Source organism: Mauremys reevesii, linkage group 2, assembly GCF_016161935.1.
Source record: "Mauremys reevesii isolate NIE-2019 linkage group 2, ASM1616193v1, whole genome shotgun sequence".
Lineage (NCBI taxonomy): Eukaryota > Metazoa > Chordata > Testudines > Geoemydidae > Mauremys > Mauremys reevesii.
Genome location: NC_052624.1, coordinates 86,909,523 through 88,015,888, shown reverse-complemented (window position 1 = coordinate 88,015,888; position 1,106,366 = coordinate 86,909,523). Strand labels below are relative to the sequence as shown.

Sequence of the window (1,106,366 nt, the reverse complement as noted above, 5' to 3'; positions counted from 1 at the left end):
TAGAATTGGAGTTTTCCTTCACTGGGAGGAAAAGGGTGTGTTTAAAATCTGAGCTTAGACAAGGCAGTTGTAGCTGGTCAAGGTAAACCCAAACATAGGCTCCCCATTAGGGCTTACACTGAACAGCTATCACATGTTAAAGCTACTATTGCCTTGTTTGTGGCAAGCATGAAATCCTGACAGTGTTGACTTTGGTGATAGTTGGATTTCACCCTAACATTTTAGTACAGGTTAAACATGCACTACTTCTTGGCATGAAAGCTTTCTGATCCTATAATGGAAGGGAGTGGGAATGGTGAACTTTTAACAAAATACACCTCTACCCCGATATAATGCTGTCCTCGGGAGCCAAAAAATCTTACTGTGTTATAGGTGAAACCGCGTTATATTGAACTTGCCTTGATCTACCGGAGTGCGCAGCTGCACCCCCACCCCGGAGCACCGCTTTACTGAGTTATATCTGAATTCATGTTATAGCGGGTCCCGTTATATCGAAGTAGAGGTGTACATTGTTTTTGTTTCATCACACTGAAGTGATGTTATATCAAACTTGCTTTGATCTGCCAGAGTGTGCAGCCCTGACCCGGAGCACTGCTTTACTGAGTTATATCGGGATAGAGGTGTACTTTTTTTCCCCTGGTGCATAATTTTCAGGTATTGGAGTTAATAGTTTAAACAATCTGAATAAATATTGAGAGGGAAGTACACTAAGTAGGTGAAGTCTGCATAAACCTGATATTACCATTCTTCCAGAAAGATACTGTGGATGACTGGAAATAGGATCAAAAAGCCCTACTTAGAAGAGGCCTGTTCTATTTTCCTTGCTAGATTTTATATCAACAGAGGCAAAGGGAATAAAAAGGGGGACAAATCCATTTATTCTCCTTTACAAGACACCCTCCAAATCTAAAGCATAGACCCTGTAGTCACCATCATCACAACTGTGCATAATCCTCTATTGAATCACAGCAATGTAACTTTTTAGATGATATCTGTATTCTATCTTAAGTCCCAAAAGTGAATGTTCCAAAAGCAGCTACAGGGTATCTTCTCTTATAGTATTTAGTAAACAAGTTGTCTATATGCAAAATTAATTTTACTTATTAGTAACTATCAGAAGTTCAGGAATGCTCTATGGTAGGGTAACTGACAGCTGGCTACAACTGCAGTTTCTTTATCGGTAGTCTTGGCAGTTAGAACTGCCTGAGATTTGGCTTGATTGATCTCCTTCTTTACAGTGCTGCAGTGGAGATATAAGTATTGTCATCAAAGCATCCAGTTACTTGCTTGTTTGCAGCATGGTTGAGGGAATGTGGGTAGGAAATAGGTTCTGAGAGGTGTCTTGCAACAACTCCATAACTTCCTACCAGTGGCTACAGCAAAGCTAATCTTTAAAATGTAACAGAGGCTTCATGTGGGTTACTGCATCTTTCCTTAGAGTTTTTGCTTGGAAGTCTATCTTGAAAGCCATATTAAGGTGTCCAGTCATCCCATTAATCGTAAATGGCCCCATCCCTTTCTGCTACCTCCTTGGGTGTTTATCTTTCATAGAGTTGATGCTGGTTGCCTTTCTTCTACTGGAAAAGGTTAAGCTTTGTTAAACATTTATTTTTAATAGTTTTTCCTTAAAATATTTAGAAAAATTTTAACCTCACTACACTCACTCTTTAAAAAAAAAAAAGTGGCCATATAAACTCAGCAGAATAATTGTTTTGTATGCAAGTGAGAATATTCTCCCTGTACATCGCTGTGGAACACTTAATCATGATGGAAAAGAAGTGGCTCAATGACCAAACAATTGTTATTAGGAATCAAGAGGTGGTAGTTTCTAATGTAATTTTGCCCGATGGATGGGTTGTAACCCACTACTATTTACAATTTTAATCAGTGACCTGGAATATATCATCACTACTGATAAAAAGTTCATACATGATACAGAAGTAAATAATGAGGATGACAAGTCACTGCCACAGAGTGATGTGACTCAGACATGTTTTAATAGAGTCAAATGAAAGAGCTTTACTTAGAGTAGTGGTTCCCAAACTGGGATTCATGAATCCCTGAGGTTCACAAAATGTTACAAGGGGTTCTTGTGAAAAAATTCCCTAATGGCAGACAGACCTGTCCCTAGGGATCCCGGGCAGCACAGAGCCAGCAGCCCCTGGACTTCCAAAAGTTAAGTAGATCAAAGCAAGCATATCTGTCACCGCGAGGAGATTTAAACTTCAAGACTCCTTATAAGAAATGGAAAGAGAGGTGGATTTTTTTTGCTGTTTAAATTCAAGAGACAGCTAGTATTGTTTTAAAAGTTATGAAGAACAAGTTTAGGCTTTGTTGTAATGTGTGCTGTTTGCCTGGACTGCTCAAGACCCGAATGTTTGTGTAGGAGGAACTTGGAGTTGGCTTCTTAAATACCTTCATGCTGTTTCACATCTGATACTCCTTGATGAAACATAGGAGCCTTGTCTTATAACAGGCTTATTCAGAGTGATACAAGCTATGACAGTGAGATCATGGAAGTGTTACCATTTTCATAATGTAATAAAAATACTGCAATAAATAGTGTAATAATCACGTCAAAACAAATTTTATATTTCCAAGATTACTGCTTTTATAATTTATACTCAAGTAAAGGAGAAAATCCCTGGAAATATTCATTTTTAGGAGGGGGTTCACAAGACTTGACATTTTAGTGAAAGGGGTTCATAGGTTGATGACGTTTGGGAACCAATGACCTATAGGAATAGAAAAAACAACAAGGAGTCCTTGAGACTAACAAATATATTTGGGCACAAGCTTTTGTGGGCTATAACCTACTTTGTCAGATGCATAGAGTGAAAAAATACAGTTGGCAGGCATATATATACACAACACATGAGAAGATGGGAGTTGCCTTACTAAGTGTGTGTGGTGGGGGGGGTCAGTGCTAATGAGGCCAATTCAATCAAGGTGAATGTGGCCCATTCCCAACAGTTGATGAGAAAGGGTGAATATGAACCAAGGGAAAATTACTTTTGGTTGTACACCTACAGGATCTCTATCAAGCATTCTTAAAACTACAATACTCACCTGGGGAAGTGAAGAAACGGATTGACAGAGCCAGAAGGGTACCCAGGAGTCACCTACTACAGGACAGGCCTAACAAAGAATGTAACAGAACGCCACTAGCCATCACCTACAGCCCCCCCAACTAAAACCTCTCCAGCGCATCATCAAAGATCTACAACCTATTCTGGATGACAATCCCTCACTCTCAGACAGTGGGAGACAGCCCCGCAACTTGAAGCAAATATTCACCAGCAACCACACAACAGAAACAGTAACCCAGGAACCGATCCCTACAACAAACCTTGTTGCCAACTCTGTCCCCATATCTATTCAAGAGACACTATCATAGGACCTAACCATCAAGGGCTCACATTCACCTGCACATCTACCACTGTGATATATGCCATCATGTGCCAGCAATGCCCCTCTGCCATGTACATTGGCCAAGCTGGACAGTCTCTATGCAAAAGAATAAATGGACACAAGTCAGACATCAAGAATTGTAACATTCAAAAACCAGTAGGAAACCACTTCAATCTCCCTGGACACTCAATAACAGACTTAAAAGTGGCCAAACTCAAAAGTTCAACCAAAAAAACCCTTCCAAAACAGACTTCAACAAGAAACTGCAGAATTGGAATTAATTTGCAAACTTGATGCCATCAAGTTAGGCCTGAATAAAGACTGGGAGTAGCTGGGTCACCACAAAAAGTAAACTTTTCCCCTCTGATACTCACACCTTCTTGTCAACTGTTGGGAATGGGCCACATCCACCCTGACTGAATTGGGCTTGTTAGCACTGACCCCCTCACTTGGTAAGGCAACTCCCATCTTTTCATGTGCTGTAGATACCTGCCTACTGTATTTTTCACACCATGCATCTGATGAAGTGGGTTATAGCCCACAAAAGCTTATGACCAAATAAATGTTAGTCTCCAAGGTGCCACAAGGACTCATTGTTTTTGCTGACACAGACTAATACGGCTACCCCTCTGAAACCTATAGGAAGAGAGAACGTAGTATTTACAAGATAAGGAACTGTATTCTCAAAAACAGTGGCTCAGTTAAGGATCTAGGAGCCACTGTACATAAACCAAACATGAGCTTCCAGTGTGATACTCTGACCAGGTAAACAGAATGCCTTAGACAACATGACACATAGCACTTTCTGGACTACAGTGTCTATGCTTCAAAAAATGATAATTTGGAGCAGGCTTAGAAGAGCAACAAGACTAAATTCTTGTCCAGGAAATACAATGCAAGAGGCTACAGCAGCACAATCAGTTCATTGAATACAAAGTTAAGAGGGAGCTTGAGTGCAGTTTTTATGTACCTATACAGGGAGAAGATGTTAGATAGGCCTTTAGTACATGAAATCTAATGGCTGAAAAATTAAGTCATGCAAATTCAAACTGAAAACAGCATAAGTAGGCATTACTACTAATTGGCAAGGTATGTGGTAAATTTTAGAGTTTAAAAAAAATCAAAATGGGATGTCTATTCAATCACAAGTTGGGCAAGAGGCAGGAATTCCTGAATTAAGTGCTATGGTTTGGGATGCAGGTCAGAATAGATAACTAAATGGTCCTTTCTAGCCTCATGAGGAGAAGCAAAACACAAACCACCCACCCACACCACATACACAATTGAGCTGTTCCATAAAGTGTTAAATTGAGCAATGGGCATCTACCTCTGATTAACCATTTACTTATTTAAGACACTTGACATCTTGGTAATTATTTACTTCACAGACTGAAGCTTTTAACAAGTTTCTTGCCTCCAGTGAATGTAGAGTCTGTTTTATCATGTTACTTATGAGCGCTAGAATTACGAAACATTCACATGACTATACAAATCAAGAGGAGTGTAGCTGTAACATGTCTACCTGCTCATAGAGCTATTAGTCATCCTAGCAAACCTCTTGGATCTGATTATCTAGTTAAATATTTTTTCCTCCTGAACTGTTGTGGCACTACCAGAGAGCTCTAGAGAAGACAAAGATGTTTGGAGCAGGGATATCTATGTTCTGCATGCACTGACAAGGTCCGAGCATAACAAGCTACTTAAAATTCAGTGAGAGGTTGGAGATGACTTTGACATTCCGAAGTCATTGATTAATAGCCAATAGCACAACAAACCAGCTACAGGGAATATGTGCTGTGGAAGAAGTTTGTGTCTTGCACTACACCTGTCTTTCCTTAACAGATCCATAGTTAGCACAGAGTATTTTTGTAAGTGGTTCTTACATTCTCTTCATTTAATTGAAACAGCTGTAATTTGATCTTTTCACCCAGAAGCTAAGAACTAACAATTCTTAAATCAACATTGAAGGGGAAGAAATTATACAACACCAAAACATATAGAATTCCTACACTCTGAATGTGAAAATGCAGAATTAAGATTTGACATGCCAAGCCACCATTGGCATAAGATTTGGTGATTATACCCCACCCATCCTCTGACAGAAGATTTAGCTAGAACCACGTAGCTTTTAGAATTTGAGTCAGAGACCAAAAACAAACAAAAAAACCTGTCCAAAGAAACATCCAGTGTTGGAATCTCAGGGGTCTGTTTGAACCTCCTTTACCAAAAAAAGGGATTTTTTTTCCTTCAGCTGTCCTATACATGTAGGGTTCCTTGCATAGTCTGTTGAAGTCCCCAAAAGTAAAATGCAACAAAGTGATAGTTATAAGTCTGTATCTGAGTCACTACTGCCTAAAATGGTAGTAGAGAGAAGTCTGTACAAACAGGCTGTTCAACAAGGTGATTTAACTTAGACACGTCAAGCTGGTTAGGTACCTAGCTGAATCAGATCACTAGATCTTCCTCTGCAGCTTTCTGAAGCGTTAGGCAGGGTCTATTTCACACTGACTTGTATTCTGAACCACTGCTATTTTGGCCCATAGACACACTAGCACAGTTCTGAGCCATTTAAATTGAAATGCCCTCTGCATTTCTCTTCCACTTGTCTCTGCTCAGCTCCCAGAATCTACTGCATCTGAGATGTTTTGAAGTACCCCAGTAATTTGTTCTATTCCCATACATACTGCCACCAAGACAGTTCAGAGAGAGGTATTTTAACATACGGGTAAGTTACTTGGAATACATGTGTAGTGACATGGCATTTTACAGCCATACCAGGATTAAGTGTTTTTTAGGAAAACAGAAGAGATTGTTAAAGTGGTGTTAGGCTCAGGTCAGGTGTACCCAAATTCAGAGTTAAATGTATTGGATGTATGAGAGCGGTAGCTGCAGCAGCAGAGACACCAAGACATCTGCAGAAGTTGTCCCTTAAAACCAGCGTGCTGGGGATCATTTAACTGTTAGAACTAGAGGTGCTCTCTGGGTAGAGCACTACAGTCTCCACATTTGTCAGGCTATCATTACATAAAGCAGCAAGTGGCTATTGAGTTATTTTTTACTGTATATTAAATTCTTTGGTTCAGGAACTGGAAAAAGAAATCTGAATTCTGAAGAGTTGTTTTGTCATTAGTATTCGCCACTGAGGATTAATCTGTCAACTATCCTAGACCTAGTTTTCCTACAGGAGAGGGAACCTCAGGGAAAGTCATGGCTGGACTCCTGAAAGAGCACCCTGAAAATCATCCCCACTGTTCTATTCTCTGAAGATAGAGAAATTTAGGTACCTGAAGTCTTGACCTCTGAAAAGCAGCGTGGAAGTTAGGGTTACAAAAAACAAGCTTTGCAGTTAGAGTTTAGAACAATATAGTAGGAAGGTAGGAAAGTAAGTGCAGTTGCTTAGGTGTTTACTAGTACAGACAACCCATCTCTACATTAGACTTGGGCTTCAGTACAGTATTCAGGAAAGAAAACCCACACATCAGTGCAATTCTGTTAACTTTATTGCTTAAAAGCAATAAGTGAGTGTTCTTATTTACAATTTAGAGTGCTTTATTTCAAGTGTTCCTTTCATTTAATATTTTATATAGTGTACTCGAAATCTTTACCGTGTTACTTCTTACCCTTTAACTGTGCATAGTAGCTTAGAAAGATTTATACAAAAAACAAAAAAAGCTACTTATGGATTCATTTTAAAGATTAAGAGACATGCAACTTCAGTATGTTTGTGTTCTTCCCCCAGCATTTGTAATAATCAGATTTCCCCCTTGCATTTGCAATAGTCAGATTATCTTCTTTTGTAGAGAGACCTCTTTGATCCACACCCTAAAAGAAAAAAAGAAAAATTGAAAGATTTAGTTTTTAACATATGCACTTTCCCTTCACTGATGCTTGTTGTAAAGTCTTCCTTTAAAATAGGCAACTAGCTATATTATTGCAGGAAATAAGCTAGGAGTTTGAGACATACTGAAGTCCCACCTGCTCTGCAGACCTAGATTCTGAAGCACAGATCCTGGATTGTATAGCAGTAGTACAGAGGATTATAAATTGATTTTAAAAGATGGTTTGTTGAACCAGTTAGTATAAAATTCCTAGCATTATTGGTTTGATATTAAGTTCTCTTATTTTGTTCCTTAATTTTGGTGAAGGACTATCAGGAATATATAAATGCATTGCAGAAATTGAAGGCAGCAGGCTAGAAAAATTGCACCATTTTTGGCATTAGCGGGGAAATACAGGAGGCAGTTTGGAATGTGCAAGCTGACTGAATGCTCCTACTAAAAAGATCAGGAGTGAAATGTCACCACTGTGCACATCTTAAGTCACAGTTAGGCTTTGAGACCACAATGATTTTGATTAGTCAGGCACTTACACCTCTGAGCTACCGTTTCAGACTGCAGACAGATTCAAACACTCCATTGGTTTATACTGTTCATGTCAGGAGGGTTTATTGTGGAAAACCAGTTTCAGGTGGGAGAGAGTTTTTTCCTTCATTGTATTCCCTACATATGAACAGTCTTCCTCCATTAGGTCAAGCAACTATGCTCTCCCTCACCAAATGTCTCTCACCTCTTCGAGCTAGCTTCCAATAATCATGGACCTCTACTCTTAACTCACAATGCTTTTATAAAGTCACATTAGACTATATTAGCTAGTATAAGATTAAAGACCTTGGAATTAAGACATGTGCCAACTTAATTGTTCAATCACTTGAGTTTGTTACATCTCTATTTTGACTTTTAACAATAAAAGTCCCTGCTCCAGAGCTTACAGTGCATTAAAAAACAAACTATAGTACCATTAGTGTGATATGAAATGCCAACCATTGTTTTTTAAAATAAAAATTTGGAAGCCTGGAGTTTAAGGATGGAAAGATGATTTGTAGTAGAGAGTGACAGGGTCAAAGAGTTCTTTTATGACCAAGGAGAGTCTAAAGGACTATCTAAAACGGTACTCCTGTTTCGAATGTAGATAATCCAAGAGCGGAGATGGGGGAAGAATAAAAAACAAAACAAAAAAAAAAACACGCCCCCAACACACAAACACCACATGACAGTAAACTTAGAGTTACTGCTAGAACATATCTAGTGTTTATGGCATGTAATAGTATGCTAACCTTTGTGTGCACTGGGTTTAGGCATTTCCCATACTTCAATGTCTTCTGCCTCACACTTTGTGTCTCTACGTTTGTAAGGGGGTTTGCCTATCCTTTTCCTTTTTGGTTTATCCAAAAGCAGATTACCTGAATGACCAAATAAAAGAAGCATTATTACTTTTTCAAGCAATTCAGAATATTTAGATTTCACTTAAGACAGGCTCTCACTTAAGTTTATAGTATTTAATAACTTTTACTCTCTTTCCTGAAGCAAGGATTCTCTCTTCCCCACACACTCTTCTGCCACTCTTTACAATTAGTGTGGATCAACAGCTATAGCCAACATTTTCTAAAAGCAGCATCTGCATAGGCATGAACATGAGATTTAGCTTTAGAATTCACTTGTCAAGAGGGCAATGAACTGCTGCTGAGGGTGCACAGAAGAGTTATGTCCCTAGCTAGGACAGGGTTAGAGTATCTTAACTATGTAGCAATACATTGTCCTAGTAAAGACTGCATTGATACAAGGCATCATGTCTTGTCACATTAAAATATACTGCTATAGCTTTAAAATAAAAGTTTTGTCCACCACAATCACCCCAACTCTCTCTATAGGCAGACTCCCTCCCCTGCAGAGCAGCCAGATTTATAGATTATCTGAACCACAACCAACATGTATTTCCTTCAAAGCAATAACTAAATATCCCACCAAAATGGCAAAGTATTCTGCTGAAAATAGTTTCTTTGAAGATTTAAGGGAAGAGGATCTGAGGTGACAAGAAATCAGCTGTACCTTGTTCTTTGCTTTTGGTTGGGGATGATAGGCTACCACATATCAAGCTGGCAAACTTGGGTTTAGCACCACTTCTAATCCAGTACTCATCAGCTGTGAGCCCCATGTTTTCCTTTAGTAACCTTACTAATTAAAACAGTGAGACATTGGAATAATATCAGTAAGCATCTACTGTAAGCAACATTACCATACTGACTTGTTACAGCTGACCTACAATACAGAGGCAAAATGTGTAGCCCACAGAGGACTATATTTGAATTGTTTTTTTTTTAAATCTAATATTTATATGGATACCAATCACTGGTAGCTAGGTCCCAGTTTTTTTTAAAATGTTGCTCATTAGACTCAATATGCATGTTTATCATATTGTACCTTTGTGTATTACCAAATTTGATAGATATTATGAAAGGCCTGCAAAACCTCACATGGAACCAATTACTGCTTGATTATACAAGTATATCATAGCAATTTATGGCAGTGCTTTTGAAGAAAGCACAAGCAGAATTACTGTAATTAATAGACTGATCATTAGCTAGTTACAGTCACAGGAACTCAGTTACCTGAAGTTGACTTTGCTTGTCTTTGTTTCTAGCTAAAGGAAATATTCTCTTCCAGGCCAAGAGGAGTTTTTTAAAAATCACAATTTAGTTTAAAGTTTTGCTAGTGTGCTAGAACTGTTTAGTTGTCTTCAACAAGTTAGATTAAAAGGAAGCAGTAGTTTATCTGAAGTTTCAATATTTGGTTCTCCTGCAGAGGTTCCTCTAGTTTTAAGCAAGCTAAGGGCAGCAGACTTGGCAAAGCCACTCATCTGTCATAACAGAGGGGGTGGCTGGGCCAAACCTGAGTTGCATTATAAACCCATGTGCCAAATTACACCACCACTCACTCAAATCTGGCCTGACCATTCTCCACCCCTCAACTATAGTCATCGCAGAGAAACAGTTGGGCCAAGTTTGAGGGGCAGCATGCTGTCTTGAGTGGCCTCTACTCCCCTACTATAGATATAGGAAACAGGTTTATATCAGCTATCATCAGTTTATAAAACAGTTCCCCCACCATAGCTAAGCCCATTTTGTAACATGGGGGGTATGGTATGGTAGCCAGTGTTGACACAAATTTAAGAGATTATATTGCCAAGATGCCATTTGACAGTGGCAAACAAGAGTGTTGTTCATTTATTTAACAAGTTAAATTTATTGAAAAAGTGTATTATCCAAGTCAAAAAGATTAAATGAGGATCAATCCACATTTGTTTACTAGCTGACATCACTTGAAGCTCAATCTTGGGTAAAAATTTTTATATATAAGTATATATGAATAAAAATAAGAGTTCTACACTGTCTAATATTAGAGACTTCAAATTTAGCCTTAGCCAAAAGTTTGCAGGCTATGCACAAGGCAAAAATAGAACACAAGAACATAAAAGAGTGGCCATACTGGGTCAGACCAAAGGTCCAGTAACCCAGTATCCTGTATTCGGACAGTGGCCAATGCCAAGGCCCAGAGGGAATGAACAGAACAGGTAATCAAAATGATCCATCCCCTGCCACCCATTCCCAGCTTCTGGCAAACAGAGGCTAGGGCAGTGGTGAGCAACCTGCGGCCCGCAGACTGCGCATGGCACGTCAGGGTAATCTGCTGGCGGGCCACCAGACTGTTTAAATTTGCATGGCTGCCCACAGCTCCCATTGGCCGGGAACGGCAAACCGGGGCCACTGGGAGCTGCGGGCAGCTGTGCCAATGTAAACAAACTGTCTGGCAGCCCACCAGTGGATTACCCTGATGGGCCATGTGCAGCCTGCCCACCACTGGGCTTGGGACACCATCCCTGCCAATCCTGGCAAATACCCATTTATAGGCATATCTCCATTAACTTATCTAGGTCTTTTTTGGAACCCTGTTATAGTCTTGGCCTTCAGAACATCATTTGGCAAAGAGTTCCACAGACTGACTGTGTGTTGTGTTAAAATAAAACATAAATAAATAAATAAATAAAAAAAAAAACAGACTTCCTTTTATTGTAGTAGGTTCACTATAGTTCTTTAACTAAAGACCAGAAGTGCTACAATTCTCAAAGAGTCACTTAGGAAAGCGACAGCATTTTCTCTTTCTTAGGCCTGGTCTACACTAAGGGGGGGGGGGTGTCAAACTAGGGTACGCGAGTTCAGCTACGCAAATAGCGTAGCTGAACTCGAAGTACCCTAGTCCGACTGACTTACCCGTTCAGACGCGGCAGGGTCGAACTCCGCGGCTCCAAGGTCGACTCCGCCACCGCCGTTCGCGGTGGTGGAGTTCCGGAGTTGACCGGAGCGCGCGGGGAGTTCGAACTATCGCGTCTTGATTAGACGCGATAGTTTGAACTCTGAGAAGTCGAACTCACCACGTCGACCCGCGTGGTGAGTATGGACCTGCCCTTAGCCCTCACAGATTTAGGGAATACAGCTAGCACTTTGAATTAGAGAGCTAACATGCTGCAAAATATTCTGAATCATGATCCTACAGCACTTTTATCCCAGTCATATTAACTCACCTCTTGAAGACTTCTGTGAAGTTCTCTTATGGTCAGATCCCTCTTGTTTTGCTGTAAGCCTCTTTTTTCCATAGTATCCATAATCACTGTACACAACCTCATCCTGTTCCTTCTCACTTGACTTATAAGCCAGACCAGTGCGTTCACAGAACCCACTCTTTGTTTTCATTTTCTCCCGAGCAGGCCAGCTAATCAAGTGAGCTGGTATGGCATTTTTAGGTGGTTTCCACAGCACCCTCTGGCCAATTGGTCTGTAGAAACTGCCTTTACCAGAGGTCAAGTGTCCATATGGAGTGGCTTCTTGAAAGAAATATTCAACTTCATCCAGATCATCCTCCTCCTCATTGTCACCTTCTTCCTCTGCCACAAAGTATTCTTCAGAGTCTTCAGCCTCTGACAGAGATAAGCTCTTAGCAGCTTTTTTTTTTAGGGAGTAGATTTTCTTCTGACCAGAAGTTCTAGGGAGGACCCCAATCTTTCTACCTCTGCTGGCCATCTTTTTAATCTTCACTTTCGAACAGCTTTTGAAGTTCTGGCTATTGACAACATTGGTCTGCTCCCTTCCTACCACTTCATCTTCATTAAGGGAGCCACTACTTCTAATTTTCTCTTTCTCTGAGCCCTCTGTACTTCTTTGGAAAGCGTACATGCTCTTCTGAAGCACATAATCAGGGACAAAGTAAGACACTGGTACATCATCAGTTGATGATCCTTCATCTTTAGAAGACATTTCATCAGAAGACAGACTGAGTACACTTTGACGTTTCCTTTGTGGCAAACACACATTATAGTTGTAGTTAGCGTCCATGTCATCCACACAAGCTAGCCAGCTGTTAGAAGGAACATACTTCTCCATGGATTCTTCACACCATACGCTTTTATCTGTTATTTGACTTACATTGGTTGGACTGTGGCTCTGATTTAACTTTTTCTGCAGTGGACTTGAGTCATGTGTTATTTCTGTACTGGATGGAAATAACCCTGCTTGCTGATCAAGGTTAGACTCCTCTTCAGAAGTTTTTGAGGCAGCAGATCTTTTCAAACTAGATTTTTTAAACAACGTGTCCTGCCTTGCCACTAGCTGATCATTACAAACAGTTCTGGCCAGCTCAGCAATTTGCATTGCCCTGGCTTCATCTAGAGGAGATTTTGCCCTTTGGGTTGCATTTCCCTGCTTTTCTGCATCTAGCTTTACTTCGTTATTTTGGACCTCTTTTTCCTGCCCACCTTCACCACTCTGCTTCAAAGAAAGAGCAGTTTTTCGTTCATCTGAATAAGCAGCGCATGACACCAATTCCTCCCCTTCATGAGGGCTGTATATTACCCCTTCACAAGAGCTAACAGAAAACAAGTCACGTTGCACGATATTCTCTGGGACTGGTTTACCACTTGCCACATCATACAGAGGAATAGTTTCCTTAAAGGACTTCCATAGCTGAATTGCAGGCGAGCCATTTCCATACTCTATTCGGACCTCTTCTTTCTCAAAAGCATAGCTTCCTGAAGGAATGTTTCTATACTGTGAAGAGCTGGAAGACCCCTTATTTTGAAAGTCTCTTTCTGGAACAAGAGAAGATCCAGCTGAATCTTGTTTCACTGAAGTACTTTCAGTTTCTGTACCCATACCAGAAGAAACACAGCCTATATTTCCTGCTTCACAGCCTTTCGTTTCTGTACGGAGATCCTGATGCTTTTTTGGTTTGTTTTCAGGCTGTCTAGGATCAGTCTGTGTTTCTTTGGTCACTGTTCTTTTCCCAGGGCCACTATAATGTCTAAACCTTGTTGCATGATAAAACAGAGGAGAGGGTGGGGGGACATTAAAATAAGGTCTTCTGTTAACTCTTGTGTGCATGGGATGTTGTGGAACAAGATATCCAGGGTACTCATGTAGTGCAACAGAATAAAATGGAAAATATGGATTTCCACTTCTGAAACCTAGAGATATTGAAGAGGGAAAGGAGAGAGATATGCATTTGTCTATATAAACAGCACTATCTTCTGAAATAAGAGCTGAAAGTCATCAGAATCCATTAGGTACATAGGAACTGCCATACTAGCTCAGACCAGTGGGCTATCTAGTTAAATATCCCACCTCCAACATTGTCTAGTGCCAAATACTTATGAGGAGAGTGCAAGAACTCCATAGGGTGGCAATTACAGGGTAATATGCCTATAGGTTACATTTCTTCCCAATTCCTAAAGCATGAGATTTAATTTGCCATCCAGACTGCTGGAGCTGTTATCTACTAAGTTATTATCTATTAGAATGCCTTTTAAAGAACAGCTCTAACTACAGTTAGAAATTCAATTAATATATGCATTGGCAAGCACTTACTGGGCAATAGTATGTACTCTTAAGGCATGTTATGAGCATTTTAATAAGATCTGATGTTCACTAGAAGTTTCTACTTGAAACTATGCAGTCTCAGAGTCCTGTGGCACCTTATAGAAGACGTATTGGAGCATAGGCATAAGTATTCACCCACAAAAGCTTAGGCTCCAATACGTCTGTTAGTCTATAAGGTGCCACAGGACTGTCGCTTTTTACAGATCCAGACTAACACGGCTACCCCTCTGATACTATGCAGTCTCATATTAGCCATGACTAATCAGAAAGCCATCAACACCAATAAAATTAAAAAAAAAAAAAAGCTATTGAAAGTCTCTTATGAAGTCAGATTTATACTTGCATATTGCTAGAAACAAGATTGAAATAGCTTTACTTGCCTTGTGCATTTAGTTAAGCTTCAGGCATAATGTTCTCAACTCTCCCTTTGCCCTGCTATTACAGTACATGGGATATTTAAAAAAAAATCCCACCGTTTTTAGAAACCTCCATATAGTTCACCTCCCCGCCCCCATTGTTCATTGCCTTAAGGCAATGGGAGTTTGGAGGATTTTGCTGTACAATTCAATGAAGCATTTGTAGTTTCTCTTTAACCTGAAGTTGTTCCAGCAGCAACCCCACCACAACAGTCCCTGCACCTATTAGGGAGAATGTGTATTATGATGTTATACTTCTGATATGATGTCAAAGCAGTAGTTTAGTTTTTAGCTAAAAATCTTAGACACTCCCAGACAATGCTCAAGTGACATTTTCCTCCACTTAATATCCCTGACAATGCAGGCTTTGGCATAGAACCTTTTAACAGGCACCACAGCGAGAGAAGTGTCCCAAACATGAAACTGGAAGTTGACTGACAGTTTCTATTTCAGTTCTGCCACACACTTCCTGTGGGACCTCCGGCAAGTCAGTCTGTTAATTAATGCCCATTCTCCACAAACTTACAACACAGGGGTACTCATTCAATATCTGTTAAGGTGTCAAAACCGGCACGATCTTACAGTTCAGCACTAAGTTATGTCAAGGTTTCTGCGTTGACTGAAGTTAGCCAAACTGATTTTACTCAACATTCCTCATAGGCAAAGGATATAGTAGTGATCCCCTTTATACATGCGCTTTCCTATTGTTGCCAGTTGCTGAAACTGCCTGCTTCTATTTACCAAACTCTTCCTAGAAACTTACTCTTCTTGTCAAGTTCATTTGGAGTTGTCCCACTCATGAAACAGACATCAAACACCAGTTTACAATATAGCTGAACAAATAGACAAGGAGAGCACATTTTAAGAGAGATGCCTTCAGTTTAATATACTAATAATTCTAGGCTCCATGATATTAGGGGAAATATAAAAGTTACACAACAGATGAAAGGAGCTTTAATATAAAGTTTGCATTTCCTTCACTCAGGTAGTAATACAAAAAGCATGTTTTCCTCAGATGGCTCTATTTTGCCTTACCTGGGGCAGGTACACAGTATGGATTATATAAATGACTGAGGTACCATGGATTGGGGAAAGGTTGTTGTGCTGTTGGCTGTGCATAAAAAAAGGGTCTTGTGTGGTTTGTGGAATATGGTCCATTTTCTGAAGCTGGAGCAGTGTTCATTTTTTAAGCTGAAAGACAAAAAAAGTTATCAGGTTTTGCCACTTTAAAACTACCAAGGGACATGACAGATCACACTTCTAAACAAGTCATAGTATTGCAGGGATGAACAGACTAAAAAGTCTCCAAGTTAAAAAAATAAAATATTCTCCTACACCCATGCAACTGACTCCATCTTGAAAGTGTTCACTCCCTTTCATTTCTGCCCCTATTAGGAGAGAATATATGAAGTCCACGTAATATCTAGAGATAGTAAACCTGATTTTTCTATCAAGCCAAGAAGTTTGGCACTCAGCTGTCATTTGTCTCACTAGGCAGCCACATGACAAAAAGCAAGACTGTCTTTATACACACCACTTCTGAGCATAAGAACAACAAAAAAACCCCAAAACACCACCAACTTCATCCATTCTTCTCTAGATTCTGGGTTGTTGTTTTTTTTAAAACCAAACCAAAACCACAAACAGAATTTTTCTCTTTTCTAGATGAGCAGAGTTAAACCTTTTTATAAGCTATGTACTACCAAGCCCCTCTGAAACAACCTGCACAAGAAGCACCTGGCTGTCCACAATTAACTTACAAAGCAGTAAAAGAGTGGTTAGAAAGTAAAACAGTTGGCACTAGCTGGTATGAAATGAAACAGACATGCAGATGAGCTAAAGACTTCATAAAAGTAAATGACAAAAGTTGAACCAACAACCTTTTACAGATTGATACACAGCTCACTCCTCAGGAGAAAGAAAACCACTCAGGGCAGAGTCCTCTTTCCTTCAGATTCCATCTAGAACACAGTTTCAACACAGATTGACTAGCCACCATAAACCTACATGCTCCTCTTACTGCACCCACTCTTCTAGACCAGACACCCAAAAGGCTAGTTTGACCTTTGAAGAAAGCAAGCCCTACAAAGGTAAGCTATTCCTCCCCCATCAAAGTCCTCCCAAAACTAAGGTCCATGCTGCTGCTTGCAGCCCAGCAAGAGACTAGCCACACCTTCACTTCACCTTGTTTATGGAACAGAACTACCACTTTCCACTCCCTTCACCACCTGCAGCTCATTTAATAGTGATCCAGGGACCTTTTCCATCAATCAATGGGAGTGGTAGCCAATGGAGGGAGCAGGAAGAGTGACAAGTGTTCCAACCCCCAGGCAGAAGACCTGGCAGGTACCCCAATCCTGCAAACACTCCCATGCATTTTATTTTCAATCCATATAAGAATTGTGACCTAACTGATGTAGATCACAGGCAAAAACAAAATATGATCTGTCCTGAACTTAAAGTTGTAGTTCAAAACAAAATCTTTTTGTGAAAAAAAAATCCTCAGAAAGCATAAAAAAAGTTTGTCACATTTTATTTATTGATTTTATTGGTCACTGTTAATACTAACATAAGTAAGAGACTAATGATATTATATGTCAACACAGGGACTTAGACAGCTGAAATTCACAGCCCACCTTCTTAAGCAAGGAGGTGTGTCTGCTCCAACAAAATATACTCCAACTCGTGGCATGTATGAAAATTAATGATAGAAGAATGATTGGGATCCCAATCCAGGCATGGGTCTTTAAAAAATGTGGGGATTCTAACTGTCACTTGAGACACCTCAATGAATCACAGAGCACCTATCATTCTTGGCAGGGACAGTGAGAGGAAAAAGAGAAGCATGATGTGAGGAAGGAGAGATTAATTCACATGGGAAGAGAGAGAGAAATGTGGATGAATTGGAATCTCTATGGCTATGTCTACACTAGGCACCTTTTGGTGACACAGCTAAAAGGCATGCAGCGTAGCCACTATTCGTCAGCAGGACAGAGCTCTCCTGCCAACAAAAAACTTCCATCCCCAAAGAGCGGTGGTAGCTTTGTCGGCAGGAGAGCTTTTGCCGGCTCTCCTGCCAACAAAGTGCTATCCACACTAGCCCTTTTCGCCAGCAAAACTTTTTGTTGTTTGTTATTTCCACACCTCTTGAACAACAAAATTGTCATTCAGGTTCCTGTGTAGACAAAGCCTGTATCTATGTAGGGAACTTTCTCCCTAATTTTTTCACTTGTCTTCTCACCCTGTGTTGGTCAGCTCTGTATCCACTGTAGAGGCCCCAATCATAAAATGCGCTCTGTATGGGCAGGAGCTATGATTTCACTCTGCTCACACCTCCCCATTGGATTGCTCTCTCCCTTAGTTGCAGTGTTTCCAGCTGTTTTGATCACAAGTCTCAGGACGTTTTTTTAAGCCCCAACTCCTGGAGTCCTGTGATCATGCAAGACTCTCAGCTTCCCTTTCCTTTTCCAAAGTAAATAAATTGCTGGCGCTCCTCTGGGTGGAAAGGAAAGCTGGAAAATGCGAAGCCTGAAGGTTCAAATCCCAGAGGGCAGACACAGAGCACCGAACACTTATTATTTTGAAAAATTGGATGGCTTTTAAAGCCCAGCGCATCACCCTTGGGCCATCACTGTAGGTGTCTTTCCTCTTCTCTCCGGGCCACCCCAGTTATCCCTCCCCTGCTCCCCCTGCGGGTTCCCGCCTTCCCTCTGCGCATCACGGGACCGCCCGATGGGGAGCCCGGAGCCTGGCAGGCGGGAACCTCAGCGTCACGCGCTCGCTGCAGGGCTGCAGTGAGCGCTGTGTGCCGGCAGGGGGCGCCCTCCGCGCTCTCTCCGCCCTACCCCGCCCGCCGGTTTGATTTGAGCGCAGGCGCACTCGTCCCTTCTCGTGACTTCCTCCCTCCCAGCAACCCCCGCGAGGAACTGCCCGTATCTCCCTGCTTCTGCAGTCTCCCACAGCAGTCGGTTTCCGGAGGTCAACAGCGGCGTCGGTCGCCTGCGTCCCAGCCCGGCGCGCATGAGGAAACGGCGCCTGCGCGAAAGGGATGGGCGGAGGGAGTTCTCTCGCGCATGGGCACGAGGAATCGAAGGGCGGGACAGAGGGAGCGCGGCTCGAGTTCCCTGCCGCCCACATCCGAGCGCGCGCGCACGATGGCGGGGGCGCGCGCCGCCGATCTTAACGGACGTTGAGGGAGGAGGTGAGAACGAACGAGCGCGCCCGCCTCCGTCCGCTGCCCGGGTTTGTCCGGATCCTTCCCCGCGGGCGCTGAGGCTGAAGAGGAATCGGCGGCCGGAGGTTTGTCCGGGGAAATGGCGGGGGAGGGGGACGCGGCGGCGGCGGCGTTTGTCCCCCTCCCACGGCAGGAAGGAGAACGGAGACTGCGGACCTGCCGCCGCGCAGCGCCGAGCCCCCCCCCCCCTCCGCCCCCGGGCAGCGTCCGCTCCGCCGCGGCCTGTGCAGTGCGAGCGGCTCCTGGGTGCCGCGGAGTAACCGCGGGCTCTGCCCAGCGCCCTCCCCGGCCCCTCGGGCGATGCTCCCCGCGCCGCTGCCGGGTCGGCTCCGCGCGGCCTGTGGCTGGGTGCGGCCCCGGGAGTCTCGGTGTGTCCCCGCCCGGCCCTGCGGCTGCGAGGGGCACCGGAACAGTCCGGCAGTAACAGCAGCCAGCGGCGGGGGGGGGAAGTGTGTGTCCGGCCTTCGCGTGTCTGCCCCGTCTCCTGCCGCCGCTGCGCCCAGGGACGGGACCGGCCCCGCGGGGGATCCTGGCCATTAGCGGCCCAGATGTAGGGTCGCAGCGGATGGGCTCCGCGGTGCCTGCGTAACCCCCCAGCGTCGCGATGGGCCGGGCGCACCAGGGTGCGCTGCACTTGATGCCCGTGGCCCGGAAACTTTGATTTTAGAGCCTCTTGGATGTAAAGCTGTGATAGGAGCCTTTGAGGCGAAGGGCGCTTGGAGGTAATGGCGCTGCTTTCTTGTCCAGGCGGCCCTGGAGTAGGCATCACATCGAATGGCATCAATGCACAGGGCTGCTGCTGCTGCTGGCGGTGACTTCTAGCCTCCCTCAGCGCTCAAGTGTAGGATAACTTGAGGGATTACTAGTAGTTTTCAGCTTTAACTGGACTTCTGTTGATTGCTGTTTAATATAACACATTGCTTCCTTTTCTGATGTGGCTACCCAGCTTAAACATACAATATGCCTAGCACAAGATGTAGAATAGTTTTGATGTTTTCCATCATGTGCAAATTATTTCCCCATCTTAAACATTTGGCTTTTGAGTTTTCCCTTTAGCAGACAGAAAATGATTGGACACATGCACTAGCTGCTTTTGAAAAAATTGAAACTTGGTTATGATTTATAACAATATCTGTTTTTCTAATTCTTATATTTTTATAAGGTGAGCTTTTTTTTTTTTCTGCTTTGTGATATAATGAATGCCCAAAAGATTTATTTTTAAAATTTCCATTCGTCTCTTTACTTCAGAAATGTACTTGGGAAGACTCAACTGGAGAGCAAGTAGGGTTATTCCTATTCAAATGACATTAACGCTGAGAGGATATAAGGGTAAAGATCCTTACAAGAATGTTGTAGTTAAGCAGTTGGGAGATCATCGTTAAAAAGTCAGGAAATTTATACTGAATGTTAATTATCAAGAAACAGAAGCATTTGAAAATTCCATATTAAGTATTAAAATTACCTTATCTTTGCAAGTCATGTAACCTGATCTGGTCATAGAAGGCATGCTTATGGAGACACTTTAGTTCTTGTCTAAGCATACTTGGGTAATTGTTCGGTTCATGGACTCACAAGGCCCAATTTTGCAAGATGCTGAGTAGTACCCTCAGTACCTTAGAAGATTGGGCCATTAAACAAATAGCAAACTCCACTCTACTAAGGTGAGTTTTTTAATTTGGGCTGTATGACTGTGAAGAAGGCCTGAGTTGGTGCAGATGCTGTTAAATTATTTTAGCTCTTACAATCTGAAGTCATTTGTGGGGAGGGTAAGATACAGTTTTCAACCTTCTTACTTTTCCAGGACATCACTGAGGGCAAAGCTTAAGGTAATCTTAATGAATTTCTGTACTCCGATGTTTGGATTTCTTGTCTCACCACCATACTGTTTCAGACAGTTCCGGAAGTTAAGATATATGATGGAGGTTCTGGAATTGAAAACTTCATCTAGCCAAGAAGAGACTGGCTGATAATATCCTAGAGCTCAAGAAAGAGAAATTCTTTCTCTCCATTAATGATAGATCTGCTCATTAATGATAGATCTGCCAGATCTGACTAAGGACATCCCTGACTCTGTGGTGTTCAGCAGTCAGTGAAATAAGTCCCTAGACAGGTTAGATCTTGCCATGGATAAGAATGCTAAGAAGATTCACTTTTGGAGGTAGAAAGTCTCTTCCTGATGTAATCTCTGTGGCCAGTTGTCAAACTGTCAGTTTTCTCCTGTTTTCATGTTTGTGAAGATATATTTTCTCTAGTAAACTTCCTTCAGGAGGAGAAGAAAAAGACAGTGAAGAAACTGGCAACCACTGTGTAATGTCCAAGTATGTCTTAAGAGTGGTGTGTATAATATTTCAGATACTCTGGCTCATATGACATCTCAAAGTCCACCATTAGGTTTTTGGAACTCCATGTCCTCCTCCTTCAATATCAGAATCTACCTAGTGTCTTCAGATTTCAGGACTCAGTTCTACAAGGACTGATGCCATGGCAGCATCAGAACTGGCAGAGGAAAACATCTAAGGCATGGAATTGCTTCATCAATCACCTATTTCTTTTTCAGTGGCGAGGTTGCGTATTTAACATGTTGCCCAAGAGTCCAGAGCTAGTTTTAACTTCTGCTTCTCCCAATGTTCTACTTTTTGTCATGGAGATCCCTTGGCATGGTTGATTAATTTAAATGATCAATTTTAATCTTATTTAGCATTTGTATTTTTCAGGTATTTTCCTTGAAAGGTTCATTGTTATTGGTTGGTATAATTATATTAAAGCATGTTGACTTGCAACTAAATATAGCTTTTATACCAAATTTGGTGGTACTTTGTGTACTAGGAGAATTCAGTATCTATACAGGCTTATTTAAGCAGTTATGTCGCTCGACATTTATTTACATAACTCTTACATTTTGTTAGAAGATGGCAAATCACATACTTATTTACTAGATTTTTTTTGCTTATTTGTGAGCTGCATTTGGATGAAAATTGGAATTCTGTTAAAAATGGAAAACTGAAATTTATTTTAATTATCTCAGTTGTGCTGGATAATAAGAAAAACTAGCTGATCAAAACACATTTTGCTTTTAAAACTGATTTATTAAGCAGAAGAGGAGGTATTCATTGTAGTTAGTAAATTGACTGTTCCTGGTCACACTGGACCAGATTTTCAAAGGTGTCTAGGTGCCTAAATATATGGATAAGTGCTCTTGAGAAATCTCATTAGATACCTATGCATATGTTTAAGGTGCCTAGAATACCTTTAAAAATCTAGCTCTCCATGTTTTTCAAGCTATTAGAATTAGTAGATCTCATCCTCTCCCACCTGGTTTTTATTCATACATTAGAAGAGGAAAAACAAGCTTTCCTGCTCTTTCAACTCCCAATCTATTACTCAACTTTAACTGAACTTGTCCAAACAAAGAAAATATTTTCTCTGCACCTGCTACCTAAACTGAAACCAAAAGTAATAAATTCAAATATTTTTTTGTTCAACACAGCATTTGGTCCATTATAAAGATTTAAAATAACAAACACTTCTGACCTTAGTCTATGAGTCTATACATTTTCTGCAACTGACCTCTAAAGTACCTTCAGATCATTTCTGACAGTATTCAAGGTTATGTTGTTTAAGTGTTTGATAGTTTTTTCTCCCAGGTTCAACTTGTCTTCTCCCAGGTTCACCAGTCTGCCAATGTATCTTCTGCCACTGCATAGGTTTGGCTTTCAGTCATCCACCCTCAACTAGACCTTTCAGAAAGCTTACTGCTTGGCACACAACCATTTCTTTCATGGAACCTTAACCTAGTGATGTGAAAGTTAACAGACTTGACTTTTGAGTCCTTAAAAACATGATTTGTTCTGCTTGTTAAAGATATTTTAAATTAAAATATATTAGAATAGTGAGTTGTATTATTTTAATGGTTGGTTGTTTCTTTCACCATCGTCAGTGGGAATGGAAAAAGTTGTCATCTGTTCTCATTCAGACCTATAACAGAGGTGGTACTGGAGTTTCTCACCTGAATCACACTGTCGGTGTTCTCATCAAAACTTTATTTCTTAGCCAGGGTTTTAACTAGGCTCTAGACACTAAATGTCAGTAGGGCTTTGAGTTATTTGGATAGAACTAAGGCCATGTCTACACTACAAAGTTAAGTTGACTTCATGTAAGTTAGCATAGAGCCTCTGTCTTGCATGGCCACACTATGCTCATTTTGTCAGTGGAGGACTAGCGGGACTTGCATTGATGCACGGAGCACTGGACTGTGGGTAGCTATCCTATAGTGCATGTAGTTGAGTGGAATTTTGGGTTGGGCTTGCAATGGCTTATGGGACCAAAACATTGGCATGGGTGGCTATGGGAACATGATGTTAGCCTCCCATAATGTACTTTCTCCCTCCCTCCCTCCCTGAAATCAATGGCAAACAGGTATATCTCCATATATATATCTTGTAGAATTGGAAGGGACACCAAAAGGTCATTGAGTCCAGCCCCCTGCCTTCACTAGCAGGACCAAATACTGATTTTTGGCCCAGATCCCTAAGTGGCCCCCTCAAGTTTTGAACTCACAACCCTGGGTTTAGCAGGCCAATGCTCAAACCAGTGAGCTATCCTTCCCTCCCCAAAACAAACCAAGCCTTTTTCATGCCTTTTTTTCAGAAGCATGGGTTACCTCCTCTGATGCTATAGCACGATAAGCATGGGCCTCAATCAGCTGTGCAGTGGTGTTGTAAGCATTACAAACACCTTGCGCCTTATCCTGCAGTATTTACAGAGCTGATACAGGAGGCAGTGCATGGAACAATGCGATGCCATGCTAGCAGCCCTGCTAGAAGACATAGAGCGGAGCAGTTCGCAGTTGCTGGCAACAGTTGTGCATCATCTTGACACTGTTGAGTGCCGTTTTTGGGCCCAGGAAACAAGCACTGACTGGTGAGACCACATCATTATGCAGCTATGGTCTGACAAACAGTGGCTGCAGAACTCTTGAATGTGTAAGGCCACTTTCAGGAACTGTGTGAAAAGCTTTCCCCAGCCCTGAAACGCAGGAAGATTTTCAAAAGGATTAGGCTGTGCATTAAGACATACTATACATTAGCTACAGGGGTAGAAGTCTCATTACGATGATACAGCAGTAGGGGTATATTGATTTGGTGTAATGTAAGCTGTGACTTGACATGAAACGCCTTTGCTTTTTGACCCAGAACCCTGCTATCCTTTTACATCTGTTGGTGACTTCCACATTTAAGTTCACTAGAAACTTGAAAGTCTGTATCAACTTAGCAGTTCGTGTTAGTGTCTAGGAGTACAGGAAGTAGTTAGTACAACAGTTCTTCTCTTACCCTTCTCTGTCTCCTGTCTCTCTCCCCACTCCCCCACCACAAACAAAAACATCACCACACCCTGCTGTGGTATTTGAGTGACACTTAAACTATAACAGCCTTAGGTACAGATATAAATTGGCAGTCGGGAAGTTTAGGCTTGAAATTAGACAAAGGTTTCTAACCATCAGGGGAGTGAAATTCTGGAACAGCCTACCGAGGGAAACAGTGGGGGCGAAAGACCTCTCTGGCTTTAAGTTTAAGCTTGATAAGTTTATGGAGGGAATGGTTTGATAGGATAACACTATTTAGTCAATAGGTCAATAACGTGCCGCCACTGGTAATTAGTACCGAGGGTCAATGTTGGGATATTGAAAGTCTTTTTCCCGAGTGTCTGGCTGGAGAGTCTTACCCGCATGCTCGGGGTTCAGCTGATAGCCATATTTGGGGTCGGGAAGGAATTTTCCTCCAGGATAGATTGGCAGTGGCCCTGGAGGTTTTTCACCTTCCTCCGCAGCATGGGGCAGGGGTCGCTTGCTGGACGATTACCTGCTACTTGAAGTCTTTAAACCAGGATTTGGGGACTGCAACAGCTGAGTCAAGGGAGAGAATTATTTCAAGAGTGGGTGGGTCAGCTTTTGTGGCCTGCATTTTGCGGGAGGTCAGACTAGATGATCATAATGGTCCCTTCTGATCTTAAGTTCTATGATTCTATGATACATTCACAGAAATGCATGTTAATTCCAAAGTTAGTTTCTGTTGATATGTTTTAAACTTTTAATGCTATAATGTAAAGGTATGGCTATGCTGCATGCTGGTTTCAGCAGCGTGTTGCATATGTACCTGTGTAGCTCCCCTCCCCATCCATCTTCTCCCCAGTATGGTTGTAAATAGCAGTGAAGAGAATATGGCATGATTTAGGTGAGTAAAGACATGCCTGGAGGGTGTGGGTATGTATTTGAGTATGTATCCTGTGTGTGTTTCTACTTCTCCAAGTCATATCTCCTCATAATAGCAGTATAGTGTCCTACTGCTAGAGCCTTTCCCCCACCGTGGGGAAAGGATCTGCCAACTCCCTGCTGCTGGAGCCTCTCCCCATAGCAGTGAAAGACTCGGGCAGCAAAAAAAGGCCTAGCCTTTCCCAGGTCTCTGAAAGGCTCCAGCACTGAGGAACTGAGGAAATCTTTCCCTGCTACCTACCCTTTACCAGAGCCTTTCACTGACATGTAACTGCCACCAGTGGTGTATAGTGTAAACATAGCCTCAGTGTGTTACTTTTTCCAGTTATGTATCACTCATTATCAAGGTGTTACTTACAAGCAGGTACTTGAATAATGTTTCCAGCACCTAATAGCTCAAAGACTGCATTTACTTGCCAGAGTAAAAATCCTATGCCACCATGTCTCCTCTGGTTGTGTATTATCTGTTGTGTGAGAAATTTAAATTGTAACACTTTTTTGACAATCCACTCTTTATGCAAAATAAATTGCCATGCTTTTCTTATACCTCCTTTTCCTTTCTGGCTTCCTTCCACTTCTGTTTTCATTATAAAAGTTCATATCAATCCAAGTAAAGATGCACTGTGCATGTTTATTCTTTCCTTTCTCTCCTCATCCCTTTGTCTTTCCTATACTACAGTTTACCGTTTCCTTCTCATTTCTTGTAAAATGTTTGGAAAATGGAAAATTTCCAATATTTTCCCCTAGTTTTTGTTGGAAATATTTGTTTGAAGTCTTTGAAACTTTGTCTAGCTATATTTTTATCTTTCATTACTTCCCAAATCTGTTTCTTATTTTTGTCTTACCCATCAACTTCTTATCTGTACATATGTTTCACTTGGGTAAATGTATTAAATCAGATTTTATATTTACATTGCTAGTTTTTTACTGTCTTTTTATTGTATAGTTTTACAGTGGATGTCTTATATGGCTTTCTTTAGTTTCCTAATTATAAGTAGACTCTCAGATAACTTTCTAAAATTTCAGGCTTAAATACTCATCTCTGAGAGAGACAAATCCAGAGCCTCACTAAAATTCTTACTGTGAAAACAATACAAACACAAAATTGAGGATTAGCAAATAGTTTGTGCTATATTTGCAGCCGACACCACCTATGTGTATATTGAACATCCAATATAAACATGTGCTTGGGGGCTTAAAATTTGGCTCCTGATTTTGGCGTATGTCTGTAAAGTTCATGACCTAGGTTACTGAAAATCTGCATTTTTACTCTTAATGCTGAAGCACCTCTTTTTGACGTGATGAAGACTCTATGGTATCAAAAATCAGTAAAAATACAATTTTAGCCCCTGATGCACCATGCTTAACTTAACATCAGTAGAACTGTTTATATCATTAAGTGTATGGAGCATCAGGACCTTAATTCTTTGTATTTTGTATGTATGAGTTTTGTAAGATTCAAATACAACTTACCAGTTGTGGCATTTAAAAAGCAAAACAAAAACCAACCCAGCACTTAATATGTAGTCCACTAATATGTTTGAAGCACAAATTTTCAAGTTCTGCAAAGCCTCAACCTGCTTTAAAAGAATCCAGGATTGAGCAGTTCAAGCCACTTATTGTTTCCAGATTCCAAAACTCTGATTTTTAACACTAACAACTTGCTGAAGGCAATTTCTGACTGTTCACAAATAGTGATACCAACAATTGTCACTTGAGCAAGGTGGATTGATTAAAATCAAAGCAATTTAAATCACAAATTTTAATCATGATTTAAATGAGCAAGCTGAAAATCCTTTTAAACAAAGTAAGTTATCTGTAGTTAGTGAATTGAACCAGATTGTTTTTGGTCACCATGTCCGTCACGATTTTATAGTAGTAGATCTCATCCTTTCACACCTAGGTTTTTATCTATAAGCTGTAAGAGGAAAACAAGCTTTCTTGCTTTTTCATTCAAAGTGAAGAAACCAATTGGGAATTGAACTAGTCATTGAACTGAACTAGTTGAATAAATATTCACTCTGCATCTGCAGAGGAGACACTATTTCTGTCAAAAACTAGATTAGCACTTCAACTATCTTTGATTGCAGGGGATTAGTCAGTGACTTCCACCAGTTTAGTGGTTTGACTTTGTATAGCTTAGTTTTTTGTAATGACCATCTGAGCAGCTGGCTATGTATACAAACTTTCTAAGTCCAGATCTGAAAATTATAGCACTTAATGTAGTAACGAAGCATCATCTTGATATTGGAGATGCATATATTCAACCAGTGCTTTTCATTTTCAGTATTCTACCTGAAAACTGTACACATCTTCTACAATTTTAAGATTATAAGGAATTTGGAAGGCTGATACTAAGGGTATCATTAAGGTCACCTAAATACAATTACATTCTTTATGTGAAATGGTATTAACTTAGTATTTCCAGGCTCTTTAATATGAGAAGTTCTTGTGAATAATAGCATTCTTATGACTTCTTAACTGAAGTGATTCTTCCAACCTTAATTGGAATTTTTTTGCCCTGAAATACCTTTTAATAAACTTTTTTGCCTTGAACCGCTTTTTAAAACTTTTTTCTTCATATAGTGAGACACTTCTTGAAATCTAGCAAGATAAGTCAAGTGTAAAGTTAGGTGAAGCCATTTTGGAGATATGTAGTGACCCAAACAAAAATTAGAAAAAAAATAAGAAAATATATTTTAACCTCATGTCCCAAGTTCCACTTGTCCTATAGTAGATTTTTTTTTCTGAAGAGATTAGATCTGGCATGCAATATAGGTAGACAGGTGTGATTTTGTTGAAGGTTGGGTGGGATATGGGAAATATGACTAGTAATAATAGGAAGCTAGTTTCTTAACTATGGAAAGGCATCTCTAATGTTAAAATATTGATAAGTTATTTTGAAGTACATAATGCAGACAAAAGGATTTTGTTAATGCTGGGATGCAATACAAATCATAAACCTTAACTTTGTTGTCCGACTTTGATTTTCACTTCTCAGCTGTAGAGTTGTATTGACGTAAAATTTATTTTTTCTGTTCTATTTCCTAGATCTAGGATCCTTAACTTGAAGAAAAATCATGTACAAACTATTCTGCCTTTCTCTGGCTTCATTTTTAACCTTTAGATATTTTTGCACTTGTTTCAGTATCTTTCTAGATATGTGTGTGGTGTTTAAAATTGTATTTCAAATAATGTGTACTCAAGGCAACCATTTTAGGCAAGAAATTGTGCTTTTAAAAGGTACTAATTTGTGAACCAATTTTATTTTCTTGCTTGCAGCCACTGATCATGAGATGTTTCCACAAAATCTACCTCAGACCTCACTTTTGCTCATTAATGTGCTGCGCCATTTCAAATCTCAGCAGGAGCTCTGCAAACACTCTTGAAAAAGTCTTGAGAACAGATTGTGACACCAAATCAATGCGTGATGACCTAGTAGTAGGTTGAAGTCTGAAACATTCTTGATACAGCAGTCCAAGAGAACACTGCCTAATGTATTGATATAATTTCTAAAGGCTACAAACAGCTCCTGCAGTTTCTTCGTCTTGTTACGCCAGAAATATTCATTTGACCTTTCTCCTGCAGAAGGTCCTTGCCTCTCTAATCTAGTCCTGGAAATATTAATGGAATACAGTCATGTCTACTCAGGATGAAAGGCAGATCAATACCGAATATGCTGTATCCTTGCTGGAGCAGTTAAAATTGTTCTATGAACAGCAATTGCTAACTGACATAGTGTTGATTGTTGAGGGCACTGAATTCCCCTGCCATAAGATGGTTCTTGCAACATGCAGCTCTTATTTCAGGTAAGTGTTCAAATGATCATTCATTCATTCAGGTAAAGACATATTGTACTGTTTTGTAAGCAATGCTAGACGTACATAGTTAAAAATGAATGTACAGCCCAACAATTTAAAGATTTAGTGCTGGAAATCTGAAGTGAATAGCAGACCTCTTAAATATTTCAAGTAATAGTAACATTGAAAGGTCAAAGTAGGGTTTTCTAGCATCTTAGACTTATTCCAGCCAAAGACACTGCATCGCCATCCAGCATTTGGAGAAAGGAAATAACTTTTTATGATCAACAGCCCCATTCTGGGGTTAGTTCAGGCTGTGTAATGCAGTTCATTTCCTGTCTTCAGCATGTGGAACAGCTTTTTCCAGATAAGCAAGACATTTAGTATATGTTGTCCTTTCTGTTGATATGGTTCTAAAATAAGCTACAGTGAGTAGGGACTCCCCACTGAGAGGAAACAATCCCCATATCATCTTCCCCCAATACGCTCCTCATTCTCTGTGCTCCTTGAACAAGTGTCTTCTGCTCCTTTTAAATGCAGGGATTTCTGAGGAAGCTTTCAACTTCATGTTTTGAGCTGGATGATAAAAATAGGCACAGCAGAAGCCAGAACCTCTGCTTTGGGTTTCAAAGAGGGCCCCCACCAGGATGGAGGATTAAGTATTGTTTTAATCCTGAGATTCGTACTGTGCCAGTGATATCCAGTTCTTTACTGTGGGGCTAGTGAACTTTTAAATCCACTAGGTCCTGTTGTGTTTACCCTCTTAAAAAGGATTTCTCTTAGGTGCATTTGTTAGTTCTCATACTATCTTTGTGGATTTCTCCATACCAAGTTTTAGAAAGAACTAACCTATACTGGGGTTTTGGAGCAGGGCTTAGTCATGCACGTTAATGCCGCTGAAACATTTTTCTGCCTGTCTGGCCCTGGAAGTGAAAGCCTTGAAACTAGAGTCTGGAACTGATTGATAAGTTAGTAATGACCTTGGATCTTCTGTATCACTGGCTCCCAACCTGGAGGTCACAAGCATCCTTGCTTTCTTTATAGCTAGCTAGAATTGGGTTTCCCCAAACTTCTTTTCCTTTTGTAATATGGTTTCACAGTATGGAGAATATTGAAAAACCACTATTCTATACATTTGGCCCTTGAGGCAAAGATGGCAGTGATCTCTGAAGATGTGCTTCTGGAGTATTCTGTAGTGTAGGGGTTCTCATAAAATTTTTGGTGGCCTTAACGTGCGGCTGCCAACTCTTGCTGGTGGCTGGTCTGACAACTCTCTCTCTCTCTCTCTCTGTCACTGCCTCCCATGGCCCGAACTTACCAGCCTCCTGCGGAGTCCCAAGCTCCTCATGCCCTGGCCAGTCGGGAGCAGGGGAGCCACCCAGGGGAGTGCCTTGGCAACTGAATGCCGCAGCTGCTTCCACTAACGAGCTGCCTCTTATGCCATGCACACTGGCCCCACATGTCTCCAGAGGAGCTGCCCAAAGCCCCCAGTGTAAACACCAAAGTGTAGCCCATTTCACTGCCCTTGGTAACAACTATTCAGGCGTAACAACTGGGCACTGCAGGAATGAGCTGCTGCTTTGCTCCTTGCTATCTCCACCTATGCTTTGGAGGCTGTCATAGCCGCAATAAAATCTGCTGGTGATTGCTTCGCACTCTTTTTGTGGGAATCAGAGGCAGTCTCGGTGAGTTGTGAAGTGTTTGGCTCGCTCTCATACGCAGCCTGACATGGTTTTATCTTGGCTTATATTTCCTAACAAAATTGGAATATCAGATCCCAAACAACTCTAGAGGAGTGTTTTCCACTTCCCCAATGCCTATTGCTCAGATAGCTGATTTATGAAGGGGGAAAAGTGGTCTGAGAGGTTTTTTCTGTCCACTGGAACAAAGTACCGTGATATTTTTCTAAGTGATTAGGAAACAGACCCTAGTCTTGAAATTAAGATTGTCTTGAATAAAACCACCTCTAGCCTGAAAAACAAGCTTATTATCCACAGTGAAAATTACTGGTTGCAAGGGAAATGTCTTAAGGAGGCAGTATACCACCAATCTTGTCTTTCATATGTCTGTCTTTTTCCTGCATTGTACTCCTATTGTTTACTTATATCCCTTCAACTTCTAGATAAACTGTTTTACACATGCAGAATATAATTGTTTTTGTTTTGTAACTTCTGATCTTTCCTTTCCCTGAGAGCTGTTCAGTCACATGCAGGATTCAAAAAGCTTAGTTACCTAAAAGGACTAAATTTACTATCCAAAAATTGATGAGGAAGCCCTACTGCCCAGGATCTGCATATGAGAAATCTTTTTTCCCTTTCTCATAGTGAAGTTGCTGGAAAAGGAAATTACAACAAGGTGCTGTCCTTGAGACTTGCTCATGGACTCAGTTTCTGGTTGTTTAGATACTTAAAGCCCTAGAATCTCTCTGGCTTCTGAAAGATTAGGGGTTCAGTGTGGGGCTCATCACACCCCATCCATTGCCTCCTATTAGTGGAGGAGGAAAGTATTGGTAGTCCTAAATCAGTACATTTGAACATGTAGTACAGTACATTTGAACAATATTTAAATAAATTATATTCTATTATTGTTTAACAGTGTGATTAATCACACAATTATGTTTTTTAATCGCTTGACAGCCCTACTAATTGCCTCTGTCTGCTTTCAGATGGTATTTGAAACTGGCTCAGGAGTTCCAGCAATTCTAGAAATAACAAGCCATTAAATTTGGTCATCCACAAATTGTGGATGGCTAGTAATCACAAGATGCCAGTGTTGGAAACTATGAAAGCCCTCATAAAGTATTAGATTAGAATATGTAGCCAGACCTCTTTCCAAGATGTGCTTGTTTTGTATATTTGAATAGGAAGTTGGGCACTGGATATGGAAGAGTATGACATTTAGTGGTGGTGTCACTCTTTCCCTATTTTATTCTTCTTGGCTTTCATTTTAAATAGTCTCTTAAATCAGATCTTTGTAATGCAAAGGTAAGGTTGATCTAAACACTAAAGACAAGAAACAGTAACATATTCAAGTTTTCAATACTACCCTTAATGCTAAACTGTGCATAAGCAAAATTACACACTTTTGCTGTAAATACTGATTTAATAAAAGAACTCTTGTCTCATCAGCTGCTAGTGCATACAATAACAAAGCATAGCACTTGTGCTTGCAACACTTGTCAGAATTAAATTAGGCAAGTAAAGTAAGTGGTATGTATTATATATGTAAAGAAAGATACAAAATCATCCTCTTTTGTGATTGTATTTCACTTTTTTAAAACTTTAAAGCTGACCTTCCAGCCTCAGGAAGGGACTTATGCAGGTATTGATTTCTAGGGGTGGGGGGAAACAATGGCAGAAAAAATGTATGCCAGACTTCCAAATCTGAAAAGAGTCCACTGTGTTTAACAAATGGTAAAGACTTACATGGAAGGCAACTCTATCAACCCAAGAAGCACCTCTCTGTGCCCCTGACCTAACGTAAGTTCTTATGTATCCTACATAAGATGCAAAAGGTAGAGCCATATGAGTTTCTTTAAAAAAACAAAATCCGAACCCCATGTATTTTTCAGGAAGCATTTTCAGCATTTGTTTCTAGCAACTTCTGCTGGAGAATGTGTCTGTCCTTGTTGTAAGATGACAGTGTAAAATATTTCTCCATTTTTCTGGCTAAGTAAGCAACCATGTCATGTCAGTCCCTGCTTATGGTTTTAAATGTACTCCTGGGGGAATTCTGCACTACTGCACATGTACATAATTAATGAGCCATGCATATTTTTAATTTTTTTGTGGAGAAGAAAAGCTTGTGCTGAAATGTTACTGCAGTTCCGCCATTTGCCCACCAGAAGGTGCTGTGGCGATGGAACACAGCAGCAACTCCTGGCCAGCTAGGAAAGAGAGAGAGCCTGCCGCCTTTGCTGTGCCTCTCAGGACATGGGCTATGAAGAGAGTGTGGGATGCTGGTTGGGGAGGGGACGGGGGGGGTCAACAGCTCATAAGGGCTAGTGGAGGACAGACTGCGTCGGTGACTGAATGGGAGTGGAGGCACAGGGAGGTGCAGAGCTACATAGGGACAGATGGTGGCTCAGTGGGGGCACAGAGACATGGCGACAGGGAGGGGGTGCAGGAACACATAGCGACAGGTAATGGCTGAGTGGGGGACCAGAGACATGGGGAGGGCATAAGAGCCACATAGGGACAGGGGTGTGGTTGGGTGAGGGCACAGACATGGGAATGGGGGAGGGGGGATGCAGGGCCACATGGGGATGGAGAGACACGTGGATGGGGTGCAGGAACACATGTGGACAGGGGTAGATGTGCCTGACTGAATGGGAGAGGCTAAGGGTCAGCCAGGGTTTGCAGGGGAAGCTCCATAACAATCCCTCCCTGCCCCTTTTAAAAAAAAAAAACCAAAAAACAAACAAAAAAAAACCCTGTTCCATGCTTTTCCCAGTGATACCCAACAACCCTCCAAATTCACACCCAGGCTCCTTCCCAGCGATTTACTTCCTTCTCCCTCAGCTCCTCCCTTACTCCCTCAAGCCTTTGCACTGCTTCTGAGGGGTGGGGGAAATATGGTTCTCTATTGTAGTTTAAATTAATTATTACTCAGAGTTCTGTATCAATATGCCTAGTAAGAAATCTGTTTATCAAAAAACATTTTGAAATGACCAAAAAATAATTGAAACTGATGTGATTCTATTGTTGTTTTGACAAAATATAAATTTTGCAGAATTTTAAAATAGTGACCACAGAATTTTTAACTTTTTGGATTCAGAATTCCCGCGGGAGTAAAAATGGGATGGTAGTTTACATAAATATTGAGTACTATATTTTCATGTATAGAGAACACTGAAGTTACTAATATAATTTGAAAAACGTTTTTAAAACGTTTGTTAAATGCTGTGTGATCTAAGGTAAGTACTATATGAATGTAAATGGAAAATCACATTAGGAATTTTTAAAGTTTGAATGAAACTTTAAATGACAAGAAATTTTTAGGTGTCTCTCTTTTGTGGTTGGAGTGACTAAATAACAAAAGCAGTTACTTAAGTTTACAGTATGTGTCCTTGTCAGTCTTAATTTAGTATTTTTCTCTTCAGGGCCATGTTCATGAGTGGGCTAAGTGAAAGTAAACAAACACATGTACATCTGAGGAATGTGGATGCAGCCACTTTACAAATTATAATAACTTATGCATACACGGGTAACTTGGCAATAAGTGACAGCACGGTAGAACAGCTTTATGAGACTGCTTGCTTCTTACAGGTAGGAACAACATGTATATTTTGAGTAAAAATGCATGATAACTGCTCAATCTCTGTACCAAAATATCTGGTTCTAATTTTTTCCTTAAATTTCAATTACATCCCATTTCTGTCTCCTTTTTTAAAAAAGATAGAATAATTTTAAAAATTACTGTCAAGTTTGTTTATATTAGTGTGGACAGCCATTACCAGAATAATCCCACAGCCAACCTATTTATATGGTTTCTGAAGGAGTGGAATTAAACACAATTTCCATTGCTTTAATTTTGTAAGAAGCTAAGTAAAATGCACAAACAGGTAAAGGATCAAACAATTTGCATGTCAGGTAAACATGGCAATGTTTTAAAAAAAATCAAATTGTGTAGTCAAATTTCATGTATCTTTCTGGGTGGAATGACATGTTCTTGGCTCAAAAACCTGCTGTGACTAGCAGTGTCAGTGCAGTATTCCTTTTTTGGATTCTTTTCATCTTGTTTATAGGTAAAGGAATAGGTCTTTGTCTACTCTACTTAAGTGGTCTTTTTTTTTTTTGCATTACAGGTAGAAGATGTGTTACAGCGATGTCGAGAATATTTAATTAAAAAAATAAATGCAGAGAACTGTGTGCGGTTATTAAGTTTTGCTGATCTCTTCAGCTGTGAAGAGTTAAAACAAAGTGCTAAGAGAATGGTAGAGCACAAATTCACTGCTGTGTACCACCAAGATGCTTTCATGCAATTGTCACATGATCTACTGGTAGATATTTTAAGCAGTGACAACTTAAATGTGGAAAAAGAGGAGACAGTTCGTGAAGCTGCTATGTTATGGCTGGAATACAACACAGAATCACGATCACAGTATTTGTCCTCTGTTCTTAGCCAAATCAGAATTGATGCACTTTCAGAAGTAACACAGCGAGCCTGGTTTCAAGGATTACCACCTAATGATAAATCGGTGGTAGTGCAAGGATTATACAAATCTATGCCCAAATTTTTCAAACCAAGACTTGGTATGACTAAAGAGGAGATGATGATATTCATTGAAGCTGCTGCTGAAAACCCTGGTAGTCTTTACTCTTCTGTCTGTTACAGCCCCCAGGCAGAAAAAGTTTACAAGCTTTGCAATCCTCCTGCCGACTTGCATAAGGTTGGAACACTTGTAACTCCTGATAATGATATCTATATAGCAGGTGGGCAAGTTCCTCTGAAAAACACAAAAACCAATCACAGTAAAACTAGCAAACTTCAGGCTGCCTTCAGAACTGTGAATTGCTTTTACTGGTTTGATGCACAGCAAAACACTTGGTTTCCAAAGACTCCAATGCTGTTTGTTCGTATAAAGCCATCCTTGGTCTGCTGTGAAGGATACATCTATGCAATTGGAGGAGATAGTGTAGGTGGAGAACTCAACAGAAGAACTGTGGAAAGATATGATACTGAGAGAGATGAATGGACCATGGTAAGCCCATTGCCTTGTGCATGGCAGTGGAGTACAGCAGTAGCAGTTCATAACTGCATTTACGTAATGGCCCACAACTTGATGTACTGTTATTTTCCCAGGTCGGATGCTTGGATAGAAATGGCTATGAGACAAACTAGTAGATGCTTTGCTTCTGCTGCCGCTTTTGGTGACAAAATATTCTATATTGGAGGATTGCATATTGGCAGCAATTCTGGTATAAGACTCCCAACTAGCACTGTAGATGGGTCTTCCGTAACTGTGGAAGTCTACGATGTGAATAAAAATGAATGGAGGATGGCAGCTAATATCCCTGCCAAGCGGTATTCTGACCCTTGTGTTAGAGCTGTTGTAATTTCCAATTCTTTGTGTGTCTTCATACGAGAAACCCACATGAATGAGAGAGCCAAGTATGCCACCTACCAATATGATCTGGAGCTTGATCGGTGGTCTCTACGACAGCATATATCAGAACGTGTGCTCTGGGACTTAGGAAAGGACTTCCGATGCACTGTAGGAAAGCTGTATCCATCTTGCCTTGAAGAGTCCCCATGGAAACCTCCAACATATCTCTTTTCACCAGATGGGGCTGATGAGTTTGAGCTGGATGGGGAGATGGTTACCCTGCCACCCGTATAGCCCCCAAATTAGAGACTGCACACCTGCTTCTGGGCTCAGTTACCTTGAAATAGAAACTTTAAAGAAAGAACAGGACTGGAAATTGAAACATTAAACCTGTCTTTCCTAATTGTATTTTTATGCCCTACTTAGCATTTGCAGTCATTCAGTATGAATCAGTGACTTTTATAAGCAGATATGCTTCCATAATCTGAGATACTATCTGATAACTGAGAGAAACCTATATGTATATCATGAGCTTAAGCATCTGACTACTGTCTGAATTAATTTCTAGTACTATGAAGTCTTTCAGTTCAAGAAAAAACACAAAAGCAGTTATTGTTGCTAGGATGGTATGTCACAGTTCTGAAAATATCTTCCAGTTATATTTGAACTACTTCTGGATATTCTACTTTAGTGCTCGTTATATAATTTTCAGTGTGGCCTAAGTAATGGAATGTGCTGCACTTAACACCAATATCCGTATCGGTATAGTAACGCCATTTAAAAGAAAAATAAACAAATCCCATGGATCTACCTGTGGTAGGAAGGGTAGATCTTCCTTTGTATGATAACATGCAGGGCAAAATGACTGCAGGTTCAGTCAAGGTGTATTATTAAGTGCATGTATTCTATTTTCACTAACTTATACCTGTCTGTTTAGAATACAGGTCTTCCAAGCAGCTGGTGGTTTACCAGATGTGGACTTAAATTGCTGGGCTTGCAATAGGAATTGCTAGCCACTCATAGTGCGGGTCTGTGTGGAGCTTTAATCAATAAATGCCTCCACATTCTGTATTACAGTAACATTGGCTCATGTATAATACTTCCTGCTGCTGATGTATTTTTCCAATGTAAAACAAAGTTTTAGTGTGGATTAACCAGGTCTTTATTTTTTGTTAATTTAATAACAAGCATTACTGTAGTGTGATTGTGTATAGATATCCCTTAGCTATCAGGTTTTTTACCTTTTTGGGGGAGGGAGAGCGAATTGTTCAGGAATATTCTGTACGCTGTGTGCAGGAGAGCAGATGACTAGTGCTGCTCTGGCATTAATCCCAGGAACCACTAGCAGTAGCGGGGCGCCGCCAATCTAACATGAACACAGGTGCTTCATGACAACCTTACTAGCATGTTCAGCTGCATCATGTTTTGGCACTGTATTTTGAATGACATTAATTTATTAAAAAAAGACTGAATCTAAATGAGTTTTGGTGTGCTTTGTGGTGGGAAAGAGTATAGCTATGAATTTCTCTACTTTTCAGCAGTTTGCTTGGTGATAGGAAGTTAGCTTGTTTAAGGGCTGTTAAGATAAGTCATGAGACATGCATGTTTGAAAGCTGTACTTGTTCAGTGAAACTGGAAGTTCAGCTTGATGACATTTGAGATTAGTAAATTCATGTCTACTTACACCAAATTGCCATATAATGCTTATCAAATGTAAGAAGGAAAAGTTGTGTGGAACAATCTCCATAATATGCTAAGTCAGAACTCCCACTGTTGGGGCAGACTCCTTGATCTTCATAAGTAGAATTAGAAATAATGGTGTAAATTTCAAGAAATAACATATGCATTCTAATAGCAACAGTTCCATTTTGGTTACATTGCCTGTGTACGTTTTTTGGTACAGTAGAGTAACTTGACTCTTCCAGCCATTCATGAAACAAGATATGCTTCTTAAAATGTTGGTGTTAGAATTCTAACTCCAGCATCTGTGGTTACAACTATCATCTTGTGGTTCAAGATCATGCTATAGAACATATACATATATAAACCAGTTTCTATCTAGTGTTAATGTTTGTCATTTGCACCTATATTAATATTTCAGATTGGGGGCTTAGCAATATTTACACTGTCCCTTTTTTTGCTGTTAGTTTATCCTTATCCCCCCATGAACCAGATACTTCAAACTTAATGAGCAGCTTCCAAGTACCAAACCAGCATGGACTACAGGAAATTATATCTTGTTTGCAAAACATTATCATGTGGGAAAACAGAACTATGAAGGTCTTGTCCTAAATACGGTGGCCAAATACATAATTACCATATCACTTACTATAGATAGAGGTGATGGTAGCAGCTCTGTAGTTCGGGTTGCACTGAGATTTTTACTTAAAGTAGGGATTTGAATAATCTTTTAGGCTAAAATGAAAGCACTTAATACCAAATTTGGCATAGCTAAAATAATTTTCCAAGTATTTTTATGGATTAAAAAGTTGCTACCCTTAACAGTTACTCAAAAATTGATTTGCAATGTTCTCACCAATCTTTTTCCCTTCTAATGTTTGTGTTGGAGACATTTTTAACCCTCCAATTTTGGAACATACTAGTTTTCCCCAAATCTGTTTGCCATCATTTGTCATAAGTTTGGTCTAATAGAGGCTGATAAAGAAAATTAATTTTGCTGGCTATTTCATTCGCCAGTACTGTCTTGACTGCATTTGTGCTCCGCACACAGCTTGCTGAACCAGGGAGATAGGCCTCGGCAGACACTGTGAGGTTGACCTGGTGAACCATAGTAGTTCACAAGCTGGGGTCATTTTGCAGTAGGTGTAGCTTCACTTATTCATGGCCACTGCAGGGAAAGCAATGGCTTTCTAGATACTTGGGGTTGGTGCAGTGGGCCATACCCAAGTCATCTGGCTTTCCCCAGCCCCACCACTCTGTCACCCTAAAGGGAAGCACTAGTTTGATCAGTAAATATGAGCTTACTGACTTGGTTCATGTTAACATTGTGTAAAAGGTACTCTACAAAAGATTCCTCCTCAGATGTCATTGCAGGATTTCCCAATACATCCAAAGCATACATTGATAACAGCATCACCTTGTATTCAGAAAAGACGGTTACTCACCGTTGTAACTGTTCTTCGAGATGTGTTGCTCCTATCCATTCCAGTTAGGTGTGCGCGTCGCGCGTGCACGGCTCTTCGGAAGATTTTTACCCTAGCAACACTCGGTGGGTCGGCTGGGCGCCCCCTGGAGTGGCGCCGCTATGGCGCAGGATATATACTCCTGCCGACCCATCCGCCCCTCAGTTCCTTCTTGCCGGCTACTCCGACAGGGGGGAAGGCGGGCAGGTCTAGAATGGATAGGAGCAACACATCTCGAAGAACAACAGTTACAACGGTGAGTAACCGTCTTTTCTTCGAGTGATTGCTCCTATGCATTCCAGTTAGGTGATTCCCAAGCCTTACGTAGGTGGTGGAGTCGGCGTTAGATGTTGCAGAATGCAAAACTGCTGAGCCAAAGGCTGCATCATCTCTGGACTCTTGGGCCAATGAGGCAAAGGTGTGGACCGAGGGCCAGGTAGTTGCACGACACATCCCCTGAAAGGGTACGTGAGCCAGGAAGGCAGCAGAGAAGCCTGAGCCCTGGTGGAATGTGAAGTAAGGTGGCTCTATGGAACATGGGCCAAAACACAGGAGGTGCGGATGCATGACGTCATCAAAGACGAAATCCTCTAGGAGGAGACAGGCATGCCCCTCGTCCGGCACGCCAGCACGACGAAGATTTGGGGGCGTTACGAAAGGGCTTTGTCCGCTCGATATAGATTGCGGATGCCCTACGGACGTCTAGGGAGGGCAATTGTTGCTCTCCTTGCTATAAGTAAGGCTTCGGAAAGAAGACCGGAAGGAAGATATCCTGGATGATATGAGAGGCTGACACCACCTTTAGGGAGGAAGGCCGGACGTGGTCACAACTGCCCTTGTCCTTGAGAGACACAGTATACCGTGGGTCCATCGTGAGCGCCTGAAGCTCGGAGACTTGTCTGGCCGATGGAAAGGCTACAAGGAAAAACTGTCTCCCAGGACAGGTGTGTCAGCGAGCATGTCGTCAGTGGCTCGAATGGGCAATCATAAAACTGGTTAGAACCAGGTCGAAGATCCAGGTTTTGGCGGGGGCCAATTGGGGGGGGTATAACGCTCCAAGCCCTTGAGGAACCTAGAAACCACAAGGTGTAAGAATACGGAGCGGCCACTCTCCGCTGGGTGGAAGGGAGAGATGGCTGCCAAGAGTGCCCTTAATGAGGACCGCGCCAGGTGCTGCTGTTTGAGAGACCAGAGGTAGTCCAAGACGGAATGGATCGGGACCTCGGCGGGAGAAACATTGTGCGTTTCGTAGCAGCAGGAGAAACGCTTCCACCCTGCCAGATACGTTAACCGAGTGGAAGATTTCCTACCACCCAGGAGAATCCTGTAGAACCGAGGCAGAACAATGTAATTCGGATCGGTTTAGCCACACAGCAGCCATGCTGTGAGGTGCAGGGATTACAAGTCTGGGTGGTGAAGCTTGCCGTGATCCCGCGTTATGGGGTCTGGGCAAAGAGGTAGGGAAATAGGGTTGGCTACCGACAGGGGTAGCAACCTGGTGTACCAGTGCTGCCTGGGTTACGCTGGAGCGATCATGATCAGGTGCGCTCCGTCCCTGCACAGTTTTAGCAGGACCCTGTGAACCAGCGGGAACGGTGCGAAATCGTACAGCCGATGGCTCATCCACAGCATCAGAAAACCCCTCCAAAACTCAGCCTGGGGAGAGGCTTTGGAATGAGGAGAACTTCTCTCTCTTTTCGCTCTCACGGGAGCAAAGAGGGCTATGCGGGGAAAGACCCACTTCCGAAAAACGGAATGGATAATGTCTGGAGGAACGACCACTTGTGAGACAGGAAGGATCTGCTGAGGCGATCCGCCAGCTGAAACGCCTGGTATACAAGGCAGACTGCTCTCAGCTCTCGGACATTGATGTGTAAGGCCAGCTCTTGAGCCGACCGAAGGCCATGAGTGCGAAACTGACCCAGGTAAGCACCCAGCCGAGAGATGGGGTGTCTGTCATGAGGGTCCCCGAGGGGTTAATGGAACAGCCTGCCTGGATACACCAGGGAGGGCGCTGACTCCCGGTCGAAGGAGCCTAGGATGCTCAGGGGGAACGAGATGACCAGGAGTATGCTATCTCTGCCCGGGTGGTATACCAAGGTGAGCCACGATTGAAGTGGACTGAGGCGAAGCCTGGCATGTTTGGAAACAAATGTGCAGACAGCCATGTGACTCAGGAAATCTAGGCAAGTGCGAGCCAAAGTTGTCGGGAAGGTCCGTAGACCTTGTACAATTGTTACCATCGCATGAAACCGAGGCTGAGGTAAGCAGGCTCTGGTGAGACTGGAGTCCAGGATGGCCCCACTGAATTCTATTCCCTGTGTGGGAACCAGAGTGGATTTTACTATTGATCATCAGGCCTAGACACAGGAATAGGTCCGTGTCGATGCCCACAGGACTGGTAACTTGGGCCGGGAGGTCCCTCGAATGAGCCAATCGTCTAGATACGGAGAACGTGTATCCGACGGTGGCGAAGAGAGGCGGCGACTACCGCCATGCACTTTGAATACACTTGGGCTGTATAGAGGCCAACCGGGAGGGCCATAAACTGGAAATGATGACGATAGGCCCGAAACCGGGGGTACCTTCTGTGTGGAGGAGAAATGGAGACGTGAAAATACGCGCCCTTCATATCGAGGGCGGCATACAGTCTCCGGGATCCAAGGATGGGATGACGGTCCCCATGGGTACCATGCGGAACTTATCTGCATCGTGAACTTGTTGAGGTCCCGCAGGTCTAGGATAGGTCTGAGACCTCCCTTTGCCCAGGGGATTAGGTTTCGTCCTTAGGTACCTCCTGTATAGCTCCGATGAAGAGGAGCGTCCACACCTGTTGCAAGCGGAATCGCTCGTGAGAGGGCTCCCTAAGAGGGACGAGGATGGGTAGGCTTTTGCCCCATTGGTGGTTAGAAGGACCTTAATTTTGGCTCATTTGGGGGCCTGATTGACGCCTATGACCGCGTAAGTGACGCCTGCTGGCAAAGTCCTGTCTTTGTCTAGGCGCAGGGTAAGAGCGGTGAGGCTGGGGACGGAAAGGTCGGCACTAAAGCACCGGCGTGTGCATGCCGAGAGAGAGCGCAAAGTGACCCTGCTGCCCTTCCGGCTTTGCAGCCTAGGGCCCGTTTTTCCAGAGAACAGGCCTTTGCCATTGAAGGGCAAGTCCTGTATAGTGTACAGCAGCTGCGAGGGAAGGCTCGATAACTGGAGCCATGAAATGCGCCTCGTGGCAACACCCGAGGCCAGGGTCGTGGCAGCGGAGTCAGCTGCATCCAACAAGGCCTGAAGTTTCTTCCTTCGTTCCAGGAGGGCATCGAACTCTTGAGAGGAGTTCTGAAGAACCGACTCTGTAAATTTGCCCACCGCCACCCATAGTAGCGGCTAAGCAGGGCTTGCTAGTTTGCTACACGAAGTGGCAGGGCCCCCACTGAGTACATCTTACGGCCCAGTAAGACCATTCGCCTAGCCTCCTTGGCTTTAGGGGCTGGTGCCTGCTGGCCATGGCGTTCCATCTCATTGAGGGACTGGACGACAAGGGAGCAGGGGGGGTAGATGTACCTATAGGTACTCGTACCCCCTGGATGATACCATGCACTTGCGTTCCGATCAGAGGAGGGCCCGAGGAGTATGTTCCTGCCCCCGCCTCATCTGGGGAGGAGGCCGAAGAAAGGCCAGGGACAAGCGGGTCCTGTGTGGGCTCGCGCTCCTGGACGACCTCCTGATCTGGTGGGCTCTGGGAGCCCGGTGGCTGAACCGGGGCTTGCTCCGTACCGGTCGGAGGGGGACGGCTAATTGTCGCCTCTGGCACCCAGAGCGCCGACGGAACGGAGCGAGATGGGAGCACCGGTATGCCTCTGGCGTGGTAGTACGCCCAACGTGACTAGAAGGACCACTGATAGGTCTCCTGGAAGACTCTGGAGGGCACATTGGAAAACAGAGTACTGCGCATATGAAGTGTCCGCACGTGGCAACACTGGTGCGTGGCTGGATGGCCCTGAAGGAGCTGAAGAGCCTTTGGTAGAGTCTCTTTCTCTAACTGACGTCGCTCGACACGGCACCGGGGATCGGTGCCGGGAGACATACCGGTACCGAGAACGGGACCTGCCACCGGAGCTGTGCCTGGCGGTCGACCGAGAGCGCGAGGCTCGATGTTCAGGAGTGGCTACGGGAGTCTCGGTGCCTGGGGCGGTGCCGGGAGCGGGATCGGTGCCGAGTGTATCGGGCCAGCGAACGGGACGCTGACTGGTGCCGCGAGTACTAAAGGTACCGAAATAGAGAACGGTGCCGAGACTGCGAGCGGCGTCGGGACCGCGAACGTCTGCGGGACCGCGATCGGGAACGGTGCCACTCTACAGGCTCACCGATAGACAATATAACCCGCACTGGCGGTGTCGGGGGTTAAAGCAGCGCAGGCTCTGCCCTTGCCATCAACTCCCTCGCTGTGGAAATGTTTCCAGCGTGGAGGGAATAGTGAGCTCGACCACAGCTCGCACCGGGGAGCGTTCAGGTGCTGGACTCGACGGCTCTTGCGTGTCCGGAGTCTACGGTGCTGATACTGTCGGTGCCGCAGCAGGTGCCGGGCAGTATGATGTAGTAGAGCGCTCAGGCTGTGGAGCAGGCGGCTCGGACGCAGCTTCATAGCGAGTTCGACCACGGTCCATACCGGGGAGCCTTCCAGCACCGGACTCGACGGCTCTTGCCTGGCCGGAGTTAACGGTGTGGATACTGTTGGTGCCGCGGCAGACATCGGTGCCGGGCGATCCGACTGAGCATAGCGCTCGGCTGCGGAGCAGGCGGCTCGGACACAGCTTCATGGCGAGCTTGACCACGGTCCGTACCGGGGAGCTTTCCAGCACCGGACTCGACGGCTCTTGCCTGGCCGGAGTTAATGGTGCAGATATTGTTGGTGCCGCGGCAGACATCGGTGCCGGGCGAACCGACTGAGCGTAGCGCTCGGCTGCGGAGCAGGCGGCTCGGACGCAGCTTCATAGCGAGCTCTACCACGGTTCGTACCGGGGAGCCTTCCAGCACCGGACTCGACGGCTCTTGCCTGGCCGGAGTTAATGGTGCGGATATTGTCGGAGCCGCAGCCGACATCGGTGCCGGGCGATCCGACTGAGCATAGCATTCGGCTGCGGAGCAGGCGGCTCGGACGCAGCAAGTATATTGTGCCTCTTCATCCTCCAGGAGAGGGAACCATGCCGAGTGGACGTCGGAGCCAGCGAGGGCCAGTGCCGGGAGGCCTTGGCGGTACCGGCGATCCGGTGCCGAGGGAGCACTCCTTGAAGACTAACCAGCGCTCGGCGCCGAGAGCGGAGGAGCAAGAGCTGCCTTGCTCAGGAGCTGCTTGAGACGGAAGTCCCGCTCCCCTTTGTTCTCGGATTAAAGGCCTCACAAATGCGGCACTTATCTGTTAGTTGAGATTCCTTGAGGCACTTAGGAGAGGATCTCTTGTCGGCATCGGCTTGTGGCCGGCCGAGCAGTGTAAAACCCTGTGGACCGGGCATTGGACCCGGCACCAGGTGAGGGGAAGGGGATAAACCCCGAACCCCTGAAAATAAATACTATACTACAAACAAAGTTAACTACAACTATAAACATCTGAACTATATACTAAACGAGAGAAACTACGAGTAGCTAGGGAAGTGGAGGTCAGCTAAGCCGCGCTCCACTGTTCCAACGGCCGTCACGGGCGGGAAGAAGGAACTGAGGGGCGGATGGGTCGGCAGGGGTATATATCCTGCGTCATAGTGGCGCCACTCCAGGGGGCGCCCAGCCGACCCACCGAGTGTTGCTATGGTAAAAATCTTCCGAAGAGCCGTGCACGCACGGCACGCACACCTAACTGGAATGCATAGGAGCAATCACTCGAAGAAAATACACATTTCTCCCTAATTTATCTGGCCTACATTTCAAGCCTCTGTATCTCAACTCTTTGAACTCAGGATTTTAGCTGGTCCTTAAATAGTATATGGTAGCAATGTTGTTGTTGTTTTTTTTAATCCGTGCCTTAGTGATCTTTTAATTTAGTTTCTTGGTTGCCTTATTTAACATTTTACTAATACAAGAGTAACAGCCCTATTCAACAGGAAATCAGTTGCCAAAGCATTCTAACAAGGATTTTCTCTTGGCTGCTTTTCTGGTTAGTTGGTTTTGATAGTTGAAGTTTGTACTTGTGCAAACTTTCACTCAGGATACTGTTTTAGTGCGGTTCAGTTGTGATGTTCCTTAAAGTAAGGGCTTATATAACACAGCAATGAAGACTATTGATATGTGGGTCATTTCAATTCATGTGTTGGGAGGGCAGGATTGATTCTTCTCACAATGAGACTCCATACAAGTTACCTATCTTCACCCAAGATAGAGAGAACAAGCTTTTTTGAAGACATGGTGATTTTGGATCAACATTAAAGGACAACTTTTTTAGTCAAATAGCTTTTTGTTTTCATCCTATCTTTTAAGGAAGTCACAACATGCTGATCTCAACCTACAACTTCCTGCAGTAATATCCAGCCCTTTTTCTAATGCAATACAACCAGGGTAGCTATAGTGCTGCTACAGAAGGGAATTTCTCAGTATGCCATCAATCACTGGTGGCCAAGGTTTCCTGAAGGAGCTTCTCCTACATAATATTTAATGTTAACTTCTTAGTCTCATGGAAGAATCTTCTGCTCTGGGCTCTGACTGATGGATTAACTAGTACTTTGGAAGCAAGTAAAACAGGGCTGGTCTAAACATAAAAGGTGTACTGCTTTAATTAGCATGGATTCAGTTATACTGGTATAAAAGTGCTTATGTTGTACAGTTTATTCCTGTATGGGAAGGGGAATAAGCTACACTCCTACAAACATTCTTAAACAGCCCTAGTATGACCAGTTTAACTTTTTTTTTTTTAAATCACCTTCCTTGCCAAAAGTTACACTGGTAAAACATAAGTATAGAGCAGGCCTTAGTGTGATGGGGCCTAAATTGCTTCCCCTGTATAAGCCCTGTAACTGCTTCACAGTTCTGATTTGCTGCAGTTGCAACAGTTGGCATCAGCTGCTCTGCTCAATGGGTTATTGGATGCAAACCCTTACATTTTCTCTTCCCAGCTGTCCTAAGAAATAGTGGTGATACCTGCACCACTGGTAGCAAAAGTGTCGAGCCCTAATGGAAAAAGACTGGCTTGCCACCCTTTGTTGGAGATTTTCAGAGTCCAGAGTGCCTCTCTCAGGACTGAATGACTGGTCTAATCTCAGAAGAGAGCTGAGTGAGGCTCTGCAGAGAGATGGAGAAAGGTAGGTCCTGTGGTTGTATCTGAACCAACAGAACTGTTGAATCCATGGTACCAGTCAAACTAACCCAGGATTCAACAGTTCTGTTGGTTTTGATTGATGGCTTAACCAATGAACGGTCAGTAATCACTGGCCAGAATGTGGCTGCATGCCCTACAGACCCTGTGTCAATGCCTGGTACCACAGCTGGGAGCACAGGACACCTATTGCTCCCAGGGTCCCTGAATGGTCAGCTGTTACTGGTTTTGTCATCAGTAACAGCTGACCATTCAGGGACCCTGGGAGCAATAGGTGTCCTGTGCTCCCAGCTGTGGTACCAGGCATTGACACAGGGTCTGTAGGGCATGCAGCCACATTCTGGCCAGTGATTACTGACCGTTCATTAGTGTGACTACTGGGATGTTGAATGCTCCACTCCTGCAGGGCCTTTCCTTGAGAGGGTGCTAGGCATGAGGGTCCCCAGCAGACTAGCTGTATAGTGGTGGCCCAAGAGAAAAAAAGGCTTCATTACTATCTCCTGTTAACAGCAGTGGCTATTCCTTCTCTACCATCTCCTGAATAAATTTCATTCAGAATCCAAACTTTATTCTTAGTGAAGCCTGGGAAATGTATGTTTTTCTAGAATATGAAGCTGTGGCTCTATCGCAACTGGAGGAGGGGGTGGGGGAAAGTTGATGCAGTTCCAGTATGCTCATAGAGGAGCAATCTGGCACAGAAACTGACATACATCTGCTGTTGTGGGTGTGGTTAATCCATCAATCAAGACCCAGACAGGATTCCTTTGTTATGAGAAGACCAACTTTTTTAAATTACAATTTTTAAATGTTCTTAAAAGAACTACAGCAGAAGGGATGACTGCCTTTTTAAACCTGCATTGCTCAGGGAAGAATAAATGTCCTTTAACTGCAGTGTGGCTTCTCCCTTTACCCATTACTAACGGGTAAGACCTCCCACTTATGGAACTCACACGTAGTCCAGTGTTGGTGGAGGCTCCAGCACTAAGCCCTGCCCTTCACCTCAAGCCACACTGGTTTTTGCCTCCAGCTGTGGAATTAGTTGGTGGTTCGTTATCTTCCAACCACTTTATTTTAGAACAATTTTTTTTGTGTGCAGTTGCTACTTCATTTCAGCTTCTAGCTCCTCTCACTTTTCTGAGGTGAGGACTGACCAATGTATTGAAGCTCTAATCTGCTGGCATCTGTGGTACATCTCTTGGACAGGCTTCTTCTGCCACTCACTGCAGCAGCTGAGCAGCCTCACAAGCACTGAGTCAACTTAAAGGTGGTATAGGCAGCTTTTCAGGACCCTCTGAGGGGAGCTATGCCCTGCTGCTGCAAGCTGTCCACCCAGGTTTTCAGTCAGACAGTTTGTAAGTCCTTGACCCCTGCCTGAAGCCATGACTCCACAGGGGAGGCTCAGCCTGGAGCATAAGCATGTCCAGGGAGAGGCAAAATCCCTCACAGCATGCTCAGGAGTCAGTCTTGCAAACCCCAGAGGCTTTGAGGGCTTGGCTACACTTACAAGTTGCAGCGCTGGTGGAGGCTTTCCAGCGCTGCAAACACCCCCCACACACACTTGGGCACCAGCCAGCGCTGCAACTGGTTGTGCAGCGCTGCTGAAAACCCATCCCCCGGGGGGGGATAAGGGAGTGCAGCTGACAGACACAGCGCTGCTCTGGTCAGGTGGACACACACCCACGCCTACCTGTCTCCCTCCATCCAGAGGCTATCCCTCCCATTCCCTTCCAGCCACTTTGCACATCAGTTTGCACTCTACTGCTCTTGCCTCAGGTACCGCCCTTTAAAAATAATAAAAATTTCCTTCCTAAAAATGCCTGCTGCAGTGAGTGCAGCATCAGTTAAAGTTATTAGTTACAGTTACAGGTTAGGTCGAGCCGCACGCCTCCATCCAGCATGGAGCACAGGTGAATGCACAGAGCAGGTGGTGTTTGAGGTGAGGCATCAGTTCCAGGCACAGCTGGGCACTGCAGGCGCACAGCAGAAGGGAATTACAGCAGGGATATCAATGATAGAGAGGATGAGGGGGATGCACTACAAATGGGGACGTGCAGGGAAGCTGCTACAAGTGCCTGGTGAAAGCCCGAGAGCCATCGGAGACCGGCCGCGGGAATCACGATCCGGGCGACTTACCTACGACCTGCCGAATACAGGAGGGGGACAAGATAGCCAATCCCAGGATAACGATGACCGATGGACAGGGGAGGGAGAGGCTGAGAGGGGGAGGGGAGAGGGAGGGGAGGGGAGGAGGAGGAGGAGGGAAACCGGGGGAGGGGAAGGGGGGGGAAGCAGAGAGGAGCTGCCAGGGCAGCAGCCCATGAGGCCAGGAGCTTGAGCCAGGCAAGCAGTTGCAGAAGGAGCAGCAGAGGAGGCAGGGTAGAGCAGCTTTAGGGTCTGGGTGTTGGCTTTTCTATTTGAAGGAGGAGAGGTTGATGCTGATGTGGGGTTATGGATGCATGGGGTCTGCGTGGATGTGGGTCATCAAGCTCATGGTCTGTCACGCAGTTCAGTCTGCTTTCAGTTATCTTCATAAAGAGCGCAATATCATGCTCAGCAGTTTATATATCCCAAGTGTCCCTGTGTCGTGTCCCCCTGTCCCACGGCCCAGCGGGTCGCGGCCGTTCGCCAGTGGCTTCGGTCTTGGGGCACCAGGCACGATTGCTCTAAAAGATACGCCCATTGCTCCCCACGATCCCTATTGCCTGGAAAAGGGAAACATCTTCACCTGTGTGACTGTGAAAAGGAATGGGAGAGGGGAAAGTGAAGGGATAGGGAGAATCCTAGATAAGATCATGCTGCATCTTCATCAGAACTCATCATCACTGCATCTGCCCAGATTCTCCCAAGCCCCTCTCTCTCCTCCCCCTCCCTCTCTCTCATCTCCCCTCCTCCTCACTCCTCTCTCGTTTCTTTCTCTCTGTTTTGTTTTTGTTCAGTTGCACCAAAGCAGTGGAGTGAGAACTTGTGTTGCAAGTGAGAAAAGTGAAGTGAGGAATGCAAGTGAGAACTGTTCAGTGTGTGCAATGTGTTGATGTTGATGATGATACATACACTGCCGTCATTTGATGTTGTGACTTCTGAGAATCACAGTGAAACTTGACTTGACAAAAGAGAAAAAAAAAAATCACAAGAACACATGCTGAAAAGAAAACTTCAAGAAAAAAAAAGAGACAGAGAGAAAAGAAGGAGAAAGAGTGGCGAGAAAAAGAGAAGGAGAAAGAAAAAGAAGGAGGCCAAGAGCAAAGCAGAGAGCGGCGGAGCAGAGAAATGCAGTGGCTAAGAGGAGGCAGCATCCTGCTGCCAAGCAACAGTAGCTGCCCACCGTGCCCAGCCCACCCTTTGCTGCAGCCCCACCCCCCCGCCCACCAACCACCCACCCTCAGCCAGCCCACCAACCACATGCCCCACCACCCCCCACCCTCCACCCCAACCAGCCCAACCACCTACCCACCACCCCACCCTCCCTCCCACCCCCCACCACCCCCCCACCACCATGCCCCCAACCCCCATCACCATCATGTATATGAACATGGTATATGAATGCAACAGCTTGTGACTCATGAGTTCACCAACCCACACCACATGTGTGTGGTGTTACAGTTCACCCAGTTGTCCCTCTCTCTGTCAAGTTTTGTTTTTTGTGTGTCTGTAACTCATCTTTTTGTTTCTTTTCAATAAAACAGTTTTTTAGAGTGCAAAAGAAATTTATTTATTATTATAAGATGTGAAATATATAGATAGTAAAGATAGAAGATAAACAAATAATATAATATTATTATAAACCATGCAAGCAGTCAACCTCAAGCAGATGGCTTCCAGTCAAAAGGCTTGTCCCTCTTCCATTCCCTCTGCTTCTCCTCCTCTCCTTCATCCCTCAAATCTTGAAGCCTCTCTCTAAGGCTGCTCCCTGCTCCTCTGTGCTTGGGCTCATCATATGTTCAAGCCTCTCTGAATGTTTCACCTTCTCAAATATTATTTCTTCCTTCCCAAATTCCATATCACAAATAGCGTATATTTATACCCAAGTCTGGCTGCTGCTTTCCCTTCCCTTACAAACGCTTCCAAACATACAAAAGCCTCAGCGAGCCTTTCACACCCTCCACTGCACAGCAGCTCTTGCTGCCTGCACTGCGCGTCTGCCGCTCCCTATGCCTCTGTTTCCCTGTCAAGGGTTTCATGAGTCTCTCTCCCGATCAGTGGGCATTTTCACATCCTCTCTGTGATCTTCCTGTCTGGGAAAAGATCCTGCCTGCATCTTCCCCAACAGCAGTCTCCTTCTGAGATGAGGCCCTGCTGTTCCAGATGCAGCTGTGTAGATTCAGACCAAGCCCACCTGTCCAACCAAAATACCAGCCTGGTGCCCCCTAAATAACCTGGCGAACCATATAATGAAGATGCCAGGTGGCATCCAGAATAGGAATCCAGGGCCAGAATATCGCCCACACACAGTTAAACCAACCTCCACAGTTAGGAAAAGCCAGTCCAAAGCCATCCACCACAATGTCACCCCCCCAGAGTCACACACATTCTTAGCCCAACCTTCAACTTCTTCCTTAAAAACATTTCCCCTCGACTCCCCCACACCAAGTCGCACTGGCGACCGACACTGTCAAACTGTTGCAGCCATCTGATGATTTGCGCCAGCCACCCACCCACACCGCACCGCGCAGGGCCCACCGTCTTCTTGCACTGCCTGCCATCACAGTCTTTGCGATGGCTGGGCTTGAGCACAGCGTGCAGTAGCCAGCAGTGGCTCCCATGCTCACTGCAGCCACTGCTCATCATCTCAGACTGATCCCATCCTGTGTTGACAAATCCATATTGATATCATCGCCGGACTCCTCACTGTCACTTTGGAGCTGAAATAATAGCTCTGCCAAACGTGTTGTGTGCTGGTGACACATCATCAGCAGAGTCTCAGATCGGGCCTCCATTTGCCAGAAATCGCGCGATTTCACAGAGAGTAACAGAAAGACATCACAAACAGCGCAACCGCGCCGGAAAGAGAAAATGGGATGTTGGGATAGCTGCCCACAATGCACCTCTCAATACGCTCAGACAAGCCAGCATCCATCAGGTGGCAGTTCATGTTGCCAATGAGTGTAGGGTTTAACCCTGATATTTTTATTTTTAACCCTTTCTCCTTTCCATCTTTCTCTCCCCCCAGAGTGTTTTAGATCAGTGGTTCTCAACCAGGGGGGCCACAAACAGGCTTCAGGGGGGTCTCCCAAGCAGGGCTAGTGTTACAGTCACACGGGCCTAGGGCAGAAAGCCGAAGGCTGAGCAATGTAGCTTTGCAGGAGCCTGTGTGGCGTGAGGCCCCAGGCAATTGCCCTGCTTCCTGGCCCTGGCTTTTATATGCAGAAAACCAGCTATTGTGTCACAGGTGGGCCATAGAATTTTTATAGCATGCTTGCGGGTGGGGCTCAGAAAGAAAAAGGTTTTAGATTTTTCCCCTCAAAAGTTCAGCGTTCGATCTAGCTCGCTGCATGCTGGTTTTCAGCCCAGAAACTCGTGCTCTGCCAGGGAAAGGAGCCTCCCTCTCTGCCCCTCTAAATAGGCTGGCTCCACGCTAAAGCATAAAGACCACTTCAGTTACTCTGTGACCAGAACAAAGGCAGATGAGGACTCTATTCGCCATGCAGCTGCACCATTGTGGGATCACAAGGAGGTAAGTGAGAAATTCGTTCTCGTATTCAAATTACTCCCATTTTCTGTGTAAACCCCTGAGTGGTAATAAGCCTTCCCTAAAGTATTTCTAGGGATGCTAGCCAGCCTCAAGGAACAGGAAATCTCCCGGTACTATCCAGCAGTCTCTTCCCCAGACCAGGCTGCACAGCATGCTCTCTCCCTCCTATAAAAAGGCAGGGGAAGTACTGTGCACATACTAACCAAAAGCCTAATGTATAAAAACAAAGTATCTTAAGTTTTAGTAACCCAAGACTGGTGCAGCTGCAGCTCCACCAGTGAGACAGTCATACCTTCAGAAGGAGACTTCCTTCCAAAACATCCTATAGAATAGAGATGGGCAAACTACGGCCTAGGGCCCACATCCAGCTCGCGAGCTCCCGCTGGGGAGTGTGATTCAGGGCTTGCCCTGCTCCATGGGTGCCATGGCTCCACACAGCTCCTGGAAGCAGTCATGTCCCTGCTCCACCTCCCAAGCATGGGGGCAGCCAGGGGGCTCCAGCTGTTGTGCCCACCCCAAGTGCCGCCTCCGCAGCTCCCATTGGCCAGGAACCATGGCCAATGGGAGCTGCAAGGGCAGCGCCTGTGGATGGGGCAGCATGCAGAGCTGCCTGGCCACACCTCTGCATAGGAGCCAGAGGGGGGACATGCCACTGCTTCGGGTAGCTGCTTGAGGTAAGCGCTGCCCGGAGCCCGCACCCCTCCCAGCCCTGATCCTCCTTCCACACTGAACCCCTCGGTCCCAGCACAGAGCACCCTCCTACACCCTGAACTCCTCATTTCTGGCCCGCAACCCCAGCTGGAGCCCTCACCCCCTCCTGCACCCCAACACCCAATTTTGTGAGCATTCATGGCCCACCATACAATTTCCATACCCAGATACCCCTCGGGCCAACAACTTTGCTCCCCCCTGCTATAGAATCATAAGTGTAGACGTGCCTCACACATTTCAAAGCCGCAGCTCTAGCCATTCAGACCAAAAGTTTTTTCTATGCTTAATAAAATGGCTCATGAACTTAAGGTATGTTCTTTACTTGGAATGAGATATCAGTGGTTCTTTTTATAGTCAAAACCTTGTGAGTGGTGGTAAGCAATGGCTCCTAGCAGTGGCAAGGAAGCTGTGTTACACCCACGCATAGCTACCAGTCATCCTAAACCAGGAGTCAGCAACCTTTCCAAAGTGGTGTGCCAAGTCTTCATTTATTCACTCTGATTTAAGGTTTTGCATGCCAGTAATACATTTTAATGTTTTTAGAAGGTCTCTGTCTAATATATAACTAAACTATGGTTGTATGTAAAGTAAGATTTTTTAAAATGTTTAAGAAGCTTCATTTAAATTAAAATGTAGAGCCCCCCACGGGACCCGGGCAGTGTGAGTGCCACTAAAATCAGCTTGTGTGTCATAGGTTGCCTACCCCTGTCCTAAACTGATACCCTGAGCATCCTAGTTTACAAGTGAGCTGTTAAGGGAAACAAACTAGTAACTGAGAATGCAGAATCCTCCCCCCCATAAAAGCCAGCATAATAACAATTAGATTGCTAATACACAGCTATTCAAGAAGTATTTATTTCCCTAGCAGAAGCAAAAATCTGGAGCAGATTTTCCTAAGAAACAGAAATATTTTCTTCTACAAAACCTTCACTGTGACTGACAACATGAGCAGTTGTGTATGAGACAATTCCTGTACACAAATCTTTTTCCTTCTGATCTACCGTCTTTATCCAGAGTCCTAAGAAATGGCTGTTAGTAGTCATAGTAAGGCTCAGGTTATCCATACCCATTCGTGGACAACAAGCTAATCAAGCTAAAGAGTGGGTTTGTTTCTCTAAATTGGCCAGCCACAAGAACAGATTTATATCCACCAGTGTTCAAAATCACTGTTTGAACACAATACAGAGAACAAATTACCCAAGGGTCAAGGCAGGTATGGCTCTAGCCCCAATCTTACCCCTAAATTTCTTGTGATCTTTTGCAGCCTGAGGTTAAAATAACCTGTCACTTCCTACTCAGGATTCCTCTTTATGCATCTCAGCAGTGCATTAGCTCTTTTGGCCATAGCATCACACTGGGAGCTCACGTTCAGCTGATTATCCACCATGAATCTCCACATCTGTTTGAGTCACTGCTTCCCAGTATAGTCTCTCATCCTATATGTTTGGCCTACATTTTTTTCCCCCCTAGATATATGCATTTACATTTAGCTGTATTAAAACACATTGTTTTCACCTGAATTTACCAAGTGTTTCAGATTGCTCTGAATCAGTAACTTGTTCTTCCATTATTTACCACTCCCCTAACCTGTGTCTCATCTGCAAACCTTATCACTGATGATTTTATGTTTCCTTCCAGCTCACTGATAAAAATGCTAAATAGCATAGAACCCTGCTGGAAACACAGCCACTTGCTGATGCTTCTCCACTTACAATTACATGTTAAAATTATCAGCCAGTTTTTAATCCATTTAATGTGAGCCATGTTAATTTTATGTATGTCTAGTTTTTTAATCAAAATGTCCTGCAGTACTAAGTCAAACACCCTATAGAAGTCTATTATGCCACCATCATTACCTTTATCAACCAAACTTGTATCTAAAAAAAAATTAATTAGTTTGACAAGATCTATTTTCCCAAACTCATGTTGATTTGCATTAATTACAGTACCCTCCAGTCCATTATCTGGCTCAGGATCAATGTCAGGCTGACAGACCTATAATTACCCAGGTCATCCCTTTTACCCTTTTTTAAAAACTGGCACAATATTAGCTTTCTTTCAGAGCGCTCCAAGACTTACTGAAAATTAACAGTAACAGTCCAACGAGCTCCTCAGCCAGCTCTTTTAAAACTCTTGAATGAAAGTTATACAGACCTGTGGATTTCAAATAATTTAACTTTAGTAGCTTCTGTTTAACAGCTGTAGGGATAGTTGTTAAAATAAAGAATTAAAGTTAGCTTAAGTTTGATTAAGGAAATAATATATTTGCTTTATAGTTTGTGGCTAGTAACCTGAATAAGGCCTTAATCATCCAATAAAGGAAGGCCACAAGAATAATAAGTCAAAAGACCAGAATGTAATGAGGGAAGAATGTATGGTTCAAAAACTAATAAAATAGGGAGCTGCAATAACCAAGACAAAAAAGAACCCTTCTCACAAAGCGAGCCCAATTTTTTTCCTCACATACCAGTGCTATCTGAAAGTGAGGCCTATGTGTAACCAATGGCAACAGAAAGAACAAAAAAAACAAAAAACTACTGGTAAGTAAGGAGAGGGGAGGAGATAAAGAAAAAAAGCCTTAAAAAAAATAAACTGCTTCAAACTGTGTTTTTGCTAAAGCTAGCAAGGGGGCTGACAGGTATAAAGAGAGCCAAAAAGCTGAAGATTCTTTATTACATCCAGTCCAATCATGCCGTGGAAAACCCCATCTGGTCCTCTTGAAAGTACGTACTGTAGATAGTTTATATTTTGTTATTGTAAGGAATGTAGTAATGTTTATTAGCTAAACTTTGTGTGTTTAGAGCAATAGTATAGATAACATTTGGACTTAACCATAAATTCCTTTTTAAGTAAGTTAATGTTTGGTGTCCTGTATGATTAATATTCATAAATTCCAACAACATCCTCCAGAGACGATAGTGGAATGGAAAATGTGTTATTGCCATATGATGAGACTATATAATCTGTTTTCCCTCCCCACATACAGAATAAAAATATTTATTGAAAGCATCTGCATTATTGATAAATCTACCAGTTCCATCCAGTAATGAACCAATAACATTATCAGGATTATTTTTGTTCCTAATATTAAAAAAAATGCATTGTCCTTAATACTGTTGGCATTTGGCATTGTGTCCCTTCCTTCCCTTATCTATTTTCTACAATTCCTAACTTCTGATTTATATTACTGTCAACTTCCCTTTCCCTCCATTTGTTAATGTATTTTTTACAGCTTCCTTCACTTCCTCTCTAAATAAGGTCCTTTTTCTTAAAACCTATTTGGCCTTCTTCCTTGACTGTGGCTTTCTGGTCATCTAGTAAGGCAGGGGTGGGCAAACTACAGACTGTGGGATTGCCACTCCCAGAAGTGGCCGGTACTGCAGCCCCTGGGAGAGGTGGGGGCAGAGGGCTCCATGCGCTGCCCTCACCTGTAGGCACCTCCCCCACAGCTCCCATTGGCCAGGAATGGGGAACTGCGGCCACTGGGAGCTTCGGGAGAGGTACCCGCAGGCGAGGGCAGCGGGCAGAGCCCGCCCACCCCCGCAGCTCCATGGATGTGGTGCTGGCTGATTTCGTGAGTGGCGCAGGGCCAGGTTGGGCAGACAGGCAGCAGACTCCCACTAGCCATGTGGCGCAGAAGAGCTATGTTCATAAAGGCTATATACAGGCTGGAGCCCTAACCCCTCCTGCACCCCAACCCCCTGCCACACCCTGAGCCCCCTCCTGCACCCCAACCCCCTTCCCTGAGCCTGCTCCTACATCCCTCACTCCTCCTCTGCCCCAACCCCTTGCCCTGAGCCCCTTCCTGCACACTGCACCCCCTCCCACACCCCAATCCCCTGCCCCAGCTCTACATTCATGGCCCTGCATACAATTTCCCCACCTAGATATGGCCCTCAGGCCAAAAAGTTTGCCCACCCCTGTAGTAAGGTATTCTTAAACATCTCCTACTTACCCTTCACATTTTTCTGATGAAATTCTTCTTCCCAGCTGACTTGGATCACAATTGTTTTCAGGTTTGTGAACTAGGTCCTATTAAAGCACCAAGTATATATATTACAGGTCTGGACTTTATTCTGCTTGAGCCTTATAAATGTGATCAACTCATAACGACTTGTACAAAAGCTACCATTAAGTTTTAGTTCTGTGATCAGTTTTCTTTATTGGTTTGGACAAGATCTAATAAAGAACTCCCCTGGGTGGGCTGCAACACTTTGAGTTAAGAAAATATTTAGAAATTCCAAGGATGTTCTAGCAGTGGTACTATGAGACCTCCAGCGTATATCACTCACCTTGAAGTGCCCCGTGATTGGGTAGGCTGTTGCAGACAACTGCATCTTGTTCTATTCGGTTATTGATCCGTAAGCATTCAATGTAACTTTTCCCCTGGTGTTTTCAAGACTCAAACAGGTAATGCCCCTTGACAGTCTCACTTCCCCTCCCCTTTTGCACACGGGATTCTTCCTAAATAGGCTGTAACTATTGATTGGAATATTCCAATCATGTGACTCATACCACCAGCTCAAATTTATGCTTAAATGAACAATTCCACTTCCTCTTGTTTGTTACCTAGGCCCCAACCATTAGCATATAGACAATTCAGTAATTTCTTCTTAGTCATTGGGTTCTTTGATTACGGTTGTTCTCAACATCTTGAGGTTGTACTTCCTTTTTTTAACCCTCCCCTTTTGCTATCAGTTGAAGCTCTTCCTGACTACGTTGAAGCTCTTCCTGACTACTTTAGCCTCCGTGAGGAGATTAGTCCCCCTTCTACTGAGGTGGATATCCAAATTACACAGCCCTCTCTCCCTATAGAAGGTGGACCAGTGTTTGACAAAACCAAAACCCTCCACTTCAGGGCCGCCGGGGGGGGGGGGGGGCAAGAGGGGCAATTTGCCCCAGGCCCCGAGCCCCACAGGGGCCCCCACGAGAGTTTTTCGGGGCCCCTGGAGCAGGGTCCCCTCACTCGCTCCGGGGGGCCCGGAAAACTCTTGCGGGGCCGGGCGCAGGAGCTTCTTTGCTCCCGGTCTTCGCCGGCGGGGGGTCCTTCCGCTCTGGGGCAGAAGGACCCCCCCGCTGGCGAATTACCGCCGAAGACGGAGCGGGACCCGCCGCCGAAGTTCAGCTCGGTCTTCGGCAGTAATTCAGCGGCGGGGGGGCCTTCCGTTCCGGGACCCGCCGCCGAAGTGCCCCGAAGACCCGCGGCGGGCCCTCCCCGCCGCCGAATTACCGCCGAAGACCGGGCTGCACTTCGGTGGCGGGTCCGGCTTTGGCGGTAATTCGGCGGCGGGGGGTCCCGCCGCGGGTCTTCGGGGCACTTCAGCGGCGGGTCCCGGAACGGAAGGGCCCCCCGCCGCCGAAGACCCTGGGCCCCCGGAATCCTCTGGGCGACCCTGCTCCACTTAACGCCTGGCTGGGTAAGTAGTGTAAACTTCCAGAATCTACTGCCATCTGTCTTCCTTTGGTCAAGGATGTGATGTTATTTGATAAAATATGACCATTCAGATCATGGTTGCAACCACTGTTATATATTTGCAACAAATCTTGAACAAAATGTGGCATGTAAGAGGTCTATAAAAAGGTTATGATTTGTGAATATAAAATTGTGCTATTTGTATGCATGTATCATTTTTGTATTTGAAGTTATGAATATTGGCTCTATACCTGGATTTCAAATGTTTGCTCCTAGGGTAACCACAAGATAGTTAGCCAGCACATCTTGGAGGGATTATTCAAATTAAGTGGCTCATCAATAAACACTTAACTGACACTGGGAGACGCCCATCTACACCGAATGGACTGTCTTGCAAACATGCTGTTTGAGGTAAGGGTAATGGCTTCTACTGTGTCCAAACCTTCATGCATGGACATGTGACTTCAAACACTATCTTGTCACCTGTAATTTTCCACTAGCTGCACTGAGGGCTTTGAAAAAAACAGTTACCTACCTCTTGTAAGTGTTCTTTGAGATGTGTTGCTTGTGTCCATTCCAATTAGGGGTGCGTGCGCCACGTGCACGATTGTCGGAAGGTTTTCCCCTAGTGGTATCCGTCAGGTCGGCTGTGGAGCCCCCTGAGTGGCGCCTTTATGGCGGTGTATATAGGTCTTTGCCGACCCGCCGCCTGCTCAGTTCCTTCTTGTCAGAATACTCCGACAGAGGGAAGGCAGGTGGGATTTGGAATGGACATGAACAACATCTCAAAGAACAACATTTACGAGAGGTAGGTAACCGTTTTTTCTTTGAGTGCTTGCTCATGTCCATTCCAATTAAGTGACTTCCAAGCTGTATTCTTGGAGGAGGGGTTGGAGTTAATCTGGTCACAGATTGCAACGCTGTGTCATCTCTGGACTGTTGCAAAATTGCATAATGTAAGGTGATGTTATAGATAGAGGACCATGTGGCTGCCCTGCATATATCCTGAATGGGCACTTGAGCTAGAGAAGTGGCAGATGATGCTTGAGCTCTTGTAGAGCGTGCTGTCAATGTCGGAGCTGGAATCTTGGCCAAGTCATAAGTCCTGATGCACAATGTGATCCAGAATGATATGCATTGGAAGGAGATGGGAAGCCCTTTCATCCTCTGTGACAGCGATGAAGAGCTGTGGGGACTTCTGAAATGGTTTTGTGTGCTCGATATAGAAAGCCAGGGTGCATCTCACGGCCAAGGAATGAAGCATGTGATCTCTGTTATTGGCATGCGGCTTGGAGGGGAAAAAACACAGGTAGGAGAATGTCCTGATTTATATGGAATTGAGAGACTACCTTCAGGATCGCCTGAACTGAATTGGAGCATTGAAGTTCACAATGGTTTAACCATGGAGTTTTCACTCTGAGGTGGAGGGACTCCAGGTTGGGATGTCATAACCTGTCTTGTGTGATAAGGTCTGGGAACAGGGGAAGGGCTAAGGAGGTCCTGAAAGGCCCTGGTGTCCATTGCTGGCACAGAGGTAGTCGTCCCTGCCACCGCTTCATCGGGTAAGGAGGAGGAAGATGCCTGAGGAGAGATTGGGTCCTCTTGCCTTCTAGTTCCCTGATGGCCACCGCGGCAATTTCAGGTGCAACAGTTATAGGTGTCCTTCCTTGCACCCAGGGTAGGGTGACGACAGCTCCTGTCTGAGGGTTGGATTGCCCCAGGTCTTCCTCTCTCACTCCTAGACCCCTTGATATCAATGTGACCAACAGGATCCTGCGGTGGCCCGAGGCCACCAAACTCACCCTCGATCCCAGCCCCAGGGCTGGATGGTGGGCCCAGGGGCTCCAGAAGGGCCACTGCACTGGCCTCTGCCACTGGGGAGGCCATGACACTGTTGGCAGCGGTTGGGGTGCATCACTTCTTGAGCAGTGCCAGGAATGGTGCTGGCATCTGGAGCGGTACCAGCTCTGCCTGGAGGTGTAGGATTAGACCTCCAACTCAAAGGAGTACTCGGATGCGGAGCAGAACCCGATGGTGCCAGAGATCGGTGCTGGGGCAAGGATGAGCGATGTCCCATCATCGTGGGCTTGCCCCTATGTCTGATGGGGGCAGTGCTACCATCAGTACAGTCGTTGTCAGAGCCATCGATGCCACCGCCACAGTAGGTGGCAGTGCTGGGGCACATGCTAGCAGATCTGGGGATTGAGCCATCATGGTGGTCAGATCCCATGCCACTTCAAATGTGTCTGGTGTGGAGGAAAGATTGAGGTCTCCCTCCAAGACCACCTGCACCTGACTCAATGGCTCCCGTCATGGCTGGAGTTGACACCTGCGGGACTTGCTGGCCAGGTTTGGGGTGTCCCAACACAGGATGCACCTCACTGATGTGCCGTGCCAGCAAGCAACCCGTCCGCTGCCACCGCCTTATGCGTCACTGGCAATTGTGAATGGTGCTGCATGGTGGAGCTAGGCCTGGGGGCTGGGGAGCGGTGCCAGTGCTCCTTACCAGAGTCCTTCCTCAGTGCCGAGGGTTCCTGCACCAATGCCAGTGCACTGCGCACCTAGACTGCTGGTGCTGGCACCAGCTGTGGGCGAAGTGCAAATTCCATTAGGAGGAGCTTCAGGCAAGTGTCTCTCTCCTTCTTTGTTCTGGGCTTAAAGCCCCTGAAAATCTTGCACCTGTCTGTCTGATGACCATCCCTGAGGCACTTGAGGCAGGAGTCGTGCGGATCGCCATGTGGCATAGGCTTCAGGCACTTCCCACAGGGCTTAAAGCCCTGGGACCGAAGCATGCCCTGGTCCGGGAAAAAGGGAATCAGGGAAGATCCCCCAGCTAGGTACTATTCAACTCATTAACACTAATAGGTAACTAACTATTTACAACAACTAGTCAAAGAAAGACTGTTACGTAGGCACTTGCAATACACAAGACCGAGCTGCTCCAACAACTGTCACTGACGCTAAGAAGGAACTGAGCAGGCAGCGAGTTGGCAAGGATCTATATTCACCGCCATAAGGCGCCACTCCAGCAGGCTCCACAGCCAACCTGATGGGTACTGCTAGAGGAAAAACCTTTCAACAATCGTGCATGCAACACGCGCACACCTAACTGGAATGGACATTTGCAAGTACTCGAAAAATAATGTTTTTTCCTCCACATGGCAGAAGATATAAAAGGCCCTGGAAATCCCTCCATTTTGTCTCTATCCTGCTCTAGCCTCTTCTCCGCTTCAGCCTCTGGACTATGAACTTTATATTAATGGAAGCATTTTAACCAAGGAATTGAGGACCTTCCAATGATTTGGAAGCAGCCAGAGACTTGACTTAGGCCTGAAGTTTATTCCATCACTGCTATAAGCCTGAACCAAGAACTTTGCAATTATTGTATGTGTTTGATTCCTTTAACCAATTTTAACTCACCTTTCTTTATGAATAAACTTTTAGATTTTAGATACTAAAGGATTGGCATCAGCGTGATTTTTGGGTAAGATCTAAGTTATATATTGACCTGAGTGTGTGGTTGGTCCCTTGGGATCAGAAGAACCTTTTATTTGAAGGGATTGGTTTTAAAGAACCACTCATCTCTAAATCCAGTGTTTTTGGTGGTTATATAAGAACTGGAATGCCTAAGGAAACTGCTTTTCTGACTTATTAGCCAGTGTGGTGAAACAGAAGTTTACTTTTGTTGCTGGTTTGGTATATCCTATGGGGAATTAGCCACCAGTATTGGGGTGTATCTGCCCTATTTCTCAGCAGTTTGTCCTGACTTTGACATCCTCAGTTGTGACCCACTGAGGCACAGTTACAGAGGGACAGGAAGGATTTCAGAGACGATTGCTTGCATTTTCTAAAAAAGTATCTTAGTATTCAGTCTAACACCATAATACTGATCATATTGTAATCTCTCCCCCAAACGTTGTGTATAGATGAAAATGAGTTTCACCAAGGCAGCCATGTATCCCCCGGAAACTTTATTATGTCTACAAAAAACTATTTATATTTGTTTCTACAGGGAGCACTTCCTAGTTCTTAATTCCTGTTTAAGCTTCATCTTATCACATGTTTCCTGGCCAAGTATAATAAAGGAAAGGCTTTTAAAGGTCAAGCCACAAAAGATCACCTATTTTTTTCATCAGAGGGGTAGCCGTCTGGATCTGTAAAAAAAAAACAAACAACGAAGAGTCCTGTGGCACTTTATAGACTAACAGACATATTGGAGCATGAGCTTTCGTGGGTAAATACCCATTTTGTCGGATGCATATATTTTTTATAATTACCAGGCTTTACAGCCTAAAGCAAGTTGAATTTATACTCAAAGGGGAATGGTAGAATTAGGGCAGTAAAATCTACTTAGCCTTGTAAAGAAAAGAGGAAGATATGGTCTCAATTCAAAGGGACTTACAGTCTGAGGAGCCAAGTCAGACATAAGAACTTTGTGTCTAAGACATCTTATCACAGAGCAGTGCATTTAAGACATGAAAATTATTATGCAGGAAGATAACAGATGAGATGGCGCTCTACAATCATTCTTCCTCCCCTCAAGTGAATGTCAGACTAGCACTAATTGTAATATTGTCATGTGATACCCACCACATAAAACCCAAAACTGTCTCAAAGCCTTGCCAGTGATTGTTACTAATAAAAAAGATTACTTTAACAGTGAGGCTAGATTTTTTCCCTCTTTTACTAGTTTAACAGTACATGTGTATGGCCAGTTTCCCCCTTGTTCATCTGGTTTTGTCTTATTCACACTTCTTAATGTAGAACAAAGCTATGACTATTCAATTGAAGACAAGTGAGCTAGTGCCTTGAAAGGTGAAACATTCTGCTAAAAATCTTAAATAATGTACGTATATAAAACCTTATCACAGTCAGTCAAATAGCATCTGCTTAGCATGGGTACTGCATGCATGGTTCATTTTCTCCAAGTCATCTGAAGAATGTAAGTCATGTTATACAGCACTAGATATACTTAACAGATGCAGCCAAATACCATTATCTAAATACCACAGCAGTTGCAAAATACAAACTAGTAAATTATTCTTCAACTGTAAAAGAGGGAAGTTGCTATTCTACAAGTAACTGTTCACACTTATATGCTTACTGAGCAAAGCCTTCAAACCAGGTATTGATGAGTTTTAATCCCAGCTCTGCACACCCTCAGGCAAGTTACCTTAGATACACAATGGCAATATTACTCAATGATCCCAAAGGAGTACTGAAGTTTCACATTTGCACTGTGTTTTTTAAAGAAATGTGAAGTACAAGTATGGATGTGGGGGTGGGGGGTGGTAGAGGCGATCTCATCTGGGGTTTAAGGTTAGCTTTGACTGGAGTAAGCTAAAGCTTGACACTAACAGCAACACAATTAAGTTTTGATGTTTGGAGATTCGCCAGGCATTATTTCCAGCTCCTATCTTTCATCTTTAACCACTTTCCCCCCCATTACTGGCAAAGCTGAGGAAAGACCAGCACACTAAAGTTTAGAAGCTCCTTTGCTCCAGTCAACTTTAGGCACAACATCAGAAATCTAAACATTTACAACAGGGTATTAGTCATGGTGAGGGAGGCTGGGTGGCAGTTCCTAGTAGTCAGAAAAGATCAGCAGGCACCATGTTAATTGCATTAATATTAGTCTCTTCCACTTTCCAGTGTGTCCCTGCCCATCTTAACAAAAATAGATTAAAACAAAGTTAATGAAATGCCTGCTGCAATATAGTGGAGAGTGTAACTTAAGACTGATTTTTCTGGGCAATATTTAGTTTCACAAAAGGTTTTCATTCACGTTATATAGACATCTGTCATTTTTCTGTAGCAACCTAGTTTCTGGTCACCATGCTTTTTTCCAAACAAACAAAACACAAAAATTAAATAGGAAGTGAAAATATAATTTGAATATAACCTGAAGTCCAAACATGTCCTTGATTAATTTTCTTCATGCTGGACTAGCTTCAGAAAGAAACTCTATTTCCTTGGTAAGCTGTAGACTCAGACAAGTTAAGAAGATTGAATAGAAGACCTCTACTACTGCCAAAGACGCACAGTAATTATATCTGAACTATAAGAACATGTGCTTTCCATAAATGGAAGTAAAATGCATTCAAGATGGGCATAAACAGAGCAATTTTATTTTCTATCACTTTTAGAACAAAATATACAATGGAATAATTTCAACACAGTATATGATTAGGCAATGATTTGATTTTAAAATAGTCACAGAGGTAAAGGATTTGACAATGTCTAGCTAAAATTACAAAGTCTACAATAGCAGCAAAGAATACTAAACTGTTTTATGATCAGATGTTGTGCATGGTAACTGGTTCATACAGCAGTACATATTACTTTATACCCAATAAAGTGATCAGATTTAAATTGACAGTTGTTCAGTGACTTTGAATTCTTATAACAATTTGCAGAATGTTTCTTTAATAAACTATTTCCTGTATCTGGTAACAAATGAAACAAGAAATTCAAACAGTAAAAACTGGAGAGTCACTTAAGCTGTTTTGTTAATTTTCATTCCATATTAGCATGAAAAACCTTAGCACTTTATCATATCTCCATGAAGGGACTCTCTCTGAAAACTTGAACTACTAGGAACTGTAGTGGAGTACAGAATTTTTTTCTGGCTTGAAATGGATAGGTGCACACTCTCTACATTTCTAAAATGTGCAATACTGAAAAATAATACATGCAAGAGATCAGTTATAAATATACTGGAAAACAAGCTATAACCCTGTCATTTACACAGTTTAAATATACATTTTATTTCAGATAGTCGGTAGAAAGGTAGACAAATACAAAGGCAACAAAGTTTTACAAAATATTAGACTTATTTATGCATGCATCTCTTTCAGATTTGGAAGCTGTTACTCGAGGGAGTTATTTTCTTTCCCTTTCTAATGGAAACAAATTATCAAAAACTCTATATATTTGAGAATGGCGTCAGGATATACCTCGATCAGAATCTTTAGCATGTTTGAAGAAATTAAAAACAAGAACAAAAAAAAATACCCTTAATGTTATATAAAGCAAATAAGTGGGAAGATAATTGCTGCTGCCAACCCAGTGCAAGTTGTACTGATTGCAGAGAGTCACTTTGAGCCTCCTACATTTGACAAGATATCTAAAATGCTCAATGATCTCTGCATTTTTATGAGGCTGTTTAATTTAAAGTTAATTTTTAGGAGGCTGAATCTACATTAAAATTATTTTACGTCTCTTCAGTGGAAAGCTCTTGACGAGACGTAACAGTTTCAGTGACTTGTGGAAATGTGGGGGAAAAATACTAGCTCACAAATAGATGAAACAAGTATTTACATTTCAAAAAGTCACACTGAACTATCCTATTACCCCAAATCTGCAAAAGCAATCTCTATAAGCTACAGTTTCTCACAAGTTGGCCTTGTTATGATACTACAAGAATAATCAGTACAACTAACGTTGATTTTCATATTTCACCAGTTTCAGAGGTTAATGGCTTAAGATCAGTCATTGAATGATGGACAACTATCAGTGTGCCAAGTATTAATCTCATTAAATGACTTATCTCTAGGTATTTATAAGTTCTTCCAATAAAACAGCTTTCTGAGCAGACAGTAAAAGCTTTTAAACAGGCTTGATATATTTATTTCCAAGCCACACACACAAAATCACAACCAGATATAATATATTATGAGTGTAGAGTTATCAAATACCAGGTTTTCATTTTTAAAAATGGCATTTATACTTTCACTTTTACAATTAAATACTGCCACAGAACAGTTTATCTGCTAATATTTTTTTGGCTGAAATCAGAAGTTTTTATTTAGGTAAAATACTAAGTTTAAATTACAACAATGCTTAAAACACTGTAGAAGGTGAAATGAGTGAAATACACTAGAAGATTGAGTCTCAAATGATAGGTCATCTTAAATGTTACTACATTTTAATAACTAATGTCAGAGGTGCAAAAATTTTAAAGTTACAACATCAAGTGACGGATGAAAAAAGGTGAACATTTGAGTCCAATCGGAATTTCATTAAGTCAGTGGTACTCAGTCTCTCTCTCTTTAGGACTTTGTATGTGATTCATATAGCTCCTATAGGTTTGATCACCAGAACAGCTCCACATGCTTTTTGGCACATACAAGAGCACTCAAGCAGCCAGGAAGTGGGAAGAGAGAGAAAATGTTGAAGAGGAATCACAAACAGCCACCAAATTATGGAGTGACCTCTGGACGTGCTAAATGACAATGTCAAAGCTCAGTCATTACAGGCAGTGTCTTCACAGTTATATTGTGGCCCAGAAACCAGGCAATGAAGAAATGGCTCTCCAGCTCTTCAAGATGAGGTATCACTTCATTAGTCGCTTTGGACTGGTTTTATGTTCATACTGGGGATTTAAGACGTAAATAAACAGAAGATGGAAATATAGTTTTGGAGTTGGTCTAAGATTTATTAAAGTGGTTACTACAACTGTTAATTTAAGAAGGCTTAAAGACTTATTCATTTGTATAGTCTGCATGTTAATTTTGGCGGCTGCATGCTATACTGCCCAGAAGTAATTAAGTTGGCTGTTCAAATGAGAATACATGCTAATAATCACTTCACCTAAATCCACTGCAATAAGTCTGACAAATACTGTCCAAATTGCTAGCAGGAAGCTCATATGAAAGAAGATTTCAAAAAAATATATATATTTACCACAATAACTTCCTCCTATTTCTTGAGCATCATTCACCCTAGGGCAGAAATGAAGGCTGTCGGTATTATACCTTGGATCAACTTTTGAGGGATAGAAGAAAGGAAAATACTCTTGATGAAGTCTGTACCCCTATTCCCATAACTCTGGCAAGCTGATGGGGAGAGGGGAGACTGTTTTGAGCACCCATCCTAGACTATGATTGCCAATGACAGCAGGACCCTGGAGCACTGCAAGTCCCACTACACAGCAGTACATGGCAGGTGCCTGCTGTTGCAGAGGATACTGACCTGAAATAACACAGAAGAAAGAGCTCTGAGCAGTCCCCAGACATTGTGAGCCCTTGTTTTTGAGGAAGGCGAGACACGGGATGGAGTCAGAAGGAAGAAAAGTGAAGAAGGGGTGGCAGAGAGAGACAAGGGTATTAAAAAAAAATACAGAGAAGAGGGCCCCTGCTTCTATGCTTTTCACCTGCAAATCCTAACTACTTGCCAAACTCCTAGCCTAAACTGCACTAGAATACCTACGTCCCAGAGGTGGTCAACACAGGTGCTAAAGTCCCAAAGGCCACAGACTGTCTTTACTACAAGAAAAAGTTCAACTACCAGAAAGACAGGCCAACAGTATACATATTGTTTACTGCTTCACAAGTATCTCTCAATAGCAAACTGCTGTTTTCTAATCTCCAGGCTAAACTGGAAAACTCTGTAGACGCTAATTAGGAACCAAGAAAAGCTTTTTTGATTACACACCTACACTAACTTTATCAGAGATACACATGTGGCATAGGGTATGCCCTAATCTCTATGAAGATGGAAGCATCTACTAAGGGAAGACTGAATAATGCAAGAGAGCACAATATCCAAATACTGCAGCAGAAGTTACAGAACAAAATTTATATATACAGTCGGAAAGCAACGAAGTCTACACATATTAGTATGTGCCAGCTGGTGTGACAAGCAGTAAAAAACAAATTGTACAGCTTTCTAGAGACGTTATTTGCTTTGCTTTTCAAATGAAACTACGCATATAGCTAAGCTTTCCGTTTAATCCATGGCTCTTTCCACTTAGCTTAAAAAATTGATATTGTCTTTTAAAAAAAAGCTATAATGTTATTTTAGACTGTTAAAAGGGAAGCAGCAAAGCTAAAATAGAATTACAACGATAATACTGGAACAAAAAAGTTGGCGTAAAAGTAATTGGTAGATGAAAGCATGGATTTCAATAGCTTTTCAAACCCAAATATTTAATTTTAATTCCTTATGTAAAGAGTTGCATAAGAAGCATTAGATACTCTCTTCATTTAACCCCACAAAATGAAAGGTGAAAAGCTAGTGGAAGCTCCAACCAATTCAGCCCAGGCCTACTTACAGGAGTACAAAAATAGGGATGTCCAAGATAACTGTGGGGGGAAATCCTGGCCCCTTGGAAGAGAATGGCAAAACTCCCACTGATGTTTGTGGTGTCATGATTTCTTGCTATGAGAATCTCTTCATTATTTAATGTGGGAATTTTTGTTACTATAATTTAGAAAATACAAATCTGAAAGTATGTTAAGAGGCATCATCTCAAGGTTCTAGCAGGCATATATAATTGAAAGAAATAGCAAAGATTCAGGTCTGAAGAACAAGAAATGCTTCCAGTTTTAGGATATGTACCCATACAGATTACAACACATGCACAGTGTATATAAAATACAGGAGTATCACACCAAGTAGCGCGCACACGCGTGCACACACACACACACTTTATAATAGAGCAAGTCTGCACAGAGTTGCCTATGGCTCTAATTTTTGCTGTCAGAGAACCAATTATTTTGTTGACATTTTTCCCTAAAGAATGATGTAAAGAAACCTCTCCAGCTGGAATTTCTCTTATGTCCTAGGGTAAGCATGGTGACAACACTATTCAGTGTTAGGAAAGAGAGTCTATATTCTGCCCTATGAAATGAGTGAGGACACTATCAAAAAGAAACTGATTGTACAATTGTCTACTCTCTCAGGTCTGCAAGTACAGAGAAGAAAGTTAGAAACAGATGAATACAATACATGTATATGTCAGGGGAAAAGAAAAAGTCACAAATCAAAACCAGTCTCAATCTACATCATTGTTGAATTTAGTTTGGAACTGAAAGCAAGCTTAATTAAGGGGTTTCAACCTGGCTTGCATCATTAAGTTCACAAGCATGCCCTCAGATCCAACCTAAAATGTGAATCAGCATTATTATACTGCTTCATCCTAACAAACATTACAGAAAATGTTTGACTATTTGAATTGTAAAATACAGCTAATTTACACAGATATCTTCACCATCCAAAATGTACAAATCTGAATTCAAACCTATCATTTTGCTTGCAACAAACCCTGTTTGCTAGAGTATAAAGGCTCAGATTTAAACAAAAGTAGTCATTTAAAAACACAACTAATGTACTGTGAAAGAGCTTTACATGCCATTCTTCATGCTCTGCTTGGAGACATTCATACTTCTAGTAAAACCAAAGGGTAACCATTCCATTTTTATCTGTAAACAAACACACCACATTTTGGTCCTCCATGACTAAGAAGTCTCCATACCTCATTTTGGAGCAGTCTTTATACAGCTGAGAGAAACTGATACAACTGAAATACTCAACAGCAGAGTGCAAAGCCTGTATTCAGACTCTACTTTTAGTCCCCGAGGCCTTGTGTTGACTGGGTAAAAGTGGAAAGCCACGAAGACATGGCTGATTTTGCATTTGTGAAGGCCCCTCCTACTGATTGACCTGCATTATAAACAAACAAAAAAGAGAAAAAAGTTACTCAGAAGGTGTAATATGATTTTTCTAGACAGTATATACCCCAGAACATATTCTTTGTGTATTAAAGACACCACAGAATGATTACAAACACAGATATTTAATTTGCAACTTAAAATGTAAATACCCAGATACATTCAAAGAATTTAAAGGTGGCATCTTAGAAGAAATGGTTTGTGCCAAACAGCAATAATTATAGTCTTTAAGTGGCCTCTTCAGGTCCGAGCCCAAAAGGCTCTCCAGGCCCAAGCTCATCTCAGAGCAGTAGCAGCTGAGGATTCAGGAGAGAAAGAGGGAGCAGGCAGATCACTTCCATTCTGAATAATCTGTTCAAGAATTTTGGCAAAGCCAGAAGAGAACAAGCACTTATGAAGCTCCTTAATTGGTGGCCTTATGTTCTCTCTCACCATTTGATGAGGTCATGCTGGACAATCAAAACAGTACAGGCTTGATCTAAAGTCCACTGAAGTCAATGGGAGCCTCTCTTTCTATTGACTTCAATGGTTTTTAGATCAGGCACTGTCAGAGAAACACAAATGAGAATAATTTGTTTTTGCTGGAGCATATGGCGTAGTACACCTCTACCCCGATAGAACACGACCCAATATAACATGAATTTGGATATAATTCTGTAAAGCAGCGGGGAGCCCTGGGCCCTTTAAAGTGCCACCCGAGCCCCGCTGCTTTACCGCGTTATATCCAAATTCATGTGGAGCCCCAGGCCCTTTAAATCACTGCCCAAGCCCGGCTGCCGGAGTGCAGCCGGGCTCAGGCGGTGATTTAAAGGGACAGAGGCTCCAGCTCCTGCGGGGAGCCTCAGGCCCTTTAAATCCCTGCCTGAGCCCTGCTACCAGAGCTCCACAGCGGCTGGAGCACCGGGCCCTTTAAATCCCCGCCGGGGCTCTGGCAGCCAGGCTCAAGCGGTGATTTAAAGGGCCAGAGCCTCAGGCCCTTTAAATCCCTGCCCAAGCCCCGCTGCCAGAATTCTGGCTCTGATTTAAAGGGACCGGGGCTCCCCACAGCAGCTGGAGCACTGGGCCCTGTAAATCACCGCTGGGGAAGCTGGTCCAGTCCGGCATGGCGTACCAGCTCTTGCCGGTACACCGTACCGGACCGAACCTGATATAACACGGTCTCACCTATAAAGCGGTGAGATTTTTTGGCTCCTGAGGACCGCGTTATATCAGGGTAGGGGTGCAGTTTAAGCACTTACTAAGGATGAATAATCTTTCATCTGAAACCTTAATAAACAGGTATCAACTCTGGGCAAAGCCTGGCTTTTAAACAGAAGTTTACTCCAGTGTCCTTATCTAAAATAGCCCCTCATCCTATTGTTGTGTAGTGTGCTGTGTGTGTCCCAATTATCAACCTGTCTGCCAGCCTTCCCGCCTCCCCCCGGCCAGAGGTGGCTGCACTTCTGTGGTGGGTAGATATATCTGTAAAGCACATTAGGATAAAATGCACTATAGAAGTGTAATAGACTATTATTAAATAACCATGGCATGGCATGCCCATAGTATACAGCTAGCTGCACACTCTTTCAACCTGGTTACAGACAAATAGATTTCTTACCTACAGCTTTTCCTGTTTGCACAACATTCCGGCTGGTATTGACCATAGCAGTTCCAATTTTCTTGCCACGTTCACTGTTCTGGACAGAACTAAGCAAGAGAAATGTTGAAAGAGCATTAGTCAACTGACTCACTACCTACTCAAGGGACTAAATGTAGTCTAAAATATCAGTTAAGTGTAATCAAGCTCATACGATTCAGATCCATCTCCTCATTACACCATAAACATGTGTGTCAGGCACGAAGGGGAGAATAGATTCATCATTATGGAACACGCTGTGCTCTTTGGTGTAAGACCCGAAGACGTTTGTGGGAAATGTTTCTGTTGTAGATTACAAGACAAAATTTTACAGCATCTACATTTAGGTACCTTTGAAAATTTTACCCTTAGTCTACAAGCTTTGTTAAAAAGCATGTGGCAGGTGGGCTCATTTTGAATGTTTGGCATTGCTTTGTTCATTCAGAAGAACTGTTAATTTTACTTTGTGCTTCTATCCATAATCAACTTTTTGAACAAGTATGCCTTTCATCTCATGCTTTTTCAAACAAGTAAGGGAGAATTATGTTACTATCACTGGGGAAAAAAGCATAAAGCAATTCGTTTGTATTCATTTTAAATGGCAGCAGTTGTAAAATCTTCTCATTTGGTTTTATAATATAATATTCAAATAAAAATGTTAGTTTCCTCATCCACTCCATATATATGTACATATATCAAACCTTAAACAATACTGCTACAGTAAAGCAAGCTGCATTCTATTCCACTTTAAACATTTCCAGGCAAATTGTCAAATAACTTAAATTTTTATTGTTGATGTATAAAGGATAAAGAGCAGATTCTTTTCAGGCATAGTTTGGGCTGGATTTGCAAAGTCTAATTTTGATAAGGTAAGCATTTTTCACAGCACCGTCACTTATGGAGAATAAATAGTTGCAAGAATATTTCTTTCATTAGAATCATACTTTAGGACTATTGATCCCCTTAAATTCAGTTTAGAGTTTCACGAAGTGTTAATGTCCCCCCTCAAAAAAAAGTGTAGGTGACAAAATAGTATCAAATAAAATGGGGACACCAATGGCTTTGGGGATTAGAAATGAGTTACAAGAAAGTCATAGAAGAGTTTTTAAACTAAGGGCTGGGGGAAAGCAACAGGTGCTGAGGAGCACACAGTTTGGGTGGAAACATCCCTTGGGCACGAATTTATTGAAGGGGATAGGAAAGAAATTGGTAAAGTACAGGTAGGAGCGAGGAATAGTCAAACATAAAAAAGTCTCATTTATATATAACACATAAAGGCAAGCAATTGAATATTGACAAAATGAACAAATACTTGGATACAAATCCTAGAAATCTCAATACTAAAAAATGGGTGAATGAGATTGCCTGTCATTAAAAGATGATATTGATATAATACACATCATGGAACTTTGGTGGAATGAGGATAATCAGTGAGATGTGTTAATACCAAGGTACAAAAATATATATGAATGAGAGAGTATCAGAGGGGTAGCCGTGTTAGTCTGGATCTGTAAAAAGCGACAAAGTCCTGTGGCACCTTATAGACTAACAGAAGTATTGGAGCATAAGCTTTCGTGTCTGACGAAGTGGGTATTCACCCACGAAAGCTTATGCTCCAATACTTCTGTTAGTCTATAAGGTGCCACAGGACTCTTTGTCGATGAATGAGAGAGTAAGCCACAGTGGTAGGAGAATGGCATTCTATATGAAAGAAAGCATAGAGTTAAATAAAGTAAAAATCTTAAATGAATCAGTCTTTATGATAGAATCTCTATGGACAGAAATTCCATGCTTGAACAATAAGAGTATAGCAGTAGGAATATGCTACCAACCACTTGTCCAGGATGGTTACAGTGACTGTGAAATGCTCAGGGAGATTAGAGAGGATACAAAGGTAGAAAACCCAATATTAATGGGGGATTTCAACTATGACTGGTTATGTGTCTCCTCGAGAAGAGATGCTGAAATAAAATTTGTAGACACATTAAATGGGTGCTTCTTACAGCAGCTTGTCCTGGAACCCACAAAGGGAGAAGCAATTGCTAATATCATCCTAAGTGGAGCACAAGATCTGCTCCAAAAGGTGAACATAGCAGAACCACTTAGTAATAATGACCATAATATAACTAAATTTAACATCTATATGGGGGAGAAATGCCAAAGAAACCCACCACAGTAGCTATTACCTTCAAAAAAATTGAACTACACAAAAATATAAAAAAATACCCAGTTAAACAAAAATTAAAAAGAACAGTCACAAGGGTGGAATGCCTGCAAACTGCATGAAGACTATTTTAATACACCATAATGGAGGCTCAAACTAAATGTATACACCAAATAATAGTAATAAAAAAAGAGTAAGAGGATCCAAAGAATGCCAGTATGGCTAAACAGCAGAGTAAAATAAATGGTTAGAGGCAAAAAGACATCCTTTTAAAATAGAAAGTCAAATCCTATTGAGGAATATAGAAAGAAGTATAAACTCTGGCAAGTCAAGTGTAAAGTATAAGAAGGCAGACCAAGAAAGAATTTGAAAAGGAAGTAGCTAAGGACACAAAATCTAACAGCAAAAAACACCCATTAGGTATATCAGAAGCAGTAGTCAGTGGGGCAACTGGATGACCGAGGTGCTAAAGGAGCACGCAAGGAGGACAAGACCGTTGTGGAGAAGCTAAATGAATTCTTTGCATCAGTCTTAATTGCAGAGGACATACCTAAGCCATTCCCATACCTAAGCCATTCTTTTTAGGTGACAAATCTGAGGAACTGTCCCAGACTGAGGTATCACTACAGAAGGTTGTGAAACAAACTGATAAAGATAAACAGTAATAAGTCACCCAGACCGGATGGTATTCTCCCAAGAGTTCTGAAGGCAATCAGATATGAAACTGCAGAACTACTAACAGTGTTATGTAACCCATCACCTACATCAGCCTCTGTACCAGGTGACTGGAGGAGAACTAATGTAACGTCTATTTTTTAAAAAGGCTCCAAAGATAATCCTGGCAATTATAGGTTTGGTAAGCCTAACTGCAGTACCAAGCAAACTGGATGGAACTATAGTAAAGAACAAAATCATCAGACATATAGATAAACATAATATTTTGGGGAAGAGTCAACACTGCTTTTGTACAAGGAAATCATCCCTCACCAATCTATTAGAATTCTTTGAGTAATCAACAAGCATGTGGACAAGGATGTGGAAAAGGTCAATATATAATATACTTGGGCTTTCAGCATATGTCTACATCGCAATGTAAGCCCAAGGTTAGTAGAACTTAGTTAGCAGATCCTGGGTTTGTTAACTTAGGGCTTCAGCATCTATGCTCATTTGTAACCCCAAGTTATGAATTTTTGAACTCTGGGTTCCAGCCTGGGGCTCCAGCAGCTACATGGTATTATGTGGGCCCAAGCCCAACCACACATATCCCAGACTTCTTTGCACCAAAATGTAGCTGCTCTAGCCCTTTGTTTGTGGCGCAGAGTGGGGAAAAAAGACGGTTACTCACCGTAGTAACTGTTGTTCTTCGAGATGTGTTGCTCCTATCCATTCCAGTTAGGTGTGCGCGCCGTGTGCGGCTCTCCTCCATTTTTTTTTTAGCACAACGGCGGGCACGGGCTGCGCCCCTGGAGTGGCGCGCTGGGGGCTGCTGTATATATACCCAGCCGCCCCGTCCGCTCTTCAGTCTCTTCTTGCCAGCTACTCCAGGGAGGGGGAGGGGGGGGGTGAATAGATAGGAGGAAACACACACAAGAACAACAGTTACATTAATAAGTTGAGTTCTCTTCTTTTCTTCTTCTTGCTCCTATGCTTTCCATTTAGGCACCTCACCACCTTACCTTACCTGTGGGGTGGGGGGTGGGCGTGTGAGGCCGAGTGAGACGCTGCTGGCTGAAGGCTGCAACGCCTCGAGACTGTGGCACCAACGAGTAGACGAGCGAGTGTGTGCAGAAGACCAGGACCAGCTCTGCAGATGTCCTGGATGGGGACATGGGCCAGGCGAAGCGGCCGCCGAGGCGTGTCGCCTCGAGTGTGTGTCGGTGAGGCGGCATGGGGACTCGAGGCAGCGTATGCAGCATTACACCCCACATGCGTTACCCAGGATGAAACTGCCTGCGAGGCATGAGAGACCATGCGCGCGGCATAATCGGCAATCGCCAGCAAATAGCTGGGCCGACGCCCAAAGCGCGGCGCCCGAGGGCGCTAAGGGTGTGGAGCCGCTGCTCACTGCGTGAGAGTGGAGTGGAAAGAAGGTGGGCGGCGGGAAGAAGAAGAAGGGAGGAGGAGGAGGCTTGGGGAGGGGGGGAGGAAGGCACCACTGCGGGAGGAATGCACCTTGTCCCCATGGAACCGGCCGCACGGGGACGAGTTCCGGCCGCTTCTGGCGGATGTGATTCTCTGGAGGATGTGATTGCGAGAGAGGAAAAAGCCGCCAGGTGAGAGGAAGCAGGTGAAGAGGTGGCCAGCCAGGGGCTCATTGGCTCAATCATCTGTCCAGGGTCATCTGAGCAAGTTGGTTGTAAACGATTCGGCGGGAGAGGTACAGGCGCGGCGGGCCAAGCGCGGTTAGAGAGCCAGCGGGAGGGCAGAGAGGCGGCCTCGGGCGGGCCGCGGGCGGCGGCCTGGCCCAGCGCCGAGCAGCCAGGCCAGCCTTCAGGGAAGAGATCGCCCTTGGTAGGAGAGGGTGATGGATGGGTGGAGGATGATGAGGTAGGTGAGGGATGGGTTGGGGTTCGTGACCGTGAGAGTCGCGTTGATTAGCGCGTCGCGAGTACGCGTCGAAGCGTAGAGGTACTTTCGAGCAGTACTTTTTTGCAGCGCAACCTGTTGCCCCATGGTCGTTGGTCCACCACTCCAGGAACCAGCACTGAGCAGGGTCAACCTGTGAGGAAGGTGACTGGTCCTGCGGGATGAGAGGTCCGGGAGTCCTGAGTGATGAGGGATCCCAGACCAGGAGGGAAGCGGCCCGACCAGGTAACTGAAAGTGTGGAGTGGCTGGCAGTGTATTCAGCAGGGCCCTGTCCTCGAGTCCCGAAGCAGCCCGTAACAGCCGCGAGCAAGCGCACCCGGGAGGAGGGAGGGGATCCGTGGAGGGAGGAGGAGATGAGGAGGAGCCGGAGGAGCCTGAGAGGAGAGGGGGGCAGAACCTGGAGGCCCACTGGCTGGCTGTGGCACAAGCAGTGAACCCCCACCTCTGGAGGGTGCTGAAGGGGAAACCCCTGGGTGAAAGGACCACTGGAGCAGTGGGTGGTGGTGGACCTGCCACTGCTGAGTGCACCCTGGTGGAAAAAGCGAAGGCCTTCAGGGCAGATCGTCTGGCAAAAAAAGCAAGATCAAAGACGCCATAATCAGCCCGCGAGAGCAAATAGGAAGATCCTGGCTCCGACATAGAACCATGCTGGATCGGCTGCTGTGCTGTGTCTGTGCACACAACATTGCTGCTGGTGGTGGGCGTGCTGGCGGGCACAGCAGCGGCTGGAGGTGTCCAGCCAGAGGAGACACGCCAGATCCCTGCTCAGCTGACGAGAGGCCCTGGGGATGCGAGTCTCAGAGGCCAACCCCCCGCCCCATGCAGAGACGAGGTCCCGGGCAGGGGCAGAGCGAGGGCGAGGGGCGGTACCTGTGTGACCGATCCCAGAGGGCCCCACCAGGTGGCCAGTGGAGAGATCTAGCCGGGAGGGCTTTGTGCCACCATGGGCCATGTCCGGCCCCAGTATGGGTCGCACCACCGATGCCCAACACATTTGGCCAGGCCAACCACGCCATCGGCACATTTGGAACGGGCGCGCGGCCATGCTGCCCGGGCGCGCATCAGGCGTTGTCGCGAGCCGTGGCACCAGGCAGGTCCGCCTAGGAAGGCCTGCAGTGCCATCTGGAGGCGAGCGAGAGAGCGTGGCGAAGGCTGACAGGCGCTGAGCCGAAGGCGCTCTTAGAACACCGCTCGTGCCTGGGATTAAGCTGGAACTTGCTGCTTGCTAAAGCAGGCGCCTGACGAACAGAATCAGCCAGTGATTGGAACACAAGTGAGCTTTAGCTCACTGAGCCGCTACCGGGTCTTCACCACGACCGAGATCAGTTTACACAGGTCGGCGCGGGACGGGGGAGGGAGCGACCGACGGCGCGGAGCCATACACTTGGTCGACACGGTGGAGGGGGTGAACACTCTCGGTGGTGTGGAGACGGGGGGTGCGTAGGCGAACTGGTAGTAGTGAAGTGACACCCAAAGAGAAGGATGAAAGTATGCATCCTGGGCAAGTTCACATGAAACCACCATCCCGGGCTCAAGGAAGAAAGGAATGTCCCCCAAGGAAGGAATAATGGTCCTGAGCTCACAGGTCCATGTTGTGAGCTTGCAGTCACAGGTGTCTGTTGAGCTCCTGAAAGAGATTTGGTCTCTAGGCCGCCTCCTGAGATGAGCCTGTCTGGCTGGAAGCTCCTGCCTCTCTATAGCACTAGCAAACTCCTCGAGAGACCTCTCCTCCAAGAGGAGGACATGCTCAGAGGAGCTGCCTGCTCAAAGGGAGGGTGGAAGAGGGGGAGGGGGGGTGCAGGGAGGGGAGAAGGTGTTGGCCGTGAGCCAAGCGTGCTGAGGTGGGGAGGAGGGGCAGGGCATGTCGTGGAGAGTTAGAGGGAGCAGAGCGGGAGGAAGAAGGGAAAAATGTTGAAAGGAGAGTGGTGGGCCTGGGGGCCGTCGGGCGCTGGGGTCCGTTTGGCCCCGGAGGGCTTTGCTGGAGGGCCCCCCTGGGCTGGGTGGCCCTACCCCGCCGCCTCCCGCGGGCCTGGGCCCGCAGGCGGATTGTTATTGTAAGAGGTGCTAAGGCCTGGGGGCGGTGAAGGGGCCTGCGGGGGCGGCTGCGGCGGTAGCCGGCTCGCATGCCCAAAGGGCCGGGCAATCCTCCCTCCCATCCGCCCAGGGTCCCCTCCAAGGTCAGTGATTCTCTGTCCATCTTCTCTGGTAAGAGACCGCTGTCCCTTGGTGGAGGTCCTGGAGGAAGGTGTGGTGGAGGGCGGCAAGGTGGAGGATTGCAGCCATGAGTGCCCATAGTTTTGAGGAAGCCAGCCTTCAGTCTGGGGCTTCCAAGAGCAAAGTCAGGAGGAGCGTCCTGAGTCCCCGGCGGTCCGTCCTGCTCAAATTGGTGGGAGTCTTGTGGGGGGTCTCACCTTGTCCAGGTCCAATCCGTGGGAGTACCCAGAGCATGTACCAAGAAAGGAGCGCCATTTGGTTCGCCGCGAATCTTAGAGCGAGCCCACAGAGCTACCCACTTAGTCGCCTTGCTCGCCGCGGCCATGAGCTGAATAGATCTTTTCGCCTGCCGATGCCGCTGCCGCGATCTCTGAGATGCCTCTCGGTCGCCCCGGCGGGGGGTGGGGTGGGTCGCTCACCGGTGCCTCCACCAGAGAGTCCGGGCTTGCTCCCGCCCTCTCCACTTTATCGAGCGGGACTGGACCTGTATGCCGCCGGTGGGGGACTGCTTTGCCCGTCGCCCAGATGCGGAGCAGCCACACTCTCACTCCAGCCGGATCCTCGTGTGCCAGTCTCATGGGCCCCTCGTCTCCTGGGGCCTCCTTCTGCCAATGGGTCCCTTGCCACGGCGGAGGGCAGCCTGCCGTGCCTTCGGGTCCACAAGGGGCAGTTCCTGGGTCGAGGCCCCCACAGGAGCCTCATGGGGCCTCGTGCCTGATGCCACCCCACCGCCCCTGTCAGCCCCTTGGCAGATGGGGCGGCCTCCTTCCTGCCTTGACCTGCCACGCTCTTGCCGCTCCCGGCCTGGGCAGGAGGGCGGGCTGCCTGCTGAGGGGCCTCCGGCGAGCTCTGGCCCTGGCGCTGCCTCGCCTCGGCCAGCTGCCTCGGCCTCTCCGGCCCATGGGCCTGTTGGGCCCAGGAACCCCACGTGGGGGGCGAGCTGGCCTGCCCTGTTGAGGGCTCCACCACTGCCCCCACTGTTGGGAGAGCCTCCACGAAGGCGAGGGAGGAGCTGGCGAGCCCACGATTTGCCGTCCCGAGCGGCGCCCGAAACGAGCTGGCGCCGGCCCACCGGCGCAGAGGCGATGGGACGGTCAGGGCGCGCCACCGTGTGGCGGTGTCGGAGGTGGATGGCGGTGGGGGCGTGGTGCTCGACCGCCAGCGCGGGGAGCTTGCGGTGGGGGCGGCCGGCAGTGAAGCCGACCGGGGCCGACGGGACGGGGAGGCGGTGTGGCGGGTGCGGGTGCCGGTGCCCCGAGCTTGCGGAGGACCCGGACCGGTGACGGTGCGGTGACGGTGGGTGACCGGGTGCGGACCGCGGTGCGGGACTGCGATGACGGCGGTGCGGCCGAGCGACGTGACGTGATTGACGAACGGACGACGAGCGAGCGCGGACTTGAGGGCGGTGGGGATCGGCGGGGCCGCGACTCGAGCGGGCGCCGATGGATCGCCGAGCTCCGCGCCCGACCGTCGCGCGCCCAGGGGCGCGAGATATCGGCGGCCCGCGCGGCGGCGGTGGCCGCGCGCCGGCGGGAGTGCGAGCGGAGCTTCAGCCCGCCGCGCCGCGCCGCCAGCGCAGCGCCGCCGCCGCAGGGCCGCAGGGACCGGCGGGATCCGCCTCCTCATCGGTGCTGGCCGCCGGCGGTGGCGCGCGGTGCCGCGGCGGCGGGCGTGCGGAGCTCATCCGCGGTTGCGCCCTGAGCTGGGTGCCGGCGCCCGCTGGGGCGTGCCGTGCCGCGGGGCGGCTGGGCTGGCCGGATGCTTGGTGCTCGCTTGCGCACCGCTGCGCGGCGGCGCCTGGGCCGGGTGCGGTGAGGGGCCGCCGGTGCGGCGCGGCCCCCGGCTTTGCAGGCCGGGCGGCTGGGCTAGGGATTCGCTGGGGCGGGGCGGGCCCGGCGGCGGCGCCTGCCCGGTGGCGAAGAGTGCCCGGAGGCTCGGGCGCCTTCGGTGGTGGGAGGCCCGGGGGCGAGGCCTTCGCCAGGGGGCTGGAGTCCAGCCTGGCAGCGAGCCCAGAGTCGTGTGGCGGAGGGGCGAGCTGGCCAGTGAGAATGGGCAGGTGTCGGCCTTGGCCTTGAGCGGCATGGCAAGTACCAGCAGTGTGGGAGTGGAAGGGGCTAGCTAACCCCTCTAATACCCTAGGCACTGCTAGAAACTAGGGCTAAACTCCCAACTACTACTATAAGCCCTAACTATACAACCATAAACTATACACAACTAAAAACTGAAGGACTAACAAAGGAGCTATATACTTGGGTATACTCAGCTAAGTAATGGGCTGTGGGGCACGCATAACTGAAGAGCAACTGTAAGGCGCTGAGGCGGGAGGGCCTCAGCTAGGCCGCGCGCCATAGGCGCCACTCAGAGCGCGCAGCGGGCCGCGCGCGGAGCCGAGGAGCCCCAAATCTTCGCCTGGCGGGGCGCTTGTAAATGGAAAAGAAAACTTGACTGTCCATCAAACTTGACTATCCAGAGAACAAAGGACGTTGGCCTGTGGGATACTCTTGGCGAACTCTCAGAGCACGAGTCCAGTGGGGCTGCATCTATACTGCAAAGCAATAGGGCTTGAACCCATGGTACAAGGTTGATTCAAGCTTGGACCCCCTCAAGGGTCCTGGGTCCAATATGTGTATATACGGAAGGGGGATTAGGTTTGAGCCTGAGTTGGAACCCTGGGTTTATGTTACAGTGTAGACATCGCCTTTGACAATGTCCCCCACAAAGGGCTCTTAAGCAACCTAAGCAGTCAGGGGATAAAAGGGGAGGTCCTCTCCTGGAGAGTAACTGATTAAAAGATAGGAAACAAAGGGTAGGAATAAATGGTCACGTTTTCACAATGGAGCAAGATAAACAGCAGGGTTTCCCCACAGATTTGTACTGGGATGTGTGACGTTAAGCATATTCATAAATGATCTTGAAAGGGGAGTGAACAGTGAGGTCCAAAACCGAGAACAAAAAGTTACAAAGGGATCTCTCTAAACTGCGTGACTGGGTGAAAAAATGGCAGATTACATTCAAACTTGATTTGTGCAAAGTAATGCACGCTAGAAAAAATAATCCCAACTATACATACAAAATGATGGGTCTAAATTAGCTGTTACCACTCAAGAAAGAGATCTTGGAATCCTCATGGATAGTTTCCTGAAAACATCCAACTCAATGTGCAGAAGCAGTCAAAAAGAGCTAACAACGTTAGGAACCATTAGGAAAGGGATAGATAAGATGACAAAAATATCATAATGTCACTATATAAATCCATTGTATACCCACACTTCAAATACTATGTTCAGTTCTGGTCGCCCCATCTCAAAAATGATATATTAGAATTGGAACAGTTACAGGGAAAGGCAACAAAAATGATTAGGGTCATGGAACATCTTCCATATGAGAAGAAATTAAAAAGACTGGGACTGTTCATTTTAGCAAAGAGATTATGAAGGGGGGCGGATATAGGGTGACCAGAGGGCACGTGTGAAAAATCGAGACAGGGGATGGAGGGGTAATAGGTGTCTATATAAGAAAAAGCCCCCAAAATTGGGAGTGTCCCTATAAAATCGGGACATCTGGTCACTCTAGGGGAATATGATAGAAGTCTACAAAATCATGAATGCTATAGAGAAAGTGAATAGGGAAGTTTTATTTACTCCTTCACATAACTCAAGAATTAGGGGTCACCTGATGAAATTAATAGGCAAAATGTTTAAACAAACAAAAGGAATTACTGTATATACTCGTTCATAAGCCGAATATTTTTGGTTAAAAAGTGACGCATCAAAGAGCGGGGGTCGACTTATAAATGGGTCTACACCAAAATTTGATGATTTTAACACTCTATGGAATCATTGAATTGAATATCTAATACATTGTCATTTTGTTTACCTGGAGCATCTGCAGGCATGGAGCCCCTTGGCTCCCTGTGGCCGCGGTTCACCGTTCCCAGCCAATGGGAGCTCCGGGAAGTGGCTTGGCTGGGAATGGCGAACTGCGGCCACAGGGAGCCAAGGAGCTCCATGCTTGCAGACGCTCTAAGTAAACAAAACGTCCCACCAGCAGCTTATCCTGACAGGCCGGGAGCCAAAGTTTGCTGACCCATTTATTGATGTCAATACTGCAGCCTTTTAAAGCTGTAACTTTAGTGGACTAGATTGGCTTGAAAGGAATACTGAAAGAGCAGTGCTGCAGATCTGCATGATATTTGACCCATGCATTTCACAAAATGCTATGCCTTACAAGCCAATCAGAAAAATACAATGAATGATAGTACTATAGCACTAGTGTCAGTCTGCTACTGTGTAATTTGATCTCTTCATGCATTTCTACCAATGGACCTCTTGGAGCGTCTGCAGGGACGGAGTCCCTCAGCTCCCAGTGTCCACAGTTTGCCGTTTCTAGCCAATGGGAGCTGCGGGAAGTGGCGTGCCATTTGGAGCTGAAGGGCTCCGTGCTTGTGAACGCTCCAGGTAAACAAAACGTCCAGGCCCTCTAGAGGCTTACCCTAACGGGACAGGAGCCAAAGTTTGCCAACCCCTGAAATATAGGGTCAGCTTATGAAAGGGTCATATGTTTTTTGCTATTTTTACCTAACCATCTTGGGGGGTCGGCTTATAAACAAACGGGCTAATGAACGCGTATATGCGGTACTTCTTCAGACAAATCATGGTCAACCTGTGGAATTGTTGCCATGAGATGTTGTGAAGGCTCGGTCCAAGTGGTGGAAGTTGGAACTGGACAATAGAGGATGGATCACTCAAAATTGCCCTGTTCTGTCCATTCCCTCTGAAGCATCTAGCACTGGCCACTGTCAGAGACAGGATATTGGGCTAGATGGACCATCAATCTGACCCTGTATAGCCATTCTTATGTTTAAAAGTAAGTTTTATTACTTTATACACATACAGTAGAACCTCAGAATTATGAATACTTTGGGAATGGAAGTTGTTCATAACATTCCCTTTATTTATTTTTTTTAATAGTTTACATTTAATACAGTACTGCACTGTATTTGCCTTTTTTTTTGGTCTCTGCTGCTGCCTAATTCCATACGTCTGGTTCCAAACGAGGTGTGTGATTGATCGGTCAGTTTGTAACTCTGGTGTTTGTAATTCTGAGATTCTACTGTATAAGCACTCAAGGACCAACAGAGCTTTATCTATTGACGCTCATGCATCAGAATTTATAGTTAACTTGCAACTGAAAGATTGAATTTATACCTATAAAACTCCACAGAAGATAATAGGGTTGCACAGGTGTAACTGAGGGCAGAATTAGGCTTGAAGAACCTTTACTGTTGATAGATGCAAGAACAGGAATGAACCCAGCTTGATTCTAGAATCCAGGCTGAGTTTTCAAAGCTGACGGTTATGGAAAAATATATTTCTATTATTAAATTGAAAAAGTTGAATCAGGACACAAATATTGAACCCCAAAGCATCAATTTTATCATTATTTTCAGTAGCATCAAATTGGATTTTAAGGGCCAGATCCTCTGCTGACTTAAAAATCAGTGGAACTATGCAGAGGATCTGGCCCAGAGTTTAAAAAAAGAAAAAATATATACCAGAAAAAAAATCATTGTACTTGAAATGTTTAAAAAGTTTTAGATTAAAATATTCACAAGTGAACATTAATAAGTGGGTTAGCAAGAGGAGATATCGCACTATGGAAAATGCAGCTCTAACAATATTTATATCCATCAATTTATTATTACCTGTGTTGCCCCAATACAAGGATCAAGGACCTACTGTGCTAGGCACTGTACACACACATGAAAAGACAGTCATGCACTGGCAATATTTTTCACTATCTCAGGCACATTGCCCATCCTTAGATGTTGCTAGTTTAGAAAGAGTGCAGCATCTAATTTCATGAAGAGGGTCAATTCCCATATCTTTAGAAGAATCTTGATTTATCTACATATTCTCAGTTTAGCAACAGTCAATAAAATATAAAAGTATTATATACTTACTGTGACAATCTTAACTTTACATCTGATACAGAATATTGGCCCTGGAATGGGTGGCTGGAAGGGGAAAAAATATAGTGTTTTAATTTTGTCATTTTTTCCATAATGAAAAAACAGCATGGTTTTATTTGCTCGTTGTCCTCCACTGCAACAAAGAAAATATCTAGTTATACATGTCCCAATTGTGGTTCAGTTATAGGATTTTGACAAATCACCTGTAATCTGCCATCCATTTACAAACTAGCCATGTTTCATCTTCTTTTCAAACCTCATAAAAACTGACAGCTGAGACACTCCTCCTGCTGACAAGATGAGGCATAATGAGAGAAGTGATGTCTCAAGTAGCCATGTAAGGCTTCATAGATTTAAAAAAAAAAAAAGCCATAAACTGAACTCAAAAGGCATAAAAACTAAGGCAAAGTCTACATTTAAAAAGGAAAGGAAAGAATGCAACCTCTGAACCAACAACACTGCTGTCAAATGATGATCCTGGCCACTACTGCTCCCTGGATATATAGATGCAATCAAAAATCCACAGGAACCAGCAGACTGTAAACCTCTAAGGAAAGGTGGATGAATCCTCCACACACTTACCCTCCCCACTAAGGAGGACAGCCAACTCTCACAAAAAGTTATTCAGAGACTTCCTACCAGCTTCACTTCTGCCTTTAGGCAGAGCTTTAGCAAGCTTCTTCTCATCTATGCCCCGAAATCTCAGTCAGGTACTAGTAATGAAAGAGACTGCACCACCCTGGTCTGAAGAAAAGGAGGTACTTCCAGAACCTTTTCAGTCCTGAATATCTCAAAGTTTCCCAGAGTTGCCTCATATATGCTGTAGGGAGGAGCAATGAAAGAGAACCTTGTAACATCCCACACAAAAGCTCTCTGATTCCATATAAGAACAGCACAATAAAATCTTTATTCCCCCCCACTTATTTCTGAACTTGGTTTCTTACCTAGAATTTACCTCTGCAAGAGCAGGATGCTTGTTGCTGTTCCACACTCTGTAGTTGTGTGTATTTTTCCAAGTTGCTACAAAGGCTGTTCCGAAGTCTGACAATATCTTTTCATTGTCTGATGAATAAAAGACAGAAGGTGAGTGGACCTGTGGCAATGCACTGAGGATGTAAAAGAAGAAATGAAAGGGAGGTTTTGAAAGAAAACAGAAATGTCCTTGATTCTTGTCAATCAGAGAACATGGGGTTCCAGTTCCATAAACATTAGCAAAGCAACAAGCTCGTTATTTTGGGTTTAAGAAATGCCACTATCCAACACAGAGAGGTAAGGAAAGGAAAATGGAGTTCAGACAACCAAGAAATTCATTTAAAAGAACACTGAGTTTAGATACAATTTTTTTTTTTAAATATCACTAATATGAATAAAACTGTATTTTGCTTTTTTGGTATCAAGCTGTTAAACATCCCCATATAATGAACGCAAACTGCACTGTGCCACTATATGAGAATCTGAAAGTGAAGGTAAGTGGCCTAGCTCTGAGGCAAAGCATTATCCAACAGCAGGGAACAAGTCAAAGAACATGACATTACCTGCACGGATCTTGCCCGAACAGCAGAACCCTGTTTACTGTACTACATTAAACTGCAAATTCAATTTGAGGGTGAAGCTGAGAGTTACTAAAGTGTGAATTAATGAACAACCATCACACACTTCAGGTGTGTTACGTTAATGTCCCTTTAACAATATATTTACAAATACAGAAAATCTATCTCGAATATTCAGAAGGGAAAAGTAAAATCTATCATGGGGTTCATGAAAAGCATGTTATGCCACAAACAGTTAGTCATCTTAAATAAAAGTACAAAGCTGGCAGATACAGAGAACACAGAAGACTTAATACAGGGGTCAGCAACCTTTCAGAAGTGGTGTGCCCAGTCTTCATTTATTCACTCTGATTTAAGGTTTCACGTGCCAGTAGTACGTTTTAATGTTTTTAGAAGGTCTCTTTCTACAAGACTATAATATATAACTAAACTATTGTTGTATGTAAAGTAATTAAGGTTTTTAAAACGTTTAAGAAGCTTCATTTAAAATTTAGTTAAAATGCAGAGCACCCCGGACCAGTGGCCAGGACCTGGGCAGTGTGAGTGCCACTGAAAATCAGCTTGCGTGCCGCCTTCCGCACGCGTGCCATAGGTTGCCTACCCCTGACTTAATATATCTATGTTTGAAGTGAAGCTTGATACAGTATTTGCTCAGGAATATCATAGAGTGGACACAGATTGGTTGACAGGCAGTCAACTGAGAATAATTATGAAGGGGAGGGCAATTAAAAGGGTTAATACTGAGCAAACAGAACTTTTCCTAAAAATTTAGAGAGTTAGCTGTTTAAATTCTGCATAAACAATTGGGAACAGCTAAAGTTCACAAAGAGACCCTAAATTAGCAGGATGTCTGCATGTATACATTTCTATTTATGAGGAGAGGGTAATGGAAATTAACACAGATACCCAAGAGAAGATAACAAAAGGGGAATATAATCTCTAAATCATTGAGAGTTAACATAGAATAAAGCAAGAAATTAATGAAGATGGTCAAGGGATTAAAAAAAGAATTTTTTCAACTGAGATAAAGGATGAGTATGAGCCAAGCTGAAAATGCAATGGGGCAATTGTTTACTATGCATTCAGCCTCCCCTGCCATCCTCACCTCAGCCCCTAAAGAGGTTACCAGAATTTACCTGGCTGCTGCACAGCAGCAAGCAATGCATGAAGATAGGCACCAAACTGAGCCCTGATCCACTCGTCTCCTCCCTCCCAGCCAGTGCCATCGAGGAAAACATCATCCCTGTTCTCAGTTACATGCTTCACCAAGTAGTCTGCAAATCTCAGGTCAGCAGTTGTGAGGTTCAGGATCTTCCTGAGTTCTGGATCATGGATTTGGACAAGGGCTTCCTCTATCTGATTGAAATAATCCCAAGGGGAAAAAACAGTCTAAATAAAACCTTCAGCATACATAACCTGTAATATTTTTTGTCAAATGAATAATTCATCCCCACCTACAACCACAACCGAAGTTAAGGAGAAATTGATGACCAAATTATGCTTCAACTGTTCTCAGAATATGAGATGATGGTCTGAAGTAGCCTGAACTTGATGAATTTCCTGGCAAAAGCTGCAGAAGCTCTTTGTCAGGATTTTGGGTACGTTCCTATAGGGTATGTTCCTAGAGGTTCTTTCCTAAGACTTTGATTTATTGGCTGGCTGAGTTTATTTGCTACCTGCATATACACCTCTACCCAGATATAACACGGCCCGATATAGCATGAATTGGATATAACGCGGTAAAGCAGCGCTCTGGGGGGGGCAGGGCTGCACACTCCGGCGGATCAAAGCAAGTTTGATATAATGCAATTTCACCTATAACACAATAAGGTTTTTTGGCTCCTGAGGACAGCGTTATATCGGGGTAGAGGTGTAATTATTTAATGTTGTTGGGTGATCATCATTATGAAATTGTAAACTTAATTCTTAGGGCATCTACAGCTTTCTGTTTGGGCATTTTTTTTATTGACGCTTAAATATAAAGTAAATAAATATGAGGAAGAGCATATTAGTGTTACCATAACTACGTCTGTTTCTCAGTTATAAACATTTATTTTTAAGATATTATTAGGCAGCCATGAAAGTTCACTAAGAGAAAAATAAACCATGACTAAATAATATTCTATGAAGTGTAAACACGTGATATAACGTATTACACCAAAAACTTATTAATATTTTTGAATGTGAACAAAAGTTAAGGTTTTCCTGCTTAATAACTTATATAAATGCAAGTATACAGAATTCTAGCACTATTGGTGTGAGACTTTTCCATCTCTATTGTATTTAAGGGCTTATCTCCACAGTGAAGTTGTTCTGGAATAAGATAGGATGTGAATTTACAGCACTATAGCTATTCCAGAATAGCTCTTTGTGTGGAGGGACAGTTGATTCGGTCAATTTCCTTTGATAGACAAGCCCATAGCATAGGACATAGATAGTTAACTGAAAACACATCACAAAAACTTGTTCGGTTGTCCACTTTAAACAAAGTACAGAAAATTTCAGTGAACCTAACTGGAAGCTTAGGAATATTTTTGTATACATTTTCTTTTAACAAAAGCTCTTTTAATAGAAAGTGTACAGGTAAGTTATTTGGAGCAGGAACTATCTTTCTGTTACGTGTTTGTACAGAGCCTAGGACAGTGGAGTTTTGGTCCATGACTGGAACTCCTAGGTACCGACACAAATAATAATACAAATAATAATGTATTTAACAACTTCATTAGTAAACAAAGGCTCTTATTTTGACTTAAACACGTTCATAATGCAACACCCCCCCCTTTTTTTTTTTGTTAAGTTTAAGAAGTTTTTAAGAAGAGAATTCATACTTCTACAATTGCATCACTTAGATGCTTCTGCTGCCGGAACAGGATGTTGGTGGCTCCCGCAACAAAGCCACGGACTGTTACATCAGAGAGGAGGTGATGCTGTTGCAGTGCCATGTATGGCAAGCAAAGGTAACCCTAAGATAACGGAAATGTTAAATGATTAGTAAGATAAGGGGAAGGGGAAAACACCCCAAAACTCATCTTACTGTACTTACCCATCTCCACAGTCCTACCTAGAGCTAAACAAAAACAAGGCCACCACCACACAGAGAGAACAAGCCTGATTATTGCTCTGCACCATGTTCCTAGCCACATTGCCAGTGGAGTCTGATGTTGCTTTGCTACATTAAGCAAACATAAGAAACCAGGTTTCACAGAAATGGAGTATACTTGGTAATGGCTTATGGCGGCTTTCACTCTTAGGATGTGGCTACACTTGCAGATGTATAGCACTGTGAGTTAAACCCACCTTCGTACAGCTGAGTAGGGAAAGTGCTGCAATCTGTCCACAATGCCAGCTGCCAGCACACTGTCGTGGCCACATTTGCAGCTGCATTGGGAGCAGTGCATTATGGGCAGCTATCCCAGCATTCAAGTGGCTGCAATGTGCTTTTCAAATGGGGGGTGGGGTGGAGTGAGACAGGGAGTGTGGGGGGAGAGAGAGTGGGTTTTTAGAGTGCTGAGAGTGTGTCAGCACGCTGTCTTGTAAGTTCAGACCCTCCTCCCTCCCCTGCCCCTTTCACTCACTGAAAGCAAACAGCAGCTGTTTCTTTTTTTCTCATAGACCAGATAAACAGCCGCTCGCCAAAATGGACCCCAACCCCCTGCCCCTCGCCTCTCTCTTCAAGCAAACATTAGCTGTCGGCACTCCAAACGGAGCCCCCCCTGCCTGCCTCTCGCTCATTCAAAGCAAATAGTAGCTGTGTTTGTTTTTTTGATAAGCAGCCCCCAAAACGGAGCTTTGAAAGGGCACTTCCTCCTCCGGAGTTCACAACAAAACAAGAGAGGGAGCTTCAGTTAAAAGGATTATGGGGCATTTCCGGAGGTCAATCAGTGTGTAATAATGTTACTCCCAGTTTACACTGGAGCAGCAGCATCTCAGCCAATATGCAACAGCTGTTATTCCTCTCGGGGAGGTGGAGAACCAGCAGCGCTGTAGCCGTGGAAAGACAGCGCTGTACATGTCTTGCCTGTGTGGACAGGGAGCGAAGTACAGCGCTCTGGGAGGCTTTATTGCGCTGTAACTCGCAAGTGTACCCAAGGCCATAGTTGACTGGTTGAAATCCAGCCCAAAGAGCTTCAGATGGTAACAGAGTTGACGAATGTGAAATGAGTTTGGTGGTCTCAATCCAGTTCTCATGTCCTTGGCATGCACAGTAAAGAGGACAAGAACTGAACGGACAGGTAGACTATCCTCTCTTCCACAGTATAGTCTCTTCCGGCAGGACTCAGGTACACTGCCAGGACAGTTAGACACTCGAGCACTGTTGCTATCCATGTTTTTCAGGGACAGACTTTCAGGCTCCAGGGATAACTTTTTGTGAGCATGTGCATGCCTGCTTAAAAAAAAAAAAAAAAAAGGCAGCAGGAGAAAAAGACTATGCTCTGCTTTTTAACCACTGTGTCCTTGTGATACTAATTATACTAGTGCTTTCCAGGAAAATTTGCTATTTAAAAAAAAGTTTAAGTCTTTGATGTAGGTTACACCCACGTTCTAGTGATACAGCTGGAAGCATTATAATTTTAATTTTAAGATCGAATTAATGTACCCTTTGAAACGCAAACTCAATTCCAACTGTTCAGTTACATAAAGCATTGTGCAGTTCATTCACTAACACTAACAGAAGGACTACAGGCATATTGGACAAAACAACAAGAGTGAATGTACATCAGCATGCAGCACATGGCAATTTGAAACATATGGAAGAAAGGAATAAAACTACTACTTTTTTTCTAGATTAAACAGAAAGATGGCTATCCAGATGAAAAATACCAACAACTAAAACAGAACCGCCTTTGTCAAAGAATAAGAGTCCTATGTTAGAGAGTCACCAACCTGGAGTATTAAGTTTCTGGAAAAATAATATTAAGGAAGTTGACAATGCAATATTTAATTGTCATGTAATTTTAACAACCAGACAAGCTGTACCATTTTAGAAATGCTTTGCCATTTAAAATAAAGAGGGCCTGATTCCAAACTCACCATGCAACTATGATAGCTTCTGATTTACACTGGTGTAAATGAGATGAGCATCTGACCTTATATAGCTGGCACTAAAATTAGTAAAAAATCCATAACCTGTTTTTCCTTTGTAGTTTGTGCTTTTATACATTACCACATGGTCAATAAAACCAGTTCATGACCTTTTGGTACAATCTCATTCATCCAAATTTGGTCTGGAGGACTAAACTTTCTTTCCATAGTATGGAACAAACAAACAAAAACAAGAAAACAAACTTATAAACAATCCTATCAAAATAGCTTCGCTGATTATAAGGCCAGAAGGGACCACTGTGATCAATCTAGTCTGACTTCCTATATAACACAGGTCATAACATTTCCTTGAATTAGAGTATATCTTTTAGAAAAACATCCATTCTTGATTTAAAAATTGCCAGATCTAAAATGGAATTCAGTTTCATGTTGAATTAAATTGTTTACTGAGAGTAGACAATCTAGAAGTTATTGAAGGATGCTCATCACTAGAAACTGGTATATCTGAAATTTCTAGTCCTCTGCTTTGATTTCATTAGCTAAACTTGAATGAGATAGTGCCTTTGTAGGGTGGAAGGTAAACATTGAAAACCATATGGTCAGCTAAATTTAAATTGTTTAGTTCTCCATTTTAAAACCCATCTTAAAATCTTCAAGATTCCTCCCCACCCCCACTAATGGATTTTGTCCTTTTACCAAATGAAAAAAAACCCACTGCTTTCCCCCTTTAAACTGGTATATCTAATTGGGCTGAAGTTAACATGACTTTTCAGGAAAGGAAAGGGAGGAAAGCAGTTGGCAGGGGGTTGTTAGTAGGTTATAGATTGTTGTAATAAGCCATAAATCAAGTGTCTTTTGAAAGTTTGTACAGGTTTCCTTTGAGGATGAGGACTGATAGATCAGATATAGAGGGATTGCTTTATGAAAAGTGTTCACCCACAGGTGATGTGGTATTTTGGTCTTTTACCATTTTATTCAATCATCTGTCCAGAGGATTAAAATATCATTGATTGTATCTCAGGTATATCATTTGTCTATCATTAAACCAATGATATACCTGAGATATATCAATAATATTTTTATCCTCCAGACAGACAACGAAAACTCCCTCAGATTTCTACCACAACGTCAACAATCACAACCTGTCCATTAAACTCTCTCTAGAATGCTCTTATACCAGTATCAACTTCCTGGACACCACAATCAGCTTCAACAATGGAACCCTTACAAGTATATACAAGAAACCCACAGATCACCATATCTCCCTTCACAGATCCAGTAAACACCCGGCACACGCCCCAAGCAATCTGTTCTCTACAGCCAAGCACTCAGATACCACAGAATATACTCCAAAGTGAAAGTCTGGGATATACACCTTAACACACTCAAAATCACCTTCACAGAACAATGATATTCCACCAGAGAAGTAGATTGAATCATGGAACAGGCCACCCAAATACTCTGAGAGAACATGCTTCAATACAGAAATAAAACCATCTCTCTGACCACACATCCCTAGTTGTCACCTGCCGCTCCCTGACTGGAAGCTATACAGGGTATCAAATAATTACAACCCATACTTAAAGGGGACTCCAGGCTGGAAGAAATCTTTCCTGAACCCTCTTCTTCTGGCCTTCAAACAACCTCCCCCTTTTCCGACCATCAGAAGCAAACTGCTCACAGACCAGGTCGCACCAACTCAAAGCAGCACCAGACCCTGCAGAACAACTGATGCAAAACCTACAGTGTAGACAAGGCCTAAGTAGGCTACTACAGTGGTCGTAGAATTACCTTGATTCTAGTGGGAGTGATTCAATACATTAACTCACTATAGACAGATGTAGATTAGTAGTCATAACCTATGTCATTCTCATAACACTTTTTTTTTGGTCTAGGAACTAAAATATAAAATGGGGTGGGGGTGGGGCAAAGCATACCCTTTATCATTGTTGATATGAAAAGAAAAATGCGTTTGTCACTTATTTGGGGGTGATTTGGTTGGTCTCTGGCTGCACTGAGAGATTTCAGATATCTTATTTTCTTTGAGTGTAAAATATTGATGAATTTATGTGAATCAGAAATTAATTGAAAGTTCTATAGAGTTTACTTCCATGCATTCATCACAATGGTCTGATAGACACAGTGATGAGTGTATGAAATTGAAATGTGGTTTGTTGAAACGTTTGTGTCCTGATGGTCTGTGTAAACACTATATCTGTTGTAAGGGAGATTTCCAAAGTCCTAAAATCAGTTGATTTGTATAAAAAATTTTTTTAACAACATACAATATCTAATCTGTATACTTTTTAAAATAACAAGCCCATCTTTGATCTAACTTTTTGTATGTACAAAATACGGTAATTTTTTTTCCACAGGTGCAGAGTATAGTTGTAAATTATCATCCTGTGCCAAGTCTACTTTTTTCTTTCTGTTTGCCAACAAGCATGCTTCATTCCAGAATTTTAATTGAATAAAATAGAGAAATAATCCAAAGTATGAAATGCAGGATATTAAAATGAAATAATCATAATTAGAATCAAATTATGAGGGAAAGAATACAGATGTACTGGAAATATAAACAGGTATTTTCTATCTGATAAATGCCTTAACACTTGATTTTAGTCTGTACTTAGCAACTGGTAAATAATGCACGAGCAAAGCAGTCTTTTGAGTCCCTTCCTCCCCCACCTCATATCCCCTAGCTCTGATTATTCACCATGCTAAGCTTTCTGTGTTTCCTGGTGTGAAACTGCCAGTTGATTATGGTCTTGATGATGTATCTAATTTAATGATGTCAGACTAGCAAACCAAGGTGAGTTAATTTTATTCTTTGCTATATGTTCTATCCTTCAATATGATCAAGGGGGACATAAAGTGTAAATCTTAAGAACAGACCTGAGAAAATGCGTATGTAATGTATTATAAAACATGATGGATCAAATTAATTTCTAGTATAAACTTCACAGAAAGCAGTAGAGTTGTACTGGGGTAAATATGGCTTGCTGTATTTAAATAAAAGTATACTAGTATGGAAATTAAAGGTGATGACAATAACTTGATTTAAATGGTTTTTCATAATTAACTTTTTGACATAGATGGTTAGTGCTAAATAAATATGCCGTGAATATGACAATTGTAAATGAGTGTTTGAAAAACTTATTACCTGGTTTATTGTTTCATTCATGATGAAGTCCAATGTGTGCAAAATTTGAGGACATGTTAGTGTGATACCAGGGTTCTGAAAATAGCTCAATAGAAATGGCCTAAATACTAAATAAGATTAGGATTCTGTATGTCAGTCATATATACTGTATGCTATTAGACTATGTTTTCTGTAAGAATAACAGAATTTTACACTATGATTTAAATTGGCTTAGCTTCCTAACACCATTTTAAATCTTCATAGTAGTGAGCTTGTACTCTGTAATACTCATTTCTGTAGTGCTAAGCCTACTGTCATTAAAGACACAGCTTCCTATATGTATTCCTCTTTGGGAAGCCACCTTCTCTTGTCTCTCCTCTTATCTTCATGAAGAACTGGCTAAAGCTTAAATTGTTTCCACCCTCCAATCTGTCCCCTCTCTCCCATCTCATCCCCACCCCCTGCAAAGGGATGAGCTCTTCAGTGGATTAGTGTGAAAGACTGAGGCCCTAATTCTTCTTTCAGTTTCACTGGTGAAGCAAAGGTAAATTGAGATTGGGGAACAGTCATTCTGCAGCATGCGTCTCTCCCTTTCTCTGACTGCTGAAACTCATCCATGGGCACAGAATGTACTGAGGATTCCATTGCTTTGGTCTAGATGGGGGTGGGGGTGGGGGAGGCTGCTTTTACACTATCATTTCCCTTTGTAGCGCCTCTCTGCTTTCAAATATACGGATGTTGTGATATAAAACAATATTGAGCCCCTTTTGAAACTTTTCTCCTGCCTTTGTATTTTCAAAAGGTCTGATCTTGCAGTTCTCATTAGGCAATCATTTTAAGGAGCACTATGATCTTATAAGGACTGTAGGATTGGACTCCATCGCCCAGGGTATGCTGTCTCTGGTAAGGAATTGACGGCTGGCTATGTCAGAATTTGAAAAATCCACTTGTGAGTGGTGAGAGCAAAGATTTCCTTGGTGAGTTAATAGGTGCAAGTTGTAAATTTCTGCAGAATTTTGGGTCCCATTTAAAAATTCCTAACTCTTATGGTTGTGAACAAAACCTTTCAAAAATAAAATGATTGAGATTGCTGAATCTATAGATAGATGATTCCAGTACTACTTCTGCTCAGAGCTTTGCCAGGCAAGTAAAGCTGCCCCAAATCATCAGTGTTTAAGTTGTTGCTGGACAAGGGTGAGCAGAAGCAGCAGAGAAAGATGCTCAAAGTTATTCATGGGGGGGGAGGGATAGCTCAGTGGTTTGAGCATTGGCCTGCTAAATCCAGCGTTGTGAGTTCAATCCTTGAGGGGACCATTTAGAGATCTGGGCAAAAATCTGTCTGGGGATTGGGCCTGCTTTGAGCAGGGGGTTGGACTAGATGACCTCCTCAGGTCCCTTCCAACCCTGATATTCTATGAGTCTATGAGATTTATCTTCACTGCTAGAATGATCAACACCCCCTTTTCACAACATGTGGTGTACCTCCTCTAGTGCCCCAACAACAATAATGATGTGGGTGAAACCAGACAATTACTAAGCTCTCAAATAAACTCACACAGGAAAATAAAATAAAAAAACACCACATCACCTGTTGGTGAACTCTTTTCACAAAGCAATCACTTTGTATCTGACCTCTCAGTCCTCATCCTCAAAGGTAACCTGCACAACACTTTAAAAGACAAGCCTAGGTGCTTACATTCATAACTTTGCTAGACACTAAAAATTAAGGACTGAATAGAGACACTGGATTTATCAATGGCTCCATGTCTAGTTGGCAGCTGGTATCAAGAGGAGCACCCCAAGGATCAGTCCTGGGGCTGGTTCTGTTCAATATCTTCACTAATGATCTGGAGGATGGTATGGACTGCACCCCCAGCAAGTTTGCCGATGACTCTAAACTGGGAGGGGTGGTAGATACGCTGGAGGGTAGGGATAAGATACAGAGGGACCTAGACAAATTAGAGGACTGGGCCAAAAGAAATCTGATGAGGTTCAACAAAGACAAGTGCAGAGTCCTGCACTTAGGACGGAAGAACCCTATGCACTGCTACAGACCAGGGACCAAATGGCTAGGCAGCAGTTCTGCAAACTAGGGGTTACAGTGGATGAGAAGCTGGATATGAGTCAACAGTGTGCCCTTGTTGCCAAGAAGGCTAACGGCATTTTGGGCTGTATAACTAGGGGCACTGCCAGCAGATCGAGGGACATAATCATTCCCCTCTATTCGACATTGGTGAGGCCTCATCTGGACTAATGTGTCCAGTTTTGGGCTCCACACTACAAGAAGGATGTGGAAAAACTGGAAAGAGTCCAGCAGAGGGCAACAAAAATGATTAGGGGGCTGGAACACATGACTTATGAGGAGAGGCTGAGGGAACTGGGATTGTTTAGTCTGCAGAAGAGAAGGATGAGGGGGGATTTGATAGTTGCTTTCAACTACCTGAAAGGGGGTTCCAAAGAGGATGGATCTAGACTGTTCTCAGTGGTACCAAATGACAGAACAAGGAGTAATGGTCTGAAGTTGCAGTGGGGAAGGTTTAGGTTAGATATTAGGAAAAACCTTTTCACTAGAAGGGTGGTGAAGCACCGGAATGGGTTATCTAGGGAGGTGGTGGAATCTCCTTCCTTACAGGTTTTTAAGGTCAGGCTTGACAAAGCCCTGGCTGGGATGATTTAGTTGGGGATTGGTCCTGCTTTGAGCAGGGGGTTAGACTAGATGACCTCCTGAGGTCCCTTCCAACCCTGATATTCTATGATTCTATGAATCCCTCCACATCTGCTTTCCCCCACTCCCTTCCTTTCCTCCCAATGACTGGAAGGGTGTTAATGGGCCTCTTCACCGTCTCTTGAAATATGTGTTAACTACTTATGCTAAACAATCTGTTCCATCTTGTATTTAGCTGTGACACTCTGGTCTGGTCTACACTACAGACTTACATTGGTATAACTACATCAACCAGGGGTGTGAAAAATCCGTCTCCCCGAGTGGCATAATTATCCTGACCTTACCCCCAGTGTAGACAGCATTATGTTGGTAGGGGAGCTTCTCCCATCAACATAGCTACCGCCTCTCAGGGAGGTGGATTAACTACGCTGACGGGAGAACTCTTTGTAGTTGGCATACAACATCTTCATTAAAGCGATATAGCAGTGCAGCTGCACCGATGCAACCTTTTAAATGTAAACCTGCCCTCTAAGTAAGTTTCCCAGACCTGAAGAAGAGCTGTGTGTAAGCTTCAGAGGGGTAGCCCTGTTAGTCTGGATCTGTAAAAAGCAACAAAGAGCCCTGTGGCACCTTATAGACTAACAGACGTATTGGAGCATAAGCTTTCGTGGGTGAATACCCACTTCGTCAGATGCAACTTTGCTGCCTGATCACTCTGTAAAAGATGAGACACCCCATCAAGAGTCCAGAGACCAGCCTTCTAGGGTCTTTTGCTGCAGCAAGTCACTGTGCTATGATTCAGCACTGCCAGCTGTTAGTTTTGTTTCGTTTCAAGTGCACAAATATGATGTGTGTCTCACACAAACACTTTCTCTATAACTTATTTCTAAGGCTACGATTAGGTCACGGAATCCGTGACTTCCATTGACCTCTGTGACATTTTCTGCCCTGGGCTGGATCTCCCAGCCAGCCCCGCCTTTGCAGCACTCAGCCCCCAGTGCTGCCCAGCAGCAGCCGGCAGCGGGGACTCTCCAGAGGTGCCCAACCGCAGCTGCAGCCAGGGCCAGCGGCAGGGGTACCCTGCAGCTACCAGCTTCCCAGATGAGGGGACCCTGCAGCAGCCCAGTCCCAGGGGCAGGGGGACTTTGGCACTCCCACACACCGCATCAGTGCGGGATCCGGGAGCCCCAGCAGCAGTGGGTGCTGAACCCACCTATCCCTTTTGTCTGGGATATTTTCAATGAAGGTCAGGGACAGGTCATGGGTTGCCGTGAATTTTCGTTTATTTCCCGTGACCTGTCCATGACTTTTACTAAAAATATCTGTGACAAAAAACTTAGCCTTACTTATTTCCAATTGTAGTATGAGTAAAATCTATGCTAGGTGTAAGTGTGTTTAATTTTTAATTTGCTGAGTCATGTTTGCCTCGTTAGTCAGCTCATTGCTGCAAGCAAAGCAAGGTATCCCCAATAGAGGGTAACCTGCAATGCAAATAAGAGGACTACTTTAAAGCCAGAATAAACACAACTCTCCTACATGAAACAAATGGGCTGAAATTATTATTATTTTTTTAACACAGATATTCCTCAAGTAATGCCTCCTTATCAAAGATAGAAAGGATGAAAAACTCCATGATGTCCACTAGGGACCTTATCTTGCAGATTTGTCTACCAAGTGCTTAGATATTACAGCAAAGAGAACTTTAGGAAAAGCCTAAATGGATGGGATACATAGTAACACACCCTAAATAAGTACTTCCCGCATCTCTGTTTTATCAAATTTTATAATTACATTAGAAACACGTGTACTTACACAACAATCCTTTCTATTAATTAAGAAGTTACTAAATAAATTAAGATTTCTAAGTTATTCAGAAGTAAAACAGAAACAATACATGGGGGGCCCATCTAGGGCAAGCTGTTAGTGTCGGCAGCTAGTTGATCAAGGAGTGTCTGCAAGTCATTGCCTGTTAACAACATGACTTAGAAAAATAAAGTGAACAGTCATAGATCCTGGGAAGTAGTGCATATGCATGTGGGGTGGAAAATACATCCAGGAAAGTGGGTTTTTTTTTATTATACAAAAATAAAGTCTCTTGTCAGAGTCTGCACTTGAATACTGAGCAATACTTTAAACAGGCTTTAAGTTGGGCACCTAAAACTGCTTTTGAAGTCACTTTTGAAAACTTAGGCCTGAAAGTGTTGGTAAATATTTACTAAGTATAATTATCAAAACGTTTACCTTAGTAAAAATAGCCAATGGCATGCCATACTGGTCCTCCTCCAACCCTGATATCAGTCCTGGAACAAGAACCACATGTCCTGTTTTAGCCTGAGGTTGTACAGTAATTGGTGGGCTTTCTGACTTTGTGCATTCCTTTGAAAGGATTTCAGTCTGTTCTGATGTCATATTTTCATGTTCTTCTTTCAAGTTAGTATCCTCCAAAATACTAGGATCCAAGGTCTCCCAGTCGCTTTCAGAAGACTCTGGAGAAGTGCGTGAAGGAGGTTTCAAATGTTGTCCAGTGCCATTGGAGGACTGTGATCCATTGCAATTCTTTTCAGAATGGGATAAAGGCACATCTGTTTTCTGAGCCTCCTGGACATGGTTTCCTGATAGCTTCCTGCCTTCCTCACCCATTCCTGAGTTTGTATTTGAAATGTCAGCAGCAGACACAGAAACATAATCATCTAAAGGGGGAGTAACTTCCCGCAGGCCAGTATCCTCTGATACACTCTTTCTTGGTCTGTACTGTGAACTGTCAGTAAGACCATGTTCAATCATACCTGGAGGACGAACACATACACAATATCATCTCACCAAAGATTTCAGTGATTTTTGATAATGGCAAAGTAGGAAATGCTTTTTAGTATATCAAAAGTGTCATGCATTTTCATTGCCACTTTAAAAATCCAGTCCACCTCTGCCAGAGGCACTGACTTTCTAATGTCCTCAGGCCCCACCCCCTCCCTGCCTCTTCCCGCCCCTGTTCTGCCTCATTCCACCCCCTCTCCCACCACTCCAGCGCCTCCTGCACGCCGCGGAACAGCTGATTGTGGTGGGCAGGAGGAGCTGGGAAGAGGGAGAGAAACTGATTGGGTGGGTGGGGGCTGCTGGTGGGTGCTCAGCACCCACCATTTTTTCCCATGGGTGCTCCAGCCCAGAGCACCCATGGAGTTAGCGCCTATGACTTCGACACAAATGGATCAGCACTGACATTCTGCTTTGGCAAGTGTTATTTAAAGTTCAATAAACATTTGGCAGGAACACAGAACCAATATGCAGCCCGCAGAGATAAAATAGACTTAGTTTCTTATTACTAAGGTAAGGAGCACTCAAATATCAAGTGTTATCAGGTTGCATGCATGTGTGCTTCATAAAAATATTACGCAGCTGTGTGTGCGAATTCATTGTGGCTATTATATTCTGGCAACATACCAACACAACCCCTGTGTCACATAAGTCCCCCCCGCCCAAATATATCACTGTCAATTTCAGTTATGAACAGAAATTACACAAGAAAGAAATAGCTGAAACCTGCTTTTCCTTACCAGGAAAGAGAGACAAGACAGTCATTAGTGCTCCCACCAGTCTATTTACCGGAGAAATATAAAACAACACCTGTGGGGAGGGGGATGAAGGGAAAATTAAAATGACAGCTTCAGTCAGAGAGAAAAGCAAACAGAAACAAACAAACAAGAGAATCTGAGGACATCTAATGCCTATATCTATCTATCTAAAAAAAATTTTTTTTAAATCAGTTCATGGAGAATTTCACTTCGATAAAAGTCCCCATAACATTTTTATTCAGATAAATATTTAAAGAGGAGACATAACAAGGCATTTACCATACTTGGATGATTCAATCTTATACTGGTTGGTTAGATCAGTTTCAGGGGCGGTAAGAATGACTAGCTACAATCTTAATGATTGCAGAAGGTCATTTTTGCAATTCAATCAATTTGGTCCTTGCTGGTGCTCACTGTTGAAGAACGGGTGCGATGCCACATAGCCTTTAGCTGACTGGAGAATTGCCCTAGTCAGGCAGTCAGAACAGTTTTAAAAACCCATCCATGTGAAGGAATACCTCTCCTTCCCACACATGGCCAAAATTTTGTTTGTGGCATGGTAATTATATATTTAAGGTTAGTGCTTTCCATAATTCTAGTGTGTTTTTCCTTTAATTTGTCTGGGTGCACATTGACTCCCTTTCCCCCTGTAACAAGCCAGCAAATAGTGTGATCCTGGCAATAAATATCCAAATGGCCATCATCTGCAGATGGTGTCTCAACCCAGCAGTAGTTGGGAATTTGAGACATGCTTCCTCTTACCTGTGGGACAGGCATCAACCCATGGATTAATGGGAGTTGAGCCACAGAACAAAAGGCATCTTTCTGATCAAGACTGGGTGGCATTATTGGGCATACTGGCTTAGTATGTTTAAGGTCTTTGACTGTACAGGTTTCCCCACAACTATTCTGGAACCTTAGCAGCTGTTCGGAAGCAGCCAGTACAGAAAAACAGTGTGTTCTCTCTCTCTCTCTCTTTTAGCAGACAGCACCTCTTTTAGGCAGTAAGACAGCCTGAAGAAAAATATAACTGAGACTTACACTTCTCTGTGGATTTAAACTAGGTTGACTTACTTATTTTAATATTTATTTTTATTTACTGTGAATCAAAGTTAACATGACTAGAGAGACATGACCTTGGATACTAAATATATATTTCAGATAAGTATCCATACAAGTCAGAAAAATCTAAAACTTAAAAAAAAATCTAAAGCTTGCTTCCTTTGGTATTTATATTATCATCTATTTTATGTTTAAATGAAGTTCTTTTTTTCTGGACCTTATGCACTAAGAATTTTCACTCTACAATGGTGAGTGCACTATTTAGGTCCTAGAGTAGCAGCTGTTAGTCTGTATCCGCAAAAAGAACAGGAGTACTTGTGGTACCTTAGAGACTAACAAATTTATTTGAGCATAAGCTTTCGTGGGCTACAGCCCACTTCATCAGATGCATACAGGAACATACAGCAAGAAGATATTTATACATACAGAGAACATGAAAAGGTGGAAGTAGCCATACCAACTGTAAGAAGCCAATCAATTGAGATGAGCTATTATCAGCAGGAGGAGAAAACTTTTGAAGTGATAATCGAGATGACCCATAGAAGGTGTGAGGATCTTTAACATGGGGAAATAGATTCAATTAGTGTAATGGCCCAACCATTCCCAGTCTCTGTTCAAACCTAAGTTAATTGTATCTAATTTGCATATTAATTCGAGTTCAGCAGTCTCTCTTTGGATTCTGTTTTTGAAGTTTTTTTGTTGTAAAATTGCCACCTTCAAGTCTGTCACTGAGTGGTTAGAGAGGTTGAAGTGTTTTCCCACTGGTTTTTGAATGTTATGATTCCTAAATTTCAGATTTGTGTCCATTTATTCTTTTGCGTAGAGACTGTCCGGTTTGGCCAATGTACATGGCAGAGGGGCATTGCTGGCACATGATGGCATATATCACATTGGTAGATGTGCAGGTGAATGAGCCCCTGATGGCACAGCTGATGTGATTAGGTCCTATGATGGTGTCACTTGAATAGATATGTGGACAGAGTTGGCAATCTTACAGAATCTTACAGTTGGTATGGCTACTTCCACCTTTTCATGTTCTCTGTATGTATAAATATCTTCTTGCTGTATGTTCCAGTCTATGCATCCGATGAAGTGGGCTGTAGCCCACGAAAGCTTTTGCTCAAATAAATTTGTTAGTCTCTAAGGTGCCACAAGTATTCCTGTTCTTTTTATTTAGGTCCTGATATTTCCCATCCATTCCCTTATGCAGTTGGCCATTTCTCATTATCATTTGTACCAATTCTCACAGTGGCTTTTCGTCATATGTACTTCCATCCCTTAAAAACTGTTATGAAAATTTCCCTGCCCAAGTTTACCAAATTTTACTTGCTTTTGCTGTAGAGTAACTATTAATTTTTTCCATTATTGACAGTTTGTGAGCAGAATTTATACACCAACACATACACAGAGCTGTTAAGCAAGGGGATAAAGTTTTCCAGTTTTATTTATACCTGCATGTAAATATACTTGAGCATTGGGTTTTACTCCAGACATATTTAGTGTAGTATTTATCTTTCACTAACATACTCTCTATAGAGTCATATAAACAATTACATCTCCATTTCAATCCTCTCCTTCATCCCACAGACCCTACCTTTTTCTCTAGAAGAATCAATTTAAAAAGAATTAAGATCTGCAAAATAAGAAGAGAAAATTAACATGGTGGGTGAAAAACAAACAGGAAAAAAACCACACATTTACATGTGTGTACACGTGTGTAATATACGTAAATTCATCTTTCATTAAAAATGTTTCCCTTAGCTATTTCATTGGCCAGGAACAGGAAACCGCGGCCCCTGGGAGCTGCAGGGAACCGTGCCTGCAGATGGTCAACATCAGCAAAATGTCTCGCAGCCCGCAATCAGATTACCCTGATGGGCCACATGCGGCCCGCAGGTTGCCCACCACTGCTCTAAGCATTCCTAATCCCCACAATTTATACAATAGCCCAGGGATTAGGGCATTTACCCAGGAGGTGGAAGGCCTGATCTCAAATCCCTACTCTGCCTGAGAGGAACAGGGACATAAACCCAGGCCTTTACTTCCTGAGGAGTGCTCTAACCACTGCACTATGGTGTATTCTGAGGCAAGTTTCTCTCAATCTCTACTACTGAAGTTGTTCCACTTCACATAAAACAACAAAATATTAATTCAGCCACAGAGAGAATGAGAATGACTCTATAGTCCAGCAGTTAGGGCACCTATCCAAGATGTGGGAGAGTCAGGTTCAAGACCCTGCTCCTACCAGGCAGAGTGGGGATTTGAACCTGAGTCTCCCACATCCAACATAAGTCCTCTAACCACTGGGATAACAGGTTTAAGTGGGGTGGCACCACCATCTCCTACTCCTTGGTGTATGTGGTTTTTTGTTTTTTTTGGTGGGTTGTTTTTTTTTGTGATATATGCATAAAGGAAGTGACGAGTACTTGAAACCTGCCTACTGGAGATACTTCTAGTAGGGGAGGGAGGGGAGGAAAGAGGGAATCCCTATCAAGGGTAGAGCCAACAGAGCAGGTTGCTACATCTCCCTCCCCACAACTCCTGGCAGGGAAATATGGGTAGTGTGTGGTGGCAGGAAGGGTGAGTGGCTGGAACATATCTCCAGAGGGTATATGGTCCCTCAAACAACAACCCCCAGGTTGCACCAACCTGCATCTGAGGCCAGAAAGTCCCAGGAGGCTGTATCCAGCTCCTTAGCAGCACCCCCTAGATACAGCAGAGAGTCTGGACCTTAAAATATGAAGAAGTGTATGTGTGCACATCTTAGCTGTCAGTTGCTCATCATGCAACCTACATTTTTACCATGTAAAAAAAGCATGCTGCTTCTGTACTTTATTAGCCACATGAAGAAAGCATACCTTGTGTCTAAACTGAAGGACAAGATCTCGGGGAGACAGACCTAAAACATTGAGAATAAATCTATTAGTGAAGCTTTGCAAGGGGTATCAACTCCTTTCTTCCTGTCCCCCATTTTTCTATTGACCAAATTTTCATAAGCTAAAGTGACACACGATTTCCCATTCTCATGGAAAACATGCTGGTGATTTCATTAAAAGAATTCAAACCACCTTCTCTTCCTTCTAAGAAGGAGAGTTGAAAGTAAGATGGAGACTCTGCATTGCAGAGGATGGCTATTTACTTTCATACTGAAGCCAGCTGGCTAAAGCATTTCCCTATGGGAGCATTTGATTAAACAACGACTTTTAGTTCTCTTTCTAGATCACAATTCTTCCTATGGTATGTGGAGCAAAGGATGTTGGGGGAGATTTTCCAAGGCATACTGGGCAGTGAGGTGCTAAACTCCCTTTGGAAGTCAAAAGGAACTGGGTTCCTAACTGCCATTTATGCCCTTGAAAATTTCCCCCACAATTAAAATTTTCAAAAAAGCATAGTTTTCACAGAAGGAGCTGAACAGCTCACTCACTAAATCAGTGTTTCCCAAACTTGAGATGCCACTTGTGTAGCGAAAGCCCCTGGCGGGCGCGGTCGGTTTGTTTACCTGCCGCGTCCGCAGGTCCGGCCACCGCTTCCAGCAGCTCCCATTGGCCTCGAGCGGCGAACCGCGGCCAATGGGAGCCGCAATCAGCCAGACCTGCGGACGTGGCAGGTAAATAAACCTGCCCGGCCCAACAGGGGCTTTCCCTACACAAACAATGTCCCAAGTTTGAAAAACACTGCACTAAATGTATATCATATCAAGAGGCATGACTGAAGTATCATGGATTACAAGCTAAAATGAGATCCACATTATGGAAAAATAGATAAAGGGTAGTTTACCTGAAAATTATTTAACTCCATAAATGAGAGGGAAAATAATAAAGTCCCATGCAGGTACATAAACCTGTGGTGCTAAATTTTAATGCACATAAAAAAAACTAGTTCAGAGGGAATGATTTGGCTGATATAACATTATATATTATTACTTTTAAAAACACCCCTTACCAAGATAAACTTGTGACCCCTCCAGTGTAGTTCCTCCCAAAGAGCTATTCATATGCTCATAAAGTTCCTGTAAAAGTTAAATAAAAAATATTAATGGCACATGAATACCACATCTGATGAGTAACACCTGTTCTAAGGAGCTACCTAAGGGACCAGAATAAATAAAATAATTTGTTTCAAAGAGATGGACAGACAAAAGAACATTTTTGCTTATAACTGGGTTGTTACTTTAAGGGTGTCATTGAAGATATTGTTCCTAGATATTTCACTAATCAGAAATCTGTTTCTTTCTCAGATTCATATTAGGATAATATATTATTTCAAATAGCTGAATAGAAGTATCACCTAAGAAAATGCAATACATACAAGATACATTGATTAAAGAATGTTTATAACTTAAAATTTATGGTCATACACAACGGGCATTATACTGTAGTAGTATATATTGAAAAGCTACCTTAAGAATTGAAATTTGTGAGAAGTCTTTTTCTTCAAAATAGGCATGAGTAATGAGCTGTAGCTTTGCTTGAAGTAATCCATACAAAGGCTTGTGAGACAGAGAAATGGACATGTTAGGTCATGAATGAAAGGCAGATGAAAAAAGCATGTTTGTTGCTGGTTTCTAGTTCCAGTGTCCTTCCTCCATACCCCCCAACTGGCCTCGTGTTCTAATACAGATAAATACCCCACTAGATGGAAGTGTAATTTTTAAAGAAAAAAAACCCTCACTGTGCATTTTAATTAGGTAACAATTTTATTTTGTGTTTCATTGGCAGTGCATCATCATCACCACTCAATATCCTGCCAGTAGTGTTGTGGGGATAGAATAAGCGGGAACTTTCCTGCTTCATCTTGCTCATGCAGTTGAATTAATCTCTCACTAAAGAATTATTTTCTCTGCCTGTAAAGTGTAGTTGCGTAGTCTGACTGCAAAAAGCAGCCTGCATTGCAATGGAGACCCCCAGATAACTGAGACCTACACCGAATATATTCTGAAGACACATCATATTCCACATAACATACTACACTAACCGCTAAAAAAACCACTTCATTTCCCAGTTGTCCATTGCTAGGTTTTTCATTATCTGATAACTTACACTATAAGATTACTAGTATCACCATGGCTAGATCTACACTTCAATTGGAAGTATGGTTGCAGCATGGGCTGGCATCCCATACTATCTTAAATCTAGCTAGCAGTGAAGACACAGCGGCATGGGTAGCAAGGTAAGTATATACCCAGGGTTCCCAGCATGCTCGTACAGCCTGCACTGAAACCTGTGCTATCATGGTTTCACTATTTTTAGTAGCAACACTAAAGCTAGCATGGATACATACACTGAATGGAATATACAATTTACTGATATGCTTCTTGGAACATTTATTAAAAATGCAAATAGATCATATCAAGACTCACGATAAAGTGCATGCATTTTCCATTCGATGTAGTTGTAGTCTTGTCTGCCCCAGGATATTGGAGAGACAAGGTGGGTGAGATAATATCTTTTATTGCACTGACCTGTGTTGGTGATAGAGACAAGCCACACACAACTCTTCTTCAGGTCTGGAGAAGGAACTCCTAGTGTCACAGCAAAAGCTGGGAGAACCTTTCCCAAACCTCAAGAAGAGCTCTTTGTGGCTCAAAAGCTTGTCTCCCTCACCAACAGAAGTTGGTCCAACAAAAGATATAACCTCACTCACCTTGTCTCTCCAGTTGAAGAAATTATAATAAAATTTGAGTGCCTTGGCCTTCTAACACAGCTGTGATTTCAATGCTCATTTTGTTACATTTTAAAGTGTTTCTAACAAAGAACATTTAAAATAATGAAAGTTTCCAAACAAAAATTTGTCAAACCAGTTTTCTGTGTGTATTCTTTAAAAAAAAGTTTTGTTAGTCGCTCTCTTACCAGCTGACTTAGAACACAGACACTTTTCTGTACCGTTTCTCGGGTGACATCTGCTTGCCGCACTTCCAGTGCCTAAGAAAAGAAAAGTATAATATATAAAAATACTGTATGTATTTTAAAAAATATTTTTAAAGCCAGTTACCAGAAAACCACCACTGATCAAAACAAAACCCAGAATGTGCTATTTGAAAATTGGCCTACCCAGTGGCATGCAAATGACATTTTTAATAAGATATGCAACAACTTTTTAGATGACAGATAAAAAGTTTTTTTTTCTAATGTACAGACTGTGATTAATAAACCAAATACATTTTTTGCCAAATACTAGTAAGCCAAATATAATGAAACCTGAGACTAATACATGATTACCTAACATTTCTACTGAAATTAAAAATCCGTTCTTCTATCTTTTGTACAAAACTCCTCAGTGACAAAGTCATAAAAATCTGGTAAGCTGCACAAGTACCTAAGCAGTTCCTTTTCGATGGACAGTGAAACCAAGCTGGACAGGTGTTGGCCACTCTGGGTGATGCATGTAAATGTCTAAATGTGCTTTAAAGTTGAAAAAAGATCTTTCCACTGTGACTGCAGAGTAGGGAATAGTCAGAATGAAGGTAGCCAATTTGTTGACTTTAGAGAAGCAAGTTTGTAAATCCAGCACACGAATAGTTCTATACAAGTCACTTTTCTCTTGCCACTGTTCTCATTTGTACGCAGCACACAGCTTGGAATGCAATCTATTAATGTCAAAAATATTTGGATAAGATGCTTCTTCCAGAGATTCGAGAGCATCAACCAGAAAATGTGTCTGGAACTCCTTGAATTGTTTTGGATTCAGCAATTGTACAAATTAAAGTTTCTCTACACTTTCAAATTGTACAATAACTATTCTTTGACATTGTCAATAACCTCAAGGAAGAGACGTTTATATGTTGCTTGGCCTTCACTTGCTCTTTTTTCCCTTCAATGTTCACATGACACCTCTTTCCAAAACTCGTCAAAAATTTGTTGCTTTCGACTAATTTTCTCTAACGTCTCAGAAGTCTGCTGAATACAAAACCCAATATCATACATCTTGGTTTGAAGAACATGAAACATCACTTCTGTCACTTCAAAAATGTTGTTGTAGAGGCAAAAGAGAAACACAAACTGAAAATTATCAACCACAGTCAGCAAACCCATGGCTGAGTGAAAAGACTGAGCATCCCAAGCTACTGGATTCTGTACCACACTTTTGAAGAGTTCAGTCAGAGCTTCTCTGCTCATTTTACAATTTGTACAAGCCTTGAATGAAAATTCCACCTTGTGGTACAAACAGAAAGCTGTCTCTGTTTAACTAGGCTTCCAAGAAGTTCAGTCCTTTGAAGACTAAGAGGGAAAAAACACACAGATATTCCTTCTACATTTTTTAATAAAATCAGTCTGCTAGTGTTTTCTGCAAAATTGAAGACAAGATTTAAAACACGGACATAGCAATGTTTCTGAGGCCTACCTATGTCGCCTGCCATTACTGCTGCACTGCCATATGTCTGAGCTACAAACCTTGTCAACAAATTTAAACTTCTGGCACACATTTTCAACATGCTGGCAAAGGTCAGCTGCAGTTCAATTGTTACTAAAGTCATTAAGAGCAACAAAGTGTTCAATATCACCATTCTTGGTCACATAATGCAGTACAGCCAAAAGCTGGACTTATTGGGACTGATGTTCCATCAAGTAAAATAGCAACAAATGGTGTTTCCTCAATTTCACTGGCAATGCCATTAAGTTGGATATTACTTACCACTTTGATGAGGTTATTTTGAATTGTTTGATGTTCTAGAAAATAAAGTACTGGTAGATGGTTCCCAAGTGCTGCTTGATTAAAGGATCGAATTCCCTGACTAATTCTAAGGTTTCTACATAATTGCCCCGATTCAGGGAGTTATCTGTTTAGTTATCCCTACAAAACACCATCTCTTGTTCTCTGAGATTAAATAAAACACAAATTAGTCTTTGCAAAGAGCCTTATTCTGACAGTCTTTTTATTGTGTTGTCTCACAGCACTTCTCCATAGCTCATCTAACTGAAGATCAGTGCAATCTTGTCCAAATATTCGTAACTGTATACAGCCTGCTAGGTATTGCTGGCTACTAATGACAACCACAAGCTTTATAATGGTTCTTTAGGTCATTATATCCTGCCTTATTCCATACATTCTTTTAATTGATGAAAGGTAGACAGGGTCAGTAGTATAGCTTGTTTGTTTTCACACACTCTCAGATCCATTCACATTTGTACACAGCTTCACCGAAACAGTTTCCGATCACTAATTGCAATTTTGGTTTGGGTTTCCATTATTTATAATGTCTGTTTCTGTTGTAGTCTCTTGCACTAAATGAATTAGTGAACAAATTTGGCATGAAACTTTCCATCCTGATGAGGATTTGACATTGCTAGCTCTGTTCAATCACAGACAATTCAATTCTACACTTTCATGCCTGAGCTACTTTTTCCAGTGCACAGCTGGTCAGGAAGTCAGCTGCCTACAGTAATGTTGCCTAGGCAATGTGATGTAACTTGGAGCACTGCATGCCTTGCCAGCAAAACAAGACAACAGCCGATATGAACAGATTAATTACATGCAAGGCTTTCATATGCTTGTAGAATAAAACATTTTTTGTGAATTCTTAGACAGCATGTCACTCGGCCTAACTCATTGTTGTCTATGGCCCCCCCTACATTACCATCACTGAAACTTCCATTGACTTCAATGGTGCAGTATCAGACCTTAAGGCAATATGCTTTGCAACACTACAAATAGTCAGAACAATTGGTCACAGTTGTGTTCTTAACTCACTGCACAGACAGCAGTTGCAAATAGAATCATAGAAATGTTAAGATGAAAGGGACCTCAAGAAGCCATCTAGTCTGCCCACACTCCCCCATGCTGAGGCAGGACTAAGTATACCTAGACAACCTCTGACAGGTGTTTGTCAAACTTGTTCTTAAAATCCTTCAAAGATGGGGATTCCACAGCCTCCTTTGGTAACCCTTACAGTTAGAAAGTTTTTTTCTAAAATCTAACCTAAATCTCCCTTGCTGCAGATTAAGCCTATTACTTCTTGTCCTACCTCTAATGGACAGGGAGAACAACTGATCATTGTAACAACTCTGAACATATTTGATGACGGTTATCAGATCGTCCCTCTCAGTCTTCTTTTCACAAGACTAAACACACACAGGTTGTTTTAATCTTTATACATGTCAGGTTTTTTAAATCTTTTTATCATTTTTTGTTGCTCTCTTCTGGACTCTCTCCAATTTGTCCACATGTTTCCTAGCACGTGGTGCCCAAAACTGGACACAATACTCCAACCCTGGCCTCGCCAGTGCAGAGCAGATTGGAACAATTATTTCCTATGTCGTACATATGACACTCCTGTTAATACACCCCAGAATGACATTTTTCACAGCTGCATCACAATGTTGTCATATATTCTATTTGTGATCCACTATAACCCCAGATTCTTTACTGGGATAGTAGTTCCTAGCCAGTTTATTCTCCATTTTATAGTTGTGTGTTTGATTTTTTCCTTTCTAAATGTATACTTTGCATTTGCCTTTATTGAATTTTATCTTGTTGATTTCAGACCAATTCTTCAATTTATCAAAGTCATTTTGAATTCTAATCCTGCCCTCCGAAGTGCTTGCACCCCTTCCAGCTTGGTGTCATCTGAAAATTTTATAAGCAGAGTCTCCATTCCATTATCCAAGTCATTAATGAAAATATTTAATAATACTGGACTCATGACAGATCCCGATGGAGCTCCACTAGATATGCCGTCTCAGTTTGACAGTGAAAACCATTGAAAACTACTCTGAGCATAAGTTTTCAACCAATTATGCAACAACTTTATAGTAATTTTATCTAGACTGCATTTGCCTAGTTTGCAGAGTATTACCGAGATGACAAGCACAGTCTTTGGTACTAAAGACTGTTTAAAAGGCACCAGCATAAATAGAAGGCAATGGGATGGGGAAGAAACAGGTATGTTTAGCTCAGGGTGATTTGACAAGCAAAAAGCCACAACCTCTCCCCTCCTCCTTCTCTGACACAATATCTATAACAAAGGGACCAGTTGAAAAGCTTTTGTCTGGAAAGAGTGTTTCATGTTCTCGCATTTTCTTCTAGCCAGCTGTAAATGGAAGTGGCAACACCTGTGGAATCAGCTGCTCTCGCAGCTAGAACAAATAGTTCTAACATTTATCAGCAGGCCTAGAAAGGGTAGAGGGAGAAATCATATAGCCAAATGATTCTCTTATGTTGTACAAAACAGCAAGAATGTGGATTACAGCCCACATACCTATCAAAAAACCAGACTGGCCAGAATGCTGAAGTTGTTGCTACATAAAACACATATTGCTTTATATTCCACTTGTTCCAAAACAGTTCAATTTAAAATCTATTTACCCTCTTAATGGTTAGTAAACAGCAGAAACTGTAATCAACAGTATAATAAAACTAAGTTCTGTACAGTTAAATACAGAGAGACTTTAACCACAGGATACCACAATAATTGCCTATTGCACAAATACTGAATAAACCAGAGTCAATACAATAATAATAATAGAATTGCAATTATGTATTTAATATTGTAAAGTTAACTCAAACGAGAATTAATAAACAGACTTTAAAAATAATCCAAATGTGATTGGGGGACAATATAAATACAGTGCACAGCATGTCATTTAAGATTTCTGAACATAAAAGTTATCCAGAACGCCTTCTAAAAACTATTAGACATTCAGGGTTGTTGCATGTCAATGGAAAGATTATACATATTTTAAAATAAGCGTGTAATAACATTAGGGAGTAATTATAACTACAAACATTTATATTGTGCCCATCACTTTTTAAAATCTTGGCACATTGCACATATATCAGATCAAGTACAAGACAATTTTCTCAAAGAGTGGGACAATACACACTACAACCCCCTTACTGCCCAAAAATACTTCCCTGAAAATCTAACTGGTCTGGACAATAGAGAACTACATGTAATGGAAAACTGTGCAAAAGAGAATTTTGATCCACCTTGAAAATTTACTTTTTGCAAAGGAGCCCAATATCTTTTCTGGAAATAAAGGAGATACATGAAGGAAGAATTTGTGTGTCTGTGCAATAGGTACCCAAAGATCTGTTACTGGAATAATTTAAACCTGCTTTCAGCAATGAGTTCCACTTCTCTGGCAATATAAATTCTTAGCTAGCCTGACAGATTCTTCCAGCTTACTTCAGCTTCTGGGAGTTCTTGCCTGGTAGATTCGCTGTAACCAAAACCTATAATGGGACGTGTAAGGAGACTGATGTGAACCACAGTGTTCTTGGTGGTGAAAGAAAAGAGAGACTTCTTCAGCTCTAAACGTGCCTACTCTGCAGATTCATAGGTTTTAAGGCCAGAGAGACTATTCTGATCAGTTAGGGTTGATCTCTTGCATAATGCAGGTCATAGAATTTCACCCATTCATTTCTGTATCAAACCTACAATTTTACTCTTGCATATTTGCAACTATAAATTACCTTGGCTTCAATCTGCCTATAGCAAGAGACACCATATATTGTGGTTTGATCTCCACATCTTGGTGGCAAGTGGAAAAACACAGTATCTAAGAAAAGAAAGAAAAAGCTTCATCAGCCATCAACAGAACGATACATCAACATTTTGTATTTTCAGCTCTGTAGTCATCTTTTTCAACATTACTCTCATTTACAAAAGCCTTTCTGAAGGAACTGCACTTTCTACCAGGTCTACACTTTTGTAAGTAGAGATGAAGTCTTTGTCTAAATCTGTGACCAAACTGTTCTAGTAACTAGTAAACAACTTACTTTCTCTCTGTGCAAAGGTGCCAAATAAGCAATATTTATGCTATGACATGACAAAGGGCACTAAAAAAAAAAAAGAGCTTTTCATTAAAGCTGTAGGGTTTACTTCAAAGCTAGACAGTGTTTAATAATTATGCAAACAGACATATTACTGCCACTAACTGTTAATTGCTAATTTATAGATACAGCAAAGGCAAAGCACTCATTAGAAGAATTCTGTTTTGCAGTTCACAACATTTCACTATGAAGGGAACCCTGTCTTGAGAGTGACTAAAATTGGTTACTGACTTTATAATAATAAAATGAAACAGAACTGTACTTAAAAATATGGAGTAGTCTCTTGAGAAAAGGAGTTAGGTACTAAAAACGGCCAGTCCCTTTTACAGATTTCACTGCGTTCTAAAGAGATTGGGTAGGGGCTTAGTAGAATTTTTAATAAATGTCTCTCCAAACAAGTAGCCTAATTCCCCATTTCACTGGACACTAGTAACTCCTACACTGTGAATTACTCATAACCTGCACAGGAAAACCAGGCCCAATATGTTATAGTAAATTTACGGTAATCTCATTTTGAAATACATTTGGTAATTCCAACTCAAATTTTTAGTATGTTTCTGGCCATAAAACCCAAGGATATACCTAACAGGTTTAGTTGCTTTGTTGCTATGCTAGCTTTGCAGCAATCTCTCTTACTTCAAAATATGCATTAATGACCTGTTGCTGTGGTAATGAAATGACAGAAAGTCAACTATTTAGCTTTCATGCATAGGGCTGTGGCACTGAGCCAATGTAGAAACAACTTCACTCACCTGGTCCTACTTCCTGCTTTAGAATGCACTCTGTAGATCATTTGATATTTAATTATACAGAAATGAAACAAAGTCAGGACCAACACAGAGGCAAGGAGTGGCCTTTTACTGATGCAAAGATAAATTCTTTTGATACAACTCCTATACTTTTGCTACCAATTCCAGATGAAATACCTCTAACATTTAGAGGGTCAGATGCAATTTGAATTAGAAACATAACAAAACCCTAATTAAAAGTAGCATCAGGGTATTTTTGTGATTCTACAATTTCTTCTTTTTAAAAGATTTTTTCTCCCCTGTTGCTGTGCAGAGAAAAAATGGTTACTCACCTTCTCGTAAGTTTTGTTCTTCAAGATCTGATGTTCATGTCCATTCCAATCAGGTGTGCGCACACCGTGTGCACGACAGCTGGAAGATTTTCCCCCTAGCAGTATCTGGGCGCCCCCCTGGAGTTGCAACGTCATGGTGCCAATATAGGGCCTTGCCAACCCAACCCCACCTCAGTTCCTTCTTGACAGGTACTCCGACAGAGGGGTAGGAGGGAGGGTATTTGAATGGACATGAACAACACATCTCAAAGAACAATAGTTACGAGAAGATGAGTAACTGTTTTTTCTTCTTCAAGTGCTTGCTCATGTCAATTCCAATCGGGTGAATCACAAGCCCAAGTTCAGGAGGCGGAGTCAGAGTTGTTCACCTATTGGAGCACAGCTCTACCAAAGACCGCGTCGTCTCTGGCCTGCTGGGTAATTGCATAATGTGCAGCGAAAGCGTGTATGGAGGACCAACTTGCTGCCCTGCATATTTCCTGGGTAGGAACCTGAGTCAGGAAAGCTGCTGAAGAAGCCTGTGCCCTGGTGGAGTGTGCAGTGATTGGAGGGGCTGGCACCCGTTCCAGGTTGTAGCACTATCAAATGCAGGACAAGATCCACAACAAAATTTGTTGGGAAGAGACTGGAAGATCCTTCTGTCCACCACAGCCACAAACAGTTGAATGGACTTCTGGAATGGTTATGTTCTTTCGATATAAAAGCAGGGGCGGCTCCAGGCCAAGCGCGTGCCTGGGGCGACAAGCCACGGGGGGCACTCTGCCGGTCGCCGCGAGGGCAGCAGGCAGGTTGCCTTCAGCTGCATGCCTGCAGAGGGTCCGCTGGTCCCGCGGCTTCGGCAGACCTCCCGCAGGCTGCCGCTGAATCCGCGGGACCGGGGACTTCCCGCAGGCAAGCCACCAAGGGCAGCCTGCCTGCAGTGCTTGGGGCAGCAAAATACCTAGGGCCGCCCCTGTATAAAAGGCAAGCACTCTGCAGACATCCAAAGAGTGAAGCCTCTGCTCCCTGCTGCTCGAGTGCGGCTTAGGACAGAACATTGGAGGAAGATGTCCTGGTTGATATGAAACTGGGAGACAACCTTCGGGAAGAAAACTGTGGCCTGAGCTGAACCTTGTTCTTATAGAACATGGTGTAAGGAGGCTCTGATGTTAGGGCCTTGAGCTCAAACACCCTCCTGGCTGAGGTTATTGCCACCAGAAATACCACCTTGTACGAGAGATAGAGCATGGAGCACACCGCTAGCAAGGCAGTGCTGTCAGTCTGGAAATGATCAGACTGGGACCACCTGCCTGACTTCCGTATATAACCTGTCGAGACCTTTGAGGAAATGGTTGATCTGAGCCTGGATGGAAGGCAGATAGGGCGGCCAAGTGAACCCTTATTAACGACATAGACCGCCCCTGATTCTTGAGATGGAGAAAATAGTCTAATATAAGTGGCACAGAGGTGTCAGGGACAAATGATGCCAAGTGGAAAAGATTTTCAATCCGGTCAGCGCAGCAAGGTAAGTATCCCTGGTGGAGGGCTTTCTACTGCCAAGGAGGACTTGTCTAACCAGGTCCGAGCAAGAGAGCTCCGTCGGGTTCAGCATGGAGCTTCCATGAGGTGCAGCGACTCGAAGTTTGGGTGCTGAAGCCGACCATGATCCTGAGTTAGTAAGTCTGAGAAGAGCGGCAAGATGACTGGAGCTTCCACGGACATTTCCAGAAGTGATGTGTACCAGTGCTGGCGAGGCCAGGCTGGGGCTATCAATATCACCGAAGCTTGTTCCCTCCATATCTTGAGAAGCACCTTGTGAATAAGAGGGATAGGTGGAAACATGTAGAGAAGATAGCCTCCTCATGGGGAGGCAGAACGCGATCGCGACGGAGCCCGGGCTGTGATTCAGGAGGGAGCAAAACTGCTGGCACTTCCTGTTGCATCACGTGGCGAACAGGTCTATCTGGGGAAAACCCCACTGATGGAAGATTGCGTTTGCAACGTCCGGGCAAAGGGAACGACCTGCTGAGATAGTCCGCCAACTTATTCTGTATTCCAGGGAGGTACGATGCTTGCAGATGTATCGAATGGTCTAATCAGAAGTCCCACAGCACAGAGGAGAGAAGCATCCCCCCGCCCCCCATTTGCTGATATAAAATATCACTGTGGTGTTGTATATCAGCTATGACAGACATCTCCCTGCCAAGTGGGCTCAGAATGTGTCACGCGAGGCACACCACTTTCAGCTCTCTTACATTGATGTGGAGAGCGAGTTCCGGCTGAGACCAGAGGCCTTGTGTCCTGAGGTCTTCCAGTTGTACTCCCCAGCCTAAGGCTGACACATCCATTACTAGCGAGAGGGATGGCTGGGGGCTGGTGAAGGGGACCCCTGCACATACCAGCTATTAGCCAAGCCACCACAGGAGGGAGTCGAGTACCAGGCGAGACAGGGTTATGATTCTGTCCAAGCTGTCCCAGGCTGGCCAATACACTAACACTAGCCACAACTGAAGAGGTTGAAGTCTGAGTCTGACAGAAGTTTCAGGCAGTTCCTTCCTGTGGTGGTGAGGAACTGCCTGAGACTTCGTACGATGTCGCCGAGTGACCGAAGCCTTGCTTTTGGGAGGTATGCCCTGGCTTGTGTTGAGTCCAGTACTGCCCCTATAAACTCTATCCTCTGAACCGGGGACAGCTTTGATTTCCCCTAGTTCAGAAGGAGGCCCAGTTCGTCGAACATCATTCTTATGAAGTTGACTTGTGCATCCCCTTGAAACCTGGAGCGGCCCTTGATGAGCCAGTCATCGAGGTACTGGAACACCTGTACCTGCCGCCTCCGCAGGAATGCAGCCACGACTGCCATGCACTTGGTGAACACTGGAGGTGCTGCCGACAGGCCGAATGGAAGGACTGTAAACTGGTAGTGAGTGTTGTTCACCACAAACCTGAGGTATTTTCTGTGGGACAGAATTATTGCTATGTGAAATTACGCATCCTTCAAGTTGAGGGTTGCATACCAGTCTCCTGGATCCAATGAAGGGCTGATGGAGGCCAAAGAGACCATGCGGAACTTGAGCTTCTTCATGAATTTGTTGAGTTCTCGCAGGTCTAGTTCTCGCAGACCTCAGCTTGCCTTTGGCTTTCGGTATTAGGAAATACCAGGAATAGAAACCCTTGCCCTTCTGCTCCTGAGGAACCTCTTCCACTGCCCCTAGCAAAAAGAGTGAGTGCACCTCCTGTATAAGGAGTTGCTCGTGAGAGGGGTCCCTGAAGGGGGGCGGGGAAGGGGAGTGACGTGGGGCAAGCACAGAATTGGATGGAGTATCCCCTCTCTACCGTGCAGAGCACCCAGTGGTCCAAAGTGATATAGGACCATGCATGGTAGAAAGGGGACAGTTGGGACGAAAAGGTGAGGCGGGGTAGATCCAGTTTTTGTTCTGGTGTGCCATCCTCGACCACACCTTCAAAAGGCTGGTTTAGGGCTAAAAGGTGACTTGGGTTGGCCAGAGCCAGAGCCCTGGCCTGAGGACGAGTGCAGCAAAACTGCAGAGGAGGCTGCAGCCTGAAGTGCCTGTGCTGTGTAGTGGGGGAGGAGGGGGGTGTATGCCCAGGGACTTGAGGGCGGCCCTCGAGTCTTTTAAACTGTGCAGTTTCCTGTCTGTCTTTTCAGAGAATAGGGCCTGACCTTCAAAGGGTAGATCTTGAATGGTCTGTTGGACTTCGTGAGACCTGAAGCCAAGAGGATCTTCTCATGGTCACCCAGTAGCCATGGTTCGGGTGGCCACGTTGGCATCATCAAGAGCCAACTGCAAGGAGGCCTTAGAAATCATAGAAATCATAGAAATGAATTTGCCTTCCTCTACCAAGGCATTAAATTCGGAGTGGGAGACTGGTGGTAACAGCTCATCAAACTTGGCCATCGCTCTGCAGGTGTTAAAGGAGTAGGTACTAATGATGGCCTGCTGGTTTGAAATGCAGAGCTGTAAACTACCGGTGGAGTAGATTTTCCTCCCGAAAAAGTTCACCTTTTTTGCCTCTCGATTTTTAGGGAAAGGTCCCTGAAACCCATGACGCTTCCTTTGGTTTGCAGCATCCACCACCAAAGAGTTGGGTGGAGGATGAGAATAGAAATGCTCGTATCCCTTTGAAATAGCATCTCTCATTTCTCTTAGCTGTAGGAGGCAAAGAAACCGGAGTATGCCGCAAAGTTTTTGTGGTTTCATTTATAGACTTGATGAGTCTTGGCCACCCTACGCAACAACTGTTGCAGGATCCTGTTATCTTCCAAGGCTGGGGTTGTTGAAGTGCCCACAACGGCCTCATCTGGGGAGGACAAGGACGATAGCACTGGCATGTGGCCTTGGTCACTGCCCTCGGCACCAAGAGGGTTGTGCTGTTCGTTAGGTTGCTCTATCGCCAGTGCCATGGTTGGTACCACGAGGCCAACACCAGGATGGTCGCCAGCACTGAGTACTTAGCAGCAGGCAGAGGTATCAGCATAGTCTCAGGTGCCAGCTGCTCTAAGGAGGCAAAGGATGCTGACACGACCAACACCGACCTGGATCTTGAAGCCTAGCTCTGACCTGTGCTTGATGATTGGGACTCTCTGGGCCTAAAAGGCCACTGACTGGCGGTTGCGATTGCGGTGGCCAGGGCGCTGGCGGATCTAGACCTCCTGCTGCTGGACCTATTTGAGCACTAGGACTCCGCCTCAGACTCCGAGGTCTCCGAAAAGGAAGACCACTGAGCAGCAGTTCTGGGTGGTGCCAAGGAGTCGTGCCGAGCCTCTGGAGATTGATGCCGTCCCCCCACATGGGCGGTCAGCATCGGGGAGTGGTGCAGCAGAGATGGGGAGCGATGTGACATCAGGGCCGGCTTGCCCCTAGATGGGATAGGAGGCCGGGTTATCACCAGTGCCTCGTCCCTCCTTGGAGGAGATGGTGCCGTCAGGCAAATAAGGTCCTGCGCCACCTCAAAAGTCTCTGTAGTGGAGGGGAATTCAATGTCCCGGCCATGACAGTCTGGAGAACGGTAGCGGGCCGGACTCGATTGGACCTCTTGCAGGGCAGGAGTTGACAAGCCCCTAGGAGGCACCAGGCCTGAAGCAGGCTGGATGGGCTGAGGCCTCCCTGCCACTGGCTCCTTAGGCTTAGGAGGGGGAGAGCGTCCCTGCTCCTGCTTCTTTTTCTTCTGAGGCACCGGGGACGAAGATCAGCGCCTGCTAGAAGTCTTATGTTCAGCGCCATGTCGGTGCCGGGAGTTCTTAGCCGCCTTTTCTGGTGCCAGCTCGCACGCTGTCGGCACCAGTGCGCTGCGCACGGAGGAGGCAGCGCTCAGCGTGGGCTCCGCCGATCCGGGGTTGGACTGCAGACAGAGTGCTGCCTCCAGGAGGAGAATTCTGAGTCTCTGCTCGCAATCCTTAAGGGTCCTCGGCTGAAACCCCTTGCAAATGCAGCACTTGTCATTTTAGTGACTCTCGCCGAGGCACTTCAAACAAGAAGTGTGTGGGTCACTCTTTGGCATCACTTTCCTACAGACTTCATACGATTTGAATCCCGGCGACCGAGGCATGCCCCAGTGTTGGGGAACGAAATGTGGGGGGAGACTCCGGCAACGGAAACTTAGAGAAACTACTAACACTACTAACAAATAATCTAACTATATAATAAATGGAGATATACCAATCTCATAGAACTGGAAGGGACCTTGAAAGGTCATTGAGTCCAACCCCCTGCCTTCACTAGCAGGACCAAGTACTGATTTTGCCCCAGATACCTAAATGGCCCCCTCAAGGACTGAATTCACAACCCTGGGTTTAACAGGCCAATGCTCAAACCACTGAGCTATCCCTCCCCACCAACTGACAATGGAACACTGCTAAAGGCACTTGCAAAAGCAAGAGTTAGGGAAGTTCCAGCTAGCTGTCTCCGGTGGTAAGAAGGCACTGAGGGGGCATCGGGTCAGCAGGGCCTTATATGGGCACCATGAAGGCGCAACTTCAGGGGGCGCCCAGGCCGACCTTATGGATACTGCTGGGGAAAAATCTTCTGGCTGTCATGCACGTGGTGCACGCGCACCTGATTGGAATTGACATGAACAAGCACTCGAAGAAGAAACAGACAAATTGACTGTACGTGGCACCACAGTACATAATGAAAGGCACCACAGTACATAAAAAGTACTGTCACAAATGCACAAAGAAAAAAATCTGAAATGAAAAAAAAATTTCCTCTAATCTTTCAGTTATAGGACACTTGGCATTACTTGTAAAAGTAAAACATTTTCAAGTGTTCCTTTTAAAGTGATCCCTTTTTCTCCAGAGCTCATAGTGCTATTTTGATACTGATTCAGAATCTGAAACTGCAAGTCCCAGACAAGAGGACTTGTGTAAACTGATCCTTGGTTTCTCAGAAAGCTGGTGTTCTTGAGGAGGAAGCATATAACAAGATTAAGAGAAAAATTTTAAATAAAATATTTCATTTTTGCATCTATAGACAGAGCAAAACTATCTATAGATATATTTACCTATAGACTGCTATGCCTTGGCTAAGTCCCACCTTTTCATTCTGAAGGCCACTACTCTTCATAGCAAGTCCTCTTGCACTTTTCATTGGTTGGTTCTCACTATAGGATTTCTGCAGACTTTCAAAAATCTGTAGAACACATTTTGAGAACCACAGATCTATTTAAGCAAAAACAGATTGCTTTGATCACACACTTTTGAATACTTTTTCTCCCACCTCCAAAAATATTTACAGGACCAGATTTCCTTAATGAAGGTTTTGGGGAGTGTGGGTTATTTTATAACCAAAAGCAAGCGAGGTTGTACCCTTTAAAGGAACCCCCTGTATTGAGTGAGGATTTCCTGCTGCTGCATTCTCATGATCAGGGTTCAGTTTGAAAGCGCAAGTATTTTAAGTTGCTTCTTTTTACAGATTCCATTTCTGTAAAATCCATTTCTGCAGTTGTGGACTAAACTGCAAAATAAAGATTAATAGCATTCAAGTAGTCAGAAGCCTGGTTAATTAATAGTTCAAGTGTCAGGATTCTTTCTCCCCTAGTAGAAGTACACAGGAGGACCCAGTCTTCAGCTACTGCCACAGATCCTCACTCAGATGTGTAATCTCATGTTTGCTTTCTTACCTTCTTGATAGTTGTGAGCTCCATCTGGCAAGGCAAGGAAAGGCAAGTATTTCCATTCTTCTGGTAAACTGTGGCTGTCATGTCCTTCTCCTGGGATGAGAGGAGGATAGGAGAATTCAACCTGACGGGGGGAAAAAAAACCCACATTACCAAAAACAGAAATACATAGAAACTGCCACACCAGATCAGTCCAGTGGTGCCTCAAGTCTGGAATTCTGTCTCCACTGGAGGCTAGAACCAAGTGCTTCAGTTTAAGGTGCAAGAAATTCCATTTGGGACAACCTGCATGAGGGTCTACATCCTTTATACCATCTACTTGTGGATGATTTCACTACAGTAAAACCTCAGAGTTACGGGAATGGGGGTTGTTCGTAACTCTGAACAAAATGTTGTTCTTTCAAAAGTTTACAACTGAACATTGATTTAATACAGCTTTGAACCTTTACTATGCAGAAGAAAAATCCTGCTGTGACGAATTGGATCTGCCAACTGATGTGCCAAGACTACTTCAGCCCCTGCTTTCCCTGCCAGCTTGGGACTCCAGCACCCTGTCAATAATGTCTTGTTGAGTCAGACATGCCAATCTGCTCCAACACAGACCCAGGGTCTGAACCACATGCCCCAAAGCTGCAGACCTAACTGAAAGCAGCTTAAGAAGTGTTCCTGTCTTTAACACTCAGATGCCCAATTCCCAATGGGGTCCAAACCCCAAATAAATCCATAAATCTTATACAGGGTAAACTCAAATTGTCCACCCTCTATAACAGTGATAGAGAGGTATGCACAGCTGTTTGCCCCCCCAACCCCAGGTATTAATACATACGCTGGGTTAATTAATAAGTAAAAAGTGATTTTATTAAATACAGAAAGTAGGATTTAAGTCGTTCCAAGTAGTAACAGCCAGAACAAAGTGAATTACCAAGCAAAATAAAATAAAACACCAAGTCTAAGCCTAGTACTGTAATAAAACTGAATACAGATTAAAATCTCACCCTCAGAGATGTTTCAATAAGTTTCTTTCACAGACTGGATGCCTTCCTAGTCTGGGCACAATCCTTTCCCCTGGTACAGCCCTTGTTCCAGCTCAGGTGGTAGCCAGGGGATTTCTCATGATGGCTCCCCTCTGTTCTGTTCCACCCACTTATATATCTTTGGCACAAGGCAGGAATCTTTTGTCTCTCTCTGGGTCCCCACACCCCCCTTTAAATGGAAAAGCACCAGGTTAAAGATGGATTCCAGTTCAGGTGACATGATCACGTGTCACTGTAAGACTTCATTACCCACTTTCCAGCACACAGGTATACAGGAAGACTTACAAGTAAAACAGAGCCATCTACAGTCAATTGTCCTGATTAATGGGAGCCATCAGGATGCCAAACCACCATTAATAGCCCACACTTTGCATAACTACAATAGGACCTTAGAGTTATATTTCATATTTCTAGTTTCAGATACAAGAATGATACAGTTATACAAATAGGATGAACACTCAGTAGATTATAAGCTTTGTAATGATACCTTACAAGAGACCTTTTGCATGAAGCATATTCCAGTTACATTATATTTACACTCATTAGCATATTTTCATGAAATTATATAGAGTGCAACGTCACACCTGCTTTCCCTTTATTCTTAGTAGTTTCGGCTTAGTACAGTACTGAACTGTATTTGCTTTTTTTGGGGGGGGGGGGTCCCTCTGTTGTTGCCTGATTGCATACTTCCCGTTCCAAATGGGTGTGTGGTTGACTGGTCAGTTTGTAACTCTGAGGTTCTACTATATCTATATTTATAACTAAGAACTATTTTGAATCTTATTAAGACCCTGCCTTCAGTAATCTCTTGGTGCAATAAGTTCCACAGGTTAGTTGTGTGCTAGGAGTATTTATTTTTATCAGTTTTAAAAGTGTTGCTTTTCAATTTCATTTGAAGTCCTTTTGTTCTTATACTGTGAGAAATGAGAACTTCTGATTCACCCTCAGTATCTCATTCATTATTCTGAATACCTCAATCATATCCCCTATTCATCATCTTTCTAGTTAAGAATCCTAATCTTCTCGATCTCTCTTCACATGAAGTCTCACTATACAGCTAATCATTCATTGCCCACCTTTGGACCCCTTCTGTATTTCTAGAGAAGGGTTGTATTGGCATATATTTCTAGAGAAGGGTTGACTAAAATTGAACAGAGTACATTCAAGGAGGAAAAACATAGCATTTAGTTATATAATAGCTTTATAATATAGTCAGTACTTTCTATCCCATTCTTTATGCAGCCTAACTTTTTATTGATCACTTCTATGTATCAAGTAGATATTTTCATTAAGCTGTTCCATGACACCTAGGTCTTCTGCCTGACTGGTTACAGTTGTAAAAGAATGAACAGAGCATCTTGTTTTGTGCAGTTGAAAATCTACACCTACTATAATGGTTTTGAGGGTGGAGGGAAGGAGATGTTTTCAATTCAAGTGCACAAATCAATTTGTCAGCGATGCAAGAGAAAGGATGACTCTTAAAATGCAAGACTCTACAAAAGTAACAGTAGTGCAGACTAATCAAGCAATCACTGAAAAAGTGAGCAAGATGGAGGTTCTGCTTTACAGAGTCACTGACATTATAGGTACTATCTAATATTGCCAATTAAAAAATCCCACAAAAATTGTTAAATGTAATAGTTAAATCAACTTGTTGCAATGAGGGATAGAAAGCTCTAGCCAAATCTTCATTTATCAGTAAAGAGAGCAGAGGTTATTAAGGGAGAAAATATAATTTCTGTTAGATGTTCAACTGAAGATCAATCCATTGTCAAACTTCTAAAAGTATTTTTCAGACATTGTAAACTTCCATAGAAGAGCATGCAAAAGAAATCATGTAGGAAATAATTTCAATAGTATATGGACAATCAAATTTAAACCCCAATAATAATAATAATACTGGTGTGGGAGGGGCGGAGGGAAATCAAGAGTAGGAGAAATCAGTAAGAAAATAAAACAGGAATTCCCTTGTCACCTTTACTCCAGATACTGTTGTGTGACACATCTATATGGGGCAAAAACAAACAAACAAAAAAACCAGCCTCAGAACTTGCAGTGTTGGTTTCAAATTTGCTTATTCCCGAGTCATACTGTATCTCACACCATCATATGCAGGAAGAGCTCCAGGCCATTCCAGAGAAAAATCAAAGCTTCCTATGACCACAGCCACCCTGCACTTAACGCTACAATCTTCTTACAAAGTACATGAGAGAGGGAGAGAGAGAGGGGGGAAAAAAAAAGACATTAACAGAAAACAACTTGGCTACACTTGCAAATTTGCAGAGCTGCAGCAAGGTGTGAAAACACACCCTCTCCAGTGCTGCAGTAGTCAAAGCCCCAGCGCTGGGAGCGCGGCTCCCAGCGCTGTATGTTATTCCCCACAGGGAGGTGGAGTACGGACAGCGCTGGGAGAGCTCTCTCCCAGCACTGGCGCTTTGACTACACTTAGCGCTTCAAAGCCGCAGCAGCGCTTTCAAGTGCAAGTGTAGCCAAAGCCTAATTTAAAGACAATTGCATTCCAGGATTCTACTTAAAATTCCTTTCCACTGAACATATATAAAAGATTGCTTGTTTTGTTCAAACTCAGCAATCGAGATAAACAGGAGAAACATTTGGCTTCCAAATGAAAGAGGAATAACAAAATGAGACAATGTATCCACGAAGTAGCAAATGTCTGCGATTTGATAGTCAGTAAAAACTCATATTGTATTATAAGCCTCCCAAGTTATAGACCATGAAATTACAGCATCATAAAGAGTGCTGGAGCAGTTACAACGGAGAAAGGGATTTAGAATGTATAATTTGATTCTGTTCCAAAATTCAGACATCCTGGCTGCAAACAGTAACTGTTAACAAAAATATTACTAGAATGAGGAGTATGGTCATTCGCTTTCACGATATAACCTTGGAAATAGAAAATGCAAAAAATTAATTTTAATACACAAATGTTTGTACAGCATTGTTCCTCTCAAGGAAAATACTATAGTACGGATATGGAAGTCAGTATCTTTGCTAGGTTATAAGCGATGGACTTATTCATTTCAAAACAAACTGAAGAACTTTAAAAATATATTGTTTGATTGTAAATTATATAATGGAATACCCTCAAACACTACTGACAAAATAAAAAGGAGAGAAAGAGAAAACTGGACAAAATGGATAATTTAAAAACAAAGTTGGACTGTCTAAAATTCTACCTGTGACTTTTTGGGTGCCTATGTGTCACTGGAGTAAAATTTCAAATAGGTATTTGTATGCAAAAGAACTTCATGTGTACATAGTGATTATTAAATATCTAAAGACACACCTTAATATCTTTTATTTGATATTTTGACTTCAGCACCATCTAACAATTACATAACAGAAGTTTAAAATCCATGTACATATCAATTATAATTTTAAAAAAATATTTTTAGTAGTTTAACTATACATAGGGCTGGTAGCACGGCCTATTAATAAGATTGCCCAACACTTCCCAATATGAGACTCTATTTTCAGTTGCTTATATTCAGCTTGCCAAAATATATCTATTTGGGATGGAATTTTTCATCCCAGATGTCTGCCTGAGGTGGGTGTATGTGTATATATATATAAATATTTTTGGGGGGGAACATGGGGTAGAAAATTTCAGCCATCTCCAAGAATAAGGCAAAGGAAAAATACAAAGGTTAAAAAAAAAATGAGCGCCTTTTCTTTGACCTGGTGATCTTTTCTCTAGCTCTTTTTATGCTTTGGAGAAGGGAGCTGGTTTTTGTGCCAGGGAAGTACACTTTGCCATCCCCGTGAAAATCTGCCCAAATTTGGCTAAATTATAAACCCATGAAAAATTGCAGTTTGCACATGCTCAGGAGAAATTTCTTAGATCTCTGAAGATTCTGTCCACGCTGAGCATTCTCAAACCTTTCACAGTGTCCATATGTGTCTGGACTCCGCATGTGCCATTCCCACAGAAAGACCGAGTACGCTCCAGCTCAGGGCTATGGAGGCATATGGGGATTTTTCCATGTAACAGCTGCTCAGTTTTGGTCTGGGAACAGGCACCAGAACTACGAGTCGGGAGCCTGTGATCTCCTTGACACCCCTTAATTCAGCTCCCAGATGTGGCAGATTGTGACAGACTTTAGTTACATGATCACAGGAACCCATGCCTCATTCAGTGTCCTCGATGGACCTGCCCTGGGGATAAATGAGGAGTTCTGTAGTAAAGGAGGCTGGTGCACGTAGAATCCCTGCCTCATTTGTTACAGAAGGCAGAGGGTGTGTAGTGAATGAGGCTAGGAACTGCAGGAACAAAAAGGATGGTCTCATAGTTGAACGCTGCCCCAGAAAAATTGGCTTCTATTCCTACTTCTACCATAGAACTCCTGTGTGACATTAGGCAAGTCCTTACACCTAACTTTTCACAGATAGCCACAGATTGCTGAGCACTCAGAGCCACAACTCAAGTCAATAGGAGCTGTGCTTTGAACATGAAAATAATGCTAAGTGGTCTGAAAAATCAGTTCATAGGAGTCTCAGACTGGACACCCAAAATTAGTGGAAGCCTTTGACCTTAATCTCTCTATGCCTCAGTTCCGCCATCTGTAAAATGGGGATAATACCACCTATTCTCACAGGGGTTTTGTGAAGCTCAATTAATGTATGTTTATGATGGTATTATTGTGATGAGCACCACAGACAAGCCCATGAGGAAATTAATAATTCTGTCTTCAGAGCAGGGTCTGAACAATGTGTAGTAAATAAGGCGTGTGGCCACACACAGAACAATGAGACAAAATATTAAGTGAGCATCCTCCATCGTATGCACTGAATTAGGCAGGGGTCTGTGGAACAAATAGTAAGTAAGTAAAGACCGTATCACAATGCATATGCACAAGGGGGCCAAACTAAGGTTGTAGAGGCAACCTCAATTATGAATTTACTAAGTTTTGAGTGCTTGACTTTGCAACCTTAATAATCTTCTTTTAACAATTTGTGTGTAATTTTGTATAGAATGAAATAAGACTTCAGTAAAATGCTACACTAAGAACAAAAAACAGCTATAAAAATGAAATGGTCTTTTTTTGTATATTTAATCTATTTTAAAGCACAGATACATCATAATTTACAAAATGTATCTGTTCTCCAAGAAATTTTCTGGACAGAGAGTAGTTAAGTTGATGACTGGACCGTGTTGACAGGAGCACAATTCATATTTATCTCCATAATTTGTATTTAATTGATTTTGTACAAGCCTAAGTGCATATTATACAAACCCCATCCTCAGTTTCCTTATTTACACATGAATTAGTAATTGACAACATACGTCAATAAAAGCAACAATAAATCCTGTAAAGATCCTGTGGCAACAGACGCTTGCAGCATGCTTTTGGTGCATGAATACCACTTCTGAATCACTTCTTGGTGAAATTTGGTGGGCAGGTTTATATAGGCATATAAGAAGCAAGCAAAGAGAGATGAATGTTAGGTTATCAGGGAGGGGGAGGGCCAGGTCCTGTTCTAGCAGGTGTGAAAACCAAACCAAAGAAACTGGTTCTGTAATTGTGAAGCCATTCACAGCCATTCTTGTTTAATTGTGAGATGATGAGAAAGCCAGCAATTTGCAGATGAACTGAGCAGTTTTCAGTTGAAGTCTCTTGAAGTTTTTTTCTGAAGTTTTTACCTTAAGATCTGCTATTGTGTGTCCAGGTGGGTGGTGTGTGTGTTCTCCACTTTTGTTTGTTTTGTTTTGTTTGTTCTTTTATATTTCCATTTCTCCTTCCTTTTAGACTTTCCTTTTTCTTAGATGTACATATGTTGGTACATATTGCATTACGGGGGGCATATATATTATATGATATGGTATATTGGAGGGCCGTGGTGTGTGTGGGTGTGTGATGTGTGGTGATGTGGTGTTGCTGGTTGTGATGGTGTTGCTGGTTGGTGATGAGGTGGAGCAGAGTTTGCATTGGGTTTGTTGCATGGGTTGGTTCCTGTGTTGTGCAGTTACTGGTGTGTACTGTTGCTGGGTGTTGAGGGGTGTGCTGTGGTGAGTTGCCCTGTGGGCGTCTGAGGCCTGCCACAGTGTGGCCACCCAAGTGGGGGATGATGGATGGGGAGATGGATATGATGCTGATGGGGATGCTGGATGGACTGGCCTGGGGGGTTTGGTTGGTTCTTGCAGGGGAGGGTTTGGGGTTTTTCTTTGGCTTGTCTTCTCTGCCCCTGCTTCTGGGTACGGTACTGTTCTCTGTTCTATGGTCTTGTTAGATTTGTAGATTTTGTTTTTGTGGGGGGGGTGTAGATGTTGGTGGTTGTACTGTGGAGTGGGTGATGCAGTTGCTCTCTGTCTGTGGTGGTGGCTGTAGACAAGATGGATTGGGGTGTGTGGGGGATCTGCTGGAGGCATAGGGGGTGGTAGGCGGTCATGTGGGCGGTGGTGGTAAGGTGGTAATGGGTGGTGGTTATTAGTACCGTAGGTGGTGGGAAGTGGGAGGGTGGTGTAGGGGGTCCAGGCTGGTGTTGATGTGGGGGGGTCCAGAGTGGGGGTGGGAAGGTTCCAGATGTGATTCCCTCTGGGGAAGATGATGAAGATGAGATGATGAAGTGGTCTCAGGAGCTGGCATTCCAGGTCAGCAGATGAGGAAGAGCGGTGTTATGTGGCAGTTGGTGGGTAAAAGCGTATATTGTGTGGGCCCATATATATTGGCCATATGAAAATTTGAATAATGATTGTCTGATATATATGCCAGGTATCAGCAAAATAGTTGTGTCTGGCACAGAAGCATCAGTTGTAGTGTGTTGTGATCAGTGTAGCTCTGTCAGTTGTGGATTGTATTCCATCAGCGCTGTATCTGTGGAGGTGGTATGGATGTTGCCTGTTGGCCATGGGTGCAGATGGTGTGTTTGATGGGAGTGGTGTGGGCATTGGTGAGGCATGGGAGTGCTGGTGGCAGTCAGTGAGATAGCTGAGATGATGAGAGTCCAGTGGTGTCAGGAGTGAGTCCAGAGATATGATAATGCCCGAGATGATGGGGGGAAGAGTAGAGATGAGGGGCCCAGATGGGGTGTGAGGATTGATTAGATTTGTGATGGTGGATAGTATATGGATTTAGGAGTTTGGGAGTGTTAGTAGTGGAGGGTAGATGGTTCAGTTTGTAGATGTATCAGTTGGTTAGTGTATTCCTCAGTGGGGTTAGAGTGTTTGTTGGGTGGCTCTTGGGCAGGCTCCTTGTGCAGTGGCCTCCTGTGGTTTGGTAGTTGGCTCAGTCCTTTTTGACTTCAGCACCTGTTTTGATGGGCTTTGGAGGGCACTGTGTGGATGGCTTGATTATAATGTGGATGCAGTTTCTGAGATTTTTTCTGTAATTTGTTTTGGCACTGTTGTTTTCTCTGATTGTTGCTATGTTGTTTAAGCGTTCTTTCGTTGTCCAGATTCAGTGTTGTGTCATTTCAGTAGAGAAAGTGACTCAGTGGGAGTCATGTGTGTTGTCAGTGGGAGGTTCAGTGTTGTCTCTGATACTAATTCAATGATAATCAAGGAAACTGAAGATTAAAGAATTTTCATAAAGCCAGTTAATCATGAGGAGCAACAACAACAAAAAGAGATCATGAGGCAAATACCTTCTATGCATATATTACAATTGTTTTGTAAAACACCTTTCTTCCTGTTGGGAATGCACCCTTAGGCATTTTTGAAAATCCCACCTCAGAATATAGAGGGAGAAATCTTGGGCCCACTGAAACCAATGGGAGTTTGCCATTGAATTCAATGGGTCTAGCTTTCACCCTTTTAACACTTAGAACTACAGTTTCATTTTATAAATTATATAGCAAGAAGATTTTGCAAGTCACTCAAAGTTCTATGGATCTAATTTGTATGAAGTGAACATGTTCCAATTTGGGAAAAGTTCTTTTGAATTTTTTTTCCCACCTCAACAGCTAGGATAAACAGTTCAAGTCAAGAAAAGAAGTGCTGCCAAAAGAGTCATTTTATTCCTGTTTAGAGGGACCATCCCATTGTAGATTAGTCCAAGTCAGAATGCAAGGCAGCATTTCTAAACTTTGTTGTAATCAGAAAATTTAAAGGAAATTCTTTTTTCCTTCTTGATATGCTAGTCCTCGTGTAGTAGCATCAAGAAAAACCAGACCCCCTAAAGGTTTAATCTGAAGCACTTGTTGAAATTGTTATACGTAATAGAGTGAAAAAACAAGCCCCAGGTAGCATTAGTGTCTATAAACACTTTGGGCACAATTCTTGCTTTATTTTAATACTTCCCTCCCATTGTATTGGCAAACAAACCACAGAATCAATGTTTACAACTTCAAACAGTTGACAGACAAAACAATGACACACCTACATCACAGAATGAATACCCCTTCTTCAGATGCAAGTCTTGCATCTGAAGAAGTGGGTATTCATACAGATCCAGACTAACACGGCTACCCCTCTGATACCTACATCACAAATACTATTTAACTCTATTAGACAGGTACATATAGACAATATCAAATCAAAGTTTTCCCTTCATTTTAATAGATAATAAATTTGACTTTGCGCTCCCTTTAGACTCCTTTTGGTTTCCCTTTCAGACTTTAAAAGCAGCTGATAATCTTCTCTGGATCTCTTTTACCATCATGCCCCACCCTGTATCACCAAAACTATAAATAGGACAGCTACTCAGATATGTTACAGTGCCACCATTTGTCCTGCTATAGATATTTAAAACTTGTCCATTAGAGTCTGCCTCAAAAATCTGACTTCCTATATTAATATAACATTCAGATACTGTAGCTAGTGTAAATAAATTAAATTAAAATATTCTTAAACATCCAACCCAAAACCCTACAAACAAAACCTTCATATTTGACTTCAGAAATGTTCTCACAAAGTGTTTTGAATATTCTTTGCTATTTCTCAATTACAGTTACTCAAACATTTTGCTTTCATAAAGAGTACTAGTTAAAAAAAAGTAAATGAAATGGAAGAGTCCTTCAGGATCCTTTCCCTGCACACTACTCCTTAAAGACTAGTCAGATAGTGACTTTCTTACCAGCTAAGAAAGGCGGCCTTTCCAGAAAGTCACATTTAGCTTGGGAGGGGACGGGATAAGGGTGTTACAAGGCTATCTTGCAAAACTCTTAGAGGATGAATGTGCAGTCTCTGTAGCAATCCTAAAGTAGGGGATTGGGATTTGAACACCATATCCCAGAGTGGAACACCAAGGTCTTGATTGTAGTCCACAGAAAATACCCCCGTGAGAATTCCAAGCAGTACTGTCCCCTTCGGCAGGCACAACATCTCCTGGTGCTCCAGGAAATGCAGCTTCTGTCCAATGCTTTCTCCCGCACCTACCTGCCCCTGGCCAGCTATGCTGGCTCATGCAAACAGGGGAAGCTGTGGCCCTACTCTCAACCTGCCACATCCACTTTGCAGAAGTTACTTCCTGAGCACTGTGTGGAGGACACAAGAAGTGGGGCAATGGTCCTTATGCCCTCCTCCTACCATGTTCATTCATATAGGCTCCAAACACAATATGCAGATTTGGTAAATATCTAAGGTGCAGACTAGATATTTAAAAACAAAGAAAAATGGGGAGAGAGAAGAGGGAAGGGACAGAGAGAGGTAAGCTCAAAAATATCTTATTTTCTTCTCTAAGTCACTGATTTGAATCCAGCCCAGGTTAATAGTCACCTAGAGTTCAGGGTCTCAGATGAAGGAAGTTTGGTGGTCTCGGTCCAGTTCCTAGTTGATAGGTTTCCACCTCACCAAAACTGCACTATGATTGATTTTAATTTGTCCATCTTATTGGCAAGCCCAGCACAGAGGCATGGAGATAGGTATCTTCTCACCCTAAAGGTCATCTCTCCAGGAGAACACATTAGTGGGGCGGGGAGGAATCAGTCACTGCTACTACATAAGCTGTACCTGTCCTGTGGCTTAGTTTCTCAGACTGCCGACCTGGTACCTTTCATCAGCAGTAAACTCTCTCTCTCTCTCTCTCTCTCTGTCTCTCTCTCTCTCTCTCTCACACACAAGTCTTTTAATCAGGCATCATACACTTGTTCTCTCAAAACTTAAATGTAACACATTAGCACCAGTTGGTCATCTTGTGTCAGAATATCATCCCAAACTGGAAATAATATAATTACATGCCAAATAGAGATAATGTTTGGCAATGAAATCCAAGAAAGGATAATCATTGAAAACTTTTTAAAGCGAAGAAATTAACAGAACCAATATTGAAGAATCTGAAGCTAACTAATAAAATGAGGAAAGAAAGTCACAGGGTGACACTGGCCTCAACAGTGCACCCGTGACTCATCAGTTGACCCCAACCGGACTTAAGAGGGCAGCTGGGTCCTAGAAAGTGAAAGAGCAGGTGACTCAGGGCTTGGCTACACTTGCAGGTGTGCAGCGCTGGGAGTTACAGCTGTGTTTGTACAGCTGTGTAGGGAAAGCGCTGGTGTGTGGCCACACTTACAGCTACCAGCGCTGCAGTGTGGCCACATCTGCAGCGCTGTTGGAAGTGGTGCATTATGGGCAGCTATCCCAGTGTTCAAGTGGCCGCAATGTGCTTTTCAAAAGAGGGGGGTGAGGTGGAGTGTGACAGGGAGAGGGGGAGAGAGAGAGAGAGAGTGGATTTTTGGAGCCGACACTGTGTGTCAGCTCCCTGCCTTGCAAATTCTGTGTCAGCTCCCTGCCTTGCAAAATTTGACCATTTCCTCGACCCCTCATTCACTCTTAACTGCAAATAGCCTGCAGACCAGATAAGCAGCTGCTCCAACGGACTCCCTTTCTCCCCCCCCCCCTCCGCTGTTTCTCTCCTCAAGCAAACACTAGCTGTAGACATTCATCCCCCTGCCTGCCTCATTCACAGCAAACAAGAGCTGTGTTTATTTTTTAGATAAGTAGCTCCCGGAGCCCCGAGTTCACAACAAAACAAAGAGAGGCATCATAACAAAACAAAGAGTAATTTAGTTAAAAGCATTCTGGGATATCTCCTAATACCCTGGAGGCCAATAACAGCGCTGGTGTGTGGCCACACTTGACGAGCAGCGCTGCATCACCAGCGCTGCACTCGTTATACCCCAAGCAGACCAGGTGTACAGCCAGCGCTGCAGCCAGGGAGTTGCAGCGCTGGATGTGCCTTGCAGGTGTGGACAGTTACTAAGTTACAGCGCTGTAAAGCCTCCACCAGCGCTGCAACTCTCCAGTGTAGCCAAGCCCTCAGAGTTGCCTGAATGAGTCAGGAAATGGGCATGTGAGAGCTGCCTGGGAGTGAGGTTGGAAGGCGAGAGCTGCCAGAGCTAGGAGATGGTACATGATTCCTATGGGAAGGCAAAAGAGCAGCAAGGAGGTTTGCCAGCTGACCTCCCTATGTCATACCAGGTTACCATCCAGACCAATGAATAGCTGTGTCACCCCGCCCTGTAACCTGGGGTGCCCTTTACAATGCCTTGCAGCTGTAGCCTCCAACCTATACTGCTCACAAACAGCCTCCAGCATGTAAGTCATTTCCAGCTATGTCTGTGTGTGCTGCAGCCAGCCAGCCACACCTGGGTTCTTACCAGCTTTAAAGATTACCAGGGTGACCACAGCCCACTCCCAGTATCAGATTTTCCCCCAGAAACTTATGTCCTGTACTGGCCACCCCTCTCCTGTACAGTGATAATATGTTAAATCTGTTATTCCCTTAAGGGAATAATATGCACACAACTTGTTATCCCAAATGGAGTTACACAGGCACTTCAACCTGAACACACTGGATTAGATAAAAAAAAAAAGAAACAAGTTTATTAACTACAAAGAGATAGACTTTAAGTGAGTACAAGTAATAAGGCATAAAAAGACAAATGGTTACAAGAAAAATAAAGGTAAGATGTTTATTAATACACCTCTACCCTGATATAACGCGACCCGATATAACATGGGTTCACATACAACACGGTAAAGCTCTGACACGCTGCTCTGAGCAGTGTGTTAAGGGTGCCACGCCGGGCCGGGGCCGACGGGTTGGATATGGGGCAGAGGGTCTCGGGGGCAGTCAGGGGCTCCCCCACCCAGGGTCTAGGAGGCAGGAGCTGTGGGGGGGCAATTTTGGGGTCCCTGCAGTCCCAGAGTGGCGCAAGGGAATAGCAGGGGGCTCGGAGCAGCCCGCTCCGCTTCCCTCGCCCCGGCCCCAGCCGTGTCGCTTGGGGGAGGGAGTTTGGGGGAAAAGATCCTCCCTCGCACTCACTGGCAGCGGAGAAAGCGGAGCAGCCCGGCCCCAGCCCACTCCACTCCGCCAACTCCCAGCCACGGCGCTCCTCTTCCCGCCACAGGTGAGTGCAGGACCTTTCCCCAACCTCCCCCATCCCCAGGAATACGGCTGGGGCTGGGGCAAGAAAAGCAGAGCAGGCTGGGACCACATTGCTCTGCTTCCCACCGCCGGTGAGTGCAGAGGGCGTCCTTTCCCCAACCTCCCTGCACTCACCGGCAGCGGGAAGTGGAGCAGCCCAGCCCCAGCCCACTCTACTCCACCAGCTCCCAGCAGCAGCGCTCCACTTCCTGCCGCCGCCGAGTACGGGCGGCGTCCTTTCCCCAACCTCCCCGCACTCACCGGCAGCAGGAAGCGGAGCACCGTGGCTGGGAGGTGGTGGAGTGGAGTGCTGGGGCCACGTTGCTCCACTTCCCGCCGCTGCCGGTGAGTGCCTGTCAGGGGGCGGGGGGTGTGGATAGGGGTTGGAGCAGTCAGGGGACAGGGAGCAGGTGGGTTGGGTAGGGGGTGGGGTCCTGGGGGTGATTAGGGACAGGGTCTCTGGATGGGGCGGTCAGAGAACAAGGAACAGAGGAACCAAAGCAAGTTTGATATAACATGGTCTCACCTATAACACGGTGAGATTTTTTGTCTCCTGAGGACCGTGTTATATCGGGGTAGAGATGTACCTAACAAACTATAGCAGATTCAAGCAATATTTCTCACCGTGTTTTCAGCAGTCTTACTGACTAAACTCTTTATTTCAGGACGCCAGTCCCAGAGTCCAATTGTTGCTTCCTTTTCAGGTTCTTTTTCAGGTACAGTGAATGTAACGGGGGAGAGGGAGAGGTTTCCTTCGGTGCTTGTCCCTCCCTTTTACAGTTTCAGTCCCCCTCTTGAAAAACATTTCCAGCTGAGAGTCCAGAGACAACAAGTCTATGTGGAAGGATGTTTCCTGCTTATTTTTTTCACCTCCTTTGTTTCCCCCTCTGCTTGATGACTCTGCTTACTGCTTAAATGCAAATTAAGGTAAGTATACATTCCTTCCTTTCATTAGGACAGACCTGACTTCTGCCTGGGAAGGGCTGTGGGGTTTGGCATATGTATTAATAACACCATACAGGGAAATTTTATAACTTCCTATTACAATGTTGCCACACGCATTTCCCCAGGACAAAAATGACCTGCAAATTATGAGTTTTCAAATGATACTTCAATAAATGTATTTTGTACAAACATTATTTCAGTAGTGTCTAGAGTGGGAATACAGGGTTTTATTCTGTCAACCTCCCCAAGCAGAAGAACCAGTGTCAGAGGGCTGAAGGCAAAACAGCAGCAAAGGGAGTTACCTGCTGGCTTCCAAGCTGGAAAAGGCTAATGGAACAGGAGTAATGAGAGATGCTCCCCTGGTGAGAATAAACACTCAGCAGACACGCTGTGGGGATTCCTGCTGGTAAGAGTGGCATTCCACTCCAGCTGGAAGAGCACAGGTGGCTGTCCTGGAAAAGGAATAGGAGAGGACTGAAGAAGAGCCCAGGTGTGATAGAAGATGCCAGAATGCGGTTTGTGGGGGCATCGTGTCCTGGGATTTTAAGAACCCTATGTACTGGGGTGTGAGAAACAGACTGTGTTTGGAACTTTTGTTATGGATTACCAAATTATGTTTTGGTAATAAACCAGCCCAAGGAGGGTATTATTGAGGGAAGAGAGCTGTTGTGGAGTTACTGGAGATTCTGAAGGAAGAAAACTGAGGCAGGCCCATCTCTCATGCTTCAGCCTGCCAAAAGACGACACTCTAGGTAAGGCCACCTTCTCACAGAGCAAGTCTCCAGTACTTCAGTGCAAACAACACCATTTTATGCTTACGTACAAGAACGTCGAAGTCCTTTACAATATTTAAATCAGCCTCATAGCCCCTAACATTCATACAACAGTAACAAAACACATAGTCATTGGCTGAGTCCTAAACAGATTCCAGGCATTCTGACTCCTAGACCCATGGCTCTAACCATTAGACATGGCTCCTTTCCATTATTGAGGTTCAGTCCTTGTTTGGGTTTTTTTATATTTTTTTTAAGTGTCATTAAAATATGAGTGCACGTTTAGAAAGAAATGCTCACCTATGTGAATTAATGTCATACAGTAATTCAATTCCCACTGAGTTCCATTCATATGCATATCCATCTTACAGAGGTGTTCTAGGCTGAATTAATGTTTGCAAAGCGCTTTGAAATCTTTGCACTAAGATGCGCTTTCATCCAAAACGTTGTTAAGATTACCTCTTTTACTGATCATCTATTCCTGAGAGAAGGTAAAAAATTACTGGTACACAATGCCATTTAAATACCTTCAACAATGCTGAATTCTGTGTGCATTGCCTACCCATACAAAGTACTGACAGACCAGTAAAAATTAATTTTAATGTATATTCAGTTCAAATTTTAAACTGAACTTGACAGGTGATATAGAACTATAAAGGAATATTTAGTAGTCTTCTTGTAGTTCAGATGTTAAAAGAGGAAAAAGATCAAGTATGGAGTTGTACAAAGTAATATCTGGTAATCGTTTGTGGCTACTATGGGACTTCAAAGAAAAACCGCAGTAACATTGTTCTATTAAAAAGGAAAACTTGAACATTTTAAACATGTGTACATAAAATGCTAATTAAGGGAAATAATCTCCCCTCTGTGTACCTGTCTAACTACCATAAGTGCTAAAGAAAATGGACCTTGTGTGATACTATGTACAACATTAAAGTATTAAATATACCACACACACACTATTCAACATTCTGCTCTGTGTTTAAAATTCTTCACTTACTCTAAAAAGGCCATTGAGAGTAGCCCTTTCAGATACAAAAATTAAATGCTTCTTACAACATTAAAAACTGTGCAACATAAGAAAAACATAGTTTGGCTAACACACAGCAATTCATAGGGTGTTCTATGGCACTCATCACTGTAGGATTTCAGTGCGTCACATAGATTAATGATTTTATAATTGCAATACTACAATGAGGCAGATAAGGATTACTACTCTCTGTTCCCCACTAGAAGTAAGTGATGTGTCCAGGGTCACAAAGGAAGCCAACTGCAGAACTAGGAACAAAAACCCAACTTGCTGATGCCTAGTCCAGTGTCTTAACCAGATATTTTTGTTTTAATTGTTCCTGAAACAACAGGATTGTATTTAAATCAATACAGGTATCTACTGTAGAACATCTAACTGCTACACAACAAATACATATCAAACATTAAAAGTGGTGAAAGAAAAGCCATCTAGCTCAAGGACACAATTAGACAATGACAAACAAATTTAGCACAAAGGGAAACCCTTTGTAAGGCATGTGCCAACCCACAAAACCTATCAATTCTCCACTTGTGGGAGACTGGGGGGGAAGAAAGGTTAGCAAAAGCAAAAAAAAAAACAACAACAATAAAATAAAAAAAAAATCACATAATAGAAATGTCTCCCCTTACTTCCACCAAAAATGCAAATAGGTCAAGAATAAATCAACCCCACAAGCAGCCAGAGAGTGACTCCAGCATACCTCCAGAAAGGGGTGCCACAACCTAGGACTCTGGAGAGAAGACCCACCCTACCAGATTGCAATTGCACAGCAAAGTCATAGGGCACGAGGTGAAAGTTTCAATATTTTGAACGAGGTATAAAAAGAACAGACCATAACCTTCTTCGCTTCTTAGCTGTCTCCTGTGTTTTAACCTGCTTGTAAAAGTAACTCGTTCAAAGGCAAGCATACAATTTCAGGATATTTTTCCACATGCTTTCTTTAGGTAAGTGGAAAATAGGCCAGGCACTGATTGCTCAGACAAATTTCATGTCACTGATGTCCTGTACCTAAATACAATACACTAGGCTTTCTTTTGCTAGTGCATGAATGAGTATTTCTCAATTACAGAATGAGAGAATACATAATTTGGGAACACTGTAAAGTTAAAGTATTCTTCCCTCTAAGATGTAAGAAAACGTGTTCAATTAAAAAATAACTCTTTTCAAGGATTACCTATGTTTCATACAGGTGTTTGGTTTGTTTGTTTTTTAAGTTAAAATGTTTAATTCAGTGTGTGTTATTGCATCTTAGAGGGAAGAATACTTTAACTTTCCAATGTTCCTAAATTATGCAATAAATATAGGTGAAAGAACAAGTGCCACAGCACTGGAAAGATAGTATCATAGTGGCATTACCAAAAAAGGGTGATCTTACTCTGTGCCCAGACTGGAGAAGTATTATACTGCTATCAATCCTAGGCAAAGTACTGGCTACCAATATGCTGAATAGAACGAAGAATGCAGTGGATGAAATATTACAAGAAGAACAGGCTGGGTTCCCTCTAGATAGATCATACTGTGAACAGATATTCATCTTCGACAGATCACTGAAAAAGCTACTACTTGGCAAAAATCCATCTTAATCAACTTCATCAACTTTAAGAAAGTGTTTGACTGAGGAATATTGCTAGACGCTATGGGATACCGGAGAAGCTGATCAACAGAATAACGAGTTTATATGATGGAAGTAAATGCACAGTAAGAATGATACAGATCTGGGTTTGCTACTGGGGTTAGACAAGGATGTGTGTTATCACCAATCCTCTCTCCATTAACAATAGGCTGGGTGATGAAGGGGCAATAAAAGGCATCACGGATAGTGCAAAATGGGTTAGCAGATGAGTTACACAACCTTGACTTTGCCAACGACATTGTTTTACTAAGTACGACCTGGGACATAATGATTGCCCTTACATCAGAGTTAGAACAGGAAGCATCAAAAATTTTAAGTTAATGTAGAGAAAATCATAATTATAAAAGTAGGAAACTGGACAACAGATGCAAACTGTGACACATATGGCAATTTCCTGCAATACCCTGGGCAAACCAGATTGAATTAAGTTAAATCTTACCGTATTAATGTACGTTTCACTGTGGTCTAGGCACTGTATATAATTTCATGGGGGAGGGGGACCACAGTCCTCCAGGAACAAAGAATAGTGGTAATTTGGCAAATTCACTCAGGTCCCAACACATCCTGAGAGACACTAGCAGCTGGACAGACCTGCATTTACTGGTTCAAACTGGATTCTCTAGAGACCAGCAAACAAAGAAAGGACTTTTGAATAAATAACCTGAGTTTAAAGTGACTCGAGGCCTTTGTTGTAATAAAGCAAACAAGGAGGACCCCAATCCTTAGGGAAGGGTTCGAAGAACTGACACCAACCAGAGCACTTTAGCAAAGACCCTGTCCCCTCAACTAATTATTGTGTGTAGTTTCTTTTATTTTTAACATGTTCTCTTCACCTTAAAAATAAATGGTCTTGCTTAGAATGAAGCTAAGAACTATGTGGTAACTCAACTGTGAGTCATTATGCTGTTTATAGCTTCTGAGGAGAAAAGCAGAGCAGGGCTGCTTATGTAGTCTGCTAGGGAATTCATAGTGTAAACAGGGAACTGTGCCGCTTGGAAAAACCTCAGTCAGGAGGGAGAGAAATGCATGTCTCTGACCAAGAGAGGTGATGGCTGGAGAGCTGGAAGCTTGGGTGCCTTGCTGGACCACGGAGGGGAATACAGGTAGAATTGCCCTGAACTGTGACACAAAAGCATCTGTGGATGGAAAAGGAAGTGAACAGGTAGAAGAGTTCTACCACCTGGAGAGTGTGATGACATTTGAAGGTGGCCCTGAAAAAGATATACATGAGATTAGGAAAAGCAAACATGACTTTTGGAAGGTGGAACAACATCTAATGAAAAAAGAGGTCTCCATACCAAATTAAAGGTCAGATTATACCATGAAATTGCACTGAGCATGCTACTGTTTGAAGCAGAGACTTGGCCAATAACAGTGATTTAAAAAGAGAGATTGGAGGATGCCCACCACAGATGGTGGAGGAAGATTCTACACATTTCATGGAAAGACAAAATAACAAATGCAAGACTAAGGGAACTGACAATGCAGGATAATATATTAGATATATATCAAAGAAAGAAGGCTCAGGCAGTTGGAACAGGCACACCATATGGAAGATAAGAGACAGATAAAGCAAGCATTAAATTGGGTATGCAAGAAAAGAAAGAGAAAACAAGGAAGAACTGCCAGAAGACAGTGAGAGGGGATATTGAAGATGCTGGCATCATCTAGGAAGGAATATCACAACTACAAAGTGACTGTAATCAATGGAGAAACTGGACTGCCGATGTGCCAGCAACACAGAAGAAACTAAGTCTAAGGTAAGGAAGACAATATCAATCATTTCATTCCTGGAACCCACACTGTACCTGTAATGTAATACACAGGCAACTTACATTGTGAACTCATTCTTGGGGGGAAAACAAAATCATACTGCCGCCCTGACATGTAAGCTATGTTGTTTTTTCATTACTGTAGTTTTGGGAAAAGCAAACCACATTCAGTGGTTATGACGCTTGTTAAATACATGTTTTGGAAGATCTCTTGGAACACAATCTTTTGTCCCACTAAAAAGAATAGGCATTTTTGCACTGAAGTGGTCCACTATTACATGTATTCAGCAAACTCACTCTGCATAGGAATGTGTAGCAACAGTTACTGCTGTTTTACAAATTAAGGATCTGGAGCAAACAACAGTAACTGGATGCATGATCAGTCCAAGACGTAAAAAGTAATATCCCATTATTTAACTTACTTTTTCATCACCCACCAGAGATGGGCATGTTTAAATGAGCAGAAAGAATGCTTTGGGGCAGTGCATTCTAGGCAATATTCACCCATCATACTAGGGTGTGGGCAGATCGCAGAATGAGTGCACATGGGATCGGGGACACTGAGTGTACCAGAACTAGGCTTCATTCCAACTCTTCATAAACAAGTGGGAAGAGAGATTTGAGGTCAGCTGGTGACATAGTCACTGTGTCTGAATTACACAGATTTAGTGGCCACTAAACCCAATTTATAATATACACGAGTGATCAGGTTTCCTACTCCAGATCAGAGGCGAAAACGGTAAAGGGACTGTGTATTTGCTCAACAATCTGCACGTGGGTCTGCAGTGAATTCTATTCCTTCAATCCCAACATAAGTTTCAGGTAGAGAAACTGTTTCTTAAGCTTTGTGGAAAGGTCAAGGTGAAAAGTCAATATTTTCCCTCTTCTTTAAAATACCACCACCACTTTGCATTATAAGAGCAGCTTCCTTCTGAAGAACTCAAAACACTTTACCAATAAATTACTTTAAGCCATCATCCCCATTTTGCAGATAATGAAACTTTAAGGCACAGATCTCAAATAACTTGCCCCAGGTCACACAGGAAGTAGCTGAGCTGAGAACAGAACAAAATTCTCCTGACTCCCAGTCTTGCGCCTTAGCCACAAGATGATGCTTTCTCCCCAAAGCCAGCATTTTCATCACATGATTTGTGTCTATAATTTTCCTAAGAGAAATGTCTAACAAAATCTTAAAGAGAAATAAGAGTTTAGTAGGCTACTCGGTACTTGTATAATATAATTAACATTTTTTTTAAAGCAAATCATGTTCCTGAGCTAACAGTTTTAATGGAGAGAAAGTATTTTATTGTTCTGAGCAATACCTTTGTGGCAGAGAAAAGCAAAACCAGGAATAACTTGTTTTTGCTCATGTCAATTACTCTACAAGACTGTGAAATTCAGTACTACCTGCTACAAAAGAAAGATGAAAAGCACGAATGTATATAAGAAACAGCTCTAGCAATCCAAGCCTTTCTAAAGTACTCTGAAACTAGCTGGACAACAGAACATCTACAGGCATCTCACTTAATTCATATTAGCTTGTTTAAGTGCTAAGAGAGCAAGCCACCTGCAGATATTCCATATAAACACACAGTTCTCCTGCAGGTACTTGTATTACATTTGAGCTGTCCTGGCTTGGTGTACTGCCATGATCTTCATTTCTGAAGAACCAGCAACTGGTTTTATGTTAAGGACTTCTCTCACAACTGAAATGTTTCAATCAATACTTTCCTTCATTTACTCCAAGTTTCATAAATTGATAAAAGCAACATTTTCACCATAATTTTTAAATTTTAAGGGGATAAAGAACCTAATACTTTGAAAGCAGCCTCCTCCATGTCTACATGAAAAATACAGTACTGCAGATATTCCATAGATCAGGTCTACTACACATTTACCCCACTATGGGCTGGAGCTGAGAAAATTGAGGAGACAGTAGGAAAACAACAATGAAATATGCCAAATCCTTTTTATTATTTATCTTAAGGCTTTGGGATTTGATATGGCATGAGACATTTTTTAATTAATAGAACCTGTTTAACATCTTTTCTCCTTTCAACTTTCCTGTACTCTAAAAACATGAACATACCAGGCACACATATCTCTGAGGGTGAGAGGATACATGCTCAAAACATTCCCTCTTATATCACTAGTAAAATGATTTTTCTTCCTGACTCTTAATACTCAAGCCATGTTATTTATTTTAAAAATAAAATGAGTAAGATATATTGGTATATTTTCACAGCCAACAAAGAAGGGAAAGTAAAATATTTTAGATCTATTTTGGAATATCAACTGAAATTCATCTCTTCCAATTACGCTTTTGACTAATCAAATAAAGGAGGCTTTTGCCAATAAGGAAAGTGGAACACAGAATGAGATGGAGTTCATTTTAAAAGTACTGGAAATATAAATGTATTACACATTCACCTAAAACTACACACATTATATGTAAGCCATGCCAAAAAGCCAGCCTTACTGCCACAGATTCCATGATTTATGGGTTTGGGAATGATTTTGTTCCTTAATATTTGTAACTTTTTCCATGCTCGGATTTTTTTTGTATGTGGGTAGGTAGTGGTAACAAGCAACTAAACCAGTCTCAGCAGAACCCTGAGAGCTGCCAAGTTAAAACCTGTACCATACAGAAGGCAAGGAACAGCAGGAGCAATCATATTTATAACTAGTGCTTCACTGTGCAATTATGGGGAGTCAGTTTTGATTATCTGATTCAGACAAAGGGTCACAAGGCCTGATTCATGGCTGTCCTGCACCTTGTGTAGTCATTTACACCAGTGCAAAGTAGTGTAAAATGCTACCGAATCAGAATGGTAACATTTTACATTCACTCCATATTGGCACAGACTACTACACAAGGTGCAGAATAGCAGTGAATCAGGCCTGCACAGTTTATAAAGCTGTATCTTGGAAGTGCTGCTGGTTTTTCTGACTATACGGAGTCTGAGGCAGGAACACAGCTGAAGAGGAAGCGGCTACTCCCTCCTATCCATTCTCCTGCTTTACTGCTCTGTGGCTGACCAGACAGGCACTAAAGATAATGGTTTTAAATATTTTTAAAACAACCCATTAGATGTTATTAAATATTCTAAGTAATTTTATTCATAATAAAAAAACTATTTTGATGAAATTAATGCCACCGGGGACTTTCGGCAAGTTTCATATGTTGATGGATGATACTTGCCATTTTATTTTTTATCCAGAAAGTGACATTGCATATAATTTATCACAACAAATGCATCTACACAGCAAGTGGCAGCAAGTCTCAGAGTCTGGTTGACAGACTCAGGCTTGCACTAAGGCACTAAACATAGATGTGTAGCCCTTTGGGCTCAGGCTGGAGCTTGGGCTCTGAAGCAAAGGGAGGGGTGTATGCTACACAGCTGGTTTTAGCACCGTAGCCTGAGCCATGCAAGCCTGAGTTTGTCAATGATCCGGGCCCTGAGATTCCAATGCTGCTCGCTGTGTAGACTCACCCTGTAAGTGCTGCATAGAAATCCATCATAGTACAGTATTCAAACAGATTATCGCCTTTCTTAATGTATTGCTGCAGAACATATCAAATACCAGAGGGATCTAGCTTCCAAGACAGTGTCTTCTTCCCATTCTAAGAAGTCATTATCATACCCACATCTTCTTTGTGGTGAGGAGGTATGGTAATCAGCTCTTTCTGAATATTTCATCAATGTCACTACATACGTAGTCAATAATGGATGCTAAACCAGCAGTATACTTAGATGCCTGCTGCTACAGAGAAATTGAACATACGGCTCCTCAACAGGCTTAAACTCTACTAGCCTGAGAGATCCCCGTGATCTGTTCTTGAAATCAGGATTCCTGATTTCATGCTGCTTCTACACACTGCAAGTCCATCTCAATGGTCAGTGGCAATTCTGAAATTTGAACAAATTATCCAGAAAAATGTAACTGTCAGCTTTCTCTAGTTGTTCAGCAAACACTCTATTTCATGTGTTGTAAATATTTGTCTCATGCTTTACCCAGAAGAACACACAAGATGAATCAGCTTAGATGAGAGCATTGCAAAAATTACAAATTAACCTCACATTAGAAAATCATCTCAAATAGGCTGATGCTCTGAGGTTGTTTATACGATCACCAAAAAATCATTTTCATGTACAACTAGTTGTGGTTCTGTACAGAATTTTAGAAAAAAATAAAATACACCCAGAAAAAATATTTAGAGCATTATCTTTAACATAAATTAAATTTCTATTATATATAGCTTAACTTTTCCTATATTAACCTTCCTATTCCTGAACAAGGGCAACAGGAGTAGACAAACACTTCAGGTAACCAAAAGATATCTATCCAGAGCAATTCCAATCTAATTAAAATATCTACCTTCAGAGCACATAAAGGTCCCATTACTTTTGCTATCTATTAATAATCATACACAAAGAATCCACAATATATATGCCAAGTGTTATATATATAAAATGTACATCTACACACGCAGCAGTTTTGCATTACAGATTTTAATTTCTACCAAAAAGAGATTATTTTAGATTGAGGAGGTGCCAATGTGTTTCAATAGAACACCAAGAAAATGTGCAGAGAGATTCAATTTTATATGAATTTTCTGAAAAAATATAAAAGGACCTCACAGATCACAGTACTTGAAAAGTTTCTCCAGTGAGCAGGGTTCCAGTAGCAGAGTGAAACTTCCAGTCATCAATAATAACATCATTTTCATTCTACTGCTGCTCCTGTAGGCATAGGGAAGGGCAACAGAAAGGGAGAGAGGATACCTCTCTCCCCCAACAGAATGCTGAAACCACAGAAGGCAGAAGACAAAAGTACATGCGACTCCAAGCTCCATTCCCTCTAAGCAGCTGGGGGCAATATGTGCTGGCTTTTCTGCTAACACCCAATCAGTGTCCATCTTCCATAACAGCCACTGTCTAGCCGGTGTCTGATAAATATTGCAAGCCCAAAAAGAATCTAATTATTGTTATAGCAACTGATCTTGGAAACACATACCTGTGAGTAAATTTACTCATGTCAATAGCCCCATTAAATCAGGCCTATAGTAATCAAAAATGTTCAAAATATTTGATTTGATTAAAATATATTTGGGTCATCCAAAACATCTATTGATTAGCAATGCTTGTACTAAATGAATGCTTTTAAACTTCAGCCATTGTTAGTAAGATCAGAGGAGGAGTGCTATAGGTTGTTCTTTTTTTGTTTTGTTTTCTACCTACCATACTGTGTGGTGTCAGAACATACCCCAAAATATTAACAATGGGTCTTTGGTGCCTTAATGAAATGAGCTGGTGGTTTCAGACCAATCCTCAGATAATAATAGTCCACATCATAGAACACACCATCACAATTGGTATCCTTGTTGACAGTCTTAGCAGAGGCCAAAGACGGAAGGCACAGAGACTGAACTACACTCATTTTTAGAAATGATCCTTCCAAGACAGCATGGACATAAACTAATGGAGTAGGGAACCTTGCAATGCCATTGTCCATGCTGAATCAGTCCTGTAGATAAATGGATGAGGGAATACTCTGTGTGTCAAGCTGCAACAGTTCAGAAATATAAAATTCATTTTCCCCTCAAATATGCTTTAAAAAATAAATTGCCCACAGAACAGTTATCACCTTGAGGGTAAAGTGCAACCTGTAAAGAGTGTGAACATGAGAAAAAATGAGGAGGGGAAAAAACTAAAACTAAAAAAAGAATGATACTTAGAACTGTTACATAACAAGAGTTCACAATATAACTGAAAAAATGCTTACTATAACTACTGACCGAGCTTTGGAAACCTTTTACTCAGTAGAAATAGTCTAACTATGGCTCCACTGCAGATAAAGATATGCAGCCTAATTTGATGACTGTTTAGGTAACAAACAAAAGACAGTACTATTCAAGAGCTTTTTGTTGGGAGTAGAGATGAAAGAGGTTGTCCAGGATTTCAAGAGTTGAGATGAGATATATCTAAACTAATCTCACCAATCTAACTTCACTTTAATATACATTTGTTATTGATTTTTAAAGGGCAACAGTAATTCAGCATTAGGCCATTTAACACTGTTATGCAATGTAGTAATGTCTGCCAATTACTGGATTGCAAATCTGGACACAGCACTGGCTGTCTTGACAGGGAGAGGACAGGAGAAGCAACTCTGAACACTCTATTTATGTTGATTCTCCCTTTTGATACCCAAAAGCATCTACAAGAGACATTCCAGACTCCAGCGATCATACACACCTTAGAAATTGAAATATCATGATAAAAAAAGCTCTTTTAGTTAAACAATGGAACAATAAGGTGCAAAAGATGAACAAAGTCATTGCTTTATAGCACAGGAACTGTGTGAACCGGCCAAAATACCACACAGGTTTGGACCAAAATCCTGCACTGCAACATTGCTCTGAAAAAGATACAGGGAGAAGTACGAGAATTCAAGGAGTATAAAGTATTATGCTCTTTCCCCTTACATTCCACATTAAACAACTGTAAAAAAAAATCATAATATAGTGGAGGAGGAGGATATACACACTTACCATTTAATACAAGCTTAATATTCTGAAGCCACTGAACTAGTTATCCTTTTGTTAAGATTATGCCTGTGATGTTGCAGTGACATATTGGGCTATCGGAGGCAGAAGGTGGAGTAAGCTAGAATTTACCCAACTCTTATTTTTTTAAGCTGTCCTGCATTTATAAATGCTCATTTGTTTCAATACCTTTTTAAAAATCTCTTTCTTTACCTTTTGGGACATTCCCATTCCCTATAGCCCATTCCTGATCAATATCTATTATTGTAAACAGCTATTTTAGTTTAAAATATTTTTGTCTGCATAGTCAAATCCTATTCTGCCAACTCTCTGTAAGATCACTTTATCCTCAAAATGAAATCCTTAAGTCTGAAATTAGAGAAAATCATTTATCCATCTGAGTAAATATTTAACCTTGGCATAGCCAACATTTACCAACTAAGCAAACTGAGTCATTGCTTCTCTAAGGACTAATTCTTCTCAGAGGCCAATCAGAGCAAATGCAGCCTCACCCACAAAAGTTTTGTATTGGTTTCTAGTGTTTTTTTGTTTTTGTTTGTTTGTTTGTTTAAATATTCAAGCATACACACTGACAAAAAAGCACTGAGAGGCCAACAAGAAAACCCAGAACCTTAGGACCTAGATGTCATATGTATCTTCATAACCAGTTTCTACAGTTGAAGATTGGGTGTGGGGGAGGAGGGGGAGAGGAGGACTCATGAGAGAAAGAGAAAGAAACCAGTATGGTATGGAACTGAAAAACAACAACAAATAATAAATGCACAGAGGTAACAGACCTGTTAAATCCCATGCATCTGGAGGAGTCTCCCTCCTTTGGGGCCCCAATTTTATTACCCTTATTCATGCTGGAGAGTACCAACCTCACAGAAGTACTCACACTAAACTCCATGGGACTGCTCACCCAAGTAAGTACTACTCAAGGAAGGAAGGGTGACAGAAATCAGGCACTGAAATTAGTTCTAGGGACAGCATTAAAAGTCTCTTTGGCGATGAAAGGATTTTGCTGTATTTGTCAACCAAGATTTTCAATAAATGAGTGAAACTTCCAAATCTCAATTGATATGGTCTCCCCCACGCAGTGTGACACACAGCAAATGACCCCTGGCAAAAAAAAAATCATAATAATGCAGGCACACTTTTATCTTTCATCCTGGTGCTGAAAGACACAAGCACAGAGACAAGAAGAGGGGCCCAGAAGCGGAGGGGGCTAGCTGTGGGGTGGGAAGGGGAAGGGAAGATGTGCGTAGGGAAGGGCAGAAGGATGGAGGAAGGCACAAAGGGTAGGAGGGGAGCAGGTAAAGAACTGAAGACAGCGGGGCGGGGGGACAAGCAGATGTTGTCGAAAGGGGCTGGGGCGGGAGGGGGAAAGGAAAGGGTGAAAGGCGGCGGAGGGGAAGGGGGAGGAGGAAGCACAGGGCAAGAAGCGATGCAGGCCGGAGGGAGAGGGCAGGGGAGCCCGGGCCTCTCCCCTCACCTGGCAGCCCTTCTTGTGGTGGAACCCGACCACCACGATGTGCAGCACCGGCCCCCGCTGGCTGCTGGGCGGCGGGGGCTTCCCCCGCGTCTCCATGGAGCCCCGCGGCGGCCTCTCCGGAGGATGTTTACAGCGGGCCGGGCTCCTCCGCGCGCCCCGCCTCCCCCGCGCAGGGGCAGACGCGGACTAAGCCCCGACCCGGCCAGGGGCGCTCCGCACGCCTGGCCTGTGCCTTCCTCCTCCGCTTCCGCAGCGCCGCAGCCGCCCGGCCCGGCCCGCCCCGCCGGGGGTGGAGCGGGGAGGGGGCGGTGCAGAGCAGAGCTCCAGGGCCAGCCGCCTCCCTCCTGCTCTGAGTCCTTCTCCCCTTGCAGCTGCTGTCTGAACCTTTCCTCTGCTCCTGCCTTCCATCCTGCTCTCTCGCCTTCACAGGCTGGAGGAGGACGGGGGGCTGAGAGGGGGCTACAGGGCCAGCGGCATGTGACACCACCCGTGTGATGGCCGTACTGTACCCTCCCGCCTACACACGCCTTTGGAAGCTTGTTCTGTCTACTTTCACATGAGGCCTGGTGACAAGCTGCCAAGTAGTTGCTGTAAAAACGGGGGTAAAGAGTGACATCCTCAACAGGTTAAAATGACCACTCTGAAATATTTGCAGTCACTTATTTTACGTTGGTGATGATATATATTATTTCAAGGCATAAAAATGGGTTTCTTTGAGAGGTCAAAGTATTACAACAACCATCTAAAGGATAAAGCATAAGCAAATAATAGATTTGTACAGGAATGATTGAAAACTAATAAGACGGGTGACATTTTTAGTTGACATTATCATGATCATGATCTCTGTTGAGAGTGCATGGTTTACCACAGTCTTCAGTGCCTTGAACTTGGCATATACATAGTTCTGTGCAGGAAAGACTATAGACATAGTTGATTGTGCAGCAAGCCCCTACTTGTACAGGCACAAATAAGGTCTTGTAGAAGCTCCAAAGCCATTGGGCCCTTGAAGAATACGGGAAGTAATTCTTCATCCACATTTTCCCATCCATGTTGCAACAGTGATCCAATATCTTGTTTACCGACTTGTGAAGACATCCAAATCTTTGTTTGCCAAGCTGTTTTAACATAATCTTCAAAAGTGTCCTCACACATGGTGGGAGTTTGGCCAGTGACTTATCCTTTATGATGGCTAGGTTGAGGCACAAGTAATTCAGACCTCCGTGGTTCTTTTTTTTTCTTGCTATGGTCATACAGCACTGGTACCAACTTCCTTGCTGCAGAAATTCTGACTTGTCCAATGCTCTCTTTCAATTTGACAAGTAAGTTCCCTTTGGTCTGACATTAAACATAGATTTTTTTTTTCCCCCAATACCAAATAGGAATGACACAGAATCATTGTGACGTTCCGCTCTGCTGTTATGTGGATCAGTGATCTGCTAGGTCACTCCAATCTTTGACTTTGGGAGCCAGCCTTACCCTGCTCCGCTCTGAGAACCCCCATTCCTAGGCTGTTCACGCACAGCCTCTGGCATGTAAACTGCTTCTTGGACTGTGCAACTGAATGATACTAGCCAACATCTCCGGTCCCAGACACAACCCTAAGAACCACCGTCTTGCAGTGTCCAGTTATGCCCACTGGATGCTGCAAGCTTATATGAGTTTGTCAATTTAACAAAGAAATTGATATGTACCAGGCTTGTTATCCCAAGAGGAGTCTCTGACATGCTTCAAACCAAACACACTGCTTCAGGTAGAAGAAACAAACAGATTTAGATTTTAAGTGATTAGAAGTCAAAGCATAACAAGTCAGATTTGGTCAAATGAAATAAAAGCAAAACACATTCTAAGCTGATCTTAACACTTTCAATGCCCTTACAAACTTACAGGCTGGCTGGTTGCTCTTCAGCCAGGCGCTCCCCTTTGATCAGCACTTCAGTCGCTTGGTGTGGTGCCTGTAGATGTAGGTGGAAGAGAGAGGAAGAGCATGGCAAATGTCTCTCCCTTTTATCATGTCCTTTCTTCCCTCTTGGCTTTGCTCCCCCCTTCTGAGTCAGTTCCAAACTGACCAAGGAAGGGGAGTGACTCCCTCCAGAGTTCCCCAGATCCTTTTGTTGCTGCCTAGGCCAGCGTCCTTTGTTCCTGTGAGGCTTTGGGTTTGTCCCATACATGCCCTGATGAGGTGTGAACTGCCTCTCTGCTCTTGGAGAGTTTTTGCCTGGGCCTATTTTAAGCTATGAAGACACATTTTCAGCCTCATACCTGTATACATGAAATTATAACCTATAACATTATATAACATTACTGTAACAACAATTACTATAACATCACTATAACAATGCTCAGCACATCATGAGCCTTCCGAAGACACCCAACATAACAAACTTTGCATTGGATACCACACAGTCATTTTATAAGGATGAACACGGGGGTGCTGGGTGTTCCCCCGAGGTACAGAGTGTCACAATCATATCTTGTTAATGTATATATCAGGAAGTAAGTTGCAGAAGTCAAGAGTGAGTGTACCACAAATTGCATGTGTGGGTATGAAGAAATGATTGTCAGTTGTTCTGGTCATGGTGTCTGTTTCAATGCACGTAATCTAGGTGTTCCATTTTTGGAAAATAGTGAACAGCAAGAACCAAGACATCTGTATCGGGAGACCTAATTACTATGGTTACTTTGACACCAAGAGACCCAAAAGCCATATTGGCACATAAAGCATGCAGGAGTATCCTTCTGTCCACTTCCTCTTGAGTACTGTACAAGTCTTGAGCTTTTTCAACTCCCTGCTCTTTCTACCGGAAATGGATTTTGCTACATCACCATTGTAAAAGGCTCCAGCAAGAAGAAGTTCTGGTGCTGAGTAAGTTTGCACACTCTCAGGTACATTTTGAACCATATATTCACAGAGGAATTTTACAAGTAACTGTTGGATACCACATTTAAAAACGTTTTCCATGGAGGCACAGGGTATCTCCAGCAACCTGGTATTTCTGGCATCCGACCTTAGATGCTGTCTGTCACAGTCTTTCTGCTGTTTTCACAGAGTTTCTGTTGTTATATCTGTCAAAGATTCTGATTACAGAATTAGCTTTGTCAAATCCTTTTAGGACCTGCCTCAAGTCAGTGGTGAGCTCCAGCCGGTTCGCACCGGTTCGCGGGAACTGGTTGTTAAATTTAGAAACCATTTTAGAACCGGTTGTTCCAGGACAACCGGTTCTAAAAAAGCTTTTAAATTTAACAAAGGCTCGAGCAGCTGTCCACCTGGCCCCTGGCCCCAGCTCACCTCCCCCTCTCCCCTGAACGCTCCGCCCTTCTTCTCCTCCCCTTCCCTTGCTTCCCACGAATCAAATGTTCGTGGGAAGCCTGAACCAAGCAGCAGGCAGGTAAGCCGGGCGGGGGGGACGGCGCGCGCGGCCCAGTCCGGCTCCACCTGAGCGGCTCCCCCTGACCCTGGCCGAGCACCCCAGCTCGGTCCCGGCCAAGCACCCCCGGCTCGGGCTGGTCCCGGCCGAGCAGCTCTGATTCAGCCCAGCTCAGGCCCCGCAGCACTGGTCCTGGCCAAGCGGCTCCAGCCCGGTTCGGGGAGTTGGGCCCCACGGCGCCGGTCCCAGTGCTGGCCGAGCGGCTCCGGCCCGGCCCGGGGAGTCGGGCCCCACGGCGCCGGTCCCGGCCGAGCAGCTCCGGCCCGGCCCAGCAAGTCGGGCCCCGCGGTGCCAGTCGTGGTCATGGTGTAGCGGACCCGGTCCCGGCCCCAGGCAGTGTGATAAGGGGGCAGGAAGCAGGGAGTGGGTGTTCGGTGGGTTGTCGGGGGTGGATGGGGTCGGGGCGGTCAGAGGGCAGGGAACGGGGGGATTGAATGGGGGCAAGGGTCCTGGGGGGCAGTCAGGAAGGAGCAGGGGTTGGATGAGGTGGTAGGGGGCAGTCAGGGACAGAGAGAAGGGGTGGTTGGATGGGGCAGGGGTCCCGGGGGGCCATCAAGAATGAGAGGAGGGGTTGGATAGGGTGGCAGGGGGCAGTCAGGGGACAGGGAAGGGGGGGAGGGGTCAGGGGTCCCAGGGGGGATGTCAAGGAACATGGGGGGTTGGATGGGGCACGACCCCCCTGGGGAGGGCATGACCCCCTCGTGAGGTGAGGAGGAGGGAACCTGTTGTTAATATTTTGGCAGCTCATCACTGCCTCAAGTACTTAGTCACCAATTCATCAAATGTGTGCGTTTTGTCTCCAGCCATCATTAGTCTGACAGCCATTACATCTCTGATGTACATTGTGGTTTCTTTGTTACATGCTCTTAGCTGATGGATTCTTTCAGCTTGAGCTTGCAGCTGACACTCTAATTCAGGTTTGTCTATTCTTCTCATTGTTCCATCAGCATGGAAGAGAGACATAGGCATAGGTCCTATTGGGTGACTAAAAACAATTGCCATTGAAACATCATCTCTGCATCTTGCTAAGGACAGGGCTCTGTGTAAAACAATTTCTGGACTGAGCTGCTGTGATTGTTCCGCCCTTGCCAAACTTAAATTTGGTCTTCTTGGCCATGTCAGTAAATATTTTGATTCCAGATTTCTTGACCAGGTTGAAGAAGCTACATGTCCCATCAGAATCTTCACTAACATCTGCAACAGAAGAGACTGTTGCACATTTGAGGTTACATGTAGTCCAGTAGCTATGTTAATAAGCATCTCTGGATGTGATTCAGGATCAAATGGGTTTGTCATATTGTTGATGACATGGTTGGTAAGAGCTGTAACTTGTCTCTGCACTGAAGAGAAATGAAGAGCAAGGACTTGTTTGTGGACTTTGTCTACACTACTGCTTGTTAGGCCTTTTCTTTCCCTCATAGCTTTCTCATAATATGTATTGTCATCTCTAACAATAATACTGACCTGTGCATAAGTGTCACTGAATTGAAAAGCTAGTTTTTAGAATGATTTCAGAGTAGCAGCCGTGTTAGTCTGTATCCGCACCTTAGAGACTAACAAATTTATTTCACCATGAGCTTTCGTGAGCTACAGCTCACTTCTTCGGATGCATAGAGTGGAACACACAGACAGGAGATATTTATACATACAGAGAACATGAAAAGGTGGAAGTATGCATACCAACAGGAAGAGTCTAATCAATTGAGATGAGCTATCATCAGCCAGAGAAAAAACTTTTGAAGTGATAATTAAGATGACCCATAGAAGGTGTGAGGAGAACTTAACATAGGGAAATAGATTCAATTAGTGTAATGACCCAACCATTCCCAGTCTCTGTTTAGGCCTGAGTTAATTGTATCTAATTTGCATATTAATTCGAGTTCAGCAGTCTCTCTTTGGAGTCTGGTTTTGAATTTTTTTTGTTGCAAAATTGCCACCTTCAAGTCTGTCACTGAGTGGATAGAGAGGTTGAAGTGTTCTCCCACTGGTTTTTTAATGTTATGATTCCTGATGTCAGATTTGTGTCCATTTATTCTTTTGCGTAGAGACTGTCCGGTTCAAAGGCTAGTACTACATGCATAGGCAATTACAAATTAAAACCTTCTACCAGGCAGACTAGATGCTACATTGTATGTACAAAAGCTTACAGATGGAGAAGCATTACATTACAGAAGTAATCACATACATTTATATATACCCACAATGCAATACAAGCTTTTGGCACACACTCTACTGCTATCTATCCACAATCTTCAGTATGAGACTGATCTGGTCAGCACATTTCAATTGAAAATATACAAAACTATTATAAGATAATAAATTAACAATTAAGAATATACAATGTGAAAACATTTCATGTTAGAACATTACAAAATGTTGATATTTACTATTTTTGCCACATGCTAAACAGTTTAATCATCAGGGCTTTGGTAGGGAGGAAGCTGGGTGGGACTATGCACATATTATTTCCTATAGTGCTGTGGGGGGCGGGAAGATGAGGGAGGGGAGAACAGATAAGGAACATGTCCCCACCAATACCCTTGTACTATTCTCTTTATTTGCCTGGAGAATTCATGCAGTCCTCCATCCCCCTAACTGTGGTTTCACCCTGTGACTAGTTGGATCACAGAAACCCTCTTGGGTGCTGCCACCTGATGTACCAAGACTACTTCTACCCCTGCTTTCCTGCCAGCTCAGGACTCCAGCACCCTGACTTACTGAGCCAGACACACCTGTCTGCTCCAACACAGACCCAGGGTCTGAATTACTTACCCCAAAGCTGCAGGTTTACCTGAAAGCAGCTAAAAGAATGTGTTCCTGTCTTTAACACTCACATGCCCAATTCCCAGTGGGGTCTAAACCCAAATAAATCTGTTTTACCCTGTATAAAGCTTATACAGGGTAAAAGCATAAATTGTTCGCCCTTTATAACACTGATAGAGAGATATGCACAGTTGTTTGCTCCCCCCGGTATTAATACATACTCTGAGTTAACTAATAAGTAAAAAGTGATTTTATTAAAAACAGAAAGTAGGATTTAAGTGGTTCCAAGTAGTAACAGACAGAACAAAAAAAACAGGAGTACTTGTGGCACCTTAGAGACTAACAAATTTATTTCAGCATGAGCTTTCGTGAGCTAAAGCTCACTCTCTCTTCTTCTTTTATGCAGCTTTCTCTCACTCATGCTGAAAATAATTTGTTGTCTCTCTCTAGGTGCTCCTTTTTTTTTTTTTGCAGATACAGACTAACACGGCTGCTACTCTGAAACCAGACAGAACAAAGTAAGTCACCAAGCAAAATAAAATAAAATGCGCAAATCTATGTCTAATCAAACTGAATACAGATAAGATCCTCACCAGTTCCAGAATACTTCCTTTTACAGACTAACCTCCTTTTAGCCTGGGTCCAGCAATCACTCACACCCCTTGCAATCACCAGGGGCGGCTCCAGGCCCCAGCACATCAAGCGCGTGCTTAGGGCAGCATGCCGCAAGGGGCGCTCTGCCGGTCGCCAGGAGGGCAGCAGGCGGCTCCGGTGGACCTCCCGCAGGCATGCCTGCGGCGGGTCCGCTGGTCCCGCGGCTGGGGTGGAGCATCCGCAGGCATGCCTGCGGGAGGTCACCGGAACCGCGGGACCAGCTGACCCTCCGCAGGCACGTCTGCAGGAGGTCCACCGGAGCCGCGGGACCGGCGACCGGCAGAGCGCTCCCTGTGGCATGCCGCCATGCTTGGGGCGGCGAAATCGCTAGAGCCGCCTCTGGCAGTCACTGCCCTTTGTTCCAGTTTCTTCCAAGTATCCTGGGGGGGTGGAGATGCTCTCTCTTTAGCCAGCTTAAGACAAAATGGAGGGGTCTCCCAGGGGTTTAAATAGACTTTCTCTTGTGGGTGGAGACCCCCTCCTCACTCCTATGCAAAGTCCAGCTCCAGGCTGGAGTTCTGGAGTCACCTGGGCAAGTCACATGTCCATGCATGACTCACAGTCTTTACAGGCAGATGCCATTGTCCACATGGTATCTTGTATGTCTCCAGGAAGACTTCTTATGTGGATTGGAGCATTCCAAGATGCATTGTTCCCCAAGTGCTTCCTGATCGGGTACTTAACCTTGCGAATTCCTTCCTAAAGAAGCTGACCAAATGCCTCACAAAGCTTACTTAGAAATCAAGCAAGAATACAGCCAATATTCTTAACCTCAAGTACAAAATGATATATGTGTACAAATAGGATGAACAGATATAGCAGACCATAACCTTTACAGAGATATGTAACATGGCACAGGCAGCACAAAACATATTCCAGTTATGTCATATTCCCATAAAGCATTATGGGGTACAGTGTCACACACCCCTGTGTAGAACCATGCATAAACATAGGTTCTCTGTGTTGGGCAGAGTAGTTTATTGGACCTGAATATCCTCTCCGACACTTGAGTAAATCAAAACTGTTTAAGTCAGTGCAGTTACACTAGTATAAAACTGGTGTAAATGAACTAAGTATCAAGCCTCCTTTCTCTGGAAAACCTCAAAAGCAGAAATCTCATTCAAAATAGTATCCCGTAACATAATCACCTCATATGCTATCACTGTAAATCCATGCATAGACAATATAAGAGAGGAGGTAGTAGAAAACTCCTTCTTCCTCTTTTTTTGGACCCAGATTCTCTGTGAAACTGTAGAAAACATTACGTTTTCAGAATAATTTATATAAAAATTAGATCCCATAGGCTGAAGAGAGACAGCTGAGGTGAAATTCTTTTTAGTCTCTACAGGGAAGATCATGAAAGGTAAGACTTCCTGAAGACTTAAAAAAATTGATGATAAACTTTAATAATTACATCTTTATATAATATTTTGCATCTTCAGAGTGTTGCTTTATAAGCAATAACTAATCAGGACTTCATCCTGCAGCTCCTCAGTCATTTGAATAGTCCTTACATGAGTAATAACATTCAATTCAATCAGTCTGTTCACTTGAGACTATTAAATATGTAAAGGATATAAGCACAAGTCCACAATTCTTACAATAGACCTCCCAGTTCAGTAAGTATTCTCTCTGCTTTACAGATAGAGGAAATGAGGCAGGAAGGTTAAGTGGCTTGTCAGAGACAGAATTAAAAATTAGGAGTTCCAGGTTTCAGGGCACTACCAAATTGCTCTCTCGTAAGGTCAGAACATAATCCACTGAAGTCAATAGCAAAATTGTCATTCAATGCTGCAGGATCAGGCTGTGACGTACCCCTCTGGTGCAGGGCCGCCCGGAGGGGGGGGCAAGTGGGGCAATTTGCCCCAGGCCCCGGGCCCAGCAGGGGCCCCCACAAGAGTTTTTCAGGGCCCCTGGAGCAGGGTCCTTCACTCACTCTGGGGGCCCCGGAAAACTCTTGTGAGGCCTGGGCCCCCAGAGCTTCTTCGCTGGTGGGGGGTCCTTCCTCTCCGGGACAGAAGGACCCCCCGCCGCCGAATTACCGCCAAAGCGGGACTCGCCGCTGGAGTGCAGCCAGGTCTCTGGCGGAAATTCGGTGGCGGGGGGGTCCTTCCATTCTGGGACCTGCCGCCGAAGTGCCCCGAAGACCCGCGGTGGGGGCTGCACTTCAGCGGCGGGTCCCGCTTCGGCGGTAATTCGGTGGAGGGGGGTCCATGCCGTGGGTCTTTGGGGCACTTTGGCGGCGGGTCCCGGAACTTACCGCCAAAGTGGGGCCCCCCGCCGCCGAAGACCCGGGGCCCCCGGAATCCTCTGGGCGGCCCTGCTCTGGTGTTGTCTGGAACAGTGATCTGCTAGGTAGCTTCAGTTCTTGACTCTGGGAGCCAGCCTTACTCTGCTCTGCTCTGAGAATCCCCATTCCTCGGCTGTTCACGCACAGCCTCTGGCATGTAAAATGCTCTTTGGATTGTACAACTGAATGACGCTAGCCAATATTTCTGGTCCCAGACACAACCCTAGGAACCTCCATCTTGCAGTGTCCAGTTATGCCCGCTGGACGCTGCAAGCTTATATGAGTTCATCAAATTAACAAAGAAATTTATTTGTACCAGGCTTGTTATCCCAAAGGGAGTCTCTGACATGCTTCAGATCAAACACACTGCTTCAGGTAGAATTAACAAACAGATTTATTAACTACAAAGATAAATTGTAAGTGATTATAAATCAAAGCATAACAAGTTCGACTTAGTCAAATGAAATAAAAGCAAAACGCATTCTAAGCTGATCTTAACACTTTCAATACCCTTACAAACTTAGATGCTTCTCACCATAGGCTGGCTGGTTGCTCTTCAGTCAGGCTCTCCCCTTTGATCAGTGCTTCAGTCACTTGGTGTGGTGTCTGTAGATGTAGTTGGAAGAGAGAGGAAGAGCATGGCAAATGTCTCTCCCTTTTATCCTGTCTTTCCTTCCCTCTTGGCTTTGCCCCCCCCCCCGCTTCAGAGTCAGGTGAGCATTACCTCATGGCAGTTCCAAACTGACCAAAGGAAGGGGGATGACACCCTTAAGAGTCCAACAGATTATTTTGTTGATGTCTAGGCCAGCGTCCTTTGTTCTTGTGAGGCTGGACTGAGTTTGTCCCACACATGCCCTGATGAGGTGTGAACTGCCTCTCAGCTCTTGGAGAGTTTTTGTCTGAGCTTATTTTAAGCCATGAAGATACATGTTTAGCCTCATAACTACATACATGAAATTATAACCTATAACCTTACTATAACGTTACTTGTAACAATTACTATGACATCACTATAATAACCATGATCAGTGCATCGTGAGCCTTCCCAAGACACCCAACATGACAAACTTTGCATTGGATACCACACAATCATTTTATAAAGATGAACATGGGGGTGTAAGGTGTTTCCCCAAAATACAGAGCATCACACAGGCCTCAGTCATTAAGCTCCTCTGTGGAAATCAGATGAAGGGACTCTTTCTAAAAGCATAAAAAAAAATGTTCCAGGAAAATCTCAGCATTAACATAATACCCAAGGGCTCAAACTATAACAATAGATTAAAGCCTATAATTACATAATATTTCTCAGCTTCAACAGAAATTCTATTATATAGAAAATATACTTTAGGGAACAAAAGACTGTAGGGAACAATCTGCCCTGGCAGCCAAATGATTAGTTATTAGGCCTTTTCTGTCTCACTTTTTTGATTGTTATAATTTCAAGATAATTTCAAGAAAGAAAAGTGATATGAAATATTAGCCACTGTCTCCTTTAGTGATGAGCTACATCACTCAATACTATAAAAAGGGCAGGGGAATACCTACTTTTCATATTCAGTTCAGCAAAGAAATGATGTTTGAAACTGCTCTCACTGCTATGCATTCTGTGATGTAGATGTTGGATAAATCCTAATGATTTTTTTTTCATTGTTCAAAATTCTCTTTCCTGCTATGTGAGGCAATAGAAAGGATAAAAAATTGTTCTGCAAAATGCCAGGCCATGTAATAAAACAGGGAGACTGCTGCTATATTTTAAAGCAACTTGCTTGCCATATTCTCTGCATATTCTGCAGCTCGCCCTATTCATTTTGTACTCGTGTACTTATGAAAGAGGAAGGGAGGTGGATGTTGTGATATACACTGTTGGAACAGTCACAGACACATGCAAAGTGCATCTTCCTTATGGAATTTACTCACTCTGTGCATAGCTAATATACAAACAACACTATTAACCATATGTTAACCATAGCCCTCGTATGCTTAGCTGTAATATTTTAATAATATTGACTGCTACTATACCATTGGCACAATAATTAGAGGGACTTTCTTTATCTGTTACTGCATTCTTAATTAATGACAACCAGGAACTGCCAACTCTTTTTTATTTGCACCGATGCTTCTTTAATGGATATGCTTTAAATCAAATTTCTCTGATTAGAAACACATTTCCACATCCACTATAATATTCTCTTAGTTGAAGTCTCAAACATACATTTCTATTTCTCAGATAAAGGGTTAAATTCAGCAAAATTTTATCTTCAGCTTTTCCATTGCAAAAGACTTTGGAATATGCTTTTGCACGTAATTCTGCTATTTGCTAGTAGTGTGACCATTTGCAGAATTAATTAGTGTAGAATTTGTATTTGGTTCTAGTTTAGATTATATGTATGGAGACAGGGCATATCACAGGTTGAGCTGGCTTTTAGAGGACTTGGGACTCAGCTGCACCTGCGCCAAGCTTAGCTCACCTCCCCAGGTAAATTAAATGAGTGCAAAAGGGTCACATGATGGACAGCATGTGACAAAAACAAAAAAAATTGCCTTCTGGGATTGAAGAGCAGATAGTGAGCAGAAAGGAGAATTGTGAGCATTTTCTATAGACGGGGAGGCTGGTCAGGAAAAAGCCTCTGGGAGCTAGTCTATGTTGGTCAGGGAAATTCTTTGAGTTTTGTGTTTAACAACAAATTGTGCCCTGAGACAAGGGCCTGAAATTGACTTGTGTGTGTCATTCATTCCTCTTTGGACTGGTGAGACAGCCACCAGTGTACAAGGGAAATGGAGGGGTGGAAGGACAAAGAAGTTAGTGACAGCTGAGGGTGGAGTTCAATAGTATGTCTGCATATTCTACAGAGTATGAGGAAGTCAAAACTTGTTTTCTACAGACACATCATCTCTATTTGGATATTTAAAATAGCCAAGGAGGCAGCAGTTAAAAAACAAACAAAAAAGCTAATTAGAAAAAGTCTACAACTTTGTTAAAAATTACAGAAAAAGACAATGAGGAAAATGTTGGAAAAAATACGAAAGTACAAACAAACGCTCCTATCCTGCACAAGCTGGGCGTTAAGTACATGAGTAATCTCAAAACTTCAATGGGACTGTTCAAATGCTTAAACCTAAGTATATATGTCAACAGAGAGAATTGTGAGCATTTCACTCTAAATTCCTACAATTCCCTGAGAAGTGTGCCGGTATCCCACAATACAGTATGATTTCCCACAAGGCAGTATACCTGAAGATGGTGTCAAAGTTAGACTCAGGACTCACAGCTTGTCAGACCACTCTGTTTTATTAGCACAGCGCTCTGCTAATAACATCCAGATAATGTGAGCACCAAGCAAGACACAAACTATCTTATTTATACAGATAAAAGGGCGAGAACTTAACAAGATAAAAAAGGAAACAGAATCTGATAAGTTTACCTGGGCTAGACATGCATATCTTATTTCCTTACTAACTATTACCGGTCTTCTGTTAATGTTTCACCATTAGCTTAAGTGGACTCATTGTTCATGCCTAATATTTCTTTTCCTGACACCTGTATTTCAACATTTTTTATTTCTGCTTAAAGGTACATACAACATTTCTGTAATCCATTCTTATTTTTACAATATAATTCATTTTACTTTCACAATGGCATGGAAGACACTGGGATGGCTTCCTACAGTGCAGTATGCCTTCTGCAATACAAATTGACACTGTCTGGACAGAATGCACTGGCACCAACAGCCAAGTGTGAACACACTCTGCTGAAATAGTTTTGTTGTTGGCACTGTATTGGCTGAACTTTTGCTGGTAAACTTTCTAGTGTGGACAAGGCAAGGTTTAAATACATTTTAAAAATAACAAAATAAAAAAGAATGAAAAATGAAGTTTCACACATACAAAAAAATAGGAAAGGTTTAAAAAGTGCCTTCCACTGCACCCTTTCTCCCACACTTGTATTGTCTGCTTGGTTCTACTATTAAAAGTAGCTGAGCATCCACAATTCCTGAAAGGCGTGCAGCACTTCAGAGTCAATAGGACTAGTCAAAATATTTAGTACCATCATCACACTTCAAGCATTGCCACTTTGGATGCCAATCCAAGATGAGGCACCTGTGTCCATCTTTAGTTTGTAAACTCTTTTTGAGTTGGGATTGTTTATAGTTTGTGTACATGCATATTGTTAGTGCTAACCAAATTAAATGACCAAAAAACTTGGCTAACGCAGAGTTAAGATTGTCCAGTGTCTCATGCCCTAACAGAATGTAAGAGAATGCATAACTTAAGCTTCTGAAAATCAAGAAATGAAAATGTAAGGTGACACAAATGTAAAAACTCTGAAAACTAGGAAATACAAAGTTATGCTTCCCCATGCAACAGTCTTCATTCTGCTCTCCCAAGTGTTGGCAACAGCCACGGAAATTAATTAAAGGCTTGTCTACACTTACATTTTATAGAGCTCTAATTTGCTGGCTCTGGGGTATGAAAAATCACCCCCCTGAGCGCAGCAAGTTTGAGAGCTTTAAAGCGCTAGTGTAGACAGGCTCTGAGCTGTGCTCCCAGCGCTCGGAGCTAATCCCCTCATGGAGGTGGATTACCAGGAGTGCTGAGACAGCTCTCTCCCAGCACTCACATGCGACCACACTCGCACTTCAAAGCAGTGCTGCGGGAGTGTTCCCATGGCAGCGCTTTGAAGTTTCCAATGTAGACATACCCTAAGAAAGAATGATTTGCTTTAAGCCTTTCCGCCGCCCTCCAACTCAACTTTCCTCCTTGCCACTCCATGCCTCTCATAAGCTTGGAGGGGCCACGGAGAGGTGGGAAGGTTGTTGGGCTGTGAAGTGTGCCTTTTTCAGTCAGAGATAGGAAGGGACAGAAGAATGGAGATGCAGAGTTCCTACCCCAAACCTGGGCCCAGTATATGGGAAGGGACCTCTCCCTATCTATCTGCAGCACAGGAGGCTGAGATGTGTGAAGTAGCCTCAATTAGATTTTCTCAGCAGAATGAGAACATCCCATGGAGATGAATACAGCTTGAAACAATAGGTCTGAGAGGTATGAACTGCACCATTCATCTCAGTGGGTGTTCTCATGCTGCTCCTCAGGGCTAGTCTACACTGGCAACGCTAAAGCACTGCCACAGCAGCGCTTTAACATGCCTTGTGTGGTCGTGGCGCAGTGCTGAGAGAGAGCTCTCCCAGCACTCTAAAAACCCCACCTCCACGAGGGGTGTAGCTACCAGCATTGGGAGCACGGCTCCCAGCACGGGTGCACTGTCTACACTGGCGCTTTACAGCGCTGAAACTTGCTGCACTCAGGGGGGTGTTTTTTCACACCTCTGAGCCAAAATGGTGCAGCTCTGTAAATTGCCAGTGTAGACAAGCCCTCAGTCTCAGTACTTGTGAACCTGTCCTATGCACTTATTAGGACACGTCTACACTGGCAAAGTTACATGACCGGCAGTTACAGTGCCGCTCAGAGAGCACAGAAGGAAAACCACTGTTGTGCATTCACGCTGAGGGCTGCCTACGCAATAGCCTGTTCACACTTGCGGCACTTGCAGCGCTATTTGGAGCAGTGAACTCTGGGCAGCTATCCCACAAAGCATCTCTTTCTCTTTTGCCGCTAAGAGTTGTGGGAAGGGGGAGAGGGTCGCGAGGCCTCCTGGGTCCTGTCCCAATGCCCCGTGAGGCATTGCTTCGCATCCCAGCAATCTCTGTGCTTCCATCCACGTTTGGCGCCGTCTTTCAAGGGTTTGTGTACTGCGTGCCCTGCCTCTTTCGAGCTGCAGGAATGGCTCCCGAACTGCTGACCAGTATGCTGCTCACTCTGACCAACATGTCACGAGTGGCAGTGGGGTTATTCCTTAAACTACAAAGGCAAGAGAAGTGCGACATTGATCTTGTCACAAGTAGGAGCTCTGACCCAAGATTGCTTGTGGCATTCATGGAGGTGCTGACCACAGTGAGACGCTGCTTTTGGGCTCGGGAAAGAAGCACTGAGCGGTGGGTTCACATCGTGATGCACGTATGGGATGACGAGCAGTGGGTGCAGAACTTTTGCATGAAGAAAGCCACATTCATGAGACTGTGTGATGAGCTCAGACCTGTGATGCAAAAACTCAAGAATGAGAGCTGCCCTGTTGCTGGAGAAGCATGTGGTAATTACACTGTGGAAGCTGGCTACTCCAGACTACTACCGATCAGTCGCTAACCAGTTTGGAATGGGAAAGTCAACTGTTGGAGTCATGTTGATGGAAGTGTGCAGGGCCATTAATCGCATCCTGCTCTGAAAGACTGTGACTCTGGACATTGCGTGACATTGTGGATGGCTTTGCACAAATGGGCTTCCCTAACTGCGGAGGGGCGATTGATGGCACACTCATTCCAATTCTGGCACCAGACCACCTAGCCACCAAGTACATTAATCGCAAGGGGTATTTCTCAATGGTTCTCCAGGCGCTAATGGATCACCGTGGCCATTTCACAGACATTAACGCAGGCTGGTCTGGAAAGGTGCATGACGCACGCATATTTCGGAAAACTGGCCTGTTCAAGAATCTGCAAACAGGGACTTTCTTCCCAGACCAGAAGAGCACCGTAGGGGAAGTCAAAATGCCCATTTTGATCCAGGGAGACCGCGTCTACCCCTTAATACCATGGCTTATGAAGCCATACATGGGGCAACTTGACAGCAGGAAGAAGCAGTTCAACAACAGGCTAAGCAAGCGCAGAATGACTGTTGAGTGTGCATTTGGACATTTAAAACCCCACTGGCAATGCCTGTATGGGAAGCTGAACATGGCTGATGACAATATTCCTATGCTTATAGCCGCATACTGTACGCTTCATAATATTTGGGAAGGGAAGGGTGAAAGCTTCACTCAGGGTTGGACTGCAGAAGCTCAGTGCCTGGAGGCTGTTTGAACAGCCAGAGACCAGGGCTATTAGAGGGGAACAGTGCGGGGCCATAAGGATCAGGGATGCCTTGAGGCAGCAATTTGAAGCTGAAAGCCACTAATATTTGTTGATATGCTCGGGACTGCAGTGCTTGTAATGCTAGGAGGTGATTGGTGCACATGATGCAAGAAGGGGGCTTAACATAATTGTATGTTGCTTTGCAGTGCTCTTTTTGCTTTCACTTAATAGAATAAAGATTGCTTTAAAAACCAACACAATTCTTTTATTAAACGACAACTGGAGGAGAGAGTCAAATGAAAAAATTAATCAGCAGGGAGGGAGATGGGGGATGGGAGAAGGGAAGGTCTCAAGAGGAGGAGGGGTCCTGGGACGGCTACAGATTCATGTATGTTCAGGGATCATACCCAACCTTCTCCTTTGGAGTACAATGCGGTGGGTGCTGTAATTCAGCTGGGCCAAACTGCAGAGGGATGGGTGTTGAGTGCAGTGGGTAGTGGGAGTCCATAGTGCTGGACTGTGAGGAGTGAAGAGTGGAATGCTGCGGGTAGAGAGTGGAGCCAGGAGGTTGATAACAGTGTGTTGGCAGTGTGTGTGGGGTGCATGGCGAAGAGTTTTGTGACAGCGGTTGCAGGGAAGGGTGGGCACGGTGCTGCTCGGTTTGAAGAGCTAGAATCGCCTGGAATGTGTCCTCTTGGTGCTCCATAACATTTAGGAGCTGGTCCATGGCTTCTTTCTGGTGTGCTGCATTCTCCTTTTGGTCCCTCTTCTCACTGTCCCGCCACTCCTTCAATTCCTTTTTCTCGGAGGCCGAGTGCATCATAACATCACACAAAAAGTCCTCCTTAGTTCTTCTTGGCCGCTTTCTAATTCTGCACAGCCACTTTGCCATCGATAGCAAGGAGGGAGGCTGGGCTCCCAAGGTCATCTCTGTGAAGTTTAAACACGACATTTTACAGAAGCAGTATTGTTTGCAACACAGAAAACACTGATTCAGTACTTTAAAACACAGCCAGTACTCACACACCTGTCACTAACTGGCTGATCCCAGGCAAGCACACATGAGCCAAAAGACCCCTAAAATGGTGAGCAGCCGCAGGGGCAGGGTAAATCACTCTTCCTGGACCCTGCTGTACACTGGGCACGTGGCTCTAGGGGGAGCCTGATAATCATTCCTCTCCCCACACTTTCCACAGGATGTGATCATTATGGAAGATATCTCATTGCTGAGGGTGAGCAAGGAATCAAGGGAGTGGTGCGGGAAAGTTACCGTTAATGGGTCAAGAAACAAAGTAGCACTGCCAAGGAACCTGCAGCAGCGGATTGCCCAGTATCTCCATGAGGGTTTCCTGGAGATCTCTGAGGGAGATTCCTGTGAAGTGAGGGAGTCTATCAACACCCTGTTCCACTGCTCAGACTAGGCATGCGTTGGGAGACAAGCTTGCTTTCTGCAACCCTCCTGCCCCCAACAACTCACTTCAGCAATTCCCCAAATCAGATCCACTTACCAGGGGTCTCCTCTCCTGTTTGTGCTTTGCCAAGATCTGATTGCTGTGAATGGCTAGGCTCCTCCGGGGTAGAAAAGAGCTCCTGACTGCATGCATCTCTGGCCTCTGGGTCATCCTCTGCCTCTGGGTCCCCCTCCCCCTCTTCATCCAAGATTTCCTCCTCCTGGCTTGGTCCACTCTCAACTGGCACGTGAGCCAATGAAGCATCCACAGGGGCCTTCGCAGTGAAGGTAGGGTGGCCACCGAGTATCGCGTCCAGCTCTTTGTAGAACCGGCAGCTCGTGGGTGCAGCACCGGAGCGATGGTTTGCCGCCTGCGCCTTGTGGTAGGTGTTCCGCAACTCCTTCACTTTTACCCTACACTGCAATGTGTCCCAGTCATGGCCCCTTTCTATTATGCATCATGAAATCTGTCCGTAGGTATCGTAATTCCTACGGCTGGAGCGCAGCTGGAACTGCACCATAGGCGCCAACTTTCCCTGGTGTTGGTGGGTGTTTGCGCCCCCCCAGCCCTGGCCCCGCCGTGACTCCACCCTTTCCCCACCGCTGCCTGCCCCCATTCCAACCCTTTCCCCAAGGTCCCTGCCCCAACTCCGCCCCCTCCCTGCCCCTATTGGACCCCTTCCCCAAATCCCACCCCAGCCCTGCCTCTTCCCCGAGCGCGCTGCGTTCCCCCTTTCCCCCCTCCCTCCCAGTACTTGCCGCACAAAACAGCTGTTTCATGACGCAAGTGCTGGGAACAAGGGGGGAAAAGCGGGCATGTGGCATGCTCAGGGGCGGAGGCGGAGCAGAGGCAGAGGTGAGCTAGGGAGGGGAGCAATTTTTCCCTGTGGATGCTCCAGCCCCAGAGCACCCATGGGGTAGGCGCCTATGGACTGCACAGCCTCCTCTCCTCAAATGCTGATGAGATCCAGCAGCTCGGCATTGCTCCAAGCGGGGGATTGCTTAGTGCATGGAGCAGGCATGGCCACCTGGAAAGATGAACTGAGAACATAAGAACATAAGAACGGCCGTACTGGATCAGACCAAAGGTCCATCTAGCCCAGTATCCTGTCTACTAACAGTGGCCAATGCCAGGTGCCCAGAGGGAATGAACCTAACAGGTAATGATCAAGTGATCTCTCTCCTGCCATCCATCCCCACCAGTTTGTCAGAGGACAAACAGACGCTATAGACACCATTCCTTACCCATCCTGGCTAATAGCCATTAATGGACTTAACCTCCATTAATTTATCTAGTTCTCTTTTAAACCCTGTTATAGTCGTAGCCTTCACAACTTCCTCAGGCAAGGAGTTCCACAAGTTGACTGTGCATTGTGTGAAGAAGAACTTCCTTTTATTTGTTTTAAACCTGCTGTCCATTAATTTCATTTGGTGGCCCCTAGTTCTTATATTATGGGAACAAGTAAATAACTTTTCCTTATCTACTTTCTCCACATCATTCATGATTTTATATACCTCTATCATATCCCCCCTTAGTCTCCTCTTTTCCAAGATGAAAAGTCCTAGCCTCTTTAATCTCTCCTCATATGGGACCCATTCCAAACTCCTAATCATTTTAGTTGCCCTTCTCTGAACCTTTTCTAGGGCTAGTATATCTTTTTTGAGATGAGGAGACCACAGCTGTATGCAGTATTCAAGATGTGGGCATACCATTGATTTATATAAGGGCAATACTATATTCTCCTTCTTATTCTCTATCCCCTTTTTAATGATTCCTAACATCCTGTTTGCTTTTTTGACCGCCTCTGCACACTGTGTGGTCATCTTCAGAGAACTATCCACGATGACTCCAAGATCGTTTTCCTGATTTGTTGTAGCTAAATTAGCCCCCATCATATTGTATGTATAGTTGGGGTTATTTTTTCCAATGTGCATTACTTTACATTTATCCACATTAAATTTAATTTGCCATTTTGTTGCCCAATCACTTAGTTTTGTGAGATCTTTTTAAAGTTCTTCACAGTCTGCTTTGGTCTTAACTATCTTGAGCAGTTTAGTATCAGAGACCACTGCACGCATCACCGAGAAAATAGAATGGTGACTTTCAAATTTTCAAAGCAATGTACGGGGTGGAGATGACAATTGATCACTTGAGGGCAGGGCAGTAGAGTTCAAACTGATGACCAGAGAGGCGAGAAAAGGTATCGTGGGACACCTCTCGGAGTCCAATCGCCGCGCTGAAATCGCCACAGTGTCTACACTGGCACCGCAGCGTTGTAGCTCCAGCGCAGAAAGCTGTATGCCTCTTGTTGGGGTGGTTTTTTTAGAGTGCTACAACTGCACAGTTTCTGCGCACTAAGTGGCTTGGCAGCATGTACACCTTGAGAGTTACAAGTGCAGAAAGCTGGTTTACTGCGTAGAAACTTGCCAGTGTAGTCAAGCCCTAAGCATGTTGTCAGTTCTCAACTCTTCACCTCCTCATGTGCTCCAAACATTTCTGTTCTCAGCAACCCAGCCAGAGGGGCAGGGGTCACATGAGGGGAGAGGGGAAGGGGATTGGACTCCCTCAGAGGGGCATGGCTCCTCCAAATGTCAGTTCACATAAGAGTGTCAGGGAGAGGGTCCCTCCAGAAAATAGAGTCACTTCTAAAATAGCTGTACTACTCAGAGCCCATTTCCCAAAAGTATAAAACCAGTTTGCTGCAGACAAATGGTAGTAACATTCCCACTGATCATTCTTAGATTTCTGACAAAGGCAGAGTTTAAATTCATAGCACATGGGTGCAGCTTAGGTTCAATAGCCACCATCATATTCCTTTGAACTACCCAGCTGTTGGAGCAACAGCCTGTCTGAGAACCATCTTGTTTCAGCAGGGCCCTAATTTTGCTGCATGGGCATGTGCACATTTCATTCTCTGTGACTCCACCTACTTTTGTAACAACTCCAAATAACATTTTAAACATAACCATCCCAGAGAGGCAGTGAGTGCCATGCACTAGCTGAGATAAATTCTGAGTGATAGGTTGGGGAGGATCAGAGCCATAGTGTCAGCCCCAGATCAGGGCAAAAAAGTTTGAAGGATTAGTTGATGTTGTAAATAGTAGATGCTGTATCTCAGGAACCCCAAACTCAAATGATCGCAAATTTGGACGAGTAACACTACAGAGAACCGCATGAGGCACACCAAATTTCAAACCAATCTGAGTAAGCATTAGGAATTTTAGACCATTTAGTAGAGTCAACTTTTAAACAGAAAGTGATGCTCAACCTAAACTTAGAGCAGAGCTGGCACTCGTCTATAATATGGTGCTGATGCTAGTGGGTGCAGAGTTGAGGCCACAGTGACATTTTTGCTTGGGCCTTGTCTACACCACCTCCCTGAGAGGTGGTAACTAGAATTCGTCCGTCAATCTAGTGCTGTCCACACTGGGGGGGGGGGGGGTTGTTAGCCAAAAGGGCTCGTTTTCCCCCCGGAGCTTACCTAATTACACCAAGGAGGCACGGAGACAGGAAGACAAGTACCACACCCTTTATTGATCGGTCAGCTGAGCGGGTGTTCCTCTCGGCTAGCGCCAGAGAAAGAGACACACCTTTCATGGCCAAGCGGCCTACCTTTATAGCCGGTAACAAACAACTTAGCCTACGTTTGTCTACGTCATTTGGTTGACCTGTAGAACCTGTACATGCATCTATTAGGGGATAATTGGATACGCAGGATACATATATCATTTTGTGGGGGCTACAAGATACATCTGTTGAGGATACATTTGTCATTCTGAAGGGGACACAAGATACATCCGTTGACCCTTTGTACTAGATACTTTGGATGCATACATGTGAACGCAGCTGCATACACTTGGGGAGCCAACATATACTTGGGGAGCCAAACAAAACTGATAAGCGAAATAGCTGACTTAGGTAGATACACGGCTTTCAGTCTAATGAGTTCTGTAAGCTTTCCAACACAGTTTGGACAAGCATAACATAACTTTGGTTTACTCAGGCCTAATACGGAAAGGCTTCATTAGCACTATGATTTTCCAACAGGGTTTAAATCGTTTTAGATACGTCTCTTGGAGTGTGGATTGAGAGATGTAGCTATACCAATGTAAATTCCTAGTTTAGACCAGGCCTGAGTATTTGATGTAGCATTGCCACCGATGAGGTACAAAAAACTGGGCCATCCAGGAGGATCCTGAGCCCATCAATCTGTACAGCTGGTGGCAGAGTATATCAAGCTCCCCAGGCCCCAGCCCTGCAGGGGCCCCCACAAGAATATGGTATTCTATGGTATTGCAACTTTTTTATTTGGAAGGGCCCCCCCAAAACTGCTTTGTCCCAGCCCCCCTGAACCCTCTGGGCAGCCCTGCCTTTGCGGATTTCCCAGGGCAGCGACCAGAAAACAGGGACTATCGTGAGAGAGCCGGGAGAGGAGCCAACCCTAATTTGGAGGCTCATTGCCAAAGCCCCGCCTTTTCCATTGCATTTGGAAGGAGGCAGCGGCCGGAGGGGAGCTCAGCATCTCTGCAAATCAGGCCCTGCTACAGCCAGAGCCTCGGAGCCGCGCCCGGGGACCCCAGCTACGTCACAGCGGGAGCACGATGACTCTGCCATCCATTGGCTAGGGCTGCTGGCGGAGGCCGCTCCGAGAGCTATTCACCCACCGCCCCCCGAGCCCTCTCTTCCGCTAGCTGCGATTGGTTAGGTCTGGTTTCAATATGGCGGCCAACGCGACCACCAACCCGTCTCAGCTCCTGCCGCTCGGTAACTAGCCCCCCCCTCCTCCGCCCGGGGACAGGGCGTCCCGGCTCCCCCCGGAGCGAGCCGGGCCGGGCCGGGGACTCTGTTTGTAGGCTGCTGTGGGTGACGCTGGGGGAGGGGCGGTCTCACGCTCCCCTCCTGACGGGGTTGGGGCGGGTCTCGCGGGCCGTTTGAACGAAGAGGGAAGTTGGAGGGCGGTGACGTCTCACGGCCCGGCCCCGGGGCCCGCCCCGCAGCTCCAGGGCGGGAGGGGCAGCGCGCGCGCGCGCTCGGCCTCGTGCCCCCTGTAGGAGAGCGCGCTCCTCCCCCCCCCGCCCCCCGGCTGCCGGCAGGTGTATCCCGACCCCCCGGGTGTTCAGTGGGGAGCTCAGCAGCGGTGCAGCTTGGGCTGAGGCCCGGCAGCATCTGCTGCACCACAAGCGGCGGGTGTCCGGGGTGGGTGGTTGTTGCTGGAGCTTCCTCCCCCCGCCCCCCGGGCGTGTCTGCTGGGTCGTTTCCCCCCCCTCCCCCCCGCATGCTCTTAACTCGGGTGTCGCCGCGAGGGGCAGCTCGCTCTAACTTTAACTTGTTCAGACTCAGTGCAGCGGTCTCCCTTCCCGTTGGGGATCGTACCCCCAGCTACACGTGTAGAGACCCGCCTGGAGGCTCAGCACATGTCTACTCTTAAAACGCTGCAGAGTGGACACTACCGATCCCAATGGGCGGGGTTCTCCCATCGCTGTAGTCAAACCACTTCTCTGAAGGCTAGTCTAAGGGCTTGTCTACACTGGCACTTTACAGCGCTGCAATTGTCTCACTCAGGGGTGTGAAAAAACACACCCCTGAGCGCAGCAAGTTTCAGCGCTGTAAAGCACCAGTGTAGACAATGTACCAGTGCTGGGAGCCGTGCCCCTCGTGGAGGTGGTTTTTTTAGAGCACTGGGAGAGCTCTTTCCCAGTGCTCTGCTGTGACTACATAAGCCACGTTAAGGCGCTGCCACGTCAGTGCTTTAACTTTGCCAGTGTAGACTAGCCCTAAGTAGAAGTGCTACATTGGCACAGTTGCTCTGATGCAGCGGCACCGCTGACCGGAGAAAGCTCTCCCAGTGGCATAATTACTCCACCTTTGTGAGAGGCAGAAGCTGTGACGGTGGGAAAGTTTCACTGAGGGATGCAAGTTACAGGCTTTTTCATACCCGTAAGCGACATAAGTAATATCAATGTAAGTGGCAGTGTAGACTTACCCTGAGAGGGGGTAGCTAGGTCGATGGACTTAGGTCACCTTAATGCAGCTTAGGGGTGTGGATTTTTCACACCGCAGACCAAAGTAGTTAAACAGACCTAATTTTCTAGTGTAGACCAGGCTTTGGCTTTTGACTCAGGCTAGTTTGTTTATCCTCAGGCTCACCTATAACCTTTAATTGAAACTGGTAACCAGAGTTAAATACTGAGGGCATGGCTACACTTGCAGATGTAGAGCGCTTTGAGTTAAACCAGCCTTCATAGAGCGCAGTAGGGAAAGCACTGTAGTCTGTCCACACTGAGGGCTGACAGTGCATTGGCATGGCCACAGAGAGCAGTGCATTGTGGTAGCTATCCCAGCATGCAAGTGGCTGCATTGTGCTTTTCAAATGGGGGGGGGGGGTGGAGTGTGACAGGGAGTGTGTTGTGTGTATGTGGGGGGAGAGAGAGTGGGTTTTTGGGGGCTGAGAGCATGTCAGCATGCTGTCTTGTAAGTTCAGACAGCAGCAGACCTCCCCCACCCCGCTCGCACGCTCTCTCTCTCTCTCACAGCATTCCACAGTAGTGGTTCTTTGTCTCGGGGCAGATAAGCGGCCGGCTGTCAAACGGAGCTTTCAAAGGCCATATCCAAAACAATGACAAGAGTGGCCACTTGACTTAAGGGGATTATGAGATGTTTCCGGAGGCTGATCAGAGCGCAGTAATGCAACACCTTCACACTGACGCTGGGGCGCTCCAGCGGGGGCGCATCAAACTCACCGAGGTGGAGTACCAGGAACGCTCTAGCTGTGGAGTCAGAGCACTCTATGTGCCTTGCCAGTGTGGACGGGTAGTGAGCTAGTGCGCCCAGGGCTCCTTTAATGTGCTGTAACTTGCAAGTGTAGCCAAGCCCTGAGTTGCCAAGTCTTCACTGCTAGTTTTACTGGAGTTAAGTGTACACTTTTTTTTTCCGGTGAGATCTACCCATTGATGTAAGTAGGGCTCTGCATGGGCAGAGGAATCTCTCAGTGTGAATCTGATTGCAGAGTTAAGGCTTATGTTAATGGCCAAGTAAGAGAAACCTCTTGTCTCAATGTTATATTTAATTTTTTTTAAAGTGACGTAGGCCTGGTCTGCCCCTAAAACTTAGGTCAGTCTAGCTATATTGTTCGGGGTTTGAAATAGTCACAGCCCTGGCGAGAGAGTTAAGCCAACCTACCACTGTCTCTACCATGGGGTTCAGATCAACAGAAGAATTCTTCCATTGAACTAGCTACAGCCTCGCAGAGAAGTGGATTTACTATAACAATATAAGAAAACCCCTTCAGTTGCTGTAGTAAGTCTCTATGCTGCAGCTGAGCTATTGTAGCATTTCTAGCATAGACATACTCATACACAACGTTACGAGGGGGTGGAGTGACTACAGAAGAGCCTCAGAGTTATGAACAGCAGAATTACAAACTGACCAGTCAGCCACACACCTCATTTGGAACCAGAAGTATACAATCAGGCAGCAGCAGAGACAAAAACAAAACAAAAAAACCCCAAATACAGTAGAGTACTGTGTTAAACATAAACTACTAAGAAAAAAAAAAGGGAAAGCAGCATTTTTCTTCTTCATAGTAAAGTTTCAAAGCTATATTAAGTCAGTGTTCAGTTGTAAACTTTTGAAAGAACAACCATAACATTTTGTTCAGAGTTACAAACATTTCAGAGTTAAGAACAACCTCTCTTCCTGAAGTGTTTGTAACTTTGAGGTTCTACTGTGCATAGTACCAAAGCAAGTTGCAGCTTTTCTTTTAACATTTAATAAACTGAATCTGCAATGTGCACTCTCTTAACTGTTCTGGGAACATTCTTTCAAGCAAAGAGATGGTGATGTAAAAAAACAATGTATTGCTGGGGAAGGAAAAGTAACCTCTGGTGAGCAGTCTCTTGGCAGCTGACCAATGGCTGGTTGGTTAGTTTTTCCAACAGAAATAAATATTTTGCCTCAAAATAACTTTTCCTTATATAAGATTCTATTTCTCCCAAAGATTTTCTAGAATCAGGAACATTAAGAAAAAACTGTTTATGATTAATAGGATACAGAAGGAAAATGTGTTGAAGGTTCCTAAAATGTAAATTCTTGATATATCTGGAAAGTGCCTATCACATTGTGGGCACTACCAAAACAGATGAACAGTAATAATAATATTCTACCTTCACCATAGAGTCAGTTGCTACATACTTAAGTTTGGGAGGATTATAGTTTTATCCCTAAATATTGATAAACATTGATTTCACTGTACACAAACTGACAAAAAAAATATTTCTATCGATACTTGAAATTTACAAGGGCAAAGTAAGAAAAATGTTGCTTGAGAACTTAGAGTTTGCTATAAGGATATTTGTATATTTTGACAATTTATTTTTACATTATAAAGCTTTAAGTTTTTGAATTTCAGTGTCTGTCATTAAATATTTGTCAGATCTGCCATAATTTACTGTAGCTGTGAAAATTTAAATGGTTTAAAAATTGGGGTGGGGAGAAATTCTTAAAGCCCATGATTTTGCAAAGCTGTGAAAATTTAGATAAAAATCTAAAAAAAAAAAAAAAAAAAAAGGTTATACATAAACAATCTGTCAAAATTATAAACGTGAAAATTAAATTCTGCTAAACCTAAATATATATTTATATAGTGCTCAATGCGTTCTAGGTGTTTTACAGATATCTTAGGATACAACTTATGATTATTAGTTTTTATTTTTATATCCACTATTTTTGCATATACAGTTTTATAAGTATTCTTGGCAATCATTTTGAATGTGTACAGTTTTGCCACATATTCTTAAAAGGAATCTGTTAAAAAAGATGACCATTTAGTATATGTTTAAGTTTAGATTGTAATCTTGTATAAAATATTTTCTGATTTACAGAGCTTGTGGACAAGTGTATAGGTTCACGTATTCACATTGTGATGAAGAGTGATAAAGAAATTGTTGGCACGCTCCTAGGATTTGATGACTTTGTCAGTATCCTTTAAATGGAATATTTGCTATTTACCAATTTTTAGAATAAGCTTAATTATTTAGCTGTTTCTTTGGATATTTTGAATTAGGTGGCTAGAATGAATGCTTCTACTTTTTGCATGGATAAAATATGCCACACTAGCTGAAATTATTTAAAAAATTAGGCCACACTATTTTTATAAAATGAAAATACAGGTAAAGTTATTAAATCAGGGCTATTTTAGTTTTTTGTTTTCCTTGATGGTAGACTTCAGACATGGTGTTAGAGGATGTTACAGAGTTGTAAGTATTGCTTCTGTGTTTTTGTGGCTATTTGTGTGCTTTTTTTTTTCTTTCCCATTTACAGAAAAAGTATATTGAATTAGGAAGCAAACCATTTTGACCTCTTTAAAAGATTTGACACAACTGCGTAATTTAAGCTTCAAATTTAAACTATTTGTAAATAATCCAATGGGGATTCATTCTGTACAGTCAGCTCTTAAATAGCTGTTAAATAGCAAGTGGCAAAGTCAGGTGCTGAGTGTACTTAGCACACCAGTATCCATGCTTTGTGGTTTGGCTTTCTATTCTGACTGGTAGGTAATAGGGCATCTGCTAACCAGCTATGGACCACTTAAAGATGTATTGCCTTTGCAAAAGGTTAAACTTCTTGTACCTCTTCTTCACTGCAAACAAAAAGAAAAAAGTGTTTTTGAACTCAACCTGGTAACTCATGTGAAGGCTATAAATTTCCTTGTCTTTACTAGGATTTCACATTGAGTTAATTGACTCGGGTTAAGGATTTTTGTTTGTTTATTTATTTATTTTTGGTACTGAAGTTGGCTTCACAGAATGGCTGTCACACATTTTTGTCATATTAAATGTTTTTTAACGTTTCCTGTTTGGCACCCTGGACTTTTCCCCCCTGAACTCCATGTTGAATTCTCCATTAGTTTAATGTTTGCTTTGACACATAGACAAAGAGTTAAAAAGTAGGTGTAATCTGGCATAAGAAAGCATTTGTTACCTTATCTTGCAACATTATTCATGTTGCCAGTTGAAACATTTTCATATTTTGAGGGCAGTGGAGGGTGTCCCAAAACTGTATTGTGATTCATCTAAATTCTGTGTTACTCTTGGTAAATAACCCAGCCTATTACAGAGCCATGTGTAACTACAGCTCTTACCACAAGTCCAGATTTATTTTGTAAATTTTATATACTAAATATTTTTCTTCCTAATGTTTGATCAGCGAAATCACACCTGAAGGAAGAAGAATCACAAAATTAGATCAGATCTTGCTAAATGGAAATAACATAACAATGGTAAGTCAGATGTACTACTTCTTTTTGCACTGGTTCTTAGTATATGTGGAATTCAGTTATTGACTAAATCATTCAAGTAAGATTGAACTCGTATTTATTTTAAATTTTAAACACATGTTCTGACAGAATATTCATATGAAATCTCATACTGTAATCCTAGACTTAAATTTCTTGATTACACATGTTGCATGTTATGTTTTGAAAACAAAAGTGAAAATATAAGCATGAACTTAGTTGTATCTTAACATACAGCAAACTTAAAACATAATACTCCTGATGCATGCAGATCAGGGCTGAAGCAGTAATTGATTATTGTAGGTCTGATACTGCAGCCAATATTTTATTTTTCCTATTGCCCGCTATGAGTCTATGGGCCAGATTTTGCACCAGAGAAGCTTAAGGCCCACTGTAATCAGAGGGACTAAGTACTTGCTTAAATGTTGTAGGATGAGAACCTGAATGCCTAAAGACTGCGCAATAATACCTATTATGGTAATCTGTTTTGTCTACTGTCTTCAAAGAAAAAAACTACTTGTTCAATTTTTGTTTCTTTTTTTAAACAGAAATGTCAGTAAAATAAATGATAGTTCCTATATCTTTTTTACATTTCTTTCTTTAATGTTTATTGAGTTAAAGCATCTGCTCTTAAACTGCACTCTGAAGAGAGCACATGGTGCTGTCTTGCCTCTTTGTTACTACTGCATCTGTGAATGTTCAGGCTCTTCATTGCAAAGCAAGTTGGAAATGAGCAGCCAACCTGTATACCTTTATTTGGGGCTGCTGCTACACAAGAAGAAGAAGAGAGGAGACAGGAGCAGAAAAACTGTTCCTCATTTAGGAAGTGAACTTTATAGTCTACCTACTTTTAAAAGTGTGCTACTGTGTTTTAAAACTGAAAATCTTCCCACCAACTGAATGCCAACGAAAAGTAGCAGTTTTTTATCTAGACATTCCTTCTTATTGTGTTGAATGTTCCTACATTTCTTGGATTCTCATTCCTGAAACATATCTAAGCATGCATTTATCTGATGGTAACAGATTCCCACTGGAGTGAGGAAAAAGTTTTATTCAATCATGACTTGTTGGCTAAAATACATACCGGTATATAAAATGAGAACTTTTACATTGGTAAATGTTCTGCTCAAATACTAATCAGTCATGGTATAGGCTAGAAAATTTCAGAATAGGAATTTAGCAAGCACAGGAAGTTTCACAACATTTTACTATCTTATAAAAGCTATAATGTCACTCATTTTATCTGATTATTTAGCTGCTCTTTGTAAGAGTAGAATTAGGGTGTGATTTAGTTCAAAATGGGTCAGTTTACCTATAAAAGTACACGTGTTATGTTCTAGTATTACTTTAAATTTTCCATCTGTTGTAAAAATATTTTCACCAATGTTTAATAATAAATATGTACAAAGCCATATATGACAATTGTCACTTTAAATATTGAAATCAAACATGCAGTATGAAGAAACATAGTACATCTCTTAAATTGTCCTTTTCTTATACAGCTGGTTCCTGGAGGAGAAGGACCTGAAGTATAAACTGATTAATTTGTCATCTATGAAGACTCTTGTTATATATTCTGTTATCTCAATGGAATGCTTTTGATTTTTGTTTTGTTTACATTTAAAGTTGATATTTGATAAAAGGTAAAATTTCCTATTCAGGGAAGATGCATTGCTGATGCTGACTTTGTAAGTTAAAATCATGACTTTATTGTAAAGACCGATCTGCTGTTCAGAATAAAACAAACATTTTCTTTTTGTTAAATATGCTGGTTGGTTTTATCTTTTCTACTGTATTAAATATCTGCAGCTATAATAATCTTTAAAAATAAAAAAGAAGAAGAAACAAGGAACTTGAGATCAGAAAGTTAAGGCTGAGACTCAGTATCTAAGTGGCTCAGAAGCATGCCCAGACTCACTTATATATAGTTCAAAATAGTACCACTCAACAGTAAGTAGATTCTTCTCGATGCTTTTCCTCTTGACCCAGAGGGCTCAGCTCATTGGATGTGATTCCATGTTTGTTAGAACTTTTCTAAATAAAATAAGAAAATGGTGCAGTCTTTAATGTAATTGGCTCTAAAGTATGCCCCCTGCAGCTTATTACTTCTTTACACTCTTCCGCTTTGGTCTCCTCCTGCCTTGGAGAAAGATCACAGCTGCCTGCCATTACTGCACAGATGTGCAGGGGAGAGGGATATACCCTGTTGTGGGTAACTAATGAATTGCCTAGTATCACCAGAAAAGGGAAGGAGAATCAGTGGAAAGGGCTTGGTGAAGGAGGAGATTCCAGAGGTCGGAAAGTATGCCAGAGAAATTGTTCTTCTGGACTATGCTGAAGCAAATGATGTCCTTCTACTTTATCTGACTGAGGTAAGCCACGGTCTCTGTTTGCTGGGATCCTGGCTGAAGTAAGCTGAGGGCAACTTTGTTTAGTCTTAAATGGGGAAAGGCCTTATTTCAGTAAAACTTCTCAGGGTGTATTTGTTTTGAGAGTGTGAATTATTTTTTGTCCTGCTTAGATTAGCCTGTGAGAGTCAACCTTCAGTGGCTTCCTCTGTTCTTCCCCTTCCAGCCTCTTCTGTGATAATGGTTTAATTCTATTTATTGTTTTACAAAAGTGATAACTTTCTGTTGATTAGAACTATTTAACCCCAAACTGTCTATTTCATTTACTAGAAATTGATTGTCTTTACTCCTTTTAAATGATACTGGCTCCAGCCAGCACAATTTTCTTCTTTATCCTCATAGTTATCCTAGTCTTCACTCTCCTGACACTGAAAATAGACTAGTGCAAAACATACCTCTGAACTGTACCTCATTTTGAAAGATATCACTACTTTTTGTCCCAAAGCTACCTACATTCCACACAGATTTGGACTTGTATTGTTGAAAATTGTTTACATGGGAGATAAAGAACCAGGAAACTTAAAGTTATTTATGCTACATGACTGAATCTCAGAGCATTTTAAAGTTTTCCTGAAATACTTTTTTCCTCATTTTGAGTCTCTGTCACATGCTGTGTCCCATGTTTGGGTATTGGCAGGTCTGGAGGTATCTTGCAGAATCTTGTTCCAAAATCAAGTACTATAAATAGTTGTCTGTATAAACCGGGCTTTATTGCACTTGGTGTTTTGCATATATGTTTATAAACTGAACATGTAAATCAGACATTTTGAGAGAGTAAAGTTAGCAGAACTTGGTCCAAAGGGAGTTTTGAATGGGAAAGGCGATCAATATTTGGTCTTTTGTCGGACAATAAAGAGTGAAATGGATAGCATTCTATTCTCTGCAAGCATGAAATGTTCTCATGAGAACTACATTTATATTGTCTCATTCTCTTTTTTTGCTGTTAGCACTTCCTCTTTATGAATAGTAAGAAACTAATACTGTTATCTCTGTGAGTGTTTTGGTATACCACTTTCTGCAGTCTGCATATGTTCCTCTTGATATATTTGTGTGCATGCCTATGGTATTAAATATTCACAGGTCACAAGGGAGCAGAGTTAATGCTTTGGAGATTACTTGCAAGTTTGTGCTAAAGAATTAAAATATTCCGCACCTGTTATTTGTCTTCCAGTGCGGTTTCTCAGACAATATTTATACCACTTGCCATTTTGGAAGTGCAAATAATAAGCTTTTTAATTAAATGAACTATGTATGATGTTGGTTTCTCTGGAAAGCTTGCACTTTAATCACATTGATACTGTACTGTCCCTAGAAATATCTGAGCCCACATTGCTTTTCAGAACACAATGTTTTAAGTCACCACTAGAGGGGACAGTATCTGAACTAAAATTATACAAGGCTGAGAACCAAACGGTTTTTATGATGTAGCTTTATAAAATATACAAATCTAAAATTAGGGCTGCACTTTTTGGTCTTAAAAGTTAAAGTAGGACTCAGGGATAAAATCAATACATTTTGTTTGATGAACCCAGTTTAAAGTAATATTGACAGTTTTTTCTTTTGCCAGTTTTTTCCCTGTATGCTATCTGATGTAGTGACTTGCTTAACTTGTCTAGCCAGCAAAACTCTGACAGTACTATTCTCTAATACAGGCACAAATTTCTTTATACTTCTTGTCTCTCAAGTTGTGCTCCCCTGCCCCCACCCCCCGCTAAATTTCTTGACATAGCAGTTGCAGAACTTCACACATAAGAACTAGAAAACCCAACAACCAGTGTCTTAACTGAACTGTAGTTCAGAGTTTCAGGATTTTAAGTTGATCTCAGTGTTTTATGTAATAATGCCTAGCTCTTGTATATTGCTTTTTGTTAGCAGATAAAGATGTAAAGTAAATAATGAAGATTCATATGAGTTGGTTTTATATTCGTCTACTGCACTCTTATTTAAAAAAAAAATTATTACCTTGAATAGAACTTTAGAGATTTTTCTATTTTTGATCATTCTTATTTGAAGACATTTTCTTTGAGTGTTCATAGTCTTTTACCAAATTAGATGGAAACAGAGAAAAGATCCCTAATATAATATAAAGTAATAAATTATATGTAAGCTTTCCATTATTCAAGTGCATAGCAATTAATTTGCTGAACTCTGAATGTGCTCCATCACTGATCATGGCCAATTTGCATGCAAGTTAAGCAATCTTAATAAAAACATACACCGTTTGAGTGCATGGTTTTGTGGATGTGTGGTGGAGTTATTTTTATTAAAAAAAATCTGATTTCCCCACCCCACTCACCTGACTGAAAAGAACTAATAAGTGGCCCTGGGGAATGTAGCTGTCTGCAATCTTCCCATGTCAGCTAGTTTTCAAAGCGAAAAACCACAGCAGGTACATAGTTGGGGTAGTGGTTTCAAAATGTAGGCCAGGATTGGTCGGTTATTTATGGTTTTCCATGACAAGAGTTGACAGAGCTGCCGTGGTTGAGTCTCTGTGGTAAGACTGTTTCCTATACCAATGTGTGCTATGAAAATCCCCACAGACTGAAACATTTGATGGTTTATAAAATAAAAGTAAAAGATACATGAGGCCAGGTCCTGGTTCCATGATGATCAGTGGCAAAACCTGCACTGATTTCTGGTATACTACGATTTTACCCTTGATGTTTGTTTGAAAACTGAAAATAAAGTAACAGGGCAAATAGAGTTTAAGGTAACAATTATTTTTTTGTCAGTTTAATATCCCTACAAATATAATTTAGAGTTTTTTAAAAATATTTTGAGGAATCTTGGAATTGGTTCTAAAAACAAGCCAAAGTTGACCAAAACCACCCCACATCAAGAGTAATTGTTGACTATGGTCATTGTCCATTTCAGCCTTATCCAATCATAACTAGAAGGCATGATTATTGACTAATTGTAAATTTCTTTTTTGTTTTGGCATGCTGATGTCCAAGTTCAATATCCAGTGCTATGAATATCTTCTTATATATTATGGGATATATTCAATAATTTTTAGTCATTATCCTGCTGTGCATCTGTTATGGGTTCTGAATTATGTTTGTAGCTATTGGGGAACTGAGATTATGTTCCAAAACTTGTTTACTGATCACGTTTCTGTGAGTAGACTAGTAGTTTGTGATACAGTGCATGTCCTTTCCTCAACTGTGTAAAGCTTCAAGAGTTTATATTAGGATGTTGAAACTTGCTGTTTATTATGCAACTAATAGAATAAAACGGTTTGCCTACATTCTTAATTTTAATAGAGAATGATACTCATTTGCCTTTAAAACATAGTGGGTTTTAGAAGTGTTCTTGCAACTGAGTGAACTATGTTTCCAGTTAAGGCACTCTGGGCTCATCTGCGTTTCACTTTATAAACCATTCCGCACCTGTTATTTGTCTTCCAGTGCGGTTTCTCAAACAATATTTATACCACTTGCCATTTTGGAAGTGCAAATAATAAGCTTTTTAATTAAATGAACTATGTATTCACTTTATAAACCATTAATGCAAAATCTTAGAACAGGGGTAGTTAATAGGTGGACCATGGGCCAAATTCAGATGCTTTTGACTCGGACCCTGAGATCATCATCTTGTTTTTTATATTTCTCTGGAATCTGAACCTTGACTATAGCTTGACCAAGAAATTATAGACTTTGTCAAAAAATAGTTGACTATCCCTGTCTTAGAACTTGTGTAGATGCTCTGTTGTCAGTTCTGCTTTTCACTGTGGATATTATGGTTTATTAAAGCTTTTCTGTAAACCAAAGCAGGTTTTCTTGCCCCTTTCAATTAGCTATAACTAAGCAATACAGTATATACTAAAGGTATTACTGTACCCTTAGCTCTGTCAACCCTTATTCACTGTTAAGCATGCCTAGGAAGAGGTGCAGTGGTGAGTCTGTGTATTAAGAAATTAGGGACAATTTTTCAGGAATGGCCTCCAGATTTGAGCATGGGAAAATGTGAATGCAAATTTTTTGGAGTGCAAATCAGCACTGACTTCAGTGGAGCTGTGCTGATTTAAACCAGCTGAGGATCTGGCTATAGGCTGATATGCTGTACTTAACACTGTGATCTAGTTGCCTCTGAGAAATAAACAGTATCTTCATCATAAAAAAAGTAAGATGACCCAATTTAGTTTCTGTTGTGATAATGCTCAAAATGGAAAGAACCCACCTTGACTGAAAGCTCATGGTAAGTAAGTAAATTTGTGCAAATGTCACTAATGATATACCATATTTTCCGCACTATAAGGCGCACCGGATTATAAGGCGCAGTCTCAATTACGGGATCTATTTCTGTATAACTTATATACATAAGTAAGGCGATTATATATAATGCTAAAAAACATACTCCACCACACCAACCCATAGATTTTTTGTTGATTCTTTCTTCCTGCTCTCTCTATTTTACAACAAAACAACAACTGATAGCCTGTAGTTTGAATTGTGAATTGCTCCTCTTCTTTCACTGGTCACTTTTCCGGGTCCTTAGACAAACAAATGTTGTTTTGTGAAGCATATACATACCTACCGGAGGAGAAGAGGAGGAGTAAGTCGTGCGTACGTGACGTATGATGTTTTTCTTCTCTGATTGGTTTATCCAGTGTAGTGTTACGTTACGTGACGCGTGTGAATGAAAAAAAAATCAAATGGTCTCAGTCAAAGCGTAGCAAAACAAAAAAGCGCAACTTTTTTTTTTTTTTTTTTTTTTGATTTTGCACACATAATAAACACGGATTTAAAGATTATAAGATTTAATTTTTTTTAAAAATTTAGTAAGGCTAGTAGTTTATAATAAATGTAATTTGAAGAAAACAAGATTAGATGAAAAGCATAAGAGCTGCACATATAATGGTTTTTCAGATGGAAAAAATCCTGCTTGATTGCTTTAGCGCAGTTGAGTTGGTGAGATTGTAGTTAGAGCTTTTTTTTTTTTTTAACTTTAACTTACTTTGTATCTAGATATCAGCGAGACAAAATGAATGTAGAACTCCCCCACAATATCGCTTTGAGGGTAAAATCTTGCTTTGTTTTATTTGGGTAGTTGCATAGTTCTATATACAATTGTTTTTGTGAATATGATATTGTCTCTTTGCATAAGGCAGTTAGTCCAACCAAAGCACTCAGTGACTGGGAGCAGGGTAAGAATTTGGGGTAAGAATCTTCAGCTGCTGTAAATCTGCACATTTGACATCAGCTGAGGTTCTAGCCCAGAGATTGAAAGAGAGAATGTACAGAAATACTTTTACTACAAAAATTTAATCCCATGATATTCTGGGAGAACTAAAAATTACTAGTATTTGGCACTATTTTGGTTTCTAGACTGCTGCTTCTAGAGTTTAGATTCACATACAAACAATTTTGTAGAAAAACATTCAAATTAAGACCCTGACGTGCTTAAAACTCACTGAAGTCAAGTCCTGTACTACCCCCATAAATTATTTTTGTCTGCTAAAGCTAATAGGTAAACTGTGTGTGTCTATATGTATATGCAATAAATATGCAATAACACATGACAAGTTACCAGGCAACTGCATGCTCCAGATGCAGTGGGAGACACAAAGCAGCTGGTCACTTGTTGTCGATCGGTGGAAAAGTACAGATCCTTCTGTAGTGTACAGATCCTTCTGTTTCTTCTGTCTATAGTTGGTATTTCTGTCATCCCCTATTAAGTGATTTTTACCATGTTTTTCTAAACATTTTATTTCAGAAATGTTTTTTGTTTAATATTTAATTTTAGTATCTTAAGTGGTGACAAATTTCAGGATTCTCACACTTAATTTTGTAGATTCTGTAACAGGTTTTTGTTTTTTAACAGTCTGGTACTGAATGATCTAGCCAGTTTTTGCTGCTCATGCATTAATTTCAAAGGCAGTGGGCAGCAGAATGAATGCATGGCAGCTTAAATGGCTTCATAGTGAGAAAAGGTAGTTCAATTTGCTTCTGCTCTAACTACAGCTACAGAGTTTGAATTCTAATCAATTGCAGGTAACACATGTGCAAAGAAAAATTTAATATAAGTAGGAAAATGTTAAGAAAAAATGTTTTCTTTTGTATAGGTGTTCATGGAGGTGGAATAAGGTATCTTTTATCATTGAATCCCTCTCTTTTTTGATACACTGAATAATCTGTCTGGTTTGGAGACTCTTCCTTTAATCAGCCTATTTATGCACACACCGAACTATAATATTTATGTGAATAGAGTAGTAGAGAAAGAAGTGTATGTGGCACTTTAAAGACATAAACAGACAAGGTGTCTATCCTACAAGCTTACACTGACAAATGATGAATGAAGGTATGGAAACATCAGTGAAGAGATGAATAATAATAATATACTCTCGTATAGCACTGTTGATCAGCAGATTTCAAAATGCTTTATAAAGAGGTCAGTAGGAAGGTTTCACATCAAAAATGGCTTTGAGAGATTTGAAGGAGTATGCAATTTTAGGTTGTGGTGGTGAGGAATGTTTGTATAAAGGTGGGTATTTTATGAATATGTTTTACACATGAAAGCAAAAATGCTGAATGCCAAAGCCCTGAATCTGACACATGGGGGCAGGTTTCCAATGGAGCTGAGCATGCACAGGCTAAGACATCTTCATAGGATCTTATCTGCTGTTTATGCACCTAAATAAGTAACTGCATTTCCATGTTGGGTGCTAAGTGCTTTTGATAATCTGGCCCTAGTTTAGGTGCCTTAAAACATCCTTTTTCTTCAGAAAATCTGACCTCAATTGTGGGTCTAAGCAAATGAAAATCTGTCCTTAAATCTTTTTACAGGTGTTCCATTTTTTAAATCTTGTCTTTTTCCTACTGTAGGTATTTTCTGTTAAACTGATATGTGTCAATAGAAACTGCAACTAATGGAAATGTTTAAACCTGTCAGAGATGAAAAGTGCAGATAGGGAAACCTCTTCAGAGAGGAGAAAGATCCACCCTAACCTTTGTCCAAAATTTGAACCAAACCTCCTTTGAGGTTGGACATTTTTAAAATGAGAATTCCTCATTTGAAAAATGAGGAAGCAGCAGACAGGCCAAATTACAAGAATTGTTGGTAATTGGAGGTTCTAAACTGTGTTTTGCCAACTCACTAGGCTCAGATTGTTGAGATGAGCATCCATAATTTTATAGGCTTATCCAGTCAGACTTTCTAGGGTATGATTCATCCAGCTTGAAATTTAACATTAAAGGTTGAGTTTTGTAACACGCCCATGAAAATAACGTGAAAATGTATTCACATCGATTGTAAGTGTATGCATATATACACCGCTACCTCGCTATAATGCCACCCGATATAACATTAATTTGGATCTAACTCGGTAAAGCAGCGCTCTGGGGGGTGGGGTTACACACGCCGGTGGATCAAAGCAAGTTCAATATAACGTGGTTTCACCTATAACATGGTAAGATTTTTTGCCTTCCAAGGACAGTGTTATATCGAGGTAGAGGTGTAGTTCACATAGGATATATCTATACTGTATACTCTTTACAGCAGTGTGAAAAAACCTACGCTGCAAGCCCCCTTAGGATTAGTATAAATAGCTGTATAGATGCACCTGAATCCTTAGAGTACATACCCTACATGGCACTTTAAATGCCCAAGCAATGCCTTGTAGCAGTCTAATCTCCTGCTGCCTCCTCGTTGCTGGAGCTTTTCTCTACCACAGGTTGCTGCTAGACCCTTTCTGCACTGCAGTGAGACTCCAGCTGCAGGGAAAGCCCCCCCTTCTAGAGCATTTCACTTATGTGTGTAGCTACACAGTGTGGTATGGATGCAGTCAACTTTTAACTGTTACTTGTAGTTACGCATAGCCTATATGCTGCCACCAGTGGTGTGCAGTGTAGACATACCTACATACCCTCCATAAAAGAATCTGTTAAAATAACATTGTTTCAAAATGAAGTATTCAGTAGACTGGAAATGCCTAACTTAAGGTTGCTCCTAAATCCTTAACTTTCAAACCCTACTATGGGTGTGCAAGATTCTGTCTATAATTATTGCTGCAGAGTCATTGCCTTATTCAGTATGTAGGTTGTGTCTGGGACTGGAGATACTGGCTAGTGTCATTCAGTTGCAAGTAGCTGGGAGCAGCTTACATGCGAGAGGCTGTGTGTGAACAGCCCAGGAATGGGAGTTCTCACAGCAAAGCAAGGTAAGGCTGGCTCCCAGAGTCAAGGATTGGAGTGACCTAGCAGATCACCGTGTCCAGATAACCCCAGAGGGGAACGTCACAGATGTCTAAGATACTGTCAATAGCAAAAACAAACAAAAAACCAGAAAGATCAAATGATATAGACTGAAGTACCTGATGACTTGACTCATTTATTGAGCTTCAGCAAGTAGGTTAGCTTTAATTCAAAAGTTTTGCTACGGGTCATTTGTGATGAAAGAGAATATTATAGCTTCACTTAAAAGTGTTTTGAACATTGATATTTTCCATGGAGTATCTGCTGCGCTGAACATGAAGTTTGTATACAGTATATCCATTATCATTCCCACCAAAATAATTTGTTAATTTTGATTTAAGTTTGCCAGACTGTATATCCTGCCAATATAAGAAATTAAGGGGGAGATTTTTAAAGGCGCAAATGGGAGTTGGGCACATAACACCCATTTCTGACTTTAAAAACCTCCCTGTAAGCCATTTAACATCTCATCTATGCTCCACTCATGAAGACACATCAAGGGGATTATGAACCTGATCATGTTTTTTTATATGTCAACAGGGAGGGAACTGGAATCCAGGAAGACTGACTGTTTGATCTCATAGATTTTTCCCATCTTTACTGATCCTACTGCACAAGTTTTCTCTCCTTGTTTAGGATTAGTTGATATCTGAGGGGGTTTGATGGGTTCCCCCAGGGTGCCACCTGGAACTGGGGTACCACTGAGCCCCCCAACCCACCAGCCTGGGCTCCCTTTACACTGTACTCCTGTGACCAGCCTGCCATGCCCTCTCCGAGGCTTCAGCCTGCACATTCACCAGCGCACATACTGATAGGGACACACCCAGCTGCAGTACATGCAGGCAGGCTTTTTAGCTGAAGCCTCCCCATGCAGGGGCTGGTTAAGGCACTTCACTCCTCTGGAGTGTAAACTGTACAGTGTAAGCTCATGAAATTTGCCCCCTCCCTCAATATGGAGAGGAAATATACAACAGCTTTCTGCCCCAAGTTATAATTTCCATTCACACTAGTTTTAGATAAAGCAAAAACAAGTTTATTAACTACAAAAGATAGATTTGAAATGATTATAAGGGATAGCAAACAGATCAAAGCAGACTACCTAGTAAATAAACAAAGCATGCAAACTAAGCTTAATATACTAAAGAGATTGGATATGAATAGCAAATTCTCACCCTAAATGATGATACCAGCAGACTGTGGATTCCTAAGGGACCAGCTGCACCAATTTACAGCTTAAAATCCCCAGGTGTTTCATTCACAGGCTAAAAATCCCTTTAGCCTGGGTCAAGCACTTCCCCCAGTTCAGTCTCTCTGTTCCTCAGGTGTTTCCAGGAGTCTCTTTGGGTGGGGAGTCAGTGACGAACCATGAAGATGTCACTCCCCTGGTGTATATAGCTTTTGCATATGGCGGGAACCCTTTGTTTCAAAGCTTGGTTCCCATGCCAGTCAGTGGAAACTCCCTGATAGCCCAGGATGGAGTCCAGTACCAGGTGACCTGACCACATGACCCTGTAATGTCATAGCAGCCATCAGGCTGTTTGTACCCACCACCCCCATGGGAGATGAACAACTTCTAAGGCCTATTGTTTTCTCTAATGGCTCATTAACCTGAATGCGCCCTTCTCAGCCAACCATCTGAGCTGATGGATTTCCACTCCATATGGCTAAATGCAGTGCCTTGCATGGTGTCAAGTATCAGAGGGGTAGCCGTGTTAGTCTGGATCTGGAAAAAGCAACAAAGAGTCCTGTGGCACCTTATAGACTAACAGACGTATTGGAGCATAAACTTTCGCATGCATCTGACAAAGTGGGTATTCACCCATAAAAGCTTATGCTCCAATACGTCTGTTAGCCTATAAGGTGCCACAGGACTCTTTGTTGCTTTTTACAGATCCAGCCTAACACGGCTACCCCTTTGATACATTTGAACTGAGTGCATTCTGCTTAGTGGGCGTTCTGCAGGTGTAAACTCATTTGTAATACAGATATATAGTCGATATTTGTAACTTCAGATAAAGAAATTATACATGCATACAAATAGGATAATCATATTTAGTAAATCATCTTTCAAATGATATCTTACATGACCTATCTTGCATAAAATACAACACAAATATGCCATAATCATATAATATATGAAGAATATGGGGTGCAGTGTCACAGGGGGCATATTGTAATTTGTAGACCTGCAAGCTGCTTGTGCCTACCCACAGACAGGTAGCACAGAGGCTGTTAATCATTTCCTTGTGTGACAATTAGGCATTGACAAGGTTGCATGTGGCTAATCTCTAAATCTGATCTGTGTTAGGTAGAAATCTTCCTACTGGAAAAAGAAATAGCATTTGTCCATTGGGGTGGAAGCAAGTTGATGAATCATACCACTCAGGGCTTTGCAATATTAATCAGAGCACGGTGACACTCTCATAGAATTTGGTTGTTAGGTTGAGCTAAGATTGTTTGTCCATGACACATCCAGCCAACCTCTCTACACAAGTGAGCTGCTCAAGAAATGTGAAAATACAAAGCTATAAATAATGAGAATAAGAAAAAATAGAAAACATGATGCTTAATTTCATACTTTTAATTACACCCCTAAAAATTAGAATGACCACTTCATATACAAAATGCGGAGTGCGTGTATCATTTATCAATAATTAGTATATTAATAGAGTGGGAGTCTGTACTTATGAACCCAATTTTTTTTTTGCGTAAACAACCTAGAATTTTTTTCTGCATTGTTACTAATCAGAAAAAAATATGAAAACACCAGATAAAAAATACAATATATTTCTCTTTAATTGCAGTATAAGCTATGGTCATTTTCAGAAAATCTTCTGAAAGGATAAATCATGCTGGGGCATAAACAAGTCTGGAGAAAAGCTCATTTTCTGAATACTTTGTAGTGAGGTTAAAACATTTGTCTGCAGACTGGTTTCATAAGGTTTAAGCAGAAAACATGTGTCCATGAATATTTTTGTTGTTTCATACATCAGTAGTCTGAAACTATATAAACTTTAATTATCTACATAAAAGGATGCTCTGAAAAGAGAAAGCTCTTATGTTTACTATATAAATAAATGGTTATTGGTATTAGATATTTTTATTATTGAAGTCAGTTCCATCAGGAATGAATTTGTTCCACTAGTGGTTTTTCAAGCATGCTATTGTTTTTTCTCAAAATTAAAAGAAACCCTAAGAACAGTTGTAGGAAACTGAATAATCTGACCCAAACACAAATGCATCTAAAACATTTTATATATCAAGGCTGCTCTAATCAGTTACTTGTTCTATTATAGGATCTCTAACTTCTCCCACAGTAAAGTACATACACTCTATTTCTAGTGTAAGAAGGGACTCTTATTTCCAGTGAAGGAGCTCCTTAAAATGGCTAGAATGGAGGAGAAGCTGGGTTTTGAAGTGGAGACACAACAAAGGCCCTGTGTTCTAATTCGTGCAGTAAAGGGCTATCTTGCTGGTGCTACCACAATGCATCTGTTCATTTCATCCAGAATCTGAAGCCTTTCTATCAGTAATTATTACGAAGCAGGAGCTATGAAGGACCCTCAAAATTTAAGAGTACATTTCAACTACCTCTTGACAAAGGCCACTCTGCTGATCTGACGCTTCTTTTCTGAGTTTCAACCACCAAGTCAATATTAACTCTGGTCTCTCATTTATTGAGCTTTATTTTCACATCTGTTCCTCTTTTGTCACTGATCTCAGTTTGGATTTCTCATATCTGTAGTGATAGGATAGGGAAATAAATCAGCAGAGGCTGGGTCCTGCATGGAGCTGACCACTCTGGCCCCAATCTAGCAAAGCACTTCGATCCATGCTAAAATTTTAAGATCATGAGTATTCCCATTTAATTCAAGATAAGCACATACTTAAGTGTTTTGCTGGACTGGGGCCAGAGTGCTCAGCATCTTGGAGCATCAAGCCTTAATTGCAGTTAACTTTTATCATACATTTTACAAATTTAAGGTTGAGAAATCTTAAGTATATGAAAGAATTAAAACATTGAGTGGAAATTAATAGTTAATTACATTATAAATCTTACACTGCCCCCATGATAACACGTTATGTTTAGGAAGTGTAAGTGAATGTATATTTTGTTACAACACAACAACCCAGGGACATCCAATTTGGGGTTATAACTTCCATTGAAATCATGGAAGCAGGACTGGGCCCCAAACTATCCATCATAAAAATCTTTAACTTTGCTTAATTATGTGTATTCTTCAAATATGAGTAAATGAGTTTTCAAGGAGACTTAATTAAATGTTTGGGATAGTGACAAGCCATTTTTGAATTTGTGTGAGACTTAAAAAAACCAAAGTCAAAACTCCAATTTAGGATATTTTGTTAAAATAGGGTGACCAGATGTCCCATTTTTAAAGAGACAGTCCTGTTTGTTTTTTGGGACTTTTTAAAATATTTTTTATATTTTATATTTTTTTACCCATTACGCCCCACCCCCTTTCCTGTTTTTTCACAGTTGCTATCTGGTCACCCTATAGTTAAGATGACTTATTACTAAAAAACAACAACAACAACAAAAACACAAAGGAAAGAAAAACCCACCACCTGACATTTTCTCCAAACTTTGCAGAAATATTCTCCTCTACCTTGAGAACATAAGCTAGTTCTAACACTAAAGTTACAATTTACTACAGTGAGCACCACCCGAAAAGAAGAATTGCACATAATTTAACTTTACCGAAATCAGTAGTCCTATTATATAAAACAGCAAGGACAAGTAAGGAAATTATTAATGGATGAGAGTACTAAAGTTAAAAAATCCTTACAATAGGTAGATTTCTTGGGTTATGTCACAGGGTGACTGGCCTCTTTAAGGGGAAATGGGACCAATCCCATCTCTGCCACAATTAGCTGCTTCCCACGCTAAGGTGGCAGGACTAAATGGAGTCAGATGACAGCCTAATAAAACAACCAGCAGCTCATAAAATGGTAGATAACTCAATGTGGGAGAGGAACAAAAGGGGGCAAATTAGACTCCTATAGAAGGCCCTGGGAGAAGTTGGGACTCCTGGAGGCAGTGCTTTATCCCAGAACAGAGAGACTTAAACGTGGCCTGGAAAGGGATAGGAACTGAGCCCAGAGGGTGGGCTGAAGAGGAACTGAAGCAGAATGGAAAATACTTTTGTTTGGTCTTTTGTTACCCTGGAATTGTTTAACATTTAGTTAGTGACTTGTCTGGAGGGCTAAGCCACATCAGAAACTCCAACTCCATGGGGAAGGCTGCAGGGACCCTCCTTTGAGGAAGAAATGGAGGGAGGGTGCTTCTGCAGTGGCATGCTTAGCCAGCAGGGGTGCTATGAGACAGCTATGCCTATGACAGCCTGGTAGAAATGTTATGCCAATCTTAAAGATAAGTTACTACTGTAATTCCTCTCACAAATAGACTCTGTTGTACCATGGAGGAAAGTGCTCTCCTTTCACCTCTAGAAGAGGCCTGTACTGCTAATGGGAGGAATCTTATATACTATAAACATTATTGTCCAATATCTCTACCCTATATTGGTTTTAAGATCCTTGCTAATTTTTTTAACTAATAGATTAGATACAAGGCTTCTGAAAATTGACCAGAAGGATGCAAAGGATGTTATTTTACAACTGATGGCATTTCTCAATTTTAGTAGAGTATTTTATAGCCCATGTTGAACATTTAGCTGAAGCTAAAGTTGTGATCCTGCATTAAGCTCTGCGCAGGCGGACTTCTACACTCACTTGAGATAAAGTAGACTAGATCTAATCCTTGTATCTCCCTTAGATTCTATGACCTAAATTCCATATATGAGTCAAATTTCAGAGTTAGTTCCCAGGAAAGAACTCAGGCCTGGTCTACACTAGTCGGTTATTTCGGAATTAGCCAAGTTAATTAGAACAAAAAATGATTCCGTCCACACGACAAAACCGGTTTTTTCGATTTAAAGGCCTCTTTAATCCGATTTCTGTATTCCACCTTGGCAAGTGGACTAGCACTTAAATAGAGATCGCAATTCTGGGTTAAAGGTATTGTGGACGCAATTTGACGTTATTGGCCTCCGGGAGCTATCCCAGAATGCTCCCTTGTGACAGCTCTGGACAACACTCTCAACTCCGATGCACTAGCCAGGTGGGCAGAAAAAGCCCTGGGAACTTTTGAATTTAATTTCTTGTTTGGTGACCATCAGCACAGGTGACCATCAGCACAGTCCACCATCACAGGCGACCATGCAGAGTCCACCATCACAAGAGATCACGCAGTCCCGGATTCGCAGATGAGCTCCAGCATGGTCTGAACAGGAGGTACTGGATCTCATCGCATGTTGGGGAGACTAATCTGTTACGGCAGAACTACGTTCCAAAAAAAGGAACGCAAATACGTACGCTAAAGTCTCCAGGGCCATGACGGAAAGAGGCTACTCCAGGGACACAGAGCAGTGTGGTACGAAAATCAAGGAGCCCAGGCAAGCATACCAAAAAGCCAGGGAGGCAAACAGGTGCTCTGGGTCACAGCCCCATACATTCCGCTTCTACCGTGAGCTCCATGCAATTATGGGGGGTGACGCCACCACTGCCCCACCACTGTCCGTGGACAACTGCAAATGGGGAGTTACATGGAGTGAGGAGGAAGAGACATTGGAGGACGAAGAGGAAGAGGAGGAGGAGGAGGACAATGCACAGGCGGCAAGTGGGGAATCTGTTTTCCTCCCCAGCCAGGAACTATTCTTAATGCTGGAGCCAATAGCCTCCCCCCACTCCCAAGGCGGGCTCCTGGACCATGACCCTGGAGTGAGAGCCTGATCGGTGGGGGGGCCCAGCTGTGCTGGGCTGTTTGCGTTTAGTTTAAAGGGCTCATCCCTGCTCAGAGCCTCATCAGAGCCACGCGGTGGGGGAGGGGGGTGAAGGAGAAAGGGGTGTTGTGTGAAGCTATCATCCCAGAGAGCCCGCAGGCCCTCCTTTTATAGCGAAAACTCACCCGGTATTGCTTGCTATGGGAAAGGGGGCCCAGCAGTTTGAAAGCATTGAAATGAATGTAGAAAAAGCAGAACCCCGCATGCCCCTAGGCTGCCTGCAAGCTGAATTCTGTTGCCCGGCCATGTGTGATGGCTTACTCACACCAAAGTGGCAGGCACTTCAGTATAAGGAGCAAAATGTACAGAAAGAACATGTGCTGTGTACTATGAATTGCCTGTTTCACTGAGAAGGAGTGTGCCCTTTGTTCTCTGAAATGTATCTTTTAAAATACTACCCTCCCGTTTTCTCCTCCTGCAGGTTCAAATGTTTCAACGCAGCCCCTGTCTACTCCATTCCAGAGGCTGGTCCAGATTAGAAGGCAGAAAAAACAAACTCAAGATGACGTGTTTGCCGAGCTCATGCAATCCTCCTGCACTGATAGGGCCCAGCTGAATGCATGGAGGCAAACAATTGCGGAGTCTCATAAAGAATTACAGGAACACGAAGAGAGGAGGGACGCGTGTGATGAGAGCAGGCAGGATGCTATGGTCAAGCTCATGGGGGAGCAAACTGACATGCTCCGCTGTATGGTGGATCTAATGTGGGAATGGCAGCAAGACCACAGACTGCTGCAGCAGCCCCTGTATAACCGCCCTCCCTCCTCCCCAAGGTCCAGAGCCTCCTCACCCAGACGCCCAAGAACACGAGCGGGGAGGCTATGGGGACCCACACACTCAACCCCAGAGGATTGCCAAAGCAGCAGAAAGCTGGCATATGTGAACTTTTGATTTGGTTTCTGGACTTGTCCTTCCCTTCTCCTCCACCCCCCCTAACCCAATAGCTCCTCCCCCTCAGTCTACCTTCTGATTTCTCTCAATGTGTTGTGCAACAAATAATAAAGAATGGTTTTTAAACAATTTTGACTTTATTTCCTTTCATATATATAGGGGATGGGTGACTTCAAGAGAAACAAACACAACTGTCACACCGTACCCTGGCCAGTCATGAAACTGGCTTTCAAAGCTTCTCTGATGCGCAGTGCGCCCTGCTGCACTCTTCTAATCACCCTGTTGTCTGGCTGTGTGAAATTGGCTGCCAACAATATTGGTTGTGCTGAAATCTAACCGAGTCAGTAAACTGCGCCAGTGCCCTTTCAAACATCCAAAAGCACACTCCACCACCATTCTGCACTTGCTCAGCCTATAGTTGAACTGCTCCTTACTACTGTCCAAGGTGCCTGTGTATGGCTTCATGAGCCATGGCATTAAGGGGTAGGCTGGGTCCCCGAGGATAACTATAGGCATTTCAACATCCCCAACAGTAATTTTCTGGTCTGGGAAGTAAGTCCCTTCCTGCAGCTGTTCAAACAGACCAGAGTTCCTGAAGATGTGAGTGACATGCACCTTTCCCGGCCATCCCATGTTGATGATGGTGAAATGTCCCTTGTGATCCACCAGTGTTTGCAGCACCATGGAAAAGTACCCCTTGCGGTTTACGTACTGGCTGCCCTGGTGTGCTGGGGTCAAGATAGGGATATGCATTCCGTCTATTGCCCCGCCGCAGTTAGGGAACCCCAGCTCCTTAAAGCCACCCACAATGGTCTGCACATTTCCAAAAGTCACCACTCACTTCTCAACTTTGAGGGCTGGTTTCATTTTGGTGTCTTTGCGCATCAGGGCAGGGGAAAACAAGTCACAAAGTTTCATGAAAGTGGCCCTATGCATACGAAAGTTTCGCAGCCACTGGGAATCATCCCAGACAAGTAACACTATGCGGTCCCACCACTCTGTGCTTGTTTCCCAGGCCCAGAAGCAGTGTTCCACGGCATGAACCTGGCCCAATGCCACCATGATCTCCCAATTGCCACATGCTGTGCTTCTAGGAACATCTGTGTCCACGTCTTCACTAGTATAGTAATCGCGAAGTTGTTGCTTCCTCTCCTGGTTTTGCAGGTACTGCACATACTGCTGGATAATGCGCAAGGTATTTACAACTGCAGCGGAGATCTGAGCGGGCTCCATGCTTGCTGTGCTATGGCTCCTGCACAGGTAATCCTGGAAAAAGGATGCAAAACGTAGGAGAGTTTGGTTTAAGATGGCCGATAAAAGGCGGGAAATGGTTGTCTTGTGTAGCTTTCACGGTGGCGGGAAGCTCTCTAGAGCTGCAAGAGCGGGAGAGCAGAGTTTGTGGTGGAAGCTGTGCGGCTAGGTTCACGATGGCTGAAAAACGACGGGGAATTGTTGCCTTCCTTCTGTAGCTTCCACGGGAGCCCAGGGCAGACAACATGGAGAAATTAGCTAGCGATACAAGAGCTGGAGAACAGAGTTTGTGGCGGAAACTGTGCTGCTCGGTTCATGGTAGCCAAAAAAAGGTGGGAAATGGTTAGATAAAAGAGTAGATAGAAAGACGAGAGGACATGCGAGGTGGATTCATAGTACCAGAAGACAGGCGGTGCACCGTACTGCACCATCTGCTGGCGGTATGGCGGCTGCCGTAGCTTTCACAGAGGGAGGAGCGAGTGATGACACACACCCAGAAACACCTGCGAGAAATGTTTTTGCCCCATCATGCACTGGGAGCTTAACCCAGAATTCCAGTGGGCGGCGGGGACTGCGGGAACTGTGGGATAGCTTTCCATAGTGCACCGCTCCGACATTTGATGCTAGCCTCGGTACTGTGGACGCACTCCGCTGAATTCACATGCTTTAGTGGGGACACACAAACCGAATGTATAAAATCGCTTCTGAAAATTTGAATAGAATAAATTTGAATTAATTTCGTACTGTAGACGTACCCTCAGTGTTAGTGGTTAAGTCTTATTTTCCTCTGTCACAAATAAGTGATCATACTTCTCTTGCTGTTGACTTTTTCATGCTTCATTCTTTACTTTTACTGATATGGTATGCTCCTCCACCTCCCTCAAGGAAGGCTGATGGCATGGTAAGCATTCAGGAAAAACGTATCTAGTTTAATTCATATAATTGGTGTGTCTTTGTCAGACTGATGTTTATAAAAAGAATCTCACTATGGCAATGATCCCAAGTGGCAAAGTGGAAGGGACCAAATGGTTTAATTAATCCTCCTTTGCATTCTTTAAAAATCAACCAACAACTAAAAACGATAAATTGCAAGTAACAGGCCTGCTATAAAGTGGAAACAGAAACATTAATAGGTTTTAAGACTAAAAGAGACCATTATGATTATCTAGTCTGTGCTCCTGCATAACATAGGCCAGAAAATTTCACCAGGTGATTCCTGCATCAAACCAAATAACTTAGTATTTCTTCAAACCAAATAACTTAGTATTTCTTCTTATTATTATTTTATTTATTTTTGTATTTATTATGGTAGTGCCAAGAGACCAGCTGAAAATGGGTCTCCATTGTGACAGGTGTTTACAAACAGAGTTAGTAAAGGGCTCTGCCCAGAAGAACAATCTAACTAGACAAAATAGACAAAATGTGGGAAAAGAGAAAATACAAGGAGGATGAACAATATGATTGCAGCAAATGTCGCGTTTGTTCATTCTTGGGATGAGGTGAGGTTTTGTTAGGAGGGGATTTACTAAAGGCAAAGACAAAAGGAGAGGGGAACAGAGCAGGGGAGTAAAAAGAGGGGAAGAAAATAGATCTGGGTGGGAAATGGTTTTCCTGCCCTGGGAAACTTTTTGAGATTTTCAAAAAATTTCCAGTTTGGCATCAAGATGAAACCAAGACCATTGAATGTTGAGATTTTGTGTGTGTGTGTGTGTGTATATATATATATATATATATATATATATATGTGTGTATATATATTACAGAGAGAGCTAACTGGGTTATCATGGTAGAGTCTCACTCTGGACCACACAATATTTAATTATGTATATAAAGTGGAAAAGAGACTGACTCTATAGCATGGTGATTAGGGCACTCATATGGGAGAGAGGCAACACGAACCCAGGATTTGAACCGGAGTTCCTTACATCCTAGTTGAGTAGCCTAACCACCATTCCATCCTGACAAACTTTTCACATTGAACTGGATACATTCCCACAAAAATGTCAGTTTTGACAAATCAGCATTTTCTGACAAAAAAAATTCCATCTAAAATTTGCTGATCTAGAAGAGACGCACACAAGCACATATGCGACTGCCAGATCCTGCTAAGTCAAGTCATAATGCTACTGTTCCAGAGTGCTGAGAACCAGCAGCAGAACCAGCACTCTGGTCACTGTAAGTCTAATTAGTTTTCCTGGAAGAGGGCCTGATTGCTGGAAGCTGAGTCTAATTACTAGACCAGTCTGAGCTGAGGGAGCTAACAAGCTAGTTAACCCATTAATGAAAGATTAGAATGGTGCACAGGAAGGAAGTGTAAAGGCAGAAAGAAAGAGAGGGTAGCAGGGCCAGGGTAAAGGGAGATCACTGTGTGAAGAGATTTTTTTTACCTCCCAGAAGGGGGTGATATTTGTAAATTGTCACTGTAAATAGAGTTGCTGCATGGGACTGTAAGGGCAGAGGTGGGTGAGATAACTCAAATAAACTACAAAATAGAGGTGTTAAGAGCTATTTGTTTGAGAATACAGGTGTAGAGGACTGTCTGTCACAGCTGTTTGTGGCATCGTAATTTTCTTGTGATGTCATAAACATATGGTTAAGATGACCTCATTATAAGAGTAGGAGGAGCCAGAAGCTTGGCTGTGAGGATGAGAGCTCTTATTAATCTGTAAATATCTTCTATGAAAGCAAAAGGAAAATTATTGATGACAAAAAGTCATTGTGATTTTTGCTAAGTTTATATATTACATCTTTCCATCTCACCAACTTTCAGGTCTGTTTATTTCTTTAATGATTTAATTTGGGTTCCAAAACTGTTGTGCATGTATAATACTGTGTGCTGTGTCTTTAGGATTACATATGCAAAATGTTGAGGTATCACCCACTGGCAGACAGCTGTAGATGCATAGAATCATAGGACTGCAAGGGACCTTGAGACTGGTCATCTAGTCCAGTCCCCTGCACTCACGGCAGGAAGAAGTATTATCTAGACCATTCCTGACAGGTGTTTGTCTAACCTGCTTTTAAAAATTTCAAATGATGGAGATTCCACAGCCTCCCTAGGCAATTTATTCCAGTGTTTAACCACCCTGACAGGAAGTTTTTTCCTAATGTCCAACCTAAACCTCTCTTGCTGTAATTTAAGCCCATTGCTTCTTGTCCTATCCTCAGAAGTTAAGAACAATTTTTCTCCCTCCTCCATGTAACAACCTTTTACGTTCTTGAAAACTGTTATCATGTCCCCTTTCAGTCTTCTCTTTTCCAGACTAAACAAACCCAGTTATTTTCAATCTTCCCTCATAGGTCATGTTTTCTAGACCTTTAATCATTTTTGTCACTCTTCTCCCCAATTTGTTCAGATCCTTCCTGAAATGTGGAACCCAGAACTTGACACAATACTCCAGTTAAGGCCTAATCAGCATGGAGTATAGCGGAATAATTACTTCTCGTATCTTGCTTACAACACTCCTGCTAATACATCCCAGAATGATATTCACTTTTTTTGCAACAGTGTTACACTGTTGACTCATATTTAGCTTGTGGTCCACTATGACACCTAGATCCCTTTCCTCAGTACTCCTTCCTAGGCAGTCATTTCCCATTTTGTATGTAAAAACAATGAGGAGTCCTTGTGGCACTTTAGAGATTAACAAATTTATTTGGGCATAAGCTTTCGTGAGCTAGAGCCCACTTCATCAGATGCATGAAGTGGAAAAATACAGGAGCAGGTATAAATACATGAAAGGATGGGGGTTTCTTTACTAAGTGTGAAGTCATTCTAACGAGATAAATCAGTTAACAGCAGGATACCAAGGGAAGAAAAAGAACTTTTGAAGTGTTGAGAGAGTGGCCCATTACAGACAGTTGACAAGAAGGTGTGAGTAACAGTAGGGAGAAATTAGTAATGGGGAAATTAAGTTTAGGTTTTGTAATGACCCAACCAATCCCAGTCTTTATTCAGACCAAATCTGATGGTTTGCAAATTAATTCCAGTTCTACAGTTTCACATTGGAGTCTGTTTTTGAAGTTTTTTTTGTTGAAAAATAGCCTCTTTTAGGTCTGTTATTGAATGACCAGAGAGACTGAAGTGTTCTTGTGTGCAACTGATTGTTCCTTCCTAAGTGGAGTACTTTGCATTTGTCCTCATTGAATTTCATCCTATATACTTTAGACCATTTCTCCAGTTTGTCCAGATTATTTTGAACTTTAATCCTAACCTCCAAAGCACTGGCAACCCCTCCCAGCTTGGTATCATCTGCAAACTTTAAAAGTGTACTCTCTATACCATTATCTAAATCGTTGATGAAGATATTGAACAGAACCGGACCCAGAACTGATCCCTGTGGGACCCCACTCATTATACCCTTCCAGCATGACTGTGAACCATTGATAACTACTCTCTGGGAATGGTTTTCCAACCAGTTATGCACCCAGCTTATAGTAGCTCCATCTAGATTGCATTTCCTTAGTTTGTTTATGAGAAGGTCATGTGAGACAGAATCAAAAGCTTTACTAAAGTCAAGATATACCACATCTACCCGCATCCACAAGGCTTGTTACCCTGTCAAAGAAAGCTATCAGGTTGGTGTTCTTGACAATCCATGCTGACTGTTACTTATCACCTTATTATCTTCTAGATGTTTACAAACTGATTGCTTAATTATTTGCTCCATTATCTTTCCGGGTACAGAAATTAAGCTGACTGGTCTTTTATATATAATAATATATATATATATATACACACACACACACAGGACAGAGCTCAGATCCATTTAAGCCACAGTACATGCGTGTTGTTAACTTCTACTAATAAAGATTTATAGTTTGAACATACTCAGCTGTGTCCTTAGTGATCCTCGCAGTTTCAGATCTCATGACTGCAGCACATATGGACAATAGCCCTGGGCTATTCCACTGTTAAATGGCAGTGTCACTTCAGATCCAGTGTTCTAATTCTGACTCTGATTTTGACATTGCTTTTCTGAATTTGACATGTGTATAATACATAGTAATCACATACATGTAGGTGAAATACTGCAGTATGCTAAATATGTGAAGCAGATGCTGAGTATATAATCTAAACTCTCCCTTTTTAGAGGTAAGGGACCAGATTTTCAAAGGTACTTGCACACCTCAAGATGCAGATAGACGCCTTCTGATTTTCAAATGCTAGATTCCCATTGATTTTCATCTTTAGGCACTTACATGCTCTTAAAAATCTGGCCCAAAGTTGTTGTTAACATCAAATGCCTCATCTTATTAGCAGGTGTTGATCCTGCTGGAAAAGGGTTAAGTGGGTTCTGTTGACTCTTTAAGTATGTCTACACTACAATTACACACTTGTGGCTGGCCCCTGCTTGCAGGGCTTGGGCTAAGGGGCTGTTTAATTGTGGTGTATCCATTATGGCTGGGGCTGGAGCTGGAGTCTAGGACTCTGTGAGGTGGCAGGGTCCCAGAGTAATGTAGTGTGTAATTGCAGTGTAGGCAGGTAGCTTATTAACCTATCTATATATAAGGGAAGATGGAGTAGCTGTCTAGCGTGTCTGAGTGAATGAGTATAGGAGGTGGACAGTGCAGGTCTGAGAACCCTAGGAATGGCCAAGCCTGGATAGAAAACTTAAAGGTGAATTGTGTTGCCTTATTTGTAATAAAACCTAGCCCCAGGAATGGGGTGAGTTTGTGATGATGTGTGTGTGAACTCTGTTTTAGAGCAGATTGGGAAAGACCCACAATGGATGAGAGCTGGTTATTTCCAAAGCATGCTTTTAATATTTTATTTATTTAAGGAGTACTTATTTTTTGTTGTTTTTATAGCCTAATAGACAAGGCATCCAATGTTAGATTGGAAGACTGAAAGTTTGAGTTCCTTTGTGGTCATGATTGTTTGAACATGATTGTCCTTTCAGGCCTTGGAATCTATGAATTGTTAAATTACACAGCCTGTCTGTCTGCAGATGTAGGTTTGTGTCCTGACCATGACAGAATTAACTCATTCAGCCTAAGGAATTGTTTGTTTGTGAGTAGTGATTTAAACTGTCTTCAGCATGAGCCAAATTAAAAGAAATAGAAATCCATGTAAACAAGTCCTATGCATAAAAGCCTTACTGTAGTTTAGTATTGCATGATCTAAGTTTTAAATGGCTGTTAACTGGAGTGCAATATGAACTATATAGCATGATCTAATAAACAACTGCTCTGATGGAAAAGTTACATGGAAACTAGACCATAGAGTCAGTATGATATACATCTCTCCATAACCACAGGGGATTTTTATAGATTATATGAAGTGTGGCTGTTATTCCCAGGAATACTTGTATACAATTAACTTTTCATGTGTTTATCATAATTGTTATGACCATTTTAGCTAATTAGAGTTATGCTAATTTTGGGGAAGGTTTTTTCGTGTACAAAATTTCAAGTGAAGTATGGAATTTGCAGGGGCACTAAGGCATAACATTTGGGGGCAATGGATTTTTAAAACATTTATTGTATAACACACAAACTTGCTGCCGAACCCCTTGATTGTCAACATAAGAAGCAGCTGACTTAGGAGCCCTGCCCTGCTGCACCTGCATTCTGGCTCCCCCTGTGGTTTGACATCTGCTTCTCTAGAGGGGCCATAGGGAGAACTAGAGCAGTGGATTGATCCAGAGTGCAAGGGCTAGTTCTGCCACAACAAAGTTGCTTCCTTTATGTGCTGAGGATCTTGCTCTTTATCACAAGGAAAGACTTTCCAGTGAATCTCAGCTGTTCTAGCATTTGTGGGCTCCTCCATGTGGGAGCATTTCTGGGCATGGGCAGCAGGTTATATATGTTTGCGGTGCCCGGGCTCCAAGAATATTCAGGGCCGGGTGCCCTGCTCCAGCAATATTTGGAGCTGGGTCTCTCCCCTGGCCCTGCCTGGATCAGGCCCTGGCCCCCGCAGGTCTCCCCTCGCCCCGCTGCATCCCTGCCTGACAGAAAGCAGCACGCGGGTCTCTCCCCTGCCTGCTCTGTGCTGCCAGAGATCCGCTCCCGGCAGAACGGCTGTCTGCTGCCCCAGGGTCCTAGCGCCTGCCATTCACTAATGGCAGGGCAGGCTGCCCTTACCCTGTGCTTCTGCCCTAGCCCTGAGCCTCCGCAATGCCCCAAACCCCTCATCCCCAGCCAGAGCCCTCATTCCTCCGCACCCTAATCCTCAACCCCAGCCCTGAGCCCCCCCACAGCCCTCACCCCCACACCCCAAATCTCTGCCCTAGCCCTGAGCCCCCTCCTGCAACATGAACCCCTCATGCCCCAGCCAGAGCCCTCATCCCCCCGCACCATGATCCTCTGCCCCAGCCCTGAGCCCCCCCTGCATCATGAACCCCTCATCCTCAGCCCCACAGCCCTCACCCTGCACTCCCTCCTATCCACAAACTCCCTCCCAGAGCCTGCACCCCTCACCCCTTCCTACACCCCCACCCCCAGCCCAGAGCCTGCACCCAAACTCTGTCCCAAAGCCTGCACCCCTCACCCCCTCCTGCACACCCACCCCCTGCCCCAGCCCAGAGCCTGCACCCAGCACCCAAACTCCCTCCCAGAGCCTGCACCCCTCACCCCTTCCTACACCCCCACCCCCAGCCCAGAGCCTGCACCCAAACTCCATCCCAAAGCCTGCACCCTAATCCCCAGCCCAGGACCTGCACCCCAGACCTCCCTCCGAAACCCCGCCCAGAGCCTTAGGCATGTTGGGGAAGAGTATGGGGGGTGGAGTTGGGGGGGGGGTGGGTTCTGGGCACCACCAAAATTTCTACAAACTTGCCACCCATGTGTCTGGGGGAGTATCCATGGCCCTCTTTTGTCTGCCCTTGCTCTTCCTTCCCCTCACTCCTGCTCGTTCTTCCAGTCCCCTAACAATGTCACTCTCCCATGTAGCTGTCAGCCCTGTTATGCCTGCCCATATGAGGGGCAAAATCCTCATGCACAGAGAGATTCTCTCTAGCTATCATTTGGCCAAGGTCTCACTTCTGCTGACTGGTGAAAATATTTCTGTGCCATTCATCACCACCCTTATTACTGACTATGGTTTCTTACCTTAGAAGGCAGGCAAAATATCTTCCACTCATTTTAGAAATAAGAAAACAGAGTGGTTGCACAAGGTCCCTTCAGGCAGAGCTGGGACTAGAATCTATATCTTGTTATATGACAGCCCTACGTTAAAGCCACTTTGCCACACTAACTTTCAGGATGAAGCTGCCAGCTTTGTGTACTCACCTATGCTGACTGTAACTACTGCTCTAGCTACTAGATAACACTTCCCTCTCAGAACTAGGAACAGAACTCAATAATCCTTATACTCATTGCTCAATGACACTCACAAATAGTTATACACACCACTGGCAAAGAGTTTGTCATCTCCTCTTTCAGAATCTGGTCCACAAAGAGAATAACAGTCTACTTTTGCTATATGTTATTCCTTTAGCTGGCTGTAGAGTCTGTGTAGTATAGGTCTGTTGTATTAATTTAGATGGCGTAGCAGAAGTGGATTTGCAGTGAAACACAGGGTGCCCTGGCACGGGGCTACCCAGTGACAGAGGGCCCCAGGGCCAGGCAGTTGCAGGGGAAGAAGCTTGGTCCTGCCAGCTCCTGCTGCAGGCTTTGCACTCACCTGTGGTCAAGCTCCCCTTCCCCCACCTCTCCCGCAAGCGTGCCATGTTCCCCCCTTCCCTCCCCTCCCAGTGCTTCCCCTGCGGCCAAATAGCTGTTTATTGATGATCAGGTCACTCTGGGAGGGAGGGGGAGGAGCAGGGCTGCAGCATGCTCTGGAGAGGAAGTGGAGAAGAGGCAGGGGCGGGGCCTTGGCAAAGGGGGTGGAATTGGGGCAGGATGGAGCAAAGGCAGGGCCCCCCGCACTCCCCCTCCATATATCCCCCTCACGCACACCCAGCCCCCTGCCCTTCCTGACACATACCCAGCCCTCCACACACCCTATGCCCTGACTCCTCTGCCTCCCCACATCCTCACCCCAACTCTGGGCACCAAATGGGAGCTCCTGCCCCCCTCCTCACATTCCCACCTGCACCTCTTGCACCAAATGGGAGCTGCCCCAGGTAAGCGCTTCACACCCCAACCTCCTGCCCCTACCCTGAGCCCCCTCCTGCATCCTAACTCCTGGCCAGACCCTGCACCCCAACCCCCAGCCTGCTCCCGCACCTTAACTTCCTTCCAGACCCTGTACCCCCCTCACACACACCTAGCCACCTGCCCTCCCTGACTCCTGCACCCCCTCACACACTCCCAGCCCTGACTCCTGCACCCCTCTCACATGCCCCCAACCCCCTGCCCTTCCTGACTCCTGCAACCCCCCACACCCTCTGCACACACCCCCACCTGCACCCTTCGCACCAAACGGGACCTGCCCCAGGTAAGCGCTACACCTCCCCCAACCCTCTGCCCCAGGCCTGAGCCCCCTCCTGGACCCTAACTTCCTACCAGACCCTGCACCCCCAGCCCTGAGCCCCCTCCCCCACCCTAAGTCCTGGCCAGACCCCATACCCCAACATTTTTTTACAAAGCGCTCTTATCCAAAGCACTTTACAATAGTTAGCTAATGGTACAAACAATATTTGGAAAGATCATTAAATGGTCTGCCGAGACCCTCAGCGATTTTCAAGTAGTCTGTGGAAAAATAAGTTAGACTACAAAAACAATCAAGGTACCTCACTTTATTTTCATTTACTTCCTATTACTTATAGGAGAACAATGAAGGAAAAAAAGCATGAAAAATGGGTGTGGGGGAGATAAGAGAATGTTCTTTTTCTTGGCTGGGTCCCAAGGAGGGGCCCCAAAAATGAAGCTGAGCATAGGACCCCACTAACTCTAAATTCACCACTGTAGGACAAAGGTGTTAACATAACCTAGTCACTGACCAAGACTGAACAGTGTTAAACGAGGTCCAGGGTTTGAGATACAGAAACCTCTGCCTGCTTAGTACCATGTCAAACATCACTAAAAATCCTTGTAATCTTTTATTAAAGACAGAAAAAAAAAAGAATTAAAACAGTTGAATCATTTGAAATGTAAAGTATTAAGTAAAGATTTGATTTTACTATTTTTGTTTCCCTTTAGGTGGAGAGAGTTTTAGAAGGAACTTGCTCCTCCCCCACTTGTTGGACAGTCTCTTGGTTAGTATCAAAGATGGTAGTAACTTTTGGGGAAAAAGAGAAGTCGTCAGTTGAGATGTGCTGGAGATGTTTTTGCTGCTGCTGTTGTTCAGATTCCATTTAATCCCAGGTGATGGTTGAGATTCAGCTGGAGTGATCTTATCTGGGTCCCTCTCTCTGGCCTGGTCTGGTCAAGACAGCTCTCAGGAGCAGGGTGATGAAGGCCTGGGATCCCAGCAGAGAATGGGGGGGGCATCCCTGATAGTGAAACTTGCTTTAGTAGCCTCTCTATTCTTTCATCTTTCTTCTGTCTGTTTTTTAAGGACCCAAAAATGGAGTGCTGTGGTATACAACATCCTCATTGCTTGTTCACTAATTAGACAAATATCCAACACACCAATGTTGTTTCATTAATTTCTGGTTGCATATCTTGTTTTTACCAAGAATGAGTTCAACATAGTCCTTGAATCATTTTAATGTGGGGTGCTTTTTTTCTTTCTTAATTTAGTTTCTGTGTCTGGTTCTCTTGCACCTGTTTGTAACATTCATTATTGAAAACAACTTGGCCATTTTCCATCAGCATTTGTTTGTATAGATTATTGTAGAATTTTATGAATTTTGAAATATCTTTTACAATTGATCTTATAGTTAGGGTAAATGTGTAGACCAATTATCATAACTTGGTGCTGAGTATATTAAGATCCTTGGGGTAAAACACTGCTGATGACCCAAACAAGAAAAAATAGTACCGTATGTGATTGTGATGGATTTCCCCCTGGGGTGCCACCTGGAAGTGGAGTACCACTGAGCCCTTTGACCCACCAGTCTGGGCTCCTTCTCACACCATATTGCTGTGAGAACTACAAAGCCTTCCAGCCTGCACTTTCACCAGAATACATACAGGTAGGGACATAACCAGCTGTGGTTACAAGCAGGCTCTCTAACCAGCCCCTGCATGGGAAACCTAATCTCAGCTCTTCAGGCACGCACCCCCTCTGGAGTACAAACCCAAAATTATACTGACTTGTGCTGCACAGGGAACTGTACAGCATAAACTCACAAAATTCACCTCCTCCCTCAATATGGAGAGGAATATGCAATAGCCTTTTGCCCCTGGGTTATGATTCCCAGACACTGGTTTAGATAAAGTAAAAACAAGTTTATTAACTACAAAAGATGGATTATAAGTGATAGCAAACAGATCAAAGCAGATTACCTAGCAAATAAACAAAAAATGAAAATTAAATGTAATAGGGTGAGAAACTGCTATTCATACCCAAAGAGATGATACAAGCAGGCTGCAGATTCTTAAGTAGCAAGCTGCACTTGCTTTACAGCTTGGAATCCCCCAGGTGTTTCATTCACAGGCTACAAATCCCTTTAGTCTGGGTCCAGCACTTCCCCCAGTTCAGTCTTTGTTCCTCAGGTGTTTCCAGGAGTCTTCTTGTGAGGGGAGCAAAGAACACCAGATGATATCACTTCTCACCTTATTTAGCTTTTGCATGTGACTGGAACCCTTTGTTTCAAAGCTTGGTTCCCAGACTGGTCTGTGGAAAAACACTGACATCCCAAGATAGAGTCTAGAGACATGTGGTCACATCACATGTCTTTGTAGACTCATAGCAGCCATTACTTGCAGGCTGTCTGTAGCTTTCTCAGGAAGGCTTCCCAGGTGGGAGATAAGCTTCTCCTAAGGCCTGTGTGTTTTTTCCTAATGGCTCATTGCTCTGAATAGGCCCTTCCCCACCTACCTATCTAGACAGACAGCCTCTTGTCTAGTGGGCGTTATCTAGGTGTAACTACATTTGAAATACAGATACATAGCCAATATTTCTAACTTCAGATACTAAAAGGATACATGCATACAAATAGGATAATCATATTCAGCAAATCATAACCTTTTAACTGGCATCTCACATGATTTCTTGTATAAAATACATTATAATTATGTCATAATCATATCCTAATATCACTGTGATGAATATGAGGTGCAGTGTCATAGTGATAATGCAATTAAAGATAGTATGTATGTACGCATTGTGATACAGGCAGATTTAAGATTGCATAGGTAAATTTAATTTTAGACTTTCCTAACTGTGGAAAACTTTACTTTGCAACTTTAACAAAGGTGCCACTTCATAATCCCATAACACTGCTATATGCTGAATAGATAATTTGTTCTCCCCCCTTCACTCACTTTATATCATTTTTATGTTTTCAGTGAATACTTTAAAATAAATATAATCAATAACTCCCCTGTCTCACCTGAAAACAAAACTGGGAAATGGTATTGTCATTCACAAAGATTTTTTTTTCATTCCCTTCTCTATGTGCTTATAAAAAGTACAGTCCCTCTTGGTGAAGCAACATCCTCAGGGAGGGAGATATTTTCACCACCTGTTATGTTATCTCTGCTGCTGAGGCTCTGATCCCTGAAGGAAGAACCAAGGACAAGAGACAGAGACAGAAAAATTGAGAGAAAACACAATTAACTAAATGCATAGGGCAAAGAAAGAAAAGGCTGTTGGTCTAATCCTGTCCTTTAGCTTTTTATTCACTAAAGCACTATTTTTGTCCAGATAAAGGGTACTTCCCTAGCAAAGGAAATTCCCATTGACAGCTGCATACGTCAGTACCGAGTTGTCTTGGAAGCCTTGCTCTCAACCATAACAGCATAATAATAGAAGAGAGAAATGAGCCTGCTGCTCTCAGAACTGGGAGCTAGGAGAAGGAAATAAGCCTCTTTAGGAGAGGATGGGTTCTTTATATGAATGAAAAGGGGAAGAGAGTCTACACAGGGGATGATAGGCTGCAATGAACAGCTGGGATTCTTTTTTGTTGATAAGTATCAGAAAGATAGCCGTGTTAGTCTGGATCTGTAAAAGCTATTCACCCACGAAAGCTCATGCTCCAAAATGTCTGTCAGTCTATAAGGTGCCACAGGACTCTTTGCTGCTTTTTTGTTGATGTAATTGTATTATTACTGATTTAATGTTAGTGCTAGTTCTCGCACAGCAAGTGTTTGTAAAGAAACAGGAGAAATAATACAAAATATGGCAAGTGTGTGTCCACATTACTATGGTCACCTTAGCCGTTCCTTAGAGAGATGTCAGTGTCTCTTCCCTCTCCCCCTCATTATCACTGTATCCTAGTGCCTTTAATGTATTTATCCTCACAATATTCCATTGACAGTGGGATGTGCTACTCTCTCCATTTTACCTGCAGGGAACTGAGGCACAGACAAACTAAGTGACTTCAAATTTCCACAGGAAGTCTGTGGTCAACGAGGGACTTGCATCCAGGTCTCACAAACCCCCAGGGAGGGTCCTAATTGCTGGGCTATTTTTCCTCTTTACTTATAATCATGACAGAAGTCACAGAAGCTATTTTTTCTCTCTTTCGTTGCCTGTTTTTACAATAAATGTAACATCCAAAGACAAAGGCAGCAACATATTGCAAAAATGTTACTTTACTCCTGGTGTCTTACTAGCAGTATGATCACATCTTTCAAAGACAGCCCAGGCCTAGACATTATTTTTATACTCCTACTCTTTTATTACACTGCCCATTCCTCACTGGCATATTAGACTGCTCCTGGCCTGAAATGGATCAAGAGTGGATCCTCTATTCTCAAATTCTGAATCAACTGCCTGTTCAACCCCAAACACAGAAAGGGGTTGGGCTGGGCTGCAGAAAGGTTGAGTGGGTCTTTAGAAGATGTCCAGGGTTTGTTGGCTGGCTTCTTCCACTTCTCAGCCCAGGAGGGAGCAAGCAAGTCCATGAGCCTCTCCGCTTTTATAAAGGGGGGAGAGAGGCGGGGGTGGGGGGAGCCGCAGCCACCTCCAGTCTGACTCCACCCTCAGCAGGCGCCTTGCAGCAGCGTCGTGGGGGAGGAGGGAGGAGAGGAGCCAAAAGCCAGCTGGGGCCACCACAGCTCCTCCTGGCACAGCAGCTCCCCTGGGACTGGGAGCGCAGGCGGGCGGCCGGGCGGGAGAGGCGCGCTCACAGTGAGAGAACAAAATGCAAACTCTCCGCCCTGCTTCCCAAGCGCCAGCCCGCTGCAGCTGGGGTGTGGAGGCGGGAGAGGACGACTAGGGCTCACAAAGTGCCCCAACAAGGAGGGCGGGTGTGCAGCGGATTGGCCTCTGTTACCAGCGATTACAGCCCGGGGGTGGGGCTGTCACTGAGCCCCCCCCCCCCCGAAAGAGACAAGCGAGAGCAACTCCCCCCGCCCCGCCGGCTCTCCGGGACAGGGACAAACTTCTGCTGCGCAGAGCCCGGGCGCTGCTCCCGCCGCGCGGGGTCCGGGGGGCGGGCGAGGCTGCGCGGCAGGAGGACAAGCCCCGCTGCTGCCGGGCTCGGAAAGCAGCCGAGAGGAAGCGCCTGCCTGGCCCAGCGGCGGGGAGGAGCCGGGCAGGGCGAGGTCCCCGCACCTGGGCAAGTCCTCTCCCTGCCTCGGCCCGCGCGCCGCCATGGGCTCGGTCAGCTCCGCGCTCAGCCGGTCCCGGAACACGGTGGTGCAGCTGAGCTCGGAGCCGGGAGCCGCGCAGGAGGCCAGCAGGAGCGTCCAGGGCCGCGGCAAACTTCGGGGCGCCAAGAGCCGCGGCCGGAACAAATGGGCGCCCCCCGCAGCGCCCGCCAGCCCCGCGCTCGCCCCGGGCGCCTGGGTGGCAGGCGGCGAGAAGCCGGAGGAGCGGCGGGAGCTGTCCGCGGTGCTGAAGCGCCGGGAGGAGGAGCGGAGCGCGGGCAGCTTGCCATTGCCCCCGAGCCCCCACCGCAGTGCCCGTGAGTGTCAACGGGGTGTGGGTGGGTGGGTGTGTTTCCTCCCTCCTCCTTACCTGCCCTAGGCGCTACCCCTTCCTGCACGGCCTTGGACCCTCAGCCCTTACTCGGGCAAAACTTCCTCTGAAGTCTAGGGGACTTTCATCTGGGCAAGGACTGAGGGCCCGAGCCAGCTCCCCTTGGGGGCTTGCCATTGGACTGAATGGAGCTGGGGCAGCCCTGGGGGAGGACGGGGTGGGAAGCTGACGCTGGCCTATTATTATTATTATTTATTATTATTTAAAACAATGCATTTAATTGAATTTCTTAAGTAAGTCTGCACCCATACCAGAGAATCCTGAGGTGAAGAGTGAGAACACCGATCAAATATTTGTGGCAACAGTTTGCATTACAAGCAAAGAACTATCTTAAAAGTCCTACCTATTTTAGGTAAGGGACTTAAGAGATTTTTTTAAAACAAACAAACAAACAAACAAACTGAACAGTTGCTCTAGAATACACACCTGTCCTAAAAGGATAATGCTGTGGGACTAAGGGTTATTGCAGGATAGTAAGCCATACAAAATTATGTATTGCCTTCCAGTTTTCTCACCTTGTCTTTCAAGTGTGGACTCAGGATGAGGAAAGATTTTGGTAACTACTGGGAATTTCTTCACAAGATCATCCCTATAAGAGTAAATGCCTTTTTGGAAATGTTTCTAATGTTAGCACTTATTCAGCTAGCATTTCTCATGCTGTCGGTCAGTATTTTGTGTGTGCCTGCATGATGTGTGTGTTTCCAGTGCAGTCCTCCAGTTTCAGAAGAATTCACTCTTTTGTTTGGGAAAGATTCAAAATTATTTTTTAAAATATATTGATAAATAGTAAAACATAGGGCAGGATCCTACACTGGTTTAAAATGATGAGGGAGAGCATAGATGCATGAATATGGAAGAAAAAGATACATATTCAGACAAGTGAATATCCTACTTCCCATCCTGTTTATCACCAGCTGCCTCAGATGAATATCTCCAGTTACACGGGCAAGTATTCACTTGTAATGCTTTAACAAAATGTCCACAGTGTACCTCTCTTGGGACTAAATTCTATTCTCAGTTATACTAATGTAACTTCTCTGTGCACTTTAGCTGGGGTTAAACTCTGCTCTCTTTTATACCACTGTACATTTAGAGTAAATCCATTGAAATCAGTGGATTTAATTAAGTTCAAGTGTATCAATTTAACAAAGTGCAATTTGGCCCTATATTTTAAAGTAGGGTCTGGCAGAAGGAGACTTGCCCATCATCACACTTCCTTTCAGCTATATCATGCCTCCTTTCCCACTATTGTACCATGTCACAAATTTGGGGTGAGTAGAGGTGGGTGAGCTGTATGTGTATCCCCTGGAATTTTCTATAGGTTGCTGATTAACATTTCCTCACTAGCAGTACCTCTTTTCACAAATGTTGTGATGTAGGAAACTTTGCTATTACCCCTTAGGCTCCATGTAGATGGACGGATGGATGCAGGATCAGCTCCATAATCTGCGCAACATTAAAAATTCAATAATAACTCAGGATATCTGTGACCAGATACTCAGCTGTTGTAGTTTCATTGAAATTAATATAGCATAATAAATTATACTAGCTGGGTATATGGCTCCTAATATTTAACCTCTCTATGCTTTCTGAATTTTACTTTCTCCTATCACAAGAGAAAATATTATATATATCACTGGCTGTGCACACTGTTAAGTCTAATTTTCTTCTAACGTACACCAGTGTAAATGAGAATTAACTTCATTGGAATTGAAGTCAATGGCATTATACTGACATAAAATTGGCATGAAAGTAGAATCAAGCCCTATTTATTCAGAATGATGTCACAAATAAATTCATCTTAGAAAACCCTGTTTTTGCCATAGAGTGATTCATATATTGTGGACTTCTGATACTTTAAAATCTTGTTAACTCTAGCCTTGGTCATGAGCAACCATTGTCAGTTCAGACTGTGTGCGTGGGAGTGCTGTGTTAGGCTTGGAGGTATCAATCATTAGTGTGACTTGCTGTTTAACATTTTAGCTCATATAGAGATATTAGGATATCTTTCATAGTGTGTGAGTCAGCCATACATTCTGGATCTAAATATTTACCTGTCTTACTGATCTCTGCACTGGTGTGTCACCCCACTTCAATAGTTAATACATCCTGCACATTTGTCCCAAGCACATGTGCAAAAAGCAGCTGATCAGTGTCAAACAAAATATAAAAAAGATTCAAAACTCTACAATTATGTGGTAAAGAAACATAATTGAACCCATAATTAAGCCTTGAGGTAATAGCCTAATTAAATGGGTTTACGCCATACTCTGAAGCTGATTTTGTTCCATTGAAGTTAGTGGGAAGATTCCCTTTGATTTCAATAGGAGTTGGTTTGGGCCTATTTGCATAAATGTTAAGGATTCAATTGTGGCATATATTTATAAGTCAATGTTGGAAGTATGTGAAGGCTCATTATCCCAACAAGATCTCTGGGAATCATGTCTGAAATGGTTACAATGGTGCCTAGTCCTCTGGAGAATGTGGTTGCAGGAGGGGAAATGGGTTATATATGTATACATATATATGTATATATATATTGCTCTCTCGCTTCCTGTAGAACAGAGAAAGGGCCTGGCACAATCTGATCCTAAAACTTACATGTGTTGAAAACATAAAATTATTCAGCCATTTAAAAACATTGTTTTGCTCTTATTCCAGTGGAAATTTTCCTGTGGTTTCTGATGGTTCCTACTTCCCTGATCCTTACTAAGTCATGTTTCTTGAATAGGTACTCCAGGGGCAGCCTGATAGATGAATGAGTTAGAATACATACATATAAGAAAGTTTAACTTATCTGTAACCATTGTAATGAATTTTCTATAGCAAGACCTCAGATAACATAGAAAATGGTTGATACAGACAATGCACCAATCCCTACACCATATGACATATTGGCTACTTGTGAAGCAGAGTGCAACTTATAAGATAGTCTTAGACATGGTATTATCCAAAGTCATGTGGATAGTCAACATGGGCCTTGTTCTTGACCCTGTTATACTGGTTTTATACTAGTTTAACTCCACTGAAGTCAATGGAGTTATTACAGCATAAATTACTGTATAAGGGTGGAGGATCAAGTCTTATCTTTTGTGACAGACCAGTTTTATGTGTTCACATTTTGAGAAAAAGAAAAATCTGATGAAGGATTGAGTGGAGACAAAAACAAAACTAGATTATACCTAATGGGGTAGAGTTGTATTTTATTAAGCTGGATCTCATTAATCTACAGAAGCTTTTTAACTCACACAAAAAATAGCAAGGATTTAGTTCAAGAACTTTGTGATGAGGACTCATGTTGTTTAGACTTCAGTACTTTTTCAAAATATTCCATAGTAGGTTTAGCTGAACATTATGAAATATCACAAAAATGCAATGATCATAGTACATTTTGATTTATGTGTGTGTGTTTATTGACTTAGGGTAAGATTATGTTTGGTGCTTGTGTCTGGGCAAGGATGATGAGGGGGCTCAATCTTCTTCTTAGTGTGTGCGCAACATGCCTCAGGTGGCACATGACCAGGATTGATCACTGAATTTGGTCTGCTGGTTGGATCATTGGCTTCCCTGGCTCAAGCCGGTTACTGATGGGGAGTGCGACATGAATGTTGATCCATGCCTCCCAGAGGGCCCAATGACCTGTACCTTCTTTGCCCCTGCACAGGTGCCATACACAGTTCCATCCTTACACTCAGAGAGCCTTGTAGTTAGAGAGGGTCTATTGTAGTCATCTTTTGTTTCATATTATTTCTGTAGTTGTTGAAGTAAAACAAGGACAGGTTTTTGCTAGACCAGTAACAAAGTCTCTGTGGAAATTTCAGAGTTCTAGAGAGTAGATCATCAGTAGTTCATGTATGGTCAAAAAGTGATGTATTTGGCTACATTTTAAAAGAGTTGAGTTGAGTATAACAAAATAAATGATGGATAACCTATTGAACACACTTTTAAGTAAAGATGTACCTGTACTAAAATAACTCATACCTGTCCAAAATCCCAATCCTGCAAATGTTTATACATGTGAATACTTATACTGAACTCAAAGTTACTCACATTCTTATGTGTTTGCATGCCTGGGACCTAAATTAGCAAGATTACAAGGTAATAGGAAAGCAACTGACTACTCTTTTGGGGACAAATTCTGCTCTGGTGTAAACAGACACAACTCTAGTTGTCTTCTGCAAGGGTTTTATTATGCAAATACACTGAGGAGGAGAAAGAAAGTAAAAGAAAGAAGTAATGGCCTAACTCTGATGTCACAATCTTATCACTCACCACTGAGCCGCTCATAGGGCAGCAGCAGAGGAGTGAAATAGGTGAGACAAGGAGAAGAAAGGACAAGAGTAGGGAGGTAGGAGACATTTTTTATGGCAGAATTTCAGCCCTGACCCTTGAGACACCCAGTGATGTCACTATCCCTACCAACTGCCAATGAGCTGCTGAAAGAATGATTTACTGCCAGTGTCACTGAGAGAACAGAAGGGGAAGAGAGAGAGAAGGGAGAAAAATAGAAAGGGAGAGGAGAGATGAAGAGGGGGAGGAATCAGATGGGGTGTTATGAGTATTTGTTATGAGTATTCACAAATACAAACTGCTAGATTGTACTTGTAATATATTTTCAATATACAGTATCAATTAAAATAATAAAAAATGGTAAGGATTTAGTTTGATTTTATTTTAGAGAAATTGAAATGTTTTGCCATGTGAACTTCCATGTCCTTGCTTTATTAATGACCATTCAGCTAGACAACTGTCAGTCCTTATATTTCACGCATTCCTTCCAGTGGATTATTATAATTTATTAGGGCTGTCGATGAATCGCAGTTAACTCACGCAATTAACTAAAAAAATTTATCACGATTAAAAAATTAATTGTGATTAATTGCAGTTTTAATTGCACTGTTAAATAATAGAATACCAGTTGAAATGTATTAAATATTTTGGATGGTTTTCTATATTTTCAAATATATTGATTTCTATTACAACATATTTTACAAAGTGTACAGTGCTAACTTTATATGTTTATTTCTGATTAAAAATATTTGCACTGTAAAAAATATAAACAAAAGAAATAGTATTTTTCAATTCATCTCATTCAAGGACTGTAGTGCAATCTCTTTATCGTGAAAGTGCAAGTTACAAATGTAGATTTTCTTTTTACATAACTGAAGTCAAAAACAAAACAATGTAAAATTTTAGAGCCTACAAATCCACTCAGTCCTATTTCTTGTTCAGCCAGTTGCTAAGAGAAACAAGTTTGTTTACATTTACAGGAGATAATACTGCACGCTTCTTATTTACAACATCACCTGAAAGTGAGAACAGGCATTCACATGGCACTTTTGTAGTTGGCATTGCAAGGTATTTACGTGTCAGATATGCTAAACATTTGTACCCCTTCAAGCTTTGGCCAGCAATCCAGAGGACATGCTTCAATGCTGATGATGCTCGTTAAAAAAAATTATGCATTAATTACTTAGTGACTGAACTCCTTGGGGGAGAATTGTATGTCTCTTGTTCTGTTTTACCTGCATTCTGCCATATATTTCATGTTATAGCAGACTCGGATGATGACCCAACACATGTTGTTCGTTTTAAGAGCACTTTCACTGCAGATTTGACAAAACACAAATAAGGTACCAATGTGAGATTTCTAAAGATAGCTAGCTACAGCACTCGACCCAGCGTTTAAGAATCTGAAGTGCTTTCCAAAATATGAGAGGGACAAGGTGTGGAGCATGCTTTCAAAAGTCTTATAAGAGCAACACTCTGATGCAGAAACTACAGAACCTGAACAACCGAAAAAGAAAATTAATCTTCTGCAGGTGGCATCTGACTCAGATGATGAAAATGAACATGCATCAGTCCGCACTACTTCCTCAGATCATTATCAAGCACAACCCGTCATCAGCATGGATGCATGTCCTCTGGAATGATGGTTGAAGCATGAAGGGACATATGAATCTTTAGCGCATCTGGCACATAAATATCTTGCAACACCGGCTACAACAGTGCCATGCAAACACCTGCTCTCACTTTCAGGTGATATTATAAACAAGAAGCGGGCAGCATTATCTCCTACAAATATAAAAAAACCTCTTTGCCTGAGCGATTGGCTAAACAAGAAGTAGGACTGAGTGGACTTGTTAACTCTAAAGTTTTACATTATTTTGTTTTTGAATGCAGTTTTTTTGTACATAATTCTACATTTGTAAGTTCAACTTTCATGATAAAAAAATTGTGCTACAGTACTTGTATTAGGTGAATTGAAAAATACTATTTCTTTTATTTTTTACAGTGCAAATATTTGTAATAAAAATAAATATAAAGTAGGCACTGTACATTTTGTATTCTGTGTTGTAATTTAAATCAATATATTTGAAAATGTAGATAATATCAAAAAATATTTAAATAAATGGTTTTCTATTATTAACAGTGCAGTTAATTGCAATATTTTTTTTAATCTCATGATTATTTTTTTTAATTGCTTGACAGCCCTATACTTTATCTAATTTTATGTCTGCATCTATGATAACTTTTTGAAGCATCCAGACCTGTATCCTAGAATGAATACAAGTCTGCAGTCTGCAGAGAATGAATGACTTCTGGCAATACCACGGGTACAAAAATAATTCAAAGTACATCTGTATTAATTAGTTAGGAATGATGTCTAAGCGCTCTGTAGTGTAGGCTGTTTATGGAGAAAGGAATAATTTAGGAGACAATGTTTATATTAAGCAAGTGAGATGTATGTCTCTAAATTGGGCTCCTGAGGGTTATTTATGGTTAAGAGCATGAAGGGCTGGTAAAATTCATTCATTACTGGCAGGCAGTCTGAACACAGCTCCAAAATATGAAGTGTCAGAGTAGACAATTCTTTCAATTGGCTGCTGATATTTTACATCAAATAAACACTGAATTGGTGTGGTGATTTTAGTAGACACATGGTTAAGATGTCACAAGAAGATGAGCAATTGAATAACTGGCATGATTTCAATATGGTGAGATCTGGCTTTTTCAAGAATAGGTAGGGGCATGCTGCTAAAATGTTAATAAGGGGCTCTCAAAAAATGTTCAATTTAGTCAGTGATACATGTGCCAAGGACCTTCCACTTTACCACATAGACCTCCAGCATTTACTGGGGTTTGTATGGGGTTAGGATATGTAAATGCATTTATCAGTTTCAACCTGGTCCTTAATAGATGCTTGCCATTGTCATAGAATCACCACATAATTTGTCTCATTTGGAAGGAAATCTCTGCTCCTGCAGAGTTCAAGAGGTTGTTGCAGGTCAGGAACTGGGTACAACTATACATTGGCAAATCTGTATGTGGAAGTACACTGGGCCAAATTAAGTTGCTGGGCTGCAGCTAAAGTGCAACTCTGTGTGTAAATTAAACATCCTCCTAATTTTCCATCAACTCGTCAACGAAGCAAACTGCTTCTACTCAATCTGCTTCCCTGTTTACACTGTATGACACCATCTACCTCCTCATCTGAGGTTGGATCCAACTCCCTGTCTGTCCTGTGTTTGATCAAATCAGGAAGAGGAGTCAGGTAGGGAGCACGTACAGGGAATCAATAGGAGATAGTTTTCAGTATCACAGAGAATGGGCGAGACAGGACTCCTTCCAAGCAAAATCCGAGTCCAGTTTCCTGCTGATGGAAACTGTCTCCCCTGTTACCAGACTAACATCCGAAGCAGATGCACTCATGACACTCCAAAATATAGAAAGCTCCTAGAATGTTATCCACCTTGGACTTGGCCAGCTTTACAAAGGTGACATAAACAAAGTGAAAAATTTTGGAGCCTCATCACAAAAACATTGGGAAAATTTTATATTTCATACCAGAAATAAAAGAATTTGGGGAAGTCTGAGTCCCTTTTCTTCCCCTCCGGATGAGCTGGGATCTGAGGGTCCTGCTCTTCTGTGTGTGGGTGTCTGAGCCTTTCTCCCTGCCATCCATATGAGCTGGAATCTGGGGGGTCTTATCACCTCCTGATCCCGCCCCCCATCTCAGCCAGCATCTCTTTTCTTATCTGGGGGGAGGGATTGAGCCTCTTGCCCTGCCTTCCTATGTGTGAGCCAGGATCTGAGAGGCCCTGACCCCCTGGGGGTCTGTATCCCCTCTCTGCCCCATCATGTGCTAGCTGGGATACTATTTGCTGTATGGAGGGGGGAGGAGAACACCCACTGTGATGAATGGAGCAGTCATACCTCTTATTTTGTCAGGTATTGTATACCTCTCCATGGGGTGTTCTCATTCATCTGAGAACATCTCCTTGAGATGAATGGGCCACTTCACACTTCTCTGAGCCTGCTGTATTGTAGGTGGATGTGTAGAGCTTCTTTCCCATACCCGTAGGACCAGATTTGGGGCAGGGAGGGACTCTGCCTTCTCATTCTCCTGTCCTTTCTTATCTCTATCTGGTACATGCAGTCCTCACAGTCCCACCAGCGTCTCCCTTTTCCATGGACCCTCCAAGCTTACTAGGAGTGGCAAGGAGGAGGGCAGATCTGGTGTGTGTATGTGGTGTGGGCTCAGAGCAGCAGGTGTGTGTGCAGGGGAGAGGTTAGAGCAGTGGGGTATGTGGGATGGTCACAGAAATGGGCATGATGGAGGGAATGTGGGAGGAACTGCAGCAGTGCTGGGGGAAATATGAGCAGTTGGAGGAACTATGGGAGTTGGAGTCATGAGGAAGAGGAATATGGGGGCGGGGCTGTTGGAACAATGCAGGGAAAAATTGGGAAGAGGTCAGAGCTCTGCAGTGGGTGATGTTGGGGTGGCTTTCTCTCTGCCCCCAAAACTCCTCACATCCATGCCCCGTTTGTCTGATCTCCCCACCAAAAACGTCCCCTCTGATTTCATGCTAGTCCCTGCACTATTCCTTCCTCCTCTCCCAAGGTCCTCAACCTTCAGGTTCCATGCTGTCACCTGCCTCTTCATAGGGAGAGGGGAGAACCAGACTCTGCAGGACAGGCAGAGAGACATGAGATGATGCAGGGGCAGTGAAGGATGAACAGGCAGCCAGTGCATTCTGTGGCTGGAGTAATCATTGCCCAGGAGCCAGAGATAGTGGAGAGGAGAATAGGGCTGTGGTAAATGAGGGTGCTGAGAAATTATTAAAAAAAAACCCAAGGAAATTAAGTACAACCCAAACTTTGTTCACAAAAAGTTACGGTTGTCCAGTGGGGCCTTGTACCCTTCCAGAATGTGGAAAGTGGCTAAACTTAAACCTCTGAAAAACAGGAAATGTAAAGTTAAGGTATACACCACCCCACAATGCAACCTTAACTCTGCTCTCTTTAAGCCATGCCCCAACATGCCAATAACACACGTACACATAAACTCTCCCCTCACAGATGCTATGGAACACTTTGGGAACAGAGCCCATGAGAATTGTAGGATAAAGTCTAACACGTCTCTTTGTGAAGGCAAAACTTGGTGTAACACCAGGCCCCTGGATGGGTTGTTGGCAGCAGGGATTGAATCTGGGACCTCTGGGTCTCAAAATGCGTGAGCCTCTGCTGCTGTAGCAGGCTCAACCCTCTGAGTGGCCTAGCCGACACCAAAGGGGAACAGAGCACCACATTGAGCTGGCAGGGGTTAAGTTAGTTTTAGGTGAGGCATAGCAAACAGGAGCTTCCTACACCTCACCTACACATCCTACATTACCCAAACCACCTTAGACTTGCTAAATGTTACCACTCTTCACCCTTGTCCAGATGTGCAGAAACATTGCCTTCACTTACCCCTCTGTAAACTCTGGAGACCACCACTCTGTATGCCACCAGATTGCTGGCAATACCCATGGCAAGAAGACCCCTGTGCCCCTATGCATGGACACAACCTAAATATTTAGAAATTCCATGCTAAAATGAGGCATATTTGATCCCTCAAGATGCACCATCTTCATATCACAGTCAGCGCTCTGCCACATTGCTCCAACTAATCCTTCCAGCATTCAATACAGCTACACCTGATACTATGAATACAGATGGAGTGCATGCAGATAAATTCTGGAATCCATATATGTAGAACTTAACAAAATGAACGCCATGTTCTACTAGCCCTTGCCAGACCTCCCAACAGTGCCAGATATTGAGGGACTGTCCCATTTTGATCCACAAAATCCCTGTCCTGGTTGAAGCAGCTCCTGTCCCTCAAGGCTGGCCGGACTTGTCTCCCTCTTCCAGGCTTTGCACAGGTTGGCACACAGGGTTGCACTGCCACTCATGTTTGGCCTGGTCCCCTGATGGGGATGGAGGAGGCGGGTCACATTTGAATGAGTCTCCCATTCAGAACTACAAAATGACAATCTGCTCACTTTCCTTGGAGCAATGATCCATTTGTGGCCTATGAGTATCCAAATATTTTCTTTTCATGCTCCTTTGGTTTTGTGAAACATGGTTGGTTAGATAAATATTATGCAATCACCCAAATTTCAGTAGCTCTACACAGAACATAAAGGGAGAATAAAAAAGTCAAGCAGTGCTTGAAAGGAAAGTAGGAACATTATGAGCCAGACTCTGTAAGCACTTATATTGCACCTGCTGAATGTGCATGTGCAACCATTTTGTGTGCAAAGTCCAAACTTGTGCATACAAATCAGTATTTAGTAAGTATAAGTGTTTGCATTCTTCACTGAAGGACATCTTTTCAAACATTTTATTATTTTATTTTAATTTAAAGTGATTTATTAAAAAGAAAAAGCTCCTGGCATGCCAGGCGAACATAATTGCTATTGCATTTAGGGAGATGCAGTTTGTAGGTACCTGGTACAGAGCAACTTCTTTTGCAACTCCTCTGGTCTGCTAGTGATGCAAGTGAACAAGAAAACCGTGCTTATCATCAGCTCCTTATATCCTCCCACTCACCTGTGTACTGGTGCAGCACCCGGCAACAGTCAGACTTAGAGAGAGAGCAGGGTTCAGTGTGAGCAGCAGAGTGTGGATTTACTCTCTTGCATCCGACGAAGTGGGCATTCACCCACGAAAGCTCATGCTGCAAAACGTCTGTTAGTCTATAAGGTGCCACAGGATTCTTTGCTTCTGTCCATATTGGCTTTTCAAGCTGCAGCTTTTAATAATTCAAGTGAAATTATTAAATCACATGCAGGAAATTGCTGACATAGTTCTCTGTCTTGTTTTTCCATTAACTCCTCTTCCTTCTTTATGTTACTGTGCTCATTTTGGTCTGTGTGTCCATGTCACTATGTATAAATTGTTAGAAGTTGCTATTACTAATCGCATTTGCCTATCCAGGGTATAATTACATGAAAGCCCGACTCTGTGATTTTTAGAGTATAAGAGATGACTAGAAGTTATTGTTCTGATCTATAATTATGTGCTCATTCTATTGCAGTGGGCCTTGAAGGAAACTTGATAGTTATTATTAACTGTAAGTGTGAATACATATAGCAGCACTAAATTCAGCTGCAGCTGTTCTGTAATTGCCAATACCACACGTCACTGAGTCCTCCCCCAGTTCACTTTCCTCATGGTTTTCTCCTTGTTCACAGAGCTATTTGCATATTTAAGGCTACACTCAACTCTCATGTCCTGTATATATTGGTCCAAATCTTGGCCTCTGGCTCTGCCTATTTTGGGCTTCTCCAGTGGCAGAAAGTTGCCCTAATAAGGATTCACATGACATAGGCTGGACCCAGGGATTTGGCTCTTTGGCTTTTGGTGCCATTTATGTCAGAGTGCCACAAAAACAATGGTGTGGGCAGAAGGGGATCTTGTGTAGTATTTTCATACAGTATTCTCCCAACACCACAGTTTTCTGTGCAAGCTTCTGGACCACAGTTTTCTGTGCAAGCTTCTGGGGTTCTTGTAAAGGTTCAACATAGAATATACCGTACGTAGAATTTGCAGTTTGTAGATGTGCATTAATTATGTAAAGAAAGAGCAAGTATTTTCCTATTACCTCATAACAATAAAATAAGTAATACTTGGCAGTTGCACTCTGGATTTACACTGGGTTAACTGAAATGAGAATATGGCCCCTTGGTCTCTCTTCTCTTAGGGTGAAATTCACTCCCCTGCTGAAGGCCATTGCAAGGCCTATGCATCCCTTAAATTCCACTGTAACCCTATTTTAAGGATTAAGTGGAATTTAAGTAGTGCATAGGCCTAGTGCTGCCCCTAACAGAGGATTGAAATTCTATTAATGAGCTTGATTGAACTCAAGCGCCTATCAGAGTCAGACAGGTATTTTACTCAAACTGATAGTTTTTCTAATGTTTGGAAAGCGTGGGTGGTACAAAACATATCTTCTGTAGATGCAAATGTTTTCTTGGAAATGCTGATGCTTATATATTGAGCCTTTTTAAACATTTCCTATTAAAGTTATCTGCAGAATCAGAACAGAATTCAGTTGTCAAATGAGTAGCATCCCTTTACTGAAGACAAATAAAACTCAAGACAGACTTCTGAAATGTAAGCATTGCTGATGAAAGATGAAAAGTACATCTGATAAAAATGTCACAGCTATAATAAGACTGCAGCATTGATGCTAATAGCAGCTCTTAGAAGATTTTGATCTGTAAGTTTGCAGTCTATCAGAACAAAAAATTGGGCTTTCAGTTTTAATCTAATTTTATTAACTCAATTTGATGTATGGTATTAAAAAGTTGTTTACTAAAGCTTCTGAATAAAACCATCTAAAGTGAAATACAAATGAAAGTTACAGTTGCTTTGGATGTTTTCAGTATTTAGGGGTGGCTTTCCCAGAGCAAAATTACAATTTTATCTTTTTTCAGCATTCTTAAAAAATAAAAATATAAATAAAAGGGCAATAGGAATCCATAAATCTGAATATTTCTTGGGGAAAGAAGAAATTCTGTAATAAGGCATGTCTTATTTATGGATTAGGTGCTCTCTAGCTCTTTTTTATCCCAAAGCAGCTTTACAGATACGGGGAGCACTATAGCATGGGTATTATTAAGTGTATGATATCCTGCCATCTAGTCAATGGTCGGCCTTTAGGTCAGACTGACCTTGGTTGTGTTTGTATTATTTTGTTGTGATTCTATCATTTGTTTGTCTTCTGCGGTGCCCCCCCCCCCCCATGGTAATTTTTTCAATTGTAGCCAACCAACCCTATACTCTGAGTTTACATCTAAGAGCTTGTCCACATGGCCCAACAATGTGGATTGCAGGGATGTGAATTGCAGAACTCACTAAAGTGTTGCACTGTAATGGGGCTATGTTAATATGAACTAAATATCTTTAGTTTGCACTAGTAAGGTGTACTTGGGGCAACTGCAGCACACGACTTTAGTGTACGCTGCAGTTCATCTCCCTATAGTCTGCACTGCAGGACTATGTAAAAAAGCCCTTACTCTCCTTCTAACTTCTTCATTTGTCTTAAAATCATTTAACTTTATACCTGCTATCTTCCAAAGAACTCTTATCTCTATTGCTTCTGGCCTTCTGATGTCTTTAATTCAATGCAGTCGCTTCCAGACCATACCGTAATCCTGTTAGTACATCGGCTTGATAAATTTTTCTCTTTGGTACCAAATGTAATGTTTTATCAGTTCATAATTTCATCAGTTTCTATGCAGCACTTGTCGCTAAGGCACATTGCCTTCTAATGGCATCCTTGATGGAACCGTCAGCACTGATCAAGCTTCCTAGGTACACGTAAGATTCTTCTTGTTCTATGATTTTTCCACAGCTGCATTTCAACCCTTATGTATTGTCCCTTTTCCCAGATGCAACTACTTTGTCATCTTGGCATTTGTTATAAGTCCAAGGTAGCAAAGAGTATCATCATTAATTCAAATGGGTTTACTGTTTGTTTGATGTCATCTGCATAAGCTAAGGAGTTTAACTCTAGATCATCCAATGTCATGCCTTCCAACTTATCTAACATTCTTAATGTTCAGTTTAAGAACACGATGAAAAGTGATGGTGAGTCCTCTTGTCTTACATCAAACTTTGACTTGAACCAGTTGCCGCCAATTCTTATGGCATTGCAAGAATCTTCATATGAAGCTTTAATAAGTGCAATTATCTTATCTGGAACTCCAGATGATTTTGCTACTTTCCATAATAATTACCTCCAAACTGAACCAAATGTTGACACTTCAGGCAAGTCTGTCTAGGAGAAGGAAAACTCTGATTTCAAATCCAAGCAGTCCAAGCTTGTTAGTCTTGGAAGGTAAGCAGACTAGGGTGGAACTGCTGATACCTGTTCCTAACAGGCTAGCAAGCTGTGACACGGCATTCCCATGAGATGGATAGAGTGGATTGGCCTCACAAGACATTACATCCAAAACTCACTTGTTATAGGAACAATACAGAAACCAAACTGATTTCTATGGATTTTGATCCAGGCCTATCAGGCCTAACAAATGGAAATGGTTATGGATTTCAAATAACAGCTAAATGTATTACATGTATTATGAGCTGGAATGTTAGAACGCTATTTGCTCCAGGCCAGACTGAGCTAGTAGTGGCAGAATTAAGGAAGTTACAAGTTTCCCTTCCCTTCCATACTGGAGACATGTTGGCTGGTTACAGGACAGTTGGAAATTACACTTTATGTTACTCCAGATAGTGCCGGGGACAAGCGAAGCGTAGCATTGGGGTTGCTATAGCAGTGGACAAGAGAACTGTTACCTCAGTGAACAGCTGGAAACTAATGTCTGAACAGATTGTCGCAGCAAGGTTTACTACTGTCTACCATAAACTATGCATAACTGTGATCTGCTGTTACATACTGTGATAGGGTATACAAACCCACACTGGGCCAAAAGAGGTTAAAGGAAAGTGCTGGCCCCAGATAGCCCTGCCCCTCCAGCCCTGCTGAATGTGCTCCAACTGGAGAAAGAGTTGAAAAGGGGGCAACCCGGCTCAGAAGGGAGGAGGCTGGAGAGGATGACAGACTTACCCTGAAGGCTCCTGACAAAGGCACCGGAGAAGCCTCCCAGAGAAAATAAGGCTATATGCTGAGCCCAGTTGGGGCTGATCATTGGGTTTCTTTTTCTTTTTCTTTTCACCTTATCTTGGACTGGAAGTTTAGAGAAGAAAGAATCAGTAGGAAGTGACCATTCCCAGGCATTGTTGAACCTCCTAGGGCCCTGGGTTGGAGCATGGTGGAGTGAGCGGGCCCCGGCTCCCCCACTACTGCCCCTTCCACAGTTGGGACCCAGACCTCTTGTCCACTTCACTGCACCTCTGATAAAGGAAGGAGTAGGACTGCATGACCTACCCACTGGGAAGTGGCATCGTGTACACTAACCACTAGGCCACCTAACCCACCAAAAACCCTAAATGGGATGAAATTTAATAGTGCAAGGTCATGCATTTAGGGACTATCAACAAGAATTTTTGCTATAAGTTGGGGACGAATCAGTTGGAAGTGATAGAGGAGGAGAAAAACCTTGGTGTATTGGTTGATCACAGGATGACTATAAGCCCATAACGATGCGGCTGTGAAAAAGGCTAATGCAGTTTTAGGATGCATCAGGTGAGATATTTCCAGCAGAGACAGGGAAGTGTTAGTACCATTGTACAAGGCACTGGTGAGATCTCATCTGGAGTACTGTGTGCAATTCTAGTCTCCCATGTTTAAGAAAGATGAATTCAAAGTGGAACAGGTGCAGAGAAGGGCTACTAGGATGATCTGAGAAATGGAAAACCTACTTTATAAGAGGAGACTCAAAAAGCTTGGCTTGTTTAGTCTAACCAAAAGAAGGCTGAGGGGAGATATGATTGCCCTCTATAAATACATCAGAGGGATAAATATCAGGGAAGGAGAGCAGTTTTTAAAGTTAAGCGCCAATGTGGACACAAGAACAAGTGTTTATAAACTGGCCATCAACAAGTTTAGGCTTGAAATTAGATGGAGGTTTTTTAACCATCCGAGGAATGAAGTTCTGGAACAGCTTCCAAGGGAAACAGTGAGGACAAAAAACCTAACTTGTTTCAAGATTGAACTTGATAAGTTTATGGAGGTACGATGAGACTGCCTACGATGGCATGTAGCTGATCTGCGACTGCTAGTAGCAAATCTCTGCAATGGCTGGTGATTGGACACTAGGTGGGGAGGGTTCTGAGTTACTACGGTGGATTATTTCCCAGGTGCCTGGCTGGTGGGTCTTGCCCACATTCTCAGGGTCTTAACTGATAGCCATATTTGGGGTCGGGAAGGAATTTTTCCCCAGGTCAGATTGGCAGAGACCCTGGGTTGTTTTTTTTTTTGCCTTCCTCTGCAGCATGAGGCACGGGTCACTTGCAGGTTTAAACTAGTGTAAATGATGGATTATCTGTAACTTTAAGTTTTTAAATCATGATTTGAGGATGTCAGTAACTCAGCCAGAGGTTAGGGGTCTATGACAGAAGTGGGTGGGTGAGGTTCTATGACCTGCAAAGTGCAGGAGGTCAGACTAGATGATCATGATGGTCCTATTAGACTCTATTATACTCACCAACAGAAGCAGCAGAAGAGGAAGAGGATGATTTTATCAGCAACTGGATAGCACTGTAGATGAGATTCCTGATTATGATATGATTCTAATAATGTAAGATATGAATGCAAAAATTGGTAATGGACATGGTAAGCAAATGACTCGTGTAAGACCACACAGCACTGGGACAGTAAATGATAACGGGGAAAGGTTAAGAAGTTGCTGTGAGATGCACAATCTGATTAAGGTAGTACTTGGTTTCCTCACAAAGACATGCACAAGGTTATAGGGAACTCACCAGATAGTCAAACTAAAAAGCATATTGATCACATTATTATCAGTAAAAGGCATAAATGGTCACTGTTGGATATTAGAGTCTATAGTAGAGCTGAGTGTGGCAGTGATCATGAACTACTAATGGGAAAGATTAAGTTTAAATCCAAGACAAAGATGGGTACAACTGGACCCAAATTTGATCTTGGTAAGTGAAGGGATAGCTCTGAGGAAGACATACAAGGTGATGGTTGGAGGGTGTTTTCAGGCCTTTAATTTGTGATGATGAAATCTCACTACAGATCAGATAAGAAATATTCAAGGAAACAATACAAAACACAGCGAAAGAAGTTATTGGAAAACATAAGCAAACAAAGAAAAGCTGGACAAGCAATGCAACAAGAACTTTACAGGAAAACTGTAAACAAGCCAAGATAGCTGGGAAAACAGAAAAAGCATTACATGAAATGGTGAAGAAATCACAAAGACTGGACAAAGAAAAGTTTTGGAAAGCAGAGGCTGAACAATTAGAGGTGACATCAAGAAAACAAGATATGACAATGATGTATAAAAATGTTTAGTTGTATGGAAATACAGTGAGGCCAACGATACAAGTGATAAAAAAATGACTTGTAAACTAACAACAAATACTGAAGAGGTGGTGTAAGTACGGAAAGAGCATTTTGGCAAAGTGGTGAATGCTGTAATTCACCAGATGTAAGCATTCTAGATGAACAGGTCGGCTTGCAAGGCAGAATGGGTACGAACACTGAACCACCATCAGAGGAAAAAGACCTAGAAGGAGCAGTGAAGCAGTTAAAAAATGAGAAGGCTTCAGTACTAGACAGTAGAATAGCTGTGCTGCTAAAAGTCAGCAGGACAAGTGCTATCAAAGTATTAGAAAAAATATACAAGAAGGTATGGGAGCAAGAGGAGGTACCAGATTATTGACTAATGCCAATAGTTGTTCCAAGTTTGAAGAGAGGAGATCCTGCCGTTCCAAATAATTATAGAGGTATAAATTTATTGCCAGTGCCAGGAAAAATCATGATGAAAGTAACTGTCAACAAATTAAGGCTAGTTTTAGAGGAAGCAGTAGGCGAGGAACAGTGTGGCTTCAGACCAGGCTGAAGTTGCATTGATCAGATATTCACGGTCTGATAGCTGATGGAAAAAAGTAAGAATGGGGATTAAAGATGTTTGCTGTTTTCATTGCCTTCACAAAGGATCATACTGATGTCTTAAATTGCGCATGTGTCCTACAGTGACAGACTGATAGTATTCAGTTGATCTAAGCATATTAGTCAGTAGGTACCACATAAACATCCCAATTCTGGTGCATAGCTATTTAAACCTACAATATCGTTCCTATTCTAGTCCTAGGACACTTTTGAGTAGAAACTGCCAATCATGCAAAATTCTGTGGCAGTTTTGTGATGTGCCTAAATTAAGTTATTGTTTTAGACTTTAAATGTTTTAAATAAATATTGGGCAGCCAGAATTCTGTAATAGTGAGGCTAGAACCTCAGCTGGTGTAAATTGGTGTAGCTTCATTGAAACATAGAATTACAGGAATGTAAGGCTGGAAAGTACCTCAAGAAGTCACCAAGTCCATCCTTCTGCCCTGAGGCAGGACAAAACAAACCTAGACCATCACTGGTAGGTGTTTGTCCAACCTATTATTGAAAACCTCCAAAGATGGGGATTTCACAACCTCCCTTGGAAGCCTATTCCCAAGTTTAACAGCTTTTATCATTAGAAAGTTTCTTAATATCTAATCTAAGTCTCCCTCACTGCAGATTATTACAATTACTTCTTATCCTACCTTCAGTGAACATGGAGAACAGTTGATCACAGTTCTCTTTATAATAGCCCTTAACATATTTGAAGACTATCAGATCTTTTTTTTATCAAGACTAAACATGCCCAGTTCTTTCAATCTTTCCTCATAAATCAGGTTTTCTAAACCTTTTATCATTTTTGTTGTTCCCCTCTGGACTGCCTCCAATGTATCCACATCTTTCCTAAAGCGTGGTGCCCCAAACTAGACACAGTACTCCAGCTGAGGCCTCAGCAATGCTAAATAGAGAGGGACAATTGTCTCCCTTTTCTTACGTACAACACTCCTATTAATACACCCCAGAATGATATTAGGCTTTTTTGTATGTGTTTCACAGTGTTGACTTATATTCAGTTTGTGATCCACTATAACTCCCAGATCCTTTACTCTAGTACTACCACCTAGCCTACCCCATTTTGATTTTTCCTTCCTAAGTGAAGTACTTTGCGCTTGTTTTTTGAAGGTCATTTTGAATTCTAATCCTGTCCTCCAAAGTGCTTGTAACCCTTCCCAGATTGATGTCATCTGTTAATTTTATAAGCATACTCTCCACTCCATTATACAAGTTATAAATGAAAGTATTGAACAGTACCAGACCCAGGACTGACCCCTGCAGGACCCCACTAGATATGCCCTTCCAGTTTGTCAGTGAACCATTAATAACTACTGTCTGAGTATGTCTTTCAACCAGTTGTGCACCCACCTTCTAGCTAAAAGGTGGGTGAGGTAATATTGTTTATTGGACCAGTTTCTGTTGGTGAGAGAGACAAGCTTTTGAGCCCCACAGAGCTCTTCTTCAGGTCTGGGGAAGGACCTCCCAGCATCACAGCAAATGCAAGGTGGAACAGATTGTTTAGCTTGTTGGTCCAATAAGAGATATTACCTCACCCACCTTGTCTCTCTAATATCCTGAGACCAACACGGCTACACTCTACTGCACCCATCTTATAGTAATTCATCTAGGCTGCATTTACCTAGTTTGCTTTTGAGAATAACATGTAGGACTGTGTCAAAAGCCTTACTAAAATCAAGATGCTTTCCTCCATCCACTAGCCCAGTAACCCTGTCGAAGAAGGAAATTAGGTTGGTTTGGCACAATTTGTTCTTGACAAATCCATCCTGGCTATTTTTTATAACCCCATTATCCTCTAGGTGCTTAAAAACTGAATGTTAAATACTTTTGTTCCAGTATCTTTCCAGGTATCAAAGTTAGACTGACTGATCTATAATTTCCTAGGTCCACTTTGTTTCCCTTTTTAAAGGTAGATGTTTGCTCTTTGGGCCTCTGGGACCTCACCTGTCCTCCATGAGTTCTCAAAGATAATTGCTACTGAGATTACTTCCTTCAGTACCCTAAGATAAATTTCATCAGGCTCTCCTGACTTGAATACATCCAGGTACCTAAATATTCTTTAACCTAGGGGTCAGCAACCTCTGGCATGCGGCTCGCCAGGCTAAGCACCCTGGCGGGCCGGGCCAGTTTGTTTACCTGCCGCGTCGACAAGTTCAGCCGATCGCAGCTCCCACTGGCCATGGTTCACCGTCCCAGGCCAATGGGGGCGGCAGGAAGCGGCGCGGGCCGAGGGATGTGCTGGCCGCAGCTTCCCACTGCCCCCATTGGCCTGGAGCGGTGAACCGCAGCCAGTGGGAGACGCAATCGGCCGAATCTGCCGACGCAGCAGGTAAACAAACTGGCCCGGCCCGCCACGGTGCTTACCCTGGCGAGCCGTGTGCCAGAGGTTGCTGACCCCTGCTTTAACCTGTTCTTACCCAATTTTGGCTTGTGTTCCTTACCCCTTGTTGTTAATATTAATTGTATTGAGTATCTAATCACCATTAACCTTTTTAGTAAAGACTGAAGCAAAATAGGCATTAAATACCTCAGCCTTCTTGATGTCATCAGTTATTACCTCTCCTTTAGCGCTAAGTAAAGGACCTACACGTTCCTTCCTCTTTCTCTTGCTCTTAATATATTTAAAGAATCTCTTCTTATTGCCTTTTATGTCCCTTGCCAGATGTAACTCATTTTGTGCCTTAGCCTTTCTGATTTTGTACCTACATTCCTGTGCTATTCTTTTGTACTCTCCTTAGCAATTTGTTCATGTTTCCACTTTTTGTAGGATTTCTTTTTGATTTTCAGATCATTAAAGAGTTCCTGCTGGAGCCATACTGGCTTCTTACTATTCTTCCTATCTTTCCTTCACATCAGGCTAGTTTGCTGTTATGCCTTAATATTAATCTCCTTGAGAAACAAACCTGCCAGTTCTCCTTTTTCCCTTTGATTTCTTCCAATGGTATCCTACCTATCAGTTCTCTGAGTTTCTTAAAGTCTGCTTTTTTTAAGTCCGTTATCCTTATTCTGCTGCTCTCCCTCCTTCCTTTCCATAGGATCACTACAATCTATCATTTCATGATCATTTTCTCCCAAATTGCCTTCCATCTTCAGGTTCACTACCAATTTCTCCTTGTTGGTCAGAATCAAATCTAAAATGGTCTTCCCCTCATTACTTCCTCCACGTTCTTTAGCAAAAAGTTGGCACCAATACATTTCAAGAACATATAGGAGATTATATGTTTGGACGTCTTACTTTTCCAACAGATGTCTGGGTAGTTAAAGTCCCTCATTACTACCAGATCTTTTGTTTTGGGTATTTCTGTTATTTGTTCTAGAAGTGCCTCATCCACCTCTTCTTCTTGATTTGGTGGTCTCTAGAAGACCCCTACCACTCTGTCACCCCTATTTTTTTCCCCTTTGTCTTTACTAAATGACTTTCATCTGGTCTGCTTCTCACCTCCTTCTGGACCTCAGAACAAGTGTATATATTCTTGATGTGTAATGCAACATGCTCTCCATTTTTACCTTGTCTGTCTTTCCTGAACAAGCCATACTCTTCTGTACCAATATTCCATCTGTGATGCCAATTAAATCATAAATTAGCTTGTGACATTGCACTCTATATGATTTTATGAAAATATGCTAATGAGTGTGAATATAATGTAACCGGAATATGCTTCATGCAAAAGGTCTCTTGTAAGGTACCATTACAAAGCTTATAATCTACCGAGTGCAGTCATCCTATTTGTATGTATGTATCATTTTTGTATCTGAAACTAGGAATATGAAATATAACTCTGAGGGCCTATTGTAATTATGAATCGTGTGGGCCATTAATGGTGGTTTGGAATCTTGATGGCTCCCATTAACCAGGACAATTGACTGTAGATGGCTCTGTTTACTTGTAAATCTTCCTGTACACCTGTGTGCTGCCAAGTGGGTAATGAAGTCTTATAGTGACATGTGATCATGTCACCTGAACTGGAATCCATCTTTAACCTGGTGCTTTTCCATTTAGAAGGAGGGGTGGGAACCCAGAGAAGGACAAAGGATTCCCGCCTTATGCAAAAGATATATAAGGGAGTGGAACAGAACAAAGGGGTCTGCAGTCATGAGAAATACCTTAGGTACCACCTGAGCTGGAACAAGGGCTGTACCAGGGGAAAGGATTCTGCCCAGACTATGAAGGCGTCCTGTCTGTGAAAGAAGCTTATTGAAACATCTCTGAGGGTGAGATTTTATCTGTAATGAGTTTTCTTACTGTATTAGGCTTAGACTTGCGTGTTTTATTTTATTTTGCTTGGTAATTCACTTTGTTCTGTCTGTTATTGCATGGAAGCACTTAAATCCTACTTTTTGTATTTAATAAAATCACTTTTTACTTATTAATTAACCCATAGTATTTATTAATACCGGGGGGGGGACGGACAGCTGTGCATATCTCTCTATCGGTGTTACAGAGGGCGAACAATTTATGAGTTTACTCTGTATAAGCTTTATACAGGGTAAAATGGATTTATTTGGGGTTTGGACCCCATTGGGAGTTGGGTATCTGAGTGCTGGAGACAGGAGCACTTCTTAAGCTGTTTTCAGTTAAGTCTGCAGCTTTTGGGGTATGTAGTTCAGACCTGGGTCTGTGTTTGTATCAGGCTAGCGTGTCTGGCTCAAACCAGGCAGGGCGCTGAAGTCCCAAGCTGTCAGGGAAAACGGGCTCAGAGGTAGTCTTAGCACATCAGGTGGCAGTCCCAAGGGGGTTTCTGTGACCCAACCTGTCACTTAGCTCATGGACTAATACTTCCAGTTCTTCCTGTTTATTCCCCATCCTCCTTGGATTTGTGGATTTGTAGATACCTTAGATGTTTAACAGATTCACCCATTGATTTCCCTCTTGTTGCTCCTATGACTCTATTGTAATTTGCTATGCCCCCTCCAACATCTGTTCAAGTAACCTTTTCAATGCTTACCTCTAGGCTTTTTTCACTTGCCCATTTTGAACCTAGTTTAGAGGCCTCCTGACTAGGTTGACAAATCAATGAGTAAAGATGCTCTTCCCTTTCTTGGTCAGGTAGACCCCATCTCTTCCCAGCAGATCTTCTTCCTGGAACAGCATACCATGGTCAAGGAAACTGAAGCCCTCACCTCTTACCTGCTTCCTGAGGGATTCCACCAACAGACACTTCACACTGTGTGGTTCCCCTTTCCTGGCTTTCATTGGTGGGGATATGCAGGCCACATTCCTAGCAAGTAAAGACCAGGGCCTGGGTGGAAGTCTCCAAGGTCTGGATGCCTCTCTGACATGTGTGTGTGTGTGTCCCCATAGTTGCAGGCAGAGGAAGAGCTAGCAGTAGTGTTGGCAACACACCCTTTTCCTCCCACTGCGGGTTCTTCCTTGTAGAATACTTGCCGGTTAAGGACAGGAAAAAAAAACACTACACACACAACCCTACTTCCTTGCCATCCTCTGCTGGCAAACTCAGCTGGCTAACTCCCTTAGAGTATGTCTACACTAGCCGCTGGATCAGCGGGCAGCGATTGATCCAGTGGGGATCGATTTATCATGTCTAGTCTAGAGGTGATAAATCGACCCCCGAGCACTCTCCCATCGACTCCTGTACTCCAGTGCCATGAGAGGCACAGGCAGAGTCGACGGAGGAGTGGCAGCAGTCAACTCATTGCGGTGAAGACACCATGGTAAGTCGATCTAAGTATGTCAACTTCAGCTACATTATTCACGTAGCTGAAATTGTGTAACTGAGATTGACCCCCCCGCCACCCCAGTATAGACCAAGGCTAAGTCTCCCAGCTGCCTTTGTCACAGCAGCCACTGGGAGACGGGATGCTTTTTTGAAGTCAACAGATATTTTTGTTAGGTGATTTCTGAAGGTGGTGGTGGACACACCATCAAAGCAGCTCTTTCCCCAGGAGCACTTCTCTGGTAACTTTCTGGTCTGTATTGGGAAAGGTTGCCCTTTTTATAGCAACCTTTTTCTCAGTGTGCCTTTCAGTTTGTCAGAACCAAGCAGCTACAATGTCTGGCTTTCAAATTGCAGCTACTGTCTGCATCTCTCTCTCTCTCTCTTCCAGCTGTTAGGTACCTGTTATGTTTTTCTGAATCACAATTCCTTCCCTGGGGTGAAATCCTGGTCACACTGAAATCAGTGGGAATTTAGACATTGAATTCAAGTGGTGCCAGGAGGATTTCACCCCTCATCTCTCCTTGTGGCAGTGCGGCTACATGTTGCTCTTGCGATGGGTTGAGAATAAATCCTCAATCTAGACTTTAAAAACTGTGAACTCCACAATGTCCAAGTGGATTCAAAGCGAAAGAACAATTTTCTGAATATTAAAATGGTGGCATTGACAGAAAGTTTGGTAGATTAAATAATCTTTTACGCTAAATAGCAGAGAAATTCTATAGCAAACTAACCTGTGCAATACACATTGTTATTAACGAATTGTGCAATCTTGTACTGCTCTCATTAGTATACTTTGCGGCAAGAGACTGGAATGCTTAATACTCTTTTATGAAAACACTACACTAAGCCAATAGGCATCTTAGGCCTTGTCTACAACCTAAAACTTAGGTTAACATAAGAATGTTGCTCAGGAGTTTGAAAAATTCACACCCCTGAGAGATGTAGTTACTAGCTCGACAGAAGAATTTTTCTATTGACATAGTTACCATCTCTCAAGTGAGTGGATTTATTACAGCAATGGAAACACCCCTCATTGTAAGCAAATGTCTCCATTATAGCACTCACTGTGTAGCCGCAGCGCCACAGATGTGTCTCTGTAGCATTTGTAGTATAGACATACCCTTAGCAATGTGGCATGACAGCATGTAATTAGTGAGGCACATTACTGCAAAGGAAAACAGTTCATACATACCAGAAGGCAGTTTTACCAATAGTTGTTTACAAATTGGGTATTAACTAGGAAACTCTGACTTCTGATTTTAGAAAATAAAAAAGACATTTGTCAACAACAGCTTGCAAGCGTCTGTGACTTTTAAAGGCCAACAATTTAATCAGGTTCTCTCAAAATCCAATGTTAGTTTGTCAAAACAAAACAAAAAGCCATAATCAATCATGTTAGAAAGTAAATTTACACGTGTTGTGAAAGTCTAGAGAGGAACTTCTTGTTTTGAACAAGCACTTAGATATGTGAATACCTATCAGCACCTTGTCTGAATCAGTTCCGTCTACAGAACTAGGCTGGAAATTTCACAAGCAGAGGAGTTGGGTAAGACATATGGGGAACTCTTGTTTCTGAATGGGCTGAAGATGCCATGAAAACAGTGTCTGTCATGTCCTGGGGATATTAGTACTTCTACCTGTATAACTTTACTGGGGTCAGTGGAGTTACTCCTGAATTACAGTGGTTTAAGTAAGAAAAGAATCAGGCCCCTTAATTGGTGAAGATGTGAGTGCATTTTTATTTGACTATGAGTCGGACCCAGTTTGTTTATGCCTACTTAAGATAAAATGCTCTGTGTGTATTTAGTGATCAGCACTTTTGAAAATCAGACCACTTAGCTTGGTGCCTAAATATGGATTTAGGAGTATAACTTTTCCTATGTTTGAAAGTCTTGGACCACTCCTTTAAGGCATAGCTATGAGTTGGGGCTGTGTGGAGGCATATTTCCCCAGTTGTGTGCATGCAAAGTATTATCTTGTTTTATCAATAATTGCCTCTTGCTTCTTCCTGTTCTGCACAGCTTTAGCATGCACAACACTTCACACCATCTAATCTAGATTCATGCAATCTGCCATGTATCATGCCATGTTCAGAGAGGGGCTTAGAGGTACACTTCATAATGACAAAAACTGGGGAGTGCTAAATCTAAAAAACATTTGTCTCTTGCAAGTCCCTGTGTAAACTGTGTCCGAATCAGACCTTTTTGCCCTTTTCTGCCTCCTTTCATTCCCCACTTTAAAATAGTGTGGAATGGATTTTTTTTTAATGTAGAGATCCACAACTACAGAAATAATCAGCTCTTCCTGATCATCATCAATAGTAAGGATAGCATCTGAAAATGACTTGTAAGGCAACTCCCATCTTTTCATGTGCTAGAATATATATTCTGCTTACTGTATTTTTCACTCCATGCATGTGATGAAGTGGGTTTTAGCCCATGAAAGTTTATGCCCAAATAAATTTGTTAGTCTCTAAGGTGCCACAAGGACTCCTCACTGTTTTTGAAAATTAATGTGGTCATCACTTGTACAGCAGCTACAGTTCTCTTATAGTTTAGCAATTTAATAATGTACCATTATTTCATATTGATACCACAGCAACAACAGCAGCAAATGAATTAGAGGCAATAATATCTCAAAGTCTTAATATGGCTGACTGAGTAGGAAAAATAATTGCAACAGCAAAACTTAATTCCTCCTGACAGGCTTGCCACCATGATCTCAGTGATGCTCTTCCTTCGTCAGCTGAGCTAGACGATTGACTGTGAAGATTCTGTTTTGTGTAGAAGTGTCTAGGGCAGTGGTCTCCAACCTTTTTGTGGCCAGTAACACATTCATGTTTTCAGAAGAGTGTGGCGAGTGCCAACAATTACTCACATACAGGGCCAGCTCCAGGCACCAGTGGAGCAAGCACATGCCTCGGGCAGCACATGCTATGGGGCGGCATTCCGTCCATTCTGCAGAGTCAGAGCGGGTTTTTTTTTGTTTTTTGTTTTTGTTTTTGGGTTTTTTTGGCGCCAGTTCTGGGCAGTGCAGAGAGAAGCTGGAGAGAAGCCAGGAGGACAGAGAACACTGGCGCCCGCAGCCTGCAACCCCGGAGTATTCTGTCCCCAGCAGGCGTGGGTCCGCGGCTTCTCTCCAGCTTAAGCCGCGGCCCCGTGCCTGCCAGGGACAGAGAACACCGGTGCCCGCAGTCTGCAGCCCCAGAGAAACCAGAGAGAAGCCGCAGCCCCGTGCCTGCCAAGGACCAAGAACACTGGCGCCCGCAGCCTGCAGCCCCAGGGAGTTCTCTGTCCCCAGCAGGTCCGCGGCTTCTCTCCAGCTTAAGCCGCGGCCCCGTGCCTGCCAGGGACCGAGAACACCGGTGCCCGCAGTCTGCAGCCCAGGAGTTCTCTGTCCCCAGCAGGCGTGGGGCCGCGGCTTCTCTCCAGCTTAAGCCACAGCCCCGCGCCTGCCAGGGACAGAGAACACTGGCGCCCGCAGTCTGCAGCCCCGGAGTTCTCTGTCCCCAGCAGGCGTGGGGCTGTGGCTTCTCTCCCCTGCTGGGCACTAGGTGGGCACACATAAATGCCCCGGTGGGCACCATGGCACCCGCAGGCACCACGTTGGGGACCACTGGTCTAGGGTTTCTGGTATTACACCTATGTCAACTCAGTGCAATGGAGTAATTATGCAAAGTTTGGAGCTGGAGAAAAACAGAACAATTAAAATTAATAAATCACTAGCTGAAAATCTGGGGCTAATTTCCAATGGGCTTCTTCAACTGCATCTCCAAAGAAATCTAATTTATGAATCAAAAGCCTGCATTTGTACAAGCAAAATGGGGAAATGCACCTGCAAATACCAATTTATGGCAAAAATAACCTAGTTTACTTATGCAAATATGGGTTTTACATGCACAAAACCTATGCACACCTAAATATTATGGGTGCAATTGAGAAGGAAAAATATGCCATTTATGTTTTAAAAATTGCAATAATTCCTCCAAATGATAAAAGCCCTCTTGTTCATCACTAGAAATTGTGAGATTTTAATCTTTCACTGGGATGACCATTGATATTTAATCTCATCAGTTGGGAGAATCAGTACCAAATGTTAAAAATATGCATGTGATTTTGCTATCACTGTACTGTATTCAAAAATAAACAAAATACACCAATTGTTTAGCATCAGACAATGAATCAATGAAAAACAGCATTCTCTTCAATAAGGCAGCCTAAGCGGCAAATGATACTTAATTACATAACAGGCCCAGAGGCAACCACAAAGTTATCAACATGGCTATGTGAAGATGTTGCCAAGGAAATAAATGTTACTGCTGCTGGAAAAATATATGCAGCTTGACATTAGCTTCTGTAACTGATACGCAGTGGAGAAGGGAAGGAAGGAGGAAGTGTATATGCTGCCCTGGAACACACTTCATTTTATCCACACCACCAAAACCTCTTTATTTATTTTAAAAGATGCTGATCCCAGGCTCTGGCTGAACAGACACACATCAAAAATACCATCCACAGGAATAGTCTACATAGATAACAATTCAGCAGCCAATATCACCAAGCATAAACAACCAGCCAACAGTAAACTATAACAATACAAAACACCTTCAGCTTACCAAAAGAAGCCCCAGCCTTTTCTGTTGCTGTGTCCTTGTACCCTGACTTTAACCTATTTTCCCCCCATTTCCCTCAAGTGGGCAGACTACTCCATTCAGGGTTGGATTAAGGCTTAGGGTCTCTAAGTCTGTGACTAGGTAACCAGTTTGAATCTCTTGAAGAGGGCAGAATCTCAGTTTTCATTAAAAAAATAGCATGTTTTTAGTTGTCAGGGTTGCAAAGAAAACCTTAAAATGTGACGAGTGTATGTGATTGCAGTGATATCTGCCTGAATCTGCAGACAGCCTGAAACAATAGCCCCGTGAGGTGTGAAAATATCTGTGCATTTCAATAGGGTGTTAATTCCAAGACTCACTGCTCTTGGGGACCCCACAAAAAACACCCCAACAAAGGACTCTCTGTGTGGCTGAGGGGAAGAGTGGAGTTGGTCCAGTCCAAGTGAATGTACCCCTGGTTGTCGGGATAAGTACTGGGGGGGGCTCCCTCTCATGCCACCCTCTGCACCTCTGGAGAGTACTGGTGACCTCTGTTGCTGCTCCTGGGGAAAAACGGGCTCCATGCTGGGATGATGTCCAAGACAGGACAAGAGCCTTGCTTTAGCCACTCCAAGCAGAGGGCAGGGGCACAGCGTGGGGATAAAGGACACGAAGGAGGGATCACAGATGGGCCTCATGTCTTGGTGTATCTAGGGTCCCAGATTGTCTAAATCCAGCCCTGACTCCATTCCCTCTGCACGTGCAGCCATGAATTTTCCCTGTTAAATAGTTCAGATGGTCTTTGTCGGTCTTAATCAAAAGAAGCTTTTATTGGCAATTGCACAAACAGAAAATCTAAATCCAGAAATAAATGCCTATATGAATACTTTGGAGAGCATTGCTAGAGTAGCGCTAAGCTTTAGTTACAGAATAGGAAATAAAAATGAGACTTAAAGTATGGTATTTGTCTTTTCTCTGTGTTTTGTCTGACAGCAACATGTCTGCCTCAGAAAGGAAAGAGGCAAGCTTTTAAGCTACATGGAGCTTCTGTAGAAGGGCTCTGTGTAGCTTGAAAGATTGTCTCTCCAGCAGAAGTTGTTCCAATAAAAGATATTACCTCATCCACCTTGTTTTTGTAATATCTTGAGACCAACATGGCTACAATGAAAAAGGAAAGAAACTTTTAGGGTATGCCTGCACTGGTGCTGGAAGGTGTAATTTCCAGCTCAGACATACCCACGCTAGCTCTAGCTCTTTAGTGTGCTAAAAATGGAAGTGTAGCTCCAGCAGCGTGAGTGGCAGGATAGGGGAGCTGCCCAAGTATGAACCTAAGGTTTCTGATGGGATCATATGCACGGCAGCTAGCCCATCCCATTGCTCATGCCACCATGGCTACACTTGTATTTTTAGCATGCTAGTTCAGTCAGAGCTAGTGTGGGTATGTCTCCTCAAGCTGGAAATTACACCTCTACCTCCAGTGTAGATGTACCTTAAAATAGAATCTGTGGGCCAGATTTTTCTCTTTGTTTTGGCCCATTACACTACTCTGGCAGTGCTGGGGGCTGGAAAGCTGCTCGTTCTCCAGCTGAAATAGTCCTGGCATAGTCTGTTCATATGCTACCTTTTCTTGCAGCTTCTGGCATAGGGGGTGTGGCCGATGTGTAGTGTGCTCTAGTTATTCTCACCTGACATTCTGGACCCTTGGGGCAATAATGTCTCCTGTCCCAACATGTGGGATCTCTGGCAGTGTCCTTTATTCAATGTCCCATTTTCTTTTACATGCCACATCTCATACTCACATTCTCTTTGCATTGATTCTAAAATACCTTGAGGCAAGCCTTGCTAAAGATGTTAGCTGAACAGTCCTTCTCAGATGACTTTTCAATCCCAGCCCTAAAAAAAGTTAGCTTGATAAAGATTGTCAGATAGAAAATATTGAATTAAGAGATGTCAGGAAAGATATTAGGTAGAATTTAAAAACTGGGAACTGGAAGTGAGCAAGTTGGATATACTGTTCAGAGAGGTTTGACAGACCATACATTATTTGAGAAACACTACAAAAATTGACTAAACTGAAACGTTCATTCATTCTTCATGCTAGCAGACTACGGTTTTATTTGCAATCCTTGCAAAATTTGAAATCAAGAATTTATCAATAAGATTTGCTGAAAACTTGGTGAGACTGTCTGGTCTAATGGAAAGCACTAGAGAAGGACTCAGGAGGCCTGGTTCTATTCCTTGCTCTGATATAGACTTACTGGTGTGACCTGTGACAGGTCACTTCTCCTCTCTCTTCTTCTGTATTCCCCTCACACCCTTTGTCTGAATTGTCCATTTATACTGTAAACTCATTGGGTCAGGGACCATCTCTAATTATGTTTGTAAAGTGACTAGCACAATGCAGGCCCTGGTCTTAACTGGGGTTTCTCACAAATAATAATAAAATTTTAGAAAGTGTAAACTAGAGGGAGGCTTTTTTCTCAGTATGTTAGCATTTCTCTTCTTAAAATCTAAGAACCATGAAACTTGATGACAAATCACTGTTAAATACTAGATGAGCTAAGACCTCTTAGCTAAATTCACTCCTTGATATTGGTAGGTCTGCAGCTACTGCTCTTATTAGTTATGTTTTGCATCTTTATGCTGTATCTTGGTTGAATGAAAGTGTCTCCGGTCTTCTCATTTTGTTTTTTCTCCAGTGAGCTTTCACTCTAATGTTACAATCATCAAGAATTAAGCAGAGTGATAAAATGCTCCCTCCCTTTGAAGTCAGGTCTGATAACACTAATTTTCAAACCAATTTGAACCCTTTTGTGGAAGAAGATGGGAAAATGATAGGGCAATCAATGTTTTTCAACTCTGGTATAACATGTTTTATTACTGCCTTTGATAACTGTAACCACAGCAACAAATAGTGATGGATATATTGCACTGGGCCCTCTCATCTCACTAATCATATTCCACTTCCAGTTGCCTTATAGATCACAAAGTAAATTAACATGTCATAGAAATACATCAAGATGTTGCATAAAGTGATCACCTTCCTGTTAGAAGGATGAGCCCTGATGCTTCAGGCCTTTGAGCACCGTCTGACCTTTCCAGAGAAAGTCCACCAGTGTTCCCAGCTTGACAGATATAGAAGCGGCTGCTGTGTAAAGATTAATAGAGATGTCTGTCTGGATTACTCAGAAGGGTCAAACTCATATCGAAACATGGAATTAACTGAAGCACCCGTATGATCAGATGGGTAGGAAAAGGAAGGGATTGAAGGGACACTGTCAGTTCCCATGAGGTCCCAAATTGAGGATTTTGAAATGGAGTGCCCCTTCTTTTGTGATGTTTGCTTGCATAGTTTCTTTCCTTAGGGTCCTAGTGATTTTGTTTTTTCATTTTCTTCTTTGCTGATATTTGTAACCCGAGAGCAGCAGGCTAAGTGTGCCTGCCGTGTTTCCCTGTAGAACACACTGTCCAGGCTCAGATGTGAGTGTATCATTAGGGAGTGCCTTGCCCAGGAAGAGACACATTTTTCTCATGGCGGGCATAATGGCTGCTTTGTGGATGAAGAGGAGGATGCTACCAGATAATGGCATTTCTGTTTGTGTGACCCCCTGGGGTTTTGCCCTTCAATGTGCTGTAGAGGAGAACATGGAAGAGGAAAATAGTTCGGACAGGAATTCTCTTGTAAATCAAAATGAAGAGTTTTATCCTGATTAATGTGAAGAATATGTAGCTTAGCCCCAGCTTCTGGAAGAAATAGTATTTGCTTGAACTTGCTAAAGGGTTGCTTGGTAGTTTTGGCTTTTCTGAATTGAGGTACAGAAAAGTGTTTGGCTAAACTGTCACAGAGTAAATGCATGCACTTTCCTGCAGCATATATTACCTTAGACACAGAGGAGAAGAATTTTTAAAATACCTAGGTGACTTAGGAGCACACATATCAGAAAATAATAAGGACTTGGGCTTCTAAGCCACATAGGCAATTTTGAAAATTTCCTTCCCATACGATTACTGAATAAGATACAGTTATACACATTGTCAGAATATATTTCTTTTAGTTTAGAGAAGAAATGTAATTTCTTCCAGCTCTTTGCAAAGGAATCATTCACTTCCTGTCAAAACTATTTGTAGTTTCACCTGCTATTTCTTTCTCAATAAAATCATTTATTTTAAGTCACTGCTAAATATTTCCATTTCTTAGGTATGGAAATGAGTCCAGAAATAAACTATATTCATAGTTAAATTAAAAAATATTTTTTTCAATATGAAAAGCCAGTATAATTGATTAAATGTATAACTGAGAGGAAGTCTAGGTAATTGCACAACTGAAGAGACAGTGTAGAATATGCAATAAAGAAAATTAATGAAGTATCAGCCACTTCATCCAGCCAGGAGACTGGTTATTCATCTGATAATGGATGTTCTACAGTTGCTGGATGTTACCTCTGGTATAGTAAGTCTAAATTCTAAAATACATTCCATTCTTAAATTAATATAACTCAAAATATTTTACTCTTGTTTTTAATAATATTTAATTAGAATAATTCTAACAATCTATGTTGATTAGTGATTCAATTGACAGGGAATTCTCTAAAGCAGCCTCAACTATAAGTTAATAAAGTTTTGTGTATGTGTGTGTGTGTGTTAGCGACAGGGCCGGTGCAACCACTAGGCGAACTAGGAAGTCACCTAGGGCGGCAAGTGGTTGGGGGCGCCCAGAGCCGTCCTTAAGCATAGGCAGCTGGGTAAGGCATCCGAAAATTTGGGGCACCACTGGGTCTTAGTGTCCACCCTCCTGGTTTTTCTATCCCTGTTCTGACCTTTTTCTGAGTTTTCCTGGGAAGGGGATCTAGTAGTTAAAAGAGAAAAAGTCTCCAGCCTGTCAGACCTATTAGCACAACACTGAAACTGTTAAAGAGCCATTCAAGGGGTAATGAAGACATTTAACAGGCATTTGCCAACCCACAGGTATCTACTGTCAGTTTCTGAATGTACTGACAGAAACAGTTGTCATTCATCATCATTCATTCATGCCCGTCACCCCAACCGGGGGGGGGCCACAACCAGAGATCTCCAGTCTCTTCCTGGGCCAGCTCTAGCTGGGGTCCAGGTATATACCATTTTTGCTATCAACCTGAAGGTCGCGCGCGTCCAGGTTTTTTCTTGGCCTTTTCCTTTTTTTTTTCCTTGGGGTTGGGTTCAGTGTGCATGACTGTAATATTTACTCAGAACATGTCAGTCTACAGGACCTTAGTTTAAAATTTGCTTTAAAAATATTTCATTAGTGAGTTAGTGAAGATTATAAAATCACATCTCTAAAAAATCCTTGCATAGATTTTTAGATGCACAATCATCTTTAGCCTTAAATGCTGGGATCTTCAGACATATGGTTTTTTAAATAAATTTTTCAAAAGACCACCCTTATCTAAAATACACATTTTAATTACTATAGTAAAAAAACTTACTTCCAAAGTCTTCCTGTCCTTTCTGTCCATCCATTTCTCCCTTCACCCCCTTTCTCCCACCCCCCTCCATTGAAGGAAACAACAGCAACAGCTGGACAAAGAGTTTCCCTTTCTTTACTTCTGACTATCTGATGAACTAGTTTTAAGCAAAATCAGTACCTTAGTAAGATATAAAATCCTTTGTTATGCCTAAAATCTTTGGAAACATATATTTTAAAGTTGGTGAAATTTCATAAACATGTGTATTGTTATGGAGATCACACACAGTAAATTAGTGTTCCCTTTTTCTAAAAGCAATGAACATTGTTATGAACACACTAAACCTCTGTGACTGATTAATTTAAAATAATGTCTGTTTCAGTGAGTTAAATATGTAGTAATCTGGAATGATTACTTTATGAAGGCTTAAGAGTACATTTAAAATATAAAATCAGCTTAGAAATACTGATTAAGAAAATGTAAAACAGAGAAGAGCTGCATCATGTATTCCATAATATTTAATGTTGTATTCAGCAAGACAGCTGACTCACCCTTACTACAAAGTTTTTGCAAATAAATGTCTGACAAACTTCAGGGTATATCAAAAAACCTGTGATTGACATTTTTTATTCCCAAGTTTAGTGCTTTTAATTAGGTACCTTCTGCATGTCCATTCTGCGTGAGGGAGAGGGCACAGGGGTCTCTGCGGGGAACTGTGACTCTCCGCCACCGTGAGGCACGCCAGGCGTCTTGTTATTCTTTCTGCCTTGTCCCTCCGCCCCACGGCCCCACCGGGCTGCAAGCTCAGGCTGCCGTTGGGCATAGGGGCACCAGTTTAATAATACTGCCTAGGGCCTCATAAATCCTAAGGACGGCCCTGGAGGCGCCAAAAAGCAGTGCCGTGGCTCGGCAGGGAGGAGCCGCCTTCTGGAGGCACTGGAGAGCCAGAGCATCAGCTTGCGGGGGCAGTGAGCCCCAGCCATGGAGGAGCCGGCTCGGCACAGGGGGGCAGCAGCCTTGCAAAGGCGGCAGCGCCGCTAGCGGGGAGCAGCCACGCCCCCCACCCCTCCTGCCTGGGCTGTGGCCTGGCGCCCCCCCGGGGGGCTCCTGCAGGCTGCAGCAGATGCATGTGGGCAGAGGCCCCCGTGCATCCCCAGCTCCCCCCTTGCTAGCACGACCAGATGTCCCAATTTTATAAGGACAGTCCCGATTTTTGGGTCTTTTTCTTATATAGGCTCCTATTACCCCCCACCCCCATCCTGATTTTTCACACTTGCTGTCTGGTGACCCTACCCCTCGCCATGCTCGGGCTCTGCGGCTCCCAGGCATGTGAGCCGCCGCCGGGCCATGGGACCCTGAACCTGCTCTGGGAGGGGCAGCAGCAGTGGTGGCAGCTCAGACTCCCGGGAGCTGCAGAGTCCGAGCATGGCGAGGGGGGAGCTGGGGTGTGGGGGGGTTCACGGGGGCCTCTGCCCGCACCCATCTGCTGCAGGAGCCCCCAGAAGGCAGCTCCTCCCTGCCGAGCTGCTGCAGCGGCCCAAGCCCGGCAAAGCCAGTGAGTGGACTTGGGGTGGGGGCCGTGCACTCTCCAGGGAGTTCAGGGGGCGGGATGGGGGGAACCTGGTCTGGGGAGCAGCCCCTGGGCACGGCTGGCCCCTGGGGTCTGTAAAGGCTCATTGAAATTTGCCCCTCAATGAACCAATGTTATGGGGGGCGGGGGGAGGCGAGGGGCCGCAAAGTGGAAGCTTTGCCTAGGGTGCAAAATATCCTTGCACCGTCCCTGGTTAGCGCGTGCGTGCTCGAGAGAGATTGAGTTAAAGAGCTAAAGGGGAAGGGGACTATAACACCTGGAGGCAGAGGCAGTGTATAGAAGTTTTTTCAAAGGTCAACTTCATTTATAAAGAATCAGCTTGCATGTGACAAGAAAATAAGCCCACAGTACACCCTTACACCATTACTCTGCTGCCTTTTAGTAAGGAAATAAGTGATGGAGGAATTTTTATTTTCTATTGCTAGCTGGTTAATTCATAGAAAGTATCCATGGCAGCCTCACTAAACTTCACTTACCCTGACAAAGTAACATAGAAATTGCCCTATGGGATCAGACCCATGGTCCATCTAGTCCAACATCCTGTCTCTGACAGTGGCCATACAACATGCTTCTGAGAAAGGTGCAAGAAACCTTGGCTGGACAATTGTGAGGTAACCTGCCCTTAAGGGAAGTTTCTTTCTATCCCCATCAGTTAGTAGTTCCTTTATGCTATGAAGTGTGTGGGTTTATATCCCCTTTATTTTAAAATTGTGTTGCAGTGGCCAAATACTGTTGAGTTAGAAATCACATTTCTCTTCTTCATTTACTTTTGGTGTAAATCAGAAAATCCGATAGATATTTGTCTTTCCTCTCTGCTCAACGATCACAGATTGCCCCAAATTATTTTTTTTTAATTTCTCTATTGTTTTTAACCAGTGCTTATGGATTATTTTGTTATATTCACTCATGTAATGTAGTCACTGTGTTTGTTAGTTATATACACACACAAAACATCAGTTACCGTCACTTGGAATATGATTATATCTGATACTGAAGATTCTGGAAGTGACACTGCAGTTGTAACTTTGGTTCCCTCAGGTGGTTCATGATCAACCTGCCACTGCAGCATCCTAGGTCTCATTCATGTTCTGTTTGGGCTATTGTCCAGTAATGCTCTCTCTGTGCAGCATAGTGCAGAGCTGGACCTGTTTTGAGTTGCAAGAGATCACTGTAGTCTGTTTGAAAACAAGGTGAAAATTTCAAAGTGCTCATGGTGCTTAAAACATGAAAAGAAAATTTAAAGGAGATGGTGAGCAAATTGAAAATGCCAGCTGCCATATTTGGAGGGTGCCTTTCAAATCCTTATTTGAACATTGTTAATCCTTAACAGTTATTTGGTAATACTTTTCCAGTACAAAATTTCTAAAGGTCAGGAAGCTTTAATAAAAACCCTTCATTTTTTTGAGCTTTGATTTAACTCATGTGCTCTACTACATAAAGAAAACAAATTAAGGAAACAAAAAAACAAACAAAACCTCCCTATTTTGTGTTGATGTCCAGTAGCAAAAATTAGAAAGACATACACCGTCACATTTTCTATAAAATATATGTCTTGCTACAGTGATTGTTCTATAAACAATTGCTAAGGGATCCCTTTCCCATATCACTTAAATTCCACACAAATTTCCTATCTGTCTGCCGTATTGTACCTTATTTCCTTTTAAGTAACAATAAAAGGAAAAAAGGACTGTGGCTAAGGTACTAGATTAGAGAATACACAGTAAACATCACATTTGCAATGTTGCGGGGCCCCCCTGCAGCTACAGCTTTGTTAGTATTGTCTGAGCTAGTCCTGCAGCTGGGGTCTGATTTTCCAAAGAGCTGAGCAGCCACAATTCCGGTTAGAGTCACTGGGGGGTCGTGGGTGAAAATCTCTGAAAATCCAGCCCTTGGCTAATAAGTAAGCTGGTGCTCTTTCTGTTTCATAAGGAGATTCCTAGATACAAAATTTGATTCAGGAACAATTAATACATATTCAATATCTTGTCTCCCCCTGGTGGCCCAGGGTCAGACTGGAATTTCATACAGTAGGTTCAGTATTGCCTGGTATTTAATAAGTCACAGTATAGCAGATCATTCCCAGTGTTTTTATAAAATGTCATAAACATGTTTGATTTAAAACTATATTTTTAGCAAGTGTCGTCAACTATTTGCTCAACATCAGACACACAGGCTCCCATCAATCAAAAATGAGTGATCATTCAAAGCTGCTGCATAAAAAGTTGATCCTAAATAGAAATAATCCTGAATCGGAAGACCAAACAGAAGAAATATTTTACCTTCCAAAAGACTAATTGATACTTTTAAAGGTTATGTCCTAAATTTTCCAAAATCAACCAATGATTCTGCATTCTTCGAATTTGGGTCGTCCAAACTGAGACACCTTAAAGAAGTCTGGTTTCTAGAAGAGTTGAGTACCCACCCTCAAAAAATCAGGCCCCTCTATAAATGTTTCAAATTAGGCAACCAGAACCACCAATCATATCTGGAAAATTTAGGCCCATGTTCTTTAAGGTGCCTGTCACACAGAGGTCTTATGTATGTTAACTGTAGATCATTGACTCAAATACCACAAAGGGCAAAAAGGCAGAAAAAAACACCTCAGGTACAACAAAGAAATATAGGAAAAATACTTTTTAAACTTAAGGTCCCATAGGAATTGAAATATCGTACGGTATAGAAATTCCCATAGCACCCAGCTAAAGTAAAAACTCCCAGAATTAGCCTTTTCCTGGATTAATTTTTCCCAGTTTAACAGCTAGAACACTTAGTCATTTTAAGATTGCTAATATATTTGTTCTTCAGCATAATAATGCTTGCTATAGTAGAATACTATTTGTTGAAACATTCCCAGTGATATTTCACTTCCAGTGTCACAGCTCATGCTGCAAAGATCACCTATCTGTGGATACCAGCCGAGATGTTTGCATTTTGAATATTTTTGGTATTGTTAGTTATTCTGGGAAATCACAATTCCTGGAGTGAGGGAATTAATTTATCAACCATGAACATCTTTCACTGAGCTCTAAATTCTTTAGCTCATCATTTGACATGAAGCATAGCATTCTTTATGAAACTTTACATAAGTCTCAGTTCATCTCATTAAACTCCCCAGAAATGTCCCACAGAGCCACCTGTCCCTTTCTGCATAGCAGCCCTCTCTCTCTGCAATTCAGATGAGCACAGCAGTAATGATGACATTGCAATGTGCAGCATGTACTCTGATCACAAGCAGCTGCATAACAACACAAGAAACTTTCATTTTCTATTAAGCCTTAGACTTGGAAATGCATTAAGCATCTAAACACTGTAGTACAATTTTAAAATGAGCTGCAACATTTCCACAATCTTCAGTCTGAGATCTTCTGAAGCTTGAGGTCCTATCCCTTCTTTATCAGGGACAGATTGTGCCACCCTTACTTACGCTGAGTAGCAGTTCACACCTTGAGTAGTTCTCTTGCTGTCAATTTTTTGTTGTTGAAAAGTGGCCTTTTTCAAAATTGAATGTTTGTGTTGTGAAACCATTGACTTTTTCATTTTTTGTCATGAACATTTTCATCTTGTTTTTACTGACATTTTTATTGAAAATGTTATCAAAATCATCATCAACACAATTTTTTTGTTTACTGAAAACTCCATTTTCCATAACAGCACAAAGTGACCTTAGTGGACTGGAGAATCCAGTCCTAAATTTTAGAGTAGATTTTGTTTTTTGACTTGCTTGCATATTCAGTCAGACCTGCATTTGCTCTGAGGTTGTTCACATGATACTTACGATATCTAATTTGGTAATTTATTGAAATGAAAGAAACATAGAAGCCTTTCATTTCAGACTTCCACTTTTAAATAGAAGTGGGTATTCACTTACCTGGCCACTGCATGTAGCCGTGGCTCTATACACTGGCAGCTGAAACAGCATTTGTTTGGAGGTAAGGAATAAAGTCTGTCTCTTACAGAAACAAGTCTGGGAATAATAGATTTCAGCATCTGTCATCTTTTCAGTGGCTACATTTGAATTTTGTTCTTGTGCAGTCATCATAACAGAACAAAAAGCTCTATTTGTTGTCTCCCTGTGCAAGACAATGATTTCTAAATCATGACTTCAGATTCTCATATGTTTTGGTGGAAGGCATTTCTTTGGGAAATATATTGAGGAACATTCAAGACTACTTTTGAACAAAGGCGCTCTGCTGCTACAAGTATTTATGATACAATAACTAATATATGCACCTGTTATATAACAAAAACACTGCAAGGCATGTTCAAGGACTAGATTTATGGAAACCTGCAAGTTTCCTCAAACAGTCAGACTGAAAAGGTGTGATTGATTTAAATTAGTTACCAAAGGCTGGACCCTGATTCAGTTGTCAGCAAATATAATGATGAAACATGACGTAGTTGTTAGAGACATGTCAGGTTAAAAATTATATATATATATAAAAGATGTACTTACTTATGGTCCAAATTGCCCCTCACCCACTGTGGGCTGAGGGTATAAATACCTGTGGGTTGAAGGGGCAAAGTGGAGTGCTACTTTGGAGACTGTTCCCCCACCCCCAGCCACTGTGATAGCTGCTGTGCAAGAGAGGGTGGGAGAGAAGGGACAAGCAGAAGGGTGGATGATCTCTGCACACCAGCCCTTGCCCATCAAATCTGAAAGGATTTCTGCCCTCAGGGTCCCATCATGCAAACCTTTACTATTGGACATAGTGCTTATTATTGCCCATAGTCCCATTGTAGTTAATGGGACTGTGGACAGTAGTAAGCACTACGCCCAGTTGTGTTTGCAGATTCAGAAACTAGTTATATTGATGTAGTCAGGATATAGGCCCAGGTCCTCCTCTCCTATCAAAACACCCACAGGAGGGGTCTCAGGTAGAGAAAATCTCAGTGAGAATGTGTTTGGAGTGCACTGAATGCGGTAATGGTCCGTTAAGTGTTGCTGCTTTATGTTCAGTTAAAAATCCACCATAAAACCCCCTATGCCCTATCTCCCATCCCTCCTCCTTTCCCCTGAAGTGTGTGGAGCTCAGGTTGTCTGCTGCCCAGAATCAGAGCCACCATGCAGAAAGTGGAAGCAGGCTGGAAGGGCTGTGGAGGTTTTCTCACGTGTGTGAAGCAAGAATGTTTGAGTGGAAGCTTGCTGAGGAATCTATGTGGTCTCCCTAAGTACAGTGCCAGTTTAAAAAGCTGCTGCCAGATCAGTAATGGAACAGTGCAAACTTATTTCAAGTCTCTGTGACTGAAAGTTTAGCATTGGAAAGTGGAAGTTTACAATTAAACACCAGGGCTAAATTTTGCTCTTAGGGCCTGAACCAAAGACCACCACAGCCAATTGGAGTCTTTCCACTGGTTAGAATGGGCTTTGAACTGGATCATTATTACACCTTAAGCAACCCAATTGACTTTGGGTTGCACAGATTTAGAACAGATGGACATCTTGATCCACATATTAATTAGTGTGTTTGGAGCTCACATACTGTAGCAAAGGGCACCAGGGAAATACCTAAGAGAGCAGAATTTGACTCATTCACTGTATCCGTATGTTTAAAAATCTGATATTCTTCTGGGCAGGAGTTAAACTGAGCAGGTCTCATACAGTTTTGCAGACAAATCATTTTATGAAGGATTAAATTCAAGAATTAGTTTTATGGAAAGGTCACATTAGCTAATCTTTTTGGGAACTATAAGGGTTTGCTTTCGTATGGTTCCCTCCCCCTCCCCTTTTTTGTCAGCCATTACAATTAGTTGCTGAGAGCAATTTAATTTTACTGAATAAAATTTGATAAAAAATTGCCAATTAAGCAATTTAAAACACATTACTTTGACTGTCTGAGGTATGTGAGCTTTTATTTTTCTACAAATCATTACATTTTTCATGTATTTAATTTTTTTGTGCATGTGTTTAAAATGCTGCTGTCTCCCTGACCATATATATGCACTGCTAGTTCTGTCCTCTGTCCTGTCTGTCTTTTTTCCTTGTTGAAAACTGGGACAATCAGATAGTGATGGTGCTGTGTGCAGTGATCATGCCTAGACATGCTGATAGGTAGAATTTCAGGTGTACATTTTTTCCCATTTGATGTTAACTTGTAAACTTGTCCACTGTATCACCAAACACAAGACACTTTCAAAAGCAATATGTAATTAGTGCAGTTCAAATAGTGCTTGAGCTAATTAAAAGAGCATCAGTAGTGATTGGAAATAGTCTTAACAAAATGGACCTGGCCTTGTCTTTTTGTGCAGTAGCTCCCACAGGGATCAAAGAACAATACATTAAAGACAGAAAAAAAATTGTTGTAGGTTTGCATGAAGTTGATGTGATGAATAATGGTTTATCTTTTACAGAGCTGTGAAATATGTTATTCTGGGATATAGAGGAGTAAATCTTGTAAGGACTTAGAAAGTTTCCACAGTGGGGTTTGAGATTAGTTAGTTAATATTGTACAGTGCTTTGACAACAGAAAATGTTCTATACCAGCTAAGTATGACTATTATAAAAGAAAATACTTTTTCACCACAATACATGATTGTCATGTGGAACTCATTGCCACTTGACATCATGGAGGCCAAGAGGATTAGACATTCATGTCAGTGGTGAAAACTTCCAGTTATATTAGATAAAATTTAAATACAAATAAAACATAAACATTTAGAAGTGTAGTGGGGTGGTCACCCCGCTCTGGCCTTGGAAGGGTTAAAAGCTAGCCCTTGGAGAGGGCTGGGGCTGAGAGCCAATAAGGGAAGCTGGGAGGCAGCCAATCAGGGCCAGGCTGAGCCCCATAAAATAGCTGCTGGGTCAGAAAGCAAACAGAGGGAGGGAGAAGGGCTAGCTGTCTGAGAGGAAGGTACCTGAACTGGAGCAGTGCTGGGGAATATGCAAGGGAACTGAGGCGCTCCAGCCTGGTAAAACCCCAGGCTGCAGGCCTTGGTGAAGGCCTACAAAGGTACTGGGGCTACAGAGGTGCAGCCTGAAAATAGGCAGAGGCAGCTGGTTCTAACCCCTTGCCAATGATGAGTGGCCATTACAGACTGCAGTCTGCCCCAGTGAGTGGGGGCTAGATCATGACTGGCAGTAGCCACTGAGGCAAGGTGGGTTTAGAGGGTTGGGGGTTCCCCAGGGAGGAGAGACCCAGAGTGTGGGGGTACTGGCCTGCAGAGGGTGCTCCAGATGTTGGAGAGCTAATTCCCAAGACAACCAGCAGGAGGCACCATGCTGGTGAGTCTTCACTTAAGCTTCAGGTCATAATATAAACTCTAACTGCCTGGTTTGGTGGTGGTGGGTTGTTTTTTTTTTCATCTTCCTCTAAAGTTTCTTGCCACTGTTTGAGAAAGGATAGTGGACTATTTGGACCACAGGTCTGATTTGATATGGCAATTTCTATGAGCTCATTATTGTTAGAGGTGCATAACATGACATGCCAACAGTAATGGTGGTTAGTGTATGTTGCATATGTGCACAATGACTTCCTCACAAACCATTGCTGGCTGTGATGCATGCCCCAGCCCATTGCAGGAATGTAGATGAGCCTTGTGCACTGGGACAGGATGCCTTCCTCCTCTCCCTTTTGTACCCTATCTAGTCTCTGGTGGTGGCTGGAACTAGATGCTTCAGAGGAAGGTGAAAGAAACCTTGCAATGGAATAACCTGCTTGTAGAACTTTCTTCCCAACCAATGGAGCTGCATTATAAAGGACTTCTGAGATTGTGGCTGTCCATAAGGGTGGAGATAGGGGGTTCTTAGTTACAGAGGGGAGTCAACTCAAGGTGATACAGCATGGGGTTGTGTTACCTATTGTGTAGATTACCATGAGTCTTGGGGTGGATGATGCATGTCTGTGGTAGACCCTCCCCATCCAGGTCCTCCACATTAAAATCACAGGGTATACATGACTATATACATCAGTAACTGTACTGTGAACGTTTCCTTTCATCATTGACAAAATGACAAGACTAACCTTGTTTCTTTATATCAGTATCTGCTGTTCCTGTATGCAACCTAATGTGAAACATCACTCATCTGACATTTGCATTTTTGTTCATAACATCTGCTTCTGGTCTATCATTTACATTTCAAGGAGTGGATATGAACTAAGCAAACCAATGTGAAATTTACATTTCTGGATTTCAAAAAAGAGGCTGACATCCTTTAATTCAAATGTGTTAGTTTATGTTTGGATTCCTGGAAATAAAGAACACATTAAGCAACTTGCATAAATATATGATTTGTAATGCACTAGGAAACAGAATGATAGTTAGTTACAGAACTGATGGCGCCATGGCTATAAAAGCTGCTGCTAGACATTTTTTCCCCTTCTACTAGTTGTTATATATATGAGAAGCTGTGTTCAGGCAAAAAGATGTAGCATGATTAGTTTTGTAACATATCATTTAGGAATTTGCTTTGTATTTAACTTTCCTTGGCTATTTTAACAAATATACAGAGATAAATATATCTAGAGACAAGTTACACTAAAGTGTTAGCTTCCTGTGTGAAAGAAAGAAATATGACTAAACTTTCTACAAGGCTACCAGTAAAATCTAAGTAAATCTGGACCTCACAAGTTTTGTAGCAACAGGGTAGAACTGTGAAATGATAGGCACACCCCATGCTTTCACACCTCGCTCGCCCACAGCCTGCAGTGAAAGCGAGTTTGTGGTAGCCAAAAATTCAAGATGATCCATGTAACAATATAACAGGAGGCACAGATGGAATGAAATTTTCTATTCCACATGCACTACCTTTTGTAAAAAACATAAACAACTCCCCCCCCCTTTTTTTTTAAAATAACACCCAGTATTTAGTCCACTAGTGTTTCTCAACAACCAGTCTGTGGACTGGTGCCAGTCCCTGAGATCTCCCTGACACAGTTTAGGAAGGCAACAAGCCAGTCCCTGGTATCAGAAAGTTGAGAAACACTGCACTAGATGACTGAAATCATTATTTTCTAGCATAACAGAAGATAAAACTATGAAAATATCAACACAACAGCAAGGTCTGAAATTTGCCAACATATTAGATTAGGTTTTCTACTGTTGTGGAAAATTAACCACACGGTTGATTTTAGATCAGACAGCCTGAGGCACCTTTATTGTTATACAAGTATGCATACAGGGAGGGTCAGCGTAGCCCCACGCAAGGGGTTAACTGCCTCTTGCGTGGGGCCACGCTGACCCTCCCTGTATGCATACTTGTATAACAATAAAGGTGCCTCAGGCTGTCTGATCTAAAATCAACCGTGTGGTTAATTTTCCACAACAATTTGGTGGCCCGTACGGGGATCCACAGATGACATCCCTGGATCGGAGGACCGCGGGCAGTTCCCTTCCAACCCCTGGGCCCATCTGAGAGGTAAGAGACCTTTTGAAATCTCTAGCTGCTGGGGTTTGGGAGAGGACTGAGCCATAGGCTCCGGCCTGGGGTAAGTCACAAGCTGGATCTGAACTTTTGGGATAGAGTTAGGCACGCTTGACGCCCTTATCCAGGCCTCAGTAACTGTCTGTTTGTCTGTTCGTCTTAGGTCTCAGGTCAGGCTGAGTTTCAGCCTCAGTGTCAGGTTAGGCTGAGTTCCAGTCTCAGTCTCAGGTTGGGCCGGCTGCCCCACGCCTCAGCCTGCGCTCTTTTGGGCTGGAGGAGATTGATCCCCTAGTTTGGGGTTCGAGGTCCCGGAGCCACTAGGTTGGGAGGGACCAGGGGCTTGTTTTGCCCTGACGGCTGTGTCAGGAAACGTGCCTGTATGTGTGTGAAGGCCGTGCGGCCAGTGTGAGTGCCAGTTGTGGGAAGACGCCCCGAGCCTCCTGCAAAGCGAAAGCTCGTGACCGGGAGTGTCTCGAAAGCAAGCCCCACAACCTTGCTTGAGAGAGACTGAAAAAGCTTCCCCGACTGGCAGGCCTTGGTGAGTGGCTAACCAGTCGAGGTGCTTGTGTGTTCCCGGTCCCATTGTCCTTTACCCCTCCACATCCCCATGACCCTCTGACCGCTCTTCGAGCACTGCCTTACCAAAGGCCGCAGAGTCCCTTTTTCATTCTCCCTGGTGCCACTGGCTCCCTTCCCTTCTCGGAGAGAAGGGAAGCCCCGGGAAAACCATACTGTCAGCTCGAAAGCTGCTGAGGCACCGTTGGCTTGAAGGCTGGTGCTCAGGGCTGAGGAGAGACGTGCGGGGACCACGGGCTTTTCCGTTTAGCCCGCCCCCCCCTTACCCACTCGCCCTGTAGGTTTGGCAGAGGCGGTATCCCGAGCCTCGGAACCTGCTCCCTTGTGTCCCTGCCATGGGCAGGAGGGTGGGCCATTGGTGTTAGAACCGTGGCAGTCCGGATAAGCATTCCTCGTGTGAGTGGCTTGAGTTAAAGCACGCTGTGGTAAGAATGGGGACCAGAGGGTCAAAGAGCACTCCGGTCCCACCCAAAGGCATGCCTGCAGCTTATATGTATGTACATTATGGCCCGTCGACGTGTAATTACTTAGAGGATTGGAATAGGAAACCAATGGACGCTCTCGCCATTAGAACCCCCACAGCTTCAGTGTGTATGTAAACTGAAGCCAGGAGAAGTTGTCACAGTTAATGATGGGTTTTATTAGAAGGGTATAGAACAAGAAACTATCCTGACAGGACACCCGCTTCTCTAAGCTAGTGACTGTTGTGTGCTTGTAGAGACCACCATTTACAAGACATACATTTAATCTCACCACTGCTGCAGGCAGTCATATATTGTACTGGCCTAAAAAGAAAAATTTTGTAACCAGCCCTTTAGCCTTAGATACCCTTTAATTGGACTATCCTAGTGCCTGACTGGTTCCAGAATTTGTTTGCAGTCTTACCAGAAGTATAAAAAATTCTGAACTTCAATGGCAAATTCACATACTCCAGAATATATATCAAATTGAAAATAATGCTTTTTATACAGCCTATAGGGTTTCTATTTTGTGTATTAAATATGATTTTTTTTGTGTTTTATAACTAAAACCATTTAGTAATTCCAACCCCATTGTTTTATTGCCATAGAAATGTTATTGCTTTATTATTATTGTTTAGTATGGGGTTATGTTATTGTTGCTTTTGTAATGGATGCATTTATCATTGCTTGCCCAGTCCTAAACCTGCTAGATTTAATGCATAAGAGCGAGTGAAGCGAATGATTGTTAATGAACTTTATGGCAACAGTTGGAAAGAAAGGAAGCCAGAAGCAGTGATGAATGTGTATAAGGATAAGCAGGAAAAGAGGGAAAATACGGTGGGCTTAGAACTTTGACCAGGCTTTTAGGCCTAAACTTTGGATAAGTTTGTTTTCCAGTAAATATCCTAGTTGCAGGAACAGATCCTCATCCTCAGAACTGTATACAACATCGAACTAAAGGCCTTTCAGACAGTTGGGTCACAACTCTTTGCACCAACACTGATGCCCTCTGCATCATCACCAAGGCCTTTCAGCCCCCTCATGCCCACAGCTATATATTATGGGGCTTTTTAGGGGGAGGATTATTGTTGAATATTTGCGTTTGCTATAGTTGCTATAAAGCCTGTTGTCCTCACCCCACACCCCTTTTGTATAACCCCCCTCACCAGGTTGCTCTCGCTCCCTTAAGGGAAATAGATATGGACCCATATCCGCCCGACTCCCCAGCCTATGATTCCCTCGAGATACCCCATGTGAGTGGATATGCTTCCCTAGAAACGCCTCAGGAGAATGGTCCTGAGGTCCAGGCCTTTATGAACATTCAAATTTAAGGAAGTTGATGCCGAAGAAAGGCATCCAAAGGACGGAAATGATAGGGAACTTGCCAGACCCCCACCCATAGGGTCAGAAGCAGACTGCATCCTAACCCCTGCCTTTCAGGCCCAGGCCTGTTAGCAAAACCCAATTGCTAAATAAGAACAAAGGTTAACTTCTGCAAAACTTGTTTGTCTGTACCAGGGGCACGGGGTTGAAGAAACCAGAGAAAGAGGAACTAAGGAAAGGAACAAAGCGGGCCCATATGTGCCAGTTCAGCTAGAATGCGACAAGAGCCTTATCCAATGCAACCGCAAAGGAGGGGTCTTAAGGCAGGCAGACTACCAACGAAAACTGCTAAAGAACAATAACAGGAAAAACCAAATATGGAAAAGTACTGAGCTAGCTTGCTTAATTTGCCATTAATAATCCCAAATAAGGAAAATTTAGTAAGTAATGATTTGTGGTTTTAGTCTTTATAAGCTTGGTGAAAATCTGTTGAAGAAAGGGGCAGTTAACCCCTTGCGTGGGGCCACGCTGACCCTCCCTGTATGCATACTTGTATAACAATAAAGGTGCCTCAGGCTGTCTGATCTAAAATCAACCGTGTGGTTAATTTTCCACAACACTACCTTACTCTGTATCCTGATCTGCTGGCCCAAAAGGGATGGAACCTGGCCCTATCTCCCCTGCTAGGGATTCTCCCGGCATGGGGGAGTCCCCAGGGGGCAGAAAAGCAAATTCAACTGGCTCCTACACTATTCTCACAGACCTTCATGCACAGAGCGTGTCAGGGCAGGGAACCGGTGTGGCTGGAATACGCCAGGTTCTGGCTCTTCCCATCTGATAGATGGTCCACTGGGGACTGTGGTGTTGCCAGACATCCTGGAGGCTGTACTAGAGCTGGAGAGAGCAACAGCCCTCTGATGAACCCTGCTTTCTGCTGTCCTGAGTGGAAATTTGGTGCTGCAGAGAATTTGGACAACTATGCTTTTCAGTGCCTAAACTGCTACATTATTATGTTGCACAGTAGCCTAACATAGTGTCTACTGTTTGCGTCCTGTATGTAAAGTTGTGGCCTGATGCATCTTGAAGGAAGTGTTGTTGTAGCCATGTTGGTCCCAGGATGATATAGAGACAAAGTGGGTGAAGTAATTTCTTTTACTGGACCAACTTCAGTTGGTGAAAGAAACAAGCTTTTGAGCTTATACAGAGCTCTACTTCTGACATGCTGCTTATCTCTGTTACTAACGGAAGTTTGTCCAATAAAAGATATTACTTCACCACCTTGTCTCTTAACATCTTGAATGAAGACATTCTTAACTGAAGCTTTCATGGTGTTACTAGAATCAGTCATGTAAAAATTTTGGCTGTCTAAAACTTTTTCCTGTATAAAACACGAGGCCACCTCTTAAATACAAAAATCATATCAAATTCCTCTATCAACTCAGACACAAGGTTTTCTCAAAGTTTGGATTGTTTCTAGATTCAGAATGCCTGAAACCTTAAGTGGCTCAGCAGCTGCAATATTTTAAATCACTTTAGCTTTTTACATAGTGAAATTCTCCTGCATATGCATGGCATTCCCCACTTGTTCATAACTTCAAAACTGTTGAACCACCTATCTTCAAATTTAGCTTATTCCTTAGATCTCAATGAAATACCCAAAACAAACTATGTTTGATATTTCCAGCTTCAGCCAGAGTTGAGTTATCTGTGCAATAAAGGGACAATTCTAGCCTCCTTCTCCCCACTGTGGTGGATCCTTTGGCAGAGAATTGATGTGGTTGGTTCCCACTGATCTACGGGGACCTGGATGCAAAGAATCACATGCTACTCAGTGTGCAGTTCAAACTTAGGGCATGGATAGACTGGGACAGTGTTGAGACCTGCATCTGTATGAGCCCGATCCTCCACTCTATGTAAAGACCTGTGGAAGTAAACTCCAGCCACTGGACTGAAGTATCCTTGGCAGAGCTGCTGTGCAGCCTTGGTGGTTGAGGATTAGAATAATAGAAACATAGGGTTAGAAGGGACTGCTAGTCTGATTCTTTGCCAAGATGCTGGATTTGTTGTGTCTAAATCATCCAAGACAGATGACTATCCAGTCTCCTTTAGAAAACCTTTCTAGACAGTCTTTTCCATTGTCCTGCAGTTCTTATAGTTAAGAAGTTTTTCCTGAAATTTAATCTAAATCTACTATGCTGTAGTTTGAATCTCTTGTCCTGCCCTCTGTGGCAAGAGAGAACAACTTTTTCTCTGTCTATTTTTATGGCAGGCTTTCAAGAATTCAAAGGCTGCTATCATGTGCCTAATCTCCTCTTTTTCCAAACTAAACATACCCAGTTCCTTCAGCCTTTGCTCTTATGGCTTGCATTCCATTCTTTTGATCATCTTTGTTGCTTGCCTTAGGATCCTTTCCAGTTTCTCTACATCCTTTCTATACATTTCAGAGTGGTAGCTGTGTTAGTCTGTATCAGCAAAAAGAACGAGGAGTACTTGTGGCACCTTAGAGACTAACACATTTATTTGGCCTTAAGCTTTCGTGGGCTAAAACCCACTTCATCAGATGCATGCAGTGGAAAATACAGTAGGAAGATATATATCTATATCTATATCTATATAGACAGAACATGAAAAAATGTGTGTTGCCATACCAGCTATAATGAGACTAATCATTAAGATGGGCTATTATCAGCAGGAGAAAAAAACTTCTGTAGTGATAATCAGGATGGCCCATTTCCAACAGTTGACAAGAAGGTGTGAGTAACAGTAGGGGAAAATTAGCATGGGGAAATAGTTTTACTTTGTGTAATGACCCATCCTCTCCCAGTCTTTATTTAAGACTAATTATTAAATACTAATTTAATGGTATCCAGTTTGCAAATTAAATCCAATTCAGCAGTTTCTCATTAGTCTGTTTTTGAAGCGTTTTGTTGGAGTATTGCGACTTTTAGGTCTGTAATCGAGTGACCAGGGAAGTTGAAGTGTTCTCTGACTGGTTTTTGAATGTTATAATTCTTGATGTCTGATTTGTGGCCATTTATTCTTTTGCGTAGGACTGTCCAGTTTGGCCAATGTATATGGCAAAGGGGCATTTCTGGCACATATCACATTGGTAGATGTGCAGGTGAACGAGCCTCTGATGGCATGGCTGATGTGGTTAGGCCCTATGATGGTGTCCCTTGAATAGATATGCGGGCAGAGTTGGCAACGGGCTTTGTTGCAAGGATAGGTTTTTGGGTTAGTGTTTTTGTTGTGTGGTGTGTGCTTGCTGATGAGTATTTGCTTACAGACAGCTCCCCAACCTGAAGCAAATACTTACTGGGGGGGAGAGGGGCTTGCGGGGCTGGCAGGCTCCCTACCTGACTCCGTGTGTCCCTGTAGCTCCTAGGTGGAGGAAATGCCAGTGGGGCTCTGAGCGCTGCCCCTGCCATGAGCTTGGGCTCAGCAGCTCCCATTGGCCAGGAACCACAGCCAATGGGAGCTGCGGAGGCGGTGCCTGCAAGCAGGGACAGCATGCAGAGCCCCTTGGCCCCTCTGCCTAGGTCAGGAGTTTCAGGGTTATGCTGGCTGCTTCCGGGGAGCTGCCCCTCCCCCCCGATAAGCGCTGCCCCGCACCTCAGCTCCCTGACCCAGCCCTGAGCCCCCTCCCACATCTAAGCTTCTGCTAGCCCAGGGGCTGCCCAAGTGTTTGGGCAGTTCCTGAGCCAGCCACACCGGCTGCTGCAAAAGTCACAGAGGTCACAAAGTCCATGACTTCTGTGACCTCCGTGACAGACACGTAGGCTTAACTATAACAGAATGTAAAACATACTCATAACTATAGCATGCACCACCCACACTTTCGGTAAGAGCGTACGTCATACTATTTTATGATTTTAGATACCCCAGAGTGTGAGATGAAGTTGATACAGTGTAGAATATTTTTTTTTCACAAGAGTATAAAAGCAGCCTTAAAGATACTTAAACATGAAATCCAGTCCATAGCAGATCTGATGTGTTTTTCACAATAGTCAGTTAGAAATCCATCCTCTGAATTAATAAGCCTTTCTGCTACTCTCCTCTTCATTGTGGCTGATGGCTACATGCTACGTTTGTTATTGTAAAGATAATAGGATTTTTGTGTGGCTGTTTGGTTGGCGGGCAGGAGCACATTTGCACATTTTCAAGTGCTATTCCTCGCTCTCCCTCCCATTCTAGTAACCTGCCCTGTGTCCTGAATGCTGGTCCATATATGTTGTTATATATGCAACTTGGAGACTGAAGTAATGAGGAGGTCCTACACTTGTAGATGTGGTGGCTGACTAATGTAGGCTTTACAACAAGGTTACTACCTGACAGAGGGTGTGTGCGTGATTCTGAGTGGAGACAAGGTCAGTGAGGTAATAAGTTTTATTGCATTCACCTATTTTGTCTCCTAATATCCTGTCTCTGATAATGGCTACAAGAACACTGCATACATTGATTATAGCACCCTGGCATCCAGTCACAGCACAGTGCACATGCAGTTGCTACTTGTATGTTTATATGATTTTTTTAAAAATGTTAATTTTTTTACTGAGGTTTACAAGACATATGGAGTCAGATCATCCACCGGCATCAATACAGCTTCGTCTATTCACACCAGCTGAGAATCTGCCCCAGGAAGTATATTTTTCTAGTACATTCTCAAACCTAGAATTCTCAAAACTAGGTGCAGTCTATTACAACATTGCATTCTCCATATCTAAGTTATGAATGATCTGAGATGGAAATTAAGGCTTTGAATGTCCTTTTTATTTACCCCAGTTTAACACAGAACCATTGGGTTATGGGATATTCTGATGTGGGGCTCTCTGTCTCTCCCGTTGAAGCTGTTCAACTTTAATTAAATACTAAGTAGGCCAGAACAAGAATACCTCTGTAGTCCAGTGGTTAGAGCACTCACCTGAGATGTGGGAACCCTCTGTTCAAACCTTTTTCCTTGTCATGCAGAGGGGGGAAATTGAACCACATCACAGGCACACTCAGCATGCCTACCAGTTCAGGCCCTGCAGGCAAGATGGGAGGGGGAATAACCATCTTCCCCTGGTTTGAGAATTGCGCTGGGCCTTAGGCATCTGGATGCCTGCCTGAGGCAGTGTGCATGCCTAAAGGCAGAAGCTAAAGCACCTGGGGAACATTTACAGTGGAAATTTAGGCACTGAGTGAGTTTACGTTCCCACCATGTTAGATGAATCACAGTGGTGCCTAAAACTTGGACTTAGGTGCTAAATCTGGACTTTAGGTTGCTAAGTCCCTTTGTGGATCTGTTCCTCCATCTCTAAAAGGACTGGGCCCATAGAAATGTCACTGCCGGATATACTGGTTTGGAGTTTTTTGGGGTGTAGCTGGGAGTTCACTATGTGAGGGAACAAGATCATTGACTGTGTCTCCCAGGTGTGTCAGGCCCCAATTATTTTTACTCTAGTTTTTCTGTTTTATGACTAGATTAACTGGAAATAGGGTTGTCAATTTTGAGTGGATGTATTCCAGGAGGTTTCATCACATGACATTATCTTTTATGTTTAATAAAGATTATGTCATGTGATGAAACCTCCTGGAATACATCCACTCAAAATTGACAACCCTATTCTCAGTTAATCTATCATTCCTGGAGACTCCAGGACTATCCTGGAGGGTTGGCAACCCTAACTGGGAAATTTTTTTTGTCATACTACTGCATTTTATGTGTGAGACTCACAGGCAGACCTACTCTGTGGTATATAGAAAATGCTGTTACATCTGGAAAAAAGGCTTTTTATTTCTGAAATATGTTCTGCTTTATTCTACTGCTCCTACTCTCCCCCCCACCCTGCTTTCTCCCACCTGATTATAATAACCTTTGTCTTTTCCAGCACAACATTGTTTTATGATGTGTCAGATCATTTAGGTCCATTTGTCTGAGGTTGCTTTACCTCCAAAAAACTAGAGCTAAATCGATGATTATTTTAAAAGATTGAAAAAGAAACCTCACAGTATGTTTCTTTGTCTAGAGGCAGCGGCTGGTTGAACAATACCTGGTGTAGATCTTTGATCAGCTTGTCATTCCTGTTTCAGATGCAGCAAATTGCAAGAGAGGCTATCGAATGGAGGACTTAATAAATAATTTTGCTGTTTTTCTTGTTTCTGTTGGCTGATGCCAGTGGCCCCTTCTTTTTGAGAATTGTACTAATTAAATTAATAAACAGGGATAATTAAATTATGGCTCGCTTTCCCCACACCAGCTGTTCCACTGATTGCTTCCTATTGGTGCTCAGAAAGAAGCAAGACTTCCTAGTAAACTAAATATCCATTTTATTGGGGAAATCAAAGGCCTAAAACTTTGCCACCATCTGAATATACGTTAGTGATTGCTGATGAAGGTCTGTAAATTGTTTGCAGGAGAAACGGTGCCCTGAATAACTTTTCTCTCTAGCAGCTGTCCTTTTATTCTGATACTGTGCACACTAAAACAAAAAATGAAAATGTTAAAGCACTGAAAGGTGCCAAGCTAATATTACTGTAGAGTCCTTAAAAACAGAATGGGATAAAGCATATGTTTACATTTCCCCCATACGGCCCAGCCTATGTGCCTAATTCTTGACCTGGACAGACTCCCTTCTAATGCCCAGATGAATTCAGTTTGTATGTATTCATTCAGCTCTCTGCTGACATTACCAGCAACAATGCTCACTTATGCCAGTTATTCTGTTGGTGTTTGATGGTTCTGTCTGCTAATCACTTGTGATCACTAGCTAGGATTAAATGCAAAACTGTGCTCTGTGAGTGAAAGACCTCGGATCTTGCAGCTGTCCTATTTTCATAGAACTATTCAGCAGAAATGTATGGGTCAGGTGGCTCATAGTTACTACAAAAGGAAATAATAGAATGACCCCCTACTCAGAATGTTGTCAACATTTTGAGAGATAAATAATTGGGGAAAAATTGGATCAACCTACTCTAGATAGAACATTCTCTGATCCCAGTTTCTGGCCATTCATTTCCCTTTGTTACTTAAATCTTCCCAAATGCTCTTGGTACCACAGACATCTGAAACAAAGGGGCAAAGATCCATTGCCCCACTATTTAAGCAGGGGGACATGCTCTCCCATTTTTGAGAACATAAACTCAGCAGGGGCACAATGAGAAGGGTGCTCAGTGGCCAAGTTCCCCCCCTTGCTGGCCTCCGACTGGAGCTGAGTGGTGTAATGGCAGAGCCCCTTCCCTGCCTGCATGAAGGAGGGGCAGCCAGACCAAATTTAAGTGGCACTGTGACCCAGGGCCAGATTAACTTTTCTGTGGGCCTGGGACTATTAGATTTTGTGCGACCCCTGGGGGTTGGGAGTGGGCTCAGGGCTGGGGCAGCGGATTGGGGTGCAGGAGAGGCTGCAGCTCCAGCTGGGGGTGGGTGGGCTCTATGGTGGGGCCAGGGATGGGACGGGGATTGGGGTGCAGCAGGAGATTCAGGGTGCAGGGTTTGGGTGCTAGTTTGGGTGCAGGAGGAGGCTCTGGGCTGGGGTAGGGGGTTAGGGTGGAGGAGGGAGTGTGGGGTGCAGGCTCCGGCCAGGAGGCGTTTACCTCGGGCAGCTCCTGATCGGCGGTGCAGCAGGCCTAAGGCAGGATCCCTGGCTCTGCACTGTTAGACAGAAGGGACCATTATGATCATCTGTTCTGCTCCCCAAGGTGGCTGGACTGTCTGGCTCCTAGGCAGAGAGGCCAGGCCGCTCTGTGTGGTGCATGCTGCCTGTGCCCTCAGGCGCCGACCCCGCAGCTCCCATTGGTCATGGTACCCAGCCAGTGTGAGATGTGGAGCCAGCACTGGGGATGGGGAAGCGTGCAGTGATTCCCTGAATCCCCCTCACCTGGGGCTGCAGGGGCACATCAGCAAGCCGGCTCTCATGATTCCAGCCCCTGCATTAATCTGGCCCTGTTGTGACCCCATGCATCAGGTCATACAGCCACTCACTCAGATTTGTCCAGTTTGGGTTACTTGGCTCCCCCACTTTTGCAGTTCTTTCCATGCCCCCGCTTGGCACACATGCCACAGGAAGGCTTATTCTATACTCCTTGCTGTACTGGTGAGATTCCTTCTGGATGAGATTGTGAACACAGCTGAAGGAGAGTGTGGATGGGTTGGCCTATTGGGAGAAGCTGAGACTGAGATTGTTACAAAGAAGCTGAAGATTTGATGAGAAAATTAAAAAGAGCTAATTAACAGAATGAGACCCATCTAGAAGACATAATAGCTAAACTTTCCAAATTTGGTTGACCTAAATTCATATTAAGACACCTAAATAAAATGGACCTAATTTTCAGAGATGCTGAATACCTATAACTTTCATAGACTTTAATAGGATCTGTGAGGTCTCTACAGATTTTAAAATTCAGGCCACTTCCATTTAAGTGCATGAATATGGATTTATGGCCCAGATCCTCTAAGGTGCCTAAATACCTTTGAGGATCTGGGCCTAGGTTACAAACCGATGTTTGAAAATATTGGCCTGCATTTTTAATGGAATTTACTCTTTAATAGTTCAGTGTGCTCCGTTTATTTTGCATTGCTATCCTGGCTGACGGGAGCTGTTTTTGGTGTATAGCAATTAAAGAGCTTGAAAAGAAAATAGTAAAAAATTGAAAGTGACCTTCTGTTTAATAGTCTCAAGGGATGTAAAGGGATTTGTTTGTGTAGATTGAGAGTATTCTCTTGTGTGAAGCTTTTACCAATTGAGTTTAATTGGTCTACAGATGGTACTTTCCTGGTTTTATTTAGTTTGGAGGGAAAATTGAGCTGCTTACTTCGCTCTCCCCCCAGCCCCAGTTTTTTGTTTTGAACAAGACATAAGGGGTATGAGATATAAGAAATGCAAGAGGAAAGGGCATTGAAGACAGAGGTTATTGGAGACCTGACTTAGCAGACATTTTAGGTCTGAAGTATGATTATCGACCAATTTAATAACAAAGTGCCTTACACCATGTGTAGTCACATGGAAAGTGCGTGTCATAATGTTACCATTCTGATTTAGTAGCTTTTTTACATTTGCTTTACATGGGGGAAGGCGACTGCAGGATTAGGATACTGGAAGGTGGATGCCTGAGAATTGAGCCCCTTATTTCTTATCCAGACTAGCATGAAATGTTACATTTATTCTCAGTTTTTGTTGTCATGTTTTCTAGTTGTCAAGGTTACACTTAAATTCGTTCTATTTAGTGAACAGCTTGTACGTCAGATTGAGCTTTGGCACTTTTACCTTGGTAGCAATGGCTAGCTTTGACACATTATGCTCCACTTCTTCTGGAGATGGCAGTGTCACAAGACTGAAGACAATGGAATGAAAAAGGTCTCACTTGATATTCAAATCTGAAGTCAGTTTTTGAGCTAGGTCTTTCATGCAGCTCTTTATTAAACTCATTAGAAAAATTCCATAACCCTCAATAATATAAAACTGAAAACTACAAATTCTACTCTCTCTGGCCCCCCACCAGTTCATGCCAGTGGTTTATGCCTCTTCTCCCCATCCCCACCTTTGATAGAACATAAAGGAATCAAGTGTGTTCTTGACTCTTGGTTTCATAACTGGGGCCTTAGACTCGAGCATTCAAACATCATAAATCATTAGACACTGAATAATTTGCAAGAAATTACTTTAGGTCCTGCACATTTCATAAGTAATACTGTGCAAAGAAATTGTCCTTAAAAGATTACAGTTTGCAATGAGATAAGCAGCATACATTTCATGCCTTCTTTTACACTGCTCCTAACATAGCAATTAAATATGCCACACTTCTATTAACACTTTACTAACGATCATCCTTTCTTGGGATTTGATTTTTGCAAAGTGCTGAGTGTTTTGATTCCAATCGAGGAAAACACTTTAATATGCTTAATTTTAAGCATCTGAGTAGTCCCACTTTAGCAGAACTATTTGTGTGCTTAAAGTTAAGCAGATGGATAAATGCTTTGCTGGGTTAGAACCAGAATGCTCAGTATCTCATACTTAAGTATTACATTGATTTGGGACAGTTCTTCTTGTATCCTAGGTAACAATGCCATTGATATGGTTGAGTATTAAACTTCTCTGACACCTGAGGTAAAATAATCAGTCAAATGCTGCTCTCAGACATGTATATACAACTTTCATTGTAGTCTGTAGGAGTTGTATGTACTTACTGAAAGGCAGAATTTGGCTCAATAACCTCAAGAAGATAGATTGTTAATAGAATAAATTAACCACAGGAGCTATATAAAGATCTTTAGTAACATTTCTTCCCTCAACCATTAGGCAAGCCCTAAATTGTTATGAGGGTGATAAGCTGTTTTTCCCCCCACCCCCAATGTTACCAAGTCTTCTGATATTATCACGAGACTTGGGATATTTGATGTGTTTCTTAAAGCCCCAGTTCCTGGAGTCAGTTGATTACCTGAGAATCAGCTTTCATTTTTAAACAAAGTCTAGCTCTCATGGTTGCAGAGAACTCGAAAAAATGACTGAAGTGTAACCCAAAAGGCTTAGAAATCAGAAGGAGGATAAAAAGAAGCCCTCCCTGTTTTTTTTTTTAAATCTCATGATTTTTGGTGTCCGACCCATGATTTTTAACACTTGGAATTAGCAATATTGCTAACATTTCAGTTTGGACTAACCCAATGTGTAATGAATGTCTCAGCAGTCCTGCTTGGGAAAACAGACTGTGCAGAAATCTATATTTTCAAATTTGTTGCAGTATTTTCCACTTCATTCTGTTCATTTTTCAGACAGACATATTGAATAAACATTAGGGGGCTGATTCTTCACTGCTTTATGCCTGGTTTGGTGACTTACATCTGTGCACAGAGAATGCTACTTAACCAGCATGGTAGTATCTTACCCAGGTTTGTGCTTACTCTGCATAGGTATAAATGACTACACAAGGTGCAAGACAATGACGTAAGAAGCAGCAGGACTTGAACTCAGGTCTGCAGAACTACAAGATAGCTAGCAGCACCACACTGTCACCCAGCAGCAGTAATAATGGTGTTGTCTCCTACGCATCATGATCCTCAGAGGTTCCACACCACAGACAGTCCTGTCTGGAGTGATCTGATTAATAGTTGTTTTAGGAATCCCCTGATTGGTTCCTTGATCTTCTATAAGCCCAGAGGGTGTACCAGGAAGGGTTTAAACAACATGTGGTTTTCTAGCTAGTTGTGGTGTCTCTCCTGCTTCTGAACTCCTAGTAATGACCTTGTAATAGTAGGAGATATACCCATCTCCTAGAACTGGAAGGGACCTTGAAAGGTCATCAAGTCTAGCCCCCTGCCTACACTAGCAGGACCAATTTTTTTATTTATTTTTTTTGCCCCAGATCCCTAAGTGGCCCCTTCAAAGATTGAACTCACAACCCTGGGTTTAGCAGGCCAATGCTCAAACCATTGAGCTGGATCCCCACTGCTGATGGTGGCCCTCAGGCTGATTCCTGACCCTTGGCTTGACTCCTGACTCTGGCTTGACCCTCATCTTAACTCTGACTCTTGGCTTTGGTTCCTAGCTGCCAAGCTCCTGCCACTAGTCTTGCCTCCCTTTTCCCAGGATCCCAATGGTGGAGAATCAGGCCTGTTATCTCTGAAAGTCACTTTGGGGGTGATTTCCTGTGTGTGTGTTGCAAGAATTGCTTTGCATTTTGGTATCTGCATATTTGATTACACTGGAACTTCTGCAACAGATATGTCCAACAAAGGGAAGTTCATTAACAAACTTCAGTTCCCAGATGGGCAGAGGTATACACAGGAGCACTGCTAGAAGGTGGAGGAGGCATGCACAGTTGAAATATTTGAAGTGAGATCTCCTTTTATTGCAATAGCATGTTCTTTATCACTGTGATGGATACAGCTCCACAGAACCATAGAGGTTTGCGGAGCATGATTTGAGAACCAGTAGGATAAAAAAGGTATTTTAAGTGATATAAAATTGAAGGCAATGAAAGCAGTAAAACAGTTCAAATATGGGAGAATGGAGGATATTATTATTTAATACTATTATTCACTGCCTGGTACATCTGTTTGCTCTAACAAAGTGGAATTTCTGAAAGGACAGGAAGGAGTTTGTGTCTGCATTAAAAGACTTGGTGCAGCTAGATCTTTATTGCCCTTGACCCTGCTTAAAGTGAGTGGGAGTTGAGGGCATTTAGACTATTTCAGGTTAAGGATCCTAACTAGAGATGACTGACTTGTGAGTGATAGCTGAAATGGTGATATCTCTAAGCGCACCCTGATATCTATCTATTTCACACTAGCAAACAAAGAGGTGTCTAATGGGACATTGTCAATTCTCTTAGGGCAACATTTTAAATTCTCTTAACATTCTTGTCAGAGGAGGTATGCTCTCATTAGATCTCACAAAAGGAAAATATGAGGTTGCTGAGAAATTATTCAGCACCTGTCCCACCTAGGTATTTATTACTAGATGATGGAAAAAAAAGTGTGATTTCTACCTGGCGTTTTGCAATTAGCAGTTTGATAACCACTAACAATACCTACTCTATGATTATTTTGCACTCCTGCTGACATCATGGGTGCTATTCACATCACAGAGCAGCAGGGTGTTCTTTGGGCCCATCCCGTTAGGCAGGTGTTGGAATATTGCTGGAAGATGCTAATTGGCTCCTGCTGTCACTAGTACCACCAACCCCAAGCATTGAAAGATTATGATTCCAGCCACAAAAATCACAAGGATGGCTTAAAAGTCAGGAGGGTTAAAAATAATATTTGGGGTCTTTTTATCTGCCTTCTGGCTTTTAAGCCTTTAGGGATCATAGTTTTTAAGCTTCTCAACAATTATGAGGGCTAGAAATGTCCATTTTATTTTTTAAAAAAAGAAAAAAAGCTGAATCTCATATTCACATGACTCCAAGATCTGAGACTTTAAAAACCCACAATTCCATGAGACTTGCAACAAAAATCATGAGTTGACAACACAGTGTCAAGTTTACTCCATCCCAGATAAAATTGGAGGCGGGAGAAGCCTTTCCATAGGGAGATCTATGATCTAGGTCATAAGGAATATTAAAACAACTAACACTGGGAGGTGGTTTGAGCTGGAACATATTATATTTGTTTGTTAATAGCACTCAAAGCTCTGAGCAGGAATTAAAGCTGCTTCCCTATCCACTGGAAAATTGAGTGTTTGTCTACATGGGGACATTCAGGAAAGCTAATCCAAATTAACTAAAGGTGTGAAATTAAAGTAGATTTGCTAAAATGTATTAACCCCCCCACCCCCCGGACACTTATTTTGTGGCCTTAATTTAATTCACATCTTAAAGGAAATGGGCACTATGAAAATAGCAAAGTGTGTAAAAGACCTGAGAAATCAAATTGGTGACTTATGGGGAAAAAAACAAGCCAAGAATAAGAAATGTCAGATTTGCTCGAGTTTTCTCTGACAGATCATAAGCAATTGGTATAAACACCTATTTCTGAAAAGGCACCCTCTGGGTGTCAATACAAATGCATTAGTGTAGCCACATTATATCTGAGGCTGAATGACCCAGGTACAAAACCACCAGCAACAATGTTACCTCCCGCATCTACATATATATACTCATCTTCTCCTGTACATTGTTTTCATAACTTGGAGATTCCTTCCACCCAAGAATAGCTACTTTCCTATCTGATGCTGCTGAGCTTTACTTCTTAAATATATTATAAAAGCTGCTTGACTGTGAATGTTAAAGATTGGTTACAAATAGATGCTAGCCATTGAACTGCTACAAAACTGCAAATTATGTTTGACAGTTAATGGAATGATTCGGGGGGAGGGGACAAAGCAGTTGTCGTGTAACAGTGTTCCGGCCATTTAAGGCAGGTAAGTAAACTTCTGAATCCACTGTTACCGTGTTCCAGGTTTATACATGGCACTGAAACATCTTGGGACTTGTCGGTAAGAGTAACAGCTGGCAGTTGTAGGCTACTGCAGCAAAGCATGTGGGGAAAGGAGGCAGGGTATTTGAGCAGCTCCCTTCTCTTATGGGTCTTAAAACTACTCAGAGACGGAGTGGTAAAAAGTTTTATATGAGACATTTAACATGTAGAGGGCTTTTTTCCCCCCTTCCCCAACTCCATTCAGTTATACTTTAAAAGTAGGTTAAACAGCAGCTAAAAACTCAGGCCTTTATCCTGCAAACTGCTTCATGTTAAGCAGTAACTGCATTTAGCATTTTTACATCTCCATTCCCATCTTATTTCAGTCAAGGATTCACATCAAACAGGAATTCCTAAGATTATGACTTTGTAACCTTTTTGGAGTAGGACTGTCCTTTTGTTACACATTTGGACATTGCTTAGCACAATGGAGCCGAATTACAAATAAGTAACTGACCGAGTGATGCTAGGTCCTACACTCAATTTGATACATTCCTCTGTCTCAATGTAAAGTGATAACTTTTTGAATGCCAAATCTGATCAATTCCAAAACTTCAGGGAATGTTCTAGGCATAAGTGGGTAGACCCCAATTGACTTTGGTGAAGATCGGAAGGAGGGCATGGGGGGCACACAGAGCCCCTGGCATGAGGGAGGGTTTGAGTGAAGCGTGTCCCTGAAACAGAGAGGGATGGGAGGGTGGCATATAGGGACACTCAGAGCATGCCTACCAGATCAGGCACTTTATGTGTGCGGGGGTGGAGGAAAGCCCCGGTGTGTGCAATGAGCTTGGTCTACAGAAGCAACAAAGTTTGTGATCCTGTAGTAGTAGTGAAGACTTAGATATTCCCACCTTCCTCAGCTCAGGTGTCCTGAACAATAAAATTATGGAAGGTGAGAGGGTTGTTCTTGGAAGTAAGCTGTCTGTCAAATTCTGTGTTGACATCAACCTGTTGATTGTAGTGGTGTATGGAATTTTCCCTACAGTATTGAAATTGAAGGATAAAAGGTGGGGGGGGGGCTCTTCTCATCTGGATATTGCTAAATCATCTCTGCCAGAAATGAAGTGATTCTTATCCCTGACCTGAAGACACTTCTGAAGAACAATCCCCTCACTCTCCCACCACTGTGAGATACACCAGATTGCACCAATATAATACTAAGTCAGTTCTTGGGGGAAATTCTTGTAGACAACCATACTAGGCTTTTTTTTCTCCCCCATCCTGCAAATTACTTACTCTCCAGACACTGTAGACATCAGTTAGTCAGTAAGGAAGCCTTTAAAGCCTGAAATAGGCAATAATAGATGATTATATAAAGAGGAAACTAAATTGCATGCCATTTTGGGGAGGGAGTGTTTCTTGCAAGTTACTTGTATTACACTGGCATTGTGTTAGAAAATCAAGTTGTTAAATTGATGAGAAATTATAATAATGAAAAGTGTCTTAACCTAGCTTAAATATCTGACAAGGGCACTTCAGAATTAAATCATTCACATTCCTACTTGCTGACAACTGTAACATGCTGCCTTTTATCATGATAATGTAATGTGTCTGACTTGCAAATTAAACATCAGCTAATAAAGGCATGAAAAAATTAGGAAAAATCCACATGTAATCATGAAAATTAAGTTACAGTTTTTCCACAGAATTGTGCAAAACAATGCCAAACCAGGTGAGATTCTGAGTTTTGCTATGAAATTGGCGTCCTGATTCCGAACTTGTGTACTCTAAATCAGGAGTAACTCCATTAAAACCAATACACTTAAGGCTTGTCTACACTACCGCACCGGGTTGATCTAAGATACGCAACTTCAGCTACATGAATAGCGTAGCTGAAGTTGACATACTTAGATCTACTTATCGTGGTGTCTTCACTACGGTAAGTTGACAGCTGACGCTCTCCCATCGACTCCGCTTGTGTTTCTCGTTCTGGTGGAGTACTGGAGTCGACGGAGAGTGCTCAGCAATCTAGGCTAGTATCAGAGGGGTAGCCGTGTTAGTCTGGATCTGTAAAAAGCAACAAAGAGTCCCGTGGCACCTTATAGACTAACAGATGTATTGGAGCATAAGCTTTCATGGGTGAATACCCACTTTGTCAGATTACATGCGTCTGATGAAGTGGGTATTCACCCACGAAAGCTTATGCTCCAATACATCTGTTAGTCTATAAGGTGCCACAAGACTCTTTGTTGCTTTATACTAGACTAGATGCGATAAATCGACCCCCGCTGGATTGATCACTGCCTGCCGATCTGGCGGGTAGTGTAGACAAGCCCTTAGGTTACCGTCAATCTGGCATTAACTGAGATAAAAACCAAGCCCATTACATAAATGTAATCTCAACACAAAAATGATGGGGAAGGCAGGCATAATGGGTGCAAATCTACAGAAATCAGAAGCAGTGATGAGTCACATGAACCCCTGCAAAATGAATACTCAGAGTTGTCTGTGCTGAGGATCCTGGACAAGGAACCAGGACTTAAGTCCCATTTACACTGTCAAGATAGGGCTTAAGTGGTGCATAGGCTTTGTTCTGCCCTCTTTGCACAGGAATAAATAGAACTCTCTAAAATCAATAGAAGTTTTTAGTCAACATGTTTTTTGTTCTAGGCAATTTTATGAGTTAGAAGTTTAATTTTCTTGAAACATTCCTATTATTTTTATTATTACAGTAGTGCCTAGAGACCCCAACCCAGGATCAGGGCCCTGTTGTACAAGGTGCTGTATGCACTCATAACGGAAAATATAGTCTTTGCCTGAAAGAGCTTTCAATATATGGCTCTTTGATTCCTTAGCTGATAATGAATGGTCTGTCTACAGCACCCATGCCAAGCCTGTGGGGTTCTGTGCAGGAACAGCAGTCTGACCATAGGTTGTAAATTCCAGATTGAGGCTCACCTATAAGATAGATGAGGCAAATGTGCCTACAACACATGGGTGAAGGTCATGGTAACAGTGAGACAGTCATGATCAGGGTGGTCACAACATACCAGCTGCCTAGACATTGTTGAGTCTTTTGTAGGTATTATAGCTGGGGTGAGATTTGAAAGAGGAAATGTTCATTTCTCAACCAAATTATGAAAATTTGAAATGTTGGAATTTTCAATGTAAATGAGGCTTTTCCTTGAATTAAAGTCCAATGTTTTGAATTTTTCTTAAAAATGCAAGTGTTTTTTGAGCAATGATAGGCCTATTTTCACCCAGTATAATTTTCAAGGGGGAGGGAAAGAGAAATATCATGAATATTACACAAAATGGGGCCATGTTTTGAAAATTCCTTATGAAATATGTACATCTCAGTTTTGGAGGTACTGAATTTTTATTCATATTTTTCACACGTCTCTACATTTTAATGCATTGACTATTACTGTTCTGTGTGAATGTGATGTTGCTACTAGAGATGAGCAATTTTGGGGTGGGGGGTCTTCCGGCAGTTCTGAAAAATTAAAAATACAAAACTGGTTTAGATCGAAATGAATTAAAAAATTCCAAAAAAATTAGGTGAATTGAAGTCAGTGTCAGGTGGAACAAAATGTTTTGTTCCATCCACAACATTTTGCTGGGTATTATTAAAGTCAACTATAGCAGCATGCAGAAATATTACCTATTCGCTAGTGAGCAAGAAATCCATTTAATCTCAGCTTTTCTCTGGTCCTTAGAGATAAAGGTAGCTTTTTTGAAAAGGTAGGGCTCCATACCTGAGGGCAAAGGACTGTGTAGAAACAAAGTCGGGGACTTTTTACTTTCTGATTATATTTATTTTAGAGTACTTGCTACAAACACTAACCCTAGAGGAGAAGACTCTGTTGCTCATTTACCCCCATGCTGTATCATTCCGCTGCCTTATCTCAACCATTACTGAACTTGTGGACTACCCCAGGACTGGAAGGGGTAGCAAATAGACAGGAGGACAGAACCTCTGCATTGACCAGAAGTGATTTTCTGCAGCCCCCATTTCTCTAATGAGAATACTAGAAAATAATTCTATGCCTAGGGAGAGGAAATAAATAGCAATATACATATAAGCAGAGTCTGGGGAAGTATTGCCTCTCAGAGGCACCTGGGGTGATGTGTAATTTTCCCAGGATACTGGGTGGGGGCTCAAGCTGGTTCTGTGCTGTATTGTTGAAAAGGCACCCCTAGATATTGAACCTGGCCCTGGTTGCTGCTAACTCCACCTGGCAGAACGATTACATACAAAATACAGATGTTACCAACTGGTTGCACCCAACACTTGCAAAGTGACTTTATTTTTATCATGCCTCTTTATTACTGTCCTCATATAGTACTTGACAATAGAAAAATTATACAAATAATGGATCAATCACCTCAGAGGAGCTATGGGATCAAGGGGGGCAGAAGGAAAAGTGGTCTGTAACAGAATCTTTATCCAAGTAGTGGTCCAAAACATGAGCCATGTAAACCTCACAGATATTATAGCCTGCTTTTTGTCACTACAGGAATAATAAAAAGCTACTGGCAAATAACTTTCTCTGGTTCTGATTAGGATAATGTTTCTACAAAATTGAAGATGAGATTCTTTGCTTACTGTCCTAAATTGTTGTATAGTGTTAAAAGTTCCACCCCAGAGGCAGACGGATGCATTACAGCAGCTAAATTTAAGTGCACTGATAAAGTTTCTATCAACTGAAGAGAGATTATTGGACCTACTGAGAACTGCTGTTTTAAGAATAAGGAATATCTTTCAAATCAGTAGAATCTTTCAAAAGAAGACAAACCTCATGAGCCTATCATCACGCGTCATTAGTTAATATTTGTAAAGTGCTTTGAGATCCTATCATGGAAGATGCTATGGAAGTACAGATTATAAAACAATAGATGAATGTATCTGTGCTTGTCATCTAGGTCAGTGGTTTTCAACCTTCCCAGACTTTTCTACCCCTTTCAGGAGTCTGAAGCCTGAGCCCTGCTGCCCAGAGCTGAAGCATGTAACTTAGCTTCATGGGGCCCCCTGTGGCATGGGGCCCCAGGCAATTGCTCTGCTTGTCACTCCTAATGCTGGCCCTAAACTCATCTCACGACCCCCCTGGGATTCACAACCCTCAGGTTGAGAACACTGATCTAGATGAGTTGATGTATCCCCTGGAAGACCTCTGCATACCCCCAGGCGTATATGTACCCCTGGCTGAGAACTACTGAGCTATATACTGGCAATAGCGCCACAAGTGGATTCTGTGTAGGATGCTTTCTGCTATTAAAATTGAATGGTATCCAGTCTTATACAGTGTATCAGATAACAACCTGAGATTTAAAAATCCTTAGGGTACAAGCACATCTGCTTCAAATATTTCCATAACAGCTAAGGAAGTGCATTCTCTAATGGGGTCTGTTCTCCCCTTGGTACGTATGTACAGCTGCTGTTGACGCTAATGGGAGTAATGAGTGTGAACTGAGGGAAGAATAGTCCCCGTTGTCCTCATCAGTTTGATAGCCTTTAGATATACAACTATGTGGTCAGCTGTTTATCAGCATTGGGGCAAAAGTCGTCCCTGGTGTATCTCCACTAAATTTGGCCCAGTAGTTTTCCTTGTTCTCTTGTATCAGATCTTAGGGAAGCTAGACAGTCTGTTTCACAATGTGGATTGTGCCTGACTGTGTTTAAAACATGACAGACATTAGGAAGATTATAGTTATAATAAAACTTCTTTATGACATCTGCAGCAAAGAATAAGAGAAACAAATCTGTCACTATGTTCTAATTTTTGCTTGGGGGAAGCATGAAGCTGAATAACTTCTAGGGTTTATTTTTTCTCCCAAGAAATTTCGAAGTATCAATTAAAGACAATTTTGATTGTCACTTTTAGTGGAGGCTGCATCAAACTGTACAAAAGTTGCATCTTTTTATAAAAGGAATCTCAGCAGAGATGTGGATCCTTACTGACTTTGTAAGCATCGTGCATATTATCTCTTCAGTTTCGGAAGTCCTGACAATTCTGTTGTTGGGGCTGTTGCTAAGAGGTTTTTTCTCATCAGGGATTTATAGCTATAGTTATGGAAGTCAACTATATTAAAGTAGGTGCTAAACTTCAGTTTTCATTGTGTGCTGTAAACAGGGTTGAATCTGAGAACATAATGTCCCGATTCTACAAATTCAATGGAAACAAAGATCTGTGAATGTGAATAGCTTTGCAGGATCATGGCCTAATCTTTCCTTGAATCTTTAGGAACAATTTAATTCACTATGAAAAATAATTTATCTAGAATGCTTGCATTGATCTAATGCCTTAGGTGTATCTCTGTACATATTAATGGGGAATAAGCCCTTATTCCCCAACTGTACACTTCTTTTTTTGAAGGTCTTTATCTTATTGGATGGTAAGAGGGTGAATAAACAATGACCAGAAATAAAGTAGGTGGCAAAAGATGTTCTTGTCTAAATCCATCCTTATATGTCAGAATATCCTATATTATCAAATGACCGAATGAATAGCAAAATATGCAGCTCTCAAAGCAGGTGTGAATACCAATTACATGAAGAAACCCACCCTGAAAAAAACAAACAAAAACCCCAAACCCAAACGATCCCTGTCTCCCCCCCCCCCCAAAGCCCCAAACCCACGTTAAAGGAAAACAGATCACAATCAAGCACTCAAAAATTATATGATGTCAGAAGTAAGTCTTCCTGTGCGGCCTTAATTTGGCCCCTTTTTTCATGGTAGCCCTTAGACTGCATTAATCAATGCCAAGGATTAGGTGAGTGCCCAGTTGGTACCTCAACCTTTCATTGCTGTGGTGAGTGCTCCTTGGGTGGAGCTCTGGATGTAGGCCTTGTTATCTCCTGGGATTTCACTGGAATTACTCACAGTTTACTCTGGTGTAAGTAAGATGAGAATCGGGGCTCGTGTGTGTGTGTGTTTCTTGCTAGGGCATGAAAAATGATTTTATATATAGATACTTTATAAAGCCACATCTGTTACAAATCTGGCAGGAAATAATGAGACCAAGCCTGTTTTTAGTGCCTATTCTAAAATGGCCGATCATATGACATTTAAACTTAGACATTTAGCGGACTCTACCTATTTAGACACAGACCTACTTTTTCCCTTAGGAAAAGGCAGGTGAAAGGGAGAATTTTTGCCCTGTCTTGCCCACACCTATTTTAAATTTTACCATATTCAAACTGAATTATGACATTCTCCCACTTTAGGAGGCCAGATGAGGAGCCCATTCTTTCCATTTCTCAATCAGCTGAAGGGGCTAGTGCTGGAGAACATCAACTATTCCTGCACATAAGGGCTGAGTCTCACTGAGTGAGAGCTAGATCGATTTTAAACCTGGATCTCTGTGTGGCTGTACAGGATACGCCACTTCTGGGCTTCCAAAGGCTCAGCCGGGGCAACATTTTCAGAAGTGCCTATGGCTATATTGTGATGAGAAAAATAGGTGTTTTTACACTGAGATGGCTAACTTGAGATAGCTGTCTTGATGTAAAATCCTAGTGGAGACAGGGCCCTGGGTCGTTTCTACCTCCGTGTAGCCAGTCAGGGTTAACCCTAAACCCCGCACTGAGGTTTACATTGACTAGCTATATCTAGGTAGAAACTGCAGGCCCAGATCCTCAAAGGTATTTATGTGGCTAAGTCCCTTTGGGATTAGGAGCCTAAATATCTTTGAGGATCTGGGCCAGTGTCTCCACTAGGATTTTACTTCAAGATAGTTATCGTAATATAAATACACACCTCTTTAGCACTGAAGACACTGTGCAAGTGATTTAGGAGACTACGTGCCATTGTTCAAAAATGAGTCAGTGGCACTTACGCTCCTAAATTCCCAAGTCAGTTCTGAAAATGGGACTTAGGCTTCTAAATCACTTAGGTACTTTTGTAAATTTTACACTTGGTCTTTGCAAAAATATTGCACCATTTTAAAGTGTTTTTAAAATTAACAAACAAGATTTATTTTGCCCCTGTCTGGAGGGATGAGGAGGAGAAAGGAGGGATTAAACTGACTATTAGTGACCACTAGCTTTTGTTACAATTGTGGGGCTCATAGGCATGGTTCAAGCTTTCCCCAAGCAGTTCTGCTAACTCACCCTATGGTCTAGCAGTTCTGGATTTCCGCTGAGCAGAGGCTGCCAGAACAGCTTGACCACCTGCTCTGTCATGTTGTGATGCTTTTGATTTTGTTTTCCATTGCCAAATGTAGCATAAACATGCTAGAGACACGCACAGATGGTTGTTGGCTGCTGATGCCGTACGATTGAAAAAATAAAAATGGAATTTGGAGAGGGAAAGAATTATCAAAGGCTTTAAGCAATCATCTGGGTGCAATATTTTTTAAAATCATAATTTGAATTAGTAAATCTTTTAAAATAAGGCTTATTTTTCACCCTCTGTTTTTTTATCACTTTATCTCTTTCCCCTTATAGAAGCTGCTTTGGCATATCTGGCGTGTCCTCAAAGCCAGGCTCTTATTTACAGACATAGTGGTGGGGAGAGTTCAAGTTATTGTTCAGTTTCCAAATGTATTCATATGCATGGCGTCAGAGGCGTGAAGATGAAGTAAGGGAGGTGGTGGGTGTTGGTCAGTTTCTTTTACCCCTTCCTTAAAGATTATCTCTTCAGCCACTGGGTTAAAAAAAAAATCAAGCAAAATCATACAGCTGTGTTTTTAGGACATATATTGGACTCAGATCATTCTTTGTGTGTAAGAAAAATAGACTTTGCCTCTCTATCAAACAAATCTCTGTCAGGATTTCAGCATTCTCTCATTTGTTTGTTCAATGTCTTTTCCCAAGGTCACTATGCATTAGCAATTTCTGCATTGTACAAGGGCTTATAAATGTTGTTGTTAGGCCACACGTTCCCTTGGCTCAGGGGCCAGCTCATGTTTCAGAGAGAGGTGTTTTGTATCCTTTGAACGAACTCTGAATCTACAATGGGTTGTGAAGAGAGTGGTGGAGAGATGTGATTGATTGTCAAAAGGGTATAAGCTGTAAAGATGAGTGGAATAAACGTATGAATGGATGCTTTGAAAAATCATAACATCTTCAGAGTTTCATAGGTTAACATATCAGGTTTTAACTTTGAAACAAATTTTATAAATGTAATAAGTTTTGTCCAATAAAATGATCAGTACATTAAAAGAAGAGTGCCTTCTGTGGCTGAAAGGAAGTGCTAATGTGGTCCTTGATCTCACAAACACATATGCTTAACGTGAAAAATTACTTACCTGAGCAAAGTTAAACACATTCATAAGTGTTTGCACAAAGTGACTTGAAAGCTAAAGTGTTATTTTCAAATGTGACTAAGCCTTGGTCTATACCTAAAATTTAGATTGACCTAGCTATGTTGCTCAGGAGTGTGAAATATTCACACCCCCAAGCATTATAATTAAATCAACCTAGCCCACAGTGTAGACCCAGCTACTGGTGAATTTTCATCAACCTAGCTACCACTGCTTGGTAAGGTGGATTGCCTACAATCAGGGCTTGGCTACACTTACAAATTTGCAGCGCTGCAGCAGGGTGCACACACACACCTCTGCGCGCATGGCGGCCGCTACAAGCGCCCAGTGTAGTCAAGCCAGCGCAGCGGCGCGGCGGCCCCCAGCGCCGCGCCTGTCCACCCCAGGGGGAGGAGAGAGAGGACGCTGAGGAGTTCTCCCAGTTTCCCGGCGCTGGCGCGCTTGCGCTTCTCGGCGCGCGCTGCTGCAGCGCAGCCAAAAAGTGTTGAAGCCTGATTGTAGGAAGCATCTATGCAGTGCTATAGCTGTGTCTCTGTAGTGCTCATAGTGTAGACATGCCCTTAGTCACTTCAGGGGAGATTTTCAGAGGCATGTTTCAAAACCCAAATCCCTGTGAAAGGCCTTCTTTATGCTAGAATGTTTACATTAGAAAAGTTAAAGTGCTGGTATAGCTATCCTGGCAAACCCTTCTAGTGTAGATGCAGCTTATACTAGCATCAAGCACTTTTGCCAGTATACCTTAAGTCCGTGGGAACTAGACATCCCATAGGGTATGTGTAAGCCCAGGGTCAATGGGACTTGAGTCAACTGATCCATGTTAGAGAAGCCTGGGCTTGAGCATCTAAATTGTATTTTAATCCTATGTTAAGACTTTTTTCTGTTCTATGCTCAAACCTAGGGGTCTGGCATACACACTGCAATGTGCAAACCTGAGTCAAAGTAAATCAAAAAGCTTGCATCTTTCTGTGGAGTTCTGGGAGAGGGTATGTTTAAGCTGAGGGAGTCTGTGAGCTCAATTCTAGGGGCTGGGCAGGGGGGAATCTGTGGCTGCAACTCTCTTCTTTTTGGGCTGCCAGACAGAAGATCTGCACCCCAAGAGTGTACCCAGAGATCCTAAGGCAGTGGCAAAACCTGGTCTCCTTTTAGACACTGGAGGCTTAAAACACCAGGGGATTCAGTGGTTGGATGAATGGCTAAAGGGCCAGGAGGGAGTTCGACTAGAGCTGTGATAGGTATCTAACTTCTTATTAGACATTGTGATTTCCCGCTCTTCTCCATCCTTAAATTTCATGTGAAGTCAATGACAGGAATATTCCGAAGTGGAGCTGTCAAAGTCTATTTGCCATGCATGTTTGTCTCTCTCAGTGTGTCTGAATAAAGATTTTTAGCTTTATTTCTGATTTGCAGCAATAGCCACTCATTGTAGAACATTCTGAGAGCTGAACAAGTTGACTTGGCAACAGAAGAATGCTTTGGGAGTCTGAGGCACTGAAAGTGCTCATTGATTGGTGGTGCGTTAATTATTAGTAATGTTCATCTAAATCTGTGGCAACGTAGGGCTTCACACTTGTCACTGGAGCTGGAAAGAAGATGGAAAAATATTTATGAAATTAATATATGCTCATAAATGTTCACATCAGAATTATGCAAATCAGAAGTTGGGTGAATAGGGAAAATATCATGACATTTGTCAAAATAGATTTATTTGACCAGCTCTGGTTATCTTTCTGCAGTGCTCCATTGCCTGTAGGGAGCTTCATGGAGACAGCAGTGATAGAACTTGGCTTTTCCATCTCCAAGGGCATGGTTCAAAGCCCATTGAAGTCAATAGAAAAATTGCCAAAATCCAAAGGCACAGGCCCCAGAGCGCCTTTACCTATTAGCAGTCTAGGGCCCATGACACAATTGGCAGTTCTGTCTCTGTTCAGCAAAGCCAGTTTATTATTGCTTGAGGTTACCTCTTATTTTCACTGTAGGGGTCTCATGAGTAAAGAGCCTCTGATGTAGTCACAATGTATTAAAATGTTTTTTTGCTTGAAGCAAACTATTCAAATGTTTACCATCATGGTGCATTTCTGATAAGCAATCTGATTGGATGAATAGCCCTAAATGCATTCTGCTACACTCACTAGCTCTACCAGACTCATAAAAGAAAAGCCATCGTTCTTTGTATAACGGACTGTGCAGTGAAACACAGTGAATAATTCTTTACCATCAAAGGCATCAAACTTTCTTTACCATCAAAGGCTCAGTATATTTCCGAAGTTTAAAAAACCAACTCCTTATGAATCATTATCAAACTAAATTCAGGACATAGATCCCTGAGCCATTTTTTTTTCAAAGATTTACCTAAAAATATTTTAAAAGGGAATGAAAGTTAGTGCAGGAAGACACTTCTGTTATTCAGAGCAGATGTTATAAAAGTATATATTCAAGGAGCAAGATTTTGTATAACAACTAGGGTTTTTTAAAAGAAATAGGTACAAACACTAAACTCAAGATTGAAACATTGTATTAATCTAATAGGATGTGACTCATACAACAGTTTAAATATTTACTAAATATGAGGCATAGGTATGTGTTACATCAATACTTACAATAATCACTTTCAGTATTTCTTTAACCATTTTTTGTCAGCACCAAAAAAAGCATAATAGCAACCTGTGCAGCACCATGCTTTTGTGCATGCGCAGGAGTAACTGAATACAACCAGGCTCTCTTTTAAGTCAAGTGGCAGGTTGTATATTATCAGAGGTGTTTGAGTTCACGTTTACTGTTGCAAAGTACATCTGCAGCCTTCTCATGCTTTACATAAATCATAATTGGTGCTGTGTAAAATTATTCTGACCTTCTCACTGGTAAAAAAATAGGTAAACAAATAAAATTAATTTTATCTGTTTTTAAAAGATCAGCACATGCTTTTGTGGTTTCACTGCTGACTTATTGTTAACTTTTTCCACAATATGAGACTGGATTAGATGAGGTAATTTGGAATGTGGAGGGTGGGACAGATTGTCTAAATCGCATGTCCAATATGAGAGATTTGGAACAATCCTCCTTTCCTCTGCTCTCTGAGAGATACTAAGGACTCTCAATTGAAGATAGTGGCCCTTCCATTTTTAGGCAACTTTTTGTGTTTGTGGATTTGGCTGTAAAATCCCCAACCTCACCAGCTTTGAGGATGGCAGCTTGAATTTTAGGAATCTGAACATGAGTTCCTTCCAGCTTCCAAAAACACTTCTTCCCAGGGCTGGATTTACTTAGTTAAGCATGTACCTATCAAGTGACAGGCCCCGGAAAGCCAAGATGATGCTAGTCTCCGGTTTTCTGATGATAAAGGGAAATGCATTTATTAATCAATTATTACAATTTTGGACCCAGTAGAAGCACTCTAGTCACTAAATCTGCTGTGCCAAACCAAGCTAATTCTTTTAACCTCTTAAGTGGCCTAGTTGACAGCTCCTAAAACTGGCCTAGTATTGGCTTCCTATATAAAAATGTCTGTCCACAAGGAGAAATAAATCACATACAAAGATCCTATGGATCCCAATCTTGAGAGGCACCACTGGTACAATTAAGTACTAGTTGAAGCCCAGCTTCAAACATAGATCTATGCCTTATGTGTTTCTCAGGCACCTAGTGACTGAATTGCAGTTATCCATGCAGATCGTTCTCTAGAACTTCTACATAGCAGAGAAAATACAAAAATTGTTATGTAAATCTCAGACAGTGACAGATGACAATAATACAATTCAGTATGCCCTCATTATAGGAGGGTAATAACATCATTCCTCCTCTATAGCCAGGGCAATGGTGTGATTCCACTTGTGGATGGACAGGGATTTGAGTGATACACTGAAACTAATCAAATAGCCTCTTAAAGGATCCCTGGCTAAAAAATTAAGTTAGGAAAAAAAGATTTCTTGAAATGGCTGTGGACATTTGCCAATAAAACAGATATGATAAAACTTAGACACTGATGAGGTAACGCGAACTATTTCTCACCCCCAGGCAACACCACCTACGTCTAAAAACCTGTTTTATAGGCCACATCTATTTTTTTAATCCAACCCTCACAATATTAAACAATGATTTCTTTCTCTCTGCCATTGCCTCTGATTTGCAATTTGTGTGAATTTGGTACTTGTTTGTTCCGTTATTAGATAGAACAAATTAAATATACACCTGATTTTTACATCTTAATTTTTCCAGGAACTGCGGCAAGGATTATGTGCCAAATGGTCATATCAGAATAGCAGCCATCTATGTTCTAGCGCAGGGGTCGGCAACCTTTCAGACGTGGTGTGCCGAGTCTTCATTTATTCACTCTAATTTAAGGTTTCACGTGCCAGTAATACATTTTAACGTTCTATAAATCTAATATGTAACTAAACTATTGTTGTATGTAAAGTAAATAAGGTTTTAAAAATGTTTAAGAAGCTTCATTTAAAATTAAATTAAAATGCAAAGCCCCCTGGACCGGTGGCCAGGACCCGGGCAGTGTGAGTGCCACTGAAAATCAGCTTGCGTGCCGCCTTCGGCACACGTGCCATAGGTTGCCAACCCCTGTTCTAGTGACATCTAACTAAGCCCCAAGGTAGTTTGCATCACTTATCACTTATATGAGATGTGTATATATATTTATTAGAAGAAATAATCAAATTCTGTAATAACTCTGTAAAATACTTTGCTGGTATCAGACATAAATTTAGGTGCAAATGAACCAAAATAAGAGTTTCTAATATTAAAACATTATACTACAGCAGTCACAATGTGAATATAGTAAAGTAACCAGAAAGTTAATAATCTTACAAGTAGGTTAGCTACAGGATGCTAAACAGGTGGATTAAATCTGTTTTCTTTTAGCACTACCTTGTTTGCCACTCCTATGTTGGTTTGCAGAGTGCAATGTTAGTGAATTAACAGCTTGGTCATCGTTCCCTGAGCAATTATTTCCCAAACTCAAAAGTGGCTAGCAATTAAGTACAGCTCTCTCTCAAGTTGGTCTCCTGTGGATGGTATAGATAATGATCCATAATCAGCATGATTCCACAGAATAGAATTTTGACTTTTTAGGTTTTTTTTAATCCTAGGAAATTACACACACAAATCTATATTAAAAATAGTTAAGATTGAAAAGTAAAGTGCTTAACATTTTAGAAATGCCAGAATTAAGGTTGCCTGTTCACAGAATGAGGCATGGGTCCTGTGGAAAAAAAACAATATATGATCATGTAATTAGACCATATCATCATGCATATGCATAGGGGTGCTGAATTAGGTTGTGCAGGCAACCTTAATTCTGGCATTTCTTAACTTTAAGAGCTCGGCTTTGCAACTTTAACTTTCTTTTAACATATATTTTTTTGTGTGTGTAATGTAATCAGAGGAAAGCAAATGTGTCATAAATCTGAACTATCAACAATGGTGTAGATGTAAGAACATCTCATCAGCAATAAGGATTATTTTCAATGTAACTTTATTGCAGCAACACATAAATACGCTCTCTTGCCATTTAGTTAACTCCCAAAGTAATTCCTATCACCATCCTTTTGTTAGAAGTGCTGTAATGGCAACCCAAGAGACAGCAATCCTCTGTTTACCCACAACCAGTTACTATACAACATGGGCAGCAGCAATGCAATCTTTTCTACACTGTCCTGCCAATCATAAACACTGGTCTACACTGTCCTGCCAGTCATAAACGCTGGCCTAGAAGGACAATGTGGATGGTGTGAAAATAGCTCACTGTAAATACCCATTCAGCCTTTGGCCTTTCTGTACAAGCTGCCAAAAATGTGGCAACTGTAGCAGGTTTAAGTGGAGGCCTGTCCACTGAGCTTGGCTGAGATCATGTTTTGTAAGTCTCAAAAAAATCCATTAGAATGGTGATGGGTATTGGACACTAGCAAGCTAGATTTGAACTCGTGACCTGGAGGTGAATTGCTCAATATCTATCCCATTACTAATCCTTTAGATGTCCAGTCTCTGCAAAGGTACTCTGCTGAAAAAGCACCATCTATGGATTACAGCTGCTGTTTGCAGAATGTGGATTTAGCATGGAGTGGGACAGTACTCTGTAAAGCAGGGGTCAGCAACCTTTCAGAAGTGGGTGCAGAGTCTTCATTTATTCACTCTAATTTAAGGTTTGGCGTGCCAGTAATACATGTTAACCTTTTTAGAAGGTCTTTTTCTATAAGTCTATAATATATAACTAAACTATTGTTGTATGTAAAGTAAATAAGGCTTTTAAAATGTTTAAGAAGAGTCATTTAAAATTAAATTAAAATGCAGAGCCCCCTTTAAAATAATATGTTGAAAACTCAAACTGGAGAACAGGGCACTTAGAACATTGGTAATGTGGGCTAATTTTTGGTTGTCTTTCAATTCCACTGAGTGCAAATGTTCTTTGGTAACTGGTTGCTGCCTCATGTGACGCATTAGCATGCACTCTTAGGGATATCTTTATCTGTGAGCGATCCTACTTGAAACTGCCTAGAAGGCTAAGGCCCATTTCCCCCAGGATTTTTGGTTTGCTTAAGTTTTCTTTCATATTCTTACCCTATAACCTAGAGGTCACAAAATGAGAATATTATAGATTTAATCTCCTCACCCTCACATTTGCACTAATACAAAACAGTGTGGGGGGGAAAGTAATGTGTCGTAGCCTCGTAAGGTGGCCTCATTTGTTGAGAGTGGGGCTATGCAAAGAGGTTTATGAACAGAACCTTTTAGGTTGGTTTGGAACCAATCAACACATGCACATTCACTTAAAGGTCTGAGTATGATGAGTGCATTAAAGAAAGCCCTTCAATCTCCACTGCCTCCCTGGCCCACCTCAGGAAGTCCAGTAGTGCTATTTAATCCTTGGATTTCTATCGGGAGGATGTGTGCATGTGACCTGGCCTCCTAATTCCTTCCAGCATCACTAGATGGTTGCAATTTTTTTTTCAATTAAAAAAAATCAATTTAATTTTGTATTAAATTCTTCACTTTTTCTTTTCAACAAATCATTTTTTGTTTTATCACCTTTACTCTTTTATTACTCCCCCTCCTTTTATTTTCCCCCAGTGGAAAAAGGGGGAGAAAACTGTCTTATTTTAAGTGGAGTTGTTTTATTTTCTCCACCATGTCAAATGATTTTTTTAAAGTCAGATTTGTCACTTTTAAAAGAAATTAAAAAAGAAAAATGGACAAAAATGATGCAATGAATTTTTTCCATGAAAAAGGTTGTTACCATTGAAAATCCAATTTCCAATAAATTTTTTTAGCCCACTCTATAGCTACACCAAAGGGGCATATTGGTGTTACTAATAGAAAATGAATAAATATTATTAGAATCTTTTTGTAACTAATTACAAATTAGATGAAAGGGTGATCACACTGATTTGATCAAATCTGATGCCACACTGCGCTGAGTATAAGCCTGGTGCAGTTTACTTCTTCCCTGGAGCAGCGGGGAGATCAAGAAGCAGATTGTGACTGAGACAACCTGTTTACTGGACTACTCCTGGAATAGCACAACTGTGCACTGCCCCTTGCTCAGGGCATATCATAAAGTGATTGTGTCATAATTTTTTTTTGACATTCTAAGAAAATGTTTCTGTTTGTATGGGTGTGTTTTGAGGACTCTGTTGGAATTGCAACCTATCACTTGATGAGCAGGGTGTTCCTGGTCCTGCTTGGTGGCTAAGAGGCTCTGTAGTGAAGTATGCATCAGAGTAATTCAGAATGGAAGAAACTAGCCTAGAAAATGGTGGGATGAGTTGTCCCTTTCTGCTTTAGAAAGCAGTTTGCTTTGCATCTCTCTGTTTTTGAGTTTTAATGTGTTAGTGTTCTGAAGTCTAAGAAATAAAGTACTGTTGTGTAGCAACCTTCTAGTAAGAATGTATGCATATATTATCTTATTTATCTCTATTTGACATGAAAATAAAAATGTGTACATTCTCCAGCAACTTTTGCTAATTTCCACTCTTTAAATCCTGATCATATCAATAAGGAAAATAGCCAGTACTGCAAATAGATTATAGGCCACATTCAATTTAGCAACAAGGACATTTTGGCCTGGTCAAAATTCTGGGTTCAGGAATTGAATGTGGCCTGCGTAGTCTATATTTAGACTCCTGATAATAAAAGTTGGAACTGGCTGTCTGTTTTACTTGCTCGTGCTGGTATGATTTAAAGACTGGCAGCTGACTTGGAAAGGGAGTGATTTGGAATATATGTAGGCTGATGAATGACCACATTACTTGGGTGGCTTTAACATTTTGAAGGCACTTTGCCTCGTTTGCTAATGTGCTCTGGTAGGATATGTGCCTTTTTATTATGTGGCTTTGTTATATGAAGGATTTTTTATTTGGCAAGTCAAGGGGTACCGCTTTCATTAAGTCCTGTATGCTTGTGCTCTGGGTAGGGATAAAGGGCAAAAGATAGACAGAAGTAAGGGGGGTCTGGGAACACAGAGGTAACAGCCATGCCTCAGCTGCTAGAGGAGGATGGTTAGCCTTATGTTACTCTGCAGAAAAACGTAGCTAGCTAATCAAAGAGCCCAGTGGAGCCTGAACGCTGGGCTCCTCATCTGATGTGATGAGGATAGGGTTGTGTGGAGGTTAGTATTTACAGTACCATCTGCTGACAGTGGGGAACCATTTAAACAATGCCCCAGAAGCAGCTTAGTTCCTACCTCCTGGCTGGAGAGGTAGAGCCAGACTGATCTCATTTACTGCAGTGTCAATCCAGAGTAACTTAATTGAAGTCACTGGAGCTCAGTCAGTGGAGCTCATTGATTTACACCAACTAAAGAGCTGCCCCCCCCAGGAGTATAACAGCATACACGCCACATATATTCATCACAAATACTGAATACCTCTTCAGCATGCCCTTGAATTTCTTTAGCATAACATATTTCAAAGCTATCATTCTAAATGGGAAGGGGAGAGGAGAGAAGATGAAAATCCAGCAAGAACTACAAATGATGTGATGAGTGACTCATAAAGCACATATTTCCTTTGTATGGTTTGACGAGCTGCAGAATGACTTCAGAGAAAATAGTGACTGATGAGCAGCCAATCAGGATGCCATAATTTGCATACTTGAGTTAACTAGTCATTGTTGTTCTTGACTGCCACACTCTTGACTTATGAAGAGAGCTAATGGAAAAGAACTAGACTAAATTCAGCAGTGACATTAATTATGGTCTACAGGACTGACTGACTGTCTAAATTGTCTTTGGACTTATTTACAGTCAGCCACATTGTTGACCATGGGTATGTGAACTGCAGAATACATTAAAATGTTGCAGTCTAACTTCCTGTAGCGAGGCGGTGGAATACCCCACAGCCCTGCGGAGGGATGAGCCTCCCCTAGCACCAATGGGGGTGGAGCCAGTGGATCCTGCGCTCGCCCCCCAGAGGTCACAGCGCAGGACAGGAAGTAGAAAAGCCCCGCTGCAAAGCTCAGTTGGAAGCCAGCCGCCGGAGAGGCCAGATGCCCGTGGCTTAGCTCTGGGTTGGAGGATGCCAGCAGGCTGCGGCTGACCCGACGACTGGCCAGACCAGCCGAGCCTACCCCTCGCCAGCTACCCTGAGGAGTGGCCATGCCTGCCCCTCGCCAGCTATCCTGAGGAGCAGCCGAGCCTACCCAGCGCTAGTTACCCGGAGGAACCGATGGTGTTGGGAACCGCCGAGGATGCCGGCCAAACCCAGGTACCTTACGAGGGGGAGTCCGGAAGTAGCCCAGGGGCAGTCGACCCTGGCCTGGCCGCGGCAGGGCCAGAACCAATGTCAGTGTGTTGCAGTCAGGATCCCCACTGACGCAGCAGTGAGTCTTCTGCCGCTGCTAGGGCCCCGGGCTGGGATGCAGTGGAGCGGGTGGGCCTGCGTCCCCCCTGCCACCCCACTCACGGGTGGCAGTCTCTGCCTCGCACCAGTCGCTCAGAAGCCTGAGCTCCTGACTGTGGGTTTGCTGCCCCCCCCCCGACCTAGGGCCTGGGCTTGTATTGAACTATTGGCTCCGCCCCTGCCTAAGGGCCCAAGCTCCTGACTGTTTGTTTACTGGCCCGCCCTGACCCAGGGCTTGGGCCCAGAGCGACCTAGTGCGAGGCGGTGGGATACCCCACAGCCCCGCAGAGGGACGAGCCTCGGCTGAGCCCTTTTACACTTCCCCTTGTGGATGCTGCTTACACAACGTAAAAGGTACCTAGTTCATGTTAACTTAGTCCTGAAGACTAAGGTTTATGTGAACTAGGCACCTGTTAGGTTGCACCAGCAGAATGCACAAGGAGAAACTAGTGCACAACACTTTGGTCCATTCTGCAGCTCACGCCCCTGTAGTCCACACTGCAACATAGTGTAAACATAGTCTTAGTCGCATATTGGACAAAATTCTGCTGTCCATGACACCAATGTAAATTTGGAGTAATATACTGAAGTCAGTAGAGCTACTCTGGATTCACACTGGTGTCATGCAGCAGAATTTGGCCTATTAGTAAAATGTAATTTGCACTGACTTGCAACCAGATTTTCTACTGTTACACCATTTTTTCAAGTGTGAAACCAGTGACTTCAGTTGAAGTATATTGGTGGAACACTGGTGAAATGGAGAGGAAAATCATGGCCTTGGTTCAGTGCAGGTGCAAAATCAGCCTAACTTTCCTCCCATATTCTACACTCCATTGACCTCACTGGTCTTACCTGTGACTTTGTTTTACCATTGTAAGTAAGAGCAGAAGCTGGCCTAATGAGGGTAGCTTACACCAATTTGGTGTTCTGTGGTGACCTCATTTAGCTGTGGCATAAGCAGCAGAACTCCTATTTAAATAAATGGGAACTGCATTTGCTTTTGCCAAGGCTGCTATTGGCCTCAGATATATTAGGCATGGTTCAGGTATAAGTTACTGTGTGTGCATATACACAGGGATGTGCTTCAGCTTACGCTGTCATGTTTGTATTTCCTGCTGCAACCTCTTTTTCCACTATCTTACTTCTAATGATACTAATTTTGCATCCCCACTGAATGCCGACATCAGTGCAAGATACTTCTTTGTCACTTATGCCCACTTGGTGACAATTGCTATTGGAAGTATATCTTACACCACAGTTTGTCACTATTGAAGTTAGTGATGAAACTGCTTGCACCAGAGTGCATTTGGACCACCAGCTAGCTATACAACTGTTTACAGACAACCTGGAGTCAGTTTGTTTCTGAACATAACAAGTGTCCATTTAGATATGGACCCGCATAAAATGGCAGAGATTAAATCCAGACTATTATTAATTTAATCAGTTTTTTTCACGTGCCCAGAATTTGGCATGTACACTTGCATTTTTTCTGTGGTATGATGTCATTTTAAATTGCATAAAATGACTACACACAGCGGAAAATATAAAATAGCCTAAGCAAAGAGAACATTTAAATGCTTTGGAGGATACTCCATTTGGAAGGAGAAAATGGTGAGGTTTGTAACAAGTGAAAAGCAACAGAAAACCTGAGCATTTAAAAAAAAAACTCCTATGGCTTTCCGGCTGTCCTGACCAAAAATAATTAAAATCTAATTAATATTCCTGACAGTGACAATGTTCTGATAGCATCCAGATGGGAGTTCTTCTAGGAACAATAAAACCATAGAAGCTTTCCGTCAAGAATATCACCATTTCTGTATCAAATTTAAGGAATGTGACCACATTTTACGTCTTGAAAATTAAACACATCAGACATTTACAGGGATTTCAAGTTCCAGTCTTTCAAATGAAACAGGTTAACAACTTACAGGGTTCAGTCCTGCAAAGTGCTGAACATTCTTTTGAGGTGCTGAATGTTTTCAACTGCCATTTAGATCAGGGGGAGCTGAGGGGGTGCAAGACTGGTTCTGTACATGAAGAAACATATTTCCAAGCTGTTAGTGACCGACTGAATTTAATCATTCCTGACATTAAAATTTACATTTTAAAAAGTATCTTTTTATCTGAATTTTTCATGCCTCCGTTTTGAGTCTCCATTTATGGACACTTTGAGCTGGATTTACAGCTGTGCTGAAAACCCAGCGGTATCCCTGAAATCAAAGGAGTTGTGGATTCTAGCTGCCACTGAAAATCAGGCTCCAGGTGTTGCAGGCACCCCCAAAAAATGGACATGTCTACAAATGGCGGCATAAACTCATTGGGCTTGAGTCTAACCTCATTGTACAATTGTACCTCCCATTGTAACCCCACTAACTTCCATAATGTTACTACAGATTTAACCTGCTATGTAGTAAGGACCACACTCATTATTGCTATTGTAAGACATGAATACATTAAGTATTGATACAGTAGAGGTATATAACATGTATTAATAGTATAGAGAAGAAAAAGTGAGAGGATGAATCTTGGCCCATGAAGTCGGTGCAAGTTTTGCCATTGACTCTGGTGGTGCCAAGTTTTCACCCAAGTTCTGATTTTTCCATTTCCCACTATACAAGAAGCAGGGGACATCCAATGAGAATTAAGCGACACATTTGAACTGTAAAACGGAAATATCTTTATACACAATACATTATGAGCTTATGGGACTCACTCACAAGATATTAAGGCAAAAAACTTAATTGGATTCAGAAAAGGATTAGACCTTAATACGACTGTGAACAAACTACCTGTTACGGTAGCTAGGACAAAAACTTATAATGGATACAAAACCTCAGACTTTAGGACATAAACTAACTGCCTGGGGCTAAGACAAAAGTATTGCCTAATTGTCCGTTTTGGGATTTTTTACAACTTCCTCTGAAGCAGCTGGTACTGGCTACTGATGCAAGATGATATATTGGATGGATCAAAGGTTTAATCTGAGATTATTTTTAGTTTTAATATATGTCATAAATATATATACAACCCCTTCCTCCCTCAAAAAAAGTTATCGGAGGTGGGAGGGGGGAGAAAGTAATTGCTTTTTTTGTGTTCACAAGTTAAATGTTGCCATGGATACAATGTGCTGTTTACAGCAATAATAATAAATATTTTACATTAACACAATGCTTTTCATGCAAAGTGATTCACAAACTCTATACAGGGAGCACTTCACACAACACTGAATTACAGCCACAGAAACTGTTTCAACAGCATATATCAACACTACCAACAGTTTAGAATAGGAAGTGAAGAATACTATGCCCCAAGTGAAACTGGAGTGATGGTATAGGAAGGCAGAATATAATCACCAGAACTGAAATCTAGCTAGGAGCTGAAACACACTAATTCTGCAAGGTGCAAAGAATTAAATGGGATCAAGCAGAAAGTAACCAGTACAGTACAGTAGCCAGTAAGAAAGCAGGTTCACACTTTTACCTTTTCCATTAGATACATTTAATTTTGTACATTCTGGTTCTGGTATTTGGAGTCAATTTTAAGCCTTTGCTTTCTTAGGCAGTACATTAGTGCTGATGTAGGTGTATGACCTAAATAACCAGTGACAGAGAAAATGATTATAGAGATACAGAATTTTAAACTAGTTCTGGTTTTTTTACATTGTTCATGAGGTAGTTAGGCCCCCTCATTTATTAAATCACCCCTCAAGACTTTCTTGAAGTGGCCACATTTTACAAGGACAGATTTTAAAAATTGCTGATTTTACACTTGTAACTGTATGGCTGCAAATAATTGCAGCTGCAGCTGATGTAAGTTTCCTGTCAGTACAGTACTGCCAAGAGGCTCAGTCAGGATCACAGCCTCATTCCTGTAAAATGGGTACAAGACATAAGTAAGAGACAGCCTCTGCCCTGATGAATTTACAGTCCAAGAAGACAAGTGACATATAAAAGATGGAGGCATTTTCAGCATCTGAATTACCATAACAGTACGTGAAAAATCATGCCCAAGTTATTTGCACCTGCAAAATTTCTGGCCCAAATATGGAGGCCTAGTTAATACTGGGCTGAAACCTTGGCCTATAGAATTAATTTAACATGCAAATTAGTTTTAAATGTTTACAAGGAATTACTTTACACTATTGAGGTCACTGGGCTAGATTTAACACAGCATAAGTAGACTTAATTCCATTGACTTCAGTGGAATTGTGCTCACAGATAGCCATGGTATATTGACTGCCTGGGGCTAAGACAAAAGTATTGCCTAATTGTCTGTTTTGGGATTTTTTACAACTTCCTCTGAAGCAGCTGGTACTGGCTACAGTACAGTAGCCAGTAAGAAAGCAGGTTCACACTTTTACCTTTTCCATTAGATACATTTAATTTTGTACATTCTGGTTCTGGTATTTGGAGTCAATTTTAAGCCTTTGCTTTCTTAGGCAGTACATTAGTGCTGATGTAGGTGTATGACCTAAATAACCAGTCAGAAGTCCGGACTGGGAGTAAGCAAGGACTGGAGCTATGCAAAATTGTGACCTTCTTCCAGATTTTCCTAGGAATCTAACCTGGTTTCAGATTTTATGCCTGAAACTGACCAGATTTGCTGATGTTTTTAAATCGTTTGACATAGTTTACCCAAGCTTTGAAGGAACTTGAGCTGAGTTACTGTTTTGGTTGGATACCTTACAAAACTTAATGGATCCATGTGGAGTCCATCCAAAATTTTGCAAAACTTAGTGAATTTAGCTGAGCTTTATTATAGTTTATAACCCGAGAAATCCAAGCACTTTGGGGTTGGGAATTCACGGTCAAGACCACAGGAAAAAAGGTTTGCAAGAACCTGAGTGAAATGAAACCACCATGTACAGTTCTTGCCAGGACATGTGCATGCTATTTATTCCTGGTCTGCCACTAACCTGCTATGCGAACATCATCAAGTTTCTTACCTGCTCTGCTCCAGTTTGCCCATTCATAAAAATGGCAGTAATGCTTACTTATTTCACCAGTGTATTGCAAAGCTTAGTTAATTTTGTCAAAGTTCTTGGAGATCCTTGGACAAAAGTGCTAAGTGCAATATATTATCCTTGTGGTTGCAACTGCTGAGGAAAGATAGAGCCTGCAGACTTTTCAGTTTTTCACAGGTTTTGCTGGATGCTTCATTGTCACTGATAATTTATTTTTAGTAGTGTCTCATAGTTGTATCTGCTCTAATGGTTAAATTCCTGCCAATATATGTGTTTTCAAAGATCTACAACCAGTATAAGAAACTATTTATTGATGGTGCATTATACCTCGAGTGGGATTAAAACACCAGTGTTGTCCACAAGCACTGGGCTGGAATTTGAGCACATAATTTGCTGCACATATGAAGCCTCTATAAACTAGGAGAGCTATAAAGGCAGGGGTTTAAAGCTAATGTTAAAAAATTATATAGTACGCAGGCTAAGAAAAGAGTGTCTGCACATCTGGGTATAGTGCTTAGATTATCCACAAATACTTTGTGTTTGTTTTAAAAGTCATAAGATACATATAGTGCATAATCAGTAATAACCCAAATTTAGGTGAATAAATGTAACAATACAGTTTAGATATTCGGGTACATACTCAAGAAAAATTGTACAGAGAGTTGGTTGTGGAAAGCAAAATATATCCAAAACTACATGGAATACAAGGAGTGCCAGTGCTTAGATTCTAGCAAAATTTAACACTTCAGATTATTTTAATTGTATACTGAACTCCTACCCAGAAATTTGACAATTGACTTGTTGACTCAGGAGTGTTACACTAATTGACTGTTAAGTTTGGATCCCAGAGCCTCTAACCAGTTGTTAAACTCTGAGTAGGCATGTCAATAACATGCCAGCGGCAGTTTTAGGGGGTGGAGAATACTGCTGGGTGCATGCCTTTCGGATTCAGCTCTCTGCGTGAGGAGATGTGTGAAGTCGGGTGTGAGTGCTGCTGCTACAGGCAGAGATACAAGGACAGCTAATTGCTAGCTCAGAAGCTTTGATTTCACGAGGGGAGAACTACTGCTGCTGGAATACAAACTGACAGGATCATGACAGAGCCAAGCAGTAGAAAAGAAGGATTTAAAAAATGCCGGAGTGCCACTTTCAGCATTGATGGCTTTAGCTTTACAATTGGTAAGGCTTTTTGTTTTAATTCTTGGTTTTATTTCCCTCCCTCCCTTTTCTTCTAGCTTTCTTTGTATATTAGGCACAGCATGAGGAGACAGTTTATCCACCAACAATGCTTTTTGAAATGCATAGATGTCCTGTAACTTTTGCTTTGCTTTGTATCCAGCTGTGTTCTTTATTTTCCTCTGTTGAAGAAATTTGCCTTCGACTAGTAGCTGCTCTAAACCCTTTAATCTGTTTTTTGGAATAGTTTAATTAAGAGGCTTGCACAACTTTTGTTTTGGAGCCTTACCTCGGGAAAGCCTGTGTTTTAGGATTATGTTTCTAACTTGCTTGATGCATTTCCTTCCGACGAGTCCAGTAACATAAGCACTGGGAGTTTGGGGGTTTGTTTTTTATTATTTCTTGGCTCATCTAGTATGCTTTCAGAAACTTATGACCATGTGCTATTTTCTAGCTAAAGTAGAAACATATAATCTCTTTTATTTTTATATATATATAGAAAAAAATGCTAGAATTGGAAAGTGTATCAGGAGAGGTTTAAATGTCTAGGGCCATGTTTGTTCCTGGTGCAGTTGTTTACATAAGGAATGGATTTGGTGCTTTGTGTTCATTATGCTGGCAGCGGAGAAAAAGTGAGCCTTCTCAAAGCTACAGGTGTCTGCAGATTTTTTTTCTTTGTGAGGCTCGCTGTGCAAAGGTTAGGCACACTGAGTAATCTGAACAGGTTGTTCTTTCAAAATTTTACATCTCACTGGGCTGTATTATGCAAATCCCTGTATATCTCAAAAAGAAAACAAGTCACCGTGCCGATTTTATTTTTCTCTGTAATCTAAGTGAGAATTTTGGATAATCTACGTGGAAGAAACTATCACTTTATGTATATCTTTTAGAAATTGACTCAGATCTGCTCTCTTGCACTACTGAAGTCACTGGAGTTTATTCTGGAGTTACATTGGTGTAATTGAGCGCAGAATTTCGTTCTCTAATGACAGATGCAAACTTTTTGTTGGATGTGAGAACTTCCCTCTCTTGTCTTTCGAGCCTCTGTCTTGAGTTGTAATGCCTTTTGCAACTGTTAAAACCTAAACTTTCTGGGAGAGCTATTTAAACTTAGATTATGCACTGCAGGAAATATTTTCATATAGCAATATGTTAATGTCCATACTGCACTTTGAAGAGGAAAACTACAACACAAATATTATGCTTTATTTTTATTTTACTTTAACTATGGAGAGGCTACCACCTCTCCATAATAAAGTTTCATCAAGATTCCATTATAAAGGCCTATTTATCACCTTGTATCTTTATGAATTAAATAGGGTTATTTGGCATCACTTTGCATCACTCTGTGGCAATTTGGGGGATTACCATTCCCATGGTGCTGTTCTCTTTTGGGCCTAGGAAGGACACAGCACTAGCTTAGGCAACAAAACATTTGTGTGTGTGTGTGTGCTTAATTTTATTAATACATACTTAGAACCAACTAGATTTCTGTCCTGGCTATTTTTCTGTGTTACTAGTTATGCTGGAGAAAACTGAATCAGATTTTGCATCAAAGGACTTGGATTTACAATTCCAACTCTTCATGGTTTTTTTTTTAAGTATCAGAGGGGTAGCCGTGTTAGTCTGGATCTGTAAAAAGCAACAGAGTCCTGTGGCACCTTATAGACTAACAGACGTATTGGAGCATAAGCTTTCGTGGGTGAATACCCACTTCGTCAGGGTTTCTTTAAGGCAGTAGTCATGCTATCTCACAGATGTTTTTCTCAAGATTTATGCACAAATGGGTACCCAAGGAAAACAACTAACCATTTGCATGTTATCGTATACTGTAGTATGTAGAAATAGAATATGATTGGTATATTTCAAAAGGATCTGTGTGGCTTGACAAATGTGCACTGATTTAACGTATGCATTTGTGATAACTTTGCAAACATGCTTCCTAAGCTTTGTGTACTAGTAATGATTCTTGAGTGATCAAATATGTGTAAGTTTTTGTACTGAAGAGTGTGAATATTTCTTAGCAATTTCATGCCAACTAAAAACTACAAGGAATGGGCTTAACATTAGTATTTCTTCCTTTTAATTGGAAGAGTATTCTGCCTCGGTATTTAGAACCAGGTTTTCAAAGAGTCTCAGTGATTTCTTGGAAATACTGAGCTCCCACAACTTCTATTGGGGTTAATAGGAATTGTGGGAACTCAGTACTTTGGAGGATCAGGCAATAAAACAGTAAAAATACCAGGCTGAAAGTCTGTGCTGAGATGGAACTCTGTGTAAAATGACATGCAATGTACATTTTAATCTGTCTATGCATCTAATTGCTGTCTTCCAGCTAGGAGATGACTTACTGTTTGCTTAATGATGATTTACATTTAGACTTATTGTAGCTTTTCTTGGAGAAGGGTTTGGGCCTAATACTGAAGATCAGTTGTGTGGGATGCTAGAATTCTAATGCAGGGAAGGTTGGGGAAATGCCCTTTTCCCACAACTCTGTTCTTTGACTCCAGGCATTCATGCAACCCTTATAGCTCCATCATCCTGGTGCTGGTCAGTGTCCTGTTCATGCCATAGTGTTAATTAGAGCAAGTTCAAGGCTGCTGTAATTTTCAGCCTGGTATGGTGGCCCAAAGAAACAGTTCTGGCAGCTGGGAATATCAGGAAAGCAGAGACTCTGTCTATGCTCCTTTCTCCCAGCGACAGCAATTATGAGTAGGGCTGTGAAGAGTCATGGTGTAGAGCTCTACACCAGGTGGAAACTTCCTGAGCAGCCACTTAAATTGGATGTATGGTCCCTTTGCACTAGTGAAGTTATGCAAACGCACCATAGTGTGCCTATGAATCAAGTCCCTTGACTTCTATGGGACCATTCAGGATAATAAATCTACCCAGTAGTAAATATTTGTTCTGAGACCTTTATTTGACTTCCCTCTCCATCTGGACATTTCATAGTCTATGAAGTTTTTGCCTGGAGTGGGGCTATTAGATTTGAATTCTTCCAGAAAGATAATTTATCTCTGTAGCCAATTTCCTCATTCAGAAATAAACAAATCAGAGTGCAAGTGAAAGTTTAAAAGACTAGTGATGAAAACACAGTGCCTGTTTCTTGTTTTGCACCCTGTCTTGTCACTCCGGTGCATAGTGAGTGTAGAACACTAGTGTAGTGTATCTATATGTGCTAGTCTTTCATATCCACTGTTTCATATCTACTGGTCTAATTGACTAAACTAAACACGCAAGGAAGTAAAGAATCAGACCCACTGTCCTTCAACTTGAGAAGATGGTAAACAAAAATGTCAACAAGATGATATTTTCCTTCTTTGTTAATTGTTTTTCTATCATTAAAAGCTAATTTTAACCCCGGGCTTTTCATATCTAGAAGTGTTTGAATAACATTTTGTTTTAAGTGTCCTAGCCACATGAGTCTAATGAATTTATTGTTGTAGAATACAATTATAACTATTAGAAGTAACTGAATTGGTTGGGAGTTCTACTGTAACTCAACACTGTTTAGGTATTGGGGGGAGGAACACTGACCTGAAGTAAATGGTTTTGCGGGTCTGATTCATAACAATGTTGTCTACCATTTATGAGATCTTGCAGCAAAGATTCTTTGAGCTCCACTGTCATTAAAAAGGACACCGCCAGCATTCTGCATGCAGAGCCCCAGTTAAAATAAATGGGAGCTTTGTGTCCAGATCAATGGCAGTTCAGTCTCTGGTCAATATTTGTTCATAAGCTCTGTTTCCTGTGTCTTCAAAGTTTGTGATTTTCCGATTCATTGTTTGAACCCCATTTTGGTATTAAATTTCAATTGGTGACCCAGGGAAGTGTATTTATGAAGTGCATACACAGACACAATGTTCTTATTAGGTCACTGCAGAAATTTACCTTGGTAATCTATTTTGTGCATTGGTTGTATAAATATTGTGACTTGTGAAGATATGTGCACTGTTTATTTAAATCTGTCATATGACTCCAGGCAGGAGTGGGGCTGGAGAAGTTTTAGGTAAAGGTTCTACAGTGAAGCAGAGTGTAGCTTTATTAGACTAAGGAAAACCGCTTTACCCCTAAAGTTCCTTGTCAGAGAAACAGAATCATTTTCCTCTAACATTTTCACTTGACAGGCTCTCAGCAGAAGTTCCAGTATTCAAACTAGCTGACATGTATGGTTTAGATTTTTATTCAAAGAGGGGTGTGGACAATCAAGCATCAAATGAGTGAGAAAGATATGAAGTTTGCACTGTACTTATTTTGCTGTTCAATTAAAAGACTGTCTTTACATTAGCTAGATAATAGTTGCTATTTATGTGTACTGTAACTTTAAATTTTTAGGAGTTCTTCTGATGGCAGCTGCCATTTTGTAATCTGATCAGATGCCACCTGCTACAGAGGAAACACCCATACTGTACTCTTTCATGGAAGTTTTACTTTTGTTCGGTTTTTATTCTTAATGTAAAATAACTGTCAATCTTACTCACAGTACATGGTTGTTCTTTATGTACAGGAAATTATAACAAGTATTGCCCACATGTTCTCAGGAATCCCTTTTCTTCAATTTTTTGGGGGAAGACAAGGGAATTGTAATATCAGATTGACACCCTGGGGGAGAGAGGTAGGGAGCCTAAATTTATCTTTCCTGTAATGAGGTTGCATTTTTTCATGATCGTCACAATGGGATTCCCCTCAGCTTCTTCAGAAGTGCAGTGCTAACTCCAGGAGCTCCCTTGTTCATCTGCAACAGCTTTTAAAGAGGTACTGTTGGTGGAAAACATCTTTGCAGTTGAGATGGTATGGGTGCCTCACCCCACATTTGTACTGTGCTGCTTGCATATACTTCTCTTCTTTAAAGAGCCATGTTAGTGCATTAGGACGTCACCTGGAATCAGCACTGCACTTCCCAAATACAGTAGCTTACAAGGGTCCCACTAACTATGCTATGCAGTAACCTAATTTAGTGGCTTTTCAGATTTTTCCTTCTGTGGATTGCTGTGGAAGAAAATGATCACTCTTTTGTGGACAAAGTGAAATGCATTTTGTGGGCTCAGTCCATTTTCTAGTGGCCATGTGTCCAATGTTAGGAAAAAAAACATAATTGGTACCACTATTGGTAGAGAAGTCGAGGAACCTGAAGTACATTTCCACCTCTGGAAGTGAGCCTTCCAAGTCAGGACTGAATTCTAGTTTGGGGGTAGTGTGAAGGGAGCTCCACTTGCATATCCATGAACTGTTTCTGTTCTGCAGATAGAAAACTTCAATCACTGGGGATTTCAGTCACCAGGACTAAGCTGTTACACGAATTTTTAAAAAAACCTTGTCCAGTGATGCAACTCAAAGAGTTCTGCTTACCACTGTTTTTTGATAGAGAAGAACTGATATTAGTAATTTTGATGTTTAGGTCAAGTATCTTGCCACCTGAACCAGCAGAACTGGGAATTCTAAGCATGATAATGTGATACTAACCTACCTATATGATACAAATTTATGTCTTTATTTTAATTATTTTATTAAATAAATTGTCAGTGTACTCTGAAACCAATACAGATACAATATGATATAAAGAAAGGAAAGACAAATGTAGTGACAAGAAAACTGACAACAAATATATTGTATGCAGTGTTGTTGTAGCCATTTTGGTCTCAGGGTATTAGAGACACAAGGTGGGTGAGGTAATGTCTTTTATTGGACCAACTTCTGTTGGTGAGAGAGACAAGCTTTCAAGCTTACACAGAACTTCTCCACAGGTATGGTTCAGGTTTTACTAGACCTGAAGAAGAGCTCTGTGTAAGCTCCAAAGCTTGTCCCTCTCACCAACAGAAATTGGTCCAATAAAAGATATTACCTCACCCACCTTGTCTCTCTAACAAACATATTGTGGAACGAGACTCTTAAAAAGGTGTAACTTGCTCTGTTCCCAAACTACAAAGCCAGACTCAAACCTGTCTGATATGTCTGTTCACTATGCATGAAATTCACTTCACTTCCATGAATGCTGAATTATCAGAATTAGGTGGGTGAGGTGTAGACTTGTGCTGACCCTCTACACAGTGGTGAATTGCACCCTGATGCAATAATAAGCAACATAAATTCCTGTTATGATTCACTCTTTTATGTCTTTGCTGTTGTGGTTCCTACATGAATGGTGAACAAATATTTGATAATGGGCTCTTCAATCTTGCAGAGCACAGCATAACACCATTCAATGGAGAGAAGGTGTAAAAATTTTTAAGAGTAATTGCCTGTTGGAACAATTTTCCAAGGGTCATGGTGGATTCTCCATCACGGGCAATTTTTAAATTAAGATTGGATGTTTTTCTAAAAGACAAGCTCTAGGAATTATTTTTGGGAAGCTCTATATACAGGAGGTCAGCCTAGATGATCACAATGGTCCCTTCTGGCCTGGGAATCTCTGAATCCATAAGGGAGAGAGGGATTTCAGTGGGAGTAGAGGGGACTCAACATTTCATAGGAGTGCTCCGCACTTTACAGGATGGAGTCCTACATGAGCTTTACTAGAAAGTTACTTTGCAAAGGTCTGGCCTTCCTTTAATAGAGTTATGATGATTTACACCAATTGAGGACCTAGCTGCCTCTTGTACTAGACCACTTTGCCCCATGGTACGTATCTTGGCACACAATTAAAAAGTCAGTTGACTTTTGGGTTGACATCTTGTATGTCAAAATAATTCTGAGGTGAAAGATGATTGCCAGTTCCGAGGCCAAACTCAGTGGAGTAGAAACTGGATCAGATTCATGCTGTGGCACATCAGTATGCGTCACTTCTAAAGTCTTTTTTTTCCCCCTGTCAATTTCATTTCTAAGGGAAGCTGTGAAATGTAAAACCTTTGCACTGTGTTTTGACATGAGAGTAGGCAGCTTTATCCGCCATGTTTGTCCTTGCGTGTAGGAAAATAAGCTCATGAGCTTTAGACAAGGAGGAAAGGTGATAGTGGATAAAATCATTATTGTCACTCCTAAGGAGAATTCCTCTGACTACCTTGTATAATTTTTTTTGAATTTTGACTGTCTGAGGCAAATCCTGCCCTCGACTTTCTAGATACATAACATCACCACTGTGGTTCAACTGATTTATCTATCTTACCATAGTATCTGAGCATGTGATTGTGTGTACAATCCGTACTGGCAGCAAAAGGGTTAATGAGAGTCTGGAGGCTCATTTAGACCACTTATCTATACCTGGAAGGTGTGTAGACTCAATTTGTTATCAGACCCTGCAGAGGAGGAGCTGGTTGTCATCCTAAAGGAAGTAATTCAGAAGAACGGTGAGGAGAGAGACTCAGGAAGGTGCAGATCTAGGAGAGAAGGGGTCTAGGGCAGTGGCTCTCATCCTTTCCAGACTACTGTACCCATTTCAGGAATCTGATTTGTTTTGCATACCCCCAACTTACGCCTCGCTTAAAAACTACTTGCTTCAAAATCAGACATAAAAATACAAAAGTCACAGCTCAGTGTTACTGAAAAATGGCTCACTTTCTCATTTTTACCATATAATTATAAAATCAATTGGAATATAAATACTGTACTTACATTTCAGTGTATAGTGTGTATATAGAGCAGTATAAACAAGTCATTTACGACATTTTAGTTTGTACTGACTTCACTAGTGCTTTTTATGTAGCCTGTTGTAAAACTGGGCAAATATTTAGATATGAGTTGATGTACCCCCCTGGAAGACCTGTGTGTACCCCCAAGCATACATGTATCCCCAGTTGAGAACCTGCTCCTGCTTTCTGGGAGGGGAAGTATGAGGAAGCTACAGGAAGGAGCTTACTCTGTGGTGGGTCCTAAAACGGGCAAGGTTCCAGGTATGTAGCCCTGTGGGTCAGTGTTCCAGAAGAGAACCCAGAGGGACTAAAAACTCAGGCCCAAGGCAGGTACCAGCGGCTAAACTTCTGTGTGGTTTTGTTCGGGGGTGTTTCAGTTCTGTTGGGGAGAAACCCAGGAACCTGCTACTCTGAGTGGGATTGAAGAGGAGCCCTGGGGACTGGGGTGGGGGAGTTGGGAGAGAGACTGTATGGATGACTAGTAGTGTGGCTGGAAACTTTATTTGGGATGTGTTACCCTGGAAGGGTTGAGACTACATGACCTTGGTGGAGGGACAAGTTGCTAGAAGAATGGAATCACCCCTGGGCCTTAATGGCTGTCAGACCCCAATGCCACGGGGGGGGGAAGGTCCTGCTGTGCTTTGCCCTGCCATGGGGGGCATGTCAGCTGGTGAGTTACTTCTCGGCAGAGCACCTCACCTTCTTTAATGTATTTATCCTTACAACACCCTTGTGAGGTAGGGAAGTGCTATTATCCCCATTTTACAGATGGCGAACTGAGACACAGACCGACTAAATGACTTGCCCAAGGTTACCCAGGACGTCTGCAGCAGAGTGAGGAATTGAGCCCATGTCTCCCGAGTCCTAGGCTAGCATCCCAACCACTGGATCATACTTCTTCCTTAGGGAGAGAATGCAGACAGGGAGCACACGGCTCCTACATGTATATGAACCACAGAGCAGTGCTCCAATACGGCTGTCTCTGGTAGCAGAGATGGGTTGTTCTGGGGCATAGAAAATGGGATTGTCTCTGTCCTTTGTGTATGGTGTTGGAGTGGGGAGCACAGTGAAAGGCTGCACCGATGCTTTCCAACCCTGAGGGAAGGAAGATTCCTTTGGCAAACTATGTTTTTAATTAAGCTTTATCCAGGGATCAATGAGACTTTTAGCTGAGTAGCAGCTGCAAGTTTCAGCCTGCAGAAGGTGCTAAACTCAATACCAATCATATAGTCAATGCTTCGTGTCTGCCTAACAAAATTATCTTGTTGTTTTTCACTTCACAGGCACTAGTCCCAAATCCATTGACCTGTAACATAACTACTTAAGAGCTGTAGCAGTAAGAGAATATTTGCAGATACTTTAAAATTACAAATAAATACAACGTAAACTCGTTCAAACGGAGTTCCTTTTTTACTTGACAAGAGTCAAGTTCAGGTGTTTGTATTTCCCTGATAATACCTAAAGTAGTGTAAGGAATGCAGGGAAATCGGCTCCTTGCATTTGGTGTCAGAGATGACACTTATTGTTGCAGGAGAATCATAGAAGCCTGAACTCAATCTCACCAGTTTAGGAAAAGCATTTAAATTCACTGCTTAGAACATTTCTATTTAGCTGACTGAGTCTGGGTTGCCTCATAGGACCACAGAAGTTAGAAGAAGGAAGGACTTTTAGGTAATCTAATTGATATCTCCTCCAGAGTTTACTATGGCTACTGTAATTTTAAACATTTCACCTTGGATACACGGGTGGCCAGACAAACTTGGCATGAAACAAGCCTGAATTTAGGAAGTTACCCTCCCTTTCCAAATCTAAATTATGAGAGAAATCAAAGATAGAAAGTGGTTAGGGTTTTTTTTCTATTAAAGTTGTATATTTCTGGCCAATATAAGAATTGGATACTGGGAGAGAGAGCTTTAAAATCTAACTGTCTTTTGGGATTTGTTCTGCCACAGAACTATTTTTTAAAAATTCTTATGCTCTGCTAATTAGCCTGTTTTTCGTATGCAGTGTGTGAATGCATGTTTGTGGCTCTGTAGCTATGTTCTCATTTACACTAATGTAAATCTGGAGTAACACCACTCAAGTCAAGGGGTATGAAACCTCAGAGCTCCACTGAGGTTAAGACAGCTACAATGATTTACACTATCTGAGAATCTGGCCTCAAAGGTTTACACTAGTGTGGAGTAATTTAGAAAATAATCTGACCTATAATTGAAGCAATTTAAATCACACAGGGTGAAGCCTACCAGCCATATTCATTTTCCATAGCGTATTTCCAAGAATTCATAAACAATTGTGTTGATTTTTCCTAGCTTCTCTCTGCAGTGACATGGATTGTATTTAATAGTTCCACTGAAACTTGACCCTGGATTTCTAATAGCTACCTTGCGATTTTCAGAACTCAGAATTTAACCCCTAGTATTACATCAGTATCTGGAGCCTATGATCTCTGGCTGTTTTTCAAAGTTGAAAATGTGATGAGTGGAAAGTTGTAGTAATTACTGAACAGATGCACTTAATAAGGTCTCTACTGGATTTCCAGCTGGCAACTAGAGCGGTGTGCTGGGACAATGTGACTGCAGTCACTCGGATCATTATGTGACATCACATCCTCCCCCTTGTTGTCATAGCAGCTGTAATCATTCCACTGAAAACTTCCCCAAGGAAGACTGCAAACATCATCTTTCTCCATTAAGTGGAAGTTCATGGTGTTTTGTTGCTTGCTGCTACTGTATGATGCCATTTCTTATTCCTATTCATTTAAGACCTTCTTCCCCTACAATTTACATTGATGTGTTAGGCAGCGTTACAGACCATCAAATGTTGTGCAGCTGGGGATAAACAACTGCTCAGCCAATGCAACTTTAATTTTTACCTACAATTCCTTTACTGTTCCAGCATCAGAGTTCTCCCAAGCAGACCACGTTAGCGAGAAGTAAATGTAAGCGGAACCAAATTTAAGGAACGCTGGGCCTGATTCTTAACTTGCATCAGTTTCAAGTCAGTGTAACTCTACTGACTCTAGTAGAACTATAGCTGATTTATACTTGTGAGAGGAGAATTGGGAGTACTGTTGGTATCAGTCATTTTGTCATCTGTCTATTTTAGTACTAATGTAGAACATTAAAACTGAAATCATTCTAAAAATTTAACTTGGTACTCTCTTCCCCATATATGTGAATTTCTTATTTTTTTGCAGTTCTTTCAAGTTGGATGCTGTTTTATCAGTTTCCCTTTTTCATTTTGTAGTCTTTCATTTCTGGTTATGATATGCTTGCACAATGCTAATATAACTGGGTTTCCAAAGATGTAGGGAAATGGTGACTGCAATACAGCTTCTACTAGAATTTGCTTCCTCCCCTTTGGTATTCACTTTCCATGAATAACTGTTCAATTGAGTTTTTGCTCAGATAAAACAAATGCTAAGCCATCATGCTCCAGTATACATACACAGTGAATTTTTTAATATGCCACAGAGGCAGACGTGAAGCAACAGCAGAGAAGTTCCAGTAGCAGAGTTTTAACATTAGTTAAAATAATGCAAATAATGAGACCTGCTTGAAAATATACTGTAGGAAAAGGATGTATGGGCAAAATATTCCTCTAATCTAGGGGAGGTGGAGGAATAGCTCAGTGGTTTGAGCATTGGCCTGCTAAACCCAGGGCTGTGAGTTCAATCCTTGAGGGGGCCATTGGGGGATTGGTCCTGCTTTGAGCAGGGGGTTGGACTAGATGATCTCTTGAGGTCCCTTCCAACCCTAATAATCTATGATAAAGTAATACTAATACCCAGTACTTGGGTATTCCACCCATGTGGAGCCTATAGTCAGTAATCATAGTTTTTTCACTATGGTATTCAGCTTTTTCAACACATATAGATCACCAACAGGAGAATTTTGTCCCCAGGCCATGATCCTGCGATTGAGTGTGCACACATGAATCCCCATTGAAGTCAATGGAACTTTACTTAGGTGCACTCATTCACAGTTAGCTTGCAGGATTGGGGCCACCTTTAACTGCTTGGCAAAGGTACATTCCATAATCAGTGAAGAACAATTTCATTTTTCTTTAAAAAAATGTACATTGAAATTATAACTGAGCAGAATTGCACTTTTGGGACACTGAATAGCTGGTGAAGAATTGGCTGTACCCTTGAGATTCATAGCCAGTTGGCCTTATTGCAAGTAGCATTAAGGGCTAGCTCCATCTCCTGTTAAAATCAATGGGACTCTTACCACTGATTTCCTAGATAAGGAAGCTTCCACTTGGACTCCATATAACTTTGAATGTATTATTCTTTTCTTTATGCGCATATGGTTCATGCCCAAATAAGTAAAATTATTGAGGAAAATATTAACTGGAGTGAGGAAATTGGAAGAACTACCTCTCCAATTTTTATAAGTGGGGTAATGTATATAATGGGTTGTTAATTTGCACTGCGGAGAGTGCTGAATATGTAGAGAACAGAGGAAAAATCTTCTCTCAATTTGCAATAGTTTGTGGTTATACTTCCTCCTCCACTCCCAGCAATTGACTTATTAAATATCCAGATGCACATATACTATAAAGAATCAATGGAATTTGAACTGAAGACTGTCATCACTAAACTGTGGCTTGACTAATCCTTGAAGTGCAGTTCTATACCCCCAAAAATGACTCTGTAAAAATATCATCTTTGAGGGTTCTAAGGTTTGTTGGTTTCTCAATGACCCCATATGTTTGTGCAACCCTGAAAATTGAGGAGATAATTTGGCCTGCAGGATTGTTAATACTGGTGGTGATGTGCAAGAAGGAAAAAAACACACTGTGTTTGCAGGCCTGCTGACTTGGGGGAGGGAAGAGACACTCTATAGTTTTTATTTGTAAACTGAGCAAATTTTATATGGAAAGAGTAATTGAGAAACAATAGCATAAAATCCCACAACACCACTTTTACAATAGCTTTTCAGAATAGAAACATGTTTTAAGTTACAGAACAATCTCATCTAATAGAGAGAACTCTACATAGCAGCAGTTCTATCATGCCCCAGTAGATGGCATTGGGACATATACTTTACTCATAAGCTCTCTTAAGACTTTTTGAAACTCACTTGTATGAAGTGTTTTAGAGAGGCAAGGTGAGTAAGGTAATTCTGTTGGTGAGAGAGAAGCTTTCAAGCTTACATAGTGCTCTTCTTTAGAAGTGTGGCTTTTTGGGGGCTCTATTCACTTACTCCTGGGGGCATTCTGCACCAAAAAATAAAATAAAATAAATTCTGTGCACAATATTTTAAAATTCTGCACATTTTATTTGTCAAAATAACACTACATAGTCATGCCAGTTTTAATTATTTTGGTGATTTATTTCAAAATACGTATCAGCAAGTATGTTTGTAACAATACACACAGACACACATAAATTTCCCCCCAGGAGTAGAGAGTTAAAGAAACCCCTATGACAACCAAGTTCCTGTTTCTTTGCTCCCCACTCCCTCTCCCCTGAGCTTAGCTGGGGGGGGGGGGGAGCAGACACCCACAACCACCCCAGAGCCCAGCTGAGCCCCTCCCTGCCAATAAACCAACCCCTTCCCAGAGCCTAACCGTGGCCCCCCCAACCCAGAAACCCACACCCTATCCCTCCCAAAGCCCAGCTCCAAGGCCCCTGGCCCAGATACCTGCACATACTCACCAGACCCCCGGGATCCAGAGGGAGAAACTGCCTGATGCTCGGTGCCAGGCTTGCACAGAGTTTCCTGCGTGTCACCCTCTCCTTCCCTCAGGGTATGCTGGGAACTGCAGCTGCCAGGAACCCTCTAGCTCAGTGGTTCTCAACTGGGGGTCTGCAGCCTCCAGAGGGTCCGTGAGCCCTTTCAAGGGGTCTGCGAGGCCCCACTGCTGAAGCCCCAGTCCTCGGCACCCCCCACAGGATTGAAGCTGTGGGAGGCACAGGGCCTTGAGCTCTGGTGCTCCCTGTGAGGCAGAGGCCCTGAGTGCATGGGCAGAGTTGGGGTCATAGAAGGCATTTTGCCCTCCACCCCCCGCAACTGCAGCACAAGATCACAGCAGTCCTGGGGGAGGGGGCTTGGCAGAAGGGGTCCACCCCACCCCCCTGCACTCACCGGTGATGGGAGGTGGAGCGACCTGGCCCCAGCTCACTCTGCTTCCCCCGCCCCAGCCGTGTCGCTCGGGAAAGGACTGCCCCCTGCACTTACTGGCAGCTGAGCTGGCAGAGTGGAGCTGGCTGGGGCTGGGTTGCTCCACTTCCCACCGCTGCCAGTGAGTGCAGGGTCGCTGGGAGAAGAGGCTTGGGGGAAGAGGTGGAATGGGGGCAGGCCAGAGGCGGAGCATGGGGGAAGGCTAAGAGGCCAGGCGGAGGGAGTTGTCCTGGGCCCCACACCCCCCTAGGGACGGCCCTGCCCCTTGCAACGGGCGCAGCCCACGGGAGGACCGGCCAGGGGATAGGGCTGGCCGCTGGAGCTGGTGCTGCCATGTATGCAGCATACAGCTGCCTCGGGCACTATGAAATTTGCCCCAGATTTCATGGTGCCCTATGTAGCTGCGTATTCTGCATATGACTAGGGACGGCCCTGCTGCCCACAGACAGCCCCAGCTACCCGCTCCCTGCAAGTTGAACTACCCCGTCTGCACACAGACCCTAGCAACACCCTCCCAAGTTACCCCTCCTGCTGCCTGCATACAGCCCCTAGCTACTCCCTCCCTGCACCCTAAGCTGTTTTCAAACTTCTTGAGCTAAGCCCCCCACCTTTTGAGTTATAATTTTTGGTTGCATCCCCCCACTCCCTCCCTGGACCCCACCATGTGGAGGTGGCTTGAGCCCCGCTGGCCCCTCGCCTTCCACAAATAGAAGTCAAACTATGCCTATGCCCAAGGCCTCTGCCCTGAGCCCCCTCCTTTCCCACACCCCTGTTGGGCCCTGGAATTTTAGTAGCATGTCAAGGGGGGGCCTCAGAGAGAAAAAGGTTGAGAACCCCTGCTCTAGCTCCCTCTCCCTCCCCCCAGCAGTGTCTTCTCTGTGCAAGCTGGGCTCTGCTGGGTCCAGCGGCCCCTAGTGGTGGCCAGCAGCACTGCAGTCCATTTCTGTGCAGGGGCGGGGAAAAGAAATTCTGCACGCACAATGTCAATTTCTGCAAAATTCTACATTGTGCAGTGGTGCAGAATCCCCCAGGAGTAATTCACTGCACTTCTGCCAACGTACGGCCATCTATCCCAGTGGCTCTCGACTTTTCCAGACTGCTGTACCCCTTTCAGGAGTCTGATTTGTCTTGCGCATCCCCAAGTTTCACCTAACTTTAAAACTACTTTCTTACAAAATTAGACATAAAAATACAAAAGTGTCACAGCTCACTATTACTGACAAATGGCTTATGTTCTCATTTTTACCATATAGTTATAAAATAACTTGGAATATAAATATTGTACGTGCATTTCAGTGTATAGAGCAGCATAAAGAAGTCATTGTCTGAATGTTTGAAATTTTAGTTTGTACTGACTTCACTAGTGCTTTTTTTATGTAGCCTGTTGTAAAACTAGGCAAATATCTAGATGAGTTCATGTACCCCCTGGAAGACTCCTGTGTACTCCCAGTGGTATGTGTATCCCGGACTGAGAACCATTGAGGCTGCTTAGCACCACTGAAAATCAGGCCATTTTTACTTAGATGCCTAAATATGGATTTTGCAGCATCATTTTAGGCATCCAAGGCTGCAAGTTTTGACTTTTGTTTCTCAGTTATTGTCATTTCTGAAAAACAGCCCTGAACACACAATTCTACACTAATGTGGCTTTTATATGGGTAAATGCGTCAGGCGGAGTAAACTGACCAGATTCTAAGGGTTCCTTTCATTTTTACTTGGTCTATTTAAAATTCAAAGAAAATACTCTTAACTTGCTTGTTTCCCCTCTGTCTGCTTCAGAGAACTGCCTAGTTAAGAATTTGTCATTATTTGGCAAACATTTTAATATTCCTTGCCTTAAACTGCCTTTACATGAGCCAATATAAAAATTTACATATATTTCAAATCACGTACTGTAGCCAATTTTTGTTGGGCAGATAGAAGGGCATAAGAAATATTGGACACTGCAAAATTTTGTAAAAGGAGCCATTTTAAAGATTTTTTTTAACTTTAAAGTCTTAAATCAGAGTTGCAAAATGCATTTTTAGTTTCATTTAAAAACATTACATAGGGAATCAAAATCAGTTTTGGATGGGACCATATAGCTCTATGATAAACCATGCAACCCTGCTGAGCCAGGACTGGAACCTCAGTCCTGACAAATAAATGAGGCCTCTACCACTAGGTCTGTTACCTGTAGAAGGGCCATTATGTTCCCTCTAGGCTGCAGCTGGTCAATAGTGGGCCACATGCATGTCATGCCAAATCCTGCTTCCACTGACGTCAATGACAAAAAATCCTCCCATTGACATCCCTGGGGGTAGAAATGGCCCATTACTCCTGTTGATTGCTAAGGGAACTGGATCAGACCCCAAATTATCCAGGTCAAAATCATTATTATGATGTTATAGCTTTATTATAATGTTATCTTCAAACAACAGCCAGCAGATGAGTTTTCAGTTGTATGGAAAGTTTGAAGGAGTGAGAGACAAAGAAATATTAGTTTAAAAGTCAAAATTTTAAATCAATGTAATTTCTAATGACCTGTAACTCAGTTTGACCTATTTCCTACAAACTTTGCTGTAAGAGTAAATCTGGGAATTGTCTGACCAAGCCAATTTTTCATGCCAAAATCATGATAGTGCTAAAGTAGAACTTTTCCACTAATTTCAGTTATTATCTTAATGATGGAGCAATGACTGCCTATTTATAGTAAGTGTACTGTAGAACGGTGAAGTACTTGAGCCATGTCTACACTACACAAGTCAACCTACGTTAGGTCGACTTAGAGCTACTGCACTAATTACTGTGGTTTTTCATTCCTTCTGTCGGTGGTGTGTGTCCTCACCAGGAGCACTTGCACTGACCTAAGAAGGGCAGCCCAGGCTCTCAGCTCCCCATGGGAGGGAGCTCTGTGCAGAGCGGGGAGCTGAGAGACTGGGCAGCAACTGGAGCTTTGCAGGGAGTCCACAGCCTGGGTTCTCAGTGCCAGGCAGCGAGGCTCCCACTATCAGCACTGATGGGGCTCACAGCTGGAACACTTCCCCCCACTCAACTTCAAAACAGGGACCCTACCAGCAGTGAAATTTACTTTCTTGTCAATTTCATGGCTCCCACTTCAGCCATTCTGACAGCAATAGGTGATGCAAGTAACGCAGTGTCTGTGCGGATACAGACAGACATCATCTTCCTTTTCAAATGCAAACAGATGGACATCATACCAAAAGTGTCTCTACAGACACTGCATTGTCAGAACTATGTCGACCTAAGCCTTACACCTCTCATCGAGGTGGATTTACTAGGTTGGCACAGCTAGTGAGTTACAGCAGTGGGAGGAACACTCTAGTGTGTACACTTAGGTACTTAGGTTGACATAAGCTGCCTTACATTGACTTAACATTGCAATGTAGACATGCCCCGAATCTAATACATTTATCACTGTCACAGAGAAAGAACAATGAAGAATTGTCTTCCTAATAGTGTCATAGAAGGTGCAAGGAGTCCATTATAATCTAGTGAGGAGGGCTGATATTGCTGTAAAGTCATGTAAAGAAAAGAGGTAATTCCTGCTGCTACTAGGAAACACGATAACTCTTAAAATCCATTTACGAAAGCTCATTTTAAGGCAGGTGAAGTAATAATCAGGAGGAGAGGGACTTTCAAAAGCACTCAGGGTTTGCCAGCTTTGCTCCCACTGAAATCTAAGACTGACTGTAAAGGAAGCAGAATTGGGCCAATATTGAGTGCTTTGGAAAATCCCATCCCAAATAAAGATAGCTAAGTGGTATCCTTTGTTCAGAGCAATTTATTTAATGAAATAATTCCAATATAGCCAAGACACATTGGCTCCTGATGATCTTTATAGTTGATGGTTTGGTTTTTCATAAATAGTATAGCACAGGGGTGGGCAGACTACAGCCCACAGGTTAGAGACTAACACATTTATTTGAGCATAAGCTTTCATGGGCTGCAGCCCACTTCATCAGATGCACGCAGTGGAAAATACAGTAGGAAGATATATATACACACACAGAGAACATGAAACAATGGGTGCTACAATACACACTCTAACGAGAAAAAAAAAAACAGGAGTACTTGTGGCACCTTAAAGACTAACAAATTTATTTAAGCATGAGCTTTCGTGAGCTACAGCTCACTTCTTCGGATGCACAGAATGGAAAATTAGCTCACGAAAGCTCATGCTTAAATAAATTTGTTAGTCTTTAAGGTGCCACAAGTACTCCTGTTTTTTTTGCGGATACAGACTAACATGGCTGCTACTCTGAACTCTAACGAGAGTGATCAGTTAAGGTGAGCTATTACCAGCAGGAGAGAAAAAAACTTTTTGTAGTGTTAATCAAAATGGTCCATTTGCAGCAGTTGACAAGAAGATGTAAGGAACAGCAGGGGGGCAAATAAACATGGAGAGATAGTTTTACTTTGTACTTTACTCAACATCTCAGTAAGCCGACTGTACTAACACACTCCAGCTTGTTTCCACCCCAGAAGTGCCAACAATTTATCGTCATTCTAGGTGCTTGTTGACATTGTCGTGTCTCCGTGGCTAAGGCATAGAGCTTAATTGTTCTTAAATCTGCGTGTGTGAGCATTGAGGATGCCAATTACAGCACCACAGAGAACTAAGATTCACTTACTGCTGTCAGTTTGACAGAATTATCAGAGTAAATGGTCCTTAATGTGAGATTCTGTTTATTCTGTAGTGATGTTTTTGCCTTTTGTTTCAGTCTACTTTCTATTAATTAGAATGCATCACGCCATTTAACTGAAGTAGCTTCTTTTTACAGTGAAATTTTGAAAACTGACTTAACATTTATGTACATGCTCTGTTTGCATTCTTGCCCTTTGAAGGCCAAGCGCTAATTTGAGCCCTTTGCTTTACCAGGCATCACTTTCTTACACTAACATTTTATATACATAATTATCTTTTTCCATCTCTGCACTGATGTTTAAATGAAACCTTAGGGATGTATTCCCATCTGATTGTGTGTGTTTACATGTTATGTTCAGTCACTTGTATTTGATGTCTGTCTTATATTATGTTTTAATAAATAAGTTTTGTATCTTTACAAAGTTCTTAACTTTTAATATTTCAGTGAAGTTAGGTGCCAAACCTGCATAGGCCCTTTTGAAAATCCCATTTTTAGGCACCTAAATATCTTTGAAACTGGCTTTTGGACACTTCTGAAACTTGTATCCATCATGCCTAGGTGCAGGGGCGAGGGAGCTTTTGAACTAGGAAGATACGTATTCTATAAATAACTAATTATGGGAGAACAGACCTATCAATCACTGTTTTCATTTTTTTAAAGAATCATAATGGCATCAGGTGGCTCCTGAAATCAGAAACAAAAGGGATGACTGTCTGAAAATTCATGAAGAATGAGGGGGAGTGTGTCTGTGTCTGTGTGTGTGTCCAGACATGGCTATTTTAATGAGCAGCTATTAGTCAACTCTAAAGAAGGAACCAAACTCTGTGTAAACATAAACTGGTTTTGTGCTACGGAACTGTTGCTCAGTTCAATTAAAAATCTACCTTTCTAATTTGAAGAGCAGACAGCTGATCCATTTGACAGATTTGTCATCATATCCCATTAATTGCTGGTAAAGGTGGTGCAGATCAAATTTGTTTTATTCGGTACAAAATATTTCTGTGTCCATGACTACAGCATGTTGATTGTTAAAGATTCAAAGACCTATTCAAATGACTAGGCCACTGGTGAGGCCATATATTTAGCCTCTTTTGGAGCTCAACTGGAAAGAACTCTAAGAATGGGCAAATCTGTGCAGATACAAGAAGAACTGACATGAGTTTCTACCAGAACTTGAACAGAGGTGAACTCACTTGGAATGTGTGCTGAGGTTCAAAAAAGTTGGATTGCTTCATACATCTCAATTCTATCTAATTGGGTTTTCCCACTCCTTCCCCACCTTTTTTTTTCTTTAAAACCAGCAAAAGCATCACAGTGGAGTGGGAGGGGAGGAAGTGAGGGTAAGGGAACCCTGATAATTCAAAAATGATGTTTCTTGTTTTGTTGAAAAACAAAAACTTGAATAATTTAGGAGGCAACACAACCTGTGTTCTCTTTTTTAACTTTTCATGGAGGGAAAATAAAAACCTCAATAACTTTGACTCCTCTACTGGAAGGTATTTGAAATTTCACACACAAGTTCTGGCCAGAGCCTGCAGCCCAAGCCTCCCCCTGTGCCCCAACCCCCATGCCCAGCCCTGATCCCGCTCCCGCCCTCCGAACCCCTCGATCCCAGCTCGGAGCACCCTCCTGCACCCCAATCCCCAGCCCCACCCCAGAGCCTGCACCCTCAGCTGGAGCCTGCACCCCTTCCCGCACCCAACCTCCTGCCCTGATCCCCGCCTGCCCTCTGAACCCCTTGGTCCCAGCCCGGAGCACCCTCCTGCACCCCAATCCCCTCATCCCCAGAGCCTGCACCCCCAGCTGGAGCCTGCACCCCTTCCTGCACCCAACCTCCTGCCCCAGCCCTGATCTCTCTCCCGCCCTCTGAACCCCTTGATCCCAGCCCGGAGCACCCTCCTGCACCCCAATCCCCTCATCCCCAGCCCCACCCCAGAGCCTGCACCCCCAGCTGGAGCCTGCACCCCTTCCTGCACCCAATCTCCTGCCCCAGCCCTGATCCCTCTCCCGCCCTCTGAACCCCTCGGTCCCAGCCCGGATATTTATTACGTATTTATTATGTAGAGATTTATTCTCTACATAAAATAATAAATTGACACAAATCAGACATCTGGAATGATAACATACAAAAGCCAGTAGGAGAACACTTTAATCTCCCTGGACATTCTATAACAGATTTAAAAGTAGCCATACTTCAACAAAAAAACTTCAAAAACAGACTTCAAAGAGAAACTACAGAACTAAAATTCATTTGCAAATTTAGCACCATTAATTTGGGCTTGAATAGGGACTGGGAGTGGCTGGCTCATTACAAAAGCAACTTTCCCTCTCTTGGTATTGACACCTCCTCATCAATTTTGGGAGTGGACTACATCCACCCTGATTGAATTGGCCCCTTCAACACTAGTTCTCCACTTGTAAGGTAACTCCCTTCTCTTCATGTATAATAATGCCTGCATCTGTAATTTTCACTCCATGCATCTGAAGAAGTGGGTTTTTTACCCACGAAAACCTATGCCGAAGTAAATCTGTTAGTCTTTAAGGTGCCACCGGACTCCTCGCTGTAATTATAGCTCTGTTTCCAATCATGAAGTCACTGTGGCCACTAAGGATATGTCTGGAGTGAGTGGGAGTGAGTATTCCAGCCTGGGTCAACAGACCCAAGCTAGCAGGGCATGGGCTAGTGCTCTAAAAATAGCTCTAGAGAGAGTGCTTTGAAGCTGCGGCTTGGACTCTGATGGCTAGGGAAGGTGGTGGGTGTTGGAGCCCAAGATCCAGCCCAAGCTGGAACATCCACTGCTATTTTTAGTGTGCTACCATGAGCCCTGCTATCCCGTCTCTCTACTTGGGCTGGGAGGCTTGCTCTCTGCTGCAGTGTAGATATGTAGTTATGCAGCCACAGATTTATTTCAGAGTGTGGTCTGTTCATGCTTTGATTGCTGGAACAGCACTATTATTTAGAAAGGGCAAAGAGAATTTTTCATACAAAATCAGCAATGTGCCAAGGAAAAAAGGTTGTATGGGTATAATTACATAGTAATGGGTATAATTACATAGTTTAATCCATCCCTACCGTATCTGCAATGTAGCTACCGCTAATGAAAAGAGTAGTAACTTGCTTATTTCACAGTAGTTTCATTTAGTGCCTTTCCGTAGAACAAAACTGACTGAGGCATTTTTCTTTATCCTAGAATAATGATTTCATTTCAGCACTCACATGTATTTTTTAAGGTAGGGATGATGTGACATATTATCTCGTGTCAGTGTTTTGCTGAGGGATTTCTCCAAGGTTGTATAATCATGCCCAGAGCTATTAAATACTCTCATGCAGAGACCTTTTCTTTCCTGTTTCAGTTTGACTCTAGTTGGTTGTAAAATGTGTCAGGCCTTTTAAAACATTATTTTTTAAATATATACTAACACAAGGCATTTTTAATTAAGATACTTTGGGGAAGGAGTGTATGTCATACTGGTTGTGTTTCTTTTACTGGTGAAGATAGTTTATATGAAGTAAAAATTGTTACCCGAAATTGGGCCAGCTAGTAAGCTTAGGGAGGACTAATGACCCACCAGAGTTTGGCAGAAAGCAGCACGTTTATTATACTGATAGCTAAGCTCAAAAGAAGGGGAGGGGGTTAGACTCACACTTGTATACTCACGCTCCCAGGACAGGCACAGCACCGGAGATAACAGGATCCTTCAAGATAAGTGTCCCCCAGCGCAGCGATGGACGGTGCAATGAAGGTAAGTCTTCCCAAGGCATGATGAAATGCAACACGGCAAACCACTGGCCAGGCGGTCTGGATGAAGAGCCTTCACGGGAGGTACAATCTTGTGAGTGCACTCCTGATCACATGGCCCCTTCCCCTTCCCCTTTTAAGGACCTGTTCCTCATGGCCTGTGACTAGAGATGAGTTGGCCATGTCCGGTTGGTCACACTCCACCTTGGACATGGAGTGTCCATGCATTGGGTGTGTGAGCGCTGCCTAATTAGAATCCCAGACACCTTGTCTACGTAGGAGCTCTTTTGATCTTCCAGTTGTTCAAGGAGCCAAATCATCCCACAAGCATTCCAGGAGGGAGCGGGAGGGGGAAAGCCACTTCACAGGTATTCAAAGAGGGAGAGGAGACAGAAGGCGGGGGAGAGTGTAACAGACTTTTTGAACATACCGGTTATACAGAGGATACAGATCACTGCTGCTCGTACAACAAAAATATCTTTCATTTGTGTAACACCTGCCATCTGAAGATTTCAAAGCACTTTACAAGGTTAATCAATTTAGCCTTACAATTCCACCCCCTGAATGTAGGCAAATATTATCACCATGTGATGGGGTGCATAGCCTGTGCTGATGGAGAAAAAATGAACTGTAGCCAGACAGCAATTAGTGCACCCAATTGCACATGGAGAGTATGCCCGGCTGGGGAGGAGCTGGGTGGCTGAATTAAGGATGAGTCCCACCTGAGGGAGTAGGGTGATTAAAGAAAGAACTTCAGAGTAGCAGAAGGACTTTGGAATAGCAGAAGGGAGGCAGGAGACCCAGGAGAGAATAGGCCTTGAGATCATCTCACAAGATGGGAGCTCTGACAAAGGGCCAGGAAGGACACTGAGAAGTCACAGGGGTTGATCAAGATTCTGTGGTGAGTTGACAAAGGCAAGACCTCAAGGAGGCAGCCAGTCCTGTTTCTAGAGGAAAGAGACACAGGCACAGAAAGGCAGACAGGGAAACAGCCCTGGGAGGCGTTCCTTGGTACCAGAGCTGGAAAGACCTCTGCAGAGCCTGGGAAAGGGTGAAGAGTCTGAAAAAGAATGAGCCCAGGAAGGGGCAGAGGAAAAGACCAAGGCCTTGGCTACACTTGCAAGTTTAGAGTGCATTAAGTCAGCCCTGGGCACCCTAACTACTGAAGTGTCCACACTGGCAAGGCACTTAGAGCGCCTGGGCTCTGCAGCTGGAGCTTTCATGGTAATCTATCTCCACGAGAAGCCTAGAGCTTTCTGTGCCCTGGCTGAAATGCCTGGGTGTCAGTGTGGATGACGTGTTGCATTACTGTGCTGTGATTGGCCTCTGGAAACATCCCATAATCCCTTGAAGTCAAGTGGCTACTCTTGTTTTGAACTCGACTGCAGGCATGCGGATATCCCCTTTCAAAGCTCCGTCTCTGACAGCTGGCATGCTTATCTGCTCTGGAACACTAAGCAAACCATTACTGTGGAATGCTGCTGCTGCCGAGGCAGGTAGGTGGGTGGGTGGGTGGGAGGGGGGGAGCTGATGTCGGGGTTCCCCCTGCTCCTATCTGAACTTACAAGACAGCATGCTGACACACTCTCTGCCTCCCAAAACACACGGTCTCTCCCCCCACATACACACAACACACTCCCTGTCACACTCCACCTCCCCCCTCATTTGAAAAGCATGCTGCAGCCACTTCCGCACTGGGATAGCTACTGCAATGCACTGCTCTCTGTGGCATTGCAAGAGCTGCTAATGTGGCTTGCAGCTGACAGTGTAACCACACAACAGCATTTTTCTTGCTGCAGTCTCCAAGGGGTGGGCTAACTCCTTGTGCTCTATAGCTCAGTGGTTTGCACATTGGCCTGCTAAACCTAGGACTGTGAGTTCAATCCTCAAGGGAGGAGCCATTTAGGGATCTGGGGCAAAAATCTGTGGCTTGGTCCTGCTTTGAGCAGGGGGTTAGACTAGATGATCTCTTGAGGTCCCTTCCAGCCCTGATATTCTATGATCTGCAAGTATAGCCATGCCCCTAGTAGGGTGACCAGATGTCCCAATTTTATAGGGACAGTCCTGATATTTGGGGCTTTTTTTTTTTTTATATGGGCTCCTATTATCCTACCCCCGTCCCAGTTTTTCACACTTGCTATCTGGTCACCCTAGAGACAGGCTAGGTAGGAAGTAGTCCATGGAGGCGGCAAGGAGTATGAGGAAGGAGACCATAGGAACTTGCTATAGGGCCTCTACGCTGGAACTTAGACTTGTTCTACACTAGAAAACTAAGCTGGTTCAACTATTTTGGTCAGTGGTGTGAAAAATCCACAACCCTGAGTGGCATCGTTAAACTGACCTAAGTCCTAGTGTAGATAGTGCTAAGTGGATGGAAGAATTAACCCATTGACCTAGCTATCACTTCTCAGGGAGGTGGATTACCTACACTGATGGGAGAATCCTTCCTTTTGGCATAGGTAATGTCTACACTGAATTGCTACAGTGGCACAGCTGCAGTATTTTAAGTGTAGACAAACGCTGAGAGTAGAGAGAGGGCCTGGGTTTCTTTACTGGTCCCTGACAAAGGTGACATGACAGCCCCCTGATAAAAAGTGTTTGAGGACCACTAAGCCCATGGTTGGGCCCAAGACCTGGTGAAAGGTCATCAGATTATTTGATAGGACTCTGATACCCTGGAAGGGATGGGTGGGCCTTTAAATTTGCCAGACTCCTGATTACCAGAGGAAGATATGAAGGATTCAAACTTTGCACAGAGTTCAGCACCCTCCCCTTCTCAGTAGCTGGGGGGATTTGTCTTCTCACCAGGAAATTGTCTATGGATCTAGTTAGTGGCCCATGTTTTGTATAATGTTTTGGCCTCTGGCTGGAGGGTGTCAGATAAAATCTTGAAGCTGTGTGGCTGGCCCATTTGAGAAAAAGGATTTGTTTTTCAGGTACAAGCCTCCACTTAGCAATTACATTTGGCACACTTTGAGGAAGCCACACTTGTGCAAACAAGTTTTTTTGTTTTGTTTTATTTTTTTGCAGAAAGTGTTGATAGCTGCAGACACAGGTGTTGGAATTTAAAAGTATATGTGGAGGTGTTTAATGCACAAGAGTGAGGATGGAGAAAGTAAATGAATATTGGACCTAAATCTCCCAAAAATGTTTATCACTGAATTATAATAATGTCATGATATTACCATTTCCCCCATCTTTAGCTGAGCTTAATTATGCTATAATGCTGTATAATGGCATTTTAGAGGGTAATTTTTAAAGTGATGGACTCTTCTGGTGTATAAAATCTGAAGGTAGATCACCTATTAGATTAGAATAGGTTTCTTCTTGAGAAATTGCTTGGCTGTTCTATAACTAGGGCTTCTGATTTTTGGTTTTAACCATTAAACACTGATTAAAACACCCCTAATTTAATTACCCCCCATGTTTATCCAAAAAACACTGGAAAAACACTGGAGAGGGTTACTTATATCGAAGGGCTTGTCTATCCTGTGCGGTAATGCAGACTACATGTGTGTATGATTTCTAAAGCAGACTAATGTGTTGTGCATCAGTTGTTCCGTGTAGACCTGGTGTGTAATAAATGTTACCTAATGGCTTTAATGTAGTGCTCTTTGAGAACTGAGTTCCTAGCTGCATCTTTTATGTGGTTAGCAATGTTTAACATGTTTGGATTTGGTCAGCTTTACTTAACATAAGAACATAAGAACGTCTGTACCGGGTCAGACCAAAGGTCCATCTAGCCCAGTATCCTGTCTACCAACAGTGGCCAATGCCAGGTGCTTCAGAGGGAATGAACCTAACAGGCAAGTGATCTCTCCTGCCATCCATCTCCATCCTCCGACAAACAGAGGCTAGGGACACCATTCCTTACCCATCCTGGCTAATAGCCATTTATGGACTTAACCACCATGAATTTATCCAGTTCCCTTTTAAACCCTATTATAGTCCTAGCCTTCACAACCTCCTCAGGCAAGGAGTTCCACAAGTTGACTGTGCGCTGTGTGAAGAAGAACTTCCTTTTATTTGTTTTTAAACCTGCTGCCTATTAATTTCATTTGGTGACCCCTACTTCTTGTATTATGGGAATAAGTAAATAACTTTTCCTTATCCACTTTCTCCACATCACTCATGATTTTATATACCTCTATCATATCCCCCCTTAGTCTCCTCTTTTCCAAGCTGAAGAGTCACACTTGAAGCTGAGGTAGAAAAATGTTACTTTCATTTTAAAACATTCAATACCTTTGTATTAGTGTCCTTCTGCATCGCTGCTAATTGCTCCAAAGGTGAGTCTGAGAAGCATTGTCTGGCGTCAATCACTGGTAGGCTGCCACCAACAGGAAAAAATGTGCCACAGAAACTCTTTTCTCTATGCACCAGAACGATACACAATTGTTTCTTGATCGTCTGTCTGTAGCTCAGTTGTCTGATACTGTTCTCCAAAATTGGATCGTGTCCATTGTCATCAATCCCAACTCCTGCACTCCTTGCGGCAATTGGGCAGACAGTAGAAATAGATTTCCTAAATAGAAAAGGGACTGACATATGGTGACCCTAACATCTGTGGTAGTGGCTTATGAAGTGGTTTAGTGTGCTAGTCATTGATTCATGGCTGAGTTGCTGAATGGCCTATTAATGAGATGTTTGTTTACCAGGTTTACTTTTCTTAGAGAACACCATGTGCAAACAGCTATTTGTGAGGAAACCCTTCCTGTGTGTGCTACCTGCCAGGTGGACTGGAGACATGCTAGCAAAATCTAATTCAAGATCAGACTTGATTTCATGAGTTGTGGAAAATTCTCCCCCACTGCTTCTCATGTATTTGTTTGGGAAGCCTTGCACAGTGCAGGAAGCTTAATCAATATAAGCAGGAGTTCTGAAACTTCCTCTTAATGGCACATCCGGCCACTCAGAATGGTGCCCCTCAGATGTGTGCTAGAATTCTGTGTCTGATCTAATGGGGCTTCAAAAGGTAGCATATACTCTGGTGCTGAGATTTGTATGTGTGCTTCTGTCAGTTCAGCAGCACCAGTTACAAGATCAGAGGTGAAGAATGCTAATAACCTACAAATTCCCACCCTCAGACAACTGTTGATTACTTCGGGAGGCCTTAGTTACTGGATGACAACTGTTAAAGGGTGAATGTAAATAATAATAATAATAACTTGCAGACTAAAATGGGAGTAAAAAGCAAACACAGTAAGTTATTTTCTTTTGTTCTAGTCTATCTTTTTATGTTTGTTTCATTAGGGCTTGTCCTTGTTCCCATTGAAGTGAATGGCAAAACTTCCATTGACGTCAATGGGAGCAAAGTCAGGATCTGTATGAACAGACTAACACGAACGTTGCATTAGCATCTTTAGTTTAAAGCTTCTCAAACTGAGATGTGTGACACCTTCCTAGTGGGTGGGCAGGATTTGCAAGGTACATGGATTTCCCGCCCCCCCCAGTGCAGGTGTAAAACAAATGACAAGAAGGCTGTGATTAACAAGAAAAGTTACAAAAGGGATCTTCAGAAAGCTTGGGGGAATCCACTGTTCTAGTTCAGCCTAGTGTTCCTAGAGGTTCCTAATTCCTTGGGGGGGGGGGAGGAGGGGAAAGGCATGACGAGGTGGCATCCTGGATGAATTGGGAAGGATTCTTTTGTTGTTTAGAGCAGACTTATAGTGAATCTGTAGGGATATGTTATGGATAAATCTTCCCACCTAAGGGGTGTGTTGCTTCTTACATAATATTGAATGGGAATTCACTACTTGAACTGTAATATCCAGATATAGGGACTATAAGGGATATTGTGCTCTGACCCATACAAAGGATAAAATGCCTACTACTAATGTGAGCTAATGAAGTACTACTTTCAGCATCATGTATAGTGACTGCAGTGTTGGGGAGTTAAGGTTTGTAGGCCCGCTTCCCCGTGTGAGAGATTTATGGTGTTGTGCACAGATTTTATAGAGACACAAATGCAGTACAAAATGTATTGCAGTACAGAATTGGGTCCTGAGAAGTTAGAAGAGGGGAAGTGGAAAGGGATAGCCTACCTCTTATGCTCTTGCTAGTTTTCTTGCTGCCCTCATCTGTTTGATCCTTACAACATACATTACATTGGCTTACACCCTTTAGACTTCAGAGGGCAAATTCCTAAAGCCTGAATTACACTAGGAAATTAGGTTGGTATAACTGTCACTCAGGAAAAATCCACACCCTGGAGTGATGCAGTTAAATCGACCTAACCCCCAGTGTAGCCAGTGCTAGGTCAATGGCAAAATTCTCCCATTGACCTAGCTGCTGCCTCTCAGGGAGATGGAGTAGCTATGCCATGGGGAGAAGCCCTTCTGTCAGCGTATAGGTAGTGTCTACACTGTAGAGCTGTAGTGACTCACCTGCAGTATTTAAGTGCTGACCAGCCCTGAATGATGTGTAAGGGATGGTGTGTGTGTGTGTGTGTGTGTGTGTGTGTGAATTACATATTAGCATGTGGGTTTAACAGTTTGTCTACATGGCTAGTGGAGAACAAGCTAGGGTGTGAATTTAAAGTGCAGCACTAACTCCCCATCTGGACCGTCTTATTCCTCGCTAAAAGCACCTTTGTGCAGTTTAGCTTAGTCCACTTTAAAGTCCACTTTTAGGCTTTCTGAGCCAAGGAAGCCATTTCATCTACAGAAACAGAAGACCAGCTGGACAGAGAGGAGGCAGTGGGACTTAGTCTTCTCTAAAGGGTCGAAATCCATGTCTCGGAGGGGTGGTGATATCAGATATGGGGTCTGCAGCTAGGGAGTGCTCCTGGGAGACCCAGAGCTAGGAACAGTGATCAGTCCAGAGGGCTTAGAAGCCCATGGGATTCAGTGGTTGGATCTGGTCACAACAGACATGTTTGTTCAGAGGGCAGGACTGGACCATGTTGTGACATGAAAACCTCATCTTTCAAATGTTTCAAACCTCTAAAAACAAAATAGAACTTTTTTGCAAAGAAATTTGAAGCCGTCTTTATAAAGGAGAAGAAAGAGGGGGATCCCTCATAAGTGAGTCACAGTTCACCTTTTCTCAAAAACCAGGAACTTCTTGGGGAGGGGAGACTCACACCTAAATGGAACACTCTCAGATGGAAATCCTCAGTGCTAATTCCTTGTGGCCCCAGGGAATCCCAGACAGAACTAGAAGTGCAAGTGAAACTGTATGTAGTTGGTTCTCATGAAAACAACTGGCGTAGTGCTTAGTAAAACCCGGTTTTGTGTCAGTGAAGCTTCAAGGGGTCTGTGCCCTTAAAATTCAACCTCCGGGGAGCTGATGGCCAAGCACAGAGTTGACAGCACAATACCCTCCTGAGAGCTCGGCCTGTTCATGCAACAAGACAACCTAGGAACAATACAATAAACGTCACCATAGAGGTTACGGAAAACACCCGTTGTAATACATCCAGTTTAAAAATAAAGATAGCCTGCAGTAAATGCAAAAGAGCAAAGCCTGGGTGGAATCTGGAAGTTAGCAAGTGCAACCTTACTTAGAAAGACTCCCTTAGAAACTCCCTTTGTCTCTCCTAGATTTTTCTTATTGGGCCTGATGCAGTCTATTGAAGTGCATAGGAATTTTCCATTGATATAAATGGGCTTTGGATCAGGCCCACTGAGAAAATTTAGGGTCAAAACTTGAGCGTTGCTAGAAATTTGTAACTCCCACTGAAGCTTGTGGGAATTATAGATGCTCAGATTCTGCAACTTCCAGGTTCTGAAATACTTTGGAATGACTTGCAGTCACCTTTAGTTAGCAGGTGATGCTATCTTATGGTATGGTCCGAGCGAACTACTTTCAATAATGAGTTTTAAAAAAAAAAGAGTCTACCACTTAGCTTCCACTTTTGTAGCTGCCCAGGCTGATTTTTAAATAATTTCATCCCTGCTTTATGATTTTAAATGATTAAAGAAAGAAGTAGTTCCTTCCAATTAGGTAAACCTTTTGCCTCATGACAGGAGTCCTTTTTGCCATGAAATTTAGTAGACTGAAACACTCACCACTATGGACTTCCACAGAGATCAGTCCAATTTCATGCTAATGTAATGATGTCAATATTCTTAAATTAACCACAAGGTGAGAATGAAGGATGTTGTGCATTCCATGGGATCAGAATTTTCTCCTCATCATTTCTAAAAGATGCAATTTAGAATATGATCATACATTTTGCATACAGAACTACCATTGAAGCTCATGGCATTTTTGAGTGCAGTTTGCTTGTAAAAGCCACACGAGAACACAATATTTTCCCATGACACACATTGGGCAGTATCAGATGTTTATTACATGGCAATAGAAAACAACCTGTTGCCTAAGAAGCAGAGTAGAAAAGGCAACTGCAGGAAACAATGGCTTGGTTTGTTTGTTTCCTTAGATTTTCTGTTGTTGATCCTATCTCCCAATCATTGCAAATAGCTCGCGGGCTGAAGTACCTGAATTATGGATATTGAAAGCTCTAGATCTTTATCCTGCTAGACCTTTTGTTTAGTGCTTTAACGATATTAGAGATTTTAGGTATGGAGTTGTTTATGGTCTCCATGCTATTGAAGAACATCTGCTTCTATTTTCATAGTGGGTAACATTTTCAAAAGCATGTCAATGACTTAGGGGGAGCCTATGTTTCACTGAAAGTCAATGGGACGTAGGCTCCTAAATCATTTAGATGCTGTTGAAAATTTACCCTGGCGTACATGAAAGAACGCATTGTTAGCTTTGTATCAAAGGTAGTGGCTGTATCCATACAGTATATCTTAGTGACCAGAACACTTGCTTCCAGAGTACCGGTTGCACTGGCTTTCTGTATTGCAGTCAGTTTAATATATTCTACAGCGAGAGTGTAAAGTGATGTGGCACTATTGCATTCCAGACACAACGGAGAATCGGATGATCCCACAAAATTGAATGGTGTGCAGTTTTACAACTGAGGCTTTTTTGGAGAGCTAATGACTGGTGCTTTGTATTGGCCATTGGTTCAATTCTCACTTTTTCATTCTCCAGTCTGATTGGCTCAGGCTAGATATACTATGGAGATGGCAAGCTCAATGCTTGGAGGGTGGAGGCAACAACCCCCAAGACCTATTGAGCGAGAGTTCTTAATGGGCTCAGAAGGCAGTTGCACCTAGTGGTACTCCTGAGACAAATATAGAATCATAGGGTTAGAAGGGACCTCAAGTGTCACTTACTCTACCCCCCTTCCAAGAAGCAGGATTTGTTTGGTTAAACCAGGGGTAGGCAACCTATGGCACGGGTGCTGAAGGCGGCACGCGAGCTGATTTTCAGTGGCACTCACACTGCCCAGGTCCTGACCACCCGTCCAGGGGGCTCTGCATTTTAATTTAATTTTAAATGAAGCTTCTTAAACATTTTAAAAACCTTATTTACTTTACATACAACAATAGTTTAGTTATATATTATATACTTATAGAAAGAGACCTTCTAAAAATGTTAAAATATATTACTGGCAAACGAAAACTTAAAATAGAGTGAATAAATGAGGACTCGGCACACCACTTCTGAAAGGTTGCCGACTGCTGGGTTAAACCATCCAAGACAGACTGCTATCCAGTCTTCCTTTGAAAACCTCCAGTGAAGGAGCTTCTGTGGTTTCCCTAGCCAGTCTGTTCCATTGTCCTACTGTTCTTATAGTTGGGAAGTTTTCCCTGACATATGTATTGCACTCCAGTCTGTGCTGGAGTCTGGTGGCTGCATGCTGGTGAGAGGGTTGAAAGGAGGAAGTTCTTGGGGTTGTGACAAGGAGACAGAACACCTCTCTTTAAGGAGGGACAGTGATCCCCTTGTTTAGTAAGGAATACTTACCTGGCATGAGTTGGGATACCCAACCAAACAACCTAAACCATTGGTGCAAATATGCTGAGCATCTATTTTCTAAGGTGCACAGGAAAAACAGAGGTAATCTATGTTAGTTGCTGAGCTGTGGGCTAGCATTTGTTGCATTTCCTTCAGCTGTTCATGGTCACATTCATGTTTTTTTTGTGGGCACATTTTGAAGGCTGTTGTGCTGCAGCCTCACTTTGAACAACAGCATCATATTTTTAAATAATGCTCTGCAGGGGAATAAAGGTGCCCTCAAGAAATTCACATGGGACCTCATTTACTAGCATTACGAAATTCAAATCCAGGGGGTCACACCCACGGGAGCTTATTGTCAGGCTGTGCTTTACCAACAGAAAAAAAGTTTCCATGGTAACTGTGTAATGAATCTGTTGGAAATTTTTTTCCAAGAGGAACTCTGCCCCCCCACCCCCCCATGGATTAAACATTTGTGAAGCTACGCAGCTCCAGTGCTGTGGCTATAATCCCTCATGGCAATGCCTGAGATTTTTAACGTGTCCCATTATTTTCAAAGATATGTACACAAATGAATCCTCACAACCAGGTTAATGGATCCAGTTTTAAAGGAAATAATATTTAATACTGGAGCATGTGCTCTCCCTTGCACTTTGTCTTTCCCTTTGCCCAGACACTCAGTGCTGCTGTTCTCTGGCACTTTATAAATCTGTAGTAACACATTAGTACTCTGACAAATCTAAGTTGTTGATTTTTAGCATCACTCAACATGTTTGTTTCACTTTCCAGTATACCAAAAATTCTAAGTTTTCATTTTCTTTCTGTTGCCAAGATACAAGCATCAAATGATTGTCCTCTCTTCTTTCTTAATGGTGTGTGTGTGTAAAATGCGTGACAAGCCCCCCCCCTTAGTTCTTTACATTAATAAGTCAGGTCTCCTTTTATTTCCTACTTCTCCAAAGATTCTTTGGGCAGCCATAGAACTTGTATGATCATATTACAAATACCAAGGAAATTTAATTCTGAGGAACTTAGAGGGGAAAGAATTTTTAGACCAGCCGTTGAAAGCCTTTTTTTAGCTTTGCTTTTGTTAATAACTTTGTTATTTAACTCAAATGCCTCACAAATAGTTGGAAAAAGAGATCTATTGGTTAAACATTCAGCACCCCTGTGTCTTTAAGGGATGAGAGCGCTTCCTCTCACTTCTCTGGTCCACCAATGGCCAAAACAAGGGAGATACAACTTCTTTATGCTGATGTACCTAAAGAAAAAACAGGAAGGAAACACATAGCTATGGATTCTGTCATTATGCATATTGTGTTTTTCTACATCGGCGTGACTTAACGCGGTGTGTCCCTTCTGCAGAATTTGCGGACTCCTCTATCATTATTAGTCACTTTACAGACCACTTGCTCTTGTTGACTAAATTACTAAATGTCAGTGATCAATAATTGGCATCTTTCAATACCTTTGCTAAGGGTGAGGGGTGGACTTAGTCCTCCCACTCATAAAGCACCAGAAGGCAAATACTGTTGAACCGTTCTAAAATTAGTGCATTTTGCTCTGCATTTGTTTTCATTAGGACGGTGTCTGGAAACAGAGGACATTGTCATTCCATTATGTTCTTAATGCTTTTATACAGTGTGGCGGGAGTCTGGACCTGCTTCCTGTGGAACTAATAAAAACAAACCAGCTCATTTGTGTAGACTCAATGCCTTTATTTTCCATGCATCCCTATAAGAGATGCAGTTAGCATTTGGAGTCATCACAATGGCCACTTGCTATTTGCAGAGCAAGCTGTTAGTGGATGCACTGAAAGGAAATTTAGCAATTAAGTGACAAGTGTGGATGCTGCTGTTCTGCTTCTTAAGGAGTGCCACATCCTATAGAGTTTTAGCCTTTATTTGCAAATATAGTTTATTTTTAATAAGGTCTTTTTCAGTACTTTGCAGGAGTGTAACTTGAATGGCATCCTATCATGCTAATTTCAGCAGCTTTTTCCATAATTAGGTTCTATCATTTTAGCTGTGAAGATATTTTTCTATACATTTTTTTTTCAGAAGCAGGTAGGTAAATTTAGAAACATGGAAATGCAAACACCAATGTGATCTGAATCCTCCATTGCTTTCCCTGTTTTTTTTATACCCGATTCAGCTGCCCAGTTTGGCCATAATGCATAGAGTGGAGTTTTTTTCTATCCTTTGAAAATATGATGGCATTCCTCAGAAGTTGGTAACTCTTGCTTTTGGATTGTTAAGCCAAAATGTAGTGTGAATCAGTGTATAAATTTGATTCAAGGTGACATTTCTCAAATCAACCACGCTTCTATTATGCCCACCAACAACCTACGCTGAGTTTGAGTGCTCCAAAATCAGATGAAAAACATGGACATTCTATGTTTGTTTCCAATGCAAAGTTGAATAGGAAGCAGTTTCAAAATTGAGCCATTCATATTTGCATCTGGATACAAAGCACAGCCCTAGATGATAGGCTTAGGAATAGCATGGAGCTTCGGATCATGGCCTCTCCAGTCTAATATAAGAAAGGTGACTCAAACTTCTAATATAACATATACTCAAATGAACATGCTCAGTGAATCAGTTGATTTTTGACAGTTGGGTGGATGATTGAAACAAAGCAGAAGAACTCCCTTAAAGAAAAACATACATTGATAGGCTCAAACCAACTTAGGAGCTAAATCTTGAACTTTGAGAAAGTTCAGATTCTTTGTAACTGGGTTTCTTTCCAGTGGGATCTAAAATCTAGATCCAGATATTTGAATCCCATAGATTTAGGGGAAGAAGAGTATTTGGGAAATGTAGAGGATGCAATACACTTCAGAGAGTTGGGGAGAACCGTCTATAGATTTCCCCCCAGCAGTATTAGAAGCCTCAAACTCTCTCTTTATACAGGAGTGTCCAAAGCCCTAATTTTGTCAGCAGAAGGTGGTTATTTCAATAGTGAATAGTTTCTCTTCTGATCCCCTTTGCTGTTTAGTATAAACTTCATAATCTGGGACTTCCTCAGTTTTACAGGCTATGAGACTTTATCATTCTCTGGGACATTTTTCATGCCCCAGAATACAGACTGAGGTTCTAACACTCCATAGTATGAGAGAGTCCTATAGGAAGAGAGGAAGAGTCAATGGAGATAACACCAAATATGAGCCCCAGGAGTATACGAGATGGGTTGCAGGGGATTGCAAGGGACAATAGGAATCGAGAGGACTTGCAGCCAGAGGAATAGGGGATAAACCAGAGGATCGCACCATCACCAGGAAAGGGCAGGTCTACGTGATTAGGAACTCCTTACTGAGAAGAATAGACAGGCTTGTAACCAGAGGTGATCCGGAGAACAGAAGGGTGTGCTGTCTGCCGAGTGCTAAGATACGGGATGTGGACCTGAGGCTGAAGAGGATCCTAACGGGAGCAGGAAAGAATCCATTGATTGTCCTTCATGTGGGAACAAATGATATGGCTAGGTTCTCGCTGGAACGTATCAAGGGAGACTATGCCAGACTGGGAAAGATGCTTAAGGAAATTGAGGCTCAGGTCATCTTCGGTGGGATTCTGCCTGTTCCTAGAGAAGGGCAATAAAGGTGTGACAAGATTATGATGATCAACAGATGGCTCAGGCAGTGGTGCTATAAGGAGGGCTTTGGGATGTATGGCCACTGGGAGGCATTCATGGACAGAGGACTGTTCTCTCGGGATGGACTTCACCTGAGTAGGGAGAGAAATAGACTTCTTGGATGGAGGCTGGCACAACTGATTAAGAGAGCTTTAAACTAGGAATTTGGGGGAGCTGGTTGAGAGATGTCCAGGTAATCTCCATGCTGGATTTTAACATTGAGAGGGAGGAAAATAAAGTAAGAAAGGATACAGCCGTGGGTAGGAGAATGGACATACGGAAGAAGGGTAGTGTAGATACCAGTCTAATAGGTGATACTGGCGATAGAATATCTGTGTCTAATTGAGTAAAGAATGTGACAGAAGCCAAACAGCAAAAATTACGTCTGTTAGTCTGTCAGGTGCCACAGGACTCTTTGCTGCTTTTACAGATCCAGACTAACACGGCTACCCCTCTGATAGCAAAAATTAAGATGTTTGTACACTAATGCGAGAAGCCCAGGTAACAAAATGGAGGAACTAGAGTTATTGGTGCAGGAAGTGAAATCAGATACACCTCTACCCCAATATAACGCTGACCTCGGGAGCCAAAAAATCTTACTGCGTTATAGGTGAAACTGCGTTATATCAAACTTGCTTTGATCCACCTGAGTGCACAGCCCTGCCCCCCCCGGAGCGCTGCTTTACTGCACTATATCCAAATTTGTGTTAGATCGAGTTGCATTATATTGGGTAGAGGTGTATTGTAGGGATAACAGGAACATGGTGGAATAGTAGTCATGACTGGAGTACAGGTATTGAAGGGTATGTACTGTTTAGGAAAGATAGAAATAAAGGCAAAGGTGGTGGAGTAGCATTGTATATCAATGATGAGGTAGGCTGTAAAGAAATAAGAAGGGATGGATTGGATAAGACAGAGTCTGTCTGGGCAAAAATCACATTGGGGAAGAAAGCTACTAAAGCCTCCGTTGGGATAGTGTTTGTGGTGTGCTATAGACTGCCGGGATCTGATCTGGATATGGATAGAGACCTTTTTAATGTTTTTAATGAAGTAAATACTAATGGGAATTGTGTGATCATGGGAGACTTTAACTTCCTAGATATAGACTGGAGGACAAGTGCTACTAGTAATAATAGGGCTCAGATTTTCCTGGATGCGATAGCTGATGGATTCCTTCACCAAGTAATTGCTGAACCAACAAGAGGGGATGCCATTTTAGATTTGATTTTGGTGAGTAGTGAGGACCTCAAAGAAGAAATGGTTGTAGTGGACAACCTTGGTTCGAGTGATCATGAGCTAATTAAGTTCAAACTAAATGGAAGGATAAACAAAAATAGATCAGTGACTAGGGTTTTTAATTTCAAAAGGGCTAACTTTAAAAAATTAAGGAAAGTAGTTAGGGAAGTGGATTGGACTGAAGAACTTGTGGATCTAAAGGCAGAGGAGGCCTGGAATTACTTAAAGTCAAGGTTGCAGAAACTATCAGAAGCCTGCATCCCAAGAAAGGGGAAAAAACTCATAGGCAGGAGTTGTAGACCAAACTGGATGAGCAAGCGTCTCAGAGAGGTGATTAAGAAAAAGCAGAAAGCCTACAAGGAGTGGAAGATGGGAGGGATCAGCAAGGAAAGCTACTGTAGGAAATCAGGACACGTAGGGATAAAGTGAGAAAGGCCAAAAGCCTTTAAGAGTTGGACCTTGAAAAGGGAATTAAAACCAATAGTAAAAGGTTCTGTAGCCATAGAAAGAAGTGGGACCGCTAAACACCGAGGATGGAGTAGAGGCTAAGATAATTTAGGCATGGCCCAATATCTAAACAAATACTTTGCCTCAGTCTTTAATAAGGCTAATGAGGAGCTTAGGACAAATGGGAATGAGGATATGGAGGTAGATATTACCACATCCGAGGTAGAAGCCAAACTCTAACTGGTACATGAAATTGAAAGCCCATTAGCAAGAATTTTAAATGAATCTGTAAACTTGGGGGTTGTACCGTACAACTGGAGAATTGCTAACATAGTTCCTATTTTGAAGAAAGGAAAAAAAAGTGATCCGGGTAACTACAGGCCTATTAGTTTGACATCTGTAGTATGCAAGGTTTTGGAAAATATTTTGAAGGAGAAAGTAGTTAACGACATTGAGGTTAATGGTAATTGGGAGAAAATACAACATGGTTTTACAAAAGGTAGATCGTGCCAAACCAACCTGATCTCCTTCTTTGAGAATGTAACAGATTTTTTAGACAAAGGAAATGCAGTGGATCTAATTTGCCTTGATTTTAGTTAGGCATTTGATATGGTTCCACATGGGGAATTATTAGCTAAATTGGAAAAGATGGGGATCAATATGAAAATTTAAAGGTGGATAAGGAACTGGTTAAAGGGGAGACTACAGTGAGTCATACTGAAAGGTGAACTGTCAGGCTGGAAGGAGGTTACTAGTGGAGTTCCTCAGGGATCGGTTTTGAGACCAATCTTATTTAATCTTTTTATTACTGACCTTGGCACAAAAAGTGGGAATGTGCTAATAAAGCTTGCGGATGACACAAAGCTGGGAGGTATTGCTAACACAGAGAAGGACTGGGATATCATACAGGAAGATCTGGATGACCTTGTAAACTGGAGTAATAGTAATAGGATGAAATTTAATAGTGAAAAGTGCAAGGTCATGCATTTAGGGATTAATAACAAGAATTTTTTTTATAAACTGGGAACGCATCTTTTGGAAGTAACGGAGAAGGAGAAGGACCTCAGAGTATTGGTTGATCACAGGATGACTATGAGCTGCCAATGTAATATGGCTGTGAAAAAAGCTAATGCAGTCTTGGGATGCATCAGGCGAGGTATTTCCAGCAAAGATAAGGAGGTGTTAGTACTGTTATACAAGGCACTGGTGAGACCTCATCTAGAATATTGTGTGCAGTTCTGGTCTCCCATGTTTAAGAAGGATGATTTCAAACTGGAACACGTACAGAAAGGACTACTATGATGATCCGAGGAATGGAAAACCTGTCTTATGAAAGGAGACTCAAAGAGCTTGGCTTGTTTAGCCTAACCAAAAGAAGGCTGAGGGGAGATATGATTGCCCTCTATCAGAGGGATAAATACAAGGGAGGGAGAGGAATTATTTAAGCTCAGTACCAGTGTGGACACAAGAACAAATGAATATAAACTGGCCATCAGGAAATTTAGACTTGAAATTAGACTAAGGTTTCTAACCATCAGAGGAGTGAAGTTCTGGAATAGCCTTCCAAGGGGAGCAGTGGAGGCAAAAGACGTATCTGACTTCAAGACTAAGCTTGATAAGTTTATGGAAGGGATGGTATGATGGGATAGCCTAATTTTGACTTTGACTATTAGCAGTAAATATGCCTAATGGCCTGTGATGGGACACTAGATAGAGTGGGATCTAAGTTACTACAGAGAATTCTTTTCTGGGTGTCTGGCTGGTGAGTCTTGCTCACATGCTCACGGTTTAGCTGATTGCCATATTTGGGGTCGGGAAGGAATTTTCCTCCAGGGCAGATTGGCAGAGGCCCTGGGGGTTTTTCACCTTGCTCTGCAGCATGGGGCACGGGTCACTTGCTGGAGGATTCTCTGCACCTTGGAGTCTTTAAACCACAAATTGAGGACTTCAGTAGCTCAGACATAGGTCAGGGGTTTGTTACAGGAGTGGGTGGGTGAGATTCTGTGGCCTGCGTTGTGCAGGAGGTCAGACTAGAAGATCATAATGGTCCCTTCTGACCTTAAAATCTGTGAGTCTATGAGTTCATTTTTGAGTTAAAATTGACAAAAGCACTCTGAGGACTTGTACTGCTGGGTTGTCAGCAATGTAATGCCAGCTTTGTTTTCCACTAACACATGGACAACAAAGTGCCTGTGTGTAGTCTATACAGGCCAGCCTAATACCTTGTTTGCAGCATGCTTCACTAAGGTTGTGATTTCTAATGACTTTGCTTATCCAAAGGTCACCATCTGGAACTAGCTAATGTGACGTTTTATTCTGAAGGTACAGCTTGATTATATTTAGAAATGTGAGACTCTCCCTAGAATTCTTTGTGATACTATGTTACAGCATCACACTGAATTTCAATAAGGCAAAATTCACTTGGATTATTCATAAAATGAGTAATAACCACAAAATAATATTATGATAGCCTGCAAATATCTTTTGACTCGTTAATGGGAAGTCAAGATAGGAAGAGTGACTCAACCTCAGTTATGTGGTTACTTCTCTTGAGTTGTTCAGCTTTCTTTGCATCTACTGTAGCTGCTTAAACTGTATTTCAAGAATTAAAATGGTGTAGTGTTAAAATTGTACATGTTATAAACTTTACAGCTGAGGTTTAAAGAACATTAAGTGAATGGCAATTCCTATGTAAAAAAACATAGTGGATCTGACAAGTGTTCCATCTAGTCCACTAGTCTCTCTCTCTGACCATGGCTGGTAACAGCTGCATCAGCGGAAAATACGAGAAACCCTTGTGGCCAATTATGGAATATCCTGCTCATTGGGAAGTTTCTGTCTAAGCCCCTCAGAGACTTTTAGATTTTATTATTCCCTGCTGCTCAGCCTGGCTTGAGGCAAAGGATGTTGCTCACATCTCAAGCAGGAGTTGTCAGAGGAGAATCAAGGGACAATAAAGTAGTGTCCTATTTTATAGACTTGCCAGAGGGAGTGGTAATGGAGGGTAATTTTTTTACCCTGGAGCTAACTCCTTTTAGTAAGAAGCCATCTTGAGGAAGGGTGTGGGGGACCCCTGGACTGAGTGGTGATTGGGAAAGAGGAGCCTGTCAGTTCCTGAAGGGGGAGCTGGGAAGCTAGGCTGAGGCAGTAGTTGCATTTGCACAACTGGGGGGAAGTCCCTGCCCTTTGTTTGCTGGTTAGCTGGCAAAAGCTGCCACCCTGCCATGTTCCTACACTGATAGCAGCAATAATTTCTGCTCCCCCCTGGTTGTGTGGGGGCCAGCTCGTGGAGCTGTATGCTGCTGCTCTGAGGAGCCTGCTGAGAGGAGCATCTGGCCATTGTCTTTAGCCCCTGCCTGGATAGGAAGCAGGATTAGAAGCTGCCAAGGGACATGTGCTGTGTAGAAGCTGCTGTGCCTGCTGCCTACTGCTTCCTCAATCTGTCCCTCCTTGATTCACTTCTCTCCAGCCCCACAAAAGAGGAGGCGTGTTGGACAGAACCTCGTATCACAAGGCAGTATCAGAGGTGGAGATTGAGAGAGCAGGAAGGGTAAAAAAGGAGAAACAGTTGTGGAAGGTATGACGCTGGCAGACCAGGTGCCAGTTCATGCCAAGGCCCCTGGGTCTCACTGAACATTGACAAATGCATTGATGGAAACCAGCCTGCTTGCTTGTGTATTAGTATTGCTAAAATAGATATTAGAATGATAAGAATGTGTTTAGCGTTGATACTTTATGAAATGTTTGTAGAATGGTAAAGGTATTAATCCTATTTACAATATCTGTATCTCATATTATAAGGTAATATTTAATTGTTAGCTCTGTAACTGTAGAAGTGTTTGATAAAACTGTAAAACCCCACAGTCTGGAGAGAAGCATTACCAAGTGTGAACTACTTGTTTACCACATGAGGGGTCATCTCCTGCCCAACTAAAGAAAGCCTATGGACATCAGGCAAGCCATTGTGGAACATCAGTGGACAAAAGACTTTGTTGTTTGCTCCCCAAACACCCATGAAGTGAAGACTTGCACACAGACCCTTGTCCCATCAGCCTGAGCTTTGGGGTAGAGGGATAAAAAATCCCTGCATGTTCAACACTTCTGCCGATTAGGCCACTAACTCAGATACCTAAATATAGACTTAAGCACCTAACTTTAGGCAATCATTGAAAAATATCTTGGTGATACCTTTTATTTCTCAATTTAATTCTTATTTTGACCAGTTATAATAGAATTATCTCAGTGTTCAACCTGGGGGATGCTTTTCAGACTAGCAGGAGGATACTTCTTTAAAGTACCAAATCTGGAAAGAAATCTATTATTTTTTTATACTGTTGAGTTTCCTGGATGCAGCAAAATTCCTCAGCTGATCACTGAAATCACGCTTTGAAACTCAGTTTCCTTTTGTTCACCTTTGTCAGCTGACATCTTCCGTGGGAATGTGTTGTTTTCTCTGTTGTATACGAATCCGTGCTATTATCTTGAGAGCCTAAAGGATTAGTTGATGAAAACATGCAATTAATTCCTTATTCTCTGACTGCTGGGACCTCCAGCAAATGAAAATGTTTGTTCATTGACTTTAGTTAATGTAGTTTGGTTTTTCATCTCACGTGCAATTGGCTTTCAATGCACACTAGTGACTGCTTTCCTGTATTTGTCAATGATGCAATGATGGACTAAGCCATCTAATTTACAAAAGAATGTGCCAGTACTAAGTTCCTCCAGTGTGTGCTAGGTACACATTTGTGACATTCTGGGGTAGAATTCACACCAGTGGGGGGCTGTGTCATTCCTGCCCCACAACCTTGGGTGCCTTACAATGGCTTGCTGAAGTAGCTCCCAACTGGGCCTCTCACAAACATCTTTTCAGCATTCAAGCCACACCCTGAGTATTGGTGTAACTGCAGCCTGCCATTTTCACCCTGGCTTTCACTGGCCTTGCTTCACTGGCCTGTGACCCCAAAACACCCCCAGTCCTGGTTTTCCCCCCAGAAATATATGTTCTGTACTGCCCAGTCAGCTCCCAGACAGTACAAATATTTAAGTCCATTATTCCTTTAAGCTTATTATCTTAAATAGACTTACCCAGACAATTCAACTTAAACACTGGATTAAATAAAATAGTAGAGCAAGTTTATTAACTCCAAAAATAAATTTTAAGTAAGTACATGTAATGAGGCATAAAAGTTAGAAATAGTTACACGAAAAATAAAGATAAAACACTTACAAGTGCCTAACTTAACAAACTATATTAGATTCAACCAAAATTTTTCACCACATGCTTCCAGCAATGTTACTGACCAAACTCTTCAGGTCGGGACCCTTCCCCCAAAGTTCAATGGCTGTTTCCTTTTGTCTTCTCGGGCATAGAGAAAGTGATGGGCAGAGAGAGAGAGAGGAATGTCTTGGAGTGTTTGTCCGCCCCTTTAAAAAACATTTCCAGCCAGAAAAAGAGACAGTCTGTGTGGAAGGGTGTTCTCTGCTCTTTCTTTTTCACCTGTTTTGAGCTTCCTTTGTTTTCCCTTGCTGCTTGATGACTCTGTTTATGGCTCAAATGCAAATCAAGGCAAATATACACTTTTGTTCAAGACAGGTCAGTCTTGCTGTGCTACGTGAGTTTTGAACATCATACAGGGAAATCTTGTAACTTCACAGACAATGTTGCCACACATTTTATTGGGACAGTACTGATCAGCAAATTGAGTTTTCAAATGATACCGTACAAGGATACCTTGAACAGAGATGAACACAATACTGTAGTGTATGGGGGTGAATACTGGCGTGTATTCCATCACAATATTGTGACCTGATTGCTCCGCTTTTGTGTCTTCCAGTTAGTGCTGCAAGAGGTCAGGTCCATGGTCTTCTCTCTGAATTCTAAAGAAGTCTTGCATCAGTGTGTTGTTGCTGTTGTTGTTTGTTGTATTTGCAGTTGCACGAATTTCTATGGTTTCTGTGCTGCTCCAAGCTTCCTTGTGAATGATCATATTCTCCTGCTATATTTTTATATCCATATTTGTTGCAACTTCTTCCCAACATTGCCTGCACCGGGCATTGAGGCTGTCAATTAGGTGGTTTGCTATCTCTGAGTCACCCAATGCTTCATGCTGCTTCAGAAGTTTTGCACATTCTTCATCTAGGCAGGGTATATGTGTCTTTTGGTCTTTTGGATTTAGTGGCTGCTTTGTAGACTGATTTGTAGAAGCAAGTGTAGGCATTTTCAGCAAGAGTATTATGTGTCAGGCACACTATATACTTGTCAGGCAGCTCTGAGTATTTTTTTCCAGTCTGTTCTTCTGTATTTCCCCCTCAATCTAGGGATAGTGCTTACTGTAGGTCATCATTCCTCTCCAGGTAAGGATTGGGGTGATGGTGGTGGTGGGGAGAATGCTGACTGTGTGGAAGGTTTCCAAGAACTCTGCAGGAGGCTGATAACAGTTGACTCCCTGCTGAAGTGACCCAGCTGAGGTCAGGAGAGTAGCCCTGCTTCCACCATTTGGAGAGAAAAAGGTGATTGACTGCCTAGGGTTATGTGTGTGTGTGAGAGAGATCATTTATAGAAGTCTAGGAGATCCAGTCCATTTTTATCAGATTCTCTGTAGCCCCATGAAAAGTGGTGGCTGTTGAAGTCCACAACATGGAGGGGTGTTGAAGTATTGGTAAAGGTGGGGTGTTCCAGGCTTCATGAGGAGGTTTTTAAACATTCACAACTTCAAACTGAGTGACTCTTATAATGTCCCAGTGAGGCGAAGTACTTGATAAGGTCTCCACATAATCAGTATCTGATTTCATATAAATGGATCTGCCATATTTCTGTCAAGATTGTAACTAACAATGTTGTAGCGTCTTATTGTCAGCCTACTGGCAAGGAAAGAATCAATATGCGTTTCTTGGAGACAGATAATGTTGACTTTTTGACAGGCTGCAAAATCCTCTGTTACTGACTTTTATTGAACACTTTTCAGCTGATAGCCCCTCAATGTTGAGTTGAAAGATGGAAAGCGAAGAACCAACAAGTACCACTCCAGTACCACTGTATCCAGGATCCGGATTGTCCAGATTTGATCTACTATTTGCTGCCCAACGGGTACTCATGGGGTTCACAATGAGGATGTAGCAGCATTGTGCTTGTGTTTATTGAGCATATTTAATCACTCTTTACATTTTCAGAGTAGAAGTGTACTTTAAGGGCCTTATTCTCCACTGCCTTGTGTCATTATTTGCACCTGTGTGGGTGTAAAATGCTACCAGCTCATAATATTCCCCCTCACTCTTGTGCTCATGGTAGCATTTTATTCTCCTAGCACAGGTGCAAAGACTACACTGTGTTCAAGGCTGTAGAGATGCATGCTCTGAAAGTACAAGGTAGTATCCCTTTTTAACAATGTTTTTTCTCTCCAAGTGCCTGGAAGTGCTACTGGCTGATAGAGTGCTGTGAAATTAACTCTATGGGAATGGGAAAGGCTGAATAGTGGTTAATTTTTTTCTTTTTCAGTGTTCTGAGAAAAAAATTAGAATTTGTTCCATGGAAAATTTTGACAAACCTCATTTTTTAAGTGGTCCACAGGGAAAAAATATTCCATTATCTGACCAGCTCGACTCACAATGTCAGATTATGAATACACTTTAATTGGAGTCGTATTCCTAAAATCTCTTGCAATCCTTTGACAATGTATTGTTTCAGTTTTTGCCAACTGCAGGCATGACGGAGTGGAAAAATCTGCTTTTTCTCTTGCTTTCATTCTTAATTTAACAGCTGCATCTTGAACCACTTGAAATTCGGCGTCTCATGCAGTGATCATCTGGTGTATGAGGCTGTACAGTGGAAATGTTTCTTATTTATCGATGTCAGATTATTGCATTCCCAAAGGCACACAAACAGCTGTCAGTGCGCTGTAACCTGATTGTGTTAAATAAATTTGAAGTAAACACCTGAAATTGTGAGGCTGAGCAATAATTTCAGAGTACTACTCTCCTAGGGCCTGACCCAAATCTCCTGGAAGTGGAACGGAGTATTTCCATTGACTCTAATAAGAGTAGGCACATTCACTATGGTGCTAATGCTGGACTTCTAGGCTGTGTCTACACTACATTTAAAGCGCAAAAGGTCCTTTTTTGCGCTAAAACCGCGGGCACGTCTACACTTGTTAATGACTTTTTGTGGTGAAACTAAGAAGTTTCACCGCAAAAAGGAAACCACCTTCACGAGAGGCATACAGCTCTTACCACTGTTGTTTTTGCGCTATTGTGAAAGTGAAGACAGACCTATAGAGAGAGCTGCACTGTGGGATAGCTGCCCTACAGTGTTGCTCTCATTGGTGATGGAAGTGCTGGTAGTGTAAACACTCTCTGATGCCTGAGGAATTAAGCGAGTACGCAAACCAGCACTTTTCTTTCACTGGTTCCCTATCACCGGTGAAACTTACAGCGCAAAAACTCTGCAAGTATAGACATACCCTTAGATAAAACCATCTCTCTTGCTTTCAGTCTCTGTGATTGAGACCTCTTCCTGTTCATCACTACATTGTCCTGAAATGTCAGTAGATTTTTAGAATATTTACCAATAGACTGACTGTGTTTGGCCCTTATGCAGATGCAAAGGGTGGGAGGAGGAAACTGCAAAGTGCCCTCAACTCCCTGTGTATAAAAGCCAGCTGCAAAAGCCCTATGCTCAGGGAAGCACAGTCTGTTCTCTTTGTATTCTCCAAAGGAGCTCATGACACTGGGGATTAAAGAGGTGGAAGTAGGGTGACCAGATGTCCTGTTTTTAAAGGGACAGTGCTGTTTTTGGGGACTTGTTCTTTTACCTATTACCTCCTGTCCTGTTTTTTCACAGTTTCTATCTGGTCACCCTATGTGGAAGTAGGCCCCACCCTATGAAGGGCTGTACCAGTAGGCATCTCCTTATGCATGCCTGGAGCTCTGGGAGGCTTTCTGCTCATAGAAAGTCTGTAATAGTCAGAATTGGTTAACACCTCCCCCACTCTTTCAGGCAAACCAGTAAATAAAATCTGACTCGGTCTATGGGGAATGGATACATTGGCACAAAATACACTAAATGATTTTCTCTTGTTACACGTATACTGGACTTGCTTCTCTGCTGCTCTTCTATTTTGTGTTCCTAGTCTTTCAGTTCTGAAAACATTTTCATGTTTGTCAGTGGAACACAGATGATGTGAAATCTTGTGCTTGTAGAGTCAGTGGATGTGCTTTCAAGGATGCACACTTAAGTTACCTGAGGGAGCAAAGCGTCTTCCACAGTAAATTAACTTTCTTTCAGGAATCTGACTGATCTACAGTTTAATTTCCTTTCATATGGAAAACATTTAATCTGTTAGCATATTTGACAGTTTTCTTCCAATGATTGAGAAGGTATAGCATGTGATGCGCGTAAAGGCAGCTAAGCAGAGAGCCTGCACGTATTTTCCCAGATACATTTAGAATTGGTTTTGAAAACATGGGATAGAATGTGCCTCTCTTTCACCATTTGTACATAGAGATGATAATTGTCTGTTACAGGAGTATTTTGAAATGGAACCATGTCTATAAAGTGATTTGTGATCTTCAAAAGGAAGGCATTGAGGAAATGCAAAATATTTATATAATGATTACATCTGTGAGAAATTAAATTAACACTGTGCATTTTCCATCTAAATAACTTAAGTTTTAATAACTGAGCAGGCTTTTTAGTCCATAGAGGTGTACATCATTCTGATACACATTTTTAATCAGCAAAATATTAGCATATTACATAGATTCAACACTCACTACTCCATAAGTTAGTGCCTCTGCTGACTCCTTTTCCTGTATTACACCACCTGCTCTAATTCTGGTTACAGTAGTGGCAATGCAGCTCATATATTGAATTGCTGAAATTATTGAATGGTACTCTACTCGAGCACAAAAGAAATCCTTGGAGAGCTAAAAATGTTAGCTAGAGTTAGGTAGGGAACAAACTGTTCTTTGATTCAGAGACTGTGGGACCAGCTCACTTAGTCTTCCATGGATCATGTGCATGGAATTTAAGTAGTGATGAGTGAACTTCAAAAGCTTTAGAGGTTCCGTTCAGATAAAGTTTCCATGGTTATCTGAATGATCGGAGGTGCTTTGGTCTCAATACTGGACTGAAAATTGCACAAGGAGCAATTGTCTCATGAGATCGTCCCATGCTTCTGGTTGGATCAGAAATTCCACAAGAATAGCTTTTTAAATCATATTCTGGTTCTTTTGCTTATGGTCCTGGTTACTGAAAAATTGGCTAGTATGACCTAAAATAAATAAATATGATTATCTCAATGTCTGCAGTATTGCCTTGTATTTTCCCTATACTTATTATTCTAGGAAATAACTTATTTAGTTCCAATATTAACTGTTAAAAGTTATGTAGTTATATCAAGCAGTTGGCAAGCTTTTAAGGAAAGGTGCATGAAAATGAGAAAAAGGGTGTTTTCACCTCAAAGAATGATGAATTGTGTGCTTATATGTATGTTTGAAAAGTGTTCTTCGTTTATCTAAAGCTTTGTGTCCATTTCTAATATTTTTGTGTTTAGTTCTTGATAAGGTGATTTGTGGCTTTTGTTTTTTGGCATCTCATTTGTTAAATGTCAAAGTGGGGAAGATGTGCAGTTGTCTTCATCTGTCAGTCTGAGTGAGTTATTACTACAAATTGGTATATTTTTCTTTGAATTGTACTAGAGATTTTTGACAAAGAACTTTTGACAGCTTGATTGATTGAGGAGGCACACTGGTGAAATTGCTACCTTTTTAAATAAAAAAAAATGGAGATAATATACTTGTCCAGTGAAGTGAAAAATTTGAGAACTGGTTTAGTAGTTAAACTGGCATAAAATGCACATATATTTGAGTAGTCCATTTTAGTCTGAGAACAGACTGTGCATATAATAAATTTACTATTGCAATAATAACAAACCAAAAGGGTACAACTTCTGGCCATTGTGATGGGTGGTTGCATAACATAGTGCTTTTGATATGAGGGACTCTGATTGGAACTGATATGTTGCTGCCCATTAAGACAGATGACCATAGATAGCAGGGGAATGTTAGCCCAATTTTCACTGTAATGAGAATAACTTATTATACATTTACTGCCTATAGCAGCTCTTTTACTCTCTTAAGGAACCCAAATTGCTTTATAAACTACACAGGTAATACTAAAGCGAGTACTGATATTTAACCACCTCTGGGGTGGTTAGGAACAAGTGTATATGTGCACAGCTTAGCACAAAAAAACAGTTTAGGTCTTCACAAGGGAAATTCTATGAGTTTTTGCACTAACAGTGTAAACACCATCTTGAAAGCCCTCTAGTCACATGTCATCCATTAGAGACCAAAACAAGACCATGTAATCTAGGTATCCAGTCACATGGCACAAATACTACTGTGCAATAGGAATAGCACTATAATGGAAATGATAGTCCCAGTGCTAACTCAATTGCGATCTCTCCATAGGCAGTATTATGTTGGTATAACCATTTGTTGAACAACAAATATTTTTGTACAGTCTAAAGCCCTGATCCTAAACTGGTGTAAATTGATGTATTTGTCCTGTAGTCAGTAAGGTTACACTGACTTTCACCAGCTAAAGATCTGGTCCTAAAAGTCTGTTTGTTAATTCGTGAATAGAAAAAGTGTCACTGTGGAAAAGTTGGCCCTACACTGGTGTGTGTACCCATTTAGTGATGTCCCCAAATCTTCTCCTCTTCTTCCTCGCCTTGTGCAATGGTTATGCAACTAAAAGATCTTTGCACCTGTTGGGGAGTGAGTAGGATGGATTTGAGATCAATAGAAGCTAAATGACTATAGGTATATCTATGCTCCTTATGTGGTCCCCCTTACTGCTGTATCTGACATCTCAGAATCTTAGGGCTGGTCTACGATGGGGCGGGGGGAGTTGATGTAAGATACACAACTTCAGCTACGAGAATAGCATAGCTGAAGTCGATGTATCTTATTTCAACTTACCTCCCATCCTCATGGCGCGGGATCAACGGCCATGGCTCCCCCGTTGACTCTGCTTCTGCCTCTCACCCTGGTGGAGTTCTGGAGTCGACGGGGAGTGCGGCAGGGATTGATTTATCGTGTCTAGACAAGACGTGATAAATCCATCCCCGATAGATCGATCGCTACCCGCTGATCCGGCGGGTAGTGTGGACGTACCCTTAATGTAAAAAGCAACAAAGAGTCTTGTGGCACCTTATAGGCTAACAGATGTGCCACAGGACTCTTTGTTGCTTTTCACAAATCCAGACTAACATGGTTACCCCTCTGAATCTTAATGTAGTTATCCTCACAACAACCCTGTGAGGTAGGGAATTGCTATTATCTCCATTGTACAGATGTGGAACTGAGGCAAAGAGAGGCTAAATGACTTTCCCAAGGTCATGTAGGAAATCCATGTCAGAACAGGGACTTGAAAGAGAGTATCCGAAGTCCTGCACTAGTGCCCTAACCACTGGACCAACTTTCCTGATGCAGATGATAGATGTAGTAAAAAAGAAAGTAGAATAAAACTCTGAGGGTGAAATCCTAGGAATTTTGCCATTGACTTCAGGGCCAGGATTTCACACTCTGAATCGAAGTCCCTCAGTCATCATTCATCAATGTCACTTTTTTCTATAATGAAGTAAATATTACCTCATGATTTGCATATTAGGTTCTGAGAGGAGATTATCTGAAAACTGCAAACCATTTGTCTGTGCATTACTCTTACTAATGTTAATGGAATTTAGGCATGTGTATGGAGAATAGACCCCAAAATGCCATATGTTCTTCTCTACATGAGCTGTAGCAGTTTACTAGTGTTGCTCTGGGACTTTTCCCCAGTTTGCTTGGAATTTATTGCTGTAATGGTAGCATTAACACTATATTTTAAAAAGAACAGGAGTACTTGTGGCACCTTAAAGACTAACACATTTATTTTAGCATGAGCTTTCGTGAGCTACAGCTCACTTCTTTGGATGCATAGAATGGAACACAGAGACAGGAGATATTTATACAAACAGAGAACATGAAAAGGTGGAAGTATGCATAACAAGAGGAAAGAACTCCTGTTCTTTTTGCGGATACAGACTAACACGGCTGCTACTCTGAAACACTATATTTTAAAAGAGGAGTTAGCTTTTTAATCGTAAATCCAGACATCATTCTTAGTTATAGTACGTTATGGTCCAATTTGCAAACATGGAAGCCTCAAGTTAGGTGTCCAGTTACTTGTTTCAGGTGTCCAAATGAGCATTCAAGATTTAGGGGCTAATTTTCAGAGTTATTGATCACACCATTTGAAAATCAGACCCTCATTATTTTGAATTGCATCAGGCTTATGCTTGGTTTTAAAAATCGGCCGAGAGCACAACATAAAAAGGGATAGGTTGTGGTTGAAGAATGGATGTGTCTAAAGAGAAATAGACTTAAAGGTGACATGACATTACGTGTTACCATAGAAATACAAGCAAACTCCTTGGGTGTGCATGGTGACTTACTTTCTTAGACCTTTAAAAGTTAACTTCTTTCCCACATTTGATTAACAAAGTCTCCCCAAGCATTTTCTCCCCAAGCATTTGTTAGGTTTTTGAGTTAAATAGTTTTTAGGGCTTGTTTACACTTCCACTTAAGTCAATTTAACTTGCGTTGCTCAGGGGTGTGAAAAAACACCCCTCTGAGCAATGTAAATTATAGTAACGCCTCACTTAACGGTTGTAGTTATGGTCCTGAAAAATGGGACTTTATGTGAAATGATGTTAAGCGAATCCAATTTCCTCATAAGAATTAATGTAAATAGGGGGGATTAGGTTCCAGGGAATTTTTTTTTGCCAATCAAAAGACATTATATACATATACAGTATAAGTTTTAAACAATTTTAAACAAACAGTTTAATATTGTACACAGCAATGAATGATTGTAAAGCTTGGTTGAGGTGGTGGAAAAAGAGGGTGGAATATTTCCCAGAGAACGCCTTGCTGCTGTAGTGGAAAATTGCTCGGACCTAAACTTTAATTGACCCAGGCCTGAACTTTGGTTCAGACCTGAGCATTAGTCAAGTTAATTGAAAGAAGGGTTTTTTTTAAAAAGGAAGTTTTTAAAGGCAGAATAAAGGAAAAGTACAAAAGCAAAACTATCTATAGTCACAAGGCTTATAATTCATAACTGCCCACTGCTAATGTTAGGAAAAGCTTGTGCCCACAAAGGGCAAATTGTAAATAATAGAAAAACTTGGCTGTGCTATTTTCCCTTTTATGGTATGTGTGTTCCAAATATGGCAATAATGTTAGCATGAAAGTGTGTATTACTAATTGGGTTTTTTGCTATAAAAGCTACTAAAAATCTGTAATCGGGGGGGACTGCCAGTTCACTCGTACCCCCCCCCCCCCAGTGCGTGCTCGAAAATAAAGTGGCCTCAGGCGATTCTGATCCAAACACAACGCGTGGTCGTTTTTTCCACAGCACTGCTAAATGATGAACTAGCTTTTGGCTGAGCCCTCAAGGGTTAATACGCTGTTGTTAATGCAGCCTCACACTCTACAAGGCAGCATGACTGAGGCTGGAGGGAGGAAACACAATAGATGCAAGGCAGTAGCTGCAAACGCTTCCCTGCAAAAACTGAACATGATGATGAACCCACGCTATTCAGCTGGAGCGCACCAGTCCCTCCTCCTGACAGCACATGCATGGCTGCAAAGGTGCTGACTTTCCTTAATAAAATAAACCCCAAACCATTTCAAACACTCAGGAGAGAGAAATCCCTTCTCAGTTACAAAGGTTTTATTTGCATAAAGTTTCTAATGACACAAACCTTCTAGTTCTTCATTTCTCCAGAGTGTCTTTCAGGAAAAAATATCGGAAACAAGACTGGAATTTCCACTGTGGAAAAACAAGTAAGGGGAAAACATCTCTGAGAATTTCATACACTATAAAATACACAAAAAAGGACAGAACTCCTCTCCACTCTGTCTCTCCCATCCCTTTCCATTTTTCAGATGCAATCCTAAACAAATCTGAGATCGTTTCTACACACCTCTCTCTTGGACTGCTCTCATGGATGCTCTTAAGGAGGAATAATTGATAGCCTTGCAGCAAAGTTCTCATTAGAAATGCAGCATCAAGTTCCTTTGTGCTCATACGTGTTCCTTTACTGAGAGAGATTGAAAATCAAATGGAAGGGATTATACAGTATAATTCATAATAATAGCACCATCTTCTGGCTAATTTGAGAATTACAGTTGCCCATAGACTCCATTGTAATCTTTCTGAGCATTTAGCTATCAAGTGCTATCCCAGTTTTGATAAATGTAAAAAGATTTGAGAATAAGAGGGGAAACCTGAAATGAAACTGGATATTTTTTTTAAAGATTTTGTTTCAACATAGTGTGTTGTATTCTTGGAAGTTTATGAAACCGTTTTCTTGTCACGATTAGTTTTTCTTGCATTTGATGCTATAAGGGAAATATTGTTCTCACTGGTATTTCCAGTCCAGCTTGGAAGCAGCATGGACCAGATATCCTCGCAAAAGGACACCCTTCCTTGCCTACTATCCTCACTTCTGTGCTGTCTCTGGAGATGGGGTCTGATCGCCTCACTGAGGGCGGCCATGCAGGGGAAGGACAGCTCCAGTCCCTCCCTACTCTGGCCTGGATTAGCAGCTAGGGGACCCCAGCTGAGGTGCTCTCAGAAGCATGGGGAGATTGGATTTCACAGGGAAGGGCTTATTTCACGGTCTGTGACACACTTTTCACGGCCGTGAAATTGGTAGGGCTCTAGTTATAGGTTTTACATGTGGGTATTGTCTAAAGTTAATGAAAATACCAGTATGACACACACATTTTAATATAATATTTTTCTCTTTTCAGTTGCAAATGAGACAGGCAACAAAAATGCTCGACCGCTTTCACGATTTGCTCGTAAGTAACCAATTTTTAACTCATTCGCTTCTACACCTACTGTGTTGCATAGAAATGTATCTCTAGTAAATCTCATTAACTTCATATTGCCTGCCAGTCCTGGCACCCCAGCTTACGTTACAATATAGAGTTCTGGAGCCTTAAAATTCCTCCTCACCTTGCAGGAAGTGTCTGTTACAAGAACGCAATGATATTGAATAGAATTCCTCCTTCAGAGCAGGGAGAATTTTAAAGCTCTAGACTACCTTCCTGTTTCATATTGCTCTTTTGTTAAAACAACACAGATGTTCAATAGTTGCCTGATCCAAAGTCCACTAAAGTCAATGGAAAGACTCCTTTTGTCTTCAACAGGCTTTGGATCAGGCCCTAAAATAGTATTGCAAGGATGCTTTTTAAGCAAATCAGTAAATCTTTCATACACTCTGTTTGTAATACTAGAGGGAGTGTAAATTAAGCAAAAGAATACTTGAGTCAGATATGAATCCTAAACAGGGGCATCTATTAGCTGGGGAATAACTTCCTTGGGCTACTATTCACATGGGTCTGACACTGACAGACAGACAACCTGTGTATGCTCCATAACAATTTAACAAGAGGCACTGAAATGTAATCAAGACAACCTACTTGTATGTGAACTTCAATGAGATCTATTAGACCAGCAATCATTAGCCCATTTATTTGTAGTAATAGAAATCAAGGATAGAAGCTAAGTGTATTTGTCTGTGTTTACCTATATATTGTTAAGAGTTTAACCATGTAACTAGATTAGCTTGTAGATGCTAATTCTCTTTCATGTCTTAATTGCCTTATTATTCATGAGGATGGTTCAGTTAACCTTAAGATCAAAGATGTAAGATCCTGTAGGAAACTAATAACATTATCTGCATTGTCTTCAGCTTAACTTTCTATGCTATAATAAAGTACTCTAATTGCCTTATGTGAATGAATTCACTAGTTTACCTGTGTATGCATAGGAAATAGAAGATTAGCTTCAAAGCAATGGTCCACGGATCATTGCCCGGGAAGATCCTGCTGTGACAAGAGGCTTATCAGGTTGCTAAAGGGCTATAAAGGAAAGCCCTGGGCTGATCCTGCCATCTCAGGTCTGCTTAAACTTTAACAGGGAAGGTCTAAGCAGGGGCGTAGGGTGACCAGATCACCCAGGTCAAATATCGGGACATGGGGGGGGTGGGGGATAGGGACAGAGGGGGAAAAATGGCGGCAGAGCAAAAAAAAAATAAAAAAAATCCCCCACCCCCGATTCCTCCTCCCTCCGCAAGCGCTGGAGGGAGGCCCGGGAGACTCAGGGGAGCGCGGGGCTGGGGTGAGTGTGAGTCTGGCCTGGCCCCAAGCAGGCAGGACTCGGGCGCGGTACCTGGAGGGAGAGTAGGGGGCGGCCTGCAGGGCCAGGCGGCGGTTGTTCTCCCCACCCGGGCAGCGGGACTTGGGAGCAGCCGCTGCTGCAGCTCCCACTGCCGCGGGGGGAGGAAGCGGCCGCTGGCCAAGCTTGGCGGCTGCGGCTCTAGCACCCATTAACCCCCCGAGCCCGGGCCTGCTGCGGGGACCCAGCGCGCACCCAGCCCCTGGCCAGTCGCGTCTGGGCTGGCTGCCCAGCTGGTGCAATCCCACGGGCGGCCCCGGAGTGGGGGCAGCAGGCCCCAGCCCCCCCATCCCGCTTGGGTCCCGCAGGAGAACGAATGGGGCTGGGCTGCCGATGCCTCCGCTGCGGGATTGCACCAGCCGGGCAGCCAGCCCAGACACGACTGGCCAGGGGCTGGGTGCAGCGTGCGTGCTGCTGGCTCCCTGCAGCAGGCCTGGGCTCGGGGGGTTCTGGCCCGGGTGCCAAAGCCGCAGCCGCTGAGCGCCACGTGCTTGGCCGCTTCCTCCCCCCGCGGCAGTGGGAGCTGCAGCAGCGGCTGCTCCCGAGTCCTGCTGCCCAGGTGGGGAGAACAGCCACCGCCTGGTCCCGCGGGCCGCCCCCCTACTCTCCCTTCAGGTACTGAGTCCTGCCTGCTCGGGGCCAGGCCAGACTCACACTCACCCCGGCCCCGCACTCCCCTGCGTCTCCTGGGCATGGCATGCTTGGCAAGAGGCGGGGATTTGGGGAGGGAGCCAATGGGGGAAGGAGGGGGCAGAGTCAGGGCAGGGGAGGGCGCGAGCCCTTCTGGGCTCCGGAGCCTTTGCTTGTTTGTCCAGTGTCCCGACCTAACATTGGTCGGGACGCGGGACAAACAAGCAAATATCGGGACAGTCCCGATAAAATCGGGACGTCTGGTCACCCTACAGGGGCGGCTCCAGGCACCAGCGCTCCAAGCGCGTGCCTGGGGCGGCAAGCCATGGGGGGCGCTCTGCCGGTCGCCACTAGGGCGGCAGGCAGGGTGCCTTCGGCGGCTTGCCTGCAGAGGGTCCACTGGTCCCGTGGCTTCGGTGGACCTCCCCTCCGTGCTTGGGGTGGCAAAATGTCTAGAGCCGTCCCTGGGTCTAAGGCAGGGGTTCTCAAACTGGGTTATTACATGGGGGGTTGTGAGTTGTCAGCCTCTACCCCAAACCCTACTTTGCCTCCAGCATTTATAATGGTGTTAAATATATAAAAAAGTGTTTTTAATTTATAAGGGGGGGAGGGGTCGCACTCAGAGGCTTGCTATGTGAAAGGGGTCACCAGTACAAAAGTTTGAGAACCACTGGTCTAAGGCATAAGACTGAGGTTTCTAGGTTTACTCTGGATCACCCTGGAATTCTCATGGAAGAATTTGAACAGACTAGATATACACCTGCCTATTGGACTATAACCTTTTAAATTGATTCCAGAAAGAGTCTTACAAATCAGCAGCCTCACCATCTGTACTATGAAACTGACCTAAGGACTTTACACATATTTGTGTGTATATTGATCTTTTAACCAATTGCAACTTTCTTCTTTTTCCTTTTTATTACTGAACCTTTAATTTTAGTTACTAAAGCAGGGGTCGGCAACCTTTCAGAAGTGGTGTGCCAAGTCTTCATTTATTCATTCTAATTTAAGGTTTCATGTGCCAGTAATACATTTTAACATTTTCAGAAGGTCTCTTTCTATGTCTATAATATATAACTAAACTATTGTTGAATGTAAAGTAAATAAGGTTTTAAAAATGTTTAAGAAGCTTCATTTAAAATTAAATTAAAATGCAGAGCTCCCCGGACCGGTGGCCAGGACCCGGGCAGTGTGAGTGCCACTGAAAATCAGCTTGCGTGCCGCCTTCGGCACCCGTGCCGTAGGTTGCCTACCCCTGTACTAAAGCATTGGCATTAGCATGATTATTGGGTAAGGTCTGAGACTCCTATTGATCTGCGGATAAGTGTACAGTCCTTTGGGACTGGTGAACCTCCCATATGGTGAATCAGGTTTTCAGTAATCCCTCAATATATTAGATTTGGCTGTCTAGATGGGAGTCAAGGGCTGGAATGCTTAAGGGAAGCTGTATTTGACGTTTTTGTTAACCAGTATGGTATTACAGAAGCTGTTTTGTTACTGGCTAGATGAATCTATAGAATAAACCACAAGTTTTGGGGATAGTCTGCCCTGCCCCTTGCAGTCTGCCCTGCATATGGCATTCTCCATGCGGTCCATCCAGGCACCCAGTCATAATGGGCCATTTAAAACTTGATAGGACAAAGCACTAGAAAGTAGGATGGAGATGATTAGATGGCCTAATGGGAATTTTCCATCTCCACTACGTATCATTTTATGATGCTGTGTGATTACTTGGTAGAAAAAAGACTGTGGTCACTATTAAGAAGGTTCATTATTTGCCAACATTCAACACACTGTGGAAGGTACAATAATTAATATGGGTAACACCGTCAGAAAACTGGTGTCTCGCTGTAGGCAAAAAAAAAATATATTTAAAAAGTTTGGCTATTCTAATATACAGCACACACATTGATTGTGTCAAACCTGCCTTTGTACCTGCAAATAGGCACCCGAGAACACAAAGCTTAAGTGCCCATTAAAAAAAATAAATGCACCTGACTTTTAAGGTCGTTTACATTTGAAAATTGATTTCCTCTCATTGAGCGCATCAAAAGAAAATACATCTGGAGTGCAGTATTCCCACACAGTCACATGATGGCACCCTAAGCATATTGTACACCGTATAGATGAAACGTGTGACTAAATCATATCAGATATAATGATTCAGAGAGACTGACTGCTACATATGCAGAAAAGCGAACAGGCTAAACTGAAGTAAGAAAATAATAAATTGTACTGGCATGTCAGTTTGATTTAAGATTTATTTTCCCCAAATTTGTAGACAACAGAGCCTTAAGTTAGGGGACTCCATCAATTAATTATTGTTAGTCCATTGCTAAAAAAGCAAATGGTGATGAAATTGCAAAGGAAAGCAGATGAAAAACATGAAAGTTTTTTGAACGTTTTTTCTCAAACTTTTTTTTAGTTCATTATAGTTGGTAACAAGCATGCTCTAGGATTGTAGGTTACTATTCAAATATCACCGGAGTCTGAGTTTCTGGGTTAAGGGGATATCGTTTACTTATGCTGCAATATTCTGTCATTAGTGGGGCCAGCATAAGTCATGACATGGGGGCTGAGCCAGCATTTCAGTACAAAACTAGACATTAATAATAACATGATTTATGAAGGCAAGGATGGTTGTGTATAAAGCATAGGCCTAAACCTCAGGACATCTGCGTTCCGTTCCTGGTTCTCCCATAGTTTTGGATCCATCAGGCCACATTTTTAGAGATGGTGCCCACTGAATTCAACACTGTTAGCCAACTCATGGCCTTCAGGTAAGTGCCATGCATAGGAGCCTCTGCTGCAATCAATGGTTTCCTGACCCTGTGAAGTGAGTTTCTTAGTTCCTAAGGCCTCTTGCTGGTTTGTGGAGAGTAATATTAATAAAACAAAGACAGTAACTCAATATAGTCCTTTTGTCTGATAGTCACGGTGACATGAGATGGGTTTCAAGTAGGTTAATTAAAGGGGTAAAGACGACCTTTTTTGGTAAGAGTTTGACCTTGTAACTTGGTAGCCAGGCTGCAGATATAATGACTCAATCAGTTTGGTGGTGATTACCCCTCATTAGCAGTGGTATAAGGCAGTAACTCCTATAAGGATGTGAAGAAAACCTAGAGTTAGAACGGTGTTGGCAAAAATAGAGAGATCCATCAGGCAATAATTGTCGCCTGTTGCTGCAGCAGACGCTGACACCCCAAATGATATAAGGAGGTAGCAATAGCACAATAATTTACTCCACATTTCCTGATTGGTGCCATATTTTAAGTGAACACACCCAGCAGTACAATACAAAAACAAATCTTAGCTGAATGGTATAAAAAGCAAAGTGTTCAAGGACTGGTAATTGAGGAACACCTGAAAGAGTGTGGGACTGTTACAGATGGGCTCCCAGCAACAACTTTAGTTATGTCTGGATTCAGGTTTTTATAGAGCTAGAGACCAGCTCTGAAGTGTGGACCTGTATCTGAAATTCCTAATATATTTGGGGGACTTTGAGTTCAGGACTGTTGCTATACATAATGGAGGAAAAACAAATAGGGCCATTATTCCCCATCCTGTTTAGACCCAGGATCTGGCACTTATGATCTACCTATTTATGGCCTTCAGAGCCGATTAGTTTGAAATAAAAGAGGAGTTGTATTTGTTCTAAAGGCTCATGTTAGCCAATATTATGTAGTTTTAAATGCCAAGTTTCATTGAATAAAGGGATATTTGGTGATCAGCGACTATTGTGAAAGTTGCTACTACTCTTATCGCTGCAATAATTGGTATCTTAGCATGCCATCTTTGTTATGAAGTTGTTTTGCACCATAGGGCTTTGAACAGTTGTGCTTGTGGCTATAGGGAGTTAAATCCATAAGGCTTACCATTCAGCATTTCAGACAGCTGAAAGATTCTGACAGATGTCTGCCCACGGAGAGCCACAGAGGAAAACAATCTTTTGCTGCCTGCAGTTCAGCTAAGCCTAATTGTTTATGTATAATGAATAGCCTGAACAGTCAATTAAGATGTGTGGACATGGCATTTCATCACTCTAGTGAAGTGAATTAGATTTGGCTTAATAGTTGGCTTACTCCAACATGTAGATCTTGATAGAAATTCATCAGACTATAGAGTTTCTAATCCTAGAGATAAACAGCAAGAGAGAGACTCCTACCATTGGGGGACAGATTTGGAAACAATTACAAAATGCAGTAAATAATTTTAGCACCTTTTCTTTCATCCTGCTGTTTAAATGTTTCTGGTTTTAATAAGTTTTCTCCCTCATAATTCAGCTTTTCCTTCTTTTTGGAGCCATTGATTAAGCTGTTATTTTCCATGTTCTACCAGATTCCTATAAAAGTGATTTGTGAAAATCAAGATAGTTAGGTGTCTAACCACCCAGGAACTCATTGTGCTATGCGTTGTACAGGCACAGAACAAAAAGGCAGTTTCTGTCCCAAAGAGCTTATAATAGACATAATCCTTTTTCCTCTTGAGAGGATAGCATGGGATGGTCAGGAGCTGAGACTTGGCCAAGGAAGAATTTTCAGAGAGGAGAGGTCCAAACTTATTTTCTCAGTGGGTACCTGACACACATCCCTGATTCTGGCTCCCCCTTCTCCCCCCGCCCCCCAAGCAACCATGATCGCAGAGGATATTGCTCCAGCCTTAACTAGATTATATCCTAGGAAGTTGTATGAGCTGCTGACTGAGAAACATGTGGGTCAGGGAGATCTGCTGGGTAAACTTACAAATCTGAGCCAAAGACTGAGAGGAGAGGGAGAGGAGAGGGAGGAGGGAGGGTTGTTCTTCCTGTCTGGCTCATATTTTCTGAATTAGCTGGCCACAGGCCAAGCCTGTATATCACTTTTCCAGGGTGAAAACAGCATACGTCTTTGATAAGACAAATAATGACAAAGCATAATTGTAATCCTCTGTATACAGGAACAGCTGCCATTAATATTAATGTTATATTTCCCTGTGACATTCTCTCAGGAGGTAGGGTGGCAAGAGTGCGTTATTCAATCGTTTACTGCCCACTTTTATATATTACAGTGACAGACAGTCAGGACTAATTAAGAACTGTTAGTTCTGTCATGTACTTTTTAGTCAGTGCTACTGGACGATTTGGTTCTGAATGGCAGAGGAATGCTTGGAAACTTACAAAAGCAGTGCTGTATAAAAGTGAGTCACTCACTTTAGTATGAACCCCATTTCTTCGATTTTAATTTTGCATGTAGTTACAAGCCTCTGGAGCAAGACCAGAAGCGGGTTTGATATTCTGAAGAGGGGGTTATCTTTTTATGCTAGTAGGGCTAATGCTACATCATTATAGTGTGATGCCTGTTGGCACTACTATAGCTAATTTCAGTTAAAAACCACTCTTTTTTGGGTCTGCTAATTAAACCATAAGCATTCTATGCTGTCTGAAACTTGGCATGTAGCAGGCTTTCGTCATGGTAGTAGAGATCAGATTTTTTTAGAAGCACAAGTCGTGGGCATTTTTGAAGATCTCATCCATAGTTTTGTCCATGTTTTTTTTTATTTTACTGTCATTTTAAGTTGCAAGACCTGATGTAGGGAAATGCTGTCCCTTGAAGTCTTTTAAAAAAAGAAAAAAAAAGTCTTCATGTGATTTTCATGTTGGTGAAAGACTGGCAAATCTGGAGATGGAAGAGATGATCAAATTATATTGTTTTAAAAAGCAGGTGCTATGTTTAACTAATAGTGCTCCCGGAAATTTTTCATATAGAAGTTTTTGTTGTTGAAAAATGGCCTTTTTTAAAATAACTAAACTTTTTGTAAAACACTGTTGCCATTACAGATTTAATTTAATTTATTTATTTATTGTTGAGAGGTGGTGGAATTTCACAGTATTTTCACTTTCTAAATTTTTTACCAAAAGGCCTAATTGTAGCAAGTTGGGGATCTGAATTAAGGTGCTTCATTCCCTGATTTGGCATTCTGTGCACTGTGGAGAGGGTGTAGGAATGTTGCCATTGGCCATATGTCAGCATAGGAGATGAATGTAAAATTTTCATCAAAAAGGAATTTTGACAAAAATGTTTCACGAAACTTTAGTGAAAAAATATTTTCTGTCCAGCTCTAATCATAATGTATTCAGGTGAGAACATTCCTCTAAACATGTAGCTCAGCTGCTTCAGGGTATGCCACATTTTCCTCTTGACATCTGGGGATTTTCACATGTACTTTGGTATTGATAAGAACTGTAAAGGTGAGAGAAAAGTCACATAACCCCTTAAGCCAAGCACATGGCTTTTTAGGGTTTTAGATGGCAGTGAAGTAGGTATATAGTTTACAAATATGTGTTGAGAATCTTGGGTGATGCCTGTGTTCTCATCTCTGAGATATTCTGGTCACACAAAGATTGATTAGTGATAGATCTAGTAATAAACCTTTTCTTTTTTCCTGAAGATAAACATACATATTAAAAATACCCCTCAAAGGGCCGGTCAGAATGCTTTTAGACAGAAAATAGGGTTTTCAACTAAACAAATTTTTCACAAAAAGTGTCTTTTCCTCTGTGGAAAATTTCAGTTTTTTCAATAAAAACAGAACTCTTGGAAACCAAAATATTTTGGTTGAAAACTGCAAAATATTTTGATTTAGAAATACTGCCGCAATGCCTCATAGGAGTTGAAGTTGGGTGGCTACATATCTCCATTCTCCTCTATGGAATGGACTCCCAGGCCAGATGGCAATTTCCATGATTCATCATGGTAAAGGACTGCCACAATTCATTACCTTCCCTCTCCAAGGTGTGTGTGTGTGTGTGTGTGTGGCGGGGTGGGAGACCATGATGCATCATGTGAGATGTAGTCAAACCACAGATCCTTGTCTATAGAGAAGCGTGGGATCATGAGGAACCAGACTTACAACTCCCATGAGGCATCACAGCAGCGTTTCCAAATTGAATCTTTAGATTTTTCACATACACTTTGGTATTTGAATTGCCACTGAAAAAACTCAAAAATTTTCCATGAAAAGAAATCCATTTTTCAATCAGCTCTAGTCCCTCAGACAGACACATGTTTGGTCTATAATCTAAATAAATTAGAAACACGATAACTAATTGTATTGAAGATGATAATTAGAAGCCAGTATCTTGTGTTGAGCTGACACTTAACTTGTTTGTTAGCTGTCTGGCTTAAACACAATCATGTTCCCATTACATGATCATTTGTAGCTTGAGTGTGAAGAATAATGGAAGAACACTTTCTTCTGACAATTATTTTTGTTTTGTAAATAAATATTTAATCAAAGAGGACAATGTAGGTTAGGATTTGAAAATGATATTCTGAATGTTAGTGTTTATTTCCACTTTGGACTCTAAGTCTGTAGGTACAGCTCCAAATTCTGGACACGCAATGGTAACGACATAATTTGCTATGTTTCTTTCTCCAGAGTGCTGAGAAAACAGGTTAGCACTCTGATGAATTCATTTTCTCTCTCTCTCTCTCTCTCTCTCTAGGGTCAAAGTCACAAAACTGCGTATGGAACACCATTATTGGTGGTCTTACTGATAATCTCAAAGAAAGGCAGAAGCCAACCATCATTCATGATCCTAGGACTCCAGAGGAAATCTTAGCAGATGAGCTACCACCAGTGGACAGTCCAGAAGCATTAGTGAAAACATCTTTCAGGTTTGATGGACATGAACACATTTTGCTTTTCCTTAATTAGGTTTCTTTTAAGTTAGGCAACTCTACTGTGGATTTGATTAAAGAAGTCAATATAATGGTGCCTTCTGCTGTGTGGCGTGTCTTTGTACGGAACAGGATTGAAGAAAGAGGGTCATAAGTAATGCTGTTCGGATTGCTGGCTTTCATTTCTCAGACCTCATTACAAGATTATAGGCTAGACAGATATAATTCAGTAGAGAGTCAACATTCTGTTGAGAGAGTTTGTTACATGAAATCATCTTTGAAGGTTGGTATTGTTTCATGTGAATCTATTGTACTGATGAAGCCCTGCACTTTACAGACAGATAAAATCCTGTACTGATATAGGGGCAAACGGAGTCTTTTGTCTGTTGATCTGAAGTCTTGAGAACTATATGGCATTAATGTATTTTTGTCAAGGAGGATGATTCCTGGAAAGAGGATTGTGTGAAAGTGACTTATCCTGTCATAAATGTGAGATACTTACATTATTTTACATCCTTCCAACTTGCTTATTCATGTGAGTGTTCATTTGGCAAGCGTTTCTTTGAAGCATCTTTTGTTGACTATAGTTTTTCCAACAAATGAATTAAAATAGAAAAGCTGTACCTGTGGGGTAGATATTTGATAGAAATTTCAAAATCTGAGTGCCAAATGCACAGCAATACCTAACAGTGTTTATTTTTCTTCCGGAGGCTTTGTTTTTAAACTATTCTCTCTTATATTACATATTGCTTCACACCAAAAGCATTTCCTGTTTGTACAGATGTCTCCATGGCAAACCCTGTGGTTTTAATTATACTCTAGGGTATAAACTGATATCAGTCTTGGTATAGTGACACTATTTTTAGTGTGCCTATTAAAGCCCTTTGTCCAGGTACTGATCTCAGACACCTTGTGATCATTGCCTGGTATCTCAAAAAATCCCTTGCTGTGCTTTCATGTCAGGTTTTCCATGCTTGAATTTTGTAGTGAGGCAGTGAGCAGTGCTGCATGTTTCAGAACCTGCAGCTGCTTTTTATGATGTTGTGATTTTTTTTTAATTAAACAAAGTTTAGCCTAATTTTTGTCTTTCTCTGATATTTAGAAATCAATTCTCAAATCAAGACCCCCAAATATAAATCTCTCTCTGTCTCACTCAAAATCTTTCATTAAGAAATGGTCAAGAGCAACCTTTACGCTTCTGTAGTTCATATTATTCCAACTATTTTTTTAAAAAAAGTGTTACTGCTTCTCAAATGGTGCAATCTGATTATATGAGTGAGGTGGTTCTTAGTGTATGTATGATCCCAGATAGAATAAGAGGAACTGATGAACTGGAGAATATACAGCTCTCCTAATGTTGTGTAAATGGTTTTACAAATGTCAGAACAACCCTGGTATTTGATTTGTATCTGTAGGTAGTTACTTTACCATGTGGTGTGCTGTTTAGACTATCATAACATTAAATCCAAACAAATTGTTGGTATGAAGCACAATGTATCTATCTGTTTAGTTATACCAAGAGAGTGCAAATGCCCTATACATTTTGCAATCCATGACACTGAAAATAATGTGGTCCATTGCACTTCCTATGTTAAAGAAGACAGAAAATAAAGAAAATTAAAATATATTAAAAGTAAAATATAATTTTTGAATTCTAAGATCTCAGGTGAAAATATTCCATGAAATGGTAATGGCAATGCAACCTTTCCAGGATCATTTGATATATTCACACGTGCTTTCTGTTAAGCAGAAGTGAAAGTTTGGTGCTAAATATACCTGTGAGTGACTGCAGTGTTGTTGAAAACATAAAGATAGTGGATAAAATCCTAGTCCCATTGAAGTCAGTGACAAAACTCATATTGACTTCAGTGCACCCAGGACTTCATCTATTAAATTTATTGGATGGACAGGAAATTTTGATTACCAAGCTGCACTTAGAGTGATGGCATGAGGCAGGTAGGTAATAATTATCATATATTTTATTTTCCTTTGACTTGTTTCAAAGGTGAAGTGAAGATAGAGACACAATGAGAACAATGTGATGATGAGATATATGCCAAATCTACTCTGAAAATATCATGGTCATGACACAAAGTGGAAGTAACAGAAGCCTAATAAGAATTAATATGTATTTCTGATATTTTATATTTATTGCTGTGTTGTAGCATATACAGCATTTTTTACTGCAGCGTATAGCTTTCACAAATTACTGTGCCATACTATATGCTCAGTAAAATTTTTTGCTGAATTAACTTTGTGGGTTAAAACCAATCCTTGAAGGGGCTCAGCACCTGTCAATAGGCATCAGCACCTTGTAGGGTTCGCTCTTGTTTGTGACTCATCAGGTTTCTCTTTATGGAGGGAGCTCTTATGATGTTACTGAGTGTGTCCAGTATGTCTGGTGGCTGATGGGTACCTGGCAAATATGAAACTCTCTTTTCCTCTTGTCTTGTTGCCCAACACACACCACGTAGAGACCCCTAGGGGAGAGGAGGCTTCATCCCATCTCTCTTGCCATCTAGGGGAGTAAATGTGCTACAACAGTTGTTCAGTCCAGCTGCACTTGACTAGAAGGTTGGTGGCTTTAACATAGGTAACATAGGTATTTATGGAAGAGAATGTCAGGTTATTATTAACATTCCAACTCCCATTGGAGTCAAAGGCAAGATTCCCATTTATTTGATGGGAGCAGGAGCTGGCCTTTTATTATAAGGTCACTGTTATAAACAATAAAATACATGGACTCTCTCACTATTTTTGACTCGCCAATGTCAGTGAACCATATATGATCATACCATCCCTTTCTAGTGTAGTTAAAAGAAAGTGTCTCTCCTGTGTCAGATGAGTCACATTTCCTTATGATTGCTGCTATCTTTCATATAATTATATACATACAGCAGCATAAAATTCCAACTACCTCTGACACTTGATCCTGTGCTCATTGTTATGTAGCATGGGAAATTAGCAAGTGCTGTAGCTTGATTTTGCGTCACAACTGGCTATGAACATGAAAATACATTGCTATTTTGGATCTTAATTTTTATATAGTTTTATACTGTTTGGGTCCAGTGATCGCCTTCTCCTTGAATGTGTGTGTGTGTATAACAGTGTATGAAATATATTGGACAGTGCTTGCAGCTTGATGCACAGGGACATTGGACAATGGTGATAAGGCTTTTTTCAGTGGCATAACAAGGCCTCAGAGGGCCCTGGTACAATAATAGGTTAGGGGTCCTTGCCCCAGGGCTGGAGACCTGCTCCCCATTGCTCCCTGCAACCCTCCCCCTGGAGCTGCTCAGCTCAACCACAAAGGGACCTGGGTCTTCTGCACCCCCTCCCACCTCAGCCTGTACTTTCTGGAGGAGCTCCTCACTTTGAAGTACAGCTGCAGTGAGAGTCCAGGGTTGTGGCAGCTGGGGTAGGGCCCGCAGGAGCTGCAGCCCCAACAGCGCTGGCAGTGCCACTAAGAGCTGTCCCAAACCGCTCCGTGCCTGAGCTTTGTGGCTGCACTTGTACCCATGCCAGGGACAGGGAGTGGCTAAGGATGAGGTGGGAGAGCTTTTTGCTCTTCAAAGCCCCAGGAGAGGGGGCACAAGCACTTTCCCTGCAGCCTGGCCAGCTGGGAGCGGCTTCCTGCTCCTCAGGTCCCTGGGGAAGGGACAGGAGCACTTTGCTGATAGCCTGGCTGGGGGCAGCCTCTGCTGGGCCCATAATATTGTGAGTCCTGGCACACCTGTATCACTTGCACCATAGTAGCTTTTTTCCAGTGCTGCTGAGATCTTCCTCGCTCGATCGGCAGGGGCGGCTCTACAAATTTGGCCGCCCCAAGCAGTCATGCGCGGGAGGCGCCCCCGAGCCGCGGGAGTAGCGGACCTGTGGAGGGTCCGCTGGTCGCGCGGCTCGGCTGGACCTCCCGCAGCTGCGGGCGGTTCGCTGGTCCGGTGTCTCTGGTTGAGCTGCCGCAGGCGTGCCTGCAGGAGGTCCACTGGAGTCGCCGGCCGAGCATCCCCTCCGCAGTCATGGCTGCAGTCATGACTGCGGCAGGTCCGCCGGCCCAGCCTGCCGCCCCCCCGGGAAAGGGCCGCCCCAGGCAGGTGCTTGCCCCGCTGGGCTCTGGAGCCGGCCCTGTCGATCGGTCACTTTGGTATCTCTAGAAACAGTCATTCCTGGGAGTGACTTGTGAAGCAGTTTTGGGCTGGTGGGAATTCAAGGTCTCACATTCACATCTGGGAATTATCTGCTGTTTCCATTATGAGCAGCCCAACAGTGAAAGAGTTAACTATGTCAATGGTAATCATTGGCCATTTGCAATTCTTACTACCACTTCAAGTGCAGCAGGTAGTAACTTGTGATTCACAACATAGTTTAGCATACTGTTGCAGGCATAGCTTCATTAAGGGATTACCAAAGTGATCATTTTAGTGAAGCAAGACAGGTACTCCACTAGAGAGTGCAAAGAAACAATAGATAACAGCTCTGAATTTTCTTATACAATGTTGCATAAAAGTTGGGGAAGTATTTTATGTACAAAGAATTTGCTGCCTGAGTTTTCAAAGTACAGTCTGTAGTGAACTAAGTCACCAAATTGCATTACTGCTTTATAGTGTCATGTAAGAAAACTTGGAATGCCAAGCCAACTGCTTAAGGATTTTTCTTAAATTAATTTGTTTTTGATGTACTGTAGGGGATTGCCACTTGGATGAGTAGTATTTTAAATTAGCTTAGTCATTGGTGTTTAAAACATGAAAGCCAAGCATTTTCTCTTAATGTTTTTATATCCCTTTTAAAGGAGACCCAGGTCTCACTAAGTTCATTGAACCAAAATATCCTTAAAAATCATCATGATGGGCATCTCGCTCAACTCTGGCTCATTATCAGGTGTATTTGCAGTGCACCTACATTTGTCTCTGTTTTACACAGACCTGCTGTTTATTCCTGTTAATTGTTGATGTTAATTATGATGAACCAAGAAGGAACATTTTGTATTCCTGGAAGAAAGGCTCCTAAATCATTCCAGCTTCCTTACCTCCTATTTTAATTCTCTTCTGGATGTGTGTGACACATTTTAAAAACTATGCACTTGCTCGATGGTAAATTGAAGTTTGATGATTCAGAGTGGGAGTGATGAAAGGAGAGGATTTTACAGCAATTACTGTTCAAAGGTTGCACCCTAGTTCTTAGCACATGCCCCGAAGTCCATGAGGTGGGTGGTTCCCCCCCCGTTGGAAAAAGTGGCCTTCTCTTCTTTGATGTCATTGTACACTTGTTTTTATATGGTAGATGAATTATTGATAAGGAAAGCCCAGTGTTATTGTCATTATATCGTACACCTCAAAAGACTTATGTTGATGATAAATTCTGATGGAGTGGGGGTATCTCAGACCAAGCTCTCCCTCCCTAGTGTATTGAGTAAGCCCACTTCAAAAACAGAAACAAGAATTCTGTTGCTTCCTCCTCCTTGTGGGAGATAAGCAAGGTCCAAACCTAAAAAAAACCACCCTTCCTGCTTCAGGGGCCAGCCAAAGCCTTTCTCTCAGACTTTCTTCTCTACCCTACTGCTGATCCTCTTCCTTCCTATAACCACAGTCAGCTAGCACCTGGACCAGGAGTAGGCAAACTGATTGCCCTGCGGCCACATCAGGGAATAGAAAATGTATGGCGGGCCATGAATGCTCACTAAATTGGGTTTAGGATGCGGGAGGGGGTGCGGGCTCTGGGGTGGGGCTGGGGATGAGGAGTTTTGGGTGTAGGAGGGTGTTCTGGGCTGGGGTGAAGGGGTTCGGAGGGCAGGAGGGGGATCAGGACTGGAGCAGGGGTGCAGGAAGGGGAGGAGGTTCCTGCTGGGGGTGCAGGCTGGGGATGAGAGGTTTGGGGTGCAGGAGGGTGCTCCAGGCTGGGATCGAGGGGTTTGGAGAGCAGGAGGGGGATCAGGGTTGGGGCAGGGGGTTGTGGCACGGGGAGAGGCTCCGAGTCACACTTCCCTCAAGCAGCTCTCAGAAGCAGTGGCATGCCCCTTCTCTGGCTCCTATGAGGAGGCGCGGCCAGGTGGTTCTGCACGCTGCCCCATCTGCAGGCATCCTCCCTGCAGCTCCCATTGGAGTGCATAGGAGCTGGACTGGGGCCATGCCGCAGCTTCCGGGAGCTGCATGGAACGGCCCCCCGACCCTGCACCCAGGCCAGAGCGGGGCCAAGTTGCCTGGTGCGTCTTGTGGGCCAGATCTGGCCCGTGGGCTGTAGTTTGCCTACCCCTGACCTTGGAGGGTAACAAATCTCAGGCATATTTGTTCCTCAGCCAATTAAACCCTCCTGTTCTGGTTTCATATCTCTGCAGACCTGACACTTGAAAAGGGATTTGTGGGACTTAGTCCTACCTGCTTGACTCCAGCCTGCCTGCCTGGATGGGTAGGATATCCTGTCACAGGAAGAAAATTTACCGATGTATCTGGTGGTCAACTGGCAAATGATAGTTTTGTCCAGTGCTAATTTGTAATGAAGGAGGTTCCGGGGCTCAAACAATTGTTTACTTTAATAACTGATGTGGCAAGCCCAGAGGTGCTGAGACTCGGCCCTGGCAAGCCCCAGTGCAAATTGAGCACTGGTATAGGCACACCAAACAGCAGGAGGGCTACTATACCATTATACTTTTAAGTCTAGGCATGGGGTCTTGTAGAATTATACAACAGCTTTGATCCACCAATCCTGCATATCACTCAGCTGTTACGCTCTGGCCAGGGGCAGCTCTAGGCATTTTGCCGCCCCAAGCACGGCAGGCAGGCTGCCTTCGGCGGCTTGCCTGCGGGAGGTCCCCGGTCCTGCGAATTTGGCGGCAGCCTGCGGGAGATCCACCGAAGCTGCGTGACCAGCGGACCCTCCGCAGGCATGCCGCCGAAGGCAACCTGCCTGCTGCCCTCGCGGTGACCGGCAGAGCGCCCCCCGGGGCTTTCCGCCCCAAGCACGCACTTGGGGTGCTGGTGCCTGGAGCTGCCCCTGGCTCTGGCGTGGGGGCTGGGAGAACTATGTATGGACGCAAACTAGATTAATACCTAGGCACCTCCCCTGAACTCAGAAGTATTTCTTAGGACCCTGCATACCCATTCCCTTACTTGCATGTGTAGAGTAAAAAAGTGTGTGTGTGAGATGAGCTTAAGTGTGATCCTTCTCCTTAAGTGTGAAGCTAATGCGGCATTTAGCTACGCACTCTCTTATTAGTCATCATCTCTGCTACCAGGCAGTGATAGCTTGGCAGCTTTGTAGCAGCACTCTCACTAATGCAGAATTGGGTTTCCCCACAATCCCTGTTAGCCACATATTTTATGTTGAGCTCATACACACAACACACCACATATGCCTTGTTAAGAAAGGAGTCCAGTGTGAGTCAGCCCAAACACGAGACTGCAAATAAGGTGTCTGAGGTTACTATGTACAGCAGTAGGATACCTTCAGTGGCTTGGTGGCTTTTCTGTTTCTGGGCTCGTTGTAATATACAGCTACTGAGCCAAACCATTGTGCTTACAGCAAATATAGAAAACTGATATTTTTCTCCTGTGCCAGTGTAATGGTATTTTCCTTTTAAGAGGAAATGAGTTGCAGTGTGCCTAGTGAATAGTGCCCAGGACTGGAACTCAGGCGAACTGCCACTGGCTGCAAGGTGATCTTGGGCAAGTCACTGCAGCTCTGTGCCTCAGTTTCCCCATCTGTTTTTTTTTAAAAAGGGGGATAAGGATACTGATCTCCCTTCTAAAGTGCGTTGAGATATACTGATGTAAATGAAGAGCTAAGTATTATTAAAAATCTTATGGAGTTATTTTACACTATTAAATATTAAGACCTTTGTAACCTTCACTTTTGAAGCAACTAGGATGTAGGTTTTCTTACACCTTGCCAGTAGCTAGAGTATCATAGATCAATATTGTAGATTTTTTTTATTGATTAAATTTGAGTAACGGAGGAACTCAAAGGAGGCATCAGAAAATGGAAGCCTGTATAAAACCTGTCCATACACCATATAAAGTATACTATTTTAAATGATTTTAAATATCCAGATAGTAGTAATGGAAAGTAGACCTTGCATATATATATATATATATTATGCTGTGACTTTTTCCCCCCTAGGAGATATAGAGAATAACCTAAAATCTAATTTAGTAAAGAATAGACTATGAAATTCCACAAGGCTAAGACAAGAAACAGAAACCTTTCTGTGCGAACAACAAAAATAAGTCCAAAACATTAGCTGAGGGCTAAGCCTATGCTAAACTTGTGCACCATCTCAATAATATACGGAGTGCTAAAGCACTAAGAAATGGGAGCATTTAGCCCCAACTATTTTATTCTAATGAATTGTGGGGCCAATAGCAAGGCTTATGTAAGTAATGATACTGTGAGTCACCAATACAATGGACCCACATAATTTGATAGCATAAGAACATAAGAACGGCCATACTGGGTCAGACCAAAGGTCCATCCAGCCCAGTATCCTGTCTACCAACAGTGACCAATGCCAGGTGCCCCAGAGAGAGTGAACCTAACAGGTAATGATCAAGTGATCTCTCTCCTGCCATCCATCTCCACCCTCTGACAAACAGAGGCTGGGGACACCATTCCTTACCCATCCTGACTAATAGCCATTATGGACTTAACCTCCATGAATTGTACTGTAGCTGGAATGTTCATGTAAACTACCTGCTGGCAACTCTTAGAAACTGTTTTATGGAATACTCATTTAGAAAGCTATCATACTCTGAGCATACAACTTCTGTGGATATCAAATATAGTGCAGTAAACCACTTTAGTTTGCAGTTGTTCATAGAAACTTTTATATAGATTTCATTTCCAAACTCTGTACATTCTTGGAGTTTGGGTTTTGAATGAACTTAAATGCTCACAGTAAAACTCTATTTTAACAATCATGTTTCACTTTCTTTCCATCTAAAAGCCATAAATTGACAGAGTGTATATCTAAAACGAGGGTCCTATGCCAAACTGCTCTTTTTCTGGCAAAAAAAAATCATATACTTTTAGGTTTGAAGATGGAGCTAGGAAGTGTGGAGTTTAGGTCAGAATTTGGATCCAAATCTGAACTTCCCTAAGGTTATTTGTATCTTTTATAGAATGTAGTACATATATAACCCACCCTAGGGAATGTGGGTCTTTATTTCCCCTCCTAGTAGCTGGTCCACATATGAGGATAATAGTCTACTCTAGCTGCCACCTAGAGCAGTTAATCCCTTCGTTAAAACAATAAAGGATCGTGCCTTTAGGTTCTGCGTTCAAACTTTGTCAACCAACTGGGATCGATATACGTATGCTACTAAAGAAAGTCAATTTTTATTTAATTTTAAAACGAAGTTTATTTTCCTCCCTGCTATAGGAGTGGATCTCTGCAAGCAGCTGCGATTTCAAAGATAAAGATAACTGAACATTTTATGTTTCTCAAACACTTTCAAACACAAGGGTAACTTTTTCATATAACTGTGTCACCAATAATATCTGCAGTCTGAGTCTAAAATATGTTTTTTTATCCTATCCAACTCCTTGTACCAATTATAATTAACTCTGCTCTAATTTCTAATATGGTTGCTAGAGTAATGTTCAAACTCAATCTGAAGATGAAAAGTTGATAAAATTGGATTTTTATTACTGTACATCCCTTTTGAGGCTACTCCATTTCCTGGATTGTTTTTAATGCTGCTAATAATATGATTATCCAAAATGTCAGCAATACTTTAACATTTTCTATAATCATTATACTAATGTAAATACAGTGGCCAGAAGCTCGGCTGATTATAAATCAGCTCCAGTGAAGTCTGAGTTATTGCTGTGTTGATTTACCTCAGCTAGGGCTCTGGCCCAATGTTTCTAAGTATAGCTCCTAGACCGAAATGTTTATATTCTTTGTTTAATGTTCTTATTACAAATCTAATAAACCTGCATGAGTTTCTTGCTACATCATTAATGATGTTGGTGACTGTAATATTAATTCAGATGTATTGGGTCTTATGCTGCAAGCTTTCTAGCTGAGGAGTGTCCATTGATTTACATGAAAACTCTGTGTTGAGGACTTGCGGAATTGAGTCTATAATTACCCTGTGCTTTAACTACTTGTGTGTTTTTTCACTAACATAATGTTGATCCAACTATAGCTGTAGAGTAGAGCCAAAAAGTGCAGTTCTTTTTATAGGCTGGGGTTGGAAACGACGTATTCTAATGCAGTTTTTGGGCTTAGATCCTCAAAGATATTTAGGCTCCTAACTTTCATGGACTTCAGTGTCATTCAAGGTTTGTATAGTTTTGTAAAGTTCCTCTATACCACACAAAGGAGGGAGTTGTGCTTCTCATCATCCTTTCTTATGTCATGTGGTATATCCCGAGTAACTGCGTTATCATGACATAACAGGAGAAGGCCAGTAGATTACAGAACTGCTCTCATGTCATGCGTGGAACTCTCATGGACATCAGTGTAGTAAATGGTCCTTAGTTTTGCACTGAAGTGGGTAATGACCATACTAGGCATTTTTTCTAACCTTTGTTTTACTCTCTTGAATTCAAATTTGTCACACCGTCATGTATTTAATGCAATTTGTAGCAGTAGCAAAATAAATTGCTAGATGTTCCTAATAGCTTAAACTGATTGCATGTGATTCTCAAGGGTTCACTTTCAGAATGGTGTGCCAGGACTTACACAACTGTCATTGACAGTTATGGGAGTTGTGTAGCTAAGTCACCACCCTGAGAGCAAACTCCTGGTCTCTGATCTGCACTGCAGTTCTTTATTGCATAGCCTCACTCAAATGCCGCACGGAACTCCCACTGACGTCAATATGCAGTAGAGGTCTGCAGTGCAGATCCAAGAGCGGGATTTTTCCTTAGAGAAATTACCCATCTGTGTTTCAAAACAACCAGAGAAAAGTTAAATGTGTAATTCTATGTAAAACGGCATATTTTGTGAATGGACTCTTCCATCGAGAAGTCTATTAAAATGCAAGCTTCATCTCCCGGTCATCCAAGGAAACTGGCACTGAGTTCACAGCTTATATTAAGATTGAAAAGTAGAATCTAGTGGAAATAGTGCAATTTATTGAATCTAATTTAAATGTGTCTGAACAAACTATTTCTAGGATGTGGAGGTAAGGAGGGGAATAGCTGTGAATCAGCCCAAAAAATCAGAAAGAACTTTCCATAGGAGCATGTCCTAAAGTGGATGTTTAAGTTTCACAATTTGGGTGTCAGCCTTAGCAAAATCAGTGCAGCCTTACAATCTAGCAGTAATTCTGAGATCACTTCCTGTATCTGTCAGGCATTTTTATCTGCCTTCCATCAAAGCTTGTTCACTTAGGTGACTGCTTGTTGCTTCTGCACAAACCTATTTCCTGAAGACCCACTAAGCTTCATGTCATTTCAAAAAATATATTGTTTAACAAATATTTTCTTAGAAAAAGATACTGGGCCATGTTGTGCTGTCAGTTTTCAAGCAAAACTGCCCATTTATAGGGCCGCCCAGAGGATTCAGGGGGCCTGGGGCAAAGTGGGGGAGCTGCGGTGCTTGTACTCACCCGGCGGTGGTCCGGGTCTTCGGCAGCATTTCAGCGGTGGGGGGCCCTTCAGTCGCTCCGTGTCTTCGGCAGCACTGAAGGGCCCCCCACCGCCGAAATGCTGCTGAAGACCTGGACCGCCCCCAGGCCAGGGCTTGCGGGGCCCCTGTGGGGCCTGGGACAAATTGCCCCACTTGCCCCCCTCCCCAGTGGCCCTGCCTATTTATATTGATTTAAATGGAGAATTCTATTTTTTAAATTCTGTGTCCCACTGCATGGAAAATTGTCAAATATACCTTTCTGCTGTCAAAACGAGTAGTTAAAGTGATAGACAAGATAAGCACGCTTTCTTTTTTAACCTTTGGGTGACTCTTTAGAATTTGTCACTTGACCTGATGTGCAAAATGTGATGACTTTGTTTCTCACAAATACAATAATTTGATTAATGTGAACTCAGCTGGTGATCTTTTCTCTGGACAGTGTAGAGTCAAATTGCATGGCATCTCTGCGTATTCGGTGGTTGCATAGGTTCCAGGAATCTGTATATGTGCCCAGATATAGCCTCACATATGGGGCCAAATTTGCTCTTCATTTCAACAGTGTGAATTCAGAGTTAGTGGAATAAACTGTTATAAATCCAGAATCACTAAGAGTAATATTTGGCCAGCTATACTCATAAAAGAACAATTAGAGCAGTGAGGAAAATGAGAATTTTTTTCACAGAATTACATACCATTTTTCTGTTCCATTTTGAGTGATTTCAAGTCCTTAGTCTGTCCTTTTTGTGAGATTTTAAGGCAGTTGATACTAGGATCATACAGAATCATCTAAAAGTACAGAAAGCCAATTTCACTTAATTTCAGATAGGCAAACTTTCAAGTAGAATCAGCAGTTTGGCAGCAGCCATCTTCTTTAATATATATATAATAAAAAAATATGTTTTATTGGGAAGAGAAAGATGTGGGAGATGGTGAGAGAACCGGACTATAAATGTATTCATTTTATATAAAACACACTGCGTGAAATCCTGGCCCTATTGAAGTTTATGGCAAAAGTCACATTGACTTAAATGGGGCCAAGATTTCTCCCACAATCTCTTTTGTGATGGAAGAGAGGAAACTATGGGTAAAGATAGTGGTGGTGGTATTCTGGATGAAGGGTAAGGCTTATGATGGGGTGCTAAATACACAGTGTGGAAGGAAGTTCTCTGTGTTCTTGGGCCATGTATAGGACACACACCAATATGGGTGTAGCTCAAGAGCATCAGCAAAATCGTACACTTAGCCCTGTATCTTGGTTCCCAACTCTGAGATCATTTGTGGAAATGTGCCAGTGCAGATGCGAGCAGGTTCATGCCCCTAGTACAAGGGCAGCATCAGGAAAGCTAGACAGGCCACCTGATGTATCCAAGCAAGATCTCCTCCTGCTGCACTGAATGACTAGCCAAAGCATTACAAAATGTGATTTTTTTTTTGCAGACCTGTGCACTGTACACAGATCCAAAATTGAAAATTAGCAATGAAAATGTAATGAAATATTTGGCAGCAGCAGGGTATCACAGATGCTTCAGTGCCACACCATATATGTAATAGATACAATTAAAATAATAGGAAGCAAAAGGAATAATAAGACATCTCCTAACCACTCTGGCAAAGGTAAAGTAGCTGCTGAATAGAACTGTTTGTCAACTTCATAACATCTAGAGTGGAGACAAAGTGAGATGGTTTTTTTGGTTTTGTATATCTGGCCTAAAAGAACGTGGAACATTTTATACTCTTGAAGTCGAGCCTACTCAGGTTTGTTAAGGAGACATGACCTAAAACAACAGAACCACCCTTTTATTTTAAAATAATTGCTGCTATATATTTCTAGAATTGCAAAGATGATATAAAATAAAATAACCATCCCAACCCAATCAGACAGTTAAGAGCATGCAGCAAATTTGACCCTTAATAGGAAAAACTAGGTATAAAAGAAGAGCTGGTTAAAGTTAAATACATAGTGGAAAACCTGTTAAAAATTGTAACTTCCATTTTTCAGGGTTTGAAACACTCATTTTAGAATGTTTGTTTCCCCAGAATTTTTAAGTGAAATTTTTGAATGAAAACTGATTACTATGGTTTTGATAATTTTTTGTGAAACATTAAAAAAAATTGGAAGTCCACAGGTATTTGTGAAACAATTTTTTCTTCAGTGAAAGGTCTTTTTTTCAGCTAAAGCTTTTTGTTCAAAATTTGACAATCTGTGCATACAAGCATGTAGTAAACCACTTAGCAACAATAGGTATAAATTTGCCCAGGAAACCAGTCTCAACATTACAAAAAAGTATAAAGATGCACACTATAAACCAGCCTCAGAATTAGGAAAAATATGTAGAAAAATAGTAATGCAGGAAGTTCAGAGGGATTCGTTTTTGTCAGAGCATCAAATTTTATCCTAATGTACGGAGGCCACAATCCTCCATTCCTCTTCCCTCTCCACCCCAATGCCCCTCTATATAGCAGGCTCTGCAAGAGCCCCTCCTTTCAATAACCCCAATACATACCTTATTATCCTTTTGCGGGGAGAGGCCCAGTGATCCTTTTTGGAGACTGCAGGCCACCTTCTCTGTCTTGCATATTTTGGTTGTCTGTCTTCTTGTTCTTTCCACATGGGCCCTGAGGTGTTGAAATAGCTTTCACCGACCCTTTTGATTACATGGTACAGCGTAGTCAATTGGAAATCCTGAAAATGTATGGGAAAACCCAAACAATCCAACCTGAACCTTGAAAATGCATGAAAGAAGCTGCACTGGGATTTTCATCAATATCTATACAAGTCAGAAGATAAATGTATTATGCCCAACTTTGACAAAATTTTTGCTGATGCAGAAAAACATCTTGTAGGAAGCACCATGTTTCCACAGAAGCTCTGTGAGGTAGAAAGGAAGCAAATTATTTCTAGGGCATTTTTCTTTTTTTTTTTCTTTTTTCAGTATGGTAAGTTCACATAGCTCCAGTAAGAATACTTATAATACACTTGTGATTATAGTACCAATGTAGCTTCTGGAGCAAGAGGCAGTGTTTATGTATACCTGCTTACAGGGTCCCTTTGTTAATGGAGCCAGTGGAGGTGCACCTTTCAGTTTACTGAATGCAAGCCTGTGATTATGACACTGAAGGTCATTCCCAAGAGCTATTCTCTGTGTCACAAGTTGGAGGCTAATTGAGTGACTGTGGTTGTGGTTTGTTTGCAGCTGGAGATGATAATTACAAACTGTTCTGCCATTGCACTAAAGAAGCAGCTGATAAGGGTACCCAATGACAGGGGAGTGATAGCTGTGTTAAACCAGCAGTGTGAACATTTTCTAATTTTAGTAATTATGTGACTACTGAATAACTGGAAGTGTAGCCAAATATTAGATAAAACCTAAGAACCGCACACTGTTGATCTTTTGTCATGAGCTGCTGACAGTCACATGTCCATAGATCCCAGCTCTGATTTTCCTTTCATTTAGCACAAGAGTAAATCATGAGTAGTTTCACTGAAGTCACTGGAGTTACATCCATGTAAATGAGGAGAGAATAGGCCCTAAGGCTCTGACCTTGTCTCTATACAATCGATGCAATGTTTTTAAAAGTGCAAACCTTTTATGTGGACAAACTTAAATGATGTACACCTGGCTTCAGAAGATTTAGCTTAATCTGGTAATTTATCTGCGCCATCTCCCCTTATACCACCTTCACATGGGGAAGATATAATTAAGCACTTACTCCTGTAAGTAGGATCTAAGTGAGCTCTTCCCTTCTGACATCTAGTGACGAGCTGTGGGAAGAGACTTCAGGAGCAGACACGCCTAGTCTGCCTAGGTGCGCAGCAGATGGAGCTGCTTTGCCAAAATGATTGATTATGGCTAGGGTGACCAGACGTCCCGATAAAATTGGGTCTGTCCCGATTTTGAGGAGTTTGTCCCGCGTCCCGACCGGAGTACGGTCGGGACAGCATTTGTCCCGATATTTTGTTTCCTGGTCTTCAGCAGCAATTCAGTGGAGAGTCCTTCAGTCACTGACAGTGTTCGGCGGTATTTTGGTGGCAAGGTTTATTGCCTGCCGCCGAAATACCACCGAAGACCGTCTGCGACTGAAGGACTCTCCGCTGAATTGCTACCGAAGTCCCGGACGGGTGAGTGTTTAAAAAACAACAAACCCACCAAGAACCAAAAAACGCCCCCCCTTTTCTCCTTAACATCTGGTCACCCTAATTATGGCTGGTTTAGGTTACTCATCATTCTGGTATTTGAATGCAGGGGTAATGAAATGTTTTATCCTTATTGTACAAGTAAAGGGCAGCAGAACAGTGGTTAGCATGCCCTGATTGAGGGGCTCACCCTAAGTTGCCAATTAAGGGGAAGGGATGCCAAATCCCAGTGAAGATGAGCGGGCGGGGGGGGGGGGGATGCCCAAGGTAAAATGTTTGGGTTCCCTTGGTCTAGCACTTGTAAGGTAGGGCTGATAGGGCCACCTTTCGAGGCTTCTGTTTAAAATCCTTAAGCCCAACCACTGCTTATTGCACTGACATTTGTGACATTAGGAACAATCCAGAGATCAGGGCTTACCTTTCCCATTAGACTGAGAGTTGCACATTCATCCAAAGGAGTGGGCTGTAGCCCATGAAAGCTTATGCTCAAATAAATTTGTTAGTCTCTAAGGTGCCACAAGTACTCCTGTTCTTTTTGCAGATACAGACTAACACGGCTGCTACTCTGAAGCCTGACTTCTGTAACAGTATATCCTCTTGCCACCTCAGACTTGAGCTTGGTCTACACTATATACTTACTTTAGTATAACTACATCATTCAGGGGTGTGAAAAATCCACCCCCCTGAGCAGCATAGTTATACCGCCCTTAACCTCCCATGTAGACAGCACTATGTCAGTGGGAGAGATTCTCCTGCCGATGTAGCTACTGCCTCTCGCGGATGTGGAGTTAAGCCAACGGGCGAGCTCTCTCCTGTCGGCTTAGAGCATTTTCACCAGACACACTACAGCAGCACAGCTGCATCAGTGCAGCCGCACCAATGTAAATTTGTAGTGTAGACCTGCCCGCCGTGTCCAGTCACTGGGTTCCAGTATAGTTGTCTTACTGACCAATCCACCAGGTTAAGCTGCCTCAGTGTTTGCTTAGTTGCTTAGGTGCAAATTATCACTCTTTTCGTTTCTTCAGGCACAGCACATAGTCACTGTGCTTTAGTTAATCCTCTCCAAATCCTACACAGAATTTGTCACAAATATTATTCAATATAGCAAGGAAAAAAAAAAGATTGCGCTAACCACACAGAAACAGAAGTAATTAAGTCCATGTCAGATCATATTTAATGGATTATATTTTTCATACAAAATTAAACGGTCAAGCTCTTATTTCAGTTCTTGGAAGTCATTCTGCCATTAGTGCTGGAGCCAATAAGCCCATTTGGACTAGATCACTCTCTGGGGCTGCTCTTGGGCCCCCCAGATCCCTACCCAGGGCAGGTGGAGGGTACTGGGCTCCACACAGCAGCCCAGGCTCCCTCGGTGGCTCTTACCATGGCTTGGCTTGACTTCCAGCCTGGCTGGGGGCGGGGCCTCGGGAAGAGAAGGATCGGGAGTGGGGCCACAGCTGGGGGTGGGGCTCCTGCATGTGTGCTGCTTTTGCCTTTTGAAAAGGTGGGCACGCTAGAGCCATCTTTGTACCCATGGCTGTTCCCATGATTTAGAGAAAATGTTGTTGTGGAATGTGAAATTGTTATGGGTGAGAATGAAAAGGATGAGTTTAGCGATGTGTTTGGTGTGGATATCTGAGGGTTGTCCATTGGCTTGTAAATCTTTGAGGCGGGCAGCTATGCCGCATTGTGAGAGATGTTTGTGTATAGCAGTGGTTCTCAAACTTCTGTACTGGTGACCCCTTTCACATAGCAAGCCTCTGAGTGTGACCCCCCCTTATAAATTAAAAACACTTATTTATATATTTAACAATGTTATAAATGCTGGAGGCAAAGTGGGGTTTGGGGTGGAGGCCGACAGCTTGTGACCCCCTATATAATAACCTTGCAACCCCCTGAGATGTCCTGACCCCCAGTTTGAGAACCCCTGGTGTATAGGAAAGAGACATACATGGTGGCAAGGATGGTGTTCTGAGGGAGGCTGTTAATGTTGTGAAGTTTGTAGAGGAAGTTGGTTGTGTCCGGAGGAAGCTGGCCCTTTGTGTGGTCAGAGGTTTGAGGATGGTTTCTGTGAGTTCTAATATTCCTTCAGTAAGAGTTCTGTGGCTCAATATCGCAGGTCTTCCTGGGTTCCCTTGGTTGTGTACCTTTGGCAGCATGTAGAAAGTCCCTATGGTGGGCTCATGGGGGATGAGTTTATATAGTTTGCCTCAGAGTTGTTTGCGGAAGGATTTGAGATCTTCAAATTCCTGGGTAAATTGTGGCATAAGGTCATCTTTGAGTTCTTTATAGTAGGTGGTGTGGGAGAGTTGTTGTTGAGCCTTGTAGTCACCATGGTTGAGGACTATGCTGGCACCCACTTTGTCTGCTAATTTGATCACTGCCTGGTGGTTAGATTTCAGGGACTGTATATCTGTCCTCTCGGGTGGAGAGATTGTGATGGATGTGATTGTTAAGGATTTCATGGTTAATTTTTTTCTTGAAGCAATTTATGTAATGATCAAGCGTGTGATTTTTGTCTACACCAGGGGTCGGCAACCTTTCAGACGTGGTGTGCCAAATCTTCATTTATTCACTCTAATTTAAGGTTTTGTGTGCCAGTAATACATTTTAACGTTTTTAGAATATCTCTTTCTATAAGTCTATAATATATAACTAAACTATTGTATGTAAAGTAAATAAGGTTTTTAAAGTGTTTAAGAAACTTCATTAAAAATTAAATTAAAATGCAGAGCTCCCCAGAGCGGTGGCCAGGATCTGGGCAGTGTGAGTGCCACTGAAAATCAGCTTGCGTGCTGCCTTCGGCACCCGTGCCATAGGTTGCCTACCCCTGGTCTACACTGTGGTGTCCTGTCAGATGATTCTTTTTTTCTTATGGTTGTTGGTGGGGACCTGGTAATTTTGAGGGGTTTTGTCATTGTTGTGAAATAATTATTTGAGGTGGAGTTGGCAAAAGAATTCTTTTAGTTCTCCACCTGTTGTTATGGTATCAGATTCTGTGGCTAGGCAGAAGTTCAGTCCCTTAGAACAGTAGTTCTCAACCAGGGGTGCACATACCCCTGGGGGTACTCAGAGATTTTCCGGGAGGTACATTAACTCATCTAGATATTTGCCTAGTTTTACAACAGGCTACATAAAAAGCACAAGCCAAATCACTACAAACTAAAATTTCATGAAGATAATGACTGGTTTATACTACTCTATATATTATACACTGAAATGCAAATACAATGTTTATATTCCAATTGATTTATTTCATAATTAAATGGTAAAAATGAGAATGTAAGCCATTTTTCAGAAATCGTGTGCTGTGACACTTGTATTTTTTGCCTGATTTTGTAAGTAAGTAGTCTTAAAGTGAGGTGAAACTTGGGGGTATGCAAGACAAACCAGACTCCTGAAAGGGGTACAGTAGTCTGGAAAGGTTGAGAGCCACTGCCTTAGAGAGTATGGTAATTCAGCTCCAGTTAGGGGTGATCTTGATAAATTGATGATTTCAGATGTCGTGTAGTGTCCAGGTAGTGGGTACTGGTGCCTTGGTTTCTCCTGGAGATAGTGTTCTGTGAGTTGTGGAGTAGTTGTAGTTGGTTCCATTTTAGTGTTGGATGGTTGTCATCAAGTTTTTTGATAGTTGTTTTGGATTTCTTGCATGATTTCTAGGTAACTTTCTTGATTTTTTTTCTTCTTCCAGTATGTGGGAGCATGAGATGATTTCTTATTTGAGGTGGTCCCTTCTGGAATATGAGGTGCACTAAGTGGTTCCTCAGTTTTTCTGAAGTCTGTCTAAAGAGCTGTTCAGTATATTTGTAATTGTATGTAGTGTTCACAGGGTTATAGATGGTGAGACCTCTATGGGTGGAGATTTATTTCTTGCATGTGCTTAGGACATAGATATTGCTGTGAAGTTTTGCTTCCTTTTTCTTCATGTTGTTGACTTTCCATTTTAGGCAGAAGTGTTCGATATCTTCCATTGCTGTATGCGGGGTGGTGTAACCATGTTGGTCCCAGGATATTAGAGACACCAGGGGGTGAGGTAATATCTTTTACAGAACCAACTTCTGTTGGGGTGAGAGAGAAGTTTACACAGAACTCATGTTTAGGTCTGAGAAACTTACTCCGTGTGTCACACTTAAATGCAAATTAGAAAAGATTGTTGAGCATAAGTAGGTAACACACATTTCAAGGGACCATACAAGGTGAAGTGGTCTGACACATTTAGCTTCAACCTCACCCTTCTACTCTGCATGTATCAGAATCTTGGTTCTGCTTGTGAGAGGCAAGTGCAGGCATTCTTCTTTATAAGGAATAGTGCTTGTAAGGTACCTATAGCTACAAAATTGCCCTCCACTACCATTATGAGTCTGCCGCTGAGCTGATCCTCTCTTCTAGTATCTGAAATTAGATCGTTGGAAAATGCCAATTATCAAACCTGTCCATGGGCAGGGGTATAAGAGGCGTGGGGAGACTAAGCCTCCACCAACAGGGCAAGAAATGCAGGATGCAGTTCACCTCCCTTTGGAGTTGTGCTGGCCTGCCACCTTTGGATCACTGCCACTGGAAGCTTCTGAGAAAAGTGTGTGGTGTGTGTGTGGGGGAGGGGGCCCCTGGCTCCCGACCTGAGGCCCCACTCCCTCTCTGCCACTCGCACCTCTCCAATCTAAGTATATGAGAGACCACAAACTGACAGGGAGAGCACAAGAAGGTAACAGTGAGACAGTTATGACTAGTGGAATAAACAGTGGCCACAGTACATCAGAACTGCAGCTAAAGTGAAAGGGCCCTATCATGCCCTTTCAGGGCCCTTTAAACTACAAGGTGTGCTTTTTAGATTTTCAGATGGTAACGTCATTGTCACTTGTGGCCAGATTTAGGCAACTCAAAAAGGCAGACAGGTGCCTATTAGAATTTACAAAATCACCAAAGCAGGTATGAAACTGGCATTGATGGGAGAAAGGTGTCTAACTTGCATTGGTGATTTTGAAAGTCCTACTCCATGCCTATCTGCATCGTTAGTGCATAAATACTTATAAAAATATGGCCCTTCGCTCCTAATTTTAACAGCAACAATGTGGTAACCTTTTCATGTGTACAAACCGAAGTACCGGTATGTGCTACATATTTACAGACTGGGACATGGGTGCTTTTGTCACTAGCTGAATGTTGAACAGCAGGGTGTTCATTGACTAGCAGACCATGCATCTGAGAGCTTAAATCAGAGGCACTAATGGCAATAAAATGCTTTTACTGTAAAAAAAAAAAAGTTGTAATAAACATAACATAAAAAGGGCATCCCCAAGGTGCAGTGATCTCCTAGACAAGCAGATTTGGTGTCCATCCCGTGCTCCCAAACATTCTCCAGAATCCCTTGGACTTACTCTAGTAGTATTTCTAAGGAGATGCTTTGGTAGTTGGCCTTAAGGATTTAAAAGATTCTGGAAAGAATGGGCAGAGGCAGGGATCTCATTGTCTACTTCTAAATGCTCCTAAACATTTAAAGAAAACCAAGCAGTTTTAGCATCCCAGTTTCCTTGTGCTGATGGGAAAATGGACTGAATGGCATTCATTCACCCTGTGCATGTGCCTTTCACTCATACCTGAGACTAGGGTGACCAGATGTCCCAATTTTATAGGGACAGTCCCGATTTTTGGGTCTTTTTCTTATATAGGCTCCTATTACCCCCCACCCCCTGTCCTGATTTTTCACATTTGCTGTCTGGTCACCCTACCTGAGACTGACCCTAATATAAACAAACAAAACCATTGGATTACTCAGTTTGGAATAATACCTAGTGCAAGTGGCAGAGAATATTCTGTGGCAGGACCACAGATATAGGGCACTCAAAAAGAGGGGATCATCTGAGTCTAATCCTGACTGGGTTCAGGTGTTCACATCTAAATGTGAGACCTGTTAGTTTGATAAGTTCTTTGCCCTGGTATCAGTATCTTTCTTGGAACAACCTACATGAGTAGAAATTGATGCAGGGAAAAGGAGGAGGCAAGAAGAAAAGAGAGGGAGAGAAAACAAATCTGCATAGAGAATGAGGGAAGCTGTGAGACTATTGCTTAATTGGGTCTGCTCAATTTGATTCCTATTTGTCATTCAGTACTGGGATAACAGGGTGATCAGCACCTTAGAAAATGGCAGTATGTCTGGTGTAAATGAGATCAGAACTGGGCACCAAGCGTGCAAAGGTCTAACTTTGCTCACCTTACATGAATACTCCCCTGGAAATCAATGGGAATGTAAACAAGCATGGTTTGGCCCTAGATTTTAACAAGCTGTTTATTTGCACTCTCAAAAACAGATACAAATTTGCAAAGTAACTAATAACAAAATATATATTTTTAACTTGACCTATGTGTTTATCCTATATATTGACTCTAAATATGTCCTTTATGGAAAAGGCCACAGATTATACACAACATTCAATAATTTTTTTCCCCACTTGGGCCATTTAAAAAAATGTGCTTTGTTTTCCTTGTTTTACAAATGTAATAAAATACCTAATTCTGTATCACCTTGTTACATATATTAATACTACATATAGAAAACTCTTCAGTTAAACATTGCTCATTTAGACTATCCAGAGGGAACTATGTTTTAAGGGTTACAGTTAGTCCTGTGCAAACCTTTTGTTCTGGAAATTGAAAATATGTAGAATTTGCTTTGTTTCATGTTACCTTACAAACCCCAAAGTTACTCCAAATCTGCCACAATGCTGAGATTTGTATATCTTTTGAGTAAATCTGGACTAAAGGTTCAAATGAACTTGAACCAAGTTTCAGTAAAACTGAGCCAACTTTTGACTTGTTGGAAAATGGTTGGGTGGGGATTTTTTGTTTTTGGCTGCACAAATTTGAACTTTTTATTGAAAAGCTGAAATCCAGAAAGCCAAAATATATTTTCAGTTTCCAATAAAAAGTATTAGGGTTTCAGTTTTCTGATGAAAGACAATTTTCAAGGAAAGCAGACACTTTTGGTGAAATGTTTCAGAGTGGTATCCGTGTTACTCTGTATCAGCAAAAACAACCAGGAGTAATTTGTTAGTCTCTAAGGTGCCACAAAGACGCCTCGTTGTTTTCGGTGAAATGTTTTGTTTAGTTGAAAACTTAACTTTCCATCGAAATAAACTTTGATGGAAAATATCCAACCAGCTCTGGTTTGGAGGTTCATTCAAAGCTAAAACTCAAAATCACCTGAATCTGTTTATCCTCACATTTGTCAAACTCCTCATCTGTGAACCAAAGCTATTTAGCTATTTGCAAAACTCTAGTTATACCTTATCACCAAACAGAAAAAAATGGTGACCTTCTTTTCAAGAGCCAAAATCTGTTAATAAGCTGAACATTCAAAACTAAGGCTTTAAAACTTCACAGCAAGTAATAGCATAAAACAGGGGTCTCAAACACGCGGCCCGTGGAGTTATTTCCTGCGGCTGCCAAGCTCCCCTCACCTGCTGCCCCCCCTCCTCCCGAGCGCCGCATCCCTGCTCCTCTGCCTACCTCCAGGCACTTCCTGCCGCCAAACAGCTGTGTGGCAGCGCTTAGCGCTTTCCAGGGGAGGAGGCAGAGAAGAGGCGGAGCAGGGGTGGGGATTTGGGGAAGGGATTGGAATGGGGGCGGGGAAGGGGTGGGAAGAGCCGGGGCAGGGGTGGGGCCTCATGGAAGGGGTGGAGTGGGGGCTGCACCAGGGGTGGGGGCGGGGGGCTTGTGTTTCTTTATATTGAAAGGTGTCAGTGATGCAGCCCTCGTGCCAATGTACTAGTCCTCATGCGGCCCTCGTGGTCATTTGAGTTTGAGATCTCTGGCATAAAATATGGTAGAATCCAGCCTTGACTCATTCTGGCAAACTAATTCTGCACTCCCATTCTGTGAAGAATTCCACTGACTGCAATTGGAATTGCATGGGATGTGAGCACAAAACCTGGCACATCTTCATGAAGGCAGCATGGGAAATTAAGCAATGTTGCAGATTACTAAGGCAAAGAGTCCACTGGGTGAGATATGAAGACAGAGTCATACTTTGCTCTCAAGCCAGTGTAAATCAGGAGTAACTCCACTGAAACCAATGGATGTGCAGCTGGTGTAAGGGAGATCATATCAGGCCCTGTGATGTGGCTTTTCATTATTTTGTAAAACCAGATGTATTTGAAACTCTCTAATTCAAAGCATTTTACTTGGTATAGATGTGGGAATTAAGTACAATCTTAACTTCTATTATTTTCTGGGAGCTGCTCCAGGCTGTGTTGCTTATTTGTCGTAACAGGATAAGAAAATCTCTTCCTCTTCCCCCCAAATAGATTACCTGATGTTTGCCAAGAGTAGGACTGAGGAGGAAAAACATTCTTTCTTGTAACATTGTCTGTGCAATTTTCAAAAGTATTCTTCAGTGTTCTAGGGCTCTGTTCTGGGGCATTTTGACAGTTTATATCCTTCAGTAATTTGTCTTTTATATTGGATGTTCCCCTACCTTCAATGCAGCTCCCCAAACCTCATTCCTTTTAAGGGGAGCATTTTTTGGAAAAGCTACGAGGTAAACGTCAAGGAGTTTTCTCAACACTTGGTTCCTGTCCTGTGGATTTTACTGTGGGGAGGGGACAGTATGGGCTAGAACCAGAGAATCTGCATAATTTTCACATAATTTGCATAAAGGTAAATATACATAAATCTTAATTTTTGGAACAGATTAGATGTGCCAAGGCCAGGGCAGATAAAATGCTAATAAACAGGCTCCCTAATTTGTCTTGTTTTTCTACGTTAATAGTTGTTTTATAGGGGTTGTGGCATCTCCACCCTTACTTTTGTGCTGCCTTCAGAACGGGCAGCCAGAGAGTGGTGGCTGTTAGCCGGGTGCTCAGTTCTGAAGGCAGCGCCTCATCAGCAGCAGCACAGAAGTATGGCTGGCAATATCATACCATTCCACCCTTACTTCTGCGCTGCTGCCTGGAGAGCTGGGCTCTCAATCAGCAGCCACCACTCTCTGGCTGCCCAGCTCTGAAGGCAGCGCCACCGCCAGCAGCAGCACAGAAGTAAGGGTAGCAGTACCGCAACCCCTCCTACAATAACCTTGCGATTCTTCCCCCCACACACATAACTCCTTTTTGTCAGGACCCCTACAATTACAACACTGAAATTTCAGATTTAAATAGCTGAAATCATGACATTTATGATTTTAAAAATCCTAAAAAAGCCTGTGAAATTGACTAAAATGGACCGTGAATTTGGTAGGACCCTACTTACATCTGTTTCTGTAATTTGAGGCTGGTACTATGTACTGTGTTGTCAACTGCAAGCACCAGCATCAGTGAAAGTTTTAAAAAGTGAAAGCGGAAAAAATGTTGATAATATATTAGCTAATGTTGCCATAGTTTTAGAGTAAAGAATTGTAATTGCAAAATCAAACACTTTAGAACAGATGAAGAAAATAGACTGCGTGTTTTGCATTCTCTCTAGGCATGTTTGGGAGTTGTGTATATAGCTTTGAATTCCATGAGTTTGCATTCTTTGGCTCAATTCCACTCACTTATGCAATCCCACTGAGGATGCACAAGTATAAAAGGGAGTAGATTTTGTCTGCAATTTTGTTGTAGCCTTGTTGATCCCAAGATATGAGAGAGAGAAGGTGGCTGGGGTAATATCTGGCAGTGGACCATCTTCTGTTGGTGAAAGACAAACTTTGAGCTCCACAGAGTTCTTCTTCAGTACCTGATTTTATTTATCTTTAAAATATAAAGAATGTTGATCATCTGAGTTACAGAAGCAAGAAAAATGATGTTCTTTCAACCAAGTGAAGAATCTCACCAATAATCTGGTTTATACATCCAAAAGAAGAATCTTACCAAGAATTTGCTTTGTTAGTGAAAGAGATTCAGAGATAAAAATAAAGCAAGTTGCAAATTAACCTGTTAGCACATAGTGGCTTGTGTGAAGTGGACAAATCACTGTGAACTACCAAATGTGATTCACATTTCTCAATTATACATGAATATAAATTCAGTCCCTAGAGTGAATAAAAAGGTGATCAGCTTTTCAAATTATAATCTTTGTATTAATTACACTGTGATAACTTGAAGTGACAACACTCCTGGAAATGAAAGTAACAATGAAGTCTAATATTTCTTTTGCCATATTTGTGTTTTTGTGTTTTTTCCAGAAACAAACTAAAAATGTAAGGTAGGTTGCAGTCAGACGTGGCTGAGTGAGTAGGTGTATAATTGTTGCTCACACTGAGATTTATCCTCATCTATCAAAATAAATAAGCGAAAATTTGAAATGAACATATATATTTGAAATTAATAATTGCAGCATGATTACCATGCTAGTGACTATCAGTCAAATGATGATATACGGCAGGTTGTTGCAAAAACTCCGCTAGCAAAATAGTATTAGGAGAATTCATTCCCACTCATCATCATAATCTGAAATAAAGAATAAACATCAGTGAAGTGTGAAATATTTTCAGAGCTAAGATATGTTTCTTTGTATTTCGAATCTTGTTATAATTATTTCTGAAGTAGAAGTTAAAGTGATTGTTCATGCAGAATGTAATCTAGTGATCTGAGGCCCCAGTTAAACAAGATACTGAAATTTGTGCCTAACTTTAAGAATGTGACTTCCCATTTAATATGCACTTAGTTTTGTCTACACACAGGTTGTTGTGCTTGTTTTCCCATTTTGGTAAGGGGTGTAAATTTTCTGTTAAAGTAGTTAAATTGGTACTACCCTAGAGTAGACAAAGTTATAATGGAATAAAGGTTTCTTATAGAAATATAGCTTATTCTCTTTCTCCATACCTTTATTCCTATATAACTTCATCCACTGGGGGGGAAGTGGGGGAGAGGAGGGATGTGTTGTACTACTTTAACTATATTGCTATTGTGAAAGTGGGACAACTTTTGTTTGTAGACAAGGCTGAAAGCAAGTGCTAATCTACCTTGCTGAACTGAGGTTTGAATACCTAAAATGTTTAAGTACACTTTATTTGTTGAGCTCACTGGGACTATTCATGCATGTACAGTGTGGGCAAAAGTGTTTGTAGGAGGCCCATTTAGCAAAACTTGCTAGAAAAAAATAGTATTGCGTTCTATGGCAGATAACTTTCATTTCCTGTTAGACACTCAGTCTAAGAAGTCATCTCTTCTTAGTTCTTCCTAAATGTTGGGGAAACTAACATGTTCATATGAATAGGGTGGAGAAGAAATTGGCATTAATCACATATGGAAACATTGATTCTGCTCCCCTTTTCTTCTGCAGACTCTATCTCTGTTCTGACTAATTGACAGCTACCTTACCATGGGAACAGCAAGCCATTACTTAGTGTCTCTGATGTGAAGTTTTAGTACTGGAATAGTGTAATTCTCAGAAAAGAAATCATAATCTAATGATTCCTCCAGCAAGGAAAGCACAAGGATCATCCACTTCACTTACAGGCCAAGCAATATGTATTAGAATTTTTGTTTATCCGGTATCACCCAGGACCAGACTCTAGTTTATAGCTGGTTCTCGTGGATGTGTAAGTCAGGGAGAAAGTAAAGAGGAGAGAGCAAGGAGCCTGCAATTTCATGCATACCCAACACAGGAGCCAGCTGCAATTGCAGCCCAGCCACAATTGCAGTTCCTGTGCTCTCCTGCATGTAGGGATTGCTCCCTGCTAGTGATACGTGGGGCCCAACCCATCCATAAAAGGGGAAAGGAGATGGAGCCATGGCTCACCTGCTATCTGCACTGATCAGCAGAGCTGGCAAGTAGGGTTCCAACTTCCTAATCGCACAACACTGAACATTCTAGTCTCACCCCTTCCCTGAGGCCCCGCCCCTTCTCACTAAATTCCCCCTCTCTCGGTGGCTTGCTCTCCCACTCCCTCTCTCACTTTCACTGGGCTGGAAAAGGAGGTTGGGGTGCAGGAAGGGGTGAGGGCTCATGGGTGGTGCTAGAAAGGAGGGGTTCAGGGTGCTGGAGGGGGCTCTGGGCTGGGGCAGGGGGTTGGGTGCAGGAGGGGGTATGGGTGCTGGACTGGGGGTGAGGGCTCTGGGGTGGGGTCGGGGGTTTGGGGTGCAGGAGGGGGCTCTGGGTTTTGGGGGGGGGGCTCAGGGCTTGGGCAGGTAGTTGGGGTTGGGGTACGAGCTTACTTCTGGCGGCTCCCAGTCAGCAGGGCTAAGGCAGGCTAGTCCCTACCTGTCCTAGCACCGTGCTTGGGACTGGAAGCGGACAGAAGGTCCGGCTCCTACGCGGGGGGAGAGGAAGGGAGGGGCAGGAGGCTCTGCATGCTGCTCTTGCCCGCAGATACTGCCCCCCCAGCTCCCATTGGCTGCAGGTCCTGGCCAATGGGAGTGGAGAGCTGGTACTTGGGGTGGAGGCAACACACAAAGCCCTGTGGCCCCCTGCCTAGGAGCCGGACCTGCTGGCTGCTTCTGGAGTCCAGTGCAGTGCCAGGACAGGTAGGGACTAGCCTGTTTTACACCCGCAGCACTGCCAACCGGACTTTTAACAGCCCAGTCGGTGATGCTGACCGGAGATGCCAGGGGTCCCTTTTCAACTGGGCGTTCCGATTGAAAACCGAACACCTGACAACCATACTAGCAAGCTGTGTAGGGAGGTCAAGAGATCATGCGCTCCTGTTGCCTCCCCCTTCCAACCATGTGCCAGGGTTTTCCAAGAAGAATTGTCTGCTAGTGCTCTGGACAGGGTGGTTCATCTGCACAATAACCTCAAGGCAAGGCAGATATTAAATGCAACAGTCTGGCCCTCAGGGCTGGCCTTACCATGAGGTGAATTGAGGCGACCGCTTCAGGTGCCAGACTGTGTGTGTGTGTGTGTGTGGGGTCGGGGGGAGGGCGCCAGCACCACTAGGACCCAGAGTGTAGAAAATTGTCTGCTGCTGGTGCATATGTAGTGTCTCTGCTCTAGATGCATACAGATGGTGGAGTGCTGTGCTAGAGGAAGGAGGGCACAAGAGACATAACAAGCAAGCAGGAGAAAAGGTGAGAGGGAATAACAGAAAGCAGCAGGAGCTGCAGGGAGAGAGAGGAGGAGGAGCCTCTTATGTACCTCTCTAGCACCCCCAAGAGCCTGGACTGATTAACACCAGCTTCTCAGAGAGCTTCCTGTTTCCTGCTGCTTCCCTGAACCCACTTGAGGAGAACAGGCAGTCAACTGAAGTAGTAGGAGCCAGTTAGACCCTTAAGACACTGATATCTTCCCTCACTCAGGCCCTGCTACCAACCTGCTTATTTGTCCCCTTCAACTGAGTGTTGAGAGCCACTATTGCTGGCACAGAACAGGAGACATGAGTGAAAGAAGAAAACTCCCCTCTGGGGCACCATTCAGAAAAAGAAAGAAAGCAAAGGAAGCTTTTCTAGCTAAGCAGGAAGGAGCTCTCCTGAGATACATAGACACAAATGTTCACCGTGAGCCTTCCGGCCCCAGTGAGGATGTGAGTGGGGAGGAGATGCCTGATCTTCCAGTTAGTCAGTGTGCAGGTGACCTGGCAACTACTGCAGCATCCATATCTCCATCTCAAATGGATGTAACCATGCACATTCCTGAAGAAAAGTGTAGATCAGAGAAGAGTGTGGTGAAGGTGCAAGAAACAGCTGTCGCTGAGTTTAGTTCCTTAAGTCAAGATGATCCAGGGCTGTGGACTCACTTGAGCAGTAGCCTGGGGGACTTCCTTGTACTGCATGGGCCACAGCAAGTGAAAAACTTCATGTTCCCTAAACACAATGAAAATAGAAGTTTCCATCCAACATATTACTGGTGTGAAGTCCCCAATGGTGACAAAGTGGAGGGGCCATGGCTTATGTACTCAAAAACCCAGAATGCTGCATACTGTTTTTGTTACAAACTCTTCCAGTCTAATGTTCCAGCCACATTGGGTTCTACAGGAACAAAGGACTGGAAAAATCTGGCTAGAAATCTGGCATGCCATGAGAAGGCAGCAAATCACCAGAGAGCATTCCATAGGTGGAAAGAGCTTGAGATGAGGCTAAGGTTAAAGGCCACCATAGATGATCAGCATCAAGAGACGATTGCATCAGAGTCTCTTTACTGCCAACATGTTCTTAAAAGGCTCATTGCTATTGTGAGAATGCCTGCTACCCAAAACCCAGCACTGCATGGCACTTCAGATAAGCTGTATGTGCCAAACAATGGAAACTTCCTTAAAACTGTGGAGCTGATGGCTGAGTTTGATGCTGTTCTCCAGGAGCATCTAAGAAGAGTCACCACCCAAGAAATGTACACACACCACTACCTTGGAAAAACCATTCAAAATGAGATCATACAGTTACTGGCAACAAAAGTCAAACAGAAGATTGTGGCAGACCTGAAGTCAGCAAGATATTACTCTGTTATTCTGGACTGCACACCTGACATCAGCCATACAGAACAAATGACTTTAATGGTGCGTTTTGTAACAACAACAGAACCTAGTGAAAATGTCCCTGCTATGGTGACTGTCAGAGAGCATTTTATAGAATTTATTGACATTGATGATACTGCAGGAGCTGGTATGACAAATGTGCTTCTTAAAAAGCTGGAAGATATGGGAATTGCAATAGCTGGCATGAGAAGTCAGGGCTACAATAATGGTGCCAACATGAGAGGAAAGAACAGAGGAGTGCAGACACAGATTTGAGAGTTTAAACCCTTGAGGTTTTTTTGTCCCATGCAGGTCTCATTCATTGTATTCGGTGGTCAGTGATGCAATATCAGCTTCTAGTGAGGCTGCTGAATTTTTTAATGTAATTCAAAGCATCTATGTATTTTTCTCTGCATCAGCTCATCGATGGCAAATCTTGAAGCAACATCTGGGAACATCCCCTCTGACACTGAAACCACTGAGTGCCACACGATGGGACAGTCGAGTGGAGGCAATAAAGCCTATCAAACACCACATTGGGGAGATAGATGATGCCATAGTTGCCATTATGGAGGATAATGCTATGACAGGAACTGTTTGTGGGCTAACAGTGGCAGAGGGAAATGGAATCACCAGAAACATACATAACTTCAAATTTCTGTGTGGCTTAGTGTTGTGGCATGACATACTGTTTGAAATAAATGTTGTAAGCAAGAGACACCAAGGTGTTGACCTTGATATATCTGGAGCAATGGAACAACTGGACAAAGCAAAGTCACACCTACAGTCTTACCGGTCAGATGAGGGATTTCAAAACATTCTGAAGAGTGCACAGAAGTTGGCAGAGGAACTTCACACTGAAGCTATTTTCCCACCCATTCAAGAATACAAGAGTCACCAAAGAAGACATTTTGATTATGAGGCACAGGATAATCCCATAAGAGACCCCAAACAACAATTCAAAGTTGAATTCTTTAACCAGGTGCTAGATTGTACAATACAGTCATCCTAAGAAAGTTTCATGCAGCTCAAGGAACACAGCAGTATATTTGGGATGCTGTATATATTCCAAAACTCCCCACTATACCTGAAGAAGACCTACACCAGCAATGCAGGGCACTAGAGACAATATTGACACATGATGACATGCACAATATTGATGCGAGTGATTTAGATGATGAACTGAAAGCCCTTTCAAGATACATTTCAGCAGGATCAACTCCAAAGGCTGTTCTGGAATATATGTGCACAAATAAGATGACCACCCTCTTTCCAAATGCTTTTGTTGCTCTGAGCATACCTCTAACACTTCCTGTAAAGTTGTCAGTGGAGAATGCAGTTTCTCCAAGCTGAAGTTAGTAAAAACACATCTACACTCCACAATGACACAGGAGAGGCTGGTCGGCCTTGCAACCATCTCAGTAGAGCATGAGCTGGCCCAGACTGTGGACCTTCAGCAGGAAGCAGTTCAAATCTTTGCAACCAGGAAGGCACGGAAAGCACCACTTTGTCTATTCAAACAGATGAAAATGCCCGTGTTTACTATGCAGACAAGAAAAGTTACATTTGCTATTCAGGCGTTTGAAAGTTAAGTGTTACTTAAAATTTTTGAACAAGGCATTTTAAGTTGTTAGTTCTCCTTTATTGGGGTAGGTAGCAGAGCAGTGCCATGAGAGGAGTAGAACAGGAAGAAGGCAGAATTAAGACCTTTCAAATTTTTGACCCAAGCGAGGGGACATGGGGGCGTCATTTGAGCTCCCTGCCTCAGGTGCCAAAATGTTGTGGGCTGGCCCTGCTAAATCATCCATGTCTCAGGGCTAAATTCTAGCATTTAGCCACTGCCTGAGCAGAGGTAGTGCAGAATCAAGTGCTTCCGCAAGGATGTACAATCGCTTCCCAGGAGGTTTGCTGCACATGGGGGATTGTGCAAGCTGCACCAGCTGTGGACCTGCCTCCTACCCGCCTGCTTTGAGGAACAGTAAGGACACTCCCCCAAACGTTAGGAGTGAAGTTGTGCAAGGCTCTTGGGCACACACCTCTCAGTCCTCTTCCCTTCTCATGCCATGATCTGACCCTCTGTATGTATCAGACACAATGCAGCAACATTCCTCTTTGCACGTGAGTTTCTGGGTATTGCTCTGCTAGTACTGTATCACATACACTGATTATCAAAGTTAAGGAAAATGGCAATTCCCAACTAAACAAAACGCTTCTCTTATATGGATCACTTGTTATTGCTTTGCAGCTTGCTATGGTCATTAAAAATGCTGCTTAGTGTAAAAGATGCATTAATCTTGTTGTAATATGAAGTCTTCTATGTACCTACTATTTTGTATGCTAATTGTTTTTTTGCTTGCTTTCGGAGCTGACTGGGACTGGTGTAAAGAAAAATTAGAGGTATTCTACATAGTTAGCCATTGTACTTGGCTTGGGACTCTGTATTTTAGGCACAAAATCTATGTTAATGAAAATAATAAAGAGAGATCAAAATTCACAAAAGCCAAAATATCTTGAGTAAAGCCATGACCTAATTAGATCTTTGGCATGATAATACTGAGCTAGGTGTGTACCATTGCAGTGTATGTGATCTCCCCCCTTGAGGAATTTATAAATGCAGAGTCAAATGCAGTGCACAGCCCAAAGAAGTAAGTGTGTGTGTGTGTGTGTGTGTGTGTGTGTGTGTGTGTGTGTGTGTGTGTGTGTGTGTGTGTGTGTGGAGTTGGGGAACTGAAATCTGAACCCTGACTAACTAGTAGCCAGTGGATTGATGCTGCATGGTAGCTATTGTAGCCTGATGGGACAGAGAATAGCAGATTTGCTCCCTCCCCACTCCCCTGCCTGAACTCTTGGGACAATGTTTCCTTCTGAGCCATACCCTGACTGATATACCCCAGCATTTCCCAACCCCCCTTATATGAACCTCCTTAGAGATCCACCACAGATCTTTATTTCGTAGCACAAGGCAAAGTTTAGAGTCCTTGCATTGGCCAGTTGTACAACATAAAATAGAGCATTTTTGTGTGTATTTGGGCTGTGTGTTTCTAAGGAGGAAGAAGCAGATAATTTGTCTTGTTCAGAAATGCATGATGATTTATTATCCAAAAGAGACTGAAAATGAGAACCTTTAAGAATTCAAGAATAAAAGAAGAGTTGAGTCTGATGGGTACAAAATAAAAAAACAATTTGTGGAAGGAAGAATATCATCCAGATTTAGGAGGTTAGTGATTCTCTTTTCTTCCCCTCCCTGCCCCGTATCAACTTGCTCTCCATTCTCAGGTTTGCTCCTCTTCGTATTCCTGAGTCTCAGCCTCTGATGCAGTGTGGCCAGATATTGGCAACATTCAAATCTGGTATGTCCCAATTAGATTAAGTGTTTTGACATTTTTGGCCTTCAACTATGCAGCAGGTCATCAATGTCAAATTATACATACAGATAATCAGAGCAGTCATTCAATAAAATGGATTAAAATATGCAGACAGTAATTGCAGTTGATATTGACCGTAAGGTTTCCAAAGAAGGCTATAATAAAAATAGCCTGAACAAGATAAATCTCCTCCAAATTGACACACACATAGAAATGAACGAGTAATTCTTGATGAGTAATACAAATAAGTAAGAGAGATTATAACCGGCATGTTTTTATATATAGAATGCATCGCACATGAAATGACGGACCTCAGGATGCTATATGCTTGCTAACTTTACCAGAGTCCATTATCGTTAAAGTAGATTGCGTTTTATCAGTCCTTCTAGAAAAATTAAGATACATTTCATGTTGATACAGTTGCCAAGTTTCTGATTAATTTTAGCAGTTGTCTATAAATTGCATAGATGACCAAATGAAAGAGAACAAGGCTTAATCATATGAATATTTACCTTCAGTTACTTTCTACATCAGATTTTATTGCATCAAATTTAATTATGCCACAGCTGTTAAATTGCACAGCATACTGACTTAAAACCAGTTTTACATCAGCAGGACAACTTTAGGAATACTGATTAAAATACACATTGCACTGTCAACAGTGTGTTGATAAACCGTACAAGGAGAGCATACTTTTGAAATGTCACTCAGAAAGGAACAGATTTTGCTACACATGCTCGTGCAGAGCCCTTGGTTTCCATGGGCCTACTTACTTGCAGAACAAGATATTATTCAACATGAGTAAAATCTGACCTGAAGTAAATTTTAGCTCCTGGAGTACATTTGGTAACTTGACATAAGTCATGATTATAGGCAGAAGTAAATGTAAATTGTTTTCTCTGGAGAATCATATTTTTTTCAAGGTATATTTGGCAATGAAATAGTGATGGTTTACAAGTTTTGATAAAGATGATTTTAACTTTAATCAACCTCTTGAGCATAGGTGCTGGAACTAGGGATGCTTGGGAGTGCTGCCGGGCCCAGGCTTGAAGTGGTTTCCATTATATCCAGGGTTTACAGTTTGGTTCAGTGGCTCTCAGTACCTCCACTATACAAATTGTTTCAGCACCTCTGCTCTTGAGCCAAAATCATACCTCGTATAATCTCATTGACTTTAGCTTTTGGCAAACTCTGTATTTGGCACTTCTTTTGATACCAGGAAATGCAGAGACATGGACAACCAAACAATTCCACAATCAGACATTAATAAAATTTATAAAACAAATTGTTCAAGCCTGAATCTTCAAAAAGATTCAGTTTAATTTGGGCAAAGGTTTGGGCCAGTTCTTACTTTTCAGAACTTGTTTGCCAGTCCTCATCTGAAGCATATTCACCAGTGAATATAATGTACTGGCATTCTAGTTGCACTTTTATGGTAAGTTAGTAACATTGCATTGGAAAATAAAATACAGAATTTATTTATAAGCTTTAGACAAGCAGACATACTGAAGCATAAGAAGGCTGAAAATTAGATTGATGGACTGTGAAGCATTTTATTTATACATTAACTAAACAGCTGCCAAAGGAAAAGCCTTTCCTTAACTTAATCAGATACAATGGACCAGAATCATCCCTAGTGTAACTTAACCAAATTCAGTGGAGCTACACCAACAATAAATTTGTTGCAATAACTTTAATTTAGAAGGTTATCTGTTTAGCAGAGCTATTGTCACCTTCCTTTAAAAAGATGTTTTTCTATCACTCACAGCCACGGGTAGCATGTCAAGATTTGATAAGTAAGTGGCTCATCACATATGGATGAAAGTACACCCCTACCCCGATATAATGCAACCCAATATAACACGAATTCGAATATAACACGGTAAAGCAGTGCTCTGGGGGGGCTGGGCTGCGCACTCCAGTGGATCAAAGCAAGTTTGATATAACGCGGTTTCACCTATAACGCAGTAAGATTTTTTGGCTCCTGAGGACAGCGTTATATCGAGGTAGAGGTGTACAGTAGCTGTGGAAGTGTGGTGTATCTCTGTCTATTTCAGACCTGCAGGCTTCATTTATGGAAGGAGAGCGCTTTTTTCAAATTTGCTTTGGGCCGAATCATACAAAAGTACCCAGATGCGAGTTCTATCCTAATTTTAATAGTTTTCCAGAATTGGACTGTGAAACTGCAGAAAAATGGGTCTAAGGAGAAAAGTAACTGATAAACTGTCAACTGGATTCTCAAATTTTAAGAAAGGCCTCTACCATGCAAACTAAAGGAAAACTCCTCTAACTGTCAGCGTGTAGAAGGATGCATAACTATAAGGGCCAGTCATGGTAGGGAGACCTGATGACACACTAGGGTTGCTTATCACATGTAGGCAAATGATTTAAAATTTGAAATGAATGGGGGGATCGCTAGGTTATTAAGTTAAAGGAATCAAAACCAATGGCTAAGCTATTAATGGCAGGAGACCACCAGACCCATTCCCTTGGAGTTTGTAATGGTTATGGAAAAGAATTGTCAATCAAAGTTTACCATTTACAAGCAACACAACACCTCAGTATTTTTGTAAAGTTCTGGAAAGTGCTGTATCACTTCCTTGGAGATAGTGAATCAGATTATGACTCTGGGCATCAGTTTTGACCACACCATTTTCAGAGGTAAGTATGTTTTGAACATGACTCGTATTTCTTCATTTGTGTAATTTGTGCAAACTATCCCCTCCTTATTTATCATATAGTGACTTCACAACAGTCATAATCACAAGACTCATTTACTGCTTAGATGTTCAGTATGGCTTCTTCCTCACTTTTAGTATGTTGGGCAGGGGCGGCTCTAGGCACCAGCAAAGCAAGCACGTGCTTGGGGCAGCCCATTTGCAGGGGTGGCAGGGATCCAGCATGGGAGCTGAGAACCAACAAGGGGCCCTGGGAGCTGTAGTTCCTTGGTTAGCTCCCTGCCTATAGAGCCAGCCCTGGAGCAGGGAAAGAACTACATTTCCCAGAATTCCCCTGGCCACTACCAACTGGAAAGGAAGGAGGGGGACCTCATGCTGCAGCGTGCTGTGAGTGGAGAGTTGCACTGTGAAGGGTTGGGATACCATATTTTAACATTCAGAAAACAGGACACTCCACGGGGAGGGAGGGTAGCCCTAGCCTGCCTCCATCCACTCCCTCCGACTGCCCCCCACAGAAACCCCAACACCACCAACCCCCCCCCCCGCTCCCTGTCCCTTGACTGCCCCCCTGGAACCTCCTACCCCTTCTCCAACCCCCAGCCCCTTTACCATGCAACTCAGACCAGCGTGTCTGGCTCTGCGCAGCGCCAGACAAGCTGCTGCATACATGCTGTCGTGCTCCCCCGCGAAGCCACAGCCCTCTGCCCCCAGCACCTGCCTTCCAGTTTTGAACACCTCAAAATTCAGGAGTGCTCAAGCTCAGTTTGGGCAGCTGTTACTTCATTTCTCCCAAATCAAATATACTGATCCACTGTAACTTGCTGTAGGAAAAGTAGGATAAAATTGAGGAAGAAATGCTTCTCAGTGGTTATTAGGACTGGGATTGCTATTTTCAACAGCCATTGCCTTTTTGTTTGTTTGTTTGTTTAAAAGGAAGACAGTGATACTGCATTGGCAAATTCCCCATAGAAAGAAAGAGTGGAACAAAAGAATAATAAAGGCACCTCAACTTTTCCTCATTTATGTAGGACAGTCTTATAATATGCATCCAGATATCCTCCAATCACACAAGTTGAAAATTGTTCCACTTTACTGCAGTTCTGTAACCATATGGGAACCAATCCTGTCTGTGTTCTGTGCACATCTAAAATTCCTGCTGAATGACCTGCCCTGGGAGCGAGTTACCAGTGACCCAGGGGTGCGGGGGTTGAGAGCCCAGGGCTGGGGAGCAGGAGGTGTGTGTATGGGGCAATGGTGGGAGGGAAGAGGGGAGCCCAGAGCTGGGGTGGCAGAGGGTGTGGGTGTGGGTGGGGGAGGAGAGCCCAGGGCTGGGGCAGCAGGGGGTTGTGGTGAGGAGCCCAGGGCTGGGACAGGGGGCAGCCAAAATTTTTTTTGCTTGGGGCAGCAAAAAACCTAGAGGTGGCCCTGATGTTGGGAATGCAGTAGCATACTTGTTTGCAGTTCGTACATTGCCAGACCTGCATTCCTGTATTGGCTACCTAAAAGTGTCAAATTGACTTTAAACTGGCATTGTTGTTTTTTGCTGGAGAGCCTTGGGCATACCCCCCGGATGCATGTCTGTCTAGACACTCCAGCCAACCCTCCTGCCCCCTGTGTAATGAGGCAGCAACAGCCAGGGAAATTATAGTAGTTCTGTAGCTACAGTAGCAGTGATGCACGGAGGATGGAAATATTATGGGTCGTTAGTGCACATGATTTTAATTTAATTTTAATTTGAGCTTTTTGGAGATGGGGGAATAAACTCCAGAGGACATTCCGGATATGATTTGGCAGTGTTCATTCCTAGGCTTCATAATGCAGTAGAATAAGTTTGCCTACAAAGCACAAATGTCCCCTTTATTATTCAAGAATTCCTTTCCCCCATTTAAGCTTCAAGGTCTCTTGGAGAAATATAAAATCTCATAGTTCCAGGAAATTGCTTCATGGGATATTCATTTTGGCCTGATTCTTCTGCCACTGCTCAGCTTGACTAAGTGATTAGTACTTACATCGTGAGTAGTCCCACTGAAGTCAATTGGCTTACTTGCAGAGGAAGATACTACTTCACCTTCGTAAAAAGGGAAGAATTCATCTCTTTGAGACCGTTAGGCATGCGCTTCATTTTCAAAGAAGCATAATCGCATTTATTCTTGTCAGATACTTTCTTCATGAGACTTCTTTATTAAAAACGATCTGGAGGCTGCCCTGTGAAAAATAGATTAACATCCATATGCAAACAAAGGCGCCTGAAATCTGATAATTTACTGTGTGAATGTAATTGCTTGGTAGTTACTGAATTTTGGCTCAGAAGAACAGGCAAAGGGGAAAGTCATCACTAGATTTAAATAATGAAAAAGCCAATAAAACTTAAGTAACTTTCTAGCATTATATTTAGCTCCTTGCCATCCCTCAGAATTCATTTTGTATAGGACTGTAATTCATCACCTGTTTTAGCTGAAGAAATGGTCTCATTAAAATAAAATGCAAAGAGGTGTAGTGTTTGTAAAATAAAAATTAGAATGTCATATATAAACATCTCTCATCTATAAAAAATGAGAACACTTTATATAGCGAGCATGTGTGAATAATATAAAGTATGAACAATTCACCCATTCCTAAATGCAGCAAACTCTGGGGTTTTAAAGGCTCAATCCAAAGTCTACTGACATCAACAGACAGTGTATTGGTCCCTAAATACAGCATTATTATACCAGCACAGGGCTACAATAAGGGACAAAACTTAAAAAAAAAAAGAAAAGAAAAGAAAAAAAGCCCCTTATCCAATCAAAATTACATAATGAATTTTCAAGGTGGGCAGAATGTAGTTACCAAAATTAGAATTTAACCTGGATGTCAGGGTTAGCATCCGTTCATTTCACTTCCATGTCACCTGCTGCATTAAAAGTAATGTCACTAATCTGTTTTTAAAAAGTAAAGAAGGAAATATAGTTGGTTTTTGTCTTTGGGAAGTTTGGGTTTTGGAAGCCTGCATGGACGAAGTTACAAGTATTAAGCTGCCTGGATCCTTTTCTGCACTGACTTTACAAAAGTAGCTATCTATAACAATGATACAACTTGTTCATGTTAAGCCAAATAGTGCATATATTTTATGCTTACTAACCGACAAAGAGATGCTTTATGGTCAAAGTCCTATATTCAGAACATTAATTAAAAAAGAGAGAGAAAAAAGGAATTATATTTGTTTTTTATTCCTCAAGGCATATTCCGTATAACACATCAAATCACAAAACAAGCTACTTCACTGCTTAGTATCAGAAAGCTACGTCAACAACTCAGTCTTTCCCCATTTTCCAAAGTGTGTGTGTGTGTGCGTGCGCAGGACAGTATAGGCCAGCTCTCTCTGATGTCTTCTCCACCCACCTGGCTCCCACTGACAGCAGCATATATGGAACGAAGCATCACATGCAGTTTTATTTGTGACTTCTCCAGTACTTACACTCTGTAGCGCATGCAAAGGACAGGTTGATGCCCTTAGCTTGGAATGTTCTTGGCTTTGAGAGAGTTATGATTAAGGCCCTACTTGAATTGTGGGATGATTGTCAAATAATTGCGGCTGAGTTGCGGACAAGGCATGGAAAATAGTGGAAAAGTAATAATGGACCTTTATTAATTGCAGCAATTTGGAAAACCCAGAGAAGACCTATATTGTTCCAGTTAATTTAAAAAAACAAACAAATAAGCACATAAGAATTATGTTATTCCTGCTAATTTTTTTGATAGCCAGACATTTTGCTGCAACTATATTGCAGTCATTAGTGCACGGGCCCCAGCCGCCTGGGTCTGACAGCCCAAGCCCCAGCTGCTGTCAGCTTGGATAAATGGGGTTCTACTGTACTAACAGGGAAAAAGTGTTGCAAACCTCAAAATGTATGCAAAATTTTGGACTGTGCAAAGTAAGCTAATTAAAATCAAAATTGCTGTGGAAGACTAATATTGCAGGATCCGTAATATTGCAAATTAAGTAGGGCCTTAGTTATAATTTAATATTAATACTAAAGGTTTTTTTAATAGACTTCGCTGCCTGAGGGAAAGGTAGTACCACCCAAAAATAGAACTAAGAGTATCTATGCACTGGAGCCAATTTGGGAAGATATACCTGGGCTAGCTCTGGTTGAGCTAGAGTGCTAAAAATAGAAGTGTGGCTGGGGAAGGGGCTAGCCACCTAAATACATACCTAGGGTTTCAGATGGATTTGTACTTGGGACAGCTAACCTGTCATGCCACTTGTGCTGCTACGACTATATGCCTCTATTTAGGGAATTAGCTCACTCAGAGCTGGGGGATATGTCTCCTTGAGCTGGAAATTGTCCCTTTGAACTCCATTGCAGACATACCCTAATATAATAAGTGAGAGGTCTTGAAAGTCAAGGTATGCAGGTTGTGCCTTAGGTTGTGTATATTTGTGGTTGGTTGTATCTTTGCCTGAAAGATCTGTTCATGAACTTTTTCATTTTGTTGAACGTGGACTTCACCAAAGGCCTGTGCTTACACAGACATCGCTTTCATTTTATTGTCGGGATGGAGCACTATGCTGCACATGAATCCCCCTCTTCTTTCTAGAGCTTTGAAGTCACATGGCTTTTATGTCCCCTCGCTGTCTGAGCAGAGCTCAGTGGAGAATATCAGTGCTTCCCTGCAGACAATTTCTTGTATCACTATCAGCTTTAATTCTTTCTACCCTTGTGCATTACCTCAGTAACATGTCAGATGCCCACCAATGTATGGAGGGAGTAGTCTGCAGGTGTTCCCAAACTCTGGAGTTGGCACACTGTGTTTTACAGACTTCTTGCCAGACTGGTTTTTCTTTCTTTAAATTGATTTTAATGGATCTATGGTAATTTACACTAGCTGGGGAGCTGAATATGAATCATCTTCATTCTAGGAATGGTGCTTTTTCAGAGGACTGACTTGTTCTTCCATTAATTTTAATAGCTGGGGTGCAGCTGTACCAGGTACACAGGGCAAAATGCTTATCAGCTGTTGTCCCATGCCTTGGGTGCTGTCCGTCTGAGGAGCTCGAATCAAAGCTGTAGCAGAATGGAGCGTTGAGAGAGTTAAATGGGGTTTCCTTAAATTAGGTGTGTGTATGTGACGCCATTGGATCTGTCATGTAGGAGGCTATTGTAATCCTGGCCCATGTCCTGTGACTGGTGACATGAATTAAAACTCAGTCTCTTACCAGCATTTCTGTGTATGTCACATCCTTATTTCAGGGTGGGTGCCAGTTTCTTCAGTTCTTGGAGACTCTGGCCCATCACTCTCAGACCCTGTCCATCTCCCTGTTTTATGGAACAAAAGCTTTTTTGCTGCCTTTCCCAGCCCCAGAGTTCTGGCAGCTGAGAGAGTCCTGCAAAAAAAAAACAAACACAAAAACTCAACCCACTCATAACATGGTAATAGACATGCTGTAAACACCTTTATTAGATAGGAATGCCACACATGACCACCTTATTAGCCTGAGCCAGCCCTAGGGATTGGCTATGTGGTATCTCATCTGTGTCTGAGAATGAGGAAAGGCTGAATGGCAGGAGATCCTGGAGAAGGGAGGTTGAGGACTGAAGAAGCTGGAGACTCCCCACGCCCAACACCTTACATAGTGTTTCCCCTTCTAAAATCTGCTAGAGTGGCACAGCATGAAACAGAGGCAGCTGCCTTAGTGTTGCATGGTCTGACCATGCTGCACCGGATTGCACTATCTTTATTACACAGTTATGTGTTGATCCAGGAGGTCAGATATTGATAAAATTCAGCTCTGTAATGGTCTTATTTTCAGTATTTCAAGCACATTATTAAATCCTGTGGTCAGTGGAGGAAGGAAGTGGTGTAGTACTCGTACCAAGGCTCCTCTGGGAAACTGTCTGCTATCCCATCTATCTTCCCAAATGTTAAGCTCCAAATATGCCCTTATATTGCTGGAGCATTATGCTTCATATATATATGCTTCACAACCACAGGAACTCTTAATGAATTGCCTCATTCCTAGATAATCTGGTTGATAATTGGCAGCATTGTTATTTTGGACAGAATTTTAGGTCAACATTTTCAAAGTTGTGCAACTAAATCCATATTTAGGCACTTAAATAAGCATTTTGATTTTCAGAGGTTCAGCTCCTGTTGAAATTAATTGAACAACCAATGTAAAAACTTTAGTCTAACTGGCTAAAGCTGAAAGCTTGGGCAGAACTGGAAATAGAACCTAGATCTTCTAAGTCAGTCCAGAGCCTTATAACCACAAGACTGTCCTTCCCCTTATAATACAAGTTGTTAAGAAGTCACGTTGTATAGCTGAAATGCCTGCACAGCTTCAATTATCAAACTTCATATGTGTCCCACAGTAGTAGTTAATGTGCTATTTCTACAACTGCTTGGAAGATAGGGATTTCCCCAGAAAATATTGATGAAAAATATTTTTTTCATTTCTGTCTACAGTTTCATCAGAAAATTTTGACTTTGTCCAAAAACATTTATCTAAAAACTGCAAACTAAAAACCAACGTATTTTTCATCCAGAAATTGAAAACCTTTTGACCAAGTCTCCCTCAAAATTTGGTTTTCTGACAAATTAATAAATATTTTGAGGAAAACAGACCCTTTCTGTGAAGATTTTGTTTTGTCAGAAACCCAATTTTCCACTGGGGAAAAACTTTGGATGGAAAACTTTTAAGCAGCCCTAATTATTTCCATATGAATAACTTATTTTGCTTAATTCAAATACCCAACCACCATATATATGTAATGTAAAACCTCATTTAATCAGAGTGGCAGGTGCTGAACACTTTACAGGAACAGGTGCTTACTGAACATGAATATAAGATTTGTCATACTGGATCAGATCATTTGTCTAATATGTAGCCAGTGCCTGATGATTCAGAGGAAGGTGAAATGCTGACTCCATAATGCCCCTAGCCAATTTCGCAACACTTCCTATTGGGGAAGAGGAATTCCTTGTTGACTCTTGTGGTGCATAATTTGAGATGTGATTAAACTTTAGTATGCATAATTCTGTGTCATAAAATTAGACTGTCTCTTTAATATCCAGCCACAGCATTTGACTCCATTACTTGCTATGATAGTGATTTTTTTCACAGGTTGACTATAGTGAATAACATTTAATATTTAGTTTTGTTTATGAAGACAAAATATTTAATTTTTTAACACTGCTAAAATCTGGTTATTACTATTGATTGAATCTGTCTAATGTAATCTAATCTAATTTATATTGCACTCATCACCATGGTATCCAAGCACTTCATAAATGTAGAATTGTGCTATTATCTATGTTCCAAAGGTGCTTTTTATCTTTTCAGTACTGAAGCTTGTAACTTTTATGTTAGTAATAATTTGTTAGAGAGTAGCTGAACAATGTCTTGCAATATTGTTTTTTTGTTAAAATTCTACCAGTGATAAATACAATTTTCCTTACTTCTTTCAGGAATTCAATACATCTTTTGCAAATTATGTAGCACTATAAAGCCAAGGTGAATTGAATTACTGTCTTGCAGCACATGCCTGCTTTAAAGTACAGAGAAATTTATGAAAAGCATTAAGGCACAGTTATTCACATAGAGCAAATTTTTACAGCCAGATTCTCCTCTGCTATGCTTGTGTAAAAATCTGGAATAAATTCATTTAAGTTGGTAGTGTAGCTTTGACTATTGATCGTAATCTTGCAAAGGGATCCACATGGGTGGAAACTTGTAACAAGATGGAGTCCCAATAGTGTCAGTGAATCAGAATCTAGCCTATTATGGTAACTTCATACTAAGCCGAGATATGCACCAGCATAACCCTAATTTAGCACTCTTCATTTATGTCATAAATTAGTTTTTTATTGTAACGTTTACTAGTTGCTTTCAGCTGAGCGGGTTATATTTATGTATGTGGCATATTTATAATTTAAGAACTTACAATTGCTTTTTATGGCTGAGGAGTGGGTAGCAGCCAAAGTGAAGCACAATTTCTCCTTTGCGTAAAAAGAGAAAAATGTCCATTAGGAAGATATGATTCTTGGTTTCCCTGTCTTTCCTCAGACGTATAGGTACACATCCGTGGTATTACACAGTGCAAGTTAGGCTGGTATACATGTGTGCATTATACCTCAGTTTCTAATTGTTGCTGCTTAAGAGAGGGTAAACATTTGAAAAGGAGAAAGGGTATAGGAGGGAATGAAGAGGAAGAAACGGGCTGGAAAGGGAACATGAACTACCCATGCCACTCCCCCCACTTTTTTAAAAATTCTGTTTGAGAACTGCATTACTGTTAATGTGAATAAACCTTGTGATGTACCCCAGCAGAGATGTCAAGGAGTTTTACACAGTAACAAAGGTAGCGGTTGCGAGGAAAAAGACAGATCTCGAAATAAAGGTCTAAGACGTTATCATCAATTCAGCGCATTCACATTCATCAAGCATTGTTGCTCACAAAAGAAGTAGTTTGAAGGACACAATGGTAATAAGACCATAAAGATACACAAATGGAAAGAGAAACAAACTTGACTTCTTTGCAAGAATAAGTGATCTCAAAGGCAGATGCACCATATTTCAAGTTTTCATCTCTTGCATGTTCCTTCATGACATTTCCAAAGGTTATATGTTGTTGTATATTTTTTATGGGTCATGATCAGCTTGTTTGTCATAGGAAACAACTCAGTCTACATAAAGTTAAATGAAAGCTGAAATAGAGTAGCATTGTATCCACATGTGGAGAGAAATACATTTCATCTCCAGGAAAGTTAATACATAAATTCCTGTATATTGCAGTAGTAATGTACCAAGTCCTTTTTTTCATTGTGGCCTGAAAGACAACAATAGAGGGCTTTTAATTAGTGAATGTTACAGGCCCAAGCAGCTTTAACTGACGTACACTTACATAGTGCCTGAAACCCAGTTCTTGGCCTATTTCCATAATTCACCGTAGAGCAGGGGTCGGCAACCTACGGCACGCGTGCCAAACGTGGCATGCAAGCCAATTTTTAATGGCACACGGGGCGGGCTGAGCTGCTCAGCCCACTGTCACTCTGGTGCTTTGTGCCACCAGCTTCTGCCAGCCGGATACCCTCCGCGAGTCCCACTCAGCACCCACTGCCGGCCTGGGGGAAGGAACCCCAGGCTGGCAGGGGGCTGAGACCCCAGCTGGCAGGAGCCCGCGGCTGAAACCCCAGAGCGGCGGTGGGCTGAGCCGCTCAGCCTGCAGCCGCTCTGGGGTTCCCGCTGCTGGCCCCTTGCCAGCCGGGGTCCCCCCCCGCCTCAGCCCCACTTACCTTGCACAGGCGCCCTTCCAGACAGGGTCCAGGCCTGTGGCCCTGCTCAGCCCTACGGGGGCCAGCTCACTCACCTCAGCTGCCGATCTGGGGTTCCAGTTGCTGACCTTCTGCCAGCCGGGGTCTGGATCTCCAGCCTTGCTCAGCCTGCTTTCTGGCCTGGAGTCCCTGCAGGCCACTCTGGGCTCTTCTCATGGCCTTGGATCACTGCTCTGCAGCCTCCCCGCTGTGGCCCACTGTCCCGAGCCTGGGACAGTGAGGGTTGCACACAAGGCAAGAGGGGGTGCAGCTCAGCACCCCCATCTTAAAATTGCTTATCTCAGACCACACTGCGTTTGACCTTGTGCCTGCCTTCTATTGCCATTTTTTCCCCCACTGATAGCTGAAGGAAGCATTTGACAAAATGGCAGCTCCTAAGAAAGCGAAGCTAGATGTCCGATCATTTCAGCCTGCTTGGACAGACGCATTTGGATTTATTGAAAAGAAGGACCGTGCTATTTATGCTTTCTGTTATGAAAGTGCTGTTTGTTGCACATCAAGTGTTCGGCATTTTGAAATGAAGCACGAGAAAACCTTTCTTGACGAAGCAGACAAGACTGAATCAATCAAAAAGGCAGTAGCAGCCTATGAGAAGCAAAGTAGTGTTTTTAAAAGGTCAAGTGTAAGTAAAAATCAAGCTACAGAAGGAAGTTACAAGATTGCACAGAGCATTGCAAAAAACGGAAAGCCGTTTACAGATGGGGAATATATAAAAGAAGATTTTCTCAGCAGTTCGGAGATTTTGTTCAATGATTTGCCAAATAAAGATACAATCATATCTAGTATAAAAGAACTGCCCATCTCTGCCAGAACAGTTGAGAGACGCATACGTGAAATGGCAGAAAACATTAAGGAAAAGCAGACGACTGCATTGAATGACACAACAGTGATTAGTGTTGCAGTTGATGAGAGTGTGGATATAAACGACGTTCCATGTTTGGCAGTTGTTGCAAGATACTGTGCTTCCGATGAAATCCAAGAGGAACTTTGTTGCCTAAAACCCCTGCATGGCACAACAAAGGGGGAAGATATACTGGAAAGTTTTGTAAACCAATTTGAAGAACAAGGAGTTGACATCAGAAAAATATTTTGTGTGACAACAGATGGTGCTCCTGCCATGGTCGGAAAACAGAAGGGATTTGTAAAGTTACTTGAAGATCAAACTGGCCGCCCGACAGTCAAATTTCACTGTATCATCCATCAAGAAAACCCGTGTGCTAAAATTTCTAATTCAGAGCTTAATAATGTGATGAATAGAGTGGTGCGAATTGTGAATTTCCTTGTTGCTCGATCTGCTTTGACTCACAGACAGTTTCAAGCACTGCTAGAAGAGATGGACAGTGCTTATAATGACATCCCACTTCACAGCAACATTCGGTGGCTAAGTCAGGGCAAGGTTTTGGTGCGCTTTGTAAACTGTTTTGATGCAATCAAGGCCTTTTTGTCAGAAAAAGAACAAAACTACCCTGAACTGGATGATGACAGATGGCTGTGTAAGCTCATGTTTCTAACTGACATCACCGCTCACCTAAACAAACTCAACCTCTGTCTACAGGGTGCAGGGCAAACAGTTCTGGATCTTTATGAAGCCTGGAAAGCATTTGTTGTGAAACTAGCAGTTTTTTCCATGGATATTCAAACTTCTTCTTTCCGCTACTTCCAACTCATAAAAGAGCTATCGACACGTTGCACTGTCAATGTTGACGAGATTGGAAAGTACATGCAAGAACTGGAATCAGAATTTTCTGACAGATTTCAAGATTTCCAGCGATTTGGCCCAAGCTTTCTTTTTTAATTAAACCTGAAATGTTCAACGAAAGCCACTTGGATTTGTCTGTATTTCAGTGGATGGTTGTTGAACATTTTGAAATGCAACTCATTCAGTTAAAAAGCTCAGAATTGTGGACATCAAAGTTTGTAGATCTGCGGAGAGCACTTGAAGCTACCGAGAGAGATCATGGGGCCTCTATTCTGACCTGCTGGACATCCCTGCCAGTGACATTTAACTGTTTGAAGAAAATTGTGTCTGCAATGCTTTCGGCATTTGGATCCGCATACCTGTGTGAACAGGTATTTTCACACATGAAATCTATCCTCTGTCCCTCTTGGAGCTGGTTAACAAGTGATCACTCAGAAGCCTGTGTGCAGCTTAAAGTATCCAAATACGTGCCAGACATTGAAAAACTAAGCAAGGAAAAGCAAGGGCAAGGATCACACTAAACTGATAAGATCTGCATTTTAATTTAATTTGAAATGAAGCTTCTGAAAAATTTTGAAAACCTTGTTTACTTTACATGTAACAGTAGTTTGGTTATTTATTATAGACTTATAGAGAGACCTTCTAAAAACATTAAAATGTATTGCTGGCACGCAAAACCTTAAATTAAAGCGAATAAAAGAAGACTTGGCACACCACTGCTGAAAGGTTGCTGACCCCTGCCGTAGAGCCTTTGGAACTGCTTCTCCAAACATGAGCAAAAAGTGCACCTTGTGTTCTGCTGATCTGTGCTGGCCCTTGTTGGGATCTGGCCATGCCTTTGTGAAACAAAGCGTTCCCTTGTAGCCCATGGTGCCTCTGAGTATTACATGGACTGTCAGTACCAGGGATCAGAGTTGACGGGGGAAGAGGTGGCATTCCTTTTCTATTCCCTATTGTACCCAAGTCCCAGCCACAGTCCCTCGAACTGCCTCCAATCCTGGATTGGCTTGATGTTTCTGCTAGAATAATCAGTGTCTGTGTTCTTATGCTTAGAAAATAAAGAATGGCATTCCTTTTGAGGTGAATATTTCACTGTTTTCCTTGTTTGCAACCCTCTTCTGACAAAATGAAGCATCTAGTAGCAGGGGAACTTTGAATGGCAGGCTTTATTCAAAAAGCCTTTGGGATTTTTGGGGAGTTTTTTTTTATTCCCTCCCACTCAAAGGTTTGGGTGACCTCCACTTCTGGCTGAAGATGATAGGCATGCTTTTCTGCCCAGTGTATGTCAAGGATGCTTCAGGATGGGCCAAAGGAGGTGCTTAAGAGGAAATGTGAGGTATGCATTCAGATCTTGTGTACACGACTGGTTACTTCAGTATAATTTACGTCACTCAGGAGTGTGAATAATCAACACCCCTGAGGGTATGTCTACACTATGAAATTAGGTCGATTTTATAGAAGTTGATCTTTAGAAAGCGATTTTATACAGTCGATTATGTATGTCCCCACTAAACGCAGTAGGTCGGCTGAGTGTGTCCTCAATACTGTGGCTAGCATCGACTCACAGAGTGGTGCACTGTGGGTAGATATCCCACAGTCCCCGCTGCCCATTGGAATTCTGAGTTAAGCTCCCAATGCCTGATGGAGCAAAAACATTGTCGCGGGTGGTTTTGGGTACATGTCATCAGTCTTCCCTCCTTCCTTCCCTCCTTAAAAGCAACAGCAAACAATTGTTTTGTGCCTTTTTGCCTGGGTTATCCGTGCAGACGCCATCGCATGGCAAGCATGAGCCGGCTCAGCTCACTAGTGCTGTGAGCATCAGGGCCGGATGAACTTTTTGTGGACCCGGCCCCAAACATATTTTCGAGCTCCCCTGGGGAATGATTGCAAAAGGGGCTGGGGGTAAAAGCACAGTGGGGGAGGAGCTAGGGTTGGTCTCTGGAGCCAGGGAGGGGTCAGGGGTAAACTGCAAGCGCAGCAGGGCTGGAGAGGGGGTAAACAGGATCCCTCCCCGCCCCTGCCCACATAGAGTGGTTCTACCTGGTTCTAGCCCATTCTCTTTGTGTCTCTCTCTGCACTGAGCTGCCCCTCTTCCCACAGCAGCAGGACAGGTTCTCTTCCAGCCCTCTGGGGTGGGTGCTGGGAGTGGAGAGGAGCTAGTGGGCAGGGTCATGTCTGCTGTACTGCCCAGGTAGGTAGGTTGAAGACTGTGGGGATCAGCTGACACAGTATCCAGGGCCGGTGCAAGGATATTTTGCACCCTAGGTGAAACTTCCACCTTGCGCCCCACCCCAGAGCATCGCTTATTATAAATTTTCAAAAATGAATACAGTGGAGTCACATCTTACGTGGGGGTTAAGTTCTAAGGTCAGCGTGTAAGAGGAAAATCGCGTATAATGAAAATTACCATAAACTACAGTATACACTGTATACACTAGAACAGGGTTCTCAACGAACGGCAAGCATGCCAAAGGTGGCACTCAGGGCCGGCTCTGGGCACCAGCACTCCAAGCATGTGCTTGGGGCGGCACTTTCCAAGGGGCAGCACTCCGGCTCCTTTTATTTTTTTTGCTTGGGGCGCAAAAAGCAGGGAGCCGGCCCTGAGCGGAGATGAGCTGCGGCAGGAAGTAATCCTGGGGGGGAGGGCAGAGGAACCACTCCCCCCAGCTCACCTCTGCTCCACTGCCACCTGCTCCCCCGAGCATGCCGCTGCTCCGCTTCCCCCCTCCCGCCCCGGCTAGCCGCACGAATCAGCTGTTTTGCGGCAAGCCTGGGAGGGAGGGGGGAGAAGCGGAGCGGCGCCACCGCCACACTCAGGGGACCAGGCGGAGCGGAGGTGAGCTACGTTGTTGGGGGCGAGGGGAGGGCTGCAGGAAGTAACCCTGGGGGGGGCAGAGGAACCGCTCCCCCCCAGCTCACCTCCACCGAGCACGCCGCCGCTCTGCTTCTCCCCTCTACCTCCCCCTCCCAGGCAAGCCTGGGAGGGAGGGATAGGAGGGGAAATGCTGCATGCCTGGGGGAGGAGGTGGGGCTGGGGATTTGGGGAAGGGGTTGGACTGAGGTGGGGAAGGGGCGGAGTTGGGGCGGGGCCTGGGAGGTGCGGGAAAATTGTTTTGCTTGGGCGGCAAAAAACTTGGAGCTGGCCCTGGTGGCATGTGAAGCTGATTTTGAACTTGGAGCTGATTCTTTTTTTAATGGCAGGCTGCGGGGTGCAGGAGTCAGGGCAGTGGGCTGGGTGTGTGTGAGGGTGGTGCAGGTTTCAGGGCAGGGGCTGGGGGGACGTGAGGAGGTGCAGGGGTCAGGACAGGGGGCTGGATGTGTGTTAGGGGGTGCAGGGGACTGGGTGTGTGTGGGGGGGTGCAGGAGTCAGGGCAGGGGGCTCGGGGTATGTGGGGGGTGTAGGAGGCTGGGAGTGTATGGGGGGCAGTGATCAGGGTGGGCAGGGGGCTGGGGGAGTGAGCTGGGGTTGTGGGGGTACTCACGCAGGGGGCTGGAGGAGGTATGCCCCAATTCCAGCCCCTTCCCCAAGGCCTCACCCCCTCCTCTTCTCCTCCTCCTCCCCAAAGTGGCATGCTGCGGCTCGCTCCTCCTCCTCCCTCCTGCCGGCAAGCAGCTGATCCAGCTGATCGGCGATTGGAGGTGGGAGAGGGAGCGTAGCATGCTTGGGAAAGAGGCGGAGAAGGAACCAGGCTGTTGCTGGCAGCATCAAGCTTCTCTGACCCCACAGGAGAGAGCGGGGGATGGAGAAGAGCGGGCCGGGGCCCCTTTTGACTGTGGGCCCGGCGCCAGTGGCGCCATTGTAAATCCGGTATTAGTGAGCATTGTAAACACCTCACACATTATCCTGCAGTATGTGCAGAGCCTGGCTAGGAGCCGCCAGCACGAGGACGATTGCGAGGAGGACATGGACACACGTTCCTGAAAGCTCGGGATGTGGTAATTGGGACATCATGGCGGCAGTGGGGCAGGTTGATACAGTGGAACGCTGATTCTGGGCCCGGAAAACAAGCACAGACTGGTGGGACTGCATAGTGTTGCAGGTATAGGATGATTTCCAATGGCTGCAAACCTTTTGCATGTGTAAGGCCATTTTCATGGAACTTTGTGAGTTGCTTTCCCCCACCCTGAAGCAGAAGAATACCAAAATGAGACCTGTCCTGACAGTTGAGAAATGAGTGGCGATAGCCCTGTGGAAGCTTGCAGTGTCTGACTGCTACTGGTTAGTCAGGAATCAATTCAGAGTGGGCAAATCTACCGTGGGGACTGCTGTCATCCAAGTAGAGAAGGCAATCAGTAACCTTCTGCTAACACGGGTAGTGACTCTGGGAAATGTGCAGGTCATAGTGGATGGCTTTGCTGCAATGGAGTTCCCTAACTGTGGTGGGCTGATAGATGGAATGCATATCCTCATCTTGGCACCAGACCACCTTGCCAAAGAGTACATAAACCGAAAGGGGTACTTCTCAATGGTGCTGCAAGCACTGGTGGATCACAAGAGACGTTTCACCAACATCAATGTGGGATGGTCGGGAAAGGTGCATGACGCTCGCATTTAGGAACTCTAGGCTGTTCGAAAAGCTGCAAGAAGGGACTTTCTTCCCAGACCAGAAAATTACCATTGAGGATGTTGAAATGCCAATAGTTATCCTTGGGGACCCAGCCTACCCCTTGCTCCCATGACTCATGAAGCCATACATAGGCAGCCTGGACAATAGTAAGGAGCAGTTCAACTATAGGCAGAGCAAGTGCAGAATGGTGGTAGAATGTGCCTTTGGATGTTTAAAAGCCTGCTGGCATTGTTTGTGACTAGGTTAGACCTCAGCACAACCAATATTCCCATTGTTGTTGCTGCTTGCTGTGTGCTCCATAATATCTGTGAGAGTAAGGGGGAGATGTTTATGGTGGGGCAGGAGGTTGAGGCAAATCGCCTGGCATCCAATTTTGAACAGCCAGACACCAGGGCGATTAGAAGAGCACAGCTAGGTGCGCTGCACATCAGAGAGGCTTTGAAAAACATGACTGGCCAGGCTATGGTGTGACAGTTGTGTGTGTTTCTCCTTGCTGCAAAACCACCTTCTTTGTTGATTGTACTTCCCTGTAAGCCAATCCCCCTCATCACTTTGACCACAGCTGGCAAAGGAAATAAAGTCCCTATTGTTTTGAATCCATACATTCTTTATTTATAAAAAAAAATAAAGTGAGATCACTGACAAGGTAGCCTGGGTGGGGTGAGAGGAGGGAAGGACAAGGCCACATTGCTTATTGTAGCCACACTACAAATCAAAGCTGTTTGAATGACAGCCTTCTGTTGCTTGGGCCATCCTCTGGAGTTGAGTGGCTGGGTGCCCGGAGCCTCCCCACGTTCTTGGGCGTCTGGGTGAGGAGGACATGGAACTTGGCGAGGAGGGCAGGTGGTTATACAATGGATGCAGCTGGGGTCTGTGCTCTAGTTGCCTTTCCTGCAGCTCCACCAGATGCCTGATCATGTCCGTTTGCTCCCCCATTAGCCTCAGCATCTCCTCCTGCATGTTCTGATCATGCTCACTGTATGCTTTCCTGGCCTCTGCCACCGAATGCCTTCATGCATTCAGCTGTGGGAGGACTGCATGAGCTTGGAAAACATGTCATCGCAAGTGCGGTTTTTTACGATAACCTCAGGGACGGAGTTGATACGGGAAGCATAGAAACATTTGCACTGCAGGGGGGATAAAAAGGGAGAGTAAAATTTAAGAAGATACATTTCTGAGAACAAAAGGGAGACTCTTTCAAGCAATTCACAGCAGACAGCGCATGTGCTTTAGGTACAAGGTTGCATTTTGCCTTTTATATTGAGCGCCTGCTGGTGTCAGGGGCAGCTCCAGGCCCCAGCATGCCAAGCGCGTGCTTGGGGCGGCAAGCTGCTGGGGGAGCTCTGCCGCTTGCAGGAGGTCCGCCAAAGCCGCGGAAAATTCCTAGAGCCGCCCCTGGCTGGTATGGTGACACATCACACGTAGCTGGGCAACAAAATTCGGTTTTTCTAACAAATAATTTATTTGCTAATAAATGCTAATAAATGTGACCATTGGATAGCTTTGGACATTTTTTTTTCAGGTTAGATTCCCAAGGGGATGTAGGTGCTATTCACAAAACAACTGGAGTTGATGCCCCATGGTGAATAGTCCAGTGGGTGGGGCATTCACCTGGGATGTGGGAGACCCAGCTTTGAATTGTCATTCTGGAGCAGGGACATTAATGCAGGTCTCCCCCATCCCAAATGAGAACCCTAACTACCAGACTCTGGGGTATGCTAGAGTGGGGCTCTCTGTCTCTCCTGTAGAAGCTATTCTACTCTGCATAATTAATTAAATAATAATTGCAGCACAGACATAAACTTGGGTCTTCTACATCACAAGAGAGTGGTCTAACCACTGGGCTATAGAGTCATTCAGATTCACTGTGTGGCCCAAACATTATTCAAGCATTTTATACAAAGTGAGAGATTGAGCACAATACTTCATAGCCAGGTAGTTAGAGCACTCACCTGAGAGTAGAGAGATGTAGGTTCAAGTCCCTTCTCCAGAATGGGGGTGCAGACCTGAGCATGAGGACAACAGCACCTCCTTGTCTGGTTGTTTTTGTGAGTTGAGCCCTTCATTTCCTTGGCTTTTCTTTTTAAATAAGGTTAAAATGCCTGGAAATGAAACATTTTTGTTTTGAGTTGAATGTTCTGAACAATTCTGGTTCAGTTTGAGCCAGTATGAATTTTTTTTTGAACTGCCAGCAAATAGAAAAACCAGTCTTTGACTAATGTTAATGCTGTTGAAGATTTTCAGAGAGGAATTGATGCATCTGGGTTTTGCAAGTAGCAACCTAATCTTCCAAAATAATGGTTAAAGTGAAGCTGAATAATTCAAACTCAAATACTCTTGGTTCTAGCTGAAACTGGGAGGAAAAATAACTATAATTGTATAGGTCCAAAGAACCTATTTCTCTGCTTTAGTTTATAGGATAAAGGGATAACGTGCAGAAATATTAAATTGCTATAGGAAACATAGGGATTCTTATTTTTAACATCAGGAGCTAGAGATGTATTGCAGCATCTGTCACCCAAGATTAGCATAGAGCATCAAACTGGACTTGAAATGAATTCAGAGGATGATATGATCATGGTGAGAGCCAACCCTGGGGGAAGGACACACAGGGTAGGAGAGCTAACTGGAACTACTACAGTCTGCCATGGTTTTTGTGATCTACAGAAATACAGCTTTCACCATCGTGTTCCGGACAATTCAGATGAAGCTGTTTGAATGTGGTGTTAAAGTGGCCTTAAATTCTGTTTGTTTATTTATTTTTTAAAATAAAAATTGGTGTAAACTGGTGGGTTAATTCAGCAGCTTGCATGCGTGCTAAGGAACACTCTCCAGTTAGGATTCCAGTCCCTTTTTCTTCACAGTAACTCTTTTTAACAAACCATGTCTTTCTCCCGGACTCAAGGTCTTCTGCAGCAGCTCATCTACTCCCTGCAGCTCTTACACTTCTTCCTAGCCTGCTCCTTGTAGAATTACATTCCACAGTCCATAGTGTTGCATCCACAGCAACCTGGGAGTTGCATGCCCACTGGGTTCTTCCCTTGATCCAGGGATTTTTCCAGCTGTTATTAGCAACTGAGTTACTTTCTGGCTCTTATGAAGACCAGGTGATGATCAAGCTATCATCTGATCCCTTGCCTCACAGTCTCAGCTTGGAGGCAGGTAATTAGTCATAACCTCCTTAAAGGCCTCCATGCCCTGTTACAGCCGGACTAAGATGTTTTAACAAACCAAACAATTCTGTTTCAAAGCCATGTAACTGCAGATGATGCCTAATGAAAGTTAAACAGAGCAGTGTGACAGAAGGCAGAGCATAAGATTTTCCTTTCATAGACCTGTTACGGATAAAACTTGCTGTACTGGAATATGGGTTTCTATACTGAAATCTTCCCTCTGTTGGTCACCATTAGAAAGTCAACTTTTACCCACCATTGCCATTCTGCAATATTTAGAAATAACAGCAATGTTCCTGGTACTGCTGTGCAGTAACTACGGTTAAACGTGGAGTTTTCGTTGATTAACATTTGATGCACCGGTCTCGAAACAGGGCGTAAGTGCCGGATAACAAGTCTCATGAATTTTGGGGTGAAATTACTTGCCATTTACAGTAAGAAAAAATACCTATCAAGGTGCTAAAGGACTTTTGTTTTAACTTGGCTCTTGTAGAGATCCTTGGCAATGACGACACCCCATACTACTGGTATCGGAGAGAAAGCAAACTCATTTTTGATCAGTACAATGTGCAAGAGATTGGGCATGGCCCCTCACATTAAATTAAAAGCATCAGTATCCAGTGATAGGACTGTATCCTATTTTAAATAAGCTGTCATACTGAAAGCATGTCTTATGGAAATTAATAGTAGGTGTACTATGGCCTTTGTGCATGTGTGACTTCTGCAGGTATATTTAGGACCCAATTCTGCTTGTATTAACTTCCTTTGGACAGAACTCTCAATGACTTGAATGACTCTCGATGACTTGAATGAGATTGATTGGGCCTTTAAAACAAAACAATTGTTGTTAGTAATGTTTTATCCCCTTATGATGTCTGATTTTTGGAAATTGTGTGTGTGGGGGGTGGTGGCGATGGAGGAGACTGTGCTACCGCGATAAAGCGTGTACTGGATTAGCTGTTGAGATTAGCATTTGAGTCTTGGCAATCATCCACAGATGCAACATGGCTCCTTAACCTGGCAGGCATGGACAAAAAATTAGAGTTAAATTGCCATGGAGACTGCCTTTGCACTGTATAACATGTTCTGCATAATTATAAATTCATATTGCTCATTTGTGCATCAAAATCCCTGCCATAGTTTTCTCCCTGAATACCTTTTTGGGACTCTTAGGCAGTATTTGGTTGATCTTTTGTAAAAGTGCCAGTACAATTTGTACTGACACTATGGTTATCAATCTTAAGAACAGAATTAGCATTGAGGTGGAACTACCTTCTTGTCCCTGGCAACTTTCCTAGCACATGCAAAAACCCTTCCAGGGACCCTCAGATGGTGAATTTACACCATACCTCCCTTCACTTTGTCCAGCCCAAAGGAACAAATTTTAGATATGGTGTAAGTAGTTATAACGCCGATGAAATCAATGAAATTGCAGATGGTTGCATCAGGTCTGAATTTAGCCCTAAATGTTCAACTCATAAATGTATGATTTAAGATTCAGAATGATGATAACTTTGAATAGGATTCTTTAAAAAAAAACTTTTAAAAAGTGACATTTTACTCTTATATCAAATATTCTATATGCCGTGAAATGACATAATGAACTTAATAACTGAAATTGGTATTATTTGACTGTCCCGTATTTCATGGGATGGATGAGTATCATGAAATCAGTTTGGATAAGCATTCAAAAATTCAGATGATAGGCTGAACTGATCAGACTTCTTGGATCAGCTGAACCGGACTGGAAATCCCATGAGAATGGGTTGGAGAGATGCAGAGTTGCCCACTTCTGATGATCCAGTGTTAGGGTTTAGTGGAATTTGCCTTTTTGGAGTCCCTGACTCTTTGGTGTGCTCTCTGTTTTTGTGTACTTATGAAATTAAGGGGTGCCTTGTGAGATTCCATGAAATTAACTGTTCATTGATATGATGACCTACTCTAGGGGACTGGAGCAAGATTAAGCAAAGCCAATTTCTCACAATTAAATGAGACTACAAAGTTAACATTAAACATACTTCTGTTGTCTTTTGAGCTTTGTTGCTGTGGTCCACTGGATGGTATTCTGATCACTTGGACATTGCATTGCATGCGTTCTCTCCTATACTTCAAAATTTCTCTATTGGCCACCAGTGAATAGCTAGCAAAAGGCTGATTTACATACTTTTGGGCGAGGGAAGGGTGCAACGTTGGTCCTGGCCTACAGTAACAAAAAGGGTTAATCCCTCGTTCAGTGTAGTCATCCAACACATTCAAACACCAAAGTCACTTTTCTGTTGGAGTTAATTCAGCATTGTATTGAGGACCAGCCAAAAGCCCTTAAATGTCCCACTTAAGCCCCATATTGAAGCCTCTCTACACGGGTGAATTTCACCTTTACTGATAGAACCTGATGAATAACCTGCATTTGAAGGATAGGACCATATGGATATTTTGCATACTTCTCTTCCCAATATTGGAAATACTGGGCTGTGGACTAGCCAAGAGCTTTGAAAGAACCTTTCTCTTGTTATGTCTGAGTATTAAATGTAGTTGAAAATATAACTGAAATGTTTTAATATTTTTATATAGTCACTGTAATTTCCCAATTCCAGTCTGAATTATGAAATGAATTTTCTCTCTGGACAGCATGGTCCACGTTCTTCTTAAATTACTTTTCTTGCTTGTATATAAAAAATACCCCCCGCCCCCCTTTTTCTTTTAAATCTTCACTTCATTTTTCTTGAAGGGTCAGACATGGGATAGCTAATGTGAGTCAGAGAGGGACTAGAAGCAGTGCTATTGAAATAGATTTGCTGCATGGACCCCTGTTGTGAGCATAACCTGAAAGCATTTGAAAGTGGTTTTGAACTACTGAATAATTCACTGCAACTTTCAGACACGTGATGAGCCCATAGTGGAGGTGAAATCTTCACTTTTGACCCTTCTTTCCAGTGAGTAAAGCAGAGGTATTGTACTTTACTGCAGATTGTATAAGATTATTCTAGCAGGCTCACAAAGGCTAAAAATAACCAAGTTTAGAAATGTACAAAAGAGAAAATATGACTTTGAGCTCCAGTCGCAAAGAGAATCTTACATATTTTTGTTGGGTGTCTCCAGTTTGAAATGTTTTGCCAGTACAATATTTATCTGACTCTGATTTGCAGCAAGCTGCAATCCAGTTTTTAAGGGGCATGCATTCTGTTTTATGGCTTCCCATAATTTTTTGCTGACTCTATAATAAACTAGTGTCATTGTGTTCATTCCCTGAATGTTGGCAGATCAGATACTGCAGTCTAAACATTTTATAAATGGGGTGCCATATTACTTTAATTTTATTATTCATTCCAGTTTTTATGGTGCTTTTCCTTAAATTTTAGATGCTCAGTAAAAATAAAACGGTCTTTGCCAATTTGAAAATGAGACAACTGCAAAACTCCTCAGAAATCATCACTTAGCTATTTAACAGATTCATCACTAAACAAGCCCACCAGATCATGATGATGATAGTAGCAACCCCCAATCTAATCTACTATTGCTCCACTTCTCTACAAATTCCAGGGAATCATAGGATGCTCCTGTATTCAGATTGCCTTTCAGTTTTAAGTAGCTATGGATAAGGAAAGTAACCCTTGCACAATATTATTACACCCTACTGCGGCATGCATTACTATTAAATAATAGTTGGGCTGCTTAAGTTTGCAGCACAAGAATCTAACAGTTTATGATTACTGTGATTCCCATAAGACCACCTCATCTGGTGTGCCTGTATTTTGGAGTCTTTCTGCCTCTTGTTGCACATTCAAGGTGTAATGAAAAAAGAAAAAGCTGAAATCTAGTTTAAAAAGTTGCATTTTTTCGCCATGCTTGTTAACTCCTTTTCAGCCACTGCATTGCTTTGATTTTTCTCACTTTGGTATGCCAGTAGAGGGCCCGTAAGGTCTCACATGTCTGAATGTTCCTTGAGAGATCCCTTATTGTTCACAGTGTATCACTCCTCTACACCAGTCCCTGATTTGAGAGGAGGGAGCTATTCAGAGGTGCATCTCTATGGCAAAAATCTGCCTCCTTTGTTTCATAAAATGGCCAGATTTATTTTTTTTAAGTTCATTTGTTGTATGTTCATATGCCCTCCTCCTATGTTCAAGGGAGTAATCCTTAGTCACACAAGTATCCCCACTGAGTTCCCTGGGGATGCTCACATGATTAAGGATTTGCCAGGGCCCTTTTTATTATAAGCTCCTTGAAGGCAGGGCTTACATTTGTTGTGTGTAACATCAGGCAGACTCTGAGGGCTGAACAATCTCAGGAGGACACTGTTGATCTTGAGATTAGGCCATCCTTTTCCTCTTTGTGAGCACACTGGTAAAGAAAAATAAAATAAATAGAGCTGTGCCATCCAAGCAAAATGAAAAGAGCAATTGCAGCCCCTTGTTTATGGGCACTGAGGAAATCTTGTCTTCTCTTCTACTTTACCCATTCTAGAGCATAATCGCCAAAGCAGTTGGACTCTGGATTCCTCTTGTCGGTTGGTCTGGCTCTTAGTGATTTCATTCTATGAAGCACAGAGGAGGCAGGTCAATTATCACAAGCATAACAGAGAGAGCAATGCTGGAGAAGAAAAAAAAAGCTTTTAATTGGTATATTTGAGAAGATATGACTGATGTAATGGAGAGAAAAAAGAAATTTTAATTTTACTCTATTGTTTTGGATTTAGACTGTTTTTAATGGCACATTATTCTTGTTGATTGACACTGGAATTTCTTTTTGAAATGCATGCAGCATACAAATTTAGGTGAAACTAACTGTGATCAGTGCTCATATCATGAATGTGAAACCAATTAATAACAGTACTAGTACTTAGCACTTCCCTGTGGATCTCAAAGCAATTTATAAAGCTGGGTAAAGCTTGCTAGGTTCATTTCACAGAGGGATGAAGTGCCTTGCTCAAGGTCACGCACAAGACAGAATAAAACAAAATGATTTTGTAGCAACTAACATGGATTGCATTACATTTACAACTAAAAAGGGCTTCTAAAATAGGGAGGTGGGGGCAGGGAGAACAGATTCCACTGCATAATGTATGTGAAATGATACAAATATGAATTGCTGTTTTCAAGTTAAAAAAAATCATACAAGAGGGTGGTTATCCATCACATTACATAGACATTTGAGGTCAGCCATGGTGCATGACTTAATCTGAGTCAGCACCACTGAGAAATTTTCAAGCAGAGTGAAAGTTGCAGGTAGTTAAACTGTTGATTAACTAAGAAGACATGGCATGAAGCTTGTTTTGCTGGAATAATGGAAATGGGGAGAAGGGTGAGGTGCTGCCTGCAAACAAGCATCATTTTGTTATATGCTATTAGGAAAGTAGCTTGAGTGAACTACGGTAAACTCTGTGGTCTGATCTTTTCCTGTGAACGAGATACACAAAGAAAACTCTCCTGAACATTAAAGGGAGAGCACTCCCCTAATCTGTAGAACCTTGTTGACCTACTTCCTGTAAACCCTTTGGAACAGATGTCACCGTGCCTCAGTGGGTCACAGCTGAGAATACCAAATTCAGGACAAACTGCTGATAAATAGGGCAGACCCGTCCCAAATAGGGTTGCCAACTTGGTAATATTTAAAAACCTGACACTCCAGCAGGAGTGCCGGAACCACCCTGTCCCACCTCTTCCCTCCGAGGCCTTGCCCCCATCCACTCCTCTTCCCCTTTCCCCCCGTTACTCTCTGCTTTTCCCCTCCCATCCCCCTGCCCAGGTCAGGAGGGACTCACCTATGGAGCCAGGCCTGGGAGCTGCAGCTGCCTGACAAAGGTAGGAGGCAGCTCCAGCTGAATAGGGGCTGGCGCGGGTGATGACCCAGTGCCTCCCCATCTCTCCTGTCCACAGTAACCGGACATTGGATGTCCAGTCAATAGATCTGACTGGACTTTCCAGTCAAAAACTGGGCACTTGACCACCCTAGCACCAAACTGGTAGTTATTCTTCAATAAGATATACCAAGCTGGTAATAAAAGTAAACTTCTGTTTCACCGCACTGGTTAACAAGAAGTCAGAAATGCAGTCTCCTTAGGTATCCCAGCCCTTGTTACTCCACCCAGACACTAAACTTAATGATGAGTGGTTATTTAAAATCAGTTTAATCAAACAAAGGGGGGCTCTGATCTTGAGAGATCAGCCACACACCAAGGCCAATACATAACTCAGATCTTACCCAATAATCATGCAGTTGCCAATCCTTCAGTATCTTCTATCTAAAGGTTTATTTATAAAAGAAAAGGAAGAGGAGAGAGTTATAATGGTCAAGGAAAACAAATATATACACTCATTGCAAAGTTCTTGGATCAGGTTTGTAGCAATGATGGAAGAAACTGCTGACTTATAAAGTCTCTGGTAACTTCCAAAAGATTGGAAAGTCCTCAATCCATTGGTTGGAATGCTTCTTTTACTGTAAATCTATAATCCTGAGATCAGAGCAGGAAAGAGAAGAGAAGCTTCCAGTTTTTTTTTAATACCTTCTCCCATGTGGAGGGACTGCTCCCAGTCTTAGGTTGCGGAAAATTACAGGCACAAGATGGAATCCTGGGTCATATGAGCAAGTCACATGCCCTTGCATGCTTTGAGTCACAGAAGCAACCATAACCCATACTCTGGCTAAAAATGTCCCCAGGAAGGCTCATCGGGTGTGGAAAGACTTCTTCCATAGTCTATTGTGTGAGCAATAGTGTTCTTTAATGGGCCATCAACTTGAATAGTCCATTCACAATGTGCTGGCTAAACTGGATATAAACTGCCTGGTACATAGTCAATATTCATAACTTGATACAAAAATGATACATGCAAATTAACAGGATAATAATATTTGATCGTCATGTAAGATACCAGTGAAAAAGTTACATACTTCATATAAGATTTGTTGCAATTATATAACACTGGTAGCAACAATGATGTGCATGGTCATGTTTTACTCATGCAGTGTCATACTAGGGATCATTTTTTGTTCTGTATTTGTACAGCACCTAGCACAATAGCATCCTGGTTCATAACTGGGGCTCCTGGGTGCTACCACCATGCAAGTAAATAATAGTACATTCTGAGGCTGAGTTTTTATTTTAAAACCCACAATCCATCATCCTTTCAAACAATGAAAGTTGGTGGATGCTAACGAAAGCCATTCCTGAAATCTGGAGCCTACTAGCGCCGAACATTGCATAATTTTATTGTTGTTTTTATTTTGATTGTATTTCAGTAGCACCCGCAAATCCCAACCAGAAAGGAAGCCCAGTTGTTGTAAAGTGCATTGTATGTGTGGGGATTAGCCAGGTGATCTATGCCTACTTAAAATTATTAGAATTATGCAAAACGTAATTGTTTTTTTAAATTTCATTTTATGAGATTTTGCATGACTTTATTTTTTCTTTGCTGCAGTGCACAATTTCACACACACCTCAGAATTCTTTTGTTTAGAGTTTTGACAAAATGGCTATTTTTTGCCTCGGGGCATAATATCAAAGGAAAACAGAAATACCTAACTTTTTAAACATCAGGCTCCAGCCGTGAACATCTTGGGACATCTTTGAAACAAGGCTGTGGTCTCCAGAAAGGTGAGAATTCACTCTCTTCCTAGGAATGCCTTTCTCTGTAATTGCCTGGTCACTCATGACACTCTTGCGTGTTCATCACCTTATTGGAACATTTCCTAAGAGATTACAGGTTTTTTCCCCCCAGCATCACTTTCTGGTAGTAGGCACTTCAAATTAGCAGATATGAGGTTTTGCTGAAGCATCCATTTCTATATCTCCCTGTCTTCCAGTTGGGTAGGTATTCTTAGGTCTTATGTTTCCCCCTAGCTTTCATTTTGCTTTCTTCCTGGGAAGATTGCATATTCTCAGATAAACAATGCTTTTTAACATTGTACCCATCATCTCACTTCACCACAAAGAAAACTGTCCAGGATGGCCAGTCTTTCTTTTCTGTGGAAAAAATGTTGAGTCTGAAATGTCATGCAAAAGTTATTTCACATTTTTGTTTTGAATTGGCATGAAAAATATTCACCGCTTAATGGAAAAAATGAAAAGGCAGATTAGGGACGTGCATGAAATGACTCCAAAAAGAGTGGAGAAGAAGCTTTACATGTAAACACTTGCCAAAGGGGGTCAGGATTGCTCTTGTGCACCACTTTAGTTCTGCCCAGCTTGTTCAGCAAGGAAGGCGAAGCATCTTGTGCATCTTCCCAGCCTGATAAAAACACTTGGGAAATGGTTTCATGTTATAGACCTAATGGTTCAAATTGATCCTGGTGTAACTCCATGGAAGCAAATGTTTTTATATCAGGGATGAATTTGGAACTCGAGGGAAGGTAATGGAATTACACCTGGGTTGAATTTGGACCAGAGTCTTTAGCAAGCAGTCTATAATTGTGTTGGGAATGGAGATTTGTGAATGCACAATATTGTTTACTAATGTTGACCTCATCCATAAATAGCCAGTGGATAATAGTTACAATACTTGCAACTCTTCTTACTCCCTAAGCTGTACTGCAATAATAAAAGGCATGTTTTGTTATAGGAGCGAAGACTTGGTACATTGACAAATCTTCTCTGTCTAGAGGGAAATGGACTAGAATTATGAGGACCTGGCAGTGTATGATGTATTGTGATATGAAATCTGTCTGAATGCGAGGGCCATGGTGAACCTCCAATACAATCAGAAGCCAAGAATTTACTACTATTTGTTTTCCAAGTTGTAGCTGATTTTTGTAGATTTATTATCAAATAAATGAAGGGATTATCTGCTTAACAGGCAGGGCCGGCTCCAGGCACCAGCTGAGCAAGCTCGTGCTTGGGGCGGCAGATTCTATGAGGCGGCATTCTGCCCAAACCTAGGGCGACACGGACGCTTTTTTTTTTTTTTTTTGCTGCTCTGGCCACGCGTCCTTCCCTCCCCACCGACTGGAGCGGCACGGAGCCCTCCTGGCAGGCGGTGCGGCGGTCGGGGCCGCATGGTGAGCACCCTGCTGAAGTGCTGGCCTCCCTCCTTCTCTCTCTCCCCCCCGCCTCCACTAGACCGGGCGTGCACTCTGCAGCACAGGGAGTCCCCTGGCTCCGGCCACCCTGTAGGGTTTTTTGTTTTGTTTTTCTCCTGCTTTGCCGGCTGCGCCATTATATCTCCCCCCCACACTTTGCCGCTCCAGCCGTGCCGTTTTTGTTTTGTCCCCCCCCCCGCTTTGCTGCTCTAGCCACGCTGTGTTCCCGCCCCGCTTTGCCGCTCCAGCTGCGCCGCAGGTGTTTTTTTTCCACCTGCTTTGCCGCTCCAGCTGCGCCAGTTTTTTGTTTTGTTCCCCCGCCCCCCCCACACACACTTTGCTGCTCCGGCAACACTGTGGTTTCCCCCCCCACCTTTTGCTTTGCTGCTCTGATGCCACCCCCCACTTTTTTTTTTTTTTGCTTGCGGCGGCAAAAAAAGCCAGAGCCGGCCCTGATAACAGGTAGGACATTTTATTTTATTTAAATAAAGACTGTGGACCAGCTGGTATAAATGCATGTAGTTATACTGAAATCAATGGCCAAATCCTCAGCTGATGGCACAGCTCCATTTACATCAGCAAAAGATCTAGCACTGTGTATCATTTTCAACATTTCTTTTATTTGAGGACCATCAGCCATTGAGCATCTTAAAAAAAAGTTTGAGTCACATTTAAGCTGCAAGGGAGGTCTCATTTTTTTTAAATAAACAAAAAGATGTAAAAGAATGAAGTTGTGTATCATTTAATTCAAAGGTGCGTCAATGGGGGAACTGATCTTTAATGGTTATCACTTGGAAAGAATATCACCTGCCAACTGGCAAATAGAGATGAAGATCAATTTGCAGAAATCTAAGGGTGCTTGACCATTGATGTGCCAGTGTCTCCGTGGAATTATAATATAAATTCATTCAGCAAACCAGAGCACTGAGGCATAAGTCAACTGCAAGTTTTTAATCTAAGGTGTGCCCCTCTGTCTTCCTCCCTAGTTATTTGCTAGTCAAACCCAGCATTTTAAAGTCGAGCTGCCAAATTTGGAAGCCTAGTCATGTCAAATACTGAAACGTTTTTGTGAACTGTTTTTATTAGTTGCAGATTTAATGTTGTTAGTGCCAGGTAGTTTTACCACTGGGTTCTTATTTCTTCATTTATTTTTACAATCTGACTATAGCTGATGTTTTTACTGAAAAATCTCAAAGCTTTATATAGAGGAGAGAGAAATCTGTCCAAGATGAAATAATGGTACAACATCACAGGTTTTGTATGGCACATTATAGTACAATACAGATGTTTTGGACAAAGTAAGTGAAACAAGAAAAATAACTAGAGATCTATGAGTTTGTTTTCTTTGTTTGCAAAGTGTTCTTGTAAACAATGAATCTGAGTCTGCTTCAGTGAAGTAAACAGGGTTTTTTCCCCCATTTAATTCAATAGAAACAGCATCGTGCTTTATTTTTGTTTTGTGTCCCAGTGGTTTACAAAAGCTAAGTTTCCCTTTGATTTTGTGTTTTGTTATTAAAATGACTTTTAGCTCTACAGAGCATTTAAATGCATTTTCTCAATTCTAGGCATCCATTTTTAGTTGTGTATTGATTTTATAGAAATTACATGCAGAGCAGAGTTTGAATTGGGACTCAACCTTAGGAGTCGCATACGTGCATTTTATACTATTCCCTTGATGAGGGCATAAATGAATAGAATGGATTTTAAGATACAAATTCTAGAGGGGGAGGGAGGAGGAGGAGCGGAAGAGAGAGAGACAGGGATGCCTGCCATGAAAAGGAACCTTTCCTGCCTAGAAAAATGGCTTGGAAGAACCTAGCAAGGGTTGAAAAATGTAAAAGTTAGCAGACACAAGACTACTACACAGGGGACCTTCTGAGAGCATGGTGGCTTTCGTGTAACTTTATGGAAGCATGGGTGGCAAGTTTGTAGAAATTTTGGTGGTGCCCAGAACCCGCCCCCCAAACTCCGCCCCCCCAAACTCCGCCCCCACCTGCCTAAGGCTCTGGGAGGGGGCTCGGAGGGGGAGGTCTGGGGTGCAGATCCTGGGCTGGGGATTAGGGTGCAGGAGAGGTGCAGGGTGCAGGCTTTGGGATGGAGTTTGGGTGCTGGGTGCAGGCTCTGGGATGGGGCAGGGGTGGGTGTGCAGGAGGGGGTGAAGGGTGCAGGCTTTGGGAGGGAGTTTGGGGTTGGGAAGGGGTGTGTGGGAAGGGGGAGGGGGTGCACCTTCTGGGGAGGGAGTTTGGGGATAGGAGGGAGTGCAGGGTGAGGGCTGTGGGGCTGAGGATGAGGGGTTCATGATGTGGGGGGGGGCTCAGGGCTGGGGCAGGGGATTAGGGTGTGAGGGGATGAGGGTTCTGGCTGGGGATGAGAGGTTCATGCTGCGGGGGGAGGCTCAGGACTGGGGCAGAGGATTAGGGTGCAGAGGGATGAGGGTTGGGGCTGAGGATGAGGGGTTCATGATGTGGGGGCACTCAGGGCTGGGGTTGAGGATTAGGGTGCGGGGGGATGAGGGGTTCATGATGCGGGGGCACTCAAGGCTGGGGATGAGGATTAGAGTGCGGGGGGATGAGGGCTCTGGCTGGGGATGAGGATTAGGGTGCGGGGGGATGAGGGGTTCATGATGTGGGGGCACTCAGGGCTGGGGATGAGGATTAGGGTGTGGGGGGATGAGGGCTCTGGCTGGGGCTGAGGGTTTGGGGCGTTGGAGAGGCTCAGGGTAAGGGCAGCCTGCCTTGCCATTAGTGGAGGGCAGGCGCTAGGACCCTGCGGCAGCAGACAGCCGTTCTGCCGGGAGCCGATCTCTGACAGCTCCAGGCAGGGGAGAGGCGCGCCTGCTTTTTGTCAGGCAGGGACGCGGCGCGGTGGGGGGGACATGCAGGGTGTGTGTGGCAGGCGGGGGCCAGGGCCCGATCCAGGCAGGGCCGGGGGAGAGACCCAGCTCCAAATATTGGTGGAGCAGGGCACCCGGCCCTGAATATTCCTGGAGCCCGGGCACCGCAGGTGTATATAACCTGCCGCCTATGTGGAAGTACAGCATAACGACTAAAAAAAAAAAATTATCCACAATTGTCACAGCGTTGTTACCACAAGCATTGGTATAAGCATTTTAAGCATAAGGAAATATTGTGTTAAATCAGATATCACAGCAGGTAAAAATTGACTTTATTGTTTTTAGTGATGGCAACTGTATTTCAATGAAAGGGACTTCTTCCGTTCCACCAAGAAATGATCACTACTTTGCTATTTTATAACATCATCTGTAACCAGTTAGACATTTGGAGGGCCAATGGGTAAAGCAGTCTTTAAAAGTCCTGATCTTCTGCAGTTAACAATGACCCCCGAGCAGTCTCTGAGGACAGATGGGGGAAAGTTTTGAAAGGCACAAATGCTAGTTAGAAATTCAACGGGAGTTGGGCACCCATGGGAATTGGGCACCTAATTGCCCTTTGTGCCTTTGAAAATTATCTCCTTGGTGACTAAAGGTAGGTTCCTAAACCCATATTTAGGACCTAAATAAGTGGCAGAGGAAAGAAGACACACCTACAGCAAGCAACCATAGTATGGTTGAGATAGCAAAGAAGATAAATCGTTCCATAGCCCCCCCGCTCCAGTGTCCAGAGAGAGAGAGGAGATATTGTGTCAAAAGGAGTCTGAAAGCTCCACAGCCTCCCTCTCTATCCTGCTTCAGTGAAGTAGTAAGATGAAGTCAACACTGTACCCTCACCTAGTTTACCTTTCAGTAAAACCTACAGTGCCTTGTCTCCAATAGTGTTTTACAATGGGATAGTTATTTGTCCCACTGTAATCTCCCCTTCTCCTCCCCCCACACACCTTTTTTGCAGGGAAGTTAAAGCCTCAGATGCTTTGTCTTTTCTCCAGAGTCCTTCTGTGGAGTGAAGAGATGGGAAAGAGCCAGCTGAATAGTTACAGTAAAACCACTGAACAAAAATAGGTCTTTGGATGCAGTTGGTGGAGCTGCTTGGGGATCGCTCAGATGAGTGTTGTCTTAGGGTCAGTGTTTGATTTGTGGTGAATTGGGAACAATGTACTCTAGCATTTTTTTTCGCCAGAAGTTCCCCTGTTTATGAGCACTGTCGATTTTATTGCTGCAAGAGTGAGAGGGAACTGCAATATCCAAAGGGCAAACGTATTCTCCCTTCAATATACACACAACCCTCATTCATTCTAAAAATAATAATTTAAAGAGAGAAACAAGTTGTTCTTACTCTTCAGGTTTTTGCAAACATGATACACTCTATTACTTAATGCATATTTTTATGCTGGGTAATCACCCTTTTGTTAATTTCCCCCCCTCTAAATGTGCTAGTTAGGAAAATGGGGGACAGGCAGTGTAGAAGTGTCATGTTCGCGGGAAAATCATGTATTTTATATTGTTGGAGATTTTAATGGAATTCACAGGAACTTTTTTTAAATAACAGGATGACATGATTTCACGTATGATGCCACCAATAACAGGAAGTGACAAAGAAGGAATTTCCAGAGCCTTCCAATTCTGTTGGGTTTTCAGGGCAAGAACAAGTGCAACTCTTGTAGGGTGATAGACATCCCTTATTTTAAAGGAAGTCTCTTATGTGGTGCCTAATACCCCATTTCCCATATCAAGACAATACTAGGCTGCACTGTGTCCTGTATTTTGGCATTTTCTGCAGGACGCTATACGCTGTCCAATTAAATGCTGATGATTTTTCTACCACAAGAAAAGCTTTATGGAGTGTTGCCTTTTAAATCAAGCTTTGTCCTTTAAAGTGAAGTTGTATGAAAAATATTTTCTTGAAATGTTGACCTTATCTGCCTGCTTATTATTCTTTGTACGCGGAGATGTGAATCTGTTAGATAAATCTTTGCATTAATGGGGACTACAGTAGCACTGCCTGGAGAAAGGCAATTGCCCTGAAATCTTCCCAGTACAGTTCTGCCAATGCCCTTCTAGTCTGACCCGCCACCCCCTTGTTGTTGCAGTCCGGGGGGCCTCTTAAGCAAAAATTGCTAAACATGCCAAAGTAAACAGCAATTTCTATACACTGTCCTCAGGCAGCCAAACTCCTATTCAATTGTCACCAAAGGTGGGTAGGTAGCATTTAAACCCAGGCCTCTATGATAGATTGATGCATTAATTAACTTGCTATTTCACCTCTTTGCCTGAGTTAATGTATTGCTTGCAAAACATGGGCTCAGCCATTGATAACAGAATGGATTCATATGAAAATCTGAAATAGAAATTGTAACATTATTGGAAGCCACAGGTGGCACAGGTAAGTGTTAGTGCTGAACAGTGTTATCAATTCTATTTAAATGAATATAACAAGCAATTTGTTCTTGAAATAAATGCTCATTTTTAGCAGGGATGTATTTCTTTTTTGATGCTGCAGAGCATATCACCAATGAACTCTGTGGTGCCTGAATATTCTCTGGTTAGGAATAATTTTTTCCCTGTACATTATATCCACTCAGGCAAACAAAACATTGTGCGGTGCCAAAATATTATAGAAATTAGAATTGAGTCATTGGCATCATTTTATTTAATGCAAATGGTATAAATAAAATGCAAATACATGTACCAGCAGATACCTATTGAAATGAAGGGCATTTCCACTGTGCACAAAGAAATGTCCAAATATCTCTGATATCACCATGTCTGCAACATTCTTTTTCACCATCTCTTCTAACATTCTTATACATCACATCATCTTCTCTTGTCTTGATTATTCCATCTCCTTTCTCTCTAGTTCCCCATGACTCAGCCCTTCAGACATGAAGATTAGCAGAATGCTGCTACCTGCCTTTTCATAACTGCAAAGAACCATGATTACATCAGGCAGGGGCGGCTCTAGCCATTTCGCAGCCCCAAGCACGGCAGCACGCCGCGGGGGGGTGTGGGGGGGGGCAGTGTGCTCTGCCAGTCGCCGGTCCCGCGGCTCCGGCAGACCTCCCGCAGACGTGCCTGCGGAAGGTCCGCTGGTCCTGCGGCTCCGGTGGACCTCCCCAGGGCGTGCCTGCGGGAGGTCCACCGGAGCCGCGGGACCAGCGGACCCTCCGCAGGCATGCCTGCGGGAGGTCCACCGGAGCCACCTGCCGCCCTCCTGGTGACCGGCAGAGCACCCCCCGTGGCATGCCGCCCTAAGCACGCACTTGGCGTGCTGGGGCCTGGAGCCGCCCCTGCGGGCAGGGACAAATCTTAGAAAAATAGGACTGTCTGGCTTAAAACCAGTTGAATGGCCTGCCTAACAGCAGCTGTATGCAGTATTATAACCGTGTCTATCCCAGGATATTAGAGAGACTGAGTGAGGTAATATCTTTTATTGGACCAACATGTTGGTGAGAGACAAGCCTTTGAGCTTACACAGAACTGAAGAAGAGCTCTGTGTAAGTTCAAAATCTTTTCTCTCTTGCCAACAGAAGCTGGTCCAGTAAAAGATATTACCTCACCCACCTTGTGTCTCTAACTGCAGCTGGGCCATCGGTCTCCTATTGGTGAAAAAACCTCCTCCTCTTTAGCTCTGACCAACTGCAACAGTCTTGTTACCTTTCTGTGCCTCTAGTCTACAACATCTGTTTTCATCTATCTCCTTGGCTACACAAATAACAGAGCTGGTCAGGAATTTTTCTTCTAAATATTTTTGATATCAAATATTTCTGCAAAATTAAATTTTTCTATAAGGAAAAATGTAGGAAAATGTACAAAAGTGTAGATTTTTGTCTAGATGTTTTCATTTTCCCAATGGAAATTCAAAGCAAAGTATTTTTGTCTTGGATTGGGTTGACCTGAATTGAAACATTTCTGTTTGTCAAACCTAACTGAAATGATTTTTTTGGGGTCAGTTTAACATTAATCTGCATCCGCCTATGCCGTCACAATGTCTTATAGTTTGGGTGCTTCATGACACCATGGGCCAGGCTCCCTGGCTGTGTTACATCTCCTGTGATGCACCCTGGTCTGTCCTCTGACTGCATTACTGCAGTGCATTATGGGAGTCCCATGACAGTCAGTGCCCTGATTCTGCAAACCCTCTTGTATATGGTTAACATTGAGCATGTTAATAGTTCCATTGTAATCAATGGGAATTCTTCCATACCTAAAATAATGTAATCATATGCATATGTGTTTGCAGGATCAGGCCTAAATTTGCAATAAATATATTCACAATGAATATTTCCACCAACTTTAATTTCTCAACTAATCTCGCTATATTTTTGCTATATACTCTCTCCATTCATTACATTAATGGCACTGATTCTCAGCACTGAATAACTCCCTGCGTTTGAAGGTTATAAATTCACTCTCTGGTGAAGCAAAGATTAGAAAAACTATGAGGGCAATTTTGAGTTTTAACTACACATGTTTTTTCTCAAGTTCGCCTTAGATTTAAATCAATGGAGGAAAATCTGTGGTCTAGTCGCTGCATTTAGGAAGACTTTTTGATATTTATCCTTCCTGTGCCCACATACTAGATCATGTGATAACCGTGAAATCCAAAGAATAGAAGATAGTTTTAGTATTGCTACCTGTGTGAGTGTTAACCTTCAGCTTGTCTGGGACTGGAAATGGCTCTTTGTGATGGAAAATGTGTTTATTTTGACTTGATTTCTACAGCTGGCCTTTTGAGGGCACTATTATATGTGCGTTAGAAGTTGACTGGTTTTTAAAACAAGGGTAACATCTTGGGGGGATGCATCTAATGTAACTTTAAAAACTGAAGACATGCTGATTTCTTTCATATCCAATTTCTTTCAACAATTTGTTGCTTCAAGTGACTGATATTTGACCAGGGGTGCATAACAATATTCTTTTCTAAAGCACCAGGGTTGTATTGAATGATACTGAAGATTTATGGTAATTTAAAAATCTGTTTAGTGCATACTTTAAAATCGAGTGTTTATATTTTAGTGTTGCTGCAAAGCAGTGAATGATGCCCAGCAATGGTTGCAATTGTTCTTTTATTATAAGAGCAGGTGCTGTTTATGACACACATTTGGCATCTTGAATAGTAAAATGAATTCCACAATGCATGTTTTTCTTATTAAAGAAAACTCATTATTTGTTGTTTCACAATACTATTGTTCAAAGACATTTAAATAATCAAACGTATAGAAAATTTGCTTCTTAGGTTGAGCTTTTAGTTGGATTTTTTCCCCCCCTTTCCTTCATTAATAGCTTCTGTGTAGGTTCGCATGATGCATCAGTCTCCTATTATGTTACTGTTATTTCAATTTATATTTAAAGTATGCAGAAGTGTTCTATAAAAGCAGCAAAGAATCCTGTGGCACCTTATAGACTAACAGACGTTAGATCCAGACTAACACGGCTACCCCTCTGATACTTGACAGAAGTGTTCTAGGTGCTTCACAGAAATATATAAAAAGAAAAGTTCCTTGCTTCAAAAATCTTATAATCTATTATGCATGTGAGTAACTTCACTCCCATGAACAGTCCTATTTAAGTCAAAGAGAGTGCACACTGCATTGAGTAGCATCTTTGATAAGAAGTCTTTGCAGGATTGGGGCCTATTGCAGTGTATATGGAGAATTATAATTTCGGATCTGGAATTATAGTTACATACTGTAGTAGTTAGAACAGAAACAACTATGTTTAGAATGATTTGACAGCTCTGCAGTTTCTAGTCCATATTTTTAAAACGTTTTAAGTTGTTTTTTTGTTTTGTTTTTTTAATGTAGACCATTTATTCCTTTCTGTACCAGATGAGGGCAAAAAGACGCACTCAAGCAACTACACCTTTTAGGTATTTCAGCACTGTAACTTGGAGGTCTAGTCCTGTAAGGTCCTGAGTGTCTCCTAATGCCTGACGACTTCCAAGCGTTTTGCAAGAGCTCCTCAGTACCTTCTAAGATGGGACACGAGGGGCTTGTCTTCACTACCAGAGTAAGTTATTCTACTCCAGCTACGTAAATAACGTAGCTGGAGTTGACATAGCTTAGGTTGACTTACCTGGTGTCTTCACTGTGCTGCATCGATGGGAGATGCTTTCCGGTCAATTTCCTTTACTCTTCGCGGAGAGATGGAGTACCGGGGTCAACTGGAGAGTGCTCTGCCGTCAATTTAGCGGGTCTTCACTAGACCCGCTAAATTGACACCCGCTGCAAGCAGCAACGTCAATCTCTCCCGTAGTGAAGAGAAGCCCTAGGTCAATGGGTAATGAAGCCTCTGCTTTGATGGCCTTGATAGGGTGTGGAATTCATTCCTCAATATTAACATGAAGGGCTAGCAGCCCCAAGTAGGTACCCAGCATTTCCGGTGAGTATTTTTAGCAGGCTAGCTCAATCAAAGCTAGCACGAATGTTTCCTGGGAATCAGACCTCCAGCTTGAAGCATAGACATACTCTGAGTTTATTGCCTGTAGGCCACTGCAATATTTTGGAGTGAAAATTTACAATAATTTCTGAGACCAGTTGCTTTGGATCATGTATTGCTCTCAGCTACATGCTTAACTCTCACTGACATCACAAGGAATCTCTCAGAAGATTGAGAGTAATCTATAGTCCCTGGACTGTGTCCACGGCTGGAACCCAGAGAAATTTAGCACAAGAGTTTAAAATGAGTGAGCGCCACAAGATCAAGTGTTTTGCAAAGTTGATGGCTGGTATTATGTATCATTCCATGGAACAGGTAACTCATGGCTTCAATTCTGTCTTAGCAGGTACTGCCCATTTTATTCCATGCTCAGGCTTCCGTGGACTTGAAAAGGATTTTTCCCAGGCCTTAAATACTTGTTTACAGATCCATGTTTATAAATAAGGCTGCTTTTTCTGCTTTTGCTTAGTCATTATTTTTAGATTTTGTACTGTTTAATCATAGGCCCTATCATCCTGCTTAATTTTGATAGGACTTTCTGGGGTTTTATTCTTTCATTCTATAAAAGAAGAGGAGAAGATTAGGAGAGTGGGAGGAGATTAAAGGCTGGAGAAATGGCACTTCGGGTTCACAGAAGGAGTTAAGTAGATATTGTGCTATATTTTCTCCTAACTTGTTTGGAAAGTGTACAGAATGTTTTGATGAGAAAACTCAGCCTGTGGGACGTTAAATAGGACCTTTGCAGAGAGAGATAAGGCAGGCTGCTTCTTTACAGGAGTCTTTGCTTGTGTTCTACCCAGAAATCTCAGCTAAATTAATATTTTGTCTTGAATGCTTTGTTGTTGACACCATTATTTGAACTCCAGATGTTCTTAGTCTGGCTACTTTTACTTAATTCTGATTCCTATGAAATCAACTCTTCTTATTTAAAAAAAAAACCTAAAATATTTCAGACACTTCAAACTAATATTAAAAACTTTCTAAAGCAGGGCTTGATTAAGGCAATCTGGTGTCCTGGGGGCGCCATGACATGGGGCCCCATGTGGCTCCATCCTCATAGCCTCACTCCTGCACTGTGACCCTCCGCCCCACCTTATGGAGGTGCAGGGGTCCTCCTTCCCCTCCCAAAAAGGCAGAGGCAGCAGCACAAGGCCTCCACGTATCTCTGGGTGTGTTAACAGGAGCTCCATCTTTCCCCCTCTACTCTGACAGGAAGGGATGGCAACATAGGCTCCATAACAGCTGAACTTGTCTGCCTGAGTGAATTTGCTGCACTCTTCTTCTCATGCCGCACACAGTGTCTTCTGTTTTGATGTCGGGGTCTCTAGAATGGTGGGTCTTGAAGTTAACACATGACTCAGAATTGGAGCTATGCCTTGATCTAGCAGCTATGGCTTAGTAGGGTGCTGTTCTAAGGCCCTGTATGGGATGCGAGATAACATACCTTTCATATTCATTTTTAAATGTTGCTTACTTTGGTTAATTTTCTAGAGTGTGAGAATACATGGTAAGGGCTGGGTCCCACCAAATGCTGACCACCCCCATGAGGATTGAACTGGCCATAAATTTAGTGATAAAACAAATACGTAAAGAAATGCAGAAGATAAACACAGTTGAAGGTTCCGCACAGCTTGTAAGACTGAGCTCCTTGCTTTGATTTCAGACCTAATCCTGTAGTCAACTTTTGAAGTCAGGGAAAAATAAGGGGCAAAACAAAAATCAAACACATTGCTATGAAAGTGCTAAATCAATTAATTGGCCCAGTCTTGTGAACAGTTACTGCCAGGTTTAATCCCAGTTGACTTCAATAAGACTATGTCCAGTATTCCGTGTTATACCTGGTATTCATTTTTCCAGGATCAGAGGCTATGGGGAATAAGTAGACTACAACATACACAGGAAACAAACACAACAGATTCAGGAAATTAATCTTTCTGTAATAAATTATTTTTGTGCAAATACATTCATGAATGTTTGCATTCTGCCAAACAAATTGAAAGAGAACTCACTGTTACGTTTCTGCAAAAATCGGAAGTGTGGCAGCTACTAAAATTTATGGTTCTTCTTCGAGTGATTGCTCCTATGCATTCCATGCTCTTCGAACATTTTAGCCTAGCAACACCGGCGGGCCTGGAGTGGCGCCGCTATAGCGCTAGTTATATACCCCAGCTCCTCAGTTCCTTCTTCCCGCCCGTGACGGCAGTTGGAACTGTGGAGTGCTTGTCGTCCTCCACTTACCTAGCTCACCTTGGTTGTAGTTTGTATTTAGTGTATATAGTTAGTTGTTAAACTGAGTTAGTTGAGTAGTTAGTAGATAGATTAGGGGGAATTAGGGGGGCTTAGCCCCTCTTTTCCCTTCCGGTGAGGGCGTATGCCCAAGACACTGGGATTCAAGCTCTGTGCGGCTTGCCAGCGGCATATGCCCGTTGGGGACCCCCACGACGCCTGCCTTCGTTGTCTCGGCGAGGGACATCGGCCTGACAAGTGCCTCATTTGCAGGTCGTTCAAGCCGCGAACTAAAAAGGAGCGGAACATTAGGTTGCGGCAGCTCCTTAGGGAGTCGGCGTGCCGACTCCTCGGAGTGCTCCAGCGTCCCCCTGCGGTCCGAGACTGTTAAGAAGCAGCCGGCAGCACCGCTCCCATTCACCATCTGGGAACGGAAGCCTCAGCCCAAGGCTGTAGAGACTGCTACGGCGAGACCATCGGTCCAGCAGCCAGCAGCGGCGCCGGCACCGTCGCGACAGCGGTTCCGTTGACTCCGCACCGGCTGGGCCCCGGTGCAAGCCGTGGTCGATGGCGAGGGGCCTATCAGAGGCACCGAGCCTCCGCCCCGGCACCGCCGGTGCGGCTGTTCCGTCAGTGGGTAAACCGCCATGGTACGACCGCCACCCCCCTGAACGGTACAGGATAGGAGGCGGTCCAGGTCCCGCCCCCGGGTCGATCCCGAGACGGTCACCTTCCCGCAGTTCAAGGTCACGGTACCGGTCTCCATCACGGTACCGGTCTCTTCGGGCGCCGTCGCGAAGTCGTCCCGCTCCTGGCACCGACGAGGCACTGTATACGGACGGACTGGTGGCATCCACGGCGCAGTCTCTGAGCGCCTCTGCCCCCCCGTGGCCTTCCCGCCAGCCGTCGGTCGCTTCACACGACGGCAGCGGTGCAGATTACCGCGCGGACCCACAAGGACAAGACCTGGGTCGCCAGCAATGGGGCTTCTGGACCCCCTGGGCTGGTCACGAGGCTCAGGGCGCCCCCTTCCCCCCGCGACAAGGGCTTTCTGACCATGGGGTGCCGGAAGCCACCATCAGCAGGCCCCCTCCATCGCCTCCGGTTGAGGTTCCACCGCCGCCGGTGCAGACGGAACATCCCGTGGAGGAGACGGCCTCACACCCCATGGACGAGCCTCAGCTTCTGCCTATTGGTCAGGCCCACTCGCCAGCGGTGGCGGGATCCTCGACATCCGATCCCCCACCGATTGACTTACGTGCCCATCAGGACCTCCTTCGTAGGGTGGCACAAGCTGTTAACCTCCCGGTAGCAGAGGTCATTGAGGACGAGGACCCGATCACTAAGCCCCATGCGAGTGGCCCTCCCGCTTGTTCGGACGATCCAGAAAAATGCCACCACACTCTGGCAGTCCCGGCGCCCATCCCTCCCACTGCCCGGGAGTGGAACTGGGTGCAGTACCTGTACACCATCCGGCCCCGGACTCCCTAGTGGTACAGTCTGTGAATGACAGGGAGCGAAATGGACAACCTGCGCCTGCACCTAAGTCCAAGGACGCGCGCAGGATGGACCTGTTGGGCCGGAAGGTGTATTCGGCTGGCGGCCTTCAATTACGCATAGCAAATCAGTTGGTTCTCCTGGCCCGCTATGCTTATGATAACTTCGTAGCCCTCTCTAAATTTACGGAGTTGGTTCCAACATCCTCCAGGCAGGAGTTCACAGCTTTGCTGGAAGAGGGCAAGAAAGCTACTAGGTCCTCTATTCAGGGCTCACTGGACTCTGCTGACTCCGGAGCCAGGACCTTGGCATCGGGAGTGACAATGAGAAAGATCTCCTGGCTGCGGGCCCCGACTCCACCCTGGGACCTGAATCTGGTATTGGGCAGGCTCATGGGACCCCCCTTTGAGCCCATGGCTACGTGTTCACTATTCCACCTGTCGTGGAAAACAGCCTTTCTTGTCGCAATAACCTCAGCAAGGCGAGTTTCCGAGCTCCAGGCCCTGACGGCCGGTCCTCCGTACACCATCTTTCATGCGGACAAGGTCCAACTTCGGCCTCACCCAGCCTTCCTCCCTAAGGTGGTGTCAGCCTTTCATGTAAATCAGGACATTTTCCTTCCTGTTTTTTTCCCGAAGCCTCATGCCTCGAGTCGGGATCAACAGCTGCACACCCTGGATGTCCGTTACATACATCGGACAAAATCCTTCCGGCATTCGCCACAACTGTTCATAGCGGTTGCAGAGCGTATGAAAGGCAAGCCGGTCTCCTCTCAGAGGATATCCTCATGGATCACCGCATGCATCAAAACTTGCTATGAGCTGGCTGGGGTGCCAGCTGACCGCCTCACCGCTCACTCTACGAGAGCGCACGCCTCGTCTGCCGCCTTCCTGGCCCATGTCCCTATTCAGGACATCTGTAGAGCGGCCACCTGGTCATCTGTCCACACCTTACCTTTGGTGCAGCAATCCAGAGACGATGCAGCCTTCGGCTCCGCAGTCTTGCACTCTGCCACGTCTCACTCCGACCCCACCGCCTAGGTAAGGCTTGGGAGTCACCTACATGGAATGCATAGGAGCAATCACTCGAAGAAGAAAAGACGGTTACTCACCGTTGTAACTGTTGTTCTTCGAGATGTGTTGCTCCTATCCATTCCAGACCCGCCCTCCTTCCCCACTGTCGGCGTAGCCCGCAAGAAGGACCTGAGGCGCGGACGGGCGCTGGGTATATAACTAGCGCTATAGCGGCGCCACTGTGTTGCTAGGCTAAAAATGTTCCATGGAATGGATAGGAGCAACACATCTCGAAGAACAACAGTTACAACGGTGAGTAACCGTCTTTTTTAAGAAATCCCTCTGTATCTGTTCATGTTTACCTAGACACTAATCTCAGCAGAATAAATCTGAGCATCAGATATAATCAATTGCTTGTATTATTTGTATGCAATCAGTTTTCTTTTGGATTATGTAATCTCTTCTCTGTTGAAAATAGAAAATATATTCCCTTCCTTTTTCTCCTCATAGCGTACTCAGAAGATGGAATGTTGCTGTAAAATGTTATTTCTCAGCTCTGATTAAAAGTATGAGTCACAATTTGTCAGGCTGTGTGGGTTATTATTGCTCTGCCAAACCATTTCAGGGCAGATTATACTGAACCGTGTAGATGCTAAAATAAAGTTAGAGCTGATAAAAAGTGGGATTTGCCTCTTTTCTCCCCTTCCCTACATCCTCCCTGCAAAATTTAAAAAAAAATCTGCTTCAAGGTGCCTCTGGATATCTATAAATTGATGCCACAAAACAGTCATTAGAGAGGATATTGATTCAACATGATTGGTTAACAAAGTGCATGCTTGAGCCACTTCATGTTTCCTGCAGTGTAGTTATTATACTTCAAGCAGATTAGTGCATCTTAAATTTGAATTAGGATTTTAAATAGTGAGCATGATTGATTCAACTTTTATGCGTAGATGGTGATTTCACGCAGCATGAAATTATGAAGTGTTAAATTACTGCCAAGATACAAAATGCAGTATAAGCAGCTTGGCTTTTGGTAGTAAGCTCTTATGCATTCCCAATTCCAAACACCTAGTTAATTGACACACTGGGCCCAAATTATGCTTATGTTTTCAGAGGGTGCATTTTTAAATTAAGAGTTCTCAAAGTGTCCATTGTGGCAGCATGTTAATTATTTAATGTATTATTAAACCTCATAATTTAGTGGGGTTGATAAACCAATCAGATATGTGTAATATTTCAATATTCAGTTAAGAGTGGTTTATTAATATATTTTAAAAAGTCAAAGGTGAAAACTTACTTACACGACAAGAATGTGATGCACTTTAATGCTGTTGAGTAAAAAGTCTCTAACTGTAAAAGGACTAGTAAAATGTTTCCTACTGTATCTCTTCTTTATCAATATCTGTAACTGAGTGGAAGACTAAAACTGTGTCAGATGAAAAAGAAAAGTTAATCAGTAAGGATCTTTGAAAGGGTGTGTGTGTGTGTGTGTGTGTGTGTGTGAAGGTTGCCTAACCCTTTCTATTATAAGAAGACCCCGTTTTCAATTGCTTATTACTTTGCAAACTTTAACGGTTCCAGTTGCAAAGTTAAACATGCAAATATGAAGAAATGTCAGTATTACGGTTGTCCTTACAACATTTTCCTTGTACTTCCTTCACTGTCCATAGCCCCTTGTTGTGCTTTGTATGCTTTCCAGGGCAGGGACCATTTTCTTGTTCTGTGTTTGTACAACACTTAGCCCCGGTCCATGACTAGGGCATATAGGGGCTATGGTAATACAAGTAATTAATAATTATTAATACAGCCATCTTGTTGGGAGGCAGTGTGGCCTGGGACTCAGGAGAAGTGGGTTCTGTTCCTTGCTTTGCCCATGACCTTGGGCAAGTTACTTTACCACCTGTGTCTCAATTTTCTCATCTGTAAAATAGAGCTAAACTTACCTCTGTAAACCACTTAATCTATGGCTGAAAAGCATTGCAGTAGAACCCCTAGTCCAGAGGTTCTCACAACAAATTTTTTTGGTGGCCTCAGAGTATGGCCACCAACTCTCACTGGTGGCCGCGCTGACACTTTTTCCTAAAATACATAATTAAATATGCACAGATACACATCCAAATCATTGTAATTTATATTTGTAGGGTTTTTTGGCAGACTCAATAATAAAAATAATGCTGCCTCCCCCATTGGGAGTGATTATTTGTATATTTGGTAATATTAGCGTGACCAGGTGTCCGGTTTTTGACTGGAAAACCCCATTGAAAAGGGACCCTCGCGGCTCCGGTAGGCACTGCCAGACGAACCAGTCGGTGGTGCTGCTGAGCTAAGGTAGGCTAGTCCCCGTCTGTACTGGCACCGCCCTGCACCCTGGATGCAGCCAGCAGGTCTGGCTCCTAGATGGGGAGGGCTGTGGGGCTCTGTGCGCTGCTCCCCCACCCCCCGAGCACCAGCTCCGCACTCCCATTGGCCGGGAACCGCAGCGAATGGGAGCTGTGGGGGCGGTGCCTGCGGGTGAGAGGAGTGCACTGAGCCACCTGCCGTGCCTTGCCCTAGGAGCCGGAGCTTCTGGCCACTTCTGGGGTGCAGTGTGGAGTCAGGACTGGCAGGCAGCCTGCCTTAGCCCCCTGCTGCGCCGTTGACTGGGAGCCTCTGGAGGTAAGCCTGAGCACCAACCCCCTGGCCCAGCCCTGAGCCCCCCCCCAAACCTGGAGCCCCCTCCTGCACCCCAAACCCCTCATAACCAGCCCCACTCCAGAGCCTACACCCTCAGCCAGAGCCCTCACCTCTCCCTGCACCCCAACCCCCTGCCTCAACTGGCAGCCCTCTCCCATACCCCAAACCCCTCATCCCTGGCCCCACCCCAGAGTCTGCACCCCCAGACAGTCCTCACCCCTTCCTGCACCCCTGCCCCATGTCATGCAGCTGGGATGGGGATCAGCACCAGGGGGTGGGGTAATGCAGCTGGAATCTGGGGCCAGCACCAGCCACTGGACAGCTGGAACTGGGGACTAGAGGCCAACTGAAGCTCTGTGGCTGGCACCAGGATACAGCACCTGCTGCCCCGTGGCCAGAGCCAGGGGTTGGTGCCCAAAGCCCTGCGGTTGAAGCCTGCTGCCATGCAGCTGGGGCTGGGGGTAATCAGCGCCTGTGGCCAGCACCTGCCATTGCATGGCTGGAGCCTGGGACTGGAGCCAGGAGCCAGAACCTGCTGCCACGCAGCTGGAACCAGAGACGGAGGCTGCAGCCCCACAGATGGAGGCCAAGCCTGTGTGGCCAGAAGGGGGAGGGGTGTCAGTACCCACTGCCCCGCGGTTTGAGCCTAGCCTAGCCTAGCGGTTGGAGCCTAGGCCAAGCTCCTGAAATCCCAGTGCTGGAGCCTACCGCCCAAACCACGTCCCCACAAGATGGGTCAAGAACTCACCTTGCTCCTGCAGCGTTGTGCCCCACCTCTCTCCAGTGCATCCAGGAGCAACCAGGAGGGAGGGGGAAGGGCCGATGCTTTGCCCACCCCCCCTCATCACCACCCAGGAGGCTGTCATGACTGCATTTGAGAAACGTTGCCCTGGTCATTAACTAATTGGACATTGAAGAGTTCATATCATTGAACATCTCCAAATTCAGTAGGTGTGGTGCACTGCATTGCTTTCTTCTCATTCTTCAAATCAGTGTAAAGCAATTTCCAATGCACTGAAGGCATTGGAATGTGAAGAGATGTCAATTTGTTCTTCATTAAAAACAAACAAACAAACAAAAAAACCCCCACACACCATAACAAAAGGGATGTGTTTTTCTGTCTGGAGAAAAATAATCTCTTTAACTGGTCATTCATAAGATTGATGCTTGGAAAATCATCTAGATTCTACTGTATATGCGTTAAGTGTTTATTATTATGATGTGTATACATTAGGATAGTATGTGATCATGTAATTAAAGACTGTCTTTTCCACTGGACCTTTGTGTGTTCCAGTGCACAGGATGGATGTTGCTCAGGGAATGAATGATGAGGGTAGTGGGGTGTTTGTTTGTTTTTTTTAAATGAGGCCACTGTCTGTAGGACCCCTCCCTCAGTTGTTGCAGATGTTGAAAGGTGGGAGGTGAATGAAGCAGGAGAGACTGCAGGAAGAGAATGGATGGTCTCCTGGCTATGGAAATTGACTACCATCCTGGATTCTATTCCTGTCCCTACCGTAGACTTTCTATGTGATGCCGGAAAGTTACTTAATACAAACTTTCCCAAGTGATCTTTGTGTTCCTTATTATCTGGGTGCCTGATTTAAGACACCAGGAACCAGATTTTCAGAAGTACTGAGTGCTCACAGCTGCAAGTAAAATCTATTGGAGTTGTGCTTTGAACATAGAAAGTGTTATAGAAATGCTAAGAGCTCTGAAAAATCATGGCCTGGGTATCTGAAGTTTTAACCCCACAATTAACAGACAGTATTGTCATTAACCTTACCGTGCCCTAGATTCTAACCTATAAAATAGGGATAAATAATTCCACCTTATCTCACAGGTAGAGCTGGTTGAAATTTTTTGTTTGAAACTTTTTTCTTATGAAAAATGGCCTTTTCAGCAAGAAAGAACGGTTTTCTATGGTTTTTTTTGCGTTTTTTGGTTGAAAAACTAAATTTTTCTGTTTTCAGTCTCCAAAAAACAATTTTCAGCCTAACCCCCAAATTTTAAAGTTTGAGTGAATTATTTATTATTACGATTTGTTTTTATTTTGCCATTTTTCATTTTTTGCTTAAAACTCAATTTAAAAAAATTATGAAAATTTAAACATTTTTCATGTTAATTTTTTGGGGAGAACAAAACACATTTTCCCCAACCATATCTACTCACACATGTGTTGTGAAGATGAATTCTTTAATATTTGTGAAGCATGCAGGTACTATAGTGATGAGCACCACAGAAGGGCCCATGAGAAAATTTAATAATTCTGCCTTCAGTGCAGGGAAAGGACAGTAGGAAAAAATTGAATGTGATCATACAATTAAATCAAAATGCAGTTGCAAAAGGATAGAAAGTTGTATGGGCCACTTTTATTTCAAGCATTTCCTAATTTTGTAGTGCTTGACTCTTCAACCATAACATTATTTTAACGTCATGGGATTTTGGAGGGATGGGGTGGGGGCAGGAGGAAGTGATAGGTAGTAGTAATCTACATACAAATAGACAATATTAAAAATTATATTTATACAAACACGCATAAAACTTACTGCTCAATGTGTATTGGGTGTCCAGTTCTGTGCCAGATCCACAGAGGATGGATGTGAGTCTCTTACAGCTCTCAGGTTGGCTCTTTAGTTCAACCTATAGAGAGTTATAATTCTCTATATATTTATATATAAGTTAAATAATTGCACAGATGGGTTCAACCGACATATAGAAAAATGATCATTCCAGATTAGATCAACAGTTAAAGCCATGGTAACTCAAAAGCAATAATAATCCTCAGTACTGAAATATTATGGCGGCAGATGCTTGGTACACTTAAATCAAACATTTACCAAAGAGTCAGTTGATTGCTGCAGGTCATATATTTATAAAAATGGAGGTAATGGAGGGAAGAAAACACTGATTAAAGCACAAGGAGCCGATGCGACTTCTGTTTTGTTGTACATATAGTCTTGGCAGGAGCATATTTTTTATTTATTATTACATTTTGCTAGTTGTCTGAGGAAAGGGCTATACCACATAATCAAGGTCTCTATTAATTGGTGAGTCTGTCCTAAAGGACAACAATATATTTAGGAAAGTGTTTTACTTTCCTAATTAGGGCAATTTTAAGAATATATTTTATTAATTTTTGTTGAGGTAAATAAAGTACATTGCCTGCATACTTCTCAGGCATGCTCTAGATATGTAATTCCATGTGGTACTCATGGAATGTACAGTAAATTGTTTTATATCATCCTGAAATAATTCTGTTTGAACGCTAATGGATTTTTAAATGTTACCTCAGTTTTGTATTCCTTATAAATCATCTCTCTCCCGTCCCTCTCTCCCTAATCTGAGAATTCTTGTTTACCTCAAAGATGGAGCTTTCTGTCAGTTTTTGCTAGGATATTTATATTTATAGAGCTGACAAATGGTGAAGCCCAAACCAAGATGCTTTTAGGGCACTTGTGTCAAAGTTCACCATCCAATAGTGCCTATGTTTATACGGGCACGTAGGTTAGTTGCATATTTTCTGTTTGTTGCTTTGCCCCAAACCTGCAATTCACAGGTACATTGCTGTGACTGCATGGAACCCCATTGAAGTCAATTAGGCACAGGAAAATTGCAGGATCAAAGCTATGATATTATTTTCCAGCAATAATAATATTATTCATAATGATGATAAAGTGGCTCTGTACCTAGGTATCTGTTAAGCACTGCAACATGATGTGGGGTGCAATAAATATAGCATCTTCATAAATCCACTAGTTGCAAAATGAGAGATGGTGACATGGGTAGGGAAAGACACAAATGATGAGACTGAGAGTTGGAGATGAAGGAGAACTGTGCAAGCAGCAGTTATATTCCAAATGATGACTTGGGAGAAGTACCTGTTTTACTAGGAAAAAAACCCCCAAAAAAACCCTTTTGTAGTGATAGTCAGGATAGCCCATTTCAAACAGCTGACAAAAAGGTGTGAGTAACAGTAGGGGAAACATTAGCATGGTCGGGGAGAATAGTTTTTACTTTGTGTAATGACCCATCCATTAGTTTTTACTTTGTGTAATGACCCATCCACTCCCAAGACTGTGCCACTACAAAAGGGTTTTTTTTTGTTTTTCTCCTGTTGATAATAGCCCACCTTAATTAATTAGTCTCGTTAGAGTTGGTATGGCAACACTCATTTTTTTCATGTTCTCTGTGTATATATATCTTCCTACTGTATTTTCCACTGCATGCATCCAATGAAATGGGCTTTAGCCCACGAAAACTTATGCCCAAATAAACTTGTTCGTCTCTAAGGTGCCACAAGGACTCCTCATTCTTTTTGCTGATACAGACTAACATGGCTACCACTCTGAAACCTGTTTTACTAGTGCTTGATTTGGCCTAAAGTGTCACTGTTCTAATTTTCAGCTGTTCGCAATTTCCAGTCCTGCCAAATAAAATGCCACAAGGCGGTGGCAAACATTAAAGGCTGTATAGCAACTTGTAAATTGTTTGTTTGTGATTTTAGTGAAGTGCGCCTGGGCAGTTGAGGATATCCTTTGGAGGGGAGAACAGCTTGATTTTTTAGCTATAATGCAAATACCTGAGAGTATAACACATTAAATAGTAACACAAGGACTTTATTCTGAAGTCAGTGGGAATTTTACCAGCATGTGGACCGAGGTTTTAGAAGAATGGTAAATAAGAAAATGGTGTTTGTGAAAACTCTCGTCCAAAGGGAAGTTTTTTCTAAGAACTGTAATGTTCAGTTTTAGGGTTTCATTTACATTAATCATCAGTGTGTGAGTTTTGATCATGGTTAGACAAGTGTGTTTTCTCTACAGAATTCAGATGAAAGGAAAATAACCAGCTGTACACATCTGGGTAGTCTATCCAATGACATGTTTCAGTAAGTGGTGACCTTCCAGTCTAATTACACAAGTCTCCATAGAGAGAAATATTGCTGTAAAACATATTGGTCAATGGAACAGTATTCCCTGACTCTGTTTGTATACATGATTTAATTTCATTGCAGAAGGAGGGAGAGGGAGTGAGTTGCCAACAAAGTCTGTTCCATCAGCTGCTCCTGATGCTGCTACTTACAGTGGCCTAAAAGCTTCTTCTTTTAACATTCTGTGGTGTTGGTGCTGCCAGGCTGTCTTGAGAATTGGGTCAAATCCTTGGCGATCAAGAGGAGGAAAAGCTATTTCTATGGTGGATAGGTCAGAGTTGCTGACGCTGGAGATCACTAGACTGTACTTTTCACATGACTTCTCAGGCCCACCACTTCTCTCTACCTCTCATCCTTGTCAGATAGTTTTACTCTCTGTGTGTGTGTGTGTATTTATATAGCCCAAGTGTAAAAGATAGCTGCTGTGATTGGGAACGGGCAGGGATAGTATTTCACTATGAAATAACTAGTTTTACCTGCATGCATTTTTACCTTGCTTTCAGAGTTAGCCAGTATTTGTCTTATTGCTGATAAGGGTTTCCTGACCTTTTCCCGATCACATATTAGCTTAGATTTTGGGGGATGTCCCTTGCCCCTGTTTAGTAGGAAAAGCCTTCAGGGCTTGGGGAAGCATGGTCTTTGAACAGATTCTGGAGTCCTTATCCCCTCCACACATGCAGCAGGAGCAGCTGTTGGGGAGGAGGAAATAGCAGCTTATGCTGAAGAACCAGAGCTTTGTTGCCACCCTTCCCACACAAATATGGGCTCCCCAGTGGCAGAGATCCAAGCCAGTTGGCTCCGATCCCCTTTAGGTGTCAAGCTGAGTCCTCTTCACAACACATAGTAGACGAACTGCTTATTTTCCCCTTCAGGAGGAGTTAGGGACAGTTCCAGGCTATGGGGGCGTGTTAGGGAAGGAGCCGCAACACTGGATCACCAAAGATTCTTGATGAGAGTAGTAGGAAGCTGATGCTTCCTGCTTTGGACAGCAGTGATGATATCTGTTGGTGCCGTTACCGATTTGCAAGGGTGCTAACATACTTGGTGTTGGTTTTATGACTTTAGGTGGTCAGAAAAATGCCTTAAAATTGACTAATTTAAGGTCAGAGTCTGGTCCCATGAGCACAGCTTTGAATCAAAGGGTTTTGTGTGAGAGAAATACTTTGTATGAGGCTAGTGGAGGGGATTGAATCCCAGCTTTTCCCACCCCTCCACAACTCAGTAGTGGGAGATGGTGCATCAGTGCTGCCTGCATTTGGACGCACGACCACTTCCTTATAGGCCAAGCCTCTTGATGCTGAGGGCTGAACATACTATTTCAGTCAATTGGGGAGATCTTCTGTTGTGTTCAGCTTAAGCAGGTTTATTTAGCTGTGCTGGCTCCTACACCTCCCTCCCTGCAACACTTAGTACTGGGGCTGTGTCAGGAGCAGGGAGCAGGGCCGGCTCCAGACCCCAGCGCGCCAAGCGCGCGCTTGGGGCGGCGTCCCACAGGAGGGCGGCAGGCAGCTCCGGCGGACCTCCCGCAGGCATGCCTGCGGATGCTCCACCGGAGCCGCGGGACCAGCGGACCCTCTGCAGGCACGTCTGCGAGAGGTCCACCGGCGCCGCGGAACCGGTGACCGGTAGAGCACCCCCCGCGGCGTGCCGCCCTGCATCGGGCGGCGGAAATCCTAGAGCCGCCCCTGGCAGGGAGAGAGCTTGATTGGAGTGTACCACTACCAGCCCATTTCCTGCTGGCAAAAGATATAACAGCCTCCCTGGCTGTGTTGGTTTTTCCCCCACTCTCCTCTCCTGGGATTTCGTGCATGGTGGGCACAAGTAAGGGAAGCAAATGCTTGCTAAGTGCTCTCCTAGGTCATACAGAACAAAACTAGCTCCTATCCTGCTCTCCTTGGGCTTCATACAGCCTGGCAATAATCAAGCAACGGAGCAATCAGAGTTGTTTTTCTGACATTATCTGCAAAGCAGCAGGTGGCTGGCAAAGAAGCCGCTGAGGAGATGCAGCAGGTTTGGGACAGCAGTTGCCCAGAGTACTCCTAGCTCCAGTACTGTGTTTACAATGGCACCAGTAGCACTAGGTTGTTGGGCCCACGTTCAGAAGGGGCCCCGGCCTGCTCTGCTTGTGTTGCACTCTGACTCCGCTGTCCGTACTTGTAGGCAGGCTGCGGGTGTGTGCACCTGGCGTCGTCCTCACTGTGCATGCGCAGAGTGATTCAGGACAAAGAATCAGCAGCACAGTTGGGAAACTTTTTTTAAAAAGGGCCTGGCTGGCCTAGGGCTCCTCTCTGCCTCCTGGCTGACCTCCAGTGCAGCTCTGGCTCTGAGCAGTCTCTGCTGCCCACCAGCTGTGGAGCCTCCCCTGCCTCCCCAGAGCCAAGCCACCTGGGACCGGTGCAGAAGCCAGTGCAGTCTTGGCCAGTTGGGGTGGAGGGAACAGTGTTGGGCCCCTTCAGGCAAGTGGGTCCTGAGGGAGCCTGGCCTGGGCAGGCACTGCTCCTCCTCTGGCCTGATTGATAGCACTGCTCCCGAGGGGCCAGACCGGAGCAATTCCTCACCCTGGAACTAGCCTGACCGCACTGCTGGCTCAGCCCAGCAGTCACCTCCCAGCAGGGCTGATGAGTGCAGCCGGGGGGGAGGGGGGCAGGGGTCTCTGGGGCGCCTGCAGGAGTGCTGGGCTGTGCGGGGGTGCTGGGCAGTGGGGAAGGTTTGTCTTTTGGGGTACTAGGCAGTGGAGGGCCTGTCAAGGGGGCGCTGGGTGGTGGGAGAGGTGTGTGTTGGGGTGTTGGGCAGTGTGGGGTCCGTAGGTGCTGTGTAGTTGTGGTGGTGGGGTTGTGGGGAAGGACCCTGGGCTGTGAGGGGTGGGGGAAGATCTGTGTGTTGGGGCACTAGGGAGTGGGGGTTTTGTGTAGGGCAGGGGTGGTGGTATGCAGGGTGTTGTGCACTTGTGGTAGTGGGGGGCTCTAGGTGGGGGGGATGCTGGGCATAGCGGATCTGGGGGGCGCTGGGCATAGAAGTCTGGGGGGGGTCTTTAGGCAAGGGACACTGGGCATAGGAAGTTGGCGGCGGTTGGGTGGGGGGGCTGTGTGGTGTGGCACAGACCCCCCCCGCCCCGAGTGGAAGGGGCACACTGGCAGCACAGGGCCGGGTGGGCCAGTGTGCATCTGGCGGCTGCCGGTTTGTAAACAGTGCCCTCGCACTGGGGGGCTGGGCATCATGGGGCCACCCCCACCATGGTGTGCCTCATTGCCCCTGGCCGGCCCCTTGCTCTAGGTACTGACCTTCACGTGCCATGCTCCATTTCCCCCATGGAGGCCCACAAATACGTTTGGCACTGGGCCCACGAAAGGTTAATTTGGCTCTGCCTTGCTCATGTCAAAGGTTCTGCACTGCTACATAAAGGTCCACAGTGCAGAACTCCAAGACTGCCCCAACTGACAATGGTGCTAAACACCTCAACCTTTTGGATAGGAAAGTATTCTCATCAGCCAGTCTCCAATTCAGAGTTGCTAACTGCCAGACGTTGTTAGCAAAATAAGATTTCCTGAATTATGCCAAATTTGCAGACTTTAAAGACAGACTTCCCCAGGAAGACAAGGCCCAGTTCCAAGCCCGTATTGATGAAGGCAGGCTGGTGGCCAAGACATCACTTCAAGCAGCAGTAGACACAGCCAATACTGCCTCTAGAGCCAGAGTTGTAGTCATGAGATACGAGTCATGGCTGCAGTCTTGAGGGTTCCCCAGGGAGAATACCATCAAGGACCTTCCCTTTGATGAGTCTAAATGAGTCTAACATCTTTAATGAAAAGACTGACAAGTCTTTACACAATCCACACAGTTTAAAAGACTCTAAGATAACTCTCTGCTACCTGGGGATTTACACCCATGTCCAAAGGGGAAACATCACAAGCAACCCTATAGGCCCAGACCTTCTCCTCAGACAGTCTATCATCAATGCCCATATGAACCCCCAAGTAAGAAGCAAAGGGTTCAGAGACCCAGATATATGACGACTTCTACCTCCACAACCACCACCCAGCTTCTCCGACAATCCAAAGGATTCTTTATTGGTAAGCACGAGGACCACTTACCAATATTGATGCCATGCCTCCTTCCCCGCCCCCTAAACCTTTGATTGCTGCCTTACCCACTTTGCTCTCAGCTACAGACAAGTGGGTACTAGACATCATCCCCCAGGGTTATATATTCAAGTTTCTTACTTCCCCACCACAAACCCCCTTCCCAGCCCCTGTTCAGGGACCACTCTCATGAGGTTCTTTGTCAAGAGATAAATTTTCTTCTCCAGAAAGGCACCGTAGAACCAGTGCCACCTCCAACATCAGAGCAAGAGGCTCTATACCCTATATTTCTTTGTCCCCAAGAAATCTGGTGGATGGAGAAAGACTCTTACCCTATGCTAACTGAAAGTATTCATTCAAAAATTAAAATACATCACATTGGCATCAATAATCTCTTCTCTGGAAGAGGGCATTTGGTTCATGGCCCTCAACATGAAAGATACTTATTTTCATATAGACATTCACCCATCCAACAGGTGGTTCCTCAGATTCCTCACTGGAGACAGGACCACCTCCAATTCAGAGTTCTTCTATTCAGGGTATTTACAGCATCCAGGGTCTTCACAAAAATCCTTTCAGTAGTGGCATCTTGGAGAGACAAAATGGTTTCACCATCTGTCCATATCTTGACAACTGGCTCTTGACTTACAAATCCAGCAGGGGAAGTCCAGTTGGCGACAGCTTTCCTGCTCCATCTTCTATCTTCCCTGGGATTCTGCGTCAACTGTGAAAAGTCTACTTTGACATCTACAAAGTCCATAGACTTCATGTGAGGAACCCTAGATTCAACTATAGCAAGAGACTATCTTTCCACTGAGAGATTCCGCATCATGAGTGATCTAATGAAACATAGTCACTCTCAGACCACAGTCAGGATTTGCCTTATCCTCCTTGGTCACATCACCTCATGCACCCATATTATACCATTTACCAGGCTCCATCTCCACTGTCTATAAACCTGGCTTCAGTACATGTACTCACCAGAAAAAAGATAACATTGATACCAAAGTAATAATTCCAAACCAGGTTTTGACCTCTCTCACCTAGTGGACAACTCTGTAGAAAGTTAGGGTGGGAATTCCTTTCTTCAGACTTACACCCAAGGCAACTATAGTCACAGGCACCTCCTTATGCGGAGCTCATGTGAACAATCACACTGCAGAAGGTACCTGGAACCCTTGGGAGGCCAAGATGCACACTCACTTACTGGAATTAAGGGTGGTACCTCATGTCTGCAATGCATTCCTCCCACTCATCTGATCCCACCATATCCAAGTAATGTCAGACAATATAATGACTGTCTTCTATAAAAACAGGCAGGGGGGAGAACAGATCCCTCTCTCTATGTGTAGAGACAATTGACCTCTGGAACTGGTATATATGATATCACATAACACTCTCAGCAGTATACTTTTTGAGGCGCATAAAACTCCCTAGCAGCCTGTCTCAGCAGACATTTTTCAACAGATCATGTGGTCTTCAACCAATGTGGAATACCATGCTAGGATCTCTTTGCCTCACAAGGAAACAGTGTCTCTGGGCCAAAGTTTGAAGAGTGACATCCTTTTGTTATCCTGGACAGACTGCCTCAGATATGCGTTCCCTACCATCCTACTGATACCACAAGTCCTGCAAAAGATCTGCCATGACAGGGCTCGAGTCATCCTCCTCATGCACAACTGTCCCAGTCAGTTCCAGTTCTCAGACTCCCTGAAGATTTAAATCTGTCCATCCGTTGTTATCTTACCACTTCCGGATCTGCTTATGCAACACAGTGGCATGATTAAGCATCCCAACCCAGGACCACTACAACTCAAGGCCTGGTGTTCGGATGGACATCAGAAGGAGAGTGCTCATGTTCAATAGTGAGTCACTCCATCCTCAACCAGAGCAGGAAGGATTCTAGCAGGAAAAGTTTTTCGGCCAAATGGAAGTGTTTCTCCTGTTGATCACCACAACACCTGTTATCTCCAGAGTCCTCTGGTGTTCCTGTTACCCTAGATTGCCTACTTACCCTTAAGACATCTGGTGTCTCAATCAGTTTGCAATGGGTCCATCTGGCAGCAAATTCTCTGATCGAGCACTGTACTATCTTCACTCATCCTATGATGACTAGATTCTTGAAAGGACTTATCAGATCTCTTCCATCCCTGGTGAAGCCAGCACCTCAAGGGACTCAACCTTTTTCAGTTCTCGCCAAGCCTCCTTTTCAACCATTAGCCACCTGTACTTTGTCCTGTCTCTTGCTGAAAGTTGCTTTCCTAGTCGCCATTACAGAGGCAAGATGGGTGAGGTAATATCTTTTATTGGACTGACTTCTTTTGGTGAGAAACAAGCTTTCCAACTTACACGGAGCTCTTCTTCAGGTTCTGAAGAAGCTTGAAAGCTTGTCTCTCTCACCAACAGAAGTTGGTCCAGTAAGAGAGATTACCTCCTCCATCTTGTGTCTCTAATATCCTGGGACCAACATGGCTATAACAAAATAGTCACCATTACATCAGCCAGGAGGTGGGCGAGCTTGGAGCAGACCCACCATATGCCAGCTTTCATAAAGAGAAGGTCTATCTTCTCCTCTACCCAAAATTCATCCCTAAAGTAATTTTGGAGTTTCATATTAATGAAGCCATTCACTTACCAGTATATTTTTTCAAAACTGCATGCCTCCAATGAGGCTTCATTCCCTAGAGATGTGATGGGCCCTGGCCTTTTATGTGCAGTGAACAAAAGCAATTAGAAAAATACATAGACTTTTTACTACCATAACAGAGAGATCGAGAGGTCAAGCTCTTATCCACCCAGAGACTCTCTAAATGTTTCTGAATCTGTGTCATCTTTTGCTACCAGTTAGCTCATATTTCTCTCCCTCCTCCTCCCCCACTGGAGGAGGTGAGAACTCATTCCACCAGAGTGTAAGTCACCTCTACGGCATATTTGTGAGAGTACCTTTACTAGAAATATGTAGGATGATCACCTGGAGCTCCTTACACACCTTTGCAAGACACTATGCTTTGCATAGCCGTGGGGACGGCAGTATTACAGACAACCATGACATCTGCATCCTTGCACCAATGTACTGTGTGACTGCTGCTTACTAATCTCCCACATGTGGAGTATACATAGGGACCATCATTTGAAGAAGAAATGGAGGCCACTTGCCTTTAACTGGATGTTCTTTGGGATGTGTGGTCCCTCTCTATATTCCATTACCCACTCTCTATCCCTATCCGCCAGATTCCTAGTAAGATAAGGAACTGGAGAGGCGTCAATCTGCACTGCCTTTTGTAGTTTCAGTTTGGAGCATGAGGAGAATAACTGCACCTTTGTGGTCCAACAGACACTGCTTACTAAAAATGTCTGGACACTGGCTCCTCATGCTCAAGCGTACCTGTGTGTGAAATACAGATAGGGGCCACACATCTCAAAGAACCCCCAGTTAGAGACAAGTAACTTCCTTTATCTGCTGCATTTGGGGCCTTTCAGAGCTACATGGTTAGCTGCTGGGTTTCTTCCTGTATAAAATAGAGCTACTTTATTATAATGAGAAAAAACAATAAAAAGCTATACAGAGAGAAAGTTAAAGTTGCACAGTTAATCACTGTGGTGAGGAAACGGCAGCACGGGATGCTTAGCCTTAATTTTGACTTTGCAAGTGTGTACAATCTTGAATTACATGACCACATGAAATTTCTCGGGTAATACAATAAAAAGTATCTCATAATTTGGTTTCCCACAGCCTTACTCGATACATATTGTAAGGTGAGCTGGGAATGAGATAGGCCTATGAGGGATGCTGTCTGCTGTACAGGGAATGAGGCAAGGTGAAGATTGAGGTCTGGTTTAGAAATGATTTTCATACCCTCTCATTTTCTAGCATATATTGATGACTGACAAGTGGTATGTATTAAAATAGATTAAAGCTGGCCAACTGAGAGCTCTCAAAATGTAATTGTAAATGTGGACTCATCATTGAACACGTGTGTTCCTTGTAGGGTCTTGCAGGGACTGGTTCTTGTCCCTACACTATTAAACATTTTTATTAATGACCTGGAAGAAAACATAAAATCATCACTAAAGAAGTTTGAAGTGGACACACAAATTGGGGGTGTGGTAAATAATGAAGAGGACTGGTCACTGATTCAGAACAATCAGGATTGCTTGGTAAACAGGGTGCAAGCAAACAATATGGATTTTAATGTGGCTGAATGTAAATCTATACCTCTAGGAGCAAAGAACATAGGCCATACTTTCAGGATGGCGGACTCAATTCTGGGAAGCAGTGACTCCGAAAAAGATTTGGGGTTTGTGGTGGATAATCAGCTGAGCATAAGCTCCTAGTGTAGTGCTGTGATCCTGGGATACATAAACTGGGGAATCTCGAGTACGAGTAAAAAGGTTATTTTACCTCTGTATTTGGCACTGGTGTGACTGCTGCTGGAATACTGTGTCCCATTCTGGTGTCTGCAATTCAAGAAGGGTGTTGATAAACTGGAGAGAGGCCAGAGCAGAGCCACAAGAATGATGAAAGGGTCAGAAAACTTACCTCATAGTGATAGACTCAAGGAGCTCAATCTATTTAGTTTAACAAAGAGACGATTTGAATGATTATTTGTTATTTGTATGACAAACATAGGATCGAGCAGAGTACATTTCTGGTGTAGGGGGCAGCATCAGTCTGTGTAATGATGAGTGATTTGGATGTACTGGTAACATGCAAACAGGCAAGGACATCCACACCCCCAGTTCTCAGTTAATATAATTAGTGGTAAGTGAACCTTGAACAGTCTGAGCTGGACTTCATTTTGGATAAGTTCAGATATTCATCCAACTCTTCTGTCTGAAAAGTCTGTGAGAACAGTCTGTTTCATGAGACAGAGGATTTCTAGCTCTTCTGCTTCCAGCTGGAAATATTGCAAGAAAGTTCTCCAAATATTTCAGAGCCTCAGAAAATAGTTTGACTGGAACTTCATGAAGTGTTTGCTTAGGAAAAAAAATAAGCTAACGCTCAGGGAGTTTTTTTTATTTAACTCTCCTTTCTAATGACAAGTAAGTTTATTTAATTAATTCCATTTGTTTACCCCTCGAATTTCACCTACTTACTGTAATGATGCTTCATAGCACCAATTCCAACCATCAGGCTCCGCTAAGTTTTCATTGTCTGAGGATTTTGTAAAGCTCCCTTTTCCCTAGCCATCAGCTCTCTATCATCCCGCCTTCCTTCTATGTCCATGCATAGTAAAATAATTTTTAAGCCTCCCTAAAATAGGCTTTTCAAAGTGCTCTTCAGATTGACAGTGCTTTTTGTAATGCATCAAAGTGCCATTACTGTGAATGAATCTGAATCTTCATTTATGAAGATTCTCATGGAGTTGATGCAGTGATGTGAGTTTATAATAACAATATAAGTGTCATCTTCCTGGAAATTTAGTTTTTGATGAGTATCACAGTAGTTATTGGAATGAAGAAGGATCTGAGCAGAGACTTCTTCTAAATCTGGTTTCAATGGAGTTGAGCAAGTAAGGCTCAGCCAGGTCAGACGTCAAAGCAGACCAGCCTTGATGAAACTACTACTCAATGGAATTTGACAGACAACCTGTTGCTAGGACTGTTTGAAAATTTTCATCAAAACTGACTTTTGGCCAAAAATTGAGTTTTTGATTAAACACGATTTTTCACAAGCATCTGCATTCTGCTGAAGATTTGGACTTTTCATTAAAAAACCTATATGCGAGGTTCTGTGGCTGATTGTCATTTCCCATGATGGGACTGCACTAGGAACTCTTATGATGCATCACTGTGCCTCAGATAGAGAGGAAACCATGGTGCATCATGGGAGATATAGTCTGGCCACAGTGCCTAGCTCAGAGAGGAGAATGAAGGCATGAGGTACTTGAACTACAATTCCCAGGAGGCACCAGAGTAGCATTTCTGAATCAAAATTTTCAGTTTTAAACCACCAGTTTTTGGGCAACATTTTTTTGGTCAAAAATTTTTGGCTTTTGATTTTTTTGCTGAAAAGTTGAAATTTTCTGCAGAGAGAGAAATATTTTTTCAGCTAGCTCTACCTGTTACATATTTGTTTTTTGCTGCACATCTTTATAAAGTCTCATGGGCTATGAAAGAAATGGTGGTACTGTAGCTTGAGTATTTTGCTGTCTCCGTACATGACAGAATGGAATTGACCTTTTCTTAAAGCTCAGCTTTTACAGGGGTTATAATCCCATGGGTTCTGATGTCAGTGCAGGATAGTTAACGGGTTAGTTTTTGCATTAGATGCAGGAATGGTTTTTGGTAAATTCATCTAGTTTTAATAAACTCATAGAATTTGGAATTAGAACAGAGATTTGAGACCATGGGCCTGCATTATGCCTGTGTAAATCCACTGACAACAGCATCCATTCACACTGCTGTAACTGATAACTTTAATCAGTCTTCATTTCATGAGAGACAGTTTATCAGATATCTGCTATCCATGATCTTCTCGATTAAACTGTACCTTAGATATCTGAACTATCATTTCAGTTTTTTACTTTCAACAATGTTTACAATTTCTGTGAAGATTGTTTCTTTTCCACCCAGTGATAGGGGCTGAATCAAGTGCATGTAATTCTGTTCACGTGTCTCTATCTTGTTCGGAGGCCGAAGCAAATGTACTGAATCGCTTTGAGTCCTCATGCTGAATGTCACACTCTCCTGAGTGACTGCATGTGTGTGCACAGGTACAGCATAGTTGGTTGGAGCCCGTGCAGCATTGCAGCCACCATAGAAGTGCACTGCAGTGCACACCCAACTGTTAGGACCCATAATATGCACCCTCCAAAGCCTTGCTGAAAATTTGTCGTGTAGTGTACTTCAGAGTTCACATGAGGTTTTATTTGACTGAGCACTAATCCTTTCTGAAGGTAAGTAAGAAATACCAGTAGGTCAATTTTTGCTGCATCTGCCAAATGATGGTCAGACACTCCACATGAACATAACCCGTTGGTATAATTCTCCATCTTGTGGCTGAACTTGTGACTGTATTTTTGCAACTTACATGCTGCCATGGACCTGGCTTGGAACTTGGACCCTCTTACATCTCATGCACCATCTTGCTTCAGTGAGCTAAAGAAAGCTTCCCCTTTACTCAGCCCATAAACGTCATTCAGTTGGAGGTTACTCCTGCACACTGTATATCAGTATGAAGATAAAGCAGGTTAGAGGTTATGTTAATATTGGATTTTTTTTTAGAAAAGGTTCATAATGTTTACAACCATAATCATTGTCTTTGAATTTCCTACAAAGCTAAGCATATGCTATGTATATGGTGCAATTTGACAGGGTAACAGCTTACTTAAGAAAGCAAGGAAGAAAGAAGCACCGAACTTAAGCGCAAGTAGTTGTAATAATATCTTTCAGTTAAGTGTGCTCTGAAGTTTCCCCTAGTGATTTATAAACAGACAGATATTTTATATAGTAATTATACCACCCACCACTGAAATGCAGCTTCCCATTTGACACAACAGCTATTTAATAGTGCATAGCAACTCTTTAAAACAGAAGTGAAGAAGATTATTATATCCAAGGGAAATTGCAGGAAGAGTTTAGATAGATTTTGCCCATGATCCCCGCGTTAATACCTCTACTCTTGAGGAAAATTGCCATGAGATTTTGAATAATGTCAAGAGGTTAAGCCTCAGTTTTATGTCTCCTCTGAAAAACAGTGTCTCCAACAGCATATAATTATGTTGGCCAGTACTGTCTTAGAGAAAAGAGAGCCACCTGTGGAATTGTTAACACTGCTGCTTCCTGCAACACCTACGTTTTCCCTAGGTGTGTTCCATCTCAACCCCACTTCCTTCTGCCTCCCTTGTGAGACCTCGTGGATCATGGATAGCTCGTCGTTGACATAAGATTGGGGTTTGGACATAGTTCAGATCTGAATGAATGCTGAAGTGCATAAAGGTTAGAACTGAAGGTTCCTAATGCTTCGCAGTCATGCTTGCACCCTGAGAACTGAAACTCTGTAAATAAATAAATATTTTCACATTCCATTTCACTGTTTTTCTGTCTCATGGTAAGAAGTCCAATATAAACCACCCTTTTCTTTCTTCTCTTGGCTTTTTAGAAGAGTTTCCTTGCACCCCTAGCCACCTAATATCTTGGCATGATTTGCTGCTTATGCAACTTTCATGGTATCCCAAAAGCCTACATCCGAGTCCTCCAGGTTTGCAGGCTGCAGCCCTAGAGCACCTAACTGCTGGCTGAGCCTACAGAAGCCTCACAGATGGAACGTGCTCTTCCATGCGCCACAATTACAAGATTACTGTTAATAAAAGTTCACACTGCAGGGAAAGATTTTCATGTGGAAGCTTTCCCTCCCATTCACGGTGGCATAACATCCCTGTGGCAACTACAGCAGTTGCTGAATTAGTAACAGGAAAAAAAATGTAATGTATCTTTAAGTGTTGCTGATACAATTTAACATCACGAAACATGAAGAGCCTGCATAATTGAACCAGCTAGCCTGTTCAGCTCACCAGCAATTGCTCCACAGACCACCAGTTATCAATGAATTGCAATTTGTGCACAACTGCTTTAGATTAATAGTAGAAAAGGTTCCACCTCCCATCCCCTGGAGCATTTCTGTGGCTAGCAGGATTTTGTTTTAATTATTTCCTCCTCTGTAAAAAAATAAATGCAATTATACTCTTTTTGTGGAAAAGTATTTCACCTTGCACAAGCTTTGTATTTAATGGTTAAGTCTTATTCATTCCATTATACAGATGGGCAAGCTGAGACACACAGGTTAAGCGACTTGACCAAGGCTACACAGGGTCTGATTGTGTGAAGTGCTAATCACTTGCTGTGAGATATAAATACCTCCATAGAATGTACTGAAACCTAATGGAATTGGAAGTTTGCCAGAATAACTAAGGATTCTGACTTCCAGTCCCCTGCTTACTGCAATTCCGTGCTGCACTTTATTAGTAGTTTTATCTTTTCATATTACAGGGGGAGAAAGGACAAGCTATCTCATATTTTAGGTGATTGCTTTTTTAAGGTATGCACAGAAAAAATATTTTGTTTTATAATCATGTAGGGTCTATTTTTCTTAGGATTCTTCCGTACTTGAACTTCCGTACCAAACACTAACCAAGGAGGGAAAATACAAACAGAGAATGCTAGATCCTCCTGCTAGTAGCTTTATTTACTTTAACTGAGTTGTGCTCCTCTCTACAGTCACACCAGGGGCCTGCTCCCTGATCCTAAGTTACATGCTACTGCACTAAATCAAATGGGGGCAGAAAGCCACCTTACCAGCTGCTGCATCTTCAGCGATGCTTTCCTGCTCACCACCTCTGTGTCAAGCAGATAAACTTTGTGCCTTTAGTCTCAACTTCCTTCAGCTAAATGTCTCAAATGCAGAAGTGTTTCTCTTTGGCAAGAGCTGCATCCTCGAACACATTCCCAGCTCCTCTCTGTCTCTTGTCTCAGACCTTCCATTGCCCCCCACAGCCTGTAATGCTGGCATCACTCCACATTGTACTTTTCCTCCCTCATCTCAGGTATCTGCATATCACGTCTGTGTACCATTGCCTGTTGGTACCTTTGCTTTAATTCTTCCTCTGCCGAAATGCTCATCTCTTCCTTCGCTACTTCTTATCATGGGTCTTGCAACTCCCTTTCAATCTAATACTCAATTCCCTTCATAGTGAAAACCTCGTTTGACTTCAGCGGGATTTTTGCCTCAGAAAGGATTTCTCATTTGGACCCTACAGCTGCCCCTAGTTTTTGTACCCTTAATATTATTATTGCAATAGAACCCATGCAATTCAGCCATATAGGAAGACACAGTCCCTGCACTAAAGAGTTATAATCTTAAAGACCTCCAAAGATAAAAATGTACTGAAACAATACTCCATTGGCCTCATTATCCAGCACTCCATCCACTGAGGTGCAAGGTAGCCGAAAATTAAGAGCAACCCAATATTACCATTCACAATAGGATCCAATTCAAAATCGCCCTAGTCCTTAACCTGCGTGGACATGCCCCAGCCAGCTACATAGGGCTCATCTCTCTTTCTACTCTTCCCTGCTTTCTCTATTTGTCTCACAGGCTGTGGAGCGATTGGGGGCACCACCTGAACAGCGGTGTGACACCTCATGCCAGGTTGCAACACCACTCACTCAAATTTGGAGGGGGTGGGTGTGCGGGCTCACAGGCCGGGGGGGGTCGTCATGCTGGTGCTGGGGAAGCATCTGAGAGACAAGGAGGGAGGAGTGGGGGGGAGGGAAGGGACAAATCTATGGGGCCTCCAACTTTAAATGGTACTCTACAGTCTTCGATTTATCTCATATCTTCCTTCTGTATGTCTCTCCTCAAAATCTTGGCCCCCATGCTAGGGCCACCTTCTGTGCAGCTTTTGACATCTGGAGCAACATTCCTATACCTCTCATCTGTATCTCTCTCTCCACATCATTTTAAATCTCAGCTGAGGATGATATTTTTTTGCTTTCTTCCTGACCTATCTCTTTCTCTGTTCCTCTGCTGTTCATATCTGTACTATAATGTGTTTTAGGATATCATTTGCATGGGAAATAATTAAAGGTCAGGGGTTTAAAGTAGATGCTCTGTCGGTTCCTTTAGAAATTTTTCTGACCTGTCTTGTACCTGAGGTAGATGTATAAGATCCCTTAGCCACACATCTTATCGTACCATGTTATTGCTCTTAAGAGGTAAGTTTTGATGTATATATTATTCCTAAATTGAAATTAATATTCCTCTTACTTAAAGAAAAATACTTCTCTGTAGGGTGGATGGTTGATGGCTCCATGGTTATGCTTCACTGTTCAGGTGATGATACTTTGTAGTAAATGGAACTTAATATGGGGTTCTTCTATAAAGCTGAAGTGAGCAAATGTAACCCTAAAGCTCTTTCAATAAAATGAAAAGTAATTTTAAAAAAGCATAAAGTACAGAAAGCTGTGGGGACAGGGACTTTTGGTCTTCCAAGCATCTTAGGAAATGATACTGTAGATTATATGCCCCCAGATACTTTTGTCTACGTGAGTTTAACTCTCTGTGCCTGCATTTGTCTTTGTTTCTGCAAAGCCTCAGGAGCCAGCACCTGGGAGACCTGTGCAAATAGGATTCTTATAGCAAAATGCGAATGTGTCTACTAATTGAGCACCAAAATGTATACATGACTGCCTTAAATTATGCACTCTGCACTTTGAAATTAAATCTACAAAGGGCCCAATGTTCAAAGGTACAGCACACACATTGGACAGGTGATGGGTAAAAGAAAGTAGTAACAATATGTAGCACTGTTCACCAGCAGATCTTAATGTTTACAAAGGAAGCCGGCATCATTATGCCCATTTTACAGATGGGGAAACTGAGCATAAGGCGGAGAAGTGACTTGCCCAAGGTCATCCATTAGGCCAGAGGCAGAACAGGGAATAGAACCAAAGTCTGACTCCCAGTCCTGTGCTCTGTCCCCTAGACCATGCTGCATTCATGTAGTTAAAAGTCTAATAAGACAAAGGCTTGCAATTAATTTACTTGGATTTATTTCTAGAGAACAGAGCTGAGTGTGTGGGGATGAGAGGAAGAATATCATTGTATTTAAAATGACACTATCACATTTTTGCTATTTTGAAAGAAAGCAAAACATTTTGTGGTTTCATCTCAAACCTTTTTATTTATTGACTTTTTTTTAACTGGTGAAAACTTCCCTTTACCTTAGTGAATGTTCTTCTTCAGTATTCCTAAATATGAAAAGCAGTCTTGAATATATAGAAGTGGGGCATGCAATTTGCAAAATTAATAGCGAAACAAATCAAATTCATACCATGAATCATGCACCCTACAGACCCCTACAACTATGCTGAATTCCACTGACTCCAGTGGGACTCCATATAGGTATAAGAATCTGTCCTTTCATATCAGATAACAGGATATGGGCCCAGGAAGGAAAGCCAAATGTTACTCTGCTCAGATGGGGTTTGATGGAAGACAATGGAATTAGTTGCATGACAAGGAAGGGCTACTCATGTGAACAAGAGTTTTTAGAATTGGGCTCATTAGTGAATAGATCATGTTTCATGCCACAAATTACTTAGGGTAACTGATAGATTTGTACAGCTGTAATTGAGAGGCATAGTCAGCAAACGGATTTTCAGAGGTTGCTTTTTCACCCACTGTAGGGTTGGTTTCTCAAAGGACACCAGACAGCGGCTGCAATATGTGACACAACATGCTGAGTCTGATGGTGCAAAGTTTTAAAAATAATTTTCACCCTACTCCAGCTGCACATGTCAAATAAACAGAATGAAAAATGCAAACATAGATACATTGGTGGAGACTTCAGAACTGGCTAATATTGCTTCTCTTGGTGAAAGTTAGAATAGTTACTGTTTGGATTATGATAAGGTTATTTTGGTTCATATAAATATTGTTGTTTATGTACCAGTACTAGTTATTGTTGCTTACATTACTGGAGGGGAGACATGTTTATTATTAATGTTTGCACTGGACTTGATATATCTTCAGCGAAGGACTTCCCTTGTCCTCTGGTTTTGTTCCTTGGTTACTGGCTTTATTTATTTATTTTCAATTAATTTTGCCCAAGTTGAAGCCCTGCTGCGTGTTCGTCCTATTGCTCGCTCATGAAAGCCCGCTGGCTGCACTCAGAAGTGAGTTGTGCAATTTACTTCCTTTAATTTTCATTCCCTTTCGTTACAGCCAACCTTTCTCCAGCTGACTGCTCTCTCACTCTGCATGCCTCTGTGTGTGTGTGAGAGAGAGAGAGAGAGAGAGAAACATTGCCCGGGCTATGCTGACAGACGACTTTTTCCTCAGTTGTCAGTTTTCTTGTCTGTCAGCAGAGCTGCTGGTAAGTGGAAGAAAACAAGGGAGGGGATGAGACTGAAATGAAAGAGAAGGAGAGGGAGGACCAGCACTGGAGGGAATGAGGGCTGCCTTTCACAGCATGGTGGAGTGAGGACACACAGGGTCCAGCGAATAGGGAAGCAGAGAATCAGGAACTGTACAACTGCCAATACTCCCCAGTCTTTCATCAGACAGCTCAATTGTCAGCAAGAGTTCCCCCGCCCCTCCTTGCTAAAGATCGTTCAGCTGGCATTACTGATTGTATCCTTGGCTTATTGTAAAAAAATCTGTGATGGCTTTCAATCTGGAGATCAGCCTCTAATCCCCTCCATCAGACTCAGGACCATGGCATATTGCCACAGCTACCCTCAGTGTACACCTGGAGTTCTTGCTGTCTACACACACTTCCTCTAATCGAAGGGAGAGGTGTATATGTGTGTGGGGGAAGTGTTTGTAAAAATGCTTGCTGCTCCTGGTCACTGTTAAAGGTGGAGTGTGTGCATGTGTGGGGGGTGGTGTCCTACTCTCTGAGCTTTAACCAAAGTGATAACCTGCAGCTATGGAGTCACCAACTAAGGAAATTGAAGAATTTGAGAGCAACTCTCTGAAATATCTACAGCCGGAACAAATCGAGAAAATCTGGCTTCGTCTGCGAGGATTGTAAGTAGTACTCTTTCTTATCCCTCTTCCTTCTCTCTATTTCCTACCATTGTTGTAAAATAATTATTGTGACAGTTTATAGTTCATTTCATTTGTGTACCTTTAAAATAACCCAAGAGTTTCCACACCTGCTCTCTGTAAATACAGTGACTTGCACTTACTTATCACAAAAGAACAGTTTGCTCCCTTAAATGCGCTGAACCTGGTTTCTACAGAACTAACGTTTCCCAATGAGGGTGCTGAAGTGTCATTAGAAGAGGCATTGTAAATAACAGTTATCAAGATATTAATTATTTTGCTTGCTATAGTAGAATAGCTTCAGTATACACAAAGTGACACTTAATTCAAAGCCTAGGCATTTTAAGGTTGTTGATAAACATAGATAGATTAAGAAGACATTCTTTTTGCTGTTTGTACACCAGTTCCAGAACTAAACAGGTTAATATAAACAAATGGGGAAGAAGGTGCAGTTTGAAAACATTTCTAGTAGCAGTTATAATGGCAGGAAATCCATGTTCTTTTATTAAGATTCATACATGCAGGTCAGATTGTGTTTATTAATTTATACATCTGTGGTAAGCACAGAAGAGGTATGTTCACTAAAGAAAGGTGCTGTGATGGATCAGAAGTAAAATTAGACAATCCAGAGTGGTTATATAGACAGGATCTTTGGTCCTCCTTGTATGTATTAAAGTGCATACAACTTACTGGCTCCTCAGTTTCTGATGAAGCCTAAAAAAGTTACCATAATAAGCTGCATCTGTCCAGATGTTCAGAAATGATTTTCTTTTCATCCTCACATGTTGGAATTATAAATTTCTTCCCTCTGAGGAGAGGGCCAAAGAAACGTATATGAAGTAGGCTAACAACTAAAAACTTAAGAGTCCAAGTTAGCAATATTTTGTGTGTGCCATGATGTCATATTTTATAAATAACATCCAGTACTTCTGTAAGAGTTTTAATGGCTTAGAAGTTGTACATGAATATGTATTTCTCTCAAGGCTTCACTCCAGAAAGCCTGTTTTATGAAGAAGCTAAATCAAACTAGATGACAGCTGTCTCGTAACCATTCCAAATAGAATAGCTATACAGAACCAAACCTCTCATTTTCAAGTCTCTGCACCATGTTGTATAATTACTAGTTCATGAATTTATGGCTAAATGTAATAATAGCTGCATTCTGATTCAGACTACACCTGATGTTCAAATCTGTGCCTAAATCTTCCAGAGCATTGTTGTTCAATAGAAGTCTGACAAACAGATTCTAATCTCATTTTACACCCTTGCAAATTGGGTACCTGCATTGACTTCAAAGAAGTTATCACAGATGCACAATGATCAGCATCATGCTGTGTTATGTACGTTATGTGCGCTCTGCTAGTATACTCGCCTTGTGTGTGCATAAGAACTATATACTGTGCGTCCACAAAATATACGTTTATCTTGTGAGTTTCATGATCTCTCTTCCTGTAGGAAACAATGTATTGTAAGATAGCCTTCCTTGCTTTCCTGTAAAATGTCTCACTGTAAGACAATACATTTCAGCTTTCCAATTGTGTTACTCTGATTAAGACTTCAGAAGTGTTTCCATTTCCATTTGTCATGTTCGAGAGTTTAGCATGTGAAAAAAATTGGCACACACTGTTTCACACCAGAAGTGTTCTTGTTTTTTCCATATGTGTGGGGGTAATTTTCAAAGCAAAGATGTGGCTATTTTATATATTTTACAACTATACAAGGGCTTTCATCTCAAGAGATTGAACAGCACTTTATAAACCATATGCTGTGATAAATGTGGGAATCTATTCTTCCACCTCTGGAATGCAGACAGCCTTATAATGCTGGAGCTTTTTCATAGACACAAACTCTACAAAACAGAGTAAGGCAGAACATGAAACAGAATACTGCCAGTTGAAACTGCCCTAGGAATTTTAGGTTGGCAGTGTAATTACCCAAATTGGGAATTTGATCATGACACATCTCATGTGAAAAGGGCCACGGGATCATTAATGATCACGGGTGCTCAGGGTTCAGTTTTACATCTCAGTCTCATTGGAAAGACAGCACCTGCAGCCACACAGTACCCCAACACCATATGGACTATTTACTCAGTAGTGACTCAGTGGGCAGACCAACATACTGAATCACCACCTAGATTTTCCTAGGAGGTCTGGCTAAATACTAACCATATCTGAGCTTGCTTAGCTTTGACAAGATCAAAGCCTAAGGTGGCATGGGGCTAGTACACTGTATTTTAAATTAATTGTTTTTAGACCACCGTATCTTAGAATATACTCTGCTTAAATAAGGGACAAACCCTGTCCCTGGTGAGGGTCCCTGTGGACCGTACTTAGTGCAGTTCTGCTGTGCAAGATAGGCAGGCTTTGTGAGAGGCATGCACAGGGTGTGCACTGCCAGGAAGCTGTGGAGAACTCTGAGGTAGTGTTTAAGGGGCAGGTTACAGAGGGTTTGGGATTAGGGGATTTACTGCAGTTTGAATTATTTGGTCTTCTGCTCTATGGGCAAAGGGCATGTAAGAGCCAACCAGCATGCTGAACTCTCCTGTGTGGTGTGAGAGAAGTTTCCTTGTCCTTATCCCTAAGTATCTGCTGAATGTTCAGCCCAGCTACTAGGCCAAGGCAACGGCATGAGGATTTGGTCTTTAGTCCATGTATAGTCTAAATCCCTTCACCATTAACATTTGAAAATGGGCATATGCAGTAACACTTCTTCCAATGTTCTTTAATTGGCATCTACATATTAACATTCTAATGGTTCCTCACAGCAAATTTGTGTAATATGAAGGAATATTGAGTCAATGGAGCCATAATGCTCTCTCAGGTAGAAGACCGCAAAAAATTGCCTCACTGAGGCAATAAATTATGTCTGGCAAACTGTTAATATATCTCTGATTAGAGATCTACATGGTAAACAATGACTGTTTTATAACTTACCTAAATATCTATTAATTTGCTGGATATATCACAGCTGAAAAAGAGCCTGTGTGCATTGGTTTATTAATACATGTTTTAAAAAGTCTGGTAATAGGCTATTACCTGTGATGAGGTACTGTCAGAGCTGTATGAAATTCAGTTTTTGTCTTGCTGGATTTTCACACCCAAGAATCTTGTCCTTTTACCTTGTTTTCCACCTCCAAAATGTCAGTTCAGAGATTTCAAATTTTCCCCTTTAAAAGCCTGCATCGCCAAAATTGTTATCATGTTTCTGATGTGCCAACAACCATTACTAGAAGGTGGACTCATCTTCACTAGAAACAGTTCTTCCAGTTTTGTTTAAAAAATAAACAAAACAAAACGCGTGTGTCCCAGCAAAATGTTTTTTTACAGAAGTAGACCCATTTTTGCGTCTCTGGCATAATGAAAAAAGGTGAATTGAACTATGAATAGCTCTGGATTTCTTTATGAATGGCACTTGCGGTCACTACAGTCCCATTCATCCCAAGATCCACATGTAGAGATTGTCCATTGTATGTGGCTCTTGTCCTTCCTCCATGGAAAAGCAAGTCAGCAACCACTGTGGCATCACCTCTGCAGTTCCCGGACCTACAGAGAGCTCTCCGCAGGTCTGAAGATCTATGCTTGGGAAAGCGTGGCAGATAAGGAGGTGCAGGGGGAGCTTAAGGGAAAGTTCGTTTTTTTTTAAAGCATGGGGGAAGTGGTGAGGGGAACACAATGAGCCTCTGTGCTAAGTGGAACCCTAGAAAGGAGCCTGTGGCCAATGGCATCTTTCTTTCGGAGGAACAGTCCACAGGGACTTCATGTTCCTGTAGGTGCTGCTCTATATTGATCTTTGTGCTCAGATTAAGATAAAGCAATGAATGTACCTTGTCTGTGGGCTGTTCCTCTGTGTAAACTGTGGGCTGCCTTCCATCATTTCCAATTAATGTAACTCAGGTGCGGATGTTAGGTCTTTGGTGAGTTGCCAGCTGCAGCCCTCAGCTGGGCACACCAATCATAGTTTATCCTTGACTTTTGAACCTCATTGATCTGATGAGGTATTTACTTGGTTCTATGTTAGTGTATCACAAGGGAAGGGAATAGATAAGTGCAACAGGGTAGGTCAGGGATGGAATTCTCAGGTCTGAATTTCCTGACTTTTATAAGGTAAAACCAGAAGCCTACCGTTATTTCAATGCAGTTTTAGTCTGTCCGATACGTGTGCTCACGCTGCACCATTATAAATATCCACAGGTGGTTAAATAGTAAGCAAGCTGTCTTGCCTTTGCAATGGGCACCCACATGCAGCTGGCATATATGCAGCACTTGTCTTGTTGAGCATGTATTTAATAGATGAGCAGTTCTCTCTGGTGCCTGTTATTTCTGAAGAGTATTGTCCCGTGAAGTTTGACAAGCTTAGAAGGCTTCAGGAAACTATGTTTCTGATGAACGTGCTGAGTGTGTATTTACGGCTCCTAACAGCTGCTTGTGACAGAAACAGGACTTCTCATTTTCAAACAGGAGGTTTGTACTTGCCTCTTTGCAGTACATCCCTAATCTACAAGGCTCTTCTTCATTCAAACCTGTCTTTCCCAGCCAGGGGCTCTAACATCTTTTACTAATGAATTGCTTAGAAGTTGATAAAACTGGCAATCTGTAATTAACTCCATCTCATCTGTGCCCTTCCATGGCCACTTGCTAACAATACTATGGTTGGTAAATACAGACTTGTGCTTCTCACAAAGGATGTCCATCAATATTAAACAGGGCTTATAAGGGACAATGGCCATGACAGAACTGAAAACCTGATTTTGAAACATGGCCTCTGATTTTACACTTACAGTTTTTCTGTGGGTGTGAATAATTGTGGGTGCATTTTTTTAAACTTAGACTTCTAATTAGTGGACCGTGCACTCAGCTCCAGTAATCAGATCTATAATTGCTGTACAGGCTGGCTGCAATTACTGGTGTGGGGGAAATGAGGAACGGAGTTGAGGTCTTTTTAAAAATTGGAGTTGAGTGTCTGTTTTTGATGGTGCTTTGATGGTGCATATCATCAGTTGATGTAAATCCAGAAGAGTTCCATTAGATTTGGAGTAACTATCCTGATTTGTACCAGAAGAGGATGTAGTCTGAAGAGTTTTTCAATTATGTTTTTGCTGTATTTGTGCAAAAAATAAAACCTTGATTTCTGGCTAACTCGGTATTACCAACATCAACACTATCTGCCTCTCAGCATTGCAGAGGAATCGGGGAAAAATTGAGATTAATCTTCTTCCCCACAGCCAGGATTACAATGCTAAACTGATAGATTCATAATAAGTCTCTAACTCCGTGCATAATACTTCCCCATGCTGTTAAAGAGGAAATTATAGAGTAACCATCCCTGAATCAGGACTCACATGGATGCTCTACCTTCCCTTTCTCTCTTTTCTCTGATCCTCCTATATAATTTAATTTTGAAGCTAGACTTAGAATGTGAAGGGAAAAAATAAAAATGCATTGTATAGATGTTGGTGATCCTTTAAAACTAACCAGTTGCACCTAAGGCCTGGTCTACACTAAGAATGGGGGTCGAACTAGGGTACGCAAATTCAGCTACGTGAATAGCGTAGCTGAATTCGAACTACCCTAGTTCGAACACGCCGTCCGCCCCCACGCGCCGAAACCGCGAACTCCGCTCCAAAGGTCTCTCTCTGCTAACTCCAGCTGCGAGGTGGGTGAAGGTTCACTCGCGCTTCGAACTAGCTCAAACTATCGCCGCGATGATTCGATAGTTCGAAAAAACTCCGAAACAACACCACCCGCCGCCGCGGTGCAGCGGTGCCCTAAGATACAGATAAAGTACTTCCTTCAACTTACTTTAGGAAGTATCTTGAATACTGCAAATATTGAAGTGGTCTTATACTTATTCAAGATCTAATTTTGCTTCCATTGAAGTAAGTTGTGGAACTGACTTCAGTCAGAAAAGATTCCTTCCATGAGTTAAAGGGCAAGTTTGCAAGTAAGTGCCACCACTCTATGTATCTATTTATTTGTCTTATCTATACAGACAGGTATGTGTTCTACAGTATTTTTAGGTTTTCATCTTTAAAAATGCCACATACAGAAAAGCTGGTTCTCCCACTGACAGTACTCTGGCCTGCCTCGTTTTCATTTACATAGCCCAAGTAAGCGGTAAAACAGAGAGCTCCCTTTAATTCCTGAAATGTTTCTACACAGTGGGCTTTGTCCCCAGATATTTTAGCTGGCAGCAGATTGAGGAGGTTAATAAAGCCCCTCAGAAAGCACCACTTTGTTAGCAAATGTGTAAATTAGTCAGTTTCTCAAGTGGAAAATATAAATATGCTAATTTCTTTCCGGAGGTGATAAAGGCACTCCTGCTGTCTTTGGTCTTGGTTTCAATCTTCCTGAATCTCCTGAGAGTCTGGGTTTAAACTAAGGCCCTGTTCACCTTGGGAACAGAACTGGGCTAGCTCCAAACATATTTAAACACAGTTGTTGCTAACAGGGTTCAAGTGTGGCTTCCCTAATGAATGTGGACAGGGATTGTCTGTCTGCAAACCTTGTCATGAAACCACACTATAGGCCTCTTATACCTGGTCCAGATTTCCTCTGTATCCCAATTTCCCATTGAACATAAGAGTTAGGGCTGCACAGGGAACAGAGGACTGAACCCATAGTTGGTTCATCTATAGGATTGCTTTAGTACCCATGATTCTCCAAAGAACAAGAAGTCCTTATTGGTTAAGGAATGAATGTGACATATTTGCTAGCAACAACTGTATTGAGACATGATTTGGGGTCTCATCATACTGAGCTTTACCTTGGTTGAGCTCTCCGTGTGAATAAGGACAACTCACCTGAGTAAACTTTTTCCAGGATCGGGCCCTTTGTTGGCACTGTTCTGTTGGTAGTGTGGACAAGACCCAAAAGTTTACCACTGGGCCATAGGGTGACCAGATGTCCCGATTTTATAGGGACAGTCCCGATTTTTGGGTCTTTTTCTTATATAGGCTCTTATTACCCCCCACCTCCGTCACGATTTTTCATACTTGCTGTCTGGTCACCCTACTGGGCCAGTGCACAATGTGAGAGGACAGAAGTCTACTTCATGCTTTCTGGAATGTTATCTCTGAAGGAACAGAGGAAGTGAGAGACTCTCAGCTGTTTTCTCTGATGAATGAAAAAGGGACAGGGTAGGAAATATTTTTAATGAATAAGTAAAAGCACAGCAGCTTTGGGAGAAGTTAATTAAAAGAAGTGTTTGGAGGCATAGCAGTTCAGTAGAATGTGATAAATTTTGCCTCAACCCTTCAGTCAGTTTTATTCCCTCTTGTGTCTTTTTATACGAATCTTAAATCAATAAATGACCCCTGTAGGTAACAATAAGAGAGGAAGACTGTGTTTCACATGAAAATGTTGACTAAGAAACACCATAGGTTTTTTCCATAATCTCAAAAAAGCTTTTACTCTTCTGGGAGTGGTGCAAATGAATCATGTCTACACTCTAAGAAGCATTTATTTATTCCCACAGTTTAAAAACAAACACACATAAAAGGTACTGTGGCATATAAGAAAGGGGCTCCTTTTGTAAACATTAAACTGAATGCTTTTTAAATATCAGTCCTGTATATCAGCGTGGTAAAGCTCACAGTCTTGCATAGAAAGCAGGGATATGAAAAAGTTATTTTGGGAAGATAAATTTAAACCCCTGGCTCAAGGGGAAATTAAGGATCTCTTTATGGAGTGCTCTAAACAAAACAAAACAAAAAAACCTTTCTGAGATGGGAGTCCATACATGCTGAGAACATTGAAATAAAAAAAAGGGGGGGGGGGAAGAAGGGAGGAAGCAGGTGAGGGGAGAGCACTGAAAAATCCAGTGTTTTGTTTTATTTTTAAAGGCAATGAGGCCAGCTCATCCCCTAATCTGCCAGCTTTTGGTGGATTCAAGCACTGTATTAAAACCAACTCAGCTTTTAAAAGGATTTTAAAGGGTTTTTTCTTCCTGAAATTCATATTGATTATTATTATTATTAATATTATTCATATGATTATTCCTAGTCAGTTTTCCACTGTCTCATTCTGTCAAAAATTTACACCAATCCTCTTCTGTGTAACACTAAAACCATTTGGCTTTTTCTGCTGTCAGGTGGTGGATGAATCGAGACCCAACTCCTCACATCTGGACTGACCTAGTAAAACACTAACAGTTGTGAAACATGTCTGCTCAGATTTGAATTTCCATCAAAATGCTGGGGATTTGGGTAAATCAGAGGTTTTATAGGGGGTTTGGATTTTTTTTTCTTTTGGATTCACAAGGCTGTTCCCAATCTTACGAAGCACTGCTATAAATACTAGATGGAGTAACTTCATTGACGTCTATGTAGTTAATAGGTGTAAAATTGATATGAGCATAAAACTCCCATTAGAGTCAGAGAGCTGCCTGGCATGTATCCGAGGGCTCTGCTTGGCACAATTCTGTGGCACAAATTCTTGACTTACATTTGAATGGCTAAGGCTGTATTGTGGGCTTTAGCCATAGCGCTGGTTTGCAGTGGACCCCACCAGAGTGGGAGGAACATGTCTTGTAGAGTAGCAGGCAGAGCATAGGGAACAGGAGAACAGCATAAACTCTCCTGCCAGGCTGACTAGTTTAGATGGGTGGTGCAAGAGAGGTCAGATCCTACCTCCTCCTTTACCCTTGCCCCATAGGGTTCACTAACAGGGAGTGGTCCTTGGTTTCTGGTGAGAACAGACTGCAGTTCTTGCCGGTCCCTTCTGCACCGGGGAACAAATGAGGCAGACTTTCCTCTACACACCCGCCCACACTCGGGCTGAACGCAGCATGGCCCAGAGAACTCAGATTTCTTGGATCGATTTGAAAAGTAGAAGGAGACTAAGTTGGGGGAGAAGGAATCTGGAGATCACATAGAGCAGAGCAGACGTTGACAGAAGAGGATGAGGAGGGAGACTGAAGATTATTGTAAAAATAGCAAAAGCAGCAGAACTGAAGACTAGAGTAGTTGTCACAGCCCTTGCCCCTAACATGGGGAAAGGGCAACAGGAGCTATCTAAGTATTTCTCTTTCTAGCTTAAGTTTTTGAAAGCACCTAGCACTGTGGTATTTAACAGAGGTAGACTAAAAAAATTTAGATGAAACTTTTTTTTTCACCAAAAAATGCAGATTTGGGTTGACTGAAACATTTTGTGAGTTCATGCTGAATTTGCCAAATTGTTTGTCAAAAATACCAAGATAAAACCCCCAAATTCTGAAAAAGTTGAAGTTATTTTTTTAAAAACTTTGTTAATCAGAAAATTCAAATAAAATTTATTGGGGTCAATCCAAAATGATTCCCCTTCCCAATTTCTCGGTTCAGTGACTGAACCAAAAATCAGTTATTTTCAGAGCTCTAGTATGAAAGTGGTTGTGGAACACTTAGTGATAGCACTTAACATGCCCTGAATGGCAGTATTGTCACAGTCCTCAGCATGCTTGTTGGAAGGCTTTTTTTTCCTGCACTCATTCATCCTTCTCTTTTTCTTTTCTTCTACGTCATTCCCCTCCACTCTCCCTAATCTCTCCACCTATGTAGTAGTGGATTCTCAACTCCTAGATGACAGTGTATGGGGAGCCACACTGAGCCGGAAACATACAATGCGGGAGCATAGAGATGTGCAGTGCAGCTCCTATCTGGTCTCCTTAACTCTGCCCTCTTCCCCTCCTCACTGGAACTATTTCTGTACTATTCTAGGAAGGTCATCCCTCTGCACCCAATGAGAAGAGGGCAGAATTTACCCTATTGTTGTGTGAGGGAAGACATGATATATAATACAATTGTATTATAGTTTATATAAAGATGATAAAGTCATTGAGGAGAAACTAAATTAATTCTTTGCTTCAGTCTTCACGGCTGAGGATGTTAGGGAGATTCCCAAACCTGAGCTGTCCTTTGTAGGTGACAAATCTGAGGAATTGTCACAGATTGAAGTGTCACTAAAGGATGTTTTGGAATTAATTGATAAACTTAACAGTAATAAGTCACCAGGACCAGATGGCATTCACCCAAGAGTTCTGGAAGAACCCAAATGTGAAATTGCGGAACTATTAACTATGGTTTGTAACTTGTCCTTTAAATCAGCTTCTGTACCAAGTGACTGGAAGATAGCTACTGTAACGCCAATATTTATAAAGGGCTCTAGAGGTGATCCCAGCAATTACAGATCGGTAAGTCTAACGTCAGTACCGTCCAAATTAGTTGAAACAATAGTAAAGAATAAAATTATCAGACATATAGAAGAGCATAAATTGTTGGGCAAAAGTCAACATGATTTCTGTAAAGGGAAATCGTGTCTTACTAATCTATTAGAGTTCTTTGAAGGGGTCAACAAACATGTTGACAAGGGGAATCCAGTGGACATAGTGTACTTAGATTTCCAGAAAGCCTTTGAAAAAGTCCCTCACCAAAGGCTCTTATGTAAATTAAGTTGTCATGGGAGAAGAGGGAAGATCCTTTCATGGATTGAGAACTGGTTAAAAGACAGGGAACAAAGGGTAGGAATAAATGGTAAATTCTCAGAATGGAGAGGGATAACTAGTGTTTTTCCTCAAGGGTCAGTCCTAGGACCAATCCTATTCAACTTATTCATAAATGATCTGGAGAAAGAGGTAAACAGTGAGATGTCAAAGTTTGCAGATGATACTAAACTGCTCAAGATAGTTAAGACCAAAGCAGACTGTGAAGAACTTCAAAAAGATCTCCCAAAACTAAGTGATTGGGCAACAAAATGGCAAATGAAATTTAATGTGGATAAATGTAAAGTAATACACATTGGAAAAAATAACCCCAACTATACATACACTATAATGGGGGCTAATTTATCAACAACTAATCAGGAAAGAGATCTTGGAGTCATCATGGATAGTTCTCTGAAGATGTCCATGCAGTGTGCAGAGGTGGTCAAAAAAGCAAACATGATGTTAGGAATAATTAAAAAGGGGATAGAGAATAAGAAGGAGAATATATTATTGCCCTTATATAAATCGATGGTACGCCCACATCTTGAATACTGCGTACAGATGTGGTCTCCTCATCTCAAAAAAGATATACTGCCATTAGAAAAAGTTCAGAGAAGGGCAACTAAAATGATTAGGGGTTTGGAATGGGTCTCATATGAGGAGAGATTAAAGAGGCTAGGACTTTTCAGCTTGGAAAAGAGGAGACTAAGGGGGGATATGATAGAGGTCTATAAAACCATGAGTGATGTGGAGAAAGTAAATAAGGAAAAATATTTATTTGTTCCCATAATATAGGAACTAGGGGCCACCAAGTGAAATTAATGGGCAGCAGGTTTAAAACAAATAAAAGGAAGTTATTCTTCACACAGTGCACAGTCAACCTGTGGAACTCCTTGCCTGAGAAGGTTGTGAAGGCTAGGACTATAACAGGGTTTGAAAGAGAACTAGATAAATTAATGGAGGTTAAGTCCATTAATGGCTATTAGCTAGGATGGGTAAGGAATGGTGTCTATAGCCTCTGTTTGTCAGAGAGTGGAAATGGATGGCAGGAGAGAGATCACTTGATCATTACCTGTTAGGTTCACTCCCTCTGGAACCCCTGGCATTAGTCACTATCGGTAGATAGGATACTGGGCTGGATGGACCTTTGGTCTGACCCGGTATGGCTATTCTTATGTTCTTATGTTTCAATGCTTTTAATGGTGAAGACACATTGACAGACCATATCTATGTTAACAAGCCATAGGTGTGTGTAATTGGTGAGGTCAGAAACATTAGTGGAGCTTCAGGAGCTTCTTTTCCTCTGTAAGGGGCCCACTGCTGGGTGTCTTAAAGGCCCAATCCTCTGCATCCTGCTTGCGTACAGTCTCATGTTTTTTTCTACATATGCACAATGATTGTGAACACACAACGAGAGTAAACACTGTTTATGAGAAATGTGCGCGTTGTCTTTTCAAGAGCAGGATATTTAATATTTGGTTTGTTAATTAGAAGCACTGCCAGAGCAGCACCAGAAAGCTCCTCACTGCACAAAGTAACGTCACTGAAAGCGTTGGATAATGTATTTGTAGCTGTTAGTAAATGCCCTGAGCAGGGGTTTTTGAGACGTTAGCCTTGTTTTGGAAAGGGAACACTGCATCTTTGTACAGCAGTTTTTTCACCCCAGCTTTAGGCGTGTTGAACAGTAATCCGAGTGTTTCAGCCTGTAACCCAGAGTCAGGGGAGGGGCTGGCACAAACATGAGATTTAAAATTCTGCGTCATACCAGCTGTCTAGAAGCAGACAGTGGGGGTGGTGATGGTGGGGATGGATGTGGGGGGGAAACAATAACAAGCAACAGTCTGATAGATTTACTAGAGCTTAGGGCAAGATGCAGATTTTTTTGTGACTTTGCATACAGTGTTGGACTGGGTTGACGTAATTCCAATCCATGTTTCCTGTCTTGATATTTAATCCAGGTTATGAATGATGACTCTTTCCCTGCCAACATCTTGCATTTTGTAACTAATCACCAAGCCTCTCTGACTGAAACAAAACTGGACAGCTGCCTGTTTGCCTCCATGGGATTTTCAAAGTGCTAATGTCACATAGTGGCTTTGATTGAAAAAAGTAATCCATACCCTTTCATTTAATTAAAGTATGTTAACATTGTAGCCCTACTGGCTGAAACAAGATTCCAGCAAAGCATGATTTGTTTGCTTTGAACATACATGATACATACATGTTGTCATTGTTTGTTCCACAAAGATTCTTTTATCTCATTTTCAGCAAGATTATTCCTTCTTACATTGCTTGTCGATATGACGTGTTTTCATAGCAGTTCTTTTAGTAGGAAAGTAAACAGGATACAACAAAAACAACGGACAGGAAAGATTGTGTATATGGTCCCGTTATTTAAAACCTTGTAATAGCAAGGAATCAACCTCACTCTCTGTGTTGCCATGTGAACACAACATGCAACACATCTATCAGGATGTACACAGAATGCCAGGGAAATGTAGCCCCCACCCCCATGCTCATTCCACAAAAAGTTTAATAGTCTGTTTTAATGGGAGAGGTTGCAGAGTATGCGTGATAAGGTACCACCCATCCTGTATTTTGAGGGTCATCTCTTATTTGGTGCCAAAAGTTCCACAAGTATATCCAATAGCCAGTTACTAAGAAGCATTTGATCAGATAAAAAGTATGTTTTCAAACAGGAATCGTGCAAAGGATCACACACTATGGTAAAATGTTACCCCCTCCCCCATGAATAAAACATATAGGGAACTACTTCTTTAAAACTAAGTTCTGTTCCATACTTTTCATACTGTTGGTCTTTATTTCCTTAAAAGGTAGGTTCCTTTCAGTGTGTTGGTACACATACATAGTATGTACATATGTGTACTGTATAAACAACTTTCTTTCATCCTTTTTGTCTCCAGTATGTGAGAGAATATTTGCTTATAGTAACAACATAGGTAAGGCTCAATAGACCATATTATTTTCAAAGGGCCAGATCCTAACGAAATAACTCTATTTTGCCTAGGTTTTACTTACTACTTTTTCAGATAAATCCACACTAATTTAAATGGAAGTTTGCCTGTGTAAGGACTGCTTGAAAACTGAATGAAAACAGAATAAGGACTTCAGGATTCGGCCCATGCAGGCACCTGTTGTTATAACAAAATGTTAAGCATAACCGAAAGCAGGCAGAGTTCTTGGAGTCCTGATCTGCACAGAAGCTACCAAATTTAGGCCAGGTTTTCAGAAGTCATAAGCACCCACAGCTTTCATTGTCATCCCACCTAGTTCTTTAAAAAAAATAATTAAAAAAAGTAAATAAATTAAAAAAAAATCAGGCCCATTGTATATTTACTTCAAACTTGCTGTGGTTTAGGTTTGGCCTTATGGAAAGTTCAGATAACAAAAATTTAACCCACAGTTTGCTCCTTATGCCTGGCTGTGATTCTAGGTCTTTTCTGCAGAGACATCTCCCACCTCCCTTACATTCATGGTAGTTAGTGAGCCACACCTGCCATAGAGAGTCAACAGGAATAAATCAGTATCTCTCTGCTGGGTGCCAACACTGGCTATGTCAAGGGAGGAACCCTGCTCCAAGACCTTATGTTGTCTTGCTAATACCTCTCTGTGCATGGATACACATAATACCTGATACAGGGCTGTAAGGGATGCTTCACATTCTCTCTCCATGTTATACTACATAATAACATAAATATTAAAGACACAATTATTTATTGATAAACTAATAGTTAGAGCTGGTAAGAAAGTGGAGAAAATTTTCTGTGGAACGCTTCATGAGTAATGAAAACTTTTTTGAGATTTTTTTTTGAATTTGCAGGAGGTTTTTATTACAAAATTGAACATTTTGTTCATTTCTGAAAGGTGGAAAAAACTCTATTTTAGTGTGATTTTCAGTTTTCATTGAAAAACTAGATTTAAAAAAATACACAAAAATGTTTGGAAAAAAGACCTTTGACCAGCACTAGTAATGAGTGTAGTTTAGTCACTGTGGGGCTGACCCAAATCTCACTGAAGTTAATGGGAGTCTTTACATGAAAGGGGCTTTGAATCAGGCTCATAGGATCTAATTCTGCTCTCATTGAAATAAATAGTAAAACTCCCTCAGACAGCAAGGGGAGCATAACTGGGCCTATTTGTGTGCGGAACTGTAGTTGAATGCCCGTCACACCACAATATTTTTTATTTAAAAATTTGAAATAAATAAGATATGGTTCAAACAGGTATGATAGAAATATAATATTTAGTTAGTTAATAATGGAAAAGTTACAGTTAGCATCATCCTTGATCCTCCATTTTTCTTATAGATCCTCATGCTCACTATGACTGTTGCATATCCCATCTCTATTGCCAGCCCACATCCCAACTCCCCAGGCTTCACTGAGTGCAGAACATTGTTCTCAGCATTCTTTCATATAGTGAGAAATTTGTCCCCATACAATTTCATTAGGCCACCATTCAGTATGAGATCCAATTCAAAATGCTGCTTCTTGTTTTTAAAACTCTACACATACCTGTTTTAGCTGACCTACATCTCATTTCAAATTGCGGCTGATATCTGACCTTATTTCCTTCACCTCCCCTTTAATTTTGCTCTCCCTCTGCTGTCACTTATCTCTGGCTGTATTGTTTAACCCAGCAGAGAATTCTGGTATACAGCCTGTTTGGAAGATACTCTACACAATAAAGGTATTGTATTATTGACTTGAGAGTGGAAAAAACATGAAAGCTAGTCCTGTTTCAATCAATGAATTAAATAGATGGCAAATTGTGAGTCAGGGAGCCTCTCAGTGCCAACCATATCATAACTCACATTAGGTCTGACTTGCTCATTTCCCCAAACTCACTGTTGTCATAATCTGTATCTAAAACATGTCATGTGAGGTATATGCAAACTGGTAACATGCTGGTCATTAATAGTGTTGCGTGGTATATGTACAGGTGGTGTGTATAACGAATTATAGATGTGTGCTGGAAATATGTTCTTAAAAGGTTTGGCAAGCAGTGCATAAGCCCTTCCTGTCCTATATAAAGGAATGTTGGTTCATCTGCTTAACTGTGTCTCCAGTGTAAACTGAGCAAGGTGAGACCAGAAATAATGGAAGCACATTTACACAGAAGATAGTCATCAAACTAGCTAGTGGGGGAGATGTTCACTTAATGATCATGAAGGGGGATGGAGACTATATCCCCGTGAAGCATTCCTGGCTCTTGAAACAGACAGTGGACACTGGGGATTATAAAGAGAAACAGAAAGCCATTTTGGTATCCATCACCTGAGGGAGAAAAGAGGCCAGAGATCTCAAAATCTGAGAGAGGTGGTTTCTTCAGCCAAGGGGGTTGAAATCTCTGGGAACTGACTGTAGGTGAGAAAACTGCTCAGACAAAGATTGTAACTTGCTGAAGTTAAGTTTCAGTCACTAGAAAGCAAATCTCTTTCACTCTTACTTGAAATCACTTAAACTTATGTTTTTTGTTAATAAACTTATTCTTGTTTTATTACACAGCCAACTCAGTGCTGCTATATTGAAGTAAAGTGTAGGTCTTCAGCTGTTCTAATAGGCTGTCGTGTGCTTTGTCTCTTTGGAGGCAGCAAACTTAAAAACTTCTCTGAGTGTCTCAAGGGAAAAGGACTAGACACTGCAGAAAGACATCTCCTAGGGAACTCAGGAATTGGGGTGCACTGATTGTTCCCTGCAAGGCAAGGTTTGGACTGGCAGAGTCATGAAGAGTTTGCTGGCAAGGCAGACGAACTGGTGTGCTTCGTGTGCAGACATATAGGTTAGCAGCAGCAAACCTCACTGTTGTTGAGGCAGTAACACAGCGGCTCACAATTCTGCGTGATCTGAGCAAGATGTCACATGGACGAAGATAGCTTGTTCTTAGAAAATTTGTTGGTCTCAGTGGATTGTTAAAATAGGTTCAGTGCTCCCAGAGGCATTAAGCTGAAATTTGAATGCTGGTGGCCGAATTATAGTCCAGGTCATGATATTTCATTTTTCAATTTGATTTATGCATTTTTATTAATATAGGCTGTAGTACTTCGATGTATATACATAATTAATTCTGCTGTGATGGCACTTGAATTGATATGCAATTGATTCAGCATATTGAAGTGATTGGGAGAGGAGTTTATTTAAATAATCCTATTTGGTTTGTAGTGAGTATGCAGCCATCTATGTCAGGAGATAGACAAATGTAAATTTTAAACAAATATGTTAAAACCCCCTTTTAAAAATAACTATATATATATTTTATCCACCTTGCCTTCTTCTCTTCACAAGTTTCTTCTGCTTTTACTACTTCTGAGCAATATGTAGTGATAATTAACTAATGAAAATGTGTTACACTGACAGTGCCCCCTCTTCACTTTCAGGGCTACAACCATCTCTAGCATATGTGTTAACTCCCGTAATTGGAGTTACACCTGGATTATATCTGGCCCAAATGGGCTTCCTCTTTCCTGCTCTGTCCCCCCTTTGTTTTCAGTATTTCAGAGGATCTATGGGCTGGTGGTTGGACAGTCTTGTGGGAGATCCAAGTTCAAATCCCTGCTTCACATCAGGCAGAGGGTGGGATTGAATTTGGGTTTCTTACATGGATGAATCCCCTAACCATTGTCTAAACGTTATAAAGGAGACTATTCCCTTACCATTATTTTGTGACTCTAGCCTGATCCTTTTTTTGGCTAAAACTATTCATCAAAGTGCCATCAAACTTGAGAATAGTTTCTGTTTGACCAAACTGCATTTTTTGGTGAATAAACTATTCGTCCAAAAATTTTAACCCAACTCTAGTTTACAATATATTTAAGTAACACATTGTTGGAATAGCTGGAGGTGGTGATGTCCCTGACTCTCACCAGTCTATTTTGCCAGACATAAATTGCTCTTCTCAAATTCAGCTTGTTAAAATATTAAACCTATTTATAACAAGCTTATCATAGGCCCTATTGTAACATAGGAGCCCAGTTCTGGCATTGTAGAAAAGCACAGATCCAACAAAGTCTTTCATATTATAGGGGGAAATTTATAATACAGCATCACCTCTTTGTCTCTCACTGTTGCTGAATGATCTCTTCAGATGAGCCTATACAGAGAGGCAATGATGAATGGCTGTGTTTTGCCTGAGTTGAGAACACAATGGGACTCTAATATAAAGACAGACATTATTGGGTATCTATGTTAATGGGTGATTAAGCTCCCACTGATATTTTAAATGTGTTAATTAAGGCACTTTTAAATATAAAAAAGGAAAAGGAGCACTCTGACCCATGAAATAACCCATTTAAATGATTTTCATGCAGAAAACAGAAATTGGAAGGTTGTATTTCTGCTGGAAAAGTGGCTTTGTTCTTAAACAACAGGTCCACTCCTCTGTATTCAGAGCCAGATCTGTTGACTCTTGTGACAAAAATAAGTTTTCACTGCCTTCCTTGCTTGCTAGCAATCCAGAACCGTCCCAGTGGAGAGAAGATAAAGAGTGGGATTATTTTCTGGCTCATGCATCATTATCCAAATTATTATCAAAGGTGCAATTGGCCAAGTACCCAATTTTAGCCTCACTTACACTGAAGACTTCAAGGCTGCACAGGTGTAACTGAGTGCAGGACTGGGGCTACAAGATTTTTATTACTGGTAATGATATATGAGCAGGAAATAAAATTGCTTGACTTGTGGGGCTCACAATTAGAGAAAAGCATCCTATTATTTGCAAATGTGCTTAGTTTATTTAATCAATCATTGAGATTCAGTAAATATGGAATGCCACAATGCCAATTTTGGAGTCACTGTTCAGAGTGAAACTTCACCTAAGTGATTCAGATTATTCTTTAGAAACTGTGTAGGAGTGAAGGAGCAATTTGTTTAGCTAACTAAGATTCTGAGTAGTGTGGTTTTGGGGGAAAAACACCTACATAGTTAGCAGAGCTACTTAGCCTTACTCTTCCCCCCACTCAGTCAATTTAACTACTTCTCCTAGTGGGCTAACACATGGAAATGTGGTTATTTGAGATAAACACACTCCTTGTGTGTTGCCAGCATGTGGGTTTGGATGCACAAAAGCAGTTAGGTGTTGTGACAATGATGGTCACAGTGCCTAACTTTTAGGTGTCTAGAAAATCACTGTGATTCACAAAGTCTGAATTAGGTATCTTAGACCACAGTCCTTAAAAACCAGCATGCTAAACAGAAGCTGCCTAAACAAGCCAATGAGATGCTGACCGGAGGGGCATGTGCTCAGCTCCACCCCACTTATGGAGATAGGTAGAGCCCTGTGGTTTTTGCAAATGTGAGATAACACAAAATAAAATGGAAAAACAATTAAAACAACAAACTCACCCTGTAGTGGCAGCTCTTACGGCTCCTGTTTCCCTTCTGGGTACTGTGACCTGGCACTCGCAGCACCACTCAGGTTTGGCCCAGTTGCCACTCCATCAGATCTGAGTGAGTTGCATTGTGACCTGGTAATGGTGAGTGAGAGAACAAGAGAATCCTGTTGACCTTGGAATGGATTATTTATTTCTTAGAGAAAGTCCCAGGAAAAGGACAAAGACTTTGCCCAATGTTTTTTTTGGCCTTCCTTGAGATACTGCCTAAGTATATATGTCCTAACTGCTGGGTTACCAGAGGTTTATTAAAGGAAGCTTTCCTGCTGCTATATATGTTTACTCTAGGAAGCCCCCCATCTTTAGTGGGTAGCTGATGGTCAGCATTCTTTCAAAGTGCACATAGACTAGTAGATCCTGATCTTGCTCCGACTTTTTAAACACGGTTCTACTTGATTTCTGAAAGAAAAGAAAGAATTCAAAATTAAGTTACGTTTATATAGCATCTTTCATTCAAAGGATTCCAAAGCACCACTGAAATACAGCCATCTCTGGAATGGAAGGGAGAGGAGCGAACCAAACTGTGGATAGTAGTGAGAGAAGGAGAAAATAAAGTAGCGCTGATTAAGTAGCAATGCTCGGTATCTCTTTGTGAACCACAGTCTGGGAATATTATTTAATCTCCAGTACATCTTTAATTCTACCTAACCAAGTCACTATTACCACTAAAAATATTGATCCATTTATCACTTAGAGGAATCTGTCTTTAATATTTACATTTTTTTCCTATTACTAAAAGAGAATTACTACTTGGAACCTTTACTGGTAGTCTCAGTAAAGGTCAACTAATGTATGTACATGGAGACTGAGCAGTATCACACTTCCAGAATTGTTTTTTCCATGCAATAATTGAGCTACATTGACAACTAGTATGGTGAAGTGTGTATTGCCACCATCCCTGCTATAACTCCTTTGCTAACAGGGATTTTCAGTCTGCACAGGGTCGGCTCCAGGCACCAGTGAAGGAAGCAGGTGCCTGGGGCGGCCAATAGAAAGGGGCGACACTCTGTCCATTATTGGGGCAGCACGTCTTTGGTGGCAATTCGGCGGTGTCTCCTTCACTCCCTCTCTTCCTCTTCGGTGGCACTTTGGCAGCAGCCCAGTCGGGTTTTTCTTTCTTTTTTTTTTCCTTCGCCGCTTGGGGCGGCAAAAAAGTTGGAGCCAGCCCTGAGTCTGCGGAGTTCTTTTCCAGCTCCTTTCACCATCACTAAATTTATATTAAAACTAAAACTTAAATACTTGTTAAGTTTGGGCTTAATAAGGATAATTTTTTTTACAGGTATATATTACAGTCCTTCAGGATTGGTTAATGTAACGTCACCTACAGAAAAGTTAGACTCAGGAGACAATAGGTAGGTAGTGTAATGAATGTGGCTGCATAGGCCTTCGTGGTCATCAGGAGGGAATAGAACTGCAGACTTTGTGTTCCCAAGCACAGGCCCCAAAAACATGAGCTAAAGGAAAACTGTCATTAACTACAGCAGTGTTAGGATTTACACCAATTAGGCCAATCACAAGGGAGCAAAGTGAGGAGACACATTTCAGCATGATAGCACATTACAGTAGGCAGTACCGGTTATTCATGCTGAAAATAATTCATGTTTTTATCTGCAGGAAGAATGTTCTGGTAATCTAGGATCCCAACAAATAAACACTGCTATGATTAAAATTTCTCTACTAGTATCAGAACTTCAGAACAGTATCAGAGAAACTTTCTTGGTGAACTTCATGAAGTTCTGCTGAGAGAGAGGCTATACGTGATAGCCTTTGTAACCACCAGTGTGAGACTTGACCAGACAGATTTGTTTGTTTACAAAACTTTCTATCAGCTATGCCTGCAGCACATCTTTAAAATGAATGTTCTGTGGATGTTAGGGTTCTTACACAGTCTTGTTGCCATTGAGATACTATTCAATACAGTTTAGGTAGTCATGGATTTTGATTCTGGTCCAAACCTGAAACACTTTGTATGTTCTTAATATAACACACTGTAGGACCCTGCTGATCAGTAATGCTTGATGAGATGTACAAGCCAGCGACAGGTATGTTTGTTTTATTATATACTATATGGGGAGAGTTATACAGATGACATAATATATCCATGAAAAGGTGCTGGATTGCCATAGCTGGATACTGAAGTCTCTTTATCTGCAGGACAGATACTGGATGGACAGTGGCAATGTAGGAATACTAGCAATGTGCCTAAACCATGATTTGGAATAATAAAAAATAATCACTTATGAGAGGGCAAATCATCCAAAATGCCTGTTCTGTCCTTGGACTTCATTCTGCAAAGGTCTGTGCAGAGCCTTTCATTTTGCTTCTGCGTTGCCTTGGTATGAAATTTGCCTTATCTGTTCAGAGATATGGATGGTGAAGCAGTTGGCTCAGTTGATAGATTGACTTTATTTCATTTGCTTCAGAGGCTTTATTGTAGCCATCCCCCATTGTGTTCTGCTCTGATATAATATTTTTGCAGATGAATCGCCCTTTTGCATTGGTAGCTTCATGTATTGTAACTGAGTCTGCCCTTGTACTGCTGTGAGGCTTCTGTAACAACATTGACTTTGGCAGAGTTATTCCTGACTTACGCAGGTTTAAAATAAAAGCAATAGAGGGCCCACTGAGTCTGAGTCTTAATTTCATTCAGTGTGAAAAAAATTACCAGCTTCTGTTAATATGTTCTGTAATGTAAGTTAAGAGCAGTTTATGGGAGTAATGCATTCCACAATAGGTGGATTTACATTAATAACACTTGGGGTTAGGGTTAGGAGAAGGGAAGCTGAATTCGAGTCAACTCCTTATTAACCCAGATCTGGCAGAGCCCCTGAACCCTGGCATAGGCTATCAGCACTGGATTGCCAACAAGAATGAATGCAGCATCAGTCATGACTAAGGCTATGTTTTTGTCACAGAGGTCATGGAAGTCATGGTATCCATGACTTCCAGCGACCTCCCTGACATTCTCTTCTTTAGCCCCTGGGGCTGCAGAACTTTGGAGTTTGCAGCCAGTGGGGCCCTGTCAGGGTTCCAGACAACAGGGGCCCCCCTGCAAGGATCCAGTGGCAGGTGACAGACTCCTGAGGGGGCCGCAGGGTCCAAGCAATGGACAAGCAGGGTCCTTCCTCAGGGTCCAAGCAATGGACAACAGCTTTGCGTGGGTAGGGGGGACCCCTCCCTTGAAGCTCCCAGCCACCATGGGCATAGGGGCCCCCCTCTGCAGCTTCCAACTGCCACAGGAATAGGGGGAACTCCACAGCTCTCAGTCACCACGGTGGTGGGGGAAACCATGGAGCCTCAGCAGCAAAAGTAACAGACAGGTCACAGCTTCCGTGAATTGTTGTTTATTGCCCGTGACTTTCACTAAAAATAATTGTGACATAATCTTAGTCATGATGGCCTTCACTAGCCTGCTGTCATTCTGGTTACCTTTGTTTGTAGAAAGGGAGGTTCTTGTGAGGTTCCACTGAACAGCTATCTGTTACAAGGGTTACTCCAATCCCACAATTCGTACTCTGGATAGAATTCTGCACCCCTGTGGGGGCACAGAATTCATATGGCCTGCATATTTCTTTGCTCCCCCGCGCAGAAAAACACAAAAGAAATTTGTGGGGGGGACATGTGCTTCTTCCCCGGCATCCCAGGCACCGTATCAGTTCCAGCATGCCTGTAGCAGCCTCAGAGACACAAATCACTGAGCGGGGGAAGGAGGACTGGGCGTGCATGCCTGCGGGGGAGATGTTGGTTACCATCAGCAGGGCTGTCCAACAAGAAAGAGAGGTACTGTCCCTCTCACTTGCTACTGGGGCTTGCTGGGCATGGAGGGGGGTAAGTCTTTTTATTATGCATAAGAAAGGCTCTGTCCCCAAGGCAAAAATGTAGCAGCCTGCCTGCTAGTTAATGAGCTCATTCTCTGAGGCAGAAATGTAGCAGCCTGCCTGCATAGTAACATGTCAGTAACTTCTTGAGAATCGAAAAAACACGTAAATATTAGTATCATGTTACAAAATTGTTTGTTTTTAAATTAAAGAAAATAGCTTTTGTAAAAAAAAACTCCACATTTTGTTAATGTTGCTGTTGATGGTTAATTGATCTCCTTCCCTGAGGCAGAAATGTAGCAGCCTGCCTGCATAGTAACATTGTTAATGTTCTTATTGTTAGTTAGCTGTTCCTATTCTCAGTCAATTCCCCATGGAACATAAAACCTGTAAAAGTTTTAAGACCCCAACATTGCCAGAGTTATGTAAAGCCTTATAAATGACAGTAAGGGAATCAGCTAGGAAGATCTATGTGCTTTCTCACTTTTTTCCTGTGCCAAAGTGGCACAATGGGGTTAGAGTACAGCTCAGGATTTATTTTACTTACCCATTTAAAAAAAATGACTTTGAGGGCAAATAAAACATCTGCCAAGCAGTTGATAAAATTTCAGGACAATCAGAACCAAACACTTCCCAAAGTACCCAGCCAGGTCCAGGACAATGATTAGCAAAACTGTATGACTTTCATGTGTGAAAGTCTGAGCAATTTAAAATGGCATTCTCCTTTTTTTTTTCTTCCCTGTTTTGGTGTTCTGTAATGTAATTTAAATGAAAACCTAGGATTATAACTGGAATGCAGGGTATTAGTTACCAAGGGGTTGCAATTTAACTTTCATGTGTTAAGGAACTGCTGAATAGTTATTGTGACTTTTTTTCTGTATTGTAGTTTAAATAACATACCAAAACAATTGAAACTGGTGTGATTATATTGCATTATTTTGACAAATAAAATTTGCAGAATTTTGCAGAATTTTTATTTTTTTGGCACAGAATCTCCCCAGGAGTAAATTTAATTTAGTTCCAACATTCTCTTTTCAGATCAGATTCCTCCTGTAATGAGATTAATTTGGTAGCCCCTCCCATCCTTCCCTACATGTAGGCAAACAAGACAACTGCAGAGGGAGCTGTTGTTCATTCCTGACCATTTCTGCTTGCTAACTCAAGGTAGTCTTTCAGTGTGTAAGCTCATATGAATATTGATGATTCTAGTCAATAGTGGATTCTGGCAATGTTTTCAAAGGAGTCTTAAATCAACCTCTAATTTATGACTTGTGCTACTGTGTATCCTAACTACCTGATTTTGGGTGGGAGACAAGTGTGAACAGGTAGATGTCTAAATGCTCTTATTTGTGATTGCATGTTAGAAGCTGTTTTTGAAAACTTAGCTTTAAAGTGTCAATTCTTTCCCCTAGCAGCTTTGATGATCAGCAGCAACAGACTTTGTTTTTGTAACACTGGATGGAAATACAGGCATACCGTAAATTTATTGCTATATGGCTGCAGCTGTTGGTGGTACACAATTTTTTTTCTTCTTTTAAAGCACAGGCATGCATGTATTATTGATACTGAGCCTGTAAACAGCTGTTCCTTTAACTACATTGTTTTCAACCATACCATGCAAATTATATGTCTATAAACAAAATAAGTAACATGGTTTGCATATGTAAAGTGACTGTAATGGGAGTGCAGGTGTGGAAATTAAAACACCAATAAAGAATAATGCTCTTTGAAAATCAGGCAGCCTTCCCTTTCCTAACACTGTTGCCTATGATACTGCAAGGTTTTCTAGTGCAGTGGTTTTCAACCTCTTTTCATTTGTGGACCCTGAAAAAATGTCAAATGGACGTGCAGACCCCTTTGGAAATCTTAGACATAATCTGCGGACCCCCAGGGGTCCGTGGACCACTGGTTGAAAACCACCGATCTAGTGCAATATACTGATCTCAGATGTAAAGACTGCTTTGTGAATCTTTTTTAATGCTAGAAATCTATCAGTGATTAGAAGAGTGAAATGTGAGTCAAATGCAAACAGCATTTGGATGTAGGTCCATCTCTGTTAGAGAAATTAAAATTAGAGCTGGCTGGAAAACTTTGAAGGAACAGTTTTCATTTGGAAAATGCAGTTGAAATCAAAATACTTTGTGAAATCATGTAATTTTCTCTAAATTTTGTCATGACGTAAATAGGGGTGGGGAAGTTCTGATAGTGTTAAAACAGGCTGTTTTTTTCCTTTTAAAATGACTTTTCATTTAGAATTTTAAATTGTCTTAAAATAAAATAAATTAAATGTTTCAGTTGATCTGAAATGAATTCTTAAAAAAGTTTCTTTCACAGAAAATTTTGAAACTTTTTGGGTTTCTGTTCTGAATTGGAATGAAAACAAATTTTGGAATCTCAAAATCCTCCATGAAACAGAAATTCCATTCTCTGCCGGCTCTAATTAAATAGTGCTAGATAGCGCCACGTGACATTGAGCTTTTCTCTTTGTATGTCACGGTTTTGTGAATGTCAGTAGTAGACAATAATCCATTAAGTCTTGATGCTACTGTTTGTGAATGTTTTGTTGTTCTACTCTCGTGTGTGAGGATTCTAACAAATGAATTTTCACACAGGAAAGCCTTAACTAAATATTTTCAAACTTTTAAAACTAAATATCCAGAAGTTTAATTAGTCCAATAATTAAGTTTAATTAGTCCAGTTGCTCATTGTCTGAAAACATCTGAGTATGGGACAGAGATTGTTGTACCAAATTTGTACTATCTAAAGATAGTAGAAGGTTTACCATTTGGCAACCATGATACAGGGTCCATGCCTTCAATTAAAAATAAAATGGCATTACATTCCATGTGTCCATGCATTTTCTGATTTTTATGTTTTGTAGTTTTAAATAATACCTTTTTACTTCGTTATTCTGGACCTGTCTCGCAAAAAGCAGCAATATGAACGGGGGCATTCACACACACATGCCATGCCTGCTTCAACTGAAGTTAATGGCAAAAAACCCAAACCACCATTGACATCAGTGTAAGCGGAACTGGGCCCTTATCTCTCATTGAAATCACAGCTGTATAAGATTTGTTTCAGCAGACTAACACTGGTAAGAAAAAGGGTTATTAGATTTGGTGCTTCCGCATTGCAGAGATTACTGTGCCTTAGCTTCTGATACTTGAATGCTTCTGATTTGGCAGTACTGGTCCATTCTTTCTGCATTTTTTTCAAAGGCCTGGCCTCCTTTTCTCACTTTTATTTATGTTTTTCCTGCAGGAGAAAATACAAGAAAACATCACAGAGGTAAGAGTAAGTCACAGAAGGCTCGGAAGGTGTTTGTAAATCGGCTGTCCCTTAAAGAGGTTGAAGAAAGAATTTACTTTCATGTATTGGTTTTTAATGTACCGGTATTTAACATATTGGTTTTGTTCATCGTGGGAATCCATTTCACAGACAGTTGCCCTCTCTGAGGCACAATCCTGTACTTATTACTCAAAACTCCCAGGGGTGTTAGTGGGAGTTTTTACTGAGTAAGCGCTGAAGGATTTGGTTGTGAGCCCTAACAAATTTTCTCTCAATTCCTTCTGCAAGATATGCCAGTTCTTACTTTTATCAGTACACATGCAGTAATAAAAAATTTGATTTGTTGGCTTTTAGTCTTGCTGATGACACGTGCCTTTGCAGGAGACCAAAGGCAGATTGGGATCCCATTGATAAACAGACCCTATTACTGCCAAAAGATCTAGTTATCTTACTGTGTCCTTGCAGTTGGGAAGCCTAGTAGTGTTTCTCTGATTCATTGCTCTCTGTGGAGCATTGTTTTTGTTTGCTTTCAGATTGTGTGCTTGGCAGTGGTGACTCTAGGTCAAAGTTTTAGAGTGGGACACTGCAATTTGCCCTAATTGCATCAGATTATTAATTGAGGGCTTAATCCTGCAAAGTGCTGGGCACCTTCTATTCCCATTGACTTCAGTAGGAGGTGAGGGTACTTTGCACTGTGAAGGATTGAGCCCTGAGGGCGTTCTGAATGTGCCCCTCAGTGCTGTGTTGTGGCTATTCCAGTGAGGTCCTACTGCTGCTGCTTTGGAGATCTCTGTATTGGACTGTGCAATTGTACCCTGCACACTGTGGGACACTGGAACAGCTGCTGTGCATGGATCTACTTAACACAATAGCTCTCCCAGATGATAAACAGCTTTCAGTATTGTAAAGAATTGGAATGAAGGTAAATGTATGTTTCTCACTGGGCTGGTGCCCCAATAGTAGAACCTGCGCTGTTTGTTTGTCTTCAGCTGAGCTGTATTTCTTGCATGTTTCGTTTGCTGCTGGCTTGATCTGCTAGTTAATTATGTCGTTATGGATGTGCCTGTAGCGAGAGGTGTTTGGCTGCTATGAGATGATTTGTAGGGAGCAGAAAATAATTTCCTAGAAGCTGAACTATCACTACGTACATATTTTGTATTGCTTGCATTGACCTGAGTACACAATCTAATTTGTGTTTTCTATATATGTTACTATGACATCAGTGTGAGAGTGTGTGTTCAGGTGGTGGGGTTTTTTATATGAGGATGTACTTAAGCTACCATTGTAAGCATCAGAAGAGAGGTAAATTAGAATATAAGCTCATAGAAGTAAGCCCAATATCCATGTATTTATCAACTTAACTGAGAACTGAAATATGCGAGAGATGTTTATGGCATATCTGGTTGTCTGTTTTTGGTAATCCTTATGCAGTTACTCCTCCTGCTCCCCACTAATGGGGGTTAAGTTTTATGTCATTTGGGATTTTTGTTCCGTTACTGATTTATCTCTGCGTGCGTGGTGTGTGTAGTTTGTGCCTTGTGCTGGTATCAGTGTCTGTCGGCTGATGAAATCCACGCTTTCCACAACAGGATATATATGCTTTTTGGCCTTGTGTTATGAGACAATTGATACTGGCCCCAGGGAGGTAAGAGGTCATTGCAGGAGCCTGTGCACAGCAATTACTTAACATCTAGTAATGATAACCTTTCTTAGCAAGTGATGGATGTCAGCCAGAATACTGTGGACTGCAGCAAGTTATTCTTTGTGCCTGGAAACTAGGCTCTGCCTGCCTGTAGGGCAAAATGGCTGACTTTGAGCTTCAGTCTTGGCTTTGCAAGGTATCACACACTGTATGTATGACCATCTGAGGTGGAAGTTTAATGTGCTCGAGTAGGCCCAGGGAAGGATGCTGCAGGATGGAAATACAATTAGCGCCCCAAAGTGCCACCTATCTTTTGAATGGGGGTTTCCAAAAATATGGAAATGATTTGATTCCAGTCTTCAGCCTTGGTTTTCTTCCTCTATTCATTAATCATGTCTTTTTCTTTTTCTTTCTTTCTTTCTTTCTTTCTTTCTTTCTTTCTTTCTTTCTTTCTTTCTTTCTTTCTTTCTTTCTTTCTTTCACACAAAAGAATCTGTGATTTCAAATGTCACCAAACCCAGAAGGGCGACAGCTGTAATGGTCTTTTGTTCGCTTTTGCATCTAGTTTCACATGCTTATCTATTGGTGGTAGTATTGTTAATTATTAATTATTTATATAGCGATGTATATAGATCATTGGCAGCAGTTAAAATATTGGAAGGAAATATCCATGCTTTCAGCATCTTACAGTCTTAAGGACTGATTTATATTGAGGCCAGCTTTATCCTATGAACAGAACAGATAGTCACTTCATGGAGCAAAATATTGGAGTAATAGAGGGTGGAGGCTTTCTGTTTTGCCCAGGGCAGCCAGATCCTTACAGTCTGTCTTGGCGGATGTGAGACATTGTGGCAGTCTTAGGGTATGTCCATACTACCCGCCCGGGTCGGCGGGTAGCGATCGACTTCTCGGAGTTCGATATATCGCGTCTCATCTAGACGCGATATATCGAACTCCGAACGCGCTCCCGTCGACTCCGGAACTCCACCACCGCAAACTGCGGTGGCGGAGTCGACGGGGGAGCCACGGACTTCGATCCCGCGCCGTCAGGACGGGTAAGTAGTTCGAACTATCAACTTATTACAAAAGTAGTGGTTTTTTTCAAACTTCAGGGTTCTGATAGTGCCCTTTAAACTGTATGCCCCGAAAGTTAAAACACCCAAACAAAACCTTTAAAAAATTTTACAAGGATTTTTTTTCCCATCCCTTTACTGATATGTAGAAGGGCTTCTTTGACAGGCATAAAAGCAACAGTACAAATTATGCATTTACTTTTCCCTCTCTTCTCTAGGCAAATCTGTGCTTTTTCAGTTTTTGCTGCTGCAGAAACTATTAAACACACTCTTACAAACTCTGGAAATGAACATGTACGTGAACCACCCCCCGTGGAAGTGTGTAAGAGTGGTGGTCTCATGCTAACACATGAGACAGGAAGTGAAACTGGCCATCAACATGTGGGGTTGAGATAGGTAATTTTATATTGTTGGGTGCCAAGTAAATTTATTTAAAAAATATTTAGTTCTCAGAAACAAGAAATGGGTGGGCCATTTCTTACTAATTGTTTCCCTTATTGCGAATTCAGGGGTGTGATTCTCACTATTTTTATCACAGGTTTTTTCACATAACTTAGGGGATACCGTGATTAAAAGACTAAGAAAAATAATCACAATTAATTAATGGCTATATTATTATTAAAGAAATGAAAATAAAACATTAAACAAAATGACACAAATGATAAACTGGTTACTTCAGTTACAATCTCTTCTGTACGGCTCTTCTGTGGGGAGCTTCCAGCAGAGATGACACCTCAGAGAGTGGGCCCTGCCTTTTGTGGGGCACTTTTTCTCTTGGTAAGCTGAGACCAAGGTCCTATTTCCCAAAATTGTCATGTATCCAATTTTCATATATCCTGATTCCTGAGATAACTAAGAAGGTTTATAAATGGGCACGATAATTTTGTTTTAGGACAGGTGAATCCTGTTGTTTATTATTAATAGCAGCCAGTTTATAGATGGGCAATGTAAGCAATCTTAACTAAATCCTATGTGATTGAAGAAAATATTTAAATCAGTTACTTAGAAGAAGTCATTTAAGGAGCGGTCTTTAGACAGGCAAGTTAACCAATATTAAGAATATTAAATCTAGCTGTTTCTCTGTTTAGTCCCTGTCCCCTCTTTAGGAATACATGCTCTAACCACCTGGTGATTAACAAGAGACAGTTAATATTTTAAGTTACAATTGCATTTCAGTATTCCAGTAAAATCATTACAAGTTTTTAAATCTAATTCCTTAGGTAATTTCCTGTCACCAATCCATAATAACGTCTTGTGGAGGTTCCTCAGATAGTGACGCCAATTGAGATATTTCCTGAGGGTTGGGGGAGGGAAATTTCGGTCCCTGTCTCATCCCTCATCCCACCTTGGCAAGGACCCCATTCTGATCCCTACTCCGCTCCCCTTGGTCGCCCTTGGTGGGAGAATTTCCCCTCTCTGATACTCACAGTGCAAGAACTGCTGCTGCTGGGAGTTATAACACCATTTGGCCAGCTGGACGGAAGAGAAGCGGAGCCAAATTTGACCCTATGCTCCAAGTAGCAATGTGGCCTGGCTGCCCCTCCATCTACGTGCCATTTTTCCTTCCTATTTCCATGAAATTGGGAAAAACACACCTCTTTCAGGCTTGTTTAAATTTAATGGTTGCTGTTATTCATTCATTGCCTCCATGACTTTGGGAGATAATATTATCCACCTTGTCTCTCTAATATCCTGGAACTGATACGGCTCCAACTGTATTGCCTGAGCACTGCCAGTTGTTAATTAGTTCTCCATTAATATAAATATTCTGTACTTTAATGGCCTCTTACATTAGTAATTTGTCTAGCAAGGTCATTCGATTCCAAGTTGGTACATAAAGCATTTAGCCATTTAAATAGCAATGATATTAGGAGCTTTGCATTTTGTTAAAATATTTGCAAGGATGCATTTCACAAAGGTTTGCCATTTCCACATCTAAGAAATAAACAAAAGGTTTAAGACATTTCCAGCTACTCATGTTTTTCCTGAAGCTTTAAACACACAAGTAGAAAAGAAAAGGGAGTTAGTATAGGCCTACTTTACTCCTAGATTTATTGCTCTGCTAATGCAACCCTACATTCCTTTCCACAATCAGGTCTTTTCCTAAAACATGAATATTTTACATGGTTTCTCTTCTTGAGATAAGGATTACATTTGTACTAACTGGTATCTTATACAAAGGGAGATGTCCTGGTCTAGATAAAACACTCTTGGGGTTCTCTCATTACCCAACTTTCTTGGCGTTACAATCTGTTTTGCTATTAAATATTTTATACAAAGCACAAATTTCAATAACCAATACTTCTTTTAAATGTAGCACAAAATAAACTAGTACAATGTTAAAGCAAAGTTTAAAAATGCAGTTTCTCTGAGTTGGTATAGCACTCTTAGGGGTAAGAAACTTGGTTTTATAGCTAAGGAGGGGTTGGTTAACTTCCTGACAGTTGCTTGTGCTTGGGTAGGGTGACCAGATGTCCTGATTTTATAAGGACAGTCCTGATTTTTTGGGGCTTTGTCTTATATAGGCGCCTATTACCCTCCACCCCCGTCCTGATTTTTCACAATTGCTGTCTGGTCACCCTAGCTTGGGAGATAGAAGCAGAAGCCTCCTGCAATTTCTTTAACCAGCCTGAACATTCTACAACACAACTAGTTAAACATAAATGGTATTGTTCTATTTTCAGGTACCCTGGCTATAACATACTTGTGGCAAATCTTAATATTCAGTAAAGGCATAAACAAGTTTGTAATTACCTAATATTAAAAAGATATAAGTTGTAATAATTTTATGAATGTCATTTTTGCATCACTATTGAGATCTGTCCACTATACAAAGTCAAATGTCAAAAAACAACAAAAACAAACAAACAAACAACAAAAAACTGAATGTTTTTCTTTCTTTCTAATACTTTTTAGTTGTAATCTTCAGCGTTACTTGTAATAACACATTTTTAGATGGATATATGATATTCAAGTGGATGGTGTCCTAAGGAAGCATGCAAATATTTAGTTCTTTAAGTGCCTAATTTTGGGTAATTGCTTACTTATGTGCCTGTTGAGGTTTTGGTCTAGTATAATGTTCCTTGAATAAATCTTTTCCCTTAATACTTTTAGGATATGACATTGTTACCATGTGTGCTGTTGCCCTGGGAAGATGCATGGTGTTAATTCTGATCTCTATTCAAATTAAGCAGTGGAAAAAAATGGAAGTTCTGTACTTAAGGAAGTTGACTATTTAAAGGAAGGAACAGGCAGTCATAAGTGGCAACAGTTGTCAGTAATGCGCTTTAAAAATATCAGCATGGCATTGAATAAGTCTTGGCATCCGGCATTTTGTTTCATTTGACTGTGTACTTAGTCCAATATCATTTAGTTCTGACATTATTTAATTTCTATAGCTTATCTACTGACCTTGCAAAGTTATCTTAATTACAAATTTAAAAAAAATCCTTAATTCCTTAAGCTTTGCAAGTAATTATAATGCTGCTCAGCTCAAATTAAGAAATTTTAAAAATATATGTTTAATAAGCTGACAAAATTCCAGCAATATATATGATGCATCCATGGTACATTAGAGGATTACAGTTTAATAACTAATAGAAAAAGCATTTATCCTTTTGAGAACCTGATCTTGCAAGGTGCTGATCAACCTCAACTCCCACTGGCTTCAACAGGAGTTCAGAGAAGTCAGTACCTCACAGGATCAGGCCCTAAAACTAACAACATCTGGCTAGTGAGGCTGCAGATCAGGTTATTCATAGTGGCAGTTCATAGTCCTTTATAATGGCAATGGATAATGAGTGGGGCAGGGAAAGAGTAAGAATGACTCTACAGCCTGGTGGTTAGGACACTCACCTAATATGGGATGTGGGAGACCAAGTTCACATCCTTGTCCAATGACTAGTTAGTTAGTTAGAAAATGTGGAACAGCTTCAACATGAGAGATTCTCTCTCTTTTCAATGATTAGCCAGACAGTCGGCCATAGCGATCGTTCGCCATGTGGTCTGTTCCTGCGCAACTGCAAAGGCTTGACGGCCTGAGAGTCCAACATTGGAACATACTTGATGAACCCATATAATAGGGGGTCTGCCTCTGGGCTACCTCCACCCCTCGGTTGGTGGAATTTTATCCTGGAAGTTACAAGCCACCTGGAGAACAGCGGTCGCTGGGATGTCTTGTGGCATCCTTGCAACATGTCTGAGAAGTGTAAGGCACCGCCTGCGGACAATGGCCCTAGTAGTCTGTAGATGTTACAGATGAAGTCATTCCACTTTATGGCCAATATACAATGTTGATATTTTGTGTGGAAAACCTCCAGCTTTGTCCAGTCTGAGCAGCATAGTGTCCATGTTTCACAACCGTACAACAATATGAGAAGGATACAGCTCGAATAAATCCTGAACTTGGTTGTCATACTAAGATGATGTTGATTCCATATCTGTTGTAAATGACCCATGGTAGATGCTGCTATGCCAATCTGATGGAGAACCTCTGTGTGAGAATTGGAGGAGCTGGTAAGCAGAGGCGGCAGGTTTGTACAATTTTTGGTGGTGCCCAGAACGGGTCCAAATTCCCCCCCCCCGCCACACCTGCCTTGTAAGCTGATATATATATTTTTTAATAATGTAAAATTGGACTGGAAACAGTAAGTGTTTAACAGTTTCCCTATATTGCATAATATCACTATTGTAAGAAAAATGTATCTAACTCAGAATATCAACTTTATTAATACTCTTTTGAATACGGAAGCAAGCAAGCACTCTTGGATCAATAACTCTCAAAAGCAAAAAGCTCTGATTCGCTATTGTACTCCAACCATGTAAATCTTGATAGCCAAGATTGATGAAAACTCCTTTTCTTATCTTTTAGATTTGCTACATCTTTCTTTTGTGTAACTTCAGTTTGCAAGCTGGGTTTCGAACTCAGGCCATCACTTGCAGAATTACCCTTTTGTTCTTTTTCTCTGGGTAACTTTATTAAGAATTTATCCATTGATTATTATTACACAAAATTAATGAGGTGGGCCCGAGGGGTTTGGAGTGTGGGAGGGGGCTCAGAGTAGGGCAGAGGGTTGGGGTGTGGGGGGTGAGGACTGCAGTGTGGGGCTGAGGATGAGGAGTTTGGGGTGTGGGAGGGGCTTGGGCAGAGGGTTGGGGTGCGGGGGTGATGGCTGTGGGGTGGGGCCAGGGATGAGGAGTTCACGGTGCGGGAGGGGGCTCAGGGCTGGTGCAGGGGGATGAGGGCTCTGGCTGGGGGTGCGGGCTCTGGGGTGGGGCTGGGGATGAGGGGTAAGACATTCCTTTCCTCTCCCAGGCTGGAGAGCAGGCAGAACTGGATTATTGACATGGTTGTGCAGAGCATTACTACTGGGGATGTCCGCTGATTTAACTGGATTTGTTGTTTTAACTATTATACAAATATTTCAGCCTAGTAACCAAGATGAAAGGAATCTAAAAGGATAAATCTTCATTAAGGTGCACAGGGAAGTAAATGCGAAACTCTATTATTGGGGACATGGCCAACCTGAAAGCCATATATTGTAAACAAGTATTTCTTTACCTATTTATGACTCTCTCACAGTCTGCGTATTGCTTATCTTCGACAATGAAAATAAGATGCTTCCAAGCTGTCAGTGCTGTAATGTTTGGGTTGCGAACACTTGATGGAAATTTGTCCTTGCTATAAAACCAGTGTTTTCAATGGAATTTAAAAGAATAATGGGGAATATTTTTCCGTGGGTCTTAAGGGTTTGTTTTTATAAAACTAATTTTTTAGATGAAGTGGAGTCGTCGCCTTACTAAGGACTTGTCTACACTGGGGTTTCACACTGAGATAAACTGTGCCAACACGAGTCATGGTTAACTGGTCATGGATTGTCTACACTAGAGGCTTGCACAAATTCAGCTATGTTGGTGTAAAATAACCCTGTGCAGAGAAGGCCTACAGGTCAGACAGTCTAGCAGCCACAGCAATGCACCCCTAAGAACCACTTATAAAGAACAAAGGAAAGAAATGCCAACTTCTAAGCAAAGAATTGGGCTGGGGATGAGGGGTTCACGGTGCAGGAGGGGGCTCAGGACTGGGGCTGAATCAAATGCAGCCTTAAGATCAACATACGCTACATGCAGGGGCTTCCTGAACTCATGAGGTATTTCCAGCAATAAGTGAAAGGCCAAAATGGCATCTAATGTGGACCTGTTCCTCGTAAAGTCTGAGTGTTGGGGATGACTCTTCTGATGTAGCAAAGGCTCCAGGCATAGCAGCAAAACACGTGCAAATACCTTCCCTGAACGGAGAGCAAGGTGATTGGCATGTAGGTCTTACATTCACTGCGTGGCCCCTGGCCTTAGAGAGTGAGATCACAATACCGTCCTTCCCGGCAGTTGTCTGGGTTCCAGTTCCCCACACCAGACGAAAGATGGCCAGAAGTGATTCTGTTACAGGATCAATAGCACATTTTAGCAGCCCTGAGGGGATGCCATCAGCACCGGTTTTGTGTCCGTTTTTCAGTTTAGAGATGGCACATTTCACTTCATCCAGTGTTAGTGCATCAGTACAAATGTCTGGATCCGGAATCTCAGTGACTGCCAGATCATCCAGCTCTCAACAAGCGGCAACTGGAGGATGGTTCAGGGCACTGTGACAATGTTCTACCCAGCGTGAGAGAACGTCATCGTCCGATTTACATGGATGGCTTTGGGTGTCGTTCAGGATGCCATTTGTAGTGACTACCTCTTGACGTGAGGTTGTGAATGGCGTGGAATGCTGGCTTCAAGTCGCCTGTGGCTAAGCCAAATTTGATATCATCCGCCATTTGGTTATACTATGCCTCATGATCGCAGAATGTAAAGGTGTTAAATTTTTGCTTCAGCTGATTACGAGTGCGTTTATCACCATGCTGGCGGGCTGCAGCCTTCAATTTCATTATCTGGAAGGCCTCTTATGATAGCCATGGATGGTATGCTGGATGCCTATAGCCAATCATTTGCTCAGCAGATTGGTTGAGGGTAGAAGAGAACAGGGACCAGGCAAACTCCATGTCACCTGGCAGATTAGTTAGAGCCGAGACTCTGTTGCTGATGTCAATACAAAACCTGTTGTCTAAACCTGGCACATGGAGTGCGTCGATGTCAAACTTCTTCCTCATCTCAGAAGTCTTAGCTGCCTGTTGGAACATCAATGCCATATAGGTGACCACTAGATGGTGATCTGTTCGCTGTGCATTCCGCACCACGATATGAGTGATATGAGAGATTCCCAGACCAGAATACCCCATACCCAAGGCTACTCTCCTCCAATGTGTAACATCCAAGTTCAAATCCCTTCTTCATATCAGGCAGAGTGGGGAACTGAACCCAGGCTTCTCATATCCCCGATGAGTGCTCTAACTACTGAGCTAAAGGTTATATAAGGGAGCTGCTTCTCTCCCTCCCTGCCATGTTTTGTGAATCTAGTCCTCCTTTGCCTGCATCAAACGTCTGAAATCTAAATGAAAAATTGCAAGTTGGGTCAAAATAAAACATTTTGTTTCAACGTTACTGAAACATTTTGATTTTTTTGGTCAACGCTCTGGCAACCTCAGCATGACTTTGCAAATCATTTTAGGTTGACCAAAAACTGCATTTACAGTGAATAAACTATTAGCTGAAAAAACTTCACCTAGCTCTAATGTAAAGTAATCTGAAAAATCAGGTTCTAGGTACCACAATTTTGGCATCCAAAATTAGGGGGCACTTTTGATTGTAAACACTCTGTGCCTCAGTTCCCTATGTGTAAACCTGGGATAATACCACTGCCTCATCTCACACAGGTGTTGTTAAGATAAGTTAATGTTTGTGAAGCACTCAAATGAGCACCATAGAAATGCCCAAGAAGAAACTAATAATTCTGTCTTCAGAGCAAAGTTGGAATATTGGGCAGTAAATAAGGCCTGGGGCCACACGCTGAGGCGTGAGGAGGAAATTAAATATTTAATAGCTCCAGATTTAGTGAGTGCCATCCATCCTATGTACTGAATGAGGCAGGGTCCTGTTGAAAACATATGGGGATAATGTAATTAAAGACTGTCTTATAAGTTACAATGCATATGCACAAAGAGGCTGAATTAAGGTTGCACAGGCAACTTCAATTATGGCATTTTCTACCCTTTGAGTGTTTGAGTTTGCAACCATAATAAGTGTCTTTTAATGTAGGTTTTTGTAGCCTAGTAAGATAGCAGATGCATTGAATAGTTCAGAACTGAGGAATTGTCTGTCTAAGCTGTAGGTAAACAAAACTAAATTAAATTTGTCCTTCAGTTATCTGAGGGGAAATTCTGGTGCACATTGCCTTGCCTGAATTCTGGAGAATTCCACAGGGGGAAGGGTAGGGGAAATTTACTACTCAGGAAGAGCCATACTGTTAGGCCAAAGCAGCTTCCACTGCCCTAAAACACCTTAATCGATAGCGTGTCTGGAAGGTGGGGTGAGGTGGGGGGTGGAAATGACTGAGGAAAATGCATAGCTTCAGATGTTCCAGCCTCCATAGTTGCTGGTGCTGGGGGTGCTGCTGCACCCCCTGGCTTGAAGTAGTTTCCATCATATACTGGGTTTACAGTTTGGTTCAATGGCTCTCTGCACCCCCACTATACAAACTGGTCCAGCACCTCTGCCAGCTCCTTTAATCATACCTGTAGACCAAGGAGTGTCTGTGAAGTTGGTCTCTATATAGGCCGTGTGCACCTTTATGTACAGTGCCTGGAATTCTGCCCTACCTTCCCCTGCTAAGGTGATGCAATCATTTCTTGATAAAATCACTGCTGATAAAGTCCAGCTGGTAGTAATCAGCGACTGCTGTCATAAAAAAAAATAAAAAAAAATTGAGAAATGAAAATCATCTCTGCAGAGCAATGGAACCTGTTCTCTGAATGTGGGGCAAATGGAGAAAGACAGTAGTCTTTTAGAATACTCTGAACTTCCCAAATGTGATTAAACAGTAACCAGCTTCCCTCACTCTTACATTTATTACTATTTTCTCTTTAAAACCCCCCTTATCATTTTAATTTCGACATATTTTTTCTGCTTGGTATTATACAGTTCTGAGTACTTGTGAATCAGTAAAATACAAGATCCTAAGACTTAACAAGTATTACAAAATGTTGAATGATCATAAGTATTGTCCAATGTCACTTAAAAATATTTTTCTGTGATTGTGGGGAACTTTATTCTAACAATGAGATATATTACACACAAATGAACTTCAATAACTTCCTCAAACGTATAAAATTAGCATAAGTCAGCTCTGACTCTGGTGATGGGCATCAGTATAAAGCCTTACGATAGATACACCTCTACCCCACTATAATGTGACCCGCTGTAACACAGGTTCGCATATAGTGCGGTAGCAACGGGGCTTCGGTGGCGCTTTAAAGGGTCCGGGGCCCCAGCTGCTGCTGGGAGCCCCGGGTCCTTTAAATCACTGCCGGAGCCCTGCCGCCGCTACCCCGGGGCTGCAGCCGCGGGGCTCCGCTGGCAATTTAAAGTGCCTGGGCTCCCCACAGGAGCCGGAGCCCGGAGCTCTTTAAATCACTGCCAGAGCCCCGCCGCTGCTACCCCAGGTTTGCGGCAGTGGGGTTTGACAGCGATTTAAAGGGCCCAGGGCTCCGGCTGCTGCAGGGAGCCCTGGGCCCTTTAAATCACTGCTGGATCCCTGCTACTGCTACCCCAGGGCTGCAGCAGCGGGGCTCCACCGGCGATTTAAAGGGCCTGGGGCTCCCCGCAGCCAGAGGCCCAGGCTCTTTAAATCACCGCTGTAGCCCTGCCACCGCTACCCCGATATAACGGGGTTTCACCTATAACACAGTAGGGATTTTTGGCTCCCCACGACCGCGTTATATCAGGATAGAGGTGTAGTTGTAAAATGGAACAAAGCAATATTGGGCTTTTTCTATGTTTACGTTTAGGTGAAGTTCACCTTTGTGCAGAGGGCCACAGAGGTTCTGGAAGCAGAAAGCAAGTGTTTGGTTGTTGTTCCTACTTCAAGGTGGGGTGCTACTGCATCCCCAGCATCCATAGTTCCGGTACCGCTGGAGGGCCAGGGAAAACCTATGTACCATTTCAGTGGAACTTACAAGGTGAAATATGCTTTGTATTGGTCGTCCACCCGGGACAGAGTTTCACCCTTTGTGTTTAGAATCATGGCAACACCAACTAGACCAGGGATCAGCAACCTTTGGCCCGCGCCACTTCCCGCAGCCCCCATTGGCCTGAAACGGCCAGTGGGAGCTGCAATCGGCCGAACCTGCGGACGCTGCAGGTAAACAAACCGTCTCGGCCCACCGGTGGATTTCCCTGATGGGACGCATGCCAAAGGTTGCCGATCCCTGAACTAGACTCTTACATTTCAAAGCTTTTGTACTGGAGTTTCAAAAGTTTGGGTCAAATTCTGGCCAGCACCTGGAAACATGTGTAATAACCACCTCCCCAAATGGATGCATTTGATCCATCAGAATCATAGAAGCTGGAAAAGAGAAAGTTCAAAAGTTATTTCTGTTCTATGTCCCAGACTCACAGAACCTAATTCTCCTCTGGCTGGGATGAAATTAAAATCAGGCTTAAACTTTTGTGATTTGTATAATAATACACATGGATAAAAATATTCTATTCAGTATTTAATCATTAAACTGTTCTTGTGATAGGAGAACTTCAGAAATTAATTAGAGGGTCAGTAAAACAAACTTCTAGAAATATGGATGATTCTCTAAAATTCCTGAGTCTGCCAAGCTGGGCTGGAGAAATCTGTGTGGGAAAAAGGCAGGGAGGGGAGGAAGCTGTCTCATGAGACTCCCAAAACTGTATGCTTCTGTCTTCATTGCTGAATTGTTGTCTAGAGGTCATCGGAAAGAGGCAATTGGAGAGTTGATTTTCACCACTTATAGACGATGGTGACTGACACTCTATAAATAGCTGAGTTAGATTAGATGAAGAATAGCCTTTGTTTGTGGTATTTTGGCACTTCTGCTTCTGCCAGCTGGAGCCAGGAAATTGGAAGTGTGAAAATGGAAAGCAATGGGGAGAAAGTAAACTGAACCTTATTATACCTTGAAATAGATTCAGATTGGCTTCTTTCTGAGCTTTGGGATCGAGTTCCGGTTGACATTTATTTTATCTGACTGGTTTGCCCTATTCTTGGATTGTGCAGTTTTCCTCCTTTACACATGTTGAACATATCCCTGCATTAGGTAGAATTTATATTAAGCATTCCACTGTCATTTTAGTATTTTGAGACTTGGATTATTAGGAATGTGTGTGTGAGAGAGAGTATCTCTCATAGTATTTAATGTATACATAATTTCTATGAGAAGGGTAATGGAAACATGATAAAGAGATCAGTTAAAAATGTTCTAAACTTTCCATTATGACCCCGTGATTCTTCAGAGATAATTTTCCTATTATACAAGTCTCAGAAATAGTTTTGTTAAATGCAAAGCCAGCAAAATCTATTTGATAAAAATGAGGTAAAATTTGTTGTCGCAATTTCCAGGAAAAAAAAATGCCAAGAACTGAGCAGATGCAGACACTAACCTACCCCTTGTCACTCCTTAGAGATGTTTTCCCTGTCACGTACAAGGTACATTAATAGGTGGAGTCAGCTTCCACACCGGGTACCCATGTAAGTGTTCTGTGGTGAAATAGATGGTTCAGTCTCCGGTGCTGGATGATAACTGCCTGGGACCACAATTCAACAGCCTTATTTCTTATGGCACCTGGTACAAATATTAGCAAAGGTAGAGGCTTGGTAAAGATCATTTTGCTTCTAAGGTTTACTTTTCTTTATAGTGTATTTTCTTAATATACTGGCACTGTTTGTAATATGTCTGCACTGGTCTCTGAAACACAGTGTTGTTCAGAAAACCAATAAAAACATAACATTGTAGTGATATTATTTCTTTCTCAATTTATACCTCCAAAATCCCGCCTCTCCCAAGCATTGTTTCCTACTCCTTTCACATCAGCAGGTCCCTCCCCTATCCCCCTTGCTTCCTGTCTTGCAGGGTGAATCTCAACTGGTCTTTCTTTATTTTACTCCACAAGGGAGACGAACTCTAGTCTTTACTCCCTGAGCCATCCTCTCCGCCCCCCGTCCCCCACCCAGTCTGCTGAAAGAAAAAAGGCAGCAAAAAATAAATGGGAAACTATAGGATCTGGGATCTCAATAAGCAAACTCACTTCTTTTATGTAATGTCACCATGCATTTTTTTTGAGCATTGTGCTGTCTATGGGGCATAAAATGAAGAAGAAAGACAACAAAAATAACTTGAGATGGATTTTACAGAATGATAAATTAGATCTGATTCTTAAGCCAATAATCACATGAGCTCTGGACCATCTTCTGGTTCTAAAGGCACGGGGTAGTTAGTCCATTGACCTAACCATTTAGCATTTGTAATGTATGAGCTGTAGCAAGTTCTAGGCACGTTTCGCAGCACTGGGTAATTACAAAAAATTGGTCATTTAAGTTATCCTAAAACGCAGCAATTCTGTGACTAATTCAAAACCCCAGTGTCTTTGCTTTGTCTCAAATTTTGTTTGAATTGGTAATGGGTTGTTTTAATCCCTCTCTAGTTCAGCGGTCAAGTTGAAGGACAGAATGCTTTTGGGGGAGGGGGAGAGAGAGAAAGGGAAAACAAGTTAGTATTTGATATTATTCATGGAGCTAATTGGTCAATGAACTTTCACTTCTGGAAGCTTCTCTTTAAATGGAAGAAATAAATATAACCCTTCTTAAGTTCCTAGCTTTCAAAATGTGTCTCACTTTCAACTTGTGCTCCTCTAGCATGTGCTAGAGAGGGCTCTCAAGTGACCCTGGAAAGAAAGTGTGGGGTGATTTCCCTGTCTCTGGTTGAACTGACTCCCTCTTGGGGCAGATTATCCCTCAGGGCACATAAAAATATTTGTGACAAGCACATTTTACACTTTTGAGACAAGGTAGATTAGAGCAAATGGCAGGTTTTTGTTAAACAACGTCCTGGAGATGTGAAGAAACTCTCCCCTTTCCCCCACTTCATAGAAGGTGTTCTTCCTCCCGTCTCATTTCAGTTTATGTAGACTGAACTCGGTGTTTGTAGTAGCAAAATTCATGGTGTAATGGCTATGAAAAAAGTAGAAACCTTTCCTGTAAAGAACATTTTATTTGCCCTGTAGGGCTGCTCTTTTCCTCAGTTATAATTAGGATATGGCACTTTACTTTAGATGGGAAGACAAATGAACAGATTCACCACTCCTTCATGCCTTCTATTTGTGAGCATCACACTCTTTGGGGCACAGAACTTTCACATGTTAAGGAGGAAATGGTTGTGGAGTCCCTTGTTAAAATACTGGCAACACTCAATTTGCTGCTATGGAGAGCATGCCTAGAAGGGCTTTTTTGACAGATTGGCATCATAGTGCTAACTTTAAAAATGGAAAATAAACTTTAAGAAACCAAGGGGATTGGGCTTTGTTTGTGCATGCATTGGTTAAAAAAGCTGCCCATGAATATATTTCATGTGTGTTATCCACTTTGTTTCTAGACCATAAATTCATTAAAATTACTCAGTTAATTGCAGCATCAAGAAGATTAAGGTGTAATTTGCTATATTTTATGGCGGGTGCCTCCCCTCTTCCTAATCCCATTCATCTACTAGTGAATCAGACGAGATAGGATCCTCATTATGGAATATCATATCATACATGGCCAGTTTCTGAATTGATGTTTTATTCCTGGGTCTCTTCTAGTCCAACGGATTTACCTGTCTGTTGTGTAGAAGAATGTTTGTTTCTCTGTTTCTGTACAGTTTAAAGGTCAGATTTTCAGTTAGGTGTGTGCAGTTGCTCGCGTGTATCTACCTGCATGTGCCTGAGTTTGCAATTACTCTGTGTAAATATTTGAAGTGTGTGTGTATTATAGTTCAGTTACTTGCCCACCCACAAGGCTAGTAAAAAGTATAACTGCCCGGGTATGTGCACAAATACCTGCTTGAGTATTTGCACATGCAAGTTAGGCAAGTGTGTAAATGTATGTCCACATTATTTGCATCTAATTTAGAAAATCTGGTTGTTAACTTGCTAAAATTTGGCATGATATCTTATAAAGTTCTCTTCTGTGCTTTGAATCAAGACTTTGGAAAAAGCAAAGTAGATATTATTCCTAATGACTTGGCCTTGGTTTGTCACGACAGCATGTGTGAACAGGACTTTGGGGTTTTTTGGCAGCTCTACTATATATCAGTGTCCGGCCTGAATGAATTTTTTCAATATACACCTCTACTTCGATATAATGCGACCAGATATAACACAAATTCGGATATAATGCAGTAAAGCAGTGTTCTGGGGGTGGGAGGGGTGGGGGGCAGGGCTGCGCACTCTGGTGAATCAAAACAGGTTTGATATAACACGGTTTCACCTATAACGGGGTAAGATTTTTTGGCTCCCGAGGACAGCGTTACATCAAGGTAGAGGTGTAGCTACTATCTGCTTATCTTAATGCTGATTCATAGTGTATAATCCCAAACTCTCTGTCATCTGGATACAACACTAACTTAACAGAGAGGAAAGAATAATTGGTTGAACATAATTAAAGTGGTATAGATCAATCAATCTCTCAGAATTAGAATTAGAAGTGATCTAGCACAAGTATTTTATTCTTCTCTTTCTGCATGTGCACAGCAATGCAGTCAGCTTGTAAATTAAGGTTCATTGAAAAAAAACTTTTTTGAAAAACTTACAAAAAACTTTCAACATGCTTCTAATTACTTTCTTGATTAGTATGTGATAAGTAAAAAAAAGAATTCAAAAAAATTAAGTTTTTTCTTCATTGTTCATTATTGAGCAGTGCACTGTGCAGCAGTTCAGTGTGCTCTGCTCTAGATCTCTATTCTCTAAGACAAAGAATTCTTCTAAGCTTGTGTTCCATAAGCTTGTTGTCCATCAGCTCATCTCAAAGATTGATTTTCTAAAAGCAGTTTTAAAGAAGTTTTAGAAGCAGTTTTTGGTCAGAACTGTAAGATTGCCAGTGGGAAATCTTCACTGTAGGTGGCACCTGACCTTGCTGACTTTTGTGATGTAGAATGTCTGTTGTTTCTGTTTTTTATTTCTTTGTTTTTTTTCTCTCATTCTTTCTCACTTCTCAAATCTTTTCTCACGTTCATCACATATTATCCCCATATCTCATATCTTCTCATTTCTTTCTCATCACTCAACACTTGAACAAATCTGATGATTGATAATCTGATTGTTGATTGGTGATCTGTGGACTTTTGATGTGTGATGATGTTTGTTATCATATTATATCATCAGTCATCAGAAGAAAGATCAGAAGCCAGATCAATAGTATCTGATGTAATTTGTTTGTGATGTGTGTTTGTTGGTGGGTAGTTTTGAACCAGTTTGTAGTAGTTATTTTGAAGTATATGTAGTTAGTACTTTGATACTTGTGCTGTACTCTTATACAGCTGTCTAGCTCAAGGTAGAGGGTAGTAGGGTACAGGGAAGATTGTTTCACTGCTGCTAACAGTACTATATATATGCTAAAAAAATAAATATGACTTGAATAAATAAATAGTCAACTTTTCACTTCAAAACAGTCAGTCCTTCAGCTTAAATCTAATACTTAAAAAATATATCATATATTCTCTGAAAAGCAATCAGCTCGCTGTTACTTTTCCTACATAGTGACTAAGCAGCTGATATGTTTGTACTTCTTACAAATTGGAATTATGTGATTTCCCCACCTCAAGGCAATATGCTGACTATTTTCAGTTTGTGATTACACACGTTTCTGCTGGGACTCTGTCAACTACTAAACAATGGAGACAACAACATGATCTATTTCACTTTATAGATTTAATTGTAATGATTCATGGAATAGGAGCTCCAATGAAATGCTGAGTTGTCACGGTTTCGCTCTTGGGTACATAGGGCTTGATCAGGAACAGAGCAGAAAGATGTGCAATGGAATTAGGGTTTAACTATAGCTGTCTAGGTTGTTTGTCAGTAAATATATTTAACAAACATTGTGGATAAAAGGAGATCTGAGCAACTGCAAGCTGTATGGGATAGCTCTAATTAATCCTTATAGCATTATTCCCCTTTTAGTTCATAGGTCTTTCCCTGAGCCTGAGTATTTCTCCAGGACCCAGCCTTTGTCTACGCAACAATATTTCCCTGATACATGTCAAGAGTGTTCCACTGAAACAAGATTGAGGGTGAGCTCTAGATGAAAAGGCTACAGCATAGTATGTGACAAATCAGAAAAATGAATAACATTGTTAGAACACTTCACTTCAAGCTTAAATTTTGCTCTAAACCTCACACAAAATGAATCTTTAACAAAATTGCAAATAAAGCTGCCATAGGCAACCAAACCTATTGGAGTTAGTCTATGCTACATCTCTGAATATCTAGTATAGGAGCAAGGGAAATATTCTTTATTTGCCTTAAGTTACTTTCACACTCAGATTTAGATATTACTCTCACAGGATACTGGATGATTAATACTGAAAGAAAATGTGGTGCATGTGTCTGTGAAAGTGAGGAAGGGAAAGAAGGAAGGGTTGGATAGCACCAGCTAAAGGGAAGGGGCTTATAGTGTGTTCTGTTTTTTTTCCCAGTAGTTTAAATCCAGCCCAGGTTGTAGTGAAGGATGGTTAGTGATTTGTATGAAATGAGTTTGGTGATTTAAGTGCTTTTCACAGTGGACAGATGTTCATATCACAAATGTTAGCACAGTTGGCCCTATATTATCATCTTAGGCCCTGTCTGGACTAGAAAAAAAAGGTTTAAAATGTTACCTAGCTTATTTTAACTAACATATATTAAAATTCTAGTGTAGATATTGTGAGGGGGAACCTAGGATTCACCTTGACCAGCTGTCATGTTAAAAACAGCTTGCTCTGTCTACACTAAGGTTTAAAAACATGTTAATTAACATATGTTATCTAATGTGCTTTTTAAAAAAAACAAACAAACCACCCACAACGTTTGTCTATTTAGAGATGCTGTTAAAGGGCAGTCTCAGATACTTCCAAGACAGGGTCGTGGGAGGTAGTGTCCCCAAGTCAAGGTGACTTTTGTGAGCCGGTGTGAGGAAACTTGTTCCACAAGCATTAAATTCTCACCAAAAGAATACATGTGAAAACTAGTTTAACAGCTTTATCAAGCAAGGAGTGATCAACTATTAAAGGCTGCTAGAGCAGTTCACAAAGCCTTCTGCTTGCATCACAGACAAGACTAACAGCATACAAGTGGTTAACTGTGCCAAACTGAATGAAGCACTTAGGATACAGTAGCTATTTCTTTTTATAGACTCATCTTGACATGGAAATTGATGCATGATTCCTCACATGTCAAGATGGCAAGCATCTGTGAAAACCACTGAAAATTCACTTGATTAGAAATCTTTTCATTACATTTCTTTACAACAATTAGTAGCACTAGCTCTCTATAATAAAGTGAAAACACCTTGAATTGCTTCTAGTCCTCCATTTGGTGCAACACTCTCTTGTTTTGTACTGTCAGTTGCCAAACTCCAGTGAACTGTCCCTTGCAGGCAATTTGGGAATACAAGTGAATACTCAGCCTGCTTTGAAAGATGGCCTTATCCCTATGAATACTCAGAAGCACCTAGTTGTTGAAAATTATACTTTATGTGGAGGAAAGAAATTGTGCAGAGAGTATATTCTGTGTAGTAATTTTTCTTCAGTGAACACATTTCTGTTGCATGTGACTGCAGCACCTCATTCTGTCATTTAGTAATAACAACAGTGTTATTTGTTGTAGAACAGAGAGATAAAGCAATTGTATTGTGGTAAATTAGCTTGAGTTGTCACTTAGTGTTGCCATTCCTGTGACAATACCTCAGCATCTGTTTATTGCCTGTGACTTATCAGCACCTCTCAAGCCTTTCTGTTTTAAAGCTGGGGTTTGAAGCTTTGGCAGTGCTGTAGAATGGCTCCAGTAATGTTTTTAATACTTCCTTTTAGAGTCTAGAAATAAACTGTCATGTGTTGTGGACCTGATCATGGTTCTCGTCAAAGTCCATGGAGAGTTTTGCCGGGGACTTCAGTGGAAGCAGGATTTGGCCCCCCTAGAAATTATGCTGCAATAATAAAAGTGAAAAACAACCTATCAAACTGGGTAGATTATCAATTAAACCAACAACTATTTAGGTCTTCAAAGGATCCATGATGCTTGTCAACTTGAATCTAGAGTTTCCTAAACGGAAATAGCTACTTACTTTGAAACTGCATGCATTTTTTAAAATGCGTGTCCTGTAGAATGTCCTTGATAATTAATAGTAAAAGTCACTGACCATGTAGAGATGGAGTAATAACAACTTTGTCTGAAACAGAGATCCGCCAAGTAAATATTATTTTTTTGGAAAATTGACCTTGCATATAAATGTAAAAAGCCATGTTTTCCCCATCTGTTTAATTTGATTCGTATATTACATATAATCCTCTTAGCTGTTAGTTTTGTGTTAACTAGCAGGAAGGTGACTCAGCTTCAGAAATAATGTAAAATTCTCAGTTGATCATCAATTTTGGTATTAATTCAGTGAGTGAAGGAATTATAATTTGAACATAAGGTTTACAATTTACTAAATGTGGAAGAAATAATTTTTTCAATAAATATTTCCAGTATTATAATTTTTTTCTCATTTTAAATCTCTTCCAAAATGAATTAAACTAAATTTGATAAAGGCACTCTTATTCCAGAATAAGACTGTCCACACACATAGAATTATTCTGGAATAGCTATTTCGGAATAATTTATACACCTACAAAAGCCCTTAGTTTATGTCAGTACATTTCATTATAGACTATCTAGGATTTATTTTGATAGTTTATTTAAATGTTGGTTGTTTCCAAATACTTGGCCAAATCTTAACGGGCCTCCTTTACTCACCTGCAATACTTGTGAGAGCATCTGGTGGCATGTGAAAACCCGAGATGTGTGCATACAAATAGATGTTAGTGCATGAATATGGATAATGTATCTAACTTTGCTTACCCACATTTGCATGTGCAGACAAATGTATACGCAAATACTGCTTTCTTGGTTAAACTAGCTGTTCAAAAAATTGGCCCACTGTATCTGTTGACTGTTTTGAAGTAAGCCTGAATTTGGCAATGCATGTCTGTCATATGGTTCAAGAGTTCTTTTTCAAATGTTCTCTTCATTTTGTTCTGGAAAATATTAAACATACATAGATAAAAAGCAAAAAACAAAATAAACAAAAAACAACTGAATCTCTAAAGACCTTCTATGATGTGCATACCACAAGCTATTAATAATCAGTCATGCTTGGTTGCCTGTTTGCTATCCTCCCATCCCTCTTTATTACTCTGCTTTATGATTTTTATATTCCAAACTGATAGATGTGGGGGGGGAGGGAGATTTATTCTTGTGCCCAAAAGCAGAGATCTAGGCTTTGGATCTCACCCATTGAACTAAATCCTGAAGACCCTGCTTAGACTTTACTCTTTAGTTTTTGAGACTTTACTAGGGTGACGAGACAGCAAGTGTGAAAAATCGGGACAGGGGATGGGGGGCAATAGGAGCCTATATAAGAAAAAGACCCCAAAATCAGGACTGTCCCTATAAAATCGGGACATCTGGTCACCCTAGACTTGACCCATTATATCTCTTGCTGCATTTGCTCCCTGCTTTTGTTTATTTAGCTGTGGCAACAGATTGTTCTTGTTTTGTTACAGAAATGAACAGATTTTGAAACACTTGACTACGTATGTGCAGTACTCCCCAACATCTGCCTTAGGTACTGTGTGACAGGGTCAGGCCAGATGGCTACAAGAGAGTGTTCGAAGGCAGATATATTAGTCCCAGATTAAGTAGTTCCCTTTTCCCTGGGTAGGGTAGCAGGGGCAGTTCCAGAACAAGCAGGAACTTGCTGGAACCAACTAAGACAGGCAGGCTAATTAGGACACCTGGAGCCAATTAAGAAGAAACTGCTAGAATCAATTACGTCAGGCTGGCTAATCAGGGCACCTGAGTTAAAAAGGACCTCACTTCAGTTTGTAGTGTACATGTGAGGAGCTGGGAGCAAGAGGCACGAGGAGCTGAGAGTGAGAAGACATATTGCTAGAAGACTGAGAAGTACAAGCATTATCAGACACCAGGAGGAAGGTCCTGTGGTGAGGATATGGAAGGTGTTGGGAGGAAGCCATGGGGAAGTAGCCCAGGGAGTTGTAGCTGTCGCGCAGTTGTTCCAGGAGGCACTCCAGACAGCTGCAGTCCACAGGGCCCTGGGCTGGAACCCAGAGTAGAGGGCGGGCCCGGATTCCCCCCCAAACCTCCCAAGTCCTGATCAGACCCAGGAGGAATTGACCTGGACTGTGGCTTCTACCAGAGGGGAAGGTCTCTGGGCTGTTTCCTGACCCACATGGTGAATCTCAGAGGCAAGCAAATCTGCCAGAAAGTGCAGGACCCATCAAGGTAGAGGAGGAACTTTGTCACAACTGATATACTGAACATAAAGGAGCTGACTTGTTAATAGAACTTATCATGTAGCACCTCTTCCAAATGATGGCAAATCTAGGAGGGAGCACACTGGCCAACCAGTTTTGGTTGACACCACAGTATTGTTCCTGGAAGTATAGCTTGTGGGGTGATACAACGCTTCCTCTAGGGACTGGAGTGGACTTACCTTTGAGACAGCATATGCTTATCTCTACTCCTCTTTTGCAAGTGGTACTGCTGTCCCTTCGCTATTGTAACAAGTCTGTGGCTACCTATGACTTTCACAGTTGTCAGTGTGCTGCATCCTATGGCCATTCAGAACGCCCCAGAGGCAGCTGGGACAGGTGAGAGTCCCCTGTTTCAGAATCTCCTAACATTTGAGCTAAAGGAGCATCTTTTTTCTCTGCTTGTACCATAGGGTCTATGACACACAATTAAGCAGTTCTAGCCAGTTCTTTACACTCTATTGCCAAGAGACATGAGCTATGGGATAATTTGCTTTTGTGCTCTTAATAGTGTCTCCTTGAAAAACTGCCAACTCTCTTGAACTGTTTTTCCCCTTAGACCTTTTTCCCATGGGATCTTACCTACCAACTCCCTGAGTTTGCTAAAGTCTGGCTTCTTGAAATCCATTGTCTTTATTGTGCTGTTGTCTTCCTACCATTCCTTAAAATCACAAACTTTATCTTTTCATCATCACTTTCACCCACGCTGCCTTCCACTTTCAAATTCTCAACCAATTCCTCCCCATTTGTCAAAATCAAATCTAGAACAACCTTTGTCATGTCATGAGCTGGCCAACCCTTATTAATGACTGCTATCCAGTTTGTCATGTGTCTGTGCAAAGGATATGTTGCTGTAGAGCCTTGCCAGGGTGCTGCTTGGTGCTGATGCCAATAAAATTGATGGGAATAAGACTTTCTGAACTGGCATTAGACATGTCATGAAGATGCGGGTTACCCATAGATTAAAAGGTCTGTTAGTTGATGTTTTATCTTTTGCCTACTTTTGTATGTGGACACCCTGTTTCTTGCCACTATTCCTGAAAGTACAACATCTGAGTGACCAGTGGTGGCCATAAAATCAAACAGGATAGAAAATAATATTGAAAAAATTCATCATGCCATTGTGTAAATTGATGGCATACCCCGTCTTAAATATGGTATTCATTTATGGTCACCCCATCTGAAAAAAAAATGTAGTGGAAACAGAAAGGGTCTTGAGAATGATGATGCAAATGAATAGAAACATGGAGAGGCTTCCATGTGAGCAGAGACTGAAAAGGTTAGGACTGGTTTATTTAAAGGTGAGACAAACAAGAGGGGACATATTAGCGGTAAAGAAAATAACAAATGATATAAAGAAAGCATTAGGGGCTTCTATATGCCCTTTCTCATAATTCAGCAACAATGGGACACCTAATGAATTAGCTACTTAAATTTGATAAATAGAAATGTGTGTTTATGCCCTGGACAATGATTGCCAAAAGGTGTAATTCTAGGCAAGGAGTTTAATAGGATTCAGAATAGGTTTAGATATTTCTGTTAATGAGGACATCCACCTTGAAGTTAGATATGAAAAAAATACTTAAAAGAGTACACACCTTTATATTTCAGGCCACAAGCCAAACACTTGTTAATAAGGGCTAGGAAGATACTTCCGCTATGAACAGGATTTTCTGCTGCAAGGTATTCTATTGTACCATCCTCTAAAGGTCATTGCCAGTGGCAAGATGCCAGACTAAGAGGACCATTGGCACTTTGTTCCTCTTAAATCTGAGAAGTGGGGTGAGACATCCAGGTTTTTGGACTAGCGAATAAGAATTAGCAAGATTGTAATGTATTATTGTTAACCTTATATTAAAGTATCTAGAATTGTACTGTAAGAGTTCCATCCTGGGGAGCATTAAAGCCTTTTGTATAAATAATTGGAGACCCCTTAAGATTCCTGATAACTTTTTTAGAGTAGATTCCATAAAAAAAGAAAAGCTCTCTTGTAATCTGAAAAGAGATTTTGTATGCTTCTTTTAACCTGCAAGATGATTAGAGAAAATTAACTCCTTTTCAATAAGTGTACGATCTTCCTTTGACATTTAGATGGGAGCTTGATTCAGGTTATCATTTCATAAAGAGCTTGTTGTATGAATTTCAAAATGAAAGATCAGAAATACTTTTCTACAGACTGATTACAATTTTTTCCTTTTTTTATTGCAGCAAGGCAAAGGGGCAATAAAAGTTGGCAGTTGTTGACAGCATGTTGAAAATTACAAGTGAACCCTAATGAGTTGAATTTTGCCCTGGTGCCTCCAAACTTCTTTTTTCATTATAATGTCTATTTAAAAAAGAAATATCTAGCTGCAAGAGCTGAATGTGTTGTGTGCTTTGTTAACTAATACTGTATAGCAAATGCTTGAAATAGAGAGAGCAGAAAGGGAAAGAAGAAAAGCTTTCAGGCAAGATGAAGAGAGAAAATGAATGTGTTTTACTGTTCAACTTATTACTTTTTGATGGACAGTTGGAGTTTCTGGAAGCTTTAGGATGAATTGCCCAAATTTGGGTTGATAGAACTCCATTATAAAATGTTCTCAACAGTCAAAGCTATTCGCTTTTCATAGAAAATGACTGGAGTGGTCATTTGTTACCTTTTTAGTTCACTTTTTTTTGAGTCAGCTTCTGCTCCTTTTTCTCAGGCTGAGCCTTACTCCTCAAGAAGTCCCATTTAAATCTTTGGGACTTCCCATAGAATAAAGTTTTCAGCTTCCGCAAGGATGGCAGAATCTGACCTGTAATCTTTCCTTATTAAAATGCAGATTGATGACCATTAGGGATTTCCAATGGTTTTTTCTGTTTTGAATTTAATTTTGGTCTTCCTGTTCCCACCCTGACTATAGTTGATGCTGCATGTTCCAAATGTTATATAATGTAGCAAAAGGCTCTTCAATTAATTTTAGAAGCAAAGTGCCATTGGATGCAGATATGCAGATCCAACTGACTTCAATGAGAGCCCTCGGAATATAGTTGAAGGAAGAATTTTGCCTAGTGAAATGTGGATTTGGAGTTATAGACTGTTCCCCAGTTAATTTCCTGCTTTGGAATTTAATACAATGAGCAGGCATTACCTGAAAAATAATCCAAAAGAAAAGGAGAGAGATGATCACTAAACTGGAAGTCAAGTCATCAAGTGATGTTTTTGTTCTTCTCCCATAGTGCTTAGTGAGAGCACCATTAGTAACTGATATATGCAGTAGAAAATGATCATTTGAAGAAAACCCTGTCATTTGGCATGCAAATAGTTACTGGATAAAGCAGTAGGGGTTGGGGAGTTGCTGATTAATCTCAACAGCTAACATTAACATTCCAAATGTCATTCTTTATTCATTTCACCCACTTGAGTCTGTCAAGTCCTTTTGTGCCTAGGTTTCTTAGAGCACATTTGATATACAGTATATGATAACAGATGGGGACCTAAAGTACTGAGTGTTATAACATTCCAGTCTTTTTTTAAGGAGCAGGAATTTTTCAGCCTCAAACATTTCTCTGTGGCTTTCTCTTGTTGTTTGCCTATATGCTGGGGAGTCCATCCAAATTAAATCAGCCAGGAAAGGTTTGTGGAAGGATGGCTGGAATGGACAGAATTCTGAGATTTTTAACCTGGCAGCTTTCTAAAACCTCATTCCACATCTACTATGGATTCCTCCACTTGACAAGGGACAGCATGGATCCCCATTCTGTAAACCACATCCATTCTGTGATATTGTCCTCAATGTGTGTCCAGGAGATAGCGGGACTGGTGACAAAATTCCGGTGTGGCACTCCTTTCTGTGCCACTGGTGAAGGGCAGCTGTGATAGCAATTTAAAGCATTTAATGGCCCAGAATTGTGATCATCAACATTTCAAAATTTGAAAAAAATGGGAAAATTTTGATAATATTTAAATGAAAATTCTCCTCCCTCTGTTTTGCAAATGAGCTTGGTCAAAACTTTTTTTTTTTTTTTAACATTTCAACAAAATGTTAAGGATACACTTTGAGGGGAAAAATTACTATCTTTTCCCATTATTTATTTATTTTGCCTATTGTACCAAGAACTACATCACTGAGCTTCAGATCTGACTTCAGTACCTTATGGCAGTGTGCTAGGGTTAGCCACAAATGATCTTTACATCTATTGAATGGTCAACTTTCGTGTTTAACCAGCCACAAAATAATAATAATAGTAATACAAACACCACCACCACACATATATTCTCCACTGCCATAAACATTTGGTTCCTTACTACATTTTGTAATATAGTGCTTAATGAAAATGGTCACAATTTATAGTTAAAGGTATCTTAATTTAGTTATTACAGACACGTAGGGGTAGATGTGCTAGAGACATATAAAATAATGAATTATATACTTAAAGTTAGTTGTACAGCCCTGGTTGCACAACACATGTAAAACAGTTAAAAATATGTATATATTTTATACCACACATAATTAATCTGTGGAATTCACTGCTGCAAGATGTTATTCAGTCAAAGTCCCTCATAGAATTCAAAAGGGAGTACATTTATATAAATAAGAATGTTGGCCATAATTACACTAGCTAAGATAAAAACGTAAGGAATATCAACCTTCCATTATTATTATTATTGCATAACAGTCATATTGGACTAGGGCCTAGAAGTCTCATCCAGATTGGGCCCCCACTGTGCTAGGCGCTATTTTAAAAATGGTAGTCCCTGCTCCAAAGAGCTTGCAATCTAAAAGAGAAGCCTGAACAGGCTTCTCTAAAAGAGAAGCCTGCACAAGACACAAGAGGCTGGGTTGGGAAAAATGGTAGAGACAGATCAACAAAAATAATTGGGTGTGTACAATTCTTAGGCACATGCTCTGATCACTGCTGCTAAATGGCTAATTGTTATCAGGTTGCAGTTTCCTGTAGGCATTATGGCTGAGAAAGTTCTGAGGATGGACTTGAAGGAGAGTGAGGTGGAGGTACTTAAATTCTGACTGGATATAAACTAATTACTAAGAGCCTGGGAATAGGAAGAAATGTCTCCCATAGCATATTATCCATTATGGGAGTTTTACACCTGTCTTTTGAAGCATCTGGTATTAGGCATCTTTAGAGACAGAGTATTGGACAGGTTGGACCATTGGTTTGATCTGCAATGTCAGTTCCTATGTTCCTTTGTGGCAACGGGAAAGACTTAAGTATGCAGTAGCTCAGAAGAAAATTGGGCAGGGAGGTCTTGCCATATAGTGATAACTAGATGAATCCTTGCCTGTCTGGTAGTATGGATCCCTCCTGCGTACCTGACTCCTAAGCCCTGCATTCCTTTCTGCTCCTGATTCCTGCTTCTTTGCCTGCTCCCGGTCCCTGTTCTCCCATCCCAGATGCCTGTCTACTCCCATTTCCTGCTGTCCTGCCCCATTCCAGGTGCCTGCTCCTTTGCCTTACCCCTGATACTGACTCTGGCTCTGACCTTTGGCTTGGCACCTGACTCTGGCTCTGACCTTCGGCTTGGTGCCTGACTGCCCGTGCCCCAGTCATTGCACCCCCTCCCCCTAGAGAGAGGCCGGTCTAGTCAAGCCCCTGGGCATACCCCCACCTTGCATACAATTGTGCATGCTGCAAATAGACACAAAATTGTACAGGTAAATCTGATTATAGAAATTGAGGCTTTTAATATCCTTACGGGTAAAACAGAGGTATCATCCAAAAGAGGGTGACAGAAAAGTCATTTGCCTTGGATAACTGCATCATTTTTTTTGAAGGTAGATACATTCAGTACTTAAGGTATTTCCTATTGTAAGTTTAGGGAAGTACAAGGGAATACTGAAGCTACTGATGTAACCATATCATGTTATCTTTTGCAAATTGCAAAATTGGTGAGTTTTATGGAGTTACCATTACCAGCCTTGTAGCTGAATTTGCCTCTAGAGCTTTGAACATAGATTTGACCTTCAAGTTTTAGGGATGTGTTTCTCTGCAACTTGTATTGCAAAGCCACCATTTCATCTTTTATCCTTCTTCCGTTATTATTATTATTATTTTATTATGTTATCACCAAAATTTTTCCAGCTGAGCAGTTTTTTGATGAAAAATTGAGGGGTTCGTGGAACAAAATTTTTCACAAGAGGTGTCTGCTGGAAGATTTTGGCTTAAATCTTTTGGATTTCAAGTTTTCAGCTGAAAATTCAAATTTCCCGGAGGAAAAAAATTGTGGATCAATTCTAATGATTAATATTATTATTACAGTAGTTTGTAAAGGTGCCAATTAAGATCATGGCTATGCTGTGCAGGTAGTTGTAAAAATGAATACAGAGACATGGTTCCTACTCTGAATTTACAATCTAATCTCATACCACAAAGCTACAGTTCCAGCTTCTTTCCTCCTTCCAGTCATAGCACTGGGTTTCTTGAGACAAGTTATTTTTAAAAGCCTGAAACTCTGTAAAAGGTAAACAAGAATATTTGTCACAGGGAGAGTTAAAAAACTAACTTGTTATCAGTTTCATATTGCCTACTATGTTTTTCCATAATTTCCTTTTGCTTTTATTGCAGGAATAGATGCATGGAACAATACAGGTGTGACTGATAAGCAGCCCAACAATAATGAAGTTATCAGTAACATCAATTAATTACTTTACCAAAAGACTAATTACTTAATGTACTTGACTGGAACTTGCTTCTGTCATAGTAGGAAAGCAACTAGCTCAGTGATAAATGGTACTTATCGTTAAAGTTGAATAGGCTACTATGACAAGGCATATTGGAATTTGCTCTTGGCTTTAACTACAGAATTGTTTTAGGAAAAAGAAAAGATTAAGAGGCTAACAACAGTGGTCCACACTTTGCATAATATTGTCTTATTCTGGATATAAATTTCTGCCAAGATCATATTCATAGGACATTATGCTCACAGACTTCTCCTAGCTCATTTGTGAAAATGCCAAACTTCGGAGAAAATGAAATGCGGTTGGCATTAACAGATGCAGAATAGGCTGGTTCATTTGTAATATTACCCCCTCCTTCACACACCCCAAAAACTAAACCAAAACAGCCCACAATAGGTACTGTAGAAAATATACACATGCTGACGGCAGTTGCATTTTCTTCAGGACACACTTGCATTGAGATAAACCATATTTATCTCCTTTAATTGTGCTTTGTTTTATATATTTACCAGACAATATTATAATAATATTTTGCTTCGAGGCAGTGTGGTTCAGTGGATAAAGCATGGGGACTGAGAGTCCTGAGAGATGGGTTTCAGTCTCACCTGTACCGTTGGTACTCTGTGTGACCTTGAGCTAAGTCAGTAGGACCACTGTTTTTAAACTTGGATACCTAACATTGGGCATCTAAATCCACACTTGTGTATCTAAATTTTTGATTTTTTTTATAGAGTGCAAGTGTAACTAAAGAGAACTAGTATTTCTTTTTATGTACTGACAAATCCATAGTGACCTTCCTTTTGCAAGCTTAGATTGCTATTTGTGAGGTTTCCCTACATAAAGGGAAAGGACTTGCTATAAATAAAGCTAACAAAAAAAAAAACCAGGAAAACAAATAAAAGCACCAGAGGGAATAATGTGTTCTGCCTTTCACAAAATGGAAATCGTTTCTTTTATTTAAATAAGCGATCTTTTCAATATGCCTGCCTTTTTATTGATAAAATACCTGTAAATGGTTTAGTGTTGTCATGAGAAAAAATAAAACCAGTAATATCAATATTTATCATTTCAACTAGTTACATAATGCCATATTTTAATGCCTTAGGGCTTCATCCATACAGAGAATCCAATTTCTGTTTCTTATATTAAATGCATATATACTTTTACACTGCCTGAAGGCCTGGTGCAACTTCTGTTAAAGTCAGCTGAAGTCTTTCCATTGACCTCAGAGGGAATTGGAATGGGCCCCATAGTATTTTTCTTGGTGAGATATTCATAGAGGAAGGAAATTTAGCTCTTTACTTTACATTTTGATTTTTTTCTCATGATGTATGGCTAATTGAAACAGATGGTTTATTGTGATGAAGACTGTAGTGCCCTGGTAATAATTAATATAAAGGAGGTTTTTTATTGCGGCTGCTGGATACAGAGATACCATTTAGTCCTCTCGAGCTCGAAATTGACTAGTGCAGCCTGCGCTCTCAGATCTGACCTTATAGTCTTGCCCTAAATCCTGGCTTATCCTCAGCAGTCCTGGAATGGACTGATGCATACACTCCCAAGACCAAAAAAGAAAGAAGACATAGTAACCCAGGATAATATCAAATGACCAGGATTATCCATGTCATTCGATTTACTTCCATTCAAATATGGGCCATAAACATTTATCAGGAAAAAAAAGTATATTTTTGGAGATTTAAAAATTCTTAGTTTTTCAGTCATTAATATAGATACTTTTAGCCAATCCCATGGTCAAAATACGATGTGACTGGCTGCTGAAAAAAAATGTAATCAAATTTCAATCTAGGAGTAGCTGTACTTGTAGATTAAGTAATACTTGTAAAATTTGTAGAACTGAATGGTTAATTTGGAGTGAATAATTTATTCAGTGAGTATGTATGATATGATAGAGATTGTTCACGAGTTGCTTATGATTTTCTTAGATTTATTCATTGCTTGAAATAGATGTATATAATGTGAATGTATATGAATAACTCTCGTGTCTTGTTCACAAGCTGGCTTTTGCACATATTTGATATTGTTACTGTGTTGCCAACTCTTGTGTGATTTTTATTGAGAGTCTCATAAAATTTGGCATTCTTCTTATAGCCCCAGCTCCTGGAGTGATGTGACTATGTGAGAATCCCAGCTTTCACTAAAAGTGAGTCTCTAGCCTTCACTTGTGAAGAAAAGCTTGAAAGTGTGAACCCTAAAGGCTCAGAACCCAGAAGGCTAATTAAAAAAGTATTTTTAAAGATTTTATGTTTTTTATGCCACCCTCATGATTTTGAGGGACCTGGCTCCTGATAGAAGCATTGTCAAATGTCACTGACTTCACCTTGTTCAATACTTTACAGTTTTGCACCCTGCATACGTCAGTAGCTTTCAGATGGAGAGCACAGTAAACATGGAAAATACTGATATGGTGGGTGGCCAGCTTCAGAAAAGCTGATGCCTCCCCGTGCCACACAATGCCCCTGTGTGAGATAAGGGATTCATGCTGGCAAAGGACAGGCAGTGTTTCTGCTGCCCTCATCCCTCCTGCAGATTTTTTGTTGGTGGGTAGGAAGCTCAACCCCCAAATTCCCTCCCCCCCCGCACCCATCAAACGGCAACCTGCAGAAGCTGTGCAGAAAGACAGCCCTCCCCCTGGCTGCCTTGGCCATGCCTCCTCCCTGGCCAGTTTTGCCCACTTCTCGGACTGCATTGAGTCCTTTAATCCATACCCGTTTATTTAACTCACTGGTGTCTGTGTGTTACAGGTCTCCCTCCGTGCAAATCCATGGAGGATAAGAGTTTTTACAGTCCCTAGCTACAGAGCCTTAGCTCAGGCTGAAGCAGCTTGTGCTTTTAGCTCAGGAGGTCCCAGGTTCAGTCCATGATGTGTTGGCCAGAAGGGCAGCCGTCACAGCTGCAGTCTTGTACCCTGGCAGCTTTCCACCGTTAATGACCTCTGCCAGGGTGTGTGAATCTGGCCCTTTAATTGCAACACAGAAATATTGTTACTTTCTCATTCCGTGTGAATGTTAGAACAATAGTAGGTGAAGGCAAAAATGCTGCTCAATGTTTCATATTTTTTATCAAGTCTGTTGCCAACTGCAAATTTCCAGCCATGTTGTTGATGCCTTTTCTTTCCTACCCCCGCCTTTTTTTTCCCAAGTAGTAGGCTTGTTCAAATTGAACAGAAAAAGAATATCAAATGTTAAAACAGTTGCAAATGACTCTCATGGTTTATTTAAGAGTCCTATGCTGAAGAAATGGCACAGTAACCTTGGCTGTGATGTTCTTCCTTGCTGCTGGCTGTTGCATGGAGTGTTTCTAAAATTACACTGTTGCTCTGACTTGGTGGTGTTGACTTGGTAAACATGCATTAATTATCAGAGGAAATTTGCACTTGCTAGCAAGTTGGTGAGTGTTTTGAATGGTATTTTGTGAAATGAATTTCCTTTTAGCTACCCCTCTTGCTAAAACCAGCTCAAAGGGTTTCCTCTGGAGGGAAAATTCAGTAACACTAAATATAGTGCTATTAATTATACCCTAAGTGATGTATACAATGTCTAAATTGCAATTTGTTTACTAGATGCAGGCACTTAACTTAAGTAACAGTGCAGAAGAATGTTACACATGAGTATGAAATTACACGTTAGCTCCTTGTATGTCCTGTACTGTTAGAACCTCAAATGGAACTGCATAGTTCACTCCTGTAACATCAGTAAACTAATTTTGAATGTAAGAGTACCTGTAGCTTCATGGAATTTGCATATTCATTGTGTCTTGATTATAAAATAGTTGCAATACAAATAATTGTACCATAGCTGCCATAAATAGTCTTAGCTTTATTTACTACTTCAATGGACCTTCATTGCTTTGTGACCTGAAAATTATGCCCAGGTATTTTATACAGTATTATTTATGCTTTATGTAATGTCAGGACACTAATCCAGTTGTGTTATGGAAAGAGTTTTATAAATAGTTTGGGCTGTTCTTAGGGCACAAAGCATTATGGGTGAAGTGGCTATTTTAAACTCCATTGCTGCTTGTTTTAGCAAAGGCATCAGACATTAAAATTATTTTATAGCATCCAAATTGACAGTGTACTTATATATAGTATCTAAATTGTATTACATGGTGTACTTAAATATAGAAAGACCAAGTCTTTGCTCAAAGAGTTTACAATCTATGGATGAAATCCTTGTCTTACTGGAATCAATAGCAAAACTCCTATTGACTACAGTGGTGTCAAGATTTCACCCTATAAATTTCAATTTTATCACTTGCATACTGAATTTAATCATGTAAAATAAGAGTTTACTATTAATCCAGTTGTTTGAATTGTCTGTATTTTATCAGACTCTTACATTGCACTTTCTATCCTAGTCACTGTTTAATTACTTACCTTTTCCTATGCTAAGGGATAGCTCAGTGGTTGGAGCATTGGCCTGCTAAACCCAGAGTTGTGAGTTCAATTCTTGAGGGGGCCACTTAGGGATCTGGGGTGGCAAAAATCAGTAGTTGGTCCGGCTAGTGAAGGGGGCTGGACTCAATGACCTGTGGTCCCTTCCAGTTCTAGGAGATCAGTATATCTCCAATTATTATTATTTTCTGTTTTGCTACCTTACTTTATTCCAGTTCTCCACTTTGAATTTGAGTCATGCAAGGGTACATGTTTGTGATTTACTTCATTTATACAGTAATAATCCTGGTTCAGTAATCGTCAAATATAGTATGTATTTACAATGTACAGAACTATTTCAGTTGCTGTAAGGAACACACCTACCAGAAGTACTCCACATCCATTGTTCTCCCAGAAGCAAGTGGCATATATCCTTCACAGTCAGACTGAAAAATTTTAGGATGTCCCTCTTATAATAGATACCAGCATGGAAAAAATTAATCAAGCATCTTTCATTGTAAATTCTCTGCAGGAAGCTATTGGATTTCTTAGAATCTCTGTGTTGCAGCCCTTCCTTGACCAGCAGCGTGTGAAATATCACATCTCATTGTGTACTGAAATAGAGAACAGGGCCCGTGCTGATGCCATCCGAAGTGTGTAACCAAGCATGCTCAGAAAGGACAATGATAACATTTCAGCAGTTCTGTGTTAAAAGAAAATGACTTCAATCTGGTTGGCTAAACTCTAACAACAGGCATGGTCAGGCCTTGAATAATGGGCATAGTTCGCTCGGTTTAATCACGGTCTGACGTGAGTGTCTATCCTTTGGATGCTTATCTTCCACCATCCTCTACAGGTTTTTTTGAATTACATTAAGTAATGCAACTTATTTTTCACTCTTATCCTCCATTACACTGTGTCAAAGACCTGGCTAATGGCTACTCATACTCAGGTGAATGGCAACCTGCTTTTGAGCTCAGCTGTACTCCCTGATTTGTGGTGCAGTTTGTCTCCTTGTGCTTAGTGGGTAGGTGAGCTTTTTGATGTTAAGCTATGAATTACCTACGAATTCAGAGAAGACTGGCCAGTCCCTTGAGGTTTTTACCTATAGGACACGCAGGTTCTTTTGATATGAATTGGTATCCTTTCCCCCTTTCCACTAACCGAGCCCCACACCTTAACCCCCTGAGTAATAGGCTCAATCTACTCATCACCACTTACATCAGAAAATACGGTCACCCCATTCCTAGCATGCTGAAGCAGCAATAAAGCCGTAGGGTTGACAATTGGGGGAAAATGAGAGCCCCTTTGGCTGAATGATCCCCCTGTGCAGGGATGTGTAAAGAGTTATGTCTTTGGGTGCAACAGAACCTGATAAATAAAAGCTACCCCTCAAAAGAGAACAAATGCCAATCTGAATGGTGGGACTCAACTTTGAAGGTGTGGAAAGGCAGTGGCCCTCTGTTATTGACTGGAGCTCCAGAAAGCCTTACAATACACACACGCAATATGAAGAGAAAGCTGGAAAAGGCCTATGAGATAATGTAATAATAATTCTTGTCTCTCATCAGCTTTGCAAAGATATTCTTTCTGCTATGTTACAGTTAGGGGAAGTGGGTTACAGAGAGGTGAAATGAATTTCCCACGATCACATAACAGGTCAGTGGCAGATCTTGGGATAAAACCCAGGTCTCCTGACTTCCATTCTAGTGCCCTGTCTAGTGGACGTACATCTCCCCAAGTGTGCGGTATAAAGCATAAACAGACATATGGCACTATAGCGCTGGCATAGACCGGAAACTGTGCAGAGCAGATGTCACTTGGATGGTTGTGATTGCTGCCTACATAACCTCCACCCCTCATTCCTTATGCCAAGGGTCCTTCCATCACATGAGCAGGCAGCATGCCCTTCCAACAGATGGGCATGAGTGCATGCAGGCCAGGAAGCATGAATGAGCATTAAACATGTTTATACAGCATTACTGGCTGGGAGGCAAAAGTCTCTGTGTTGTGAGCTTCAGCACCGACATTACAGCTAAGAGGATGCGGCTGTGCTAATCCTGGCTCCGAGCTACATTAACTTTCAAAAATAAAAAGAAAAGAAAATGCTTTAGCAGCCACACAGGGCCATGTTCTGATATGCTAGTAATAGGCAGCATGCTTGGGCTAACTGCCTGGCTGGCTACCTTTTCAGCTGTATATCCCCAGCTCTCACGGGACAGGCGCTGTTTGGGTTTTTTTTGTTACAACAGTAAAAAGACACAACTAAATTATATATTTGTACTACAGAGTCTTGAGTGAAAATCAAAACTCCCTGCACACTCTTATATTACCAGTATAATTATTCAGGTAATGGGCACACCCAAAATGTGCCGGGCACTTTCCAAATACAGTTCCTGTTCTAAAGACTTAAAAATCTGCTAAAACAAGGACAAACACAGGGAAGAAGCATACAAGCAAAGGGAGATGGGTGATGACAGGCTTACATCACACTAGTTACATTTTTTTAAGTTAATTCCTCAGCTGTCCACAATTTTCCCTCCACCATTCAACCACCTTAGTCTTCAAGTCCTGTGCTCTTACTCCCCTGTCCTCCTCTTCCCTCTCCCTCTCCTAAAAGAACAGTTCACCCCTCATAAAATAGATTGATATAGATAAGTAGGTGACATAGTAGCCAGTTGTTTCTTGGCTTTGTAGAACAAGTGGATCTTCAGGAGGGATTTAAATGAGGACAGAGAATAGCTTTCAAGACCAGCTGACAAAGCACCGTCCTGCATTCTGGTTATGTTAGGAACAAATGTTTTGTGAAGAAATTTGCAGTGTCATTCTGCATCTGCTTCTATCACAGGTCACTGTTTCTAGTACTTCATTTAAAAAAAGCAAAAACCAGCCACCTACTATGTTCAAAGTATATGTGCTTTACATATTAATCTGAGACATTTCTAGAGCTGACCAGAGGATGGCCATTCTGTTTCATGGCAACTTGCAAGGATGTTGAAATGTATTTGGGTTCTGTGCTGGAACAAACCCAATACCTTTTGAACATTTTTGCAAAAATAGAGTTGTGCCAAAATGCCCATTTTGTGGTTGAAACCATAGCTTTTTGGTTTGGAAGGAGGTGTGTGTGTGTGTGTGTGAGGGCCTGGTGGGTAGGACGTCACCCTGGGAGACCTGGGATCAAGCTTCTGCTCTGCCTCATTCAGAGCAGAATTTTTCACCTTGGATCACTCTGATAGCGTCTCTCTTGCAAAACTTCCAGATGAAAACTTTTTCAAAATTGGTAGGTCTCCAAAAAACATTCAGCTTCGACCAAAAGAAATGTCATCAGAAATGTTTCAGCCAGCTTTAGACGTTTTCCCTTGGCAGCGTTGAATTCATGCCTTTTGTCCTTTGTAAGATGCTAATGATCACGCTCTCTCTTTCTCTGTAGAGCAATACTGCACATCTATTCACAGCTCTTGGGAACATGTGCCGCAGAAGGAAATTGGTAGTTTGACAAATTATTTGTAAGGGATACAGTGCAGTATACAAGCAGACAAAGCCTGGAGATTAACATTTGTTTACCATAGATGGACTGTGTATAATTGCTTAGCCCAACAGTGTGTCACACCATTCCTTGTGCATATACATAGCATCTTGGTGTATCCCATTGCTGCGGAATTTTGTTGCTGTTAAATTACTTCATTTCTTATAATTCCCAGCAACAAATATATCTTGGGAAAAAGATCACGGTAGCATATAACACTATGTATCAAGCAGACCAATACTGTTTTAGCTGAATTACAGTGGTTACTGTATTTCCCCACAAAAAACATTATTAATGCTTCAGGCACATATCAGAACCTTTCACAAACATTGCAATAGCTTATATTATCTTATCTATCCAGAGCTTAAATAGTTTTTATTAGTGATCACAAAAACTAAAAATGTCTTAATACTGTAGGAGTTGCTCTGCATTGCACCTTTCTTTTCTGTCACATACATAAGAGTTGTACTAATTCCAGGCTAGACAAATTGCATACTGAAGGTAATCGATGCCACTCTTTGCCAAGTGCCCAATCCTGGGTGGCACTCACAGGATCAGGCTTTATGATTCCATATACCCGCCAATTATCCGAGTGCCATTAGGCACAGAACTAGTACTTCCCACATGCCCAGCTCATAGAATTAGAGTACTTAAATAAACAGGAGGTTGAGCGGCATCACTGCAAGAGACAGAGAAGGATGAGTGTGGGAATTCCGCACTGCTGGGGAAGGCACGGGCTAGCACCTTTTTGCCTTTTCCACCTGAAGAACCTCCAGAGGTTTATAGCAATGGAGTTGGCCATTAACAAACCTCAGAAATGTGTTGGCTCTTCTCCTGCAGCCCCTGAGCTGCTCCTGAGCTCCTTCCCCATCTGGACCTCGCTGCTCTTGAAAGTCCCCTCCAAGCCAAATCATTTGGTCTGGGGCAACTGTAGGGGGGATGGGAGGGAGAAGAGCTGTGGAGGGCATGTGGACGTCATGCTGGGGGATTTGGGGGAGCTGCCGTCAGCACTGTGATAGAGTAGTCCAGATTGGGAGAGGGGAAGTTCAGAGCTGCTCAGGGTGGGGGAGATGGGGAGTATTTTACTGATGCTCTTCAGTGAGCTGAATTTGGATCCTAGACCCTAGATCTCAAATCTTAGTTGACTGGGCTCCCCTAGTTATTTCTCTTACTACTTTTTTTATTTGTTTTGTGACAAAAAAGGTTAGAAAATATTTTCAGCTCTGGTGAACATTGCTACATTTGTGGTTTCAGAATTCAGGAATCCTTTATATGATTCACTTCAAACTTCATAGCATAATTTAACCTCAGCCTCAGATGTGACCTCCCCATTATGAGGCCAACCCGTCTTACTTCGTGGATTTTAGAGGGGAGGTCAAATCAGCTTTGTAAGTGAAACTCATAATGGAAAATCTAACAACTTTCACAATAGAGCAAATGCTGTTGATCCATAATCTTGGTGGCTGAGTTGGGCTCTCTTTGTTTTTGTATGAATTATTTAAAGTCATGTTGACTTTGCTTTTGTTGAATCTATTTATGTCTACTTACATTTTTAGGTAAATAAAGGCTAGGGGATAGGACATCCTATTAGTATACATTTGTGGTGGTGGTGTTATTACAGGTAGCCTTTTTTTTCCATAGTCTAGGGAGCCTTGAACTTGAATTCAAGACACTTTTCTATACCTATCATTCATTATTTTGCATTGTAGGTTAATTTTTCAAAGGCAAATACTACAAATATGCCTCTAAAAATGCACATGCTGCATGAGCAGATCTTTACATTCGTGCATGCAAATTTTGCCAGGGTGCATAAATAACCTGTTCTGTAGGTTTGAAAACTTAACACTTTGTCGTGTTTGTGTGTGTGTGCATGTATGACACCAAATAATTGCTCCTACGGTAATCTCCTGCAACCCTGTGCTATTTCCCTTCAGCCCCCTTTTAATGTAACAGATATAAGTCACATCTCTCTAATGATTGGACATGATCTTTTCTGGGATCAATGAAATAGTACTGTATTTCATTGATGGTTCACTTACATGAATAGTCAATGTCAATAGAACTATTTTTCTGAGTCAAGTTCAGATCCATAATTTGAAGATACCATTATTTTATCAGATTTACAAGCAAAATTTAGGTTTGGTGTTTTTTTATCCAGAGCTTAAGTCTCTCTCCCTTTGGTATCACTTGACAGGTTTGGATGCACCCATATAGGAAGAAGAGATTATTCTTTTAAATAATTCAGTCTAACCATTTATATGTATCAAGGGAAAGTTTACTTTTTATAGTTTTTAATCTCCTGTTTCCCATCTCCTTAAGCACACACTTAGTAAGAGAACAATACTCATTACTGCTTGTTCACTTGTAAGGATTTGATTCAGGCCCATCATGAAATTACTCCAACTGTATATATTTTAACAGAGATGTCAGGCAATACAGTTTGACTGTAGATAAAGCAAGACTTCCCTTATTATAAGATGACAGGTAGTTTCTAAAGACTTGTTAGGCCACACCATGCCTGTGAAGTAGGGTGACTAGATAGAAAGTATGAAAAATCAGGACAGAGGGTGGAGGATAATAGGAAAGAAATGTATAAGAAAAAGCCTCAAATATCAGGACTGTACCTACAAAATCGGAACATCTGGTCACCCTACTGTGAAGGCAATTTCAATAATATAGCAAAGTTGTGTGTGTGTGTGTGTGTGTGTGTGTGTGTATTTCTCATCCATCCCCTACGAGAAAAGCCAGTATTCATTACCTTGCCATATATTATAGACCTGTTTAAGGCAGGGCTGGACTTCACTATAGGGAGATTGACGCTGCTGCAGTTGATGCAGCTGGGGTCAATTTAGTGGGTCTAGTGAAGACCCGCTAAATTGACCACAGAGCAGTCTCTGATTGACCCAGGTACTCCAGCTTACCCCAAGGTAAGTCGACAGGAGAGTGTCTCCTGTCGATGCAGCACAGTGAAGACACTGGGGTAAGTCGACCTAAGCTACATTAACTCCAGCTACTTTATTTATGTAGGTGGAGTAGCGTAACTTAGGTCAATTTACCCTGGTAGTGAAGACAACCCTATGTCTTTCTCTAGTAAATCCAGCATTCACTATTCCCTACTGAGCATGCTCTTCAGAATACGTTGCGATAAACAGACATTTCTAAGTCCAATTCACTGGCCTTCACAGAATAAACCTTGGCTGGTCATCTAACCATGCAGCTGGTTTATGAGAATTTGAGTGTTAAGCTACTTTCTAAAAGACCTTTATCTAAGTTTCATAGAAAATATCATGTGTATTGTGAGATGAATCCTCATGTAAAGGAACAATTAAAAGATTGAGACAGGATCTCCAAACTCAGTTTTCTGAATCTTGCTCATAGTCATCTTTATTATTATTAGATTTCAGTTGCACTCACTCTGTGCTTCCCAAGCAGAAGAAAATGCAAATCCTGACCTAATGAGCATGATGCCTAAGGAGACAAAGGAATACCACATTCAGACAAGATTATCCAGGTGATGGTAGGCATAGGTCTTACATACTAAATGCCTTCTCCCCTTCATCCAGGATTTCTCTCTTATCTTCCCTCTGCTTGCCAATTCTCAGCTTCAGTTGTAGTGTACATATACCACTACCTCCCATTATTTGATCCACTCATTCCATATAAGAGAGCAGGTCACTGATAAGCAAAATAAATGAAATGGGTAAGGATTGAACTTAATCAGCTAATTTATTCAAAATGTCTCCAAATGACCCTGATCTCCATTTTATCCCAGCTCCCCAACTTCTTCTTTTTTTTTCTTTTTTGGTGGATTTTTTGTGGTTTTTGAAGAGAAGGAGACTGGCTGAAGTGGAAACTGAAGTTTTTCTTCCTTTTCTATTCCCTAGGCTAAGTACAATCTGACAGCCACAGAGCAAGTCTCCCTGTGCTGCATCATCACTGATCTCAACCCTGATTTGGGATGGACAGCTCTTCTCTCTAGGGGTAGAGGTAGTTCAGTTTCTATTTCACCTCAGTCCTGGGCAAAGACTGCCAGTCATGCTGCACTGTGCCTATGTTATGGTGTGCGGTTTTTGTGAGGAGAATTGTCCACTGGGACTAAGCTGAGATCATCAAATCTGTTTTACTTAGGACCTTAAACTGAGCTTGATCCCAGGGTTCCTGAGGTGACAGATGAGTGCTTTATCCATTAAAGCACCTGCCCCTCACTTTCTTCCTCACATCATCAGCTTGGCTCCATTCCTGCACACCATTCATATGCTGAAATCCCACTGAAGTCAGTGAGAGCTCTGTGCCTGGAGAGCTTGCAGGATTAGGCCCATGATGTGTATAAATTTTAGTGGTTGTGCCATTAAGCTCTAATATTTTTTCCCATTAAGATGTTTAATTGCCTAAAGTGTTTCCCTCCTTTTTAATATTTTCCTTTCTTGCACTTAGCTGTCTTCCTGTAAGTTATTAGCCAGCATTGCTGCCTACATGTCTCTTTACAAGAGTGGTGAAAAAATTCATAAATCTTTCTAACATTATGGGGGCCTGTAGTAATAGTGCCTATAACTCTTAGACAGTTATTGATTTGGTCACGTCTTTTTTTTTTCTTTTTAACCAAGCCATTAGCTGGCTCCTTTCATCACCCTACTCATAAATCTTTGTTTGGAACCGAATAGTAACATTTCTGTCATCCTCATTTCATGTTAGTAGCTTGCTAGCAGTTTCTGGGCATCTTTCACGTTCATACTGATTTTTCTAATTTAATATTCCCTTTTCTAATTTTTCCAGCATACTCTCCCTCTTTTTTTCAATTTGTTTGAGTAAATTATACAAGGCACTACAGGGGAAATGCTTTTCTGAACATGACCATTCATTAAGAAACTATAAAAAGTATATCTTGGTTTTTCCATGAGTGTTGTTCTCATCAGTGGCTTCCATATCCACATTGCTTAATTAATCAGTCAGAAGAGGATTATTCAGACTGCCCGGTCTGCTAGCACTGCCTGGTATATGAAACTCAAGCGATGTTATTTTGGCCCTCTACAATCTGACCAGCTATCACCAAAAATAAAGAAACTGGAATCAGAATTTAGCTGGCAGTGTGGCTGATGAGACTTGAAGCATAGTACTGTGCAAGCAGCTTTCTTTTTCGCAGCTATTTTGCCTCTGGGCTATTGGAAGCAGTGAAAATGTATGAACTAAAGGTACATAGAATGGATTCATCAAAGGGCTAATGGGTACGTGTTAAAATTGTAACAAATTTCAAGCCACAGTTCAGTTAAAATTAAACATGTACTTAAGCCGTTTGCGAAATAAGCATCTGGTTAAGTCCATCTCCGTGCAGCAAAGCACTTAAACTTATTTAATTTTAAGCATTAGCTTAAGTCTTCTTAAACATCTGCTTAAATGCTTTGCCATAGGTGTTGTGGATGCTGCTGTCAATCCACTGGGCCCTTGAGTCACCCACAGTTTCTCCAAGCATAATGTTCATGAAAGTACAAATGTGGTAGGTATCACTGTAGCTAGTACATATATACAGTGGATGACGGGTATGAGCAATCCCAATATTAACAACTTTTGGTTAATAGCAACATTTTTGCTGGGAGCCAATCCCGTCCGATTGACTTAAATGTTAATGGTCTTTGGATACTGGCAACAGCACACTGCTTACTGAGAACTTTCTTTGGACAAAAGGCCCTGGCCACAGGCAGGATTGCAGGGCTGTAGCCAGGGAAGGAAGTGCTGGGAAGTGTCTGCCCTGGCTGCAGCCCTGCAAACCTGCCCCAGCCAGGAACCTGCCACCCTCACAGGAGATAATGGGCTGGGATGCTCACAATCCTGCCCAACAAGGGGGCTCCTGCCGAAGTCCCGTTGTGGTGGGCAGGGAGGGGAGGCTGCAGACGGGGCAGCAGTGGGGAGTGGGAAGTGGAGGCTCTGGTGCCCTGAGGGGATGGACTGGACCTTTCCCTGCACTCTCCAGTCTGTGCCCCGTTCTGGCATTGGGGCATAGGCTCAGCACATCCCAGCCCTTCCTTTCTTGGCTGTAGCCCACAAACCTGCCTTTAGCAACCTCCAGGAATAGCAACTTTTTGCTGAGAACCGAGAAGTTGCTAATAAGTGGCTTCCACTGTATATGTACAAAATATTTCAAATGGTAAAAAGCTAGAATGTCCTATATTTCTTAACATTAGAATAGTCTCAAATAGCTACATCCCTTTGATAAAACAGGCCTGTAGGGAGCATATAACAGAAACGAGGTCTCATTTTTATAAAGTCCCACTCCAGATCTCAAAGATCCTTTCAAATATTTAAGAATAAAGGATATTTTAAGACAAAATCTTTAGAAAGTAGGGCTAAGCATAGGACATGTGGTCTGAGAGAAACATGACTTGTGAAAGAAGAAAGAGTAAAGACAGAGTGTTGCCTGGTTTTAGATAAATATAGCAGGGTCTTGGGCCACCAAATTCATGCCCGTCACAAAATGATTTCGATTTTCTATCCACCGAAGCTAGTTTGCCTTTATTTGCCTGCTCTGCTATTAGGGTTGTCAGCTTTGGTTGGATGTATTCCAGGAGGTTTCATCACAGGACATAATCTTTAATTAAAGATTAATCTTTGATTCCTGGAGACTCCAGGTCAATCCTGGAGGGTTGGCAACCACATCTGCTATTCCCTTTGTGACTATCACTTCTAACCTTATATTATCGTACTGTCTAACAAAGTATTACTAGAATTTCTTCAGTGCGAAAGAACTGAAAGCAGAATCATGACGTTTCTATTGAAGTTCTGTACCACTAATACCAACGTATCAAAGGGGCAGCCTTGCAAGGGATGTGGAAAGGCTAAGGATTACATTAGCTATACTCCTGCACAAATGAGAGGGCTCAGTTCTTCCACCCTTGTTCACACTGAGTGATACCGTAGTCAGTGAGTAGTTCCACGGATTGATTTACCTCATTCTGCAGGTATTCTCTTCAGGGATGTTTATACTGCAATTAAAAAGCCGTGGCTGGCCAGTGCCAGCTGACTCAGGCTCAAAGGGCTTAGGCTAAGGGGCTGTTTAATTGTGGTGTAGACGTCTGGCCTGGGGCTGGAGCCCAGGCTCTAGGATCCTGTGAGGGGGGAGGGTCCTAGAGGTTGGGCTGTAACCTTAACCCTAACATCTACATTGAAATTAAACAGAGCCTTAGCCTGAGCCCTGTGAGCCCGTGCCAGCCGTGGGTGTCTAATTGTGTAGACATATACTTAATTTCACTGCAAATACACAGGCGAATGGCACTACTCAGTATGCATAAGTGTGGTTGAAGTGGGCCTTGGATTATTAGGTAATTTATACAAGATTAATAATTTGTCTTCAAAGAATGGTTGTTCCATCTTGCTGTTCATGTTAATTTGGCTCAGTATGAACATCTATTTCCTAATCATTATTTTATTATTATTAAAACCCAGTAGAGACCTCTATAGAATTAAGAACTAGAGCCTCTGGGTTTAATTTATAGTTTTGTTTCTCTGATAAGAGCTTGGAAGGAAGGAGTGGCAAGGACAGAAGCCAAACACCTACCTATCTGTTGGTTTATGGAATCTCCCCTCTTTGTGCCTGTGAACAGGGAGGCAAGTCACAATTTCAGTCTTTCCACTCGCTGAGCGCAAGGACTGCTCCACGCTGGTGGTGGTGTTGGTGGTAGCCTACTCAAACAAGGAGAGGTGAGGTGTGAAGCCCAGCTCCCCCTCCACACCAGCTAGTGGGGCTGTGTGAGACAAAAATGAGTTGTGTTTGCTGCTCCTTTTCAAACGATATAGCAAAGGATGTTGTGGCCTGCTCTCTCCCCCAGGAGCCCCTGGAGGCACAGTGCCTGTGTTAGGTATAGTGCTCCCTGCTGTGGGATTGTGGTTTTACATTCACAGTCTAGCCCATAGTTTTCAATAAAAGTAAGTGCAACTTGCAAAGGATCATTTAGATTTTTTTTTTGAGTTGAGACCAATATTGCAATCTGTGGGGCTACTCCACTGTATGCATCTTTGTCCAAAACCAGTGCATATTTCCTTTTTTTTTAATCAAAGGCTTTATAAAAATACGTTTGCTGAAAAAAATGACATTCATTATTTCTGTAGAGTTAATAGTATATTTTGTGAATATAATGATGTTATATAATAAATGATGTGAATATTTAAATGTATTAATCTCCCCACCATATTCCCTTTGTAATTGCAAAAGAGCCATCTACAAATTTGTTTTTTATAATGGAAAACATTATCCAACCCTTTCACTATTTATTATTTAGCAACCATCATAAAAATCATGCAGTCATTAATAATCTTGGAAGTGCTTGATATACCAAAGTGTGCAGCATCTGAATGCACATTACAGCTATCTTGAAGTGTCTGTCACCAGTATCAATCACTGGATGCGCTGTCATTACTTAACACCGGCATTTGTATGCTGACTTGTTGATGCTGCCAGAGCGTAGCTATATGTGGAAAAATATTTTAATTGCATTTCAAATGTGTGGTAGAGTTGCAGTTACAACTTAGATGGAGAAAGGAAACCTGTCTAATTTCACAATGAAAACAGCATTTATTTGTATTCTGTATAATCTAGGGAAGACTGCAGCTCTGCTAGTGGGCTCTGTGGTGATGACTGTATTACTCCTAGAGAGCCTGGTGCACTCAATTGCAGTGGAAACATACCTGAAGTGAAACTACATGTGTTAGGTATTAAGGTTCTATTGAAGTTTAAGCCCCAATGCTCTGCTATTCTGGAAATAAGACCCTGTCCTACAAACACTTACATTCAGGCATAAATTTACTCACATAAGTAGGCTCATGTGGGTAAAGCTATGTACATGTGTAAGCATTTGCTGGATAGTATTCACAATAGGGTTTTAGATCACAGTACAGGTTGTTGGCTATTTGCTTTCACTAGTAACAGATTGCTAGTTTGTCTCTTATCCTGTTTTTTGCTTTATGGGGAGATAAAAGGACTGGGCAAGATTAGCATAATAATGCTACTAGCATTATAGAGGGAATGTACATTAGATTTTCAAAAGTAAGAAAGGGGAGTTCAGTGCCCAGCTCCCATTGACTTGAAAATCTACTGCAATAGTTAAATTTCAGTATTCAGGAGTTTATAACTTCACAAAGGCTATTTACTGTAGGTTGAAACTTGACACACAATGAGCAGGGTTTTTTAAATCTATTAATAATATATATGAGACACGTTGAAGTGATATCAATTTGATAATCGGCGAACGGTTGTGATATATATATATATAAAATAAAGAGGGCACAAAACCACATTAAATAGATATTACATACAAAAGTACTATGTTAAAAGAATGTTAATGTTGCAAAAGAAAGCACGCAAAAATTAGGAAATGCCAGAATTAAGGTTGCCCGTGCACACCACTGAAATCCTGGGCTGAATACAAAATTATTAACTTACCTTTCGATAAACTCATGAGGAACCTTAATTCTGGCATTTCCTAACTTCTGAGTATTTAGACTTAGTAACCTTAATGTAATGTTGTCTTTTGGATACAATTTCCTAGGTTGTTTTTTGTTTATTTTTTAAAGCAAACTGAAAAATCAGAAATTCCATCTTGTGGAACCATATTGGGGTCATCAGCAGAGTTAGGACTTTTAGATCTACAGCACAGACCTCAGCCATTTGAGCTAATGGTGAGCTAGTGGTAATGTGCTCTTATCCACTAGGTGGACCAGCCACTAGAGCAGAATGAGAGAAACACTTGGCCCATGGATTTCACAACAAACAGCAGCGGAATGATATGACTCAGGAATCCTGGATTCGATTCCAGGTTCTGCAAGGTGAGTACTCTAGTAGTTATTGAAGGAACATAAATCCACACCATGTAGAGGTCAAGCATAGGAGTTTATTATGCACAGCGCTGGCGCAGTGTCACCTTGCTTATTAGGCTCAGAGACACTGCCAATCAATTGATTACAATGGAATATATGGATTTTCCATGGGTGGGGGAAAGTGATGGGGTAGGCAGTTCCACACCGCGGGATAGGTCTAGCCGCAAGACAAGATAGCCCATTAGCCAATGGTTAACAGGTTACATAATGTCTCCGCTCAAGGTAGCAAGTTAACATTTAATTAATACTTTGATAAAATGTATTAGCATAAAATATAGATGTTGAATTCTGATTTGGGGTCCATAGGAATGAAGCAACTCCTCTGATTGTCCAGCAGATACATTCCTAGGGGTTAAAACAAAGAAACAGTGAAAGTATATGGCAATAAAGATTGTGTCCTGTGTGTTTTAAGGCAGGCATTGGTCCCTGGGAAAGGGAGGTGGGAGGAGGCCATATCTTATACTGACACGTTCCAATATTTCCCTACAGAAGAAACTTACACAGCAGAAACGGGGCTGCTTTGTTCTATTTTCAGCTTTGCATAAGACACAATATTCAGTTATTGCTTCAACATCTGACAATTTTGCTGACCAGGCCTATCTTAGCAAGCAAGGTTATCTTTGTTTATTTTGCTTCTTTTAGCTAATCGCTGTTTGCTAGGCCGCTGGTCTCTTGACCAAATTCTGGACTTTTGGTCTGTAAAAGAGGTAACACAATCCATATACCAGTTATAATCCCTGCTACCGCTGTCTTCTCCCAGTCTGACTCTGCCCTCTCTACACCTATCTATTCACATGCTCCATTGCTTCTATCCGCCTCCACTCTCAATTCTAGTCGTTGTTTAATCCACCACCCATTTTCTATACCAACTTCTATTTCTGTCCACTTCTGCTCTTATACCTGTCCCTGACCCTTGTCATTGGTTTTCCCCCATTTCCATTCCCAGCCTTTATCATCTCCCCACCTCAGCTCCTGTCTCTCTCCCCACTGTTTCTATTTCCCCATCCATTCCTCAATTCTCTGTATTAGAGTCAGGTTGCTTGCCCCTCCTCCACTTTGCCTGGGCATCAATGCTGGGGACATTTAGAACACATGAGAGAGACACTCAGAATTTATAGTGACCACCAGCTGCCAAAATGAGCAACTGCAGGGAAAGGCTGGCTCTCGGGCCCTGAAACCTTTGGGTGGAGTATGTTTACTTGCTTTGTGGGAATGTGAGGAGCTCTATGTGGATGGAACATGCCTAGTACAGTTAGAATCTTCAGAGAATTTAGCTGCAAGCTTCTGACAAATCCCTCCTGTGCATGTACAAACTGAGACTTTTGAAAAAAGTTTATAACTTGGTCAAATTTGGGTGGATTTTCACCAGAATAACAAAAGGCGCATCCTGACACCAGTGGCCTCCCTACACCAAGGCATGGCAATGCTAGAGCTTCTCAATGAAATGGTTGTAAGAATTCGTAAGAATTTGTTTATGTGGGCAAAACAGTTGTATTTTTTCTAATGTTGTTCTTGGAAATGGATGAACTGTTTTGGTTGAAACTTAAACAAACACACAAATTCAGCCTGAGGCAGACACTCATCTGGAAAAATTCCAGTCCCAGCGGTTAAAGTTTAATAAAGTTATAAGCCCCTGAAAACAGGCTCTCATAAGGGAAAGTGTTAGGCACCCGTTAGCTTCAGGTGTTTCTATCAGCCTGCCCGTAGGTCCATAGGCATGATTCTTCTCATTCATAACATTATAAATTGGGAGTAATTCCACTGAAATCGGGGGCGGGGGAGGGAGGAAAGGATCACATTAGTGTTGAATTGTTATGAAATCAGAATCAGGCCCTTATTATACAGTTTGTGAATGTAGTCTGCCTCTTTCTCCCAAAAAGGATAATAAATACAGTTTAGTTTTAATTCTATATCCTCTGGGCCAGTGGTTTCTGAAGTGCACAAATTGATAACTGTCTCGTTGAGCCTCTGAATTGAAAGTTTTTTATAAAAATAAATGAAAGCCGCAGAAACAGAATTTTAATACTCTCACCTACACAGTAGGGTGCCCTAAAGTAGGAAGTGTATTTACTAGAGGAGGAATGTGCATACATATTGCTGTTTGTAAGAAAAGTATTTTCCCAAGCTAGGGATGATTTCATAGTTCACAAGGGGTAGGATGAAGTAAAGCCACAAGTGGGTTTGCATAAAGTCATCTCTCCCTAATGAACTATGAGTAAAAATACTGATGATTAAAGAGAAGGAGGAAATGTTGTTTGACGTTTCCTGGTTGATGTAAATATTTTCAGGGATAGGAGGAAAATGAATGATAATGTTTGATGAAGATTATATGCAGCAAGATTGTGTTTTGAAACAGCGTCTGCCCTGTGTGTTAATGTTTCAGCACCTGGTGGTATAGTAATTTTTGCTTTTGCCATCCTTATATGAATCTAGTGTGCTACTGCTTCCAGAAACATGTTTAATCCTTCTCCCTCTGGTCTCAGGGAGAAGTGTAGGTCCCATCTTAGCCCTAATGCATTTTGCATACATACATCTTATTGTGAAATGCTAACTTTGATATATACATATTATAAGACCTGTTTCAAAGGGTTATAAGGAATAGCCAGCATGGATTTGTCAAGAACAAATTAGGCCAACCGAACCTAATTTCCATCTTTATCAGGGTTACTGGCCTAATGGATAATGGGGAAGAAGTAGATGAGACATTTTTGGTTTTAGTAAGGCCTTTGACACAGTTGCACCTGACATTCTCATAAGCAAATTAGGGTAAATATGGTCTAGATTAAATTACTGTAAGGTGGGGTGCACTGTACTCAGAGTAGTTATCAATGATCTGCTGTCAAACTGAGAGGGTGTAGCTAGTGAGGTCCTGCAGAGGTCAGTCTCAGGTTTGGCACTATCCAATATTTTTATTAATATTTTTATTAAGGACTTGGGTAATGGAGTGGAGAGTATGCTTATAAAACTTGTGGATAACACCAAGCAGGGCGGGGTTGAAAGCACTTTGGAGGATAGGATTAGAATGCAAAATAACCTTGACAAATTGGAGAATTGGTCTGAATCCAATAAGATGAAATTAAATAAAGCAAGTGCTAAGTACTTTACTTAAGAAGGAAAAATCAAATGCTCAACTACAAAATGTGGAATAACTGACTAGAGTAGTATTGCTCAAAAGGATCTGGGGATTATTGCGGATCACAAATTGAATATGTCAACAATGGGATGCAATTGCAAAAAAAAGCTAACATCATTCTGGGGGTATATTAACAGAAGTGTTGTATGTAAGACACAGGAGGTAATTGTCCTGTCCTACTTGGTACTGGTGAGGCCCCAGCTGGAGTGTTGTGTACAATTCTGGGTGCCACACTTTAAGAAAGATATGGACAAATTGGAGAGAATCTAGAAGAAAGCAACAAAAATGATAAAAATCTTAGAATACCTGACCTGTGAGGGATGGTTAAAACAACTGGGCATGTTTATTCGTGAGAAAAGAAGACTGAGGGGGATAAGTCTTCAGGTATGTTAAGGGCCTTTATGAAGAAGACAGATCAATTGTTCTCCATATCCACTGAAGGTAGGACAAAAAGAAATGACTTTAATCTGCAGCAAGGGAGATTTAGGTTAGTTATTAGGAAAAACTTTCTAACTATAAGGATAATTAAGCTCTGGAACAGGCTTCCAAGGGAGGCTATGAAATCCCCATCATTGGAGGTTTTTAAGAACAGGTTGGACAAACACTGTCAGGGATTGTCTAGGTTTACTTGGTCCTGCCTCAGCTCAGGGGGCTGGACTTGGTGACTTCTCAAGGTCCCTTCCAGACCCACGTTTCTATGGTTCCATGAAGGCTTCATGACTCAGAAATCTCCTTTACACACTCAATAGGGCTGTTTCTGACTGCAGCTGAAAATTCAGTCGTAAAAAGAGCAATAAGACATTAATGAAAGGGCACAGAGTAGAACTATCAAAAAGTCAGGAGAAGAAAACAAAGTTAGAATCTGAAAAATTGCATATACTTTTCTCAGTGCCTCCCTCAGCCAAGTACAACTAACCAAAGTCAAAATAACCATCACAGCTGTAAGGATAGTTGATGTGAATCTGAGTTTTGATGTGAATCCAGTTTTGACTGGAAGGCCATCTTAGAATGTAGTGGTTTTAGGACATGACCCAACACTCCATTTACTTCAATAGGCATTGGATATGGTCCTTAAGTGGTACTGTCATTTTCAGCAGTTGAAAAGAGTTACTGTCACATTAACAAATTCTACTAGATTATTTCAGGGTGCTCTAAAGCTTGTCTTTCTCACCTACGGAAGTCGATCCAATAAAAGATATTACCTTGCCAATCTTGTCTCTCTACTAGATTACTTTGAAAGATAGGCAACTGAATCTATGGAACCTCCACCTGTTTTTTGGAGAGAGAATCCCCTTTATTCACAGAAAGTAATAGTTGAAGATGAGCATGAAGTTGACAAAACTACATGCAAGACAGGTGTAGAATAAAGACAAGTTACAAGCAGTCACCAAAGTTTATGTATTTTTTCCATGCTGTTTAAAAGTGGAAATTTCATTAGCAAATACACTAGTAATAGCTAAAATACTAATAGCTGGTATTTGAATATATTTGATTATGCTGTGCACTTGCTGATTGTATCATACACATCTAAAACAATTACATGGTACAATAGTTGCCATTTTATTTATAGCATTCAATTCATAGACTTTAAAGATTTTAATGAAGCCATGGGGTAGCTAGTTATTTCTGTAGGTGAGTTTATACAGCAGTCACCATCAGGGTCAACATTTTCCTTCAGTTACCACAAAATGGTAACTTAGGTAATTCTGTTATTCCTTTACATTTGGAATAGTACATATCTGGAATCTCCGACACTAATGTATGGGTGTGCCAAAGGGCAGGGACACTACCTGCCCTCCGATGGACAAGGAGCTAACCTCAGTGCCACTTCATTCTCCCACTTCTCAGGGGAAAGGCTATAGTAGCATGTGTTTGAGAGGCAGACTAGAGAAGTGCCCTTGAGAAAGCTGAACTTCATACTCAGGGGCCAAAGGACTGGCGTGAACCTTAAGCTGCCTTTTTTTTCTATTTATTTTATTGTGTGCTAACTTATTTTGCTTTCTTTAATCAACTTTGTCTTGAGGAAAAGACCAGCTGTGTTTTTGTTTTCCGCGGAATGATTCCACTAGATGGTAAATGTTGAATTGTTGAGAGTGCCCTGGAAATGTGTGCATCGTTTTCCCTGAAAGAGAGCTTTGTATCTCAGAGCTGCAATAGAAACTTGCCTCAGGCAAGTAATATATCTTGTGGTTTTAAATGTAATGTCATCATGTTACTGATTTCAGCTTGTGCATCACTGGTGTTTATTGCAAATCTGACAGAGAAAAGTAAGTGCATCTCACTAATAACCAGAAAGTACATTAGAAGTATAGTACCAGTGAAGACAGTGCAGTGTGGGCTTCAGAAGGGATTAGTGAGCCAAGTACTTACCCAGGATCTGGCCCAGGTGTGTGGACCATCTGTATTAAAGTCTGTGCAGTGCTCTCTCCACGGCTATTGTTATCAGCACTAGCTGGATTCAAGCTAGTTCAGATAGATTAGTCTGAGCACAGCTTTTGCTGGGTAGAAATACCCACAAAGAGAGGTCTGGAATCATTTGAGAGAACATTAGTAGGAAAGAGACAGAGTCCTCTTTTGTCAGTGTCTGACTAAATATGAAAATACTATTGTTTAGCTCTGTGGTTTTAATATAGGTGCCAGTCCTTCAGCTAGATCTATGCAGGATCTCTGTGCTCATGCAGAGACCCATTAACTTTGATGGGCCATGAGAGTCTGTCTGCAAAACTCAGATTATACGCTGGGGGGCCACAGTCTGTTAAATATCTACAAAATAACTGCATGTCCTTTGACCGTAGCTTTGTCTCCATAATCCTATTTCTACAACTGTGGAGTTAAGCCAGTGTATTAAGAAAAAGAATGTATCCTTTAGTTTATCATATTAAAAATACATCAAGTAAGGGTGAATTGTGCAGTGGATAAAGGTCTTTTTGTAATGTACTTTTGTGCTTGGAACTGGCCTCGCTTGGTAATGTACAGCTTTTGTGAGCAATGTTCATTGCTGATAAATTTTAACAGCCAAAGATGGAGTAAAGACCTGAGGTTGTTCCTGCATGCATGTCACCATCTCTCTGAGGTTACAGATTGTGATTTCACAGCGATTGAAGATATAAATAACAGGCACTTACAGGTATTATATTTCTTTAAAAAATACTTTGAGTAGGGAACATTAAAACCCAGTTTTTCAAAATTGGAATGCTTCCATCTAGTAATCCTTTTGTAATCTCTCTGTCTGGATGCAACAGCATTGCTGTGTGAATGAGGAGGTCTGTTTTATCCTTATGAGAAAATGGAGAAATCTTGATTTTCCTGAAAAGCCACACCATTTAAAGGAGAGTAGTGATTATAGCAACTCCCTTAATACTTGTATTTATTTTTTACTAGGCAAAATCATTTAATAAAACAGTCATCACAAATGTAGCTGCCGAGTTCTTGTACAGCTCCATGTGTGGGGGTTACTGTAGATGAGGGAGAATCCTTGATTTACCCTCCCCCCCCAGTGGCGGGCGTAGGACATGAAGTGCACAGTGTTTGGGGGATGCTCAGGTCAGTGGGTGCTGGAGGATGTGTGTGGGTGCTGGGATGGATGAATACTTGGGAGCTGGAGGGGGGAAGGTGAATGCTGAGCAGTAGGTTCTAGGAGAGTCGTTGGATGCCTGGGGGTGCTATCTTGGTTTGTAGGTGAGGGAAATCTGGGTGGGGAACATCTGAGGAAAGTAGCTGAGGGAGCCAGGGCCAATATTGGTTTGCTCACCACCTGTCATTTCAGCTGCTGTCTCCTTCCGATTGCATCTGAGATCCTGCAGGGGAAGCAATGATGGAAGTAGCAGAGGAACTGCCCACAGAGTTGATACCCCAGCAGTCCTGGTGGTTGGGAGGTGGAGCTCCAGTCCATCCCTGCATCTCAGCTGGACCATTCAAATCCGAATCCAGCTGGGCTCTAGGAATACATGACAGGGCTGCTGGTCATGTAGGGTGACCAGATGTCCCGATTTTATAGGGACACTCCCGATTTTTGGGTCTTTTTCTTATATAGGCTCCTATTACCCCCCGTCCCCCGTCCCGATTTTTCACACTTGCTGTCTGGTCACCCTATGGTCATGTGAGATACATGACACCTGTCAGCCCTGCACTGAAAGATGAGTTTGCATATACATTACTGGTTAGAGAGCTAACCAATCTCGCATATAGTGACGTTGAAGAAGGTGGTTATCCATGGGCTGGTGCTATAATCGTTAGCAAATAGGAAAAATACATGTGCCAGATTCTGTCACTCTTATTCGCATGGAGTAGTACCTTACTCTCTGAGCAGTCCAGTCTGTGCTAATCAACACACAAAAAAGAATAGCAGAATCTGGTCCTATATGCTGTTGTTTGATATAATTATTTTTTTATTTTTGGACACAGGCTTTTGTTGCATTTAAAGCAATTCCTTTTCATCCCCTCTAAAGTGGGAAAGGACATCATAACCCCCTCTGATTGTTCCCAGTGTTTACAATATAAATAGAGTCTCTTGTGAGCTCTTTAATGAATTAATTGGATCTCATTTGTGGACCACAATAATGTCACTCTTGGTCAGATTTCCACAGTACACTAACAGAAGACTCTTTTATGCTACTATTTTGAGGTTTCTCATTTTATTTTTTTAACTCACTGCATGCAATGCCTTTCTGCATACCCCTTTTACACGTGGGCCCCTGCTTTCAACAGGGAGACACATTGTTGCCAGCTTTCATTATTTTATCATGAGTTTCATGATATTCATTTTTTCTTAATGCCTCAGCTCCTGGAGTCCTATGATTACATCAGAATTCCAGCTTTCATTTAAAAAACAGAGTAAGTATTTAGCTCTCGTGGTTGTGAAGAAAAGCTTGAAAATGGGAGACCTAAAAGCTCAAAACCTCACAAGCTAATAAAAAGAACCCCACATTTTATTATTTTTTTTATTTCCAGGTTTATTGTAGCATGTCTCATGATTTTTGTGGGCCTCACTCATGATTTTCAAATGCTTGGGATTAGCTGTATTGAGGAGACAGCATGTACAGAATGTACCAATAGGGTTGTCTGAGATTTGCTGGATGTTTTATATTGCTCTCATATATTGTGAAACCACTAGGTAAATGCTTCTATAAAATACACTATAATACTGAATAAAAGAAGACCTCTAAATCCTATGCTTTGGTACGTTTATATAGAAAGACTATATCCTCCATGACAAGAAATCCAAAAATATCTTGTCGGTGTCCTGGCAAATGGGCAAGATTTGGCAGATGGTGTGCCTAAACACAGATTTCAGATATGGACAGAGGGAATCCTCTATATCATAGAAATGGGTGAAACAGTTGGTTGAAACAAGTGACCCGAACCAAAACTTTTCAGTTCTAAACGTTGATCTTCTCTTTTAAATATGCTTTTCATGTTTGTGCACTTTTGCACTGTCTTCTTCCATCTGGAGCAGAAATGGAAAAGGCAAAGGACCATGAGAAAGCTTGTTCAGCCTGGGTATTTTTGGCTCATTAGATTTCCAGTCCAAGATTACAGGCTTTACACCTGCCAATTGTCCCATTTTGGCCATTCCCCCTGATCCAGTGTTGACACTCCTTGCCAAAGTCTTGGTAACACTCTTAACTGATGTTTTCAGCTGGTTTCACCAATAAGGGACTGTGTTAATAAAGGAAAACTGTGCCTCTTTTGCAAATGAGTCAGCTATGAGTTATTGACCTATGTAATGTGGAGAAAATATTAGTTGGTAGTTCTGATGTTAATATCATCAAAAGATCAATCTTGGGCTCTCTGATGTTTTTCTATTTGTCAAAATATTTTAATTGTTAATTGTCTGCATTGCTATGCCATGTAATTTCGTTTTGATTAATGGAATATTAAATAGATGCCTGCATTCCTCACATTAGTTGTGGTCTCTATGGAGACTTCTTTTGAATATCATTTGGAAAAAGGCATCAACAGTGGAGTTTAATGAAAAGGAATAAGTAAAAAAAATGCTCATTACTTTGTGATATTTAAACAATAACACAGATGTCTTCTCTTTATCACATTTATTCAGTATAATTACATTGAGTACCTGAGATTTCAGGCTTCTGTTAGGGCTGTATTCATAAAACAAAAAAGATCTGATGTATGCAGGTCCTGATTCCCATTATATAATCACACAGCAGAGACTGTGCAACTTATTTGTTTTAACAAAAGAACACTTGGTTTATGTTTTGGGATTAGTCCAATCCATACTGCAGATTTACATGTCAAATGCATGAGTATTTGACTTCCCAAATAGATACTCATTTAACAAAAGATTTCATGTGAGATTCTAATCAGTTCTGAAGATACACATTCTTAATTTTCTTATGTTCATTGGAAATGATGGAAGAAAGCTAGGAAGAACAGGATAGATCCAACATTTTCAAACTTGGGTGCTTAAAGTTTAGGCACCTGAATCCACAGTTGGGCATGTAAATAAGTGATCTGGTTTTCAGAGATACTGAGCATCTACAGCTCCCATTCAGTTAAAAAAAACCTGCGGGTTTTCGTTGCCTATGAATATGGACCTCTTATTTTGGTGCTTGTCCCAAGGCTCCCAGCTTTCAAACTTTTGGCCTAAATAAAATGTGTATTTTATCATAACACGTTAGTATTGAGTTAAATTTAAAAGAAAAAAACCCTATAGTATGTCTCCTTTTTTGGTTTTTGCCTCCCTCTCCTTTCCCTGATGCCGCATACCTTGGTGTTTGTATCCTTGTGTCTTTTCAGTATCTATTTTCCCAATAGAAGTTTTCTGTATTTTTATTACTTTTTTAAAAAAAAAAGTCAGTTTCCTTTTTGTCTAAGACCATTTTCTCTCTCTCTCTCTCTCTCTCTCTCTCTCTCTCTCTAAATCCTTTTTTTACAAGAAACTTATCTTTATTCTGGTTCCCCTTTAATTTTACCATTTCCCCCCATCTTCAGTATTTTCTCTCTATTTGTCTATCCAGTCAACCTCTTTCTCCTTTCTCATCACCTCTTTCCTTCTTCCCCTTCCTTTCAAGCTTCTTGCCAAGTATTCCCTTACCCCTGTTGTCCTCACTCTATTGGCTCTATTCCCCCAATATCATTCACCAGGGTGCTGTTACTGTCCTGGACTTACTGACCTCCATTTCACTCCTTCCTGCATATTTTGTCCCATGCACGTTCCCCTGTGCCGCAGTTCCTTTGACCAGTCCAAGTGCTCTGTTAGCTCTCCAGAGGTCATCTTTTCTCTTCCCCAAAACTTCTTCCCCGTGGATGCGCTATGATACCTCCCCACTTCCTTTGTATCATTATCATTGTTATTGATAGTTTATTAATTATTTAGTTTGGTTCTTCACTACTTGCTCATTTTTGCAATAAAATGTCATCTTGATACCAGTCTGGGTGAGGGAATCCTTTAGCTTTGCCGTACTTTGGCTGATGCTTTTACTTTGTTTCCCTGAAGTTGTCCATAGGAAATACTTTAGTATGCAAAGAGGCAAGCACATATAAATACAAAAAACAGATGAATATGATGAAAGTAAACGATTAAAGGATATTGTGTGATGTTTGTGCTTCTAGATCAGTGGTTCTCAAACTGTGGGTTGGGACCCCAAAGTGGGCTGTGACCCCAGTTTAATGGGGTTGCCAGGGCTGGCTTAGACTTGCTGGGGTCTGTGGCTGAAGCCCGAGCCCCACCACCTAGAGCCAAAGCTGAAGCTCAGGTTTCAGGCCCCCTGCTTGAGGCTGAAGCCCTTTGGCTTTGGTCCCCCCTGGCCCGGGTGGTGGGGCTTGGGCTTCGGCCCCCACACCCAGGGCGGTGGGGCTCAGGTGAGCTCAAGCATCAGTTCCCCCTCCTAAGGTCATGTAGTAATTGTTATTGTCAAAAGGGGGTCATGGTACAATGAAGTTTGAGAACCCCTGCTCTAGATGAAAATATTTAAATATTTTTTAAAGCATGTGTGAGTTATATGTTTACTGTTTCAAGACAATCTGAGAGGTTTCTGTAAATGGAATTGAAGATCAATGACCAAAGAAAGGGCTTTTAGAAGTGTGTGGCTCTCTGTATATGTACCATAGATAGATAGTATCTATGGTACTTAAAAGGCATCCATTACCAAAGTATCTCAGTGCCTCACAGTCTTGACTATATTTATCCTTTCAATACTGCTGTGTGAGTAGGGAAGTGCTATTGTCCCCATTTTACAGGTGTGGAATTGAGGCACAGAGAAGCTAACTGTATTTAGGTGTAGATAGGTGCTGAGTGGTATTGAAAACAATTTCTAACTCCCATTGGGAGTTATGTGCCTAGACACTTTTGACAATCCCACTAGGTACCTATCTGCATCTTTAGATGTCTAAATACCTTGGAAAATCTGGCCCTAAGAGATTTGCTCAAGATCACACAGGAAAGCTCTGATAGAGATGGGACTTGAACTCAAGTCTCTGTCTAGTCCTTCTGTCCACCGAGTATAGTTACAGTATGTGCTGTTGGTTGATGAGCTTGTTCAGTCTGTATCCTTTCACTTTACTGTGACCCAAATGAGGTGTATTAGAGATGAAGTTAACATGTAGCTAGACTTCTGGAAACACCGTGTGAGCTTGGCTTTCAGCTTCTAGGTTGAGTTTGTAAGTCTGGGAATTAAACAAAACAAAATAAAACAACTTGTTACTTGAAAATTGATGTAACTCACCTTTGCACAAATTGGCCTCAGATTTATTGCCCAAATAAGGAGCTAAGTCAGTTATTTTGGAGGACAGAAGGAAGAGAAGAATAAACAAGAATATGAAGTTAGAAGGAGTTGTCTATTTTCCAAACTATCAGCAAATTAAGATATATGAATAACTCAAATTATTTATAAAGTGTTAATCAGAAGGGAGAGCAAACCCCAAAGTTTAATGACCGCATATATAGAATCACTTCAACCACCACTGAAACCTTATAGCTACCTGAGGAGTGGAGTGGAACAGTTGTTTAGCAGTGAAGGAGAGATTTTAGGTAGGCAGAATTCTTACAAATAATGCTATGGATTCTTCCTGGCTGCATATGATCGGTACTTCAGTTTTTCATCTTGTCTAAAGTACAGTCATTCAGAATGAATCAATAAGAATGTGGAATCCGTTTATACTGTAGCTTAAAATAACCAGAATCTATCTGTTTAATATGGTGCATTACTCAGTGCATTTCATCTACCACACTGGTACTTGAAACAGAAGAAATGTTTACAATATATAGAAAGAGGAGCAGTGTAATAACCAAAGTGATTAAGGGAGACAGAAGTTCTGAGTCTTATAAAACACCGAAGGTTTTAGATATATTACTGATTTCAGAGATATTCCATGTACTTACGATAAGGAACACTACTAGAATTATAATCTAATTTTTGTGTGCCCACTCTACCTAGTAGAAAAAATATGAACAAAATACATTTACAATAATATTAATTTAAATAATTGGAACATTACTGTTGAATACAGCTTAGATATTTTTGTAAGGGAGGAGTTGGTTGCAGAACGGGTGTCTGACAAAATAAAATGATGACACAAAAACTTTTAGAAAGGAAGCTACAACTTGATTTCACTTTCATTTTGCTCTTCTGTTGGAAGGATCAGCTCCCTCAGTGTTATCAACAATTTAAAAAAATCATACATTTAAAAAGAATTCCTTGCTTTCTTTACAGAATGTGGCTGAGTTTATATTAACTGTCATACGCCAGCATGAGTTCCACATTATCTACCTGATGAGACCTCCCCTATCCCCTCTCCATATGATAGGGTGACCAGATGTCCTGATTTTATAGGGACAGTCCCAATATTTGGGGCTTTTTTTTTATATGGGCTCCTATTACCCTCCACCCCCGTCCCGATTTTTCATACTTGCTATCTGGTCACTCCATGAGTATAATAAAATACAATAGGTCATATGTCAATGCTCAGAGTTTGGAGTTTATTCATGGCAATTTGTAGCAAGCCATCTATCCCCCAACTATTGAAGGGAATATATGTACACTTTTTCCAACGTAATGAACTCCAACTGAACCCACTTTGCAATGTTGAAATTGACGTCTGAGTAAGGATTATTGAATGCGGTAACATTATTCAGGCCAACTGTCAGAATGCCAAATAAACTCCCTATCAATCAAGCTAACAAAGTTAAAAGGAAGCAGGGGCAATATGGGCAAGTGCCCATTTAGGGAAGTAATCAAAACTCACACTGTCCTGTTTGGTTGGCAGAAGCGATAAGAAAAAAAACAGCAGCAAACTTGTACTGTGAAGTAAAATGTCGAGGTCTTTCTTAGCAATGGTACTGTGAGAGAAGCCAACCAAATAGTCTGTTTTGTTAGTTATGCCTGTCAAACTGGTCTACCTAAGACCCATCATTTTAGTATCTAGGTGTGGAGTAGAGGCTTAAGATGCATCATGTCAGTCTAAACCAGTGGTTCCCAAACTTTAACAACCTGTGAACCCCTTTCACATAAATGTCAAGTCTCACAAACCCCCTCCTAAAAATGAATATTTCCAGGGATTTTCTTCTTTACCTGAGTATAAATTATAAAAGCAGTGATCTTGGAAATATAACATTTGTTTTTATGACATGCTTACTACACACTATTTATTATTAATTATTATTTATCATTACAGTATTTTTATTACATTATAAAAATGGCAATATTCTTCCAAGATCTCACTTTCATCGTTTGTATCACTTTGAATAAGAAGCTAACTCAAAATGTTCCTCCTACACAAGCATTCAGATCTTGAGCAGTCCAGGCAAACAACGCACGATACAACAAACTTAAACTTGTTCTTCATAATAATTTTAAAAACAATACTAGCTGCCTATTTAATTATAAAAACAGCAAAAAATATCCACCTCCCTTTCCATTTCTTATAAGGAGTCTTGAAGTTTAAATCTCTTCAGTGTGATAGATATGCTTGCTTTGATCTGCTTAGCTCTTGGAAGTCCAGGGGCTCCGGGCTGCTGGCCCCGTGCTGTCGGGGGTCCCTAGGGACAGCTCTATACGCCATTAGGGAATTTTTTCCTGAGAACCCCCTGTAACATTTCGCAAACCCCCAGGAGTTCATGAACCCCAGTTTGGGAACCACTGCCTAAACAGAAGCCATCTTCTCTGATTCTTTTTCAGCAGTCCTAGTTCTACAGATCAGAATAGGTGGGGGAAGTCTAGTGATGAATGAAAGATGCAGTCCCCCTTGTATTGTTCTTTTAATTGGGAGAAGAGTGTCCCAAAATTTCAGATCTGTTCTGTATGTTCCAGTCAGGACCCCAAACACTTTTAAGGTAATGGGTCGGAGAAGAGATGTGATTTTCTTCCCTCCAGTCCTGCTACCTTAGTGGGAGATCAAACTGTAAGTTGCCTTCCACTGTGATCCACTTCCATAGGAGAGGATCTGACTGGTTTATGATTTTTGTTTTGTTTTGTTTTGCTTAGCTAGTGCTTTAAAGCAACTCCAGTACAGGTACGGTGCAGAGTAGACGAGTGCTGTTCAACTGCAATCTTTTGGCATGCTGGTGTGCTGCTCCCAGCTATGGAGAAAGACCAAAAAATGGTCCTGGTGTATTGTTGCTGTAACAAGAATAGCGGAAGATTTGTCAAGATGCACTGAGGAGGTGTAGGAAGTGGAAGAGTGTAAAGTGTGCTCAGCAAACAATTTATTAGATGGATTTCATCCTTTTTTCCTGTTCTTAAATGATCCGTGGACAGGTTTTGATTTTGACCTCTATGATCATTAGTCATAATTATTTGTTGAAAGGTTTTTGTGAACCTGTATTAGTCTATGAATATGCTTGGGAATTACTCACCACAATACAGCTTTGAGTATTTGCTAGTTGTAATTTGCTTTTTGATCACCTAAGTCACATAGGGTTATTTTTGCTCCCCAGTTGGATGGCTGCCAAATCTGAAAAGAGCTTTCAAGATGGCCACAAAACCCTCTCTGGTTGAATTACTCATGCACATACATATTCAGTGTTGGCAATCCTTAGCCTTTCTGCAAACACCCGAGAGAACAATATTTTTTTCTCACCTAAACATTCACAAGAAGAGACTGAAAGAGTTCAAAAGATGATATTTATGTGATCCTGAATCCTTTCTGGATTTTGCAGTATTTGCCTAGCTCTAGTAAGCTGTTACAAAATAGCATTTCAGCTATTTTGGGAATAAAAAGGTACTTTATAGACAGCTTTTATGTGGGGGATGGGAGGGCATTTTGGTCCATTTATCAAAACATTTGCAGTTTTCATTTCAAGGCAAAAATAAATGACTGAGAAGAGAAAATAATACATCTGGATCTACAGAGCTATTTAGTAAATAAAAATGTAAAGAAAGGAAATGCTGTTCGCCTGCTGGCTTGTACCCGATCTTGTTAACAAAGATTATTCTGCCTTTGGCAAACCATTGCTAGACAGATCTATATAATTTTCTTGTTGTTTTGAACAAGTGTGTTAAAGTCTAGCACATTTATTTCCCACCCCCTGGGTTCTCAGGGAAATTCCTGTGGATTTTCCGAGGAGCCTGTTTCTAATTCAGATTTCTCTATGATTGAAAACAGAGGCGGGTAACTTTTTTTTCTTTTTGCATGTTGCTTGGAGATGATTGTTTTCATCAGTTTTACATACATCAATTAAGTTATTACTCATTCACACTAAGTGAGAGGAGAGTCAAGTCCTAAGAATACAATGTTTTAAAGTTGGAGAGAGGCATGATTTGCTGATTTAAACATAGACCTTGGATCAAAAAACTTTAGTTCTAATCCTAGCTTTCATGCTGCCACATTCTATGGTCTTGGGCAAGTTCCTTAATCTCTCTACCCCCATTTCTCCTTTTGTAAAATGGGACTAATGATACTAATGTACCTATCTAGGTTTCAGAGGTGCTGTGAAGATTAATGTATCTAAAGCACATATTTAGTACTTTTTAAATCTTCTATGATTATTTTTATTAAAGTATTATGCCCCATGCCCTTCACTTGGGTTGTCAATGGGGTTTGAAACTGGGACTTTCCTTGTTAAAAACATGGGTTTCAACCAGTGGAACATTAAGGGGTAACTCCTTCTGCTGGTAGCTGTAGTAGAATCTAATCCTGTTCTGAGGATTCACCACTAGTGGTTTCCAAAAAGGACCATTTCATTGCTTGCCATAGATTTTGGAGATCTTTACCTATTTTCATGATGATACTTCTGGCCTGGATCCTCAAAGGTATTTAGGCTGCTGACTTCCATTGAAATCAATACCTAAACACCTTTAAGGTAGGGTAACCACCTCTTCAAAAGGCAGAAGCGGGACACATGCAGGAGCCATGCCACCTTCATGGCCCCACCCCTGCCCCACCTCTCCCCCTTGAGGCCATGTCCCCTGGCCAGGTCAAAAGATGGGCCCGGGCTGTGGTAAGAGCCACCCGGGGAGCCGTGGACCCTTGACCTGCCCTGGGTGGAGGGCCGGGGGCCCGAGAGCAGTTTCCGCCCCCCAGGGTGCACCACCCAGGGCAGGTGGAAGGTCTGGGCTCCCTGGGTGGCTCCTACCATAGCCCAGATCTGGCTTCCGGCCTGGCCTGGGGCAGGGCCTTGGGGGAGAAGAGGAGCTGGGACCGGGGCCTTGTGGGAAGAGGTTGGTGTCACCTCTGAGCCTCAGGCAGGTGCGGAGCGGCTCTGCAGGGAATCTGGGACAAATGCTGTCCTGGAGTCAGTGAGCCTGGGACCCGGACTTGAACTCTGCATTTTGAAACTGTCCCACCCAGTTCAGGATGTGTGTCCACCCTACTTTGAGGGTCTGGGCCACTCTGAGTAAAACAGCCCTCTTGCTGAATCATTCTTAAGAATAAGTGTCTCCAGGGCCAATCAGAGAGGGGACTAGGAGGACCATTTGGCCTGGGCCTCAAGCTCAAAGGGGGCCTCAGATTTAGACACTTGTTAATTTTTTGGCCTTTGATAAGTTTGCAACTTGTTTTTATGCGCATCCGTATCGGACCAAAATGTGACACAGGCTCTCAGCTTAGTGCTGCAAATTTAAGCAAATAAGAGATGTGATTTGGTAAAAGACATAATTTTTTTCTTAACTGATATAGATTTTGTCGTATTAAAGAGTTAAAATGTTTATAAATATTAATATAAATATATCGGTTCTGGTGGCACAAGATTAGACTGTGATGAACGTGTCCTCTTAGATCAGCTGATTATATAAACAAACCACTGCTAGTGGCTGGTACTGGATCAAATGCGTGTTGAAAGGGGCCTCAAAAGCTGGAAGTGGCCCAGGCCTCTGGACATCTGAGAGGGCCTAAGTCTCTACTTAGGATTTTAAAAGTGTCAGTAGGAATGAGGAAAGGTGATCATGATGAATAATTTTTTAATAAAAGTCTGTATATTTCACAGCCCTTGCTGTATATCCTATAGATGACTGCCATGTATGGAAACTATGGAAGCTTCATGAAATGAAGATTTTACTTGTTGACTTTTTTGGGGGTGACTATAAAAATAAAGGGATAGGAGCAAAGTTTATAAACCGTAGGGCTAATATTTTATGATATGGCATGCACATTAGCCATGTGCATGATGCACGATATGTCGGTGATAGTCATCTCATTCTAGTGGTGAGCTTTGAAAACAAATGTCTTTTATTTCCGCCCCACCCTGCCAATTCAATTAACTAAGATCTCTGCTGCACACATTTAATGTTCACTCTTTCAGTTACACTTCTGTGCTTCCCTTTCTCCTCTCTCCCTATTATCCGCCCCGCAGCTCCTAAGGGATGGGTTCTGCCGAGAAGCAGAATGAGTCATTGCTTTTTGTGAGTAAAATGTGGCCCCCAAGTTCCGTGGTTCAAGGATTTATTTTCTGTCTCAGCAGATTAGCATCGGTTGAACTTGAGATCTTTTCGTTTCCAGCTAATGCAAGTACACAGAAGGGCTCCACAGGGAAGAGCCTGCGTCTGTTGGGACGCTAGGAAGTGGTCTACAGTCACAGGCTGGAGTGAATCCTCCCCAGAAATAAATAGGGAGCCAGGAAGTGGGCAATTTGCGCGCTATGGCCAGCTACGTTAAGGTGTTGATTTGACATAAAGCTGTACACCCTTCTCATAGCAATGAGTGATACAAATGGCAGTAATTTAAAGTGAGGCTGATTTTGTTCACATCATGTGGCCCTAGTCTAACAGAGACGACCGTTGAATTTGTCCAACACCGTGGGAAGGAGGGACATGTAGGGGAAAAACTGGTATAATAAAACTATCTTTAGAGCCACCCAGTAGCTATAAAAGAAACTTTGGGCCAATTCTATGCTCTCACTAGTTTTACTCTGGTGATTTCAGTGGCGTTATTCCCTTCTCCAATGACTCGTGGAATATGCAGCATTTCATGTTCCAGCTCACAGGCTGGAAACACTGTTTTTAATAAAATTCATTTAATCCTTAGAGCCATTTAGCATCTGGAAAGCAACTTGTTAAAAACATAAAGCATATCTAATCCTGTGAGCTGCTCAGAGGCTATAAGAGAAGCTTTTTCCCTATAGCATGATTTAAAGCTACGGCTGGGGAGTGTACTGCTGAGACATTTAGGTCGATGAAGGCAGGCAGGGTTTTGTACCAGGTTGTTAATGGGAATGAGAAATGGTGATAGCATTGCCTGCAGTTCCCCATCTTAAATATATATATACTGGTATATTGAATAGAACTATTAATAAAGAAAGGACATCTCCCTCATTTTGCAGAAATCCGTTTGTAAACTTTCATTGCAGTAAATTGCTGGAGAAATCCAGGCGCTTTAATTTGGCTTTATTAAGCAAGATGAAATGGTGTTTGTCTTAAACAATGCTAATTATTGGTGAAAGGAAACCTCAAGGGATGTTTTGCTAAATTTCTGACTCAGATGTATAAACGTGCTGTATTGAAATACTAATTGATAGCAACATATACATGAGCTCAACCCCCACCCCAAAACAACAACCAACCCCTGAAAACAATAAAGATCCAGCAAAATAGCATATTTAAAAATTAAAATATCAAACTGAGGATTTTGACAAATAGTGTTAGTGAAGTATGCTTATTTTGATTTCTTAGAAGCACCTATGAAATACTCCATTTTGCTTTACATTTCCTTGTACTGAGCATTGTTTCCATGTAACGTGACCCTTTCTGTACGATCAGATAAAAGGGTTAAAATGTACCTAATTTTCTCTTGGAAAAAACAATTCACATTGTATTGCAGGAAAGCTGTGCCATTTTATTATATGTTTTATTGTTTGTATTTTCAATGTAGGTTGTATGTCAGAAACACATGCGCAGAGACTGTGGCCTATTTATGACAGGCTGGTTTTTTATTACATGTGATGACAAATAATGGAAGGACTGTTTGAAATTGCAGAAGTGTTATAGAGCTGTTCAATAGTTCCTGTCAGAGAAGGTTTTCACCACTTTTTCAGAAGTGCAAGAAATATTTTTCATGGAGCAAGGAACCTGTGTGTCAGGAGGATCCTGCACTTCACTTGAGATGTTGATGCAAAAATAATAATAATACCAAGTTCTATAGGTCAAGGTGTGATCCCGCAAAATGTTGAGCATCCTTACCCTCCATTGACCTGGAAATGAACGTGCTCCAGGCCTCACACATTCAGGCCGACCTTGTATAAGTATTCCCAAAAACAGATTTACTGCATACCTCAGAAGGCTGATATGCACAGACTCCAAAGTTGTACATTAGTGAGCATTGGGAGCTCACAAACTTTTAGCTCCAAAAACTCAGGTCTCTGCTAGCAAAGAAACATCTTGTAGAGGACCTATATGCACTAAGAAGATAACATACAGTTACAGAAGATAGTACAGTACAAACCCATATATCTGAAAGTCTCAGGAAGATCATAAACTTTCTGATAACCTGAAGTTCAATTGACTATGAGCTCTGTCCCCGTGAGCTTTGAAACCTGTGCTTATGCTCACATAAGCCAACAGTGCAGTGATTACAAACCCCTAGCCATTGCAGTGCAGTGATTACAAACTCCTAGCCATTTTTTTAAACAGCTGGTCCATTTAGAACATGGAGGCAACATGTGCTAGGTTCAGAGAAGATGGAGCTTAGTGAAAAGGCACAAGACAGCATAGTACAGGTTCTGGGGACAAAACAGAATCTTGGTTACTTGAACATTTTGGGCAACTGGATTGTGTTCTTACTAGCTACTGTTAGAGTCATATAGTGCAGCAGCCAGGTTCAAATTAATTTTCAAGATGTAATAAAAACATCTCTTCTCACTTCTTATAAGGATTCTCCCCTGCTTGCTAGCAGCACCTTTGAGGTTATCATATTTTCATCTCTGCTTGCAGTAATATTGATGGGATTAGAAAGTACATTAATGGCTGTTTCATTAAGCTGTGAAAATAAGATGTTAAATAGTGCGGTCTATTAAACCTAGTTATTATCAAAAGCTTGCTGTGGTTACTAATCTAATCAGATGTGTTAGGAATTCATGTCCTTGTTTGTCCAAACAGCCTGAGACAATTTGGTCAGAAAGTCAATTAGTGAGCATTCACTTCACTGGAGAGCCTTTATTCATTTTTTAAAATTAAAATACATTAGTGTCAAATCAGTTTCTGAAGCATGATAGTGACTGTGTTCTCTAGCAGGGGAGTAAGGTAGATGACTCTTGGATTCTATTGCCGGTTTTGACAACGATGACTTACTGTGCGACTCTCAGCAAACCACTTATGATTGTGTTCTACTGTGTAAAATATCTGTGTAAAAGGTATTTCAGCCTTCCACATTTGTGTCTCAATGATTTAGGTATCATATGGGGTCAGTCTACAAACAAAAAAGAAGCTTTATTTGACCGTGAACCCTGGAAAGTGACCCTGGGCTCTGAAATTCAAGTTGGATATTGGATCATCAGCAGTACTAAAGGCTCTGCAGGCCAAATTAAATCCTTCCTTACACCAGTGCAGCTCTGTGGTCTACAAAGACTTGCACAACCAGGGGCGGCTCTAGCAATTGCGCCACCCCAAGCAGGGCGGCACGCCGCGGGGGGGTGCTCTGGCGGTCGCCAGTCCCGTGGCTCCGGTGGGCCTCCTGCAGACGTGCCTGCGGAGGGTCCGCTGGTCCCATGGCTCCGGTGGAGCATCCGCAGGCATGCCTGCGGGAGGTCCACCGGAGCCGCATGCCACCCTCCCGGCGGCATGCCGCCCCAAGCGCGCGCTTGGCGCGCTGGGGTCTAGAGCCGGCCCTGTGCACAACAGATAACTGATAGGAATTTCATAGCTAATTCTGTAGATGCTGGAGACAGGGAAGGGATAGAACCTAGCTCCTTCTCTCTTAGCTGTGTTGGCTCAGGCCAGGGTTAAAATCAATAACTATATTTATACTAAAGTAAAAAGCTATGGGTGAAACCCTGGCCCCAATGAAATCAATGGGAATTTTGCCATGGACTTCAGTAGGGCCAGAGCTTTACCCTATGACATTCAACACCGAAGATACACAGAACTGCTCAGAAAGAAGATGCTATTTTTATATAGTCCCTCTTTAGAGTAGGACCACATTTTAATCTGTCTGTACTTTAGCTTCCTTAGTGATAAAATGAATCTAAGAATAAGAATACAACAGGATGTTTTCATGCTGAATGTTTGAAAAATGCTTTGTGGACTTGTAATGAAGTATTCTATGATTTATTACATGTAATGCAATAATGTTAATGCAATGTTCAGGGTAAGAAAAGAAATCAAGGGGCCAAGAACTTGGTGGGATCCAAAAAGGGATTATCCATTCATATGGATAATGGAAACATCCACAGTCACAGTCATAAAAATGCAGAAGGCATATAAATCATTGTGCTTTGGGAGATACTCATTATTTCCTGTATTACATAGTTGTCAATAATGTGTGGTCTACATACCGGGTTTTGTACTGTTTTGGGTAGGGATGTGGGTTACTTTTAACATTATAGTAGTACTGGTGCAAACCCTAGTGTGGATGCATTTATGCCAGTGTAAAGGTGACTTATGGGTGTATAGTTTTATTCCCTTTCCTATGCAAGCTACACCAATATAAGCACCTTTTATACCAGTATAACTGCATCTGCATTAGAGGAATTGCACCACTTTAAATATATCTGTATAATTAAAGCACTAGAACTTCTGTGTGTAGACAAGGCCTGAGAATTTCTTGCACTTCGTCTGAAGCATCTGGCTACTGTTGAGGGACTGAGATCCTTTATGGCAATTTCTATATTCCCACAAAAGTCAGAACTTTAAAAAGCTGAAACGTCTGTGATACTGTTCAGTGGGCCCCACTGCAGTTGGTTTGTTTTTTATGCTATGCATTTAGCAACCTACACCAAACTATATCAATACTACAGCATACAGTATAACATAAAATCCAATTGTTGCTCTTAAAAGAAAAATTACAGAAATAGCCATAAAAACTGAACACTGAAATACAGCACCATAACATATACTACAGGGTACGACACGATTTGCAAATCGTTGCTCTTCTTTTAGTTATTTAACTATAGAATTCACAAACTGCTGTAGGTAGATAGCTCACGCTCTGTTGTTGTTCTAGAACTATATCCAGATCCAAGTAGCTTGCAGCTAGTTCCTTTTTACTCTTTATAGCCTGATTTGTCTTTTTACTTACTCTGGAGTAAAGCAGGAATGTCACAGGGTGGTTGACCTCTGTAACTGAAGTAGGTCCAACTCCCCTGTGCTAGAGCAGATGCTCCCAGGTGGGCCAATTAAGGGAGCAGTGCTTCACCTGAGGCTATAAAAGGTGGGAGGAAAGGCAGTGAAAATGTGAGCTGTTTTTGTTGTGTCTGTGAGTGTGGCAGAGAGTCTGTGGCAAGCTGGGGAGAATGTCCTGCCTTGTGACAGGGAGTACGTTACTTCAGCAGATCCAGTGATATTACACACATATAACAGGCACAAGTGAGAGGAGAATCAGGCCCACTCTCTCTGTGGCTTGGCGCATCTGAAGAATGTTAGATTGGCAACATTTGGTCAAGAATTGTTTCCTTAATATTTCATAGAGGAGTAAAGGAAGTTTGTTATGATTGAATCCCAGAAATTGCATATAGAAAGACTCTTCCCACCTGTGTATTATAAGGGGAGCTGGTGGTGACCACCAGCATTGCAGTAGTCCATGCAACTTTAATTCAGCCCTGTGTGTGTGTGCATTATGATCTTCAATTACATGATCAGAGTCATTTTGCCATAGGACACTGCCTCATTCTATGTGCAGGCTGGACACACAAGGGAACAAAAAAGTTCAAACAAAATGAAAATTCTTCGTTTTCTTTCAATTTTTTTTGTGTGCTCTCCCCCATTTTGACCATCTTTGCTCACCTTGGACAATGAAAATAGACTTGTCAGTTTCACTTTGTTGATCTGATCCATTGGCATAGTGTTGCAGTGTTAGGGTTGCCAACATTGTAAGGGAAGTTTTAAATCTAAATGGAAAACTATTTACAATTACATTGAAATACACAATGATACTTCTTATAACCTTGGATTGTATCAACATCCCCCCTCCGAACCGTTTTAAAAAATAGCCAAACCAACTGATGTTAGGGCCTAAAGTATCTGATGGTGTTCGTTTCACGTGAAATGTCAATGTTGATATAAGTTAGCATATGAAGTTGTCATGCTGTCTGGAGTGGCTCACTACCGTGAGTGCCTGCCACAGCGTAGACAGTCAAAAAGCAGGGCAGTCCCCCTAAACTGGTGGTATGTTCTATAATCAGATTTCACTAAGCCATTAACAAATGTGAACTCCTGAAACTCTATAACTGCCTTATCATGGAGTTACAGACCGTGCACTTGGTCCATCCATTCTATCTTGCCACCCAGGCAAGCTGGACTAAGGGCTAGTCTACACTTACCTGCCGGGTCGACGCGGTGAGTTCGACTTCTCGGAGTTCGAACTATCGCGTCTAATCTGGACACGATAGTTCGAACTCCCCGCGTGCTCCAGTCGACTCTGGTACTCCACCACTGCAAACGGCGGTGGCGGAGTCGACCTTGGAGCCGCGGACTTCGATCCCGCGGCATCTGGACGGGTAAGTAGTTCGAACTAGGGTACTTCGAGTTCAGCTACGCTATTCACGTAGCTGAACTTGCGTACCCTAGTTCGACCCCCGCCCTTAGTGTAGACCTGCCCTTAGAGATAAATGGTCACTTATACCAAAGATCACAAAATATTCAGGTTGATCCCACTCCCAAGAGACCAATCACTTACCCTAGGTCAATTTGTACCTTAGATCTCACACCAAAGACAGTGTTCATAGGTAATCCCATAGTAAACTAACTAAAGATTTATTAACTAGGAAAAAGATATGAGTTCTTTACAGGTTAAAGCAGACAATATATATAGACAAATGAGTTACAGTCTATGGTTCCAAAAGGTGACAGAGATGTTGTACTCTGTCAGCACTGAATGTCTCTTTGGGCTAGCCCAGGTTGACCCTAGGGATCTCTAGCTCCAGTCCTGTGAGAGTCCAAACAGTAGGGTGACCATATTTCTCAAAGTGAAAATGGGACACTGCATGGAGCTGGCCTGATTTCCCCCCTTCTTGTGGGGCTGATCTGAGTTGCCTGGTGTTGCCGCTCACCCCCATGAATGTTCCTCCCCACCGCCTTAAGGAGACATGCCCCACTTTCTTGGCAAAACTGGGCATTTATCCCATTTGCTCTTGCCAGATGTCCAGTTTTGCGAAAAACATCCAGGCTTATAAAGGGGTCTGTCCTGGACAAAATGGGACATGTCACCCTACCAAACAGCAAAGAGATGAATTTTCATGTCAGCGATCTTCATTTTTTTCCAGAATTCAAGTTGATGGGACGAGCTTCCTTGAACATAGTATCTTCGCTGGTGTAAGGGGGCCATCAACTCAGGCTTTGTATCACAATGGCCCACTTACTTTTTTTTGATAGTCTTTCTTGATGGGTGAGGGAACCACTGCTCCTGCCTGGGTTCACAATTTCAGAGCTGGCATTTTTACAGTTATCAAGCAAAACTTATATATTACTTTATCGCATGGGTTACAGACATTACAAATGAGATTAATGCATGTAGCAATTTACAAACATTTTATACTTAATGCTAGTGCACCTTACAAGTCTAACACTGATCTTGAGCAATGCTAACATACAGGTGAGCTGGTCTGGTTTCCAGCTATGAATTTGTCAGTACTCAGTTGATGTCTACAGCCTTGGCAAGAGCTGGCATCTGATCTACCAGCATCACAGAAGTAACCATGGGTAGACCTTGAAAGAATCAGTGGTACTGTAAACTTTGACTTGGCTAAGTTTCTTCTCCAGTGCTTAACCTGTCATCTTTAATCTGAAAATCAGTCCAGTAATCTCAAGCGTTCAGGCTTTCTGGTGAGACTTCTGCTGCCTCCTGATTTCAGCAAGATCAGAAATAATGTGAGATTAGCTTCCCTAATGGTGCTTTAATATTTTCCACTTCCTATTTCATCTGAAACCAGTCAGAGCAGAAGGGAATGAAAACTAACTCAAGTTTTGGCATATGTTAAAGGATCTGTTTGGACTTCAGTAAATGTTTGCCTATTCCGTTTGATGCAAACTAACTCTAATATAGGTGCATGTTTTCTACCTCTGGACTGTTAGGAACTCAAGTCCTGCTTTCTTATAAAAGGATTGTTCATGTTTTTTCAGTTGTGAGGCTGAAAACTTAAAAATTCAGAAGCCTAATAATATTCTTAGCAAGAGTATTCAAATGCTAAACATTGCTCAATGGCCTAAATGAAATGGATGTGGTGATCTAAATCCCGTTCCTAGAAGACTAATTAATGTCCACAAACACTACCCAGACCTGGCATTAATTGGCACTTCAGTGAGCAATCTCATCAGAGGGGAAGGACTGAATACACCTGGTGACTGAGCTATGCATTTACCCCCAGAATGGTTCTTCATTCGGAGGCATATTAGCTATGTGTAGGCAGCTTTCACTGCTACTGTCCATAGATTGTCTGTCTGTTCTGTGGATAACTATGACATCACTTTCAAGGACTGTGAGGCTGGCACCTTTTGCCAGCACTAAATTCAAACAAACTAAAAGAGAATGTAACAAACTCATGACAATTTAGAAGGGAGATAACTATAAATCCAGGGAGTCCATTTCTTGTCTCCTTGCAAGAATAATCTCTCACTTCCTCTGGCAAAGTCCAATATGTGTGTTGTATGTCTATAAATGAAATATTGCCCTTAATTAACCAGTACTGAGGTAATTGGAAATTGCAACAGATAAAGTGAAGTGAAATGCAGTTTTCCACTGCTATAAGCATGTCTTTTAGGGGCAGTATTAATGAGAATTCGCCACCGTGAAAGTGAAGTCTTGGCAAAAATGACAAATTAAGCACAGGTTTTTGGCTTAGCCTAATGATTTTTCAGAAGTGACTAATCTTATTTTGTGCCTATCTTGAGACTGTTAAAAGGGCCTAATTTTCAGAAATGACTGAGTACCCACCATTTGAAAATCAGCCCCTTTTAAGGGAAGTCAGCACACCCTAAAATTGAGGCACTCCCAATCACTTTCAGTTGTTGCAAGTGAGGTCATCGTTTTGTTTCGTTCTGTGTTATTTTTTAATTTAAAAATAGAAGTTTTTTTAAAATGAGTAATTAGCATAGAAGGAATAAAGCCTTTCTAGGGAGATTAGAGAGTGTCTTTCCACTTTAAAAGCAAGCAAAAACCCTGCCCAACCACTGTAATTTGATTAATTCCAAAGGCAAAGCTTCACCAGAAGCAGAACTCCCTCATCTTCCTCAGTGAATACTGATTTTTCTCCTATATTCTGCACAAATATAGTTTTTAAAATGAAAACAACAGTGGGCTGTGGGTGTATGACAGTGTGTAGCCAAGAGAACTTACTTGGACCGGGATCATGACTTCAGGAAAAACATTGCAGGACTAGCCTGTACTGTGGAAAGTTTGATTTGACACTTAAATCAGTAAGTGGCCACTGAAACACAGAAGCAGCTTTCCATAGTCTGCCAAACATCTAGGCAAAAGGGAAGGCATTGGTCACATCTTAATAATGTATCAAGCAGGACCCAAAGAAAATACAACAGAGCAGCATTCTAGTCCGTGTTATCTTGATTAATAGTAAATTCTATAGCCATCTGTGAGATTCCTCCAGAAACTTTGAAAACAACATAATCTACCTGCACTTTATTATAATGATGGGTTGTACTAGTAGCTTCTGAATTCTGGGTTTGACTCTACACAGTCTTGCACTGGGTATAGTCACTTATAGCTTTACACAGGTATAATTGGAATAGTAACATTTTACGTCCACTTTGCGCAGATGTCAGTGACTGTATCAACTGCTAACTGCTGTGTCTTAAATGTTACCACAGTGAAATTATCCTTATAAGGCCCACCACTTGAGCTTACTTGAAATCTTCATGCTATTTGGACACTTTTAAATATGCTGCTAAAGGTATCACATATTCCTTTCTGGTTTCACAGAAGCAAGAGCAATAGGAGAAAACTACTCAGCATTCCTAAGTGGCCATATTTTATGATAATTAATTAGGGACTGAGTGACAATCTGTATAATAACATGACTCTTATATGAGGGTTAATTTGTGGAGTATCAGTACACTATCACAGTGCATCCAACACAAAAGAATAACAGTTTATCTTTGTAATTGTGGCCATAGGCATGTCCCTCATCCTTATTTTTACTTTGTATCAGGGGTAGGCAACCTATGGCATGTGCGCCAAAGGCGGCACGCAAGCTGATTTTCAGTGGCACTCACACTGCCTGGGTCCTGGCCACCGGCCCGGGGGGCTCTGCGTTTTAATTTAATTTTAAATGGAGCTTCTTAAACATTTTAAAAACCTAATTTACTTTACATACAACAATAGTTTAGTTATATATTATAGACTTATAGAAAGAGAACTTCTAAAAACGTTAAAATGTATTACTGGCACGTGAAACCTTAAATTAGAGTGAATAAATGAAGACTCGGCACATCACTTCTGAAAGGTTGCTGACCCCTGCTCTATATGAAAATGTCCTATATGGGATATACTGTGTAGTTATCATACAGCAGAGTAATCAGAAACATTTGGCATTTGTTTCCCTGTTCCACTGGCTGGGAAGGTGAAAAAGCAACTAGTTTCATATCAGGGAAATTCTGTCTGAATAAGATTGATAAGGAAGAGTGTACCGGGAAAATGTGTGCAAAGATCTGGCATGTGTTCCTCACTGTGCTGAAGCTTATGGATGAAAGATTGATAATGAGTGTTTACTGGAGAGAGCTCTGTAAAAGATTTGGGAATATTTGGGTATACCGTATATAAAAAAGTGGATTGCTCAGAATAACTTTTCCTGTGTGATATTATCCTTAAGGGAATGTGTAATGTGAAAAGCCAAGAGAAGGCTTATTTTTCCTAGCTTTTAATTTCATTCCATTGGGTCAGTCCTCAAGGACCATGACAAACGAGGAGATTAAGAGAGGATTTTCCTTGGCATGCAGTCATATTAGATTACCCTGCCTACATAGGTACCTTTCTTGTTGCTCTGCTAGCATACTTTGCCCTCAGAATCCTTGCAGCGTTCATTTATGCTAAACACTTCTGCTTTTGTTCCCCGTCAAGAAGTTGCCAGCAAGGATTTTTGAATGGCCCAAAATGACCCTGTTATTTAATTCAGCCTAAATCCTGCACGACTCAAGAACAATATCCATGAGCCCAGCAGCAATAGTAATATAAAATGCTATACGAATACTTTTTTATCATCCAAACACAGTATAAACCTTAGTTGTACCAGGCATATTTGTAATACAAAGGATCTAATGCCTATAGGCCTGCAGTATGGACAACTAACATAGGATAACTGAAAAAATATTTGGCCCAGTACATACCAGACCCAAATAGCATTTCATCCAAAATGAAAACCGTTAAAACCCCAAATTCACAAAATCAATGAAACACCCAGCAGCAAGTGCTCCCTGGCAAAGTGCAGGTACTCATGTTGCTCCAATTTAGAGGAACAGCAACTTAGGAAAGGAAGGACGGTCTTAGTGGATGAGACACTGGAGTAGGACTCAGGGGACGTGGATTCAATTACCAGCTCAGGCACAGATTTCCTGTTTTACCTGGGGCAAATCACTCAATCTACTCCGGTGCGTCAATTCTCCATCTGTAAAATGGGGATAATACTTCCTTACCTCACATGGATATTATGGGAAAAAATTCCACTTATGATTGTGAGAAGCTCAGAAACAATGATGTTGAAGGTCCTACCAGATTATGTACCTGAACAGATAGATGGCAGCCTGCTCCCGGCAACTGCCTTGTTGGCCCTTCCTGTGTAATTCTCATGTTTTCTTTGAGCGGTGACCGTTTTGCTCTCTCTTGTGCTGGCAAAGTCAGGACTGTGTCACATAGACTTCTATAATTTGCACTGTGTAAAGTTTTACACACTGTCATTAGTTAAAAAAAAACATAACTGGTTGACCTGAGAGGGGGAAAATGTGCTGCTGGTGTGAGGTGCCATGGGTCTTGCTGAAAATGAGCTGTCATCTTGATTTTGCTACTTGCTTGGAGGATCTAGGTTTTTTAAATTTTGGGTCAGGTCTGTGTGCACTTCCCACCTTGGAAGTGCCATTGGAGCAAGTCTGATTCACAGATCTGTTCGATTTGTTCCTCCTTCCTTCCTCAGGTATGCAAGTTCATTTATTTTATTTGGCAATACCTTTTATGTGTTGGGATTTGTTGTGCTGAGTTGGGTACTGACCTGTGTTTCCTCTAAATTTTCCCACCCATGTGCGGAATGAATTTTGTTATGTGCACCAATGTGGAGGTGATGTGTGAAACATCACCTCCATATTGGTGCATATAACAAAATTCATGTGGCGGTGTGTGGCCTAGGGGTTCGGAGTGTGAGAGGGGGCTCAGTGCTGGGGCAGAGGGTTGGGGTGTGGGGGGATGAAGGCTCCGTGTGGGGGTGCAGGCTATGGGGTAGGGCTGGGGATGAGGGGCTCAGGGCTGGGACAGAGGGTTGGTGGGGGGGTGAGTGCTCTGGGGTGGGGCCACGGATAAGAGGTTTGGGGTGCAGGCTGCCCTGGGGCTACAACAGGGAGAGAGGACTGTGCCCAGCTTTCTCTTCCTTCAGCGGCACCTGAGGGGGGGAGGGGTCGCCTCTCCCAGGCCGCAGCAGCTTCGGTGAGGCTGGGCCAGAGGAGGGGCTCCTCTTGCCAGCCACGGCAGTTCTGGTGTGACCTGTGTGGCCCTAAATAGCCTACCACATGGCCACACAGCTTACAGGGAACCTAGGTTCTGACTCCAGTGTCAGTTTGGCGACATGACTTTTTTTGGGGCGTGCCAGAAATAGCAAATAATTTCTCATGTGCCGAGTTAGGGACTGCTTCAGTGAAGAGCCATTTTCACTTGTTCACTGAGAATTCTGATCTTTTCACGGGAGAATTTAAATAGCAAAGTCATGTGAAAAGTGCATCCTCATGCTGATTGGAGCCTTCAGGATACACCTGGCTTAAAAACAGTTTCTTGTGCTGGACTCTTTCAAAGGTGGTGATCATGTTTGCCAAGGCCCAAGATCATTATTACATAATTACATAAACGCCTTCAAGCGCTTTTCTGGTCTGAAGAGCGTTGTAAATATGCTAAGCATATGTTTAAAGTGGGGAAAGGGTGAATAAGTCTCTTTCACCAAATTGTTTTGTTTGAATATTTACACAAATGTGTCAGACTTAAAAAAAAAATCTGCTCATTTATATAAAAAAAATGATGTGCTGTTTTACAGTAAGCAATCCAGATCTGCTCTAATGGAGTATATTTTGTTTTTTGTTTTTTCTCTCTATAAAAATACTGGAATTATTTTTTAAAACAATACAATTAGGTCTTTAGAGATGTTGGCTGAATATTGGTTTTGTTGATCTAAATTCTTAAGATCATCCTTGTTCCTAAGCATAATTTTTAATGATCTTTGGTGTGTGTTTAATCAGTGCGTTAGCACAGAAGTGTGCATTTCACATACAATAGTTGTAGTGAAGTTTTAGTAATCGGTAATGCCCTGTTAAAACTCTAATTTGGCTGACTGCTGTATTGTGTTTGCAAGCTTGTATTAAGATTAATAAGAATAGCTTGTACTAGGCTAAAATGTAGATGAAACATCAAGGACAATGTTGTAGTAAATTGAGCAAAGTCCAACTAAAAGGAGTGTTTTGTTCCATAAAAAGATGTCACAGGGTCAAGGATTGGAATTGCCAGCCCCACCCAGACATCTTGTTGGCAAATCTGGGCTATGAACACTAGTACTAAATATAGAAGAGGGTAGTGGCTGATAAGCTCTTTCCTTCGTGTGGCTTTGACCCAGCGAGTGTATGTTGGGTACAGTTGCACTGGGTATGCCCTAGTCCACCTACAATTCCCACTTCACAGTAAGCCACCGTAAAGCTCTGCCCTGGTTCTAGTGCATTTTGGGTCTTGCATGCTTGCGTAGGCTGTCCCAGGATTTGGCCTTGGGTGCATGGGCAAGTCAAGGCAATTGTGGTTTAAGAGTTCTAAGTGAATTTTCTCTAATAAAGTAATAAGTGGTGAGTAAGTAATGCAAAGAACCTGGTCTAATCAATATGCACAAAGCCTTCTGCCAAGTGGTTCTCTTATTTTCCAATTTAGTGTCATTCTTGAGTTTCCCCAGAGAACACCATGGGGATTGTAAAATGTGGATGAAATGGTGAGGTGGTATTTATTGGGCAGCTGTTGAGTGGAACTGGTCAGAAAATGGTAAGTATCTTCCACCAAAATAAACAAACCAACCAACCTCAAAAAACTTTGAGATTTGTAAAGTTTTTCCCCAAAATGTTCAACCAGCTCTACTGCTGAGTTTTTTTTATAAGTTTGGATTTTATATAAGCCTTTTATAGAAATATTAAATCCTACTCTCCCCCATCATACCTTGCCTTTGATCTTGTATTAAAAAATTGTAGATATTTTTAACATGTATGAATATACACTCATCCAGCTACTTTTAAAATGGAATCTAGACTACTTACTATGTGTATATATTTCTGATGGTGCATAGACCTTGTCTGGGTCTGGATCCTGAATTTCCTGCCATTGAAATCGCTGGAAGTTTTGTGTGGTGAAGAAGTGCAGGATTGCACTCCTTGGGTTAAAGGTTGCCCCTAGTGAAGTCAGTGGGAGTTTCGTCACTGACTTAAGTGAGGTCAGGAATTACCCCCAGGGTTTGTTTGCCAGTGATGAATAGGAGAGCTAGACTGTATGCATCTACTGTTGTGGTGGGGACCGTGTAGGGAACTAACATTTTTGTATGTGCGGAGAAGGAAGGAAGGAAGGAAATAATGGCTAGCCCTGGATGAAATCAATTACTCTATTGTGGATCACTAGGAATCAGAAAGTTGCTCAGGGTGGACAGACTTGCCTGTATACTAGGGCAAGGAGAGGGTTTTGTACTATGCTTTGGTTTATGCTTCGTTACATGAAATGTGTGTGATTTGTGATGTGCAAATGGGCCAAGATTTTGCACTCTCCTGAAAAAGTGTGGTGGGTTCATGTTCTAGTTCTACTTGTGAACCATCAACCCATGTCCACAAATCTTTAGAGACCTAGCCTTTCTACAGGCCTCCTTCACTTTACCTGACACGGTTTCTGAGGGAAGCTGTGACCTGATTGTTTCAACCCTGCTCCCTTGGATGAGCCCAATCAGTGGAGGCTGAGCAGGCAGGAGAGGGTATGTCCTGAGACAAGCAGGTTCACCTGCTACTAGTTTTATAATAGTTAAAACGTCCCAAATGAGACACTTAAATCACATGAGTGGAGGCAGCTAATACATGATAAGACAAGAAAAACTTTGAATAAGTTAAGTTCCAAAGTACTTCTTTATTTCCTGGACATTTTAAGATTATTCTTCAGCTAGTTTATTGAATTGTTAGAACTCTGATCCAGGTTTATGGATCTTCTACTTTACAACATAGCTCCTGTATGTTTTGATGATAGAAGGTGGAGCTGTAAGCATGTTGCTATTGGTTTCTTACACTGTACCTAATATTCCCCTGAATGTATATATTGATACTTATGGAAGAGTGCAATAGGGTTTAATAGGGATGTGTTCATTGAAAATAATTCTAGTAACCCACATAACTGTTTAGATCCATTCTACAGGTGTTTTGAGCTATCATATATAATTTTATGGCCAATAGGCTCTTCTTATAGTACCTTTCTCATCAGCCTGAAGGTAGGGTTGCCAGGCATCTGGTTTTCGACTGTAACGTTCAGTCAAAAAGGGACCCTGGTGGCTTGACCGGGCCGCTGAAAGTCTGGTTGGTGGCACAGCAGGGGTAAGGCAGGCCCCCTGGCTCCACGCAGTTCCTGGAGATGGCTAGTTTGTCTAGTGTCTAGATGCAGGGGCAGCCACGGGGGCTCCGTGCACTGCTCCCGCCATGAGCGCCAGCTCTGCAGCTCCGATTGGCTGGGAACTGCAGCCAATGGGAGTTGTGAGGGTGGTGTCTGCGGTCGTGGGCAGCGCTCAGAGCCCCCCGGCCCCTCCGCCTAAGAGCTGGACATGTCAGCTGCTTCCAGGAGCCGTACAGTGCCAGGGCAGACAGGGAGCCTATTTAGCTCCGCTGCGCCGCCGACCAGGAGCCACCTGAGGTAAGCGCTGCTGGGCTGGAGTGTGCACCCCTCACCCTCTCCCACACCCCAACCCCTTACCCCAGCCTGGTGACAATGAGTGAGGTTGGGAGAGAGTGAGTGACAGGGGGTGGGTGGAGTGAGTGGAGGGCGGGGACTCAGAGAAGGGGTGGGGCAGGGGTGGGGCCCAGGGCAGGGCAAGAGTGTTCGTTTTTGTGGGATTCAAAAGTTAGCAACCCTAGTTTCTGGATTAGCAGAACGGTTTTAATTGTCCCATCTGGTAGCAATTCTGGGGATCTTGAAACGGTCATCATTGTTCTTTTAGTTTGAATCCATTCCACTCAAAATCACCAGTGTTCTTATCTGAAGTGGGAGAGAAACTATCTCCTGGAAAAAGTCAAGTGTTAGTTGAAAGGAGGTTAATTAAAGACCATGTGTTTGTTTCTGCTTTAACTCACATGCCTTCTCACCAAGAGAGAGGGCTGGAGACCAACTGTAATCATAAACATTCCTTGTTACTGGATGTCTCCTGAGGGATAGTTTGGCATATAATTGTTCCTTGCTCACTGTTTCTCGTTAGCAAAAATTAACCATAACCCTGGGCTTCAAATATTATGAAGTCAGACGTAAATGGCCTGGGACCAATTATCTATGATGATGCTGTGTCAGCCCAAATATTTTTGGACAAATTCTGGCATCAGTTATGTGCATACAGTCCCATCAGTTTCCTGGGAGCAGGAGTACTAAAGGGACTGAGCAGCACACTTTTACAGCTGCAGGATGTTATTCACTAGAACTGGTCAAAAAGGTTCAAAATTTGCAGTTCTGATAATTTTTTCCAGATAAAATCATTGTATTTCTCAGATTCACATTTCTCAGACTTTGTCTTGCTATTGACTAGTCGGCTATTCGTCTCCTGGCACCATATGAACAACCTTCAGTGGCCTGGTAAAATGCGTGGGAGAGAAGATTAAAAGTGCTGGAAAGGAGAAGAAATTACACTGGAGAGAGAGGTGTTGGGAAGATGCTGAGACAAAGGCTTGGTGTTTGGAAGAAAACGGTTAAACACAAAACCCAATAACCCCCCATTACCAACAAAAAAACAGAAAGATAGACAACGGTTAAAAAAACAAACCAAAAAGTAGAAAATAGAAAAGACATGTTTAAAATAAGTGAAAAAGAGCCAGGGTAGCTGGGTTAAAATGCCAAAAGGAAATATGGCATAATTAAAAATGGAATTTACCTCTCTGCTGGGTAAGTTTGACACCCCTACACCTCTGTCTTTTAGCTGGCATGAGTTGTTTCTGGCTGAGAATTTGTGACTGTTGCAACATAGTCCTTCATTGTTGATTTACTATGCACTAACAGCAGCAGCATCATAAAAAAGAACAAATATTATTTTGGAACGTGTGCTTCCCTCCATGTACTATACACATTTAGTATCTAACAATTGCTCTCCTAACTTGTACCTGCTCTTTTTTTATATTGTGGAGAAGAGATACAAAAATCCATCTCATAAATGTTCTACAGTAACAGGCCTCACTCTGCTTCTGTACATTTAGATTGTACCGCCTTGCTTTCTTATTCTCTCTCTTTTGTGCTGCTGTTCTCAAAGAGAATCTGCCTTATTTCAGATGATTAAAGACTACTGTTGTTTTAGAACAAACTCAAACTATGTTTGTCATATTGTCTTTTGGTTCAGTTAATGCATATATTAGATTCAGGAAGGCATTTTAGCACGTCTACCTGAAAGTTAAGCATGTGCTTAAGTACCTGCCTGAATTGGGGCCATAATGCATGCATCTAACCGAATATCTGTTTCCATTCATGCTTGCTTGATTGTTTTTCTGTTGTCTCTGTCTCTCTTGATGTCTCCAGCACTAGCTTCCCTTAAACAACTTTGTCCATATTGACCTTTACAAAACACTTAAAATTTCTCTGAAAAACAAGCCTGTAGTTTTTCAATGTGTCCTCAAGGTCAAACACACTTTGATTCAATGAGTGGGTTTTTTATAGGAGGAAAGTTAGCAATGTGAAATCTCAATGAAGTTCATGAGTCACTGGGGGGAAAACATCATTGCTGGAGTATGAGGATGGGAAACCTTGCTTACGAGGTACTTTATAGAAGCTATCCTGCCTTTAGCTTACATTGATCTTCATTATCAAAGTCACTTCTGAAATATGTTAAGGCAGGAGTCTATTGATGGCTGCTATACAGCCTAGAGGCACCATTTGGGTCAAAATATTCAAAATGAAAGGTTCTTGTGCTCACATTGGCTGGACTATAAAGGTAATTAGACTGAAGGAACATTCTTGCCAGCTGCTGGCCATTTGAAAGGAATGAGCTAATCCACCATACATGGACCATGCAGCTGAGCTCTGAATGCTCATGAGCACTCAGAACTGGCTGTGTTCTTATATTCCAGCTCAGAAATACAATGAGGTATTGTGTGTTTATGTCCCAAATTAAGACTTTGGGGTATATTTCAACCAGGAAGAGAGAGAACTTTCTTGTTTGCTGGCGCTTGCAAAAGATGCACCCGTGTATTTGCCCACAAGATAAATTGTTGGGCCTAAATCTGAGGAGTTGAGCCCATGGTTACTTGATTTATACCCATGCTCAGGTAGATAGGGACTCAGAAACTTAAATCTTTGCCTGAATTTGAATTTCAAGCAAAAATTCTGTAGTTAATTAACCCCTGCTTTAAATATACCCTTTAACATACTACAATAATATTTAACTGATAGTCCTAGAAAGTTTTGCCTGTGTAAAGGGTAAAAGGCAATGCCAAAATGAAGCCATCATTAACTGTCCTTTTAAAGCTGTTCTTCCATTATTTTTATTGTATTCTGTGAATTAATACCTTCCTTGTTACCTTGCATTACTATTCTTTCCTTTCCTTCAAAGAAAGAAGGAGATAGCAAATAAGAATCAGCGCTTCTTCTTCTTCCTCTTATTCACTCCCAGTGGAGCATAAGGCGTCAACCATTCTCCTCCATTCATTTCGTTCTTGAGCGAGGCAGCAAATTTCATCCCACTTCATTCCCATGCCTTTCATTTCCTCTTCAATGGTCCTTTGCCACGTCCCCAATGGTCTACCTCTCCTCCTTCTTCCTTGTGGTGTCCATCGTAGGGCAATATGAGGGTGTCTATCAGCACCCATTCTCAACACATGCCCCAACCATCTCCATCTTCGTTGTTTGGCTTCATCCACTGTGTTGTTAATGCCCATTAATCGGCTCACTTCAACATTGGTGATACGCTGCGGCCAGTGTATGTTAAGAATTCGCCTAAGACACCTTCCTTCAAAACCCCGAAGCCGACTTTCTATCTTCTTGTTGGTCCTCCATGTTTCCGCCGCATAAAGCAACACAGAGCGGACGTTCGACCTGTAGATCTCTACCTTGGTTTTCATTTGCAAGATGGCTGATCTCCAAATGTTCTGAAGTCTATAGAATGCAGTTGCTGCAAGACCGATTCTGGTAGATATGTCCTTCTGAATATTACCATCAGCCGATATGTAACTACCAAGATATTTAAAATTGTTCACCTCCTCCAATTCTACGTCACATACTACTGTCGTCGTCAAGCTGGCTGTTTTTACTTTCATTGGTTTGCTCTTACCGGCGAGGATATTAAGTCCCACGCACCTTGCTGCTCTACCTACTCTATCAGTCTTCTCTTGGAGGTCCATCTAAGAGCTTGAAATCAGGGCGATGTCATCCGCAAAGTCACAATCTTCAATATGACCAGAGGGTCCCCATGCGATCCCTCTTGGCCTATCTTCGGTGGCTTTCCGCATCACCCAGTCTATAACCACAAGAAATAGGATGGGCGAAATAACACATCCTTGTCTAACTCCCGTTCTCACATGGAACCACTTGCTCCGCTGTCCTTCATGGCGAACACAACACTTATTATCGGCATACATATCTTTGAGGATGTTAATAACTTTCGGAGGGAATCCATATGTTTTTAGGATATTCCAGAGAGATGGATGGTGGACGCTATCAAATGCCTTCTCGAAATCAAGGTAGTTAATGAACAGTGGTGAGTTCCATTCAAGGGATTGTTCCATTATCATACGTAATACAAATATCTGATCAATGCATCCTCTCCCACTCCTAAATCCTGTTTGTTCTTCCCTCAGGACCTCTTCTACTGCTTGTCTTATTCTCTGTAACAGGACTCTGCAGAAAACCTTCCCGAGCACTGATAACAGGTTTATACCTCTCCAATTATCACACAAAGACAAATCACCCTTCTTTGGTAATTTCACAATGATACCTTTCTTCCATGCTTCAGGTACTTTCTCTTCTTCCCATGCCTTGTTGAATAGCTCCTCTAGAATCCCGGCACTCATATTCAGGTCGGCTTTTAGCATTTCTGCGGTTATTCTATCTTCGCCTGGTGCCCTATTTTCTTTTGTCTGTCTAATGGCCTCTTCTATCTCTCGCTCTGTGATAGGCCCTTGTTCTACCTCTATCTGAAAACTCGTTTCCTCTATTTCAACTACCTCTTCAGGATTTGGTCTATTTAGAGTCTTTCTAAAATGCTCTGCCCATCGATTAATTTGTTCTTTCTCTTCTATCAATATTCTCCCATCCTTTCCTCTAACCGCTGTTGACCTATTACTGAACCCTCCTGTCAAAGTCCTCGTGATTCTATACACAGTTCTTGTGTTGCCCCGCACGGCTGCTGACTGTGCCTCTCTTGACAGACTGGTAATATAATCCCTTTTATCTTTTCGAACACTTCTCTTCACAGCCTTGTTTTTCTCTCTGTATTCTTCATGCGCAGCTTTCTGTTGTTCACCACTTCCAGTCAGCATACGTAATTTTTCTATCTTTCTCTCCTCAATGAGTTTGTATGTATGATCTGAAATCCATACTTTCCGCTCTCTTCTCTTATAGCCAAGCACTGTCTTGCTGGCCTTCGCATATACCTTCTCAACGTTATCACAAATAGTGTTTATATTACCAGTTCGCAAATCATTTAGAAGTTGAAACTTTTTCGAGAGCTCCAGTATGAACTGTGCCTTTACTGACAGTTCTTTCAACTTCCTTGAGTCGAAAATTTGTTGCCCGTAAACTTTCTTCGTCTTTCTCAGTTTTATCTGAAGCTTACTCAATACAAGGTGATGATCGCCACCTACATCTGCACTTCTTGATACTCTGGTGTCCAACAACGACCCTCTCCACTTTTGATTGATCGCAATGTGATCAATTTGGTTCCTGGTTTTCCCATCCGGTGATATCCATGTCAACTTGTGTATTGTCTTGTGTTGGAAAATTGTTCCACCTATCACCAGTCCATTCTCAAGACATAAATCTACAATCAGCGCTAACCTCAGTCTATATCTCAGTTCTAAAGTGGAGACTTTTTACTGGGCTTTTGAAGTCAGTCGGTATCATGGTGGTGAACTGATTCAGCCACAGCATAGAAGTTAGTCAGAATAGATGATATTGTATAGTGAATGCTCCACAGTTTCCTCTGTGGGCTGAAGGGCTACTAAACATGTTTGGTGGAATTTCCATATGAGCTCAGCACTAGGCTACATCTGCTCTCACTGATGTGAATGGTAAAACTCCTGTTGACTTCTCTGGGGGAAGAGTTTGTCCAGCTCTGAGCACTTTTGAAAATTCCACCCATTTTCGTAACCATAGTCTAAAGGCAAAACTATTCAGTCAGATTTTTAAAAGTATAGTTTTAGTCAGTCTTGCCTTGCACACACTCACCTGGAGTTGGGTGAGCACAAATTGGGCTTTTATCTGGCTTGTAATTTATTTTATTTTCTGTTTTCTGTAACAAATTTATATAAAAAAATACCCAAAGTGATTGATTATCCAGATGGCTGAAGCCAATAGTCCAGTATGTTTTGGTGAACCATACAATACTCTAGTATAACTGCAGGGTCAATGAATTATCTGGCATAATTATTCATACATCATTTTTCTGTAAGCTTTTAATAGTGCACTCAAATAAATAAAAGATGTAATGAACTGGAGAGAGTATATTTTGTATAAAGCATGCTCCTATGCTTTTGTGACTTTTATGCTGAGATAGCATGAGTCAAGATGTAACCAGTTTGTTGTGTTTTTTAACATAGCTAGACAGATCTTTGATGCTGTGTGCTAACTACTTTTCAGCAATTTTCATGTGAGGCCCATGATGGTAAATTTCAAAGTATCCATGCCAGTGATGCTGAATTGTTTTTACAAATATCATGCTAGTGTATATTACACAATTATTATTATCATTGTTTTGTTATATTTTTGTAGCAAATAAAGTGTGCTAGAAGGTATGTGCAGGGTTGGGGGCGGGCACTTTCAACTCCATAGAAAGACACAAAGATCTTACCATCTAAAATCCTGACCTTGCAAACATTTGTGTGTGTGTGTGAGTAAAACAGGCCAGTTGCTTAAGTGTTTGCAAGGTCAGGTCCTAATTTTAGGCATGACATGATGAATGGGGTTAACAGGAGGAGGAAGAACAAAGGTTGTAGGACAGTATATAATTGAAAGTGATTTTAGTTCAAGTATGTGCACTTTACTAAGAGCACTGTATGTTGCTACTTAATAGTTTGCTTCCCTCTACCCCCAGCTCTTATCACCTTAAATGTTAAGACCTGATCCTGTGAGGCATTGAGAGCTCCCATCCCCTACTGAAGTCAGTATTGACTGAGGGACCTTACAGGATCAGAACCTTATAGATTTTCCCTACTAATTTAGCATCTTTAGTAGCTAATTCCTTAATATCCTCAGAGATATACTGTATTGTCTGGACCGGCTAATTTATACGTGTTCATATTTTCCAAGTATTCCTTCTCTGCTCTTTGTTAAGCAGTTGTTTTTACATTGTCCTCCTGCTTAACTAGTTGTTCAAACTTATTAAAATAGAGCCAACTTATTGGCCATTTTTGTGTCTTTATTAATTTTATTCTGTTCCTCATTTATTGATGGAACTACTTCATTAGTTCTGCTTCCTCTCCCCACAATATACTTTCCTTCTTATTCCTTATGGCACATTTAGCTAGCATTATGATTTTACAGTTTTCTTTAGTTAAGTTCCCTCTCTTCCATTTCCACAGGTGCTCAGATTCTGCATTTGAGGCTATGTATGCAGTGTTGAAGTAGCCATGTTGGTACCAGGATATTGGAGTGAAGTTGGGCCAGTAAAATATTTTTACTTCACTTACCTTGTCACTTTAGAGGGTGATATAGACATCTAGAAAGAACCAACAGGTTTCTTTTTACTTCAGCTCTTTGGCTGGTTCTCATTTCTTGGAATCTTGTTTTACAGAGAAGCTGCTGTACAATCTTATGGCCCCTTGTTATAGTGAGGGAAAGCATGCTCTATGGATAGGGCACTGAACCGGGAGTCAAGAGACCTGGTCAATGAGGCCAGGATTTCACGTGGATTTTAATTCCCAGCTTTGCCCTGATGCTCTGTGTGTCCTTAGGAAAGTGTCTTCACCTCTCTTTGTCAGGGCCGCCCGGGCGGGGGCAAGTGGAGCAATTTGTCCCAGACTGTGGGCTCCTTAGGGGCCCCCATGAGAATGGCTGAGGCTTCCGCCCTGGCCCCGGTCCCAGCCCGACCCGACCCCATCTCCGCCTATCTCCCGGAGCCTCAGCGCATCCAGGACAGTCCCTGGACAGCGGTGCAGCATGGCTCCGGCGGGGACCCTGAGCTCTGCCCCACTCAGAGCTGTGTGGTAAGGGGGCGGGGCTGCGAGCTCTAGGCTGAGCTCAGCTCCCTCCGCTCAGCCTGGTGCTCGCAGCCCCGCCCCCTTACCATGCGGCTCTGAGCGGGGCGGAGCTCAGGGGCCCCGCCGGAGCCATGCTGCACAACTGTCCAGGGATGCTCCTGGATGGGCTAAGGCTCCAGGAGATGGGGGGGGTCGGGGGTGTTGGCTAAGGGGCAGGAAGTCCTGGGGACAGTCAGGGGACAGGGAGGGGACAGAGGTTGGGGGTGGTCAGGGAGCAGGGGTGGGGTCCCGGGGTGGTGTTTGCGGGGGGGTCGTCTCTGGGGGACAAGGAGCAGGATGGGTTGGGGATTCTGAGGGGGGCGGGCAGTTGGGGGGCAGGAAGTGGGTGGGAGTCGGATAGGGGGCAGGGCCAGGCTGTTTGGGAGGCACAGCCTTCCCTACCCTAAAGCTCATTCAGCAGTTTGAGACTGGCAGAAGAGCCAAGCTGTTAGCTTTTCCATTAGGGCTACCATCCCTTTCACTTCTCAAATGCCAAATTATAGTCTATATTTAATTTCAGTGCCATAGGGAGATTCATGTCAAGGGAATTTAAAATTAGCCACTGGGGGAGGGATCACCTGAGAAGAGCAATATCCTTCCCAACCCTACCAAGGGAGACTCCCTCCCCTGCATTCTCTGAGGCTCCAGAGGGGTTAATTCAGTGGTTCTCAAACTTTTATACTGGTGACTCCTTTCACATAGCAAACCTCTGAGTGTGACCCCCCCCTTATAAATTAAAAACACTTTTTTATATATTTAACACTATTATAAATGCTGGAGGCAAAGCAGGGTTTGAGGTGGAGGCTGACAGCTTGCGACCCCCAGTAATAACCTCCTGACCCCCTGAGGGGTCCTGACCCCCAGTTTGAGAACCCCTGGGTTAATTTAATTTTAGCACCCTGTGTCCATTCACATGCATGTGCTATTTGGAGCATTTCAGTTTTCACAACATAGACTCATCCCAGATTCTGGAACAAGCTCAAATACTCAGTTTGTGGAGTATGTACAACTAAGCTATACTAAAGACAAACCCACAGTAACCATCTCCAGTTTGTGAGGGACCCTATGGAGCCAGTCTCTAGGAAGCAGATAAATGCATGGAGGTTAAGTCCATTAATGGCTATTAGCCAGGATGGGTAAGGAATGGTGTCCCTAGCCTCTGTTTGTCAGAGGGTGGAGATGGATGGCAGGAGAGAGCTCACTTGATCATTACCTGTTAGATTCACTCCCTCTGGGGCACTTGGCATTGGCCATTGTCGGCAGACAGGATACTGGGCTGGATGGACCTTTGGTTTGACCCAGTATGGCTGTTCTTATGTTCTAACCTAAATGAACCCAAAGTTATGGAGACAGATACGAGTCAAGGAAGCCAGCAGAGTATCAGAAACCTGGAAAAATCTCTGACTGGATGGGCTCAGGCGTCTGGTCACAAGCTGAGGTGGTTCAAAAGTTTTGGATTTTTTTTAAGCAGAATTTTGTTATTGTTTTTTTTTAAATAATCAAACACAGCAAGCAGCAAATATTTGGCCACACACTTCTGAAACCCCAAACTATGTTCAGGTTTTGACAGACTAATTTCAGCTTTTCAATTAAAAAAAAAACACAGCAAATTTTGAAGGAAAGCAGACATTGTCCATGATTTTTTTCTGCTTTTTAAAAACCCCTAGTTTTCGATCCAGAAAAAGTTTTGACGGAAAATATTTGTCCAACCCTTTTAATGAGCTTTAGTGCCTTTTAGCACTAGCTGATGCTGAGAACCAGTGATACCTTGTAAAGAAGTTTTCTCAAAACTGGGTTTGTGCCAAGATGCAGAAGGTTTATTTTTCCCAGGGTTGCCCGTGGGGGGGGGGGGAGCAAGTGGGGCAATTTGCACCGGGCCCCGCAGGGGCCCCCACGAGAATATAGTATTGTATAGTATTTCAATTTTTTTTTATGGAAGGGGCCCCGAAATTGCTTTGCCCCAGGCCTCCTGAATCCTCTGGGAGGCCCTGCTCTTTGTCTGTTTTTCCTCCCAGCCTTTGTCTCTCTTGTTTCTTTAGTATGTAAACTCATCAGGGTAGGGACTATTTTCATATCTGTTTGTACAGCACCTAGCACAATGTGCCCCCAATCACGATTGGAACCTCTAGAGGCTACTGTAATATAAATGATAATAATAAAGTACACGTAATCTAGTATGCTGACACCATGTAAAGCAGATGTAAAATGCTACCTTTCTTTTTCTGTTATGACTGAACTAAAATTAATAAGGCTTATTTCTTTGAGCACTAGCATCACTGATGGTATGATCAGGAAGATGCACAATTTTGGTAATAACTAATGTAATATCAGTACTGGGAATATATTTGTGCTTTTAAAAAAATTCTTTGCTATTGGATGGTGAAACTAAAACAAAATATCTTTAAAATTCAGAGACTTTTCCCACCAGATTGCCTTTTATTAAGATAGTTAAGGAAGAACTCAGTTTTGACCTAAGTTTTAAAACATCTGCAAATAATTTTAGTCTCTGTAGAGTTAACCCCATACTCTGTAGAGTTCTCAGTTTTAAGTAAGATAGATAAGTACAGCTTCTGTACATCAGTATTTGTAATATTACCTAAACATCCCTTTACTTGAAAGAGAAAATACCTAGAATACGGCAAATATTTTAAAGATATTTAGCTATATAAGACATTATCTGGGGCAACTGAGTGATCAGTGTAACTGAATGCTCTTTAACTAAGATTTCGAACCTGTAGATTATTTTAGCCCTGGCAACATACCTCCAGAACAAGATGTTTTTTGGTTTAATGAGACTATCTTGCTGGTCAATGTAGCAAATCTGGAATGTTCTTGTGTAAGATTTCTACCTCATTCTGATGTGGGTTCCTTGAGAAGAAACAGTGGATCCAGTTGATCTCTGATGTAACTTCGTTGACTTCAATGGCTATATTTGGCCCACTGGATATCTTAAAGATTGGACCTGGTCTTTACTTTCATGCGTCTTCTATTTTAGCCGTTTGAAGGAGAGAAGTGTGACTTATTGAATTCCTTTGGATTTTTTTGCTTCATTTTAATTTAGTTATGAGATCAGAAAATAATGAATTCAAACATATCCCAAGACAGTGTTCTGTATAATATTCCTTCAGCAGCTTCATTCATAGAGCCAGAACATAACAATATATTCTAAAAAGCTCCTTTTGTCAGTTAATGTGAAACTTAATGCTTATAGACTCATGGGTCTGACTCAGTTACACTTATATTGACGTTAATTTGCTTTAGAGAGCGAGAGACCCATCTGTGATTATTGCTTCTCTGAAAGGTTGCAGTAGAGTCTGAAAATTCTAACAAGAAAAAAAAAATCGTACCGTTTTTTCCTTTTCAGATAACTTTTAATCAAGAAAAAAACTGTAGTTTCTACTGAGCGTGGGTGGGAGGGGAATAATTTATCTGTGACAAGTCAAATAAGCCTTCTGTGTTTTGTGCTTTGACTGTTGACCTTTAAGTAGGAATAATCCAAGACTGATACAGAGTAGAGAAGAAATTAAAAACAAAAGATCAAAATTAGATTTTAAAGCCCCAGGGGCTTGATTCAGTGGTGGTGATGGGAAGTCTACTGGGAGGAAACCTGGAACAGTTCAAGGTACCTGTAACCACTGATAATTTTTGCAGCTCTTAAATAGAGGGGGTGGAAGTAGTTGTGCAGCTGCAGAAAGGAGTGACACAGAAGGGTGTGTGGCCACGTTTCTACTGACTCAGCAGATCCCATAAGCAGCCTCTGCTTGTGTGGCTAAAATCCTGGCTAAAACTGAAAGCTGTTACCCCTAGCACGAACTCCAAGGAAAGATTTCCAGGAAAACAAAGGCATTAATCCTTCAACCCTTACTCATGAGAGTAGTTTAATTGAAGTCAATGACTACTTTCACAGGATTGGGTTGCAGGATCAGACCTTCATGATATGACCTACACACTAATCATCTTAAAGACTACATATAGCACGGCTGTACAGCTGAATGGTCAATTCAGACATTCCCACATTCTCTGAGATACAAACTGCCCTGTTGTAATATTTTTCTTGATACAAAATGATCTTCATTTTTATTTATTGGGGATATTGAAATCTAGTGGCTCCAATCAGAATCAAGTTTCCATTGTGTAGGAGCTGTTCAAATACATTATGACAGTTTCCGTCCCTACATTTTAAAGACTGTAATGAACAGCGTGAAAAAGATGAACAGATGGAACCATTCAGACTTACATTTAAGCCTTATCACCCTTTTCAAATACAGCAGCAGTCTAAATAATTTTTGGTCTATCAGCTTTAATGACTGAACTTCACTTCTTCCTTCCCCTACAACTCAGTGTCACTTAGCAGTGAGGCACAGTATCAACTTCATCCTTCAGTAGTAGTTATAAATGGAAGTACAGTAGCTGAGCAGGGAAACTTGTAATCAAAAGGGAAGAGTTGTTAAGGTGACCTCAAGCCCTGTATAAGAAAAAAAGCAAAACTTCTTCAGGAGACCAGAGAATAGGGAGTTAATGCGGCTAACTCCATGAGAATGGGCTGCTCTACTAACTATAAATAGAAGAACTCTTTGGAGATAGTCTTAAAGGAGCAAGGACGCATGCCTACAAGTTTGTAGCTCTAGAACTGCAACAGTATTTGCCTTGTTATTGTTAAAATTTTCAAGGGCCACATTTCCTTATGTCCGGCTGTCTAAAATGGCTCATGCTTGTGCGTGCCAACGTCAGGCAGTCTGCTCAGAAACAGGGCACAAACTCCAAACTGGTTGTGTGTTCCATACTTGGATTTCACCAACCAAGTGTCAAGTATGAACTCCTCAAGCACTGCAGCAGCCTTAACATGGAGTCACAGATAGACCAGAGTACCAAGGGGACTATCTTGCTACCTAGGCAAGGTTGCCTTTCTGATAGATGGTCCCTTTCACCAGAAATAGCAACAACATTCAGGTTACTTCCAGTCCTAAAGGACAAGTCACTTACCCCAGGCCAATTGTACCTTAGATCTCTCAACAAAGACAATGCCTGTATCCAGTCCTGTAATAAACTAACAAAAGATTTACTAAGAAAAAGAAATGAGCGTTATTTATGGGTTAAAGCAGGTAAACATACACAGACAAGTTAGTCTTAGGTTGAAAAAGGTGATGGAAGCTGCTGTAATATGCAAACTCTGTATGTCCTTTAGGGCTAACTCAAGCTAAGCAGCTTGGGGATCCCCTGTTTAAGCTTAGAAATCTTACCCTCTCTAAATTCCAAGCAGCAGAGTGATACAGTTCCTTCTGGTCAGGAATTTGTATTCCCTTCCCCCGGAGTTCAAACTGATGGAACAAGTGTCGGCACCTGACTCTCCCCCTGTGTGTGGGCAGTCAATAAAGTCTTTGTTCTTTGATGTTTCACAATGGCTTGTTTAGTTTCAATGGGCTTTTTTGTGTGTAGGATGAGCATTTTACATTAATTAATGCATACCTTTCCTCTTTGGTGAGTTACACAATTAGAGGTTTAAAATGCAAACACTCAATATAACTCTATACCCTGGGCTACAGATGTTATAACAGATCAATACATGTAGCATCCTATAAGCATTTCATCAAGTCTAAACACTAAACACATTCTTATCAAATGTATATCTCTTTTAACAATACTAACACACAGGTGAGCCAGACTAGTTTCCAGCTATGCATTTGTCAGTGTTCAGTGAGGCCTAGGGCCCTTGGCATGAGCTGGCACCTGGTCTGCCAGCATCACACCTTAACTGATATGGTTAGCTACTTGATAGAATAAGTGTAGCCAGAAGGCAGGTCACAGGGGATCGTAAGAGAGACTGCCTCCTGTGTCCATCAACGCTCCATCCTGACAAAAAAAAAGAGAGAGAGAGATTTACCTTTTTATTGTTGACATATTCACTTTCCTATAAAATTGGAAGAGTTTAATATGGGTGGTTGGTTATGCAGATATATTTGTTTACATTGAAATTAATTGATTTGACATTGTACAAAGGGAATGTTTTAAAGTCTTATTTATCAATCACTAGTGGGATCATTTAAATCATTTTAAAGCACTGCCTTCCTTGCACACGGGGTGTGTGTGTGTGTGTGTGTGTGTGTGTGTAACAATATGGAACTGTAAAGAAGGATAGCACAATGGGGTGGTGTTTGCTGTGCTTATGGTGGAGGTAGATAGGTGGAATATGGGGAAGGTTGTGGTATGTTATCTGTGATATATGATAGTTGTGTTAGTAAAGTATGTGATTCTGGGTGTGGGAGTATTAGGTATATACTGTTGGTAGCCTTAACTTTTCGTTTCCTAGCATTTCTAGGTTTTGTATTTGGTATATATGTATAGAGCAACCTTAACTGACATGACATAAGTGTTTTTGTGAACTAATATAGGCTTAAATCTGCTAAATTATTTTTTAAATCCAGTGTTACCTGAACAATAGTTTACAATTAAACTAATTACTGTTCAATCTTAGCAATATCCCAGAGGAAAATAAGTTTTATTGTGAGTGCCTTGGCATATCTTTTTATTATCCTCTTTGTATTTTGCTATAGAATTAGGAGATTGGGTGCTGGTTTGAATTTTTTTAAATTAAATATTAATTGTCAAAGGTGATGCATAAATTCAGCTCTTTTACATTTGGATATAAAATATACTGTATTTTTTAAAACTTTTTATCAAAACAAGACATATTTCTACTCAAAGCCGTATATGTCTTCAAAATTTCCTCATAAAATTTTGCAGTGTTGTTGTAACTGTGTTGGTACAAGGATATTAGAGAGACAAGGTGGGTGAGGTGATAATTTTTGTTGGACCAACTTCTGTTGATGAAAGAGACAAGCTTTCGAGCTTCCACAGAGCTCTTTCACCCACATAAGTTGGTCCAATAAAAGATACTATCTCACCCACCTTGTGTCTCTTCATAAAACTGTCTGTTTCTGAGTCCATAATGGATAGTTTTGGATTGTTCACTGTTCAGGTGCCTTTAAGCTATATAACAATGTTTTTAAAGGCTGTAGAAATTTTTAATAGGACGGTTGTTTACATTGCAGAGTTTATAACTTTCCAGCTTAAAAATCATCAAAGCATGAAAGTGCTTGTTCAATTACTTTTTAGTGTGTTTTGACTCTCATGTACTATTTCATGCAGTTCTTGTTCAGTTGTGGGCAAGGTGACTGCTTACTTTTCAAGGATACAAGGGAAAAATAAAGAAGTGTTGTTGTAACTGTGTTGGTACAAGGATATTAGAGAGACAAGGTGGGTGAGGTGATCATTTTTGTTGGACCAACTTCTGTTGATGAAAGAGACAAGCTTTCGAGCTTGTTAAGGGACAATACACCACCCTGGAACAACAGATACACTTGTGTCCACATCAAAATTTATTCCCCCAAATAACCATTGGCCAAGGCCCACGGTGGGCAATTTGCATCTTTACTATGAATTAAAATGGAACCGCATTAGAATCTGTTTTTTCATGGCCCTACTGAGTTAAAATGGATATTTTTTTTTTGCCACTCGAAAGGGGAGATTCCCAACTTATTAGTGCCCATTACTTATTTCTGACTCTAGAATACCCTGAAATACTGGACTTTAAAACTGTGGCATTTCTAGGTATAGAAAAGTTATTTTAGGGGTTTTAAAGGTTCCCTTTAAACTCTGCACCATTCATGACAAGGTAATTAAAGCACCTGACTTTACAGAGGAATATATATGAGAAACGGTCCCAATAAATTGCTTAAAAACTTTCTCATTTGAAACTGCTTTTCAGTAATATATGTCTCTTGTGCAAAATACTTGATGTTGTGGCGTGCCATGGTATAAAGAGTTTATCAGCATGATTTTGAGTGTGACCTGAATTTGTCACAAGTGACATAACCAGATTCCCTTAATTGCCATAGGTCTGATCCATAGCCCACTGAAGTCAATGGAAAGATCCCAAGGGCGGGAAGTAGGTGACATAACATATTTTTTTCTGTCTCTCTTCACTTCTGTACTTCCTTTGATAGCCTGTATCCTGAAGCTGCAGATCAAAATCTTCTGCCTAGTTTTAGAAAGTCAAGTGGTTCAGACCACCTTCTAGCAAGCAGCAGAAGTGTTGAGGCCTTATCTAAATGTGAACTGGACATTTTTTGAGATTAATTCACCCATCACTATTAAATTGCCATCTTTCACTGGCACTAACTGTTGATGGAAGGTGAGTGGAGCAATCCTGGTGACTGCATCCTAATCTAACTAACGGGTTAGCAGAGGAATTGTCTGTGCAAACTGTTACTGCTAGTTGAACCTGGAGACAGAATTAGGGAATAAACAACCAGGTTTAGAAAACACGTGGTCAGATTTAGGGTGACCAGACAGCAAGTGTGAAAAATCGGGACGGGGTGGAGGGTAATAGGAGCCTATAAGAAAAAGACCCCAAAATCAGGACTGTCCCAATAAATTCGGGACATCTGGTCACCCTAAACAGATTAAGGTAGAATTTGTAAAAGCTTCAGTTTAATGGGAAAGTTTTCATGGAAGGCCTAGTCCTACACGGTGCTGAGCACCCTCAACTTCCATTAAAGTTGTTGGGAATTGAAGGCACTCAGCACTTCCTTGTAATTTGCCTCATCACGGCCCAGACTGGCCCTCTCTGTACTACGCAGCTTAAAAATTAATATTACAGAATACTGAAGGTGATAAGAATGGGGAGAGGCACAATGCTGAGGGATTTTAAATATCATTGATTAGTTTGTGAATTGAGAATTACCTTAAACAATCTGCCTATGACCACAACGTAGTAAGAAGTGGGAGTTTTCTTTCAGTGGACTCTGTGTTATGAGATGCAGGCCTGAGGAAAGAAATTTGGGGTCTTGATACAACATGTTTGCTGGGGTCCTATCCCTTCCCATTTCCCTTTATTTATGCAGACATTACAGATGTTTTAAGGGCCCTCTTAGCTCAAGGCCTTGGTACAATTGTCCCTTCTTCCCCCCCAACATCCTTGTCAGCCCTGTGATGCTGAGCTCCTTCAACTCCCATTAAAAATTAGTCGGAGTTGAGGATGCCAGTGCTTGAGAGATGAGGCTCAGCATGAAATCATGCAGTTAGACTTCAAAGTAACATTCATCCAATGTTGTGAAGGGAGTAAAACAAGGAGTAGAAAGATTCTGGAGACAACACAACTTCCCAAGCAGATGGATCAGCTTCTCTCGGCTCTTTAATACAATCAAAGTAAAGAAGCAAGTCCTTGCCGTGAAAACATTTCAAGAACATTGTTCCCACAGTTGGGCATAGGAAGTAATTAGGCACAAATGATGCTGTGTTGCTAACTTTCATAAATAATTTATGACTGAAAATATGCTGTTGCTATGTCAGCTTGTGGAAGGGGTGTGGTCAAAGGTGGGTGGTGATCTTTGTGCTGCTTCCCTTTATAAAGGACCTATAATCTACAGATGAAGGAAAGGGGAGATGAAGAAAGTATGGAAACAGCAGATACGAGCTGGTCTTGTTTTTGTTCAATAACTGAAAGAGGCATATTTATCTTTTTCTCAATTAATATTGCCTGCAGACTGCCATTAATATTAATGAAACCGTGTATTCGTCCTATTAGCATCTCTTCACGCTGAAGTCAAAACACACTGGCATTGCTATATATTCTCATTACACACAATGCATCACCAAGGCTGTCCCCTTACAGGAATATCAGGGAACAAACCCCTGAGTTAGGTCAAATGTCTGTTTATTCATGGCTTTTCTTAATGCTGGATTTAATTTGTTGTGGGTTTTTTTTTAATTCTGAGTAAACCATGTGACTTAAATCCACATTTAGACAATGGTGTGGCAATAACACCAGCAAAACTATTACTTAAACTTTGGGAAGAACTTTCCCCTAAAATCCCCAGCTGTTGATTGTGTACATTTTTGTATCACAATGGTCTAAAGGTCCCGATCCAAATAAGGGACTCAATGTACCAGATGCTGTGTAAACACACTGTAGAAGGACAGAATCTTGACTCTTTTAAGCATGTTTAAAGCAGTAAATCTAGGATCAATAAGATGTTTCTTAAATCTCTTTTCTGACATATCTACAATTCTGAAATAGCTGACAGGTTTAATAAATGTTCAATAGAAATATATGCATTTTTAATAACCCAGGACACTGTCACTGTTACCTCATTAAAAACTACTGCTCACATCAGCTAAATCGGACACCTCTCTGACCAGTAATATCCACTTTAGGCCATGTAACATCTGTGTACGCTCTCATTCTTTAACCTTCCCCCCCTCCACTTAGAACAAAAGGTTGGGTATGCTAAGGTTCAGTATGAGCACCAAATTGAATATTAGGACATTGCACTTTCAGTACTCCATCCTGTCAACCAGGTGTGGGTCATGGCACATCAACGTTCTCCACCAAATGCATGCATTATACCATACAGGTGCAACACAGCCCTCATCACAAGGGAGCTGAATGAGTTATGGGAGTTGCATGGCACAATGGAGAATACTGATGCTCTCTGGGACTCAAACCCAAGTTACCAGAGTTAACCTGTGGAAGTGCAGTCTAGGTCCACAGCCAGCAAAGGCTGCAAGCATTGTAAAAGTAGTGCACTCTTCCCCAGAAGATGTGCCTCTCATCACCATCCGAAGATCCCTTTAGCCTACTGCTTTCGACAGCTATATGAAACTCTCACCATATTGAGACTTTGAGATTGATGGTGAAGTGAAATGCTTTGGTCGTCATCAGCACTCAGAGGACTCTCTGCAACCTTGTCTTATATGTTGTTAACTAACAACTTCTAAGGAATACATTCTAAAACTCTAGTATAGACTAGCAATGTAAACCTTAGCACATGCTAAGCTAGTGGTGTTGAAGCCTAGCTCCCCACTAGGGTCTACCTTGACCAGTTAAATTGAAATAAAAGGTAGTGCCCTGAGTATAGACCAGGAAAAAGATTGAGATTGGTTAAACTCTTAGGCTAACAAGCACCATTTTTTTCTTGTCTAGATATATCCTTGTACACTATGTTGTATTCCAGCTAGGCAACAGCCTGATGAGTTTGTCTTTTTGAAAGCTGAGTTAAGACTACGATTATCACACTTTCATTAGAAAATATTGTGTTGCCAAAATCTTTACTTAATCAGTTGCTATATTTGCTGTGGAAGTGTCCTTGTCCCAAAGTCCAAATATGCATCTGATTTTTATATCTCTCTGTCTTCTTTCCTCTTCCCTCAAAACACACCCCTCTTTTTGGATTCCAAGTCTTGACTTCCCTCCCTCATATTTCCCAACTCTCTCTCCCCCCCCCCCGCTCAAGAAAATTGGCAATGTTGCAAATTTGAAACATGTAGGTTCTTTGAGTAAAGCTTCCAGTTGACAATAATGGGGAATTCCCTTTTGAACCAGAAAATCATTTATCAGGAAGGCTTTAAATGGAGGATCCTGCTTGTGGTACTGAATGTGGTATATAGATTCTTTTGCTTTCTTAGGTTCAGCATAGCATATGCAGCCAAACACAGTGTGTTGATGGATTGGGAGTTAGACTGCCCTCTAGCTGCTGGATCTCATTATCATATTTATATAAGTTTCTGGCACTCACTTCGCAGAGTGTAGCAGTTGATCTGTGAACACTGTATTGCCTGATGAGTGTTGAAAATTCCCTTATAAACATCCCTTGGTCTAGCACCTAGTGACTAGAGAACATTATGTACTCCTGGGGGCATTCTGCGCCAAAAAAATAAAAATTCTGTGCACAATATTTTAAAACTCTGCAAATTTTATTTGTCAAAATAACACTATATAATTAAGCCGTTTTCAATTATCTTATATTTCAAAATATCTGTGAGCAAGTATGTCTGTAACAATACAGACACACAAAAATTCCCCCAGTAGTAGAGAGTTAAAGAAACCCCTACGACAGCCCAGTTCCTGTTTCTCTGACCCCTCCTGCCCAGAGCCTAGCTGTGGGGGTCAGACACTCACACCATCTCCCCCGCAAGAGCCCAGCCATTGGCCCTCCCTGATCCAGACACTCTCCCACAGAGCCCGGGGATCCAGAGGAAGAAACAGCATGATGTTGGGTCCTGGGCTTGTACGGAGTTTCCTGTCCACTGCTGCCTCCTTCCTTCAGGACATACTGAGAACTGCAGTTGCTGGGAACCCTGCAGTTCCCTCCCCCTCTCCCTGGCCTTATATTCTGTTTGTGAGTTGGGCTCTACCAGGTCCAGCAAATTTCTCTGGGGAAAAAAGAAATTCTGCATACACAACATGAATTTCTGCAAAATTCTGCATTGCGCAGTGGTGCAGAATTCCCCCAAGAGTAAAGTTATGCTATATCAGCTTCTCATTGTAAAATACATTCACTAATTGTCAGAGAAAGAGGGTTTGAGGAATTATTACACTTTGTAAAGACAGAGGAAAAATATACCAAGCCTTTTCTTTATTTCTGCAATAATGATCAAATTAATCACATTGCATATTACTATTTTCTCTCTATCTTGTATATTCATAAAGCAGAGTAGCACTAAAAAGTTAATACAGCAAGAATACATGAGTGGAAGCTTTTATTTACATAAGTTTCTTTTTGGAAATTTAAAAAAAACTAGCGAAACTGATGAAGCTTTTGTAAAATGTAGAAAATTTAATCAGCCATCTCTACTGCCACAACTAAACTTTATTGTAAGGGAATCTCCTTGACTCCAGATCCTATTAAATCAGGGGTTTTCTTTTGGTGGTGGCTGAATTTTAAACTTCATAGTGCCTGATCTTTGTCTTTGGATTCTACTACAGCAGTGTTTCCCAAACTTGGGATGCCGCTTGTGTAGGGAAGGTCCCCAGTGGGCCAGGCCAGTTTGTTTACCTGCCACATCTGCAGGTTTGGCCGATCGTGGCTCCCACTGGCCGCGGTTTGCTGCTCCAGGCCAATGAAAGCTGCTGGAAGTGGTGCAGGCCGAGGGATGTGCTGGCCATGGCTTCCCGCAGCCCCCATTGGCCTGGAGCGGTGAACTGTGATCAGTGGGAACCGCGATTGGCTGAACCTGCGAATGCGGCAGGTAAACAAACCAGCGCGGCCCGCTGGGGGCTTTCCCTACACAAGCGGCGTCCCAAGTTTGGGAAACACTGTACTACGGCATATATCACATTGAATGTTTTTAGTGGATCCATTTAAAGAAAGATTTATTTATTTCTACAGTAATCTGATGGTTTTTTAAAGTGGATGTTTTCTCAACTGTGTTCATGGTGATCGTGTTTTATTCTACATAGGTTCTTATACTGTGTTCGTCACCGTAATAGTTGAATGCATTTGTATGGCAGATTTTTGAGAAATGCACTTCTCAGCTTGCCATAGCCCAAATGTGGGACTCTGTGTGTGACAAAAGACACAAAATGATGGACACAAAAAACGTATTCATGCACTTGAAGCCCAACATAGTTTTTTGTGTAGATTGTAGTTCTCCCTTTTACCAGAAGTTCTTCAGGTGCTTTGAACATTTAGAACATGCTTTTGGCTCTTCAGACGTGCTGCAGGAGCATTACAGAGAATTCTGGGGCATTTCAATCTCATGACAGAACAATATAGGACACACAAACTGTATCTAGTGAGATGTGACATGGAAGGAGCGGAAAAGCTTTTTCATTAGGGATGGGTTCAGATTCTTGCTTCTTATGCAGCTGGGCTGTGTGTGTGCTCTATGAGCAGCGTCATGAGATGGATTAAACCTCAGTCACTGAAGTATTAGTATCAGATATTCGAACTGTGGTCAGTCCCACTCCATTGTTAGTAACATGCACACAGAACAGAATGGCAGAGAAACTCAGAATGGGGAAGAGAAGCAAGACAACAACTGGGGAAAGTAACAGGAGCGAAGGAAGAAAAGCTGAGGATCGCAGACGGAGGGCAGTGCCTCGAGGATATCTGATTCAGGTGTCAGGAAGTGTAGGGAGTATAAGTGTGAAGAGTAGGGAAAGGTCTAGCTCACCTGATCTCAAGTAGGAAAAAGGAATAGGTTTATATTTTCTTCGGCATTAGAATTGCCTCCTATCACTACTACCTAGCATAGGTACTGAAGCTAGGGTTGCTGGGGTACTGCCACACCCCTGGCTGGAAGTGTTTTCTATCATGTACTGGGGTTACAGTTTGGTTCAATGGTTGTCAACACCCCGGCTACCTAGACTTACTGTGCACAATCTGAAGCTTCGTTTGGCAGCTCTTCTTGTCTGGGCTATCCCTTCATTCACCTCATAATAGAGGTAATTTTATTCTGAATCACCTGAAGTGCCAATGTCTTCCCTATAGCTTCCAGATCTACCCTTGGGTCCTACACAAGGCATATCCCATCTCTAGCCTCTGTACATCAACACCCCCGACTCATTAAAAAATCTGTGTTGCAGTAGGTGGACCTAAAACTAGTGCATTTCCAAAATGACCACTGCTCCCAAACCACCTGTAGGGAAGCCAGTGGCCTGTCTTCTTTGCTTTATGTTCATTGTGCATTTTGATGCCATAGAATCAATGTAGCAAGATGTAACTAATGTATGAAATTAAAATCCCCTGACCAATGGTGTGTAGAAAGGAGACGTGTGTAGGAGCAGGATTTTATAACTGTACTATGAGAATTAATGTATGATTTGATTTCATCCTGCCAGCCACCCTTTTTGAATAGCAGAAAGGAATGACAGACCAGAACAATCCTTATGACTGATTATGGTCACCCTTTTGTTTTAGGATAAGTTATAATGTCTACTATGGTTTTCCATATGTACTACAAATTAGGCACTCTAGTTAAATATACATTTCTTTGTTTTAAGGTTTTAGTAAGTAAGAGACAGGATCTTGTATTGTGTCTATGTTAAGGAGATTAGAGGACTGTTGAGGGCCTGAAGCCCCAATGTGAATTGTTTTAGTTACAAGATTTAGCAAGGCTTGATTTACAAGTTATTCTGCTGAAAATAAAATGCTGTCTGTGTACCTTTGAAGGTTTCTGTAAGAGATTGTTTGTGTGAATGAGGAATGCATGCATCAGGAAAAGATAAGGTGTGAAAGCCATCACAAATGTCCAGATGGTCAAGAAAAAGTGAGAGACTTGGAAAAACCAGGAGACAATCAGAAAACATCCATTGTATATGATGCTAAACATGTTAGCAGCATTGACGACCTCAGAGGTGAGGCAGGCACCCCCAAAGGCGAGACAACAAATAGAAGATAACGATGGGAAGCCTGACAATTACCATTAAATGATAACACCATGTAAGGACTAATGATTACAGGATGACATTGCAAAATGCATTGACTCAGATGGGAATTTACAACTATAAAGCTGGGGTGTTTTGCCATGGAACTCTGGGTTCTGTCCTGCAAAGCCTCGGAGCATCGGATCACGACCGACAAGAGCCCAGCTCCTCACTAATGCTCAGTGTAACTGGCCATTAGATTGACTTGAGCTACAACAGACTGGTAACTATAAACATCAACTGGCAGGACTCTGTGTGCGTGTGTGTATGTGTGTGTGTGACTAAAAAGCATATGCTAACTGTTGTATTTTCAGTAAATGCTGTGTTTTTGCCTTCTCCTGAAAAGATCCCATGTGCTTTGTATAGCATAACACGTGCACTGCTGTAAAATCAGTATTGTGGTAAGACCTGCTCTTTGATTAGCAGGACCCCCTATTTTCCAAGGGTAGAAAGAACAACTGTGTGAAAATGTGATCCAAGAACCTCTTAATGCCAACTGGCAAGGGGATTACAGGAATATATTGATTCTGGTATGTACATTGTGGGTCACCAAGAATGTCATGTGAGGTCTCAAATGAAAGCTGGTATCACAGTGGTCATTAATATAATTGTGAAACGCATGTACAAATATTATGTAAGTTGTTTATATATAAAAATAGTGTAGCAGAGGTGAAAAACGAGTTTTCTGTCAGGCAAAAGCCATTTATTCACCTGCCACTCTGTCGGGATGTAATTTAAGGATTGTAGCTAACACAATGGATGTCCATTTACATATGAAGTCAACTGTTAATGAAGAGATGTGAAATCAACAGAAAAGGAGCACACAGGAAAAAACAAGTGGGTGTGAGAGTTATCTTGTCTGAGTAAAGACAGTGAATGTGGAGGTATTTCTAGAAGGCAAAGATGGCACCCTGTACCTAAGAGGTAAACATATGGCATGTTTACATTCATGAAAATGGGATCCCAGCCAAACCTGGCTGAAAACACTGAAGAGGACTTTGGGTGAGATACGCTTCTTTAGACAGGAGATTAACCTGCTAGTTAAGTTTAGTCTCTAGAAAATGTGCTATGATTTTGTTTTGTATGTAGCCATTTGTTTCCAATAACCCTACTCATTATTTCCTGACTCTCTAGTCTTTAATAATAAACTTAGTCTTGTTTTCACTATAAATATATCTCAGTGCTGTCGTGTTAAGCCAAATGATGATCCTGAGTTGAATTTTACAAGCTGGTGAGTGCTGTTCCTTTGGGAATGGCAGAATTGGTAGTTTTGTGAGTGTCTCAGTGGATACGGGGTGGATGCTGGATGTTCGAGGACTTGGGCATTGGTGTATGCCTATTGTTACCTAAACAGAGACAGGCCTAGAAGGAATTGCTTGTGTTGCCAGAGGTTGTTGGCTTCAGGGGGCTGATCCACAGCAGGCACAGACAGTGCTCCTTCACAAAGGTAAAGGTGAGGTGCCTCACAACCCTGGGTACCTGCGGGGAGCATCACATAAAAATACAAGTGAAAGCTTAATTTTAAAGGGCAGCACTCAACAATAGTTTGCTCATGGTACAAAATTAGCTATAGACAAATTATACAGTAACCTAGGTGACTTCACTGGTGAAATATCAGACAGCGATCTCTATATTGACAGATACTGAAGGTGAAACATTAAGTACCTAATAAATATCCGTCACTCCACTGTATATTTGATATGATATTCAGTTATGATTTATCCATAAAATCCAACCACCAAATATGACCTCCTTGCTGTTCCCACATTATATTTTTGTTTTGTAATTAAACTTTTGTTGAACTGCAGTCTGCTTCAGCACTATATTGGCTTGTGTATCTGGGCATCACTGGCTTCTGTTGGACTAAATCAGACATGCTGAAGTATGTATCAGTATAATTAACTTATCCTCCAGTAGTTGGGCTAAAAAAGGATGTGAGCCCTGTTTCTATAACTAAGAGACAGCTATTTTAATTACTGAGTGCCTAAAACTGATGTTATCAACACTGCTGTAAATTGGCAGTAACATCTCTGAAGGCAATGGAGATGTAAAACTGGTGTAACAAAGATAAGGCTCAAGCCCTTGTGTGTCTGGAGCAGGAAGTCCTGATTAGCACTGTCCAAAATATTAATCTTTAATTCCTGGAGACTCCAGGACAATCCTGGGGGATTGGCATCCCTAATTCTGGGGGGCTTGAATCTGAAACTTGGAGAGTCAGAACCTATATGGATAACAAGAACCAAGGAAAAGATTGGTTTAAAGCCTTATTGAACAAACTCTGAGTTTCACATGGGTTACACTGAGGTTGTCTATGCTGACAAATGAGTTATGAATTATATTCTTCATCCCCTATAAGTTTAATTAGTTGGTGGATAGAAACTTTGCAGTCTCTGTAGGTTTATGTAAAAAATGTAACAGGGCCAAGAAAATACAACCACTAATGGTTCTTAATAGGCTTCAGTAATTCACGTGTCCCACTAGACTTTTTATACATTAAAAACTGGTTGTGAAAGAGCTTACCCTGTAAATGATGCTAGAGGAGAAGAAAGTTACACTGCTCTTTGTAGAGTGCTTTTGTGAGTAACAAAATCACTGTTTTTAGCAAACTTGTGACTAGAAGTGAATTCCAGTCCTTTCGAGCTTATTTTATATTCCTTTTACACCTACCTGCATCATACTGAGCACAATGTAGGGCAAATATCTGTTACCAAATCTTTCTTCAACCTCTTCCGCCCAGTAGTTTTTGAGAGATGACTCTTCTCACTTCCTCCTCCCTATCTGACATAACTTTCTCAGGAGCTCACTGTAGTCCCTCTGACTTTGGCAACCATACAAGGTAATGTATTCACAGAGAAAAAAATTTCTTGACCAATTACTCTATTGTGCAGACTTAAACACAAACAGGCTTTTATTTCACATCAGACATTCAGCAATCCAGACATTTCTTTGTCTGATTGCTATGATGCTTTTCCTTTCATTTTTTTCATTCAACAGATATCTAAAATTTGAGGATTTCATGAGTAACTCCTATTCTGCATTAGTGTTTAGGTTCTCTTCTCATATGTGACCCCCCCAGAAGCATGGAAGACAAGACATTATACTGTCACTTTAATACCCTATTGTCATAATTTTAAAAAATGTAATTTCCAAAGGAAATTCCAGGAACGCACAAGGTTTATTCAGTAAGATTCTAAGTTACGCACTCCAGAAGAGTATCACATTAAATCCAATGTCTCTGGTACACCTTGAGAACATCAGTTGAGACTAGATGTGTATGAAAACTGAGTCAAAATAACCTAGTGTTCAAAATTAGCTTCCCCCTTCCAACTTCAATGAATAGCTGAATGTGCATTTTTGTCTGTGACTTTTGACAGCAAAACTTTTCTTCATAGTTTGTTTTTTTCTGAATTTTTTTGGTGTCAGTTAGAGGCAGCTTTTCAAAGTGAATTTCCAGTTGTTAGTTACGTTGAAATTGGTCATCTTGAAGAAATGACATGGTATTTTTTCTTTTTGTTTTTTGAATGGCTGAACCTCATATGCTCAGCAGGGTAAGCCAGTTTCACTTGTGGGGGAAGAAGAGCTATGTTTGTTGTGCTCTTATTGCATCCTGTTAAAAATAAATAAATAAATCATTCCATCTAACTCCCCACCCCCATGGTTTGTCTATGTGAATCTTTATGGAAAGGTCTAGTGCTTTCGAGTTTTGCTATAACTCTCCTAGTTAATGGAAACTGTTGTCCCTAGTGGTAATTCAGGTAGAACATTTTCAGTTGGATCCAACTGGTGGCAGCTGGCAAATGGAGGAGAGATTTTCAAAGGCACAAATGGCAGTTAGATTCCTAGCTCTCACTGAAAGGAATGGGGTGCCTAACTGCCATTTGTGTCTTTGAAAATCTCCCCTTTGGTTTGAAATAGAGCAATGGATGTTTTGGATTATTGGCTCCCTGGGCCTACTGGCTTTTCAGGAGAAACCATCAGAAACCAGTAGAGTCTTCCCCTTACTATCTGCTATCCATAAGTGCCATAGTTAAGCTCCCAAATTTAAAAATATTTGTCCTCCATTACATCTTTCTGTTGTACAAGTAAAATCAAATTACAGGTCTGTCTCATCTTACGCTGGGGTTACGTTCCGCAGGCAGCATGTAAAGCAAAAATTGCATATAGTCAAAATTACATTGAGTGTAATGGCGGGCGGAATCACCCACACTACAGAAACAGTATTTAAATTGTTATTTTTCTCTTTTTTTTTGTTTTTTTCTTGTTTTTGCGACTGCGTAAAGCTGAAATCGCGCATGTTAAATGCACCTAAGATGCGACAGACCTTTCCATGTATTTCTGGATGCTTAAGACAGATGCTTACTTTCCATGTATTTCTGGCGGAGGCCAAGAAAAGAATCAGGAATTCCTTCAGTTATTACAGACTGCAAAGCCTTTACTTTTACATTACACCTCTACCTCGATATAACGCTGTCCCAGGAGCCAAAAAATCTTACCACGCTATAGGTGAAACCACGTTATATCGAACTTGCTTTGATCCACCGGAGTGCGCAGCCCTGCCCCCCGGAGCACTGCTTTACTGCGTTATATCTGAATTCGTATTATATCGGGTCGCGTTATATCGAGGTAGAGGTGTATTTCATATGTCAAAGCCTGGATTGTTATGATTTGTTTTACAAGGGGCATAGTAAAGTCCCCCAAGAAAGCCCAGTATTTCCACATGGCTCTAATGTCTGCCTGTTTCTGCCAAAGTTCTTCATCTTCTCCTTAATCTAGTGCTATCACTACTTTATGAAATACCTTTCACTTATTACTGCTAAACTCATGCAAAAAGTACTTACTAAAATGCAAAACTACTTGGAAATTAATGTGTTTTTTCCCTCTAGCTATCATTACAATCTCAGAAGTGGACCCATTACTTGGGAATCCTTTCTTCTTGTTTTTGGATATACCTTTATATGGATTTGGAACCAGAAAATGTATCACTGTCATTCATATATACTTCTTTTACAGAATTTAGAGTAACTTTGCCGAGATGTCCTGTGTAGCTCAGAGTGTAGACCTAAATGTGAGGTCATATCCTCTTTCACTTACACTGTTGGTGAAATTAATCCAATTAAAGTCAATATAGTTCCAGTGGTATAAGAGTGAAAAGAATTTGACCCTTAATTTGTGTAGATAAATAAATACTAGAGACACATTTTTAGGTCCTTCCATGCTATATTTTAACCTTTCAGGGAGTTTTAAATAATGTCAGCAGTGATTCAGAAGTGACAGAAATCAACATCATTACATTTGCTTAGGGCTTGAGTAATAATACTTTTTCCTTACTGAGGTAGTATGGTGCTTAATTAATATTTATTGAGGTTTAGTTCAGATAAGCACCCTAGAGTTCAGATGATGTGTGGAATCACTATTGATCCTAATGAATACTATGAAGTACAGGCACACACCAATAACCTTCTACACAACTTTGAGTTCTAGCTTTGTCTGTGCTCTTTATAACACACCACACTCTCTCTGGACACCTAGACTTCCAGTGGCTAAATCCTGTTACACATACACATACTATTCCAGATGCTCATCCAAAGCTTTGTTCAAACCTCAAAAGAAGTCTTTTTTACAGCATTTTGATACTTTCTGTTTCAGCTGAAATCAGGAAGGGAAAAATTGTATATAAAAAAGAAGTTAACTGAGCTGGATTAAACTGGTTACGTGATGAGCATTAAAAAGTCAGTATTTGCCAGAATAGTTATTTTCTATTCTGCTCTACATATGGGGGAACTGTGTTGAGTCCTAAGCCACTCTGTGGCAACTGGCAAAAATGTTGAACTTTCAAAAGCAATAGCTCAACTTTTTCTTTTGAACTTCAAACAAGGTTCCATAAGAGTTGTGAATGTTACGGTTTTGGTGCAGTTAGGGACTGACAGGCTCTAAGTGTCATGAAAAGTTTTGCTTAGTTAGGTGAAAAATTAAAGTAAATTTGATAATTCAATAACCATACAAATTCTGTATTCACTGTAAATCCCAGCATGCCTGCTTCTGAATGACTCCCCTCACTGTACCCCGTTCCTGTTCTTCTGCCACATGCATTCCCATCGGACCTATTTCCATTTGGCACAGTATTTGTGAGGTGCAAAGTAAAACCTCCACATTCCGTTACTGGATACAATATTCTCAAAAGGTTTTTGTTTGATTTTGTTTATCCACTCTACTTTGTTTTATTTGGGGCGGGGGTAAGTCAGAGCAAAAGCACCTATCTTGGCTACAGTATGTATTTGCTCTCTGTTTTGCATTATTGATGCTGTTATGCAATATTATTGACATGATACAGAAATTAGGCCATAGGAAGGTCAAGCAAAGTAAATGACTGAGATGCTGCTAACCAAATTGCAGCCAGGCATTGGGAGGAGGGGAGAATGGTGCTGGTGCCAGGATTTCAAGCAAATAGGATGGCAGCCAGTATTTCAGTGACTTTTATTGTGCTGGCCTGGTAGTATTTGCTTCAGGAAGGAAAACAAAACCAGGAGACTATGGAAGCATTAATCTGCAAAAGGGTCACCCGGGAGTTACTATTCCCTTCAGTTAGGGAATGTGATGGAAGGAAGTTATTTGTAGTGTTGCACTGCTTGTGGAGCTGAAACATTTGTTTAAGTAACAGCAAAGCAATTTGTAATTGGTTTACAAATGTCTGCAACTGCTGATACCACAGAATGGCATTTAGAATCTAGCTGGGCATGCCGAGAAGGGATAGGGGAGACTATGCCCATGTAAACACAATAATAAACTATGTAAAGAGAGGTTTCTTTTCATAAATAATCCTTACAGGTTTCCTCTCATTTCTTGTCATACCTTTTTCTTATTACCACTCTTCAAAGACCTGTTTAGTGTTGTTCCTCTGTTTAACTGTGGGTTATTTCAAACAGATGTTTTTGAAGTGCTTGTTTGTGTTGCCTTGAGTGAGTGTTGGAAATCACAGGGAATTTTTTTCTTACATGAACAACCGTAAATCAAAAATGTCTCCCATAATTTACCATTTGGTTGGATAAAAATGTTCTTTCTCTAGAGAATCTCAGTGTAAAGTCTGCGTGTTTTGTAGCTACCTACTGATTTGCTATGATCTGTGGTAATGACTAGTAATATAGATTGTTTGTAGTTTCTCTCAATTTCAATAGGTTATTTTGCTTAGAAAAGGTATTTTCAGAACCTGTATTCCAATTTTGATTAGCTTAAACTTATTTTTGGCCCAGTGAGTATTTTAAAGTAAGATTCCTTGGCAATATTTTTCCAGAACAATTTCAATTAATAATATAATCTGCTAGGCTAATCGTTGGGCTAGTGGGGGAGAGGTTGGTCTTGTAATTCAGGCAAAGAACTGGGTGTTAGGCCTCCGCTACTGGTATGAATTGCTATATATTCTTGGACAATTCACTTGATCATTCTATGCCTCAGTTTCCCCATCTATAAAATGGATGTAGTATTATTTCCCTTACTTAATTAAGGTGAAGTGCTGTGAGATCCTATGATGTAAAGAGCCATACAAGTGCAAGAGGATTTTTCTTACTGCAGGCCAAAACCTGAGGACTTCATTAAGTGTTTAGTCAGGCAAACCCCTGCTGGATTCAATGGGAAACTGAGTAAGACCCATAGGATATGGCCTTCTGTATGTCCACCTATTTGTAACATCATAAATCCAAGGTTACCCAAGCTTTTCAAGTAGTTCTACTAGTTTCCAATTAAAGGTCAGTCTACTCTGAAAATCCTTTCTTCTTCGCAGACATGCATAGTGCTATTGACTTCTCAGAGACTAGGATGGTAGACGGTACTTCAATGACTTTTATTGTGCTGGCCTTGTAATATTTGCTTCAGGAATGAAAACAAAAACAGGAGAATAAGAATAGAGTATTGGGCTAGAGTGGGGCTTTTGCAGAGCCAAAGAAATTGTCTGTTACAGCCTTTGCCCATTACCTCTCTTGCAACTGAACTTGCACTAATCGTTAGTGGAGCATGCACCGGATTGTGAGGTTGGGTTTGGAACAGCTCCAATTCCCATACACATCAAGCATATAAGTTTGAATGGTTAGTGGTCAGTGGCAGTACAGGGCTTAGTAGTCAGGCTGACAATTAAGTTAGACCAAAGCACCAGCCAGTATCAACGCCCAGACCACTCGTTGAAGAACAATTTTATATATTTATTTGGTGTGAAGGCTAAAAAGATTATTAAAGCTGTAATCAAACTATATTTGTTGTCATTTTATGGCTTGGCAATTCCCATAATGTATTTTTTCAATTGCCTGTTGTTGCTGTTGCTTTCCAGAGCATATGATTCTATTGATAGTTGTCCAGGTGGTCAGAAATTCCTGGCTTGATGACTTAACCAGCAAACATGAGTTGACATACTGGCCGCCGCTTCCCGCAGCTCCCATTGGCCTGGAGCAGCGAACTGCGGCCAGTGGGAGCCACTATCGGCCGGACCTGCGGACGCGGCAGGTAGACAAACCGGCCCAACCCGCCAGGGGCTTTCCCTACACAAGCGGCGTCCCAAGTTTGGGAAATACTGCTACAAGGGAATCAAGGCCAGGATTAGAAATCAGGAAGCAGCAGATCTTCAGCTGATGTAAGTTGTCATTAAAGTAAATAGAGCTCTGACAATTTACATTAGCCAAAGATCTGCCTCCAGGGGTTTCTGACTTCTAGAGGTGTGTGTTTAGACTGTGATTGTCCAGTTCTGCAAGAAGTCTTCAAAAAATCCCTCCAAGCCTTTCAGATGCTGCCTCCCTGAGGCCTGAGATTTTCTTGAAGATGCCTGTCTTTGTATCTTTTTTTTTCTTGATAGTCTATTCTAGTTCTTATACTATGCTCATCACCTTGATTTTAGAGCACAGAAATATACTGCAGGCAATTTTTCAAAGGCAACAAACATTAAAAAGCTATAAAAGATCTAAAATAGATTAGCATAATGAGGGCAATCCGAGGCAGAATGCGTAAAACCAGTTGATTGGATCTTATTTTTGTAGCTCTCTTGTTTGTTGATATAAAACAAAAAACAAACAAAACAAAAAAAAAACCCAGCAAAGTTTATTTATCACATACATTGGTTACAGTACAAAGTTCTGCTTTAAAAATGCCCACAACTCCCACTGACCTCATTGCCTGTTTGTACCTGGAGGAGTATTTTGGCCCTTTAGTTGTACTACAACATATAATCTCTTCAAAATACAAGACAATACAGATTACCCCCAAAATCTTTATCAGGCAGTGGCACATGCATTTAAATATCGGGAAGGTGGCTGAATCTTTTGGTCTCCAGTCTGAGAGTTGAGTGCCTGAGTAAATTGAAAGGAACCTCTATCATCCATCACCAGTAATCTACCTTTGTGTGGATGAGACATTTGCAAAAATATAACAGCAATTTAAAAACTGGCTTATAAGAAAGTGTAAAGCCTATAAGTCTAGAGCCACATCCTCAGTTGGGATAAATCAGCCGAGCACCACCGAACTCAGTGGGGTTAACTTCAATGGTACTAGTCCAGTTTATGCCAGTTGAAGATCTGGGGTGAAATCCAGGCCCCAATGGAATCAGCAGGAGCTTTTTCCATTGACTTCAGCGGAGCTGTGATTTCACCCCTACAATATAAACATGAAAAAGGTAATATTGTACTAAAAAAAATTCCCATGGTGCCATACTGGAGTTGACCATTTGGCTGTGTTACTGCTGAGGGTAGTACTGATCTGACTCTGGAGACTGGAGCAGAGGGCCACCTGTGAAGAATGAGACTCGGAAAACACTCAGTCTCTTGTGGCTGGGGGTAGGAATCAGGGCTCAGGCAGGAAAATGTTCTTGTTTGAATTTCACACTTTGAATTGCACACACCGTTGCATTTGTCTAAGCAGCCTGCGGGTTCCAAAAAGCTGGTCTGAAACATAATTGATTTTAGAAACTGAAAAGGAGAAGATAATTACAGACTTTCTGCCAGCGGATATTTTAACGGTAACAGATGGGGGGGAAACTAAGGTTACAATGATTTTTTTTTAAATTATCTGTTGGACTTCTCCCTGATCTCTGCAGCAAGCGTTAAATAAAGAGCCAGTATGTACTGCTGACTTTCAGAGCTGCACAAAGCAACCTGCTAGAATCGTGCAGATGAATGACCTTACTAAAGGACTCAGAAATGTGATAACTGTGGATTCAAAGAAAAGAAAACTAGTCTTTACAAAACAAAAGGTTTAACTTCCTCTGATGCACCAACACTAACCTGAATAAATATGTGCTATTGGCTAAAGTGAACTTGAGCCAAAATTCTCAATTGTGGGTGCCTAAATATGGATTTAGATGCTTACCCTTCAGTGCCTAGTTTAAGACACGCGTGTGAAATTATTGGCCATCGTGTCTTGCAATCAATGCTAACCTTTAATTTAAACTGAGGCAGTAGACACTGACATTTGTAAAAGTGGCTATTTAGTTGGGGTACCTCAGTTTTGGGGTTCCCAGATTGAGGCACTTTGGTATTATTTTCAGAGATTCTGGGTCGGGCTGGCTGGAAAACAAGAATTTGAAGGCTGTTAAATTTGAGAGAGAGAGAGAGAGACGAAGAGCAGGTGTCAGTGAGGGACTTATTGTTGTGGCCCGGAAAACATAAACTCTGGGACAGTGAGTTCGGCTGAAATTTGCATACACGATTTAAGATTCTGTAGGTTCTGCAGCCAACCAAACTCCGTTGTGCCAAGGCCATTGCATTTATCACAGCTCCACTGTCCTGTTTCTCAATAACACAAATGAATTGTGTACTCAACAAAAAGTATTTTGAAGATCCATCAGGAAGAAAGTTGTTTCAAGAGGCAAGAAGGAGACAAAAGAATGCCTGTAATTCCTGCTGATGAATGAACCGCAGTGTAATAGCACTGTGTTCTTCAGTGATTGCTCCTTGTAAATAGGGTTGCCACCTCTGAGGTACAAATAACAGGACATTCAAATAATTTCCATGGGAGTATGAAACAGCAAATGAGAGGAGGCAGCTACAGCACCTCCTGTGTATCATTTATCCTTGGAAAAGGATACAAATCTTTCGAGGTGACTTAATTCAGCTTTCAATATTCCACACGGAATCTAGTGCTGCCATCCTTTTTCTTTATCAACACTATGGGCAAGGCCCAAGGGCTGACTGAGGATTCAGGTATACTGTACCTTCCTGTTGCAGTTCTTCAATAACCCCTAAAGCTTCATTTTGGGGCTTGGACTACATGACCTCCTGAGGTCCCTTCCAACCCTGATATTCTATGATTCTACGAGTCTATGATTCTTCCCTTTTTTCAACTGGCCACCAATAGTGTCCCCAGTGTCAACCGTGTGCTGTTCCAGCACAGTTTCCCTATCTTGTTACTTGACCAGGAAAACAACCCTGATTTTTCTACAGAAAGTATTTTAAACTTCCCTGCTGTTCCATCTTTAAATGGATAGCACTGCTCTGGAACTGTTCCAGAAGGAATTCTGGGAACTCTGCTTCATTCTGTCCCTCCCAAGTCCTTTTCTGTGCCAGCTGCTACCAAACCCACTGGCTCACATTGTGCTATTGTAGTGCTCCTTTTGGTAACCTGAGGTTTAACTGAGACATTCAGAAATCTGACATAGAAAAAAACCTGACTCAGGTCAAGTAAAACTTTAGCAGTGAGAACCCCCATTTGACTTTCTTGGCACAAGCAAATGTCAATAAATCCACATCTCTTATCTGGTGGGATACATTTAGTTTGGCAGAATAATTTCAGTTGCAGGAATTAATACAACTTGTTTACAGCACATCAACCTCCTGCAAGGCATCGGTCTTGTCCAGGTTACATTTTCGAAGGAAATTTCCATTGGTCGCATCTACAGAAAACCTTGGTTGGCATCAATAATATATTTATTAGATGTGACAAAGTCAAACCTGAAGATAAACTCATCCTCTGTTTCTGCAACCTTGACCTCTTGTTCAAGCTCTAGGGGGCCAACTTTTGAGACCAGTGTTGCCCATTTTTGGACTGGTGCTTGGTCCCCAGTTACTGTCTTCAGTTGGCACCAATTAAGCTGTTTATTTTTAGAACCCCCCAATCCCTGCAAATCTGGTCTAATAACAATTACATTTGAACCACTGCCTACAACCCCCACGCATTTTACACTCCCCAGTTCATATGCAATTGTCAGACTTCCAGTGTGGTTACTTAATTGCCCAGATTTGCACAAGAACAGTGGGGCTATGCTATTCACCCCATAGTTTTGCCCCTCTAGCTTGGTGGAAGCCCATTTTCCAAACTGCGTGGGGGAAGATGACTTGCTTTATGCTTACAGCAATCAGTCTTTTTGTGGCCAGTTTTGCTTTAAGAAAAACACCAAATATCATGAATCTCATGATAAATGGGTGAGAGTTGTCAACAACATGAAAGCAAATATGATGGGAACTGCCTTATTCCACTACTCATAGCTGCATAATTTCTACCTTTATAAATCCATTCTTATGCACAGTATTTTTTCCTCTCCACATTGCATATCTCCATTGCTTACTCTGTAGTCATTATGTGCATGTATTTCCTATTGACATCAGTGATTACTCTGCACAGAAGGAGAGGGGGTTTGAAATGCAGGTCAGAAAGACTTTTGTCCTCAGTTCAGTAGATCTTTGTATCTTGTAACAGCTTTCCACTCATACCCTCTGAAGTTTGCATACCTAAATTAAGGCCCAGTAAGTAATTCTTCAGGTTACTATTCTGTTTATGTTTTAAGCTTATTTTTATAATTACTAAAAAAGCAATTTGGGTTAGGTATCAAAAGATGATGTTCATCACAGATGAGTGGTCTTTGAAATCATTCCATTGAGTTTTCATTACATGAATGTAATTTGACCAATAAAAGCTGCATAAACACAGACTGATAGCAGGAGGTGCCTCTGATTCATGCCTCCAGAGTTAATCATAGACTTTAAGGTCAGAAGGGACCATTATGATCATCTAGTCTGACCTCCTGCACAACGCAGGCCACAGAATCTCACCCACCCACTCCTGTATCAGACCTGTGTCTGAGCCACTGAAGTCCTCAGATCATGGTTTAAAGACTTCAAGGTGCAGAGAATCTTCCAGCAAATGACCCGTGCCCCACGCTGCAGAGGAAGGCAAAAAAAACCCAGGGCTTCTGCCAATCTGCCCTGGAGGAAAATCCTTCCCGACCCCCAAATATGGCGATGGGCTAAACCCTGAGCATGTGGGCAAGACTCACCAGCCAGACCCAGGAAAGAATTCTCTGTAGTAACTCAGATCCCACCCCATCTAACATCCCATCACAAGCCATTGGGCATATTTACCGCTAATAGTCAAAGACCAATGAGTGACCAGGATTTGTCAGAATCAAGTGTGCCATACTGGTGCTTAGCTGAAATTGACATTCTTTTTTTCCTGGAGGAAACTTATGAAGAACCTATCTGTAACCATGGGTGGGTCTAATTATATGTCTCTTTTACTGACGAATCACTGTGATGAATAGGGCTGTACACAATTGCCCCATGTTGGAGTTAATGGAAATAGTGTTTATTTAATCGTGTTTGTTCTGGAGAAAAATTGTATTAAATATATCTTGCTGCAGTGGGTCAACTATGGAAACATTATTAGTAATTATATGTAATTAGTGTCATATCTTATATTGTTATATCACCTTTTATCCCAAAGTGTTATGCTGCTGCAAAGGAATTTTATTTGAAGTATTAATATTATTTATTTTACAAATTCATACATCCCCATTGAAATGTGGCCAGACGTGGGACAGAACCAGCACAACAGAACATTTCATTAGAGTGGGGAGAGGGGAAACTTGACAAAGGACATGAAGACAAACCCCATCTCTTACAAAATGAGTTCTGGGATCTCTAATGTCCTCAAGGGCAGGCCTTCAGATGGTGTAAATTGGCGAAGTGCTAATTAATTCAAATAAGGCTTTGTCAGTTTACACCAGATGAAGAGCAGGTCCTGACTCTTGAAAAGTTTTTTGTCCCAAAGTCCTGATGCTTAATATGTTTCAGAAATAAAAAGAGCTGAGCCACTCCTGCTGGAATTTAAAACTCTGATTCTAGGGAAAACTTCGCAGCCTGATGTTTTGTTTTCAACCTTCTTTTTGTCAGACCACTATACCATTCAGTTCTCTAAAACAGTGGTTCACAATCCCTTTTTATACTGTGACCTCATGTTACAACAGAAAATTTGCCATCTAGTCATAAAGTAGGGGAGGATGGTCATCAAGCATTTTGGACTTGTTTGCACCTCCCAGCAGAGTTGCAACCCCGAGGTTTAGAATCCATGTTTTGAACCACAAAGATTGGCTCACCAGAAGAGTTTTTCTAGGATTGTTTGACAGTATCTGACCAAAGGGGGTGCCTTGAAATCATTGCACTTCTTCACTAACAGTATTTTGCTTGGGAAACTATAATGCACATTCCAGACTGAGTCAAGAAACAGCTCAGGGCCTGATGTTAACAATGAGCTACTGCTGTTTCATTCATGTTTAGTTGCAACTCTGGAACTATTTCATGGGATGAAAGGTTTTATAGATTTGTTTTTTTATTATCCAACTATACATTTATTGCAATGAAGGAGGAAAGTAATGCATCTCTCCTGGGTTTACTGTGTGTGGAAAGAGGCCATTGACTGGTCTGGTTGTGTTATTGGTGTGTTGACATTGTTAGTATCACATTTACATTATAGTACAGTACTAGCTCTTTCAGTTAGGGACTATGACTTCTTAGAAAGTGCAATGCACACCTTTGGCAGGGTATATATAATGACAGCCAGGGACATTGATGAAGCATGAGACTGGGAATTAGAAGACCTATTCCTAGCTCTGCCACTGACTTATTGTGCCACAACTCTTGCACTTAATTTAGTCCATATTTAAAAATGAGACACTGGTGCTTATCTGCCTTTGTAAAAGGCCTGGGAGATTTACATATGAAAAAAATCTATATAATTTAAATATATTTATTTTGTTAAAAAGAATCAACAATAAAACTATCAAGAATGTTGGATCACAGAGTATATTTTCTTCATTTCCCTATGAGATGCAGGGTGCCAGAGATGACAAACCACTAGACTGGAACTTCGGAGATTCCTGGCTCTACCACTGGCCTGCTGAGTGACCTTGGGAAAATCATGTCGCCTCTCTGTGCCTCAGTTTCCCCATCTATAAAATTGAGATAATAATACTGACTTCCTTTGTAAAGCACTATGAAATCTACATTGAGAAGCACTGAATACGAGATAGGCATAACAATTATTATATTTTATAAACAGGAAAACAGACAATAATACGTGAGCTGTCCACAACTGCTAAGGCTTTGGTGAGGAGAGGGGTGAAACCACAAAAGTTTTTTCATGTGAATTATTTAGTTTGAGTATTTGCAAAACAAGGATTAGCAAAAATAAGGTCAAAAAGAGCCTTTTGTCTTTCCATGTGGTTGCATGAATGGTTAGTGAATGAGCTGATTAGATGTTGCATATAAATTGTAAAGGGCCACATTCTGAGCTTGCTTATGCTGATATAAATTCAGAATAGCTTTATTTACTTGATAATTTCATTTACTCTTTACAGTCTGTACCAAGAGAGGAGTAGGGGAATACACAATGATCGACTCTAATCGTTCAGATGTCTTTGTAGTTCTCAACATGCTTGTCAGAAGGAACATCCCAAATACCAAAATAGAGTCATTCTGAATGTCAGATGGAGACATGGTGTTGTATGTCTGGAAATGTGGTGAATCAGAGAAGTTGCATTTAAAATAAAATCGAGGATCAGCAATAATGCTAAGAAGATTTACACCAGTTGAGGAGCTGGTCCTGAGTATTCAGGCAATGCTTGTGCTTTGCACATTAATTAATATTGACTGGTATCCAGACTCTGGCAGTGTTAATCTGCTCTGCAGTAATATGTAAAGCTATTTAAAAAAAAAAACACCACAAAAGCAGGCCCTCTAGCTAAGGAGATAAATATTTGTACTCAGTTATCACTTTATTTATAACAATAGGGGGAGGGAATGCTTGGAACACAGTTATTCATAAAGGCTGACTTTTAACAATATATTGAAAACAACTGCACTGTCTGCTACTACCCACACTCTGTTTAAACTGGCAGGCTAGGATTGTTTCTTAAGCTGTGTCACTTCCATGATGAATTTAGGTTTTGTCCAGAATGTTTAATCTCCAAGATAACGCGCTAATGAAATGTCGAACAGAATAGGATGATGCTTTGGGGTTTCTGTGAGCTTTTGATACCATCTGACTTTCCCAGAGCACCAAATCCTGCAGGCCCTACACATGCCATTAGTCTTATTGAATAGCACTATTCCCATTTAGCCCCAGAGCCCTTTAGAGGTGGTTGGATTATAGATATTCTTTCCTTGCATTGGACATAATGGGGGCCAGACTCGACAAGTTGCTGAGCACCTCCTGCAATGTTTTGAGTTCCTTTAGCTCCACTCAATGGCAGTTGAGAATGCTCAGTACTGCATAGGACCGGGCTTTTTGTTTGTATATTTTATTATATTATTCTTTGGTCTGAAATGCAAAATAACCCCTTGGGTGGCAATATGCTTTTCCCACAGGTTAACGGAGCCACACCTTAGCAGAGCCAACCACAGCATATTCTTCTACAGAAAAGTGTTGTTAGGAAAATATTGTATGTGTTTTAGCTGCATTTTTAATGCAATGTTGCAGGTGGAATAAGGAGGTGGAGCCAGTATCATGTGACCAGCCAACTCTCTGCAGATCACTACCAAGTGTTCTGCAGACAATCAGACTTTGATCTACAATCTGGCTTCAGTTATGATGTCAGAAACTGTGTGTGGTCATGGTCATGTGACATGATACTTAGATGAAATGCTGTTAGAGTTGTCATTACCTACAGGCCTGATTTGATCATCTTACTAATGGTGAGTAGCACCTTCTTCCACAAGTAACCCTGTTGACTTCAGTGGGACTATTGTGGTGTCAGGTGCCAGGCAGTGTGAGTGAGGGCAGCTCAGTCTGGCCCTACATTTATGATTTGTTCAGAACTGTTTCAACCAAATACTGTATAGATGCATTTAGCACATTAAGGATAATGTCACTGGACTCGTATTTAGTGAAGGTAACAGGCAGCAGCAGCTGCTGCTAGATAAATCAGAGGTATTTGTAGATAATGAATGGTGAGGCGAAGACAATGTAATTTTTTTACATGCGAGCAACATTGATTATGTGACACGATTCCATCATAGCAATGCTACTTCTGGTTTGCTAGATGATTGATGAGCAGTATACTCCATGTAATCTTCTTGTATGTTGGATGTGGGTGCCATAAACTAATAGCTACTCATTGAGTACAAATGTTTGAAGGTCCTGTGGATTAGAGCTGCTGTGTGATTCAGCCAATGAAATAAAAGGCAAGAAATGCAAAACTTATTGTCACTGTTGCAGTGTTAACTCATCCAGCCTACATACAGTTGGTATTTCTGATAACTAGTTAAGGGCGGGCCACACCCTGCATGCCAACACAAGGGAGTAAGAGGGTGTATTGTAAGGGAAGCTGTGGTGTAGTTTATTAATATAGCATCTTAGCCATAGGCAATTGCACACAATACAATAAATACAAATTTTAAATTGACACCACTCCAAAAAAAAATACAGATTTTAAAAATACAAATTAACCATGCAAGTTTAGCCCATGTAACTGCAATATTTTCACTACACAGCAAATATTCTAATTTCTGAGGTGATGGGGTTAAAGGCATATGGGTCAGGAATGGAGACAGCCATTTATTTCTGAGGTGGCAGTACTGGTTATAAGACAATAAACAGAGTGGTAAGTCTTCAGCTTGGCCAGACCTGCAAGGACAAACACAATTGTCTTTCATTACTAGCATACTTCCCTTCCAGATAGGCAGTCTGCATAGTCTGGAAACAGAGACCTGTTAAAGCCCTCCTTAACATATTGAGAGGGGAAGCAAATAAGGCAGAACCAAAGCATTTCTTCCCACCCCCTCTAGTGAGCAAGAAGGGACAGAGATTGGTGAAGAGTTGACAGGAGGCTTGGCCTTGTCTCCATCCCCGTTACACTGAGCAGTATAATTGTGCAGGTGCATCAACAGACGTGCTGCACTAGGAAGGAGTTGAACTGGTGGCAGGGGGGAGGGGAAAAAGGTGGAGGCACTCTTCTAAGCTCTGCTCATGTGAGTCGCTGCTCAGAGTAGATTGCACAGCTGTTCAAAAGATAATTGTGGGCTGCTTGGCTCCTTGAGCTGGGTTCCTCCTCAGTAGGGCTGTGGGCTCCGCTTGGCTCTGTCGTATTAATTTCGATGGACTAAAGGGCCAAAACCGTCAAAGGTGTTAACATGACATTAAACAGTTTTAAACAAGATTCGCCATTTGGTGTGTCGAGACCTTAGCCTGCTTAGGACCTCAGTGGCAAAGACATCATTAAAAAACCTTGTAACCTTCTGTTAAAGATACAGGAAAGAAGACAAAACAGCTAAAGCATTTGGAATGTGAAGTGTTAAGTAAGGCTTTCATGTTAACAATTTTTTTTGTTCTTTTGCCCTTTAGCTGTACAGAGTCTTTAGAAGGAAATCCCCTATTTTGACAGTCTTTTAGATGGTATTAAAGAAGATAATAATTGTCCTTTTGGGGAAAAGAGAACAAATTAGTTGATGGGCTGGAGTTGTCATGATTATTAAAAAGTCTTATCCCATGTCCTAAGAGAAACACACACAAAGGGGTGAGAAAAGAACTGTAAGGATAGAAAATGCAGCTCCTGTCTCTAGCTTTGATTCTCACTTGCAACCTCACTGCTGTGGAAACACATGGGTACAAGTACACGGTCCTATCAGCCACTCCGAGACCTGACAAACTTGTACCAGCATTGGGCTTTTTGAGCATTGCTTTTACCTGCTTCTCTGGTCACAGACTCACAGCAGTGTTGCAAAATACACAGTCTTGGCTGACTAAGCCAGACTCTTATTCGACAGGAAAGAGAAGAAATAGGATAGGGAAGGAAAAGGACACCTGTGGGGAGAAGGGGAGACGCAGTCTCACATCCAGAATGGAGATTGGGATTAAACTGCAGAGGGTGGAGGTGGTGGTGATGTTATATGAGTACCTCTTTCTGTCCCACTCTGGCCAGCACATTTCTCAAGATTAAGAAGAAGAAGGCAAAAATGGTGTCACGCTAGATCCGGGAATCTCAGGAGATGGTGGAGGTGGCAGCCATGATAGTGAAGCTTGTTCCTTTCACTTCTTTCAGTCAACCAGTGTTGCGGTAGCTAGCTTTCCCCCACAGTCTCTTCTCTCAATGACCCCAAAAAAAGAGTGACCAATGGAAGTAGCCTATATCTTCATGTCTACCAGTTAGGCCTAATTTCTGACATACAAGTTTTGGTACACTAATTTCTGGTCCCACACTTTTCTTGTTTACCAGGTATGATCTTAACACAGTCCTTAAATTATATCAGTAGGCCTTGTTGTTTTGGACTGATTCAGTCCTTCTGTCTCCCCTTTGCACCTTTTCCCATCAACATTTATTGTTATATGTAAGCGGGGGAATGGTCCCCCGTGGGGGAACTTTTTTTTCTTCTGTGGTGGTGAAGTGGGCTGGCGAAGGATGAGGATCTCTCTCCCCTCCCCACCCACTTACCCCTCCCCCCTCCCTGAGGACTCTCCTGTTTGTGTTTTGTTTTTCGAGCCAACAAACCCCAACAAGAGGGGGGGGGGGGCTGGGGGGCCAACCCCCAACTGGCTGTGGCCACTAGCTAGGGGGGCAGGTGCCCAGGTGTCCCCACTCTCTGCTCCTCCACTCTGACCTGACCTCCCTTATTCCAATTAAATACAAAACAATTTGTTTTTTTTTTAAAAATTAATAAAAAGAGAATAAGAATAGATATAAAAGAAATGGAACAAACAAACACATCTCTGTCACAGGAACATGTGGCAACAATGTCTCAAAACACATCAGCACTTGCAGTCTGTTCCTTGTGCAGCCTCTGCCTCAGGCTCTGGCCCTCCTGCCCCTGCTGTGCTGTGCTGTGCTGTGGGGGGGGGGTGGACTGGAAATGGTGGTGACCACGGTGGGGGTGTTGGGGTGGTTTCTTCCCCAGCCAGCCCCCCCCCCCCGGCCCCCCCCCCCCAGCCTGGCCTGCATGGACCTGGCCTGCTGGGGAGCCCTTTTGCTGGGCCCTTTTACCAAGGTTCCCCCCCCTTGGCCCCCCCCCTGGCCCCCACACTCTCACCCTCTGGCTGCAGCTCTGCTCCTCCACTCCCTCTGCTCTCTCTGGCCTCTCTGCCTCTGGCTCTCTGGCCTCTCCTCCCACTCCAGCTGCTCTCTCTCTGGATGCCTCTGGCTCTCTCTGCTCCTCTGGCCTCTCCCTCCACCTCTCTCTGCTGCTCTCTCTCTGCTCTCTCTGCTCTGGCTCTCTGCTGCTCTCAGCTCTCCCTGCTCTCCTCCTCTCTCTCTCTCTCTCTGGCTCTGGCTCTGGCTCTCTGCTCTCTCTCTCTCTCTCTGCTCTCTCTCTCTCTGGGCTCTCTGGCTCTCTCTCTGCCTGCTCTGCTGCCTGTCTGTGCTCTGCTCCTCTCTCTCTGCAGCTCTGGCTCCTCTCCTGCTGGGCTGGGCCTGTCTCTCTGTCTCTCTGCTCTCCCTCTCCTTCTCCTCCTCCTCCCCCCTCTTCACTCTGTCTCCACTCCGTCTGACTCCGGCACACACACGGGACACACACACACCTGCTGCCTCACTGATTGCTGTCTCTCTGATTGGCCTGCCCTGGCCTGGCCTCTGGCTGCCTTGAAGCATTGGCCTCTGGCCATCTCAGTCAGGGTCCATTGTTCCTGGGGCCCTGATTCCTCATTTGCCTACTTTTAGCAGTGCTGGGACAGCAAAGCCACCCCCCCAGCAGTCAAGTAACCATACAGTCCCCCCCCCTCCCCCCCCTACAAAAATTCTCACACACACACACACAACACACACATCACAATAAATAAAAATATACATCATAAAAACATTATATATTAAAAAATTATATTAAAAAAAATTAACATTTAACAAAACATACAACACTCATTCTACTATTTAACATACTATATATAACATATACAATCATATACATACATATAACACTACATAAGTATCTCTAAAGTTAACATAAAAGTACACCTATATTAGCCTCTTATTACTCCTTATCTGGTGGTTTTTTTGTTACCGTTTTTCGGTTTCCTATTCTTGGTAATATGGTGGGTCAGTTTGGGGATTGGGCCATTCTCGTTAGGGTTTGGGGTTTGCCCTTGGTTTTGCCCCCCTCCCTGTTGTTCCCCATTTGTTTTGTGGGACTGGTTCCTTCCCTCCTCCTGTCCAGATTCTCCTCTCCCTCTCCCCCCTGTCTCTAGTGCTGGTCCCTGTTTTGGGCTCCTGTGTTGTGTACTCCTCTCTCTCTCCTGTCTCTCTCAGTGCCCTAAACTGTAGGTTGAAGCTGTTGGTGTGTGTGTGGGTTGTTTGGGTGTGTTGTGTCTCCACTGTATTTTTTTTGTCCTATGTCGTGTATTGTTACACTGTAGTGTCTATGGTTAGGACCTAGTACGGAGCCCCACTGACTGACGATCATAAGTCCTTTTCCCTTTTTTGGTTTTTTGTTTACTTGTCATTGGAGCTTCTTTTTGTATCTGCAGCTTCACATCATGGTGACATCATGTCATCATGAACCTTTTCTGACATGGTATCCTCATTTAGAATTTCTTGATTTCTATGTTTCTCTGTTGATGTTGCTCATATCAGCCTTATGTAGCCCAGCCACGTAGACAAACAGGAACCCCCAAGAAACAACTGGAAGTCTCCTTTCTCTCCATCTTTCTTTCCTCCTTTTCCTCCTCATCTCCTTCTCATTTTCATCATCATCAGCATTCTCTCCTACTTCTCGGTGTTCATCTTTTCTTTCCCTTTCTAATGTCTTCCACATTTCTTCTTTTTCTTCTGCCTCAAATCTTTTTCCTGGGGCCCCTCCTGGGGCATCTCTTCCTCCTCCGCTCCTCTCATCTACCAATTCTCTCCTCCCATCTTCTCTTCTCCTTTGCCTGTCACTCTCCCTTCCTCCTCTCCTGGTAATCCTCCTGGTCTCAGCTCACTGATGATGTTCATTCCTCCCTTCCCTGATTTTTTTTCTTTCATGCATTTTGCTTTTTTTTTTTGGTTTTTTGTTTTGCCATTGATGTTTGGCATTCCAGCATATCTGGCTTCTTCTAGCATCTACATTTGCCTCTCCCCGGATTCAAGTCCCAGTCCAGCACTGGCTGTTAGGCATCGGTGCATGTGTGCTGTGCAAATGGTTTTCTTGTCCTTCTTTTTTTTTAAAATGCGTAATGGTAACTGGTCTTTACAAGCTATATATATCTCTGGTGCTCTACCTGCTTCATATACTTCATAGTTAGAGCAGTTAGACAGTGCTCGCTTGATAGTCTTCTCGATGCACTCTATTTTCCACCCACCTCCACGTGCACTGGCTTCCACCAGGGAGGGCCTTCTCAGGCCTAGGGACACCTCCTATCCTTCTGCCCTTGCTTCTCCCACTGCTCGGCTGCTGCTTCTCTTGGTTTGCCACTGGGTCCCTTCTCCTTCTCTCTCCTACAACTCTAGTCTCCTTCTCTTGTAGTTCTCTCATCTTGTATGTCATCTCCTCTCATGGGTTCCTTCCTTCTCTCCCTTTTTGGCCCCTGGGGCCCTTTCCCTTCTTGGCCCTCTGGTATTGGGTGGGTTATTTTTTCTTTTCCCCCTGTTTTCTTTTTCCATCACTTTCAGCATCTCCTCTTTCAGGACAGAGTTTTTTTTTTTTTCTTGGGTTAGCTTCTTTCTTTTTCCCCCTTTCTTTTCAGGGCAGCTCTTTTCTCTGTGCACTCACTTACTCTTGGTACTTCTGCTTCCAGGAACTTCCTCTCTTCTTGCCTGCATGTGGGCTTCTGACCTCTTCTCATATTGTGGCAGCCTGCATTTCCCTTTTAGAACTTCTTACTTTTTTCTTCCTTACTCCACCTTTTCATTCAGAACTGCTCCACTTCAACCAACTCTGGGTCTGGAGTTCTCCACTCTGGCTCATCACTCTGTCTCACCTCCTGGGAGTCTCATGTCCTGGGCCCTCTATCTCCTCCCAGGCCTCCTCTGGCTCTCCTCAACTCTGTTTCTCCTCTTTCCTAGGCTCTTTCTTCCAATACCACCCTTCTTTTCACTCAAATTCCTTTTCCACATCTCTCTTGTCTGCCACTGCCATCTTTTTGACTTTCTTTCCTTGCTTGAAATGCCTTTCCTCTGCCCTTCACCTGGTGCTGCTGACAGGTATCTTAGCACTCTACAGCTACTCTTCTACTTCTACTCTTAGCACACGTAGCCTTCAACACTTCTCTTTTCTTCCTCCCTCTTCACTCTGTTCTCCACCACTTCTCCGCTCTTCTGCCTTCCCTCTTCGTTTTTCTGCTGCTTGTGCCTGTTTAGCTTCTGTTGCCTTCCTGTAGCTGCCTGTTTCTCTCCCCAGCGCTTGCTGCTTCTCTCTCTGCTTCAGTTGCTTCTTCTTGCCTGTTCTTTCATTCTCTGCCTGGTCTTGTGAGTGAAAGCTGGCACCATGTGCTGAAGTTCAGTTCCAGCCATGGTAAGCAGGGTGGACCCTGTGTAACTAGGATGTTTTGGAACCAATTGTGGAATGGCTGCCCCACTGTGATGTGATAGGTTCGGGGGAATGGTTGTGCCTGGGGTGAACTGGGTTCTTGTACCGTGTGAAGTGGGGGGCTCCTGTGAAGTTTACCCTCCCTGCCCTGCCCTTGAGAGGACTCTTGAGTCTCCACTGCCCTCCTTCCTCTCCCCTCCTTGCCTAGTGATCCTCTCTGCTCCAAGAACCTGGCTGCCAGGGGGGGCCCCCTGGGCCCAGGATTCTGGGGGCCCCATCCCAACCCTGGCACCCCCTGACCTAACCTCAACCCCCTCTCTGCACTCCAGCCACCCCCTATTCCTACTTATTCCATCTATTCCACTGATTAATCCATACACTTTAATCAAAAATTTAAAGAAAGAACAAGAATAAATATAAAAGAAAGACAAAGAATAAAAATCATCAGGGCAAGTTGGCACAACACAACATCTGGACAAAGGAAATGTTCCAGAACATGTCTCTGGCAGTCTCTTGTAGCTGCCCTTGGTCCAGGGCTGTGGCCCTGGCTGTGCAGCACTCCTGCTGGGGGGGGGTGGTGGGTGACTTGGTGGTGGGGGGCTTGGTGGGGTGCTTTGGTGGGGGCCCCCTTGGTGGCTTGGTGTGGCCCCTCCCCTCTTGGCCTGCCAGCCCCCTTGGCTCCAGTGTCCCCCCCCCCAGTGGCCTTGGCCCCTCTGGCCCCTGGGCTGGGTTCCTGCCTGGGGGCCCCTCCCCTGTCCCCCCTTGGCTGGCCTCTGGCTCTCTCTCTGCTCTCCCTCTGGCTGGCCTCTGGCTCTCTGGCTGCAGCTCTCTCTCTGCTCCTGCCTCTCCTCTCACTCTCTCTGCTCTCTCTCTCGCTCTCTCTGGCTCTCTCTCTCTGATCTCTGCTGCTGTCTCTGGCTCTGGCTCTCTGGCTCTCCTCTGCTGGCTGCTCTCTCTCTGCTCTGTCTCTCTCTCTCTCTCTCTCCTGTCTCTCTCTCTCTCTGCCTGCTCCTCTGCTGGGCTGTCTCTCTGCTGCTCTGCTCCTGCTCTCTCTGCTCTGCCTCTGGCCTCTCTGCTCTGTCTCTGTGGCTGTCTCTGCTCTCTGCTGCTCTCTCTCTCTCTGCTCTCTGGCTCTCTCTGTGCTGCTCCTCTGGCTCTCTCTCTGGCAGCTTGGCCCCTCTGCTGGCTCTCTGGCTGGCTCACCTCCTCCTGTCTCAGCCCCCTCCTGGCTCCCTCCTCCCTGTCCTGCCCACTCTTCTTGCTCCCCTGTTCCTCCTCACAGCCTGATGACTGTGGCCTGCTGCCCCTGATCTGTGTGTCTAGCTCTGTGCCAGGACCTGATGACTGTCTTCCTCTCCTCCCTGATTTGCCAGGAGGTCCTCCCCCCCCCACCCTGGGAACTATAGGGCCCTGTCACCATATAGGTTATTGGGCCACGCTCTGAACTTTCACTCACTTTTCACAGTTGAGCTCACAGCTACAGTAAATTTGTAGCCCAGATACCACAACAGATCCTTGGGCTTGACTCCTTAATTAGGGGGAAAAAAAGTGTTTGTGCGCCCAAAAATGCCACCCACTTGTGTTACCAACATTCAAGGTGAATTGTGCAGATCAAGGACCCTTCATCTTCTTTCTTACCTGAGGAATGAAATAGTGAACAATGATGACATTTAAATGATCCCTGGGCAGCTGAGTTATACTGTTACTGAGATGAATGGGGCAGTTCACAACTCTCAGTGCTATTATTCCAGGCTTTCTGCAGGCTCGGGTAGACATCTCTGCATCAGTTATGCTTTGCTCACATTTAGAGGTTTACTTTACAACCATAAAAGCTAGAGACTTAATGTTTTTAAATGAAAGTTGACATTCTGGAGAACAAGGCAGCAGCTCTAGAGAGGTACTGCTATGGTATATGTATTCATACTAGCTGTTCCTGAGCCCTGACAATATACACGGGGTTAATGCAGTTTACTCCCTTCCCCAGAGCATTGGGAAAACCGGGAGGGATACTGTGGCTCTCTAAATTGCTTTGTACCTTACCCAGGGCAGATTGTAACTCATGATTTAGCTCTAGACTGTTAAAATGTAATATTTTAATATTAGAGTTTGTTTAAAAGTGGTGAAGACTTTTTTCACAAAAAATATGGAAATATTTCCCCACAAGTTTTGAAAAGGAATGATTGTCACTTATTTGAAATTTAATTTTGAATTTTTTTATTGAAAAATTTTGGCTTTTTTAAACTTTTGGTGTTTTCTCTCCATTTCTACCTCTTTATAATTTTTTTCCATCTCCTCTTCACCACCCTTCTTAAAATCTTTTTTTCCAATATTCTAGTGAAAAAGAAGGGAAGGGGAGAAAGCAGGCAGAGGGAAAAGAAAAACTAAAAAAAATTAAATTAACATATTTTTGGTTTTGTGTTGCACTAAAAATGGAAAACTTAAAAAAATAAAAGTTACATTTAAAAAAAAAGCCATTTTTCAGTAAAATGTTTTTCATTTGAAAAATTTCAGTTGGCTGTTTTAAGTATAGAGTACATAAACTGGGGATAAGTTTGTGTTGTAATAAGACCATTAAGTGTTGCAATCCTAAACCTTTCTGGTGTTTATGTAGTAACATTTCCAAAATATATGGTACTTGATACTACACTGGTCTGCAACAAAAAGACAGTATTTGTCAACAGATACCACTCAGTGGAGTTACTGCGCTTTCTAAGGATAATGTGAAACTACTGTATCTTGGATGCTACTGTGAGGTGCTGAGTACCCTCAGTTCTCATTGATTTCAATGGGGCTTGGAGACATTAGTATCTCATAGGATTAGGCCCCTGTGTGTTGGGCCATGTCTACACTACAGGGACTATAATGGCATAGTTATGGTGCCATAACTATGCCGGCATAACTCTGCAGTGTAGACACAGCCCACAGCAACAGAAGGTGTCCTTCTGTCTCTGTCGGAACATCACCTCACTGAGCTACAGTAGCTAGCTTGACAGAAGCATTCTTCTGTTGACCTAGCTGTGTTTATGCTGTCGGATTATACTGGCATAGCTGTGATCCTCAGGGGTGTGAATTTTTCACATCCCTGAATGCCATAGCCTTGTTGACCTAAACTTTCAGTGTAGACTATGCCTAAATGTATAATGATCTCTCAAGAAGGAAAATATTTTGTGATCTTTACATGGACTGGGGTCCTCAAACTATCAAAATTATATTTGTTTTCTTATGAAGATAGTACTAAGGAATTTTGCTGGATCTTCAAAGTTCAAAGGATCTTAATCTGACAATATTTGAGGTTACGTTTTATGTCGGATTGTATTTTGAACTGCTATTCAATCTCAAACCCATTTCTCTCAGTGCTAACTAGGTTCTTGTTTTCCTCTCTTAGGTTGCGGTCTTTGGTAAAGCAATTAGAGAGAGGAGAGGCTTCGGTTGTAGACCTAAAAAAGAATTTGGAATATGCAGCTGCCGTACTTGAATCAGTGTACATTGATGAAACTAGGTGAGTTAACTACCCCAGTGTATTGATATTGTGTACCACTCAAATTAAGTTGTAATTTACATATCAGTTGGGAAACTGATGGACTAAAGGCCTCCACAATAGGCATAGTTGCTGTCATTCTCAGATGAGAGTCCAAGATCTGAACTATCCTCTTAAGATAGCCATCCATGTCAGGATTGAGGCAAACTGGTGGGGTGTTGTTCACACTTCTGCTTCTACCCATTGACATGTACATAAATAGGTGACTTAAATTTGCCAAATCTATCATGTCAATTCGTTTCACCAGAACTAAATGTACGTCTACAGAAGCGTCTTGGGCAAAATTTCCAAAACTTAAAAGGAAGTGATTATCTGATTGTTATTTGGAAATGTTATAAATCTCACCCAGATAAAAAAGATGACAAAATTGGGATTGTGAATACTGGAAAGCTGAAGATGAGAAATCATGAGAGAGTAATGGAGCTGTTTCAGTGTGCTGATTCTCTTGTTTATCTGCCTGGGAGTGAGCTTCACAATCTGGCATGTGGCTATCCAAGAAAATAAACAATCTGTTATAGATTGTCAAAAACGTGTTCCATTAGGGTTACCAAAAAAAAAAAAGAGTGAATTTTTAACAACTGTTTTAATTAGAGTGTGTATGAGATGTTATAAACCTGTGTTAAGAGCCCTCTATTTACCCATTTTTCCACTCTCCTTCAGGCGTTTATTGGACACAGAAGATGAGCTCAGTGATATTCAGTCAGACTCCGTGCCCTCTGAGGTCCGGGATTGGTTGGCCTCCACCTTCACGCGGCAGATGGGGATGATGCTTAAAAGGTCCGAGGAAAAGCCCCGGTTCAGGAGCATCGTCCATGCAGTGCAAGCTGGTATATTCGTGGAGAGGTAAAGGAAGATTTAATTATTCTGCTCCAGTGGCTGGTCAGGCTTCGCAGATTGTATTTTTAATATTGAATGAAGACTATTTTATTTTGCTTTTATTGGTACGTATTGGTGAGCAAGGACTGGAAAACTGGGACTAAATAATTGATCATAAATGGAATCTTCACGTATTTATTCGCTATTAGCATAATATGGATCTAATATAACTGGTGCCATTTTGGTTTTTCCTCTTATTTTTTTTAATGTATGCTTTCAGTGGCCAAAGGGAGGACAAAGAATATATGGCTTCAGATATTCCTATGATAGGGATAAGAGGTTAACCAAAGGCAGACAATTCAGTCCCTGGAGTAACTCTACCTTTGTGGTCCAGTAAAATGTATAAAGGATGGACAGGTGGCTAATGTAAATCAAACCAAACCAAACCTGTATCTCATCATTCCCGGCTTGAATTACATGAGTAACAAAATCAGTTTAAAGGTTCAGAACTCAGAGGAGTCCACTAAACCAATGAAACTCCCTCAGTCTTCTCCACTGCTGATTCCTGCAGCTTGTACCAAATCACACCTCTAGAGCTAGATCAAACCTGATTTCAAACATCTGAACCTTTTAAAACTTCTTGCTGTTTGAATTAGGACTGCCCTGTATCCAACTTTCAGAGTTTCACCTGTCTTTATTGAGGAACCTCCCTTCTCTGACATTCTGTTTCTTCAAAACAGAATATGGAGTCACATCTATGAAATATACTCATGGCCAAATTTAGACAATGTGTAAGCAGGCACATCCCAGTTATCTACAATGAAGTTGAATGCACTCATGGCAGAGCTGAATTGGGCTCTCAGTGTAGTGAAGAGTTACTTTTAACTGAACTCTTTATGTAGTATCTACAATATTTTGTTTTATATAGTACATTTCTGTAGGAGTTGTTCACTCCAGTCACAGTAGGTTAGCAATAGTGTTTATCAGAATTTCATTGATGGTCTAACCTAGGGTCCGTTAGACATGTTTGGTAGCCATTATACCACAGGCTACATAGAAACATGATAGTTTCTTCCTGCATATTTATAGCTTCTTTTCTATCAGTGTCTCTGAATATTCAGAAATGTGTTGTACTTGTGTTAAGAGCACTAGCAGATGTCTATAAGTTAAGGGGGTGCACCTGTCATTGCTTCAGTTTGGAAAACTTTTCTCACCACTTTGACAAGCTATACTATGTACACCAACCAAACAATACATTTGTTGAAAAAATGTATTTAATTCATTTAGCATTTTTTTCTGTTTTTGAACGATCTTTTTACAGATTTATTCACTATTTGAAATTGTTCAGTAAGTAGTTTTTTATTAACATACTTGAGCCTGTGTTGTTCATGAACAGCTCATAACAAAGTCAGTGGATTACTGCATTTTCTACCATCTGTTGTTCAGGACTGATGGATAGTTACCTAAATCACATGATCAGAGATGGTTGCAGGATTAAAATCTATATTTTGGGGGCGGGGAATCAAACTGTCAAAGTTCTTTTAATTTCAGAAGTCTTAAAACAAGCCCATTTTTTTTCGACGTGTTGTGAATGTTTTTCAATTGCTTTTTTTAAAATTCATATTAAAATATTATTGGTTATTGAAATATTTCATTTACCAAAAGCCTGGGAAATCATGTATGGTAGACTTGTCTCTGGTAATAACTGTATAAATGTATTTCCATTAGGTCTTATGTTGTTTACATGTAGAGAAGGGTGCAGTCCGCACCTATAGCCTTATTCAGCAAAGCATTTAAGCATGTGTTGAACTTTGAGCACTTGTACAAACCCATTAAAGTCAATGGGACTTGAGCACACACTTCAGGTTTAACACATGCTCAAGTGCTTTGCTGAATCAGGGCATAGGTGCTAATTACTAGAGCTGGGCAAAATCTTTTGTCCTAAACTTTTTTCAGTGAAAAATGTAGCTTTGACAACACTGAAATGTTTTGTGATTTTGTGTTGGTTTCACCAAGTTGTTTGTTTAGAGAAAAAACAACATATTCAGTAAAATGAAAAACATTTTGTTTCGATGTTTTCAAAGGAAAGCATTGTGATCTTTTTGGTTCAAAATGACTTTTTGCTTCACAATTTCCTTTAATTTTATTTTTTTTAAATTCAAAAACATGAAATATGCTCAAACTGAACTGACACATTTAGTTTTCTGTTGAACAAAGTATTTCATTTGACCCAAATTTACATTTTTTTGATGTTTTAATTCACTGAAAGTTTTTTTTAATTCACTTTTGCTTCAACCCAAAGCAAATATTTATTTTGAGGTTTTGGACTTGCCAACAAGCCCCCCCAAAATCAAATTATTTACCCAGCTTTTCTGATTACACCCTTTGCACACACCTGCACACACAAACAACACAAGACTATATGGAGCTGTTTTAAAAAACAAAGTAAATTGTTGGAAAAGCTGTACCATATAGGAGCTGAATAAGTCCAGTCAACAGACTTGATATGCTTACTGAAGCTCTATCTTGAAATGCATTCTGTCCTGGGACAGCAAGGACTGAGAGGGTTGAAGACGCAGTTATTGTGGGAGAATAGGAAAGTCTTGCATTGCTGAAGAGCAGCTCCTCTGCTTGATCAAGATGAGGCAGATGCTGAATGAAATCCCATTTGGTTCTACTTGTCCAGGAAGACTGTGGCCCTAGTATGTGTCGTGGAGTAGGAAGGATGTAAAATGAGGAAAATTGAGGTCATCCTTAGGACTCAAATAAAGATGCGGAGAATATGTACAGGAAAGAAGAATTGCAATATGTTTTTCTTGAATAAATGATGTCTCCTGAAAAGAACTCAAATGGATCTTTGGTTTTCTATTTTGTTTTTCTGTTCATTTATTTATTTTATTTTGGTAGAATGTACAGACGGACATCAAATATGGTTGGCCTGAGCTACCCACCAGCTGTAATTGGAGTGCTAAAGGTAATACTGATGAAAGTGTCTTTTAACAAGTGTTGGTAAGGCACTGTGATATTTTGGTGGGAGGTCTTTGAATTCTCCCTCTCATCCTCTCTGAAGTTTAATATAATTCACAAACATTAATCATTTACTGACCTAAGGGAAAATCCTTCCTGTTGAGTAAAAACAGATCAAGGTTCTGGCCATTTTCAAGTGGCGAAGATGACCAGAAGGATAAGGTCATAGCTCTGTGGGAGGTTGCAATACTCAGGGCAACTGAGAACTGAATGGGATGCTGAAATCAACTTGAGACTTTGATAGTAAATAAAGAAAATTACGATGCACGAGTTTGACTGAGGAGTAACTTTGTGTGCTTTTAAATGGGAAGACTGAGATGTTACAGCTGTGACATGTTACATTTGTGATTCCTGTTCATGTCAACAAGGACCATGGAGATCATGAAACCACTGGCAGTTTATGTGAACTATTGAGAAAAACCAGGCATGATGTCCTAATGGATAATGCCTTTATACAAGTCTCTGCTATATTAGTGATGAGTGAGTCAGCACAAACCTTTGTGTTTCTGTGTGTTGAACTGAAATATGATTTGAAGAGATTCTGCCACTTCAGTACTGTAGTTTAGCCTGTCTGTAGATTGGATACCCAGCCCTTCACAATGAGACAGGCACAGTGTTTCACATCTTACTATAGGCTCAACAAGGTAAGGGCTGAATAGTGGTCTTGTGTTTAAGGCATTGGAGTGTGAGTCAGAAGACCTGAATTTGTTTTCCAGCTCTACCATAGACATGAGATATGTGACATAGGGTCCCTGTTCTACTCTAGTTGAAGTTAATACGATAACTTCCTTTGAAGTAAATGGAGCAGGATCTAGCCCAGAATCTTTGTGTGTTTCAACCTTTTTATATGTAAAATGGAGGAACACTATTTCTCTGCATCACAGGAGAACAATGAAGCCCAGGCACTTTGAAATCCTCCCTCAATGTAGGGCATTATGGTCCTGTCTTGCTTCTTTGGGTGAAATCCTGCCCCCATGGGAGTCAGTGCCAAAACTCCTGACTTCAACAGGCCCAGGATTTCACCCTTAGTGTTCCGAATTATTTTATTTTGAAACACTAAACAAACATGGTTAACCTTCACTTTGGGTTTGTCTACATGAACAATTAGTTTGCGGCAAGCGGGGTGTGTGAATCTACCCTCACTAGACTGCCACAGTCTAACTGTTCATGTGCACCCTGCTGATCCGCATTAACAGTTTGATCTAGTCCTCTTTGAAATTGGACTAGATCAAAAGTGCATTAGCGGACTGTTAATGTGCATCAGGAGGGTATATATGAACAGTTACACTGTGACAGGTTAGCATGGGGTAGATTCACACCACAGCTTGCTGGGAACTATGTGTTTGTGTAGACAAGTGCTTAGAGCAGGGGTCGGCAACCTTTCAGAAGTGGTGTGCCGAGTCTTCATTTATTCACTCTAATTTAAGGTTTTGCGTGCCAGTAATACATTTTAACGTTTTTAGAAGGTCTCTTTCTCTAAGTTTATAATATGTAACTAAACTATTGTTGTATGTAACGTAAATAAGGTTTTTAAAATGTTTAAGAAGCTTCATTTAAAATTATATTAGAATGCAGAGTCCCCCGGACTGGTGGCCAGGATCCTGGCAGTGTGAGTGCCACTGAAAATCAGCTCGCGTGCCGCCTTCGGCACCCTTGCCATAGGTTGCCTACCCCTGGCTTAGAGCAACAGAACATCTTTGAGAGGGTCTACACTCATTCAACTTTCCTCTTCCCTCCAAACACCGTTTGTCATGCTGAACCCTCATTCCATTAGTTTGTTTGTTTCTTGTAAACACAGAGCAAATTCTCTTTGCTGTAATGATACATTTTGAACTATAATTCTGTACTTATAAAAAACCCCAAAGCCTATGTTTTGATTGCTGACATTAAAAACTGGGACATTTCAGTTGTTCTCAAAGAAGTTCCTGGGATATAGAGACCATCATATGAAAAAGTAGGACTGACCTGGTAAAAAATCTGTGGCAAAACTCTTACTGAATTCACAATCAAGCCATATATTATTTTTATTATTTATTATTATTATTATTATTATTTTAAAAGTTTCAATACTTGTATAAATTATGGATGTCTATACATACAAATACACATTATTATTATTCACTCATTTGCTTCCTGACTGGAGTCAGTGACTTATAAAATAGAATAAACACCTAAAACCAGTGAAGCTTTTAAAAGGACTGTGTGGATGCTTTCTGCACTGTTTCCCCCCATCTCTCCTACTCCCCACCCATTTTCTTGAATAGCTCAAAGAGTTTGGACTTAACCTTTTGCAGGGGGGAGCATCCCCCCTTTTATTTGCTTCTCTTGCCTAGTCCCGCTGATAGTGTTTGAAAATCAAAAGCACAGTTTATGATTTCTCTTCTAAGGCGCAGTCCACAAATCACCTCCCTAAGAGCTTGGCCCTGTCCTCAGTGCTTGTAAAATCAGTTGCTGTGTAGAAGATGATTTACCAACATATGTGAAAATGACTCTCTGAGGGCAGGACTGAGACCCCAATGTCCCCTGTTGCTCTCTGACTCTTTCTGAGACGTTCACCAGGCTCTGCATGGGTTTTTCGCTCTGAGGCACAAGCTTGAGCCTTCAAAGACTCTATATCCAATGCCATTCACTCCAGGAGGAGTTCTGCATGTGGGAGGTTTTGGGGATCAGGTCCAAATTATGGTCAGATGTAATCACAGTACTTTGGTCTTATTTAACTGTCCTGCTAGTTGGATAATGGCTACATGGTACTTAAAGATTATAAGCCTTGTTTGCGTCTTTTCCTTCAGGGCTGATCTTAAGGGGCAGATGCTCAGCTGGTGTAAATCCTCATCGCTCCGTGGCGTCAATGGAGCGATGAGAGTTTACACCAGCTGAGGATCTGCCTCTGCATCTCTTACACAAATGCAATTTCCAACAAGATTTTAGTCTTGCTAAAAGCGAAGGAATATTCCACCCAGAGTCTGTTGTTTAACAACACTCAGCATAATGTTATGTCTAGCTGATCCCCTTCCTTGTCCCTGGGACACGGCGCCAAAGTCATCCCCATACGCATGCATAAATAAAATGCAATCATCTTTCTTTTTCAATGAAAGTGCCTTGAGGAATTGCAGGTCAACATGCAACAGAGATTAAGTGTGGAGGATAACGTCCAATTTAAAGATGTAAATCTTTAATGCACAGTTAAAGGAGTGTAATTCAGATAGGCATGAATATGCTCCTGCTGGCAGTACCACAAAGTTCTCAGCAATCAGGAATGCTGGTCTTAGGCCAAAGATGGCTGCACTGCTGATCTGTATATCATTCTCCCAGCTATACCTTCTCTAGCACCTTTTCTTATTTTGCTAGGGAGAGGAGGGCACATGACATTTCAAAAACACCTCACTCTTGGACAAAACGTAACTATGGGCTATATCCCACAAGGTGCTGAGTGACTTCAGTAGGTGACAATGGTGCTCAGTGCTTTGTTCAGAATCTTGCTGAATTGAGTCTTATAAACTAAAATTAATGCTTACTCCTACTGTACCCACCACCTCTCCACCCTCAGCTTTTCTATATGATTTATAATTCAGTAGACAGCGTGGGGGAAAATCTCCCAACTGAATGTGGATATCTACCCCTCTACCAATGTTGGCAGTTAAACACTACTGTGATTTTTCTCCTATTCTGTAGTTTTCTGGAGAACCTGAGGAAATACATGTAGTGTAAAAAAAAAGTTGAATAAAATTAGGGTCATGTTAACTCTTGGATATTCAATAACATGTGTGATGTAGGAGTGATATTAAAACCAGCATGAACTGAACACCACTTGGATCTGGTTTTCAGCATTACTGAAGGGAGAGGGTATCTAATTGTTTCCCCACTATTCCTTACATTTTTATACTTTTATATTTATTTTATGTCTTTAAATTGCAATTGAAATAAAACCCACCCGTTTAAAAAATTGTAGGCTCCCTGACACTAAACTTATACTAGCATAATGATGACAGGTTTCAGTGTGGTAGCCTTTTTAGTCTGTATCAGCAAATGATGGGCATTCAGCATAATTAAATACACATACTTAAATATACAGGTAACAAATGTATTGAGTGTTTGACTTTTGATACTATTCTCTAATTCAATGAATAAAACTATTGAAAAGATAAATGTACTTTTTTGTTCAGATAGAGACCTCAGTGCTGCATAGAGTCCCCCCAGTTGTATTTGAAATTGGCTATAGAAATAGGTCAGTGTTAAATAACAGGATGGGGAAGGAAGATGTGGGAGATGTTGCAGGACTACATATAGCTTATGTGCTTTGTGGGCTTGGTCTGTTGCATTAATTTAGATGGAATGTGTGGCCCCAAAGAGTCAAAGGTGTTAATATGACACAGTCACTGTCCAACATTTGTGGTTTGGTATACAGAGACCGCGGCCTGCTCAGTACCAAGGCAAACACACCATTAAAAATCCATCTTACCTTTTATTAAAGATAGAGGAAAAAAAGGAAAAACTGTTAAAACATTTGAAATGTAAAGTATTAAATGAGGTTTTCATTTTAACAACATCCCTGGTTCCCTTTCCTTTTAGCTGCAAAGTCTTTAGAAGGAATATCTCCCTTTTGACAGTTTTTTAGATGGCATTAAAATGGCAATAACTGGCCTTTTTGGGGAAAAGAGATGAAGTTAGTTGAGAGAAGCTGGAACTGTTGTTAAGTTCAATCCTGTATCCTAGAAGGCAAAACAAGGCAAATATATGAAAATATATGCAGGAGGAGAGAGAAAAGAACAGCAAAGACAGAAAATGCAGATTCCATCTCTGGTATTAACTTTAGTTGCAGCTTCGCTGCTGGAGGTATACAGGTAGGGTACATGGTCTTATTAGCCACTCTGAGACCTGGCAAACTCGTACCAGCATCGAGTCATTTAGGGCACTGTTTGTATCTGCCACTCTGGTCACAGGCTTACAGCAGTGTTGCAAAATATACGGTCTTGGTCAGCTAAGCCAGACCCTTATTAGACAAGACAAAAGGCGAGAGATAGGAAAGATAAGAAACAAGGCATGAAGGAAAAGGACTCAGACTGTGTGTGTGTGTGTGTGAGAGAGAGAGTCAGACTTACATCCCAGTTGGGATTGAGCTGGTGGAAGTAGCAATATCATCTGGCTCCCACTCTCTGGCCTGGTCTGGTTAGGACATCTCTCAGAATCAGAATGACAAAGGCCCAGCTGTATTATGGTAGATCCCAGGGTCACAGGAGACAGTGTCGGTGGCAGCCATCATGGTAAAACTTGCTCCTTTGCTGTTCTCCTGTCTCTGTCAGTGGTTGTTTGCAATCAGGTTCTTCGGCTAATTTCCCCCAAAAGTATTTTTCTTTTTAACAATCCTAAAAAGGAGTAATGGGAGGAATGGCCTATCCCCTCATTAATTTGTTCACTAGTTAAGCCTAATTTCTGACACACCAATTTTGGTCCATTGATTTTGAGTCCTATACTTTTTTTTTTTAATTAAGCATGATCTTAACACAGTCCATGAATTATACCAATAGGCCTTTTTTATTTGGATTAATTCAGTCTTTCTGCCTTCCTTTTGCACCTTTTCCCATCAACATTTGTTGTTATAGGTTATTGTGACCTTTATAATCTTGCATTCACTTTTTACAGTTTTACAGACATGGTCATTCTAAGGTCACTTCTACATCCTTTCCATCCCTTGCCCAGTGGAAATGTACTGATTCCGCTGCCAGGGGTGCCTTTACATTCTCAGAGGTGGGGACCAGAACTGGTCCTACGTGCTTGGTGTTTGCCAGTTCAGACAATCTCAGTTTTCACTCAGACTCTCTGGCAAGCTCCTTCAGTGGGTGTTTGCCTAGTGAATTAGTAAAAACTGAGTAACAGCCAGTGGAAATTGGACCTCAGGCATCAGATATTTCTTCTGTTATTTTGCCACAAGATAAACTGCTCATTCTGTGTTTCTAGGTCAGACTGAAGCATGAAATTGTATTTTATGCTTCGGGGAGCCTCTTCTTGTGAGAACTGCAGAGAGAGACTCTGCAGACGTGAGAGATTCTGACACAACAGGTGCCTTTAAAATCTCAACATTCACCATTCTCAATTGGCCCAGTACCCACAGTATTTTCCTAGACTTAGGAGAAAGCACAGAACTGCAACCAATGCAGAGACAGATGCTGAATATGCAACAGTGCCAACTGTAGACTGTATAAAGAAGAGGAGTACTTGTGGTACCTTAGAGACTAACACATTTATTTGAGCATAAGCTGTCGTGGGCTACAGTAGTCAAATAAATCTGTTAGTCTCTAAGGTGCCACAAGTACTCCTGTTCTTTTTACGCATACAGACTAACACGGCTACTACTCTGAAACCTGTAGTAATGGTAGGATGCTTATCCAAACCAGGATTCCAAATCTTTTGACATTCAGCCTTTGCTGATCATAGTTAGATATCATGAGTGACCATAATTAAAAAAAATCATTTTTGAATGTATATTGTTTGTTAATCTCCTGCCAGATCTGCCATGATCGTAACACATTGCAGGGCAAAATAGAACAGGGGTTCTCAAACTTCATTGCTCTGCAACCTCGTTCTATAAAAAAAATTACTAAATGACCCGGGGAAGCGGGGGAGGAATGAAGCCTGAACCTGCCGGAGCCTCGCTGTCCTGGGCAGGGGGCCCAAAGCTGAACCCCCAGGTGGGGAGCTTGTAACCTGAGCCTCACCAACCCCGGGTGAAGCCCTCAGACTTCAGCTTTGTCCCTGGGCGGTGAGGCTCGGACTTTGGCCCCAGACTGCAGCAAGTCTAATGCCAGCTCTGGTAACCCCATTAAAATGGGGTTGGGACCCACTTTGGGGTCCCAACCCACAGTTTGAAAACCGCTGAAATAGAACATGCTCTGATTAAATGAAATTAGAGTAATCCAGAAGCAGTGATGATTTTTTTTTCATATTCCGCAAAATTATGCTTTCCTGATTGTTAAAGATTTAAAGCAGCAGAAATTGCATTATAATTATAAAAGAAATGGCTGTATTAACACCTTTTTTCCTCACCTTGCAGAATGTAGACAAGTGGTCCTTTGATGTATTTGCACTGAATGATGCTAGCGGGGATCATGCACTGAAATTCATTTTCTATGAACTTCTCACACGCTACGATCTGATCAGCCGTTTCAAGGTTAGTAAATCTGAGATGAGACTTTTCTTCCCAACTCCCCAGAAGATCATTGAAAGAAATAAACTCAAACTTTATTCAACCTATGTTCCACCCATACTTTTACTGTAACTTTTACTATGTTGGAGCTGTTCATTGATTTAAATACTTTCCTGTGCACTACAAATGTCTGCTAAACCATGCATTTTGATGGACTGGGCCCAAATATGTTCCCTTCAAAGTCAACAAGAAATTTTTTTAGACTTTTGCGGGGCTGCATAACAGTCCTGGAATATAATTCAGTCACATTTCCTCTTCAAGAATGAGCTGTATTTTCACCATTTCGAGATTGACGTGTTGTACTTGAGTCCCTCATCATGATAGAAATTACAGCTTAGATGAGTCCATCACTAAATAAATGTAATTTTTAAGAGAGATCCTGGCTAAACTGTACCTGGAACATTGGGAATACCCAACTGTACTCTTATGTGCTGTAAAATCTTCAGATTTAGTCACTGTATGAACAAGCATTGTTGATGCACTACTGATAGTTGATTGAACAACTTGTACTGGCTACAGTTTCACGGTTAGTGTTATCGAATTATTGATGCAATGAATGCATTTTAAAAGATTTTTCAATGGGGGATACAAGGGCTTTAAAATCTCAGGATGCATTTAATCTTGGCCACTCTTGGGACTGCCATATTCAGAATGGATACTGCCACAATCTAAATAGTAACGGTAACCCCTTCTTGTCTCCCCTCAAAATTAAATATTGCTATTTCTCTTGCTTCCTATGAAGCATGCTATGTTCATGATTGTGACGGGTTGGACCCCACGTCTGGGGTGCCACCTGATGTACTGAGATCCCACTGAGCCCACCTGTCCCACCAGCCTGGGTTCCCCTTACTCTGTGCTGCTGTGACAGGCTCTCAGGCCCCCTTCTGGCACACACACAGGTAGGGACACACCCAGCTGTAGAATCACACAGAGTCTGCAATCAGCTCTCTGTGGAAGGACTCAGCTCGGGGAATTGCCCAGCACTCTAGAGTGTAAACCCAAAATTAGATTGTCTTGTACTCAGGGCTGGTGCAAGGATGTTTTACGCCCTAGGCGAAACTTCCACCTTGCGCCCTCCCCCATCCCTGAGCCCCCGCCCTGAGGCCCCCCCCCCCGTGGCAGCAGCCCCTTTCCGCCCTGAGGCACCCCCCCCCTGGCAGCTCCCCATCCCCCCTCCGCCCTGAGGCACCCCCTGGCCCCATCTCACCCCTGCTCTGCTTCCACCCCAAGCACGCTGTCGCTGCTTCACTTCTCCTGCCTCCTAGGCTTGCAGCGCCAATCTGCTTAGGCGCCGCAAGCCTGGGAGGCGGGAGAAGTGGAGCGGCCATGGTGTGCTCGGGGAGGAGGCAGGGCTGGGGTGAGCTGGGGCAAGGAGTTCCCCTGCGGGCTGCCCCCCCCTTATTTGCTGCAGGCGGCCCTCCCCATGCCCCCCTGCCCCAGCTCCCTCTGCCTAAATGCTGGCAGCGACCGGGGCGGCCGAAGAAAATGCTGCCCCCCAAATCCTAGTGCCCTAGGCGACTGCCTAGGTCGCCTAATAGGTTGCACCGGCCCTGTTTGTACTGTATAGAGAGCTATACAGCATAAGCTCATGAAATTCACTCCTTCCCTCAATGTGGAGGAAGATATGCTACAGCTTTTTGTTGTCCCCCCCCAGTTATGAATTGCACAAACTGGGTTTTGGAATAAACAAAAAACAAGTTTATTAATTACAAAAGATAAATTTTAAGTGATTATAAGGGATAGCAAACAGATCAAAGCAGATTACTGAGCAAATAAAACAAAACACATAAACTAAGCTTAATACACTAAGGAATACTAACTACAAATACATTTCTCACCCTAAATGTTGTTTCAAGCAGGTTGCAGAGTTTCTTGAACATAAACTGCACCACATGCAGCTTAAATCTCCAGGCATTTCTTTTACAGGCTGACCTTTCTTGTCTTGGCTCAGCCCCTGCCTCCCCCAGCTCAGTTCCTTTGTTGCTTCAGGTGTTTTCAGCAGTCTTCCTTCTTGGGCAGGGAGGCAATGGAGAAGAGCCTAGATTAACTCACTCCCCAGCCTTAAATAGGATTTACATATTGCGGTAATACTTTGTGTCCTAGTTTGACCCCCCAGCTCCTTCCCTTGGGAAAAGTACCAGCATTTCAAGATGCTATCCTGTACCAGGTGACATGATCACATGACCCTTCAGTGTCAAAGCAGCATTTTAAGAAACTTCTCAGGAAGGAGGGAGATTAGTATCTTCACAGTCCTACTGTCCTTCCTAATGGCCCATCCAGGCTGATTGCATACTGTCTGGTGTGCGTTTCCCAAGTACACACACAGTTGTAATTGTTACATGGTCAATATTCCTAACTTCAGATACAGAAATTATACATGTGTACAAATTAGATAATCACATTCAGTAGATCATAACCTTTCCAATGATACCTCACATGGCCCGTCTTGCATAAAACATATCTTAGTTATGCCATATTCATTTAATGAACGTACAGATCCAGATAGCCACCACACAAGAACTTCAGATATTGTAGTTCTGAGCATGTGGTACTAGCATTGGAGAGCAGATGTTGCCATTCCCTTAAATGTGTGATTGGACTAGTGACATTCTCCTCCCCAGGAAATTGCTAAATTCTGCTCTCACTTATGTGTATAGTACTATCATTGGAGTGAGTGAGTGTTGCAAATCTGTACTGTGTCTGAGAGCAGAATTTGGGAAATAGTTACTAAGCAAAGACTTGGGTAAATAATGCTTCTTATGGAATGTTTCAGTGTAGCTGTAATATGTGCCATTAAAAATCTAAGCCATAAATTGTGAAGCAATGATGTTTAACAATGGTCATGAGAGAACAGACATACACTTTGTGACCTGTATTGAAACATTTCTTCAGGGGCAATCAATCAAGGTCTCTCTGTTGTTTTTTATTGTGCATTATGTCTTCAAACAGCCATGTAGTAGTGTAATGTCTTGTTATTGTGTATGTGTGTGTGTGTGATTCATCCCTGATGTAGTTAGGAATGGGTAAACTTCTTGATTTACTGTTAGTTTCCGCAGTGTCTGCTAAGGTGTTTTAGGCGATTTATTTATGTGTAGATCACATTTTGGGGCACTAGATGAAAGTTACTCATAAAAATGCTAATAATTGAAGATAATTCTGTCCTCAGTGCATTTAACTTCATGTTTCCTGTTTTAGATTCCCATTTCTGCTCTTGTCTCCTTTGTGGAAGCACTGGAAGTTGGATACAGCAAACATAAAAATCCTTATCACAATCTAATGCACGCAGCAGATGTTACACAGACTGTACATTATCTCCTTTTTAAGACAGGTGTAGCGGTAAGTATGTGAATACCAGAACAATGAGACTGCAGCATTTGTGCTCATTAAAGAGGTTGTATAAGGGTGGAAACAATTCCTACTGTAGGTGAACTTGTCATTTCTAAGTGCTAGGAAAATGAAAAGTGCTCTGTAGGTGCTCAGTATTATTGGATAACTTGGATATGGTGAAATTACTTTTATAGTGATCTTGGATATAGTGAAATTCTGTTTATAATGATCATGGAGTGGAAGGATGGTCTTGTGGTTGGGGTGCTAATCTTGGGAAACCTGCAATCAATTCCCTGCTCAGCCACAGACTCCCTGTGTGACCTTGGGCAAGTCATTTAGTCTCTTTGTGCCTCAGTTCCCCATCTTCAAAATGGGGATATTATTATTTACAAGAGTGTTGTGAAGATAAATACATTAAAGACTGTGAGAATCTCAGATGGTATGGTGATGGGATCTGTACAAGTATCTACAATAGACTGGTTATACTGAAACTCTAGGGAAGTAGAATGGCACAATCCCTCCTTGATAGAACTGGTGCAGGCCTTGCCTCCTTTGTCTCCTTTGAGGTGATGCATGCCCCTAGGGTACCTGGAGGAGGTGCAGACCCTGCATTTAACAATGATTAGAAGTCAGGAAAACCTACAGCAAAGAGACTAAAGATGCTAAATCTGTTTAGATTAACAAACAGAAGGTTAAAAGGTGACTTGATCGTGGCCTGTAAGTACCTACACAGGGAAACGATATCTGATTACAGAGGGTTCTTTAATGTACCAGACAAAAACATATTAAAATTAAGTGACTGGAAGCTGAAGCAAGACAAATTCAAACTGGAAGTCCAAGTGTATAACAATGAACAATGTACTTAGTAACATGGTGAATCCTCCATTGCTTGAAATCATTAAATCTGCTCTAGCTCAACCAGAAGTTATGGGCTTGGTGAAATTCTATGGTCTAGGTTATGCAGAAGGTCTGACTAGATTATCATAATGGTCCCTTCTCACCCTAACATCCATGAATGAATGCCTCTCAAGTGTAGGGAATATAATTGTCCTTGGCTCTTGGACCAGCAAGGAGAGGCATGGATCTGACTGAAAAGGCCTTCAGTAACTCAGCCAAAGGTTAGAGGTCTATCACAAGAGTTGGGAGGGTGAGGTTCTGTGGCCTGCAATGCACAGGAGGTCAGACTAGATCAGGGGCAAACTACAGCCCAGGGGCCACAACCGGCCCTTCAGACGTTTTAATCCAGCCCTCGAGCTCCCGCTGGGGAGAGGAGTCCGGGGCTTTCCCTGCTCCACATGTGCTGTGGCTCCACACGGCTCCCAGAAGCAGCGGCATGTCCTTGCCCTGGCTCCTACGCATAGGGACAGCCAGAGGGCTCTGCACATTGCCCCCGCCCCAAGTGCCGCTCCCATTGGCCAGGAAATGTGGCCAATGGGAGCTGCAGGAGCAGCACCTGTGGATGGGGCAGCATGCAGAACTGCCTGGCCACGCCTCCACTTAGGAGCCAGAGAGGGGATATGCCGTTGCTTCTGGGAGCTGCTTGAGGTAAGCGCTGCCTGGAGCCTGCACTCTGACCCCCTCCACTCCCCAATCCTGATCCCCCTCCCACCCTCTGAACCCCTTGGGCCCAGCACAGAGCAACCTTCTGCACCCCCAAGCCCTCATCCCCAACCCCACCCCAGAGGCCGCCCCCGCTGGAGCCCCCTCCCCACACACCCCAACCCACTACCCCAGCCCGGAGTCCCCTCCTGCACCCAGAACTCCTCATTTCTGGTCCCACCCCAGAGCCCACACTCGCAGCTGGAGTCCTCACCCCGTCCTGCACCCCAGCCCTGAATTTCATGAGCATTGATGGCCCACCATACAGTTTCAAAAAATTTTCATTGAAACAGTTTTCAAACTGAATTTTTGTTGTTGTGAAGTTGTACTTATTTTGGCAAAGTTTTGTTTCAGAAAAAAAATGGAAAAAAGAAATTTCAAAAATGACAAAAAATGGGATGTTTTGACATTTTCATAAAGAAAACTTTTGATTTTTGTTTTGTTTTGTTTTGGAATGAGACTGTTTTAAATTTACTTTTATTTATATGAAAATGCTTGGAATTGAAAAGAAACATTTCAAATTTATCAAAACAAAAACAAAAATTTAAATTTCATTCAGTAAAATAGACATTTTGGGTTTTTTTCCCAGTTTGGGATGAAACTTTTTTCTGAAAGCTTGACATTTTTCATGGAAGAGAAAAATCCATTTTCCAACCCACACTAATTGGTATACAATTGGATGAATTGGTTGCTGTTCCTGTGACTGGTATGTTGTTAAATGAAATTGTATTGTGCTTTATTTTTATTTAAATATGGTTCAGTTGCTGCTTTTCAGAAACAGCCAACTTAAGCAGATACAATTGTGTTTGGCATTGACTCCTCCCATTGCAAGTATCCATGTAAAACTTTCGAATAAAAAACAAAAAAGCCTTAGATTTCAACTGAAAAGTATCTTTTGCATAACATCCTTTGATTCTTCAGAGTTTATTATTAAAATTGTAATATTAGGAAGAAGATAAAGAAACTCTCAGTTGCAAATGACTCAGCATTATTAGGCCTGTTCTACACTAAAAAAGTTAAGTGGATCCAGTTATGTCATTCAGGGGTGTGAAAAATCCACACCCCTGAGCGACATAGTTAAGCTGACCTAACCCCTGATGTAGACAACAATAGGTAGGTGGTAGAATTCTTCTGTCAACCTAGCTACCACCTCTCAGGCAGGTGGCTTGCCTATGCCAATGGAAAAGCTCCACCCATTAGTGTAGGGAGTGTTTACACTGAAGCCCTATGGTGGCGCAGCTGTCTCTGTTCCATTGTAGCTTTTCAAGTGTAGAAAAGCCCATAGTAATGCTTGCATCTTCCTCCTCTCTTGTTGGTAAGACTTTAGTCCTCCTTTTCCCCAGCTGATAAATCTTGGAGATGATGTTAGTTTCTGAGATTGCAACAGAGAGACCTAAAGAAATACTAAATCTCCTGTGCTGACTGTTAATAAAAGTTTCAGTACAAACATAATGCCTGATTCCAGTCTCACTCCTCCCAGTTACTTCTGATTTCACTACAGTAACTGAGATAAGATTCAGACCCGCAGCTAACTTCTACAAACTAGTCTAATATTCCTAACTGTTTCGCTGCAGATATTTAGCATGTAGGTTAAAGAAAACCCACTAAAGGACATAATTACTAAGGATATTAAAGCCATGTTTAATGTGAATTGCATTATGACGTGAACCAATTGATTCCTTTCCTTTCCTCAAACAGCATAAGGATGGCACTCTTCCTACTTCCTACAGTGCAGTTCTGCTCAGAAAAGTGACTGTGTAAAAATGGCTCCTACTTATTCAACAGACCTACTGCCCGTGTGTTTTCAGGGTCATATTACTTCACTATTTTTGGCATGTTAGTACTGTAGCATCATCACAACCATAGGAGAGTGAGCTGCGTTCTTTTCTAGCTCATGCATCACCAACTGAACTCTATAATTTCCATATTCTGCTCTCTATTACACTTGTCTGACCCCACTGAAGACAGCAGGTCTATGCAGGTGTGGTAAAAGGCAGAATTTGAAGGATATGGCAATTTTCCACTACATGCATCCGACGAAGTGGGTATTCACCCACGAAAGCTCATGCTCCCAAATGTCTGTTAGTCTATAAGGTGCCACAAGACTCTTTGCTGGTATAACCACAGAATCTGGATTCTTGAATCCTCATACTGATGACCAGGACCGTCACCTTGTGTGGTAAAGGGGCTTGCGTGTTCCAATGATCCTCAGAGCTAAGTTGTCAGGAGCTTGATGTTCCTGGTCGGGTCTCCTAAGGTGAACAGGTATGAGGGGGGGTTACAGACAAAGCACGGTCCAGTCTCCCAAGTCCTCAACGGTGGATCAGTCCTCGGATCTCTACGGCTGTGAAAGCAGATGAAGGCTGCAGCAAGTGGAGATCTCCAGTTGTCTCGGACTTTCCCTGCCACTGGGCCCCAGACCTCCAACTTGTCATGATCATGTGGTTGCTCACCACATGTGGTAGGCACACCAGCTTCCCCACGTTAAAAAAAATCATGCACAGGTTTCTACCATGGGAAATAACACCTTTACAACCTTCCAAGCCTTGCAACAATGGACTAGTGGTCACGGGGACAGGATTAGTGAATCTGGCAGTCCCTGGCCATGAATCTGCACGTAGGTGGTGGTAGTTAAATGGTCATCTGGCACCTGGACTGAGACAGGGTGCAATTCGGAAGCTACTATTGTGACTGAGCAGTCCTCTTTAGGATCCCCTCTGCTCACTCCGCATGGGGAGAAGGCTAGAAAAGGTGCCCTAAACCTGGGCTGTCTCATACACTCCTGGCTGGATTACTGCATCCACTGGGATCACTCTGCCTGCGATCAAAGCTATAAAAAGACAGTGACTTTTGCTACATGGAATGTTCTCACCCTGATGGATAACAAAGATAATGTATAGCTGGAGAGAAAAACTGCTATCATTGCTAGGGAACTTGCGAGATATAATATCAACGTCGCTGCCCTGAGTGAGACAAGGTGCCCAGAAGAAGGTCAACTGAGAGAAGAAGGTGATGGTTACACTTCTTTCTGGCAAGGAAAATCTACAGACGACAGGCGTGTTCATGGTGTCAGTTTTGCAATTAGGTATAAGTTTGTCAGTCAGCTTACAGAATTTCCTGTAGGAATCAATGAACATCTTATGACTCTTCATCTTGAGCTCAGCAACAACCAGTCTGCTGCTGTTGTCAGTGCGTATGCCCCAACGCTTGATTCTGTTGAGGATATCAAGGAACAGTTCTATACAGATCTTGACAGAGTCTTGATCAACATTCCCAAGGAGGACAAGATCATTCTCCTTGGAGATTTTAACGCTAGAGTTGGGCAGGAGTCAGATCTCTGGAATGGCACTATCGGAAAAGAAGGCGTAGGAAAGGCTAATTCCAATGCCACCCTCATCCTGAGCAAATGTGTAGAACATGGCCTGATCATCACGAACACCCTCTTTAGACAAAGTGAAAAGTATAAGACCACCTGGAGACACTCTCACTCTGGGCATTGGCACCTTCTTGACTATGTTATTGTTAAAGGAGAAACACATTGCCCTTGAAGCTGAAAAGAGGGAGAAGGAAGGAAAAAGAAATAACTTTTTCCCAGCAGGCCACTGGCCTGCCACAAAATGTCTTTACCTACTGCAGGCGGATTTGCAGTTCCAGGGTCGGACTCCTGAGTCATCTCAGGACCCTTATGTAATTCCGTGGTAGAGATCGTCCTCGAAATTAAGGGATCGCCAATCATTGGTGACGGTACATGATACAGCACAATTTGGATTTCAAATCCAAGGATGAGACATGGCAGTTAGAAAAAAGTATCTTTTTATTTTTGAACTAAACAAACTGGATGTGAAGTCCGCTGAGAGAAAATAACTCTGGAACCCCACAATGACATTTTTTCCAGGGGCAGATTAACTAACGGCTTGATCCCACTTCAGTGGACATCAGTGGGAAAACCTCTGTTGACCTGGATGGAATTAAGATCTGACCTTTATAGTTCTTGTTCTTGCTCTCCTGAGTCAGCTAATAACAGATTTTTTTATGGGTTTTTATCAGCATGGGATAGTCTGTTAACTTCAGCATTGTTAGCTAGCTCTCCTAGTCATCTTTTGTTTTTAGAAGAAATATTTATGCTACTTATAGGGACAGAGAATGGATTTGGGTTGTTAGCTATTAAACAGAATGGTGCATAGAGATTAATACTGAGCTCCTGAATTTCATCTTCATATTTTTGGTGCCTTTGTTTTTGGCTTACAGATTTTTGTGTATTTGTTTTACAGTAAATTGTTCAATGTCCAGATCAATTTATTTTAAATGTTTTGCTGAGTAGCCTCAACCCCCTTGATGTTGTTGTCTTGCCTTTGACAATAACACTAATAGTAAGGCTGCAAGCCACTCCTTTGGGGGAAGGCAGAGGGGAAACAGACATACATAACAGATGTGCAATGACCCTATAAAAATATACATAGGATCTATTTCCTTTCTCATGTTATCATCCAGCTCAGAATCTAAAAATAATTTTCTGAATGAGCTTTAGTGATTACAAATTAGATTATAACAAATTAGTGCCAAATGTTGACCTTGGGAATGTGCATGTGAGCAGTGTTTATTTCAATGGGAGTCCTATATGTGCACCCTAGGGGAGAGCTTGGTGTTATTTATTTTGATGGCTGCTAATAATATAGAGTGCTGCCAAATCCAGCAATCTTTGCTGACTTTTTTGTCTTTAGTCAAATTCCTTTGGATTTCAGTGATAATTATTGGCCTCAGTGGAAGACTTGGGCTGCAGAGGTGGGGCAGGGGCCAGGGGTGGGGTAGAGGGTCTAGCACCCATTGGGCAGAGGGGAAGTCAGCGCCTATGCGGGACCTCCAAGTGAAGTATGTAGGGCTTTCTGGTGAGCAAAGAATACAAGGTCAGGCGTACGCCCAGTGAATAACGACTGTGTCTTCACTAATATCATCCAAATAAAATGATAAGGCCTTAGGAATTGCCATGCTGGGTAGTTCAATAGTCCAGTATCCTGTCTTTGGCAGTGGCCAGCTCCAGCTGCCGGAGAGAACTGTGCACATTTCTGTAATAGTCAATTATGCACCAGCATAGTGGAAATTTGTGCTTAACCCAGGCACTTAGTGGTTGGTATGAGGGTTTACATCCCTTAATGTCATTATTCTGTTTAGTTCTACTGAGAATATTCTTGTTGTTCACATTAGTATCTAAACCTTTTTAAAATCTGGTCATGACCTTAGTAATATCCCATGGAAGTATTATTCATTGCATAAAAAAGTATTATAATCAGTTTTAATTGTGAGCCTTTAGTTTCATCTGGTGACCTCTTGTCCTAATATTATGGGGGGAAAGTAAAAAGAAGCCTGATTCATCTTCTCTATCCCGGTCAGTATTTAATAGACCTCCATCATGTCCCCCGTTATTTATTTTCTCTTTAAACTATGTAGTCCTAATCACTTCCATCTCCCCTCAGACCAGGATCTTTTCATACCTCTAATTATTCTCCTTGCACTTCTACAGACCTTTTATACATCTTTATTAGGTGGCGTGACCAGAAATGAACACAGTATTCTGGGTGAAGAGCTGCCATCAGTATATAGAAAGGCAGTATAATATTTTCAGTATTATCGTAATTTTGATGTACAAAGTTAATAGTGGATTTTTAAAATGTTTATATTTCAGGGAGTAAATACTCAAGCACACAACTTAGAAACATTTTTAAGAGTGGCACTGCATAGATATCTGTAAAACATTATTTTTCTCTCATTCTTCCTTTCTTTGATTAACTCTGTTGTTCAAATGTGACTCAATTATTTTTTCTCCTTTATGAATATTATCTGATTAATCTTGATAATTATTGGGAATTACTGTGTGATCTCTTTGTGCAATCACACAGTTATATGCAAACCGTAAATGATGAGAGTGCTTCCTGTACTTTTGTAATTCTTGATAATGGCACATTTCATAGAGCAGAGCTGTAAAACTGCTGAAGCGTAGGATTTCTCTGACACTTATGTTTGAACCAAATGGGGAAAAAAACCTGCTGGCTTTTATGGTTAATAAGCAGATCATCATTCTTATATGAGATCTGAAACTGATAAATTCTTTGGAATGAATGAACACAAACCCAGAAAAAAGGAATAAGCTAATTATCTCCATCACTCTCTTCTTTGTGTCATTTTCCTGTGTTTCCTGGCAATGCATTCCACTCACTTTTGCACTGGGAAGCTCATCGAGTCCTTTCTTGTTCTCACTCCCTATGCACACAGTGAGTCTTTTGTTTAGACTCTAGTGGCTCTTCTTAGTAGTTAATTCTTCATGTTTATTATGCTTTTGTGAGTGACAGCCATGCCTCATTTCCCTTTCTTTGTTCCCAGTTTGGGATCCAATGCCCATTCTTTGATTCATTTCTTTCTTTCCATCATCTTTGAAGAGTTTGTTCTGGATCGTTTTTGTCACCCCTTCAGAAATGAAAAACATTCACATTTCCTTGCTCTCTCCCTGCTCCTGCTTTCCCCCCACATGGGAGAGCCCTGCTGCTTTCTCAATCATTTTTAATGGCTTTGTTCTTTAAAGCCAGCCCCATTCTGCAAGATGAAGTCCATCACAGCCTAGTAAAAGGTAATATCCCCACTTGGATGGAGATTGCATCTGTTAAATGCAGGCTGCCTGGCATCATCTTTATTTTCTTTATTATGGTTCTAGTTGAAGTGGGGACTGAAAACTTTTGATCATTTACTAGAGGTTTCATTTTTTCCGCTTTATTCACAGAGCTGTTATAACTATACATTATTTACACTGAATTTCATTTGTCATCCACTGTTCTTCTGTAGTAACCCTAGGCTGTGTTTTCTGTGGATGTTCTCAATAAATGGCATTTTTCTCCTGTCCTCAGTAGCCTTCCTCTCCATTTCAAGACCCTGCATTGTGCTGACCTTGTTTGACTGTAGAGGGCCTGATGGGACTTCAAGCCTGCTTAATGACTCTCCAGCTACATCAGAGTAGTAACAGAGCTGAGAGAATGAACTCCAGGAGCTGAGCAAACTGCCTCCATTTGAGAAATGAAAGACCAGGTCTGGAGAATTGAAGTGTGGGTCTATTGCATGCTACTTCCTAGAGAACCAGCCATCTGGCCATCCCTGATGTAATTTAACATTATCAGAATTATGTTAAGAACATAATACTGTCCATACTGGGTCAGACCGAGGGTCCATCTAGCCCAGTACCCTGTCTTCTGACAGTAGCCAATGCCAGGTGCTTAAGAAGGAGTGAACAGAACATGTAATCATCAAGTGATCCATCCTCTGTTGTCCATTCCCAGCTTCTGGCAAACAGAGGCTAGGGACGCCATTCCTGCCAATCCTGGCTACTAGCCATTGATGGATGTATCCTCCATGTTGCTTGAAGACTGAAGTCATCTTCCTTGTCAATAGTAAATGCTGTTTATCCTCAGGACAGACACAGCAACATAGAGACAACAAAAGCTTCACCACCACAAACGTTCTCCAGCTCTCTTCTAATTCTGGAGGGAACATGGGTAGGGATAAGAGAGTAGTTCAGTCTCCATGCCTGTTCACACAGTGTCCATCTGAATAAAACTGCCAACAGGAACTACTGGGATGATCAGGGGAACAAACTGCCTATCTTATGAGAGGAGACTGGAAGAGCTTGGAAGACTGGATTAGAAGGCCAAGAAGGGATATTATTGCTCTCTGTAAATACCAGAGAGACTGAAGAGCTATTCAAGCAAAAGGATAATATTGGCATAAGAACTAATGGCTATAAACTGGCTAAGAACAAATTCAAGCTGAAATTAGAATGTTTCTAACCATCATAGGGGTGAGGTTCTGGAACAGCCCAGTAGTTGTGGGGGCAAACAATTTAATTAGCTTTAAGTGGAAGCTCGACACATTTATGAGTGTAACTATATGATGATATTACTTGTTATGTTTGGGGGCAGGGCTCAGCAGCCCTGGGGCTCACTTCTGGTTTATGTCTTATTTTCCTAAAGCTCATGCTTCAGGGATTCAGCCAGCCATCTGCAGGGTTCAGGAAGGGATTTTTTTCTCCCCCAAATGTATGCTAGGATTTTTTTTTAAATCTTCTTCCTGTGAAGCATCAGGGACGGCCACAGCTGGAGATGGGACATTGAGTGGAGAGGGCCAGGGCTCTGAGGTGGCACCAAGCATTTTTTCTCTCAAGTTCTTGGCTAATTGGTTCCTTCTCACATGCTCGGGATCTAACTGATCACCATATGTGGGGTTGGGAAGGAATTTTTCCCCCAGTCAAATTTGCAGTGACCACTGGGCTTTTTGCCTTTTTCGGCAGTGTGTGGGTACTGGTCACTTGTCAGGATTATCTGGATGCAGGGCCGCCTAGAGGTGGGAGAAAGTTGGGCAATTTGCCCCGGGCCCCGCAGGGGCCCCGCGAGCTGCTCCAGGTTTTCAGTGGTACTTCAGCGGCAGGCCCTTCACTTGCTCTGGGTCTTTGGTGGCGGGTCCTTCAGTGCAGCAGAAGATTTGGAGCGAGTGAAGGACCCACCGCTGAAGTGCTGCCAAAACCTCGCCGCACCGCCCGGTGATTACAAGCGCTGCTAGCGGCCGGGGGGGTGGGGGGAAGGGAAAAAAGCTGCGATCAGCGGCACTTAGGCTGCTCTACCACTGCCGCTTCATTCTTTGGCAGTGGGTCCTTCCCTCCGCTGCTGAATTGCCGCCGAAGACCCAGCCCTGCCCCAGGCCCCCTGAATCCTCTGGGCGGCCCTGTCTGGGTGTATCTCATTTCATCATTTTCCTGTCATTGCAGTGGCCTTGGGCACTGGTGCACCTCGGTACCTTCTAGTCCCTGCCTGTGGCACATCATAGTCTAATCTCTCATTGGTTGTAATACTTTGCTCTAATTTGGGTTGTTGGGTTTAGTGTGCGGGTGCTGGATGGTACTGGGGGCCTCTGATGTACAGGAGATCAGACTAGATGATCAGGGGGTCCCTTCTAGTCTTAATCTCTATGAAAAAGGGTGCGAGTTCTGATGATGGTTTTTAGAGCTAGGCAAAATATTTTACTGCTGACATATTGTTTTTAGGATGAAATCTGACTTTGTACACCAGCCTTAGGACAGTTGAGACTGCAGAACTTCGCCGGTGGGGGAGGGTCAGGATTACTACAGAGGGGGAGTGGTGTTACAGGCACACAGGAGATGGCCAGCAGTGGGGGTGCTGTGAGTATGCAGAGGTTGAGGGATCACTCAACTTGTAGGGTTCCCAAAATCTAGGGTTATCCCTGCTTCCAAGCTGCAGATTCATCTAATTGTATTAGTAGTATTGACAATATCTAGTGTTTTGTTTTCAGTATATTATGCAAACTACTTTAATCCTAATGGCACTCCTGGAGGGTAGGTGCATGTTGTTAGGTGGGAAAACTGAGGCACAGAATTATTAATTGATTTAAGCACTTCAAAAATGGGACTTGGGCTCCTACGTCATTTGGGTGCTTTTGAAAATGTTACCCCATGACTTTCTGAATATTTTTCAATTAATTATAAGTAAATAACTAGAATTACATTCTTGCTTTAATATTGCAGGTGTTTGCCTTTTTGTCAATACACACAATTCAGTAATTCATAAAGGGTCTCCTAGTCTTTGGGAATTAGCAAGATCCTAGTGTATTTTAGGCTTGTAACATCACTATTCTAGGCAAACATAGCTGATTGCATTTGTATTTTATATTGTGTGTATATTTTTGTATTTTGTGTGTATCTTTGCACATGCTCCGTTTCTTGAGCTTGCATCTTTTTTTTCCCTCTTATTCCTTTTAAAGAAAGTAAATGTTCTCCTTCCCTTGCTTCAGACTTTTTAGTGTAAAAAAATTTAAAATATTTTGCCAGGGTTTAATTTATTTGATCCACCTTGAGGAAAAACAGTGGTTCAGCTTTCATGTAGGAGCTGGAGAAGTTTGCTTTGGAACAGCTGACAGGCTGTAGGGAAAGGTCAGTGATGTGCAGTGTGTATTGTCAGCAAGAGAGAGCTTGCCTTAACAGATGAAAGCCTTAATGCCTGAGAAAATGACAGCTTATCTGACTGCTCTATAATCTCTTTTTCAGCACTGGCTGACAGAGCTGGAGATCTTTGCTATGATCTTCGCAGCTGCCGTCCATGACTATGAACATACTGGAACCACCAACAACTTTCACATTCAGACACGGTGAGGCCCTTGTAAATTACTTAAGGAAAAGAGGGAAGAATGCTCATTTTGTCTATACCTGACTCTTCTGGGACTCTTTTTTGTTTTGTGTTTTCTTTTAATATATAGAATAGGTTAAAGAATTGTAAGTGCAAGAAACTGAGATATACTATATTTTGTGATCATGAATGTCTTCCATTTATTGGGACAAATCCCTCTGTCACACCAGCATAAAGTTGGAGTAACTCACTGACTTAAAATAGAATAACCTCAGATTTACACTGATGCCACATGATTTAAGCACTTCAAAAAATGAGACTTGGGCTCAGATTTACACTGATGCCACATAGAAGAGAATTTGGATGAATAACTCATATTTCAAAGCTGCCAGTTGCTAAATAAATGGTCGGCCATGCTCAGGGCTGGCCTACAACATTTTAGCACCTGAGGTGGGGAGCTCAAATGACGCCCCCATGTCCCCTCGCTTGGGCCAAAACTTTGAAAGGTCTCTGCCTTCTTCCTGTTCTACTCCTCTCATGGTACTGTTCTGCTTACCCCCAATAAAGGAGAACTAACAACTTAAAATGCCTTGTTCAAAAATGTTAAGTAACACATAACTTTCAAACACCTGAACAGCAAATGTAACTTTTCTGGTCTGCATAGTAAACACGGGCATTTTCATCTGTTTGAATAAACAAAGTGGTGCTTTCTGAGCCTTCTTGGTTGCAAAGATTTCAACTGCTTTCTGCTGAATGTTCACAGTCTGGGCCAGCTCATGCTCTATTGAGATGGTTGGAAGGCCGGCCAGCCTCTCCTGTGTCATTGTGGAGCGTAAATGTGTTTTTATTAACTTCGGCTTGGAGAAGCTGCGTTCTCCACTGGCAACTGTTACAGGAAGTGTTAGAAGTATGTGCAGAGCAACAAAAGCATTTGGAAAGAAGGTGGTCATCTTATATGTGCACATATATTCCAGAACCGCCTTTGGAGTTGATTCTGCTGAAATGTATCTTGAAAGGGCTTTCAGTTCATCACCTAAATCACTCGCATCAATATTGCGCATGTCATCATGTGTCAGCACTGTCTCTAGTGCCCTGCATTGCTGGTGTAGGTCTTCTTCTGGTATAGTGAGGAGTTTTGGAATATCATACAGCATCCCAAATATACTGCTGTGCTCCTTGAGCTGCATGAAACGTTCTTCAACTGACTGTATTGCACAATCTAGCACCTGGTTAAAGAATTCAACTTTGAATTGTTGTTTGGGGTCTCTTATGGGATTATGCCTCATAATCAAAATGTCTTCTTCGGTGACTCTTGTATTCTTGAATGGGTGGGAAAATAGCTTCAGTGTGAAGTTCCTCTACCAACTTCTGTGAACTCTTAAGAATGTTTTGAAATCCCTCATCTGACTGGTAAAACTGTAGGTATGACTTTGCTTTGTCCAGTTGTTCCATAGCTCCAGATATATTAAGGTCAACACCTTGGAGTCTCTTGCTTACAACATTTATTTCAAACAATATGTCATGCCACAACACTAAGCCACACAGAAATTTGAAGTTATGTATGTTTCTGGTGATTCCATTTCCCTCTGCCACTGTTCTCCCATGAACAGTTCCTGTCATAGCATTATCCTCCATAATGGCAACTATGGCATCATCTATTTTCCCAGTTTGGTGTTTGATAGGCTTTATCGCCTCCACTTGACTTTCCCATCGTGTGGCACTCAGTGTTTTCAGTGTCAGAGAGGATGTTCCGAGATGTTGCTTCAAAAATTGCCATCCATGAGTGGATGCAGAGAAAAATACATAGATGCATTGAATGACCTCTCATGTCAGCTATTGCAATTCCCGTATCTTCCAGATTTTTAAGAAGCACATTTGTCATACCAGCTCCTATAGTATCATCAATGTCAATAAATTCTAAAAAATGCTCTCTGACAGTCACCATTGCAGGGACATTTTCACTAGGTTCTGTTGTTGTTACAAAACGCACCATTAAAGTCATTTGTTCCGTATGGCTGATGTCAGGTGTGCAGTCCAGAATAACAGAGTAATAGCTTGCTGACTTCAGATCTGCCACAATCTTCTGTTTGACTTTTGTTCCCAGTAACTTTATGATCTCATTTTGAATTGTTTTTCCAACATAGTGGTGTGTGTACATTTCTTGGGTGGTGACTCTTCTTAGATGCTCCTGGAGTACAGCATCAAACTCAGCCATCAGCTCCACAATTTTAAGGAAGTTTCCATTGTTTGGCACATACAACTGATCTGAAGTGCTATGCAGTGCAAGGTTTTGGGTAGCAGGCATTCTCACAATGGTAATGAGCCTTTTCAGAACATTTTGCCAGTAAAGAGACTCTGATGCAATCTTCTCTTGATGCTGATCATCTATGGTGACCTTTAACCTTAGCCTTATCTCAAGGTCTTTCCACCTATGAAATGCTCTCTGGTGATTTGCTGCCTTCTCATGGCATGCCAGATTTCTAGCCAGATTTTTCCAATCCTTTGTTCCTGTAGAACCCATTGTGGCTGGAACATTAGACTGGAAGAGTTTGCAACAAAAACATTATGCAGCATTCTGGTTTTTTTGAGGACATAAGCCATGGCCTCTCCACTTTGTCATCATTGGGGATTTCACACCAGTAATGTGTTGGATGGAAACTTCTATTTTCATTGTCTTTGGGGAACATGAAGTTTTTCACTTGCTGTGGCCCATGCAGTAAAAGGAAGTCCCTCAGGATACTACTCAGTGTGAAGTTCCTCTACCAGTGTGAAGTTCCTCGGATCATCTTGACTTAAGGAACTAAACTCAGCAGCAGCTGTTTCTTGTGCCTCCACCACACTCTTCTCTGATCTACACTTTTCTTCAGGAATGTGCATGGTTACATCCATTTGAGATGGAGATATGGATGCTGCAGTAGCTGCTGGGTCACCTGCACTCTGACTAACTGGAAGATCAGGCATCTCCTCACCACTCACATCCCCACTGGGGCCAGAAGACTCACCGTGAACATTTGTGTCTATGTTTCTCAGGAGAGCTCCTCCCTGCTTAGATAGAAAAGCTTCCTTTGCTTTCTTTCTTTTTCTGAATGCTGCCCCAGAGGGAGTTTTCTTCTTTCACTCATGACTGCTGTTCTGTGCCAGCTATAGTGGCTCTCAACACTCAGTTGAAGGGGACAAATAAGCAGGCTGGTAGCAGGGCCTGAGTGAGGAAAGATATCAGCATCTTAAGGGCCTAACTGGGTCCTACTACTTCTCCTGCCTGTTCTCCTCAAGTGGGTTCAGGGAAGCAGCAGGAAACAGGAAGCTCCCTGAGAAGCTGGTGTTAATCAGTCCAGGCTCCTAGGGCTGCTAGAGATGTACATAAGAGGCTCCTCCTCCTCTCTCTCCCTGCAGCTCCTATTGATTTCTGTTATTCCCTCTCACCTTTTCTCCTGCCTGCCTGTTATGTCTCTTGTGCTCTCCTTCCTCCAGCACAGCACTCCACCATCTCTGTGCATCTAGAGCAGAGAGAATACATATGCACCAGCAGCAGACACAATTTTCTACACTCTGGGTCCTAGTGGCCTCCCCTTCCCCCTCCCCCACAGTCTGGCACCTGATATGGCTGCTTCAGTTCACCTCATGGTAAGGCCAGCCCTGGCCATGCTGGAATAATTTGGAGGCATTCTGGTTATGTTTCTTCTTCAAGTTGAAAGAAACAGAAGAAGAAGCCAACATTTCATTGAATGAAACAAACAGAAAATAGATATTCATCAATAAACCACAAAGAACTGGAAACTACACATCAGCAGCCTTCGCCAGTACCTCTCCCTGCTGAATGCCATGCCTGCAGCCATAGAATGTGTTTATAATGCCTCAGCGGTTGTTGTGGTAGCCATATTTGAAAACACTGGAGAGCACTGCAGGACATTAGATGGGCAGGAACTTGGCTAGACCAGTGCCATTTTGGAAGCAGACAACTCTTTTGGGGGAGGTTTTCAAAGGCACAAAAGGTAGTTAGGCATCTAACTTCCACTGACTTTCAGTGAGATGTGGGCACCTAACTGCTCTTTGTGCCTTTGGAAATGTTCACCGTTGTGTCAAAGGTCAGGTGTTCTCAGCAGGAGGTCTATGGTGGCAATGGTTGCGCTATGAATTCCTTGTATAAAATAATCAATTCAGAAAATAATACTGGGACCAATCTTGCAATCCCTAACTCACACAAAATAAGAGTTTTACCTTAGTAAGAATTGAGCAAAAGCCTCATTGTTTCACCCAATGACTGATATTTATGTAGTATTTAGCAGCCAGATGTCTCTCAGCACTCCTTTTAAATCTTTAACACAGTATTTGGGTGGGTTTTAAGCAGCAAATGTGGTTTTGTGCAAGGCTTTTCCCCTGAGGTGAATTTCAACCGTTCGTCTTAATGTTTTTCCCAATGAATACAGCATTACACTTACTATAAAAATACCAATATATAGTCTGTAATTGTGAATCATAGTAATATTTCTGAAGGCGAGACTGACACATAATGGAAAGAAACATAACTTTTTCTACATTCTTTTAAATTCTAGGTCGGATTCAGCCATTCTGTACAATGACCGATCTGTGCTCGAAAATCACCATGTCAGTGCAGCCTATCGCCTTTTGCAAGATGATGAGGAGATGAACATTTTGTCTAACCTCTCAAAGGATGATTGGAGGTAAGAACAAGCAGTAAGGCCATTTGGGGAAGTTACAACTGGGCCATTTGTAGTTACTACATTTCTTTGAATAATAGTATCCATCAAAATATAATATACAGCTGTATTTTTATTATGAAGAGAAAGGATATTTAAAAATCTTTATCCTATTCTTACCCCTCTCATTTTCATCTGCTGTGCTCTTAGGACTAAATTCAGAAGTGATGTGTGAAGTTATTTAACTTATAATGGAATCTATTCATTAGTCTCTCATAGATCTCCCTTCATCCACTTATCACTGTGTAGGTGAATATACTGGTGGCCTGATTTTCATTTACACAAAACCATAAATTACAATTAAGCCCCGTCTGAGGCCCGTTTATACTGCCAGAACATTATAAATGAGTTTTAGTGTAAATGGGAATCAGGCCCAGAGCGAATAAGTGGGCGTAACAGACATGCCAAAAAGCCAGAAGAAGGTGTAATTTAAAACAGGCACTCCTGATGTAAATTGGCATTTTTTAAATAACAGATTATTCAAACTGAAAGAGGGCTTTTTATCTCCTTTTTAAATGAAATATCTGACATTTTAAAAATAACAATTATGCATAAAACATATAGTTACCTGGGCTGGACAGGAAGAATCTTAAATGAATTGTATTAATCTGAGTTCTTTCTCACTGGAGTGAAAGCATCCCATCACGTTTTATTGCAGACAAACATACACTGGTTCATGTATGCATTCAAACTGAACAAAGTGCTGAGCACACTCTACTCTTATTGACTTCAATGGAAATTGAGGGCACTCAGCAGTAGTTCTCTGGGCTCTGGTAAGCTGGGTCAGGGAGGGAAAGTTCACCCTCTTCCTTCTCTCTTGGGTCTGTGTTCCATACTCATCCAGTCTTCTCAGCACAGAAACCCTCATGACAGGTGGAGCCAGGGAGGGCAACAATGTACCCCTATCTGAGCACCCGGCCTAAACCCCAGAACCACATGTGGTTTGTTTCATTCAAAAGTCATCACTATGGATCACAGTTGCCAACTTTCACGCAATAAGCTACAAGCCAAAAACTAGCCAACAAGCAACTCATAAGCCAATTAAGCCAAAAACAAGCCCAATTTCTGTGTTTTTTCTGCGGCTGTCTGGCTATGTCTGCTATGGCTGACAGGCTAAGTATGACAAGCCACTCAACATCTTGTGGATTCATAAACAGACAAACTCTGAGGAAAAAACACGTTAACACTCAGAAAGTGTCACAAGAATCTTGAAAAAGGAATAAAACCCACTCTGTGGGTCGTGGTATTGTAATCTAATTTATTTTTCAAGATCTAGGTTGTCTTTTTACTTTTTGCATTTCATTCATCTTGCACGGTGAAAAGAAGCTGAACGATTTCAGTTAACAGCATGAGGCTGTTGTGTTTAAATTCAGTATTGTAAGGAATTTTTAAAAATTTAAATGCAACTTGCTTTCACTCAAATTAGATATATAAGATAGCAAGGAAAACAGATTTTTTTAAATTGTAAACTTTCCCCTACAGTATCTAAAATATAAACATAATTTTCTACAAACACACTGGGCCTATTTTTCCCTTGGCATAACCCAAGTGGTCGTGGCACCTCAGTAGTGTTGGATTCATGCAGGTTGTGAAGTGCTTTGGCATGGAAGTTTCTGTACCGATGATGATGATGATATTTCAAGGAAGAGGGAAATTAAGGTCCCAGTTCAGCAAGGTACTAAAGCATGTATCTACATTGAAGTTAGTGGGACTACTCGGTGTTCAGAATTAAGGCCGTGCTTAAGTACCTTACTGAAACTTAATGGGAGCTGATGAGGGAGGAGAAAAGAAAGTGGAAAAAAAAATTAAAGGGAGGAATTTAAATTTTGCCTTAACTTCCCCCACCCCCTTTTGGGATGTACAAATCACAATGGAACAAATTCATCGCTACTGTAACTACACTGTCCTCAAATTTAAATGTGGGCCTATGGTACATGACCGCTTGCTTGATTCTCTTCATTTCTTCCATTCTCCTCTCTCTCTTACCATCTTACTCCCGCCTCCTTCCTCATAATATCATTTTAGGGACCTCATCTTTCATCCCAATGCAGATCACAACATGCAGTCATTGAAATGCTACAACCTCTTGGATGGAGGCCATCAGCTAACTGCATAAGCAGAGCAAACTGTACAATCTTGTATTTTGTGGGGGAGATAGTTTTGGCCAATGAAGAGGGTCATGGAAAGTCTTATCTCAAAGACCAACACACAGTACAAAACAAGGAAACTGGATTTATCTGTCTTAGAAAGATGAAGCACTGTGTCAACACTGGGAAATAATTCAGGCTCTAAACTGTTTGTGATAATAAATACAATTCTACCTAGAGAACAAAATTAAATAAATAGCACTGGGGTGTCCCTACCACCACTCCCTACACGCGTAACTTTAATGGGGAACTGTGCATTGCTTTGTCCATTAAATGAAAAGCAATAATTCATTCTGGGCTACAGTAAAAGGTCATGTGTCATTGGCTACAAAGTAGATTTTTAGCAGCTGCTTTTGACCATATTCTTGGTAGTTTGAGCACAATCTTCAGAAAAATAATCTGAGTCTTGAAACTTTAAAACATTGTTGTTTGAGTAGAAGCTACCCCCTCCTCTTCATAGTGACAGAACTAGAACTGGGCAAAAAAAATTGGGTGAATACTTTATTCACTGGAAAAAAGCTATTTTGGTTGACCTGAAACTATTCATACATTTGGTAGAAATTTGTCTAATCACTGGGCTAAAAGTTGTAAGAGGGGCACCACCAGCAGCTCCTGCTTTGTGAACCTGGGCCTTTAAAAACACCTGGAAGCAACATTTCAGGTCAAACATGTTTTATTTGTCCCAATGGGAATGCTCCCCCAGGGTACCCAGGGTTATGAGGCACCTCACCACCACCTGGCTTTAGTAGTGTAAAGGAGTCTTGTCTGTGCTTGCTGTGGATCAGCTGTGGATCAGCTCCCTGAAACCAACAGCCTCTGGCAGCACAAGCACTGCTTCCAGGCAGGTCTGCAGGCCACATGCTTTGTACAGGTAGCAAAAGGTATGTACCCACCCCCCGAGTCCTAGGAGCATTTCCTGCAGTGTCCAGTTCCTTCTCCACTGAACACTCACAGAGTTACCAGGCCTGCTGTTCCCAAAGGACCAGTATATACCAACGTGTAAGATTCAGCTCAGGACCTTCACTTTGCTTAACACCACAGCACTTGGCTGTATTTATGGTGAAAGCAAGAATAAGTTTATTATCAAAGAACAGAGATCCTAGTAACAGTGAGTAAGAATATTGGAAACAAATGGTTACATATAAAACAAAATCATAACAAGCTTTCTAGAGACTAAACTTGACTAACAGGTTAACCTGCTGTCAAAAGAAAATGATTACATCCAAAGGTATCTCCAACATGTTCAACCAAGCCTGGCTGAGACCCCTTTTTCATGAAGCAAAATCACTGTCCTTTTACTTCCTGAGTGAAAAGCAACCGGGCGTCATCTTTGCCTCCCAAATACAGTGGAGCAAACCTTTGATATACTCCTCCAGATAGGGTTTTCTCTCTCCCCACTTCCCCTTCCCACACCACTCCTTTCCTCTTCCTGTTCATTTCTTTCTGAAGTCGCTGCAATCCTTCATTTGCATTTGGTGATAGAAGACCCATTGTGAATGAGACAATATAAAAATCCATTGTTTGACAGAAAACCTGGTTTTCACGTTTGCTGGTGACCAGCCCCGAGACATAGCTTAATGGGATTAAATTGGGGTGGAGGGTGGATAATTTCCATACAAGTATATTAAAGGAACTGGCACATGAAATTGCAAGCCTAATGAATTTGTAAATTCAGGGGTCATAGTCTACGACTAGAAAATTGCTAATATAGTTCCTATTTTTAAGAAAGGAAAAAAAAATACAGGCCTGTTAGTTTGACCTCAATTGTATGCAAGGTCTTGGAACAAATTTTGAAAGAGGAAGTAGTTAAGGACATAGAGGTAAACAGTGATTGGGATAAAATACAACATGGTTTTACAAAAGGTAGATTGTGCCAGACCAACCTGATCTCTTCTTTGAGAAAATAACTGAATTTTTAGATAAAGGAAACGCAGTAGATCTAATCTATCTGGATTTCAGTAAGGCATTTGATACAGTTCCACATGGGAAATTATTAGTTAAATTGGAGAAGACAAGGATTAATATGAGAATTGAAAGGTGTATAAGGAATTGGTTAAAGGAGAGACTACAACATGTCATATTGAAAGGTGAACTGTCTGGCTGGAGGGAGGTTACTAGTGGATCGGTTTGGGGACTAATCTTATTTAACATTTTTATTAGAGATCCTGTCACAAAAAGTGGAAGTGTGCTAATAAAATTTGCAGATGACACAAAGTTTGGAGGTATTACCAATATAGAGGAGAACTGGAATATCTGGACAATCTTGAAAATTGGAGTAATAGAAATGGGATGAAATTTAATAGTGTGAAGTACAAGGTCAGGCACTTAGGGATTAACAACAAGGCTTTGAGGGGGAGGGATCACTCAGTGGTTTGAGCATTGGCCTGCTAAACCCAGAGTTGTGAGTTCAATCCTTGAGGGGGCCACTTAGGGATCTGGGGCAAAATCAGTACTTGGTCCTGCTAATGAAGGCAGGGGGCTGGACTCAATGAACTTTTGGTTCCCTTCCAGTTCTATCAGATAGGTATATCTCCATATATTTTTGCTATAAACTGGGGATTTATCAGTTGGAAGTTACAGAGGAGGGGAAATACCTGGGTGTATTGGTTGATCACAGGATGACTAGACTGCCAATGTGATGCAGCCATAAAAAAGGCCAATGCAGTCCTAGGATGCATCAGGCAAGGTATTTCCGGTAGAGATAGGGAAGTGTTAGTACCATTATACAAGGCACCACTCATTTGGAATACAGTGTCTCCCATGTTTAAGAAAGATGAATTCAAACTGGAACAGGTGCAGAGAAAGGCTATGGGGATGATCTAAGGGATGGAAAACCTGCCTTATGAGAAGAGACTCAAAGAGCTTGGCTTGTTTAGTCTAACCAAAAGAAGGCTGAGGGGAGATATGATTGCTCTCTATAAATACATCAGTGGGATAAATACCAAAGCAAGGAGAGGAATTATTTGAGTTAAGCCCCAATGTTGACACAAGAACAAATGGATATAAACTGGCCATCAACAAGTTTAGGCTTGAAATTAGATGAAGGTTTTTAACCATCAGAGGAATAAAGTTCTGGAAGAGCTTCCAAGGGGAGCAGTGGGGGCAAAAAACCTAACTTATTTTAAGAATGAGCTTGATAAGTTTACAGAAGGGATGGTATGATGAGGCTGCCTGCAATGGCATGTAGTCCATCTGTGACTGCTAGCAGCAAATATCTCCAATGGCTGGCGATGGGACAGTAGATGGGGAGGGCTCTGAGGTACTACAGATAATTCTTTCCTAGGTGTCTGGCTGGTGGGGCTTGCTGCCATGCTCAGGGTCTAACTGATCACCATAGTTGGGGTCAGGTAGGAATTTCCCCCCGGGTCAGATTGGCAGAGATGCTTGGGGCAGGGGTCATCTTCCTCTGCAGCATGGGGTCACTTGCAAGTTTAAACTAATATAATTGGTGTTCTGTAACCATTAATTATCTGTAACTTGAAGTCTTTAAATCATTATTTGAAGTCTTCAGTAACTCAGACAGAGGCTTAGGTCTATTACAGGAGTTGGGCATGTGAGATTTTGTGGCCTGCAATGTGCAGGTGGTCAGACTAGTTGATCACGATGGTCCCGTCTGGCCTTAGAGTCTATGAGTCTATGACTGTAAGAATACATTTTCAGTGTATATACATAGCTGTCTACATAGTATCCATCCATACATTTCACAATGATGTTTATGACCAAAGTGACGAAAGCTTCAAGACATCACTTGACACTCTTTGGTAAACTAGAATGTACATGCCACACCCAAGAGATTCCTTGTAACCCCTCTGCACTCCTTTTCCAGTTGGTATTGAGAAGCTCTAAGCTGTTACCCAAACCAGACTTTGATTCACCAAAAATGTTTGGAATTTTTTTGAATTTGGTTTGACCCGAATTGAATTTTTATTTATTTTTCAGAACCGCCAGTGAACTGAAAAATCAGTTATTGGCCCAGCTCTAGTCAGAATGCATGTTCCTTGGTATCTCATTTATGTTTGAAGAATCTAAGAGTACCACATCTCCTTTAAGAAATACATTATCTGGTTTAGTTAGGTTTGAAGCTTTTCCAGATTGCTTAATTTTCCTCCTTCTTCATTAGGGCCTTATTTTGTAGCTGCTGCACATGAAGCTGCTGCAGAATAATGTCATTGTTCAGATGTACCATAAGGCCAACATTTTGAAATGCAGCTTCTGATTTTGGGTGCCTCCATTTTAGAGTGTCTAACCTGAAACACCTTGGACCTGTTCCAGAGGTGCTGAGAACTCACAGTCATAGATGGGGTCAACAGCAATTTAAGATACTAAAAAAAATAATAATAATAATAAAAAAAATCAGGCCCAAAGTATCTCAATCTGGGCAATAAAAATCCGAGGCCCTTTAGATCAGAAGGTATTCTTGAAAATTTTAGCCTAACCAGTTTTAAAGATTTATCACATCCAAATTTGGGTTTATTTATTCATTTTGAGCTATCTGATAATTTGAATGTCCCCTACAGCAATAGGCCCTGGCCCTGATTCTGGACAAGACTCAGGCATGCGCTAAAGTGCCTTTTCTGAACGGAGGTCACATTAAGATTTAAGACTGCAATAGAAAAAGTGAAGATAGACTTGGGAAATGTGTCTGCCTGTGCATATGGGTTTTATCAATTTTATGGGTTTAATCTTTCTAGTCTGGGAATGTGTTTTCAGGGAAGGTTCTTCTATCCAACCAGCACCAGCAGACCTCTTTGTGGCTTTTCCATGTGTGGGGACAGCAGATGAGCCCAGAAGAGGTCTGCTGTGGGATCAGGGAGAAAAGAGCTTAGTCCTTACTTTAATTTTCAGCACTTTTTCTCTTTCACATTAAAGAACTCTGCTGCTTGTTAAATATTTGAAAAGTTGATAGGTTGCTTCCTCTGACAAATCCCATTTGCTAAAGTAGTCAACAGGTAAATTATAAAACTGAAACTAAAACAGATCGCACTGAATTAAGAAAATAAATTGCAAAGAGAACAGATGCTTTCCAAGATACTGTTATGGATCTCTTTTCTGGCACTCTATTTCTCTGCTAATAATTTCCATGCAGTTTACTGAAATAGAGCATATTTAGTACAAGCCCTTACTGGCAAGTACAAGATTAAAAAGGCATCTGGAAAATGTTGAGCTCTTCAGCTCCTATCAGTGTACAGCTCAGGAAATAGTGTCTAATGAAGGTTTTCATAAACCATTGTTAGCGGACATGGAGTTGTGATCCAACAATTGGGCATGTGATCTCTCATACCATATAATGCCGTGTGTGTTACTGATGTTTTGTTATTGCAGGTCAGTTATGCCGTTTGTAGGCTGGCTGAAACTTTTAGGGATGCATTTGCGAAGGTTCAAGATGAAAAATTTGCCTACACATAATCTTCATTTGGGCATGTAACAGACAGTCATTTGCACAAGCAATTATATATTTTTCTTGTCCAAATCCAGTATTTGTATGCGTGCAGTGCGCAAGCATGCACATTTTTGTGAGTAATGCCAGCCTTTGAAAATGTTGCCTTTAAGGCAATGTTGTTCCTTCCTTTATTATTTTCCATAAGAATAAAAAAGTGAGACCCACAATCCATGGTTTATACATAATTTTCTGCTATGCACAAAAATGCATGCATTTGACTGAAGTGGAATGGACAAAGCACTATGCTGTTGGCAGCAATCCTGCTATTGGGCCCCCGGGTATGGACTAGATGACCTCAATAGGCCTTTTTCACTCCAATTTCTGTGACTTTATGGGGATTTAATTCTTTCTGTAGGGCACAGCATAAATTGGGGTGGGGCTAAGGAGAAAAACTGCGTGGAACAAAACATCAAAAACTATTATGCAGCATTTCATGAAGTGAACGTCCTCAGGACAGTTGTCCTAAAGAGCGGGTTAAAGTGGTCTCCAGCTGGAACAATGCAAGAGATTTTAAAGAATTTATGCCTGTAAATTAAAGCAGACCAGAGATCAATGATCCCAGCCTACTGATAGAACTACAGTACACCTGTGACTCATGAATGCATAATTAATTACTCCAGGTGCAGTAATCAGTGGTAAAGATAGCATAGAAGTATTACCATATTACTTACAAAAATGTATAGGATTTTTATCCCATGGTGGAAACATTGCAGCTTTGATTCTGCCCTAGATGATTATACCAAAATATGCATGTGTAGTCCCCTCCTGGTGGAAAGTCCATCTGGAGATGTTGGGAAGCATCTTCAAATGCCTGCCACAGCAGCCAGAAAAGTGAGCAGGGTATGTGGCCAGGGCACCCATGAGGTGTGCTGATTCCGTGTGTCCATGAGGCTGTCTCCATTGGTGGGACTCCCGTGGAAAGCCAGCTCCAAGGTAGAGCTGCTCTTCTCCAACAAGAACCCCTCTGGGACAGCAGTGATGCAAATACCATGTGCCCTCCCTCTGGAGTACAGCAGCCCCTGACAGCTCTGTGGAGGAGAAAGGGGCTTTGCAAATTGCAGTTGCCTGTCCCAGCAGGATGACTCAATCCCCTGATGTATTGGAAGATTAGATTAGAATTCAGGATGAAGCCATATCCCTATGAAAAGATCATAGGGAAATATAATTTTTTTTAAAAAAATGGCCTGTTTCTGGTGAATATGAGCCCAGTTTCCAAATGAAGTGGGCTTTTCCAATCAAAAACCTGCAAAAAGTTGTATTTTCACACATTTTCAATTAAAAAATATTTCTAATTCCATCTAAGGCACTTTTATGGCCCTCACTACCATAGTATTCAATCATCTTAATCTTTAAGCAGGGAATTTCATCAAAATTGCTAAACAAATCTGAGGACATACTCACTGAGCACGTCACTGAAAATAGAAAGAAGATTGTATATCTGATAGACCAGAAAGTTTTGATGGTTTAAAGTTCTGGAAAAAATCCACATTGACTTCTAAGGGATTTCAATCTGATCCTTCCCAAGTAGGATTTTTTTTTTAACTATTCATTCATTTATTCATTGTGGAATAGTTTGAAGGTTTAATATCAGGAGCACAACGTGATACACTTGAACAAAAAAATTGATTTGAAAAAAAAAGTGCTATGGGGTGGCTAGGGTTAGAGTTAAACACCCACAACTTAATGACATTTCTCCGTCTGTCTAACGTGATAACACTGCGTCCAGTCCCAAAATTTCAGAGAATATTCATTGCATTGAAGGGCCAGAACCCTATTGATTTGGGGAGAAAATCTGAAAACCAAAAGGCAGAAATAGGGGAACACATGAACCTCCCGCCAGCTCTTTGTATAGCTACAGCCTCAAGCACCTCTGCTATTGCCTATTGATCCAAGCAGTGTTTAATTTGTAATGAAAGAGGTGCCGGGGCTCAAGCTGGATGGCCAGAGAGTGGCAGCTGCTGGCACTGAAGGCAGTGCTGCCGCCAGCAGCAGTGCAGAAGTAAGGGTGGCATGGTATGGTGATGTCTCTGCTCATCCTGCCTCTGGAATTTAACATGTTGACTCTCAGAATGCCTTATCTCCTAGATAGAAAGAAGAGGGTGTAAGGGCATAGGGGTGGGGAGAATGGGGCGCATGGAATCGCTGGTAGTGGGAAGAATGGGGGACCTGGTATGGGGAGTGGGAAGAAGGGGGGGCACACAGAATCCTATCATAGAGGGCAAAATGGGAATTGAGAGAAGGGAATAATTAGGATTCCCACTAATCCCCTGGCATGGGGAGTAGGGGGATGGGGCACGCAGACCTCCTGGGCATGGGAAGAATGAGAGACCCTACTGTGGGGGAGAGGGCAATGAGGGGTGCACAAGCTCCTGCCTTGGGCAGGAATGGGGGACCCTGCAATGGAGGGCTGGGTGAATGGGGGAGCACACAGAGCCCCTGCCATGGAGGATAATGAAAGGTATGGGAGAAGTGGGAATGGGGTTGCTCAGAGCTCTTTTATGGAGGGGAGAATGGAGGAGCCTGAAATGAGGATGGAAAATGGGGAGGTACAGAAAGACCCTGGCAAGGAAGAGATTTAGGGGGAGAGGGTTCAGGAAGTCCAGAAAAAGAGGGGAATGGTGTTGGGGGGGAAGGAGGAAGAGGGATGCAAGGAGCCCCAGTGTGTGCAATAAGTTCAGTTTGCACAAGCTATGAAGTTAACATACATGAACTTTCCATACAAGTATTAAGACATCTACACAAGCCATTTAGTGTTTCTTTAACTAATCTATTTTAAAACTGATTTAGAAGGTAAGTCGATACACGGTTGTGTTTCAAAGTTCACTTGCTCCTACCCAGGGCATGCAGACTATTTGAACAGCCTGCTTGCTTCCTTTTAAGAGCCTCCTATAGAAGAAATCGATTTGGGAGCTTTGTGTTTAATTGAAAAGAGCGGACCGTAATGGACTTGTCAGAAGCCTCTAGGATTTCTCTTAGCAAGAGTTAATCATCTGACTAAATTGCTTGCTCTGTGGCTGGTATTTACAACATGAGATCCTCCTTTCTCTCCTCTTTTGCCCTGATAAAGTGAAGAGTTCAGTGACGCAAGTGGAGGAGAGTGGAAATGTCAGAAGTGATTTGCAGCTACCCAACAAAAGAAACAGCAGTGTTATTTAACTTGTTTCTCTTTCTCTTTCCTCCCTTCTCTTGGCTCGATATCTGCCCAAAAGGGAATTCAGGGCCTTGGTGATAGAGATGGTGTTGGCCACTGATATGTCCTGTCACTTCCAACAAATCAAAGCCATGAAGAATGCTTTGCAGCAGCCAGAAGGGTGAGTCACCTCCTGACACTGTGTGCAGTGAAGGGCTGCATTTCAGCTGGTACTTTGCAATTGTATTAAACTTAAAAAGTCTCTCTCCGGAGGACCCTTTAATGTCCATGTCTATTTCTGTTGTTGGATTTTGAATGAATTCACATGTGAGCACTCAGGTACGTGCCCGTATGATATTCTGACAGGTCACAGCATCTAAATAGCAAAGCTTTGGGATAAACCAGCCCATTCATTTTCCTTTTCTTAACAATACAAGATAAAGGGCACATATGAAAGAGCTTGATTATGGCCTCAGGTCACAGGCACTGGGAGCAACACGGGCTGCACAGAGTACAGCTTGTGCCTCCACTGCAGGGAGCCAGCTCTGTAATCGGAGACAATAGGGAAGCAATCTCAGAGCCGCAGAGGGCAAGTGTATGCTATAGAGCAGGCAGAACAGTATGAGGAAGGCCTTCTCCTCTCCAATGATCATCTGTGAGCCACTTAGAGCCCTGAGTATCTCCTCTACTCTCTCTCCCCACCCCACACGCAGCATTTTATCCAAACTCTCAAAACTCTGAATTATGGGTAATATTCTTCCAGCCAAGGAGGGCTTGGCACACGTCTTCCGGGAGCCTGCCAACACTGTACCTAAATCAGACACGGATGATACTAGCTGCTGACTCCTCTCAGGAGCTATGTGTATAGCTTCTGCAGCACTCCTGACAGTTTGGGGCAGCGAGAGATTGGGATTACTGCATGGCAGTATCCATCATAATTCACATGGCTCCTGGGCTAGCCCCTCAGTGGCATGGCTTTAAGAAGATTTCAGCTTTCTGTAGTGCCTCCAAAGAGTCTGAGTTTCTTTTCTGATCTCTTACCTGCACCAGCTTTTTACCGGTGGAATTCACATGGTTTACATGGAATTACTGTTCATGCTTATCACTGTGAGATCAGAATCAAGCCCTAATTGTTTAAGCAAGTCAACAGACTAAAATAATCTAGAACTATTTACTGATTGACGTTTCATGGACTTTAACCCAGCCCAAACTGAGAATATCGGGAACATTCAAAGCTCACTCATTCGCACACAAAAACTGTTCAAAGAAAATAAGTGAGACTAATGCTCTGAGTTTCCTGTTATGCTTTTGAATGACTCCATTGCTAAAGGAAAGGTTTATGTTAGGGAAGTTAGATTAATCTTTCATAGTTGTCAAGTTTTATAAACACACAAATCAATCTATTAGTAGCCCAGTCAAAGGTTATGGTGGCCTCATTTACTTGCTTAGCTGGGTTTTTGTTCTTTCTCTTTCAATACTGGTGCAGACAATTAACTTGTTCAGTCATTTGCGTTTGCAGAATCGACAAGCCGAAAGCCTTATCGCTGTTGTTGCATACAGCAGACATCAGTCATCCAGCCAAGGCCTGGGACCTTCATCATCGCTGGACCATGTCCTTGCTAGAGGAGTTCTTCAGACAGGTAGCCTTGGGACTTTACAAAATTATTTTGTAGTTTTGCTGACAGAATGAGAGATGGAGTGGGCGGGCTTGGGATGGGAGAGGGAGAATGAATCCTATAGGTCAACATCTTCTTTCACTTATATTTTTCATAGGGAAGATGCCCACTGTAGCAGCAAAGTAGATACAGTTTTTCTTTCGTCTGACTTCAGTGAGATTCCACTGCTATGTCTGATTGTAAGCTAGTGTCTGATATGCTGTCCTTATCAATATATTGGAAATTCTCAATCTTTCAGACATCTAGCAAAACTATCCCCAGCACCCCTGAGTGAGAATGCGTATTTCTAATGAGCAAAAGGCAGAATATCTAACATAATACACAGCTTGCCAACCACTGAAGATCTTCAGGAATTGGGTGTACCTAAGTGAAAGCACTCAGCATTAGGTCCAGACTATCATTTCTTTCAATAATGAGTCCTCCTATTTCTCTTTGACCTGACTCTGCTGCCACTTCAAAACTCCATTTTGATTTCTACTTTGCTATGAAGTCATGGAAACCAGTAAAGCTCAGTACATTGTAGATTACAGAGATATATCATCATAAATGGTAAAAATTATGTTGCTCTTTCTGTAGACATGTGGACTGGTCTCACCTCTCTCAGGGCCAGACACAGGATTGATTCCTGTGTGATACTCATAAGATCCTCCAACTGGCCCTAAGAAGGGTTGGGTTTTTTTTGTTTTAAGTACAATAAAAGTTATTTTTTTAAATTTTATTTAATAGCAACAAACTTTTTAAAAGGTAGTGCTGGTCAAAAAAAGAAGAAAAATCATAAACATTTTATTGACCTTTTTCCCTCTCCAAGTTCAAAATTTTTTAATATTTCCAAATGTTGACTAGCTCCATAGATGGTTGAAACGTAGGGAGAAAAAAGATCAGTGAAAATGCCACTGAAGTTTATTATTTTATCTTAATTTCAAAATATGGACAACATTTTGAAATTTAAAAAATTCCTACCATAAGAACATAAGAATATCCATACTGGTTCAAACCAGTGGTCCATATAGCCCAGCATCCTGTCTCTGACAGTGTCCAGTGTCAGATGCTTCTGGCAGTTGGAGGTTTAGGGACCCCCTGAACATGGGGTTGTGTCCCTGCCCAGGTTGACTGTGCGTTGTGTGAAGAAGTACTTCCTTTAGTTTCTTTTTAAACCTGCTGCCTATTAATTTCATTGGGTGACCCCTGGGTTGTGTGTTATGTGAAGGGGTAAATAACATTTCCCTAATCACTTTCTCCACACCATTCATGATTTTATAGACCCCTATCATATTCCCCCCTTAGTCATCTCTTTACTAAGATGAAGAGTTCCTCTCTTTTAAATCTCTCCTCGTCTGGAAGCTGTTCTATATCCCTATTCATTTCTGTTGCCCTTCTCTACACCTTTTCCAATTCTAATATATCTTCTTTGAGATGGGGTGACCAGAACTGCACACAGTATTCAAGATGTGGGCATACCATGGATTTGTATAGCAGCATTATGATATTTTCTGTTTTATTTTCTATCCCTTTTCTAATGGTTCCTAATATTCTGTTAGCTTTTTTGACTGCTGTTGCACACTGAGCTGATGTTTTCAGAGAACTATCCACAATGACTCCAAGATCTCTTACTGAGTGGTAACAGCTAATTTAGACCCCATCATTTTGTATGTATAATTGGGATTATTTTTTCCAAGGTGTATTAATTTGCACTTATCAACACTGAATTTCATCTGCCGTTTTGTTGCCCAGTCATCACTTTAGTGAGACCCCTTTGTAGCTCTTTTCAGTCAGCTTTATGAAAAGCCTTCAATGTAAACATATTGCGGTAATCCCAATTTAACAAGGACACTACCAGCCTTGGTCTGGAACCATTAAAGTGATTTACTTTCCAAGAGATGGTGATATACGTGCTAAGAAAAATCTCACCTCACAACATCTTTATGCTTTTGCAAGACAGAAGGGCAGTACACTTCTTGCAGAATAGTCACCTATTGAGTACATATAAGATCACCGAAGAACTGGTGACTACGCAGACTCAAGAATATGCAGGACCCAAAGGGATACAATAATGGAAGAGTGTTGTTACTTATTTATTATTGCACCCAAAGACCCCAGTCATGATTGAGGCACCATTTAACCTGACTATGTACAAACACAGAAAAGAAACATCCAGGACTTCTCATGCCCACAGTTGATTTCTATGGTAGTTTAAATTTCTATAGTATATTTTGGTTCCCAGTCACAACCATTTGGAACATCATCACCGTGCTCAACCAAGTTAGAGCGGGATGTTGATTTAAAGCATTGACACTAGCATATTTTACAAGCTATTTTAAATCTGAGTGGTCAGTTGGGAATACTGGCAAATGTATGTTAGCTCATGTAAATGATTGTCCTCTCTGCTCACAGTTGTCTGTTTTAGAGTGAAACAAATTAAAGGGTGTTTTGAGCAAATGCATTTTGAATGCACATAGTGAAAAGGGTTGGCACAGAAGGATTTTAACACTTGATCTCCTGCATAATTGTGTGATGACAGGGGAGGGCATGCAGTCCTGGTAGCTGGAAAATGTGTCCAGGTTTCTGAGTTTCAGCATTTCTTTTGGGCAACAGTCCTACCAGCTGTAGCACACTGAGGGTTTCAGTATTTTACTCGGGGGGAGGGGGGATCTGAAGTGGTGAGATCCACCCTGTGCAGATACAAATGCATATAAAGAAATACAAATAGAACTCAAACCCTAGAGGAGGAGTCCAAATACTGATACTTTCTCTTGGTGGACTTACCCTAATAATAGAGTTCCATTACCTGTTGGTTTCACATGAGAAGTGCTGTATAGAATCCTCTTGGGTTTTCAAGGTGTTCCACAGAAACACCCAAAAGGCAAAGAGTGCTGTGTAATCAAGATTTACCTGAGTAGATGTTTTAGAAATAGGATTATGTGGTTTATATTTAGATGTAGATGTAAATTGTGTAAGAGAAACGGGAGCTGCCTCTTCAGAATAGGGTGGGGGAGCATGCAGAATAGAGTGGGTGCTGCTGCTGCAAGAGGAGGTTGGCCTGTAGTTGGACAGTGAGGTGATACGTGTCCGCAAGAAGCTCTTAAAGAAAAGGATTTGGATGCTCAGAATAAACAAAGTTCTCCTTTAAAAAACTGAGTCTTGCAATTAAGGATGTAACATGAGCTTCAATTAAAAAAAAAGAGAGGCCCTTCCAGTGTCCAGAGCTGTTACAGATGTTAAGCGACTTTTGGTGTATTCTAATATGCTCTCAATTTTGTTTCTCCAGGGTGACAAAGAAGCAGAACTAGGGCTTCCTTTCTCCCCACTGTGTGACCGCAAGTCTACTATGGTAGCCCAGTCTCAGATAGGTATGTCATTTCAATGTACTTCACTTAGGATGCAAAGCAGCAGTTTAAAGGGGAAAAAAATATTCTCCCCCCAACGGGAGTAAGATCATTCTGGGCTCTCATCACTTTGAATTAGTTTAGAGCGGGGAGGGGCGGGGGGAGGAAATCGCACTGGCGTTATTGTCCCTAAATGGATGATTCTAAGCTGAACAGCTATCACATTTAATTGATTTATGAGAGTTGTACTAAAGGGGAACTGAGTTAACACAAATACTACTGCTGGACCAACCACTATGCATGGCTGCATGGTGGCTGCTCCTTGGTTCCTGAGCACTGCAGAAGACACTTGAAGCGGGGATCCTGGCTTCAATACATGTTGTTTTAACTTTTGACTAAAGTCATTGTTTTGCTCATTTAACTGATTCCCTAACCTTCTAACCCCCCAGCACTGTTCCAACTTTTCCAGTCAGCAAGCACCACCCCCAACCTTATACTGGCTCCAGTCACTGCTTCTTGGCCCCATCTCCCCACTCCCCATCCAGCAAGGGAGGTGAAAGCCTGCAGTAAACCAAAACAGTGCTTCCTTTTCCACCTCCTACGTCTGCAGGAGAAACTGTGAATGGGATTTGGGGAGAATGATCCCAAAGTTATTGAGCGGCATGGAAATGGGGAGGGGGCAATAAATCTGTGACTGTGGAGGGTCAAGGAAGAGGGGAGAAGCAGCCTAGAGACGGGCAGGAGTTTGGGGACAAGAGAAGATACTGGGAGTTGTGGAGATGGGCTTCTGAGGTTGAATGGGGGGAATGAAGGAAGGAGAGGAACAAGGGGCAGAGGAAATGGAAAGAGAAAGGGACAGGTGGGTGGAAGGGACAGCAGGAGTAACTGAGAGAACACTGGGTATGTTTACATTGCAATGTAAGCCCAGGGTTTGCACTCAGGCTCAAGCCTAACCCCACTTCCATCTACACACAAATCCCACTAACCCAGGGCTTAGACCTAGGGTCCTAGGAACTCACAAAGGGGGAGGGTATAAGCCTGAGTCAAGCCAGGACCCAGAGTTCTAACTGTATGGATTTGCAGTGTACATGCGGCCCCACTGGACTCGTGTTCTGGGAGTCCATCAGAAATATCCCACAGTTCCACAGGCTGACTTTCTTTGACCTCTGGACAGTCAAGTTTTATGCACAGTCAGGTTTTCCCTCCCTGCACCAGGAACAAAGGACTAAAGCGACCACATTTTGGGCAGGTGTTAGGAAGTCTGGGATATGGGTGGTTTGACTCTGGCCCGCATAATGCTGTATACAGTGTACATGCTAGAAGCACCAGGTTGGGACTCAAGGTTCAACAATCCCTATCCTGGGGTTGCAGATGAACGTAGACACTCAAGCCATAGGTTGACAAACCAAGGGTATGCTAACTTGCGTTGTACTAACCCAGGGCTTACATTGCCGTGTAGACACACCCACTGACACTAAAAATGTGGCAGAGGGAGAAAGTTTTAAAGAAAGGTGTGGGGGAGCGGATGAGTGACTTTGTTTTTCCCTCCAAACTTTTTTATAACCAAGCTGAAAAAAGTGTAAAAGGATGAAATTTCACAGCTGTCCCCAGCACAGTCATGGGATGAATGGAAACCTAGATCCAAACATCCCTGAACTTTGGAGAAGTTCAGATCCATATCTGTGCTTTAGGGCTGTCCCTAGTTCAGATGTTTTCTCACATTCCCTTTCACACTGTCATGTAAAGCTTCAGAGCCAGAAACCTCCTCAGAGTCCCAGTTCTTGGGATACTTCCATTCCTATTTTTCCAGTCTCCAAAGGTTCAGACAGTTCAGTTAATCATCTGTACTAATAGGCTCTTATTCAAATCATGTCTGGTCACCTAACCTTTTAATCTTAATCCCTCCCTACCTGCAACACAGAGCCATGGCTACACTCAAAACTTCAAAGCGCTGCCGCGGGAGCGCTCCCGCAGCAGCGCTTTGAAGTACGAGTGTGGTCACGGCGCCAACACTGAGAGAGCTCTCTCCCAGCGCTGCAGGTACTCCACCTCCACAAGGAGATTAATTTACAGCTGGGGCACTGTTTACACTGGCGCTTTACAGCGCTGTAATGTGCTGCGCTCAGGGGGGTGTTTTTTCATACCCCTGAGCGAGAAAGATGCAGCGCTGTAAAGCACCAGTGCAGCCATAGCCTTATGGAAAAGTGGATATACACAAGAGATACTACACTACTACTAAGGGCAAAATGGCTCTATAGGCACCTCAGACATGCTGGAGGGGGACCAGGCAGGGACTGGAAAATACAGGGGAGCTGCAGCTCAACTAGAACCCCTGTTGGGGGCCCCCAAGCAGTGCATGGCTGCTGCACTTCTCTGGAAGGACCTCACCTTCCACACACCCCATTTCAGGCCCTTTACTTCTGCAGAGGCTCTAGGAGGGAGCAGGGACCATGCTCCAAGGAATTCTTCCCAGCTTCTGTGCAGGGCACAAGCCTGTGTGAAGAAGCTGCTTGTACCTTCCTCCTCTTTTGTATTCTGTGCACAGGTTGGCCAGAATTTGTCTCTAAATAAAAAGACCCTTATGACCGCCTCCAGTGTGCAAATCATTGCAGAATTAATGGTGAATTAAACCATTATCCAAACAATTAGAGCTTAAGAAACAGGCACTCAATCAATAAGCAGAGAGAGATTTATTTAATTCTGTGCTATTTATCATTACATTTAATTTGTGCAGTTAACTGTATCCAATTGGCATTAACAGACACATTCTCTCTAGAAATCTTGTCCTCTAGCATTATAAACTTTTCATTCCAGTCTGCTCAACATATGGGCAATAGCTTGACATCTTTAGTGTCTCCTTCATTAAATCAAAAACTCTTACCTTTCCCCAATATGTGTTGAGGTAAGATTCCTCTCAAAGTCTTAGGCCAGATTCTTAGGGAAATATTCAGCTTCTATTCATTTGCTTATCTGATTGATAGCTTTAACAAATAGTGCCACTGAATGGTAATTACTGTTTCTTTGCAGAAGTAAGTACCTCATGAATTCCAAATTGTACTATGTATTATCTACAGCAGGCAGCCCTCATTTTCAACAAATAAAGGTAATAACTGGAGATATACCAATCTCCTAGAACTGGAAGGTCATCAAGTCCAGCCCCCTGCCTTCACTAGGCAGGGCCAATTTTTGCCCCAGATCCCCAAGTGGCCCCCTCAAGGATTGAACTCACAACCCTGGGTTTAGCAGGCCAATGCTCAAACCACTGAGCTATCCCTAAAGGAATGTCATTTCTGAGATAAGTTTGTGTTCTCAGTCCACTTGTAGTGGGGACATAGAGTTTCTGGGCTATCTCAATAACTTGTTTACAGTATCAGGCGAGACAGAACTAAATCACCTCTTGAGGTTCCCTCCTGGTCAGAGTTAAGGCCGTGTTCTATTTTGCTGCTGTACGAAAGGTCGTCGTTAGAGCTGTGCAAAGAAAGGTAATTCCTTTTCGCAATGGATATCAATATTTCAAAACCTGGTTTTGTTCCAATTTGGAATAAAATCCAAAAATTTTGAAAATTCTTTGCAAAAGGGAATGAAGCCCCAACTTACAGACAGCCTGCTTGTTGGATTGTCCCAGAATCACAGATCCCAGAAACCCTGAGGTCCCTGACTCTGGGGCAGTCTGTACGGTGAGCTGCTGAGGAGCCAAATGAGTGGAAACCAGGTAAGGTTCCATCAGAACTTTGTTAAAATCAGACCATCACTGTGAAATGTTTTGATTTTGACAAATTGGCAGATTCCGATGAGAAAACGTTTTGTCAGAAGTTTTTCAGCCAGCTCTAGTTGTTGTGGATGCACAGACCACAGCAGGTGAGCATGCTTCATGACAATGCAAAGAGAGGGTTTATTTTAGCATGTATTGTTTCTACAGAAATTAAACAATTTAACAAGAAAAAATTCTTTAAAAAGAAGAGACACATTCTTTCACCTGCCACTTCATTTTGTAAATAAAATGTTGGGAACAAGTCCAATCAGAGACAATTCACATCTTAAAGTCAGGCCTTTGGTCAAGTGGAGGGGAACCCAGCAAATTGCAAAGAATTACTAGGCCAACGTTTTTATTTCTCAACAGGAGAATTAAACTATTTGAAGCCCCTTCCTTTCTATCCAAGGCAGCAGGAAGCTTTGTCTGACTGGAAACAGGCCTTTGTTGTCATCACTGTCTCTTGCAGCTGATTAATGTAGCAAGAGCCTTTTATTTTTGTCCTTTGGCTTGCTGGAAAGAAAATCATGGCTTCAGAAGATACAGGACAAAAGCTGATGATCAAACGAGATTGTTCCTGAATGGCAGTCTCTCAAGAAGTCATTCCCTAACTAGCATGATCTAGGTGTCCTTTTTAACATGGAATGAAAATAAACTCTAGGCCAGTGGTTTTCAACCTTTTTTTTCATTTGCAGACCCCTAAAAACTTCAAATGAAGGTGCAGACCCCTTTGGAAATCTCAGACATAGTCCGCAGGTCTGAGGACCACAGGTCAAAAACCACTGTTCTACGGTGATGACAATCTTTTGTGGACCCCTTTGACATAGTTTGGTCACAAGTGGAAAACCACTGCTCTTGGCAGTTGGGCCTTGGGACCCTCATCTCAGAGTGTAAAGATGAGGGGTAAGATAATCCTCAGACAAAAACTATGTTAAGGTGGAGAGTATGTATCAGTAATTTAGAGTAAAATACATTAGAGGGTGTTGTAAAGTATCCCCAGATCAGGCATTGTAAGCCCAAGAAATCCAGAGTTCAGGTTAAATTTAAAAATAAATCCAAATGTGTTACAGTATGGAAATGCACAGTTAGGGCTCCCAAACACCCTTAACTCTGCTCAACAGTGACAATCTGAGGGGAAAATAAAGTTGAAAAATCTGTCTTTAAAAATCAGTGGGTCTAATCTGTGACCACAAACACTAAAGTACCTTACTGACCATATGGTTATTGTATGGTGTCACTACAGGGCAGGGCTACAGGTGGCTGAAATCTGGTGTATAAGTGCGCACGTTAGCAGACCCAAAATGTAGTGCTTTCTTAAATGCCCTGTGTGGATCCATCCCTGTTGCTTGCACAAAGAGCTGACTCGCAGGAGGATGTACTATGCTATTTCCTCCCAGCCCTACCCCTTGTACACAAGCCAATAGAGGGAAAGATTTAGTTTTGTATTTTTCCCTTCTCCTTCTGATTTAAAAATAATATATGAATTTGTTAAAAATTAAATGAATAGAATCGGAATACATTTGACTCTCAATGAGTACAAGCGGGGCAAACCTTCAAATGAGAATATTCACAAAAACCCACTGATATTTCATAGCTCCACAACACTTTGGAATAGATACCCAGAGAAGCCTATCATCATTACTGTTCTTTTATTTTTCTGTTTCCAGAAATTTCATCCTTCAAGCTTGGTCTACTCCAACTGTCCCAAGAATTTGGCTTAGATACTCAAAAAAATCATGCAGAACAAGTTCTATTGTATCTGTTTATATTCTGAATTTCCACCCTTTAAGGAGCTACCATTGCATGCAAAATATCAGCTCATTGGTCAGGATCAATGCATAGTATCATTCTTCCTTGTCCTTTTTTCAGTTCCTCTTTCAACATGTAATTCTTTTCATCCACTGTGCTATTACACTAGATAATTCACAGGCAGTGGCAAAACATAAATACTTACCTCTTCTGTTTACGTCCACTGTGTTTTGATTCAGGTTTTATTGATTTCATTGTGGAGCCCACTTTTACTGTGCTGACAGACATGACGGAGAAGATTGTAACACCACTCATTGATGAAGCCTCCCGCTCTGGTATGACTGGATTTAGACGTTCCAGGTGAGTACCTATGTTTGCTTTGGGGCATGAGTGTGGTCTCTGCTTTTAGGGCTCACTTCTCTGTTTTGGACTCATTGGGTATTAGCAAAGTCCTCCCATTGTTCTGTCTGTCCTGGTTTCTACCTGAAGAGAACTATGTTTGGGAAGTGTAGTAGAAATGGATTGATCATGAAGTACAATCAGACCTGGTTAATTATTGCTTGATCTGTGCATATATTCACGTCAGAATTCATTGGAATTTGGATGTAAAGAGTCTCACTTTCATTTAACCTGACCGTCCACCATAAGAGCTATCAAGGAACCATCTTGAGTTATTAGAGTTTCTCCTGTGCAGGTCCTGGGATAATTCCAGCACAATTGTAGGGTGAATATTAAAAAGGCTTGAATGGGGACTAATCTGGTAGCCTGTGTGCTATTCACCATTATCTGAATAGTCAGAATAATAGAAATTAGAGAGAGAAAAGACTTATTTGGTCACTTAGCCCCTCTCTTTGTCAGTGCAGGGTTGTTCCAGGCACTGTAGATTCTCCATTGATTTGTACATGTCTCCAGCAATGGAGTTTCAACCGCTTCCCTTTGGAGATGATTCAGAAGTCTAAGTCACCATTAAGCAATATATCCTGATTATCAAACTGAATTTTCCTATTCTTTCTTTCCTCCTACTTATTATCCCTTATGCCACGCTCACTAATTTGTTTCCATCCTTGGTGTTTTACACTAAACAGATACTTAAAGACATTGGATCAAACCAACATTCCATATTTGAATGTCTTTTAAATCCAGGGCAGTTCAGAATCTGAAGCTGGGTTCCGTGCCCTGTGTTTCTATAATCTAAACCACCAGAAACTGAATCCTAAATGCCCTTGAACTTTGGGGAAGGGGGTTGAACTGAAACTAAAATTTTGCAGCTCAGCCAATGACTTTTAGACAAGCTATAAAGCCCTTTATCAGTCAGTCATCTCCCTTCCACCCCCAGCCCTTAGTCATTGCTGTCAACAATTGTTTAGGAACCTAAGTTTTCCACATACATTAGTCCTTCTGGATCCTTATTTATATTTGTAGTTCTTTTGGTTCCTTCCAAATTTGTTTGCATCTGAAGTTGATTTTAAATATACGTAAAATTCACTGAAGCTTCAGACAGTGCCAGAAGTTACAAGAGGTTCTAGTTCAGTGCTCTAGAACTAAGAGCCAATACAGACTACTGTCCAGAGATGAGGTGGGACAGTCCTCTAGCCCACCATTGAGTCGGGGCCTTTAGAAAGGGGAGATAGGGCATAAGAAGTGCCTCAGGCACTTCAGAGAAGGTTCAAGAGACATTTAGTAATTTTTCAGGTGTTGGCATAAAAAGGTTATAGAGCCAGCATCTTCCATAGTATATCCATCTATCCAGGAAGAGAGCAGAGTTTCAGGGCACTAGTTCCTATTTATGTATGGGCAAAATGGGTCATTTTTTGTGATTGATTGGAATTTAGTTATGCAAGACTTTTTTTGGTGTGCAGTTTCACACAAATTTCCATTTTAATAATGAAAACTTTGCAAAGTGAGAATGGGAACTTTCACACAACTCTAATAGCAGTAGGCAACATATATGGGTATTAACAGTGTTGAGCTCATTGAAGTTCACAAAGTTCGCTATTAATAGACTCAGAGCCGATTTCTCATCTCACACTGGTGTCAATTGGGAACAACTTCACTGTATTGACAGAGCAGCAAAGAGTCTTGTGGCACCTTATAGACTAACAGATATTTTGGAGCATGAGCTTTCGTGGGTGAATACCCACTTTGTCGGGATGCATCCGACGAAGTGGGTATTCACCCACGAAAGTTCATGCTCCAAAACGTCTGTTAGTCTATAAGGTGCCACAAGACTCTTTGCTGCTTTTACAGATTCAGACTAACACGGCTACCCCTCTGTATTGATAGAGTTGCACTAGTGTAAATCACATTGGAATTAGACTCACTGTTTCTTACAATGCTCCAGATTGTCTCATCAATTCTGAAGTAGATCTCCCCAATGTTCTCATGATATAGTTCATCCAACACAAGCATAGGAACAGAGGGAGGAAATTTAAGTTTTGGATATTGGCTTTTGCTGATTGATTGTATAGTACTTTATGGCTAGGGTCTTTTTCACTCCATAGCTGTATTTAAGTGTATGAAGTGCTGATTCCTATCACATTGTGTGATCTTGTCTCTCAGTTTGAATAGCATTAGCCCCTCAGAAGTTAAAAGATCAAGTGTCAAGAGCACTGGGTCAGAAGGAAGTGCCTCACTCAACTGTTCCATACTCACTGTGGACTTCAAATGTTTTAAAGCCACCTGGACTGAGGTGGTGCAGCAGAACCGGGAGAAATGGAAAGCAAAAGCAACCAAAGGTAACAGATGAGCCTCATAATAAAAGGCTGCAAGCTCTTTTACCTCCTCCCCTTCAGGCTTTTTTCCTACCCAGTTAGCCCTGAAGTAAGCTCTGACTTCTCAAACCATCTGCCTCTAGAGGCCAGCAACTCTCACCACACTTGGGGCCAGGAATACCATGTAACTCACCTGAAAGCCTTATACCTTTTTGTATACTGTGCACATGGGTGTTGGAAGTGTGTATGTGTTGGGGGGAAGAGAGCAGTAGAGAAGACGATAAAAAGGGAATGGAACAGGAGGTCAGTGGGCTTTGGATCAGGCCCCAAATGAGAAGAAGGATCTGACTTTTTGACAGCTTGTGAAATCTCTTCAGAGCTGAATGCGTGTTGCTCAGATCCTTGATTAACTGAGACAGTATATTTTATATTGTTTGATTTTTTATTACCTTATTTTTTTTGTGTATGGCAGTAGTATTGTACAGTACTGTATACAGACCCTATCCTACAAACACTTACTTGCCAGCCCTGGGGCTTAATACCATAAAGACTCCCATTCACTAGAGCTCAGAACTACTCATACACCCAGCATAGACCCAGCAGTAAATGTTTGCAAGATCAAACTCTATGTCGCTTTAGGGCAAGATACATTTCTCTCTGGCAGGGACTCCCTTCTTCTTCTGTGTTTTGTTTAGTGCCCAGCACAATGAAGCCTCAATCTTGACCGTGACCTTTAGGAGCTACTTTGATATCCATTATTATTAATAATAATCTCTTAGACGTGAGGAATGGGGATGGGTGCAAGTTCTTTAACCAAACTGATTTGGACTTGGGCTTGAGGCATAGTGGAAGACTTGGCTCAGTTTTTATATTAACTGAAGCAGATTGTTCATCCTCAGTTATAAACTCTCTTTAGGAGGCAGAAGGGGACAAGTTTATTAACCAAATACAATTTTCCTTGAGCTTAAAACATACCATACAAAGCATCAACCCCTTTTATGCTTCTCTTGCCAACAAAAAAAACAGTCCATTTATTTGCCAAGTTAGTTCAGATAGCTCTTACTTTTTAAATTGGAGTTTACTTGTTTCAGCTGTTCTTTTTTGGATCAATAAGATCTGATGAAAACAAATGAAAGTTTACCAAATGACTACAGTTTCATTAACATGGCCAGATGGTTTTTGGTATATGACTGTTGAATGTATGTGGCCAATCTATTTTGCTGTAACATGTGACTGCTGTTCATGAGATTGTCATCATTATAGTATATACTGTTTGTTTATCTAAAGTGCACACCCACACTATCTAAATCCTGTATGCAGGGGAGACTATCAGGGATAATACATACTTTACAAATTGCCTACAAACAAATGCATAAGATAACCCCCAGTGGGTCCTGGGGATTTAACTTTGTTTTCTACCCATTTGCAGTGAGTGCTTTGAGTAAGGATTTCTACTGAAAAATACATAAGAAGTCACATGATTCAAATGGACACATGCACCATTAATTAGGTTCTGGTTTGTCTCTGCTCATCAGTTTTTAAATCGTCATACATTTCTGGGTGTGTCTGTAATAACCACATTTATACAAAACTTTTCATTCTAAAGACCTTTACAAACACAGGACTTGTCACTGTATTGGCTGAGTAATAGGATGTAGAAAGTAAAGCCATAGACTGGGAATTAGGAGACCTGGGTTCAATTCCTGGTTCTGCCACTGGCCTGTTTTTTTTACCTTGTTTGCCTCTTTTCCTGACACTTACCTATTTATTTGATAAGCTTTTTGGATGGAGACCATTGTTCAGTATGTTTGTAGCGGGCCTACCACAATGGAACTTCAGTCTCTGTTGAGGCCTCTAGAAATAATTACTTTGCAAATACATAAAAATAATAACAACAACAATAATAATGTATAAAGTACTTTATAGGAATACAGTCACAGTCCAGGTGTAGCATATAACAGCTATTTATTAGTGCACAGCAACATTACTCAGCAATTTAGGATCAGAAGCAAAGAAGAAATCGATTTCTACCATTTCTGTAGAATACTGGAATGTCTTTTGTAAGGATATTTTCAATAGAAACTTGGTGTTGTGTTTTTATACTGAGTATAGTATTTTTGGAAAATGTCTTGGACTCCGTAGGCAAAATAAGTGAGTTTGTTGCTCAGCTCCTCCTACTTAAAAGATCATTATTAAATAATTATAAGTTAAGAACCAGAATAAACATCTGCCCCAAGGTATAAAAGCACTGTACAGAGCAAGCATGTTGTGACACTAATTTTAATATCAGGCAAATTTCTAGAAGTATCATAATAAATCTCTATATGAATTAATGTTCCCTGCAGTTTTTAACCAAGTTTTGTCCATCTCCTGTGATTAGGTTGCAAAGTGTTAGCAAATTTTTCAGAGTCCAAAACCAGGGGAGGTATCTGGGAAGCCTTCACTGTATCATACCTCCTAAGGCATAATATCAATGTGCATACTGAGCCATCTATGGAGACTAGATTATTGCAGAAATGATTAATAAAGTGTGGGAGGCTCATATCTAATTTAATTATATTTTCATGTGATCCATAATTTATTAATTTAAAAATTAATTAACTTTTGTCAGCTGCTGGCAAAGAAATACAGATTGATGCTTCTTATAAAAATGACATTTTTTCCCCTTCTGTTTTGTTCCTCTTTTTGGTAGATTTTCTGGAGAAAATTGCTCTGATTCAGTTGTCAAAAGAATTTTTGTTACATGTGAGAAGATGTTTAATAAACACTTTGTAATTCGTACTCCCTTGCTTAGGGTCTGATCCTGCAAGATACAGAGCACCTTCTGCATAGATGTAGAGACTCTTCAACTCCCATTGACTGCAACTGGATTTAAATTGAAGGTGCTTAGCACTTTGTAGGCGTTGTTCAGCAGTCCAAAGGAGCCAGAATTCTGTATTTATGTGATACTACTCAGAATTAGAGTAGTTTGAGAACTACTTAAGAGACAGGAAAATGATATCACTGGTTCGAAGTATTTGCTATCACAGCAGAACCCAAGGTTCAGTTTGCTGGACATGAACACAGACTACTTTTAGAAGAGGAAGTTACTGCTCTGTATTAACTTTCTTTTACATGCGTAATCTGAAATGCTATTATTGCTCAGGGCTGATTGTTTCCATGCTTAACTGCCCTTCCTGTACTTCCATTGTTTTAAAACTCATAAACAAGTCCCTATGGCCAAAACAGGTGACCCAATGATAGAGGTACTCAAGGCCTAAAGGTACACAATTCTGCTGACAGGCATCCTGTCCCTGGGAAAGAGAGGACCAATAGTGGAGATGGCTGACTAAGGGTACGTCTGGACTACCCGCCTTATCGGCAGGTAGCAATCGATTTCTTGGGGATCGATATATCGCGTCTCATCTAGACGCGATATATCGATCCCCGAACGCGCTCCCCGTCAACTCCGGAACTCCGCCAGCGCGAACGGCGGTAGCGGAGTCAACGGGGGAGCCGTGGACGTTGATCCCGTGCCGTGAGGACCCAAGGTAAATCAATCGACTTCAGCTACGCTATTCATGTAGCTGAAATTGCGTATCTTAGATCGATCTCCCCACCCCCCCACGTGTAGACCAGCCCTTAGTGGGCAGCTGAGATAGGAAGAGGCCAGCTGAATTACATGGCCATGTTTCTTATCTGACATGCCCCCAATAGCAGATTTATGGGCGAGGGGATAAAGGGGCTGAATTTATCTTCCTTTCACTTGCTTAGATCCACTGTTCTCTTTCTGACTTAAACTAGTTTGTGGTGTTCCTAGGCAAATTCCACCCCAGAGGTGGTTGCACACCTGTGGTGCACGTGTAGTCTGTATATCATTGCATTTTTGTGAAGCAATTTAGGATCATTCAGGATGGAAGGGCACTGTATACATGTAAAATATTAGTAGTCAGAGCATCAGACCAAAAGGAAAAGAAGGAAAACTTGGGGAGGAGTGAGAGGAAAAGAAGAGCATAAGAAGCCAGCAGAGAGAGACTGAAATCCCCTTCCCTTTACACGGATGGCTGAACTGTTCTTCCCTTAATTTGCTTTTTAAAATACATAGATATAAAATATTTGGGGTCCATATTTGCAATTGCATTAGTGGTGGGGTTTTCAAAAGTGACTTTAATGGGAATACAGCTAGGCCAATGCTGGGCGCCTTGCAGATCTCACCCTAAATGTTTTGGTTTTGTGTCTTTCTTTTTTTTGTCATGTTAATTTCTACATTTATCTAAGTTAACGTCATTTGAGAGGACATGGCTGAAATTGGATTAAAAGTGTGTATGGTATCACTCTGGCAAATCTGCTAATGGTCTTGATTTTTTCCCCCTTCATTTTGGTTCTCCCTTTGCTGAGGATGCAGAAGAAAAAGCTAAGAAAGAAGCTGAGGAAAATGCTCATCAGGGAACAGATGAAAAGAAAACAGAAGAAAAAGAAGAGAAAAGTCCAGCCGAGGATACCACGACAGCCAAGTCAGAAGACAGCAAAGAACCAAATCCTGTGGAAAGTAAGAGCACAGATTCTAGCAAGGGTCATGTAAATGGGACTCAGCAAAGTGGTGTGAACAAACTCGAAGCCTCTCAAGGGAAAAACCAGTCTAGAGCGGACAAGGGGAGTGAGTCTCTCCAAGCAACAGGAGAGGAAAAACAGCATGTCCAAAATGGTAAGTCCTTTCTTTGTTTCATATAAGGGGTGAATCCAGTCCCAAGCCCAAATATCTCAGCAAGATATTGGGGAGATGTGTGAAGAAAGGAAAAGGGTCCTGGAGCAGTTCCATGCAGACTACTCTTGTTTAACAGTTGGCGTAGCCTCCATTGCCCTAGATTGCTCCCTTCACAGGTGGGAAGTTCTCTGGGAACTCCTTGGAGCTGGACTCTACAAGGTTCTGCATCAAAAATTACCCAGTCCCTTGTATGCTCTGGCTCAGTGGTTCTCAACCAGGGGTCCGAGGCCCTCTGGGGTACCACAAGCAGGTTTCAGGGGGTCCACCAAGCAGGGCCAGTGTTAGACTCTCTGGGGCCCAGGGCAGAAAGACAAAGTCCCACCGCCTGGAGCTGAAGCCCGGGGTCCTGAGCCCCACCACTCAGGGCTGAGCAACTTAGCTTTGTGGGGGGCCCCTGTGGCATGGGGCCCCAGACAATTGTCTTGCTTGCTACCCCCTAATGCACTGGCCCTGGCTTTTATATGCAGAAAATTAGTTGTTGTGGCACAAGTGGGCTGTGGAGTTTATATATAACATGTTGTGGGGCCTCAGGAAAAAAAAAGGTTGAGAACCCCTCCTCTAGCTGCATCTTTCTGCACCTTTGGCTGTAAAGGTGAGGTTTGCCTCCACATCAAAATACAACTATCAGGTACACTGTGCACTCTGGAAGCTGAAACAGATGGTCTGGGAGAAATCCTCAGCTTCACCGAGTGCATGTTTATTGTACTGAGGAAGAGGGAATCAAAGATAGCTCATGAACTGCTGCAGGGCTGGGTTAAGGTCCCTTTCCACTGCTCCAGTGATGCAGATGGACTTCAGGAGAAGCAAAGGATCTGGCCCTTTAGTTTTTGAGCTTTTAATTTACATGTGACTTGTTTCCTTTGTTATGCTGTTCTTTATGACAAGTGCAGGCCCTGTTTGCTGTATCCCTTCATTGAATCAGTGCTAGGCACTGTACAAGCAGGAAGGAAGGAAAGCAGGCAGGGTCCCTGCTCCAGAACTTACAGCCTAGAAAGACAAATATAGAAAGAGTAGGGAAAAGAAAAGGAACATATCATGATAACAGCTACAGCTAGTCAAAATTCTCAGAAATTCAATCTTTTGGCAACATTTTTTGGTAGAAATATTGAATTGTGTTTTTAAAAATAGTACTTTTTTGGAAAAAGCGACAAAGAGTCCTGTGGCACCTTATAGACTAACAGAAGTATTGTAGCATGAGCTTTTGTGGGTGAATACCCACTTCGTCAGATGCATGTATTCACCCACAAAAGCTTATGCTCCAATATGTCTGTTAGTCTGTAAGGTGCCACAGGACACTCTGCTGCTTTTTACAGATCTAGACTAACACGGCTACCCCTCTGATACTTTTTTGGGGCATGTTTTTTAACCAGCTATAGACCTGGTTAAAAAAAAATCTTTTTGACCATTCCCCCCAAGATGAGAAAGTTTTTGTGAAAATTACATCCCATTGTTTTGTATTTTTTTTAAATTATTAGCTCCATCATAAGGCTATTCTCAGTTGCCCCTGAGCCGTGCTATTTTTCCTAAAGAGAGATTTTCTGGAGCAAGAATTGCAGAGGGACAGGGCTTGAGCATGAATATGAGAGAATATATTCAGCAAGTTAGTTTGAACTAAGGGACAAACAAATCCCTGAATTGATATAACCTAAAATATAGTGTGTGAAACTAGTGGAGGTCTTAAAGGTGTTCTAAGCATATTACCTTTTCATTTTATAAATATATGCCTGTTAAGAAGGCAGAAATAGAGAAAATTACAATAAAGCCATGTACCACCACTCACCAACTGAGTCAATGTCGGCTAGCTAACTACTCCCAAACCACTCTCAATAACCCTCTCAGGAAAAGCCCAAGGGTATGTTTACACTGTAGCTGGGAGTGGGCCTAGGTCTGAACACAGGCGGCCCATACTACTGCCTGTGCCGCAATGTCCACACATTTTTTTAGCATGCTTGCTCAAGCAGAGCTAGCGCGTGTCTGTCTGCCCAAACTGGGATGCGCGTTCCCAGCTGCAGTGTCGACATGCTCTGAGTGAATAGATAGGCTTGCAGCATGCCTTGAAAAGGAATCAAAACTCAGGCCAGAGTGAGTAAACAAATTCTAGCTAAGGGCCTTCCACTGAGAAAGCCCAGCCTGAGAATTACAAACCTAGGGACTGCCAGTTCAGGTAGCTCAGCAGATCTCAACTTCCAGGACAGAGCACAAATAGGACTTCAATGGATAGCTAGTGATGTTCTCCCCTTCCTCCCCCTACCCCATCCTCCCCTTAGAGAGATCAGGAGCTCTTGATTAGCATAGAGCATACCACATGCACAGGGTGTGTGCATCTCACTCGGCAACCCACTCCACCTACAACTAAACTAGATATTCCTTTTACATATGTAGCTATCAGAGGGGTAGCCGTGTTAGTCTGGATCTGTAAAAAGCAACAATGAGTCCTGTAGCACCTTATAGACTAACAGACATATTGGAGCATAAGCTTTCGTGGGTGAATACTCACTTCGTCAGACGCATGTAATGGAAATTTCCAGAGGCAGGTATAAATATGCAGGCAAGAATCAGTATGGAGATAATGGAGTTAGTTCAATCAGGGAGAGTGAGGCCCTCTTCTAGCAGTTGAGGTGTGAACACCAAGGGAGGAGAAACTGCTTTTGTAGTAGGCTAGCCATTCACAGTCTTTGTTTAATCCTGAGCTGATGGTGTCAAATTTGCAAATGAACTGAAGCTCAGCAGTTTCTCTTCGAAGTCTGGTCCTGAAGTTTTTTTGCTGTAAGATGGCTACCTTTACATCTGCTATTGTGTGTCCAGGGAGGTTATCTCCAGACTGATTCTTGCCTGCATATTTATACCTGCCTCTAGAAATTTCCATTACATGCGTCTGACGAAGTGGGTATTCACCCACGAAAGCTTATGCTCCAATACATCTGTTAGTCTTTAAGGTGCCACAGGACTCATTGTTGCTTTTTACATATGTAGCTGTTATCCTTGGGAGAAATATTGGGAGTAGAGTTGGAGCTTTCTACAATGCATAGAATTTTTCCTATGTTGTGGTAGAAAGCCCAAACATTATTTGAATGCATGGGAATGAGCACAGAAAGGACATGTGAAATCCCATTAAACTGCACCAGATAAAGACACTTTACTGAAGCCTTCTGTTTTACAGACTTCTCAAATGATATGGAGGTGAGATGCACTTCATTGCTTTTGGTAACTTCCTTTTGCTGCTCTCTCCCCCACTGGGTCATTCTTTAAGTGTCAAAAAATGCTTTAAAAGGATGATTTCTGAAAATTAGTATCTTGCTCAAGAAAAGAAATTGTGCTCTAATTTATTGGAAAAGACTTTTGAGTTATAATTACTGTGGGGCCTTTTGGACTCATGAAACATAACATCCATCTCCTTGGGTTCAATACTGCTTCCTTTATGCTATGCCTATGTGGTAATATCTTCTTGTAAAGTATTCTCCTGATTATCTTGATTGTTTGGTAATTCCTTTCAAGAAGATAATTATCGTTACCATTCTGCAGTGATATGGTAGGCCAGCTATTATAATATTCATAACTTCCCCTTTTCATAATAAATTATATTCAGTGAAAGTTCAAAAATTGTCTCCTCACATTAGTTTGAAATCTGTGTCAGTCAGACCCTTGGTTGCTTCTCCCGAAGGGAGCACATGATGAGAGAACATTAATTTGGGCATTCATCATCCTTGCGTACACGCAGTTGGGGCAAGTCATTTTTATTTTTCAGTCGGCAAGTAAAGTATCATTAGTTTCTCATTATCAATCATCATGATAAAAGGCATGTGAGTAGACATTTGTGTTTTGACTGGTAAATTTTAATGTAAATTTTGCAAGGGTGGTGCACATATCCATTGGAACCTGGGCATTCTTCTCTGATGACAGGTCCCAGTCTTGCAATGAGAAGGTCCCAGCCCTTCATTGAGCAACACATAGGCAGACCCTGTGTCTCTCTCTCCTTCTTCTTCTCCTTCTCCCCCCCCATGGCTATTATTTATAAAACTTGGAAAGTTTAATCTCTGATGCCTCAATTCAGCCGCCCATCCTTCTTAATCAAAGTGCTCAACTTTAGGCATGAGCTTAGATCCTATTGACTTTAATGTGACGTGAGCATATGCTTTAGTGCTTTGCTGAATAGAGATGGACTTAAGCACATGCTTAAATGCGTTGTTGAACTGAGGCCTTAAGGAGGCAAAGAGATAAAGATTAAAGGGTTTAATATTCAAGAATGCAATGAACTGAGAAATCAAAAGTGATACTGGCGGGGGAGGGAGAAACCTCAAATAAAGAATTATGGGTGTGATCCTTCAGTCACTGAGCAATTGTGAGGGCATGCAACATCTTACAAGAAGAACCCTCATATTATTGGGAGTTTCTGAAAGCAATGGAGATGGGGAACATGATTTTCAGAAGTACTGGAGATAGATGATTTTCAGATTCTCCCTCTACATTTCCCAAACAAGTAATGCCCGCCTATTCATTAGTACACTATACAATAGATGCTGTTAAAATCTTCTTCATATTTAACATAGTAGTTAATTGCATCATGCTATAGGGGGGAGGGATAGCTCAGTGGTTTGAGCATTGGCCTGCTAAACCCCAGGTTGTGAGTTCAATCCTTGAGGGGGCTATTTAGGGATCCAGCACAAAAATCTGTCTGGGGATTGGTCTTGCTTTGAGCAGGGGGTTGGACTAGGTGACCTCCTGAGATCTCTTCCCAACCCTGATATTCTATGATAGAAGGCTGGCCTCGCTGTTGGGGTGCCTCCATATGTGTCATAGCCTCTCTATCCCCATCTGGCACCCGTTGCCAATGGCTGCTTTGGTCCACTTCTTCCTGTGAGTTGACCTTCCAGCCATGTCATCATTTAAGTCTAGCCCTTCTAGGCTTACAAGAAGTCCAACAAACCAATGTTCTCAGGGCTCTTTGACATCCTTGTCCCCTTTTCTGGTCTCACACCACTCTATCAGGTGCTGGTAGGGGAACCTGGGGCCTCTCAGTACACCAGGTGCCAGGCCAGGGACCATATAACTATCAGCCAAAGTCTGCTCAGTCCAACTGCTTGTGGCTGCTTCTCTGGGCTTCTTCCTACTATGGCCTTTCTCAGACCTTCTCCCCACAACCTCCCTAGGCTCACCCTTATTTCAGGGGCAGGTGTCCCAGAGCTCTCCCCCAGAATCCCCCAACAAAATCCCAAACTGAAAATAGTAACTTCTCAGGCTCGATTTTTCCTTTCTTTGTACACCTCCAGTTCCCCTGCTTTGTTCCTTAACTGAACACACCCTCAGGTTCTCCCCCTGGACGTCCAAATCCTGCCCTGCTTTCAGTGTGCACCTCCAGAGCCTGCGCCACACCTCCTCTTGCTTGCTAGCCTTCTCTACTCAGGGTAGGATCCCCAGGTTTACTCTCCCTCTGGGCTTTCTCCTCACAACCTCTCTAGTCCCAAAGAGAGGGATTGCAGAGTTCCTTCCTCTCCTCCTTGCAGCCATCTCCTGCTCTCAACTTCCTCTGATCATAGTCCTCTCCCCAGCTGGGCTTCATCCACAGTTAAGCCCAGCCCTTCCCGCAAGGCAGCCAAGCCTGGTATGTTAATTGTCCTCCCCAGCCATATTAACCCATTCAGAGCCTGTGTGGAGTACTCGCCCTGTCACACATGGTATTTGTGGTATCTGCCATTCTAAATACAGTTAATATTGTGCTACAGTAAATCTACATGGTGTAAGTATCAAGATTTTAACTGCACCCACTGTGGACCAGATTGTGATTGGCCTTTAAATGGTTTGGCAAAGAGGACCTAGAAGTTAAAGTGCCCTGCCCTTCTCCCGCATCATGCTGTTACCATCCACAATTGCAATCCTAGCACTCACTTTGGCTCTTCCACACTGGCTCCAGTAAGACGCAGTGGAGCCCTGTGAGCCTGATCTAAAGCCCAGTGAAATCAGTGGGGGGGTGTATGAGTCTTTTTGTTGATTTCAGTGGGCTTTTGGCAGGGCCATCCTTACCCATACACAAAGTACGCCGCTGCCTGCTGCTCCAGCCCCTGCTCCGCCTCTTCCTCACGGCCCCCATCCCTGCCTCTTCCCACCCCTGCTCCGCCCAACCCTGCCCCCACTCTCCTGTGGACTGCAGCAGGGGTGGGGCACCCTGCACTCACTGGTGGCGGTACGTGGAGCGACCTGGCCCCAGCCTGCTCCGCTCTGCCAGCTCCCAGCCATGCCACCAGTGAGTGCTGGGGGGCGGTTTCCCTCTGCCCCCCAAAGCTGGGAGCCAGGGGAGCAGGGCGGAGTAGGCTGGGGCCAGGTCACTCCACTTCCTGCCGCCCTGTGAGTGCGGGGTCGGCCTAGCTGCCCTGCAATCACTGGGTGGCAGGAAGTGGAGAGACCGGCCCCAACCGGCAGTTCCCCCCTGGCACTTCCACCCCCCATGGAGGCCCCCACGGGGCGGTTGCATAGGGCACCAAAATTGCTAGGGATGGCCCTGGCTTTTGGATCAGGCTGTGTGTGTGTGTATACACACATATAATGCTTGGATAGCTTGATATAGCCATATAATATGAGTCTCCATTTCACAGGTCAAGAAATTGAACAGAGAAAGGCGCTTGTGATTTAAATGAAAAAAAAATGAGGGTCTTTTGGCCTAGAATTAGTGCCAGACTGAGTGTTGATTGTGGAAGCTGGGAATATTTGTATTTTCTTTCTTCCACTGATGCATCTGAATAATTTGCTAAATTTGATAATCTGCAATGGGTTTCCCAGTCATTAATGTGATTTAGTGAAATTCTGCTTTGCTGTCATTGTATTACTCTTAGAATAAGGATCTGTGGTTAATCCTGCTTTGACTGGGCTCCTGCGGGACGTTTTGTTTGCTTGTTTTTGTTTTTAAACACACTTTTAACCGAGGCTGGGCTCAGTTCACTTCTTGTGTCAGCAGAGTATTCTGCAGTGCCCAGGATTCACCTCCTTTGGGAGGATAGCTAGTGTTTGCACATCTTCCCTCCATAGAGGTTCCATCATGGGAAGACAGCTCTAAATCATAGCTTGTTCCATTGGAGTCCTGATGATGGAGGGTACTTGGGATGCTGGGCTGGTACAGCAGGCCCATGCCTGGTACCCCAAAGAGATTGTATGATGTGATGCTTTCATCATTGTAAAGAGCCTGCAGCCTGAGGCCATCTGATCTAGGACTAACAGATGGCCAGAGAAAGTCCCACCTTTCCATACGTGTTGTTGTCAGCAGGGTGAAACCTAGTTATGGGTTCAGGTAAAACCCTACTGTGATTGATAGGTGTGAACTCACCCTTCAGTTAACATAACTGTAAGGATAGGTTCCCACCTAAGACCAAAGGAGTATGTGAATCCACTCAGGATCTTTTGCTGAATAACGTTTTGGGTAGGGGCCCGCATTGGAGGGAGGAGGCAGAACAGACAAAATACTTGAGACACAGCTGGTGGGAGCAGCTGAAAGCATAGTGACTCTGGCTCTGGAAGAAATTTGGGGAGAAGTATTTGGGTTAGTGGTGCAGACTGAAAGGAGTGTCCTTAGCTCTGTGAGCAAAAGAAGCTGTTTCCTGCTATTTGATTCCTTCTGCGTTCAGAAATGCAGGACTTTGCAGATTCTTTAAATTATAAACAAACAAATCTGCATCAAAGAAATATCTGACTATCACCAGTTTCTACTCCCATGTGGGACATCCCCAGGGCCACAAGCTTTGACTAGTTACTCAGGTTGGAAAGGGGCAACACTGTTGGGGTCCAGTTTCCAAGAAGAGAGATTGTGAGCCTGGTGTACCTGGTGAACCAAAATGAAACAAATAATGGAGATACTTGCCAAAAGCAAAACCAGACAGCAGGAATTAAAACAAGACCTAAACAACAGGAGCTGGAGACTTTGCAACGGGAGTTAAGAGAAGACTTAAAACAAGTTATAAATCAGGAATTGGAGGTTTCCCAGAAAATGCCCGGTGAGAAGTTGCATTCTGAGATAAGATCCTTGTTGGAACAGCAGCTACAAAGTGCCTGGACAGATTGGGAAGCCCAACTGCAACGCACCCAGACTGGCATGGTAATACAGATTGGCGAGGTGAGCAACAGTCAGACAGCCATAGACCAGAAGTTTCTCCATGAATTAGTGGAGACAAACAGGTTTTGACGGGTTTGGAACTGCTAACTGAGATGAATTGCAGCAAGGATTCAAGAAGCTGAAAATTCAATTCCAGAAGGAAATCAAAGGGTCACTGACCACAGTGGAAGTCAGCTGCCTGGATGAGGAATTGAGGCAGTCAGAGCTTGGGTAAGATATCTATCATTTCCTACCCTATTTGTAACCCACAGCGGCCCAGAAGGGAAAGGTTGGGCTGTCCCAGCTCAAATAATGCAAAAGCCCACTATTTCTGAGTGGAAAACTCCTTGGGAGGCTTATTTTGGCTCAATTCAACATTATAGCTCAAATGAATGGCTGGGATGGTGGACAGAAAGGGAGGTTCTAGTAGCCAGCTTGAGTGGCCCAGCTCTTAGGGTACTGCACAACCTATCTCAGAAAACAGATTGAATTATCCAGACCAGCACAAGCCTTTGACATGCAGTTTAGAGCTAGCCATCAATCTGAGCTGGCACGGGGACAGCTAAGAGTTAGAAGGAAAGAGAGAGAAGAAACCTCACCTGAACTGGCAGAGGACCTGCGGACGCTCGTGTTCCTGGCATACCCAGGATAAATTGGCAGTGGACCAGTTTGTAGATGCTCAGCTGGGCTTGGACTTGCAGATCAAAAGCAGCAAAAAGAGGCCAAAGACACTCTAGAGTCTGTGGAATTTGCCACAGAACTTGAATCTTTCCTTGCAGCAGTGCACCAGAAGAGGAAGCAACCACTAGTTGAGGAGGATGGAAGCTGAACTCCGTGAAGCCTGTAAGTAGAGATCTGTGTCTAATATGACTGATGGAAGAGGGGATCCTAATCTGGTTCAAGACCTTATTGAACGATTAGAACAAATGATAAATTCTCTTTGTAAAAGAAGGGAAACTGGCAATAATGCAAAAATTAAAGAAAACAGTCAAGTGCTGGTACTGTGAAGAAACTAGCCACAAAAAGGAGGATTGTAATAAATTTAAGGCAGGCCAAGACAGGTTGTTGCAAGCATCTAGTGAAAGCCTCTCTCCCAGTTCAGAAAACGGAGGAATGGCCAACCTGAAGGGGCAAAGTTTGGCAATACATGGATCGGCCCCACCGTTTTTGTTTAGGTCTGGGCAGTTAAACAACAATAGTGGGGGTCCTGGCTATTGAAGGAGTAATAGGATCTGTGATGTGTACAGGAATAATTCACATGGTCTCAAACACACAGGTTATTAAACCAGACACAAGGCTAGGCAATAGGGGATCCAAAACTGAACTGCCTAACTGGTCTCAAATGGAGACAGTGGCTGGGGCAAGGGCACCCAGCTGAAAATTGGGTTTGAAGATTAGAACTCTAGCATTTGAACAAGAAGCCTGGGTGGCTGAAATAGTGGATGAGCTATTAATTGGCTTGGATGTCATTTATGGTTAGTAACTGTGTAATACATACCCAGAAAGGTGTCTTGCAAATTCAATCCACATAAATTCTCTTCAAAGATATGGCCTAGGTGAGACAAATGGTTGTAGGTAATCGATGTTCATGGTACGGCCACACCTTGAATACTCTGTGCAGTTTTGGTGGCACCATCTCAAAAAAGATATATATTAGAAATGGAAAAAGTACGGAGAAGGGCAATAAATATGATTGATTGGAGTATGGAACAGCTTCCATATGAGGAGAGATTGAAAAGGCCAGGACTATTTAGCTTGCAAAAGAGATGACTAAGGAGGGATGGGATACAGATCTATTAAATTATGAATGGTGTGGAGAAAGTGAATAGGGAAGTGTTATTTACACCTTCACATAACACAAGAACCAGGTGTTATTCAATGAAATTACGAGGCAGCAGGTTTAAAATCAACAAAAGGAAGTATTTCTTCACACAATGCACAGTCAACCTGTGGAACTCATTGCCAGGGGATATTGTGAGGTCAAAACTATAAGTGGGTTCAGAAAAGAATTAGATAAGTTCATGAAGGATAAGTACATCAATGGCTATTACCCAAGATGGTCAGGGGCACAACCCTATGCTTGGAATGTCCCTAAGTGTCTTACTGGCAGATACTGGGACTGAACAACTGGGAATGGATCACTTGATAATTTCCCTGTTCTGGTCATTCCCTTTGAAGCATCTGACATTGGCCACTGTCAGAAGACAGGATACTGGGCAAGATGGACCATTGATCTGACCCAGTATGGCCATTCTTATGTTTTCTTGTTCTTATGTTTGCAATGAATGAATTGTCCTACTCCCAGGGCAGAAAGTATTATAACCACTACAAGCTGTGGTGGCTTTCCAGCAAGGGAAAGATGGGAAGTGATTGAAACCTGTTTGCAAATGCAGGGTCTTGGGGGGAAATCTTAGCTGCCAAATCTCTTGCAAGTCTGAAGCAAGAATTGATCCTTGTTTGTGTGCTGAATATTCCTGACAAGCAGTAAATAGTAAGAAAGAGAAACTTGATCGGCAGGGTGTGATTTAGCATTTCAGAGTAGGAAAAGGCTCTTGGGGCTGCTTCTGTCTTGGTCTGTCCATGTTTTAAAACCCTTTTCATATTGGACACAAATGCTAGTGCTTGTGGTTTGAAGGACAGAATTTCTGGTTGGCTACCCCCTGAATCTGAGAATATAGCTGTGGAAATCGAAACTGAAAAAGTTGTCACAAGGATGAATTCCCCACTTTACAGCAGAATGGGCAGTGGTTGTTAGACACTGATAGGAAATCCAGAGAAAAGCCCAAAAGAGATTTGGGTGGGAATAAACTTCTTTTATGTAGGTGAATGTGGTGTTTAGATGTTGCTTGTAATTATTAGAACTGGGAGCACTGGCTGTTGGGAATCTGAAAGGACAGGAAACAGGAAGGAGGGGGGAGGAGTTGAGGAGGCTGAGTGAGAGTTACAGAGTGTGCAGCAGCAGCTTGGAAAAGGGATTTCCACTGTAAATAAAGTCCTGTTGAAGCTTGTTAGTACCTTGCCTGCTTGATACAACAGTGATGTAAAACTGTTGTGACAGAAAGACACTGCATATATGTAAATAGTTAAGTGTAGTTGTATCACTTGTAACTTGTTAAAGTATTTATTTTCTTTGTGTCTGGGATGAGTTTTTGGTTGTCACCATGTTAGGCTTCATTGGGACAATGTGCAAAGCTGTGATGGAGGGTGTTATGATGAACTGGGTGAAACCTTGTTGTGGGTTGAGTTAAAACCTTATTCAGATTGATAAGAGTGAACACAACCTTCAGTTAACATAAGGGCAATGATAGGCCTCCACCAAAGACCAAAGGAGTATGTGAACCCACCCAGGAGCTTTTGCTGAGTTGTGTGTGTGCGTGTGTGCGCAGAACAGACAAAAACCAGAGATTCAGACAGCCGGCAGCTGAAAGCACTGTGTCTGACCCCAGAAGGGATCGAGGTGCAGGCTGAAAAGAGTGTTCCTACTTCTGTGAGGAAAAGAAGCTGTTTCATGCTATTTGATTCCTCCTGCATTCAGAGAGACAGGGCTTTGCACATTTTTTGTAAATAAACAAAACTGTATCAAAAAAATACCTGACTATCACCAATTTATACTCCCAGCTGGAACATCCCCATGGCCCTAAATTTGGATGCTACTAGGGTTGGAAAAGGGAAACAATATTTTTCCTCTCCAGGTATGACTAATGTTAGGCCTTTTGGAGCTCTTTGGATGGGCTGGGAGATTGATGGGATGTTGACCCACTATTGTTCCTTCATGTAGAGGGTCCTGCTTCCCCCATTTGTCCATGCATGCACTGCCTCACTGGGCAACTAGGGAGACATATCTCTAGTCACTGCTGTTTGGACACACTGGAGCTGAACGAGCCCTGACAAAGTCTGACTCTTTTAAAATATTGATTTCCAATATAGTTTGACAACACACATAGGCCTGGTCTACACTACGCGTTTAAACCAAATTTAGCAGTGTTAAACCGATTTAACCCTGCACCCGTCCACACAACAAGGCCCTTTATATCGATATAAAGGGCTCTTTAAACCGATTTCTGTACTCCTCCCCGACGAGAGGAGTAGTGCTGAAATTGGTATTGCCATGTCGGATTAGGGTTAGTGTGGCCGCAAATCGACGGTATTGGCCTCCGGGCGGTATCTCACAGTGCACCATTGTGACCGCTCTGGACAGCAATCTGAACTCGGATGCACTGGCCAGGTAGACAGGAAAAGCCCCGTGAACTTTTGAATTTCATTTCCTGTTTGCCCAGCGTGGAGCTCTGATCAGCACAGGTGGCGATGCAGTCCCAAATCCAAAAAGAGCTCCAGCATGGACCGTACGGGAGATACTGGATCTGATCGCTGTATGGGGAGACAAATCTGTTCTATCAGAGCTCCGTTACGGAAGACGAAATGACAAAGCATTTGAAAAAATCTCCAGGCTATGATAGACAGAGGCCACAGCACAGTGCTGTGTGACAAGCGTAACGGAAAGCCAAAGAATCAAATGGATGCTCATGGAGGGAGGGAGTGGGGACTGAGGACTCCAGCTATCCCACAGTCCCCGCAGTCTCCGAAAAGTATTTGCATTCTTGGCTGAGCTCCCAATGCCTGAAGGGTCAAAAACATTTTCCCGGGTGTTTCAGGGTGTATGTCGTCAATTTACACCCTCCCCGCCCCCCCCCAGAAAGAAAAGGGGAAAAAAAACGTTTCTTGCCTTTTTTCAATGTCACCCTATGTCTACTGCATGCTGCTGGTAGACGGGGTGCTGCAGCACTGAACACCAGCATCCCCTTCCCGGTGGCAGACGGTACAATATGACTGCTATCCATCGTCATCATCAGCCCGTGAGTGCTCCTGGCTGGCCTCGGTGAGGTCGGCCGGGGGCGCCTGGGTAAAAATGGGAATGACTCCCAGTCATTCCCGGCAGATGGCACAGAATGGCTGGTAACTGTCTTCATCATAGCAACTGGAGGCTGAGCTCCATCAGCCCCCCCCCCTTTCATGTCTAAAGGAAAGATTCTGTCCTGCCTGGACTATCATAGCAGCTGGAGGCTGCCTCCCCCCTCATTTTATCTCACTAAAAAGTCAGTGTTTCTTATTCCTGCATTCTTTATTATTTCATCACACAAATGGGGGGACACTGCCACGGTAGCCCAGGAGGGTTGGGGGAGGAGGGAAGCAACGGGTGGGGTTGTTGCAGGGGCACCCCCTAGAATGGCATGCAGCTCATCATTTCTGCGGGATCTCTGGGGCTCTGACACGGAGCGGCTGTGCTCTCTGGTTCTCTGGTACACTTGCCCCATATTCTAGGCAGGACTGACTCTATTTTTAGACAAAACATAAAGAAGGGAATGACCCGGGGAGTCATTCCCATTTTTGTCCATGCGCCCCCAGCCGATCTCAGCGAGGCCAGCCAGGAGCACCCATGACAGCAGCAGACGGTACAGAACGACTGATAACTGTCATCTCATCACCAATTTACAATGGCATGGCAGATGGTGCAATAGGAATGGTAACCATCTCTGCTACCTTGCAAAGGCAAATGAACGCTGCTATGTAGCACTGCAGTACTGTGTCTATCAGCAGCATCCAGTACACATATGGTGACAGTGACAAAACGCAAAACAGGCTCCATGGTTGCCATGCTAATGGCGTCTGCCAGGGCAATCCAGGGAAAAAGGGCGCGAAATGATTGTCTGCCATTGCTTTCACGGAGGAAGGATTGAGTGACGACATTTACCCAGAATCACCCGCGACACTGTTTTTGCATTGGGATCTCAACCCAGAATTCCAATGGGCGGGGGAGACTGCGGGAACTATAGCTACCCACAGTGCAATGCTCCGGAAATCGACGCTAGCCTCGGTACATGGACGCACACAGCCAAATTAATGTGCTTAGTGTGGCCACACTCAACTTTATACAATCTGTTATACAATCTGTTTTACAAAACCGGTTTATGTAAAATCGGAATAATCCCGTAGTGTAGACATACCCATAGTCTGGTTCAAAGGAGAAGGAAGAAGGGTTTGGCCTGGGTAGTTCTGCCATGCTCTCCAGTTTGTGATTGAAGTACCTGATAATTGGCAATGAAGACTGAGGATGGTCCCAGTGCACATTCCCAGGCTTCATAAAGTAGGAATGTACCTCAGGGGTCCAATTGCTATTTTCATTGTACCCCAGCTAAGGCCTTGCTTTCTTGGGCTGTTAAGAGAGAGTCCAGGACTAGAGCTACCTAGGGGACCCAGCCACTTACCGCTATGAAACTTAAGCATCATCCAGTAAAAACAGGTCTAGAGGTAGTAACTAAAAGTCAAATGAACATTTATTTTATAGTTTGGGATATTTTAAGATGGCGCCTTTAGACAGGGATTTGCCTGTGGTAGGATGTCATGTATAAACAGTGTCCCATGGCCATTCTCAAATCTACTGCCTTTTAAAAGTGCAAATTTTAGAGGTCTTGATTTTGGAACAAGGACAATGCTACATTTTATTGTGAGACACAGCTGTTATTGCCAAAAGGGGTTATGCATGTAGATTCACATTTGTACTTCCTTTCTCTACTTAAAGAGATACCAATAATTATTTGACATCCACAAGTTATTTGTGAGGTTTGAATTTTCTGTTAGAGTTGTGTAAATCTTGTCTGGTGACTTATCACAATAGTGTGCTAATCCGAAATATCAACTAATTCCTATATGTGCGATTTCCCATGAAGACAAATCTTTCTCAAATACTTTAATTTGATTGGATTAAAGGCAGTACTGAGCTACAGCCTATATTAAAGATGCTTATAATATGTTTCACTTCTTATTTCCAGGTGAATTAAAGGATGATAATAACCAGTCAGACAAAAAAGATCAGTCTAGTATGGCAAATGAATCAAAGAAAACAGATGGTAAGGACCTAATTTCTATCACCTTTTCCCCTCAACACTGTATGCAGTGCAGAGCAGTCTAGACAGCCAATAGTTTGTCCTAAAGTTATAGTATAAGAAATTCAGGGAAAAAATACTCTGCAACATTTGGCAAAACTCTTTGGGGCATCTTCAGGTAAAATTGTCTCTTTCCCAAATAGTGTCTAGCAGTACTTAATTGTTGTGTTGGTATTCCAAATCCCTTACACATGAACTCTCAAAATTTCTACAAGAAAAATCCTGGATAATGTAGGCTTCGCACAAGAGAACATGGTTACATTTAGCTCCATCTTTTTGGCTTTCATTTGGCCAAACTCTGCTCTGAGTTACATCACTGTAAATGCAGAATAACTCCATTGACTTCAAAATTTAGCCCATAGTTTATAATCATATATCACACTATGCCAATATAGAAATAAGATTTTCCTGGTTTAACTGGTTATGTGAGAATTCCTCTGGAGTAGTAGAATCCTAAGTGAGATACAGCAAGCATAGATGACCTTGTGCTATCCCCTTCCCCATCTGGTATAGTATGCACGTTAAGGACATCCTAGATAAGAGGTATGGCTAGAATAATGCTGCATTCCAACCAGTCACAGCTGTGGAATAGCCTATTGGGTGTCATTGCAACTGGAAACAATTTAGAGCAGCCCGAAGGCTGCTCTAAATTATGCCAAAATAATGATTTAAAGCTTACCTGTGCTTGACTTTATGCACTATCAGTAATCCCAGCAGCCCCAGGAATCAGGGAAGTATAAGCAGCCCCAGGAATCAGGGAAGTATAAAAGTGAACATAAGCCACCTTTACTCCTCTCCCTCTCCTCAGGTGTGCCAAATGGAGTTGTGATATAGCTGAGGATCTGGGCCTATTGCTATGGGAATGATTTAATAACTGTTAATTAACATTTATAAATGGATACATAACTTGCTGATACCTTTTACTCGTCTGTATATGTCTCAGTTAAATCCACTGAGAAAATGCAGTTTTCACCTTTATAGACACAATAGGGTAGCTGGTTTTGACACTCAAGAATAACAATCCTATTGTAACTACTACAGAAAAAGTTAAGAATGACAATAATTATGTCTTCTATTTCCCTGAAATAAAATATGTCCCCTTAATTGGATATATGTGAATGAATTATTCAATAAGCACATTGTCCTGATAATTTTGTAATTCAAATGAAAAGGTGACTAACAACATAAATAATATAACACAGTTGATGCAGGAACATATATTAATTCTACACACATGAATATGTATTTTATAAAATGATCTTTTAAAAAAGGAATGTCTGTCAGGACTTGCTTATTTTATTACAAAGCCATATTGTTTACACACTTGAGATAAATATCTACCAGCAAAAAAAATTCTTGGTCAAATAATGAAAAAAACAGAAAGGCAGCTATATTACTGAATAAATGATTCAGGTTCAATTAATTACTGTTTGCAGACCCATGCTATTAATTAATCATGAATATTCAGATGACCTCTGTATGGTCATGAAAGTATTTGCAAATCCCCAAATCTTCATGAATCTGTTATTCACTTTTTATTATCTACTATTTCTTGTGCACTGATGAGAATAACTATTTGTTACTGTCCCGTTAAAAAGTGCCAGACATCCATTTAGAGGGTAGAACCAGTACCAGGTGATCAATCACGTAGTAAATAGTCAATGAAACAATGCAAGAGCAACCCAGAGGCTGTGTATTGTTCATTCAGACACTTCAGACAGTTCTGACCTCATTGGCAGAAAGAAAGAAAAGTTTGTGAATGATTTTCAAACCAAAGAAAAGATGTACATGTGTCACTCTCTTGTTTTGACAAATACTGTTCAATCAGCTCTATCTGTCACTTGCTGCGGAACAAAGCACTTTACTAGCAGAGTGGGGGATCTAGAAAAAGAAATTCTAGTTTGAGACACATGGTTACATACAGAATAGTGAAATATTTATACAGGCAACTGCAGGTATGCTGGAGAGAAACTGAGAGAGAGAGCGAGAGAGAGACTGTAGGGAAATAGTCACACCCGCATGTAATGGAACAGGGGTTCTCAAATTTCATTACACCATGACCCCCTTCTGACAACAAAAATTCCTACATGACTCCAGGAGGGGGGACCAAAGCCTGAGCCCTCCCGAGCCTCACCACCCCCGGATGTGGGGGCCAAGGCCTGAGGCTTCGTCCCCGGGTGGTGGGACTCAGGCTTTGGCCCCAGGCAGTGGGGTTCGGGCTTCAGCCCCGGGCCCCAGCAAGTCTAACGCCAGCCCTGGTGACCCCATTACAATGGGGTCATGATCCACTTTGGGGGCCCAACCCACAGTTTGAGAACTGCTGTAATAGAGTAGAAGACCCTGATCTTGCAAAAGCTCACCTGTGCTTGACTTTATGCACTATCAGTAATCCCACTGAATGAGCTCACAATGTGTAAAGTTAAGCACGTGCATAAGTCTTTGAAAGTGCAGGGTCTAAGTCGGGGCGGGCAAACTTTTTGGCCTGAGGGCCACATCGGGTTTCCAAAATTGTATAGAGGGCTGGTTGGGGGAGGCTGTGCCTCCCCAAACAGCCAGGCATGGCCTGGCCCCACCCCCTGTCTGACCCCTCCTGCTTCTCGCCCACTGACGGTTGCCCCGGGACTCCTGCCCCATCCACCCTCCCTGTTCTCTGTCCCCTGACAGTCCCCAGAACCCCCACCCCTGACTGCCTCCTGACACCCCATCCAACCCCTACTCTCAATCCTGATTGCCCCTTGGGAACCCCTGCCCCCATTCAACCCCTCTGTTCCCTACCCTCTGATCGCCCCAACCCCTATCCACACCCCCTCCCCCTGACCACCGACCACCACCCCGAACTCCCCTGCACTCTATCCAACCCCCCCTGTTCCCTGCCTCCTTACCACACTGCCTGGAGCACGAGTGGGTGGCGGCGCTACAGCCGTGCTGCCCAGAGCACCAGGACAGGCAGTGACACTGCCCGGCTGGAGCCAGCCACGCCACTGCACAGGACAGAGCACTGGGTCAGGCCATGGCTCTGCAGCTGCCCCAGGAGCTCGCAGCCCCGCTGCCCAGAGCACTGCATCGGCGGTGGGACGAGCTGAGGCTGCGGGGCAGGGGGAACAGCAGGGGAGGGGCCGGGGGCGAGCCTCCCGGGCCAGGAGCTCAGGGACTGGTCAGGATGGACCCACAGGCCATAGTTTGCCCACCTCTGGTCTAAGTCACTTAGGGTTTGTTTACACAGGCAATTTACGGCGCTGCAACTTTCTCGCTCAGGGTGTAAAAAAACAGCCCCCTGAGGGCAGCAAGTTTCAGCGCTGTAAAGCGCCAGTGTAGACAATGCACCAGCATTGGGAGCTACGCCCCTCATGGAGGTGGTTATTTTAGAGCTCTGGGAGAGCTGCCACTCTGAAAGACGAAAACATGCTAAAGCATAAGTGTGTAATAAGCAGTGCTCCCATCTAGTGGCTAAATTGTAACCCCACGTTTTACCAAATAGAAATTACAAAAATATCATGTCCCTCCTATTCAAAATATTTGTCCTAGAATATGAAGAGAATATAGATATGCTTTATTATTTTTATAAACCAAATCCACATTTCTGTGCATACCAGACTTAACAAGATTTCAGGATTTTTGGTAGCTTTTTTTGATATAAGCAGGCAAATATTATTAACATAGCCTGTTCAGTTATGTTGCATATGCTGCACTTGCAAACACCTACTTGCAGTCATTTGCTGCTGATTCGATTTGGCAATCACTCCCTAGTCACCAAATATACTGTACCTATGGGCCAAGGATTCCTTTTATTACTGTATCCAAGTATCCCTCAAGAGGATTTTAAAATACCTGTAGTGGCAGATTAGTTAGTGTGATTACCTGAACTTCTGATATAATGCATCATTGGTGAATAGAATGCTCTCTACTATAGCATTAATTTATTTTAATGGCAATAGTTCAGTGTTTCTATAGGGCATTTTACTACTTGTGTTAACAGATGTCCTTTCCTGGTGTCACTCTGAACATATCAGCTTCATCATAGAGTCCACCTGTCTTTGCAGTCTCCTTCTGGAGTGAACACTGGTATTAGGGTTGCCAACTTTCTAATCACACAAAATCGAACATCCCTTCCCCACCCCTTCCCTGAGCCCCCGCCCCTTCTCTGAGGCCCCGCCCCCGCTCGCTCCATTACCCTCCCTCTGTCGCTAAGTCTCTCCCACCCTCTCTCGCTTTCATTGGGCTGGGGCAGTGGGTTGGGATGCAGGAGGGGGATGAGGGCTCTGAGCTGGGGAGAGAATGAGGGGTTCAGGGTGCAGGAGAGGGCTCCGGGCTGGCGAAGGGATTTGGGTGCGGGGGGGGGGGGGGAATGTGAGGGCTCCAGCTGGAGGTATGGGCTCTGTGTGGGGCCAGGGATGAGGGGTTTGCGGTATAAGAGGATGCTCCAGGCTGGACTCGAGGGGTTTGGAATGCGAGAGGGGGTGTGGGCTCTGGGTAGGGCTGGGATGAGGGGTTTGTGGTGCAGGAGGGGGATCAGGACTGGGGCAGGGGGTTGGGTGTTGGGGACAGGGTGTGGGCTCTGGAGGAGAGTTTGGGTGTGGGAGGGGGCTCAGGACCAGGGCAGGGAGTTGGGGGAGTGCAGGGTTCTGGTGGTGCTTACCACGGCTCCCAGGAAGTGGCCACCAGGTCCCTGCAGCCCTTAGGTTCATGAGCAGCCAGGGAGGCTCTGTACGCTGCCTTCGCACCACAAGCTCCACCCCTGCAGCTCCCATTTGTCACGATTCCTGGCCAATGGGAGCTGTTGAGCCGGCACTCGAGGCAGATGCAGCACACAGAGCCTTCCTGGCTGCCCATGCATTTAGGGCATGTTAGCCCTGTGCCCCTGCTGCGCCACTGACTGGACTTTTAATGGCCTGGTCAGCGGTGCCGACCAGAGCCACCAAGGTCCCTTTTCAACTGGGCATTCCAGTCAAAAACCGCATGCCTGGCAACCCTGGCTGGCATGATTTTCAGTGTTGCAGTGCAGAGTTATATGTCTATCCAGACAAAACCAATATCCAACAGCGGAGGTGGGCTGCTGCACTAAGGAATCTCTATCCTGTGGCGAAGTCCTGCTCATCTTACTCACATAAGTAGGCTTGTTGTCAGTGGGACCGCTCAAATGGGAAAATGAGCAAGATTTGTCCTTCCTAGAAGTATGACAATGTTAATGAGGGTAAATTTGAGACCATATAAGTAGAGGTGCCCAAAGCTCCAAATATTAGGCTGATTTCTTCTGTATTGACAGTAGCATAATTCTGTTCAGCTTTCAGCAGAGTTCATGAGGCAGATATGACAGTTATCCCCTTTCCTCAGGTCCTCAGAGTTTCTAAGCTACATGGGACATATCACAGTTAAACTTTAAAGGAAAATTGGGATCTCAGTGGGTCAAGATTTGCTGAATATAATTTCCTTCCTTCCTTCCTTCCTTTTTTTCTTCTTCATTATTTCTGTTTCAGTAGTACTTAGAAGTCCCAATCTAGGAATTGGGACTTATTATGGTAGGCTCTATGCATGTTATAAAATCCTGACCCAAAAACCTCCCTTGAAGGCATGATAGCATTTTGCTATCCAAACACACCTTTTCTTGTTACTACACAGATGGTTAATTGCTGTCCAAACATCCAATTATAGTTCACTAGCTGGATAACTATGCAAATAAATAAATAGTTATTATTCTCTTGTCTGGACTGGGGCATGGCCATGGCTTATTTAACAAAAGGTGATACTGAAGGCAAGTTGTAATTTGAATAGACTAAGGTATATACTCTATCTGTTTATTATTTTTACTCCCCTTTAACGTTGAATAGGTAATACACAGAATGTAAATGTGGACACAGAAGTTAGTCACAGGAACCCAGCCTCAGTGTTCAACCCTGATCTCAGGTATATCGTTTAATCATGCCACACATTAGATGACGAGAACAAGAAAATGTTTGAATAATATCTAAAACCTGTCATACTTCTTCATACTTCTTTTTGGTGGAAATCGCATGAAAACAAAGTATTGTGCCCAATTTCCAGGAATCCATTCTGGAAGAATGTGGGGGAGAGGTAGCTCAGTGGTTTGAGTATTGGCCTGCTAAACCCAGGGTTGTGAGTTCAATCCTTGAGGGGGCAATTTAAGGATCTGGGGCAAAAATCTGCCTGGGGCTTGGTCTTGCTTTGAGCAGCAGGTTGGACTAAATGACCTCCTGAGGTCCCTTCTAACCCTGATATTCTATGAAGCACAGCCTTTCTGATGCTACTTGGTTATTTTTACTTCCAATATCAGTTGAAGCCAGGGTGCAAAACTTGGCATTAGGAAATGCAGTGTGTTTTGATTTCAACTTTGGGGTGAAGATTTAGTGCAGTTCTTATTGTACTTTAACTGGTTCACTCATCCCAGTTTCATGTCTTGAAAAATCAGCTGTCAATGCTTGTGTGTGCGGTTTGTCTAGGTAACTTTACAAGATGCATACTCAAGTTAGATGTTGGCATTTGACCATAGTTCTACATTGGAGGTGATGTAGAGCTGCAAAACACAAAGAAGTGCTCAGGAGACACAATGCTTTCCCCCATCTCCTTGAAACATAAGGGGAGTGTGAACCTGCAAAATCCCTTGTGACGATTCCTCCCACCCCCAGCACAGTCATCCAACTTTGCATACTGGTTGGAGAGGTGGGGCTATGGTCCCACTTCTAGTCTACCCATTTTAGGGCACTTTGTACCCCTAGAGGTGCATCGACAGAGTATTTCCTGCTTTCCACCAAGGAGGGAAAGTGCTTCTTGTATCTTCCCTCCACTAAGTCCAGGGACAATCAGGCCTACTCTGACATGTCCACACAGTCATATCCCTGAGCAAGATTGTTCCCTTAGAGTGAAACCAGATCACAGCTGAGGTAAATAACTGAAATAGAAAGCAGACAGAAAAGCTTCTCAAGAGGGAAGGAAGAATATGGGATAGCTGCTGAAGAGATATTAGTAACGAGAAGCAACACATCTTGTCTTCCCCGCCCCACCAGTCCATCTCAAGTTTGCACATCCCCTCAGATCACAGCTATTTTAAAAGATATGGAAGATCACAGGATGACTATGAGCTGCCAATATGATGCAGATATGAAAAAAGCTAATGCAATCCTAGGATGCATCAGGCGAAATATATCCAGTAGTAATAGGGGCGTGTTATTGCCATTATACAAGGCATTGGTGAGACGTCTTCTGGAATTCTGTTTGCATTCTCATCTCCCATATTTAAGAAAGATGAATTCAAAGTGGAACAAGTGCAGAGTAGGGCTACTAGGATGATCAGAGGAATGCAAAACCTATCTTATAAGAGCAGACTTAAGCAGCTTGGCTTATTTAGCCAAAAGAAGGCTGAGGGGAGATACAATTGTTCTGTATCAATACATCAGAGGGATAAATACCAGGGAGGGAGAGGAGTTATTTAAGTTAAGCTCCAATGCTGACACAAGAACAGATGGATATAAACTGATGATCAACAAGTTAAGACTTGACATTAGATGACTGTTTCTAACCCTCAGAGGAGGGAAGTTCTGGAATGGCCTTCCAAGGGGAGCTGTGGGGATAAAAAACCTGACTTGTTTCAAGACTGAGCTTGGTACATTTATGGAAGGAATGATACGATGAGACTACCTACAATGGCATGTAGCTGAGCTGCAACTGCTAGCAGCAAATATTTTCAATGGCTGATGATGGGACACTAGATAGGGAGGGCTCTGAGTTACTACAGAGAATTCTTTCCCAGGTGTCTGGGTGGTAGGTCTTTCCTCCTGGGTCAGACTGGCCGAAACCCCAGGGGCTGGGGGGAAGGGAAATGGGGTCACGGTCCTCTGCAGCATGGGGCACAGGTCACTTGCTGGTTTAAACTATAGTAAATAGTGGATTCTCTGTAACTTGAAGTCTTTAAATCATGATTTGAGGACTTCAGTAACTCAGCCAAAGGTTATTGGTCTATTACAGGAGTGGCTGGGTGAGGTTTCTGTAGCCTGTGATCTGCAGGAGGTCAGACTAGATGATCAAGATGGTCCCTTTTGGCCTTAAAGTTTGAGACTCTGGGCCCCAGTCCTCAAAGGTGTTTTTTCACCTAATTCCCATTGATTTCATTGGGAGTTAAGAGTCTAAATACCTTTGAGGATCTGGGCCTCTGACACTGCAACATTGATATGTCTAAGTGAAAATGTGAAACCTAGAAAGAAGAAACACTGTTAACTGGGAAGCATACCATAATCCAATTTTAAAGGGATACTGTCCAGATTGTCAGTTGTGTTTTGCTTCGTCGGTACATAAATGCTCATTGCATCATCCACTGTGCTGCCGGATGGCTCTGTTCTTGTGGGCAAACATGAAGATGTTTCAGCTTATTTGGCTTGTTCAGACCAGGACTAGCTTCCACAGAGTCAATGGATGGTAGACAGGCAGCTAATTTTTGAATAAGTGTCTTTCTACAAGTTAGCTTTCTGTGCCTGGTGCTTTAATACTGCATTTAGAGGGGAGGCTCTTGTTCCATCCAAACCAAATGGGGAAAGTAAGGGAGGAATTGACTGAATCACAGTTCATTCTCCGCTCTACTCCTAGAGTGCTGCTGCTGTGTGCCATACCTTAGTCAGCACAGACTGTCAAGTCACAGTCTAGGCTCAGGAGACTATGATGTGCCATTTCCTAGTCACGGGATCCAGCTTCAGAATCTGTTCCTGACCCTTGGTTAGCTTTGCTGTACTGGTGCATCAAACTGATGCTATTTCAAATCAGATATCAAACAATTATTCACCCTTCTTGTGTACAGACAGCACCAGCATTCTAGCCACTACCTATAGCAGGGGAGGGGTAGCTCAATGGTTTGAGCATTGGCCTCCTAAACCCAGGGTTGTGAGTTCAATCCTTGAAATGGCCATTTAGGAATCTGGGGAAAAACATTGTCTGGGGATTGGCCGTGCTTTGAGCAGGAGATTGGACTCAATGATCTCTTGAGGTCCCTTCCAGCCCTGATATTCTGTTCTATGTAAAAAGCAACTCTTGAGATGCACTTTATCACATCTTTATTAACAACAGTATATTCATAAGTTATTTGATCATGAAATGTATAGTAAGTTTCTGCAATGATTTCGGTAGATTGCTGAGCAAAGTACTGGAGCTTAGGAATGAGATTGTGCATTGCAATGTCAGACATTTCTCACATACTCATTATTTTTCTATGTGCTCTGAATTTCCAAAATGTGCTTGTAATCATGGGGGGGGGAAATATATATATATATATAAATATATATAAACTAATCTCTTCCCCCCCACACACACACTAAAATGATTTTAGGTCAAATATAATAGAAACTGTCAGACAAATACAAGTCTCAAGATCAATGTGAACAGGACATGAAATTATTTGAAGTCATGAATGATTTAGGGATAATTATGTGCCAAAACCAGAAATTCAGAATCTCTTCTATGCTAATACCATTTTCCCCCTAGCAAAATCAACGTTAAAGACTCCGGTCATCAGCTAAATCAAACGGATGTTATTTAAAATAACCAAATAAGTATTCAAGAATTTTTCCCTCAGTGTTTATTCTCCATTTTTCTAGCTAAACAGGACTCTGTCACCTTGAAGTTATGTTCTGTTTTCTTTAGCAAGAATTATGACTCTAAAATTTCAGATCCTTTAAAAAATAGATAATGGAGATTAATTAAAACATAATGTGTTGTATTTCCTCTTTGGTTGATTTACTGTGCTGTATCTCTTGGGCCTCTTCCTTACTGTCTTTCCTGACACAACAGAAACAAGAGAGAGACACAAATGTGCAAGTTATTCATTCATGATCTAAATGTTGTTTTAAAAGGCTTTCCCAAGCTAACTAAAGCTACTAAAAGAAATCTGTGAGTGTTAAACCTCCCAAGAGCCATCTAGTGGTTGGAGTAGGACACTGGAACTCAGGATCCCTAGCTGTGAGACTTTAACCAAGTAAACTTAGCTAAAATTTTCAAACGAGGGTGCCTAAAGCTGGGACCCATGTGTAAATGCATATTTAGGCACCCAATGGGGACAGGTAGTTCAGCACCTTTTAAAATCAGGCCACTTATTTAGGGGCTCAGCCCTGCAAGGTGTTGAGCAGTCTGGCCCGGCTCTAGTAGAGAAGTTGTGCTTAACTTTACGAATGTGACTAGTCCCGCTGACATCTGTGCATTAGGTGAGTGTGACAACAGTCTATATGCAACAGGAATATTTCATTCAAATAATGGTATAAAATTCAAATTGCTAACACAGTGGAAAATTTGGTGATGTTCCTAAATAATTGAAATGAAAGATGAGGAAAAGTTCAAGTAAGTCATGTAGTCCATCACCTTGCTGTAGTTGTATTGTCCCCTCTACTGCATTTTATTGTCTAGTGTAACTTTAAATGTCAGCGCAATAGGAATTCCTCCAGGGAGACAGTTCCACAGCCTAATAGATGAGGAAGTTTCATAAACAGCCTAAATGATCTATTTTTTAATGTCATCCCATTAATACTAATTACATCTGTTAGGATATAGATTTTTAGGCCACAGCAGGGGCAGCCATAAACTGGGAAACGAACGGTCACATCCTCACTAGTCACACTGAAATAAGGCAGTTTTGGGCTGTTAAAAAGAGTTGGGAAGCAGGGGTGGCAGGTTTGTAGAAATTTTGGTGATGCCCAGAACCCGCCCCCCCCAAACTCCACCCCCCACCTGCCTAAGGCTCCGGGAGGGAGTTTGGGTCGGGGAAGGAGGTCTGGGGTGCAGGCCCTGGGCTGGGGATTAGGGTTCAGGAGGGGTGCAGGGTGCAGGCTCTGGGAGGGAGTCTGGAGTGCAGGCTCTGGGATGGAGTTTGAATGCTGGGTGCAGGGGCGGTGATATTCAGGGCCCAAGGGCCAAGCTCCACCAATGTTTGCAACCGGGTCTCTCCCCCAGCCCCGCCTGCCGCCCCCACATGCCTCCCCCGAGTGTCTCCCGGCCCCCACTTGCTGCCTCCACACACCTCCCCTGGGCCCCGGAGCCTGCAACTCCACACTGACTTTGCTCTGCAGGCTCCCAGCATCAACTGCTGCTGCAGGGTCCTAGTGCCCCCCCATCCACTAATGGCAGGGCAGGCTGCCCTTACCCTGCACTTCCGCCTTGGACCCTTCCCTTTTCCAGTGGGACCCTCCACCAGCACAGCCCCCCCACCCCTGCCTGCAGTCACCACTCCTGCTCCACGCTGGATAAGGGGCAGCCCCATCCCTCTCCCCCAGTGAGGCTACAGTGAGAGGCAGCAGCAGGGGAGGAGACACACATGTGATGAAGCCCTCCCCCCCCCCCGGCACCCATCACAGGGGAGGTGAGGGGGCTTCCTGGACCTGAGAGGGCCCTAGGAGCACGTGCAGTGACAGTGGTGGGGGTGAGTGTGCTGCTGGGGAGGGAGAGGGCTTGGGGGAGTCCTCCTCTCTGGCCTCAGCCCCAGGGCAGCCTGCCTGCACCCCAAACTCCTCCCCAGCCCTGCCCCACCCCAGATCCCACACCCCCAGCCAGCACCCTCACCCCTCAGCACCCCAACCCTCTGCCCTAGCCCTGAGCCCCTCCCACACCTCAAACGCCTCATCCCCAGCCCCAGCCAGAGCACTCACCCCCCACACCCCAACCCTCTGCCCCAGCCCTGAGCCCCTCCCACACCCCAAGCCCCTTAGCTCCAGCCCCAGCCAGAGCACTCACCCCCCCACACCCCAACCCTCTGCCCCAGCCCTGAGCCCTCCCACACCCCAAACCCCTCAGCCCCAGCCCCAGCCAGAGCACTCACCCCCTGCACCCCAACCTCTGCCCCAGCCCTGAGCCTCCAATGCCCCAAACCCCTCAGCCCCAGCCAGAGCACTCACCCCTGCACCCCAACCCTCCGCCCCAGCCCTGAGCCTCTCCAATGCCCCAAACCCCTCAGCCCCAGCCAGAGCACTCACCCCCCCGCATCCTAACCCTCTGCCCCAGCCCTGAGCCCCCTCCTGCAACATGAACCCCTCATCCTCCACCTCACCCCACACCCCAACCCTCTGCCCTAGCCCTGAGCCCCCTCCCACACCCCACACCCCTCAGCCCCAGCCCCACCCCACAGCCCTCATCCCTGCACCCCTCCTATCCCCAAACTCCCTCCCAGACCCTGCACCCCCTCCCCCTTCTCACACACACCCTCCTGCTCCAAAACTCCCTCCCAGAGCGTGCATCCCAGCCCTCTGCATTCCCTCCCAGAGCCTGCACCCCTCACCCCCTCCTGCACCCCCACTCCTTGCCCCGGCCCAGAGCCTACACCCAAACTCTCTCCCAGAGCCTGCACCCCTCACCCCCTCCTATACATCCACTCCTTGCCCCAGTCCACAACCTGCACCCAGCACCCAAACTCCATCCCAGAGCCTGCAACCCCAGACCCCCTACCCCACCCAAACTCCCTCTCAGAGCCCAACCTCTCACCCCTTCTGCACCCAAACTCCTTCCCAGAGCATGCACCCTGCACCCTAATCCCCAGCCCTGGGCCTGCACTCCAGACCTCCTCTCCCCACCCAAACTCCCTTCTAGAGCCTTAGGCAGGTGGGGGGGGGTGGAGTTTTGGGTGGGGAGGCGGTTTCTGGACACCACTAAAATTTCTACAAACCTGCCACCCCTGGGTGGGTGCAGACTCCGGGCTGGGACAGGATGTGGGGGTGCAGAGGGAGGGGGTGCAGGCTCTGGGAGGGAGTTTGGGTGCAGGCTGTGGACTGGGGCAAGGGGTGGGGGTGCAGGAAGGAGTGAGGGGTGCATGCTCTGGGAGGGAGTTTGGGGATAGGAGGAGGCGCAGAGATGAGGGCTGTGGGGCTGAGGATGAGGGGTTTGGAGTGTGGGAGGGGGCTCAGGGCTAGGGCAGAAGGTTGGGGTGTGGGGTGGGGCTGGGGATGAGGGGTTCATGATGCAGGAAGGGGCTCAGGGCTGGGGCAGAGGATTAGGGTGTGGGGGTATGAGGGCTCTGGCTGGGGCTGGGGATGAGGCGTTTGGGGCATTGGAGATGCTCAGAGCAAGGGCGGAAGGGCAGGGTAAGGGCAGCCTGCCCTGCCATTAGTGGATGGGGGGCACTAGGGCCTTACGGCAGCAGTTGATGCCAGGAGCGGCAGAGCAGAGTCAGTGTGGAGCTGCAGGCTCTAGGACCGGGGGAGGTGAGCGGGGGCAGCAAGTGAGGCCGGGGGACACTCAGGGGAGGTGCATGGGGGTGGCAAGCGGGACCGGGGGAGAGACCCGGCCCCAAATATTGGTGGAGCAGGGCCCCTGGGCCCTGAATATTGCTGGAGCCCAGGCACCACAGGCCCATACAACTTGCCGCCCCTGCTGAGAACAGGGACACTGAGGAAGGAAATTTGAATCATTGGTTGCTAGGAGTTCACTCCAATAAACATGGAATTGTTTGCACCTTCAGACTTTGGGTATTGTTGCTCTCTGTTCATGCGAGAAGGACCAGGGAAGTGAGAGGGTGAAGGAATAAGCCCTCTAACATCTTGGTGCCGTGACTCGGATGCATCGCTTCGGACAGGGGGGTGGAAATTGTTTCTTTTGTTTTTCAGACACTCTACAAGCAAGCTGGCGCCAGCGGAAGAATACCCCAGAATACCATGGATCTATGTTTTGTGGTGTTCGTCTGTGGTGTTTGTCTTGTTGCTAGCATTGCTGTGTTTCAATGAACAGAAAACCTCATGACATTGGTAGGGGATGGCTTCAAAAGGCTAACCTGGGGGGGAGATGTGTATGGGAATGCAAAATGCTCAACTAGGAGGCCAGCACCTGTGTAATAGTTACTGTGGTACATGGAATGGCAACTAAGCTGGTTCCCACAAACCCTATGGGAATAATGAGAAGGGAAGGCACTCGCTGGGAATCAATGCGGGGGTGTGTGAAATTGTGTAAATCCAGAGAAGATGGTTGGATGTTCCCCTCCCTGATGGCCATGGAGGAGCACATCCAGTGGCCTATGGCAAGGGGTGGACAATTGGGTGTACTGTGTATGAGGTGTTTTGCTGGGAATGTACATATTAGTAGGGGGCATAGGCGCTGACTCCGTGGGTGCTCCGGGGCTGGAGCACCCACGGGAAAAAATTGGTGGGTGCTGAGCACCCACCAGCAGCTCACCAACCCACCCCCCTGCCTCCACTCCACCTCTGCCTCCTTCCCTGAGCGTGCCGCTGGGTCCTGCTTCTCCCCCCTCCCTCCCAGCGCTTCCGCCGCGAAACAGCTGATTTGCACGGCAAATCTGGGAGGAGGGGGAATGTGGCACACTTGGGGGAGGAGGCGGGGCCGGGGCGGGGATTTGGGGAGGGGACGAATAGGGGCAGGGAGGAGGTGCAGTCGGGGTGGGGCTGGGGATGCGAGCACCCACCGGCACCCAATGGGGGCAGGGAGGGGGCGGAGTAGGGGCGGGGCGTGAGCACCCACCGGCACCAACAAAAGTTGGTGCCTGTGGTAGGGGGCACAATTATACCAGCCCATAATCAAACTACACACTGCTATCTGGACTTTGGTGCACAAATGGCTCTGTGAATCTTATTGCTGTGAATAATCGAACCAGTGCATACTGCCTGATTCCATAGCAAGTGGTTAAATTGGTTTGGACAATAACCCATTTCTCTGTGGACATTGAATGGATTTATAATATGAACAAAAGCAAGCAAAACCTGCAGGGGCAGCTTATTGCAACTGCAAGCAACTGGACACATTAAGATCTTGACCCTGTCGAAGGAGGAGAGGCAGTGTTTTGCTGGTGACTCGGATATTGGCCCATACTGCAGTGGTCAGGACTCTCGGTGTTGCTGTGGATTATTATAGTGGCTGGTGTATTGATAAGTATACTTGTGTTACGTTGCATATGAAGATAACCTATAAGTAATGTAGTAAGCCCTCCCCCACCCCCAGTGTACTAGACAACCCAGACCCAACGTCTCGGGCCCACTATAATGGGAAGTCTGGAACACTAATTGGAATAGGTGTGGTATGCCCGTTCGAGAGAAGGTGCAGGGCACGGGACTACATAAGGGGCAGTGGGACAAATGGAATATCGACACCTTCCACCTTGATGGCTGGCCTTATCATGAAATGCGTTGCCATATGTCCTATGCTTTTCCAGGGATACCTGGGCAGGAGGATCCCAAAAGAAAAAGGGGGGAAAAAGAGGGTGGAGTGTTAGGATATGATCGGGCCTGTCTGCAAAGGCCTATACTTTAAGAATTTAGGTATATGGTTATCACTTAGCTAGTTATAGAGGTACAAAACAAGAATCAGAATCAGTTTGCCTGTTTATAGCCCTTCTCTCACTATGATAGTCTAAGGCCTTGTTCTTAGGCTAAGGCCTTTGCTAAACAGCAGGGGCACATCCTCACCAGCCACACTGAAATAAGGCAGTTTTGGGCTGTTAAAAAGGTGATCCAATCTGTCACCTCCAGAGAAAGGGAAGAGCCTAGAAGATTTAAAGAAAACTTAGTTGGATAGCAGCCTGTCTGGCAAGGACTCGCTTATCTATAGCTAGGGTGTGAAATCCTCATTTCTTTGGTGTTCTATCATTGTGGTCCCCATTTCCCTGTCTGTATAATCTTTGGTTCTGTGATGGTTTCTGTCTGCTGTATAATTAATTTTGTTGGGTGTAAACCAATTAAGCTGGTGGGATATAATTGGTTAGATAATCATGTTACAATATGTTAGGATTGGCTAGTTACATTTCAGTAAAATGATTGGTTAAGATATAGCTAAGCAGAACTCAAGTTTTACGATCTAGTCTGCAGTCAATCAGGAAGTAAGGGGGGAGAATTGGAATTATGTTTTGCTAAGGGGGGGGAATGGGAACTGGGACACAGGCAAGGCTCTGTGGTGTCAGAGCTGGGAAGAGGGACACTGAGGAAGGAAATTGGAATAATTGCTTGCTGGAAGTTCACCCCAATAAACATTGAATTGTTTGCTCCTTCGGACTTCAGGTATTGTTGCTCTCTGTTCATGCGAGAAGAACCAGAGAAGTGAGAGCCCCCTAACAAGCCCCCTAACAACATCCTCCAGACCACCCTAAATAATTCCTCGCTTTCCTTGATGTTTATGCCCTTCAAATATATTGCAAATGCTACAATCCCAGATCAGACCTGCCTGACATGCAGGCAGGGCCGGCTTTAGCAAGTGTGGGGCCCGATTCGTACTCACCCAGCGGCGCTCCGGGTCTTCGGCGTCATTTCGGCAGCGGGTCCTTCAGTCGCTCCAGGTCTTCGGTGGCACTGAAGGACCTGCCGCCGAAATGCCACCGAAGACCCGGAGCGAGTGAAGGGCCTGCCACCGAAATGACGCCGAAGACCCGGAGCGCCACTGAGTGAGTAAAAATTAAAAAGGCACCGGCACGGGGCCCTCTTAGGCGTAGGGCCCGATTCCAGGGAATCGGGCGAATCGGCCTAAAGCCGACCCTGCATGCAGGTGTCCAAGGGAAGACAGGGCATGAGAACTCCAGACAGCACAGTTCCTGCTTTAACGACAGGGTTGTACAAGACCTCAGTTTCTAAGCTGCTTTTGAGGCACTTAATTTCATCCCCGCCTGATGTATCAAAAGGCCAACTTTCTCTCCAGCTGCTTCCTCTTCTTTTGATGCATCTCTTTGAATCCCCCCAGTTCTCTTTGATCCCTTTGGCTAGCACTAGCACATTACTAGAGCTGGTCAAATAGCATCTGTCAGATCAAAAATTCAACAAACTTGAGGGCATTTGTGGGGCAGGACGTTGTGATTCATTCCCAGGGGTCAACAACCTTCGGCACGTGGCCCACCAGGGTAATCCACGAGACATTTTGTTTATGTTGACTGTCCACAAGCATGGCCTCCCACAGCTCCCAGTGGCTGCGGGAAGGTTGCCGACCCCTGCACTAACCAGTCCTGTTAATTGCAAATGTTTCCCCTGTGTGTAAATAGTCACAAAATGTTTTGGATGAAAATTTTTCAGATTATGGCTTATACAAAACCTGTTTCTTTAGGTTATTTGCCATTGTGTGTGTTGCCAGAGGAGTTGTGGATGCTTAGCATTATTCCCTAGCATCCTTAGCTGACACAAGAAAAGGCAGTGAAGTGCTCTGGAGAGTCTCATAGATATTCTGCCGTAGGGAGGGTTTCTGTAATGTGAGTACTTAGGGAAACAGGAGAGAGAAAAGGGATATGTCAGGGGATGAGGCACTTTGGTGCTCCAGGTACACTTGGATAGTGAATGCAGAATATGTTGGAAGAAAACTAATAGCAGAGATGCAGCATAGAAATGACTTCCATGTCTTTAACTTTTGTGGTTGTTTTCATATAATTGACACAAAATATAAATGACACAAAAAGGGTAGCAAATGCTTCTCTCTCTCATGGTGACATAATGCTCTTCAGAAGCATTGCATGGCATGATAGCGAGGGGCTAATATTTGTACATTGTAAGTAATTTTTTCCAGAACTGAACTGAACTAGAAGACGGTCACAGTCTCGTTAAAAGGAAAATCTTGGTGCAACCTTAACCACAGAGTCCCTTTATGTTTCTCATAAATATTAAGAAATCTTTATAGCTGTAATGAAATATAGGAGTGATGAAATAATCAAATATATGGAATGGGATTTTATATATAAAATCACACAGAAAAGGAAGAGCGCATGATGGTGTGATGTAGTATATGGATTTTATCAAAAGAGATGCCCACGTTACTCACCCAAGATAGCCAAGTAGGTCATCCCAAAAACTGCCTGTGATGGGGTATATCATACCCTCTGAGGCCCCCTGCTGGATGCCTCAAGGATCTGCCACACCCTGCCCCCAATCAGGGCCCAGAAGGTCAGTATAAGAGGAGCTGCAGGGCCAGAGTAAGTTCCAGTTCCTTGCTGGAGCTGTAGGAGTGTGGCTGGCTAAGGGAGCTGCAGGTTCTTGGATGAGGTAGTGCTGCCAGAAGCCAGGGAAAGTGAGAAGGAGCCCTGAGCTGGTTGCAGGGACTCCATGAGGACAAGGCCCTGAGCTAAGGTGGTGATGGTGCAGGGCTGCAGGGAATTGGCCAAGGGAATTAGAGCAGCAGCACAACTTAGATAAAGGGACACAGCAGACAGCTGCTATCTCTGGGCAGGGAAAGACTTTGTCACCAAGGAGGGAGCCCAGGACCACTGCTCTATCCTGGAGCAGGGACAACTTGAGGAAGACACTACACAGGACACTGGGAGAGACCCCTGTTGGACTTGTACCCCGGAAGGGGTTTTGCTTTGCTTTCTCACACAGGCTGACTATGTGTGACTCAGCTGGAGGGTTGAGTCACCAAAGACACACCACAGAGAGAGAGAGAGTGCAGACATGTGCACTTGGCCAAGGGCGGGGGGGGGAGGAGAGTGCTCGTGAGAGGTGAATGTGCCCCGTTACACTGCCAATAAAATATTTGTACCACACTGTGTTATCATGTGTTCTATATTTGTAGGGGGAAAATGTTAGAAATGTTTTGGATTTTGAAATGTCAGGCCCAACTGTGTCATGTAGACACAGCACCGCTTTGGAGGAGGTGTGGAGTTGCATCAACCAAATAATGGCTCTGGGAGGTACTGTTCCTGGAATAAGCATAATACCTTCCAAAGTTCTGGGGCGCAGGCATCCAGCTGGTACAGAAAGAAGCCGAGCTGTCAGATCTTCACAGACTTTAATTACTATGGGTCGGATCCTCAGTGTAAATCAGCATAGCTCCATTGACTTCTGTTGGGCTACTCCGATTTATCCCAGCTGAGGATCTGGCTTAATGAGTCACACATAGCAGGCTTAGGTTTTGAATCAGTCTAAACTCTCACCCCAACTCTGAATGACTGCGAGATTCTGTGCCTGTGCGCTACTGGGTAGCAGATTGCTAAAGTTTCAGTTAGACAGGCATCATTACTACCAACTGCTTCAAGTTCTAATTTTTGTAAGCTCAAGGACTTGTAAACTTGTTTAGTCAAAAAGAGGGAGGCGAATAAGGACGATTAATCACTGGTTTCCTATGATCAGCAACCAGCCTCATAGTTGTAAAGATACATTTATATATTGCACAGTAGTGTGTAAAGTAGTGAGATTGATGCATCATAGTATATGAGGATTTCAGTAAGTTACCTAAAATAGTCATATAATAAACTTGTAAATAACCAGTTAAATGCACACTAGTTGAAAATACTATAGTATAAATTATTAGCAATTGCATCTTCTGTTCCAATTTGCAATCTAAGACCTCCAAGGGGTACTGTTATAAAGTGGCGTTCAACAGGAATCACTGTTAGGAGCCATGTATTTGAATATTTGTGGTAGTGATCACAGGACAGGTCTAAAGTCAGCAATGACAAAATATAAATTTGACAGCAACACTGGAGGGGTGTGCATATACGCATACTTATTTGCAATCATTACATTAAATAGATGCCTAGACATTACTTAAAGTCTTCCCAGATACAGAATGGTATATATTTATTTTTCTTTTTTAATTATCTGCAGTAATATGTGCTAATTTTGTAGTGAATCCAGTTTGGGAATACGGTAGTGAAATGAAAATGAGCCTTAATCATACTCAGGGCTAAAGTGGTGTTAAAATTCCACATTCTGGTAAGGAACCCTTTTTGTACCCAAAGAGAAATCCAGCTAGAAAGCAAACACATTTTCTGCACCAAAGAGCATCCTTCTGAAAGCAAAACAATTGAACAATTAGAGTCTTTTACTCCATTTTAAGTAGAATTTTCTTGTTGGTACAGCTGGTGGATGGGAGTGAAAGGCAATCTGTGCTCCATTTGCCCATAGGGAACTTTCAAAGTCTGGGGAAAATGTATTTGTTTCTTTTCCATTAGCAGGAAAGGAAGGAGGCTCTTGTGATTAAGGTATGGCATAGGAATGGGAGATGGGACACTTGGTTTTACTTGCAGCTCTGCTACAGAACTCACTGTGTGACCATAGCCAAATCATTTAGGGCCTGATCTTGAGATATGCTGAGCACCTCCAGCTGTCATTTACTTGGAGTTAGGCGTGCTCAGGATTTCTGCAAAGGATACCGTTAACCACTGGTGCTTCAGTATCTCCTCTTTAATATTGGGCTAATGATATTTCTCACCGGGCTGTTGTGAGGTCATGTTAATGTTTGCAAATCAGGCTGAGTTCTTATATGGGAGACATCAGAGAATTATAAATTATTATTTGACGTTAGATTTTGTACTTACTAGAGCAGAGAATGTTTAATGAAATTAAAATAAAACCAGTGAAATCCAGAGAGTCTAACTCTCAATATTATAATCCTCTTGGCAGATAGGCTACCATGTGCAAATTTTTTGGAATCATTGCAGCAGTTTACAGATGAACATTATATAATGAAAAAGCCCTCTGCTGAGTGCACAATAAAAGAGAATGAGGCATATCTGTGGGCAGACAGCAGTGACTGTACAGCATTGTGGTCTATGTATTCGGCATATTATTACAATATTATTCACCTTAGATGTAGTTAAGAAATCAGACCTATGCTGCAAACCCCACCATCCTTGCCAAAATGAAAAGCTATCTTCTTTATGGAGACAAACCAGACTGGCTTGAGAACATGGCAGAAAGAGATTTGTGACATAGAGTCGCTTCTGAGGCATGCAGAGGATTATAAATCAATTCAGCGCTACTTGAGATGGGTTTGGTTGGGTGGCATGAACTATCCAACCCCTCAGCAGCAACTAGTTGATATGAGTGGGTGCTAGAACACGGGTGGCTAAGAAGGGGTGCCAAAGATATTCATGGGAACCTAACTGTTTCGGAACTGGCTTGACCCCTTTCCAATCAAAGTACAACTTTCAAGTTTGATAACTTTTCAGGAGGACTGTTGGGGGGGTTGCTCTGGATACAGTGTTTTCTTTTTCCTGGAAATAATGCAAAATGCCTCTTGATTTAGCAGAGCATCTTCCTTGTGGAGATCTATTGAGGGTGAAGATTTGTCTGTGGATATCAGTGAAGTCAATGGAGTTACTGTGTCAGGGATTAATGTAGTCCAATTTACTTTACTTTTGAATGTTGGAGATATTATTTGCCAAGCTAGCTATTCTGTCACTTTTAACTGATCATCAAGGATCTCTGAGATAGCGAGAACAGACAAAGCCACAGATTTTACTATTGAAGACAAATATTAAATTCAAATTTTAAACGGATCTTTGCTTATAGCAAAATACCTTGGAGTACCAATGTATATTTTATCTTTGCCTTGAAAGAACAAGTCTTAAAAGACTTGTTCATGTGTGTTTTGCTTGCCATAAGTTCACATCACAATAGGTACCGCTGCTATTGTGTCATGAATAAAGTCAATGTTAACTAGATCCTGATAAGTATCAGAGGGGTAACATACATCTGACGAAGTGGGTATTCACCCACAAAAGCTTATGCTCCAATACATCTGTTAGTCTTAAAGGTGCCACAGGACTCTCTGTCGCTTTTTATAGATCCTCATACTGGATCTTGCAAACTAGTGATTTCAGTAACATCTCCTTTGGCTCTATCTTCACTTGGGCATAAATATCATGGTGATAAACCCTGATTGACCCAGTTATAGTGTGAGTAAGGACAAAACAAGCTTAACCACCCAGCTCTGCCAACACCCCGTAATTGTTATGTTCATTGCCTTTGCCTTTCCTGGTCTGTGTATCTTGACCAGAGACTGCAAATATACTGTACTATGTGGTGCAGTGAGCAAATATCTCCTAGAGATTCAAACATGATCACCAAACTCACTCTCACTTGTGATCTGAGCTAGTACTTTAAATCCACTATGTCAGACTGACTTTCCATTTACTGTGAATTCACAAAGTACATGAACTTTATGTGGTTGTGCGCTGAGCTGCTTTAATACTTGTGACAGAGCCATTTAGAAGAGAGGATCTTTGTTTCGTTTGGAGAGTGTTCTTTTCTTTACCCAAAATACAAGTACAGTGTTGCCCATTTTAGTGTCAAAGAGATGCTGAAATGGCTGGGAAGCAAGGGTGGGTGGAGTGCCCTGTACCAAAAAGACTAATATGACCTACCTGTCAAAACACACTAAGCTCTTGAGCTGATCCCACTGAAACCAATGTTTAAACTTCCATTGGTTAAGGCAGGAAGACAATTGGGTCTGCTTGTGTAGGAAAGAGTGTTCCTTTCAAACCAAGTACACAAGAGGGTTTAGCTATTGTGCAGTTTATGGTCTTTGTGAGATTACACAAAGCCATGATATTTGGAAGGAATGAGCATGTCTAAACTGATACCTTTTTTCCCTCCTTTCCCAGCTTTACAATCCCTTGACACTGGGGGGAAAAGGCAGCATTGACACATTTTCTTTTTCTTTTTTTTTCCAGATACGGAAGAGTAAAAAAAAAAAAAAATTAAAAAAGAGACTGCAAATTTCTTTCATCATTTTAGCTGAGCTTCTTCATTCCTCTCCTCCTCCTCCTTCCGCAAAGACCAGTTTCTGGGGAAGGCGTTACACAGCTTTCAAAACAATCCTCCTCCCACTGGCTACTTCACAGTTAATGACTCTGGGGTTTGGGTGTTTTTTTCCTTCACTTTTTTCCCCGGGTGTGTGTGTGTGGTTTCTTTTTTTAAAATTCTCTGGAGATTTTTTTGTTAACAAAATAATTCTGCTTTCTAGATAGGCAAAGCAAATAAATGAGGATCCTCCTCAGAAGCCATTGCTTCCCTATGCTAAAGCCCTAGCTTGTGAAAGACAAGAAAATTGGAATGTGTGTAAAGGGGCTTGAAATTACTGCCTTTGTACTATTGTTTCCATCTGCTAGGCAGAGAATTTGATACTAGTTTTAGCATCAATTCAGAGGATTTTGTTCATGAAGGTGGTGAATTGTTAAATTCATAAACTTCTCACTAGGACTTAGTACTGTTACACAGCTTTTCCAGCACTCTATGATATCGATTTTTGTTTGTTTGTTTTTTATTTATCCTGTGGGCAAATTCATTTAATCTTTGATTTATTTTGTGCACTTTCTTATTTTGTTTTAGTAATGACTCACAAATAGAGTGTTTGCTCAGGGCTGTTGCCCACTAAAGCTCTGAGGAATGTACTTTTTGTGTTGTCTTCCATAACTAGTCATTACAATTAATGATATATTTCTCACATCTGTTTCTTAGATACCTGTAACCACTCTTTACCTGACCTAGAAGTACTGAGAGAAGGCAGGCATTAGGAAGTCAGATGGATCAATTCCTCCTTTCATCTTAGTGTGACATTTCTTTTATCACTGATTGAATGGATGGGTCAAAGGAAAAGAAAAATATAAGTTTTTAATATAAATAAGTTGGAAAAGTAGAAGCAGACAAAGAAAGATAGTTTGTTTGTTTTTTTCTATGGTCTACGTACACCACTGGAGTGAAGTAGGCCCATAAACTTTAAAGGTGAAATGTTCAAAACTAACTAACTCAGGCCCTGATTCAGGAAAGTGTTGCTGTTCATGAAAGCATTAAGCACGTGCTTAAATGCTGTCCTGGATTAGGGCCCCAAGATGGATCCAGTTCAATATAACTTGATTTCACCTATCCATGTGAAATTCAACACACACACACAGTTATAGTGTGTATAGTTTTGCCCTGTTGTTCACATATATATATATATATATATATATTACTATGAGTTAGACTGCTTTCATGCTACTCTAGAGAATGTGGAAAACATTAGCCTCAGGAGGAAAATAAACTCCATCTGTATTCCATCTCCATGTTCAAAGCACAAAACTTTGTTCTACCACCAGCCTATATTAGATAGAAGACTCACAGCTCCTGTTCAAAATGCATATGAACAGGGATGAGCATGTTTAAGATGGCAGTAGAAAATATTGCCATACTTGTATTAGCCTCACAAAACACTAGCAGCAGTGGGGCTCGTTCAAGTTCAGATTTTGAACATGAACATCCCATAGCTCAGGAATGTTTGTATCCAGGATTTTGGTTCAACCCACTCTGCAAAATTCAGATTCACATCTGAGTTTTTACTTCAGACACCAAAGTTTCAGTTTGTTCAGATATAGGGATTTAGTTGGGGTCCGTCTCATGCTTAGTAAAATATTTTCCCTTGGAAGAAATATAAAAATAACTGCTGTTAGCATACATATAGCATTCTCCAGCTGTCTTCTCTCTATTGGTTCCTTTAAAGAAAATAAAGGAACACACCATATTCTAATTCCTTAGAACTGTTTCTGTGACTGTTCCACACTCAGAACCCCCATCAGCTTCAATGGAAGTTCCACACACCTAGCAGCTGTAGAATTTGGCCCGTAGGCCCAGATCCAAAAAGGTACTAAAGCTCCTAACTTTCATTAAAATCAATGGAAGTTAGCAGCCTAAATACCTTTGTGGATCGGTGTCTTCGTCTTTATCAAATTCTTTAAAGGGACATTGACAAGATATAAATAATACTGCATTGCTGACCCAGTCCTTACTCCTACGGGAGTTTAACTTGAATACGGTCTGAGCCAGCACTTTCTTTTTTTTTTTTTTTTTTAAATGATCCCTACATAGTTTACAGTGACTAAAAATTCCTTGGACTATTAAAACTGAAATAATTTTAAAAGTCAAATTGATCTTCAGCTCTTTGTGATGTATTTTTGACAACACACTCTGCTTTGACAGTGAAATGAGACTACGATGAGCCATTTCTTGGTTCTCATGCACTAGCACTTTGGCGCAACTCCAGGCAGTGAGGGTGACAAACTACCCAGGGAAGTGATGGATTCTCCATTTCTTGAGGTTTTGAGATGAAAACTGGATGCCTTTCCGAAAGATATGCTTTAGTCATACACAAGTTATTGGGCTCAATGTAACTGGGTGAAACTGAACGGTCTGTGATAAACAGGAGGTCAGACTAGGTGTTCTAATGGTCCCTTATGGCCTTATAATCTATGAATATACCACAGTGGTATATTCACATTTAAAAATATTTTTGACATTTTAAAAAAGTCGTGAAATCATTTCTAGAAGACTCTGTGGCCTTTCTTAAAAAAAAAAAAGAATATAGATGCTGAGAGACTGCAAAGAGAGTGGTGTAGGTGGAAGAGTCTACCTCTGTGGTTCTCTTTGCAGGTTCAGGTCCTAAACTACTATACTTGATGGTATCTCTCTAATTAACCATCTCACTGAAATGCTCAATAATATTGTGCTAGTGCTTTGAGAACTAAGAAATGATATCTCTCAACATCTCCCAGGTGAACTAGACAGCAGGCACGGTGTACTTATATAACAAATTTGCAGTACTATCTCTTATTTTATTTCACAAGTTGTCTGTGAGTGCATGAAACTGAATGAATGGCTCTTTACACAATTCAGTTCAATTAAATATATTTCCTCAGTGTGTAAAACACAATATAAAATATCTGTTCTTAATTCTTTACCTTCCATTCAGCTTCTCCCTTTGTGTGAGGGAAACAAAGCTGTAGATGCCTTACTGTCTGCTTGTCTATTAGAAGAGACAAAGAGTAAGCTACACATATTGAAAATACGAGGCCCCTGCTGCAGGCCTGATTCACTTCTGTGGGAGTCACATGCATGTAAACACAACCATGGGTGATGGGGATGTTACAGATTGAGACCTGGATTTGGAAGTCAGCCTGTGTACTAAAATTAGACACTTCAGCCTTTAGGATGAGAGTGCTGGTCAGATCTCTCATAAAGTACCACCTTGCTGGATGACCAGACCAAAAACTGTCTCCTAATCTGTGAAAGTGAATCCAGGCCCCTTATATCCTATAAGTAGGGAGCGATTTCCTTGGGTGCCCCGCTAACTTGTTCGTATTTAGACTTTTCAAAGTAACTGGTCTTCAGAGAACTGGTGTAGCTCCATTGACATAATTAAATGGTGCCTGTGCTTCTATCTAACAAAGGCCCAGGCTGCCGTTAAGGAATGTCAGCAGATTTTATTGCCAATTTACAATTTACTTACATTTTTTAAAGTGTAAATGTTCCCAATTCTGTACTCAAATAATGATTTAGTTGATGAGAAAACTGGATGTGTCTCTGACAACGTGCAAAGATCATTAGGAGTAGGCAGGGTCAGCTGTCAAAACAAAACAATTTTGATGCATCATTTAAAAGCAGATGGTCGAATGCTTATATCCACTACTTGACCAGCTTTAAACATGAACTGCACAGCTTTTCATCAAGGGCATAAGCTCAGGTTTTCTGTTTTTCCTTATTTATAATGCCTTTTGGTGTTAATGACATTATCCACAGTCACAAGAGAAACATAGAAGCCCTGGAGTCAGGCATCTAAAAACTCTTGCAATTTCAGTTTTAAAAATATTTTAGACTAGTCACAATTTCAACACTCTCTCTTTAAATAAAGATGCATTGTTTTACACTGACGTTTTACATTCAGCCACTAGTGTTGTTCTGTACTATAGTAGGGGAAACCCTGACCTTAGGTCCTGGTAGGTAAATAAAGAAGACATTTTTAATTCTTCTGTTTTCAATACCCTTGATTTGTAGCTGGGACGGGAGTGAATTTTCAAAGGGGCCTCATTGCCGCCTCTTTTGTGCTTGTGGAAAAAAACTGACATGCAATTTTTTAAAAAGGCCACCTGAACATATAAACACTAGAATTTAAACATGCAAAGCTTATTTGTGCTTAGCTTGTGTGCAAATGAGGTTTGGAATGGGTAGATTTTATTATTTGTGCGTACAATTGATCATGCTCAAATTCTGTATGCAGAAAGTCGCATGAAAATCTTTTGCAAAGACTTTACATTTTAGCTCATGGCGTGTACACACAAAATCTATAACTGATTTTGGATCTGCTTTTTAAGTAAAAAAAAAAATCGTATACCTTAAACATTGATGGGCACAAACTTTCTCATTCAGTTTCTATCTAAGGGCCACAGCCTCAACGGGGGAAAATCAGTGCCTCTTCATGGAGTGAGGAGATTTCCCTAAATATCTAATTATTTTGCCCTGTTCTTCTCCCAGTGGCACCAATTTCATACTGGTATAACTCCTATGACTTCAGTGGTGTTTCACCTGATTATCACCAATGTATGACTGACAGGAGTGTCAGGTCCATTTATTTATTTATTTATCCACCACTTCATCAAATAAGCAAACACAAAACAATGACCCTCTATTTTCCATCTGCGCACCCAATACCAGTCCCTCAGCTGTGCATGTGAGATTTCTGAATATTGAAGGTTAAATATGGTAAGACACTTTACAAGCTGAAGATAGAAAGCTGGGTTAATACCTGCAGCAGCGTAGGAGAGGGGGCCCAAATGAGAAAACTTGATAGGAAAAGCATACTTTACTTTCAGACTTCTCAGGCTCCAGTCCTTCTCCCAGTGAAGTCAATGATATTTCGTCCATTTATTTCAATTAATATTCCCCACCACTGGCTCAGATCAAGTGCAGTGTCAATTTAATATCTGATACATACAGGGCCGGCAACAGGGGTTTTGCCGCCACAAGCAGCCAAAAAAAAAAAAAAAAAAAAGCCGTGATCGCAATCTGCGGCAATTCAGCGGGAGGTCCTTCGCTCCGAGCAGGAGTGAGGGACCCTCCGCCGAATTGCCGCCGAATAGCTGAAAGTGCCGCCCCACTCCAGAGTGGCCGCCCCAAGCACCTGCTTTATAAGCTGGTGCCTGGAGCCGGCCCTGGATACATTTTCTCTCAGGGGATGAGTATCCTGCTCTTGCAGGGAGATGGGTTTGGTCATCAGATAGGTCTTTTCCATTTCTAATCACTGTGGTCCAAGCTATAAACAAATCATTTGACCACCATTGATCACTTTATTTGCCATTAAAACAGAAAAGCAGACACTTTGTTTCAGGTTTCTCAGATTTTTTTTACTCTTTCTTCCCTGTATGTTTTTTTTTTTCTTTTTCTGAGCAAATATAGTGTGAGATTTCTCACTGGCAACAAAGCAGAACTGTGACTCTCTCTTCATCGTCTGTCTCACACACAAGTACACAAACACATGACAGTACACACATACAGGCTCCACAATACACTGTTGGCACTTCGTATTCCTTTTATTTCATTAACATGCATGTATAAGGCCTGTTGTGTACTCATCTTTGCCCAGTTCTAGAAGCCATCCTGTGGTAGGAGGATGTGTATATATAATTTCATCGTCTTTGCTGGATGATTGTAGGAGTGCATATATAAAACAATCAATTATGGCCATAGGTGTTGTGTAGTGATAAATCCTAGTGGCAGAGTGAGCATTTTCCTTTTCTTCTGGCTTGGATGATATTTTTATACAATTTTATATACAATTTTTTTAAATATTTGCTATTTTTATTTGTAGGGTTCTGATTGGGTTTTACCAGAACTTCTGGTCATCTGCAGGCCCAGATTGTCCCATTAAGATTTCTCTTCCCTTTTCCCCCCCCCCGTAGTCAAAAGCCATTGCATTTGCAACATCAGCTTAGAGCAAAAAATAAAATAAAACAACACCTTGGGCCCAAACATGTCATCAGTTGGACTGAAACTGATGGAAGTTGCGCACAAGCTCTGTTCAGTTCCACTAGCATCCCCATTGGGAACTGGCAGCAAAGCGTAAATGAGAACATGTATGCAGCATGCTGAATGCCGGGTGATTCAATCTGAAGCCCCCACATATAATGGTAGCGGTGTCCTCCTTCAGTGTGGTGGCATTGCTCCCTCCACAATGGATTTAAATAGTAAGGAAAAAAATCAGTCTTAGTTCCTATGATGCTACTTGTGAAGCAGCTTAGATCAGGAGGAAATTACAGCAGAGGCACAAAGTAGTGCACTGACTACCTTCGGCAGGAAGGAAGTCTGTAAATTACCAGTTTACATGTAAGACTAGATTTCACTGTTCTCAAATTACATTTGTAGCAATGGGTCCTGATGAATCTAGAGAAAGTTCAACTTGTTTTGAAGTGGGGGGGGAAGGGGGAAATTAACCAAAATGCAAGGATTCAAGATTGTAAAATAATCTTTTCTCAGCTGACATTGTGCAGGGAGTCCTATATATATAAAGCTGAACATACACTTTAGACTATCTTTATATTAGCAGAAATTATAATGGAGATGTCTTGTTGAACTGAAGTAATATAAGTAGTATACACCTGTAATCCAGAGCCTTTTTCAAGCAGGCAGGTTGCTATATGTGTTTTGCATCAGGCAATTAGAAAACAAATCAAAATCCATTTTAAAGCAACAGTTAAACACAAGTTTGTTGGAGAAAAACCTCTTTGCTTTGTTCAGACGTTACAATAAATAAATATTGTTTTAAATTCTTCTCCGCAGAGTTGAGAACACTTGCCATTACATGGGCACAATTCCTTTCAGTTTTGCATTTTTTTGTTAAGTTACTTATTTGAAAGAAGAGGCTTGTAGTCTCTAAATGTATAAAACACTTTTCCAGCATTCCAGTTTTTCTGTAAATGAGTACATGTATGTCCATCCTGTTACCAAATAAAGTCAATGAGGTCTCCACTCCATTTGAATTTGAATGGGGGAAGGGGTGGTTTGTTCAGTCACTTTTTATATCTGCCACAAACATGGAGCTCTGCACTGGCTCTTTGCAGGATAACAAAAATCAACATTGGTGTACTACTTTTCATGTTGAAAGCACTGTATGAACATTAACTACTTACTCATCAGAATCCCTATGAGAAAGATGGGTAGGTAGTACAGGCCCCATTTTACAGCTAGGGAAACTGAGACAGAATGTAGAGGTAACTTGCCCAAGGCCACATATGTGAGTTGGTGTCAGCTTTGGGATTAGAATTTAGGAGTTCTTGACAGCTAAACCTGTCCCATTCCACCAGGCAACACTGTCTTTCAGAAGTGTGGTGGAGGGGCCTTTCTCTGCATTTAAACAATATTTTGTGTCTAAAGGTCAGAACTTTATATGTGCATCTATATAGTGTGAGTTTATCTATTTTATATGCGCTATGTTAGAGATTGGCCTGAACTCTGGATTATTACAGATGGCCCCCCAAAATTTTTTTTGAGACATTTGGATCTTATTCCAGAGTCAAATTTTATGATGGGGCTTAAACCAAAAAGCAGGCTCAGGAAATCCAGATTTAGATCCCAGGTTCCCACACATCTACCTGCCAGTTTGTCTCTACTCAGGTCTGCCTTCCAATAACAAAACCTTTTGTTTCAAATAACAATTCTGTTTACTGAGTGACATCTGAGTGCCGTCTTCATCCTTGATTATATGTAGGGTTGCCGGGTGTCTGGTTTTTGACTGGAATGTCCGGTCAAAAAGGGACCCTTGCAGCTCTGGTAGCACTGCTGACTGGGTCGCTAAAACTCCAGGCAGCAGCGCAGTGGAGCTAAGGCAGGCTCCCTGCCTGCTCTGGCTCCGTGCGGCACCTGGAAGCAGCTGGCATGTCTGGCTCCTAGGCACAGGGGCAGCCACGGGGAGTCTGCACGCTGTCCCCAACCCAAGTGCTGGCTCCGCAGCTCCCATTGGCTGGGAACCGTGGCCAATGGGAGCTGCAGGGGTGGCATCTCCGGGCACAGGCAGCATGCAGAGCTCCCTGGCCACCCAAGCTAGACATGCTGGCTGCTTCCAGGAGCCACCTAAGGTAAGCGTGGCCTAGCCAGAGCCCACACCCTGGATGCCCTCCCATGCCCCAATCCCTGGCCCCAGGTCGGAACCCCCTCTTGCACCCTAAATCCCTCCTGGAGCCTGCATCTTGCACCCCAACCTCCTGCCCCAGCCCTGAATCCCTTCCTGCACCCCAAACCCCTCATCCCCAGCTCCCACCCCAGAGCCCACATCTCCAGGCAGAGCCCTCACCGCCTCCTGAACCCCACATTTCTGGCCCCATCCCAAAGCATGCACCCCCAGCCAGAGCCCTCACCACATCCCACATCCCAACCCCTCGCCCCAGCCTGGTGAGGGTGGGGGAGAGTGAGCAACGGAGGGAGGGGGGATGGAGTGATGCAGGGGGCTTGGAGAAGGGGTGGTCAGGGCAGCGGGTGGGGCAAGTGTGTTCGGGTTTGTGCGATTAGAAAGTTGGCAACCCTAGTTACACGCATTTTATGTTTAAATGGGAAAGTAAATGAATAGATTTCACAGTAATTCACTCCCCTCTGTGCAAGCAGATAAATCCCTTGTTCGTGAGATTTATTGAAGATTAAGGGGAAACTTTTGAGAGATCCCCTTGTTACAATATTAGAGCACATCATAGCATTACATATGCACTGTTTGTTTATTTAAGTTTGAACACATAAAACACCTATTCCAAGGGTTTAATCTGCCTTGACAGATTATTTAAATTACAGTCCATAAAAAATCCTAAAGCAGAAACAGCACAGCAGACTCCTCCAGTACCCACAAAAATGTCACACAGCACATAATGATCAACTACTCTCAAATGCCCGCTTAAAGAGAAAATTTTGAAATATAGCCTGAAAGTCGTCAAAATTGGGCTATTTCAGACCAATGGGGTGTGAATTCCAAAGTCCAGGGGCCCACACAGAGAAAGCCCTGTGAGTAGTTCACTGGCTATGAAAGGAATCAAGCTCAGCTGCTGTCTATTGATCACAACTGCATCAGATGCTGTACTGGGAAAGAAGCAATTGCTCAGACAGGTAGGCCCCAAGCCCTTTGAAGCTTTTTAGCTTAAAACCATCCCCTTTCACTCCCCCTGGAAATCCGGTGCCAATCTCCGAGAACTGGACTCCTCTGTTCATATTGTGCTTACACACCCATAAACTCCAGCTATGAATACAACTACGTTTACTCACGGTGGGCCAGGTTCTGATACCCTCACCAGGACTATTTGTGACATGAGTAAGGGGCAGAGTCTCACTCTGAGAATGTGGCTACTTTTTTTCTTTCTTTTAGTCCCCATTCTGAAGATCTCGTCAGCCTTTCTCTTTTTAATAAAATGAGACTCTTGATCGTCAGTGTTGGCGAGAGACTTCAGCCATTTCTCCTTAATGGGGGATATATAGTTCATGATTGTCCACTAAGAAGTTGTGGGGTTTTTCTCTTCTTATTTTTAATAAGGTCAACATGTCTCTCAAGCACATGGTCATTCTTATTGACTTTCATAAGGGCACAATAGGTATCAACTGGTCTTCTTAAATTCTGGTAGTTCATTGTTTTTGTCAGCCTCTCAGCACTTTGCCTAAACTCCTTCAGGTAGAGAGGAAACCAGCCCACAAGTTTTGGTAGCTGTTGTGATTCAAGGCTTTGGCTGACCCATTATAGAGGCCAGCTGTGAAGTTCAGATCTAAATACAAAGTTGCCAGGTCCACTTGCAATATTTTAGATTCCCTTCTTTGGAATAAATGTATAATGGAATGAATATTCAAAAACAGGTCAAAATATGGAGGAAAATGCCATCAGCAAAATCATTTATCACTCTCCCCATGGTCTGCTAAAAAAGTTGACCAGAAGCAAGTGAAGAGGTATTCAATGTTGGCTCCTCTAAAATCAAAAGGGCCAAAGAAGGCTGCTCAAATAGAGGAAAGTAGCCAGGTTTTGTGAGGAAGTTAGCTCCACCCACATTACTAAAGCTGCTAAGGACAAGTTGAGAAGACATGCCAGAGAGGAGCTGACCCTATCGAGTGGCAGTGGTAGTATAAAAAGCATTTGCACAGAGGCAGGCCTGCAGCTCACCCGTCACTTCTGAGACCATTCTTTCTTTTTAAAGGTTCAAAGCAACATTCAAACGAGGCACCAGGCTCAGGTTCCGCGACAAGCCGCCTTACGTTGCCAGGTCAGTAGGCACCTCCATGCCAGAATGTGTTTGTATCATGCACAGCCACACAAATAGGTAATCAGAAGGATTTTTATCTTTTCAAACAGTAATTCCTCCAAGAATTAAGTCCTATCCACCAGGGTCACAATTAACTCAAAAATTCACTCCTGTTTTGAGACTTCGATTCGATGGACCCTGTGTTAACTTAAAAAAACCAAAAGCTTATGTTTTGTGGATTGCTTTGTGCAAATTATTTTAGTCTGCTGAATGTGGTAAGAAAAACGGGCTTTGTTCTTGTCACCCACATAGAGGAGTAGAAGAGAAGTAATATGTTTGTTCGGTGAATCACAGGGCAGCTGTTTTTCAGTTCTCTCTCGCCCCAAGTCCCTGCTCTCTTTGATATGTCAGTGATACCATCCTCCAGAGGCCCTTTATCTCTTTATCTTTATCCCATTGTCTCACACAATTTCACACAGAAAGAGGGAGGGTAATAAGGGAAAGCAATATGAAATGGTGACTCAGAATGACTCAGCATGGAGGGGTAGTAAGGACATACACCTTTGGACGACATTGGATGAGAGCACAGGTAAGTTCATATTGAATCACCTGGAGTGTGGCTCAAAAAAAAAAAAAAAAAGAACCCCGCGAAAGCAGTTCACTTCTGATTTGGAAAGGCATTGAAGAATTAGTGACTACGTTCATTTTTTGAGGTCTACTGGGGATGTAAATGCAGGTATTTAAGGTACAATACAGCTCTGCATATGGACATCAATATGCAATAGCACATCACTGTGTGACTAACATCTTCTTGCTAGCCGTGGCATGAGATAATTTCATGTCAAAATAACAGCACAGTCAGCAGACTTTTCTTCGAGGTACAACCCAGTGTAAGCTGTACAGATCACTGGCTGTAACTCAGTAAAACAATGGAGAGATACTTGAAAATGTTAATTTTCTCAGATGAAGCAGCATACTCTTTGAAGCTTCATGCACAACTGTATCCTCTAATAAATATGGACCATCACTGAAAGTAAAACATAAGAAACTGGTTACATCACTTCTCTGAAGACCTTTGTTATGAACGTTGCCTGAAGCGATTCCTAAATAGAAGGTACAGTACAGTAAACACCATACAATCATTCTCTTAATGTATTGAATGCCTCATTATTGGCTGAAGTAGTTAATAGGTATTGTAGCATTAGCTGTAGATTTTGCCTGCTCCCATTTCTTTAACACCCTTGCCCTGGGTGCTATACTTTTTTTAAAATGTGTGTACATTTATATTGACATTGTTATATGTGTGCTCCTGTTTCAGATGACTTTGGATAGGACTGCCTTGAAGATTACTGTCATAATAAAAACCTACTAGCTCCGATGTTTGGAGACATTTTTTGGAAAGGCATGTAATTTTTTTTAAAGGGTGGTTAATGTATAAGTTAAACATTTATGGACAGCGGAGGAGAAATTTGTTTCTAGATTGCTTTATATATGTTGTTTGCACTCTTGCACTATTCCCCTGATAATACACTTGTTTTAACAAGCAATGTTTACAGACTGCTTTTCATCCATCATTTTTGTTGCTGTAATAAGCTAGTGAGCACTTGCACATAATAGGTATTGCCTGCCTACTTGCATGTAATATTTGCTCTCAGAATGTAGGTAATTACAACAGGGTAGTTAAAAAGAGGAGGGAGCACAATGCAGAGGATCAGGCTCTGAAAAGTGTTACACAAGATATAAATTCTCTTCCCTTCTCTGCTATCTCTGGGTGACCTTGGGCAAGTCACTTCACGGCTCTGTGCCTCAGTTTCCCCCTCCATACAATGGGGGACAATAATGCTTACTCAAGGTTAAGGGCTTTGAGAGCTATGAAAAGAGCTATTTTAAACAGAAGTGGTAGAATTCAAATACATAGATGCTGAGGGAATATGTTAATATACCTCTAGTATAGTACATACTCCTGTATTTGTCTTATACTGTTGATACATAAAGTTAGTATACATAGCAGCAAAAATGTGTGTATTGCAGCAGCTGTCCATCCCCCGCAGTGCTAAGGGAGCAGATTTTCAGGCTGTTACTTTGAGTGTACTGACTAATTAACATTTCCATTGTTTTTACTATTGTTAGGTCACCTGACTTGAACACCAGCAATCATGAACATCCCCCTTTAGGAGTGAGGGCAGCAATGGCTCTGTCTATGTACCTTGCAGCAGGAGAACACTTCACACTGTCTTACTGTAGTTTAGCTGATCCATACAACGTAAACCTGGTGCCTATTCAGTCTTTTCTCTGTCACATTGTGTATTGATAACCATCTCATAATGGATTGTACAAAGAAGGCTTCTGAGTGGCACTTAAATACATAACTGGCTGTGTTTTCTGTCTCTTTATTAAAACTTTCCCACATCAGTGTATGTTTTGGCATTGACTTAATAGAGTTTCTGAATGTGCATGTGTCATAATGTACCATTATACTTGTACACGCCATTGTAGAGTTCACATAGAAATGTTTAAAGTTTGGTACAGGGCATGAATCAGTTATTCATACCCACAAACTTGTGATATATTACTGGGAAAATGTAAGTGTAATATTTATGTAGCCCTGTGGGGCATATAGCTTTGTAACAATTCTGATCTGCTATTTATGTACTGCACATTAAGTTTCTAGGCATTGGCCGTTTTTGGAGGCAGCTGTGCTCCATTAAGAAGCAGGAGGGGACACCCCCATCTCCACCTACATGCATCATGTTCTCTACCAGAAAACTTCAGTTTTGTTGTTTGTTCTATTTAACCAGGAGAGCCCCTCACTTTCTCAGAGCTATTTGTCATTGTACAGTTCTCACCCTCACCCCTTTTTAATATTTTTTCCATACACAAAGAGCACCTGTCCAATTTCATTTCAAATGATTTTATTGCATATTAAGGGAAAATAGCAAAGCAAGAAAGAACAAATGTAAAGTCTCCATGAGAGAGCACAGTATATGCATCTCCTCTGTGGCAGGATGCATGTGAATTGAACTTGAAGGGTGTGGTTGTGAGTAATGCTCGGAGCTGACCTATTTCTATTCCCAGTGAACTCAATGACAAATCTTTCATTGACTTCAGTAGGAGTAGAGTTTCACCAATGCTGAATGCTTTTCAAAATCCCACACAATGTCAGCTGTTTACAGCAAAGAGAAGACTCAGAGAAATTTAAAGGTGGCAGTTCTCAGAAACTAAAACCTTAAATTACAAAGCTATGTACACTGCAGTACCTCTCACTTGGGAAGATGCCAAAGTTCTTTACAGATTCTATTCCCAGCCCTCCACAGGTGCACAGCACATTGTATGCAAACAAGGTCTGGGTGAATTTTGAACAGTCTGGATATTCAGTTCAGATAAACACTCTGGATTACTAGCCAAAACTTATCTATCTGAACCACTTTGGGTCTTACAAAAATGGCCTCTCTTGCTAGATTTTCAGTATTTCCTGCTTCCAGCCATGCTGTTCTTATGCTATTTCCAATCTTTCTTGTGGAATTACTACATTTATGCCTTTGGTCTGAGCCAGAACCAGAAATGTGAGTGAAGGTGAGTGAAATGAAAAATAATTTAAAAATAAAGAAGTTAACTGGATCCTTTGAACTACCCAAAAAGTTCCATTGAAATTTTGGACAAAGGTTTGGGTAAGTTGTCCATCAACAAAAGAGAGACACCAAAATAAAAAGGCGGCTTTATTATTATTCCTTTTTAAGTGCCAGCAATCTACTCAGGGCTAGATAAGATCCAACGTAAAGACAGTCTCTGTTCGTGAAGAGCTTACCGTCTAAAAGACAAAATGGAGAAGACAAGATATGCTCTTTACCATCTATATATAAAAGTTTCTATACTTGAAGAAATCCACAGAATCCATTAGACATTACATACAGTCTATTGAAAAACAATGGGATGCTTTAGTTAGGTCTTTTTTCCCCCCCTTAAGCATCTGTCATGGGGGTCACTCATCCACTAGTGCCTCCTGCTGAGCGTTTTGGGAATTAGCTCAGTCCCAGCGGGTGCACCCTCAGGTGGTGGTGGCGCTCCCATCCTCTTCTCTGCTTGCAGACCCATTACAGCTCCTTTCTCTCAGCATCTGCTTCGTGGCACAGCCATCCGGGCATGTCACTATCATGTTTCTCCCCCTTCTGGAAGACTCCGCCAATAAGAGTCCAGCCACTCCCCACAGTGGCTTGGCAGTCCACAGTCAGGCCACACCTTCAAAATCTAGTGTGGGAGGGGGGCAGGCCCAGGGACCCTGCAAACAGCAGCTTCTTGCTGCCGCTTCCTTCCAGCTGACTGTCTCTAGTTCCTGGGCCACTTTCCTACAGCCTTAGTTCCTTCTGCTCCTGCCTCTGGCTCCAGCTACTTTGCCTTTTCCCAGAGCCTCGAGCCCATAAGTCCTGGCAGCCTGTCAGGAGCTCTTCCCTAGCTCCCAGCTAGCACCTGCCCTGCCCCAGGTGTGGGTCTCGCTGTAGCCCTCTAGGAAACAAGTCTTCTCCTTAGGGCTCCCTGCAGCAGACCAAGTGGCTCTGGTCTGCAGCTTCCTTTTATATGAGCTGGTGGGGCCCTGATTGGCTGGTCTAGCTGCCGCCCTAATTGGCTGTTTTCCCTGCAGCCACTCCTTTGGCTGCCTGCTGCTCAGCCTCTCTATGCTGGTTTTAACCCTCCAAGGGCCAGTGTGGGGCAGGCACCCTGTCACAACATCTGTGTGCACGCATCTGTTCTATACACAGAGAATGATATCGTTCATGCCCTAGGGAGCTTACAATTTAAATAGACAGGTAGCACAAGTCCACTGGTAGACCCCAAAGGCTGTATTTTCACTTCTGTTGATGTGACTTAGTTTGTGAGTTTCCCAGGAGAGGTCAAGGAATGTAACCCTGCATACAGTGCTGTATATAGCAGCAGCATAATAATGGTAATAATTAGGCATCTGTTATTTGATTACAACATCCCTTTGCCAGAGGTACATTTCTTCTGCTTCGCAGCCAGAACTACAGGCTCTTTTGTGAAGCACACTGGGTACTGAATAGCCATTTTAAGATTGACTCTTTCCCCCTCCTCCCTACAATGCTTCCCAAACATACTTTCACATCTTCTCCAGGACTGTAAATTTTAAAAATATCTTTGTTATGATAGAGGCAAAACCTAGGCAGAAGAAAAATCATTGTTAATTGACTCTTTGATGAACTCATGTTGCTATAGAGATGGAGAAAACGCCGTTAAGCATTTGATGTATTACAGAACTCACCTTCAGGGTAAAGGTAGGAGCACAGGTTGGTGATTATTCTGTGTAACTTTCCAGTATGACTTAATGTAATTTTTTCCCCCAGTTTTCCTGCACTGAAGAAGAAATGAAGTTTTGTGCTTTGGGGTTTTTTGATTTTGTAACTTAGCTATAACTTTTGGTGCTCAGGCCCAGATTTGTAAAGGTATTTACACATAGGTCTTTTCAAAAAGAAATGTAGTGTGACAAAGTTCCTCCTCTACCTTGATGGGTCCTGCGCTTATTGGCAGATTTGCTCACCTCAGTGATCTTCCCCACAGTCTGGATCAACTCCTCCTGCGTCTGATCAGGAGTTGGGAGGTTTGGGGGGAACCCGGGCCCACCCTCTACTCTGGGTTCCAGCCCAGGGCCCTGTGGATTGCAGCTGTCTATAGTGCCTCCTGTAACAGCTGCATGACAGCTACAACTCCCTGGGCTACTTCCCCATGGCCTCCTCCAAACACCTTCTTCATCCTCACCACAGGACCTTCCTCCTGGTGTCTGATAACGCTTGTACTCCTTATTCCTCCAGCAGCACACCCTCTCACTCTCAGCTCCTTGTGCCTCTTGCTCCCAGCTCCTCACATACACTTCCTCTCCTCTGGCTCCCCCTCACCTGACTGGAGTGAGCTCCTTTTTAAACCCAGGTGCCCTGATTAGCCTGCCTTGATTGGCTGCAGGTGTTCTAATCAGCCTGTCTGCCTTAATTGGTTCTAGCAGGTTCCTGATTACTCTAGTGCAGCCCCTGCTCTGGTCACTCAGGGAACAGAAAACTACTCATCCAGTGACCAGTATATTTGCCCTCTACCAGACTCCTTTACCCCACTGGTCTGGGTCTGTCACAGTAGGTTCCTAAGTCAGTTGAGCATTGCAGCCACTAAATAATTGTAAAAATCTGGGCCTTCGTCCCATAGCTTATGAGAGTCTTAGAAACGGATGGCTGGATAGATAGGCACACAAGGGAAAGAAAGAGATACAGTTAATAAATTGCCAGTTATATTTCTTGGGTTCATTGCTGTTATACACTTTCAGAAGCTTGGAAACAAAACATATTTTCCAACCAGTTTTGCCAATTCCCATTTTACAACTATTGGGCCAAATTGTGGCTACTGCTCTGAGAAGAGGAAAATACTCAAGGACCATTCCCCACAAGCTCCTCTGCTCAGCTGGCAGCCACAACCCCTCTGTTGAATGCAGAAAGATGTGGTAGCCGCTAGTACTGCCCAGCACTTCAAATTGTATGTTTTAGGATATGGCCAGGGGGATGGGATGTGGGGGGGCTGGGTATGTGTGGGGGTGCAGGAGTCAGGGCATGGGGGGACTGGGGTTGTGGGGGGTGCAGCAGTCGGGCAGAGGGCTGGGTGTGTGTGAGGGGTACAGGGATCAGGGCAGGGGCTTGGGGTGTGTGTGTGGGGTAGGGTGGGAGCTGGGACTCCTGGGGTCTGGGAAGGGGCTGGTGTCTGACACTCAGGGAAGGAGAGCTGGGAACGAGGACTCTGGATTCCTAGGTTTCCAGCTGGGCTCTAGTTGTTTGAGGGGGTGGGGGGCAGACGGAGACTAGGACTAATAGTAATTGGAGACATACCAATCTCCTAGAACTGGAAGGGACCTTGAAAGGTCATTGAGTCCAGCCCCCTGCCTTCACTAGCAGGGCCAATTTTTTGCCCCAGATCCCTAAGTGGCCTCCTCAAGGATTGAGCTCACAACCCTGGGTTTCACAGGCCAATGCCCAAACCACTGAGCTATCCCTCCCCTCCTGGGTTCTGCCCTCAATGCTGGAGGGGAGTGGAGTCCAGTGACCTGGGTGGGGAAAGAGGCGTGACCCAGCTGTTCCCAGGGTCCAGCAGGTGGCGAGCCACAGCCCCTGGGCCCAGGTTTGGGCTGTGGGATGCAGCCTGCCCCAGTACAGAGCCGAGCTCATCCTGACACTGGGCTCCAACCCCGGGGCAGCCTGCCTGAGTCCAGGGAACAGGGCCGGCCATGCTCGGTGCAGGCGGGTGCACGGCGCAGCTGGGACCCAGGACCCTTCCTCACTTACAGGCCTCGTGGACACCGCAACTCCTGTGGGGTACAGGTCCCTCTTCCTGCCCCTGCCGGCAGGGCCGCTTCCAGGGCTGCTCAGATTCCGCAGACACCAAGGAGCGGTATGGACACGCTAACCCAGAAACACAACCTCCCACCGGAAGTGATGGAGATCAGGAAAGCATCTGCAAATGCCAGCGGGAGGGGCAGAGAAGAGCGGGACGGGAAGGATTTTTAATGGCATGCTGCTGCCTGCCGGGGTCCCGGCCGCCGGCCCCGCTCAGCCTGCTGCTGGCCGCCAGGACCCTGGCAGGCAGCAGCATGCCATTAAAAATCGGCTCGCGTGCCATAGGTTGCCGACCCCTGGTTTAGTTCATTTCATGTACCTTTGTAATTATATAACCCTATACTGCTCACAGGTGAGATTTTTGCAGTCTTCATAAAGCCCAGTTACTAGAGCTCTGTTTGCCTATTGTGCATAGCAGTTGAAGATGAAAGCCATCACGTGAACATGGGGGCTGGCTGAAGTGCTTCTCCATTGCAGGATTCCTAGATGCTGGAAGTGTATACGGTATATACGCATTCATTAGCCCGTTTGTTTATAAGCTGACCTCCCAAAATGGATAGGTAAAAATAGCAAAAACTGTATGACCCTTTCATAAGCTGACCCTATATTTCAGGGGTTGGAAAACTTTGGCTCCCGGCCCATCAGGATAAGCCGCTGGCGGGTTGGGACGTTTTGTTTACTTGGAGCATCTGCAGGCATGGAGCCCCTCCGCTCCCTATGGCTGCACTTCACTGTTCCCAGCCAATGGGAGCTGCGGGAAGTACTCTGTCAGCCCAAAGGCCCCCGTGACACCAGTGTACCCCATCGCAAGGTAAGGAGCCAGGCAGCTTCAGATTCTCACTCCTTCTCCTTTCAATTGTTGTGTATGGTGCCCTCCCTGGAGCTGGGCATCTTAGAATTCTAGTCTCACCCTGTCCCCAGAGGGGAACCATACTAGTTCCACTGCCAGGGAACCTCCATGTCAGCAGAGCTGTTGGGCTGCATTTGCCTCATTATAAATAACAACAATAAAAAGAGAAAGTGCATCAGAATGGAAGTGGGATAACTCAGTGCCTTTCCATGTCCTTTCCAAAGCTGAACTGTGTGGAGGATTCTGCCTGTGGGAGGATGCATGTCTCGCAAAAGAGGATTTTTTTTTTACACTAAGTACATTAAGAGTCTGGATTTTCAGGGATTCTGAACCCCTAATTTCAATTTCAGATTTTTTAGCATCTCTGAAATCAGGTCTTTAAGATCCTGCTGTATTTCTGTGATAATCCAAACTGCTGTTACAACAGAAATTCCTATAGTAAATGTGGGCTAGTGAGTCAGCTGCTGCAGCAGTGGCCTTATGTTCATTGAATCTTTTAAAATGAATACAACCTTTCAACACCCAGTTGATCAGTTACATTTGCTCCAAGTCATTTTAACAGTCCCACGGGAAGCTAAGATTTTTTTTCTTTATGGGACTGGGTTACTCTGTAACACTAACAGCTCATTTTCAAACATTTTCAGGAGCTTTTGTTATTATAATATTTAGTATTTTGAAGTATTACAAGTGACTACATCTAACTTTATTACCATGCTGTTAGGAATAACGTCCTTTTCTTTGAAGCAGGCCAGATCCTAAGCTGGTGTAAATCAGTGTAGTTTCGTGGAAGTCAGTGGAGCAATGCAGATTTAGACTATCATGATTTATAACAATTCACCTTGGTATCAGTATTGCATTTCTAGATTTCAAGCTGAGCTGCAGAATGTCCATCATGATCATCTAGCAGTGAATTCTTTAATGAAACTGTTGTATTCTGTTCTTATATCTGTTAGGCAAGAAGATTCTTTTTTCCAAGAATCAGGCAAGCACAGACAATATTGAAGGGGGCTTTATTTACAGTACTGGGAAGACTGACAAGCAGCTTCAAAAATATGATGCCACCGTGGCCAGTTATATACATTTTCTTATTAATTCATTTGCATTTATTTGTACATACAGAGACAGACATTGTTACAAGTCAAGCGAGAACCCTGAACAAATATAAAAATAAGAACAGTACGTACATATAGAGGTCGTCCTAATTGCATCAAACATTTATGACCACCTTGCGGGGGAAGGAGATGGGGTGAGGTGGCAGAGTAGGGATGGATGCTTACAGATATCCAGTGGGCTGTGAAGAGAGGGTTTATTTTGTTCTAAGAACTAAGTTACTGGGTGGGCATTGGCTGCAAAGAGTCCTGTGGCACCTTATAGACTAACAGACGTATTGGAGCATGGGTGGGCATTGACCATATAAGCTTATCAGTTGTTTACAATTGTCAGTGCCGTTTGTGCTACTGAAATATTCCTGCTTGCTTGTCTGGGCCCGATCCTGTTTTCCTCACTGAACTGTTTCTTTCCATGGGCACAAGCTTTGTTCTTACTTACTGATAAGGTGAACTAAGTTATCATGTATTGACAAAAACTATGTCCTTGCTTCTCAGCAGTTTCTGTCTTTTCTGCTGGCTGAATTATAACTCCTTCCTGACATATCAAACCTAAAACACTGTCTCTGAGCACCTGGTGTTGACTATATTGTTTTCTATAAGGACTCATTTCCCAGGTCTATTGTGCTATTTTAAATCATCACTTTCACTTCACACAATTACCATCAATGCACAATTGTTTTGTCTTGTTGAATGCCAATAAGAGTTACACACATGTACGGAGGAGAGAATCTAATCCTGTGTACTTGATCTTTGATCACATCAGGGTTTACAAAACATTCGCTATCAAAACTGCACTTTGTCAGCGTACTTAGAAACTTCTTCACTTTTATTTAGATGACACACAGGTGAGGAAAGCTCAACCAGGCAGGAGTGAAGTCATGTTTGTGGAAAAGGGGGTGTTCTGAAGAGCTTGTTGTCAGTTTGTGCACGACTGCTTGGTTAAGGAGTAGAAAATGCCATGAGAGCTTGTTTGGGGAAATCTTACCTGCTCTTTTTGCTTGCAGGCCCATGTCAGGAAAAGGATCAAGAGGTGTGATTGCCCTCTCTGCCTTAGCTGGAGACTCTCTCTGTTTTGCTCACCATGGTCATCCATTTATGCCTTATCCAGATAAAGCCACTGTTGTGTGCTCCTAATTAGGCCTCCTTTGAAGCTGATGCAAAGGCTCCAATGTGGAATGCAGCTTCTGCCTTGTTCTTTATAATAGGAGTTGGTTGGCTTACACGCTTCCTTCTGCCATCTACGCTGGCTGCCAGTACACCATGCAATACAGTTTAAGGGCCCCTTGTGCATGGTGGAAGGAGCCCTCAATTCAGTGGGACATGAAAGTGCTCAGTACATCACAGAATCAGGCGGTACTGTATAGATCCCTTTATAAACTAGGCCCTATGTACTTGAATGAATGCCTCTTATTGTGTGTCCGTGCTTGTTGGTTACTAACCGGTGTCAGAGCTGGTTTGCTCTAAGCATCTGATGCAGTGGCCATTTAGTTCAATGGGAAGACTCCCACTGTCTTTAAAGGGCTTTGGATCTGGCCCTAAGTTCCCCGATTCACTACGAAGCAGGCTGGGAAGAGAAGTCTTTCCTAGTCAAGAGTCTTTAGTTGTGGAAATCGCTTCAAGAGGATCACCACTGGATTCTCTCACTGGCTGTCTTTAGGAAACTGGGCAGTTCTTGTTTATTTCAGTAGGCCTAGTTTTGGCAACTTTTTGCCCCCAACCTGATTTGTATCTGTTGACCGTCTACATTCTGTTTAGAGTTGATTTCTCTGAGAACAGAGAGGTTTGCTTGATGGTTATTGGTTTTATAATTGTGTCCCATTTTTTTATTTTGTACTCTGTGTATTATTTTTGGCTGGTTCATTCTGTACTCTTTTACATAATTTATATCATGCATCTCAATAAACAGCCTACAAGGGGTTACATAAAATAAGTGTGTGAATCATGCACTTATCCTGGTTTGAATCTCCAGTTCACATGATAATATGCTAATGTGGCAAGATGACATATCACAGTTGAAGAAACCTTTTCAGTTCATGGCGAGTCAGATTTCCCTGCCCCTTTCCACCTCCCCCATGCTTTGTCCACTTCATACATTACTCTGAATATCACATTTTAAAATAGAGGCACTCTCGTCACTTCCATAAAATTTCAGCAAAGGTTTTACAATGTAGCATTCTGGGAAATATGCAGATATCTATATATATAGATATATATCTATATATATCTATATATATATTGCTTTGATAGGAATTTTCCTAAAGTCAAATCTTCTAGCTGGGTAAGGAGGTGATCCTGCAAGAGGCACGTCACTGAGAGTAATGGGTGCTCAGCACTTCTCAGGCTTAGGCCGAAAGTCTGCACTTGTGGCCGTAATAGACTCTCCTCTGTTTTGTTGATTCACTTATGAATGAAATAACTATGGCAAACTCCAAACTCAAGGTTTGTACATCTCCCTTCCTGTCTCTCTCCTATATAGCACAGGGTTAGATATGATTGATACTCATAAGGAGTGGTATTTATAAGTATCTTGTGATCTCCCCACTCTATCTTCTGCTAGAGTTTGGGTCTCAGTCTATTCCTTTTTCCTGGAACTATCTGAAGTTGAGTGGGTTTGGCAGGGGGTGGCTTAGATGAACTACATTTTTTTTGCCTTTTCCCCCCCCTTTATTTGATTCCCGTGAGTTTGCAGCCATGTTTTTTCTGAATTCTGTATTTGTGTGCTCCCATTTCACATGGGTTTCCACCCTAACCCTGGTTTACTATAAATTTGCCTGAGACAATGTCCAGGTATCCCTAAAGTCTGTACCCCAGGTTTGCTCAAAACTCAGTCACGCTTCGGCGAACCTAGCCCAAGTTTCAGGTTTGTACCAAAAACTGAGAAGCAAGTAGGTGAAAAGTTGCACAATACACTACTCTTGACCACTGGTTTGAGAACATAGATAAGCATGACAACTCTTAGCCCTATTCCAATGGAAAACCAGGTACAAGGCGGTGACTTATCTCAGTTCCTGTCTGTGATGCTGAAAATAGAACTTGCATATTAGATCTGGGCAAACTGGTCACAACAAATCATTTGTTTCACAAATTTAGTTCCTTTTTGTTTGGAATTATCTGCAAGCAGGCCCCCCCCCCAGTCGTTTTTCAAAATTATTCAAGAAATGGTTTGTGCAAAAACATCTCTGTTTAGAGATTGTTCACAAACTGTTTCCTGCGGCTATTGCTTTGAGTCATTGCTATTTGTGTTTGTACACTTGCGCTCTCAGCTAACAAGAGAGAGGAAGGTTGGCCTTATGGTTAAAGCAGTCAACTGAGATGCTGCAAGTCTAAGTTTGATACCCAGCTCTGCTCATGACTTCTTGTATGACCTCAATCTCTCTGTGCCATCCTTCTTCTGTACTTTTTCAGCTTCATTGAATACCCGTTATGAGTAGTTACCTGACCCTAGAGTAGCAATGCAAGGCTCAAAAACACACAATATTTTACAGGCTCAGGGAATGACATTCTTGTTTTTTATCTGTATCAGTAATGGGGAGAATTTATAATCAGAGTCAAGTTTTATTCACTAGGCCTCAGGATTTATTGTTATAAATATGGCCCCAGCATTGTTTTCATCTCAGGGGTGCATAGATTTGACATGTTCAGTTATCACAGTCATAGCCACAGGCATCAGCTGAGAACACAAGAAATCATAACACTCTCGATTTCCATTGGCTCTTGGTGAACTGGAGTAATTTTTGTTGAGTCTTCCTCGCTTCCTTTGCATTTGTCTTCATGTATTGCGATGGTGCACCCTCTGCAGATGTAGACTTAGGCTTTCAATTCTCAGCTGTGTGCCCATCAGCCATGCAATGCAGCTGAGGATGAGGCAATCCATTTTCAACTCCTTGTTCCTTGGGCCATCCAGGGGCTAGTGTGACTCTCAGCATACTTTAGAGCAGACATAGGGCTGCTCTACTCTATGCTCAGTTGACTATGGCCCCCACAGTGTATTCTGGCCATATCCTCTCCCCAACATGGAAGTTTTGTCAGCAGCAGCTCTGCTTTCTGAGCAGATGGAACACTACCCGGCTCAGAAAAATGACAAAGTAAAATCAGAATCAAATAAACTTTGTTTTCACCCTGATTCTTTGCACTATTCTTAGCTTTTTATTTAACACTGTGACTTTTTTTTTGGTCAGATGAAGGTTCCATGTAGCACATTTTCTCTGCTCCACAGTGTATAATGCACATGCATGCAGTTCAGCAGGGGGCTTCAAAACAGCAGCACTGGCTTTCACAAAGTCCCTTTCATTAATGATGAATGTGCATCCCAAACCAGGAACAATCTGCCATGTAGTATTGTCTTAGAGATACTTCCTGTTTCCCCCCCAAAACTATAAGATCATGTCTCACAAGCATGAAGCCTAGACAACAATAATACTACTCATGTAGCATCATTCACCTAATCACCTTTACAAACGATAATTATTTAAGCCTCTCAAAACCTCTGAATTAAGTAGTTACAATTATCCCTGTTTTACAGATGGGGGAACTAAAGCACAGAAAGGCTAAGTGGTTTGCTCAAGGTCACACAGCAAGTCAGTGACAAAGTTGGGAATGGAAGCCAGAGGTCCTAACTCCCAGTCTTCGGACATAACACCCTCTCTCCTCCTGCATAGTCGTAGTAGGAGTCAATAATGATTAAGGAAATTGAACGAATTGTGTTCCCTTTACTTGGCTATTGAATTAGGATGAAAAATGGCCTGTCACTATTCTGGATATACCCCGTATACTTATCAGCCAGCTCATCACCATTGACAGTGACTCTGGTACAATTCCATTTAGCAATACACTTTTCTCCATGCTGAGCAGTGGGAAATCCAACAACAGTTTGGCCGAGTCCATGCTGAGTCATGAAAACAGAATGAATATGAAGAGTGAATGCCTCGTGAAGAGCAGTAAATCACCTAGTAGACACACTGCAGACTCTAATTCTACTTGCCTGAATGACAGTCTCCTTGAAAACAGGAAAGAATCAGAATACTTATTATTGGAGATGGGATAAAAGAAGTACTTTGTTTACTAGAACATTTTAATGGTACATTTGATTACTCCTGGGATTTATTAACATGAGAGAGCGAAGTGCGCATCAGAAATTCATGTTAAGTAGTTCACATGTGGGCATCTCTTTAGCTTCTTTGATGCTATAAGTAATACATTTTCCATAGAATATTCATCTGATGCTACTATTTCACAGATCACTTCATTTACATTTGATAAACAAACCCAAATCACACCCATTTCTGGCTATCTCATGCTTCATTCTTGGTGTTAGGTGTGTAAAAATGGACCCAAAGCAAACCCTGGATTTAAACACCTACAATTTAAAAGTTTAGAAGATTCAGAACCAAGTATGGATCCATGCATGAATTTCACATCTGACCACTATCTCATTAATGAGTCAGACCAAAAATCCCAGGTCCAACCATCCCTGAATTCTGGGGAAGTTTGGATCTGAAGCCTAGCATAGAGCCTCAAACTCATCTGTGATTCAGTGATACCGTAATTATTATATATTTAGAAAGGAGACCTGGTGCTCAGATACCTATATAGGTAGGTAAATACAGATTTGAACTTTACATTTAGGTCCCTTTCACTAATCTGACAATATGTTTTCTCTTTCTTCTATACAGACAGACATATTGGTTGGGGTGGACTGGGATACAACAAAATCCATGGGTGGTTCTCCACCAATCTGACAGTAGCTCTGTGAATGAGTGACCTTTGGTTTTGTTTTATAACCTCTAGCTATCAAACCTCAACTGCGCCATTTCAAGAGACCCAGTTACCACTCAGGAACCCACTTCCCACCCTTTCACAAGAAATCCGAGGAACATCCGGTGAGATACAAGCTGCTCGACCAGAGGGGCAGGATGAAAAAGATTCAACATATTTCTCAGAACTGGAATAGGAAATAGAAGAAGAAAGGAAGTTCACGCTGCTCTTTGCAAGCTGATGAAGGACATTGTGTAATAATCGTGGATCATTTTAATTCTGCACCAAGTGGGGAGTAATCCAAGATGCAAGCAAGTCTATGATTTAGCCAAATAATTCCATGGAAGCTTCCAGTAGAACCATTCTCAATAGCGTTCCTCATTGCTAGAATATTCTCACATTTAGGGCTAAAATATTGGGCTCTTACTTTAAATTTTCAAAAGTAAACCTGCATACATAGAATTACTATCAAATTAAGAATGGTATAGATTCTGAGATTTTAAGAGACCATTATGACCATCTAGACTGATCTTCTTCATAACACAGGGCATATAGAACGTCACCCAGTAATTTCTGCATTGAACCCAATATCATGTGTGAGGTCCCGCCTAGCCTAGCTTTAAACTGATCGTGTTATGAATAAGACACCTGACAATTATACTACAATAAGGATTGAGAAATAAGTACAAGAAATGGCAGATGAACACCTCCCCACTAATTTCACACAGGAGGGGGAAAAAAAGAAAGCATAACATCACGTTACAATGCATGAGGCTTATTTAGCTTTGTTCAGCTACTAATAGATGTTTCTGGCTTTTGGCCCATTGATCAATATGGAGAATGGAATCCAAGTCTATGAGGCCATACTCCTCCAAAGCTTTGTATGTAGGAAGGAACCCCTAGATTTAGAGAAGCTGGGCAGAACAAATACCTAATACAGAAGCAAAGTCACACATGTACTCAACTTCAGCCTCTCGGTAAAGAGCACTAAACAGAACCATATTCATCTTTAGTGCTCTAAGAGTTTTCATTCCCGGAAATGCTGTCTGTGAAAGGCATTGTTACAAATGATGTTAGGTAGTGAAAACTCATTGGTTGGAGCTGTGACATTATCCCCACTGATTATCCCCACTTCAATAATACATGAAGTAGTGAAGTTCCAGGGTCAACATCACAAGGTGACATGTCTCTTTGGTCCCACAGGCATGCAGGTGTGATAGCAGAGTTACCCATCCCGCCTCTTGTCCCATTTGGCTATAGGCTACAGATGTGTAAGTCTGCCTGACATCAGAATGGCTACATTTGATGTGCATAACATTGTGGTGCTACATAGATAGTATAATAAGGGCTAAGTATTGTGAGGAAAATTGCTGGGGAATATTATAGGCAGTGCAATTTTTTATTAGAAATTACCTTGCAGTTCTTTGTGCATTTGTCTAGGTCCTGCAGCATTTCACAGATGGCCGCTGAGAGTGAGCTCCACAAAATAAGCAACCTCAGCATATTGCTCCTACTTGCAATTACTTTATTGTCTTCCTCTTTGATGTCATTGCCTGTCAATTAACTCCATCCTATTGGCTCTGTCTTCTCTCTATGCATTTGGTTTCTATGTTCTGTTTTCCTCAAACACTATGAGAATTCTTATCACTATAGAGTCTTCAGTTACTGTGCTCCCCAGCCATGTAAATGCAGTGAAATGTGGTATATACTTTGAAGTCATCTGTTACTAAAATGTTGAAAACCTGATTTATATCTGGGAATTCTCAGCCTGATGAAGAGCAGATATTTTCACTATATATTGCTTGTAAAGTGCCCTGAAATATTTTACCTTACTGGGTTGTATAGAAATTCAATATATTATTATTCCAAATGAATTTTCTGTGTCTGTGTCATTTCCTTCTCTCAAACAGCCCTTGACTTACCACACTTTATCTTAGACCTTTTTTCCTACCTGTCTACACCCTTGGCATTCAAATGACACCAGTTTAGACTTACTGGGCCAGATGCACTTTCCTGTTCCCCTGGGTTCAGTTGAACTTGCACTTCCTTTTTATTATTTACATTGTGTCACTGTAGAGTCTGAGCACGTCACAGACAAAATGGATATAGCCTCACACTGTATCCTCCTCCTGCAATGTAGAGAAGTATTGTCATCTCATTCTTATGGATGGGGAATTAGGCACAGGGAAACTAAATGATCTGCCTGAGGTCACACAGGAAGTATGTGGGAAAACCAAGAATTGAATCTGGTTCTACCAAGTCCAAATTCACCATCCTGTCACAAGAAATTTCCTGCACCAGCCTGGCTCCTTCTGATGAAAGGGAATTTACCTGAAGAGAAAGCATCTTGGACTGACGCTGCCTGACCTCCCTTGGCATTTATGGCAGATGGGGACCGCTCTAAAATCCATTGGGCGCTCTATAGGAGCCCAGCTTTTGTAGGCTGTTAAGGGGATGTGCTGAATTAGTGCATCATCTTCCACCTACCCAGGCCATTCCTCTGTGAGCACCATCCTCTTTTCAAGCTCTGATGGCCTCCCTCTCCGGACCTGTGATGGGATGTGCTCTACCACACTGGTCCTGAGAGAGTTGAATTAGGCCAGGTGGGCCCAATCAGCCAATCAAGCTGCAAAGGGGGGAGATTTAGGCTGTGGGGAGGCTTCTAATTGAAAGAAAGCTCACCTGTGAGGGAACAGGCAGGGCTTCTATAAAGCCAGGAGGCTGGCAACTGCCAGAAGCCTGAGGTAAGGAAGAAGGAAGCGGGGCATTGGAATCCCCCTGAGAAAGGGTTTATCTAGGAGGCCTAATTGAGAGGGGACTGAAGGCTGGGGTTGGTAGGAAATAGTGCAGAGAGGAGAGCAGCAGGGTTGGTGAAGTCCTAAACCTTAACTGCTCACTATAGGGCCCTGGACTGGAACCCAGAGCAGAGAGTGGGCCTGGGTTCCCCTACTATCATCCACTGCAGAGTGGTATTGCTAGGGGCAGTGAGTGGGAAGAGTGCCTGAGGCACTGCGGGACTGACATAGCCAGGGCAGTGGGCCTGAGGACTGCCTGACGCTGCTGGTGTGGAAGGATTTTGAAAGACTTCCCCTGGATGGGGAGATCATAATGTAACTTGGCTGTTCGGAAGCCACTGGACTGTGACTGTGTGAGTGTAATGAGAGTGCAATGGTAGAAGTGAAGAAAGAGGGTGCTGAACTGGGCAGAGCTAATGGCCAGAAGGAGGTGCCACCCAGCAGTTAGTAGAACACACTCTGGTATTCCCCCACACCTCTGGAAGACAGGCCAGTCCCCCGAGCGTTTTTTTCTGGGAATGGGGAAGTAGATGGGGCTAGCCTGAGGATGAGGTGGAGGCTGGGCTGGGCGTTATTTTGGGCTGAAAAGATGTAGGAGATTTTCCACCTTTTTATAATTGGTGAGTGTGGGCCTGATTTAATGATTTAATTTTATTTTTAATAACTCCTGTAATGTGTCTAGATTTCGGGGTTGGAGGGCGGGGAATGCAGTAACCAAATCTGAATAAATAAATATATATTTGAGATTGCACTATTAATGCAAAATAGGGCCAATGATTTGGCTTCTGTCCTATGCCTAGGGCTACAGGTTGTCAATACCCACTCTAGGTTCTTGGTTGAGAGCCCCTGCAAATTATTATAATAATTAGCTCTTTATTTTTCATTTATAGGTCTTATAGCATTTTACACTTGAGATAAGTGTAATTATCCCTATTTTTACAGGGGAGGGGGGCACTGAGGCACAAAGAAGCAAAGTGACTTGCCCAGGGTTACCCAGCAGGCCAGGGAATAGATTCCACATCTCATGAGTCCCAATCCAGTGTTGTATTCACTGGACTACACTGCTTTATCTAAGAGTGAGTGATGTCACCAAATGCCCCATTTAACAGTATGTTGCTTGCAGTGTCGTTGTAGCTGTGCTGGTCCCAGGATATTAGAGAGACAAGGTGGGTGAGGTCATATCTCTTACTGGACCAACTTCTGTTGGTGAGAACAACAAGCTTTCTCAAAGAGCTCCATGTAGCTTGAAAACCTGTCTTTTAACAAAACAAGATGGTGCAGCAAAAGACATTACCTCACCCACCTTGTCTCTTCATATAACATATGTAACTTAGAAATGCAGATGGGTCATCTTCTATTGTTGTGATTCTCTAACTTTATATAGTGATGTACTGCTAATATTAGCCCTCTAAAAGCTTTCATGGCATGTGTGGACTATGCCATGTACATACTGGATACTGGAGCAAATCATTCCTGGGAGAACAAAACTACTAGAATTAAATCAAATAATTCAACTCAGTCCAACTCCTCATGGCTGAACATGTTGTCACCCTACCAGTATAACACTGCCATCTAGTGTAGCTATTGAAGAAGTTTTCCAAGCAATGTGTTTAAGAATGACATACACTGTTTAAGGGAGACCTGGCGTTGCAGTGAACTTCGGCATTTTGCTTAGATGCTGCAAGTATAGAAATGGTGACAGTCTGACTAAAATAGCTCACTCAGGGATTCTGAGTCAGGAAACTTGATGCCATTTAGAGCTGATTGAATTATTTGTCGCAACTCTTAGGTGTAAATAGAGCCTTTTTTCCGTTTGTGGTTCATTTGTGAACGCATCCATTGTTCTAATCACTAGAAACATTTCCTCTGGCAAGGCAATGGATTTTTTAAGCATCTATTTAAAATCTGAATTTTAAAATCTTACATTCCTTATGACTTAATTATACAGTAGAGGGAGGGATTCTTTAGAGTTTATTCCATATATTGTGTATGCGTGTATCTATATCTAAATAATTGTGTGTGTGTGGCTTCTGAATTCTCTAGGAAGCTGATTCAGCAGCAGCAGGGAGAGAGGCTAGTTGAACTAGGGGACAGCAGGGGACTTGGGGAGATGGAGAGAGCTGAGAATCAATTGGATGTGAGTATACAACAGGGCAAGGGAGTCAGGTGAGCAATGGGGCTGGTAAGGCAAGCTAGGCAGTGGACAGGACAGCCTTGTTCTCCAATTCCTACACAACCTGTCTCTCCAGCTCCATTCTTTCCCCCTTCCCAAGATCTGCTGCTCAGCTGTGCAGACAGCTTGCCATTCTGCCTTCAGGCTGGTCCCATTGAATCTCAGCCAGCCTCTCCATCCATTGCCCTTCTTCTCCCAGCCTCCCACAGACCAGGGGGAGTCCTGGTACAATAAATCTACTGTCCATAGGACCACAGCTGCTCTCTGGTAAATCTGGGAGTGTTAGTACATTGCACTCAATGATATTATGCAGATTTACACCAGTTGAGGATCCAGCCCCAGATCTCCCCGATATTTGGAGAAGCAGGCAACACCTGGAAGAAAAGTTCTGGCCCCACCCTTCCATTTAACTCATCTTAGTTAGTTTAGTTAGTCTGTCTTTGTAAAGTAAGATTTCCAGATAGGAAAAAGGTAAAAGAGGCTTTAGAGTGGCTGGCAATGTACAGTATTGCGGAGATGGTATTTGTTCCCAAATAAATAGAGAATTCCAATAGGAAACACAGGAAGAGGGGAGTAAAAACTGAGACAATGTTGAGAAGAATGCAATATTAAACAAATGGGCTGTGTTCCCTTTTAATATGCTAGGAGCCTGATCCAAAGCCCATTGCAGTCATTGGAAATCTTTCATAGAATCATAGAAGATTAGGGTTGGAAGAGACCTCAGGAGGGCATCTAGTTCAACGCCCTGCTCAAAGCAGGACCAACCTCAACTAAATCATCCCAGCCAGGGCTTTGTCAAGACAGGCTTTAAAAACCTCTAAGGATGGAGATTCTACCATCTCCCTAGATAACCCATTCCAGTGCTTCACCACCACCCTCCTAGTGAAATAGATTTTCCCAATATCCAACCTAGATCTCCCCCACTGCAACTTGAGACCATTGCTCCTTGTTCTGTCATCTGCCACCACTGAGAGCACCCTAGCTCCATCCTCTTTGGAACCCCCCTTCAGGTAGTTGAAGACTGCTATCAAATCTCCCCTCACTCTTCTGCAGACTAAATAAGCCCAGTTCCCTCAGCCTCTCCTCGTAAGTCATGTGCCATGGTAGCCATAGAGTCTAGGACCAGAAGGGAACACAAGATTATCTAGTCTGACCTCCTGTGTACAGCAGTTAGTCAGCTTGTTCCATTCTCTTGCTTATCACACCTAAAAGAATAAACATGGACAACACAGCCCACTGCTGGGACATTTACATTCCCAGAGAATGTTTCCCAGGTTTATCTTCTCTTTCCCCAGCTTCTGTCTCATTTTTGCCTTCTCAAGGCCTTTGTTTCAATCAAAAAGATGGGTGAAAGATCCCTTTCATGGCTTGCTGTACTGCCTTAGCTGAGCAGACTGACAGAGTGAATGCAGGACACCGATTTCCCTGCTGGAAAATTAAGATCAAGGGAACATTTACATGGAATGAAAACTGATTTTAACTTCCACTTCTTACATTCATTTGACCAGAAGTATTACATTTCCAAAATCTCGTTTTGATTTGTGCTGGTGAGTTTGACCTCATTTAAAACAATCCATGAGGTTTGGGGTTGTAAGGATCAGAAAGAAAGGAGTCACGAATCTGGTTAAGTACACCTTGGCTGCAGTTAAACAAACCACATTTTTCTAAAGGGCCTCAGCCTGATGTCTCTTTCTGATTTTCACTTGTACGTGCAATTTTTGTGCACTCTCATTTGCAGATATGGCTGATAGAAGGCCACATTTTCAAAATATGACCTTTATAAGCATATGGCCACTTGCATATGTACGTTTTGCATGTTACCAGACAGACATAGGGCAAGAATAACATAGGGCATTTGGGTGAGGGAAGATAACCAACTACTGGCATTTATGTGCTGCTTTAGATGATTAAAACACAATGCAAACATCAATTAATCCATAACAATTAATTTACTTAAATGATTGGACAAAGTTTCAGCCTGCAATGGTGCCTGAGTTCCTAAACTTGACACCTGCAATGTCTGCTTTAATCTATGTTAGTAAAGTGTGTTAGCTGGGTGGGTAGAGCAGAAGGAATCATAGCTTCTGGTTCAGTTTCTATCTCTACTATTGATTAGTTGTGTTAGCTTCAGTGGTACAAGTAGAAATCATTTCTTCCCGGTATGCTGCACTCATGGGGCACACGGGAGGACATGATCTCCCCATGTGACCCCCCCATGTGACTTCTCCCCTCCCTGTCCCCAGACCGGTGCCCCCATGCTCTCCCTGTCCCCTCCCCATGATCCACATCCATCCCACGTTACCTGGTTGGGGCTCTGTCCTCCTCCCGCCAGAGACTTCTTCTGTACAGCCCCCAGGCAGGAGGACTCAAGAGCTGTGACTGCATGGGGGTGGGGCTGGGAACTGGCTCCTCCTGTGGCTTTCCAGTACACTGTACCAGCTATAAATATCTTACTGGTACGGCATACCGGACCATACCACCGTACTTGCACCACTGGTTAGCTTAGGAAAATCACGTAACACTTTGGCCTCAATTTCTCCATCAGTAAAATAGAGCGAATAATAATTTACTTGTAGGTGTAATAGGCTTTTGTGACTCTGGATTGAAAGTTGTTTGCTAAAGTACAATGTTGTGGGGATAGCTACCTCTCAGGTAGTTAGGTACAACCTCCCACCCCTTTCCTTTGAGTGGAAAACCTTCTTAAAGCTTTTGGGGAGGTAGGAATTAATCCAGAAGTCACTCCAGCTCCTTTTGCAGTAAACAAACAACCCCCCTATAAGCGACGCTTATCTTTATTAGCAAACAAATTGTCCCTCAGCCTCTCCACTATCAGTCTCTTAGTCACCGATCAGAGCACCTCTTTCCCTTTGGGTTCTGACTGATTCTTGTGTCCAGTGAACGCAGGCCCATAGTGTCTATACAGACAGGCTGTTCCCTGGGCTCAAACTCCCAGCCTGCTCCATTCTTGCAGCAACAGGTGTAGCTCGCACAGTTCCTTCTCAAACGGCATCCCCCTCCTATTAGAGAAGGGCTGGAAGCAGGATATAGGGGCTGGATTTCTCTCCTGCTCCTGAGACTATTAGGACGTTGGGATAGTGTCCCTTTCACACTGCTGATGTGTAGAATGGGAGCTCCACAACAGAAGCATTATTTGTCCAGTTCCATCGAGGTATTTAGGTGCCTACCTCTGCTGGAATGGAGAGGTGGGCCCTGAAATACCTTGTAGGGTTTGGGCCTTTGCAGCTGTCTCAGAACCTTGTGCGATGCTGCACTGTGTGCCAAGGCGACTTGGAACTTCATGGGGAGAATGGGGGGGCTGGGGGAAGAGCATGTCTGTTCAAAAAGGACAACTCGCTGCCACTTGAGTTAGAGAGCAACCCTGGCAGCTCTAGCAGCCTTCGGCCCTCTGTGGCAATGGAGAGGTTCAGATTCAGAGCCGTTCAGAAGGGGACAGTGCTATGTACCTGCACACACAGTTTGTAGCACTGTGACACACTTTTGCGAGTCCTAAAAGGTTTTAAAGATTTCTTTATGACCAGTTCCCATAGAAGGTAATATTGGAGTGACTTCTCTTCATGTAATGGAGCCGCTGAAAGCAGTGAGAAATTAGACACGTGAGCAGGGTCTGAATGAGCTTTCCCCTGACATCTAACGATGAACCGGAGGGAAAGACTTCAGGAGCAGAAAGCATTCACATAGACACCCAGTCTTCCTAGATGTTCAGCAGACAGACCTGCTTTGCCAAAGTGATCAGTTTTGGCTGGTTTTGGGTTACAATTCACTTTAGTACTGAATGCAGGGGGAATGAAATGTTATCCTTATGGTACGAGTAAACAGCAGCAGGGCTGTACTTAGCACACCCTGATTGAGGGGGTCACCCTGATCTGAACCTCACTTGCTAAGCAGGGGGCAGGGATGCCGACTCCCAGTGCAAGAGGGAGGGGATGGGGACAGGTATTCCTACCTGTGTGTGGGAACTCTGCTTTTAGAGTCTTTGATGCCATTTGACCCTCCCTTCTCGAGTGTTTAAAGACTGAGCTGATTAGACTTAATTGAAAGGCCTTGTTTCTGTTCAGTGGTTACCAGGGCTAAAATGACTGATGAGCAGGTTTAGGGGCTAAGCCTTACCCCTGGTGCGGGGACAGTGTTGCAGGGAAAGACAACACAGAGGCTGCACTAGCAGTGAGGTTCCCCCACTACCCAGTGAAATCGCCAAGAGCTGAAATCACTAAGACGTGAGCTAATTCACGGAACCTGAGAATGCAGCGTCACAGAAGTGGCAGTGAGTGGCCCGCAATGGCAGAGAAAACAGCACACCCCGGCCAACAACAGAGGCAGTGGCAAGCGGTGGCAAAGATAACAGCAGCAGCTGAGGCACGGCTTGTCCCTCTCCCCAACTTTTTCAGGGGTGGGAGGTGAACCTACACGAATGCAGCTCTGAATTCTGAATCCCCAATGTAACGCTGGGCTCCCTTTCCCTTTTAATGAAAGTTTTCTTTTGTTATACACAGACTCTGTGTTTGCGAGAGGGGACATATAGCCTCTTTGAGGAGCCCAGGCATTGTGGTTAATTTCCCCCAAATTATCGGTGAGGGCTTGAGCCAGTTCTGTTTTGTATTGTTAAAAGGAACCCCTAGATATTTAACCCGGCCCTTGTTGTTGCTGACACCACCTGGCAAAGGGGTTACATACACATTGGCCCTGCCAGTGAACATAGCAAAAACCTACTGTTCACCAATTTCCCAAATGGAATTGACTTTCCAGTTGCTCAAATAGCTTTGTAGGTGGAAAATAGTAAATGCACATTTGACAACTTATGACTGTGCATATTTTAAAAAATGAACTACTCCTAGCAGTTTATTCAGTGGCTTTTTATTGCTGGCTTTTGCATTGGTCTATATGGGGATGATAAATTTAGATGTGCGGTGTCACTGGGGATGTAACTTCTGCTTAAAAAATGGACAGTGCTTAAAGTGTAAATGGCTTGTGCTGAACTAACAAACTAGGTTAACATTTCCGAGCTTTTGAAACAGACACCTTCAGACAAATGAAGCCAGTTTCTCCCTATTTTCACCCCTGCCCTGTGGTGTTAAAGGCTTACCCATCTAAATGTCTACATCAGCCTCGTCGCCATGGCGGCTCCATGGAAGACCCACCCACAGACATTGGTCAGGGGCACGCTCCACACATCAGGAAAGGCTGCATTATTGGATGAAAATGTTCCTCCAGTATTTCACTGGACAGTCAGATTTGAGTCTGGTTGAAGGACTCTTGCACTTTTTAAGTCACGAGGAGGAGACACTGTTGAAGCACGTTTATTTTCAGTTGGATGAGATGCCTTAGGATCCACATTGTTACCCCTGAACTTGATCCAGCAACCTGGCAACAACATATCTGGGTTTGGCAATGAGATCAGAACTTTCACTTTTCTGGAGACACAGGGCTCGGGTCTTCAGTGTTGCAGCTGAGGGTTGAGACAGCAGCTTTGAGTTACTCCTCGGCTGCTAAGCAGGGTACGCAGCTTTTGACTCATGATGTAAAGTAAGAGGAGCAAGTGCTGGAGGGTCAGTGCTGTACCCAGCAATTGCCATGTGGCATTCAGCAGCTGGCTGGGAGAAATACCAGGAAATGAATTGTAACTTGAATTGAAAAGCATTACCTGTAACATACACTCATTGCTCACCATACATTAATATTATTTCATATGTGGGTTTCTGTTAATATTTTATCTGTTCCAGGGGTCGGCAACTCATGGCACACATGCCAAAGATGGCCCGTGAGCCGGAGTCCCAGCAGGCAGCAGCGTGCCATTAAAAATCCTGCCTAGCCCGGCCCAGCCTGCTCTTCTCCACCCTCCACTCCTCCTGCTCCCCCGCGCCCCGGGGGCAAGGGGCAAAAACTTGGTCCTGCTGGCTCCCCTGCCTCTTCCCGCAGTGTGCTGGGTTCTTGCCCCTCCTTCGCGTCTCCATCCCTCCCTCCCTGCCGGCCGATCAGCTGATGGCCCTTGCGAGGGAGGGGGTCGGGAAGGAGCAGAGTCAGCATGCTTGCTGCTCCCAGCAGGGGCAAGGCCTTGGGGAAGGGGGGGGAATAGGGGCATATCCCCTCCAGCCCCCTGCCCTGACACCCCCCCACACACACTCAGCCCTCTGCCCTGAGCCCCGCACCCCCCCCAGGCCTGTGCCCTGAGCCCTATGTCCCACATACCCCCCAGACCCCTGCCCTGAGCCCTGTACCCCTCTCATACACACCCAGCCCTCTGCTTGACTCCTTCACTGCCCCCCCACGATCCCAGCCTGACTCTGACACCCCCACACATACCCAGCCCCCCACGCCCCATGCACCCCTGCCACATACCCAGCCCCCCACACCCCATGCAACCCCCCACATCCTGACTCTTGCACCCCCCACATCCCCACCCCCACCCCTTGCACCAAATGGGAGCTCCTGCGCACACACCACACATTCCCACCTGCACCCCTCGCACCAAATGGGAGCTGCCCAGGTAAGCACTCCACACCCAAACCTCCTGCCCCAACCCTGAGCCCCCTCCCTCATTCTAGCTCCTGGCCAGACCCTTCACCCCCAGCCCTGTGCTCAGTGCACTGCCATCCGCAGCTCAGTGCAGAGAGAGGAAGAGAATGGGCCAGAACCAGGGAGAAGGTAGGTACCCACCGTATGTGGGCAGAGCCGGGTCTGGCAGCGGGCTGAGCGGGTCTGGCAGCCGGGATCCCAGCTGGCAGGAGCTGGCGGATGGAACCCCCGAGCGGCAGTGGGCTGAGCCGCTCAGCCCACTGCCGGTCTGGGGTTCTGGCCGCTGGCCCTGCACAGCCCGCTGCCGGTCTGGGGTTCTGGCTGCCAGACACTTGCTTGCCGAGGTCCTGGCCACAGGCCCCGCTCAGCCCGCTGCCAGCCTAGGTGAACAGAACCTCAGACCAGCAGCGGGCTGGCAGCATAGGATCAACATTTTAATTTAATTTTAAATGAAGCTTCTTAACCATTTTGAAAACCTTGTTTATTTTACAATACAACAATAGTTTAGTTATATAATATATAGACTTATAGAGAGACCTTCTAAAAACATTAAAATGGATTACCGGCACACGAAACCTTAAATTAAAGTGAATAAATGAAGACTCGGCACACCACTTCTGAAAGGTTGCCAACCCCTGATCTACTCTATACAATAATATTCAGTAAAAAATACCTGTCAAATAGCCAATTAATAATTTCTAGTCCTTTGTACAAGTTTAGCTATCTAATTTTTATGGTATTGTCATTGATTTACGATACACGGTATACATTGCCGCTAAATATTTATTAATGAATTGAATGCTTGTGAATGTCGCTGGATCAATAGCTTTGGAAACTGAAGTCTCAGGTACAGCAGAAGTAGCTATATTGTAAGATTCCTTACAACCAGTGTTCCTCAGCCCTCTTAATAGGGTGACCAGATGTCCCAATTTTATAGAGACAGTCCCGATTATTGGGTCTTTTTCTTATATAGGCTCCTATTGCCCCCCCACCTCCTGTCCTGATTTTTCACATTTGCTGTCTGGTCACCCTACCTCTTAAAGAGGTAAGCATGTTGGACAGTAAAAGGATAATTGAATTCAGTCTGCTAGGCTACTCAGTCCTTGCCCTCTCTGCTGAGATTGTCAAGGACTCAAAGGACAGATTGATGTTAATAGAATTGGAGCTTTGTACGGGTTGATACGTAGTAGGAACAACCATGAGAACACCCAGTTTTTACACAGAGACCATCTGGTTTGTGTCACATTCTTTAAGTACCTAGTTCTATTTGTTTGAACTATATTGATCATAATTGTCTGTGACGCACTGTGAGACATTTTATATGAATTAACTTGTAAATTACTGTTACCAAAAAATATTGTGAAAACATTATTGTGTATGATTATCTCTGAAGTCTCCAAGGATTTTTAATCTTAACAGCACCCCCTAATAGGCTAGGTTTCAATTAAAAGCACTTACCAAAAGAAAACATGCAGATTAAAAGATCAGCTACCCAACTAGTTCATATTCCATCAATTGTGGAAAAAGAACTTTGACACTAAAAGTTTAATAATTCATACTAGTATAAATTACAAACATTGCACTTCTAGGATGCTTCTTTTCTGATAGCAGTGTGCTTTGTAATATATAAGGTTTCAAAGTTGATGGCTCTTATGAAGTTCTAATTTTTGGTATTAGAGCAAACTCACAGGTTATAACAAAGGAGAAAATTACAAATGTGGGTAGTGAACTTATACTGTACATGCAAAAGACATTTGGATTCAATTTTAGGACCTGTGGACTTGATTGTTCACTTTTATGCTAGTGTAACTTCACCTCAGTCACTGATATTCCACCAGAGTAAAGCTGGTGTAATGAAACATAGAATCAGGACACAAACACACATTAAAATCTTTAGGCAAATTTTCACAACCATGGGGAAAAGGGGTGGTGGTGTAGAAGCTGGCCTTCTGCCCGGTCCTGTCCTTTTGTGGGATAGACCTAGAGCAGCTCTCTTCTCAAGAGAAGCCTGTCATTAGTTAGTGGGTGTCCCACACTCACAGCTCCCACCCTGTTATGTGGTGCTAGCTATAATGGCTAGCTGGCATCCCTTGTGGCCTGTGTTAGAGATCTCCAAAAATGTTTTTGCCTTCAGATGGGATTAGTGTAGAAAAGTTCTGCATGATAGGGATAGATCATACAAGATATTTCTTCCAACCCTAACCACAAGTCTATTTACTTTCATCTTTTGCAATGCTAGCCATGGACTCCATGAATTACAGATAAGCATTTGGTACTAGCTTAAATGCAGTGCATGCTTTCAAAAATTATTTATAAAAACAAATGGGCTTTGTTATATGCTACCATTTTGAATGATCTGGAATTATTTACAATAGTTTTGGAGATATCACAATAATCTTAAATAAGGGTTTTTTCTCCATCCTTTTCGTCATCTTCCACAATCACTGTCTGCTTTTCTTCTTTAAGCAGGTTAGTACCTTTAAACAGGAAAAAAAAATTAAAACTAAGAAAAAAACTAGTCGGGTTAACATATTCATTGTTTACAAGGGCCTAATTTTCCTATCCTTTCCAATTGTTTGACACTCAGTGGAGTTGCTTCTGATTAAATTTGGATAATCGGGCCCCTAATATTTAGCAAACCTGAAACTCATGTCTGTATTTGTACTTTGTAATTAAAATTATTGGACATTCTCACACACTGCTGATACCTGTTCATATAACTAGCACATTGTGGTTTATTCTCAGAAATATTCTGGACTGTTTATTACTTAGATTTTGGAAATGCAGATTCCAGAATGGGCAAATGCTGAAAGACTTAACACCCAGCTCCCACACATCCAGTATCATCCCCACTGAAACGAATCTAATGGCAACATGTTGCAAATGTAAATAAAAATATGAACTTGGATCAATGCTGAACAGGCTCCCATGCATTACCAAAGACATTGGACTAGTACAGGCAATACTGAGCTTTGTGAATTTGAACATGCATCAAAGAAGATCTGTCTGTAAATGAATACTAAGGATAATTAAGAAAACCACACACCCATTGCCACGGCACTGGAGAACTGTAGAGCATAATATAGAGAGGAAGGATGATCTTGTGGTTCAAGCACAGTACTGGGATTCAAGAGATTTGGGTTCAACCAGCCACAGAACTCCTATGTGATCTATCATTTAGTGTGTCTGTGTCTCTGCTTGTGAGCTCCCATGTCTAGTGTATTTAGAATGTACAAACCTAGTGCCTAGAACAATGAGGCCTCACTACTGACTGGGGACTCTATGCATGACAGTGATACAAATAAATCATAAAATATAATTAAAAAATGATGCCCCTAAAAGGAAATGTTAAAATCAACCAATGGGATCCCACAGGCAAAGGTTTTACTCAAGCCTTATGTTAGCTGAACTGGTTTGTTTTGCCCATTCCTATTAAAAAAAACCAATGACTAGCCTCCACAGTACGTTTTATTTCCACTGTCTTTAGTATGGTGGTTGAAATATTCCATAAACAGGGTGCGGGGAAACCCAGCCTTGAAGCCAAGCAAATCCCTTTAAGTCAGTTGCCTACTGTTTGCTGTCAGTGCGCTCCAACCTGCCAAGTTGTTCTGTCAAACCAACCCATTTTCTTTTTCTTTCTTTCTTTCTTTCTGTGTTGAAAGCCCTCTCATAACGAAGCAGTTCATGAAGTCTGAAAATAGAGCAAAGGAAGCTATGCCACACAGGAAGGCTTTCTTCAGTTCTGGACACTCTTCAAGAGGTGAGGCATTAAGGACAGGGCTGATTGACCGAAATTACTATTTTGAATTCAGGTCTGGTTTTGTTTGTATGGGGTTTTTTACCAATTAGCTGATTTTATTGGGGGAGGGAAACCATTTCAAAGGGTTGGATGAAACTTCAAAGGTAAATGTGACATACAATGGTGTGTCCTTCAAACAGCCATCGAGTGACTGATACTGGCAACTGGCAACAAGGAAGCCATTTTAAGGTGATGGAGAGAGAGAAATGTTCCACACTCAGGTTTCAACTCAGCCCCTAGCAAATAAATGTCCAAAAATACAGACATTTATTTTTATCCCTTTATTTCTGCATCTTTTCCAAAATGTACCATGCCTACAATGGAAGCTTATAATGTATAGGAAACAGGATTATAGCTCATAGCTCTATACTTTTATCTCCAGTGCTTCTTGGTTCTTATGAGTTACAAAACAATGAGGAAAAAGCAAATGGACTCCTAGCCAGACTATAGGAGCATCAAAATTACCCCGTGCTTGAAGCAATTCCACCTACCACAGCTAATTTTAGCAGAAATTGTCTTCAAGGACCAGGGAGCTAGGCACAGCTGGAGGGCAGCAACGGGACTCAGCAGTCCAGCTATACGGAGTTGTTGTCATTCAATAATAGTAAATCACACGCTCATCAAAATAGAGTGTAGTGGTGACTGGGCGTGGTCACAAACTATAATCCTGGCGGGATTCCTGAAGCTGGTGCAGTGTGGTATGTAGAGCAAAAGCACAAGATAGTGTGGTCTTGATTGAATGTGAAGAGTGGTGGGATTAGTAACACCTGTGTGCTAATCCTGGCTCTGCTTACTGATTTAGTGTCTGGGCAGGCACTGGGCCTCTCTGCCTCAGCTTTCCCATCTGAAAAATGGGCATCATAACATTCAGCATAGCTTCATACAGCTGTTTTAAGGATTAATAGATTAGCCAGCATCTTTGAAGTATAAAGCAGTGTATAAATAAATACAAAGTAGTGGCAGTCGTTTACAGTAGAACCTAGTGCTGATGAGAAATCTGTAGCCCAACACTAGGCTATCAATGGCTTCAGACTCTGAAGTCCATGCCTCAGCCATGCTGAGTACAGTTTAGCAAGGGGAGGTAGAGAATCTGTTGCCAGTCTGGTCCCTGGTGCACCTTAGAGCTTCCTCGGGGTGACTCTAGGTTATATCTGACTGTCTATCCATCATAGGGCAATTCCTGTCAAACTGAGGCTGGTGAGGGGATGGTGTACAGCTGCTTTGCTGGTGCTACAACATGCAGAGACTTCCTCTGTGTAAGGGAGATCCTGAAGGAGACAGTTAAACTGGCTTTACAAAGCAGTGCAGCAAAGGAGAGGATGAGGGCTTGAGAGTGCGGTTTTATAATTATCTCAAATATCCATTTGTCAGGAACAGCTTTGCCATATTCACACGAATATTTACATTCTTGTCAAAACCTGCATTTGCAGAGGGCTCGTCAGAAGCCCTTAAGTTAATTGAATATGCTGCTAAGTGAGGCTAGCAATAAAAAGTGTTTCAAATCTGATGCAGATCATTTATGGTCATCACTCCCAGTGATGGAGATCAGGGCCATTTTCCCTCCTTTATTCCATCAGAAGTCCAAGATGTGGGCTTCTTTGATTTAGTTCCTATTTAAATAGCTTTTGCTTTTCTAAAGTGATGCATGTATATAGATGTCACATGCTTGCATTTCAAAAACAACTACTAATGGGGCAAGTTTTGTACCTGTTAATTATTTTTTAATGTCACTTACTAATGATGAACTTACATTTATCCAAAGCATACTGGGGAAAAGACAGATTTTAAATGAAAGCATTGCTCCAGGAAGATTTGCATCTTGAATGCCACTGTAATTTATCAAATGCTTTGGGCTACTTATTGCAACATACACGATCCCCTATCCATGAGTAGATTGAATGCACATGTATCTCTAACTACAAGGTTAAGATAAAATGAGGAAGGAATGGCAAATTTACCAGAACTCAGAACTCCTTTGAATATATCTCCTGTTCTGGAGAGCAGGGCCAGCTTTAGCAACTGCGGGGCCTGATTCGAATATCCGGCGGCGGTCTGGGTCTTCGGCGGCACTTCAGCGGCGAGGGGTCCTTCACTCGCTCCAGGCAGGGGCGGCTCCAGGCACCAGCACGCCAAGCGCGTGCCTGGGGCGGCAAGCCATGGGGTGCGCTCTGCCGGTCGCCGCGAGGGCAGCAGGCAGGTTGCCTTCGGCAGCATGCCTGCGGATGGTCCGCTGGTCCCGTGGCTTCGGTGGACCTCCCACAGGCTGCCGCTGAATCCGCGGGACCGGGGACCTCCCACAGGCAAGCTGCCGAAGGCAGCCTGCCTGCCGTGCTTGGGGCAGCAAAATACCTACAGCCGCCCCTGGTGCTGGGTCTTCTGTGGCATTGAAGCCCCCCTCACCGTTGAAATGCCACCAAAGACCTGGAGCGAGTGAAGGCCCTCCCGCCGCCAAAGACCCGGACCACTGCCGGGTGAGTAAAAAATATTAAAAAATTAAAAAGGCGCCTACGGCGCGGGGCCTGATTCTGGGAAATCGGGGGAATCAGCCTAAAGCCTGCTGGAGAGGAAGGATGGTCTTATGCTTCAGGCATGAGACTGGGACTCAGGAGACCTGGGTTGAATTCCCAGCTCTGCCAGTGACTTCCTACGTGACCTCGGGCAAGTCATTTAATCTCTCTCTGACTCAGTTCCTCATCTGTAACATGGAGGTAATAATATTTCCTTTCCCCTTTTCCCCTTCACGTTTACGTGTCTTGTTCACGTAGCTTGTAAACTCCTTGAAGCAGGGACTATCTCTTAGGTGTAGGCACAGTACCCAGGACAATGGGTCCCTGATCTTCATTGGGATGTTTAGATGTATTAGAAGTAATAATTCTGGACATTATTGTGTTTTTGCATAGCTTGCTGGTATTGATAGTTGTGCTCTAGACCTAGCATTGGCAAGAGAACCAGGAGTCCTATTCCCTCTTTGGAGTCTCGCTGAAGCCTTGGGCAAGACATTTAACCTCTGTGTGCCTCAGTTTCCAATCTGTAAATACTTATGTATCTCATGGGGTGTTCTGAAGATTAGTCCATGTTTGTTAAGTGTTTGGAAGATATAAAGTAGTATGGACTTGATTCTGCCCCCCTCATTCCAGGAGCAGTCCTATTGAGAAGTGCGACAGAGACCGTCCCTAGAGAATCTCTAGCCACCCCAAAGTGGATAGGACTGAGCTCAAGTGATCAAGGACAGCTCATCAAAAATAGAGGGAGGAGCCAAGGGGCATGACTTTCAGCCCGGTCTATAGGAGAAATGTTTGTGAAGACAGCTTTTAAAATGTTGGTTAATTAAGCTAAAATAGGTAGTGTTGGTTTGTAGTTTCGGTCATGCTTGAAGCGCTGGCGTTTAGTAGCGACCAGGGAGGAAAATAAAACCTAAAACTGGAACAACCTACAGTGCAAGTTATTGAGAGAGCGCTGAGCACGGAGTGTGCTACTCAGGCCGCACATCCAGCAACAGCAATAACAGAGGACTAGGGACAGAAAGGCCCTTTTATGTTTGTTTGGTGCAAATAACCCTGCTGGGGCATCTTGGGTTTGAGCCCATAATTGAGATTTTGTTTTGCACAGCTGTTCCACCAGGCCTCATTTTATTTATTCTCGCCTTGCTGCCTCAGTGGGTAACCCTGAAAGTAAATAAGTTGTAAATACCGGACTAGCCCGCAGCCAAAGCGAGTCCTTCTCTCACTGCAAGCTATGCACCATGGCAGCCTACATCTAAATAGCAGCTTTCTGTACTCCAGTATCCAAGCTGGAAGAAAATATGCTTCTTTGAAAGGGGAAACATTCAAACCTAGGCACACAAGCCACTCCAGCCATGTCACACACACACACAATATGCCACAGAGATTGTTAGATGACAGATGAACTGTGCAGGAGAATTGTACCCATAGAAAGGCAGCTGGGATGGGAATGCTGTATCTAGGGGGAGGCAGTAATGAGCAGGCTACTGGGATTGAATTCATAGGGGACTAAGGGGGCCTGCTCATTCACCACTTTATTAGTCCAGTTTCATGAAATGAAAATCAGTTGAGTCATGCTGGCATAAAAAACTTCAGTAATGCAGTGATAAATCAAGCCTGAGGTGTTTCATTTTCTATCAGCAGCCACATTCCTCAGAAATTGGACACATGCACCGATTTTTGTTACAGACCTGAAAGCCACTGCATTTTTCTTGTTTTACTTTATTCCCTTTTGGTATTTCTTGGCTGGCAAATCCTCTGGAGATTATAACAAAGTGCCTCTACTTCTATATAACCTTCATTAACGTCCGCTATCATTTGCAAATTCTATTGGAACGAAAAAAGTAGTCTTTTAGGGGCAGAAATGGTAAAGATCTTTAAACAGCCACTAGAGGCCCTATTTCTCACTGAAATGCTCACTAGAGATTGCTAATGCTAAAGAGATAAATATTAAACTAAATGAATGTGGATGACAAATGTTGTCAGTCCTAGCTGCATCGTGCTATAGCAGATATTATATTTAACATAATGCTCATAAAAAGAAGTACATTGCTGTTTACTAAAAACAAGAACAAAATATTTTCTGTTTCACTTTAACTCCTTCATCTCTGCCATGCTCTGTGGATAATATAACACCACCAAATACCTGCCACTTAAATAGCAATTTATGGGGGAGATAGATAATGTTGCCTGCTTCTTATTTACATCACCTGAGAGTGAGAACAGATGTTCACATGGGACTTTTATAGCCAGCATTGCAAAGTATTTACGTGCCAGATATGCTAAACATTCATATGCCCCTTCATACTTCGGCCACCATCCCAGAGGACATGCTTTCATGCTGATGATGCTCATTAAAAGAAATAATATGTTGTTAAAATTTGTGACTGAACTCCTTGGGGGGGGGGAGAATTGTATGCTTCTGCTCTGTTTTATCCACATTCTGCCATATATTTTGTGTTATGGCAGTCTTGGATGATGACTGTGACAGGCCCAGGCCAGTTGGGAACCACAGAGTAGTAGAAGGCAGATATACTGGCCACTGGATAAGCAGTTTTCTGTTCCCTGAGTGACCAAAGCAGGGGCTGTGATAGAGCAATCAGGAACCTGCTAGAACCAGTTAAGACAGGCAAGCTAATTAAGACACCTGGAGCCAATTAAGAACACACTAGAATCAATTATGGCAGGCAGACTAATCAGGACACCTGGTTTTTAAAGGACCTCCCATCAGTTGGTGGAGGGCATGCAAGGAGCAGGGAGTAAGAAGGCCTGGTGCTGGAGAACTAAGGAGTACAAGCGTGACCAGGCTTCAGGAGGAAGATCCTGCAGTGAGGATAAAGAAGGTGCTGGAGGGAGGCCATGGGGAAGTAGCCCAGGGTGTTGCAGCTGTCACTCAGCTGATACAGGAGATATTGTAGACAGCTGCTATCCACAGGGCCCTGGGCTGGAACCCGGTGTAGAGGGCAGGCCCGGGTTCCCCTTATGCCCCCAACTCCTGATCGGACACAGAGGAGTTGATCTGGTCTGTGAGCAACACCAGAAGGGAAAGTCTAATTTGGAAAGGGATCTGGCCTGTCCCCGACCCACCAGGTGGGACACAGAGACAGCGGAGATTGTTCTCCCTTTCCCCCCAATGCTGGCCAGTGATGCAGTTAGCTGAGTGAATGGCAGGTTTGAGTCTCGAGCAGAAGTGGCCAAACTGAGGGCTGCCATGAACCTCTGAGGAGATCAAATTCGCCAAAAAGCACAGGACCCACCAAGGCAGAGGAGGAACTTTGTCACATGACCCAGCACATGTTCGTTTCAAGAACACTTTCACTGCAGATTTGACAAAACACAAAGAAGGTACCGATGTGAGATTTCTAAAGATAGATACAGCACTCAGCCCAAGATTTAAGAATCTGCAATCGCTTCCAAAATCTGAGAGGGACGAGGTGTGGAGCATGCTTTCAGAAGTCTTAAAAGAGCAACACTCAGATGCGGAAACTACAGAACCTGAACCACCAAAAAAGAAAATCGATCTTCTGCTGGTGGTATCTGACTCAGATGATGAAAATGAACATGCATCAGTCTGCTCTGCTTTGGATTGTTATCAAGCAGAACCCATCATCAGCATGGATGCATGTGCCCTGGAATGGTGGTTGAAGCATCGAGGGACGCATGAATCTTTAGCATATCTGGCACATAAATATCTTGCGATGCTGGTGCCATGCAAACGCCTGTTCTCACTTTCAGGTGACATTGCAAACAAGAAGTGGGCAGCACTATCTCCTGCAAATGTAAACAAACTTGTTCATCTGAGCAATTGGCTGAACATAAAGTAGGACTGAGTGGACATGTAGGCTCTAAAGTTTTACATTGTTTTATTTTTTAATGCAATTTTTTGTACATAATTCTACATTTATAAGTTCAACTTTCATGATAAAGAGATTCCACTACAGTACTTGTAATAAGGGAATTGAAAAATACTATTTCTTGTTTTTTTTTTTACAGTGCAAATATTTGTAACCAAAAATACATCTAAAGTACATTTTGTATTCTGTGTTGTAACTGAAATTAATATATTTGAAAATGTAGAAAACATCCAAAAATATTTAAATAAATGGTATTCTATTGTTTAACAGTGCGATTAATTTTTTAATTAATGGAATATTGAGAAATCTTTGAAGAGAAGAAATTTACAGAAAGAAGTGAACCAGTAGGGGAGAACCCTGTTTATAAGTAAGGACAATTAAACTTTTGGGGGTATAACAAAGGGATGAGGAGATGCACTCTCATTCCTTTAATCTGTGAGGACAATATGCTAGTGGGCTTGATTTGATGAGAAGAAGTCTTAGCGAAACTGGAGAAAACCCTAGGGAAAGAACTTGGTGTAAGCTATCCTTAGGAGATGGAGGAATACTTAGTTAGTTAAGTTTAGTGTCTAGAATGCATGTTATGATTTTGTTTTATCTATAACCATTTGTTTCCCATATTCTCACTCTCTATCACTTGAATCTCTGTTCTTTGATAATAAATTTATTCTTGTTCCCACTAATCTTATCTATCTATCTATCTAACTGCTGTGTGTTAAGTAAAGCAGAGACTCTGAGCAGATGCTTACAAGATGGTGTGTGCTATTCCTTTGGGAACAGCAGATCTAGTTCTGTATGTGTTCAAAGGAATAGGGCATGTTTGCAGTACTCGGGGATTGGTGTGTACCTATCACTGCTTATACAGAAAATGAGGCCTGCGGAGGCCTGGAAAGAAGCGATTGTGCTGCCAGAGGCTGGTGGTTTCAGGGAGCTGACCCACAGCAGGTACAGACAAGACTTCCTCATGCAAAGGGCTGGTGGTAGTAAGGTACCTCCCAATCTTGGGTGCCCCTGGGAAGCACCACACATTTAGGTGCCTAACCTGTTTAGACAATTCTGTAAATTCCAGGTGATGCCTATCTGTAACTTTAGGCATTGAGATACCATTGGAAATCTGGCCAAAAAGGGCTTACATTTCCTCAGGTCTATTTTTAGTTGTTTGGGTTTATTTCCCCATCAGTCTGGTGGAAATATTTCTAAGCTGCCTCTTATTGATTCCCCCCCCCCCGCCATAATTTTCTTTTCTTTGCTTTTTTTCTCTCTCTCTCTTTGAGCCAACTGTTTCTAAATGTAAGCATGCACTTAAATGCTTTGCTGAATCAGGTCCTCAGGCCTTTTCTTTCCCAGTGCTCCTTACTATCTGGTACGTGTCCCTCTCCAGTGGTATCTTACTTTACGAACCATTTAACAGTAGATTTGGAGCTGTCCCTCCCTCCCTTTGGAAACAGCTGAGACATTGCTTCTTCTGACTGGCAATAGCTCAGTCCTCCCTGAACAGTAGTAATATTTGACGCTGATATGGCACTCTACATCTTCAAAGCACTGTGCAAACATTAGCTAATTAAGGCTAACAGCACCTTTGTGGTGTAGGGAGAGTAAGGAGCAGTGTCTTTTTTTTGCAGATAGGAAAACTAAGAAACAAAGTAGTTAAGGGCACAATGTTCAAATTTGGGTGGCTGAGTCCATATGGATGCCCAAGCTAGTTAGCTGCTCCATGGCCTCTCTGGCTGCACCACTGCCACAGAAAGGCCCTGAAGCCATTGTTGTCCGGATGGCCACCACTGCTGGATCACCTCAGTGTATATCATGATCTTCCAGTGAGATAGTCTCATATGCCCGCTATGCCTCTGCAGCTGGATTAGGGGGCATCGCTGGGGCCTTCTGACAGTCCCTCACTGCTGTTACAGATGCTTGGAACCACTGGGGGCTGGCTATAATTCGAACCCCTTTTCTCCTCCCCCAATACTGCACCCCGGCAGCAGAGGGGGCACAAGAGCCACCTTGACATCCCCTTCCAGAAATGTGCTTGGCCACAGTGAGGGAGCAAGCACAAAAATTCACTCAGGACTGTAGGTGCTCAGCACAACCAATAATCATGCCATGCTTTAATTAGATGCCTAGAGATGGATTCAAGTGCCTAATTTTAGGCACCCAAATTTTGGTCTAAGTGACTTTCCCAAGGCCACACAGTAAGTCAGTGGCAGAGCCAGGATAACAAGCCAGGTGTTCTTGCCTCTTAGTCCTGTGCTTTATCTATTAAACCATGCTGCCTCCTGCCTTCAGCTTTCACCATTCGCTACATGGGTGAGAGGTTAGGAGAGGACTGATTGGATACATTTAAACTGATAACAAAATTCTGGTCCCAACAAAAACTGGAGGATTTGATTATTGATAGGTGACCCTCAAGGGGTGTGGATGAGTTCAAATACTCACCTTTGCCATTAGTATGTATTATTTGTATTACGCTAGCATTAGGGTGCTCCAGCCACGGACCAGGTCCCCATCATGTTTAGAGCTATACAAACCCAGAACCAAGAAACTGCTCCTGCCCCAAAGAGCTTACAATCTAAGTGGTCAAATTCAAGTCAAATTAAATAATAATAAATAATTTGTTAATAAAAAAAATAATAAATTAATTTGAACTCTGAACTCATTCTTAGTTCTCAGCAGGGGTAAGTCAAGAGATCTCCCTTTCCCCATTTCTTTCAGATTGTAAGCTCTTCAGAACAAGGACTGAGTCCTATCTTTGTACAGAACCTAGCACATTTTGGTCACTACTGCAACACAAATAATAACAATAATTCCAATTGGGAATAAGAAAAATAAGTAGATCAAAGTAGGTATGATTAGAGAAGTTAAGCAGAGAGGGCAGATAAATGGTGTCCCTTCCAGAGGGTGTTCCTAAACTAACTGCCCTCTCCTTTGAAAGCTGTGCTAATGCTCTTACCTGGTATAAGGGGTGGGATGTGTATTGCAGGTGTATCTTTTCTCCTGGGTTTTTTCTGTTCCTGATCAGTGAGCTGAGAGACTGAACTCGCTTTACCCTTCTGTGGTTTTTCGGTGATGTCACACCTTTTAATTAAATGTTCTGAAAAGTCTGAGAGGATGCCTGCAGGGAACGACACACAATAAATATTACTTAAGCCTCATCTACATTGATAAAAATTTCACCCATCTATCTTAATATGCTCAGGGAATGCTTACACTACAGTGGCACAACTATGGTGCTGGAGCTGGGCCACTGTAATGCCATAGTGTAGACACTTGCTACACTGAGGGAAGGGTATTTTCCATCAATATAGTTAATCCATCTCCTCAAGGGGCGGTAGTTAGGTTGATGGAAGAATTCTTCTGTCAACCTAGCTGTGTGTACATGGGGCTTTAGTCGGCTTAACTATGTGTCTCAGGGGTGTGAATTTTTCATACATTTCAACACAGAGTGCTTTTGAAAATCCTATTCTCCCTCCCTTCCATAGGTAGGCACACACAGATGTAGGAGAATTGAGGACAGTAATATTTTTATTCAACTCCTAGTGAATACAAGTAAACCAGGAAACATCAGAGGTTTGTCAGATTTCAATAGTACTAAGTTGTGTTACCTGGTATAGGTGGTGGGGTGTGTAAGGCAGGTGTATCCTTTCTCCTTGGCTTTTTCTGTTCCAGCTCACTGTTCTGGGAAGCCTGGCTATTTTTACCCTTTCTTGGTTTCTTTTTTAGGTCACAATTCTTAATGAAATGTTCTGAAAGGTCATCTGCGTGGAAAAAATAAAGAATACCTAGCTGATAGAAAATAATGAATCACAGAATTAAAAACAGGGCTCACTTTAATAACAATACTTCCACCCTAGCTGGTTAAAACACAAAGTAAATTCACCTTTTCACCGAAGGCCATCACAAGGGCCTTAATACCACTTAAAAACAGAGAATAAGTGAGACTTAAATGCCTTATGCTGGCCTTAGAGAATTAAACCTCACAGTGAAGAAGGGAAGAATTTTGCCCATATTATAGATAGGGTGACACAGATGTTAAGGCTAGTATTTTCAATCTTAGATGCCCTATTTAGACACCTAAATAATAGGACTAATTTTAAGAGGTCCTCTCTACCCACAGCTCCCATTTACTTTGGTGGAGTTACTCTGGATTTGCACCAGTGTATACTGAAGCAGGACTTGACTCATCAGATAGTCTGGGTACATTCTAGACAATTATCCAAATTTCTGGATGCTTAGTCAAGCTGAACAAATTGAGTATTGTGAGGTTGATCCATCACTAATAATATCACACAAACCAGAGGTTTGGTTTTTTAAATTTGGCTTTGGTTGGATTTTTCAGCATTGCTTTTCAGTTGGAAACTTTACTTAACAAAAGATTTTGATTTCACTTCCTAGCTTTCACACCATCATACTTCCATGGACTAGTGAAAGTAAGGATGAATGACTTCACGATTAAGGCACTGCACTGGTACTCAGTAGTTTTGGATTCAATGTGATCTTGAGTAAAATCATTTATTCCTGTGTGCCTCAGTTCCACACCTGTAAAATGGGGATAATAGTGCTTCCTTTCTCACATCTTTTGTCTGTTTTGTCCATTTAGATGGTAAGTTCAGAAGAGAGACTTTTTTTATTTTGTTTCTATATAGCCCCTACCATAAAAGAGCCCTGACCTGGGTTGGGAACTCAGGTGCTTCCAGGGTGAAATCACACTCAGGACTCAGACATCTTGATTGTGTGTGAGTAAAGCAGGCTTGCAAAATTCTACTTGTTTGGGACAAATAAAATATCATTTTGTGTTTCATTATTATCACCAATGTACGGGTAGTCAAGTAGATTTTTGTGCCTGGGTTAGCAAATCTTCATGACAATTTTGGAAGGTTGGAATAAAGTAATGATACGTGAAGCAAAGGCGAATATGCAAAGTGCAAAAATATGCAAAAGGCACATCTATCAAAGTCTTGAAAGCCTCATATTTAGAAGTGTGTATGAGCGGAGATGCCTCTGGTACTCCAAGTGCAAAAGTTATGTAAAAAGTCAGCTCCAGAAAGGACACAGATTGACAATAAAGGGAAAAAAATTAAAATTCTGTCCAAAAGGAATATTTGAAATCTTTTACTGAAATTGCACATAGAAAGTGGGTGTAGTGAAGGCTCAGATATATCTTAGCTTCCAGTTTATTAATCGATAAAAGCGCTTCTCCTTCTCTATCATGAAAAAGAACAATGACTCTTTCTCCTTTCCTCTCTTTAATTAATTTCGTTCTAGAGCTTCAGCTAATATTTATATGCAGGAAAGACATTCTTTGCCTGTCCATCTGGCAACAGATGTGTTACCAGAAGGCATAGTCTATCGGGTTTCACAAGGGCTCAGTTGTACCTCTTGTAAAGAAAAAGCCAATGGACAGTACTTAATGATGTAAAGAAGACACCTCTCTAATTACAAGTCACTGACATCACCATAATAACACTTACCTAAATGGTTGCAGTGTGAGTCTCGCTTGTCCAATCTGTCTTCTGGGATATCAAGTGGTTGCACATACTCTGTTGACATCATTGAAAATGTATTCTCTTGAAGCTACAACAACAAAATGAAGCATACCATAAAACAGATATACACCTCTACCCCCATATAACGTGGCCTGATATAACATGAATTTGGATATAATGCGGTAAAGCAGTGCTCCGGGGGAGCAAGTTCAATATAACGAGGTTTCACCTATAACATGGTAAGATTTTTTGGCTCCCGAGGACAGCGTTATATCAGGGTAGAGGTGTATTTATATTCTGTGCCAATCGCTCCTTCCATCCAGCCCTGGGAAATTCCTGTTTTCAAAGTGATTTTTGCCATACAGCCCCTGCTGGCCTGCCTGATCTTAGAGAGCTTGTGAGCTGTATGGGTTTACTGCCTTCTGACCCCATCCCCCCACTCCCACTGATGAATGCAAAACTGCAGATTCTAAAGCAACATCTGCCAGCCTAAAAAAGAGCAGGCCAGATGGGAAGGTTTTAACAATTAGTTTTGAAGTAATCTATTTAAAGGGACACAGTCAACTTGAAATCTACTTGAAACTTAAAAGTAGTTCCAGGTTCCATTCCAGTCTCTGAGTCCCACTGATATTTGTTCTTGGTGTTAGTGTTAATGCTATTTATTCATTTATTTATTTAGAGCAGTGGTTCTCAACCGGCGGTATGTGTACCAGTGTTCCATCTCATTTTTCTCATCCATGTGTGGAATAAATTTTGTTATGTGCACCAATACAGAAGTTACGTATGGTGGGGTTGGTGATGAGGGGTTCAGGGTGCAGGAGGGGGCTCAGGGCTGGGGTTGGTGTGCAGGGGGGTGAGGGCGCTGGGGTGGGGCTGGAGAGAGGGCTTTGGGGTGCAGGCTGCCAGGGGCTATGGTAGGGAGAGAGGACTCCCCCCAGTCCTCTCTCCCCGCAACAGCACCTGGACTAGGGGAGAGGCACCTCTCCCTGCCGCAGCAGCCTTGGGGCGGGGACCAGGGAGAGGCGCCTCTCCTCGGCCACAGCAGCTCTGGGGCTGGGGGAAAGGCTTCTTGCCCCACCGCAGCCCCAGGCTGGGCAGGGGCGAGGGGGAGAGGCCTCTCTCCTTGCTGCACTGCAGCCCTGGGGCTGGGGGAGTTGTCGCAGCCCTGCATGGCCCAAGCTCCCACATTACCACCCTCCACGCCCGAGTGCAGTGTGCACGCCTGCACAGCCCTTAGTGGCCTCCTGTGCAGCTGTGCAGGCGCGCACCTTAGAGGCAACCTAGACGCTTACCACTGGGGGTACGCAGGAGTCTTCCAGGGGGTACATCAACTCATCTAGCTATTTGCCTAGTTTTATAATAGGCTACATAAAAAGCACTAGTGAAGTCAGTACAAACTAAAATTTCATATAGGCAATTATTTGTTTATATTGCTCTATATACTGAAATGTAAGCACAATATTTCTATTCCAATTGATTTATTTTATAATGATATGGTAAAAATGAGAACACAAGCAATTTTTCAGTAATACTGTGCTGTGACACTTTGTATTTTTGTGTCTGATTTTGTAAGCAAGTAGTTTTTAAGTGAGGTGAAACTTGGGGGCACGAAGACAAATCAGACGCCTGAAAGGGGTACAGCAGTCTGGAAAGGTTGAGAGCCACTAATTTAGAGCCCTCGCTCAAGGACCAGAGCACCACTGTGGTAGGCACTGTAAATACATACTAATATTATTTGCGGAGGTGGGGGGGCAGGAGGGTTGGTGGTTTTACAACAACATTTTCCTGTTTTTACAAATGATTTTCTCATTCATGTTGCTGCAACAGATCCACACTGACAGGGAAAACTGACTAACAAATGGCTTGTACAGGGGGAAACAGTGAAACTGACCGTGGAGCAGGAAGTGCTGTCAAATGCACAAATTAAGCACACTGGAAAAATAAAGGAAAAACTGTTTGTTTTTGTTTTTGGTTGCTTCTCTAATCCCTTTCAGCTACAGTCATTTTAGATGGTGTTTGTAACAACAATAAAAATGTAGAAAGAAGTGTGACTGTTTCAAATCAATGGTGGGCCATTAACTTTTGGTAGGACAGAACTGGAAAAATGGAAACCATACATAATGATGAGTAAAATCAGCGAGGAGTCCTTGTGGCACCTTAGAGACTAAGAAATTTATTTGGGTATAAGCTTTCATGGGCTAGAACCCACTTCATCAGATGCATGAAGTGAAAAATACAGGAGCAGGTATAAATACATGAAAGGATGGGGGTTGCTTTACCAAGTGTGAGGTCAGTCTAACAAGATAAACTGGATTAATTTGCAAACTGGATACCATCAGATTAGGCCTGAATAAAGACTGGGAGTGGTTGGGTCATTACAAAACCTAAACTTAATTTCCCCATTACTAATTTCTCCCTACTGTTACTCACACCTTCTTGTCAACTGTCTGTAATGGGCCACTCTCTTACCACTTCAAAAGTTGTTTTTCCTCCCTTGGTATCCTGCTGTTAATTTATTTATCTCGTTAGACTGACCTCACACTTGGTAAAGCAACCCCCATCCTTTCAAAGCATCTAGGTGCAATGGGACTTAAAAGAGAAAGTCATGCATAGTTTATCTGCACATAACTGAAGAATTCTAATGTGCTTTCACAAAGCAATAAAATAAAATCCTGACACCCAAGAAGTGAATTATTGAATAATTTTCAAATATTCTAGAAGAGAAAAATGTGAAGATAATTAATACAAATCACTAATTTCCTCTTTGAAATGGAAGTACATATTTTCTTGAGCTCATATTTCAGCATCTTGAATGCAGCTCTTTTTCAGCTAGACTACATGCTAAGACATTCAGCATTCTCCGCTCGACATCAATCACCTTGTAAGGAAATTATTGTACATGATGAATAAAGATAGATAGGTATGTAGAGATAATGGGCCACATTCATCCTTTGTGCAACTCCAGTGATTTCAGCAGAGTTGTAGGAGGGATTAATTTGGCCCAGTGTGAGGCATTTTCTGTATGAATGCAGAGTTTTCCATCAGAATTAGGAATTTAGGAATGTGAAAGAATTTAGACTGACGCTTTTGGGCTGGAAGGGTTACCTAGATTCTCATTCCTTGGGTAAGCAAAGGCTGAGACCTGGCGGGGCAGAGGTGGAGCCATGTGTGTGTGTTAACAAGTGCTCTCTTTTAGCTATTAATGAGTTCAAGTTTTGGAGCAGGTTGGCTATTTGTTGCTAATTGTGAAAGCACATGGCATAAAATTTTAATGGCCGTCCTTATGGATGGGGAGGATTGGGGAATGGCCGGATAGACTGAAAAAAACAGTGACTCTGGGTAGATTACTAAAAGCTATCCAGTTCCTCTTGGGATTAGCTCACTTGCTGAGTCATGGCCATATGATAGTTAGATTCCTTTGGGCCTTCATTTGTTCAGGGGATGGAAAGGCAGATGAAGAATACCTGGAACGTCTCACCCTCTAACCTCCTTTGGTGTCAGTAAATGGTGCTAAACGGTTCAAGGCAAACACAGCAAAAATGAGGCAATCCTTTTGACCAGGAATTTGACTCACTGGACGACTTTATTAAAACACCTTAACACTTTATTAAAACACAGTTGTTCCAGGCGCATTCTTTTACCACAAAGAAAACATCTACACTTTCTACAAAAAAAACCCCACCTTCCTGGCAGTAACTGATTACTTTAATTGCCAAAATTGAAAGGTTTTAATGCTAGACAGTAACTCCCCACTTAAAGTCATCCCGGTTAACATTGTTTCTTTTCTGATAAATTAGAGAACATGCTTGTTTAAAGTTGCGCAGTGCTCCATTATAATGTTGTTTGGCAGTCGCCTGCTTTCTCCACTGCTTGCAGGAAGAGCAGCCCATTGGAACTGGCTGGTGGGGACTTGGAACCAGGGTGGGCCGGCAGCCCCCTATCAGCTCCCCTAAGTTCCCTGTGCGGCAGCTGCCCAGCAGGCTATCAATTGCTGGGCAGTTCAGCTGTCCCTCCCTCCACTGCTGTGTGCTACTCCTGCCCTCTGCCTTGGAGCTGCTCCCAGGAGCCTCCTGCTTGCTGTTCATTGCTGTGCTAATGTCAGGGTGTTCCCCTCCCCCACCCAATTTTGCCCCCCCCACTCCTTTACCCCATCTCCATAGAGCTGGGGGAGGGGGGAATATGACAGGGCTCAGGATGGAGGGAGCTTGCTGGAAGCAGCTGCTGTCTCAACTTGCTGATCTACTTAAAAAGGCAATGTACTTAGAGTGCAGCCAGCGTACTTAAAGGGGCAATGTGCGTCTCTCACACACATGCTATGTATCTCTGTCTCTCTCTGCCATGCTGTCTCCTCACCCTGCATTCGTGCTGCCTTGTAGCATGTGAAGCTACATTAACGACAATGTGTTTAACCCTTGAGGGCTCAGCTGAGTGCCACTTTGTGATTTAGCAGTAAGGCATTTCCTGAGAAATATCCTACCCTCTGACTTCACCATCTCAACCAAGCTTCACAATCATCGTTGCTGTGTACAGTATTAAATTGTTTGTTTAAAACTTATACTGTGTGTGTGTGTTTATAGTCTTTTGTCTGGCAAAAAAAATTTCCCTGGAACCTAACACCCAACCCCCACTTACATTATTCTTATGGGGAAATTGGATTCACTTAACATCATTTTGCTGAAAGTAGCATTTTTCAGGAATATAACTACAACGTTAAGCGAGGAATTACTGTATTGAAAATCACCTTCCACTGAAGTTTAATCCAGTTTTCAATTAGATAAGAGTATTTTACACAGACGGGGCAAAGCAAGCAGTTTTTTAAATCTAGATTTGGTTTAGCTCAGGTTTTAACTTTAGGTGATAGAAAGGCTAGGGTTAGATTCAAGAGTGCTGTTCTCACAGATTTCTGCCCAAATTGATGGAAATCTTGTGAAATCAACGGATCCTGTGAAATGTTAACACTCCTGGACTGAAATCTCATGAGAAAAACCTGTCTGTGTGAGATTTTCACCACATTTGAAACAAAATAAAAAAGAAAGGCCTTGGTCACATTTTGATTCTGACGTGGGACTAAAACTGTAGGGATAGCTTTGGATTCATGAAGGAGGGGATGGTGAGGTGTGTGTCAAATATGAATGGCTCTTTAAATGAAATGTGAACGTTTGGGGATTTGAGGTTTTATTACTAGCCTATCGCTGCTTTTATTAACGGTATAAGTGTCACCGCATAAAAAAACCTAAAAGTGCACCTGTACCTCTGAATCAGTAACAGACAAATGCACTGCAACAGCAGTTACCTTGCAAAATAAGTATAACTAGGTCATTTGGGGCCTGGCTTTTAAAGACAGCCATGCATGATTGCTTGTGCCCAATTGCCTTGCCCATCTGCCTGACTGTACAAACAAAATACTGTTTGTGCCCAGAGGTGTCCATCTAAGTGGACAACGTGCATGCTGAATTCTGCTATTTTTATGCTTCAGGGCACAGGCCCATCTTTGAAAATCATGCCCTTCAGTTCCATCCAAATGACATTTGCTTAAAACTGGTTGAGACTTTCTTTTATTATAACTGCATGAAGATTAAAAAGTCGCATAAATGACTGTTTAGATGTCGGCTGATACACCAGCAGGGCTATTCTTCGCTTTGTGACTACAGTTGCAATTGCTGTTAATGTTAACAGAAGCTAACTCCTGCTGAAATTGTAGATGACAATAGACCTTAACATTTCACATTAAGGGGGGTGACTTATTACAAATTTCTATTGCAAGTTTTCCATGTACAGTGTAGATTTATAAAATGTGTGTTGAACGCTTGCAGGCTTTACCCTTCTAATGGCTCAGTAGCACACATCTCTCATGCTAGCCCCTGGATGTTCTATTCACCCAGAGGGTGATCTGAGCCCATAAGCAATGTGGTCACCGAGAAAAATAAGAGCACCCCCTCCCAGCGTGCAATCTATGAGTCATTGTTGAAGAGAGCTTTGGAATGTTGGCATGGCTGGTGCATAAATAACAGCTGTTGAGAAGACTCTTTTGTTACATGGTGGTAAGTGATGCAGGTTTAATATGAATATTTATTCTGCTAGTTAATAAAAATGTTACCATAGGAACGGTTATAATGCAAGGTACTTACACTTCCCCTGGACCCAGTGCACATAATTAAAAATATAGACTTGCCAATAATTAATGTGAACTTTTGTATAGTGTTTTAAAACGAAAATGCTATTGACTAATAACCCAAAATATTTTTCTTCTAGTTTTAATTATAATGTTCTGAGGCAAGGACCGGGACTGCTTGTTGAAAGGGCTGTGTGCCGATTATTTTCTTGTTTGTTTTTTCCCTTCTTAGCAATCAAATTTCAATGAAAAGAAAAACAGGGTATGAGAGATTCAAGGCCTGGCCCCCTCCTCAGGGGAACAGTGCCTTTGAGCCCAATCCTGCTTCCACTGAATCCAATGGAAAAATCTTCACTGACTTTAATGGGAGCAGAATCAGATCCTCTTATTTAGGACTGTTAGTGTGAGTAAGGGCTGCCAGCTAGGGCCCTATATTTAGAGGTGAGATTGTGAATGTGTTTGTGTGCATGTAAGGGCTAGTCTACACTTACCTGCCGGGTCGATGCGGTGAGTTCGACTTCTCGGAGTTCGAACTATCTCATCTAATCTGGACATGATAGTTCGAACTCCCCGCGCGCTCCGGTCGACTCCGGTACTCCACCACTGCAAACGGAGGTGGCGGAGTCGACCTTGGAGCCGTGGACTTTGATCCCGCGGCGTCTGGACGGGTAAGTAGTTCGAACTAGGGTACTTCGAGTTCAGCTACGCTATTCACGTAGCTGAACTTGCGTACCCTAGTTCGACCCCCGCCCTTAGTGTAGACCTGCCCTAAGTGAGCAATGCTCTTCTAGTTGCTGTTGATGCACTATAGAGCTGCAAGTGGTAACTATGAATATTTGATAGGGTATTGCCCAATGGACATACAAGCGAAGGGCTGCACTGTCCCAGTGGCAGGACATGAATCAGACTGTGGGCAGGTCTGCACTTAAAAAGCTGCATCGGTGCAGCTGCGTTGTGCTGCTTAAGTGAAGATGCTTGTATGCTGATGAGAGAGCTTCTCCTGTTGGCGTACTTAGGGCTAGTCTACACTAGAATCACTACAGCGGCGGAGCTGTAGCGCTGCTAGTGCAGACGCTCTATCCTGATGGAGAGAACTCTCCCATCGGCAAAATTACTCCGTCTCCCCAAGCAGCAGTAGCTATGTCAGGGAGAGAACTTCTCCCACCGACCTAGCACTGTTCACACTAGTGCTTACTTCGGTGTAACTTATGTCACTCAGGGTATGGCTACACTTGCAGTTGTACAGTGCTGGGAGTTAAACCTGTCTTCGTACAGCTGAGTAGGGAAAGTGCTGCAGTCTGTCCACACTGACAGCTACCAGTGCACTGTCGTGGCCACATTTGCAGCATCTGCAGCAGCATTGGGAGCGGTGCATTATGGGCAGCTATCCCAGCGTTCAAGTGGCTGCAACGTGCTTTTCAAAAGGGGGGGGGGGTGGAGTGTGACAGAGAGCGTTGGGGAGAGAGAGAGTGGATTTTTGGAGCCGACACTGTGTCAGCAGCTGCCTTGCAAGTTCCGACCCCCTCTCCCACCCCCTCTCACTCACTGAAAGCAAATAGCCCTCTTTGTTTTTTTCCTCACAGACCAGATAAGCAGCCACTCCGAAACGGACCCCCCCCACTCCCGCCCGCCTACCGCCCGCCGTGCTGCTTCTCTTCTGAAGCCCCCTACCTCCCTCTCTCTTCAAGCAAACACTAGCTGTGGGCCTTCCAAAGGGAGCCCCCTGCCTGTTCACTCATTCGCAGCAAACAGCAGCTGTGTTTGTTTTTTTTGATAGGCAGCCCCGGGAGCCCCGAGTTCACAACAAAACTCACAGAGGCATCACAACAAAACAAAGAAAGTTATCTTTCTTTACTTAGGCTTATGGGAAGGTTCCCGAGGTCAGTTACAGCATAGTAAGATTATTCCCTGTTTACACTGGCACCCCAGCGCTGCAGCAGCAGCGCTATACTCTTTATTCCTCTCGTAGAGGTGGAGTACATGCAGCGCTGTAGCCAGGGAGAGACAACGCTGTATGTGCCTTGCCAGTGTGGACGGAGAGTGAGTTACAGCGCTGTAAAGCCACCACCAGCGCTGTAACTCTCTAGTGTAGCCAAGGCCTCAGGAGGGTGGCTAGTCTGTGCAAGCCCTATTCCACCTCCCTGAGAGGTGGTAGCTATGTCAACGGGAGAAGCCTTCCCACGGTTGCTCGTGGGGGGGTGGATTTTTCTGTAGTGTAGACCTGGCCTGTGACTTCAAGAATCACAAGCTGGTGCTTTTTCACACCAAGGGGGAAATAAACTGTGCCAGCCTTTTTGATAGTGCTTCCCCTCTGTCGACTCTGAAGTGCTGGCATCTGCATGAAGGGGTGAGGTAGGCAGACTTCCAACCCCTGCCTGCCTGTTGGCAGCTTCTCTCCCCTGCCCCCAATCCTTTGCCCCCTGCTCTTACAATGTGGATAGTGCACACAGGAGAGTGGGGAATCACCCTAGTCCCCTCTGTGGGAAAGCAAGAGGCCTCATGACTGAGCCTTTAAAAAGAGCCAGAGGCTCAGTTCATTCCTGTTTTACACCTAGTGCAGCCATTTACGTCTGTGCAAAGTGGGTGTAAAATGCTACCATTCCAGTACAATAGTGTTTTATGCCTACTACGCACTCACTTTGCACAGACGTAAATGACTATTCCAGGAGCAAGGCAGTGGAGAATGGTCCATTCTCCTCCGATCAGAAGTCAAGATTTGATTTTGTTACTAGAGAGTGTGCTCTTTCTTCTATACCCTGATCATATTCTCCCACCTGCACAAGTAAGTCCTCTGGTAGGTTTTTGAATTAAGCACATTAAGATTAGAAAATGTATGTCACACACAAGAAGACTGACTTTTTTTCAAGAGGTCTCAAAGTGAAATTCTTCACTGGCAGTTTGATCACTGTGGTTTTATACCACCTCATCAGAGTAAATTGCCGCAACTGGAACCCTGATAGCATTATACAAAGTTGATACTCCAGGGTTAAAAGTTTCATTTGACACTAGGTTGTTGTTTCCCAAAACTCCCATCAACGTGGTCTGAACTTGTTTTTATAAAGCAGCCTTAAAATGTACCATCTCCACGATACATAATACTGCTTGTGTTTTAAATCCAGACTGTGCATTCTTTGTCCACCCAAACCTCTGACAAATAACTCCGTGTGTTGCACCTAGCCCACAAAATTGATTTTGAACAGTCTGCCAAGTCCAGGGAGAGACTCACGCTGGGACTTGGATCAGGCCCTGTAATAGCAGCAGCTAAACTTGAATCAATGGATCAAAAGCAGAATAAAATGTCTGAGTTTCTGACAAAAAAAGTTGCTGTACTTGGGAGATGATTAAATATGCAAAACCTTGCCTAATTAATTCCTCTAGCAGCAAAAACATACCCTACACATGTCATTTCTTTTTAGTTGGATAAAATCCTAATAATCTTTCATATTCTGTCAATTTGCACAATTTGTCCCTGAAATAACGCTGCAATTAAAATAAATTGACACATTTGTCTTTATAGCACTTCATTCGCCATCCCAGAGTTCCCATTCACAGCTCAGTCCACCTCCAACTTTCACCATATGGCATCATATGTTTACTTCTTCTAAATCTATCCTGTGGAGTACTTGGAGTCCTGAACTTTACTGCAAGCTCAGCATTGGTATAGATAATAGTCTACAGAAGTGCAGCTAGAAAATATCAAATGACTGTAACTAACTTGGTCCTGGGGACTGCAAAAAAATTGTTACGCAAGCAAAAGTAAAGTGCATGTGTGCAGACGTACTTACCGACCGGCGAAAGGCTCTGGGATGGGTGCGATACGGGGTCAGCACTCACTGAAGCAGGAACGTTCTTCACTGCTGCTGCTGTGTGCTCCTGCTCTCCTTATCTAGGGAGCAGCGATGGCTGTTGCTATGGTAATGCTTTGTTTCAAGAGTACTCTGGGGAGAAAAAAAAAAAGAATAACCTTTAGCCTGTGCACTTAACAGATTTTTGATGATGTGATGGTTGCTGCTTTTTTTTTTAATTGGAATGAAGGAAAAAAATAAATTCTACGGAAATAAAAAAAAAAACTTTAAAGGTTAAACAACCTTTTATACCAGAGATCAAAGGAAATGATCCAAACATTTTGATGGAGGAATGAAAGGAATTAAACAGGGGATGGTAAATCTTAAAGTGTACCAACTGGAGATAAAATCAGCTATGGCAATTAGGATGCAGACGAGAGAGCGCTAGACTGTTTTTTGCTGTATACAGAGCTGTGCAGTGGATGAAAAAGGTGCAAGGAGGCAGGCCAATAAACATTAAAAGTCTCCAGCAGTGAGGTTTAGCTGAGGACTGCGGTGTTTGTGTGTGTATGTGGCCTTGACTCTTTACACAAGTCTGACACACTGATGTCATTTAGGGGGGTCAGGCAGGGAATCTTCTGTGGCTGCTGTATACTTGCCAGCAGTGCCCAGTCTTTGCTATTTTAGCCCATTGCTTTAGATGGGACTGTTTGGAAGGAGGAAAAATATATAAACATGCCTGATCTTTGCAAAATCAAGACAAAGCACTCTGCTCAGTTGACGGTATTATGAATCACACCCTTTTTAGCACTCATCCCCATATGAAAAAGTCTTCTCCCAGCGCCTTTCATTAAACCATTCTATAAAACCGTGACTGCTGACAGTTGGTTTGTCACATTCGGACTGCCATTCCCATGCTGTCATTATGACATTGCAACATATGGTTTAAATTAGTCTTGTTTTCTTTCATACAATAGAAGGAGAGTGTGCCAAGGGACCAAACATGTTCGACGCTAGCTCCGAGTCCTGGGATTTGCTGAACACCCTCATCGTCTGTGAAATTCAAGTCCAGTCTCGCAAGGCGTTGAACACTTTTAATTCTCTAAGGGCCACTTTCTGCATCCATTGAGATGTGATTTCCTAGTGACTTCACTGGGCGAGATGGGCATTTATCCCAGATGATGCAGGGTCAAAAATTTCAAAAGTGCCTAAGTGACTTAGGATCCCATGTCCCTTTTTTCAGAAGTGGGTTAGACACTCTGGATCTTAAGTCTCACTGAAAGATAATGGGACTTAAATGCCCAAGTCACTTCTGAAATGGGACTTAAATTCTGAAGTAGAGCTTCTTGGGGGTTTTTCAACTAAACATTTTTTGTCAAAAAATGCCAATTCGTCCAATCCAAAACTGTGTGCAGAAAGGGGTCAGTTTTGATGAATTTCCCATTTCAAATAAAAAAAAAAGTTTCAAAATTTTTGAAACCTCCTATTTGGACCTTTTCTGAATGAAAAGAATTTCTATTTTTCATGTCAGAATGACATCATTTAAGTAAATGTATAGTTGTGTCTTTTAAAGGGAATAGTTAAAATAAAACATTTTAATTGACCTGAACTGACATTTTTATGGATTTTAGATTTTTTTCATGATTTCAACTTTTTGTCTCAATTCAGGACAGGAAAATATTTGGAAAATCACAGCAATTCTTCCTGCCCAGGTCTACGCCTAATTCATTTAAATGCTTTTGAAAATGTTATCCAAAGCCCTTAACCGAGAGTTGTGGGTGCAAGAATGGGCAAAGCCTATTAGCTTACTCATGTTTGGCTAGAGCCTCAGCTGGTGTAAATTGGCATAGATGACATTAAACCTGCTGAGACTCTGGCCTATTGTCTACCATAGAACTTTTACATGAGCAGGGTGTGATGGTTGATATTATGCAGTTATGATGAAGGTATTATGAAACTGTTGTATCATGAATGCCCCTCTGCATGTGTAGCCACCCTGAAGAGACATGGCTTGTGACACGTCTCTGCCAGATCAAATCAGTTGTGAAGGACTATCAACACATGAGTAAGTCTTACCTGGGGAGAACAAATGAGTAACTGCATCTTAGGGGAAACTAGTTTTACTTGACCTCTCTGAGGAGAGGGGGAAAGCAGAGAGCAGAAATTTACCAGGAACAGAACAAAAGATGCTAGGTGACAAGTTATGGGTTTAAATAAGGATTCTCAGGGCGGAAGAAGAGAGATATTCAGAGAAAGTTCGGGAAGGAAGAAGGAAGGGCATAGATCAACTAAGAACAGAGGAGGTGATCTGGGGGAGGAGACTGTAGGTTTCGGAACTCAAGGCAAGCTCTGCAGCAGAAGGACCTGGACGGCCCCAGAGGACACGTACCCCTGCCCAAAGAATGCCCTGCAGTAGTGAGGCAATGAAGGTGGGGAAAAGTGTGTAGAGTTTATTATTTTTTTATAGATTCAGTAAAGAGCAACAGGATGGTGGAATTCTATGCAGAGTGTCTGTGTGTGGTATAAGCTACACCTACCATGTCACCTCTTGAAGAGGAAAACCAGAAAGCTCATACCTTTGATGGGATTCTCAGAGAGGGTGGATTCAAGCTAACAGGGAGTCTTGGTTCCAGGGCCCGGGCAGGGGAACATGAGATTTCAGCTCTCAGGAGAGAGTGTTGGACAATGCATCAAGGATATGCCTAGGGACTCCAAGACTGGGAAAATGGCTGTACAGACTCTGGAAGCTTCAGATATTCAGGGATCCAGAGGCTGGGGATACCACCTCAGCAATCCGGTGGGCTGCCCGCATGGGGATCCTGACCAGATCAGTGGGAGCAGGATTTGGCACCCCCCAGATGCTACTCTCCTCAGTGCCGCCATGTTTCTTGTTACCTGCTGTGGACAGCCATAAAGAGATTGAGACTCCTTCCAGTTCTGGAGAAATGTCTGTTGATTATTCTGCAGGGAAAGATGGCCTGATAAATTTGCTGAATAAATGGTAAATCTGTACTTTGACCCTCCCCTTAATTAGCATGATGTCTATGGAACTACTCATGGACTTAATTTGCAATCGTGAGGCCTAAAAAGACAAGCACCTATGAGGGAAAAGGGAGTATGTAATAAATATTTATAATATATTTGCTATTTGGTTTTGGCTTGACTTGTAATTAAGAGGGAGATTTTCTAACGCATAAACGGTCGTTAGGATTCTCACTCCCATTTACTTTCAAAGGGGATTGAGCACCTACCTGCTCTTTGTCCTTTTAAAATCTCCTCCTTTACAAAAAAATATTGACTTCCTGCAACTGCCCCCAAAGCCAAACAATAATACATTGGCCGATTTATTGAAGGCATCCTGGTGCCAATGGAAGTGCTTGTCTTCTTCATAGTAGATATATACTCTGGTTTTGTAATGTAAGTTCACCTATCCATTGAAAAGTGCTGTCATATGTAAGGAATGGCATGTTAATATATTGCCATTGACAACAACTTGTAAAAACTTTCCTGAACATAACTTTATTTGCACTGAACTCATTTTGCTAATTTTGAATCTGCTCCAGCTCAGGGCCAGATTCTGATCTCATTTACACCTGTGTTAATCCAGCATAACTCTTCTGAAGCCACTAGGGATGAGTGGAACAAGAAGCCGCTTCTTAAAGACTTGTAGGCTCGTGTTTGCTAAAGAGAGACTGGGAATAAAGAAACCAGGAGACTGTGGAGAAGAAAGAATACTTATAATGAAAAAAAACCCAGAGAAGTGATTCAAAATATACAATCATACTTGATTTAAACGGGCTTGTGCTGGTGCGAATGATAGCAGAATTTGGGCCAGCTGATACATGTGTAGAGTGACCGGACAGCAAATGTGAAAAATCGGGACAGTGGATGGGGGTATAAAAGGAGCCTATATAAGAAAAAGACCCCAAAATCATAATTGTCCCTATAAAATCAGGACATCTGGTCACCCTATACATGTGATATATATGGCATCCACTGGAGCCCCAGTGTATCTTATATATGGTAGAATATATATAGGAAGGAGTGCATGGGGGAAAAAGTATGCTTGTTTTTGGCTAGAATCACCCTTACATTAAATTGAATTACCTTTGAGGGGAAAAATGCAAACGAGCAAATCAGATTAATCAACTCAGCCTAGAGATGTGAGCCCTGCAAATGCAAGAAATAGTTTGTGAAGGCAGCAAAACCTCAGATTCCAGGAGACCTTGTAAAATGTGGTGGTCTGTGTTTTCTTATTCTCCACCCTTCTCTCCACACCATAGGTCACAAATTAATTACTGAAATAGTTTTACTGAGGCCAGATTGCTGTGCTAGTTCATTTTAAAATATGACGTCTCTTTTATAGACATTGTGGTCTGGAAAGAATGTCATGAATGCAGAGATGGCTCTGGGGCTTGCTCATGAAGAATGGACAGTGAACATGAGCCTAGGCGAGAGGACAGTACGCATGGGAAACATGAGGAGCAGTCTGTTGTGGAGAAGGAGCAGACAGCATGCATGGTGATGAGGGGACAAGACATTATGGAGATAAATTTCATACCATGGTGTATCTATCCATAAAATCATAACCGTGGAACGTCTTCTCCAGAGAGATGAGGATAATTGAGAACACCATTGCCGTGATGCACAAAATAAGACCTAATTTTTAAATAACGGTATAACAGTACTCCATAATTCCTCAAATCTACTGCAGAAGATTATGAAGGGAATTTCTTCTTTTAAAAAAAGCAGTTTAAGTTACGTTGCAGAAAGAAGGAAGAAAAATGTTTCAATATGTCTGTCTGGGTGTATAATTAGTTTCCTGATTTGAATATGTGCTCAGATAGTATGGGGAGAGGGGCTGGTACTTGTGATGCTGGCAGGCCAAATGCCAGCTCTTGCCCAGGCTGCAGGCATTTGCTAAGAATTAACAAACTCGTAGCTGGAGACCAGACCCATTCACCTTTGTTAGTTTTGATCAGAATAGGGCAGGGGTCGGCAACCTATGGCACACATGTCAAAGTTGGCACGCGAGCTGATTTTTAATGGCATGCTGCTGCCTGCCGGGGTCCCGTCTGCTGGCAGCAGGCTGAGCAGGGCCGGTGGCCGGGATCCCAGCAGGCAGCAGTGTGCCATTAAAAATGCTTCCCAGCCCAGTCCACTCTTCTCCACCCGTCCCGCCAGCATTTGCACATGCTTTCCTGACCTTCGTCACTTCCGGCGGGAGGTTGTGTTTCCGGGTTAGCATGTCCATACCGCTAACGGGTGTCCGCAGAGTCTGAGCAGCCCCGGAAGTGGCCCCGCCAGCAGGGGAAGGAAGAGGGACCCAGCCACACAGGAGTTGCAGTGCCTGCAAGGCCTGTAAGTGGGGAAGGGTCCTGGGTCCCAGCTGCGCCATGCACCCACCTGCCCTGAGCACGGCCGGCCCCGTTCCCTGGACTCAGGCAGGCTGCCCTGGGGTTGGAGCCCTGGTGCTGTGATGAGCTCGGCTCTGTACTGGGGCAGGCCGTGTCCCACAGCCCGAACCTGAGCCCAGGGGCTGTAGCTCGCCACCTGCTGGACCCTGGAACAGCTGGGTCACGCCTCTTTCCCCACCCAGGTCACTGGACCCCGCTCCCCCCCCAGCATTGAGGGCAGAACCCAGGAGTCTGGAGCCCTAGTCTCCATCTGCCCCCCACTCCGTCAAACAACTAGAGCCAGGGGCGGTTCTAGGAATTTGGCCGCCCCAAGCAGTCATGCCTGCGGGAGGTGCACCGGAGCCGCGGGACCAGCGGACGTCCCGCAGGCATGACTGCGGAGGGTCCGCTGGTCCCGCGACTCCGGTGGAGCATCCGCAGCCATGCCTGCCGGAGGTCCACTGGTCCCGCAGCTCTGCTGGACCGCCCGCAAGCATGACTGCGGAAGGTCCGCTGGACCCGCCTGCCGCCCTGCCGGCAAAATGCCGCCCCAAGCGCGCGCTTGGCGTGCTGGGGTCTGGAGCCGGCCCTGACTAGAGCCCAGCTGGAAACTTAGGAATCCAGAGTCCTCGCTCCCAGCTCTGCTCCCCCGACACCAGCATCAGACACCAGCCCCTTCCTGGAACCCAGGCAGTCCCAACTCCCACCCCGCTCCCTGCCCTATTCCCCCATCCCCCCAAGCCCCTGCCCTGATCCCTGCACCCCCCACCACACACAGCTTTCTGCTCTGACTCCTGCACCCCCCAGCCCTCTTTCCTGACTCTTGCATTCCCTCACACACACCCAGCCCTCTAATCCTGACCCCTGCACCCCCCTCACACACACCCAGCCCCTGCCCTAACCCCTGCATCCCCCATAACCCCATGCCCTGACTCCTGCACCCCCTTCACATGCCCCCAGCCCTCTGCCCTGGCTCCTGCACCCTTCTCACACACACCCAGTCCCCACACACCCCATGCCCTGACTCTTGCACTCCCCACATCCCCACCCTCACCCTGAGCACCAAATGGGAGCTCCTGCACCGCCCTCCCCGCCCCACATTCCCAGCCCTATGCTCAGTGCAGAGAGAGAGGAAGAGAATGGGCTCGAATCAGGGAGAAGGTAGGTACCCACTCTATGTGGGCAGGGCCGGGACCCCAGGCTGGCAGCGGACTGAGTGGGCCGGCGGCGTAAGATCAGCATTTTCATTTAATTTAAAATGAAGCTTCTTAAACATTTTGAAAACCTTTTTTTACTTTACATACGACAATAGTTTAGTTATATAATATAGACAGAGAGAGACCTTCTAAAAATGTTAAAATGAATTGCTGGCATGCGAAACCTTAAATTAGCGTGAACAAATGAAGACTCGGCACACCACTTCTGAAAGGTTGCCGACCCCTGGAATAGGTATTAGTCTGATAAGAATGTATTTAGTGTTTAGACTTTATGAAATGCTTGTAAATTGCTGCTTGCATGAATCTCACTTATAACGTCAGTATTCTCTGTTATAAGAAAATATGTACATTTTGCTTTAGACCTTTGAAAATGTTTCTTTGAACTTGTGAAACCAGGCACTAGAATCTGTTCCCGCCCCCGGCATACGTGCTGGAACTAAGGGTGTGGGAGGTGCTGCCGCACCCCCTGTCTTGAAGTGGTTTCCATCATATACAGGGTTTACAGTTTGGGTCAATGGTTTTCAGCACCCCCATTATAAAAATTGTTCCAGCACCTCTGCTCCCCGGCCCATCAAAATCAGATGAGCCATCAAGGAATATAGCAATACGAAAAATTGGTTATCGCACCTGGGAAATGCTACGTGCAAGGAAACTCGTCCTGTGGACTTGGAAGCTGAATGAAGGAAATAAAACAAAGCCACAGGAAAATTTTCCATCTCTCGCTGCTGTTTGAACTCTGACCAGAGATTCCAATGGGTCTGCCCTGAAGGACACTTTGAACTGACAGAGCACACAACTCCGTCACTGTTAGGATTTAGATGATAACTAATTTATGTGCATATGTTTGCTGCTTTAACTTGTAAATAACTCATTTATTTTTCTTAGTTAATAAACCTTTAGACAGTTTCTTACAGGACTGGCTAAAGGGATTGTCTTTGGTGTAAGATCTGGGGTACCAATTGATCTGGAATAAGTGACTGGTCTCTTGGGAGTGGAAGCAACCCGAATATTGTGCGATGCTTGGTGTAAGTGACCATTTACATGAAGTCCAGTTTGTCTGGCTGACAACATAGACGAAGAGCCTAAGGGGCCTGTCTGTGACTCCATGGTAAGACTGTTACAGTGATCCAGGCATTCACAGTCGTTTGGCTTGGTGAAATCTAATTATAGAACACACTACCAGTTTGCGGTGTCTGCCCTGTTTTTTGACAGTCTGCCCTGAGGTAGGCACTCACAGCCACTCCAGACAGTGTTAACACATTAAATAGCAGATAGATGAGCTGGGGGCAGCAGGCCCCAGCCCCCCCGTCCCGCTCGGGTCCCACAGGGGAACGAACGGGGCTGCCGCTGCCTCCACGTGGCAGGAAGTGAAGTCCCCGTCGGAGGCCCTGCGCGGGCAGCTGCTTCCCTCTAACCCCCATCCGTGGGCACGTACAGGGAGCCGCTTCCCCAGGTCAGACCCGGGGCTGCCCCTGCAGGTACTGCCCTGCCCTCCTGCCTGCGCTCGGGGCCAGGCCGGACTCACTCACCCCGTGCTCCCCTGCGTCCCCCGGGCCTCCCTCCAGCGCTTGCGCTGCCATACAGCTGATCAGCGCAAGCCTGGGAAGGAGGAGGAATGCAGCATGCCTGGGGAGGAGGCAGGGATTTGGGGAGGGATCCAATGGGGCAGTGAGGGGCAGGGCTGAGGGCGGGGATTTGGGGAGGGATCCAGTGGGGGAAGGAGGGGATGGAGTCAGGGCATGGGAGCAGAGGGCAAAATTGCTTGTTTGTCCATTGTCCCGACCAAACATCGGTCGGGACGTGGGACAAACAAGCAAATATTGGGACAGTCCCGATAAAATCGGGATGTCTGGTCACCCTACATAGGAGAGTTGTCTGTTATATTTTATTCCAAATGTGGACATGTGAGTAGTGTAAAACCAAACCAAACACTTTAACGTCCGAAACAATGTTTCCCATCATGGTCTTTCATCCAAATGGTGACATTCTGCTGAAATATGATCAGAGGCTATAGTAGTACAAGTCTGATTGCAGACAGAAATCTTATCAATTTATGGCATGGGGCAAAATTTTCAAAAGTGCCTGTGTGACTTAGGAGTGATTTAGGCATTGAAAAGATTAAATCTATTAACTTTAGTGAAATGTAGGCTCCTAAGTCACTTAAGCACTTTTGAAAATTTTCTCTAGGTAATAAACTATGATTCATCTTATAGTTTAGGTGACTGCTGTCAGGATGGTTTGATGTGGTAGTAAAAGGCAATCAGCACCTAGTAGATCAATGACTATAATGAGGCCTTTCATCAACTAGAAGTGATGTATTTAATTTTTACCTGGTGTTAAACTTCATAGCATCTTTGCTATTCAAAAACATTCAGGATGTGATAGACAAGATTCCGTGCCCGAGATGCCTAACTTTCACAGAAATGATGATATTTCTCTATTTTCTTTTGCATTTCTATAAGAATACCAATTGATTTGATCACTGCAGCAAGGCATATAGGGCCAGATCTTCAAAAATAGGAGCTTGACTTTAGGAAAATCTTTGCCATGTTCTGAAATAAAGTATATTTGCCTAGCAGACAGACCATCTGTGTCGGTTATGAAGCTGAGTGAAGCCACTGAGGCCTGAGCAGTCTCTGGGTACGTCTACACTGCAATTAAAAACCCACAGCTAGCCCATGCCAGCTGACTGAGGCTCGTGGGGCTAAGGGGCTGTTTAATTGCAGTGTAGACATTTGGGCTCTGGCTGGACCCCGGGCTGTAGGACCCTGCAAGGTGGGAGGATCCCAGAGCTTGGGTTGCAGCCCAAGCCCAAACGTCTGTTCCACAGTTAAACAGTTACTTAGCCCAGGGCTGCCAGGGGGGGCAAGTGGGGCAATTTGCCCCGGGCTCTGCAGGGGCCCCCACGAGACTATAGTATTGCAACTTTTTTTATGGAAGGGGCCCCCAAAATTGCTTTGCCCCAGGCCCCCTGAATCCTCTGGGTGGCCCTGCCTTAGCCTGAGCCCCACAAGCCCAAGTCAGCTGGCCCAGCAATGGGTGTCTAACTGCAGTGTGGACATACCTCTGAACTCCCCACTGCCCCGGCAAATGTTAGCAGGGCTACAGAAGAGACTTGAAAGACTGGCAAAGCACAACTCAGTCTGGAGAGGCAAATGGAGTTTCCAAGTCAGCTCTTCGGGACAGCCTTACTGTATGGTGCTGAGGCAGAAAAGAATCACAGTAAGCTGCCAGGTTATGGTAAGCCCTGTGGAGGCACTATAGCCTGGAAGTAAAATCTGCATTATAGGTGGAGGGCCTTAAATAACTGCAAACCATTGCAGTCAATTGTGTATGACAGAGCTAGTCAATAACTGAGGGGAAGACATTAGCTCCTGGTGGATTCTTTTCTGATTTTAAAAGCGACTCCATGGTTGTCTGACTCACGCATAGGTTCTAAGGCCAGATAGCGTAGTCTGACCTATATAATACAGGGCATAGAATTTCATGCACTTACTTCTGTAGAGAGCCCAAATGCTGGTATTTATCCCATATATCACTGCACAGACCAAAGGTGCTGACTCCGTGGGTGCTCCAGGGCTGGAGTACCCATGGAAAAAAATTAGTGGGTACTCAGCACCCACTGGCAGCCAAGTTCCCCGCCTCTCCCCGCCGCAAAGCCTCCCACTCACTGATCCACTTCTGAAAGGCAGCAAGAGTTGATGTAAGCAACACAGTGCCTACGCTGATACTGTGTCGACCTAACTACGTCAACTTAATTGCTACACCTCTCACGGAGATGGAGTTAAGTCAGAGTAATGGGCAAGTTACTTCAGTGGGAGCTACATTTTAGTGTAGATGCTCACAGCATTAGATGGATGTAAGCTGCCTTATGTCGATCTAACGCTGGACCAGGGCTAAGCCATTGCAGGGGATGCACAGGCCAGCAGGAAAACTATCATTCCCTCCTGCCTCCCAGAGCAAAGAGGAAGCAGGGAGGGACCTGTGTCTCAGAGGCGTGTTTTTTGAGGCATGCTGCCTTCTGGAGCCATTTCTAGGGTGATGCACAGTCTAGCCCTATGAGAAAAGAAATGGACGGGGGAAGGAAAAATCCCAAGGAAAATATAGATAGAGTGGACCTAAGTCTACTGTTTTATACCTGGGCACCCCAGTTGAAGTCAATGGGGATGAAAAAGTAATTGAGAAGAATTTTGCCCGCTACATATATAGTGTGCAGGGCATGCATTTGTGTCAGCCTCACAGTTTGAGGAATTTCTCCTATCCCTGACACAAAGCACAGGCCTCCCTGAAGCTCCCAGAGCAATCACCCTTGAAAAATACATAGCTCCAAATTACAGGAAAAGGTTCTCAAATGAGTTTGGGATTCCTAAATCCTATGATTTCCATCCAGCTCCATTTATATTTCCTTGGGTCAGTTTTTATTCTGCCTAGGGAAAGACAGATGTAAAAATCCACTAAATGGCAGATGGTAATGGAAATCTGTTCTCCAGAGAGATCAGGATAATGACTCTTTGCAAAGCAGGAGCAGAAGACCTCTGACCCCTGCAGCTCATATTCTACCTCAAATGTAGAGGTCCTATATGACATGGAGTCAAAGGGGAGTTCTCATCTGGTCCAGGCCCCTTTGCTGCCTTCCCTGTTTCCATGCCTTTCTCTGTCTTCCTGGAGCAACTTCCCTGACATCTTCAACTCCTCTTTCATTCCTGCTCCCTCTCCCTAATAAATTACTGCGGTGGGATTAGGCATTGAATTGTCCTTTTTTACCTTTATTTCAACACACTGGGTTCTTCTTGTAAAGCATTCTAAATGAGATGTATTGCAGGATTTTCTGGTTATGCACATTTAATTCTATATTTTTTAAATAAAATTATAGACTATTCATTTCTAGTTAAAAATAAGTTTCTAAAACTCCTCTGATATTTGTCTTCTAATACGATGTGTACTGTTGGCTTTGTTTTACCAGAGTGCAAGCCTAGGAAGAATACTGCTCACGGAGCTACCTGGATGAAAATTACATGCATGAAAGTAAGAAACCACACTGAATACCAAAATGTGCTTCTCTCTCAAACTAGAAGCAAAGCTTCAATAGCAAACTCCAGCCTTTCCCTGGGTATGTCTTTGCCTAAAACCAAGAAAATAAAAAGAGAAGGAGTGGCTGTAGCCCATGCATCTGTGAAGAATCACAACAAAGAGTACGTGAACATATGTGTTATACAGAAAATGTTATGCTGAAAGTATCAGTGAAACCAGAATGGATTGACATGGACCACAATGCTTTAAGTCTAAGGCATGAAACCAATAGAAGGAACAGGATGGGATTTTCAAAGGAGCTTAAGCCAGAGAATTAGGAACTAACTCCCACTGAAATTCAATGGGAATTTTTTTCAGTTTTGTGCATAGGCTTCTTTGAAAATCCCCAGTCCTCAGTAAGTATGTGTATTATGGTAGTACCCAAAGGCCCCAGCTGAAATCAGTGCCCCATTGTGCTAGTCACTGCAGAAACACCTAGTAAGAGATCATCTCTGCACTGAAGAAGGTTCAATCTAAATAGACAAGACAAAATTGTTATTCCCATTTTACAGATGGGGAACTGAGGCACAGGGTACATCTACACAGTGATAACAAGCCCATGGCTGGTCCAGATTAGCTGACTCAGGCTTGCAGTGCTCAGACTGTGGGCTGAAAAATTGCTGTGTAGATATTTGGGCTCAGACTGGAGTCTGAGCTCTAGGACCCTGTGAGGTGGGAGGATCCCAAAGCTTGGGCTCCAGTCTGAGTCCAAACATCTACATTGCAATTTCTCAGCCTGGAGCCCAAGGTCTGAGAGCCTGAGTTAGTAACGTGAGTAATGTTTGCTTATCCATATGTTGTTGTACCCACAGAGAGATTGACTTGCCTAAGGTTACACAGTCTGTGGCAGGCAGAGCTGCGTATTGAAGCCCAGTGTCCTGAATCCCTGTTCAGTTGCCTTCCAAGATCATCCTTCCTTTCTGGAGGAAGAGATAACAGTCTTATTTTTATTTCTCCTCCACTTCTTGGGTTATGCAAAATATATCTGCCTTTGATTTTACAAAGCAATAAAAGCTCTGATTCGGAAGGGTTCCAGCATCCCAAACTAGCCAGGATTTCTTGTGCAATCCCTCAAAGTTAGGTAGGTTATAGTAAGAAACTGCAATAGATTAATGGATCCTGGAAAAGTTTGAGAAGTACTGATCTAGAAAGAGTGCAGTCACACATGCCATCTTCATACTACTTTTTCTGCTGTCATTCACTAACTTCAGCCCTTGTTCTGTGAGCTGGTCTGCAGGGCAGAACCCTGTGTGTGGGCAGAGTGCCAATGACTTAACTGGGGATCTGTGCACAGGGGAGTGTTCATATGTGGGGGGAGCAACTTTCAGGATCGAGGCCCTAGATTGTAAGCTCATGAGGGTAATGACCTCAGACCAAAGTCATCTTACTTCACTGAAGTTAATGTAGTTACATCAGGGATGAATTTGGTCCGTGGTCTTTCAACACTGATGCAAAGTGCAAACCCTGTGGTGCTGTAGGAAAAAAACAAAACATGGTAATTAAAGATGGGGCAAACCCACTTTTTTTAAAATTCCACCTTCACTAACTTTGGTGGTTATGGGTTAGGGGAAAAAACCCTAAAAGAATGTGGAACCAACTCACCTCTGGTTCTGGTTTAGCAAACCTGGATTATACATTTTTTTGCAAATTAAAAACACAGCTTTCTTGGCCCAGTTATAATAGCAGTGTATGCTAGTTTGAATAATTGTACTGTTTTCCTTGAAACATGGGCTATTTACTCTTGCTGTCATTTCATTGCCATTTTTACTTCTGGTTACCATTTCCTAGTGGTTACCCAACTGGGAGTTTTGCCATTGACTTCAATGGGAGGAGGATCAGGGTCGTAGTTTCTATTCTGATCTGTTTAGGTTCTTAGGGAAGGCTTTTTAAAAAAACCTACTGCCCTGGTATTATTTTCTGTTTAGTCATGCTGGTTTTAGCCCCTCTACTAGCACCAACAGAACATTGCTCTCTTTAAACTGGACATTGGGCTGGGCTATAGTGTAGCCTGATTTAGGGTGTACTGATAATATTAATTTGGATAATATGGGAATTTAGTTTATTTATTTAATTTTATTTGATTTCATTAATAATATTAATAATTATTATATCAATATTAATTAGTATGGGCTTTAGGCTAGCCAATCTGTTTGATCAGTAGATAAAAGTTCTTGTCCTGAATCAGGCTCCACAGAATTTGTAAAGGACCCTTGAGGGTATGACAGGAAGCTCACACTGAGACAGATATAGCCTTAAAGACATTTTATTAAAATTAATAATAGTAAGTAAATGGTAAAATACCCAGAGTTACAAAGTCAGGGCCGCCCAGAGGATTCAGGGGGCCTCGAGCAAAGCAATTTCAGGGGCCCCTTCCATAAATAAAAGTTGCAATATTATAGAATACTAAATTCTCGTGGGCCCGGGGTAAATTGCTCCACTTGCCCCTCCCAGCCCTCTGGACGGCCTTGTACAAAGTTACAATTGCATTACTGCTATTCAAAAGATACATATGATAATATAGTATTATATTCGAAAAGCTTTGGTTAATATACTCACGCCCTTCCTTGATAACCTTGGTAAGGGACACAGGAACAGCTTTGTGGTTCAGGTTTCTCAATTCTTGAGTGAGGGATGCAGTGCTTAGAAAATGCTAAGAGCTATCAAAGCTGACTAGGGTTTACTTGACTAACTTAAACTGCAGTTAAAACCTAATAAACAAACTAAGAATAAAACGTAGGGAGACCAAGCTTAGCCTAGTTCCCTTGAAACTTAAAGTTTAAGAAGAACAAGTATAGCCTACTGATAGTAGCAGTCATCATAGAATAGATAGAGTGGAGGAAGTAAGAGTAAAGTGAGAATGGAGATGGAGTAAAGTGAGAATGGAGTCAAGTAAGAACTGGAATACTCTGTTGAGGTGGTCACCTCTTTTAGAGGGCAAAGTGCCGGAAATCCTTCCTCCTATGCCCAAATTTCATTCCTCACCCACAGAAATGTTAGGGTATAGTTACCCCATAGGCTAATATGTATGTGCATATTGATGACAGGTATGTACACACATCAGTCTGTTGTGGTGTACTTGTTAAGTCTGTGCGTACAACATTGAACCCCTCCCCCCATGCCATTCTCCATTGTCTATTGGTCTAAATAAAAGGTCATAGGCGTAGGTACTTATCTATTTAGATAACAAGCTATAGGTGAACTTTGCTTTCTGAGTAAAAGGTCTTAATATAGATATGCCAACTTTGCTTTAGCTTAACATACAGGATATGGCCTGTAGGTCTCCTGCATTACAGCCAAACTTACTTTAATATAAATCTATAAACCTATTACAATAAACCAAATACTTAAACTATAAGAAAAGATATATGTATGCAAGCAAGCAGGTCAGTCCTATAGGCTACAATAGATTAGAAGTGTAAGCCACATGGTCTTTGCTAATTTAAAGCTGTGGATGAATGTTAATTTTTTAGCATTGGGGATCTTTAACAGAGGCATTTCAATTGCTCAATTAAGTAGATATAATAAAGGTGAAAAACAGACCTAAAATGTTCTGACTAATGCATCTGTACTCAAGTCAGACATCTTCCGATCTTGCTTCTTACGGCACATTTAAAGGGATGGGATTTTGCATTTTTGCTTGATTCTCTGCTCATACTGCTGAACACTCCTTGGGAAGTTAAAGCCACGATTCTGTCCCCTCCTGTGGCCTTCTTATATTGCCCTGGCTGGAAAAAGGTTTCATAAAGGGTGCAGAATGGCCCTCTGGGAATACCTGTTAAGTAAAGGGATTCCCTTGCTGTTGTAAGGCTGGCAAAGAGCCCTATGCTACTCCCCTACACAGTGAGAGGGAAGGGATGTTGCTGGAGCACACTGCTTCAGCTCTTGTGGGATGCAGAGCGGCCCATCGGCAACGTTGCAAGGGCACCGTTACTTAGAGCAACACTTGGGAAAAAGCCCGAGTAAAGGGATTGTCTGGCTATAAGAGGGTTGGCAGAGCCACACTTTGCCAACATCTGGCATAGCAGCATAGGAGGAGTGTGTCCAGGAGTGGGAGGGCCAGTCTCAGAGTAGGCTCGATGTAGCTGCATGTCACCAGAACACTGCACCCCTGGAGATTTAAACTGCAGTAGGATCTGGGCAGCACCCTGGCCTCGCCTAGAATCTGGGACTGCAAAGGTGGTATAAGGCCATCCGTGCCTTCCTGCTCCCTGGCCCACATCTCACCTCCTGTGAGGCACAGCACAGAAACTCAGCCTTAAAATGGACTCCCCAAATTTCTAAAAAAGTTGTGAGACAAACCACAGTGTATGGAAGGGGGAGGGGGGAGAAATGCCACACCTGCTCCTCAGTAGTCCTGTCAAGTTATACCACAAACATAAAGAATGTCTGAGAATTCTCTTAGGAGAACAGACGCTGTATGCCAGATGATGCTAAATGCGGACTGATGCATTCTTTGTGGCAGGTCTTAATGTTGGACCAAATATTATTTTAAGTGAAATACAGAAGTTTAAGGCATATACAATGAGTCTCATGCTACCAAAAGGCAAGCAATGGCCAATAGGTATATACTATTTTTTGCACTGCTTTTACCCCACAGTCTCACTAGTTCTTCTGAATTTCAGATCTGATGATCTCCACAAGCCTGCTGTAAGTGTGACCTGAAGGGACATTTGACTGGGGAAGGAACTGTTGTAAGAGCTCTTGCATAATCCCTGCTCTAAGCAAACTGTTTCTTGGTAATAGGCTCAGAAGCCTGAACTCCTCTGGAGATCATCTCTCCATCACTGCTGGCTGTACAGAGGCGTTAAACAAATGACATGACATAAGAGGTTTAAAAGATAAAAACTTATAGCATGGGATTTTTCAAAAGCAACGAACACTGGCCTAGCTCTGGTCCCACTGAAGTTACCAATAAAACATTCATTTCAGTGGGCGCAGTAAGGCAAACGCTGAATGCTTCTGAAAATTCTACCACAGAACCACTTCTTTCTTTATCTTTTCCAGGCTTATCAGCTTCAGTATAATTTCAATACAGCTCAGCCCAGTTTGAAGGCAACCCACTAGACACCTGTCCCAATGCAAGCGCATTACAGTTTATTATGATCCCTCCCTAGAGCTATATAATATTCAATGTTTTGCTTCACAAAAGAAATGTGGATGAAGAACCAAAGAAAAGATTTGCACATGGGCTTACACCCACTGAGCTGCTGACATCACTATCAGTAATGGCAAATAAAAATACTATATGGAATCTGTGGTTTCCAGTACAATTACTATGTAGTGGGTGTGCCATAATACACCCCTGTATTCACACTCTATACTCTATTGCAGGGGTAGGCAACCTATGGCCCGTGAGCCAAAGACGGCACGCGAGCTGATTTTCAGTGGCACTCACACTGCCCGGGTCCTGGCCACTGGTCCAGGGAGCTCTGCATTTTAATTTAATTTTAAATTAAGCTGCTTAAACATTTTAAAAACCTTATTTACTTTACATACAACAATGGTTTAGTTTAGTTATATATTATAGACTTATAGAAAGAGACCTTCTAAAAATGTTAAAATGTATTACTGGCACGCGAAACCTTAAATTAGAGTGAATAAATGAAGACTCGGCACAGCACTTCTGAAAGGTTGCTGACCCCTGCTCTATTGTAATAATCTTTGTCCTAGGTATACATGGTAAGGTATCGTTTGAAAACTCATAATCTGCTGGTCAGTATTGTGCTGATAAACTATGAGTGGCAACATTGTATGTGAAGTTATATGACTCCCTTGTATGATGTTAACAACACATGTTTCAAACCCCACAGCCCTGCCAAGCTGAAGTCAGCAAACAGGTCTGGCCTAAACAAAGGAATGTGTTTAATTTGCTTAATAAGCAGTAAACAGAGTCATCAAGCAGGAAGGGAAAACAAAAGAGACTCAAACAGGTGGAATAAAACTCCAGCAGGATGTTAGGGGGCTTATTTTTTTACCCTCTTACTTTCCTTGTTTTTCTCGCATGAACAGAGAGCAACAATACCCGGAGTCCGAAGGTGCAAACAATTTGATGTTTATTGGGGTGAACTTTCAGCAAGCATGATTTTAATTTCCTTCCTTAGTGTCTCCTTTCCCAGCTTTGATACCACAGAGCCTTGCCTGTGTCCCTGTCCCCATTCCCTGTTCCCATTTCCCCATCCCCATTCCCTGTTCCCATTCCCCCACTTACTTCCTGATTGACTGCAGACTATATAGTAAAACTTGACTTTTGCTTAGCTATACCTTAACCAATCATTTTACTGAAATTTAACTAACCAGTCCTAACATATTGTAACATGATTATTTAACCAATTATATCCCACCACCTTAAATGGTTTACACCCAACAAAATTAATTATACAGCAGACAGAAACAATTACAGAACCAGACAGTGATTATACAGACAAACAATAGGGAAGTAGAGATTACAGTGATAGAACAATACAGAAATGAGGATTTCACATCCCAGCTATTGATAAGTGAGTTCTTGCCAGACAAGATGCTATTAAACTAAGTTTTCTTTTACATTTTCTAGACTCTTCCCTTTCTCTGGAGGTGATAAGAATATCAGGACAGGATTGTATTTCTAACAGCCCAATAGCACCTTATTCCAATGTGACTAGTATGGAATGCAAGGATGTGACCATACACTTTCCAGTTTATGGCTGCCTCTGCTACTTAGCTGAAGGCCTTAGCCTAAGAACAAGGCCTCAGACTGTCACAGTAAGAGAAGGCCCTTATACCAGCAGACAGTGATTTTGATTTTTTCTTTTATACTTTTGGAACCCTAATAGGATTTTAATTAAGTACCATGTTTTGTTTGCATTTCTTTTACCCCTTTTTAACTAGCTAAGTGATAAAAATACACCTAAATTCTTAAAGTATAGGCCTTTGCAGACAGGCCTGAATATCTATATCCTAACACAGGGAACATCCTTCCACACAGATTCTTTGTCTCTTGGTTTTCAGCTGGAAATGTTTTTCAAGTGGGGACTGAAACTATAAAAAGGAGAGGCAGATACCCCAAAGCACCTCTCTCTCTCTCCCCCTGCCCATCACATTCTCTGCACCTGAGAAGACAAAAGGAAACAACCCTTTCCATTTCTTATAAGGAGTCTTGAAGTTTAAATCCTCTCAGTGTGCCAGATATATTTGCATTGATCTGCTTAGCTCTTAGAAGTCCAGGGGCTCCGGGCTGCTGGCCCCGTGCTGCCCGGGGTCCCTAGGGACAGGCTCTATACGCCATTAGGGAACTTTTTCCCAAGAACCCCCTGTAACATTTTGCGAACCCCCAGGGATTCACGAACCCATTTGGGAACCACTGCCCTAAAGGAAGAGTGAGCTTAATATTTCTGGACTGTCAGAGAGGGCTGGAGAGTACAGGAGATACATTTCTGGGGGAAAGTCTGGGACAGGGACTGTGTTGGGGTCACCCTGCCGTATAACCAAGGCTGGTAAGAGCCAGGATGCAACTGGCAGCTGCAGTTACACAAACGCATCTGGGAGTGACCTATATGCTGGTGGCTATTTGTGAGCAGTCCTGGTTGAAGGAGCAGCAAGGCATTGCTAGGCACCCCAGGACACAGGGCAGGGATGACACACTCGTCTGGATTGTAAGCCTGCATGTCACCGTAGGTGAAATCCTTCCCCCACTGAAGCCGATGGCAAAATTCTGATTGAGCATGTATTGGCTTGCTGTGGGTATCCCAGCATTTTAAGCAGCCCTGCTAGAACAGCAGCTCTGAGGAAGTGACATTCATTAGAATGAGAGCTTTGCCAGAGTACACAAACTACTCATGCTCAATATAACTAACCCTAGCTCTTCACATTTCAAGTATGTATGCAGGGTCAAATAAAACATCCACAGGATAAAGCCCACTTTGATTTTTTTTTACCTTTATAACAATGATTCAGATGTTCTCTGAGAGGGTTACACAACTGTTTTTGGCTAAATAACTGTAACCTTTGTAGGGAAAGGTTACATTTTATAACAATACTGTGAAAGGTAACAGCTTAGGGCATGTGAAACAGACAATGCTAGAATAAAATGTATGGAGGGAAAAAGTGCTTGTGGACCTGAAATTCAATGATAAATTCCTGGTGAATTTCCATGACAATGGCTATTCCATTTCAAGCAGCCTCCTAACACATGTGGCTGCATGAAGTAGCTCCTTTGCCTGCAGTTTAATTAAATGCCCATTCGTTGCTATGTTTTCTGTTCATCGATAATGAAACTGCAGAACAATGAATGTTAATAGCAGGACGTTTTGCAGATACATGTGAAAGCAACCTTTCTTTTGTAATATTAAACACCAAAAAAGACTATAGAGTTCCCTTTTTATCCCTCAGTGCCATGAAATTAACATCAAAGATTAGAAAATGCAATTCAGTCCTTCTGGCAAGTGGCTATTGAGAAATGAGTTGAATAGGACTCTGTTCTCATTACATAAATATAATCTAGCAAAGCCAAGCAAGTTTTATTTAGTCTCGTCCTCCCATTTCAAGAACCATGAGGGAACAAAACCCTTTGCAAATCAGAAGAGAATGTATATGCTGCAAATTTAGTCACAAGGCCAAATCCTGTTTGCCTTACTCATGTAAAAAATTTGCCAACGGTATGCCCCCCTTCTGTATGTGCTTTTCTGATGATTCTAATCAAAGCTGTTAAAGTACTGGTCTAGGCTGGAAAGTGACTCTGTAAAAATGGTATTGCGGGGTTCCAGATTTAAAGTATGCCGTTCACAATAAAAAGTTAATATTCCTAACTGCCAGCCTGCAAATTCAACCTGGGCTCTGAAAGACAAGGTGACATTTTCCTTCCTATGCATCATGAGCAGTAATAAAGACTCTGCAGGCCAAATTATGACTTTGGGGTCTGATTCAGAGCCCTCTAAAGTCAATGGAGTCTTTCCAAATCCTTTGAGGAGATGGGCCTCAGTGTCACCTGTGGAGTCCTGTTGCCTTCAGTGACTTTGCACATGTATAACTAACTGGAGTTTTGTCAACAGTGCTGTTGCTGATGGATAAGGACTGGAAACTGGCTCAGCCTCTTAGCTGTATTGGAGTGCTAATAGGAGTAAAAAGCATTACAATTTATTTTAAGATATTAAAGTCAGCTGATCTGGCTCTACACTCACACAAGGAGCAGGTTTATTGACTCAGATGGTGCAATTTTTACAGTGATATTTAAGAGTCAAACTGCACATTAAATCCTCTTGAGAGGTTTGTAAATTCACCTATGCTGTTCTTTAGGGTATATCAACACTATAATTAAAAAACCCATGCCTGGCCCATGCCAGCTGACTTGGGCTTGTGGGGCTCAGACTAAGGGGCTGTTTAATTGTGGTGTAGACTTCAGGCTTGGGCTGGAACCCAAGCTCTGGGACCCCCTGAGGGGCAGGGTCCAAGAGCCCAGACTGCAGCCTGAGCCCAAAGGTCTACACCACAATTAAACAACTCCTTAGCCTGAGCCCCATGAGCATGGGTCAACTTCCGCAGACCAGCTGCGGGTTTTTAATTGCAATGTAGACAGACCCTAAGTTGTTTGCACTTAGTTATCTATCCGGTGGCACCGAGTTGAGAAAGATTGGAACTTTTCCCCACCTCTGAGATGTGGCACATCACTCCTGGCTCCAGAATGGAAATGGGAGTATTTAGCTCTGTGAAGCAGCAGAGAAGCCAAGGTAACTCCTAAGGCCTGGTCTACACAGGGGTGGGGTGGGGGATCAATCTAAGATACGCAAGTTCAGTTATGAGAATAGCGTAGCTGAAGTCAACGTATCATAGATTGAATTAAAATTACTTATGTCGCATCCTCGCAGCGCTGGATCGAGGGCCGTGGCTCCCCCGTTGACTTTGCTTCCGCCTCTCACACTGCTGGAGTTCAGCAGTCAATGGGAGAGTGATCAGGGATCGATTTATAGCGTCTACACTACACATGATAAATCTATCCCCAATAGATAGATAGCTACCTGATCCGGCGGGTAGTGTAGACGTACCCTCTTTTACAGCCATGCAGAAACCATATTCCTGCCCTTCCCTGGCACCACCCATTCAAGAAACTCAATTACTACCCCCATTATCAGATTCGCTGCTATTTCACACTATGACCACAGCACCTTAGCCTGAAATTCATTTAGAGACTCTCCAGGCTTTCACTGAGCTCAGGAGTTTCAGCCTGTGTGTGATCTGCAATGCGGGGCACAGAAGGGAGTGCTTAGAACAGGACCAACGGGATGTAAAGCCAGTGGATCCAGCATCCTGAGGAAATAGAAAAAGGACAAGAGTTAACTAGATAGAGAATAGCTGCAGAAAAGTGACTACAAAGGGATTCAGCACATTAGGAAGCAACTGGCCCAATGCCCAGGCTCCTACCAAACTCTGCAACCTCCTTGGTTATGACTACACTGCAATAAAACACCCGCGGCTGGCCTGTGGTGATTTGTGGGGCTCAGGGTGTGGGGCTGTAAAATTGCGGTGTAGGTATGCAGGCTGAGCCCGAACGCCTACACTGCAATTTTATAGCCCGCAGCCTGTGCCCTCCCAGCCCGAGTCAGCTGACATGGGCCAGCCATGTGTGTTTTATTGCAGTGTAGACACACCCCTTCTGACCAGGGTGGTTCACCGGGAGCCATTGTGGAGCTCTTCTTTGCATCAAGTGCTTTGTGGAACGCTGGTGCCTTCCCAGCAGCAGTGGCCGATAGTCCCTTGTTCCTTCCCTTCCCTGGCAGACTAACTCTTGGGAAAGACAGGAAACCCCAATCAGGTCACTACTATTGGACACAAATAATGCCCAAGACACAACAGGTCCCAACTTCAGCTTTACCTGTCTCCTGCCAGCAGTTCTTCTCCCTCACCATAGCTTCTTTCTCATTGTTCTGTCCTACCTCTGTTCTTGGTGCGTGACTCTTATCATCTCTGCTTGTCACGCCTCAGTCATCCTTTGCCCCCCTTTCGTTTATCCTCTTGTCTACGTGTAACCCCTTACTGCCAGAGACAAAAGATCTCTCCACACTCACTGATGGTGAAAAGGGAAAAGTGTTGCCATAAAGAGTTTAATTTGCATAGGCTACCTACTCACAATTCCTCTAGTGGCACTTGTGGAGTCACTATAACTATCCATGAAATTGGATTCTGGCAGATTGTGGGTTCCCAGACAACTAGTGAAGAATTTGTTTTCAGAGATTTGGGATCTCTCCTGGAAGGAATTCTAATTGTTCTCAGTTATCTTCTAAGGTGACTTTGTAGCACGAGAGTGTGGACAGGTAATATTGCTCTGAGAATCATCACAGAGAACAGCAACAGATTTAAGGGGATTCCAATGAAGTTTGCCTCCCCTGTGCCTCAATAAACTTGAAGTAATAAACTGGGTTAAATGGTGGCCCGTCAACTGGCACCAGCAAAGCAACTCCCTGGGGACCAAAGAGACATGTGCAAGGAAATACGAGGGCTACTTGCTGATTCAAACCGTGAGTGATGTTTGGTGGCTAGATGAGGTAGTGCAGGTAAGAAACTCAACTGTGGGACAGTCTTACTGGCAGGTGGGAAGGGAGTTAGGCAGACAGCTGCCAAAGTTACTGGAAGAGGGTTGCATTTTGATCTCTTTCTTCATATAAATTCTGATGCTGTGTTTTCTCAAATTTACAGTTGTGTTCCCTTTCCCGTAATACAAATGTTCTTGACTTTATCCATTCCTACAGTGCTTGTGAGTGGGGAAGTTCTGCCTACTAAGGGCATCCAGGGAGTGAGTTCAGGTTTCTGGGTGGGGGGAGGCTCAAGCTGGGTTAATTATTTGTCATGAGGGACCTTACTGAACTCAGCCCTTCTTGCAGCTATTAACCACCTGGCAGAAGGGTGTTACATGTGTTCACATCTCCCTTGTCTATCCCACATCTAGTCTTATAGTTCCTCGCTCATTGTCACTACCCTTATCTTGGCCTTCATTGTACCGCCTTTCCCTTGTTGCTCCCCTTCCACCTCTTATTACTCCTGTTTTCCTTTATCTTTCTGTATTTTCCACACCCTTCCTCACCCATTCCTAGGTCTCTGACTTCCTTTCTCTGCTGTTTCTAATCACTCTCCTTTGCCCCTGCAGATCCCAATCTGGTTGCTGAGTGCAGTCATGGCAGCTTTCCCAGGCACTCTAAGGACAGAATGTTATGCAACTGCTAAGACATCAACTGGACACAAGCTGCTGACATCACAGTATGGTTGCATCATTTTTTATGATGAGCTCACTCAGGGCTAGGTTGGTCTCATCTGCTTCTGATTTCCCCAGGCAACTCTGTGTGGTGTCCCAGGCCCCTTCACAGATTATTGATTTCAGAACAAGAAACAGAAGACTCAGAGGAGGCAGTGTTGTCTAGAGAATAGAGCATGGATTTGGGGATTAGGATTCCTGGATTTTCCTGGCTCTGCATGATCTTGGCTGAATCAGTCTCAGGGTATGTCTACACTACGAAATTAGGTCGATTTTATAGAAGTCGATTTTTTTAGAAAATGATTTTTATACAGTCGATTGTGTGTGTCCCCACTAAGCGCATTAAGTCGGCAGTGTGCGTCCACAGTATCAAGGCTAGCATCAACTTTCAGAGCGGTGCACTGTGGGTAGCTATTGTGAAAGTAGAATGAATTATATTACAAAAATAGATAGGATTAAAGAAATGCTGTCTGTACCTTTAAGGAAAATCGCTGGAATGCTGGAGTCCAGGTGTCAGGAATACAGACATTAACATAGAACAATTGCACCGTTTAAGGGCAATTGGTGAAGCATTAGCCTTAGATCGATAGGAGTTAGTAAGGAAGTAGGATATGCATGCTATGCCCCAGGTGAATTTTGCTGTTTTTCTCTCTTTGTCCCTTTGTTTAATTCCCGCTCTTTTATCTGTATAAATAAGACTGTTTGGGTCTTGCATGGCCACTCACATTATCTGAATGTTATTGGCGGAGCGCTGCGCTAATAAAAACAGAGTGGTCTGACAAATTGTGAGTCTTGATTCTAACTTTGACACTATCCCACAGTTCCTGTGGTCTCCGCTGCCCATTGGAATTCTGGTTTGAGCTCCCAATGCCTGATGGGGCAAAAACATTGTCACAGGTGGTTTTGGGTACATGTCGTCAGGCCCCCCTCCTTCCCGCCCTCTCTCCCTCCCTCCGTGAAAGCAATGGCAAACAATTGTTTCTCACCTTTTTTCCTAGGTTACCCATGCAGATGACATACCATGGCAAGCATGGACCCCGCTCAGCTCACCGTCACCGTACGTCTCCTGGGTGCTGCTGGTAGACACGGTACTGCATTGCTGCAAGGCAACAGCTCCTTGCCTTCGGCAGCAGACAGTGTCGTCATCTCCTGGGTGCTCCTGGCAGACCTTGGTGAGGTCTGCCAGGGGTGCCTGGACATAAATGGGAATGACTCCAGGTCATTCTCTTCTTTAAGTTTTGTCTCATGGAGATTCAGTCCTGCCTAGAATATCATGCAAGCTGAAGGCTTCTGCCTCAGGCTGCTCTCCCAGGCGGCAGCGCCGCACGGTCGCACCTATCCTAGCCTATGCCTTGCGCCCATGGGTCATGAAGCCTGGACAGTAGTAAGGAGCAGTTCAACTATAGGCTGAGCAAGTGCAGAATGGTAGTAGAATGTGCCTTTGGATGTTTAAAAGCTCGCTGGCACTGTTTGCTGACTAGGGTGTTTGCGATTAGAAGAGCACAGCAAGGCGCTACGCATCACAGAGGCTTTGAAAACCAGTTTCATGAGTGGCCAGGTTTTGGTGTGACAGTTGTGTGTGTTTCTCCTTGATGCAAACCCGCTGCCTTTATTGATTTTAATTCCCTGTAAGCCAACCCTGTAAACTATGTCATCAGTCGCCCCTCCCACTGTGAGAGCAATGGCAGACAATTGTTTCATGTCTTTTTTCTGTGAAGACGCCATACCACGGCAAGCATGCAGCCCGCTCAGCTCAGCCACCGCTGTTGTGTCCTGGGTGCTGCTGGCAACAGATGGTGCAGTAGAACTGCAAACTGTCATCATCAAATGACCGCTTCTGCTGCCACTCTTCTCTCCTGCTCTCCTGAAGACTCCATACCACAGCAAGCATGGTGCCCGCTCAGATCACGGCGGCAGTTATGAGCACTGCATTATCCTGCAGTGTATGCAGCACCAGAAACTTCAAAAGCAGGCGAGGAGGCGACGGCAGCCCAGTGATGAGAGTGATGAAGACATGGACACAGACTTCTCTCAAAGCACAGGCCCTGGAAAATTGGACATCATGGTGGTAATAGGGCAGGTTTATGCTGTGGAACGCCGATTCTGGGGACGGGAAACAAGCACAGACTGGTGGGACCGCATAGTGTTGCAGGTCTGGGATGATTCCCAGTGGCTCCAAAACTTTCGCATGCGTAAGGGCACTTTCATGGAACTTTGTGACTTGCTTTCCCCTGCCCTGAACCACAAGAATACCAAGATGAGAGCAGCCCTCACAGTAGAGAAGCAAGTGGCGATAGCCCTCTGGAAGATTGCAACGCTAGACAGCTACCGGTCAGTCGGGAATCAATTTGGAGTGGGCAAATCTGCTGTGGGGGCTGCCGTGATCCAAGTAGCCAATGTGATCACTGACCTGCTGCTATCAAGGATAGTAACTCTGGGAAATGTGCAGGTCATAGTGGATGGCTTTGCTGCAATGGGATTCCCTAACTATGGTGGGGCCATAGTCAGAACGCATATCCCTATCTTGGGACCGGAGCACCATGGCAGCCAGTACATAAACCGAAAGGGGTACTTTTCAATGGTGCAGCAAGCACTGGTGGATCACAAGGGATGTTTCACCACCATCAACATGGGATACCTGGGAAAGGTACATGACGCTCGCATCTTTTGGAACTCTGGTCTGTGTGAACAGCTGCAGCAAGGGACTTACTTTCCAGACCAGAAAATAACCATTGGGGATGTTGAAATGCCTATAGTTATCCTTGGGGACCCAGCCTACCCCTTAATGCCATGGCTCATGAAGCCATACATAGGCACCCTGTGCAGTAGTCAGGAGCTGTTCAACTATAGGCTGAGCAAGTGCAGAATGGTGGTAGAATGTGCATTTGGACATTTAGAAGTGTGCTGGCACAGTTTACTGACTTGGTTAGACCTCAGCGAAACCAATATTCCCATCGTTATTACTGCTTGCTGGGTGCTCCCCAATATCTGTGAGAGTAAGTGGGAGACCTTTATGGTGGGATGGGAAGTTTAGGCAAATCGCCTGTCTGCTGATTACATGCAGCCAGACACCAGGGCAGTTAGAAGAGCACAGCAGGAAGCGCTGCACATCAGAGAAGCTTTGAAAACCAGTTTCATGACTGGCCAGGCTATGGTGTGAAAGTTCTGTTTGTTTCTCCTTGATGAAAACCTGCCCCCCTTTGTTCACTCTACTTCCCTGTAAGCCAACCATCCTCCCCCTCCCTTTGATCACCGCTTGCAGAGGCAATAAAGTTGTTGTTTCAAATTCATGCATTCTTTATTAATTTGTCACACAAATGGGGGGATAACTGCCAAGGTCGCCTGGGTGGGGTGGGGGAAGAAGGGAGGAGGGAAGGACAAGGCCACACTGCACTTCAAAACTTATTGAATGCCAGCTTTCTGTTGGTTGGGCAGTCCTCTGGGGTGGAGTGGTTGGGTGCCCAGAGGCTCCCACACCACATTCTCGGGCATCTGGGTGAGGAGGCTCTGGAACTTGGGGAGAGGGCAGTTGGTTACACAGGGGCTGCAGTGGCGGTCTGTGCTCGTGCTGCCTTTCCTGAACCTCAGACATACGCTGGAGCATATCAGTTTGATCCTCCAGTACCCTCAGCATTGCTTCTTGCTTCCTCTCATCACGCTGATGCCACCTATCATCTTGATCCCGCCACCACTCTTCTTGCTCCCACTAACTGTCCTCTCGCACAGCCCTCCTGTCCTCGTGTTCATTTTGTGCTTTCCTGCACTCTGACATTGTCTGCCTCCACGCATTCTGCTGGGCTCTTTCAGTGTGGGAGGACATTTTTTTCGCCTTCTAATCTTCACTAGCCTTTGGGATGGAGATGATAGGGGGATCGTTGAAACATTTGCAGCTGCGGGAGGAAAAAAAGGGGAGAGTAGTATTTAAAAAGACACATTTTAGAGAACAATGGATAGACTCTTTCATGGTGAACCAAGCTGTTAACATTACATAGCCTCTTATATTGAGGGCCTGCCGGTTTGGTGTGAGAGATCACACATGCAGGGCCGGCGGGCAACAGAATTCGGCTTGCAGGCAGACATGGTAAGCCACAGTCTTCTAGCTTCTTTAACCTTCATAACATGTGGGAATGGTTTCAAACAGCAGCACCCTCATTTCCCATACCAAGCACCCATTGGGTTGGCCATTTAAAAGGAGGGGCTGCAGTTTTTGGGTTAACGTGCAGCACAAACCCAACTAACCCCTCCCCCCCCACAATTCTCTGGGATGATTGCTTCACCCCTCCCCCCCACCGCATGGCTAACAGCGGGGCTGATTTCTGTTCAGCCACAGGCAAACAGCCCAGTAGGAATGGCCACCCCTGAATGTCCCCTTAATAAAATTCCCCTATTTCAACCAGGTGACCATGAATGATATCACTGTCCTGAGGACAACACAGCGAGATAAAGAATGGATGTTGCTTGAATGCCAGCAAACACTGGGACCATACGCTGCCATGCTTTTTATGCAATGATTCCAGACTATGTGCTACTGGTCTGGCATGGTAAAGTGTCCTACCATGGAGGATGGAATAAGGCTGCCCTCCCCAGAAACCTTTTGCAAAGGCTTTGGAAGTAGTTCTAGGAGAGCTTCATTAGATGTTCCTGGAGGATTTTTGCTCCATCCCCAGACATGTTTACAGACTTTTCCAGTAGCTGTACTGGCCGCGAATACATCCCAAGTCTTCAGGGCAAATTAATCATTAAACACGCTTGCTTTTAAACCAGGTATTATATTTACAAAGGTGCACTCACCAGAGGTCCCTTCTCCGCCTTCAAGGTCTGGGAGCCCGCCTTGGGTGGATTGGGAGGCTGCTGGCTCAAGGGTGATAAATAGTTCCTGGCTGTTGGGGAAAACGGTTTCTCCGCTTTCTTGCTGTACGCTATCTTCAACCTCCTCCTCCTCTTCATCTTCCTAGTCCCCAAAATCTGCATCCCTGTTGCATGAGAATCCATTGATGGAGTCCACGCACATGGGTGGGATAGTTGTAGGGGCACTCCCTAGAATGGCATGCAGCTCATCATAGAAGCGGCATGCCTGGGGCTCTGACCCAAAGCTGCCATTTGCCTCTCTGATTCTTTGGTAGGCTTACCTGAGCTCCTTAAGTTTCACATGGCACTAAAATTTAAAAAAAAACAAAACAGCTGCGGGTCCCTGTTATAGCCTCTGTCCTTCATGTCCTTGGAGATTTTCCCAAATGTTTTGGCATTTCATCTTTTGGAACGGCATTCGGATAGCATGGATTCCTCTCCCCATACAGCGATCAGATCCAGTACCTCCCGTTCGATCCATGCTGGAGCTCTTTTGCGATTCTGGGACTGCATGGTCACCTGTGCTGATGAGCTCTGCATGGTCACCTATGCTGATGAGCTCGCCACGCTGGTTCAAACAGGAAATGAAATTCAAAAGTTCCCGGGGCTTTTCCTGTCTACCTGGCCAGTGCATCTGAGTTGAGAGCGCTGTCCAGAGCGGTCACAATGGAGCACTCTGAGATAGCGCCTGGAGGCCAATACCATCGAATTGTGTCCACACTACCCCAAATTCAACCCTGCAAGGTCGATTTCAGTGTTAATCCCCTCATCGGGAGGAGTACAAAAATCAATTTTAAGAGCCCTTTAGGTCAACAAAAATGGCTTCATCATGTGGACGGATGCAGGGTTAAATCGATCTAACACTGCTAAATTCGACCTAAACTCGTAGTGTAGACCAAGGCTCAGTGTCTCCGTTTGTAAAATGGGGCTAATAATATAGACATCCCCCTCTTACACCACTGCCTACCCGAGCCCCAGAAAACAATTTGATCTGATGTGAAATGATGTGGTGTGGTAGTAACCAGCACAGCTCCCATCTCACCATGTGCTGATATTCCCCAGTTCTTGCTGCTGCTTCTAGACCAGCAAGGCAGTGAAATGTCACTGGGTCCCATGAATCTCATGGTAGCGTTACCTTTGCTTGGAATCCCAATTTTCAAGTAATTAAAATATTTTTAAAGCAACTTGTTGTGGCTGAAGTGTTTCCTCCCTGTTCAAAGGACTTGGGAAATTCCAGGTAACTTTATAAGAGGTGTTGGATCATCAAAAATATGGCCTTTCACCAGCTGATATATTTTACAAGTACTTTGTTTTGTAATAATCCCCAAAGTACTTTTCAATCCCTGAGCCTGTACCACTCATCAATGACTGAATCCTGCCTTCCTCCCCATTGTGGGGTTGGGCAGGACTATTAAACCAATTTTACAGCTAGGGAAACTGAGGCAAAGGGAGGGTAAACTGACTTCCCCGAGGTCCCACAATGAATGACAGACACTTAGGAATAGCGCCCAGGAGTCCTGATGCTGAGCCCCCGGCTTTATAGAAACTGAAGAGACACCTGGCTCAGAGGAGAACACACATTAGGGGAATATTTCCCATGTACCTATTTGTAGAGGTCTCTTGGATGTGGCAGGGCCAGAAATCCACAGCTGCTGCTGCATAAATTTTCCACCTGAGTGTGTGAGTTCTTCCCCACCATTACCATCCCCATGTGTGGGGAATGGAAGGGCCATTCAGTAGGGCTGGTTTTAGCAGGAACCATCTGCTGTGTGGCAGATTTGTTAAGACAGGACATGGCCGGGTGCTTAATGATGGGTGGCAGAAGATGCAGAAGACATGCTATCATCAAATTCTAAATGTCAGAGCTGGAAGATGCCCATTAGCTCATCATGCCTTGATATCACACCAATTAAGCAAGGTCCAGCCGGACAGTACTTGGGTGAAAACCCTCAAAGGAACAGCTTGCAGGAAGGGCTTCGATAAATGTCGGGGGTACCCCAAATCCTCAGGGCAGTGAAGAAGAACTGTGGGTTCTAGAGCTGAAAGAGTAACAAATAGTCTCCTTTCTGTGACTTACTAACAGTTACCCTCAATCTGATAGTTTTGGTCCTTGATGTCAAGAACTTGGGTGTTATTTTGCTTTTTAAATTTTTTTTTAAAGTGAATCCCATTACTGGTGATGGAAAGCCCTGGTGCTGACTGAGTTTCCCACTCTCTGTCGTATGGCTCGCTGGCAGTTTATAGCTCCATTGCTGACTTGCATGACTAACTCCATGCTTACCTGGAACCCCTGAATTCCTCTATCTTTAGTCCCCACAAGCACTATTATTTCTACTCCCCTCTCTCTCCTGACCTGACCCCCATACACCCACACATACACATGCACATAAAGGGTGTCACCTTCTCCTTAGTCATAGAATCATAGAATATCAGTGTTGGAAGGGACCTCAGGAGGTCATCTAGTCCAACCCCCTGCTCAAAGCAGAGCCAATCCCCAACTAAATCATCCCAGTCAGGGCTTTGTCAAGCCTGACCTTAAAAACATCTAAGGGAGGAGATTCCACCAACTCCCTAGGTAACCCATTCCAGTGCTTCACCACTCTCTGAGTGAAAAAGTTTTTCCTAATATCCAACCTAAACCTCCCCTACTGTCACTTGAGACCATTACTCCTTGTTCTGTCATCTGGTACCACTGAGAACAGTCTAGCTCCATCCTCTTTGGAACCCCCTTTCAGGTAGTTGAAAGCAGCTATCAAATCCCCCCTCATTCTTCACTTCTGCAGACAGAATAATCCCAGTTCTCTCAGCTTCACCTCATAAGTCATGCCCCCTAATCATTTTTGTTGCCCTCCACTGGACTTTTTCCAATTTTCCCACATCCTTCTTGTAGTGTGGGGCCCAAAACTGGACACAGTACTCCAGATGAGACCTCACTAATGTTGGATAGAGGGGAATGATCACGTCCCTCTAGCTGCTGGCAATGCCCCCTACTTATACAGCCCAAAATGCCATCAGCTTTCTTGGAAACATTTAATCACTTGTAAGAATGTTTTAAAATGTAGGGCTTGACTTCAACTTTCTTATTAGTTAGTTAGCTAGTTGGTGCCCATTATGCCTCTGGTGTTTAGGGTAGTGACGAAGCTCCTCCACTCCTGTCTTTTCTGGCAAGTCTTTCAATGGTTTCCCAGCTGTGCCCCAGGTTTTTCAGCTCAGCTTCCAAAGCTCTTTGCCATGTTGTTTTCGGGCAACCTCATTTTCACTTGCCCTCAGCTGTCCATCTTATTGCTATTCTGGTGAAGGAATCCGTTTCCATCTGAAGCACATGACCAATCCATCTCCAATGCCTCCTGGTAATGATGGTTGTGATGCATGGCTAGAAAGGGTTAAACAGCTTGCAGGCTGAATGACCCAAAGGCCACCTTTAAAGTCATGTTAGAAAGGTATGCGAATGATAATTAGGGCCATTCATGCTAAATAGGCTAGAACTTTGAAATGCAAACCTATATTGTTAGAAGTAATACTAATAGATGCTACCCCTAAAAAGACAGTTCCTGTCTGTCACTATAACTATTGATTTAGAGATCAAAAGGGAATATTAACATTTCCGGGACCCGCTGCCAAAGTGCCCCGAAGACCCGCGGCGGGGACCCCCCGCCACCGAATTACCGCCGAAGCGGGACCCGCCGACGAAGTGCAGCCCGGTCTTCGGCGGTAATTCGGCAGCGGCGGGGGGGGGGGCGCGTCCCCACCGCAGGCCTTCGGGGCACTTCGGCGGCCAAAGACCGGGCTGCACGTCGGCGGCGGGTCCCGCTTCGGCGGTAATTCGCCAGTGGGGGGGGGGGTCCTTCCGTCCCGGAGCGGAAGGACCCCCCCACCAGCGAAGACCGGGAGTGAAGAAGCTGCTGCGCCCGGCCCTGCGAGAGTTTTCCGGGCCCCCCAGAGCGAGTGAAGGACCCCGTTCCAGGGGCCCCAAAAAACTCTCATGGGGGCCCCTGTGGGGCCCAGGGCAAATTGCCCCTCTTGCCCCCCGCCCGGCGGCCCTGAACCTATCCACCCCACCCAGAACACCCAGAATCCAACCCCCCATTCCCTGCCCCCGGACCGCTCCCCCAACCTCTGCCCCCACCCTGTACCCTGACTGTCCCCAGGACTCCCTGCTCCTTAGCCAACCCCCCCGGCCCCAGCCTCTTACCCCCGGCTCCCTCCTCGCCTGGAGTCTCAGCGCCTCGCTGAACAGCCGCAGCGGGTCTCCAGCGGGGCCTGAGCTCCGTCCCACTCAAAGCCGCGAGGTGAGGGGGCGGGGCTGCGAGCTCCACGCCGAGTGGAGGGAGCTGAGTTCAGCCCGGAGCTCCCAGCCCCGTCCCCTCACCACGCAGCTCTGAGCGGGGCGGGGCTCAGGGGCCCCACTGGAGACACGATGCGGCGGTGTCTGAGGACGCCGCTTGATGTGCCAAGGCTCCAGGAGCGGGACGGAGGCGGGAGCCTCAGCTGTTCTCTTGGGGGCCCCTGTGGAGCCCGGGGCCCGGGGCAAATTGCCCCCTTTGCCCTCCCCCTCTGGGCGGCCCTGTTCTAGGACACTGTATAAAAAGACCCTTGGGTCCTGATTCTGTTCATCTCAGATGAAGTAATACTCTCCTGCTCATACACAGTGTTTAGGGTCCATGCTTACCTCCTTGCCAGCTCTTGGTCTTTATTACTAACGTAAATAATTAGAAATGTAGCCTTCATTCTAAGCTTCCTCTTGAGATAGCTTGCTCTTAGAGTTTTTTCCCTCCAAAACCTTTCCCTGCCCCTAGTTACTTCTGTGATGCTGTGTATAAGAAGGGTGACCATTTACATCACTGTTGTTACTACTGTTACAAAGTTACCATGAATCCTGTACAAAGTATGTCACGTGAGATACCGATAGAAAAGTTATGAATTGTTAAGTATGTTTATCTTGCTTATATGCATCTAGGGTGACCAGACAGCAAGTGATTTATCTGTTGTTGTGAACTTCTCCAAATGTGAGAACATAAACTGGTGGATAAGGTACAAACTGAGTGTCAGGACTCAGGAGGTTCACGTCCTTGCTGTGTCACAGACTTCTGTGTAAACATGTGGAAGCTGCTTCACCGCTTTGTCCCTCTGTACCCCATATATATAAAGTACTACCCCAAAGACATGTTTGCAGGGTTGTTATAGTCATGTTAGGCCCACAATATTAGAGAGACAAACGGACGTCCGTTGGTGAGCGACAAGCTTTAGTGCTTACACAGAGCTCTTCTTCAGGTCTGGGAAATGTACTCAGTGTCTCACAGCTAAACACAAAGTGGAACAGTTTGTTTAGCATAAGGAGTTAACACATGTTGCAAGAGCATATTCAAGGTGAAGTGGGTAGCTAACACATTTGCAGTTGTAGGAGGGTTAATGGATTACAGGTTGTTGTAATGAGTCATAACTCCAGTTCTTCTTCGAGTGATTGCTCCTATGCATTCCAGTTAGGTGTGCACGCCGTGCGTGCACGGCTCTTCGGAACATTTTTACCCTAGCAACTCCGGCGGGCTGGCTGGGCGCCCCCTGGAGTGGCGCCGCTATAGCGCTGGATATATACCCCAGCCGGCCCGTCCGCTCCTCAGTTCCTTCTTTCCGCCTGTGACGGCCGTTGGAACAGTGGAGTGCTCCTTTGACCTCCACATCCCTAGCTTCTCTCTGTTTCTCATTGTGTATTTAGTGTATATAGTCAGTTAAAATAGTTAGTAAAGTTAGTAATTAGGTAGATTAAGGGCAATTAGGGGGGCTTAGCCCCTCGTCTCCCGACCGGTGCGGGCTTATGCCCAAGACACTGGGGTTTAAGCCCTGTGCGGCTTGCCAGCGGCACATGCCGATTGGGGACCCTCACGACTCCTGTCTGCGTTGTTTAGGAGGGGCCCATCGCGCAGATAAGTGCCCAATTTGCAGATCGTTCAAACCTAAAACGAAAAAGAAGCGGGACATTAGATTGAAGCAGCTCCTAATGGAGTTGGCGCTTACCCCTGCGGAGCCGACACCATCAGCTCCGCAGTCGTCTTCGGCATGGAGCGCACCAGCGGTTCCCGACCGGTCTGGCACCGAGACTGTTAAAAAGAAGCAGCCGGCACCGAGGCCTCGGCACCGCTCCCTCTCGCCATCGGGGAAATGAAAGCCGCAGCAGAAGCCTAGCAAGGCACCTGCGTCGGGACCGCTCACCCAGCCACCACCGGCACCTCCGGCACCGACTGTGGTGGTGCACAGACCGTGGACGGTTCCGTCGACTCTGGCGCCGCAAGGGCTGTTGAGTCCGGTGCCAACCGCGGTCGAGCTGCCTCTCCCGTCGACGCCCGAGACTTTCTCGATGGTGAGAGAGCTCATCAGCTCACAGAGGCACCGAGCCTCCAGCCCCCGGCGCTGCCGGTGCGGGCTGTACAGTCAGTGGGAAAGCTGGCTATGATGAGGCCACCTTCCCCTGACAGACGGGATAGACGGCGTTCCAGGTCCCGGTCCCGATCCCGATCCCTATCCCGGAGATGGTCGCCAGCACGCCGATCCAGATCCCGGCACCGATCACCATCTCGGTACCGCTCCCCGTCTCAGCGCCGGTCGCAGTTCCGGTACCGCTCCGCATCGCGATACCGGTCGCACTCCCGGAGACGTTCCTGGTCCCGGTCACCAGACCATCGGTACCGAAGGAGGTCAGGTTCCCGGTACCGTTCCCGGCACCACGACTCGCGAAGCCGCTCTCACCGACATCGGTCGAGATCACGGTCGACCTCCCGGCACCGGCACGGTGGATGGTCCCGCTCTCGCTCCCAGCACCGCGGCGACCGGCACCGATCCCCGGCACAGTCCAGGGACAGACCGGCGGCATCGACGGCGCAATCCTTGAGCGCCTCTGCCCCCCCATGGCCTTCTCGCCAACCCTCGGTCGCTTCTCAGGCGGACAGCGGTGGAGATCTCCGGGCCGACCCCCAAGGGCAGGACCACGGACCGCAGCAGTGGGGCTTTTGGACCCCCTGGGCCTACCACGAGGCTCAAGGGCTCCCCCCACCCCCATGCCCCAGGGGCTTCGAATGCAGGGTGCCGGAAGCAATGCTCAGCAGGCCTCCTCCATCATCACAGGGTGAGGCCCCACCGCCACCTGTAGCAGCAGAGCATCCTGTGGCCGAGGCGGCTTCCCACCCCCTGGAAGAACCACCTCCAGAGGCCGTGGTCCAGGGTCTGTCCTCATCTTCCTTGCCGGACGAGGCGGTGGCAGGGGCATCTACAGCGGACCCCCCTCCGATTGACTTGCGGGCCCACCAGGACCTTCTTTGCCGGGTGGCGCAGGCTATTGACCTCCCCGTGGCAGAGGTCGCTGAGGATGACGACCCGGTGACCAGGGTGCTTGGAGCTGAGGCCCCGCTGCGGGTGGCCCTACCATTTATCCGCACCATACAAAAGAATGCCACTACCATCTGGCAGTCACCGGCGTCTGTCCCTCCCACCGCTCGCAGAGTGGAACGCAAGTACTCAGTTCCTCCCAGCGGCTACGAGTACCTATATACGCACCCGACTCCGGACTCCCTCGTGGTGCAGTCCGGGAGAGGCATGGGCAACCCGCTCCAGCGCCAAAATCTAAAGACGCACGGCGCATGGATCTGTTGGGCCGGAAGGTCTATTCGGCAGGTGGTCTCCAGCTCCAGATTGCCAACCAGCTGGCTCTCCTTGGTCGCTACACCTATGACATTTTGGTGTCCCTGTCCAAGTTCTCGGAGCTGATCCCAACAGCCTCCCGACAGGAGTTCTCGGCCCTCCTTGAAGAGGGCAAGAAAGCCTCCCGATCCTCCATCCAGGCCGCTCTGGACTCGGCGGACTCAGGAGCCAGAACTCTGGCCTCGGGAGTGACCATGAGATGCATCTCCTGGTTGCAGTCCTTCACCTTGCCGCCCAAGGTGCAGTACACCCTGCAAGACCTCCCCTTTGACACTCAGGGTCTCTTTTCTGAGAAAATGGACTCTAGGATTCAGACCCTCAAAGATGGTCGAATCGCCATCCGCACCCTGGGTATGCACACACCGGCTACCCAGCGGAGGTCGTTCCGGCAACAGCCATACCGACCATTTACTCAGGCCAGGTCACGGCCTTATAATAGTCGCAGAGGCAGCCTAAACCGCCGTAGACCGTCGGGCAACAGGCGTAACCAGGCCCAGGCGCCCTCCAAGGCCCCTTAAGGGCCTAAGCAGACATTTTGATGGGACGCCCGAGGGCGGCCCATCAGACTCTTTACCGGATCCTTCCCCGTTATTTTGCAACCGCCTTTCCCACTTCCTCCCGGCGTGGTCCCAAATAACAACGGACAACTGGGTACTTCGTAGGGTCCAGTATGGTTACCGCCTTCAGTTTGTTTCGCCCCCTCCCTCCCACCCACCTTCCCCGTCCCTCTTCAGGGACCCCTCTCATGAGCAATTCCTCTTGCAAGAGGTCGAGGCTCTGTTGAGCTTGGGTGCCATAGAGGAGGTGCCAAATGACATGCGAGGCAGGGGATTTTATTCCCGATATTTTCTCATCCCCAAGGCGAAAGGAGGTCTCCGACCTATACTAGACCTCCGGGAGCTCAACAGGTACCTGCTCAAGCTCAAGTTTCGCATGGTCACCCTGGGGACCATCATTCCCTCCCTGGATCCGGGAGACTGGTTTGCCGCCCTCGATATGAAGGACGTGTACTTCCATATCGCGATTTACCCTCCCCATCGACGCTACCTGCGGTTCGTAGTCAACGAGGCGCACTACCAGTTTGCGGTACTACCCTTCGGCCTTTCCACCACGCCGAGGGTCTTCACCAAGTGCATGGCAGTGGTTGCCGCTGCCCTCCACCATCGTCGCATGCACGTCTACCCGTATCTCGACGACTGGCTGGTTCGCGGGCCATCCCGACAGCTAGTGGCAGGTCAAATGGCCGAGATCCTAGCCCTGTTTCGGTACCTGGGCCTTCTCATAAACCCCGAGAAGTCCACTTTAACTCCATCACAAAGGGTGGAGTTCATCGGAGCTGTCCTGGACTCCAGTTTGGCCAGGGCCTGCCTCCCTCGACCTCGGCACCAGACGATGGTCTCCATCATCCGGGACCTGCATGCTTTTCCCACGACAACGGTTCGGTCCTGCCTACGCCTCCTGGGCCACATGGCGTCCTGCATGTTCGTGACCACGTACGCAAGGCTGCGCCTTCGCCCATTTCAAACTTGGCTGACGTTGGTGTACCATCCGCACCGCGACCCTCTGGACATGGTAGCCACGGTCAAGAAGCCAATCCTCGGTTCGCTCAGCTGGTGGCTGGACCCAGAGGTCATGTGTGCAGGAGTCCCGTTCCGCCCTCTGCGCCCATCAGTCCCCCTGACCACAGATGCCTCAGCATTGGGATGGGGGGGCTCACCTTGGTGACCTACACACCCAGGGTCTTTGGTCGCCCCGAGAGCTCTCCCGCCATATCAACGTCAGGGAGCTGCGAGCGATCCGCTTGGCGTGTCACACCTTCCGTGCACATCTGCAAGGGCGCTGTGTGGCGGTGTTCACGGACAACACGACGGCGATGTTCTATGTCAACAAGCAGGGCGGAGCCCGCTCCTCCCCGCTTTGCACGGAAGCGATGCTCCTGTGGGACTTCTGTGTAACCCACTCGATTCACCTGGCAGCATCCTTTCTTCCAGGAGCGCAGAACACGCTGGCCGACCATCTCAGCAGGTCGTTCCTCGCCCACGAGTGGTCCCTTCGTCTGGATGTGGTGCTCACAATTTTCCGAAGGTGGGGGTTTCCCCAGATAGATCTGTTTGCCTCCAAGGAAAACAGGAAGTGCCACTGGTTTTGTTCTTACCAGGGTCGCTCCCGAGGCTCCCTGTCGGACGCATTCCTCTGCTCCTGGACGGATCACCTCCTCTATGCCTTCCCTCTGTTCCCACTCATACACCGGGTGCTACTCAAGCTTCAGAGGGACAGGGCCCGCCTCATTCTCGTCGCTCCGGCCTGGCCACGGCAGCACTGGTACACTCTGCTGCTCGAGCTCTCCGTTCGGGATCCCATTCCCCTTCCGTTATGGCCGGACCTCATCACGCAGGACTTCGGCAGACTCCGCCACCCGGACCTACAGTCCCTCCATCTTACAGCTTGGTTCCTGCATGGTTGACCCACGCGGAGCGGGACTGTTCGACGGCGGTGCAGCAAGTCCTGATGGAAAGCAGGAAGCCTTCCACTCGCTCAACCTACCTCGCGAAATGGAAGCGTTTCGCGCTCTGGTGCGATCACAGAGGCCTTAATCCCTTCCTGGTCCCTATTCCTACGATCCTGGACTACCTCTGGTCCCTTAAGGAACAAGGACTCGCGGTCTCTTCCTTGAAGGTACACCTGGCAGCCGTGTCCGCCTTTCGTCCATCTTTTCCAACCAGATGGTTTCCCGCTTCCTTAAGGGCCTGGACCGCTTGAACCCGCCGATACGACGTCCTAACCTGTCCTGGGATTTGAACCTAGTTCTGGCCAAGCTTATGGGAGCACCCTTCGAGCCCCTGGCCACGTGCTCCCTGCTCTATGTCTTGTGGAAAATGGCCTTTCTCGTCGCTATAACGTCAGCAAGACGAGTTTCCGCGCTCCGTGCCCTAACGGTTGGTCCACCGTATACCGTCTTCCACGGAGACAAGGTGCAGCTTCAACCACACCCAGCCTTCCTCCCTAAGGTGGTGTCGGCCTTCCATCTCAACCAGGACATTTTCCTTCCGGTCTTCTTCCCGAAGCCGCACGCCTCACCTTGTGAGCAACAGCTTCACACCCTGGACGTCCGCAGGGCCCTCGCTTTTTATATAGAGCGGACGAAGCCCTTCCAGCGTTCACCCCAGCTGTTCGTAGCGGTTGCTGATCGCATGAAGGGCGAGCTGGTCTCCTCCCAAAGGATTTCCTCCTGGGTGACTGCATGTATCCGGACATGCTACGAGCTTGCTCGTGTGCCAGCTAGCCGCCTCACCGCTCACTCTACGAGAGCGCAAGCCTCATCTGCCGCCTTTCTGGCCCATGTACCCATCCAGGACATCTGTAGAGCGGCCACCTGGTCTTCTGTCCACACCTTCGCTTCCCACTACGCGTTGGTGCAACAATCCAGAGACGATGCAGCCTTCGGCTCAGCAGTCTTACACTCTGCCACGTCTCACTCCGACCCCACCACCTAGGTAAGGCTTGGGAATCACCTAACTGGAATGCATAGGAGCAATCACTCGAAGAAGAAAAGACGGTTACTCACCGTTGTAACTGTTGTTCTTCGAGATGTGTTGCTCCTATCCATTCCAGACCCGCCCTCCTTCCCCACTGTTGGAGTAGCCGGCAAGAAGGAACTGAGGAGCGGACGGGCCGGCTGGGGTATATATCCAGCGCTATAGCGGTGCCACTCCAGGGGGCGCCCAGCCGGCCCGCTGGAGTTGCTAGGGTAAAAATGTTCCGAAGAGCCATGCACGCGCGGCGCGCACACCTAACTGGAATGGATAAGAGCAACACATCTCGAAGAACAACAGTTACAATGGTGAGTAACCGTCTTTTATTGAGTCCATGATTTTTAGTATTTAGCAAAGTTATGAGTTTAAGCAGGGCCGTCCCTAGCCATTCTGGGGTCCTATGCAGCTCCCCCCACCATGTGGGGTGGGGGGAGGTGGGGTCCCAGGCCTCCACGGGGTTGTGTGTGTGGGGGGGGCTGGCCCCAGGCCTCCACAGGAGGGGCAGGGCTTGCTTAGGGGGGCAGGGGTGAACTACCCCACAGTACTTGCTGGCAGCGCAGCTGGGGTGGGTCGCTGCACTTCCCGCTGCCGGTGAGTGCAGGCCCAGCGCTGCTGCAGTCCTCAGGGGTGTGGGAGCATGGTTTGCCAATTCTGTGCTTCCTAGGGAAACTCCCATGCATAGTAGTTCCCTGAAAATCTTCAAGCTGCTTTATGGCCACTTTATACCAGTGACGAATCTGGTGTAAAGTGGCCATCAGACAAGTGTTAATTCCAACCCCACCACTATGAGTCCAAGCCTCCTTCTCCTCAAGTCACTGACAAAACTCCATGGACTTCAGAGGGAGTAAGAGCAACCCCAAGATTCCTCCTTCTTGAATTCTGTAGGAGGCACTCAGTCACACAGTACATACATTAATGTGTCAGAGAAGCGCTGATGTTTAACCACCCATTACTCTCCAGGGTGTACTGAATAGCTACTTGGAAGAGCACCAATGGGACACCCTAGCATGGTACCATAGCATCTACATAGCAATTCAACAGGGCTACTACTGCAATCTATGGGCTACAGTAGCTCTACTAAATTCGGAAGTTTGAATTCATGTAACCATGAACCTGAAGTGACAGAAACAACCGCCAATATGGTTGAGAGCCCTTTTTGTTTAGATTATCACTAGGTTCAGTCAGAACTGGGATTCACAATCTATCATCATCCAATTTTTAAGGTCTTAGCCATTTTTGACTTTACGCATTACCCCTGTACGACAGCACAGTAAGGTGTGTATATATGCCATACCAAGAGTCCTAGACCACTGTGATATCAGAGGAAACACAATCAATCATCACTCTTACTCGACAGCTAATCTGCATGCAACATTTTCATTGGTTGTATAATAGGAACAGCATAGATGATGGATTATTAGACCCAGCTGCCATGCCTATATGACAGCATGGGTTTTTAGCTACTAGTGATATTTGTAAAATGCTCTGAGATGCATTTTAGAGCAAAGTTTGAATATTATTATTATACATTAGAAAGAGTTGACGTCTTTTTCTATTTCTTGTTGCTCAGAATACTTTTATTGCTAAAATAATCCATCTTTACTCTTAAAATAATCCAGTTACTGGTCTAGTCCTCAATCCACAAAAGTTCAGTACAGTGTCAGTAGGGATATATTTATTACTGTTTGGAACTCTAGGCATCGTGAGAAAACAAACTATTTTGTATGATATTCCTCTGTTAAATGTAAGTGATGAATGGTATTGAGCACCATGAACTGGCCATAACATTCAAAGACTGCTAAAATGGGAACGTGTATTCACCGGCAATGAAATTCACCCCTTAGATTAGGATTTAAGTGGTGCATAGGCCATGTGTGCCCTCTTTACTCAGGGATAAATTTCACCTATTGTTCCAAAGCTGGGAGTCTTTATTCAGACCTTGAGATTGGGGTGTAGCTTAGTAACACAGTATAGATGTTTTCATGGAGCTTGTCTTGTCTGTGGAACTATTTTTGGATTCTGCTGAAAAGGAGCTAGTTACTGTTCTGTGGGAGGATCCACATCCATTGTACAGGCTCGATAAAGAAACTTTGCAAAGCTGACTTCTCTTTCTGTGGCCCAAATAGGCATTGTTCATATGTTCCTTATCCATTTTGCCTATGCATCTTCTATACACAGCGATACAGTACCTATGTGTACAACCTTCAGTCTTATTGCAGCTGTGCTTTCACTCACTTTTGCATTAGAGAGCCTGGGAAAATCTGAGCCAAATTCACTCCTGGTGTCAGAGGAGTCAGATGTTAATTTGGCCCAGTGTAGGCCTGGTCTACACTAGGCGTTTAAATCGGTTTTAGGAGCGTCACTAGGAGGCACCTTATATCGATTTTAATGGCTCTTTAAACTGTACTCCTCCCTAACGAGGAGTAACGCTTACGGTATTAACATATCGGATTAGGGTTAGTGTGGACGCTGATCGACGGTATTGGCCTCCGGGAGCTATCCCACAGTGCACCAGTGACCGCTCTGGACCGCAATCTGAACTCGGTTGCAGTGGTCAGGTAAACAGGAAAAGCCCCGCGAACTTTTGAATATTTCCTGTTTGCCCAGCGTGGAGCTCCGATCAGCACGGGTGGTGATGCAGTCCGAAATCAAAATAAAAAAAGAGCTCCCGCATGGACCATGCGGATGTGATCGCTGTAAGGGCAGGCAAATCCGTTCTATCAGCGCTCCGTTACAGAAGATGAAATTCAGAATCCTTTTTTAAAAATCTCCAGACAGACGCCATAGCAGGGACTCAGCGCACTGCAGCGTGACAAGCGTAACGGAAAGCCAAAGAATCATATGGATGCTCATGGACTGGAGGACTGAAGCTATCCCACAGTTCCTGCAGCCTCCGAAAAGTATTTGCATTCTTGGCTGAGCTCCAAATGCTTCTAGGGTCAAACACAGTGTCCGCGGGTCAGGGCATAGCTTGGCAATCTACTCACCCACCCACCCCCAGAAGCGAAAGGTAAAACAATCCTCTGACTCTTTTACATGTCACCCTATCTTTACTGAATGCTGCAGATAGACGCGATAGTGCAGCACTCAACACCAGCATCCTTGCTCCCCCGCCATGGGCAAAGATGGAAATCCATCCTTATCATCAGCCTCAGCTGATGGTACAATAAGCTCGAAATCCATCCTCATCATCAGCCTATTGGCCCTAATTTTTTCCGTGGATGGATGGTGGAATATGGCTGGTAACCATCCTCATCATAGCAACAGGGGGCTGAGCTCCATCAGCCCCCACCCTTCATGTGTAAAGAAAAGATTCAGTTGCCCCTGGACTAGCAGTGGGATGCTGGGCTTCTCTCCTACACACTGCTTAATGTCCTGTCTGGACTATCATAGCAGCTGGAGGCTGCCTTCCACTCATTTCTCACTAACAAGTCAGTGTGTCTTATTCCTGCATTCTTTATTAATTCATCACACAAGTGGGGACAATGCTACGGTAGCCAAGAAAGGCTGGGGAAGAACGGAATCAACAGGTGGGGTTGTTACAGGAGCACCCCTGTGAATAGCATACAGATCATAATTTCTGCAGGCTCTGACACAGAGCAGCTGTGCTCTCTGGTTCTATGATACGGTGGTTCTCTAGTACACTTGCCTATATTAGGCAGCACTGATTCTATTTTTAGATACCAAAAGGAGGGATTGACTCAGGAGTCATTCCCAATTTTAAGGCCCCTGGCTGATCGGCCAGGGCACTTATGACAGCAGCTAATGGTACAAAAGCGATGGAAGGTGCAATATGGCTAGTAACCAATCTTGGCTTTGCGCTGGCTGATCGGCCAGGGGCACTAGCAGCAAATGGTACAAAGGACTGGTAGCCATGATCATCCTCAGTTCCAATTTATGGAAGGGTTTGGATGGTGCAATATGGCTAGTAACCATCTCTGCTGTCATGCAAAAGCAAAAGCATGCTTCTGTGTAGCGCTGCTGAATCGCCTCTGTGAGCGGCATCTAGTACACATACGGTGAGAGTCACAAACGGCAAAACAAGCTCCATGATTGCCATGCTATGGCATCTGCCAGGGCAATCCAGGGGAAAAAGGCACAAAATGCTTGTCTGCCGTTGCTTTCCCAGACGAAGGAGTGACTGACGACATTTACCCAGAACCACCCGCGACAATGATTTTTGCCCCATCAGGCACTGGGATCTCAACCCGGAAGTTCCAAGGGTCGGGGGAGGCTGCGGGAACTATGGGATAGCTAGGGAATAGCTACCCACAGTGCAACGCTCCAGAAATCGACGCTAGCCACGGACCATGGACGCACACCACCAATTTAATGTGCTTAGTATGGCCGCGCTCCACCCGATTTTATAAATTCTGTTTTACAAAACCGGTTTATGCAAATTCGGAATAATCCCGTAGTGTAGACGTACCCCAAGTATTGTTTCATGGATTAGCCTCTGTGACACTATACCTCAGAGGAGTGCCCTGTAACCCCCATATCCATCATTTGTATAGAATTGTGATATTTCATATAAAGCATGCTATGTAAGGTATCATGGGGATGGCTATGATCTGCTGAAAGCAGGGGCGGCTCTAGGCACCAGCAAAACAAGCTGGTGCCTAGGGCGGCAAAATCTAGGGGGCGGCAAAAGGCTGGGGCCCCAGCTCATCCTGCCGCTGCGAGCCGAGGAGCGGCCCGTTCCCTGCAGCCGGGGGGTGCGGCAGGCTGGGCCGGCGGACCTGCCGCAGTCATGCCTGCGGGAGGTCCACCGAGCCGGGACGACTGGACCTGCTGCAGGCATGACTGCAGAGGGGCGCTCGTCCGCGGCTCGGCTGGACCTCCGCATGACTGCGGCAGCTCCCGGACCCGAACCGTCCGCGGCAGCGGGAGGTCCAGCTGAGCCACGCGGGACCAGCGGTCCCTCTGCAGTCATGCCCGCGGGAGGTCCGCTGCTCCCGTGGCTCCGGGGCGCCTCCCGCGCATGACTGCTTGGGGCGGCCAAAAAGGTAGAGCCGCCCCTGGCTGAAAGCCATTGTTCTATGTAAATATGTATATCATTAATGCATATGAAGTTCTGAGATTGTGTTGTAGTGTTGTCACTAAAATTTGTTGTGAGTTGGGGAATCACCAAAATATTAGCTCCCCAGAAACAACAAGGGAGCTAGCCAGTGCCGGGGTGGGTGTCAAACAAATATCAGCAGCCATTGTCCAGCAAGGGAGTTTTACAATTCGATGACTCCTTTACACAAGGCCACACCAGGGGAATTGCTCAACCTTGTCTGGTGACTCATCAATGCCCACCAGACATGCCTGGACTTGTGTTCTTGAAGCACATGGAATAAGGCTATAATATAGGGAAAAAAGGCTGTATGGTTTGGCCTGTCTCTTCTCCCACCAACACTGAAGGCAGTGAGAACACTGGAGCTGAGGAGACTGGTCCCCAGGCTAACAGGGAGAACCTGCTTATGAAAGACTGTAACCAAACTGCAGTATCCAATGGCATAAGAAAAACTGCTTAATCCAGATATTGCCTAGTCCAGGGGTCGGCAGCCTTAAGCACGCGGCCCATCAGGGTAATCCACTGGTGGGCTGTGAGACATTTTGTTTATGTTTACTGTCCACAGCTTCCAGTGGCCATGCTTCGCTGTTCCCCACCAATGGGAGCTGCGGGAAGCTGCAGGGACTTTTGCCGATCACTTAAAATCCATCTTTTGTAATCAATAAACTTATTCTAATGTTTATTGTTACCAGTGCGTTTGACTGAAGTGCTTGGTAAATATGCTCAGGTTACAAAGGCTGGTGTATGTCCACTTTCCATTGCTGAAGTGGTAAACCAATTAATAAACTTGCATTGCTCAAGAAAGAGTCTTGAGCAGTGCAAGAGGGTATATTCCTGAGGTATGAGACTGGGAGCTGGGACGATTTGGCTGGTGCCTTTCTCTGTTTGATTTGTGAGTGGCTCTGGGAGCATTCATGCCATCTAGCTGGGTGTGGGGCTTCTCATGCAGTTGAACTGAGTGGTAACAGCACCTGGAGTGGTTGCTGCTTGTCACCAGTAAGGCATTGTGAGAGACAACCCCAATTAGTGAGTTAAGGGGGCACCGCTGTTCCACAGTCCCAGGTTGCACTCCTGGGTTCCTGTCACAGGCTCACACACTTTCCAGGAGCCCACCTTGAATTTTGAAGAGGATGTTTTTTAAAGTAAGATTAATTCAGTGTAAGTGCTCTTTTGAGTTGTAATTGAAAAGGTCAATAAGTTCATGTATCAACCATGAATGGCTAAAAGGGATAGGAGTTTCAATTTTCCATTGCTAGTTTCCTCAATAAAATCAATTTTATCTCTCCTGTTACAGAGACATATGTCTGCACCTGCCCGTTAGTTTTACAGAAAACATTCACATTGAAGGAAAGTGCTCTGGCGCAGGTGCTGTGGATTCTGTTATTTAAAAACAACTTTTGCATCAATATTTTAAGAGATTTTTCAAAGAGGAAATATGGGCCACAGTGAGACAAATTGTGTTGCCTTAGTCACATAAAACTCCCAGTGAAGTCATTAGGAGTTTGTGTCATTAAGGCAAGCATGATTGGGCCAGAGGTGGTGTCTGGCTAGAAGTTCTACTAACGGGAATTTGATCCTGTCTAGTACATGTTCAGAGGGTGTAGGGTGACCATACTTCCCAAAGGGAAAACTGGGTGGGGCCTGAGCCCTCCTCCCTCACCGTGGGGTTGGCCTGAGCCCTACCTGCCTCCCTCCCTCCCCCTTTCCTGGCCCTTGTATGACTGGGGTTGCTGCTCACCCAAGAACTGCCTGCCTCCCTTCCATGCGAGGCTGGGGTCATTTCCCCTCTGAGCCCTGCCTGCAGCTCCCCCGCCACACAAGGCTGGGATTACTGCTTGCCTGAGCCCTGCCTGCAGCTTCCTGTGTGAGGCTGGGAGTCGCTGCTCGCCTGAGCCCTGCCTGCCCCTGCCTCCCCTGGGCAAGGCTGGGGTTGCTGCTTGCCTGAGCACTGTCTGAAGCCCCTTGTGCCAGGCTGAGACAGCTGCTCACTCAAGCCCTTCCTACCATCCCCCACAACCATCCGCAGTGAGGTTGGGGTCACTGCTGGTCCAAACCCTGCCTGCAGCTCCCAGCGTGATGTTGGGGTTACTGCTTGTCTGTGCCCTTCCTGCCCCGCCCCATGTGAGGCTGGGGGCACTGCTTGTCTGAGCCAGTCCAATCCCCCTCTCCCTGCGTGAGGCTGGGGTCGCTGCTTGCCAGAGCCATGCCTGCCCCTGCCTCTGTCCCCATCCCCTGCGTGACACTGGGGCCACTGCTTGTCTGAGCCCTTTGTGCCCCGCCCCATGTGAGGCTGGGGTCACTCTTTCGTGAGCCCTGCCTGCAACCCCCACCCCCATGTGAGGTTGCTGCTCCCCCCACCCCCCGCCCCAGGCACCTGGAGTGGCTGCTCTCCTGATCCTTGCCTGGCCGTGGCCTCTTCGCCCCTGTGTGATACTGGGGGTCGCTGCTCACCCGAGCCCTCCCTCCCAACCCCCCTTGAGGCTGGGAGTTGCTGCTCGCCTCAGTCATGCCTTCCCATGCTCCCCGCCCCCACTCGAGGCTAGCGTCACAGATCATTCAAGCCCTTCCTACCCCTACGTGAGGCTGGGGTCAATGCTTACCAGAGCCATGCGTGCCCCTGCTCCCCACCACCTGCACGAGGCTGGGATCATGGTTCGCCCGAGCCCTTCCTGAACCCCTGCCCTCATGCAAGGCTCATGGGGGATCACTGCTCACCCAAGCCATGCCTGCCCCGCCCCTAAGGTTGCCAGGCATCCAGTTTTGGCTGGAAAGCCTGGTCAAAAAGGGACTCTGGCGGCTCCTGGCAGCACCACCGACCTGGCTCTTAAAAGTTTGTTCGGGGGGTAAGTTCGCTGCTTACCCTAGCTCTGCGCAGCTCCTGGATGCGGCCATCAGGTCCTTGCAGCGCCTAGGAGCATGGGTGGCAAGGGAGGTGCCCTGCTTTGCCCCATTGGCTGGAAACTGCAACCAATGGGAGCTGTGGGGCATCACCTGCGGGCACAAGAGCAGTGCGTGGAGCCTGCCTGGATGCCCATGCACCTAGGGGCTGCAGGGAGCTGGCGGCCACTTCCCCAGAGCCACGGTAACCCTGAACCCCCCTCCCATACCCCAACACCCTGTCCCAGCCTGCTGTCCCCTCCTGCACCCAAATTCCTCCTGGAACCCACATCCCAAGCCCTGAGCTCCTCCTACACCCCAAATCCCTCATCCCCGGCCCCACCCCAGAGCCTACACACCTAGCCAGAGCCCACTCCCCCGCCCCCCCCACTCCGAACCCCTCAGCCCCAGCCCGGAGCCCCTTCCTGCATCCCAAACCTCTCATCCCCAGCCCCACGCCAGTGCCTGTGCCCCCACAGCCAGAGACCTCACCCCCCCACCCCAATCCCCTGCCCCAGCCCAGAGCCTTCTCCCCCATCCTGAACCCTGATTTATGGCCGCACCACCAGCCAGAGACTGCATCCCCATCCCCCACCCCACACCGCAACCGCCTGCCCCAGCCTGGTGAAAATGCATGAGGGTGGGGGAGAATGAGGAACAGAGGGAGGGGGATGCAGCCTCAGCGAAGGGGTGGGGCCTTGGGGAGAGGGCTGGGGCAAGGGTGTTCAGTTTTGCGTGATTAGAAAGTTGGCAACCCTACCTGCTTCCTCCCCCATGTGAGGCTGGGGTCACTGCTTGTCTGAGCCCTTGCTGCCCCACCCTGCATGAGGCTATGGTCACTGCTAGCCCGAGCCCTGCCTGCAGCCCCCCCCTTGTGAGGCCAGGGGTCACTGTTTGCCCAAACCATGCCTGCCCCGTTCCCCTCCCCGTGTGATACTGGGGTCACTTCTCCCCCCAGCCCTGCCTGCCACTGCCCCCCACTCCAGCGTGTGAGGTGGGGGTGGCTGCTCACCCAAACTCTGCCTGCGGCTGCCCTCTCCCCCGCTCGAGGCTGGGGTCACGGCTCACTTGAACCCTTCCTACCCTTCCCTCCCCCGAGAGGGGTGGGGTCGCCACTCACTACAGCCCTACCTGCCACCCTGTGTGCGAGGCTGGGGGGGCTGCTTCCCCAAGTCCTGCCTGCCCCTTCCCCCCTCCACCTCAGGCTGCCTACGCCCCGCCCCCACATGGGCCTTGGGATGCTGCTCTTCTGAAACCTGCCTGTCTGCCTCTCCCATGCACAGCTAGAGGGGGGGTCACAGCTCGCATGAGCTATACCTGTCCCCCTCCCCCACGTGAGGCTGAGGGTTGCAGCTCACCTGAGCCCTGCCTGCTCCGTCCCCCTCCCTGCGCACAAGACTGAGTTCACTTTTCCTCACGGCCCTGCCTTACCCCTCACCCTCTCCGTGCAAGCCCACCCTATCCCCGCTGCATGGTGCTGGCATCACCACTCCCCCACCCTCCCATTCCTCTGCGCCACAGTCCGCCTTTTTGACAAAAATGGGCATTTGGCCTATTTGCATTTGCCAGCTGATGAAGTCAGCCCGAGGAAATGGGACAAATGCTCCTTTTGCCAAAAAAGTCAGGACGACTGGGACAGGGCTTAAAAAGGGGACTGTCCCATCCAAAACAGGACATATCCTCCCCCTCAGAGGGTGGAACATGTCAGTGCAAAGTAAAAAATGATGAGTGAGGGGAGCACACATTGACATTTTAAAGGGTGTTGCTGTGACAGGTTACTCCTGCCTACTAACTGGCAGGTGAAATTCACCCCTGTGCGGAGGGCTACAAGTCCCAAGCACCTTTTTTAAGTCCCTCTCATGCCTTCAAATAGGGTGTACGTGATGCACAGGTCCCATGCTGGCCATCTGCAGAGGGATGAATTTTACCCTAAAACAGGAGTACTTAAATAAACACCCCATTAACTTGCTGAGGCTTTTGCTTAAGCCAATGACAGCCTTGCCCTCCTTGCTTGTTACCCTCTGCACTGTAAGTGGAGAGAAATAGATCTTTACTACCATTCAGCACTTAATCTTACTGGTGAGCAAGTGATGCCTTCACTTGCGCTTCCATTGGGTAAAGACTTGAAAGATGACGGCCTAAATGACACAAAAACACCTTCACAGCATTAAACAAATGGTTAGATGTCTGGCAATCCTTGTAGATGTAAAGCACTAAGCTAAAAAGCAGTCATACAAAATACCATGTCTCTAATATTGAACACTTTATGTACTGCCATCCCATACACAGCTGGTAGAACCAGAGGTCCCTCTGAGGTTATACATGCTTTCCAAGCTAACAGATTTTGTGTCTAGATCAAAGCCCTGTGTACTCCACAGCAAACTGGACTAGAATGCTGAGCAGTGGTCCTGGATCCTGTAGCCTTCTTGGGTTCTGCCGTTTTTTTTTGCAGTGGTTTCAGTTATATTATTTTAAAATTAGGTTTCTATTAATTAAATATGAAAATGACTAATACAATCAGGATGATACTCACTGTGTTATATATTTTGGTACTCAATTCAGTCTACATTGTATGCTGTCCACACATTGTCATTGTGCTGCAGATTTGTACAGCGACGTTAGATACATCCATCACAGAAGTTGTCGGGGGAAGATAGAGGTTTTAATGGCTGGTAGGGAAAGTGTGAGAGGCACTTTGGGTTGAGGATTAATGTTAGCTAGATGCTTCACTCAAATGACCAGCAGTTATACAGTTAATACCTTTCCAAGTTATTTTCTCATGCTGGGTGCAGGTACAGGAAGACAGTGCAGTATCAGTTTACCTGGTTCATATTTCCAAGATTTTCTTCACAACTATGAGGGCTCAACCGTTTTTTTGAAATAACAGTTTACAATCTGGCGTCTAATACTGTGCCAAAAGATAGAATTTACTACAGGCCTTTTGCCTATGACCACAGAACAGCAGAATACGTGGCACCCTCATCGAGATAACCCCTTAAAATGGTTTTCTTTCAGGGCAGTCCATGCGCTGCAAAAATATATAGAATGCCCTGCTGCAAATGACAGCTGTTTCATTCTGTTTTTGTAAAGCCTTAGATGCTTTAAAGTGTTTGTTGTAGGAAGAAGTCACAACTATTTTTTTTTAAAAGTCCACAGTTGTCAGTCTTCCTTCAATCTCTTCATTCTGCTATGTCATTACTGAAAATTTCGGAACGATTTCTTCAGCTGGCAAAAGAAAAATAAGTCTTAGTCTTTAAGTAACTAAAAATTAGTAATCAACTAACAACTAGTTTCTAAATAACTAAACAGTCTTAGTCTTTAAATATCTGGTATAAAGGAACACAATACATTAAATGAAATCTTTAATTGCTTGTTAGGTTCTGTAAGCCAGGGGCTTCATTCTTGGAAATGATTCCGTGATTCTGCTTTACCACTATAAATCAGGGATAATTCCTGTGTGAGAGTAGGGTTGCCAACTTTCGAATAGCACAAAACTGAACACCCTTCTCTGAGTCCCCACCCCCCTGCTCGCTCCATCCCCGCTCCCTCTGTCACTTGCTCTCCCCCACACTCACTCACTCGCTCATTTTTACCGGGCTGGGTTAGGGGGTTGGGGTACAGGAGGGGGTGAAAGCTCTGGCTGGTGGTGCAGGCTCCAGGTGGGGCCAGAAATGAGGGGTTCAGGGTGCAGGGGAGAGGGCTCCAGGCTGGGGCAGGGGAATGGGGTATGGGGGGTGAGGTCTCTGGTTGAGGGGTGCAGGCACTGGGGTGGAGCCGGGAATGAGGGGTTTGAGGTGTGGGAAGGCTCTAGGCTGGGAGAGGGGATTGGAGTGTATGTGGGGGGTGAGGTCTCCAACTGGGGGTGTGGGGTCTGGGGTGAGGATGAGGGGCTTGGGGTGGAGGAGGAGTGCATGCTGCCACCTTGCACTGGCGCCACCCCTGCAGCTCCCATTGGCTGCAGTTCCCAGCCAATGAGAGCTGAGGAGCTGGCACATAGGGTAGGGGCAGTGCATGGAGCCTCTCTGGCTGCCCCTGCGCTTTGGAGCCAGAGGGACATGTCGCCGCTTCTGGGAGTCACGTGGAGCCAGGTAGGGAGCCGGCCAACTGAACTTTTAATGGTCCAGTCCGTGGTGCTGACCAGAGCCACCAGGATCCCTTTCTGACCAGACATTCTGATTGAAAACTGGACACTTGGGGACCCTAAAAGTGAGAAGAATGAAATCCACTGATTTCATGGAGGCTTACATGAAGGTAGTGTAGAATTTGGCTCTAGCTATTTGCTTAAGAGAGGGTCCAGCCCTAAAGATTTGGGTCCATACTCTTAAGTGGAAAAGTGAAAGACCATGACCATTACCCATCTGACTTTTTAGCTAGACCACTTTCTAGTTAATCTCTTTTACTAAGTTTTTGTATATTGAACAATAAAGAAAAAATCTGTTTCTTATTGATGGTGAAACTGTAAAAGCAGATCAGTCAAAAAAGGTGAGCATTTTCCCTGAAACCCTAAATTCGCTAATTTATTTGGGCATAAGCTTTCGTAGGTAAAAAAACCACTTCTTCAGATGTATCATGATGCTTATGCCCAAAGAAATCTGTTAGTCTTTAAGGTGCCACCGGACTCCTCATTGTTTTTGTGGATACAGACTAACACGGCTACCCCTCTGATAACTAAATTCACTACCTTTGCTGTCCATGTAAACTAATTCAAGTTGCTTTGCAGGCTAATGCTACTGGTTAATTTCACACAGTTTGGTATAGATCTCAACCAATCACATTCAGAGTTCTAGACTGACAAGGCATTGCTGATACCACCAGCCACATAATAATACAGCCCTCATTACCATGAGTAAGCGCTGCAGTTGAATGCTACCCCACCCTTTGTCTGCCCTGTCTACTTAGATTATAAGCTATTTAGAGCAGAAACTATAGCTTGGTAAGGGTATGTATAACACCTAGCACAAAGGGGCCCTTGGTTGGGCCTCTAGCCACTACTGCAATAAAAACAATAGTAATCTTGTGTCAGCATGTTCTGACATTGGACTATGCAGGCAACCAGAATAAAATGAATTCTTACACTCTGTAGAAAAGCCTTAAAGTCAATTTTTGGCTGGGGAGGACCTTTTATTTCCTTTTTACTGGTGGGGAGTTCCTGTGGGTCTAGCTCCGCCATTGCCACAGCAGGAAACTGTATCTCTGGTGTTCCCGGCACTGAGGCTGATGGAGTTGATGGGAATGTTTCACTTCTGCTCAGGCGCCTTGGAACTACCGTTTCTGAGCACCCAGCTCTAGGATGCGTAGTGTCAGCGGCATCTGGAGCAACTTGTTTATTCTGGGCATTTCTTTCTTCCCTCCAGTCAGGGAGTCCAAGCTCTGAAAACAGATGGGATTGTTCTCCTAGTAATTGGTCCAGCTGCAGCAGAGAAAGTAGGGAAGACATACATACATGTAGTAATAAAAAATGATAAAAGGTATCAGACAGTGATACACAGGAGAGGTTATGATGCGTGCCCACTTCTTATTCTTGGTCAAAAAAACAAAGTATAATTTGGCAGCTGAGATGCTGCCGTGAAAAGGATTCAGTAATAAATTTCAATCCCATTTTCACGTTTCAGTAACATAAATTTCAATCCCATTTTACTGTGATCGACTGACACAGTTGTCTTAGTACAACCCCCCAGACAGACCTCTGTGGATGCGTGCGGCAGCCCTGGATTGAAAAGGGTGCATCATAACAATTTGGGGCTCAGATTCACCAGTGTGCGCCATGCACTGTGTGTCATGCAGGCACTGCAACATGAATGGATTCAATCTGGGACTGGCTAACGGAGAATTCCTGTTGTGGAGGAGAAAGCTGATGGGGCAGGCGCAGAGTGCTGCTTTGTCAATTGCACTGTTCTTCCTCAGCTACTATAAGTGACACTAAAACCAAGCAGAGCAGTCCTGGGGAGATACAACTCTGGTGGCCATCTCCCTACTCTGCACCCAATGAAGATGGGGCTTCCTTCTTCCCTGTCCCCAATTTGAGTTGTGTTCTAGGGCTTATCCACACAGGGGGAAATGACAAGCACAGCTATAGCACAATAAATAATCCTCTACAGCTATGCTGGAATAACTCCCCATGGGAACACTATTCCAGCATAAACATGACTTTATCAGAGTAAATATTCCAAAATAAAGTCACTTTTATCATTACTGAGCTCTAGCTATGCCAGTCAATTTCCCTGCATAGATAAGTTCTTAGAGAGGCAACATAGGCTAGGAAGGAAGGATAGGTCAGTGGTTCGGGCATTAATTAGAGATTTGGGAAAACAAAATTCAGTCCTCTGGTCTGTCAGAGACTTCTTGGGTTACCTTGGGCAAATCACTTAAGATGAGATCCACAAAGGTATTTAAGTGCCTAACTCCCATTGAAATCAATGGGCATTAGATGCCTAATACTTTTGTGAATTCTACCCCTAGTCTCTCTGTGCCTCAGTTTCCCATAGGGTCAATAGATTGGCGTAGGAAGGGAACTCGTAGTGGGGAATTCCCAGATGAAGCTCAGCATCATCCATGCCTGAAAAGCTATTGGACTATGTGGCCTGGGCTAAGTGTGAGACAGGGAACGTTGGTGCGGAAACTGCCAGGATCTTGGAAAAGGTCTGAACTTATTCAAGACGTGGTGCCAAAGAAGGAGGTGCTGGGGATTGTGAGAGTGTGTGGGGCTTGAAAAGAAATGGGAAGTAAACCCAGAGCTCCAATGGTCTCTACCCTGGCCAGGCACTGAATGAAAGAATAGCGTTGGCTATCCTGGGGCCTTTGTCCATCATACCCCAAGGGAATAAATACGTGCTTCTAGTGGCTGACTGTTTTTCAAAGTGTGCAGAAGCATATCCCATTCCTGATCAGGAATCTCAGACAGTAGCATTTGTCAAGAGGTTTGTGTGCTACCATAGACACATGCCTCAGCCCCTGCATGCAGATCAGGGAAGAAATGATGGCACCTAAATGTGAATCGCTACATCATGGGAGTCAATGGCCTAGAGGGGCAGAGAGGCAAGAAACTGGAGGATTCCATGGGAGTGGGGAGGAGCTGGAGGGACGTGTCATCCTGACAGTAGTGTGTGTTTTGGGGTTGGGGGAGAGAGTTCTGTGGGAGGAAGAAGAACTGTATTGCCCTGGGCGCAGTGTGAATGAGCCCAAGAACAGGACTAGATTGGGACTAGTGATGAGCACTTAGGGTCACACGTATACTGAGGGCAGGGGAAGGCAGAGTAGCCATGGAGCAGCAAATCCCACCAGGACAGAGGCCCAGACTGAGCAGCCACTTCTCTCGGTCTCAGAACTCTGTGTGCACTTGGGTGTTTTTGTGGCAGGGGTTTCCAGATCCACGTAAGCAAAGCAGGTCTATGCCTGATCTGAAGAGAAACAGGTGCAGACATGCTACCTTCAGACATCTACCAGATCCGGTGTCCAGCACAGAGAAGGGGGTGGGTGGGTTGGTACAATGCTTTATAGCAGCAACTGTTGCTTACTGGAGCTGACAATTATGCTTAATGGGGATACCCTTCAAATAATTTAGGAGCACTTATATCTTTTTTGGGTTTTAATCTCATGCTGGCTCTAGTTACTGCTCAAACAACAGCTTTCAGTCGCTCCATAGCTACGATATGTTTTCTGTGTACGTCAACTGTTTCATTACTGACTGCTCCTGCCAGTTGTTTTACTTCTTTCATATTAACTGCAGACGATGGGTATCCATGCCAGGCCAATCCATACTGCACCTACCAGCCATGTTAATTTTTGCAGGCTCTTATCAGCCTTCAGTAATTGAAAATTTCTGCACTGTGACGTTAGTATCGAAATGGTTGTTGTGCATACGCTTACATGAATGAAAGTCATGCAGCAATTCTGTAACTACAGTGGTTGATTTGGAGGAAAGTTGATGACATTTTTGGTTATAAAATCACAAATGGCAAGAAACAAGGGATCAGTTGGAGATCTGACAAAATATAAAGTTCTCGCTTTCCAAAGAGAAAACTTTTGCTTTGCATCTGACAGCAGTTTATTAATAAAATACCTACTGGATTTAACATTTTTTAGACTTTGAAAGAGCAACAGTGTGGCCAACACCACTCGTGATTTTGAGTGTATCCAGGGTTTGAAGCACCTTGAAGGGTCTGGTTTTCAGAAGGTTGGACCTCAGAATTTACTGAAAATCAAAGCCCTTTAAGGAGTCATAAGCTGGACACCTAAAAACGGAAGCACCCAAAATCACTAGTCCCTTTTTGAAAATCTTGGCCCAAGGTTGTACCAGATGACACAATTTAACCTTGTTGGTTTGGTCACATGTTCAACTCACAGCAAATGCATGTGGAAGCCACATACGGCAACCACTCACTGTGACATTGCACCAGTAAAGGCAATAGGATAAAGAGTCTTTAAACTAGATTCCTTTTTCCTATGTTTCACAAGAAAAGCAGCTTATACAACGTACCATCAGAATTCCCTCCCTAGCCTGGCGAGATCGATCATTCAGCTGGAATTCCAGTTCAGAAACCTCAAGACGAACAGCTTGACGTAAGACCTGCAGTTGTCTTTTTTTCTCCCTGTAGTAGACAGCAGAAGAAAAATAATCAGGTGAATAGTGATGCTCTGCAAAGCATCCATTTCTCATTCATGCCATTAATACAGTGTTGCTTCAGACAAAGCACCGCAAAACATTCTACAGTCTAAATAATAACCTAACAGTACCAGTGCCAGATAGTTCCCTTACTGCATTGCACTATGCAGGCCACAGAACTCTGAATAAAAGAGTACATCTTCATTTACCCGCTGGATCGGCGGATAGCAATCGATTTCTCGGAGTTCGATATATTGCGTCTCATCTAGACGCGATATATCAAACCCCGAACGTGCTCCCGTCGACTCCGGAACTCCACTGGAGCGAGTGGTGGTAGCGGAGTTGACGGGGGAGCCGCAGACATCGATCCCGTGCCGTGAGGACGGGTAAGTAATTCAAGCTAAGGTACTTCGACTTCAGCTATGCTATTCACGTAGCTGTAGTTGCGTACCTTAGATCGACCCCCCCCCCCCAGTGTAGACCAGGCCAAACTGAATTCATGTGTGTGTCACAGACCCAACTGTCTCTTCTAACCTTTCAGTCATACAAAAATAGTCCTGGGCACTAGTTCTCACTGGAGACAACCCAACTAAACAGATTCGGAGCCAGCCATTTTGAGTTATGACATTACAAAAAACAGAAACAAAACAACCGAACAAAAAAAGACATACCTTCCCCCCCTCCACACTTCAAAGTGCTCTTCATTCATAAATGCCTTGTTTGATTAACTGCTACCTTTCCTCAAACTACCCTCCTCTGCCAAGGGACTGCACATGAAAAATTTCAGCCAGAAACAAGCTTTATTAGAAGAAAAGACTTATTTTTTAAAATTAGGTGTATAATGGAGACTGTTTTACAATCTTGATGATGGTGTTACTGCTATGATTCTAATACAGTGCTTCCTTTGGTTATGGCCCAATATGTATAATGCCCTCATCAGCAACCCCCACCATCCCCCCACAAACCCCCATCGATGTTCATCTGGAAAGCTGCAGTCAAAATAAATGAGATCTATTGCAAATTATGCCTGCATTTCCATTGTATTTTAAGTCATTTTAAACTGACTTAAAGTGCAAACTGAACATTGAAATTAATGGAGACAAGTCATACTTTTCTATGGACACAATTACAGAAAAAGTCTTTTTCACTTGCAAGGCAGGCACAAGACATGCACAATACCCATGATGGCACCTTCATGATTGGGGATGTCATACTCATGAGGAATCTCAGCCACTGAGTCTGAGAAGTATCAAAGAGAGTGTACGTTCGTTGGTATATATTATAAATCCCTTATGTACACCTAACCTTAATGCAGCATAAACTGTTTATAACATACACTGCCATGATCAAGTTTAGAAAATATTGGTTGGATAAATGGATAGTAATAAAGTGATGAATAACTGAATGCTGACTTCTGTGTTATACAGTAAAAATGTTAAGTCTGAGTGTTGGCACATACAGCAAGATGCTCTGCACATGCATTCAGGGTCCAAAATGTTGCTTTTTTAATTACCATAATGTGTGTGTTTCTGTAGTAATATAATTACCTTCCTTCATCTGACATAGCACTGGAAAAAAGATCATGTTGCTCTATCAGGTGTTGCTCAATCTCATCTAGTTTCTCCCGGAAACTCTGGCAAGAACTCTTCATAGCTTCTATTTCATGGATTGTGCACTACGAAGAAGACCAAGAAGAGTGACTACTTCATTACTTTCCTTTTAATATTTGTCATACTGACTGCTGAAGAGGCAGCAGTCCTATTCTCATCAACAGAACAGGTACATCATAAGCAGGCTTGTCAGACATTCACAGGTACAAGCTTCCAGATAACAAGTGAGATGACTTCTGAAGAATATAAATGTTGTATTTAGTTATCAGCTCTTCTTTCTGAAGTCACATAGGCTTCCCCTGAAGTCAATGGAAATTTTGTCCTTGTCTTCAAGGGAGACAGGATTTTGCCCATAGTTTTGACACAATGGGTCAAATTCTGAGCTTAGTTACACTTATGTAAATCATTAGCATTGAATAGAGTTGCCCCGGATTTACATCAACATCACTGAATGAAGAAGTTTGCTCCATGTGTCTGATTTGAAAGACAGGTTGAGCACTGTACCTGTAGAACCATCATCACATTTTCTTGACCCTCCATTTGTAGATGTTAACTTTTAGCTGACTTTTACATTACTAGTGGAGGCAAAAGGATTAGTAAATTTGAAAAAGAGGATCAGATATTGATAAGAATAAAAATAGCAACTGCAATTACACTAGCTAGGATAAAATTGCAAAGGCTATACAATTCTTTTGGGATTCGAGCTGGCACTATGACATATATAGCTCAGTTCACTCTGTGCAAAAAGTCTGCAAATATTACAATTCCCACAGATCTGTTCATTTGCTCAAAACTATTCAAATAATGTGTTATACAAATATATTTCAGCCTATAGATTGCTCATCAACTGTCCTTGGCAAATATTGCTTCAAGTATCCATTATTAGCTATCTGAAATTTGAGCTGTTTTGACAAGACACAAGATTTCTGTCCCCAGACTGGATGAGTGTAAGTCTTGGAATCAGGTTTCCAGGACAAATTCAAAGTTTTTTTTTTGCAGGGAGTTTGCAATATTTGTTCACAAGTCAATGTTTTGGGGAACATTCCTGCCAGTAACATTGCTTGATAGAATATACAAACACGGCCAAAGCACATTTGTTTATAAAGGATATAAACTCTCCTACTTCATGGCAAAAAAGTCAATCATGAACTGACAGGAGTTAGAAAGAAATTTCTATGGGAAGGTTATTCCCTAAATGTCCACTCCAGGTTTTCTTTTGCACAAGGTATTGGTTTGAATGAACTGTCTTTCTCTAATATGGCAAGTCATATGTTTGTATCCTTAAACATTTAAATAAATATTTGGAAATAATGTCTGCAGTGTTTCATGTTTACTGTGGTCATTGATTGGTATTGGGAAGTAATATCCCCATAGCATAGTATTCCTCTGGGGACTTTACATTTTTTCCATTAAGACTCTAGCATGGGCCTCAGTTAGAAACAGGATTCTAGACTAATTGTTTAGATCAGTTATACATTTGAGTAAATAATCAATGGATCACTGGTCTGTTCTGCTTTGGAGGTTCCTGCACATCAAGATGTTACGGAACAGTCTATCCTCAAGAGTAAAGCTTGTCTGTGCATGAGACAGAGCTTTCTCAAGGGCTGGTTCAAGGCTGTGGAACCAACTCCCATGGGATCTCCAAACTACCTGAAACCTCACAACTTTCCATGCCAAGATCAAGGTGTATTTCTTTTACCTGGACTTTGCTAATATAAAGACATAGCCTGTCATATGTTAAAAATGTAATTTCCCCCCCTAGGGAGAGGATGAGAGAAAGAAAGAAAGAAAGAAAGAAAGAAAGAAAGAACCAGACATGAAAAATGTTGGTCATGTCACCTAATTCACTGCTGGAGATCACTCAAGTACCTCAGTGATGGATATGGTATAAGAACATGAATAGACTAGAATGATGTTATGACCACTTTGGGAAACCTAACCAAAACAATTTTTTAAAGTTGTGTTAATCAGCAACTGAGCCTCCAAAAGGTATGGAAATAAAGTGTTTCTGTTGGGAAATAATTTCCTTGTACAAGAAAATGTCATACCCAGACGAATAAAACAGAAACATGCAAATTCAATATAATCTGATGGCTGTTTGCTCTTTCAGTGTTTTAACACTGACTTCTGTCAAGAACAATGTTGCAGTTACTACAGATTTTGATTACTTTCAGGATTTTCTCTTGTTCTAGCAAATGTTTGATGCTTAAAATTCCTTGACAGGCTGGACTAAAGATTATGGACCAAATCCTGTCATGTGGAACAAAGCCTACATACACAGGATTTTCTCCATATGAAGAAGTGAGGAGCAGAATCTTCAACCTTGTGCAGTGGAGCAGTACCCACAATTCTAAGACACAGGATGTAGCAGCAGATGCAACCTGCTGCTGCTCTCCCAGCAAATCCCCAAGATTTTAGGCCAGTAAAGCCTCAGACCCACTGACTACACACCAGCATACCCAATGCTTTCCAATTTAGATGGGTATGGAGTTCCACTGTACATAAACCTAGGAATGTTTTCTGACCCCCCTGCACAGGCTTTCCTACATGTCCCTTACACCCAACACACATAATCACAGCAGTTATTTGGGTCCTTCTGTGATGCAGGGGCTGGATTTCACATGATTAACCTCAGACAAGTGCCGGATTTAACACATCTTTGCTTAAACAATAGAGCTTGAACAATAGTATAGTGTGCAGTCAATGCCTGCAGTATCCTCAGGCTCAGATTACTGAAAAAGCATCACTGTTAATCCTTCACCACCATCAGACAAGTGATAAAATAAGTTGGACAATGTAAATTCAGCTGTAATGTACTGAAACACTGACCTCTTGTGGCAATTGAGAGACATCTCACAAAATTCATAGCTCTTCAGCAAATAAAGAAAAGCCCCCATAGTATTGATATAGTCAATAACATGAAATTCATCAGTTTCACTTCTAACCGTTTTCTGCACTTTGACCCACTTGTGTTTACAACTTCCCAAGCTTCACTTTGAGTTTCAGGTTCAAAGAAAGAAAGGAAGAAACTCATTTGAAATCACCAAGTTTGCATAGTTTCAACACAAAACCAGGAGAAACACTCACATTCCTCATGGTGCAGAAATACCATCGGCCCTGCTTTTCTCAGAAGCATTGTGAGCTTTCCGACAATCCTAGCTGGGCCGGTTTATGGGGGCCTAGGGCAAAATCTGAAATGGAGGCCCCCCCAACCCTTCTAAAAAGCCTGACAACCACCCACCAGCACATGAGCCCCTACACCCAGCCCTCCCCCAGGAGCGTCAGCCCTCAAGGGAGCTCTCCTGCCATCCCCTCCAGGAGCCCCTGCCTTCCCATCCCACTCCTTACCTTATCCCTCCCTGCTGGTGAGACTTGCCTTCTGATGTTGGGTCCCTCCTGCTTCCCAGACAGTCCCCACGGCTGAGAGAGCCACCATGGTTTTGGTAGCCAGCAGGTGAACACCTGGCATGTGGCACACTGCATGCAGGGGCCGGTTCACCTATAGTGGCACTGCAAACCCGTGTACCAGATCTCAGCAACGCTCACTCACTTTTGGCCCAGCTGTCCCCCACCCTCTGTCATGACCAAGGGGCAGCTGGGCCTAACCTGAGCGGTGCTGCAACCCTGAGTGCCTGGTTGCAATGCCACCCACTACAGTTTACCCCAGCTGCCCTGCATCATATTGTTCCATGGATTTGGGGTGCCTCTCAAACAAGTGAGGCCCTCCATCCCCGGGTGACCCTGAATCCTCAGTTTTGAGTTCGTAACAAAGTCAAAACCTGATGACTTTTGTAGTTTCAGCTCTTGTTGCAAACATTTCACATGGTTCTGATGGCAAACACAGCTTTAGGTTGGCTAAGGGTATGTCTACACTATTAAACACCTGCAGCTGACCATGTCAGCTGACTTGGGCTTGTGGGGCTCAGGCTACCCGGCTGTTTAATTATAGTATAGACGTTTAGACTCTGGCTCTGGGACCCTATGAGTGAGCTGACCTGGGTCAGCCGCGGGTGTTTAATTGTAGTGTAGATATATCCTAAAATGTTCCCTATTCTACCTGGATCAGATTTTCTGAGATACTGGGCACTCCCCATCCACTGACTTCAGTCGGAGTTCTGGCTGCTCAGCCCTTCTGAAAATCAGGGCTATACGGTATCATATCCATTTTATTGAAATCAATGAGTCTATTCATGGGGTGATTGGGTCATATGTGACTTCATCCTTATTTGCTCAGTATATAGCAGCATGTATAAATGCCAAACGTGGGGCATTCTGCAGCTTCAGACATAAAGTGGTTAAGCTGCGTAAGTTCACAGAAAAACCATAAAGTTTCCCCTCGGTTTCAAAACACTGGCTGACCTTGTATTACTACATAAATTTGACTTGTTTTTCTACAAACCTTTCCCTCCCTTTAACCATTTCTTATTTATTTATTTATTTGGCCATGAATAAGGGCCCTGATAAAATAAAGATACAGGGCCAAATTGAGGTGAGTCTGAACTAGTGTAACTTACGCCATCTGCTGGCCCCTTCAGGGTGGAAATCACAACTACTTAGGCTCTTTTTTACATATTGATAGAGGTAGGTGTGAGTTTAAGCAAGGCTGAGTGGGTTTGAGAGTGTGTAAGGCCATTTTTGGTGCTGGTATAACTTTTTCATTTAGGGGTGTGACTTTTTTTTTCTTTTTTTTTTACTGAAATAGTTATGCTGGTACAGCTCCTTGTGTGGAGGCAGTTATATTGGTATAAAACTGCCTTGTACCAGTGCAGTTTATTCCCTTGCCTGGCTGGGAATAAAGCTGTATCAGTGTAAGCACTGTATAACTGCAGCCATATTGGGGAGGGGGAGGTTGTACTGCTTTAAATATACTGGTATAGTTTAAAGCAATACAACTTTTTATGTAGAGAAACCCTAAAGGAACCCAGATTGGTAGAATGTATACACTGAAGAGAATGGAAGAAGCAGAAAGTAACAGCAGCTCAGTCTGACCTCTGAATTGGACCTGTGTAAACCCTAGTCCTCCAGCTCATCTTGGTCAGTTGTTAACCTAGCAGTTACCATTTAAGTACTCTCAGCATTAAGAGAAGTAGTCTAACACAACCTAATTTGAGTCAAAGTATATTTCTGACATTCCTCCAACTTGTCCAGGACGAACTGTCCCTTCTTCCCATCTGTTTCCTAAGCTATGATCCTGACACTTTCTCTACAACGCTGAACAGAGCTTGAGTGGACCTTGAAAAAACTAACACCCCAGGAGTTTACTCTCAATGTGCCAGATTCTACATATTATTTCAGCAAGAAACATACTTACTGGAGAAATACTCCTCACTGCTGTATCCCGCAGGAGCTCTAACGTTTTCAAAAGCTGTAACTCTATGGTGCTGTGATTTGAACAACCGGCCCCAAGATGTTTGGAGGAAGCAGTGAACGGAAAGGCCCACTGAAAACAGCAGTGATGGCAGCAAACACAATGACAGCTGTGACCGCACTGGGCAGACTGGGCACCCAATGTTTCATGGAAGGATGATCTGTATTTCCCATAAAGCCCAGTGTCTAGGGAGACTGATTTTGTGAGATGACCATGTCTACAGAATGGAGGGAGAAGATTTGGGTCAGGCCACTGATTTCTTGTTTTTGTTCCAATTGTGTCAGTTTGAATTGAAGCTTCTCTTGTCTCCTTTAGACTTTCCTTCAAAATACCCAGTTCTGAAGTAATTACTGGCTCACCCTCAGAGCACTGGGACCCTATGGAGTTAATTTCTAAAGACTGGCCTTTGCCAAGGCCTTCACTCAGGGAAACTTTTTGCACAGTGGACACCAGCCTTGAAGACATCTGAACAGTAACAGACTTAGAGGGATTAGTGTGTATTTCAGCATTCTGGACAGAATCATTCTTCTCCAGTTTGGTGGCTTCTGATATTTTACCCAAACAGCAAGTCTCTGTGCTTTCCTGGGAACTAAATTCAGATCTGCAGTAAGCAGAAAAATTAGCCACTTGTAAAGAACTGTTTGAAATAACCTTGTTTTTGTTTTTAACTTGTGAGACCTGCCATTGGGTCTCTGGTGTCCCTGTTTCACAAGAGCAGCTTATACTGTATATATCGATGTCCGGTTTGCAAAACTCTTGACCACTTGTGGCCTTGGTGTCTGGAACCAGGGTATCAACTTTACTGATAATCTCCTTATCACATTGCTTTCCTTTTATATGCTCTGTAATACCTTCCTGGATATTTTCCTTAAGTACTTTCCCAGCATCCTCCTCAGCCAAAGGTCCCTCTCTTGCTTCTTGTTTGGCACAGCCTCCACTACTTGTGAAGTCAATGGGAGTTGTGCCATTCTCTTCAGTGTGAGAGGGAGCTGGAGTTTTGGGTACTGAGCTGAAGTATAAATGACAGTTAGGTTCTGGGGTGACAGTATCTCCCACATCCTGATTACCAGCCTGAAAACATGGAGTTTGCTGTTGCCCTCTTCCAATGTTAATCTCTTGCTTATTCACATTGTACACCATTTCTTTGACAACCCCCTCTGATTGATCACTGAAGACTTGATGTAGAACATCTTCCACAGTTAGTGAGAGGGCGGTCTCTTCCCGCTGGTCCTTGTGGTCTCTGTCTGGACTAGACACCCTTGGAATATTCTTGCAATCTGCAGTGGAGGTGTTAGCAACAGGGCCCTTTGGCTTTTGATGAAAATCCTGGTGTGACACAGCGAGAGCTGTTCTATGTGGCAGAGCTACTTTTCGGTCATGGGTATCACAGCTAAGGTTCAGGTGTCCAGGAAAAGGTGAATTCTGCAAGGAAAATGAGAGGACACTAAGAATGTAATATTGCAATGCCATGGACTAGTTTGATGAGATGGATAATGGGACTTTATCTTGAAGAATTTTTAAATACAAAAGGAACTCTTTTGTTTGGTACATGGTTAAGGGCTGATTGTGGTCAGTTAGTTCCTTGGTGGTCAGGAGAGCAGAATGAGGTTTCTCCTCCTAAATGTTGCACCAATGCCACACAAAAGGCTTATTTTCACTGGGGGGGGGGGGAAAGGGTGTGTTCATAATTCAAATTAACATTCTTGTGAAAACAAGGTGGTCTGTAGTTTTCATATGAGTTAGCAGGCTGAGCAAAAGACTAGACACTTCATTGGACAACAAGACCAACAGGGCCAATCAAATTTTCAACCCTTGCACCTCACACTTACTCAGGTCTGCACTATGTGGGCCTGATTCACAGCTCATTGAAGTAAATAAGACTTTTGTTGACTTCACTGAGCTTTGGCTCACGGAGTAATGTCATTTTCCACCTCCTATTTTGAATTCTCATTAGAAGTTCTAGTTACATCTTACTGCAAGTCTTTTAATATAGGGGATTTGGAAACCTCAAATTGTGCTACTGCCTAGATAATGGCTAGGAGATGCTAATGGCTGCCATTAAGGAACTCTTTGATCCAAAACCAAACTTGTTAAAGACAGTTGTGCCAAGCATCCATTTTCAGGCTCAGTGGCTCCTTTATCTGCAAGCAATGGAGGCTACTGTTCAGTGCACTGGGCCAGATGGCAGGTCAGAACTAAGTTGTATGGACAGTCCTTGGATACAAACAGAGGAGCTAGAATATTGATTGCAGCTGAGTGTAGGCTGGAGGCAGAAAGCAAGAGAAGCTGTTGCAAATGTGGCCCTAAGAGGACGCAGAGAGACAGAGCTTCATGTGCTCAGAGCTTGATGGAGATTCACATTGAGCTATTTCTGAGTGAGGAGATGGCCTGCTGTTTCTACTGTGTTCAGGGAAGACTTTTTGTAGATCTTTGTAAATAAACTAGATTACACCAAAGAATAAACCTGACTCACATCACCTCTTCCTAACAGATACAACCCAGCAAAGCCCTAAATGTTGGCTGACCACTTGAGCCAGAGGGGCAACAATATAATACAGTAAGATAGGATATAGGGTAGCCAAAGTGGAATAGTTCTACAAGGTATAATTTTGGACCTTGCATAGTATTCCACTGGTGTAGAAAGTTTTTTTTGCCTATAAAAATCTCCCTGTTTTCCTCACAGGGAATCTCAGGGAAATTCCATCCCCCGTATTGCTTTTATTTTTCATGAACCTGATAACTTTGGGGTATTAGTTTTGCTCAAACTTTTCATTAATCTCATTGAAGAATATCAGCAGCTCTTTACTCGTAAAGGTAAGGGCTCCGGTGGTTCCTCCAAAAATCCACTGCTGTCAGACTGGCAGCTGTTTGTTCTTGACACCAGTACTTCTGCAGGGAGAAAAGTTGGGGAGAGAAGAAAGAGATTCAAACAGCAAGCCAGGATAAAAATCAGTAAATGCTTCCCATTAGATTCTACAGTGTGTGGACTTTAAATGTTCATTCCTGTGCTAAGTATATTCCTGGTCCTAGCAGTATTGCTCTGAATCCAGTTATATGTCTACAACTAGAAAGAACTACAAAGTGAGCCCAGCGTAGCTGCAAATACCAGGGCAGGCATCGATTTAACAACAGGTATAATCACCACCTGTAAGTTCCATTTTACATATGTGTAAAACAAATATTATCATCTGAACACTCGACATAAACCAATCTAAATAGTCAATAAACAGCTTGTCCTATTGCTTCGTTATTTCACTTGCTAAAATTGTTGACTTTTGACTGTCTCAAATGTGAAATTTCAGAACTATTAACTGTTGTCTGTAACCTATCATTTAAATCAGCTTCTGTACCAGATGACTGAAGGATAGCTAATGTGATGCCAATTTTTAAAAAGGGCTCAAGAGGTGATCCCGGCAATTACAGGCCTGTAAACCTGACTTCAGTACCAGGCAAACTAGTTGAAACTATAATAAAGAACAATATAGTCAGACATATAGATGAACATAATTTGTTGAGGAAGAGTCAACATGATTTTAGTAAAGGGAAAGCATGCCTCACCAATCTACTAGAATTCTCTGAGGGGGTCAACAAGCATGTGGACCAAGGGGATCCAGTGGATATAGTGTACTTAGATTTTCAGAAAGCCTTTGACACGGTCCCTCACCAAAGGCTTTTATGCAAAGTAAGCTGCCACAGGATAAGAGGGAAGGTGCTCTCATGGATTGGTAACTGGTTAAGATAGGAAACAAAGGGTAGGTATAAATGGTCAGTTTTCAGAGTGGAGAGAGGTAAATAGTAGTGTCTCCCAGGGTTTGTTCTGGGACCAGTCCTATTCAACATATTCATAAATGATCTGGAAAAAGGGGTAAACAGTGAGATAGCAGAATTTGCAGATGATACAAAATTACTAAAGATAGTTAAGACCCAGGCAGACTGCGAAGAGCTACAAAAGGATCTCTCAAAACTGGGTGACTGGACAACAAAATGACAGATGAAATTTAATGTTGATAAATACAAAGTAATGCACATTGGAAAGCATAATCCCAACTATACATATAAAATGATGGAGTCTAAATTAGCTGTTACCACTCAAGAAAGAGATCCTGGAGTCATTGTGGATAACTCTCTGAAAACATCCACTCAATGTGCAGCAGCAGTCAAAAAAGTGAACAGAATGCTGGGAATAATTAAGAAAGGGATAGATAATAGGACAGAAAATATCATGTTGTCTCTATATAAATTCATGGTACACCCACATCCTGAATACTGTGTGCAGATGTGATCGCCCCATTTCAAAAAAGATATATTGGAATTGGAAAAGGTGCAGAAAAGGGCAACAAAAATTATTAGGGACATGGAATGGCTTCCATATGAGGAGAGATTAATAAGACTGGGACTTTTCAGCTTGGAAAAGAGACGGCTAAAGGGCAATGATTGAGGTCTATAAAATCATGACTGGTATAGGGAAAGTAGATAAAGAAGTGTTGTTTACTCCTTCTCATAACACAAAAACTAGGGGTCAGCAAATGAAATTAATAGGCAGAAGGTTTAAAACAAATAAAAGGAAGTATTTCTTCACACAATGCACAGTCAACCTGTGGAACTCCTTGCCAGAGGATGTTGTGAAGGCCAAGACCATAACAGGGTTCAAAAAAGAACTAGATAAAGTCATGGAGGATAGGTCCATCAAAGGCTATTAGCCAGGGTGGGCAGGGATGGTGTCCCTAGCCTCTGTTTGCCAGAAGCTGGGAATGAGCGACAGGGGATGGATCACTTGATGATTACCTGTTCTGTTCATTCCCTCTGGGGCACCTGGCACTGGCCACTGTAGGAAGACAGGATACTGGGCTAGATGGACCCGTGATCTGACCTAGTAGGGCCATTCTTATGTTCTTATTCTTAGGTCAAAGTAGGATTGAATGCCAAGGCAGAATGGGGTTTCCAGGAGTGGAGTCATTCTAGACTTACTCCAGGCAACAATTTGGATCCAGCCCAGCCTCCCAACAGCTACATAATCCTCCCTTCTGTCTAACACACCACTTCCCACAACCTGTGGAAATTAACCATTTTCATCCCATCGCATGTGAAGCTAGTTACCTAAGGGTTAAATCACTGTCCGAAAAGCCAGGACAAGAAAAATCAATAGTCATTTTTGTGCATTAAGAAACAAAAAGCAGGAACACAAAAGGATGCTTTCACCCAATAGCCTACAATGAAATGTGTTACATATATTCCATTTTGACGCTTGAACTAATAAAGGGTGGAAAACATTTGTAAATGAAGGCAATTGTAAAAGCAAGACCAGACCATTGGTTAAATATTACAAATTCATAAACTGTAGTATCTGTCTTCTTGTCACTAGCAGATAAACTATCAATTCAGCAGTTGTTGCCTCATTTCTGATGGGAATTGCCGGCTTGTATCCCGCACAATCAATAATTTGCATCAAGATTGCTCCCAAATTTCTGTTTTATGGGTGGTCTCCAAATCACTGTTCAACTTCTCCCATGAGAAAAATATTCCACCACTTCTCTAAACTTTTTTTTACAAGATGTTTCAATTACCCTTTGCACCTTAGCCAGCTGCTGCTGCTGATGTATTCTGCTGTCCTACATCCATTCACATTTATCAATAAAGAAACAAAAGCAGAGCATCATTTTTAAATGTAGTAATTTTTCAGTTGCTGTATTCCCAATCTGCATTCGACTCAAACTGATGTTTTATATGAGAAAGACTCCCTATCTCAGATAGGGTCAGTCTACTGTAAGTTTGGAAATTCACACTGCTGTTAGAAGAACATATTAGTTCATGTTACCTGTATTTGTTTGGGAGTGGTGGTGATTAAGATGTTTATTCTTCTGCTGTTGCATGCAGGCTTTATAGGCAACTCATTGCTATTGGGAGTTACATGGAGGAATCTTCTGAAAATTAATAGATTAGACCTTTTAGCCCCACCCCCATCTACCAAGTTTGTTGTAACCATGTCATCACACTCTTGTATGACCCAATTTCCAACAGATTGCATTGAATTGCATCCACCCAGCACTTTTTCCACAACACAGCCATCAAATATTCAATCATGTTTGCACATCACCACTTACTATGCTACTTACCCTTGTTTGTATCCATGAAAAATCTAAGAGTCCCTGAAAGGCGTGCACACAAGACGCACCAGCCAGATGTGAAGCAATGCACTGTGGGATAACTTTAATGCACAAGAGGATAGAAGACTGGTTGAGCTGTCTACAGATCAAAATACAGCATTACAACCTAACTACAGAAAGACTGTAGGCAAGGGTTACACATGCCTAGCTGCCATGATTTCCAAACAATGTATTAACTATGTTGGGTGTGGAGACAGAGCCAACCACATCACTAAGTGGTTACAAACTGTGATATAGACAAAGCATTAATGTCCATTTTGAGTTCAGATTCCATCTTCTACTGTTTTGTAGTTTATTTAAATAAAAACTCTTTAGGACTGTAGTTTGAAAGTACCCATGGCTTGTTTAGGATAGAATGGGGTGCGGGGAGGAAAGAACTCCATGTTCAGGTCAGGTTACGTCAAATCACTGAAGTGACATACTTATTGCAGAAGTTCTATAAGTAAAGACAGAAAATTTTGAAAAGATGAGACTTTCTCTCTTGTTGGTCAGCTACTCAGGTTTTTCCTTTGCTTTCATTCAGGCCAATATCTCTTTTTCTTCAGTGAGAGTCTGCCTATGACAAGACTACATAAAATCTGTATATGAAACTCAGGGTACGGGCTCAAGTTGAGGACGGACTTTTTTTAAAAAAGAGATTACTGAACCATTTCCAAACCATTTTAACTTACATATCATGCATTTGGGAGAACTGGGATGCATTATTATTTTGGGGAAGAGGGGTTGCCTTGCAGTCTGTGGGCTTGGTAAAAGGTGAAAAAAAAAGTTAGAATCATAGAACCATAGGGCTAGAAGGGACCGCAAGGGTTACCTCTGCCAAGATGCAGGATTTGTTGTGTCTAAAAAACATCCAAGACAGATAACTATACAGCCTCCTTTTGAAAACTTCCAGTGAAGGAACTTCCATGACTTCCCTGGGCAGTCTGTTCCATTGTCCTACTGTTCTTACAGTTAGGAAGTTTTTCCTGAGATTTAATCTAAATTTGCTGTGCCATAGTTTGAACCCATTGCCTCTTGTACCGCCCTCTGCGGCAAGAGCACAAACTTTTCTCCATCTTTCTTATGGCAGCCTTTCAAGTATTTGAAGACCACTATCATGTCCCCCATCAATCTCCTCCATTTCCAAACTAAACATACCCAGTTCCTTCAGCCTTTGCTCTTATGGCTCCATCCCTTTGATCATCTTTATCACTCACCTCTGGATCCTTTCCTGTTTCTCTACATCCTTTCTATACCTTGGTGACCAAAATTCAACACAATACTCCCGGTCAGGCCTAACCAGTATTGAGTAGAGTGGTACTATCACCTCCCGTGACTTGCAGGCTATGCTGCTGCTAATGTAACCTAAAATTGCATTTGCTTTAAGTAACTATTATGAGGTAGCTGACTCCATGTGAAACATCACTTGGCACTTACTGTAGACATAGTTTAACACCTTTACACTTGAGTGAGTAGTTGGAAAATGTCCACCCTTTGGTCCCTGTGCTGTGGGTCAACTCTAGGCATATGCACCACTTCAATTCCACTTCAACCTTCAAAACAGGGCTGATAAGTGAGCCCTCAGTTGAGGATATGCCTTATGCTGGCTCTCTGCACAGCAGTGGATTTTACTTCCCATGAACACTGTGGTAACTAACTTTCTTGCCAACGATAACTGTAAAAGTATTTAGTGGCTACCACTATAACCAAGCTGTTAGCGTTTCAATACATTCTCCGTTATCATATATAATAATGCTGGCCTACACTAGGACACTTTGATAGCCCCTTAAATCAGAATTACTCGGTACACTAGCTTTCTCTCAAGCATACAGATTGAGTAGTCAAGATAATTTGGCCGATTCCACATTAAACTTTCTCAACAATGGTTGAAGGTCACCCAAAGGGCACAAGTTGTTGCCAGCAATGGTCATTCTCCTAGGGCTGGTCTACACTAAAGTTGTAAATTGACCTAAATTATGCTACTTCAGTTATATAAGTTACGTAACTGAAGTCAACATAACTTAGGTCGACTTACACTGGTGTCAACACTGCACTGTGTTGATGGCAGATGCTCTCCCGCCAACTTACCTTATGCTCCTCAGGGAGCTAGAGTATAGACGTCAGTGAGAGAGTGCACTGCCATTGACTTAGCTTGTCTTCACCAGACCCACTAAAATCGACACCGCTGCATCAATTGCAGCAGTGCCGATTTAGGCATAAGTATAGCCAAGCCCCTAGTGTACAGACACTCCCAAACCTGCAGAGATTTTCAGCATGTATGCAGAGCTTAAAGGGGAGCTAAAGTGTGTTTCGAGAGGAGCTTTAGCCTCAGACCTTTTCTGAGGTATGAGTTAACGATTACAACGCAGGGAACTGTGCAGAGAACACATCTGGCCATGGTAGAAAGAGGAACTCTGAGAATTTTCCCCAAAAATGCTAAAAAGCCTTGGCTCTTAGCCTTGCTGTGATAGCTCAGATTAGGATGGTTTTGCTATTAAATACCATTTCTGTTCTACAAGAGTTGTAAATAAAAGTAGATTAGGATAATTTATTAATCCTGTCGCTGCTCCACACCTATTTAGTCTCCGATAAGAAAGACTGCTTTCCAGGTCCCAAAGCTCATTAACCACTCAGAGCCTACTTTATCAGTTTAATTCAGTCCAATAGTTTCATAAAGAGACTTAATCTTCCCATTTTTGGGGGTGCAGTGGATACAGTACTTTCCAAATTCAGCAAATACACAACTGGGCTCCAGTTCTGAGTTCAGCTGCAAGTTCTGTCACTGGTTCTCTGTTGACCTTGTGCAAGACACTTAACCTCTTTGTGACCTGGTTTCTAATCGAGTGAATATTTAACTTACCTCAAACTGATGTTGTGTTTAATAATGCAAATAATGCTGGGTGAATGCAGCAAAAAAGTATCCAGTACTATTCACATGAATTTTAAAACAAATTTGCTTGGGCCATGATCATACCTCGTTTGTCTTTCATGAGCATTTGAATACTTAAGATTTATTGGCACAAATATTCATAATTTTCAAAGCTGGATGAATAAGTATTTGAAGAAACTGAATTTTAAATTCACACATGTAAAAATACACATTAAAGTGCTCACCTGCTCATCCAGTCACAAAAGAGAAACAATACGAGGTGACTTATCTGCCCAACAACAAGTAAGCAATGTGGCTCAAACTGTAAATATGTGTGATCAACCCACACAGAGTACATTTTTCTAAAAAATATCCAGCACATATATTTGAATAATAAATACATTCCGAGAAACAGAGATCATGGTTATTTTGTAAGGGGGGAAAAAAGGCTGAAGGAGTCATTCTGAATTATTCACTCAGCTTTATTTGTAAGGCACTTTGCAGTCTTTCACACAAAACTCTCAAGGTCTTTGCATAGTTATAAATCATGACTTTCTCCTCATCTAGGCCCAATTCAGCAGGATACTTAAGCATATGCCTAACTCTAAGCAGCGACTAGTCCCAGTGCAACTATGGTAAGCTACCACTGTGGTGAGAGTCAAGTGTCCTGCAGGTATTACATGGTGGTGGTGGATCTTGAATGGCAACATTTGATTATAGATTGGATGTTCTCGTTTCTAAAAAAGTATATATATATATATATATATATATATATATATATATATATATAAAACCAAACAAGGATGGAAACAAATTACAGTGACTTGTAAAAAATCAGAGCTCAGGTTTTAAACTGACTTTAGGTGCCTAACTTAGGCACTTAAATCCATATATAAGTCACTTTTATTAAGAAGCCTATCTTCAAAGGTGCCAAATATCAAAACTCTAACAGAAGAAATTGGGCATAGGCACTGACTCCGTGGGTGCTCTGGGGCTGGAGCACCCACGGGGAAAAATGGTGGGTGCTGAGCACCCACTGGCAGCCCCTTGATCAGCTCCCTGCCACCCAACCCCAGCGCCTCCTGCCTGCCACAATCAGCTGTTTTACAGCGTTCAGAAGGCTCTGGGAGGAGGGTGAGGGGGTAGGAGTGAGAACAGGGCGCGCTTGGGGGAGGGGGGCAGAACTGGGTGGGAAGAGGTGGGGCAGGGATGGAGAGGGGGCGGGGGCGGGGCTGGGGGGGGTCAAGCACCCCCTAGCACTTTGGAAAGTCAGCACCTGTGAAACTGGGAGTTTGGCACCCCTCCCCGCACCATAACCTACTTAAGGCAGGTCACTTTAGGTGCCTGACTTTAGGTACAAAGTTTGAAAATGTCAGTCTTAATATTTACCCGCAGGAGTGCACCTCATGATGTCAAGACACAACACTGTGGTACCTAAAATTCAGGTTTTTGTCTTGAAGGACAAAAGAGTCTACTAAAGTTAGAGCTCTATTAACTTTGGAATAGGTACTGACTATGCCTCATTTATACCCCCCAACCCTATCGACAACACCTGATGTTGCAGATTATTGTGGTGTCTCTGCCCCATCTATGTACTGTAATACCATTGGCTAGGTCTGTATGTCATCTTTCTCCACAATACAACCTCACCTACAGCATCTATCAACAGGAAATTCCTACCCAGTTATGTCCCACTACTTCCAAACCAACCTGCTAGATCAGGGCTGAGTAGATCCGATTATTCTTATTAGTTATTTGTATTGCTATAGTGCACAGGAGCTCCAGTCAAAGACCAGGAGCCCACTGCACCAGGCACCGTACAAACAACAAAAATACTGTCCCGGCCTCAAAGAGTTTGCAGTCTAAGTGTGAGATGAGAGATAACAGATGGATATAGACAGACCGATGGGGAGACTACAAGGAAACCATGAGACAATATTGCTCAGCACGATAGGCAGGGAGCTCAGTGCAACTACTAACCCAACTGCTATGAGCACATCATTTGGAGAAGGTTAAAGTAACTAGAATAAAGGATAAAGAGTCACCTGTATCTGGACTGATTGATACTCCACATAATTCTGTTCCCCGAACTGCTACAACCAAATCTAGTAAAACTCCCCTGGAATAGTTACCCCTTGTCAGATATACAGTGGGCTTCCAAGTATTATCTGAGCAGAGGACTCTTTGCAGTCCATTGGATTTTTGCACAGTACAAGAAAATATTTCATCTAAGCATCTGGATGCAAAACAAAAATATAAACCGCTTACAAATGAGCTTATGGGTCCTCAGGTATGCAGGGCTAGCCCACAACATTTTGGCACCTGAGGCGGGGAGCTCAAATGACGCCTCCATGCCCTCTTGCTTGGGCCAAAACTTTGAAAGGTGTCAATTCTTCCTTCTTCCTGTTCTACTGCTCTCATGGTACTGCTCTGCTACCTACCCCAATAAAGGAGAACTACCGACTTAAAATGCCTTGTTCAAAAATTTTAAGTAACACTTTACTTTCAAACGCCTGAACAGCAAATGTAACTTTTCTTGTCTGCATAGTAAACACTGGCATTTTTATCTGTTTGAATGATCAAGATCGTGCTTTCTGTGCCTTCTTGTCTGCAAAGATTTGAACTGCTTCCTGAAGGTCCACAGTCTGGGCCAGCTCATGCTCTACTGAGATGGCTGCAAGGCCGGCCAGCCTCTCCTGTGTCATTGTGGAGTTTTTATTAACTTCATCTTGGAGAAGCTGCATTCTCCACTGGCAACTGTTACAGGAAGTGTTAGAAGTATGCACAGAGCAACAAACGCATTTGGAAAGAGGCTGGTCATCTTATTTGTATACATATATTCCAGAACAGCCTTTGGAGTTGATCCTACTGAAATGTATCTTGAAAGGGCTTTCAGTTCATCACTTAAATCACTCACATCAATATCATGCATGTCATCATGTGTCAACATTGTCTCTAGTGCCCTGCATTGCTGGTGTAGGTCTTCTTCAGGTATAGTGAGGAGTTTTGGAATATCATACAACATCCCAAATATACTGCTGTGTTCCTTGAGCTGCATGAAACGTTCTTCAACTGACTGTATTGCACAATCTAGCACCTGGTTAAAGAATTCAACTTTGAATGGTTGTTTGGGGGTCTCTTATGGGATTATCCCATGCCTCGTAATCAAAATGTCTTCTTCTTCGGTGACTCTTGTATTCTTGAATGGGTGGGAAAATAGCTTCAGTGTGAAGTTTCTCTACCAAGTTCTGTACACTCTTCAGAACATTTTGAAATCCCTCATCTGACCAGTAAGACTGTAGGTATGACTTTGCTTTGTCCAGTTGTTCCATTGCTCCAGATATATTAAGGTCAACACCTTGGAGTCTCTTGCTTACAACATTTATTTCAAACAATATATCATGCAACAACACTAAGCCACACAGAAATTTGAAGTAATGTATGTTTCTGGTGATTCCATTTCCCTCTGCCACTGTTCTCCCACGAACAGTTCCTGTCATAGCATTATCTTCCATAATGGCAACTATGGCATCATCTATCTTCCCAATTTAGTGTTTCATAGGCTTTATCACCTCCACTTGACTTTCCCATTGTGTGGCATTCAGTGGGTTCAGTGTCCGAGGGGATGTTCCCAGATGTTTCTTCAAAATTTGCCATTGAGTTGATGCAGAGAAAAATACATAAATGCTTTGAATTACATTAAAAAAATTCAGCAGCCTCACTAGAAGCTGATGCTGCATCACTGACCACTAAGTTCAACGAATGAGAACTGAGTGACAAAAAAAACTTGAGGGTTTAACTCTTGGATTCATGTCTGCACTCCTCTGTTCTTTCCTCTCATGTTGGCACCATTATCGGAGCCCTGACCTCTCATGTCAGCTATCGCAATTCCCGTATCTTCCAGCTTTTTAAGAAGCACATTTGTCATACCAGCTCCTGTAGTATCATCAATGATAATAAATTCTAGAAAATGCTCTCTGACAGTCACTATTGTAGGGACATTTTCACTAGGTTCTATTGTTGTTACAAAACGCACCATTAAAGTCATTTGTTCCGTATGGCTGATGTCAGGTGTGCAGTCCAGAATAACAGAGTAATAGCTTGCTGACTTCAGGTCTGCCACAATCTTCTGTTTGACTTTTGTTGCCAGTAACTGTATGATCTCATTTTGAATTGTTTTTCCAAGGTAGTGGTGTGTGTACATTTCTTGGGTGGTAACTCTTCTTAGATGCTCCTGAAGTACAGCATCAAACTCAGCCATCAGTTCCACAATTTTAAGGATGTTTCCACTGTTTGGCACATACAGCTGATCTGAAGTGCCATGCAGTGCTATGTTTTGGGTAGCAAGCATTCTCACAATGGCAATGAGCCTTTTCAGAACATTTTGCCAGTAAAGAGACTCTGATGCAATCTTCTCTTGATGCTGATCATCTATGGTGGCCTTTAACCTTAGTCTCATCTCAAGCTCTTTCCACCTACGGAATGCTCTCTGGTGATTTGCTGCCTTCTCATGGATGCATCCTTTGTTCCTGTAGAACCCAATGTGGCTGGAACATGAGACTGGAAGAGTTTGTAACAAAAACAGTATGCAGCATTCTGGGTTTTTGAGTACATAAGCCATGGCCCCTCCACTTTGTCACCATTGGGGATTTCATGCCAGTAATGTGTTGGATGGAAACTTCTATTTTCATTGTCTTTGGGGAACATGAAGTTTTTCACTTGCTGTGGCCCATGCAGTACAAGGAAGTCCCTCAGGCTACTGCTCAAGTGGATCATCTACACTTAAGGAACTAAACTCAGCAGCAGCTGTTTCTTGCACCTCTGCCACACTCTTCTCTGATCTACACTTTTCTTCAGGAATGTGCATGGTTACATCCATTTGAGATGGAGATATGGATGCTGCAGTAGCTGCCAGGTCACCTGCACTCTGACTAACTGGAAGATCAGGCATCTCCTCACCACTCACATCCTCACTGGGACCGGACGGCTCACCGTGAACATTTGTGTCTATGTATGTCAGGAGAGCTCCTCCCTGCTTAGCTAGAAAAGCTTCCTTTGCTTTCTTTCTGTTTCTGAATGGTGCCCCAGAGGGGCATTTTCTTCTTTCACCCATGACTGCTGTTCTGTGCCAGCTATAGTGGCCCTCAACACTCAATTGAAGGGGACAAATAAGCAGGCTGGTAGTAGGGCCTGAGTGAGGAAAGATATCAGTGTCTTAAGGCCCTAACTGGCTCCTACTACTTCAGTTGACTGCCTGTTCTCCTCAAGTGGGTTCAGGGAAGCAGCAGGAAACAGGAAGCTCCCTGAGAAGCTGGTGTTAATCAGTCTAGGCTCCTGGGGGTGCTAGAGAGGTACATAAGAGGCTCCTCCTCCTCTCTCTCCCTTCAGCTCCTACTGCTTTCTGTTATTCCCTCTCACCTTTTCTCCTGCTTGCCTGTTATGTCTCTTGTGCCCTCCTTCCTCCAGCACAGCACTCCACCATCTCTCTGCATCTAGAGCAGAGAGAATATATGTGCACCAGCAGCAGACACAATTTTCTACACAGTTTGGTACCTGAGGCGGACGCCTCAGTTCACCGCCACATGGTAAGGCCAGCCCTGCAGATATGTGACCAAAATGTCTTGGCTAACCTATGCTGCACATCTGCAGGGCAGCTCCACATCACTGCCAAAATGGGGGAGTGCGAAACTGCCACAATTGCACATTCTGCCTTTATTCTAAAGAGCTGTTTTTCATCTGTTCTGATTACCAATATCCATGCCATGCACACTTAGTGTCACTGAAATACAAAACAGCACGTTTATGATTCAAATATATTTTCTGAAGCATTTAAAAGCTTTATTTTCCCCACTGCAGATGTAAATATGTACAGATTAGATGGTGCTAGCAAATCTTTGTTCATATTTACTTTTTAAATAGAAACAATATGAGGCCCAATTCTACAACCCTCCCTCATGTTTATAGTCTGTCGCCTTCTAGGAATGCCCATTTCAATCGCCATATGACTTAGACCTGACAAACAGAACAACATGCAGCAGCATAGGAGAATGATCACCAGGTGGCAGCAGCAGACAAACCATAACTTCAGTTTTCAGTGCTGGAATAAATTACAATTTTCATTAATGCCCTTCCACTGATCTTTGTTTTAAACAAAACTATAGTAGAAGTTAGATAAATCTTCTTATCTGAAATCCACATTATAGGAAACTGGGTTATGTGCCCCACGATGCATTAGTTACATCTTATTCAAAATGCAGGTTAGATAGATAAATTCCATGTCCTCTGTTCCATTTGGATTAAGTAAGATTCTTGTTTAAATTAGCATACACAGTATTACAGAATCATAGTGTTAGAAGGGACCACAAGGGTCATCTAGTCTAACTCCCTGCCAAGATGCAGGATTTGTTGTGTCTAAAAACCATCCAAGTCAGATGGCTGTCCAGCCTCCTTCTCAAAACCTCCAGTGAAGGAGTTTCCACTCCCTAGGCAGTCTTTTCCATTGTCCTACTATTTTTACAGTTAGAAAGTTTTTCCCGAGATTTAATCTAAATTTCTCCATCTTTTTTATGGCAGCCTTTCAAATATTTGAAGACCGCTAACATGTCCCCCCCATCAATTTCCTCTTTTCCAAACTATCCAGTTCCTTCAGCCTTTGCTCATATGGTTTGCAATCCATCCCTTTTATCATCTTTGTCACTTGCCTCTGTATCCTTCCCATTTTCTCTACATCCTTTCTATGCATTGGTGATCAAAATTGGACACAGTACTCCAGCTGAGGCCTAAGCAGCTCTGGACAGAGCAGTACTGTCACCTCCCGTGACTAGCAGGCTATGCCTCTGTTAATGCAATTTAAAATTGCATTTGCTTTTTTTGAAAAATCATTGCACTGTTAACTCATGTTGAAGTTGTGATCCACCACGTATTACCGGTAACATAGAAAATCCTGTACCAAACACAATTATTATTATTATTTATTTGCATTTTGGTAATGCGTAGGAGCCCCAGTCATAGGCAAGATCCCCGTTGAGCTAGGGGCTGTACAAACACAGAGAAAAGTGACAGTTCCTGCCATCAGAGAGCTTATAACAAGAACAGAAAACTTCAAGGCACCCAGGGTCCCCAGAGATGTTGCTGTATAATTATTCTACTTTTACCAAAGAAGAACCCTCTTACCCTCCTTCTCAAACTGTCTGGCCTGTTTTTCTTTCTGTAGTCACCGATAACACTGATACATCTAAGATGTGATGTACATTTTCAGTTATATGGTGCCTATATTGTAGATAATTGTGCAATTTTCTCTCCTGTTTCTGCCTCCCACTGTACATGCTATTATTTATTATCACATGTTTTTATAAGGCACCCATCCCTCTGGTATAGGGGCACGCTTCACATAACTTGAAAAGGGACTATATTTTCCACATATAAGGAACAAAATGTATTTAGTTATTTTGATTTAAAAGTGATTATCCCGGGCGCTAAGCATTTCATAAGATTAAATCAGGCAGGATAAAAATAAATGTATAAAACATCCTGTAAGCTAGCCATGTAACATCCACAGAATAACTAGCACATCACCATAGCCCTCAGCCTTCAACCTATTCCCACCCAAAACACCTGAGAAATTAGGCACTTTGCATCATGTTCCTCATGAGCCCTATGCTTTAGAAAATAGTGAAATGGCTAGGGCTCTCTCTATCTCTAAGAGCACATGCTTTCATAGCTCACATTTAGTAGAAAGCCTTGGTGAGGAGCAGAACTGGGTGAAAAATTTCTCTAGAACAACTTTTTAAATGAAGAAAAGTATGTTTTTCTATAAAAAACAAATGAACGTATTCCCTTGTGTGTTTTCCAACCCCCACCCCCGAATTGGAGAAGAAAAATTTAGATGAAAATGGAAAAAATGTTGTTTAATTAAAAAAATTTATGGGGAAAAAATATTTCTCAACAATCTCTAGTGAACAAAATGTTGCAATTTACTAGAAAGGCCAGAACTGAGTTCTGCAAACTTCAGAGGTGGGGGTTCTTTACTGACAATGCCTCATCTTTGGCTCCAGCAACCACACCTTTAAGGCAATTGGGTCAGAGTGAGAGAGTATTGTCTTTAAGGTATCAGGGGCTGGGGTCATTTTAGGTGTGATGATACTACCCAACACTTGGAATTTCACACATTTTCACTGGGAATAATCCAGGGCACAGGTGTGATATGCTTTGACAACCGATCTCACTCAGAGGGTAGGCAGCTGCTTTCTGCACTAGTCAGAGCAACTGAGTGGCTTTCTTGCTTAGTCATAAACAGACTGCATTGGCAAGTCTAGAAATAATGAAGGTGTGAATAAGCAATGTGAGATCTGCCTTTCAGAGAAAAGGGCATAATATTTTAGTTAGTGATGCATGATCAGAATTATTTCTAGCCATTGATACAATTTGGGAGTCTAAGAGAAGTGATTGATCTAGCTAAACCCTGAGATTACAGCCCACTTTGGCAATGGTCTTTTATCCTCCTTCAATTGACGGAACAGCTTCAGACTTTGCCAGGTCCTCCCAGTATTTTTCCTTGCCAGCCAGCATCACCTCCATCTTATTAGTGATTGAGCTTCAGCCAATTGGCTTTAATCCATCTTCCAATCCCTGCCAAACTTCGGGAGAGCCTGGTGATGGCTATGTCTGGTTCTGATGAAAATGAGATGTAGAGCTAAGTGTCATCAGCATACAGATGACATTGCAGATATTATTTCACAATCTCCCCAAGTGGCAACTGCATAGAGACATGAATAAAAAGAAATGACAGGACTGAACTCCTGTGGGATTCAACAGCCGAGTGCCCTGATGAAGGAGGAGGAGTCACTCGACACCATCCTATAGAATCACCCCAAACAGAATGAAAATTCCCCCCTTCCCTGTCAGGTCCAGTAACACTCTCTGCTAAACGGTATCAAAAACCTCTGAAAGGTCAGCATGGGTGTCTTGATGTGAAGTTCATCAGCCAAGGCTATTAGCTCTGTTTCCATGCTATAGTCCAGCCCGAAGCCTGACTAGAAGGGGATTTAAGGACTTCAGGATTTCGGATTAGACCCATCATGGCCTTCTCAATGATCTCAGCCAGAAAGAAAAGCCTCAGCATCGGCCCGCAGTTGACAAAGCTATGTTAATTCTTCGAGGCCGGGGCCATTTTTTGTTCTGTTTGTATGGCACCTAGCAAAACAGGGTCCTCGGACATGAATGGGGCTCATAGGCACAGTACAGATAAGTAACAACTTGTGTCCATTTTTTAAAGTATGTTTGACTACAGTTTGTTTGCAACTTCCCTGCAGCTTTCCCTCTCTGAAGGAGGGATTAGGTCCAAATCACAATAGCTTACAATAGCTTAAAAACCTCTAACTAGAATACTCCATAAGACTAATTTGGAGGGTGCGGGATGGGGCAGCACAGCAAATCCTTGTTCCTTGACCCAGTATCCACTTTGACCCTAGATCCACAGAGGTTGTTCAGAATCAGTCAGGACTTCTCTGTGAAGAACTTAAGTTCCTCAGAACAGAAAGATCCCACCCAGAAGAGTTCAGCATGTCCACAGTGGTCATCACAGAGGACAGGAAATCCCACCTATCTCCCAGAACAGCTATAGCAAAGTAACAGTAGTATAGAAAATATTTGGGACTAAGTCACTCCATTACGTCATGCTTACGCAGATATAATTCCACTGAAGTTAAGGGAATTACACCAATGTAAAACCCATGTAGCAGAGTGGAAAATCAGCCCCCTTTAGGTCACAGGCAACAAGATCCATCACTGGATTTCCACCAGCAATGCTCTAATTTCCTTCTCTCTCACCCCATCTATTGGAGGTCATTATTACACTAAGGTGACCTGTCAGGACTGTTCAGAAAGTGGGGACATTTAAGGACCACAGTGTAAATGGTCACAGAGTGACAGTTCTAGTGGTAACCAGGACTGTGAATTACCTCGTTACCCTTCTGCTGGCGAGAAGGAATCTTTCTTATGGTAGCTGGCTCTATGTTGTTACTATTTTGCTAAACACTAAGAATGATGAAAGGCAACAGGAATATCCTGATGCTAGCAGAAACACAGAAATAAATGTGGATTCCTTTCCCATTCTCGTGGTGGCATGGAGCAATCAATGCCATGCACGTTACAATGAAGAATAAACAGGATTCACACTGTTGGAACACAGTCAATTAAGAAAAATACTGATTGCATTCTGGAAATATTCCCATGGTGCCACACTGTATGTGGAGTTGGTGGGTAGGAGGAGTGAAGGTGTGATAATTAAAAGAATTGCTACTTGATAAGTCACAGGAGCTAATGCGTTAGCTTAGCATGCTGGGAAGCTAGAATGTTCCCAGCTGCTGCGAAGACGGAGTATAGTTTGATCCCTGGCACCATTAGTTGGGATAAGATGAATCACAAATGTGAGTTTCCATGACACAGTGTGCCAGATGGAGGTGGTTACTTCTCTGATTGATTGCCTCTTGGGCTACAAAGAGGTTTTCCAGCAGGCTAATGCCTTTATGTTGGCACACAACCTTCAGGGATCAGCAGGTCCTTCTTTGGTCAATACTACATTGGAATCCTTGCATAGCAATAGTGTGGCTCCCCTAATGGGGAAAGGCATTGAGGAGTAAAGAAGAAAGAAGTGGGAGTGAACGAATACAAAAATAAACCTCAGTTCCCTTGCATCCATAATAGACGTTGTTGCAAATGAATCTTCAGACACGTGCTGAGTTAACGGGCATGAACAACACCGAAACATCCTTTAGTTAAACCCAATACTTTACAAAGGCTAATTGAAAACGGAAGGAACGATGGGGGTCTAGAGAGAGAGAACAGCTCTATTGTCAAGTATCGAATATGAAATCCCTGCAACAGATGAGTTTGCAAGCCTGCACCTCATCAGGGCAAAGATACAGTGAAGTTATTTCCCTCAGAACGCAACAGCACCAGTCCCTTGCACTGCCCAGCCAGCTTTCTCAACTGTGAGCTTTAGAATATAAACAGCCAATAAGTAAGAGCAATAACTATAGCTTCCTGCTGGGAGCTAACTCTGCCTGTCATGCATTTGCTGGGTCCTAATACAGGACAGTGAATAAAGCTTCATTACAGAACAATGGAGTTAGCTGCCAGAGCCTACAGATTTGAATAAACAACAAATAAGCAACATCTGCTCCAGCATATGTGTATGGTAAAAAAAAAAAAGTCACAAAATAAAAGAATTTGTAAATGCCAAAAGCAACACTAAACTGCCAGTGCTACTGTAGAGCGAATTTTTAATTGCACATGCATACGGGCAGGCTGTGGGTATTAGTCTCACATATGTCTGGTTGCTGCCAACCTGGGAGTATAGATGAATTTAATTAAATAAGGATTATCCCTTCTCCCCAGTACAATTACTTATTTATAACAATGATAAAATTGCCTAATAAAAAATTGTAATTTTTTTTTAAAAACAGAGCTAGAAAACACTGTTTTCCTTGTAAGTCATTCAGGGATGTTTGGGGGTTTGAGTGTCTTTTAAAATTAAGTCTCAGCATTCTGCCAAAAGAGAAAAGAAGAAGAAGAAAAAAGCCTTATCATAAAGCCTGCTGCATTTAAACAGCCAAAATCTACATTATGGAGAAATATAAAGTAGGCATGCAGCAGACAGGGAATTAGCTTTCATGGGGAGTGTAGAAATTAAGCAATTGGACTAAAATTGAGGCCAGTCTACAGAGCCAAGGGAAAAGACCATTTAGGTCAAGTATTTCAATAAGTCACCCATTTCTAATATGCTTCATTTATGCAAAATACTCTGTTGCTCTGTTGCTTACTTCTTCAGCACGTAGCATTACATCCAAAGGTAATGGAGTGGAACAGCTTCCATTCCATCCCTGTTTTCAGGTACTTGTAACTTACGTTTCTTACAATAGATCCTGCTGGCCAACCGAGAAAGAGATCCCATTGGGCTAGTTACTGTACAAACACAGTAACAGACAGTCCTTGCCCCCAAAGAGATTACAATCTACATTAGCATTCACTTTTGGAGCTGATGTTTTCCATAATTAGGTTCCTATTTGGCAAAGCACTTCAGCACGTGGCTTTAACCATGTGCTTAAGTCTATCCCTGTCCTGGAATGCACTTAAGGACATACTTAACTTTAAATACATGTTTCAGTTCATCACTATTCAATTTAAGTTAAGCATATACTTAAGTGCTTTGCTGAATTGGGGCCTTAAGGTTAGATCCACAAAGGGGACTTAGACTCAGTGGTACAATGTTCTAGGTACCTTGCCCCCAGTGGAATCCACAGTTCTGAGTTAGGTACCTAAATAGATGAGAGGATCTGGACCTACATTGTCTTCTTTGAAATTAAGACAAGTGTCAGTAATACCATAACAACAGAGAAAGACCAGAATTTAAATCACATGCTGAAATAACATTTTGGAACTACACCTTGTGTCACAAACATTAGTACAGGTGTAGGCAACCTATGGCACGTGTGCCAAAGGCGGCACACAAGCTGATTTTCAGTGGCACTCACACTGCCCGGGTCCTGACCACCATTCCGGGGGGCTCTGCATTTTAATTTAATTTTAAATGAAGCTTCTTAAACATTTTTAAAACCTTATTTACTTTACATACAACAATAGTTTAGTTATATATTATAGACTTCTAGAAAGAGACCTTCTAAAAATGTTAAAATGTATTACTGGCACGCGAAACCTTAAATTAGAGTGAATAAATGAAGACTCGGCACACCACTTCTGAAAGGTTGCCGACCTCTGCGTTAGTATAATACTTGTACTATTTACTTATATGATATTGGTTGGCCATTTAATTGGATGATAAAGCACTGCTGTCAGTAAAGGCAAAGTAATCACATTCTACATATTGTACCATGAAATCTCAACTAAGCACATGCTTATTTCTATGTTTTAGACCAGAATGCAGGGTACCTAGTTATTCCTTTACTTATAGTGAGAACAGTATAATTATGTGATCTGCAGCAATTAATACCATTTGTCATTACATGGTACAGTAATTCACTGGAGCTGGACAAATAGTAGGAAACTCTCTTTGTGAGCATTTTAGCAAATCCTGAATTGGTTTGGCTGTGGTCACTCTCTGTGAATACTTGTGCAAATGAGGTTTTCTTTGCACAAATGTTGGGGAATGACTGTTCTTTGTGTGAATACCAGTATGAAGATTGTTTGTGCATTGGTGTGGGAGCTTGTCTCTATTTATAAAGCTTCAGTTGTCATTCAGGAAGCAGAAACAAAACAATACCATGTAACTGAGGTGATTAATACACCATGAATAACAAACAGGAGGACCTTATCCAAAGCCCAGTGAAGTCAATAAGAGTATGTCTACACTGCAATAAAAACACCCGTTGCTGGCCTGTGTCAGCTGACTAGGGCTCACAGGCCTTGGCCTGCAGGGTTGTTTAATTAGCGGTTAGACATTTAGGCTCAGGCTGGCCATTGGAGAGTCCCAGAGTCCAGGCTTCATCCTGAACCTGGATGTCTACACTGCAATATTTTAGCCCCACAAGCTCTGGTCAGCTGACACAGGCCATTGGAGGTGTTTCATTGCAGTGTCGACATACCCTTGAGAGTCTTTCCATTGATATCAATGGGCTTTGGATCAGGCCCATAGTGAACAGCCAAAGACAGGACCAAAAGGAACAATCCATAAGCTGGAATACACCCACATACAGTGTTTATTGAACGAGTATGTACAGCTAACACAACCATTCAAACAAAAACCTGCTCACAGATCACTTGGAAACCGAAAGAAAGAAAAGCTGTCGGATAAATTATTCACTGCAAATAGTATGATCAGCTCTAGCATTTACTAAGTGAAGCTTATGCACTTGGGGTGAACTCCTGGCCATACTGCAGTCAGTGGGACTTGTGCTATTGACTGCACTGCCACCAAGATGTCAACTCTTGGAGATGTCAACTCTTGGGTAAATCAATGGGATGCACAGATGATTTGCATCTATGGATATCAGGCCACTTATTTATGTGACTAAATATGGATTTGCATTGAAATCATCAATATCATTCTATTATGATATGGTAAGGCCCACCAGGATTTCTCCCTTTATTCCTTGCTGTCTGTTCCTTGCCACGCTCAAGCTCAATCACATAATGACTCTCCCTTGCTCTGGAGTTTGTCACTGATGCTTTGAATACAACTAAAGGAGGAACTTGAGAACCCTGCTAGACATCCCCTGAACTGTAGGCTAAGCAGCCTGCTTCTCTAATACTTCCCATCCATCTCTGTAGCAGGAAGAACTCAGGACTCAAACTCAGGTCCTCCCACAGGATGTCAAGACACACTTCCACTTTACTGTCGGTCCAGCAGTTTGTGCTTTAACTCTTTAAGCACTTAACACAGGCCCCAGCCTGGCAATGAGTTGTGTATGAGCAGACCTTTAAGACCTCTAGGCACACACACATATAGCCCCTTTGGCTTGGTGTGCGTACTTGCAAGTCACATTTTATTATGGGGAAGGCTCATTTGGTTGACACATTTATAGTTGTGCATCCAAACTGCATAGATGGTAGGAGCAGCTAGAGAATGTATTCTGCAAGAGATGAGAAATTAGAAAAAATACACAGCAAAATTAAAAAAAAAAACATTTTAAAGCTACATTTTATTTCTTAATACCCACCTGAAGTGCTGTCATGAAGGTTTCCCCCTGGAGTTTCATCCTCAAAGCTCTGGATCTGAGACAGAAAAATAATAAACAAAAGCAAAATCAGCTTATTTATTATTACAAGTGTATTTCCCCTTTTAGAATTAAGAATTTCCAACTGAAATATTGTTAAGTCTTCTTTTGGTGGCTCTTGTTTTTATTACTGTTTAGTATTTTAAGCCAGGATCTAGTCCTGGTCACCCTCCGACTCCCATATTTAACTGTCAATGCACAAAGGCCCCCTACCCCTGTACTATACATTCAAGTTCTTGCCACTGAACTGGTTCAAACAAATGCCCCTCAGAAAATGTGCCTTTATTAGCATAAATCAGACTATCGGGCGAAATCCTTGCAATGAGGTGTAAGGAAGGGCAGGATTTTGCTCAGAGAATGTATTTAGAGAAGCACCCAAACCTCCTGTATAGGGATTGGTGCCTCCATTGTGCTAGATGCTGTTCAAAACACATGCGGCTAGTTCAGCTCTTTTACCCCACTGTGCTGAACCACACCGCTTCAGAGAGGTACAACAGTGTTTCATGTGTTTCTCTGCAAGCTGGGATGGGGGAGGACAGCACTATGACCCCAGCCTTGCAGTCAGGGCTTAGCATTTTTCTTAGCCACTGTAGGACATGTAGGTAAATGTAGGCTGGGACAAAACTCTTGTAGCAAAAGAAAAACTTGAAACAGGACTCAGATGAATGAGCCTCCTCTCCATGGATCCAGAATCCCACCTCCCCAAGATGACCCTGGAAATTGGAAACCTTCCTTAATCTGCTGCCATCTTCTATGGAGGAGGCATGGCCTCTCTCTCTCTGAAGTTCCAAATGTCTGTAGTTGGTTGCTAGCTGTTTCCTCTCCCCATTTCCTTGGTTCTTCAGGGAGACCGTAATAGTTGGCCTCCTTCCCCTATCTTTAGTCTTTGGGTGGCTGGGAAGATAAGCCTGCTCCTCTGTGCATCCTATTAGAATTGCCAGTATGGGGCAGTAGCCTTTCTGGACCTCTTTCTGCAGTAATGGGACCAGACACACTCCAGCTGATCCCACTGTTGCAACTGCACACTGTTCTTATATAAGACTAGGATTGACAAATATTCCAGGTTATTCCTGATCTGCTTCCCATTGCTCCTAAAATGTATTGACAGCAGAACATCAGGGACTAGAGCCATTCCATGGAATGTGGATCAGAGGACAAGCTATTGCTTTGAATGAGCTCGTTTTTAGGACACAGAGCTTAAGGAACAACTGCTGGAAAGCACATTGGCATTTTATACAACAGTACTTGTTGACACCATTGAAGTTTTTTTGTAAAACACCTGTGCCAAATTTTTTGACAATAGTTTTAACCTAAATTGAAAATCTGAAAACAGTCTGTAACACACAGAGAAAGGGGTCTGGCTTCTCTCCCTGGTGCGGGGATATGATGTTTGAAAACATTTTACTTTAGCTCTCATGCTGGACGAGAGAAGCCAGATCTATACTGGTATTTACCATCTGTACATGCACATTGTCCTTATACAGTACATAGAAATCTACCTTACCTCTTCCATTTCAAATGAATCTGGAGGCTTGCCCTTTAGACCAGACACCCTTCTGAGCGTGTGGGTCAAGAGCAAATTGGACTCCTTCCTTGGTCTGTCTTTGATAGCCATCTCTGATGCAGAAGGAAGCTGGGGCTGCTTTATAGGTATATATGAATAAACCTGAGATTTCCCTGTTGGAGCCTGTGATAATGTCAGTGCATCATCCTCAGTGGAAGATTGTTCCTCTGTCAGACCCACCAAGGTATTATTTTCAGAAAAGCCTGTCCTGATTGCTGTGCGCCGGTCCATCTCAGCATAGGTGGGAGACTGTTCTTCTCTATCCTTGAATGAATCTGAATTTCCAGAAGCCTGAGCACTCCTTTGCAGTATTGTTGCCTGTCTAGAAGCTTTTCTGAGAAAATGACCTAGCCTTCTCCGCTTGGCTCGTGTGGCCTCAGCTTTGTCCCTCTCAATGTCCGTCATGCTCTTTTCTTCCCCATTACTCTCCTCTGATTTCTGTTGCTGGGTGTTAACACCATTCAGCAAAGAGGAGAAGGCACTAGTCACATGATCCAAGACTTCCAGTTGTCGAAAACGTCCTTGAGTTTGATGGAAAGGGATGAAAAGATCCATTGTTAAAACAGAAAAGAATAATGCAGTCATGATCTAAACTAACACTATCAGGCTACACACAGTAGTCAAGGTGGTTCAGCCTTTCCCCTCTGCTTTTCTTCAGAGAGGCTGGGAATTCTTCAAATAACAGACTCCTTTGGGAAATGAATGGCTTCTTTTTTAACCCATATTTTAAAGGCCAAATTTTGAAGAGTGGTTTCCAAAGTTCTGCAACCAACATTTGCAGGGCGTACAGAGAGAGCTGCATGAATATAGCTTTGGGAGCCTAACTTGAAACTCAAAGATTCAGCAAAGAATTTAAACATGTGCATAAACTGAACTTTAAAGAGCATTTTTCTGAGCGACACTATGGGCCCAATACTCCATGCTGGCAGTTAACACAGACTTAAAGGGCCCTTAGTGTAAATAAGAATCACTCCCTAAATGTTTTGTTGAAAAAGGATGGATTTAGGTGCTTAAAGATAAACATGTGCTTAAGTGCTTTGCTAAATTGGGGCCATGCATGTTACATGTATGTGAATTAAGATGAATTGTATATTTGAAACAATTGACTACCTTCTGGAGCATAATTAATTTTAAAACTTTTCACTGTTAATGAACACATTAAGGGCCTGATCCAAAGTTCACTGAAGTCAACCAGTCTTTCCATTGACTTCAAATGGGTTTAGGATCAGGGTTATAATGGCTTGATTGTGCAACTCTTAAATCAGGTAGTACTTATAGAAACAGTTTCATTGAGCTCATTGGGTCTACTTGTGTTAATATCACTCAGCATAATTAAGGACTGCAGAATCAAGCCTCAAGTTCTCAAATACCATAAGCCGGATCTGATTCCAGTATTACAACTGAATAGCGATTTGTACTATGAGTCACTCCACTGAGCTTAATTGCTCTACCCAGAGTACGGCGCTACTCACTGTGAATAAAGGTATCAGATCAGTACAGTTATATAGATGAGACAATATTTGCAGTTGGCTGTTATCCAAGACTTCTGTAAATGTATAAACCCTTTAACTGGTAGCGATGAAGTACTGTAATTTATTTCAATAAATAGTTCACTGTATTAACCAATACAACCCCTAAAGCTCTATTCTTGTTTTCAGAGCAACAGAAAGCAAGAAGTGCATTGTCCTCCACAGACAGCAGAATGCACGCACACAGAAGTTTCATAAGGTTCCCACAGCTTGTTAAGCTTATTAAGTCTCTGTAATTTGCTGGCAAATACTATTCCACAGCATAACAGCTAAAGGGAAATGTTTTAAATTTTCATCTGTTTTATTAAAAAAAAAATAACCCAAAGAATTTTGGAGATTTCCATCATTGTAAAATGTTATCAGGTTATTGATAAAAGGAGCTACAACACATCGGCCTGTATATTGTGCCCCAAACCCTTCCTGAGGCAATGAAAATGTCAAAAGGGCTCCTGATTCCTTGAGAAATTCACTAAGGAGATTAAGATGGCAAAGTTCTAACATTCTTGGCTTCCGTTTCTCCTAGTGAGCAGCCAAATTTATTGCATATATTCTGCATGCAGCCTGTTAGAGCCGCTTCACTAATGATTAGACTACAAGGGGATATTTAACATGGATCTGAGCTGGGCCTCTGCATGAGGGACCAGTATCATGACATATAATTCCTGACTGTTACTATTTCTCTCTCAGACTCATGTTTTTCCAAACACTGCCTGATTTTTAACTTCAGAGGAGGATTTTGCCATCCCAAAGCTTTTTAAGGATGATGACAAAGCTCTCACTAGCTCCGGTTAAAAACTAGTAATTGGATCTACCAGCATACAGAGTACACAGTGGTATTTTGTGATATAAAGGTTTTATTGGCATGAGTTTGGGATGATGGTATGACTCATTCATGGCTTTGCATATCAATGATGCCATCACATATTCCCCGAATAAAACATATATCCTCAGTATTGTACTTTGTTAGGCTGTTAACCGTGTCAGCATGTAAAAATGCCAACTTCTAATCTCTTCTGAATTATTAGTGACAGAATGGTCTAACGTTTCTAATTTAAATCAGAACCACCTTTTATAGTTTGAAATAGACTGCAAAAGCAAAACAACGTGCCAAAAACGACCGCAGTTTCTGACAGCTAATGAATGAATCAAATGATGAGGAAAAAGAGAAGCAAACAATAATTCACTAATTGTGAATGTAATCAATGCACAGGGTCAAATCCACCCCTTGTGTAACTACACCGACTTCAGCCAAGTCACTGGAGGAACCACATCAGGCTAACATTGCTTCATTGCTTAATCCTTAATACTCCCAGGAGTAATGTTTAAACATGTGAGTAAGATGAGCAGGTCTGAATTTAGCCCACATTACTTACAGAGCTTTTAGCTTTTTTCCTAAATACTAAGGCCTCAACTCTGCCAATCTGCACTCACTCAAGTAATTCTTGCACATGCATGCAATCCCACTGAAGACAATTAGACTACTCATGTGAATCAGGGCCTATTCACATTATAGCTGTCAGATCCTGATAACAGTACAGTTATCCCCACAGCCATTTACAACACAGCTGAAATCTGTAATATAGATGAGACTAAGTCAGGGGTAGTTATTAGGTGGACTGTGGGCCAAATCCAGACCACCAGATGCTTTTTGAATTAACCCTGAAATCTTTTTATTTACTACTTATCATTGTTATTGTTTTTTTATTATTTTCTCTGGAGCCCGGACCTTGACTATACTTTGACCAAGAAATTTGGACCTGGACTACCCCTGCCTTAAGGAATAGAGATGAGACACTAGAATTTGAAGTTGTGTTGTAATTGTCTCAGGATAATTATGTTGCAAACAAGCCCACTGACTCAGTTATATAGCATGTGTAATTTGGTCAGTGTCTAAGAATTTGTAAGGTCAGGTCCTTCAACATTTTAGTTTATCTTTACCTAAATCCCAAGGTAAATTGTCTAGAAGACTGTGCTATAAGGATTTCGAATCTCATAAGTAGCCATCACGGACATGAATAAGGGACCTTTGGCGGTTTTAGTGGTGACTGGAAATTTTCCAACAAAATGTTTTTTAAATGGAACATGCAGTTTCTGTAAAAATATTTCCATTAAAAAAATTAAGCAAAATCTAAATTTTTATTTACCCTTTTGAAAATCAAAATGAAATATTTAATTTTGGCTCATGTCATCTTGGTTTGTCGAACCGAAATGCTTCATTTCAAATCAGCTCTACAATGATGCACTGCAGTCTCCCCTCTGATTGAACTGCTGTGATGGATCATGGGAGTCATAAGACCACAGTATATGTTAAAGATGTAGTCTGGCTGGGGACTCCAGACCATAAAAAAGAATGGGTGCATGAGGCACCCAAACTACAACTCCCATGAGGCACCACAGAAGCTCAGGAGGACACAGATGAGTGTTAAAATGAAAGGAATTTTTTTAGATTTATGAATGTTGAAATGTTTTCTTTGGATCAAATTAGGGCTGTTGATTAATGGCAATTAACTCAAAAAAATAATTGTGATTAAAAAAATTAATCACCATTAATCGCAATTTTAATTGCACTGTTAAACAATAGAATACCAACTGAAATTTATTAAATATTTTGGATGTTTTTCTACATTTTCATATATATTGTATTCTGTGTTGTAATTGAAATCAAAGTGTATATTATTTTATTACAAATATTTGCACTGCAAAAATGATAAACAAAAGAAATAGTATTTTTCAATTCACCTCATACAAGTATTGTAGTGCAATCTCTTTATCGTGAAAGTGCAATTTATAAATGTTGCTTTTTTTGTTACATAACTGCACTCAAAAACAAAACAATGTAAAACTTCAGAGCCTACATGTCCACTCAGTCCTACTTCTTGTTCAGCCAATCGCTAAAACAAAGAAGTTTGTTTACATTTAGAGGTGATAAAGGTTTAAGAATCTGAAGTGCCTTGCAAAATCTGAGAGGGATGAGGTGCGGAGCATGCTTTCAGAAGTCTTAGAAAAGCAACACTCCAATGCAGAACCTACAGAACCTGAACCACCAAAAAAGAAAATCAACCTTCTGCTGGTAGCATCTGACTCAGATAATGAAAGTGAACATGCGTCAGTCCACATCATCAGCATGGATGCATGTCCCTTGGAATGGTGGTTGAAGTATGAAAGGACATATGAATTTTTAGCGCATTTGGCACATAAATATCTTGTGATGCCAGCTACAACAGGGCCACGAGATTGCCTGTTCTCACTTTCAGGTGACATTGTAAACAAGAAGCGGGCAGCATTACGTCCTGCAAATGTAAACAAACTTGTTTGTCTGAATAATTGGCTGAACAAGAAATAGGACTGAGTGGACTTGCAGGCTCTAAAATTTTACATTATTTTATTTTGGAATGCAGATATTTTTGTATATAATTCTACATTTGTAAGTTCAACTTTCATGATAAAGAGATGGGACTACAAGACTTGTATTAGGTGAATTGAAAAATATGATTTCTTTTGTTTTTTCACAGTGCAAACAATTGTAATAAAAATAACTATAAAGTGAGCACTGTACACTTTGTATTCTATGTTGTAATTGAAATCAATATATTTGAAAATGTAGAAAACATCCATTTTTTTAAAATAAATGGTATTCTATTATTGTTTAACCATGCGATTAATCACACGATTAATCTTGATTAATTTTTTTAATTGCTTGACAGCCTTAGATCAAATATGTTGAAATGAAATGTTTTGACCATTCTGAATAATAATTTTTTGAACTTTCGATCTCACAAAAAATATTGACATTAACAAATTTTGGTGTATTGTGATTTTCCCTGGGACAGAAATTCTAATATTTGAACAGCTCTAGGAATTTAAAACAAAACAGGAACTGATGATGGATCTTAACACATATGCCCTCCTTCTCTTTAAGCAACCTCTCCTCTGTTCCAGTGAGTCACACAATAAATATATTGAACTCTGGATTTTATCATCAAAATATTAAACTATCTTTCAGGGATATTTAGAAGAGCTTCAGAAATGCCGTATTTAACATATGCAGAATATGATACAGAATAACTTGGGGAACCTCCATACTGATGATCCATGAGTACAAACTATAAAGTTTCTCAAATCAGACATGCACAGAGAATCATAAAAGTGGAAGAGGAAAACAGACAGGAAATGGAGTGAGTGAGAAAGGAGAGAAATTCGACTGACATGTTTTTCTTCTTCTAAAGACTTGTGTTTTCTGGCTATTCATTCCCAGCAAAGTCCTTTCCTATCTGAGGATGACTTGACCTAGCTAGATTTTCTAAAGAGTTCAGCTCCTATTTACACACCACAATAAGTAGCTAGATCTTCAAAACAGCTCAGCATTTTTGGTTCTTTGCTCTTCTAAAAATCTGGCCATCTGTGTCACAATGGGAGCTGCTAGCTGCTGAGCTATTCTGAAAAATCAGAGCTGAAACCTTGGCTCCATTGAAGCGAATGGGAGTTTGGCCATTGATTTAGATGGAGCCAGGATTTCACCTCTGGCTTTTATTTAGATGCCCAAAGGATTGCTGAGCTCTTGAAAATCTGGCTCAGTGACTATACAGAAAAATCAATTATCACCAATCAAACAGAAGCATCAACAAATAATACACCAACTGAGCCGCAAATGCATTTGAAAAGGTCAGATCAGCCATTAAACTGATCTAGAAACGCAGGAAAATAAGAAATCTAACTTTACTGTGGAAGCCAAACCCACAGTTTATTCTCCCACCACAGCCACCAACAGGGAAACCCAAATAGAAAAGACTTCGCTGGGAAATTAATAGCTGGGAGATTTAAAAAAACCAACGACAACCCTAGAGAGACCACTGTGCCTAGTCAGACAGACATATCGCTTCCTCCTCTGTCATCCACTCGTTTCCTCTCTCCCAAGCTAGCTCTTAATCCTTTGCTCTTTCATTCTGATCTCTTTTCCTCTTCTCCTTCACTCTTCCACTTTTCTTCTCCTCCTTTAATCTGCCCTTCCTCCTCACTCCCTCCTTTCATTCTCACTGATTTTCTTCTTTCCCTCTCCTCTCCTCCATCTGGGGAGTTCCCTCGCTCACACTCGCTGATGTGTGGGTTTGCTGTAAACTTTTAGATGGGCACACAGGTCTATGAAACATTTTCTGTAAGGGTGGACATTTCTGTTGCATTTCTCATTCGATCATGTACTGCTTACTTGATAAAAGCAGCAAAGAGTCCTGTGGCACCTTATAGACTAACAGACGTTTTGGAGCATGAGCTTTCGTGGGTGAATACCCAATTCGTTGGATGCTTACTTGATGAAGTTTCTGAATAGGAAGGCAGCCAACATGTATAAGATCCTGCCTCAATGAGCATCTCAGGAGCAAACTGAAGCTCTTGAGGGTCATCTGGCTATCAGTGTGCAGCAGATAGGAGTGGAAGCTGTGTAAGAATAAGAATTGCAGACCTGGGAAGTGTAGTCCAGATTAAAAAAAAATGGAAGGGGTATCTGAGCAACAGGAGGAGAAAGGGAATTGTGTGATCAGTTGTGTGTGGCATATGTACTGAATAAAGTTGGTAGAAAAAAGGAAGGCAGTGTGAAAAAAATCCCCCTTTCCTTTGAAAAAATCAAAATCTGTAATTTCCAAATTTGAAAAATGTCAACCAGTTCTAATGTTGAGCCTAAAGAACAGATTCTCACCGCTCTGCTAGTGGCAGGGTGTAGTGCTGGGAGGGTGTTGGAAGAAGATGGATTGCAGTATCTTGACACCACAGAGCATTCCTAATTGCATGAGAAAGGGCAAAAAGACAGGAGTGAGTAAAGATAAGTGACGTAGTGAAGTGATCTATCTACCTTTCGTATTTATGGGGCACAAAACACCAGTTACTTGAATTATACTAAGAAACATGGGTCCAGATTTTGGTAGCTTTACTCATGTTAGATACTTTAACACTTCTTCATATGTCACTCCATTGGCTTCAGTGGGACTATTATCTGAGTTAGGTAGTCTTCAGCATAAATATGGGGGAATTTGTATTAGAAATTGGACCATAGAGATTACAAAGTGTGGTCATAATCCTAAAATCCTATCTATACTAAAGAGTAATTGATTGTAAGGCCAGAAGGGAACATTATGATCATCTAGTCTGAATTCCTGCAAAAGACAAGCCTGTGAATTCCATCGAGTAATTTCTGCATCAAGACCATAACTTCAATTTGAGCTAGAACATATTTTTTAGAAAGACCCTTCAATCTTCATTTAAAGACTTCAAAATACCACATTGGTAGGTAGATTGTTGAAATCTTCTCTTCCACATCATATCTTCCACATATGTACCTTTAGACTGTGATCAAGCCACCCCTTAACCCGCTCTTTGATTAGTTACATGGATTGATCTTCTTAAGTTTCTCACTCTAAACCAGGTTTTCCAGTCCTCAAATTATTCTTATTGCTCTTTTCTGAATCCTTTCACATTTTCAATATCCTTGGAAAACAGAACAACACTAGGTGCAAATATGTTAAAACACTGATTGTCCAAATATGTGTCTCCTAGACCTATGCTTAAAAACAAAAAAACTCTAATATGGCTTTATCATGGTTCTCCTTTGGTGTAAAGACCTTATCTGTGAAGTGCACAGTGCATGATATTACATCTTAGGGCCTTTTTACCCTATAAAAACAGTTATGTTAGAAGACCTGGTAAGATACAGTTAAAAGTCATAATTGTATTAACCATGTCAGGAAGAAGTTATGCTGTAAGTTTGCAGAACTGTGTTTATGTCCCCTGAATATGGTCCCAGGTCTCATTAATTTTCCCTCTCAAGGTCCTCTCCCTGCCTCCACTACCCCCACTTTATTTGCTGTTGTTGCATCTCTGATGAACACTTACCATATAAATTGGGATTCTCAATGTCCATACGCTGCTTTTGAGCTTCCAGAAAGACTCGGATGTTGATTCCTTTTGCTACGGAAGCATTACTAATGAATCGAGAAGGGATTTTAGTGCAAATGTCAGGTTCTTCTGTTCCAAACCCCAAATCCAGCAGAATCTCAACTGGATCCTTTTCCCAGAGCTCCAACCATTCAGTGATGCTGTGGATAAAACAAAGACAATTCATATCACTGTCCTGACATCACCCTTCTTTGTGTTTAGCTATTACATGGTTTTGCCTTTGCTCAGAAATTCTATTTCCCTCCTCCATCTCACTCTCCCCACACTACTCCATTAATGCTAGTTATATTCTTACAGTTCAGAGAGACATGATTTTTTCCCCAGGGATGCATTAGATTGGAAAGATAAGGCAGATCTAGAGTACTCAGCATGCTACAGCAATTCAGCCTTCCTCACATTGGCTCACAAACATGCCTCAATACTCACCTCTGATGTCAATGGAAAGCTTTGTATCAGGTGCCTACTAATCAGCGGAGGGCCATTTTGTTCTCATTGAAGTGAATGAGACAACTCCCATTAACTTCAATGGGAGCAAGATTGGGTGTCATGTATCTTTATTCTTTACACTCCATTTATTGGGTTTTTAATCCTCATATATTTGTCAGTCTCTAAACGGGACTAATCCCTATCTCTTTGGATTGAAAATATCTGGAAACTACTAACCTTTTCGGTGCACTAGCAAGAGAATGGGTCGAGTTGAAACTGTTCCATCTTGACATAACAGGAGTTTCTGAAAACTGATGCAGAGATCTACAGGAGTTGGAAAAAGTAACAATGAGGCGTGTTTACTCTTGGGGTCCTTTGGGATGTCATTATGATTTTTTTCCAGCATAAACATTTGCATTTTGTCTTAGTTTATAATGATACATAATATCAAGGCCTTAGAAGAAGAGCATGTATGATACTGTGGCAATACACTTATTCTCAAGAACAGTATGTTACAGTAGGTGTTAGAATGTAGGTGTTAGGTACCAGTAAATGCTAATTATAAAGGTGGCAGAATGTCTCGCTTTTGACAGATGGTGAATCTTTGGGGAACCTTTAGGGAGCACAGTTTCTCTAGCCACCTACTTCTAAAGGATATAATTGCTGTTAACAAAGTTTCAGATAGAATAGGCTCACTAAGTAGCAACAGCAGGAACTACATTTCAAATTACATCTCAGTTCTTTACATAGTTAAGGTTTCTGACTGTATTTGTAACGAACAATCTGGATAATAATGCCTGTTTTTAAGGAGCTATTCATTGTAGAATGAATATTCTGTAATCTGGTAGTCTTTTCCTAAGGTACAACTTTAATGCTGCTGTAATAGATGGACTTCGCTTTACTCACATATACCTAAGGTGATTAGGATCATTAATATAGTTATGGATGAAAAGTTGGTCCATTCTCTATCCTTCCAAACAGCCCCACAAGATACATCTTAAACAAGATTTAAATTTTGCTTATGTCTTGTATTAAGGTACTAATGTTAAAAAAACCAAAACAACTATCTACAGAAAAAACTTTGTGGTTTCTTTGAAAATATTAAATATAAAATTCCTTCCTTTATATCTAATACAGCCATGCATTGTCTGAAACCTACCTCATATAGCTTTGCACAGTCATTTGCACCATTCCTGGGTTAGCCAAGGAAACTGCAAATAAGAAAATACAATTATATTTGTACTCCTAATGCCGCTCAGGACAGAAATGTTGTCAGACAAGAACAAACGTAAGATTTATTTTATTGCATGACCATGTTATTTTAGCAAAAGCAGCAAATATGTGAAAACTTTAACTTCATTGTCACACAGATGTGAGATAGGACCCCACAGAGCATGTTAGCCACTGATGATCAACCTACCCAAGCACTGAATTGGGTTCAGTGGTAAGGAAAATAGATAACATAAGAACGGCCATACTGGATCAGACCAAATGTCCCTCTAGCTCAGTATACTGTTTTTCAGCAGTGGCCAATGCCAGGTGCTTCAGAGGGAATGAACGGAACAGGTAATCATCAAGTGATCCATCTCCTGTCGCCCATTCCCAACTTCTGGCAAACAGAGGCTAGGGACACCATCCCTGCCAATCCTGGCTAATAGTCATTGATGGACCTATCCTCCATGAACTTATCTAGTTCTTTTTTTGAACCTGTTATAGTCTTAGCCTTCACAACATCCTCTGGCAAAGAGTTCCACAGGTTGACTGTTGAGATGTTTTTGGATGTGGTGCACCATTAACAGTATATACCAAACTCCTTATATTTATGTGGAAGGATTCTTAAATGAGTTTCCCTTTTTGTTGTAAAGATCCCCAAAGACACACCTGTCCAAGCTGAGGATTAACCCAGATTCTGATCCCCAAGCTTTGTTGAAGTTTTGATTGTCACCTGAATCAGGAGGGCTAAATTTTCGTAGGGGTAAGAATAACCACACAGGGGTTATACTAGCATAACTATATCTATTTAAATTCACACTTTATCTTATACGGGTATAACTTTCCAGTGTAGACAAGCTCGTAACATCGGATCCAATGCCCAGTGAAGTCAATGCAAGTCTTTCCATTGACTCCACTAGGTTTTGGATCAAATCTGTAATGTGTTTGGGGAGGAGCTAAAACAGTAACAAAGCAGCTGAAACGGTTTTTGTTAGAGAAATAGTCTGGCTAGGAACTGGAAGTACTGAACACTGGTTTCTGGAGTTCCAAGGTGCTACAGATAGAAGTTATAAGCTACACTTTGTTTATACCATCTAATAAACTTGCTCACTACTGTAAATAAGTGAGATTAGGATACAGTGTGCTATGTCAGTATAACTCATTGCTCCTCCCAACAATGAAATAACACACTCATGGATTCAAAATCTTCCTTGCTGCTTGGAAGTTGGGGCAGAATATTTTCCCGTGGTTAACAATAGATGTCATTCTGTGGCACATGCCAATATCTTTTTACCTCTTTTCTCGAGATTTAAATATTTGCTTTCTATTAACAAAGCTTTCTCTACAAAGAAAGGAAAAATCATCCTCTCTTGTTCTCTACTGGATTACTTTCCTGCTCATAAATCCTAACACAAATTCTTGTGGTTTACTCACTGCAAGGATAACCACCAAAATTATGAACAAAAAGGATGTTGGCATTCTGTAATTGCTATGGCAACATAAACCAGAACCTCTAATAGCGAACTCTGTGCTCCATTTGAACAAGAATCTGCTACTCGTCTCATGACACAACGTATACTCTTTTCCAGTTTCATGCAATCAAAAGCTGGAGATGCATTATAAAAATGCTGGGTGCCTGTCAAAGGCAAAAGAAAAAGATGTGGGAAGTTATTAGAATTCTTCCTTGATAGGGCTTGCCAACTTTTCCTTCCAAAAGAACTTGATGCCCTGCCAACAGAAATTTAACATTATAGTAAACTTCTCAATAGCATGTATTACTGGGATTGAAACAAACACATGGACCACCAATGTAAAAGTACAGCACTGTGGAAGCTGCTGCTGCATGTTAATTTGAAATGATTGTAGCTTTTGGCGTTTTGAGTAGCCATGGAACATAACTAGTCTGTCAGCAACAGGCTTAGACACAACATAGAACTATTTATCTTTGCATCTGAGGGTACCTGCTGAGTAGACTTTCATCCATAGGTGAGCTCTCCACTTCCCTTTCCTTCTTGAGCCTTAATCAGAAGATCTGCAAACTGGCAGAGTGTGATTGTAAGGGGATATATAAAAAGAGAACCTACAAATTCTCAAACTAAGAGGCCATAAAGTAGTGTGGTACAGTAGGTATGCTTTCTGATCTCTAAAAATGCGTTTATTCTAGACTCTGAAAACATTTCATCTGATTACTGAGCTAGAATATACTTTTGGGAAAATAATGCCCTTTAGAAATCAGTCAGAAAAAGCTTATGACAACAACAAAAAAACAATAAGGTTTTTCTAAGCCAACAACAGTGCTAGTTGGTGCTGCGTTCACAGGCAAAGATGTACTTACATATGTGCAGTAAAGAATACATTTTGCAGGGAGGGACTAGGACACTTTAGCAGCACAGAAAATGCTGGATATTAAGAGACGATAAGAGGAATTTTCATTTTTAAGTTCTATACCTCTTAATTTTGAGCAAATAGGAAGTTGAGAATACCATGTTAGAATGTGAGCAGCATTATTAAGCAGTTATTTGGATCCACAGTAGGTACTCAAGATTTGAAAGCTTTGGTGGACTTACATATCTGAGAGGGAACAAGGGGTTGGGTTTCTTTGGCTCCCCTTCATGTTCCCCCATCACTGACATAACCCAGAGATCTGTTACCCTTAGTTAACAAGTACATTAGGAGAGATGTCACAATCAAAGCAAGAATTAAAGCAGATCAAATCAAATACCACAAAAACTTGGTGGGCCAGATCATCCACTGGTAGAAATCCACATAGGTATCTCCATTGACTTGAGTGGAGATGCACAAATTTACATCCGCTGAGGATCTGGAGATTAAAGAGGTCTCTGCTGAGTACTAGTTTGGGGGTCTTCTGATTGAGACTCCAGAGGGACAAGGAACGGAGAGTTTACCTATGGATGAAAGGCTCTACACAGCAGATGCAGAGACAAATGGAGAGCTGTGCCTTTTAGTATTGTACAAATGAACAACTCTTCAGAGGAACAAGACAAATGGTGAAAGGTCTACTGATTGTTTATTAATCATGGATGCGCTAGTTAATCCTTAGCCCAGAGAGGCAGATCTCCCAGATTTTTTATTGTTTTACCTGCTTTTTCTCTGTCTTGTTGTAAATCTTCACTTGTAGATAAGCTGTAAATATAAGATATGGTTTTTTAAAAAGAAGGAATTAAATCTCCATAAAAAGCATGATACTCAGCTGCTCCGTCATTAAATAGATATGGTTGGGAGATGTAGTTTCATAGAAAAGTACAGCACTAGGCATTCAATGTATATTAGAGCTGCCATGTATGTATGGTGGTGAGGAAAATGCTCCCTGTGCCCAACTTAATTTCTACCAATACATGCCCCCTCCCCCACTCCTCAAGATTCAGAGACCTTAATTAAGCACTAAGGGTCCAATCTTGCAGCCCTTGCTACGGACAAAGCCTCTGTTTATGTCCCTTAAAATTTTGCCTAAGTAAAGCCTGCAGTTTATGGTGCTAAATCTATCAAAGACTAAAATTAGGGCTTCCCCTGTCCACATGGACTAGTGAGGGAAGAGATTGAACAAAGACTTACCCTTTTTAGAGCACCCAAACCAGAGGCAGCCATAATCTGATTCCCACTAGATCCAATATAGGTGGTGGGGTGGTCACTAGCTTGCAATACTGCACTAAATGACCAAGTGGGGCATGGCTGGTGGGACAGGCTGGGTGGGACAGGCCATGGTGATGGTTCTGCCCACATTAAGCCTAGAAGGTGCTGGCATGCTTCTTACATCCTTTTATACTCATCACCATGCCTCCAGACACTGTTCCTAAGGCTGTGCCATTCCTTCTCCCTGGTGCAATTCTGTCTATGAAGTGGCAGAATGTAGTTCTAGCTCAGGGGTCGGCAACCTTTCAGAAGTGGTGTGCCGAGTCTTCATTTAGTCACTCTAATTTAAGGTTTCGCATGCCAGTAATACATTTTAACGTTTTTAGAGGGTCTCTTTCTATAAGTCTATAATATATAACTAAACTATTGTTGTATGTAAAGTAAATAAGGTTTTTAAAATGTTTAAGAAGCTTCATTTAAAATTAAATTAAAATGCAGAGCCCCCCAGACCAGTGGCCAGGACCCAGACAGTGTGAGTGCCACTAAAAATCAGCTCATGTGCTGCCTTTAGCACGCATGCCACAGATTCCCTACCCCTGTTCTAGCTACTGAAATACCTAGTCAGTGCTATTGGCTACAACTGAGCAAAATTCAGAATTTATGTCCCATGGAAAATTCCAAAATCTGTTTTCATCACAAATTGAATAAAACAGCGAAATCTTATTTTTTCTCATGGAACAAAATATTCTGAAAAATGTTGATTTGGAAATGTTGAAACATTTCACTTTGCCATTTTCTGTAGAACTAAAACATTTCAACAGTTCCGAAACTGAAGTCTGATGCCTCTATTCTTTTCTATAAACCAGACTCCCTTGGCAGAGAACATCTCCCATGATCCACCTACATCACATGACTCCCATGATGCATCACACAGTTTGACCAGAGGGTTATCCATATTGCATTATTGGAAGTACAGCCCCCCCAACCCATATGAGAGAATGGGAAAGTGCACTACAACTCCCATGAGGCAATGCACCATAATAGGGAAATATAGTTTAATGTTGAATTGATTCAAAACAAAACATTTTGAACACATCTAAAAATCAGATATTTAGTTTTGATTTTTCCAATGGAAAATTAAAATTTTTCAGCAAAATTTCAGTTTTCCTGCAGAAAATTTCAATTTTTCAGAAACTGCATTGTTCATCAGAAAATCATCCCAATGGAAAATTCCTGGCCAGCTCTACTGTTGCTATCAGTAAGTGCACAGGCATAATTTGAGGATGCAGCAAATACTTATTCAATAACAAGACCAAAACTTACAAGAACCCAGAATCCAACCAGTGGCGAATATTTTCTTCTTTAGAATCTTCTAAAAATAACAATAAAAAAAGATATAGGATCATTGGCAACAGTTTCTGATTGGTTTATAGCCATTTACCACGTGACTGAACTGCTTCATTTCCCAGTGCCATTAATCCCAGAATTTGTAAAAGCCATCCGGGGAAAGACTGCCAGTAATTTCTTTTCAATAACTTGAGTTCTTTGTAAATGACGTACCATTGTGGTAGGCACTATACAAAAACATAGTAAGAGACAGTCCCTGCCCCAAAAACAGTACAGTCTAAATGGAGAAGATGAAAAAAAGGTAGGAGAAAGGAAGGATTATTATCCCTATTTTACATATGGGGAAACTGAGGCACGGAGAGACAATTATTTAATCGCTAAAAATGCTACAATGAAAATCTGATATGTATTAATGCTTTTTTTTTTTTGCTTCTTGATGTTCAGATAAATCATCAGTTTAAAAAATAGCCTAGCTGTCACCACTGAGTCTTTAATTAATTAGGGGATTAGGATTAAAGTTCGTTGGAAGAGTATTCCCCGGAATTTTGTGCACTGTCAGATGTTAGATACTGCATTCACCAAAATATAAATAAGAGACGGTCAGAAAAATACAACAAAAATAAAATTTTAACAAAACCAGTAATTGGGGTGTGGATTTTTCACTCCCCTGAGAAACATAGTTATATCGACCTAATTTCCTAGTGTAGACCAGGCCTAAATCAGTTTAAAGCCTGTTCAAATTAAACCAGTGCAACATGAATGTAAAGAAGGCCTAGGTTTGTTTTGCATTTTTTCCCATTGTGCAGGCACACTAACAGATCAGGGCCTAAAATGGAAACAACAACAACAACAAACAAACAAGCAAAAACCCAACCCCAAAACACACACAGATTCAAGGAAACTCATGTTTAATACATCTGACACATCCTGGTTGTTTCACAATATATCAACCTATAGACAGAGCTCATCCTTTGGCTCAAGTGGGAGAGGCCTGCATTTCCGCAGTGTATGGTTTGGGGTTAACAAAATAGTTTTAAAATAGTAGATAAAACACTGATACCATTTTAGCCAATAAACATCAACCAACCAAAAAATACCCTGAAACAAATCAGTCTTAAAAAGTAAATCAATAAAATCTAAAAAGTCACAAAACAAAAACTTATTGCAAGCAGTTTACACCCTGAAAAAGGAGAAGTGCCAGGGACTCCATGAAGCCCACTAAGGACTTTGCTATTCCTCTCAGTTTTACATAAAGGGCTCAAATCCTACAGTGATAGGTGACAGCATAAAACCTTAAAATAACTAGAAATATGGAATAGAGAAGGAACAAAACTGGGGATCGATCTAATGGGAGCAACTGGCAAATATAGCAGTTAGGCAAACCCAACAAAAATAAAAGGACTGCTTTTATTGTACATTCATATACTCCCCACTTAAGGCTCTTTGGTACTGAAAAACTGTGTGACATTCTTGTTTATAACTTGTATCACCAGAGTTATTAGGAGTTATAATGCAATAGTATTAATGCTTATTACTGTGTAATTGCTTGCAAATTGCCTACTGTGGAATTATTGTGAAATGACACGATTATTTCAAGGTAGTTATGTGACTATAAGCCTGATCTTTTAGTGCAGTGTGTGCCTTTGTACTCATGTCATTAGTACAGTCACTACAGTGCAAGAAAAAATGCCATTATCCTCTGTCATAATAGGCTTTTAAGAATCCCAGGAATGCCATTCCCAGATCTCACCAAGCTGTGAAAGAGGAAGAGGGTTGTCTACTACAGTTGGAGTCAGACAATCTTCATCCAGGTGAGTCCATGATGCCTTGGCAAATAACAGGATATCCCTCTTGTTCATTTCAGGGGTACTGCGGGTCCCATGACAGTAAGACTCTGAAGCCATCCCAGGATGCAAGTTTGTGAGCTAAGAAAACAGATACAAAGAAAAGCATGTTTAATATATTTAACAAATCCTGGCTCTTTTACACTATAGCAACCTATAGACGGAGCTCATCCTTTAGCTCAAGCAGGATAGGCCTGCATTTCCACAGTGAATTTAAGGCACTGGACTGGAATTCAGGATACTTGAGTTCAATGCCTGATTCTACCATAGACTTCCTGTATGAACTTGGGCAAGTCACTTCACCTCTCTGCATCTCAGCTCCCTGTCTGTAATGCGGATATGTTTGAATTGTAAGGTTTTTGGGGCAGGGACTGTTTCTTACTATGTATTTGTACAGTGTCCTGTACAATGTATCCCTGGTCCCAGATGGTCCTGTAGGGTGCTACTGTAATACAAATTTAAAATATCTTTGCCATGGGCATTGCAGGCATATTTTACTCTCTACCAAGCTTAGCATGGTTCAGCTGTTAACCTTCCACATTTCAGTCAAGCAAATCACCCATTAAGTCTGCAGTTAAAAAAAAAAAAAAAAAAAAGTGGTCCTGACTTAACCTTCCAAGTGCTGCCGTTCAATCTGCCCACAGAGCTCCAATGCAGCAATGTTCTAACAAAGATCACTGTAGTCATGAATCACATTTTCAACAAGATTGTTTTCTCAGTGTGTGTGTGAGATGACAGATGGAGGCCAGACTGCATCAAAGATTTTAAGCGAGAAGAGGATTAAGCTGCATAAGAGCAGCTTTTAAGAGCTTTTTTTATCATAAGAGACAGAGAGAAAAGGAGAGGAAGGGGAACATTGGTTAGGTTGCCTCTCACATTTTTTAAATTAATCTGGAGATTTTTTTTTCTTTGTCAATGACAACACTGGCTTGAGAAAGGCACAGTTTAGCAGGCATTGGGAAAGTAGCCAACAGTGGGGCAGTTTAGTGACGCTTTCAAAGTTTCCTTTCAAAGTTTGTTCTGTTAGAACTATACATAATAAGCCTGGAACTGAATGTAACTGAAAAGGCAGGAGCCTACTCAGCAAAGTGTCTGTAACTAGGCTGTAAAAAAATCCCTCTGTTGTGGGTCTTTTGTGGATGCTTTTAAGGTAAATGAACTGGGATCTTAATATCCTTTGAAACCACTTTTTTGTTGTTGGCTGAAGCTCATTCATGGAACATTGGCCTACATGACCTGGTCTACCCATTGAGTTCTTTCCTTTCTAAGGTGACCTGGGTGCTTCCGAAAGAACCAGAGAGGGAAGTCCTCTATTTATGCTTCCCTACGCTGTGCTGCCAGTGCACTCCTACCTTTTCTTGGAGGGAGTCTAGTCCATTCAAACTCCTTTTGTCCAAATTACGGCAGGCAATGGAGAGGGACATAGTGTGGGGGAAGGAGATGGAGAGAGGGAAGAAGAGAACAAATGAAGCATTTCTCCCACACACTCGCACCTTGTGCACAGTCCCAGTCCTGGCACTCTGCGAGGGAAGTAAATTAAACATTCCCTACAGCAAAAAACATTTGGCTCTGTTTCCAAGTGAAGATAATCCGGAGTAATCACACTGGGTACAGAGAGACCTCCCTCTCTCTCTCCTTGGAAACATAGCAGTGTCTGGGGGGGATACATGTGAGGTCTTCTCTATGTGAACAGTTTTGGCCAACACATTGCAGGGAGACAAGGGTGAAGGACAGAGCTATGCCTTTCCATCTCTGCTTACCTGCTAGGCAGGGGAGGAGGGAGAGGCAGAGAAGTGGGCACGCAGTGCCCCCTTAGCCCTATGCCTACAGGCCCAACCTCTGTAGAGGCTGTGCCAGCGTATAAGGCAGGGAGATCTAACGTCTCCTTACACTCATGCAAGGCTACACAGCCTGCCTCGCTCTTGAGCCCATAGTGAAGATATGGGACGACAGGAACTACTGTCTGCAAGGAAGTGGAATCTTATGCTTGTCAGGAAATAAAATGCTTGGAAAGTGGGACACACAAAGGATGTAAATCCACACCTTTTACAATAGCAGAGAGTCCTGTGGCACCTTATAGACTAACAGAAGTATTGGAGCATGAGCTTTCATGGGTGAATACCCACTTCGTTGGATGCATGTATTTATCCATGAAAGCTCATGCTCCAATACGTCTGTTAGTCTATAAGGTACCACAGGACTCTTTGCTGCTTTTACAGATCCAGACTAATATGGCAACCCCTCTGATACTTTTTACAATGTGGAGAGGAGATCTCTTTTTTTTTCACTATTTCCAGCAGAAACAGAAGGTAAGATGCTGTGACACAGAATGTCTGAGGGTGAAGGACAAAAATTCAGATATAGCTTAGTTCAATGTGCCTAGTTTCAAGTTTTGTATCCGGGGGCCTGATTCTCCTGCACTTTGTATAGTCCTTTTTACCTGGGCAAAATGGGTGTAAAATACTACCAAATCCAAACTGGAGTGTGTTGTACCCATTTTCCCCTGGTATAAATGACTACACAAGGTGCAGGGCAATAGAGAATCAAGCCTTATATCTGGAGATGTGTATAGGTAACTCCCATTAGCCTTAATTATTCTTAGCAACATTAACTTTTTTCCATGGATAGTGGAAGAGCTCCTTTTGATTTCCTATTAATTATAATACATAATGATTAATCTGATAAGGTACATCTTTTCAGACAAGAGAGTCCTCTTGATCACAGTTTGGGTGCCAGAGCCACTCATCATCTGTGTGTTTTAATTTAATTGATCTCCAGAAGTAAATTTAGCTCTGCAAATCTGTCGATGAAATGAATGACTGGCTAGTTTCCATGTTCTGTGTATTTTGTTCATTTGATAAACACATTGGGAACATCTTGGAGGCTCTATTCACAAGGAAGGCAACAAGGTAGAAGTTAAAGACTCTTGTGAATGAGCTATGTACACAGGTTCTTAACTACACAAAGTAAATAAATAAACAAACAAATAAACACATCTGAAATAACATGTAGACAATTTATGGCAAGTTTTCAGGATGATCAGTCTCACTTGAAGTTGCCAGCACTTAGCAACCCCATTTTCCTTGCCACTGACTATATTTAAATTATTATTTCACAAAAACAAGTTTCTCTGGAACTCCTTTCATCACACTACATTCCTCATGGTGTGCAATATGTACACATTGACAAACATTTAAAGGAATTAGATAAATGCTTGCCAGGTATGAAAACTAGAAATTAGTTGAGAAACAGAAAATAATTATTAATGTAAAGATCTCCAAATGGAAAAGGAATGTGCCGGAAGGGTGAGTCTCTGGAATGGATATCATTTAATGTTTTATTAACCATCCAGAGAAAGGATAGAATTCAACAACCATCAAATCAACTGATAACAGTAAAATAGAGGGGTTTGCATAAAACACAGGAGGACAGAAATAAACTACAGGACAAGAACAACACCGTGGCTTGCACATAATGAAAATCAGTACTGATAAATGTAAAGCTAAGCTCCAAGGAAAGTGACATACATCACACAGATACAGACTAGAAGACAGCAGCAAGTCACAGACACTCCAGTTCAGCTAAGCACTTAAGGTCTGGCTTAACTTTAAACACATTAGTAATTCCATCTCCATTCAGCAAAGCAGTCGAGTATGTTCTTGGGGCCAGAATGGTTTATGCATTATAGGAGCAAACTAAACATACTGTTGCAATCCAACACCATTGTGGGGAAAAGCCAATGCTATTTTTAGAGATATGTCTTGGGATCACAGAACAAGTTATGTATCCTGGGATGTGTTATTGGAATACAACATATAGTTCTAAACTGATCATCTCCATTTAGGAAGGATTTAAAAAAAAAAGAGAGAGAGAAAAAACCCCACAAAGATGGCCTTTGCTATTATTACTTTGAAAATATTTATAGAATAGAATCATGTTCACCATCCTGAGTCTTCTCTCTTCTATATACACCAATATATAGCTCCAGCAGGTGAATGGAGCACAATATACGTAACCTAGCAAAAAAAGAAAGATGACACAGGATGCACAACGTCAGGAGTAGAAGGGGAGCGACATAGGTTGTAGCATGCACTTTCCTCTACCAAAGCCCTGCCAGCTCCAGGGAGGTGAGCACCAGCAGTGACCAGTCCCAGGAGGGTGGGGGGTAAAAAAAGATTTCTTGCACCCTCTTTCCCCTCCCTCCCCAGGCACCTGTGCAGAACTGGTCACAATCTAGCCCTAGAGATGGGATCACACTGGAATCTCAAATTCAAGACTCCCTCTGCCAAATTTGAATTGGAAGAGGGTTTCAGCTTCAAATTTCTGGATTTGAACCCACGATTACAGTTTTGGTTCATATCTAAACCTGGAAGGGACTAATTTTCTGGAACCTGTTTCCTGTTTGGAGGTGGACCAAGATGATGGAAATCTTATGACAACAGCCAATCTACATACACAGTGGAACAATTTTAGAAGGAGAGGCTAAGGGAGCCCCATATCAGAATATCCCTGAGGGGTGGCAGATCCTTGTTCCAATCCATTCTCTCCCTCTGGCAGAGGGGGTATTTGAATCTGGGATCTCCCACATCCCATGTGAATACCCTGACCACTGGGCTAAAAATTATGAGGGACAACCTCCAGGCCATTTTGTGTAAGCTCGCCTTCAGGGACCTGACCCAGTAAGTGAGCTCAGAGCACAGTGATCAGGTCCGTCCCACAAGTGAGTTAGGCATAGGAACACCTGTCTTCTCCCAGTTTGTGCATCACTCTGGGGTTTAGGTGTCTGGATACCTGGTGTGGTCTGCAGTGCACACGCTCAGAGGCAGAAAAGTAGGTGTCTAAGGACTGTTTACTACAAAAATTTAGGCTCAGTGATTTTAGATGCCTACAAGATTCAGGGGCAGCTGAGCAGGAGCTATGAGATTCCCAGTGTGGGCCTGATTCTGTGATTTAGGCACCTAAAGTGGCAGTTAGGTAATATGTCTTTTTGTGACCTAGCCCTCTGTACCTCGATTTCCCCATGTATACTAGACTATTTTCCACAGACGTGAGGCTAAATTAATTATTTGTTAAGTGTATTGCAAACCCTATGTGACGCTGCTGTAGAAGTGTAAAATATATACTGGGGACTAAAATAATAATATGAAATAATTCCATGGTATGAAATAGAAAACTTTTTTAAAATACAGCAGTTACTCAAAATGGAAAAAAAATTCAAATAATGCCTTATTTTTATCATGATTTTGTAGATAAAAATCTGGGGTGAATTACAGGTCACAGTGAAGTCAATGGCAAAACTTCCATTGACTTCAGCGGGGCCAGGATTTCACTACTGTTCTTATTAAAGTATAAGTACTAGTGCAATGTAAGACAATCAGTGCAGCTCTTTGTGAATGAATTCTGTGACGGAAACTGAATCTTATCATAATGTTACATTTTAATCATAATGATTTAGCTCTTAATTGAGAAGACGGAGCATAGCAGATGATAAGAACCAACAGCACTCCCCATCCCCAAAATTTTCCATTTGAAACCCAGTGTAAAACTGTAGAGAGAGAAATAGTTGAATTTTAAAACTCTTTAATATTGTCATGAAAGGGAAAGTTTGAAAATTTACCACAGAGCTCATAACTCGTGAAACTTGCGACAACCTGTTAACTAGAACAACTAATACAAAAGCAACAAGGTCTAGCAATTCATTTCATTTGACCAGATTTCATTGCCTTCATTAATAACATTTCTTGGTCAAACAAGTACAATCTACAAGGCTGGGAAAAAGCTAAAGAAATCAAGGCTACAGTTCTTTTAACTGGAACTTAAACCAGAAAAATAAAAACAAAACAGCATTTTCCCCCTTAAATTGGAAGAACAGAAGGCATTTTGTAGTATATAAAAACAGTTAGCTGCAATCTAACCTGTATGGCTTGCTCCGGCTGTTAATAAAATGGAATTGGTGTCTGGGTGCATCTACATCTGTGCTGTGCTACTCCCTCAAAGATTGGAAAACCAAGATACAGGAACTTGTGCTCATGGGTCGGCTCTCCAAAAAAACCAAAAACCAAACCAAAACAAAACAAACAAACAAACAAAAAACCAACACGAAGGGCCAAGAAAGGCTGTTTGCCAACAAGTGGTGTTTGAGTTGACAGCTAAGATGGATGATTGTTTGTTTATCTTCCCTGCCAAAGGAAAGTAGGAACAATGTCCAGTCTAGGTTCTAATGATGAGAAGACTTTAAAAAAAAATAATCAGAGAGTGAATGGTGTGTGAGAGAGAACTGAGACAAATAAAAAAAGCAGAAACTGCTTTATTTGCCTTTATTTTTAAAAAATGTATTCCTGTCTCTTTAACACAGTGTGACCCTTTGGCACATCCACAAGGGGAAGGATTACACTTCACTAAGGAAGTAATGCAAACTTGTCTTCATTTGGTTACCATGGATATGGTTCTCTTTGATACAAACCCTCGCATTTGCATTGCAAACAATCACAAGCAATGAAGGACACAGAACTTGATATTCAGGATGCAGAGCACCTGAACGTCCATGTAAAAGCTCACAAGTAAAAAAAGCCAGACCTGTAGACCAGCCTTGGTACTTAGAGTGCAAAAGCTGAAATAAAGGATTTAGGTTTCAGATTCTTAAGTAACGGGTACATTCGATCATGCTTGAGAATCTGTAACCAGCAAATGACATTTCTACTGGTATCTAGTTTTGAATTGCAGTTTCAGGTTTTTTTCCCCCAATTTAGTAGCTACTTGGCACCAAGGTTGTATAAATCATTTGATATTTTCAAAGTACTAGATTTCTATCAATAGTGGAATGGAAATGAAAGTGGCAAAGTTGTATTTTTATTATTGTTATTTGTTATTGGTATTAACATCATGGCTAGGAGCCCTAGAGATAGACCAAGATCCCAGTGTGCAAGATGCTGTATGAGCTAAAAGAATAAAATGCAAAATCCCTTAAACGGAGCTACAGAGATCCAATCTGAATGCATTGTAGCAAATAGCAAAGTGAAAAACTGTCATTTGCCCCAAAAAGAAATGGCACATAATTGATTACTAGTAATTCTGTTTATCAACTAAAATGTAGCCATCATTATAGTCATTAAGTCCAGCACATCATTTTTATTCCATGTGATACCAGATACAAATGGTCCAATCCTGTTCCCATTGATGTAAATAGCCAAATTCCCACAGATTTCAACTGGAGCAGAACTGGGCCCCAAATTTGTCAGTCCATGTCAGTTATTACAAGAACCTATTAGGAGTTTCTCATTTCAAAGGATCTTATACAGTTTAAAAAGGAATTTTATACAGACATTTGGTTAAAAATGCTGTTTAGTCACTTGGGGTTGGATTGTGCCATCTTTGCACTGGGAACACAGCAGGCAGATCACCCCAAAGGAAGCAGAAAGCGGGGGGCCTCCCTGAGTTCCCCAGTGTATAGGGGAGCACACAAACTGCTGTATCATTAATGACTGCAGCATGATCTCCTTTGCATGGCCAACCAGATTTGCCAGTGAAGGTGGAGCGAGGAGGGCAGAGCCATGGCTGGCTAATCTCCACCCCTTCCCTGCACCATTTGAGGTACTGTCTTCCCCCAGAGGAGAACATTAGGGCTGCAATTCTGCCCAAGCCTTACATGTGCCATGCAAGGCAGAGGAGGCGCCTTCCTCCCTTCCCTCTCGGATACACCATTGGAGCCACAGAAGAGCTGTGCAGAATCTAGCCCTGGGAAAAGAACAGCTGATTCAGAATGTAAAGCAAGACTATATCACAATTATTTACTCCTGAGGGCATTCTGCACCAAAAAGTTTAAAATTCTGCACCAAAAAAAATAAAAATTCTGTGCACAATATTTTAAAATTCTGCAAATTTTATTTGCCAAATAAAGGTGGAGGCTCCAGCATGGCATTGGGGAACACAGGCCACTGACTGCACAGAGGTTGGAGATCACTGTGCAGCTCTCCCCTGGCACACAGACTCCGCAGTGAGGCTGCACCCAACCCTGACACAGTACAAGGACTGGGCCTGTCCCAGAAACACCCCAGAGCCCTGCCCCTCTATGCCAGGTGCACCAAATGTGGGCAGGCGGGCTCAGCAAGGCAGGGTCCAAGTGTGGAGGGCTTAGTGTCGGGGGATCCAGGTGTGAGTTGAGAGGGCTCTGTGTGGGGCAATCTGGGTGTGGGCAGCTTAGTGGGGGATCAGGGTATGGGGGGATCTGGATGCATAGGGGCTCATTTGGGGGTTCTGTGTGCAACAGTAATGGGACTCTGCAGGGGGGTCCAGGTGAAGGTGGTTGGGGCTCAGCCAGGGGGCCTGGGTATCGGGGGGGTGGGACAGAACTCAGCAGGGGGTCTGGGTGTGGGGGACTCAGAGGGGGGGTCCAGATGAGGAGTGGGGCTTAGTGGGGTGGGGATCCAGGTCTTCCCCAGTCCCGTCCCCTGCCCCACAGTGATTTACTTCTCCTCTGGCTGCCCTGGGCACCCGAAACACACTGCTGGGAAGGGTCACATGACCACTGTTGTGGCTTCCCTTTGCTTCCCCTTCAGAAAGTCATTTTTCTGTGGGGAAGCAAAGAAATCTGCAGGGGACATAAATTCTGTGCATGCGCAGTGGTGCAGAATTCCCCCAGGAGTAACAATTTAGGACAGATAAGGAGGACTGTTGTGTACATGTGAAATTCCAGGGGAGATTCAGGGAGGTAAAATGTAATTGCCAGACTTGGAAATTGACCAGAACATGAGGAATAGACATCCTGACTTGAATAAAATGTGTCATCGGATCTTCAGTGAGCAGAAGTGGTCAGGATTCCAGCTGATGAATATGCCAAGAGAAAATAGGACCCCTAATACCATCCTAGGACATCAATTCCATACTGACTTGAGGCAGAGTGCCCCTTACTGTATGGTTTTCTGTCTGGGAAGCTTAGCCCTCAAACGCACAGTCCCCAGTACCATAACTGAATCTAGATCACCACTATCTGCAACAAGTGGGTTTTCTCATCCAGCCCAGCAAGTCTGCTGAGATTTGACATGGAAAAAGCTAGAGAGGGGAGAGGAGAGAATTGCTCGGTATATAAAGAGTGGGTCTGATTCTCCTCTCACAGGAACCAGTTTTACACTAGTGTGGCTCCAGTGACTTCCGAGGATTTGCTCCCTGTTTATATTGGTGCAAGTGAGAGGAGAATCAGATCCAGGATGTTTCTTCCCCCCCCCTCATCCGGAGGTGTTTTGCTTTTCATTCTCCTCTAAACCTGGGAGCTGGCACCATGCCTAGCCCAGCATGTGTTTTTGAAACTATATTTGCAGAAACCTAAAGTCAACTGCTATTGTATTACTGAGAAAATACAGCAAGAAAATAAAGAGCAGGAAGCTTTGTGAAAGGGTTGGGGTTTTATTGTTTGTTTTTTAGCTGACCTCTTACTTTACATTGTGGGCCCAGTTCTCAGATGTGAGGATCTACTTGGTTGCTGAAACATTCACTTTAAGGCCTGATCCAGTGAGGTGTTGAATGTCCCTCATGAGATGCTGAGTGCCATTTTCAAGAGGTGCTTGGCACCTTACAGGACCAAGACTTTTTGATACCCCAGTGCCAATTTTAGGCACCTCCGACAGCTTTAGTGATAACTTCCCCTCAGTAGGACTTTCCCTCTGCCAGGCCCTTAGGTGAGCACACAGTGTGGGGAAGAATGGGGGAAGGAATGGACCTAAAGACCCTTCCCTTCACCCTTGCATGGCCTGAGTAAAGCACAGTTAGACACTGCATTCAGGGTAGTTACTCTGTTGCTACTCTTCCAGGGCACACAGCACTGAAAAGAGGACATGGACCTCCTTTCCTTTCACACTGGCCCATAAATCGGGACAAGACAGCAGAGGAAGGCAGGCTGGACTCTATAAAGGAGTACAGCAGGAGGAGGACAAGAGCTCCCCCTGCTTACGAAGGAGTTTCCTATTACACAATGCTTCCCCGTTCTCCCCCAATGCAGTGCAGCAGAGCTTTCACCCCCAATGCACAGCTGGGCCTAGCAGGCATGTCTAGTCCGGTGTTTTCAGCATTCCAGGTATTACCTCTAGCAAGGACAGGGAAATATAGCAAATACTGAGGTAAACTTTTCAATATAGCGCAGGCAAAATTGGCAAGTGTTGACTGTCATCTGCAAAGGCAGAACCTGGCCCTCTAACATAGGTGCTTGAAAATGTAATTGGGCTCATACTTTCAACTTTTCAATTCCAATACTCCTGTCCCACAAGCAGAGTCCTTTCCTTCCTTCCCATTTTCCATTGCTATGAAATTAATTTTGAAATGCTCCCGCAGGCATCTTTTTTTGTTTTTGTTTTTTTTGAATGGCAAATTTACCAGATGGTAACACAAACTTTTAAAACTCTAGTAGCATGGCAAATTAGTTAAATGAAATAGTCACTCTGAGTGGATAATCCATTGAGAGAGGTGTTACCCCAACACCTCTGAAATAACTTTAGTCTAGATCCACCACCCAATAGATCAGTTCTCCATGTGTATTCAGAGATAGAGCCACTTACTTGAGTGAGAAAAAAATGTTTGGTTATTTTTAATTCTGTTAGTCCTGCAGAGGCATAACTTCTATGGGAAAGGCTATTCTAGTCTCCCTGAAATCGACGCACTTGCTAAATTCTATATGCGGAGAGCCATGTTCCCAACTGGTATAAATCACTGTAGTTTCAATGACTTCATTGGAGCTAAACACATTTACACCAGCTGAAGATTTGGCCTTTTATTTTTATTTTTAGTGCTGCCAGAGTCAGAAAGAACCCAATTTGACTCTCAGAGCCCAAGCTAAATTCACAGAACTGAAAAATAAGATTTAATCCAGAGATAAACGTAGAACCCGCAATGTCATTTTTATAGGGCTGCTTTTCAAAGTAGAACTTAACTTTACAATATTTTTGCATTCATTAATATTTATAATAATAAACTTTTGGAAAGTATTCTATTTCCTTGCCAACATCTATTCCCACTGACCCATTGCGGGCAAACACTGGCTTATATCTCCAGGACAAAATCAGCATTGGCTATGTGAATATAACTATTTTTGATTGGTGTCCAAAATGAATAAGGCAGGATATGTACGCTCAGTTTCTGCCATCCTTACTCATATTGGGCCTGATTCTGATAATCTTACTCATGCATCCCAGTCCACAAGCAGATCCACTGGCTTCAATGAGAGTATGTGGAACAAGATACTTTTCAGTCTAAGTAAGGCTATCAGAATTCAGATAGCCTTATCTGAATAAGGACTAATTATTCTGTCCTTGGACTCCATGTGAGTAAGAGTGGCAGAATCAGATGTTAAATACTACAGTTATGTGGTAGATTTGTTTTCGTGAATATTTAACAAGCACCTTCCCTCTTCCCCCTCAGGGGTCAAACTTCTGCTCATCTTACACATGCAAAAGTCCTTTTGAGTTTAAGTGAAGAAGTAGATAGGATTTTTCCCTAAATCATTCCCCCAGTTTATCTGAGAGACTACAGGCCTGATCCAAAGCCTATTGAAGTCAATGGAAAGCTGCCCATTGCTGTAAATTTCACTGCATCAGGCCCAACATGTTCTAATGACTCTATAGAACTCTGCTGTCTGTGAATTTATATTGCAAATTCTTAGGGCAAGGATTTTATTCCGTTTTGATATGTATAGTCTAATCAACTTTGCTTACATCTTCCATATTATGGGCATCCCTCACTCAGTTAAATGCTTGAGTGAGAACTGAATGGAAACTGAGAAAAAATAGTAGAATAGACAGGTTTGATTTAGGATTTGACCTTATATATAGAAAAGTAATAATGCATTGCTGGAAAGTCAAAAAATCTTGTGTTTGATTACTAGCATCACTAGTTAATCACTAAGTGATGTAGTTTTCTCAGTCAAAGAGAGCTGAGATAGAAACAACAATAAACAAATTCCCATAGACACAACTAATTGACAGCATGTGAGATCACTAGTGAGTCAGTCTTTCCCATCACTAGTGAGTTGGTTGCATCATTTATACTGCACTAGATGCATAACACACTTTAGTGTATAAAGGATTTGGTCCTTCAAAAAGTATTTTCCTTGGCATCACCTTTCTGCCTGCTGTGGGATATCTATAATATATTTGTAAGACAAACATGGCTTTAATAAAGGTTAGGGGAAAGTAGTAAAACATTACTGCGAGGCTCACTCATTTTTATAGCCCTACACCATAAGGTTATAATAGTTAAATAATAAATATACAGAGAGAGAGAGAGAGAGAGAGAGAAATAGCCTTACCTATGTAAGTATGAAATCCAGAAACCACTTTCTAAAGCTCATCCAGAAGCAGAAAACTAACAGATAAAGCTCTCCAGTAGCATTTCCCATTTTAGCTCAACGGCGTTCACGCTTTAAAAATCTTTGACACAGCTTTAACAGTTCCTAATGGAAGAAAGGAGAAAGGACAAATATTTGCCTAATCTATGTTGACATTTTCATAATCCCCACCCATTCATTCTAAAGAGAAACCTGTTTTGCAGATACACCTTATCTGCTCCCACTGTCACACAAGTGTTCTCAGGAAGGGATGGTGTGTTCAGTGAGCTAACTAAACTGTTCAACATGCAAACTGGAGAGGAAAAAAAAACAAAAAAACTCCCACCTGTTGTGACCTATCAATCCCTGTTCAGAATTGTCTTGGGCAGGGGTAAAGGAAGGAAAAAGTAAAAAGTTGTTTTGCAGATTTTTAAAAACCCATTCTTATATCCAGCGAGACCCTGGCAGTATCTTCCAGTGAATCTACCTCTTGGCCTTTTGGCTAAGATCAAATATAGTAGCCCTTTATTATCCAATACATCCTCTGACTGGGTCTATCCTGCACTTGTGGGAGGGGCAGCAGTTTAGTACACCTTTTCCACCTGTAATTTCAGTTACACTATAATCATTTATGTTGCTTGTGATTATTATAAAGTATAAGAGAGGACATGTTTTATATTCCCAGACAAAGCTGTGTCAAGATGGAGTTAAGTCTGATACCATTATCAATAATTTAGGGTAAAATACAATTACAGGGATGTTGCAATTATCTTTCCCCTCTTTTCCTCTCCTTCCAACCCACAAAAATATCCAGAGTTAAGGTTAAACTTGAAAGAACCCCAGACATATTGAGCAATGGTATGGTTAGCATTTCCATTAACACTGCCCTCTTATGACACCATGCAATAACCATATGGTTACTATTAAGGCATTGTAGAGTTTGTGGTCTCAAATTACATTAAATTGATTTTTAAAGGCCCATTAGGGTATTGGTGTTTTCTCTCCCTTCCTGGTCAGCAAAGTTAAAATTGTTAGGATGACCTAACTGTGCGTCTGTAAGGCCCTACTTAACTTGCGATATTGCAGAAATTGCAGATTCTGTAATATTAGGTTTCCACTGCAATTTTGATAGAGGGGGGCCCCCACTCTCATCCCCATACAGCCGACAGTGGAAAATCATGGAAACGTAATAATGGACTTTATTATCACAAATAATTAGGTCCATTATTACGTTTCTACAATTTTCCATGGCTTGTCCGCAACTCATATGCAATTTTTTGACAATCATCCCACAATTGAAGTAGGGCCTTCTGCAAAACATATTTATATGTCTATAAAGTTTATGGCAGCAAAACTTAATTTAAAATATGATTTTATTATACTTAACTCCTCAAGGAAAATCAGGATATTTATAATATCAAGATCTTATAACCACCCTTGGCAGTATGATGACACACACACACACACTATCTTGTCATGTATGCCCAAGAGTTTGTCTTTGAAAAATCAACACCATCTTCTGGAGGCACAAATATCTGCATACTCCCAAAAAGACAGTAAGCTCCTGGGGAACTATCAGCCAAGCGCTGGAGAGAGCTCATCGAGGGACAAAAAAATCCTGATGCCTTTATGACACATGTAAATTACACATGGCTCTCTCAAACATCAATCAGAAGAACAAACAAGACTTTTAAAACAGACAAGCTCACAAAAACAGGCCCAGCCCTTGAAAACAAATGAAAATAACAACAAAGCCAAAGCATACAAAGCTGCTTTCATCAGGCTTAAAAAAAACCAAACAGCCAGAACAACAACAAAACCAGAGCACACAAACCTACTGTCAGTAATACAATATTATAAAATACATATGTGCGAACAGATATGCCATTCAAGGGAGAGTGTTCAGCTATTCTCAGTAGCCCTTACACTTGGCCTACACTATTATCTGAGGGTTCACCAATATATGGGATACTAGTCAACATGGATGCTTCATGGAGCAGAAGAAACCAGCCGTGAGTTGTGACGTGTGTCAGTTAGGCACCATGTGCGTTTCTCCTTAGCCCACTGCGGCTTGCTGATGCTGCGAAAAAGACAAAAAACTCCCTGCTCCTCTGCCAATTTGGCCTCTAGGAGAAAAAATTTCTTCCTGACCCCCTAAACAGGCCATTGGTTCCACAGCCTCTGCCAGGCGGGGTTCTCATTCCTTGTTCAGGTGGATAGGCTGGGCTCCTGGAACGGAGCCGAAAGAGGTTCCACATGGCCCTGGCACTGGGCTAAATCCTGGGAGCTGGGGAATGCTGGCCAATCAGCACCCCTCTTCCCCAACTAGCCAATGGGCACCAGAGACTCCCATGGGAGGAGCTACCTATTGTCCCTTGGCAAGTGTCTCGCTCCCTTGCTATGGGGACTATCCCCCCTTTCACCACCAGCCCCATCAATTTCCCCCACCTGCTGATGTGGGTGGGTGGCATTTCTAAATCTGGCTCTGATGCTGATTCCCTCTGTGGGCTTGGCAATCACTTGATTTCTCCTGTGGCACCTTATAGACTAACAGATGTATTGGAGCATGAGCTTTCGTGGGTGAATGATGCATCCGACGAAGTGCGTATTCACCCACGAAAGCTCATGCTCCAATACGTCTGTTAGTCTATAAGGTGCCACAGGACTCTTTGCTGCTTTTACAGATCCAGACTAACACGACTACCCCTCTGCTACTTGATTTCTCCCTGTCTCCATTTTACCACCTGTAAAAATAGGGGGAGGGATAGCTCAGTGGTTTAAGCATTGGCCTGCTAAACCCAGCATTGTAAGCTCAATCCTTGAGGGGGCCATTTAGGGATCTGGGGCAAAATCAGTACTTAGTCCTGCTAGTGAAGGCAGGGGGCTAGACTCAATGACCCTTCAGGGCCCCTACCAGTTCCAGGAGATAGGATATCTCCATTATTTACTTTTATATATATTATTAATAGAGTCTATAATACATTACTTACCTTAAAAGGGTGTTTTGAGGATTGGTTGGTTAATGTATTTGTAGCACTGGAAAGTGGCAATACATTATGTACATTGTTACCTGTACCCCCTTAAACTCAGGTCTTGGTTGTGGTGAGGCATTTTCTCTGCAACCAGAAGCCGAAAGCCCTATGCACAATGCACCTGTGAGAAGCCACTCCGTAGGCTTCCTGACCCAGACTCCTGAATAGGGCAGGCTCCAGCCTCTCTTCCTTTTCTACTTCATCTTAAAGGCTGAAGGTTGTTGCAACCTCTCCAGGATGGTCCATGTAAAAGTCCCAAATCACACGCTAAGGCTCAAGGGTCTAATTAAAAACACTATGAAGAATAGCAAGAGAAGAAGATTGGATGCAAACAAAAGAGCCTAGTCTGACAGTCTGTAAAAGCTTATGCAGATAGGTTCACCTTAAGTCTAGTTACAAATTAATTTTAGGGGGAAAAAAACACATAAAAGGTGCTTTTGTTGTGAGTAATTTATCCTTTTCCCCCCTCTGACTCCCAGTCTTTCAAAGTATATCCCTTTGACCCTTTTCCTCAAGTAGCAGTTCACAAACACAGCCTCTGGTTTTGGAGGTTCTAAGTTCCCCTGCCACTCCGATTACAGCTCCTGTCTGTCACGACTTTTGTGTTTCAAAATCCTGTTATCCTCCTAAGCCTCTAGGATGGCCAGGATGAGTTCACCAAGTGAATTGTAGTGTTATGGTACAGGCAATCTCACCCTCAGGGTGGCCTGTACAGGGGGGATTTAGGAGCTGCAATGCAGTGTTCCTCTGTCTAATTTTTAGATGCCCTGCCACTCACTGGAATTCACAGCCAAGTTAGGTGCACAGGCCCCTATACAATGCATGGGGAGAGTTGGCAGCAGGCTGAGCAAGGAAGCTGCTAAACTAGCGAGTAAGCAATACTGAGGACAGAGGTGTGGCCCAAGTTCTCACCCCCAAAGGAAATTAGCTGCCTAGCTCCATGCTGCCTCTGCTCAGGATTCACAACCATGTTTCCTCCTCTAGAGTTAGATGCTTAAGTCAGGTTAGTGTTTTTTCACGAGAAATAGGAAGGAGATGCCCTTCCCCTCACCCCCCATAAACTTTATCTGAGGGATTAGAGCATGGGTTCACATCCTCACTCTGCCTGATGTGGAGTGGGGACTTGAACCTGGTTTTCCCACCAGCGTGTTCTAGCCGCTGGTCTACAGAATATTCTAGGGCAGGGCTCTCTCAAGCTTTCCTATAGGAGCTGGTGCCCTGTGTATAAATTATTGGATATTCCTTAGAGCAGTAGGACTGGAATCCAAGTCTCCGACCAGCTATGCAGGGGTGTGTCCTAATCACTGAGTGGAATTACATTGCATCCTAAAGATTATCAGACATGGGCTTTGATGAATATCAAAAGGGAATAAATTCCAGCGTTGAGAATCCTCTGCCACCCAAAGCCAGAAATCCAACCGTCGGGACAACAGATGTACACAACACACAACTACAGCAATGGATTAGAAGTGTGCTACAAAATCTCTTTGATATCAGCCTCACCATATCATCAATGACATGGACAAACATTTAGGGACAATGAACACGATCCTGCTCACACTGACACAATGGTGCATGATCATACTAAACTCCCGGTGACTACATGATTCATGATGAGGGCTAGTGTGTCTTTGTTTGCTGCTGTCAACCCAACAGAAGGAACCTCCAACATTGAGGCAGATTTTCAACTAGTATAAATCAGTGCAGCTTCATTGATTTTAGCGATGCTATGCCAAATTACATCCACTGAGAAACTGGCTCAATATTTTTTGCCGTGTGTTACATAAAGTGGATGGCTATTGTTTCATTCTCTTCTTTATTTGTTGCTGATATAGTACAGTTAAAAAACACATAAGATATTTTGAAACTTGGAGGGGTTTTGCAACCTGATTCAATAATTTTAAGGAACCAGTAACCCATAAAATGATGAGTCAAAGGAGGTGGTTTGTCTACCACCAAGTGGAAGGAGTTTTGGGCTGATTTCCCTGCCTAATACAGCTCACCTCCTCTCTGGATAATTCTAACTCATCCCTGCCATGATTTATTTTTGGGGCTCCTAAAAGTAATTTTGAAAAGTCATATTTCCCCCTTTGGAATGCACCTGATTAGCCCAAATAGATTTAAAATAAGCATTCCTAGAGAAAGGTTCCCTTAGGCGCCTCTAAGAACAGCTACCCCCTTCCCTGCCCAGTGCCCACCTGTCAATCTTACTTTACACAAGTTGGACAGAGTCTCATTCTTGTACCTGAGCAAGTACATTGGAAAGTATAAACATTTCCAGCTAATATACTTAATAGCAGTGTTCTTGCCAAACCACTGCAGCCTCCTTTCTTCATTATGGTTACAAGGAAATCTTTTTGTTTAAATGGAAACAAAAACACAGAGGAATGACATCCCTCCTCCCTGACGTACGTTCTTTCCCTCTTCTCAAAGTAAGGTTTAGGTGGGATTAAGTGGTGCCTAGCCCATCTGCTGGCACTCTGAACAGCAGTGAATTTCACCCCAAGAGCACACATCCCCAACAGAGGTGTTTCACACAAGCTAGGGAAGAGTTTTTGTGGGTGCAATAACAGTTCACGTCCACTCACATTGAAGTCAATGAGAGTTTTGTTGTTGATATGACCATGAGAAAGATCAGAAGATATGGTGTTCCCTTAAACATGCAGGGCCAAATTCTGCTCTCTTACACTGGGTGCACTGAGGTAACTGAGGACAGGATTTAGGCTCTGATTCAGCAGACCACACAGTTAATGTTTTTGACAAAATGTTTCCTCCTGCCCCTCACAGGAACTGAAACATCTCCCAGCAACATACTGGTTTCACACACAACTTTCATTTTCAAGGTTTCTCAAATCCAGGATGGAATTTCTGATCAGAACAGGAGAGGGAACCTAGCCGACAGCCTGGGGGCTGAGGCACTCACATACAATGTGGGAGACCCAGGTTCAAGTTCCTGCTCCAAATCAGGTAGAGCAAGGGCTTGCAGACTAGTGGCTATTCGGGGTGCGTGCGTGGGGGAGGAGGGTCTCGCTCTGTTTTTTCACAAAAGTTTCTAAAGGTTTCAGTTTTCTTCCAATGCAGAATGAAAACATATTTCAAAATCATCAGATTTTTCTTGACACAGAATTCGTGTTTTCTGGCTAGCCCTCGTGCTTAAGTGTTTTGCTGGCGAGAGCTAGACCTAAACTTGTGCTTAAAATTAAGCCATGAATTGGGGCTTTAGCCCTAAGGGTGTAGTCTGAGAATCAGCCTGTTAAATTTTCTTGAACAACATATTTCAAGTAAAGCAAACTTCCTCCCTCCTCCCTTTCAAAAATGCAAATAGGCTGGTTGCTGCATAGAAAATTTAAGGACACATACACCTTCTATACAAATAATAAATGAAAGTCCCATTGATGATGTATGGCTTTCAAGCAAAACTGTTCCTGACAGAGCTATTTCTGGAACACTATGCAAAAAACAAGAGAACATTTTTCAACAAGGCAGTCATTAATAAGGAAGGGATTTGAGAATGTGTGTGCATGCAGGCACGTTTGTGTGACTCTGCAAAAATATACCTGGTACTGTTGAAGCTGTATTTCTCCTGTGTCCTGAATGACTTTAGCCAGAAAATGGTGACAAACATAATTCAGAAGGATAATATTTTACTCTTGCCACCTATGTCACAAAGAATTCTTTGTGAATCCTCTGTTCCATCCTCCTTCCCCCGATCTCTGCTATATAGGACACTGACCAAGGCAAAAAAAATTAAAAACAAATATACAGACAATGAGCCCAATCCCATTAAAGAACTTTAGATAGAGCTGGTGAGAAAATTTTCAAAGAGACTTTTTTCTATCAGAAAACAGGGTTTTGCTGAAAGTGGCATTTTTTAAAGGAAAATGTCAATTTCAACATTTTTTCATTTTACATTTTTTTCAGATAGAAACCCTAAATTTTTCATATCCCCCATTTTTGTCTTTTCTTCCTTTTTTCCCTTCAATAGGGGAAAAAAACACAAAAAAAGACTCCAAATTTTAAAAACTTGGGGGGTGGGGTAGAAAAATCAAAAGAGAACACTTGTAGTTGAAATAAAATTTAAAAAAAAATTCATTTAGGGATGGGGATTTGCAATGAAAGAAAATGTACCTTTTGCTTCAAAAGTCACAACAGCAAATTGTAATTTTTCAATCCCAAAATTTCAGGACCCCTCTCCCCGCACTTCCCAACCAGTTCTAGTTCTTGGTGCCAGATTGTCAAAGGTAGGCACCTATCTGCATCTTCAGCCATCTAAATATCGTTGAAAATCTGACCCTCGCTCTATTCCCAGCTCTGCCACTGACACACTTGTGTAACAGTCTTTCTGTGCCACAGTTAAGCTTGGTCTCTACACACAGTTTTGTGTTGGTATAACTATTTCACTAAGGGGTGTGATGTTTTTCATCGAACTAGGTTTACTAGTTCAACCCCTAATGTGGATACAGTTATGTTGGTGTAGACAGGTGCCTTCCCACTGCATCCTTTCATGGGAGACCCAGGTAACTCTGGGTAACTCTGCCTCCGTTTCCCACTGAGGTTTTAAAAACAACTCCACTTACACCCAAAATTTCTAAAATTTCCCCCTCTCCAGGGTCTAATTTATTAAACAGCATCTGGCTCCCCAAAGAGCCCCAAATGCCCTTCCCCCTCAGGTTCAGGCTTTCACAGTCCTCCTTCTAGGGACTGTACTTTTCTCCTTAAGTTCAGGGCTTTCACAGACCTCCTTCTTGAAACTTGTGTTTCTCAGTCTTGGTCTCCATGGCCTGTAAACTCTCCCCAGCAAACCCAGGGGTTGCAGAGCTCCCCTTCCTAGGATGGTGTGCTTTGCTTTCAAGTCTCAGCCGCTGAACATTCCCCCCTAAAGTTCAGGTTTTTCACAGCCACCCCTCCTGGGGCTGTGTCCTGGCTGATTTCTTCTTCCTAGTTAGCTTCAGCAGCTTCCCCTTCAGCCGTTCTCTGTAGCTGGGCTTGGACCATCTTTTGAATTCTCCCACCCAGTCACCTAATCAGGCTCTTAATGCTTCCCAGGTGGATCTGATAACCCCTCAAATCTGTCTGTACTGGCTGGGAGAGAGGGGAGCCTTGCCCTGCCCATTGTACAAGGCTCCAGGTCCTAGTCCCTTAAAGGAACAATGGTCTGGCATGGCCCCTGACTGCTCTCCGGGACCATCTTCTTCTCTCCTAATTACTGCTTCAATTATTTTGTGCCTATCCTCTGCCTCCCTGGACCCATGGAACAGGATAACTCGCCTCTTTCACTACCGCTTTGGCCTTAAAGGGCCAGTACCCTGTTATAACCAGTATAAAGGCATATCAGTACAGCTATTGCCCCAAATTTACAGCAATCAGTTGTAACAATATAAACACTGCATCTACATTCAGGGGATTGCACTGCTGGAACGATACTGGTATAGTTTAAAAGGTACAACTTTCTAGGGTAGACAAAGCCTACTATTTGAAGCAGCTGCAACTGTAATGCAAGGATGTGACGGTGATTCAGACTGTGGCACTTAAGGCAGTGGGTAGAGTTTATACACTGCACTCTCCCGGCAGTGTAGACAGCGAGGTACAGCTTAGGAGAGTAAAGACACACTGAAATTGTAGAATATGCACCCTTCATGGCTCTCTACCGGTGAGTAGGCCGTATGGTTCAGTACACCATGCTAGTAAGCTATTTATAGCCGGTACGACGTACTGGAAAAACACAGGAGGCGCAGAATGTGGGGCAGCTGGACGGCTGCACGCCAGCAGCTCCTCTGGCATGGCTGTACCACCTCCAGACCTTCCACCCAGCTGCGTGCCTGTACAGCAGCCCCACCAGAGGACAGGGCTGGGGGTGGTACAGTCACACCAGAGGAGCTGCCGGCATGGGGCCACCCAGCTGCCCCATGTTCTGCTCCTTTCGCTGCTGTGGCTCCCAGGAGAGCTCTGTGAGGTGGGGCAGGCTGGAGGTGGGGCAGGGGTCATGTGAAAAGTCATTGGGGGGGGTCATGTGCCCCCCCCCCTTAGCTGGTGCAGCGTACCGGTACAAAATCAATTCTACTTGCACCATTGCTCTCTGCATGCCCATGGAGTGCCTCCCATGTCTACACTGCTATTTTCCGCAGTATAGTGTCCTGCTGCTGGAGCCTTTCCCTAGTTCAGGGAAAGACTCCGGCAGCGGGGACAGGGTCTGGCAACTCTCTGCTGCCAGAGTCTCCCATGCCAAAGCCTTTCACTGCCGTGTGTAGCTACACACCACAGTGAGGATACAGCCTGCCTCTCAATACAGCTTGTAGCTATACATATCCTACATCCTGCTACCAGTGTAAGAAAGGCCTCAGGGCCAGCCACCTTTTTGGAAGGCAAGTTCTGGACTGCAGGGGGCAGAACAGACAGTGCTGGCTGCTGATTATAGCAGCCTCTAGTTGCTGTGTTCTCTAGTGTTTAAATAAAAATAATTTCAATGGTAAATACGAATGCTCTGTGAGAATCACCATACAGTTAATTCACCTGTATAATGGGGAGAATAATACCTGCTGTACTTCATAGGGGAGTTGTAAGGCTTAGTGTGTGTAAAGAGTTGTGAGGTCCTCAGAGGAAATGCATCATGTGAGTGCCACTGTTATTCATTATGATTATATATGTTAATAAAGGAGCTGTCTTTTGTTCCTTTCAGATGAAAGCTTTAAACCTGAGGCCCTATCTGCTCTGCTTGGAGACTAAAGATCATGTGACACTTTTTGTAAGAATAAAGTTTTGCCTGGTATTTGTTGGCCAACATTTTCTATTCTTCCATTGTTATATATGCAGTGCTTTGGGTGACTGCCACCCTCCATCCACAGGTGGCTGCATTTTATTATTTTCAGTTTAAGGGCCCTTTAGATTCCAAAGTGGTGTAAAGTGGATTAAGTGTAAATAAGAATCGGGCTCTAAGACTAGAAAGTGTTTTGCGGTACTGTGGAATGAAGTGTGCTATAGATTAGTAAATGTAATATAATATTATTTCATATGAAATTCATCCACCATATAGACCAGGGGTAAGCAACCTGCGGCACACGTGCCTAAGGCAGCACGTGAGCTGATTTTCAGTGGCACTCACATTGCCCGGATCCTGGCCACCAGTCCGGGGGGCTCTGCATTTTCATTTAATTTTAAATGAAGTTTCTTAAACATTTAAAAAACCTTATTTACTTTACATACAACAATAGTTTAGTTATATATTATAGACTTATACAAAGAGACCTTCTAAAAATGTTAAAATGTATTACTGGCACGCGAAACCTTAAATTAGAGTGAATAAATGAAGACTTGGCACACCACTTCTGAAAGGTTGCCGGCCCCTGATATAGACAGTGTTACATTGATTATATTCTAACATAGCTGATCTAACTGGGCCAAAATCATACTTGATCTAAATCCAATGGGAGTCATTGTTGCAGGATTTTGTTGAAAGGCTGGGATGTAATCAGCTATTTTTAAAAATTGATAAAATTATCATGAGTCAATCTTGAACATCAGTTACAAATCAGTCTGTGTTCCAAGTGTTCTCTTTAATAACCTCCTGATCTGACATTCAAGCAGTCAAGTTTTATCTCACACCTATTCTATCCTGCACATTTTTGCTACTAAAGACAGTTGATAGTCTACAATTTTCTGCCTCTAAAATATTCAAGCACATCATAATGGAAACATACTAAAAAACATAGACAACACATTTTGAGGCAAATATTCACGAGAAGATTTTCATGTGACTTGATACTTTATCAGTTGAACAGATATGCAAAATTCCACCAGCAGAGGTCATTTTGGCCCAAGAATGAGTTAAGTAGCTTTGTGAAAGGCCTGTTTTTATCCAAGGAAACATCTTGATACACTGTTTGAATGATTTGACTATTCCATACCAAAGATAATAGCCCTTGGATGAGTGAAGAAGAATGCTAAAAAAGGGTTACTAAACTATACTCATCTGGTCAAACAAATTCAATATGTGCTGTGAAGTATCAACAATATTCCATTGTTTATGATGTTAGTGCATATGGCATAGTTTAGTTGTTAAGCAACTGGGACAGTCTGAATATTTGTGCTCAGAAGTTACATTTCTCTGAAGCAAATTTGTCCATATTATAGTAAAGCATCTTATAACTCTCAATATAAATGCAATGGTTAAATGGGATCCATCTGTGTCCCCTCTTTCCCTGGATGTTTCCAGCACCATTCTCTGCGAGTCCCTTCATAGAGGGCCAACTCCTGGCTTCCATTACATCACCTAAGCTGTGTGGGTGTCACTGATGGCAGCGTTTGGCACATATACTGTATGCCTGCAGACACACAGACATAAGTGTTCTTTCTCAGAAATATATTCTATTCATCCCAAGATGCCTTTGTGCAATTGATAGATACTTAGATTTACGGGTGGTTTTTCTTTACCTATTCACTTTAGAAAAGGTGAGAATGTACATTTAAAAGGGAATCAGGTATGAAAAATCCAGAAGGGACTGTAAAGTGCAGTTGCTGGATGAAGTTGGGGAAGTATAAGCAGCTGACCATAAGGAAAAAAATAGAGAAAAGCTATAGAGCCCAATAATATAGCACCAACTCATTTATCCAAAATGGATGTTGGAAGCATCAAAACTACTTGGATGAACAGAAGCTCGGGTCATAAGGGAGATGGGTAATGATTGACTCTTATACAATCACTTTGGGACACATAGATGCATTTAGGATCACAGAGAGTTTTGATTATTCAGGTTGTAGTATATAAAAATGTACTGTGCCATGATGATGTCTAAAGAGGTCTACTTTCCCCTCCCATATTTCCATTATTACAAACATCTTCAGAGATTTGCACTTCCTAACCAAACATATCTTTATCCTCTGTATTATTGTTTGTATTGTGGTAGTGCTTAGGAGTCCCACTCACAGACTAGGACCTCACTGTGCTAGGCCCTATACAAACACTGAATAGAAAGATGGGCCCTGCCTGAAAGAGCTTACATTCAATGGTCAACATTCAATTATGGTAGCACTCCAATCAGGATTAGAGCCCCACTGTGCTAAACATTGTACAAACATAATGGATGTAGATTGTTGCATGTATACATTGCATCCTATATGTATGATAAATATTTCAAAATGATTAAAATCCAAGGACACATTCAATTACATCAGCGTTCTAGAAATTCCCATTGTGTGATGTGTCAGTGGAGTATGAATGACTTGGAGTGACTGATTTGTGTGTTTTACAACTTAAAAACTCCATTTCTATATTTTTGTAAATTTCCCAGAAAAAAAGACTACCCTGGGGTGAGCTGTGGCATATGAAATTTCTGAGGGTTGGATTTGGGCCAGCTGAAAATCAGTCTCAGAATGCGATGCCAGTTTCATGTTTAACTAAGGAGCAGCTAGTGCTATTTTACAATCTCTCTCCAAACAGCCATGTATTTTTGTTTGTTCCATATAAGCCTGATCCAAAGTGCATTGAAATCCATAGAAAGGCTACATGGGCTCTGGATATAAAGGTGTTGTTTTTATTTCTTAAAACTGTGGTAGGCACTTTTGAGTAAATGTTTGGAAGAAAAAATAAATGAATTATGCCTTCTTCTAAGTTTTAAAACTCTTATTGCTTTGAAATTACTATATGATAATTAATGCTTGGTAAAGAAATAAGGTCCCTATTTCTCCTCATTTTACACCAAGGACTGAAAAGGGAATTGAAGGAGATTAATTACATTGCCTTCTAATCAAGGCAAAGACATATTTTTCTGCTCCTCCATCTCATAATTTTTATTTCATCTAGTTTGGTTTTTTTTAGGATCGCCAGATGTCCCGGTTGCACTGGGACAATCCTGGTTTTTGAAGGTACATCCCATCTGCTCTTGAAAATATTTCTGTTCGCTGCTCTCTTGTTGACTGTGTGCTTTTAGAGCAGCCAGCCAGCAAAGGAATGTGGGAGAGAGGCTGATAAATTTTCAAACTATAAAAAGCTACCCCTATTTCCCCAAAGCTGATAATTAATTCTGCAGAGAGACCTTGTCATAAAAAGTAAATGGTCATCATGGTATGAGAGTAATTATGCCCACAATTTTCATTGCTGTTCAGTGATTACCGCTTACATGTGCATGTTTCCAAAGGGGGCTGGTAAATTTGCTCTTGCTGTATTGCATGGGTACCAATCTATGCGTGCAACATCTGCATTTGCCCAAGCAAATCACTGTCTGATACCTGATCTGAATACATGTTTACTTGTGCAAAGGCAGGTTTGGCACACCTAAGTTAGCAAGTATAAATTTAGAAGACACTTTTGAACATTGTATCTGTAAGAAGAACAGTTTTGCCTTTGTCACATGTACAGAGACTGGACAAGATCCTCTGCTAAAATGGGAACACTTTTTGCTGAACCACTGGCAAAATTTGGCCCAAAAACCTGAGTAATCATCTCCACGCAGGGCATATCCTCTGAGGGGATGGCTGGAGGAAAGTGGGGGTGGCTGGGATGCTCCTACACTGCAGTTTCACTTCATTGAGCTGCTTCATGTCAGGGTTGCTAACTCTTGTGATATTCTGATGAATCTTGTGATATTTGGTACTTTTCTTAAAGCCCCAGCATGTGGAGTCATATGAATATGTGAGAAACGAAGCTTTTATTTAAAAAAGAAAGTTTCTAAACCTCATGGTTGCACAGAAAAGCTAGAAAAAATAGACCCCTCTAAGCTCAAAATCTAGAAAGTATAGAAAAAGAGCCCAACGTTGTTATTTTTAAACCAGTCTCGTGAGTTTTTTGGGGCCAGACTTGTGATTTTTGAATCCCTGGGGTTGGCAATACCATCATGTAGGCTAGGGGACTGGCCCTACACAGCGCATCCTCAGGGTTGGAGAGTGCAAAGGTGAGCTTTATCTCACTTCTGCCTCTGCCCTCCCCACCTGCCCTGTGTGGAGTTCAGGAGCCAGCCCACTCACTCCTATACAAGGGAGTGCAGGACCTTCTCAGTAACTGGCTCTTGGCTCTGTCACTTACTCTCTCCCCACTAGGATTAACAATATTGTATTTCAAAAATAAGGGACTGTTTTCTTAGCACCCCCTGTCCCACCACTCCTCCCAATATTATTATAATTATTATCATCAATAAATAAAATTAATAAATAATAAATAAATAATAATAATCCGCACTCACCTACATTCGCCAGGGGCATTTCTTGATGCTTTCTGCAGCACCCAGCAACTCCAGATTTTGCTGTACAGAGATGAAAAAATAAGGGACATCTCTTGCACTAAGGGACTGTTGGCAACCCTGCTACCTGCCTACACACCCTTGGTCTGACAGAAGCTGAGTTTGCTGACCTTCAGGGCCTGTTGTAAACACTCTCTTTTCCAAGACTGTCTCTGATGCGGTAGGCCTGGGGTGGGAAGGTTCCAGGTTGTGTAAGTTGGAGAATGTTTCTCATTGTCGGCTGTATCAATGTGGGTTTTTTCATAACAATGTGTTTTAATAATTGAATAGAATGGAATGTTCACGTGTGTAGACTTTGGAGGCTGCTACACTTACATAAATGAAGTACACGAGTAAACAAATATGAAACACAGCAGTTTTCACATATTATGCCAAACTTCATAGCTGCACATGGCCATTCTGAGCTTGCTCTGCTGAAGGATTAACAAGGAAATAGATTTCATGTGTGGAATTTTGTAGAGGACAAAAATGCATATTATAGCTGTGAGGTAAGGTAATGTCTAGTAAGAGAGTCACTTTCATTGCAAACTATTCTCCAATGTCAGACTTTCAGTGGTGGGATGGGGGAAAAAAGAGTAACAAGCTGCGCATGTAAAATATGCATTCATGCATCCAATATTTATGTGGGGGAAATATGCAGCTGAGTGCACAAAATGAGTAATGGTTCCTGTTGGTATGTACAGTCACTCATTCGATCCATTCCACTGCATACTGTGCCTGCCTGCACTCACATGTGCAGTTTTAGATTCTAGGTAGATTGAAAGACCATCAGAGGAGAAACATTATCTTTGTTCCTGTAAAGCATCTACAGTTGCACATTTTGGATGCTGCATAGTTAATAATAAAATTTTGCCTGTTTTTTAAAAACTCCTCAACACTGTGTGCTAGTTGACAGTCATAGCTTCCTCCAGCAATGATAGAAATAGCAGCACTGATTCTGCCCCATAGGACCCGCAGAGACTCTTTCTGAAGGGTACAGAATCCCTGTGCATCTTTAGTTCTCAACATACACTGGGGTTTTTTTGTTTTTTTTTAATTCTACATTTGTTCTTAGCAGAATTTAAAAGATGTGAACTAGGGTTAATATTGCATTCGTGTAATCAGAAGAGCATACAATGGAGCTGCACAAACAAAACTTGTTGCCCTATTTCATTTCTCATTACTTCTTACACTGAATTTGTGCTTTCTGTTAACATGCGTTTTTGAATAGTTTTGCTAGGAAAGTCATCTTCGCTTAGCAAATAGGCCCAGTTTCATTTTTCAATAACTTATTTCTCCACAAACATAGACCCAGACACATTTGTAACAAAATTGAAGCAAACTCTAACTTTTGAGTAGTATCATCTGCCATTGCTCCAGCTCAGAAAACCACATAAAAATGGGCTTAAGTTCATCCCTATTCATGACAGCATTTAAGCACATGGTTAACTTTAAGTAGGGTGACCAGATGTCCTGATTTTATAGGGACAGTCCCAATTTTGGGGTCTTTTTCTTATATAGGCTCCTATTACCCCACACCTCCATCCCAATTTTTCACATTTGCTGTCTGGTCACCCTAACTAAGACTTGTGCTTAGATTTAGGATTGAAGCATGTGCTTAAGTACTGTCCTGAACAGAGATTCTTTCCCAAATAGGGCAATTGTCATTATCTGGCCTACCTTTGATGCACAGAAACCATGCATAGAGTAACTACAAATTCACTCTAGAGAACAAAGATGATAAATTCAATATCCCATTAGTCTCAAGACAAATGTACATATCATTAAACATCACCGCTGTAGTGTATATCATATAAACAGGATAAAATATGATTAAGGATACAAAGACAGTTCTGCCTCCATAATACATTAATTTTAAGTAGTCATGGGAAAGACAGTTCTGCTATAATAAGAAATAACTCAAATCAAATTTTCACCCAAAACTGGAACCAAATCTGAAACTGTGCCTTCTCGGAAGTGCAAAAGATTTGGTTAATTTTTTTTCTGTTTTTGTTTTCATTATTTGCAGCACTTTCTGGCCTTGGCCAAGACTGGAAGGGCCAGCACTGACATACATGCAAAAAACCAACTCTTGTAATGTTTCTGACTAAGCAAGAACCATGAAGTACCAGAAACATTATCAAACTCCTCTGTGATAAGCACTGTACAGGACACTACTATAAATTCCTATAAGCTTTACTGTGCTTGAAGGCATAAGTTGCATATGTCCCCCACAAGCTGAAAAGGAAGAAAGAGACAGATACATGATTTCTATTTTTAAATACCAAAGAGATGATGAGATACTACAGTGATGGGACCCTTCCAAGTAAAGTGGATAAGGTGGATAATGTGGGGGATGCTTCTCTTCCTGGATCCTACAGGAATTCTGGGAGATACTGTGCTTGAAGCAAAATAGAAGAGAGTGTCTGATGCTCCCGCTTTGAAGAGGATGCAATATCTGCTCCACCTAGTTCAACTGGCTGCAGTATAGAGTGAAGTGAGTAAAGAGACAGGATAGGGTATCTTGGCCCTGGTCTCTCTCTGCCTTATCCTGCCCAGTCTGAAGACACTAGTGGCTAGCTGTGTCACTCACCTCCTCTAATTCTTGCACTCAATGAAGCACAAGGAACACATTGAGAGGGGAAAGATCCTTGTGTGCTCTCCTCTGCCTTGCTCACTGTCATCGTTACTGGGTTAACTGCACTTCAGCCCCTCCTGATCTCTTTGCGCGCACCCCCTTTTGGGCCTCAGACTGTCACTTCTCTGTAACGCACACAGGATTCTCCCAATTCTGCAGTGCTGGGTGCTAACGGTGATTAGCTCATTAGATCGGACTTATGTTCAGTACCTGCAGTTCTGTCCCCTCCGGGAGCAGTGACCAGTGGTGAACACAGCAACAAAACAGCCTTCTTACAGTAACATATGATTTATTTAGAGCAAAGACATTTAAGAGAAAATAGATCTTAAAACAACAAAACAGACAATATGCATTTTTTTTTAAAATATGGAGATATATCTACCTCATAGAACTGGAAGGGACCCTGCCTTCACAAGCAGGACCAAGTACTGATTTTGCTCCAGATCCCTAAGTGGCCCCTGCAAGGGCTGAACTCATAACTCTGGGTTTAGCAGGCCTATGCTCAAACCACTGAGCTATCCTTCCCCCATGTCTAGTGTGCAAGGTGTCTATCCATCTTCCGCATGTGGATCCTGATGGGTCTAAGCTTACTACAGGCACCCTAAGAAGACTGCTAAGATCTGTATTTCTTTCTTTAACTCAAAGCCATTCCCCCTTTCTTTCCCCCCCTCCCCGTTCAGAGGGTCACCTCTAAAAGTTGCTCAGTCTTTTTGATCACCTCCATTTTCAAAGAACTAGTCACTGTGTACAGCCCTTTGACCTCTAGGCTCCCAACCTCAGCAAAACAACTATGTGCCTTCAGGTTGGAGACTGGAAGTAAGCCATTGTCTAGTAATTGTCCTCCAAGTGTTTGTTGGGAGATTGCTTATCTAGATTCATTGCATTGCTTTCCTGCTTGTTCTCTCACCGGCCCCATTAAGCTAGATCAATACATTCATACCGAAAAGTCTAATGACTCGGTACAAATATACAGTAACTCTACCTTGATGATGAGGTCACATACAATATTCATAAAATTATCATAGATCAGAATTCTGAGATTATGACATAGCAGCTGCACATCTACCACATACATCTTTGGCAGATGAGGCACAATCCTGACCTAAGTATAGAAGACATCCTGTGTGATGAGTGATAGACACAACGCAAGAGGCTTGGAGAATCAGTAGAGTTCTGAAAAGCATCCTGAAATCTAGAAGCTGAGCTAAACTTATATATATACAAACCTATTTGCTCTAGAAATTGGGCCAGAAATCACAATACCTGAAAGGTAAACTAGGAAGTTTGCATTACATAGGTACTAAGTTTTATATATAATCTTCTATATCTCAGGTACTTATATGGCCTCCATTGCCACAGTATCTGAACACTTTTCAGTCTTTAACATATTTCTCCTCACAACACCCCTGTGAGGCAAGGAAATATCATTGTCCCCCTTTTACAAATAAGCAACCGAAGCAACAAAGAAGCTAAAATGACTTACCCAAGGTCCAACAGGAAGTCCATGCTGGAGAAAGAATTGAAACTGGGTTTCTCCAGTTCTAGGCTACTGCTAGAAACACTAGGTCATACTTCCTCCTTCTCTGAATAGTAGAGAATCTATCCAGATATGCAAGATGTACAGGGCCACATTCTCAAAATGTGGCCATCCCACTTTGCAAGCACAATTTTACATAGTATGTGCCTGAACCTGCAAGGTGTTGCATACCCTGAACTCCAATTGACCTGGAGTTGAGAGTGCACAGTACCTTACAGGAACAGCTGGCTCTTAGGATGACTGAGCTCTGTCACTGGTGCCCACACACAATAGAATTATATTCACCAAACATCACGTGCAAACGTAAAGGTGAATTTGACTACAAGTGAGTTTTACTCAGGAACACTCCAGCAGTGATACGGGCAAGTGAGGATGTGCAAACATAGTGTGTGCTTCTGAATTCAACACACAATGGTGGACATACAATGTAAATATTTTCCCCTAGTGGTATTGCCAATATTTGAACTACTGTGCTTTTGTTCACTGGAGATTCTAAATATAAAATATAAGTAAATAAAACAAAGATTTAAAAAAAAAAAAAAGGTGAACCAGGCCTGCTCCAATTTCACAGAATTTAATGCCAGAAGGGACCATTGTGAGGGACCATCCAATCTGACCTCAATTTCAAAGTAAACAAAATGAAAAGAACTGCAATAAGGAATCAAGAAATAGTGGCAGAGAAATATTTCTTCTCTTCAGGAATAGCAGGGTTGTGTTCCTCTATGTCAGCATAATTTTTCTACCTGGACAGATTTCCAATTGTATCCTTCATGCCAAGGGGAACACAAGTAAATTAATTACCGCCGACTACAATGTAGTCAGTAACACCCAAAAGTACTCAGCACACTGGATGACATTTAAATCAACACAGAGAGAACCTTTGGGAGTTTGAGGGTTGCAAGTCTCTTTGGATATTTTGCAGGTAGAGAGAACTAGTTCTAGGCCTGGGCTCCATTTGAAATTTAGGTCAATATAAACCAAAAAACCTTTAACCAAAAAAGTCGTATTTTTATTCTATTTTATTTTTACATAAAAAGCTGCATTTTTCACTGGTTTCCTGCCTTCCCTGGGAAAAAAAAACAGAACATTTCAAGCAAAATGATCATCTTTGTTTTGGCAAAAACCCATATTTTATCAAAAACAGTTTCAATGGAAATGTTTTGAGCAGATCTAATTTAGATATTAAAATTAACTTTATTTTCCATGCCTCCACCTTTTCAGTTCTCAATATGCCACAGAGTTTTGTGCTGACAAAGAGTAGCCGAAGCCAGGTCTACGCTAGGAGCAAGTTACCCATATAGCCATATCAGTGTATTATACCAACAAAGCACTCCTACTGTGGACATAGCTTTTTGTCACTTTGCTGGCAGTAGCTTATTCCAGTCCTCCCGAGCAAAATAAGCTATCCCAATAAAAACACAGTTTTACCAGTATAGCTGTATCTATATTGGGGGCTTTCCCTGCAGAGCTATGTCAGTCACAAATCACACCTCAGCACATCCCTGACCAGGGCTGGCTCCAGGCACCAGCCGAGCAAGCTTGTGCTTGGGGCGGCAGATTCTACAGGGCGGCATTCCATCCAATCCTAGGGTGGCACCGTCGCTTTTTTTGTTCTGTTTGCCGATCCAGCCGCCCTGTAGGGGGCGGCAGCGTGGAGGAGGGGAGCGCCCTGCTGGGAGCGGGCTGCACACTCCGTCTGCCCCAGCCAGTGTAACGATGCGGTGCTGGAGGGACACAGCTGAGAGTACCAATTCAGGACAAATTGCTTAAACAGGGCAGTTACAGCCCAAGGCTGAGGTTTTTCCATCTCTAAGGGCTTGGCTACACTTACAAATTTGCAGCGCTGCAGCAGGGTGTGAAAACACACCCTCTGCAGCGCTGCAAATTGCGGCGCTGCAAAGCGCCAGTGTGGTCAAAGCCCCAGCGGCTCCCAGCGCTGTCCGTTATTCCCCACAGGGAGGTGGAGTACGGACAGCGCTGGGAGAGCTCTCTCCCAGCGCTGGCGCTTTGACTACACTTAGCGCTTCAAAGCGCTGCCGCGGCAGCGCTGCCGCGGCAGCGCTTTGAAATGCAAGTGTAGCCAAAGCCTTAGGCAAACTAAACCAGCCAGAGAAAGAGGACTTTGGTCTCACCCCACTGGCTAACCACAAGTCACACAAGCAGTTCCCTTAGACACTCCAGTTTCCCAGTATCACCACCAGGGCCACTCGTTATGGGGACAAATGGTTATGAAAACCAATATCCCAGTAAAAGAAAAAATGTTCTCTCAATCCCAAAGAATCAAGCCCCAGACCCAGGTCAATATACAAATCATGCTGTTGCCAATCCTTTAGAATCTAAAATCTAAAGGTTTATTCATAAAAGTAAAAAGATATAGATGAGAGCTAGAACTGGTTAAATGGAATCAATTACATGCAGTAATGGCAAAGTTCTTGGTTCAGGCTTGTAGCAGTGATAGAATAAACTGCAGGTTCAAATCAAGTCTCTGGAGTACATCCCCCACTGGGATGGGTCATTCAGTCCTTTGTGTAGAGCTTCCATTTGTAGCAAAATCCCTCCAGAGGTAAGAAGCAGGACTGAAGACAAGATGGAAATGAAGCATCAGCCTTTTATAGTCTTTTCCAGGTGTAAGAACACTTCTTTGTTCTTACTGTGGAAAATTACAGCAAAATGGAGTCTGGAGTCACATGGGCAAGTTCCTGCATACTTTGCTGAATTACAAGGCGTATCTACCTGCTCTCAATGGGTTAATTGTGTAGCTGATGGTCCTTAATGGGCCATCAAGCAGGCTAGGCAGAGCTAACACCAACTTGTCTGGGATGTTTCCCAGAAGCATAGCATAAGTTTGAAATACAGACAGTATAGCCTATAGTCATAACTTCAACTACAAAAATGACACATGCATACAGACAGCATAATCATAACCAGCCAATCATAACCTTGTCTTAGACACCTTATATGACCCCCTTTACATAAGATTTGGTGCCACTACAGGACCTTGGTCGCAACCATGTTCTATATGGTCCCTGATTACATCAATAACCAGGGGCGGCTCCAGGCACCGGCACGCCAAGCGCGTGCTTGGGGCGGCAAGCTGCGGGGGGCGCTCTGCTGGTCGCTGCGAGGGCGGCAGGCAGGGTGCCTTCGGCGGCATGCCTGTGGAGGGTCCGCTGGTCCCGCGGCTTTGGCGGACCTCCCGCAGGCTGCTGCTGAATCCGCGGGACCGGGGACCTCCCGCAGGCAAGCCGCTGAAGGCAGCCTGCCTGCCGTGCTTGGGGCGGCAAAATGCCTAGAGCCGCCCCTGTCAATAACATCACAGTCAGTGCCAGGTCTGTAGCAAGCCCGGCAGGGCAGCCCACATCCTTCCCTCCCTGCCGACCAGAGTGGTGCAGAGCCCTCCCAGCAGGTGGCACGGCGGTCGAGGCCACGTGGTAAGCACCCCGCTGAAGCCCTGGCCACCCCCCTTCTCTCTCTTTCCCCTCCCCTCCACTAGCCGGGGCACGTCTGCAGCACAGGGAGTCCGCTTGCACCCTGGCTCCGGCCACACCACAGGTTTGGTTTTTTCCCCTGATTTGCCGCTCCGGCCACGCTGCATTTTTTTTTTTGTTGTTGTTGCTTGGGGCGTCAAAAAAGCCAGAGCCGGCCCTGCCCCCTGACTGATACGGCTGTCAGAGAAAAACAGAGTTCTCACTCTCTTTTTGGGTGCAACAAATCAGATACTTTATTATCTCTAGCAATTGCATGGAGGGAGAGCGCTAAATAGATCTCTCTATAGGTAAACAATTACAGCAAACATTTATATTTTTTTGTTACATACAATAATGAGCAACAGCTGCATTTTGTTTATACATAGGTCATCCTGATATCTTATTTTTCACATCTATTTAGACTCTAGTCTACATTCCATATTTATCTACACAAGTTCGCAACAACTTCTCACACAGTTCTTTCCCACGCGCCTCACACAATCCTCGCTTCTATAAATCTTGCGTTATTAGGGTTACAGCTAGCCTGACTCTTGCTCACAGAGGTGACTGTTTGCATTGAAATCCACTTCAAATCCCTGTCAGTTCTTGCTCTACTTCCACACGGCTATGCCAGCAAAAGTATGTAGTGTAGACCTGGCCTGGACCATAGAAGCTGTTGGGGGATGTTTATGGTTTTGGTCACTGGGTAGTGGATAGATGGAGCTTTTGTCACCATGGAAGGCATAAAAAAAGAGTTCCTGATTGTAGGAATAAGCACATTCGCTGGATGTTTGTGCTCAAATGATTAGCAGTGAAATAGGGACAGGTGTTGATATTTAGGCTACTTCTATGCTATGTGCTAGGGTTGTGATTCTCTTGCTCATGGTACTCATACTGGTGCTAGCTTGATGAGAACTAGGGAGGCTTTAAAAAGTAATGTAGCCACAGTAGCACAGGCAGTGGCCTGAACCCCATGGGTATGAACTTGGCATGCTTGCTGCCTGTGCTATCATGGCTACACTACTATTTATATTTACACTAGCTCTCATCAAGCTAGCACAGGTATGAGTAGGCAAACTGGGAATCACATCCCCAGCTCGTAGTGTAGATGTATCCTTAGTGTGTAATATTTCAGTTTCAGAGTTAAAACCCTATTAGATGAATGGGGCCATTCTCAGAGCTGCTATTTCAGGCTGTCTACAGATTCATGAAGATGGCACTGCATTAATTTACACTTGCTTTATACTTTGAAGGTTTTTTTCCACAACCATGTAGGTTACACTCAGCCCTGGTCTACACAGGGGGGAATAACGTAGCTGAAGTCGATGTACTTAGATCGACTTACCGTGGTGTCTTCACCATGGTGAGTCGACTGCTGCCACTCCCAGGGCTGGCTCTACCTTTTTTGCCACCCCAAGTGGCAAAGCAAAGCAAAAAAAAAAAAGCGGCCGCAGCAGTGCCGCCAAAAAAGATGGATACTGTGGCTGTGGAACACACAGGAATATATCTACACAGCAGCTGGGAAGCGTCACTCCCAGGTGGGGTAGACATGCATGCGCTAGCTCTGCTCAAGCCAGCATAGTAAAATTATCTGTATAGCCAGGGCTACATGAGTGGGGCTCAGGCTAGCCATCCAACTACAATGCATATTTTAGGTGGCTAGTCTGAGCTGCCACCTGTGCTGCTGAGGCCACATTGCTATTTTTAGACGCTAGCTTGAGCAGAGTTCGCATGTGAACCTCTACCTGAGCTGGTGTGTAGACACATCCACAGAGACTTGGCTAAAGCCTGTAGAAGGTTTAAAGGATCGAACCGCCCCCAAATGTTCAAATAGCACTACCCTGTGCTCAGAATACTGCATTTCCCTTTTTCCTTTCTTTTTTCATTAGAATTTCTCGCTCTTCCTCTCTGCCCCTCTTTTGAATAGTCTCCCTTCAGCAGAGTGCTACTTCAGTAACATTCAAGTCAAGGTTTTGAAGCATGAAACCAAATTTAGACATAATATAAATGGGTAGCATGCTATTGACATTGATGGGACTGCATCTGTTTACGCCAGGTTTTGAATTTGTCAAACAATATTAAAGTGAGTTCAGAATTGCTTTCCCCACGCCTACCTTAACTGTAAAGGTATTTGTGTCCTGCTTACTTTCCTTTTTCTTCAATTATTAATTTGAAAAAGAATCTTCTTGTCATGGCTGCCAAGTTTTCCACAGCTCCAGGTGTGACCATTTATGCAAATTGTTTAATGAGCTAATTTAAATATTTGCAAATGTGGAAATTAGCTGATTAAATAATTTGCATCTGGCTGTAAACTTCAGCTTATGGTCAGTACAGCCTTCCCAAGCAATGGGGGCGATCAGACACTGAGTGGCACATCACTTGGCAGCTATAAGGCTGGAGGTAAGATTGTGAGCCCTCTCACCTTCTGTTCTCACTGGGGTTGGGAGGGTCCCCTGGCTGCTGCTGCTGCTTCTTTCCCCTGAGATCCAGCAGGGAGAGCAGCCAGAGGCAAGGCAGACATGTGGCCAGGCTGCCTGAAGCCAAGCTTCACAGCAGCATCTAGCAGCCACAGTTGGAACTGCAGTTCCTGCCTGCAGTTCTGCCAACGGCAAGAGATTCAGGTTGAGATGCAAGCAGACATGACAGGGCTGCCCCATTTGTGAATGTCATGTCGCAGACATGACACCTGGGCAGCCCTGTTGTTTTTCTTTTTCATCAAGAACAAATCAACTGTTTTCTCAAGGACAGCAATGACTTGAGGTTTCCCTACTCCTTCCAGTAGAAAGATTAAGTGTGTAGTGAAGTGTCATTGCTTTGTGCTGATCCGTGTTGCATCTGCAATTCCAAGATTTTTGTGCTAGCATCTGACCTTCCATTAGTCATCTAAATCAGACCATGTTAAAATCCCTAGCACAACATCTGCTACGTTCTTCTCCAACTGCATTGGCTGAAGAGTTCCCAGCAACTGCTACCTCCAGCTACACACCGGTTGTGCTGCTGCTTCTCAAAAGCACGCTGCACTGCACAGCCTTTTCAAATGACAGCTAATCTATGGAACAGCTGCAGATATGCACAGTGAGATCACTGCAGTGTAGCCCACCACCCTTTAAAGAAACAGGGGTTACAAAACCAGGTAAACCAAAAATAGATATTTCCAGAGAAAGCAAACACTTCAAGTTACCTAGGGCAGGTTTCCTTTAAAAAAAATAGTTTAATTGCCTTGTTTCATATGGAAATGTTGTATGAACAGTATTCTGGATGTGGCACTCAGGTGGTTAAATCTGCACAATTTGCTTTTTGACGCTTGGAATCTGCTGACTTTATTTCAAAGCAATCAAAAGTATCTAATTTGCATTCACATTCACATTAGTGGACCATATGTTACTCCTGTTTAAAAGCTATATGCTGCATTCATTATGAAATACTTGGCTTCCTTTCTTCATCCTTTAACTTTGAAATCATTGTGATAACATTGCAACACTTATATGTGGGTTAGTCTCAAATACACAAGGTTTTTTTGTGATTCAGTCTTTTTCAAAGGCATCTATGGGTAAGGGGTTTTAGTTTTGTTTACAGTATTATGGCAACTTGCAAATCAGTGAAATAATTCACTATCAAGCCATTTGCTATGACAATGTATTATTCCTCATATCTAAAGTTTCATTAAAATATCAGCTTTTCAGTCTGTCTCTGCACAAGATTTCAGATCACACACACAGAGTAATGATGTGCATATCCTTTAGAATTCAAGGTGTCATTCATTTAATTGAAGGAGGCTTTAGGAAATGGCAAATCTAGAGTTTGGTTATGTTATTACTAGTAGCATTATAATAGTGCATAGAGCAGCCAGCAGAGATGGAGTTCCCACATTGTGCTATGCAATGTACAAACACACAGTAAGAGACGGTCCCTAGCTCATAGAATTTACATTCTAAATGTACTCTGACAAAATATTGCATGTATAATACCAATAGTCTGGAATTATGATCATATTTCTTCTGTAGTTAACAGAGCCATGGTTCCTGTTGGAGATTGATTTTGACTCACATACCCCCAAACTTTCTGAACAGAACTTCTTTCCCACTTGCAGCTTCACAGTTGGTTTTTAACACTTGGAAAAATCCTTTAACTTCTTCAAATTATATCTCAAAAGAACCTTGATATGAAACCTTCATCTTTGTTTTCTGCCTAAGTCATCAATAAGCAGTACACAGAGTTATTGTTAACAAAAGGGGTGAACATTGTTTGCGTCAGATGCAAACATTTGAACCTGTGGGGGCTTCATGAAAGTCCTAGAGACTATAAACCCAAAGAGATGTTTTCCAGGATATATAAGTAACAAAAGTGCATCTGCAGAACCTATCTGTTCTGAAACATATAGCTCAGGTAAGAAAGCTAGACAATTTCCTTTGAAACCCGAAGTTGATCCTGTCTAACCATGTGGAACTTAGAATATAGTAGGTTTCATTTTTTAAAAAATTGTTGATTGGGTCTCTCAATACATTGACAAGGCGGGTTCAACAAGAGATTTGTTTGTAATAATGGACTTAAATGTACAAAAAGAGAATTTCAAATAGATACTAGAACTGAGTGCATCCTAACCGCAGCAGGCATATACCACACAATTAGTGTCCATCTGCTATTAAAATATAAACTAAGCTTCTTTCACAGAGCTGACAGTAAATGAACCCATGTGACAAAAGATATATTGGCCTCTCTGCATAAGACCAAATGCCACTCCGTAAAGTTTGAAACAGTAGAATAGTTAGATCCATGTGTGCTTGAGTTGAAAAATGGTCAGCAAATGTAAATGATCCAACATGTATAACTTCTTGTGTATAATTTCCCCTGAGTGCCTCCTGTGGGCTGGGTGTGGTGCTGCAATCTTTTTTCTCCTGGCACCCCTGTAGGTTGTCAACCTCATGAGGCAGGTCTTTAGTGGCTCAGTCCTCTGACCAAGTCACAGAACTAAATGGATAAACCCCTTCAGGGGTAGCAGAAGTCCAACAGAACTATCTGCCCTCACCAGAGTCTTCAGTCCCATCTCTGGGCCCTTTAAACCCTGCTCTTTGCTTGGGCTTCTAAATAAGTCTTATCCCCTTCTTGGTGCTTAGGCCACTTTGCAGTGGCCAGTGGGGGGAACCTGGGCCTGCAACTCCAGGTCCTAATCCAGGGACCCTACCAAGAGTAGCCACAATACCACTGCCTCCAGTTTGCTGCTGCTATTCCCTGGGCCTTTTCTCACCTAGCCTCTTTCTCTTCACCCTGACCTCCGGGCTGAAGTTCTCAGATCCTCTTCCTCCTCACTGACTGCAAATACCATCAGGATGCATCTTACGGTTCTCTCTTGAGTTCCTGTGCCCAGCAGGAAGCTAGCTAGCTAGCTTGCTCCCACCGTCCTCTGGTCTCATTTTATCTAAGCCTGCTGAGCTCTGGTCGGCTGCTTCTATGCAGCCTCTCTAGGCAGTCCTGGAGGACCCACCTTCACTACTCCTTTCCTGGGGAAGGGTGTGGTAGGATCGCAGAGCCTCCAGCAGGGGGCTTCGAAGGGCCAGGTGCATCCCATTACACTTGTCCACAGAGCAGGGTGAAATATATATTCTTAATGAATTTATGAGACATTTAGCAGACAGGAATGCATTAAGGATATACATCACAGTGATATGGATTTGAAAAATACAGGCACTGTACAAAATCTCATTAGCAATAAGAAATAAAGTAAAAGCTGAACTTGATCAGATGGTAAAATCAGATGCTACTAAGATACTACTAAGTGACTTGGTTAACAGTATGGTCACCATGAAAAACACAAAAACTTATGAAAGATTTGTATAATTCTAAAAAGTAGGGCTGTCAAGCGATTAAAAAATTAATCGCACAATTAATCACACTGTTAAACAATAATAGAATACTATTTATTTAAATATTTTTGGGTTTTTTTTACATTTTCAAATATATTGATTTCAGTTACAACACAGAATACAAAATGTACTTTAGATTTATTTTTTATTACAAATATTAGCACTGTATAAAAAAAAAAGAAATAGTATTTTTCAATTCCCCCATTACAAGTACTGTAATGCAATCTCTTTGTCATGAAAGTTAAACTTACAAACGTAGAATTATATACAAAAAAAATCTGCATTCAAAAATAAAACAAAGTAAAACTTTAGAGCCTACAAGTCCATTCAGTCCTACTTCATGTTCAGCCAATTTCTCAGACAAACAAGTGAGAACAGGGGTTTGGATGGCACCAGCATTGTAAGATATTTATGTTCCAGATGTGCTAAAGATTCATATGTCCCTTCATGCTTCAGCCACCATTCCAGAGGACACGTGTCCATGATGATTATGGGTTCTGCTTGATAACAATCCAAAACAATGTGGACCAATGCATGTTCATTTTCATCATCTGAGTCAGACGCCACCAGCAGAAGATTGATTTTCCTTTTTGTTCTTTCAAGTTCTGTAGTTTCTGCATTGGAGTGTTGCTCTTTTGAGACATCTGAAAGCATGCTCCACACCTCGTCCCTCTCAGATTTTGGAAGGCACTTCAGATTCTTAAACCTTAGGTCGAGTGCTGTATCTATCTTTAGAAATCTCACATTGGTACCTTCTTTGCGTTTTGTGAAATCTGCAGTGAAAGTGTTCTTAAAACAAGCAACATGTTCTGGGTCATCATCTGAGAATGCTGTAACATGAAATGTATGGCAGAATGTGAGTAAAACAGAGCAGGAGACATACAATTCTCTCCCCAAGGAGTTCAGTCACAAATTTAATTAACGCATTATCTTTTTAATGAGCACCATCAGCATGGAAGCGTGTCCTTGGGAATGGTGGCCGAAGCATGAAGGGGCATATGAATGTTTAGCATATCTGGCACGTAAATATCTTGCAATGCCAGCTACAAAAGTCCCATGTGAACGTCTGTTCTCACTTTCAGGTGACATTGTAAATAGGAAGCGGGCAGCATTATCTCCCATAAATGTAAACAAACTTGTTTGTCTTAGCGATTGGCTGAACAAGAAGTAGGACTGAGTGGACTTTGTAGGCAGACATGCCAAAACTTAAAAAAACCCAAAAACTGATAAACTGGGCTTGTTTCGGCTTAATTGGCTTGTGAGTTGCTTGTTGGCTAGTTTTCAATTTGTAGCTCGTTGCTTGTTTCGCTTGTAGCTTGTTGCTTCTTTTTCTTGATTGGCTCCCGGCAAGCAGGAGCAATGGCGGGGGAGAGATTCAGGGGTGCACAGCGGGCCCATCACAGTCCCAGACTGCACACTGGGGGGATCTAGTCACATCGAGTGTTCAGATTCTTAGGGATTGGCTTGTTTTGGCCTTGTTTTGAAATGGGATTAGCTTGATTTTGGCCTTATTGTGAAAGTCGGAGTGCTTATTTACCACGTGAAAGTTGGCAACTGTGCTTGTAGGCTCTAAAGTTTTACATTATTTTGTTTCTGAGTGCAGTTATGTAACAAAAAAAATCTACATTTGTAAATTGCACTTTCACAACAAAGAGATTGCACTACAGTACTTGTATGAGGTGAACTGAAAAATACTATTTCTTTTATCATTTTTACAGTGCAAATTTTAAAATAATACAAATAATAATATAAAGTGAGCACTGTACACTTTGTATTCTGTGTTGTAACCGAAGTCAATATATTTTAAAATGTAGAAAAACATTCGAAAATATTTAATAAATTTTAACTGAGATTCTATTGTTTAACAGTGTAATTAATCGTGATTAATTTTTTTTATCGTGATTAATTTTTTTCAGTTAATCATGTGAGTTAACTGTGATTAATCAACAGCCCTACTAAAAAGAGTTGAATAAGGCCATCAATCATGAGCATTACCCCATAGAACAGCTGAAGAGCTCATGTCCAGACTTCAAAATATAAGAGTATTTTCAATTTTTGTTTCAATCTAGGATATGGGATGATCTGCCCTGATACAAGAAAATGCACCACACTGCACTTTTGGCTCCCACTTTATCAGACACATTTTAAGCAACTCCCCTTTTTCATAGATTCAGAGTCTGAGGTGCCCCAATGCATTGTGTCTGCAAGATAACCACCCCAGAGCATATGCTTACAATGGACTGACTAAAACAGAACAGAATGATGCTTAGATTGCAAAAGGAATGCTAGCACATTTTTCTGTGGTGAGCAGATTAGTAAATATGTTTATGGGCAGAAGCTGGTCAAGGCAAAAATCATCCATAAACTGTTGGAAGCCACAGTACAGAAACCATTATGCCGAGCACCACCTACACGCCAGAAAATAATCATGAAATTGCAAAAGTACTCATTAAATGTGAGATACAAGCATAATAAGAAACTTCCTATAGCGGACATGCTTTCATGAGTTCCTGTAAGGAGTTAGAGCAAGGAGCTATACAAAGAACAGCTTGAAGTAAATATGATGGAAGAACTACCCACTTCCAGCACAAAATTTGGCAAGCTCAAGTGAGAAATGCAAAATTATTCAAACTTACTATGTCTTGAGAGCACAATTCTAGATGGATGGCCAGCAGAAAAAGTCCAGACATCTGAAACATGAAAATACGTTGGTACTATTGAGGAGATATTGTTGCAAATGACAGGTTCTGGAAAAAGGACATCATGTCATAACACCACACAGCATGAGTTAGGAAAGTCTACACATTATCTTCTGTGCTCCCCATCGGGATAAAGAGAAATTAAAAAAATTAACCGGAGCTGACCTATTCTGACCAGGCATGAATTCTGCAATCTCAGATAAATTACTTAAGGTGTGAAATCTAATAAATACAGCAAGAAGAGTGCAAAACCACCACTGAAGCCACATGACATTCCTGATCATTCTTGGTCCAAGCTTGGTGGATAGCTATTTGAATTAAATGGGAAAGGGTAGCTCTTGTTGATGGACTGCTTCTCCAAATTCTTGTAAATTGAGCTCGTGCACAATACTGTTACAATGTAATAACACATTTAAATTGCTGTTGCCTTACTAGGGGATTCCAAGTGTGGTAACAACAGAGAAGAGTCCACAATTCTCAAGTGACTTCTTGCAGTGATTCTCATTGATACATCAGTTCAGACACATTAGGTCAAGTCCTATGTATAGTCAAATGGGTCAGCAAAAAGTCAATGCAAACAGCAAACAACTTGATTTAAAAAAAAAAAAAGTCCCAGAGGATTCAAGGTACCTATCGTAACTGTGGTGTATTCTGGAAATCAGTTCAGAAATTTTGGGCAGACGGCCAAAACCTGAATGCCAAAAATGAAACAAACTTCTTAAGCCAAGGACTATTCATCCTGAAGTAGTTACAGAAGAGCAATATGGCAGGAAACTAGAACAGAAGCACAGCAAGAAAGTCAAACAGTTACTCCCACTGCAAGTGGGAGAGAGGAGTGGATTTCAACAAGAAAGGGGATGATAACTTGGCAAGATAACAACAATGGCGCCCATAGCAGGTTACACGTGACCATCACTCAGGGTTGATTCTATAGGGCCCAAAAAGGATGACACTGGTGCTTTGTTTCCAGAATGTTATTCACTGTGCTTGTTCACTGGCAGAAGTAAAATTTGGACCATCTTGAAAGAATTTTCATATAGAAGGTTAGGGTCAGATCCTTGGTAGGTACAAATCAGTGTAGCTCCATTGAGGGCAAGATCGTATTCTCAGCTGGTATAAATTGGTGTAGCTCCATTAAGATAATGATTCTATGCTAATTTACACCAGCTGAGGATCTGGCCCATAATGGCGAGACACTATGGAATTCTAGGGGTTCTGGATAGGTGTACATGAAACCTGATGATGCTCCAGCAAAATTACGACAGTTAGGTTTATACTCTTCCTTTAACACATGCATGTAACTCCTGTCAGAAAAGACAATATAACCCTAAGTGTGAAAAAAATTTCAACCAGGAAGTCAAGACCTTCTGTATGCCTGTCTGTGTGCACATTGGTGTTATGCGGTTGTTACTTTAGCCAAAGGCAATGTCAACATACAGGGAAAAGAAATGAGTACTTAGGCGAAGGGAGCCACATACACAAAAAGGACTTTTCAAAGACAAATATAATGGGAAATAAGAGTAAAAGTATGCAAATCAATATGTAAATTAGTCTTCAGTGACTATGAAGCCCTTCATGAACCCAAATTCCAACTTTGCCCTTGTGTAGAAATTAGAATATTCGTGCTATGGATAGGAAAGCCAGTTCAGATCAAATGAAACTCACATATACCTTTACTCAAAACTAAAACAGCACTTTTCATGAGGCTTGAGAAAGTTCAGATAACCATTTACTTCTTTTTGTGTGCCCCTACATTTCCTAGTTTCAGGTCTCACGGTACTTCCAGCCAGGAAGAAAGAAAGGAGGATTAGAAATCACATTGAAAAGCACTGTGACTTGGGGTTAAGTGGCTACATCGGCTCTATGTCACCTGGGGAGTCCCAATCTGGTGTTTAAAGTAGTCTTCTGTCCCCTTTTTGCCTCTAGAGTGGGGACAAAGCAGGGTTCAGGATCCGACTCTTGGCAGAAGGTATATTTTTGATAAGTTAGGGTTTTCGCTGGCTGAGTCCCTTCACAGGCTCAATAAGGATGCTTTTCACAATGTGACTGCACTATCAAAGGTGCTACTCTGTGCTGTTCTATCAGTGCACTTTGCAGAAATTTAATTTCACTACAATATCATTAACATCTGGAGCTGTCCTCAGAAACATTTCAAGAAAAACTATGAAGTGGGCCCCTCCATTTAATACCACACTAAAGTTTTGAGTTTCCCCATTTGATCACATACCCCTATGTGTCAGATTTGAACAGCTGCAAGTGAGGATATCAGATGGCCAATTGTCTTAAGCACTGCCTGGAATCTCACTTTGTAGTTGGTTTGATTTGCTTATGGGAATTAGTGTTACTTGGTGTTATCTGAACCCAAAGCTATGGTAACTAATCTCTGTGTTCCAGGCAATGTTAGGAAATAAATCAGTGGGCAACATAGAACCTCCGTCTGATAATCATTGGTACACAAAAGAGTGCTTCCACTCAGAGATCCTTGTTTTTACTGAGTACCAAGCACACATCAAAATAGCAGTAGTCTAGTGCACCCCAGATAGATATAGTTACCCAAAGTCTGAGATGGTGTTGAGTGATTCAGAAACAGGGTTCTGGTGGCCGGCCTTCATCTTCGCCGCTGGGGAGTTTGATGCCAGTTCCTAGTTCGTAGAAATCCTCTCAAACTTCTCTCCCAAGCTTCTCCGAAGTACGCACTCTCACTAAACTCTTTATCGTTTTTTCCAGACAAAGTCACATAACTCATAATGGCCCCTAACAGGCTAACAATTTCCCTAGCAACAGCAAATAATAATTCATTATTCTACTTATCAGCAATGCAACTTCAGCAAGAAACTTTTAATTATAGACACCAGTAAGAAACTCACAGAGACTCAAGGTAAGTTAGCCACACTGCCTTCCTTCCCCATGAATCTGTCACTTCACTGTATCTATCCTTGTTAGTAACACACAGTTACTAACTGTGCAGTTGTTTTTGTCTGCCTAAAAAGCAAGGCAAATTCTTTTGCTATCTGGTGTCCTCGCTTCCAGCTTATGGTAGCTAAGTGCACAATATGGCTGCGAGTTATGTCAAGTCCAATGCTCTCATAACAGTAGTAAGTGACAATGGGAGTTTTAGTGATTTAAAAGGCCTAATCTTGCTCACACTGACATCACAATTTTGCAAGAGAAGTTGGACTAGACCTAAGATTAATTGTTCAAAGTGATTAGCCAGGTGCAACCTTCTCTCTCTCTCTTTCTCTCATTTCCTGTACTAGTATTTCATTGTAGCTTCTCATTGCACCAGATTCTCCAGTACCCTGCACTATGTATCATTTAAACAAGTGCAAAGTGAGTGCAAAATGCTGCCATTCTGATTTAATGTTTCGTGCCACTTTGCCCTGGTCTAAATGATTACACAAGGTTCAAAGCATTAGAGAAATCTGGCTTATTTAAAATGTTGACTGGGTGGTAAGATTATGCTCGTCCATACAGTCTGATGATGGTTCTTGTCTCCATATGAAGATAATATGTGTTTTTTTAAAAAGAGCAATAATGTACATATGTATGTTTCACCACATGATGTCAGAATTTACCTACAATATGGAGAAATCAAATAGTTCTTCCTCCAAGGCCAGCTAAAGACCAACATTAAATCAGCTTTGCATGCTTCCAACACCACCAGCTTTTACTGGTAATTTTGGTGCTAGCTTGTCAGCCCTCTCGGTTGTTAGTGGGAGAGCCAGCATTGGCCGTTAAGCCCAAAAATAAGCCAGGCCTTTGTTTAAAGCAGTGCCGCCTCATTATAGTATAGCGGGTTAAGAAACAATGCTACACAAAAACGCTGACATTAAACAGCGCTAGTTTTGTCTGACTCATGGCATTTAATCTTTTGCAATATTAATAATAACGTAGACAATACGTGAGGAACAGTGTGATCATTCCAAAGGTATCTGTGCATAGATAGTGGCGGATAAATATACTTGTTAGCTTGTTTTCTAACTTTAAAGATGCTCATGCTCCAAGATGATGAACTCCTAAACTGACCACAGCTATTTGCATTTCTTTCTACTTTGACTTAACATAGGGAATTTCAAACAGAGGGCTGGATGATGAACAAGATGCTTTCTCTCCTGTGTCACTGCACAAGAGCCTCAGGTAATAACAGCCTCTGTGTTAGGTGGAGTGCAGGGCGTGGATCCTTCTACATCCACCAGGGATCAGGCCTCCAATCAAGGGGATGGAGAGAGACTAGGGTCATTGCCCTGTAATGCCTCCTCCACCTCAAATGCCATAGCCTATGCTTTTAGAACTGAGAAATGATATTGTTGTTTCAGGTGCCACATTCCTCTCTGACTCAGTACTAAACCCCTGGGGCTTCCATCTTTTGGGTGAGTCATCAAATCAAGAATCCAGCCCCAGTGTAGTGACGAGTTGCTGTGTGCTGTTCAGTGTGTCCCCATTCCACCAGAACCGAGCAACTTGGCCATGTCAAGCCATTGAACAAAACGGTAAACCCTGTATATGATGGAAACACTGAACAAGGGGTGCTGGAACAATTTTTATAGTAGGGGTACTAAAAATGGAAACCATGTCTTTGATTGTAATTACTGCCGCACTCCCAGCACTCCTACTTCCAGCACCCCTGGAGTTAAATGTCTAACGCTTAGTATTCCTGACAGAAATTAATCGTGGGTTAAAAATATGTGTGCTGTTTAAAGCCCAGTGCTGCAGGCTCAGCCATGTGGATTGACCCTTATACTACCCTGAGCAGTGAAGTCATTGGTGCGCTATGTAAGTGCAGGGGACCACCTCAGTGAATAGTTTGCAGGATTGGGCCTAAGGCTGCAACACAATGGCCATCCATTCCCCTTGATTTATTTCTCAATGTTCTGGTTTTCCTTAAGGAAGATCATTTTAAACTATTTTAAAAATACCTGTTTAATGGTTAAAAAAGCATCCAGGAAAGCCCTATAGAATTTAATAGGGATGCAACCAATTATGGTCCTATAGAAATTACAAATTTGTAGAATTTAACAGATACTGAGATCCTTTCTAGAGATTGCTAAACATCCTACTGAATTCTATTACATAACTCCGTGGCCCCAGCATTGTCTGAACCAGGTATACAGCTAATTAGCTGTTGGCAGGCCCAATTAACTGCTTTGCATGGTAAATCAGGGTAAAATTGTACAGTTTTTATACATTTAATCTTTACAAAAATCCAGCATTTTACCATACTTCCTACTACCAATGCTGTGATTATACAAATACAATATTGACTCACTCAGTCCTCTGGTCATAACTCAGACTTGACCAAACACAACCTTGACCACTCATATGTTGCACCATTTCCCCCTAGCCTATAGGTCTATAGGTCTGCACGCCTGCCTGTAGATTGTGAGCTCCTCAGGATAAGTACCGTGCCAGCTTTGCTCTTTGAAGAGTGCCTAGCACATTGTGGGCACTAACACAAAAAAAGTGCCATAGGCCTAAATTTTCAAAAGTGATTAATGTTTTAGGGTGCCCGGCTTTCAGGCCTGTTAAAGGGGGCTGCTTTTTAGAAAGCACAAAGCCCCTACCCTCTGAAAATCAGGCTGTTGTAAGTTTTCTCCGTCTAGGCACCCAAAACTAGTCACTTTTGGAAAAGCAGGCCACAAACAAACTAATAATAAAGTTGACAAATGAACTCCCTCCCCCTCTGACTGATCTTTCACAATGCAATATTTCTTTCATTTTAGAAACCAGTATTCAGAGTGATAAACAAAGCTTAGTCTGTTTTCAGAGACCTCTATACATTTCCATTTATTGCAGAGAAAAAAGAAATAAGAGGGTGTTTTAAACGTTATATCTGACTAAAGTGATTTACAATCCAACACCTCCAGTCAAGTACAAAGATCTATGGCTTTTCACCAAAGTGAAATTTACCATCTCTGGAACCTGTGTACTGAGTTTGTGGACTATTTATTGTGATTCAGCCTTTTAAAAAAAAGCCAATTAAGTCAAACTAAGCTGTTGTGCAATTGGCTTCTATAATTACTAGCATAATAGTTTATGGTTGGTTCAAGCAAACAGAGGATGAGTGTTGTTGGTTGTTTTTTGTTTTGTTTTTGCCAGAGTAGTAGTTTCTTTTTGTAGAAACAATTACCATGGCAGTGCTTTGCAGCAAAGAAAAACATAGCCTGCAGCCATCGCATATTTCATTTTCAGTCCAGCAGTTTTAGAGAGGGTTTTTTTTTTGCTTTTCCAGCGAATGTACAATAAGAGGAAAATGACTGAAGGTGTCAAATAAAATGTGGGCTGTCATAAAGCAGGCATAGAGGCAAACTAGAGGCAGAACTGAGAGGAAGCAGCACTAGTCTGGACAGCTCCTTGTTTTCATGCATGTACATAAAGTGGTTATATGGATTAATTACAGCGCTGTCACCTGACAATAGGACGCCACTAATCCCCATTTACCCCAGTCACAGCTGCTATGTTATTTCCATGACTGACACAATGGTTTATGATTCTGTGATGCGAGACCCACAGGGTCAACTTGTCTTCAGCCCTCGCACGGGCAATAGTGCAAGCAGGCTTCCCTGCATCCCACTTGCAAACCCAAGAAGGGCTAGCCATAGTCACAGTCTGAAGGGACTGAAGGCCCCTCTCCCCCCTTAGAAGTGGTGCAGCTAAATACCACAATTTAGTTTAGCCCACAATTAGAGCTGAGCAAATAAATGACTTTTCATTTGGGTGGCCGAACCAACTTTCCCCACACCCCCAAAAAAATAACTGAACCCAAACTGTATTTTTTTCGTTTTTCTTGCTGAAATGAAAAAAAATGTTCAAGTGTTTTTAAACAAAATGTCTATTTTAGTTAACATTTTCAAAACAAAATGTCAAAATGAACCGTTTTGACCGTTTGGGGGAAAAAAAGGTTCCTCATTTTTGTTTGGCCCAAACTGCCAAAGCTGACTCAAATAGTTTCTGAATGTTTTGTCAAATTTACTATTCAACTGAAAAATTTCGCCCAACTCTGCCCACAGTAACCGTGAAAGACACTCACAACACCAGTGTATCAGGAGTTTCCATATATACAGCACAACTAAGGTCAAGGCTAAATGTGGTATTGTCCAGTGTTCATTATGATTTAACTTTTATAGTATAGTAGTGCCTACAACCCAGCTAGTTCAGGGCCCCATCATGCTAGGGACAGTACAGACATAGTTAATGACAATCCCTGCCCCTATATTTGCAAGCTTTCTTCATACAGCTCTGCCTGTTCCTTGCATCTTGGTCTGCAATGCCAGTTTTATTTTATCCCTAGACCTTTCCATTGCAAAGACTTCAATTGCCATGCCAGGCTGAATGAAGGTTTTGTAATACCGGGAAAATGTTGAGAGATTAATGGTGATCAATGGACAGGAGGGGAGTATAAAACCACATCTTACTTATGACTCAAGTCAAATTTAAATTCTCCTATGGCAAGAAGCTAGTGCGTTGTTAATAATAAATAACACATAGAGCAAAGAATATTTGTAGTGCTTCACAAACATTAACTAATTAATCCTCACCATGCCCTCAGTGTTGGAGCTAAGATAGCTAAGCACAGTGACAGGTGCTAGAGAAAACCCTAAAATGCATCAGATGGTAGATTATTATCCCCATTTTAAGGACATTAAAAGTGAAATGTTAAGTAACTTCTACAAAGTGAGTGAGCGGCAGAGCCAGGACTGGAATCCAGGTTTGTTGTCTCCCAGATCTATAAGTAACCCTCTCAACTGATCTGCTCTCCAGCTGCTATGCTATATATAGAGCCCTGCATCCAAATCCAGCCAGGAAACGGCATATTTGTAACCTCCAAATAGGTGCAGGGAGGCACTGCAAAATCAGAGTCAATGTCTGCATACGTTGTAGCTCTGAGCAGTCCATTCCTAGTGCACCTCACAGATTTTCCCTGCTAGGAGCATGAATGATCTGTGCAGAGGGCTGTGCACAGAAATTGATGCCAAATCAGCGAATGCCAAGTCATGGGGCATTTGAGTATACACATGCAGCCCATGCCCTCCCCAACACCTAGGCTGTTGTGAAGGACCTGTAGAATGGTCCCTTCCTGAGTTTTGATGGGGGACAGGATTGATCATATAGCTTCCGCTCCACACTTCCACTGCTGGGCAGGGATCGGGGGGATTATCTGGCATGTACCTGTATGCAGCACCTGCCAGAATTCAGCCCTTAGGCATTAAAAGTTTAACTGAAAGATTATGTGGGGTGGTTTTCCCCCCTGGTTTTTTTTAAAAACTATTCTAAGGAATGGCTGACTCTAGATTTCATGCAAGGGAAAGAAAGAAGAGCAATAAGAAGTCAATTTTTTTCTCCTCGAATTAGAAACACAAATTTTCTTCCCCTCCCACTGATTCGCGGCTCAATATTCAGCAAAGATGATCACTGAAAGAGGAAAAGCAAATAAGCAGTGATGTTTCTTAGGATATGAAATGCTTTACAATTAAATAAGGTGCTGTGGAGTATTGTGCTGATCATCCGTGATTGGTAGCTCTCTGCTAAGTTGCAAATGAATTCAGCACAGGACAGCATTCCAAATTACTCGTACAAGCTTTCCTTTATTATTTTTATTTGGTTATGCTCTGACTCTCATCCAGAATTGTACTTAATGCCCTCATCTGAAGTTGTTGAAATGGCACCCTATGGCATAGTGTGACAGTGAAAGGATATTGCCTTTGGAAGCTGCTAATGGTCCATGAAAAGAAAACAGCAGAAAACGGGAGAACAGTTGTTCCAAAATAATAAGAACAAAAATCTTTACATCTTTAGCTCATCATCTTCCCCATTGTCAGAGGACTGAGAATGGGCAGAGCATGCTTTGAAGCTAGCAATGAGCTTCACATCCAGATGGGTCATCAGTCAAAGCTAGAAATAGCATAAAGAATTAGTGCCTTTTATAAAACAAAATTATATATATAAATCTACTGTTTTCAACTTAAAGTCACTATTTTACTGTACAATCACTGTCGAGGCAATGCGTGCAAAGAAAAGGGAAAGATGGGTTAATACCATGGTACAGAAAATGCCTAGTGAAAATCCAATATAAGTTTTCCATTCAAATGTGGTCTTAAGTCACTGCTTTCAGGATACAATTATAGGCTGAGATATTGCAGTTCAGAGGTTCATGGATTCTAAGGCCAGAAGGAACCATTGTGATCATCTAGTCTGACCTGCTATATAACCCAAGCCATAGAATTTCACCAAAATAATTCCTAGAGCATGTTTTTTAGAAAAACATCCAATCTTGATTTTAAAATGGTCAGTGATGGAGAATCTACCAGAATCCCTGGTAAACTGTAAAAAATAGCCCTGGCAGCGTACTTAAGTTATGCCAGCCTCCTGAGGCTGTCCTATGGGCTGCAGAGCAGATGTAAATCCCTGCAACATTACACATTGTATCCCCACTCCCAACATGCCTCTCCCACCCCCAACCCCTGCCAGGGCTTGTGGGGAGTCATTGGAAGGCAGAATTGTGGCTGTCTTCCAAATTTTCTGTGCCGGGGAATACTCCCCCAGCAGAAACCAGGTCTTTTAGGGCCTTTTTATGCTGCTCCAGCCATTTCACTCAGTGTATAGAATATCCCAGACAGTGTGTGGTCCTTGGTAAACAATGAAGACAAAGCTAGAACATAAGCTGTGTGGAAGACTGTTTGTCCCTAACAGTTAGCTAGTTAGATTGTAAACTCTTCAAGGCTAGGATTATCTCTGTTATATGTTTGTACAACACCAAGCACAATAGGACCATGGCTTCTAGGTGCTAACATAATACAAATAAATATAAGAATAAATCTGTCATTACAGTGATAAGGGTCAGTGTCTCAAAGGCTCCCTAACTCTAGGGCCAGTTCTGTGCTTGCACTGGCCTCAGCATAATTTAGAGCAGCCTTCAGGTTGCTCTAAATTATGCACTTGGCTATGGTTCCCAAGGAGCTGTCTACCAACCAGGGATCAGAGGAGCAGTAGAGCTCTGGACAGACCCTCTCTATCCCCAAAATGCCCCCTCCAGCGGGTGGCCATACTAGATTTCTGCCTCTGGGAAGATGTAACTAATTTCTTGCACTTTTGTGCCACCAGAGCTGTGTAATGGGAACAAGTCATAGTTAAGAATCTGGCTCTTAAATTACCTTATGCTTGTCTAGATTCTGATTAACTTTGCCAAGAAATAAAGTGCTTCATTTTCTAATCTAACCATAACCTAATTGTGCATTACCATACATTTTTCCATTTTCCTCTCCTCCCCAAACAATAAGATCAAATAAAATAATAACAATAATAATTAGAAGGAAAAAATATTGTCCTAGGAGACAGTCAGTTTTACCGTGTAGTGATTTCCCAACAGAAATTAATTCAACACAAATTTACATTCTTCATTTTAAAGATGATATAAATAATTCATATTTTCATATCATGAGCACTCTGCATGTCTTACACCGGGGTACCTGTAATTTTTCAGTTTATCCATTTAAAAATTTCATTTGGTAGCTCATTATTATGTTTTTTTCTGCTTCTATTCCACTGTGGTAATTTAATAGTCTTCAATAAAATTATGTTCAATTAAAATGTATTCAGTTTTATCATTCCAAATCTTTTTAGCTTTTAATTTAAATTGCTGTAGGCTTCAATTTTACTTATGTACTATTGACACACCTTGTTCACTCGCTCTGCTTGCAAAAATAAGGAAATACTAAGGAAGTAAAGCCTGTGAGCCAGATTCTGACCTCACTTAGCCAGTTCTACATGTCACTCCTTGGACTTCTGTTGAATGACTCCTGGTTTACTCAGTAACCGGGATAAGAATCAGGCTTTTTGGCTTTATTATTTAACATCTATCCTTTTTCCACGTACAAGTGCTTAACCCATCTTCAGTAAAATCACAGTGCACAATTTTAGCACAAACAATAGCAGCATGTTATTTATGTTCGTCTGCCTTTTCCAACAAAAAAAATACATAAAAACAACAAGATTGTGGCTGGGCCTGGTTGTAAAATCCTTCCCAAACCAGCAGAAGACTTTTTGGTATGAAAAACAAACTTTTTTTCTTTTTAAAAACACGGCACAAAATAAAAGTCCCTTCATAAAGGTTCCTCAGTCTGCACATTCAAAACAAGGTTCATCACGAGAAATAAGTACACTTTTTCCTGTCGTTCTAAAAGATATACTTTAGCTCAACCACAAGCTCTGAGCTAGGTGCAGGAATCACTGGGTGAAATTCTATGGCTTGTGTTATGCAAGAAATCAGACTAGATGATCATAATCGTCCCTTCTGGTCTTACAATTCATCAATCCACTTACCAAAAGTGCATATGTTTTAACCAATCTCTTTGGGAGTGGCGAGTTGTCATTGTCCTAGCAACAGCAGCCTTCCTAGGAGGCTGCCCTCTTTATGGCCCTGATCCAAAGCCCATTGAAGTCAGTAGGCTTTGGATCAGACTCTAGGTGCAGCTGTGTTACGTCCTTCCTTCAAGCTCATGGAGGAACTTCTCTAGTTGCTTCCCTTCTTTAGAAAAGCTGGGATATGGTATAGTATGTCCATGAAGGCCTGTCTACGAGTCCCAAAGGGTACCTACGGTCCATCATGCAGATAACAATGCAATGAGTAAAAATAGGATTACAACATATATTTAGTGCCATAAGATCATTAATGACCACTAGTAGACAGGTCTTCTCTTTTTTCTCTCTTCTGCAAGATGGCAACCCCAGCAGAACAGTGATGCCATGCCACGCTCAGTATTGACTCAGAAATAAGAGTTCCATCTGCTGAAACACCAGTTCTCCTTTGAGAAGCTCCTAGGTGGAGGTCACCTATTTTAGCATTGACCTACCCTGGCTGCCTCTGCTTAGTTTGAAAAACGCAATGAGATAACAGATCACATGGCTATCCATGAACAGTCATTAAATATACAACATAAAGACAACCTTTAATGCATGAACAAAATAAGGAAAGAGTCCCAAAGTATCTTCTAAATGAGGAAATAACATGAAAAGTCTACAGGAAACTTAGAATTGTCTATTAAATTCCACAGGATTTTTTCATAGGGCATAGCAGAAGGATAGCAAATGCCATCCACAGCCCCAGCAGCAGAACTGGGAGCAAACACAGTGGCAAGAAATTCTTGGCATTTCCAGAACAACATGTTAGACAGTGGCCTGATGGTAGGTTTGAATTTAGTATTCTTCTTCATTTGCATTGGATGAGTTATTTAGTCAGGCATCAAGTATCAGGGAGTAGCCGTTTTAGTCTGTATCCACAAAAACAACAAGGAGTGGCACCTTAAAAATCACTTCTTCAGATGCATCTGAAGAAAGAAGTGGTTTTTTACCCACAAAAGCGTATGCCCAAATAAATCTGTTAGTCTTTAAGGTGCCACCAGACTCCTTGTTGTTTTAGTCAGGCATGTACATAATGTAAATGCCTGTCATTAAATTATAATAGGAATAGATACGTGAAAACAATACAGGTAACATTCCATTAGTTTTCATGAAGTTCTGACACCTGACTACACTGTTACATTAACACACACTTTGATCTAGGGTTATTTAATTACCAGGCATGCATAATGTAAATGTAATTTAATAGTAAGCAACAGGTTATAGATAGGTGGAAACAATACAATTAACATCTCCTTTGATCTCCATTAACACACAAGTGAATTGGCCTACAGCTCTGGCCTGAGCTGGTCTGTCAGCGTCACAGTAGGAAAAGAAATAGCTAATTCATGTGCTTTTTTTTCTGTGAATTGCAGAGGTTGACTTAAAATACATGAATCATGGCGCTGGAGGTTCAGCACAACTGCTAGGGTCAGATTTTCAGATGTGCTCAGCACCTCGCAGCTCCCAGGGTGATACTTCTGGACAGATTCACAGAAGAGCTCAGCATGTTGGATTCTTTTCCCATTTGGAAAATCTGGTCACTAATGTCACTTTCGGAGTTCTCTTTTCTGGCCTCCAAACACCATTAGATCTGCTGCAGCATTTGACAACCCATTCCTCATATGCAGCTGAGCAACGTCAGTGAGGTGAGATCCCAAGTTCTGCAAGGCCCTGTGAGAAGTCATGTCCAGGACTCTATCTGCTTCATGCTGAAGAAGGATGCTGCTTTAACATACTTTTACCATCTTATGTACTCCTTTGGTTTCTGGTCACATCCCCACACCAAACAGGGTGAAAACTAAGGGCTTGATTTTGCAAGATGCTGAACACCCTGCTCTGATCCAGCAAAGCACATGCTTAACTTTCCCATTGAAATCAATGAAACTACTGATGCGCTTAAAATTAAGCACATGGAAAAGCACTTTGGACTGGGGCCACAGTGCTCAGCACATTGCAGGATCATGCCATAAAAATGGAGACAGTTACTCATCCAAACACTTTGGACAGAAAGGAGAAAAGACCCCACTACCTGTGCAAGGGTGGAGGGGTGAAAACCGAAATTCAGGTTTCCTTTCAGATTTATATAGCTTTGTATTGCACTCAGATACTACAGTGAACAGCAGGACACAGACAGAAAGGGTCAGAAAGATCCACACGGGTGTCTTTGCACTGCAAACGGCTGATCTTGCATGTAAGTTCTGCACCATGTCAAGTGTACTCAAAACATCAGGTCTAACCATCATATTTATGTTAGTGGGATGGGGAAGAGATGTTACCAAAAGGAAAGGAAATGAGTCACAAACACAATTGATTGAAAAGAGTTAGATACATATATTGGTCCCAGTCCTACAATCTCTCTGCATGGAGTCTTCAATCTCTGAGTATCCTCAAATTATAATGGGCCTGATTCCCCTCTCACATCCATGTGTAAATGAGTAGTAACTCCATTGAACTCAATCAGTGTAAATCAATGAGAGGAAAATCAGGTCCGACAATGCAGTTATTATTTGCCAAAGAATTTGCCATACTTTTTACCCCACATGCCAGGATATCATTTGTAACCATCAATAACTCAGCCAGTAGTTGATTTATTTTTGTATCCATCAGCAACGATTCAATCACATCATGAACCAGCAACATTGCACTTTTAATATCAGAACCACTTCTGAGCCATGCAGTTAACCCAAAAGTGATTTGAAGACCTTCACATGCCATTTCCCAAGTAACTCAAAAATAGGAAAAACAAAGTTTTGGAGTTTAAATTTCAAACACAAATGGTTGAAGTTAGGCTGAGATTTTGTGTGCCAAGTTTCAGCCTGAAGAGAATTCTTTTTGGCTACTCTCTAAGCCCCAGAGAATAGAGGTTTATAATGGAAGCATCAAATCACACTTAACTACTGTATGGCAGAACAAGTGGCTCTGCTATAATACAATCATTCAATAAGATAATTTCTTATGTTAGCAATTTAATTAAAATAAAGAATACTTGCCTCCAACTTACACTCTACAATTCTCTCTTCAAAGGACATAGTCAGACAAAACATATAAACCAACCAAAAAACAGGCTCACAAATTCTAGCAGACTTGAAGGCATGACTCAGAATCTTTTCAAGAAATATGGCCAATAAAACCGGAGTTAATGATTCCATAAACATTTATTTTCTACAAAATATTAACAACGGTCCCTAAAATGTTTTAGGGCAATAAAGGATAAATAATACCTATTATTAATATAAAGGTAAAAAATGTCATTTACTGCACATTTGCAGTACTATAATTAAATACGTTATTACATGACATTCCAATAAGGATTAAGAGTGAACAGAGGCTGCAGATGTTTCCCTGTGGTTTTATCAGCAGCAACATGGTTGCAGCTAGCCCAGTTCTGAGCCCAGTGTGGATAGGACCTTTGGTCTTTCTGGATGAAGAATAAGACTTGTGCAGATTTTGCACTAAGCTTGGCGCTTTGATGAAAGCACTTTTCAACGGGCATGAAAGCTGCTGGAAATGTTTGCATCTAAGCTTTCATTTTAAAGTAAATCAGTGGGATAAAACCCTGTCAATCCAGTCTTCCATTCCACTGTTTCGAGCCCAGCAACTGGACACATGGATTTTCTCCTGTCCATGCCAAAGGATGACTTAGTGGCCTTCACAGCACCATCTCCCCTCTTTCCCCCCCGCCTTCACATTGTAGAAGCATCTTCATGCAATCCAGGTCAGTGCTGGGAAGCAGTTAGATATTGGGCCACTTGAAGCAGAAGTGGGTAGGCCAGGGAGGAGGAGGTACATCAGCTCCTTTCTGGCCTTGCAGAAACTAATAAAAGAAGAGACTACAGCTCCAGCCCTTAGTAATGTGGTACCAGAGGAAGCACAGTGCCAGGGAGCATGGAATGGGGGTATGCTGAGTGCAAGAATTGGTGCACAGGTATAGGAATTCCACAAGGTTGACCTTATGTGAATCCCTTGGGATCTGTACATGGATCTGCCAAATTTGGGGGGGGGGTGTCCTCAGCTCTTTTCCATGGAGGGGTAAAAGTTAAAATTAAGAAGTGGGACCTAAGCAGGGCCTCAGATTTCACAACATGGTCTTTTGCATCACTTGTTCCTGATATAGTGGAACATGTCCACCTAGCAATATTATTCTCAACTGAACTGTTCGGCAGTGTACAACAGGAGAGAGAGAGAGCACATGTGCGCATGCATAAGCAGTATTCTCAACTGACCTGGTTCGGAGTTTTCACATCTTACAATCATAGTTCCACTACCCTCAGATGTTTAACTATTTGTTAGACTTTTATCTGTACAAGAAACACTAAAATGTGTTTCTCTTTTGTCCTCCCACAATAGAATTGTCATGAGTGCCTCCTACTTGGTAGGAGGTCATTCCGACCAACTCAAGCATGTTAGAGATCATGTCAGCCCTCGTGGCTAAGTGCTACTACACACGCTGATGACTTTGGAAACTGTAGACTCTGTTTTACAGAAAGTTTACATTTAAAAAGAGTATAAAGTACAAACCTCCATATCCAAACCTTGTTTAAGGCTTCCTCTTATTTGAATCTTGATCATGCCCCAAGGGGTGCATCACTTGTCTAGTAATTCCCGCAATTATCCACACTCCTGTGTATCCTAATGATGACCCAGCAAATTGTCAAATGCTATAGTATATAAGTGAGTATGATTTCTTTCTGGTTGCTTTAGTAGTTCCCAGTGATTAGAACTGGTCAGGGCCGCCCAGAGGATTCAGGCCTGGGGTCTTCGGCGGCCGGGGGCCCCCACCACCTAATTGCTGCCGAAGACCCGGCACTTCGGCAGCAGGTCCCGGGGCAGAAGGACCCCCTCACCGTGGGTCTTTGGGGCACGTCGGTGGCGGGTCCCGGAGCGGAAGGACCCCTCGCCGACGAATTGCTGCCAAAGACCCGAAGCAGAAGAAGCTCTGGGGGCCCGGGCCCCGTGAGAGTTTTCCAGGGCCCTGGAGTTAGTGATGGACCCTGCTCCAGGGGCTCTGAAAAACTCTCGTGGGGGCCCCTGCGGCACCTGGGGCCTGGGGCAAATTGCCCCACTTCCGCCTCCTCTCCCCCCGGGCGGCCCTGGAACTGGTCAGGTATTTTTTGACAACCTTTTTTTTTTTTCGGTCGGAAAATGCCAACTCATTGAAACTGAAACACGTTGTAGGAAAGGGTCAGTTTCTATTAATTTTTCATTTTGAAAAATTTTGGCAGAAAAAAGTTAAAAAATTGTCAAAACAATCTGTAGTTTGGTTCAAAACAATTTTCTGGTTAGAAAGTTAAGCTTATTATAGTTAAAAAACAGTCAAAATCAAAATCAAGTGTTACAAAATCATTAAAACAATAATTTTTAATTGACGCAAAATGAAGTTTTGTTGTTAGTTGACAAAAAAAATTCAAGATTTTAACTGTTTGTCCCAATTTGAGACAGGAATATTTGTTAAAATCTTGAAAAAAATTCCCAGGATGTGAAAACCATTTCCCACCCAGCTGTACCACTGATTATTTAATAATTGTGTTGATTAACACCTAGCAGCTCCAGTAAGGAATCAGGGACTCCTTGTGCTGGTACAAGCACATAATAAAAAGGCAGTCTCTGTCCCAAAGAGCTGATAAATCTAAGTTAAATATTCCAATATGCTACCTATTGTACTGTTGGTTAGTCTTAGTCCAAAACTTCAATTTGGTACTTTTAGGAGGTGGTACTTAATGGTAGCAGTATTTAAGTTATTACTGATGGCTGTAGGTTTTCCCCTCATTATTTGGGAAATTAGAAACCATACATTTTATTAACATAAGCAACAAAATAATAGCTCAATTTGTTTTTTTAAAAAAGCTAGAAAAATAATTTTAGGAGCTTCATCAGCATGGGACAGAAGTGAACAGAAGATACACAGGGAACAGAGCCTTTGAGGTCTGCAACAAGCTTGCCACACTGGTTCTGTCTTCCTGCTAATTCCTACGCGACTAACTCACTTCAAGTTTATAATAAAAGGCCAACAACACACAAAGAATCAGACAGAAAGGATGTCCTGAGGTTTAGAAAACTGAAATATCTTTTATCTTTATTCCTAGTAATATGAAGCATGAAATACAGGGCCGGCTCCAGGCCCCAGCACGCCAAGCGCGTGCTTGGGGCAGCATGCCGCGGGGGGCGCTCTGCCGGTCACTGGGAGGGCGGCAGGCAGTTCCGGTGGACCTCCCGCAGGCGTGCCTGCAGAGGGTCCGCTGGTCCCGCGGCTCCGGTGGACCTCCCACAGGCATGCCTGCATATGCTCCACCGGAGCCGTGGGACCAGCGGACCCTCCGCAGGCACGTCTGCAGGAGGTCCACCGGAGCCGCGGGACCGGCAACCGCCAGAGTGCCCCCCGCGGCGTGCCGCCGTGCTTGGGGCGGCGAAATTGCTAGAGCCGCCCGTGATGAAATACACACATCAACAAAAGGCAGCAGAAAAACAAAATACAACCCTCCCCAAAAACAGTGTCATGGAAAACTCCAGAGATTAGTATCAGGAAGCAAAGAAAGATGATATAAAATTCCATAGGAAGGCATATCACATTCCAGCTAGAGAGATAGATGGATCACACACACATACACACACACATACCTGAGTTAGAGTTAATTATAATACAGCAACAATACTAAGATAGTAGAACATTGCAAATCAATTCTAAAAACTGTACTAGCATCTAGCAAGAAAGAATAAAACTGGCTCTATACTTTCTCCTGAACAGCAAAGTAGGCCCTACTACTGCAACTGATCCACGCATTTGACCCCTTGAGTTTTAACTGAGCCTTCAAAGAGTCTCAGCGCAAGCACAAGTGGCCGCTTTCGCAGGTTTAACTTCAGGATCTGCGCCTTAGTCACTAACCCCTGTTCATTCCCAGGGTCTTCCACATAGCACCAGGGAAGTGAAGAAGCATTTGTATATAATAGGAAAATGGTTATTTAAATCACATACCTTGGTAGGGCTCAGACTCAGGGACAGGAATAGACCTCAAGCTGTTTTAATTTGTTTTTTGAAACTTGACTAGATTTCAAGTTGACGATGGCCCTTTAACTGTTCCGACTTTATTCTGAAGGGAAATTTTATACCACTGGCTTGGGTATTCTAAAAGCGCATTTTGTTTAAAATAATCATCACAAACAACAGAGGAAAGGAATATCAGACTGCAAATCTCTTTAGAACTGTTATTGAATCACCACTATGCTGACAGAAGGTCCTTGATCACTTTCTTCAGAAACTTGCCATACAAACATCCTGACACTGGTCTGGCTTCTGTCAGGATGGCCCTAATATGGTCTGGTTTCTCTCCTTAGCAAGCCCCAATCCAGCCTCTCCTCACAACCCTACTCTGGTCCTGCTCCAGCTCTGGGTGATAAGCCTTGTCATATCTGCCTCATTACAGAATGGTTCCAGACTGCTTCAGCTTTGTTAACCTTGCGTTATAGAGAAAGAGATCAGAAACACAAGTTCTTCTTAAGGAAAGTGACTCATGAGAAAGCTTCTCATTCGATCCTCCTGCATTTCTCCACAGGTTAGGGTAACCAACTCTAGCAAAATACATGTTCTTTCCAGAGGTAAATCAAACAAATATAACTCATTTATAAACTTTTAAAATTAGATCAACTAATACCATCAAAATATCGAAGCCATTCCTCCTGTGCCCTTCATATGCAAATCAGCAACCAGCCTGTTCAGTTCTCCCTATAGGTGGCACTAGTTTTATTAATAATTCAGTTAGTATTTCCCAAGAAAAATATCTTTTCACATTTTATTTTTGGGACCATCAATCTTCAGTTTCCTCTTGGCTTCCACTAGAGATGTTAGACTAGAACGTCACATGCATTTAAAAATCACCCCACATCCAAATTCAACCTGTGCTCATGAACCAGAAGTTGTGCAAACACATTTTATTCATATCCACCAATTAGGATAACAGTGTTGGATATGAATGTTTTGACATTATATGGCTATCCATCAACATGCCAAAGCTGCAGATTGCTCACAAATATCGAAGTTATCATGTCTGCAGGGAAAGGTCACATGGATAACACCACATGGCATTTTCCACTATGCCCATTAGTCTCACCTCTGGTCCCAGAGAGTCAGCAAACCCACTAGACTCCATGGGAGCATGCAAGAACCCCAAACCCAGCTATGGCCAAATCTTATGTGAACTTAGAGAGGTGTCTGAACCAAAACCTGTTTGGACTTAAAGGCCTTTCCCCGCCTTCCTTGCTTGCCTGTAATTTTGTGTTCCTTCATTTCCCTTCATTCAGTGTTTTAGTTTTTCTTTCTTGGTTTATTTTATTTCTGGCACCCAACAAATCTAAGAGTACACAACGCATTCAGCAAAGCTGTGGTGTTTGCCACTCACTGGCCCTTAAGAGTCATGGATAAACAGTCACCCTACCCATGGAGCATTCAGGGAAGGATTTTACAGGAGAGTCTCATCTTACGTGGGGGTTCCATTCCGTGGTTAGTGCGTAAAGCGAAAACTACATATAGTCAAAATTACATTGAGTTGAATGGCGGGCGGAATCGCCCGCACTACAGGTACAGTATTAAAATTGTCGTTTTTCTCTTTTTTTTTGTTTTTGTTTTTTGTTTTTGCGGACCACGTAAAGCTGAAATCGCGCATGTTAAATGCGTGTAAGATGCGACAGGCCTGTACTTCAGGTAGACAAATCTTTTCCAAGCATCTAGGTGACCTGCACAAGCTGGGCCATTCATTCTGCTCTCACCCAGTGTGGTTCACCTGTTCCATGAGCAGGTGCAGAGAAGAGGTGGGGTGATGGCTCCGCCCCCTTAAAGGCACACTAAGGAGCTGTCCCTTGCATATCTCTGATCTCCAAGACTGCCATTGTGAGTGGCTGCTTGGGCACTCCCTCTCTGTGCACTTGGGTAAGGCCTGTTGCAATCTGGATCTATGTGTTTCTAACCCTCAAACTCTTCTTACTTTTTATTGTGTGGTTTGGCACATGATATCCTGCTCTGGGTTTCCCTCTTTTCCTTTGCCTTCTTTTTTCCTTTTGAGAGAGAGACAGTACACACTGCCCTGATTACCTTCCTTTTCCTTACAACCAGGCAAAGAAACACTCTGCATACAAAAAGCTGAATTATAACATGCTAACAGACTAAAGAATTACAATTCATTCTCCTTGCACAGTCTTCTTATCTTCTTTCCACTTGTTTTATCTAAGTGATTAGTTATTGTGTAACTTACTGTTTTTTCCAACCTGTGTTAACATCTTTTGCTCATGAATTAGTGTGAATCTTATTGTCGTATTTTCCCAACTTATTAAAAGGCCTGTACTTTACAAATGTAACTGCAGAATGGATTTATTATTTAAACTCCTATCCTAGCCTTCAGATCTACTTAATATGTGCAAAGTGTTTAGTTTTCCAATGTAGTCCAGCTGCAACACTGGAATCAAACTTGTAATTGCCTCTTTGGGATTTAGAACCATTATAGTTGTGCTTTTATGTTCTCTTTTGTTTTGCTTGAATCACTTTTTCAGGTCTATGAAGTACAGCTGGCACAATAAAAGTTTGATCAATGTATAACCAACGCAGTGTATATTTCTTGCAGAAATATAAAACCCAGGTGAAAAATGTTAATCTCCAAAAATTAGTTTTGTCAGCTACTTATTCTTGGAATTTAAATGGTTTCAATCTTGAGATACATGGTTTGGCCTGGGGTTTTCCAGTCTGGGTTTCTCAATAGTTTCATGTTATATGTACATATGAGACATTGAAATGAATGATTGCCTGATGCAAAGTTTCAATTACTAGAGCAGATTTTTCTTCTGCTCTCATTGTGATACAGGAGTAAGTTTATTGCGGTATCACAAAGTTACAGATGCACAAGACCTATGAGATCAGCCTGTCCATTTCCCAGCCAATGCAAAATCATTCCCTAGAACATATTGCTCTAGTTTATGAAGCATTGATGCTACATGGTCATCTTTACTTACACTGTAGGATCTGAAGGCCTCCAGGCTACTGTGATGGGAGTGAGGGGGGCGGGACACTCACCTCCTGAGCACTTCTAGCACCTGAGCCTGGTGCCACAATCCTCTTCTCATCCCCAGCTCCCTCTGCAGGCTGATCTTTAAGCCAGTCTCATGATGACTGATGCCTGATTTTTGAACACTTGGGGCTGGCAATACTGTAAACAATTTTTAAAAAGGCAATTTAGAGGTATGAACAGCACTTAGCCCTCAGAAGATACTGTTTTACCTAGAGGTTGGGTAAACGTTACAGATCAGAGATTTTACATACCATATCAGTGCTGCAGTTTCTAAACACAATTGGCCCTAACAGCAGACAATATAGGACACACAACCAGCCACAGACCAGGCCGACCTATTCAGGTAGAAGATCTGTCCTCATGACATTGCAAGTGGGTACTATAAACAAGCTCTGGGGGCGGGGGCAGAGATCTTACATGAAGGGCTGTGTGATTTGACCAAGCGTGTGTAGGGGAACAATTACGTATATCGAGAACTCTTTTCTAATTACAGATTTTATTCCATCTCTTTTTTCAGTGCATAAACAGATAGTGATTTTCTAGAATTTATTCAAAATTATTCACCACAATAATTTCTGTGAATAATTCTTGTCAAGTTCATTTGTGAGCATTTCATTGTGGGTATATGAAAGTCTTGCTGCTTTGATTGGATACACAAGACACCTGGCACGTGTCTCTGTGCCTCCCCAAACAGCCTGGACCTCCTCCCACTTCCCCCCCTTCCCCCTCAAAACCCCCGACCCATCCAACCCTGCCTGCTCCTTGTTCCCTGACCACCCCCTCCTGGGACCCCCCACCCCTAAATGTCCCCCCGGGAACCCACCCCCTATCCAACTGCCCCCTGCTCCCTGTCCCCTGACCAGGGGCGGCTCTACAAATTCCGCCGCCCGAAGCAGGGTGGCGCACCGCGCTGCCGGGCGCCAATCCCGCGCCTTCGCGGGACCTCCCGCAGACGTGCCGCTGGTCCCGCGCCTACGGTGGAGCTTCCGCAGTCATGCCTGCGGGAGGTTCACACGAGCCGCGGGACCAGCACACCCGCCGCAGTCATGCCTGCGGGAGGTCCGGTTGTCCCGCGGCTCCGTTGGACCTCCCGCAGGCATGACTGCGGAAGGTCCGCCGGACCCACCTGCCACCCTCCCGTTAAAATGCCGCCCCACGCGCGCGCTTGGCGCACTGGGGTCTGGAGCCGGCCCTGCCCCTGACTGTCCCCCTGGTACCCTCTACCCATTATCCAACTCCCCGCTTCCCGGCCCCTTACCATGCCGCTCAGAGCACCAGGACTGGCACCCGCGCCACCCAGCTGGAGCCAGCCACGCCGCCGCGCAGTCTGGAGCACCGGGGCAGGCCGGTGGCTCTCGCAGCCACGCTGCCTGGCAGGAGCTCGCAGCCCCACTGCACAAAGCGCTGGCAGCACGGCAAGCTGAGGCTGCAGAGGACAGCAGGGGAGGGCCCAGGGGCTAGCATCCCCTGCTGGGAGCTCAAGGGCCAGACAGGACAGTCCCATGGGCCGGATGTGGCCCGCAGACCACAGTTTGCCCACCTCTGTGTTAGTAACTTGTTTGCTACAGTATCTATGGAAGATGAATGCAAACACAATCCAAGCACAATTAGTATTCATGGGACTTTTATTAGTTTATTTATTTGTTTCAGTGCAGTTCTTTTGTACCTTACTCTCTGAAATGGGTGTATCAGGAACGTTTCACAAGTGCAATATATCCCATATGGTGGCTAAAACAAACAATGTACACAATCCTCTTCAAGGTCCTGGATCCAAAGTTCATTGAAGACAATGAAAAGACTCCCACTGACTTCACTGGGCTTTGGCTCAGGGCCCAGATGCACAGTCAAAAGGTTCAGTCTTCCTGTATTTGATAGTTCATTTTCAGCTAACTCAGAGCTACAAATAGAAAATATGGGACCATGACAGCAGTCTTCAAATACTTGAAAGGCTGCCATAAAAACAAGGGATAAAAGTTGTTCTCTGTTATCACAGAAGGCAAGACAAGAAACAATGGGTTCAAACTACAACATAGCAGATTCAGATTAAATCTCAGGCAAACTGCCTACCTATAAGAACAGTAGGACAATGGACCAGACTGCCTAGGGAGGTGATGGAAGCTACTTCATGGGAGGCTTTCAAAAGGAGGGTGGATAGCCATCTGTTTTGGATACTTTAGTGATACTCAGACCTCAGTGGTTCAGGAGCCAAATTAGCGATCAACATAACCCAAAAGAGTCATGGTTGTGTGAATTCATTGTTTCATTTACTATCGTACTAAATATTCATATTTACACAGTATATACACAGTGACCACGTATTATTATTTTATCAATTACAATTGGTTAATAACATAGTAAAAGCTTCCTGATTGGTTAATAATTAAATCACACAGTATTATGTGCTGCAAAGAGCCACAGAAGACACATTAAAAAGCCACCTGCAGCTCACAAGCCTCAGTCTGAGTATCACTGGTTTAGACACAACAAATCCTGCATCTTGGCAGGGGGTTAGATTAGATGACCCTTGTGGTCCCGTCTAACCCTACGATTCTAGTTATGCACTTCATTTTTACTCAGAATACCAGTTTTCCGATTTGCTCCAATGGGAGTGCTCATGGGTGCAGCGCTTCTCACATGTTTGGGCTCCATAAGAGTCAAGATTGTTTGTGTGGATTCGTGACACCCATTGGATCCTCTTGTCCCCATATATTCTGGAGTTCTCTTGTGACATGAATGAAACGGATAATTCCCTATAAATCTCACAAACATCTCTGCTCTTTTTTTGTGCCATCATTATGTGTGGAATCCTCTTTCTAAGCTGTCCCTCAAATGGTCTCTGCATTAAAATCAGTCCAGAAGACCCACATCTGCTGTGATACCCACAAGAAACTAACCTGCTCAACATCATGTCAAGGTTCTGAGATACATTTTCTTAAATTGTTTTTATCAAGATATAGACAATTGTCACCTATTTTTGTACATATGTGTTGTTGTCCTTTCCTCTGTCTCTTGTCTGTTCTGTCTTTATAGAATGTAAGGCTCTTCAGGGTAAGCACTATGGGTAAAATTTTCAAACTTCATAGAATCATAGAATCTCAGGGTTGGAAGGGACCTCAGGAGGTCATCTAGTCCAACTTGCCTAAGTGACTGAGGAACCTAAGTGCCGTTTTGAAAAATCGCATAGGTACTTTGAAAATCTTACCCTAAGGTATTTAGGCACCTAAAGATTCAGATAGGTGCCTACTGGAATATTCACAAATTCCTAAGTGCCTAATTGCCACTGCAAGTTAGGCACCTAAGTGCTTTTGAAGATCCTGCTAAATGCCTATCTGCATCCCTAGGTGTCAAAATTCCTTTAAAAAAACTGACCCTTCAGAGCCTAAATCTCAATGAAAGTTAAGCTCCTAAATGCCTACATTACTTTTGAAAATGGGATTTAGGAGCCTAATTTACTGAGGCACTTTTGAAAACATTACTTCATATCTCCTTTTGCATTAGTACAATACCTAACATGTTGTGGTTGTTACCAGAAACAAATAGTGAATATTAATTAATTACCTTGATGCTGCCAAGTATATTTCAAGGTAGGTCTGCAATATATGTAGAAATATTTGTCTCTAATATCATGGGCCTGCTTCTCCTTGCATAGATATTTACCCTTGTGAGTGTCAAAACATTACCAAGTCAGAACGTTTGTATTTTCTACCCACTTCGTATTCTCATCGCACAACTGTAAAAGATTACACAAGCTGCAAGTCAGTGGAGAATCAGACCTCCTGTGTCAGAGAATATAACAGAATAGAAAAGTGCTTTGACTGAACAAAATGTGAAATGGGACTGCAGCATTTGAGGACGCGTTACAAAACTCCCACCTTCCATTTACAGTAGGAGAAAGACACAGCTCAATCTCTCTCTAAAAATCCTTCTCACAGCTAGCACTTGCTACCATACCACGACCTTGTTTGTCAAGTTGTAGTTCAAATCAAATGTTTACAACCAAGTTCCATATCTCTGCCCATGGAGTTTATTATATGAAACACAATATTAACAGTGGTTTCAGAGTAGCAGCCGTGTTAGTCTGTATCTGCAGAAAGAACAGGAGTACTTGTGGCACCTTAGAGACTAACAAATTTATTTCAGCATAAGCTTTCATGGGCTACATCCGAAGAAGTGGGCTGTAGCCCACGAAAGCTTATGCTGAAATAAATTTGTTAGTCTCTCAGGTGCCACAAGTGCTCCTGTTCTTTTTAATATTAACACTAGAACTGCAACCACCTCTATGATAATAGCTTGCTTCGTTGGTGGACTGCTATGGAAGGTTTAACAAAGTACATTTTTGGAGCTGGCCGTGATGCTGGTTTGCTCCTTTAACACAAAATCTAAGTAGGGACACTGGATTAGTCTCTAAACTGTACTATTTTCAATTCTAAATGTACTTTGCATTTCACAGTACAATAATTATTCACTGTGAATATTTACAACTAGTCCCCACTACACAAATACACAAAGTAGGTACAATAGCTTAAAAATGTGTTAATTTATTTTATCAGCATGATCTAATGGTCCCCCAAGGCCTCTGAACACTTCCTTTGTCCTAGGAGGAGATGTGTATGCTGTATATTTTTTCAAACTTTGTTGTTTCAACAAAGTGGTCATTTCTTTCATTAAACTCTACATTTTTATCCTCACAGCCTAGATTTTCACTTTGCAATCAGTAGAACATGTGTTTCATTCATATGGAATGTAGGGGGAAAAATGTACTGATCCTAAAGGCAAACATAAATTCAACACTACTTGGCCTCACATCTCTTTTTTTTTGGTTCAATTTTTTTTTGCTCATGAAAGAGGCCAGAATGGTAAGTACTGGAAGCTGAAGTTGTGTATTTAGCCACAGAAAAAGATCCAAACAAGTTCAAGCTTCAATACCCTGTTTCCCCTGCATCACCAATGAGACTCATCCCAATTGAAAGTAGACACCTCCAACAGTGAGAAGGTAGCTCAGTCTCTGTTCCCTATTCCCTTATTGTCCATTCCCATTCAACGTGAAGCATCTCTGCTGAAACAACCACCAGAGATGCCAGTTAGTGCCAGTTGCAGTAACGATTTTTGTTATTTTGTCAGGTCCCTCACTTCGTGGAAACTATTGCATTTCACATTGGATGCCAAATAGCCATCAGATGGTTCTGTAACAATTGTTGACCAGTCCAATCTGGGTGTGATAGAAACAAGCAGCCCAGTGGAGAAAAGTCTCTTTAGCCCATTGCAACATTCCCCCGAGCAATTCTTCTTTGCTGGACTGTCTTTGAATTTGAGTGCCTTGTCTCTTTTTCCTTCTTGAACCACTCTGATGTTTGGTGCTGTGATAGTGTAAAGGACCAGGGTAGAGGTGGTCACCCTTGGGCTGGTGTCCACAAGTCAAGAATGGCCATGAGGTAGGTTTCAGTGAGTAGGGATTGAAATAATTTTAGAGCCACGATCAATAACCAAGAGTCCAGATCAAAGTCAAGCCAGGGTTGGAGACGGGAGGTCAGAGGTAGTTACCAGTCTGGAATCAGGAGGCAAGAGTCAGGGTCAGAGTCAGGCTGGGGTCAGGCACCAGAGATCAAAAAGCAAGCTGCAGTCTGGAATCGCAGCAGGACAGAAGCCTGTGTGATTGCCCAAACAACATCTTGGGGCACCCTCCAGGACTAAATAGTGTGCATGAGCCAATCAGAAGGTTGCTGGGTGCTGTCACTCAGGACTGTTTGGGCAGCACTTCCTGTGGTGCCCAATCTCCACAGTGCCCCTTGCAGATGGCTCTGTGTGGTTGCCTGGTAGTGATATGGTAACATCAGCTATCCCAGGCCCTACAGACCTCTGTTCTAGTCCCATAGATCCTTACATTATCTCCCACCACTCCCTTCAGGGGTGCCTTCCTCTGGGTTGGCAGTGGGGCTAATTTGTCTGGATGGGCTTGATGAAACTTTTTTACCAGTTCAGGGGCATGAACAAGTGGTCTTCAGGATCATAGCCCTCCCAGTCAATGAGGTAGTACAGTCTCGCACCCTATAAGTAGAGTTGACAATAGCGTGGACTATATATTCCTCATGCCCTTGGATCTGGACTGGTGGGGCTGATTGCTGGAACCAAAAGGGAAAGGGATTCTCTGGGCTTCAGAAAGGATCCATGGAAAATGGGATTATTTTAAGAGGTCAAGGGAGCTGAAATTTGAAGGTGATGGGTGTGATTTGCCAACAAAACTGAAATGGTCTGAGGAACTGGTACTCTATCTTGCAGGATGGCCTGTTCATATGAAGATGTTTTGCCATAGTCCAGACCTTTTGGCTCACTCTGAGAGCTTGGCCTTCCTGGTGTCGACAGTCGGCATAATGTTTGTAGTCCTTTTTTGCATCTTTGAGGTGGTCTGTAAGCTCCCCCGGGATACGATGAATTGGTTGGATACAGTTGATGGCTCCTGGGTTCAGGGAGGCATCCACCAAGGTCAGGTGGAAACCAGGGTGGAACACGTAATTTACAAAAAAGGGGCTCTGCCCCTTGGAGATATGGTCGGAGTTGTTTTATGAGAACTTGGCAAAAGGTAGGAGGGAGAACCAGTTATCTTGATGGTAGCTGAAAAAGCACTGTAGGTATTAATCTAGTTCACCCTCTCTATCTGCCCATCTGTCTGGAAGTGGTACATAAATGAGGTAAAAGTCCAAACAAACAGTAACCAGAGCATTTCATGCCAAAAGCATGAGACAAACTGTGGGTCTCGGTCCAAGGTGATATGGTTTGGAAGCCCATGAAGATGGATAACATGTACCACCAGGAGCTGAGCCATTGTTTCAGCAGCGGGTAGGCAGTCACAAGGGATGAAGTGCACCATTTTGGTCAGTTGGTCTACAATGGTCAAGACCACCATGTGGCTGTCAGTCAGGGAGTTCCACTATGAAATCCAGGGTGATTGAGGGCCAGGGTCTAGATGGGGTATCCAGAGTTACTAGACTGTTGATGGACTTAGCATGGGGCACACAGTTCACAAGAGTAAATGTTATGCTAGACTTCTGCTTGCTTACAGGGCCACTAGAAGAAACTGGAAGTCACGTGAAAAGTCTTAAGGCAGCCAAAATGGCCTGACAATGGAGTGTCATGGCAGAGATGAAGCACTACTACCTGGGGGAAACATATATTTGCCCACTGAGGTATGTGATCCCATCCTGTGTGGAGCATTGCATTTTGGTTCTGGCTCTCATTTGCTCAGGCTGTTCCATCACCTCCTGGGCTAATGGATCACCCCACAAAGTGGATCAATTAGCTCAATCAGGTCTTGGTGTACTGCAGCACCAAGGAAGTTGTGAGGTTTTAGCAGACAGGGTGGTCCTTGGTTAGGCTCCTGGGCCTTTTGGTAGTGTTCCCCCTTTCAGGATAAGGCATCAGCTTTTCTTTTCTTGGTTCCTGGGCAGTAGGGTGATGATGATATCAAACTGAGAGAAGAATAATACCCACCTGAACTGGCTTTCGGTTAAGGCTTGAGCAGATATTTAAGGTTTTTATGGTGAGAAGTCTTCCATTCGTCCCTAATGGGCACTAGGTTGTATGCCCTCCTGGAGATAATTTCAGAGATGCTGAAGCATCTCAAGCACTACAAATCCCCCTCCATTTAAAGCCTACATCTGTTCTCGTGGAGACAATAAATGGGTGACTCTTGTCCTTAGGGCCACTGGCTCAGGAAACAGTACCCCTAGATGCCATACTCCAGAGTCATCGGGAAGTGCTACAATTCAATTCTCCATGCTTCCCCTGATTCTTGGCATCATCTGGCTGGAGCATCTTGCATCTCCTGGAGAGAGAAAAGGATCAGCTTCATCTCTGAACATTGCTGAAGGGCCTGTCTGCATGCATGCCTCCAGGATGGCATACAACCTAGTGCCCATTAGGTCAGGAGACAAATGGAAGACTGTCTTTTGAACTCTCTATGGGCACTTCAAATATTTAGTAATGCCATTTGGTCTGACCAACATTCCCATGAGTATTTAGAGACATCCTGGACCAGTTGGTAGTCATCCATCTCGATGACATACTTGGGGTAGTGATACTGAAGGATCTTGTTCAGAGGGCAGCCGCTGGAGATAGACTTCTCTTCCTGGGACCATGCTATCAGCTCGTAAAGTGTCTGATTTTCTGCTAGGAGCTGCATCACTTGGGATTGCAGCACATGAAGTTCAGTTTGGAATCGAGTGATCCACTCCTGAAGATCGAGAGCCCATGGGGTCCAGCGGGTCCTGGTAGACCCACCCTTTCCATATGTCTACTAAGGTGCTTCTGCAGAAGGGGTCAAAAATGGGTCTGGGCAAACTGGGGCATAGGCAGTCTGGCTTAGCGATCATGGCTGGGGTGGTGTCCATAAACCAAGGACAGCCATGAAGCAGTAGTCTGTAAGCAGGGGTCGGAGAAATTGCTAGAGCCAGGATAGATAAGCAAGAGTCAGTCAGGCTGGGCTTGGAGGCGAGAGATCAGAATGCAAGGTTCTGTCTGCAGTCACAGCAGGCCAGATGTCTGTGTGGCCGCAGAGTGCTGTCACTCTAAACCCTTTGGGCGGTATATCCTAAAACCCTTTGGGCGCCTAATCACTAGTGTGCTCCTTGGATGTAGCTTTACATGGCCTCCCAGTAGTTATATGGACATGTCAGCTGTCCCATGCGCTACAGAACTGTGGTCTAGTCCCATGGATCCTTACAGGTTGCAAGACAACTTCATAGAGGTTTCCTCTTGTTTGGAAGTCCTTTTATCTACGTTGTTGGGGGAGTGGAACTCCGTAGGGGAAGATATATGTCTTGATCTGCCTCCTTAATTAATGTTTCCCTGTCCCACACAAGTCTGGCCAGTGTGATGCTTCTCCCTGAGTTGCAGAAGAGATTTGCTGCAGTAAATGAGTGAACATAGATGGTAATTTTCTGAATTTGACATTTGGATGAATTTGTGCATGTGTTCAGGAGCGGAGAGCTAAGAGAACGGGCAGAGCACTAACTCTTATCTCAGAGTTATCTGTCTGGAGTTGGTGAAGTACTGTAGAGCGCACACCATTCAAATCTTTTCAGCTTTGCCTTTTGCCCATTAATATTACTGCAGTATTTGTGGGAATACTGCAAGTACCAGAACAATGTTAATGACCCACAAATTGACAGTTTAAGTGTGACCTCCATCTTGGAATGAACCAAGGAACTTCTAGAACTAAAAGCACGACTTTCTACAGCTTGACAGAGAGCCAGTCTCTCAGACTGAGAGCTGTAACAAACTCACTTGCTCTGCAGATTGAGTACAGAGGGGGATGTGTAACACACACTGAGCAGTGAACGTTAAGGATCACTACTGAATGACTATTTGAATCCAAGTCAAAAAGCTGTCCCAGACTCATCTTTAGCTGTAGACAAAGCATTTTCAAAAACACTGCAGTGATTTAGGGGCCTATGTCTCAGTGGGATTCCCAAGTGCCTAAGTTGCTTTTGAAAATGGAACTTAAGGCTCCTAAATAACTGATATGCCTAAAGATGCTGATGCAGATACAGAAGTCAATGGAATTAAGTGCCTAGAGTTTTTTGAAAATCCCACTACGTGAATATCTGATCTTTAGGCACCTAAATACTTGTTAAAATCTGGCCCAATGTCACTTTTAAAAATGGGATTTAGAAGTCACTAAGGCACTTTTGAAAATTTTAACCCAATACAACAATGCATGAAAAATAACTTATGTTAATTTTATTAGCAAAGTATTTTCTCCAAACTGTGCTTAAGACAGAATTTGTAAAATACATTCTTTTTAAAAGATAATTAATTGCCTCAAAATTAAAAATTCTAATCCTTTTTAGAGATGGTTGAATAATTTGCTGTAAATAATATTTGTCATACATTTTGGTTCTTTTTTGTTGATTAACTTCATAAAACTTTTTCTCATTATTAAGCTATTTAATAATATCATGCAAATAATATTCATTAAATATTTTGCCATTTCCTCATCAAACAATGATTTACAAACAAATATTTTCACTATTTGTCCAGCTCTACTCTTCATGCTGCCCAGAACATTATGAGTATATGTTTTGTATTTGGAAAATGTGATTTTTCCATACATGTAAAGGATTTGTTTCTTTCTTTGTAACTTTGCTTGGTAAAAATCTAGCTTAAATTTAATGATGAGTAGCAAACAACGTTTTTTTTTTGTACTGTATTTTCCACCTATATGTAGTTAGACACACATTAAAATCACATAAAGCTAGTTCAATTGATATAGATATAGATTAGGGCTATCAGGTGGTTAAAAAAATTAATCGCGATTAATCGCACTGTTAAACAATAATAGAATACCATTTATTTTTTTTAAATTGGATATTTTCTATATTTTCAAATATATTGATTTCAATTACAACACAGAATACAAAGTGTACAGTGTTCACTTTATATTTATTTTTTATTACAAGTATTTGCATTGTCAAAAAACAAACGAAATAGTATTTTTCAACTCACCTAATACAAGTACGATAGTGCAATCTCTTTATTATAAAAGTTGAACTTACAAATGTAGAATTATGTACAAAAAAACCTGCACTCAAATATAAAACAATGTAAAATTTTAGAGCCTGCAAGTCCGCTCAGTCCTACTTCTTGTTCAGCCAATCACTCAGACAAACAAGTTTGTTTACATTTGCAGGAGATAATGCTCCCTGCTTCTTGTTTATAATGTCACCTGAAAGTGAGAACAGGCATTCTCGTGGCACTGTTGTAGCCAGTGTCACAAGATATTTATGTGCCAGCTGTGCTAAAGATTCATATGTCCCTTCATGCTCCAACCACCATTCCAGGGGACATGTGTCTATGCTGATGACGGGTTCTGCTCGATAACAATCCAAAGCAGAGTGGACTGATGCATGTTCACTTTCATTATCTGAGTCAGATGCCACCGGCAGAAGATTGATTTTCTTTTTTGGTGTTCAGGTTCTATAGTTTCCACATTGGAGTTTGGTCTTCTAAGACATCTAAAAGCATGCTCCACACCTCATCCCTCTCAGATTTTGGAAGGCATTTTAGATTCTTAAACCTTGGGTCAAGTGCTGTAGCTATCTTTAGAAATCTCACATTGGTACCTTCTTTGTGTTTTCTGAAATCTGCAGTGAAAGTGTTCTCAAATGAACAGCGTATGCTTGGTCATCATCCGAGACTGCTATAACATGAAATATATGGCAGAATGTGAGTAAAACAGAACAGGGAACATACAGTTTTCCCCCAAGGAGTTCAGTCACAAATATAATTGATGGCTTATTTTTTAAACAAGCATCATCAGCATGGAATCATGTCATCTGGAATGGCGGCCAAAGCATGAAGGGGTATATGAATGTTTAGCATATCTGGCACGTAAATATCTTGCAACGCCGGCTACAAAACTGCCATGCAAACGTCTGTTCTCACTTTCAGGTGACATTGTAAATAAGAAGTGGGCAGCGGTATCTCCCGTCAATGTAAACAAACTTGTTTGTCTTAGCAATTGGCTGAACAAGAAGTAGGACTGAGTGGACTTACAGGCTCTGAATTTTTACATTGTTTTGTTTTTGAGTGCAGTTATGTAACCAAAAAAATTCTACATTTGTAAGTTTCACTTTCATGATAAAGAGATTGCACTACAGTACTTGTATGAGGTGAATTGAAAAATACTATTTGTTTTGTTTATCATTTTTTTAATAAAAGTAATATATACTTTTATTTCAATTACAACACAGAATACAATATATATGAAAATGTAGAAAAAATCCAAAATATTCAATAAATTTCAATTGGTATTCTATTGCTAAACAGTGCAATTAAAACTGATTAATGGCAATTCATTTTTTAATCACGATTGATTTTTTTTGTTAATTGCGTGAGTTAACTGCGATTAATCGACAGCCCTAATATATATACATAAAGGGGAAGCCTGCTTCATTCATTTTACAGGTGTGATTTAATTGTGAATTTGCTTGTGTCGTTTTGAGATGAAACATTCCAATGAATCCAGTTCCGAGAGGTGCTACTCAGACCTGCAACTCCCATTGAAATCAATGACTCCAGCCATCTGAGGCACAAAGCATTCTCACTTCCCATTGTCTGGGGCCTTATCTACATTGAAAAGGGCTGGCCAGTATACATATATTGGTGTAGCTATACTGGCAACCCCCTCCCTTGTGGAGACACAGCTTATACAAACAAACAAAAATTCTTTTGCTGATATAGCTTAAACCAGTTCCCTAAATGGCAGTGAAGGACTTTGTTGCCATTATAACTGCATCTACATGAGGGTTTTCACCAGCATAGCTATGCTGGTTATAGGTGAGATATTTTTTTTCACACTCCTACCCAACATAGTGATGCTGGCAAAATCTTTAATTGTAGAACAAGCCCGAGACAAAGGCAAGCTAAGTGATGTGCCCAAGGTGAATTAGTAGCAGAGCTGGGAGTAGATTCCAAAACTCCTGATTCCAGCAGGTTTTGAGGGTGCTCAGAAACTCAGTCACCTCCAATATGAATTGCAAATGCTCTGGATTTGGCCTATTTTTCTGTGTTAAATTCAAACTAGTCTTCTTTGTTTCTATTTTCCAAATGCACTACCTCTTGTTGCCCATGGGAAATTCACCTAAAGGTAGTCATCATCTAGATATTATGATATTATGGCAGCAACTAGGTACTTCAGAAATTAGATAGATACATAGATCACCTCAATATGTTCTCAAAAGTCTCCTTAAAGTTAAGGAAAATTACATTCACCCCTTGATGTGCACATATTTGTAGCTCTCAGTAAAACCTGTACTACTGCGGAAATCAGAAAGAACATTTAGAAGAGATATACATGAATATATATCAGGGCCGCCCAGAAGGAGGGGCAAGTGGGGCAATTTACCCCAGGCCCCAGGCCCAGCAGGGGCCCCCACGAGAGTTTTTCCGGGCCCCTGGAGCAGGGTCCTTCACTCGCTCTGGGGGCCCTGGAAAACTCTCACGAGGCCAGGGCCCCCGGAGCTTCTTCGCTCCCGGTCTTCGCTGGCCGGGGGTCCTTCCTCTCCGGGACAGAAGGACCCCCCAGCCTCCGAATTACAGCCGAAGTGGGACCCACCGCCGGAGTGCAGCCAGGTGTTCGGCGGTAATTCGGCGGCGGGGGGGGTCCTTCCGTTCCGGGACCTGCCGCCAAAGTGCCCCAAAGACCAGCGGTGGGGGCTGCACTTCGGCGGCGGGTCCCGCTTCAGCGGTTATTCAGCGGAGGGGGGTCCCCGCCGTGGGTCTTTGGGGCACTTTGGTGGTGGGTCCCGGAACGGAAGGACCCCCCGCCGCCGACTTACCGCTGAAGCGGGGCCCCCCGCCGCCGAAGACCCCAGGCCCCTGGAATCCTCTGGGCGGCCCTGATATATATTTTAGGGACCAAGGTCTCCTATTATTAGGGTAAAATCTGATGGGAAAAACACCGCAAAACAACCTGGAAAGCTACCCACAGATGCTGTTCTTCCTGAGAACCATTGAGCCTGATTTTCTAGCATTAGCAAGACAAAGGGATCCCCTCAGTTCCCCTATCCACACCAAAACCAGACAGCCATTCTATGGGTGCTCTCCTTCTTTAAACATTATTGTTTAAGAAGCATTATTGGATTTCATAGCTGGGGTAGCTCATTGCAGGAAAGAGCTAGGGAACATGTGAGTGGGACAAATAGATGCAAAAGTGATTTAAAAAGAAGAAAATATCAGCAAGCTCTGATGTCGAAGGCCAGATATTCGCACATCATCCATTCTTCTAACAAAAGACACGAGTGCACACTCTCTCTCTCTCTCTCACACACACACGCTTATTCCACCCTTTTTCGCCTCATCTGGCAGCCGTTTTCCAGTCCAGCAGACACTAACATCTAATGAGTCAAACTTCCCATTTTCAGACTAATCAGTCGGCTGCACTAATTGCAAATGCAAATATGCAAATTTATATTAATTAATTACTCTGCTAATTAGTTCTGCGGTCTTTTTTGGGTAATAAATCATTGTGCAGTGGAAGGGAAACAAGTCCTGTCCCATTTCACTCCACATAAAAATTTAATGTACTCATTGAAGGAAAAAAATTATATATATATATATATCTATATATAAAAATATAAAATCTATTCTGATCACTTTGCTTCTACTGATGAGTCCCCTACAGAAAGGTACAATTGTGAGAAGGCTTCCACATTTTCAGCAAATGCCATCACTAAGGTGCCTGTTAGCAATTTAATTATCACATTATGAGCTTCAGAAAAAGCCAGTTTGCTGTGCTGCAGGCTGTGACTCCGAGCTCAGTAGTTCACACATTTTGCAGCAAATGCTTCTTTATATATATAATAAAAATAAAGATAGCTATCTGGAGGAAAGCATTCAGTTCACTTTACCTCAGTGGACCCCATGGGATCAGAATTGGATCTCAAGAGGCCATTTATGCTGAAGTCATTACAGATCTATGCCCTTTTATCTTGGAGTCTCACTAAATTCTAGGAGATATCCATTTCAGTGAACTGTCAGGAGAGGGGAAGAGAGGCAATGAAGGGAATTCAAAGGATGCTGATTGGACACTCCTTCTCCCCAGCCCTGGCCCACACTTCAGAGCTGAGATAGTTGGGGAACTTCTGACTTCGCTCTTCATTTTGATATCACTTCTTACTCCTCTTTTTCCTCCTTTCCTGCATGTAGCCACCATCATGACCAACATGCTACTGAATCCTGTTCTCCCAGTCCCACTGTGGGGCCACTCTTGGTTTCCAGACTCCTCATTCTCCTAGCCCTTTCACCCACAGATTAGTCAGCTGTTGAAGTTTGAAATGTATAGTAGTATAATTTTCAGTGCTGTTCTCATCCCACAGTAATACTGAGTTCGCGGTCATTAAATTTCTCCACACATTGAGCAACATCTTCAAGTGCTGCAAATCAGCATAACTCCATTGAAGTTGATGAAGATGATAGTGAAGCTTCTTTCATATCTTTCCAAACCAGGGCTTAATTTGCAATGAAAGAGGTACCGGGCTCAAGCAATTTTTTTACATTCATAACTGATGCAGCAAGCGTAGAGAGCTGGGGCTCAGCCCTGGCAAGCCCTGGCACAAATTAAGCACTGTTCCAAACCCTTTGTGAAAAAAATCCAGGTACCATATACCTAGAATGAGCTTCTATTCACCACAGTATTGCAAACTATTCAGCAGCACGGGACTACAACAGCAGAATCAATGAGCCAGATCACCAGCAGGTGTAAATCAGCACAGCTCAGTTGAAGTCAATGGAGCTACACCAATTTGCATCACCTGAAGATCATAGAATCATAGAATATCAGGGTTGGAAGGGACCTCAGGAGACCAATTCCCAACTAAACATCCCAGTCAGGGCTTTGTCAAGCCTGACCTTAAAAACCTCTAAGGAAGGAGATTCCACCACCTCCCTAGGTAACCCATTCCAGTGCTTCACCACTCTCTGAGTGAAAAAGTTTTTCCTAATATCCAACCTAAACCTCCCCCACTGCAACTTGAGACCATTACTCCTTGTTCTGTCATCGGGTACCACTGAGAACAGTCTAGATCCATCCTCTTTGGAACTCCCTTTCAGGTAGTTGAAAGCAGCTATCAAATCCCCTCTCATCCTTCTCTTCTGCAGACTAAACAATCCCAGTTCCCTCAGCCTCTCCTCATAAGTCATGTGCTCCAGCCCCCTAATCATTTTTGTTGCCCTCCACTGGACTCTTTCCAATTTCCCCACATCCTTCTTGTAGTGTGGGGCCCAAAACTGGACACAGTACTCCAGATGAGGCCTCACCAATGTCGAATAGAGGGGAATGATAACATCCCTCGATCTGCTGGCAACGCCTCTACTTATACAGCCCAAAATGCCATTAGCCTTCTTGGCAACAAAGGCACACTGTTGACTCATATCCAGCTTCTCGTCCACTGTAACCCCTAGGTCTTTTTCTGCAGAACTGCTTCCTAGCCATTCGGTCCCTAGTCTGTAGCAGTGCATGGGATTCTTCCGTCCTAAGTGCAGGATTCTGCACTTGTCCTTGTTGAACCTCATCAGGTTTCTTTTGGCCCAGTCCTCTAATTTGTCTAGGTCCCTCTGTATCCTATCCCTACCCTCCAGTGTATCTACCACTCCTCCAAGTGACTGCAAACTTGCTGAGAGTGCAGTCCACGCCATCCTCCAGATCATTAATGAAAATATTGAACAAAACCGGCCCCAGGACCGACCCTTGGGGCACTCCACTTGAAACTGGCTGCCAGCTAGACATGGAGCCATTGATCACTACCCGTTGAGCCCAACGATCTAGCCAGCTTTCTATCCACCTTATAGTCCAATCATCCAGCCCATACGTCTTTAACTTGCTGGCAAGAATACTGTGGGAGACCGTGTCAAAAGCTTTGCTAAAGTCAAGGAATAACACATCCACTGCTTTCCCCTCATCCACAGAGCCAGTTATCTCCTCATAGAAGGCAATTAGGTTAGTCAGGCATGACTTGCCCTTGGTGAATCCATGCTGCAAGTTCCTGATCACTTTCTTCTCCTCTAAGTGCTTCAGAATTGATTCCTTGAGGACCTGCTCCATGATTTTTCTAGAGACTGAGGTGAGGCTGACTGGCCTGTAGTTCCCTGGATCCCCCTTCTTCCCTTTTTTAAAGATGTGCACTACAGTAGCCTTTTTCCAGTCATCCGGGACCTCCCCTAATCACCATGAGTTTTCAAATATAATGGCCAATGGCTCTGCAATCACATCCGCCAACTCCTTTAGCACCCTCGGATGCAGCGCATCCGGCCCCATGGACTTGTGCTCGTCCAGTTTTTCTAAATAGTCCCGAACCACTTCTTTCTCCACAGAGGGCTGGTCACCTTCTCTCCATACTGTGCTGCCCAGTGCAGCAGTCTGGGAGCTGACCTTGTTTGTGAAGACAGAGGCAAAAAAAGCATTGAGTACATTAGCTTTTTCCATATCCTCTGTCACTAGGTTGCCTCCCTCATTCAGTAAGGGGCCCACACTTTCCTTGACTTTCTTCTTGTTGCTAACATACCTGAAGAAACCCTTCTTGTTACACTTAACATCTCTTGCTAGCTGCAACTCCAAGTGTGATTTGGCCTTCCTGATTTCAGTCCTGCATGCCTGAGCAGTATTTTTATACTCCTCCCTGGTCATTTGTCCAAGCTTCCACTTCTTGTAAGCTGCTTTTTTGTGTTTAAGATCAGCAAGGATTACACTGTTAAGGCAAGCTGGTCGCCTGCCATATTTACTTTTCTTCCTACACATTGGGATGTTTTTTTCCTGCAACCTCAATAAGGATTCTTTAAAATACAGCCAGCTCTCCTGGACTCCTTTCCCCCTCATGTTATTTTCCCAGGGGATCCTGCCCATCAGCTCCCTGAGGGAGTCAAAGTCTGCTTTTCTGAAGTCCAGGGTCTGTATTCTGCTGCTCTCCTTTCTTCCTTATGTCAGGATCCTGAACTCGACCATCTCATGGTCACTGCCTCCCAGGTTCCCATCCACTTTTGCTTCCCCTACTAACTCGTCTCTGTTTGTGAGCAGCAGATCAAGAAGAGCTCTGCCCCGAGTTGGTTCCTCCAGCACTTGGACAAGGAAATTGTCCCCTACACTTTCCAAAAACTTCCTGGATTGTTGGTGCACCGCTGTATTGCTCTCCCAGCAGATATCAAGGTGATTAAAGTCTCCCATGAGAACCAGGGCCTGCGATCTAGTAACTTCTGCTAGTTGTCAGAAGAAAGCCTCGTCCACCTCATCCCCCTGGTCTGGTGGTCTATAGCAGACTCCCACCACGACATCACCCTTGTTGCTCACACTTCTAAACTTAATCCAGAGACTCTCAGGTTTTTCTGCAGTTTCATACTGGAGCTCTGGGCAGTCATACTGCTCTCTTACATACAATGCAACTCCCCCACCTTTTCTGCCCTGCCTATCCTTCCTGAACAGTTTATATCCATCCATGACAGTACTCCAGTCATGTGAGTTATCCCACCAAGTCTCTGTTATTCCAATCACATCATAGTTCCTTGACTGTGCCAGGACTTCCAGTTCTCCCTGCTTGTTTCTCATGCTTCTTGCATTTGTGTATAGGCACTTAAGATAACTCGCTGATCGTCCCGCTTTCTCAGTCTGAGACAGGAGTCCTCCCCTCTTGCACTCTCCTGCTTGTGCTTCCTCCTGGTATCCGATTTCCCCACTTACCTCAGGGCTTTGGTCTCCTTCCCCCGGTGAACCTAGTTTAAAGCCCTCCTCACTAGGTTAGCCAGCCTGCTGGCGAAGATGCTCTTCCTTCTCTTTGTTAGGTGGAGCCCGTCTCTGCTTAGCACTCCTCCTTCTTGGAACACCATCCCATGGTCGAAGAATCCAAAGCCTTCTCTCTGACACCACCTGCGTAGCCATTCATTGACTTCCACAATTCGACGATCCCTACCTGCACAGGGAGGATGGATGAGAACACCACTTGCGCCTCAAACTCCTTTATCCTTCTTCCCAGAGCCACATAGTCTCCAGTGATCCACTCAAGGTCATTCTTGGCAGTATCATTGGTGCCCAGGTGGAGAAGCAGGAAGGGGTAGCGATCTGAGGGCTTGATGAGTCTCGGCAGTCTCTCCGTCACATCATGAATCCTAGCTCCTGGCAAGCAGCAGACCTCTCGGTTTTCTCGGTCGGGGCGGCAGATGGATGACTCAGTCCCCCTGAGGAGGGAGTCCCCGACCACCACCACCCTCCTCCTTCTCTTGGGAGCGGTGGTCGTGGAACCCCCATCCCTAGGACAGTGCATCTCGTGCCTTCCAATTGGTAGAGTCTCCTTCTGCTCCCTTCTCTCATGTGTACCATCTACTCCACTCTCCGCATTAGTACCTGTGGAGAGAACATGAAAACGGTATGGTTTAAATAGGAGATATGGCTCCTCGTTATGCAGTACTGTGGTGCACAGTTCATCTTAAGCATATAGTGCCTGGATTCTTTCATAAAGGGTTTGGAAAGCTATGGGAGAAGATTCACCATATTATATTTGTATGAGATTAAAAGTAACTAATCAGTAACTAATGGTGTCATTCACTCATACCCTCCTCTTCTGCAACCAGAGGAATATTTTCCCCCTATTCTCACTTACCTTTCACTGTTACATCCCATCATTTGGATAACACATTCTGAGCTTCTTCTTGAGAGTTTGTACATTGTCAGCCTTGATAATCCACATTGTAGGCTGCAAAATAGATAGAGATATAGATTCAAAGAGTCAACAATGTTGTGGTTTAATATCTGGAGCATCAGACATCCAACATTTAAAATTTATCTGAAATAAAAAATAAAGACCCCATTAGCAAACATTTTGCTTTATGCTTTAAATTATGTGCTTTAAACTGAAACAATAAATAAGGAAACTAAATTCCAAAAGCCTTTATCATGCTAGGTTTAACCAGAACTTGATCTGTATATTTTTCATGTAATTCCCAGCCATGGCAGAGGGTTTCCTGCCTCCAACCTTATCTACACATTGATCTAAGGTGCTGTAGAACCTTAGGTCTGGTGCAGATTTTTAGCTCCTGGGAAAGGGGTCTAAATAGCAATATCGGGGGAAGAATTTAGGGAAGTATTGGATTAAAGTTGTATGACCTTTTCTTCTTTGCTTAAACGTCTAATGCACAAGCATGATTTAACTGTTTAGAAATTATGCAAATTAAAATATTTATTTAAAAGGAAACAAGGCTTTGTGCTCTTTCCAAGTTTGAAAGCTCTCAGAGTCACAAGGGACCCAGACTGTTTGTTCTACATTACAGTCGCCCCCACCTGCAGTGATATTTGCCTGCTATTAGCAAATGGCTTTCTTTGCAATACTACAAGTTTGCATTGACTAATATGTAAAGCTTTTGACAAATCTCCACAGGTAACTATTTCATAATTAATAGACACTAGATGGTAATAGGGCTCCGTTCTGGCTGTTGGAAGTGTTCTTCAAAACATTAATTTCAAATCTTCTTAGTGTATGCGCACCGTGCCTCAGGAGGCACATGATCAGGATTCAGCACTGAATTTGGTCCGCTGGGTGAATCATTAGCTTCCCCAGCCCAGGCCATGTACTGATGGGGAGTGCGACGTGAATGCCAGTTAAGGCCCCTGCATCTGAACATGAGATATAACTTAAGACCAATTTGGAAAAATCTGTTTAAACGTTGATCTTTTGATTTTGGTTAAAAAAAAAACCTATGAGAGCGTTTTTATTAGCCGTAACTTCTTAAATGTTTTGATCTTGCTTATAAAGTTTCCGAGTGGGTGAGAGCGAGGGCTTGTTGCCATTTGTTTCCAAAGGAGGTTAGCAGGTCTTTAAAAAGTGTTTATGGTCAGAAACATGACTGAAAAATTAAATAATCGTTTTCCATATTTATGCTCCGGCAATTTCTTTCAAATGACATTTGCTCTGTCTACAAATGCTGTGAAGCCAAGATTTTTCTTCAATTTTAACATTGCAAGATCCATTTGGTGTTTGACCATGAATTTCACACTACTGTTTGGATTGACCATGTTTGTACCACCTATAATTAGCTATTTACTTAAATGGGTTTGGAGAATGCATTAGGATAATGGTTGTTCTTCATACAAATAGCCATATTCACATGTCAATTTTTTTTATGACTGAGCAACAGTATTTGCTATTTATAGTGAGCAGTATTTTGCTAATTGTTATTTACTATTAAGCATTTGTTATTCTCCTATTTTCAAAGAACTGGTCAGCCAGAAATAATACTCTGGGCCAAGCCTGGTTCCTTTGCACTGCTCCAATGGCAAAGATGCAGCACATGGTATAACACAATGAATTGGAGTTGCAGACTTGTCCTCAAATGCCCATTATACAAGTAAGATCTGGAAATAGGGTCAGGGATAGGAAATGTGCTGTAAATTGACTCTGGCTATCCAATTCTTCAATGATAATTATGAGCTCTGATGAGAGTCCTATTCATTACTCTTTCTCCAGTGAAATAAAAGGCTCTGTGGAGGAGGCAAAAGACCGGATGTACTTGATAGACCCCCCGCCCCCCCCCCCCCCCGATGGAATGGGCTTGATGGGCTCAGATATATAGAGGCATAGAGACATACTGCAACAATTCCTGTGCTCCTAACTATGGAGCCTATCCTTAAACTTTCCTCTCGCTCATGGAAGTAGGTGGGTTTTGAAATTTGGTTTGTTCTCTTCCAACTAACCTTTTGCAAAATAAAACAAACAAAAAAAACTCTTTGATCATCTCAGGAAGAGGCATTTTGTACAAAAATGAAATTAATTAATAACATTCATCACTTTAGAAACAATTGCATGTACAATGGACAAGAGGACAGATTAAAAAAAGATAGATTAAAAAATAGACTACATAAAATCACTGGGGGGAGAAAATAAAAAGAGAACAGACTAATGGTGGAGACAACACACAAAAACCCCTAAAGGCAAACAATAGAATGAATAAATATGGTAACTGCAAACCACCTAAGCAAAAAAATAAAAATAATGATTGGGGAAATTGCAGTAAAATGAAAAAATCATTTGTCTATAGAGCAGCTCCATGACCACAGCTCTTCGCCTTCAGGCACTCCGACAAGAAGGGCACCTTCTTGCCCTAGTAGTAAGATATCTGGAGAAGCAGAAGGGATTTTTTTTTCTCTCTCTCTCTCTCTCTCTAGCCTTGTTTACACTTCCAAGGGGTTTGCTTTGTTTTGCTTTGTACTGCTGTAGCTACACCAGCATAGTTGAAACCCTGCAAAGCACTACTATAGATGCACGGCACTAGTGTAAAAAGTAACCAATGCTAGTGATATCTTGGTTTCAAAATGGAGTAAACAGAACTAGTGCAAGACACTTTTTACACTGGTCCAGTAGCTACACTAGGGGTTTGCACCAGTGCAGGTCACATCAGTGTAGCTGCCATCTGCACACACACACACACACACACACAAAAGCCCAGGGTAGAGCAGGCTTCTGTCTTTTTCAACTTTAATTTTTTTTAAATTCTTCACATCCCTGTTGCTGGTACCACATGTCCTACCAAGGAGAAGGGTTTGATCGCAACAGCTGGTATGTTAAAAAGGGAGTTGAGTTGCTGGCGCCTCTTATGTTCTGACTATTAGGTCCTGAAGACAGCTGAGAGAAAAATCAGAATTTCTCTCCCGGAGAAAATTCTGATAATTTGACATTTGTTTTCATCTGAAATCATGACAAAATGTTAAAATATCCAAATTTTTCATGGCATGAATAGTTCCAACATTCTTTGATTTGGAAATGTTGAAGTATTTCTTTTCCACATTTTCAAATAAAATTAAATATTTTTATATTCCTGAATCTAAATGTTCATTTTAGATTCTTGAACTCACCAAAAGCAAAGCATTTCGAATCAGTTCAACTTAAAACTGCATTCCCCTATGATGTCACATTGCCTCCTGGGAGTTGTAGTTCAGGAGCCTAATACACCCATTCATTCTCTCACCTGGGCCACATTCCCTGGTTGGACTACATCTCCCATGATGCACCTGAAGCCATGAGACTCTGTAAATGTCATACAATCAGAGGAAACTACATTCAATTATGGGAGATGTAGTCTAGCCATGGCACTCAATCCATAAGGATAAATAGGAACCCAAACTACAACTCCCATGAGGCAATGTGCCACACTAGGGAAATGCAGTTTAATGTTGTACTGACTCTAAACAATGTTAATATTCCAATTTGTGTCCAATAATTTTGTTTTGGATTTCCTAGTTTTGGGGGACAAAACTGAAATTTTCCCACAGAAAATTTTGATTTTGCAGAAATTCCCAACCAACTGCTGTCCTGATCATGTGAATACATGAATAACTTAATATGTGTGTACTCCTATCATCCACTATGTACCTTACAAGGCTCAATATAAATATAAGTACCAATTTAACAGTGCAGTGAAAAGGAACTAACCTCACAGAATTAAAAAGTTATGAGGTTGCTTAAGAGTTTGTAGAATGTGTGCATTCATTCTTAAACTAGCACAAGCAACACCAGAAATGTGACTGGAAAATAAAAAACCCAGCAGAGTTTCCAGGCTAATAGCATCCTTCACCTTTCCTTCATCAGAAATGGAATCTGCAAAGCTCACGTAACTGAAAACTGGGCTTGAAAATTTGAGAATCAGTTTTCTTATGAGATTCAACTTTGCTGAAAATACTGGGTTGTTGACAGTATTTCTTATGGCATACAGACACTTCCCAGCCAAAACCTAGAAAAGCAAATATATTAGGATTAAAATAAACAAAACAAAAAGCAAATAGAACTATTAAAACCCTCCTATGAACTTAACTAATCTTTTTCAAATCTGCAGAAGTGTTCGGTTTAGGATGAAGGCTTAATTTTGTTTGCCTATTCCTGATTTTTAGCTCTCCTGGATATTTTCACATTTGAACTGAATCTATAACTTAAACAGCAAAGATAGAACAAAGGGATGAGTGTGCACATTTAATGAACTCAAATTTACTTCTGAAGGATTTAATTAAGATATGTGATTGGATGATTCATTTTTATTTCAGTACATTTATTTTTTCACTTCTTAACTAACTTTTATTTTTACGTTCTTATAATAAGAAGAAAAGATATACCTATTGCCTAGAACTGGAAGGGACCTTGAGGTTATTGAGTCCAGCCCCCTGCCTTCACTAGCAAGACCAAGTACTGATTTTTGCCCCAGCTCCCTAAATGGCACCCTCAAGGATTGAACTCACAACCATAGATTTAGCAGGCCAATGCTCAAACCACTGAGCTATCCCTCCCCCTGATCTGTAGATCAAATTTGGCTTTACACATTAAAAAGGCAAGAACTACCAAGGTTAAGATTACATCTGCAACCTTAACTCTGCCCTCTTCTCATATAATCACGTTTTTTATTCCCCCCGCCCCCATAACCTTAGACGCACATGTAGCATATTCTACTACTGGCTACTACAAAAGAGACTACATAAGTCCTTAATATACAAGATTCACAATGGATGAGACAAGGGCTCCTGGACTGTAATGCAATTTGTAAGGTTCACAAATGTAAGACCTAAGGTGCACAAAACTAAAATATATGTGTCTTCAAAATCAGGCTAGGTAACATAACCATGTAGTGAACGGCATTACATTCTCATCACAGTTCCCCTTATCACCATTTATACTGCATTTATACATTCAAAACAGAATTTGGCCCAGTTCAAAGATGAGAACATAGTTGTGCCTAGAAAACACATTTGGGCCTGTAATGTACACAGGTCATGCCACAGCATGTCTAAGTAGTCACCTGTGCACTTGTTTTCTGTGTTTTGGGGGATGCAAATGTGTTTTTGTATGTGAAATGGGTGCACATACATTTCACTGGTGCATTCATTGTACCCACCATTGGAAGCCTGCTCTAAAGGTTTCAGTCAGGAGTAGATGTTCTTAATACACATTTTGAACAAGTCTATATTTTGCAAGGGGAAAGAAAAGTCTCATTCAAAATTATTTTTGTCACTTATAAGTGGATTGATTGGAAGGGAATGTGTTCTAGTGGTTAGAACTAGAGTTCTCAAATCTGTTTCCAACTGTGCCACCAACTCCCCAGTGTCAACTCAGACAGCTTCCCCATTGCTAAGATGGGTATAATCATACTTATCCATCTTACAAGAGTGATGTGAAGCATAATTTGTGTTTACATAGCACTTTGAGCAGAGGTGCTGGAACTGTTTGTATTGTGGGGGTGCTGAGAGCCATTGAACCAAACTGTAAACCCTGCATATGATGGAAACCACTTCAAGCCAGGAGGTGTGGCAGCACCTCCAGCACCCCTAGTTCCAGCACCTATGACTTTCAGATCTTTGTTGGAAAGGGGGTATAGAACTGCAAAATATTATTAACAATACTGTAAGCAATAATATGTCTTTGCATTTCTCTTGGGATTTTTCAGATAAAGATCTCGAAGTGCTTTACATTGGTATCATATGAAGCTGAGTCTTGCAACTATTAGTCTGATTTTGTTCTTTTGATATAGGCAAAAAGTTCAAGGTTTTTATTTAGAAGTGGTGTGATTGTGCGTAAGTAGTTATTAACTTTTCATCAATGTCTTTATGGATTAAACATTCCCTAAGTACACATTGACAGCACAGATCATTATAGTTATGGATCCTTAACATTTAACGTGGGAGGGGAGGGGAGGACTGTGTGTGTGTATTCATCTCCTTGCTCTCTTTCTTTCACAAACTATAAGGTTTAATAGCGATTAACAGTAGACCACAGCACTTCTAAATTAACGATAGCCCTGCCAATTCTAATTGGTATTCTAATTAGTCTGACAATTCTACTAATTAAGAACATTAAACTTTTTAACAAAGGCTATTTTTTGTGCTGTGTGGTGTATAATGGATTTGAGACTGGGGGAGACTGAACTTATACTACTGAGAAATACTGATGATTAAATTTAAAAGGGGGAGGGTGGGGGGGAATATAGTAGCTTTTATATTCGTAGCTAAATAGTAGTACACTGGAGTAATTTTGTGATACATGAAGTGATACAGAACATGCTAATAAATGACCACGACAAATCCAGAAATGAATGGCTGAAAGTTTGACAATTGTCCTTTGTCGAACCCCGATTCAGCACGAGCAGCACAAGGTTTCTTACAGAGCTGCTGAAAAATCATAATTTCTATTTCAACATTTTTAAATTTGTTTTCATTCTGATCTGAAACAAAAAAACATTTTTAAAATTTCCAATGGGAAAAAAAAATCAATTTTTTTAAATTTTGGCTCAATGAAAACATTTCATTTTGATAAAATCTACACTTTTTGTTCTGAAGGCAGCTTTTTAAAATGTTACATAAAACAAATTTTCAAAACTAAAAGTTGTTTTGAAATGAAAAATAAAAATGGTTTGTTTCTAAATACTTTTTTTTTGGCTTTTTTTTTCTGAACCAAATTTTGTCTAAATCGTCACAGTCCTGCAAGAAAGTTTAAATTTCAATGAAGTGGCATTTGCCAACAGAAACATTCCATTGGAACATCTTCAACCAGCTCTAGCTTCAAGGTCAAACCCCACATCATATTATCAAAGATTTCTGCCTTTACAGAAGCCTGTGCATTTAAGCAGACCCTGTGCAAAAATCTTTGAACAAAACTCTTATTGATACTACAAGAGTTCCATGTGTGGTACAAGAAAATAATTAATCTCCCACACTAATTAAAAACCAATGGATAGTATTGCCCTGGCATTCCAAGATTTCAAGGAGCCTTAATCTGCTAGGTGTTGCAGACTCTTAACATTTATTGACTTCAGTGTGGGTTGAATGCATTCAGTTCTTCTCGGGGTAAGACCCAAGAAGCACAAAGGCTGACAATGTAATTTATGCTCTCACCCCTCCACCCTATTACTATTTAGAAAAAAAAACCACATGCTTGAATCATTGTCCCTCCCAGCCCCACATGGGATGGCATTCTTTGCACATCCCTAGAAGTGGTTCTGCCCAATTGATAATTCCTTCTGCTTTGCAATTTCCCAGGGTCTGAAGATGACTGACAGGACAGAAAGAAGCAAAGGACAAAACACTGTATATATGCAGGTTCTCTCTGCTGAATATCTTTCACGGTCACACAACCTTGTCCCTGGTAAACATTCCTTCCACTACTTACTGCAAAGTCACAGTCCACTCTAGCACCTTCAAGAGAACATTTCATGTGAGAGCTTCCTGGAAGTTAGCTCTAAATTACACTTTCATCTATCTGCTCACTACATCTGATAGGAAAATGGGATTCTTGAAGGCAAGGCTACTTTTTTCCTTATTAGGTTTGTGTGTTGATATCACTGCTCCACAGCAAAAATGCTTCTGAAATAAATGTAGTCAAACTTTACTAATTCTGGGTCACTGAGAACGAAAATGATGCTTAAAATTGTTGATTGGCTCTAGTTTTCAAGATATGCTATTGGGTCAGTATATACGACCCTTGACTTGGGAATAGCGGAGGATAATTGAGTTATAAAGTGAAAGGATCTCAATTTAAACCATAAATGACTAAAATACATCTTTGACTGGATCTATGAATAAATCTATGACTGGGTTTGGACAGTACTTGCTTTTTAGGCAAAACAATGAATGATGCAATCTGAAGCTGGTATTGCGTCATACATGATATGAATTGCATCATGTTATTCCTAGAAGTCATGGATGATGCAATCATAACGAAGCTTACATCACTCTGCTGAACAAATTGCCCTATATCAGCTCTAGAAATCATACAGTGTCGTGCTCTCTTATTTGTCAGTGTTTGATTTTGCAAAGGGACACATTTCTGTTTAGCCAAAGTGAGCAGAGATGCCTCGTACTTGTGTGAACAGTGCAGATAACTTCTGCTATGTTTGTGGTGAAGTGACTTTTGCATCACAAAAGCGCAGTATAACCACTATGGTTAAGAAAGCCTATCACCTTTATTTTGGCTGCAAAATTGGAGATCAGGACAAGAGGTGGGCCCCACACATATGCTGCAACACTTGTGCAACAAATCTTCACCAGTGGTTGAACAGGAAAAGGAGATCTATGCCTTTTGCAGTGCCAATGATTTGGAGAGAGCCAACAGATCATACCAGCAATTGTTACTTCTGCATGGTGCCTCCAATTGGGAAAGGTGTGTCAAAGAAGAAAAAGTGGACTGTGCATTATCCAAACATTCCATCAGCTATACGCCCAGTACCCCACGGAGAAGGACTGCCGGTTCCTGATGCACCAGAATCATTCTCACTTGAGTCAGACGAGGAAGAGGAAGAGGATGAAATTTCTGGTCCTGAACCATCAGTGTCACAGGACCCACATTTTCTCCCATCCTCCTCCTCTGAACCACACCTCATAACACAAGGTGAACTGAATGACCTTGTCAGGGATTTGGAACTACCCAAGAGTAAGGTAGAGCTGTTGGGCTCCGGACTACAGCAGTGGAATCTCCTGGCAGGTGATGTTAGGGTTTCCATGTTCTGTGACCGTCAAAAGGATCTTGTCCCATTCTTCTTCATGGAAGGTGATCTTGTAGCCTGCAACAACATCGATGGTGTGATGGCAGCCCTCAACATCGTTCACGATCCAGATGAGTGGAGACTGTTCATTGATTCATCGAAGACAAGTCTTAAAGCTGTTTTACTGCATAATGGCAATGTTTTGCCATCAATTCCAGTTGGTCATGCAGTCCATATGAAGGAAACCTATGACAACATGAAACAACTTTTGAGGTGCATAAACTATGACCAACATCAGTGGCAGCTTTGTGGCGATTTGAAGGTTGTTGCTCTCTTGCTTGGTCTGCAGACTGGATACACAAAGTACTGCTGTTTTCTCTGCGAATGGGATAGTCGTGCAAGAGATTCCCACTACATCAAGAAAGTTTGGCCACTCCGACAGTCATTGGAGCCTGGGAGGAAAAGTGTTCAGCATCCACCACTTGTTGAATCAAGGAAGATTTTGTTACCACCCTTACACATCAAGCTGGGTCTGATGAAGAACTTTGTCAAGGCCATTGACAAAACAGAAGCAGCTTTCAAGTACCTCCGTGGAAAATTTCCAAGGTTAAGTGAAGCTAAGATAAAGGAAGGTGTCTTTGTTGGTCCTCAGATTCGTGAACTTCTTCGAGATGATGCATTTGACCATGCACTGTGTGGCAAGGAAAAGACGGCACGGAAAGCCTTCCAGTTAGTGGCAATAAATTTTCTCGGAAACAACAAGGCAGATAACTACAGGTTGTTGGTGGAAAACCTCCTCAAGGCATACAAAAGCCTTGGTTGCAACATGTCACTAAAGATACATTTTTTGCACTCTCATCTAGATTTTTTTCCACCGAACTGCGGAGCAGTGAGCGACGAGCACAGCGAGCGATTTCACCAGGACATTGCAACAATGGAGAAACGCTATCAGGGCAAATGGAGCCCATCAATGCTTGCAGACTATTGCTGGACAGTGACAAGAGATGCTCCATTTAATGAATACAAGAGAAAGCCAAGAAGCGCCAAGTAGACACTAAATAGGACTAAACTATGTACATAATAGTTTTTTGCCTTTTGTTTCATAATAAATTTTATTTATATAACCCTTTTGCTGATTTTTAAAGTGTTACATAAACAGGACAGGTGAAATATTATCATGTAAAGCAACCATAAACACATGAAAAGACCTAGGTTTACAATTTATGATTAAAACTCTACTATCTACACAATATACATAGACATAAAATGAAAAAACTTACATAACTTAGAAACAGTAGCCAATCAGTTGTTTTAATTGTCATATTTGAATTCAGCACATCAAAATACATAATAAATAGCACATTTTATCTCTGAAGCAGATGACTTCTCAAAAATTGTAGACCAGTGTATTCTGAGAATTTGCTGTGGACTTTTTCTGCAGATGAGATCAAGGAAACAGCTTGCTTGGAATGAAAATTTAATCAAAGATGATTACAAAGACACAAAGTAAAAGAAAAAAAAAACACCAAACCCCAGACTTAGCTGGTTGAAATTGAGAAAATTTCTTAAGCAAACTTGCCATTAAAACACTGCAAAACGTTTTTCCTAATTTACAAAGGTGTGCAAACCTTCAATGTTGTCTAGTCTTGTTGATCATTAAATTAGTCATTGTCGCTGACCTAATGCTGCTCTAAACTGTGCTGGGAATCAGACTGGCCCCTGGTCATCACCAGTATTCAGGTGGGAAGTAAGGGCAGCATACAGCCATGACTGCCTTCCAAGTGTTAGTCTAGCACAGATGAGAATCTAGCCCATAATGTAATGTGATGTGATGCCCTTTTATAGATAACTGTTATCAATTCAACTTCACTGAGTGAGATAGCCAAAGACAGTCATCTCTGGTCAAGACTAGAACCCCTGTATGAGGAGGTTTACAAACCATGGTGTCTAGACAATTCCCATAGGGATCATTTGAACACAGATGCTAAAGGCATACATTACTGCACGTAGGGTTGCCATTAGCTTGCATGCCAAATATTTGATAACTGTTTCTCTCTTTTGGACAGCAATAGGACCTGCTGCTGATTTTAGCTAGTATCACTGAATTGTTATCAAATAACATCCTCTTTTGGGAGCTTTTTCTAGATCCTATAGAATAAAAATAAAAAGGACTCTGTCTCCTGCAGATATTTTGAACACAGACAACAACAAAAAACATAAATTTGCAGAAGATACTTTTGTCTGAGTATTCTCCCCCATCTCAGCCTTTTCCTCTCAGCAGTAGTGAGCCATGTATGTATGCAATACATGCACTGCATGCCCTAGGACCAGCTGTTCCCTCAGGACAATTCTGTACAATGCCTGAATGCACCACCATCCTCAGCACAGCATGACCTCATACGCACTGTACGTGAGAGGTCATGTCTTGCCTGCAAGTGTAGAATCGCATGCCTTACTGCAGGGGTGGGCAAATATTTTGGCCTGAGGGCCACATCTGGGTATAGAAATTGTATGGTGGACCATGAATGCTCACAAAATTGGGGTTGGGCTGCAGGGGGGTTGAGGGCTCTGGCTAGGGGTGCAGGCTCTGGGGTGAGGCCAGAAATGCGGAGTTCATGGTGTGGGAGGGGGCTCCGGGCTGAGGCAGGGAGGGTGAGGTGCAGGGGTCTGGCTGGGGGTTGTGGTTCTGGGGTGGGGTTGGGGATGAGGGGTTTGGAATACAGGAGGGTGCTCCGGGGTTTCAGAGGGCAATCAGAGCTGGGGCAAAGGGCTTTGGGTGCAGGCTCTGGGCAGCACTTACTGCCGGCGGCTCTGCTGCGCACCGCCCCATCAACAGGCACCGCCCCTGCAGCTCCCATTGGCCGTGTTTTCTGGCCAGTGAGAGCTGTGGGGGCAGCACTTGGGTTGGGGGCAGTGTGTGGAGCTCCTGGCTGCCCCTACACATAGGAGCCAGAGGGGGGACATGCTGCTGTTTCCGGGAGCCATGTGGAATGGCCCCCAACCCTGCTCCCCAGCTGGAGCACCAGAGCGCGGCAAGCCCCAGACCCCGCTCCCCAGCAGGAGCTCAAGGGCTGGATTTTAATGGCTGGCAGGCTGGATCCAGCCCGTGGGCCATAGTTTGCCCACCCCTGCCTTACTGAGAATGTCACGGCATGCCACTGCCTCTCAGGCATTTCTAGGGAAATTATGACTCTCTGAATGGGGACATGTGAAATTTACAATCCAGCTGAATGAGTTTGTGGGCTTTCAAGAAATCTAATGAAAAACACATTACATAAATTTCCTTTTCAAGATATGAAACTTCGGACACTGGCAGATAGCTGGAAGGATACAATGGATCACATAATTGCCTAAGAATAGCATCATTAACTCATCATTGGAAAAGTACTATTTGGGCTTCAAATTTTATGCCATGGCCAGGTCTCCTTAGATCTTTCTCACTATTGGCAAAAGTGGTCCAACTGCTATTGACTTCACCATCATTCTACACCAGAGCTGAACTTGATCTTGTCTTTCACTTTCTGGGTGGCTTTTTGACTAAGGCTTTTAGAAAAGCTGTTCTAGTTATGATGGAATTGCACCATTAGATCACAGCTATGGAGGGAGGAGGAAGGATGATCTGGTAGAAAGACACTAGATTGGGATTTAGAAGATTTGGGTTAAAATCCCTGCTCTGGCACAGGCTTTCTGTGTAATTTTGGGCAAGTCACTTAATGCCCATGTGTGTCTGTTCCCCATATCCTCCGTATCCCCTGTAAAATGGGGTAATAGTATTTCTGCTGGGACAAGTTAGAATAATAGAATATTAGGGTTGGAAGAGACCTCAGGAGGTCATCTAGTCCAACCCCCTGATCTCAGGGGTTTGCTCATTGGCCTGCTAAACCCAGGGTTGTGAGCTCAAGCCTTGAGGGGACTACTTAGGGATCTGGGGCAAAAATCAGTACTTGGTCCTGCTAGTGAAAGCAGGTGGCTGGACTCAATGACCTTTCAGGGTCCCTTCCAGTTCTATGAGATAGGTATATCTCCATTTATTTATTACTTATTTAAATCATCCCAGCCAGGGCTTTGTCAAGACAGGCCTTAAAAATCTCTAGGATGGAGATTCCACCTCCCTAGGTAACCCATTCCAGTGTTTCACCACCCTCCTAGTGAAATAGTGTTTCCAATATCCAACCTAGATCTCCCCCACTGCAACTTGAGACCATTGCTCTTTGTTCTGTCATTTGCCACCACTGAGAACAGCCTAGCTCCATCCTCTTTGGAACCCCCCTTCAGGTAGTTGAAGGCGGCTATCAAATCTCCCCTCACTCTTCTCTTCTGCAGATGAAACAAGCCCAGTTCCCTCAGCCTCTCCTCATAAGTCATGTGCCCCAGCCCCCTGATCATTTTCGTTGCACTCCACTGGACTGTCTCCAATTTGTCCACACCCTTTCTGTAATGAGGGGCCCAAAACTGGATGTAATACTCCATATGTGGCCTCACCAGTGCCGAATAGAGGGGAATAATCACTTCCCTCGATCTGCTGGCAATACTCCTACTAATGCAGCCCAATATGCCGTTAGCCTTCTTGGCAACAAGGGCATACTGCTGACTCATATCCAGCTTCTCATCCACTGTAATCCCCAGGTCCTTTTCTGCAGAACTGTCGCTTAGCCAGTCGGTCCCCAGCCTGTAGCGGTGCATGGGATTCTTCCGTCCTATGTGCAGGACTCTGCATGTGTCCTTGTTGAACCTCATTAGATTTCTTTTGGCCCAATCTGCAATTTGTTTAGGTCACTCTGGACCATATCCCTACCCTCCAGCGTATCTACCTCTCCCACCAGCTTAGCGTCATCCATGGACTTGCTGAGGGTGCAATCTATCCCATTGTCCAGATCATTAATAAAGATGTTGAACAAAACTGTCCCCAGAACTGACCCCTTGAGCACTCTGCTTGATACCAGCTGCCAACTAGACATTGAGCCGTTGATCACTACCCGTTGAGCCCGACAATCTAGCCAGCTTTCTATCCACCTTATAGTCCATTCATCCAATCCATACTTTTTTAATTTGCTGGCAAGAATACTGTGGGAGACGGTATCAAAAACTTTGCTAAAGTCAAAATATATCATGTCCACCACTTTCCACATATCCACAGAAGCAGTTATCTCATCACAGAAGGCAATCAGGTTGGTCAGTCATGACTTGCCCTTGGTGAATCTATGTTCACTGTTCCTGATCACCTTCCTATCTGCCAAGTGCTTCAAAATGGTTTCCATGAGGACCTGCGCCATGATTTTTCCAGGGACTGAACTGAGGGTGACCGGTTTCACGGGTTCTCCTTCTTCCCTTTTTTAAAGATGGGCACTATATTTGCCTTTTTCCAGTCATCGGGGACCTCTCCTGATCGCCACGAGTTTTCAAAGATAATGGCCAATGGCTCTGCAATCACATCAGCCAATTCCCTCAGCACCCTCGGATGCATTAGATCTGGACTCATGGACTTGTGCACGTCTAACTTTTCTAAATAGCCCTTAACCTGTTCTTTCACCACTGAGGGCTGCTGACCTCCTCCCTGTACTGTGTTGCCCAGGACAGCAGTGTGGGAGCTAACCTTGTCTGTGAAGACTGAGGCAAAAAAAGCATTGAGTACTTCAGCTTTTTCCACATCATCTGTCACTAGGTTGCCTCCTCCATTCATTAAGGGTCTCACACTTTCCCTGACCTTTTTCTTGTTGCTAACATACTTGTAGAAACCCTTCTTGTTACCTGGTCTCATAACTTTCCTGCTCTTTATAAGGAAATGAACCCATCTTCATCAAACCAGTGTGCTGAAAATTCAGGAAACAGATGATTTTGCCCAAAATGTCACAAATTTCAGAGTTTGGAAGACAACCAAGGTGTGGGGATTCTTTATGCCTTGAAGCCCACTATCCTAGACTTAAAATTGTGGGTCTATAAACAGAAGCATCTCAGCTGATCTCACTTGTTGGGGGAGTATCGTAGTGCACACACACACACACAAGGGGCAGAATTAAGGTTGCACCGGTAATCGTAAATCTGACTTTTGCTAACTTTCCAGTGCTCTACTTAGTAACTTACATAGCATTCTTTTAACATAGAGTTTTAAAAAATATTATTTCCTAGGTGTTCAGTTAGTATTTTGGCATGCTACCTGAAGAACATAAGTAAGAGAAAGGAAATGGCAGTTTAACAGTTTACTGCTCAGCTAAACTTGAATGGAATTACAGGGCATAAAGAAAAGTCATTTCTCTAGCCTGAGAATTTTCTCCCTCCGGAATTTCAAAGGTCAGATGCAAATAGTGGAAATGTCAGAACTTCTCAAAAGAGTTTGCAAGAATCGTTTATAATGGAAAGTGTAAAATTAAAATCTAAATATAGGGGTGCTACCAGCTCCCCTATGATGAACAAGACAATCTCCTAAAATGGGCCTGTCCAACAGAAGCTGACATCAGTCATGTTTTCATTAGGTTTTATTCTGTGGTTCTATCTTCAATGTTAATTTAACTGCTCTATAGCCTTGTGTCTTGCATTTAATTTAGAGCATGCTGTGCACTTCTAAATAAACTGTTCATCTCAGCATGTGCTGTTGTGCTCTTCTAGGCAAATCCTGCAGTCCTTACTCAGTCAACTCTCCCATTGATTCCAATGGGGTGCTTTGCCTAAGTGCAGATGCCAGATTTGGTCCTTAGTGTGTGGTCAGTCATTAGGGAATGGATGATCCTCTCCCACAGAGAAGTCAACAGGAAGGGTCAGGAAAACCAACATCTGGACCTTGCTGAGTTTCCAAGTAATTGTCTTATCAGGTGGGACATGTTTCCAAAAGCAGGGAATGTGGCTTGCCAGCCCCACAGCTCTTGGAATCCACAGGGAATGAGTGCTCCAGTTTTATGGAGGCAGAAGCCTGCCCCCTCCATGGTTCCCTCTGCTTGAATAAACAGTGGGGAAAATTGGGCCTAGCCAATCAGCCTAGCCTTAGAAAATTGGGCCTAGCCTTAGAAGATTCTCTCTTTATGTTTATTACACCACCAATGCTCCCAATCTTCAAAAAAACTTAGGGGCAAATCGTGTGGCCGTAATGCAGCAATACCACAGAGTAAAGGGGAGTAAGATCTATTCACACACACACCTTTGTGTGGGCACATTACTGCTCTCCACACTGCAGCTGAAGCATGGTGGGTGAGATGGAGCTGCCTGTCTTATACTCTTCTCCTTCACCTTGAGCAGGAGGTGGCAGAGACTGGGCAGTATCGTGGCTCCATACCAATAATTAACCTGCACCATTATAGGGCTGCACTAATTACTTCTTCCGCTGGAAAAGGAAGTCACCATTCCATCCCAGGGCTTCTCCTTGGGTTTGCAGCTACACAGCTCTTCTTACAATGGGCGTTGAGCAAAGACTCTGTCTAATCCTAAAACTGGGACCCTAAAAGAAGGAGAGAAATAGCCAAATGGGCACACAGAGTAAACAAGTCAGTGAGACTGGAAAAGCTGTATGAATTAAGGTGAAAATAATGTGAAAAATACAACTAAGGTTTCCAATTATTTAAATTCTTCAACACTGATTGCCATTACAAAGTGAATATTGACTGTCCTGTAATGTTAATTTGATCAGAGTGTCACCTATATATTTACAATGTCTGCCATAGCAAAGTGTTTGCACCACACCTCTGAAAACTGCTTTCTTTTTATGGGCACCCGCTGCTCTAAGTGTATCAGTAAGTTACAGTAAAAAAATATGACAACCCCAGTTGGGGAGTATGAAAGCAAAAAATAAATTCCAAACGTACCATGACAAACAATGAGTAATGATATTAATTCCCTTGTTGTAGTGTCCCAGGTGGCCTAGTGGTGAGTGTACCTGGTTTCCAGTCTCTCAGCAGGAAAGGCCTTCAGTTCAGTTCCTAACTTTTGTATGTGGCTTATCCTCATCTGAGGGTTTTCAACATCCTTACCCTCTCCCTGCTAGAGGGGTGGGGTGGAAATGATGTTTATGTCCCTCTGCAACAAGGACAGTTTGTACGGAAGCCTGGGCCCTCCCACTCCTCCGGGCTCCGACCCAGGTCCCTGTGAGAGACAGCAACACTGGGCACTCTGGAGCACCCTGAGAAGCTGCCTCCCTGGGTCACTTCCTACCATCCTTATCCCGCAAAGTCTCCAAGTCCAATATAAGAAAGCAAAATAAAACTAAACCATCAGCCCCAACCAGGCTGGGCAGGTAGCCGTCCAGGAGCCCTCAGGATAGGGTAACCAGATAGCAAGTGTGAAAAATTGGGACAGGGGGTGGGGGGTAATAGGAGCCCATATAAAAAAAAGCCTGAAATAGCAGGACTGTCCCCAGAAAATAGGGACATCTGGTCACCAGACCTCGGGATAGGTCTGTCTAGGGTGACCAGATGAGAGACGTGAAACAGCCGCCAGAGCATAGGAAAAATTGGTGGGGGCTGAGCATGCCCTGCTCCCCCACACCAGCTCGCCATTGCTCTGCCTCCACCTCCCCTGAGCTGGCTGCCACGTCCTGCTTCTCCCCCCTCCCTCCAGCGCTTGCGCCGCCATACAGCTGATTAGCACAAGCCTGGGAGAGAGGGATGAGGAGGAGGAATGCGGCGTGCTTGGGGAAGAGGTGGGGCCAGGGCGGGGATTTGGGGAGGAATCCAATAGGGCAGTGAGGGGGCGGGGCTGGGGCGGGGCCAGAGTGGGGATTTGGGGGGGGATCCAATGGGGGGAGGGGTGGAGTTGGGGCAGGGCAAGGTGGAGTTGGGGCGGGGGGGCATGAGCCCCCTCCACCTGTGCATCTGTGGACAAAATATCAGGACAATTTGCATCCCGACCGAACATCGGTCGGGATGCGGGACAAACAAGTAAATATTGGGGCAATCCCAATAAAATCGGGATGTCTGGTCACCCTACCTCAGGCTAGGTCTGTCATCCTCGCCAGCCTTTACCCTTCTGAGATAAGTGGTTCCCTTTTAAGCTTCCTCTCCAGTTGGAGCATGCTCTGTAGGCCTGGAGAAGAAATATGGTCCTTTAACCCTTCTGGGCCCAGTGTAAGGTTTGTACATCCCCATCTCACCACTATAGTTTCTAAAAATGGCAAAACCACATGACTATTTCTTACAGAAACACCACTTGGTTCTTTGTAATCCCAGAGGAAAAGGGAGAGCTTAAACCAGCAAAAGGACGAAAAAGTCTATATTGCTCAGAAGTACATATGCTAGCCTTAGCACCACATACCAGCCTATTATTCTTAACAGGCATCCACAGTAGACAGCAACGCAGCAGTTATGGTGTATGCTGTGAATGCATATTAACACCAGTACACATTTGCATATCATAGAACCATTATCCAAAATGCACAGTAAAAATCCTTAGGAAAAGTTATTATGTACACACAGTGGATGCTTTTTAAACCTTGATATCACAGCTATTTTGTTTCTTAACTATTTATTTGAAAATATTAAAGAGGTCAAATGATGCATAAAGCATCTGCAAAACTGAATCCTTCCCCACACCCTCATTCATTTATTTTAATTTTAGTGGTAGCATAAAATACATCCAAAAATAGATTTTATATTTTAAGGGTTTTTATTATTATTATTAAATAGTGTAACAAAGAGGAGAGGTGCAAAATACCTTATACAATGTGTGTTTTGGAGACTAGATGATGTGACCGGAAATTTTACAGTTCTTCCACTAACACGCAGCTGTTACAATGTCAACCTTTTCTTAGATTTGATATAGTATTTTTAGTATGCATTGAAACAGTGCTTCAAGACTGCATATTTAGAATATTGTGCATTGTGTAATACTCTCAGTATGCAAAATTTGTGAAAAGGTTAACAATACCTAGGACCTTTCACAATATAAATCTTAATACATAAATTACAATTGAGAATAAAGGGATGCTACACTCTGATCTATTATACAGATTGTAATAGTCAATATAGAATGAAATGAGTGTGTGAATAGTACATTACTTGCTGAGCTTCTGCAATACTAATGTTTTAAGACCTTGGCCACCTCAAATATATTTATTTTTAAAAATAGGCCCACTGAAGATTAAGAACTAATGGCCTGCAATTTCTCACACCAATAAAAAAGAAAAGTTTGCTTGTGGTTTTTTTTGTGTGTGTGTCTTGTTTTGGGTTTTTTTTGTAATTGGAGGGAAAATAAAAGGGTTCCTGAAATTGACACTCTCTCTCGCTCTCTCTCTCTCACACACACACAATTTTTCTGCCCTCTTCTTTAAAATAAAAAGTCCGAAACAGATTTAAATGAAACTTTGTGAAAACAATAATAATTGGATCAGGGCTGAGAACATTAATGCCAAGCTTGGGCCCAATGTGAATTAAAGCAGATGAGTTATAAACCCTTCAAATACAGGATTTATAATGGAAATGCTGACACCGACCCGTAACAATAGCAGCCCTGCTAGAGATTACTTTAATACTAAAAGCATACTCAGTCTCTCACTTTTTAGCTTACTTAGTCACTAAAAAGCAACAAAATGTGATAATAGTAAAGACAAAATATTTTTCTACATAAGACAGTCCGTTCTTATTTTAAGTCTTGATAACATTTTGCTTGTGTGTGACATCTCTCTCCTAAAAACAAGGTAGAGTTTGTGACAAGCGCTATAGCAAGGCTTAGCTGAGAAGCTTTGTCAGCTTTATTTAATAGTTTCTTGTCTGTTGTTGATGAGAGAGACAAAAGGGTTAAGGGAGAAAGAGCAGATAGCAGAAGAGACAGCTGACAGGAGGAGAGAAAGAGAGAGAGAGAACATGAGAATGAATAAAAGTAGAAAAAGAGGCAGTTGGAAAAACAGGTAAGAGAATCAGGAAGGAAGCACAAAATTGTAATTAAAATTTTAAGACAGAAAAGACTTCTTAATGTTCAAAGGAGATATTTTGTAGAAGGCAAGACACAGAAAGTAAGCAAAGGGGGAAAATCTGATTACTCTGAAAGACTACAAAAGGATCACAATCAAAGCAGTTAGTGCATTTTATCAGAGGTGGAAAAAATGTGTGTGTATGTGTGTTTGGCAACACACTAATTTCTGATGTTGCGGGGGGCATGCATTGCACTGGAATATGATATTTTTGAAATATTCAGAATATATTTCTGATTTCAAATTTCTTCCCCCCCCCCCCCAGGAGTATTGCAAAAAGTCTCTGAAGAAAAAAACCGGAGGATTTCTCACACAGACCCCAGATGGACACACTCTTCCGTTATTTTGTGTTCTCGAGCAGCACACATAGATTGCTCACAATAATATTAACAAGAACTACTTTTGTGACTTCTTACACTTGAGCTAAATCTGCTTAGGTGTGTCATAGTATATACATTTCTTTCTGATTTCAGCTGTCCCTTAATTGCTTTTTCATGGGTACCTAGGCACACAGAGGGGATTCTGATCAATATGAAACAGCCCTTTTTTTTAATAAGAAATACAATATTAACAACTATGGAGTAGCTGTACCTGTAGGTACAGATAAAACTGAATGTTGGCATGGCTATCTATATAGATTGCCCGTTAAATAGAAGCAGATCTAGTGGAAATGCACCTACTGTATGTAAAATGCTGGTACAGATTTTTCCCCCCTATCAGTCTAACCTTCTGTGTTGATACATGAATGCTGGTACCCACTTACAGGGATGCCAGATGATCAGTGCAGAATGAAGGTCCCAGGAGAAAGGATCACATGATTTTCTCTGCCCTGTGACGTCACTAGCAGATGGCATGGGTACCAGCTCTGGCAGTTGGCATCAATGTCACTTTTTAGAGATCAATGAGATAGTGCAGAGATACACAGATCTAGACTCCAGGAGACGATGCGACATTCAGACTGAAAAGATTTGGAAGGCAAAAAATGAAAACTGAGTATTGAATGAAATAAAAAGCTAAGGTAATATAAATAAAGATCTATTTCAGTTGGGGCTGTGTGTGCATGCAAGTGTTTAAAGATACAGTATCATTGTCTTGTATTTTATGTATGCTATTTACCACCTATAACTTTTCCTAGCATTCCATTCTTATGATGTAATTGCATACTTTCACTGGGATTATGCAATACTGCAATTGTATAGGCAATACTAAGAGAGTTAGTCTTTTATTAGGAGGTTTTGTTTAGTTTTGTTTTATTAAAAAGTCTCTGCATTCATTTATGCTGGTCTCTGAGGACAGTGGATCCAAGTATTTGCTGCTTCAAGACTGAAAGCAAAAACAACAATTCAAAAAGAAAATTATTTCTTCATTTCATTCTGGATTCTAAACACATGTGCACAATTGCAGTCAGAATCCACAGCCCATTCCTGTCAGATATTAGCTAGAGGGAGATATCTGATTCTTGCAGAACATAAACACTGCTAACGCGTGGAGGAGGTTTTTGTTTTTGTTTTTGGTGGTTGGGTTTTTTAACCCTGATTGATTGAAAAAGAAAAGAAAACAAGTTAATTCCAACAACAAAATTGTACTATTAATTTAGAATCTTTCCTTTAAAAAATGAGAGAGAAAGATTTTATTTTCTAACTCTTTTTTATGTGAATACGTTTAGGATTAAATCATTCCTGTTTTTTTTTCTAATAGGAAATAAATACTCTGTTTCATATATTTTCACATTGATCATTAGAAAACCTCACTTCATTTTAATTAAGTCACTGAATGATTCATTTGTCTTAGGTTTTTTCCCATTTAAATTCTTTCTAACCCATTCCAATTGACTGGACTTAAATGTATAGATCCATGAAAGAATGCATGTGAACAAACTTCAAAATAAAAGTTAATAGGTGATTTAAAAAATATTTGTCAGTTAATAGAGATATAGCACTTTTCATTTTTAAGACTGATCTCTCCCTGCTCATTTTTTACCCAGGGGAATTTGGATTAATGAAATTTCCGCATTGCTTTATCATGTTTTGCATTTGCTTAAATTCCACAGTGTTGGGGATTCTAAAAGCTTGTTTAAAAAAATACAAATGTGCAGGGAGTTGATTATGACTATTAAACATAGTTTTACTCTTTATTTACTTGTACTAAATTTGCTTAGATTAGTGATGATATAATGCATGTTTTGCTGTTTTTATAATTTTGGCAGCTAATTTTTTTTTAAACTAAATAGAAAAAACATTTGCAAGTTATAAACATATTTTATTAGCAAATTGTGTTGTGTATTGTATACATGTACGTGTGTATATACACAAGTGAATGGTGTGTGACGCTGTTTGTGTAAGTATACAAGCTTTACAAATGGAAACATTTAAACATTGTGCTGGCATTCTTTCAGGTAACTTAAGATTATAGAACCATGTTAACACTACCATTTGATGAGTCTGTTGTAATGCCAGAATCCCAGATGTGCAGAAAGTTTTCCAGAGAAAGTGAGGACCAAAAGCAAATTAAGAAGCCAGAAAGCTTTTCAAAGCAGATTGTACTCCGAGGAAAGAATATCAAAAGGGCCACTGGAGAAGACACAGAAAAAGAAGAGGAGGAAGAAGACAGAGAGGAGGAGGATGAGAATGGTTTGCCTAGAAGGAGGGGCCTTAGGAAAAAAAAGACAACCAAGATAAGAGTGGAAAGGGTCAAATTCAGGCGGCAAGAAGCCAATGCTAGAGAAAGGAACAGGATGCATGGCCTTAATGATGCTCTGGACAATTTAAGAAAAGTGGTCCCTTGTTATTCAAAAACACAAAAACTGTCTAAAATAGAAACTTTAAGACTAGCCAAAAACTATATTTGGGCTCTTTCTGAAATCCTGCGTATTGGCAAGAGACCTGACCTGCTCACATTCGTCCAAAACTTGTGCAAAGGTCTATCCCAGCCAACTACAAACTTGGTGGCAGGGTGCCTGCAGCTGAATGCCAGAAGTTTCTTGATGGGTCAGACGGGGGAAAGTGCCCATCACACAAGGTCACCATATTCCAGCTTCTATCCTCCCTATCACAGTCCTGAGCTCAGCACTCCCCCGGGGCATGGAACTCTTGACAATTCCAAGTCTATGAAACCCTACAATTACTGCAGTGCTTATGAATCTTTCTATGAAAGCACTTCCCCTGAGTGTGCCAGCCCACAGTTTGAAGGTCCCCTAAGTCCTCCCCCAATTAACTATAATGGGATATTTTCCCTGAAGCAAGAAGATGCCTTGGACTATGGCAAAAATTACAATTATGGCATGCATTACTGTGCAGTGCCACCCAGGGGTCCCCTTGGGCAGAGCTCCATGTTCAGGTTGCCTACCGAGAGCCACTTCCCTTACGACTTACATCTGCGCAGCCAGTCTCTCACCATGCAAGACGAATTAAATGCAGTTTTTCATAATTAATGAGGAAAATGAAAATAAACAGTGGTCATTCACCTCCCCGTCTAATTAAGACAAAGCAGATGCTTGTGCACTGCATAATGGGCACAACTCTATTTAACGTGTTTACTAGTTTCTAAAGTGTGTTTCAACTATTGTGGGAATTTTCTACGTACTAATAAATCTTTTTTCTTATACATATTTTTCCTTTTGTTTTTTTGTCTGTAAACACTGTGAGGTTGTTTCTTACCAGAGGCTTATTCTTTTTGTCCACCCTATTCACTTGATTCATTGAACAGTGTGTCTAAACAATATAATTGACAAACGCATACACACTGTCTAAAGTCAATGTCTGTTTCAATTGTACAGTAACTATACAAATGCATGTTATTAAAATCAGATGAGTAAAAATGATGTATTTATAATTATTAGAAATTATATATTATGTATTTGAGAAGAACTGGATTTTAAAAAATTATTCAGAATTTTAAAAGAACTGTCCCTAAACTGAGATGGTCTTGCAAGATGCAGGGGAGTTAGTGCAGCAATATTTAAAGCTATGCAAAAACATTATTTTCTTTGATTTGGGGGGGTTGTTTTGTTCTTGGGTAAAACAAATATAGGTGATCACCTCTGAGAATTATTCTGCATAAAATTTGGAGTGTTTGCTGATAGGGGCTACATAACATTTTAGAAGAGGTTGTCAAAATTTTGCATCAGTTACTTTAACATAATAATACAATGGTATCAGCACTTTTTTGTATTATTCTGACTTCAGATGTAAGGGTTTGTTATAACAATGTATTACTGTGGTTTTTTCACTACATATTTTAAATGCAATTAAACATAGATGTTTCCAGTCATAAAGTACATCTATCAGCTGTGATACTGTATTTTGCCTGATACTTATTATTGCATAGTACACAGGTGCCTTTTGTTTTTTCTTGCACAGCATTATTTTCTGGACAGTCTTACTGATTACATTTGGGTTTTGAAACGATGGACAGTTATCAGGGTTTACTACATACCACATTCAAACACATACTTCACCAGCATGTAGGCACACCTTAGATATCCTTAAACAGAAGCAACTATATGTTCATTAAAGATAGTAAACTGTAGTATTTCCAGACAACTTTCTAGCCTAGTGCAATGCAGGGACAGATCTTAAAACATATAAAGGATGTTGAGTGAACAAATAGCACTGAGTTGTCTTTTAGCAACTCTGGCAGCTGGAATTAATATTGGGAATAGGGGTTGGGGAAGGGTTTATAGATTGACAGATTCCCTGACCACTGCTTGCTGTTAAACTCAGGGTTTGTTTAATGAGAAAGTTGCATCGGTTTAACTAAAAGTGCAATTTCATATTAATGTAGTTAAACCGGGGCAAAAGGCTGTGTGGATACTCTTAGCTCTGTTTAAACAAGGTTTATTTCACTTTAGCCAAGTCAATTATGAACAGGTTTCAGGTGACTTGAAACAAAACCTTTTTAAATTGAACTAAGTGTCAGCACAGCAATTTGCACTGGATTAGCTAACTGAGTTTAAAAACTGATTGAAATTAAGCCAGTGCAGTTTCTGCCTGTCGACAAGGCCTCTGATTTTAGAAGTGTAAATAGAAACTCTACTGACAAGCATTCACTTCTATGGGACCAGAATGACTTCGCTTGGTTCAGTGTACATGAGGAGTTGTGAGGAATCGTTATTGAAAATAAAAAATCCTATACATATATCATACAAACACCACAAGCAAGTTCCTTGGAACAACCAGAGACTGAACCACAGCCCTAGATAATGGTTTGGTAATGGCTGATGAACTCTGGACCCTCTCTTTATTATGCCACTCCCAAAAAGAGGAAGCAGGCTGATTTCTCCTGCTAACTGCACTGTTTGCTTCATGCCTAATTTCACAACTAGCTCTAGTTGCTAACATGCTAACTGGTCAAGGCCGATCTCTGCTAAATGCTAGATGCTTCTCTTTAATTAGAAATAGGCCCAAACCACAAAGTTTGGATCTGGATCCAAAAGCCCTAAAATCTGAAGTTGGAGCATGTTTGGATCCAGGGTTCTGCTTTGTCAGAATCCATAATAGAGAGAGGTATCCCATCATTATAGATGTAGAGATCACAGCCCAAACCGCCCCTTAGTTCAGGGTTGTTGGTTCCACAGTTTTGGTTAGGGCCCATTTCAATCTTTTATCAGTGACAAGAAACAGGGGAAATGGCAGGGAGCAGCTTTTTATATTGGACCAAGTGCCGAAAAAGATTTTGGTTTTTTACCACCTCAAAAATCACATTGAGGTAATTTGCATTGAATATACTAGAGGTTTGAGAAATAGGGGAGGGAGAAGCTATCCTTTGTCTGGTAGCTGTTTCTGTATCTATACAGAACACCAAATAATATTAAACAACAACAAAATGCAAGCAGGTGACAGAAGGACATTTGAGGAAGAATGAGCTGAATGCAAGGAGGAGAAACACGCAGTTACTGGCACAATGTCTAGGTATCATCCTGCCACTGCACAGTAGGGCAGGAGCTAGGAAAAAGCACCCACAATTCACACTGTGCCAGTAGCAGAAGAACCCAGAAACACATGACCTTTATGGAGTGTTCGCCTGCTGGGTGGAAGCAGCAGCCTTATGCATTTAGATTTTCAAGTGTTTGTCTTCACCAGAAAAGAGACAGAGGGGAGCACTACAAAGTGCACTTTCCACAATGGTGTATTTTTGAAAATTTGTGTGTGTGTAAGTTGTGGGGAAAGTTACAGAAATGCCCAGAAGCTATGGGAAATAAATGCCTGCCGCAGTATACTTAGCAAATGCGGGGCCAGTGCTAAGCAAAAGGGAGCACTTCAGGCTTTGCAATTTGGGGGCCTCTAGCTCTGTGGTCCTGTGTTAACTCAATAACTCAGGGGACAGTTCATCTTTCCTTCTGGCCACAGAACCGGGAGGGAGGGAGGAAAATCAATGCCAGTCCAGTTCTTCTCAGTCAACTCCATAGCAGGACCAGAGGAGAGGCAACTCACAGCCAGATGAGTCATTCTGCTAGCTCTGTGAGGGCACCACTCTTCCTCAAGGCACTGCAAATTGTAAAACCAAGGCTCAGTAAATGATAAAGCAAGTCGTAGAAGAATACTTTCCCTGGCTGGTAAGTTATTGAATGACTAGAGATGTTGGAGGAAGGATTTCCCTTGATTTGACTCTCTCTCCTACACATATACACATTAATATAGGGGACAGATTATCTGCACATCTACCTACTGCAAGGTTCTTCTAACATCTTGCTCTGAAGCACTTGGTACTGGCCACTGTTAGAGATGGGATGCTGGCCTAGATGGACCACAGGTCTGTTTCTATAGGGCAATTCCTGTGTTCCCCAAATCCTTTACCTCTAACATCCTTCTTATAGGGCATATCTATACAGTGAGGTTATGCGCACTACGGGGAACTGATTTCTAAAGCGCACTAATGTGTTGCACTTTGATTGGCCTGTGTAGACCCTGCTGGTGTGCACTAAAGGTTCCCTAGTGCACTTTAACATGGTACTGTTTTAAGCATCACTTCTTGAAAGCACACCAGGGAACTTTGAATGTGACTGCCAGGGTACGTGGAATGATTAACGCACAACACATTAGTCGCTTTAAATCTCAGACCCCCATAGGGCCCATTTCCCCACCGTGTTGACAAGCCCTCAGTGTGCTGGGGTGAGATTTAATTAGTGCCCCACAGCTGGCCTACCCTGCACTCTTCTAGTCAGAGAAAGAGGATTAATCCCTTCCTTGCCAAGCTCTGAATGGAGTCTAGAGCCACATCACACTCCCATGGTCATGCACCCATTTTGGGAAACCTCCTGGCTTTACTCTCTTTGGACTTGTCTGTGCTCTTTCTCTTCATAGATAAATGCAAGGAGGTATTTCAAAGGCATAGAGAGAAAACACACACATACACACACACAAATAAAGGCAAAGTTTTTTTCTTACCAGTGATTCCCTTTCTCACTTGTATTTGCTTTACTCTCCTTTGATTCCGTTTGCCCTGAGGGCTCCCAAATGGCAGCAAATTAAATGAGACTGAAAATCCCACTGAAACACATGGCAGAATCCTTCAACTCAGAAGCAAATACCCGATATCTCCCTAAATTAGAGGCTAGCTGTGTGGGTTTATGTTCTGGATTATGATCTGAATTACATTTAGCCTATGGTTTTGTTTTATAGTCCATGGTCAAGGTCAAATCATTTTTTATTTGACAGTATCAAAAGCTTACAAGATGCCCTCACAAAATGTCAGGACAACACAACAGAAATCTTGGCCTTACATTTATGAGGCCATCACTCTGTATGAAATTTCATCAGAGTCAGAAAACATGAATTTGGATCTGACCCAGAACTAAACAATAGAGGCGGGTCCAGTTTTACCTGAGAGGGAAACAGGCCAGCCCAGAGGACAGTTGGCACAATACCACTGAATCTCAAGGACAGCCCTTCCACGTCTCACTTAATCAAAGCTGAACTAAATTATAAGGGGTTAGGATTCCGGGTCCTGCCCCTCTAGTGTTCCAAGACAGACATGACCACGTCGGCTCTCAAAATTCTGTCACATCATACCAGTAAAAGGCTGGCCCCTTTGGCCAGAGCCTTTTCCAAGGATATGCAAGAATAACCTGGAGGGAGCGGGGAAGCCAAGTTTGTTAGCAACACAGCCTGTGAAGAATTAATTATTTATTTATGCCAAGAATGAGGAATGAGAGGGGCACCCCATGCAACCAAACGATGGCCATATGATCTATGCCCTAAAATGGACTATTGTCTCAGCCACACCCACAAAATTTGTTACATAGTAGTGCATAGAGCTTCTCCAAGAAGGCTTTTCTCCAGACATGTTCCTCTTAGTTAATCTTCCCCTATACTATTATGTTTGTATTTATCTTTTCGACTACACTACACACACTATTTAATTCTAGGATGCCATTAGCATTGAAGACTCCCTACAAAACCAAGCTGGATTGTCACCTATATCATATGCTGGTTTTGGTGTCCATTGAGACTTGGAGCTATTTGGGGAAGTTTTAAAAGCATCTGATATTGGGAACAACAGACCGAGTTTTAAAATCCACCTTTTTCTCTGGAACATGAAAGCCCCACCACCAGCACCAAACACGCAGAAGCCTTGAAAAATCATTTGTTTGCAGAGTAGATGCCAAGCAGATATTTTTCCTGAATTGGAGCTTATTAACTTACCAAATTATATTTTTCACATAAAGTAATTTACTGGTCTAAATGTAAAGCCTGAAGTGTTAAGTTTTTGGGGGCTTTATTAGATCAAAATAGTATTTTTGAAAAACAAAAGGGCAATAATCAATGGAAGCTAAGCCCAAAATACTCATTTATAAGCCCTTGAAAACCAGGGTTTAGAATGTAAATTGTGACATACAAGATGAGGTAACTAAGGGCCCGGTCCTGCTGAAGTCAGTGGGAGTTTTGCCAGTGATTTCAGCCAGGTCCTAAAGCAGGCGGGAAGGTAAACTTTCCCTTACCTTTGATGTCAATTATTCACAGACACATAATGTTCAAATGCAGCTGAAATGACATTTGTGCTGGGCAGAGGGCTGGAAACGAGAGAGCCTACTTTGGGGACTCCCTCAGAGACCAGAAGAGGAGTGTGTTTGTGAGTGGGCCGGGGAATGGGCAGGAGACATTGGACTACAACTCCATGCAAAGGGAGATACAGCAGACAGAGAAGCTACTACTGCCAATAGACTGATATAATGGTGGTACAGCTTGTCTAAGTACTATAGGTGAACCACATTCTGTCTCCAGATTTTGAGGGAGGATGCTGTGTCAATCACCCGTGCAAAGACCTCTCTCTGTTTTTGCAAAGGGAACCCAATTTTCACCCTTAATTAAAATGTATTAGATGCCCTTTGCCTTGGCAACTGGGCAAAATTTTAGAAAAATTAACACAGAGAGAAATGCTTCCCAGAACAGATAAACAAATCAAATCAACTGGGCTGCCTCCACCTTACCAACACCAGTAAGCAGATCCCACGCAGGTAGGAAAGCCCAACCTAAAGTCAGGAAAATGTCTGACTGGGTAAATGCACTTACACCAATTTTGGTGCCTGAAGGGCACTAATCTGAGAGCCTGATAGAAGGGGAGTTAGAGCCATTTTAATAAAGCAGAATCTCTCCCTTGAGCATGCCTAGCCACCAGCCACCCAGAGTTCAGCTACAAAGACTGACAACAAGAGAATTATAACCAACCACAGCCATCATGATAACAGCAGCCTCTCAGGCCTTCTCCTCTTCCTAACATTTATTTTTAGAGGTAGAACAGAACTGTAAGAATATAATATCACTCCTGTCCTGTGAAGAGGCAAAAAATAAATTCAGGCCAACCGGTGATTTCTGGTGGTTGTTCAGAATGATTAAAACAGGGTTTGAGATGGAAATGGATTGCAACCATCGCTATGGGCCCATCAAAAAAAATGTCTCTATAACTGGGAGGTGACTAGATGCCAGTGGAGTTCAGTGCTGGAATGTACCCAATGCCCCCGTGAAAGCTCCAGGCAGTCACTGCTCCTCACTTCCAATAACAAAGCAATTTGGGTGTGTGCGGTCAGACCTGCTTTATGGACACACAGATCCATCTCTGCAGCATTCACAGAAGCAGATGCTGCAAGGTACACAGGCTGAATATTCAGTGGGTACTGCATGGACAGCAGGCATGTCCTGGCCATCCCTCCTCCCATTCCTTATTATGTATGTGTATACAGGCTCCCCCTTCCTCTCCAGAAAACCTCTGGCTAGTAAACCCTCTTGGGGAATTATGCAGTGCACAGGACCACCAAGGTACCTTCAACACACGAGTTGATTGTTTGTCTCCATCTTATACTCCAGGTACAATACAACCATATTAGCAGAATTTATGAGGAGCCCCTCCCTGGGTTAGCCTTTTATACAGCCCCTTTTCCTTCCTGGGTTCTCCAGCTGGTGAACTAATTACCTCATTAACTCAGCAGGCTACCAGCATGTGTAAGTACTCCCTTCTACCTTAACCACACCCAGTGCCCTACATGTTCTAAATGACCATGGTGCTGGCTTCTGGAGAGCCCAATTTGAAGCTGTTAACAGCACCCCATCACAGTACCAAATACTTGTTTTGCACAACAAGTCATCCAGCCTATAACAGTTACTTCAGCCTTCATGCTGAAGTAGCCGGCATTTCACCACAGCTGAGCCTGCAAAAGATGCCCTAGAGGAGACATGTAGCTGTACAATACATCTGCATCCTACTCAATCATGGAGCTCCTGTACCCTCAGGTACTCACACAGATGTCAGCATGTTCTATAAGATGGTGGATCCTCCATGAGTAATGGCCTCTACAACAGGCATAGCCTTATGCAAAAGCTCTTCAGTTGTGTAGTTTAACTGCCTAGTGCCTCCATGAGAGCCTGACAATGAGATCTGCCCAAATGCAGTATCTTCCTTATACAGGGGTCATGCACTGCATTTTCTTCTTGTGCCAGACTAGAAGAACATAAATTCTCCCTCACATTCAACCTAGTTCTGTGAAAGTTATAAGACCAGTAGAGTCGCTGATAAAATATTAATCCTGTTCCCATGTGACTAAGGCATGCTAAGATGATATACTTAAGCCTATATTTCAGGCAGTAGCAATTCCAAACTGCAAGCGCATTACTAAATGCCCTCCTTTGTAGCCAAGGTCTATGTGCCTGGTAAGATGCCAATACACTAGGAAGGATGGGTCATTGGTTCAAAGAGTACTATCCATGTGGGGGATAAACCCACATGCCCCCTCAGCCAGCTCCATAGCTTCACTAAGACTGAAAGGCGTAGCTGCAGTGATACAGAATGTGGAGTATATCTAAATGTACCTTCTTTGCTTAGTTTATCCACCACACACATGGGTTACTTCTCTTCCTGCAACATATGTAGGTAATTTGGCCCTAAGTCACTCCATTGAGGTACAGCAGTTTTTCTAAAACTGTTTTGGAGAAGAGGGAATTATTAAACAAACTCAGAGTCTCAAAATGATAATCTAGCATTACTTTTTTTTGCAAAAAAATCCACGGATTTGTTCATAAATGTATTTAAATCTTACCAGTGAACATAGTGCTGGTTATTAAAAAGTAATTCTGGAGAAATTAGCTTGCAGCTACAAAATTAATATAATTCATTTATTACTTGCAGCCACAAATCAAATGCTGTTAACACGGCTGCATGCCATTTAATATGCACAGTAAGTTTCCATATGGCTTCAATTTTAGGATCCCGGTCAATCCACAGAATCACTTGCAGAATGCTCTGCAGGCACGTGAAGTCAGCTAGTGTTTACAGAAATAAAGGTCTAAAATAAATGTTTAAAAATCATAAAAAGAAAGACTCCATTTATTTTTTTCTTCCAGAATTTTAACCACCACAGGCCTGATCCTGGTCGTCTTTCCATTGACTTCAGTGGGGTTTGGATTAGGCTCCACCTGTTTAAAGTACACAGAATGTTTTTGACACTACAGATGACTTCATGCCACATCTGGAATGGACTGTTGGACTGCATAGCCAATTACAAAGAATAAAAATAAAGAGATGCTGTCTGTATATGCACCACAATATAAAAATGTAAAATAAAAATATCCTTCAGCTATTGTGTGGAGTGTAGGTATAGCTAATGCCATTATATACATATAGCTAGCTGATATTTTCAAAAGTAAGCACCTAACGTTAAGCTCCTAAATCCACATTGAGTCACCTAAATAAGGAGGCAGATATTCAAGACTGCTGAGGACCTCATACCTCCTTTGGAACTCGGTGAGAGCTACTGGTTGTTCAGCACCTCCGAAAATAAGGCCATTTATTTAGGTGCCTAAATGTGGACTTTGGATCCTAAATTTAGGCAATCATTTAAAAATCGAGGGTGTTGTACGTATGTATGTTACACAAAACATACACACACGTCACACTTTGAAAATTCAGCAGTAATTTGGAAGACATTTTCTTGGCATGTGCAGTACCTTATATAACCCATTAATTCTTAATTGGCAAAGTGCAGGGCTTTGTTACTTTTTAATTGATGGTAGTGTGTCATCGAAACCATGTCTCTCTTGGTTTTATTTTAAAAGCATTGCAGAAGGCTACATTCTAACTAATATGCTTTATACAAATTGAGGCTGAAAAAGCACTTGTGAGAATTGGACTGAATAACTTAACTGCCTCGCATCAACAATTTTAATATACATATATTCTAAGACGGTACTTGGCCCCACTCTGAATTACATTGCACTACGGGGGAGTTGTGAGACTGCATTAGCTAATGTAAAGCACTCTAAGCATGTTAGGCAGTGTAAAAATGGTAGACGTGAAAGCTGATGTGGGCAGTGGCCTTGTGTTACCACAGGGAGATGCAGGGGTCAGCGAAGCTGGAGAGAAGGGTTATCTGCAGGCGACACACCGAAGGGTTTTCCTTCTCCTGAGACAGAAGACGGCAAAGGTGAAGATAAAGATGACCATAACGACGGAGTAAATAAATTAATGTCATCACGTTTCCTGTGGAGTGGCAGATGGTACAAGAAGAGAAGGGAGGGCTCTTGAGCTTTTGGAACCCTTGTAGAACACCTAAATACCACGGTAGGGATTGGCAGTGCATGTATTTAGATTGAAATAATAAAAAGCTGCCTATCCAAGGCTCTAGGTGGCCTCACGAGTAAGTAATAATACAAAATCCCAGCAGCAATACAATAGTCATTTCAGCCAAGAACTCAGCCAGCCACCTACAAAATCTCCTTTCCATTCCCTTCTGAAACAATGGGTTTTCAACTGGTAGGACCATTGATTTTGAATAACTCTGTACCCAGGGGAGAAGCCTGTTATTTCCCCAACAAAAGCACATGGGTAACGGGAGGGACTGAGACTGTTTCAAAAGCTGGCTGCTTTTGTAAGCAAGAGGCAGTCCACTGCCACATACCAGAAGAAAAGGGCTGTAGGAGAGAGGAGGCTGAAATGGCTGCTTAGCCTATGGACTCACAGGAGGGATGAAATCAGACTTGGGAGATTGTATTCAGGACTGTTTGTTATTTTCCAAAGATCTGGAACTCTTTGGTGCAGCTTAAGATTGAAGTATCTGTGGTTAAGAAATTCCTTTGCCCAATCGGGGTAAAGGCGGTTGAGCTCTGGAGCCCAATATCCCAAGGAAGGGGTGCAGAGACACACAGACTGCATCTGGGAGTGTGATGCTGGGTATGTCTACACTGCAAAAGAAGGTGTGATTGTAGCATGCGTAGGCATACCCATGCCATCTTTGATTTAGGTAGCTCTTGTAACAATAGTAGTGTAGACGTGATGGCATGGGCTAACAACCCCTGTACAAGACTGTTGGGGAGCCTGGGTATGTATTCAGGTTGCTAGCTCATGCTGCCACATCTACACTACTATTGTTACCTGTGCTACCTGGACTAAGGCTAGCATGGCTATGCCTACTTGGGCTACAATCACACCTGACACTCTAGACATACCCTAAGAGCATATTTACACTGCATTTGGGAGGAGTGACTGAGGCCCCTGTAGACATACCCGAGCTAGCTTCGATCTAGCTAGACTAAAGTAACTCAAATAACAATAGCAGTGATGCCAAGGCATCACGATTAACCCTGCCAGGACCCTGAGTACACACTTAAGCATCCACCACTCATGCTTCAGTGGCTTCACTGCTGTTGAGCTAGCTTTGATCTAGTTAATCTACACATGTTAATCACATCTTCTGATCGCAGTGTAGACATACTCTTAGAGAATCAGAGTGAGAAACAATGCCCCAATGCTGCCTAGACCCAATTGGCTTAGGAGCACATGGGATCCAGCAGTTGGGTCTACTCACAAAAGGCTGCTGCCAAACCAGAAGGGGTGACTGAGCCAGTTTGTGAGAGTTTACATACCTTCTGGGAGGGGGAAAAGAAGCTAGTTCTATCAGTGGGGTAAGGAAGGCTACGGGGACTAGAGAGATTGTAGGAGATTCCCAGACTGCTTTCTGTATTGCTGCAAACAGGCAACCAACATCAGCTGTAGAACAGTGTGCAACACCTGGAACAACAAATAAGGACAAAATCATGGATGTGAGAGTATTTTTTTTCCATTTACACCAGTGGTTGAACGTATGCTACTTGTCTAACAAGTTGGCAGCTGGTTAGGTGCAAAACTGATCATCAATGGATGGGTTCCTCATATTGCTGGGAAACTAGATCAACCACAATCCGAGTGCTGTATATACTCAGAGAATCCAAGGTAAGAAGCAACATGTCTCAGATGGAAGGGAGACTTCCTCATCACCAAACCACAGTGTGCCAAGGCAAGTAAAGTGAAGGAGAGCAGCAGTACCACGAGCACACCACCAGCTGTAAATAGGAGGCCAATTCTCACAAAAATCAAACACAACCAACCTCTACAACCACCCTTTTACTGAACTAGCCTGTGCAAAGATGCAGGCACTTGACCCACTGCCATATTTGTGGGGTTCCAGCAGCTAATGGCTGCTACTACTCTGTGGTGACTAGTGTCGACCAATCCTTTAAAGAAAACAAGTTGTGTCAGATCTTTGCAGAGCAACAAAGGCTGAAGTACAACGCTGTCCTTGAGAGCTGCACAGCTCTCTCAGCTAGGGATGCCAAACTGAGCACGGACAAGTGATCAAATGCAACAATTACACAAAAGCCTTCATGCCAAAAAGAGCTCCCTGGAGAAGTCCTCAGCCCTAACATTTCCTCTGAATGTCTGGTTATTTTGACCAATTGAGGCTCCCCAGCATACTCTAGTAGGGAAGATGGGAAGGAAACGGAGGGAAAAAAACAACAGAGGCAGGCAGTTCTTATTTTTAAAATCCTGTTCCTTCTAGCACTTGTGGTGTGAGTAAGTGCCTGCCCAACTGTGAGCATGCTATAAGAGAAAGTGGGCTTGCAGAAAAATTTCACTGAGTTTTATATACTAATTTCCTGAAATATGAGGGAGGAAACTGCCCTTTCTGTTCTAGCATTGTCAGTTGGTACAGAGAGTCTCACTTTTCTGTTATGTTCTCATGAGTTGGCAGGCCGTTGGGAATATAATGAGGCTTTGTGCATGCACCTCCTGGTGTGATGTTTTAAAACTTCATTTCTAACAACTTATTCCTCAGATGCTCTCCTGAATTTCTTGAGGCATAAGGACCAGTTGACTATGCAAATGAAAGAAGAGAATGTAGGAAATGAGTTAGACACAGAGGGAGTTTGCTGGCAAATGCCATTGCTTCCTGAGGGCATAATGGTAAGAGACATCTGCTACTGCCAGCCCAGCAGCAGTAGCCGATGGGGGTAGCTCTGCTCTGTTGAAAATCTTTAATCTGATGAATAACTAGTGCCTGCCTATATTTTGGGGGGCAAGACACTTAAACAAAGATCTTTGGCTCTTGTGCTGCTGCTGCTGCACATTGTTATCTGCCAGAGACACAGATCATGATATCAGATGATTTTATGGAGATTTACAAGATTTTTGGCAGAATACATGACTACATTTGTATCTCTTGCAATTTCTCATTGCAATATGATGAATGGCAGGACTAGCCATGATGCACCTAGTTGTGATATGATAGAAAAGACACAAAATCAATTGTGAATGGACAGGGATCGCATCTTCTGTATCTTCTTAAGATATCACTGAAATGTGCATTTTACCACAATGCATTCATTTAATTATCTGGTTTTAATGTTTGGATTACACATATGAACCACCTGCATTACTATAGTATCATTTATTCTGCAAATATTTCATTAATATGATAGATACAATGAATGGGTTGGTTTTTTTTAATTATAGAGTGATTCTGTCAGTAATTGTCATGGCAATAGTAACTGAGATACGTTTATTATGTGATTCACGATACATGGTTGCAGAGTATTGTAACTGATGTGCCTTAGTAAATATTTTAGGACTTTGTGCCTTTTAAATTGTTTGGAAATACTTATTGTCACTAGTAAAGACTGGCATTTTTTTCTTTATCTTCCAGAACATTTTGTCACTTGAAAAACTGGATGGGGCTTAGAGTAGCACTTTGCAGGGGAAAAAAGCCAAAAAAATACTTATTGGTAGCATTAAAGAAAATGCTTTGCGTTTTTCAGTTCTGAACAGAATGACTGTCTAGAGTGCCGCATGTTATGATCAACACACAGAGATGAAATAAAAAGACCTTCCACAGGGGATCATCTTCAATTTAAACAAAAAAACCCTCTCAATATTAAATTATATATAAATATACAGTAATAAAAAATAGGCAATTTAGCAACTTTACCAGATGGTTATGAACATGCACAGTTCTTTCAAGTACACCCAAAGAAAATTTAAGTGACAAGGAAAAGTTGGAGAGAACACATTTTTCTGAAAGCTCTGCTCAGTGCACACAAGGAATTGCCATAAATATAAGGGGAAGTTCTGTGTACTCATCAACAGAAGGATAGATCCTTAGGGCAAAATCCTGCCTTCGTTTACACGGATACAGTGCCTTTTAAACTCAGTGGAATTACAGAGGTATGTTTGAGAATAGAATTTGTCATTAAAGGTAGGCAAAGTTCACTCGTGTCATTGAAATACTCCCCATTTATACTTGATAATAATAATAAACACAAAGTATCTGTCTTCCCTGTAATCAAAGATGTGACTGCAGCACATATAGACTGACCTGAGGTAGCTTTGATCTAGCTAGTTCGAACAACAATAGCAGTGAAGCTGTGGCAGCAGAGTGTGTATGAGCCTGGATAGCAAAGCAAAGCATCTTACAAAAGTGAGTTAACATGTTACTCCTCTTCTACACATGAGGAAACTAAGGCACGGTGAGATGTAGTGATTGCCCAAGATCAGACACTGAGTGTTTGGTGACCTTTCACCTGAACACAGTCCAATCCTCATCTCTTCACTCAGAATCTGGTATCCTACCCATCTGACCACATTGCCTTCCCAAATTGTCTGCCTTTCCCTGTGGTTCCCTGGCCAAATGGCATGCCAATCCAATTAAATATTCCAGACATATCTTCCAACATATCAATGTGATAAAGATCATTGTTTCATTTATATAATTTCTAATTCAGGAGATATGGATCCAATATAATTTCAAAGGGAAGAAATTTCAGAGAAAGAGCTGCTATTGCTGTTGTGTCTTAAGTAACTCAGCACTTACGGTACAGCAATATATAGAGAGGTGGATCCTCAAACACAATTTCATCTCTGTCCCTTACCAATATCCCCCACCTCTCTGCCTGCAACATTACCATTGTCCTTGATGGGGTTATATCTTCCTTCCACATCTTCAGTTCTGCTTGTGTGTCACTGCCTTCAATCCAGTTCTGGGGGATTCTTTATTCATGCCCTTATTTCCATGTACCTGGATTAGTTCAAATCTCTTCTCCCTATGGCCTCCCCAAGATCCAGCTCTCCATTTCTCTTATACAAAAAGCTCAACTTTATCTCCTGCCCCTATAACTAACTCCTCTTTCATTTCATGAACCAGTTCAAAATTGCCTAATCTGTTTCCACCCTGGATCTCCAACACCATCTGCATATCTATCGCGTACCAATCTCAGGAATGTTAGTGCAAGAGCCCTCTCCTCTCCAGTCTGCCGTCTGAGATATCCTTCCTGACCCCTCCACTCCCTCGGCAGAGAAAGCACCTATTCTCTCGTACTTCTCTCTCTCAATTTCATTTTCCTGTTATTACTTATTGAGGTAATAGTATAATTTAACACTAAGTATTTTAGGATTCAGATCACCTGAAAGTTGCTGTGCAAAACGAAGTTGTATTTTATTGTATTGCATAGATTCCCCATTGTTCTGTAATATCTAGGAAAGATTAGGTGAAATTAAGGACAGAGCGAAAGCATTTGAATGTTCCTGTCTGCTTGATCTAAGGCAGTTTCTTGCCCAAATTTTCTAAGATTTGTCCATGCAACTCTATTTAAACAAATGACGTTATACAGCTCAAACCTTGGGATTCAAGTTATCTCACTGAGATTTTTTGTGTACATAAACAGCAGTGGTTTCATCTGTGCAGTTAGCAACCTCTCCAAAGTTGCCCTGATCTGCTGTGCAATTTTGCATGCAGCAGCAAACCAGTTTGTCCAAATGTGAAGCCACTCTGCATCAGAGAGAAAGGGAGCTGGAGAATTTATGTTTGCGATGTGGAGAGACTGTCTACGCCATCTTGTTGTGATTGGTCCAGTCCTGCTTCCTCTTGAAGACAACTATAATAATCATATTCATTGAAATGGCAGAAAACTTGAGCCTAGCGTTGTGCTGTGCCATGGGTTTCCTCTGTAAATGTTATGGGCTAGACTTATTCATTTGGCTTCTGCCCGCGGAATCTGTGCTGAGAGCCCATGGCAGCAGAAGTCCACAAGGAGTGCAACTGGGCAGGGCAAACTGCCCACAGCCCCCACTCCAGAGGAGAACCAGGAGCCAGCTGTCACAGCTTCCAAGTAGGCAGGGCCAGCCAGGGAGGGAATGGGGGTCAGTTTGGCTGGGAGATATGCTGATTTGGCACTTCGCCCAGACAGCCTCCCCTGGCAGGGTTTGAACAGAACCTTGGCTGGTTTTTAAAGCTACCCACCCCTAGCAGAACCTCTGGGGAAGGGTGGTGACAATGCTGCCGCTCGCTATCCCTGGTAGTGAATCCTTTCACTAGTTCAGTGGCTACCCCGGGCATAGAGAGATGTGCTTTAAATACCTTCCCCTAGTAGGAGTGTCCAGCCCAATGCGTTTATTTTATATAAGCCAGTTGTCATGACAGAAGCAGGAAAAGAACACAAGAAACTCTTTTCCTAGCGAAAGAAAGGCACACAGGAAACATTCACCGAAACGTAATAATAATAATAAAATAGCTCAGCATGCAAAAAGCTGGAGACAACTGGAATATATTCCACTGCATTTTCCCAGAGCTAGAAAGAAAGTAACTAGTTCATAAATTCCATCAGGAGCTTGGGGATTTTTGATGTAATGAGTTTTACAGTTTCAGAGGAGACTGCTTTGCTAATAATTATGTAACAGTAATTAAATCTGAAAAAGGCTGTACTCTAACTATGTTGATTTATTGCAGCTCCAACAAAGTACTCCTAGAGCGTGCATTGGAGTGTGCTGCCTCCTCCCTCCAGTTTTCTTTAAATTCTCACAGAGCACTGGGTCACAGATGGTCTGAGATGCGATATTTTCCCTATTAAATTCCTAATAATCTTTTTCTGAGGCTGAGTCATGGAAGCCTAGGGATTTCTCATTTTAATTAGAAGGTTTAAGGAGCTAACTCTGTTTGAAATTTTCTCCTAGGAGATATGGGTGCAGGTGATCCCATTCAGAAGAATGACACAATATCAAGGCCAACATCTCATTTCCATATTAGATTGCAGCTATTTTGGCATAACTCCTGATCTGGATGCTGATGATGCACTGCCTGAGCTGGAGGCATGAACTTTTACCATTCGAAAACAAGATTATTTTAGGATTACATTTTAAGACGTTTTTGGCTCTATATGGATGTTTCCCACCCCACCCCCACACTCCGCTCTGTCACCCGGCATAGACAACAGTCATTTAGAAATGTAAATTATTTATTAATCTGATTGAAGCCCAAGTGTACATCATTCTGAAAGCATTACGGTTAAGGATGCTCGTACAAAGAGATTTACCATATTGTCCAAAGGACTAGAACTCAGCACACTTAATATGTTAATGTTTCTAATGGATTTCACCTGTAAATATTCTACATCATATAAGCAGAAAATTCACCATGCAAGATATTTTATATATTGCCTCAGTATTTGCACTGCACCAAAATCAGCATCCCTCCCTGCAATCCAAAGGAGGTTATTCTTAGGCACTCATAGCTGAGTTGGATCATTTGTATGAATGCCTGTTGTTTAAGAGTTACTCTGGTGTACTGTTCACGTGTCCCTTGATAATCTATTGTAAAAAAAAATGCTTCTTAGAAGACAGCTGTTCAAGTTTCATCAACCTACACTGTACACCAATTCTTTTGCTTTAGAAAAATAATGAGCAGCATTTATCCTTTCAGTGTGGCATGCAGTTGTCAAGAAGTCAGACCAGACCTTAGCTACCTTTTTTTAATACCACGTAGTTTCGCACATTCTACAGAATGGTTTCGAATCCATCAGCGAGAGCATGTTATGAAAATAAAAATTGCCAGCAGACCCATGTTGCAAAATGTTCAATATGTGAAAAATTAGATTTCGTTGAAGTAGCTCTGGAGTATATGGACTTAATTGCAAACATAAAAAATAACTTTGTCCACATCAGAATACAGCTATCTATATTGTCTACATACATCAATGTAGATTCTAACTGGGTCTGTTTAGAGTCAGTTTTTAGAATACATTCAAGTTTTAAGGAAGGTTACGGGGTTTGGGGGGGGTTATGCATATAAAATTCTGTGTGTAATTATCAATATAAATTGTTTGAGAGGTTTAGATTTTTTTTTCTACACAAATCAGCTTGCTTGTCTATGGAATTTTATGTTCCTGGGGCACTGAAATAATTTCGGGCTTAATTTAGTTTAGTGGCAGGTATTTCTTTCTCATACCACAAAAACAAAAAATGCAAGAAGGTAGAATAAAGAATTTGCAATATTTTCCAAAACCTAAATGCACAGGGCCAGATCCTGCCTCCTTACTTTCATGCAATAATACCTTACTCTGCAAATACCTTGTAGAAATCAAATGGGACTACTCACGAGGTAAGGTGCTACCCCACATGAGCAAGAGTGGCAGACTCTGTCCCATTAGTGAAGTTTTAGAGAGGCCAAACCTTGTCTGGGGTGTAAAGTGAGGGAAGAATTTGGCCAAAACTATTGGAAAAAAACAAAAAAAGGGAGGTCAGTTTTACATGCAAAATACCCAGGTATTGTATAAAAATGAGCAAATGTAGCAAAAACTATTCTTCTGAAAGCCTGTGGGCCAAGCTGATGTTTCTAGAATCTGCCGGCTTTGGCCATATGCTTAGTGATTCCTTTTGTTAAGCCTAGGAAGGAGGTGGCTAGAGATAGTATGCTTTGCCAAACTAGTAACGCATGAGCAGGTTGGCTTCTGTGATGTATGTTTATAATACAGTTTCTTGTAATAAGAAGGGAAAGTACACCCAGCGCTGTAATTGTGTGGAGAATCCAATCGTGTTAATTTCCAAAAATCTGATGTAGTAAAAAAGGAGTAATGCTTTTCATGCCCCATGCACATAATGGTTGAGATGTAAAATGAATTCCACAGTGGAGGGCCGGCACAGAGTTCAGGGTATGTCCTTCCGTGGGCAATTTCTTTGACATTGTTACGCTTTTGGCTCTGCTCTGACAGTCCAGACAACGAAGTTAAGAACATCTGGAGAGAGAGAGAGAGAGAGAGAGAGAGAGATTCAAAACAGCCTACAGAGTAAGAGTTAAGAATGGTGGATGTGAAACCAGGTTCTATAATGAGTTAAAGGGAAAATGTCTTCGAGTTCTGATTAATGGGCAGGGACACCTAAAGCTGCTTGCCTGTCTCAGCAGTACATGACTGGTACAGCAGGGTAATGTCTAATAACTAAGCTTTGACACAAGAATTAAGTCATTTTGCAAGAAAGCAGGTCATTAGAAGCAAAATTGAATTATAAGTAATACTATCTCTATGGAGGATTGTAAATTAATTGGTTTTTAACAATAACATTTCTGTATTTTATTAAAGCAGTGTAAGAATTCAGCGAAGAAAAGAATGTAGCAGATAAACAGGGCAGGTGTTGATGATGCAAATGAAATAGATGACAGATGGTTAGTAGCACGATCACTCACTGTGTGTGTATAATGGATAGAGGTAATCAAATTCCTTTGTGAATTGGTGACTTTCTTTACATCAAGAACTTTAACTGTGGCATGCTTACACAGACTCTCCTTAAAAATTAATTCCACTCTATGCCATTATGGGAAGGTGCAGGCCACAGTCTTATTTACATAATGCCACACACAAAAGGGACTATTACAAATAACACTGGACTAGTCGAAACGCATACATTTAAAAAGTTGTTGCAATACTAAGAATAATCCTCTTCCTTGAAACAGACTGCTCTAACTGAAAGCTACAAAACACCCCAAGCCACGCATGACCTAAGGGCTACCACCTGGCAATACAAAAACAAAAAACTATTTTAATCGAGGCCCCTGCAAGAAGATCAGTTCTGGCCCTCCAGGCGAAGGTATCACCCCAGGCGAAGGTATCTTCTCCGTACAGGAAGCAACCGAGTATGTAAGCAGCAGAACAATAAATACTGTAATTTGACAGTGTGCCCTAGATGCAATTCAAGCTATTGACCAATACATTGGTGGTGCTTTAGGGGAATTTAGTTTGATTATCTGAGATCCAGTTGAGGAGATAACAACAGCCATGTTATGTATATACCAGCAGTCACAGCTTGAACCTGAACTAACTTTACAGAAATCCATCTTTATTGCTTGCCAAACTGAGTCTGCTCTGGCAGAGGCAGGACTACAGACAACATACCAGAAGTCACTCCATTAACAGTGCAAATGCCAGACCAGCATAGGAATGGCAGACAATATGATGGGTGGTAAGTAGTTCTCACATCTAATAAGCTTCATGAATCTCAGCATTCTATATTACATCAAAATAAAGTTATGCTTCCATTGTGGATCCGTTCTGCATGTAGGAATCTAGGTAGGATGCCCTGCAAGAGCTTCCCAGTGTCATCAGTGAGGACAGAGGGACGCTTCATTTAATAGTGTTCTCGCTCTTGAAGTTAGATATATGAAATGACATCTCTGGCCCAGATTCTCTAGTTGTTTTGCCTCTTTGTGTCACAGAGGCAGGGGCGGCTCTAGAAATCGGGCTGCCCCAAGCAGCGCGGAGCGCTGCGCCGCCCTTCCCCGGTCCCGCGGCGGGTCCCCTCTTCCCGCGGCTCCGGTTGAGCTCCCGCCGGCATGCCTGCGGGAGCTCAACCGGAGCCGCGGGAAGACGGGACCCGCCGCAGTCATGCCGGCGGGAGCTCCACTGGAGCCAAATGCCGCCCCCCCGGGAAACGGCCGCCCCAAGCGCCTGCTTGGCGCGCTGGTGTCTAGAGCCGCCCCTGCACAGAGGTGGCAGAAAGGGACTGTGATCTGGTTGTAAATGCCCAACAGGTAATTCCCTGTTGAAGGGGAACTCTCTGCTGGTGCATTTTTGCTGTGTGCTTCTGCCCCCACCCTCTCAGGAGCAGTAGGGATGTCAGGAGTAGGGAAGAAGTGTGGCACAGCGGAGCGCCTCCACAGCAACCCTTCAACATCATTTGTTCCATTAATGGCCTTAAATCAGTGGGAGAATTTAAAGCTTCCTGGCAAAAAGCTTAATCTGTGCTGAAGCCAGGGCTGGCTCCACATCAGGGAACTGGAGGATCTAGCTCTCTGCTGTACCCAATGATTTCAGTTTATTGTTCATTTATTGTGTGATGTTATGATTAACTAACATGTTATGTCATATATAATCATTGTATGCTAAACAGAGTTAAATTGTTGGCTTATAGAAGTATAAGATTGATTAGTAGTTAGAACGGATAATTATGTATTGGGTATGTAAATTAGTAGGGCAAAACACAAGGCCCACAGCTGAAGCCTGTAAGATTTTAGCTTAGCCATTCTAGGCCATAGCCTTAAGAAATGCTTGACATAAGTAAGTGACCAAAGAATGACTCTATGCCACAAGATTATGAGAAAAGATGTGCCAATGGGTGATGCTGATAAAAATTAACACTAAGTAATTTTTTGCTTACAAGATACCCTGTAGTTACATTTTTTTAACACATGCCCTAACTGCAGGGTGCACTATGTGCGTAAATGCTAACAGCTATAGTCAGAATCACATTATAAAAAGAGGGTCCCCAGATTAGGAAAATTGAGCTCCCTATGGGAAACTCCAGCAGGAACCATCCCTCTACTGATGATCAATTGGCAAGGCAGCAACCAGACCTTAAGAATATCCTTAAGGATGTGAGTATAACTATATTTGTAACTTGTGCTTAGGTCTTTATAGAATTTCTATATGCTTGGGTAATCATACCTTTACCAAAAATTGTAAAGCAGACTAGACCTTGTACTTGTGAAATGTATGTGTGGTCACTATCCTTGGTCTTCATTTGTTCCTAGAGACTTTAAATCTGAAACAAGTAGCAGAGGTGACTTTCACTCTGTTGAGCTTGAAACTGTAGCCACCAGAGCTGAACCACATTACAAAATTTACTTTAAATAAAATAAAAGGCTACACTGGTCTCTGATGTTCCTGTCCTGAGCATAAATAGCTGCAGTCCATCTCACTCATGTTCATGAACAGCTCTGCTATATTACCATTTTCACCCAAGTGATTAAGTACTATGGTGATTGGTGTAATTCGGTACATATATGGCTGGTCTGCTGAATGGAAGTGATATTGATTCAAAGTACACAGCTTACAAAATCTTAACTCTATTTGGTGATTTACTGAAAGCAAGCAATGTCTGTTTTGGGCGATGCACTAACTATCTCATAATTTGAACACTGGTCCTAAAGTGTATATTTTATTAAGTGTACGTGTCCACAGAGCTTTGAACAGGTGCATGTTAAAATAAATCAAAATAAGGAAACCAATAGTGCTGGAAGACTATTATTGTGAATCTGCAGAATTCTATATTATGAAAGCTGACAGCCCTTATTTTTGGTTATTATGGCTTACTGTTAATATAACCCTATTATGGCTTTAAACTACAGGTTATCAAGGGATGTGTCTTTTCCTCACTTCTGCACAGAATGAACTTGTTAATCTCCATCTCCTCTGTGACAGACTGCTTTAAATCTGACACAACAGACAATGCAACTGTTGAACCCTAAAAAAGAAGTCACCACCATACAAAAGAAGCTGGGATATTTGCCTTTGTCTGGAAGGGGAGCAGTTACAAAAGCAAAATAAAATTAAACACGGGCATTTGCTGTCATGCTGAGTATCCACAATTCCAGAGTGGTCTGTGGTAAGAGTGGCTAAACCTGGATGTGTAAAGAAAGTTCAGTGATGGACTTTACATTCTTGAACCAAAAGGTCTTTGACGTCAGATGAGAAAACATATAATAACTGTAAAAGTGTGGGCAGTCTCTATAGCGGTGCCCCACCTTAATTTCTGCAAGCGCCCCAACAACAGATTTCAGTTTAACAGCCTAGGGGCAAGAAGAAGCCAACACGTTAACAAAACACCAGCTCCTTTTAACCACATTTCAGGCCAGGAAGCTTTACAGCAAACTGGTCATCAGACCCCAGGGCACCCAATCTTATAATCCACACCCATGTTTCTGGGTCAGGTTAGGCCAGTCTCCCAGTACCTGAGAAAGCAACTGCCACCTACTGCAGCCTGCTCAGCTTCTTCCCACCCCCCTCTCTCCTTGCTCCACTTCCTGTTCATATAGTTGAGCCCCACCAGGGAGGTCAGGGCCTTGATTCATGTTCTTGATTCTTTCGTTGGACTGGACTCTGGTGTTTGCTTAGCACCTACAGCTGCTCCCCAACAAAATGAAGTTGTACCACCTTGCTGCAACATTAGAACATGAATGGACCAGAGATTGTTACTGTACACGATAGAAGACTGTGACTGTATATGAACTCCCTGGCTGTTTTACTTTATTCATGCTGTATTTTCTGTTTTATGATGCTTTAATATTATGAGCAATTATTCTGGCTGATTCGTTTCTGTATTTATGACTGACACCTGCAAACAGTTTAACAGAGTTATTATGGAATTCTATTATTTATCCTGTAGGAAGTGCATATTTTATAGAGGAGGGAATATGTGGTGATGTTAGCTATTTTAGGCATTAGCTAGCGGTAGAGAGAAGACACTTAGGTAGTGTTATAATAATGTGATTGTTTGTGGCACAATCTTTGCCGGTTAGAAGTTCCTGGAATAAAGCAGACTTAAAGTGTGATTCTATCCTGAAAACTAATTATATAACAATGGTACTATTTGATCATCAGCTCTTCTCCTTTTATTTCAATTACAGCTGCAAACTTTCTTGACAAAATTAAGCGTTTAATTTTTTTCACCCCTGTTAATATGCAGAGCCAACACACTAAGGAATGAGGTGGGTTCAAGTCCACCAGCAGTAGAAATGTTTACTAATGTTTAGCACCCAGCCGGTGAGTTAAACCTGATAGAAGGCAGTGAGATGGTAATAGGCTTTAGTCACCACACAGTAAGGTTAGCTTTGTATCAACCTAAAGGTGAAAGGTTCCATTATGAACCCACTCAGGCATTTATTCCCTTGTCATGGGTCATTTTGAACAAGAAATACAAGGAAAGAATGCTCATCTTCTAGATGGGACCCCTGGTGAGACACAATGCAGACATTTTAGGTCTAGAAACCTTGAGAGTGTACCTTAAATGTACCCAGTCCCACACTCATTTGAGGGTATCACAGAATACTTGCCCTGACTAACACCCATAGCTACAGTTCATTCTTACATGGCACTACACTTGTGAATGGTTTCCGTGGATTTGCAAATGCTTCATTATCAGGTTTTTGCACTCTTATCTTTCACTCGCCACTTTGGAGGGAAAAATGTACTTCACAGTGTTAAAGTAAATTAAGAAACAAAGTCAAGTGAACACCGCCTATGAAACATTCATAATACTCCATTTGGATTGTGAGAAGCAATCTTTTGGAGGAATGGTAGGAATATAAGTTAAACCTCACCTTCCTCTCGGAGTGACAATCTACTCTGAGGCCACACTTTGTGGAAAGATTAAGGGAGGTTGGATTTACAGAGGAAAAACATCCTTTACAGTCTGAGGGCCCCTTTAATAGCCAAATGGACTGTAGGATCCCAATGTTAAAGAGAAAATAGAGAAATGAAGTGATGGTCAGATGCTTGTGTATCAGCCATAGTGCTAAGTGTCAGCTGTGATGAGCTTTAAAGTACTTTTGAAATCAAACCTAGTGACTGAGATACACACAGAAAATGCAAGAGAAAGTAGGTGCTATGGCAGAGCTGGCCTATGATTTCCCTGATTTGGGAGAACCAGATGTGTAAAGAGACTCTCGGTTTCATTTAAAAAGTGATTTCATGGCCCTTTTCCTAGCAGATACTGCCTTGAAAGAGTAAAGTGATATAAACAGATTGTTAGGGATAAAAAGTACAAGCATCTGGACCCTAAGAGTCAGATCCATCCCTGTGCTGGCACCAAAGCAGATACAAAGAGCATACAGCTTGCACCTGCCTTAGTCAGAAGCTGCATGGGCTAGCTCCTACTTCAGTGATCCCTACGGATGGACTTTTACAGGGACAAGGATTTAGAGTGTAAGAATGCCCCAGCAATACTAGTCCAGCCCTGATCCCCTTGTGCCCAGGCTCAGCTGGAATACCCCTTGTGCCTAGAGTTGCTGAAGAAGCAGCTCAGAGAGATCTCCTTGTTTGGGGGTATTACTTATTACTGATGGCTGTCTAGAAATGCTTAAGCTGCTCATATGCTTCACACAAGGGAGAGACTGAATGTACTTTCCCGCAGAGAACAGTGCCCCGGCTCTGGCACAGACAAAAGAACATACAGCTCTCGAACCTGCCACAGATAGATGGGGGAAACCAAACATAATGAGTCTTTATATCTGACATAGTGTCCCTCTCAGTTAAAAGAGGTATTTCATAGCATTAGACCCTTAGGTTTATAGAAACAGACAGATTACACTTATCAAAAATTGTGATCTTGCCGTAGAGTCAAAATGCTGAATGAATAAGCAGTTTCTTCTTAATAATAACTTTAAATCTTAAAACCGATTTTAAAAATGTCACATTCGAACTCTGATCTAACAGCGTAGTCACGTTATACAATGGACATTCTATGTTTGTCCTTGACTGGAATAACATGAGTATCTCTACAGCCTCTGATGTCCCTAGGAGTCCAGTACTGCTAAGAACGGATTTGCAGCCGTCATACAGGGACCCACACTCCCAGCAATCGGTTGAGCTCTGTACCTCATGTGATCTCAAGGGGAAGGACAAGAGGAGAAGGGCTATTGCAGCCTGAGGGCTGCAGGAATACCTGCTGATCAATTAGTGCTGCAGGAGGAGTTGTTTGTCAGAAGAAGAACCTTTTCCCCAGCTTGACTACCCAGGCATAGTGTGAGGGGCTGGATTTGTCTCTAAAGAAATCAAAGCGTTTACATCGTGAACTGCCCAGAACAAATCAGCTAACCAAAATGTTCAGTTCTATTGGTATGTGCAACCCTAAGATGTTGAAAAATTGCATCTCCTTGTTAGTAACCATTAAATACCAAAAGTGTGATCACACCTGTACCAAACATGGAAGACATGACCTGTGCCCCAAAGATCTTGCAATCTAGAACGAGCCACCAGCACTACAGTTCAAATATATTATAAATGCATAAGATACACCCAAAAGCTATATGAAGGTTGAAACTTCATTTTATCAAACGATTAAAACTATATAGAATATTAGATAGGTAATTACTTAAAGGTTTCATGGGAGAAGCACATTTTTAATAGAGGACTTGAATTTGAGGACAGAATTTATTTGTGAGTTATAAAGAGTTCGAAATATAGGGAATGGCATGGAAGAAGTTGCAGAGAGGATGCTGCGAGAAGGGGACCAAAAGGAGTGTCCAGGCAAGAGGCATAGAAAGAGCACAGGCAGGAGGAAGGGGTAAAGGAGAATATGAGATTGGAGACATATTTCTATGCCACTAAATTCGTTCACAATAAAAAAAGGGAAATTACTTGATGCCGGTGAGTATTTTTAGTTCATAATTTTTTTCATTATTTGCATATGAAACATGTAGATGTGTAAAATATTAATAAATCAATACTTTGAGCACCATTCTGCAGCTAGAGAACATAGTATGTTTCAATAGGAAAATCATCAATATAAAGAAATCTCAGTCCTGTGGACATAAAAAAAAGCCACTGATATCTCTGAAAATGCTTCTCTCTCTCTTGTGTTCAGCTGGTTACCATAGAAGAGCAGATCTTAAATGATTAGCCCCAATGAGCGAATTGCCTGCTGGGGTTTATAACACTGAAACACGTTTCATTTATAAATGAAATGTTTTTTCAACTTGCTGACTCAAAGCACTCCCCATGCTCTTCTGTCTTATGAAATATCAAGCTATAACATGTTGCTGATGTTTTATACATACTGACAGTCTTGTTTACTAAATGCAACTATTGTCAATTGTATTATCCCTAACCACATTATAATCTGTTATTTACACTGATATAATTGGTACTGCTGCTGAGCATTATTAGCATTAATAACTGCACTAAAGCACAGGGAATATGGTAAATGTTTTTCCCAGCTGAAGGCCAAGGATCAGCTTCAATGTTGACCTCTGTCCCATATTGACTTTACTATGGTGAGAAGAGGTGCAAATCAGCACAGAATTGACCTCATATCTGATACACTTTCAAAGGTTACATGTTATGTAGTTCCCTAACTCAGTCTCAAGCAACGTAAGCCATGTAGCTCAGGAATGAGCCAAGTAAAATTCAATTGCAGTCAAAAATCGAGTGGGCCCTGACGTCAGTGGGGTCTTTCCATTCACTTCAATGGGCTTTGGATCAGGCCCTTACAACATAGGAGTTCTGTACCAATGGCCCTGTCTTCCATCACTCTGATGGTTTGGGGTGGCAATACACACTATTTCTTCTGTAAGGGTGGAGGCCCTTGGTGTGAATCCATTGTTATAAACGTTAATTGGCAGTATGTCAGTTACTACTTTGTCAGCTAAAGAAATCTGCTTGTCTGGAAAAATCCGACAGAAAGTAATAGATAATGAAAGCTGTATATAGAAATTTTTACACAGGGATATGATCTCTACGATATTCTCTAGTTGGCTTAAAATAAATTATAGAAATGAAATACACCTCTACCCTGATATAACATGAATTCGGATATAACACGGTAAAGCAGTGCTCGGGGGGGGGGGGGAGGGCTGCACACTCCAGTGGATCAAAGCAAGTTTGATATAACGCTGTTTCACCTATAACGTGGTAAGATTTTTTGGCTCCTGAGGACAGCGCTATATCGGGGTACAGGTGTAATTGTTTATCACATTATATGTTTTGAAAAGAGTAATTTTGATAGGATCCTATTTAATTTCTATACAATCCAGCTGGTTTCATCTCTTCTGAATTCTGCAGGGGGAAAAAAGAAGCTAGAAATGGCAGTAAAATCAGACACAGCCATAGGGAAGCAGGTTTCGGGCACTGCACCCTCCCTAGAAAAAAAAACCAGTAAAAAAGGGATGATTCAAACAAAAATTAAGGACAACTCACATTTGAATATTATATGTTTGGGCACAGAGCCAAGTATGGATGCATCTAGCTAGCTTCTTGGACCCCAGCCAAAGTCTCTCAGTCCCAGTTGTTCAATTTTATAGCTAGTGAACAAAAGGGGGTGGTGTGTGAAAGATGTACTATGGTCGTTTTGTAATCAACGTTTGGGGGCTTGTTAAGGTGCAAGTGTGGGTGTTGGTGTGCAAGAATATTGTCATCTTCCAAGCAAAGTACAATAGGATATCTGCAATATAATCCTGTATTTTACATTGTATTGCTAACACCAGCAATGTAGCTCAAAGTCATGATGTTTATGCTAAGACAGTATGTTAACCCACTGAGTATCGGTCCTTTATAACAATCTCAAGCGGCTCCTCTTTGGACATGATATACAGGGACACATTTGGATGTACTGTGACACCTGTGCTCCAATCCTAAATATATCTACAACAAACTAGGGTGGGTTTTTTTCTCCCTTCTTACACTTATATCATTGTCAAGAGTCAGGCTAACAGATCCTGATACTTGCAGTAAATTGCATCCTCTTGGGGAATATTAACACACTCTATATTGGCTTTCATGCTCCAGATTAAAATGTTCAGTCCTAGTGTCTTTTCTACCTCTGCAGGTGGAGAGGAGGAAAACCTGCTGGACCTTGGTTTGGGCAGGACGTAAGGGGGATTGCTAGCGACCCAGTGTGGCGGATCAATAAGTAGGGGAGTGACAATTGCAGAGGCAGCAGCATCTACCACAAACATGGGGCAGAAGTAGGTATGTTGTGGCTCATCCTGTCAGCATTCTTTTCCTGTCTGTCCTCTCTGCAATGTGAAGCTCTCTTGGAAGAGGTTCCAGGGACAGTGCGTAGCAGGATATTCCTTAGCAGTACAGTGGCTGGTCAGAGGTGAGTTGGACCACTTGCAGAGTGTCACAGGGTAGCTGGTCCCTGTGGACGGACTAAGCCCAGCTCCCTTGGACCAGTGAGCTCAGTCCAGCTAGAGAGGGCTGAGCGATACCTGAGCTGACAAAGGGCTGCTAGTGGGCAGCTGGGGGGGAAGGACTGAGACAGGCTGAACCCTTGGGAAGGAAAGCTACACTGGACTGGAGCTAACTCCGGTGTTAGGTCCCTGGGGTCGAGACTCAGGGAAGCAGCCTTGCGGCTGCTGCTCCAAGAAGGGAATAGAGCTGACTGAAGCTGGAAAGCTGCCAGGAACGGAAGTGCCAGAGACCTCTAGGCAGGGGTGGTCCTGAAGCCTAGAGCTAAGGATTGAGTTAAGACTGTTTTCTGTGCTATGCTCAGTGCAAGAAATAAACTTCCTTGAAAAGACTGGGCATGGTAGCACATACTTTGGAGCTGGGGAGAAGCTCCAGCCTGATGACACGAAAAAATAGGGCTTCTGCATCACTGTCCCTAGCTTCTATTTCTCTTATGTTTTGGAATGGCCATACACTCTGTTCCTTCTGTAAGGGTGAAGGCCCAATCCTACCTTCCAATCCCATTGAAGTTTAATAGGAGACTCTGCAATGTGAAAAATCATGTAGATTCTTGCCCTCTCTATAGGAATAGCTGACATCAGAGTCCTTATAATTATTTAATATATTTATAGCACCCAAAAATACGTCATGAGCTTCACAAAACAACTGGAAAGATATAGTCCCACCCTGCTTACGCTCTAACTTTAGAGGCGACATGCTGAGTGGTGGGGGAGGGGCAGTAACGAGGCAACAGAGCATGGAGGGACAGGCAGTAAGAGCACATGGTTACACACTTTAAGCTCCTACATATTTGGATGATTCAATTAAAAAATCTGGGTGTTAAATACAGCTGACTCACTGCTCCATATGAGACCAGCTGTAAAGAATACATCCGTTTCCGCATCTTATTCCTTCTCAAACTGTTGCTGTTTTCGCAAGGCCTAGATACATTTGATATAATCAGGGCTGGCTCCAGGCGCCAGCTAAGGAAGCAAGTGCTTGGGGCGGCCAATACAAAGGGGCAGCACTCTGTCCACTGTTGGGGCGGCCCGTCCGGGTCTTCGGCGGGAATTCAGTCCCTCTCTTCCTCTTTGAGCTGCTGCTGAAGTGGAAGAGAGGGAGTGAAGGACCCGCTGCCGAACTGCCGCCGAAGACTGGAGCGCTGACCTGCCACCGATCGGCCTTTTTTTTTTTTCCCTCACCGCTTGGGGCGGCAGAAAACCCAGAGCTGACCCTGGATATGATTTCACTTTCAGGCAAAGATGGAGCGAGCCTCGGAGGACCATTTGAACAATCCCCAGATTGCTTTCAGGCAAGCCTAAAATCAGATCAAGTGCAGGCGGCTGCCTTTCAATTCAAGTCAATGAAGTTGCACCCACCTACACAGGTTCTGAATTTGACTCTATGAATAGATATGTACTAGGCCACGATATTCAAATTCAGTGGTTGCCAAAACTAGACATCTGTGTCAAAGCTTTTGACAAGTGCACTGATAGATGGAAGCAAACTGTCTTTGATTCTTGAGAAAAAATGACAGGAACTTGCTTTCCCGTGCTGAAATACTTCAGCTATACAATCATTAAAAAGTGGCAAAATACTAAAAAAAAAATCCTCAAAATTTAAGTCTGAATTATACTCAGACATTAAAGCCTCAAGTTACATATTTTTGACTATTTAGTTATAGAAGGGGATGAGTGTGCTGAGGCCCAAAAGCTTGACCTTAAGCCATTCCTAACTGCCAAGGCTCTCAGTGCAGACCCAGGGCAGGGAAAGGAATCGTTCCTCCAAGTTACATAGCCATAGTCCACTGTTGTCCAGTGTGCTCCCTTTCTGCAAAAGGAATGGCTGGAGCATACACTGCCCTTACCACTTCTCTGGTTTACCTCCAAAATTCTCCTCCAGGCAGGCAGAGCTGTTTGAAGAATGCAGGTACCTGTGGTGTTAATTGGGAATTCACTATTCACAGAGGCCACTAGGAGCCACAAGATTTTTTTCTCATGTTATGAATGTGATTTATTCAGTTACTTATGAGCTATAGCTATCAATTTCCTAAGGAAAAAAATCCATCAGTCCTTACTCAAGCAATACCTCCCATTAAAGTCAATGGGAATTTTGCCTTACTAACAGCTGCAGAACTCAGTGTATGTTAAATATATCTTAAATAAATCTCTAAGATTTAGCTCTATATTTTTATTAAAATGGCAAATAGACCGATAACAGCATAATTGCATATTTATGTCTTGCCCATCTCCCATAAATATATAACTAATACAAGTTTTGCCATTATCAGTTAAACTTCCAAAGAAAGTAGATTACAACTATGGATGGCATTTGTTTGTTAAAAGTATTTAAAAAAATATAAAGCACACTTACTTGATTAATCTAGTCCAGAGAATCAGCAGAAAAGTTACTCTGTCCAGCACAAGAGTTTCTTTAATTGTGGTTTAAGAAATTTCACAGTGCTTAATGCAACTCAAACTCACCCTTCCTCTTTTAACAAACTATAGCGATCTTCGATGGAGAAATGCCAGAGGGAAGTCTGTAGCAGCAGAGGCAAAACATGATCATCGACAGCACGGGTCCTCTGGGCTACATCCTGCTTGGCTTGCTCACACAAGTAGCTCCACTGAAGACAATGCGCTCAGCTCATTCCTAATGTAATTTCCAGGGGTGGCTCCAGGCACCAGCACGCCAAGCTGGCACACCTGCGGGAGGTCCGCCAAAGCTGCGGGACCAGCGGACTCTCTGCAGGCAAGCCGCCGAAGGCAGCCTACCTGCCGTGCATGGGGCGGCAAAATGTCTAGAGCCGCCCCTGGTAATTTCAATGCAGTCACAGGAGGGATTAGATTAATTTGGCCCATTGTGACCACACACTTGTGTTAGGCAAGCAGGATTTGGACCACAATACTGTAGAGGACCAAGGCATGGTACTTGGGGCCCAAACCTGTGCGGTGTTGAGCATATCCTGCCAGCAGTTGAGTGCCCTCAATTCCCAGGGATTTGAGAGCACTCTGCTCCGCATTGGAGGTGCTCAGCAGCCCTTCACGAGGTATCCAATGAAGGCCACCATGCCACCAAAGACACAGAGTCTATAGGCCCCAGATCAGCCCTATATTTAGCGCTTTGCTGAATTAGGACCATAGTCAGGTAGGCATCCATGTGTGAATGGAGTGGGTATATGGGGAACAAACACTCCTTAAAAGTTATCATTTTGGAAAATAAATTGGATTGGGTTTACAAACCCTACAATTTTGGAATGAAACCCCAAGAAGCAAACATATGCAACTTCATCCAGCGCTGGAGGGCACAGCAGTATAGTGTAAATACACAGCCTATAATACAGAAATTAATATGAATATTGGCTGATAATTGCACTTCCTATAAAAACATATCCTATATTAAAAGAAATACACTTGCTTCTCAGTGACAGATTGATAAATTTAGTGGAATGAATTTAGTGATAAAAATCTTAATTTAATTTTGCTCACAGGATGCATATATCTCATGTTTGTGATGATCCCAGAAGGAGAGCAATGATACATTTTACACCAGAATACTTCTATTCTATATAGGTTTTTATACCACACACATCACGATAGTATCTGAGCACCTTCCAGTAGTGCATTAACCAACGTGACTACACATCTGTACCATGTTTGTTCCCACATCCTCTCCCCAGGGGGAGAAGTGCGTGCAATGGAATGGTTTGTTTTGGATATTCCAAGTCTCTCTCTCTCTCTCACACACACACACACAGGCACCGACGCCATGGATGGTCCAGAATTAGTGGGTGTTTAGCACCCACTGGCCACCGCCTCCCTTCCTCCCTCAGTGCCTCCCACCCACCTGCTGCCCTGTCAATCAGCACCTCCCCCTCCCTCCCAGCCCCTCCCGCCTGCCGCGGAGTTTTGCGTCATGCAGGAGGCTCTGGAAGGGAGGGAGAGGAGTGGGGGTGGGGCATGCTGGGGGGAGGGGACGGAACTGGGCAGGAAGAGGCGGGGCAGGAACTTGGGGGAAGGGTGGTCTGGGGCAGAGCGAGGGGTTGTGCACCTCCTGAGCCCAGAGGAAGCTGGTGCCTGTGCTCACTCACTCTCTCTGTACACACACACACACACACTTCTATATATTTATGTTACAGAAGACAAGGTAAAAGAAATGCACCTAGCACTTGGAGCAGAAACTAGTGAGATTTGTGATGGCCCTTAGTTCCTGTGGGAGTTCATTCCACAGTCTTAAGTTGGCCCTTGCAAAAAAACTCTTATTGTAGAAAGTCCAGTTGTGCCAGAGGAGCCTAGTTGTTGACCTATGAGCTCTCCTGCATACTTTTCACATAGCACATCTGAGGAGGGAATTCATTCTTCTGTATATACAAACAATATAACACAGGATACTCATTGTAAAAGGCTGTGAGTCATTTTGATAGAAACAGTCCATTGACACTCTTAAAAGCCTACCTATGTTTGATACAACAATTACTGAACATACTAATTTCTGTCATAAATGATTGAAACTGCATACTGGTATTGGTTAACAAGTAGGGCTGCTCACATGTTTTCCACTCAAACTGTTTTTCAAAAGAAAATTGGATTTTCAACTACAATAATTTTTCTGCTGACAATGTCTACTTTACATAGAAAATTTTGACTTTTGGTCAAAAAACAAAAGCCTGAAAATGTTTTGTTTTTTGATAAAAAGTCAAAATTTTCCATAGAAGGAAAAATAAACCCATTCTCCAAGAAGTTCTACTTGCAAACATAAACTTAATTTCTATTCACACATCTCAACAATTTTTACATTCATTGACAGTGCTGTTTACTATTTTAAATTGTGATGGGTAAATGCACAGAAATCAAGATTAAGTGGCTCATTCAGGTTAATAACCATTCACCATCCCAGCACTGGCATTAAGGCTAGAAATGGGCTGACCCAACAATGGATCATGACGCTGCCAAAATTAGAAGTCAACATTCCAAATTTTAACCAAATCTTGACAACAGGCTTGATCCAAATTTGGGTCTTGTAGCACAATGAAAAGGGCAAAAGTCTATTAGAATCATCTTCACAAGGGATCCTGGGATTTGCAGGCAGAGAGACTGATGCTAGAAACGTGGAAAAGATTATACTGTTGTCCACTGCTCTTTTGGGAGAATAGAGGGTTCATAAGCTGGCTGTCAAACCTAAAAAGATATCTGTTGCACTATAGAGTGGAGGCATGACCTACAGCCTCCCACAAAGGACATGGGTGGGATTATCCATAAGACACTGTTATAATAATTGGGCCTACAATTTTACCCTAGTTGTGAGTTCAGCTTCAGGAAAGTGGATGTAAGTTTATAAAATATCACAATAACCTACAACAATAAATGATGTTGGGAAAAGATGTAAAAGGGAGACAGAAAGACTGAATTAGTTTAAACAAGGTTTACTGATATAACTCAAGGGATGTGTTAAGTTCATGCCTGGTAAACAAGAAAAATGTAGGACTGGAAATCAATGGACCAAAGGTGTGTCAGAAATTAGGCCTAATTTGTGAATAAAATAATGAGGGGATGGGCTATTCCGCCCATCACTCCTTTCAGGAGCGATGACAAATGCTGCTTCCCAAGAACCCAATGCCCCAGGCACAGCCCTCTCCTGGGCTGTTTTAAGCCCTTCAGGGCAGGAGCAGGGGACCACCCTGCTATAGTTGGGTACAAATCACTTTAGTACTGAATGCAGGGGTAGTGAGATGCTGTTACCAAGATGTTGTAATTATTGTAGGGAAACAGGGAAGCAGGACTGTTCTCAGTCTGTCACAAATGAGGGGGGTCACTTCATCTCTGAAAGGACCTCGTTAAGCCAAGGGCTCTAATGCCAGAGCCCTATGAAAGTAAGAGGGGTGGGCACAGATGTCCCAGCCAGGAGGTGTGTGGTCTCTCCCTAGGAGTCCCCAAACCAGGTTGATCTGTTTCTCCCCACTGTTTAAAGAAAGGAGCCTCTTTTCTTATTTTAAATACTCCATCACTGAAAGCTGAAATCACCTGAGATGGGGCAGTGTCTCTGCCCAGCCTGCCAAGAGCTGAAAATCACTAAGAGACTGATGTGCAGAGGTCCCAGCAGAGAGGAAGATGGCAGCAGAAGATGCCTGACAGTTGGCAGGCAGAGTGAGCAGCCAGCAGGGCGGCTGGTGGAGAGGGGCAGCAGATGAGTGCCCGAGCAGTGGAGTGAGTAAGGTGCCTTCTTACCTCCACCCAGGATGGGAGGTGAACTCTGCAGATGCATCTGTGAACTCAGGGTCTGCACTGGCCAAGGACAGCAACTGTGAGTGGAGTGCAAAGAAGGGATGGACACGCTAAAGGAACTTTTGGGTTGCTGGAGTGAAGAACCTGAGGGGAAAAGGACACTTCCCAACTTACTTGGGGGTGGGTCTTTTGCTCATGGTGTATGTTTATGAACCCTGTTTGCGGTGTTTTCCCAAATTAACCCTGAGTTACTTCCCTCCTTTTATTAAAAGTTTATTTTCTACACTCAGACTCTGTGCTTGCGAGTGGGAAAGTATTGCCTCTCAGAGGCGCCCAGGGGTGATGTGTAATTTTCCCAGGTTACTGAGTGGGGGTTCAAGCCAGTTCTGTGTTGTATCAATGGAAAGGAACACCTAGATATTGAATCCCACTTTGGGGCATTGCCCACTGGCAGATCACTTCTACCTTACTACAGGATCTATGCGGACCCCCTTCAGGAGACATCATATATCTGAGAAAGTCTGTGGTAGGTGGCTCAAAGATACATTTTTCTAGCTTTGCATGTTGGCAGAGCCTTCTCAATACGTTGTACACCTGTTGTTCATGTGTGGACTGATCCTTGGAATAAATTAAGAGGTCAGGTAGATAGGCTACCAGAGCTGCAACAGATGTTTAGAACCAGCCAGCATGTAAGATGGTGCCACTTCCCGAACACAATGCTCAGTCAAAGACTAAGTCAATGTTATTTATTAACAATTGAGTGCTGGGTGTCAAGGGCGAGGGGAAAGGACACACACTTAGAGAAACTGAAGGAAGTCTGGATCCAACACTCAAAATAAATAACTTTCTAATAACGATAAAGTAGCTGTTATTTGCTAGGTAATGATATACCCTGAATCTCATGTGTGATACAAGAATCATCCTTAAGCATGCCAAAGATTGTTGAGAACATTTACTGGATTACGTAGGTGAGCCTGGTGCTAAATAAAGAGGGATGCTTCAAAGCATGTGTGCCTGGGGTGGAGGGGGGAGAGAATAAATGTTCCTATCCGATGATATTGAAATATTTATCACCAGAGACACAACTCTAGGCCTGCAGGTATTAAATAGGCAGAATGTATTCAGGAAAGAAAATACAGTTAAAAACACAAATGCTGTGTCAAAATAAGTGTGTAAAACCTGGAAATAAGATGTATTTTTAAAGGCCATGTACTCTTACGGACCAGAATGTGGACAGTCTGGCCTAGTAGTCAGAACAGATGTCAGGTGTAGTGGGTAGAGCAGGCATCCAAGTTGGGGAACAAAGCTGAGGGTCAGCACCAGAGTCAACTGCCAATTACTAGAGCCAAGGGTCAAGCCAGAGTCAGAAGTCAGAGGACAGAGTCACAGACAAGACTGGTAATTGATGGTGGAAGTGAGGCGCAGAACTGAAGGAGAGGCAAAGATCAAGCATGGAGCAGGAGCATAGTGGGAACAGGAGCGAAGAGAGAGGTAAGGCAGGAGCCAGGAGCAGAGCCAGAGTCAGGAACAGGGTTGGTGCAGGAGGGAGGCACAAACAGGGTCCAATGCAGCCACAACAGGAAACCACCTTGTTGCTCTGACAACTTCCTGTGCCTCCTTCTGGCTTAAATAGCATGGTTGAACCAACTGGTGAAGCCTGGGCAATCCTCCAATCTGGGCTCCCATGGGTAGGACCTTGGCTGAGGCTGTAGTCCTTCTGGCTTCTCAGCCTATCAGGTTTCAGTAGACATTGGGTGGGAGCCAGGAGATAGTGGCTGTCTGCGTTCCCAGGACCAGGTTCAAGACCTGAAACATCACATGTACAAAGCTGAGCGGTATGTTAGGCCTGGTCTACACTAGGACTTTAATTCGAATTTAGCAGCGTTAATTCGAATTAACCGCGCACCCATCCACACCAGGAAGCCATTTAATTCGACATAGAGGGCTCTTTAGTTCGAATTCTGTACTCCTCCCCGACGAGGGGAGTAGCGCTAAATTCGACATGGCCATGTCGAATTAGGCTAGGTGTGGATGCAAATCGAACTTAGTAGCTCCGGGAGCTATCCCACGCTGCACCACTCTGTTGACGCTCTGGACAGCAGTCCGAGCTTGGATGCTCTGACCAGCCACACAGGAAACGACCCGGGAAAATTTGAATTCCTTTTCCTGTCTGGGCACTTTGAATCTCAGGTCCTGGTTGGACATCGGGGCAAGCTCAGCAGCACCGGCAACGATGCAGAGCTCTCCAGCAGAGGAGTCCAGGCAATCCCAGAATAGAAAGAGGTCCCCAGCATGGACTGACCGGGAAGTCTTGGATCTGATCGGTGTGTGGGGCGATGAGTCTGTGCTTTCGGAGCTGCGCTCCAACAAACGGAATGCGAAGACCTACGAGAAGGTCTCCAAAGCCATGACAGACAGAGGATACAGCCGGGATGCAATGCAGTGCCGCGTGAAAGTCAAGGAGCTGAGACAAGGCTACCATAAAATCAAAGCGGCAAACGGACGCTCCGGAGCCCAGCCCCAGACATGCCGCTTCTACGAGGCACTGCATGCCATTCTCGGTGGGTCTGCCACCACTGCCCCACCAGTGACTGTGGACTCTGACGAAGGGATAGTGTCGACGGCCAGTTCCTCGTCGACGTTCGCAGATGGGGAAGATGAGGAAGGAGATGAGGAGGGGGAGGCAGTCGACAGTGCTTCCAATGCTGATTTCCCCGACAGCCAGGATCTCTTCATCACCCTCACTGAGATCCCCTACCAACCCTCCGCAGCCATTACCACGGACCCGGAATCAGTCGGTAAGTGCTTTAAACATGTAAATTTTTATTATTAATGGAACAGGAGAAGGATCAGTCAGTAAGTGCTTTAAACATGTAAACTTTTATTATTAATGGAACAGGAAAATAGACTAGGCGAACAGAAGGTCTACATGCAGGGGAATGGAACAGGAATCTTCCGCGGAGATCTCCACGAAGCTCTCCTGGAGGCAGTCAAAAAGCCTATGGAGGAGGTTCCTGGGGAGAGCTGGCTTATTGGGTGCTCGGAGGTAGCACACTTTTCCGCGCCACGCTCTCAGCTGGTACTCCGGGACCAGTGCCTTGACGAGCATCGCAGCATAGGGCCCTGGCTTGTGCTGGCTTTCATTCAGCATGCGCTCCCTGTCTCTCCGTGACACCCTCCTCAGGGTGATCTCGTGCGCAGACTCCTACATGGAAGTAGAGTGATTTGTGTACTATTACTATTGGTAGTGCTTCACTGTTCCTTAGAACAACAAGAAGCGTCACTTTAGAGCCACGTGCTGGAGGCTACAGAGTGGCAACATACAGGGATCTTTTCCAAGGGAAAACCGCGAGGGGGTGGAACAGGGTCAGAGTTTATGCTTTCAGGATTGCCTGCAGCAAGAGGACAGAGCTGGACATTGACTTTTAAGCAGCCAAAAGCCTTTGGCTTACCATGCCTGGCTGCTCCACAGATTCAGCTTTCCTGCCCTGCTTGTCTGGTCTGCAGTGCAATACCCCAGGCAATGAAAGCGAATGCAGATAAATCAAACTTTCCCTGAGTGAGTGCTCAGGAGATAGGTGCCGTCCATGGTCTGGTTCACAGGCAATGAGTAGACTATGTTTCATTTTTAAGAAAAGGCATCTTTGTAAGCAATTCACTCCCTTTTCCCCCTCACACAGCTGCAACCCGACCTGCTCCACCATGCCCCACACAGAGGCTGGCGCAGATTAGGCGTCGTAAGAAAAGGACCCGGGATGAGATGTTTGCAGAACTTATGGGCTGCTCCAGAGCAGAAGCGGACCAGCAGAGCCAGTGGAGGGAGAACCTCACACAGCAGCAGCGCTCACACAGCAGCAGCGCTCACACAGCGAACGGGAGGACAGATGGCATCAGGAGGACCAGCAGGCGACTCAAACGCTGCTTGGACTACTGAGGGAGCAAACGGACACGCTCAGGCGCCTTGTCGATGTTCTGCAGGACCGCAGGCAGGAGGACAGAGCCCCCCTGCACTGTGTCTGCAACCGCCCTCCCCCGCCACACACTCCAATACCCACCTCTCCCAGAATAACAAGAAGGAGGGGTACCAAGGGCCGTGAAAACTGTCACTGCACCACAGCGGACTGCTAAATTACCCAAAAGTTCTCAGTCCCTAGATTTTGAAAAGTTCTCACCTTTACTGTGTTGTTGAGTATTAAAAGTAGTTTGCTGTTAATTACTGTTTCTGTCATGTTTGTTTGCTGAAGACTTTCTGTGAAGGGGGGAGAGGGGTTTGGTAATTGCATAGGACAGTCACCATGAACAGGGTACAGACATGGGGGCAGGATCAACAGCAGGTTACTCACTGAGTGCAGTCACTAGGCACCCTGGTCAGTCTGTGAGGTGTTTTTAATGTTCTGTTCATAGGCGGCAGGTGCCCTGCTCCAGGTATACTTGGAGGTGGGTCTCTCCCCCGGCCCAGCCTGGATTGGGCCCTGGCCTCCCCCCGCCCCGTCAATTCCCTGCCTGGAGCAGGTCCCAGCACCCACCTGCCACCCCTCCCCCGGGGTGTCATTTCCCCGCGCTGCGTCCCTACATGACAGTAGAGCGGCTACCGCACAAATGCTGTCTGCTGCCCCAGGGTACTAGCGCCTGCCGTCCACAAATGGCAAGGCAGGTTGCCATCACCCTGCCCTTCTACCATTGCCCTGAGCCTCCACAATGCTCCAAACCCTCAGCCACAGCCACAGCCCGCAACCCCCTACGCCTCCTCCCCCTTCCCACCCACCCCGCCCGACGCCCCCACCCCCCGCCCTGAGGCTGCACCCAAACTCCATCCCAAAGCCTACACCCCTCACCCCTTCCTACACCCCCACCCCCAGTCCTGAGGCTGCACCCAAACTCCGTCCCAAAGCCTACACCCCTCACCCCTTCCTGCACACCCACCTGTAACTGTCCTCCCCCCAGAGACCTCTGTAGGAGCAGTAGGCTATCATTCCTAGAGTCTAGAAGCGGTCTCTACATCACTGCACACCCTACCCACCACAGTCCACGTCCCTGTTTCAACCCTTTGACGCAAAATCATTATTAAAGAAAAGGTTTTTAAATAACAATGCTCCATTACCTTTATTTTTACACGTGTGTTGGAAGGGGGCAAACGGGGTGAACGGGGTATGAGACTGCAGAGGAGAGTCAACAGTAAATGGGTAAAGAAACAGGGGCAGGTTCAGCTTCTCTGTAAAGCAACTGGACAGTCATAGGTTACCCTGCTCTCTGAGGAACCTAGCTTTCAAAGCCTCCCGGATGCACAGCGATTCCCGCTGGGATCTTCTAATGGCACGGGTGTCTGACTGAGCATAATCTGCAGCCAGGCGATTTGCCTCAACCTCCCATCCCACCATAAAGGTCTCCCCCTTGCTCTCACAGAGATTGTGGAGCACACAGCAAGCTGCAATAACAATGGGGATATTGTTTTCGCTGAGATCCGAGCGAGTCAGTAAGCTCCGCCATCTCCCCTTGAGACGTCCGAAAGCACACTCCACCACCATTCTGCACTTGCTCAGCCGGTAGTTGAAGAGTTCCTTCTCACTGTCCAAGGCGCCTATATAGGGCTTCATGAGCCAGGGCATTAGCGGGTAGGCTGGGTCCCCGAGGATCACTGTAGGCATCTGCACATCCCCAACCATTATTTTGTGGTCTGGGAAGAAAGTTCCTGCCTGGAGGCGTCTAAACAGACCAGAGTTCCTGAACACACGCGCGTCATGAACCTTGCCCGGCCACCCGACGTTGATGTTGGTAAAGCATCCCCTATGGTCCACCAGTGTTTGCAGCACCATTGAAAAGTAGCCCTTTCGGTTAATGTACTGGCTGGCCTGGTGGTCCGGTCCCAGGATAGGGATGTGAGTCCCATCTATAGCCCCACCGCAGTTTGGGAATCCCATCGCGGCGAAGCCAGCTATGACGATCTGGACGTTTCCCAGGGTCACTACCTTCGAGAGCAGGAGTTCAACGATTGCGTTGGCTACTTGCATCACAGCAACCCCCATGGTAGATTTGCCCACGCCAAAGTGGTTCGCTACTGACCTGGCGTGGCAAGTTTCCAGAGGGCTATGGCCACTCGCTTCTGCACTGTCAGGGCTGCTCGCATCCTGGTGTCCTTGCACTTCAGGGCAGGGGACAGCAAGTCACACAGTTCAAGGAAAGTGCCCTTACGCATCCTGAAGTTTAGCAGCCACTGTGATTCATCCCAGACTTGCAGCACTATGCGGTCCCACCAGTCCGTGCTTGTTTCCCGGGCCCAGAATCGCCATCCCATAGCATGAACATGACCCAGTGCCACCATGATCTCCACAGCGCGGCGTCCCGTGCTTTCTGACAGGCCTGTGCCAGTCTGAGACTTCATGTCCTCACCGCGCTGCTGTTGCCTCCTCGCCCGATTTCTCAGCATCTGACTGTTGAAGAGGTGTATGATAAGGTGCGAGGAGTTGACAACGGCCATAAGTGCAGCGATGATCGCAGCGGGCTCCATGATCGCAGTGGAGTGCTGTGGCGTCCGCGCTGTCACTTATAACAGGAAAAGTGCGCGAACTGATTTCCTGCCGGCGGGAGTGACGGTTGAATGCTGACAGTTACCAAGGACCACCCTCAACACAGTTTCCCCCCCCAGCATGCATTGGGGGGAAATCCCAGAATTCCAATGGGCAGCGGGGAGTGCGGGAACTGTGGGATAGCTTCCCACAGTGCACCGCTTCCAAAGTCGACGTTTGCCCCGTTACTGTGGACTCACACAGTCGAATTAGTGTATTTAGTGTGGATACACAAATTTGACTTCATAAGGTTGATTCCACAAACTCGACTTAAGTTGATTCGAAATAGTCTTGTAGTGTAGACATACCCTTAGATAGGTTCAGCAAGGAGAAGGAACTGTATCAGAAAAGGAGGAGTCAGAATCCATTTAACAAAGCAAATTTGTGGTTACAAATCAATGGAGAGTGGCAAAGATGAGGAGTTCTACAGAAGATGATTCTGGGAAAAGGCCAGTCAGTAATGAGAACTTTAACAAGATTGTTTGCTGTTAATAGGTGAATCTATATCCATATTGTAAGATGTTTAATCTTAAAACATACTCACCAGGGAAAATTGCAGTAATACTGAGCATTTACACAGAACTTTTCATCTTCAAAGTGCTTTACAAGCATTAGCTAATTCTTACAACATCCCTGAGAAGTAAGGATGACTGATGGTCACCCTATGGATGATTGACTTGTGGGAAAAGATCCTGTATTCTCTCCTTGGTTCATTTCCCATTGGCCAGCCACACATTTAAGGAGATGAAAATTGTCTAACATACTGTAAAACAACTGAATAAGTATTTGCGGTCATGCAGATTTTTTTTTATAGGAAAGGCAAATTCAAATAAAGAACTCAGATGTATGAAGACTGATTCATCAACCCAGACCATTTACACCATGCAAAGAAGTCCTATTTTCTCTCTCAGAAAATTAACAAAGAGGTGAGCCCTGAATAGTCTCACTTTCTTACTAATTAATTTATGTTGCACACTTTAAAAAAACATTACTTTAGAAAACATGATGTATTGGACAAATGAAACCCTCTCTAACTCTCCAAAAACTTAATTTCATTAAGTGCATAGGAAGATGAGGCCATTAATGGTGATGAAGTGGATTTTTTTAATTAGCTAGAAAACAAAATGAAAATCCTTTGGTAGACAGAGGGCAACAAATGAATTAACATTGAAAGAGATTAAAGGCAAAAATTTCCTCTCAGATCCACACAGGGAATCTTGACTCCAATATTATTTTCTCCCTAATTGTATGGAACTCTCATGTTGATATCAACACACATAGAGGGAGCAGAGTATTGGAGACAAAGCCATGATCTTTCTGGCACGTCTGACAAAATAATTTTGGCCTGCTGTAAGTGTCTCTCCATGTCTCTTCCTCTTGGCCATTCTTCTTCCCTAAGACACATGCTATTTTTCCCCCTGCCTAAAAGAAAGAGATGGGTACTATTGCCTAGTTTAGGCTTCTTATCAATTATATTTTGCAGACTTCAGCAAAACTATGTGCCAATACTTTAACCCCATACCATACCAAATGAAGAGATCTACTTTTTGTTGTGAGAATGAGATGAGGCTTGTTCAGAGAAAGAGGGGGGCTTGATCTAGTGGCTCTGAGCCTGGGACAAGGTGCCAGAAAATCCTGAGTTCCCATCTCCTTCCCTCTGTCTTTAGGCAAATGTATCCTCCTCAGTTTCAACATCTGAAAATAGATCTAATAGTTACAATGCTCTTGTGAGGGTTAATTAATTAGTTAATGTTTGTAAAACACTTTGAAGATAAGTACAACATACATCCTTCCCCACCCCCACCCCCAAACAAAACAAAACAAAACCAGTTAAGAGGAAGTTAAAGTTGAGAGTACATATCAGTAACGTAAGGGTAAAAATCATGACAGAGATAATGCAGTTACCCCAAAACCAAGCATTACAAACTCAGAAAATTCAGTGTTAAGGTTACACTTAAAAGAAATTCAAACATTTCAAGGTGAGAAATACAGTTAAGGTACTCAGACAACCTTAACTCTGCCCTATAGTGAAATCAGACAATAACCATATGTTCATGATATAGGCATTGTAGTGTTTGTGGTCCATATTAGATTTAACTGATTTTTAAAGACACATTAAACTTTTTTCCATTCATGCATCATTACAGGGCAGAGTTAAGGTTGTTTAAATGCCTTAACTGTGCCAGAGGGAACGTACACCCTAAATCTCAATGTATTTGTCTTTTAAAGGCTTCCCCTCCACTCTTTCTTCTGTTATCCTCAGCAGTGATACCTCAGTGTGTACTGGAGTAGAGGTAGCAATAGCCCTGGGGAGCCTTTAAAGGACTGATCTTAAAGGGCAGTGACAGTAATCTCTCTTGAAATGTGCCCCAATCTCCCTTATGCCACAGAGTCATTACAAACAAAAGAATTGTTGCATAGAAATTTGCTGTAGAGGAAGGGAAGTGGTTGACTGAGTTACCTCTGATGTTACAAAGACCCCACTGAAGAGTTATCTAAGCTGTTGACCAAGGCCCCTCTATAGCCTATATAATAATAACAATTAGATAAAAATAACTTAGCCTAATTACAAACATCATTTCTTCAAATGCAGCCTATACACAAGATTTCAATTAACTTTAGATGGAAAGTTTGAAGTGTCTGTGTTATTATTTTGTTAAGGTCATTTGGGACAAGGAAAATACTGACATAGATGCTAAATTTCTTAAAGGACACAGTTTTTAACCACACTAATTAATGAATGTACCTGTAATTTTTTTGTTTTGTATGAAAAATACAATTTAGAGCACTTTTTCTTTGAGTACAGAATTAATTCCTGAAAATTACAGGTACATTCATTAATTAGTGTGGTTAAAAACTGTGTCCTTTAAGAAATTTAGCATCTATGTCAGTATTTTCCTTACACTTAAAAAAAAAAAGCACTAAGCCTTAACTATGGAGTTGTGACTGTGGCTTCCATTATTCTAAGTATTATTGTTAGTTTACGTCTTGTGATTTTTCATTATGACCCTCGTGAGAATGGGTGGGCAAGCAGCTCTGGTGACTGAACTGGCAAATTCTAATGATAATATTTCAAGCCTGTGGTACTCATTTTTATTTAGCGAATATAGTCAATTTTCATATGTATGTTGTATGAAAAATGAATCATGTAAACTTTAGAAAGCCAGCTCAAATACAGCGGAATGCATCTATCTATTTTTCCATTGTCTCACTATAGGCGTATCCAAAAACTTGTAACTTGAAGGGGGGGTGCACCCCAGTGTAGTAGGCCAGCACAAGGCCTATTAGCCACTTACATCCTATTTACACCCTCAAAATCGGGCTTTTTACTTTAGCTCTATTATAGTTATGTTATTGGTGTTACACTAGTGTCTAGGCTGCCACGCTGAGAGTGAAACCTCTTTGTGCTAGCCGCCGTACAAACACACAATAAGAGACAGACCCTTCCAAAGAGGGTTTGCAATCTAGGAGTACCATCTGCGCAGCAATTGGGAGGTATAATTTCCAGCTCAGGTAGATGTACAGTGCTAGCTCTGCTCAAGCTAGCACCTAAAAATGACCGTGCGGCTGTGGTAGCGTGAGCTAGCCATCCGAGTACCCAGGGTTTGAGCAGGATTGTACTCAGACAGCTAGCAGGAACCACGCTGCTACTTTTAGATGCTAGCTCGAGCAGGGAATTGCACATCCCAGCTGCTGTGTACGCATATCCTAAACCAATAAAGCAATAAACCAATAAAGGGTGGGAGGAAGGATGTATTATTATCTCCCTTTGACAGGGACTTTAAGTGATTTGCCTAAGGTTACCCGGAAGTCTGTGGCAAAGCTGTGAACTGAACCCAGAGCTTCTAAATATCAGTCCAGTTCCTTAACTGCAAGAGCATCTTTCCTCTCTATACCCACCACTGTTCAGCAAAGCACTTAAGCAAATAGTTATCTAGGACCAATTGAGGACATGCTTAAAGGTACGCCTGTACTTAAGTGTTTTGCTGAATTGGAGCCAATATCTTTGTATTGACTTTGGCTTTTTATATGACAGCTACTGTTCTCTCTCTGTTCTTTTACCATTTTTATTTTAACAATTTAGTCAGCAGCCATGGGCTACATTTTGAATATAACTGACTTATATGGGGGAATAGGGAAACATACGTACCATAATAAGGCTTGTGTTGTAATCAAATTTGAAATTTCCTTCCAACACAATGACTTACAGACTAACACAGAGATAATATGATTTGCATCCACACCATATTTAGTTATCAACTGTGTTCCAACTGAATGAAGAAAACATGGTGTGGACTGCTTAGCGGTGAAAGTCTTTGCAGCGTTGTTTAAGGACCTGATCCAAAGCCCACTGAAGTCAATAGAAAGAATCCCATTGTTAAATAGTAAAGTTGCATTAAAAAAAGATACTGTCCACACTTGACATGGAAATCATGCTAAAATCAAGCTAACCTAGAATAACACTAACAGATTGTATTCACAAACGGTTATCAAGCCTGGTGTAAAAGGGTCAAGCCACAATGCAGATAGGGCCTATATTTAAAACAGCTGACCAATTCTGCCCTGGAAGGCTCCTTTCATTACTTTTTTTACCTAAAGGAAAAAAAAATGCAGACACGTTATTACTGTTAGTATAGTTTTTCTTCTGTAATGCACAAGATTAGTAATTAAGTGTTGTTCTGCTGGTCTTGTGGCCATATGCTTACAATATGTAAAAATACATTTGCTTCCCCCCTTTAAAAAAACATTCCTTTTGTTCCCAGTACTGACTGGCTGTCAGAGCGAGCCCTCCAGATTCCTGTGCTGGTATCCATGGGCTCTTTCTTGCCAAGCTGCCAGTCTGGAGCGTCACACCTTACTGCCTTTAAAGATTGCCCTGCAGAGATAGAGGAAAATGGCAATTTTTACATGATGCAGTCTGGCGGCCCAGGAGATTTGAAGTCAGAACTGGTGCCAAGATTTACCCAGGAGAGCAAGCAGAGGCAAAACAGAGAACCTGGGCCAAAGGGAAAAAAATAAAGCAAAGGAACTGAGAGAAGAGGAAAACGTGGTAGAGTCTGAGAAAGATTCTGTTAAAAGGACTGAACTAAGGGCTACTGAATGGACATTATATGTTGTTTGCATGTGTTTATTAGGAGGGTCAGGGTCCTAAAGAAAGTCAAAGGGAAGAGGTTGCCTTTTTTTGCATGCCCCAAATTGTAGTAGATTGCAGAATGTAAATGAGACAATTATTACACCAATGCTCATCAAGCTGTGCTGGAAAGACTTCAATAGCCTGATGAATATGCATGCAAATTTGTTAATTAAGTTAATTATTCTGCTGAAAATTCATTTGTCTTCCAAGGACATTTTCCCAATGATTTTAACATGCTTGTGCCATTAGTCATGCTCCATGCTATTTAACATTACTTTTTGTCCACTTTTTCTTTTTTTCTTTCTTTCTTTCCTTTTTAAGTTCGAATATGAGATGATTGGGTCTCTTAGCTGACCCCTGCAATGCTGAAAGATGCTTATAGCCAGCTCCACAGAAATCTCCAAAACCACATTTGGTTTAAATATTTGAGATATATATATATATATATATATATATATATATATATATATATATATATATATATATATATATATATATATATATATATATATATATATATATATATAATGTCCCTGAAATGTCACATAGGAGAGGGGGGTAAAAAACCTCAAACCTCTCTGGAATCATTAAAACTGGAATCTGAACTACTCCACGCAGTGACTCTAAGAGATAAATCTGTGCCTGCTAGAAGCTATTTCTCCAGTTGCAGGTTTTATTTGGCACAAGTAGTTACCTTGCTCTGAAAGGTGTGATCTTCTCAGACTTTTCTTCCCTACACTGTATAGCGAAACACAGAAACATATGCGTTCAACAGAACAAGAACTGAGATACTTTTCTGTCACCATGAGGGCCAAAACCTGTTACCATAGCAACAAAAGGGAATAGTGAGTTAAAATCATGTCTAAGTGGCAAAATGAGATACTTTAAAGAAACAGAGGATTTTTTTTATCTCTGCAAAAGAAAATCATGATATTGGTACAACTTCACATGATTAAGCTCTCAAGATTGGAACATTTTACTCTCTGTTTTCAAATTCCCATAATATGAAGATGTGTCAGAAGTGCGTAATGCAGCATTTACATTTCTAATATGTATAATTCTCAATATAACTCCACAGTGTCTATCTATGTTGGGCTTCCTTAAGTTCACTTATTTTTATATACTGTTGCACATGAAAAATAAGCAATTTCCTCCTCAGCAAACGGGGAGAACCTCCCAGTATGGATGTGGAATTACTTGTGCCTCTATACAACAAGGTCTATTCTGAGCAAAGCTGAGGGAAAAAAGGATTATAAAGACAAGAAAACTGTGGATAATGGAGTTTAAGAAAATTAATTGGCAAGATTTCTCTTTTGTGCAGTCCTTAAACATTACACAGTCTGAATGGCACTGTAGTGTCACATAGATCGTAAACCAATTAGGATGATATTTTAAACCCTGTAATTTCTGTAATTCCATCTGCTTTAGATGGTTTAATTAGTGAAAGTTACAAAAGCCAAATATATTTGAATATTTTGAAAGCAAGCCCAAAGGCAAGAAATAAGAGTTACAGAAAACACTTGATGTGCATGTGTGCATATTGCATGAATGTATTAAAAAAAGGGATTGCTTTTTTAAATGGAAGATGGTCTAAAAAATACAAATGGTGAAATCCTGGCTTTATTGAAGTCAATGGCAAAAACTTCCATTGACTTCAGTGGGGCCAGGATTTCATCCCAAAAGAACTTGAATGTCAGTCCTCATCGGTTGTTGTTCTTGCAGATACAAAGTTGCATTAAAAAAGTGTTCTCTCATATGTCAGGTCCTAATCCTGCTCCTATCAAAATCAATGGCAAACTCCTCAGCAGTGGTAATATTGGACGTTTTTTGTGTCTTTTAATTCGGGGACCCTCTGGTGCCATCAATATTAATGTGTTGATTTCAAAGGCTTGACTTTAATGGGGAGTTCTGCTTTAAAACTGATGGCTATATGTGGTCCCTATTTTGGTTGTTTTCAATCAAATTTCCAGTGCTCTGACCTGAAACAATTCCCTGTGTACTGTTCTGTATCTGTAACCTTTGCCCAGTGGACTGATTAATACATTGCATAACAATCAAAAACATGTTTCTTAAGTTCTCATTTTGCTGGATGATTAGGAACTATATTTCCCTGGTCTGAGATTTTAAAAAAAGGTTCATACTAGAATTTATCATGAGTAATACGAAAATATTATGTTATCAGTGTATTTCCAAATTTGCTAGCAACAATCAAAGTGCATAACACTTAAGGCCCAATCCTGCAATCCTTACTGGCAGGAGAACCATGGGAGTGAATGGGACCAATCCCATGAATAAGGACTACTTGCAGAAACAATCCCTGAAATTGCTTTAATAAATTGGAAAGCAAAATTCTGTCTAATATTTTAGGAAATTATCATCAGCTTTTTAAGATGTTAAAAACAAATCAAACCATTAGTTCTGTACTATGTTCATTTAGTTATGGTACTACTTCTGCATAGCAGCTGTGCATTATGAACCTCAGATAGCTTCAGTCACCAATGACTGACAGCAGCATATTGAATATAGGATGTAGGAGATTCTCTCATCATAATGTCTCTCTCACACCACGGTTGAGAGACAGTAGGTGTCCAGCTCTGGTCTGTCTTTTTCTGCTAGGTTTTTGAAACATAAGAAACTTAATTATTTTAAAAAAAAAAATACTTGTCTTTTTAGTTAACAGGAATATGGTAAAAGTAATTAGTTATTAATTCACTCTATTCCCTACAGTTTGAACAAACTACTTTTGTTTTAGCTGTAGTGATGGAATGTCAAGTTGATGGAACTAACATAGCAACAAAAATTGTCAAAGGATAATGATCAAAGAGAAGAAATAAATTAAAGGGACCCAATAATTACATGTAAGTGTTCAACAAAGAGTGAGACTCTTTAAAATAAATGTATCTTTATATGGCAGCAGCCCCTGCTAAAATTAAATCTATCCCCTATTTATATTCATGTCAGGAAAGGATTTACTAATGAAGAATAGACATGTATTACCCTTTCAGGTACTCAGTTCAGTATCCATTCTAAAGGTAGTATTTTCATTTGATGTTGGAATAATTTAATACAAAATCTTTCAGCAATCTCAAATTGACCCATCTGGTCTAATAAAAATGAACTGAACTTCATAGCTATGCAGGTTACAGAGAAAATTCAATTTGTATTACAGCTGCCAGTTGCTCTTACAGATGTGTTTGTCCTTGCAGGTATTAAATACTATTTCAGTCTAACACATTTAGCGTTTGGAAATTAGAAAAGAAAAAAGGAAACATAGTATGATACCTACAAAACTGATTAAAAAACGAAATTAATAGATTCATAGATATTAAAGCTAGGAGAGACCATTGTGATCATCTAACCTTACCTCCAGTAAAAAGGCTACAGGACTCCCCTGTATTAATTCCTGCTTCAGGTTCAATATCTGTGCTATTTAAATGCTTCAGAGAAAACTTCTTATTCAACTCTGATGGCCAGATCTAGCCAAGCTGAACTTGGAGCAGCTGAGGAGGAGAAGACAAAGGTGTCTTTAAGCCATCTTCGTGTTCCCTTATTTTAGGACTGCTCATGTGCAAGGCCAGTCCTCCGCATAAAACAGAGCAGCCTCAAGCCTGCTCTACTTTACCCCAGTTACCAATGGCATCCAAGAGCTCTTCTGGCAACGAGGAATTACTGGGATAAAGTGAGTGCCCTGGCCAAGCTCCCTTTTCCCTACCTGTACCCCCAATGTGGGAGGAGGCTGGCCTAGGAGCTGTTAATAAAGTTACTCTAGTGGTATAGTAACGGCTACAGTGGAATCCTCCAATGGTAGATCTACCAGTTTTATGGTCACTTTGTGCCAGTGGAGCATAACTACACTGGCACAGCATGGCCAGGAACCTGGACTCTGCCTGTCAATAGTCCAAGAACCACCCTTAGATCAGGCAGTTATTGAGCCCAGTCCAGTAAGTAAGCAAGGCCCCTGGGGAAAGCCAATAACATAGCACTGGTAAATTAGAAATGAACGACAACAATATAATCTTATACGTGTGTAGCCCCCTCCTGGGTCATCCCAAAGGTGGTAAAGTCCCATATTCCTCCTCAAGACCCACTTTGGGCCCCCATGTTCTGTCTGCTCAGTGGCTCCACCTTGTGGCTAGTAACTAATAGACACACGGCTATTACAGATAATTACGGGAAATCAAGGAGCAGCAGTTAAAGATAAAGAACTATTTGTTCCAAGAAAAGATAGGGGTAAAAGAGGAGGAAAGGGCAGGAGCTAGGGACAAAAGGAAAAGCAGGGAATCAGGGATAACAAACAAATGAATGACTAACCAATCACACAGCAACAATTTAACACTTAAGATACCACAAGTATGGAGCAACAAGAATGCCCCCAAAGTCTCCCCCAAGCCTCAGCTGGCTGGTGGAGCGGGAGATCAATGAGAGTCATGATGCCCTGCACTGGAAAGCCACTCTCTCTCTCCCTCCTAGTTGGAGAGGGACCCCAGGCTGTCTCAAGCCCCTGTTGTCCCCTCACTCCCAGTGCAGAGGTGGCCTAGTGGGCTTAGCTAGCAGTCAGTCTTCACATGTACAGCAGAGTGTTGGGGATCAGTATCCCTGTTATGGAGCTGGGAGCTCTAGGTCATCACAAGCCCTCAGGTCAAGAGAGAGAAAATTGCACCTCTCTCCTCCTGCTGCAGGAAGCAACACTTAGGCTGCATCCCTTCCAACCACTCTAACCCAACTCCTTGGAGAGAGCTCTCTCCACAAACACTACCCACATGGGGGAGTTGTCCTGACCACATGCAAGCTCTCCAGGGCCTACAGTTGGCCAACCAGGCATGTCAATCAGGCTGTGGCCCAGTAACAACAACTTTTCCCAAACATGGTGTCTGTCCAGGCTCAATTCACATACCTGTGCAGTCCCAAGCTATATGCTGGGTCCTGCCCTGATTGTCAGCTGAGCTCCTGGTCTGGCCTCCACAAGCAGTTTGTGCCTATCAAGGCTCAAGCACAAACGAGGCAGGTAGTTTCAATTCCCCCAGTGTCTACTGCTGATTATGTGAGCTGTTGGGATCCATGTTTCTCACGCCATTAAACTGGCATGGAGACTACACCTGCAATAAAGTTTAAATTTGCCATGAGTTATGTAAATACATTGCTCAAGAATAACTACATTGACTTCAATAGACTTACTTTTGATTTTTCACCAGTATCACTGAGAGCAGAATTTGACCTATCGTATCTTGTTATATTTTTTACTCAAATCAACATGGTAAAAAAAAAAAGGAGGGGTTGGGGAAGGAAATGGTGCCATTATTAAGTGAGCGAGTCATGATAGAGTTTGGTTTTAGTAGGACTGGCAATACTACAAAACTAAATCTAATCCTATTACTGTCTTAAAATTAATCTCGTTGCCCATTCTCTATTGCTATGCCATAGGGCACACAGGGAAGCCTCCCTCTGTGGGGAATGTTGCATTGCACTCATAAACCACGCCAATTATGGCATGTATGTTCAGAATGCTTTTTGGGATTATCATGTGAAATGCACTAACAATGCACCAATGGGCAAATGAACCTCCCACCCCGACCCCCTTTGAGGTACACCACCAAGGCTCTGAAGTTTGCTAATGCTCTGTCACTCTAAATATTTCACATTGTAATTATACAAGAAGAAGTGAGGCGCTCTGAATCCAGAGTAGTCACCATTCAAAAGTCAACGATTGCCAGCGGATACCACATAGTCACTCCTCACATCTGACACCAAGGCCAGGTCTATACTACAGATTTTTTGCTGGGATAGGTAGAGTGGTCAGGATGTGATAGCTGACTGACATAGCTGTGCTGGCAAAAGCTCCCAGTGCACACACGGTTATACTGCACAAAACTGCATTTCTATCTGTATAGCTTGTTTTGTTTGGGGAGGGGGGAAGGGTGTGTGTGTGTGTGTGTGTGTGTGTGTGTGTGTGTGTGTGTGTGTGTGTGTGTGTAAAATAAGGCCAACCAGTAAAAGCACAGCTTTGTGATACAAGTTGCAGTCCCACCAAGAGTGCTTTGCCACTATAGGATATAGCTATATTGGCAAAATGCTCCTAGTGTAGACCTCACCTAAGCATAAGGAAAAGCTGTTAATTTCTATGTGGCAGCTGTTGGCAAATGCTGGTCCCCTCTACTGTTTATTAAAAAAACAGTGTAAATTTACTTACCACTGAACATAAAATGTATCCCACCATCTGTTTTGTGATCATTGTCCGGTACTTGACCCAAAATTTCCAAGGACTGTAAGAAAAAACTCTGTTCATTTCAGTGACTGAGGTGAAAAAACAAACTTTTAACTAAGGTTTTTACCTCACTTAACCCTGGAATCACCACCAGTTTTCCTTATAGTGAGTAAACATCATAAGCCTGGTCTCATCTACTCCCAGTTTCCCTCTCAGGTCTGTTAGGTGAAGAGACAGTATTGCCAACTCTCATGATTTTATTGTTAGTTTTGCCATATTTGGTGTTTCTCTTAAAGCCCCAGCTCAGGGAGTCATTGGATTATATGAGTATCTCAGCTTTCATTTTCAAAAAAAAGTAAGTTTTTACTCGTCATGGTTACAGACTGGAGCTGGTTCTGAGCATGCCCTAAATCTCAAAAAACAGAAGGCAAATGAAAAGAACTGCAAACTTTAGTATTTTTTATTTAAATCTCATGATTTTTAGGCCAATCAGTTAATTTGGGGGGCCTGACTCATTAGTTTTTAATAATTAGGTTTGGACGTACTATAAATAATACCCCTTTATGCATTGCTTTCTACCCTGTTGCTTTCTCATGTATTTTTACATATACTAGAATTTTTAAAGATATTTCTTCAAGAGTGTTAAAAGGAATTGCATGATGGCCAAAACTATTTAGGTTATTTTTTAAATTTCTGTTACAGTGGCTGAGCATCTCAAGTTTAATGCAAGTTGAGTGAATATCAGGTTCATCACCTACAAATGCCTAGTTGTTATGGGCCTGTATGTTATTGCACAGCAAATTCAGGTTTAGATGATAAAGGATTAGATATTGAAGCATGCTACACATAGAAAGATTTCCAGCCTAACTCATAGCTTCCCAGAACTGCCTGTACTCTTACAGAAGCAGAGGGTAGCACACCAGAAGGGCACAGAGAGGTGAAGCTCTAAAGGAGCTAGACAAACAGCACATGCAAATATACTTTCATTGCATGCAACTGCAAGGGGCTCAGCAGCATTTGTAAATGATCATATTATTAGAGAAATACAATGGAAAAAATTAAGCATAACCATGTTGGGATTTCTCTGACTTGAATTCAATCCTTTCGTCGTTGGCTAGAAAACCAAGGATATTTATGGTGGATTGCATGGCTTTGTTCTTAGAGAGAGACACTGAGACTGTATCACATTTGATATGCACTGGTGATATAATGCCAGTTAAAAATAACAATTTGTTTGAAGGAGATATTCTCATGTATTAGATTTTATATCACGTGAATTATCCTATGTTTATTTCCATTTAAACCTGAAAGGGTGTAGACTTAGAGAAATATGAGATCCTACGTAAAAGTAAACAGAGAACAAATGGTTTGAGCCTTTCCTCTGCCTTCCCCACATTCCCAGCTTACAATTTCAGATGTGTTACTGATTATCAGAAAATGTGCAAACCATGTAGTGTGGATGGTTAATATTCTATTTAGACTAAGATCTTCAACCTTGAGCTTGTGAATGTTGCTGTGAGCTCTGGTGGTTAAAGACAGAGGTTTCCAATTATAGCAGCGCAAGAGCTTAATGTGTGCATCTGTTCTGCAAAAAGGCTAAACGTCTTTAAAATTTTAACACAGGAGCATTGACATTGCAAAAGGAAAATCAAATGTCATTGAGAACCGAATGGTTAAAAAGGTTGCAGAGGATCTGATTTGCATTTTTTGGATGGCTAATTAGGTCACAAGGGTTAATATGTTAAAGAATGGTCTGTCTATTATTATGTTGGCTGTCAGAGCCTATCTCAATCAAGCATAACTACAGATTACCAGGCAGCTGTCTTTGATCAAAATATGAGTCCTTGTTTAGTCTTGGTTCAAAATGAAGACCCCAATAGCTAATGTTTTAAAATATTTTTGGATTATATATTCTGTAGTGGGTAAAAGTTCAGTTAATGAAAACAAAAGCTTTTGTGAAAAAGCACTAAACTGCTTAGGACTTTATGATTTTGAGCAGTCATTCTGCTCTATTCCAGAGTCAGAAATGGTGTCATTGGCACCATTTTTCCTTTGTAAACAAATCCAAACTAATCCAGCACAACCCTGTTTTTGGGACTTCCACAATATGGGGAATGTTTCTGGAAGGCTTGTGTCTTTTCAGTGTATTTAAATGGAACAAAACCACTATTACAGGGGGTATATTCCCCTGTTATAGTGAACAATTACTTGGCAGCATAGGTTATTTTAATGGACCTATCACTTTAAACTAAGCTTTCGCATCTGTTCTGCCCTCTAATTACAAATGCAAAAAGAACATAATTCACAATTGCATCATAAAAAAGGAAGCTGTAAGTGATTTAAATGCATGTGTATGTTCTTTAGTCAACACAACATGCAATCTGCTATGTTTTTCCCATGTACAGGACACAAATCAGATGAAAACCTAATGTAGCTAGTCTATATTTTTTTTACCTCATTAGAAGGGATTTTTCACTGTCTGCAGAAAGAGATAAACAAATAAAGGCACTGAGTAGATTCTCCTCATCTAGTTCTTATAGGGTGGGGATTGAATGAAGCTAAGAATGTAATTCATAGCTCTTAACAAATTTAGTGTCTTTTTTGTCTATGAACAGTTTAATATTTTCTGGGGGGAAAAATCATTAAATTTGTAACAGATTTTTTTCTCATTTTTGGTCAAAATCACCAATTCTTTGAAATTTTCTATGTCTGTTATTTTTAAGTGTATTTGATATTCAAAATAGTTTGCTGAATAATTTCTACAACTAATTCTCAGACTGTACATTGATCACAAGCCATTTAACACAAGTATTCACTATGCCAAATTTGAGCAACACTGCACAGCATTTCTTGAACACAAAGGTCACCGGGTAATATTGCTTTACTTTGATTCAATGAAATTGACTCTCAGAATCAATCAAAAATGGAACTGACTCCAATGAATGACTCCTGTTTACATATTTTAAATTCACTTTCTATGAATATTTTCTTCAGATTCACTGTTTCTATAAGCATGCCTGCCAGTAACCTTGTGTATGTATTATATATATACTTGGGTACTTATTGCCGGCTGGATAATAATCATCAAAGCAAACTTGTAAAGTTTTTAAAAGGGTAAATAACCAGTTCGATCATTCATATAAAATGATTACTATGTTAACTGCACTTTAATTTGGAAATAATTCCACCAAGAGTATTACTATATTGTTTATTTGTCAGTAGCAGCTGTGCATTGGTCAGCCCATCACTATGATTTCCACAGTGACTTCTACAATTCTGCTTAACATGCTATATGTTAGTGGACTGTGGGATTTCCTGTCCTCGCTGGGTCAGTTCCATAACACTGAGCTCCAGTACAAAGGACTGTAAGTTCTTGAGGGATCCTATACGTTCCCAGGTCACCAAAGTATATGAGAAGATTCATTTATGTTTGCTATTATGTCTTGCCATACACTTATCCAGTAAAATCCAGCTAACTACAAACAATTGTACCCCAGTGAACAGGGAAACCTATTGCCAGTATTTCTTTTTCCGTCACTACACCCCTTTAAAAATGGAGGGGGCTGAACAAATTTTTTATCTTAATGGTGAAACCCTGTGAGCCAGTGCCTACATGTGTGTGTTAGTGATACTTTCACTGAAGCCTCACTAAGGCACAACTTGGACTGTTGTTTGGGAAACTCTGGGTTAAGGATATGTACTTCGCTCAACACATACAGTTAGGGTAACCAGACAGCAAGTGTGAAAAATCAGGACAGGGTGTGGTGGGTAAGAGGAGCCCATATAAGAAAAAGATCCCAAAATTGGGACTGTCCCTATAAAATCGGGACATCTGATCACCCTACATACAGTACACCTATCCCCCGGGCCTGAGGTCAATCTCATTTACATTAGTGCCATCCCATGAAGTCAGTGGGACTTAAAGTACCCAAATGATGGGGTTTCCCTGGGGTAACCGAGAGCTGGTTTTGGCCCACTGACATTAATACATTTCTCTGAGAGGAGACTACACTCATAACCCTTTCGATCTAGTCTGCTCTCCAGATCAAATGAAAAAATATGTAGCAATTAGGGTGACCAGATGTCCCGATTTTATAGGGACAGTCCTGATTTTTTGGGTCTTTTTCTTATATAGGTTCCTATTCCCCCCCCACACCTCTCCATCCCCTGTCCCAATTTTTCACACTTGCTGTCTGGTCACCCTAGTAGCAATGTACAGTGCATACAGACTCCCAGGACAGCCAGCCAGCCACCTGTATGTTGAATATACACACAGCACTCTTGAACTCTGTCACAGGTCACTCTCTAACTAATAATTTGGTTAGAACCACAACCTGGAAACCTCAGGCCTGATTATGATCTCACACTGACATAACTCCATTGAAGTCAATGTAAAAACCAGTAAATGAGGGGAGACTCAGGCCCATTGCCTTGTCTGCACTGTAGTCCAGGATAATAAAAGAGCTTGGCTTGCCTAACTGGTGTTTCCTACCTCAACACATGATGGATACGGGGTCAGATTTTGTTTGGAATCAATACTGGAGATGGAATGTCTCTGGATACAGCACATAAACAAAAGGTAAAACAGGTTGATAACCATTTGCAGTAACAATGAACAGTAAGTTATACATTTAGCACTAATCCCACAGACTCTACCCAACTGGATATGATAAGTCTGCACCATACAACAAGGGAAAATAACACTCTTGAGGGTTCAGGTGGTGCACACAATGGAGCTGTCTTGGAAGGAAATGCTATTAGTTTCCTTAGCCAGTTTCTGTCCATCTACCTATCACTAATTACAAGCCAGACGGATAAGCCACACCAAATAGGCTCTCACCCTTCTTTTGCAACAAAAACAGCAGCTGTCCCAGGAGCTGTCACGCTGTTGTTGCTGGGTTTTTTTCCCCCATTCACCTCTCAGTGGTTGCAAGGAAGCCATATTTTTCTTGAGGCAGGGGCAGGATGCCCACTCTCTGATAGGCTGAGTGCAATGACACACAGGAGTGCTAGTAAGAAAGCAGTTCTGGTAAGTGTCACTCATCTGGCGTGACACATGCATTTCCCTTTGGTACAGTCAATCTATCCCACACAAGAGCTGTGATCTCCCAGCTGTGGAAGAGAGTATGGTATCAAAGGCAAATGATTACTAATCCTTTTAGGGGCTAAGTAGGGACAAAGATGGTGAGGAGCTGCTACTCTGAATCCCCTTCCCTATGCTGTCTTCTGAGGATGACCAACTAGTCTGCCCCCAAAGCCCATCTTACATTTTTGCAGGTTTTCATTGCTCCCCCGCTCCAACAATCCGCAGGAGAAACTTCAACTTCAAGGTCCCTGCCTTTCCTGCTAGACCAGCCCCTTTACTGAGCTGAGCCTACAGAGCACTAGGTCCTGTCTTCTAAAATGCTAGTGGAGTGTGGGCATGGCAAACTCCTGCCACTGGATGGAGCGGCCACTCCAGGCTAGGCTTCAGGTCCCTCTCCTCCCTGCACATAGATCCTCCCCTTCACAACTTTGTTTGCTGTCCGGGGAGGCAGAGGGGTGAGCTGATCCTCTTCCCCTGTCCTCTTCCACTGACCTACAGGAGTGAGTCCAGCCTCAGGGGCGTTTGGGGTTCTGTCTTGTCAACTAGCTGTCTATTGCCCTGCTGTCAGCCGGTTGATTTGGCAGCTTCTCAAAGCAGACAACCTGCCTCCTACAGTCTCTGACATCACCACCTCCTCCAATCTTCTGCATCTTTGCACCTCCTCCAGGCTCCCTGTCTCCCACAGCTACTGCTGTTCCTCTTGGTGAAGAACCTGTGCCCTCTGCTATAGTGCCCCTCCCCAGCTGAGGGTCTCTCTGCACACAGGGCACAGCAGGAACATGGCAGAAGCAGGAAGGCACCAAATGAAGTAGGGGAGAGCACTTATTGTTTCTGGGTGGGAGGAGTTGAGTGCAGGTGACTGTTCTGGGATTGGGTCTTGCAGAGGCTCTTGGAATGTTCTTGGAGATAGCCAATGGTCTCCTGCCATTCAAAATTTTGTTGCTTTCCCATAGCTCCTCACTTCTGTTTGGATGCTACAGGCCTGCCTGAGGGTGGTTTGACCTATATGCACAGGGGAGGAGTTTTGTACCTCTCCACATGTGACCTCACTGGTAAGAAAAGTCACATATGGAGCTGTACCAAACTTGGCAGCTCTAAGAAGCTGCCCTTTAGTTCCCAGACATCATATGTCATGAGTCAGGGTGACAAAAAGTTACACCACTGTCCAAGGAAACAGCAGTGCAATGGGTTTCCTTTCTCCCACTAGCTGGGTCGCAGGCAGTGTGGGTTGAGGGAGATCGGGCAATGGAAAGAGAAACATAGTGGTCTTGGAAATGGTGTGGTTTGGAGCGAACACAAACACTGCTATGTAAAGGGCACTGGCTGCATTAAAGAACTGCTGGATTTTTAAGACTATGTGGTCTTGCCTCCTTCATTTAGATACCTTTGATACTACAGTGTCAACCAGAAGTAATGCCACCAATTAATAAAAACCATGTTTCTTGTCGGAGTGAGGAGTCTGTCACACAATGCAGCCTAGCCCAGCAGGGGAAATCGCTTTCAATATCTAACAGAGGATAGGGACATTTGCTACCGCCTAGTCTTCCCATGGCTCTCTAGTAGTTGCCCACCGGAACAGGACTACAGTTATATTTGTAGGACTGCAAATGTTTTTGCTTATGTAACAACAAAATATTAAATACATGATATTAAAAACACAAAAGAGAAAATAGTTCTATCCAGTCAGAGATTCTCTTATTAGCACAACTTTATTTTTATGTGTTAGCAAGTTTCATTTTCATGATGTACATATATATGTCATTTATTGGGATGGCACCCTCAAATTTTTAAAAAAATTAAATTAAATTGATATGACACCAGCTAACATTTAGGTAAGGTTACTGACACATACTGCAAACAAGAGTTCAAGGCTGTAATAGAGCAGGGTACTTAAGCATATCTAGCATTAAGCATGCCAAGAGTTTCCTTGTCCTTACTAAGACTAGTCAAATGTGTACAGTTAGGAAGATGCTTAAGTATCTTGCTGAAGGAGGCCCTAAATCAGTCAATAGAAAAAAAATCTCAAGTTTTTACATTATTTCCTTTCTTCTTAGAATAAGCAACAAAAGGCATCCACAGCTGTCCATTAGTCCATATGTTTCTCTTTTCTGAAGCAAACTCTCTCTCATTCTCATGACAAATATCTATTCACGGCCAGCCTGTGGGGCCTGCAAAGCTGATATCAGCGATACCCCCTACCACCTAACTAATCTGGGGGAACCTAGAAATGCTAGCTTTATTTAAAAATAATGCACTGTTTATAGTGGGCATTTCTTCCACTTTCCATGCAACGACCACACACATTACAGTACATCTATTTCACATTAGTGTGATATTATACCACAGGTATTTAGTCATATGGCTTGTGGCAATTGAATGCCTATAATTTCTGCATTTTGCAATATAACATTATCCAATTTTCTTTAACTAACTGGGCACATCAACAACATATGAATGAAGCTTCTTTATTGCTACAGTTCTGTTGAACCTGGTCCAAATAGGGAAATCAAGCGACAAAGAGGTTAAGTGACTTGCCAGAGTATATACTATGAGTCCGTGGCAAAGCCAGGCATAAATCCTCAGGAGTCCTGTCAGGTTTCTGCTCTAACCACTAGACATGCTCCAAAACAAGGCATATCAATGGAAGATTATAATTGGAATAAATAGTATCAATAGGTAAGGCCATGTCTACACTTACCGTAGATCAGCACTGCTGCAATCTATTCAGCGGGTGTCAATAGCAGGCATGGTGAGCACTCGCCCATCGATTTGTGTACTCCACCTCCCAGAGAAGAGTAAGGGAAGTCGGCATGAGAACGTCTCCCAGCTCAGTGTAGACACTGCGATAAGTCAACCTAAGCTACATCGATTTCAGTTACGTTATTCATGTAACAGAAATAGCGTAACTTAGGTTGATTTACCCTGATAATGTAGATCAGCTTTAAGACTATTAAAAAGATTTCACTTCAGATGAAAAGGCTATGTATGGTTCAAGCAAGGTGAAATATAACAGGTTTCTCAAGAAAGGCTTGTGGCTATTGGTGCCACAATGGTTCAGCAACTGGCTAAGCATACACTTCTGACTATGCTAACAAGTCAGAGTGGAATTAAGGTTGACATGTTTAACTACTTTTAATCTCTTTTCTAATAAGATTAAATCCATTATTCATTGACATTTGCATATTTTGCATTATGACGCTAAAATGTGATACTGTGTTCCTCAGTTAAAACTGATGTCATAGAGAGAGGACTGTAGCCTACCCAGATACATTTCTATACCTGCGTCCATTGAAACAGGCTGTTCCTGGATAAGATTACAGCGAATTTCTATTATCTTTATTCTAAATATAAGTATGCACTATAAAGCAGAATTTACTCAAGCAAATTGCAAAGAATACATACATGAATTTTCAGTACTCGCTAAGAGCTAGAGCATGATCAGAGCAAATCAGAAAATGGAATTTCTGTTCACAAGAAATTCCAACATTTTGAAATTTGTTTTCATCCCAGATCGGGAAAAAAAGTTGAAATTTTTCACAAAACAGAAATTGAAAAAAAAAAACACTTCAGAAATGTTGAAATGCTTCATTTCCATATTTTCAATCAAAATGAAACATTTCAGCATCCCCAAAATAGAAATGTTTTGTTTAATTGACCCACCACACTTTGTCCTGAGTGTTTTAAAAAATAAACTTTATTTTGCTATCCCTATTCTCTCCAAGGTCCCGACCCTGACTACATCTCCCATAATGCAGTGAAAGTCATGTGACTTTCATGATGCACCATGCCGCTCATTTCCCATGTTGCAGTATGGGAGATGTAAGAGATGCTGACCCATAGAGCGAAATGGGGGCCAGAACGACACCTTTCATAAGGCAACATGCACATGATAGGGAAATCTTGAAATGACTTGAAACAAAGCATTATGGGTAATTTCAACAAACCAAAATATTCTGATTCAGGTAATTTTCCTGGTGGAAATTGAAAATTTTCAGCAAAATCAAAATGTCACCACAGAAAATTTTGATATTTGCAGACACTGCATTTTCCATCAAAAAATCATCCCCGTGAAAAATTCCCGCCCAGCTTTAATTGTGACATTATGATCTAGCTCCAAGCCAGGAGCAGCCCATTGTTGAGCTGCCTCTGGAGTAGCCTGGAAGGGAGAATGTGAATCCAGGAATCACAATCTTCCTCCTGAAAGCTCTGATGCTTCAGAGAAGGAATACGCTGCAACAAGTCTATATCTGGTGAAGTGTGCACTCCCCATCATGCTGGCATGACTAGGTGTATGGTGAGTGTGTGGCTGAAAATTAGGTCACAGGGGTACATGGAACTTGCCTGATCTAACCTCCCAATCTTGGAGAGCTTTATCCCCAAGACCTGCACTCGTTACATCTTTCATAATGTCTGTATCTTGATAAGTGTCTTGTCCTTCCAAATGGAATGTATTACTATATCATTGTTATTATTTATATTACAGTAGCACCTAAAGACCCCAATTCAAATTGGGTCCCCATTGTGCTAGGCTCTGTACATACACACAGTAAGAGGTAGTCCCTGCACCTGGTAATAGACAAGACAAACAAAGGGAGGGAGGAGAAACGGAGACATGTTGTAAACTTGTCAAAGGACACACAACTGGTCAGTAGCAAAGCTAGGAATAGAACGCAGGGCTCCTGACTCGCAGGCCAGAGTTCTATGCGCTAGCTCATACTGTCTTCCCAGCCAACAGGTGCGGCCCTGGGTTACAAGCTGCCACAGACAGCATCACAGGGCAAGTACAACAGGAACTGAACCCAGGTCTTTCAACCAAAACATGTCCTCTTGCCACTTCAGCTAAAGGAATAATTCTATCAGCTGATTGTAGTAGGGTATCTGGGCCCAGTTCAAGCTGGCGGTGAACTATTTTGAAAGCCAATGTCAAAGAGGAAGTCAGGAACTGTGAATTCACGCAAAGCAAAAATGTGTTTGCACGCCCCCTTGCAAAGCTGCACACTACTTTCATGCAGCTCTGCTTACAAAATATGCAATCTAAAGGAAGAACTTTGAGCTTCATGGAAACCAAAAATGTAGACTGGATCCAAGGAGTTTATTTTACGTTAATTGTAGGCTAACAGCACGTAGTGTCAGAAGATTAGGCCAAATGCAATCTAAGCTGTGCAAGGCTATTCAAATAGGATAAAACTCACACCTAAAGTGCATTAGAAGGGTGTGAGTTCTAGAGTGCGCGAACGTGCTGTGTTATAACTGCTCTGTGTAGAACCTGCTGGCGTGAACTAAAAGGTAATGCAAACCAAGTAGCTTTTAGTTCACCCCAGCAAGGCCTATATGGGGCAGTGAGAGCAGTAAATTAGAGCACTTCACAAATCATATCCCTCTAATATACTTTACTGCACCTTGTAGACAAGCCCTTACAGAGACAGGGCCAGTACAGGGCTAGGCATCATTTGAGCCCTCAAGGTCCTCAGCACAGAGGTGAATTTGACCCATAATGAAAAACAGTTAACTATTATTAAAATAATTTGGAAATATCATGTCTTTTTCAGTTTTAGAATTGTAAAAAGAAATGAAAAACAACAAATGAAACCCAGAAGAGCTCTGTGTAAGCACAAAAGCTTGTCTCTCTCACAGGGCCGCCCAGAGGGGGGAGGCAAGAGGGGCAATTTGCCCCAGGCCCCGGGCCCAGCAGGGGCCCCCACGAGAGTTTTTTGGGGCCGCTGGAGCGAGGTCCTTCACTCGCTCTGGGGGGCCCGGAAAACTCTTGCGGGGCCAAGCCCAGGAGCTTCTTTGCTCCCGTTCTTCGCTGGCGGGGGGTCCTTCCGCTCCGGGGCGGAAGGACCCCCCACTGTCGAATTACCGCTGAAGCGGGACCCGCCGCCGAAGTTCAGCTCGGTCTTCGGCGGTACTTCGGCGGCGGGGGGCCCTTCTGTTCCGGGACCCACCGCCGAAGTGTCCCGAAGACCCGCGGTGGGGCCCCCCGCTGCCGAATTACCGCCGAAGACCAAGCTGAACTTCGGCGGGGGGTCCCGCTTCGGCAGTAATTCAGCGGCGGGGGGTCCCGCCGCGGGTCTTCGGGGCACTTCGGCGGTGGGTCCCGGAACGGAAGGGCCCCCCCGCCGCCAAAGACCCCAGGCCCCCGGAATTCTCTGGGCGGCCCTGCGCTCTCACCTACATAAGTTGGTCCAATAAAATATATTACCTCACCCACCTTGTCTCTCTAATACCCTGGGACCAACACAATTGTGACATCACTGCATAAAACAAAGCCCTTAGTCCTTTAGAAAACAGAAGGTTAAACTACCTGCTGGTACCCAGTTGTAAGGTTGACGAGTGAGAGGCAGAGAAAGGAATTATATTGAAGTTATGAAATACCTGCAGATTTTACACCCAGATCAAGCCTGCAGGAAGTCACATTGTTCTTATGAATGTTCCATATATAAACCTCATTGTGTGCCATGGAGGAGTCATTAAAATCCCTGGATCATAGTGACCTCTAGGGGCAGCCTGAACATCTGCAGGATTTTCCTTTTTCCGGATGAAAAGCATTATTCTGCACAAAAGGAACCTTGTGAGGATTCCATTTGGGCCCATCCAAAAATCCTGCTCTCACATGTAGCCATGGAAATGCCAAGACATTCATTTTTATTTACTATTCATCTCCTCTATTATTTACCTTCATCAGATACCTCAAGCTCTGAATGTGTATTTCCAAATATGAACTTGACACGAAGAGGTCGTTTCCCAGCAAAACGGATTCATATAATAAATAGCATAAGAACATAAAAACATATGATTACAGCGTACTAAGAGAATTTGAGCCAATCTTGTTTCCATTGAACTCAGTGGCAAAACACCAATTCAGTTCAATGAAAGAAGGAGCCAGCCAGTGTGCAGTTAAATCTATTACTCCCAAAACAAAATCTAGCAATAGCCTTCTAATAAAAAATAAGTCTTTTAAAAGGAAAACAGCAACACAGCATTAAGACTTCTGGTACCTAAGATTAAATCATTCACAAGTATTGTTCTGAATCAATATGATCCCTTTTTTGGCTTTAAAATATAATAAGAGCCTGATTCCCATTTACTTTAAAGCCCTTTTACATTGCCAGAGTGAGGTAAAGGGACCGTAAAGTGATGAAATATAAACACTTACATGGGTTAAGTTTTAGTGCACTCTGCAATGCATGAGGAATTAGAAGTTCATTTGCTATTATTTGTAGAAGTTGTGTAGTTAATTTGCACCATGTACTAAAATCTCCTGGGAGCTGGAAAAGGTTAATGAGTAAATTAGTTATTTTTGGACCAAACTCCATCCAAATTCTTAAAGAATGGGCAGGGGACAATCAATGGAATTTTATAACATCCTCCAGCTCCAGTCTCTCCAACTGTCAGCAGGTTCCAGTCTATGGCTTATAGTTTTCAATAGGCTTCTCCACAGAGGTCTGGCCTGCACTAGAATTTCAGTAATCATCATCCTTATGGATTTCACCCCAGGGAGTCTAATCCTACCTAAGCAACAGAAAGTCTGTAGTAAATAACAAATCTCCTGTCTCTTCAAGGGGTGTGGAGGGCTTTCTGGCAGTAGCACCAGTGCAGTTTAGCTGCCAATGTGGGACAGGATTGGGTGGGGCAAGTTCTGCGTGATCTCACTGCATGAAGGTACACAGGGCATATATAAAGCAGTTCCCAGGCATGAAGAGGTTTAGTCATGAGGACAGAGGATTTGATGCTACTACACAGGTCTTCCTCTTGCAGAGGTAACATATAAACCCAAGGAGACTACTCTAGACAGTTGAACTCAATAAAATATCGCTGCTGCCTCTCCAGGACGTTGTTGGGGAGGATCATTGCACTTTGTCCCACAAGAAGAGAGCCCCAGTGCCCAGTCAGGATACTTGGGCTACTCACAGAGATAGGGATTTGTCCCCAAATTGTTTCACTGGTACTGAAGTTTCAGCGAATATGAACCCCTTGCAGGAAAGCTGCTAAAAAACAGCAACCTGTTAGCTAGGTAATATAACCAGATGTATTGGTCACCAGACCAGCCACAGGAAAATGCTGCTTTGTACAGAAGTGGCCCGTTGCTTCTATAAGCAGGGGAGAATCAGAGCAAAGCAGCCTTGCCAATCAGTCATCCATTGCAAACCAGAACATATTGACATCTCAGTCTCTATCCACTCAGGATGGAGGCAACATATTATGATGCCAGTATTGCTCCAGGCATTCTGAGACATCTGGTCATTCTACTGAAAGGTGAAGACTCTTAATAGAAATGAATATACATGAAAATTAATTTAGAAGAGTGGGAAAAAATCCTCTTGCTAATGCTCCTGGTATGATTTCAGAAAACAGACAGTGAAATACTACACTTTGACTATGCACCAGACAACAGGAAAAAATGTAACTCCATTTGCTGGTATTGCTTCATACAGTAAAGCCAGGATAGTGGATCCAAATCAATTCAGTTGTATTTCCATATCTCAATGGTAACTGCATAGAAGAAACCAATAATACAGATAGTAATTTCCCCAGACAACACTAGAGGTCACCCTAGAACAGGATTACTAGCATTTAAAGCTCCTGTTCATCCATCGGGGTAACAGAGTTGCTTGGGGTAAATATACCCTAATGTTATGAAGTTACACCAGCATGAATTTGGCCTTTTGTCCCTTAGTGCCTAACATTTCACGCTCGTTCCCATTATTTTCATCCATTTAATGTTTAATATATTATTCTTCCCTGACATGTGTAGAAATCAGAAATAACTTAATTAAAGTCAATGAAGCTACCCCAGTGTAGAACTAAATATGTAAGTGGAAAGTGGAGCATGTTCATGATTATTTTCATTCACTCTGATTACTTATGGTATTCACACATATAAGCCAAGCAGCCACACTGCAAATAGTGCATTTCAATCACCTAACAAATCATGGAAAATGGGGAGTGGATGGATAATACCAAAAATAAATAAATCCAGAAATAGGGCCTTATACCAAAGCCTACTGTCAGTGAGAGTCTTTCCATTGACTTCAATGAGCTTTGAATCAGGCCGTATTGAGTTGCCTTTTTAAATGAATTCTCTTCAGTCACATTTGGCTCCTTTTACATTTGATTCCTATGAATATTTGAGCACTCAAGTCATTGGCATAGCTCTATTCTAGTCAATGAAGCTCTGCTGTTTGACACCCACCGGGGATCTGGCACTCAGATCTTCCCTAAAATTCGGGAGGCTATTCAACATATGACGAACTTTCTTTGAAGCCATTATTGTTTTGTTTGTAAAATTCACACTTGTTAATATGCTCACAGGAGCTTGAAAATCAGCTGCAGAGAAAAATCAAAATCCGTTTGTCCTAGCTGGTGGAACTGCTACTGGCACATATTTACTGTGGTATAATCGAATAATGGCCAGTTGGTCCTGAGTACAAGTTTCTGCAGTACTTCTGGCTTCACGCTAGATCTACATGGGCTTGCGATGTCATGTGCTATACTAAAAACATGGGCTGAAATTGGGGCCCCATATTAGTATTGGTTTTATGTGGATCTAGTCTCTCCCTTTCCTAAAGTACTACTTCTTTGTGAGAGGGGCCTCCATCAGAACAGGGGTAACTGGATGAAAGTTAATGGCCTCTGATATACAGGAGGTCAGACTAGGAGATCTAATGATCCCTTCTGACCTGAAACACTATAAATAATCCCACCAGCATAATTTTCATTTTCATCAAAAAACTTCATGTGGAAAAAATATAGGTATATTCAGATCAGCCCTAATTCAGCCCTACATGCCATTAGATTTATGTTTTTCGTGTTAAGTTTGCAGGCCCATTTTTATTCCAAGGTATTTTGGGAATCGAATTTTTTAAAGACAAACAAAGATTTAATAGAATATCCACTGATAGAAAATAAAAGCAAAGCAAGGGACAATAAAAGTCCAGAAAGCAGTAGAAAATGTCTCTTGATGAAACATAACATGGGGGAAGAAATGTCAGGAATGTCATGTTTTTAAAAGGTGGCCACTCTTCAGGTAATATTCATTTAATATTAAGGAGAAAATCTGGCTTGTAAACTCTTCAGGACAGGGATCATCAGTGAAATTCTGGACCCAATGACATGAGAGTCCTGGTAAAATCTTGGCCCCATTGATTTCACCCCAGGTTCTATACAGCACCTAGCACAATAGACCCTAGATGGGGAGCTGTGGGCATTACCATAATAACAAGAACAGCAACAACAATCTAAGATGATCTGGGCGCAGTTCAGTTTGTTCATCAGTCTTAGTTCTGCTACATTCAGGTGGCGTCCACTTTTCCCTGCTATTTATTCAGATACATTAGAAAGTATTTCTGAGCGGTGTTATTCAATAACAAGAATGATTAATTTTACATGGACTTGGGAAGTGTCCCTAAGTAAGCTACAGAGAATAGTGCAGGGAGTTTTTTGTAATTTTATGGAGTACTTTAGCTGGAACCCTAGGTGGAAGACAAGAGATATTTCTTTGTAGCATTTAACTGCATGGAAAAAATTGGCAGCAATAAAAGACATTTCTTGCTGAAGACTCTTTAAAAACATCAGAAAAAGTACAGCACTTCAACCACCTTAGGTTTCTCTAACACTCTTTTTGAAGTCTGCACAAAGACAATAAATGCATGAAATGTGTAATCAATCCAAAACCACTGTTGTTGCCAGCTGAGAAGTCCTTCCGAGGCTTTTGCCTGTGGCCTCGAGTGTTAAGGCCAAACCAGTTTATATAACAGAGATTACTACAAGTGAACATGGTAAAGTAGCATCCAGAAACCTAATAAAGATCAGACACCAGTCCTGAGGTTATAGTATGACAAACTAGTATGAAAGATCTAAATCAGAAGAGTGGGTGGGGACGGAAGAAAGTATTGAACTTACTTGGTTTTGGAGTGCTTTTCTGCTCAGGAACGTTAGTTAATAAAGAATAACCTCTTTATATAGTAGTCAGCCTATAAGGAAAATTGGATCACTAAGTCCATGTTCTTGAATCTTCTTTTCTATCTCTAATAACTTTCTAGGACAGACTCTTAGCCTCTTATATAATTTCTGTACACTGCTAACAGGGCATTTCTGCTTTTTAATGGTAAATTGGCACAGGAGGCATGAAATAAAACAGTAACTATAATATTCTGTCTATTGCTGAAGATTTGCTCAATAGCAGTGAGCTGTTTTTATAGCCATATAAATTTGGCTTTTCTGAGTTTATATGGTTTGGATTTTACTTCCAGTGTTTCATTTGGCATGTAGTGCTTGACAACACTAGCATTGGACTGTAAGGTAGACAAATAAAGTTTTGTGGGAAGAAAATGTTCGCTCAGAGATTCCAGTGCTGAATATTGCAAAAAATTAGGCAAGGAATGTTTACAGCAAGCCAGTGGGCAATCCTCATTCCTTTCCACTTCCAAAATCATTTCCAAGTTCTTTCTTTCTCCAGCTATTTTAATTCCCAATAAAAAATTAAGTTAAATACCTTGATTTCCTAAAATATTTTATCTAAAATTTTCACCAAGGTCTCTTTAAGTGCAATTAGCTAAAGCAGAACAGCTAATTTTTACAACCATTAGGGAAGAATTGGTCTGATCGCTAAGTCCTGTCTTCATTATCCTGCAGGTTTTCTTTGGCAGGCTGCTCCAGTCCCTATGCTTATGATGATAATGATGATGATTGGTTGTGAGCTATATGAGCTTTACAGGTAGTGGGCTTAATTCTGCTCTCAATTACATTCATGCACTTTATAGCTTTATTCATTACACTCATGCACATTATTCATGACACTCATGCACTCAATTACATTCATGCACTTTATAGCTAGTGGGCTAAATTCTGCTCACATTTAAGGCTCTGTCAAAAGTAACTGCACTTACGTTAAAGAAAAAGGTGACAGATTAGATGATGTCTTTCAAAGTCGATGAGAAAATGTCAAGTTTCTAACATCACCTTTCTGTCCATGATTCAGTGTGGAGACTGAGAGCCAATGATTGCATCTGGAGCATCACATTTATTGCAATCCCTGCCCTGAATCTCCATAGTCATAAACACTAGGTGGATAAAACAAACATGAACAGATGGGGTTGAAGAAGGGAGCCCAAGGAAACAATCAGAAGATGCTGGACAGCCCACTAAGCAGCTGTTGCAGCACACCATTGTCAAGTGTTTTGGAAGCATCACAGAAAAGTTTTGATTTGAAAGGTGACAATGAGGTGGCTTTGGAAAAAATTATAGGGAGCTCCTCCAAGGATAAGAGGCAGCATTCTACCTTGATTTGTTGTATAATAGAAGATGCAGCCATTAAAGATTCCATGATACTTTCACCAAAATAAAGATGCACATGCCAATGTCTTGGTCAGATTCCAGCTTGGTTGATTACATTCTGCCTCTGGAAAATTCCTAAATTGTAAGTTACATTGGATACATACTCTTCACCTTTGATCCTGAGCTGATGCATAGCATGGCTGTACATGCTTCTAAATAAACAAACAAATAAATGTCGGGTGTTATCCCACAGGTGACTGCATTTCAATGGTAATTTAAGTGTTCACTCTCTCAATAAATGTCTAACAGCAAATTTACTAACATGAGTAATCTTTACTCACACAAGTAGTTCCACTAATTTTGTCCTGTCCTCATCCATCTTCTTTAATGTGCTGAGGCACACACCTGAAGATCTGTACCCCCATTTCTTTCTCCTTAACCCTTTCTTTACTTTACAGTCTGCCCTTGGTTTTCTATAATCTATTTTAATCTACCTGCATGAAATTTACAATTGTCCATATCTTATTTCAGGATGTGGCATCATTTGGGATTCAGTGAACTGGGCAATAATTAACCATGTAGCACTTTAAATGGCTGAATATCAGTATTGAAATCATTCACAAAAATTAAGAACCTGGATAGTTCAAGAATGAGACCTAGTACCTTACAGAGGTCTTGATCCTACAAAGTGCTGTCCCCAATGGAGCACATCACTAGCATGTGCTCAAAGGACTTCAGTTGGACTACTCACGCACTTAAAGTGAAGCATGGCGTATCTGCTTTGCTCTACACCTTGTAGGCTCTATCATACAATGAATTAATTCACTTAGAAAGGTCAGACTAAATGGAAGTGCTCCTCCTCTAGTTTGTGAAGCCGAATTACAACAGGATACATATTTACGGCCAACCTTACTGTTTCTATTGCAGCACAGACCTGGCTATCTGGGAAGGTTTTAGGGTTGTATCAAAAACATTTCTAGGAATGAGGTTTGGGATGAATTGGGAAATTTTACATTGGAAGGCATAACCCACATTTCTGTTAATCAGATTATCATTCAATGGAATTATACTGCACCACTATGGGAAAAGTGAGGACTTTCAAGTAGACTCCTCTTTGCAAGGCTAAAAGAGCTTGTTCAGTGCTCCTGCTGTGCCTATTAAAATCTGAATTCAAAGTTAAAGAATGGCTCATGTCAACTGATGTCAAACCTTTATATTAATCTGTCATCTGAAGTATGTAGTTAAAGTAGACTGAGATTGATGCAGCAGTGTCAAAACTTATGTCGTACAATACAATAGCCATTTTTTAAAAATCGTGGAACTACCCGTACTTTTGCCGATCACCATGATTTTCAGTCTGCTTGTATGTTACATTCTTTTCCCCACCCTTTGTCTGTTTTGTGTGTTTAAGCCTCCATCCTGAGTTTACAATGACTGGCAAACTGGTGCACACACACACAAAGCCCTAATGAAATCATCAGGACTCCATGTAGGTGCACCAGGGTCCCTCCATGTTGAACACTGCAGGATCAGGGCTTTAGATTGCAAACTTTTGGGGGCATTCTTTCTAGCACAATCCTCCTTGAGACCTCTAGGTGCAGTTGTTATTAATATAAATAAACAGCAATAACAATAGTGGCAGCTCAGGAGATTAGTACTAGAATATGGAGTCATTCTTCTGTAAATAACCCATTTAAATTGGCCAAGATCTGTAGTTACTAAAAGTTAATTCCATGTAATGACTCTTTGGTGACCTATCTGAAATGATCTCAGTCCAGTTCCAAGTGGACAATGGTCACATTACAAATGTCACCGTTATACCTGTCTCCTTGTCGGCACACTCATTAGAGAAGCCAAGAATTCAGGTCCCAATCCAGCAAACCCATATGTACATTCTTACCTTTGTAGTCCCATTGAGACCATGCAGCTTCTCACGGTAGTACATTAAGCACATGTGTATGTGTTTTGGGGATCAAAGCCTAAATGGGGATGGAGACTGATCTGTCTTCCCATTCCCAGAGGGGCCTCGCTTCACATCACGACTGAGGCACTTGACATGGGGCAATATGGGGGAAGCTTCTACTGCTGTTGCCTTTGCTGTACCTGCTCTGTGTATAACATAGAGGACTTCACTTAACGGAGCCATCAGCCTGACATCTTTCACCAGAACTAAGTATTCTTTGGAAACAGTAAACATTAGAAAGGAAAAACAAAGTATAAATACTTATTCGAGCCTCACATTACAGTGGATGGTTAAACACAAAGACCTGGGAGAAACAGTCCTCCCCTGCTATTTCTGGATCATTCTGAAATTAAAGTTCTTAAATGTCCCTTAGGAGGATAACTTTAACTTTCAAACACTCATGTCGCTCACTAGCCTTTAGAAGCTCCTAAGCTTTCAAGATGAGCTATGCAAAGCACATTGCATCTCTTTGTTGTTGTTAATGTTGTTGATTGGCATCTGAAGGACAAGTTTCCTCTGGGAATACCTGAAATGTTCTGCTGGAGTAACATATGTTCAATAAGAGGAGGGGGAATGACGTGCGTTGTCTGCTATATGACAGGAGAACACTAGACAGTAAAACAAACTACTAAGAGCTATACCAAAAGGAACAAGAAACATTAAATCATGAAAAACATTCCTACCAAAATGACCAGAGAATATTTTAAGGGTGAAAATACCTTAAAAGGAGAGTTTTAAGAAGGCACGTGAAAAAGTTGGGATCTATCATAGTTTTTAGTTTGTAGTATTTATTTTATTCCAAAATAATTTTGGAAAGAGAAGTGTTATTAAAAATATTAGAATGTGTCCATTAAAATAACATAAAGACTCTAAGGCCAAGATTTTCAAACATGGGGTCCTAAAGCTGGGCTTTTCAATCCTTATCATTTTTACTATTATCACATCCATACCATAAAGTGAAATAAAATAGAGGGATGAAATTGCCTTTGATGATAAGCTTCATATTGAGAAGGCCAATTAGAGCTGGTTGAAAATATGAAAATCTATTTTCATGAAAAAAAAATCAAAATTATTTTAAGAACATAAAAACTTCCAGACCGGGTCAGAGCAATGGTCCATCTAGCCCAATATCCAGACTCCAATAGTGGCCAGTACCAGAGCTTCATGGGGAGTGTACAGAACAGAGCAATTTGGAGAGATCCACCCTTAACATAAGAACAACATAAGAATGGCCATACTGGGTTAGACTAAAGGTCCATCTAGCCCAGTATCCTATCCACTGACAGTGGCCAATGCCAGGTACCCCAGAGAGAAAGAACAGAACAGGCAATCATCAAGTGATCCATATCCCCTGTCGCTAGGGTGACCAGATATCCCGATAAAATCAGGACTGTCCCGATATTTAATCCTTTGTCCCGCATCCCGATCAATGTACGACACCAGGTACGGAGGCAAGCAGGAGGGAGATGCTGAACCCATGGAGCACCCACAGGGGAAAATTGCAGCCAAGCTTCCCTCTCTTCACCTCCTTCTCCCCCACACCCAGTGCACCTCATCCCCTCCAGCACTTCCTGATGCCTAACAGCTGTTTGGTGGCACTTAGCACTTTCCAGGAGGGAGGGGGGAGGAGCAGGTATGCGGTGCGCTTGGGGAGGAGGCAGAGAAGCGCCAGGCAGAGGCGGAGACTTGGGGGAAAGGGGTGGAATGGGGGTGGAGTGAGAGTAGTGCAGGGGCAGGAAGAGATGAAGGGTGGGCGAGCACCCACCGGGCAGAGAGGAAGTCGGCACCTTAGGGGTGAGTGGTGGGCAGGGGAGTGAAGAGGCGAGTGGCAGGCGGGTGAGTGGGGCGGGGGAGGTGAGCAGTGGGTGGGGTACTGAGGAGGGACGCAGCAAGCCAGCGGCAGGCTGCGGGATGAGGGAGGGCGCAGTGGGGGGGCCGAGCGGGGAGTGGGCGGGACCTGGGGCAGAGTGGGGGAGTTTTCCCAGTACTGAAGTCAGGCTTACCGGTCTCCTCTGGAGCCCTTTTTAAAAATAGGCATCACATTAGCTATCCTACAGTCATTTGATACAGAAGCTAATTTAAATAATAGGTTACAGACGACAGCTAGTAGTCTTGCAATTTCATATTTGAGTTCCTTCAGAACTCTTGGGTGAATACCATCCGGTCCTGGTGACTTATTACTGTTTAGTTTATCAGTTTGTTCCAAAATCTCCTTAATGACACCTCAGTCTGGGACAGTTCCCTCAAATCCTCAACTGTGAGAACCAATGAAAAGAATTCATTTAGGTTCTCTGCAATGGGCCTTATCATCCTTAAGTTCTCCTTTATCATCTCAATCATCGAGTGGCCCCACTGGTTATTTAGCAGGCTTCCTACTTCTGATGCATTTAAAAAAAATTGCTATTACTTTTTGAATCTTTGGCTGGCTGTTCTTCTCATTCTTTTTTGGCCTTCCTAATTATATTTCTATACTTCATTTGCCAGAGCTTTTGCTCCTTTCTATTTTCTTCATTAGGATTTAACTTCCACTTTTTAAAGGATGCCTTTTTGCCTCTCACTGCTTCTTTTACTTTGTTGTTTAGCCACATGGCTCTTTTTTGGTTCTCTATGTTTTTAAATTTGGGGTATACATTTAAGTTGAGCCTCTATTATGGTGTCTTTAAAAAGTTTCCATGCATCTTGCATGGATTATTAATTATTATTATTATGCTGCTATACCTTTTAATTTCTGTTTAAATATCTTCCTCATTTTTGTGTAGTTCCTGTTTCTGAAATTAAATGGTACAGTGTTGGGCTGCTGTGGCATTTTCTGCAGTACAGGGATGTTAAATTTAATTATATTATGGTCACTATTACCAAGTGGTCTAGCTATATTCACCTCTTGGACCTTGTGACATTATTGACATGAACCGTGACCATATAGATCATTGTTGCAACCAGGGTCCTATGGTTGCACCAGGTCTTGAAGGGAGAAGGTGAAATGGGGTGTCAATGGAAAGGTTATAGTTTGCTGGTTATGATTATGCTGTTTGTGTGTGTGTATCATTTTTGTATTTGAAGTTATGAATATTGTCCATGTACTTGTATCTGAATGTGTTTGATTTTAAGTAGCCTCAGTGAAGCGTTTGGTCAGCGTCTTGAGAAATTACTATTCTCAGTAAGTACCCAGTCAAGAAACGCTTAACTGACAATGGACTTTGGAAGACGCCAATCCACATCTGAGCTTTCCTGGGAACGTTCAAACTAACATGTAAACAATGGCATCGGCCTGCAAAAAGCTGAATCAGTCAGTCATATGACTTGCCCAGGTAACTACAAACTCCATCTTGTTGCTGTGATTTTGCACAGAAGAACAAAGGGCTTTCTGCCCACTGGAGAGAATATAAAAGGCCCTGAAGCCACTCCATTTTGTCTTCAGCTGGCTTAAGAGATAGCCTCTCCACCCCCAAGAGATGCCTGAAAGAAACTGGAACAAAAGACAGTAATTACGGGGGTGTGAGTTATTGCTGGACTCAGACTAGGAAGGAGTCCAGGCTGTGAAAAGAAGCTTATTGGAACATTTCTAAGGGTAAGATTTACCTGTATGCAGTTTCTTAATGGATTAGGCTTAGATTTGCGTGTTTTGTTTCATTTTGCTTGGTAACTTACTTTGTTCTGTCTGTTATTACTTGGAACCACTTAAGACCTACTTTTTATATTTAATAAAATCACTTTTGCTTACTAATTAACCCAGAGTAAGTAATTAATACCTGGGGGAGCAAACAGCTGTGCATATCTCTCTATCAGTGTTATAGAGAGCAGACAATTTATGAGTTTACCCTGTCTAAGCTTTATACAGAGTAAAACAGATGTTTTTGGTGTTTAGACCCCATTGGGAACTGGGTATCTGCGGCTGGAGACAGGAGTACTGCTAAGTGGTTTTCAATGAAAGCCTGCAGTTTTGGGGACGTGGTTCAGACCTGGGTCTGTGTTTGCAGCAGGCTAGTGTGTCTGGCTCAACAAGAAAGGGTTCTGAAGTCCCAAGCTGGCAGGGAAAATGGGCTCAGAGGTAGTCTCGGCATATCAGGTGGCAGTCCCAAGGAGGATCTCTGTGACCGAACCATCACAGACCTAAACCTGTGCTCCACTTAGGACAAAATCAAGAATTGCTCTCTTCATGTGGGTTCCAGGACTAGCTGCTCCAAGAAGCAGTGATTTAAGGTGTCAAGAAACTTTCTATCTGCATCCCATCCTGAGGTGATATGTACCCAGTCAATACGCGGATAGTTGAAATCCCCCATTATTATTGAGTTTTTTATTTTAATAACCTCTCTAATCTCCCTGAGCATTTCACAGTCACTATCACCATTCTGGTCAGGTGGTCAGTAGAATATCCCTCCTGTTATATTCTTATTATTCAGGCAAGGAATTACTATCCATAGAGATGGGGTCTAAATTAGCTGTTACCACTCAAGAAAGAGATATTGGAGTTATTGTGGATAGTTCTCTGAAAACATCTATTCAATGTGCAGTGGCAGCCAAAAACGTGAACAGAATTTTGGGAATCATTAAGAAAGGGTAGATAATGAGACAGAAAATATCATATTGCCTCTATATAAATCCATAGTACGCTTACATCTTGAATACTGTGTGCAGATGTGGTTGCCCCATCTCACAAAAAATATATTGGACTTGGAAAATGTTCAGAAAAGGGCAACAAAATGATTAGGGGTATGAGGAGAGATTAATAAGATTGGGACTTTTCAGTTTGGAAAAGAGATGACTAAGCGGGGGAGATGATAGAGGTCTATAAAATCATGACTGGTCTGGAGAAAGTAAATAAGGAAGTGTTATTTACTCCTTTTCATAACACAAGAACTAGGGGCCACCAGATGAAATTAATAGGCAGCAGGTTTAAAACAAACAAAAGGAAGTATTTTTTTTTCACACAACACACAGTCAACCTGTGGAACTCCTTGCCGGAGGATGTTGTGAATGCCAAGACTATAACAAGGTTAAAAAAAGAACTAGATAAATTCATGGAGGATAGATCCATCAATGTCTATTAGCCAGGATGGACAGGGATGGTGTCCCTAGCCTCTGTTTGCCAGAAGCTGGGAATGGGCAACAGGGGGTGGATCACTTGATGATTCTTGTTCTGTTCTTTCCCTCTGGAGCACCTGGCATTAGCCACGATAGGAAGACAGGATACTGGGCTAGGTGGATCTTTGGTCTGATCCAGTATGGCTGTTCTTGTGATCCCATCTCTTCACCTTTGGGCACAAGGCAGACGTGCAGTCTGATCACAATCCATGAGAAAGCCTCAGAAAGAAGTAACTGCTGAGTGCCCCCAAGTGACTACAACACATGTTTTTGAGACTCCACTGCTCTGAGATGGGGATAAAATTCTTCCCAGGGCAGTCACTACCGGTGGCAGATTCAGTGAGCAGTTCATGCATTCCAGAGTAAAATGCAGGTGGCTCTGTGGAAAAGGAGACAGACTGTCAAGTGCTATGATACCTTCACATCTCCAATGGGAGGCTCCTGCCAGTCCGACAGAGCATTGAATAGGATGGGTGGCTACAAGCAGTAAAAAGATTCAGCACAAGGAGCAAATGTCTCAGTAGGTTACCTCCTACTACCAAGTGAGGGATGAGCTTTGTGTACAAGACAGGATTTTGTTTCAAGGGAACTAGACAGTAATCACAACAGATTTAAGAGCAGACATCAGGAGATGGATACACACATCACACCCAGGGATAGAGGCATGCCTGAGATGAGCCAGGGAGCTTATCTACTGGCCATGTATGAATGCCTTTTGAAAGAGTACCTGGAACAGAGCGAGAGGTGCAAATTGTATAGTGAGGAACAATGGGACATGCTGCCGACATATGAATTCTCAGCCCAATGCTGGGTAAATGATTAAAAAGACCTGATCACTTTGAATGACAGGCACTACAGGGTCACAGTATATTACTACTCTAATTTGTGGGAGGAGGACTGTTCGGAGGACACTCAGGCAAGGTCTGTGATCTGGAAACTGAAGGCACATTTTGCAAGGTATGGCGTACCTGACACACTATGCACAGACAATGGGCCACAGTACACTACAGCTAAGGGTTGGGGGAAAGCCGACTGGTGCAAAGGAGCACATGGGTCAGGCAGAGACATCCCCTATAGATGAATTTATTAAAGAGGGAACTATATCCTAGTACAGAGGATAGGAAATAAGTTGGTAAAGTACAGGTAGGAGCTAGTGAGGAACAGTTAAACATAAGACTCATTTAACCATAATACATGAAGGAAAGCAACTAAATATTGACAAAATGTACAAGTCTTTATATACAGATGCTAGAATCTAAAGACTAAGATGGGTGAACTAGAGTGCCTGGCATTAAATGAGGACATTTTAGGCATGACAGAAACTTGGTGGAATGTGGATAATCAATGGGACACAGTAATATCAGGGTACAAAATATATAGGAATGACAGAGGTGGCCATGCTGGCTGGGGAATGGCAGTATATGTTTAAAAAAAAGCATTCGGTCAAATAAGGTGAAAATCTGAAATGAATCAAACTGTGTCATAGAGTCTCCATGGATAGATATTCCATGCTATAAGAGTATAGCAGTAGAAATACATTATCAACCATCTGACCATGATGGTGGCAGTTATCATGAAATGCTAAGGCAGGGCAGAGATGATACAAAACCAGGTGATTTCAACTATCCTCATATGGACTGGGTAAATATCACCTATGGGTGTGATGCAGAGATAAAATGTGTAGATACCCTAAATCGGGGGTTCTTAGCCTTTCTTTCTGAGCCCCCCTCACCCTCCAACATGCTATAAAAACTCCACAGCCCACAACTACTGTTTTTCTGCATATAAAAGCCAGGGCTGGCATTAGGGGGTAGCAAACAGGGCAGTTGCCCGAGGCCCCATGGCGGGTGGCAGGGCTTGGGTCACCAGGCTTCAACCCCATGCGGTGGGGCTTTGGCTTTCTGCCTTTTGCCCCAACAAGTCTAATGCAGCCCTGCTTGATGGCCCCCCCTGAAACCTGCTCATGGCTCCCTAGGGGGCCCCGGGCCCCTGGTTGAGAATCACTGCCGTAAATGACTGCTTCTTAGAGCAGCTAGTCCTGGAACCCACAAGGTCAGAGGCAATTCTTGATTTAATCCTAAATGGAGTACAGGATTTAGTCCAAAGAGTAACTCCTAGCTGAACTGCTCTGTAATAGTGACCATAAAGTAATTAAATTTACATCTTTGTAGGAGGGAAAATACCAAAAAACCCACCATGGTAACATTTAATTTTAAAAAGAAGAAATACACAAGAATGAGGATAGTGGTTAGACACAAATTAAAAAGAGCAGTCACAAGAGTGAAATGCCTTCAAGCAGCATGGAGACCACTTAAAATACAGTAAAGATGCTCAGACTAAATGGAAACTCCAAATCAAAAAAGGCAAGAAGAGGACCAAAAGAATGCAACCATGGCTTAACAGCAGAGTAATGGAGGCCATTAGAGGCAAAAAGGCATCCTTTACAAATCCAAATCAGAACAAGCAGGGGCAGCTCTAGGTATTTTGCCGCCCCAAGCACGGCAGGCAGGCTGCCTTCGGCGGCTTGCCTACGGGAAGTCCCCCATCCCGCGGATTCGGCAGCAGCCTGTGGGAGGTCCATCGAAGCCGCGGGACCAGCGGACCCTCCCCAGGCATGCTGCGGAAGGCAACCTGCCTGCCGCTCTTGCGGTGACCGTCAGAACGCCCCCCGTGGCTTGCCACCCCAAGCACGCGCTTGGCGTGCTGATGCCTGGAGCCACCTCTAAGAACAAGGAAAATAGGAAGGAGCACAAACTCTGGAAAGTAAAATGTAAAAGTATAAGAAGGCAGGCCAAGAAAGCAGTTGAGAAGCAACTTGCTAAAGATACAAATATTAAAAGTAAATTGTTTTATAGTATATCAGAAGTCATATGCACCGACTCCGTGGGTGCTCCAGGGCTTCGCTGCTGGTTGGTGCTGAGCACTCGCTAACTTTTCTCCATGGGTGCTCCAGCCCTGGAGCACCCATGGAGAAAAGTTAGCGGGTGCTCAGCACCCACCAGCAGTGAAGCTCCCCCCCACCCCCCAGAGCCTCTCCCCCACTGGCAGCCCCACTGATCGCTCCTCCCCCTACCACCCAGCACCTCCTGCCTGCCACGAACAGCTGTTTTGCAGTGTGCAGGTCGGCTGTGGGAGGGACGGGGAGGAGCAGGGACGCAGTGCGCTCAGGGGTGGAAAGAGGAAGGGAAGAGGGGTAGCAAAGCAGGGAGGAAGAGATGGGTCAGGGGCTTGGGGGAAGGGGTGGAATGGGGACAGGGCTGGGCAGAGCGGGGTGGGGGTGAGTTGAGCACCCCCCGGGTAGAGGGGAAGTCGGCGCCTATGTCAGAAGTATGAAACCTGCCGAACAGGAAATGGGGCCACTGGATGACAAAGGTGCTCAAGGAGCACTCAAGGAAGACAAGGCCATTGCAGAGAAGCTAAATTAATTCTTTGCATCAGTCTTCACTGAGAGCCATTCTTCTGTGGTGACAAACCTGAAAGACCGTCTTAAACTGATGTGTCAATAGAAGAGATTTTAGGACAAACTGATAAACTAAACAGTAGTAAGTCTCCGGACCAGATGGCATTCACTTAAGAGTTCTGACAGAACTCAGATATGAAATTGCAGAACTACTAACTGTAGTATGTTACCTATCATTGAAATCAGCCAGCGTATCAGATGACTGGAAGGTACCTAATGTAACACTGATTTTTAAAAAGGGCTCCAGAGGTGACCCTGGCAATTACAGGCCAGTGAGTCTAACATCAGGAACAGGCAAATAGGTAGAAACTATAGTACAGAACAGAATTATCAGACGCATAGATAAACATGATTTGCTGGGGAAGAGTCAAGGGATGTCATGCCTCACCAATCTATTAGAATTCATTGAGAGAGTCAACAAGCATGTGCATCAGGGTGATTCACTTGATATAGCATACTTAGATTTTCAGAAAGCCTTTGAAAAAATTCCTCACCAAAGGCTCTCAAGGAAATTAAGTCGCCATGGGATGAAAAGGAAGGTCCTCTCATGGATCAGTAACTCACTGGAAGATAAGAAACAGAGGGTAGGAATAAACATTCAGTTTTCACAGTGGAGAGAGGTGAACAGCAGGGTATGTCAAGATCTGAACTGGGACCTGTGCTGTTCTATGTGTTGTTTAATTGATCTGGAAAAGGGGGTAAACAGTGATGTGGCAAAGTCTGCAGACAATACAAAATTATTCAAGATAGTTAACTCCTTGCAGTGTGATTTTGACTTATACAGGGATGTCACAAAACTGGGTGACTGGGCAAAATGCAGATGAAATTCAGCGTTGATAAGTGAAAAGTAACGCACATTGGAAAAAAAATCCCAACTGTACCTATAGAATGAGCGGGGCTATGCTAGCTATTTTCACTCAAGAAAGATCTTGGATAGTTTTCTGAACATTTCCAATCAATGTGCAGCAGCAGTCAAAAAGGCTAACAGAATGTTAGGAGCTATTAGGAAAGGGACAGGAAAAGCAGACAGAAAATATCATAATACCACTCTATAAATCCCTGGTGCATGCACACCTTGAATACTGTGTCAGTTCTGGTCAGCCAGTCTCAGAAAGGACATAGTAGAACTGGAAAAGATTCAGGGAAGGTGATCAAGAGCATGGAATGGCTTTCATATGAAGAGAGACTAAGAAGATTGGAGCTGTTCAGCTTAGAAAAAACAAACAACTAAATGGGAACATGATAGAGGTCTATAAAATCATGAATGGTAAGGAACTAGTGAATAGAGACATGTTATTTATCCTTTCTCACAATAAAAAACCCCAGGGTCACCCAATGAAATAAATAGGCATCAGCTTTAATGCAAACAAGAGGAAGTATTTTTTCACGCAACACAGCATTAACCTGTGGAACTCATTGCCATGGGATGTTGTGAAAGCCAAAAGTATAACTGTGTTTAAAGATGATCGAGGATACAACTCCATGCTTGGAGCAACCCTAAACTTCTGACTACCAGAAGCCAGGAATGGAAGACGGGGGTGGATCACACCACAATTGCCCTGTTTTGTACACTCTGCCTTGACCTCAGGTACAGGCCACTGTTGGAGACAGGATACTGGGCAAGAAGGACCATGGTCTGACCTGGTATGGCTGCTCTTATGTTCTAACTCAAATGATTCACAGCCTAATGGGAATTAGAGCACAAGACTTCTTCCTATAAAGCAATGGGAAGGCAGAGTTGGCAGTAAAGCCAGCCAAGAGACTAATGGCAAAGGCAAAACAGAGAGAAGGGGAACCCTACAGGGAAATGTTAGACCATCCCCATCCATCCTCCCAGGGATTGGACAGTAGCCCAGCACAGGGACCAATGGCCTGGAGAACCAAGACTCTGCATCCCATGAAGGATAGTCTGGTGCAGCCCAGTGGAGGAATGAAAGTATGCAGAAGCAGTTAAGAGGATGCTATGCTAGGCAGACAGCCTGCTACAACAAAGACACGACGCCACTATGCACAAGTGAACAGGTCTGAGTCCAAACACCAAACAGCCACGCAAAGTAATGGCAAACGGCAATAATCCAAACTGCAGTAGGAACCAGATAATATGAGGTAGCTCAGGACAGTGGTACAGACAAAACTGAAGACAACTGCAGAGTAACAACATAGCCATGGCCAGGACTTGGAGGACTTACAAAGAGCTTCAGCCATCAGCTGGCCTGACATAGGATAGTCAGAAAGTAGGTATATGAGCAACACAGAAGACCCACAGGATAGCATCCAATGGAATGAAGGCAGCAACAGGATGGAAGCAAGGCCCCCCACCAACAGCAATAGCCAAACAATAACCAGCACACTTGAAGGACTATGAGGCCTACCAGGCCTCAGTGGGCTGGTGGTAACAGCCAGGTCTCTGCTGTGGTCTATGTATTAGTAACCAGCTCTGGCCCCAGCAAGTCAGCATGCACTCAATACCCAACCACACACATTATTAAAAGAAGGATGCAGCAGCCTGCATAGAACTTGGAAAAAGCAGCACAGGTTGCAGGAGGGAAGAATTTGGAAGAGGCACCAGGAAGTTAGTCCATATGGAAATGACCTGAATGCTAGCAGTACTGCAATACCTCTGTATATTGGTCACTTAATAAGAGGCTTTTAGTTTTATAAGCCTGGAATGCTCTCATATCATCACCCAGCACATGGTACATGAGACTCCCAGAATCTCCACAGACAGCTTGCTGCCGTCTGGCCTCTAACAAGCATCTCCTAGCCCCAGACCCAAGGCTGGAATGCCCCCTACACCAGGGTTCACAAGGGAATCTCCGGAGGCAACCTTAAAGTTGTCTTCCATAGCACCTGCACTGTGAGAATTCCCTCCTGGCTGGATACAGGGCTTTTAGGGCTGCTTTACACTGCTCCGGCCCATTTATCTTGCTTAAAAGGGCCAGAACAGAGCTAGGAGCTTGCCTCCCCCACCATGACTGCATTTAAAGGCCTAGCCGTAATTAATAGTATCCCTTTCAAAGTTTAAATTAGCCTCAGTCACCTGTCACTTGAACAATGCGTTAGTTTAAAAAATGGTCACATGGCCTATGAACCTGTTGAAAGAGTCCATTTTGTGTGGGGTACACCAGCACTCGGAAATATACTGCACCTCTGCCACATCAGATAATTAACAAAATAAAACCGTCAAAATTCAATGTACAGGGCATCTGAAGGCAAATCAGCTCTGCAGCCATAGGGACATAGATGGGCTGCCAGAGAAACAGATCTGTTAAATAAATACATTCTTCATATGCTAACCCCAAACTATTACATAAAAATAGAGCCCTCTTAACTGAATACCTGCTAAAGGAATGGATGTGTTTTTGGCACACCAGAGTTGTACATTTAATAGGTTTTGCAGTGCCTGGAAACCTTCTAACCTACCTACCTGATTACGTACCACCAGACACACAACATCTGGGCAGATATTTATCTTGTTAAATTGAACATGCACCTGGCCCCTTAATTATCAGCTATAATTGACAACTTCATCATCTCAGAGCACTTCTCTGCCCATGCCACGCTGGTATAGGTAATTAGGTAATAATTAATGGTGCTTTCAGTGCATTTGTTCCTAGGAGCTCAGTTTTTTTCCATACTTCTGTTAAAAATGTTTGTTTTATCACATGAAAGACTGAGCATGAATGAAGATCAGCCTAGTTTGTCACAAATGTCTCAGTGCACAACATTGTCCAAGAGCTAACACTGAACTGGTATAGTTTAATTTTAAAGGCACGAGCCCATAGGCAGGCATCTTGGGCCAGGTTATATACTGCAGACAGCAACACAAAAAGCAGAAAGCAAAATTCCCAGCCTCTGGGCCACAGTACAAGGTCAGGGAGGGGAACGACATTCCTCGACCAAGTCCAACTTTCATGCAGTACTTCCCTCAACTCCCCAACTTTCAACTCTGTGGAGGAGGAAGAGGGGAGAAGGCATCTGATGGACAGGAGAGCAGCAGTGCCCAGTGGTGTATCCTGCCGTGCTTAATCTCTGCACTCTCCCTCTCTGAAGTCAATCATCAACTACTGGGTTGCTGTGCAGCACAACGTTTGTTTTCATTAGGGTTAAACGTTTTTTGTGGGTTTTTTTAAAGGTGTCAGCTCCCACAGCCTGACTAACCCCTTTTGAAGCTCTGGTGTGGACAAAGCAAGTTGTATTTTAGCATAGCCTCCTCCCTCAATAAAGCTCATAGTCATGGAGTCACAGTGCCTGGGTATACGGGATATAACAAGATCCTTTATTTTAACTTGAGTTCCTTCTGTTTTATGTGCCACTTAATCTTAGCCTCCCAAAGACTGTAATTTCTTATGTTTTAAAATTAATTTTCTTTTTCTTGATAATTTTTTTCCATGTTGAAAATCAGAAGGGAGGGAAACATTTTAGCCCTGCTTTTTACTATCTTTCAGCAATCTCTCAAATAAAATATATAGAGACACTTTAAATCGCTGCAGTCTTCTTACTGAATTTAAAACTTGAAACATGTATTCTGATCCCAGCTAATAACCAAGCATTTCATTTTTATTCAGCTTTCTATTGTCTGTTGCCACCATAAAAACAACACAGTAAATAACACCTAAATATCCATCAGGATTAAAAACAAATCCACGTTGCACAGTCATGATTATTCAATTTAGATAAACATTGGGATAACACCTCCTGATCTCTCTACACATGCCACGCACAGCCACCAGTTTGATGTAAGGCATGCAGTATTTGGCAAAGCACTAGATCAGGGGTCGGCAACCTCTGGCACGCGGCTCACCAGGCTAAGCACCCTGGCGGGCGGGGCCAGTTTGTTTATCTGCTGTGTCAGCAGGTTCGGCCGACCGCGGCTCCCACTGGCCGCTGTTCGCCGTCCCAGGCCAATGGGAGCGGCAGGAAGCAACGAGGGTGTCCCCACCCCCAGGGGGGGTATAAAGGTGTCTCAGATGTCCCCACCCTCCTGGCGGTATAAATAGCAATGTTGCCCGCAAGCCACAGCTTAGGCAAATAGAGTAAAGATGCATCCTATGGGTGTGGGTATATACTCAAGTACAGACCCAACACAGCTCTATGCTCATTCAAGCTGCACCTCCCCATTTGCACTACTATTTGTAGCAGTGTAGTATCCTGCTGCCTCCCTCCTACTGGAGCCTTTTCCTGCAGCACGAAAAAACTCCCACAGCAGGGAAAGGCACTGGCACGGGAGAGGCAGTGGGGAAATGCACAGGCTGCTCCACACTGCGGAGCCTTCCTTTCCCCACTGCCTCTCTGCTGCCAGAGCTTTTCCTTGCAGTAGAGAAAGGCTCTGGCAGCAGGGAGTACCACTGGGAAAGACTCTGGCAGCGGGAAAATGCTCTGCCAGCTCTCCATTGCTGAAGTGTTTCCCCACAGCAGGGAAAGACTCTGGCAGTGGGAAAGCCTTCCTCTGCCGCTGCCCTCTGCCAGAGCCTTTCGCTGCCATGTAGCTGCACGCTGCAGTGTAGTCACAGTGTGCTTTTCACTGCGGTGTGTAGCTACATGTACACTACCTGCTGCTGCCAGTCTGTAGTGTAAACATCACCTTAGAGAGCTATGTGGCCTGACAGTCTGAGGTCTGGAAGAGCTGTTCATAAAGCAAATAATGTAATTATTTTAGACTGTGGGCTGGTTTGTTCTTGTTGCATCCTCAGGTGCATTGCAATTCCTCCCCAGGAGGAGTTCAGTCTGGCTTAGACAGAATTTCATCCTGAGGCTCCTGGACTGTTCACACCAATGTGGCCATTGAATCAGACTTGGAGAAGATACAGCATTCAGTCAACTCCACACCCAGCCAGTTTTGCTCTCCAGGGTAGAAGGTGAGGCAGGGAAGATGGGCCTTGAGTTGACCCTGTCCTCCTAATCATCCACACCCCTTTCAGGTAGACTACACTCATATAGATTCTAGGAGGAAGCAGGAATTAAACCACGCCTGTCTCCCTTTCTCTCTGAGCTAGCTTTAATCCAGTTTGTATGGGTGACAATAGCAATGAAGACAGCAGTGCTGGCTTCAGAGATGGCTAGCGAACCAAGTATGTATCCAAGGTCCATGTGGGCTTGTACTAGTCATGCTGAAGCCTACACTGCACTGTCTCACTGCTATTGTTACTCGCACCAAATGGATTTAAGGTAGCTTGGGAAGGCTAGCCTGTGTACAGCTTTTGTGACTGGCCCTCCAAGTAGCAGTGCAAGGTCTCTTTAGGTATTGAAGGCTTCCTTCATTGTGTCCTCTCCTCAAACACTATGGCGTTAACCATAGTGGCAGTCACATGTGCTTAAAAGTTTGGTCAGAAAAAAAACAGAACGACTCAGAGCAGTATGCACCACACCCAGTGCTGACCAGTGCAAGACCAGGCCTAAAAGGTGTGGTTAAAAGCACCACACTTCATTTATTGTTCTTTACCCATTGTTGTTCTGTGCTTTGCTTTTTTTAAAAAAAGAACTAGAGTGACCCCTAGAGGGCAGTATCAAATCATCAATTTGCATTCTTGGGACAGGAAATCCATTGCTAGATTCTATAAATAAACACATTTACACAATAACAAGAGAGATATTAGGAGACCCAAATGTTTCTGGTTATTATTTTAGCTGCTGCTTCACTTAAAGCTTTTACTAATCCTCAGAAGCAAAATGTTTGCTGAATTCCTGTTCTGCAGGAGCGTCATCATACCCTGCTTTGCTTACAGAATGTTTTCTTTCCCCTGGAGAAAGCTTTCCTGGTGGAGAACATTTGTTTTTACTTTCAAGGGTGATAGCTACATGTCATGGCCCAGACCTACTTTGAGTATTCAGATGTCCTTTGGCCTTGCACTACATAAAGCAATGGTCTTTCTCCAGTAAAAATGTGCTTTAATTCAGAGTTCAGATACTAACTAAACTCAGTTTGTCCTTTTTTATTTACCTGACAGTTTTCCCTTTTATGAACCACAGGTGCTTGACGTTTTCTGTATAATTTGAGATCATTTAAAACATTCACAGAGAGGTCTAAAACCCAAAGCATCTTTTCCTGTTACTCCTGTTTGTATTATCTTTAACCATTCACACTTGTTTTCAGCTAGCCATTTTCAATTGATTGTTATAGTTCTACACTACTGCTATAAAATGAGTTGGAGAATCAGCTTATAGAACCAGATGGCATGATACTGAAAGCCGCTGAACACCTTCAACCACCCATTAAAATCAATTGGCCTGTCACTGTCCTCATTAGAGTTTGGGGGGGAAGAGAAAGTTTTCCATTCCTGTGAGAATTTGAGATAAAAAAAAAAATCTGATCCGAATCAGGACAAAAATTTTCACAAAGTGGATAAAATGCAGATTGGATCTGAATTATTGAAATGTTTCATGTCAATATTTTGAAGTGTTGCATTTTTGACCTTTTAAATGTTTGGCTTTTTTATTATAAATGAACTTTACATTTCAAACTGAAAAGTCAGTTCAATCTGAAAAGCGGAACTTTTTCATTTAAAAAATGTCCCATTTTACCATTTCAAAACAGGACATTTGTTAAAAATAACCCTTTCTCTCAGTCTCAGTTTTGACAAATCAGCCTTTTCGGACAAAAAATAGTTGTTCTGAAAAATTTCTGATTAGCTCTCATTGATATCAATGGGTGCAGGATCAGGCCAATGTGAGTTGAGGGGTGCTGTCAAGGGTAAAGCTCCTAATTAGCAAAACCAATTAAGTCAAACAAAATAGAACTCACTTCACAATGGGACCAAGTTTTGGTCCCTATTATTTATTATGGGGCAATATCTTGAAGTCCTTTTCTCAGTTTTCAGCCTTTACTCAGGCAAACTCCCATGATTTTTTTTATGTCTAAGTGTACCACTCCCACTATGTGAGGCAACTGTCTGCCACTCTGTCACAGCTTGCAGGAGTTTTGGATTGGTTCATTATTTGCATTAGAACCACGACATTTTACGTGAGAAAGGATGACTATCGATTTTTTATGTATTTTACTATTAACTTTGATTCTCTCCTGTTGCCCATGAGTTAATGACATAACAATAGCAAAAACGATCTAAGCCCTTCATTTTGTGGGTACAATGGACTAAACCCTGGGGTCCAATTCAGTCTTACTCCTTATGCAGGCCAACCCATGACTGGCAGTCTTATAGACAGTAGCAAATACTGTACACCATATTTGTATGTCAATATTAAAATATGGTTGCCTAAAACTAGCCTCCTAAACCCATATTTAGGCTCCCTAGCCCAGCAAATTCCATGGAAGTCAGCAGTTTGCTCTCATAAGCCTTTGCAGGACTGCAACCTTACCGCTCCCTCAGGAGCTACGTGGCTCATGTACCTAAACATTATAAATGCATCTTGCTTCAGGTGCTATTAGTACAGCGCTTTGATTTCCATCCCTCCACCATTAGAGGCATGTTCTGTGACATCTCACTTTCACCCACTCGGTTACGTTCCCTACTGCCATTGAAAAAGCAATGTGGCTCCTCAATATATGCAGAGTTCAATGAATATGTCCCTGACCTCAGAACTAATGCTCTCACATTTTCATTCCTTAGCCTGAAAATGTAATGATTTCTAACATGCCAGCTCATGCTCCGCTCTAAATTTGTAGTTGCTGAGCCTCATTCTCCTTCCCCCTTAAACCAGTTTCAGACTGGTATAACTCCATTAGTGCCAGTCGAGTTAATCCTGATTTATACCAGTGCAAGAGCAGGGCCACACAGAGGTTTTTTGGGCCAAAACCTGAAACTGAGCACATATCCCCAAAACTGAGACCCCCAAAGGAAGGGGGTGGTTGGAAAGGCAGTACACCCAGCACTCACCTCCCAGCTGCAGCTCTTGTCCCATGGGGCTGGGCCTGGCTTCCCATTCAAGCATTTGCACCCTGGTGCACATGATCACAGCACCACTCAGGTTTGGCAGGACTGCCTCTCCGTCATGATGGAGGGGCATCCATGCCAAATTTGAGGGAGTGGTGTTGCAACCAGGCACAAGGTGGGCTCAGCACCAAGTCACTTAGCTTCTCTTTTCCTCAGTTATCCATCTGTAAAATGGGGAGAATAGTATTTCCCTATCATACAGGGTGTTGTGAGGATAAATACATTAAAGATTGTGGGGTGCTCAGAAACTTCAGCACAGAGACCATGTAAGTATCTTAGCTAAATAGAAATATTTGAAAGTCAAAACAATCTAAATATATATTTAATGGAACATTGTTAGGAAATTTGGGCCCTAAATTTAGGTTCTGTGAGAACAAGAAAAAGAAAGAAAGAAAGAAAGAAAGAAAGAAAGAAAGAAAGAAAGTTGCAAAACCTTTTTATTAGTAGAAATATGTTCTTGATTTTTTAATCTTTTATAGTTTTTTTATTTAAACATTTCCACTGAAGTGATGGGACCCCAATCATAACAGCATTGATTGGTGATACGACCTGAAGAGCAAAAGCAACTAAAAACAGAAAGTAAAACTTAAATTAACTGTCAAAGCGGAGTAAACAAAGTAAATAAAATAAGTGCCAAATGTCAACAAACAGCATCAACACTGAAAAGTAAATACAATTGTTAAAGTTTTACTATTTTGGGGAGGATTCAGAAGTGCTCTGAATCCCAATGGTGGGCCAAGTTGTAGCATGGGATTCCTGAACACCACATTGGCCCCAGTTAAATGCCTGATATGTAAGAGTAGGGAGCTGGGCGCATAACTCCCTTCCCAGGGTTAAAGTAGTAAAGTTGCACTCAGGCACTTAAAATCCAGCCCATGTGTCTGTTATTCATTTGCCTGCATGTCCTGATCACTTGTTAAAGTTTTACTATATTGAGCCCTAATCCTGTGAGCCCTGTGCTTGCAAGATCAGGGCCCCGATATTTAATGTAAAATGAGCAGGGGAATGTTATCTCTATTTCATCTTTCTAATGGCTTTACAAATATACTATGTATGAATAGGAAAATTACAGGATATTATTACATATTTATGGATGAATTAATGTTATTAAGATTGTTAACTTTGATTATCATTATTAAATAGAAAAGATGTGCCATGAAAATATTAGTAAGCTATATTAGCTATACTTTTAAGTATAAGATCAAGGAGCTGATAGTAGGCACATGTTAGAGACTGAATAACTAAATCTATGGAAGTCTAAATTGCATTTTTCATTAATAAATGTAAGGTCTGTACTTTTGGAATAGTGTCATTAGGTTATTAAAAAAACCATAGGGGAAAAAGAATTGTGATGACTTATCTTTTATTTAAAATGTTCCGTGTCAATCATTACAAATATAGCTTGACAGAGATTGTACATCACAGCCCAGGCCCCTTTTCTCTACAGTAGTATTGCTCATTGTACAGCAACAGTAGTATCTAGGCTAGACAGTGTTCCCCCCTCCCCCAATGGGCTCCTCCTATTCTCAGAATATTTTTGGTGAAATTCCTTCAGGAGATCAAGAGCGTGAACATTTTCTTGTGGGTCCCAGGATTGTTCCTCTGGCCCATACCCCCTCTAGTCCAGGGGTTTCAAACTGCATTGCACCGCGACCCGCTTCTGATAACAAAAATTACTACACGACCCCAGGAGGGGGGACCGAAGCCTGAGTCACCCAAGCGCCGCAGCCTTGCATGTGTGGGGGGAAATCCTGAGCCCCACAGGGGCAACCCCATAAAAATGGGGTTGTGACCCACTTTGGGGTCCCGACCCACAGTTTGAGAACCGCTGCTCTAGTCTATCAGATACTGGAGCTTCCCTCTGACTTGCTGGGAGTTGAGGACCTATGGACTTTGTATTCCTCCTGTCCATGGACAATTACTGGGGGTGGAGGAAGGGCTAGCCAGTCAGGAAAAAGATTGTCGCTGAATGGCTTGAGGAAAGAAACATGAAAGATGAGGTGAATCTTGAGGGATTCTGGGAGTTGAAGCTTGAAGGACACTGGATGTGTTTGCTCGATGATCTGAAGGACCCGAGTTTTGATAGTCAAGCTTAGTGGAAGGACAGTCTGTTCTCAGGTTCCAAGTAGAGAGGCAAACCTTTCCCCCTACTGCAATGCTTAGAAGTTACTTCTTTAGTAATAAGTAAGTGCTCCTTAAGTTCTTTGTGTGTTTTCTGGAGGTGAAGGACCAGGTCTGTGGTTGCTGAGATGGCAGAGCTTTCAGGTAGGTCTGGATGGAATCAGGAGTGAAACCAAAATTTGTAAAGAATAGGGTCTGGTGGGTTAAAGAGTGGGAGCCAATCAACCTCATGGAAATTCAGAAAACAGTTTACACACTGCACCAGGTTCTTGTTGACTCTTTCAGTTTGACTGTCAGTCTGCAGATGGTAGGCTGTAGAGGTTAGGGGCTTGGTGCCAAAAAGGTGAAGACATTCCTATCAGAACTGAGAAATAACTAGGGGGCCTGGATCTGAAATGATGCATGTCAGTATGCCATAGTACTAAAAAACCTGCTCCAGGAAAGCTTGTAGAGTTTCACAGGCAGATGGCACGGTGTGGCAGGGAATAAAATGGACCATCTTGGTCAGGAGGTCCACTACAGTCAGGATAACTGAGTTCCCTTAGGAGCATGGGAACTCCACTCTAAGTCCATTGAGAGGGTGGGCCCAGGCCACGGAGGGGTGGGGAGAAGCAGAAGGAGGCCCACAGATTTGGCTTGCAGGTTCTTCATATGGGTGCAGCAGTCACAGGACCTAAAATAGTTTTTAACATTTAAAAATATTTAACAATGAGGGGTTCAGAGGTAGGCAGGACTGGAGCAAGGGCTGGACAGGAAGCAAGTCTGGTGCAAATGCAAGGGTGGAACGCACTGAGCAGCCACTGTGTTGCTGTTGCTGCCAGGCTTAAATAGGGATCTCTTGGCTCTTCTGTCCAATCAGGGAGCACAGTCACTTAGTGACGGTCTATTGGACCCAGCCCAGCTCACTGGATTGCTAGGAGACTGCACCGAGACCCAGATGAGCTCCTGCACTAGCAGTGATGAACAAATCTAAAGAAGTTTTCAGATTCAGCTGAGGTTAGTGTCTATAAATGTAGCTGCTTAGTCTAAATGCATTAGTCTGAGATTTTTGGCTAGACCAGGCTCTCATGAGATTTCCAGGACTTTCTGGTTGTGTCCGCAAGCACAGTATTGGTCACAGAATGCTGGTATTTCTCTTTTGTCTTCTGTTTACAGAATCATTGGATTTCACAGAGCTCCTGTCATCCAAGGCTTTCAAAGTGTGTTGCAAAAGAGAGATATTATCCCAACTTAACAGATGTGCAGACTCCTGACGCCTAATCCCCTGCTCCAACCACTAGACATGCTGTCTTTTGTAAAACAGGGGTGTTTTTTTTCCTGGGAGGAACTTTTGGGACTTTAGCGTTTCAGGTTTAGTTCAAAGATTTTTCATTTTGTTTTTTTCTTTTTAAATGAAGATTAAGGCCCGTTTTTATTTTATTAAATAGATTTCACCTCTTGAAATTATGAGAAACAAAACCCAGAGAAAGAAAGGTATAAGTAATAGAAAGGAGAAACAGGGCAACCAAACGAATAAACTGGCTTGATAAGCCAGACAAAAACAGTTTTTACTCATATGCTATGACACTGAAGGGAGAAGGGTAGATTGAGTTAAAGAAAATTTTGCTTTTAGATTCACTGTTTTCCTAAATCTGGACTAAGGTACAAGTCTTGACAAGCAAAACTACAATCATTTTTAAATTTTATCCAAGTTCATACTTGACTAAAATATTGCTCCAATGCCTTGCATCATTTGACAGGGTTGTCCTTTCTGAACAGCCAAAATATAGCGTGTTCTCCAGTATGAGTTTGGTTTGATGAAGCTAATGTGGTATTATCAAACATAAAATTAATGGCAATGGGCATTATCATTTCATTGGATTTACCATAATGTAGTCAAATTCCCAGTTTTTCATCAAATAAATATAGAAGATTACCTTAAATTTAAGTGTCAACAGTTATTGTCTTAACAGTAATACAAAACGTTCAAACTTTTAACCCAATCCTGCAAACACTTGAGCCTGTTGCTTGCTTAACTTCACTACTCTGAGTGCCCTACTCAGGGTAGTAAAATTAAGTATATAAGTGTTTGCAAGATCAGAGCCTAATCCTGATTTGTAAAACATGCATAGACTTCAATAAAAGGCTACCATTATCAGAAATAAATAAGTGCGTACACAATTCCTTCAAACCACAAAATGGAAATGTTTTTAACTAATCAAAAGCAAAATATTTGAGTTGGACAAAAGTGATAAAAATAGTCACATTATTTGAATAATTTTGTAGCCACTTTTTATTCCAAAAAAAAAAAAAGTTGTAGTTTTGTAAACCTGACATTTCCAAAACAGTGCAAGTGAATCAGAATACAGGTGCACACATAGCTTCTAAATACAGGTGACATTGATAATAGTGAGACATGTTCTTCCACCAAAAATTCACAACATTTTTTACAATTTTGCAATACACACAGAGTGAAATTTTAAGAAGAAAAAAAAGAGTGAAAATGGGGCAGGTACCCTGCTGTATATGCAATTTCATGCTCCAAAGCAGTTACACTCTTCATGCCAGTTTAATCAATGTACAATGTAAGCCAATTCCTACCCTCATTTACATCCGAGCAATCCCACTGAGTGTATGAATTTAAATGAAGGCAGAAGTTAGGTCTATGATTCCCTTAAATCCTTTAGTGAAAACAACATATATATTCCCATGTCACATGGATAATATCATGCCTGAAAATTGTGCAAGATTCCAAACCGTGCCCATAAACAGAAGACATTCAAAGAAAGATGGCACTAAGCATTATCAAATGCAGCCTTTGCACTTTGAATCATTGCTGCTTTTGTTCATTCAATTTACCTGAACATTCTTGATTTCAAAGAGGGTCCTTCACTATTTGTTGACATTTCAAAGTATAAGGATTTTGTTACCCTTAATATTGGGTGCCATTCCTGCAGCATTTAAGAAGTCATCTCTTCCCCCATCACCCTTGCCCTAAGGCAAGACTATGCACTCTATTATTTATTCGCTCAAGAAAGGGATTCAGTAGATTTTAGGCAGTGCATAGGTCCCACACTAGCCCTCTGCACGGAGGTGAATTTTATTCACTGAGCTTTGTCTCAAATCTTTCTCTGACTATAAAGGACAGTCGAGGGTGCTTGGGGGGCACCCTGAACATGGCAGAAACTGCCGTAAGTGATTTGTATCTTTGTGCTCCCTTGTGAAAAAACAGCACACCTTTAGCACACATCTACTTTATATACATATTTGAAGTGTGCTACGTTTTCATAAGGGTTTGGTTTTCTTATCAGAAGCTGATTAAAACCAACTGATACTTGATCAAAACCTGTAGGTTTCATGCAATTTGAATTTATTATTTTTTTAAATATGCTCTGTCCTAGTGTATTTCATGGTTAAATCTTACCATCCTAAGTGGAACTAGGGAGCAGTCACAGTGGACCGTGCCAAGAAACTGATAGGGAAATTCATGATGAGCTTATATAGAAAGACTAAACCTTTTGTGACATTTGAACCACAAAATACCTAACACCACACAGCAGCTGAGATCCTCTATGATTTTATTGAGTATTTATGGTATATTGTCACTAATCTAGCCAAACAATGTCATTTTGTATGAGTCAAGACACATATTAAATATCTTTATTATTAAATAAGGATCTCTCTCCTTTCCTCCATATTTTGACTTGACCTAGGCAATCCCTTATACTGCTCTATTCTCTCTCTTGTATCCAGTCCCTTACAACAAAACACCTTTCTCAGTCTGTGGACTTCTTCAGTACAAACAGACACATTGAGCCAAATATATTCCTGGCAAAAGTACTTTGAAGTCAGTGGAATTATACCAGAGTGAATTTGGCTCAAGTCTGGGATACTAAATAGTGCAATAGGAGACAATTATCCTTTGGCTTTGTGCTCATTAAAAATAATTTGTAGCTTGCAATAAGTGAGTATAGCAATGTTCTTGATTACTGGATCCTTTCATGTTCTGGCTATGTGATCATTTGCTGCACTAAGGCTTGGTCTACATTACCAACTTATGTCAATATAAACTACATCACCCAGGGGTGTGGAAAATCCACACCCTGGTGTGACATTGTTATCCTGACCTAGCCCCCTTGCATAGACACCTCTTGGGGAGGTGGAGTATCTCTTGGAGTATCTCTGTGCAGTTGCGTTGCTGCCGTGCTGTAAGGGTAGATCTGCTAAATCTGTTCTATTTATACTTCTGTCATCATTTTGGGAAAGGCGGCTGACCAACATAGATAAGAAGGCCCTTCAGTGACAAATTTTGAGTGGATACAACATTATCTCTGTCTCCTTTCCTAGAGATTAGGATAGATACAGTTGCTACATAAAGTATCAACCTGCAGCCAAATAAGGGGCACATAAAAAAAATGCATGAGTACGGACATGATTCATATTTTGTAGTTGGAAATGATAGAGAATTTGCAAAGAAAATGCCTCTTCACAAGTGTAAGGATCAGGTAAGTACTCATGCAGATTTCTGGTTTATTCTTTGCATTCAAGTCTTCAGTGTTCCTGCAGTACTCTTTCATCATGCTGCTGTATGACACCAGTTATGATCTTGCTCCTTTTTCATCTCCTGCTAACACATAGGGCTTGATTCTCCTCTCCCTTACATTGATTTTATACCAGCATATCAGGGCCGGCTCCAGCGTTTTTGCCGCCCCAAGCTTCATTCTTCAGCAGCAATTCGGCGGCAGGTCCTTCCCTCCGAGAGGGACTGAGAGACCAGCCGCCGAATTGCCACCGAAGAGCTGGACGTGCCGCCCCTTTCCATTGGCCGCTCCAAGCACCTGCTTGCAGTGCTGGTGCCTGGAGCCGGCCCTGCAGCATTATCAATGTAATTACTCCCGATGTATTCTGCTGAAATGTAAGAGCAGAAGCAGACCAATAATGTCTATAAATAAGTAGTGTACCAATAGCACTATTTCTAGTCAGATACCAACCAGCTTTCTATGAACATCATTAGCACAGAGTTTCTTCCAGCCCAGTAAGAAATCTGCTAAAGAATTATTTGAGAGTGAGGGTCTGCATTTTAGCAAGGTCTGTGCCAGAATTCAACTCAGTTTTTAATACTAGATGAAAGATGATAGCTAGTATTAAAAGCATCCAAATATGAAACCTCAAGATTTAGAAATACATCTAATTTGCTCATCTATCTAATACAACTATTGTTCTAAAGATTATCATGTAAACCATCTTGTAACTTGGATGTATAAAATTTAGATGGCAGGCATAATGGTCAGACCGTGTAGCTACGTATCACTAGCTTGTACAGCAACATGTGAAATAGATTATGACCATTAACAATATCAAAGACCATCTTTTATATCATGAATTTTGACATAATTAATTCCATTTTTAACCCAAAGTAATTAGTTGATGCCTAAGTGGTTGGCCCAATTATATCCTTGCAGTATCTTGTTGCCCATTGTCAGAGGATTACAGATTGTGGGAGACAGAGTTGGCCAAAGGAAGACATTCTTCACTGCTTTCTTCAGTGCAATATGCCCTGTGATCAAAAGGTTATATTCCTGAAATACAAGAGGCAACGTGGAACTATAATTCTTGTTACTTGGCTGTGAGTAATTGTTTCCCACAACTCAGATTAGTAACGGATAAATTCAAATGCAGAAAATCATATGTGAGTAATACTTTAGGTTCTTTAGCTCATAACTCAAAAATCAACTTCAGCTTAAAAAATGTGAAAAGACTTTGGCTTATTGCCATTAAATGGTCTATATACATTACCAAGCCTTGTGGATTTGCTATGTGAGGTTTTTCAACTAGTTTCATCTGAAAGTCTTTTTTTTTTGCATTGAAGTTCAAAAGTACAATAAGATTTATATATACATATATGTATTTCCAAGGTTTTAGCCAGATATCAGTGCTTGAGTGAACTATATAGCTATTCAATAGAAACAATAAAACATTGATACAAATATAAAGACATAATCAGTATAAAAAGCTTATATTTATAAAAATACTTTTAGGTATCAGTCTTCCCCTGAGGGTATACCACATATGTTGGATTCATAAATATTGCTCTGCACTGCAGCTTGGTTACCAAAGTTCAAAGTTCAACTCTTACAGGAAATGTAAATCGTTCCAGTCACCAGACATGGCTGCAGTGGTTGCCTCAGGATATGTTCCCTAGCTTGTTAGGATGATGAAGAACACAGCATCAACAGGGCCTCCGAAAAATCTGGAGAAGATTCCTTCTTCCACATATGGAAGATACAAGAGCAGGACCAATAGGCTAGCAAGTGTGTGTCACGTGACCCTTTTTTCTGGCAGTTCATTGATTTTTCTGGACCCAGTCCCAACTATCTTCATTCTCCTTCCTGTTTTTCTCAGCCTCAATGATTTCTTTGTATCTCCTGCGAAAGAAGCCCATCTGCAAATTGAAAAGAATTATCATTATAAATAATGATGCCATGAATTAAAATCTATCCTGGTTTTGATAAACAATTTGGCTCCGATTCTAATCTCATTGGTGTAAAACTGAAAAGGTTATTTAAGTCAATGGAGTTGGGCCTGATTTACATTAATGTAAATGAGATCAGTATCAGGTCCAAGTTTTCATGAGTTCTCTTCTTCCTTTTATCTTAACTACTTTTGATAGTTATATAAAACACAATTTTAAAAAAAAGCAGTTCAAATATTTTCAGAAAACAAAAAATACTAGAAGTGGGCTGAAGAGGCAGTATTCTGATCCAGAACCAGGTCAGAACTGGACTAGAATCTGGGTATGAGTCTAAATCAGAGCTAGGGTTTGCCAAAATCTCATGAACTGTCCTTGGCGATTCTGGACCAAAATGGCACAAATCTTGTGAGATCAGATGACCTTGCATTAATTGGATCCTCTTATGTGATGGAAGTCTCACAAGATCAACCACTTTCACAAGCTTCCATTTGTATCCAAATCAGAAAATAAGCCTTTTGGGGCCTGGGTCAGACACGGAAATCAGAATCTTAAGGGGTTCAGTTTCCAGATTCTGGAATCAGTCCAGATCTAATACCTATGTATAAAACTATAGTTTTGTCAATATTTATTGCTGAATTTGTCAGCAGTAGAGGCTTTCCTGGGTAAATGTGGTAATCCCTGCCCATTGTGAGGCAGGTAGTTCATTACCTTGTGATCCTAGCTAGCTGAACTGCTACTCAACGCAAGGCATACACATTAATACATGCACACCAGTGGATGCTGTTGACTGCTGGAAGAGGGTAAGCAAACCTGAAATATGGCATTTTCAGAACCAGTTTACAGCATAGTCCGGTTCTGAATATGCCATGTGTCAGTTTTGCTGCCCCACTTCTGAGGTCACCAGCCTCCACTGGTGTGCATATATTAATGTATACTCTTGAGTTGAGTAGCTGTTCAGTAAGCTAGGATTACATGGTAAAGAGCTGTGCAAAGGAGCATGTAACAGGTGCATTGGTAGAAATCTTAAATTAAAGATTCTTTTTCCTTTTTATGACACACAATGTAATTTGTAATACAGAAGGCAAAATATTGTCCTGATCCTACAAAGTGCTTGAAGAGCTGAATGACATTTTTAAGACAAAACCTTTTGAGCAAAAAATGCAGGTTCAGTAAAATATTTTAGAAATCCATGTTGATTTCACTGAATTGTTCATTTCCAAAAAAAATTCTGAAAAAAATCAATACATTTTGTTTTGACATTTTAAAAATTAAACATTTTTAGTTGCTGGTTCAAAATAACTTGGGGGGAGGGATAGCTCAGTGGTTTAAGCATTGGCCTACTAAACCCAGGGTTGAGTTCAGTCCTTGAGGGGGCCATTTAGGGATCTGGGGCAAAAATCTGTCTGCGGATTGGTCCTGCTTTGAGCAGCGGGTTGGACTAAATAACCTCCTGAGGTACCTTCCAATCCTGATATTCTATGACTTTTTGATTGAAAAAATTCTTTGATTTTACTTTTAAATTAAAAAATGTTTAAAAACGACTGAAACAAAATGTAACATTTCACTTCACCCAAACAAAAAATTTGTTTTGACTTTTTGATTCACCAAAAATGTTTGTTTTCAGTCCAATTTGAAATATTTTTTTTCACCTTGTTGAAATTGCCACTGAACTGAAAACTCCCTTATTCACTCAGCTCTGGGTTCTGAACATCAGCAGTGACCTCACTGAGAGGCAAGGCTGCTCAACAGGTGTTCAACACTTTGCAGGATTGGGCCCCACTTCTGCTGTCCTCTAGTTTTGCTTCCTGTTTCACAAGTATTGGTAATGCAATGTTTTTCACGTCAGTTTTAATAGTATATCTCAACTCTCTGTTCTGTTTTTTAAGCCTTTTACATAAACAAAACAGATTTTAATACTAGGTTTTGGTGAGCATTCAAGAACAATTTCTCCAACTTAGCAGCATGCCATTGAGATCAGTAAGTCGATATTTTATTAGTTATAATTAAACATTTATGTAACCATAAACCTGCATTCTCAACTCCTGCAGGGTAAAAATGATGCTAGTCAGTTATTAACATCTTATATTCACAAACTAACTTAAGAACATTTTGCACGTTTATGTCACAGCTACATTTCTGTTAAATGTAGCTTTCTAGTTCAAATTCTTACTAAACTGTATTTTCTACAAATATATTTTAACTCCTGGGATCTGGAAGTCTCACACCCCCAACCCCCCCACACAATAGACAGACAGGTGGATAAATCGATATTATCCCAGTTTTACAGATAAAGTAACTGAGCTAGATCAGTAAAGTGACTTTCCCAAGGCCACATGGAGATTTACAGTTTGAGCTGGAATTAGAACTCAGAAGTTCCTACCTCCTAGTCTTGTGCACAGTGCACTAAATCTCACCTTCCCTTCAGTCATCATCAGCAAAGTGTTAGGTCTTGTGCTCAGTAAGATGAATCAACTTACACCCATTAAAAGAATATCCACCCATTGATATTTCTGGAGGGGTTCTCTGAAGGCTTATTTTGCAAGTGTGGTTCTATTCTGAAAAATGACTCCATAAAAATGGCATTGTAGGTGTTTCTTGTCTCTTACAGGTTAAAACAAAACAAAATAAAAACATCCACAACTTTTTTTTTAACTCCCTGTCCTTCAAACACATTCTATGACCTGAAAGTCAATCTGAATTCTTTCCTTTTCGCATATCATTGCCAGTAATAAAGGTTTTGCAATTATGCTTTCATCTATACTAGTCACTAGTGCAACCACATTGAGAGCACAGTTTGAAGACCGTGACAACAGTGCAAACCCAGTGGAATCTTCCCATGGATATCAATGATCTTTGGATCAGGCCCTTAAGGTTAATTGAAATCAATGGCAAAGCTCCCATTGACTTAAATGGTGCAGGATCAGGGCCCTAATGAACATTTTTGTTGATAAGGCATAAAAAAGAATAGAATCCACTTTCCTCTCTCTTAGCTGTGCTGGCTCTGCAGAGTTAACAAGAGTTAGCAGTAAGGATACTTCTTTTGGTCACAAGTCAGTAGATACACCAAGGTGTCGATGTGTTGAGTAAGAGGGTGCCATTTTTATATAGTTAGTTATCAGCGCAGACCTACACATTCAGCACTTTAGAACTTCTAGAAGAGAAAATTGCCATGGGATTGGTTTTCCTAACATTAACAAGGACAGTTCAATTTATAGCTTTTTAAAACAGGTTTTAAACCCTAAAGGTTTCCATCTTTCATACAACCACATCACTGGAACAATAAAATCCACATTTGAAGTTATAATCAAAATTATAGAAAGGCTTTTTAATTTCCTCCAGGGCCAAACAAACAAAAGCAAACTCTTTCCCACTGTTATTTTAATAAAAGTTGTCTGTTTGTGAACATCTGCTTCAGGAATTATCTTTAAAAGTTGTGATAGTTCTGGTATTTTATTATTTCATTACTGCATAAGGAACACTTTTGTAAGACTTTCCAGCAGGAATAGAAGGAGTTGAAAACCTTAATAAATATTAACAAAGCATGAAACCCAGAATCCACAGGTTATCCTGCTATGAAATCAGGGGTGCTGGAATAATTTGTATAGTGGGAGTGCTGAGTGCCATTGAACCAAACTGTAAACCCTGTATATGATGGAAACCATTTCAAGCCAGGGGGTGCAGCAACACCCCAGCATCCCTAGTTCCAACACCTATGTATGAAATTGTATATATATCATTTGCTGTAAGTCTATGTGACTGCTCCAAAATCATGGGAGGAAAATGAATTAAAACAAAAGGAAAACACATTGGGAGAAAAAGAAAAGCTTGGATGTGCAGACTGGATGTGACCATTTAAAAAAAAAGACTTGGGTTAGGGATTGGCTAAGTATGACAACCCCTAAATGGTAAAGAAATACCAAGTTATGGGACAATATATGATAATGACCACATATCACTGTCAGCAGAAACAAGCTAACATTCCACATCATCACAAGGAAGTTTTTTCTGCCTCATGTTAAAACCTCAGCAACACTGGCCAACATTCAAGGTTGACATGTGCATAGGTTAGGTATGTGATGAGTTATACAGAGAGCATGAGTTCATAATGGTTGGGTGGGAGAAGTATGGTGAAAAGGAAGGAGAAATAAAGGATCCAGGTGAGAGGGCAAAGTGGGGAAGGGCAGACAGGTGATAACAGTCAAAGTAATTGGCTGTTGCTAGTGGAAACACTGGGAGATCTAATGTTCTGCTGGCTCTTGTGTCACTAGGGAAGAAGAGATAGACAAGATGGGTAAGGTAACATCTTTTATTGAACCAACTTTTGTTGGTGAAAGAGACAAGCTTTCGAGCTCCACAGAGCTCTTCTTCAGCTGGCCTCTCACAAACAGAAGTTGGTCCAATGAAAGATATTACCTCACTCACCTTGTGCGTCTCATTGTGGGACAAACATGGATACAACATGCAAACAACATAGGACAGAAGAGTTTGCCTTCTGAAGGTGCTGCCTCGCTTTTGCTTTCTGTGGCTGCTCCTGGGCCTCCAGAAGAGCTCAGAAAGCCCTGTGCAGGAGAAGGAGTCTATGAGAGAGCACTGCTGGGACCAAGAGTAAAGGTTGTGCCTGGGTCTCATGTGGAAGCAGGAGAGCAATCAGACTGTTTTAGATATGTTGCTCCAGTTCAGTTTGACGGGGACTGTTTGTTTAGGATATGCACTCCATGAGGTTGAGATGGAAGAGAGGAGTGGTGGCAAGGAGAACAGATTCTGGGAATAATATAGGGGAATGAAAAGAAAAGGAAAATATTGTGAGAGAGGAGAAAATGGGAAACAAATTATAGGGAAAGAATACAGTGGACAGGGAGGGGAGGCAGCTGAAGGGTCACAATGGTAGGAGAGAGGTCGAACGATGAGAGAACTACCACCAATGACTGTACAGGAAAGTGAAAATCGAGAGCCCAAGTTTCAGAGTTGAGTGAATGTGATATGAGGAATCTGTGAAGGTCCTTCTGAGTCCAGTGCTCTGAGTCTGTCCCTTTGGGTCAAGTGGTGTGGCCGCAAGGTCCAGACAACTTTCAGAGCCTTCAGCTGGTGGGTGCTTAGGAAAAAGAACCCCAAAGGCTTCTCAGGCTCCATCTTCTGGCAGCTGCTAGGGAGAGTAAAGGGAGGCTGCATGGCCCAGTGCACAAGGCTGTCTCCTCTAAAGATACATCAAAACTGAATGCTTCTTTTGGTGGCACATAGAACTCATTCTATCATACATGCGTTGAATAGAGTAAAGACACACCTAAAGGGCATGGGTATGTACACTAGTACATACCCTACAAAGCTGTCTACTCAGTCAAGCCAGCCTCCCTGTTTACACTGCTATTTTTAGCCTTGTCGTGTCCCGCTACCTCCCTGCTGCTGGAGCCTTTCCCCATGCAGGAAAAGACTCCAGCTGTGGAGAAAGACTCTGGTGGGGGGTGGGTGGGGAGGGAAGCAGGGAAAGGCTCCAGGAGCTCCCTACTGCTGAAGCCCTTTCCTGCCACAAGGAAAGACTGCAGCAGAGGGGAAAGTCTCTAGCAGGGGGTGGCAACAGGTAAAGCCTTTCCCCGCTGCCTCTGCATGACAGATCCTTTCACCGATGCGTAGCTACACACTGCAGTGTGGATGTAGATTGCTTTTCATGCCAGCATCAGTAATGTGCAGTATAGTCTTCGTCCAGTGTGGTGGGGAAAGAGGGGAACTTAAAGAATTTCAGAATCATGGAGTACTCCAAAAGCTTCCCCATATTGCAAATCTCACTAGCAATAGGTGCAGCCACCCTCCCAACAGAAGGAGCAGATATAATTCTCTTATCTCTTCTCGAAGGTTCTATGAACCGACCAGTATCATCTCTGCCGTATACGGACTGAGGGTCAGCCAACTTGCTCTCATCCAACTCCCAGACAATTCCAGAGAAAATAAAAAATGCTGAGCCAGGCTTTCCCAGCATGGAATAATGATGACACTGCATTCCAGTCCATCTGACTTTCTTCTCTAGCAGCTTCCCATGCATCCTGAAACTGAAGCTGGCATAAATCTAGTGCTTGGGTTTTTCAGTCTGAGATTGTCAACACTTTTTCCAATGCAAGGTCTATTTAGTTTGTTGTCTTCTGTAGTCATGCTGCCCTCTACAGCATTTCCTAAGCAGAAACTTGAATGTACCTTGCGGAAATTAAACTTTAATTTTCCATTTAAAGCAATACAGAATCAATGCTCTCTACAGGCTGGGGAATTACGCAAGTTAATTCTGAACTTTATTCATGTCACTCCACTGCACTTTCAAATTGTTGACATCATCTGCAATTCTGAGGTTTGTCTTTCACTAAAGTGCATTGCTCCAGCTTGTAGTCAAGTCAGGCTTATGTTCCTTTTAGAAAAACACAGACAACTCATATCTGGCAAGATTTGCTTAAAGATCCATTTTGACACGGATTTCCTACGTGATCATGGAGACACTCCGAAAAGAGCAATGAAAGTTATTCCTGTGAGTTAAAAGGATAAATTGCTACCTTCTTTCTGCTGCTTGATTCTGTTCTCCCTTCTGCTATTTCCCAAGAACAGAAAAGGTCAAATCATTGACCTATTGCAACTCAGTATTTTTCTAACAGTAAACACAAATGTTTAAATGGCGTCTCCTATGGTATCATCCTGTGGTTATCCTACTAGGAAGCCAGTGACAAGCATGTTTGGATAGCAAGTAAATTATAAAATGTGAATGAAGCTTTCTCTCACACCTGAAAAAATAGAGTTAATATGGCTAGCAATAGGTGACATTGTGATATTTACTGCAAAGTAACCATTATAGAGAGTTTCTTTGATCACCAACTAGACTTGATCTGAACAAAATAAAAAAATGCAATTTTGGTCATTATCAAATAAGGTACTGATTAATATAGTTTTCGAAAAATGGACTGTTTTTTCCAATGAATCACATATTAGTAAAAGAACAGTAAAAAAGTAATATAGATATAGACAGGTAGGCACTGATATAAAAACTATTATGGCTTATATTACAGTACTCACAGAGATAGGGACCTGTTGTGATAACAGGACCAACACATTTTTCCTAATTATAAGCTCAACTGTAAAAAATGAGTGAAAGTTCATAAATTGTCACAATGGCTTGTTAGATAAAATTGTTCAAGAAAAGATGTAAGGAGGAGACAGGAGGACTGAATTAATTTAAACAGACAGAGGTTTACTGATACCATTCAAAAACCATGTTAAGATTATGACTGGTAAATAAGAAAAGTAGAGGACCAGAAATTAATGAACCAAAACTGATATGTTGGCAATTAGGTCCATTGGTAGACAAAATGATGAGAGGATGGACTATTTTACCCAACACTCATTTGTGGACTTCTTAAAAATATTTTTTGGAAAAATTAACAGAAGCAGCAACTGTCTGCCAACAACCGCCGCAGTATCCTTTATCATCTTGGCTGCCACCCTTACCATTTCCTGGGACCCCAGGCCTTCCTTGTCCTAAACCTGATTCCTGACCAGACCCAGATGACACCACCACCTCCGGCTAAATCCCAAACATCACCTGGAATGGGAGACTTTGTCTTCCCCCTCCCTCCCGTGTGCTTTTCCTTCCCATCTCATTTCTTTTCTTTCCTCTCTCTCTCGTTTTGCCTTCTGTTTAATAAGAATCCTACTTAGTTGGCTAGAGTACATTGCTGTGATCCTGTGACTAGAGAGGCAACTAAAAGCAATGACCTTGTCGTCCTGACAATTCATCTCGGGAGGTATGCTGCCTGCCGGGGGGCCGTATCCAAGACGTTACAGAGGCATTGTCGAGGATTATCCAGCCCTCTGACTACTACCCCATGCTACTCATCCATGTGGGCACAAATGATACTGTGAGGTGTGACACTGAGCGGATTAAGAGTGACTACAGGCCTCTGGGAATACGGGTGAAGGAGTTTGGAGCGCAGGTGATATTCTCTTCGATCCTGCCTGTCAAAGGTAGGGGCTCGGGCAGAGACACGTGCATCGTGGAGGTGAATGCCTGGCTGTGAAGATGGTGTCGCCAGGAGGGCTTTGGCTTCCTCGACCACGGGATGATATTCCAGGAAGGACTGCTAGGGAGAGATGGCATTCACCTTTCGAGGAGGGGAAAGACCCTATTTGGACACAGACTGGCTAATCTAGTGAGGAGGGCTTTACACTAGGTTCGATGGGGACAGGTGAGCAAAGCCCACAGGTAAGTGGAGAACATGGAGACCTGGGAAATGGGTCGGAAATAGGAGGCAGTGTGGGCTATAATGGCAGAGAGAAAGGAGGGTCGGGGCAAAACTGGGAGGCAAGATCAAACCAGTATCTTAGATGCCTATATACAAATGCGAGAAGTATGGGTAATAAGCAGGAAGAACTGGAAGTGCTAATAAATAAATACAACTATGACATTATTGGCATCACCAAAACTTGGTGGGATAATACACATGATTGGAATGTTGGTGTGGATGGCTACAGCTTGCTCAGGAAGGATAGACAGGGGAAAAAGGGAGGAGGTATTGCCTTATATATTAAAAATGTACACACTTGGACTGAGGTGGAGATGGACATAGGAGACGGAGGTGTTGAGAGTCTCTGGGTTAGGCTAAAAGGGGTAAAAAAACAAGGGTGATGTCATGCTAGGACTCTACTACAGGCCACCTAACCAGGCGGAAGAGGTGGATGAGGCTTTTTTTAAACAACTAACAAAATCATCCAAAGCCCAAGATTTGGTGGTGATCGGGGACTTCAACTATCCAGATATATGTTGGGAAAATAACACCGCGGGGCACAGACCATCCAAAAAGTTCTTGGACTGCATTGCAGACAACTTTTTATTTCAGAAGGTTAAAAAAGCTACTGGGGGGAAGCTGTTCTAGATTTGATTTTAACAAATGGGGAGGAACTTGTTGAGAATTTGGAAGTGGAAGGAAGCTTGGGTGAAAGTGATCATGAAATCATGGAATTCATAATTCTAAGGAAGGGTAGAAGGGAGTACAGCAAAATACAGACAATGGATTTCAGGAAGGCAGATTTTGGTAAGCTCAGAGAGCTGATAGGTAAGGTCCCATGGGAATCAAGACTGAGGAGAAAAACAACTGAGGAGAGTTGACAGTTTTTCAAAGGGACACTATTAAGGGCCCAAAAGCAAGCTATTCTGCTGGGTAGGAAAGATAGAAAATGTGGCAAAAGACCATCTTGGCTTAACCACGAGATCTTGCATGATCTAAAAAATAAAAAGGAGTCATATAAAAAATGGGAACTAGGACAAATTACAAAGGATTAATATAGACAAACAACACAGGAGTGCAGGGGAAAGATTAGAAAGGCAAAGGCACAAAATGAGCTCAAACTAGCCACAGGAATAAAGGGAAACAAGAAGACTTTTTATCAATATATTAGAAGCAAGAGGAAGACCAAGGACAGGGTAGGCCCACTGCTCAGTGAGGAGGGAGAAACAGTAATAGGAAACTTGGAAATGGCAGAGTTGCTTAATGACTTCTTTGTTTCGGTCTTCACAGAGAAGTCTGGAGGAATGCCTAACATAGTGAATGCTAATGGGAAGGGGGTAGGTTTAGAAAATAAAATAAAGAAGAACAAGTTAAAAATCACTTGGAAAAGTTAAATGCCTGCAAGTCACCAGAGCCTGATGAAATGCATCCTAGAATACTCAAGGAGCTAACAGAGGAGGTATCTGAGCCTCTAGCTATTATCTTTGGAAAATCATGGGAGACAGGAGAGATTCCAGAAGACTGGAGAAGGGCAAATATAGTGCCCATCTATAAAAAGGGAAATAAAAACAACCCAGGAAACTACAGACCAGTTAAACTTCTGTGCCAGGGAAGATAATGGAGCAAGTGGTTAAGGAAATCATCTGAAAAAAACAGGAAGGTGGAAAGGTGATAGGGAATAGCCGACATGGATTTGTAAAGAACAGATGTTGTCAAACCAATCTGATAGCTTTCTTTGATAAGATAATGAGTCTTGTGGATAAGGGAGAAGCAGTGGATATGGTATACCTAGACTTTAGAAAGGCATTTGATACGGTCTCACATGATATTCTTATCAATAAACTAGGCAAATACAACTTAGATGGGGCTACTATAAGGTGGGTGCATAACTGGCTGGATAACCGTATTCAGAGAGTAGTTATAAACGGTTCCCAATCCTGCTGGAAAGGTATAACAAGTGGGGTTCCGCAGGGGTCTGTTTTGGGACCACTCTGTTCAATATCTTCATCAACGACTTAGATATTGGCATAGAAAGTATGCTTATTAAGTTTTCCAGACGATACTAAATGGAGAGGGATTGCAACTGCTTTGGAGGGTAGGGTCATAATTCAAAATGATCTGGACAAATTGGAGAAATGGTCTGAGGTAAACAGGATGAAGTGTAATAAAGACAAATGCAAAGTGCTCCACTTAGGAAGGAACAATCAGTTTCACACATACAGAATGGGAAGAGACTGTCTAGGAAGTAGTACAGCAGAAAGGGATCTAGGGGTTTAGTGGAGCACAAGCTAAATATGAGTCAACAGTGTGATGCTGTTGCAAAAAAAGCAAACACGATTCTGGGATTCATTAACAGGTGTGCTGTGAGCAAAACACAAGAAGTCATTCTTCTGCTCTACTCTGTGCTGGTTAGGCCTCAGCTGGAGTATTGTGTCCAGTTCTGGGCACCACACTACAAGAAAGATGTGGAGAAATTGGAGAGGGTCCAGACAAGAGCAACAAGAATGATTAAAGGTCTAGAGAACATGACCTATTAAGGAAGGCTGAAAGAATTGGGTTTGTTTAGTTTGGAAAAGAGAAGACTGAAAGGGGACATGATAGCAGTTTTCAGGTATCTAAAAGGGTGTCATAAGGAAGAGGGAGAAAACTTGCTCATCTTAGCCCTTAAGGATAGAACAAGAAGCAATGGGCTTAAACTTCAGCAAGGGAGGTTTAAGTTGGACATTAGGAAAAAGTTCCTAACTGTCAGGGTGGTTAAACACTAGAATAAATTGCCTAGGGAGGTTGTGGAATCTCCATCTCTGGAGATATTTAAGAGTAGGCTAGATAAATGTCTATTGGGGATGGTCTAGACAGTATTTGGACCTGCCATGAGGGCAGGGGACTGGACTCGATGACCGCTCGAAGTCCCTTCCAATCCTAGAATCTATGAATCTATGACCTAATGCTGATGCTGGTACAGCCTGATGTTGGTACAAGTTTGCTCAGAATGGCTGATAAGAATCATAGAATCATAGAAGATTAGGGTTGGAAGAGAACTCTTGAAGTCATCTAGTCCAATATCCTGCTCAAAGACGGACCAACCCCAACTAAATCATGCTAGCCAGAGCTTAAAAACCTCTAAGGATGGAGATTCTACCACTTCCCTAGGTAACCCATTCCGGTGCTTCACCACCCTCCTAGTGAAATAGTTTTTCCTAATATCCAACCTAGAACTCCCCCACTGCAACTTGAGACGATCACTCCTTGTTCTCTCCTCTGCCACCACAGAGAACAGCCTAGCTCCATCCTCTTTGGAACCCCCTTCAGGTAGCTGAAGGCTGCTATAAAATCCCCCCTCACACTTCTCTTCTGCAGACTAAATAAACCCAGTTCCCTCAGCCTCTCCTCATAAGTCATGTGCCCCAGCCCCCTAATCATTTTTGCTGTTCTCCACTGTATTCTCTCCAATTTGTTCACATCCTTTCTGTATGGGGGATCCAAAACTGGATGCAATACTCCAGATGTGGCCTCACCAGTGCTGAATAGAGGGGAATAAACACTTCCCTCCATCTGCTGGCAATGCTCCTACAAATGCAGCCCAATATCCCATTAGCCTTCTTGGCAACAAGGGCACCCTGCTGACTCATGTCCAGCTTCTCATCCACTGTAATCCCCAGGTCCTTTTCTGCAGAACTGCTGCTTAGCCAGTCGGTCCCCAGCCTGTAGCAGTGCATGGGATTCTTCTGTCCTAAGTGCAGGACTCTGCACTTGTCCTTGTTGAACCTCATCAGATTTCTTTTGGCCAATCCTCCAATTTACCTAGGTCACTCTGGACCCTATCCCTACTCTCCAGCATATCTACCTCTACCCCCAGCTTAGTGTCATCTGTGAACTTGCTGAGGGTGCAATCCATCCCCATCCAGATCATTAATGAGGATGTTGAATAAAACCAGCCCCAGGACCGACCCCTGGGCACTTAACTTGATATCGGCTGTCAACTAGACATCAAGCCATTGATCACCACGCATCGAGCCCAACGATCTAGCCAGCTTTTTATCCACCATATAGTCAATTCATCCAATCCACAGTGCTGTGCTTGTGTTTTTCCAGCAGTGAGGTTGCAAGTGAAAGTCAACACCAGAGACAGAAGCTTCATTTTTCTATTTTTTTGTTCTTTTCTCTCCTCTTTTGCATGTATTTGTCTTGTTTTGTCATCTTAGAAGACGGGATTGGACTTTAACAGCAGCAGCAGCAGCAACAGCTCCAGACCATCTCAACTAACTTCTCTTTTCTCCATAAAGGACAGTTACCACCATTTTCGATACCATCTAAAAAACTATCAAATAAGGGGAGTTTTTCCTTTGGAAAACTTTCTCTAGCTAAAGAGAAAGGGAACAAGGCATGTTGTTCAAATTACAGTTTTATTTTACACTTTACATTTCAAAAGCTTCAACTGTTTTTACTTCTTTTCTTTATCTTTAATAAAAGATTCAATGAATATTTAATGGTGTGCTTGCCATGGTACTAAGCAGGCTGCCGTCTCTGTATACCAAACCCCAAATCTTTTTAAAAACTGTTTAATGTTGGACAGTTTCAGAATCATGTTTGGGCCCTTTAGTCCATCTAAATTAATACAACGTACCCCATGGTTCCAGACACAGTTCAAACACATAGCAAGAGACAGTCCCTGTTCCAAAAAGTTTACAAGCTAAATAGACAAGAGAGATGAAGGGAGTATTATCATACCCATTTTACAGATGCAGAATTGAGGCACAAAGAAATTAAATAAGTTGCCCATGGTCAGACATGAGTTGGGAACCAAACCCATATCTCCTAAATCCCCATCCAGTGGCTTAGCCTCAAAATGTCATCTTTCCTCAAAAATAGAATTTTTCTATGAGCAATAGCCAAGATACAGCCGTTGTTTGTAGAGTTGGCGAACTGCTGTGCTCTAGGTTCATGTACTTCATGAAAGCTTTATTGCCACATCACTTTGGTCTTTTTTGCAGTATTTTGAAATTGAATGCAGGTATTGCAGTATCAAATTTCTCTGTGGCAGCCAGGCAGACTGCCAATATGTGGGCCCCCTTGTAAGGACAGAGGCATGTTTGGAAAGTATGCATGTGGCTATGCTTAATAGAGAAATTGTATATTTGGGAGAAGGATGATTTTGTGCTTAAGGCGCTAGATGGGGACTCCAGAGATCTGGCTTCACTTACTAGGTCTGCCACAGACTTTCTGTGTGTCTTTTGGCAAGTCACTTCTCTGTGCCCCAGTTCCTCATCTATATATTTCTCATGTTGCAGATGAAGAACTGAGGCACACAAAAGTTAAGTGGTGGCTACAAAAGAATTCCAGCATTCATGTATATTGGGTGGAATTCACCTCCACGGGAGAGACAATCTCAAGACCTGTGCACAATGTCAGACCTGGGGTAATTATTGATCAGTTAGCCTAACTTTCATACCTGGACAAATACTGGAAAAAAATATTAAACAATCAATTTTTAGGCATTAGAAGATAATAGGGTTATAAATAATTGCCAATATGGATTTATCAAGAACAAATCATGCCAAATCAATCTAATTTCTTTCTTTGAAAGGGTTATGGGCCTAGTGGGTAGGGGAAAGCAGAAGATATGATTTATCTTAATTTTAGCAAATATTTTGTCACTGTACCATATGACATTCTCATAAGCCATCTAGGGATATGTGACCCAAAGTGGTTACATAACTAGTTGAAAGCTCATACTCAAAAAGTAGTTATCAATGGTTTGCTGTCAAACTGGGAGGCGGTATCTAGTGGGTCCTACAGGAGTCTGTCTGGGTCTGGTACTATTTAATATTTTCATTAGTGACTTGGATAATGGAGTGGATAGTATGCTCATAAAACTGGCAGATGACACTAAGATGGGAAGGGTTGCAAGTATTTTGGAGGACAAGATTAGAATTCAAAAGGACCTTGACAAATTGGAAAAATGAAATAAACAAAATGAAATTCAATAAAGAAAAGAACAAAGTACTTCACTTAGGAAGAAAAAATCAAAATGCACATCTACAAAATGGGAAACAACTGCCTAGGCAGTAGCAGTGCTGAAAGTGATCTAGCAGTTATAGTGGATCACAAATTGAATGGGTCAACAGTGTGATGCAGTTACTAAAAAGGCTAATATCATTCTGGGGTGGATCAACAGGAATGTCGTATATTAGACACAGGAGGTAATTGTCTCATTCTACTTGGCATGGTTGAGGCCTAAGATGGAGTCCTGTTTCCAATTCTGGGTCAAACTGGAGACAGAGATAAAAAAGGTTTAGAAAACCTGCCCTATGAGGAAGGATTAAAAAATTGGGCATGTTAATCTTGGACAAAGACGACTGAAAGGAAATCTGAGAATAGTATTCAAATATGTTAAGGGCTGACAGTGATCAGTTGTTGTTCATGTCTCCATGTCCACTGAAGGTAGGGATAAGAAGTAATGAGCTTAATCTGCAGCAAGGGAGATTTTGGTTAGATATTAGGAAAATTGTTTTAATTATAAGGATAATTAAGCATTGGAATAGGCTTCCGAGAGGGGCTGTGGAATCCCAGTCACTGGAGATTTTTAAGCACTAGTTAGACAAACACCTGTCAGGGATGGTCTAGGCATATTTGGTCTTGTCTCATCATAGGGGCTGTACTAGATGATCTTTCAAGGCCCTTCCAACCCTACATTTTTATGATTGTATGTTGGACATTGGCCTTGCGTTAGCTTTTTCAAGGGGGTGACATTAAAGAGCCTGCTGTTCAATGCTTACTCATACAAGGAGTCCTTACTCACATGGGTAGTTCCATTGACTTCAATGGACCTATTTGCATACAAGTGTCAGTGAAGTGAGTAAACTTTGTAGGATCAGGATCATATTTTGGAAAGTCTAAGAGTTAATTGCCTCAAATGGAATTGATATGAAACTAGAATTCACTTCACCTAGGCCTGCGCAATAGATTACCTCCTACATTATAACCTATATGCTTAGGAAACGGTGAGGATTGTAATCAATAACTAATCACAGGCAGAATCTTAACTGACAAGCAACAAGTTGACTGTTCTGATAATCTGAGTGTAATGAAGAAATGAACCCAAGACTGAGTTACTTAAGATTCTTGTAGGATGATGATTGTGTAGAGTAATTTATCCAAAAATTTACATATTAAAACACTATAATTTTAATCAAAAAGTCTAATTAGCAATATCAAATATTGTAAACCTTCTTGAATACTTTAGAGGTTGGGGTTTCTATTATATAATACTAGCAAGTAATTTATAATTTAAAAACTACTAAAATGAATGTGGTCAACAACGTGAAGAGTTCATCTCATTTCTCCGTTCTCAGAAAAGGAAAAGAATAGATTGTGTATTTACTGCCAATGTGTTTGGATGACCTGCTACTATATTCAGATATCTTAAATTTCAGTAGGAACACAATAGTAGCTAAATGCTACATCTTTCCTGAAAGAGCGACTTATTTAAGATGCATCTCAATCCCCATCTTCTCTCGAAAGGAAAAAGAAAAACTCGAGAAAGATTTTTAGCTTTGTTTTAAACCCAAACCCTGGCTAAACTTTAAAGACTGTTGCTGGATTCAATAAAAAGTAACTATACAATTGTATTTTGACATACTTGACCTGCCAAAAATATTTGACTGAAAGTTTTATTTCCTTAATTATCAGCATAAGTTACATGCTTAGTTGAACCAGTAAGAAATGGCTTTGATTGGTGCAAGTCATTACATAGCATTTCCCCTTGTGACACCAAGCTAAGAATGAGACTGTAGACTAAACAAAGTATATTCTCCCTATTTTCAAGCATTTGATTCTGAGGGATGACCATGGTTTCCAATAAATGTGCATGTTCCCTTTCTGGTATCTAGGAATTTTGGAATCATATATATTTATTTGCAACTTCTAAGTCTACATATCCGTGTGTTTCTAGTTTGGGCTCTGGAGAATGATGTTAAAGAGACTTTATGAACCACAAAAGGACTTTTCTCTTGCCAGGGGATTAAATTTATTGATAGGTGCCAGGATGAAAGCTACAGAGCTTCAATGGTTCTGACATACAGAAATGCCCTGGCAAGTTCAGCTCTCCTTTCGAGGACACTGAAGTCAGTGAAACAGTCACGCGCAATATTATTACATTATATTTATATTGTGCATTTTATCCCCAAAGATAAAAATTGCATTTCATAAGCTCTATGCATATACCACCCTGACATGCACCCTAGG

At 42.6% G+C, this 1,106,366-nt stretch overlaps 9 protein-coding genes and 2 long non-coding RNA genes across 36 annotated transcripts in view; 5 read left to right on the top strand and 6 right to left on the bottom strand.

Annotated features, from left to right (window-relative positions):
• Positions 1 to 6,892: 6,892 nt before the first annotated feature.
• On the bottom strand, positions 6,893 to 16,873 carry LOC120397559. 4 transcript variants are annotated; one of them, XM_039523578.1, is made up of 6 exons: positions 16,774 to 16,873; positions 15,625 to 15,780; positions 11,827 to 13,761; positions 9,297 to 9,422; positions 8,525 to 8,650; positions 6,893 to 7,233 (listed from the first exon to the last, which is right to left on the bottom strand). In XM_039523578.1, exons 2-6 carry the CDS (start codon positions 15,770 to 15,772, stop codon positions 7,196 to 7,198), a joined length of 2,373 nt encoding a protein of 790 aa, XP_039379512.1. In that variant the 5' UTR covers positions 15,773 to 15,780; positions 16,774 to 16,873; the 3' UTR covers positions 6,893 to 7,195. The 4 variants fall into 4 exon arrangements, with proteins under 4 accessions (XP_039379512.1, XP_039379510.1, XP_039379511.1 ...); XM_039523576.1 differs by lacking the exon at positions 16,774 to 16,873 and adding an exon at positions 16,470 to 16,753; XM_039523577.1 differs by lacking the exon at positions 16,774 to 16,873 and adding an exon at positions 16,597 to 16,738.
• Positions 16,874 to 18,523: 1,650 nt separating this feature from the next.
• Positions 18,524 to 37,417, top strand: KBTBD2 (kelch repeat and BTB domain containing 2). Of its 3 annotated transcripts, none has more exons than XM_039523582.1 (4): positions 18,524 to 18,790; positions 28,374 to 28,900; positions 33,993 to 34,158; positions 34,698 to 37,417. In XM_039523582.1, the coding sequence occupies exons 2-4, from the start codon at positions 28,731 to 28,733 to the stop codon at positions 36,231 to 36,233; spliced, it is 1,872 nt and encodes a 623-aa protein (XP_039379516.1). In that variant the 5' UTR covers positions 18,524 to 18,790; positions 28,374 to 28,730; the 3' UTR covers positions 36,234 to 37,417. The 3 variants fall into 3 exon arrangements, with proteins under 3 accessions (XP_039379516.1, XP_039379515.1, XP_039379517.1); XM_039523581.1 differs by having other exon boundaries at positions 18,524 to 18,888; XM_039523583.1 differs by lacking the exon at positions 18,524 to 18,790 and adding an exon at positions 24,857 to 25,053.
• Positions 37,418 to 64,298: 26,881 nt separating this feature from the next.
• Positions 64,299 to 149,129, bottom strand: AVL9 (AVL9 cell migration associated). Of its 2 annotated transcripts, XR_005594534.1 has the most exons (17): positions 148,743 to 149,129; positions 121,194 to 121,314; positions 112,634 to 112,719; positions 107,071 to 107,142; positions 105,621 to 105,710; positions 105,164 to 105,230; positions 104,080 to 104,120; positions 102,816 to 102,854; positions 100,142 to 100,211; positions 98,832 to 99,376; positions 88,569 to 88,703; positions 86,877 to 87,096; positions 85,135 to 85,252; positions 84,182 to 84,235; positions 71,237 to 71,325; positions 69,444 to 69,631; positions 64,299 to 66,560 (listed from the first exon to the last, which is right to left on the bottom strand). XR_005594534.1 is itself a non-coding variant. In XM_039526062.1 (16 exons), the coding sequence occupies exons 1-16, from the start codon at positions 148,836 to 148,838 to the stop codon at positions 69,537 to 69,539; spliced, it is 1,938 nt and encodes a 645-aa protein (XP_039381996.1). In that variant the 5' UTR covers positions 148,839 to 149,128; the 3' UTR covers positions 68,364 to 69,536. The 2 variants fall into 2 exon arrangements, 1 of the variants encoding a protein (XP_039381996.1); XM_039526062.1 differs by lacking the exon at positions 64,299 to 66,560 and having other exon boundaries at positions 68,364 to 69,631; positions 148,743 to 149,128.
• A 21,704-nt stretch (positions 149,130 to 170,833) lies between these two features.
• On the top strand, positions 170,834 to 178,282 carry LSM5 (LSM5 homolog, U6 small nuclear RNA and mRNA degradation associated). 2 transcript variants are annotated; one of them, XM_039521637.1, is made up of 5 exons: positions 170,834 to 170,991; positions 175,107 to 175,202; positions 175,454 to 175,481; positions 176,431 to 176,503; positions 178,021 to 178,282. In XM_039521637.1, exons 1-5 carry the CDS (start codon positions 170,946 to 170,948, stop codon positions 178,051 to 178,053), a joined length of 276 nt encoding a protein of 91 aa, XP_039377571.1. In that variant the 5' UTR covers positions 170,834 to 170,945; the 3' UTR covers positions 178,054 to 178,282. The 2 variants fall into 2 exon arrangements, with proteins under 2 accessions (XP_039377571.1, XP_039377572.1); XM_039521638.1 differs by lacking the exon at positions 170,834 to 170,991 and adding an exon at positions 171,326 to 171,423.
• A 20,462-nt stretch (positions 178,283 to 198,744) lies between these two features.
• Positions 198,745 to 209,939, top strand: LOC120397879. The gene is made up of 3 exons (XR_005594062.1): positions 198,745 to 198,890; positions 206,207 to 206,262; positions 209,467 to 209,939. It is a non-coding gene; the product is annotated as an uncharacterized LOC120397879 (long non-coding RNA).
• A 259-nt stretch (positions 209,940 to 210,198) lies between these two features.
• Positions 210,199 to 743,291, top strand: PDE1C (phosphodiesterase 1C). Of its 9 annotated transcripts, none has more exons than XR_005594059.1 (20): positions 210,200 to 211,026; positions 350,167 to 350,217; positions 359,712 to 359,883; positions 620,466 to 620,579; positions 621,279 to 621,461; positions 624,342 to 624,408; positions 631,510 to 631,626; positions 634,858 to 634,998; positions 646,682 to 646,782; positions 651,314 to 651,442; positions 662,275 to 662,376; positions 663,715 to 663,835; positions 667,137 to 667,218; positions 672,934 to 673,054; positions 675,254 to 675,429; positions 679,790 to 680,089; positions 695,051 to 695,128; positions 727,791 to 727,856; positions 729,154 to 729,237; positions 729,966 to 730,237. XR_005594059.1 is itself a non-coding variant. In XM_039524494.1 (20 exons), the coding sequence occupies exons 1-20, from the start codon at positions 290,792 to 290,794 to the stop codon at positions 743,125 to 743,127; spliced, it is 2,385 nt and encodes a 794-aa protein (XP_039380428.1). In that variant the 5' UTR covers positions 290,752 to 290,791; the 3' UTR covers positions 743,128 to 743,291. The 9 variants fall into 9 exon arrangements, 7 of the variants coding, with proteins under 7 accessions (XP_039380428.1, XP_039380429.1, XP_039380430.1 ...); XM_039524494.1 differs by lacking the exons at positions 210,200 to 211,026; positions 729,154 to 729,237; positions 729,966 to 730,237 and adding exons at positions 290,752 to 290,808; positions 319,098 to 319,174; positions 742,958 to 743,291; XM_039524496.1 differs by lacking the exons at positions 210,200 to 211,026; positions 729,154 to 729,237; positions 729,966 to 730,237 and adding exons at positions 307,306 to 307,588; positions 319,098 to 319,174; positions 742,958 to 743,291.
• LOC120397880 lies at positions 349,130 to 374,542 on the bottom strand. Its single transcript, XR_005594063.1, has 3 exons — positions 373,963 to 374,542; positions 372,151 to 372,244; positions 349,130 to 349,180 (listed from the first exon to the last, which is right to left on the bottom strand). It is a non-coding gene; the product is annotated as an uncharacterized LOC120397880 (long non-coding RNA).
• Positions 743,292 to 756,725: 13,434 nt separating the features above from the next.
• On the bottom strand, positions 756,726 to 803,821 carry PPP1R17 (protein phosphatase 1 regulatory subunit 17). 9 transcript variants are annotated; one of them, XM_039525361.1, is made up of 9 exons: positions 803,687 to 803,821; positions 802,481 to 802,672; positions 801,774 to 801,915; positions 779,955 to 780,107; positions 770,043 to 770,145; positions 768,177 to 768,329; positions 767,525 to 767,686; positions 758,019 to 758,114; positions 756,773 to 756,900 (listed from the first exon to the last, which is right to left on the bottom strand). In XM_039525361.1, the coding sequence occupies exons 5-8, from the start codon at positions 770,122 to 770,124 to the stop codon at positions 758,035 to 758,037; spliced, it is 477 nt and encodes a 158-aa protein (XP_039381295.1). In that variant the 5' UTR covers positions 770,125 to 770,145; positions 779,955 to 780,107; positions 801,774 to 801,915; positions 802,481 to 802,672; positions 803,687 to 803,821; the 3' UTR covers positions 756,773 to 756,900; positions 758,019 to 758,034. The 9 variants fall into 9 exon arrangements, with proteins under 9 accessions (XP_039381297.1, XP_039381295.1, XP_039381294.1 ...); XM_039525360.1 differs by lacking the exon at positions 756,773 to 756,900 and adding an exon at positions 793,026 to 793,109 and having other exon boundaries at positions 757,909 to 758,114; XM_039525363.1 differs by lacking the exon at positions 758,019 to 758,114 and having other exon boundaries at positions 756,726 to 756,900.
• Positions 803,822 to 830,126: 26,305 nt separating this feature from the next.
• ITPRID1 (ITPR interacting domain containing 1) lies at positions 830,127 to 891,624 on the bottom strand. The gene is made up of 15 exons (XM_039525194.1): positions 891,555 to 891,624; positions 885,546 to 885,720; positions 883,772 to 883,820; positions 881,958 to 882,001; positions 878,805 to 878,856; positions 877,883 to 877,969; positions 877,157 to 877,359; positions 868,689 to 869,269; positions 867,128 to 867,182; positions 846,247 to 846,329; positions 843,384 to 844,862; positions 838,010 to 838,137; positions 836,337 to 836,448; positions 832,935 to 833,270; positions 830,127 to 831,085 (listed from the first exon to the last, which is right to left on the bottom strand). The coding sequence occupies exons 2-15, from the start codon at positions 885,697 to 885,699 to the stop codon at positions 831,056 to 831,058; spliced, it is 3,393 nt and encodes a 1,130-aa protein (XP_039381128.1). The 5' UTR covers positions 885,700 to 885,720; positions 891,555 to 891,624; the 3' UTR covers positions 830,127 to 831,055.
• A 97,990-nt stretch (positions 891,625 to 989,614) lies between these two features.
• On the top strand, positions 989,615 to 992,431 carry NEUROD6 (neuronal differentiation 6). Its single transcript, XM_039525748.1, has 2 exons — positions 989,615 to 989,720; positions 991,098 to 992,431. The coding sequence occupies exon 2, from the start codon at positions 991,119 to 991,121 to the stop codon at positions 992,130 to 992,132; it is 1,014 nt and encodes a 337-aa protein (XP_039381682.1). The 5' UTR covers positions 989,615 to 989,720; positions 991,098 to 991,118; the 3' UTR covers positions 992,133 to 992,431.
• Positions 992,432 to 1,085,673: 93,242 nt separating this feature from the next.
• The window catches only part of ITGA9 (integrin subunit alpha 9), a 298,314-nt gene continuing 277,621 nt past the window's right edge, over positions 1,085,674 to 1,106,366 (bottom strand). For 2 of the 3 annotated variants that reach the window (XM_039526655.1, XM_039526654.1), the window contains exon 28: positions 1,085,674 to 1,089,840. In XM_039526655.1, coding sequence (XP_039382589.1) covers positions 1,089,742 to 1,089,840 — 99 coding nt within the window. In that variant the 3' untranslated portion in view covers positions 1,085,674 to 1,089,741. The remainder of the gene's footprint in view (positions 1,089,841 to 1,106,366) is intronic. The other variant, XM_039526656.1, reaches the window with a different exon arrangement.

Coding starts and splice junctions, on each gene's coding strand:
- LOC120397559 (XM_039523578.1), bottom strand. CDS start 15,772: ATGAACACTGCTCCAGCTTCAGAAAATGGACCATATTCCACAAACCAC. Junction 8,651..9,296: donor AACCAAAAGCAAAGAACAAG/GTACAGCTGATT, acceptor TTGGTCATTCAG/GTAATCTGCTTTTGGATAAA. Junction 7,234..8,524: donor TAAACCCAGTGCACACAAAG/GTTAGCATACTA, acceptor TTTTTCTTTTAG/GGTGTGGATCAAAGAGGTCT.
- KBTBD2 (XM_039523582.1), top strand. CDS start 28,731: ATGTCTACTCAGGATGAAAGGCAGATCAATACCGAATATGCTGTATCC. Junction 28,901..33,992: donor ACATGCAGCTCTTATTTCAG/GTAAGTGTTCAA, acceptor TTTTCTCTTCAG/GGCCATGTTCATGAGTGGGC. Junction 34,159..34,697: donor AGACTGCTTGCTTCTTACAG/GTAGGAACAACA, acceptor TTTGCATTACAG/GTAGAAGATGTGTTACAGCG.
- AVL9 (XM_039526062.1), bottom strand. CDS start 148,838: ATGGAGACGCGGGGGAAGCCCCCGCCGCCCAGCAGCCAGCGGGGGCCG. Junction 102,855..104,079: donor TCCTTCAGTTTAGACACAAG/GTATGCTTTCTT, acceptor CTTATTTTGCAG/ATCTTAATTCTTTTTAAATT. Junction 85,253..86,876: donor TGCTGCTGTGCAGCAGCCAG/GTAAATTCTGGT, acceptor TTTATTCATCAG/ACAATGAAAAGATATTGTCA.
- LSM5 (XM_039521637.1), top strand. CDS start 170,946: ATGGCGGCCAACGCGACCACCAACCCGTCTCAGCTCCTGCCGCTCG. Junction 170,992..175,106: donor GTCTCAGCTCCTGCCGCTCG/GTAACTAGCCCC, acceptor TCTGATTTACAG/AGCTTGTGGACAAGTGTATA. Junction 175,203..175,453: donor AGGATTTGATGACTTTGTCA/GTATCCTTTAAA, acceptor GGTAGACTTCAG/ACATGGTGTTAGAGGATGTT.
- PDE1C (XM_039524494.1), top strand. Junction 621,462..624,341: donor GCTGGTATATTCGTGGAGAG/GTAAAGGAAGAT, acceptor TTATTTTGGTAG/AATGTACAGACGGACATCAA. Junction 651,443..662,274: donor CTCTCAAAGGATGATTGGAG/GTAAGAACAAGC, acceptor TCTGCCCAAAAG/GGAATTCAGGGCCTTGGTGA.
- PPP1R17 (XM_039525363.1), bottom strand. CDS start 770,124: ATGATGTCAACAGAGTATGTGCAACCACTTGATATCCCAGAAGACAGA. Junction 767,687..768,176: donor CACCCCACCACCTATACCAG/GTAACACAACTT, acceptor CGTTCCCTGCAG/GCATCCTCTCAGACTTTTCA. Junction 756,901..767,524: donor CATCCCACCCCTTATACCAG/GTAAGAGCATTA, acceptor TCCTGTTTAAAG/GTACTAACCTGCTTAAAGAA.
- ITPRID1 (XM_039525194.1), bottom strand. CDS start 885,699: ATGGCTTCAGAGTCTTACTGTCATGGGACCCGCAGTACCCCTGAAATG. Junction 878,857..881,957: donor ACAAGACAGAGAAAAAGCAG/GTAAAACAATAA, acceptor TCTTATTTGCAG/TTTCCTTGGCTAACCCAGGA. Junction 867,183..868,688: donor ATTCATTTGAAATGGAAGAG/GTAAGGTAGATT, acceptor TTTCTGTCTCAG/ATCCAGAGCTTTGAGGATGA.
- NEUROD6 (XM_039525748.1), top strand. CDS start 991,119: ATGTTAACACTACCATTTGATGAGTCTGTTGTAATGCCAGAATCCCAG.